General features: G+C 45.4%; 6 protein-coding genes and 1 long non-coding RNA gene across 8 annotated transcripts; 4 read left to right on the forward strand and 3 right to left on the reverse strand.

The window, feature by feature from the left end:
* Positions 1 to 5020: 5020 nt before the first annotated feature.
* On the reverse strand, positions 5021 to 225798 carry VWF (von Willebrand factor). The gene is given in 80 exon segments (XM_064142874.1): positions 5021 to 5351; positions 6763 to 6786; positions 6789 to 6855; positions 7614 to 7619; positions 13010 to 13053; positions 13547 to 13675; positions 23820 to 23873; positions 23875 to 23919; positions 28889 to 28918; positions 28920 to 28998; positions 32070 to 32077; positions 37603 to 37643; positions 39783 to 39966; positions 42104 to 42214; positions 46390 to 46539; positions 49090 to 49295; positions 49797 to 49901; positions 50981 to 51055; positions 52167 to 52269; positions 59938 to 60143; positions 64057 to 64398; positions 65699 to 65888; positions 70441 to 70596; positions 70598 to 70663; positions 70880 to 70930; positions 72528 to 72537; positions 72875 to 72900; positions 72902 to 72958; positions 72960 to 72986; positions 80816 to 80859; positions 85689 to 85853; positions 87679 to 87822; positions 107497 to 107507; positions 110736 to 110849; positions 110851 to 110875; positions 113571 to 113690; positions 115238 to 115260; positions 115262 to 115295; positions 115298 to 115450; positions 115453 to 115588; positions 115590 to 115640; positions 115642 to 115719; positions 115721 to 115875; positions 115878 to 115967; positions 115970 to 116017; positions 116020 to 116161; positions 116163 to 116291; positions 116293 to 116344; positions 116346 to 116582; positions 122090 to 122225; positions 123778 to 123936; positions 124950 to 125106; positions 125892 to 126011; positions 128617 to 128757; positions 129444 to 129590; positions 132882 to 133016; positions 134991 to 135129; positions 145680 to 145732; positions 145735 to 145785; positions 158575 to 158735; positions 159817 to 159914; positions 161491 to 161626; positions 161629 to 161674; positions 161676 to 161731; positions 172599 to 172814; positions 175434 to 175629; positions 180095 to 180195; positions 181251 to 181389; positions 182760 to 182896; positions 184215 to 184219; positions 189104 to 189154; positions 191655 to 191680; positions 191682 to 191764; positions 194767 to 194889; positions 199294 to 199510; positions 207332 to 207456; positions 219020 to 219228; positions 219354 to 219456; positions 223277 to 223435; positions 225744 to 225798. Coding segments are annotated over 80 exon segments (8412 nt in total). The 3' UTR covers positions 5021 to 5162.
* Positions 225799 to 266539: 40741 nt separating this feature from the next.
* Positions 266540 to 292785, forward strand: CD9 (CD9 molecule). Its single transcript, XM_064142361.1, has 8 exons — positions 266540 to 266689; positions 281249 to 281351; positions 285896 to 285993; positions 287171 to 287245; positions 288292 to 288384; positions 288913 to 289002; positions 291168 to 291251; positions 292423 to 292785. The coding sequence occupies exons 1-8, from the start codon at positions 266624 to 266626 to the stop codon at positions 292486 to 292488; spliced, it is 675 nt and encodes a 224-aa protein (XP_063998431.1). The 5' UTR covers positions 266540 to 266623; the 3' UTR covers positions 292489 to 292785.
* Positions 292786 to 333881: 41096 nt separating this feature from the next.
* On the reverse strand, positions 333882 to 352968 carry NOBOX (NOBOX oogenesis homeobox). The gene is made up of 8 exons (XM_064142362.1): positions 352803 to 352968; positions 349523 to 349948; positions 348692 to 348798; positions 347632 to 347756; positions 346691 to 346809; positions 339538 to 339808; positions 338219 to 338565; positions 333882 to 334611 (listed from the first exon to the last, which is right to left on the reverse strand). The coding sequence occupies exons 1-8, from the start codon at positions 352846 to 352848 to the stop codon at positions 334271 to 334273; spliced, it is 1782 nt and encodes a 593-aa protein (XP_063998432.1). The 5' UTR covers positions 352849 to 352968; the 3' UTR covers positions 333882 to 334270.
* A 144-nt stretch (positions 352969 to 353112) lies between these two features.
* Positions 353113 to 353915, forward strand: LOC135174810 (uncharacterized). Its single transcript, XR_010302095.1, has 2 exons — positions 353113 to 353214; positions 353644 to 353915. It is a non-coding gene; the product is annotated as an uncharacterized LOC135174810 (long non-coding RNA).
* A 79423-nt stretch (positions 353916 to 433338) lies between these two features.
* On the reverse strand, positions 433339 to 918719 carry LOC135174811 (liprin-alpha-2-like). The gene is given in 33 exon segments (XM_064142364.1): positions 433339 to 435082; positions 438488 to 438580; positions 441287 to 441446; positions 442402 to 442470; positions 442920 to 443095; positions 445781 to 445878; positions 446721 to 446896; positions 448753 to 448779; positions 451266 to 451328; positions 453902 to 454102; positions 459755 to 459836; positions 509334 to 509427; positions 512744 to 512898; positions 514017 to 514147; positions 521957 to 521986; positions 524238 to 524475; positions 528303 to 528523; positions 529037 to 529172; positions 531111 to 531202; positions 535324 to 535386; positions 537710 to 537841; positions 539272 to 539355; positions 549415 to 549549; positions 556173 to 556319; positions 559238 to 559459; positions 567515 to 567631; positions 594131 to 594189; positions 604149 to 604188; positions 615211 to 615360; positions 628290 to 628367; positions 628369 to 628395; positions 909680 to 909930; positions 917763 to 918719. Coding segments are annotated over 31 exon segments (3711 nt in total). The 5' UTR covers positions 909929 to 909930; positions 917763 to 918719; the 3' UTR covers positions 433339 to 435082; positions 438488 to 438521.
* Positions 918720 to 1034723: 116004 nt separating this feature from the next.
* On the forward strand, positions 1034724 to 1054290 carry LOC135175046 (hyaluronidase PH-20-like). Its single transcript, XM_064142875.1, has 6 exons — positions 1034724 to 1034956; positions 1035154 to 1035293; positions 1040068 to 1040259; positions 1048043 to 1049233; positions 1051586 to 1051804; positions 1053464 to 1054290. The coding sequence occupies exons 4-6, from the start codon at positions 1048265 to 1048267 to the stop codon at positions 1054121 to 1054123; spliced, it is 1848 nt and encodes a 615-aa protein (XP_063998945.1). The 5' UTR covers positions 1034724 to 1034956; positions 1035154 to 1035293; positions 1040068 to 1040259; positions 1048043 to 1048264; the 3' UTR covers positions 1054124 to 1054290.
* Positions 1054291 to 1062461: 8171 nt separating this feature from the next.
* LOC135174812 (ADP-ribosylation factor-like protein 8B) lies at positions 1062462 to 1093950 on the forward strand. 2 transcript variants are annotated; one of them, XM_064142365.1, is made up of 7 exons: positions 1062465 to 1062927; positions 1067596 to 1067676; positions 1085125 to 1085198; positions 1085551 to 1085644; positions 1087699 to 1087766; positions 1090193 to 1090263; positions 1093566 to 1093753. In XM_064142365.1, the coding sequence occupies exons 1-7, from the start codon at positions 1062739 to 1062741 to the stop codon at positions 1093613 to 1093615; spliced, it is 627 nt and encodes a 208-aa protein (XP_063998435.1). In that variant the 5' UTR covers positions 1062465 to 1062738; the 3' UTR covers positions 1093616 to 1093753. The 2 variants fall into 2 exon arrangements, with proteins under 2 accessions (XP_063998436.1, XP_063998435.1); XM_064142366.1 differs by lacking the exon at positions 1090193 to 1090263 and having other exon boundaries at positions 1062462 to 1062927; positions 1093566 to 1093950.
* Positions 1093951 to 1153433: the final 59483 nt, after the last annotated feature.

A 1153433-nucleotide genomic window follows, 5' to 3' on the forward strand; every position in this document is an offset into this window, starting at 1 on the left:
TATTACCATTCTGTGATTCTGTGAATGCTCACCTCTTTGTTGGGCAGACCTGTCCACCCACGTTGCTGTTGCTGCGTGTGGCTGCTCTTCAGCAGTTCCAGGAAAGTGTGGTTCCAACCTCTACTCCCCGGATGCTCCTGCATGTCCTCCCCACGCTGAGATTTGTGCAAGCCAGGCCCCAGCTTATGTGATTAGAAGACCTGTCTGCAGTCACGAAGCCTGAGTCTGCAATCCTGTCAGCTTTAATGAGCTAAGAAAGGTCAGTCTGGGTGAGGATGCTGCTGGAAACAAAAGGCCAGTCCACCAGTTCTAGAATCATAGAACAGCTTAGGTTGGAAGGGACCACAAGGATCATCCAGTTCCAACTCCTGCCATAGGCAGGGACACCTCCCACTAGAACAGGTCACTCAAGGCCTCATCCAACCTGGCTTTGAATGCCTCCAGAGAGGGAGCAGCCACAACCTCCCTGGGCAACCTGTGCCAGTGTCTCACTACGCTCACTGGAAAGAACTTCTTCCTAACATCTAGTTTAAATCTCCCCTCTGCCAGTTTAAACCCATTAGCCCTCATCCTGTCATTACAAGAACTTGTCAATAGTCCCTCCCCAGCCTTTCTGTAGCCCCCTTCAGATACTGGAAGGCCACTTGAAGGTCTCCTCGAAGCCTTGTCTTCTCCAGTCTGCAGAGCCCCAACTCTTGTAGCCTGTCCTCATAGCAGAGCTGCTGCAGCCCTCTGGGCATCTTCATGGCCTCCTCTGGACTTGCTCTAACAGTTCCATATCCTTCTTGTACTGGAGGGCTCCAGAACTGCACATAGTACTCCAGGTGCGGTCTGACAAGAGCAGAATAAAGAGGCAGAATCCCCTCCCTTGACCTTCTGGCAACACTGCTCTTGCTGCAGCCCAGCACACAGTTGTTGTCTGGGCACACTCTCAACTCATGTTGAGCTTTTCATCACCCCAGACCCACAGGTCCTCTTGCTCAGGATTGCTCTCAGCTGTTCCTCACCCAGCCTGTATCCGTGCTTGGAATTGTGCTGACCCAGGTGCAGGACCTTACACTTGGCCTTGTTGAATGTGATGAGGTTGGCCTGGGACCACTTCCAACCTGTCCAGGTCTCTCTGGATGGATCACTTCCCTCTAGCAAGTCAATTGTGCCACACAGATTGGTGTCACCTGCAAACTTGCTGAGGGTGAACTCGATTCCTCTGTCCATATCACTGACAAAGATGTGAAATTATAAGAAGAGGTTTTTACCCTCTATCCATTCTTCTTCTGAAGTCTTCTCCAGTCTGGATACCTGCTGGTCCAGGAATTGCTTACTTTCACCTTCAGATGACCTGCTGTATGGATGATTACTTGGGTAACCCAAAGCCATCCATCAGGGAGTTTGATATCCAGATCCAGCTACAACAAGGAAAACTAGTGACAGCTCTGCTGCAGCAAGTGGGACCTGTGCCAGCTAAAACCTGGTCTCTCTCCCCAAGGTTGGAGCTGGGGTTGTTCAGCCTGGAGAAGAGAATGTTCAGGGCTGACCTCATTGCTGTCTACAACTACCTGAAGGGAGGCTGTAGCCAGGTGGGGGTTGGTCTCTTCTCGCAGGCAACCAGCAACAGAACAAGGGGACACAGTCTCAAGTTGTGCCAGGGCAGGTCTAGGCTGAATGTTAGGAAGAATTTCCTGGCAGAGAGAGTGATTGGCATTGGAATGGGCTGCCCAGGGAGGTGGTGGAGTCGCCATCCCTGGAGGTGTTGAAGAAAAGCCTGGATGAGGCACTTAGTGCCATGGTCTAGTTGATTGGCCAGGGCAGGGTGCTAGGTTGGCCTGGATGATCTTTGAGGTCTCTTCCAACGTGGTTCATTCTGTGATACTATGATGATACCGTTTGGCATTTTAGCTGAAAGCACAAAGGAAGTTTCTGTTTGCCCTTCATGCAGCTGAGGAGGGGATTTGACCCATTTAATCATTTGGCCTTGATATTTACAGGAGGAGCAACAGCTCACCATCTCAAAAGCTTCCTCCTCATGACCCAGGGCCAATGGCGACAATGTCATCTGAAATGCCTTCCATCTCCACAGATGCCAGCCAAAAATATTGCATAAGGATAGCCTGATTTCCTGACCTACCCTGCTAGGCTTCACAGGTTCACTCACTCTTCTGTGCTTCCAGCTATTCATAGATTGCACTGGGTTGGAAGAGACCCTTCAAACAACATCGTACCCAACCCCCCTGCAATCAGCAGGGACAGTTCCAGCTAGATCAGATAGCACAGGGCCACATCAAGTCTCATCTTGGATGTTACCAGGGACAGGGCCACAACCACATCCCTGAGCAACTTGTTCAATTATTTTACCACCTTCACTGTGAAGACTTCCTCCTGATGTCCAACCTAAATCTACTCTGCTCCAGTTTCAAGCCATTGCCCCTTGTCCTATTGGTACAAGCCCTTCTGAACAACCCTTCCTCAGCCTTTCTGTAGGTCCCCTTCAGACTCAAATGCATCATTAAGGTGTCCCTGAAGCCTTCTCTTCTCCAGGTCAAATGATCCCAGATCACTCAGACTGTCCTCATAGCAGAGCTGCTCCAGAAGCCCCCTGATCATTTTTGTCACTCTTTTATTGGACTTGCTCCATGAGGTCCATATCCTTCCTGTGCTGAGGGTTCCAGAGCTGGACATGGCACTGCAGGAGCTCAGCACTGCAGATCTCAGCAGAGTAGAGTGGCAGAACCCTCTCTCTCCATCTCTGGCCGTGCTGCTTTTGATGCAGCCCAGGCTGCCATTGGCCTTCTGGGCTGTAAGTGCCCATTACTGGCTCTTGTCCAGCTTCTCACCCACCAGCACCCCCAAATCCCTTTCAGCAGGGCTGCTTTCAAACTCATCACTCCCCAGCCTGTATTGATATCCAAGATTGCCCTGACCTAAGTGCAGAACCTTGCACTGTGCCTTATGGAACCTCATGAGATGCTTTTCACTATCATAGAATCATGGAATTCTTTGGGCTGGAGGGAACTCTTGAAGGTCATCTTGTTCAACCCTCACCCCACCAGGACAAGATAATGTTTAAGAATATTTCTGCTAGAACTGGAGTAACAGTGATTTTTTTTTTCCCACATAAGCTATTCCTAAGCCTTAATAATTCTGTCACAAACACCTGGAAAGTTTTGGGAGGGTATTGCAGCTCTAACAATGGTAATAGTAACAATGGTAATAGTAAAATACATACCTGCATGAGAGGTTTAAATATTTCTTGTCTTTCAAAAATGCTGCTGGAATGAATGTTTTTTCCTCTCTCATTTTTTTTTTAAGAACTTAGTACTTTGCAATGAAAAGGCTTCACTGGACCCAGATTCCATCAAGATCATCAACTCCCAGGGAGAAATATTCTGTAGCCTGACTAGGCCAAGTAGATGTTAAAACATGCTAAAATTATCCCTGGGTAGCAGTAACTAAATTAAATCTGACACTGGCAATTCTGTGAAGCAACTCTAACTTTTGTAGCAGATGCCATAAGGAGCAAGTTCTTTACCCTGAGGGTGGTGAAACTCGGGAACAGGTTGCCCAGGGAGGTGGTTGAGGCCTCATCCCTGGAGATATTCAGCATCAGGTTACTGGGCTCTGAGCAACCTGCTTTAGTTGAGGATGTCTCTGCTGACTGCAGGGAGGATGGACTGGATGACCTTTGGAAGTCTCTTCCAACCCAAACCATTCTATAATTCTCTAAATGAATTCCTGGTACTTGGAATGTAATGGTGGATTGCTGATGAGCTTTTTCATCAAGCTGCTCTGCGGAGGTAATGAGGTAAAAGCTGTTCCTCAGCCTCATTGGTGTGACCAGCAGGAGCAGGGAGGTGATCATGCCCCTGTACTCAGAATTCATGAGACCACACCTCGAGTACTGTGTCCAGTTTTGGTCACCACAGTACAGGAGGGACATTGAGGTGCTGGAGTGGGTGCAGAAAAGGGCAACGAGGCTGGGGAGAAGTCTGGCAAACATGACCTGTGAGGAGCAGCTGAGGGAACTGGGGCTGTTTAGTCTGGAGGAAAGGAGGCTGAGAGGGGACCTTATTGCCCTCTACAACTACCTGAAAAGAGGTTGTAGTGAGACTGGGGCTGGTCTCTTCTCCCAAATTACTAATGATAGGACAAGAGTAAATGGCCTCAAGTTGCATCAGGGGAGGTTTAGGTTGGATGTTGGGAGGAAGTTCTTTACTGAGCGAGTGGTCAGGCACTGGAACAGGCTGCCCAGGGAGGTGGTGGAGTCGCCATTCCTGGAGGTGTTTAAAAGGAGAGTGGATGTGGTGCTTGAGGCTGTGGTCTACTGATGAAGGATGCTGGGATGAAGGTTGGCCTTGCTGATCCTGGTGTTCCTTTGCAACCACAGTGATTCCTAGTGCTTAGCTGTTGTGCTGAGGGATTTGGGTTAGTCAAGGACTTGTCAGTGTGAAACTGATGATTGCACTCAATGAGCTTGAAGGGCTTTTCCAATCTAAAAAATGCTGTGATTCTGTGATTCACAAGTAGTGAGGACTTGAAGAAGTTAGAAAGACTGTCCTCAGCACAATTTCTTTGCACTCAGCCTCAGGAGGAACGTGTAAATGCACTGCAGAAAGACGTTTAGTTGCCTGAGCCATAACCAGTATCATTCCTATAGCAAGAACATCACTGTCTTCCTATAGTTACTCCCTGACTGGGGAGGAAGTAAAGCATCAAGAACATCACCCACTTACTATGAAGAGTTCTGCCAGAATTGTTCCCTGACTGAAAAGTCAAAAAATGACCCAAATCTTGAAAGTCTACAGTGCACCACTAAGGTCTGAAGGGAAGAATGCGGGTGGAGTATCTCAGAAGCTAAAGCAAAATGGCTTTGGGTTATGACTCTTAAGAAAAACTCTTTCAGTTACTCTGCTGTGGCTTTGCTCTTTTTTTGTTTTTCAGTGCTCTGGATTAGTTTCCACTGGGCTGTTCAGCACTTTTCTTCACTATCTGCAAGCAACCACTCCAAGAATGAAAGACTGCTCCATTGAGCTAGTAAGCTTTATTGCTTGCTATGTTGATACCACTAGTTAGGATTCTACTGCGTAAAACTGTCTACAGAGAGTAATGAGGCTTGCACTGTGAAGTTCCTTCATCATAAAGCTTGAGATTAAAGTCCTTGGAGATCTTCATTCTGTGCACTTCCGAGGGAGGCACTCACACTGAGAGGCAGAAGGGATGTAATGCTGCACCACTGTCCCGTTGGCACACCTCAGGGGGATTGTCACCATGGTGGTCTGAGTGGCTGTGCAGCAGCTGCACACGTCCTCCCATTGCCCTTTCTGAGCAGAGTATCTGGTGTTGCTTCTGCACTTGCCCTGAAAGGGGAAAAAAAGAGATACTGAGTTTGAACAGCGCAACCAGAATCCAGGTTCTTTCCTTCAAAATATCCATGGATGGCTTTGTCTGGAGTTCATAGAATCAAGGAATGTTAAGGGTTGGAAGGGACCTCTACAGATCAAGTTCTGCCAGAGTAGGATCGCATAGAACAGGTCATATAGAAACACATGCAGCCTTGTTTGGAATGTCTCAAGAGGAGGAGACTCCACAACCTCTCTGGGCAGCCTGCCCCAAAGCTCCACCACCCTCACGGGGAAAAAGTTTTCCCTTCTGTTTCCATGGAACCTCCTCTGCTCCAGCTTGCCCACATTGCCCCTTGTCCTGTCATTGGACATTCCTGAGCAGAGCCTGGTTCTGCCCTCACAGCACTGTCCTGCATATCTTGGTCAACATGAAAGAGGGCAGATCTCAGGCTTCTCTGCTCCAAGCTCCAAGTCCCAGCTCCCTCAGCCTATCCTCAGAAGGAACATGTTCCACTGCCTTCAGCAGCTTTGTGCTGCTCTCAGGAAGTCCCCTGAGATCCTTTTTGAACTGAGGGTCATAGAACTGGGCACGATATTCAGATGTGGCCTCACCAGGGCAGAGCAGAGGAGGAGAATATCTCTCAGCCTACTAATCACAGCCTTTCTATCCACCTCTGGATGCCATTGGCCTTCTTGGCCACAAGAGAACATTCTTGGCTCATAGTCACCCTTCTGTCCACTAGTACCACCCAGTCCCTTTCACTGGAGCTACTCTTCAACAGGTCAGTCCCCCAACCTCTACTGGTCCATAAGGTTGTTCTTTCCCAAATGCAAGACTACACTTGTCCTTACTGGATTTCATTCAACTTCTCCCCTTACCAACTCTCCAGCCTGCCCAGGTCTGGCTGAAAGACAGCACAGCCCTGAGAGGTGTCAGCCCACTCCTCCCAGTTTGGTGTCCTCAGCAAACTTGCTGACAATACTCTCTGTGCCCTCATCCAGATCAGTGATGAATATATGAATTAGCACTAGTCCCAGAGCAACCCTTGAGGGACTTCACTAGACACAGGCCTCTAATTGGACTTTGTCCCATGGACAACTCTGGCTCTCTCAGGTGTTTAAATAATTATACTCCTGTAAATCAACTTGGCAAGCCAGAATGGTGAAATGCTTCTGATGGAAGCAAAGGAGAATGGTGTGATCAGAGCCTTTATGCTTTACTGTGTTGTCCTTTTTTTCATGTCAGTGTGAGTAAGGAAAGTTTGGGACAACTAAATGATTTTAGGAAATCAGTGCAATGAGGTTTACACTGTTTGAATCCATGAGGAAGGATGGGAAGTGATGTGCCACTTGCTGGAGCAAAGCCATAGTGGAGGCAGAAGCTTTGTCTTTCTGGGATAGAGATGGGGCAAGGATGGTTGCTTACCTCACAATGAGAAATTGCGCACCTCCTTTTTCAGCTACACACCCATTGACTTTCTCATACTGCAAGTCCTGGGTGCTTACAGGTCGACATTCACTTCCACACCTAACAAGTTAACAAAAGGAAAAGGAAGCCATGTTTTTGGACAGTGCTGACAATTGCTTTTCTAAGACTCTCACCTTCATAGACTGGATCTACTGTTGGTGTGAGGTCATTACTGGTAAGATACCCAGCAAGAGGCTCAGGTGTGTCTCCTTTGGTTTATGCAGACATGTGTGATTACCATAGAATGGGCTGGGCTGGAAGGAGCTTCCAAAGCTCATCCAGTCCAACTCCTCTGCACTCAAGCTGGGACATCCTCCACTAGAGTAGGTTGCTCAGAGGAATTCTCAAACCTGATCTTGAATATCCCCAGGGATGTTGCTCACCTACCTCCATGAGCAACCTGTTGCAGTGTTGCAGCATCCTCATGCTAAACAATTTCTTCCTAACATTCAATCTAAGTCTGCCCTCCTTTCATTTCAAACCACTGCCTCTCATTCTATCCTGGAAGCCTTTGCAAAACAGTCCCTCTGCAGCTTCCTGGATGGCCACTTCAATGACTGGCAGGCTGCTATTAGGTCTGCCTGGAGCCCTCTCTTCTCCAGGCTGAACAACCCCCAGCTCCCTCAGCCTGTCCTCATAGCAGAGCTGCTGCAGCCCCTGATCATCTTCATGGCCCTCCTCTGGACCTGCTCCATCAGGTCCATGTCCTTCCTGTGTTGAGGGCTCCAGAGCTGGACACAGTACTCTTGGTGAGGTCTCACCAGAGTGGAGTAGAAGGGGACAATCATCTCCCTTGACCTGCTGTCCACACTTCTCTTGATGCAGACAAACAATACCAGTCAGCTCTCTGGGCTGCACAGTGCATGGAAGTGCCTGAAACAGAGCAACAAGCAGGAACAGACCTACACTGTAACAGATAACTTTTCAATTTTGAGCTGTATCAAGCAAGCATCAATGGGAATAAGAATTTGAAAGGCCTATACAATATGGACATTTTTAGGCAGGTGATATTTCCCTTAGATAAGTTTGTTTTTACTGCTGCAAAGAGGCAGCACCTTTTTAATCACTGTATCTTTTCAATGAATATATGTATTGAGCTGTGCTTTTGGGGAGCTGGGGGTTTCTTCTCCCCCTCAGCTGCAGTGATAAGAATCATAGAATCATAAAATGATTTGTGCTGGAAGAGCCTTTAAGATCATCTAGTGCAAACCATTGACCCAACACTGTCCCATTCACCATTAAACCACTCTACACTCCTCTTAAATCTCTCCAGGAATGGGGACTCCACCATCCCTGGGCAGCCTCTTCCAGTGCATGACAACCCCTTTAAGAAAGGTTTTTTGCCCAATCAAACCTCCCCATGCCCACTTTCTCGTGTCCTGTCATTTGTTCCTTGAGTGAAGACACCAAGACCCATTGGCTCCAACCTCCCTTTTGGGAAATTGCAGAAAGAGATGAGGTTTCCCCTCAGCCTCCAGATTAAACAATCACAGTTCTCTCAGGCTCTCCTTTGCTAGACTTGTTCTCTAGAACCTTTCACCAGCTTTGCTGCCTTACTCTGGACACTCCTTGTACTCAGCACTGGTCAGGCCACGTGCTGTGTCCTGTTCTGGGTTCCTCAATTCAAGAGAGATGTTGAGATACTGGAACATGTCCAGAGAAGGGCGATGAAGCTGGTGGAGGGGGCTTGGAACACAGCCCTGTGGAGGAGAGGCTGAGAGAACTGGGGGTGTGCAGCCTGGAGAAGAGGAGGCTCAGAGGTGACCTCATTGCTGTCTACAACTACCTCAAGGGAGACCGTAGCCAGGTAGGAGTCGGTCTCTTCTGCCAGGCAACCAGTAATAGAACAAGAGGACACAGTCTCAAGTTGTGCTTGGGGAGGTCTAGGCTGGATGTTAGGAGGAAGTTGTTGCCAGAGAGAGTGATTGGCATTGGGAATGGGGCTGCCCAGGGAGGTGGTAGATCACTGTCCCCGGAGGTGTTCAAAGCAAAGCCCTGGATGAGGCACTTAGTACCATGGTTCTAGTTGAGTGATACAGCTGGGTGCTAGATTGGACTGGGTGCTAGATTGAACTGGCTGATCTTGGAGGTCTCTTCCAAACTGCTTGATTCTATGACCTTAATGTCCTTCTCAAAGTGAGCGTCCCTCAAAGCAAGAGCGAACTAACAGAAAGCAAACAAAAGAGTTCTCAATGAGCAGACTCTGCCCAACACCACCCTGACTTCAAATGTTTAGCTCTGGTTTTGTGAATAAATAATTTTCAGTGTTCCTTACTTGAAGCTCAGTAGGTTAATGCTCTCTCAATTAAATGACCTGTTTGAACCATTTGCTGACAGCCTGTCTCAATAGCTTTCTGACTTCCATTTCTCGGTGCTTATACAGGCAGGCAATGGCTGCAATCTCTCTTGCAGTTAACATCATTCATCAGAGGTATTATTACAGCAGCTACTGTGCCAATGTGATGATGGGCTGCTGTGCCTGGGCTATCTTTTATTTATTAGCACAGGCATGGGAGGAAGAGGAAGGTAATGAGGCCAAAATGTTGTTTTTCTGAGCTTAAAAGACAACATCAATCTTTTGTTCCTTTTTTTCCCTTTTAAATGAGCTGCAGTTATTAATTAATTTCTATTTTATTTTTCTTTACAAAGGAGAAAACTGAGAGGCTGCTCACTGCTCACAAGAGCATCAGTCGATTCATTTTGGAAATGAAAAAACCATCCCTGCAATTCTTCCTCATGTAAGAAAAACCTTCTTATGCACCCAGTTTTTAACATCAGATGAGTCATGAAAGCAAGGTTGTGCAGGGCTGGCTCCCAAACTGACACAATCAGGATGCTGGACCAAGAATGCAACCTCTTACAAGGACTTTACCCTGCATTTTTTTTGCTATTGTATGATTGAAATCACAGAATTAAGCAGGTTGGAAAATACCTTCGAGATCTCGAGTCCAACCTATCACCTAAACACCTTCTAATTAACTAGATGGCGGCACTAAGCGCTTCATGCAGCCTCCTTTCAAACACCTCCAGGGACAGCGACTCCACCACCTCCCCCACGCAGCCCATTCCCAATGCCAATCACTTTGCTGTGAAGAACTTCTTCCTAACATCCAGCCTAAACCTGCCCTGCACAGTTAGGTCTTTGTCCTCTTGCTATGTCACTGAATGCCTGGCAGAAGAGACCAACCCCCACCTGGCTACAAGTACCCTTCGAGTAGCCTGTAGAGAAGCTATTGTCCTGAGCCTCCTCTTCTCCAGGCTGAACACTCCCAGCTCCCTCACTGGCTCCTCACAGGGCTGTGCATCCAGCCCCCTCCCCAGCCTTGCTGCCCTTCTCTGGGCACATTCAAGCACCTCACCATTTGGCTTCTAACTGAGGGGCCCAGAACTGGACACTCATCAAGACAACCTTAGTGCCACCAGGGTTCTCTTTTGTGAGGTCATTGATTTTATGTTGATTGCTTATTTATGAAGTGGTTGGCCTCACATATTCAGTGTCAAGAGATATGACTTGATTCAACTGTGCCTGCAATATTATCCTGTGGTGGCTTGAGATGAACAATAGGGATAAAGCATTCATACATTAACATCTGCATAAAGTGTGGGGAGCATTTGTTTCTTTCTAGGCACTTGTGAGTACTGTCAGAACATGTGTTCTAGAGGACAAAGCACAACAGGAGTGGCTCAGTCAGAGGGTGTGGACTTGTTGGTTGAGTCATTTTAACCACATTGCTGATCTCTGTTTTATTAAACTGCCCTGGTGCAGTTTAATGAGCAGACATTGCTCTTCTACCTCCTACTTAAAGAGTGATAGAACAAGAGGGAATAGCCTCAAGCTGCAACTAGGGAGGTTTAGACTGGACATTAGAAAACATTTTTTCATGGAAAGAGTGGTCAGGCATTGGAATAGGCTGCCCAGGTAGGTGTGGTTGAGTCACCCACCCTGGATGTGTTTAAAGGTCGTATGGAAGTGATGCTTGGGGATATAGTTTAGAGTGAACCTTGCAGAGTAGGGTTCTTGGTTGCACTTGGTGATCCTGAGGGGCTTTTCCAACCTGAATATTTCTGTGATTCTCTTGCAGAAGGAGTCAAAAGAAAACTGCTCACAGCAGGATTAGAGGAATGGGAAAGTTTAAATGGAGAGACAATCCCAAGATCCAATGGTTACAGCTTTACACAGTGCGTAAGCATAGCAAAGCATATAAATGCACAAACTCAAACCCAGCCCTTGGCCCAGTCATAAAATCATAAAATCAAGCAGGTTGGAAGAGACCTCCAAGATCAGCCAGTCCAACCTAGCACCCAGCCCTATCCAGTCAACCAGACCATGGCACTGAAATACTCATCCAGTCTTTTTTGAACACCTTCAGTGGACAGTGACTCCTCCACCTCCCTGGGAAGCCCTTTCAATGCCAATCACTCTCTCTGTGAAGTCCTGTCACCTGGGCTTACAACAATCTCATTAAGCTAAAGCTACATACAAAACCTGAAATCCTCAGGCCCTAATGCCCCCTCCCTAACCCTTGCCTCTCTACCCCATACCAAGAAGCACTGTGACACAGTGCAATATTCAGCTTAGCAGCTCTAGCCCCAGTAAGTCCACTTTTGGGCATAACTGGCAGCATTACCAAGCGTTGATATTCCAGGAGGGTGCTCAAGCAAAGCCTGGATGAGGCACTTAATGCCATGGTCTAGTTGATTGGATAGGGCTGGTGCTAGGTTGGCTGGATGATCTGGAGGTCTCTTCCAACTGCTTGATTCTATGATTCTATGAGACGCAGGCCTGACTCCTCCACAGGAGATAAGAAACTGGGCACCCTCCCAGGAGGAGAGAGAAGGGGGAAAGGGACAATACTGACTTTGCAGTCAGTTTTAAAAGGGATGCAGGATTGTCAGCGTGAAATACAAAGGTTACACTTTCTGGTACACCTCCTAGAACACTCTACATCCTGGAGGTCTGCACAACTGTGGTTCTTAGAGATATCACCCAGCCTCAAACTGGCACATGCACCTTATGCCACACACAGCTCCTCACCCAGCAGCTCACAAACCACAGTTTCTCACACAAGACTTTTTCACAGATTTCCAGAATGGCTCAGGTTGGAAGGGACATGAGAGATCATCTGCTCCAACCTCCCCACCATGGGCAGGGTCACCTCTCATCTAGGCTCAGTTGCTCAAAGTTTCATCCAATCTGGCCTCCAAAATCCCCAGGGAGGAGGCAGCCACAGACTCCCTGAGCAACCTATTCCAGAGTCTCACTGTCCTTGGACTGAAGAACTTCTTCCTAAGCTCCAGTCTAACCGTGCTCTCCCTCAGCTTCAAACCATTCCCCCTTGTCCTGTCTCTAGACACTCTTAGGAAAAGTCCCTCTATAGCCTTCCTGTAGCATCCCTTTAGGTGTTGGAAGGCAGCTTTAAGGTCCCTCCTGTCACTGCAGCCCTTTGCAAACAGTCCCTCTGCAGCCTTCATTCAGCCCACTTCAGCTACTGGCAGGCTGCTCTTAGGTCTGCCTGGAGCCTTCTCTTCTCCAGGTTGAACAACTGTGTCCTAGGCTGCAACAAGAGAAGTGTGGTCAGCAGGGCAAGAGAGGAGATTCTCCCCTTTTACTCTGCTCTCATCAGACCCCACCTGGAGTACTGTGTACAGTTTTGGAGCCCCCAACACAAGAAGGACATGGAACTGTTGGAGTGAGTCCAGAGGAGGGCCATGAAGATGCTCAGAGGGCTGCAGCAGCTCTGCTATGAGGACAGGCTACAAGAGTTGGGGCTCTGCAGTTTGGAGAGAGGATTCAAGGAGACCTTATAGTGGCCTTCCAGTATCTGAAGGGGGCCAACAGAAAAGCTGAGGGAAGAACTATTTACAAGGTCTTGTAGTTACAGGACAAGGAGTAATGGGTTTAAACTGGCAGAGGGGAGATTTAGACTAGATGTCAGGAGGAAGTTCTTTCCAGTGAGGGTGGTGAGACACTGGCACAGGTTGCCCAGGGAGGTTGTGGATGCTCCCTCCCTGGCGGTGTTCAAGGCCAGGTTGGATGAGGCCTTGAGCAACCTGCTCTAGTGGGAGGTGTCCCTGCTTATGGTGGAGGGCTGGAGATGGATGATCCTTGAGGTCCTTTCCAATCTAGACCATTCTATGATTCTTACAACCCCAGTCCCCCTCAGCCTCAGAGTAGAGGCGCTCCAGCCCTTTTTGGCTGGTTTACTTACATGTGTCACAGCAGGTACTGCCAATCTTTGCAATTCTGCCCTGAAAGGACACGAAAGGAAACTTTCATTTCAGCACAAGCCATACACATTTGGGTCTACTAGAAGAGCACAGGGAGAGGTTTAAAACAGCATTAGGAAAAAAAAAAAATTTTATCTTTAACAAAAATTATAAATCTACATTAATAATCATCTCTTTATCAGCTTGGGGATTTTGAACTTGTGATTGTATTTGTCAACAACCTGAAAATTTTGCTTTCAGCTTCTAGCAGGAGAAATATTTATACTGGAGGGTGATGCCATTGCCAATGCTAAATATTCACATTTAAAAGCAAAACTTTGGAGTTCTGGGGATTTTTTTTCCATTAAAAAGCCCCAACCATGCCATCTAGCTAGATGAAACTCACTATTTTTATCACTGAACTAGCTTTGTTGTCAGTTCCCACCCTAGTATGTGTAAGGTACCTCTGCAGAGAGCTACAACCATGACACAGCCCATAAAGAAACCTGGAAACAGGACCCATTTCCCGACTTACTCCTTCAGCCAGACATCTTCTGGAATCAAAGGGAGGACAGCCAGTGATTCTCCTCTCCCAGATAAATTCCCCTTTCTCGTTTACTTTACAAGAGTGACTGTCACAACCATCCTGAAGCGATTCGTTTGGCTGTAGAGAGAAGAGCTACAGTTAGCTTTGCACGGAAACAACATGGGATAGGAGGCTTTCAGGATACTGCAGAATCAGATGATCCCTTTTATTTCAATTAATGTACCACTGAGGTGCTGGAGGGTGGCCAGAGAAAAGCAAGAAAGCTGGGGAGGGGTCTGGAGCTGGTCATGCAAAGCAGGTGAGGCAGCCGAGGCCGTTTAGTGCAGAGAAGAGAAGGCTGAGAGATCTTATTTGTTCTCTACAGTCTGTCTTGAAAGGAGATTGGAGTGAGCTGAAGTTGGTCCTTTTTCCCAGGTAGCCCAGTGACATGGATGAAGAGAAATGGGATTTGAGTTGTGCAGGGCAGATATAAGTTGAACGCCCTCTCTTTAGTGAGAGAGTGGTGAGGGGGATTGGAACAGGCGCCCAGGGAGGGTGGTGGAGTCACTATCCCCTGGATGGTGTTTCTAGAAAGCTGTAAATGTGATGCTTCAGAGATTGGCTTAGCGGTTATACACCATGGCAGCTGGGTCTACGTTGGATTCAATGGTCTGAAAGGTTTTTTCGCAGCCCTTAGTGATGCGGGTTTCTATTAAGTCTCTAAGTTACCTCAAAGACATCAAATCATGTACTTCTGGTCCATGGCCATATTAATTAGGAGCACAGTCAAGGACTGCCAAAACCTGGCGCTATTTCAGTCCAAGGCTCACAGGATGTTAGAGGTTGGGGAGGGGCCCAAGGAGATCCTTGAGTCCAACCTCCATACCACAGCAGAACAATACTATCTAACACAGATCACATCCAGACAGGCCTTCAAAAGTCTCCAGGAGAAGGGAGACTCCCACAACCTCTCTGGGAGCCTGCTCCAGTGCTGTGTGACCCTTACAATAAAGACAGTTCCCCTTGTGTTGAGCAGAACCTCTTGTGCTGCAACTTGCACCCATTGCTCCTTGTCCTATCCCAGGGAGTAAGTCAGCAGAGCTGTGCTAGTTTGAAAGCAAGGCTAGAATGTTTTGGTAACAGAACTAGATAACGGGGGGGGGGGCAGTTGAAATGAAAAACAATTGTGTCTACTTCTCTCACAGTCTACACTGAGAACTCTGGGAAGAAGAAAGACTTTTTCTCCATTTTGTTTCTCACCTTGCTTTTGCCTTGGACCTGGTCACATCTCATTAACCCCTGCTCCTTACTAACCCCTGCTCCCTAACCTCTTGGCCGCACCTCTTTTCTTCCTGAGAACTGGGGTAAGTTGAGGGGGGGGGGGCCGGGGGGAGGTGTTGGGGTGGTTTGAGAGCCCCTCCTGGGGACTCAGGTTTTCGGGAGGGGAGTTGTTGCTTTTGATTGTTTTATCCTTTGTATATTTCTGTATATAATTGTATATAACTGTATATATTGTAAATAGTGCTTGTAAATTCTCGCTAGCTGTAAACTAATTGCTTCTATCTATATTCCCAGGGTCCGTCTGAGTTAGCTGGGGCAAATACAAAGTGTGGGAGGGGCGGGGTAACCCCAAAACCATCACATTTTAATTGGCGCCCAACGTGGGGCTAGATATTTCAGAGTGGAAATTAGCTCTGGGGATTAAGATTGAAGCTAATCAAGCAGGCTATTGTACTTGGTGGAGATTGCTGTGTGGCCTGTTTTCTGTTTTTTTCGTGTACAATTGGATCAAAGATCAGAAGCTTGGTCTATTTCTTTGCTTCATGTAGATTTTCTTAAAGAAGGCTAAAGTGTAAGCTTCTCAAACATGTTTCGTGAGCTGGGGTGATTTATTCTTGGTTATGCTGGTTTTAATATCACTGAGAATATTACTAGTGATATTACAAGAGTTTTTGTCAATAATGTTACAATCAATCGAGAGTCTGCTTTATCTACTGCTCTCATGAGGGTCATCCAGCCCCAAACTGAAATGCCAAATCCATGCAAAGGATTTTCTACTCGAAACACAGAGCATGGCAGGGCTTGCTGGGCATTATACTGGCTCTTGTAGTTTTAAATTTCATATTAATTTTGGCATTATGGGTGAAAAAATTCAAAAACCAGCTTCTGTAAGAGCTAGGAAAAATTCTGTGTCTCAGAAGGCAGTCTCTTCTCACAGCAAAACAAGGGAACACAGTTATCGGCTTCCCCCTTGCCAGCCTCTCCACCCTCCTCTGTAGGTTCTGGGAACACAGCCAGCGTTCCCGCCACTAATGTAAACAATTGATAAGGATAACCAAAACAAGCCACAGAGTTTAGCAGGAGCCTCAGGAGCACAGGCAGGTACCCAAAATCAAATGTTCCCAGCAAAAATGATAACACCTCAGGGGTTGGCAGGCATCCCAGCAGGACAGGGCAAACAATCCCACTAATGCTAATACTACGACTAGTGCTAGTAACGCTAGCCCAGTCAGTCCAAATCCTAATGACACCAGCTCAGCTAATTTGAACCCCCAGCCAGCAGACCAGAAACCAAAATCCTCCTGTTAAAAGCAAGGCAGACTTGAACTCACAAGCTCCAGGTCAGACCCCTAAGGATACAAATGCTCCAGGTCAGACCTCCAATAATTCAAATGCTCCAGGTCAGGCCCCTAAGGATTCAAACCCTTCAGGTCAGACTCCTAAAGATTCAAATCCTCCAGCAGACACATCAAGTCTGTTGCTGCTCAGGCCCTTCTGGCACCTGCTAAGGCAAAAGCTAAGACAAAGGAGTGGTTCACAGGAGGATGTAAGAGAGGGACCTCTGGTGATCAGCAAGAAGAGGAGGAGGAGACAGTTAGTCTGCGAGACCTTGTAGATGTGCTGAGACAACAATACTCAAGTGAGAGGAGCACTGGGAGGTTAGTCTGCCAAGAGAGAGGATGGTTCCAGATGAGTTTAGGAATGCTATGAGGAAGATTGTGGTTAGGCCCGGCCCACCAGAAACAACAGGAGGAAGAGGAGGAAGATGACATCCAGGGTCCAAGGATCCACTCAGAGAGGTCAGGGAAGTTAGGAAGGAATAACACAAGGGAATCAGGTGAGCCAATCCTAAGCTGGCTAGTGAGATGCCGTGGGCATTGGTGCTATATGCTCTGCAGGTAGGAGGACAAGTCTGCCAAGCAGCTGGGGACCACTCACTAAGGAGAGTGGAGGTGGACAAACACCTAGCAAGTCCTCTTGGTAGGGTTAGGCTTGTGGACACGCCTTCTGTTGGCTGTGGCTATGAGATATCCTTCCCGAGATGATTTGCCATGGGCTGCAAGAAGTGGAACACCGTTGAGCAGTGAATTAAGCTTCTGAAGGAGTTTGCTGTGAAGGAAAGTGCTTTATGGAGATCATGGCACTCATGAGCCTGATGATATTCCTTTGGGAACAGGTCTCATGAAGAAGCTTATTAAGCCTTGCTCCTTCATCCTATGCTAACATCTTGGCCAGTAAATTTTCTAGCAAGGAGTGATAATGGAAGATCTTTCACTGTTGGTGAATTCACTGACTCAGCTCAGACAGATTGAGGGACAGCTTGGTCACATTCTGGTATAATCTGTGCCATAAAAACTATGACTACAGAGATTAAAGATACTATGAAAGAACTGAAGGAGGATCTCAAAAATCTGGTAAAGGATACCGTTCCTTGCATCATCTGAATGGGTGCATGTTTCTGCAGTCAGGAACAGACGCCCACCTCCTACAAGGCTATTCCAGCCCAGGAGGAGACAAATTCCACCCAGACAGGCAGCAATCACGTGCGTCCACTGTGGATACTTCTGCGTGACACATACGGTGAGAACATGAACAAATGGGATGGTAAACCTACTTCAGCTCTTTCAAAGAGGGTCAGGGATCTGCAGAGTGGGCAGAAACAGAGGCAATAATGCCAGGAAAAGTAGCTGTCACTTCTTTCAGCTCCCGAGAGCAATTGCAATTGTTCCAACAGTTGCAGTTCCTCTTACAACAACACCCATCATTGTGTACACCCTACATGCCATGTTCAGCATTAGGGGTGCCCTGCCTCCAGCCAGGAGGAGGAAAGGGATAGTGGAGAGAACCGAATCTATTGGAATGTATTCATTAGGTGGCCTGGCAGTTCAAGAGTTCGGAAATACAGGGCTTTAGTTGACACAGGTGCTCAGTGTACTTTATTGCCATCTAATTGCAAAGGGTAAGAGTCCATATCTATCTTTGGGAATCACCTGGTGGATCTCAAGAGTTTAACTAAGATACAGGCTGAGATCAGTTTAACTGGTAAAGAGTGGAAGGACACATACTATTGTAACTGGTCCTGATGCGCCTTGCATTTGGAATTGACTTTTTGAGACAAGGTTGTTTCAAAGATCCTAAGGGTCATAAATGGGCTTTTGGTATAGGCATCTGTAGAGATTGAGGATGATTAAATTGAAATTGTCTGTTAGACCTGAACTTTCTGATGAATCTGCAGTTGTGGGACATCATGACATAGAGGACCTGGAAGGTGCCAATTGCAACTCAAACTGTTCATCATAGGCAGTTACAGAACTAACCGTGACTCTTTGTTGCCCATTCATCAGCTGATTCTACAACTGGAGAGTCAGGCTGTCATCAGAAAGCTCATTCACCTTTCAACAGTCCCATCTGGCCTGTGCGCAAACCTACGGGCGACTGGAGACTGGACAGTTGACTTTCGTGCCCTCAACGAGGTGACGCCACCCATGAGGTGCAGCTGGTGCCAAGACATGCTGGAACTCCAGTACGAGCTGGAATCGAAGGAGGCTAAATGGTATGCAACCATAGACATTGCTAATGCTTTCTTCTCTATTCCCATAGCAAAGGAGTGCAGGCCTCAGTTTTGCATTCACCTGGAGAGGGAATCCAGTAGCCAGTTCAATCGTTTGCCTCAGGGGTGGAAACACAGCTCAACCATCTGTCACTCAGTCATCCACAAGGCACTGAGAAAGGTAAAGCTCCAGAGCAACATCCAGTACATCGACGACATCATTGTGTGGGGCCAAACTGCTGAGGAAGTCTTCGAGAAAGGTAACAAAATCATTGACAGTTCTGTTGCAAGCAGGTTTTGCCATTAAGAGAGACAAGGTCAAAGGACCTGCCAAAGAAATTCAGTTTCTGGGGAGTGCGGTGGCAGGATGGTCGCCGTTACATTCCTCAGGATGTGATCAACAAAGTCCTCTACCATGGCAGTTCCCACCAGTAGAAGGACACACTTTATTTTCTTGGTGTGGTGGGATTTTGGAGACTACACATTCCTGGTTTCAGTCAGATTGTCAAACCTCTGCATGATGTGACTCGAAGATAGAAACAATTTCGAGTGGGGACCTGAACAACAAGCAGCCTTTGATCAAATCAAACGAGAAGTAGTCCATGCAGTGGGCTTGGGACCTGTGAGATCTGGTCCAGACATTAAAAACATTCTGTACACGGCTGCCAGTGACAATGGTCCAACTTGGAGTCTCTGGCAGAGAGCTCCAAATGAGACACGTGGTCGTCCTCTTGGTTTCTGGGGACGTTGTTACAGAGGTTCAGAGACAAATTACAGTGCAACTGAGAAAGAGATTCTAGCAGCCTATGAAGGAGTGAAAGCAGCTTCTGAAGTGATTGGAACTGAGTCACAATTGCTTTTAGCTCCTAGACTGCCAGTTCTTAACTGGATGTTCAAGGGCAAAGGTTCATCACTACATCATGCCACAGATGCAACCTGGTCTAAATGGATGGCTTTGATAACCCAACGAGCACGAATGGGTAATCTTGACCCGACCTTGGTCTGGTGGAGGTGATCACCAACTGGCCGGAAGGCACAGACTGTTCCAAACCTCCGGAGGAGAAAATAACCGTGCTGAGGAAGCTCCTCCCTATGGTGATCTCTCTGATCAGGAAAAGAACTATGCTTTGTTCACAGATGGTTCCTGTCGTCTTGTTGGGAACAAGCGAAGATGGAAGTCACAGTTTGGAGTCCTACCAGGAAAGTTACCGAAACAAAAGATGGGAGAAGTGAATCCAGTCTAGTCGGCTGAGTAAAAGCTGTTCACTTGCTCTTGATTGTGGCTGAACCGTGAGAATTGGCCTCAATCCTTTACCTCTATCACCGACTCGTGGATGGTAGCCAATGCTCTATGGGGTTAGGCTAGAAGGACTGGAAAGAAAGAATGTTTGGCAGAGGAAGTGAAAGCCTATTTGGTGTGCTGATTGCTATGGCAGACATTGATGCACGGCTGGAGAGAGAACTCAGTGATGGTGCAGCAAGTAGACGCACCACATGCCTAAGAGCAGTAGCCACGTGAGGAACATCAACTTAACCAAAAGGCAGACCAAGCTGCTAAGAATGTGCGCAAGTGGACCTACGTAACTTCTGAACTTGACAGTGACCTAGATTGAGAAACACCGAGGTGAGCTGTCTTAGCTCGTTGGGCCCATGACTCATCGTGGACATCAAGCAGAGATGGAACATACCGATGGGCTCGTGATAGGTCAATTGACTTGTCCATGGACGCTATCACCCAAGTCATCTATGACTGTGACAGTTGTGTGCTGCTATTAAGCAGCTAAGCGAATCAAGCCCTTATGGTATGGGTGAAGATGGTCAAAGTACAATTATGGTGATAGCCTGGCAGATTGACAACATCACTTACCCTAGATCTCGTTCTGGTAAGCAGTATGTGCTTAACGATGGTAGAAGCCAGCACTGGATGGTTGGAACCTATCCAGTTCCACATGCTACTGCACGAAACACCATTGTTGGTTTGGAGAGACAGATCTTGTGGAGACATGGAACTCCAGAGAGAAGCTCGAGTCAGACAATGGTACTCATTTCAAGAATAATCTTGAGAAAACTGGGCCAAAGAGCATGGTATTGAATGGATCTATCACATACCCTACAATGCACCAGCTTCAGGGAAGATTGAGCGCTACAACGGTTTGGCTGAAAACCACCCTAAAAGCCATGGGGGGTGGAACTCTGAAAAACTGGGACAAACATTTAGCACAAGCTACCTGGTTGGTAAAGTAGGTAAGTTCAGTAAACAGAGCAGGACCTGCACAATCAGATTTGGTCCAAAACAGTAGACGGTGATAAGGTCCTGTTGTACGTGAAAAGAATCTGTTAGGGAAAACTGTTTGGGTATTTTCTCCTTTGGGCGGAGGGAAACCTGTCGAGGGTGGTTTCTGCTGAACGGTCCTGGTCATACATACTGGGTAATGCAGGAGAATGGCTGAAATCCAGTGTATTCCCACGAGAAATTTACCTTAGCTGAGAGAGTTTAAATTCAAGCTGTTAGAGTTTTCTGTTCTAGGTAACATCGGCGCCCGCGAACACTGAGAGAATCTACGATAGAATCTACAGTACGTGAGCTATGAACCCAACATTCACCTGGAGTCCCTGTTCTGAGCTTTTGTATCACCTACATCTGATTGAAGTGTGAACTGAACTTGTATATATTGTTTTAGTGTAAATATTGGTTAGATTAGAGTGGAAAATTCTCAGCGATACTCTGAGCGAAGTAGACAGGGGTGGATGTTGCTAGTTTGAAGCAAGCTAGAATGTTTTGGTAACAGAACTAGATAACGGGCAGTGAAATGAAAAGACAATTGTGTCTACTTCTCTCACAGTCACGCTGAGAACTCTGGAAGAAGAAAGACTTTTTCTCCATTTTGTTTTCTCCACTCTTGCTTTTTGTCCTTGGACCTGGTCACATCTCATTAACCTGCTCCTACTAACCCGCTCCCTAACCTCTTGGGCCGCACCTCTTTTCTTCCTGAGAACTGGGGGTAAGGTTTGAGAGGGCCGGGGGGAGGTGTTGGGGTGGTTTGAGAGCCCCTCCTGGGGACTCAGGTTTTCGGGAGGGGAGTTGTGCTTTTGTATTGGTTTATCCTTTGTATATGTTCTGTATATAATTGTATATAACTGTATATATTGTAAATAGCTGCTGTTGTAAATTCTGCTAGCTGTAAATAAATTGCTTCATCTATATCCCAGGTCCGTCTGAGTAGCTGGGCAATTACAAAGTGTGGGAGGGGCGGGGTAACCCCAAACCATCACAAGAGCCTGTACCCCCCAATCCCTGGCAGCCCTCAGATATTTATAAACATTTATCAAATCCCCTCTCAGTCTTCTCCAGAATAGAACTCCCAGGTCCCTCAGCTTCTCCTCATAAGCCATGTCCTCCAGTCCCCTCATCATCCTCATAGCCTCTGCTGCACTCTCTCCAGCAGGATCCTTGTCCCTCTGTCAACCAGGGGGTGCCCAAAACTGAACACAGTATTTAAGATGAGGTCTCAGCAGGGCAGAGTAGAGGGGGAGGACAAACCTCCTTGATCTGCAGAGCACACTCCCTCTTAATATACCCCAGGAAGCCATCGGCCTTCTTGACCACAAGGGCACATGTGCTGTGCATGGCTAACTTGGTATCCACCAGGGACTCCAGATCCCTCTCCACAGGGCTGCTTTCCAGCAGATCACCTCCCAGCCTGTACTGGTGCAGTTTATTATTCCTCCCCACATTCAGGAATCTGCACTTGTTCTGAGTAGGGGAGAAATTTCTATTGAGTCAAAGCATAAATAAGTCTAAAGGAGAAAGTTTGACCTATAAATTGCCTTTTCTACAGACAATATACAAACATATTGTAAATATACAAGTATTTAACTCCTCTGTGGAGGTCTCTACTCCCCTGTAAGAAGCTCCACCTAAACATAAGGGAAAATACTTCTCTTTGAGGGTGCCAAAGCCCTGGAGGGAGAACCTGTGAAGTCTCCTTCTCTGCAGACATTCCAAATCTACTTGTACCTGTTCCTGTGCAACTTGATCTCGGTGAATTCACCAAGTGATCCCCAGAGGACCCTTCCAACTCACAGAATCATAGAATGCTAGGGGTTGGAAAGGACCGCTAGAGATCATCTAGTCCAACCCCTCTGCAAAGGCAGGGTCATCCCACTTTGAATCTGAAGCCATTACCAGGAGATGCTGTTTCACTTTCCCTCTGCTTCCTGGCTAGCAGGGGCTCTCTCCAAGGCAGTGCCAGACCACTCTCCCACAACACCCTGCTGCTTGCACAAGACCCAGAGAAATTCCCTCAAGGTTTTGGGTGTCTGGTTCCACTCCTCCTGTCATTTTTAACTTGACAGAAGAAAATGATACTCCTCTTGCAACAAGCTGCTTCCAGCTAATTGTAGAGAGCAATGAGGTCCTCCCCTCAGTCTTCTTTTCTCCAGGCTAACTTCAATTCCCTCAGCCTGGACCTCCCCTGGCACAACTTGAGACTATGTGCCCTCATTCTGTTGCTGGTTGCCTGGCAGAAGAGACTAACCCCCACCTGGCTACAGCCTCCCTTCAGGTAGTTCCATAGCTCTAACTCTCCCCATATAAAACTTTGTTCATGAGCAGAATGAAAGAAAATTTTATGTGGTGTTCTTTGTGACAAGCTGATTGGTTTTAACCAACAAAAAAAAAGTATATGTGTATATTATATATGCATACAAACACATGCTCAAGGAAACATTTCACACTTCACATTTTCCACTTTAATTATCCATTTATTTCTTAAATGATATTTCCTTTCTTAACTGTCCTTTGAGTTGTAGGGAGTCTCTTTCTCCCAAATTATCAATGATAGGACAAGGAGGAAATGGCCTCAAGTTGAGTCAGGGGAGGTTTTAGGTTGATGTTGGGAGGAAGGTTCTTTCCTGAGCACTGCCTGGTCAGGCACGGAACAGGCTGCCCGGGAGGTGGTGGAGTCACCATCTCTGGAAGTGTTTAAAAGGAGAGTGGATGTGGTGCTTGAGGCTATGGTCTAGTGCTGAAGGATGCTGGTAGGAAGGTTGGCCTGGCTGATCCTGGTGGTCCTTTGCAGTCGTAATTGATTCCTAGTTGCTGTAGCTGTTCGGGGGTGCGTGAAGGATTTTGTTTAGTCAAGGACTTGTCAGTGTGAAACTAATGATTGGACTTAATGAGCTTGGAGGTCTTTTCCAATCTAAAGAAATTCTGTGATTCTGTGAATGCATGTGCAGCCAAAGTTTGTGCATGCACATCCCCTCCAGATGTTTGCACCATGGTATTAAAGAAAGTTTTTCATTTACAAACTACTTTTTTGAGGAGCAGGATGCTCAGATCCAAAGGAAAAGGTGCTTAAGGAGGAAAAAGAAAAAAATGAACTTTCTTTGTGCTCACCAGAGATCTGTGTTGCATTTACTCATGAATAAAAGACAGTGTTTAAATCTTACCTGGAGGAATTTCATCCTTCCATCTCTCAGCCTGATGCCACATGAAGTTGGCACTACATCTTCCACAGCAAGAGCCAGAGATCTCCTGTCTCTTGTAATTCTAGAAGGGGAAAGGACATTTTGATGAGTTCATTGTGTTTTAACCATGCTTCCTTGTACTTATTTGTAGGGGGGTGGGAGGGCTGGTGCTCACAGCAAGCACCTTCTAGATATTAGGAGGAAGTTCTTCCCAGAGAGTGATTGGCATTGGAATGGGCTGCCCAGGGAGGTGGTGGAGTCACAGACCCTGGAGTTGCGCAAGCAAAGCCTGGATGAGTCACTTAGTGCCATGGTCTGGTTGATTGGCTAGGGGTGAGTGATAGGTTGGACTGGATGAGCTTGGAGGTCTCCTCCAACCTGCTTGATTCTATGATTTGCCTTCTGGAAGCCCTCCACAGGGCTGCTTGTGTGGAGCCAGGGGTGGGGATGAGCTGAGCTGTGCTGTGCCAGCAGCATGCCCGCAGTGGGGCAGACTGAGCAGGATGCTGCATGCCTGAGCTGGCTCAGAGGGTGGCTGGGTGGGTGGTGGGTGTGTATCTACAGGGCTTCAGCATCAGGAAGGGGCCCAAAAAAGATAAGAAGGTGAAGGAGGAGAGACCAGCGAGATCCAGCACAGTGATATTAAAAACGTGCATGGACATATTCCTGTGTGATCTGGAATAGGAGATCCTGCTCTGACAGAGAGGCTGGAATAGATGATCTTTTGAGATCTCTTCCAGCCCCTGACATTCTACGATTCTATGATTGAAACCCAGTGGACAAAGCAATAACCATCAAAATGCTTTTATAAGCAGCAGGAATAGACTATCTTAGTCAAATTAGTATCCTACTTTGCTTTTTAAAGACTGACATGGATATTGGATGATCTTAGAGGTCTATTCCAACCTGGTTGATTCGATGATATTGTATTATGATATGATATACCTGCACTGGTTTATTATACAACAGGGAGAGAAGCTTCTTTCTAAGTATAAAGCCTCACACATCCACTGAATTCAATTGACTACCGCAGTTATAAGGTTCAGGTCCAGTAAACCACACATGACGGTAGGAAAGGGCAGGAAACATTAAAATGCTTGGAGTGACAGTTTGCACTTGTGGCATGCAGGAGCTTCTCTCTGATGTTAATGACTACTACACACTACCAGTTGGAAAAGTGGTTTGAAAGCATTTAAAGTAGGGGCTGGGGAAAGGGTATGATAACGAACAAGCAATGGGTAGGGAAGGAGCAGAATGGGGCAAGCTATGGAAAATCTGAAGTATGGAAACGAGGCAGAAATCAGATGATAAAAGAAGGAAGTGAAAAGAAATACATCAGAGAAGGTACAATATACTAAAAGGAAAAGAGAGGTAAAGAAATGAAAGCAATAACAGAGCCTCACAAATAGCACAGGGCTGGGGGGAAAGGAGAGTGGCAGGGGAAGATCTATGGGAAAATGAGCAGGAAGAAAGGTATAGAGCGGAAAGGAAAAAGAAATCAAGCAGAAAGACACTGAGCTAATGCATAAAGTGTCTCAGAGTAACGTCTCCAGCTGCTACACACAGCCAACAGCTGCCTCGGATGAGCTGAACACTTTCAGGACAACAAACACTTTCTGGTTAAGTGAAGTCAGCCATGCTGACCATATGTTTGTTACAGAGAAAGAATTTGGTAAGAGCAGGAGGTTACAGTGAAAGCACTGGAGAAAAAGTCAGTTGATTGTTATTTAGGTGAAGTTGCTCTACTAGCAAAAAAAACCAAGGACCTAAAATAGGTCAGAAAGTGACCAAAAATGTGACCCTGGTGAGCAGAACTGCCCTTGTTGGCTGCACTTCAGTTTACCAATGTGTTTATTTCACATGTTCAGCATTCAGCGAAAAGCAGGAGCTCCTGAGAAAGTACCTGCTCTTAACTCAGGGCTGGAAACCATTACACGGGAGTTGGGGTTTGATCATGACATCAGTGACTGTGAGGCAGGAAAGATTCACAAGGCAGGTGGATCTCACTGGCCTTAGGGGAGATGAAGATACTCTGTATCTTATTTGATGTTTTCTCCCTCGCCCTGAGTGCGACACAGGTTCATTACTAACTGAATCCTGGAATCATAGAATCAAGCAGGTTGGAAGAGACCTCCAAGATCAGCCAGTCTAACCTAGCACCCAGCCCTAGTCAATTAGATCATGGCACTAGAGTGCCTCTTCTAGTCTTTTCTTGAACACCTTCAGGGGACGGCAACTCCACCACCTCCTGGGGCACCCATTCCAATGCCAATCACTCTCTCTGGCAAGAACTTTCTCCAACAGCCAGCCTAGATCTCGCCTGGGCACAAACTTGAGGACTGTGTGTCCCTTTGTCCTGTAGACCAACCCCCACCGCTGCTACAGCCTCCCTTAAGGTAGGTGTTCTAAAGCCAAGCTGGATGAGGCCTTGAGTGATCTATATTTGAAGAGGTTGGCAGTTGGAGTGGGAACTAGGACTATCCTCAAGGTCCCTTCCAGTCTAAATCATTCTATGAATCTATGGCTAGGAACTCAGACAAGAATATGATTAAGACTAGTTATTAACAATACGGGGACAGCCATTAAAAAAAAAATCCCTGAAGCAGGTAGATGTGGCCTGAGCTGCTGGTCCTTTCAGGGACAGGTAATACTATACAACTACCTAAAAATGAGGTTGATAGTGAGGCTGGAGCTGTCTCTTCTCCCAAATTACTAATGATAGCATAAGAGGAAATGGCCTCAAGTTGTGTCGTGTTGGGGGGGTTAGTTGGATGTTGGGAGGAAGTTCTTTCGTGAGCGGGGTGGTCAGGCACTGGAACAGGCTGCCCAGGGAGGTGGTGGAGTCACCATCCCTGGAAGTGTTTAAAAGGAGAGTGGGATGTGGTGCTTGAGGCTATGGTCTAGTGCTGAGGGATGCTGGGATGAAGGTTGGCCTGGCTGATCCTGGTGGTCCTTTCCAGCCACAGTGATTCCTAGTGCTTAGCTGTTGTGCTGATTGGTATTTGGTTTAGTCAAGGACTTGTCAGTGTGAAACTGATGATTGAACTCGATGAGCTTGAAGGTCTTCTCCAATCTAAAAAATTCTGCATGATTCTATGATATTATAGGCAAGGAGACACAGCAGTTCCTCCTGCCCATGATTGCCAAACAGCATTTGGCCCTAAAGCTACTTTAAAATACACAATAAAATGTGCCTGCAGCCCCTTAGCATTACAAAATATTAACTTTACTACATTACATTTTCAAGAAAAGACAGAATGAGACCCTTCCAAATGTATTGGAGAGAAATGCAGAATTGGTATTTGAAATGAAAGATAGAGAAAAAAAAATGACAGAGCAGATAAAAGATACGCAGTGTCCTCCCTTAAATTTTCCCCCATCCCAAAACTAATCTACAACCCCCACTGCTCCAGTCCTCCCCTGCTGTGATGGTTGGGGTGCTACCCACCCCACCACGTACTTAAGAAAATCACCCAGACTAAACTCAGTCAATCTGAAAATTGAAGAATGAAGCTTCATATTTTGCAGCTTAGCACAATATACAAGCAGATATTTACAATCTGTACAGAAATACCACAAGTTGAAAAGGTAATATAGAAACACAACAGCTCTCCCCAGAAACCAGAGCCCCCAGGAGGGGCTCCAAACCACCCTTCCACCTTCTCCCCACCCCTCTACCTTACCCCAGACTTCGGTCTTTCATTCAAGGTAAGTTTGGAGGGTTGGCCGGGGGGTTTAGGAAGCTGAAGGGACTAATGAGACACCAAGTTAGAGTTAGAGAGGAGAAGTGCAGCCCAAAAAGCCCAAGAGCACCTTCCTATCTATGTGTATGTTCTTGTTCTTATAAGTCTCAGCATAGCCTATGAGTGCAGTAGACATCACCAGCTGTTTTCCTTTTCACAGCCTAGCATCTATTCTTCTTCTCCCAGAAATATCCCAGCTAGGCTCAAGCTAGCACAACTGCAATGCCTCTGCCACCCATAGGCCCAAACAAAGCCTCTGGAGGGGTGCAAACAGGACTACTTCTTGATGTTTACCTTCATTAAGTAGCTCCCTGCCAGACAGCAGGCAGAGAGAAAGGAAAGGAGGAGGAGTTGGCCTGCTGCCAGTTTATAAAGAAATAGCCACTGAGTAACAATTTCACACTTCCCTGCCTCCACCCCTAGACTCCTCTAGTCCCTAGAGATTTTTAATCCTTAGTTCCCAACCTACACCACTACATGATGGGTTTAGATCACATTTGGTATCTATTTCATCTCATCAGGGGAAGGAAGAACACAGCATCACAAAATCACAAAATCAACCAGGTTGGAAGAGACACCCAAAATCATTCCAATCCAACCTAGCACCCAGCCCTGTCCAAAGCAACTAGACCTTGGCACTAAGTGCCTCGTACAGCTTTTTCTTCAACACCTCCAGGGACAGTGACAGGACCTCCCTGGGCAATCCATTCCAATGCCAAGTCACTCTGCTCTGGCAAGTGTGTCTTCTCCTAACATCCAGCCTAGACCTCCCCTGGCACAAGTTGAGACTCTCTTCCCTTGTTCTATTACTGGTTGCCTGGCAGAAGAGAACAATCCTCACATAGCTACAACCTCCCTTCAGGTAGCTGTAGACAGCATTGAGGTCAGCCCTGAGCCTCCTCTTCCTCCAGGCATAACAACCTCAGCTTCCCTCAGCCTCTCCTCATCGGACGGTTTGTGGTTCCCTATGAGGCCACTCAACAGCTCTCTCAACATTCTCTGGACACGTTCCAGCATCTCAACATCTCTCTTGAATTGAGGGAGCCCAGAACTGGGACACAGCACTCAAGGTGTGACCTGACCAGTGTTGAGTACAGGGGCAGAATAACCTCCTTTGTCCCACATGGCCACAGCTGTTTCTGATGCAGGCCAGGATGCCATTGGCTCTCTTGGCAGCCTAGGGGACCACGACTTCTCAGAAAACAGACATGCACCTACAGAACATAAACTGTTCTGCACAGTGAAGAACAGGGACCTTGTCAGCAGACACATTCCTTATAAAGAACACTCCAGACCACTCTCACTTACCATTGGGCACGGCTCACAGGACAGTTTTGTGCCAGGTCAGGGTGTATCTCCGAGAAGCTGTTGACTGGGCAGAGCAAAGGCAGGTCGTGCACTGATCTACCATTAGGCGTCTCCAGGCTGAAATGAGAGGGTCCTAAGTCAGTGATTGTCCCTTCAGCAAAACTCAAACAAATGACAATTTTACCCAGTGTTAAACCGTCTTTAGTTTAAATCTTGCACTGCAACTCCGCCGTTACAAAAAGATAGTAAAACCCCCATGCTCCTGGCTTCACCAGGGACCCAAAATTTTGCATCTGGAATTCCACAACAAGCCATAGCATGAGGCTATTTTTTCAAGTAAGCCTTCTAGAACTCTCCTAAACTGTGAAATGCCATCAGCAATTCTTGCTTCATTGCTACAAAGCTTAGCAAGCAAAAGTTCTCCTCCCACTCTACTCTGCCCTGGTGAGGCCCCACCTGGAATACCGCATGCAGTTTTTGGGCACCTCAGTTCAAGAGAGACAAAGATCTGCTGGCGAGAGTTCAAGGGAGGGCTACAAGGATGATGAAGGGACTAGAGCACTGCTTGATAAGGAAAGCTAAGAGGCCCTGGGGCTATTAAGTCTGCAGAGAGGACTGAAGGGAGATCTAATAAATGTCTATTAAATATCTGAGAGCTGGGGGTCAGGAAGGGAAGGGGACAGGACAGCCTCTGCTCACTTGTGCCCTGTGGTAAGACAAGGAGCAATGGATGCAAACTAGCACAGGAAGCTCCAACTCAATACAAAGAAGAACTTCTTTACTGTGAGGGTCACAGAACACTGGAACAGGATGCCCTGGGAGGTTGTGGAGTCTTCTTCTCTGGAGATTTTCAAGCCCTGTGTGACCTTCACTAGATTCCATGGTCCTGCTCTGGCAGAAGGGTTTGGACTGGAAGATCCCCAGAGGTCACTTCCAACTCCTAACATCCTCTGATTCAGATTATATACAAGAAAGATAAAGTTGATTTTATCATGAAATCACTCTCATGTGCAGAAGCATAGTGCCTACTAGAGATGTGCCAAAATGAACTTCTCACACAGAAGTACCTTGAGCTTTTGGAGGAAGGTCTTACCTTGAACCTCATTAGCTGTGTGGCATTTTTTAAACGTATTTAGGCACCAGCATACAAATGGCTTTCACAATGGCTTTCTGTGAACAGATATGGCTTAGCATGACATAAATGACTTAGGTGGATAAAGAACTGGCTTGAATGCCACTCCCAAAGAGTGGCTGTCAATGGCTCCATGGCCAAGTGGAGGCCATGACATATGGAGTCCCTCAGGGATCTGTCTTGGGATCAGTCCTTGTTCAACATCTTTGTCCGTGCCATGGGTAGAGGCATTGAGTGCAGCCTCAGCAAGTTTGCTGATGGCATTAAGCTGTGTGGTACAGCAGACACACCGGAGGGAAGGGAACCATGGACCTGGCCAGGATGGAGAGGTGGGCACAAGCTAACCTCATGAGGTTAACAAGACCAAGTGCAAGGGCCTGCATCTGAGTGGAGGCAACGCTAAACACAGATACAGGCTGGGCAGTGAGTGGCTGGAGAGCAGTGCTGAGGAGAGAGACTTGGGGGGCGCTGGTGTATTGGGAATGGTACAGCTATTGGAACTTGAAATACTGGAACATAAGCCATGGACAGGTGAGAGTGCACAAGCTCAGAAGTACTGAGTTAAAATAAAATAGAAGGTTGGAATGACCTTAGAGATTGTGTAACAAATATAAACAAATGTAAGGCTGGAACCTGTGGTTTCACCTATCTCTGCTGACTTAGATTGCTTAGACACAATGTACATATTGGTTTGAGAGAATATGATGAATTTCCATGCCAATTACTATGTAATTTCTAATGCAAGTACATGTAACATGATCCAGTGAAGGGCCATGAGGATGATCAGAGGCTGGAGCAGCTCTGCTATGAGGATAGACTGAAAGAGTTGGGGGCTGTTCAGTCTGAAGAAGAGAGGGCTCCCAGGTTACCTTATTGTGGGCCTTCCAGGATCTGAAGGGGGCCTACAAAAATGCTGAGGAGGGACTTTTTAGGCTCTCAGAAGTGACAGACTAGGGGGGGAATGAGCAAAGCTGGAGTGGGGAGATTCAGAGTGCACATGAGGAGAAAGTTCTTGAGCTTGAGTGGTGAGAGCCTGGCATGGGTTGCCCAGGGAGGTGGTTGAGGCCCATGACTGGAGGTGTTTAAGGCCAGGCTGGCTGAGGCTGTGGGCAGCCTTCTCTAGGTTAAGGTGTCCCTGGGGCATGGCAGGAGGGTTGGACCTAGATGATCCTTGTGATCCTTCCGAACCCTGACTGATTATGCAACAAATTGCATGGAGCAATGTTTGACACATCTTTTTGCTTTTATGCAATACACCTATGGTGTGGCTTTTTGGCTAACCTCAAATGAAAAGTCAACATCTGCTTAACCAGAGTTGCTCAGTGCAACCAAAATAACCTGCATAAAACCCAAATCTACTTTCCAAGAATGCCACTCAGTAAAGCCTGGAAAAGCAGATGAGTGATACAGAGTAATCTTTTGGTAATTACAGCCACCTGCTTCCAAGGCTGCAGTAAAAGCCCACAGCATTGTTAATGATCATGTGAGGTAAATGCAATGCACCAAATTACTGGAATCTAATATTGGTAACCAGATACAAGTCACAAAGTAAAGGGATTAAGGGACACTGTTAGTTAACAGGACCTCAGTACAAAGACTCACAACTTGGAACCATTCAGTGAATGAGTTAGCAGAGGAAAAGTTTTCCCTGGGACAAAATGAAACTTGAAACTTCACCTCAAAAGGACCCCAGAAAGAAAGGGTTTGCAATGCAAGTTTCTAGGAGCACCACATCTTCCTTCCTGACCAGAACTCTGGAACAATCACTAACATAGAGCATAGGCCTAAGACAAAAGGCTGTACTGAGGCCAGCTACCCAAAAAGCTTTCAGACCTAGAGGGTAATTAACTGCTAATAAATCTTAAATGAAGCTGGGTTTAAAGTTTGTTCATTTAATATAAACTTAATTTAAGGTGGGTTTGGGATCTTTTGTTTGGTTGGTTTAGATTTAATAAAATAAATTAGCTTTTGTTTTTCATGGCTTAGAAATAAATAAATGAAAAGGGTTTTAGAAGTCTTCAATATTAAATCTCAATTCAAATTTCACACTCTCCACTCTCTGAAGGAAATATTTTGGTGACTGTACTGTTGAATGTTTAATTTCAGTAATGCCTGACATTTGCGGGCAGCAAGAGCTCAGAAATGAGTGGGACAGCTGGGGGGCCCACATACACCCTCATAAAAATCCTGGAAATTCAGAACAAAGGCTTTACTTGGCTGTTATGGTTTAAGGCTTGCTTCTTTTTGGTTATTTAGAATCACAGAATCAGTCAGGGTTGGAAGGGACCACAAACATCATCTAGTTCCAACCCCCCTGCCATGCCCAGGGACTCCTTAACCTAGAGGAGGCTGCCCACAGCCTCAGCCAGCCTAGCTTAAACTCCTCCATCAATGGAGCCTCAACCACCCTCCCTGGGCAACCCTATTCCAGCCTCTCTCCAACTCTCATGCTCAACAACTTCCTCCTCATGTGCACTCTGAATCTCCCCTCCTCCAGCTTTGCTCCGTTCCCCTAGTCTTGTCACTCCTGAAAGCCTACGAAAGTCCCTCCTTAACTTGTTTGTAGGCCCCCTTCAGATCCTGGAAGGCCACAAGATGGTCTGTGGTGGAAGGCCCATAGGGCCCAAAAAATAGGCTTATTCATGCCCTTGACCTGCCTGGACATGTTTTTCTGCCCATAACCACGAGGGTAAACACATAACAAGCACAAAGGGGCACACAGACCTGGTGCCGTGGAGTCTGGCCTGCCCAGGACCCTGATTGTGTGATGTGCTTGTGTAAGCCCTCCACACGCCCAGCTCGTGCCTGCCTAGCTAAGGCCCGTGTGGTTTCCATATTTGGGAGGTCCCAGCTTGTGGCTTTTGCCTATTATGGTATTGCTTGACTGGCTGCCAAAGCTGATTGGTCATTCTAGTGGCCAAGGGGCCATTAATCTCGGCCAGCAATTTAATAGATGGAGTATGCAGGCAAACGAAAGCAGTCAGGCCTCCCCCGCTTGTTCAGCTCGATCTCATTATCCTGCTTAGAATCACCAGCACTGCTTCTTGCTTATGCCTGCCTGCATGCCCACCCGCAGTGCATCTGCCTTTATGGAGCTCAGTCTCCCAGCCACCCATGCACCCTATTGCACACCCGCTGCCTTATTATTGCCTGGTGCGCGCCGCTGCCACTGAGTTACCAGAAGCAAACCCCACTTGTCTGCACGAGATCAGCCTGTATGGCCAGTGTGATACAGTGAGTGAGACTGCACGGCATTGTACTCCTTCTGCACCTGAGGTCCTGCCTAAGAATCCCTGGACAGAGCATCCAGGAGAAGCCAGGAGACAAGGGCAGAGATTGCATCCTTCACCAGGAGAACAGGGTCAGAGACAGTCATTTGCCCAGAAGCTGGGAAGATTCTCCTTTCCCCTCAAGCCAAGAGGATCCAAACCTCAAAGCCCATGGGCAGACTCCCCTGAAGATTGGACACTCGTAAATAGAGCTGTCTGACCTCGTAGCCCCGAAGGGTGATTGATAATATGATAAGAATTTGTGAGCTAAATATGCTTTAATGCCTCTGTAATTTCTATCATGTCTCCTGCCATAAAGCAGAAAGAGCTTCTGCCCACCTGCTGGGCAAGCAGCATATTGACCCCAAGTGGTATTTGCCATGGGAAAACTCCTCTCTTTGTTTATAGTTTGAATTGTTTGCTAGTTATTAATAAGTTATGGTTTGATATATTCCTATAATGTCTTTCATAACCATGAAAATCCTTATTAATATTAAAATACAATTGTTTGGGGTGGTGAGAGTTAGGAATATTGAAGTTAATAAAATATATATTTTTATAGAATATCCTCTCATACCAATTAATTTCTCCCCTCCACCACAATCGGCGTCACCTGGGAGCCTCCTTTTCTCCAGAATGAACAGCCTCAACTCTTTCAGTTTCTCCTCATAGCAGAGCTGCTCCAGCCCTCTGAGCATCCTCGTGGTCCTTCTCTGGACACGCTCCAGCATCTCCACATCCCTCCTGAATTAGGGGCTCCAGATCTGGATGCAGTACTCCAGGTGGGGTCTCAGCCAAGAGGGAGAGAATCACCTCCCTCGACCTGCTGGCCACACTTCTGATGCAGCCCAGGATCTGGTTGGCCCTCCAGGGTGCAAGTGCACACTGCTGGCTCACGTTGAGCTTTGCATCCACCAGCATCCTCAAGTCCCTCACCTCAGGGCTGCTCTCCAGCCACTCACTGCCCAGCCTGTATCTGTGCTTGGCATTGTCTCACCCCAGATAGATGCAGGACCTTGCACTCGGTCTTGTTGAACCTCCTGAGGTTGGCTTGTGCCCACCTCTCCAGATTGTCCAGGTCTCTCTGGATGGATCCCTTCCCTCCAGCCTGTCTGCTGCACCACACAGCTTGGTGTCATCAGCAAGCTTGCTGAGGCTGCACTCAATGCTTCTGTCCATGGCACACACAAAGATTTTGAACAAGACTGGCCACAGGACTGATCTCTGAATGACTCCACTCCTCACTGGCCTCTACCTGGACAGCCACTCTTTGGGTGCAGCCATTCAGCCAGTTCTTTATCCATCTCGTGGTCCACCCATCAAACCCATGTGTCAGCAGCTTGGAGACCAGGATGTGGTGTAGGTGTCAAAGGCCTTGCTCAGGTCCAGGTAAATGCCATCAGTTGCTCACCCCTCATCTCTTAATGTTGTGACCTATTCATAGAAGGCCAGCAGGTTTGTCAGGCAGGATTTGCCTCTGGTGAAGCCATGGTAACGCGGATTGTAGCCAGTCACCTCTTCACTATTCTCCTATCTCAGTAGTGCCTCCAGGAGGATCTGCTGCATGATCTTACCAGGCACAGAGGTGAGACTGACTGGCCTGGAGTTCCTTGGCTCCTCCTTCCTACCCTTTTTCAAAATGGGAGCTACATTTCCCCTAGTTTGTCTAACTGTTTTCTCCTAGTTCTTTGTCTAACTGTAAGCAAGGAATGGACTTTCCAGAGATCTTAAATAGAAAAAGAGGTAAAAAAAATAAATAATTTGCTATTGGATGCAGAAAGAACAACAAAGATAAATCTATATGATTCCACTTGCTTGGTGACAGGGATAAAATTCAGTTGCATAAACAATTCTCTTTCTTATTCACTTCTCTGCAATTCTGCTCTGCATAGTCCTTATCTCTGTCCTGACCTTCTTGCTGACACAAACTCTCTGGGAGGTAACAGGAGAGGGAAAGAAGGAGGCAGAAGAAGGCTGTTGGAAGCCCCTATGGGTTTGTCCAGAGGGTTGATTTGGGGTCCTTAAGAGGTTCCTTGTATTGGCTCTACTTTGGCGATACATGTAAACACATTTTTGTACACATACACTGTATTTTATGCCTTTAGATTTTAGCTCACTCTAAACATATAGCTCCATTTTGCTTCCAAACCCTTTGAGCTAGTCTGGTGATTTTATTTTGGAGGGGTAGGGGTGCATGGGATTGGTAGATCAGGCTGGAAAAATAAAAGAAGAAAAAAGTCATTCATGATAGAACAGAATGCTGGAAAGATCTTCTTGCAGCATAAGATATTTGTGTGTGTGTGTCTGATACGGTAGAAGGTGGAGAGAGTTAGCGGCAGCTGCACTCATTCCCTGCACTCCATAACATTCCCTACAAGTATGGTCCCTATCAAATGCCACATCTGATTTTTGACAACATCCAAGAGAGGAATCAAACAGAAAGCAGATTGTTGCAGATTTTACCACTTTAAAACCCATTCCCTCAGTGTTCTGACAGAGAAAACCTGAGTTATTCCTTGGATTTCATTCTTCATGGAAGTAATCAGAATGGTTTGGGTTGGAAGAGACATTAAAGGTCATCTAGATCAAAATCTCTGCCATAGACCAGGTTGTTCAAGGCTTCATTTGGTGGTGGATTTCAGAAGGAAGGAGTCCAGAAATGTTGGAATTAATCTTCAGTAGCATCACTGCTAAAGCTCCTGCATGGCAGAGACCTTAAAGGTCATCTAGATCAAAAGCCCTGCCATAGGCAGGGACACGTCCCACTAGACCAGGTTGCTCAAGGCTTCATTTGGTGGTGGATTTCAGAAGGAAAGAGTCCAGAAATGCTGGAATTAATCTTCAGTAGCACCACTGCTAAAGCTCCTGCATGGCAGAGTCTCTTGAGCTCCCAAGAATACTCCACAAATCCCCACACAGAATGATGGATACTTGATGACAGGGCTTTAGATCTATGAAACTGATAAACTTACATTTATCAGCTGTTAAAAAAGAAACAAATACATCAAACTTAGAAGGAATAGCTGGAGAAAGGTTACCTCTGCCATAACTCCAAGTGCAAAGGGCTTTGGGTAACCTTTTCTTGCAAATCACAAGCATACAGAATGTTAGGGGTTGAAAGGGACCCAAGGAGATCATCGAGACTAACTGCCCTGCCAGAGCAGGACAATACTATCGAACACAGATCACAGAGAGTGATAATAAATGAAGAAGCCATAGTATGAGAAGGCAGGAATCCATAGGTTAAAAGTTAGGTTAAATAACTAAAGAAGACCTGTCTCCCAAGGGGATGATGAGAATATCTGGAGCAATTTGACACCAGAGGTGCAGCCAGAATACGGATTTAGGGAAACAATGGACAACTGACAGAGCTCTCCAAAGATAAATTCAATGTAAATGAGATCAGATGCTTAACTCCCATCATTCCCAATGTCGTGGGCTGGGTTAAACATGGCTTAATCTATCCATTAAATATGCAGTTGAGGGTAAAATTTCCTCTGAGGGCATATCAGCAAGGATCTCAAAAGAGGACAGAGGTCAAATAGTGAGGAAGCTTAGCTTTTCTGTTCCTGCTAATAGCCAAGGAGGGATACCCCTGCTTCTACGCAGATGGAGCAAGAGCCTCCATCCATGTTTTCATCTGCCTTATCCTCTAAGTAGAATAGGGGAAGTTTTTACTTCCCTGAAGTAGGCAAGGATCATTTCTGAGATTATCCCTCAGGGACAGTTTCCTGTGTGTTTGATAGCCTGGAAATCATTACAGAATGCAGATTACCACAGTTTCTAAGCACTTTCCTCAAGCATCCTTTCAAGATAAGGCAGCATTTTTGTCCTCATTTTACAAAGGTACACAGAACCACAGAACCTTAGGAGAATGGAAGTGACCTCCAGGGATCCAGTCCAACCTCCCTGCCAAGGCAGGATCTCCTAGGGTAGTCTGCACAGGAATTGTCCACACGGGTTTTGAAAGTCTGCAGAGAAGGAGCTTCCACAACCTCTCTGGGCAGCCTGTTCCAGGGCTCTGTTACCTTCACTGTAAAGAACTTTCTCCTCACGTTGAGGTGAAATCTTATGTGTTGCAGTTTGTAGTCTTTGCTCCATGTCTTGATGCTACTCAGTGTCATACCCAGGAAGACTGCAGCAGGGTCATACACGTGCTGAGCCCCTTGCCACTGCTTTTACCTCAAGGTCTTACTGGAAGAGATGCCCTGTATGCTTGTGTGCATTCTGGCAAGCTTGTGGTCTCCAGAAGCTCATTCATGTATCTGAAAATATCTTACCACCACAATAAAAAAAAAGGAAGGAAGGCTTACCCCAATAACAGTGCCATTCAAAGGACAACCATTCAGGGGTACTGAAAGAGAAGATAATATTCCATTTAATATTGCCAGGACATTACCAAGTCCTAATAAACTAGTGATACAGGGTTTCTAACATTTTAGAGTTCCAGCTGAAGATATTTAGATTCAGTTTCACTGTAGAGAGGCATAAATGAGCCCTCTTAAATGATGCCTTGAAAGGCAGCAGTTTGTCAGAGCTGCCCTTTAGCCCATCCCCAAATATTCTTACTGAACTACTTATTATCAAGTACAATCATTTTCACCTCCAGTTCAAGCCTGGCACTCTCTGAGAATGCACTCAGGTTTCCTGTCTAGGTAGTGGAGAAGAGGAGGCTCCGGGGTGACCTTATTGTGGCCTTCCAGGATCTGAAGGAGGCCTACAAAAAAGCTGGGGGGAGACTTTCTAGGATATCAGGGAGTGACAGAACTGGAGGGAATGGAGCAAAGCTGGAGATGGGTAAGTTCAGACTGAATGTGAGAAGTTGTTGAGCATGAGAATGGTGAGAGCCTGGCATGGGTTGCCCAGGGAGGTGGTTGAGGCCACATGCCTGGAGGTGTTTAAGGCCAGGCTGGATGGGGCTGCAGGCAGCCTGATCTAGGGTAGGGTGTCCCTGGGCATGGCAGGGGGGTTGGAACTAGATGATCTTTGTGATCCCTTCCAACCCTGACTGAGTCTATGATTCTAATGTTTATTTCCCCTCCACCTCCCACTCCTAGCTCTTCATCTTTCTGTTGCATATATACCTGTGAATTCAACATTATTAAGGCAAATTAGCCAAATCTTCTGATCTGGACTTTTGACCTAACTTTATGCTAGGAAATGGCCACAGCCACAAATGCTCAGAAACAGATAGAAGGCAGCATGGCTGCATGCAATCTTCCTGTTTATAGAATTACAGAATTATGAAATCATAGAATGGTTTGGACTGGATGGGACATTCAAAGGTCATCTAGTCCAACCCCATTGCAGTCAGCTGGGACTTTCTCTACTAGATCAGATTGATCAGAGCCTTCTCAAAGCCTGACCTTGGGTATTCTCCAGGGATGGGGCCTCAAGTGCTTCAACTACCTCTCTGAGCAACCTGTTGAAGTGTCCCACCACCCTTATGCTAAAGAACTTGCTCCTCACATCCAATCTAATTCTGATTTGCTCTCATTTTAAACCATTGCCCTCGTCCTGTCTCTGCAGACCTTTACCAACAGCCTCCCCATAGCATTCTTGGATACCAGGCACTAGGGAGAGCATTGAACCCTTGATGCCTCTTCCAACTTGATATTCTATGATTCTACAATTCTTAGGCCAAAAGCATGTCATGACCTCTTTTAAATGCTTAACGATGTAGGCTAGAGCTGTAACAGCACAGCCTGGTAAGCCTCTCTCCCAATCAATTCAATATAGCTTCAAAAATAAGCAGTTCAAGAGGAGACAGTGAACATCAGTTGGAAAGAGAAAATCATAGAATCATAGAATCAAGCAGGTTGGAAGAGACCTCCAAGATCATCCAGTCCAACCTAGCACCCAGCCCTAGACAATCAACTAGACCATGGCACTAAGTGCCTCATCCAGGCTTTGCTTCAACATCTCCAGGGATGGTGACTCCACCACCTCCTTGGACAGCCCATTCCAATGCCAATCACTCTCTCTGGCAACAACTTCCTCCTAACATTCAGCCTAAACCTCCCCCATCACAACATGAGACTGTGTCCCCTTGTTCTGTTGATGGTTGCCTGGCAGAAGAGACCAACCCCCACCTGGCTACAGCCTCCATTCAGGTAGTTGTAGACAGCAATGAGGTCAGCCCTGAGCCTCCTCTTCTCCAGGCTAAACAACCCCAGCTCCCTCAGCCTCTCCTCACAGGGTTGTGTTCCAGGCTCCTCACCAGCTTTGTCTCCCTTCTCTGGACACATTCCAGTACCTCAACATCTCTCTTGAATTGAGGAGCCCTGAACTGGACACAGCACTCAAAATGTGGCCTGATCAGTGCTGAGTACAGGGGCAGAATAACCTCCCTTGATCTACTGGCCACAAGAATTACTGTGCTCAATGTCTAAATTGCAGAGGAGATCTTCAAAGCAGTGCTGTATTTGGAAAATGTGCACTATGGAAAAACAGGAGGTTATTCATTCTGCATTTGGCCTACGCAAAACCTTACCACATCTGCAGGAAGGGCAGCAGTCTATGACTTGGTCACAGCGTAGTTCAGTTCCCTCTGGACAGTCAGGCACATCCATCTGAGAGCAAGAAAGATTCTTCTGCTGCACGAAAACCTCATTGTTGACCCGGACACACTCATTCACAACACAAGGGTTGAGGGGGGATCTCCACTCTGTGCCAACCTGGTGGGGAATTGTAAGATGGTCAGATACAGGCAGCAGTGTATGTGCCTCTGGAGAGAAGGAAAATGCCTACAGCCAACATGCTGGCTTGCAAAAAGCAGACTGACAGTGTCAGGAGCAGTCAATCAACAGTTCTCAATGAATTCTTACTCTGACAATCAGTTTGTACAACACTCTGCTTCTTGGTTTGTGGACTGTAAGACTTACTGGAGTACTCTTAAAGTGAAAAATAAAGGGGCATGTGAAATGACATGTGAAGAAGAAAAGCCATTATTAACTACATTTAAATGTCTGTAGAATTACAGAGTCATGAGAACATAGGATGGTCTGGTTTGCAAGGCACCTCCAAAGGTCATCCAGTCTAACCCCCTCTGCGGTCAGCAGGAACAACCTCGACTAGATCACGTTTACACTGGGCGAGGCACTTAGTGCCATGGTCTAGTTGATTAAATAGGGCTGGGTAATAGGTCATACTGGATGATCTTGGAGGTCTCTTCCAGCCTGGTTTATTCTTTGATTCCCTGTTGCCCAGAGCCCTTCCAGCCTCACCCTGTGTATCTTCAGGTATAGAGACACGGTGTGCTAGTTTGAAGCAGGGTAGAATGTTTTGGTGAGAAGAAGTAGATCATAGGCTGTGAAAGAAAAACAGTGGTGATGTCCACTTCCCTCAGAAGTCTCACTGAGGAGTTTGGGAAGAAGAAATGAAAACATTAGATAACACTCTTGCCATTTTGTCTCACTCTGGCTGGGCTGCTGACTGAGCTGCAGCTCTCTAACACACCTTCCACTCACCTTTGCTTCTTAACCTCTTGGCCAAACCTCCATTCTTCTTTAGGACTGGGGTAAGGTTGAGAGGGGCAGGGGGAAGGTGCAGGGGTGGTTGAGAGCCCCTCCTGGGGACTCAGGTTTCTGGGAGGGCTGTTGTGTTTCTGTATTACCTTTTACCTTGTACATTTCTGTCTATAACTGTATATACTGTAAATCTCTGCTTGTATATTGTGCTAGCTGTAAATATAAGCTTCATTCAATTTCTGGAGCCGGCTGAGCCTAGTCTGGGTGATTTCCAAAGCGGGGGGGGGTGGGGGGGGTGGGGAACACCCAAACCATCACACAGAGCTACCTCTCAGGGCAACCTGTTCCAGTGTACCACCACCCTCATAGTAAGGAACTTGTTCCTAACATCTAATCTGAATCTGTTCTTCTCTAGCCTGAAGCCATTGCACCTCATCCTATCACTGCAAGTCTTTACAAACAGTCTGTCTCCATCCTTCTTGTAAGCTTCCTTCAGGTACTGGAAGGTCATTATTAGGTCTCCCTAGAGCCTTCTTTTTTAGAGTTTGAACAACCCCAGGATGCCTTTGCTCCAACCTAGCACCTAGCCCTAGCCAATCAACTAGACCATGGCACAAAGGGCCTCGCCCAAGCTTTTCTTCAACACCTCCAGGGACAGTGACTCCACCACTTCCCTGGGCAGCCCATTTTTGTGCCAATCACTCTCTCTAGGAAGAACTTCCTCCTAACATCCAGCCTATACTTCCCCTGGCACAACTTGAGACTGTGTCCCCTTGTTCTGTTTCTGCTTGCCTGGCAGAAAAGACCAACCCCCACCTGGCTACAGCCTCCATTCAGGTAGTTGTAGACAGCAATGAGGTCAGCCCTGAGCCTCCTCTTCTCCAGGCTAAACACCCCCAGCTCCCTCAGCCTCTCCTCACAGGGTTGTGTTCCAGGCCACTCGACAGCTCTCTCAACCTTCTCTGGACATGTTCCAGTATCTCAACATCTCTCTTGAATTGAGGAGCTCAGAACTGGACACAGTACTCAAGGTGTGGCCTGATCAGTGTTGAGTACAGGGGAAGAATAACCTCCCTTGTCCTACTGGCCACACTCTTCCTGATTCAGGTCAGGATGCCATTGGCTCTTCAGGCCACCTGGGTACACTGCTGCCTCATGTTAGGGTACCATCTACCAGCACCCCCAGATCCCTTTCTGCCTGGCTGCTCTCCAGCCACTCTGTTCCCAGCCTGTAGTGCTGCTTGGGGTTGTTGTGGTCAAAGCGTAGAACCCTGCACTTGGCCTTGTTAAATTTCATCCCACTTGTGCTAGCAGTGGAAGTATCCACACCACTACTGTGCCTCACCTCATGCAAACGAGAATCTGCATCGCCCCGAGACCAGAACAGCTGCTCCTCACAGGCAGTCTTCTGGCATCTGCCACAACACTCCCCTTCTTGGACAATATACCTGTAGCCCTGCAGGAGAAAAGAAAGCAGCTCACTGATCCAGCAATAGGAAACAAATGAGAAGATTATTCCTGGAAGAAAATGCTGGGATAAGTGTTTCTTATCAGCATCTTTTTAAGAAAAGGGAAGCTGGAAAGCAGCATTGTAAGGGCACACACTACTAAGACAAAACAAAGCAGTCCAAAGTTAAAAGATTAACATCATGTCAAAACCCATACATTAAAACACATGCAACATGAGGAGCAGAAATCCTTATCTCCTTAGTTCCTTTTTAATAGACACTTGGGACATACATTCACTTGAGATACATGGACTAACTCTAGGTACTACCCTTACTTAGATCATGCTTCTTCAGAGAGTAGATAACACTTTCATGGAGCTGATCTTTTAAAAGACAGAAAGAAAGACAGAGAGATTGAAATTTGAACTCATCCAGGACATCTTTCTTTTCAGATGAGACAGAAAAGAACAGTGACATTAAAATAGGCATGAGATGGGAAGAGGTAAAAGAAGAATGCTTTCAGAGGACCCCAACAGCATTAAGTCATTTCCAAAAGTTAGCTTATTTTATGTGGGCAGATACTCTTATGTATTAGTATATAGCAAGTTTTCCCCTGGAATCATAGAATGGATAGGGTTGGAAGTGACATCCAAAGATCATCCAATCTGATCCCTCTGCAGTCATCCTCCTCTAGATCAGGTTGCCCAGAGCCTTGTCCAGCCTCACCTTGAAGATCTCCAGAGATGGGGTCTCAACCACCTTCCCAGGCAACCTGCTGCACTGTCCCAGCACCCTCATGATTAAAAGAACTTGTTCCTCACACCCAATCTAAATCTACTCTCCTCTCATTTCAAACCATTACCCTCATCCTGTCCCTGCAGGCCTTTGCAAACAGTCCCTCTGCAGCCTTCTTGCAGCCTCCTTCATTGACTGGAAGGCTGCTTTGAAGTCTGCCTGGATGGACAGCAGCACAGAAACCTTCAGGGATCCGTTACATCACAAGAACTACCAACTGTCCTTGGGAGTTGACTCTGATTTAATCAGAGAATGGATAGGGTTGGAAGTGACCTCCAAAGCTCATCTAGTCTAACCTTCCTGCAGCCATCAGGGACATTTCTCCACTAGAGCAGGTTGCTCAGAGCCTTGTCCAGCCTCACCTTGAATATCTCCAGGGATCAGGCCTCAACTACCTCCGGGGGCAACCTGTTGTAGTGTTCCAGCACCTTCACACTAAAGAACTTGTTCCTCATATCCAATCTCAATCTGCTCTGCTCTCATTTCAAATCATTGCCCTCATCGTTTCCCTGCAGGCCTTTGCAAACAGTCCCTCTGCAGCCTTCATTCATCCCCCTTCAGCTACTGGCAGGCTCCTCTTAGGTCTGCCTGGAGCCTTCTCTTTTCCTGGCTGAACAACCCCAGCTCCCTCAGCCTGTCCTTATGGGAGCTGCTCCAGCCCTCTGATCATTTTCATGGCCTGCTCTGGCCCTGTGCCATCAGGATCACATCCTTCTCATGTAGAAGGCTCCAGAGCTGGATGCAATACTCCAGGTGAGGTCTCGCCAACACAGAGTATGGAAAAGCAAAAAGAAGTAAATCCAGGGTGAATTGCCAGAACTGCCATGTTAGGTGGTAGAATCTGGATGAAAACTCTATGCAAATGTTAAGAACCAAGTTTAAAAAACAAATAAAAACAATCACAACATTAAATCACCTCTGGTTTTACACACAAGTCATATGCAATTATGAGATTTTTTTCTTTGACATTTAAATCATATATACAGAGGGAAAGAGACACACACATACATAAATTACAGAATCACACAATGTTAGGAGTTGGAAGTGACCTCAAAAGATCATCCAGTCCAAGCCCCTGCCAGAGCAGGATCACCTAAAATAGGTCACACAGGAACACATCCAGGTGGGTTTTTACTGTCTCCAGAGAAGGAGACTCCACAGCCTCCTGTGTTGAGGGCTCCAGAGCTGGACATAGCACTCCAGGTAAGGTCTCACCAGAGCAAAGTGGCAGAATCCCCTCTCTCTATCTCTGCTGTTTTTGAGGCAGCCCAAGCTGCCACTGGCCTTCTGGGCTGCAAGCTCACCCTGTGTGCTCATGTCCAGCTTCTCATCTATCAATACCTTCATGTCCTTTTCCACAGGGCTGCTTTTTATCTCCTCATCCCCCAGTATGTATTGATAGTGAGGATTGTCCTGGCCCAGATGGAGAATCCTGCTCTTGTTGAACCTCCTGAGGCACACCTGGGCCCACCTCTTCTGCTTGTCCAGGTCACCCTGGATGACATCCTGCCCCTCTGGTACATCAGCATCTATCACAAGCATCATTCACTGTGCCTCAGCGTGCAGGACACAAATGTTCTTTATTATCATTTAATTAATCAAGAGGCTTGAAAATCTAACCTCCTAATTTTCCACACTTAGCCAAATGGCTTTGTCCTAAACACTTAGCACAGTCAATTACGTTTCAGAACTAGTTTTTTATATTACTTAGAAAGTTCCTGACTTCAAAACCATGAGCAGAAACTAAGCCAAGCAAGTGCTTCCTTCACATTAGCAGTGGTGATTTTAAGGTGCTTTGAAAGCTGTTATCCACCCTGTCACAGGATTTTTGTGTGTGAAGCAACCTCAAGGAAGGAATTTCTGCAGCTTCAGGAATGAGGCACCTCTCTCTCCTCCTTGTGGCACAGGCAACAATTGCAGCTCGCTGTCTTTAACGTTAGGACACAGAAAAGGACACAAAGAGTGAGAGGCCTATGACAAATAACGAAGCAAACTAACTCTTGGTTGGCAAATGAGATATCTGTATTTGCCATTAAGCCTCTCAGAGGACAGTGGGATGGGTTCATTTGAATGCAACATCTACCCTTTTTCCTTAGGCTTTCTTGACATGAGATACCAGCTGAGGATGACTTGGTCACAGAGTGGGCTGGGTTGGGGAAAGGACCTCCAAGGGTCATCTAGTCCAACTCCCCTGCAGGGACATCCTAATACTTCCTTTGTGGTCTTCCAAAAGTAGACCACTTAATTGTGTAGCATGTACTAGATGTCAGAGTGTGCTAAAGGCCACAGTATGTGGTGCTATTGTTGCTACAGAGGGTAGAGCTGCATCATAAGCAGGACTGAAATGTTCCCTTCAGAAATTAACTTCTGTGAGATCAGTCATTTGAAATTGAACTTCAGACACCAGGAGAAGGGCAACGAGGCTCATGAAGGGCCTAAAGCTCATGATCTATGAGGAAGGGTCTGAGGGAGCTATAGTTGTTCAGTCTGCAGAACAGGAGGCTTTGAGGAGATCTCATTGCACTTTACAATTGCCTGAAGGGAGGTTGGAGCAAGGAGCCTCTTCTCCTTGGTGGCAAGGGACAGGACCAGAGGAAAGGGTTAGAAGCTGAACCATGGTAGGTTCAGGCTGCATACTAGCAAATATTTCTTCACTGAAAGGGTTCTCAAACATTGTAGTGGTCTGCCCAGGGCAGTTCTGGAGTCACTGTAGAATCACAGAATCAACCATGTTGGAAGAGACCTCCAAGATTATCCAGGCCAACCTAGCACCCAGCCCTGTCCAGTCAACTAGAGCATGGCACTAAGTGCCTCATCCAGGCTTTTCTTGAACACCTCAGGGACTGTGATGTCAACCAGGCAACCAGCAACAGAACAAGGGGACACAGTCTCAAGTTGTGCCAAGGGTCTAGGCTGGATGTTAGGAGGAAGTTCTTCCCAGACAGAGTGATTGGCATTGGAATGGGCTGCTATCCCTGGGGGTGTTCAAGCAGCCTGTGGACTTCATGTTTAGGAACACGGCGTAGTGTTGACCCTTCAGTGCGGGGTCAAGAGTTGAAGTGGATGATCTTGGAGGTCTTCAAACCAGATATATTCTGTGACTCTTCGGTAAGTACTTATTGTGCAAGTGGTGTGAATGATAAACACTTCATGATGCAGCTCTCCTTTTATGGCAGCGTAAAAGTGATTTGTCACTGATTTCCTTGGAGCAGGATATGACTCTAAAATAGTCAGTAATACTCAGGCACTCTTAAGCTCAATTCCCATGATCATTCCTTGCTACAACACTTACTTTCTTTTTCTTTCTAGTTTCTCTAAGCAGGTTTAAATCATTTCAAGCACCCATCAGGACTGTGCTGGCTAAGGCACTGGTTTGTGTGCTACTCACCCGGGAGCAGAACGTGTCACACGCTTTGTCATGACACTCCATCACCTGAAGTCCTGTAACATCATCTCTCATATCAGTGCAAGAGCATTCCTTGCAACCATCTTCCCAGGTTGTCCTGATGGGGTAGATTATGTTGTTGTGCACACACACCTATTGAAGACAGCAATTAAGACATGAAATTGCACACTGTTAGCTCCAAAAGACTGCTTTTTAAACCTATGAAACCCACCATAAGCTTTGTGGAACATTCTGAACTTAGTGGAGATGCTACACAGGGTCTTAAAATCAGAGGCACTCTGTTAAAGGAAGGAAAATAAATTAAGTCAAAGATGGTGTTTTATAAAGAATAAATTGCAGACTTTTATCTTCAAGCCATGGAATTGTCCAGGGTCTCGATCAGTTTCTCTGTGAGCCAATATTTACAGATAAGGAACAGTGAATCCTGTAGAAGGAGCCATTAATGGAAAACTCCTTCCAGCTACATCAACTGATCTGAAAATTCCTGCTTGGCGCTACCAGCATTCTCTCCCTTGTATCCTTAGGCCATCACAGCTACCTCTTCTGCTGTGCCTTGAGTGTACTGTGGGATTAAAGAGGTGAGCATCATTTATTCTTTATAGATGTAGCAAAGCAAGCCACAGAAACATAAAAAAAATTGTGCAAGGTCACGAACTACTCAGCGTCAGAACATAAAGGCTAGATCTCCTGAGCTGCAAAAGAGATTAACCCTTTGTTAAGCTGTCAGGCAAGGTTGTTTGAATGAAAAGCAACATTGCCTTGCAACCTCTCCTTTCTTAAAGGTTAACCTGGTATAAACACTCAATAAAAGGTTGACAAGATAAGGAAAAACACATCTTGCTGAAGATTTACCAAACTCAGGGGTATATGGAGTGGTAAAATATTTCACGTAAGCTACAATGTCTCCTCAGGGAGGGGCAAAGGGAATCAATGGGCACATGAGGTTTAGGTCCAAGGTGCCCCAAACACAAAGTTACTATAAGACTGTGTGCTAGTTTGAAGCAAGCTAGAATGTTTTGGTAAAAGAACTAGATAACGGGCAGTGAAATGAAAACAATTGATGTCAACTTCTCTCACAGTCTCACTGAGAACTCTGGGAAGAAGAAGTAAACTTTCTCCATTTTGTCTCTCACTCTTGCTTTTGCCTTAGACCTGGTCACATCTCATTAACCCTGCTCCTACTAACCTTGCTCCCTAACCTCTTGGCTGCACCTCTTTTCTTCCTGAGAACTGGGGTAAGGTTAAGAGGGCCGGGGGGAGGTGTTGGGGTGGTTTGAGAGCCCTTCCCAGGGACTCAGGTTTCTGGGAGGGGAGTTGTGCTTTTGTATTGTTTATCCTTTGTATATTTCTGTATATAATTGTATATAACTGTATATATTGTAAATAGCTGCTTGTAAATTCTGCTAGCTGTAAATAAATTGCTTCATCTATATTCCCAGGGTCCGTCTGAGTTAGCTGGGGCAAATACAAAGTGTGGGAGGGGCGGGGTAACCCCCAAACCATCACAGACTGAAAGAATATATGGCAACTCTGCTGACTCAAAGCATGTACAGTAAAGAAGTTCCAACTTGTGTTGAGGTGGAACCTCTTCTGCCGCAACTTACACCCATTGCTCCTTGTCCTATCCCAGGGAATAAGTGAGCAGAGCCTGTCCCCACTCTCCTGGCCAGCTTTCAGATACTTATAAACATTTATCAGATCCCCTCTCAGTCTTCTCTTCTCCAGACTAAAAAGTCCCAAATGTCTCAGCCTCTCCTCATAAGCCATGCCCTCCAGTCCCCTCATCATCCTTGTAGCCCTCCGCTGGACTCTCTCCAGCAGATCCCTGTCCCTCTTCAACTGAGGAACCCAAAATTGAACACAGTACTCAAAATGGGGTCTCAGCAGGGCAGAGTAGAGGAGGAGGAGAACCTCCCATGATCTGCTGGACACACTCCTCCTAATACACCCCAGGATCCCATTGGCCTTCTTGGCCACAAGGGCACATTGCTCTGCCATGGTTAGCTTGGTATCCACCAGGACCCCCAGATCCCTCTCCACAGGACTGCTTATATGCTTATTATATGTGCTATATTATGTGTCAATATATGATGAATATTATTATAGATATTATATTAAAGTATATTATAGATATGTCTATTAAGCTGGTATGGGACTTTTTAGGGTGTCAGGTAGGGATAGGAGTAGGGGGAATGAATCCAAGCTAGAGAAAGGGAGATTTAGATTAGACATCAGGAAGATCTTTGCCATAAGGGTGATGAGACACTGAAACAGGTTGCTCAAGGAGGTGATGGAAGGTCCATCCCTGGATGTTTTTAAGGCCAGTCTGGATGTGACTCTGGGCAACCTTATCTGGTAGTACATGTCCCTGCCCATAGGAGAGAGTTTGGAAGCAGATGATCCTTGAGGTGCCTTCCTTCCAACCCTGACAATTCTGTGATATGTAAAAAAAATCTGATTATCTCAAAAACTGGTTTATGTCAGCAGAAATGGCTGCAATAAAACAAGGAATGGTGTGATGGAACAATGCATTTCTGCCAGACATTGTAAATTAAAAATACCCCTGGCTTCATCATCCAGTAGTCTCATTATAGGGAGGCTTAATTCCTAGCTACCCACTGACTTTGGTGCTGTCACTCCCTGTGTAAAAGATCTGTGGAAATGACACTTCATTCCTCTTACCCTGCCTGGCACACAGGTGGTAGACACACAGCCACACTCATTGGTGAGAGATCTGGAGAGGTATCCCAGAGGGCAGCTCAGGGTTGAATTTGTGCAGTTGCAGGCACACTCATAGCTGTCACAGCACTCAGTCTTCTTGACAGTCAGCTCTTGATGAGGCGGGCAGGAAGGTCTCTGAATTGTGCTGCATGCTTCTCTATTACAGACTGGCAGGAAAAGGAAAGTAGCACGTCAAGCACAAGGCAGTTCTCTGGCAGGACTGCTGCACCAAGCCTGCTATTGCAGGCTCTGATAAATGTACTTAGAGACTTAGAAGCAACACAGAAATAAGAGACCCCGGTCAAAGATTGTGCTGCAGGGTCAGGAAATGCTCTTAAGTTTTCAAAAAAAAAAAAAAAAAGAAAAAGAAAAAAAGAAATCTTGTCTCATTCACAATCAAAAAGATTTGTGAAATAAGCACAGGGGTCAGAGCACAAATGTCCCACAGTAAAGTGTTTCTCAGCCTTGATTCAGAAGTGTACTCAAAGAAGTGCCAGCAATGCCCTTCTTCCAAGTGTGTGAAATCTTTAAACATCAGTTGGCTCCAAAATTAAACTTTTCAGAGGGATAAAATAATATCTAAAGGGAGGTGGCAGTGTTACTCTGGTGTAATGTTACAGTGCTACTCTCTGAGGGCTGTTAAAAAAAAAAAAAAACAAAAACCTTACCACATGTATAATTAGGTCTACATTCTCCAGGGTTGGTTAGGGCAGGCTGCAGGCCAAACTCACAGACAGGGACAGGAGGCAAATCACAGGAAACCAGATCACAGACTAAGAAGACAAAAAGTAAGTAATTAGTCCTCCTCAATAAAAGACATACACAGACACACACATCTCCATTAAACTTTTCTTCCCTACACTCAACTGCTATCCTAAAATACCAAATAAGAAAGTTCAGCAAATAGCTGTAAAAGTTCAGTTCAAAACAGCTTAAGAGAACAGTTCAGGCTTGGGTTATAAGGATTAAGATCCTGATGTTGTATTTAATATGTGAATATAGACCCAAAATAAACACTTCGGGGGGGGGAGGAAATACAGATATATTCTGATGTCGTTCAGACAAAACCAAATTGCTCAATTTCTCCCCTCATCACTTATGGAAAGAGGGACACATTTAAACTGGACTTAGATAAAATCATAGAATGATTTGGGTTGGAAGGGACCTCCAAAAGTCATCTAGGCCATCTCCCTGTTTTACATCACTGTGAGGTGATTCAGTGCTTTAAAACAAAGAATTGCTGTGTTAAATTTAAAAGGGACCTGTAAAGCATCTGCTAAAAACATGGAGCAAGAAGATTCACAGAATCACAGAATTTGTTAGATTGAGAAAGCCCTTCAAGTTCATCGAGTCCAATCATCAGTTTCACACTGATAAGTCCTTGACTAAACAAAATCCATCAGCACAACAGCTAAGCAGTAGGAATTGCTATGGTTGGAAAGGAACACCAGGATCAGCAAGGCCAACCTTCATCCCAGCATCCCTCAGCACTAGACCATAGCCTCAAGCACCACATCCACTCTCCTTTTAAACACCTCCAGGGATGGCAACTCCACCACCTCCCTGGGCAGCCTGTTCCAGTGCCTGACCACCTGCTCAGGAAAGAACTTCCTCCCAACATCCAACCTAAACCTTCCATGATGCAATTTGAGGCCATTTCCACTTGTCCTATCGTTAGTAATTTGGGAGAAGAGACCAGCTCCAGCCTCACTACAACCTCCTTTTATGTAGTTGTAGAGGGCAATAAGGTCCCCTCTCAGCCTACTCTTCTCCAGACTAAACAACCCCAGCTCCTTCAGACTCTCCTCATAGGCCATGTTTTCCATGATTCCTGTAGCTTATAAGAACTTACCACACTCAAATTCAGGGCAGCACTGGCTACTGTCCCTGCGCAGACGAGGGACCTCACAGGGACCACACTGGATGGCTGGAAGGAGAACATGTCCACAAAACAAGTTTGGGTAATCAGAGGATCACAGAATCATTAGGATGGAAAAGACCTTTAAGATCATTGAGACTAAGTGTAACCTGACTACCATGACCTCTAAACTGTGTCCTGAAGCACCACATCTACAGTTTCTTCCACACTTCCAGGGATGGTGAATCCACCACTTCCCTGGGCAGCCCTGACCACTCTGTCACTAAAGAAGTTTTTCCTCCTATCCAACCTAAACCTCCCCTGGCACAACTCAAACCTGTTTCTTCTTTTTTTTGCTGGTTACTTGAGAGAATCATAGAATCAACGAGGTTGGAAGAGACCTCCAAGATCATCCAGGCCAACCTAGCACCCAGCCCTAGACAATCAACTAGACCATGGCACTAAGTGCCTCATCCAGGCTTTTCTTGAACACCTCCAGGGACGATGACTCCACCACCAACACCGGTCTCACTCCAACCTCCTTTCAGGGAACTGTAGAGAACAGTAAGATCTCCCCTCAGCCTTCTCTTATGCACTCTAAATAACCCCAGCTTTCTCAGTTGCTCCTCTTATGAGGCCCTTCAAACCTCTTCCCAGCCTCACTGCTCTTCTCTGGACACCCTCTAGCTCCTCATTGTCTTTCTCATCCTGTGGCACCCAGAACCGAACCCAGCACTGAAGCTGTGCCCTCATCAGGTCAAAGTAAAGGGGCACTATCACTGTCCTGCTCCTGCTGGACACACTGGGTTTGGTACAGGCCAGGAAGCCCTTGGCCTTCTTGGCCACCTGTGCACACTGCTGACTCATGTTCAGCCACCCACCAGCACACTCCCAAATCCTTTTCCACCAGGCTGCTTTCCAGCCACTCTTCTGCAAGCCTGTGGCATTGCTTGGAATTGTTGTGACTAAAGTGCAGGACCCAGCACCTGGTTTTGCTAAATCTCATTCCACTGACCTCAGCCAATGGATTTAACCTGTCCAGACATCTCTGCAGATCCTTCCTGCCCTGGAACAGATCAACACTGCTGCTCAATTTGGTGTTGTCGGCACCAGAAGCAGAAAACTAGCTTACAAGAACACCAATTTCAGTGTAGTCATACTTAGAGCAAAACAAATTTACATTTAGCAGCAGGGCAAGGTTGGACAGAGCAGTTGATTTCCTTGTTATCCAGACACGTGCAGATCTTGCAAGGCTCATTGTCAGGAATCCATGTTTCCATGTGCTGCATGGGAGAAGAAAAAAAACACAAACCAACCAAACTGTTAGAAAGGAATCAAATTTTCTGGGCAATGCTCTATTAACAATGGGAGCAGGTCACACACAGAATCACGCGGGATGTTAGGAGTTGGAAGGGACTCAAAGAGATCATCCTGCCACAGCAGGACAATACTATCTAATACAGATCCCAGAGGAATACATTCAGACAGGCTTTGAAAGTCTCTGGAGGAGACTCCACAGCCTCTTTGGGGAGGCTGTTCCAGTGCTCTGGGACCCTTACAGTAAAGAAGTTTCCCCCGTGAGTGGAGATGGAACCAGCTTTGCTGCAACTTACACGTATTGCTCCTTATCCTATCATGGGGAGTAAGTGAGCAGAGCCTGTCCCCCCACTCTTGACCAGAACTCAGATGTTTATAAACATTTATTAAATCCCCTCTAAGTCTTTTGTTTTCCAGACTAAAAAGTCCCAAGTCTCCCAGCCTCTCCTCATCAGGCAGTGCTCCAGTCCCCACATCATCCACACAGCCCCCCACTGGACCCTCTCCATCAGATCTCTGTCCCTCTTCAACTGGGGAGCCCAAAACTGAATGCAGGTGAGGATGAGCAACATAAATTGGTAAGCTCAGAAGACTGTGCAGGCTGGTTGCTCTGTTAACAGTAATAACCTAAGAGGACATATAACTCTGAATTTACTGTTGTGCAACTGTTTAGCAGAAGGTGTAAAGAATGCAGAAATGGGATGAGGCATTGCAATTGCTTTAATCATGGAAAATGCTCAGATGGCATAAATGCTGCCACAGGCTGTCAAGAGTGACTGTGGATTCATGCAACTGCACACCCTGGTTGGGTATCCAGAAGTAATAAGTGGAAAAAAAAACAGTTTGCTAGTCTGAAGCTAGCTAGAATGTTTTGGTGAGAAGAACTAGATTACAAGCTGTGAAAGGAAAACAGAATGATGTCTACCTCACTCATAGGCTTGCTGAGAGATTCAAGAACAAGAATCCAAACATAGATAACTCACTTCTGCTGGGGAGATTGGAGCTGCATTTCTTTGTTTCTAGCCTCTCTGCCGTTTCTCTGATTAATCCACTTTGCTTCCTAACCCCCTGGCTGAACCTCTATTCTTCCTTGGGACTGGGGTAAGGTTGAGAGTGGGGCAGGGGAAAGAGGGTGGAAGGGTGGTTGAGAGCCCCTCCTGGGGACTCAGGTTTCTGGGAGGGCTGTTGCGTTTCTGTATTACCTATTACCTTGTATATTTCTGTCTATAGCTGTATATACTGTAAATATCTGCTTGTATATTCTGCTAGCTGTAAATATAAGCTTCATTCAATTTCCAGAGCTGGCTGAGCCTAGTCTGGGTGATTTCCAAAGTGTGTGGGGGGTGGGGAACACCCAAAACCAACACAAAAAAACTTTTTGGAGAAATACATAGAAAGTGGCTGCTTTCCCAGAAGAGTAGCAAACACAAAGATAAGTAGTGCATATTTTTCATTGACAGTATGTGGGATATCCCATGAGGGTAGTGGAACATTGGAACAGGTTGCCCAGAGGGAGAGCTGGGGCCCCATTCCTAGAGATATTCAAGGTAAGGCTCAAGAGGGCTCTGAGTAACCTGATCTAATTGAGAACGCTCCTGCTTACTGCAGAGGGGGTTGAAGGCTCAGGGGAAACCTTATTGCTGTCTACAACTACCTGAAAGGAGGTTGTAGCCAGGTGGGGGTTGGTCTCTCTCTTCTCCCAGGCACCCAGTGACAGAACAAGAGGGCACAGTCTCAAGTTGTGCCAGGGCAGGTTTAGGCTGGACCTTAGGAAGAAGTTCTTTATGGAAAGAGTGGTTGGCATTGGAATGGGCTGCCTGGGGAGGTGGTGGAGTCACTGTCCTTGGGGGTGTTTAAGAGGAGGCTGGATGAGGCACTTGGTGCCATGGTCTGGTTTATTGTCTAGGGCTGAGTGCTAGGTTGGACTGGATGACCTTGGAGGTCTCTTCCAACTGGTTGATTCTGTGGTTTAGTTTATTAGAAGGGTTAGGTGGTAAGTTTAACTCGATCCTAGAGGTCTCTTCCGAACTGGTTAATTCTGTGACCTTTGGAGGTCCCTTCTAACCCAGACCATTCTATGATTCTGTGTCATGGTTTGATTTTCCACTGGATGTAAGACTAGAAGAGCATTACAGCAAACCCCAAATCTGAGACCATCACTGGAGGTAAAAAAAGCACATTCAGAAAGTGTTTCACTGTTTATCCACTATTCCTTCTCTCATGAGAGAGAGGGAGGGCAATGATAGATGTTAAAGATGCAGTTACCTGTAAAGAGCTGCTCAGTGAAAATCTAGATAAATAGGCAGGTAAGAGTGAGAAGATGCACTATGGGACACTGGCATTAATCTACACAGTCTGTCTGGATTCTGGGTGAGAACAGGCAGTGTAAGTCAGGAGGATACAAAGGGCAAAGGTGTCACCTGGAAAACTCTGGAGTGCTATTTAACAGTAACAGTTTGCTGAGATCTTCAGTAATAAGAAGAAAGGAAGGGGATTACCTAAGCATGCTGCTACCTGTACTCAGAGACATCTCTGTATTTGGAGCCACTACAAGAGTCTGAAAGGATGTTTTGCTTTCAGTATGGCAAAGATAAGCCACCAGGCATGCTAGACGAAGCCAACCCAGAGTTTAACAAAGCTTAGGAGCCAAATCTCATTGAGTCAGTTAATCCATGGAAAATCTATTGTAGTCAAAGCAAGCTTGCATCAATGTATTGCTAGCAAAGAACATTATCTCAGGGCTGGGATAAGAAAAAAAGACTCACAGCCCTGTCAGAGCATTCCATGGCCTCAGGGTTTACAATGTCCAGAGAAGGCAGCTGATAAAGAATGCCTGCAATTGCAGGTGGTGGTGTGAAAAGCTTGTGGATAACTCAAGACTGAGAGAATCACAATGTTTTCTCTAACATCTGCAGCAGTCTGCTTTGCACACAGGTTCTCTTCAGCACAATCAGAAACCTCTTTCTACTACCAGAAGAAATTAGAAGAGCTAGCAGAGTGTTTGCAGAACTCCATATGGGGACTGCTACTGGAAATCCTATAACCTTCAGCTCAGTCTGGGGTAGAAACAGAGGAATGAACACCAGAGGGAAAGAAGGGGGTGAAGGAAATCATCTGCACTACTCCGAGCTCTTTGCCTGTTGTCTTACTCACTCAGCTAATCCTGCAATGGTAGAGACACAAAACTGCTGTGAGAGCTGATCCTGCCCTGTCCTCCACCTTGCCATCCACACAGCATCTGCATCTAAGCCTTGACACTAGGGTACAGAGAAGAGGTTTTCAGAGTTAAAACCCTGTTAAGGGCCATGGGACAACTGAGATGTTTTTTAGAACTTCTGCAGAAACAAGTAGAGAGCACTGCAAAAGTCATCCCTGAGATGTGTACTGAGCTTTTCTCCACAAGAGCTTGAAGCAATTATTTAAATGGAAAAAATGTACTGCATTGGCCTGAGGATTCAGGGATTTAAGGAATACAGATCCTAGACTTTAATCTGCACTGAATCCAGCATCAGTAAATTTGCAGATTACACCAAGCTAGGAGCAGGTGTGGAGCTGTTGAAGGATAGGAGGGCCCTGCAGAGGGACTTTGCCAGGCTGGATGGGTGGGCAGAGGCCAATGAGATGAGATTTAACAATGCCAAGTGAAGGGTTCTACACTTTACAGTATCACAGTATCATCAAAGTTGGAAGAGACCTCATAGATCATCAAGTCCAACTCTTTAACACAGAGCTCAAGGCTAGACCATGGCACCAAGTGCCACATCCAATCTTGCCTTGAACAGCTCCAGGGACGGAGACTCCACCACCTCTCCGGGCAGCCCATTCCAGTGTCCAATGACTCTCTCAGTGAAGAACTTTCTCCTCACCTCGAGCCTAAATTTCCCCTGGTGCAGCCTGAGGCTGTGTCCTCTCATTCTGGTGCTGGCCACCTGAGAGAAGAGAGCAACCTCCTCCTGGCCACAACCACCCCTCAGGTTGTTGTAGTCAAAACAACCCCAAGCAGCAATACAGGCTGTGGACAGAGCAGCCAGGCAGAGAGGGACCTGGGGGTGGTGGTAGATAGTAGCTGAACATGAGGCAGCAGTGTGCCCAGGTGGCCAAGAGAGCCAATGGCATCCTGGCCTGGATCAGGAGCAGTGTGGCCAGTAGGATGAGGGAGGTTATTCTTTCCCTGTACTCAACATTGGCCAGGCTACACCTTGAGTCCTGTCCAGTTCTGAGCTCCTCAATTCAAGAGAGATGTTGAGATACTGGAACGCGTCCAGAGAAGGGAAACGAAGTTGGTGAGGGGTCTGGAGCACAGCCCTGTGAGGAGACACTGAGGGAGCTGGGGTTGTTTAGCCTGGAGGAGAGGAGGCTCAGGGGTGACCTCATCGCTGTCTATAAGTACCTGAAGGGAGGCTGTAGCCAGGTGGGTTTGGTCTCTTCTGCCAGGCAACCAGCAACAGAACAAGGGGACACAGTCTCAAGTTGTGCTGGGGCAGGTCTAGGCTGGATGTTAGGAGGAAGTTGTTGGCAGAGAGAGTGATTGGCAATGGAATGGGCTGCCCAGGGAGGTGGTGGAGTTGCTGTTCCTAGAGGTGTTCAAGCAAAGCCTGGATGAGGCACTTAGTGCCATGGTGTAGTTGATTGTCTAGGGCTGGGTGCTAGGTTGGCTTGGATGATCTTGGAGGTTTCTTCCAACCTGCTTGATTCTATGATTCTATTCAATGATTTACAAGAAGCATTTCATATAGAACCATAAGAAAACAACTAGATCTGTGCAGAGTTGATCTGTGCATGGGACAGTGATTCTATACCCTGCAAGTTATTTTCTCCTTTCAAAGAAATATGTTTGGTTTTTTTTTTATTCTTCTGTTCCCTTTATTGCAAAAATTACTGGGTTGGGTTGTTGAGTTTTGTTTTTTTCCCCCTCCATTTTTCCAGCTCAGTAAGTACTATACAAGTCCAGTGATACTGCATTTAATAGAGGATCCAAAACAGATCCCAGAACAGAAATCATGGCCAGATATATGGAGATGATTTAACCTCCAAATAAAAGCTAGTACAAGGTCCAGGTGCTCAATTCCTCAGAAAAATCTGACCTTTGGTTTTAAAAGCATCTTTAAGATAATACATTTGTGGAATAAAATGCCTAAAGGGTGTGTATGCCTGAGGAGGAGGCTTCATGCTGTTAGGCTCCCCTTTCCCAGCAGGAGGAAACCTTCAAAATCACAGTTAGTAAATATTTGCTCAGCACCTTGTGCTTGGTAAGTCCCAGGAGGCAGCAGTAAGGCACAAGCCATGGCAAACAGGGTCCTTAGAGCCCTGTGGATCTTCCCTGTACAAGGACACGCTGTGAGGTTGCTGGTGCAGACTTATTCTCAGCAGTGCAAAGAGCATTTAAGAGAGATGCTTCAGTCAGAAAAGCTCTTTGCTTCCTTTCGGCTTCACTGTAAATGTTTAGAAGATGTTTCTTGCTGATGGGAATGTGAGCCTAAATTTGCTTGTGTGAAACAAAGCTATTCAGAGCACATATATTCATTTACTTTCTAAAACCTTCAGTTCTTTTTACTTACAGAATAACTTCTCCCCACACATGCAGACTTCTGTTATTTACAAAAGATCTATGCTACAAACAACGATGCTGCCTTTGACAGAAGATTTGCTCACAAGCATGAGGCCATTCAAAAATCTCATTAAGCATCTAAAGCCCATAAAGCACTGAGATTCGACTCCCATCTTCTTAAAGTCCTAGAACAAAACTTCAGAATTGAAAAACTCCTAGAGTTAAGCAGCTGGGGGTGAGGAGGAACGACCTCTGTGTTATGTGGAAGAGGGGAGGAGTTTTCACATCCAGTGTGTGATGCCGGAAAGGGAATCAACAGCTGGATTCACTGCACCCAGCACTCCTGGCTCTTCCCGAACCCATTCTGACAAGTATTTAGCTGAAGAAAGTGGATTTTCAGTAAGACTAAAATGGTGTTGGAAGGGAAATTGACAGCTGGATTCACTGCAGACTGGCACCCAGCACTCTTGGCTGATGTGGAGGGCCCATAGGCCCAAAATATGATTACTTTCATCCAAGGAATGATTCTTATCCACAGAAAAGGATGTAGAATCATAGAATCAGTCAGGGTTGGAAGAGACCACATGGATCATCTAGATCAAATCGCCCTGCTATGGGCAGGGACACTCTATCCTAGATCAGGTTAACACAACTTACCATAAGATTAGCTTGGTTACACTGCATCCCACTAGCCACTGAAAGTATTCCATTAAGTTTTGAGGAGCCAATTGAGCACATTTGAAGTACGGGTTCCAGATGTATCATTAATTAGATTGTCTTTACTTCTACAAGCCTGCTGAGTAGAATCATAGAATCAAGTAGGTTGGAAGAGACCTCCAACATCATCCAATCCAATCTATCACCTAGCCCTGTCCAGTCAACTAGATCATGGCACTAAGTGCCTCATCCAGGCTTTGCTTGAACACCTCTAGGAACAGCAACTCCACCACCTCCCTGGGCAGCCCATTCCATTGCCAATCACTCTCTCTGCCAACAACTTCCTCCTAACATCCAGCCTAGACCTGCCCCAGCACAACTTGAGACTGTGTCCCCTTGTTCTGTTGCTGGTTGCCTGGCAGAAGAGACCAATCCCCACCTGGCTACAGCCTCCTTTCAGGTACTTATAGACAGCAATGAGGTCTTAGTAAATATTGACTTATGCCATCCTCCTTTCTTCCCTCCAGACAAATATGTCATGCATTTCCAGGTCTGTACAGTCTCAGCTGGGAGACTAATTCACACCAGGGGAGACACACAAGGCTGACATCCAGTGGGTTATGAGCAACTGAGATAGGAAGTTAAGTACTCAGACACTTAGAATCACAGAATTAACCAGCTTGGGAAAAAACTTTGAGATCATCAAGTCCAACCTATCACCTAACACTTTCTAATCAACTAAACCACAGCACCAAGTGCCTCATCCAGTCTCCTTTTAAACACCTCCAGGGACAGTGACTCCGCCACCTCTCCAGACAGCCCATTCCAGTGCCAATCACTCTTGCTGTGAAGAACTTCCTCCTAACCTCCAGCCTAAACCTGCCCTGGCACAGCTTGAGACTCTGTCCTCTAGTTATGTCACTGAATGCCTGGGAGAAGAGAACAACCCCACCTGGCTACAGCCTCCCTTCAGGTAGTTGTAGACAGCAATGAGGTCAGCCCTGAGCCTCCTCTTCTCCAGGCTAAACAGCCCCAGATCCCTCAGCCTCTTCTCAGAGGGCTGTGCTCCAGGCCCCTCACCAGCCTTGGTGGCCTTCTCTGGACACATTCAAGCACCTCAACATCTTTATTAAACTGAGAGGCCCAGAACTGGACACAGTACTCAAGGTGTGGCCTGACCAGTGCTGAGTACAGGGGCTGAAGGACTTCCCTGCTCCTGATGGCCATGCTGTTCCTGCTCCAGGCCATGATGTCATTGGGCACACTGCTGACTCATGTTCAGTTAGCTGTCAACCAGCACCGCCAGGTCTCTTTCTGCCTGGTTGCACTCCAGCCACTCTGTCCCCAGCCTGTAGCACTGCATAGACTTCTAAAGGAGACTTCCAAACCCCAACTACTTACAAAGGCAAGCAGAGAGGTGCATGGTTACCTGGTGGTGGGTGCCATCTTCAGTGACACACTGTGTGCAGACCTCTTCAGCAACACAGCTGTGGTTAAAAGTCACCTGTCCATCTGGACAGAAGCAACCTTCTGTGGGATAATCCTTGCAGACACTGAGGTTGGTGCCATTCTCACAGTGCTTTATGCAGGCTTTGTGGCAGTGATCATATGACAAATATGCAGGACATTTCATTGCTGAGGAAGACAGGAAAAAAAGAAAGAAAAGAAGGAAGAAAAAAAGGAGGAAAAAGGATAAAAAAGAAAAAAAAAATCGTTAGAAAAAGATCTAAATGGTGCTAAATGTGCCAGGGGATGTCTAGGCTGCATTTTAGAAGGAAGTTCATGCCAGAGAGAGTTTTTGGCATTGGAATGGGCTGCCCAGGGAGGTGGTGGAGTCACTGTCCCTGGAGGTATTCAAGCAAAGCCTGGATGAGGCACTTAGTGCCATGGTCTGGTTGACTGGTTAGGGGTGGGTGCTAGGTTGGACTGGATGTTCTTGGAGGTCTCTTCCAACCTGCTCGATTATATGATTCTGTTCTGTGATTCTAAATGTTTCTCCTCACAGTTTCTTTTAGAATTCTGTTCAGTTTTGGTTTTGTTCTTTTTTAAAGCCACCCACTGATGGACACGTTTTGTCCTCTACAGACACTACAATCCAGGAAAATATATTTTTGTCACTAAGAATTTCCTCTGTGGGATATGGTTAAGGGCATTTTCTTATGTCATAGTCCACACACACAAAAAAAAAAAAAAAAAAAAAAAAAAAAAAAAAGCCACACTTTCAGGCCACTTGAATCAGCACAGTATGGTTTACCCTAATAACAACACAACAGCTTGCATGAGTTGGACATCTTGCCTGACTTTTTTTTACACATACAATTTGCCATTGGAATGGGCTAGCCAAGGAGGTGGTGGAGTCACCATCCCTGGAGGTGTTGAAGAAAAGCCTGGATAAGGCACTTAGTGCCATGGTCTAGTTGATTGGCTAGGTCTGGGTGCTAGGTTGGATTGGATGATCTTGGAGGTCTCTTCCAACCTCATTGATTCTATAGTCTAGTTGATTGGATAAGGCTGGGTGATAGGCTGGACTGGATGATCTTGGAGATCTCTTCCAAACTCATTGATTCTATGACACTTGTCTATGACACACTGGGCAAGAGACATAAGAGGACAACTTTTGACCATTTGGCAGGCAGCAGTGTTTGCAAGCAACTAAAGAAAGCTAACAAAGAGAAAATGCTGGCACTTAAAAACTGAATTTGCTGCATTTCTGCACCTTAATCACTTATTTGCCTTATTAACAGAATAAACTGAATCAAGGAAAGTTTCATTTTCCCTCTAAGATGACATCAGTTTTTTAATGGGGAGCTGACAGCACTGAAGGTATTATCTCTAAAAGCAAACAAAAAGCTAAGGCTGAAGCCATTTAAGAAACCTATGGATATAGCTTCCATACTGTGTACTCCCTTAAGTCTACTTTATTTCACTCTACAGCTTCAGTTAGGAAAAGAGTTTTCTTTTCCCCCCAGTTTGTGACTGCTGTGAGGTTTATAAAACTTTTTTCAGTCCCCTGACAAAAAAAAAAAAAAAGACAAAAAAAAAAAAAAAAAAAAACCCAACACTGAAAGAAAATTACTGATTGAAGACCTAAGCTGCCAAGCAACTGAACTGTCTGCACACACCCTTCTAAGCAGCCAAAGGAAATAGAAGTGTCATTAACATTAACCCTTTCCTATTTCAAGCCATGATAGATCAAATTCTTTCTGGTCTGTTGAAGCATGTGATTGGATGAGTGGATAACCATCCTCAGCTGAGCAGATGCAGAGGAACACGAAAAGTCACAGGAACTTGGTGGGGAGTCCAGTTCTACCATAAAATGCTTTGGCTGGATTCTGAAAGCAAATCCAAGGAGGAGATGAGAAATCACCTTGCTTATAAACCTTATAAACTATACTCTGTGGCGCAGCAAAATCCATTTCCAGGAACAGCTCTGTAAGCAACATACCTAGAGCATGTACCAGTGCTTGCTCTCTGTGCTGCTCTCATGTCAGCTCTAGCCAAAGGGTGGCAATACATCCATCACACCTATTAAGGAAGTATGCCATTTACTTTCTTATTTGAATGTTAGTAAATGCACTCAGCACACTCTTTTTCCTCCTGCTTACCTACCATTAGCCCTGAAGCAAATCTAGCACTACATTAATTTATTTCAGATTTTATTGCAGCATAGAACCTGGAGACCTCCCAAGGAAAAGGAGTGCTAAGGCTAAATTCTTTCATGTACTTCATGGTGGGGACTGGCCCGTTGGAGAGCAGTGAAGGAGAAAAGGATCTGGAGGTCCTATCGGATGGGAGGTTGACTATAAGCCAGCAGTGTGTTCCATTGGCCCAGAAGGTTAATGCCATTCTAGGGTGTATTAGAAAGGCTGTGATTAGGAGGTGTAGAGAGGTTTTCCTCCCTCTCTACTCTGCTCTGGTGAGGCTGAATCTGGAATATTGTGTCCAGTTATGGGCCACTCAGTTCAAGAAGGACCTCAGGGAACTGCTTGAAGGTGTCCAACTAGAGCCACAAAAATGATTACAGGAGTGGAATATCTTCTTTACAAGAAAAGAATAAGGGTGCTGAGGATCTTTAGCTTGGAGCAGAAGAGCCTGAGGAATGACCTTCCTCATGTTGATAAAAATGTGCAGGGTGAGTGCCAAGAGGATGGAGTCAGGCTCCCCTCAGTGATGCCCAATGACAGGACAATGGCAATGGATGGGAGTTGAGGCATAGGAAGTTCCATGGAAGCATGACAATTTTTTTTTTTTTTCCTGTCATAGTGACAGAGACTGGAACAGGCTGCCCAGGGGGGTTGTGGAGTCTCTCTCTTTGGAGAAATTCAAAAGCCACCTGGATGCATTTCCATGTGATTTGGCATAGGTGATCCTGCTCTGGCAGGGGGGTTGGACTGGATGAGATTTGGAGGTCCCTTCCAGCCCCTAACATTCTGCGACTCTACATAACATAGAACCTTCTCCCTCATCCTCTTGAATTGGCATTGAGGAATCTCCTATGTGAAAAATGGAATTAAGAACTAAGCCCCAGGCTACAGATATGCTGTCAAAGAGCCAGGGTGTCTGTGTGAAACAGCAGGGTGTGTCCAAGGAAGGAAGGAATTCATAGAATCATAGAATTAGCCAGGTTGGAAGAGACCTCCAAGATCATCCAGTCCAACCTATCACACAGCCCTGTCCAATCAACCAGACCATAGCATGAAGTATCTCATCCAGGCTTCCTTGAACACCTCCAGGGATGATGACTCTACCACCTCCCTGGGCAGCCCATTCCAATGCCAATCACCCTCTCTGGCAACAACTTCCTCCTAACATCCAGCCTAGACTTCCCCTGGCACAACTTGAGAGTGTGTCCCCTTGTTCTGTTTCTACTTGCCTGGCAGAAGAGACCAACCCCCACCTGCCTACAGCCTCCTGCAGGTAGTTGCAGATGGCAATGAGGTCACCTCTGAGCCTCCTTTTCTCCAGGCTAAACACCCCCAGTTCCCTCAGCCTCTCCTCATAGAGCCTCTCAACAGCTTTGTCACCCTTCTGTTTTGCAAAAGAAACATAACTGAACTTACATTAAAACCCTTGGATTTGAAGCACCTCTGTCCTTGGTGGCATGGGAATGAGATGTGCATAAATCAATGGATGGAAAATCATCCTAACCATACTTTCATTCTACTGACACAATAACAACCAGGTGATTGCAGGAAGCTACCTCAGCCATATTGCTGCCTTTGTGTGCTTTGTGGCTCAAACAGGTTAAGAGAATACCGAGAGTATCACTTAAAGTTCTAACTGAATACTTAGGGGAGTGGTGTTTCTCAAGCCTGTGACACATAGAGAAAGGCACATGTCTTTCAATGTGATAATATCACTCTTTCTTACTAGTACTGTAACTCAGAACAAAATTATCTCCTGAGGTCACACACTGATGGCTTGTAATTGTTTTTTACTACTGCCACGTGTATGTGAGCAATGCACCACATTCAACAGCTGCCAGCCAACCTCCCTGCACTGCTCAGGCAGTTTCTGTCTCACTTTTAAGAGAGAGTCAAGTCCTTACGACAAATTTCAGGTGTCCTCCAGTCTATGCAGACTCCGTTCTCCCTGCAGATGTGAGCGTAGGAAGTGATCATTTCACAGGCTTCATCCTCATAGCAGCTGCTCTCTTCACAGGCCTCATAGAACAAGTTGGGGGGGATGACCATGTGGCACACTGCAAACTTATGGGAGAGCAGAAGTTGGCAGAGACTCAACGCATGCTCAGAGCATTTGTCTTCTCTCCACATTTCACATGTCTTCCCTGGCTTTTCCACTGTCCAGTCTTGGATAAACGTGCTGCTGTCAGAAGTGACAGACCCATCATGTAGGGTGAAGTCATTGACATGGTTCTGGTCACACACCCCTAGGAGGATGAGGAAAAGGAAAAGCTTGAGAATGGTGTGAAATAAAAATAAAGCAGAGGAAACAGTCATGAGACAGACAGGGCTGGTTGGGGATGCTCAGTGAATGCCAAGAGAAGAGGGTGAACAATATTACTTATAGATATTATCAGAGGCATAAACCCCCTCCCATTTCCTTACTAGAGGCTATGCCACAAAGGTGTAAGTCATGCAAGAGAATATATCACTGAGGATACCACACAATTCATTCTCCAGGGCAGCAGTACCCCTCCCAAACCTATCATCTTCACTGCAAGCACAGGTCATGCCTCTCACATGAATGTATGTAAGAAGCTAAAGTTAAACTCTCCTAAAAATACATTAAAAATTAAATAAATAACAAAAAATAAAATCTCCTTGAAAAGATGTGAAAAGAAGTGAAGCATGAGAGATGAGGAGTGGCTGAGGGAGCTGGGGTTTGGAGAAGAAAAGTCAAGAAAAAGATCATAGAATCATAGAATCAAGCAGGTTGGAAGAGATCGACAAGTTCAGCCAGTCCAACCTAGCATCCAGCCCTGTCCAGTCAACTAGATCATGGCACTAAGTGCCTCATCCAGACTCTTCCTGAACACCTCCAGGGATGGCAACTCCACTGCCTCCCTGGGCAGCCCATTCCATTGCCAATCACTCTCTCTGTGAAGAACTTCCTCCTAACATCCAGTCTAGACCTCCCCCAGCACAACTTGAGACTGTGTCCCCTTGTTCTATTGCTGGTTGCCTGGGAGAAGAGACCAACCCCCACCTTATTGCTCTCCACAACTCTCTGAAAGGAGGTTGGAATGAGGCTGATGTTGGTCTCTTCTCCCTGGTAACCAGTGACAGGACAAGAGGAAATGCGTTTGAGTTGTGCCAGAGGAGGTTTAGGTTGGACAGGAGAAAAACTTAAGTGAGAGAGTGATGAGAGTTTGGAAGAGGCTTCACACAGAGGTGGTGGAGTTACCATCCCTGGAGGTGTGGGAGAGGCTGTAGATGTGGGGATTGAGGAGATGGTTTAGTGGTCATGGTAGTTGGGTTATGGTTGGACTTGATAATCTTAAAGGTCTTTTCCAACTTTAATGATTCTATGATGTTCTTTCTAAGATACTCCTGGGAGTCAATGAAAGTCCATAGTAGAAAAACCTGGGTTAGCTGTGTACCGACAAGAAGGAATCAGTTTAGCCAGAAAGTTTTGATAGCTTGGAGGTCACACAAATTACAAAAACATAAATAGCAGATCAAGCTAAAATAGGAGGCAGTTATTACTAGCTTAGCTTTCAAGCTTACCACAAAGCCCCTGTGTTCCTGAAGAAAAGCTCTTGAAATTAAGTTTAAGAATGAATTCATTGTTTCTTGGAGTGAATGTGAGATTATGTCCAAGGGAGAACTTGATTTCATGCATTATTGTTCCATAGATAGTGACTTCAAACAAACTGCTGGAATAAGGGATGGAAACCCTTTCCCCATTAACAGCCACCTGTTTTCAGAAAGACAAGATCATCAGATCAGTTCTAGCAAGCAGTTAAAAATCAACCCAATCTTACAGCTGAAATGCATTTGATTTCACAACCGCTTGAAGAGCCAAGCGAATCCAGACATGAAAATCAGAGTTGCAGGCTGAAGTTTTCTTTGGAGTCTAAAAATGTGCAGAACAAATTGACCTTCAATCTCTCTCAACATTGCCCCGCCTAAGTGCATTCCTTCAGCATATTTGCAAACCAGTAATCTAACTCCATGAAGTTGAAATGCTGTCTTCAGACCCTGATTATCAATAAAGCTCTGTGAACGTCCAAGTTGTCCATCACCAAGCAGAACTGTGCAGTCATTTCCGTCCACCCTGTTTCAACTACATCAGTCCAAAGATATCACCCTTAGAGGATGATCAACTGTTGTATGTCTGAGGAACTCTGAAGTTGAAACTTGTGTGATTTTAATTGGAATATGCTTCTAAAACAGATGCGAAGCATGCTAAGCAACCTTTACTCTAATGCTCAGGTTCATCTGTACACAAGGTAAGAGCCAACTCCAGCTCTAGCCAGGCATGCATAGATTTGTGAAGAACGGGGTCTCCCATGCACTAAATGATGACATTGTGTAAAGGATCTCTGTCCAAAAAGCAGATTTAAAGTGGTGGAAGTCCTATCTCTGGAAACTTAAGACCAGGCTTGCTATGGCTCTGACTAGCCTGATTTAGTGGAAAGCGTCCCTGCCCATGGCAAGAGGGTTGGAACTGGATAACCTCAGGTCCTTCCAACCATCACATTTCTATGATATGTTGTGGTAGGCCTAATAGGCCCAAAATAGGCTTCACACATATACTGGCTTACCCAGGCATGTTTTTCTGCCCCACAGGAGAAGCAACCACAGAAAAGAAGACAAAAGAACCTGGAGCCACTAAGTCTAAGGACTCTGGCCTACCCAGACTTGTCTTGGTCGTATGCTAAACAAGATACACACGCTTGGCTTATGCCTGCCTTGTGCAAGGTCTGTGCTTTTCCCAAATGTGGGTAAAGCAAGCCTATGGCTTTGCCTAATACGGTAAGGTTTGGCTAACTGCCATTCTGATTGGCTATTCTCGTGTCCAAAGGGCAATTAATCTCAGCCCACATTGATAAAAGGAGATACTTAGGTAAGTAACGTGCTCAGCTGTGCTCTTCTGTGCTCTGCCATTGTGCCTGCTATTGCCTGCTGCTATTGCTTACTGCCTTATTGCTTACCTGGAAACTCCGCTGTCGTGAGTTTGCCAGGAACAGACTCTGGAAGCCTGCATGTGATCAGCCTGCATGGCCAGCATGACCTTGTGCTGGGACTGCACGTCGCAAAACATCCTGCCTGCACCTGAAAATCTCCTGCCGAGATGAGAAGTCCTGGAGATACAGAGACCATCTAGAGGAGCCAGGAGACAAGGCCAGAGACTACCTGGCTCCTTTCCTCAGAAGCCTGGGAAGAATCAAGTCTCAGTGGCCAATAAGACAGAGTTCCCTGAAAGCATTTGGGCAGTGGCTAGCTCCACAAGTTGGGTAATAATTTTCTGAGTAAATACTTAATGCCTCTTGTAATCCTCCATTGCCTTCTGCCATAAGCAGAAAGAGCTCCTTGAGTCCATTCAATAGGCAAGCAGTATATTAACCACAAGCAGCATTTGACCGTGGGAATCTTCTCTCCCAGTTCAATTAGTGTTTATGTATTTTGCTGCTTATTACTAGGTCTAGATAATGTTTCCATGACCATGAAAGAACCTGAATATTATTAAAATGTGTGGCTGGGGGTGGTGAGAGTTCTGAGTATCAAAATTGTCATGGAGGGCCTGCAGGCCTGAACAGAGGCCTCCTTCATGCCCCTGCATGCCTTGACATGTTTTTTCTGCCAGGACCTCTGGTTGTAAACAGGGCTGTGTAACAAGCACACACCCAACTTGTGTATCCTTGGGGTCCACCCATGTGATCCCCATATTTGGGAGAGTCCAGGCAAAAAGCTCCTACCTATTAAGGTAAAGTTTGGCTTACTGCCAACTTGATTGGTCACTTTGGATGACCAAAGGGCCATTAATCTCAGCCCACAGTCCCTAAAGAGGGGTGCACAAGAGCCCACGTGTTCAGATTCAGATTCAGCTCTGTTCAGGTTCAGATTCAGCTCTCTGACCCTGCCTGCAGCACAGCTCAGCTCTCTGATCCACATTGCAGTGTCCTGCTGCCCTGACTCACCTGCAAGGCCCAGACACAGAGTCTGGCCCTCACATGCAGCTCACTAAGGCTCACACCTCATGCTTTGATTCAATTTGCAGCTAACCTGACTGCGTACTTTAGATACAGAAGCTCATCCAAGCCTGCACCCATTTATATATATAAGGAGCCGATAGAACCTCCTAAGACCAGCTGTGCATAGTTGCAAGCTATATCATTTATCTACGGAGCTCAGACTCCCAGCTTCTTGCCTGATGAAAGCCATAGCAGCCTGGAGAGAACCAGGACTGCAGACCTTCTGGATTGTCTGCTAATCCACACACAGACGGCCTGAACCCATGTGAAGGACCATGCCAGAAACCGCACGGACAACATTCTCCTCCTGCTCGTGGAATCCTGCCAGCTGATAATCCCTTCCAGAAGGAGACAGCAGCATCGAGGCAGAGACCGTCCCTCGCCAGGAGAACAAAAGGTTAGAGAAACCTCTCTACCCCAGAGACTGGGAAGATTTATCATTTCCCTCTCAAGCAGGGAAGATTCCAGCCCCACAGAGTCCACAGGCAGAGTCCCTGGAAGTCCAGACACTGGGCACAAGCAGTTGATCACTGAGAGGGTGATCAATAATTAATAGCCACACTTATAATTAAAGCTTTGATTCCTCTGTAATATAAGTTGCCTCTGCCTTAGAGCAGATGCAGTTTCAGCCCACCCTGCTGGGCAAGTAGCATAGTTCCCAAGCGGCACTAAGCCAAAGGGAAATTTCTCTCTCTGCAAATAGTTTGAAATAGTTTTGCCAGTTATTGACCAGATCCCTGTATATATTATAATTCTAAATTGTTTTTATAAACTTGCACAAAAGAACTAAACAGTGGTTGGGGGTGGCAAGAGTTTGTAAATATTAATTTTAATAAATTATATTTTTATATAAAATTAATACCACCTCGAATTAATTTCTCACCTCCGCCAAATAGGCGTAGGCACTGAGAACCCCCTCTGTGACAAAAAATAATAAACAATGTTCATTTTGGAAAAAATACCACTTTGCATTAATTAATTTTCTCCTTCATAACAGATACCATATGAAAAGTGAGGATTAAACAATGCATTGCCCCGAACTGAAAGAGTTCACAGAATCACAGAACCTTAGAGGTTAGAAGGGACCTCGGAGATCATCCAGTCCAAACCTCCTGCCAAGGCAGGATCACCAAGGGTAGTTCACACAGGAACGCATCCAGACAGGTTTGGAAAGTCTCTAGAGAAGGAAACTCCACAGTCAATCTGTGCAGTGTGTTTCAGTGCTCTGCCACTCTCACCATAAAGAAGTTTCAACCTGATCTAATGAAAAATGTCTCTGCATGTGGCAGGGGGCTTGGAACTAGATGATCCTTGAGGTCTCTTCCAACCCTGACAACTCTGTGAAAGTGCATCATGTCCTGTCTATAATTCCTTCCTTTCTGGAAGAAGTGTCAGGAAAACATTGCCAAATACCAAGTTCTTGACACCAGCACAATAGGGAGAACAATCGAAACATGTCTGGCTCATTACATGATCTTGGATGGCATCATGACATTGAAATGAGACATTTACTCAGAAGAGCTAGAGAAAGAGAACAAATCTGTCCTCATAATCTGAATTCTACAGTGTGAGCAGTCAATGCAGAGAACAGTGTGTCCAGCAGACCAAGGGAGGTTCTCCTCCCCCTCTACTTTGCCCTGGTGAGGCCCCATCTGGAATACTGCATCCAGTTTTGGGCTCCCCAGTTCAAGAGGGACAGGGATCTACTGGAGAGAATTCAAGGGAGGGCTACAAGGATCATGAAGGGACTGGAGCACTGCTTGATGAGGAAAGGCTGAGGGACCTGGGACAGGGATCTACTGGAGAGAATTCAAAGGAGGGCTACAAGGATCATGAAGGGACTGGAGCACTGCATGATGAGGAAAGGCACAGGGACCTCGGGCTATTTAGTCTGCAGAAGACTGAGGAAGTTTAATAAATGTCTATAAACATCTGAGGGCTGGAGATCAGAAAGGGAGGAGACAGGGACAGCCTCTGCTCACTTGTGCCCTGGGATAGGACAAGGAGCAATGGATGCAAGCTACAGCACAGGAAGTTCCAGCTCAACATGAGGCAGGACTTCTTCATTGTGAGGGTCAGAGAGCCCTGGAACAGGCTGCCCAGAGAGGTTGTGGAGTTTCCTCTGGAGATTTTCAAGACCCATCTGGATGCCTTCCAGTGTGACCTGCACTAGATTCTATGGTCCTGCTATACCAGAGAGGTTGGACTGGAAGATCCCGAGAGGTCCCTTCCAATCCCTAGCACCCTGTGACTTAGTTGCATTTAGCTTACTGCCATGTCACTGAAGAGCTGGACAGATACAGCATGGTGTTTCACTTCAATGGAGTCCATACAGTTCATCCTTGGTGTTGCTCTGCATGGGCCTTCATGAAGCAGAAACTTCAACATATGTTCAATGTCTCGAAATAAGGTGTAGGAGCAATTGCCCAGTCAGCTTGAAATTCAGCCCATCAAAGGTGACAATATGTCGAGATGAACTCCCAATACACACACCCTGCAGACCAAGAAAATACCCTTTTAAACACCATTAAAAGCATCTGATTTTGTTCCAATTGGGTGGTTCTGAGGAATCAATTATTACAGGCATATGGAACCAATTAATGGAGAAAGATAGGGAAGAAAAGAATTGTAAATGCCAGAGCAAATCACTCAGCAAAGGCTCTGGCAAATACTTAATCTACCACTTCACGTGCCTCTGGAGAGACCTCACCTGGAGTACTGCATCCAACTCTGGAGCCCTCAACACAGGAATGACATGGACCTGATGGAACAGGGCCAGAGGAGGGTCACAAAAAATTTCATGAGGCTGGAGTATCTCTGCTGTGAGGACAGGCTGAGGGAGCTGGGGTTGTTCAGCTTGGAGAGAAGAAAGTTCCAGGGAGACCTAATAGTAGCCTGCCAGTACTGTTTACCCAGCACTGCCCTTCACATCTTTATGAACATGAATGAGGTCACCCCTCAGGTTCCTCAAAGCTAAAGAGACCCAGCTCTCATACTTTCCTCAGTAGGGAAGTGTTCCACTTCCTTTACAGCTCTGTGCTGGACCCTTTCAAGTAGCTCCCTGAAGTTCTTCTTCAACTGAGGAGCCCAGAATTGGGCACAATGTTCCAGATGCAGCCTCACCAAAGCAGAGTAGATGGGAAGGAGAACCTCTCTGGACCTGCTGGACTCAGCCCTTCTAATCCACCCCAGGATGCCATTGGCCTTCTTGGCCACAAGGGCACGTTGCTGGCTCATGACGAACCTTCCGTCCACCAGGACTCCCATGTCCTTTTCCACTACACTGCTCTCCAACAGGTCAGTCCCCAACCTCTGCTGTTCCATGTGGGTGTCCTTTCACAAATGGGACTACATTTGTCCTTGTTTTGTTACATTCAATTTATCTCCACACAGCTCTCCAGCCTGTCCAGGTCCTGCTGAATGGCAGCACAGCCTAAGAGGTGTCAGCCACACCTTTCAATTTGGTGTCAGCAGCAAACTTGCTGACAGTGCCCTCTGTGCCCTCATCCAGGTGGCTGATGAATACAGACGGAAAAGTATCAGTTCCAATATCTTCAGAACACTGGAGCATTTCCAGCTATAGAGTCATGTATAAAAAAGAAACAAGTCAGCAACAAACAGAGTCTCTTTTCCTTGTGTCAGCCGTGGAGTGATGCCCTGTGCCACACTGCATGTAGCCAGCCACCACTGCCTCCTTCACCCCAGGCTGCCACCATTTCATTGTTGTCAGAGCATCTGCCTGGGCACTGAGGCAATCTGGAGGCTCCAGTGTGGGTTTCTGCTTGAAATCATCGCTCTTCCTCTTTCAAGTCTTCCCTTCACGTACATCAGAGTTTCCTAAAGAATATCTCTTTTTGGTAGAGGGCTGAATGTCTCCCGCATGTGAATGTAAGTGAATGCAATTCGTTTCTGTTCCTGTCCACCTCAGCCTGAGCACTAAGCACACCGTGCTCACCATTTCTGCTCACTTATTCACCGTGGATTCCTGAAGGCACACAGCATTTGTTGTTGTTTCTTTAATATGTGTGCTTGACTGAGGTCAGGCCAAACTCTGAAGCTTTGAAGACTGAGATTCACCACTTGGCTTGCAGCTTGCTCAGATGAATTCCTGGGTTCTCTCCTACACATCCTCCATCCCCAGGTCACATAAGTTTGGGAATGCACTGTGATAAAACAGTGCCACTTCACTAATGTACAAAACAACTTCACAGGGGACTCTGAACTTGCAAACAAGCATCACACATTCCAGGCATCGCAAAGACTCTCCTGCTTCTGGCTGCATGTCTAACTGGTGTTCATCATCAATTTCTCTCATTTCAGCACCTTGATGTCTGTAATGACTGAGCAGCTCCATTTACCATTATATTTCTGATAAAACATTTCAAGAGACGATTTAGGGTGAAGGGTGCAGAGTCCTGGACGCAGCTGCCCAGAGAGGGTTAAGGAATCTCCTTCTCTGGGGACTTTCAAAACCCACCAGGATGTGTTTCTGTTGGTGGGCTGCCCTGGGTGATCCTGCTCTGGCAGGGGGCTTGAACTAGATGATCCTTGGAGGTCCTGGGTTTCCAGCCCCTGGCATTCTGTAGTGGGGATGATTGGGAGGGAGAGGCATACATGCAAAGATAAAGAACTCACATGGACACATCACATCGGCAGCCACAAGTTTCCTCAATCTTAACAGCAGGAAGAATTGCTGTGACCATACTGCTTTGGCATCCTCTCACAGTTAAGTTTGGTGGCTCTCCAGAACTGTGTAATCTCCTGGAAAGCATGTCACAGTGTGACACTGGTTCTGGCAACGTCCATTTATCACCAGGCTGGAAAGAAGACATGGGCATTTAACAAGGGAAAGGAGCATGGCAGAGGAGTAGAAAAAATGCACAACTCGGCTGCTGCCAGTGTCCTCCAGAGAGCAAGTAAAGTGACACTGGCAGCCAGTGCTGCCTCAAAATTAGCCTTGGAGAGCTGAATAATAGAATGCAGTGTATTAAGGACTTGACGAGAACGAGGAAAGCTGAAATTAGCAGCAGGAAGAAAATAGGCTATGAATTCCAAGCTAAAGATAATAATCTAGAACAGGGGATGTTTTTTCCCCCTGCAGAACCAAGTAGTCTGCTGCTCCATCTATTGTTAGCATGCCATCCTACAGCAGGCACAGATAGCACAGTTCCACACAAAGATCCCCTACCCCCCCTCATCTTTTCTTTAAATGTCAAAGCCTTTTGCTCTCCATCAGCCATAAAAAGATGATTTTACGAAAGAGCTCTGAAGCACAGATATGGCCATGGCACAGCAGGAATTCACAATATTTGTTCCAAGCTAAGGAGACGTGGAATACTCTTAGCCACATACTTCCATCCTCAACTCCAAACTTTTAAAACCCAAACCCCCACCCCCAGCAAGGGAAGTGATTCCTTTACCCAGATCAAACGTTATCAGATATACATGGTAGGTTTTTTATATGTTAAAAACAAATAAACCTCATCTTTTAAAGGACAGCCTTTAAGGCAGCAGGACTATGTATTACTATAATTACAGTGAAATTATGATGAATGCACAGTCTGGAATATCTCAAGATTCCTATCTCTGTAACAAGCTGAGCTCCCTGTACCCCAATCCCACCTGAGCTCTGAAGTTTCATAAACAAGGCTCAATGAATTTCAAAACCAGAGTGTTCACACCCTGAGCCTGCAATCCCGAGAATATCTCCAAACTGTGGGAAACAGGCTCTTTCCAGATTCTCTACAGAAAGTGAGTACACCAGACTTGGGAATGTGTGAGTTGAAAGTTGCAACTAGAGGGAGGGGACCTGGGTTGTTGGCTGCTAGTCAGCTGAAAGTGAGTCAGCTGTGCCCTAGGTCGGCCAAGAAAGCCAATGACCATCCTGGTTTAGGTTAGAAACCCTGTGGCCAGCAGGGACAGGAGGTGACCATGCCCCTTTTGCCCCAGCACTGGTGAGGCCACAGCTCAAGTACTTATTCAGTTCTGGGCCACTCACTACAGGAAGGATGTTGAGGGGCTGGAGTGTGTCCAGAGAAGGGCAACAAGGCTAGAGAAGGGCCTGGAGCACCTGAGGGAGCTGGGGGGTGTTCAGTCTGGAGTAGAGAAGACTGAGTGAGACCTCAATGACTCTCCATGACTCCCCAAAGGGGAGGTGGGAGCAAGGAGGGGGACAGCCTCTTCTCCTTGGTGGCAAGGGACAGGACTAGAGGAAATGGTTAGAATCTGTACCAGGGAAGGTTTGGGACTGAATGTTAGCAAACGTTTTTGCCACTGAAAGGGCTCTCAATCATTGAAATGGTCTGACCCCAGGGCAGTGCAGAGTCAACCATCCCTGGGGGTGTTCAAGCAGCCTGTGGACTTGGTGCTTAGGACATGGGTTAGTGTTAACCCTTCAGTGCTGAGTCAAGGGTTGAACTGGATGAACTTGGAGGTCTCTTCCAGCCAGATACATTCGGTGGCTCTGTGAGCTCAGAAGCACAAGCAAAAAGTGGTTCTACATTTCTGGATATGTTACAAGCAGAAAGACATGGGAAAGCAAAGGTGACTGCTACCCATCATTACCATGAAAGAAGAGCACTGTGGTAAAAGACCTGGGTGACCACAGCATAACTCACAGTCCATTCTTGGTCCTAACATGCAAGCCAAGGATGGTGATGATGTGAAAGTATTGTTCTGTAGCTCTGAGCTGTGCAAGACCCTTCAGTCTAAACATTTGTAGTGGTGCCACATTCATAGCTATAAACATTTACATATTAAATAGGAGCTAATTCATTGGCCCTGCTTTCTCTGTTCCTTTCAGAAGGCAACTTGTCCTCAAAGTGGCTGAATATTTCTCAGGCTTGTGACCCTAGAGGGAGCTGTGGAAATGTAACATGAGGGGGTTTAAGCATGGAAAAAATATTTAGATAGGAAGAAATTGAATGGTTTTTAATTATATTTGTCTCGCCTGCAGCTCATTGGAAGTGGAGCACCTGGAAGGTGTTTATAGACAGCTGTGAATGTCTGGCAGAGGATCCTTTGGCTTCCATACATGGTTAATTGCTTTTATTTCACATCCTTAACAGACATCTATGGAAAATCTCTAAGTGATGATAAGAAAGCACATTAAAAACAGAAATATCAGCTGAAGGATCCAAAAAAGACCAAGGCATGTCTTGCTGGCAGAGTCAAAATGCAGGGGACACTGAAGACAAAGAAAACTGAACTCCCAATGATACAAATATCGTAGGAGTAAACCTAGGAGAGAAAAGAAAGCAAAAGCAGAGGAGTCTCACTAGTGAAGGATAATGTCTGCTGAAACTGAAGAGCCTGCCAGCCACACCGGAGGGAAGTCTCAGACTTCCTCTCTGAGGGAGCTCTCAACCTCCAGACCTGAACTCGATCACTTTCTCTCCCTGTGCATCTGCAGGAAGGACAGCCATGGGACCTCGCCTGGCTTCTCATCAGCTGGCACTTCCAATTGAGTTGGGCGGTTTGGTTGGTAGTTCTTCTCTAAATCAGGTGACTGAACCACTACCAGAAGAGGCATGTGACAGAAACTGATAGTTTAGGATCTGGGGGAGGGAGGGGGGGGGGGCTATGACCATAAGTAGACTAGAAATGCACAAGATCATAGAATCATAGAGTGGTTTGGGCTGGAAGGGACCTCTCAAAGGTCATCCAGTCCACTCCCTTGGCTATAAGCAGGAACATCCTCCACTAGATCAGGTTGTCCAAAGCCCTCTCCAGCCTCGCCTTGAATATTTCCAGAATTAGCGCTCAATACCGTCCTCCCTGGGACAACCTGTTGCAGTGTTTCACCACCCTCATGATAAAGAACTTGTTCCTCACATCCAATTTAAACTGCTTTGCTCTCATTTCAAACCATTGTCCTCATCCTGTCACTGCAGGCCTTCACAAACAGTCCCTCTGCAACCTTCTTGGAGGCCCACTTCAGGTACATCATCATGAAGCCATCTGTAGACTGAAGTGCTACCATTATTTAATAACTTCAGTAAATAACCCTTAAAATAATCTGATCAAGCAACCCTTTTTCAGCACAATCCTGATATTTTATCAGCAGTTCCGGGGTTTGCAGCAGTATTTGGCTAAGTCAAGTGTCAAAAAGATGAGGCCCTGGAACACTGGAACAGGTTGTCCAGGGAGGTAGTTGAGGCTCCATCCCTGGAGACATTCAAAGTGAGGCTCAAGAATGCTATGAGCAACCTGATCTGGTGGAGTGCTGTCCCTGCTGACTTTAAAGTAGATTGGATTAGATAACCTCTGGAGATCCCTTCCACCCTCAAATCATTCTACGATTCTAAGATTTATAGACAAGTGCCTACTCTGCTAGAATCATCTTACTCCTACTTAAAAGCATCAAAACAAAACTACTGATGAAAAAAAAAAAAAAAACCCTACATTAAAATACAAAACCAAACCGTTAATCTACCATAATCATTCACATATTCTGCCAACTGACAAGTTCATATATTACAAACATTAAATACAGCCTAAATAGTGCTAAATATTCTTTACAACAGTGTATGCTCAGCACTTATTGGAACTCTTTGTCACTGGATATAAAGAGCATTAAAGGCTTCTATAGATTCAAACTGTGACTGGACAAATACATGCAGGAGAAAACTATTGAGCACTATCAAACACAGAAATGGTACCAACTCACAACTCAGGGTAGCCCTGAGTCAAACTGTTCAAGCCTGGGACAGTTGAAGGGATTTTACCATGTTATTCTTTCCCCTAACTCCTCTTTTTGGCCATATAATACAGGGAAGTGGATGGATTTGGGGCCTGACCTAGCACATATCTCATCCTTCTGCTACTAACAGTGACCTTCACCAGGAATCTTCCTTCAGAGTAATTTCCAGGGTAGAGGAAATAACAAACAAAACAAAGCAAAAAGTAACAAATAATATCACTCAGGATGCTGACAGGATTTAGGCTGAGATTTTTGATCCTGAGAACTCTGATTTCCTTGCAAACTGCAAGAGAGCAGTTCCCACAGTCTCCAGGTGCATGACAGACATCCCACTTGGGGAGCTGAGCCTGCTGCAGTAACTCTCTGACAAATGCCTAAAATGGGATGGATTTGAGGCAAGAGCCTGTGTTTTCTGATACAAGAAAGAGCCTGGAATCTTCGTCCCTGTGGATTGGTGAACTGTGCTAGAAGAGGGCAACAATGGCACAGTATTGCCAGCGAGGGCAGCAGTGCTGAACACCAGAGGCAAAACATTTCCATGAAGGCACCATGAGATGCTCAACATCCTGCTCCAGAAGGCTGCCACACTGACAGTGTCTTCTAAACTCATATTTTCTTGCTGACAAAATCAGAAAAGATAACACAAAAGACAACCCTTTGAAAGTGTGGTTAGTTTCTGGGAGCCTTTTTCATTCCCAAAACATTTTAGCCAGAGCAGAAATTATGTTTTTAAGTTCCTCACCAAAAAAAAAAACCCCTCTATTAAAGCTGACATGGGCTGAAATGCAAATTTGGCCTTCCCTGCACTTATCTACAAGTACCTGCATTTGCTTCTAGGAGCCAGAGGCCTGGACACATGCAGTTCAGATCAGTTATTAACAAGATTCTGATTATTCAAGGGGGGCGTTAAACAAGAAATTTTGTCCCTGTTAGCTTTTTTTTGTTAGTTTTTTTTTCTTCACTAGGTTGTCGCCATCAAAGCCACCAGGTTGTACTTAGTGGCCTGTTCTTGCTAAAGCCTTTTTGTGTTCTAGCCAGCTGAACAAGGCCAACCATGTAAGGTGGCTTTGATATACTTCCTGGTTCCAGACAATTCATGAGAAGCTCCCCAGGAGCCAGTGTGCCTTCATGCAGCCCAGAAGTCAACCCTGTGCAGGGCTACAGCCAGAGGAGTGTGGACAGCAGGACAAGAGAGGGAATTCTGTCCCTTTGACTGCTCTGCTGAAACCTCACCTCCATCCTGCCTCCAGTTCTGGTGTCCTCAGCATAAGAAGGTCACAGAGCTGGTGGAGAGAGTCCAGAGGAGACCACAAAGATGATCAAAGGGCTGGAGCACTTCTCCTATGAGGAGAGGCTGAGGGAGCTGAGAGTGTTCAGCGTGGAGAACAGAAGACTACCAGGAGGACCTTAGAGCTGCCTTCTGAGAGCTGAAGGGATCACACGGAAGGCTGCAGAGGGACTTTTCATCAGGGGTGTCCAGAGGACAGGTACAAAGGGGATGGTTTGAAGCTAAGGAGAGCAGAGTTAGACTGGAGCTTAGGAAGAAGTTCTGCAGTAGAGGGTGGTGACACTCTGGAATAGGTTACCCAGAGAGGGCTGTGGATGCCTCCTTCCTGGAGGTGCTGAAGAGCAGGTTGGATGAGTCCAGCAGAGAGGTGTCCCTGCCCATGGAAGTGATCTCTATGGTCCCTTCCAACCTAAGCCATTCTAAGACTCTATGAAGGATTCCTCCAACAGCCACATCCTTCCTTACAGCCATGTCTTCACATGGTGGGGGGGGGAAATAATCAAAGGAATATTTTTAATGTGCTGGAAACTCAAGATAAATCCTATGGCAGATACTCATAACTGACTCCTACAGAAAAACACAGAGGCATGCTTGTGCATGAAGTATTTCATAGACATAAATCTGGGAAGAAGGATCAGAATCATTAATATCTACCAGGCAGTGTTTTCTCAGAGTCAATAAAAGCTGTCCTGAAAAATAGGACTAATGACTTTGATTTCATACACTAAGACAGTCATTTTTCTAGGGAATATCACAGAATCAACCAGATTGGAAGAGACCTCCAAGATCATCCAGGCCAACCTAGCACCCAGCCCTAGACAATCAACTACACCATGGCACTAAGTGCCTCATCCAGGCTTTTCTTGAACACCTCCAGGCACGGCGACTCCACCACCTCCTGGGCAGCCCATTCCAATGGCCAATCACTCTCTCTGGCAAGAGCTTCCTCGTAACATCCAGCCTAGACCTCCCCAGGCACAACTTGACATTGTGTCCCCTTGTTCTGTTGATGGTTGCCTGGCAGAAGAGATCAATTCCCGCCTGGATACAGCCTCCCTTCAAGTAGTTGTAGACAGCAATGAGGTCAGCCCTGAGCCTCCTCTCTCCTCCAGGCTGCACACCCCCAGCGTCCCTCAGCCTCTCCTCACAGGGCTGTGCTCCAGGCCCCTCACCAGCTTCATCACCCTTCTCTGACACATCCCAGCACCTCAACATCTCTCTTGAATTGAGGGAGCCAGAACTGGACACAGCACTCAAGGTGTGGCCTGACCAGTGCTGAGTACAAGGGCAGAAGAACCTCCCTTGTCCTACTGGCCACACTGGTCCTGATCCAGGCCAGGATGCCATTGGCTCTCTTGGCCACCTGGGCACAGACTGCTGCCTCATGTTCAGATACTATCTATCGGTACCCGCAGGTCCCTTTCTGCCTGCCTGCTCTCCAACCACTCTGTTCCCAGCCTGTATTGCCTGCTTGGGGTTGCTGTGGCCAAAGTGTAGACTCCTGCATTTGACTTTGTTAAATATCACTTTTCCTATAAAATGTTCATAGAGCAAGATTCTTTCAGTTTTAGCAGCAGAGGGTCTGGAAAATTACATTTTCTTCATCGATATGTGCTCCTTTATTTTGGCCATACTTAGCTTTCCCAGGATTTTTTTCAGCAGGAGATGGAAATACATTTCTCTTTGTCAGGGAAGACACAGAGTGTAAAAAATCTGGGTTCTGTGCTGCCTTCAAAAGTGTTCAACACATTATAAGATCAGGTCATTAGAGGAAGTCTCCATTATATACAGAGTTACCAGTTTAAAAGCCAACACTTTCTTCCTGTGAAATGATTATTCACATTGCCTAACTCTTTTTATTTCACACACAGTATCACACAGAAACATCCAGGCTGGAAGAGACCCTCAGGATCACCAAGTCCAACCTACAACCCTACTCTACAAGATTCATGTTAAACCATATCCCCAAGTACCACATCCAAACGACCCTTAAACACACCCAGGGTGGGTGACTCCACCATATCCCTGGGACAGCTCCTTCCAGTGCCTGAACACTCTCTCCATGAAAAACTTTCTCCTAATGTCCAGTCAAAACCTCTTCAGTCTCAGCTTGAGGACATTCCCTCTTGTTCTGTCTCCAGTTACCCTGTGAGAAGAGACCAGCAGCAGCCTCTCCATTATGTCCCTTTACGTAGCTGCATTCAGCAATGAGGTCTTCCCTCAGCCTCCTCTTTTCACATGAACCATCCCCAGCTCCCTCTGCTGCTCCTCGTCAGATTTGTTCTTCAGCCCATTCCCCAGCTTTGTTGCCCTCTGCTGGACCTGCTCCAGCACCTCTACATCTCTCTTATATTGAGGTGCCCAAAACTGAACACAACACTCTAGGCATGGCCTTATCAAAGGTGAGTCCGAGGGGACAATCACCTCCCTACTCCTGCTAGCCATAGCATTTTTAGTCCAAGCCAGGATGCCATTGGCCTTGTTGGCTGCCTGGGCACACTGCTGGCTCCTATTCAGCTGCCTGTCTATTACAACCCCCAGATCCCTTTCTGCCAGACAGCTCTCCAACATTTCAGACCATCTATGAAGGTATTCATGGCCCTGCATGAACTTTGTCACTTGAAAGCCAGAGGAATGTTCTAGAGCGATACACTTACCTTTTTTTTGTTTCCGTCCTCATCTATGCATTCTCTGACAGGGTCTGAAAGAGAAAAAGACAACTTTTAGCCATCTCATTCCCTTATCCAGGGAGTAGCTCCAACCTAGGTGCAGGACCTTGCACTTGGCCAGTGTGGCCATCCCTGGAGATACTCAAAGTGAGGCTCAAGAGGGCTCGGGGCAACCTGCTCTAGTAGGGGATGTCTGTGCTGACTGCAGAGGAGGTTGGACTGGATGTCCTTTGGATATCCTTCAGATATCCTTTCCAACCCAAACCATTCTATGATTTATTTGTAGATAGCAATGCCCCCCATCAAAGGAAACTTGCTTCAATTCTCTGGACAGTATTTCTCTTTTTTTTCCTCCTTGATCTGTGTGTATAAAGATATTTGTCACTAATAGTGCTACTATTTCTATTATAATAGCATCTACCAATGCTGTCTGCAAATTCACTACATTTTAGTCATTGCACAAGTTCTAGCTAGTTTTATCAGGATTAGTTTCATCTGTATCAGAAGAAGTGGAGTTTTTTGCAGGAGTCAAGTACCACTATGAATGAGGAAGTTGCAGAGTTTGCATAGGTCCAGGCTTAGAGATATCCGAGCAGCCCCCACTGGGATCACTTTCTGGCACTTTAAAAACCTCTCCAGAGCATCAAACAGCTTGCCCTTGTCCAGATTCAGGCAGCTCCATTTTCTTCTTTCCTTTAAAACAAGCTTTTGAAGATGGCATTTCCTGTCCTCACACTGTAAAATGTGTGATTTTCTTGCCCTGCATTATGTTGATCCAGGATACAGAATAGGGAGAAAGAATTTGAAGCCAGTTGCAGCCTGTGGTATAACCAAACAGCACAAGAGGTGAAAGCATCTTTGTGTGAAAATGTTTCTAACAGCACAAAGCTCAAGAATCTTGAATGAGAGATTTCTTAGACACTTAAACCTGGAATAAAAATTAGCTCTCCCTTCTGCTGATGGTAAAGTGCTTGCTATGGGATGGGAAATTGTCTTCTTGGTTTTGTTGGCTTGTGAAAATTTTCCTTTTAAGTTTTCTGCAATCTGTAAAGTATAACTTTCTCCTCCAGATATGGTCGTATTATGTAGAGGGAGTCCTACTTGATGTATGGAAATGCACCAAAACTAAGGTTATTAAAAAGGTTTAAAAGAAGTTCTAAGTGCTTTCAAAATAACAGAGTCACAGAATATCAGGGGCTGGAAGGGACCTCCAAAGCTCATCCAGTCCAACTCCCCTGCCAGAGCAGGATCACTGAGACCAGATCACACAGGAACACATCCAGATGGCTTTTGAATGTCTCCAGAGAGGGAGATTCCACAACCCCCTTGGGCAGCCTGTTCCAGTGTTCTGTCACCCTTACTGTGAAAAAAATTCTTCCTCATGTTTCCTCCTCAACTTCCACCCTGTCATGGAGGGCCTGTACGCCTGAAAAGAGGCTTATCTATGCCTATGCATGCCTGGATATGTTTTTCTGCCAGGACCCCTGGTTGTAAACAGGTTGTGTAAGCCACACACACCCAGCTCGTGTCTCCCTGGGGTAAGCCCATGTGATCTCCATATTTGGGAAAGTCCAGGCAAGAGCTTCTGCCTATTATGGTAAGGTTTGGCTTACTGCCAACCTGATTGGTCATTCTAGTGGCCAAAGGGACCATTAATCTTGGCCCACATTCAATAAATAGGGGTGCACAGGTAAACAACGTGCTCAGCTCAGGCCCTCAGGCACAGACCCTGCATAGCTCAGCGGCTCAGACCCCCATGCTTGGACGCCATTGCATAGCTCTGATACTCAGAGGCCCAGATCTCATGCTCTGACTCATTCGCAGCTCACCTGCCTACTTACCTTTCTTGCAGAGCTCATTTAAGCCTGCACATATATATATATATATATATAAGGAGCCTATAGTCTCCTAAGCCAGCTGTGCACATCTGCACGCCGCTGTGTTATCAGGACTAGATCCTGTATTGCATTTACCTACAGAGCTCAGACTCCCAGCAGCTGCACACACTTTGCATGCCTGCTGCCTATCATTGCCTGGTAAGTGCCATTGCCACTGAGATAACCAGGAAGCAGATTCTGGATTGTCTGCACACACACACACAGCCTGCTAGTCGTGACAACTGTGCCAGAGACAGTACGATATTCTCCTGCTCCTGAAATCCTGCCAGCTGAGAATTCCTGGACACAGCATCCAGAAGAAGCCAGCAGCACCAAAGGCAGAGATTGCCTCTTCGCCAGGAGAAAAGGTCAGAAAACCTATTTCCCCAGAAGCTGGGAAGATTTATCCTTTCCCCTCAAGACGGGAAGATTCCAGCCTCAAAGTCCACAGGCAGAGATCCCCTGAAGTCTGGACATTAGACACAGGCTGTGACGCATCCCTGGAGGGTGATTAATAATTAATAATAGTTGTGAGTAAAAGCTTTAATACCTCTGTAAATATCTATTGTCTCTGCCATAGAGCAGAAGCAGTTTCAGCCTGCTCTACTGGGCAAATAGCATAAGACCCCAAATGGCATTAAGCCACAGAGAAAACTCCTCTCTCTGTTTATAGTTTGAATATTTGCTAGTTAATTAACAAATTCCTGTACATATTTTATCCTAAATTGTTTTCATAACCGTGTACCAACTTTTAATATTAATATACAGTGATTGGGGGTGGTGAGAGTTCAGAATATTGAATTTAATAAATCTATATGTTTATATAAAATTATATCACCCCAATTAATTTCTCTCCTCCTCCAAATAGGTGTAGGTATTGAGAATCCCCCTCTGCAACACACCCATTGCCCCTCCTTCAGTCATTAGGCATCACCAAGCAGAGTTTGACTTCATGCTCTTGTCACTCACCATTTATATCTTTATCAACATGATTGAGGTCACCCCTCAGGCTCCTGCTCTCCGAGCTAAATAGCCCCAGCTCCCTCAGGCTCTCCTCCTGAGCGAGAGGTTCCATTCCCTTAATCATCTTTGTGGCTCTGTGCTGGACTCTCTCAAACAGTTCTATGTCCTTCTTGAACTTGTCCTTTGAAAGACAGAGCATGCAGCGTACAGATGCTAGCACAGGATAGGTTTGTATACAGAGCTTGCTTCTCAGTGTTTTCATTTCAGAAAGACATGCTCTTCACATTCTCATTGCCATGGTACTGATATGCAGACAGTGCCAAGCTGAATGGTGTGGCTGAGGAGTCTAAAGGAAGAGATGAGTCCATCCAGAGGGACCTGGAGGGTTCTGGTGGATGAGAAGCTGGACAGGAGGCAGCAATGTGAGCTTGCTGTCCAGAATAGTGATGGCAGCCTGAGCTGCATCAAAAGCAGCATGGCCAGAGATGGAGAGAGGGGATTCTGCCACTTTGCTCTGCTGAGACCTCACCTGCAGTGCTGCATCCTGCTCTGGGGCCCTCAACACAAGAAGGACATGGACTTGACAGAGCAGATCTAGAGGGCCACAAAAATGATCAGGAAGTTGGGAGCAGCTCTGCTATGATGACAGGCTGAGGGAGCTGGGGTTGTTCAGCCTGGAGAAGAGAAGGCTTCAGGCAGACCTAAGAGCAGTCTGCCAGTAGCTGAAAGGGGCTACAAGAAGGCTGCAGAGGGACTGTTTGCAAAGGCCTGCAGTGACAGGATGAGGGCAATGGTTTGAAATGAGAGCAGAGCAGATTTCGATTGGATGTGAGGAACAAGTTCTTTAGTGTGAGGGTGCTGGAACACTGTAACACGTTGCTCAGGGAGGTAGCTGAGGCCCCATCCCTGGAGATATTGAAAGTCAGGCTGGACAGGGCTCCTGAGCAGCCTGCTCTATCAGAGGATGTTCCTGTTGACTGCAGGGAGATCAGAGTAGGTGACTTGTGGAGATGCCCTCTAACCCAAACCATTCTATGATTCTTACCCCTTTTATTTTTGCCTTACACTTGGGCTGAATTCTCATAGATGTATACATTATGCTTAGGTTTGTGCAGCAGAAGAGGTAATTTCAAATCTCTATGCACAACTAACTCACAGTATTTTGGAAACATTGTCCCATTCATGACAGCTGGAGATTCCTTGGTATCTTTCCATTAGTGACCAGCTCCTATCATTAATCAAATTATAGCCTGGAAGGTCAGGCCTAGGCAGCTTTTGAAAACTTTCTGAAAGGGCTCAGATTTTGTGTTCCTCCTAAGTTAGTGATGATAGTTGTCTAGATGAGATGATGCTGGTGAAACACTGACAAAAGAGCACTAAGCTAACTTCTCAGATCAAGAGAAACCATCCTTTTTTGGCATTTCTGTTTGGGGGTCCAGCTTCAGTTACAAGGCTACAACTCTGGGCACTTAGTGCCATGGTCTAGTTGATTGGACATGGCTGGGTGCTAGGTTGGACTGGATGATCTTGGAGGTCTCTTCCAACCTGGCTGATTCTAAGATTCTTTGTACATATGTACAGTCTTGTGCTTGCTGATCATGACTTCAGCATAAACCATTTACCCTCATTACTGGGGGCGTGCAGCCTGCAGAAGTGGAGGCTCAGAGGTGACCTCATTGCTGACTACAACTACCTACAGGGAGGCTGTAGCCGGGTGGGAGTTGGTCTCTTCTCCCAGGCAAGCAGCAACAGAACAAGGGGACACAGTCTCAAGTTGTGCCTGGGGAGGTCTAGGCTGGATATTAGGAGGAAGCTCTTGCCAGAGAGAGTGATTGGCATTGGAATGGGCTGCCCAGGGAGGTGGTGGAGTTGCTATCCCTGGAGATGTTGAAGAAAAGCCTGGATGAGGCACATAGTGCCATGGTCTGGTTGATTGTCTAGGGCTGGGTGCTAGGTTGGCCTGGATGATATTGGAGGTCTCTTCCAACCTGCTTGATGCTATGATTCTATACCAGACTTACCCATGCAGACTTTGTTGATAAATTCACTATTCAATGTGATCATGGTGGACAAGTCTTCAAAATGCTGAAGCTTCATGATTCTGTTAGCAGCTGCTGGCCCAGTCAAAATCCTTAGCTGCTCTTCATCGTATCCACTTCCAACTCCAATTGGAAATAGAGATACCCCTGGGAAAAGAGAAGAAGTTTTAAATGGGCAATGGACAGGAGAAGGATGCTTTTGCTGACATATTTTTTTTCTTTCTCCCATTTGCTTCTTCAAGCAACAAAATAATTGGGAGAAGTATTTTCCCAGCATTTAATTAGCATGTATTAGTTGCATCACTCCTTCCCCATTGGCTAAAGGCAAGGAAGAGGAGAAATGGTGATGCTCTGATTAGCTAAGATGAGCTTTATTAGTCCCAAGCACAATAAGATCATACATGTATGCTCAGCAAAATGCAGCTGCAGATTTAACAACATTTTCCCTTTTTATTTTCCCCTCCCCTAATTTAAAACATTTCTTTCCAGTTCCACAGCAGTTAGATTGCTTTCAAACTATTTAATTGAAAAATAATCACTGATGGCTGCTATTTATTCCATGCCTTACTCAATAGCTCCCCAAAGCAAGCTACAAAGGAGTCAATGTTCCTTGGGAAGCTGAGGGACAAAGATTACAGCCAGAAAAGTTGCAAGCGCACACTGGCAGCAAAAGCACACTTCTGTAGAGGTCTGTGCAAAATCTGCTCAATTCCTCTATTGATTGCTGTTATTATTATTTTGAACATTTCAAGACTCACTGCATGGCAACAGTATTCTACTTATAACATTAGGCCACACCTGTGATCCCTGTCTGTCCACAAGACCTTAGGAAATGAAATACCAATAGTTATACAGAATCACAGAATTAATCAAATTGGAAGAGATCTTTGAGATCATTAAATCCATCCTATCACTTAACACCTTCTAATCAACTAAACCATGGCACTAAGTGCTTCATCCAGTCTCCTCTTAAACACCTCCAAGGATGGTGACTCCAACACCTCCCCAGGCAGCCCATTCCAATGGCAATCACTCTTGCTGTGAAGAACTTCTGCCTAACATGCAGCCTAAACCTTCCCTGGTGCAGCTTGGGGCTGTGTCCTCTTGTCTGTCACTGGGTGTCTAGGAGAAGAGACTAACGCCTTTCAGGTAGTTGTAGAGAGCAATAAGGTCTGCCCTTAGCCCCTTCTTCTCCAGACTGAACACCCTCAGCTCCCTCAGCCTCTTCTCACAGGGCTGTGCTCCAGCCCCCTCACCAGCCTTGGTGCTGTTCTACGGACATATTCAAGCACCTCAACATCTTTCTTCAAGTGAGAGGTCCAGAACTGGACACAGTACTCAAGGTGTGGGGCAGAAAGACTTTCCTACTCCTGCTGGCCACACTATTCCTGCCATTGGCTCTCTTGGCCATCTGGGCACATTGCTGGCTCATGTTCAGCTGTTGACCAGTACTCCCAGGTCCCTCTCTACCTGGCTGCTCTCCAGCCTCTCCATCCCTAGCTTAAATGGGCCTGAATTTACCCAGATCTACCTAGATTTATCAGAATTCAAAGGCATCTCTCATCAGGCACATTTTATGCAGGCCTGTTTCTAACCAGGGCATTAATGCACAGTCAGTCCTCAATCTGGAGCCTTAATTTTTCATCCTTTGTCCCAGTGCATTAGAGTAATAGAATCGTAGAATCAGTCAGGGTTGGAAGGAACCACAGGGATCATCTAGTTCCAGCCCCCCTGCCATGCTCAGGGACACCCTACACTAGAGCAGGATTCCCACAGCCTCATCCATCCTGGCCTTAAACACCTCCAGCAATGCGGCCTCCACCATCTCCCCGGGCAACCCATTCCAGACTCTCACCACTCTCATGCTGAACAACTTCTTCCTCACGTCCAGTAATTAAATTAATTTATAAAGAGCATTAATTAAAAAGAGCAAAGAGTCTGCTCAAAACAGCAAGAGCCAAAGGAGATTTACTGTTCATCCTTGCAGCAAGCGCAGCAGCCTCCAGAGTGTCTTCTGATCTCCCCGACACGATGACTATGGTGACTTTGGATGCGCTGGGTCTCCCTCCGTGAGATTCCGCCATGGCATTCTGAACTACAAAATCAATGGCTGCTCCTGAGAAATGGAGAGAGAGATGTGAGAGAGAAGAATATAGAACAAAGACTCTCAGTTAGTAAGTCTGCCAGTATCACAGAACCACAGAATGCCAGATTGGAAGGGACCCAAAGGATCATCCCGTACAAACTTTCCAAGTGATCACAGAACATAATTGCAGAGCTTTAGAGGTTGGAAGGGACCATTCAATCTATCCTCCTTGCCAAGGCAGGATCCCCTAGGGTAGCTCACACAAGAATGCGTTCAGGCAGGTTTTGAGAGTCTCCAGAGAAGGAGACTCCACAACCTCTCTGGGCAGTCTGTTCCAGGGCTCTGTCACCCTCACTGTAAAGAAGTTTCTCCTCATGTTGAAGTGAAACTTTCTATGTTACAATTTATATTCATTGCTCCTTCTTTTATTACTGCGCACCACTGAAAAAGAGATTGCCCCATCCACTTGACACCCACCCCTCTGGTATTTGTACACACCAATCAGTTCCCCTCTCAGCCTTCTCTTCTCCAGACTAAAACAGCCCCAGGCTCTCAGCCTCTCCTCCACTGGGAGAATTGCTCAAGTCTCCCAGTCATCCTTGTGGGTCTCTGTGGAGACAGAGGTCCAGCAGGTCCTTGTCTCTCTTGAACTGGGGAACCAAAACTGGACAGAGTATTCCAGGTGTGGTCTCTCAGGGCAGAGTAGAGGGGGAGAAGGAAACTTTCTAGCCCTGCTGGGACACACTTTCCCGATGCACCCCCAGGATGCCAATGGCTCTCCAGGCCACATGGGTACATTGCTGGTCCATGCAGTACTTGCTGATATTGTAGTTCACCGAATCCATGGTCATGGTGTCTGTTGGGCTTTACTATACCAGAAGGGAAGAAGTCATGGTGGCTATGTGCAAGCCAGCCCTGGAGCCTCAAGAATGGCTATGTGTTGTACAGCACCATGGAGCATCATCTAACGTGTCATACCAAACCAACTGGTGTCCCCAGACTAAAGGCCGCTGCTGGAGGAGGTCCGGAGGTGGCCACAAAGATGATCAGAGGGATGCAGAACATCCACTATGGGGTCAGGCTGAGAGAGTTGGGGCTGTTCAGCCTGGAGAAGAGTCCAGGGAGATCTTAGAGCAGCCTTCCAGTACCTGAAGGGGGTGTACAAGAAACCTGGGAAGGGATCTTTTACAAGGGCTTGTAGTGACAGGGCAACAGCTTTGAGATGAAAGAGGGGAGATGGAGGTTGGAGATTAGGAAACAATTCTTTATAGTGAAGGTGTGGAGACACTGGAACAGGTTGCTCAGGGAGATTGTGGATGCTCCTTCCCTGGAGATGTTCAAGACCAGGTTGGATGAGGCCGTGAGCAACCTGCTCTAGTTGGAGGTGTCCCTGTCTGTGGCAAGGAGGTTGGAACTAGATGATCTTTAGGGTCCCTTCCAATGTAAACCGTTCTCTGAAATTATGAATCATAGAATTATTTCAGTTAGAAAAGAGCTCTAAGATCATCAAGTTCAACCACTCACATAACACCACCATGACCATCAAACCTCATCCCAAAGTTGAAATGAGATGACCTAGCACTCTGTTGAGTTGAATTTTAAAACTAATCAATGGAAGGGAATCCACTTCAGGGTCCTAGTGGACAGAAAGTTCTGCATGGGACACCAACGTGCTCTTGCAGCCAAGAGAGCTAATGGCATCCTGGGGTGCAGCAGGAAAAATGTGGCCAGCAGGACTAGGGAGCTTCTCCTGCTCTGCCTTGGTGAGACCACACTTGGAATACTCTGCCCAGTTTTGAGTCCCTAATTCAAGGAAGACAGGAATCTGCCAGAGAGAATCCAACAGAGGCTGCAGGGATGACTGAGGGACTTGAACATCCCTGCTGTGAGGAAAGACTAAGAGCCTTGGGGCTGTTTAGTCTGGAGAAGAGAAGGCTGAGAAGGGATCTGATCAATGTCTATCAATATCTGAGGGGTGGGTGTCAAGATGAAGGTGCCAGGTTGTTTGTGGTGGTGCCTAGTGATAGGATAAGGAACAACAGGTACAAGCTAGAACCACAACACAAGGAGACACTTCTGTATGCTGAGAGTGACAGAGTACTGGAACAGGTTGCCCAGAGAGGTTGTGGAGTCTCCTGCACTGGAAACTTTCAAAATCCCTCTAAGATGTGTTCCTGGTGTCCCTGCTTTGGCAAGCGGCTTGGGCTGGGCAATCTTTCAAGGGCCCTTTCAACCCCTAACATTCTTTGATTCTATGATTATTCCAATACCTAAATATTCTCATAGTGATTTTTTTTCTTCTAGCTTCCAGTCAGAATCTTCCCAGCACTAGCTTGTGCCCATGACCCCTTGTCTTACCCATATGAAAAGGATGTCCTAGGAGATACTTTTCTTAAAGGGCTTTTAATGCTAGCTTTAGTGTGCTACATGAGAGATCTCAGCTATTAAGAACCTACCAGTACAACTAGACAGAACCACAGAATATACTTTGTTGGAAGAGACCCCAAAAATTATCCAGTCCAACCCCTGACCCAGTACTGAAGAGTCAACACTAAACTGTGTCCCTAAGCAGCAGGTCCACATGATGCTTGAGCACCCCCAGGGGTGATGACTCCAGCACTGTCCTGGGCAGATCGTTCCAATGGTTTAAGAACCCTTTCAAAAAAGAAACATTTCCTAGCATCCAGCCTGAACCTCACCTGGCACAGCTTGGAACCGTTTCCTCTGGTCCTGTAACTTGTCACCAAGGAGAAAAGGCTGCCCCCTTCTCACTCCAAGTCCCTTCAGGTAGCTGTGGAGATTATTAAAGTCCCAACACCTGAGGATCATCCTCATCTCCCCAGTATCTGAAGCAATGAGAATTTTACCACCTTTCTAGACATGAAAATCAAGTTATGCGGTCCACTTCATGAAATTATGTTGCTCACTTCAGCAGCTATCTTCTCCAGCAGTATTTCTACTGCATTAAAAGGGAGAGAAAGGAACTGTAGAAGACGACGACGAGACCATGCACCCACTTCCCCAACTGCAGAACAACAGTGACCATCCAGTGGCTTTCTTATCCAACGACTTCATGCTCTCCTGAACTGCACGCAAAGCTGCTCAACTCCCACAGAAGATCTTAATCCTACCCTAATTTGGTCACCATTTGTATGTGTATGATCAGTGGATCTCACAGAATCACAGAAACATTAGATTAGAAAAACCTCTCAGGATCACCAACTCCAACTGAGAACCCTACTCTGCAAATTCACCTTAAAACCATATCCCCAAGTACCACATCTAAACGACCCTTAAACACATCCAGGGTGGGTGACTCCACCAAATCCCCTGGGCAGCTCATTCCAATGCTTGAACACTCTCTCTGTGAAAAACGTTTTCCCTAATGTCCAATCTATCCCTCCCCAGTCTCTGCTTGAGGCCATTCCCCTCTTGTTCTGTCTCCAACTACCTGTGAGAAGAGACCAGCACCAACCTCTCCACAATGTCCCTTCAAGCATCTGTAGACAGCAATGAGGTCTCCCCTCAGCCTTCTCTTTTTCACACTAACCATTCCCAGCTTCCTCAGTTGCTCCTCATCAGATTTATTCTCCCAGCTTTGTTGCCCTCCTCTGGACTGGCTCCAGCACATCTGCTTCTCTCTTGTATTACAGAATCATAGAATCAGTCAGGGTTGGAAGGGACCACAAGGATCATCTAGGTCCACCCCCCCCCTGCCATGCCCAGGGACACCCTACCCTAGAGCAGGCTGCCCACAGCCTCATCAGCCTGGCCTTAAACACCTCCAGCCATGGGGCCTCAACCACCTCCCTGGGCAACCCATGCCAGGCTCTCACCACTCTCATGATGAACAACTTCCTCCTCATGTGCACTCTGAATCTCCCCACCTCCAGCTTTGCTCCATTCCCCCTAGTCATGTTGTTCCCTAACATCCTAGAAAGTCCTTCCCCAGCTTTTTTGTAGGCCCCCTTCAGATCCTGGAAGGCCACAAGAAGGTCACCTGGGAGCCTCCTCTTCTCCAGACTGAACAGCTCCAACTCTTTCATTGCAGTGCCCAAAAGGGTACAAAACTCTCACCTCCCTACTATCAACAACCTCTCTGAAATCCTGACATATCTGGGCAATACAGATTAAAAGCAAATCAAGTGAAATCCACAAAATCCCACAAAACACGAGGAAATTCTGCCTTAGCTATGGAAATAGCATCCTGGGGTGTATTACATGCCGTGTGCCCAGCAGGTTGAGAGAGGTTCTCCACCCACACACCCCCTGCCCTGTTGTGGCCACGTCTGGAGTACTGCATTCAGTTTTGGGCCCCTCAGTTCAAGAAGGACCTCAAGGAACTTCTTGAAAGAGTCCAGCACAGACTTAAAAAGGTGCTGGAGGCAGTGGAACATCTCTCTGTGAGGACAGGCTGAGGGAGCTGGGGCTTGGAGCAGAGGAGTCTGAGGACTGCCTTCATTTGTGTGGATAAAGATGTGCAGGGCAGTGTCTGGAGGACAGAGACAGGCTCTGATCAGGGATGTCCAATGACAGGACAAAGGCAGTGGGGGCAAGCTGGAGCAGAGGAGGTGCCGTGGGGACAGAAGGAAACCTTTTTCCCTGTGAGGGTAGCGGAGCCCTGGAGCAGGCTGCCCAGAGAGGTTGTGGAGTCTCCTTTCTCTGGAGACATTCCAAAACCTCCTGGGCATGCTCTTGTATGACCTACCCTGGGTGACCTTGCTCTGGCAGGGGGCAGCTGGACAGGGTGATGTTTCCCAGGTCCCTTCCAACGCCTAACATCTGTGTTTCTTTGTGGTGAAAATGTGAGTTGGCTTAAATGGTAGCTGCTGCCCTTTCATTGAGCATTTATGAATGCTCAGAGCGCAAATATTTGCTCAACCATCACATGTGCAAGAGAGCATTTTGCTACTACTTCTATTTAGATCTGTATTTGCACAAATATTTATACTGGGAATCCTGATATGCAGCTTTCTTAAAAGCTCCTTTGGCCTTGGAAGGGATTAGGTCAGGAAGTGTAAGTGATATCATGTGTCTGAAGTGACACTCAGGGCAAACGGTGAATAATAAATGCTTGAACGCTACTGGCCCTGAGTAGCCTGCAATAACTGCACAGCAGAAATGTTTGCCTGAGAAATTCACTCAACAATTTGAACACTTGGGAGAGAAAATAAAACACACTGGGAGTGAGGTCAGAGATAATTTAGCAGCACACCCCCAGAATCACACAGATCACAGAATGTTAGAGGTTGGAAGGGACTTTGAAGAAGGATGAGCTAGTCCAAGCCCCCTGCCAGGAGAGGATCACCAAGGGCAGGTGATGCAGGAATGAATCCAGAAGGGTTTGGAATTTATCCAGAGAAGAAGGCTTGACAACCTCTCTTGGCAGCCTGCTCCAGGGCTGTGTTTCCCTCACAGGGGAAAAAGTTTTCGCTTCTGTCCCTGTGGAAGTTCCCCTCTGCTCCAGCTTGCCCCCATTGCCCCTTGTCCTGTCATTGGACAATCCCTGAGCAGAGTCTGTCTCTGTCCTCCAGATACTGCCCTGCACATCTTCATCCACATGAATGAGGGCAGCCCTCAGACTCCTCTGCTCCAAGCTCCAAGACCCAGCTCCTTCAGCCTGGCTTCAGCAGAGAGACATTCCACTGCCTTCAGCAGCTTTGTGGCTCTGTGCTGGATCTCCTCTCAGCCTTCTCTTCTCCACACTAAACAACCCCATCTCCCTCAACTGCTCCTTGTATGATGCCCTCCAGACTCTTCCCCAGCCTCGTTGCTCTTCTCTAGACATGATCCAGCCCCTCAATATCTTCCTTGTCCCTGTGTCACCCAAGTGAAGCCAGCACTCAAGCTGTGGCTGAAACCTGCTGAAATGCCTTGTGTAGATTTCTTTACCTCCTCTAATTTTTATTTTCATCCCCATTATCATTCTAAATTCTATTTTACATACAATATCAAAAATGTTTTAGAGTTTCTGTTCACCTAAAACCTCAAAGCTGTAAATCTTTTTTTTCAATTCAGAAAGAAACCTGGTTTAAAACAGCATTATTGGAGTTGGGTGATGGTAATCCCATTTCACAAACTGCTATTCCTGACCAGAAAAATTAACTCCAGTAGGAGTAGGGAAGTGATGGTGTCCTTCTACTCAGCCCTGCTGAGGCCACAGCTTGAGTGATGGCTTCAGTTCTGGGTGACACAGGACAAGAAAGACATTGAGGGGCCAGAGGGTGTCCATAGAAGAGCAAGGAGGCTGGGGAGGGGTCTGGAGGGCAATCATACAAGGAGCAGCTGAGGGAACTGAGGTTGTTTAATGCAGAGAGGAAAAGGCTGAGAGGAGATCTTATTGCTCTCTACAGCTGCCTGAAAGGAGGTTAGAGTGAGGCTGGTGTTGGTCTCTTCTCCCAGGTAACCAGTGACAGGATGAGAGGAAATGGGTTTGAGTTGTGCCAGGGGAGGTTTAGGTTGGACCTGAGCTAAAACAGAGGGAACAGGGATAAGAGAGACAGAGACCTGCTGGAGAAAGTCCAGCAGAGGGCTACGAGGATATTAGAGGACTGGAGGACATGGCTTATGGGGAGAGTGAGAGACTTGGGACTTTTTATTCTGGAAAAGGGAAGACTGAGAGGGGACTTGATAAATATTTATAAATATCTGAGGGCTGGCCAGGAGAGGGGGGACAGCTCTGCTCACTTACTCCCTGGGATGGGCATGGAACAATGGGTGCAAGTTGCAGCAAAAGAGGTTCTGCCTCAACACAAGGGGGAACTTCTTTACTGTGAGGGGTCCCCAGAGCACTGGAAAAGGCTGCCCAGAGAGGTTGTGGAGTCCTCCTTCTCTGGAGACTTCTTGGCCTGTCTGGATGTGTTCCTCTGTATCTGTGTTAGATAGTATTGTCCTGCTCTGGCAGGAGGGTTTGACTCGATGACCTCCTTGGGTCCCTTCCAACCCCTAACATCCTGTGAGCCTGTGGAAAACATTTTGAGTGAGGGAGTGATGAGGGGTTGGAACAGGGCTGCCCAGGAGAGGTGGTGGAGGTGTGGAAGAAGCTGTAGATATGATGCTTCAGGGAGATGGTCTGAGTGGTCGTGGTAGTTGGGTTATGATTGGATTTCTTCTTAAAGGTCTTTTCCAAGCTTAGTGATTCTCTGATTCTCTGTGGCTTTTCGGTATCTGAAGGGGGGCCTACAAAAAAAGCTGGGGAGGGACTCTTTAGGATATCAGGTAGTGACAGGACTAGGAGGAATGGAATGAAGCCAGAGGTGGGTAAGTTCAACTGGATGTGAGGGAGGAAGTTGTTGAGGCATGAGAGTGGTGAGAGCCTGGAATGGTTGCCCAGGAAGGTGGTTGAGGCCCCATGGATGGAGGTGTTTAAGGCCAGGCTGGATGAGCTGTGCCTGGTGGCAGGGGCTTTGGAACTAGATGAATCCTTGTAGTCCCTTCCAACCCCTGACTGAATCTCTGATTCTATTTTCTGTCCAGCTGACCAACAACCACTGCTAGGAACATTACTCTGCATGCCTGCAGAGATGGATGTCAGGTGCAGAATGGCATTTGAGCTATAACTAAGGGATCAAAACAAATAGAGACAATTATCGTGACTATATTCCAGTCCCCTAAGATTGCTCCAGGGTGGTCACTGTGCCAGAAAATTGACTCATTTCCCGTTCGTCCTATAAATAATTGCTGAAGGAACGGTTCAGGTTTTGACTTTCAAATGTTTAGGGGTTAAATCCTCTGCTCAGTCAGATTCACAAATGATTTTTCATTCTTTTCTGAAAAGTACTTGGGATTTCTCTGCCTAGGTTGTTTTGGGTTTGTTTTGTTTTTTTTTTTTTGAGGGGGGGTCATTAATGACCCTTTGACGTCCATGTGGTTGGTCTGGTGACCAGCTGCTCCAGCTCTTATTTTCTTTCTCCCATAATCTTTGGAAACCGCTCAGAAACATCCATACATATCTGTAAACTGGAATAAACCATTACTCCTATAATTTCTAATGAAGAAATCCAGTTCCATTACAATCGAACCAGGGAGTGTTTCAAAGCCTCCCCAAAACATTGTTACTCACTTAAAGCATAGAATTCTTGTAAACTACACTAAAATAACATCTTTGGATTTCTCCCCTTAATTTGAAGCCAGCTTAGAGGAAAAGAGCCAGTGTCTGAAGACACAATCAAAGGAACACTTATATCTTGCTAGAGGGACTCAGAAAGTCTCCATCCAAAGATCACAGGGAATTAGGGGTTGGAAAGGACCCAAGAGATCATCGAGTCCAACCCTAATGCCAGTGGCAGGGACACTCTACTCATAGATCAAGCTGGCCACATCCTCATCCAGCCTGGCCTTAAACACCTCCATCCATGGGACCCCAAACACCTCCCTGAGCAACCCATGCCAGGCTCTCATCACTCTCATGCTCAAGAACTTCCTCCTTATGTCCAGTCTGAATCTCCCCTGAATCTCCTCCAGCTCTGCTCCATTCCCCCTTGTCCTATCACTACTTGATAGCCTCAAAAGTCCCTCCCCAGCTTTTTTGTAGGCCCCCTTCAGATACTGGCAGGCCTCCCCAGGGAGGAAAATAAACTCAAAGTCCACAACAAAAAGATATTGTCTGATAAGAAACCAAGCAGATTGAATATTTTATATACTACTACACTGCAGCATAACCAGAATCTGCCATTTCCATAACAATAAAGGAAATGTAAACTGTTTACACTGAAATCAAGATCAGCAAACACAAGGCCGTATGTACGTACATAGAATCATAGAATCAACCAGGTTGGAAGAGACCTCCAAGACCATCCAGTCCAACCTAGCACCCAGCCCTAGACAATCAACTAGACCATGGCACTAAGTGCCTCATTCAGGCTTTTCTTGAACACCTCCAGGCACGGCGACTCCACCACCTCCCTAGGCAGCCCATTCCAATGCCAATCACTTTCTCTGCCAACAACTTCCTAACAACATCCAGCCTAGACCTCCCCTAGCACAACTTCAGACTGTGTCTCCTTGTTCTGTTGCTGGTTGCCTGGCAGAAGACACCAACCCCACCTGGATACAACCTCCCTTCAAGTAGTTGTAGACAGCAATGAGGTCAGCCCTGAGCCTCCTCTCCTCTAGGCTGCACACCCCCAGCTCCCTCAGCCTGTCCTCACAGGGCTGTGCTCCAGGCCCCTCACCAGCTTCATCACCCTTCTCTGGACATGTTCCAGTATCTCAACATCTCTCTTGAATTGAGGAGCCCAGAACTGGACTCAGCACTCAGGGTGTGGCCTGACCAGTGTTGAGTACAGGGGAAGAATAACCTCCCTTGTCCTACTGGCCACACTGCTCCTGATCCAGGCCAGGATGCCATTGGCTCTTCAGGCCACCTGGGCACACTGCTACTATCTACCAGTACCCCTAGGTCCCTCTCTGCCTGGCTGCTCTCCAGTCACTCTGTCCCCAGCCTGTATTGCTGCTTGGGGTTGTTGTGGCCAATGTGTAGAACCCTGCACTTGGCCTTGTTCAATCTCATCCCACTGGGCTCTGCTCACCCATCCAGCCTGTCAAGATCCCTCTGCATGGCTTTCCTAAGAGTCTTTTCCACATGAATGAAATCTGTGTGATTCTGCGATCAGCCATCTTTAAATCTGTTTATCTGCAGGGGACCACACCATCAGCCAGGAAGTTCAGTGACGGAGCCTAGAAAGAACAGAAATGCTAACGAAAAACCCTCTATTCCTGCTCTACAAAGCAACAAAACAACTTTTATTTTATTTTTGTTTTCAGAGAAGATGTAACATCGCCAAGGACACCTTGTGCTAGCATGTGGAACTGGCGCAGTGCTATGGGCTTTTGTACGGTTTACAGCTTTTAAAGCTTTCTCTGTGTGTGTGTGCAAGTGACCCTAAAAGCAGATTGGCAGCCAACACGTTCCCACAACCTGAGGCAGCTGGGAATGTTCAGCTCGGTGAAGAGAAGGCTCTGGGGAGACCTAACAGCAGCCTTCCGGTGCCTGAATGGGGCTACAAGAAACCTAGGAAGGGACTTATGACAAGGACTTGTAGAGATAGGATGAAAGCTTGAAGAGGGCAGATTGAAACTGGAGATTAGGAAGAAGTTCTTTCCAATGAGGGTGGGGAGACACTAGAACAGGCTGCCCAGGGAGGCTGTGGATGCTCCCTCCCTGGAGGTGTTCAAGGCCAGGTTGGATGAGACCCTGAGCCTCTAGTGGGAGGTGTTCCTGCCTGTGACAGGGGTGTTTTTAATGGAATGATTCTGAAGGTCCCTTCCAACCTAAAGCACTTTATGAATCTATGAATCTGACAGTAAGAGAAGGCTTTGTAAGGACTTTTTTTTGGCTGTCTTGAACAAGACAAATTAGATGAATATTTCTTTTAATTTAGGCTTGTTTTTTTTCTCAAATCACCTGGTGCAAATCCAAGCCAGACTCATATTCTGAAGTAATAATTCAGACTGGCTCATACAGAAAGTTCCTGCAAGGACTGAAAGCTGGTTAAGTAGACTAAACAAGCTTTAAGAACCAACAGGCAATGCATCGTGGAGTAGCTGGAGGTGTTTACTGGGAACCCACAGGGATTCTCTCCTCTTGAATAATTTCACTGCTGATAAAGAAGGAATAAGTAAATTTAATAAAGAAGATGAAAAATAATGGTAAAAAAACGAAGCTAAATCACTGATACTAGGATGGGTAGGTTCAGGCTGGATGTGAGGAGAAAGTTGTTGAGCAGGAGAGTGGTGAGAGCCTGGATGAGTTGCCCAGGGGAGGTTGAGGCCCTATGCCTGGAGGTGTTTAAGCCAGGATGATGAGGGCTGTGGCCCAGCCTGATCTAGTATAGGGTTTCTCTGCCTATGTCAGGGGGGTTGGAACTAGATGATCCCTGTGGTTCCTTCCAACCCTGACTGATTCTACGATTCTATTACTCTAATGCACTGGGACAAAGGATGAAAAATTAAGGCTCCAGATTGAGGACTGACTGTGCATTAATGCTCTGGTTAGAAACAGGCCTGAATAAAATGTGCCTGCTGAGAGATGCCTTTGACTTCTGGTAAATCCAGGTAGATCTGGATAAATTTAGGCCCCTTTAAGCTGGGGACAGAGTGGCTGGAGAGTAGTCAGACCTCTCATTTGAAGAAAGATGTTGAGGGTGCTCTCAATTGAAGAAGAGATGTTGAGGTGCTTGAACATGTCCAGAGAAGAGCTGGTGAGGGGGGCTGGAGCAGAGCCCTGTGAGGAGAGGCTGAGGGAGCGGGGGGTGTTCAGTTTGGAGAAGAGGAGGCCTGTTTAAGGCCAAGCTGGATGGGGCGCTGGCCAGCCTGCTCTAAGTTTAGGGTGTCCCATGCCTGTGGCAAGGGGGGTTGGAACTAGATGATCCTTGTGGTCCCTTCCAACCCTGGACTGATTCTGTGATTAGGACCAAATATGAACATGGCACTGACTGCAGGGGGTTTGGAAACATAGAATCAACCAGGTTGGAAAGATCTCCCAGATCACCGAGGCCAACCTAGCACCCAGCCCTATCCAGTCATCTAGACAATGGCGCTAAGTGCCTCACCCAGGCTTTTCTTTAATACCTCCAGGGATGGACTAGATGACCTTTGGAGGTCTCTTTCAACTCAGACCACTCTATGATTCTGTGATGGAGTGAACCATAAGAGCACAAAGTGCCCTAGAAACACTTAAAATGCGTTTAAGCAATCAAAATCAAGAGAGGAAAGGAAAGCACTGGGCAAGTATTTAATGCTTTGGTACCCCAGGGAAAGCAGGAACTGCTTAGAAGAAGCCTTTGCAGTTATTTCCTTTAATTTTGTCTGAAATGAGGAATAAAACCTAAAGCCCCTGTGAGGGTCTGTGGAGTTGTGGCAGGCAGAGGATTCCAGTCAGGCAGAGGTTTCTGCTGGCTGCTTGTGCATCGGTGCCTTAAGTGGTCTCATTGGTTTCACTAAAGTTTATGCAACATCTTGACCAAAAGTAAAAAAAATACTACAAGAGGTCTTAATTACCCAAAGCTGCCTGGGAAAGAAGCCCACAAATGGTCTCTTGGAACTCAAAAGAGATCTAGAAAAGGGCAGGGTTGTGGGGGACAGTTGTCAATTCAGATTGCAGCTATTTGCACAGCAATGTCAGGGGTTGGAAAGGGCCTTGCAAGATCAGCTGGTCCATTTAGCAAAGGGCTTGTCTAATCAGGCACCGATAACTTAATTCCCTAAATCAGGGAGTCTTGATAACCTTGAAGCTAGGTCATAGAATCAACCAGGTTAGAAGAGACCTTCAAGATCATCCAGTCCAACCTATCCCCCAGCCCTATCCAGTCAACTAGACCATGGCACTAAGTTGCCTCATCCAGTCTTTTCTTGAATACCTCCAGGGATGTCTACCTTGGCAATGCTGCCCAGTTATGGCCCAAAGTGGCCTTATATCTTGATTTGGGGTCTTGGCATTGAGTACAGGTGTGGGTTTTTTTTTTATAACTGCAAAATAGGCAAATGAGTATGAACCAAATCTACTATCGCAAACTGATCTCACAGATCAGTGCTTTAAATACTCAACTCTTAGCATGTTCTGATGTTGCTATGTGACAATTGGTACCATGGCTAGTACAGATCTGTCAGACCAAAAGTCCACCACCTCTGAAAGGAGCAGGTGATGAGCATTCAAACCATCTCCCTCTTCTTTCCTGTCTCTACAGTTCACAAATTCTGCATTTCTCTTAGCACCAAGGGGTTGTGGTGATCCCAGGCTCCCCCAGCAGCACTTTTAATTCATAAGCCTTACAAGAAAGGAACTTTGAACTCTCCAGTATGAGGGTGGTGAAACTCTGGAATAGGTTGCTCAGGGAGGCTGTGGCTGCCTCCTCCCTGGGGGTGTTGAAGGCCAGGTTGGATGAGGCCTCAAGCAGCCGAGCCTAGTTGAGAGGTGTCCCTGCCCGTGGCAAGGAGGTTGGAGTAGATGATCTCTAAGGTCCCTTCCAACCTGAGTCATTCTAGAATTCTGTGATTTTAAAACAAAGAAGAAAGCAAGCAAAAGAGTACCCCAAGACAGTGAACACAAAGCTGGCTGCACTATGGTAAGGGTTAGCATTACCCCCAAAATAAAATCACCAGACTAGCTCAGAAGGTTTGGAAGCAAAATGAAGCTAATAGTCACAGCAAACTAAAATCTAAAAGCATGAATTAGAGCATATATTGGATGGAGCAAAGCTGGAGGTGGATAAGTTCAGACTGGATGTGAGGAGGAAGTTCTTCAGCACGAGAGTGGTGAGAGCCTGGAATGGGTTGCCCAGGGAGGTGTTTGAGGCCCCATGGCTGGAGGTGTTTAAGGTCAGGCTGGATGAGGCTGTGGCCAGCCTGATCAGGGTAAGATGTCCCTGCCCATGGCAGGGGGGGTGGAACTAGATGATCCTTGTAGCCCCTTTCAACCCTGACTGATTCTATGATTTTATATATGTACAAAGGTACATGTATATATATTGACAAAGTAGAGACAACACAAGGACTCACTTAAGGACCCCAAATCACCCCCCTCTGGACAAAACCAGAGGGGCTGCCATCAGCCTGCCTTTCCCCCCCTCCCTCTGCTTTACTTCCCTCTCCTGTTACCTCCCAGACAGTTTTGCTCCAGCAAGATGGTCAGGACAAAGATAAGGACTACACAGTGCAGAATTTGCAGAGATGAATGAAGATGAAAAGAGAGAGAATTGTTTATGCAACTGAATTTTATCCCCTTCAGCAAGCAAATGGAATCATATAGATTTATCTTCGTTGCTCTTTCTGCATTCCAATGGCCATTATTTACTTTTTAACCCTTATTTTTAATTCTATTTCAGGGGTATCTCTGGAAAGTCCGCATTCATTGTTTACAGTTAGAACATAAAAAACTAAGCTAAGCCTTAGACCACAACATTGCAGAAGCAGCTGACACCACCAGTTCAGAAGTAGTGTGGAGCAAGGGAGAAAGATCTCTGTCTTTCACTGGATGGGATCCTTTTGATAATTGAAATCATAGAATGTCAGGGACTGGAAGGGACCTGTAAAGCTCATCTAGTCCAAGCCCCCTGCCAGAGCAGGATCACACAGGAACACATCCAGGTGGGTCTTGAATATCTCCAGAGGGGAGACTCCACAACTCCTCTGGGCAGCCTGTACCTGTGTTCTGTCACCTTCAAAGCGAAAAAAATCCTCCTCATGTGTAAATGAAACTTCCTGTGCCTCAGCTTCCACCCATTGCCCCTTGGCCTGTCATCAGGCATCACCCAGCAGAGCCTGGCTCCAGCCTCCTGGCACTCACTCTTTACGTAAATATAAACATTAATAAGGTAACATCCTAGCAAAACCATAGCCTTGGGTGGGTGATGGGGAGTGGGGGAGAGCAAGACTTTGGAAATTCTTCATAGACTACACCACTGAGGGCAGAGATTTGAATAAAGAAAAGTGCTGCTGTGACCCTTTGCTTCCTAAACTCCCATGAGTGGGTGTTAGAAAGGAAATCACAGAATTACAGAATGGCCTGGGCTGGAAGGGACCTCCAAAGGTCATCTAGTTCAACCCCCTCTGCAGTCAGCAGGACATCCTCCTCTACAGTAGGGTTGCTCACAGACTTCTCAGCCTCATTTGAGTACCTCCAGGGATGGGGCCGCGACTGCTTCCTGAGCAACCTGTTGCAGTATTCCAGCACCCTCATGCTAAAGAACTTGTTTCTAGCATCCAGTCTAAATCTGCTCTGCTCTCATTTTCAAACCACTGCCCTCATCCGTTCTCTGCAGGCCTTTGCAAACAGTCCCTCTACAGCCTTCTTGTAGCCCCTTTCAGCTACTGGCAGGCTGCTCTTAGGTCTGCCTGGAGCCTTCTCTTCTCCAGGCCAAACAACCCCCAGCTCCCTCAGCCTGTCCTCATAGCAGAGCTACTCCAACCCCTGATCATTTTCCTGGCCTGCTCTGCACCTGCTCCTTCAGGTCCATGTCCTTCCTATATTGATAGCTCCAGAGTTGGACAGAGCACTGCAGGTGAGAACTCAGCAGAGTGAAGAGGGCAGAATCTCCTCTCTCCATCTCTGGCCATACATATTAAATGTTTAAACAATATTTACACCTTCTTGATCACAACAAAGCTGAAGTCTTCTATTCAAATATGTTAATAGAGAGATGCAGTTCAAATATTTAATATTCCTTTTGCTAAAGGTGGAGGGGCAGGCAGGAAAACAGCATTTCTTTCCGTAACAATGCCTTTAATACCTGTGAACCACACAGATCATATTTCCTCCAAATTTGGAGTTTGAGGTGGGTGGTGAGCAGGGAAAGCAGAAGCCTAAATGAGCTGCTTTTAGTTAATGTCTAAGCAAACAAAATCCTGCCTTTAGAAAAAAATGTTGGGATTGTTCAGCGTGCTCCCTATGACTCTCCTAAGCAGGCATGAGTGCCAAGAAGAGGCACAGAATCAGAGAATCATGGAATTGTTTGGTTGAAAAAGACCTCTAAGATCAAAGAGTCCAACAACCAAGCCAATACAGTCCTGGACACAGGACTCAAGATGTGGCCTGACCAGCGTTGAGTACAGCGGAAAAAATACCTCCCTTGTCCTGCTGCCCACACTATTCCTGCGCCAGGCCAGGATTTCCATTGGCTTTCTTGGCCACCTGGCACACTGCTGGCTCATGCTCAGCTACTATCTACCAGCAGCCCCTAGGTCTCTCTCTGCCTCTCTGTGCAGCTTGATGTATAGAAGAAAGAGCTCACATCATCTTCACTTCCTTCACACAACCACAGAAACATTCAGGTTTGAAAAGCCCCTCAAGATCACCAAATCCAACTGATGTCTGTACTCCGCAAGGTCCACCCTAAGCCATAATCCCAAGCACCACATCCAAACGACTTTTAAAGGCACTCAAGGTTGGGGACTCCACTGCAACCTGGGTAGCTCATTCCAATGCCTGACTACTCTTGCTGGGAATTTTTTTTCCCCAACTAGATTTGAAGAGGGAAGGGGTTAATAGTCTCCTGCTGGCTGGTGACAAACAGTGGGGCAGCTCACCAGAGGCAGATGGGATGAGAGCTAAAGAGGGCCCTGAGGCAAGCCAGGGATGATGCACCAGGACAATCTGAGGAAACTCAAGGGAAAGTCGGCACAAGAGGACAGACAGGGCCAGCCCAGTTGAAGTGCCTCTATGCAAATGCACAGAGCTTGGGCCACAAACAGGATGAATTAAGGGCCACTGTGCAGCTGGGATGCTGTGACATAGTGGCTATTACTGACACTTGGTGGGATGATTCCCATGACTGGAATGTAGGGATAGATGGGTACAAGCTCTTTAGGAAGGGCAGGCAGGGAAGGAAAGGAGAAGGCACTGCCCTCTATATCAGTGACCAGCTGGAATCAGTGGGTCCTGGTGGTTCCACCACCTGGGGAAGCATGCTGAGCTGGTTGAGAGTGTATGGGCTAAAATTAAAGGGAAGACAGGGGAGGGTGATGTTACTGTACGAGGTCTGCTACACGCCCACTGACCTACGCAGAACCAAACAGATAAAGCCCTTCAACAGGCAAATAGAAGAGGCTTCCAAGTCACAAGCCCTGGTCCTCACAGGGGATTTGCAACCGCCCTGACATCTGCTGGGAGGGACAACACAGCAAGACATTAGCAAATCCAGGATGTACCTGGATTGCATAAATCGACAACTTCCTCTTCGAAATGGTAGAGGAACCAACAAGAAAAGGTGCTATGCTGGACCTCGCTCTCACCAACAGGGAAGGATTGGTGACCAATGTGAAGCTCAGGGCTGCAGTGACATGAAGCAGTTGAATTTAAGATCCTCAGGGCAACCAGGAGGAGGTGTTCCAAGCTTACGAGCCTAGATTTTGGTGTGCAGACTTTGATTGCCTTCAGGGAATCTGCTGGCCAAAGTATCATAGGTTGAAGCCCTAGAGGGAAGAGGGGCCCAGGACTGCTGTTCAGTAGTCAAGGGATCACCTCCTGTGTGTCCCTGGAGCAATGCATACCAACAAAGAGGAAAGCAGGGAAGAATGCTAGGAGGCCTTGCCTGGCTGAACGAGGAGCTCTGGAACATGCTGTCACAACAGAACAAACTCTACAAAGGGAGTGGAAGAAAGATACAGCTAGAATAGAGGAGGTATATGAGCGAAGCCTGCCCAGCAAGCTAGAGATCTGGTTAGGAAAGCCAAGGCAGAGTTTAAATTGAATCTAGCCAGGGAGGTCAAAGGGAACACCAAGAATTTCTACAGATTATTAATGGTGAAAAGAAGCCTAGGGAAGGTGTGGCACCCACCTCAGAAAGGAAACAGTGTGAAATAGCCACAAAGTGACATGGAAAAAGGCTGAGATTCTTCAATGACTTCTCTTTAACCTCAGTCTTCACTGCAAAGGCCTCCAGCCACACTCCTGAAGTCATGGAAGATAAGGGCCCATCATAAGATAAGGTTCATGATCACCTGAAGAACCTTAAATTGTTCAAGTCCATGGGACCTGATGGAATACACCTATGGGTACTGAGAGAAACTGGCTCGTGAGGTTTGCTAAACTTCTCTCTATTCTATTTGAAAAGACTTGGCAGTCTGGTGAAGTCCTCACTGACTGGAAATGGAAGAAACATAGCTCCCATTTTGAAAAAGGGTAGGAAGGAGGAGCCAAGGAACTCCAGGCCAGTCAGTCTCACCTCTGTGCCTGGTATGATCATGCAGCAGATCCTCCTGGGGGCACTACTGAGATAGGAGAATAGTGAAGAGGTGACTGGCTACAATCCGCGTTACCATGGCTTCACCAGGGGCAAAATCCTGCCTGACAAACCTGGTGGCCTTCTATGAACAGGTCACAACATTAAGAGATGAGGGGTGAGCAACTGATGGCATTTACCTGGACCTGAGCAGGCCTTTGACACCTGCACCACATCCTGGTCTCCAAGCTGCTGACACATGGGCTCTGATGGGTGGACCATGAGATGGATAAAGAACTGGTTTGATGGCCACACCCAAAGAGTGGCTGTCAATGGCTCCATGTCCAAGCGGAGGCCAGTGACAAGTGGAGTCCCGCAGGGATCAGTCCTGGGGCCACTCTGAGTGCAGCTTCAGCAAGTTTGCTGATGACACCAAGCTGTGTGGTGCATCAGACAGGCTGGAGGGCAGGGATCCATCCAGAGAGACATTGACAGGCTGGAGGAGGGCACAAATCAACCTCATGAGGTTCAAAAGGACCAGGTGCAAGGTCCCTACTCTGGGTCAGGGCAAAGCAAGCACAAATCCAGGCTGGGCAGTGGGTGGCTGGAGAGCAGCCCTGAGGAGAGGGACTTGGGGGTGCTGCTGGACCAGAAGCTCAACATGAGCCACTAATGTGCACTTGCAGCCCACAGAGCCAGCCAGATCCTGGCCTGCATCAGGAGAAGTGTGGCCAGCAGGGCAAAGGAGGTGATTCTCCCCCTCTACTCCGCTCTGCTGAGGCCCCACCTGGAGTGGCTGCATCCAGTTCTGGAGCCACTATGACAGAGAGATGTGGAGATGCTGGAGTGTGTCCAGAGAAGGGCCACAAGGATGCTCAGAGGGCTGCAGCAGCTCTGCTATGAGGACTGAGGACAGACTGAAAGAGTTGGGGCTGTTCAGTCTGGAGAAGAGGAGGCTTCCAGGTGACCTTCTTGTGGCCACCCAGTATCTGAGGGGGGCCTACCAAAAAGCTGGGGAGGGGACACTTTAGGCTCTCAGGAAGTGACAGGGACTAGGGGGAATGGAGCAAAGCTGGATGTGGGGAGATTCAGACTGGAGGTGAGGAGGAAGTTGTTCAGCATGAGAGTGGTGAGAGCCTGGAATGGGTTGCCCATGGAGGGTGGTTGAGACCCCATTGCTGGAGGTGTTTAAGGTCAAGCTGGATGAGGCTCTGGATAGCCTCCTCTAGGTTAGGGTTGTCCCTGTCCATGGCAGGGAGGTTGGACCTAGATGATCCTTGTGGTCCCTTCCAACCCTGATGATTCTATGATTCTATGCCATTGGCTCTCTTGGCCACCTGGGCACACTGCTGGCTCATCTTCAGCTACTATCTACCAGCACCCCCAGGTCCCTCTCTGCCTGGCTGCTCTCCAGTCACCTCTGTCCCCAGCCTGTAGCACTGCTTGGGGTTGTTGTGGCCAATGTGTAAAACTCTGCACTTGGCCTTGTTCAATCTCATCCCATTGGCCTCTGCCCACCCATCAGCCTGTCGAGGTCCCCTCTGCAGGGCTCTCCTACCCTCAAGAGATGCCACACCTGCTTCTAGCTTTGTTGTTACCTGCAAACTTACTGATGCTGGACTCAATCCCCTGATCCAGACCATCAATGAAGATATTGAACAGGTCTGGGCCCAGCACCACTAGTAATAGCTGCCAAATAGTGTGGCACCCATTCAACATCGCTCTCTGGGCCTTGGCTCTCCAGACAGTTCTGACCCCATTTCAGAGTGAATCCAAGCCACAAGCTGCTAGCTTTGCCAGGAGCTTGCTGTGGCAGACTGTGTCCAAGGCTCTTTGCTAAAGTCCAGTAGACTACACCCACAGCCTTCGCAATATTTGATTATCTCCAGAGCTTCTTCTCAACAGGTTACTTGAGCTAAAAGGTGCCTGATGTTATCTTATGGGATAGGTAAGGGAAAGCTTTGTGGTATATGCTGCTTGGCTTTGTTCTATCCATGCCTTCAATTGGTCTTTAGCTTTTCATTAGTTCCTTACTAATAAAACGTACTCTTGGAGTTCCTGTGGGTGAAATGAAACAGAAAAGGGAATGAATTCAGGGTTTTTTTTGAACAGGAGAGCACAATTTGGATCAGCAAACAGTGAATAAGATGACAAAGGATTATAGAACCATTAAGTCAGGAAAATGCCCTTAAGATTATCAAGTCCAACCATAACCTATCTACCATGACCACTAAGCCATCTCCTGAAGCACCACATCTACAGCTTCCTAGAACACTTCCAGGGATGGTGACTCCGACCACTTCCCTGGGCAGCCTGCTCCAAGCCCTCACCACTCTCTCACTAAAGAAGGTTTTCCTCATGTCCAAGCTAAACTTCCCTTGGCACAACTCAAACCCATTTCCTCTCATCCTGTCACTGGTTACTGGGTAGAAGAGACCAACAATCAACCTCACTCACTACATCCTTTCAGGCAGCTGTAGAGAGCACTAAGATCTCCTCTCAGCCTGCTTTTCTTCCACACTAAACCAACCCCCAGCTCCTCAACCTGCTCCTTGTATGATGCCCTCCAGACCCCCTCCCCAGCCTTGTTGCTCTTCCTCTGGATGCCCTCCATCCTCTCAATGTCTGTCTTGTACTATGGCACTGAGAACTGATCCCAGCACTCAAGCTGTGGCCATCAGCAGGGCTGAGGTAGAGGGGCTCCTGCTGGGCACACTGTCTGTTCATGTTTGTTACCACCTGGAAGCCAGTGCAAAGGGAAGAAACAGCATCACTTCTGATGGTTAACAGCGTTTTTGACAGGCAAATTCTGATCAAGGTCTCCATTGGCTACAATAAACTTTCCAAAGCTAACTAGAGAGCAGTAGCATCCAGACTGAGCCATCTACCCTTCCTAAGCAGCCCTGAGTTTCCAGAAGTCCAAGCACAGCCAGGAAGTGCACAAATGTCTTCCCATGCACACTGAGCCTCCTACCCAGCTGAATTCACACACATCGCAAGGTGCAGGGCAGACCCACAGTAACTTAATTTCATTACTTCATTTGGAGGAACTACTTCTAGTTCTGTCCCATTTCTCTTTGTTATACCACATGCCTCATCAGGATCTCTGAGCCTTTCCAATGAGGCATAAACAAATCACTAACAAGGATGTCATGTGGCTGCCTCTCCCCTTGCATTTCCCCAGGGCCGTGTTTGCTCCTGTTTCTCCCGTGGCTCAGCTGCTTACTGCATACATTAACGTGGAAGGCTTCGTGGAACTTATCTATTTGTACTTAACAATTCATCCCACAATGAGCCCATAGAAGTCTCATCAGCCATCTGGTGTTTTTATTTCCTTCAGACTGAGAAAGCAATCAGTGGGCTTAATCCTCCTGCGAGCCATGGAAGTCAGCTTTTATTTCTCACTTTTTCTCTACAATAACTCTTACAGATCATCTGAATAGGGCAAAGGACCCTTACAAAAAAAAGAAAAGAACCCAAAACTGTGGACTCCTCAACTCTTATAGGAACCCTAATGCTAGGGTGGTTGCCAGAGCAAATGTGTGGTTGCGAGGGCCAGAAGGAAGAAAAATTCTCAAGGTATCTGGTGAAAGATCAGACATTCTGTAGGAGAATCATTTGTTTGCTCTACCCTCCAACTGATGCAATGTGTGTGTTACTGAATTTTCACAGACCCAAGGGGAAAACTGTGCTTATGTTTTATCACAAGAAAATTGAAGTGGACATGCTTTTCAGGGGAGGCAGTTGTCTGAAGAGATGATGATTGTTTACAAGTAACTCTTCAGCTAAGGTGCTGCCTGAGGCCATCCTTGCTCCTTGGCACCATCCCCAGCCTTGTGCCAGCCCAACCTGCTTGTGGGAGCAGCACAGCAACTTGGAGAGGAAACTGGAATTTACAGAATAATGCTTTGCTAAGTTGCTGTCATAGAATTGTCACAGTTGCAAGGGACCTCGAGGACCATCTAGTTCCAATCCCCCTGCCTTGGGCAGGAACACCTCACACTACATCAAGCTGTCCAGAGTCACATCCAGTCTGGCTTTAAAACATCCAGGGATGAGGTTTTCATCACCTCCCTGGGTAACATCTTCCAGTGTCCCATTACCCTTATGGTGAAGAACTAACTAACGTCTTATCTAAGCTTACCCTCCCCTAGCTTGGATCCATTCCCCCCACCTCAGCCCTATCCCTACCCAACAGCCAATAAAGTCCCTCGGCAGCTTTTCTGTAGCCCACTTTAAATACCAGAAGGCCACAATAAGGTCTTCTTGGAGCCTTCTCCTGTCCAGACTGAACAACCCCAACTCTCTCAGTCTGTCCTCACAGCGGAGGAGCTCCAGCCCTCTGATCATCCTGATAGTCTCCAGTATGTCCAGATCTTTTCCTGTAATAGAGGCTCCAGTGCTCCAGGTGGAGTCTCAGGAGAACAGTGCAAAGGGGGACAATCACCTCCCTCGACCTGCTGCCCACACTTCTCTTGATGCAGCCCAGGATAGTTAGTGATCCAAGTCTTGGCTTCTTTAATGTGTTTTGCTTGCTGGAAGATAACATATGAGACCCTGAGAATTACTTCAATGCTCCAAAGAAATCTGTCATTGTTTTTCAGAAATACATCAGGACAAACCTTAATTCAAATAACCTAGGGATACATTTTCATAGGGAAAACGGAGGGCCACAGAGGTGATTCAAGGGCTGGAGCACCTCTGCTATGAGGATAGGCTGAGGCAGCTGGGAGTGTTCAGCCTGGAGAAGAGAAGGCTCCGGAGGACCCTGAAGGGATCCTACAGGAAGGCTGCAGAGGGACTTTTCGTCAGGGTGTCTAGAGACAGGACAAGAGGGAATGGTTTGAAGCTCAGGGAGAGCAGGGTTAGACTGGAGCTTAGCAAGAAGTTCTTCAATAGAAAGGTGATGAGACTCTGGAATAGGCTGCTTGGGGAGTTGTGGCTGCTTCCTCCCTGGGAGTGTTCAAGGCCCGATTGATGAAGGCCTTGAGAAGCTGAGGCCTAGTGTAGAGGTGTCCCTTGCCCAAGTGTGAGAGGTTGGGAGTAGATGAACCCAAAGTGCCCTTTCCATCTGAGCCTTTCTGTGATTTTTATAAGAAATCTACTTAATATTAAGTATATGAAAGAAGAACTAACAAAACTTGAGAGACCTGCTGCGAAAACACTTTCACAACAGCACTGACAGAAATTGGTGGTTGGGGCCAGAATATATTTAGCGTTTTATGTCGGGTTTGAGGCTTTTTTTCTCCTTCTTCTTTTAACATCAGCATCCAGATGACCACTCACCCAGCCTGTAGGACCTTGCCCCTTTGTTGGATCGAGTGCACCATCTCTGCGAGCCTTACAGGCTCTTGAGGCACATTCCATGGAATCTCTAGATGATTTTCCCTGCATACTGGAGACTGCCACATGAATTGAAGTATTGCCTGAAGCAGAGAACAGAAAATAAACATTTTTAAGCAGTGCAAAGAATGTCGTTCTAAAAAAAAAAAGGGGGGGATACATTGAGTTGGTGTTGTACTTCAAGCAACAATGAGACATTGATTTACCTCAGAGCGTGAAAGCTGAATTTTCACTCTACAAAAATCAAACATAAACATGCATAGTGAAAAAAAAAAAAAAACCACACCAAAACCAAACATGCTTCTCTGTCAGGCATCTACATGCACTACTTTGCCTCAGATTAACCTCACTCTGACTGCAGATATTCACTTTGGTGCTCTTCAATTTGTTCCCTTTTTCTTATTAAAACCATCTAAACTTCTGTTTTGGTTTTCTTTTTCACAGGCACAATGCCTTGCAAAAGCAGCAGTTCGATACCCCATTGTGCAGGATGCAGGACTTACATCTGCTTGGTGCTTGCTACAGAACAAACACCCCCCAAAAAAAGATAAGTCTGCTGAAGGGACTGGAGCACTGATGATGAGGAAAGTCTGAGAGAACTGAGGCTGTTTAGTCTGCAGAGGAGAAAACTGAGAAGGGATCTCAAAAACTGAGGGAGGGGACAGAGACAGCTTCTGCTCACTTGTGCCCTGGGATATGACAAGGGGCAATGGATGTAAACTGCAGCACAGGAAGCTCCACCTCAACATGAGGAAGAGCACTGGAACAGGCTCCCTAGGGTGGTTGTGGAGTCTTCTTCCCTGTGACTTTCAAGCCCTGTCTGGATGCCTCCCTGTGTGACATGTGCTATCTATGGTCCTGCTGTGGCAGGGAGGTTGGACTGAAAGGTCTCCAGAGGTCCTTTCCAATCCCTAACCTACTGTGATTGTGTGAACAGATGTTACCATCACAAATGTGAAATTGTTCCTGACACTGGTTTAGTAAGACACCTCCCAAAGCATTTCAGTGGCAAAGTGCAGCCTGCTCCCTTTTCTTTAACCAATTAAAATGTGTGCCTGTTTGTTTAGGAATATCCAGCTCTGCAGGCTTTTATGCCTATGTCAGCCACTAGGTTCCCTGTCGGTATTAGGTTCCCCTGACCCTTCAGACAAATGAGGCTTCAAACTGCTGCTTTTGCAAAGCAATGTGCACTTTAAAAAGAAAATCAACATTTCAGATGATCTCCTTCTGGCATAGGTCATAGAGTGACAGCATCAGCCTACAGCATGGACATAGTTCAACCAGGGAGCATGACCTGCAGAGGAGAATGAAGGACATATTCCAAGTTCTCCTGTTCTCTGGCACCCTGGTTCTGCTTATACATTCTGCAAGATGAATGAATCATAGAATCAACTAGGTTGGAGAGACCTCCAAGATCATCCAGGCCAACCTAGCACCCAGCCCTGGCCAATCCACTAGACACGTCGCCAAGTGCCTCATCCAGGCTTTTCTTGAACACCTCCAGGGATGGTGACTCCACCACCTCCCTGGGCAGCCCATTCCAATGCCAATCACTCTGACAACAACTTCCTCCTAACATCCAGCCTAGACCTCCCAAGCACAACTGAGACTGTGTCTCCGCTTGTTTCTGTTGCTGGTGTTGCCTGCAGAAGAGACCAACCCCCACCTTGCTACATCCTCCCTTTTAGTAGTTTGTAGACAGCATGGAGGTCACAGAAGGCTGATAGAGGATAGCAAATCATTATCAGACTTGCAATATATAAATTGTATCTCAGGAGGGATGGAGCCAGGCTCTTCTAAGTGGATGTCCAATGATAGGGACAATGGATAATGGGTGTATGCTGGGAGCAGAGAGGTTCCATGTGAAGAAATGACAATGCAACAGCAACAGTGCTTACTGCAAGGAAATGGTTTGATGCGGAAATTGATAAAGTAGCAAATCTATCCAAAGAATCCAGCTTTATTTAACCAAGTACTACTGTCATGTGGATGGACTTGAACAAGGGCACATGGTGTCCTAACTACAATTAGGGGGCCTTGTGGTCCTCCTAACGTAATGAATAGGATATATAGCATTTTGCCCAGGTGGCTTCACTGATGATTCCTGTGCTGCATGACCTAACTAGAGGATTATCTCGTTAGTACATAGGCTCTGCAAGATGAGTGTCCAAAAACTGTCTCTCATCCAACCTGCTTCCAGGTAGCCAAAGAGAGGTGCCTAGAACCAGAAATGCCTCGTGCCAAAGACCAGAACTTTGCAGCGGACCGAAGCTAACCCAAAACTCCTCTGATTATCCATTGTTCTTTCAAGCAGAACTGAACTGGAACTATTATTTTCAATCTCATCCAGAAAGTGAACCCAAATCAAATCCATGCTTTTGCTTTTCTAACAGGAATAACACTAAACCTCCATCATCTTGCTATTTGGCACACAAATGTCTTCTATCTCATATGATGTAAAAGGAAGCACTCATGAGACATGCTGTCCAAAGGTATTCCTCACTACGTGATTCCCTAACTGGATTCAACTTAAACCAGAATAGCTTGGTTTGGGAGCAAAGTGAACTGCAAACTATAATCTAAAAGCTTTACTAGCCTGATTCTCCCAAAGTAAACTTATCTTTTCCTTTTCTTTCAGGGATTGAAATGAGTCACTGAAAGATTAAAAACAAAATAATTTAAAAAACTATAGTGAGATGCTGCCTTGTCCTGTATGAACAAAAAATAATAGAACCACACACCAAAATACATTTTTATATGTATAAGCCAGATACATACTGATGTCAACACTGTCAATAAATGCCCGTACAAAGCTTTTCATTTCCTCAAATTCTGATGCTCCAATATTGGAACTTCCATCCAGAAGAAACATGACATCCATTGGTTTGTTGCACATCTCTGAGGAAGGCAAAAAGAAAGAAAGAAAGGAAGGTGATTTACACATAATAATTAGAAGTAATCTCTGCTAATCTATTCATAGAATCAACCAGGTTGGAAGAGAACTCCAAGATCATCCAGTCCAACCTAGCACATAGTCCTAAACAATCAACTACACCATGGCACTAAGTGCCTCATCCTGGCTTGGCTTCAGCACCTTCAGGGATGGTGACTCCACCACCACCCTGGGCAGCCCATTCCAATGCCAATCACTCTCTCTGACAACAACTTCCTCCTAACATTCAGCCTAGTCCTCCCCAAGCACAACTTGAGACTGTGTCCCCTTGTTCTGTTGCTGCTTGCCTGGCAGAAGAGACCAATCCCCACCTGGCTACAGCCTCCCTTCGGGGAGTTGTAGACAGCAATGAGGTCAGCCCTGAGCCTCCTCTTCTTCAGGCTGCACACCCCCAGCTCCCTCAGCCTCTCCTCACAGAGGCTGTGTTCCAGGCCTCTCACCAGCATTGTCGCCCTTCTCCAGACACGTTCCAGTATCTCAACATCTCTCTTGAATTGAGGAGCTCAGCAGAAAGAGCAGAAAGCTCTGCATTTTGGGAAAATCTAACACTTTGCTCCAGTGAGATCTCATCTGCAGTGCTGTGTCCAACATAGGAAGTTCATGAACCTGATTTAGCTGGTCCAGAGGAGGGACATGAAATGGATCACAGAACCATGGCAGGTTGGACAAAGCCCCTAAAGATCATCTCGTCCAACACTCTGTGGTCAGTAAGGACATCCTCAGACCAGATTAGGTCATCCAGAGCCCTCTCGAGTCTCGCCTTGATATCTCCAGGATGGAGGACTCAACCACCTCTCTCAAAAAACAGTTCCAGGCTCAACCACCTTCCTAGTAAAGAACTTGTTCCTCATCCAATCTAAACCTGTTCTGCTCTCATTTCAAACCATTGCCTTCATCCTGTCACTGCAGCCCTTTGCAAACAGTCCCTCGGTGGCCTTCTTGCAGCCCCCTTCAGCTCCTGAATCTTAGGTCTGCCTGGAGCCTTGGTCTTCTCCAGACTGAACAACCTCTGCTCTCTCAGGCCTGTTCTCACAACAGAACTACTCCAATCACTGGTCATTTTCCTGGACCTGTTCTGGGCCTGCTCCATCAGGCCCGTGGTCCTTCCTATATTGATAGCTCCAGAGCTGGACGCAGCACTGCAGGTGAATCTCAGCAGAGCAGAGTGGCAGGAACCCTGTCTCCTCTCTGGCCATGGCTGCTTTGAATGCAGACCAGTCTGCCTTTGGCCTACTGGACTGTAAGCTCACACTGTCGGTCCTGTCCAGCTTCTTATCCATCATCACCCCCAAGTCCTTTTCCACAGGGCTGCTTTCTATCGCCTCCTCCCTCAGCCTGTACTGACAATGAGGGGTTTGTTTCGACCCAGATGCAGGGCCCTGAACACATGATATCAAATGAGAAATGAAAACCCTTCAGTTCTCAGTAACATTAGGGGGAAATGCATGAGACAGGACAGAAGAAATGACACAGAAATGATGTCCAACTTTACCTGGAATTCCTGCCCAGATTTTTATGGGAGCAGCACGACTGCAGCACTAACCCAGGTGCTCTTGAAGAAGTGCACTATAACTGTGCAGACAATTGGGTCATGAGGTTGACTTATTTTTCCTGAGCTCTTCGATATTAGCATTGGGAGTTATGCCTATGGGAATCACGTTTATGCTGCCGGGGAGGTCAGTGGTGATGACGTCAGTGGAAGGGACTGGCTGACCCCTTATACTAAGTGAGGGACATCTTGCCTGCCCCATTCACTGCTGTAAATGGTGTGCTTGGATATATAATCAAGAGCATTCCCTGTGTTGGTAGCCTTCCTCCCTTGGTAGGGGATGCTCTTCACCTTCTTCAATAATACTTTCCTTTGACTGTATTTCCCTAAAGGATTACTCCAGAGTGAACACCTTCTGAGTACTGCATTACTGTGATGTGAATATCTTCCTGACCCAACATCCATTCCCCAATCACCCTCTCAAGGGAAGTTCTTGACAATACTGAAATTCTCCTCCCTACGGCTATCAGATCCTTCCACAACAAAAGCAATGTCCAGCTTTTTGACAGTGGGCTTTTTCAGAAAAGAAGGGTGGTGCTGTGTGAGTCCCCAGAAGGGGACTGAGGTGCTGGATACGGTCGAGCAGACGTAGATTGCAACAGCATACTTTCTTCAGGTCCAAGATCACACAGTGTGATCGATGAGAGATCCCTATTCTCCGTCAGCTCAACATGTTGTTCACAAGGACGGTTTTGTTATCCGGTGACTGCCTCTCGATGAACTGATCTGCTCCACACTAACGTGGGGGCCAATCCCCACATGCATCACTGCAATTTTTTTGTTCTTCAGAACAGTGACAATGTTGCGGAGTTTCCCTGGGAGACTTGCTGGCTGTAAGAGCACTGCAATCCTGGCAGCGTTGGTCCTGTTCATGCCTCCCAAAGACAATGAAACACAATGTACTTAGGACTTCCGGGGCAGATGCTACTTGGTCCCCTGTGTATTTTATGCCTTGGACAATTTTTCTCATCTGGGATTGTGGTTTGATATCTTTCAGGGCCGAGGTAGATTGTGGGGCCAGCTCTATAGACTAGGATTGAGACTCGGATTTCTTCTGGAGATGTGGAGTTTCTTCATCATGCCAGTTATGAAAGTCTTCAGCTGTTCAAAGTCCTCCTCTGACAGCTTGTTGGAACCATCCATTAGGAAGGCCAAGTCCATCATCTTGCTGCAGGAGTATGCACTGGCTGGTAGCTCAATGTCCTCCTCTGGAATAGGTGTGGTCAGCATTAGGGCCTCTTCCATCGGTTCACAGGCTACACAGGTTAAATTCTTCCCTTCACACAGGCTGAAAAAAAAAATTTAATTATTAAAATAAAGAAAAAAATCAACAGTTACACTAGCATGTCAGCCACCGAGCCACAAAAAGACCTTTGAGACTATCAAGTCCAACATATCACCCAACATTATCTAATCAACCAAATGCCACATAAGTCTCCACCTTCTTTCAGGGATGGAGACTCCACTATCTCTCTAGGCAGCCCATAACAATATGATGTGATGGTTTGGGTGTTACCCAGACTAGACTCAGCTGAGTTGGAAATGAGAATGAAGCTTTATATTTACAGCTTAGCACAATAAGCAGATGTAACCCAGACTAGACTCAGCTGAGCTCAAAATGAGAACGAAGCTTTATATTTACAGCTTAGCACAATATACAAGCAGATATTACCCAGACTAGACTCGGCTGAGCTGGAAATGGGAACAAAGCTTTATATTTACAGCTTAGCACAAAACACAAGCAGATGTTACCTAGACTAGACTCAGCCAAGCTGGAAATGAGAATGAAGCTTTATATTTACAGCTTAGCACAACATACAAGCAGATATTTACAATAGATACAACTGTCTACAGCTATATACAGGTTAAAAAGGTAATACAGAAACACGACAGACCTCCCAGAAGCAATCAGAGTCCCCAGGAAGGGCTTCCAACCACCCTTCCACCCATCTATCTTATCCCAGACTTTGCCTTACATTCAAGGTGAGTTTGGAGAATCAGCCAGAAGGATTAGGAAGCAGAGGCACTAGTTACACAGATAGCAGGTTAGAGAGAGAAGGGAGGTAGCCAGAGCCAGAGAGCAACTCTGTTATCTCTTTGTGTTCTCGTTCTTATACATCTCAGCAAGGCTATGAGTGCAGTAGCCATCATCACTGTTTCCTTTTCACAGCCTATCATCTAATTCTTCTCATCGAAATATCCCAGCTAGGCTCAAACTAGCCCATACAAGAATGTCCATACAGAAACAGTTAAATATTTCAAAAGAAAGACTCCCCTAACAAAAAACAAAAATAAAAAAAACCCCAACACTCAAACAAACAAAAAAACCCACCCAAGCAACCAACAAAACACCCTCAAAACAACCAAACCAAACTATGATGGGAATGACCACCCCCCAACTTAATGTACAGGTAAAATCCTTTGTGTTCATGCAGTTTGTTTAGACTCAGGAAACCTATGGCAAATGATGTGTTTGTCAGTAGAAGCTCTCCTCATAACAATCTTGGACAGAATCCATAAAATCTATGCCTGGAAGATGTCTAGAAACCTAATGAATTTCAGCAATATAGCTACCTACAAGCCACTGGTGGACCGACCTGGAAGATCTGCTCAGCTTCACAATGAGGCAAACTACAGGCAACTAACAGAGTAAAATCCTAGAGTAGGGAAGACGCTGTCATAGAATCATAGAATGGGCTGGGCTGGAAGGGATATCCAAAGCTCATCTAGTCCAATTCCCTCTGCAGTCAGCAGGAACATTCTCCACTAGATCAGGTTGCCCAGAGCCCTGTCAAACTTGATCTTTAATATCTCCAGAGATAGGATCTCTGATATGATTTAGCAGACTCTAGGAGGAGGTTAGACTTTAACCTTTTCCCTGCTTCTAAAATCCTTTGCTTTTTCCCAGCTTCATTTTGGCTTCAATGGAACTTTGACACACGTTGATCCTCTGGGTTATTCAGTCCTGTGTCTCTACTCCACTTCCATTACCACATTTTTCTCTTCCCCTTTCAAATCCTATTTTCTTATTCTCTCAACTCTGCCTTTTCCACTATTCATCATTCTGTACCACCATGAGATTTTTCACCTCTGTCATCCTCCACCTTTTAGAATCAACCAGGTTGGAAGAGACCTCCAAGATCATCCAGGCCAACCTAGCACCCAGCCCTAGGCAATCAATTAGACCATGACACTAAGTGCCTCATCCTGGCTTGGCTTCAACACCTCTAGTGTTGGCTACTCCACCACTTCCCTGGGCAGCCCATTCCAATGCCAATCACTCTCTCTGACAACAACTTCCTCCTAACATCCAGCCTAGACCTCCCCAAGCACAACTTGAGACTGTGTCCCCTTGTTCTGTTGCTGCTTGCCTGGCAGAAGAGACCAACCTCTACTTGGCTACAGCCTCCCTTCAGGTAGTTGTAGACAGCAATGGGGTCTGCCCTGAGCCTCCTCTTCTCCAGGCTGCACACCCCCAGCTCCCTCAGCCTCTCCTCACAGGGCTGTCTTCCAGGCCCCTCACCAGCTTTGTCTCCCTTCTCTGGACACATTCCAATGTTCCTGATCCAGGCCAGGATGCCATTGGCTCTCCTGCCCACCTGGGCACACTTCTAGCTCATGTTCAGCTGCTGTCTACCAGTACCCCCAGATCCCTTTCTGCCTGGCTGCTCTCCAGCCACTCTGTTCCCAGCCTGTAGCACTGCTTGGGGTTGTTGTGGCCAAAGGGTATAACCCTGCACTTTGCCTTGTTAAATCTCATCCCATTGGCCTCTGCCCACCCATCCAGCCTGGCAATGTCCCTCTGCAGGGCCCTCCTACCCTCCAACAGCTCCACACCTGCTCCTATCTTGATGTCCTCTGCAAACTTACTGATGCTGGACTCAATCCCCTGATCCAGACTATCAATGAAGATACTGAACAGGACTGGGCTCAACATCTCTTCCTATTTTTAGCAAGGCTTTAGCACTTTTGACCTTCTAACTCCCAGTTGCATCATTCTTCTTTCTTCACTTATCATTTTGTCCTTCTGATTTCTGTCTGCATGATTCTTCTTACTTCACTTATTTTGCTCTTCTAATTCCTAGTTGCATCACTATCTTTACTTATCATTTTGCCCTTCTAACTCCCAGTTGCATCATTCTTTTTTACTTCACTTACTATTTTGTCCTTCTAATTCCATCTCACATCATTCTTTTTCACTACACTTATTATTTTGCCCTTCTAATTCTTTCTTGCATCATTCTTTTTACTTCACTTATCAGAGGAAAGAACTTGGTTGTACTCATGCACACGTCAATATATTATCCTTGTCTTACTGGACAAAAAACAGGATAGAAAAAGCTGATGAACAAGCAAAGCCCCCCAAAAAGCTTGATTTGACTGCTAGAGAAGACCAAGGATATAGAAACTGAAGAAGCCAACACTCCAAGAAGTGGAGGAAAAGACCTGATGTGGCACCTTAGCTGAAGTTCTCTTATTTTCAGTCCTGTCCTCTTGCCAAGATGCTTTTGTGTCTTCCTAATTGAAGAATGCACAGCTACTTTTGGAATTCATGCATGGCAAGAGAAGATTTATTGTTTTAATCCTAATATGAACAAGCCTCTTCTAGTTTCCAATTTCCTTTGGATATTTGCTATAAAAGTCTCTCTCTCTTTCTCTGTGCAATATTTTCTATTGTTTGTACAGATGGTGTAGGCATCTAAATTAGGTGACAGCTATGCAAAGGATATTTCCCTAGTGAGGTAAGTTTTCCTGGTGTTCTGAAACCTTTTGTGAGCAGCAGCCAGAGAATCAACATGTAAGATAAATTATTATTAAGGATTACAAAAGCTGGGGGACAGAGACTCATTTATGAAGGCCTCTTTTTTTAACCTTTTGATGGAATTCAAGCCTCTCAGCATCTACTGTTGGAAAGAAAATTCATTTAATTGATTAGTCTCACGGGCTCATGCCCTGGGCTTACAGCACAGATGTATGCTAGCCCTGGAAAGAGGCCAGGAATTCAAAGCTCATACCTACTCAGAGCTTCTGTGAGGTTCAGAGCATTTAGCACCAAGGTGTTAGTCTGGGCTAATAGCTGCTCCAGGTTTACAATGGCCAAATTACAAGATGGATAAGCTCACAGCAGAATAAATGAGCAGTGAAAGCATTCACCAAGGGTCCAGAATGCCAACTTTTAGGTGGTACTTGGTGCAATACATTGGGCAGCACAGAGAACAAAAAATTCATCGCACTACTGCTCGGTGCACAGCGTTGTGCACCTTGCTATTAATAAAATCACAGAATCAGTCAGGGTTGGAAGGGACCACAAGGATCATCTAGTTCCAAACCCCCTGTCATGCCCAGGGACACCCTATCCTAGATCAGGCTGCCCACAGCCTCAGACAGCCTGGCCTTAAACACCTCCAGCCATGGGGCCTCAACCACCTCCCTGGGCAACCCATTCCAGGCTTTCACCATTCTCATGCTCAACAACTTCCTCCTCACATCAACCCTGAACCGACCCACCTCCAGCTTTGCTCCATTCCCCCTAGTCCTGTCACTCCCCGAGAGCCTAAAAAGTCTCTCCCCATCTTTTTTTAGGCCCCCTTCAGATACTGAAAGGCACTGAAGACACTCACTTCTCACTTAGCTCTCAGTTCCGTTCCTTCCTTCTCTCTGGCAGGTCTGTGTGGTTACCTCTGCCTTAACTCTTTAATCTGACCTAACCTTTTAAACTCTAACCTCCTTGTCATCTTTTTGACATTTCGCTTCAGATCTCTCCAGATTTATCACATGAGAGATAGAGGGATTGGTCTGGTTATTTCTGAAGGGAGGAAAAGAGGAGGGAGGTGGGAGAGAGGAGGTTTGAGTTGAGAGCCTCCTGGCAATCTGATTGTTTTGGGAGGGATTTTGTGTTTCTCTATTACTTTTAACTAGTATATAACCATAAATATTTGCATATATATATATATCTGCTTGTAAATTGTGCTAAGCTGTAAATATAGCTTCATTCCTTAACTTCCAGCTGGCTGAGTCTAGCCTGAGTGATTTCATAACTGTAGGGGGGTGGGTAAGTCCTAAATCATCACAAATATACATAGAATTGATTCCTTTATTTTTCAGTGGTAGAAGGAATGAGTTTGGTGACTTGCTGTTGAATCACATCTTAAACAAAAATGAGTGGAACATCTAAAGCCACTAGGGCTGCCTACACATGGGAAAAGGCTTTTTTTCCTGAAAGCTATTTGTGAATTGCACTCTCTTAAATCCAGCTGCAATCCTCTAATCTCCACTGTCACTTGAAAACTTGGCTTTCAGTTTGTATGTGAAGTGATACTGACAAAAAAAAAAAAGGTGGTTTCCAAGCTTCACATGCAATGGTATGCTTTAAGTTACACCCAAAGCTTATTCATAAATTCATAGAATGGTTTAGATTCAGAAGTGATCTTAAAGATCATCTCATTCTAACCCCCTGCCATGGGCAGGGACACCTCCCATTAGAACATGTTGCTCAGGGCCTCATCCAACCTGGCCTTGAAGACTTCCTGAGAGGGGACATCCACAACCTCCCTGGGCAACCTGTGTCAGTGTCTCCCCATCCTCACTGCCGAGAATTTCTTCCTAATCTCCAGTCTCAATCTGCACTCCTCAAGCTTCAATCCATTCTCTCTCATCCTATCACTACAAGTCGTTGTAAATAGTCCCTCCCTAGCTTTCCTGTAGGCTCCCTTTAGGTACTGGAATGTGAATGTTCTTCATCTGTCTCACTTCATCCTACTCGACAGAATACTCCACAGCATAAAGTCATCATACCAGGACTGGCAGTGCTGTGGATCATCTCTGTTCAAAACTGTTCTCCTTCCATGTGGGATCTTGATATCTCCAGCTTCACAGATGGGACATTCTTCTGGACTGACACAATCCAGAGACAGTTCATCAAGTATTTTCCCTGTTTCAAAACAGCACAGTAATAGAAAGATGCCAGTTTCCATCAGCTGAAAAACTAATCACTGTCTTTACCCTGCTGCAAAAGAATCTCATAAGCCATGCCCTCCAGTCCCCTCACCATCCTTGTAGCCTTCTGCTGGGCTCTCTCCATTCTTTATTCCTCCTCTACCTCACTGGGCCCAGAACACCACTAGAACTGTTAGAACTACTTATTCATTGGAGTTTTCACTCTCCTGTTGAAGAGCTTTGTCCCTATCTTCCTTTCTTGTCACTATATTTCTATCCTCTTTCATTCTTGCCACCAATTCTCTTCTAGGCACAGCTTCATGCCCTTCACACACTGTGCTCTTCTGACAAGCTCAAACCTTCTTCTTTATGCAGGAAGAAAGAGGTGAAAACTTGTTAAGTAATTAACTGCTACATCTGTGTTTTGAAATTTTCAGCCTTACATATCTGCCAGAATAATGCAAGAAGAAAGAGGGGGAAGATCTGAAGTTCTTCAGCACAAGGATGGTGAGACTCTGGAATAGGCTGCCCAGGGAGGTTGTGGATGCTTCCTCCATGGGGTCGTTGAAGGCCAGGTTGGGCGAGTCCTTGAGCAGCTAAGTCTAGTTGAGAGGTGTCCCTGACCATGGTGGGGAGGTTGGAGTAGATAAGCGTAGATGAGCTCTGAGGTTCCTTCCAAACTGATCCATTCTAGGATTCTATGATTTATGGAGTATAAGACTTCTTTTCATGCCATAGAATCATAGAATGGATTGGGTTTAAAAGAATCTCCAAAGTTCATCCAGTCCAACCCCCTGCAGACAGCAGGGACATCCTTAACTAGGAACAGGTTGCTCAAAGCCTTCTCAAACCACAGCTTGAATATCTCCAGGCATGGGGCCTCAACCACCTCTCTGGGCAACCTGTTGCAGTGTTCCAGCACCCTCATGCTAAAGAATTTGTTCCTCACATCCAATCTAAATCTGCTCTGCTCTCATTTCAAATCATTGCACTCATCCCGTCACTGCAGGTCTTTTCAAATAGTCCCTCTGCAGACCTCTTGCAGCCCCTTTCAGCTACTGGCAGGCTGCTCTTAGGTCTGCCTGGAACCTTCCCTTCTCCAGGCTGGACAATCCCAGCTCCCTCAGCCTGTCCTCACAGCAGAGCTGCTCCAACCCCTGGTCATCTTCGTGGCCCTTCTCTGGACCTGCTCCATCAAGTCCATGTACTTTCTGTGTCCTTCCAGAGCTGGACACAGCACTGCAGATGAGATCTTATCAGAGCAGATGGGCAGAATACCTTCTCTGTATCTACTGACCACGTTGCTTTTGTTGCAGCCTATGATGTGACTGCATCAAAAGAAACGTGGCCAGCAAATGAAGAGAGGGGATTCTGCCACTTCGCTCTGATGAGATCTCACCTGGAGTAGTGCATCCAGAAGTACATGTAAGAGAGTTGGGGGCGGGGAACCATTTCACAGCCATACCTACAAGTACCAGGAAGATAGCAAAATTAAATAACTTAATAAATAAATATATATAACTGCTAAAAGTTGAGGATGGCCTTACCTGCAGGACAGTGTATATGGCATCCTTCCACACACCGCAGAGGGCACTCCAATGGCTGTGGGTGCTGACACGTTGTAGGGCAGGCAGGTCCACAGCTGTTATACCTCCATTCACACTGATAATCTAATTCTTGTTTATTCATGTCCTCACAGCTTTGTGCTATACAGTGAAGAAAATCAGAGGTGAAGACCAGCATGTAAGCAGAGCATGTTCCTCATGCCTTTCAGAGCTATATGCTGAGCTTGTTATACAGTGGACCACAGACACACAGCTAAAGAAAAGGTTCCATATTTAAATAAAAACAGGGGTTGGTTTCTTTGTTGCTGGGTTTGTTGTTGTTGTTATTGGGGTCTTTTTACTACTTTTGTTTGTTTGGATTTTTTTTTTTAGTACATCCAGCCTAGGCTACTTCTTGACATTTACATTTTTCACAGAACAAAAGACTTGTTTTGCTAGAACATCACTGAGAGAATCGCAGATTAAACAGCTTGGAGAAGACCTTCAAGATCATCAAGTCCAACCCAGCACCTAACACCTTCTAATTTACCAAGTGACTCATCCAGTCTCCTTTTAAACACCTGCAGTGTTTAAAGTGACTCCACCACGTCCCTAGGCAGCCCATTCCAATGCCAATCACTCTTGCTGTGAAGAAATTCTTCCTAACATCCAGCCTAAACCTGCCCTGGTGCAATCTGAGACTGTGTCCCTTTGTTCTGTTGCTGTTTGCTTGGGAGAAGAAATCAACCACAACTGCCTATAACCTTCCTTCAGGTAGCTGTAGAGAGCAATAAAGTCTGACCTGAGCCTCCTCTTCTCCAGGCTAAACACTCCCAGCTCCCTCAGCCTCTTCTCAGAGGGCTGTGCTCCAGCCCTCTCACCAGCCTTGGTGCCCCTCTCTGGACACCTTCAAGTACCTCAACATCTTTCATCAATTGAGGGGCCCAGAACTTGGACACAGTATTCAAGGTGTGGCCTGACCAGTGCTGAGTGCAGGGGCAGAAGGACTTCCCTGGTCCTGCTGGCCACACTATTCCTGCTCCAGGCCAGGATGCCATTGGCCTTCTTGGCCACCTGGGGACACTGCTGGCTCATGTTCAGTCTGAGCCAAAAGCAACCTAATTTAGAAGCCTGAAGCATTTCACTCAATTCTTCCTCCTCCCTCCTGTACTTACGGCACAGAGATGATGATCTCCAGTGAACAGCAACCCCTTTTTGTGCACACACATGTGCATAGGCTGCTATGGCATCACAGAAGCAAGCACAGTCCCCAATAGATTCACAAGCACAAGTGTCATACATGCAAATATCTATGTAGGGCTCAGGATTCACCTACAAAAAGAAATATGGAGTAGAGTGCAGTCAGTCATGAAATCATACCATTGTGCTGGTTGGAAAAGATCTTTGAGATCAAGCCCAACTGTTATCTAGCTCTCCTAAGTCTGGTGCTAAACCGTGTCCCTTACAATAACCCTTCTGCATCTCTTAAAGACCTCCATGGATAGGGATTCAATTAATGATTCCCTTCATCTTCTTGCAGGCATATTTAAGATTCCAATGATTTGACTCTTCCATTTGCCAGGACTGGAAGTGTCACACAAATCAGTGTAGATTATCTTGCTGATGGCAGCAAGAAATCAAACTGAGTCACGTTCTTAATGTTGCTATAGACAGTGAAGTTTATTGCCAGTTAGTATTTCCCATGTGGAACAGGTTTTCTAGGGCTCTGTCTTCATACCTTCTTGTGCAGTGGCTTGAGTGGAATACACTCTGAATGTCATTAGCTTAGCTCAGCTCCTCTCTCTTCATCTCAGCCATGGTTCTTGACTTCATGAGTCAGTCTCCAGACTTCAGAGTAAAATTTCTTTCACACAAAAGTCATTCTACAACTTACTACCAGACTGAAGTTACTCTATAACTTAACCACCAGGTGCTATCCTGCATTTTCCCCATGAAGTACCAGCTACAGGACAAGGTAAGAGACAAACCAACAATCACTCAGCCTTCCCCCAAGCCCCGTGTGTTATCAGCACAGCCATGCTTTTCCCCTCAGCTGTAACCAGTGGCAGCACAGATCAGGCAGAGCTGAAGAATAGGAAACTCAGGACAATACTCACAAGTTTTCTGCACTCTTCAAAGAGCTCCCCAGCCAAAATGCTGCATGATGTTTCTACCATCACCTGCTTCACTATGTTTCCATCACACAGTGGAGACATCAAGGTCTGTTGCTGGCTGGGCTTAATATTTTTAAGGGAGAAGCAGACATCGCATTAGCAGACATCACATTCACGACCTCAGGACTCTCCAAAAAGCAAGAGACTCACTAGCCCTAGACATTTTTCCTTACAAAGGAAACTGTTCCTTTGAGTGAAGTTTCAACAGGTAGAGATCCCACCATGTGTGCTAGTTTGAGCCTAGCTGGGATATTTTGGTGAGAAGAATTAGATTACAGGCTGTGAAAAGGAAACAGTGGTGATGTCTACTGCACTCATGGACTTGCTGAGATGTATAAAAACAAGAACACAAACACAGATAACAGAGTTGCTCTCTCTCTCTGGCTCTGGCTGCATGCACTTCTCTAACTTGCTGCCTGACTAATCCTTCTGCTTCCTAACCACCCTGGCCAAACTTCCAAACTCACTTTGAATGTGAGGCAAAGTCTGGGGTAAGATAGAAGGGTGGAAAGGAGGTAGAAAGGTGCTTAAGAGCCCCTCCTGTTTCTGGGAAGGCTGTTGTGTTTCTGTATTATCTTTTGCACTTGTATATTTCTGTCTATAGCTGTATCTGCTTGTATATTGTGCTAAGCTGTAAATATAAAGCTTCATTCTTCAATTTCCAGCTCTGCTGAGTCTAATCTGGGTGATTTTCTTAAGTGTGGAGGAGTAGGCAACACCCAAACCATGGCAGAACAGAATAGAGCAGGTCACCTCCTACATTTTCTCCAGCTCTTACTTCTACACTGCAAGTTTTAACATAAACATTTTGATGTCAGGGCATCCTATTGTAGCAATTATCCATGCTAAAAAAAAAAAGTGATTCACAGCTCTACAGGAGGCCCCTAACACTCAGAATATGATCCCAGCTTCTGCAGGCAGTACCCAAAGCCACTGATCAGTGAGTCTCCCTCTGTCCCATTTATTGAAGATCAAAGAGTAGTGGTATTAATGCAGCATCATGGGGATAGCCTATGGATTCTCTCCTGGGCCTATTACACTGGCATAAGAAGCTGCTCCTTTCTCAGCCTTACCATGAACTCTCATAAAAGCATAGAATGGCCTGGGTTGGAGGGGACCTCTAAAGCCCATCCAGTCTAACGCCCTCCACAGCCAGCAGGGACATCCTCCATTAGAGCAGGTAGCCCAGAGCCTCACCTTGAATATCTCCAGGGATGGGGCCTGAATTACCTCCCTGGGAAACCTGTTGTACAGTTCCACCACCTTCACCTCATGGTGAAGAACTTGTTCCTAACATCTCACTCCTCTTTAGTGCAACTTCTGTGCTCCAAACACACCATATGAAAAGCAAGATGACTCCATGGCTGTTTCACACTTAACTATCAAGATAAACCTGAAGTTTCCATGCAATTAAAAAAACACCTATTTTTGTTTCCTGATATTTTAAATCTTCTAAGGAAAGATCTTTTAAAAGGCCTTTCCCTGCACCCTGCCTCTGGAAAGTGAGACAAATTTTCCAGGGAAAGCATTCAGCTTTAAGAGGATTGAAATGCTTCATTTTATAAACACCAAACCAAGTTATCATAGTATCAACCAGGTTGGAAGAGACATCCAAGATCATCCAGTCCAAATGTAGCACCCAGCCCTGTCCAATCAACTAGACAATGGCACTAACAGCCTCATTCACTCTTTTCTTCTTCACTCTTTCCCCTCCAGGGACAGCAATTCCATCACCTCCCTGGGCAGCCCATTCCAGTGCCCATCACTCTCTAGCAAGAGCTTCCTCCTAACATCCAGACCAGACCTCCCCTGGCACAACTTGAGACTGTGTCCCCTTGTTCTGTTGCTGCTTGCCTGGCAGAAGACACCAATCCCCACCCAGCTACAGCCTCCCTTCAGTTAGTTGTAGACAGCAATGAGGTCAGCCCTGAGCCTCCTCTTCTCCAGGCTAAACACCCCCAGCTCCCTCAGCCTCTCCTCATAGGCTGTGTTTCAGGCCCCTCACCAGCTTCATCGCCCTTCTCTGGACATGTTCCAGTATCTCAACATCTCTCTCGAATTGAAGAGCTCAGAACTGGACATAACATTCAAGGTGTGGCCTGACCAGTGCTGAGTACAGGGGCAGAATAACCTCCCTTGTCCTACTGGCCACACTACTCCTGATCCAGACCAGGATGCCATTGGCTCTCCTGCCCACCTGGGCACACTGCTGGCTCATGTTCAGCTACTATCTACCAGCACCCCCAGGTCCCTTTCTTCCTGGCTGCTCTCCTGAACTCCTCCTGTCTGGAAATGACAGCATTGAGGTGGTTGTTGCTGTTTTTTATTGTTGTCTGGTTTTTGTTTAGTTAAGCTCTAAATCAAATGAGATTTCCAGTTAGACCTGGATTTCAAGCATCTGGGCTGGCAAACTATGCACAGCCTCTACAGTGCGGACTGACTGCATTAAAATTTGTCCAAAGCCAGGTGAGCTCAGAGGCCTTAAATAAGTTAATTGTTCTTTTAACAGAGGCTCAAGAATTAATATTAACTGTTAAAAATATGGGAGAAGGACTTCATTGCTACTGAGTTTTATCCTTTCGAATCACTTGGCCACTCTTGAGCATTGTTGTAACCACCACCCTCCCTGCCCTCCACTAATTAGTTTTCACAGTTCATTCACAATCACCTTTTCAACATCAGCACAGTATGGATTAACTTTCCAAGAATTCCCAAAGTCGACTGGATCTACTTCAATGTGTTCACTGCTGCTGGTCAAATCATTGTTTTGGATTCCATCAAAATTTCCACACAGACCACACACTTGATCCTTGCAGGGAAAGAAACACAAAAACCTTCAATCTTACATCTGTAGACTGGTTCAGAGTTTTGTTAAGAAGTCTTTTTATCCTTAGTGGCATGAGGTTTGAAAACTGATTTACCCCTGGCCTTGCCAAATCCACTAAAATAAATAACTGTCATAAAAGTAGTTAAGCTCCTGTTCCCTGTCTCCTTAGCTGAAAGGAGGACCATGCCTGCTTCTGAGGACTAGGACTCTGTTCGGAGTCGTAGAATCATAGAACCATAGAATCTATCATGTTGGAAGAGACCTCCAAGATCATCCAGTCCAATTTAGCACCCAGCCATATCCAATCAACTATCCCTACAATCTGCTCCACCTGGTTCCTTATACTGCTCTTCTTGAATACAGAGGGAATCATAGAATCATCCAGGTTGGAAAAGACCTGTAGGATCATCTCTCAAGGCTTAGTTATTCTGAAGCACCACAGCAATTTTCCTTTCTGTCATAGCTCATCTCCAATGAGTCAGAATTTACCCCTTGTAGCTGAGCTATCAGCCCTTGTGGTATTACCAAAGAAATAAACCCCTTCGTTTTCAAGCAAGCACCCAATGCTCCATGGAAATTGATCAGCACGTCTGCATTAAACAATTGCCCAGAGACAGGCTAACATCATTCTTTGGAGAGAATAAGAAGTAAAGCAAAAAACCACCTACTTTGAAATTGCCTTTTAAGATAACTGAGACTCCCATGGCCAGATCCCAGGTCACACTGATGCTTTTGCCCAGTGAAATGATGTAGTAACGGCCAGATCTCATCACTTCTATATCACTGTCATCCTTAGGAGGAACTTTGATGTTCACCTGGGCGAGAAAAGCACATGGAGCAATTGACTGTGCCTGTAAACACAACTTGACATGGGTCACTTTCCCAGTGAGACACACAATGAGCTTCCAAAGGCTGATGAAGGGCACAGAGTATACCAAATTAATGATAGGCTTAGTGTTTGGTCATCAGTGGTTTGCTGTGTTTTGTTTTTCACACAGAATATCAGGGGCTGGAAGGGACCTCGAAAGTTCATCCAGGACCAAGCTCCCTGCCAGAGCAGGATCTCTTAGAGCAGGTCACATAGGAACACATCCAAGTGGGTTTTGATTATCTTCAGAGAGAAAGACTTCACAGCCCCTCTGGGCAGCCTCTTCCAGTGTTCTGTCACCATCAGAGGGAAATAATTCCTTCTCATGTTTCCACAGAACTTCCTAGGCCTCAGCTTAGAATCATAGAATCAAACAGGTTGGAAGAGACCTCCAAGACCATCCAGTCCAACCTATCCCCCAGCCTTATCCAGTCAACTAGACCATGGCACTAAGTGCCTCATCCAGTCTTTCCTTGAAGACCTCCAGGGATGGTGCCTCCACCACCTCCCTGGGCAGTCCATTCCAATGGCTCTCTGTGAAGAACTTCCTCCTAACATCCAGCCTATAATTCCACCCATTGCCTCTTGTCCTGTCACTGGGCATCACTCAGCAGAGCCTGGCTCTGTCCTCCTGACACTCGCTCTTCGCATCTTTATCAACACGAACGAGGACAACCTCAGTCTCCTCTGTTCCAAGCCCCAACTCCCTCAGGCTGTCCTCAGCAGGGAGGTGTTCCATTGCCTTCAGCAGCTTTATGGCTCTGTGCTGGACTCTTTCAAGCAGTTCCCTGAGGTCCTTCTTGAACTGAGGGGCTCAGAACTGGACACAATTTTCCAGATGCAACTTCACCAGGGCAGAGTAGAAGGGTGAGGAGAACCTTTCTTGACCTTCTAACTTCAGCCCTAATGTACCCCAAGATGGCATTAACCTTTTTGGTTACATGCTTCTGGCTCATGGTCAACCTTCTATCTAGTAGGACCCCCCAGACCATTGTCCCTTTCACTGATCTCCAGCAGATCAGTCCCTAACCCATACTGATCTATGGGGTTGTTCTTTCCCAGGTGCAAGACTCTACCTTTGCCCTTGCTGTGTATCCTTAAATTTCTCCCTGCCCATCTTCCACCCTAAGTCTTGCTCAATGGCAGCACAACCTTCCAAGCACAACTTGTTAGTAAGCTAGCAATTCTGTGTTCTTGAGGTGGGTAGCAACAAAAAGGGCTAGCTGGGTTTAAATGCAACATGGACTGAGAGAACCATCAGCGGCCTTTGAAGGACCATAGTCTGATTCTGAAGTCAGGAAGAACCAATGGTTAAAAAATCCTAAGATGTCCCTTTCGGTCTCGCTTCCTTTTTCCATCACTTCCACTTCTCCTGTGTGCCTCTTTCCATCTGGCTGCAAATTCACTGCCTGCAGCTACTGAAAACCTAGGGGATTAATTTAAAATGCTTTCATTCACACCATAATCTCCTTTCAGTGAGAACTCTGACAGGGTTATTAGCCCCATTTGGAGAGAAAAAAAAAGTCTGGCTGTTAATTCAAACACCATTAATGCATTAACTTGAAGCTGCTTAATTGTGAAAGAGGCAGATGAAATTTTTCAATCAATACAAGCAGTGAAGGGAAAAAGAGTAGAACAAAAATCATTCACTCCCTAGTTTAAGGGCAAAATATTTCCTTATCCCTCCTGTTCAGTTAAAGTTTAGCACCATGATTTAATTCTCTTCATCTCTGGGTTACTAGCAGAAACCTCTGTCCCCAGAGAAGACAGCTCACATTCTCCAAGGGTCTCCTAAAGATGACCTTCAAGGTCATTAGGGAAGACTATGCTAAGATCTCCAGAGGACCCTTACCCACCTCTAATATTCTGTAATGGCCGAAGTCACTCCAGTCTTCAGAAATGGATAAGGAAGAGAACAACCTCACCTCTACATGATGGAACAGTTTGTTCTTGGTGCTGTATCAAAGCAAATTAGCAGGACTAGTCAGCATGGATTTGTCAGAGGGACATCATGCTTGGCCAGTCTGATAGTCTTTTACAATGGCATAACTAGATGGGCAGGTGAGGGCAGTGGGTGTTGTTCACCTTGACTTTAGGAAGGCTTTTGGCAGTCTCACACAGCATTTTCAGCCAGCAAGGTTAAGAGAGAAGAAGCGAGAGCTGTGGCTGCTTAACCTGGAGGAGCCTGAGAGAGAGGAATCTCATTAATTCTTATAGATATCTAAAGGGCAAGTGTAGGAGAATGGAGTCTGACTCTTCTCAGGAGCAGGGCACAGGGAAGTGGACACAAACTAGAATGCAAGAGGTTTGTTGTAAACCTAAGGGAAAATTCTTCACTTTGAAGGTGGCAAAGCACTGCAACAAGCTGCCCAGAGAGGTTGTGGGGTCTCCCTCTCTAGAACCATTCAAACATCTGCATGTAGAGTCATAGAATGGGCTGGGCTGGAAGGGACCTTCACAGGTCATCCAGTCCAACCCTCCCTGAAGTCAGCAGGAACATCCTCCACTACAGCAGATTGTCCAGACCCTTGTCATGTCTCACCTTAACTCCAGAGATATCAACCACCTCGCTGGGCAACCTGTTGCAGTGTTCCAGCACCTTCATGCTAAAGAACTTGTTCCTCACATCCAACCTAAATCCTCTCTGCTCTCATTTCAAACCATTGCCCTTATCCTGTCTCTGCAGGCCTTTGCAAACAGTCCCTCAGCAGCCTTCTTGCAGCTCCCCTCAGCTACTGGCAGGCTGCTCTTAGTTCTGCCTGGAGCATCTCCCTTCTCCAGGATGAACAACCCCAGCTCCCTCAACTTGTCCTCGCAGAAGTGCTCTAGCCCCCTGATCATTTTCATGGCCCTCCTTTGGACCTGCTCCATCAGATCCATGAGCTTCCTGTGTTGAGGCCTCCAGAGCTGGATGCAGCACTGCAGGTGAGATCTCAGCAGCACAGAGCAAAGTGGCAGAATCCCCTCTCTCCATCTGCCATTTAGAAAGAGCATTCCCCACGTGAGCTGGAATTGAACAGCATTCCTAACAGTGATACAATCACTGGCACCAAGCAGAAATATCAAAATTATATTGTACCTCTGGGAGCAAAATGGGTAATCATAATCCTGCTGATCTCTTCATTTTATCATCTAATTGTCAAGACCTATGGAGCACGAGGTCATTCATGTTCCATCTCATTGAACAACTTGAAATGCTTTTCAGCAAACAAAAGAAAGAGACCAGAAGTATACATACGTTTCCATTGAACAATTCTGTTTCTCCTCCTCCATACAGAATGAGAACCCTTTTGGTGCACTTTTCTCCAGTGAAGCCACAGCCTTCGTTTGAGATTAGGACCCGGAAGGTTCCAGAGTTATCGTTGCAGAAATCCTATCAGATGAAAATCAGTAACTCATTAACATGGAATACTTGAAAAACACATACAGAGCAGAGGAGCAGGAAGGTTGGACTCAATGGTCTCTGGATGTCCCTCCCAACCTCTAACATTCTGTGAGAAAAAGGAAGCCTCAAAAAATACTCTGAAGAATCCTCTCCAGATTAAACAGTGCCAAGGCTCTCATCTGTTCTTCATCAGGCAGTGCTCCAGGCCCTTCATCATACTTGTGGTGCTCTGTGTTGCACCCTCTCCAATAAATCCCTGTCCCTCTTCAAATCATAGAATCAAACAGGTTGGAAGAGACCTCCAAGATCATCCAGGCCAACCTAGCACCCAGCCCTAGACAATCAACTAGACCATGACACTAAGTGCCTCATTCACTCTTTTCTTGAACACCTCCAGGAATAGCAACTCCACCACCACCCTGGGCAGCCCATTCCAATGCCAACCACTCTCTCTACCAAGAACTTCCTCCTAACATCCAGCCTAGACCTCCCCTGGCACAACTTGAAACTGTGTCCCCTTGTTCTGTTGCTGGTTGCCTGGCAGAAGAGACCAACCCCACCTGGCTACAGGCTCCATTCAGGGAGTTGTAGACAGCAATGAGATCAGCCCTGAGCCTCCTCTTCTCCAGGCTAAACACCCCCAGCTCTCTCAGCCTCTCCTCACAGGGCTGTCTTCCAGGCCCCTCACCAGCTTTGTTGCCATCTTCCTTGAACTGAGGAGCTGAAAACTAGACACAGCACTCAAGGTGTGGCCTGACCAGTGCTGAGTACAGGGGCAGATAACCTCCCTTGTTCTACTGGCCACACTACTCCTGATCCAGGCCAGGATGCCATTGGCTCTCCTGCCCACCTGGGCACACTGCTGGCTCATGTTCAGCTACTATCTACCAGCGCCCCCAGATCCCTTTCTGCCTGGCTGCTATCCAGCCACTGTCCCCAGCCTGTAGCACTGGTTGGGGTTATTGTGGCCAAAGTGTAGAACCCTGCACTTTGCCTTGTTAAATCGCATCCCATTGGCCTCTGCCCACCCATCCAGCCTGGCAATGTCCCTCTGCAGGGCTCTCCTACCCTCCAACAGCTCCACACCTGCTCCTAGCTTGGTGTCATTTGCGAATTTACTGATGCTGGACTCAATCCCCTAGTCCAAATTATCAATAAATACATTGAACATGACTGAAGTTGGAAGCCCAGGACTGGATGCAATATTCCAGGTAAGGCAGAGCAGAGGGGTTCCTCTGTACTGTGCTGCTCTCATATGATGCATGTCTGCCTTCTAGACTCACTCATTTTCTCAGAACTTGTCACAGTCTTTGACGTTCTCACAACATCTTCAGAGACATGAATAGCCTCTGCTGTCCTCTAACATCCACAGAATCACAGAAACTTTATGGTTGGCAAAGACTCTTAGGATCACCAAGTCCAAGCTATAACTCTGGTCTAAACTTACCCAGGTCTAAACCTACCCAGTCTCAGCTTGCGGCCATTCCCTCTTGTTCTATCCCTAATGACCTGTGAGAAGAGACAAGCAGCAGCCTCTCCACTACATACTTTCAGGTAGCTGTAGACAGCCATGAGGTCTTCCTTCAGTCTTCTCTTTTTCAAACTAAACAGCCTCAAATTCTTCTTGCTGCAGCCATTCAGAATACCCAAATCCTGACATTCTTTCCTAGTATAAACCACCCTAAAGCAGTGAAAGGGAGCAAGTCCTGGTGAATAGAAGGATGGCCATGAGCCAGCAGTGTGCTCTTGGGGCCAGGAGAGCCAATGCCAGTCTGGGGTGTATTAGAAGGACTGTCATTAGTGGGTCAAAAGAGGTTCTCCCGACCCTCTATTCTGCCCTGATGAGTGCCCACCTCTGGCAAGGGAGCTGGACCAGATGACCTTTCAAGGTGCCCTCCAGCCCCTGACATGCTATGGTTCTATGATATTAGCAGACAACTTCTGCATTTGAGGAGTTCTTACCTGAACTAGCACATATTGACAGTTTCCTGGAAACTTGTATTTCAGCCCATCAAAGGTCATATAATGAGCAGTGCCAATAACTGTACAGGTGCCATCACAGGCATTCTGGGTGCATTCCCACTTTCGACCATGACACACACTGGAACAGGAAAAAAAAAGTTAGTGACAGTTACCATTTCTTCTAGACAATGCAATATGCAATAAAGGGGATAAGTGTCCATCTCCAGTTCATGGTCTAGACTCTCCAAAAGACACACAAGTGGTGTTGAGCTACTGTTTTACCTTTCTGTTGGGCCTGGGTCAGAGAATAACCAATTGCAGACGAAAGATGAGCAACTGGGGTTGCTGAGTCTGGAGAAGAGGAGGCTGAGAGGGGACCTTGTTGCTGTCTACAACTACCTACAAGGAGGTTGTAGTGAGGCTGGAGCTGATCTATTCTCCCAAATTACTACTGATAGGACAAGAGGAAATGGCCTCAAGTTGTGTCAGGGGAGGTTTAGGTAGGATGTTGGGAGGAAGTTCTTTCCTGAGCAGGTGGTCAGGCACTGGAAGAGGCTGCCCAGGGAGGTGGTGGAGTTGCCATCCCTGGAGGTGTTCAAAAGGAGAGTGGATGTGGTGCTTGAGGCTATGGTCTAGTGATGAAGGATGCTGGGATGAAGGATGCTGGGATGCAGGTTGGACTGCCTAATTCTGGTGTTCCTTTCCAACCACAGCGATTCCTAGTGCTTAGATGTTGTGCTGATGGATTTGGTTTAGTCAAGGACTTGTCAGTGTGAAACTAATGATTGGACTCTATGAGCTTGAAGGGCTTTTCCAACCTAAGAAATTCTGTGATTCTGTGATGTTTGGTCTGGGGAAGAGAAGACTGAGAGAGGATCTAATAAATGTCTATAAATGGCTGAAGGGCAGGTCAGGTCAGGAAGGGAGAGGGACAGTCTCTGCTCACTTGTGCCCTGGGATAGAACAAGGGCAAGGGACAGAAACTACAGTATAGGAAGTTCCACCTCAACATGAGGAAGAACGGCTGCCCAGAGAGGTTGTGGAGTCTCCTTCTCTGGACACTTTGAAGACCTGTCTGGATGTGTTCCTGTACGACCTCCACTAGATTCTATGGTCCTCCTCTGGCAGTAGGATTAGACACTATGATCTTCAGAGGCTCCTTCCAACCTCTAAAATCCTGTGATTGTTCATCCTCTGTCTTGATCCAGACATCAGCTACCACTCCCTGAAGGTTTCTGTGCTGCTGTCCATCCAGGCAGACTTCAGAGCAGCCTTCCAGTCAATGAAGGAGGCTGCAAGAAGGCTGCTGAAGGACTGTTTGCAAAGGCCTGCAGAGACAGGATTAGGGCAATGGTTTGAAATGAGAACAGAGCAGATTTAGATTGGATGTTAGGAACAAGTTCTTTAGCATAGGGATGCTGGAACACTGCAACAGGTTGCTCAGGGAGGCAGTTGAGGCCTCATCCCAGGAGATATTTAAGGTGAGGCTGGACAAAGCTCTGGGCAACCTGTTCTCATGGAGGATGTCCCTGCTGACTGCAGGGGGTTGGACTGGATGACCTTTGGAGGTGCATTCCAACCCAGACCATGCTATGATCCTCAGATATGTCAGAACTTTTGCCCTACAGGAGAACTGTTGTTTGGCAACACAGAGATAGGAAATGTTCTCAGCTGAGGTGAAAGCTGAGATGCTCAATGCCCACTTTTCTTTGGTCTTTAGCACTGGATCCAGCAATGCCCTGGGCACCCACCCTTGGAAAGTATGAGTCTGGGAAGGGAATCAGATCACATGAAATAAAGAAGTGGTCACTTAGATGTACACAAGTCTGTGGGGCTGGATGAACTGAACCCAAGGGTGCTGAGGGAGTTGGCAGATGTGCTTGCCAAGCCTTCAGGTGGTGGAGGCACCATTCCTGGAGGTCTTACGGCACTTAGTGCCATGGCCTAGTTGACTGGCTAGGGCTGGGTGCTAGGTTGGACTGGATGATCTTGGAGGTCTCTTCCAACCTGGTTGATTCTATGATTCTACCTGAAGGGACGTTGTGGAGAGGCTGCTGCAGGTCTCTTCTCACAGGTAACTGGAGACAGCACAAAGGGGAAAGGCCTCAAAATGAGACTTGAGAAGGTTTAGCTTGACATTAGGAAAATGCTTTTTCATGGAGAGAGTGTTCAGACACTGGAATGAGCTGCCCAGGGAGGTGGTGGAGTCACCCACCCTGAATGTGTTTAAAGGTCATTTGGATGTGCTGCTTAGGGTTATGGTTTAAGGTGAATCTTGTAGAGTAGGGTTGTAGGTTGGACTTGGTGATCCTGAGGGTCCCTTTCACCTGGATGTTTCTGTGATAAATCTATGTTTATGTGACAGTAGATGTGACAGGATTCCTGATCATGATGGGAGATACACCAGTGGCTCCCTGCCTGTATGTCTTGAAAGTGATAGTTCCAAGGATGACTCCTAGACTTCACCACAAGCTCATAATATGCAAGAAATAACAACCACACACACACACAAACAGGGGACATCCTGACATGCAGAGTAAAACAAGCTGCTGCCTTGTTTTCCAGAGGGAAGGGAATGCTGAAGAGCAGTCAGACACAGGGTTGAGGGCTGGGTACCATTACATCCATGTTGCTGTAGTAGCTGTACCGTAAACCTAGCAACATTTTGGATCTCAGTTTCATCTCTTCTGCATCCCTTTTGCCTTCTCTTTCTTTGTTATGTTGGGCTATTGTTTATTTTACAAACCAGAACACACCCAAAAAAAAAACCCAACTCCACATCATGACCGTCTTCTGAGTAGATCTAGAAACTGCAGAGGTAGCTAAGTTCCTTATCTCCTGTAACTCAGTTGGTTTCAGTGTGATTATATTGCTGTAACACAAAAATAGAAGGGCTCTTGGCCTTCATAACCCCACCAGTCACATTCAGTGTCAAACATTATTAAACTTCTGATAGCTTTCCATTTCATTGCTGCAATACATCATAAACTTCTAGTCTCATATGGGACCTTAGTAAGACTAAAGGATGGAAGAGACATGGAGGTGTGGGATGAGGAGAACATCAGGAGGTTCAATAAGGCAAAGTGTAAGGTCACGCATCTAGTTTGGGGCAATCCTTGGTATCAATATAGGCTGGGGAATGAGGAGATGGAGAGCAGCTCTGCAGAAAAGGACTTGGGGGTGCCGGGGGCTGAGAAGATGGATGTGAACCAACAGTGTGCACTTGCAGCCCAGAAGTTCAATGACAGCCCGGGCTGCATCAAAAGCAGCATGACCACAGATGGAGAGAGGGGATTCTGCCGCTCTACTCTACCCTGATGAGACCTCACCCAAAGCATTGCATCCAACCAGAGGACCCCCACCACAAGAGAGACATAGATCTGATGGAGGAAGTTCAGAGGAGGGCCACAAAGATGATCAGAGGGCTGGAACACCTTGCCTATGAATGCAGGCTGAAAGAATTGGGGCTGTTCAGCCTGGAGAAAAGAAGTCTTCGGGGAGATCTAATAGCAGCCTTTGAGTACCAGCAGGGAGGCTGCAGGGGGACTCTTCAGAAGGGCTTGCAGCGATTGGATGAGGGACAATGGTTTGACACTGGAGCAGGATAGAGTTAAGCTGGATATCAGGAGGAAGTTCTGCACAATGAGAGTCAGAAAATACTGGAACAAGTTGCCAAGGGATGTGGTTGAGGTCCTGTCCCTGGAGGCATTCAAGATCAGACTCAAGGTGACCAGGGACAGCCTGCTTTAGTTGGAAGTATCCCTGCTGACTTCAGGATGGTTAGAACAGTGTGCTAGTTTGAAGCAGACTAGAATGTTTTGGTGAAAAGAACTAGATAATTGGCTGAAAAAGGAAAACAATGGTTGTGTCTTCTTCTCTCACAGTCTCTCTGAGAGCTCTGGGAACAAGAAGTAAACATTAGATAACATTCTCCATTTTGCTCTCACTTTGCTTTTGCCTTCAGACCAAGCCACATCTCCTTAACCTCACTGCTACTAACCTTGCTCCTTAACCTCTTGGCTGCACCTCTATTCTTTCTCAGGATTGGGGGTAAGGTTGAGAGGGGCAGGGGGAGGTGTTGGGGTGGTTTGAGAACCCCTCCTGGGGACTCAGGTTTCTGGGAGGGGAGTTGTGCTTCTGTATTACTTTTCCTTTGCATATTTCTGTATATAATTGTATATATTGTAAATAGCTGCTTGTATATTGTGCTGCTGTAAATAAATAGCTTTCATTTATATTCCTGGAGCCCGTCTGAGTTAGCTGGGGCATTTCCAAAAGTGTGGGGGGGCAGATAACATCTAAACCACCACAAACAGGTGACCTCTGAGGGTCTCTTCCAATCCAATTGTGCTAGTTTGAAGCTAGCAGGAATGTTTTGGCAAGAAGAACTACATTACAGGCTGTGAAAGGAAAACAGTGGTGATGTCTACTTCACTCACATTCTCGCTGAGGAGTATGGGAAGGAAAAATGAAAACATTAGATAACACTCTGGCCATTTTCTCTCACTCTCCCTTGGGCTGCTGGCTGAGCAACATCTTACTCCCTAACCGCACCTTCCATTTGGACTAACCCACCTTTGCTTCCTAACCTCTTTGCTGAACCTCCATTCTTCCTTGGGACTGGGGTAAGGTTGAGAGGGGCAAGGAGAAGGTGCAGGGGTGGTGGAGAGCCCCTCCTGGGGACTCAGGTTTCTGGGAGGGCTGTTGTGTTTCTGTATTACCTTTTACCTTGTATATTTCTGTCTATAACTGTATATACTGTAAATACCTGCTTGTATATTGTGCTAGCTGTAAATAAATAGCTTCATTCATATTTCCAGAGCCGACTGAGTCTAGTCTGGGTGATTTCTAAAGTGTGGGGGGGTGGGGAACACCCAAACCATCACACCAATGCAATCTAAGAATTCATAAATAAGGCTCAAGGTTGTAAATACACTCACGTTAAGAAGGAAATAAAGATTAATAAAAGACTCCATCCTCTGGTCCTTTTCCAGAGGTATCCTGAAGTCTCAAAAGCCTTGCTGCAGGTACAAAAGGAGATCCTTCCCTTGGCATCCATAAGAATCGATCAGGATTTACTAACCAGCAAGAGAATGAGCATAAGTAACAAAGTCAATGAAGGATAAAAATCTTCTGTTTCTTATTAATCTGGGGGAATTAGAATATTATGCAGCACCATATCTAAAAGTCTAATCTAATAATAACAATGTAATAAGAAGCATCTTGTTTAAGGTTGGGGGAACATTTATCCTCTCAATGCTATGTGAATGCAGATGGACACCATCACTGCCCCAGGGATTTTTCTAATCGAGCTCCTTAAGGGCAGCGAAAGGGGAATTCTGTCCCTGCTTTACAGATGTAAAAACTCGGAGATTAAAAACAAAACTACACACAACCCTGAAGTGTTTTCTCCAAGATCAAATTGCTCAGCACAGAAAACCTGAATGCTGAACTGAGTTGTCTATAGCAACGTGCTAACTTGAGCCCAGATGGGATATTTTGGTGAGAAGAATTAGCTGATAGGCTGTGAAAAGGAAACAATGGTGATGGCTACTGCTGAGATGTATAAAAACAAGACCACAAACACAGATAAGGCAGTTGTCTGCTCTCTGTCTTTGGGGGTGTACTTCTCTCTAACCTAACTTATTGTCTGTGTGACGAATCCATTTGCTTCCTAACTCCCCTGGCCAAGCTTCCAAACTCACCTTGAACATAAGACAAACTCTGGGGTAAGGTAGAGGAGTGGGAGAAGGTGGAAGGGTGATTGGGAGTCCCTTCTGGGGACTCTGGTTTCTGGGAGGGCTGTTGTGTTTCTGTATTACCTTATCAACTCGTATATTTCTGACTATAGCTGTAGATATTGTAAATATCTGCTTATATATTGTGCTAAGCTGTAAGTATAAAGCTTCATTCAACTTCCAACTGGACCTTGACCGCCTGGACAGATGGGCAGAATCCAATGGGATGGCATTCAACAGCTCCAAGTGCAGGGTGCTGCACTTTGGCCACGACAACCCCATGCAGAGATACAGGCTGGGATCGGAGTGGCTGGAGAGCAGCCAAACAGAAAGGGATCTGGGGGTGCTGGTTGATACCCGCCTGAACATGAGCCAGCAGTGTGCCCAGGTGGCCAAGAGAGCCAGTGGCATCCTGGCCTGCATCAGGAATGGTGTGGTCAGCAGGAGCAGGGAGGTCATTCTGCCCCTGTACTCTGCACTGGTTAGACCACACCTTGAGTACTGTGTTCAGTTCTGGGCCCCCCAGTTTAGGAAGGACATCGAGATGCTTGAGTGTGTCCAGAGAAGGGCAACAAGGCTGGTGAGAGGCCTCAAGCACAAGCCCTACGAGGAGAGGCTGAGGGAGCTGGGATTGTTTAGCCTGGAGAAGAGGAGGCTCAGAGGTGACCTTATTGCTGTCTACAACTACCTGAAGGGTGGTTGTGGCCAGGGGGAGGTTGCTCTCTTCTCTCAGGTGGCCAGCGCCAGAACGAGAGGACACAGCCTCAAGCTACGCCAGGGGAAATTTAGGCTCGAGGTGAGGAGAAAGTTCTTCACTGAGAGAGTCATTGGACACTGGAATGGGCTGCCTGGGGAGGTGGTGGAGTCGCCGTCCCTGGGGCACTTCAAGGCAGGATTGGACGTGGCACTTGGTGCCATGGTCTAGCCTTGAGCTCTGTGGTAAAGGGTTGGACTTGATGATCTGTGAGGTCTCTTCCAACCCTGATGATACTGTGATACTGTGAGTCTAGTCTGGGTGATTTTCCCAAGTGAGGGAGGGAGGGGACAAGTGACACCCAAACCATCACAAGCAATGCTTTAACCCAAGCAGAAGGGTGGTTTAATCTTGCTCACAAATATATTGTACAACATGTTTTGTTCACAGAATGACATCCTGGGAAGGTGTGACCTATGGCACTCTCTTGCTATGAAATCTCTGCTAACATGCAAGACAAGTCTAAGATTTGCATGGGCAGATGATTGAAGTCCACTCCGCAACAAAACCCACATTAGCAAATTTCTGCCTTCAACTGCGTCAGAAATATTAGTGTGAATTTTTCACTGAGCTCTACAATGAACTCCCACAGGAGAGCAGACCAAAAGCTTTGCCACTGGCTTCGACTTGGAGACATTCCATTGTTCCTGAGCCTCCCACATGTTCAGTTGCATGCAAAGGCCAAATCTGACACCTCTGGCTCATATATTGCGTTTGCAGGTGTTCACATCTGGCTACGAACAAGTGAGAATGAGAACTCCTGCAGCAGCAGCACAAAAACTGACAACAAAACCACGAAAGAAAGGGAAGATGTGACCCCCAAAATGCAAACTTTGAGTTCTTAATTCTCAAAGAAGAGGAAATTTTCTATGCTGCTTTCTCAATGGCATTTAACTTTTTTATTGGGAACTCTCATGAAACTTTTCAGTTTGATATTCAAAAGAACAACCCTAGCAACATGTTTTGGAGGAATCTCATTTCCAATTCTATGTCACAGTGAAGAAAAATACCTAATATCAGAGCAATTTCTTATCAATGAAAAAAAAAAAAACACCCCACCACAAAACCCCCCAAAAGGCATGATTTCTAACATTCTGGGGGTTTACTTGGTGCCTTCCAACCCAGATTATCCAATGAATCTGTGATGCTCTTGACTCTGATAGCGAAGAAAATTTTATATGTTAGAGGACATCTAGGCGGAGGGGTAATGGGTATAAACTACAGCACAAGAAGTTCCAGTTCAATGTGAGGAAGAACTTCTTTACTGTAAGGGTCCCAGAGCAATGGAATAGGCTGCCCAGAGAGATCTGTCTCTGTCTTATTGCTGTCTACAAGCCCTGCCTTATTGACTTCTACAACTACCTAAAAGGAGGCTGTGGTGAGGCTGGAGCTGGTCTCTTCTCCTGTAATGATAGGACAAGAGGAAATGGCCTCAAGTTGTGTCAGGGGAGGTTTAGGTCGGATGTTGGGAGGAAGTTCTTTCCTGAGCAGGTGGTCACTGGCACTGGAAGAGGCTGCCCAGGGAGGTGGTGGAGTTGCCATCCCTGGAGGTGTTCAAAAGGAGAGTGGATGTGGTGCTTGAGGCTATGGTCTAGTGATGAAGGATGCTGGGATGCAGGTTGGACTGCCTAATTCTGGTGTTCCTTTCCAAGCATAGCGATTCCTAGTGCTTAGATGTTGTGCTGATGGATTTGGTTTAGTCAAGGACTTGTCAGTGTGAAACTAATGATGAGCTTGAAGATCTTTTCCAATATAAGAAATTCTGTGATTCTGTGATGTGTTCCTGTGTGACCCGAGCTAGATTCTATGGTCCTGCCCTGGCAGGGGGTTGGACTAGATGATCTGTGGAGGCTCTATCCAACCCCTAACATTCTATAATCTCACTTACAATGGCATTGCCAGAAACAAAAGGTTGATTATGAGAATGAAGAAACAGAGTTATGATTGGTAAAACCTTGCTTGGAGTATTTCATCCAGCTCTGGAGCCCTCAACAGAGGAAGAACATGGACCTGATGAGGTGGATCCAGAAGAGGACAATGAAAATGAGCTTGAGGGCTGGAACACCTCTTCTATGAGGGCAAGCTGAGGTTATTCAGCCTGGAGAAAGGAATGCTTCAGGGACACCTAATAGCAGTCTGCCAGTATCTGGAGGGGGCTGCAAGAAGGCTACAGAGAAACTGTTTGCAAAGGCCTGCAGAGACAGGATGAGGGGAATGGATTGAAATGGGTGAAGAGCATGGATGTGAGGAACAAGTTCTTTAGCATGAGGGTGGCGGAACACTGCCACAGGTTGCACAAGGAGGTAGTTGAAGCCCCATCTCTGAAGATCTTCAGAGTTAGGCTGGACAAGGCTGTGAGTAGCCTGCTCTAGTGGAGGCTGTCCCTGCTGACTACAAGGGGGTTGGACAGGATGACCTTTGGAGGTCCCTTCCTATCCAGACCTTTCTATGATCTTGGAGATGCTACAGAGCTGGGCAGGGACATTTCAACAGAAGAGATATTGAAGTCCAAGATCAAAGTGAACACAGTTTCCACACTGCCAGTGGTTGGATGTGCTATACCTTGCACTCTTGGATCTCTGCAAGAAATAGGCACCATTGGCTTCACAAGCAAACAAGGAGAGCAGAGCACTTCCAGTGCAGCAAGTGCCCTAATGTCTAACCTAAGATTGTCCTGAGGACTTCAATTAATGCAAATGCCAAATTCTTTGGCCTTCCAATATCTGAAGGGGGGATACAAAAAAGCTGGAGGGGGACATTTTAGGCTCTCAGGGAGTGACAGGACTAGAGGGAATGGAGCAAAGCTGGAGGTGGGGAGATTCAGACTGGATGTGAGGAGGAAGCTGTTCAGCATGAGAGTGATGAGAGCCTGGAATGGGTTGCCCAGGGAGGTGGTTGAGGCCCTGTCCCTGGAGATGTTTAAGGCCAGGCTGGATGAGGCTGTGGGCAGCCTGCTCTAGGGTAGGGTGTCCCTGCCCATGGCAGAGGGGTTGGAACTAGATGATCCTTGTGGTCCCTTCCAACCCTGACTAATTCTATGAGCCTATGATTCTAAATTTTACAGCCCATCACTTTCTCTTGAGCCAAACAAGACAGACAGGAATGTGCACAAAAGACACAGAGGACTTTTTCCTTCTGAGAATACATCACCAACTCCTTATTCTTTCTCTCTTTTTACTTCTTATTTGAAGTTATTGATGGACAGAGCATACATTTAAGGTATAAGAAGTCAATTCCATTTATGCCTGATTCTTTAATAGTCTCCTGAAGAGCTCCCATCATTATAGCTGCAAAAATCACAGCCCTTCTGCTGGTGCATGCTTCTGGCTGAGAGGGATTGATTTGAAGGGCAAAAAAAAAAAAAGGAAACCATGGTCACAAAACTTAGCTAGAGAGTGCAGGCTCCAGTTCTCCTACCCTAGAGGAGCTCCTGTGATATCTTGTGTCACAAAATCAAGAAATAAATCCACTACACAGTGTCTACAGAGAATCTGTAAGGACACAGAGCTGTTGGAGTGAGTCCAGAAGAGGGCCAAAAAGAAGATCCAAGCGTTGGAGCACCTCACCTAGGAGGACAGGCTAAGGGAGCTAGGGTTTTTTAGCATGGAGAAGACAAGACTCCAGGGGGACCTTAGAGTTGCCTTCCTGCACCTTAAGGGATCCTACAGGAAGGCTGCAGAGGGACTTTTCGACAGGGTGTCTAGAGACAGGACAAGGGGGAATGGTTTGAAGCTGAGGCAGAGCAGGGTTAGACTGGAGCTTAGAAAGAAGTTCTTCAGTACAAGGGTGATGAGACTCTGGAATAAGCTGCCTGGGGAGGTTGTGGCTGCCCCCTGCCTGAAGGCATTGAAGCCCAGGTTGGATGAGTCCTTGAGCAGATGAGTCTAGTTAAAAGGTGTCCCTGCCCATGGTGAGGAGATTGGAGAAGAAGAGCTCTAAGATCCCTTCCAACCTATCTGCAAGGTGTAGCTCACAACATAGTGCACTTCAGACGACATGCAAAGGGATCAGACTGCTCTGTGCAACCTGTGCGTTACTGCACTGCAAAACTTAACTTTGTATAGAATAGAGCTGTTAAGCAAACCACATTTGGCTTTGTTAGAAATGTGCTAGTGTGCCCTGGAGAAAAAAAAAAAAAAAACCTCAAAAAACCAACAACAAAAAATCAAAGAGGAAAATGCAGTTCCATTGGCTCACCAGGTGTTGCAGTCATTAGTCACCATGTCTCCCTTGGCATACTCTCTTCCATCTGTGAAAACATGGGGCACCTCTCGGGAGCAACGCACTTGTTCTCATGTCGCACCTAGGCAAAACACACTTTGTCAGCATGCAGCTCCTTGTGCCTGTGCCAGCACACAGGGGAGCGAGCACCACAAACACAGGGAGAAACAATGAAGGAAAGGAGAGAGGAAAATTATTTGAGACTACCTAAAGAAAGGTACAGCATTGCCTAATGTTGAGACTAGGTATAGAAACAGGTGTCTTGCTTCAGGGACTGAACAGCAGCTTAAACTGCTGAGACAATAGAATCAAAGAATCAGAATGATCTGGGTTGAAGGGACCTCCAAAGGTCATCCAGTCCAACCCCCTCTGCACTCAGTAGGGACATCCTCCACTAGAGCAGGTTGCCCAAAGACTTGTCCAGCCTTACCTTGAATACGTCCAGTGATGGGGCCTCGACTGCTTCCCTGAGCAACCTGTTGCAGTGTTCCAGCACCCTCATGCTAAAGAAACTTGTTTCTAGCATCCAGTCTAAATCTGCTCTTCTCCAGGTCTGAATGTACACTCAATCTAGAACTCACTGAATCATAGGATCAACCAGGTTGGAAGAGACCTCCAAGATCATCCAGTCCAACCTAGCACCCAGTCCTATCCAATCATCTAGACTATGGCACTAAGTGCCTCATCAAGGCTTTTATTCAACACATTCAGGGATGGCGACTCCACCACCTCCCCGGGCAGCCCATTCCAATGCCAATCACTCTCTCTGCCAACAACTTCCTCAAGCACAACTTGACTCTGTGTCCCCTTGTTCTGTTGCTGGTTGCCTGGGAAAAGAGACCAACTCCCACCTGGCTACAACCTCCCTTCAGGTAGTTGTAGACAGCAATGAGGTCAGCCCTGAGCCTCCTCTTCTCCAGGCTAAACACCCCCAGCTCCCTCAGCCTCTCTTCATAGGGTTTTTAGTAATTGAAATTGTGTATTATTCTTGGCAAAGCAGCTTCCCCTAGGTTTTAAGATGATAACCCATGGCTCAATCCTGCATGCATGCACTTCCACACACACTGCATCTGGGTTGAGGCAATCCCAAACAAATCCAGGCTGGGCAGCGAGTAGCTGGAGAGCAGCCCTGAGGAGAGGGACTTGTGGGTGCTGGTGGATGAGAAGCTCAATATGAGCCAGCAGTGAGCACTTGCAGCCCAGAAAGACAACCAGATCTCATTCAATTAACCTGGGGCTGTTCAGTGTGGAGAAGACTGAGAGGAGATCTGTTCAATGTGTATGAATATCTGAGTGGTGAGTGTCAAGTGGGTAGGGCAAATCTCTTTTTGGTAGTCAGCAGCAGTACGTCAAGGAGCAATGGATACAAATTCAACATGAGGAGAAACTTCTTTACAATGAGCCAGAGCCCTGGAACAGGCTGCCCAGAGAGGTTGTGGAGTCTCCTTCTCCAGAGAGTTTCAAAACCCACCTGGGTGCATGCCTGTGTGAACTACCCTAGGGGATCCTGCCTTGGCAGGGAGGTTGACCTCGCTGATCTCTGGAGGTCTCTTTCAAACTCTGAGGTTCTGTGTGTGTGATTATAAAAGAATGTCACAATGAGAAAGTACAATTTGACAGCACTTGAGATGTAGTGAAGACAAAACAAGGCTACCTAGATATGGAGAGGAAGTGAGCAGCACCTGCTTCTCACAGCCAGACTGAAACCAGGAAGCCAGCCAGACGCAGGGCTAAAAACCGAAACATAAACCCCGAGGAAGAGACGAGGAGCCACACAGTCAGAAGAACCTAAGTGCAAATCTAGAATCTGTTGTCAGAGAACAATTCCCCAGAAGCCTTCATTCCGTAACCTTGCTTCTGAAAATTACAGCAGTAACTGTTTTCTTTCAAATCCCTGTTTATTCTTCTCCCCTATTTATTCAGAAGGTAGGATAAATATCAGTCCACTTGAGACATTATTCCGCTCTCCCGAGCTCTGTTGCTTGGAAATAGATCATTATATTCCATATACATTTCTTGTCTTTTTCATTTTTTCCCTGCTGATCACAGAATCTTGGAATGGCTCAGGTTGGAAGGGACCTTAGAGCTCATCTACACCAACCTCCTCACCATAGGCAGGGACACTTCCCAATTAGACTCAGCTGCTCGAGGACTCACCCAACAGGCTGGAGGAGGCAGCCAAAACTTCACCAGGCAGCCTATTCCAGAGTCTCATCACCCTTGTACTGAAGAACTTCTTGCTAAGCTCCAGTCTAACTCTGCTCTGCCTCAGCTTCAAACCATTCCCCCTTGTCCTGTCTCTAGACACCCTGTCGAAAAGTCCCTCTGCAGTCTTCCTGTAGGATCCCTTAAGGTGCAGGAAGGCAACTCTAAGGTCCCCCTGGAGTCTTGTCTTCTCCGTGCTGAACACCCCTAGCTCCCTTAGCCTGTCCTCCTAGGCGAGGTGCTCCAGCTCTTGGATGCCCCTTGTGGCCTCCTCTGGACTCTCTCCACCAGCTCTCTGTCCTCCTTATGCTGGGAACACCAAAGCTGGAGACAATATTCTAGGTGGAGTCTCAGAAAAGCAAAGGAGCAGAATCCCTTTTCTTACCCTGCTTCCCACACTCCTCTGGATGCAGCCCAGGCTACATTAAACCATTTGCACCACCTTTACAAAGAATCAACCAACCAACCAAACAACAAACCCCACAACCAATTAATGCCTTTAAACTATTTAATTTCATATTTCCCTTTCCTTTTATTGTTGTTTTGGTTTTGTTTGTTTATTTGTTGGGTATTTTTTGTTTGGGGGGAGAGGGGGTTGTCTTTTTTTTTTTTCCTTATCATAGAATCAAGCAGGTTGGAAGAGACCTTCAAGATCATCCAGGCCAACCTAGCACCCAGCTCTGTCCAATCAACTAGACCATGGCACTAAGTGCCCCATCCAGTCTTTACTTGAATACCTCCAGGGACAGTGCCTCCACCACCTCCCTGGGCAGCCCATTCCAATGCCAATCACTCTCTCTGACAACAACTTCCTCCTAACATCCAAACTAGACCTCCCCTGGCACAACTTCAGATTGTGTCCCCTTGTTCTGTTGCTAAGTGCCTGGCAGAAGAGACCAACCCACCTGGCTACAACCTCCCTTCAGGGAGTTGTAGACAATAATGAGGTCAGCCCTGAGCCTCCTCTTCTCCAGGCTGCACACCCCCAGCTCCCTCAGCCTCTCCTCACAGGGCTGTGCTCCAGGCCCCTCACCAGCTTTGTCACCCTTTTCTGGACACATTCCAGCACCTCAACATCTCTCCTGAATGGAGGAGGCCAGAACTGGACACAGCACTCAAGGTGTGGCCTGACCAGTGTTGAGTACAGGGGAAGAATAACCTCCCTTGTCCTACTGGTTTGTCTCTTTGCTCCATGGAATACCAAACTGGATAGCATTTCCCGTTCATTCAGAAGTCACAAAATATCACCTTCCTGTTTTCAACTTTCTGTAAAATCATTAAAATAGTTGGGTTTGGGTTTTTTTTGTTTGTTTGTTTGGGTTTTTTCTTTAACCATTAAATATGAGCCAATGAGATCAACATAATCTGCAGGCCAGATTAATAAAGAAGAACAGCTCTGTTTTTTTCCTGTGGGGACCTAGAACTGCCACAGGGAACTGCTAGTCAAAAAACAACAAAACAAACAAGGATCTGACAGCCCAGAGAGCCTTCACTCACTCACAGCTCCGCAGCTCTGTGGCTTATGGACAGTTAAGTTATGCCAAATGAACTCACAATGATAGAAGGGAGACATAAAGAAAGAAATGCTTTTCTAGCTGATAGAGCTGGGGCTCTGCCTCTAACTTAATCTCCACAAAGGATGGGGAGAAAACAGGCCAGAGAAGACCATATGGTTCCAGGGGTGTTTAATTCCTTCCTTCCTGATGACATGCAACAGAAAAGGAAAAAGAAAAAAAAAAAGGAGGAAAAAGCAGCATGACCTCAGGCTGCTTTGCTGAGTTCTGCAAGCGTTCAGGAAGGAGTTCACACTAGACTTGAGGGCTAGGCTCTGAATATAAAATTTGGGATTAGTAAAAGGAGGACTAGAATCTCTCTACTTTCTATCTGGCAGATTGACATGAAACTACTCACAGCCTATCACCAACTCAGAGCCTTAAGAGAGTGCTACTACTGGCTTCATCGCAACCATGTGGCCACCACGAAGCGACAGTGCAGCAACTGCTGATCCACGGACAAAGAGGGAGGTCTACCTGTCCTGAACACTGCAGAGTAGGGGAATGGTATTTAGAAAGCTGAACGCAAATACCCAAAGTGGAATTTGACCAGAAGGCTAATAATTGTTGCTGAAAAACTCAGTGGATTATCATGGAATCATAGAATGGCTCCTGTTGGAAGGGATCTCAGAGCTCATCTACTCCAACTCCCCAGCATGGGCAAAGACATCTCTCAACTTCTTGACTCAGCTTCTCAAGAACTCATCCAACCTGGCCTTCAACGCTCCCTGGCAGGAGACAGCCACAACCTCCCTGGGTAGCCTATTCCAGAATCTCACCACCCTCCTACTGAAGAACTTCTTCCTAAGCTCCAGTCTAAGCCTGCTCTCACTCAGCTTCAAACAATTTCCCTTATCACATCTCTAGCCTTGGAGGTTCCTTCAAACACAACCCATTCTACAAAATGAATCTGCTTAGAACCAAAGAGTTGACACATTTTAACTGAAACCAGCTGTCATTTCTGTGGGGAAAAAAAACAGCCAAAAGCAGGACAGAGCACTCAACATATGCTGGATTACCACTGGCTCTTCTTTCTTACACTACCTGTATGCTTCTTACATCTGTTTTATGAAGCATTACACTTGGGCAGATGCACAAGAAGGCCCTTGTGGCCAAGAAGGCCAACGGTACCCTGGGGTGTATTAGAAGGAGCTTGGTTATTAGACCAAGAGAGGTTCTCCTTCTCTTCTCTGCCATGCTGAGACTGCATCTGAAATACTGGGTCCGCTTCTGGACCCTTTAATTCAAGAAGGACCACAGGGAACTGCTTGAAAGTCTCCAGCAGAGAACCAAAAAGATGTTGCAGGCAGTGGAAAAACTCCCTGTGAGGACAGGCTGAGGGAGCTGGGGCTTGGCGCAGAGGAGCCTGAGGGCTGCCCTCATTCACGTGGATAAAGATGTGCAGGGCAGTGTCAGGACGACAGAGGCAGGCTCTGCTCAGGGATGTCCAATGAAAGGACAAGGGGCAGTAAGGGCAAGCTGGAGCAGAGGAGATTCCACAGGAACAGAAAGGAAACTTTTTCCCTGTGAGGGTGATAGAGCCCTGGAGCAGGCTGCACAGAGAAGTTGTGGAGTCATCTCTGCGACATTCCAAACCCATCTGGATGTGTTCCTATGTGACCTGCTTTGAGTGCTCCTGCTCCGGCAGGGGGCGTTGGCATTGTGTTTCTGCGTGCTAGAGCAGGCAGCTGGCACTCACCTTCTCAGGAAGATTGTCACGTGTGAAGAAAATGGCACTTGATTAAGCTCCTATTGAAAACAGCTTGGAAGAAAAAGCCCTTTCAAACTTTTCTGCTTGAAATACTCAGGCTGAAAGAATTTTTCCTTTTAATACTATCATATCCTCGTATTTGAAGTACTTTTATCTCACCATCCACATTACCCTGTTTAATCTCAATTTCAAACCTTGATTTAGCTTTGCTTGTTGGTAATTGAGAGCAATTGATTTTTAAGTTTTGAAGTGTCTGCATGTGGTGAATAGATCTAAAGGACATAAAATGGGCGTAAGCATGTCTTCTCTTATTTACCTGCCTGTCTGCATTGCAGCCAGAGGCAGGAAAACAGGACAAAGAAACCCAGGCAACTGAGTCTGGTTTAGTCTGATTGCCTGAGAGGGGTTTCATGGGGACCGCGCCCCTGTCGCACGCAAGGCGAATGCGCCCCCCATTTTTGGAAGACAGCAGCCTGTGGGTTCTTCCATTTTTGGGTCTACTTGGGTGATTGCCAGAGGTGATTGGGTGATTGTGTGGCCAATGAGACCATTAGCCTCGGCCATTACCCTATAAATGGGGGTGAACAGGTGAATAAGGGGCTTGCATGCTCGTTCGTTCCTCGTTGACCTGCCACTCACCTGCCTGTCACCTCAGTCACCTCAAGCCACCTCAGCCAGCAGCTGATTCCACTTTGCAGCCCGCATGGAATTTGCCACCAGACTTCTGTTGAATGTTTTCCTGCCTATGTTTTGGGCCATAGACATTAGGACTAGTGAGTATTCTCCATTCTTTGTTCAAGTTGCCAAAGGATTTTAACCAACCTCACAAGCGGTGAATGAAGCTGCCAGTCTCTATTAAAGACATTTTCTGAAACTTTTCAAAATTCCACTGTATAGAGACATTCTGTGAAATAGTTCTGCTAACCGCATCCAAGAACTTGTGTGGAGAGTTGTAAATAAGTTTGGGGGAATTATTTTGTGTATATTAATAAATTATTTAATAACTCTTAAATCGGCCTCATTGCATTTTACTCCAAACTCAGATTTCAACTAGTCCCCTTTATAACACTGCATTTTGTACTTTCTGATTGTTCTGCTCCTTTTTTTCCCCCCTCCAAGAAAGGAGGCTTTTACTCTCAGTTGATTATTCATTAATATTTTCCAATGGGAAAAATCATGCAGTGGGGCAAAGTAATCCGAGAAAACATTTTCCCTCACACTTTTGCACATATGTTATGATTTATCATTTCTCCTCTGTGGAGAAAGAAAAAAAAAAAGGTGACAAATATGGAGAATTTCCCACCCTCAAGATGATCAAAAGGCAGAAAAAGAGGAATTTCTTTGCATGGCACAGCCCTGCAGAGGGACCTTGACAGGCTGGATGGGTGGGCAGAGGCCAATGGGATGAGATTTAACATGGCCAAGTGCAGGATACTACACTTTGGCCACAGTAACCCCAAGCAGCACTACAGGCTGGGAACAGAGTGGCTGAGAGCAGCCTGGAAGAAAGGGACCTGTGGGTACTGACAGATAGTAGCTGACGATGAGCCAGCAGTATGCCCAGGTAGCCAAGAGAGCCAATGGCATCCTGGCCTGCATCAGGACCAGTGTGGCCAGCAGGACAAGGGAGGTAATTCTGTCCCTGTACTCAGCACTGGTCAGGCCACACCTTGAGAACTGTCCAACCAGTTTGGAAGAGAACTCCAAGATCATCCAGACCAACCTAGCACCCAGCCCTAGACAATCAACTACACCATGGCACTAAGTGCCTCATCCAGGCTTTGCTTGAACACTTCCAGGGATGGTGACTCCACCACCTCCCTGGGCAGCCCATTCCAATGCCAATCACTCTCTCTGCCAACAACTTCCTCCTAACATCCAAACTAGACCTCCCCAGATTGCACAACTTGAGACTGTGTCCCCTTGTTCTGTTGCTGGTTGCCTGGCAGAAGACACCAACCTCCACCTGGCTACAGCCTCCCTTCAGGTACTTGTAGACAGCAATGAGGTCACCCCTGAGCCTCCTCTTCTCCAGGCTGCACACCCCCAGCTCCCTCAGCCTCTCCTCACAGGGCTGTGTTCCATTCCCCTCACCAGCTTTGTCACCCTTCTCTGACCATGTTCCAGTACCTCAACATCTCTTGAGATGAGTAGCCCAGAACTGGACACAGCACTCAAGGTGTGGCCTGACCAATACCGAGTACAAGGGACGAATAATCTATGTTATCCTACTGGACTTCCTTCACTACAGCAGGTTGCTTACAGCCCTGTCCAGCCTCACCTTGAGCATCTCCAAGGATGGGGCCTCAACTGCCTCCCTGGGCAACCTGCTGCATTGTTCCACCACTCTTACACTAAAGAACTTGTTCCTCACCTTTTTTTGTGTGTCACTTTATTCTTATAAGTCTGAAGAACACACACTTACTAACTTCAGAATTATAGAACTGTCAGGGCTGGAAGCTACCTCAAGAATCATCTAGCTCAAACTCCCCTGCAGGGACACCTCATACTAGATCACATTCACCCTGGCTTTAAAGACCTCCAAGGAGGCAGTTTCTACCACCTCCCTGCTTTGCAGCACTTTCCTTCAGTGTGCCCAGAGTCTTCAAGGTAGAGAAGCAGGATACATAGGAGAACCTAGTCATCAGCTGACACTGGAGACACATAGAAGAATGGAGGAATAAGGGAAAGGCCTTCAACAAACAATCCTAATTAGGTATCTGTTGGTGACAAGGAAGAAACTTCTCTTTGCTAAGAGAATCACAGAATTTCTTAGATTGGAAAGTCCTTCAAGCTCATCAAGTCAAATTATTTGTTTCATGCTGACAAGTCCTTGACTAAACCAGATCCCTCAGCACAACATCTAAGCACTAGGAATCACTATGCTTGGAATGGACCACCAGGAGCAGCCAGGCCAACCTTCATCCCAGCATCCTTCAGCACTAGACCATAGCCTCAAGCACAACATCCACTCTCCTCTTAAACACCTCCAGGGATGGCAATTCTACCACCTCCCTGGGCAGCCTGTTCCAGTGCCAGTGACCACCTGCTCAGGAAAGAACTTCCTCCCAACATCCTACCTAAACCTCCCCTGATGCAACTTGAGGCCATTTCCTCTTGTCCTATCATTAGTAATTCAGGAGAAGAGACCAGCTCCAGCCTCACTACAGTCTCCTTTTAGGTAGTTGTAGAGGGCAATAAGGTCCCCTCTCAGCCTACTTTCCTCCAGACTAAACAGTCCCAGTTCCCTCAGCTGCTCCTCACAGGTCATGTTTGCCAGACTTCTCCCCAGCCTCGTCACCCTTCTCTGCACCCACTCCAGCACCTCAGTGTCCCTCCTGTACTGTGGTGACCAAAACTGGACACAGTACTTGAGGTGTGGTCTCACGAGTGCTGAGTACAGGGACATGAGCACTTCCCTGCTCCTGCTGCTCACACCATTTCTGATATAGGCTGGGATGCTGTTGGCCTTCTTGGCCACCTGGGCACACTGCTGGCTCATGTCCAGCCAGCTGTCCACCAACACCCCCAGATCCTTTTCCGCCAGGCAGCTCTCCAGGCACTCTTCCCCCAGCCTGTAGGGCTGCTGGAGGTTGTTGTGGCCAAAGTGCATGACCTGGCACTTGGCCTTGTTAAAGCTCATGTCATTGGCCTCTGTCCATTGGTCCAGCCTGTCCAAATCCCTCTGCAGAGCTTTCCTACTCTCCAGCATATTGACACTTCTGTTTAATTTGGTGTCATCTGCAAATTTGCTGAGGATGCATTTGATCCCCTCATCCAGGTCATTTATTAAGAGATTAAACAAGACTGGACCCACAACTGAGCCCTGAGGGACTCCACCTGTGACCAGTCTCCAATTGGATTTAACCCCATTGACCACAACAAGCTGGCAGCTCCCCTGGAGCCACATGCCAAGAGCCAGCCACACAGAAAAGGTCACCCATGGCCAGCCTTTTGCTCAGCTGTATTGTGGCTTCTCCCATCATGACCCGTAGAACCACAGCTCTTGTCACTTTGATTTCCTGCCAGAAAGAAGCTGACTGAAGCGAGCAGTTAAGAGAGTGAATGTGCTAGAAGCTTGGACCAGACTGTCACCTAGTGGACAGAACCTACTTCACTGGCTCTTTAAAAAAAGACTGAATTCTAAACCAACACCTGACAAAACATCTTGGGGAATTCAGAGGGACATTTCACATCACTGCAGAGTCAGTTGGAGATTCCAATCTGAACTGCCAAAAGGCTGCTCCGTTCTGGCAGGAGCAGTGTGAAGCAATTGTTTGAATGATAGCTTCAACCTAATAAAATGGCTCAGGAAATTTACTACTACACTTGACGGTTAATGAAGAGGAAGGGATCTTGGGGCGAGTGTCCCCATTATTATCTTCCACTGTTGAATACTTCACAAATTTGCTTGCTTATATTATCCTTAGAGTGTTGACTTGAATCAGAGAATGGTTTGAGCTGAAAACGGGTCTCCAAAGATCATCCAGTCAGCAAGACATTTCTCCACTAGGGAAGCAGGTTGCTCACAGCCCTTCCTCAAGGTCTCACTCCTTGAATATCTCCAGGGATGAGCCTCAGTTACCTCTCTGGGCAACCTGTTGCAGTGTCTCAGCACCCCCATGCTAAAGAACTTGATTTCTCCACATCCAACTAAATCTGCTCTGCTCTTCATTTCAAATCATAGCCCTCATCATGTCCCTGCAGGGCCTTTGCAAACAGCCCTCTGCAGACCTCTTGCAGCCCCCTTCAGCTACTGGCAGGCTGCCCTTAAGTCTGCCTGGAACCTTCCCTTCTCCAGGCTGAACAATCCCAGCTCCCTCTAGCCTGTCCTCACAGCCAGAGCTGCTCCAGCTCCCTGATAATTTTCATGGCCCTTCTCTGGACCTGCTCAACAGGTCCATATCCTTCTTGTGAGGAGCTGAACACAGTCCATGTCCAGTGCCTGTTATCCAAGTCGCATCTCTAGAAGTGATAAAAGAGTTAAAGAAAAAGCAAAGTAATCTTTAGCATTTCCATGCCTCCCAGATTGCAGCATTTAAAATCTTCTTTCTTTTCCATATGCGTTTCTGAGTCAAAAAATGTTCACCAGCACAAGAGGACCACTAGGTCCCTTGAAAAAAATAAAGGCACAACTTCCACTCTCTTTTCCAGCATCTGCCAGGTGTGCCTGGGCTGCAGCAAAGAGCAGTGTGGCCAGCAGGGCAAGAAAGGGGATTCTGTCCCTTTACACTGCTTTCATAAGACCCCCACCCTGGAGTACAGTGCGCAGTTCTGGAGTCCTGAACACAAGAAGGACACTGTTGGAGCAAGTCCAGAGGAGGCCACGAAAATGATCAGTGGGCTGGAGCACCTCTGCTAGGAGGACAGGCTATGAAAGTTTGAGCCTTTCAGCCTGGACAAAAGAAGGCTTTGAGGAAACCTTGGAGTGGCCTGTCCAGTATGAGAAAGGGGCTACAGGAGGATGAGGAGGGACTATTACAAGGGTCTTGTAATGACAGAATGAGGAGTAATGGTTTAAAATGGCAGAGGGGAGATTTAAACTAGATATTAGGAAGTTCTTTCCAGTGAGGTGGGTGAGACACTGGCACAGGTTGCCCAGGAGGTTGTGGATGCTCCCTCCCTGGAGGTATTCAAGGCCAGGTTGGATGAGGCCTTGAGTAACCTGTTCTAGTGGGAGATGTCCCTGCCTATGGAAAGAGGGTGGAACTGGATGATCTTTGAAGTCGACTTCCAACCTAAACCATTCTATGATTCTATGAATCACAGAATGTTAGCACTTGGAAGGGGCCTCTCAGAGGTCATCCAGCCCCAATCCCCCTGCACAGTAAGACCACTTTAAGCACATTACACAGGAATGCATCCAGGTGAGTTTGAATATCTCTAGAGAAGAAGACTCCACCACACCATTCTGGGCAGCCCTGTTCCACTGCCGTATCACCTTCACAGTAAAGAAGTCTTTTCTCCTTGAGATGGAATTCACTGAACCTCACACACTTACTCAACTCGTTTGTTTCCTTGGACAGAGAACTCAAGAGTGCCATTTGTTTATAAGGAGTAAGCTATGTGGTCCACTTTAATCCTGTTCTCATTATGCTTGGGATGATAACCATAGCCTCTGTGAGACCCTGTGCACAACTCCTCACCTGCACAGAAGTGAAACACTGATGTCTGTTTCTGTTGCTCAGAGAACAGCAGCAGCACTCTGCTGCCTGTTCTGCTGCATCTGTTTTTGCATCAGAGCTCTAAAGCTGACACCTGAGTTCACAGTCACTAACTTAGCAGATGACTATTTGCTGCTTTCTCTATTTAGAAGTAACTAAACTAAGAATTGAATTTGAGGCTGGCAGGGCAACATAATTCTGAACTCCAGAAGGCACCTTACTAGTGGAATAAAAAAAAAAGAAAAGGATGTTCAGCACCACTGTCTGCAACTCCAGGATATCCTCCAAGGTTATCCTTGCAGGGTCTTTGTCATACATTCCCTCTCACCAGGAGGAGTTTTGTACAAGGCACAGGAAAGCAGCAGCAGAGATGGAGACTTGACAAAGAGGAAACAAAGATCAGCAGGAGGTTTGTGTGGATGTGAGGTGGGCAGTTGGGGTATGAGTGCCTGTGTACTTTTGTCTCTCTGACTAATGAAGGCTCAAGAGGAGTTTGGGAGGAGAGTTGAAGATATAAATGTTTTAAAAAATAGATGTTGGCCTTTTTGATTATCAATTATTATTACAAGTTAAAATATCAATGAAGCTGTATTAATGCACATTTTAAACCAAGCACAATTTGGCAGAGTTAGGGCTTCACAACCAAGCTACCAGGGCACAAAACCGGGAGCCAGAACAAGGAGCGGGGGGGCAGAAAATTCAATTCAAGAGATGTTGAGAAACTGGAATGTGTCCAGAGAAGGGTGATGAAGCTGGTGAGGGGAATGGAACACAGCCCTGTGAGGAGAGGCTGAGGGAGCTGGAGGTGTGCAGCCTGGAGAAGAGGAGGCTCAGGGCTGACCTTATTGCTGTCTACAAGTACCTGAAGGGAGGCTGTAGCCAGGTGGAGGTTGGTGTCTTCTGCCAGGCAACCAGCAACAGAACAAGGGGACACAATCTCAAGTTGTGCAATCTGGGGAGGTCTAGTTTGGATGTTAGGAGGAAGTTGCTGGCAGAGAGAGTGATTGGCATTGAAATGGGCTGCCCAGGGAGGTGGTGGAGTCACCATCCCTGGAGGTGTTCAAGCAAAGCCTGGATGGGGCACTTAGTGCCATGTGTAGTTGATTGTCTAGGGCTGGGTGCTAGGTTGGTCTGGATGATCTTGGAGGTCTCTTCCAACTGTTGATTCTATGATTCTATGAAAAGGAGGCAAGGGAGGCAGAACAGGGAGGGCAGAAATAAAAAAGGAGCCTTCTTACCATCCCTTTTGGACAGAGGCATCCAGATATGCAACCATGGCTGATGCACTCCAAGTCATAATTCTGGCAAGTTTTGGCACACTCCACCCTTCAGCTCTGGGGTTGTTTGCAAGGACAGACCAATCTTTCCATGGGTATCTGCATGTTCAAGCTATCTTTGACTTTAAAAGAGAAATATATCGAGATTGCAATTAGAACTGGAGTATTGTTAGCACAGTGCTTTGCTGAAGTATGGATCAGATCTTCTACTAAAAAGGCAGGATGTAGAATGGAGCAATACCCACTGGTGTGACATGATAATGGTAACAGTTCCCACTTGCCATGAGGCGACCTCTGCTAGGCTGCCGCAAAACCATGTCTGCTCAGAATCACAGAATGCCAGATTGGAAGGGACCCCAAGGATCATCTAGCCCAACTTTCCATGTGATAGTGGAGCTGAAAATCAGCTGCCCCAGCACTCTGCCAAGCTGAGTCTTCCACCTGACTATTGGAGGGGAATCCATTGCTTAACTTGAGAGATTATTTCAATGCCCAACTCTTCTCACTGGGAAAAGTTTTTCTTCTGGAGTCAAACCAGACTCCCCCCATGAGTAGCTTACATCCATCACCCCTTGTCTTTGACATGTTGATTCCTTGTAAAAAGGCAGTCCCACCCCTTATATATTTGTACATGGTAATAATGTCTCCTCTAAGCCTTCTCTTCTCAGGCAGAGATGTCTCTCAAGTAGACTCAATTCCTCAAGGCCTCATCCAACCTGGTCTTTGACAGTCTCAAGGAGGATGCAGCCACAGCCTCCCTGGGCAGGCCTGTTCCAGACTCTCACCACCCTCCTACTGAAGAATTTTGTCTTAAGATCTAACTTAACCCTGCTCTCCCTCAGCTGACTACAGACACCCTCAGGAAAAGTCTCTGTGCAGCATTCCTGTAGGATCCCTTCAGGTACTGGAAGGCAGGCTCTCAGGTCTCCCCAGAGCCTTCTTTTCTCCAGGCTAAACAGCCCCAGCTTGCCCAGTCTATCCTCACAGCCGAGGTGTCATGCTAACATTTTGTTTCTATCCTTTAAGAAAAGAAAACAACAAAACACAGCCAAACAAAACAGTTTGAAAGCCTCACAACCATCCTCAGCTGCTGCAACCTCTGGTACTCCTTCCATCTTTTAAATTCCAAGAGAATGAAGAAAGAGAACAATAAAAAACAATAATCAGAAAGCTGTTTTGTTGTGGGTTTTTTTTAAGGCATACTAACTTCTGCAGATGGCCTCTCATCAATGAAAGTGTCTGGCAGGAAGGCACCAGGAGCTCTGCTGGTACTGCAGTGCATGAAACCATTCTCACAATAGCTAAGAAAAAAAGCAGAGAGAGAGGATATTTTATATAGCATCACAGAATCAGTCAGGTTGGAAGGCACCACAAGAATCATCTAGTTCCATCTCCCCTGCCATGGGCAGGGACACCCTATCCTAGATCAGCCTGGCCACAGCCTCATCCAGCCTGATCTCTCCTCTCCAGAAAGGGAGATTCCACAGTGGTTCTGAAACACTGACCATGACAACAGCTTACAGCAACTGTTTCTCAACTTCATTTTCCTCCCAGAATTACAGTCAAGGGTACTGCTATCCCTCTAAAGAGTCAAAGCCAGCATGTTTACTCAACTGGCACCTGCTGTAGCAGTCACAGCAAACGCTAGCAAATGAGTCTTAAACACTGAGAATATTTCTTCATCAGGTCATACTCAAGGAAACCAGACAATGCAGAAGGAAGAGGATGCTGGGTTATTTCTACTTTGGCACAGAGTAAGAAGTTAGAATATTTAACAAAGTGGCATTCAGCCTTTGCTCACACTGTACCAAAATTACACCTCTGCTCAGGGCTCATCTGTTTACTCTCCATCCACTCTGCTTATCAGCCTTGAAGTTCAACCTTGTTGTAGTGGATACACCAGCAACGGGAACTCCTTTATAGGTAACCTGGTCCTGTTGAATCCAATGTAGCCACAACAGTGGGCAAGATAATAGGGCAGGTCTGCTGTGCAGAGGGTTAAGGGACCACTTAGTGCCTGCATCTTATGACTTCTGTGGTAGAAGAGAAAAGGAGAAGACACTGTTCTCAAAACTGGGCTTCACCAGGAACCACACAGCTAATTCCATGCCTGCTCTGTATTCCCCACTCCTCAATTTAACTCCTTAATTCTCCTTAATGTAGAAATACATTTTGAATATTATGTCTTTGAGAGAACCAATTAGGTTTTACCATTCAAGAAATTGATCTGGTTGCATTTTAAAAACCTAAAAAAATATTAGTTTTTGTCAGTAATTAAAACTCTGGTTCAAACTGTCAGGAGCTGTTCACAGAACAGGGCTTAGTCCTGTTTTCTGAGTTGCCAATAGAAATCATTTAGAGAGAGAGGTGCAACAGCCAAACTCACCCCTTGGTTTGTCGGAGGTGGAACCTTGTCCACTTTTAATTTGGTTTCAGATTAAAAGCTCTAAGTAGCTCAACCAGTTACCATTTGAAATTACTATAGAGAAGTGCAACAGAAAAATTCACTGCTTGGTTTATCAGAAGTGGAACTTGGTCCCTCTTTCAAGGTGGATTCGGTGCAGGCAAAGGAGCTCAGCCAGTTACCATTTGAAATTACTATAGAGAGGTGGCAAGAGCCAAACTCACCCCTTGATTTGTCAGAGGCAGATCTTGTCCTCTTTTAAGCTAGTTTCAGTGGAGGCAAAGGAGCTACAGCCTGTTACTATTTGAAAATATTATGGAAAGGTGCAACAGCAAAACTCACTCCATGGTCTGTTGGAGGTGGAACCCCATCTTCTTTTAATCTGGTTTCAGTGGAGGTAAAGGAACTCAGGACAGTTAACCTTTCAGGCAATCCAAAAGGCATGTAGGAAGAATGATAAACATTACACTTACCACATAGTGTAATGATCTGAAAAGATGTCCTCTGGCTGGAAGATCTCACCATCATAATAACAGGAGCACTGAGACCTGGGCACACACTGCTGCTGCTCATCCATGTAGTGCCCAGGGGGACAGTCGCATCCTTCACACAGATGTCATCACAGGATTCATCCGGATAGGACAGAGATCTGCAGGTCCTGGTTGCAGGGTGTCCCACACTGTTGGTACACTTGGCCTTCAGGGCAGGTCATTGCTGTTGGGTGATGAGCACACCATGGATAGACATGAGAGAATGGCATGTGGTCCAAAGCCAACTAAAGGAAAAGCTGCCTACAACAGACTGGCAAGCAGGAGATCATAGAAGCAAGCAGTCTGGAAGAGACCTCCATCTAGTCCAACCTAGCACCCAGACCTAGACAATCAACTAAACCATGGCACTAAGTGCCTCATGCAGGCTTTTGCTCAACACCTCCAGGATGGTGACTCCACCACCTTCCTGGGCAGCCCATTCAATGCCCACTCACTCTCTATGGCAACAACTTCCTCCTAACATCCAGCCTAGACCTCCCCCCCGGCACAACTTGAGACTGTGTCTCCTTGTTCTGTTGCTGGGTGCCTGGAATAAGAGACCAACCCCCCACCTGACTACAGCCTCCCTTCAGGGAGTTGTAGACAGCAATGAGGTCAGCCCTGAGCCTCCTCTTCTCCAGGTTAACACCCCCATCTCCCTCAGCCTCTCCTCACAGGGCTGTGTTCCATTCCCCTCACAGCTTTGTCACCCCTTCTCTGGACATGTTCCAGTACCTCAACATCTCTCTTGAATTGAGGAGCCCAGAAAATGTATTTACCTCAATACTACTTATCTCTGAAGGCCTGTCTGTCCTTAGTCTCTGCAGCATCAGGGAAGCCAAGGCACTGGTCACCTAGGAATAATCAAAACCTTGTCACCTCCAGTCCCCAGTTAGTATCAGGATTGGATTACAGCCTTGCAACCTCTACAAGGGAAAATCCACCTACAAAATCTCATCCAGATGAGAAAACACAGAGCTCTGTCCAATCTCTGTTATTACTTTCAATATGGAAATGATAAGTTCAGTTTAGTATGAAACAATAGTCTGCCATCTAGGTGCAGATGGTACATAAATGGAAGTGTGAACAGAAAGAATGCAGGTGTAGGTCTGATGTAATTAACCAATATAATTAGTATGCATGGGTAGTGAAGGGTGTGATCTGAAGACTATCTGTAGATTGCCATGTGAATGGAACTAGAAGTGTATATGAGAAAAATAAGTTGTGCAAATAAATGTCTTCACTTGGAAAACCTGTGGAGTCTGTGCCACCAAATGCTGCACTTCAATCTATAAGTTAGGATCCTCAATGCTTCTCTTCCTTTGCAACATAATTAGGGACAATTTGGTCATGATAAGTAGAAATGTAGATTTTTTTTTTGTCTCGATACAGTAGTTCAAAGCCTCACATTGCAGGAGCTCCCAGTGACTGCTGTGGAAACAGATCTAAACAATCATGGAATCACAGAAAGGCTTGGCTTGGAAGAGACCTCAGAGATCATCTGCTTCAATCTCTGCAACCATGGGCAGGGACCAGCTCTCAGGTACGCTTGGCTGCTCAAGACCTCAGGCAGCCACAAACCTCCCTGGACAGCCTATTCCAGAGCCTCACCACTCTCAAACTGAAGAGCTTCTTCTGAAGAGCCACTCAAAACCTGCTCTCTGTTAGTTTCAAACCATTTCTCCTTGTCCTGTCTCAGACACCCGTAGAAAAGTCCCTCAGCAGCCAAACCTTGGGTGCTAATGATTTTTGATGATGAATTTACTTTTATGGAGATCTGATTATTGCCTGTGGAGCCATTTCGCCTTCTTTGTAAAACTTCCACTTCAACTGCACTGATTTTAAGGTAACCTCCTCCAGAGAAGGGCAACAAAGATGGTGAAGGGTCTGGAGAACAAGTGTTACAAGAAGTGGCTGAGGGAACTGGGGTTGTTTAATCTGGAGAAATAGAGGCTAGGCTGAGACTTTCTTGTTCTCTACAACTCCCTCAAAGGAGATTGTAGTGAGGTGGGGGTTCTTTTTTTCTCCCATGTAACAAGTGATAGAACAAGAGGAAATGGCCTCAAGTTGTTCAAAGGAAGGTTTAGATTGGATATTAAGAAATAGCTGATAGAAAACTGAGGGGGTGGCTGACATCCATCAGACTGTGCTGCTATCCAATGAGATCTGGAGAGGCTGAGAGCTGGACAAAAGCTAACCACATGAAGTTCAATAAGGACAAGTGCAAAGTGCTGCACGTGGGGAGCAACACTACAGGTTGGGGGCTGCTCTGCCGGAAAGCTCAGTGGAGAAAGACCTTGGAGTGCTGGTGGACAGCAAGCTCTGCAATGTGCCCTTGTGGCCAAGAGTGCCAATGGCAGCCTGGGCTGCATCAGGAAAAGTGTGGCCAGCAGGGCTAGGGAGGTTCTGCTCCCCCTCTGCTCTACCCTGATGAGGCCACACCTGCAATACTGTGGCCAGTTTTGGACTCCCCAATGCAAGAGACAGACAGGGACCTGCTGGAGAGAGTCCAGTGGAAAGCCACCAGGATGATTGGGGAACTTGAGCATATCCCCTATGAAGAGAGACTAGGAGTCCTGGGGCTGTGGAGAGGAGATCAACATCTATAAATATCTGAGGGATGGGTGTCAAGTGGATGGCACCAATCCTTTTTTGGTGGTCAGCAGCAATAAGACAAGGAGCAATCAATACAAATTGGAACAGAGAAAGTTTCAACTCAACATGAGGAGAAATTTCTTTACAGTAAGGGTGACAGAGCCCTGGAACAGGCTGCCCAGAGAGGTTGTGGAGTCTCCTTCTCTGGAGACTTTCAAAACCTGCCTAGGTGCACTCCTGTGTGAACTACCCTAGGGGATCCTGCCTTGACAGGGGGGTTGGACTCAATGGTCTCTGGAGGTCCCTTCCAACCTCTAATGTTCTGTGATTCTTCACTGTCAGAGTGGCCAGGCATCAGAACAGGCTGCCCAGGGAGCTACTGGAGGCACCATCCCTGGAGGTGTTCAGTAAACGTGCAGACATAGCCCTCCAGGACATGACAGCATTAGGTGGACAGCCAGACTCCATGATCCTAGAGGATTTTTCCAACCAAACCACTTCTGTTAGGATTCCTCTGCACACGGCAGCATCGGCACTAGGTGGCAGCTATGACAACAAGTTTCTGAGGACATGACAATAATGTCCCTGCTATCCAGGACTTTTGACAGCCCTCCTGATAACCAAACCTTGTGGGTTTAGCAACCTTCCAAAGCAAACTGCTGCAGTTGTCAGGTAATGAAGGAGGATGTGCAGCGAAGTGAGGCAAGCAGCTGCAAATAAAATTTGGCACATTCATACCGTTTTAAAAGCAGTATCAAGGGGTTACACAGGAGGCTTTCACTCTTGTAGAATCATAGAAGGACCCGGGTTGGAAGGGACATCCTCTACTAGATCAGCTCACCCAGAGCCCTGTCAAGCCTCACCTTGAATATACCTATGCATGGGCCCATGACCATCTCTCTGGGTAACGTGTACCAGTGCTCAACTACCCTCACATCCAATCCAAATCTCTTCTCTCATTTCAGACTCTCAATGCCCCTCATCCTGCCACTGCAGCCCTTTGCAAACAGTCCCTCTGCAGGCTTCTTGCAGGCCCTTTCAGTCTGCAACCTTCTCTTCTCCAGGCTGCACATCCCCAGTGCCCTCCACCTGTCACTATAGCAGAACTGCTCCAGACCCCTCATCATTTTCATGGTCCTCCTCTGACCCTGCTCCAACAGGTCCTTGTCCTTCCTGTGCTGAGGGCTCCAGAGCTAGCCACAGACTTGCAGCTGAGGTCACACTAGAGCAGACCAAAGTGGCAGACTCCTCCTGCAGAATGCTCTGATAATCCTTCCCCTCTCCTGTCAGCACATGACCCTGGGAACTATAGCAGCAAGAGAGAGTGTGGAATGGCTACAGCCCTGCAGTCTTACTCAGCTGGCAGCAGGACTGAGCCAACACTGAGGCTATCCAAGCAGGGCCTCCCATGCTAACCTATGTCTCACCTTCAAAAAAATGCTGAAATGCAGAATTCTAACTGAAGAGGCATGCTTACAGCAACATCTTCCCAGACTCTGCTGAGCCACCTGAAGCCCCACACATGGGAGTATAACCCCCTAACTTGAGGATACAACCTAGAGGCATCTAAGGTGACTGGAGCCCTCTGCAGAGCAAAGATCTCCCAGGTTTGAGAGTTTTGCCCCAGGTGATTAACAAAGCATTCACAACATAAAAGCAATGTGCCTTCAAGGCCAAGGAGGCCTGTGCATCCTGGGGTGCATTGAGAAGAGTGTGGCCAGCAGATTCAGGGATGTTCTTCTCTCTCTCTCTTCTCTGCCCTGCTGAGGCTCCACCTGGAATACTGCATCCAATTCTGGGCTCCCCAGTTCAAGAGGGATAAGGATCTACTGGAGAGAGTCCAAGGGAGGGCTACAAGGATGATGAAGGGAATGGAGAAATGCCTGGTGAGGAAAGGCTGAGAGCCTGGGGCTATTTTTCTGGAGATGATATTGAGAGGGGATCTAATCAATGGATATTAGGGGTCAGGAAGGAAGGGACAGGGACAGCCTCTGCTCACCTGTGTTGTGGGATAAGACAAGGAGCAAGGGATGGAAATTACAGCACAGCAAGTTCCACCTCACATGAGGAAGGACTGTTTTTGCTGTGTAGGTTTAGAGAGCACTGGAACAGGCTGCCTAGAGAGGTTATGGAGTCTCCTCTGGAGACTTTCAAGCTCTGTCTGGATACCTTCCTGTGTGACCTGTTCTGGATTTTCTGGTCCTGCTGTGGCAGAGGAGTTGGAGTGGAAGATCTCCAGAGGTCCCTTCCAGTCCCTAACACCTTGTGATCAAGGACTATTTTAATATGCTTGAGATGTGAATGAGCAGGTTGCATTATCTGTACTGATGCTCAGTGCACTGCCCATGTGCTTCTCTGCTGCCTTGGGCAACAGAGATTCAGCTTCTTGGGTAACGGCTTGGCAGAACCAGTTTGCTTGATTTGAAGTGGATAAGTGGCAGTGAGGCAAGTCATTAGCACTGCACAGTATTTCTGCTGCATGTCAAGCTAACAGGAGTATTCATCTCCCATGTCTTAACATCATTTCAGTTGCAGTGTAATTGTTTAAGAGCTGACTCATCTTCTTTCAGCCCACCATGAATAAGCAGCAGCATCATCCCTTCATGCTGCCTAACAGGAGCAGATAGACCATACTCTGAAGGGTTGTCTCTCTCATGCACAGGCAGGTAATAAAGTGGCTGGATGGACAGGCCCAAATTGTTGTGGCAAATGGAGTTAATGCCAGCTGGTGGCTGGACACATGTCGCTTTCCTCAGGGCTCAATATTTTCTTTAGTGTCACTGAATCACAGAACTTTCAAGGCTGGAGATCCAGAGGACATCAAGTCCACCCTCTCATTGCCAAGGCAGGATGCCTTACAGTAGTCTGCACAGGAAGTGAACACCTCCAGGGATGGTGCCTCCAGCAGCTCCCTGGGCAGCCTGTTCTGATGCCTGGCCACTCTGACAGTGAAGAATCACAGAACATTAGAGGTTGGAAGGGACCTCCAGAGACCATTGAGTCCAACCCCCCTGTCAAGGCAGGATCCTCTAGGGTAGTTCACACAGGAGTGCACCTAGGCAGGTTTTGAAAGTCTCCAGAGAAGGAGACTCCACAACCTCTCTGAGCAGCCTGTTCCAGGGCTCTGTCACCCTTACTGTAAAGAAATTTCTCCTCATGTTGAGTTGAAACTTTCTCTGTTCCAATTTGTATTGATTGCTCCTTGTCTTATTGCTGCTGACCACCAAAAAAGGATTGGTGCCATCCACTTGACACCCATCCCTCAGATATTTATAGATGTTGATCAGGTCTTCTCTTCTCCAGACTGAACTCTCAGTCTCTCTTCATAGGCGATATGCTCAAGTTCCCCAGTCATCCTGGTGGCTTTCCACTGGACTCTCTCCAGCAGGTCCCTGTCTGTCTTTTGAACTGGGGAGTCCAAAACTGGCTGCAATAGCTGGTGTGGCCTCATGAGGGTAGAGCAGAGGGGGAGCAGAACCTCCCTAGCCCTGCTGGCCACACTTTTCCTGATGCAGCCCAGGCTGCCATTGGCACTCTTGGCCACAAGGGCACATTGCCGGCCCATGCAGAGCTTGCTGTCTACCAAATGTCTTTATTAGTGATTTGGCCGGGAGGACTGAGTGCATCCTCTGAAAATTTGCAGGCAATACCAAGTTGGGCAGGAGCATTGATCTGTTTGAGGGTAGAAAGGTTCTACAAAGACTGTGCCTAATTGTGTGAGGTTCAACAAGGACAAGTGGCAGGTCCTACGTTTGGATCACAACAACCCCATGCAACACTACAGACTTGGAGAAGAGCAGGATTTTGACCATAGCTTCATTTACAAGAGGGGCAGGCCTGTTGGTAGCAGATGGAAATAGCTTATCCCATAGGGGCAAAAAGGTTTTTAGGAAGGGAGTTGGCAGGGCTCATTGTCAGCGCTTTAAACTCTGGAGACATTCAAGCCCTGTCTGGATGTGTTCCTGTGTGACCTTGAGCTAGATTCTATAGTCCTTCTCTGGCAAGAGATTTGGACTTGATGATTTGTGGATGTCCCTTCCAACCCCTATCATCCTGTGACCCTGTGAAGTGTGGCTTGGAAAGCTGCTTGGCTGAAAAGGACCTGGGGCTGCTGCTGGACAGCTGGGTGAACATGAGCCAGCAGTGGTGCTCAGGTGACTAAGAGCGCTGAGAGCATCCTGGTTTATATCATAGAATCATAGAATCAACCAGGTTGGAAGAGACCTCCAAGATCATCCAGTCCAACCTAGCACCCAGCCCTATCCAATCAACTAGACCATGGCACTAAGTGCCTCATCCAGGCTTTTCCTGAAGACCCCCAGGGACGGTGCCTCCACCACCTCCCTGGACAGCCTATTCCAATGGGGAATCACTGTCTCTGTGAAGAACTTCTTCCTAATATCCAGCCTATACCTACCCTGGCACAACTTGAGACTGTGTCCCCTTGTTCTATTGCTGGTTACCTGGGAGAAGAGGCCACCCCTCACCTGGCTACAATGCCCCTTCAGGTAGTTGTAGACAGTAATAAGATCACCCCTGAGCCTCCTCTTCTCCAGGCTAAACAGGCCCAGCTCCCTCAACCTCTCCTCATAGGATTTGTGCTCCAGAAATCACTCAGCCAGCAGGACTAGGCAAGGGATTGTGCCCCTGTGCTCAGCACTGGTGAGGTTGCAACCTAAAATCCTGTATTCAGTTCTGGGCCACACATGATACTGAAGTGCTGGAGCACATCTAAAGAGTGAGGAAGCTGTTGAAAGAACTGTAGTTGTTTAGCCTTCAGAAAAGGAGCCTGAGGAGAGACCTTACTGCAACCACCTGAAAGGAGGCTGTAGCAAGGTGGCTGCTGGTCTCTTCTCCCCAATAACCTGCAAGAGGAAATCAAACTCAGCCAGCACGGATTTAGGAGGGGCAGGTCCTGCTTGACCAACCTGATCTCTTTGTTACCAGATGACCTGCCTGGTGGATGTGGGGCAGGCTACACTTTAAGTACTGTGTCCAGCTCTGAGCTCCTCTGTTTAAAAAAGATGTTGAAGTGCTTGAAGGTGTCCAAAGAAGGGCACCAAGGCTGGTGAGAGGCCGGGAGCACAACCCTGTGAGGAGAGGCTGAGGGAGCTGGGGGTGTGCAGCCTGGAGAAGAGAAGGCTCAGGGCAGACCTCATTGCTGCCTACAACTACCTGAAGGGAGGTTGTTGCCAGATAGAGTTGGTCTCTTCTCCAAAACACCTAGTGACAGAACAAGAGGACACAGCCTCAAGCTGTTCTAGGGCAGGTTTAGAAGGGATATTAGGAATCTCTTCACAAAAAGAGTGGTGAGCTGCCCATGGAGGTGGTGGAGTTGCCATCCCTGGAGGTGTTTAAGAGGAGACCAGAGGAGGCACTTAGTGCCATGGTTTAGCTGATTATAAGTTGTTAGGTGATAGGTTGGATTCAATGATCTTAGAGGTCTTTTCCAACCAGATTAATTCTGTGATTCTGTGAAATTACCTCAAATTGTGCCAAAGTAGCTTTAAGTTGGATATTGAAGAAAAAATTCTTCACTAGAAGGATTGATGAGCACCGGAACTGACTGCCCAAGGAAGTGGCTAAATCATCCTCCCTGGAAGTATTTTAAGGTGATGTAGATATGGCCCTTTGTCTTAACAGTTGGACCCGGTAGCGTTGGCTTAACAGTTGGACTTGCTGATAGTCCAAGTCTTTTCTTGACCCTCTAACAAATTAGCGTACCTGAAATTTGCCAGACCAGTTCCTTCTTTCCAAGTGCTCCTATTTAACAAATCACAGTTTTTGGCTGAGTCTCCACGGTTGCCCTGCTTGCACATGCCTTCAGTAATGAAAGTTACTTGAAAACTTGTTCTCAGCCTTGGGCTGTGCCTGCTCATTATTTAGTTTACTGGAAAGAAGATGTTTATGTAAATGAGAAACACTGTCCTGAGAATAGCTGCCAAAGACTCCTACAGCTGAGAATTAATATCTTGCATATTTATTTTGGAGTCAGGAGGTTTCTGGTCTGCCTGCTGTGTTGATGAGCACATGAGCTGTGGTCGCAGGATCACAAGATATAAGGGGTTGGAAGCGACCTCTGGAGATCTTCCAGTCCAGCCCACTTGTCAGAGTAGGACTATAGAATCTAGCACAGGACTACAGAATCCATCACAGGTCACACAAGAACACATCTAGGGCTTGAAATTCTCCAGAGAACAATCATAGAATCAAGCAGGTTGGAAGAGAATTCCAAGATCATCCAGACCAACCTAGCACCCAGCCCTAGACAATCAACTACACCATGGCACTAAGTGCCTCATCCAGGCTTTGCTTGAACACCTGCAGGGATGGCAACTCCACCACCTCCCTGGGCAGCCCATTCCAATGCCAATCACTCTCTCTGCCAGCAACTTCCTCCTAACATCCAGCCTAGACCTCCCCAAGCACAACTTGAGACTGTGTCCCCTTGTTCTGTTGCCGCTTGCCTGGCAGAAGAGGCCAACCCCACCTGGCTACAACCTCCCTTCAGGTAGTTGTAGATATCAATGAAGTCAGCCCTGAGCCTTCTCTTCTCCAAGCTGCACACCCCCAGCTCCCTCAGCCTCTCCTCACAGGGCTACATTCCAGGCCTTTCACAGCTTTGTCACCCTTCTCTGGAGGTGTTTCAGTATCTCAACATCTCTCTTGAACTGAGTGGCCCAGAAAATGTGTTTCCTCAATATGCTTATGTCTGGAGACTTATCTCCTTTTCTCTAGGCTAAAGAAGACTCCATAACCTCTCTAGGTAGCCTGTTCCAGTGCTCTCTAAACCTACACAGCAAAAACAGTCTTCCTCATGTGAGGTGGAACTTGCTGTGCTGTAATTTCCATCCCTTGCTCCTTGTCTTATCCCACAACACAGGTGAGCAGAGGCTGTCCCTGTCCCTTCCTTCCTGACCCCTAATATCCATTGATTAGATCCCCTCTCAATATCATCTCCAGAAAAATAGCCCCAGGCTCTCAGCCTTTCCTCACCAGGCATTTCTCCATTCCCTTCATCATCCTTGTAGCCCTCCCTTGGACTCTCTCCAGTAGATCCTTATCTCTCTTGAACTGGGGAGCCCAGAACTGGATGCAGTATTCCAGGTGGAGCCTCAGCAGGGCAGAGAAGAGAGAGAGAGAAGAACATCCCTGAATCTGCTGGCCACACTCTTCTCAATGCACCCCAGGATGCCACAGGCCTCCTTGGCCTTGAAGGCACATTGCTTTTATGTTGTGAACACTGTGTTATGCCTTCATGAGGCAGAATGATGTCTAGGACATCAGGATTATTTAATGGGGGCTGATGGATCTGCAGTCAGGGAAATCATCAGTTTATGAGAACATAAAGCCTTCTGTAATGCAGAAAAAGAAGGAAGCAGCTCCACGCTATTAAAGATTAATTGTGAAAATTGACTTGCCCAATTAGAGAAAGAATGATGGCAGGGTTACCACTGCTCCTTCAGCCTCCAGAGCTGCACATTTTGAAAAGGGTTTTTATTACATTACTGTTCTGCTCTTTCAACATTTTCATAAATTAGGTAAAATATTACAAAACCACACAGCAGTTTATGTTAAACTGAGTTTGCTCTCATTTGCAGTAAATACTCTCTGCTACAGCCTGCAGAAGCTGACCTCACAGGGACAAACCCTACTAGGTGGGAGATCAGCAACTTCTCCACCTCTCCCATTTTCAACATACTCAAATCAGAAATGTTTTTTTCCCACCTCTTGTTCGGGAAGAAGCAGCAGAACAAGTCTGGAGGACTGCCAAGCAAGGAATACTTTCCCCCAGAATTTTCAATTGTCTTCTTGCCTTAACAGCAAAATTGCACAGGAAAATAAAATAAAAATAAACATCCATTTCACAAATATTTGTCAGGAGAAGTAAGCCAACGTTTTGTGAAAATCATAGAATCAATCAGTATTGGAAGGGACCACAAGGATCATCTAGTTCCAATCCCTCTGTCATGAGGTTATCCCTGAGGAGGCTCAGAGATGACTTCATTGCTGACTACAACTACCTGAAGGGAGGCTGTAGCCAGGTGGGGTTGGTCTCTTCTGCCAGGCAGGAAGCAACAGAACAAGGGAACACAGTCTCGAGTTGTGCCAGGAAAGGTCTAGGCTGGATGTTAGAAGCAAGTTCTTCACAGTGTGATTTGGCATTGGAATGGGCTGCCCAGGAAGGTTGTGGAGTAACCATCCCTGGAGATGTTCAGAAAAGCATGCATGAGGAACTTAGTGCCATGGTGTAGTTGGTTGGACAGGGCTGGGTGCTAGTTTGGACTGTATGATCTTAGAGGTCTCTTCCAATCTGGTTGATTCTAGGATTCTGTCAGAAGGGGTCGGACTGGATGACCTTTGGAAGTCCCTTCCACCCCAAACCATTCTATGAACTGCAAAGAAACACCTCTGAGACAAGGAAAATAAACAGGGCTTAGGAGCACTTCACTTACGACAGAAGTCAGGTGCTCTCCACTGGACCTGGACACTCTTCCTAGCACAGGCTGCTGAATAATAAGCAATAGCAGAGCACAGGCAATCCTTGCCACTGGAGCATGAGCAAACATCAAACTGGCAGTTCTTCACGTAGGGTGTGGGACTGACTTCATGGTGACAGGGTTCAAATGCAGAGGACATCAGAACTGAGCAGGAGTCCTCGGCATATTTAGCTAAAAAAGAGAGAAAAGTGATATGTTTACACTGATTTAATTAGTGCTTGTCAAGGAAAACTGAAGAGAGCCACAGGAGGCAACCCCAAGCACCAGTACAGGAAGTGCTTGAGAGCAGCCCTGAGGAGAGGGACTGGAGGGTGCTGGTGGAGCACAGACTCAACATGAGCCACTAGTGTGCTCTTGCAGCCCAGAAAGCCAACCACATCCTAGGCTGCATCAAGAGAAGCATGGCCAGTAGGGTGAGGGAGGGGATTCTCCCCTTCTAGTCTGCACTGGCAAGACCCCACCTGGAGTACTGTGTCCAGTTCTGGAACCACTACTACAAAAGGGATATGGGTGTGCTGGAAGGTGTCTAGAGAAGGGTCACAAGGATGATCAGAGGGCTGGAGCACCTCTGCTATGAGGAGAGACTGAGGGAGTTGGGGCTGTTCAGCCTGGAGAAAAGGCTCCAAGGTGACCTTCTTGTGGCCTTTCAGTATCTGAAGGGGGGCTGCAAGAAAGCTTGGAGGGACTTTTTAGAATGTCAGGTAGTGACAGGACGAGGTAGAATGGAACAGAGCTGGAGATGGGGAGATTCAGACTGGATGTTATGAAGTTCTTCACCATGAGGGTGGTGAGACACCCAGGGAGGTGTTGGAAGCCCCATTTCTGGAGGTGTTCAAGGCCAGCGTGATCTAGGGTAGAGTGGTAGAGTGTTCCTGCCCATGGCAGGGGGGCTGGAACTGGATGATCCTTGCGGTCCTTTCCAACCCTAACTGATTCTATGAATTATTTTATCTTTCTGACAAAACAAAAGCAAACAAAAAAAATGACAGAAGACAACAGCAACAAAAATACACAGATGAACAAAATGGGATGAAGTAAGCATAGATAGCATCATAGCTAAGAGAATAATGGTTCACTAGTAAAGGTAATGTGGTTATATTTCCCTGCTGAGGATAGGCTGAGGGTCCTGGGGTTTGGAGCAGAGGACCCTGAGAGCTGCCTTCTTTCATGTTGATAAAGATGTGCAAGGTAGTGGCAGGACGACAGAGGCAGGCTCTGCTCAGGGATGTCCAATGAAAGGACAAGGGGCAGTAAGGGCAAGCTGGAGCAGAGGAGATTCCACGGGAACAGAAGGGAAAACTTTTTCCCTATGAGGGTGTGAGAGCCCTGAAGCAGGCTGCCCAGAGAGGCTGTGGAGTCTCCTTCTCTGGAAACATTCCAGACCCACCTGGATGTGTGACCTACTCCAGATGATCCTGATGTAGCACACGGGTTGGGCTGGGCAAACTTTCCAAGTCCCTTCCAATCCCCAAGGTTCTGTGATTCTGTTACCGCTATTTCTAGTGTTGTGTTTCCTTTATAGTGTCTCTGCTGCTAGGCTGCACCACACAAACCAATTATCAGTGCCTGCTCTGATCTACAGCCACAACATTTGCCGTGGGCTTGCTCTTCACAGAAATCAGAGGCTGCTGTTAACCCTTGGGAAAGAAAATTGCTCAGAGATTTTTCTCCCCATGCCCAAGCAAAACAATCGAGCAGCAGAAGGAAAGAGGAATACTGCAACAAAAGAAGAAAAACAAGGGAACAGTTGGAGTGCATAAGGTGTAAGGACAGGGAAAAGGGGAAGAACACAGCTGTTTCATCCACCCAGAGGGTAAACACAGCATTGCTATCACATGTAAGAGCAGCTCAAGTGGGACAAGTTTGTGCAGTGGCTGTGAAGGTTTAACTCCAGTTGTGGCTGAAATTAGAATCATAGAATCAGGCAGGGTTGGAAGGGACCACAAGGATCACCCAGTTCCAATTCCCCTGCCATGAGCAATTGAACAGCAGCACCACCTGACACCACCCACATAATTTTTGGTTTCAATTCTCACAAAACATGGCACTCCCCTTAATGAAGCCTGTGTCAATTAGTGTCTCTCTGAAGGTTTTTGTTTGTGTTTTATTGTTTTATTTTTTTTAAATAGAGATAAGTTGAATTCAGCTGTGCTGAGGCCACACCTCAAATACTGTGTTCAGTTTTGGGCACCTTAATACAAGAGGGATGTGGAGGTGCTGGAGAGTAGAGGAGGGCAACAAAGCTGGAGAAGGGCCTGGAGAATAAAGCTGATGAGGAGTGACTGAGGGAGCTGAGAACGGTTAGTGTGAAAAGAAGGAGGCTGAGGGGAGACCTCATTGCTGTCTACAGCTACCTGAAGGGACATTGTGGAGAGGTTGGTGCTGGTCTCTCCTCACAGGTAATTGGAGACAGCACAAGGGGGAACGGCCTCAAGCTGAGCCTGGGGAGGTTTAGACTGCATAATAAGAGAAAGTTTGTTTCCATGGAAAGGGTGTTCAGACACTGGAATGAGCTGCCCAGGGAAGTGGTTGAGTCACCAACCTTGGATGTGTTTAAAGATCACATGGATGTGGTGCTTGGGAATATCGTTTAGGGCACATCTTGTAGAGCAGGGAGAGCAGTTGGCCTTGCTGATCCTGATGGTCTTTTCCAACCTGAATGTTCCTGTGACCACTCTACTGCTCCTGTAAGACACACTAGCCTCCCCCTTTTTTTCCCCCTTCTCTTTATTTTTAGTGTTTGCTTGCAACACAGAGGATCACACCTTAATTTCAGAGGGTGGTCAGTACCTAAACGAGGATTGAGACTGCAGGGATCACTGTCTTGTTTCAACAGGTTCTGGCAGTCCGCACTGAGCTTCCAGGAGTTCCCAAAATCTTCCAGAAGAGTTTCCACCATGCCAGAAGGTGTAAGGAAATCATCCCCTTGGTTACCATTGTAATTTCCACACAGCCCACACGTCCTTTCAGAATAGACTGGAGAGAGCTAAAAGGAACACAACATAAGCCCGGCTCATCCTCTAGGATAGGGCATCACTGCCTAGCAAGGTTATCTAAAAAACAAACAATGCACAATTTAACAGCCAAGGAAGTCCTCCAGTACACATTCAAATAACACAGAGACAATTTCACTCCATTTTAGCATTTCTAACAATGAAGCAAACCAAAAGTACTACTAGCAGCCTGCCCAAGTTTTGCACAGAACAGTGATCATTTCAGATGGCAAGCAAAGGTGGCTAGGAGAAGAATGGTTTCTTTTTTATGCCTTGGTCACCACTCAGCTTAGTCTTTCCCTGTTTCCCCCCTTCATTCATATAAATGAGCAGGGCAACTGTGGGGGCTGCATATTTTTAATAGCATGAGGTGATTGTATCTCACATTTTAAAAGAGAGAATTCGAAGGGGAAGAAAAACATTAATGTTGTTTTGTCACAAAAAAAAAAAAAAAAAGTAATGTTGGAGCAATTTGCTTCCCTCAACATGAAGGATGGTTAAATGAAATAAAGAGACTACTACTTTTAAAGCTATCTCATGTCAGAGCTTCATCCTGCCTTAGGAAACTCATATTGTACTAAGAGTGATAATCCACTCAACAGATCTACTTTTTACTCTGCCTTATTCCTTCTAAAATTCAAGGGATAGATGAAACAAGACCCTAATCTTTGAGATAAACAGAAGGAAATCTCCTATGCAACATCAAGAAGGCTGAGGAGGGGTTATTTACAAGGTCTTGTAGTAACAGGACAAGGGATATTTGGTTTAAACTGGCAGAGGGGAGATTTAAACTAGATGTTAAGAAAGGGTTCTTAACAGTGAGGGTGGTGAGACACTGGCACAGGTTGTCCAGGGAGGTTGTGGATGCTCCCTCAAGGCCAGGTTGGATGAGGCCTTGAGCAACCTGTTCTAGTGGGGGGTGTCCCTGCCTATGGCAGGGGGTTGGAACTGGATGAGCTTTGAGGTCCCTTCCAACCTAAACCATTCTATGATCTACACCAACAATGTCACTATCTTTTAGCAACTGACAGCTCTGTTTAGAATAATAGAAGTAAGCATCTGGTACATCACAAGAACTACCAACTGTCCTTGGGAGTTGACTGTGTTTTAATCAGAGAATGCTTTGGGTTGGAAGGGACCACCAAAGCTCATCTAGTCTAACTTTCCTGCAATCATCAGGGACATTTCTCCACTAGAACAGGTTGCTCAGAGACTTGTCCAGCCTCACTTTGAGTATCTCCAGGGATCAGGCCTCAACTACCTCCCTGGACAATGTGTTGCAGTGCTCCAGCACCTTCATATTAAAGAACTTGTTCCTATCTAATCTGCTCTGCTCTCATTTCAAACCACTGCCCCCATCCTTTCCTTGCAGGCCTCTGCAAACAGTCCCTCTGCAGCCTTCATTCAGCCCCCTTCAGCTACTGGCAGGCTGCTCTTAGGTCTGCCTGGAGCCTTCTCTTCTTCAGGCTGAACAACCCCAGCTCCCTCAGCCTGTCCTTATGGGAGCTGCTCCAAACCCGGATCATTTTCCTGGCATGCTCTGGCCCTGTTTCATCAGGTCCATGTCCTGCTTGTGTTGAGGGCTCCAGAGCTGGACACAGCACTGCAGCTGAGGTCTCAGAGCAGAGTAATGCTACAGTCATTCTCTGTATACATTTAGCAGGTTGTTACTTCCAGCTGATTGTTCAGGAGTAACCAGTGAAACAGAACCAAAACAAGCTAAAAGAGCACATTTTTTTTAAGAAAATTGGCTTTCTGTACAATTGAAAACAAAACAAACAATGGTGGATGAGAAGCTCAACATGAGTCACCAATGTGTACTTACAGCCCAGAAAGCCAACCAGATCCTGGGCTGCATCAGGAGAAGTGTGGCCAGCAGGGCAAGGGAGGTGATTCTCCCCCTCTACTCCACTCTGCTGAGACCCCACTTGGAGTACTGCATCCAGTTCTGGAGCCACTATGACAAAAGGGATGTGGAGATGCTGGAATGTGTCCAGAGAAGGGCCACGAGGATGCTCAGAGGGCTGCAGCAGCTCTGCTATGAGCACAAACTGAAAGAGTTGGGGCTGTTCATTCTGGAGAAGAGAAGGCTCCAAGGTGACCTTCTTGTGGCCTTCCAGGATCTGAAGGGGGCCTACAAAATGGTTAGGGAGGGACTTTTAAGGCTCTCAGGGAGTGACAGGATTAGGAGGAATGGAGCAAAGCTGGAGGTGGGGAGATTCAGAGTGCACATGAGGAGGAAGTTGTTCATCATGAGAGTGGTGAGAGCCTGGCATGGGTTGCCCATGGAGATGGTTGAGACCCCATTGCTGGAGGTGTTTAAGGCCAGGCTGGATGAGGCTGTGGGCAGCCTGCTCTAGGGTAGGGTGTCCTTGGGCATGGCAGGAGGATTTGAACTAGATGATCCTTGTGGTCCCTTCCAACCCTGACTGATTCTATGAGTCTATGATTCTGTGAAATTCTCCAGAAGAACACCCTCCCTTCTGAGTGGCCTGAGAGTAAGTAGGGGGCATCAGAAAGAACAGCCATGAAGTTTTGGAGGATACCTATCCCTGTTGCTCCAGTGGTCAAGGAAGCTACTTTTCATGTATTCTTCAGACAGAGAATGAACCAAAAAACACGTTGGCATTTGGATTTGTGTGAGTGGAAGCACGCATCACAAACATCAAGTGGGCACAGAAAGGGGAGCCTTCTTGAGGAGCATAGAAGGCATTTTTTTACCAGAAGTCTGGCCAAGGTAATGGAAATGTATCACTTCCCCCATTTGTCAGTAATCCTTGGCAACAGGGTAGTCTCTGAATCAAGCAGAAATTAATTCTCTGAAAGCAATTAAAGAGATGCTTCAGATACCTAGCAACAGAAGGAGATCAGAGCAGACAACTGGAGAAACCTCCACTGATTTTCGTGGGTAGAGGATCTGGGGCAGAAAATTAGATTTGTTTTAACTGCAAGAAAGAATTTGCTAGGCTATCTGGGGCCTGACCAGGCAGAAAAATGCTTTGAACATTGAGGGAAGTCAAAACTTCTGAGAGGTGCCAAGGTACTGAACTGAATTATTCTCAGCCCAAAACCAACTTCTAGAATCCTTGGAGCATTGAGATACAGACTAAAGCAAAACAACAACTAAACCACAGATGTTTTCTAAAATTATTTTCACCCTTTCTTATCTGTTGCCTTCTCAGCTCTTGCATTCGCTTCTGAACTGGCTCTCGTGAGCCTTTTTGCCAGATGTGACATGGGGCAGGGCAGAGTGCCAAAGCAATCACAGAATTGTTAGGGCTGGAAGGGACCTCAAGGGTCACCTAGCTCCAAACCCCTGCTGTGGGCAAGGACACTTCACACTAGAACATGTTGCTCAGAGCCCCATCCAGCCTGGCCTTAAAAACCTCCAGGGATGAGGCTTCCACCACCTCCCCAGACAGCCTGTCCCAGTGTCTCACCCCCCTCATGCTGAAGAGCATCTTAGTAACATCCAATCTGAATCTACACACTTCTACTTTTGCTCTATTCTCTCCAGTCCTATCAATACCTGACACCCTAAAAAGTCCTTCACCAGCTTTCCTATAGGTGCACTTCAGACATTAGAAGGCCACAATAAGGTCTCCTTGGAGCCTTGTCCTCTCCACACTGAACCACCCCAACTCTCTCAACCTGTCTTTGCCCTCATGGAGGGCAGCACTCCCTGCTTTGCAGAAAATTGGCAAGAAAGCTGGGGAGGGACTTTATAGGCTATCAGGCAGTGACAGGACCAGGGGGAATGGAGCAAAGCTGGAGGTGGAGAGATTCAGTCTGGACATGAGGAGGAAGTTGTCGAGTATGAGAGTGGTGAGAGCCTGGCATGGGTTGCCCAGGGAGGTGATTGAGGCCCCATTGCTGGAGGTGTTTAAGGCCAGGCTGCATGAGGCTGCGGGCAGTCTGCTCTAGGGTAGGGTGTCCCTGGGCATTGCAGGGGAGTTGGACCTAGACAATGCTTGTGGTTCCTTCCAACCCTGGCTGATTCTATGATTATCTTCTATGAGTTAATTATTTTCCTTGGAAACTAGAAGCAGCTGTGTCCCTGGAGCCTTGCTCTTCCCTTATTTTAAGTCACAGAAATTCATTGCTTTAAGGCAGAACAGTCAAAGTGAAGGAAACAAAAATCCAGCTTGGAGGGACAGAACACAAACTCATTCATGACCTTTCTCAAAAAGAAAGGGATGGGGGAAAAAAAAAGAAAAACCAACAAACAAACAAAACTCAAACAACTATCAAGCTTCTGTAGGATGAAAATGTTTATTCCTGGAATACAACAGGATCTGTATGCCGTTCCAGGGGTAGCAAAAGAGAATGGAATTCCCAGCATGCAACAGAAAGCAATTTCTCACTCCAGGCAAGAAAAAGATCTTTGTACACATTTGGGTGGGATGAGAGAGGAGGCAAAAAAACAGTAGAAATTGAACAGGCAGGATGAATGAGTACCTTCACTAGGAGTTCACCACGACCATCCCAGTCAATCTGCATATCTTCCCCATAGGTGAGGCGAACTGAAGCCCTCGCTGTGCGCTGGAGACGGAGAGCACCTTAAGACAGCCACACAGTGTCAGTCAGTCAAGCCAGGACCACAGAAATCACAGAATGGCTCAGGTTAGAAGGGACCTCAGAAATCATCTACTCCCACCTCCCCACCACAGATTAGGACATCTCTCAGCTACACTCAGACGCTCATCCAACATGGCCTTCAATGCCCCCAGACAGGAGGCAGCCACAATCTCCCTAGACAGCCAACTCCAGAGTCTCACCACTCTCACAATGGAGAACTTCTTCCTAACCCTGCTCTCCCTCAGCTTCAAATCATTCCCCCTTGTCCTGCCTCTAGACACCCTGATGAAAAGACCCTCCACAGCCTTCCTGTAGGATTCCTTCAGATACTAGAAGGCAGCTGTAGCATCTCCCGGAGTTTTGTCTTCTCCAGGCTGAACAACCCCAGCTCCCTCAGCCTATGCTCATAACAGTGAATATGGTGCTTCATTGCCTGGAATTTGGAGGTCTCTTCCAACCTGTTTGATTCTATGATTCTCTGACTGTTGTGGCACAAAGAAGAGGCCAAGACAGCGAGGGGCATTCAGGTCTGCCAGCAATGCCCACTTCAGACTTCCTAAGCTTTGTGCCTGCTCATCATTTTGCATCTGCCTGACCTTGTCCATTGGATCTGATTGAAAGCACTCAGGAGCTCTAGAAGAAAACACATGGACATTCTGCATAAGCTCAGGTGACATTCTGCAAGGCAACTGCAGGAATTTCAAGCTTCTGGGTTAAAAAAGAATTATAGTTTTTAAAAGCATTGCGCTTGTCAAGATCCCACCTCACAAATCCAGACCTGTTTAGTTCTGCTGGCTTCAGAGGAGCTGAAGCAAGATGTGCTGGCTGCATGGAGAGGAACTGAAGTGACAGAGCTTCTAGAAGACCACCATAGAGTCATAAAATGGTCTGGGTTGGGAGGGACCTTCAAAGGTCATTTAGTCAAACCTGTGATTCAAGATGTGAATTTGGCATTTAAAGCACTTTTTGACCAAACTAGGCTAAGGTAAGTAAGATTCCTTCAATGGCTGGCCAGAGTTAGCCCTTGAAAACACACCTTGCACCAGAGGGATCTGTATGTCTTGTCCGTTCAGTGAAACTCCTCCTCCATGTTTCATTTTAATGAGGCTGTTGTCCATATCACGGATTTGGACAGAGGCTGAGCGAGTGCACACAGCATCAGGATCATCTGCACACTGCAGAGTAAGAAAAAACATGCCTTGAACCTCAAGCTTTCACTTTGTCACTTTGCCCCAGGTCCCCAGAAGGCATTTCGCCCTCTGATTTGGGAGGTGTGAAATGTCAGCATGGTTTTATGGGCATAGTTTCTGCATCCCACAACCACCAGCCTGGCAGTCTCAGTTCCATTATCCTGCTAATTATGCACCAAGGAGCAATCCACGGCTCAAAGTCTGGGAAGCAATCCACAGATCTCACACTTGACCCCTAGGAGCAGCCTACAGTGGTGACAGACATCCAGCCCCCATCTCCCAGGTTGCAGCAGGGGCAGGAAGTAGACACAGTCCTGCACAGCCCAGGAAAGAGATGAGTGGTTTGCTGTCCTCCAACTATTGTGCTATTTATGTTCCCAGCTGTGGGTTGGGCAGATGAAGAACAGAGATGGGAGGCCCCTGGGTCTCCTCCCCAGTTTCAAAAGGGAAGTTTCAGTGGAAACTTGTGCTGCAAGTTCCAAACCCAGATGACCTCAGAGCTGCATTATCAGAGCTTTCCAAGGTAGGGCACAGACATAGGTGGTGTGTGCTGTCACACCCAGCTCTCCAGAAAGCCTCTCTGGTGTTGATGGCCCATAAGGACGCCTCTCGATCTCCTGACTGTCACACCTCTCACCACCTTCAGTTCTCTGTCCCTGCCACTTTTCCTCCTATCTCATCTATTCAGTGCCCTTCTTGTTACCCAGGTTACTTCACCTATTGCCACGTGCAACCGCTCAATTAATTTCACAACTGGGTTAACCTCCCTCTGACACCCCCTCCAGGGTCTCCTTCCTTTGCCTTTGCTGGCCTGGTTCCCTTTCCTGCTTCTCTCCAGCTGTCTCCATTCAGTGACCTGCAGCTGCCTCTGTCATCCATCAAGGGAGTCAGCAAAGGTCAGGAGCTGCTGATTGGTTAGTCAGAGAAAGAAAATCAGGAGCCAATGTGACTTCATGGAAAGCAACCCAAAGCACCACTCTGCCAGTGTGCTCTCCACTCTATCTGAGGAAAGGTCTTTTCCCCAGGCAGCTGTGAAGCAGCAGCCTTTCAGGGTGTTTTGCAAGGGGCTCATGATTGGCCTTTATTTGTTTGCTCAGATGGCAAAGAGGCAGTGAGGGCTTGTTCAACAGATCTCCTGGCAGACCTCTGACTCCAGGTAGGCTCCTGGGACTGGCAGTAAGGAGAAGCAAAACACTTTAAGGGAGAAAGACTGCATCTGTTATTTAAACTAGTTGTTTCCATAGGAAAATTACTTCGGCTGGCCTGCATATCTGCAATTTAGATCAAACTCCCCACAGCCCTTCCCACTCCCTCCCAAGAGCATGCTCAGAGACACCAGCCAAGGCTGCTGTTACCTGCACAGTCTCGATGATCACAGAGAAGGAGTTGTCCAGGCAGTCCTTGGCAAATAAGTACTGACAAATGCCACTGAAGGTGAAATACTTGTTGTCAAAGCTTTTGAAATGGGATTGGCCAGTGACAGAGCATTCTCCTGGAAAATGCAGAAAGCCATTATTCACCCTGGTGCCAACCACAAGCAAAATCCTACCCAGACTCTCCCTCCCAAGCTATTAAGGTGGAAGAGCAAACCAGTGGAGCAGGTTGCACAAGGATAAATTTCCCTGTAGACCAGAAAGGAACAGTGAGATACTTATCTCACTGTTGATTCCAGCAAGTCATTACAAGTAGTAACAGAGGCACAGACCAAAGCTGGTGCATCTCTTTATAAATCATGCTCAAGAGCTGGAATTGATGTCTACAGAAAAAAACAACTAAGGAGTGTTTGGGAAGGGAGAGTGATGGACATCAATCAGTGCAGTCCACTGCATTGAAGTGGATTGGATTCTTCTGTAGTATACACCTCAGTGGTCCCTGAAATTCAGCACAGTCACAGAATCAGAGTCTTGGTGATTGGAAGAGACCTCAAAAGATCATCTGATCCAACCCTCTTGCCTAGAGTAGGTTAGAGGACAGATCCAGACAGGTTGCCAGAGAAAGACTGCTCCTCCACCTCCCTTGGCAGCCTGTTCCAAGCCCACACCACTCACTCATTCAGAAATTTCTTCCTCACATCCAGCCTAAACATCCCCTGGCATAACTCAAGCCCATTTTCTCTCATCCTGTCACTGGTTACCTGGGACAAGAGACCAACACCAGCCCTCACTCCAACTTCCTTTCATGTAGCTGAGAGAGCAATGAGATCTCCCCATCAGCATTCTCTTCTCCACACTGAACAACCCAGCTCCCTCAGCCTCTCCTCATATGATATTCCTCCACACTCCTCCTCATTCTCACTGCTCTGCTCTAGACACCCTCCAGCCTCTCAATATCTTTCTTATCCTGTGGTACCCACGAACTGAACCCAGCATTCAAGCATGTGCCCTCACCAGGTCAAAGTAAGGGGGCACTATCACTGTCCTGCTCCTGCTGGACCACACTGGGTTTGGTAAGGCCAGGAAGCCCTTGGCCTTCTTGGCCACTTGTGCACACTGCTGGCTGATGTTCACGCGATCCATCAGCACTCCAGAGCCTTTTGCACTAGGCTGCTTTCCAGCCACTCTTCTGCAAGCCTGTGGCATTGCTTGGAGTTGTTGTGACTAAAGTGCATGACATAAAACTTACCTTGTTGAACTTCATTCCACTGATCTCAGTCCATTGATTTAACCTGCAAGAGCTTTCTTACCCTCAAGCAGATAAAACACACTCCTGCTCGATTTAGTGTCATCTGCAAACTCAGTCCCCACACTCACAGACTACCACACACAGAGAAGGTCTCATGGCAAGCAAGGTGGGCAGGAGACCTCCCTGACCAGGACTTCAGATGTTAAGCCTACATTGGCAATCCACTGACAAAGGGTGGAGAAAGGTTAAGTATTTTGAGCTGGCAGGTGAACCCTGTGAGTTATTGTCTCTCTACTGCCTTTGTGTAAGACATAAGATCTAATGAACATCAAGTGGAATATTCCCTCTTCAACATAATGATCAGCATTAACACCTTAAACCAGCCTTTGCTAAAGCACAACCTTAGAGAGTCTGAGGATTCTCACCTCACACAGCTCTGATTTGCCTTAAGAGAATTCCAGCACCCGCTGGATCTTTGTCATCCACTCTAGAGTAAGAAGGTTTCTTCACCATGACAGTGGTGAGAACCTGGAATGGTTTAGGCCCCATCTCTGAGGTTGTTTAAGGCCAGGCTGGATGAGGCTGTGGTCAGCCTGCTGCTAGGGTAGGGTGTCCCTGGGCATGGCAGGGGGGTTGGAACTGGATGCTCATTGTGATCCCTTCCAACCTGACTGATTCTGTGATTGCAAGGTTTGGTATTTACTGCCTCACCCTGGAAATCTACTCTCTGTTCAATTAAACTTGGACAAGGGTAAAACAAGGATTATTTTGGTCAACTCCAGAGTCAATTACCTGGCTGGCAGGTATAGAGAAGAGATTAAAGAAAGTTTGATTTCTAGAATGTCTCTGCAGCCAGGAGACAAGAGGACAGGATGGCAGCAAGCAAAGATAGGCACTACTACCCAAGACAAGTCCCAGCCCTTTGGCATTGCTCCTAGAAAGGAAATTTCCTTCCTGGGGAAAAATCTCCTTCTTATGGGTCCCTCTGTCTACTCCATTTGGTGTAATGCATCCCATGAGAGTTCCTGAAACCTCCTTCCTTCATAATTAATAAAACTATGGCATCAGCTTGAGAGCTTCTTGCTAGTGACAGCCAGCTATTGTTTCTGGGGTGTACAGCATTACCTTCTAAGCATGAAATCCAGCTGGACACCCAGCCCAGCTTTGTCACCAAGATCACAGCTAGGCAAGTTAGAGAAAAACTTTCACAGAATCAGAGAATGGTTTGAGTTGGAAGAGACCTCCAAAGCTTTTCTACTCCAACCCGCTGCAGTCAGCAGGAACATCCTTCACGAGAACAGGTTGCCCAGGGCCTTGTCCAGCCTCACCCTGAACATCTCCAGGGATGGAGCCTTAACTACCTCCTGCAGGCACGTGTTGCAGTGGTCCAGCACCTTCATGCTAAAGAACTATTCCTCACATCCAATCTAAATCTGTTCTGCTCTCATTTCAAACCATTGCACACATCCTGTCTCTGCAGGCCTTTGCAAACAGTCCCTCTGCAGCTTTCTTAAAGCCCCCTTCAGCTACTGGCAGGCTGCTCTTAGGTCTGCCTGAAGCCTTCTCTTCTCCAGGCTGAACAACCCCAGCTCCCTCAGCCTGTCCTCATAGCAGAGCTGTTCCAAACCCCCTGATCATTTTTGTGGCCCCTCCTCTGGACCTGCTCTATAAGGTCCATTTTCTTCTTGTGCTGAGGGCTTCAGAGTTGGACACAGCACTGCAGGTGAGGTCTTGGCAGAGCAGAATCCCCTCTCTCTATCTCTGGCTATGCTTCTTTGAATGCAGCCCAGGATGCCATTGGTCTTCTGGGCTGCAAGCTCACACTGCTGGCTCCTGTCCAGCTTCTCATCCCCCCTGCACCCCCAAGTTCTGCAGGGCTGTTCTCAATCTCATCATTCCGCACCCTGTATTAATATCTAGGATTGCCTCACCCTAGGTGCAGGACTTTTTACTTTGCCTTATCCAGCCTCATACAATTCTCCTCAGGCTACCTCTCCAATCCATTCAAGTCTCTCCAGATGATATCCCATCCCTTTAGCATATCAACAGCACCACTCAGTTTAGCGTCATCAACCTGACAAACAGGTTGGTTAAAAAAAAAAACAAACAAACAAACAAAACAGACAATGAAGCTCCCTTCAGCTTTTGTTAGTCTATGTACATAAAGTTGTCATCTCTATGGACACTGGCACAGAGTACACCCTCAGCAAGTTTGCTGATGACACCAAGCTGTGTGGTGCAGCAGACACACTGGAGGGAAGGGATGTCATGCAGAGGGACTTGGACAAGCTGGAGAGGTGGGCACAAGCCAACCTCATGAGCTAAAATAAGACCAGGTGCAAGGTCCTGCATTTGAGTCAAGGCAATCTCAAGCACAAATCCAGGCTGGGCAGTGAGTGGCTGGGGAGCAGCCTTTATGACAGGGACTTGAGGTGCTGGTGGATGAGAAGCTCAACATGAGCCAGCAGTGTGCACCTGCAGCCCAGAAAGCCAACCAGATCCTGGGCTGCATCAGGAGAAGTGTGGCCAGCAGGGCAAGGGAGGTGATTCTCCCCCTCTACTCCACTCTGCTGAGACCCCACTTGGAGTGCTGCATCCAGTTCTGGAGCCACTATGACAAAGAGATGTGGAGATGCTGGAGTGTGTCCAGAGAAGGGCCACGAGGATGCTCAGAGGGCTGCAGCAGCTCTGCCATGAGGACAGACTGAAAGAGTTGGGGCTGTTCATTCTGGAGAAGAGGAGGCTCCCAGGTGACCAGAAGGTGGTGGCCTGTGGCCTTCCAGGATCTGAAGGGGGCCTACAAAAAAAGCTGGGGAAGGACTTTTTAGGCTCTCAGGAGTGACAGAACTTAGGGGGAATGGAGCAAAGATGGAGATGGGAATATTCAGACTGAACACAGTGAGGAAGTTGTTCATCATGAGAGTGGTGAGAGCCTGGCATGGGTTGCGCAGGGAGACAATTGAGGCCCCATCCCTGGAGATGTTTAAGGCCAGGCTGGATGGGGCTGTGGCCAGACTGCTCTAGGGCAGGGTGTCCCTGCCCATGGCAGGGAGGTTGGAACTAGATGATCCTTGTGGTCCCTTCCAACCCTGACTGATTCTACAATTCTATTCTGAACAATTGCATTCTCCCTTTTTTAATCACTGCTGACACTCTGAGACAAGGTCTCTTTCAGTCTAAAGCAGGAGGTAATGGAGCACTGATGGGTCACATAAGCTTAAGGTTAATAGAAAGGCTTTTAACAGGCTGGTATGGTTCTCCTAAGCTAGAAGAGTAGCACAGCATCATCTCAAAATGCCCAAACCAAAAACAACTAAGACCCAAATCCTGCTCTTTTCCTATCCTGCCATAATCTGTCTCCTTCACATCCCTTCTGCTCTTCCATTCAATTTCCTAAAGCAAGGAAGAATAAGAGCCAAGCTGTCTCCCTACAGACTTCAATGTACACTACCACAGGGGTCAAATGCTGGTTTCAAGTCAAGAGGATACTTCCACAGCTAAACATAGTGCAGGAACTGAGGCAGGGGATGAATTCAAGATCTAGGCAGGAGAAAACGATAAAGTTAGCACTCTGCTGGCCCATGCACAGCATTAAAAGCCACATCTCTCAAAACTGGGATGGGCAGCCACAATGCTGGTACATCTGTGAGGCAGACTAGGAGGAAGGAGAACAAGAACACTTGAAGAGATGCCACTCCAGTCTGCCACCATCCATGGAAGAGGGGGCTGTCACCTTCTCCCTGAGGGTGGAGTTCCCTCCTTTAGGGCCCAGACTCACGAGGTATTTAGGATTGATCAAATCTACTCCCAGCACTTCAAATTATCCCATGAACAAAGGTATGCTGGTCCAGGCAGAGAGGAAACAGTGCCTCATCCAAGAAACCCAGCAGCATTCATCCCTCTGAAAGCCAATCCTCATAACATACAGACCTTTATATCCTGGTAAACTATGTGAGCAAAGAGGAACAACTCTTCTCACTAAACATAAACTTGTCTTGTCTCACAAGAAGAATTCAGAAATATGACCTGCTGGAAAGCAGCCCTGTGGAGAAGGAGCTGGAAGAGATGGTGGACAAGAAGCTATCCATGGCACAGCAATGTGCCCTGGATGCCAAGAAGGCCAATGGGATCCTGGGGGGCATTAAGAGAGGTGTGGCCAGCAGATGGAGGGAGGTTCTCCTCCCCTCTAACTCTGCCCTAATAAGACCTTACCTAGAATAATTGTGTTCAGTTTGGATTTCCCAGTTCCAGGTTCTACTGGAGAGAGTCCAAGGGAGGGCTACAAAGAAAGCATTGCCATATCAGGGACCATGGGGCTGTTTGGTCTGGTGAAGAGAAGACTGAGAGGGGACCTGGTGGTCCTTCCCAACCATGGTGATTCCTAATGCTTAGATGTGTGCTGAGGGATTTGGTTTAGTCAAGGACTTGTCAGTGTGAAACTAATGATTGGATGCAATGATCTTCAAGGTCTTTTCCAATCTAAGAAATTCTGTGATCTAATCAATGTTTTTAAATATCTGAAGGGCTGAGGGCCAAGAGGGAGATGAGAAATTCTTGTCAGGTTGTGCCCTGGGCTAGGACAAGGTGCAATGGATGTGAACTACAGTACAAGAAGTTCTGCCTCAACACAAGGAAAGACTTCTTTACTGTAGGGGCATAGAGCACTGGAACAGGCTGCCCAGAGAGGTTGTGGAGTTGCATTCTCTGGAGACTTTCAAGGCCTGTCTGGATGTGCTCCTCTGTGATCTGTGTTAGATAGTATTGTCCTGCTCTGGCAGGGAGGTTGGACTCAAAAATCTCTTGGGTGCCTTCCAACCCCTAACATCCCTGTGAGCCTGTGTACCACTCAGCTTGATTACATGGCCCTAAATCTGGCAGGGGGTTGGACTTGATGATCTTTGGAGGCCCCTTCCAACCCCTAGACATCCTGTGATCCCTTATAGATTGCCACTGGAGCAAGCAAGAAAAAAGATTCATTTTTGCATGGAAAACCAACCAAACAAAAATACATGTAAGCAGGATGTGAATAGGAGGAATAAAGGTAGACCTTGTCAAAACCTGTAAAGAAGAGAGCCACCATACCTGGGATTCCCCGTTGCTACAGATCCAGGTGCCACGTCTACAGATGCTATGAAACAATGCAGGGTAAAGTTAGGCAAGGGCACAAAAAGTTCAAAATCCTCTGTTGCAACGTTTTTGTTGCTAAATAATTGAAAGGCAGGCTGCTGTTTCAGGGAAACTAAACTCAATGTCTTTTTCATCTCCCACAACCTTGATTCTGAAGTTATCCATTCCCCTATTAACATCATTCAACTTCAACTGCTGGTAACAAGAGCTGGAATGGTTTCAAAGCCCAATAGGGTCTGGTTTCTTCCACCAAGGTTTAACCACTGATGTGGAATGCATTTTAATGCAATTCTGAAGGTTTATCTCTTGATACAATGTTTTCATTTTCAAAATAAAACAAAACAAAGAATCATAGAATCTGTAGGAAAAGACATTTTAGGGCATTGAGTTCAACATAGAAAGTTTTGAAGGGACCTTCAGAAAAATCACATATTAAAACCCTCAATTCCAAGAAGGGAAACTTCAAAGCTAGGTCAGTTGACTGAGGGACATCACCCAGCTGAGTTTAAAATCTCCAGGATGAGGTCCACAGCCTCTCTGCACAGTTTCCCAGTGCTGCACAGTCTCAAGGGAAGACTTTTTTAATTGTGTCTAGACAGGATTTCCCCTTCTGCCTCTTGTGTTTGTTGCCTTCATGCATCCTTCAGTATTTGCCTCTGAGAAGAACTTGGCCCTCTGTTTTTCAAAACCCTCCCTTCAGGCAGTCAAGTTCCTCCAGTAACTTCCTAGCCTTTAAAACAAATCTATTTTCTCTTTGCTGCTTTTTGCATCACAAACTCCCTTGCTGTGATCATCTCCAGTGTCCTCCACAAGTCTCTCTCCAGTCCTTAAACTTCTCTTTCAGTTGGAATAGTGTGGCCAGTGCTGGGCTCCAAGTCACAGCCTCAAAGTTCAACACAGAACAGGGTTCCTTTAACCACTCAGCCCCCTGATAAACTATTGTGAGGGGTCAGTTTATTGAGGATGGTAAATGAAGAGCTGGTGGAATGACACTCTCCAAAGCAGTATCAAATTTGATTAACAGAAGCATTTTTCTCACCACAGAGTCTTATCAGGCAGCCCTGATCTCCCAAGAGCACAAAGATTGAGCAGTGTGGTCAAGCTCAAGCTACAAAGACAGCTCCAGAGAAAAAAAAACCCAACTCAACAAAATACCCATGTCATAGTTATGGGTCTTATCTCCTGAACATACAGTGCAGTGTCATAAAAAAATGTCTGATTAACAGTCATGATGCATGGAACTTCCTTCTGGATACAGTGGCCTTCTCTAAGTCCTTCTGTACTCTAATTGGAACATCTGAGCACTTCCACAAAGCCAGATCAGGAATACATCACTCATGCCACTTCCCTTCTTTAGGCAGTTAGCCTTCCCTGCCAGCCTGGGGCTCATGAGGGCCAGAAAGGTAACCCCCAAGCCATGCAGCTGGAAAGATTTGTTAGCTTTGCATTGAAACTCCAAGCTACCTTCTATTGGAAAGAATGGGGGTGTAGAGGTTAAATAATCATAGGAAATCAAAGCAAACACACCACTGCTGACACTAACCAGACATGGGAATCTTGCTGGTCAGTCTTATCCACAGGAAACAGGTCCAGCACTCTTTGAAAGGACTATGAGGCTACATTGTTCTAGCTAATATGCCTTTAAAAGCAGAGCTGACTTTGTCTCTGTGAGCAGCTCACTTCTGGAAGGGACTTGCATTTCCAGTAAGAGAGCAGCTCCTTTGCCAATGAAAGACACTTTAAAAGTAGAGGGAGATTTAGAGCAACGAAGCTGGGGAAGGGCCTGGAGAATTAATCTTATGAAGAATGACTGAGGGAGCTGGAAATGGGCAGTTTGAAGAAGGAGGCTGAGGGGAGAGCTCATGACTGTCCAACAGCTACCTGAAAGGACTTTTGTGGTGATGCTGCTGCTGGTCTCTTCTCACAGGTAATTAATGATAGAACAAGAGGGTACAGCCTCAAGCTGAGACTGGGGAGATTTAGATGGACACTAGGAAACATTTTTTCCCCAGAAAGAGTGGGTCAGCATTTGAATGTCTGCCCAGGGAAGTGGTGGAACCACCAATCTAGGTGTGTTTAAAAAATCATTTGTATGTGGTGCTTGGGAATATGGTTTAAGGGTGACCTTTGTAGAGTAGGGTTATCGGTTGAACTTCATGATCCTGGGGATCTTTTCCAACCTGAATGATTCTGTGATATCTGGGAAGAAAAAAATCATCTACACCTGTCACTAACCTGTGGACAGTGTTTATCTAGAGCAACATAAGCTTGACATTAGGAGGAATTCTTCCCCAAAGAGAATGATTGGCATTGGAATGGGCTGCCCGAGGGCGGTGGTGGAGTCACTGTCCCTGGAGGTGTTCTGTAAAAGCCTGGATGAGGCACTTAGTCGCCATTGTGTAGTTGGTTGTCTAGCTGTGAGGGTGCTAGGTTGGACTGGATGATCTTGGAGGTCTCTTCCAACCGCTTGATTCTATGATCCAGAGCAATGCAGAGTTTACCATGAGTTGCAGTCCTGGGAGATGGATGAAGCCAGGAGGAATGTTGCAAGAGTGGATGCAGGAGCAGTCAGAGGTTTCAATGCAGTGTTCACCATCAAGGAGCTTCCCCTCTGGATAAAACCAGGTAGTAGCAGATGTACATTTCACACACACACACAAGGGACAAAAAGACAAAAACAAACAGATTTACTAGTTCTTCAGGACACTTGGCAGGACTTCACATGCATTGTTATCCACAGTTAGTCACAGACAGCAATATAAAAGAGGGCTTTGTCAAAAAGTCTCATGAGGGCTGGTGTCTCCTCTCGCTTCTAATGCTACGTACTCCCGCCAATCTACTGAACAGAGCGGTCGCTGCGTGCTCTCAGAAGAGCCATTTCTTGAGCAAGCACCCCCAGTCCTAAACAACATATTGGAGCACATGTCAGCCAAGGCTGAATTAAACAGTCAGTCTAGAAAGCTGAACTGTTGGAAAAATGCTGCAGTAAAAGATGTCCAGACAGGTTTTTTATGTGTTGTAAGAGGACAGGAGACAAAGTAATGGAAAGTCTATCAGACAGGGCCTGAAAGAAACATTATCATATGGAGCTGTGTCTTCTCTTCTCAGCTTCTGCAGGAGGACAAAAGGGAAAGGGCTAACCTTCAAGGCCTGTCTGGATGTGTTCCTCTGTGATCTGTGCTAGATTGTGTGGTCCTGCTCCAGCAGAGAGGTTGGACTCTATCTCCTTGGGTCTCTTCCAACCTCTAATATCCTGTGAACTTCCAACTTGGATCTTGCTACTGAGGTTTCCAGAGTACACAGCTACAACTACCCACTCCATATGGAATTCCTCTTAGAAGGATAAGTGGAGGTATAGAAGAGTTACCAGACTCATTGAAGATTGCATCACAGGCAGGCAACAGAAGAACAAGTGTCCTTCTCTGAGATCCCCATGTTAAGAGGTAGTTGATATGCCTTTGTTTTCAAAAGAGCTGCTCTTGCAAAGCATTTTGTTTTTTGTCCTGTTTGAGGGACTCCTTCTAGTTGCCTACAGAGATTTTGGCCTTTTGTCCTGGCAACAGCTGTCAATGCTGACAAGGTAAGGCCTCTTTCTCCCATTCTTCCCATAGAGCTGCCTGCAAAGATCTCTGCTAGGAGGAAATCCTCTCAGTGGGAGATACTCAAAACAAGATCTGAGAATGTAAGAGTGGTGTAAGCTCTCCAGAGAGCAGAAGACAACAGAACATCCACCCTTTTTCCCCCTTAGCAATTATAACTCCATTTACTGCAACGAAAGTAGCTGCATGCTGCACGTAAGCAAAAACACCTGAGACATTTACTGAAACAGAACCTTTCCCTCTCAGAGCACTGGAGGGAACCAAAGTTTCTGTTCGCATGCAGTCCCTTCGTACCAATCTACTCAGTCCTCATGCAATACCTTTTCTGCTGACCTTCTATTTCTCTATTTATCTACTCCTGCCCCCTTAGACCCTTTCTGTACTGAATTGACCAGTACAACCATCAGTGGAAAGAATATGGCAAGAGTCTCTGCTCAGCCAGAGAGTATATCTCCTTAGCTCTTTCCCAGCACTCTAGGAGCTCTCAAATACAACAATTTAGATCCTTCACAACAAAGCAAGCTCCTGTGTCCAGCTATGTCACCTGTGATGCTCTATGTGCATCCTTCCAGGTCCACAGTGACAGCTTTGAGCCTCCAGTAAGAGGCTGACAGCTCTGCAACTAAGTTCTGAATGCAACATAAACAAGGTTATGTTGTCACTGCTGCCTTCTTCAGGAAATCAGACTGTGGTCTCCAGTGAGCTTCCATTACACTTCTATTTTGTACAAGGAAACAGTGAAGACCTCTGTGTATTTGCACAAAGTCCAGATTAGAAGGGCCAAGTGTAGATAGTGTTATTGAGAAAAAAGAAACACCCAAACCCCAGATCACCTCCATGCCACAGATCCCTACCGGCGTGCCCTGCCAAAGATCCCCAACTGCCAACCAAGGATCCAAACCAACCAATGCTGCCATGCCAAGCCAGAAATCAAACGCACCATGCCACATTGCCAAGCCAAAATCCAAGCCACCATGCCAAGCCAAGATCCAAACCACCACCACCCCTGGGCCATGCCAAGCCAGAGAATCCAAGCCGACCATGCCAAGCCAGAGATCCAAACCACCACCGCTGCCATGCCTAGCCAGAGATCCAAACCACCACCCCTGTCCATTGCCAAGCCAGAGATCCAAACCACCCACTGCTGCCGTGTCAAGCCAGAGATCCAAACCACCACCGCTGGCACGTTGCAAGCCCAGAGATCCAACCACCACCATCATCCCCACCAAACAAACCAACCACCCAAACCACCCAGAAAGACCAAACAAAAAAAAGCACCAAAACCCAACAAAACAAACCAAAATAACAGAAACAAAACAAAAAATCAAGATAAAGCCAAACAACCAAACCGCCAAACAAGAACAACAAACCTGACATACATATTCCCCCCTCAAAAAAAAAAATCCAAAGAAAGAAAACCCAAAAAAGTTAGAAATGGGAGCCTAGGGAGCTTTGCAATCAGGAATCAAAAACTGTCTTCCTACAGTTACCTCAAACACAACAGACAGAGAAAGAAGACTAGTGGTTAGCCAATCCAAGCTCCTGTACAAATGAATTCAAACAAGTGAAGCCCTTTGTCTGATTCATGAAGTGCTTTGGAATTACACTGTGAGCTCTACACATACTGAGCTTCTGTAAGAAATTCCTTCAGCCTGTTCTCTGTTCTTTTATTTCTCTAACTGGATGCTCTTAAGCCAAAGCAATTCAGCAGGGATCTCGATGTGTCAGTGGTAAGCAGCCCCTCAGCAAGAAAAGCAATCCTGAACTATGAGATGGTGCTGATTTTTCCACTGAAACATTTGGGGTTTTTTTCAGTTGGCTCTCAAAAATGGCCCTTTCATCAAGTGAGCATCCAGGCATTGTAGGAGCTGCTTTATTTTAGGGCACAGTGCCAGAAAAGAGTATCTGACTTCAGGACAGTCTAAGGGGAAGACACAGCTCTCCTTCTTCTAATAAAATATGTAGCAGCACTGCCAAGTGTTTTGCTGTAAAATAACCCAAATAAATAAATTACCAGGGCAGCTGCAGCCATCAACACATTGTCCATGGCACACTTCGTTGATATTCAGGCTCTGACAGGTTCTGGCACAGGGGGATATGCACTCCTTATATTCCATGCCAACTGGACAACTTGGCCCTGAAACAATTAAAATAAGTTAGAAAAGTAAAATTCTCAATAATGCTTCAATAAAACCCTTAATTATCAAAAGCTGAACCATGGAGACACCAAAAAAGTTCTCATCCTTTTCCAATCACTGATTTTCTTTCTCAGAAGCACTGTGTACACTTGATTTCCAGTTTGCTGCAACATCATCTGTCAGCTTCTTCTGTAAAGCAAATCAAAGCCACATTCTTTGCTAACAAAGTGAGTCTTAATCACTGAAGCCAGGCAGGTGAAGATCAAACAAGCACAGACAGTATCAAAGCAGTTTGCACAGACAAGCACGCTCTGTACTGCTAAACTGTGCTGCTACTCCACTCATTCCTGAAATTCTGCTGGTTTCTGTCTCCAGAGGCAAGTGGGATACAGTTAAGACTCTCAAATTTCCATTTGCTTCCAGAAGACTGCCAGCAGAGGAAAATACCCATGCTGTGGTATCTGCACCACTGTCATTATCTGAGATGGGGCATTAGGCAAGCACACATTTTTAGCTCTTCCTTCATTCTCATGCATGGACATACCCCACAAGACTTCGTGGGCATGCAGTGGGAAGAAAAGATTAGAGCCTGCCCTTTTTCAGCAAATCTTCTATTGAAGGAGGTGGCAGGAAAATTAAGGAGCAGTCTTGTTTGCTATGACTCCAGGGCTTCAGCATTGGCTCACACTCTGGTAAAGTGTGCCCAGCGCCAGGTCCTTCCAATACAGCAGAGCATTTCATGTCCCTCATGCAACTGTCATCACCTCCTGAGGAAGCATCATTAACTAGACGAATCATAGAATGGTTTGAGTTGGAAGGGACTTTTGAAGGTCATCCAATCCAACCCTCTTGCAGTCAGCAGGGACGTCCTCCACTAGAGCAGCTTGCTCAGTCTTCTCAAGCCTCATCTCTTGGGACCTCAACCACCTCCCTGGGCAACCTGTTGCAGTGTTCCAGCACCTTCATGTTAAGGAACTTGGTCCTCACATCCAATCTAAATCTGCTCTCATTTCAAACCATCGCCCTCATCCTGTCCCTGTAGACCTTTGCAAACAGTCCCTCTGCAACCTTTGTGCAGCCCCCTTCAGCTATTGGCAGGCTGGTCTTAGGTCTGCCTGGAGCCTTCTCTTTTCCAGGCTGAAGAATCCCAGCTTCCCTAGCCCATCTTTGTAGCAGAGCTACTCCAGCCCCCAGTTGTCATCAGGGCCCTCCTCTGGACCTGCTCCATCAGGTCCACGTGTTGAGGACTCCAAAGCTGGAGCTCCTGACATTGTAGCAAGCCTCTTCTCTTTCCTCTGAGTCAGGAAGAAAAACTGTGAAGTTAAGGGTTAGAAATGTCCTCTGAAACTCTCAGGAACACTTTAGCTTATTCATAGCTTTACTTAAAGGCAGACTTGGCATAAAACTGGTTCCCTAGCTTGCACCATAGGAAAGCAGACAAATTCTCATTGTCTCCCTTTTAAAACACAAAAGGGAAGAAAAATAATTGTTGGGATAATGACATTAGGTGATTGATTTACTAATTTCTGTGGGCAGGTATTTCAGTGGGTTCTCCAGCGGAGCTGCAAGTGCATAGCAATGCTGGGTGCAAACGTGACCTTTCCTCTATAAATACCATCATCTGAATCTATCTGCGCAATTCCTGCTTGCAAAACTTCAGCAGAGATGCAATCAGGGCCTCTGACCTCAGCAAAACTGGGCTAATAAAAGGTTGGCTTTCAAAGATACAACCGGGATCTCCAAGCCTATGCAACAGCTGGCTCAAGGGAAGCAACATGAATTCAGAGATTCATAGAATGCTTTAGGTTGCAAGAGACCTTCAAGACCACCCAATTCCAGTCCCCCTGTCACAGGCAAGGACACTTCACAGTAGACCAGGGTGCTCAAGCCCTACTCCAATCTAGCCTTCAACACCTCCAGGGAGAGAGCATCCACAATCTCCCTCCGTAACTTGTTCCAGTGTCTCCCCACCCTCTCTGCCAAGAATTTCTTCCCAGTCTCAATCTGCCCTCAAGCTTCAATCCAGTCCCTCTCATGCTATCATTCCAAGCCCTTGTCAAAAGCCCCTTCCTGGCTTTCTTGTAGCCCGCTTTAGGTACTGGAAGGCTGCTCTAAGGTCTCCCCAGAATCTTCTTTTCTCCAGACTTAATAACCTCAACTCTCTCAGCATGTCCCGAAAGGAGAGGTTCTCCAGCTCTCTGATCATCTTTGTAGCTTACTCTGGACTCACTCCAACAGCTCCAGGTCTCTTATGCTGGAGGCAGTGCTGCAGGTGGGGTCTCGCAGACCCCTCCCTGTCCTGCTGCTCTCCCTGGGTTGGATGCAGCCCAGCACACAGCTGCTGCCTGGGCTGCTAGCAACCATTCCTGGCTCCTGGGGAGTTTTCCCCTCAACTGATACCCCCAAGCCGTTCTCCTCCAGATGGCTCTGGAGCATTAATTTCAGTGCAATTGGTTCAAGTGAATAAAAATTAATCAATTGTCTTTGAAAAAATGTCAAGGAGAGCCTGTCACAAGGATACTGAGAGAGAAGCAAAGGCTGAATAGCCCAACACATCTCATCCATACGTAAAGTAGAATCACAGAATCAGACAGGGTTGGAAGGATCACAAGGATCATCTAGTTCCATTCCCCCTGCCATAGGCAGGACACCTCATGTTAGATCAGACTCCCATCCAGCCTGGCCTTAAAACACCTCCAGGAATAGGGTTTCCACTACTTCCATGGGCAGCCCATTCCAGAGTCTCGCCACCCTCATGCTGAAGAACTTCTTGCTAACATCCGACTCAAATCTACCCATTTCTAGCTTTGTTCCATTCCTCCCAGTCATATCACTACTTGACAACATAAAAAGTCCCTCCCCAGCTTTGTTGTAGGCCTCCTTCAGATACTGAAAGGTCATAATAAAGTCACCTCAGAGCCATCCTGAACATCCTCTCTATGCTTTTATGTAGCAATTAAGTCTTCACTGACTTCATATATTAAAGTGGGACCTGTAACAGCTCAGGATCTTCATATATGTTTCAAACAATCCTTCTTTAGGGATAACTTGGAGGAAAAGGTAGGTGATGAACAGCTAAAGGGGGAGCAAATAAATGCACTTCAGATAAATCCAAGTGATAGACACTTCAGATTGTAACTTGTCACACCTCAGCCAACCTAAATCAAAATCTTCAAAACACCATAGTTGTTCTCAGCTGCAGAATAGAGATCTACCAGACAAGTGTGGAATCATAGAATCAGTCAGGGTTGGAAGGGACCACAAGGATCATCCAGTTCCAGGTCCAATCCTCCTGCCATGCTCAGGGACACTTCATGCCACATCAGGCCATCTAGAGCCTCATCCAGCCTGGCCTTAAACACCTCCAGGCTCGGGGCCTCAACCACCTCCATGGGCAATCCATGCCAGGCTCTCACCACTCTCATGATGAACAACTTCCTCCTCATGTGCACTCTGAATCTCCCCCCTAGTTCTTTTAAGTCCCTGAGAGCCTTAAAAGTCCTTCCCCAGCTTTTCTGTAGGCCCCCTTCAGATCCTGGAAGGCCACAAGAAGGTCACCTGGGAGCCTCCTCTTCTTCAGAATGAACAGCCCCAACTCCTTCAGTCTGTTCTCATGGCAGAGCTGCTGCAGCCCTCTGAGCATCCTCGTGGCCCTTCTCTGGACACACTCCAGCATCTCCACATCTCTTTTGTCATAGTGGCTCCAGAACTGGATGCAGTACTCCAAGTGGGGTCTCAGCAGAGTGGAGTAGAGGGGGAGAATCACCTCCCTTGCCCTGCTGGCCACACTTCTCCTGATGCAGCCCAGGATCTGGTTGGCTTTCTGGGCTGCAGGTGTACACTGCTAGCTCATGTTGAGCTTCTCATCCACCAGCACCTCCAAGTCCCTCTCCAGCCACTCACTGCCCAGCCTGGATTTGTGCTTGGGATTGCCTTGACCCAGATGCAGAATCTTGCACTTGGTCTTGTTGAACCTTGTGAGGTTGGCTTGTGCCCACCTCTCCAGACTGCCCAGTCCCTCTGGATGGATCCCTGCCTTCCCGCCTGTCTGCTGCACCACACAGCTTGGTGTCATCAGCAATCTTACTGAGGGTGTACACAATGCCTCTGCCCATGGCATGCACAAAGATGTTGAACAAGACTGGTCCCAGGAGTGATCCCTGAGGGTCTGCAATTGTCAGTGGCCTCCACTTGGCCATGGAGCCATTGACAGCCACTCTCTGGGTGCAGCCGTCAAGCCAGTTCTTTATCCATCTCGTGGTCCACCCATTAAACCCATGTGTCAGCAGCTTGGAGACCAGGATGTGGTCAGGACAGTGTCAAAGGCCTTGCTCAGCTCCAGGTAAATGACATCAACGATCTCATGTAGTACAAGGAACCTAGGAATAAACCTCTCAACTTACTGCATGAGCTCTCTTCAGGCCACCCATCCAAAATCACTCCTTCTTGAGCACAGCTCCTTGCATAATCCAGGAAGGCTGAGCAGTGGCAGTCCACGTGCTGGGTACAAGAACAAATGTCTCTCTCACACAGACTGATGTAGGGCTCCGGATCGACCCGATGGTGGCACCGGGAGAAGGTCAAAGACGTCCTTAGCAGCTGACAGGTTTCCATGACACCCTGCACAAGAAGTGAAGAACAAAGGAAGGGGGGAGGGGGGAAGGCACAAAATGAGTTGTTATTATAAGGCTCAGGAAGGAAGGAGAAAACCCAGATTTTTTCCAAACACAGTCATCACTGTTATTGAATAACATCACAGCCTGGGCAACCTGATCTAGTCAAGGATGTTTCTGCAGAGGGGGTTGGTCTTGATGACCTTTAGAGGTCCCTTCCAACCCAAACCATTCTGTGGTTCTATGATTTAATATCACCACGTGGTTACATAACATCATAGTTAGGACTTAGTAATGAGCTACATCTATTACATTAACATGCTGGTTTTTATAAAATGGAGCTTCATAGGAGGGAGTTTTCATCCAGAATCACATCAGTTAGCAAACAGAGGGAAACAAAGACCTGTGTTCTACCCAGGGAGGAACCAGATAGCATCTGGAATAACAGGAAAACAGAGACATTAGGAAGAGAAACTTACAAAGAAGTTGCAACAGAAGAGAAAAAAACACCAGACCCCCGTTTAGATAACGAGGGAAAGATCAAGTCTGACTCAAATTCAAGCAATCAAATTTGTTTCCTACTTCTGACCACATGTTCCTGCCTCTCCTGCTGGCTTGCCCAATGCACAACAGGTCAATTTAACTCGAATAAAAGGCAAGGAAAAAAAAACACCAGCCAGGCAAGAAAAGCAATTTGTTCTGCTCTTGTTACATCAGCACAATAGCAGCCAGTGTAAGGAAAGGACTGCACAGCGAGATGGAGATGAGGCGACAAGACCTCTCCTTTCAGACAGCAGCAAGCCAAGATGAAACTCAGCTCTACATCAAACAAAACCTAAGGAAAGCTTAGTTTCTGGCTGAGTTCTTCAAGCAAGGTTCCCAAATACATTCTTTTAAGCATGCATTATGTCATAGTTCAGTAAGGCTGAGGTCCTTAGTGCAGGTTTCTGAAAGGATGACCTGAGTTCAGGTAAGGGAAAAATTCTTTCCTCGTATAAACCTAGCACAATCAAAGCATATTTTCCTCCTCCTAATCAGTAATTGTTAGATAAAATCTGAAGGGACTGCAAGAAGGCTGCAGAGGGACTGTTTGAAAAGGCCTACAGTGACAGGATAATAGTTTGAAATGAGAGCACAGCAAATTTAGATTGGATGTGAGGAACAAGTTCTTTAGCATGAGGGTGCTGGAACACTGCAACAGGTTGCCCAGGGAGGTGGTTGAGGCTCCATCCCTGGAGATACTTGAGGTCAGGCTCAATAAGACTCTGAGAAACCTGCTCTAGTGGAGAAATGTCCCTGATGGCTGCAGGAAGGTTAGACTAGATGAGCTTTGGAGAGCCTTTCCAACCCAAACCATTCTGATTACAGCAGAGTTTCTGAGCAACCTGGTCTAGTGGAGGATGTCCCTGCTGACTGCAGGATGACCTTCAGAGGTCCTCATCCTGTCACTGCAGGCCTTTGGAAAGAGTCTCTCTGTAGCCTTCAGAGGCTCCCTTCAGGTACTAGAAAGCCACTCTTAGGTCATACTCTCAGGGTAGAAGTCGCAACAACAGCAGCAGCCAAAAAAAAGCTCTTAAAGCAGAACTTCAAAATGAAAGTGATATAATGAAAAGTGAATTCAGGGGCATAGAGAGGATGAGCAATGTAGCAGTTCCTGGATGAAAGGCTTGGTGCAGATACCATCAAATGCAATAGAAGAGCAGTATATGCAATAAGCCCATTAATAAGTTTTCTTCATAAGGTAATGGCCTTGTCAAAATGGTAACAAAACTAAACTGCTTCATTGCAACAGAGCTCAGCCTCTATGTATTCTACTAAACATTACAAGTGGTAGAAATAACCTTTTATGACCATATGTACAACAAACAAGTAAATGTTAGATGTGAAAGTGCCTTTGCAAATAAAGGATATTCTGAACAGAAAAAAACCCATAACACTTTTGTCCCCTCACCACCATCCCATATTGTTCTCTAGTCTTGGGCTTGGGTTGAAACCAGCTCTTAAGAAAGACTTGAGGGTATTGGTTACTGAGAAGCTTCCCAGGAACCAGCAGTGCCCTCATGCAGCCCAGAAAGTAGCCCTGTGCTGGGCTACAGCCAGAGGAGTGTGGGCAGCAGGACAAGAGAGAGGATTCTGCCCCTTGACTTCTCTCTGATAAGACCTCACCTGCAGTATTGCCTCCAGGTTTGGTGTCCTCAGCATAAGGAGGATGCAGAGCTAGTGGAGAGAGTCCAGAGGAGGACACAGTGATGATCCAAGGATTGAAGCACCTCTGCTGTGAGGACAGGCTGAGGGAGCTGGGGGTGTTCAGCATGGAGAAGACTGCAGGGGGACCTTCAAGCTGCCTTCTAATAGCTGAAAGGATCCTACAGGAAGGCTGCAGAGGAACTTTTCATGAGGATGTCTAGAGCCAGGACAAGGGGGGATGGTTTGAAGCTGAGGGAAAGCAGGGTTAGACTGGAGCATAGGAAGAAATTCTTTAATACACGTGGTGAGACTGGAGTATTTTATACAAGGAATTACAGCTGGAGATTTCTCACCTTTTAGCCTATCTGAACACTTGTTCAGGTCTTTGACCACCCTCACGGTGAAAGTTTTAGTTTTGCTTTATGCCTGCTTGGATTTATCCATGTTTCACATTATGTCTCTGGAGATATGTCCATGGAGCCACAACTCTCAATACTTTAGGAGGAAAGGCTGAGGGCCCTGGAGCTGTTTAATCTGCACAGGAAGACTGAGGGGACCTAAATAAATGTCAATAAATATCTGAGGGCTATGGGTCAGCAAGGGAGGGACAGGGACAGCCTTTGTTCACTTGTGCCCTGTGATAGGACAAGGGTCAATAGATGTAAACTACAGCACAGGAAGTTCCAGCTCAACAGGAGGAAGAATTTCTTTACTGTGAGAGTCACAGAGCACTGGAACAAGCTCCCCACAGAGATTGTGGAGTCTCCTCCTCTGGAGACTTTCAAGCCCTGTCTGAAAGTGTTCTTGTCTGACCTGCACTAGAGTCTATGGTCTTGCTCTGGCTGGGGGGTTGGACTGGAAGATTTCCAGAGACCCCTTTCAACCTCTAACATTCTGTGACATTCAACACATGAATGGATAAGGATCAAAGCAACCTGAGCTAGCACAGCCTTGTTGCAAGCAGAGAGTTGGACTAGATGGCCTCCGTGAGCATATTCCAACTTAAGTCATTCTGTGGATTCTTTATTTTTCCTCATTTCATCAAAGCTCAGCAGTCAGGCTGAAGTAAAATCGCTCCCTGTTCTTTAGTTTGTGGGATGAGGCACATACAGGGTGAGCACCAGGCTCACCCACTGTTCTAACACTCCTGCTTATGGAACAACAACACTAGGAGCAGCAACACACAGATATCAAAATATCAAACCCCACCAGACCAAGCAGTAAAGCCCCAGGCTGAAACAGTACTTCAAGTACAAGTGGCTGTAAGATTAAAAGCAGCAGAAGTGGCTGTAGCATCCAAAATAAAGGTGACAGCCTTGAAATTTCTCCCTTGACTCCTGCATGAGTTCTGTGTTGTTTCTTTAAGTGGATTGCCCATGTCCTGGCACTGATAACCCATAGAAACCACAAACTTGTTGACCTCTCTGCCTCAGTCCCAACACAGAGCTGTAGGTGGAATTTTGTACATTCTTTTAATTTCTGTGGCATTGCCTTCTGCTGCTGCATGAACTGCATTTGTCTGTTGCTTCACATTTGCATTTAAGGAGATACAACCTAAAAAACAATGCAGAGATTCACACATTGCATCAGTTGAAAGGGACCCTTCAAGGTGCCTTCTCCTTATCTTGTCCTTTCCTCCCCTACAGTCAAGCAGGGGCATCTGAATCAGGCTGCCCAGAGTCTGATCTTGAATGTTTCCAGGGACAGGGTCTCAGGCACATCCCTGGGCAGCCTGTTCCTGTATGTTCACCATTCTCATTGTAAAGATCTTGCTCCTGATGTCCAACCTAAATCCACCTTGCTCCAGTTTCAAACCATTGCCCCTCATCCTATTCCTAAAAGCCCTCCTAAACAGCCCCTCTCCAGCCTTGCTGCAGGTCCCCTTCAGATATTGAAATATAGCTCTAAAGTCTCCCCAGAGCCTTCTCTTCAGGCTGCACAGCCCCAACTCTCTCAGCCTGTCCCCATAGAGGAGGTTCTGCAGCCCTCTGTTCATCCTCATGCCTCTCCTCCGGATTTGCTCCAGCAGTTCCATGTCTCAGCTAGGAGCACCAGAATTGGACCCAGTGCTGCAGATGGGGTCTCAACAGAGCAGAGAGGCAGAATGACCTCCCTCATCATTCTGGTCACCGTTATTTTGATGCAGCCCAGCACATGGCTGTCATTTGGGCTGCCCGCAACTGTTGACATAGTGTGACCTGCAGGATCAGGGAAGTGCTTCCCCTGTACTCAGCACTGGTTAGGCCACACCCTGAGTATTTTGTCCAGGTCTGGGCCTCTCAATTTGAGAAAGATGTTGAGGTGCTTGAATGTGTCCTGGCTGGTGAGAGGGCTGGAGCACAGCCCTGTGAGAAGAGGCTGAGGGAGCTGAGGGTGTTCAGCCTGCAAAAGAGGAGGCTCAGGGCAGACATTTTTGCTCTCTACAACTACCTGAAGGGAGGCTGTAGCCAGATGGGGTTGGTCTCTTGCACTAGGCACCCAGTCACAGAACAAGACAGCCTCAAGCTGTGTCAGGGAAAGTTTAGGCTGGATGTCAGGAAGAAGTTCTTCACAGCAAGAGTGACTGCCATTGGAATGGGCTGTCTAGGGAGGTGGTAGAGTCACCATCCCTGGAGGTGTTTAAGAGGAGGCTGGATGAGGCACTTAGTGCCATAGTTTAGCTGACTAGAAGGGTTACGTTGGACTCAATGATCTTAGAGGTCTATTCCAACCTGGTTAACTCTAATTGCTGACTCACTGTGAATTTGTTATCCACTGACACCCCTAAGTCCTTCTTCCCCAGACTGCCCCTCAAGCATTCCTTTACCCAACCTGGGTTTGTGCTTGGGGTTGCCTGACCTAGGCACAGGACCTTACACTTGGCCTTGCTGAACTTCATAAGGTTGCATCTTGCAAAGAAATCAGAAATCATCTGGTGAAGGAAGCTTTTGTAGTGTGCTGAGAGGGCAAAGAAAACCACAGATCTTCCCTGAGTTGGGGACAGAAGGCATGGAGCAAACCAAAGCTGTTTTCCTCATCTAGCAGCTGACCGCCTGGCAAGGGAAGCAGGCTGAGATGGAGGAGATTTACATTCCTGAAGCTGAAGCAAACAAACAAAGCAGACTATTAAGAAGCCCTGCATTCTTCTGAGGGACTGGTTTGGTTGGATTTCTAATAATAGCACTGTGATTAGCCTTGCAGGGTGAATAAATTAAGCCAATGTTAAATGCTGTGAGACCATGAGCTCACTTTGAGACAGAAAATAATTTCATCTACTTTGTGAGGGGGGGCAAAATTTATCCCACAAAACCATCAATGTCTACCACAACCTGCATCAAACCCACAACTGTTGCAGCCTGCCCACCAGGCAGGACTTCACCCTGCATGCCAATCCCTGGTCTCGATTGCAGTGCTGGCATTTCTTTTTACAGGTTAAACTTGCCTGAACAAGAAAAAAAATGCCAGCAGGCACAAGCAGCTCCAATAATTAGCCCTGTTCTAGAATTGCAGCTGGGTTTAAAACACAATCCTGGCTCTCAGAAAACATCTCAGCCAGGTTGAAACTCCTCAGACTTGAGTCACACCCTTGGCATCATGCATCGTTACTCAAGTCAGGGGTTCACTCTATCCTGACCTGGAGAGAAGTGTCCTGCACACAGTGGCTTAGCTCTAAGGAAGCAAGATGGAGATTTCTGACCTGAAGTCAGCACCCAACCTGTGATGGTTTGGGTGTTCCCCACCCCACCACACTTAGGAAAAATCACCCAGACTAAGTTCAGTCAATCTGGAACTTGAAGAATGAAGCTTTATATTTACAGCTTACCACAATATACAAGCAGATATTTACAATATCTACAGCTATAGACAGAAATATACAAGTTAAAAAAGTAATACAGAAACACAACAGCCCTCCCAGAAACCTGAGTCCCCAGGAGGGGCTCTCAACCACCCTTCTACCTTCTCTCCACCCCTCTACCTTACCCCAGACTTTGCCTTACACTTAAGGTGAGTTTGGAGGGTTGGCCAGAGGGTTAGGAAGCAGATGAATTAGTCAGGCATCAAGTTAGGTTAGAGAGAGAAGTTCATGCAGCCCCAGAGAGCAACTCTGTTATCTATGTTTATGTTCTTGTTCTTATATATCTCAGCAAGCCTATGAGTACAGTAGACATCACCATTGTTTCCTTTTCACAGCCTATAGTCTAATCATTCTCACCAAAATATCCCAGCTAGGCTCAAACTAGCTCACTGCTGTATTTCCTGACAAGTCTGCTGGCTGACAGGCTGAAGCTGTGTTACTAAAGGGCACAACCACACCTTGCAGCACTTCTGCACATGACTAACACAAATTTCCCCACTCAAAAACAGTGCAAGTATAAATATGCAGAACTCTGTGCAAGCTTGTCCAAGTCTTAGTTAGCTTTCTCCAAGGAACTAGGGAAACCAACACTCAGTATCTGTGGAGTAGACACATTGCAGGAAATTCTTTAAGCTTAATTTAACAGGTATTGGTCTACAGGACTTGCATAGCAAGAAAATGATAGCTACAGTCTGGAATAAGTTAGCTAGGAACAAGCAGATCATTCTGATTTACCACAGAGTACATGAGATCAGGGGCACACCCTCAGTGAAGGCTCAATGAGAGTCAGTATACCAAATGCAGTAAACCTCTGTTCAAGCTACTTTCCTCCCTGAGCTGTGTATGTCTACCTATGACTAAGAGAAACAAAGAACAAGTGAGTATTTGTGAAAGGTTGGGCTAGATGACCTTTGGAGGTCACTTACAACCCAGACCATTCTGTGATTCCATAAAAAGAGGAGAAGGAAAAGGTCAATGCAGCAAAGGAGGGTCTTGAGGTTGGCTGGGAGAAGTTGTTTCTGTGTTTCTTCGATGAATCAGAGAGTCTATCAATACACAAAGCTAAAGGAATCTCCTCCTCCTGGGAGGGAAACAGCCTAGTGGCACAAAGTCTCTGCAACACCTACAGAGAGCATCTCCTTTGTTCAGGAGAGTCCTAACATGTGGCCTCCAAAGTTGCCTTTCTACAGCACCAGGCAGCCCAGGGTAGAAACTCCCCTGCCATTGCCAGCCAGATTCTGCAGAGAGGGCACAGTTACCAGACCAGGAACTGCAAGCATCCAACTGTATTCAGTATCCAGTCCCATTCTGGCTCACAAAGAGGCTAGAGTTGCCCACAAACAGCCCAGCAATTTGCTGTGCAAGTGTCATTTCAACCTTCTGCCTGCAGCTGACCCTGCTGTGCCACAGCAAGTACCTCCACCAGCCCTGTGGTTAACTCCTGCCAGGCTGACTGAAGAGCTGCACACCTTGTTCCAGTGCTGCAGCAGCAAGATCAGTGATCCATGTAGCTACCTTCAGAGGACGCTGCACCTTAGAAACTCAAAACGGGTACCTCCTAGGCCTTGTAGCCCAACCACTTGCGGAGTCATGACCACATTAGCTGTATACATAGATTCAAGGAAGCATTCAGAAAACCACAGACCATTAGGGGCTGGAAGGGACCATAAAGATCATCCAGTCCAATCCCTCTGCCAGAGCAGATCATACTGGATTGCATCCAGGTATGTTTCTCTGACAAAGGACAGGCAAACTGCCTTCAGACAGGAGAAAACCAAAAGCAGAATGGCATCTGGTTGCACCAACCTTCTCTGCAATATCAGAAGAAATGTTGCAGGTGTTGCTCGGAGTCAGCACTCTCTTGCACCTCTTGTTCTCACTGTGCAAAGCCCAGGAGTTTGCAAAATCATAGCTGTTTGCCACAAGGGTCCCTGAGAAGGAAGAAGAGAAGCACAGAGTGGGGTTTAGGGGGGTTGAGCAACAAGTGAGTTTTCCTGGCTGCTATCAGTGCCATAGTTTACTGAAAGATAGCTCTAAAAATGAAGACTGTTTTATCAAATTAATTTCAATTCCAAACAGAGTCATTGTAGATGAAACACTTCCAATCATCTGGACTGACTGTAGCAGAGGACCTCTGAGCTCAAGGACAGACTAAAGCCTATAGAAGGCAGATCCCAGCACTTTCCACACATGCATGTTCGTAAGAGGAGTGGAGGCCAGTGACAAGTGGAATGCCTCAAGGATCAGTCCTGGGACAAAGTCTTGCTCAAGATCTTTATCAGTGACATGGACAGAAGGCATCGAGTGCAGCCTCAGCAAGTTTGCTGATGACACTGAGCTGTGTGATGCAGTAGACACGCTGGAGGGAAGGGATGTCATCCAGAGGGATCTGGACAGGCTGGAGAGGTGGGCACAAGCCAACCTCACAAGGTTCAACAAGACCAAGTGCAAGATTCTGCATCCGGGTCAAGGCAATCCCAAGCACAAATCCAGGCTGGGCAGTGAGTGACTGGAGATGGACTTGGAGGTGCTGGTGGATGAGAAGCTCAACATGAGCCAGCAGTGTGCACCTGCAGCCCAGAAAGCCAACCAGATCCTGGGCTGCATCAGGAGAAGTGTGGCCAGCAGGGCAAGGGAGGTGATTCTCCCCCTCTACTCCACTCTGCTGAGACCCCACCTGGAGTACTGCATCCAGTTCTGGAGCCCCCATTACAAGAGGGATGTGGAGATGCTGGAGTGTGTCTAGAGAAGGGCCACGAGGATGCTCAGAGGGCTGCAGCAGCTCTGCCATGAGGACAGACTGAAAGAGTTGGGGCTGTTCATTCTGGAGAAGAGGAGGCTCCCAGGTGACCAGAAGGTGGTGGCCTGTGGCCTTCCAGGATCTGAAGGGGGCCTACAGAAAAGCTGGGTAGGAACTTTTAAGGCTCTCAGGGAGTGACAGGACTAGGAGGAATGGAGCAAAGCTGGAGGTGGGGAGATTCAGACTGCACATGGTGAGGAAGTTGTTCATCATGAGAGTGGTGAGAGCCTGGAATGGGTTGCTTAGGGAGATGGTTGAGATCCCATTGCTGGAGGTGTTTAAGACCAGGCTGTGGGCAGCCTGATCCTAGAGTAGGGTGTCCCTGCCCATGGCAGTGGGGTTGGAACTAGATGACCCTTGTGGTCCCTTCCAACCCTGGCTGATTCTATGATTTGCTGGGCAGCTCTAATCTGCAGAAGCCTGAGCATACCTACGCATTTTCCTACTATTTAAAACACAGAATGAAGAAATCAAAGCATGGTTTAGGTTGCAAGGGACCTTCAAGATTGCACAATTCTGACCGCCCTGCCATCGGCGGGGACACCTTCCACTAGATCAGGTCGCTCAAGGCTTCATTCAGCCTGGCTTTGAGCATCTCCAGGGAGGGGGCATCCACATCCACAGCAACTTGTGCCAGAGTCTCACCAAGACATATTAGAGAGCAAAAATAGAATAAAAATAACAGTGAAAAAATTAAGCTGTTCTCCCTCAACAAAGAAAGAGTTATCATTCCCAACATGCCTTGATTCTTCTGTTATCTGTAATTAAATTGTGTACACAAAGAGATTTAGATACCAAATTTGCTTGAGCCTATGGTAGTTCTGTGTCAGATCATAGAATGGATTGGGTTGGAAGTAATATCCAGAGGTCACCTAGCTCAACCACTCTGCAGTCATCAGGGATATCCTCCCAGCAGGCGGCTCACAGCTTTGTCCAGCCTCACCTTGAACGTGTCCAGCAATGGAGCCTCAACCACCTTCCTGGGCAACCTGTTGCACTGTTCCAGCACCCTCATGCTAAAGAACTTGTTCCTCACATCCAATCTCAATCTACTCTGCTCTCATTTCAAACCACTGCCCTTGTCCTGTCCCTGCAGGCCTTTGCCAACAGTCTTTCTGCAGCCTTCTTGCAGCCCGTTTCAGCTACATCCAGGCTGCTCTTAGGTCTGCCTGGAGCCTTCTCTTCTCCATGCTGAACAACCCCAGCTCCCTCAGCCTGTCCTCATAGGGTGCCTTGAAGCATGTTCCTCTATCCCAACACATGCAACACCTGAACCAGGCATGGGTTGATTCACACCTGCTTCACAGGAGAACAAAACTGAAGGCATTGATGTGCACAGCTGCCTCTTCCTGGGAGATGTAAACCAGGCCTCTCCTCCTCTTGCTCCATCCTTCTGAGAAGGAGGATCCTCTCAGAAAAGGAATGTTCCCTTCTTCCTCTTTTGCCACTTATGGCCTGGCTGATTCAAGGATTGCCTCTGCTAAAATACAACTACTTTCATGACTGTATTAATTCTGTCACTTTGCTTTTTAAAGACCCTGCTACGTGTGAGAGCCTCGTTTCATAGAATCAACCAGGCTGGAAGAGTCTTCCAAGATCATCCAGTCCAACCTAGCACCCAGCCCTGTCCAAATAATGAGACCCTGGCACTGAGTGCCCCATCCAGTCTCTTCCTGAACAACTCCAGGGACAGCAACTCCATCACCTCCCTGGGCAGCCCATTCCAATGCCATTCACTCTCTGCCAACAACTTCCTCCTAACATCCAGCCTATACTTTCCCCAGCACAACTTCAGACTGTGTCCCCTTGTTGTGTTGCTGCTTGCCTGGCAGAAGAGACCAACCCCACTTGGCTACAGCCTCCCTTCAGGTAGTTGTAGACAGCAATGAGGTCAGCCCTGAACCTCCTCTTTTCTTCAGGCTAAACACCCCCAGCTCCCTCATCCTCACCTCACAGGGCTGTGCTCCAGGCCTCTGGAGCTTTGTTGCCCTTCCCTGGACACGTTCCAGTATAGGTTGGACTGGATAATCTTGGAGGTCTCTTCCAACCTAGTTGATTCAATGATTCTCTCATTTCCCACTGCTACCTTCCCAAGGCTTTATGCAGGCAGAGACTATTGAAAAACAACCCAAATGCTCTCCAAACACACCAACATGTCATAAAAACATTAAAATCATTACTTATATGTAGATATAGACACTACAATTTAATTTGGCTACCTGCTGTACACAAACTATAGCTGAACAATACAATAGTTCCTACATGAACTATGTGTACGTCATGAGAACTACACTGAGAATGCCAAGGTGGATGTGCTACAGTCAATGGCTTTCAGTAGACTTTGTTTTTGTAAGCTACAAATTAGTGAACCTATAGATTTAGCATCTGCTAGACCCAAAGCAGAAAGACTCTGGAAAAAGAACAACAGGGAAAGGCAGTAAAGGGCAGGACATTTTCATTTCTGCAGACAGAACTCAGCACAATGGAAGAAAAAAGAAAGCAACAAGAAGAATCAGAGAATGGTGGCGCTTGGAAGGGACCAACCTTTCTGCCAATGTAGGATCACCTAGGGCAGGTCACACAGCAACACATCCAGGTGGGTTTGGAATGTCTCCAGAGGAGGAGACTCTGCAACCTCTGAGCAGCCTGCCACATAGCTCTGGCATACTCACACCAAAGCAGTTTTTGCTCACATTGAGGTGGATCTTTCTGAGTTCCAGTTTGTGTCTATATTCCACTGTCCTGTATCAGGGCACTGCTTGGAACAGACTCACCTCATTTTCTTCACACCCACCCTTTTGAGGTGTTTGTAAACATTACTCAGATCACCTCTCGGCCTTCTCTTCTCCAAGCTAAAGAGCTGCAGGCACCTCAGCTTTTCATCGTGACAGATGTTCTATTCCCTTCATCATCCTCATAGCCCTCCACTGGGCTCTCTCCACTAGTTCTCTTTTACTCTTGAACTGGGAAGCCCAGAACTGGACACAATACTCCAGATGCAGTCTCACCAGGGAGGAGAATCTCCTTCGACCTGCTGGTTCCACTCTTAATATACTCCAGACCACTCATGTTCTTGGCCACAAAGGCACATTGCTGTCCCATGGAGAACCACCAGGACTCCAAAGTCTATCTCCAAGCTGCTTCCCAGCAGGCCAACATCTAATCTCTGAGGTGCAGAGGCTAGATTTGCTCTTTGGAGGTCCCTTCCAACCACTAAAGCTCTATGATTCTGTGATTCTTCCTCCCCACATGCAAGATGAAAATCTTTTATCTTATCACAGTCTGTAAAGGTTAGAAAGACTTAAACCTAGTCTAGTAAGAACCAAGGTGCCAAATTAAATACATCCCCTTTTACTTGCACTAACAGAAGACAGGCTTCACTCTGAAGTAGTGTTCTTCTGGCTCTAAACACATCACAGAATCACAGAACTGTCAGGGCTAGAAGGGACATCAGGGATCATTAAGTTCCAACTCCCCTGCCACGGGCAGGTACACCTCACACTAGATCAGGTTGCCTAGAACCACATCCAGCCTGGTCTTAAATACTTCCAGGGGTGAGGCTTCCACCACCTGCCTTGGCAACCTGTTTCAGGGTCTCACCTTGCCACTGGTAGTAACCAGCAGATCCTCAGTTACCCAAAGGTTACGTTTTGAAGGTTAGGACAAGTTCTGGCCCTGTAATACTGATTACCTACTTTTTAAATTTCTCCCCCTCTACCCAATTTTTTTCTTCATACCTCCCACATTTTTCTTTTTTTATACATTTGTACTTAACTATTTTAACCCTTCTGCTGTGTTCTACAATTAACACTTTCAAGTTTTCCTCAAAATAAGTCATTTTAGTACTTTTCTGGGGCTCTTCAAACCTTCCTGTTTCCAGAACCTGTCTGTATAGTTGCCCATCACCCCAAGAGGCTATGGAGTCTCCTCCTCCAAATATATTTCAAACACACCTGGATGCATTCCCAAGTGACCTGCTCTTGATTATGCTCTAGCAGAGGGGTTGGACTGGATTATCTTTTCCAAGTCCCTTCCAACCCCTAACACTCTGTGTGTGATTCTGCAAGCACAAGCGATTTGCCATCCAACTTGCCAGAGCAGTTCTTCCTCCTTGTGAAATCCTGGGGGCCTATAAGCTGCTCAACAGGCTGTTTAAAACAGGCAATACCTGACTGATTTGTGTTGGATAAATAGCTCAAGGTCCTGCCCCAGGTAACCCTCCTCAGCATATGAGAAGACAGAGAGGCTGCAGCAGATGCTCGTGGAGTTTATTGTGTGCTCCTAGCTTCACTCTTTGCATAGTACTCAGGACAGAGCTTCCTCAGGGGGATATGGCTATGATAGGGGAGCTTGGATGTCTAGGCCACCATTGCAGTTTGTTTGTGCAAAGGAGCTCATTCAAGCCCAACATAGGGCTACAGATCAGTTAACTGTTATTGGTGACTCCCTTCTGCAGGGAACAGAGGGCTCCATATGCCAGCCAGACCCCTTCCACAGGGAGCTCTGCTGCCTCCCTGGGGCCCAGGTCAGGGATGTTACCAGGAGGCTGCCTACTGTAGCGCAGCCCTCTGATTATTATCCCTTATTAGTTACACATGCAGGGAATTATAAGGTTGATAACAGAGGACTAAAAGATATCAAAAGGGACTTTAAGGCACTGGGGAAAGCAGTTGAGGGAGCAGGGGCACAGGTAGTCTTTTCATCTTTACCTGTAGTCACAGGTTAGAATGCAGAGAGGAATAGAAAAGCGTATTTGATGAACAAATGGCTCAGAGGTTGGTGCCTCCAACATAACTTCAGATTCTTTGATCTTGGGGAACTTCATCTTGCCACAGGTCTGTGAGCAACAGATGGGGTACAACTGACACAAGGGGAGAAGGACCCTGGCACATAAGCTGGCTGGGCTTGTTGAGAGGGCTTTAAACTAGAGTGGAAGGGGGAGGGAGTTAAACATGACAGCACCAGAGATAAATCAAAGGGAATTGAGGATGGTAGGCCAGAGCTAGGGGTAAAAGCAGCAGCCCAGCTGAAGTGCATGTACACTAATGCACGCAGTATGGGTAACAAACAAGAGGAGCCTTGAAGGAAAACTATGATATTGTCGCCATCACTGAAACGTGGTGGGATGACTTGCATGATTGGAGTGCTGTAATCAATGGCTACAGACTCTTCAGGAGAGACAGGCAAGGGAGAAGAGGTGGGGGAGTGGCTCTGTATGTTAGGAATGTTTTGGATGTCATGGGGGTAGAAACCAAGGATGATCAAGTTGAGTCATTATAGGTGAGAATTAAGGGGAAGGCCAACAAGGCTGATATCCTGGTTGGAGTCTGTTATAGACCACCCAATCAGGACGAAGTGGTTGATTTATTACTCTTTAAAAAACTGGAGGCTGCCTCAAGATCACCTGCCCTTGTTCTGGTGGGCAACTTTAACCTACCAGACATCTGCTTGGACTTAAGCACTGCAGAGAAGAAGCAGTCTAGAAGGTTTCTAGAATGTGTGGAAGACAACTTCTTATCCCAACTGTTACATGAGCCTACCAGGGGGGCAGCCCTGCTTGACCTGCTGCTCACAAATAGAGAGGGCCTGGTAGGGGATGTGGTGGTTGGAGGCTGCCTGGGGTCCAGTGACCATGAAATTATAGAGTTTTCAATACATGGAGAAACCAGGAGGGGCATCAACAGAACCTCCACACTGGACTTCCGAAGGGCAGACTTCAGCCTATTTAAGGAACTAACTCAGAAAGTTCCTTGGGAAAGAGCCCTTGATAACAAAGGGGTCCAGGAAGGTTGGACCTACTTCAAGAAAGAACTCCTAAAGGCACAGGAGCAGCTGTGCCATTGAGCTGGAAGATGAGCCGATGAAGGAGGCAGCCAGAGTGGATGGGCAAGGAGCTGCTGAAGGAATTAAAGATTAAAAAGAGAGTGTATCACCTTTGGAAAAGAGGGGAAGTGTCCCAGGAGAAGTTCAAGGAGGTTGCTAGGTCTTGTAGAGGAAAAATGAGAGAGGCAAAAGCCCATTTGGAGCTCAGGCTGGCCACGGCTGCCAAGGAAAATAAAAAATGTTTCTTTAAATATATGAATGGCAAGAGAAGGGCCAAGGACAACCTCCAGTCCTTGTTAGATAGAGAGGGGAATAGCGTGACAAAGGATGAGGAAAAGGCAGAGGTGCTTAACACCTTCTTTGCCTCAATCTTCAGTAGTGGGACAGGTTGTCTCCAGGACAGCTGGACTCCTGAAGTGGCAGATGGAGTCAGGGACCAGTACAGTCCCGCTCTAATCCATGAGGAAGAAGTAAGGCACCTGCTGAGACATTTGGATCCTCACAAGTCCATGGGACCGGATGGGATTCACCCTAGGGTGCTGAGAGAGCTGGCAGCTGAGCTGGCCAAGCCACTCTCCATCATTTATCAGCAGTCCTGGCTCACTGGAGAGGTCCCTGAAGACTGGAAGCTGGCCAATGTGATACCCATTCACAAGAAGGGTCGTAAGGAGGAGCCAGAAAACTACAGACCTGTGAGCCTGACCTCAGTGCCAGGCAAGGTCATGGAACAGGTCATCCTGAGTGCCATCACAAAGCACCTACAGAATGGCCAAGGGACCAGGCCCAGGCAGCATGGGTTTAGGAAGGGCAGGTCCTGTCTCACCAACCTGATCTCCTTTTATGATCAGGTTACCCGCCTGGTGAATGTGGGGAAGGCTGTGGATGTAGTCTACTTGGACTTCAGCAAAGCCTTTGACACTGTCTGCCACAAAAAGCTCCTAGCCAAGCTGGCAGCTCATGGCTTGGACTGATTCACTCTGTGCTGGATCAAGAACTGGCTGGATAGCAGAGCTCAGAGAGTGGTGGTGAATGGTGCCACATCCAGTTGGCAGCTGTCACAAGTGGTGTTCCCCAAGGATCAGTTCTGGGCCCAGTCCTGTTCAATATCTTTATTGATGATCTGGATGAGGGGATTGAGTCCAGCATCAGTAAGTTTGCAGATGACACCAAGCTAGGAGCAGGTGTCGATCTGCTGGAAGGTAGGAGAGCCCTGCAGAGGGACCTAGACAGGCTGGATGGGTGGGCAGAGGCCAATGGGATGAGATTGAACAAGGCCAAGTGCAGGGTTATACCCTTTGGCCACAACAACCCCAAGCAGCACTACAGGCTAGGGACAGAGTGGCTGGAAAGCAGCCAGGAGGAAAGGGACCTGGGGGTACTGGTAGATAGTAGCTGAAGATGAGCCAGCAGTGTTCCCAGGTGGCCAAGAGAGCCAATGGCATCCTGGCCTGGATCAGGAGCAGTGTGGCCAGTAGGACAAGGGAGGTTCTTCTTCCCCTATACTCAACACTGGTCAGGCCACACTATGTCCAGTTCTGGGCCCCTCATTTCAGGAGAGATGTGGAGGTATTGGAACTTGCCCAGAGAAGGGCAAGAAAGCTGGTGAAAGGCCTGGAACACAAATCCTATGAGGAGAGGCTGAGGGAGCTGGGGTTGTTTAGCCTGAAGAAGAGGAGGCTCGGGGGTGACCTCATTGCTGTCTACAACTCCCTGAAGGGACATTGTAGCCAGGTGGGGGTTGGTCTCTTCTGCCAGGCAACCAGCAATAGAACAAGGGGACACAGTCTCAAGTTGTGCTGGGGAAAGTATAGGCTGGATGTTAGGAGGAAGTTCTTGGTAGAGAGAGTGGTTGGCATTGGAATGGGCTGCCCAGGGAGGTGGTGGAGGCACTGTCCCTGGAGGTCTTCAAGAAAAGCCTGGCTGAGGCACTTAGTGCCATGGTCTAGTTGACTGGATAGAGCTGGGGAACAGGTTGGACTGGATGATCTTGGAGGTTGTGATGGTTTGGGGGTTACCCCGCCCCTCCCACACTTTGTATTTGCCCCAGCTAACTCAGACGGACCCTGACCCTTCAAACTAGCACAGAGGTCTCTTCCAACCTGGTTGATTCTATGATTCTACCCCCAGGGCCCTTTCTGCCTGTCTGCTCTCCAGACACTCTGTTCCCAGCCTGTAGTGCTGCTTGGGGTTGTTGTGGCCTAAGTGCAGAGTTCTGCACTTGGCTTTGTTAAATCTCATCCCATTGGCCTCTGCCCATGGTACTAAGTGCCTCATCCAGTCTTTTCTTGAACGCCTTCCGAAACAAGCAAGTCATCAAAGCATAGGTTGATAGTTGTTAGCCGTGTTAGAGGAGAGAGATCAGAGCAGATCAAATGAGAAATGAATAGGGCAGTGTCCCAGGACATAAATGATGGAAGATCATTTATATTCTAGGTCTTCATCCCTCTCAGCAAAACAATGAATGATATAGACTTCATCATTATTTTCTTTTCACAAACAGTTATTCCATTTCTCTCATTACAATGTTTGAATTAGCCTCCAACCAGCACAGTAACATTCCTTAAATGAAAGTTCTTGGTAGCCTGTGAAGAAGCAATCAACCCATTTGTTTATCTGTTTGCAGCTGCAGCTTATTTGCTCTCATTTTAGCCTGATTAGATCTTGTAAAGGTAAGGCCAACCCAGAATGTGAGCCTGCTGTAATGACTTGGCAAGCTGAGGGTTCCAGACAGTTGCCTTCAGTTTGCTGGAGACTGGGGTCTGGGCATGGAACATCTCTCTTATGAGTAGAGCCTGGGGGAGCTACAGCTCTTTAGCTTGGAGGAGACTGAGAGGTGACCTCATTCTTGTTTATAAAGATGTGCAGGGTGAGTGCTGGGACGATGGAGCCAGGCTCTGCTGGGTGACGCCCAGTGACAGGACAAGGGGCAATGGGTAGGAGCTGAGACATAGGAATCATGTAAACATGAGGGTGATTTTTTTTTTTTTTGCTGTAAGGGTGACAGAACACTGGAACAGGCTGCCAGGGCGGTTGTGGACTATCCTTCTCTGGATATATTCAAAACCCTCCTGGATGTGTTCCTGTGTGATCTGTTCTAGGTGCTCTTGCTCTGGCAGGGGGGTTGGACTGGACAAGCTTTTGAGGTCCCTTCCAGCACCTGACATTTTGTGATTCTGTGATTCTTTACACCAAATCAATTCTCCCCAGCAGGTTTCAGAGTTGTAGACATCCTGTCCTTCAGACAGAGGATGTTTTGCTGAGTCACTCTCATTGACATAGTTGGTTTCTAAACTACTTTATCCTGCAGAGAAGTGTTTGTGTCCCATCCAGACTTATAAACAGGATTGACTGTATCATACACGGCTGTTGTTCATTGGATCTGACACAGAAAACAAGCCAGCTGCCCCCTGAGAGTTCGTTCTCACACTTTTAAAGCATAATTAAACATAAAAATAAAATTATAGGAAGCTTTCCAGGGTTTTTTGTTTGCTGGTTTGTGTTGGGTTTTTTTTTGCCTGTTTTTCCCCTAGATCCTAATGAAGGAGTTATATTTCTTCTCTGCTTTTCTTGCCACATAGAGGCTGGTCCATAGTTAACCTGTGACTGCTGCTTCTTTAACAAGGCCATCTGCAGAGTTCTACACTTTGGCCCCAATAACCCCAAGAAGCACTACGGGCTGGGGACAGTGTCTGGAGAGCAGCCAGGCAGAAAGGGACCTAGGATTGCTGGTAGAGAGTAGCTGGAGATGAGCCAGCAGTGTGCTCAGGTGGCCTGAAGAGCCAATGGCATCCTGTCCTGGATCAGGAAGAGTGTGGTCATCAGGACAAGGGAGGTTCTTCTTCCCCTGTACTCAACACTGGTCAGGCCACACCTTGAGTGCTGTGTCCAGTTCTGAGCTACTCAATTCAAGAGAGATGTTGAGGTAATGGAACATGTCCAGAGAAGGGTGATGAAACTGGTGAGGGGCCTGGAACACAGAGTACAGGGAAAGAACAACCTCCCTTGTCCTACTGGCCACACTGTTCCTGATACAGACCAGGATACCATTGGCTCTCTTGGCCACCTGGGCCAAGAGATCAGTCCCTCAAAGCCATATTCAGAGTCAGGGACTTTTGACAAGGGCTTTCAATGATAGAATGAGAGGGAATGGATTGAAGCTTGAAGAGGGCAGATCAAGACTGGAGAGAAATTTGTTGCAGTGAAGGTAAGTGAGACACTGGAAGACATTGCCCAGAGAGTTCATAAATACCTCCTCCCTGGAGCTGTTGAAGGCCAGGTTGGATGAGGCCTTGAGCAGCCTGGTTGTAGTGGAAGGTGTCCTTGTCCATGGCAGGGAGATTGGACCTGGATGACCTGGAATGTCCCTTCCAACATAAACCATTCTATGAATTAAAAAGGTGATCTATGTATAGAGCAGCATTTCATGCAAAATCCAAGTACAGGCCTTAGGATTCAATATTCTGTTATTGCAATACTATCTGACTCCTACACTTCTCCAGATCATGAAAAATTAGAAGCTGAACCAATGACTTTTCCTCACATCTTTGTTGCTGGGTCTATCTTCCTACACACTTTACGATCCATTGTTTATCCTGGAGCTTTATCTTTGCATTTCGAGATTCAAGGTCTCTTAAAGTGTTCAATTTTAGCTGCTGCTGTTTGCTCAGGAATGAGATGTGACAGTGATTTCCTTCCAGGAGAATGGGAGATGAAAGAATTTCAGTCAAAACAGGGGTTTTGGTGCCTCAAAATAAAGGATCTGACACCTTTTGTAGAAACCTTTTGCTGAAGCAGCAAAACCTGTCAAATGACCCAGCAGGAAAAGCATTGTGAGTGTACCTTAAAATCCCATCAGGGAGTTGTAGCCTTACCTTCCTGAGTTCTGAAGTCATCTTCAGCGAACCTATTCAAGTTACCACACAGCCCACAGGTCTTATTATAGTGCTTTTCTTTCAAGAGTATCTGAATGTTGCCACTGGTATCCATCTTCACCTCAAAGCCATGCTCGTTGCTGTATATTTTATAGTAACCTGCTTCCTTCTCCACAAATAGGCCATTGGAGGCAAAAGGTATGGAAATCCTGGGAAGAAAAAAAAAAAAAAGAGGAATTCTTACAGTATGGCACAGACACAACAAAACCAAAATAATATTGTGGTTTGGGTTTTTTGGTTTTCCCTCTGCTGGTATGCTTGTTCCCACAGATACCTTTTGTCTTCCTTTGTCACTCTTCCATCTAGAGAAAAGTGAAGACTAAAATATTCTCCAAGGTACACAGAGAAACCAATTTTCTCCCCATCCTGGTAGTCACCTGAAAAAAAAATAAGACAAGAGCAAATAGTGTTATTTCTTTCTGGGACTCAGGGGGACAACAGGGAAATGCACATTGCATGGTTGGGAGGATGCCATCTGGTTCATCACAGTTATTCAATGGGAAAGGGACAGACAGTCCCAGAACCACAGAATGTTAAGGATTGGAAGGGACCTCCAGAAATCAGCTCTCCTGCCATAGCATAGGGTAGTCTGCACAGGAAAGCATCCAGGCAGGTTTTGAAAGTCTCCAGAGAAGGAGACTCCACAACCTCTCTGGGCAGCCTGTTCCAGGGCTCTGTCACTCTCACTGTACTATGTTCCAATTTGTATCCATTGCTCCTTCTCTTATTGCTACAGACCACCAAAAAGAGATTGGGTCCATCCACTTGACACCCACCCCTCAGATATTGGTACACATAGATCAGGTCTCCTCTCAGTCTTCTCTTCTCCAGACGAAACAGCCCCAGAGCTCTCAGTCTCTCTCCATAGGGAAGATGCTCAAGTCCTTCAGTCATCCTGGTGTCTCTCTCCTGGACTCTCTCCAGCAGGTCTTTGTCTTTTGAACTGAGGAGCCCAAAACTGGCCACAGTATTGCAGGCGTGGTCTCAGCAGGGCAGCATAGAGGGGGAGAAGAAAGTCCTTAGCCCTGCTGGACATACTTATCCTGATGCCATTGGCTCTCCTAGTCTACAAGGGCACATTGCTGTCTCATGCAGAACTTGCTGTCCACCAGCACTCCAAGTTTTTTTTTCCACAGAGCTGCTTTCCAGCAGGGCAGCCCTAACCTGTACTGGTGCCTGCTGTTATTCCTCCCAGGATGCAGGACCCTGCACTTGTCCTTATTGAACTTCATGTGGCTTGCCTTCACCCAGCTCTCAGCCTGTCCAAATCTTGTTGGACAGCAGTCCCAGGATAAGTGTTGACATCAATCCCTGGCAGGTGCACGTTCCCCTCATTAGCATCTGCACAGGTAATTCATTCACCATCTTACTAATCACACTGGAGGAGTTTCTACAGACATGTCCAGCCATCTGCCCTGCTCTTTCCTTCCTAATTTCCTCCCAAGAAGAGCTCATAGCTCAGTGGCAAGAGGAGGGGGTTGCATGCATTGAGGTGATGGCGGATCTGAGCCTGAACATCTTCAATCTTAATAAGCTTCTTAATCATCTCAAGTAGCCTTTAATGGGTAGATGCCAATATTGGTTATTTCACTCTGAGTTTTTCAAAAAGAAACAACACACAGAGATTGAGGCAACTTCAATTATGAGAGAGAAGAGGGTGGAGAATTCACAGTCCTCTCTCTGCTATTGCCTGTTGTCTACCTGTACAGCAGCTCCTTGTGAAGTGTATCACTCATTCCAGACCTCCTACTCTGCCCAGACCTAAATCCTTTCCTCATCAATCCAGCTTGCACTTCACAGCTAGGCATGCAAAACCAAAACAAAGCCACAGGTGTACAGTAAGACAGAGATCAAAAATAGATTATGCCATGCTTGGGGGCCAAATGAATCATAGAAATAACAAGGCTGGAAGAGACTTCCAAGATCATCCAGTCCATCCCAGCACCCAGCCCTAAACAATCAACTAGGCCATGGTACTAAGTGCCTCATGCAGGCTTTTCTTCAACACTCTAGGGACAGTGACTCCACCACCTCCCTGGGCAGCCCATTCCAATGCCAATCACTCTCTCTGCCAACAACTTCCTCCTAACATCCAGCCTAGACCTCCCCTGGCACAACTTGAGACTGTGTCCCCTTGTTCTGTTGCTGCTTGCCTGGCAGAAGAGACCAATCCCTACCTGGCTACAGCCTCCCTTCAGATAGTTGTAGACAGCAGTGAGGTCTGCCCTGAGCCTCCTCTTCTCCAGGCTAAACAATCCCAGAAATAGTATCGACAGGAGCAATGTGCTCTCATGGCCAAGAAGGCTAAGGGCATCCTGAGGTGTGGTTAGTAGATCAAGGGAGGATCTCCTGCCTTCTACTATGCCCTAGTGAGACTGCATCTGGAATATTGTGTCCAGTTCTGAGCCCTTCAGGTCAAGAAGGACCTGAGGGAACCTCTTGAAAGAGTCCAGTGCCCAGATGGCCAAGAGAGCCAGTGGCATCCTGGCCTGCATCAGGAATGGTGTGGTCAGCAGGAGCAGGGAGGTCATTCTGCCCCTGTACTCTGCACTGGTTAGACCACACCTTGAGGACTGTGTTCAGTCCTGGGCCCCCCAGTTTAGGAAGGACATTGAGATGCTTGAGCATGCCCAGAGTAGGGCGACGAGGCTGGTGAGAGGCCTTGAGCACAGCCCTACGAGGAGAGGCTGAGGGAGCTGGGATTGTTTAGCCTGGAGAAGAGGAGGCTCAGCGGTGACCTTATTGCTGTCTACAACTACCTGAAGGGTGGTTGTGGCCAGGGGGAGGTTGCTCTCTTCTCTCAGGTGGCCAGCACCAGAACGAGAGGACACAGCCTCAAGCTATGCCAGGGGAAATTTAGGCTCGAGGTGAGGAGAAAGTTCTTCACTGAGAGAGTCATTGGACACTGGAACGGGCTGCCCGGGGAGGTGGTGGAGTCGCCGTCCCTGGGGCTTGCCATGGTCTAGCCTTGAGAATTGTGGAAAAGGGTTGGACTTGATGATCTGCAAGGTCTCTTCCAACCTTGTTGATACTGTGATAAAATACTGCAATCAATTCAGGCTGAGGAGTTCTTCCACAGAGAAAAATGTTTGTACCAATTTATTAAAGCTGAAGAAGAAAGCTACTTAACTTGCTATATGGTTCCCTTTGCAGTTCACTTCAATTTACTTGCAGTCAGTAAAAACTCATCTCGGACTACAGCTAATAAGGAACAGCTATTAGTGAATGCAAGAACATCCAACAGAAGAGGTTTGTATGAAAGTGGCATCCAGTTTGGGTTCTTTCATCATCTCTTGCCTATCCCCAAAAATAACTACACAATGTTACAGGTTGGAAGGGACCTCAAAAGATCATCCAGTCCAACCCCCCTGCCAGAGCAGGATCACCTAAAGCAAGTCACACAAGAATGCATCTAAGCAGGTTTGGAACGTCTCCAGAGAAGGAGACTCTACAACCTCTCTGGGCAGTCTGCTCCAGGGATCTGGCACCTTCACAGGAAAGAAGTTTTTCCTGCTACAGTGGCTCATGTTCATGCAAAGACATTTAACACACAGAATGGTCTGGGTTGGAAGGGATCACCAACAGCTCATCCTGTCCAACACCATCACCACCACCACCCTCCCCTCCCCACAGTCTGCAGGGTTATCCTCAACTAGACCAGGTCGACCAGAGCTCTGTTGAGCCTCACCTTGACTATCTCCAAGGATGGGGCCTCAACTACCTCCCTGGGTAACCTGTTGCAGTGTTCCACCATTTCCATGCTAAAGAACTTGTTCCTAACATTTTGTCCTGTAGGATAGGATTTCTTTCTTACTGGAAGGATTTAGCATCCAGGTAAAATCGGTTCTTTAGGGTTGTGCATGTCCTGTTTCTGTGCTCAGCTTTAATAGTAACATTCCCCTAGGAAACTAACAATTAAGTAAAGTCTCACTTTCCCTCTTCAGAGAAGCCAGCAAAAAAACCTCCATGTTTAGGTAATTTAAGTGTGAGCTGTGTCACCAAAGGATAACAGAAGCAAGAACGACAGAACACCCTCAGAAATAATTCCACTTCCAAAAGAGAAAAGAAGAATCCTTTATGCAGAGGTCCACTCTACCTGACAAAAAGTATCCATCTTTTCTTGTCAGTGATGAAACCCAATCCCATCCCTACAAGATTGAGGATTTATGTTATATTTGGTATCCTGATCAGACTCACCTAAGAGTGTGAAGGAGTGCTTGTGGCAGTCGCCTGCAAGGACATAACTGCAGTCCCCAACAAAGCTGTAGAAAGAGCCATCGAAAGTTTTGATGTGATCAGTCCCAAAAAGGCTGCAACGGGAGGTCAATGGCTCATGAAGCAAAGAACTCGATGACCCTGGATAACAAAATACAACATAAATGACAACAGAACAATCATTTTGTAGTTCAGGAATAACAGTGCAGAGGAGAAGGACATGGGGATCCAGGGAGATAGGAGGATGCCCATGAGCTGGCAATGTGCTCGTGTGCCCAAGAAAGCCAAGGGCATCCCGGGGTGTGGCTAGTAGTTGAGAAAGGTTCCACTCCCCTCTCCTCTGCCCTAGTGAGGTTGCATATGGAATATCGTGTCCAGTTCTGGATCCATCAGGTCAAGAAGAACCACGAGGAACTGCTTGAGAGAAACCAGCCTAAAGCCACACAGTTACTGAAGGCAGTGGAACATCTCCCTGCTGAGGACAGGCTGAGGGAGCTGGGGCTGAGAGCAGAGGAGCCTGAGGGCTGCCCTCATTCATGTTGATCACAGAACATTGAATCAACCAGGTTGGAAGAGACCTCCAAGATCATCCAGTCCAACCTATTCCCCAGCTCTATCCAGTCAACTAGACCATGGCACTAAGTGCCTCAGCCAGGCTTTTCTTGAAGACCTCCAGGGACAGTGCCTCCACCACCTCCCTGGGCAGCCCATTCCAATGCCAACCACTCTCTCTACCAAGAACTTCCTCCTAACATCCAGCCTATACTTTCCCCAGCACAACTTGAGACTGTGTCCCCTTGTTCTATTGCTGGTTGCCTGGCAGAAGAGACCAACCCCCACCTGGCTACAATGTCCCTTCAGGGAGTTGTAGACAGCAATGAGGTCACCCCCGAGCCTCCTCTTCTTCAGGCTAAACAACCCCAGCTCCCTCAGCCTCTCCTCATAGGATTTGTGTTCCAGGCCTTTCACCAGCTTTCTTGCCCTTCTCTGGGCAAGTTCCAATACCTCCACATCTCTCCTGAAATGAGGGGCCCAGAACTGGACACAGTGTGGCCTGACCAGTGTTGAGTATAGGGGAAGAAGAACCTCCCTTGTCCTACTGGCCACACTGCTCCTGATCCAGGCCAGGATGCCATTGGCTCTCTTGGCCACCTGGGAACACTGCTGGCTCATCTTCAGCTACTATCTACCAGTACCCCCAGGTCCCTTTCCTCCTGGCTGCTTTCCAGCCACTCTGTCCCTAGCCTGTAGTGCTGCTTGGGGTTGTTGTGGCCAAAGGGTATAACCCTGCACTTGGCCTTGTTCAATCTCATCCCATTGGCCTCTGCCCACCCATCCAGCCTGTCTAGGTCCCTCTGCAGGGCTCTCCTACCTTCCAGCAGATCGACACCTGCTCCTAGCTTGGTGTCATCTGCAAACTTACTGATGCTGGACTCAATCCCCTCATCCAGATCATCAATAAAGATATTGAACAGGACTGGGCCCAGAACTGATCCTTGGGGAACACCACTTGTGACAGCTGCCAACTGGATGTGGCACCATTCACCATGATTCTCTGGGCTCTGCCATCCAGCCAGTTCATGATCCAGCACAGAATGAATCTGTCCAAGCCAGGAGCTGCCAGCTTGGCTAGGAGCTTCTTGTGGCAGATGGTGTCAAAGGCTTTGCTGAAGTCCAGGTAGACTACATCCACAGCCTTCCCCATATTCATCAGGTGGGTAACCTGATCATAAAAGGAGATCAGGTTGGTGAGACAGGACCTGCCCTTCCTAAACCCATGCTGCCTGGGCCTGGTCCCTTGGCCATTCTGTAGGTGCTTTGTGATGGCACTCAGGATGACCTGTTCCATCACCTTGCCTGGCACTGAGGGCAGGCTCACAGGGTATCACATTGGCCAGCTTCCAGTCTTCAGATGTGCAGGGCAGTGTCAGGAGGACAGAGCCAGGCTCTGCTCAGGGATGTCCAATGACAGGACAAGGGGCAGTGAGGGCAAGCTGGAGCAGAGAAGATGCCATGAGAACAGAAAGGAAACTTTTTCCTCTGTGAGCATGCTAGAGTCCTGGAGCAAGCTGTCCAGAGAGGTTGTGGAGTCTCTTCTCCAGAAACACTCCAAACCCACTTGAATGTGTTCTCGTGTGCCAAATTTAGGTGATCCTGCTCTGGCAGGGGGGTTGGACTAGATGCACTTTCTAGGTCACTTCCAACCCTGTGGTAATGAACCAGAGTTGTCGATGGGCTAAGGATTCCCAGCTCACTACAAAGCTGAAGGCACTAGAACATCTCTCTGTTGAGGACAGGCTGAGGGAGCTGTGACTTGGAGCAGAGGAGCTTGAGGGCTACCCTCATTTATATTTACAAAGATGTAAAGAGTGGGAGAGAAAATCTCAAAAGAAACAGTAAAAGTGCATTATAATCTCTAGATAATCAACCAGTAAATAGTCATTCTTACCTGATATTCCAGTTGCCAGCAGTACATTTATTAGCAGCACCCCCAAGAGCAGCATCTGTCACATACCAAAGAGATCAGAACATTCTTAGTTTGGAAGATTCAGTCTGCTTCACAAAAGCTCTTTTCTGTTCTTTCTTCATAAAAAGTTTTTTCCTATGTTCCAGAACATTTCGGGAAGCCTTCATCCATCACAGCTGTTCAGTGACAAACCCATGCCTCTTCAGACAGGTGATCTAGGAGAAGAACCCCTCTTGGTTCCCATTTTCACTTTGCATGGCAGAGACCTGGGTTATCTCCACAGGAAATAAAACCCATATTCCATTTTATCCCAGTTACTATACTGCACACACAAAGCTCCTCAACACTCAGCATTATTTAGCAGATGGCCTGACATGAAGCAGCACACAAAGCTGGATCAGCCAGCTTGGCTCCAATAGAAATCACCTCTTCTGCACAAGGTTTGTATCCTGTTCAAACACTCACAGAGGGTAGGAGTGGGCAGGTTTTACAGCAGCCAACAGGTAAGGCTGTCAGCCCATTATAACCACATCCTTATAATCCATTGAGTTCAGGAAGGCTGGATCATTTTAACTACATTCTTACCCTGAAAAGCTGGAATAGATGATCCTGGAGATCCCTTCCAACCTGCTATTCTATGAATCTATGATGACATGCTTGGTGTAGCAGCAAGGAAGATAAAACACAGTGCAGCTTAAAGTGAAGATTCCAAATCACAAAAATCAGTTTGGGCAATGCCTCCTGCTTTCTGCCTCCAAAACATCAGCCTTAGTTCTCCAGACATCTATAAACCACCTCCTGTACTGCCAATAGAATATGAGTGTCATGAAGAAGGTGAACAGAGGAGTTCTGTGGAAAAAAACCTGGCAGTCAATGGATGAAAGCTCCATCTAAGTGAGTTAACGTCACATAGGCAACTAGAAAGGCTTAAATATACCATGTTTCACATATTAATGCCAGGAGATCTGGCAATATGCCCTAAAAGAAGCCACCCATCAAAGACTAGAATACATTCTGCAAGGAAATTCAGCCACACACTCCTGACTGAAACGTTCATTACACAGCTCCATTTCACAACCACATAAATAATCACTGACTCTGTCTGCTGTAAAACTGTATAGGCTGAGAAAGTCCACCTGACACAAGTGTGTTCCCATTGCAAGAAGTAGCAAGGCATGAGGAAGCAACTACAAAGTCACAGCAAATCAAAAAGTAAGCATTATCCTCACCTTATACCCTTGCCAGGATATCTCCAGTGCATGCACTACTGTTACTGGGATCTAAGCAGGTATCACATTTCTCTGTCAACTCTTACAAAGCAGGCAAAGCCAACACAAGATATAAAACTCTTGTTTTTCAGACCACTTCCACCACCCAGTCTGTTGTCCCAAGCTGCAGACTCAAAGCTGTCTGCAGTTCCAACTTGAGCAGGTGCCACCAACAAGTCAGATTTACAATCAAAGGAGAGCTGCCAGCATATAACCCTCTATAATTTGGTCACTGGCTTAATTAGAAATTAATGTACCTTCTGCTATGTAGGATTCCTTCTGCATATGACTCAGAGGCTCCTCCAGCTGCCACCTATAGCCTACACAACACCATTCCTGGAAGACAGCACTGGAGTGGTTTATAGGTCTGGAAGCTCCTGTTTTTGTATGAGCCAGGGAACTCTTGTTGGTTTAAAAAGGGGAAGATAAAGAGCAAACGTCACATCCCCCTGGTTCTCAAGACAATAGGTCAAATTGCTCTTGTGGAAATCAGTGCCTTCCATCCCCAGAAAGCTACAATGGGAGGAAATACTTTGAGGCTTACATGAGAGATAAGCCTTTGAAATAGATTTCACATGTGTAGGTGTGACAGCTCTCACAGATTGAGCCAATGTGAGGCATATTGGATTTGAAATACTATTGCTAAAGAGGAGTAGTAGGATGCTTCATATCTCAAAGATCACAGACTCATGTAAGGGCTTTTTTCCTGCAGAAGAAAAAAAGACAAACTTAGTTTTGATGGCAGTCGACTGTGACCAGAGTCAGTGTGGGTAAAAATGTGAAGGATGTTATTGTGCTGCTGAGGCAGTAGCTGACACTCTAAATAACCTCCAACTACTCTTGTGGAAAGCAACTCACAAAAAAGCAGAGAGGCAGCCTGGGCTGCATCAAAAATAATAGATTGGACTGAATGATTTTGGAGATCTATTCTAACCTGGTTGATTCTATATGATTCTATGAAAAGCAGCATGGCCAGAGATGGAGAGAGAGGATTCTGCCACTCTGCTCTGGTCAGACCTCACCTGCAGTGCTGCATCCAGCTCTGAAGACATTAGCACAGGAATGACATGGACATGATGGAGCAGGTCCAGAGGAGAGCCATGAAGATAGTCGGGGGCTGAAGCAGCACTGCTATGAAAGCATGCTGGGGGAGCTGGAGAAGAGAAGACTCCAGGCAGATCTAAGAGCAGCCTGCCAGTAGCTGAAGGGGGCTGCAAAAAGGCTGCAGAGGGACTGTTTGCAAAAGCCTGCAGCGACAGGACAAGGACATTGGCTTAAAATGAGAGCAGAGCAGATTTAGATTGGATGTGAGGAACAAGTTCTTTAGCATGAGGGTGCTGGAACACTGCAACAGGTTTCCCAGGTTGCTGAGGGCCCATCCATGAAGACATTCAAGGTTCAGCTGAACAAGGTTCTGAACAACCTGCTCTAGTGGACGATGTCCCTGCTATTAGGCTGGATGGGTCCTTCGCAACCCATTCTATGATCTTCCCCAACAAACTCTGAGAGGTGTCTTCATTCCTCAGGCTTCCCTTCAACCACAGCATTGGCACAGGAGTTATGTCCTGCTTTACACCACTTCAGGTGGTGTGAAAATTGAACCCTGTGCTGTGCATCCAGCAGTATCACTAATAACCATAGTAAAATCTCCTCTCCCCCATAAACATACAATGCATCTTACTCTTTAATAAAGTATCAAATCACCTCCAACAAGTTACATCGAAACTAAGTCTCGAGAAAGTCAGATCTTTTATGTGCAATATTGTCCAAAGTCAGATATATCTTGGTCATTTGCAACCTAGAACACAATCAGCAGATCTTCAAAGTCAGGCGTCACAAGGCACTGAGCAACCTGCTTTATTTGAAGATGTCCCTGTTAACTGCAGGGAAGGTTGGACTGGATGAGCTTTGGAAGTCATTCCAACCCAAACCATCCTGATGACCTGGGTGTTATTTTTTCCCATCTATGGGTACAGATACATTTAAGTTTTGTACCATTCAGTTAGGTCAACACATTTAATTCAGGAGTTTGTGAAAGTTTTATAATTGTACCCCCTGGAACAATACACAGGAACATGGCAATCATGCATATACTTGTTCACAAAGATGGGAATGAGCTTTATGGGCACAGGTAACAGCACTGCTTAAAAAAAAAAAAAAAAAAAAAAAAAAGCAGGGCAGGTGATACTTTGCCATACTTTCAATGTACCATGCTTCAACTGAATCATAGAATCAGTCAGGGTTGGAAAGGACCACAAGAATCATCTAGTTCCAACATCCCCCTGCCATGTGCAGGGACACCTCATGCTACATCAGGCCATCTAGTGCCTCATCCAGCCTGGCCTTGAATAGCTCCAGGCATGGGGCTTCCACCACCTCCCTGAGCAACCTGTTCCAGGGTCTCACCACCCTCATGCTGAAGAACTTCTTCCTAACATCCAACCTGAATCTACCCATTTCTAGCTTTGTTCCATTCCCCCTAGTCCTATCACTTACCTGACATCCTAAAAAGTTCCTCCCCAGCTTTCTTATAGGCCCTCTTCAGATACTGGAAGGCCACACCAAGGTCATCTCAGAGCCCTGTCTCCAGACTGAACAGCCCCTACTGCCTCAGTCACGCCTCCTAGCAAAGCATCTCCTGTCCTCTGATCATCCCCGTGGCCCTTCTCTGGGCATGTTCCAGCACATTCATATCTCTATTGCTACTAATAACTAGAGGAACATGTTGCCCTGTAGCTCAGATTTTGCCACTGGTTCCCAGAATCAGGCCCTTACTTCAAACCAAGAACAACAATGGAACACAATGAGAACGTGCCTCCTGAGAGGCTCCAGCAGGCATCTCTGCCGTGTGCACAAGTACTTCTGGAGCATGAAATGAGCTTAATCTCTGCACACACTTTCCCTTATGACTTCTGCATATGACCAGATAGAGGAAAGACTGAGGGACCTGGGGCCTTTTAGTCTGGAGGAGAGAAGACTGAGAGGGAATTTAATCTATGTTTGTAAATATCTGAAGGCGGAGGGTTGGGGGGACAGGCTCTGCTCATTTGCTCCCTGGAATAGGACAAGGAGCAATGGACATAAGCTGCAGCACAGGAAGTTCCACCTCAACACAAGGGGGAACTTCTTGACTGTAACAGTCACAGAGCACTGGAACAGGCTGCCCAGAAAGGTTGTGTAGTCTCCTTCTCTGAAGACTTTCAAGGCCTGTCTGGATGTGTTCCTCAGTGACCTGAGCTAGATTGTCTGGTCCTGCTCTGGCAGGTGGTTGAACTTGATGATCTCTTTAGGTCCCTTACAATTTCTAACATCCTGTGAGAGTGGTGGAGTACTTTGGAAACAATTCAGGCTAAGTCTGCTTAAGGTGAGGAGATGGAGTTCGTTAGGCATACTGATTTCATTTTGTAAGACCTCTCCATAACATCTGCATGTTCAAATGCTGTAGAGCTGCTACACACCTACCAAGGGAGAAGAAAGAGAGTGAGCCAGTGAGGGGCACAGTCTGAGGGACACACACACACATATGACAAACCCCAAATTGTTTCCTTCCACATAAAAACTGAGAGGCCAAGACTTTCCCCATGAATGCTTTCTGCCAGCATCTTCTTAGCCAGACAGTGTCTGCTCCCCAGCATCAGTAAAGGTTGCCCCAATGCACAGTTGACAGCACCTTGGAAGGTCCTGTAAAGGGTTAACTGTCCTGGGGGTGGTCTGAACCTGAGTCCAGGGGGAGTGGTTAGCCCACTCCCACACCCTATCTAGACCTCTTTTAAAGACAGAGAAACTTCTCATTTCTCTTTGACCTGCCTTCCTGCTAGCACCCACCTTGTTCCTGCTGCTCCTGCTTTTGCCACATGGCCACCCCACCACATGGTGGATAACCCCTTCCTGAATCTACCTCCATCCATGCCTTCAATCTGGTTGTATTTACGTTTTGTACCTTGTTTCCCTCCCCTAAACCTTTTGTAACTCCCTTTACCTTAAAATACCTTTTATTTATTGTTAAAAAGTGTTTTAACTTCTAAACTGAAGCAAGGGTCTTTTACCCTCTTCCCCCTGCCCCCTCTCTACATCTAACTCCTTTCTTTCCAGAAGTGGGAAGAGAGGAAAGCAACCTATTAATGTATTGTTCTGTTAGGTTTTGAGTCTCTGGGAAGCTTATATCAGACTAATACAGGAACATACATGAAAGTGTCCCATGGGTGAAGAAACTCAGTATCCCCTACACTTGCAGCCTTTGATGTGCTTCACAGATATCCCCCCCCAGCAGGTCTAAGATCTTGATTTATTAGCTTTTAGGCCACTGCCTTCACACCCTGACAGCCTCTACCTGCAGCACCAGTGGGGGAGAGCAAACTATACCCAAGTCTCAGCCTCTCCAAAGGTGTTTCATAGACAGGCAGGCTGCAGGTGAGCAGGTTGCTCAACTTGGGCTGAGCCCTCTGAAGTCCTCTGCCTGATTAGAGGCTTGGTCTACACCAGGAATGTTTTGTGACTCATACTACTAACATTTAATAGATAGCTCAGATAAGAGGTGCCATGTCTGACTGCAGTGCTTTAGAGACCTTTGGAGGCATTACAAAGAAAATTGAGATAGTGGTCATGGAAAAGCACTTTTATTGTCTGACATTTCATATTGTGCCCATACAGAGCTTAGAAATGCTTAGGTAGACCATAGAATGGTTGGAAGTGACCTCCAAAGGTCATGTAGTCCAAGTCTCTTTGCAGGCAGCAGAGGTATCCTCCCTTAGATTCAGTTGGCAGAGCCCTGTTGAGCCTCACTTCAAATATCTCCAGGTCTGGGGCCTCGACCACCTCCCTGAGCAACCTGTTGCAGTGTTCCACCATACTCGTGCTCAAGAACTTGTTCCTGACCCTCCAACATGTAATTTTACAACTAATACACCTGAGACCCGGGAGGAAATGTCTGAAGGACAATGCACTGTTCCTGGAAAGCCCCCTCAGGACAGTTCCTGGAACACTATAGGAAGGATTTCTGACAACAACAATTCTCTCTACCCCTGCTATTCTTTGCTTTGTTCAAATACTAGATTCCATGCAACAAGTCCAATGTTTCTGAGAGGTTGATGCTTGCTCAACGCCAGGTGCCCACCAAAGCAGCACTTAACAGCTGCTTAGGGGACAGAAAATAGAACAAAAGGCCTGTGGAATAAGATCAGGGAGAGATCACTCAGGCAAAATAGACTTGATTTCAAGTAGAATCATAGAATTGTCAGGGCTGGAAGGGATCTCAAGAATCATCTACTTCCAACCCCCCCTACCATGGGCAGGGACCCCTTACACTAGATCAGGTTGCCAGAACCACATCCAGCCTGGTCTTAAAGGCCTCCAGGGATGGAGTTTCCACCACCTCCCTGGGCAACCTGTTCCAATGTTTCACCACCCTCATTCTGAACAACTTCTTCCTAACATCTGGTCTGAATTGACCCACTTCTAGTCTTGCTCCACTCCCCCTAGTTCTATCATTACCAGTAGGCTAATCAAATGAGAGCAGGCTAATAAGAAAATGAAAGCGAAGTCTTAAAACATCTTACCCTTAGCCCTCCCTTCTTCCTGGGATCAACTTCACTCCTGATTTTCTCTACTTCCTTTCCTAGCAGTGGTTCAGGGGGATGGAGCATGAAGGTTGGGGTAGCTCATGACAGATTGTCTCTGCTGCTCCTTCCTCCCCACACTCTTCCCTAGTTCCACTGTGGGGTCCCTCCCACAGGAGACAGGTCTCCACAAACTTCACCAGTGTGAATCTTCCCAAAGGCTGCTTTTTATTTTCAAACTACTCCAGTGTGGGTCTTTTCCACAGAGACCCACACGAGAATTCTTCAGAAACAGATTATTCCAGCATGGCTACTCATGGAAGCACAAGTCCTGCCAGCAAACCCATTCCACTATAAGATATTCTACCCATAGGTCTACAGGTTCTGCCAGGAGCCTGCTCCAGCACGGGCTTCCCACAGGATCACAGTTCCATTCAGCCTGCTTCAGCATGGAGTCCTCAATGGGCTTAATATAAGCAAGATGGAAAAGTGAAGCCTACCGACACTCAATTTCAGTTCCATCTTCAGAAGTGATGAATTAGATTAGGCTGTGGGATCAAAGGCTGTCACTATGGGACCATTTCAAAGATGCAAACACTGCTGGTGATACAAAACTGGGAGGAGTGGTTGTTGCACCAGAAGGCTGTGCTGCCATTCAGTGAGATCAGGGCAAAGAAGAAAAGTGAAAAAGGACATGTGCAAAGTCCAGCACCTGGGCAAGAATAACTCCATGCACCAGAATAAGGCAGGAGCTGACCTGCTGGAAGGACCTGGGAGTCCTGGTGGACAATAAGTTCTCCATGGGACAGCAATGTGCCCTTGTGGCCAAGAAGGTCTCCTGAGGTGCATAAAGAGTGGAATCAGCAAGTCAAAGGTGATTCTCCTGCCTGGTGAGACTGCATCTGGAGTATTGTGTCCAGTTCTGGGCTCCCCAGTTCAAGAGCAACAGGGAACTAGGAGAAAGACCAGTGGAGGATTGATGATGATGATGATTAAGGGAATAGAACACATCATGATGAGAAGCTGAGGTGCCTGCAACTTCTTACCTTGGAGAAGAGAAGACTGGAGATCATCTGAGCGAAGACCTCAAAAGGGTGGGTGTCAAGAAAATGAGGTCCATCTCTTCCCAGCAGTGCCCTGCTATGGGACAATGGACACAAGCTGCAACTCGGGAAGATCCACCTGAACATGAGGAAAAACTTCTTTTGTGTGAGTGTGCCAGAGCCTTGGAGCAGGCCGCCCAGAGAGATTGCAGTCTCCTCCTCTGGAGACATTGCAAACACCTGGATGTGTTGCTGTGTGACCCGCCCTAGGTGATCCTACATTGGCAGGGGGGACTGGATGGTCTCCAGAAGTCTCTTCCAACCCCTACCATTCTGCAATTCTGATAATCTCTAAGAGAAGTTATTCTTAAAGAAAGTATATCAATGAAGTTCAGTAACAAAATGATCTTTAAAAGTAGGAGGAAAAAACTCAACCTGGGATCTTAAAATATCTCTCAACAGAGCAAATTCATCTGAAATCATCTATCCTGCCCAAAGTTTGTTTCTCCAAGTATCACTTAATTCCTGCAGGCAAATTTCCCTGAGGGCTGAAAAGTGTTCTTGACATCCTGAGTAAACTGAAAGCCCAAATGTCACATGCTCAGGTGCCAGAGACATAAAGCAACACTCAAATGAGGACAATTTATTTTGCCATGGAGGAAATGTTGGAACAAAGACCTGCTCCATGAATCAGCAGAAAGCTCTTCAGCACAGCCTGGGAGGGAAGGAAGCCAGAGGGCTTTGTTGTTCAAAAGCAGTCAAAGAAGTGAAATAATTGCAGGAAATGGGCAATAAATTCACAAAAAAAAAAAAAAAAAAGCGCTCAACCATTATTACCCAATTAGAAGTACAAAGTACATATCAGGATAGTATTCATCCAGTCCAAAACAGTGACATTTTTAAGGATGCAAGGAAAAACAAGTTATGGTTAGAGGGAGGAAGCAACTTCTCTACAAGAGGAGGACGCTTCCAATCTTGGAAACCTTGAAAAAGAAAGTATGAGGAACATCTAATATCAGAAATGGCATGCAGAGTAAATCCATCATTTCCTTCAATGTAAAAGTTGGGAACAGCCAATGAAGGTCTTGGAGTTGCCTTCTAAGCACAGAACTAGAAGGCCTCAGCACAAGTAACTGTCAATAGGCAGGCAAATTAATGAATAATAGAATCAACCAGGTTGGAAGAGACCTCCAAGATCATCCAGGCCAACCTAGCACCCAGCCCTATCCAGTCAACTAGACCATGGCACTAAGTGCCTCATCCACTTTTTTCTTGAACACCTCCAGGGACGGTGACTCCACCACCTCCCTGGGCAGCCCATTCCAATGCAAATCACTCTTCCCTGGCAAGAACTTCCTCCTAACATCCAGCCTATACCTCCCCCAGCACAAATTGAGACTGTGTCCCCTTGTTCTGTTGCTTGGGAGAAGAGACCAACCCCACCTGGCTACAGCCTCCCTTCAGAGAGTTATAGACAGCAATGAGGTCAGCCCTGAGCCTCCTCTTCTCCAGACTAAACACCCTCAGCTCCCTCAGCCTCTCCTCACAGGGCTATATTACAGGCCTCTCACCAGCTTCATCACCCTTACATACACAAGTTAAAAGCAATACAGAAACACAGAGTCCCCAGGAGGGGCTCCCAACCACCCTTCCACCTTCTTTCCACCGCTGTACTTTATCCCAGAATTTGCTTTATGTGCAAAGTGAGCTTGGAGGGTAGGCAAGGTGTTCTTGTTTTTATGCATCCCAGCAAGCCTTTGAGTAAAGTAGCCATCACCATTGTCCTTTTCACAGTCTAGAATCTAATATCTTTCATTAAAATGTTCCAGTTAGCCTAAATCTAGCACAATAGAAGCACCAGCTCTCATTGTAAAGCGAATGTCTGAAGGTCTCCACTAGAAAGAGCAATCCCCAAGATTAGAGAAATTCAGTTTCTGAAGGCCCCAGCTAGTCAAAGCAGCCTCCAGCATTAAAGAAATGGACTCTCTGAAGGTCTCCACTAGAGGAAGAGCAGTCCCCAACATTCAAGTCTCAACCCATGGAGGTCCATTACACTGCACCATGGGGAGCCAAGATTTTCTTCCCAAGGTCGTGCAGGGGTATGGGTTCTCTTTAAAGCCATTTCTCTAACACTGAGCAAACCCCAACACAATACAGATAAGCAGATATTTAGAGACAAAACCCTGTGTTTGTGCCTGAACAACTGCCTTACCCCAGTACAAAACAGGGCATGTTACTCATTGCAGAGAACAATGAAGTTGCAGAAACACCCACAACTCCTTGGGAACAATCAGCACCATTATGTGATCAAGGAATCTCTCTTATATGCATTCCCCACCACCTTTTTTTTCCTGCATACAATCACATAATTTAAGTAGGAGGAATGAAAAAGCATGTCAGATTGGGAAATTGTCCTCTAGCTTCTGTTTTCTTTCCCCCCTCTATGCTAGTTTGAAGATAGCTAGAATGTTTTGGTAAGAAAGACTAGATTACAGGCTGTGAAAGGAAAAACAAGAGTGATGTCTACTTCACTTATTGGTTTGCTGAGATGTATAAGAACAAAAATCCAAACACAGATAAGGGAGTCTTTCTTCTGCTGGGGAACTGGCTGAGCTGCATCTCTAACCTCACTTCTTTCTGCTGTTTCTTTGACTAATCCACTTTGATTCCTAACCCCCTGTCCGAACCTCCATTCTTCCTTGGAACTGGGGTAAGGTTAAGAGGGGTAGGGGGAAGGTGAAGGGGTGGTTGGGAGCCCCTGCTGGCGACTCAGGTTTCTGGGAGGGGAGTTGTGTTTCTGTATTACCTTTTATCTTGTATATTTCTGTATATAATGGTATCTACTTGTGCTAGTTTGAAGCTAGCTAGCTAGAATGTTTTGGTGAGAAGAACAAGATTACAGGTTGTAAAAGGAAAACAATGGTGATGCCTACTTCACTCACCATCTTGCTAAGGAATATGGGAAGGAGAAATTAAAACATTAGATAACACACTCACCCTTTTCACTGACTCTTGCTTGGGCTGCTGGCTGAGCAACATCTTACTCCCTAACCTCACCTTCCATTTGGCCTAACCCACTTTCCTTCTTAACCTCAGGGCTGAACCTCTATTCTTCCTTAGGACTGGGGTAAGGTTGAGAGGGGCAGGGGGAAGGTGGAGGGGTGGTTGAGAGCCCCTCCTGGGGACTCAGGGTTCAGGAGGGGAGTTGTTTTGTTTTCTGTATTACCTTTTACCTTGTATATTTCTGTCTATAACTGTATATACTGTAAATATCTGCTTGTATATTGTGCTAGCTGTAAATAAATATCTTCATTTATATTCCCAGAGCCGACTGAGGCTGGTCTGGGTGATTTATAAAGTGTGGGGGGACAGGGAACATCCAAACCACCACATATCTTTATTTGGAGCCCAACAAGGGGCAAATTTATCTTGAGTGATTGTTAATTAACTCTGGGAATCAGAATGAAGCTAATGAAGCAGCTATTTTACTTAGTGGGGGTTACTGTGTGGCCTGTTTTCTTGTGTACAACTGGATCAAAGCCCAGATTGGTTATTTCTTGCTTAATATAGTTTTTAAGAAAGTCAACGCTAATCTCACATATGTCTTCTGATCCTGGGGTGATCTCATTCTTGGGTATGCTGGTTTTAATGTCACTGAAAATTTTACTAGTAATATTACATGGGTATTTACCAATAATATTACAGGCAATGAAAGTACTTCTTTTGCTTTATCTACTATCTATCACTTGGTGCCATGGTCTAGCCTTGAGCTCTGTGGTAAAGGGTTGGACTTGATGATCTGTGAGGTCTCTTCCAACCCTGATGATACTGTGATACCACACTGATGAGAGTTAGTCAGCCCAAAACTCAGATGCCAGACCCTTATTAAGGATTTTGTTCATGTCAGAATGTAGCATTTCTGTTGAGTGTGACTTTAGGTCTTGTAATTTTGATTTTCATATTAATTCTGGAATTATGTAAGAAAAACATGAGTGCAATGCTTGTAAGAACCAGGAAAGTCTCTGTGTCCAAAACAAGAGATAAACAATCCTGCCATCCAAACCAAAACAAAGATAACTCAGGGGCACAGCAAGGAACACCACCTCCGTCCCAAGATTCAGGGACAGCCACTACACCTCCCTCTCCAGATTCTGAGAAAGCTGCCAATGTTCCTAGTGGGAATGATAACATGGCAGGATTGGCAGGATTCCCAGGAACACAGGCGACTAATCAAAGCCCAGATGTTCCCTCAACTAATAACACTAACTTAGCCAGTTCAAATCCCCAGCCAGCAGATAAGAACCCTCCTAGCTCTAACGCAGATCTGAACTCACAGGCCTCAGGTGTGGTGGTTTAGGTGTTATCCGCCCCCCCAGACTTTAAGAAACACCCAGCTAACTCAGTCGGGCTCTGGGAATATAAATGAAGATATTTATTTACAGCTAGCACAATATACAAGCAGATATTTACAGTATATACAGCTATAGACATAAATATACAAGGCAAAAAGTAATACAGAAGCACAACTCCCCTCCCAGAAACCTGAGTCCCCAGGAGGGGCTCTCAACCACCCTTCCACCTTCCCCCTGCCCCTCTCAACCTTACCCCAGTCCTAAGGAAGAATAGAGGTTCAGCCAAGAGGTTAAGAAGCAAAGATGAGTGGCAGATGAGGTTAGGAAGATGTTGCTCAATCTGAAGCCAGAAGCAGAGTGAGGACAAAACAGCAAGAGTGTTATCTAGTGTTTACATTCTTCTTCAGCAAGACTCTGAGGGAAGGAGACATCACCACTGTTTTCCTTTCACAGCCAATTATCTACTTTCTCTCACCAAAACATTCTAGCTTGCTTCAAACTAGCACGTCAGGTCAGACCCCCAGTGATCCAAACCCTCCAGTAGACATGTCAAAGTCTGTCACTGCGCAGCATGCCCTTTTGGTGCCTGCTAAGGCAAAAGCTAAGATGCCACATTTGACAAAGTGTGATTCAAAGGAGGACGCAAGAGAGGGGACCTCTGGTGAGCAAGAGGAGGCATTTAGTCTTCAGGACCTGGCGAACTTGCCCAGATCCCAGTACTCTGATCAGAGGAGTGCTGTGAGGTTGGCTGCCGAGAAAGAGGATGATTCCAATGAGTTTAAGAGTGCTCTTAGGAAGATTCTGTTTCTAGGCCAGGGACAACCAGATCAACAAGAGGAAGAGGAGGAGGATGACATCCAGGACTCCAACGATCCACTCAGAGAGGTCAGGGAAGTTAGGAAGGAATACTCGAGGGAATCAGGTGAGCCAATCCTAAGGTGGCTAATGAGATGCCGTAGCATTGGTGCCAATGTCCTGCAGGTAGGAGACAAGCCTGCCAAGCAGCTAGGACCACTCACTAAGGAGAGTGGAGTGGACAAATACCTAGCAAGTCCTCTTGGTAAGGTTAGCTTGTGGACATGCCTTTTGGTGTCTGTGGCTATGAGATGTCCTTCCCGAGAGGATCTGCCATGGGCTGCCAAGAAGTGGAACACCATTGAGCAGGGAATTAAGCTTCTGAAGGAGCTTGCTGTGAAGGAAGTGCTTTATGGAGATCATGGCACACATGAGCCTGATGACATTCCTCTTAGAACAGGTCTCATGAAGAAGCTTATTAAGGTTGCTCCTTCATCCTATGCTAACATCTTGGCCAGCAAGTTTCTATCAAGGAGTGATAATGGAAGGTCTTTCACTATTGGTGAATTCACTGACCAGCTCAGGCAGACAGAAGACAGCTTGTCACATTCTGGTATAATCTGTGCCATAAAAACTCTTGGTACAGAGATGAAAGATAGCATTAAGGATGGCATCAAAGACAGCATGAAAGAACTGAAGGAAGACCTTAAAACCTCAATTTCCAATCTGGTGAAGGATACCATCCCTATATCATCTGAATATGTGCATGTTTCTGCCACCCCCTGCAAGGCAATTCCAGCCCAGGAGGAGACAAATTCCACCCAGACATCAGCAATCACATGCGTCACCGTGGATAATTCTGCGTGACACATACGGTGAGAAGATGAACAAGAGAAACTGTGATACTGTGAAGTGGGATGGTAAACCTACTTCATCTCTTTCAAAGAGAATCAGGGAAATGCAGAGTGGCAGAAACAGAGGCAACAATGCCAGAAAAGTAGCTATCACTTCTTCAGCTCTCGAGAGCAACTGCAATTATTCCAACAATCGCAATTTCTCTCACAACAACAGCAATCATTGTGTACACCCCACATGCCATGTTCAGCATTAGGGGTGCCCTGCCTCCAGCCAGGAATAGGAAAGGGATAGTGGAGAGAACCGAATCTATTGGAATGTATTCATTAGGTGGCCTGGCAGTTCAAAAGTTTGGAAATACAGGGCTTTAGTTGACACAGGTGCTCAGTGTACTTTGCTGCCAACAAATTGCAAAGGGACAGAGTCCATATCTATTTTAGGAATCACTGATGGATCTCAAGAGTTAACTAAGTTGCAGGCTGAGAACAGTTTAACTGGTAAAGAGTGGAAGACACATACTGTTGTAACTGGTCCTGATGCTCCTTGCATTCTGGGAATTGACTTTTTGAGACAAGGTTGTTTCAAAGATCCTAAGGGTCACAAATGGGATTTTGGAATAGCATCTGTAGAGATTGAGGATGGTAAACTGAAATTGTCCATAAGACCTGAACTTTCAGATGAATCTGCAGTTGTGGGACATCATGACATAGAGGATCTGGAGCTGCCAATTGCTACTGAAACTGTTCACCACGGGCAGTACAGAACTAACTGTGACTCTTTGCTGCCCATTCATCAGCTGATTCATCAACTGGAGAGTCAGGCTGTAATCGAGAAAGCTCATTCACCTTTCAACAGTCCCATCTGGCCTGTGTGTAAGCTTAACAGAGACTGGAGACTGACAGTTGACTTTCATGCCCTCAACGAGGTGACTCCACCCATGAGCGCAGCTGTGCCAGACATGCTGGAACTCCAGTACGAGCTGGAAGCAAAGGAGGCTAAATGGTATGGAACCACAGACATTGCTAATGCTTTCTTCTCTATTCCCATAGCAAAGGAGTGCAGGCCTCAGTTTGCATTCACCTGGAGAGGAATCCAGTACCAGTTCAATCGTTTGCCTCAGGGGTGGAAACACAGCTCAACCATCTGTCACTCAGTCATCCACAATGCACTGGAGAAAGGTAAAGCTCCAGAGCACATCCAGTACATCGACGACATCATTGTGTGGGGCCAAACTGCTAAGGAAGTCTTCGAGAAAGGTAACAAAATCATTGACATTCTGTTGCAAGCAGGTTTTGCCATTAAGAGAGACAAGGTCAAAGGACCTGCCAGAGAAATTCAGTTTCTGGGAGTGTGGTGGCAGGATTCACCATCACATTCCTCAGGATGTGATCAACAAAGTCTCCACCATGGCAGTTCCCACCAATAAGAAGGACACTCTATCTTTCTTGGGTGCAGTGGGATTTTGGGGACTACACATTCCTGGTTTCAGTCAAATTGTCAAACCTCTGCACGATGTGACTCATAAGAGAAACAATTTTGAGTGGGGACCTGAACAACAAGCAGCCTTTGATCAGATCAAACGAGAAGTAGTCCATGCATAGGACCTGTGCGATCTGGTCCGGACATGAAGAACATTCTGTACACGGCTGCCAGTGACAATGGTCCAACTTGGAGCCTTTGGCAGAGAGCTCCAAATGAGACACGTGGTTGTCCACTTGGTTTCTGAGGTCGTAGCTACAGCGGTTCAGAGGAAAATTACACCCCAAAAGAGAAAGAAATACTAGCAGCCTACAAAGGAGTGAAAGCAGCTTCTGAAGTGACTGGAACTAAGTCACAATTGCTGTTAGCTCCTAGATTGCCAGTTCTAAACTGAATGTTCAAAGGCAAAGGTTCAGTACCGCGTCATGCCACAGATGCAACCTGGTCTAAATGGATGGCTTTGACAACCCAAGGAGCACAAATGGGTAATCTTGATCAACCTGGTCTGGTGGAGGTGATCACCAACTGGCCGGAAGGCACACACTGTTCCAAACCTCCAGAGGAGAAAATAACTCATGCTGAGGAAGCTCCTCCCTATGGTGATCTCTCTGATCAGGAAAAGAACTATGCTTTGTTCACAGATGGTTCCTGATGTCTTGTTGGGAACAAGATGGAAGTCAGCAGTCTGGAGTCCAACCAGGAGAGTTACCGAAGCGAGAGATGGAGAAGGAGAATCCAGTCAGTTCGCTGACGTAAAAGCTGTCCAATTTGCTCTTGATGTGGCTGAACGTGAGAATTGGCCTATCCTTTACCTCTACACCGACACATGGATGGTAGACAATGCTCTATGGGGTTGCCTAAAGGGCTGGAAGAAGAATGGTTGGCAGAGGAAAGGAAAGCCTATTTGGTGTGCTAATCTATGGCAGGACATTGATGCACGGCTGGAGAGAACTCCAGTGAAGGTGCGGCACGTAGACGCAAACATGCCTAAGAGCAGAGCTACTCAGGAACACCAACACAACCATCAAGCAGACCAAGCTGCTAAGATTTCTCAAGTTGATACCAACTCTGATCTTGACCTTGATTGGAAACACCAAGGTGAACTGTTCTTGGCTTGGTGGGCCCATGACTCATCTGGACATCAAGGCAGAGATGGAACATACCGATGGGCTTGTGATAGGTCAATTGACTTGTCCATGGATGCTATCACCCAAGTCATCCATGACTGTGACATTTGTGCTGCTATTAAGCAGGCTAAGCAAATCAAGCCCTTATGGTATGGTGAGAGATGGTCAAAGTACAAGTATGGTGAAGCCTGGCAGATTGACTACATCACATTACCTCGATCCCGTTCTGGCAAGCAGTATGTGCTAACGACGGTAGAGGCCAGCACCGGATGGCTGGAAACCTATCCAGTTCCACATGCTACTGCACGTAACACCATTGTTGGCTTGGAGAGACAAATCATGTGGAGACATGGAACTCCAGAGAGAATCGAGTCAGACAATGGCACTCATTTGAAGAACAATCTTGTGAAAAACTGGGCCAAAGAGCACGGCATTGAGTAGATCTATCACATACCCTACTGTGCACCAGCTTCAGGGAAGATCGAGTGCTACAACGGTTTGCTGAAAACCACCCTAAAAGTGGGGTGGAACTCTAAAAAACTAGGACAAACATTTAGCACAAGCTACCTGGTTGGTAAATAGTAGAGGTTCAGTAAACAGAGCAGGACCTGCAAAATCAGACTTGGTCCAAACAGTAGATGGTGATTAAGTTCCTGTTGTCCATGAAAAGAATCTGTTTGCGTATTTTCTCCTTTGAGTGAAGGGAAACCTGTCTGAGGGGTGGTATCTGTTGAAGGTCCTGGTCACACCTACTGGGTAATGCAGGGAAGGTGCAGGGGTGGTTAAGAGCCCCTCCTGGGGACTCAGGGTTCGGGAGGGGAGTTGTGTTTTCTGTATTACCTTTTACCTTGTATATTTCTGTCTATAACTGTATATACTGTAAATATCTGCTTGTACATTGTGCTAGGTGTAAATAAATAGCTTCATTTATATTCCCAGAGCCGACTGAGGCTGGTCTGGGTGATTTATAAAGCATGGGGGGAGGGGGCAGGGAACACCCAAACTATCACAATACTGTAAATATCTTCTTGTATATTCTGCTAGCTGTAAATAAGCTTCATTCATGTTTCCAGAGCTGGCTGAGTCTAGTCTGGCTGATTTCCGAAGTGTGAGGGGGCAGGTAACATCAAAACCATCAGATTCCTCTTCTGCAGACTGAAAACCTCCAAATCCTTCAAATGCTCTTCACAGCCCCGGTGCTCAAGGACCTTAATAAGCTGATAAACCCCTTCTGAAAGTGTCTTACAAAGCTGGGAAGAGACTTTATACAAGAACTTGTAGTGATAGAACAAGAGGGAATGGATTGAAGCTTGAGGAGGACAGATTGTGACTGGAGATGAGGAAGAAATTCTTCACAGTGAGGGTGGTGAGACACTGGCACAGGTAGTCCAGGGAGGTTGTGGATGCTCCCTCCCTGAAAGTGTTCAAGGCTAGGTTGGATGAGGCATTGAGCAACCTGGGCTAGTCAGAGGTGTTCCAGTCCCCTGCCTGGAGGGACTAGAGGCTTTCCAAGGTCCCCTCCAACCCAAACAATTCTATGAATCTATGAATCAGGTGAGTTGACAACACAAACAGATTGTAGGAGGAAGGAGGTTGTCTCACTCACTAAGAGCATCCCAAAAAAAAAAAAACTATGAAATTTTATACAAATGGCATTAAAAATTTAAAATATCTTCAGTTTAGCTTGAACTTTGTATTAACAAATGAAAAAAAAAGGACACAGGTCAAGCTGGTGTGGCTTTTTTTTCATTTGGTGTAAGACTAACAAAAGTATTCAGCTTTTGAAGTAGAGGGTTACCTTGTGCGCACTACTATCACCTCAGAAACCTGCTCTACTGGAGGATGTCCCTGCTCACTACAAAGGAGCAGGGACAACCTTTACAGGTGCCTTCCAACCCACATCATTCAACTGTTCAGAACAATCTCTGCTATCAATACAGACTGAGAGGTGAGGAGATTGAAAGCAGCCCTGTGGAGGAGGACTTGGGGTGCTGGATGTGAGCAGGCGGTGTGAGCTTGCAGCCCAGAAAGCAAATCACATCCTGGGCTGCATCAAAAGATGTGTTGTCAGCAGATCCAGAGAGGAGATTCTGCCACTTGGCTCTGCTGTGGTGAGACCTCACCTACAGTGTTGTGTCCAGCTCTGGAGCCCTCAGCACAGAAAGGACATGGACTTGATGGAGCACGTCCAGAGGAGACCAAGGTCTGGAGCAGACCTGCTATGAGGACAGGCTAAGGGAGCTGGGGTTGTTCAGCCTGAAGCAGCAAAGGCTTCAGGCACACCTAAGAGCAGCCTGTCAGTAGCAGAAGGGGGCTGCAAGAAGGCTGCAGAGGGACTGTGCAAAGGCCTGCAGAGACAGGATGAGGGCCATGGTTTGAAAGGAGAGAAGCAGATTTAGAGTCACAGTATCACAGTATCATCAGGGTTGGAAGAGACCTCACAGATCATCAAGTCCAACCCTTTTCCACAGAGCTCAAGGCTAGACCATGGTACCAAGTGCCACATCCAACCTTGCCTTGAACAGCTCCAGGAACGGAGACTCCACCACCTCCCCGGGCAGCCCATTCCAGTATCCAATGACTCTCTCAGTGAAGAACTTTCTCCTCACCTCGAGCCTAAATTTCCCCTGGTGCAGCCTGAGGCTGTGTCCTCTCGTTCTGGCGCTGGCCACCTGAGAGAAGAGAACAACCTCCTCCTGGCCACAACCACCCTTCAGGTAGTTGTAGACAGCAACAAGGTCACCCCTGAGCCTCCTCTTCTCCAGGCTAAACAATCCCAGCTCCCTCAGCCTCTCTTCGTAGGGCTTGTTCTCGAGGCCTCTCACCAGCCTCGTCGCCCTTCTCTGGACACGCTCAAGCATCTCGATGTCCCTCCTAAACTGGGGGGCCCAGAACTGAACGCAGTCCTTAAGGTGTGGTCTAACCAGTGCAGAGTACAGGGGCAGAATGACCTCCCTGCTCCTGCTGACCACACCATTCCTGATGCAGGCCAGGATGCCACTGGCTCTCTTGGCCACCTGGGCACACTGTTGGCTCATGTTCAGGCGGGCATCAATCAGCATCCCCAGATCCCTCTCTGTCTGGCTGCTCTCCAGTCACTCCGACTCCAGCCTGTATCTCTGCATGGGGTTGTTGTGGCCAAAGTGCAGCACCCTGCACTTGGAGCTATTGAACCCCATCCCATTGGACTCTGCCCATCTGTCCAGGCTGTCAAAGTCTCGCTGCAGCGCCCTTCTGCCCTCTAACCCAGCCACATCTGCCCCCAGCTTGTTGTCATCTGCAAACTTGCTGATGCCCGACTCCATGCCCTCAACCCGATCATCTATGAAGATGTTAAAAAGGATGGGGCCCAGCACAGACCCCTGAGGGACACCACTAGTGACTGGCCGCCAGCTGGATGTGGCACCATTCACCACCACTCTCTGGGTCCGGCCCTCCAGCCAGTTCCTAACCCAGCACAGAGTGTTGCCATCCAAGCCATGGGCTGACAGCTTAGCCAGCAGTTTGCTGTGGAGGACAGTGTCAAAGGCCTTGCTGAAGTCCAGATAGACCACATCCACAGGCCTCCCCACATCCACCAAGCGGGTCACCTGATCATAGAGGAGATCAGGTTAGAAAGGCAGGATCTGCCCTTCCTAAACCCATGCCCTGGCTGAACCTGAGCCCTTTGCCATCCCTTAGGTGCACTCTCATAAACCCCCAGATAACCTGCTCCATCAGTTTCCCTGGCACTGAGGTCAGGCTGACAGGTCTGTAGTTCCCAGGTTCCTCCATCCGACCCTTCTTGTGGATGGGGACCACGTTGGCCATTTTCCAGTCTCCTGGGACCTCTCCAGTGAGCCAGGACTGCTGGAAAATGATGGAGAGCGGCTTGGCCAGCTCAGCTGCCAGCTCTCTCAGCACCCTGGGATGGATCCCACCTGGTCCCATGGACTTGTGGGTGTCCAGATGGCTCAGCAGGTCCTGAACTAATTTTTCATGAATTTCCAGGGGAACACACTGCTCCCTGACCCCATCCCCCAGTTCAAGAGGCCACTTGCCCTGAACTCCTCCCTCTTTACTGTTGAAAACTGAGGCGAAGAAGGCATTCGGGGCCTCAGCCTTTTCTTCATCATCAGTTATAGTGTTCCCCTCCTGGTCCAGTAAGGAGTGGAGGCTCTTCTTGCCCTTCCTTTTAGCGTTGATAAATTTATAAAAGTGCTTTTTATTATCCTTCACAGAAGTGGCCAGCCTAAGTTCTAGCTGGGCCTTAGCCTCTCTAATTTTTCTCCTGCATAGTCTGGCTACCTCCTTAAACACGTCAGGAGAAGCCTTCCCCTCCTTCCAAAGGCAATACACCCTCTTTTTTTCCCCCAATTCCTTCAGGAGCTGTTTACTCATCCAGGCTGGTTGCCTTCCCTGGCGGCTCATCTTTCAGCACATGGGAACTGCCAGCTCCTGTGCCTTCAAGAGCTCCTGTTTAAAGCAGGTCCAACCATCCTGGACCCCTTTGTTCTCAAGGACTGCTGCCCAGGGGACTTTGGAAATAAGTTTCTTAAGCAAATTGAAGTTTGCCCTCCGAAAGTCCAAGGTGTAGGTTTTGTTGTAGTGCCTCCCTACCTCCCTGCATATTGAAAACTCCACTAACTCATGATCACTACACCTCAGGCAGCCTCCCACTGTCACATCACCTACCAACCCTTCTCTGTTGGAGAGCAGCAGGTCAAGCTGAGCTTGGCCCCTAGTAGGCTCACTTAACAGCTGGGTCATGAAGATTGGATGTGAGGAATGAGTTCTTGAGTATGAGGAGTTGCTGGAACACTGCAACAGGTTGCCCAGGGGAGGTAGATGAGACCTTTCTAGAGATATTCAGAGTGAAGCCAGACAGGGCACTAGAACAGGTTGCCCAGAGAAGGACTCAGATTAGATGGAAGCCCCTTCCAGCCCAGCCCATTCTATGATTGTATTAAGATGAGTTCTATTCCAGACTCTGTATGAACAAGCTGGATGAGGCATTCAGTGTCATTGTCTAGTTGACTGGATAGGGCTGGGTGCTAGGTTGGACTGGATGATCTTGAAGGTCTCTTCCACCCTGGTTGATTCTATGATCAACAAGACCACTCACAGGCTGGAGTCTCAGTATACTAAGTGCTGTACAAATAAAACAGAATCAGGCAAGGGGACAGACCAATACCTAAACCCAAGCCACCATAGACAAAACATCTTCTGAAGGATCAGCATTTTCCAAGGACAGTGCTAGAAAGCCTCTGATCAGCTGTGCTTTGAAAACTCAGGACTCCCCCACAGCTCCTGTCAGTACCACAGCATCCTTCCTCATTAATTAATGTGCTTAGAGGGTAACAGACTAAGAGAACAAAGAGACTGTTGGAAGGACACCAAGCTGGGGGCAGATGTGGCTGGGTTAGAGGGCAGAAGGGCGCTGCAGCAGGACCCTGACCACCTGGAGAGATGGACAGAGTCCAGAGCGATGGCGCTCAATAGCTCCAAGTGCAGAGTGCTGCACTTTGGACACAACAACCCCATGTGGAGATACAGGCTGGGGTCAGAGTGGCTGGAGAGCAGCCAAACAGAAAGGGATCTGGGGGTGCTGATTGATTCCCGCTTGAACATGAGCCAACAGTGTGCCCAGGTGGCCAAGAGAGCCAGTGGCATTCTGGCCTGCATCAAGAATGGTGTGGTCAGCAGAAGCAAGGAGGTCATTCTGCCCCTGTACTCTGCACTGGTTAGACCACACCTTGAGGACTGTGTTCAGTTCTGGGCCCCCCAGTTTAGGAGGGACATCGAGATGCTTGAGCGTGTCCAGAGAAGGGCGACGAGGCTGGTGAGAGGCCTTGAGCACAGCCCTACGAGGGGAGGCTGAGGGAGCTGGGATTGGTTAGCCTGGAGAAGAGGAGGCTCAGGGGGTGACCTTGTTGCTGTCTACACTACCTGTAAGGGTGGTTGTGGCCAGGAGGAGGTTGCCTCTTCTCTCAGGTGGCCAGCAACCAGGAAACGAGAGGGACACAACCTCAACTATGCCAGGGGGAAATTTAGGCTCGAGGTGAGGAGAAAGTTCTTCACTGAGAGAGTCATTGGATACTGGAATGGGCTGCCCAGGGAAGTGGTGGAGTCTCCATCCCTGGAGCTGTTCAAGGCAAGGTTGGATGTGGCACTTGGTACCATGGTCTAGCCTTGAGAATTGTGGAAAAGGGTTGGACTTGATGATATCTGAGGTCTCTTCCAAACTTGGTGATACTGTGATGCTGTGACTCCTGCTGAGGACAAAGAGGCGGCTTGTGAATTTAGCCAGAAACATCACTCTGACAAGAATGTTCTGGGCAGAACAATGCCAAAATCACTTTGCAGTCTGGCTTTATCTGCTGAACAGTACTGGAGCTCAGCAATTCAGTGGCAGAAAGATCTACCAACGATTCACATCATTTCTCCTGAGTATGACAGCAGGCTCAACTGCTACAGATCACCTTCTCAGAGGGCCTGGAAAGCACAGAACTGGATCTTGGTGGCAGCTTGGATGCAGACACTGCCAAAAGCATAGCCAAAGATGCCAACCTGTAGTGATTCATTATTTTTCATACAACCATATGAAATAAACATAGCATGTTAAGGGTTGGGAGGCACCCCAGAGATCATTGCCCCCAACTCCCCTACCAGGGCAGGACCACCTAGGGAAGGTCACAAAGGAACACATCCAGGCAGCTTTGGAATGTCTCCTAAAGAAGAAGGTTCCATAACCCCTCTGGGCAGCCTGTTCCAGTGGTCCATAACCCTCACAGTTCCTTCTCATGTTGAGGTGCAGCTTGCATCCATTGTTCCCTGCTCGTAGAAGGGTAGAACTGCCTTGGCTAAAACATCCCCATGATGATAGATTCAACTAATGGTTGGACTCAAACAGGTCTGGCACTACCTCATGTGTTTTAGCATCATATCCCTGTGTCTAAATCATCTGATGTGCCTCATAGGGTGGATTTGATAAAGACAAAAATGAACCATTTCCAGCTGATGAAGCTCATACTAAGAGCAGGAAGTGTGCTCAAGGTAACTTTTGTCTCAGCTTTTATACACACTGTAAGCTGTTCGAGGATAGCAACAAGGTGCCAGCTCCAGTTTGCACAACACTTAGCAAAGTGGAAACCAGGTTCACTACTTTGTGCTACAAAGAGCATCAACTGCACATCAGGGGAAAATATATATATATATAGGAAAAAGAAGTTAAAAGAACTCAGCCACATGCACTGAACTCCAAGTTTAATCCCATGGAATGAAGAGAAGGGTAAAACCTTTGCAAGTTCATGTTTAGGCTGGGGTTTACAGCCATCAAGGAGCTAATCACACAAGTAACATAAATCCTTGTCTAGACAGCTTTACAGACTGAAAATACCTTGCAGTGGCATGGGAGACAGCTTCACACTCTTCTGTGATGAAGGTTGCTCAAAGCCTCATCCAGCCTGGTCTTGAATACTTCCAGGGATGAGGCATCCACAGCTTCCTTGGGTAAACCATTCCAGTCGCTCACCACCTCAAATGTGTAACAATAATCTACCCTGCTCTCATTTCAAATCACTGTCCCTCATCCTATCACCATTTACCCTTGTAAATAGCCCCACCCCAGATTTCCTATAGACACCTCACAACTGGACTTAGCTGCTAAAGGTCTGATCCAATCTGGCTCTGAGCACCCCCAGGGAGCAGGCAGTCACAGGATCCCTCCACTCTCCTACTGTAGAACTTCTTGCTAAGCTCCAGTCTAACCCTGCTCTGCCTCAGCTTCAAACCATTCCCCCTTATCCTGTCTCTAGACACCTGTGGTGGAGGGGCAGCAGCCCCAAAAACTGAGGCTTCTCTATGCCTCTACACGCCTGGGCATGTTTTTCTGCCAGGACCTATGGAAGTAAACAGGTTGTATAACAAACACACATCCAGTCCGTGTACCCCTGGGGTCCGCCCAGGTAATCCCCTATTGGGAGGGTCCAGGCAAGCATCTACTGCCTATTAAGGTAAGGTTTGGCTTACTGCCAACCTGATTGGTCACTTTAGATGTCCAAATGAGCCACGAATCTTGGCTCAGAGTCTATAAAGAGGGGTGCATAGGAGCACCACGTGTTCAGAAGTTCAGAGCATTCAGACTCAGCTCTCTGATCCACATAGCAGCACAGACCTGCTTGCACAGCCTAGACACAGAGTCAGGCCCTTACTCACTTGCAAACATTACTGAGGCTCAGACCTCTTGCATTGATCTCAAGGCGCAGTTAAGCTGTCTGTGAATCCTTTGAGAAGCAGAGCACATGCACGCCTGCACTTCATACATATATGGGGAGCTGAGATCCCCCTGCTTAAGCCTAGAGCAGCCATACATACTGGCTTGCTATCCTTGCATTTATCTATGGAGCTCAAGTCTCCCTGCAGCCCGGCAGACCCTGCTTGCCCAGCATATACTGCTTATCAGCTGTCTTGTAAGCCTGGAAAATTCTAGGCCCAACAGACCCTTTTCCAGATAGTCTGCTAACCTACAAACACAGTCTGCTAGCTGTAAGACTACTGTCAGAAGCTACATGGACAAATCTTTCTCCTGCATCTGGAAATCCTGCCAGCTGATCATCCCTGGACACGCACAGCATCCAGAAGCAGCAGCACCAAGGCAGAGACCACTTCACTCCAGAAGAGAAGGTCAGAGAAATCCTGTTTACCCCAGAGACTGGGAACCTTATAATTCTCCTGCAAGCTGGGACAGATTCCAGCTTCACCAAGACCCGAATACTGGGCACATGCTGTGGCACAATCCCGGGAGGGTGATTAATAATTAATACTTAAGAGCAACACATTTAAGCGAGCTTTAATTCCTTTGTAATATAAGTTGCCTCTGTCTTAAGAGCAGACACAGTTTCAGCCCCTACTGGGCAAACAGTATAGTTGTGAAGAGGCATTAAGCCTAAGGGAATCTTTCTCTCTGTCTATAGTTGTTGATAATTTGATATTTCCATTTAATAATCAATCCCTGTAAATATATCCCAAGCTGTTTTCATAAACTTGCAAACAAACCTGATTTCATAGTGATTGGGGGTGGTACAAATTTGTAAATATTAATGTTAATAAATAATTTTATAAAAAATTAATACCACCTCAAATTAACTTCTCACCTCCCCCTAACAGAGGAGGAATAAGAGAAACCCCTCCACGACAAACACCCTCATGAAAAGTCCCCTTGCAGCCTTCCTGGAAGGCAGCTCTAAGGTCCCCCTAGAGCCTTCTCCTCTCCCGGCTTAACACCCCCAGCTCCCTCAGCCTGTCCTCACAGCAGAGGTGCTCCAGCCCTTGGATCATTTTTGTGAACTCTTACTGGACTCTCTCCACCAGCTGTGTCCTTCCTATGCTGAGGACACCAGAACTGGAGGCAGGACTGGAGATGAGGTCTCTGCAGAGTGGAGTCAAGGGGCAGAGACCCCTTTCTTGCCTTGCTGCCCACACTCCTCTGGCTGCAGTCCTGCACAGGGATGCATAAGAGAACTGCTGGCCCTGGGAAGCTGCTCAGCAACCAATACCCTCAAGTGTCTTTTCTTCAGAGCTGCTTTCAACCCTCTTCACCCAGCCTGGATTTGTGCCTGTGATTGGCCCAATCCTGATGGAGCACCTTGCACTTTGTCTTGTTGAACTCCTGTAGTTGTCACTGACCCAGTTCTCAAGCCTATCAAGATCCTTCTGGATGGATCCCTGCCCTCAAAGCAAGTCCAGCACACCACAGAGCTGGGTGCCATCAGCAAAGCCTCCAAGTGTGCACTTAATGCCACTGCCCTTGTTGCTGACTTGGGCTAAGACAAGGGACATGGTTCTGACTGTGCAAATCCCATTGCAACTGACTGTCCCTATACACCTTGAAGTACGGAGCCTCAAAATTAGAACAACATCTGGATTCACATCCAGCAGGTAAGTACCTGGCAGACTGCTGTCATCTCTGCTGAGGAGCCCTTGAAATTAAAACAAGCCAACCACACAACAGACCGATGGGAAGGCTGTCACTTCTGGATTCAGCCACAGAAATTAAAGGTAAGAGGGGGAAAATATGAAATACTGGCTTCACCCCCAGACAACAAACAAATGATCTGTGAGAGAAGGACATTCATCTCCTCCTCTTCATCCTGAGCCTAGATACCAGATCCTTGGAAGGCAGTTGGAAGTTGCCATTGGAATGGGCTGCCCAGAGAGGTGGTGGAGTTGCCATATCTGGGGGTTTTCAAGACAAGACTGGATGAGGCACTTACTGCCATGGTCTAGTACAAAGGGTTAACCTTCCTGGGGGAGTGGTCTTGACCCTGATCCCCAGGTCCTCCTGACCCATCTCTGGGGGTGGGTCCAAACACTGCCAGGGTGGTGATTACCCCACTCCCACTTCCTGCCTAAGATCCCTGTGAAAACAGAGTAGCTTCCCATGTTCCCTCTCTTCTCTCTCGCCCCTGCTTGCCAGCTCTCCGCATTCTGTTTCCTGGTACTATTTTGTTTTACCACGTGGCCATAATCCATGAGGCAAACAAAACCATTGCCATCAAATCTAGTTGTGTCTATATACTTTATATCTTGTTTTCCCTTCCCTATACCTTTTGTAACTTCCCTACCTCAAATACCTTTTATTTATTGCTCAAGTTATTTCTTCCTTTAAATAATCTCATTTCAGTTTGGAAGGTTTTTGGGTGTACTTTACCTTTCCTCTCCCTACATCTAATTCCTTTTCTTTGGGAAAGGAGAAGGGGGAGAAGGAAAGGCATCCTATAAATCATTATTGGTTCTACTAACTACCTTTGAGTCTCTGGGAAATTTAAACTAGGACTGAGAAACCTGGTTGAATGGACAGGGCTGGATGATAGGCTGAACATGGAGGTCTCTTCCAACCTGGTTGATTCTATTAATATAAATATATATTTATTATCATAAATAATACTATACTTAAATATTTATTATATATTAAAAGAGATGTTTACCATACATATAAATAATTTTTAAAAAGTCCTGAGGAGTGAAGTATTCTGTTTCCTGACCTATTATCTCAAGCTGAACACCTAAAAAGAATTAATACTAACACTTAGAAGTGCTGAAGTCTCCCATCCTGTACTGAGGAGCTTCTCAGGGAGGACTGTCCTGGAGCAAAAGATCTCTAAGGTCCCTTCCAACCCAAGCCATTCTGTGCCGCTTCCCCTTCTCTGACCCAGCTCAGAGTTATCCCCTCTCAGGGATAACTCAACCCACACTGAGGTAGGTTAGGAGCTGATTTCAAGATAGAGTTTGGAGGGTGGTGATCAATGGTGCCAGGTCCAGCTGGAGAGCTGTGACCAGTGGTGTCCCCCAGGGATCAGTGCTGGAGCCAGTCCTGTGGGGTTGGACTTGATCTCCTTGGGTCTCTCCCAACCCCTAACATCCTGTGATCCTGTCATTTCTAATCCCAGCACTGAGATAGGACATGTAAGCTTCCCTAAAAGCTCTGCTTTCAAGTCACAGCTGTGCAGTGAGAAACCCAAACTTGCAGATATTTTACAGGATCACAAGATGCTAGGGGATGGAAGGGATGCAAGGAGATCATCAAGTCCAACCCCCCTGCCACAGCAGGGCAATACTATCTAACACAGATCACAGAGGAACACATCCAGACAGACCTTCAAAGTCTCCAGAGAAGGAGACTCCACAACATCTCTGGGGAGCCTGTGCCAGTGCTCTGTGACCCCTACAGTAAAGAAGTTCCCCCTTGTGTTGAGGCAGAACCTCTTGTGCTGCAACTTACACCCATTGCTCCTTGTCCTATCCCAGGGAGCAAATGAGTAGAGCCTGTCCGCCTTCTTCTGCCCAGCCCTCAGATGTTTACAAACATTTATCAAATCCCCTCTCAGTCTTCTCTTCTCCAGACTAAAAAGTCCCAAGTCTCTCAGTCTCTCCTCATAAGCCATGCCCTCCAGTCCCCTCATCATCCTCGCAGCCCTCTGCTGGACCCTCTCCAGTGGAACCCTGTCCCTTTTCAACTGGGGAGCCCAAAACTGAACACAGTATTCAAGATGAGGTCTCACCAGGGCAGAGTAGAGGGGGAGAACAACCTCCCTTGATCTGCTGGACACACTCTTCCTAGTACACCCCAGGATCTCATTGGCCTCCTTGGCCACAAGGGCACATTGCTGTGCCATGATTAACTTCACAGTATTCACCAGGATCCCCAGGTCCCTGTCCACAGGGCTGCTTTCCAGCAGATCACCTCCCAATCTGTACTGGTGCAGTTTGTTATTCCTTCCCATCAGTACAGGCCTCAGTTACCTCTGTGGTCAGAACAGAGTGGTTGTGTACGCAGCTCTAACAGCCTTCTGAAGAACCTATTCCAGTCTTCCAGAGCTCTGTGCTAGCTGGCAAACTTTCAATGCTGCAAACTTGCTGACTATCCTAGTGTGCTCCAGGATAATGCTGAACTATGAAGCCAGCCCTCTGCACAAAGTGTTCCTCTCTCTTTTTCAAAAAGCCTTTCCTCCACCACCCACAGTGTGGGAATAGCAAGTTTGTTTTAGCTAAGAAGGGTGCAAATCAGGGAGGAGGAGGGAGGTTTACAGAGAAAGGAGGGACAAGCCAGCAGTCCCAATGAGAAGTTAGAGCAGGGAGGGTGCTGAGGCCTCATGGAACCAAGCTGGTTTTTCTCATTCTTTCTGTAGAAAGAACTGAGAGCTAAGTGATCAAGAAATGTGCTCTGGTAGTCAAGGCAGCCAAGGGCATCCTGGGGTGCATCAGGAGGACTGTGGTTAGTAGGTCAAGAGAGGTTCTCCTCCACCTCATTGCTGTTTACAATTACCTGAAGGGAGGCTGTAGCCAGGTGGGTTTGGGCTCTTCTCCCAGGCAGCCAGCAACAGAACAAGGGGACACAGTCTCAAGTTGTGCCAGGTGAGGTCTAGGCTGGATGGTAGGAGGAAGTTCTTCAGAGAGTGATTTGCATTGGAATGGGCTGCCTAGGAAGGTGGTGGAGTCACCATCCCTGGAGGTGTTCAAGAAAAGCCTGGATGAGGTCTAGTTGATCAGACAGGGCTGGGTGCTAGGTTGGACCGGATGATCTTGGAGGTCTCTTCCAGCCTAGTCGATTCTATGATTCTGTGCCCTTGTAAGGACACATCTGGAATACTCTGGGATCCCTCAGTTCAAGAAGGGCCTCAAGGAGCTACTTGAAGGAGTCCAGCAGAGCTACACAGCTGCTGAGGGCAGTAGAACATCTCCCTGCTGAGGATAGGCTTAGAGGCTTGGAGCAGAGGAGCCTGAGGGCAGCCCTCATTCATGTGGATATCGATGTGCAGGGCAGTGTCAGGCAGACAGAGCCAGGCTCTGCTTAGGGATGTCCAATGACAGGACAAGGGGCAATAGGGGCAAGCTGGAAAAGAGGAGATTCCACAGGAACAGAAGGGAAAAGTTTTTCCCTGTGAGAGTGGAAGAGCCCTGGAGCAGGCTGTCCAGAGAGATTGTGAAGTCCCCCTCTCTGGAGGCATTCCAAACCCACCTGGATATGTTCTTGTGACCTACCCTGGGGTGATCCTGCTATAGCAGGGGAATTGGACTGGATGATCTTTTGAGGTCACTTCCAACCCCTAACACTGGTTCTGTGAAATTACAGTGCTCAAGTCACAGTGGAGCAAGAGAAGCATGAGTCTGGGGAAAGCACTTGAGGCAAGCAAGTATGCAACAAATAGGATTTAAAGGGGAAAAAAAAAACAATTGCATCAATAATCAATTGGCTATTTACTGCAGTGTTGCTGCTTACAATCTATAGGTGCTACACCCTCACTGCACAGCTTGGATGAACACAGGGGATAGCTGTTTTTAACCCTAAAAGACAGCTGGTAGCACCTGGCACAATCTTCCCTGGCATCTCTGCAGAGTAGATCATTTGATGAGTTTAAGAGTGGGCAAGGAAAGGTTTTCCTAGGGAAATTATTCAGTTGGAAGGGAGAGAGGAGCAGCATCTCTTGCAAGCCCCCACCCGGCTCTAGCAGGTCAGACAGTGCAAGGGAACAAGACAGCACAGCACCAGGCTCAGATGGCTACTGCCAGCCTGTGATGGAGCAATGTCATGCACAGCATCAGGCTATTCATGCAGGATATAAGGGGATCATTCTGCAGAGGAAATGGAGAGGGGGATCTTTCCAAAGCTGAGCCACAGTTATTCCAGAATTGCTACTCACTTGTCATAGACCAGAGACTCATTTCCACTCCCATCTAGCACCTTTCATGATTATTGAAGGTATAAAAGGTCATCCTAAAGAAAAGAAAACAGCCCTTTCTGATTACTTTCTGTGGCTTGCTTCATAATAAAGATACTTGGCAAAACCTTTAAGGTTAGCAGTTGAAATTAATCACTTCGGTCAAGGCACTTAAATGGAGATTTCTATACACCAGACTCACTGATGAATGTTTCTAAAGCTATGGAGTTAAATCCAGCTGGTCGCAAGCAGGGGACATCCTCCACTAGAGCAAGCTGCTCAGAGCCTTGTCCAGCCTGACCTTGAATATGTCTGGGAATGGGGCCTCAACTACCTCCTTGAGCAACCTTCCCATGTTCCACCACCCTCGTGCTAAAGAGCTTGTTCCTGGCATCCTTGCTACTTCCTTCTCCTTAAGATACATGTTGGTTTGCCTCATCCAGGTCTCAGTGATCTGTGCTGCTGTTTCTACCACTGAAATAAACATCCAAGTAAATACAAGCACCAAAATCATTCAAGCAAATTTCAACTCTCAATAACCCATCTATCACCTACATGAAAGTATTCTGCCTCAACTTCAAAACTGATTCATTGCTTGGACATTGACCTGAGTCTGATCAAATGTTCTGAACCACGGAGGGCATCTGCTGTGTCATGCTTTAAAATAACACAGCAACACTGTCCTCAGTTTTCAAAGTAGGGTCCAAGCACCTCCTAGAAGTTGAGAGATGTTCAAGGTGAGTCCATTGGAAACACATTTTGGAGCCTTGTCAGGCGATTCTCCAGATGCAAGATGATGTCAAGTAGCGGACACAATCCTTCCTTGAATCAAAGGTCAAACTGCAGGTCAGCACTACCTTGGGCAACTGAAATCTTAAGGTGTTTATCTTATGGATGATAACAGCCTTCCTAGGACACTGCCCAGGATGTGGCATAAAGCAGCAGATCCCACATGAGCGACATTCAAGCAGGAAAGATTTTGTGAAGTAAAGGGAGATACTGACGGAAAGTGGAAGTGTTTTCTTTCCACAGGGCTTTTCCAAGCTGTGGAGCAATCCACAGTGTGATCAGTAGGAAATGACCACATGATGACACCAAGAGTCTGTAAAACAGAAGTATTTGAGAAGCCCCACTCTTGTTTATTGGTTTACCTCACAGAAGCTATTCCAAGATAGGGACTTCAGCACAACAGGAAAAAAATAATAAACACTTCATTTTTAAATACAGCTCCATAATACTCAGAGACCTCAAATGACCTCTTGAGAGCTGAAAGGATCACTACATCAACACAGAATGGCTCAGGTTTGAAGGGCCCTTAGAGATCATCTACTCCAACCTCCCCACTAGGGGCAGGGACACCTCTCAACTAGACTCAGCTGCTCAAGGCCTCACCCAACCTGGCCTTCAATACTCCCAGGGAGGAGGCAACCACAACCTCCCCAGAAAGCCTATTCCATAGTCTTACCACCCTTGTACTGAAGAACTTGCTAAGCTCCAGCCTAACCCTGCTCTCCCTCAGCTTCAAGCCATTCCCCCTTGTCCTGTCTCTAGGCACCCTTAGGAAAAGTTCCTCTGCAGCCTTCGTGTAGACCTCCCCTGGAAGGCAGCAACAGGGTCCACCTGGAGTCTTCTCTACCCCTATCCTCATAGTAGAAGTATCCAGCCCTGGGCTTTCTAGTCAAGGTCTTTTTCCTCCATCAGTTCTCAATGGAGAATATAGAAGAACATGAAGAGAGAGAAGGAAAGGAATCAAGAAAATAAAAGTAAAGAATATGAGAAGAGATATGAAAAAGAAGATAAAGAACAAAGGAAAGGGAGACAGAAAAATACACCATTAGAAAGCTGTTTCTAAGATGCAGATTTTTTGATCAACCCTCCAAGCTATGCACAGTTGCTTTAATTATCAAAAAGCAGCCTGCCAGCTTAAAAAACATCAGTAACTCCATGTCTTTTGCAAAATAAAGAAGTTAATATCAATACTGGAAAGCAGTCAGCCCTATATGGCTCATCATTAATTAAGCCTGTGCTGCTTTAGATCAGCTCCCTTAGAAAAGGGCTGGCTCAGAATTAAGTGAAGGTTTAACTTCACCTGCAAATGCTGTGCACAAAGGCCTCTCCCTGGCAGAGTGCTTAGGTACGAAGTCACACTGCAGTGGCTATGCCACAATAGCCACTATGAAAGGAAGTTACGCTCATTTTTAATGCAAGAAATGCACTTACAGAACCTTTCTGTGCACCCCAAGTTACTAATATTCAATCATCACCAGTAAAGATGTCCCCACAGAATGTATTTGGTCAGAAGAGACCTCCAACATTACCCAGGGAAGTAGCAGAGGCCCCATCCTTGGAAATACTCAAGGTGAGGCTCAACAAGGCTCTGGGCAACCTGATCTACTTGAAGATGTTCCTGCTAACTACAGAGAGGGTCGGACTGGATGATCTTTAGAGGTTCCTTCCCACCCAGACCCTTCGCAGATCACAGATGTCAGAGGTTGGAAGGGACCCAAAGAGGTCATTGAGTCCAAACTCCCTGCCAGAGCAGGACCATACAATCTAGCTCAGGTCCTTCCTTTCCATTCTATGATTACCCAACCTTCAACCCAGCACTGCAGGTTCAACACTCAACCATATCTGTATCTGCTGATACTTATTTCTACACAAGTTTTTTTGTTGTTTTTGCTTCAGATTCAACTTGTTTGTTGTCAGCACTTAAACTTTTAGCTTCTCACTGAGAAAACAATGGAAAGAAGCTCCTGGAACAGTTTTGCCTAACTGAAAACATCAGTGGGAAAAGATTCCTTCTTCCTCTACTGTAAAACATTATTTTTTCCTGCTTTCTTCCACTGAAAGAAAGTTACAACCTCAGACTTTCAAAAGCTCAGCCACATAACTAAAATGAAAGGTACTTATAGATACAAAAGGGCTTACAAGTATGGTTAGTTGAGAGTCTGCCAGAAGCTTCAGCTTGCTCTGCACCACAAATTTCCATTGTAAACTTCTTTCATGCAGTCATGAATCTCAGATTAGAAATAAACATCTGGAGAATTTCCCAGTCAGCCACCCAGCAGCACTGAGAAAAGCCCAAAGAATGCCAGAGGAATTCATGGACTACACCTTGAAATCCACCTCTGTCTGCCGCAACAGAACATCCTGGCAACTATCCCAGAGAATGGGTGTAGGGGAAACACAGCCCAAAGGGTGCAGGATGTCTACACCCTGTGTAGGGTCTGGAAAACAGGTTTGATGAAGAACAGCTGAGGGAACAGAGGTTGTTCAAGCCTGCAGAAGAGGAAGACAAGGGGAGGGAGACATTCTGAAAGGAAGCTGGAGCCAGATGGGAGTTGGTCACTTCTCAAAAGGAGGAAGTGATAATGGCCTCAGATTGCTCTTGGGGAGATGCAGGTCAAACATTAGAAGAAGCTTCTTCACTAAAAGGGTTCTCAAAGACTGACACAGGTTAGCCAGGGAGGTGGTTAAATCCTCATCCCCAGAGGTGTTTAAAAAGAGGCAGAGATGTGATGCTAAGGAACATAGTTTAGTCCCAGACTTGGTAGAGTTAGAGAATAGTTGGACTTGATCACAAAAGTCTTATCCAACCAAAACAGTTCCGTGACACACCTAAGAAAGGGAATAGAGAAAGAACAGGGAACCAATAGATCTGATAACAACATTGGGAGACCTACACAACAAAAAGCAAACCCAACACCTTCTCTACAGTGCTATCACTGCCTCTCAATCCACGTTCCCAGAGCTTTCTCCTCTCTGCTTGACCAAACAAAACAGGTGTAGCCCACATACATGACTCAAGCCTCTCTACATTTAGCCTGTACCTGGGGCTAAACTCCAGCAGTCACTGTACCACCTAATGACCCCTGTCTAGCAGCAAAGGCACCCAGGGAAAAGTAAAGAAGAGCTACATTCTAAAACCAATTTAACCAAATAGCCAAATGAAAACAATGCCAGCACAAACCATGCAAAGTTATACTCACCCCCACGAAGGTGCAGCAATTACAGCAAACAGGACAATCCTCCAGAACAAAAAAAAAGAAGACAATTGAGGCAGAAGCTACAGCAAAAAAAAAAAAAAAAAAAAAAAAAAAAAAAAAAAAAAAAAAAAAAAAAAAAAAACCAGGCTCCTCTGCAAGCTTCCTGCTTTATACTGTGTGATGACCATAGTGTGGGATACACCTGTGCACAACTTAAAGTCAGCTGTGCTGACTGACTCATTACTGCTAATGGCTTGCAGCCCATGGCTGGCCTAGGGTCCTGCCACAGCAAAACCAGGGCAAAGCCCAACAGATGCAGTGAACGAGTTGACTGCCACAAAAGATGAAGGAACTTGTCCTGGGAACAGAATAAAGACCAGAAATATTTTCAGAACAGGGACTGCAGCTAGTAATCTTGTTTAAGAGGCATCACAGAAGCATAGAATGGTCTGGGGTGGAAAGGACTTTCAGAGGTCATCCAGTCCCACTACCCCGTAGTCAGCAGAGATATCCTCCACTGGCAGGTTGCTCACAGCCTTCTCAAGTCTCACCTGGAATATTTCCAGTGATGGAACCTCAACTACCTCCCTGGGCAACCTGTTGCAGTGTTCCACCACTCTCACACTAAAGAATTTGTTCCTCACGTCCAATCTAAATCTGCGCTGCTCTCATTTCAAATGTTGTCCTCAATCGTGTCCCTGCAGGCCTTTGCAAGCAGTCCCTCTGCAGCCTTCTTGGAGGCACCTTTTATATACAATATCTTCCTTTAACTTATGGGGAGCTGATTTGGGTTGGCCCCTCTCCTCTCTCCCTTCCTCTCTTCCCTTCCTTACTCTCTTTCCTTCCTTCCACTCTCCCTCGCTCTCCTCTCCTCCCCTCCACTCCCTCTCTCCCTCTCCTCTCTCTCTCATCTCCTACCCTCCACTCTCCCTCTTCTCTCCTCAAATAGCCTCCAGGAAGACCATTAAATCCAGACAATCATTAGCTTTTGGTAAAGACTACCCAAAACAAACAAACAAAAAAAAATAGTAGCCATGCCACTGGGGCACTGCCCAGCACTGAGTAAAACACTTTCTGGTCTCTGCTGCTGTTAGTCTGAGATGTACACTACTTAGTATCTGATACATACAGCAGTACTTGAATTTTAACTTCAGTACTGTAAACACATTCAGATAGTTCCTCATCAGTCCAGCAGCATCAAAGTGCTAGAGAGTAGCCCTGGGCCAGTATCATTTGGGAGCAATCCTAGATGTCTTAAAAGCTGCATGTATGGAACTTGTTGGTTTTTTTTTTCCCACCACTGGACATACAAATGAAAAAGCAGGGGCAGGTTACATTGAAGTACAGGATAAAAATGCAAGAGAGAGGATGTTATCAGTTTATGCTAGCCAGCCCCACCAGGGCTGATGCTCCTGTTTAGAGCAAGAACTTCATTTATTCTCAGTGGCACCTTGATAGACTTCTAGCCAAGGTTTGCAGTTTGGAGACAGCTGCCCTGGGTGGACATTGACAGGGGCCCACCATAACAGTGAAACAAACCACATATTGGTCTTTGTTTTCTTGGCTGTGAGACACAGACCTCGAACCATTTCATCCTTTCCTGATGCTACCTCTGTTTCTGTCTCACACACTTGAAAAGCCAGGATATTTTTCCATCCTGTTCCACAAAATTCTGAGGTGACTCCTGTTGGCCTGTTTTTTAATGTGGCATTTACAAGGGTTAGCCCAAGGTCACCATCCACATCACAGAGCTGTATTACAGCAAGGGCAACCTGTTCCAGGGTCTCACCACCCTCATGCTGAAGAACTTCTTCCTAACATCCAACCTGAATCTACCCATTTCTAGCTTTGTTCCATTCCCCCTAATCCTATCACTACCTGACATCCTAAAAAGTCCCTCCTCAGTTTTCTTGTAGCCCACTTCAGATACTGAAAACCACAATAAGGTTTTCTCAGAGCCTTCTCCTCTCCAGACTGAACAGGCCCAACTCCCTCAGTCTGTCATCACCAGAGAGCAGCTCCAGCCCTCTGATCATCCTCGTGGCCTTTCTCTGCACATGTCCCAGTACATACATATCTCTCTTGTAATAGGGGCTCCAGAACTGGGCAATGTCCTCCAGTGTTTCCACACCCTCATATTAAAGAGCTTATTCCAACCTAAATCTACTCTAGTTTGAAGCCACTGCCTGTTGGAGAAATTATTGTTAGCAGAAGCACACAGAAGTGATAAACATGAGCAACCCGTGCTGGGAAGACTTTGAATCTATCCTGGGAGCTTAGATAGCAGGCACAGGGTGGCTTCCCCCTACATGCAGCTGCAAGGGGTGGAGTGCAGCTGCAGGTGGGCAGAGTTTAGCCAGCCCCAGAGGCTGACCCTCAGATTGTTATTGTATGCTGACCTATTGATGCCTTACAAGTAACTCTGGACCCTCTGACTGTAACCAATCTTGCATATAAGTCACTGTATCACGGAAATAAAGTGGATTTGACCATCTAACCATATTGTGAACAAAGAGTCATTTTCCCATAGCGCTCCACCGACTTAAACTCCAACAATTGGTGCCTGAACGGTGAATCAGGCATTCGGCTCAGACCAAGGCAGGCCGGCAGCGGGTTAAGACTGCGATCAGGAGCTGGAGGGTTGGCCCAAAGAGAGGGGGCTAATTATCCTGCAGACGTTCTTCGCATCGAAGAAACTATCGTCGTTTGATGCCGCTGGCCAGGTGGCGCTGCCTCAGCACGGGGCAGTTGCTGGACATTCATATTCGTGAGTGAACAGCCTGAGTGTAAGGCAGGTAAGGCCCACAGGGAATTTGCTGGGGCACTGCGTCAGCACTGCAGCTGAGGTCTCACCAGAGCAGAGTGGCAGAACCCTCTCTCTCCATCTCTGGCCATGCTGCTTTTGATGCAGCCCAGGCTGCCATTGCCCTTCTGGGCTGTAAGTGCCCACTGCTGGCTCCTGTTCAGCTTCTCACCCACCAGCACCCCAAGTCCTTTTCCAGAGAGCTGCTTTTTATCTCCTCATCCCCCAGCTTGTATTGATAACCATACATACCTCAATAGCAACTACAGCCCCTGGCCCCACTTCTGTCCTCTGGTCTTAAAATAGCCTCACCTATGCCAAAAAGTTTGAGCCATGCAGACATCAAAATAGTAGATAGATGAATCACACTTGGAGCTGCGTGTTAGAGTCAGGATTTCCAAAAAGGTCTTTTGCAACCCTTCATAGTCACAGCCTTTGTTGCTACCAACAGTTTACTATTTATGACAGCTTTGGGGTCCCATCCTGCAGCTATCAGACTGCTCACACATTGAAAGCCAGACAGAAGTTCTCCCATCTGAAGCACGAGGATTTTACGTGGTCATTTCACTTGAGGAGGAGTTAAAACTGTAGGCTACAGATTAAACAGTGTCAACTGCTATGGAAAAACTAAGGGCCATCAGGACTACTATTTTCTGTGACACTTAAAAATCAGATGTGTGCCTGAATTCATTTGGAACCTACACTTAAAGTTTAAATGTAAACACAGAATCACAGAATGTTAGGGGTGGGAAGAGGCCTGGAAAGAACATCCAGTCCAGCCTCACTGCTGGAGCAGGGTTACTTAGAGCAAGTCACACAGCAACACATCCACGTGGATTTGGAATGTCTTCACAGAAGGAGACTCCACGACCTCTCTGGGCAGCCTACTCTAGGCCTCTGCCACCCTCACAGGGAAAAAAGTTTCCCTTCTGTTCCTGTGGAACCTCCTCTGCTCCAGTTTGCCCCCATTGCCCCTTGTCCTGTCATTGGACATCCCTGAGCAGAGCCTGGCTCTGTCCTCCTGACACTGCCCTGCACATCTTTACCAACATGAATGAGGCCAGCCCTCAGGCTCTTCAGCTCCAAGCCCCAGCTCCCTCAGCCTGTCTTCAGCAGGGAGATGTTCCACTGCCTGCAACATCTTTGTGGCTCTGTGCTGGACTCTTTCAAAGCAGTTCCTTGAGGTCCTTCTTGACCTGAGTGACACGGAACTGAACACAATATTCCATCCAGATGTGTCCTTACAAGGACAGAGTAGAGAGGTAGGAGTACCTCTCACGATCTACTAACCACAGTCCTTCTAATGCACTTCCAGGATGCCCCTTGGCCTTCTTGGTCACAAAAGCACATTGCTGGCTCATGGCCCTCCAGAATCTGTTGTCCACCATCACCTCGCCCCAGTTCCTTTTTCCCAGAGCTGCCCTCCAACAGATCACAGCCATTCCAACCTCTACTGGTCCATGGGGGTTGTTCTTTCCCAGGTGTCAAGACTCTACACTTAGTCCTTGCAAGGATTTCATTAAACAGCTGAAGAACAAAATAATCTGTTGTTGTTTGTTCTGTTTGGTTTGGTTTGTTTTTATCCCATGCATGTTTTATCTCCGAGTTTGAAAATTATAACTGATTGTGAAACAGTTTATCTAAGGAGTTCCTGAGCTCACAGGCTGAATTTTCCTGTTGATCTCCTCACAAGTACTGATGGATCATACACAAAGGATCTTATGCCAAATATTTGCAAGAATGGGATTCTAAATCTCGTTTTAATTAATCTTCGTCAAATCTCAGTTAAAGAAAGGGAATTGAAAACATAGAAAAGGAAAAGGTCTTCTTGCCTCTACTTCCAGCTGCACCCACAGTTCACAGGATCACAGGATTTTAGGGGTTGGAAGGGACCTCTGGAGATCTTTCGGTCCAACTCCCCTGCCAGAGTAGAACTACAGCATCTAGCGCAAGTCACACAGGAAGGCATCTAGATGAGTCTTGAAAGTCTCCAGAGAAGACTCCACAACCTCTCTGGGCAGCCTGTGCCAGTGCTCTGTGACCCTTACCATAAAGAACTTCTTCCTTGTGTTGAGGTGGAGTTTCCTATGCTGTAGTTTACATCCATTGGCCCTTGTCCTGTCACAGGGCACAAGTGAGAACTTTGTCCCCTCCTTCTAGACACTCAACACGCAGACATATATAAACATTGATTAGATCCTCTTTCAGTCTTCTCTTCACCAGACCAGGCAGCCCCAGGTCACTCAGCCTCTGTTCTGGGCAGTGCTCCAGCCCCTTCATCGTCTTCATAGCCCTCACCAACGCCCTTCCCAAATTCTCCTTTCCCATTCCTATCTGTAGCACAGCAGCAGATCTCTCTGGCTGTGCTTGAATTTTTTTCCCCCAGGACTTTATTTTGCTGCCTTACTTTCTAGTGGGAAGGTATTCACATTTTGCAACCTGCCCAGAGAAACAGCCATCCAATTCAGTGTCTCCTCCACTGTATTACCTCTGGAATGTGCCCTATCTTATAATTTGTTTTGGCAACAATAACCCCAACATGGTTTTGTTTTCTTTTCACTAAGTCTTGTTTCTGTTCTTCTTGCTCTGCTTCATGATTGGGTTTTTTATTGTTTTTTTTTTTCTTTTGACGCTCTGTAACTGCTGAATTTTTAGTAGCACTGCATGAGAGACAAAATAAGGCACTACCTCCCAGTTTTCACGCCTGAGCTAACAGAAGTTTAGCGCTGAACTCCCCATTAAAAATAAATTAAAGAAAATCTCTTCATCGAAATTTAACAGTTTTTTTTTTCTCTCACAACTGGGGTGACCTAAGGGTATCTGCAGGATGAAACTTATCCCACACGATGATCTAATTACTTTTTTTTTATCAAGTTGCATGCCTGTAACTTTGCACAGGCACGTTCGAAAGATTGAAGCACTTAGGGAGCGGGGAAATACCCATTTAAATCAGACTGACGCCTTTAAGTTTAGCTGGATCTTTTCTAGAGCAAGCAAAGCAATGGCTGGAACGCGGCCACGACCACCGAATTCTTTCCTCGGGACGACGGCAGTTGGGCGCCGGGAGGCAGCATCCCCGCCCCGGGAGCGCCACCCCTGCCCGAGGCGCCCGTGGCCGTGGGTGGATGAACAACGCCCCCGCTCCACTCGGGGATCCCCAACCCTCGCAGGCCACGGTGGGGCGGGAAGGAGGGATCGAGAGGCCTCTCTCGGGGCGGGGCGGCCGCAGGTGCGGATCGATGGCGGGAGCGAGTCATTGGGCGGTAGGGCAGGGGGCGGGCAGAGGGCCGGGCACAACGGGGAGGAAGAGCCTGGGAGAGACTTGAGGAGAGGCGGATTTAAGGAGTGGTATTGGGTGGAGGTGTCCTGCTGGTGACTGTCGCTGTTGCCTTGCCGCCGCCATGCCCGTCAAAGGAGGCACCAAGTGCATCAAGTACCTGCTCTTCGGCTTCAACTTCATTTTCTGGGTGAGGGACAAGTCGCCGCGGAGCTCGGGGCGCGGCAGGGCTGTGCCGCCGGAGCTGCTCGGAAGGGAGCTCATTAGAACAGGGTGGGAAAGGGCAAGCTGCCGGGAGCGGCGGGTTTGATTGTCCTTGTTGTGTTTTATTACTTCTCTTTTCGCTCCCACGCCATCTGGGAAGGGCTGGTTGGGCTGGGGGGCGCCTGACACTCTTCGCTGCTACCTATTACGCTGCCGCCGTTTCCCCCCACTGCTGCCGGGACGGCTGTGGTAACTGCGCCCTGGCGGGGCGGTGACCTGCGGCACCTTCTCTGTGAGGCTCTCCGCGCAGCCAGGTGGGGCTCCCGGCGCTCTTCCCGCTTCGGGGCGGTCTTGGGTGGGTGCTTCTTCCCTCGTACTGTTTCCGTCCAAGGGCTCCGAGCAGCTTCACCTCACTGGAGCGGGTGTGTCCCTATCCGGGCGGCCGCCGCTGGCGAGCGGCACCGGTTACCTGTTGCGACACCGAATGTGTGGCGAGCCGTGCACTTGGCAGGAGGTGGCTGGACTTGAAACGCGCGGCGAGGTGGTTTACGTTCTTACCTTTTATTTTGCTGTTGTTGGATGAGGCCGTGGGTAGCATAGCATTGACTGTATGCCCCACTGGTTAACCCCTACCGTTGTGGGGGGATGCTGGGTGCGAGGTGGTTCCCTCGCCCCAGCAGCGCATAAAGACCTCGCGCAAAAACTCTTTGCGGGAAGTCATGTTTCGGGAGGGTTTCTTTTTCCCCGTGCAAAGTGCGGTGGTGAGCTGCTGCTTCACAAGCTGGTGCTTGTGGTGATCGTGTGTACGATCGCATCTTGTTGGGAGGCTCAGATGAAGATTGTGGCTTCTGCCTTGGGTGTTCTGAGCAGCGTCCTGTAAGGAACATCTGAACAAGTTTTAATCTGTAGGAGCGCAGCATCAGTGGAAATTGCATTTCCAGTACGGTTCCTGGCACAACTGCCTTGCGTTTGCCAGGCAGTGTGGGTAAGTATGGCTTCTCTGAGAGGAGGTGGCCGCTTCTCAAGTGCTCGGGCCATGGACACCATCTGCCTTGCAACAAACGGCACAGCGTGCATAGCACAACTGCTTGTGTGCCTCATGCATAGGTGTGAAGCATGAGGCTCAGAAAATGAATTTTCTCTGGGCTGTCTGCTACTGCGGCAGTGGAGAAATGGCTGTGATTCCTTTCCACCACCTGATGTGAGGAGATTAAGTTGGAGCTGTGAAAAGAAACCAGCTCTGGAGTCAGTTACAGGATTGCACATGGGATGACTGGAAAACACAAGTACTAATGGATTAAGTACTTGTAATCCCTCAGGCAGAAAGGGAGTTTCAGCAGTATAAGAAAGTTCAACTGGGGGGAGCTCTGTGGAGAACTTCATGAGGGCACAGGAAAACACTTCTTGCCCTTTGAGACTCATCAGGAGAGTGAGCGGAGAGGTCACAGAATGTCAGGCTGGGAGGGACCCCAAGGATTATCTGGTTCTGCTCTGGACACTTTCCATCCTGTCCCTATCTTCTGTACAGCTGGGACCAAAACTGCACTCAGTGCTAGAGGTGTGGCCTGACAAACACTGAGTGGAGTGAGACAATGACTTCTTTATCTGTGCTGGTAATGCCCTGGTTGATGCAACCCAGTATCCTGTTGGCTTTCTTTGCCACTGCAGCACACAGCTCACTCATGCTGAGCTTTTTGACTCCCATCCAGCTCCCTTTCCATAAGGTTGTGCTCTGGCTAGGTGAATTCCAGTCTGAGCTGTATTGCTGGGTTGTGTGTTCCCAGGTGCAAGACCTTACATTTGTCCCCACTGAACTTCATTCAACTTGGCCAGATCTTTCTGGAGGCTGGCTCACACTTTGGGAATGTCAACCTTCCTACTCATTTTGTTGTTGTCTGCAAACTTCATCAAGGTGCTCTTGATTCTAACAGCTAGATCACTAAAAAAATATGGAACAGCCTTTGGCCCAATATTAATCCAGAGTGGGAACCCCACTTGTAAGTGACTGCCAGGTTGAGAAGGAACTATTGATTACCACCTTATGGGTCCTGCCCATCAGCTAAATTCCCACCCATCACACAGACCACCTAGGCCATTGTTCCATAACTTTCCCAGGGATTGGAGTGAGGTTAATAGGTCTGCAGTTACCAGGGTCCTCTTTTACATGAGGGTGACATTAGCCACCTTCTGGTCATCGGGGATGTTTTCATGACTGCTCAGATTAGACAGCAGCCTTGCAAGGACATCAGCCAGCTCTGAACATCCTCAGGTGGAAGGCATCTGGGCCCATTGACTTGTTCAGCTCAAGCTCCTGCTGTAGCTGACACAGCAACTTGTCCTTCACTGAAGGTAGACCTGTCTCTGCATCAAGCTGTATGGTTGCTCCCATGGCCTAGGTCCCAAAAACAAAGATGGAGGTGAAGTAGGTGTTGAGGACCTCTACCTTTTCAGTGTTATTGGTGACTAGTTCACGTCTCCTGTTTGATAGTGGACCTAGAGCCTCTTTCTGTTTCCTCTTCTTCATGTATGTGAAGAACCCTTTCTTGAAACTTTTGACATCTTTCACCAATTCCAGTTCAAGCTGAGCTTTTGCTTTCCTAACTGCATCTCTGCACACCCTAGCAATGCCCTTGTAATCTTCAGTAAGTTCCACTTTTCCACCTCTGGTACATTTCTCTTTTGGTTCTGAGCAGACCCAGAAGCTCAGAGTTAAGCCAAGGGAATCTCCTGTTCCTCCACCTTCCCTTGCCTTCATGTGTCTATGAGATAGTTATTGAGGAAAAACTCCCAGCACTTGCTAGCTCCTTTGTCCTCTATGGAAGCTTCCCACAGATCCCTTCCATTTAAGCCCTGAGCACAGTGAAATTTACTCTTCTAAAACCTTTGCTTTGGAACTAACCTTCAGTGTGCTCAACAGTAATCCAAGTTCTAAGATACTGTGATCACTGCAGCTGAGGCTGTCATTAACCAGGATATTCCAGAGCAGGTTTTCTTGGTTGGTGAGTAGCAAGTCCACCAGTGCCTCATTCCTGGCTGGCACATCTAACTTCTGTGTGAGGAAGGCGTTCTCTATTCAGCCCTGAAACTTGATGGATGTCAGGTGAAACTAAGTCTAAAAAGAAAGATATCTTGGGGCAGGCAGCACTAGAGGGAGGGAACAACCCTAATAAAGGTTTTATTTTTTTCCTTATGACATTGGAGATGTGAAAAGTGAGTGAATGGAATTAAACTGAGCAAAAGTGTTAAGCCCTTGTGCAACCCTGATGCTAAAGCTGAAGGTACAATCAGTGACTGGCCCTTAGCCTGGGGAACCCCCTCAGAAGGAGGAACAAGCCTTTGCTAGTTTATGATAGTCCATGGCTGTGCGGTCCTGTTGCTCAGGTGCTGCTTTGGAATGGTGGTGATGTAGTCAGGTTTAGTTCACCTCCTGAAGCAAGACAATTTGCAAGATCCAATGAAGCTGTGATCAAGTTTTTCACAGTACTAATTTTCTTGAAATAGGTTGCCTCAAAAGGGCAGGTGAGGAACTCAAAATGACCTGCAGATGTTTGTAGTTTGAGATTAGGTGGGTGTGTTTGACCTCATCAGAGATTTGTGTGAGGGCAAGAGGTAGCAAGAAATAAAACAATTTGGTATAGGAGGGAATGAGAACAAAATCTAGGAAACTCAAAGCTGGAGCTGTGCTGAGGGAAAGAGATGAAGGCTCCTAAATGCTGGCAAGCTAAATGCAGCAATAAATCTAGCCAAAAGAAAGCTTCAGGAGTAGCTCACAGGAGCAAACCCTAAGATATCACTCTTCAGACACATTAGGACTGAGGAGTTTCCCAGGGAGTCCTTATGGACTGTAATCCTGTAGGAGGCTGTTTGGACTGCTGTGCTGTGGTACTTTCTTTTGCTGGGGGTGCTTAGGGAAAACCTTGGACAAGTTCTGTGCTCTATCCTCTCTGAAACCTTCACAGGCTTGACTTGTCCTTGTGATGAAAAGGTGATGGAATGAGAGCAGTAAATGCTGGTTAACAACTTCCCAGGTTCATACATTTAGCTCATTATGACTGGGTAAAGCCTCTTGCTCACCTCCCACCTCAGTGCTGGAGGGCTGGAATGTAGTGAATTTGAGGCTGGGTTTTTTAGTTTGTCTTTTTAGGATATGCAGACATGGAAAGGCAGAGCAGAAGATTCTTTAAAAGAAAAAGTTGTTGTACGTGTGGAGATGGGCTCCTGGAGAAGAGAGAATGCTAACAGCAAAGGGAAGCTTGACTTTGTGCAACTCTTCATCTGAAGTCTAGATCTTGGAAAGAGAGAGGGTCACTTGGCATTGGTTCACTTGTTCAGTGTCTCCTGGAAATCTCAAGGCTTTTAAGGAAACTAAGCAGTTTTGGAGTGAGATCCTGGTAGGATGAAAATGACTGAGCAGGAGTAGGGCTGAGCTGAGGTGGAGCTCTCCTGCAGAGGAGGGCATGGTAGGCAGTACAGTCCCACCTAAACTGAGAGGTAACAATTTGTGGTTTGAGTAGCATCTGTTAATCTCAGCAATGAAGATGTGTGCATGCTAACCCAGTAGGCTGTGTGGCACTTGTCAAAGGCAGAGCTCAAGTAACATCTGGGGAGCAGGAAGGAGCCTGGAGTTCTGAACTCTTTTGTTCGGTGGCAGTGATGAAGCTTTGGGAGAAAATATCTATGATGGCTTCACAAAAGAACTATGTGGGTGCTCAGAGGAAAATCAGCTTCAAAATTCAATGACCTAAAGGAGTGCCACTGTATAAGTTCATGTTGTTCTCCAGAGCTGTGGGCTGCTCTGGTCTTCTGACCATCTTGAAAGGAATGTGGTAGTGATGTTTGGGAGAGGAAGAAGGTTTCTGCTACCAGGAACTGAGTGAATTTGGGTTGTTTAGCTTGGAAATGGAAATGTGCTAGAGGGATATAAAGATCATGACTAGCCAGGTAGTAGTTAAGACCTGATTATACAGTGAGCAAGAACTGAGGTCTAAGTGAGAAGACGAGGTTTGGAAGAAGAGGGCATGGCTCTGGTGGTGTTTCTGCAGCAGGCAGTATGGAGCATGTAACTCAAGGGTCCCTAGCTAATGGTGTTCAGCAGACTGCAGTGGACATGGCTCTGGTGGTGTTTCTGCAGCAGGCAGTATGGAGCGTGTAGCTGAAGTGGTACCTAGCTAATGGTGTTCAGCAGTCTGCAGTGAATGCTCTAAAGGTACTGTGTGTGTGTCTGCACAATCTAGAAGTCCTCAACATATAAACTGGGTGATGCTACTGCCTGCTGTGCTCTGATAACCCTTCTTGAGGAGATCCCTTGTAGGATGCAGTGCTAGGCTACAATAACTGGCTTGATGGCAAGACCACGTGGGCTGTGACTCTCTAGCATAACATCCTGTGAAACTTTTGAGACTCCAAAGGTGTTATGCAAACGTGCTTGTGGCCTCAATATGGAAGGTGGAGAGAGGAACCCAAGGATAGTTGCTTACAAATACTTTGTAAATCTGCTGAAGCACTGCATTTGCAGAGACTGGATTACCTAACTTCCTAATCTATTCAAGCACAACGGAAAAAAATAGTCTCCTCTCAACCGTGGGAATGAAAGGTCGCTACATTTTTCCCTTCAAGTATTACTCTGTATAGCAGACTCCTTGCATCTGTTGTTTTGCTGATATATTCCTGGTTGAGTTTGCAGGCAGTCTTTTAGAGTCTCTCAGCATCACCAGTGCTGGCCCTAAAGTCTTTGGGTCTGATCTGTAATGGAATCTTTACCAGTTAATAGCCTTTGGAAGTTTGGGCTTTGATCTGGGACAGGGAAGGAAGGTGTCAAAGCTGACACAGAACTAATACTAAACTTTTTCTTTATTTCTGCCAGATTCACTTGAGCTTGGCAAGAAGTCAAGGTGGAAGCTTCATGTGATGTGCCTTAAACCCCAAGCAGCAGAGTGGTCTGGCCGAAGTTGGTTAGCATGAGTGCATGTTTGATGACCTTGAGATGTGTAATGAGTGACTGCCACTAGCTGAACTCCCTTTGCTGGCAGGGTTTGCACAGGCTTGTTGGCCCTGGTGATGAAGTGTTTTCCTGGTGAAAATATTGGCTCTGAGCAACTTAGTGCACACAGTGTGGGCACTTGGCATGGCATGACAGCCTGCCTGTTATCTCGCTGGCTGCTGCTGAACACCTACATATTCCACGGTTTAATGTGACAGTGTTGAAGTACTGTAGCATACAGTCAGAGTTTGTTTTAAGTTTTCAAGAAGTTTGTTTTCCTGTTCCTTTGCACTATAGAACTGCTGGCTTGTCCTGGCTCTCTCTGCTCTTCAGAGAGGTTTGTATTCTAAACAAATGCAGTTGTCTGTGGGAGTGCTTGTTGGAGCAAGATTAGGCCTGGAGAGCTCTTTTCTTTCCTCCTGTAGCTTGAAGATACCCATGACTTTTGCTCTGAGTCATAATCTCTTCTGCTCATGCTGCATCAGAAGCAGCTGGCAGCAGTTCAGTGCTCTGACTTCTGTAGAGGGTTTTCCAGGCTCAGATGAAGGCTTGCAGGGTGGACAGAGAAATATATATGTGTGTGTGTATATGCACACAGGGAAGAGAAAAGATCTGAGTTTTTCTTCCTGTAATCAACTGATGTAGTTGCTGACTGCAGTGTATGAATCAAAACATTGCCTGGGCTCAGCTCGATGTATTTCAGTTCTAGTAAGTGCTCTAAAGTCAAGAATGGAATTGGAGGGTGTTGCCTTGAGAAACCCGATGGGAAACTACTTGTACATCGAGTTCCAGCAGTCCTAGCTCCTATTTGCAATTTAAATGGCAAATACAGTAAACTGGCTTCTGAATAGCAACTTGTATGAAATGGGCACTAGCCTTGGCAGTGGTTCAGGAATTCTGTAGTGCGGCCTCTGCTGTACTGGAGCACCATTTTATTGCAATAACTCCTGTGCTATTAACTTAGCCCACAATGTTCTTGAAGCTAGCCTAAGCAGCAAGAAAACCCTTCTTTGCAGTCTGTCCTTTTTTTCTTAAGGAGTTTGGAAATAGTTGCAGTTTCTTTATACAACTGCTGGCACTCACTGCACATCTGTGAGGTAAGTGTTTGGTTGGGTATTTTTCAGGAGTTTGAAAACTTTTGCTGTTAAATGTCACTAATCATGTAATTAAGGGGTTTAGACTGATGGTGAACCTCGCCTTTACTTACTGTTTATGGGGTTTTATTTATAGAGGGCCAGCAAGTAACAGAACAGAAGCAGACAGTTTGTTACTGCTTGATGTTCTCCATCCCTTATGTGCTAAGTCTGACACAGTCAGTCAGTTGTCTCTCTTATGCAGAGGAAGATTTGAGTCAGATCTTTCATGCTGTAGAAGTGGAGGAAGGGCTGGCGAATGTTGGAGTAAGGGGAAGAGTCCCCCTCTGAAAACTTTATCTGCTAGCTCAAAGCTATCACTTGATAACTGCTTGAACCTTCAGCTCCTTTGAGAAGTGATTCTGGTCATAGTAAGGCAAAGTTGCTGTCAAGTGTCTGCAGCAGATGAGTGCTCATTTGGGGGTTGTCCTTTCTTGAGGTGGTTCAAAGTAATAAGGTCAGAAGGGACTCAACAAAATAGTCCTTGCTAAATAGTGGTTAAACCTAAAAGAAACTTTTCCAGCTTCCCAAAGCATACAGCAATGCATATGCTAAGAACTGGAATTTCCAGTTTGAAAAGCTCAACCTTTTAATACCAATATCCTTAAGTCTAATGATACCCTGTGCAAATCTTCTGCCAGGAGACCTGTGTGAGAAACATCAGGTGATAAAGGGAAAATGCAGTGGGAACTGGTTGACAGCATGCCTGAATGCTCTGAGTTGATGAAGGTAGCCAAGTATAGTGAGGTGAGGAAGGCAGAGCTGGAATACTGTTCTTAAGCAGGTCCTGACTTGTTCTCTGCAGCACTTCAGATCCCTTTGTCTATTCTTTCTTGTCACATGGAAGGCTAAAAAAGCAGGGTGTCAAAGATCCATGCTGGGATGCACCTTCAGAGGCAAAACTGTACAATGGGCAGGGCTGAGTTTGGAGAGAGCAGTTGTTGACATATGGGGCTGGATGGGTGGGAAAAGGGAAGTCCTGAGAAAGTGCAGGTCCGTGTAAGAAAGGGAAATGGACCAAAAAAAGCTGGTTTTAGTGTTGTAATAAGCAGAAAGATGCTTGTAGGAGCAGAGCTGTTGAGGCAATGGGGATACATTTGCAAGTGGAGGGGAAGGAGGGGAAGGAAAAAAAAGCCCAAGAAATCTCCATAGGATTAGAGGAATAATAACCAAGTAATCCTATCCTTGCTTTGCCTGTAGAACTGTAGAATGCCTTGAATTGGAAAGGACCTTACGGATCCCCTATTTCCAACCTCCTTGCCATGGGCAGGGACACCTTCCACTAGACAAGGTAGCTCAAAGCCTCATCCAGCCTGATCTTAAACATCTCCAGGGAGGGAGCATCCATGACCTCCATCAGCAACCTGTTGCGGTGTCCAATATAAACCTACTCTGCTCTAGTTTAAAACCATTGTCCTTTGTGTTATCACCACAGACCTTTATAAAATGTTCTTTCCCAGTATTCATGTAGCTTTCTTCAGGTATTGGAAGGCCTCCTTGGAATCTTCTTTCAGGCTGAACAGACCCAACTCCTTTTGCCCCCATCCCTCTGTTTCTGTGGCCCTACTCTGGCCCTTCTCTATCCGGTCTACATGTTCCTTGTGTTGGAGACTCCAGAGGTGGATGTAGTATTCTAGGTGAGCTCTAATGTGCAGGAAAGGGGCAGAATCTCTTCTCCTGACTTGCTATCCATTGCAGCTGCAGAACAGGCCTAAGTCAAACAGAAGTGAACTGGGAGATGCAAGATGGTCGGGGAAAACCAAGGAAACCCCTTAGCTTGAGAAGGGCTGTGGGCAGCATGCTTGTACCAGGGCATGAGAATCACTGCCACAAGCTCTTCCAAAGGATTGAGTGAGCAGGACCTCTTTAACTTGACTTTTTGATCAGGTTGGTAAAAAAACCCCTGTGTCCTGAGTTCCCTTTCCTATACTTACTACAGGCACATACTACCATCATGCTTCCGAAGTAGCTAAGCCTGCTTTTTTCTGTGGTTTTATAGTTTTTTTTGCCCAGGAAGTGGCTAAGTTGAGGATAACTGACAGTTTCAATTCTTTTTTCATCACAGGGTAGATTTATTTAGAAATACTATTACTCAACTGCTATGACAAAAGAGGATCTGTTAGATGGTGAAAACGCTTGGGTGAAAAACTCAAGCACCAGCTCTTTAAGGGCTCTGCTGCTGTGCAGCCTGTGCACACAGGGCCTGCACCTCTTTCTGGGGGAGGAAAAACACAGCTACCTAACCCACCCAAATACAGCTGCCAAGAAAACCTTCTGGCATAGCATCTGTGAGCAGAGAGGTGGCCAGGTAGCAGCCTCTGGTGTGCCAGACTGGTCTGAGAGGTTGCCAGGTGCAGCAGGTGCCCATGGGGCTGGGCTTGCTTCTTCCTCTGAGGATAGTGGTGATGCCCTTGTCTCATAGTGTGTTGATGGAAACCTTAGACTTCAAGTTCCTTTCTTGCCTTCTGCTTTAAAATTGCCTCTTTTTTTAGTCTAGTGGCCTTTGTGGGTAGGAACAGCACAAACTTGAGGATACATAAGGCTGCTTTGCTGAAACTGGGACTGAAAAGTCACTTTCTTGCAAGAAGGACCTGCCTTTTTTTTTCCTAGTCCATCATGGAGAGAATTATAACTTCATTTTATCCCATCATTTCTCTAATGATGTGGAGCAGTTCAGCAGTTTACTAGCCTTATGTATTATCACTCTTTTGTGATCCCATAACTTTGATACCTGTGTCACAACTTTTGCACAGGATGACTGCTTTCTCAGGGAGGGGAAAGAAATTGCCATTTAATCATTTCCCACCAGCTGAGGTTTCCTTTTTGGATAGGACCCATACTGGGTATGTCTGTCCTCCACAGTGTTAACCAACTGCTCAATTTATGAAGCATAGAATGGCTCAGATGGGAAGGCACCTCAGAGATCATCTACTTCAACCTCCCCACCATGGGTGGGGACACCTCTCAGCTAGACTTAGCTGATGAATCATAAAATCAACCAGGTTGGAAGAGACCTCCACACCCAGCCCTATCCAGTCAACCAGACCATGGCACTTCTTGAAGACCTCCAGGTACGATGACTCCACCACCTCCTTGGGCAGACCATTCCAATGGCAAATCACTCTGAAGAACTTCCTTCTAGCATCCAGCCTAAACCTCCCCTGGCACAACTTGATACTGTGTCCTCTTGTTCTGTTGCTGGTTGCCTGGCAGAAGAGACCAACCCCCACCTGGCTACAGCCTCCCTTCAGGGAGTTGTGGACAGCAATGAGGCCAGCCCTGAGCCTCCTCTTCTCTGGGTTAAACACCTTCAGCTCCCTCAGCCTCTCCTCACAGGGCTGTGCTCCAGGCCCCTCACCAGCTTCTCTGGACACATTCCAGTATCTCAACATCTCTTTTGAACTGAGCCCAGAACTGGACACAGCATTAAAGGTGTGTCCTGACTAGTGCTGAGTGCAGGGGAAGAGTAACCTCCCTTGTCCTGCTAGCCACACTGTACCTGATCCAGGCTAGGGTGCCATTGGCTCTTGGCACCTGGGCACACTGCTGGTTCATGCAGTCTGGCCTTCAACACTCCCAAGGAGGAGGCATCCACAACCTATTCCAGAGTCTCACCACTGTAGAATTTCTTTTTAAGCTTGAGTCCAACCCTGCTCTCTCTCAGCTTCAAACCATTCCCTCTTGCCCTGTCTTCAGACACCCTTATGAGAAGCCCCTCTCCAGCCTTCCTCTAGAATCCCTTCAGGTACTGGAAGGCAGCTGAGCCTTCTGCTTTGCTTGGTCTCCCAAGATTATCTACATGGTTCTGTTTCTTCATGTTGTGAACAGCCTGGCCTTAAAGGTCTGCAAGAGAGTCAGCTCTTGTTTCAGAGTTCACAGTCTTTTGCTCTGCCCTGCTCCATTTGCAGCAGCACTCCTGAGCTCTTGGGCACTGAGCTGTCAAACCACAAACACAGGTAGCTGCAGGCAGCTGGGTGTGCTCAGGCTTGTGGTTTTGCAATTTATGGTTTCCTAGCGAAACAAGCAGGGGCTGTAGGATTCTCCCGATGCTGCAGATCTGGATGCCTGCACAAGCTGAGAACTGCTTGACCTAGGAAGCAGTCTTTGAGGATTACCAAGTTCTGGGTGACTTAGCTGTAAGTTAGAAGCAGTTCATGAGTATTTTCCCATCATTAAGCCCTCCTGGCTTTCATAGTGAAGTGAGATGAGATTGCAAAGGTTGTTCTGAAGTGAGTGGAGCAACTTTTGTCTGGATCAGTCGCCCTCTTGTACCTCTCCTTTTCCCTGGAGTGCTGCTGAGGCATAATAAATAGAAATAATGCTGTTTTGACATTGTGTACTGCTGAGGTTCTTCTTATACTTATTTGGTCACCATAGTCCTAACAAGGAAAGAATCAGGTAAGTGCAGGCTTTGTTCTTGCTGAGTGCTTTGTGAGTAAGGCTGCTCCTACACACCCCTGACACCACCAAAGTGCCTTTCACGTAACCCACTGTTTGGGTTTGGCTCTTTGTGTTGTCTATCACTTCATCTCTTTTCCCAGCTGAGCCCCTGCAGCTCCTCTCTGAGGCAGACTTGGGAGTCAGATGCCTGCCCTACAAGAAATGCTGGATCTTCTATCATCTCTTTTTCACTCTTGGTTGATACCTGAACCCTGCAGCTGGGATGCTTTCCTGCTGTGCAGTTGCAAACCCTTGCTTAGCTGTATCCTCTTCACCCTGAGTTTTCAGAGCTCTCTCTTTTTCTTAGAAGAGCAAGCCAAAGAGGTATGGGCAGCAAACCTGCTTCTGCCTCCAAATGCAAGCACTCCTTTGGGGCTGATATAGCTGAAGGCCATGAAGCCATTCAGCAAGACCTGGACAGACTGAGAGCTGGGCACAGAAGAACCAAATGAGGGTCAAAAAGGACAAGTGCAGAGTCCTGCACTTGGGGAGGAATAACAAATTGCACCAGTACAGATTGGGAGGTGATCTGCTGGAGAGCAGCCCTGTGGAGAGGGACCTGGGAGTGCTGGTGAGTAACATCCATGGCACAGCAATGTGCCCTTGTGGCCAAGAAGACCAGCAGGATCCTGGGGTGTAGTAAGAAGCGTGTATCCAGCAGATCAAGGGAGGTTCTCTTTCTGCCTCTACTCTGGCCTGGTGAGACCTCACCATGAATACTGTGTTCAGTTTTGCCCTCCCCAGTTTGAGAGGGACAGGGATCTGCTGGGGAGGGTCCAGTGGAGGAGTACAAGGATGATTAGGGGACTGGAGGACTACCTGATGAGGAGAGGCTGAGGGACCTGGGGCTGTTTAGTCTGGAGAAGAGAAGACTGAGAAGGGATTTAATAAATGTTTAAAAATATCTGAGGGGGGACAGGCTCTGCTCACTTGCTCCCTGGGATAGGACAAGGAGCAAAGGATATAAGCTGCTGCACAGGAGCTTCCACCTCCAAACAAAGAGAAACTTCTTGACTGTAAGGGTCACAGAGCACTGGGACAGACTCCCCAGAGAGGTTGTGGGGTCTCCTTCTCTGGAGACTTTCAAGGCCTGTCTGGATGCATTCCTTTGTGACCTGCACTAGATTGTATGGTCCTGCTCTGGCAGGGGGGTTGGACTTGACCTCTTTGAGTGCCTTCCAACCCCTGATATCCTGTGATCCTGTAAGAGAGGGCCCTCAGGCTCCCTGTGGGGACAGCACAGGGAGTTTGGCTTGCTGTGGAAGGATGTGAGGAACAAGTTCTTGAGCATGAGGGTGCTGGAACACTCATATGGCAGTTGAGGCCATATCTGGTTTGACAGGTCTCTGGACAGCTTGGTCAAGTTGAGGATGCTCCTGCTTTACTGCAGTGGGGGTTGGACTGGATGATCCTTCTATGATTCTGCAGCTATACTTACAGGGCTTTCTGTGGAAATAACCTTCCACATTCTCACCTAAAACTGACATCAGGAAACACTTCCCAGTTCCTTGACCAGAAGTCAAGAATGTTCTAGAGATAAGGCTTTGAGGTTTTTCTCTTCATGCATACTTTCCCTAATCAGAGCTCCAGACTTTATAAGCTTGGTGCTCACTCCTTAAGGATTTTTCATGTCTGCTGCAGTGTGTGAGATTTCTGTCCTGTAGAGCTTTTACCTTTGCTAGTTAAATGGCCTTTAAAGGAGGGAAGAGCTGAGAAGCACAGTCTGCAGCTTTCTACATTGCCCTAATTTCTTCTCCTCTTTTTGATGCAAGACTGCCCCAGCTTTGTGTGTTTTTAAAGCAAGGAGGATGCAGTTTGTTCAAAGAAAGCCTAGCATCTGGAGTACCTCTCCTATGGAGACAGGCAGAAAGAGTTAGGGTGGTTCAGTAGAACAGAAGGCTTTGAGGAGACCTTATTATGGCCTTTCAGTATCTGAAGGGGGATACAGGAAAGCTAGGGAGGGATGTTTTAGGGTGTCAGGTAAGGATAGGAGTGGGGGTACATGGATTCAAGCTAGAAGAGGGGAGATTTAGATTGGACATTAGGAGTTCTTCACTACAAAGGTGCTGAGACATTGAAACAGGTTGCCCGGGGAGGTGGTGGAAGCCTCATCCCTGGGTGTTTTTAAGGCCAGGCTGGATGGGGCTCTAGGCAACTTGATCTAGTGTGAGGTGTCCCTGCCCATAATATGGAGGTTGCAACTAAATGATCCTGGAGGTCCCTTCTAGCCCTGACAATTCTAAGATAGTGTGATCTGCACTTCCTTCTTCTGCAGCAATTCTCTCTGCCTTCTGCCAGGTGTTTCATCCAGAAGCTAATTTATGCACACAACAACTTGTCACAGGCATAGGCTCCAATGTTAGGAGGAACCTGGAGGTGCAGAGGTAGAGATAATGATAATATAGAACTAAATATTATCTTAAACTCGATTGCTTCATTCCTAATCAGTATGCAGTAATGATGCTAGCTCAGCAGCCTGCATTTTTCCTCCCCTCTTCCTTTCAGCGCTGTAGCTTATTGGATTGTTATTGTCTTCTAATTTTCAGGGAGGAACACACTCAAAATTCTATACTGGGGCACATTGAATTTTTACCCCTCTCATATGCTGAAACTCTCAGCTGGTCCCACAAGGCTCTTTTTCTTGTGATGCACTTGTCCTTGGGTGTGACGATTGAAGGTCACTTAGCCTTGGAGTGGCATTGCAGCCACCAGAACCAAACCATGGGTGGGGAGGGGTCAGTGGAAACATCGAAACTTGCCACCCTCAGGTATTTGGAGTGAGGAACAAGAATAGTTTCATGTGTAAACACATTTGTCAACAAAATGCCTTGTGTTAGGAAATCTGCTTGTTCTCATCTGTGTCCCCATCCTTTTATGCTGGTGCTTTGTCACCACCTCCTTAAATAACAGAGCTACATCCTGCATTTGCTTCTGATGGTAGTACTCATATGTTGAATTGGTGTTTCTTAACCAGGCTTTCTTGTTCCTACAGCTTGCAGGGACAGCAGTTCTTGCCATTGGGCTATGGCTTCGATTTGATTCACAGACCAAAAGCATCTTTGAGCTGGAATCCAACAACACAACGTTTTACACAGGTAAGCTAGGAGGGGGCTCGGGTGTGGTAGCACACAGCTTTACCCGTGGTTTTCAGGTGCCTTTAGAAACCTTTGTCTTCCTTGAAGGCTGGGACATGCAAAAAGCCTGGAAGAGACTCTCAGGGGACCTTAGAGCTGCCTTCCAATACCTGAAGGGATCCTGCAGGAAAGCTGCAGAGGGACTTTTTACAGGAGTGATCACCAATAGGAAAAGAGGAAAGGGATTTAAATTGAAGGAGAACAGGGTTAGAGTGGGAAGAAGTTCCTCACTACGAGGTTGGCAAGACTCTGGAACGGATTGTCCAGAAAGGTTGTGGCTATCCCTTCCCTGGAGATGTTCAGCACCAGGTTGGATGGGGCTGTGAGTAACCTGGTTTAGTTGAGAGGTGTCCCTGCCCATGGCAGGGAGGTTGGAGTAGATAATCTAAGGTCTCTTCCAGCCTAGGCCATTCTATGAAAACATCCTTAAACTGCCTTGGGTGGAGAGCAGCTTCCCCTGGCTGGTACAGGGGACAAGTCTCAAGCTCCTGAACAGACAGCAGCAGTGTCATGCTTGTGGTTTCTTGGCTCTTTATGCATTGTTTATCACTTTGTCTTTTTTTCCAGCTTTAAACACTATGGTTAAGCATTTTGTAATCCCAGAGATTACAAATCTGGTCTGTGTGAGCAACTCTTAGAGGTGACCTAGAGCAATGTAGCTTTAGGCCAGGTGGAAGTTACTCACAGAATTGTAGAATGGTTTGGGTTAGAAGAGACATCTGAAGTTCATCCAGTTCAGTCACCTCTGCATTAAGCAGGGACACTGTCCACTAGAGCTGGTTGCTCACAGACTTGTTCAGCCTCACCTGGAATACCTCCAGGGATGGGGCCTCAACTCCCTCCCTGGGCCACCTTTCTAGCCCCTTCATGCTAAAGAACTTGTTCCTCACATCCAATCTCAATCTGCTCTGCTCTCATTTCAAACCACTGCACTTATCCTGTCCCTGCAGGCCTTTGCAAACAGTCCCTCTGCAGCCTTCTTGCAGTCCCCTTCAACTACTGACAGGCTGCTCTTAGGTCTGCTTGGAGCCTTCTCTTCTGGCTGATGAACCCCATCTCCCTCAGCCTGTTCTCACAGCAAAGCTACTTCAGCCACATGTTCATTTTTTTATGGCCTTCCTCTGCACCCATTCCATGTCCTTCCATATTCCTTGGCATATCAAGTTTTGATCCTAATGTTGTAGCTCCTGACTAGACTAAATTCTTCTAATCTGTAAGCTTTTGATCTCTCTAGTCACTTGAGGCTGGGGCAGAGGAACACATACTGCTTTGGCTGTTGCTACCTGTAGATGTTCAAACCCTTTGGGAAACCATTTGAATGCTTTTGAAGACCTGAAGAAGGTAAATTCAGAGATGCACTTTTCTCCTGGACATGTCTGACCTCTAACTTGGACAATCCTGTTTCACACCCTTGCAGCACCTGGATTTTGCTATGTCCTGAATGGCATTGCTTCCTAGCCACCCCCAGCACGGTTAGGTTAGTCCTTCTCTTGCCCTCATGGTGCCTGAATCTGTCACAAAACCTGAACTGGTGCCTGAAGGGTCAGTATAGACTGTATAATAAGGTATGGTGGGACCTATAACTTGTGTTGCAGCCTTGTGGTAGCAGTGTAGACTGTCCCTAGAGGGAGCAGTGTTAGGAATGTTGGAGTAGGCTTGTTGGAGCCCACAGCTAGGGAGTACTGAGATGCTTGTGCAGCTTCATGAAGAGGCCATAGGTGTGCAGGCAGCTGATCTGTGAGGCAGCTTGGATTTCACTCTTTATATCTGGCATGATGACAGACTGCATTCTTCTTAAAGATGCCAGAAAGGTTTCCAGATACTGGGAAGGGAACAGAAATGCAAAACTCAGCCTTTGAGATGAATATTTAACAAGTCTTAATCTGCCCAACTTTTCTACCTTCTCAAACATAGAAGGTTTTTTTTTAATTATATGATACTTCAGCTGCTTGAAATCTCTGTAGATTAAACTGAGTTCTGAAAAAGGAAGATTAATAGGAATTAACTGTTTGAATGCTTTCCTGGGAGTAGTTACTGACTGCAGCTTCCAATAGTAACTGTAGAAAGTAAGTCAGATTGCAATTAGTAACAAAGCAAATGACTTCAAAAGCTTCCTGTACGAAAGGTGAGCTCTTCCTTCAAAATGTAACAAGATAAAGCTGGGGTAAGAAAAGGTTGGTACTGGAATTTCTTGCTGATAAATGTCAGGCATGCTTGTTTACACGAGCTTCATAAAGTAGGTATTTATTTTGGCAGCTAACTCTAGTTTGCATTTGGAAAATATCTGTGGTTTCATAGGCTCATAGAGTGGCTCAGGTTGGAAGGGACCTCAGAGCTCATCTACTTCAACCTCCCTGCCATGGACAGGGACACCTCAATCTCAGCTGCTCAAGGTCTGATCCAACCTGGCTCTGAACACCCCCAGGGAGCAGGCAGCCATAGCCTTCCTGGGCAGCTTGTTCAAGTCTCACCACCCTCCCACTGAAGAACATCTTCTTAAGCTCCAGTCTAACCCTGCTCTCCCTTAGCTTCAAACCACTCCCCCTTGGCCTCTCTCTAGACAGCCTCATGAAAAGTGTCTCTACAGCCTTCCTGCGGGATCCCTTCAAGCACCGGAAGGCAGCTCTAAGGTCCCTCTGGAGTCTTCTCTTCTTCAGGCTGCATAACTCCAGCTCCCTCAGCCTGTCCTCACAGCAGAAGCAGCACTTAGGTCATCTTTGGCCTCCTCTGGACTCTCTCCACCAGCTCTGTCCTTCCTATGCTGGGGATGCCAGGACACAGAGCAGGATAGAATCCCCTCTCTTGCCCTGCTGCCCACATTCCTCTGGCTTCAGCCCAGCTCACTGCTGCTTTCTGGTCTGCATGAGGTCACTGCTGGCTCCTGGGGAGCTTCTCAGCAACCAACACCCCCAAGCCTTAAGAGCTGCTCTCAACCCTCTGCACCCAGCCTGCATTTGTCCCTGGCATTGGCCTGACCCAATTTGCTGTATAGGTTTCTTCAAAGAATATTTATTTGCTCTCTGAAGACCAGAACTGTTTTTCATCTGTATTGGTGGAATTCTCATCCTAATTCTACATGGTGTGCTGATGCCCTGTCTCCTGTTTCACTACCTGAATGATGCCTTCTTGCTATCCATGGGGAATTGTTTTGCTTGCTTGCACCAGATAGCAGCTGTAATGCTTAAGCTGACTCTTCCCAAGTGTAAGAAAAGAGGATTGAGTGTAAATGGAGGCTTGCAGCTTGCTCTCTGTGCTCCACCATGCATGCCACCTGAATTCTGGGTGTTATGGTCTCCAGGCTGTTGGATATGACTTGGAAAAAATGCTGTGTTCCTTGCATTTAAGGAGGCTGTCAGGTAGGTAGCTAAAGTGTAAAATTCTACTGCTGTAGAGTAATTCAGTGTTTCCTGATGGAAACAAGATAGGAAGGCATCGAAAGCCTGATGGCAGACCCTCAGCACAGGAAGAAGATGGACTTGATGGAGCAGGTCCAGAGGACCACAGAGATTATTTGCGGATGGAACAGCTCTGCTGCGAGGACAGGCTCAGGGAGCTGGAGCTGAGTCCGCCTAAAGCCTTATCTTCTTCAGGCTGAACAAAAGCAGCCTGCCAGTAGCTGAAGGGAACTGCAAGAAGGCTGCAGAGGGACTGTTTGCAAAGGCCTGCAGGGACAGGATGAGGGCAATGGTTTGAAATGAGAGCAGAGCAGACTGAGATTGGATGTGAGGAACAAGTTCTTTAGCATGAAGGGGCTGGAATATTGCAACAGGTGGCCCAGTTGAGGCCCCATCCCTGGAAGTATTCCAGGGGAGGCTGAACAAGTCTGTGAGCAACCTGTTCTAGTGGACGGTGCCCTTGCTTAATTCAGAGGGGATTGAACTGGATGACCTTTGGATGTCCTTTCTGACCCAAACCATTATACATTTTGAAATGAATTCTCCTAGAGGAAGCATACTTCAAGAATTCTCAGATGGTAAATTGCTGGTTCCAATTATTTAACTTCAGTGCTTTCTTCATCCAAAGAGAAGTTTGTAGCTCTAGCCCTGGTCCTGTTTTAAATTGCCTCTTACGTTGTCTTAGACAACTGACCAAGATAAGAGTCATCTAAAACTTTAAACTGCAGTGGTGGTACACATGAAAGAAACTTCAATTCATTGACAGCAATAATTAGATAACAAGAATTATCAGTCCACTGTCTCACAAATTGAGATGATAGCTTGCAAATAGAAGCACAGCCCTTCTGTCTTGTAGTTTTCCTTGCTAGGAGGCTGGATGAGGCACTTAGTGCCATGGGTTAGTTAATTAGAAGGTGTTAGGTGATAGGTTGGACTTGGTTATCTCAAAGGTCTTTTCCAACCTAGTTCATTCTGTGATTCTGTGAACGTCTCAGTCAAGAAGCTGAACCTTTGTCAACAGCTACAAATGTTACTTGTGGAGCAACTAAATGTATACCTTGTTGCTGAGATCTCGCTCACCCCCTTTACATGTCCTTTTCTCCTCCCTAGGAGTTTACATCCTGATTGGAGCTGGTGCTCTTATGATGCTGGTTGGTTTCTTGGGATGCTGTGGTGCATTGCAGGAATCCCAGTGCATGCTTGGCTTGGTAAGTGTTCAGAGCAGTGGTTAAGCTTATAGTAGGACACTGAGTGAACGGAAGATGATATTACTGTGCTGATTCTTTCAGCTCCACAATGCTTAAACACAATGCTTACAGAATGCTTTGGCTCCACAATGCTTACAGAATGCTCAAATATTGAGTAGTTTCCATTTCTGGTCCCAGTGCAGATATCAAAGTTGTGTTTGGGTACAGGTTGACTTCAGGAGCTGGTGATGTGGTCAGGTGTTGGAAGTATCAAGACTTGAGGAGTATGTGTGAGCACAGAACTAAGGCACTGCTAAGATGAATGCTGTTTATTAAATGCTATGCACTCAATGTTGAAGGCTCTGCACTCTTAAATCTTTGAGCCTAAAGCTGTGCTACTTGATCCTTGAAACAAGCCTCTACTGTTCCTAATGACAAGATGAGCTTTCCCAGTTGACAGCTGCTCTGCAAGCCAATTATTGGAGAGCATCCTCATTGTTTGCAGACTGGAGGGACCACTAGATCTTGCTGGGTTGATGCACATCTGTATACTTATGGAACTACTCATCCAAATAAGCAGGATATTTAGTTAATAAAAGGCTATGATTAGAGCCACGGCAAGGAGAACAATTCTCCCTTGTGTGTAATGGAAGAAGTTCATTTCGTGTATTCCTTGTAAAATAATACCTCTAGCCTTTTAATTCTGCACATCTTGAAAGTGCCTTCAAATGACAGTGGTGGTTTGGACCTGGTAGTCAATTAAGTGCACAGATGACACTTTTTGATTTCTGTTTCATTGGGTACACAACAAAGAAGCTGCCTGGGAGATGGTGGCCAGCTAGGTATTAAGTGATGACTCCTAAAGCAATAGAAGTGACAACCCAGAGAGGAGAATTGGTGTCAGCTGTTGTGATGTCCAAGTGACCTAGGCAGCTTCAAAGCCTGGACTAACAGGTGATTGATTTTAATTAGCACTGATCAAATAGGAGGGCTGGGCCTTGGAAAACATTGCCAGTCTTTGAGTCTCTTGGGAAGAAGTGCTGAGCCAGTGCAGTGCCCTCTTTCCTCATGTTACCAGTGTCCCAGCCCTCCACTGAGTGACTCTTACCTCATAAAGTTGAATGCTGGGGAGTGGACAAACTTGCAGTAAACTTCTGTGATGTTGTGATCTTTTTCACTTCTGCTCTTTCTTTTCCAGTTCTTCCTCTTCCTTTTTGTGATTTTTGCCCTTGAAATTGCTGCTGCCATCTGGGGATTTGCAAATAAAGAAAAGGTAGGTTGCTTTGAAAAGTTAGAATGCTGAAAGAGGCTGTCCAGAGAAGCTGTGGATGCTCTGTCCTTAGAAGTATTCCAAGTTGTGTTGGATGTGGCTTGAAGCAACCTGATCTAATGAAAGATGTTGCTGCCCATGGCAGCAGGGATGGACTGGATCTTTAAAGGTCCATTGTGATCCAAAACAGTTTCTGATTCTGTGACTACCCACAGAAAGTTAGAAGTCTGCTGAAGTCCATAGCAGAACTAGTCAAATCCTGGTTACTCAGAAAATTTGGGGGAGAGGAACCATCACACAATCATAGAATGGTTTGGGTCAGAAGGTACCTCAAGCAAAACAAAGCAGGAACTTAGCTACATTTTTAAACAGTTCTAGAGCTGATAGCAGAGAAGCCAGAATCCAACATGCTGTGGCATGATAGAAATGCCCTCCAGGCATTACCAGGCTGAGCTGTAAAGCTAAAGAGATCATCAGTGAGGCTGTTACCACTTCTGGCTATGAGCTGGGTCAGCTAAAAGCTGAATGGTTCTGCATCTAGAACATTACTTGCCTGGATTATCATAGAATCAGTCAGGTTGGAAGAGACCTCCATTATCATCCAGCCCTGTCTAATCAACTAGGCCATGGCACTAAGTGTGGTCTCTTCCTCTCACAAGCAGTCAAGATTCTGTCTTGATTCAAAATAAGGTGCTTGGGGGTCAGGGTTGGTTTTCTGCTTGTCTTGTAGAGCAGGGGAAGGCAGCAACTTCTAGGGTACAGAAATGAGTAGCAAGTTACTTGTGTAGCCAGTGGGTAAAGGCTTTGTGCTGTGTACTCCTGTGTACTTGAAAGGAAAAGTGAGTCTTATCTGTTCAGGTGTGCCTTTTAAAGTGAGTGTACCAGTTAGGCTTACCTGTGCCTGTTAAGAAACAAATGCTGTCCATCCCCTTTCTACATGCCAAAAGAATGGATGGTGTAGGTGGCAGAACTTCTTAGGACTGACTCAATTTTTTATTTTTTTGCTTAATGAAGCCAGTAACATAGCATAACTCACTGCTATCCTCTAGGTTGTTGAAGAGCTAAAGGACTTCTACAAGGAAACCTACAACAAGAGATCTCAACCAGCTGCCAGAGAGACCCTGAAAGCATTTCAGTTTGCTGTAAGTATGTGGCTACACTTTAGACAGCAGTGCAGCTTGTGGTACTGTTCTGTGTCAGTCAGTGCCCTGCATACCTTATAAACCAGCAGGAACTCAAAGGATGACACAGAAGATCTTTTTGTGTAGTATTGGTGAAATCAGGAAGATTCTTTGTCCCTCTGAACTTCCAAAATACTTGCAACGAGTTCTTGTTTTCCTAAAGCTCAGAAGCCAGTTGGGGAAAATCTGTGGGGTTGCTCTGGAGGAGGCATTGTAGTATTTGGGCTTTGGCATCTGGAAGGAGTACAAGCTGTCACCAACACTCATGTGTTTCATGGGCTCCAACTCTTCCTTTCAGAATCTTGTCCTTCCATGCAATTACAGATTTCTAAAATCAGCTTCAGAGCAGTGACACTGGCAAGATGCCCTAAGCCAATTTGTTTAAACTCTGTACTAGAACTTCATGTAATCCATTTCCCCTTTTTTAATTACATAGGAAGTAAAAACAAAAGATGACTTAACCTGGCTTTTTTTCCTCCTCTTCTGTAGCTGGACTGCTGTGGTCTTACAGGTGCACTTGAGCAACAATTCCAGGAGACCTGTCCCAAGAAGAACTTCTTAGAGTCAATTTCAACAATGGTAAAGCATGACAGAACTCACCAATTAGTGGAATGAGAAGCATGCTTCTGAACAAACCCTTCTAGTCCATGGGGGCATTCCCACATCACCCTTACTTAGCAATCTCCCTGTCTCTAAATCAGTCCAGTTGTGGAAAATCAACATATTGCTGCTGTGGAAAGAACAAGCAGGGTCAGCAGGAAGTCTGAGCTTGCACAGGAAATGTGCAGTTCATGTGTCACCAGACTCATGTGGATGGAAGCATAAGGCAAAGGCTTCACCCAGAAAAAAGTGATGTTTTCTCCTGGCTGCTCCTATTCCCAGAGCACCTTCTTGGTGCAGCATGGAAGCTGCCATCTCCTTTCTGGGTGAGGGAAAAGTAGACCATGAGGCATGAACAGGGATGAAATCTTTGCCAAGAGGAGGTGACATGTTTAGGTGACTATGTCACTGTGAGGTCAGTTCCTTGGATTCCCCTGTTGAAATACTGCTGCAGGGGTGGAGCACCTCTTCCATGAGAGTAGGCTGAGGGAGCTAGGGGGCTTCAGCCTGGAGAAGAGAAGGCTCCAGGGGGACCTTAGAGCTGCCTTCCAGTACCTGAATGGATCCTACAGCAAGGCTCTAGAGGGATATTTCCTGAGGGTGTCTAAAGACAGGACAAGGGGGAATGGTTTGAAGCTGAAGGAGAGCAGAGTTAGACTGGAGCTTAGCAAGAAGTTCTTCAGTAGGAAGGTGGTGAGACTTTGGAATAGGCTGCCCAGGGATCCTGTGACTGACTCTCCCTTGGGGGTGTTCAGAGCTAGGTTGGATCAGACCTTAAGCAGCTGAGTGTAGTTGAGAGGTGTCCCTGCTCATAGTGGGGAGATTGGAGTAAGATGAGCTCTGAGGTCCTGTCCAACCTGAGCTGTTAGGGTTATGCCACAGGTAGAGGAGCAGCATCTTGTGCAGTTTTTAACTCGCCTTTTTCCCATTCTGCTTACAACTGCCTTGTGTTCTGGCTTCATGCGCTGAGGCAGTCTGTGTTGAGTCTTGCCATCAAAAATAAGGTTTTAACTAGTCAAGAATTGAGTGTTTGTATTTTACCATATTACCTGTAGTGGAAGAGCACAGACCATCTTGTGTCTTCACAGATACAACCCCAAGACATTGTAGTCTTCCTTTAGATTGCAGATTTGGTCTTGTCCATGCAATCTGCTATGAGTTAGGCTACATAGGAGTAGCTGAGACAGCATACAGGGTTTATTGCTTGCTCTTTTTCCTGAATGTGTTTTAGCTTTATTTGTTGGCTTCATCTTGTGATCTGTTTCTGCACAGCTGGGGCTAGGTCATTAAAAACAGCAGACAGACTGGAAGATGAAATGGATGTAATGGTGTGGCTGCTTTCTGTGCCTCTAAGCAAACAGTATTGATGCTCTGATTTCACTGATTAATCCTTGCCAGCATATCCCTTTAGTCCTCAATGAAGTCTTTCCTTCTGGACTGGATAAGGAAAAAACTTTTCAGCAGCTTGTTGTGCTGGGAGAAGTGGGACAGGAGTTGGGATGAGACCCCCAGCTACCATGGTCTTAAAGATTTATACCTCTGCAAAAGCTCCTTGTTGTTTTTTCTTGGCTGCTCTGTATCTTTGGGGAAAGGATTGTTCTTAATTCTCTTTGTCCTGGGAGCTTCCAACTGGCCCATCTATGAATCTAAGTACAGCCTAGAATCTCTATATGCAGCTGAAGAAATCCTGGCATTCCCATGCACCAGATGTTGATAAGGTGTCTCTCAATGTCAAGAGTGGCTCAAGAATCCACATTGAGAGGGGCTCAGCAATCCTCACCCCGATACTGGCAGCCATTAGTAACAAGCTAAGTGTAGTACAGATGCTGTTGGTCCTGATCTACCTCATCAACTCTGCAGGCATTGGGAATCCTCCTGCAGTGAAGGCACAGTTAAGTGGTTTAGATACTTGGAGTATAAATCTACTCCTCAGCAACTTTTTATGGCAGAATATTCCTGATGTTCTTGAAAGATGTTAAAATAAAGCCAGTTCAAGGCAGCATTCAAAAGACTGAATCTCCATCTCTGGCTCCAGCAGACTTGGCCAAAGGTGTGGCAGGGATTGGCAGACCTTAGCACAAGCAAATAGAAACAAGCCCCTTTTTTTAATGGAGGAAATGCTAACAAAGAGTCTCTCTTTTCAGTCGTGCCCTGCTGCCATCGATGATGTCTTCAATTCAAAACTGAATGTGATTGGAGCAGTTGGCCTTGGCATTGCTGTCATAATGGTGAGTTCCCAGATGATCTAGAGGGCAGCTACAGGGTTAAAGGATGTTTACAGCAGAAGCCTGTTGAACAGTGCCTGGTCTGGCAGTCTGCAAGCCTCACTTTGCTAGTGGCATGTAGCAGCAGGATCAGGGTGTGTGCTGCAGGGCCCTGAGGCAGCGCAGAGGGTGGAGTGGCTTGGACCTGCCTGCTTTTGCCTTGGATTAGGATCTGCCTCCTTGTAGTTGAGCAGTGGGAAGGTTTTATCAGTTGCCTGTGTGTATATGTACAGAGGGTGGAGATGTATTGGTCTAGTTGCCAGCTTATTTCTCAACCTCTTTCTTGAGAATCCACTCTACAACAAAGAGTTGTTATAGAACTGGTTAACAGTTGCCAGGAAGGAAATTGGCACTTCTGGAGGAACGTGTGACACATGCTGGGGTGATCAGTGATTCTCAAGAAGGGAGGCACGGCAGTGGTTTGTAGCAGATCTGTTTGGATATACTGAGGGTGAAGGGGATCCACGAAAAGGGACTGAAATATGGGGGTGGGGAAGAAGGGAGGGGTGAGAAGAGAACTACAGAATGAAGTGTTAATATAGTCCTTGGGTTTGGAAGAACAACTGCACTCCTTCCTGTCTTGATGGAGTAATGTGTGCAGTTTAAGCCTCTCTGTTCAATGACAGGGAGCTACTTAGAGTATAGGGCAGAGCTACAAAGCTGCTGCAGGCAGTGAAACATCTCCTTACTGAGGACAGGCTGAGGGAGCTGAAGCTTGGAGCAGAGGAGCCTGAGGGCTGCCATCATTCATGTGGATAAAGATGTGCAGGGCAGTGTCAGGAGGACAGAGCCAGGCTCTGCTCAGGGATGTCCATTGACAGGACAAAGAGCTATGGGGGCAAATTGGAGCAGAGGAGGTGCCCTGAGAACAGAAGGGAAATATTTTTTTTGCTGTGAGAGTGGTAGAGCCCTGGAGCAGGCTGCCCAGAGGCTGTGGAGTCATCTTCTCTGAAGACATTCCAAACCCACTTGGATGTGTACCTATGTGACCTGCCCTAAGTAACCCTGCTCCAGCAGTCAGCTTGGACTGGATGTTCTCTGAAATTCCCTTCCAATACCTAACATTCTATGGTTTACAATATTCTTTGTTTTTTGCTTTGTCCCCTGATTTCTCCTGCACTTGCTTTCTCCACAGATCTTCGGCATGATCTTCAGTATGGTTCTGTGCTGCGCTATCCGCAAGAACAGAGAAATGGTCTAAGCTTAAAGAAACAAAACCCAACCACCAAGACTGCTGCACTATAAAAAACCTTTCTCATTAACTTTAGAGTTCTGAAAGCATTTCTAAACAAAGTTATATTTGTTACCTTTTTAATGCTTTATTTGGTACTGATGTAGGTCTGCTGTTTGTGTTCTAGGTTACAAATGACCAAGGTATATCTTGACTTCAGGCAAATATTGTATATAAAATATCTGACTTTCTTGAAACTTACTTAATTTGGATGTAATTTATGTTGGAGACAATTTGATACTTTAATAAAGAGTAAGATGTATTCTATGTTTATGGGGGAGAGGAGATTTCACTATGGTTATTAATAATGATATTGGTTGCCTGGCATGTAGTTAAAATTGCGATGGTATGGAAGTTAAAATACACCATGGCTTTAGTATAAAGCAGGAACTAACTCCTCTGCCTTGCCATGTTTGAAGGGAATCCCAAAAAATTGGAAAGAAACCTCTCAGGGCTTGTTGGGAAAGATCATAGAATGGCTTGGGTTGGAAGGGACCTCCCACTGTTATCTGCTCCAAAACTCTTGCAGTCAGCAGAGATGTCTTTCACTGGAGTAAGCTCCTTACAACATTCTACAGCTCCAGGGATGAGGCCTCAACTGCCTCCCTGAGCACCATGTTGGAGTGTTCCAGCACCTTCATGCTAAAGAACTTCTTCCTTGCATCCAGTCTAAATCTCCTGTGCTCTCATTTCAAACCATTCCCCTTGTCCTGTCCCTGCAGGGCTTTGCAAACAGTCCCTCTGCAGCTGCGTTCTAGTCCCCTTCAGCTACTGGCAGGCTTCTCTTAGATCTGCCTGGACCCTTCTCTTCTCCAGGGTCAAGAACCCCAGCTCTCTCAGCCTGTCTTCATAGCAGAGTTGCTCCAACCCTCTGGTCAGCTTTGGCTTCCATGGCTCTGTGAGGTCCATGTCCTTCCTGTGTTGAGAGCTTCAGCCCCTGTTGCCATTTCTCCATTCCTTGGTGTGTGCAAGCAAAAGCAGTTCCAAATTACATTCCTGACATGTTTCTGCTGTAATGTGTTTTTTCACTCCTTTTCATGCAGCCTGGTGAATATGATAAACCTCTCAGATTCCCAGATCTGTGTTTAAAAAGCTTTCCAAAAGGTGTGGTTGCACTCAGCTGTGGCCTGAAAGTATTATGTGAGCAGCACATGGCTTTTTGTTCAAATACTCTCCCTTACCACCCTCTGTTGCAGCAGCTCCTTGAGGAAACACTAGAGCTGATCTTCAGCTGCTAGTGAAGGAGTCACTGTTTGATGGGCGGGGGGGGGAAGTGATGCAGTCTGAGACTTGTACCACTGTGTCTCATTAAGGAAGAAACTCTTGGCTATGAGAAGCTACCAGTATGCACTTGCAGCCCAGGATATTTTTGGCTCTGGGCTACATCAAGAGAGGTGATTCTCCCCCTCTAGTCTGCTGTACTGTGTCCACTCCTGGTGCCTCTACAGCAAGAAGAGTCTGGATATGTTAGAGTATGTCCAGAGAAGGGTCACAAAGATTATCACAGGGCTGGAGCACCTCTATGAGGACAGGCTGAGAGAGTTGGGGTTGCTCAGCTTGGAGAGCAGAAGGCTCTAAGGAGATCTTACTGTGGCCTTCCAGTATCTGAAGTGGGTTACAAGAAAGCTGGGGAGGGATTTTTTAGGGTGTCAGGTAGTGATAGGACCAGGGGCAATTGAACCGAGCTAGAGGAGGGGTGATTCTGGTTGGGCATTAAGTTCTTCAGCATGAGGGGGGTAAGACACAAAGAGGTTGCCCATGGAGGTGGTGGAAGGCCCCTCCCTGGAAGTTTTAAAGGCCAAGCTTGATGTGGCTTCAGGTAAACTTGTTCATGGAAAGTGTCCCTGCCTGTGGCAGGGAGGTTGGAACTCAAGGATCCTTGAGGTCCCTCCTGCCCCTCACAATTCTGTGAGGGTGGTGGAATGCTGGAACAGGTTCCCCAGGAATGTAGTGGAAGCCTCATACCTGGAACCATTCAAAGTCAAGCTTGATGTGGCTCTGAGCAACCAGGTCTAGTTGGGGATGCCTCTGCAGGGGAGGTTGGACTAGGTGATCTTTAAAGATCCCTTCTAAGACAGTGCATTCTGTGATTGTGTGCCTGCCATGTTGATGGTTGTGCAGGCAGTGGTACTCGCAGACAGGCTGGGTTCTCCCCTGCAGCCAGCTGAGCTTTCATGTATCTTCCTGCCTGCCTAACCCTGTTCTCTGTCATCTAACATGGCTTTGGTCACTCGACAAGGCAGACTCCTGTAGTGCATGCTCAGGACTTTTCTCAGTGGCTGCCTTTGTGCTTTGTTTCACCAGAGCAGCAGAGTTACAAGGGCTTACAGCTTGGGTGCCACAGCTCTGGTTTCTATGTGGAAAAAAACAAAGTTACTGTGTAGCTCTGCACTTCCTGCTTGCAGCAGCAGCAGACTGTATGTCTTCTGGTTTGCTTTAAAGATGGATGTGGGAGAGCCAAGATGTTGGTGTGGAACCTCCAGTCTTAGGAATGACCATCCCCTTCTTTCCATCTCTAAGTGCTTGCTTGGTTTGTTGTTGTTCTCTGAAATGCCTTCTGGTGGGGACTGCCTATGAACTTGGATCCTTAGCAGCAAGTTGATGTTGTTAAGGCTTTATCTGGTGTTGTTCTACTCTGGTACCTCATCTGTGCTCTGGTCTTTGTCCTCTAGGTACAAAGAATGTCTCTTAGTTGTCCTTCTTTGGTCCCACTTTCTCTCCTGAAAAGAAGCTGGTGTTTATTGTGAGGAATACCACAGCTGGGGAGGGTCCACCTCTGGCTGTAGCTCTGGATTAATGTACTGCCCACCTCTATGCTGCACGTCATCACCTAAAGGGCTCTGCAAACCACACAACTCTGTCATGTGGTGCTGCACTCCCCTGTGTTAGTGGGGACATTGCAAAGTCAAGATTCCAAAAAGCAATCAAACAGTGAAGCATGCTGTTGTGTTTTACCAGAGGCCGCAATGACTCCAGAAGAATCTGATTTCCCTCCTTGGATAGATGAGAGAGTTTGGAGGAAAAACATACAATCTCATCAAGAAGTTTGAGACCTATCATGGCCCTGAGAACCTGCAGAGAAGTAGTAGTGGTGGTGGTGGTGTTAACTGCAGTTCTGGGTGTGAGACTGAACCTAGCACCTGAAGGGGCTGAGGTCTAGGGAGGTTCTCCTCCCCCTCTGCCCTGCTGAGACCACATCTGAAATACTGTGTCAAATTTCAAGCTCCCCAGTTCAGGAAAGACAGGGACTTGCTGTAGTGAGTCCAGTGGAAAGCCACAAGGAGTACTGGGGGACTTGAGCATCTCCACTATGAGAGAGGCTGAGAGCCCTGGGGCTGTTTAGACTGGAGAAGAGAAGGCAGCATGGACAGAGATGGAGAGAGGGGATCCTGCTCCTCTGTTCTGGTGAGACTTCACCTGCAGTGCTGTATCCAGTTCTGGAGTCCTCAACACAGGGAGGACACAGACATCATAGAGCAGGTCCAGAGGAAGCTATGAAGATGATCTGGGGTTGGAGCAGCTCTGCTACGAGGACAGGCTCAGGGGAGCTGGAGTTGTTCAGTCTGGAGAAGAGAAGGCTCCAGGCACACCTAAGTAGTTGAAGGGGGCTGCAAGAAGGCTGCAGAGGGACTTTGCAAAGGCCTGCAGGGACAGGACGAGGGCAGTGGTTTGAAATGAGAGCAGAGCAGACTAAGATTGGATGTGAGGAACGAGTTCTTTAGCATGAGGGTGCTGGAACACTGCAAGAGTTCACCTAAGGAGGGAGTTGAACCACATGCCTTGGAGATGTTCAAGGTGAGGCTGGACAGGTTTGTAAGCAGTCTGCTCTAGCGGAAGATGTCCCCAGATCTGAGGGGCTTGACCTTTGGACGTCACTTTCAAGCCATTCTGTGACTATACAGAGTTTGTAGGAGCTGAAGAAGTACGAGACAAGGTTTGGTGGGCTCTGCACCCTCTTTGAGGCTGCAGTCAGCTGTGCCTCTTTGCTGCTGTGAAAAAAACAAGGGAGGATGAGTCATCCCAACCCCCCAAACAACTTCCTTACAGCATAATTATCTCACAGCCGGCCCAACGTAGCATTCTTCAGGACTTCAAGGTCCTTTCCTCCTAGTCAAACATTTATTTTTTTTAAGATTTCATCAGCAGATGTGCTGTTTCCTGGTGAAAATTCCCATATTCTGCATGCACCCTTGTTTTTCCCTCCTGTCCTTGATCAGCTTACAAGATATAAACAGCTCTATCCCTATCCATCAGCTGTTTGGGGGGTTGGGAGGGGTTTTGAGAGCTCTTTTTTTAACCATTTAGAAAATCTGAGGTAGCCTGCCTCAAAAACAGAATCTCAAGCTAGCTGCATAATATCTAGAGTCAGAAGGAGGTGCACCCAAGGGGAGCAGAGCCTGATTTTCCATGGGGACAGGATTTGTTGCTGGAAAGCAACTTCCTTCTGGGGCAGTTTTCAGTGTTGTCATGTTTTTTTACAGCAATCCCAGCACATCAGGGCTGCAAAGGAGTGCAAGGGAAAATGACAGCAGGCCCATGGAATATGGGAAGAGTGGTGGAGAAGACCAGGAAGAAAGGTGCAGGTCTTAAACCATTTGGCGGTTCTGCTTCTGTTTTTCAGGCACTTCACATGTGATCAATCACAGCACATTCAAGAACAGTCTGGATGTGTTCCAGTGTGATCTGCTCTAGGTGATCCTGCTCTGGCAAGGGCGCTGGACCAGATGATCTTTTGAGGTCCCTTCCAACCCCTAACATTTTACGATTCTATAATTTCAGCAAACTTTCCAGAAGTGAGGCTCAAAGCAATTACTCTGAGGGAGAAGGGGAGAAAACAACCCTAGCAAGCACCAATATACAAATGATCAATGTGAACTGGATGCTGTTTCCATGGAGAATGTGCTGTGACACAGTTCAAGCTGAGCTTTACCCTCCAAGCCTCTGCAGAGAGAGATGCCCAGCAAGCCTCCAGCTGTAGGCAGTGGTACAAGTAGTGCCGAGGCTCACCCAGAGTGGCACAGGACCTTTTTTATTTCATCCAGCTTTTATTGTTCAGCAGGCAGGAGGCTGATAACACAAAGGTGGGTGAGGGTGTGGGAGGACATGGAATATGCCCAGAGAAGGGCCATAAGCATGCTCAGAGGAGTGCTTCTCCTATGAGGACAGGCTGAGAGAGTTGGGATTCTTCAGTCCAAAGAAAATAAGGTTCCAAGAAAACCTTATTGTGGTCTTCCAGTATCTGAAATGAGCTTCAAGAAAGCTAGAAAGGGACTTTTTAGGGTGTCAGGACTTGGGGAACAGATCCATACTAGAGGAGGGGAGATCTAGATTGGACATTAGGAAGACATTCTTCAGCATAAGAGTGTTGAGATACTGGAACAGGTTGCCGAGACAGGTGGTGGAAGCCTCATCCCTGGAGGTCTATAAGGCCAGGCTGAAGGGGGCTCTGGGCAACATGATCTAGTGTGAGGTATCCCTGCCACAGGAGGGGTTTGGAGCTGGATGACCCCTGAGGTCTCTTCCAACCCTGACAGTTCTATGAGTCTCTGGCTGTGCTGCAGGCACTTTGCAGACGAGTGAAGTCCTTGCTTGCTGTTGCTGCCCAGGAGGGCCAGATGGGGTCAGGGGCTACTGTCCCTGGGTGAAAGCTGCTGCTGCAGCTACAGAGCACAAGCACAGGCTTAGCATACAGCCTAAGCTGGGTTTTGTTGGGTTTCTAAGTTTAGAGGGTGGTTTATGCAGATGGCCACTGTGTAATTATGATGATTATGAAAACAGCCACCCCTTCAGTTTCTGCCTGCTGGCAGTTCTGAGGAAATGACCTAATCTGAACTGCCAGCAATAGTGAGGATCTTCAATCCTATCAGAACTCACTTTTAAGTGAACCTAGATCATCCAGACAGTTGCCAAGCTTTGCTGGCAATTACAAAACAGGTTTTAGTGAGGTTTGTTTTCCATTTTTTTTTCCACTGCTGGATACAGGCATCCACATGCATGACTCCCACAAAATGAATCCACAAGGAAGCCATTCATGGCCTATTGAATGCTTCTCTTCTCTAGCTGCCTGTTTTGTGTTCAATAGATAGATATTCAGGGCTGTGGCTGAGAAGTGACCTTTTATGTCTTGTTCTTAATGCTGGCTCTTTCTCCCTGACTTGTCCCATACTGGACTGCTGCTGTCCCACAAGAGAAACTGCTGCCTGTGGAACACTGTGGCATGGCCTGCTGGATAAAGGGAGGTTGTCTCCTGCAGTGCTGCTCCATGGTCATGTACAATGAAGGAATAGGCTGGAGGAGAGCCAGGGGAGTTACACCACAGCACAGGTTCTTCAGCTTTGTGCTATGACAGCCTTGATGCAAGCAGCACCTTCTGCTTAGAGCAGCATCACCTCCACTCCTGGGGAGGTAGGAGGGTACTCAGCAGCCCTTTCCAAAACCACTCATCTCACCTCAGCCTCAGGCCGGTAGCTTTAAATAGCCTTGATGCTCCTTTGTTGCTGGAACTTCGTGGTCTCTCTCATTCCTGCAGTACTCAAATGTGTGGTTATCCTACAGGAAGGCTGCAGAGAGGGAGCGTTCGTTAAGGTGTCTAAAGGTAGGACAAGAGGGAATCAAATCGCAGAATATTAGCAGTTGGAAGGGACCTCCAGAGATCCAGTCCAACCTCTCTGCTGAAGCAGGATCCCCCTAGGGTAGTCCACACAGGAATATATCCAGGCAGGTTTCAAAAGTCTCCAGAGAGCGAAACTCCACAACCTCTCTGGGCAGCCTGTTCCAGGGCTCTGTCACCCTCACTGTGAAGAAGTTTCTCATCATGCTGAGGTGAAACCTTCTGTGTTCTGGTTTGTAGCTGTTGCTCCTTCTCTTATTGCTGCTGATGACTGAAAAGAGATTTGCCCCAGCCACTTGACACTCACCCCTCAGATATTTGTAGACATTGATCATATCTCCTCTCAGCCTTCTCTTCTCCAGCCCTAGGTCTCTCAGCCTTTCTTCACAGCAGAGATGTTCCAGTCCCTCAGTTTTCCTCGCAGCTCTCTGCTGGACTCTCTCCAGCAGGTCTCTGTCTCACTTAAATTGGGAAGCCCAAAACTGGAAACAGTAGTCTGGGTGTGGTGTCACCAGGGCAGAGTAGAGGGGCAGGAGAACCTCCCTAGCCCTGCTGGTCACACTTCTCCTGATGCATCCCAGGCTGCCATTGGCCACAAGGGCACATTGCTGTCCCATGCAGTACTTGCTGCCTACCAGTACTCCAAGGTCTTCCTCCATAGAGCTGCTTTCCAGTGGGCAGCCCCCAACCTGTACTGGTGCCTGTTGTTGTTCCTCCCCACAAGCAGGATCCTGCACTTGTCCTTATTGCACTTCAGCTCTCAGCCTGTCCAGATCTCTTTGGATGGCAGTGCAGCCTGACAGGTTGTTGTGGAGGCAGGGAATTAATGTGGCCGAGTCAGGAATTTTATACAAAAATAGAGTTGTTTTATTTTCCCAAAAGCCTGCCCCCAAAACTAGATACAGAAATTAATTTAGTTTTAATTACCAGATTCAGCTCATTTGAGAATATCTACAGGATGCCATCGATAATCTGACTATTTTGGAAGTCAGAAGTTGGAAAAGGCTTTAGTTATTAATAGCGTTTCCCACTTAATAAAGCTGAGCCAAAATAACTCACGATCAGGCTGAGTTCGTCCTGCGCAGCCTGTCCCTCTCGTTCTCTTTCAGAAGCTGCAGAAGGGTCGTTAAGAGTCGTTAAGCTTCGTGCAAAGGACCTTAATGGCTGTAGCAGTCCTTTGGAGCATTGGGTTTTTCTGTATCCAGGCCAGGTGAGGGGGGGGGGGGGAACTCTCAGGCAGGAACGAAGTCCAAGGCGGGAACCCCAAAGGCAGGAAGTCCCCCCAATATTTATACCCTCTCTAGACAAAGAGCAGAGTTACAACTTCCTTAGGCACGAAGGCCACAGCCAATCCCAGCCTGATTCCAGCATGGGCACTCCTCGTGCAGGAAAAGCCTTTGCTCTCCCCCTTCAGGCCTGCAGGGCAAGCCGGGGGGTGGGGGGGCAGAAACCAGGCAGCTTTTCCTCTCCCATTCAAGCCACAGAGGGAGAGGAATTTAGGGGTATATAGGACTCCAGGAACACAGGTGTCAGCCACCCCTCCCCAGTTTTGTGGAACGGTTTGAAGCTGAGGGAGAGCAGGGTTAGACTGGACCTTAGGAAGAAGCTCTTCAGTAGGAGGGTGGTGAAACTCTGGAATAGGCTGCCCAGGGAGGTTCTAGCGAGAGGTGTCCCTGCCTATGGAAGGGGGTTGGAACTGGATGATCCTTGAGGTCCCTCTCAACCTAAACCATTCTATGATTCTATGGCTCTATTTTTTTTTACTTCCTTGCTGCTTTCTGGGAAGAGTCTGTGCCCTCTGGCTCCCCCTTGGACCACTCCAACCTGTTGGTAGCCAAAATTAGAAGACCTATACTGCTGAAATGGGAGAAAAAAGGCAAGAAGCAGTTTCCTTGGTACTTTGTGTGCCTGTGAAAGAGAGCATGTCTGTGCTGAGGGACTTCAGTGTGTGACAAGAAACCAAACTGGAGGTGGAAACAGGGCAGAAAGTTGAGTAACCACTAAATGTGCCCTTTGGCAAGTCCTCTTTACGGACTACTGGTCCCACATGCCAAGGTTGCTAGACAGTCCGTTTCTCCCCTTTGTGCAGACTGGCTTGGCTCCATCCTCGACTTGCTGCTGTAATTAGGAAAAGCTGATTCTTGCTGCCATCAAGTCTCCTTCGTGAGCTTGTCAGCTGCTTCCTCTGCTTTTCCAGCAAGTAACCACATTGCTTCCCAGAACTGTGAGCCCCTTGCTTGCTGCTTGTGGCATCTCATTACACCAAGAGAAGAGCTCTCCTCCCTCTTCCTTGCTGGCAAAGGTCCCACTTGGCTCCTGGGGAAGATTCCTCTTCAAAAACTGTGGGTTTTTTCCCCCCCTTCTGTAAACATTTTGTGTCTCGCATTTATCTGTAAAATTCAGCTCTGCAGCTGGTCCTGGCTATGATTCTGTGCTTTTAGAGACCAGACCCTGCTATCAGCACCTTATCAGAGCCCAGAGATTGGAACTCTGGCAAAAAAAAAGAAACCACAACAACAACCAAACTTTTCTTTGCTGCCTGCTTGCAGTTGAATTTTTTTTTTTTTTTGTATGCCCTGAAGGACCAGCAAATGGGGTTCAGTTACTGCCAATAAGGAGCTTAGAGGAAACAGAGGCTGTTTTGCTGATGTTTAAAACATATCTATCTAGCAGCCCTTTAACTGCAGTCCAGCCTCTGCTTGGGAGGCAGTGCCTGAGAGCTGTGGATGGCCTCTGCTGGCTTTCACAGGTGTGCCTATGAGCACCAAAGTGCAGGCTTTGTGACTTGCGGATGATGCTAATCTGAGTGGTGTGGTTGGTAAGGATGGGATTGGAGCCATCCAGAGGCACCTGGACAGGATTGGAGAGGTGAGCTGAGGAGAAGCTCATGAGGTTCAATAAGGCCAAGTGCAAGGTCCTGCACCTAGGTTGGGGCAATCCTAGATATCAACGCAGGCTGGGGAATGAGGAAATGGAGAGCAGCCCTGCAGAGAAAGGCCTTGGGGATGCTGGTGGGTGAGATACTGGAAAGGAGCCAGCAATGGGCACTGGCAGCCCAGAAGGCCAATTGCAGCCTGGGATGCTCCAAAAGCAGCATGGCCAGAGATAGAGAGAGGGGATCTTGCCCCTCTGCTCTGGTCAGAGCTCAGCTGTAGTGCTGTGTCCAACTCTGGAGCCCTCAACATAGCAAGAATATGGATCTGATGGAGCAGGCCCAGAGCAGGCCATGAAAATGATCAGGGGGCTGGAGCAGCTCTGCTGTGAGGACAGGCTGAGGGGGCTGGGGTTGTACAGCCTTGAGAGAGAAGACTCCAGGCAGACCTAAGAGCAGCCTGCCAGTAGCTGAAGGGGCTGCAAGAGGGCTGCAGAGGGACTGTTTGCAACAGCCTGCAGGGAAAGGATGTCTCAGTTTGAGGCCAGGAGCTACCTGAGACTGGAGGACAGAAATGACTCTTACCCCTTTCCAAGAGTAAAAAATGAGGATACTGCACACTAATTGGAAGTTTAAAGAGAGATTCTATTTGTTTGTAGCATGGAAAGCTCCTTCTTTGTGTCCTGTGCTGTGACCTGGAGCAGGATGATGGCAGCTCAGAGATCAAGCTCTCCTTGCAGCAGGAGAAATGAAGCCAAAGAGAGTAGCTATGAAAAGTAAAGGAAGGTACTAAAACTAGGGATGGAGGAAAGGGTCAGTGGGGAAGGCAAATGCAGATTAAAAGTACAAGGATTGAGATGAGGAGGGCAAGACATTGCAGGAAATAACAGCAACAGGGAATACTTCAGTAGGCCAATGGCATCCTGGCCTGTATCAGGGGCAGTGCGGCCAGCAAAACCAGGGAAGTCCTTCTGTCCCTATGCTCAGCACTGGTTAGGCCACACCTTGAGTACTGTGTCTAGTTCTGGGCCCTTCAGTTTAAGAAAGATGTTGAGGTGCTAAAACGTGTCCAGAGAAGGGCACCAAGGCTGGTGAGGGGGCTGGAAGACAGCCCTGTAAGGAGAGGCTGAGGGAGGCTCAGGGCAGACCTTATTGCTGTCTACAACTACTTGAAGGGAGGTTGTAGCCAGATGGGGTTGGTCTCCTCTCCCAGGCACCCAGTGACAGAACAAGACAGCCTCCAGCTGTGTCAGGGCAGGTTTAGCCTGGGTGTTAGGAAGAAGTTCTTCACAGCAAGAATGGCTGGATTGGATGGGCTGCCCAGGGAAGTGGTAGAGTCATCATCCCTGGAGATGTTTAAGAGGAGACTGAATGAGGCACTTAGTGCCATGGGTTAGTTAATTAGAAGGTGTTAGGTGATAGGTTGGACTTGATAATCTCAAAAGTCTTTTCCAACCTGGTTAATTATGTGATTCTGTACCCAAAGGGATCTTGCAGGAAGACTGCAGAGAAACTTCTCCTAAGGATGTCTAGAGACAGGACAAGGGGGAATGGCTTGAAGCTGAGGAAAAGCAGAGTTAGACTTCATCTTAAGAAGTTCTTCAGTAGGAGGGTGGTGAGACTCTGGAACAGGTTTCCCAGGGAGGTTGTGGCTGCCTCCTTTTTGTGGAGGCAGGAAATTAATGTGTGGCCGAGTCAGGAATTTTTATACAAAAATAGAGTTATTTTATTTTCCCAAAACCTGCCCCCAAAACCTGCCCCCAAAACTATATATACAAAGATTGATTTAGTTTAATTAGCAGATTCAGTTGCTTGAGAATATCTACAGGAATGCCATTGATAATCTGACTATTCTGGAAGTCAGAAGTTGGAAAAGGCTTTAGCTATTAATTAAGAGCGTTTTCTTACTAATAAAGTTGAGCCAAAATAACTCACGATCAGGCTGACTTCCTCGTGAGGTCTGTCTCTCTCGTTCCCTTTCAGCAGCTGCAGGTGGACCATTAAGAGTCGTTAAGTTTACAAAGGGTGTCAATAGGTGAAGCAGTCTTTGAAGATCTCTCTGTATCCAGGCGAGTCGAGAGAGGTGGGGGAACTCTCAAGCAAGCACGAAGGTTCAGGCAGTAATGAAGTCCAAGCAGGACAAACTCCAAGGCGGGAAGCCCCAAAGGCGGGAAGCCCCCAATATTTATACCCTCTCTAGACAAAGGGCAGAGTTACCACTTCCTTAGGCAGGAAAGGCACAGCCAATCCCAACCCGATTCCAGCGCGGGCACTGCACAGGGCACTCCTCGTGCAGGCAGGACCCCTTTGCTCACCCCCTTCACTGCCTACAGGGCAAGCGAAGGGGTGGGGGGAACCAGGAGGCTTTCTCCCTCCCATTCAAGCCACACAGAGAGAGCAATTTAGGGGTATACAGGACTCCAGGACACTCCTCCCTGGGGATGTTCCAGGACAGGCTGGATGAAGCTTGGAGCTGCTGAGTCTAGTTGAGAGGTGTCCCTGCCCATGGTGGGGAGGTTGGAGTAGGTGAGCTCTGAGATCCCTTCCAACCTGAGCCATTCTATGAGACAAATATCTAGGAGAAAAGGCAAAGGCCCATGCATACAGAAAATTGGATTAAAAGATCTCCTAGTTTGAAATGCTGGTGCTGCAAAAGGGTCTGTCAGCTGACTTTTTAGCTCAGATGATCAAATCAAAGCCTCCAGCCTTGTGACAGTCATTATGTGGCAGTGACCCTGCAGCAGGAATTGCATCTTTTTGGCATTTATTTAACAAGCAAATAGAAAGCAACAGGCAAGAGCAGAAAAGTAATGACATTAAAGCTTCAATCTTGCGTCATGCTCATCTGAAGGGCGTGGAGGAAACCTCTAATTCATGTGTGCATGCAAAATGTGTTTTGGCAGGAGCTGCAAGGCTCTGAAGAACAACTCAAGTTGCTCAGAGAAGAGAAAGAATATTCATGGGATGAAAACACAATGATGTTGTCATGACTGAGGCCCAAAGTGATTTGGGGTAAGTCATACAGTTGTGTTGGAGTTTAAGTCAGTGGAGCACTATGGGAAAATGACTCTTTGTTCACCAATGTGGTTAGATGGTCAAATTCACTTTATTTCCGTGATACAGTGACTTATATGCATTCTAGCAAGAGGCGTGCTCCACCAAGATTGGTTACAGTCCGAGGGTCCAGAGTTACTTGTAAGGCATCAATAGGTCAGCATACCATAACAATCTGAGGGTCAGCCTCTGGGGCTGGCTAAACTCTGCCCCCTGCAGCTGCATGTGGGGGGAAGCTACCCTGTGCTTGCTATCTAAACTCCCAGGATGGATTCGAGGACCTTCCCAGCATGGGTTGCTCATGTTTATGATTTCTGTGTCCTCTGCTAGCAAGAATTTCTCCAATACAGTTGGGCTCTTTCTGTATGGCCTATTTTCTGAGCATACAAGGTAAAGTATTTCTAGGGTGGTTGTTTTTCCTGGGGTGCTGAGCCCACATAGCTATTGGTGAAGCCCAAAAGAGCCATGGGCTACAAAACACACCACCTCCTGAACCATTTTGCCTCTGCTATTTCAGTCCATTGCCAGTAGCTATTTCTGATCTGCAACAGGTTGGTGCCTTAAGCTGCCAAGGTGTAAAGCAAGGATGTAGAAGAGAATTGTGTTAATGCCTCCATTATGTGAATTCTGTCATGTTTATGTGACACTGGCAAACAGGAGAGGAGAAAATGGCCTAAAATTGCATTAGGGGAGAATTTGGTTAGATATTAGGAAGAATTTCTTGGAATTCCCATACCACGCCCAGGTATGTGGTGGAGTCACCATCCCTGGAAGTATTAGAAAATCATGTGGACATGTCACTTCAGGACAAGGTATGATGGTTTGGGGGTTACCCCGCCCCCCCACACTTTTGAATTTGCCCCAGCTAACTCAGACGGACCCTGGGAATATAGATGAAGCAATTTATTTACAGCTAGCAGAATTTACAAGCAGCTATTTACACTATATACAGTTATATACAATTATATACAGAAATATACAAAGGATAAACAATACAAAAGCACAACTCCCCTCCCAGAAACCTGAGTCCCCAGGAGGGGCTCTCAAACCACCCCAACACCTCCCCCCGGCCCTCTCAACCTTACCCCAGTTCTCAGGAAGAAGAGAGGTGCAGCCAAGAGGTTAGGGAGCAAGGTTAGTAGGAGCAGGGTTAATGAGATGTGACCAGGTCTAAGGCAAAAGCAAGAGTGAGAAACAAAATGGAGAATGTTTACTTCTTCTTCCCAGAGCTCTCAGCGAGACTGTGAGAGAAGTTGACATCAATTGTTTTCATTTCACTGCCCGTTATCTAGTTCTGTTACCAAAACATTCTAGCTTGCTTCAAACTAGCACAATCCACCCCTTGTCTACTTCGCTCAGAGTACCGCTGAGAATTATCCAATTGTATAGGGTTAACACTCCTGGGGGAGTGACCCTGAACCTGACCCTAGGGGTCTTGGCCCCTCCTCAGGGGTGGGCCACACTCCAGGTGATGGTTAGCCCACTCCCCCCACTTCCTGTGGTATAAAAGAGACAGGAGTTTCCTGTCTCTTCCCTTTTTCTCCTTTACCTGCGTTCACTCATGACCACACACTGATACTGCATACCAGCACAACACGTGGCAGCCACGAGGCAGAGACACCATCACACTACTCGGGTTGTATCCATCCCTGTTTGTATTTTGCTGTTTTCCCTTCCTTATCCTTTGTAAACTCCCCTACCTCCAATCCCTTTTTCTAAGTTATTGTTAAACTTTTCCTTTTAACTTCCAAATCGAGTGAGATTGATTTATTTGGGTGTCCCTACCTTTATCTCTCTCCCTGTCTTTTGGGGAAAGGAGGGGGAAGAGGGGAGGGCACTCTATAAATTCTATAAATTGTCATTGGGTCTACCAAATTTATAAGAGTCTCTGGGAACCTGCCTTTGAACCCAAGACAATTTATTTGGCGTCTCAACGTGGGGCTAGGTAGAAAGAATTCTTTCAGAGAAGATTTGGAAGTTAAAAAAAAATGGATATTCTGAAAGTCTTAATCATTAACGCTTTTGCATGGCTGTTGTGGGGCTGGCTGTTAAAGTTTATAAGTTACCATGTCTTCTGGATTGTCATTGATATGCTCTGGGAATATTCTAAGCATTTGCCTGCCCGAGTCTATGCCTATTTCCTGAATTCTGTTAGTAATATCACTGTGTTTAGAAATGTTTCTGGAACATGGAATCAATCTGAGTATATGCATTGGAACACAGAAGCTCCAGATATTTTGGGGGAGAAATGGTACTGGATAGCTGTTATTTCACTGTGTGTAAATGTGGGTTTGGGAATTAACAAGGTAGCTGTGAACTTAGACACGTGGAAATATCGAGTGGGTGCCGCCATTAGGATGCTTAGGGGGAGGGGTGGCCCTCACTGCCCGAGCTGCAGCTGCGGGGGATGGGCGACAGGGCAGAGCGGTCCGACGGGTCAGGCAGCCCCGAGCGCAGGCACCGCCCCTAGCGCAGCTCCGCCCCGAACTCCGCCTCCGGTCCCGCCCAGGGCAGCCCCCCGGACCCTGCCCCCTCAGCCCAGCCCCCTCCACCTGGCACCAGTTACCACGCGGCCAGCAAGATCAAACCCAAATCCTCCCGCAGATACCGATCCAGGGCAAGGGACCTCTTCGGGAACCAGCACCCCCCAGCAACAGCAACCAGCTGGAAATGGACCTGATAATGGAGTGATCCTTATCAGCTCCACTCCCAGAAAGGAAATCAGGCACATAAGGCAGGAGTATGCAAGGGCAAACGGACAGTCCCTTTTAGCCTGGCTTTTGAAATGCTGGGATGCAGGAGCAGAAACCGTGGACCTAGATCAGAGGGAGGCAAAGCAGCTGGGATCCTTGTCGAGGGATGGAGGTGTGGATAAGGAGCTGGGAAGGCTCGATGGTACCCACTCACTTTGGGCCAGGCTTCTGATAGCTGTGAGGTACAGGTACCCGACTAAGGATGACATGATTTTCCATCCCCTTAGATGGACAGATATGGAACAGGGGATCTCATACCTGAGGCAAATGGCGGTTCAAGAGATAATTTATGGAGCTGACCAGATGCCCTCGGACCCTGATGATGTCCGCATGAAGCCAGCCCTCTTAAAGAAACTGACTCAGTGTGCCCCTTCCACATTGTGTTAGTTTGAAGCAAGCTAGAATGTTTTGGTAACAGAACTAGATAACAGGCAGTGGAATGAAAAACATGGTGTCAACTTCTCTCACAGTCTCGCTGAGAACTCTGGGAAGAAGAAAGACTTTTTCTCCATTTTGTTTCTCACTCTTGCTTTTGCCTTAGACCTGGTCACATCTCATTAACCCTGCTCCTACTAACCTTGCTCCCTAACCTCTTGGCTGCACCTCTCTTCTTCCTGAGAACTGGGGTAAGGTTGAGAGGGGCTGGGGGAGGTGTTGGGGTGGTTTGAGAGCCCCTCCTGGGGACTCAGGTTTCTGGGAGGGGAGTTGTGCTTTTGTATTGTTTATCCTTTGTATATTTCTGTATATAATTGTATATAACTGTATATATTGTAAATAGCTGCTTGTAAATTCTGCTAGCTGTAAATAAATTGCTTCATCTATATTCCCAGAGGTCCGTCTGAGTTAGCTGGGGCAAATACAAAGTGTGGGGGGGCGGGGTAACCCCCAAACCATCACATTTTTAATTGGCGCCCAACGTGGGGCTAGATATTTCAGTGAGTGGAAATTAGCTCTGGGAATTAAGATGAAGCTAATCAAGCAGCTATTGTATTTGGTTGGTGCATTGCTCTGGTCTGGTTTTGTTTACTTGGCATTTAATTGGATAAAAGCTCAAATTGTTGCTTATTTTATTGATCTGGCTTATAATAAGGCTAAAGCTAAGGTTTCAGATATGTTCTGGAGCTGGGGTGATTTTATTCTTGGTTATGCTGGTTTTAATATCTCTGAGAATATTACCAAGGATATTACAGGAGCTCTGGTCAATAATGTGACAATCAATGGAAATTCTGCTTTAAATATGGCTCTAATGAGAGTTATTCAGCCTAAGACAGGAATTCCAACTGTTTGCCTAGGTACATGCTCATGTAAAACTGTTTTTCTTCTCACAATTTTTAATATTTGCCTCATGATTTTAATATTCATATTAATTTTGGCATTATTGGTGAAAAATTCAAAACCAGCTTCTGTAAGAGCTAGGAAAAATTCTGTGTCTCAGAAGCAGTCTCTTTCACAGCAAAACAAGGGAACACAGTCATCGGCTTCCCCCTTGCCAGCCTCTGCCCCTCCTTCTCCAAGTGCTGGGAACACAGCCAGTGTTCCTGCCACTAACGTAAACAATGATAAGGATAACCAAAACAAGCCGCAGAGTTCAGCAGGAGCCTCAGGAGCACAGGCAGGGACCCAAAATCAGAATGTTCCTAGCAAAAATGAAAACAAGTCAGGGTTGGCAGGCATCCCAGGAGGACAGGCAAATAATCCCACTAATGTTAATAATACTACTAGTGCTGGTAACGCTAGCCCAGTCAGTCCAAATCCTAATGACACCAGCTCAGCCAATTCAAACCCCCAGCCAGCAGACCAGAACCAAAATCCTCCTGTTAAAAGCAAGGCAGATTTGAACTCACAAGCTCCAGGTCAGACCCCTAAGGATTCAAACCCTCCAAGTCAGACTCCTAAAGATTCAAATCCTCCAGCAGACACATCCAAGTCTGTTGCTGCTCAGGCCCTTCTGGCACCTGCTAAGGCAAAAGCTAAGACAAAGAGTGGTTCACAGGAGGATGTAAGACAGGGGACATCTGGTGATCAGCAGCAAGAGGAGGAAGAGGAGGCAGTTAGTCTGCGAGACCTTGTAGATGTGCTGAGACAACAATACTCAAGTGAGAGGAGTGCTGTGAGGTTAGCTGCCAGGAGAGAGGATGGTTCCAATGAGTTTAGGAATGCTATGAGGAAGATTGTGTTAGGCCCGGCACCACCAGAACAACAGGAGGAAGAGGAGGAAGATGACATCCAAGGCTCCAAGGATCCACTCAGAGAGGTCAGGGAAGTTAGGAAGGAATACACAAGGGAATCAGGTGAGCCAATCTTAAGCTGGCTAGTGAGATGCCGTGGCATTGGTGCTAATGCTCTGCAGGTAGGAGACAAGTCTGCCAAGCAGCTGGGACCACTCACTAAGGAGAGTGGAGTGGACAAACACCTAGCAAGTCCTCTTGGTAGGGTTAGCTTGTGGACACGCCTTCTGTTGGCTGTGGCTATGAGATATCCTTCCCGAGATGATTTGCCATGGGCTGCCAAGAAGTGGAACACCGTTGAGCAGGGAATTAAGCTTCTGAAGGAGTTTGCTGTGAAGGAAGTGCTTTATGGAGATCATGGCACTCATGAGCCTGACGATATTCCTTTGGGAACAGGTCTCATGAAGAAGCTGATTAAGCTTGCTCCTTCATCCTATGCTAACATCTTGGCCAGTAAGTTTCTAGCAAGGAGTGACAATGGAAGATCTTTCACTGTTGGTGAATTCACTGACCAGCTCAGGCAGATAGAGGACAGCTTGTCACATTCTGGCCTAGTCTCTGCCATAAAAACTCTAGGTACAGAGATAAGAGATGGCATCAAGGAGAGCATGAAAGAACTGAAGAAGGATCTTACAACCTCAATTTCCAATCTGGTAAAGGATACCATTCCTGCATCATCTGAATGGGTGCATGTTTCTGCAGTCAGGAACAGACGCCCACCTCCTGCAAGGCAATTCCAGCCCAGGAGGAGACAAATTCCACCCAGACAGCAGCAATCACGTGCGTCACTGTGGATACTTCTGCGTGACACATACGGGGAGAACATGAACAAATGGGATGGTAAACCTACTTCAGCTCTTTCAAAGAGAGTCAGGGATCTGCAGAGTGGCAGAAACGGAGGCAGCAATGCCAGAAAAGTAGCTGTCACTTCTTCAGCTCCTGAGAGCAACTGCAATTGTTCCAACAGTTGCAATTCCTCTCGCAACAACACCAATCACTGTGTACACCCCACATGCCATGTTCAGCATTAGGGGTGCCCTGCCTCCAGCCAGGAGGAGGAAAGGGATAGTGGAGAGAACCGAATCTATTGGAATGTATTCATTAGGTGGCCTGGCAGTTCAAGAGTTCGGAAATACAGGGCTTTAGTTGACACAGGTGCTCAGTGTACTCTATTGCCATCAAATTGCAAAGGGACAGAGTCCATTTCTATCTTTGGAATCACAGGTGGATCTCAAGAGTTAACTAAGATACAGGCTGAGATCAGTTTAACTGGTAAAGAGTGGAAGACACATACTATTGTAACTGGTCCTGATGCGCCTTGCATTTTGGGAATTGACTTTTTGAGACAAGGTTGTTTCAAAGATCCTAAGGGTCATAAATGGGCTTTTGGAATAGCATCTGTAGAGATTGAGGATGATAAGTTGAAATTGTCTGTTAGACCTGAACTTTCTGATGAATCTGCAGTTGTGGGACATCATGACATAGAGGACCTGGAAGTGCCAATTGCAACTCAAACTGTTCATCATAGGCAGTACAGAACTAACCGTGACTCTTTGTTGCCCATTCATCAGCTGATTCGTCAATTGGAGAGTCAGGCTGTCATCGAGAAAGCTCATTCACCTTTCAACAGTCCCATCTGGCCTGTGCGTAAACCTACGGGCGACTGGAGACTGACAGTTGACTTTCGTGCCCTCAACGAGGTGACACCACCCATGAGTGCAGCTGTGCCGGACATGCTGGAACTCCAGTACGAGCTGGAATCGAAGGAGGCTAAGTGGTATGCAACCATAGACATTGCTAATGCTTTCTTCTCTATTCCCATAGCAAAGGAGTGCAGGCCTCAGTTTGCATTCACCTGGAGAGGAATCCAGTACCAGTTCAATCGTTTGCCTCAGGGGTGGAAACACAGCTCAACCATCTGTCACTCAGTCATCCACAATGCACTGGAGAAAGGTAAAGCTCCAGAGCACATCCAGTACATCGACGACATCATTGTGTGGGGCCAAACTGCTGAGGAAGTCTTCGAGAAAGGTAACAAAATCATTGACATTCTGTTGCAAGCAGGTTTTGCCATTAAGAGAGACAAGGTCAAAGGACCTGCCAAAGAAATTCAGTTTCTGGGAGTGCGGTGGCAGGATGGTCGCCGTTACATTCCTCAGGATGTGATCAACAAAGTCTCTACCATGGCAGTTCCCACCAGTAAGAAGGACACACTTTCTTTCCTTGGTGTGGTGGGATTTTGGAGACTACACATTCCTGGTTTCAGTCAGATTGTCAAACCTCTGCATGATGTGACTCGTAAGAGAAACAATTTCGAGTGGGGACCTGAACAACAAGCAGCCTTTGATCAAATTAAGCGAGAAGTAGTCCATGCAGTGGGTTTGGGACCTGTGAGATCTGGTCCAGACATTAAGAACATTCTGTACACGGCTGCCAGTGACAATGGTCCAACTTGGAGTCTTTGGCAGAGAGCTCCAAATGAGACACGTGGTCGTCCACTTGGTTTCTGGGGACGTTGTTACAGAGGTTCAGAGACAAATTATACTGCAACTGAGAAAGAGATTCTAGCAGCCTATGAGGGAGTGAAAGCAGCTTCTGAAGTGATTGGAACTGAGTCACAATTGCTTTTAGCTCCTAGACTGCCAGTTCTTAACTGGATGTTCAAGGGCAAAGGTTCATCACCACATCATGCCACAGATGCAACCTGGTCTAAATGGATGGCTTTGATAACCCAACGAGCGCGAATGGGTAATCTTGACCGACCTGGTCTGGTGGAGGTGATCACCAACTGGCCGGAAGGCACAGACTGTTCCAAACCTCCAGAGGAGAAAATAACTCGTGCTGAGGAAGCTCCTCCCTATGGTGATCTCTCTGATCAGGAAAAGAACTATGCTTTGTTCACAGATGGTTCCTGTCGTCTTGTTGGGAACAAGCGAATATGGAAGTCAGCGGTTTGGAGTCCAACCAGGAGAGTTACCGAAACGAAGGATGGCGAAGGAGAATCCAGTCAGTTCGCTGAGGTAAAAGCTGTTCAACTTGCTCTTGATGTGGCTGAACGTGAGAATTGGCCTATCCTTTACCTCTACACCGACTCGTGGATGGTAGCCAATGCTCTATGGGGTTGGCTAAAGGACTGGAAGAAGAATGGTTGGCAGAGGAAAGGAAAGCCTATTTGGTGTGCTGATCTATGGCAGGACATTGATGCACGGCTGGAGAGAACTCCAGTGAAGGTGCGGCACGTAGATGCACACATGCCTAAGAGCAGAGCCACTGAAGAACATCAACATAATCAGAAGGCAGATCAAGCTGCTAAGATTGCTCAAGTTGACACTAACTCTGAACTTGACATTGACCTTGATTGGAAACACCGAGGTGAGCTGTTCTTAGCTCGGTGGGCCCATGACTCATCTGGACATCAAGGCAGAGATGGAACATACCGATGGGCTCGCGATAGGTCAATTGACTTGTCCATGGACGCTATCACCCAAGTCATCTATGACTGTGACATTTGTGCTGCTATTAAGCAGGCTAAGCGAATCAAGCCCTTATGGTATGGTGAGAGATGGTCAAAGTACAAGTATGGTGAAGCCTGGCAGATTGACTACATCACTTTACCTCGATCACGTTCTGGCAAGCAGTATGTGCTAACGATGGTAGAGGCCAGCACTGGATGGTTGGAAACCTATCCAGTTCCACATGCTACTGCACGTAACACCATTGTTGGTTTGGAGAGACAGATCTTGTGGAGACATGGAACTCCAGAGAGAATCGAGTCAGACAATGGTACTCACTTCAAGAACAATCTTGTGAAAAATTGGGCCAAAGAGCATGGTATTGAATGGATCTATCACATACCCTACTATGCACCAGCTTCAGGGAAGATTGAACGCTACAACGGTTTGCTGAAAACCACCCTAAAAGCCATGGGGGGTGGAACTCTGAAAAACTGGGACAAACATTTAGCACAAGCTACTTGGTTGGTAAATAGTAGAGGTTCAGTAAACAGAGCAGGACCTGCACAATCAGATTTGGTCCAAACAGTAGACGGTGATAAAGTTCCTGTTGTACATGAGAAGAATCTGTTAGGGAAAACTGTTTGGGTATTTTCTCCTTCGGGCGAAGGGAAACCTGTCCGAGGGGTGGTTTCTGCTGAAGGTCCTGGTCATACATACTGGGTAATGCAGGAGAATGGTGAAATCCAGTGTATTCCACAGAGAAATCTAACTTTAGCTGAGAGAGTTTAAATTCAAGCTGTTAGGAGTTTTCTATTCTAGGTAACATCGGCGCCCAACACTGAGAAAAATCTACAGTATGTGAGCACGAACCCAATGTCACCTGGGAGACCCTGTTCTGAGCTTTTGAATCACCTACATCTGATTGAAGTGTGAACTGAACTTGTATATATTGTTTTAGTGTAAATATTGGTTTAGATTAGATTGGAAAATTCTCAGCGATACTCTGAGCGAAGTAGACAGGGGTGGATTGTGTTAGTTTGAAGCAAGCTAGAATGTTTTGGTAACAGAACTAGATAACAGGCAGTGGAATGAAAAACATGGTGTCAACTTCTCTCACAGTCTCGCTGAGAACTCTGGGAAGAAGAAAGACTTTTTCTCCATTTTGTTTCTCACTCTTGCTTTTGCCTTAGACCTGGTCACATCTCATTAACCCTGCTCCTACTAACCTTGCTCCCTAACCTCTTGGCTGCACCTCTCTTCTTCCTGAGAACTGGGGTAAGGTTGAGAGGGGCTGGGGGAGGTGTTGGGGTGGTTTGAGAGCCCCTCCTGGGGACTCAGGTTTCTGGGAGGGGAGTTGTGCTTTTGTATTGTTTATCCTTTGTATATTTCTGTATATAATTGTATATAACTGTATATATTGTAAATAGCTGCTTGTAAATTCTGCTAGCTGTAAATAAATTGCTTCATCTATATTCCCAGGGTCCGTCTGAGTTAGCTGGGGCAAATTCAAAAGTGTGGGAGGGGAGGGGTAACCCCCAAACCATCACACACATATGCCCCCACATTGGGAGCACTGCTGCTGGGCAGAGACCCCAACAACCTTCCCACAATCAGGGAGTTTGTGAATGACCTAAGACAGTTTGAAGACAGTTTGTCGAGGAAAACCTTAATTGCCACTGTAGAGACCCTCACCCAAGAAATGAACGAGCTAAAAGCCTCTTTCTCTGAAATGCAGAAGGCAGAGGATGACTGCTCTTCACCTTCAGAATGGGTGCAAGTCTCAGCTGTAAGGAACACACGCCGTGCTCCTCCTCCTCCCCGCAGGAGACCAGCCCAGAGCAGACAGGGTACACACAGGGGGTCACTCTGGAGAACACTGTGTGACCATGGGGAAAACATGGACAGATGGCATGGCCAGCCCACCTCAGCTCTATGGGCCAGGGTAAGGGAACTGCAGGGGACAAACACAGGGAATAACTCCTCCAGAAGAGGGGTTGCCCCAGTGTCCCACAGGCAGCGCTCTCGCTCAAGGGGTGGTGAAGCCAGTAACTCAGGTCCATGTGCCTCATGCAGTCACACTGCTCAGAATTAGAGGTGCCCTGTCTCCAGCCAGGCGGAGGCCAGGGATAACAGAGTATATTGGGACGTGTTTGTGAAATGGCCTGGCACTTCTGAAGCCGAGAAGTACAGAGCGTTGGTAGACACCGGTGCCCAATGCACTCTGATCCCCTCCAGCCACAGGGGGACAGAAACTGTTACAATTGCAGGAGTCACAGGGGGGTCTCAGGAGTTGACTGTGCTGCAGGCTGAGATAAGCCTCACCGGGAATGTGTGGGAGAAGCACTCCATAGTAACTGGCCCTGATGCACCTTGCATCCTGGGGATCGACTTTCTCCGGGAAGGGTACTTTAAAGATCCGAAGGGGAACAAGTGGGCATTTGGCATAGCAGCGGTAGAGACTGCAGACAAAGAGCAGCTGTCTATCATGCCTGGCTTGTCAGATGACCCTTCCGTGGTTGGTACCCACAAGGTGGAAGATGTCAAGTTACCTATTGCTTCTCGTGTAGTTCATCGCAGGCAATACCGCACCAACAGAGACTCCCTGCTACCCATACAGCAGCTGATTCGCCGCCTGGAGCAGCAGCTTGTCATCAGCAAGAGCCACTCGCCCTTCAACAGCCCGATATGGCCAGTGCGAAAGGAGACGGGGGAGTGGAGACTCACGGTGGATTTCCGAGGCCTGAATGAAGTGACTCCTCCAATCAGCGCAGCCGTGCCTGATATGTTGGAGCTGCAGTATGAACTGGAAACGAAGGAGGCCAAATGGTATGCCACAATTGACATTGCTAATGCTTTCTTCTCCATCCCCATTGCAGAAGAATGTAGGCCACAGTTTGCCTTCACCTGGAGAGGAGTCCAGTACCACTGGAACAGACTGCCTCAAGGGTGGAAGCACAGCCCTACAATCTGCCATAGCATCATCCAGACTGCACTGGAGAAGGGTGGAGCTCCGGAACATCTGCAGTACATCGATGACATCATTGTATGGGGTGAGACAGCAGAGGAGGTCTTCCAGAAGGGTGAGAAGATCATTCATATCCTGTTGGATGCTGGTTTTGCCATTAAGAGAAGCAAAGTGAAAGGGCCTGCCAGAGAGATCCAGTTCCTGGGAGTTCGATGGCAGGATGGCCGACGCCACATCCCTAAGGATGTGGTGAATAAAGTGGCCACTATGGTGGAACCCACTAACCGGAAGGAGACACAATCCTTCCTGGGGTTTGTGGGCTTTTGGAAGATGCACATTCCCGGGTACAGTCAAATTGTGAAACCCCTCTTTGACGTTACAAGAAAGAGGAATAACTTTAGGTGGGGACCTGAGCAGCAGGTGGCATTTGACCAGATCAAACGAGAGGTGGTCCATGCCATGGCCTTGGGACCAGTTCGAACCGGCCCAGAGATTAAGAACATTCTCTATACAGCAGCCAGTGAGAATGGTCCTAGCTGGAGCCTATGGCAGAAAGCTCCTGATGAGACAAGAGGCCGCCCACTCGGGTTCTGGAGCAAGGCATACAAAGGCTCAGAGACCAAGTATACCCCCACAGAGAAAGAAATCCTAGCTGCCTATGAGGGAGTCAGAGCTGCCTCTGAGGTGATTGGGACGGAGTCACCACTCCTTTTAGCTCCAAGGCTTCCAGTCCTGACTTGGCTGTTTAAAGGGAAGGGTTCGACTCCGCACCATGCCACAGATGCCACTTGGAGTAAGTGGATGGCTCTGATAACTCAGAGGGCTAGGATGGGGACTCTCGAGCGTCCAGGCATTGTAGAGGTCATCACCAACTGGCCAGAGGGCACTGACTTTGGAAAGCCAGCAGAAGAGAAGGCAGTGACCCGTGCCGAGGAAGCCCCCCCATACAGTGACCTTCCTGAGGAGGGAAAGGCATATGCTCTCTTCACAGATGGATCCTGCCGCCTGGTAGGCAGCAAGCGAAGATGGAAGGCTGCCGTCTGGAACCCCACACGCAGGGTTGCAGAGGCAAGAGATGGAGAGGGTGAATCCAGCCAGTATGCTGAGGTGAAAGCCATCCAGCTGGCCCTGGACATTGCCGAACGAGAGCAGTGGCCAATGCTATACATCTACACCGACTCATGGATGGTAGCAAATGCCTTATGGGGGTGGCTGAAGGAGTGGAAGAGAAATGATTGGCAGAGAAAAGGGAAGCCTATTTGGGCTGCTGATCTCTGGCAAGACATTTCTGCACGCCTGGACAAACTACCAGTTAAAATCCGACACATCAGTGCTCACATCCCAAAGAGCAGAGCCACTGAAGAGCAGCAGCATAACCACCAAGCTGACCTGGCTGCCCACATCTGCCAGATTGACCTGGACTGGAAGCACAAAGGTGAACTGTTCTTAGCTCGGTGGGCACATGACTCTTCTGGTCACCAAGGAAGAGATGCCACATACCAATGGGCCCGAGACAGGTCCGTGGACATATCCATGGAGGCCATAACTCAGGTTATCCATGAATGTGACATCTGTGCCACCACAAAGCAAGCTAAGCGCATGAAGCCTTTGTGGTACGGGGGATGGTGGTCAAAGTACAGGTATGGGGAGGCCTGGCAGATTGATTACATCACTCTGCCTCGGTCTCGTAGTGGCAAGCAGTATGTGTTAACCATGGTGGAGGGAAGCACGGGGTGGCTGGAAACCTACCCAGTACCTCATGCTACTGCCCGTAACACCATTCTGGGTCTGCAGAGCCACATCCTGTGGAGACACGGAACCCCAGAGAGAGTTGAGTCAGACAATGGGACCCATTTCAAGAACCACCTTGTAAGCAACTGGGCAAAAGAGCATGGGATAGAATGGGTTTATCACATCCCATACTACCCACAAGCTGCAGGAAAGATTGAGCGACACAATGGCCTGCTGAAAACCACCCTGAAGGCTATGGGAGGTGGAACTCTCAGAAACTGGGAGAAGCACCTTGCAGAAGCCACTTGGCTGGTGAACAGCAGGGGATCAGTTAACAGAGCTGGTCCTGCTCAGTCTGCCCTACTGCCCATAGTTGAGGGAGATGGAGTTCCTGTAGTCTGTGAAAGGAATCTACTGGGAAAGACTGTGTGGGTTGCTCCTGCCTCTGGTGGGGGAAAACCTATCAAAGGGGTGGTATCTGCAGAGGGTCCTGGTCACACATACTGGGTGATGATGGAAACTGGTGTTATCGAGTGTGTCCCTCAGAGAAATCTCTCTTTAGCTGAAAAGGTTTTGAAATCTCAGAGTTGATTCCATGTGTTCCAGATACTTTCAGGTTATCTTGTATTATAGTTGTATAATAGTTGTATCATAGTTGTGCAATACTTGTATCATAGTTCATAAGGGGTTACAAGTTGTTTTTGTAGTTATACCCTCACCACTACACGGCGTCCAACAGAACCTACACCACACCAGCAGCTATCCAGAGTCCCACAGCATCACGTCACACCACGGCGTCCAACCAGAACCCTGCATCTGATTCGTCACTGATGCCCTGCAGTGAGAGACTGTTCCTGATTTCCCTCCAGAGGATGTCTACAGCCATCTCATCCACACCTGTTCCCCTGATGCCAGACACCAAGAGAGACTGTTCCTGATGTTTTTCTTCACAGAGGAAAAAGACTTTCCTGAGTTCCAACAAAAACTGTTCCTGATTCACTGACTTTTCCTCCGTTCCTGCCCTGCTCACACCTCACCAACCTGCACCGGACCAGAGGAGCACATCGCCTTGAGATACAGCTGGGGACCAAGAAGGACTTTAAGAACTCTTAACCCATGGACAACTTTTTCCCATCTTTGGAGAAGAAGACTGTTCTTAGGAAGGTGGAAGTGGTCTAACCAAGGGGTGGAATGTATAGGGTTAACACTCCTGGGGGAGTGACCCTGAACCTGACCCTAGGGGCCTTGGCCCCTCCTCAGGGGTGGGCCACACTCCAGGTGATGGTTAGCCCACTCCCCCCACTTCCTGTGGTATAAAAGAGACAGGAGTTTCCTGTCTCTTCCCTTTTTCTCCTTTACCTGCGTTCACTCATGACCACACACTGATACTGCATACCAGCACAACACGTGGCAGCCACGAGGCAGAGACACCATCACACTACTCGGGTTGTATCCATCCCTGTTTGTATTTTGCTGTTTTCCCTTCCTTATCCTTTGTAAACTCCCCTACCTCCAATCCCTTTTTCTAAGTTATTGTTAAACTTTTCCTTTTAACTTCCAAATCGAGTGAGATTGATTTATTTGGGTGTCCCTACCTTTATCTCTCTCCCTGTCTTTTGGGGAAAGGAGGGGGAAGAGGGGAGGGCACTCTATAAATTCTATAAATTGTCATTGGGTCTACCAAATTTATAAGAGTCTCTGGGAACCTGCCTTTGAACCCAAGACACCAATCTAATCTAAACCAATATTTACACTAAAACAATATATACAAGTTCAGTTCACACTTCAATCAGATGTAGGTGATTCAAAAGCTCACAACAGGGACTCCCAGGTGATGTTGGGTTCGTGCTCACGTACTGTAGATTCTATCATAGATTCTCTCAGTGTTGGGCGCCGATGTTACCTAGAACAGAAAACTCCTAACAGCTTGAATTTAAACTCTCTCAGCTAAGGTTAAATTTCTCTGTGGAATACACTGGATTTCACCATTCTCCTGCATTACCCAGTAAGGTAATGACCAGGACCTTCCGCAGAAAACCACCCCTCGGACAGGTATCCCTTCGCTCCGAAGTAGAAAATACCCCAAACAGAATTCCTAACAGATTCTTCTCACGTACAACAGGAACCTTTATCACCGTCTACTGTTTGACCAAATCTGATTGTGCAGTCATGCTCTGTTTACTGAACCCTCTACTATTTACAACCAGGTAGCTTCTGCTAAATGTTTGTCCCAGTTTTTCAGAGTTCCACCCCCCATGGCTTTTCGGGTGGTTTTCAGCAAACCGTTTTTAGCGCTCAATCTTCCTGAAGCTGGTGCATAGTAGGGTATGTGATAGATCCATCTCAGTACCATGCTCTTTGGCCAGTTTTTCACAAAGATTGTTCTTGAACTGAGTACCATTGTCTGACTCAATTCTCTCTGGAGTTCCATGTCTCCACAAGATCTGTCTCTCCAAACCAACAATGGTGTTACGTGCAGTAGCATGTGGAACTGGATAGGTTTCCAACCATCCAGTGCTGGCTTCTACCATCGTTAGCACATACTGCTTGCCAGAACGAGATCGAGGTAAAGTGATGTAATCAATCTGCCAGGCTTCACCATACTTGTACTTTGACCATCTCTCACCATAACATAAGGGCTTAATTCGCTTAGCCTGCTTAATAGCAGCACAAATGTCACAGTCATAGATGACTTGGGTGATAGCGTCCATGGACAAGTCAATTGACCTATCACGAGCCCATCGGTATGTTCCATCTCTGCCTTGATGTCCAGATGAATCATGGGCCCACCGAGCTAAGAACAGCTCACCTCGGTGTTTCCAATCAAGGTCAATGTCAAGATCAGAGTTGGTATCAACTTGAGCAATCTTAGCAGCTTGGTCTGCCTTCTGGTTATGTTGATGTTCCTCAGTGGCTCTGCTCTTAGGCATGTGTGCATCTACGTGCCGCACCTTCACTGGAATTTTCTCCAGCCGTGCATCAATGTCCTGCCATAGATCAGCACACCAAACAGGCTTTCCTTTCCTCTGCCAACCATTCTTCTTCCAGTCCTTTAGCCCAACCCCATAGAGCATTGGCTACCATCCAGAGTCGGTGTGTAGAGGTAAAGGATAGGCCAATTCTCACGTTCAGCACATCAAGAGCAAGTTGAACAGCTTTTACCTCAGGAACTGACTGGATTCTCCTTCTCCATCTTTCGTTTCGGTAACTCTCCTGGTTGGACTCCAAACCGCTGACTTCCATCTTCGCTTGTTCCCAACAAGCGACAGGAACCATCTGTGAACAAAGCATAGTTCTTTTCCTGATCAGAGAGAACACCATAGGGAGGAGCTTCCTCAGCATGAGTTATTTTCTCCTCTGGAGGTTTGGAACAGTCTGTGCCTTCCGGCCAGTTGGTAATCACCTCCACTAGACCAGGTCGGTCAAGATTACCCATTCGTGCTCGTTGGGTTATCAAAGCCATCCATTTAGACCAGGTTGCATCTGTGGCATGATGTGGTGATGAACCTTTGCCCTTGAACATCCAGTTAAGAACTGGCAGTCTAGGAGCTAAAAGCAATTGTGACTCAGTTCCAATCACTTCAGAAGCTGCTTTCACTCCCTCATAGGCTGCTAGAATCTCTTTCTCAGTTGCAGTGTAATTTGTCTCTGAACCTCTGTAACAACGTCCCCAAAAACCAAGTGGACGACCACGTGTCTCATTTGGAGCTTTCTGCCAAAGACTCCAAGTTGGACCATTGTCACTGGCAGCCGTGTACAGAATGTTCTTAATGTCCGGACCAGATCTCACAGGTCCCAAGCCCACTGCATGGACTACTTCTCGTTTGATTTGATCAAAGGCTGCTTGTTGTTCAGGTCCCCACTCAAAATTGTTTCTCTTACGAGTCACATCATGCAGAGGTTTGACAATCTGACTGAAACCAGGAATGTGTAGTCTCCAAAATCCCACCACACCAAGGAAAGAAAGTGTGTCCTTCTTACTGGTGGGAACAGCCATGGTAGAGACTTTGTTGATCACATCCTGAGGAATGTAACGGCGACCATCCTGCCACTGCACTCCCAGAAACTGAATTTCTCTGGCAGGTCCTTTGACCTTGTCTCTCTTAATGGCAAAACCTGCTTGCAACAGAATGTCAATGATTTTGTTACCTTTCTCGAAGACTTCCTCAGCAGTTTGGCCCCACACAATGATGTCGTCGATGTACTGGATGTGCTCTGGAGCTTTACCTTTCTCCAGTGCATTGTGGATGACTGAGTGACAGATGGTTGAGCTGTGTTTCCACCCCTGAGGCAAACGATTGAACTGGTACTGGATTCCTCTCCAGGTGAATGCAAACTGAGGCCTGCACTCCTTTGCTATGGGAATAGAGAAGAAAACATTAGCAATGTCTATGGTTGCATACCATTTAGCCTCCTTCGATTCCAGCTCGTACTGGAGATCCAGCTTGTCCTGGCACCGCTGCACTCATGGGTGGCGTCACCTCGAGGGGGCACGAAAGTCAACTGTCAGTCTCCAGTAGTCCGTAGGTTTACGCACAGGCCAGATGGGACTGTTGAAAGGTGAATGAGCTTTCTCGATGACAGCCTGACTCTCCAATTGACGAATCAGCTGATGAATGGCAACAAAGAGTCACAGGTTAGTTTCTGTACTGCCTATGATGAACAGTTTGAGTTGCAATTGGCACTTCCTGGTCCTCTATGTCATGATGTCCCACAACTGCAGATTCATCAGAAAGTTCAGGTCTAATAGGACAATTTCAATTTATCATCCTCAATCTCTACAGATGCTATACCAAAAGCCCATTTATGCCCCTTAGGATCTTTGAAACAACCTTGTCTCAAAAAGTCAATTCCCAAATGCAAGGCGCATCAGGACCAGTTACAATAGTATGTGTCTTCCACTCTTTACAGTTAAATGATCTCAGCCTGTATCCTTAGTTAACTCTTGAGATCCACCAGTGATTCCAAAAATAGAATGGACTCTGTCCCTTTACAATTTGATGGCAATAAAGTACACTGAGCACCCTGTGTCAACTAAAGCCCTGTATTTCCCGAACTCTTGAACTGCCAGGCCACCTAATGAATACATTCCATAGATTCGGTTCTCCTCCACTATCCCTTTCCTCCTCCCTGGCTGGAGGCAGGGCACCCCTAATGTGAACATGGCATGTGGGTGTACACAATGATTGGTGGTGTTGTGAGAGGAACTGCAACTGTTGGAACAATTGCAGTTGCTCTCAGGAAGCTGAAGAAGTGCCAGCTACTTTTCTGGCATTATTGCCTCTGTTTCTGCCACTTAGCAGAACCTGACCCTCTTTGAAAGAGCTGAAGTAGGTTTACCATCCCATTTGTTCATGTTCTCACCGTATGTGTCACGCAGAAGTATCCACAGTGACGCACGTGATTGCTGCTGTCTGGGTGGAATTTGTCTCCTCCTAGGCTGGAATTGCCTTGCAGGAGGTGGGTGTCTGTTCCTGACTGCAGAAACATGCACCCATTCAGATGATGCAGGAATGGTATCCTTTACCAGATTGGAAATTGAGGTTGTAAGATCCTCCTTCAGTTCTTTCATACTCTCCTTGATGCCATCCCTTATCTCTGTACCTAGAGTTTTTATGGCAGAGACTAAACCAGAATGTGACAAACTGTCCTCAATCTGCCTAAGCTGATCAGTGAATTCACCAACAGTGAAAGATCTTCCATTATCACTCCTTGCTAGAAACTTACTGGCCAAGATGTTAGCATACGATGAAGGAGCAAGTTTAATCAGCTTCTTCATGAGACCTGTTCCCAAAGGAATATCGTCAGGCTCATGAGTGCCATGATCTCCATAAAGCACTTCCTTCACAGCAAACTCCTTCAGAAGCTTAATTCCCTGCTCAACGGTGTTCCACTTCTTGGCAGCCCATGGCAAATCATCTCGGGAAGGATATCTCATAGCCACAGCCAACAAAAGGCGTGTCCACAAGCTAACCCTACCAAGAGGACTTGCTAGGTGTTTGTCCACTCCACTCTCCTTAGTGAGTGGTCCCAGCTGCTTGGCAGACTTGTCTCCTACCTGCAGAGCATTAGCACCAATGCCACGGCATCTCACTAGCCAGCTTAAGATTGGCTCACCTGATTCCCTTGTGTATTCCTTCCTAACTTCCCTGACCTCTCTGAGTGGATCCTTGGAGCCTTGGATGTCATCTTCCTCCTCCTCTTCCTGTTGTTATGGTGGTGCCGGGCCTAACACAATCTTACTCATAGCATTCCTAAACTCATGGAACCATTCCTCTCTCTTGGCAGCTAACTCACAGCACTCCTCTCACTTGAGTATTGTTGTCTCAGCACATCTACAAGGTCTCGCAGACTAAACTTCTCTCCACCTCCTACTTGCTGCTGATCACCTGAGGTCCCCTGTCTTACATCCTCTGCGAACCACTCTTTGTCTTAGCTTTTGCCTTAGCAGGTGCCAGAAGGGCCTGAGCAGCAACAGACTTGGATGTGTCTGCTGGAGGAATTTGAATCTTTAGGAGTCTGACCTGGAGCATTTGAATTATTGGAGGTCTGACTTGGAGCATTGGTATCCTTAGGGTCTGACCTGGAGCTTGTGAGTTCAAATCTGCCTTGCTTTTAATCAGGAGGATTTTGGTTCTGGTCTGTGGCTGGGGGTTTCGAATTGGCTGAGCTGGTGTCATTAAGGATTTGGACTGACTGGGCTAGCGTTACTAGCACTGTAGTATTATAACTTAGTGGGATTATTTGCCTGTCCTCCTGGGATGCCTGCCAACCCTGAGGTGTTATCATTTTTGCTAGGAACATTCTGATTTTTGGGTACCTGCCTGTGCTCCTGAGGCTCCTGCTAACTTGTGGCTTGTTTTGGTTATCCTTATCATTGTTTACGTTAGTGGCGGGAACATTGGCTGTGTTCCCAGCGCTTGGAGAAGGAGGGGCAGAGGCTGGCAAGGGGGAAGCCGATCACTGTGTTCCCTTGTTTTGCTGTGAAAGAGACTGCTTCTGAGACACAGAATTTTTCCTAGCTCTTACAGAAGCTGGTTTTGAATTTTTCACAAATAATGCCAAAATTAATATGAAATTTAAAACTACAAGAGCCAGTATAATGCCCAGCATCCCTGCCATGCTCTGTTTCGAGTAGAAATCCTTGCAGGGATTTGGCATTTCAGTTTGGGGCTGGATGACCTTCATGAGAGCAGTAGATAAAGCAGACTCTCGATTGATTGTAACATTATTGACAAAAACTCTTGTAATATCACTAGTAATATTCTCAGTGACACTAAAACCAGCATAACCAAGAATAAAATCACCCCAGCTCCAGAACATGTTTGAAAGCTTAACTTTAGCCTTCTTAAAAACTACATGAAGCAAGAAATAACCAATTGATCTTTGATCCAAGTTGTACACAAAAAACCAGAAAACAGGCCACACAGCAATCCCCACCAAGTTACAATAGCTGCTTGATTAGCTTCATCTTAATTCCCAGAGCTAATTTCCAGCTCACTAAATAACTAGCCCACGTTGGGCAAGCCAATTAAAAATGTGATGGTTTGGGGGTTACCCCCGCCCCCCCACACTTTTGAATTTGCCCCAGCTAACTCAGACGGACCCTGGAATATAGATGAAGCAATTTATTTACAGCTAGCAGAATTTACAAGCAGCTATTTACAATATATACAGTTATATACAATTATTATACAGAAATATACAAAGGATAACAATAAAAAGCACAACTCCCCTCCCAGAAACCTGAGTCCCCAGGAGGGGCTCTCAAACCACCCCAACACCTCCCCCCGGCCCTCTCAACCTTACCCCAGTTCTCAGGAAGAAAAGAGTGCAGCCAAGAGGTTAGGGAGCAAGGTTAGTAGGAGCAGGGTTAATGAGATGTGACCAGGTCTAAGGCAAAAGCAAGAGTGAGAAACAAAATGGAGAATGTTTACTTCTTCTTCCCAGAGCTCTCAGCGAGACTGTGAGAGAAGTTGACATCAATTGTTTTCATTTCACTGCCCGTTATCTAGTTCTGTTACCAAAACATTCTAGCTTGCTTCAAACTAGCACACAAGGTTTAGTGTCCACAGGGTTGGTCGTGATGATCTTTGGGATCTTTTCCAACCTTAATAGTTCTGTGATTCTTTGGTTCTATGAATACTGATGAGGATCATCAGAATGCTACTCAGAGGCACGTCCTCAATGAGGACAGGCTGAGGGAGTTGGGGTTGTTCAGCCTGGAGAAGTGAAGGTTCTAGGAAGGCCTATTAGCAGCCTTCCAATACCTGAAGAAGCCTACAGGAAAGCTGGGGAGGGACTTTTTACCAGGGTCTTGTAGTGATGAGAAGGAATGGATTGAAGCTTGAGGAAGGCAGATTAGAGATTAGGAAGAAATTGTTTCCAGTGAGGGTGGTGAAACACTGGAAACAGGTTGCCCAGGCAGGTCCTGGATGTCCTTTCCCCAGAGGTGTTCAAGGCCAGGTTGAATGAGGACTTGAGCAGCCTGGTCTGGGGGGAGGTGTCCCACCCATGGCAAGGGGTTTGGAATTGCATGGTTATGAAGATGCCATCCAACCAAAACCATTTCTTGAATCTATGAATTACAGTATTAGAAACTAAACCTAAATCGTAGCTGCAACATCTCTGAGGTGTAGTTACAACTCTGAACTTTGAAATGAGGTGGAGGAATCTGATGAAGCTTTAAAGTCCCTTCCAACCTAAACCATTCTGTGAATCTATGAAATAATCTTCTTCCTTTTGGTATGTTTTTGGTTTTTTGAGATGAAACATTTGACATTCTTTAACATGACTGTGCAAGGCCCAGGTACTGGTGCCTGTCACTGGCTGCTACCCTGCATGTAAAAGCCTCCAAGCTGGGTTTTGCTCTCTGCCTGACAGCTCTGTTTCAAGCAGGATAATTTCCATTTTGGACACAACTACCCGAGTGAAAACCAAAAAGGCCTGGAGAATTCCACTCATGCCTTTACAGCCTTTCCAGATAACAGCTCCTTTTTATGCTTGCTGAAACTATGCTGGGGTTGAGGCTGTGCAAATAGTTCCCAGGTTATTTCTTTAAGGGCAAAAAGGTGCTACTGAAGCAGGAACTGGATTTAGGTGGGAGTGCATCCCTCATTCCTCTGTGGCTAGGTTGGGCTTTACAGAGCTAATCAAGTTAAATAGAAACCATTCTTGTTTTAGTATTTCATCCATTAGCATTGTGTTGATAGTCAGTGCTCAGAGCAGAACATGGAGTGTCCTCTCCTCCTCTCATCTTCTTTCTTCTCATTCCCTTCCTCCTCCTCTGCTCTTCTCTTCCTTCTCTTCCTCTGCTCTTCTTTTCCTTCTCCTCCTCCTCCTCCTCATCCTCCTTCTCTTCCTCTTTTTGAACTACTTTAATTTTTGCCTGTACTTATAGTCCCTCAGCCTGGGACTGAGAGAGGGCACTGGTTTGGAGTGTGTCCAGCACATTTATTTACCACGAGCTTTGCCTGTGGGAAGTCTTGCCCACCAGGCTGGAACATTCTCAGGCTGAAGAGGAAGTGCTCCTAAAACCAGCACTGAGTGAAGCCAAGCTTGCTGAACAGGCTGTCACCAAAATCAGCTGACAGAATGCTTTAAATTTCTGTCAGATTGGGCAATATTCCTCTGGGCTAGAGTGGGGCAACTCTCCTGGCTTTCACACATGTGATCACCTCCTTCTCAAGAGTTCACTGATACTGATGGAGACCATCTGCTATAAGAGAGCCACACATTCATCTTCTAGCACAGGAATGATGACGTTCAACCTGGGGAAGAGAATGCTCCAGGCAGACCTAAGAGCAGCCTACCAGTAGCTGAAGTGGGCTGCAAGAAGGCTGCAGAGAGACTGTTTGCAAAGCCCTGTAGGGACAGGATGAGGGCAATGGTTTGAAGTGAGAGAAGAGCAGATTGAGATTAGATGTGAGGAGCAAGTTCTTTAGCATGAGCATTCTGGAACACTGCAACAAGTTGCCCAGGGAGGTAGCTGAGGCTCCATCCCTGGAGCTGTTCAAGATGAGGCTGAACAAGGCTATAAGCAGCGTGGTGTAGTGGAGGATGCCCCTGCTGATCGCAAGCGGATTGGACTGGATGACCTTTGGAGGTCCCTTCCAACCCAAACCACTCTGATTCCTGCAAGCATTACTAACTCTTTCATAGAATCATAGAATCAGTCAGGCTTGGAAGGGACTACAAGGAACATCTAGTTCCAACCCCCCTTCCACGGGCAGGGACACCCTATCCTAGATCAAGGCTGCCCACAGCCTCATCCAGCCTGGCCTTAAATACCTCCAGGGATGGGGCCTCAACCACCTCCCTGGGCAACCCATTCCAGGCTCTCACCACTCTCATGGTAAAGAACTTCCTCCTCACATCTAGCCTGAACCTACTCATCTCCAGCTTCACTCCATTGCCTCTAGTCCTGTCACTCTGATGTCCTGAAAAGTCCTTCCTCAGCTTTTTGGTAGGCACCCTTCAGATACTGAAAGGCCACAATAATATCACCTTGGAGCCACCTCCTCTCCAGACTGAACAGCCCCAACTCCCTCAGTCTGTCCTCATAGGAGAGGTGCTCCAGCCCTCTGATCAACCCAGTGGCCCCTTGGGGGTTGATCTTTCCCCTACTGCAGAGGCTCTGCTCTGGGAGCAGCTCAGCACCTAGGGGCAAACCTCCCCGATAGTGAGGCAGGGAGCTGGGGATTCCCTTTCCATTTCCTCCCTTTGTGCAGACAATGTCTGAAGCAGTGTTTTCGAGCTGAGGAATGACTCAGTAAAGCAGCACTGGCAGGGCTGGGGAGGAGATGGGGAAAAAAATAGAGAGAGAAGAAGAAAAAAAAATAAGGGCAATGACTTTTGCTTTCTGATCCCTTGGCTGCTATTCAATCAGCGGCACACAAAGGGCTTTTCTTCCTGAGCCATTAACTAAATGAATCAGCAAAGCCCAAGCCTCCAGATGTGTTTCTCTGGAGTGCCATCTCCCCTGGCCTGGACGAGCTGGGAGGGCTGGTATCCAGCAAGGGGAACACGACACAAACAGGGAGGTGCTTTTCCAAACGGAAAAGCTGCTGTAAAAACAAACCATGAGCCCTCTCCAGGGGACAGCAAACAGAAGTTATGGGAAATATTTTCAGCCTTTGTTGGTGCAAACTGGAGTGGAAACAAGCCAGCTGGGCAAACAGGCTGCCACCTTGCGTGGGATGGCAGGGAGCAGCAGCCTGCAGCTTTCCTCCACACCAGCTCATATTCGGCCAGCCTCAGAGCTGCCCTCTCAGTAAGAGTCTCCAAGTAATCAAAGAGCCACAGCATCATGGAATTCTAGGGGCTGGAAGGGACCTTGAAAGCTCATCCAGTCCAATCCTCTGCCAGAGCAGGATCATCTATACCAGATCACAAAGGAGCACATGCAGGCAGGTTTTGGATATCTCCAGAGAGGGAGACTCCACAACCTCTCTGGGCAGCCTGTTCCAGTGCTCTGTCACCCTCACAGGGAAAAAAAATCCTCCTCACATTTACATGGAACTTCTTTGTTGGGAACTGGCTGAAAAAGGTGGGCATAAGCCCCTAGAAGCTTGTACAATCAAGCCTTGGATGTGAGGTCTGAGCGTTGGAACTGCAGTAAACCACAGTGCTGTGTGTGTGAAGAAGCTCAGAGGATTTTGTCCTTGAGTCTTCTGATAAGCAGCTTCTGTGGGACTGTGTGCAGAGTAGGAGGGAAATAGGAGAAAAATGCAAATTCCAATACTCAGGTGCACTAAAAATGCTTTTGCAGTAACTGCAAGTAGGAAGGATTATGTAGATTCACATATTTAGATGTGTCAAATGCTAGGGAACAGTACCACATTGCATGCTGCGTGCGCTCACTTTTCTCACCCTAACTGAAAGTATGTGCCTTGTAACTTGAAGCCTGATGCTCTCAATAAACAAGTGGATCACTCGGAAGCTTAACTCACATTGAGTCGTCTCCGACTTTCCCAAATCCCATCCGCACTTCTTATGCCCCTTGTCCTGGCATCAGCCATCACGGAGCCTGGCTCCATGCTCTTGGCACTCATCCTTTATCTCTTTACAAACATGAATGAGGTCATCCCTCAGGCTCCTCCTCTCCAAGCTGCAGCGCCCATCAGGCTCTCCTCCTAACAGAGATGTTCCAATCATTTAATCATCTTTGTGGCTCTATGCTGCACTTTCTCAAGCAATTCTATGTCTTTTTTGAACTGAGGGACAGTTTGGTTTCTTCTCCCCACCCTGACCCCTTCCCCAACAGAAGCTTAAATTAAGCAGGTTCCCAAAAGCTGTTGGCTTGCAAGGGCTGCCATGGCCTCAGGCTGGTTGTGGGCAGATGGAAGCACTCCTGGATGAAACAGGGAGATGAGCTCAGGGTAGGCAGGGTGTGTCAGCATGGCAGCGCCAGTGAAAATCCAAAGAAGAAATAGAAAACAGTAGCTGGCAGCCTCCTGGCTGCCACTCACCCTTCTGCCAGCACAGGCTGCTAGAGGATTCTCAGGTAGCCCAAAGCCCACAGGTCACTTGTGGAATGAAAGCTGCAGTGGTACAGCTGGAGGAGATGGCATGCAACATTGGCACCAGCAGCAGGGTGGTGGACACAAACACTGTGCTGCCATTCAGCCAGGCCTGGTCAGGCTGCAAAGTAGGGAAGGAGAGAAACTGAATGAAATCCAACAAGGTCAGGGGTAGCGTCTGGCATCTGGGAAAGAACAACCCCATGGACCAGTAGATGCTGGGGGGGCTGACCTACTGGAGAGCAACTCTAAGGAAAAGTACCTAAAGATCCTGGTAGACAGCAGGCTGTCCATGAGCCAGCAATGTGCCCTTGTGGCCAAGAAGGCCAATGGTATCCTGGGGTTCATTATAAGAGCTGTGGTTAGTAGGTTGAGAGGTTCTCCTGCCCTCTATTTTGCCCGCTGAGGATGTATCTGGAATATTGTGTCCAGTTCTGGCCCACTCAGGTCAAGAAGCACTCAGGGAGCTGCTTGAGAGAGTCCAACACAGAGCCACAAAGCTGCTGAAGGCAGTGGTACATCTCCCTGTGAGGACAGGCTGAGGGAGCTGGGGCTTGGAGCAGAGGAGCCTGAGGGCTGCCCTCATTCATGATGATAAAGACGTGCAGGACAGTGTCAGGAGGACAGAGCCAGGCTCTGCTCAGCAATGTCCAATATTAGGACAAGGGATAGTGAGGGCAAGCGGGAGCAGAGGAGTGTCATGGGAACAGAAGGGAAACCTTTTTCCCTATGAGCATGCTAGAGCCCTGGAGCAAGCTGCCCAGAGAGGTTGTGGAGTCTCCTTCTCTGGAGACACTCCAAACCCACCTGGGTGTGTTCTTGTGTGGCCAACTGCTCTGGCAGGGGGGTTGGACTGGATGCACTTTCCAGGTCCCTTCGCACCCCTAACACTGTGATTCTGTGGTAATGAAACAGATTTGTCCATGGGCTAAGGATTCCCAGCTCACCTGAACACAACCATACAAAACACCTTCTCCCATTTGATTCTCCTCCTCATTCTCTCTGTACTTCTGCCACCAACATCTCTGCACTCCTCACCTCAAACTACGAGGTTCTTGCCACCCTTGATCACCACTGATGACAGTGTTTGTAACTGGAACCTTTAAACCCTTAGCTTGCCCTAAAACTGAAGAGCTTCGCACAGCTCTTTTCTCCAGGACAAGCCTTAGCAGGACGCTATCACAACTCTTATCTCAGTGAAGCTATTAGCTCTTGTCTGATGGAATCACACAGATGTGAGGACATGGGACAGCTAAGCAATGAATCCTGGAGTGTCTCAGCATTGAGTAGTCTCACCTGGCAGAGAACTGATCAGTTGATCAGTTCTAAAGGGATGGTTGTCATTAAGCTAAATGAAGCATCCCAGGGTGTTCTCATGCTAGCCAGCATCTAGCTCTGCAGATCCATGCTGCTAGCAGATAATGGATTTGGGGTCTGTGGTTGGTTTCATATTAATGGATTGCTCTTAGCACAACTGTAGGAAGACAAATCAATATTTACCATTCAAGCAACAAGATTGCTTTCTCCTAATATCTGTAGCAACCTTTACAATAAAGCAATGTGAAAAATGCCTTGTGGATTCCAGCTGCTAAGCAGAGCAAAAGTTGATGCTTCCCTATGTATCCTATCCTGCTTCACAGAAACTATCCTCTAAGAAAAGAGGAGGGACACAAAGGTGAGCCAGTGGCTGTAGCACCTCTCCTAAGAGGATTGCTTAAGGGAGCTGGGGTTGTTCAGCCTGGAGATGATTCCTAAAGGGGACTCTATAAAGTTTCCTTCCAATAACTGAAGGGATCCTATGGAAAAGCTACAGAGGAACTTTTCCTAAGGGTGTCTAGAGACAGGACAAGGGGAAACGGTTTGAAGCTGAGAGAGAGTAGGTTTGGACTGATCTTAGGAAAAAGTTCTTCAGTACAAGGGTGGTGAAACTCTAGAATAGGCTGCTCAGGGTGTCTGTGGCTGCCTCCTCCCTGGGGCTGTTTCAGGCCAGTTTGGAGCAGTCAAGTCTTTATGGATTACCTTTGTGGCCTCCCCTGGTCTCTCTCCATCAGCTCTCTCTCCTTCCTATGCTGGGAACACCAGACCTGGAGGTGAGGTCTCAGTAGAGCAGAGTCAAGGGGCAGAATCTCTTCTCTTTTTCTGTGCCCACACTCCTCTGGCTGCAGCCCAGTACAGGGCTGCCTTTTAGGCTGCATGAGGGCACTGGTGGCTCCTGGGGAGCTTCTCAACAACCAGTGATGACCAGACAACTCAAGAAGTGGTGCCCAGGAGCTACTTAAGGTACCAGCTCATTCATACATGCATTTTAAGCAATCCTCAGCCCTTCAAAGCTATCCACAGTTCACAGGGGCTGCTCAAGCAGCTCAGAACTGATAAGGACTTGGTTAACGCTGCCAGCATTCACCCTTCTGGCATTGCTGACATTTTTTGTTATAGCTTTATACTGAAAAGGATGATTTTTTAAAAACAAGTAATTGAGGGCTAGGAAACACTAACCCAATGGTGGACTTCAGGCAACAGTTCCTGCACTGCCTAGAGTCTCTAAACTTAGGGGCAGCTGCTGGAATTACTCCCTCTGTTCTGCATCTGGGCTCTTTTCATACCTAATTCAAGGATTTCAGCCCTACTTTCTAACCCTTGCCCCTAGCCACAGGCCACCAGTGCCAGGCTCAGCTTTTTCCTGTCTGTGCGCTCCTCCAAAGTAGAATTCATTAAGAATAAAGTCAGGAGACTCTCACCCCCCCAAAACAAACAAAAAACACCAAAACCAAACTGCAGTCCAGAAGCCTTTACTGAACAAAATTTCCCTGTCTCTTTCCTCAGCAGGAAAACAACCCCAGGAAGATGGAGGGGAAAAAAAGAGTAGCACAGGAAGAATGGAAACAAATAAGAAAGAGTGCTTCAGTCACAAATATTATTTTCACCTCTTTTTTCTTCTTTGTCTCTTACATCACAGAGTTTGAAATTGTAAAATTTTCCCCATTCTCTTGTTATTGTCTTTGTTTCCCCTCAAAAAAGCAGCATCAGTCATGGAGTTTTTCTTTAAGATCTAGAGGGAAAAAACTCCAGGTACATAAGAAAAAAATGTGATCTCACCTTGAAAAGATTGAAAGGATTTTGTGTTCAGTGGTTTACACTTCAAAAAATCAGACATGCCTGCAAGATTGTTCGGGGGTGAGGATCTCACCAATCTAGCACCAGGCAGTTTTGTTTCCAAAAGAAAAGGCTGAAACTGGAAATCCAAATAGGAAGTTCTCTTTCCCTTTCCTCTCTTCTCACTCAAGAAGTTCTGCCTCTGGAAAGCTCAGAAATAATCAGCAGTGAGAACCCACCCAGCTCACAGCAGAAGAGGTCTGGCAGAGGACAGAACTTTGCCATCTCTTGTACTGCCCTTGAAGTTCCCATTCATAAAAGCAGGTAAAGGTAAAAATGGAGCTCTAGGATAATCAGACTCAGGCAGCCACTCAGAAAAGAAAACAAATTCCATTCCCATTCATGCCACAGTTTTGCTCTTGGAAGTCTTTCCTTATCCCCCCCATCTTCAAAATTAATCAGCTGGCCTTTCAGTTACCAACAACAGCCTCTCCCTCTTCGCTACTGCTCTCTGCTTCCTCTCTTTCAGCAAGCAATGTCTCTGGTTGGTGGTTCTGGTATGAATTTTGCTCTGCTGATGTCACCTCCTCTCGTTTTCCAGCATGTGGCATGCATTCCTGTGTCATTCCTTTGGGAACTTGAAAATAAAGAGATGACGGCAGGCAAGGTGCCTGAGTATAGGAAATGTGCTCTGAGAAGTGGTGTCCTGCTGTGCTAGCAAATGGCACCTGTGAGCATGGCTGGTTGGAGAAGGGAGCCTCCTGCATGTAGAAATCATTCCAGGGGACAGCTTGATGGGCAGGGATGTCTGCTGAGGGAAAAGCAAAGACAAAACAGAATAAGGGAGAAAAAAAAGTCAGGAAAGTAAGGGCTGAAAGCATGGAGATACAAAAATGTGTCTGTTATGCATGTTCAGCACCAATACATCTGGGCCAAAGAAAATGGCAGAGGTTGGAAGGGACCTCTAGAGATCATCTTGTCCAGCCTCCCTGCTAATGCAGGTTCAGCTAGACCAGGTTGCACAATATACCTAGCTAGTGAGGTATGGGATGTCATTTGGTGTCCCCCTTGTTTTCTTGTTGGCCAGCAGGTGAACAAAAGGGCCTTCAAGGTAAGCCTGATGCAGAAATCCGAGTGGCTGGAGTGCAGATCCTGTGTCTCATCTTAGGGCCCCAGAAAGAAACTGTGAAATTCGAATGGGCTAGAAGAAACAGACATGGGAAACAAAAGCATCCAGGACAGCTGGAGAAGATAGTTACTCTTGGTCTTTGAACAGCCCTTGTCTTTTGACTGCAAGAGTGGGAGAAATTTCCTCCTGTTTCTCTTCATAGCCTCAGCCTACCTGTTCTGACTGACAGACAGCCACAGCTGCGGGGTTTGGCTCTCTGCATTGCTTTTGTGATCCCCTGGCAGATCTTCCAGCATGCTGCTATTGGTCAGTGCACTCCAGGCAGCAATAGTCCTTTCCCTCTGCTCACTGACCCTCCAGGTCAAGTGCGTGCTTAGCAATTCATTGCCTTAATGGAGACTCAAAGATAGCAAACATCATACACCTGCAGAGGTTTATTTTGGTGATCATACTGCAGTGTATTGAACCAAAACGCACTTGCTGGGAGGAAGGACTTGGGAAGTTCATAGCAATATTACAGTCTAAAAAAGCATGTTGGCACTTCAGCACAGATCCTGAGGGTAGGGAATATTAGACACATCCCCCTCCTCTGCTCCTGTATGCTGAGTTGGCTCTGCAAAGTATATAATGCATGCTTCAGAGAATCAAAGAATCCTAGAATGGTTTGGGCTGGAAGGGACCGCCAAAGCTCATCAAGTCCAACTTACCTGCAGTCAGCAGGGACATCCTCCACCAGAGCTGCTTATTCACAGTTTGGGCCAGCCTCACCTTGAACAGCTCCAGGAATGAGGCCTCGATTCCCTCTCTGGGCAACCTGTTGCAGTGTTCCAGCACCCTCATGCTCAAGAACCCGTTTCTCACATCCAATTTCAATTTGCTCTGCTCTCATTTCAAACCACTGCCCTCATCCTGTCACTGCAGGTCTTTGCAAACAGTCCCTTGCTTTCTTGCAGCCCCCTTCAGCTACTGGCAGGCTGCTCTTAGGTCTGCCTGGAGCCTTCTCTTTTCCAGGCTGAACAACTACAGCTCCTTCAAGCCTGTTCTTGTAGCAGAGCTGCTTCAGTCCCCTGAGCATCTTTGTGGCCCTCCTCTGGACCTACTCCAATCAGGTCCCTGTCCTTCCTGTGTTGAGGGCTCCAGAGCTGGACACGTCTTCACTTGCATTTACAGAAGGAACAGTCTAGGATGCAGAAACGGTTTTTAATCAATATCTGCAAGTCAGATGAACTGTTCACTTACTTTCATACTGGGGCAAGTATTATGGAGGTGTCTACACTGACAGACTAGTCTGCACTTCTGGAACTCCAGGCCCTGGTCATCCACACTGCAGAAGGCATAGGATCTACCCATTCCTAGAGAAGAAGGGCCATGAACTGCTGATGTGCTCTGGACAGAAGGATGAACATTGACTCTGCCTCTGTTCCTTCAACAATCCTTCATCAGCCCAAACAAGGCTTGGACCTTCACACATCCCTTTATGCTCTCACGCCCCAAGGCATTCACCACACCATCAAAAAAATGTCGCCTGAGAGACAGCCCTCTCATTGAAGTGCCAAAAGCAAACTGCAGAAAGCACAGAAAATAACAACCACAACTCACAAACAGAAAGGAGAACCAGGCCAAGAGCTACTGCTGAGCTTCTCATGGACAACGTTAGCCATCAACAACGTGAATGTGAGCCAGCTTGCAACCGTCAACCTGGGAGTCAGAATGCTCTCCTTGGAACAAAAATGCTACAAAACCAGGAGCAGCATCTGCAGTCTGAAATCTCTTTAAGGTCTAAAAGGAAAGATCTATTTTGGGAGGTTTTTTTTTTGGCTGCGAGTTTAAGAAACCTGACAGTCGAAACATATCAGCTGCAACAGTTTATATTTTGGTTGCACTTGGGCTTGAACAATTTCAAGACATAAATCCCTCATGCAAAACAAGGAGGCCAAGGTTGCCATTGTCACCCAGTACTTGTCAGAATACTATGATGAAGTGCTTTTATCTGTGCTGTTGCAAAGCCAGGTCAGAGGAAGGAAAGAAAAGCAGCAGTATCCTCATTCTGTTGGCCACTCTCTCCCTTTGCACTGCTATAAGATAGTATCATAGAATGGGTTGGGTTGGAAGCGACTTCCTAAAATCATCTAAGTCCAAACTCCCTGCAGTCAGCAGGGACATCCTTCAACAGAGCAGGTTGCTCACAGCCTTGGCCAGCCTCACCTTGAAGATCTTCAGGGATGGGGCCTCAGCTACCTCCCTGGGCAATCTGTTGCAGTGTTCCAGCACCCTCATGCTAAAGAACTTGCTCCTCACATACAATCCAAATCTGCTCTTCTCTCATTTCAAACCATTGCACTCATCCTGTCATTGCAGTTACTATTTAGTTCTTTGAGTAGGCTTTCTGGGTGTTTCAAATGATGTCTGCAGAAGCCCATCAGAGTTAGAAGCCTGGTTTTCTTGCTGTCTCCAAATAGTGCCTTTGTTGTGGCACCTTTTCCACTTCACACCCTTGACCCTCAGCCCACACATACCAGAGGCATTTTAGCTTACACAAGAGCATGCTCCTGAGTCTATTCCAGAGGCCAAACCATTGCAGTACTTGACACATACAAAGCTTGTCCAGAGAGGTGACTGAGACTCCATCCTTGGAGATAATCAAGCTCAGGCTCAACAGGGCTCCGAGCAACCTGATCTAATGGTGGCTGTTGCTGCTGACCACTAGGGTTGGGCTAGATGGCCTTTGGCGGTCCTTTACAACCCAAGCATTCTTTGAGATGCTTTCTCTGACAACCATTATATACAGGTTTTCATTCCAATTAACAAGTCACTCACCACTTTAAAAAAGGCACGCAAGACAAATAAGGAAGACTTGGGCAGCACATACACACTTGGGCATGTATGTGCACAGTCCTCCTTCGTGTTGCAGGCTTCAGTAAAGCCACTGACTACAAGGGCTTGTAGTGAAAGGATGAGAGGGAATGGATTGAAGCTTGAGGAGGGCAGATTGAGACTGGAGATTAGGAAGAAATTCTTGACAGTGAAGGTGGGGAGACACTGGAACAGGCTGCACAGGGAGGTTGTAGATGCCACCTCCCTGGAGGTGTTCCAGGGCAGGCTGGATGAGGCCTTGAGCTATCTGGGCTAGTGAATGCCATCCATGCTCACAGCAGTGGGATTTGAACTAGATGATCCTAAAGGTCCCTTCCAACCTAAATCACCCTCTGAATCAACAGATGCTGACTTTTCCAGGGCGTTGTTCAGTTACTCTAAGTCAGTGGGATGTAAAATCAATTCAGGATTGTACCTGAGTTCCCACATGGCTGCTGTAGCAGGAGCTCTCCTGCAGTGTAAGCTTGTGCATAGTCTTGTGTGGCTGCCGCTGCCCCGTAGCTTACAGCTCCACTGCTCTCAGGGAAGTTGAGAAAAGCTGTATGAGACTCACTGGATACTGCAGGAGAGAGCTGGATACTGGAGAGCGCATTGCTGGGCACGTGGCTTGGCAGAGGGTGGACCCGAGAGAGCTGGTGCTGCTGAGAATACTGGGGCAGCTGGAAATTTCCACTCTGGCTGCTGTACTGACAGTAGGAGCTTTCTAAGTTGTCTACTGACTCCAGCTGCTCAGGGTAAGTGCAGCTGGTTGGGGAACTCAAGCTGCAGAAAGCAAAGAGAGAGGCAACTCAAGAGACGAAAGTTGGGTCAACAGCTACAGCAACCTGTACAACAGATAACTGTTCCATCTTCCCCTTGACAGCTGCTCCAACCCTGACCTGACTCCATCTCACTCTCCCAAATGTCAGCACGAAACCCATTTGAGCCAAGTGCCTTCACAAGAGGATGCTTTGAGCAGAGATTACCTTTCCTTCAGTTCTTCTCACACATCACTGCTTAAAAAAATGGAAAGATTCCTTTTCAGTGTGCTTCTGGACTGCACTTTAACATGAGAGGCCACAAATCTGAAAGGACTGACTGAAGAATCTCTTTTCTGACAGCAACTGCCCTGTCCTGCTGTGCACTTGACACACTTTGAGCCATGCTGCATTTTGAAGACATTCTCACTCCACATACCAGCCTCTCACTTATGCTTCCACCTATTTCACTAAATCACAAAAAGGCTCAGGTTGGAAGAGACCTCAGAATTAATCTACTCCAGTCTCACCACCATGGGCAGGGACACCTCTCAACTAGGCTCAGCTGTTCAAGGATGCATCCAACCTGGCCTTCAACACCCCCAGGGAGGGGGCAGCCACAACCTCCCTAGGAAGCTTATTTCAGAGTGTCACCACCCTCCTACTGAAGAACTTCTTCCGAAGATCCAGTCCAACCCTGCTCTCCCTCAGCATCAAACCATTCACCCTTGACCTGTCTCTAGACACCTTCAGGAAAGCCTTCCTGGAGGATCCCTTCAGGTACTGGAAGGCACCTCTAAGGTCTTCTCTTCTCTAGGCAGATCAACCCCAGCTCCCTCAGCCTACCCTCGTAGCAGAGGTGCTCCAGCCCTTGGATCATCTTTGTGGCCCTCCTCTGAACTCACTTTCTTTGTTCCATGTGCCACCTCCACCCTCCCAAGGCTTCTCCCACCAGGGTTCAGTTTTTCCACCTCTCTCAAATCTCAACTCTTCATACCCTTGATTTTGGATGCTATAACTGAAGGCCTCCCTGGCGTCGTTTTCCTGCCTAGACAGGCTGCACTCACTGCTGGGAGTGTCCAGCATCAAGGGAACAATGTGACTGTGTGGGTTGAAGGCCAAGCTGAGGGGCAGGCTGGCTCTGCGGATGGGTGGAGGACTGGGAAGGTTGGGGCAGCATTCCATTCTGCTAGAGCTGAAGCTGCACTCAGCTAAAGCCTTGGTCTGAACTGCTTCACAGGATGCCACCATGTCTGCCACCAAGGAGTCTGTGGATGAAAAAGAGAGAAGCTGTCATGTTATGCTGTCATAGTGAAAATGTCTTTCCCTCTGCTGGCTCCCTGTCAAAGAGCGGCAAGAAAGAAGAAGCGAGATGCCAGGGAGACTGTGGAGGTTAACTGGTGGAAAGAAAAGCAAACAAGCAGAAGCACTGCTGCTGGGAAACAAAAAGGAGTAGTAGGAAGCTCTCCAGAATGAACAGGGGATATTTACTGGTTAGGTAAAAGTACCTTCACCAGCTCAGTCTCTGCATACTGGATTGATTTAGCTCTCAAGGAGGCAGACAAATGAAGCAAAGTACATCCTGGAAAAAAGCCAGGAGTGATTCTCCCCTCCCCAGCCATCTTCCATCTTCACTGTTCTGTGTGTGCTGCAGAGAATTATCCTGCTGAAAAATTTAATTGTAGTTTGAAAGAAAACAAAAACTGTGCCTGTGGAGACCTGCTGGCTAGGTCACTTTTTTTTCCTCCTGGTTTGGCCTCTTGATGAGTCATGGCAAGAGAGAAATAAAAAGAAAAGCAGAGGAGTCAGCTAAAAGGCCTTGGGAAAAAGAAGCTGGGAGATGGAAAAGGAAACCAACATCATCTGGTTACTAGAATCTTGTTTGTTGATCGGTTCCCTCAGTGCTGGACAAGGAGAGAGGAAATGCTTCCTACAGCACAGCCTCTATGGAAAGAGGAAAAGATAGCAATTGGAAAGGTCAGAACCACGTATGCTGGTGCACAGATATTCAAGAAGCTTGCATATTATCCCAGAGAACAAGGTGCTCTTTTGGTACAGCAAATTATATCTCTCTTGAGAAGTGTGCATGGCACAACTAGCAACATATCTGTCAAGTTTAGCTAGGTTGAGCCAGCACAAAGGATGGAGCAGATGGGATAAAACATCACTGCTCAAGGAAAGTTGGTCTAGTCCCACATACTTGAGAGCATCCAGGGAAAGTTTACATCTGGGCGCCACCCATGCAGGTACACAGAGGAACATGAAATGTCCTCCACCAGGTGTGAATCAAAGGATTAAACATCAAACCTAAACATAAAGCTGTCACAGCAAATGCAGAGCAATCCTTAGAGGATTTGGGAACGCACGCCCACAGAGCTGACAAAGAGATTCCAGTTCAGCACCTTGCAGTACCATTTCTCACATTCCCCAGTCTGCTGTGTAATTTGTGTCTATTTTATTGCATCTTCCCACAACCATTTATTGTCAACTCACTGCAGCCCTGAAGAGGGAATGGTGACGTTTCAAAGGAAACTTGGAGAGCCCTGGTTTAGGGCTCAGGTAGAAAACTAGAACAAGATCTAGAATGGCATCTCTAAAACATTCACATGCCCAAGCAGTTCCAGGTGGTTTACTATTCCTGTTTGAATGGACTATTTCTCCTCACTTTTTCCTTCTGGAGAAGAAAAGGCTCCAGGCAGACCTAAGAGCAGCCTGCTAGTAGCTGAATGGGACTGCAAAAAGGCTGCAGAGGGACTGTTTGCAAAGGCCTGCAGTGACAGGATGAAGGCAGTGGTTTGAAATGAGTGAAAAGCAGGTTTAGATTGGATGTGAGGAACAAGTTCTTTAGCACGAGGGTGCTGGAACACTCCAACAGGTTGCCCATGAAGGGAGTTGAGGCCTGTCCCTGGAGCTGTTCAAGATGAGGCTGGCCAAGGCTGTGAGCAAGCAGCTCTAGTGGAAGATGTCCCTGCAGACTAGATGACCTTTGGAAGTCCCTTCCAACACAAACCATTCTATGAGATTGAGTAAACAACCTCATAAATGAATGTTTTAAGTCACTGAATCACACATATATATACACCTGTAAGAAAGCTTGGACAAGGAAAACTTCAAATAACTGCCAGTGTCACTCCATGAACTCAAAGCAAGCTGTTTAGCAGAACCATAGAATGTTAGGGGTTAGAAGGGACCTGGAAAGATGATTCAGTCCAACCCCCCTGCCAGAGCAGGATCACCTACATTAGGTCACACAGGAATGCATCCAGGTGGATTTGGAAGGTCTCCAGAGAAGATAAAAGTAGTTAAAAAAAAACAAAACACGCAAACAAAAAACCCCAAATCTAGTATTAAAGTAAGCTCAAGCTTGAGTTTTTTGAGACACTTATGGCAGAAGTGTAGTTAGTATCAAAATCAAAAGCCATTAAGTTCCAGCAAGATAGAGAGCATCTCAGATGAAACTTACTAGTGTTTTAAAACCATCCCATTTGCAGATCTGCACAAAACAGTGGGGAGAAAGCAAATGCTACCACAAGCAAACACAACCCCCATACCAGTCACAACCAGTGGCTAGAACAAGGAAGGGCAGCACTGAACACCCTTGGAAGGTGGCTGGTAATAGTTTGTATCTTTCTCAAGCAGCTGAGTCATTTGTCTATCCTGAGAGTGCCTCAACACAGAGCTTCCAAGAAAAGCCTGTAAACAGCTTAGTCCACAGTGGCTGGGGCCAATGGCACCAACTGACATAAGTCACAGATTATTGTGCTGAAAACTACCAGGAGATGATTGCACAAGGGGCCACTTCTATTAAGCAGCTGGGTTTGCCTTGTAAGTTGATTAATTTTGTATTCACATAATGGTTTGTGTTTGAAGGGACCTCCAAAGGTCAGTCAGTCCACCCACATCAAGCCTCACCTTGAGGATCTTCAGGAATGGAGCCTCAACTACTTCCCTGGGCAACCTGTTGCAGTATTCCAGCACCCTCACGCTAAAGACTTGTTCCTCACACCCAATCTAAATCTGCTCTTCTCTCATTTCAAACCATTGCCCTCATCCTGTCCCTGAAGCCCTTTGCAGCCTTCTTGCAACCCCCTTCAACTACTAGCAGGCTGCTCTTAGGTCTGCCTGGAGCCTTCTCTTCTCCAGGCTAAGCAACCCCAGCTCCCTCAGCCTGTCCTCACAGCAGAGCTACTCTAGCCCCCTGATCATTTTTTTTTCCCCTCTTTCATTTTGCTCTGTTATTCTGGGTTTTATCTCATTTTCTGGTAGATTCTCATCAAGAAACTAGATAGGCCCTGGATGGCTGTATTTATTGACAAGGGTTTTTCCTGAACCAAGAGGCTGAACGAACTCAAATGTCACATTTTTTTCCATTTTATCCCTTCACTCTTAAAAGGAAGTCTGCCTACATGATGCTAGATAACAGAAAGGGCAAGTTTTGTTCTCCATTTTTAAGACTTCCACCTTCATCAAACCTGATTAAATTTGAGGGGCAGCGTGAGTTGCATAAACAAAGACTGTGTGGCTCATCAGATTGCCTGGGGAGGTGGCTGGGGCCCAAAACGCTAGAGACATTCAAGGCGAGGCTTGACAGAGCTCTGGGCAACTGCAGGATGTTCGTTCTGCCTGCAAAGGGAGTTGGACTGGATGACTTCTGGAGGTCCCTTCCAACACAGCCCATTCTATGATTCTGTCACACACACCATGTTCCTCCCTTCCTCAGGAAGACAGCTTAAAAACCAGTCACCAGCCCCCACACTTCACATACACTAGCAGAGCATGTCCCTTTTTCTGCCAAGTGACTTAGAAAAGGGCACTTTTTTGTCCTTTCCTCTTTCCCCAAAGAGATCTGTATCAGGAAAGCATTTACCAGCCTGAGATGACACAAACAAATTCCATTAGTCCTTACCCAGAATGGTTTAAAAAGCATAAGAGGACGCTTGTTCCCTTCACACATCCTTAACACTGAAGATCTTAGGCAAGCACAGGGTACTTGTGTTGCAGATAAAAGCTAGATGTAAACACAGTAAATGCAGTAGTACATTGCAATGCCAGCTACAGCACTTCACAGCTTGCATTGGGCTGGAAGAGACTCTGCAAGGTCACCTTTGTCCAACCCTCCTGCACTCAGCAAGGACGCCTCCAACTGGATCAGGCTGCCCGGAGTCACAGCAAGTCTCGTCTTGAATGTCTCCAGGGTTGGGACCTCAATCACATCCCTGGGCAGCCTGTTCCAGTATTTCACCACTCTCACCATACAGAACTTCCTCTTGATGTCCAACCAGTAAATGCAGTAGGTGGCATCAGCAGGAAGTATTAAGGACTCCAGAAGTAAAAATCCAGGTATCTGTATCACTTATCTTGACACACACTCAAGTCCGCCCTCAAGGACCTTCACTTGCCACTTTTTCTTTCCTTACACATTGCACACAAAACTCAGACAGGACATTGCTTTCCCATTGGGAAGACTGATTTGTTTTCCACATGGAGTATTGCATCCCTGTGTGTAGATTCCCCATAAAGAAATGGCTCAGCACAGACAGATGACAGGATCCTCATCCCGAATGAATCTATTTGTCTATTAGACCTATTCTCTCCACTACAGATCATGTCTGCAAGTGTAGTTCAGGAAGCAGGAGAGCTCTGAAGACAAGTGTAGGAGATGAGATGTGCTTGGTTTTCCTAAATTGAATTATTTTATAAAATCTATGGGAACAGGCTGAGATAGTTGAGGCAGTTCAGCTCCTTTAGGCTCTAGGGAGATCTTAGAGCAGCTTTCCAGTACATGAAGTGAGTTACATGAAAGCTGGGAAGGGACTTATTACAAGGGCCTGTAGTGATAGGATGAGAGGGAATGGACTGAAGCTTGAGGAGAGCAGACCGAGTCTGGAGATTAGTAAAGAATTCTTTCCAGTGAGGGTGGGGAGACCCTGGAACAGGTTGCCCAGGAAAGTTGTGGATGCCCTCTCCCTGGAAGTGTTCAAAGCCAGGTTGGATGATGCCCTGAGCAACCTGGGCTAGTGGGATGTGTCCCAGCCTGTGGCAGAGGTGTTGGAACTTTAAGGTCCCTTCCAACCTAAACCATCCAGAGAATCTTAACTCTTTATCTAGTTAACCACAAGGCTCAGTCTGCACCATTTCATCATTTTAGAAAGCAGTGAATTATCCAAACTCTTGGACCATATTTACTCTGCTGCAAAAAAATGGAAAACTGGAACCAAAATTACATCAATCTTGGTTAAATGACTCAAAGGATTAACTAAAACAGTCCTTGACAGGCAAAGTTAAAGGACAGAAGTGCTAAATCACCAAGAAAGTACTTCAATTAAGTACTTTTAGTGTAGAAATCTATTTCTTAGTGCTCCAAGATTATTGATACAATCCTATAGCTGCTTTCTGCAGTGCCAAAACACTTAAAGGTATCAGCACTAGTGAAAAAAAGAACAAGACTAATGACTCCCAGACTTTAAAAAAAATGACTTGCACAGAACTGCCCTTCATAAAAATAACCTTTTCTATTTGGAATACAATGAGGGTGGGAAAAATAATAGCACGGAATTCAAAATTAATTATTACCCTGGGAAGCAGGAAAAGACACAGAACAGCGCCACCTGTTAACACATCTTCAGCTTAGGGTATCTGTCCCTAAGGAAGTGGTGAAGCCCCTCATCATTTAGGATATACGTTCAAGTTGGGCCAACTTGGGAAAGTAAAATTCTATCTAGGAAATCGCTTTAGGGAACATTCCTGACTCTAGAGAACCCTCTGATCCTTCAACACGCGAATACACAATCCAATAAATCCTCCCGCTGGGTTGCAATGGACCTTTTAAAGGCTGAACGCAGCTTAGGTAGAAAGCAAGGACAACAGCACACCCCAGTGAGCTTCAGCAACACTGCAACAGAACTCGGCTGTCCACACCCTCCACGTCTTGCACACAGTGGCAAACTACACATGCTGGAGAAGTCAAGGAACTTCCTTTGGAGATTTAAAGGTTTGGAGTAACTGAGGGAGGCTCTACAACCCAAACAGTTGATCCAGTGCACCTGGTCTCCTACAGTTTACTTGACTACAGGTTGCAGCCAGAATGTTGCAGTCTATGGGATGTGCATGTCTGCCACAAGGAGCATAACCACAGGATATCTCTGGTTGGAAGAGACCAAGACCATCCAGTCCAACTTCCCATCCATCACTGAGGGGTCAATACTAAACCATGTCCCTAAGCAGCAGGTTCACAAGAACACACAACCTGAAACAGCCTCAGGGATGGTGACTCCATCACTGCCCTGGGCAGACCATTCCAATATTTGAGAACCCTTTCAGTGAAGAAATATTTCCTAATACCCAGGATGAACCTCTCCTGGCACAGATTGGAATCATTACCTTTAGTCCTGTTGGTTGTCACCAAAAAGAAGCTGCCCCCTCCTTGCTCCAACCTCCCTTCAAGCAGCTGTAGAGAGCAATGAGGTTTCCCCACAGCCTCCTCTTCTCCAGATTGAACACTTCCAGCTCCTTTAGATGCTCCTCACAGCATCACACAACACTTGAAGTGCAGCCTCACCAGTCTCGGGCACAAGGCGATGATCACCTCCTGTCCCTGCTAGCCACAGGGTTTCTAATCCAAGCCAGGATACCACTGGCTTTCTTGGCCACCTGGGCACACTACTGGCTAATGCTCAGTCAACTGTAAACAAATACACCCAGCCATACATCCCCAGGTCTGTAGCCTACCTTAGGGTTGATGTGGCCCAAATGCAAGACCTGGCACTTAGCCTTGTTGAACTTCATGCAATTAGCCTTGGCCCATGGGTCTAACCTGTTCAGATCCTGCTATAAATACTTCCTACTCTCTAGCAGATGGACAAAGCAACCCAGCTTGGTATGATCTGCAAAATCCCAAGGGTGCACTCAATCACTTCATCTAGATCATTGATAAAGGTAGTAAAGAGGACAGACCCCAGCACTGCATTAGCACAGAGGTACCACCATGCTAGTAGATACTCCAGTAGCTGAGAGTTGTCAATCTTGGTGTCACTTCTTTACTGATGTCATAGAGCAGTCACACAACCTTCCCTAATGTGTTTGGGAACCTACCAGCACCACTGGACAATGCTGCAGATATGCAAAATACTTGTGCTGATAGAGGCTCTCACCTGAGGAAGAGGCAAGTGGTGCAGGATGTCCACTGAGCTGGCTGGAGTAGCTCCCAGGGCAAGTGTCTGCACTCAGCATGGCAGACCCATCATGAGCAATGCCAGGCAGTGGAGGTTCCCTGGGGATATATAAAGGATATGAGCAGGGACCAGAGAACAACACAAGGCATTATAACAAAGCACACACTCTGTCTAGGCAAACCCTAGATCGTTAGCAGGTGGAAAATGAAAGTGCTGGGTGGCTTAAGAGTGCAGGGAGAAACAGTGCAAGAGCTGCTGCTTCACCAGCCCTGGGATGCTAGGAAAGGACATGCAGCAGGGACAGGGTGGTGAAATCAGGGAGGTGGTCTCCAGTTTTTCACTCACTTTTTCTCTTTTCATTCAGTTTTCTTCACAGGAAGGCTCTCACTCCAGATTATCACAAGTGCCTTCCCTCAGCAGACTAATTTTTATCCACCCTGTGCGTTGAAAGACCTTCTAACCTGTTCCATACTCTCTGCCCCCGAGTAAACGTCCCCTGCTCACCTAGCAAAGGTTCTAGATTGTATTTCTGTAAAAAAAGCCTTTGTGAGGTGGATCTAAGCAAACATTATCTCCATTACCAAGTGAAAAAAAACCTACATCTAAATGGAAAGAAGTGGTGGGAGAAGGACAGGGATAAAAGAACCCAAGTGCATACAAAGCACCCAGTCAACACAGTCACAGAAACTGAAAATGAAGAGGTGATTCCACAGACCTTTTCTGACTCATGCCCTACTCTCTACATGACCCCAGTAGAGAGTGCAACAGTTTGATTTCAGAAGTGCTGCAGGTCAAGCAAAAGTACTCTTAGGAGGGTCCATCAGGAATAAATAGGTGATGAAGGTCCAACCTCATAGCTTAAATATAAAGGGGAAGTGGCATGCATTAGGTATCTGTTATGGAGAACTGAGAGCCCTCACCCATAACCATCTGTCCCAAAAGGCATGGACATAACTGATGATGTTGGACATTTGCTACTGTTGTTGTTCCTCATCTTCCACTTCTCTACTTTTCGCCACTTTGCTCTGCGATTCTGGAACCAGATCTGGTAAAGGAAAAGAGGGGGTAATGACTGTTTCCACACATCACTAAGCCAAGAACCTGCAGGGTAGGTTGGAAGGGACCTCCACAGGTCATCTAGTCCAACCTAAACCATTCTAGGAAACATTTCTTCCAAAATAAAGCAATGTCAAGAAACATTTCTTCCAGAGAACCTGCAAGATTCATTGCATCTGGAAAGAGAAGAGCAGAAATACACCTCCAAACACCAGCTTCCTTCGTTGTCCATGATCTCTTCAGCCTCAACCCTGAACACAGGAAGGATATGAACCTGATGGAGCAGGGCCACAAAAATGATCAGGGGTCTACTACAAGGACAGGCTGAGGGAGTTAGGGTTGTCTGCTTCAGGCAGACCTAAAAGCATCCTGGCAGTAGGTGAAGGGAGTTGCAAGAAGGCTGCAGAGAGACTGTTTGCAAAGGCCTGCAGGGACAACATGAGAGCAATGGTTTGAAATGAGAGCAGAGGAGATTTAGATTGGATGGGAGGAACAATTTCTTTAGCATGAGGGTGCTGGAACGCTCCAACAGGTTGCCCAGGAAGGGAGTTGAGGCCCCATCCCAGGAGATATTCAAGGTGAGGCTGGTTAAGGCTCTGGGCAACCTGATCTAGCGGAGGATGTCCTGCTGAGTGCAAGGGGGTTGGAATGGATGAGCTTTGGAGGTTCCTTCCAACCCAAACCATTCTATGAAACAGGAATAGATGGAGTCAACAACCAGAGACTCCACTGTCATTTGAGTGTGGTAGGTGGTTGTGCACTGTCTATGCCTTTTAGGTCTCTTCCTTCTCTTGATACTTGAGGCAGGTGCAGTCTCTGTGCCATCACTCGTGACCTCCTTTTCCTTTCCTACCCAAGCTCCCACACCAGTCCCAGGCCCCATGCAGAGGCAGCAGGCAGCACCTTCACCCACCCCAACCTTACCATGATCCGCTGTGGAGTTACACCAACCACAGCAGCTATCTCTCTCCTCTTCTCATTGTCAGGGTAGTGGTCCTCTTGGAACATCTTCTCCAGCTCTTTCAACTGCTCTGGAAAGGACCCATTGTTCAGAGAGAGGTGGGAAGTATGTGACTATGAAAACAGACCCCCCCCCCCAAAAGAACCACCAACAAAAAAAAAAAAAAGAAGAGAGAGGAAAACCAAAATAAAATGCTTGGGGGTTTTTTGTACTTTGAAATACACCAACAGCATAAAATACAAATTTTAAGAAACTAATGAATAAAAATAACAAAAATCTTCTTCCACAATAAGCCAAAGAAAATCAGTAATGATAATTTCAATGATATGCAACTTAGCAACCTTTGCCTGAAGAAACTTTTACCTGTCTCTCTGTGCAGAATGCATTGCAATACCAGCTGCAGCACTTCACAGATCATATTGGGTTGGAAGCGACTCTCCAAGGTCACCTTTGTCCAACCCTCCCACAGTCAGTAAGGACACCTCCAACTAGATCAGTCTGTCCACAGCCACAGCAAGACTCATCTTGAATGTCCCCAGGGATGGGGCCTCAATCACATCCCTGGGCAACCTTTTCAAGTATTTCACCACTCTCACAGTGCAGAACTTCCTCCTGATCTCCAACCTTAATCTCCCCTGCCCCAGTTTCAAACCACTGCCCCTCACCCTATCACCACAGTCCATTCTAGGCAGTCCCACCCCAGCCTTCCTGCAGCACCACCAGGCTGTGCTTTCTCCATGGTGAAGGCAACACCAGCACCACTCTCTGCTAGCAAGTCCCCCAGGGCTATCTACCTGCAGTGTACAAGGTCCGTGTCTTCTTCCTGACCCGTGGCAAAATTTCTGGATTCTCAAGTAACAATTTTTTCCCCTTGGTCCGATAGTGGCTACTTCCAGCTTTCAGGACTGAAGACACCTTGTAGGGTTGCTGAGTTGCAGTGTTGGCTGAAGCACATCTGAACAACTGGCAAGCAGCTGGGCCACACACATCCTTCTTGTAGAGGTCTCCAGGAACCCCACCAGATGCCTTCTCAGTGCACATTCCACTTCTGCTGTGGCTGATCCCGTCTTCTCTTACCAAGGTATCTTCACCTTCTTCCTTTGCGGTTGTGCTTTGACTTGCAGACAGCGCACTGCTGCCTGTACCACAACTACTGGCAGCATCAGCATCTCCCACACAGGCCCTGGTGTTCAGTGATGTATCCTTATGGCACTCACACCCTACAAGGGAAAAGAGAAAACAAACATCCCCCACCCCCAGCACACTACATGCACATTGTCCAAACCAGACATGCCTGGAAAGTTATAGGATAAGGAAAATACATGATGGTGAAGCCCAGCAGTGAAAAGGACTAGACAGCTCAAAGTAAGAGAGTGACAGCAGGGCAGAGAGCTGCTAGAAAAACAGAGAGATGGAGATACTCAAATATCAGAGATGAAAAAAGCCTCATTTTGAGAGTGAAGATACCTGCTAAAATAATTCCAGACATAAAGGATAAAGGGAAGATTGAGTATTACAACTAGAGAGGTGGAAAAGGGCACCGTGGATCAAAAAGGTCTCTAAAATAAGAGGCGGAACCAAAATCAATGACTTAAAGACACCAAGTTTCACCTTATTAAAATGGGCAAAAGAAAACACAAGCAAAACTCTGGTCTTCTGTGTCAGCAGGGATTGCTTGACAAATGATTATTTGGTAAAAAGCCACCAAAATGGCATTATGACTTATAAAGGCTTCTGTTCCTATCCTACTCAAGCTGACCAAGTGAAGAAAAACCCCAACAATTAATTGTACAAACTTCTAGTAACTGTCTTCTAATAACTGGACCTGCACTTGGGAACAACAGATTCACAAGCTAGGTAATGAAACAGGTGGTTAAGAAGCAAAAACAGGTGAAGAGGTCTCACTAAGTTTAACAAACAGCACAAAGTGCATCCCACTAAGAGATTGAATGGAAGATAACAGGTTGGAAGAAGAGAAATAATCGAAGTAGGCAACATTCTACTTCCTCAGCTCAGATGTACATTTGCAAAACAAGAACCTCCCCAGATTGTCTCAGAATGCCCTGATCTGTGCAATTTCTGCTACTTAGAAAAAAGGAAAAAAGTTATTAATACTCAAGAACAGAAAGTACAGTAATAAAGCCAAACCCATTTATCTGTCTTTGTCTTGAAAGAGGGAGGTTTGAGTAGTCTGTTGGCAGCAGAACTGTGGGAGTGAGTTCAGAGGAAGGCCACAAAGATGATCAGAGGGCAAGACAACCTCACCTATGGGGACAGGATGGTAGACCTGGGGCTGTTCATCCTGGAAAAAAGACGACTCCAGGGGGACCTTAGAACAGCCTTCCAGCGCCTGAAGGCGACTGCAAGCAAGCTACGAAGGGACTCTTGGCAAGGGCTTGTAGTGATAGGATGAGAAGGAATGGATTGAAGCTTAGGGATGACAGATTGAGACTGGAAATTAAGATGAAATTCTTTACAGTGAGGGTGAATAGACACTGGAACAGAATGCCCAGTGGATGCCCTCTTCCTGGAAGTGTTTGAGGTCAGGTTGGATGAGGCCTTGAGCACCCTGGTCTAGTGGGAGGTGTCCCTGCCCACGGCACAGGGGGTGGAACTGGATGAGCTTGGAAGTCCCTTCCACCCTAAACCATTCCACGATTCTAGGAGCTGAGTGAAGCAGAGGTTCTGTATGTTCTATAGATCTCCTTTCTCCACCAACCTCACTGCCTCTGAGCTTGTCCTGCTTGCTGTATGAAAAAGTATTTCCAAGTGGTACCCATTAGGTCACTCCTCTTCTGCCTTAAACCAGGAGTAGCATTTCCAGCACACTGCTTTGATCCGAGGAGGCCTTTTACTGATTTTTACCTCTGTGCAAAATCCTGCAGCTGCTTCCACCACAAAGCAGATTTTAAATTCTTCTGCATGTGCTCTGTAACTGCAGCAGAGAGACAGGCTGACCCCTGGGAGCTTTACAGCATAGAATGCTCTGGGTTGGAAGACATCTCCAGAGGTCATCCAATCCACCCTCCCTGCACTCAGCAGGGACATCCTCCACTAGATCAGGTTGCCAAGAGCCTTGTTCCAGGTGAGGCTGGACCTCTCCTTGGATAGGTCCTCAGCTACCCCCCTTGGCAACCTGTCGCATTGTTCCAGCACTGTCATGCTAAAGAACTTGTTCCTCACATCTACACCAACCAATCCTACAAGGAAAGCAAACTGCTGTCTCTATGCCTAAATCACACAGCCAAGGCTTAAAAGCTACTTGAGATTACCAAAGCCAAGGGTTGAGATGAAAATAAAGGCAGAAGAAAGGCAGACCATTGTAATAACAACTCAGGAGTTCCTTACCCAGCCTTTCCTCCCATCATTCCCACAACAGGAGATCAGACCTTGCTTTGCTTTACCCTGCTCTCAGATAAACTTAACCTTAAAGACAAAGGATTTTAACTGACTGTGAGCTGCTGGAAGGGCACAAATTAGGAGCAAAGTCCCTCTCATAACCTCCTTGTTCACCACTCTTGGAACAAGGCGACCCTCACACAACACCAGCATGGGTTTAAAGGCTGATTTTAGGACTCTGTCCACAGCAATCTGAACACACACACACACGAAGAAATAGCAGCTTCACAGCTCTGTTCCTGCGAGCTCAGACGAGGAGGCAGCATACTGGACCACGGGCACAGGTGGCAAGGGCCAGCAGCCTGGAAACTCAAGAGACAGCAGTAACCCCTTAGTGTGACTGCCGTAAAGGGAAGAGCATCTGCCCCCAAGCCTCACACCGGCTTGCCAGGGGACCCTTGGGCCTCACAGACACAGGCCCGAGCAGCACCCATTGCCCCCAGCACCCTTGAGGCCTCGCACGCTAAAGGGCAGCTTCCCCCCGGGGCGAGGGCGCTGCGGAGCTGCCTGCCCGACCAGCTGCCGACCCTCGCCACGGCAGCCCCGCAGCAGGGACAGTAGCGCGGAGAAGGCGCCGGAGCCCTTAGCCTCCCCGGGGCTGCTCATTAGGCTCCTTACCGGGTGCCTCCCTGACGCCCGCACCTGAGCGCCCCGGCCCCGCAGCCCGCTCCTTACCTAGCCCTTCGGGAGCCTGCTCCTCCTCCGCGCCCACCCCGTCCATGCTGGCTCGGCCGCGGCACCCCGGCCCGGCCCGGTTAAAGCCCCTCCCGGCGGCGAGCCCCGCGCCGGACGCGTCCTGCTCATCAGGGCCACCTGTGCCGCCAGCGGCCTCGGGCCAGAGGCTCCCTCACCAGCTTACCTCAGCCGCCCGGGCAAGGGGCAGGCGCAGGCTCAGGCTCCCCCGGCCGCGGGGAGTGCCGCTGCCCAGACGCGCCCGCAGGTAACGGAGCAGCAGCCCCGCTTTGCCTCGGCTGCCTGCTGGGACGGCTGCGGCTTCTCGTCGGACGTCCTCCTTCTGCTCCGTCGGGCGGCAGAGCCTGGGACAGCCATCAGCTGCTGCGGGCTGCCGTGCGGGAAGGCTACGAAGGTGATCGCGGGGCTGGAGAGCCTCCCCTGTGCGGACAGAGCTGGGGCGCTTCAGCCTCGGGAAGCCTCCGGGGAGACCTTAGAGCAGCCTTCCGCTGCTTGAAGGGGGTCACAGGAGAGCTGGGGAGGGACACTGGAGAAAGGCTTGTAGTGACAGAACGAGAGGCAATGGATGGACGTTTGAGGAGGACAGATTGAGACTGGAGATTAGGAAGAAATTCTTGCCTGTGAGGGTGGGGAGATGCTGGAGCGGTACCCAGGGAGGTTATGGATTGTCCCCTCCCTGGAGGTGTTCAAGGCCAGGCTGGATGAGACCTTGAGCAACCTGCTCTAGTGGGTGATCTTCCTGCCTACAGCAGGGGAGCAGGAGGAGCTTTAAGGTCCCTTGCACCCTAAACCATTCTATGAAGGTGTCTCCTTTCCTTTGCAGAGGAGGCTGGAGAGCTGCTCTCTGAGGGGAAGAAACCTGGACCCCATGTGGATCCAGGGTACAGAAGCCTTTCTCCTGCCTCTCTAGACACCTGAAGGGCCATGCTCCTGTGAGGAGCAGGCTTAAATGCCTCCAAGAGACTGCCTCTTGATGTAACGTGAACCTCATCATCCTTCTCTGTGGGCTGGCACCCACAAAGGCAGGTCCAGGTTTTGGTACCTTCCTGATTTTCCACAAAGGTGCAAGAAATAAACGTCACTTGCTGACTTTCATGCTCTGTCACTTTGCATCCTTTCAACGCAGAACCCCTCTTAGGAAAAGAAAGACTCCCAGCAGAGTGGCACCAGGCAGGTTGTGAACTCATGCTATCAAGAGTGGAACCTGCCCTGATAACATTTTGACATGAAATTCACATGTAAGGTGTCCACAGGAGGTGAAGGGCAGAAGGAAACCCAACACAGCTCTTCTGTCTTCCTTCTTCTCACAGGCAGTTGATGGAGGTACCTGGGATGCAATGATTCCAGAAAGCAAACCCTCTGCTCCTGCATCCTCTGTCCACAGCTTTCCTTAAGCACCAGGTGAAGTGCAGCCAGCTATGGGTAGAACTTGTGTGTCTGCAAACAGCACAGGCAGTGCTTGCTGGAAAGATGTGATTTGCTTCACTGTCCTCTGCTGGACCGGGGCATAACATCCTTCCCCTCAGCTTAATTACTGGCTCAGGAACAGCTCCTTGCTGGTAGGGCACCATTCTGTGCATTTCTGCTTTCTCTGTTCCAAGGTTTGCTGTAGCAGTGAAGGTCCTGCTCCTGCAGGTGCTTTCACCTGATAGTAATTTCATTGTGTTAAACAAGTGTAAGCTGGAACAGCTGTGCCAGTCATTTGGAGACTGTTGTTAGTGTAACAATGCACCTGGAGCAGCCACCAAATGCAGGTGGAATGGTCTTGATGCTGACCAACAGCACTCAGCTCTTAGAGGGGCTGTGACCTCCTCAATAGCAGATAAAAGCACAAGGATAAAAATCATAGATTCATAGAATGGTTTGTGTTGGACAGGACCCTGAAGATAACCAGTTTCAACCCCCTGCCATGGGCAGGGACACTTTCCACCAGACCAGGTTGCTCAAGGCTTCTTTTCTCTATCCTGGTGGAGACTTTGGTGATTGTGATTACTTCTGTGTTGCATAAATTCATGCCAGCCTGTCACAAGCTTGTAATTTGGAGCTCTGAACGTTTCTGGATCTTCTTGTGGTGTAGAACCCTTTTTAAGGTACTTATTGGGGTGATCACATCCTGGTCACCAAATTGGACTGGAGGGGTGGAGCAGGGATAAGGAATTGGCTGGATGGCTGTGCTCAGAGAGTTGCTATCAATGGCTCAATGTCCAAATGAAGTCCGGGGATGGTTGCTGTTCCTCAGGGGTTGGTACTGGGACCAGTGCTGTTTAACATTGATGCCACTAGGGTAAGAGGGACATGGAGCTGCTGGAGCAGGTCCAGAGGAAGCAGTGGACTAGAGCACCTCCCCTATAGGGACAGGATGGGAGAGTTGGGGCTGTTCAGCCTAGAGAAGAGAAGGCTCTGGAGAGACCTTAGAGCATCCTTCCAGTACCTGAAGAGAGTCTGCAGGAAAGCTGGGAAAGGACTTTTGATAGGCTCCATCAGGTCCATGTTCTTCCTGTGTTGAGGGCTCCAGAGCTGGACACAGCACTGCAGCTGAGGTCTCACCAGAGCAGACTGGCAGAATCCCCTCTCTCTATCTCTGGCCACACTGCTTTTGATTCAGCCCAGGCTGCCACTGGCCTTCTGGGCTGCAAGCTCACACTGCTGGCTCCTGTCCAGCTTCTCACCCACCAGCACGCCCAAAGTCCTTTTCTGCAGGGCTGCTGTCAGTCTCCTCATCCCCCAGCCTATGTTGATATCTAGGATTGCCCTGACCCAGCTTTCTGCTGTGTTGTGCCTGGTGAAGTTTTGGTGGTGCAAATAATCAGCCTGGTGTGACAGTCCAGTTTGGTTGGTGCTTGAGGCATGACTTTGGCTGCACAGGACAGACTTCACCTCTTGACAGAGAACAGCAGCATTTTGCCATTGGATTTATGACTGCCTATATTGTGCCGCACATATTTTCAGTCTTCTCCTGCTACTAAGATGTTCCAGCTTTCTCCTATCTTCTGTCCTGCAGGGCTCTGACAGCTGTTGCTAACAGCAGTAAGAAAGCTCTGGCTGTGAGAGAGGTGGGAGCGCATGTTTGCCAAAAAAAATTGCAGGCCCTGTCTACAAGGAAGGACAACTTGTCGAGTTGCTGTGTATTTGTCCTCCTGCCCTGAATACCCCAAAATTCCTCTCACTCCGTGGTTTGAATGGGAGAGGAAAGGCACCGAAAACCTGTTTTCCCCCCTGCTCTGCAGGCTTGAAAGGGGGGGAGCAAAGGGCCCTTCTGGCACAGGGGGTGACCTGTGCAGATGTGCGCACTGAAATCAGGCTGGTGATTGGCTGTGGTCTTCGTTCCTAGAAATGGTAACTTGACACTTTGTCTAGCAAGGTATAAAATAGGAGGTGCTTCTCGCCTTGGGGTTCTCCCTCACCTTGATAGTTCCTGCAGAGAGAGTCCCCTGAAGCTGCGAAGGACAAGCTCCTGAGGGACTGCACTGTCCCTGCTTAGGACGGCTCCCCCACCTGCACTCTTTTGTGCAAGCTTAAGAGGCTTAATGAACCTCGGATATCTTTTGAAGGAGAGAGAGCAGACAAGCACCCAGACTGCCCTTTCTCTTAGCCTAGCTCACTTGTGAGTAACTTTTCTGCTCAGCATGATTGATAGTGGGGAAAGCTGTGTTTATAGTTTAGCCTTTTCCATTTCTTGACTTCTAAAATAGCCAAATGTATCTATAGTATCCTTTGCAAGATATTCCCAATCAAACTGAGCCTGCTAATTGAACTAAATTATTTTCTGAATATAGTTTTGGGGGTGGGGTTTCAGGAAAATAAAATAATTCTATTTTTATATATATATATATTCCTGACTCGGCCACATTTAATTCCCTGCCTCGACAACAGTATTGCTCATCCTTATCTGTCTGCAGCTTAACTGTGCTCAGGACTGGTACAAGTGAAGTGACAACAGCTGTGCTTAATAATGGTTCCACTCTGCAGTCTGAGCAAGGACAAGCTTCCAGGTGTGTTTCCAGGCACTTTGATGTTTGAATAACATTTGTATCTCATCCAAATGGTTTGGTGCAGGGTCGTGGTACACAAAATAGGCTTACACATGTACTGGCTTGCCCAGACATGTTCTTCTGCTCTCCCTCTCTCTGTTTTGGGTAGAAGCAACCATGGTAAACAGGACAAAGAACCTGGAGCCATTGAGTCTAAGGACTCTGCCTTGCCCACACTTGTTTTGCTTCTGTCTATGTCCTGTGGCAAAAAAGGTACACACACATGGCTTGTGCCTGTCTCATTCAAGGCCTATGTCTTCCAAAATTTGGGTCAAGTCTAGAAGGTTTCTGCAATGTGTGGAAGACAACTTCCTATCCCAGCTGTTACGTGAGCCTACCAGGAGGGCAGCCCTGCTTGACCTGCTGCTCACAAATAGAGAGGGGCTGGTAGGGGATGTGGTGGTTGGAGGCTGCCTGGGGTCCAGTGACCATGAAATTAAAGAGCTTTCAATACATGGAGAAACCAGGAGGGGCATCAACAGAACCTCCACACTGGACTTCCGAAGGGCAGACTTCAGCCTATTTAAGGAACTAATTCAGAAAGTTCCTTGGGAAATAGCCCTTAGAAACAAAGGGGTCCAGGAAGGTTGGACCTACTTCAAGAAAGAACTCCTGAAGGCACAGGAGCAGGCAGTGCCACTGAGCCGGAAGATGAGCCGACGAGGGAGGCAGCCAGGCTGGATGGGCAAGGAGCTGCTGAAGGAATTAAAGATAAAAAAGAGAGTGTATCACCTTTGGAAAAGAGGGGAGGTGTCCCAGGAAAAGTTCAAGGAAGTTGCTAGGTCTTGTAGAGGAAAAATTAGAGAGGAAAAAGCCCACTTGGAGCTTAGGCTGGCCACGGCTGCCAAGAAAAATAAAAAGTGTTTCTTTAAATATATGAATGGCAAGAGAAGGGCCAAGGACAACCTCCAGTCCTTGTTAGATAGAGAGGGGAATAGAGTGACAAAGGATGAGGAAAAGGCAGAGGTGCTTAACACCTTCTTTGCCTCAATCTTCACTAGTGGGACAGGTTGTCTCCAGGACAGCTGGACTCCTGAAGTGGTGGATGGAGTCAGGGACCAGTACAGTCCCCCTCTAATCCATGAGGAAGCAGTAAGGGACCTGCTGAGACATTTGGATCCTCACAAGTCCATGGGACCGGATGGGATCCACCCTAGGGTGCTGAGAGAGCTGGCAGCTGAGCTGGCCAAGCCACTCTCCATCATTTATCAGCAGTCCTGGCTCACTGGAGAGGTCCCTGAAGACCGGAAGCTGGCCAATGTGATACCCATTCACAAGAAGGGTCGTAAGGAGGAGTCAGAAAACTACAGACCTGTCAGCCTGACCTCAGTGCCAGGCAAGGTCATGGAACAGGTCATCTTGAGTGCCATCACAAAGCACCTACAGGATGGCCAAGGGATCAGGCCCAGCCAGCATGGGTTTAGGAAGGGCAGGTCCTGCCTCACCAACCTGATCTCCTTTTATGATCAGGTTACCTGCCTGGTGAATGTAGGGCAGGCTGTGGATGTAGTCTACCTGGACTTCAGCAAAGCCTTTGACACTGTCTGCCACAAGAAGCTCCTAGCCAAGCTGGCAGCTCATGGTTTGGACAGATTCACTCTGTGCTGGATCAAGAACTGGCTGGATGGCAGAGCTCAGAGAGTGGTGGTGAATGGTGCCACATCCAGTTGGCAGCCAGTCACTAGTGGTGTTCCCCAAGGATCAGTGCTGGGCCCAGTCCTGTTCAATATCTTTATTGATGATCTGGACGAGGGCATTGAGTCCAGCATCAGTAAGTTTGCAGATGACACCAAGCTAGGAGCAGGTGTCGATCTGTTGGAAGGTAGGAGAGCCCTGCAGAGGGACCTGGACAGGCTGGATGGGTGGGCAGAGGCCAATGGGATGAGATTTAACAAGGCCAAGTGCAGGGTTCTGCACTTTGGCCACAATAATCCCAAGCAGCACTACAGGCTGGGGACTGAGTGGCTGGAGAGCAGCCAGGAGGAAAGGGACCTGGGGGTACTGATAGATAGTAAGCTGAAGATGAGCCAGCAGTGTGCCCAGGTGGCCAAGAGAGCCAATGGCATCCTGGCCTGCATCAGGAACAGTGTGGCCAGTAGGACAAGGGAGGTTATTCTTCCCCTGTACTAAGCACTGGTCAGGCCACACCTTGAGTACTGTGTCCAGTTCTGGGTCCCTCAATTCAAGAGAGATGTTGAGGTGCTGGAACGTGTCCAGAGAAGGGCAACAAGGCTGGTGAGGGGCCTGGAACACAAATCCTATGAGGAGAGGTTGAGGGAGCTGGGCCTGTTTAGCCTGGAGAAGAGGAGGCTCAGGGGTGATCTTATTACTGTCTACAACTACCTGAAGGGGCATTGTTGCCAGGTGGGGGTTGGCCTCTTCTCCCAGGCAACCAGCAATAGAACAAGGGGACACAGTCTCAAGTTGTGCCGGGGTAGGTATAGGCTGGATGTTAGGAAGAAGTTCTTCACAGAGAGAGTGATTTCCCATTGGAATGGGCTGCTCAGGGAGGTGGTGGAGGCACCGTCCCTGGAGGTGTTCAAGAAAAGACTGGATGAGGCACTCAGTGCCATGGTCTAGTTGACTGGATAGGGCTGGGTGATAGGTTGGACTCGATGATCTTGGAGGTCTCTTCCAACCTGGTTGATTCTATGATTCTAAGTAAGCCTATGGTTTCACCTAATATGGTCAAGCTTGGATAACTGCCATGCTGATTGCCTATTCAGTGTCCAAAGGCCCATTAGTCTCAGGCTGTATTGATAAAATCTTTTTGAGCAGGTAATGCAATGTGCTCTGCCCTTGTATCCGTGCTTGCCTGCTGCCATTGCTCGCTTCCTCTGGCAGTGATTCTGCCTTGCCTTCTGTGGCATTGCTAAGGTATAAGTTAGCTCTGTTTAACTGCCTGGAAACTCCACTGCCTCGAGTTGACCAGGAGCAGGCTCTAAATGCCTCCACACGATCAGCCTGTGTAGCCAGTGTCATGTTGTGCTGAGACCACGCATCACAAGACATCCTGCCTATACCTGAAAGTCTCCCGCAGGGACAGGAAGTCCTGGAGGCCCACAGATCGTCCAGACAAATCGAGATAAGGTCAGAGATTGTCTGCCTTTTTTTCCCAGCACCCTATGAAGCCTGGGAAGAATCAGAAGCCTCAGCAGCTGACAAGACACCAACAGAATTCCGTGAAAGCATTTGGGTACTGTCTGAAGTTGTAGCCAGCCCCGCAAGTCAGGAGATAGTTTTTGTGAGTAAATACTTAAAGCCTCTTGTAATTCACCATTGCCTTCTGTAATAAGCAGAAAAGGGCTTCCCGAGCCCACCTAGTGGGGAAGCGGTATAACTGACCGCAAGAACCTTCTCTTCCAGTTCAGTTGAGTTTAATGTTTATATATTTTTGCTAGTTATTTCTTAAATCCTCTAGATCCTACATTATTCTTCTGTATAATGTTTCCTGACCGTTGCAAGAGAAGCTGATTACTCCTCTAGTCTCTAGCAAATTTGCTACCTGGGGATGCCCACGGCATGCAGCTAGCAGCCAACACTGTACAGAACTCATAGGGTATGTCTCAGAAGTCCTTGGCACCTTTTGTGCCTCAGATCTTACTGTTGGTCATCTCTCCATGCCCTGCACAGAGCAGCCTGGGGTGACTCTGTACATTGTTGTACTGCAGAAATTCTTCTGCCCACTCCACAGTGTCTGCAGTCTTTCTGCTGAGCTGCAGCAGTGAGAAGCAGGCACCACCCTTGCTTATTTCCATAGTAGAAGACTCCAGAATTTCAAGGCTTGTCCATTGCTTTTATGAATAGAAAACATCAACTCTGCTTAACGTGACCCTGGAGTCTGTAATGGGACCAGTGCTGGTCAATCTCTTCATCAATGACATCAACAGCAAGGCTGAGGCAGGTGACACTAAGCTGAGTGGTGTGGTTGGTAAGGATGGGATGGGAGCCATCCAGAGGGACCTGGACAGGCTGGAGAGGTGAGCTGAGGAGAGTCTCATGAGGTTCATAAGGTCAAGTGCAAGGTCCTGCACCTAGGTTGGGGCAATCCTAGATATCAACACAGGTTGGGGAATGAGGAGATGGAGAGCAGCCCTGCAGAGAAGGACTTGGGGGTGCTGAGATGGATGAAAAGCTGGACAAGAGCCAGAGGGTTCCTCTGTGCCTTTTGCATGTCACAGGCGCACCAGAAGTAGTACTGTGCCCTGCTGCCACTGCCAGTCTGGGCCCTGAGGTGACACCAGGCCCTCTAGCAGCACCTGGCTCTCAGCCTGGCAGGACCCTGGCCCAGGCATGCAGCTGCCCTGAGGAGGCCAAAATGGCTGTGGACACTTCCTGACCACAGAGGATGCAGGAGGCAGGCAGGAGCTGGTTTGCTGCTGGTGGTGACTTTGACTTGCAGAGTGGCTTTGCCACCAGAGTGGGTCTGTCACCTGAGATGGTCACACAGTTTCTTCCCTCAGGATGAAGAACTTCCAAGAGCAAGAGGTGAGAAGGATGTGAAATGATAGCAGTAAAAGATGACAAATTTTCTGCAGACCTCTGTTCTGCAGGAGCCTGTAGCCATCTTTAGAGGATTGAGAGGTCTGTAGGTCTCTGTAGGTGTCTGTAGGGGTCCATAGACATTTGCAGGGGTCTGTTAAATGTCTGTAGGGCTTTGCAGGCTTCTACAGAAGTCTGTAGAAGTTTTCAGTGGTCAGCAGAGATCTGTAGAGGTCTCTATGTGTCTGAAGCAGTCTCTTAAAGGTCTGTAGAGGTGTGTCAGGGTCTGGAGGCTGGTGAGAAGCAAGATCGACAGATTCGACATGGCACTGACGGCTGCAAGCAGCCGCTTTGCACGGCAGTCCCAAAAAACTTTTACAAGCTGAGAAGTTTTTGTAGCTTGCCGCTGCCAGGTGGCTATCAGCAATCGCCATTACGGGGTGGTGGGAGTGGCTACCAGTAGCTGCCATTACGGGTGTTGGTTGGGGGTGGTTCCCAGTGATGCGCGGTCTCCATTCTGCCGAAAGTGGGGGGGGGGGAACTCCACTGAGCAGCAAGACTCCAAAAGCGAGGGGAGGTGTGGGGGGTTGCTGCTTTGCGGCAGCAGCTGCTTCCAGAAGGATCCATTTATGCGTGATTACCACCTCCGGGAAACGCCCATCTGTATGGTTGAGTCCGCCGTCGCAGCAGCTGGCGCTACTGAATAATCCCTATATCTATAGGTGATTCCAAATTTCAGTAAATACCCATATCTATGGTCACGGCCATCTTCGCAGGAACTATCCCCCGTGGTTAGTACCGGGTTGCCTGAGAGAGAAGAAGAAAAAAAGGAAAGAAAAGCCGGTTTCCCCACCAGGGGGGATGGTAGCGCCCGATCCCTTTAGTTTCTGCCAGCTCCTTACCATGTGGAGGTGAAGCAAGGTTTCAGCCCCTCATCGGGGCCCCAGCGGTCCAAGGGCCGAGCTTAGAGCTTTGTCGATCGCAGCCTAGAGGCCTCTCGGTGGTCCGGAATGCAGGCCTCAGTGCCTGGCCGCGCAGCGATACGGTGGTTCAATTAGCCTGTTCGAGCACCATCTGTCGGGGTCCGGAGGCTGGTGAGAGGCGAGATCGGGGTACTGACGACTCGACTCAGCAGCTTGCTATGCATCAGTACAATTTTATTAGGGTAGTGCAGTGTCTTATATAGTGCTCAGAGGAGGTGTATCCAGCCAGCCTGGGGCTGGCACAAGTGGACAGTACAGATTGGCCCAAAGCCACGTGCAGGGTGCAGGTAGGTTACCCTGTGGTAAACAACCTGTGGTTCCCACCCCAGGGGGCTGGCAGGCTCAGCCTCCTGGAGCTGTGTTCGCCCCAGGGGCCGGCAGGTCCAGCCCTCTGCAGGTGTGCGTGGGTTGCTCACAGTCCACAGCCTAGCTTCCTTGAGCCTGCAAGCTCAAGGACATCTCCAATCACAAGGTCTCATGTTTACAGCTCATGTCCCTCTGCGGGAGAAATTCTCCCACAGAGGTGTGCAGGTGTCTGAAAGGGTCTGTAGCAGTCTGCAGAGGTTTCTTAAAGCTCTGTAGAGGTCTGTAGAGGCCTATAGAGTTCTGCAAGGGTCTCTAGAGGTCTGTGTGTATCTTCGCTGTTTCTTCTCCTCTAGCAATGCTGTCAAAGTACCTTCTCCCTCTGCCCTCTCTCCTTCTATAGCGATCTCACAGTGGAGTTTCTCTGCACGTGCTCTGCTTTTTCACCCACAACTTCCAGAAATGAGAGTTTATACAATTTCCAAACCAGAGATCTCTCAGTGCACAACAGTGCAGACAGAGCTGCTCTGCAGCACATGGTAGGTTTGATGCTTGGCAAAGTTGCAGATGACAGAGGTTTTAGTTCCACATGGCATAAAAGCCACTCTGTGTAACGTAACAGCAAGGTTCCCAATCCACTTGGGACCCTTCAGACCATGTGTTGACCCCAGCCTCTAAGGAATAGCGTCCTGCTGCCCTACAAAAGCATATGGGGAGGTCTCCCAGCCAGCAAGCATCCATAAAAACTTCAAGGTAGGTTGTGTTTTAAAGGCAACCTCACTGAAAGATTCCTTAATGCCAGCCAGGTGCTCCAGCTGCTGCAAACTCAGCTCAGCAGGCAGGTTCTGCTTTTTCTACGCCGTGATTGGGGAGCAGGACTTGAGTCCTGCAGCAGCAGACCCAGCCAACGGTAACCAGGAGAAGACTAAACGGGCTGGGTTTGATCTCCTGGAGCTCGGAAAATGCCTCCTTGGGGTTTTGAGGCCGGTGCCCCTCCTCCGGCTCTTGTCCCTGAGCCCAAACTGCCGCCTCTCCCCCCGGCCGCGCCCGGCTGCAGCCTCCTTCCTGCGCTCCCCTCAGCGGCGCTGGTTGGAGCAAGCTGCTGGCCCCCGGGGAGGAGCGATAGGCACCAGAGGGACAGCCCCCTCAAATGCTGCTGTGCCGAGGTATGTGCTGCTGCCACAGCCTTAGCTGCCGGCGGGCCCCAGCCGCTCTCGGTGGGGGCTGGCTGAGGCCTGCGCTCTCTGCAGAGCAATCAGGGACTGCCCTGTGCATTCGCTATGGCTTCGGCCGCTCTGCTCGGGGCACGGAGCGGGGACCCACACGCAAGGCTGGCAGGGGCGCAGAGAGAACACAGCCCCCAGCAGCACGACACCACCACAGCAGCCCTGTCCTCAGCAGTCGCCGCTTCATCTCCTGCATGTGCCTGGGAGGGGGCTCTGCCCTCCGCCGAGGGGGGGTGAAATCGGCTCGGGAAAGGCAAGTTTGAAGGGCAGGAGGCCCTCAGCGCCGGGCTGTGGCTGCCGCCCTGCCGCTGCCCCAGGCACTCCTGCCTCGCGTGCTGCCGCTGCCGGATGAGTGCCCGTGGGGGCTCTGCGGGACGGGGCGGCAGAAGAGCAGGGCTGTGGCGAACATCGAGCCCAGCCCGAGCCGTGGGCCGAGGAGCGCCCAGGCAGAGGGCAAAGCCCTTGGGCATCGTAGACCCCTGGGTACTACATGCAAGGAGCTTCGATGCGGCAGGATCGGCCTCGGGCCTCAACCCCAGCTGCCTGCCTCCTCGCCCGCAGCCTGCGGTGCCCGGGGGGCGAAGCTGCCCGACAAAGCAGCCTTTCTTGGCTGGAGGCGTTGTGGGTGCCAAGCAGAGCTGGCACTGGTGGTGCCAATGGGGAACAGAGGAGAGAGGAAAATTGAGCTGCACAGGGCATCTGGGTTGTGCAGGAGCTGGAAAAGCCTTGAGAACAGCAGGGGCTATGCTCTCGAGTCTGCCAAGGTGAAGTTCTGTGCCTTCATCTCTCTGTTTCGGACGCATTTCTCCATGTGTCCAGTTAGTGTTGAGAAGCAGAGAATTGCCTTCAGCTCACTAAGGAGTGTGACCTCTGCTGCACTCAGCAATCCCTCAGTCTGGGCTTTATGGTTTTCCAGGGGCACATTTTGCTTTTTTGTCCCAACTGAGTTGTCATGGTCTTGATTTATATCAAGAGGGGAAGAAAGAAGGCTGTAGCTATGCATGCAGTTATTGATGTATTGATATGGTTCTATATTCATAGAGCTGCTCTGGATACAGCAGTTCATGGTAGCTGTTGCTATTCAAAGAATCCTAGAGTTGTCAGGGCTGCAAGGGACCTCAAGGATCATCTAGCTCCAACCCCCCTGCCATGGGCAGGGACATTTCATACTAGATCAGGTTGCCCAGTGCCCTGTCCAGCCTGGCCTTAAAGACTTCCAGGAATGAGGCTTCCATCACCTCCCTGGGCAACCTGTTCCAGGGTCTTACCACACTCATGCTGAAGAACTTCCTAACCTCCAATCCAAATCTACTCACTTCTAGCTTTGCTCCATTCCCCATAATCCTGTCGCTACCTGACGCCCTAAGAAGTCCCTCCCCAGCTTTCTTCTAGCCCCTTCAGACACTGCAAGGCCACAGTAAGATCTTCTCGGAGCCTTCTCCTCTTCAGACTGAACAACCCCAACTCTCTCAGTCTGTCTTTATAGGAGAGCAACTCCAGCTCTCTGATCATCCTGGTGGCCCTTCTCTGGACATGTTCCAGCACCTCCAAAGCTTTCTTATATTTGGGACTCCAGAACTGGACATAGTTCCATGTGTACAGAAAGCTGCAGTTGAAGTGTGTGGGTTGTAGATGATGTTGGTCTCTTTTTCTTGAGGAGTAAGTAGGAATGATGCTGGGAGGCTGCTGGTGGAGCGCTTGGGTAAAATGACTCTTTGTTCACCAATATGGTTAGATGGTCATAATCCGCTTTATTTCTGTGATGCAGAGACTTATATGCATTCTTACAAGAGGCGTGCTCAACTTAAGATTAGTTACAAGTGATAATTGCAAGGTTACATGTAATGTGTGCATAGGTTAATATAAAATAACATTCTAAAGGGTCAGCCCTCCAGACCACCTACTCCAGCCCCCTTGGCTATCTAACTCTGCCCACTGCAGCTGTGTGTGGGGTGCTCACTTGTTTACAGTTTGGTTTCCTGGGCTAGGCACTCATTCTCCATGGAGAAATGCCCTCGAGCGCCGTGGTGATTTTGTGCCTGGCAGGAGCCATCTCTGCCAGATCCTTTTTGTCCCTGAAGCCAAGCAAAGCGGCCTTGAGAGCCTCTGGTTCTGACCCAGGCTGTGGAGCTGTGTGCTCCCTGAGTCAGCAGCAGCAGAGCAGCCCAGGTGTTCTCCACTTCAGAAGCATGCCTCAGCCTGGAGACACATCTGGAACCTGTGGGTTTGCTATGGATGGCATTCTGGCTTTTCCAAGTTGTGTTGCTTCTACTTACAGGTGAGCTGAGCCGTGGCCACTGAGCAGAACCATCGCTCCATGGGGTGCTCCCAAAAGCATGAGGGACTCCAGAGCACAGTGGCAGCACCTGGGCACCTGAAGCCAATCAGAGGCCAAAGAGCCTGTGACTGTAAGTAGCTCAAGGAGGTGGTCAAGGAGGAGACCTAGAGCAGGCTGCTCAGAGAGGTTGTAGAGTCTCCTTCTGTGGAGAGATTGCAAAGCCACCTGGATGTTGCCTAGTCAAGCTGCTGTGGGTGACCCTATTTTTGCAGGGGGGTTGGACTGGATGATCCTGAGGTCCCTGGCAACCGTCACCATGCTCTGCTGTGCTGTGTGGAGCACAGCTCCAGCCTTGCAAACAGCAGTGGTGTCAGGGTAATTCTTCCTTCCTGCCCACAAATGTCCCCTTTGGCTGGAGCTCCCTTGACTAGAGATGCCCTGGTGCCAGTGGTCTGTCAAGGAGCTATCTCTGTCTGCTTCTGTGGAGGGGTCTGGGAGAGAGAGGTCGGACTCGGAACCTTGCTCAGCTCTAGCACAAAACTGCTTTTCTGCTCTTCTCTGTCCCTCCCAGCCCTAGCAGTGCCGTCTGCATAGTGTCCTGCTGGCAGCCCTGGGTAAGGGCGGAGTTGGGCGATCTGAGCACTCTCACCCTGCTCTCTCCAGAGCTCCCTGGCTCTGTCCAGCAACACAAAAGAGGGAACAAATGGCCCAACAGCAGCAATGCCCAGGCGTGCCCCATCAAATCAGGCAGAAGCTGATGGGACGGAGCCCCTTGGTTAGAACTTGTGCCTTCTGCTGTGGCTCATGAGTACTTTGATGTGAAATACTGCAGCAGGTAACTCGGGCTTCCAGGGCTGGCATAGGAGCTGTGAGCACAAATCCTTCCTGAGTGGCACTTGAACAAGAGGAACCTTCCTGAGCAGAGGAGTTTCTGTGGCTCATGCTGGTATTGTGTGTTTCAGCTGCCTGCCTCCTCCTTCCAGCAGGAGATGTCTGAGGTCATAGAGCTGAGCCTGCCTCGCATCATCCATCAGTGGGACAAGAGTGAGGAGAGGAGGCTGCCCTGGATCATCCAGAGGCTGGGCAGCAGTCAGGAGCTATGGCTACCCCCAGGGCTCACCAAGACGAGCAGCACCCAGGAGGGGAAGCTGCCCGCTGTGACCATGAAGAGGGGCACGACCCAGGAGGAGAAGCTGCCCCCTGTGGCCATCAAGGGGGACACGACCCAGGAGGGGAGGCTGCCTCTGCTTACCAGGAGGGGCAATCTTGAGGAGAGGAGGCTGCCCCCCATTGCCGAGTATCCAGGCTCCAGTGGTGCCTCCCGCCCAAAGGTAGCCCGTTCCTGACCTTTTCCTTGCTGTTTGATGACGCGTTTGGGGAGGGCCTGCTTGTGCCAGGCCTGCCTCGGGCTCATCTCCATGGCTGGGTGCCCAGGTCATGCTGTCCTGTGCAGCTGCTGGCAATGCTGAGTTCCTTCTACCAGAAGAAAGTTTCTTCCTGGTGAGATGTTCAGGTCCTGGTCTGTGCTGAACAAGTTCTGCTGGAGTTGAGCTCCTGTCCCTAAAGCCCCAGGCTGGGGGAAGGCTGAGGCAGGACACAAGGGCAGGAGCTTGCCATTTGCCATCCTCCTGTTGTCACAAGCAGCTGTTGCTCAGTGTGGTCCTTGCCAAATGCCTGAGGTCACGACTCCCTCCGTGGTGGCAGCCTTGGCCTTTGGGGCTGAAAGCCTGCAGGAATTGCTCAGGACTGAGCACACCCAGCTGCATCTGTGCTTTGGATTGCAACAGCAGGTTGGGGCCCTCACAGGGTGTTGGGTTTGCAGGCTTCAGGCTGCTGCCAGCTGCACAGGGGCCTTAGCCCGTGGCTGTGCTTTGTATGGATCAGTGTTTGCTGCACATCTGTCTAAGGCTGCTTTTCTACCAGAGCTGTTGGCTGGAGCACACAGCCCAAAGGGAGGCTGCTGAGCAGAAACTGCCATCAGCAGACCTGTGCCAGATTGGTTTAGAGTTGCCCTGGCTAGCCCAGGAGGTTGAGAAGCCCTCAGCTGAGCACACAGAGGACTGGCAACATGCTGCAGCTGCTGGCTTCAGCCTGGCCTTGGCTTGTGTGGAGAAGCAGGAGAGCTGCCTGGGTCTGCGGAGTGGGAGCAGCACATCTGGAAGAGGGGAGGCAAAGCAGAGAGGAATTTTCTCCTAACAATGCCTCTGCTCTGCCAGCATTTGCTGCTTGTGTGCACTGCCAGGCTGCTTCTGCATTGAAATTGAACAGAGGAGCGGCACCAGAGTAGGATCAAAGAGCCACTGAAAGCTCCTGGGAAGAGCAGCCACCCAGTGCTGCTGAGAAAGGAGCTGAAACTTCTCCCCAGCCAGCACTCACCTCTCTTTGTCCTGCCTTAGCTTCTCTGCTGCTGTTCTCTCCCTGGCAGTGTCTAGGCTTTAGATCCCAAAAGCATTGTAGGGATGGGTATGCCTGGGACTCTGCCTCAGAGCAAAGCTCATCCCTAGATTGTTTCCCTTTGAGCCTCTCCTCAGTTCTTGGGTTTCAGCTGCTCCACAAGTGCTGCCAGCACTGTCAAGGAGTGCTCTGGGGCTGTGTGAGCACAAGAGCACAGGGCTTTGCCTGGCATTTTGGAGAGGGAAGCTGGAGAAACAGCAAAAGAGCTGCTCAGAATGAGCCTTCTCAGCACAGCCTAGGTGCTTTTGATGCAGGCAGGAGGGGAAGCTTCTGCTTGCCCAGGCTGAGCTGGGCAGATGGATTCCCCAAGTGATTGCACTTGGCTGGAGAGCAGCGTAGGGCTTTGGCTGATGAGTGCAGCTGCCAGCGGCTGAAGCTTTCCCTGCTCTCTCTGCAGCTGCAGCTCATCCCAGCTGCCCTGGACCAGGGCTCATTTGAGCCTTACCCAGCAGAGGTGGTCTTTTGGAACTACGTCCCCCACGAGGTCTATGAAGCACTGCTGGTGCTGCGGAACAAGGGCAGGGTGAGTGCTGCAAGGCGCAGCTTTAAGCCTTGCTTTCTGCAGGGGGCTGGAAATGTGCCACTTCTGGGCACCGTCTCTGTCTCTGACTATGTTTTGGTGGCATCTCAGCCAGAGGAGCTTTTCTGGACAGCATCCTTGCCATTGACAGCCCTGGGCTGCTGGGAATGCTGAGGGCTTTGCAACTGCTCTTCCTTCTCGTGCTCTGCCTTGAGTGTGCAGCACATCTTGATGTCTCCTTGGTTAGTTTTGGTTTCTGGGAGGGCATCTCTGCCTGTCACAGCCTGCTTAGCTGCTCTGCAACTCCCTGACAAAGCTCAGGGCTTGTCTTCTGCGCTTGATGCTGGAATAAGTCCTAAAAAGTGGCACTAAAGCTCCAGGAGAGCTGTTTTGAAAGAGCAGTGGAATAGCCTGATGCAGCAGAATCAGGGGGAGGCCTTTAGGTGCTACTTGTGGCTCCTGTTAAGCTTGATTCAGTCCTGCTGGCATTGTTCTGACTCTCTGCATTCCCTTTGGGGGAGCACAGCAGATACAGAGTGATGTCCTCTTGAAGGTCTCCAGTGTCCTTTGAAAAAAAAAAATAGTGCTAATGTTGAGATTTCCTAAGAAAGCTAAAGAGGGAGCTGCTGCCAAAGCTTAGCAATTTTGTTATTGTGTAAAGAGGAAAAGTGGAGACCTTTTGAGCTTCAGCTGGGGAAGTATTTGCTGGAGTGAGGCAGGTGCCCAGAGCAAGCTGGTGGGAAGAGACGGGGGGGAGAGGAGCTGAGTTGGGAAGTTCTCTAGGAGAGAGCACTGTGCCCCAAGGGGGTTCTCTTGCCACACAGCAGGCAGTGTGCTGGAGGCAGAGAAGGGGCAGCAAAAGGAAGGTGCCCTGAAAGCTGCTGCTGTGCAGTGGAGAGCAGGCTGTGTAGGGAAGAGTAAAACAGGTGGGAAGGCAGAAGCAGGCAGCACGAGAGCAGGGGCAGGAAGCCCCTGGCCAAACCTGCCTCTTGGGGGAAAGAAGAAGAGCCAAATCTGTGGGGGAAGAGCAAGAGAAGTCCAAGTGTGTCCTGAGAGAAGTGGCTTTGGCAGGGCTGTGGTTGGAGAGAAAAGGCCTTGGGTGTGGTCCCTCTCAATGACTCCTGGAGAGAAGGGAGCCATTCCTGCTCTAGTGCTTAGCTTGGGAACGTTGGAAGGATGCCCATGGGACAGCACTTGTGTGTTGAACACTGGCTGCAGACACTCTGGGCTGCAGCATCCCCTTTCCTCATGAAAGTGTATCTCAGTTTCTCCTTTCACAGGGCTCTGCTTTGCTTTCCTCAGGCTCTCCTTCTGTGCTAGTTTGAAGCAAGCTGGAGTGTTTTGGTAACAGAACTAGATAACAGGCAGTGAAATGAAAAACAATTGATGTCAACTTCTCTCACAGTCTCGCTGAGAACTCTGGGAAGAAGAAAGTCTTATTCTCCATTTTGTCTCTCACTCTTGCTTTTGCCTTGGACCTGGTCACATCTCATTAACCCTGCTCCTACTAACCCTTGCTCCCTAACCTCTTGGCTGCACCTCTATTCTTCCTGAGAACTGGGGTAAGGTTGAGAGGGCCGGGGGGAGGTGTTGGGGTGGTTTGAGAGCCCCTCCTGGGGACCTCAGGTTTCTGGGAGGGGAGTTGTGCTTTTGTATTGTTTATCCTTTGTATATTTCTGTATATAATTGTATATAACTGTATATATTGTAAATAGCTGCTTGTAAATTCTGCTAGCTGTAAATAAATTGCTTCATCTATATTCCCAGGGTCCGTCTGAGTTAGCTGGGGCAAATTCAAAAGTGTGGGGGGGCGGGGTAACCCCCAAACCATCACATTTTTAATTGGCTTTCCCAACGTGGGGCTAGATATTTCAGTGAGTGGAAATTAGCTCTGGGAATTAAGATGAAGCTAATCAAGCAGCTATTGTATTTGGTTGGTGCATTGCTCTGGTCTGGTTTTGTTTACTTGGCATTTAATTGGATAAAAGCTCAAATTGTTGCTTATTTCATTGATCTGGCTTATAATAAGGCTAAAGCTAAGGTTTCAGATATGTTCTGGAGCTGGGGTGATTTTATTCTTGGTTATGCTGGTTTTAATATCTCTGAGAATATTACCAAGGACATTACAGGAGCTCTGGTCAATAATGTGACAATCAATGGAAATTCTGCTTTAAATATGGCTCTAATGAGAGTTATTCAGCCTAAGACAGGAATTCCAACTGTTTGTATAGGTACATGCTCTTGTAAAACTGTTTTTCTTCTCACAGTTTTTAATATTTGCCTCATGATTTTAATATTCATATTAATTTTGGCATTATTGTGAAAAAATTCAAAACCAGCTTCTGTAAGAGCTAGGAAAAATTCTGTGTCTCAGAAGCAGTCTCTTTCACAGCAAAACAAGGGAACACAGTTATCGGCTTCCCCCCTTGCCAGCCTCTGCCCCCTCCTCTCCAAGTGCTGGGAACACAGCCAGCGTTCCCGCCACTAACGTAAACAATGATAAGGATAACCAAAACAAGCCACAGAGTTTAGCAGGAGCCTCAGGAGCACAGGCAGGTACCCAAAATCAGAATGTTCCCAGCAAAAATGATAACACCTCAGGGTTGGCAGGCATCCCAGGAGGACAGGCAAATAATCCCACTAATGTTAATAATACTACTAATGCTAGTAACGCTAGCCCAGTCAGTCCAAATCCTAATGACACCAGCTCAGCCAATTCGAACCCCCAGCCAGCAGACCAGAACCAAAATCCTCCTGTTAAAAGTAAGGCAGATTTGAACTCACAAGCTCCAGGTCAGACCCCTAAGGATTCAAACCCTCCAAGTCAGACTCCTAAAGATTCAAATCCTCCAGCAGACACATCCAAGTCTGTTGCTGCTCAGGCCCTTCTGGCACCTGCTAAGGCAAAAGCTAAGACAAAGAGTGGTTCACAGGAGGATGTAAGACAGGGGACATCTGGTGATCAGCAGCAAGAGGAGGAAGAGGAGGCAGTTAGTCTGCGAGACCTTGTAGATGTGCTGAGACAACAATACTCAAGTGAGAGGAGTGCTGTGAGGTTAGCTGCCAAGAGAGAGGATGGTTCCCATGAGTTTAGGAATGCTATGAGGAAGATTGTGTTAGGCCCGGCACCACCAGAACAACAGGAGGAAGAGGAGGAAGATGACATCCAAGGCTCCAAGGATCCACTCAGAGAGGTCAGGGAAGTTAGGAAGGAATACACAAGGGAATCAGGTGAGCCAATCCTAAGCTGGCTAGTGAGATGCCGTGGCATTGGTGCTAATGCCCTGCAGGTAGGAGACAAGTCTGCCAAGCAGCTGGGACCACTCACTAAGGAGAGTGGAGTGGACAAACACCTAGCAAGTCCTCTTGGTAGGGTTAGCTTGTGGACACGCCTTCTGTTGGCTGTGGCTATGAGATATCCTTCCCGAGATGATTTGCCATGGGCTGCCAAGAAGTGGAACACCATTGAGCAGGGAATTAAGCTTCTGAAGGAGTTTGCTGTGAAGGAAGTGCTTTATGGAGATCATGGCACTCATGAGCCTGACGATATTCCTTTGGGGACAGGTCTCATGAAGAAGCTGATTAAGCTTGCTCCTTCATCCTATGCTAACATCTTGGCCAGTAAATTTCTAGCAAGGAGTGATAATGGAAGATCTTTCACTGTTGGTGAATTCACTGATCAGCTCAGGCAGATAGAGGATAGCTTGTCACATTCTGGTATAATCTGTGCCATAAAGACTATGACTACAGAGCTTAAAGATGGTATTAGAGATGGCATTAAAGAGAGCATGAAAGAACTGAAGGAGGATCTTAAAAACATTACCAATCTGGTAAAGGATACCGTTCCTGCATCATCTGAATGGGTGCATGTTTCTGCAGTCAGGAACAGACGCCCACCTCCTGCAAGGCAATTCCAGCCCAGGAGGAGACAAATTCCACCCAGACAGCAGCAATCACGTGCGTCACTGTGGATACTTCTGCGTGACACATACGGTGAGAACATGAACAAATGGGATGGTAAACCTACTTCAGCTCTTTCAAAGAGGGTCAAGGAACTGCAGAGTGGCAGAAACAGAGGCAGCAATGCCAGGAAAGTAGCTGTCACTTCTTCAGCTCCCGAGAGCAACTGCAATTGTTCCAACAGTTGCAGTTCCTCTCGCAACAACACCAATCACTGTGTACACCCTACATGCCATGTTCAGCATTAGGGGTGCCCTGCCTCCAGCCAGGAGGAGGAAAGGGATAGTGGAGAAAACCGAATCTATTGGAATGTATTCATTAGGTGGCCTGGCAGTTCAAGAGTTCGGAAATACAGGGCTTTAGTTGACACAGGTGCTCAGTGTACTTTATTGCCATCTAATTGCAAAGGGACAGAGTCCATTTCTATCTTTGGAATCACTGGTGGATCTCAAGAGTTAACTAAGATACAGGCTGAGATCAGTTTAACTGGTAAAGAGTGGAAGACACATACTATTGTAACTGGTCCTGATGCGCCTTGCATTTGGGAATTGACTTTTTGAGACAAGGTTGTTTCAAAGATCCTAAGGGTCATAAATGGGCTTTTGGAATAGCATCTGTAGAGATTGAGGATGATAAATTGAAATTGTCCATAGGCCTGAACTTTCTGATGAATCTGCAGTTGTGGGACATCATGACATAGAGGACCTGGAAGTGCCAATTGCAACTCAAACTGTTCATCATAGGCAGTACAGAACTAACCGTGACTCTTTGTTGCCCATTCATCAGCTGATTCGTCAATTGGAGAGTCAGGCTGTCATCGAGAAAGCTCATTCACCTTTCAACAGTCCCATCTGGCCTGTGCGCAAACCTACGGGCGACTGGAGACTGACAGTTGACTTTCGTGCCCTCAACGAGGTGACGCCACCCATGAGTGCAGCTGTGCCGGACATGCTGGAGCTCCAGTACGAGCTGGAATCGAAGGAGGCTAAGTGGTATGCAACCATTGACATTGCTAATGCTTTCTTCTCTATTCCCATAGCAAAAGAGTGCAGGCCTCAGTTTGCATTCACCTGGAGAGGAATCCAGTACCAGTTCAATCGTTTGCCTCAGGGGTGGAAACACAGCTCAACCATCTGTCACTCAGTCATCCACAATGCACTGGAGAAAGGTAAAGCTCCAGAGCACATCCAATACATCGACGACATCATTGTGTGGGGCCAAACTGCTGAGGAAGTCTTCGAGAAAGGTAACAAAATCATTGACATTCTGTTGCAAGCAGGTTTTGCCATTAAGAGAGACAAGGTCAAAGGACCTGCCAGAGAAATTCAGTTTCTGGGAGTGCGGTGGCAGGATGGTCGCCGTTACATCCCTCAGGATGTGATCAACAAAGTCTCTACCATGGCAGTTCCCACCAGTAAGAAGGACACACTTTCTTTTCTTGGTTTGGTGGGATTTTGGAGACTACACATTCCTGGTTTCAGTCAGATTGTCAAACCTCTGCATGATGTGACTCGTAAGAGAAACAATTTTGAGTGGGGACCTGAACAACAAGCAGCCTTTGATCAAATCAAACGAGAAATAGTCCATGCAGTGGGCTTAGGACCTGTGAGATCTGGTCCGGACATTAAAAACATTCTGTACAACGGGCTAGCCAGTGGACAATGGTCCAACTTGGAGTCTTTGGCAGAGAGCTCCAAATGAGACACGTGGTCGTCCACTTGGTTTCTGGGGACGTTGTTACAGAGATTCAGAGACAAATTACACTGCAACTGAGAAAGAGATCCTAGCAGCCTATGAGGGAGTGAAAGCAGCTTCTGAAGTGATTGGAACTGAGTCACAATTACTTTTAGCTCCTAGACTGCCAGTTCTTAACTGGATGTTCAAAGGCAAAGGTTCATCACCTCATCATGCCACAGATGCAACCTGGTCTAAATGGATGGCTTTGATAACCCAACGAGCACGAATGGGTAATCTTGACCGACCTGGTCTGGTAGAGGTGATCACCAACTGGCCGGAAGGCACAGACTGTTCCAAACCTCCAGAGGAGAAAATATCTCGTGCTGAGGAAGCTCCTCCCTATGGTGATCTCTCTGATCAGGAAAAGAACTATGCTTTGTTCACAGACGGTTCCTGTCGTCTTGTTGGGAACAAGCGAATATGGAAGTCAGCGGTTTGGAGTCCAACCAGGAGAGTTACTGAAACGAAAGATGGCGAAGGAGAATCCAGTCAGTTCGCTGAGGTAAAAGCTGTTCAACTTGCTCTTGATGTGGCTGAACGTGAGAATTGCCTATCCTTTACCTCTACAACCGACTCGTGGATGGTAGCCAATGCTCTATGGGGTTGGCTAAAGGACTGGAAGAAGAATGGTTGGCAGAGGAAAGGAAAGCCTATTTGGTGTGCTGATCTATGGCAGGACATTGATGCACGGCTGGAGAAAACTCCAGTGAAGGTGCGGCACGTAGATGCACACATGCCTAAGAGCAGAGCCACTGAGGAACATCAACATAACCAGAAGGCAGATCAAGCTGCTAAGATTGCTCAAGTTGATACCAACTCTGATCTTGACATTGACCTTGATTGGAAACACCGAGGTGAGTTGTTCTTAGCTCGGTGGGCCCATGACTCATCTGGACATCAAGGCAGAGATGGAACATACCGATGGGCTCGCGATAGGTCAATTGACTTGTCCATGGACGCTATCACCCAAGTCATCTATGACTGTGACATTTGTGCTGCTATTAAGCAAGCTAAGCGAATCAAGCCCTTATGGTATGGTGAGAGATGGTCAAAGTACAAGTATGGAGAAGCCTGGCAGATTGACTACATCACTTTACCTCGATCTCGTTCTGGCAAGCAGTATGTGCTGACGATGGTAGAAGCCAGCACTGGATGGTTGGAAACCTATCCAGTTCCACATGCTACTGCACGTAACACTATTGTTGGTTTGGAGAGACAAATCTTGTGGAGACATGGAACTCCAGAGAGAATTGAGTCAGACAATGGTACTCATTTCAAGAATAATCTTGTGAAAAACTGGGCCAAAGAGCATGGTATTGAATGGATCTATCACATACCCTACTATGCACCAGCTTCAGGGAAGATTGAGCGCTACAATGGTTTGCTGAAAACCACCCTAAAAGCCATGGGGGGTGGAACTCTGAAAAACTGGGACAAACATTTAGCAGAAGCTACCTGGTTGGTAAATAGTAGAGGTTCAGTAAACAGAGCAGGACCTGCACAATCAGATTTGGTCCAAACAGTAGACGGTGATAAAGTTCCTGTTGTACGTGAGAAGAATCTGTTAGGGAAAACTGTTTGGGTATTTTCTCCTTCGGGTGAAGGGAAACCTGTCCGAGGGGTGGTTTCTGCTGAAGGTCCTGGTCATACATACTGGGTAATGCAGGAGAATGGTGAAATCCAGTGTATTCCACAGAGAAATTTAACCTTAGCTGAGAGAGTTTAAATTCAAGCTGTTAGGAGTTTTTCTGTTCTAGGTAACATCGGCGCCCAACACTGAGAGAATCTATGATAGCATCTACAGTATGTGAGCACGAACCCAACATCACCTGGGAGTCCCTGTTCTGAGCTTTTGAATCACCTACATCTGATTGAAGTGTGAACTGAATTGTATATATTGTTTTAGTGTAAATATTGGTTTAGATTAGATTGGATAATTCTCAGCGATACTCTGAGCGAAGTAGACAGGGGTGGATTGTGCTAGTTTGAAGCAAGCTGGAGTGTTTTGGTAACAGAACTAGATAACAGGCAGTGAAATGAAAAACAATTGATGTCAACTTCTCTCACAGTCTCGCTGAGAACTCTGGGAAGAAGAAAGTCTTATTCTCCATTTTGTCTCTCACTCTTGCTTTTGCCTTGGACCTGGTCACATCTCATTAACCCTGCTCCTACTAACCCTGCTCCCTAACCTCTTGGCTGCACCTCTATTCTTCCTGAGAACTGGGGTAAGGTTGAGAGGGGCTGGGGGAGGTGTTGGGGTGGTTTGAGAGCCCCTCCTGGGACTCAGGTTTCTGGGAGGGGAGTTGTGCTTTTGTATTGTTTATCCTTTGTATATTTCTGTATATAATTGTATTAACTGTATATATTGTAAATAGCTGCTTGTAAATTCTGCTAGCTGTAAATAAATTGCTTCATCTATATTCCCAGGGTCCGTCTGAGTTAGCTGGGGCAAATACAAAGTGTGGGGGGGCGGGGTAACCCCCAAACCATCACACCTTCCCAGCGGGGCTTTGGCCTGCAGCCTCTGCCCTAGACCTCTTTTGCCCAGGTGGCAGGAACTTGACTACACCCTTGTCCTGTGTGCATGTCTCTGCAGAGATGAGAGTGCTTTGGAAGGGCAGAATGGCAGGCGGGCAGGGTCAGATTTCCTCTCCTCACAGTTCCACAGGTGGCACGTTGGAGAATTCTTGTTAACAGAGGACACAGAAATGATAAATATGAGCAACTGTGCTGAGAAACAGCCTTGGGACACTGCTAGCCCAGGAAATCAAACTGTAAACAAGTGAGCACCCCACACACAGCTGCAGTGGGCAGAGTTAGATAGCCAAGGGGGCTGGAGTAGGTGGTCTGGAGGACTGACCCTTAGATTGTTATGGTATGCTGACCTATCTATGCCTTACAAGTAACCCTGTACCCTCTGGTTGTAACCAATCTTGGTGGAGCACGCCTCTTGCTAGAATGCATATAAGTCACTGTATCACGGAAATAAAGTGGATTATGACCATCTAACCATATTGGTGAACAAAGAGTCATTGTACCCATAGCACTCCACCGACAGTGGCACAATCCTGGTTTCTGTCTTTGCTGCAGGTTCCTCAGCAGCTGAAGGTCACCCTGGAGAGCTCTCCTTACTTCCAGCTGGTTGGCCCCAAGGATGTGTACTAGAAAGTAGTGCCTGGCAAGGCTGCTGCTTACCGCATCCATTTCAGCCCTGAGGAGAACAAGGTGAGGCTGGAGGTCTCCAGAGGTTGCTGCCTTCAGTGGAAGGTACAACTGCAGCGCTGGGTGCAGAAGAGGGCAGCTGGGGTGGGTTTTTAGGAGCTGTCCTGGTTTCAGTGGGGTTGCTCTGGGCCTCAGTCTGGGAGAAAGCCTTTCCCACATTGAAGGTGCTGTGCTCCTGGACAGGAGGCACTTGGGTGTTGCAGGCTGTTTTTCCTTGCTAGGACAGCTCCTGTGCCATGTGTTGGCTTCAGGGCTGAGGGCCTGTGCTGGGGCAGCCTCTCAAAGTCTTGGTTTCTAGGATCTGTCCATGGCTGCCTCATCGTGGGTTTGCTGCAGGAATTCGGAACACAGAAGTCTGTTCAGAAGTGAGCTGTTGTTTGGAGGAGCCCAAATGGACCTGATCAGAGTGTGGAGCACAACCTCTGCCAACTGGCTCCAGCTTCTGCATGGCCACAGCAGTGAGAGGGGAGAAGCTGACCTCTGAAGCCATCACTTTTCATGCTTGCTGGTTATCAGTCATGGCATGGTGGGATTGGAGGGCAGCTCTGGAGGTCATCCAGCCTAGCCCCCCTGCTGAGGCAAGTGCACTCGCAACAGCTTGCCTAGGTGGCTTAGGAGGTTCCTTATAGGAGAGGCACAGCTACATTATGAGGGAGTTTGGACTGGATGATCTCCAGAGCTGCCTTCCAAGCCTTACTGCCCAGTGGCTCTGTGAAGCTCCCTGGGCAGCCTGGCCCCAGTGCTCCAGCACTACACAGATGTCGTTGTAGCTGGTCCCAGCCAGGCCTGTGTTCCTCTGCAGAATGGGGGGGCTGTCTCACAAGGGTCAGCACAAAGCGTGGGGTATTTCCAGAGTCATGGAATTGGTTTGGTTGCAAGAGACCTTTAGGATCAAGTCCAGCTGTTAAGCCAGCACTGCTAGGTCTCCACTAAACCTTGCTCTACATCTGCATAGCTTTGAAACCCCTCCAGGCACTGGGAATCCTCCACTGCCCTGGGCAGCCTGGGCCAGGCCTTCATGTTCCTCATGTCCAACCTAAACCTCCTTGGAGCAACTTGAAGTTGTTTCCTCCTGTTCTCTGGGAGGAGAGACCAACCCTCCTGGCTGCAACCTCCTTTCAGTGACTTGTAGAGAGCCAGAAGGGCTCCTCCCCGACCCCAGCCTCCTTTTCTACAGGCTGACTTCCTCAGTCATTCCTCAACAGAGCTCTTCTCCAAGCCCTTCAGCAGCTGCATTGCTCTGCTCCCATTCCAGCCCCTCAGTGTCTGTCTTGAAGTGAGGAGCCCAGAGGCATGTCACAGCCCTGTCCCTGCCATGCTGTGGGAAGGGGTGGGCAGCACACAGGGAGCCTGCACTCCCCTTGTTTTTCAGCCCAGGCCTCTGTCCCGTTCCAGCAGCTCCCCGGAGAGCCAGTGCTGCTGGAACTGTGCCTGAACATCCCCTGCCAAGCTTGCAGGAGGTGCATGCGTTGCTGGGGCTGGAGCTGGTGCTGTGGCACAGCTGGGCTCTCAGTGGTGCCTTTGCCAGGCTGCAGTGGCTCTGAGGGGCTGTCAGCCCTGGGCTGGAGTCACTCGATTGTGCTGCCTCAGCGTCCAAGTCAGAGAATCTGGTCTGGTGCTGCTGGCCTGCTGTGGGAGCAGGTGGGGCAGAGGGGTGGGCTCTGCTCTGTGCCTTCCCTGCCCCATGCCAGTCGTGCTGCTGGAGAGAAGGGTCCTCCGGGCAGCCGCACCCATGCCCGCCAGCAGCTCTCCTTCTGCCCTGGGGCTGACACCGACTGCAGCCTGATGAAGCTGTTGCCGTCTCCGCAGGATTATTGCCAGCAGCTGCTCTGCGTCAGTGAGAGGGATCAGTTCATTGTGCCTATCAGAGCTGTGGGTGCCCAGGCTGTGCTGGACTTCCCCAGCAGCTGGACTTTTGCGTCTGCCCAGTCAAGCACAGCACCCAGAGGACTCTGCTGCTGCGCAACGTGAGCAAGCAGGAGGCTCAGTACAGCATCAGCACCCAGAAGTGAGAGCTCAGCAGCTTGGCCTGGCCCTGCCTGCTCTCTGAACTGGCATCTCACCAGGCTGGGAGCTGCCTTGACATTGGCAGCTCTTGAGGGGAGGTATCAGGGAGCTGCGGGGGGAAGTTGTGAGTGCAAAGAGCTCCTGCCAATCCTGTACCCTTCAGCAGCCCTGCTCTGATGGCATTGCCAGCAGCTGGACTCTGGGGGCCATGATGTCCTTTTCCATTCTGGGGCCTTCTGAGGGCTGAGTCTCTCAGCACTGAGTCAGGAGCTCTCTTTCTGAGCCCATGGGCTTGTTTATTTCTCTGCTTTCTGCAGTGAATGAAGCTAAGTCCACTTGGGGTCTGGTCACCAATGGTGCTGTCAAGGTTCAGTGCTGGGGCCAATTGTCTTGAACATCTTTCTTAGGACACTGAGGCTCCCTCAGTCAGTCTGCAGCAAAGCCCAGGCTGGGCAAGAGTATTGATCTGCTTGTTAACCTACAGAGGGAGCTGGCCACACTGGATCAAAGGCCAAGCCAGTGGGATGAGGTTCAACAAGGCCAAGTGGCAGGTCCAGTAGCTGGGTCACAACCCCCTGCATCACTCCAGGCTGGGAGAAGAGTGGCTGGAAAGATGCCAAGCAAAGACCTGAGGTGCTGGTCAGCGGAGGCTGAGGATGAGCCAGGGTGTGCCCAGGTGGCTCAGAAAGCCACCAGCATCTTGGCCTTGGTCAGCAATGGTGTGGTCAATGGGAGCAGGACAGGGATTGGCCCCCTATAGTGGGCACTAGTGAGGCCACATCCTGAGTACTGGGTTCATTTTTGACCCACTCACTACAAGGAGGAGCTTGAGATTCTAGAGTGGGTCCAGGAAGGAGAGCAAAGCTGGTAAAGAGTTTTGTGTGTCTTCAGCTCCCTGAAAGGAGCCTGGGACCAGGGAGAGGTTGGTCTCTTCTGCCAAGGAAGAAGTGCTAGGCCAAGAGGAAGCCACCTCAGGTTGTGTAGGGAAGGTTTGGGTTGGGCTATGAGAAAGACTTTCTTCCCCCTGGGGGTTGTCAAGGCCTAGTCCAGGGTACCTGGGGCAATGCTGAAGTTGCCATTCCTGGAGGGGTCAGTGTGGTGCAGAGGGCCATGGTCTAGTGATGAGCTGACAGTGGGACCATGGTTGGCCTTGACCTGAAAGGTCTCCTGCAGCCCCAACGGCTCTCTTATTCTGCTGCCTGTGGGTTGTCTGCTCCCTGCTTGCAGAGGGCAGCTGAAGGGTGGTGGCCTGCAGGCAGGGCCTGTGATGGCAGAGCCCTGCAGCAGCTCCACTGTGTCTCTCTCTCTGTTGCAGCTCCTTCTGTGGTGCTCCCTCTGCGGGAGCCCTTGGGGCAGGTGAGGTCGTGCAGGTGACTGTGGATTTCCTGCCGCTGCAGCGCAGGGTTCACTGTGGTTCCCTGAGCCTGCGCTGGGACACAGGTCAGTGGTGAGCACTGTGTGACTGCAGCTATGTCCCTGCCAACAGTCCTCTTCAGCTGCCTCTGCTGCTGCTCCTCAAGCCTTTCCTTTCCAAGCCTCTCCACGTTGTGGTGCTTGGAAGGGAGCAGCTTGGGGGCTGAGACTGAGCTTCCCTCTGCTCTGTATGTGCTGGGTGGCTGCGTGCTGGTCTGTCCCTGGGAGCCCTTGGTGTCAACAGGCTGTTCTCTAGCCAGTGTGCTCCTACTGTCATCTCCCATCATTGCCACTTGTTCCAAGCACCTGAAGGCCCGCTCCGGGTGCACCTCCTCTGCCCCAGCTTTCCCTGCAAGAAGGGTGAGCAGCAGCTGGTGTTCAAGGGCTCTTCAAGTGCATCCCCTGCAATTGGAAGGAGATTTTTGGGCTCTTGTTTAACTGGGAGTTGATGAGTGGAGACAAGAGGAACCCGGAGGAACCTTGGTTGCCTGCTCCAGTGGGTGAGGTTTGGTTCCCAGCCAGTGACCTACCTGACAGACTCTGTGGTGCTCATGGCCTCTTGCACACCTTTGTCCTGTGCTCTACTCCTCCTTTGCCTTGCCACAGAGCCTTTTTCTTCCTCCAAGCACTGTCCTCTCCCCATCTCCATCCCACACCTCACAGTTTTAGGACCAAAAAGCTCTTGGGCTCAGGCAGGAGGTGCTTGGATAGGTGTCACATTCATCCTGGGGTAGGAGCCAAGCTGAGGCCTCAGGAGAAGTGTCAGCCTCATCAGTCCCTTGAGGAGCGTGTAGGGAGTGAAGGCGTGACCTGCAAATGCTTCTGCCAGCCTTGGTTCAGCAGAAGACTCTGGCGATGCTGAAGCAGCCCCTGTCTCATGGGTGTCCTCAGGGGGTGCGTTCTGAAGGAGAGCTTTGAGTTGTCCCTGTCCCTGCCCTTGCCTCCTGTGCAGCCTGATGTCCTCATCTAGGTGCTGCTGTGGTGCTTCAGCCCTGCAGGGAGCACTGGAGCTGTCTGGAGTGTGTAAAAGTGATCCAAATGCTCCTCTGGCTTGGAAGTGAGATGAGCAAAGACTGCCCTGTGCTTTGTTCCAGGAAAAGCTATTCACAGCATCCTGCGTGGTACAGCTGTGGATGTGGACATCAGGCTGGACAGGAGCTCCTTGACCATGGAGAAGACCTACCTGTCACTGTGCACCTGCAGGACCTGGCTCATCCACAATGACAGTGACATGATAGCTCACTTCCAGTGGAAGGCTTCTGCTTGTCAGGAGGAGGAGCAGCAGAAGCAGAGGTTGGTTGAAAAGCTGCACTTGAGGAAGATCCCTGCCCAAGGGTGATGCTCAAGTGTGGCCTTGAGGGCCCTTGGTGCTTCGTGATGGTTGACGCCAGTAAAGCCTCCCCAGCATCAAGGCCTAGATCCCTGGGTTCCAAAGTCCCTGGAGCTCAGCCCTTCTCTTTCCAGCTGCATCCACACCCAGCTGAGGATGGTGTTTTGGAGAGGAACTGCAGGGCCTGAATCTCCTTAGAGAGCAAACTGCCTTTATGGGAGCCACCAAGCACTAAGGTGCAGAGGTCTCTGGGCTCCAGAGAGTTCAAGAGGCTGAGGCAAAACTCAGTGCTGGACACCACTGAGTAGCAGCCCTGAGCACAGCTGCAGGCAGCACAACTCTGCTGCTCTTCACTGCAGCTTCTGCTGTTGCTGCAGCTGCCATAAGCTGGCAGGCTCTTGTGGCAGTCCTGTGCAGGGCAGAGTGGTTCAGAAGCCCAGAGGGTTGAAGCTATCCTTTTGCAGGCTGTTAAGTGCCTGGTGCTGCCCCAGTTTTCAGGAGCAGGAGCTCTTTGTAGCCTTCCTTAGAGGCTGAGCTGAGCTGGAAGATGGAGGGTTGTGCAGGGAAAGTGGAGCAGCACAGGCCTTGGAAGTGTGCTGGGGTTTGTGGTGGTGAGAGATGGGGCAGGTTCTGCAAAGGCTGTCTTGAGTGAAGCTTTGCAGTTGCCACCTCAGGCAGCAGAGGAACAGCTGGAGCCCAGGAAGCCACACTTGAAAGCCTGGGTGGTGTGGGGAAGCCTTAGGTGACTTTTCAGCCTTGGGTGCAGGGAGGGATCTGGAGTTAGCCTGGTGCCACAGCTGGTCAGGAAAGTGCCTTCAGCTGGAGTGCTCTTGAGGGGCTTCTGAGCAAGTGAAGCTCAGCGGGGTTGGATCAGGCAGGCCCTGAAGGGCAGCCCCAGGTTCTCCCTGCTCTGGTTCTCCTTGCCCAGTGGGTGGGCTGCTGTGCAAGCTCAGGCTGTTCGAGAGAGCAGCCCTCAGCAGCTGTAGGGGAGGAAAAGCCCTCTGAAGTTGTTGCTGGAGTCTCCCTCAGCTGTGGCCACTGGCTTGGAGCCAGAAGGCTCTCTGGAGCCTGCTGGCTTTCACCAGCTCCTGGGGAGCTTGAAAGCATGGAGCGGAAGTGGGCAGTGAAGAAGCAGGGTTGGTGGGATGGGTGTGGGAGCCGCTGGCTGGAGTCAGCCCCTTGCTGTGCTGCTGCTGTTCTGTGAGAGCCTCTGGGCAGGTGCTGCAGCTGCCATGTTGCTGGGGCTTGCCTCTGGGCTGCAGGCTGCAGGACCAGGAGCAGCTCAGGCCACATCCCCCCGAGGAGCAGAGGCCGCAGACTCCTCTTCAAGGACGCCATTCCTGGCTCTCCCGCGTCTTCCAGCAGCAGAGGGCAAAGGTGCAAGGAGACTCCCTGATGTGCCCCGAGGAGATCTTCACCATCGAGCCGCTGGTAAGCCACAGCTGAGCTCCCCCATTCTTCTCTTCCCGGGGGAGGTCCCTTGGCAGATCCTGCCCTCAGCTGGTTCTGCTGAGGGAGAAGACATCAGGGCTAGAGGGGGAGCTGCAGCTCTTGATGCAGAAAGCCTTTGTGAGCTGCAGGGTCCTGTCAGCCAGCGAGAGCCTGCTGGCAGCTGAGCTCTGCTGCAGGGACTCCAGGAGAAGGGCACTGCCTCAGTGTCCTGGCAGCCTTCATAGGGCTCTGCAGTGGTAGCTGCAAGGACACAGCCTGCATGTGGTGTCTGGGGCTTTCCAGAGGCTGTGGGCATGGCCAGTTCCAAGCGACCTGAAGAAGGGAAGGCTCCTCTGGAGAAGAGGCAAAGTTCAGCTGAGTCATGGCAACAGCAATCCCCTGGTAGAACCTGGGCTTCCACCGGCTCTGAATGTCCCTGCCAGTGTCACCTGTAAGCCTGGGCCCAAAGCTGGCAGGCTGAAAGTGGCTTTTGGAGCTGTGCCGCACCTCGGTACAGGGAAGAGTTTGTTATTCTGTTGCTGTGAGCCAAAGCCCACATCTTGCCAGCAGGCAGAGCTCTGGCTCAGAGGCTTTGCGTGATCTGAGGTGGAGAATGCTGCTGTCTGAGCAGGGCAAGAGCCCTTCTCATCTGGGTGTAAACTTTGAAGGAATGCCAATCTCTCCTTTCTTTCCAAAGAGGTGGAATGAACTTTTTGTGAAGGCAGGAGATCATCTTCTCCTGCTGGTTCTTCCTGTAGCCTACGTAAGGCTGAGAGCCAGCAGCATCAACACAACTGCACTGTCACAGCAGCTAACAGCTGCAGGATACGACCAAGAGGCCGTGTCAGAGCAGTAGGGATGTTGGAGAGAGGGGGAGCAGAGCAGCACTGGGAACATCCTGTGGTGTGTCAGAGCTTCTTTGGCAGTGTGTCCCACATCTCCTGCTTGGGAACAGGTGGACCATGTCTCCACACCCCGCTTAACCTGCTCTTAAGCTGGTGAGGTGCAGGAGGGTGAGGTGCAGCAGTCTGGCAGCCCACAGTGCTGAGTCCTGCTTCTCCTGGTAGTGCTTTCAGCCCTGTGAGCTGAAAACTTTCCTGAGTGGCTCTGTTGAGGTTCCAGCCTATTCTCTAGGGCTGACTAGCAGTGAGCTGCTCCATGGCTCTCTCTTCTGCCTCGTGCAGCCTTCTCAGTCTTTTGATTTGCAAGAATTGCATCCCTTCTGGAGCTGGTTCCCCTTCAGACCTCGGCCTGTGTCTGTTTCTTCTGCCCCAGCCCAGCACATGTGCTGTTTGCTGCTGGCTCTGCCTAGGTGCTCTGAAGAAAGGCTGCAAGCCTGTGGCAGGTTTGGAGATGAATGGTTTGCTGCCATCTTCTCTTGTAGGAGGGAGATGTGTGGCCAAAGTCATCAGCTGCAGTCCAGGTGACCTTCAGCCCCCAGGCAGCCAGAGCCTATGAGGCCAGGCTCTGCTGCAACATCTCAGGTAGGGCTGCCTTCTGCTGCGGCTCTGCCCCACACTGAAGGCCAGGCACAAGCAAGCTTCCAGCCCTTGGTGCTGCTCTAGTTGCTAGGAAGGGTCAGTGGCCAGCAGGGCAGGTGCCTGCTGTGCCTGTGGCTTGCAGCTAGTCTCGTGTGCAAGGTCAGGGCTCTGGATGCTGGCTCTGGCTCACCACTGCCAGGAGATTGGAGGCAGTGCAGGGCTCAGTTTTCCTGCCATGGCTTTGCCAGCATTTGCTGTGCTGTGAGGTGTCTGTGAAGGCCAAGGAGCCAGAGAAGAAAGGAGCTTTAGTGGCCTCTAAGCCATTTCTCTCCAGAGGAGTTCTCATTGCCTGGAGGCACCACAGGCCTCCTAAGGTGGTAGGAGCTGAGTTCCAGAGATGCTTCCAGCCCCTGCATCTCCTTCTGCTGCCCAGGCACTGCCAACCTTTGGCTGGGAAGGCCTTCTGTGAGCAGGGTTCCCAGCCAAGGTACAGCTGTGTCCAGCAGGTGCTTCTCCCTGCCTGGTAAGTGTCCTCTGGCAGCTCTGAGGCTGTGGTTCCCCTGGCTAGTGTTGCTCAGGGCTCACTGTGCTCAGCAGCAGAAGTCTCTCCCTGGAAAGCTGAGCCCCAGCAGGCTGCTGGAGGAGCTTTGTGCTGCTGAGGCCTGCCTGCAGTGTGCTCAGGCTGTTGGTAGCAGCAGCTGTCCCTGCCACCTGAGTAAGCCCATCTCTGCCCTTCCAGAGGTGGTGGCTTTGCTGTGGCAGCACTGGGGAGGGAGTGCTTGCAGCCAGGCTCAGGCTGCCTTGTCCTTCCTTTGCGTCTCTGCCGAGTGCTGCTCAGGCTGTGTCTCAAGGGTGGCAGCTCACTGCCAGGCTTCGTCTGGGGAACCTGATGGGTTTCCTGCCTTCAAGGACCCATGGAGGTCCAGCAGCCCAGCTCCTGTTCTGGAGGGTGCTGAAAGCAGCAAGCCTGCTGCTTTGTTGCTTTCCTTCCTGCTCCAAGCCAACTGACACAGATGCCAGGGAACAGCTTTTGACTTGTGCAGGAACAGGGCCGGGTCCTCTCGGCCAGTGCCACCTGCTAGCCCAGAGCCTGTGTCACCAAAGCGTGTTCCTGCCCCCAGCTGCACTTATCAGAGCTGGGCAAAGGGAGGCTTGCTTGCAGAAGTTGGCAGTGCTGAGGTGCTGGCTCTGGGCCTTCTGCTCTGGTGAGGGAGATGTGCTTCCCTTTGCAACAGGGCTAGATCTGCAGGACTTGTGCCAGGAGAGGTTTTGCATTGCAGAGCAATAGAAGAGCTGCTTGCACCCAGTCCTTGAGCTGCTCTGGGACTCTAGGAAGCAGATCTGGGCAAATGCTATGTGTTTAGAGAAAGGAACCTGCTCCTGAAAGAGAGCCTGCTGGGCCTGCAGGAGAGCCTCAGTCTTGCAGCCTCTGCTTGGCAGAGGAGCATGTCGTAGCAGCTGCTCCACAGGCCTGGCAAAGTGGCAACTGTCCCAGAATTGAGGTCCCTGGCTCAATAAATTTTGCTCCTTGATTCCTGCAAGCAACTTGGCTGACCTCCTCCTACCTGTAGAGTGCTTGACCCTGAGGGTGGTGAGAGCCTGGCCCAGAGTGCCTAGGGAAGTATTAGATGCCCCATGCCTGGAAGCATTTGAGGTCAGGATGTTTGGGGCTCCGAGCCACCTGCTCTGCTTGCAGCTGGCTGACCTTCACAGAATGAGAGGTCCCTTCCTCCCTGAAGCACTCAATAAGTCACTGCAATGGAATTCTGTCCCCAGGCCATGAGGCCAGGTTGCCTCTGCACATCCGAGGAGAAGGCCGAGGGCCCTGGCTCTGCTTCAGGCTTGAGCAGCTGGACATTGGGCAGGTGTTTGCTGCATCAACCAACCACTATCAGGTGAGTGGCAGGGGCTGGCAGGGCTTAGGGTGAAGTCCCACTGTGGGGACAGGCTGTGAGAGCTGGAGCTGTTCTGCCTGAAGAAGAGAAGGCTCCAGGGAGAGCTTAGAGCAGCTTTCTGGTAGCTGAAGGGGCTCCGGGAGAACTGGGGAGGGATTTTGACAAGGGCTACAGTGCCAGGATGAGAGGGAATGGCTTGAAGCTTGAGGAGGGCAGACTGAGAGTGGAGATGAGGAAGAAGTTCTTGAGAGTGAGGGTGGGGAGATGCTGGCACAGGTTGCCCAGGAAGGCAATGGATGCCCCCTCCATGGAGGTGCTGAAGGCCAGGTTGGCTGAGGCCTTGAGCAGCTGGTGGAGTGGGAGGTGTCCCTGCACATGGCAGGGGCGTGGAACTGGATGATCTGGAAGGTCTCTTCCAAGCCAGCCCATTCTAGGATTCATTCCATGAAGTTGTTGCTGCTCTGCATGAAAGCCCAAAGGTAGAAGTTCCCTTTGGCTTCTGCCCAGTAGCAGCAGCAGGCAGCATCTGCTGCCTTTGGCAGCTGTGAGATGTTTGCCTAGGACCCCAGTCAGGCTCCTGGAAGGAAAGGAAGGAAGGAAGGAAGGAAGGAAGGAAGGAAGGAAGGAAGGAAGGAAGGAAGGAAGGAAGGAAGGAAGGAAGGAAGGAAGGAAGGAAGGAAGGAAGGAAGGAAGGAAGGAAGGAAGGAAGGAAGGAAGGAAGGAAGGAAGGAAGGAAGGAAGCTGACGTCTTTCCATGTCTTTCCATTTCCTGTCTTGCAGGTGGTCCTACACAACAAGGGGGCCATCGATGCTTTCTTCAGCTTGGTCCCTCCAACTACAGCTGTGGGCTCCTGCTTCAGCTTTTCCCCCTGTTGGGGCTTCATCTTGCCAGATGAGTGCCAAGTCATCCATATCCAATTCTGTGCCACCAGCCTGGGGCCCTTCACAGAAGAATTCGGGTTTCAAGTGGAAGGGTGCCCTGAGCCTGTGACCTTGACTATCAGATGAGAGGTTGAACGAAGACCTCTGTGCTTGGTGAGCAGCTTTGCTCCCTGGCATCAGCAGTGCAGGCTACAGGCTCTGCAGTGCTTTGCAGCCATGGCAATACCTCCTCTTCTGTGTCCTCACAGAGGCTGTGTCACTGGACCCACTCTTCACTTTGATGTCCCTTGCCTGCCTGGGGATGTCTCCTTTGGTGAGTGTGCCTTGGGCTTGGAGCACAGCCTGAGGGCTCTGTGCAGCAGCAGAATGGAACCTCAGAGCCTGCAGCACTCGTGGTTGTGGCACAGCAATGGCAGGTGCTGCTGCGCAGAGCTGCCCCTGTCTTGGCTTCTCCAGCAACTGTAGCTGAGAGTGCAGAGAGCCAAAGCCTAGGAGCAGTTGGATGATGCCAAGCTGTTGGCAGCAGGAGTTGGGGGGAGTTGGTGTAGAGCTGCAGACCTGTGTCCTTTCTCCTAGGCTTTCCTCAGAGCCTGTCACCTCACCAACACCTCCTTGGTGCCCATGGCCTTCACCCTGTGTGTGCCTGGGGACGGCACAGGAGAGCCCAATGTGCCCAGCGCTGTGCAGGTCTTGGACAGCTCTCGCCCCTCCTGGAGGAAGAGAGCCAAGGGGTGCCTCAGGCCCTGCAAGTTCAGCATCAGCCCTTGCAGGGGCACCATCTGCTCCCTGAGCTTTGTGGATGTCCAGGTAGGGAGCTGTGGGCCTGAGGGGCTTCAGCAGCTGGAGCTGAAGCTTGCCTGCTCTGGCAGAGTCCTTCAGTGCTGCTGGCTTGGAGTGTGAGGCAGGAAAGATGCCTGCAGCAGCACTGGGCTGTTGGCTGGGCTGCTCTGGGACTTGCCTGGAGGAACAGCCTTTGGACTCTGCAGTCAGAAGCTGCAGCTACTGTCCCCCAGGCTCAAGCCCAGAAGACTCCACTTCACTGTTTTGCAGTGCTGAGTAGAAGATAGCTCTGCTGGTGCTAGTATTTGTCTGACACACGGCCTGGGTGCTGCCAAGGGCATTGCTCCAAGCAGCTCCTGCCGGCAGGCTTTTGGTGCTCCCAGAGCCTGTGCTCTGCACATGCAGCAGCAGCAGAACTAGGGCCAAGTCCTGCCTGTGCTTAGCATGTCATGGGAATGGAAGTAGCCCAGAGGTGGGAGTGCTGAAGTGTTTGGTGCTCTGCTCTCCCTGCAGGTCACTCTGTGTTCCAACAGCGTGGGCAGGTATGAGATGGCACTGGTGGTGGATGTGGATGGCATGGGCCAGGAGCTGTTGTCAGTGCCCCTCACAGCCAGGTAGCAGCACTTCCCTGGCAGCTCCTCCTCTTTCCTCCTGCATCCAGCCCCTTGCCCGAGGTTTGCTGGCTCCAGCTGCACAGGAGAAGCCTTGCTCCATGAGCTGGCTCTGTGCAGCTAGAGATGGGAACAGCAGGGTTTGAAAGCAGCATCTCGAGGAGCTTCTGCCCAGAACGGACAGACCTGGCCCTGAGCCTTTTTTTTTAATGGGCACAGTAGTTCTGTTCCTGATGAGCACTGACCCTCCCCTGGTACAGCCTAGGGCCTTTTCTCCTGTCCTATCACTTATTCCTTGGGAGAACAGCCCAAGGCCCACCTAGCTCCAGCCTCCTTTCAGGGACTTGTAGAGACCCAGGAGGGCTCTGCTCTGCCTCCTTTTCTCCAGGCTAAAGCATCCCAGGTCCCTCAGCTGCTCCACCCCAGCCCTGTTCTGCAGACCTTTCAGGAGCTTGGTTGCCCTTCTCTGGACTCACTCCAGCCCCCCCATTGGCCTTCTTGGAGTGAGAGCCCCAAAACTGATGCCAAGATTTGAGGTATAGCCTCAGTGGTGCTGAGTCCAGAGGGACAGTCCCTGCCCTGCTCGTGCTGGGCACATCATTGCTGATGCAGGCCAGGCTGCTGGTGGCATCTCACAGCCCCACTGCCCCAAGCAGATATGTTCTGCTGCCTTCCGCACCATGAGAGGGCTCAAGAAGGCCTCTCCTCTGCCAGTGTCTCAGTCCCTTTGTCCATCTCTGTGCCCAGGTGTGTGGTTCCTCCTCTGCAAGTGCCCAACCCCATGGTGACCTTTGGACACTGATACCTGAAATTCCCTGCCCAGCAGATGCTGACCTTGGTAAATGACAGTGACCTGCCAGGCTGCTATGGGCTGCTGCCTCAGGTTGGCATGACACCCACCTGCTGCCCTCAGGTGTCAGCCAGGGCTTTGGCTGGGAGAGAAGGGCTTTGGGTGAGCCCTTGATGGTTTGCTGAGAACAGGAACCCACCCAAATGCAGGATTAGGAAGCAGGTGAATGGGAACTTAACTAACCTGATACCAGTTTATGCTGCCGTAACTGAATTGGTAGACTCAGGGAAACCAGTGGCTGTAGTCTACCTTGACCTTAGCAAGGCCTTTGACACCGTTTCCCATGACATTTTAGTGAGCAAGCTGAGGAAGTGTGGGATGGAAGAGCCAACAGTGAGGTGGGTTAGGAACTGGTTGCAAGATAGAGTTCAGAGGGTGGTGATCAATGGTGCCAGGCCCAGCTGGAGAGCTGTGACTAGTGGTGTCCCCCAGGGATCAGTGCTGGGGCCGGTCCCGTTCAACATCTTCATCAATGACATTGATGAGGGCACAGACAGACAGAGTCTGCTCAATAAGTTTGCTGATGACACCAAGCTGGGAGGCTTGGCCGATACAGCTGCAGGCTGTGTGGCCATCCAGAGAGACCTGGACAGACTGAGAGCTGGGCACAGAGGAACAGATGAAGTTCAACAAGGACAAGTGCAGAGCCCTGCATCCGGGGAGGAATAATAAACTGCACCAGTACAGGCTGGGAGGTGATCTGCTGGAAAGCAGCCCTGTGGAGAGGGACCTGGGGGTCCTGGTGGATACCAAGTGTCATGGAAGGTAGTTTGCAGGAGAATTATGGGGAAAACACGTGAGGCTGACTTGTAAAGATCAAGTGATTTATTGCTCAAATATGGAGATTCCCCTCCCGAAACTAGATTACCCACGTAAATTCTTTATGAGGTTGCAGAGTAACATTTCAGAAAATGGTAAATAAGAGAGTCTGTGGTTTTAAGAGTTCTTTGAGTCTTCAGAAGCTATCTAGTCTTTAGGTAAAAGAGTCCTTTGGTTTACTCACTGTTAAGCAGTTCAGTTCAACAGGGTTTGGAGCTTGGGCGTTGTCCCTTCCTTTGTCAGGATCGGGCCCAAGCGGGCCTCTGGCCTTTCAGAGTCGGGCGTTGCTGATTTCGTGTCGAGGAATAAGAGAGCTAGAGCTGGAGCGGGAGCTGACAGGCAGGCTGGAGCAAGCTGGAGCAGAGCAGGCTAGCGAGCAAGCGGAGCTCCCGATCAAGGCAGACACACCATTTTATAATGTTCAAAAGAGGTGTGCTCACCAGTTCAGGCAATTTTTACGTTATTTTTACAGATTGGTACAAAGTTATAATCAACCTGCACAATTGGACAATTCTTACCAAAAACAACCTATAAGACCACCCCAAGTTTGGCCCACCGACAGGTGGTCAGCGTAGATAGAACCAAGGTCCCCTCTAACCAAAACAGAGCCATTGTTTACCTTTTATCCTCACTAGGGAGGAATTTCTCATGGGTACTGGAAGATTGCTTTGAGTTTTGCAATGCTTTGGCCTTGCAATGTGAGACACTGCAATATGCACAGCAAAGGCCTGCTAGAAGGGGCTTTGCTACCCTCCATGACACCAAGACAGAGAGGAACAGCAGAACCTACGATATCAATAATGGCTCAAGGGATGGTGCCAGCGGCGGCATTTTGGGTTTTTTGACCACGGGGGAACTTTTACTGCGCCGGACCTACTTGATCGTGATGGGGTGCAATTGTCTAGGAGGGGCAGGAGAGTCCTGGCAATGGAGTTGGCAGGGCTCATTAGGCAGGCTTTAAACTAGATATGAAGGGGGGTGGGTGAGGCAATTACTCTCTCTGAGAAGGAGAGAGTGGGAAGGAAACTAGGGACAATTGAGGAATCGAGAGCCCAGCTGAAGTGCAACTACACCAATGCATGCAGCTTGGGTAACAAGCAGGAGGAACTGGAAGTCCTGGTCCACCAGGGTGACTATGATATAGTTGCCATTTCAGAAACTTGGTGGGATGACAGGCATGGTTGGAGTGCTATACTGGGGGGATATAACCTCTTCAGGAGAGATAGGCAAGGGAGAAGAGGAGGAGGGGTGGCTCTGTATATTAGGGAGTCACTCCTTGCCACTGAGCTTGAGGTGAGGGATGAAGGAGTTGAGAGCTTGTGGGTTAAAATCAGAGGGAGGACTAATAAATCTGACATCCTGGTTGGAGTCTGTTAAGACCACCTAACCAGGATGAAGAAACAGATGAGATATTTTACAAACAGCTGGAGGCTGTCTCAAGATCAGATCTTGTCCTTGTGGGTGACTTTAACCTGCCAGATATCTGCTGGGAACTTAATTCAGCAGAGAGGAGGCAGTCCAGGAGATTTCTAGAGTGCATGGAGGACAGCTTCATGACCCAGCTGTTAAATGAGCCTACTAGGGGTCAAGCTCAGCTTGACCTGCTGCTCTCCAACAGTGAAGGGCTGGTAGGAGATGTGACAGTGGGAGGCTGCCTGGGGTGTAGTGATCATGAGATAGTGGAGTTTTCAATATGCAGGGAGGTAGGGAGGCACTACAACAAAACCCACACCTTGGACTTTCGGAGGGCAAACTTCAATTTGCTTAGGAAACTTATTTCCAAAGTCCCCTGGGCAGCAGTCCTTGAGAACAAAGGGGTCCAGGATGGTTGGACCTACTTTAAACAGGAGCTCTTGAAGGCACAGGAGCTGGCAGTTCCCATGTGCCGAAAGATGAGCCGGCGGGGAAGACGACCAGCCTGGATGAGTAAACAGCTCCTGAAGGAATTGGGGGAAAAAAAGAGGGTGTATCACCTCTGGAAGGAGGGGAAGGCTTCTCCTGACGTGTTTAAGGAGGTAGCCAGATTATGCAGGAGAAAAATTAGAGAGGCTAAGGCCCAGCTAGAACTTAGGCTGGCCACTTCTGTGAAAGATAACAAAAAGCACTTTTATAAATTTGTCAACGCTAAAAGGAAGGGCAAGAAGAGCCTCCACTGCTTACTGGACCAGGAGGGGAATACTATAACTGATGATGTAGAAAAGGCTGAGGTCCTGAATGCCTTCTTCGCCTCAGTTTTCAACAGTAAAGAGGGAGGAGTTCAGGGCAAGTGGCCTCTTGAACTGGGGGATGGGGTCGGGGAGCAGTGTGTTCCCCTGGAAATTCATGAGGAATTAGTTCAGGACCTGCTGAGCCACCTGGACACCCACAAGTCCATGGGACCAGATGGGATCCATCCCAGGGTGCTGAGAGAGCTGGCAGCTGAGCTGGCCAATCTGCTCTCCATCATTTTCCAGCAGTCCTGGCTCACCGGAGAGGTCCCAGGAGACTGGAAAATGGCCAACATGGTCCCCATCCACAAGAAGGGTCGGATGGAGGAACCTGGGAACTACAGACCTGTCAGCCTGACCTCAGTGCCAGGGAAACTGATGGAACAGGTTATCTTGGGGGTGATAAGAGCGCACCTAAGGGGTGGCAAAGGGCTCAGGTCCAGCCAGCATGGGTTTAGGAAGGGCAGATCCTGCCTTTCTAACCTGATCTCCTTCTATGATCAGGTGACCCGCTTGGTGGATGTGGGGATGTGCTAGTTTGAAGCAAGCTGGAATGTTTTGGTAAAAGAACTAGATAACGGGCAGTGAAATGAAAACAATTGATGTCAACTTCTCTCACAGTCTCGCTGAGAGCTCTGGGAAGAAGAAGTAAACTTTCTCCATTTTGTCTCTCACTTCTGCCTTTGCCTTCAGACCTGGTCACATCTCATTAACCCTGCTCCTACTAACTTTGCTCCCTAACCTCTTGGCCGCACCTCTCTTCTTCCTGAGAACTGGGGTAAGGTTGAGAGGGCCGGGGGAGGTGTTGGGGTGGTTTGAGAGCCCCTCCCGGGGACTCAGGTTTCTGGGAGGGGAGTTGTGCTTTTGTATTGTTTATCTTTTGTATATTTCTGTATGTAATTGTATATAACTGTATATATTGTAAATAGCTGCTTGTAAATTCTGCTAGCTGTAAATAAATTGCTTCATCTATATTCCCAGGGTCCGTCTGAGTTAGCTGGGGCAAATTCAAAAGTGGGGGGGGCGGGTAAGAGCCCAAACCATCACATTTTTTTTAATTGGCTTTCCCAACGTGGGGCTAGATATTTTTGAGTGATTGGAAATTAGCTCTGGGAATTAAGATGAAGCTAATCAAGCAGTTATTGTATTTGGTTGGTGCATTGCTCTGGTCTGGTTTTGTTTTCTTGGCATTTAGTTGGATAAAAGCTCAAATTGTTACTTATTTTATTGATCTGGCTTATAATAAGGCTAAAGCTAAGGTTTCAGATATGTTCTGGAGCTGGGGTGATTTGATTCTTGGTTATGCTGGTTTTAATATCTCTGAGAATATTACCAAGGATATTACAGGAGCTCTGGTCAATAATATGACAATCAATGGAAATTCTGCTTTAAATACGGCTCTAATGAGAGTTATTCAGCCTAAGACAGGAATTCCAACTGTTTGTTTAGGTACATGCTCGTGTAAAACTGTTTTGCTACTCACAGTTTTTAATATTTGCCTCATGATTTTAATATTCATATTAATTTTGGCATTATTGGTGAAAAATTCAAAACCAGCTTCTGTAAGAACTAGGAAAAATTCTGTGTCTCAGAAGCAGTCTCTTTCACAGCAAAACAAGGGAACACAGTTATCGGCTTTCCCCTTGCCAGCCTCTGCCCCTCCTTCTCCAAGTGCTGGGAACACGGCCAGTGTTCCCACCACTAACATAAACAATGATAAGGATAGCAAAAACAACGGACAGAGTTTGACAGGAGCCCTAGGAGGACAGGCAGGTACCCAAAATCAGAATGTTCCTAGCAACAATCAAAACACGTCAGGATTGGCAGGCATCCCAGGAGGACAGGCAAATAATAATACTACTAATGCTGGTAACGCTAGCCCAGTCAGTCCAAATCCTAATGACACCAGCTCAGCCAATTCGAACCCCCAGCCAGCAGACCAGAACCAAAATCCTCCTGTTAAAAGCAAGGCAGATTTGAACTCACAAGCTCCAAGTCAGACCCCTAATAATTCAAATGCTCCAGGTCAGACTCCCAATGATTCAAACCCTCCAGGTCAGACCCCTAATGATTCAAACCCTCCAGCAGACACGTCCAAGTCTGTTGCTGTTCAGGCCTTTCTGGCACCTGCTAAGGCAAAAGCTAAGACAAAGAGTGGTTCGCAGGAGGATGTAAGAGAGGGGACCTCTGGTGATCAGCAGCAAGGAGAAGAGGAGGAGGAGGTAGTTAGTCTGCGAGACCTTGTAGATGTGCTGAGACAACAATACTCAAGTGAGAGAAGCACTGTGAGGTTAGCTGCCAAGAGAGAGGATGGTTCCAATGAGTTTAGGAATGCTATGAGGAAGGTTCTGTTAGGCCCAGTACCACCAGATCAACAGGTGGAAGAGGAGGTGGAAGATGACATCCAAGGCTCCAAGGATCCACTCAGAGAGGTCAGGGAAGTTAGGAAGGAATACACAAGGGAATCAGGTGAGCCAATCTTAAGCTGGCTAGTGAGATGCCGTAGCATTGGTGCTAATGCTCTGCAGGTAGGAGACAAGTCTGCCAAGTTGCTGGGACCACTCACTAAGGAGAGTGGAGTGGACAAATACTTAGCAAGTCCTCTTGGTAGGGTTAGCTTGTGGACACGCCTTCTGTTGGCTGTGGCTATGAGATATCCTTCCTGAGATGATTTGCCATGGGCTGCCAAGAAGTGGAACACTGTTGAGCAGGAAATTAAGCTTCTGAAGGAGCTTGCTGTGAAGGAAGTGCTTTATGGAGATCATGGCACACATGAGCCTGATGACATTCCTCTTGGAACAGGTCTCATGAAGAAGCTTATTAAGCTTGCTCCTTCATCCTATGCTAACATCTTGGCCAGTAAGTTTCTAGCAAGGAGTGATAATGGAAAATCTTTCACTGTTGGTGAGTTCACTGATCAGCTCAGGCAGATAGAGGATAGCTTGTCACATTCTGGCCTAATCTGTGCCATACAAACTATGACTTCTGAAATAAAGGTCATGAAAGATGGTATTAGAGATGGCATCAAAGAGAGCATGAAAGAACTGAAGGAGGATCTCAAAAACATTACCAATCTGGTAAAGGATACCATTCCTGCATCATCTGAATGGGTGCATGTTTCTGCAGTCAGGAACAGACGCCCACCTCCTGCAAGGCAATTTCAGCCCAGGAGACAAATTCCACCTAGACAGCAGCAATCACGTGCGTCACTGTGGATACTTCTGCGTGACACATACGGTGAGAACATGAACAAATGGGATGGTAAACCTACTTCAGCTCTTTCAAAGAGTGTCAGGGATCTGCAGAGTGGCAGAAACAGAGGCAGTAATGCCAGGAAAGTAGCTGTCACTTCTTCAGCTCCTGAGAGCAACTGCAATTGTTCCAACAGTTGCAGTTCCTCTCACAACAACACCAATCACTGTGTACACCCTACATGCCATGTTCAGCATTAGGGGTGCCCTGCCTCCAGCCAGGAGGAGGAAAGGGATAGTGGAGAGAACCGAATCTATTGGAATGTATTCATTAGGTGGCCTGGCAGTTCGAGAGTTCGGAAATACAGGGCTTTAGTTGACACAGGTGCTCAGTGTACTTTATTGCCATCAAATTGCAAAGGGACAGAGTCCATTTCTATTTTTGGAATCACCGGTGAATCTCAAGAGTTAACTAAGATACAGGCTGAGATCAGTTTAACTGGTAAAGAGTGGAAGACACATACTATTGTAACTGGTCCTGATGCGCCTTGCATTTTGGGAATTGACTTTTTGAGACAAGGTTGTTTCAAAGATCCTAAGGGTCATAAATGGGCTTTTGGAATAGCATCTGTAGAGATTGAGGATGATAAATTGAAATTGTCCATTAGACCTGAACTTTCTGATGAATCTGCAGTTGTGGGACATCATGACATAGAGGACCTGGAAGTGCCAATTGCAACTCAAACTGTTCATCATAGGCAGTACAGAACTAACCATGACTCTTTGTTGCCCATTCATCAGCTGATTGGTCAATTGGAGAGTCAGGCTGTCATCGAGAAAGCTCATTCACCTTTCAACAGTCCCATCTGGCCTGTGCGTAAACCTACGGGCGACTGGAGACTGACAGTTGACTTTCGTGCCCTCAACGAGGTGACGCCACCCATGAGTGCAGCTGTGCCAGACATGCTGGAACTCCAGTACGAGCTGTAATCGAAGGAGGCTAAATGGTATGGAATCATAGACATTGCTAATGCTTTCTTCTCTATTCCCATAGCAAAGGAGTGCAGGCCTCAGTTTGCATTCACCTGGAGAGGAATCCAGTATCAGTTCAATCGTTTGCCTCAGGGGTGGAAACACAGCTCAACTATCTGTCATTCAGTCATCCACAATGCACTGGAGAAAGGTAAAGCTCCAGAGCACATCCAGTACATCGACGACATCATTGTGTGGGGCCAAACTGCTGAGGAAGTCTTCGAGAAAGGTAACAAAATCATTGGCATTCTGTTGCAAGCAGGTTTTGCCATTAAGAGAGACAAGGTCAAAGGACCTGCCAAAGAAATTCAGTTTCTGGGAGTGCGGTGGCAGGATGGTCGCCGTTACATTCCTCAGGATGTGATCAACAAAGTCTCCACCATGGCAGTTCCCACCAGTAAGAAGGACACACTTTATTTTCTTGGTGTGGTGGGATTTTGGAGACTACACATTCCTGGTTTCAGTCAGATTGTCAAACCTCTGCATGATGTGACTCGTAACAGAAATAATTTTGAGTGGGGACCTGAACAACAAGCAGCCTTTGATCAAATCAAACAAGAAATAGTCCATGCAGTGGGCTTGGGACCAGTGAGATCTGGTCCGAACATTAAAAACATTCTGTACATGGCTGCCAGTGACAATGGTCCAACTTGGAGTCTTTGGCAGAGAGCTCCAAATGAGACACGTGGTCGTCCACTTGATTTCTGGGGACGTTGTTACAGAGGTTCAGAGACAAATTACACTGCAACTGAGAAAGAGATTCTAGCAGCCTATGAGGGAGTGAAAGCAGCTTCTGAAGTGATTGGAACTGAGTCACAATTGCTTTTAGCTCCTAGACTGCCAGTTCTTAACTGGATGTTCAAAGGCAAAGGTTCATCACCGCATCATGCCACAGATGCCACCTGGTCTAAATGGATGGCTTTGATAACCCAACGAGCACGAATGGGTAATCTTGACCGACCTGGTCTGGTGGACGTGATCACCAACTGGCCGGAAGGCACAGACTGTTCCAAACCTCCAGAGGAGAAAATAACTCGTGCTGAGGAAGCTTCTCCCTGTGGTGATCTCTCTGATCAGGAAAAGAACTATGCTTTGTTCACAGATGGTTCCTGTCGTCTTGTTGGGAACAAGCGAATATGGAAGTCAGCAGTTTGGAGTCCTACCAGGAGAGTTACCGAAACGAAAGATGGAGAAGGAGAATCCAGTCAGTTCGCTGAGGTAAAAGCTGTTCAACTTGCTCTTGATGTGGCTGAACGTGAGAATTGGCCTATCCTTTACCTCTACACCGACTCGTGGATGGTAGCCAATGCTCTATGGGGTTGGCTAAAGGACTGGAAGAAGAATGGTTGGCAGAGGAAAGGAAAGCCTATTTGGTGTGCTGATCTATGGCAGGACATTGATGCACGGCTGGAGAAAATTCCAGTGAAGGTGCAGCACGTAGACGCACACATGCCTAAGAGCAGAGCCACTGAGGAACATCAACATAACCAGAAGGCAGACCAAGCTGCTAAGATTGCTCAAGCTGATACCAACTCTGAACTTGACATCGACCTTGATTGGAAACACCGAGGTGAGCTGTTCTTAGCTCGGTGGGCCCATGACTCATCTGTACATCAAGGCAGAGATGGAACATACCAATGGGCTCGTGATAGGTCAATTGACTTGTCCATGGACGCTATCACCCAAGTATCTATGACTGTGACATTTGTGCTGCTATTAAGCAGGCTAAGCGAATCAAGCCCTTATGGTATGGTGAGAGATGGTCAAAGTACAAGTATGGTGAAGCCTGGCAGATTGACTACATCAATTTGAGATTTAGGCTTGAGGTGAGGATAAAGTTCTTCACTGAGAGAGTCATTGGACACTGGAATGGGCTGCCCGGGGAGGTGGTGGAGTCGCCGTCCCTGGGGATGTTCAAGGCAAGGTTGGACGTGGTACTTGGTGCCGTGGTCTAGCCTTGAGCTCTGTGGTAAAGGGTTGGACTTGATGATCTATGAGGTCTCTTCCAACCCTGATGATACTGTGATACTGTGAAGTTAATCATGGCACAGCAATGTGCCCTTGTGGCCAAGAAGGCCAATGGGCTCCTGGGGTGTATTAGGAAGAGTGTGTCCAGCAGATCAAGGGAGGTTGTTCTCCCCCTCTACTCTGCCCTGATGAGACCTTATCTTGAATACTGTGTTCAGTTCTGGGCTCCCCAGTTGAAGAGGGACAGGGATGTGCTGGAAAGGGTCCAGTGGAGGGCTAGGAGGATGATGAGGGGACTGGAGGGCATGGCTTATGAGGAGAGGCTGAGAGACTTGGGACTTTTTAGTCTGGAAAAGAGAAGACTGAGAGGGGATTTGATAAATGTTTATAAATATCTGAGGACTGGCCTATGGACAAGGAGCAATGGGTGTAAGTTGCAGTAAAAGAGGTTCCACCTCAACACAAGGGGGAACTTCTTTACTGTGAGGGTCCCAGAGCACTGGAACAGGCTCCCCGGAGAGGTCATGGAGTCTCCTTCTCTGGAGGCTTTCAAGGCCTGTCTGGATGTGTTCCTCTGTGATCTGTGTTAGATAGTACACAGATCTAAAACTATCTGTGTTAGATAGTGTTGTCCTGCTGTGGCAGGGGGGTTGGACTCAATGATCTCCTTGAGTCCTTTCCAACCCCTAATATCCTGTGATCCTGTGAACCTTCCTGAATAGCAACCTCAGGCAGCAATTTCATCTCTTTGGGAAGCAGTTTGTGCTTTGGGCTTTGAGTGCTGGCATGCAGCAGAACTCAGAGGGTTGTGAGAAGCTGAGACCCTTCCTGTAGTGCTGGGGCCAGCTTGGAGTTCTCAGACAGCACAGACAGGGACCTGTTGGAGCAGGGCCAGAGGAGGCCATAGCAACAGTGGCAGGGCTGGAAGCCCTCTGATGTGAGGCCAAGCTGGGAGAGTTGTACTTGTTCAGCCTGCAGATGAGAGCTTCTGGTGGTCTTGCAGTGCTTAAAGCTGGGGATTTTGAGCAGGGCCTGCTGTGATGGGCCAAGACGTGATGTTTTGAACTGAAAGAGAGAGATTGAAACTGGGTAAGAGGAAGACGTTTTTGTACACTGAGGGTGGCAAGACCCTGCCTAGAGAGGATGTCCCATCCTTGTAAGCGTTCCAGGCCAGGCTGCTTGGGGCTCTTGAGCACAGCCTGCTCCAGTTGCAGATGTCCCTGCTGACAGCAGGGATCAGACTGGGTGAGCTTGAAAGGTCCCTTTCAGCCCATCGCGTGCTGTGATCTTGCATCTTGCAGAAACACCAGAAGGATGCTACTGTGCTGTACTCCAGCCCCATGCCCTGCGGCATCATTCATCCTCACAGCTCCGTGCAGCTGCTGCTGACACTGGAGGCCCAGGTGCCAGGAAGGCAGGAGACTCATGCCCGTGTGGCCATCTTTGGGCATTCAAGGCGCTGGCTGGTGAGTGCTGCAGGAAATGTCTGCTCTGTGCCACAGGGCTGGCTAGGACCTGAAGTGGAGAGGCCTTCTTGCAGGGCAAGGGGCAGTTGTGCCCTAGGGATCCATGGCACTGGGTAAGGGCTAGAGGAAAGGCAGGGAGGTGTCCTCTTGAGTGTTGGTCAGAGTGTGTAACACAGCATTGCCCTGGGGACATGGCAGATGGGAGAAGGAGCCAGCCCAGTCCCTGGCTCTTGTCTTCTGCTGTTAGGGAGCAACAGCAGCTGCTGCTTCCTTGAGGCTCTTGGTGAGGAGCACACAAGAACAGTCCAGAGTGCTGCTGGAGCAAAGGCTGGGTTTGGAATGAGGGAAGAAGGTGCTGGAGCAAAGGGATCCATGTTCCAGCTGCAGTGCTTTGTGCCCCTTCTGCGGGAACACCACTGTGGGGTCTCAGATAGGCAAGAAAAAGTGCTGCAGGAATGCTGTCAGCAATTGTATTCTTCAGGCCATGCCAGGAAGTCGCTGCCCAAGCATCAGCTGTGCAGTGGCAGAAGTCAGGGAGGGTGGTTTGGGGCAAGGCTGAGAGTAGCAGGGCTGGGAGCAGGCACAGGGCAAAGGCAGGAGTGCTGCTGGTGGGCCAGCAGGCTAGGCAGACTGATTTCTTTCCCCCTGACAGCAGCAGCTTGTGGCTTTCAGCTGAGGTCCCTCCAGGGCCCACACTTGCTCCAGGCCTTCTGGTTCAGGCTTCCAACAGTGACAGCTTGTAGCAGCTGAAGCTCTCCCCAATCTAGGAGCAGCCTCAGAGCTGTCTGACCTTTGTCAGCTTTCCCTGGTGTTTTTTTTCACCTCTCTCCTGCCTGCTTCCTGGAGCAGGATGTCTATTTGGTGAGTACTGGAGAGGGCCCAGTGGTCTCTGTGCAGCCCAGAGAGGTGGATTTTGGTACCATCCAAGTTCTGCAGGATGCCTCCCGGAGTCTGCAGCTCTGCAATCAGAGCCCAATCCCTGCATCCTTCCAGGCAGAGGTGGTGAGTATCTGGAAGGGGGTCCAATGGCAGTGACTGCTCTGTGGGCACCTGGGACTTGGGTTTCATCTGGGTCTTTCCCACCTGGTTCAGCAGAAGGCCTTGGGGCCCCTGGGTGGGAGCCAGAGTGCTGCAGTCCTTCAGGAGCTGTGGAGCAGCACTGCTTAACCCCTGGGCAAGAAGACTTCGGGGCTGGGCTTTGAGGCAGGGATTTTGCAGTCGCCCTGCAGGCTGCCAGCAACATCCCCCAGGCAAGCGGCTGCTGCAGTGGAGTTAGAGCAGTCCTGGCTTCCTCTGGCCTTCAGCCTCTGTCCAAAGGCACCACTCTTTGGTAGCCAGGAGAGATAAAGTAGCTTCCCTTGGCTCTCAGTGCAGAGGCTGGAGGAGGAAAGAGCATTCTCTTGAGGATGAGTGTGCCTTGGCTGGGGTGACACAGGGGTGATGAGGATAGCCTGCAAGAGGAGGGTGCCCCAGGGGGTGTGTGAGCTTGTGCAGAGGAGCTGTCTGCAACCCCCCAGCTCAGCTGTGGGCAAATGAAGCCTCTGTGGTTCGATGGCCTCACCTGTTTGCTCCATCAGGCCACAAGAGCCCCACGGCCCTGGCTGCCAGCTGGATCGAGCCCAGGCAAGGAGTGATCCCCGCCAAGGGCGAGGTGTGTGTGTGCATGACAGCAAACCTGGCTGACACGCAGCAGTTCCGGGCAGAGGTGCAGCTGCTGGTAGAGCACAGCCGAGGCTACATCATCCCCGTGCGGGCCGTGGGCGTCGGCACCACCATTGTCACTGACAGACCCTTGGCTCCGGAGCTCAGCCTGGGCACTCACTTCAGGTAGGGGTCCTCAGCTCCTGCTGCTGCCAGTTTGTGCATAGCTCTGCCAGGGCAGCCACCTGTGTTGTCCATGCTGAAGCCCAGCAGGAGCAGGTCAGGGATTGTACCCCTGTGCTGGGCACCAGTGAGAGTGCACCTTGGGTCCTAGGGTCAGATTTGGGCCTGTCCTGCCAAGAAGGCCATAGAGCGGCTGGAGTAGGTGCAGGGAAGGGCAACAAAGCCTGTCTGGAGGCCCCAGGAACTGCCAACAGGGCACTGCCAGTCACCTCCCAGCAGATGCTACTCCATGGTGGATGGCAAAGCAAGGGATGCTGTGGTGAAGGCAAATGTCTCTGCTTGCCGTGGGCCATTGTCCAGGGAGAAGAGACTGATCCCACCTGGCCCCAACCTCCTCTCTTGGGCTTTCCCAGAGCCACCAATTCTGCATCTTCCCAGAGCTGCTGCAAGCTTTCACCTGTTGCTGTGCACAAGCAAAGCCTTCTCCTACTGAGCTTGCCCACCCCATTGGCCAGAGGCTGTCCCACAGCCCAGTGTGCTCTGTGCTGTCACTGCTGTGCTGGTGTTGGCCGCATGTGGCAGACAGGGTTTGGGAGCCACAGCTGCTGCACCTCAACCAAGCCAGAACTGCTCCACAGACAATCCCTTTCCTGATGTTCTCCATCTCTGCCCCTCTTGCAGCCTGGTTCCCTGCTGCTACGGCTTCCAGGTCAGGAACCGTGGCCTCCGCATCCAGTGGCTCTACTGGAGCATGGGAGGTGGCTCTGGGCCTGGCCAGCGGCGGCATCTCCCTGCCCCCAGCAGCACCCAGGGCAAAGTTTCCTGCCAGAGCCCCGCAGCTGCCTGCCCTGTGTTTCAGCCTCGGCCCATGAGAATTGAGTTGAGTCCGGGCCAAACAATGGAGGTGACACTGGAAGGCTTCTCCAGCACTCCTCAGGTGAGGCCCTGCCTGGCCCTGCAGTCACAGCCAAGAGTTCCAAGGAGGAGTTGGGTTGTGGTGTTGTAGCAGAGGGAAGAGTGAGTGACAAAGGGAATCCTGTGGGCAAGTGAAGCCAGGAGCTGTCAAGAACAAGTCTTGGAAGTGAGCCCATCCAGCTGGAGCAGAGGGCTTTCCTGGGAAATAGAAGGCAGCTTTGTTCTGGGGAGGTCTCTGTTCAGAGCAGCACTGGGCAGGAGACATTCTAGGAGCACTGAACCGTCCTGAACCAGACAGGGGGAGTTTTCCCATGGGTCACAGAATCCCAGCATGGTGGAGGTTGGAAGGGAGCTCTGAGCATCATCCAGCCCAAACCCCTGCTAAAGCAGGGTCACCCACGCCCTCTTGCTCAGGAGCCCAATGTCCAGGGGGTTTGGAGTCTCTGCAGAGAAGCAGACTCCACAGCCTCTCTGGGCAGCCTGATGCAGGCCTCCAGCACACTCACAGAGAAGAATTTTCTCTTCCTGGTCAGATGGAGCTTCCTGGCTTCCAGGTTGTGGCACTTGTCCTGCCACTGGGTCCATCGTCTTGCCCCCCCCACCCTTTAGGTCTTGCTGAGCATTGAGAAGATGCCTTCTGGGGCTGCTCTTCTTTGAGGGGGTTGGACTGGATGACCTTTGGAGGTCTCTTCCAACTCAGACCATTCTGTGTGATTCTGCTCTTCTCCAGGCTCAGCAGCCCCTGAGCTCTCAGCCTTTCCTCCTCAGAGATGCTGCAGGCCCCTCAGCATCTTTCTAGACTCCCCTGGAGTCTTTCTAGCCTTTTGAATTGGGCAGCCCAGAACTGGAGCCAGCTGTGGCCTCACTAGGGCAGGGTAGAGGGGGAGGAGAGCCTGCTGGCCACACTGTCCTTCGTGAATGCCTTTGGTCTTCTTGGACATGAGGGCATGTTGCTGGCTCATGGGCACTTTGTTCTGCAGTGGCACTGCCAGCTCCTTGTCTGCAGAGCTGTCTCCCAGCAGGCCAGGCCCTCAGCTGTACTGCTGCAGTGGTTGTTCCTCCTCAGGAATCCTTTCCACTGAGCTTCCAAGGCAGAGTTTGCTGACCTTGACCCTTCTCTCTGCTGTTTCCCTCAGCCTACTTCTGCCTGCATTCCATCAGCTCCTCCAGCTTTCTGTAGCACTGTGCTTGGCACTGGGGCACATCAATAGAAGACTCCTTTGGGACTGGGATTGTCTCAAGCAGCGTCCCTGGAGTGCAGAAGAAATGGCATGCAGCACAAGCTGTGGTGGGCGGGGGGAAAAGAACAGTGAGGGGTGCACTGACTGGAAGTGGAGGGCAGTGTCAGGGGTCATGGCTGGTAGCTGTCAAGTGCAGGCTGTTTTGCGGGCACCCTACTGGCAGCCCCCAGGTGCCATGTGGCTTCTGCACACAGGTGGTGTGGGAGCAGCTGCTGTGCCACGCCATAGTGGGCAGTGAAGGCAGGAAGATCAAGGTGATGCAAGTGGCCCTCAGCTGCCAGTTCGTTGCTCCTGCTCTGCAGTTATCCTTCAGAGCCATCACTTTCTGTGTGGAGAAGGTGAGTCCCTGGGGTGTATCCTGGAACTGCAGCCTTGGCTGCTGACTGGAAGCTGTGGGCTGGGCATGCTTGGTTTCAGAGGAGGAGAGGCAAGAGCTGCTCCAGGCCCCGGGACTTTGCCTGTGGCTTGCAGCAGGACCAAGCTTTTGCCATTGGCTCTGAGAGGATTGTTGGCTGGCAGTGGCCTCAGCAGCTCTGTTCTGCCCCTGTTGGTGTGGCACCACTGAGAAGAGTCCGTGCCCATCCTCTTGTCCCCTAGCCTTTAGCTCTTGCTGAGCATTGCACAGCTCCCCTCTGGGGCTGCTCTTCTCCAGACTCAAGGACCCCAGGGCTCTCAGCCTCTCCTTCTGGCAGAGGTGCTGCAGGCCCCTCACCATCATGTCACTGCAGCAGGGGCAGCAGCAGCCTGCAGGTTTGTGGCTGGCTGAAAGTGCAGGTTCAGGGCCAGCCTTAGGCCACTGCAGGCTCTCCCCTGCATCCTGCTTGCTGTCCTTCTCTGCCCAGCGTCCCAGCTTTTAGGAGGCTCCTAGAGGAATGGGAGGAGCTGACTGGAAACCATCCTGTGCTGCTATCTCCAGCAGAGTACACACAGCTGGAGTCTGCCACTCTGGGCTCCTGTTCTGGGCTTGATCTTTTTGCAGCAGCTGCCTCCTTTCGGGGTCCTCTTCCCTGCTGAGTCTATGAGGCTGTTCCCCTGTTCCCCAGGCAGTGCTGTGCTTTGTAGCCATGAGCAGCATCTGCTGTGCTTCGAGCAAGCCCTCGCAGAGGGCAGAACCGAATGCAGAGGAGCTGTTGTGAGTTCTGGGGGCTGCAGGGTATGAAAGGTGTGGCGAGGGGAAGGAGGTCCATCTCGAGGTTCGTTGATCCTTCTCTGCTGTTGTTGCAGCAAGCAGGGGATGTCCTAACTCCTGAGCACCAGACTCTTTCTCTGAAGAGCATCTGCCCACTGCCCCTCAGCATGGTGCTGGCCCTAGGGCAGCCCTTTTCCATCTGCGATGTAGAGCGGCAGCCCCTCCCTGTTGACGTTCAGGTGAGCAGTCCTGGGCTCCCCTGCTGCTGGGCTGTGAAGAGGGAGGAGAGTGGTGGTGTGCTGCTGTTGGGAGGGCCTCCAGGAGAGAGGTTTGTTCTGTAGAGGCATCAGTGGGCTGGCCTGAGCTAAACCAGGTTTGGAAATAGCTGCTGGAGGAAACTGGGAACAGAGCCATGGGATGGTATGGGCTGGAAGAGACCTTTCAGATCCTCAGGGTCAACTGGTAACTCAGCACTGCCAGGTCACCACTAAGCCGTGTCCCTCAGCACCACATTTCCATGACTTTGCATTCCCTCCAGGGATGGGGACTCCACCACTGCCCAGGGCTAGGCCTTGACAAGGCTTTTGAGAAAGTCGTTCCTGATGTCCAAGCTAAACCTGCCCTGGGGCAACTTGAGACCCTTTCCTCTTGCTCTGTGGCTTGTTCTTTGGGAGAACAGGCTGATTCTCCCCTTGTTACAACCTCCTTTCAGAGTCCTGTCTCTGAGGTATGAGAAGGGCTGAGGCTGCTTTTGGGCAAGCCATCTAGGAAAGCTGTCTGCTAGAATGCCTCCCAGCTTGGCAGCAGCCCCCCTTAGCTATGCGTCTGCTCCTCAGCAGCAGCTTGCTCTCTTCAAGGGCAGCCCTGCCTTTGAGAAGGCTGAGGATGCTCCTGCAGTCACTGCCTGCCCTCCGCCACCTTGTCAGTGGCAGATGTTGGGCACAGGCTGTGCCAGAGAGGTGTTGATGCTGTGGGAAGGTGTTTGGGGCCTCTTCTGGAGCCTGGGGTGGGCTGGGACAGCAGTGGTGTGGGGTCTGCCCAGGAAGGCCCTGCTGCAGTCTCGCCTGGAGCACTGCCATGGTTGATGTGTGAGACCTTGGGATGGCATCCCACGGGGGCTGGATGCTCTTCATCTCCCTTGCAGCCCATGAAGCTGGAGGCAGGGGAGGAGCTTCAGCTCTCCATCAGCTTTAACCCTGCCTATGAAGAAGGTTAGGTTTGAGTGCCTGGCAAGTGGAGCAGACTCTGAGGATCCAGTTCCTGGAGCACTCTCATGAGGAGCAGGTGCTGGTGCGGGGAGAAGTTTTCTTCCCCAGCCTGCATTTCCAGAGCTGTGAACTTCGGCTGCATGTTGAATGACACCGAAGCTGTGCAGGGCCTGGAGATGAGCAACTGCAGCCCTCTCCCTGTGTACTACTGCTGGCTGCTGCTGCCAGCCAGCCAGCCAGGGTGGCCAGCTGGGATACGGCCACCTCTCCCCTCTCCCTGAAACTCTTCTCCTTCGTGCTGTCCTGATCCTGCTTTGCAAAGACCAAGGTTGTTTCCCTGGGCTCTGACCAATGGCTTTCACCTTGCCCTGGTGGGAGCAAGCCCTTCAGCCATGATTAGGTTGGCTGCTCAGGGCATAGGTGTCCTGCAGCACTTTGGTGCTGGGCAGCAGACACCCTTCTGCAACCCAGCTGAGGCTCTGAGTGGCTGCCAACGCTTTTGCTGTAGCCATAACCTCAAGTGCTGCTTTGTCTTTGGAGTTCCCAAGCCGCACTTGGGCCCTGGCACACACAGATGGTAATTTTGTGACCTCTGTGCCTTCCCTGCCAGCCCCAGCTGATGTCATTTCAATGCTAAGAACCTAGACAGGCAGTGGCTCCCAGAACGCTGTGTCCAGTGCTGTCCGTCCAGCTCAGGAGATACAGGGACCTCCCAGGGAGGCACCAAAGCTGCTGAGGGGCCTGGAGCGAGGAGGAGAGGCTGAGAGCCCTGGGGCTGTTGAGTCTGGAGAAGAGCAGCCCCAGAGGGGATGTGCTCAGTGCTCTGCAGGAGCTAAAGGGCCTGTGGGGGGCAAGAGGCTGGGGCCAGGCTCTTGTCAGTGGTGCCCAGGGAGGGGACAAGGGGCAACAGGCACAAACTGGAACCCAGGAGGTGCCATCTGAGTAGGAGAAGAAACTCCTTTGGTGTGAGGGTGCTGGTTGGCAACTGATAGGTGAAGCCCACCTGGCACCCACCCCTGCTGCAAGAGCCTCCTCCTTCAAGAAAGCAGAGGCCACTTCTGTGCCAGCCCAAGCACAGCTCTGCTGTGCTGCTGCTAAAGCACAGGCATCCTCTTGCCCCTCAGCCTTTAGCCCTTGCTGAGCTGTGAAAAGAACCCCTCTGCTGCTCCTCTCCAGGCTCAGCAGCCCCAGGGCTTTCAGCTCCTTGTCTCCCTCTGTCTCTTTAGAGACACAGCCCCAGAGCCTAGGGTTGGTGCAGTGATGGGACAGAGGGTAAGGGATCCATCATTTCCTGATTGCCACATGCCTGTTAGCTTCTGTTCCTTCCACCTTCACCTGAGCTGGAGTGGTTCCAGGAGTGAGCATCTCCCACCTTCTCAAGCAACCTGGGCCAGTGTCTCACTTTCCTCAGCATCCAGAATGTCTCCTGGTATCTGCTCTGGATGCCTCTCTGTGAGTCCAAGCCCACTCCCCATGTCCTGTCATAACCAGCCCTGCTCAGAAGTCTGTCCCCAGCTCCTTGTAGACCACTGTAAGTACTGAAGGGCCACCAGAAGGTCTGTGCTGGGCTCTGCCCCTTTGCTTCTCAGTCTCTCCCTTTTTGCACAGTGTGTGTCTAGTTTCCTTTCCTGGTGCCCTTTCTGCCTCTCCACAGGGCACCCAAGGCCTGGCCTCTTTCCTGTCTGCCTGCACCCAGGTGCCCACACCACTGCTGTGCCAACCTCTGCCTTGGGCAGCCCTAAGCCTTAGCCTGCTCCATCCTGGTCTGGAGCTGCTGGGTCAGAGCCACTGCTGAGCTGAGTCTGCCCTCTCTGCCTCTTCAGTCCTTGCTCATCGAGCTCTTCTGTTGCAGGTGCAGCCTCCCAGACCTGGCAGCACAGGAGGCAGCCTGCTGGCAGCGCTTGGCCTCTGCAGGAAGCAGCTCCAATGATGGGGGTGTGGAGGAGCCAGCCCAAGCCCTGGGAGCAGCGGGGGATGGCTGCCCAAGAGCCAGCAGATGCCGATGACACCCTGGAAGCAGAGGTAGATTTTCTGGGGCACCTGCTGCTTGTGTTGCCTCCCAGTTTGCCAGCAGAGCTGTGCTGGTGCCACCCTTCCTTCTTACGGCTGTGCAGCCACCTGCCTGCAGAGCAGGATAGGCAGCAGGGCCAGCAGCTGGACACAGGACTCCTGGGGAGGGACAAACAGGAGAGTCTGGCTTGGAGAAGCCTTCCTCAGCTCCTGCTGACCTCTGTAGAGTTTGGCATCATTTGGACATAGCCTTCTTGATTTGCCGCCAGCTGCCATCTCAGCTGTCCCTGGCTTGAGGAAGTGGTGGAGCCTGCAGCAGAGTGCTCTGGGCCAGATCAGCCACTTGCTCCCTTCAGCCCCTGGTGCTTCTTTTGCAGCCGCTGCTGCTGGTGAGGTGCATGGAGCTGGGAGATGTTGTGGAAGACGCTGTGGGAGCTCTCAGCCCAGTTGGCATCACACCATTGCTGGAGCTGAAGGAGACAAAGGCCCACAGGTTGGGATTGGAGGAGCTAATTGGGAATCTGCGTGGCTTCCAGCTTTGCAGTATGACAGTAGTTCCACAGCTGTGACTGCCACTGGTGTCCCTCAGCACTGCTCACAGAGTGGCCTCATGTCCCTCCAAGCAGCTGGGCATGGAGAGGCCATGCAGGACATAGTGCAGGGCTGAGCCAAAGTCCTCCTTGTGCAGCAGCTCTGGAGGGCATTCACAGCACTGCAGCGTGGTGGGGTTGGAAGGGACTTCTGGAGGTCATGCAGTCCAAGTCCACTGCTAGAGCAGGGTATCCGCAGCAGGTAGCCCAGGATCCCAATGGCCAGCAGGGCTGGGAATCTCTCTAGAGAATGAGCCTCCACAGCCTCTCTGGGCAGCCTGCTCCAGGGCTCCAGAACCTTCACACCAAAGGATTTTTTCTTTCTGCTCAAATGGCACCTCCTGAGTTCCAGTTTATGCCTCTTGTCCCTTGTCCTGTGCTTGGGCACCACTGACAAGAGTCTGGCCCCAGCCTCTTGGCCCACAGAGGCCCTTTAGCTTTTCCTGAGCATGGATCAGATTCCTTCTGGGGCTGCTCTTCTCCAGGCTCAACAGCCCCAGAGCTCCTCACAGAGCTGCTCCAGGCCTCTCAGCATCTTTGCAGCCTCCCCTGAACTCTGTCCAGTAGTTCCCTGTCCCTCTTGAACTGGGGAGCCCAGAACTGGACCAGGACTCCAAATGTGGCCTCATCAGGACAGAGTAGAAGGGCAGGAGAATGTCCCCTGAGCTTCTGGCCAGGATCCTCACCTGTTACTCTTTTGTTACTCATGATGTGGTGCAGAGGGCATTTGCCAGCAGCTTCTGGCCCCCTGGCTGCAAGGGCTCTCAGCTCAGCACCTGATGTGACTCTGCAGGCAGGAAGAAAGTTTTCAAGCCGAATTGTGCAGCAGAGAGAATTTCCTGCTGCCAGGAGAGCTGCCAAATTACTTCAGTGTGGTGCATTAATGAATGCATGAATTGGTGATGCTGGGAAAAGCTTTTTCCTGTGGTGTCTCCTCTGGTGACTGCAGTGCCTGCAGGATGAGGCCCCTGCAGGCAGGTCTGCACTCTGCCCCCCTCTCCATGCTCACCATCCCCCCTTCTGCTGCTACCGCAGGTGTTTGACGTCCTGCCGCTGCAGGGGGTGCTGCAGCCGGGCCAGAGCCAGCGGGTCACCTTCAGCTTCTTTGGCCACGCCAACGTCGTGGCCTGTGCCACGGCCCTCTGCAGGGTGCAGGGAGGCCCCAGCTACGAGGTGAAGCTGAGTGAGGAGGCTTCGCTCATCAGCTACCTCCTGGAGAGCAGAGAGCTGGACGTGGGGCTGCAGGTACTGCAGGCTGCTCCTGCCTGGAGCCATAGCTGCTGGGGGCTGCCCACCTGGCTGTGGGGCCAGCTAAAGGTGCTGGCTCCGTGGGCTGGAAGCACAGTCTTTGAGGGATGCATTCTGCTCCCAGCTGCTTTGGAATGGCCATCTACACCCCACCAAAGCTGCAGAGTGGTGCTGCTGGCATGCTCTTGGTTCAGCAGGCACAGGAAGCCAAGAAGAAGTTCCCTTGGGCTTGCCAGTCACTGTAGCTGGGGGAATGTCCCTGAGTCACCCCCGTTTCACTTTTCAGTTCACTCCCCCAGCTGTTTCCAGCTGTTGGCCCTCTACTGTGTCCGCTGTTGCTTTCACTGCAAGCTCTGCAGGTGCCTTTGTGATGTCCTGATGCCACCTGCTTTGCTCTAGTCAAGTGTTTGATGCCACCTCAAGGTGCAGAAATCTCTACTCCTCTCTGCTTTCCTGCCTGGTCTTTGGGTGGTTGGTGCTGCCCCTCTGCATGGTGCCACAAAGCTCAGGTCCCGTGCAGGGCCGAGAGGTCCCTTGTGGGTCCCAGATGCAGCTGGGAAAGTCAAGTGCCTGCCTCTCCTCTGCTCCTCTGCTGTGCTGCTTGCCTTTGCTCTTAGCCCAGTGTCAGCTGCTGGAAATGCCCAGTGCCAGGCCTGTGTCTAACTGCTCACTCCTCTGTCCTCTCTGCAGATGTGGGAGGCGGTCACAGAGGTGGAGGTGACCCTGCAGAACAGTGGGAAGCTGCCCTTCACCTTCCTGGTGCTGAGCCCCAGCACTGCCACTGCCCACAGGCCTCTGCCCGGTGTGCCCCTTGTGGTGCCCAGAACGGTGAGGACAGCAGGGAGCACAAGGCACCTACCCTGTTCCTGTGTCAGGCTGCCTTCAGTAGGGTTGGAGGGAAAAAATGGGGAGAAAGAAAAGAGGGGGAGAGGAAAGTGCCAGAGCAGCAGCCAGGGCTGTGAGCTACCTCTGCTGAGGGTGACAGAGTCACAGAATCCTTATGACTGGTAGGGACCTTTCAGATCCTCAAGGCCAGCTGTGAGCTCAGCACTACCAGGTCACCCCCCTGATGCTCCAGGCCCCTCTGCAGCTTTGGAATCTCTCCAGCAGTTCCCTGTCCCTTCTGAGCTGGACCCTAGTGGACAGCAGTGAGGGGCTGTGCCAGGAGCTGCTGGCCCTGCAGAGAGTGGGGGCACTTCCCTCGCTTTGCACAGGACTGGTGCCAGAGCTTTGGTTGGTTCAATCGTGGCTGCTGCTGGCTAAGGGCAGAGCCTGTGAGCATCAGAGGTGTGCTGGTGCTGAGCAAAGGCTAGGCTGTATTGAGGGAATGCATCCTCCTGCTCTGGAGGGATTCCAGCCTCAGCTGGCCATGGTGACCCTGGGCAAGCTGCTGTGGGTGCCTTGCTTTAGCAGGCAAGTTGGAGTGGATGATGTCCAGAGGTCTTTTCCAACCTCCACGTGCTGGCATTCTGGGATCCCTGCAAACCCTCTGGAGGGTATCTGTCCTCCTGGTGCAGGAGAATAGCTTTTGGAAAGAGCACAGGTGGAAGATGCTGTTGTCTGAGGTCTTCTAAATGAGAAACTGTCTGAGCCAGGCCTCTACCAACCCCTTCGGTGCATCCCCTCCCTCTTCTGCCCGCAGGGTTCCCTTGGCGCTGGCCAGCAGCAGGTGCTGAAAGTCCGCTACCTGCCCGAGGTGCCTGGGGTCTTCTGCAAGACGGTGCAGATCCAAGTGGGACACCTAGAAGTGGAAGAAATCTCCCTGAAAGGAGAGGGAAGCTTTCCCAGGATCTGCCTGGAGCTGCCCAGGAGCATCCCAGGTGGGCACTGCCAGTCTGCCCCTCGGGGTGCTACCCTGTTTTCCCCCCCCTTACACTCCCCCAAGGCTGGAGGTGTCAGGGCTGTCAGAGCAGCACTGGTTGCTTCCCGAGTCTCCAAAGTGCCTGTTGGCTGTGTCCCAGGAGCTGCCCTTCAGACCTTGCAGCAGATGCTGCTGGGCAGACGCGGACGGGGATTTTGGCAGGGTTGGGTTTGCATCGGCTGACAGGGGCTGAGCTGCCCCTCTGCGAGAGGAAGATGAGTAGGGGGGAAGATCAGAGTGCAGGCAGGAGGAGCAGCACTCCCTGCCCGGATGTCATGGAGGTGCGCTTCTGGGAGAGGCAGTGTCGGGAGTGGAGCTGCCCAGCTGAGATGCCCACGCTGACATCTGGGGGGGTTTCTGCCCTCAGGAAATGAGAAGTATGGGAAGATTCTGAGGGAGGTGAAGGAAAGGATGGCAAAGGAGAGGAGTGAGAGAGATGGAGCAGCTGTCCTGAGGAAGGCTGCAGCCACAGAAGCATCCCCAGATGACTTGGACACCACGGTGAGAACAGCTGCCGTTTGGCACCTGCCACCCTCTTCTCCTTGTGTCACTACGTCCCCTTGTACTACGCAGCAGGCTTCTCGGTGCCCTGCTAACATGTGGGACCTCCTTGCCCACACTTAGCTGTGCCCATCATCAGCTCAGCATTGTCCCAGGGGCTGTGCACCTCTGGTAGCTGCCCCTGCTGCAGCTGGATGAGCTTCCTGGCAGCCCCGGGGAGCTCCTGCAGAGCATGCTTGTGTGGGTGAGCTGATGGTGCCCCGCGATGGCGGTGCAGGGCATCACTGGGTTCTTTGTTCTTCCTAAGGCAAGCCCTACCAAGTCTGCAGAACTTGCTAGCAGCAGCCCAAGCTGGCCCTGGGCCTGTGCTCTCAGTGTTCATCGCCAGGAGGCTCTCTCCTGGCCTTTTGTTGAAGAGGGCTTTTGTCCAGGCTGCTTTGGCACGACCTGGAGGCAGGCAAACAGCTGCAGCTCTGGGAAGTTCCTGGCTGCTCTGCCTGTGTCTGGCCAGATCAGCTTTGACAGCAGTGCCTGGACAGGTGAAGGTGCTGGAGTTGCTAGCTCTGGAGATAAGGCCTTGCCAAGGAGAGCTGGAGGTGTCCCAGGCAGTGAGACAGAAGGATTCCATCCTCCCTGTCCATAAGGGCAGGCTGGGAGCCTCTGTCAGAGCCAAGCCCTGCCCTGGGAAGGACCTTTGCTGAGCAGCCCCTGTCTTTCCTTGCCTCAGCTGGACACTGGGCTGCAGATGCAGCTGGAGGACCTCCTGATCAAGGAGCACATCTTGAAGCAGCAGGAGGCTCTGGCCTGCAGCACCCCAGAGGAAGCTGCCTCTGAGCAGTCTGCTCACTGTAGGCTTCTCAAGTGAGTAGGGACAGCCAGAGACATCTGCAGGTGCTCAGCAGGGACAGCCAGCAGTGTCCCCCTGCTGCTGGGAGCTGCTGGTGTCTGCAGAGCTGGGGACAGCTGTGGGCATCAGAAAGGTCTCCTGAGAGCTCTGCCAAGCTCTTTGTCAGCAGCTGAGTGAACTCACTCCCCTCAGCTTTGGGGGGTGCTCACCTCCCAATGGGTGCTGGGCTCTGTTCTTAGAGCTGAGGGGACCCAGTGCAGAGCAGGAGGCTGAAGAGCTCCGAAAGAGGCAACTCAGAGCAGACCTCTTGCTTCCACCAGCCCACAGCTGGCCACATGAGCAGGTTGGCCAAGTCTTGCTCAGAGGGCTTGGGTGCTGATGGCCTGCAGGGTTTGCCTGGGTCACTTGGTGCTTCCCTCTGCTCCTCCGTGCTGAATAGCAGGCTGAAGAGCAGCTCCAGCTCAGCAGAAGATGCTCTGCAGAGCAGATCCATGCTGTGTTTTCCCAGAGGGATGGCTTTGGACAGGAACTTCCTGTGTTGGTGGCTGTGGCCCACTGGAACCCAGCTGTGTCTGAAAGTGCCTCTTGGAGCTGACAGAAGCTGACACCTATGTTCCTGGGGCCTGCCAGAGCCTTGTCTGCAGCTGGTCAGCTGTTGGGTCTCAGGGGCCTGAGCTGAGTTTTCTCACTGGGTTGGCATCTGCCATCTGCACAGCACCATGGCCAGGCTGTGGTTTCAGGAGTGCCCTCCCTCCTCCCTGCAGAGCCAAGCTGCCCGAGCACATCCTGGACTTTGGCTGGGTCACTCTTGGTGGCATCCACAAGCGCACCGTGAAGGTCACCAACCCGGGGCAATTCCCTGTGTCCTTCTGCGCCCATGGGCAGGTTCTGCGTGGTGCAGGTAAGCAGTGCTGGGCACGCGGCCTGGGGGCTGGCAGGAGCTGTCCCTGACAGCTCAGCCTGAGCCGCTGGCCAGGGAGAGTTCTTCTGCCTGGGTCCTCCTTACTCAGCAAGACCTGGGACCAAACTCCCATGAGAGCAATGTTGACAGTTGATGGGAGGAGACCTGAATCAGTCCTTTTGGGTGTTGCTGCCTGCTCTGCTTTCCTCTTCCTGCCACCCTATTTCCTTCTGGGCACCTTCAGCAGCACTTAGAGCAGAGCCTGATCTGCACAAGCTGAAAGGAAGGGGATGGTGCGCCCAGGGGTGTGACGTTGATTTCAGCAGAGTGTGCTCTGCCAGGATCTGAGGGGCTGGTGGAGATGACGAGGATGAGAGGGAGGCAGGAGGCTGACTCTTCTACCTGTTTCTGCACAGCAGAGCATCAGCAAAACGCCAGCAGCAGCAAGGAGGCCACAGAAGAGCTGGAGGCCAGCCCATTCCATAGGGCACTCGCCCACCACCTGGGCTTCTCTGTGCCTGGTGTAGGAGCTGCAGCCCCACAGTGCAGGGGGATTGTGATCATCATCCATGGGGCACCCCTGATGGGTAGCTGATCTGCAGCCCTTGGGCTGCGAGGAGGGGGGAGGCAGGAGAGGTGTAGCCTGGTGGACCATGGTGCTTGGGTAGCCAGTTGTAGTGCCATGAGGTGAGGCTCTGCTGGTATGGCCCCAGACCTTCAGCAGCTGGGCTGAGTCTGTGGCTTCTCTGGTGTCCATGCAGCTGGCCTCTGGTACCCTCAAAGAGGGGGACCATGTCCCCACTTCTGCATGGGGCCACAGAGCCTGGTGTCCACCTTGTCTTGTGGAGCAGTGCCAAGCCCAGAGCGAGCCCTAAACTGTGCCCAGATTTTGCCTGAAGCAACGCCAAGCAGCACAGGCCAGGAAATGGTCTGAGTAGTGGTGGGACAGGGCTGGAAGCAGCACCCTGGATCCAGGCTTAATGCAGATCTCCAGGGGCTGAAGCCCTCAGAAGTTTGGAGGCCGGGCAGAGCCTGTCCCTGGAAAGGCCTCCAGGTGCAGGTGTCCCCCAGCAGCCTCCTCTCTCTGCAGGCAAGATGTCAGCAGCAGCCGCCCTGGCCCAGCACTATGGAGCTGCCTGCCTGTTCCTGGAGAGTGTGGTGAGGGAGGCTGTGACAGCCGGGAGCAGCCTGGCAGGGCAGCGTGCCCGGGAGCTGTGCACCACGTCTGCCAACCAGCAGAGCCAGCAGCAGGCAGAGGATGGCTGTAAGGAGACTGGCTGGGCACAGAGCCCACCGTGGCTTCCTGCTTCTGCCGGCTGCAGAGCAGGGGCACAGCCCCGGGGGCTCTTAGGGAGCAGGGGTGCAGCTCCAGTGGTGATGGGCAGTGGAGATGGAGTAGGGTACTCAAACCATTCTGGCCTGCAGATGCAGTGCCAGGTTGGACTGTTCTGCCATGTTAAGGGGAGGGCAGGGAAGGAGCTGCTTCTGGAGAGCATGGAGTGCAGTGTCCCTGCCAGGGGGTCCACTGAGGTGGAAAGTGCCTGCGTGTCCCCCATAGCAGTCCCTTAGTTCTCTGTGCCCTTCACAGGTCCAAAGGCAGCTGCTGCCCTCTGGCGGCGGCGCAGCACCAAGGCCACCCTCAGCTCCCCCCTGAGCCTGGCTCTGGGGACAAAGGCAGGCAGCAGCCCCTCAGCTGCCGAGGCCAGACCAGAGCCACGGTGGGCAAGGGGAAGGCATCTGCAGAGAGACTGCTTCCAACAGAGTCCTCAGGCTCCCAGGTGAGCGTAGTCTGCACTGGCTGATGCCAGGGACCTGTTGTTCCCTTTGGGAGCAGTTTTAGTTGGGACAGGACTTCAAGACAATCCAATCCACCTGCTGCCCCAGCACTGACAGCTCACCACTCAGCCGTGTCCCTCAGCACCACATCTCTGTGGCTTTTCAGTCACTCGGGAATGGGGACACCACTGCTGTCCTGAGCAGCTGAAGATTAGGATGAGGCCAGCAAGACCCTTCATGCCTTCATCCTGCCTGGGCCTAAGCACCTGCTTGTCCTTCGTGTGCTGTGTGGTGTGTGCTGCTGCCAGTGTTGGGGGCCGCTGCTCAGGGGCTGTGTTCTGCAGGGTTGTCCCCTGGAGCCACTGGCCTACAGTTTACTTTTAGTCTCTTGCTCGTGAGAGAGCCCAGGTCCATGGCCAGCAGCTGGCATTGCTCAGGGGGTTCCGAGGTGCCTTTGCGTTCTGCTGATGTTGTGTGGTGCTGTGCAACCCTGCAGGGCTCCTCTGGCTCTCCTCTTGTCTCTGCCCCTCCTGCGCAGTGCTGGCTGAGCCATGGTGGCAGCATGGTGGCAGAGCTGGGCCTGGTGAGCTGCCTGCTGCCCGAGGAGCTGCTGGTGGCCATCCTCTCTGAAAGGCTGCAGGTGCGTGGCCAGGGGCAAAAGAGACATTCCAGCTGGAGCAGGACAGGCAGCGAGGGAGGAGGAGTCCTGGGCATCTTGGGGGAAGCTGCAGATGCCATCAGATGGCAGGGCTGTGGGGAAAGCTCAGAGCTTGTGCCAGCTGCTTGGTCTCTCTTCACAGCTGAGCAGCTGCTCCCGGGGAGTGGTGTTTGATGGCCTACAGAGCCCCTTTGCAGGCAGCAGAGCCTCTGCTCTGCTCTGCCTGCTGCGAGCTGTGGGAAACCGACCCACATCTATCTTGTGAACCTGAGGCAGGACTTTGCCACTTGGCAAGCCAGGCAGAGAGCTGCAGAGGAGTGGACAGGTGAGACTCCTCATTCCCCTGCTTCCCAAAGCTTCTGTCCAGAGCTTTCAGCACTGCCTGCTCATCTCTGGCTCAGCAGCAGAGCTGGTGAGAGGTGTTTTTAGGAAGCCTTCAGCGTCGTGCCTCACTGCAGCTCATTGTTGCTTCAAAGGCAGCAGAGCTGAGGCCGTGAGACTTCTCTCAGGCTGCAGTGCTGAATCTTGGGCCCAGGCGCAAGCTGCTGTGGCTCAGTGTCTGAGCAGCAGGCAGATGTGCCCCAAGCTGGTGCACAGGAGCCCAGCAAGGCAGAAGAGCTTCCAGCCTGGTGATCATGTTGGGGTTGCTGGAGCTGGGAGCAGGGCTGGGAGCACCCTGCCCTCTCCTGGCAGGGTGAAAAGCTGGGCCAGGCCAGAGTTGTGGCTGCTCACAGCTGTCCCAGCACAGCTCTGCTGATGCTTTCTCCTCTGGTCCCTGCTGCAGACCTGGAGCAAGAAGAAGCCCAAGATGAACAGAGATGATGGTCAGGAAATAAATAAACAGTCTTGTTGAACTGGAGAAGAATACAGCAAAGTGTATTTAAAGATGTACAAGAAAATAGGGACTACAGGAACCCTGAACACCTCATACAGAGAGAGGATAGATGAGAACTCCCCCAGATCCTTCCCCCCAGCCAAACCAAAGCACAAAACTCAGTGCTCATTTACTCCCCGCTGCATTGTCTCCTGTTAGGCCCAAACAGGCCTGAGTGCACAGCAAGAAATTCCCTGTGGTCTTGAAGGCCACAGGCAGGTTCCTCCCCCATGGCTTTACCAGATAAGGACTCCTGGAGAGCCAAAGGAAGGGACAGCGAAGAGAAAGCTTTGGCTTTGCTGCCCACCTCGAAAGGGATAGCAGGGTTATGGCAGTGAGTACCAAAGCTACCATTCCTGGGGTCCACCTCCTGGATGTCTCTGGTTCTTCTGGAGAACTCGATGGTTTTCTGAAGGGGACCTGGGCCAAAGCACGACAGTCACCAGGCAGGAGATGAGCCAGAAGCTCAGAGCTGAGACTCTGCCCCTTGTACCCCTGTGTCCTTCTGCCCAAGCCAGCCTGCATCTCTTGCTGTGCTGGGAGCTGGGGAGCAGTGCTGGTGCCTCAGGCAGCACACAAGTGAGGGCTCTGGGAGCAGGTTTTCTGCTCAGGGCATCTCACAGCTCCTCATTCCCTGCTTTCTGTGCCCAGGGAGGTCTTTCCTCACTGCAGGAAGAGCAAGGCAGCTGCTGACAGCATCTTCAAGGAGTGTGTCCTGATCACAGAGGTGTTCTACTTGGGGCTGCTGCTGTGGGGGTAGTCCAGTGGGCACTGGTGCGCAGTGGGCTGTTAGGATGGTATCTGCAGGATCTTGTGCTGCCAGGGGCATAATTCAGGGCAGGCCCAGGCACAGAAGAGAGCTGGGACCAAAGCTGTGGGAACTTGAGCGTGTAACAGGCCCAGAAGTGTTGAAGGACCTGGGGAGGGCTGGAGCTGATCTTCCTGGCTGGTGGTGCTTTGGTGGCCAGAGCCAGCTGCTTCTTCCAGCCTGAAGGCAGCTTGGGATGATTTGTCAGGTCCCTTCTCAGCTTCAGCAGCTCAGACATGAGCTCTGTGGTGTTTGTCTCAAGTGCTGGCAGCTCTGTGGGCAGACTGAAGGAGCAAAGGAGCAGTTTTTCTGCTGGTGATTTGTAAAGCTCCTATGAATCTGCAGTGTCAGCAAGACTCGATGGTTGGGTCCAGTGTGGGACACAGGCAACTGCAGAGCAGGGAAAATGGGATTTTCATTTTCCTGATCCTCTCTGCTGTCCCTGTAGCTGCTGGCGTCTCTCTGCTTTTCACTTTCCTCTTTCTCTCCTTTCAGCATTAGAAATGAAGTTTTTATCTCCAGGGGAGCTCTGGAGAGCTGGTGGCATTTTGACAGCCCAGGGAAGTAAAATCCAAAGAGTTCAGAAGCCAAAAGAGGATTTGGCCAAACTGAGGACTTGCCTGTTTTGAGCCTTTCCCTTCAAACTCTGTCCCACAGCTGAGCCAAGAGGCATTTGTTAACTTTGGGATTCCGCTGGGCAGCAGAGAAGGGTAGGGACCTAGGTGCCAGCTGTGCTTCTGCTTTTGCAGGGACCTTTGAATTCCTGGTTTATAGAAAGCCTCTTGAAGTGGCCTGTGCACACCACTGGGGTGGAGACACCAAGTGTGGGGTGGGCATCCAAGGAAGCAGGGAATGGACACAGGCAGCATGCAAGGTGTCCCTAGCCATGATCCTTTCTCTTAGGCTGCTTGTTAGAACTCCTCTGCAGCCTTTGCCCTTTCTATGGACAGGTCCAAGGCTCTGCTCCAGCCTGGCAACTGCCAGAAGACGACCACCTGCAAGGTCACTCCCTAGGAGGCAGTGCTGCACCGCTCCTTTGAGAGGGATGGCAGCAGGGACACCTTCCTCTTGGAACGTGCCAGCATGAAGCTGGAGCCTAAGGAGAAGCAGGTAGGAGACAGGCAGGAGGGACAAGCAGCAGCATCAGCAGCAGAGCCCAGGAGGCCTTCCTGCTGCTCACTGAGTGTCTTCAGTGCTTGTATTTGTGAGTCTGGGTCCAGGTGCTGAGCATTTGGGTGTACCCCACTGCAGCTGGCCTGGTGGGAGACAGCCTCATCTGCTGCATCAGAGACAACCCAGAGCCAGTGGTCTGCCAGCTGTGATGCCAGGGGGTGCAGGTGAAGCTGAGGCTCAGCCCCAGGCAGCTGCATTTCAGCAAGATGCTCCTGAAAAAGTCAGTCAGTCCATGGGCACTCTGCTGTGAGCAGCTCTACGGAAGCTCCCTTTCATCTTCCCTTGCTGTGTGGCCACTCGGACTGGAGGCTGGGTCAGCAGCCATCTTGCTGCCAGCACTTGCCAGACTCTTGTTCACCCTTCCTTGATGGCTTGGGTGTCCCATGCCAGCCCTCAGCTCTTCAGCCCCCCAGCAGTGGGTGTCCTGATGCATTTACACCTGCTCTGCTCGTGCAGAGAGAGTCAAGTGGTGGTTCTGGACCTGCCTTCTCTTGGATCCCCTCCTGCCTCCAGGCTCTCCCTCAGGGCCTCACCTCTTAGCTTTGTGTCCCAGAGCACAAGGTGACCAAGGGGAGGCTGTTGGCCCTCAGGCTCGGCTGGGACTCACTCTGCAGGCTGGCTTCCTTCTGGGCACAGTCACAGTGTCCCCTGCTGTTCTCGTTTAAAGCTTGCCAGAGACCAAAAGCCTAAGGGAACAAAAAATACAGGCTGCCTCCCCTCTGCCCCCCATGAAAGAAACTAGGTAGAGAGAGTGCCAGGGTAAAGCAGCCAAGAACAGCCCTGCACCCACTCAGGTGTTACAAAGAAACTTTTAGGAATAAATCAAAGGTTCGTAGGGGAAAGGGGAGGCACAGAGCTAAAAGGGAAGGAAGCAGATACAAACAAATACACAGTTTTTGGTTGAAACATCTTTTGCAGCCGGATGCTGACAGGGGAAAGGTTGACTGTGGTTAGTCTCTGCAGGTGTGTACATCTCTGAGTCGTTCCTCTGCATTCCAACCCAGTCTGGCAGAAATGGCCCAGGTAAGTTTTCATTAACACACAGGAACCAATCCTGAGGCACTCCTGCAGCTGGTACCTTGCTTTAGCTTAGAAATCACTTGATGGCTATGTCGCAGCGGGGTATTCTGCCACCTACGCCGATTGTGGCGGAGGGGAGAAATTAATTGGTGCGAGATAATATTTTATAAAAAATATTTATTTATTAACTTCAATATTCTGAACTCTCGCCACCCCAACCACTGAATTTAATATTAAAAGGATCTTACATGGTCATGAAGACATTCTAGGAATAATATCCAACTATAACTTATTAATAACTAGGATACATTCAAACTATTAAACAGAGAGAGGAGTTTTCCCCGCAGCTTAATGCCGCTTGGGGTCTATATACTATTTGCCCAGCAGGTGGGCTGAAAGCTCTTTCTGCTCTATGGCAGGAGGCAATAGAAATTACAAAGACATTAAAGCATTTACTTACAAATTCTTAGTAATTATCAATCACCCTCCGGGGCTATGTCACAGCCTGTTACTAGTGTCCAAACTTCAGGGGAGTCTGTCTGTGGACTTTGAGGCTGAAATCCTCCTGGCTTGAGGGGAAAGGACAATCTTCCCAGCTTCTGGGCAAATGACTGTCTCTGACCTTGTTCTCCTGGCAAAGGATGCAATCTCTGCCCTTGTCTCCTGGCTTCTCCTGGATGCTCTGTCCAGGGATTCTTGGCAGGGCCTTAGGTGCAGGAGGAGTACATGCCATGCCATCTCAGCACAGTCTCACGCTGGCTAGCAGGCCGATAGTGTGCAGACAAGTGGAGTCTGCTCCTGATTAAATCGGTGGCAGTGACACGCTTACCAGGCAATGATAAGGCAGCAGGCATGCAGTAAGGTGCATGGCTGCACTGGAGTGTCTGAGCTCTGTAGGTAAAGTCAGGCAATACAGGATCTGGTCCTGATAACTCACCACAGTGGCGTGCAAGTGTGCACAGCTGGCTGGGAGACTATGGGAGATTCTGTCTCTGTAATAACAGCAAAGCAAATAGGCATAAGCAGTGCTGGTGAGTATAAGTCTAATAATGAGCGAGCGTGCCTGAGCGTGAGTGATCAGTGAAGTCCTGAGCACTTTGTTTACCCGTGTACCCCTATTTATTAAATGTGGGCTGAGATTAATGGCCCCTTGGCTACTAGAATGACCAATCGGGTTGGCAGTCAGACAAACAATACCATAACAGGCAAAAGCCACGGGCCTGGACTTTCCAAACATGGTGAACACAGAGGCCTAGCACCCAGCAAGCATGAGCTGGGCATGTGGGGGCTTACACAACATGTTTACACAATTAGGGGTCCTGGGCAGGCCAGACTTCGTGACACCAGGTCTGTTGTGCCCCTTTGTGCTTGTTTATCCATTTAATGTGTTTACCTCTGGTGCAGGCAGAAAAACATGTCCAGGCAAGGCAAGGCATAAATAAGCCTATTTTCGGGCCTTCAAGTCCTCCACAACAGGCTGTGCTGGATTCTGGTCTTGAGAGCTCCCCAGACTGCTCCCCCTCCACCTTATACTTTCCTCTTCATTTCTCCCTGCCACTGCAACCTCCTTCCTTCTCTTTGCACTTGCTGTGTGCTCACAGACTGCATGTATAGTTACAGCCCACCAGCACTTCTGGGGTCTGTAGACCTCTGTCTGTGTCTGTAGGGGTCTGCAGGCGGCTCTTACAGGTAAGGAGGGGTCCAGAGGTGTCTGCAGGGGTCTGTAAAGGTGTGGAGGGCTCTGTAGAGATATGTAGGGGTCCATTTGAATATGCAGGTACCTTTAAAACATCTGAAGGAGTCTGTAGAGCTCTGTTGGGGTCTGTAGGGGGTCTGCAGTGTCTGTAAGAGTCTGCAGGCAGCTTCCACAGGCCCATAAGGGTCTGCAGAGACCTGAATGGGTCTGTAGGTGCCTTTTAAAAGCCTGGAGGTGTCTGCAGGGGACTGTATTAGTCTGCAGAGGTCTGCAGGGGTCTTCAGGGGACTGTAGAGATGTGTAGGGGTCCACAGAGGTCTGTATGGGTCTGAAGGGGTCTGACAAAGGTTTGGAGGGGCCTGGAGGTGCTTGCAAGGTTCCACAGAAGTCCCTAGGGGTCTGTAGAGGTCTCTATGGGTTTGTAGGGGTTCACTAGAGGTGTTTAGGACACTACAGGGGTCTCCAGGGGTCTGCATGTGTCTAAGAAGGTCTGTAAGAGTCTGTAGAATTCTGCAGGGGTATTCAGGGGTCTGTAGAACTCTATACAGGTCTGGAGGATTCTGTAGACATCTGCAAGGGTCTCTTAAGGGTCTCAAAGGGTTTCTATGAGTCTGAAGAGGTCTGTAGACCTCTACAGGGGTCTATAGGGGTCTGTAGGGCTATATAGAGTTCTGTTGGGGTCTGTTGAGATCTTTAGAGCTCTGCAGGCATATATGAAAGGTCTGTGTGGGTCTCCAGGCATCTGTTAAGGGGCTGGAGGTGTCTGTAAGGTTCTGTAGAGCTCTGTCAGGGTCTGTAGAGCTGTGCAGGGGTCTGGAGGCACCTTTTAAAGGTCTGTAGGGGTCTGTAAGGGTCTGCAGAGTTAGTAGGTGTCTGCAAGCATTGTTTAAAGGTCTGCAGGGGTCTGCAGAGATGTGGGGCCATCTGTCATTGTATGCAGATATTTTCAGGTTTCTGCAGAGCTCTCTGTAGGGCTCTGCAGGGGTCTATAGATGTCTGTAGCCAGTTATTGAGCCCTGTAGGCTCACCCTGTAGATGTGTGAAGGGGTCGGTAAGGGTCTGTAGAGGTCTGCAGGCATCTTTAAAAAGTGTCTTGGGGTCTGTAGATCTCTGTCAGGGTCTGTAGAGCTCTGCAGGTATTATTTAAAGGCTTTTGTGGGTCCTCAGAGGTCTGTAGAGATGTACAGCAATCTAATAAAGGTTTGGGGGGGTCTGTAGAGGTCTGCAGGAGTCTGGATGTGTCTTCAGGGGTCTGGTCTGTAGCAGTGTCTGGAGGTCTTTATGATTCTGTAAGTGTTCTATAGAGGTCTGCAGGTGTGGTTTAAGATTTGGAGAGTCTGTAGGTGCCTTTCAAAGCTCCAGAGGGGTCTCTGTGGCTCTGAACATGTCTGCAGGGGCCTGAAAGTGCTTTTAAAATGTCTTCAGTAGTTGGCTGGGTTCTGGAGGGGTCTGTCCCAGTCTGCAGGGGTTTATAGATGTCTTTAGGTGTCTGCAGGGCTCTGTAGACATTTGCAGGGCTCTATGAAATGTTTGTTAGGGGTCCCTTAAATGTGTGTAGTGGTCTGTAGAATATCTGTAGGGGTCTGTAGTAGCTGTAGATGTCTGCAGGGGTCTCTTAAAAGTCCAGAGGGTTTTTATAAAGCGTTTGGATGGGTCTGCAGGGTACTGGACAAGTCTGTAGGATTCTGCATGTGTCCCCAGAGGTTTGTAGGTCTCTGTAAGGGTCTGTTCAGATCTGTATGTTTGCAGGGGTCTGTTAAGGCCTTTAGGGGTGTGCAGGGGTCTGTAGAAGTCTGTACAAGTCTGCAGACATCTGCAGGTGTCCACAGACTGCTGCAGGGGTTCATAGATGTCTGGAGGCATCTGTGTGAGTCTGTGGCTGTCCGTAGAGGTCTGTAGGTGATTGAAGAAGTCTGGGGTTTGGAGGATGTCAAGGTCCAGAGAAGCAGAGATGAACAGTATCTCTATCCAGAGGAGCAGGACCTGTTCTTACGGATTTCCATGTTGTGAAATTAAGATGCAAACAAGACCATATATGACCACAGAACTATTTATTAAAGGATAGGGTTGGGCAAACCAGAGGGAGAGAGGGGAGAAGGGGGAGAGAGAGAGATAAAGAGAATGATGGAGAAGAGAAGAAGGAGCAGGGAAGGAAAAGAGCTGTGATCATATTACCCTCAATCACAGATGGAGGGGAGAGAGAGAGACGGGTGCGTGGCTCAGGGATGATCTTCTGTGGAGTTCGTCAGGAGATATCTATTCACAGATGGATCCTGCCGTCTTGTAGGCAGCAAGTGGAGATGGAAGGCTGCCGTCCGGAACCCTACATGCAAGGTTGCAGAGGCAAAAGACAGAGAAGGCAAATCCAGCCAGTATGCTGAGGTAAAAGCCATCCAGCTGGCCCTGGACATTGCAGAGCAAGAACAGTGGCCAATGCTATACATCTACACCAACTCATGGATGGTAGCAAATGCCTTATAGGGGTGGCTGAAGGAGTGGAAGAGAAATGACTGGCAGAGAAAATGGAAGCCTATTTGGGCTGCTGACCTCTGGCAAGACATTTCTGCATGCCTGGGCAAACTACCAGTTAAAATCAGACACATCAGTGCTCACATCCCCAAGAGCAGAGCCACTGAAGAGCAACAACATAACCACCAAGTTCACTTGGCTGCCCACATCTCCCAGATAGACCTGGACTGGAATCACAAAGGTGAACCATTCTTAGCTTGGTGGGCACATGACTCTTTTGGCCACCAAGGAAGAGATGCCACATACCAATGGGCCCGAGACCGGTTCATGGACATACCCATGGATGCCATAGCTCAGGTTATCCATGAATGTGACATCTGTGCCGCCATAAAGCAAGCATGTGCATGAAGCCTTTGTGGTATGGGGGACGGTGGTCAAAGTACAAGTGTGGGGAGGCCTGGCAGATCGATTACATCACTCTGCCTTGGTCTCGCAGTGGCAAGCAGTATGTGTTAACCATTGTAGAGGGAAGCACGGGGTGGCTGGAAACCTACCCAGTACCTCATGCTACTGCCCGTAACACCATTCTGGGCCTGCAGAGCCACATCCTGTGGAGAGAGAATACAGTCAGACAACGAGACCCATTTCAAGAACAACCTTGTAAGCAACTGGGCAAAAGAGCATGGGATAGAATGGGTTTACCACATCCCATACTACCCACAAGCTGCTGGAAAGATTGAGCGTCACAATGGCCTGCTGAAAACCACCCTGGAGGCTATGGGAGGTGTGTCCTGGAGTCCTGTATACCCCTAAATTCCTCTCCTGCCGTGGCTTGAATGGGAGGGGGAAAGCCGCCTGGTTCCCCCCGCCTCGCCTGCCCTGCAGGCGTGAAGGGGGGGTGAGCAAAGGGGCCCTGCCCACATGAGGAGTGCCCCGTGCAGTGCCTGCACTGGAATCGAGCTGGGATTGGCTGTGCGCTTTCGCGCCTAAGGTGTGGTAACTCTGCCCTTTGTCTACAGAGGGTATAAATTGGGGGGCTTCCTGCCTTTGGGGGTTCCCGCCTTGGAGTTCGTCCCTGCCTGGACATTCGTGCCTGCCTGAGAGTTCCCCCACTCTCCCCTCGCCTGGATGCAGAGAGATCTTCAAAGACTGCTTCACCTATTGATACCTTTTGTAAGAGCTGAATACTTATTAATGACTCCAACAGCTTCTGAAAAGGGAAGGACAGAGACAGACTGCACCAGGAAGTCAGCCTGATCGTGAGTTATTTTGGCTCAGCTCTGCTTTGTTAGTAAGAAAAACGCTATAATTTAATAGCTAAAGCCTTTTCCAACTTCTGACTTCCAAAATAGTCAGATTATTGATGGTATCCCTATAGATAATTCTCATGCGACTGAATCTGCTAATTAAACTAAATTAACCTTTGTATATATAGTTTTGGGGGCGGGTTTTTGGGAAAATAAAATAACTATTTTTGTATAAAAATTCCCGACTCGGCCACACATTAATTCCTGCCTCCACAACAAGGTGGAACTCTCAAAAACTGGGAGAAGCACTTTGCAGAAGCCACTGGGCTGGTGAACAGCAGGGGATCAGTCAACATAGCTGGTCCTGCTCAGTCTGCCCTATTGCCCATAGTTGAGGGAGATGGAGTTCCTGTATTCTGTGAAAGGAATCTACTGGGAAAAACTGTGTGGGTTGCTCCTGCCTCTGGTGGGGGCAAACCTATCAAAGGGGTGGTATCTGCAAAGGGTCCTGGTCACACATACTGGGTAATGCTTGAAACTGGTACTATTGAGTGTGTCCCCCAGAGAAATCTCTCTTTAGTTGAAAAGGTTTAAAATCTCAGAATTGATTCCTTGTATTCCAGGTATTCCATGCTATCTTGTATTATAGTTGCATTATAGTTGTATAATATTTGTATCATAGTTGTGTAATACTTGTATTATAGTTCATAAGGGGTTATAAGTTGTTTTTTCTAGTTACACCCTCACCACAACACATGCAACAGAATCCATACCACCCAAGCAGCTATCCAGAGAAGTCCTACAGCATCAAGTCACAACACGGCATCCAACAGAACCTACACCACACCAGCAGCTATCCAGAGGAGTCCTACAGCACCGCATCACAACGAGGCATCCGACAGAACCCTGCATCTGATTCTTCACTGATGCCCTGCAGTGAGAGACTGTTCCCAATTTCCCTCCAGCGGATGTCTACAGCCATTTCACCTACACCTGTTTTCCCTGATGCCCTACACCGAGAGACTGTTCCTGATGTTTTCTTCACAGAGGGAAAAGACTCCTGAGTTCCCACAAGAACTGTTCCTGATTCACTGACACTTCTTCCATGTTCCTGTCCCACTCACACCTCACCTCACCAACTGGACATCACCTTGGGATACAGCTGGGGACCAAGATGGACTTTAAGAACTCTTTATCCATGGACAATTTTTTTCCTGTCTTTCATAGAATCCACATAGAATCAACCAGGTTGGAAGAGACCTCCAAGATCATCTAGTCCAACCTATCACCCAGCCCTAACCAATCAACTAGACCATGGCACTAAGTGCCTCATCCAGTCTTTTCTTGAAGACCCCCAGGGACGGTGCCTCCACCACCTCCCTGGGCAGCCCATTCCAATGGAAAATCACTCTCTCTGGGAAGAACTTCGTCCTAACATCCAGCCTATACCTACCCTGGCACAACTTGAGACTGTGTCCCCTTGTTCTATTGCTGGTTGCCTGGGAGAAGAGGCCACCCCCCACCTGGCTACAATGCCCCTTCAGGTAGTTGTAGACAGTAATAAGATCACCCCTGAGCCTCCTCCAGGCTAAACAGGCCCAGCTCCCTCAACCTCTCCTCATAGGATATGTGCTCCAGGCCCCTCACCAGCTTTGTCACCCTTCTCTGGACACGTTCCAGCACCTCAACATCTTTCTTGAATTGAGGGGCCCAGAACTGGACACAGTACTCAAGGTGTGGCCTGAGCAGTGCTGAGTACAGGGGAAGAATAACCTCCCTTGTCCTACTGGCCACACTGTTCCTGATGCAGGCCAGGATGCCATTGGCTCTCTTGGCCACCTGGGCACACTGCTGGCTCATCTTCAGCTTACTATCTATCAGTACCCCCAGGTCCCTTTCCTCCTGGCTGCTCTCCAGCCACTCAGTCCCCAGCCTGTAGTGCTGCTTGGGATTATTGTGGCCAAAGTGTAGAACCCTGCACTTGGCCTTGTTAAATCTCATCCCATTGGCCTCTGCCCACCCATCCAGCCTGTCCAGGTCCCTCTGCAGGGTTCTCCTACCATCCAACAGGTCAACACCTGCTCCTAGCTTGGTGTCATCTGCAAACTTACTGATGCTGGACTCAATCCCCTCATCCAGGTCAATATCAATAAAGATATTGAACAGGACTGGGCCCAGCACTGATCCTTGGAGATCACCACTAGTGCCAGCTGCCAACTGGATGTGGCACCATTCACCACCACTCTCTGAGCTCTGCCATCCAGCCAGTTCTTGATCCAGCACAGAGTGAATCTGTCCAAACCATGAGCTGCCAGCTTGGCTAGGAGCTTCTTGTGGCAGACAGTGTCAAAGGCTTTGCTGAAGTCCAAGTAGACTACATCCACAGCCTGCCCTACATTCACCAGGCAGGTAACCTGATCATAAAAGGAGATCAGGTTGGTGAGGCAGGACCTGCCCTTCCTAAACCCATGCTGGCTGGGCCTGATCCCTTGGCCATCCTGTAGGTGCTTTGTGATGGCACTCAAGATTACCTGTTCCATGACCTTGCCTGGCACTGAGGTCAGGCTGACAGGTCTGTAGTTTTCTGACTCCTCCTTACGACCCTTCTTGTGTATGGGAATCACATTGGCCAGCTTCCGGTCTTCAGGGACCTCTCCAGTGAGCCAGGACTGCTGATAAATGATGGAGAGTGGCTTGGCCAGCTCAGCTGCCAGCTCTCTCAGCACCCTAGGGTGGATCCCATCCGGTCCCATGGACTTGTGAGGATCCAAATGTCTCAGCAGGTCCCTTACTGCTTCCTCATGGATTAGAGGGGGACTGTACTGGTCCCTGACTCCATCCACCACTTCAGGAGTCCAGCTGTCCTGGAGACAACCTGTCCCACTAGTGAAGATTGAGGCAAAGAAGGTGTTAAGCACCTCTGCCTTTTCCTCATCCTTTGTCACTCTATTCCCCTCTCTATCTAACAAGGACTGGAGGTTGTCCTTGGCCCTTCTCTTGCCATTCATATATTTAAAGAAACACTTTTTATTTTTCTTGGCAGCCGTGGCCAGCCTAAGCTCCAAGTGGGCTTTTTCCTCTCTAATTTTTCCTCTACAAGACCTAGCAACTTCCTTGAACTTTTCCTGGGACACCTCCCCTCTTTTCCAAAGGTGATACACTCTCTTTTTTATCTTTAATTCCTTCAGCAGCTCCTTGCCCATCCAGCCTGGCTGCCTCCCTCGTCGGCTCATCTTCCGGCTCAGTGGCACTGCCTGCTCCTGTGCCTTCAGGAGTTCTTTCTTGAAGTAGGTCCAACCTTCCTGGACCCCTTTGTTTCTAAGGGCTATTTCCCAAGGAACTTTCTGAATTAGTTCCTTAAATAGGCTGAAGTCTGCCCTTCGGAAGTCCAGTGTGGAGGTTCGCCTTAAGTCTCACCCATAGTGACTCAACTTGATCATCTCTGATTTCTACCTCCATGACATCCAGAGCATCCCTAATATACAGAGCCACTCCCCCGCCCTTTCTCCCTTGCCTGTCTCTCCTGAGAGAGGAGACTGTTCGAAGGAAGGTGGAAGTGGTCTAACCAAGGGATGGAATGTATAGGGTTAATACCCCGGAGGAGTAACCCTGAACCCTGAACCTGCCCCTAGGGGTCCTGACCCCTCCCCAGGGGTGGGTCACACCACCAGGTGATGGTTAGCCCACTTCCCCCCACTTCCTGTCCTATAAAGGAGGGGGGCTTCCGGTTCCTTTCTCTCTCTCTCGCCACACGCCTCCCTTTACACAGCTCTGCCTGCATACCAGCATGCCACGAGGCAGACAAAGCCACCATCACACCACTCGGGTTGTATTTATACCTTTTGTATTTTACTCTTTACCCTTCCCTATCCTTTGTAAACCTCCCTGCCTCCAATACCTTTGTAAGTTATTGTTAAACTTTTCCTTTTAACTTCCAAATCGAGCGAGATTGATTTATTTGGGTGTGTTTACTTCTCTCTCTCCCCGTATCTAATCCCTTCCTTTGGGAAAGAAGGAGGAAGAGGGGAGGGCACTCTACAAATTGTTATTGGGTCTATCACATTTATTGGAGTCTCTGGGAATTTGGATTAGAACCCAAGACAGCTGCTCATTAGGCTCTTTACCTTACCGGGTGCCTCCCTGACTCCCGCAGTCCGCTCCTTACCTAGCCCTTCGGGAGCCTGCTCCTCCTCCGCGCCCACCCCGTCCATGCTGGCTCGGCCGCGGCACCCCGGCCCGGCCCGGTTAAAGCCCCTCCCGGCGGCGAGCCCCGCGCCGGACGCGTCCTGCTCATCAGGGCCACCTGTGCCGCCAGCGGCCTCGGGCCAGAGGCTCCCTCACCAGCTTACCTCAGCCGCCCGGGCAAGGGGCAGGCGCAGGCTCAGGCTCCCCCGGCCGCGGGGACTGCCGCTGCCCAGACGCGCCCGCAGGTAACGGAGCAGCAGCCCCGCTTTGCCTCGGCTGCCTGCTGGGACGGCTGCGGCTTCTCGTCGGACGTCCTCCTTCTGCTCCGTCGGGCGGCAGAGCCTGGGACAGCCATCAGCTGCTGCGGGCTGCCGTGCGGGAAGGCTACGAAGGTGATCGCGGGGCTGGAGAGCCTCCCCTGTGCGGACAGAGCTGGGGCGCTTCAGCCTCGGGAAGCCTCCGGGGAGACCTTAGAGCAGCCTTCCGCTGCTTGAAGGGGGTCACAGGAGAGCTGGGGAGGGACACTGGAGAAAGGCTTGTAGTGACAGAACGAGAGGCAATGGATGGACGTTTGAGGAGGACAGATTGAGACTGGAGATTAGGAAGAAATTCTTGCCTGTGAGGGTGGGGAGATGCTGGAGCGGTACCCAGGGAGGTTATGGATTGTCCCCTCCCTGGAGGTGTTCAAGGCCAGGCTGGATGAGACCTTGAGCAACCTGCTCTAGTGGGTGATCTTCCTGCCTATAGCAGGGGAGCAGGAGGAGCTTTAAGGTCCCTTGCACCCTAAACCATTCTATGAAGGTGTCTCCTTTCCTTTGCAGAGGAGGCTGGAGAGCTGCTCTCTGAGGGGAAGAAACCTGGACCCCATGTGGATCCAGGGTACAGAAGCCTTTCTCCTGCCTCTCTAGACACCTGAAGGGCCATGCTCCTGTGAGGAGCAGGCTTAAATGCCTCCAAGAGACTACCTCTTGATGTAACGTGAACCTCATCATCCTTCTCTGTGGGCTGGCACCCACAAAGGCAGGTCCAGGTTTTGGTACCTTCCTGATTTTCCACAAAGGTGCAAGAAATAAACGTCACTTGCTGACTTTCATGCTCTGTCACTTTGCATCCTTTCAACGCAGAACCCCTCTTAGGAAAAGAAAGACTCCCAGCAGAGTGGCACCAGGCAGGTTGTGAACTCATGCTATCAAGAGTGGAACCTGCCCTGATAACATTTTGACATGAAATTCACATGTAAGGTGTCCACAGGAGGTGAAGGGCAGAAGTGTGCCGGGGAGGTCTAGGCTGGATGTTAGGAGGAAGTCCTTGCCAGAGAGAGTGATTGACATTGTAATGGGCTGCCCAGGTAGGTGGTGCAGTCGCCGTCCCTGGAGGTGTTCAAAAAGAGACTGATTGAGGCACTTAGTACCATGGTCTAGTTGATTGGGCAGGGCTGGGTGCTGGTTTGGACTGGCTGATCTTGGAGGTCTCTTCCAGCCTGATTCTATGATTCTAAGTGAACTCAGCACAGCTCTTTTGACTTCCTTCTTCTCACAGGCAGATGTCGGCTAAGCCCGAGCAGCGTCGGTAAAAGAGCCAGCACGTCTCTATGGGGCTGTGCTCTGACTCAAGCCGTCACACCTCGCCCATCAGCAAGTTCTGTGCTCCCTCTCGTGGTAGGTTGTAACTCCCAGCTGTCAGTGGCAAAATCGTGCTTCTGCTCAGCTGAAAGCAACTGCCAGCCAAATGGTTTTAATGTTACCGTGTACCAAGCTTAATAGACTTATAAACACAAATAGCACTGAATTCTTCTTTTTATTGACATTGGGGGAGAAAAAATCTTTCACCATCGGATTGACTGAAGTTTGCCAGATGAAAATAGACAAAACAAATGTTTATGTACGTGCAAACATTGCAGATAAAACTGCTAAAAGAAATAACTAAAAGACAGGTCTTGAGCTTAAGATCAAGCAGCAGAAAAATAGCAAGAAGGTACATGACTATTAAGTAGGTCTTACTTTGAAACTTCCCATTTAAACAAAGAATAAACAACAATAACACCACCAAATAAAGCCACAGCAGATAATAGTTGCTCTTCTAAACTTTATACGCCATATATTAACCAATCGCTCTGTCTTTCACTTATTTCCTCTGATCCAACTGACTTCTGTAAAGTCTCAGCAAGGCCATCTTGGCTTAAAAGCATAACGATAGAGAGGAGCCTGTCTAATGCCCTGTCACAATGAAGAAATGGTGAGGGGGTTGGCTTCTCTCTTCTTTCTTTTTGTTTGTTTTTTTTTTTTTTTTTTCCCTTTCTGAAATAGATCTCTGGAAAGAAGAATCTGATTCTGTGCAAGTATTGAATTTTTTTTCCCAATGCTGGCTGGTGTCTGGAGGTCCTGGAACGAAAAAGGTGGCTCTTGGTAAAGCAAAGTTTCATCTTGGTCCACAGATAATGCAGCAGAAAGTTTTTTTGTCTACTTTTTTTTTATAAATCATGTTTTAATAAACTGCTTTTTAAATTACTTTTTTTTTAAATATATATAAACAGTTCTTCTGGATTTATTTGTTTTTAAGAGTTGAGCCCTCGTGGTGCTTCTTTAGAGGTCCATTTATTTTTTGGCTCCTGGTTACAGGTTCTATCATTCCATTATACATCATCAGAGGCGGATGTTCATCATAGACAGATTTTTCTCAGAAGGAACACTGTTGAAGCTTCTAACTCTGGCTAAACATATTAATGGAGCGAAGCTGGAGATGGGTAGGTTCAGGCTGGACATGTGGAGGAAGTTCTTCACCATGAGAGTGGTGAGAGCCTGGCATGGGTTGCCCAGGGAGGTGGTTGAGGCCCTATCCCTGGAGGTGCTTAAGGCCAGGCTGGATAGGGCTTTGGCCAGCCTGATCTAGGGTATGGTGTCCCTGCCCATGGCAGGAGGGTTGGAACTAGATGATCCTTGTGGTCCTTTCCAACCCTGACCGATTCTATGATTCTATATCCATTTGACTGTTTACAATCCAAAAAACTGTAAAAATGGTGGAATGGAAAGGTACAAACAGTATTATTGACACCGTGTGGTCAGTGTTTGCACTGAGACCCCATGTACCATAGATTTTTGTTCTTTAAAAAAATCATATTTATAACCATTTACATAAGACTTACACATTGGAAAAGGAAATACGTACACAGTAAATACGGAGATGTCTGATATTGTACAGTAAAACAAGATGGAATCCTGTAAAAATGAGCGGCTCTGTTTGATAAAAGCTTTGGATGTGCACTACTGCCAGATTTCTGATGACAGAGATGCTGAGAGGAAAGGGGGAGGTTTTGCTTTGCCTTTTTGTTTGTTTTCTTCAGTTAGCAATTATCTTTTGTTAGTTAATGTTGGAGTTCTTGTTTTTTTCAACTCATCGGTACATGAAAGGAACATCATAGCTGTTTGCCTGATAAAACCTTACGTGTTCTCTTCCCTATTACCCTGTTCTTGCAGAGAGTTTTGAGTAGTGCACTTCAGGTAAAGTAGAAGAAAGAGACGACATCTGAAGGGAAAAAATAAACAAACATGTAATTAGTGAGGTTCTTTGGTTCTCATTTGGTCTAGAATGTAGTGACACCAGAAAATACTGGAGCACTAAGTAAGCTATAGCATCTTTTACTGAAACACAGGTTGGAGTACCTGAAGGAGGCATGCACCTGGTGTTTGCTTTCAGCTTTGCAACAGAAACCTTTTAATAATGCATTTTAATCTTTATTGTTGTACAAATCAGACTCCTGCTTATGTTCATATTGCAGGTGTTTGCTTGCTGTTGTGATGCAGCACTAGGGGTTAGTTTCCTGCATCTGGACACAGCCTGTTTGGCACAAGGCTTGAACACACACTTATGTGTGTAGCCCTTGTTCATGTGCTCTGTGGCTGCTCTTTGTTTACTCCAATTGGGGAGCATTTACCTTTTCCACCCCTTTGATTTCTTTGCTAAGGAGCAGCTTTTCCCAAATCATCTTTCACTTATTCTTCATCTGCCTTTCATTTCATTCAACCTTCATTGATAAGGTACCTTGCTGGTTTTGCCAAATTCCCTTTGAGATTTCATTAGAACAGAAGTGAAACTAGTATGGTTGTGTTTCCCCAGCCTGTGACAACAAAACAGTCCCACCTGAGCCTTCTGGTTTGGTGGTGACAAGTATTCCATGAGAGAAAAGTGTGGAGAAAGGTTAGTGCTTGTCCTGGAAGGCCAATAGGCCTATTAGATGTCCTGGCTTGCCTCACCCTTCTGCTGATGGGAGAAGCAAGGGCGGGAGTAAAACAAAGGCTTGGGACATTATGTCCCCTCTCAAAGTGATAAACAGGCACCCACAGGTGTTTAGGTACTTGTTGGTGTCTTGCCCAAATAAGGGTGAGCAAGCCCTGGGTTCACCTAATGTGGTCAGTTTGGCAGATGCCATTTTGATTAGTGAATCTCTGTGGCCAAAGGAGCCATTACACTCAGGCAAATAATATAAATTGAACTAAGTTGCAAGCAGTTGTGCTGCCTCTGCCTCACTGCCTTGGACAACATGTTCTGCTCTGCCTCATGCTTCAGACCAGCTTAGCCCTCAGGTTTCCCAGGAGAAGGCATTTAAGTGCCTCAAGACATGGCGGCACCAACATCATGCTCCCTGCACATCTGCAAGAGGTCCTTCCTGCACCTCTGCAAACTTTTGTGCCAAGAGGAGCCAGGATCAGGTCAGAGATTGTCTGCCTCTTTCCAAGCACCCTGGAAGATCTGGAAGCCTCTCAATGGCTGAGCAGTTCCAACACAGCCACAAAGGAGCCAGGGATTGTCTTGAATTTTCTACTCCACTGCAATGAGTAGAACAGACTTTCCCTAGGGCTCCAGACTGCCTTTTACTTGTGAGGCAGAGCCATTTTCCAATGGCTTTTCCAATACTTCTGATTTTCCTAAATGAATGAATTGCCCATATGCATCCTTGTAAAGAGACTAAATTTAACTAATTAGTATTTAGTTGTGGTCAAGGCTTTCTGGAAATAAAAATAAGTACATATTTTATCATTCCTGCCTCATTAATTGCCACAACTAAATCAGTGCTACAGTATTAAGAATAGTGTCTTACTTGTAGATTGTCAATAAAAATTTTCCAGGTAATTCAATAGACAGTTTAGGAGGATGGAGTCCTAAGGGGCCAAATGAAATATAAGAGATATGTTTATCCCATTCCATTGGTCTAAAAATGCTATACAGTTTGAGGCACGATTTGTCCTGGTCTCTCTTGTTTGCTTGTTTTCCCCTCTGTCTCTCCTTCTGGCCTTGTTTGCTTCTCTCTGCTGGCTCTTGTTTGGATTATTGGTAAAAATGCTGTCTGGGAATGGGGGAGAGATAATATTGTGTTACCTGGCAACAGTCTCTGAGCTTTGTCCAGGGGGTAGCAGGGCTATTGTCTAGTTGTGTATGTTTATATGTCTAGTTGTATATGTATATATGAATTTGTATATGTTTATTACCTTTTATATTTAGCCTACTTCTATAAAGAATAATTTCATTTTCCTTCCAAATTCTGAATAAGTGTGGGAATAGGCTGGAGCCCCTATTACAAGAGGGATGTGCAGATGCTGGAGTGTGTCCAGAGAAGGGCCACAAGGACGACCAGAGGGCTGGAGCAGCTCTGCTATGAGGACAGACTGAAAAAGTTCAGTCTGGAGATGAGGAGACTCTCAGGTGACCTTCTTGTGCCCTTCCAGTATCTGAAGGGGGCCTACAGAAGAGCTGAGGAGGGACTTTTTAGGCTACCAGGGAGTAACAGGACTAGGAGGAATGGAGCGAAGCTGGAGGTGGGCAGATTCAGACTGACTGTGAAGAGGAAGTTGTTCAGCATGAGAGTGGTGAGAGGCTGGAATGGGTTGCCCAATGGGTCGAGGCCCCATCCAGGGTGATGTTTAAGGCCAGGCTGGATGAGGCTCTGGCCAGCCTGATCTAGGGTAGGATGTCCCTGGGCATGGCAGAGGGGTTGTAACTAGATGATCCTTGTGGTCCCTTCCAACCCTGACTGATTTTATGATTCTAGATGCTGAAGTGTATATAACACTCCACGAGGCTTTGGTGCTATCCAGCTCTCTTGCAATTGCCTGAGTAACTAAATGGAAAACTGTTTTACTGAGAAAATATTGGCATTAAATGGTGCTGAACTGATGAAAGCAAAACCTGTGATGTAGCAGAAAACATTTGTATTTCTGCAGACTCTGTTAAAAGTGAATCTGTAAAACTCATAGCCATGTTCAAAAGGTAAGTGGTGAGAAATGCACCATGAATTCCAATACTAAACTGGATTCAAAGTGACATCTAGCTCAGAATATAATTTCTTTGACACTGGTCAGTTCTGAATGGTTTAGGAAGTGCAAGAATCTCTGTAAGAGGAAACTTGATATTTTCTATATAGGGGGAGGTTTTGTACTAGCTTTGTGCAGCTACCTGATGTTCCAAATTGAGCCACAGGTCTCATTTAAAAATAGAAAGTAAAACCATTTTGCTTCACTAGTTGATTTTCTCCCCCCTGTCTCCCTAGGTCCTGATAGATCTCATTCAAGTGCTCAGTGCTCATATTGTAAAGTTAACTTTTTGTGCCTACTGCTCTGTCCCCAGTTCTAGCTTTGAAGTTTGAGTCTGTACAAAATGCATTATGGTTGGCGAGCTATCATCTGAAATAGTTGTCTGCAGACTTTTATCTGCTAAAGTGGTTTCAGCAGAAAGAACCAGATTTTTGAGATGGGGAAAAGAATCACACTCGCCTGGTCCGAGCTTGAGACTGTTGTCCTGATCAAGTGACCACCCCAGTGAGTCTGAGCTAGGTCCTCTGCTAGGTGCTGGCTCTTGTTTAAATAATGTCAAGGAATATTGGGTGTAGTATACAGTTATAAAGAGCTTTCATGATGGCTCCATATGGATACTCACAACAATTTAGTGCTGGCTTCTTTTCTAGGCCTTGTCAGCATGAGTATGTGCGAACTGTTGAGCTGTCTAAACTCTGCAGTCGTGATGAAGCAACTGCAAATTGCAAAGAAGAAACAAACCAGAATCTATTTAGAAACATGAATAAAATATTAGTCTGTTTTGCTAGGAAAGTGCTTTGTGGCTTTCGATGACATGACGTGGACGTGGTCTAGGTCAGAACTGTTTCATCATGTCTGTTGTACTATTGAAATACAATTTAGAATTCAGTTTTTGTCTTGATTTTGTTGTTAAGTCCTAGTACTGTTTAACTACCATGGTGTTCGTAGCACAGGGAGATGCAAAGCCAATCCCAGATGAAGCTGTAAGTCTTCAAAGCTACTTACCTTTAAGTCTACTAATTTCAATACTCAGCTCAATAATAAATTGTCTGGAAGACTCTGAGTAAATCAATAAAGTCTCCCTTGTGTTAGTTCCCTGTCTGTAAAATGAGGATAGTACCTTCTACATAGTTACATGGCTGAAAGATGAAATCTGTGTTTGTGAGGTTCTCAGCTACTGCTACACTGATGTAAGCCATGGAAATGCACAGGGAACCGATGCCTTTATTTGTACATGGAATTTGCCTTGAGTGGAACACAGTCCCTATGAGGAGAGGCTGAGGGAGCTGGGGTTGTTTAGCCTGGAGAAGAGGAGGCTCAAGGGTGACCTCATTGCTCTCTACAACCTCATTGCTCTCTACAACAACAGAAGAAAGACTGTAGCCAGGTGGGGGTTGGTCTCTTCTGCCAAGCAACCAGCAACAGAACAAGGAGACACAGACTCAAGTTGTGCTGGGGGAGATCTAGGCTGGATTGTAGGAGGAAGTTCTTGACAGAAACAGTGATTGGCATTGGAATGGGCTGCCCAGGGAGGTGGTGGAGTTGCCGTCCCTGGAGGTGTTCAAGAAAAGCCTGCATGAGGCACTTGATGACATGGTCTAGTTGACTGGCTAGGGCTGGATGATAGGTTGGACTGGATGATCTTGGAGGTCTCTTCCAACCTGATTGAGTCTATGATTCTATATCTTAAAGCCTCATTGTAAAAATAGTGCAGGATTAAAAGTGAAGCGTACACATGAATAGTGGAGTAAATGAAGCTCAGTGATGCAATCAGTAAATGATTGCATCTATGACTGCTGCTCTCAAGTATTGTTTCTAAAGGTGAGAGATTTAGGTGGCAACATTGGTGCCAAGTTCATAGAAGAGTTACAAATGAATCACTCAAAGCAGTTTAATAAAGTACTTTGAGACAAGTCTGTTCACAGAGCTAAATTCTCCCATGAGACAATTTTTGAAATGGGCCAGGGTGTGTCCTGATGCTTCTTAAAGCTTCAGGCTTTATCATCCCTCTAACTGAGGGAATATGCAATGAGATTTGTCCCTTCTGCCTGCCCTTTCACAGTGATTTTAAAATTTTACTTTTTTTGTTTGTTTGTTATTATTTGTTTGCTACTTTTCCAATCATTGCTTAGTTGTTGTTGCATCTTTTGGAAATGAAAAAGGTTTCCAAAGAAAACAAAGACTGTTAAACCTGAAATTCAGTATCTGCTAATTGCACTAGATGTCTGGTTGTTAGTAATTGTTAGCAACTTGAGTTATTTCATAAGCTAGTGAGTTTGAAAGTCAAACAGGAAATTAAAGATCATAGTCCTTTCTAGGTTCATTCTCTAAAATTTTCTCCCCCTCTATTCCACTCTGCTGAGACCCCACCTTGAGTAGTGTCCCATCCTGGAGCCCCTGTTAAGAGAAGGATCTGGATGTGCTGGAGTGTATCCAGGGGAGGGCCACGTGGATGATCAGAGGGATGAAGCACCTCTGCTATGAGGACAGACTGAGAGAGTTGGGGCTGTTCAGTCTGGAGAAGAGGAGGCGCCAAGGTGACCTTCTTGTGTCCTTTCAGTATCTGAAGGGGACCTACAAAAAGGCTGAGGAGGGACATTTTAGGATGTCAGGTAGTGATAGGACTGTGGGAAACAGAGCAAAACTAGAAGTGTGTAGATTCAGATTGGATGTTAAGAAGAAGTCCTTCAGCATGAGGGCAGTGAGACACTGGAACAGGTTGCCCAAGGAGGTGGTGGAAGCCTCATCCCTGGAGGTGTTTAAAGCCAGGACAGATGTGGCTGTGAGCAACCTGATCTAGTGTGAGGTGCCCCTGCCCATGGCAGGGGGCTTGGAACTGGATGATCCTTTTGGTGCCCTCCAGCCCTGGCAGTTGTATGGTGCTGTGAAGATGACTTGGCTGGGAGCCTGCTTCTGCAGCTCCAGCAGTGCCTCCCCATTGTGGTTTCTCTTCCCCACGCACAGCTCCTGCAGGTGCTGGAAGGCTCCGACTGCCACAGGACCTTGCTGCAGCCTACATGCACCCCGCAGCACAAGGATGCCAGATGATCTTCAATGTCCCTCCTAGCCCTGACAGTTCTATGATTGTATGGTTCTATAAAATACATCCCACATACTAGTGAGGCTAATGCGCTGATAAATTGCTTAAATATTACATGCAATCTTAGATGAAAGTCACTAAACTAACTCCACTCTTTCTGAATGCCTCCTTTGCAGATGTTTAAACACTGTCAGCCTGAAGTCAACCTGAAAAAAAACAATACTGTGCCAAGTCAGTGCTTTTCCATTCCCTGACTCAGCTGTCCTAGACTTCATTCATCCTAGTTGTGTGAACGCAGTCATTCTAGTGCAAGACAGCCAATGTAGTATGCTAGAATAAAGCTCTTGCTTTTCTACAGGAAGTGAAGAAATGACCACGTACCATCAGTTGCCATCTTCCGTGACTGCCCTGATGTTGTGGTTAATCTGAACCCAGCTGGCAATGTTTCTGACGAGCCTGGCATCATGCTGATCCCGTGAACCTCACGTGGAGGAAACTGTCGCCGCCAGGAGGGACCACGTCTGAAGTTCTTGTCGTCACTCTGTCAATATAGAATTGTACTTGAGAATGCAAAATGTTTTTTTCCTTATGAATTATCTTGCTGTTCACTCCCTTTCTCACTGCCAGATGTATCCCACAGCAGCTACCCTGTTCTGTTGCACTGCATCCAGCAGCTTCAGTGTGGTCAAAACACACTTGTAAAAGTAAATGATTCAGAAATAGTAAATGCTAGGGTGGAAAAATGTTTTTTAAATCTTTATCTTGCTATAGTAGAGGGTTTTAGTCTTTGATCTGATTTAGTCTGATCTCTTCCACACACAGTTGACAGAAATTGCAGTGGTTTGTACTGCATTAGAAGGCTTATGTAAAGTGCTAATGATTAAATACTGCTGCTTGCACAGAATTCATAGGCACCTCACATTTTCAGCAGGAAGTCTTCACAAGTTTTATTCCTCTTTCCTTGCAGATGTCCAAGACTTGAATATTTTTGCACTTAGACTCTTACCTTAAAATGAATATTTTTCATACGTGGATTAGAGATTGCCCATCTCAGATAACTGCCCCAAATCCCACTCTATTACATAGCGACTGCAAAGAATGAAAACAAACAAGACAAAACCAAACCCGACCATCCAAACCCCAAACAACCAAAAAATCCACTTTGTTTTCTCTTTATTTTTTAAAGAAAGAAGTAAAGAACAGGTTGTGCAGGCACTTGCTGTAGCTGCTTGAACTTGGACTCCTTTCTGCATGTTTCCTCTATGGAAGATGTTCATTTTAAGGTAAGAGTGAGTCATCAAATTTAGCAGCCAAAATGCTGTGCCATACTGTGGTTACTTTAAAAACCTGGGGCTGGCATTTCCAATTTTCATTCTTTTTCTTAAAGCTCTTAATTCTTATTTAAACATGTGCAAATTAACATCTTTTCATGCATTCAATGTAATGTTTATATTTTACTGTGGCATTTTATAAATACAGAAAAGAAAATCCATTACTTCCTCAAGCCGTCTTTCAGTTCCTAGTGCTAAAAGGTTGTTGTATTCCCTCTCGAGGATTTGCCGTGCCTAGGGACACCAAAGAAAGAAATGAAAAGGATTGAAAGTGACCTTATTGTGGCCTTTCAGTATCTGAACGGGGCCTACAAAAAAGCTGGGGAGGGACTTTTTAGGGTATCAGGGACTGACAGGACTAGGGGGAATGGAGCAAAGCTGGAGGTTGGGAGATTCAGACTGGACGTGAGGAGGAAGTTATTGAGCATGAGAGTGGTGAGAGCCTGGAATGGGTTGCCCAGGGAGGTGGTTGAGGCCCCATCCCTGCTGGTGTTTAAGGCCAGCCTGGATGGGACTCTGGCCGGCCTGATCTAGGGCAAGGTATCCCTGCCTATGGCAGGGGTGTTGCAACTAGATGATCCTTGTGGTCCCTTCCAACCCTGATGGATTCTATGATTCTATGAAGGAGGAACAAAAAGCAGCAATGGGGACAGATGAACCAGAAGCAGCATGAGCAGACTTGCCTGGGTGTTCTGTGTTGGAATCTGCAATAACAAAGCTAAACTGCTGTAGTCAAAGTTTTCATCCAGTGCTATCAGTGAACCATGCACACCGCTTTCTAGGATATTATTAGCATACTCTCGGAGGCCAATAGCTTGTATCCAGCGTATGACTCGGTCGTTGCTCCACACCAGCACATCTGTAAGGATATAACACCAGGTCAGTAGCCCAAGACCTCACAACTTCCAAACTGTACAGGTGCATGCATGTAGCTGAGCATGGACTGTGGATGTCACTGCTTTAGTTCTTATGTGTTCATACAGATTTAATATCTCCTCTTCAAAACTCTGTGATTTTAGATAACTTCGAGTGAAATGCTCACTCTAAATATTGTTCTCATAGAGCTGGAGCAACTCTGCTATGAAGAAAGACTGAAAGAGTTGGGGCTGTTCAGTCTGGAGAAGAGGAGGCTCCCAGGTGATCTTATTGTGGCCTTTCAGTATCTGAATGGGGCCTACAAAAAAGCTGGGGAGGGACTTTTTAGGCTATCACAGACAGGACTAGAGGGAATGAAGCGAAGGTGGAGGTGTGTTGGGAACTGGCTGAAAAATGGGGGGGCATGAGCCCCTAGAAGCTTGTACAATCAAGCCTTGGATGTGAGGTCTGAGTATTGAAGTGCAGTAAACCACAGTGCTGTGAGTGAAGAAGCTCAGAAGAATTTGTCCTTGAGTCTTCTGATAAGCAGCTTCTGTGGGACTGTGTGCAGAGTAGGAGGGAAATAGGAGAAAAATGTAAATTCCAATACTTAGGTGCACTAAAAATGCTTTTGCAGTAACCGCAAGTAGGGAGGATTATGCATATTCACATATTTAGATATGCCAAATGATAAAGTGTCACTTGCATGCTGCGTGTGCTCACATTTCTCACCCTAACTGAAAAGTATGTGCTTTGTAACTTGGAGTCTGATGCTCTCAATAAAGAACTGGATTGCTTGGACAGCTAACTCACATTGAGTCGTCTCCTTGCTTTCCCGTTCCCTTCTGCGGAGGTGGGCAGATTCAGACTGGATGTGAGGAGGAAGTTGTTGAGCATGAGAGTGGTGAGAGCCTGAAATGGGTTGCCCAGGGAGGTGGTTGAAGCCCCATCCCTGGAAATGTTTGAGGCCAGGCTGGATGGGGCTGTGGCCAGCCTGATCTAGGGTAGGGTGTTCCTGCCCATGGCAGAGGGGTTGGAACTAGATGATCCTTGTGGTCCCTTCCAACCCTGACTGATTCTATGATTCTCAAAGGAGAAAGGTGTTTTCAGAGGGCAGCTTCAGAATACAATTCCATCTCCTACAGATAAGCTTTTCCAATTCTTTTGGCAAGATTTTGCAGTTCAGCAGTGCAAGGGCATGGGAGACATATTCGTTCCTCAACGCTTCACTTGAGAATTTTGTGTTCAAGGTTTTGAGATTCAGGTCAGCAGCTACCATTTTATAACATGCCACAAAGCAAACAATGAGTTCACAATTTGAGAGACTAAAAAAAAAACTTTGAGAAAGCTGGTTGAGCTCTTAAGAGTCATGCCAGTTATAAAGCTAAGGCAACAAAACAAGCTAGGAAACCATTTTGGAGGATTGGCTATTACATTAAAAAAAAACATTCTACCCGACCTGTAAAGTTAAAAGAAAGTTGCTTATACAGAGCTTTATATTTGTGAAATGGAAATGTCATACTGAGGTTGTTTTTACAAAATAAGAAGAACTTTATCCTGAATCCTTAGAAGTCCATCTAATGTGGCTGTTCTGGGAGCAGGCATTCTGTCTCCTGACCAAAAGTATCCCAGATTTGTGTGTCAGGATTAGCTGAAATGGTGAGGCAGACAGGGATCACTGAGAACACATTCCATCTGGGATTGTGTCTAACTGACCAATGCGTTGAAGGTTGAGTGAAGGAGGCTGTTGGCTATTGACCTTGTGCTAGCACTGTCGAGCATTGGAGCAACACTAGACCCATATCCTTGTGTGTCTCCTGCTTTACTGAGCCTGACTGATAATGAGGCTGCCACATCCAAGGCATTAGTGCATGCCACCGTTTGCCTTGAGGAAAAGGCACTGAAGCCTTACTCCTTTCACTGACGCCTTACCCTTCTAATTCCTCTTTGTTTTTATTTTGGTTTGTTTTTTAGCTCTTCCAATCAGCACTGTGCTTGAGAATTGTTAACTGCTGTATTCCCTAGAGCTGGAAATGCTTAAAAGAACTGAAGGATTTGGTTCCAATAATGGAGGGGGGGGAGTAACCAACAACCCATATTGTTGTACATGAAGGAACCATGCAGGGAACCCACAACTGTTCTAGAGAGCTTTATGCAGAAAAAAAATACTTGAAAATCAATTATTAAATCTCCTAATAAGGGCAGTTCTGTTAGGACTTAGTCTTATAAACCAAACAACTGCCTCAGTGGTCACTCATCCAAGTGACATTTCCTGTGATATGTATTTTGAAGAAATGAAAGGCAAAAGGTTTTCAAATGGAGGAGCACAGTGCTGGGGTCCTGAATCCTCCTATTTCCCACTGCTGCCCCCAGCTCAACCCACTGAGCTGCAGGTTATTTGACCCTCTGTTTCTGAGACTGAAGGAACCTAGGATAAGACCTGCCCCCAAAATCCATTTGAGCAAAATTCTCATATCGAGTCACCATTAAGAACTGCAGCCTCAGTTTAGCAAAGTACTTAGCTGTGTAATTTAAGGAAGTGTTTAGTGTTCTGAAGACAGATGGACTTAGGTTACTCTTACTTAAGGCACATGCTTAATTGCTTTGCTAAAATGGCATGACAAAGTGTTAATATTGTCAAGCTTCAAAAGAAGACACATTCCCAGTATTCAATCCCAGCAACTATCACCTTTTATTTCATGCTGACTCATTTCTCTTCGCTTTTCCAGTTCTTTTCTATCATAATTCAACCTCTTTAAACACATGATTCCATATTGCAAGCTTGTTCTGTTATTTAAAGAGAAACATTTACAGTTAATAAAGGTAATTTTCCAAGATGGGAACACATGTAGGATGTATTTCCTGTATTTCACATGAGGTGTTATTTCATGGCACCCATGTAGCAAACCTTGAGGACAGAGGGGAGAATAAAACCATCCAAAAAAAATCCCCAAACCTCCACAGACTTAAAAAATGAAATGGACAAAAGAAAAAATGAGTATGGTTCAGTAAATCTTCTAGCATTAGAAGCACATAACATTAAAAACCACACCGAGAAAAGGTCAGTCCTTGCCAGCTGTGAAGTTTGTCACATTTGGCCTCAAAAAAGTGACATATCAGACATTATATTTAAAAAAACCCTCCACTTCTTGTCACATAAACATCATTCTCCCTAAAGTCTAAATGCCTTTATTTCCATATTTCCAGTTTAGCTTCCTGGCTATAGCCCTAGATAACCTGAAAAAGCTGTCAAATTGCTTGCACTGTTAACATCTTCTATGTGCTGCACACAATAGTTTTTCATTATTAGGAGATCTCATGGCTTCAAATCTTAGTCTGCTGTTTTCTCATACTTTGCACCACTCATTTTTGCATTGTCAAGCCTTTATTTATGCACTAATGGTTCCTAACTCATTATGAAATCAATCTTAAGTTTTGAGAGACACAATTACAATGCATCTGTTACTACTGTGAGAATCTCAGTCCTGATTTCTAACACTCAGCACTCGCTTTTCTGTGCAGTTTCCCACACAGAGCAACAGAAAGAAAGCGTTTCTGTTCATTGCAGCACTGAGTACCGTGCCAGATACATAAATGCCCTTACAGCTGCAGTCTTTATGCCAACATACCGATGAAAGCTATCCACCATTTTCAGGTGCACACGTAGATCTTTCTTTGTCAGGTGATCTAACATCCTTGCATCCACCAGGCATTCCATAAAGTAACTTCGGTACTGAGGTAACCCCAGACTGGGGAGCCATTCGTTACCTATCCACTCGTGGTTCATATCACCATAAGCCAGGGTCTACAGGGTAGAAAAAAAACCAAAACAAGAAAATGGAAATAAATGTGAGAGTTTCACAGAATCAGAGAATGTTAGATGTTCTGCATGGGGTCAGTCTCTTCTCCCAGGCAACCAGCAACAGAACAAGGGGACACAGTGTCAAGTTGTGCTAGGGGAGGTCTAGCCTGGACATTAGGAGGAAATTCTTGACAGAGAGAGTGATTTGCATTGGAATGGGCTGCCCAGGGAGATGGTGGAGTGGCTGTTTCTGGAGGTGTTCAAGAAGAGACTGAATGAGGCACTTAGTGCCATGGTCTAGTTGGTTGGACATGGCTGGGCACTAGGTTGGACTGGGTGATCTTGGAAGTCTCTTCCAACCTGCTTGATTCTATGATTCAGAATAAGTTACTACATTTATTTAGAATATATGTTTATGAAATGGCTTTGTGAGAACAGATCTGATAATGTGTAGTCAACCTGGTATCCCAAAGATCAATAATGGAGTACAATACACACAAGACTGCAAGGCTCTGTAGTATGCAAGTCTCTTTATTTCACAGATGGTATTTTGTTTTTTTAATAGTAGCTCTCAGCAGCTCTCTTTTTCAGGGTCTATATTAAGCATTCACAGAATCACAGAATCACAGAATATTAGAGGTTGGGAATGACATCCAGAGATCATCGAGTCCAACCCCAGTGCCTAAAGCAGAGTCACCCAGGGTAGCCTGCACAGGAATGCATCCAGCTGAGTTTTAAAAGTCTCCAGAGAAGGAGACTCCACAACCTCTCTGGGCAGCCTGTTCCAGGGCTCTGTCTCTCTCACTGTAAAGAAGTTTCTCCTTATGTTGAGGTGAAACATTCCATGTTACAGTTTGTATTCACTGTTCCTTGTCTTATTACTGTGCACCATCAAAAAGAGATTGACCTCTTCCACTTGACACCAATCCCTCAGATACTTATAGACACCGATCACTGAGTTTGTCCAAAGTTGCATAGTAGACTGAAGACAGATCTGCTATGCTTATTTGTAGTGAGACTTCCTCGATTAGAAATCTGTCTGAGAAAAAAAAATAAATAAGTTTTTACATTGTTTTGACACTGGAGGTGGATGCCACTGTGAGGTACCTCTGACTGATAGCAGTTTTGTCTCTTGAGTCTTGCTTTCTAAAGTTCTAAATGTAAGCAATTTTTTTTTTTGTAATAGGCAATCATAGTTTCATTTTTGGAGTCTTGCGTGCAAGCAAACTTTTTCCATAAACAAAATGTATTTGTTTCATAATCCTACTTGCTTTCAGTTGAGCTTGAATATTTGGGCTAGGCAAATCCTCCACTGAACTTCTTAATGAAACATGAACGTCCCCAGATCCCTCAGAGGCTCCTGACAGCCCAGATGCTGCAAGCCCCTCACCAGCCCCCTTGCCCTTCTCTGGACATGCACCAGCATCACAATGCCCTTCCTGTAGAGAGGGGCCCAGAACTGAACACAACACTTGAGGTGTGGCCATACCACTGCTGAACACAGGGGGATGATCACCTCTTCATTCCTGCTGGCCACAGGTTTTCTAATACAAGTCAGGATGCCATTGGCTTTCTCAGCCACCTGAGCATATTGACGATCAAATATAAACCAATATCCCCAGGTCCCTCTCAAAGTTGCAGCTTTCCAACTACATATCTTCAAGTCCGTAGCTTACGATGGGATTGTTGTGACCCAAGTGCAGGACCTGGCACTTGGCCTTCTTGAACTTCATACAGTTAGCCTTGGCCCATTGTTCTCACCTGTCCGGATCACAACACCATGCTCCTTTATGCATATTACTGCACTGTTAATTACATTACTGTTAGTTATCCATTCCAGAAAAACAAAAAAGTCATACCTGAGCCCAGCTGCCTTCTTCAGACTCCTGAGTGGTCAGCAGGAAGCAATTAGTAGAATAGGTAAAAGGACAATAAAAATGAGTTATAAAAAATATGCTTTTCATGCATGGGTTAATATTAGCACAAAAAAAGCACACTGTAAAATATACCAGGCAGTAGAAATGCCCTGGGCTAAATTCCCTTAAAAATTACAAGACCAAAATGATAAACCAAGTAGGGCCTATCTAGCTGATTTCTAAAGATGTGAAATCACTGCCATTGTTTCACAATCAAAGCACGGCCATTTCTTTACAAAACTAGTCATTAGTGATGCTTTTTTTTTTGTTTCTAGTTAAATTTTGTCACATTCACAACAAAATTCTGTCTCCTTGTGAATGTATTTCAAGGGAACTTTTTAATCATAGAATCAGTCAGGGTTGGAAAGGACCACAAGGATCATCTAGTTCCAACTCCTCTCCCATGGGCAGGGACACCATACCCTAGGATCAGGCTGCCCACAGCCTCAGCCACCGTGGCCTTAAACATCTCCAGCCATGGGGCCTCAATCACCTCCCTCGGCAGCCCATGCCAGGCTCTCACCACTCTCATGCTGAACAACTTCCTCCTCATGTGCACTCTGAATCTCCCCACCTCCAGCTTTGCTCCATTTCCCCTAGTCCTGTCACTGTCTGATACCCTAAAAAGTCCTTCCCCAGCTCTTTTGTAGGCCCCTTTCAGATACTGGAAAGCCACGAGAAAGTCACCTTGGAGCCTCCTCTTCTCCAGACTGAACAGCCCCAACTCTTTCAGTCTGTCCTCATAGCAGAGTTGCTCCAGCCCTCTGATCAACCCAGTGGCCCTTTTCTGGACATGCTCCATCTAATATTTTTTTATGGCAAAACTATTTTTCTGGCTGGCTGCTTAAACACAATCCACTCAGCTTCTGGTCAGCTGGGTGTTGTTACATTAACAATCTCTAATAAGTCAGGAAATTCGTAAGGGAAAAATATTGATGAGACTCTGCTTCATGAATGTTCACAAGAGCACTTAAAATAAGACTTCTAAGAAAGAAGCCTTACATCCATATTTAGCTTCAGTACCTCCTCCATCATCTATGGACTGCAGTAGTTTTCCAGACTGAGAGGAGCTTTTTCAGTGTTGCATTGTGTTTTATCAGCCTTGTTGTGGAGCTGTCACGTTATGACAAAATGCTAAAACCAAAATCTAAAATATGTTCCCAGTGAATTTAAAAAAAAGAGAAGTCAGAATTACTGAATAAATTCTGCTCCCAGTTATTTACATGCCCAAAAGCAGGGAAGGGTCTCGAGGAAAAAACAGAAATACAATTATATATATAAAGTTTTTCATATATATATATACACACACACATACATATATATATGTAAAAAGAAGCATATATATAATTTTATTTAAATTTATTTATATAAATCTATTAGATAAATTATTTACATATATTTATTTATATAAAATATTGGTTATGTTATATATTAAATGAAATTATATAGATTTTTATAATTTATTTATATTTATTTGTATTTATTTAAATTTATATATATATGCATGCAGGTGGAAGGAGGTGATTCTCCCCCTCTACTCTGTTCTGCTGAGACTCCCAGGTGACCTTCTTGTGGCCTTCCAGTATCTGAAGGGGGCCTACAAAAGAGCTGGGGAAGGACTTTTTAGGGTATCAGGCAGTAACAGGACTAGGGGGAATGGAGCAAAGTTGAAGGTGGGGAGATTCAGGCTGGACATGAGGAGGAAGTTGTTCAGCATGAGAGTGGTGAGAGCCTGGAATGGGTTGCCCAGGGTTTTGCTGGTGTTTAAGGCCACGGTGGCTGAGGCTGTGGCCAGCCTGATCTAGGGTAGGGTGTCCCTGCCCATGGCTGGGGGGTTGCAGCTAGATGATCCTTGTGGTCCCTTCCAACCCTGACTGATTCTATGATTCTATTATATTTATTTTATATTTTTTTCTATTATATACATATATTCTATTCTATATTCTATTTTACGTATATATATTTAATGACTGATGTCCTTCATGCACACTAAATCAAGGAGTGTGGATGCACAAACAAAAGACTCAGCACTAATGAAAACACTGAGTTGTGGCATTCTAAACTCTTTTTTTGTTGTTGTTCCATTTCAGCAGATATAAAACCATCTTTAGAAGAGATACAAGGGAGCAGAATTGCAGGGAAAATGTTGCACCTGGTAACCAGGACAATTTCATTTAACTAAATGAGATTTCATGCTGGCAGTGAAATTATTACATCCTGCAAAACTCCCAACACTGGGTTTAGGTTTACACAGTTTTTGTGATGGCTGTAGAGCTTGTAAATGTCTATCGCTGACAAAGGATGCAGCTCTTCTCTAAATTCAGTTTCACTGCCCCTCTGTGAATTTCTAATGACATGCTTGAGACACATCCTACAGAAGATCTGGAATCTGCATTTCAGTAGGTGCATCCTACTCTCTCTTTCAAGCCATCTTAAATGGAAGTAGAAAGACTAACCGTTTTAGCTGGAGCAGCAAGGTTCTCCATTTCTTCATGGGTCACCCAAACATTGCCTGAGGGCTATGGACAAGGCCCACAGGAAGGTAGGTGGGATCCACATTAGGTAAGCAGTGGTAAAGAAGAAAGGCAGCACCACTGTAAGTTAATAGCGTATAGCATCACCATCAGCACAACCATGTTCTTGCCTCCACCAGGCTGCAACTAGAGACAACTTGAGACAATTGTGTGTGGAAGCACTGTGGTTTCTTGAGAGATGAAGTCAAAGAACTCCTTACTTGACAAAGAGGGGAGACATAAAGTCTTGAGACTCAAAAATGCACATTCCAGGGCAAGGCAGCTTTGTACTGCCAATAACTCAAGGAGAATTAAAAAAAAAAAAAAACCCCAAAAAACAAGGTAAAATTATTCTTCAGTGTTTCTGGCTCAAATGCACCATCTGGTTCCATAGATGTCAATGCTTTTATGCTTTGAAATATGCTTTTAAAATCAAAATTGGTTTTGTTTACTAATTTGGCTTCAAGTTGAGTCTGTGCTGACTGACAAGAAATTCATTATGATTGCCATGGTTCTGACATACATACCTATTCTGAGGGGAGAAAATGTCAGATGGGGAACTATAATATTTAAAGAGCCTTAACAACATGAAGCTGAAAGGTCAACCAACAGTAATATTAGAGCCCTGATGCCCAGGGTCTTATATAGCTCAGTGTATCTGGCACTCTTCAAAGGGGTCTAAAATCTAATTTCCACCGAAACAGTCTCCATGAATTCCATGAAGATAGGAGATTTCTACTAATGAGATCACAATCACTTTATAGTCTGGCCTGCACTACCTAAGCAGTAGACATTTTCCTTCATTTCTACACCATGCTTCCCATCTGATCAAGCCTCAGCTTTTGCCCCCTTTTTAAGTTTTGGTTTTGTTTCAGTCTCTGTTGCCTCTTTCATAGTTGTGCTAGTTTGACCCTAACTGGGATATTTTGGTGAGAAGAATTAGATTACAGGCTGTGAAAAGGAAACAACAATGGTTGTTTCTTTCTGGCTTCTGGGCTGTACTGCTTTCTCTATCCTAACTTGCTGCCTGACTAATCCTTCTGCTTCCTAACTCCCCTGACCGACCCTCCAAACTCACCTTTGAACATAAGGCAAAGTCTAGGGTAAGGTAGAGGGGTGGGAAGAAGGTGGAAGGGTGGTTGAGAGCCCCTCATGGGAACTCTGTTTTTTGGGAGGGTGTGCTAGTTTGAAGCAGGCTAGAATGTTTTGATGAAAGAAAGTAGATAATTGGCTATGAAAGGAAAACATGGTTGTGTCTCTTCTCTCACAGTCCCACTGAGAAGTATGGGAACAAGAAGTAAACATTAGATAACATTCTCCATTTTGTCTTCTCTCTGCTTTTGCCTTCAGACTGAGCCGCATCTCCTTAACCTCACTGCCACTAACCTTGCTCCTTAACCTCTTGGCTGCACCTCTATTCTTTCTCAGGATTTGGGGTAAGGTTGAGAGGGGCAGGGGGAGGTGTTGGGGTGGTTTGAGAACCCCTCCTGGGGACTCAGGTTTCTGGGAGGGGAGTTGTGCTTCTGTATTACTTTTCCTTTGTATATTTCTGTATATAACTGTATATATTGTAAATAGCTGCTTGTATATTGTGCTGCTGTAAATAAATAGCTTCATTTATATTCCCAGAGTCCGTCTGAGTTAGCTGGGGCATTTCCAAAAGTGTGGGGGGGCAGGTAACAGCCTAAACCACCACAGAGGGTTGTTGTGTTTCTGTATTACCTTTTCAAGTTGTATATTTCTGTATCTAGCTGTATATAGTGTATACCTGCTTGTATATTGTGCTAAGCTGTAAATATAAAGCTTCACTCTTCAATTTCCAGCTTGACTGAGTCTAGTCTGGGTGATTTTCTTAACTGTGGGGGGGCGGGTAACACCCAAACCATCACAATAGTCATCACCATCAGCCTCTCAGTATGAACTGTTCTCTTGTTATCTTCTTTTTTTCTCATCAGTTCTGTTTTTCTTCATTTTCCACTACATGGTGCCTTTTAGCACACATTCTTACACTCCTCTAATCTGCTTTCTTGTTCTTGTAGATATATTCCCCTTTCCTTTCCAACTTGCAACTATGTTTCTTCTTTACTTGCTTCCTTCTCTGTTGCCACTCTCTTCCTTCCTCACCAGACACACAGGCTTCATCTTCCCCTTCCAGACTCTCTCCTCACACCTCCAGTCACTGCTTCATTTTAAAAGCACAACGAACCTGAAGCCAGTCAATTCAGATCAGATAACATTCAAAAGGATACAAAAAGGTTGGGAAAGGTAACTTGAAGGAAAAGACAGGCAAAAATCCAGGCAAAATTACAAACTGTGAGCTCCATATTCATCATCCAGTTAACAGCAAGGTTAAAGGCATGACTTTACAACCAACAAAATTTAATAATATCTGCTAAAGGAGAAATATCACTGATTAGCAAGCCAGTGAGGAACAAGTCCTTTTAAGTCTCCATAGGACAGTTTCCACTCTGTGGGAAGTGTGTGTTAGCCTTAGAGCCACTCTCTTACTACAAAAGTCTTGTTGCAGACTCCTGCTGTGTGAAGGTGGGGAGGAAAAGAAGTTAGCTAGTAGAACTCACCGTTCTGGATGTTGGAGGTGCTGATGGACTTGTCAAGGATACCATCTCCTGGATTGCTAATCGGAGCTTTAAGCGGTGAAGAGGGTTGCTGATTCCAATTTCCCTTTGAATCTCAGTATCAGACAAAGCAGACATGATAGCTCCACTTTTCACATTGGCACGACAGGCAGCAACATACCAGGCTGGCATGCCTAGCCAGAGCTGTTGAGAGAAAAGACCAGTTCATCCAAAGCATTGCTTCATTTTTCAAGTGAAATGAATTATCAGCCTGCCAGTCGGGACAGACATGGTAACACATACAAACCGATATCAATGCTTTGATGCAATCAAATCGGCTCAGGGCCTTTGAAATTGCCATGGCTTCATCTGAACTCTTTTACTTTTAGTGTAAAGAGAAGTTAGAGCAATGTATATTTTGAATTATTTTTAGAGCTGTATACCTCCATCACCTGGGCTTCTTTCCCAGGCCTTTAATGAGTAAGCAGTGCTGCTGCCCACTTAATAGTCTTATACACAGGAAACAACCTGAGGGGGATTGATTAAGCATTTTGTTTACTTTTGTACTAAATTGACTTTCTCCCTTTTCTCTACAGTAGCCCTCATAGGCACAATCTTCTACGTTTCAGCTTTTGTTTTGTTGGTAGAAATAAACCAAGAGCAGTTCATATAACCAACTCTCCTGCTGAACAACTTACTCCTCACGTCCAGCCTGAATCTCCCCACCTCCAGCTTTGCTCTTTCCCCATAGTCCTGTCACTCCCTAAAAAATCTCTCCCCAGCTTTTTTGGAGGCTCCCTTCAGATAGTGGAAGGCCACAAGAAGGTCACCTGAGAGCCTCCTCTTCTCCAGACTGAAAAGCCCCAAATCTTTCAGTATGTTGTCATAGCAGAGCTGCTCCAGCCCTCTGATCAACCTAGTGACCCTTCTCTGGACATGCTCCAGCACATCCACATCCTTCTTGTAATGGAGGCACCAGAACTGGATGCAGTGCTCCAGGTGGGGTCTCAGCAGAGTGGAGTAGAGAGGGAGAATGACCTCCCTCGATCTGCGGGCCACACTTCTCTTGAAGCAGCCCAGGCTCTGGTTGGCCCTCTAGGCTGCAAGTGCACACTGCTGGCTCATGTTGAGCTTCTCATCCACCAGCACCCCTAAGTCTCTCTCCTCATGGCTGCTCTCGGTCAAAAGCTGAAACCAAAAATTATGTAGATTACACCCAGCTGTGCTTGAATAAAAGGCCATGAGGAAACCATGCATAATTTCTAAATGTATTTAATAATCTCATTTAATTACATTTTGTTTTTTCTTTCTTCACATTTGCACTTGAAAAGCAGGAAATACTAAATATTAGTTGTTCCCCCTTCAGAAAGAGATTCAAATGTTTGCTGCTTATGAGGTAAATTAGTTCCTTAGCAAACAACTGTCTCTATCAGAGATGCAATTAGTCTCCCAAAAGAGGGCAGAGTAATTATTCTAGGCAGAGAAGCCAGTTATCAGGTTTGATGTGCTTTGCCCAGACTGCTTAAGAAAATCCACAGTTCGGAAAATATCATTGAGTCATAGAATGGTTTGGGTTGAAAGGGACCTTAGAGATCATCTAGTTCAAATGCACCTGCCATAAAGTACCATGGAATCACAGAACAGTCTGAGTTGAAACAGACCTTAACGATCATCCAGTTCAAACCCACCTGCCACAGGCAGGGACACCTCCTACTAGATGAAGTTGCTCCGCTTGAATGTTTCCAGGCAGGGGGCATCCACAACTTGCCTAGACAACTTGTTCCAGTGTCTCACTACCCTCACTGTAAAGAATCTCTTTTTAACACCCAGTGTAAATCTGCCCTCCTCAAGCTTCAATCCATTCCCCCTTGTCCTATCACTTCAAGCCCTTGCAAAGAAGTCCCTTCCTGGCTGTCTTGTAGCCCCCTTCAGTTAGTACAAGAGTGCTATAAGGTGTCCCCAGAGCCTTCTCTTCTCCTCAGCTATGTCTGTGCTGTATAAAAATGATGAGATTAAATGCTAAAGCTATAAAGTTCAGTCCTAAAAAGTTTGGAAATGTCACAACTGTGATTGCATCTACCTCTTTAATTTGGGCCTTTGTCTGCCTTTACATTCATTTCATTTTGCCAGTTGGAATACACACATTCAGGTAGTGACAGGACTAGGGGGAACGGAGCAAAGCTGGAGGTGGGGAGATTCAGACTGGATGTGAGAAGAAAGTTGTTCAACATGAGAATGGTGAGAGCCTGGCATGGGTTGCCAAGGGAGGTGATTGAGGCCCCATGGCTGGAGGTGTTTAAGGCCAGGGTGGCTGAGGCTGTGGCCAGCCTGATCTAGGGTATGGTGTCCCTGCCCATGGGAGAGGGGTTGGAACTAGGTGATCCTTGTGGTCCCTTCCAACCCTGACTGATTTTATGATTCTGTGATTGTCTATCTGCTGACTGCACGCACCAATGCTCTCTCAGTAAATGAAGCACACCTGCTCTCACATCTTTTTATCATCAGTACTCAATTTGCCTTGAATACTGCAACATCATTTTCCCCACTGGCTTTCCTGTGCTATGCTTATCATACTTCCCAAGAAGTTCATAGACATCCATTCTTTTTACAACCCCTATCAGACTGTATGTCCTAATTCACAGCTAAGAAGTGAATAAAACAAAAAGATTAGGGCTCCATTTGCCAGCTTTTTTTCTCAGTATTAGGAAATACATAGATCTTTGTATGTGCCATGAGCTCAGCTGAATCTGCTGATGAGGATTCCACTGTATGATGAGTCATAGAATCATAGAATCAGTCAGAGTTGGAAGGGCCCACAAGGATCATCTAGTTCCAATGCCCCTAGATGCCAGCTTTAAAATGAAAGTGCAGCCCAGAGCAAATTATATTTGGGCTTGTAGTTTGGATTGCAACATGAGAGGCTTCCTAGAATCATAGAATCAAGCAGGTTGGAAGAGACCTCTGAGATCATCCAGTCCAACCTATCATACAGCCCTGTCCAATCAATTAGACCACAGCACTAAGTGCCTCATCCAGGCTTTGCTTGAATATCTCCACGACCAGCGACTCCACCACCTCCCTGGGCAGACCATTCCAAAGGCAAATCACTCTCCTGGTTCTGGTTGCTGCATCCTCTTCCCAGTTTTTCAGGTGTCTTTTCTGCTGGGCTGGCTTCAGGTTTGAAGGAGTAGGGGAGTAATTTTTTGGCTGACTTCTGCTGCTACTTCTGCTTTTGCGGTGCTTTTCTGTGGAATGGCTAAGCTAATTGTACCTCAGATCATCTCATTCAACTCTATCTCAGCCACAGGGCTTCTTGTGTTACTTTGCCTCCAAGACTTTTATTTTTGGGGGGAGGCTGGCTTGTGAGGCTGGGCTGTCTTAAACCAGGACAGTCTATTTTGGCACAAAAGCAATGAGATAATGAGAGGATTCAATTAAGGCTTGCTAAAATAATTTTGTATCACTTTTTTCTTCCCATAGTATGTGAATGTTCTATATTAATAGAGATATCATAGAATCACAGAATTTCAAGGGCTAGAAGGGACCTCAAAAAATCACAGAATCACAGGCTGCTAGGGGTTGGAAGGGAACCAAGGAGATCATTGAGTCCAACCCCCCTGCCAGAGCAGGACAATACTATCTAACACAGATCACAGAGGAACACATCCAGACAGGCCTTGAAAGTCTCCAGAGAAGGAGACTTCACAACCTCGCTGGGGAGCCTGTTCCAGTGCTCTGGGACCCTTACAGTAAAGAAGTTCCTCCTCGTGTTGAGGCAGAACCTTTTGTGCTGCAATTTACACCCATTACTCCTTGTCCTATCACAGGAAGCAAGTGAGAAGAGCCTGTCCTTCTGGTCCAGCCCTCCTGCCAGAGCAGGATCACCTAGAGCAGATCACACTGGAACGCATCCAGACAGTTCTTGACTATCTCCAGAGAGGGAGACTCCACAACGACCCTGGGCAGCCTGTTCCAGTGTTCTGTCACCCTCACAGGGAAAAAAATTCTTCCTCAGGTTCACATGGAACCTCCTATGCCTCAGCTTCCACCCACTGCCCCTTCTCCTGTTACTGGGCATCACCCAGCAGAGCCTGGCTCCTGGCACTCACTCCTTACATATTTATGAACATGAATGAGGTCACCCTTTAGTCTTCTCCTCTCCAAGCTCAAGAGCCCCAGCAACCTCAGGCTCTCCTCTAAGGAAGATGTTCAACTTCCTCAATCATTTTTGTGGCTCTAACTTACTGAATCATTTTTGTGGCTCTAACTTACTGAATCATTTTTGTGGGGGAAGAAAGAGATTCCATTTTCCCAAGGTCATGGCAAATTTTTGAACTGCCTTTCTGCCCTTTTCATTTCTCTTTTTTTTTTTTTTTTTTTTTTTTTTATTAGGCACCTTTAGGAATTCCAATACAAAGCAGAAATTTTACAGACACTACCTGCTTTCATTCCTGAATTCCCTGAATATATTCCTGTTAAAAGTCTGGAGAAGAACTTTTTTTAAATTATTTTTTATTTAAATTGAAAGGAAAAACTCTACAAATTGTCTCTGATGATCACTGGATGATACCTACAGCAGACATGAGAATAGGTGGGAATAGATAGACTTGCTTGGCATAGAAGTGGCTTGAGCCACAAAAGAACAATGTTTGGGTAGACATTTTTTGAATAATCCTTTCACCTAAAACATTCAATAATTTTGTGTCAAAATTCACAGACAGCTCTGCTGAATGGTTTTTTTTCCTGGATGAGTCCCAAAATCTGTTCATTTAAGCTCTCCTTGCAGAGAGTGATTTGCCATTGGAATAGGCTGCCCAGGGAGGTGGTGGAGTTGCTGTCCCTGGAGGTGTTCAAGAAAAGCCTGGATGAGGCACTTAGTGCCATGGTCTAGTTGATTGGATAGGGCTGGGTGCTAGGTTGGACTGGATGATGTTGGATGTCTCTTCCAACCTGGCTGACTCTATGATTCAATGAGTCTATGATTTGGTTTCAGAAGAAGGATGCATTATCTTCAAATCAGATATTTCATCCTTGATCTCCCACATCTCAGGTGAAAGTGTTGAAAGGAAGATCCCTTTTATTTCTGCTCTGAGCAATATCTAGGTAAATCAGTCCTTTCCTATGATATTTTATTAACACTTGTGAAGACTTAGCTTGTGTGTTAACCTCAAACATAATTGGACAGCTAAATTTTGTTTTCTCCTTAGTATGTTACCCTACACGAGCTCTGTCTGTGATCTTCTGACATACTTAGAGGTTGAGAAATCAGAAGATCTCATAAACTTAGCATTCAGGTGCAATTGATAATCCTTGTGCCCTGTCCTTTTCCTGCTAATTCTGTTGAAACAATGGTGATGCCTACTGCACTCATAGGCTTGCTGAGATGTATAAGAACAAGAACATAAATATAGATAACGGAGTTGCTCTTGGGCTCTGGCTGCAGGCACTTCTCTCTCTAACCTGCTGTCTGTCTAACTAATCTGTCTGCTTCCTAACTCCCCTGGCTGATCTTCCAAACTCACCTTGAACATAAGGCGAAGTCTGGGATAAGGTAGAGGGGTGGAAGGGTTGTTGGGAGCCCCTCCTGGGCACTCTGGTTTCTGGGAGGGCTGTTGTGTTTCTCTATTACCTTTTAAACTTGTCTATTCTGTCTGTATCTGTATAGATTGTAAATATCTGCTTCTATATTGTGCTAAGCTGTAAATACAGCTTCATTCTTTAATTTCCAGCTTGACTGAGTCTAGTCTGGTGATTTTCTTAAGTGTGGGGAGAGGGTAACACCCAAACCATCACAACAAACACATAGAAGCAGCCTAAAAACATGACTGTCATTTAAAACTTATGCCCAACACTTACTTCCAGCCAGGCAACCACTGTTGGCCCATCCCACTGTGCAAAAGGCAAACCTTTCCTCCGGGCTTCTTCCAGAAGTTCATGTCTAAAAATGGATCAAAATATGTTACATATACAGAGGTCTAGAGAGGGGCAGTATAAATGCAACCATGCCTTTCTGTTAAGGACAGTGACAGTGAAACATGATGACAGGCATAGAAAAAGTATGGAAAAGACCACTGAATGATGCAGCTCCTTCCCCTTTTAAAATGTATTCCTTAATTGGTTCCTAACCTCCTTTTTTTTTTCTTTTTTTTTTTTCTTCTTCCTCTGGGTATACTTTGACATCCCTTTAAACATTCTACACACAAAATATAAGGTTTCTCTTTGTCCTTAACTGAAGAAACATTGAACTGGGATATCCTATATAATTGGATCACTCAGAGGTGAAGACATAGGTGAAAAGAACAAAATGAGGGATTGCTCCTATGATGAGTTTAACTCTGGTCTGTTAATGACTCAGAAAGAATCAAACCTGCCAACTTCTAGACCTGAGCTAAGCATAAATGTAATACAGCTGGGTCTGAGAGGTCTCTGTGACCTAAACCCTGAAACATTAAATATGGTGGACTAAGTATGCACAATTTTAGGGTCTCTGGACTACAGCTATTCTGCATCTTAAATAAGCCATACACGACTTAGTAAGAGTTGGTTGATTCTTTAATAATTTGATGGGGGTTTGTTGTGTGTGTCTTTGCTTATTTGTTTGGTTTTGTTATTATCATTTTATTACTGCTAATATATATAAAAAATAAATGTATATTGTTTGCTGATGTAATCACTTTAATAATTACAGAACTGTTGCAGCTACACTGGCTGCAGCAGCAGAAATGTGGTCAAAGCTCACACAGATCAGTGTGATCAAAAGCAATGCCACATGGAGTCCAGGGCATTCAATGTTAATTATACCAGAGACTCTTTATTGATCGTTTTGGCTCTCATTATATAGTCTTGAGCACAGATCACACACCTATACATTAGCATAATTAGGCAAGAACAACCCAGTCCTTTTCATAAACCACGCCTTGTTTTTCTCATTAATGAGATAAAGTAGCCAGCAGCTGTGGGAAACCAAGGCCAGCACTCGATTGTTATTATTCATCTCAGATTACCCTCCCACACAGAACTGATGTGGTTGCTCAGTTTTATACATGTAGATAGATAGGTAGATATATTTTCTATTGAATTTATCAGTCCAGCTCCTACATTTGTAGCTTCTGTGGACTGTAATATTTCCAGTGGACTGGATAACAATTTAACCATGGCACAGCAATGTGCCCTTGTGGCCAAGAAGGCCAATGGCATCCTGGGGTGTATTAGAAAGAGTATGTCCAGCAGATGAAGGGAGGTTGTCCTCCCCCTCTACTCAGCCCTGGTGAGACCTCATCTTGAATACTGTGCTCAGTTTTGGTCTCCCCAGTTGAAGAGGGACAGGGATCTGCTGAAGAGAGTCCAGCGGAGGGGTAGAAGGATGATTAGGGGACTGGAGGGCATGGCTGATGAGGAGAGGCTGAGAGACTTGGGACTTGTTAGTCTGGAAAAGAGAAGACTGAGAGGGAATTTGATAAATGTTTACAAATATCTGAGGTCTGGCCGGGTGTCAGGGGAACAGGCTCTGCTCACTTGCTCCCTGTGATAGAACAGGGAGAAATGGGTGTAAGTTGCAGCAGAAGAGGTTCCGCCTCAACACAAGGAGGAACTTCTTTACTGTAAGGGTCACAGAGCACTGGCACAGGCTCCTCAGAGAGGTTGTGGGGTCTCCTTCTCTTTCAAGGCCTGTCTGGATGTGTTCCTCTGTGATCTGTGTTAGACAGTATTGTCCTGCTCTGGCACAGGGGTTGAACTTGATCTCTTTGGGTTCCCTCCAACCCCTAACATCCTGTGATCCTGTAATGAGGTTCATTTTCAAACCTAAAATATACTTCCAGTACAGTGGCATTACATATTTGGTAAAGTTATGTATAGGTCAGTCAATTAGACTATTGGTGAAATGCTCTGTATTAAACACATTCACCCATTTGACCTGACAAATGGAGATGGAATAAAGGATCCACTGGTGGCACATAAAAAGCAACCCTTTGAAATTCCTTTTTGTTGTTGTTGTTGTTTGTATTTAACAACATGCTTTCAACTGCCTCCTACTGAGTGAAACAAAAAAGGATGGTCTCTGCAATAAGCTGTACTGGAAAACAAATTAGAGAAACAAATACTATACTGGTGTAGCATTAAAACACAAACAAGGAAATCTTGGAATTATAGCTTCAGTTTTGCTCTGTTCTCCTTTATTACTACAGCCTTTGTGGTTATCCCCGCAGCTTTATATATATATATATATATATACACACACAATACAAACTCACAGCAGATAAAAGTGATTAAATGATCTTATTTGTAAGGAGCACTCCTTTATTTTTTTTTTGCACTGCCAAAGGCCCAGACTGAGAAAATCTGGTTTTAGTAGAAAATGGAACTCACAACACTGCATCTGTGTTTGAGTCCCTGGCTCTGAATATTAACAGAAAGATAGCTGTTAAGTTTATGCTGCAGTAATATGTAATATTATACATGCTTGGTAGAGTTACTGAAGCTTCTTCTCCACAAGTTCTTTGCAGCACACATTATCCTTTGTCACACAGATGTCCAAAGGCATCTTAGGGCCATCCTTGCAATATTCTCAGTAAAATGAGAAATTACTCTCTGGGCACACAAATATCATGTTACTCTCAGCAGATGCTAGAGGTACAGTACTACAATATTCCCAGGGAGACAAGCAGTGAAGGGCAGTAGTGAAATACGCTTTGCTGATTAGAAAAGCAGAATTAAGGCACGGCCAGAAACAGCCACCTCCCATCTACCTGTGGATGAGGTATTTGGGTTGCAGCCTTTCCTCAGAGTCAATTCTGCAGGGTGCCTGCAAACCTGTGTCAGTGCTGTACCTTCCTGAGGTGCTACAACAGGACTGCGTGGTGTCTGCTGCCACCAGGGCTGCAAGCTGGCATAACTATCTTAAGGGAGATTCAAGCTTTTGGGAATGATGCCTCTCATGGGGCCACATTCAGTGTATGATGGCAGAGCACTGCACAACTTGCTCTTTGCCCAAAGCCAGCCCAAGCTTAAGGAGCAGCCCCAGCTACAGCTTCAAGTCCCATGGAGGCATCAGTCTCAGTGGGACCTGATCCCACATATTTCCTTACCTGGAATACTCTTTTCACTGATACAAACTGAAAGAGCAGGTTGGCTATCATAGGAAGTAAAAAAGGAGATAATGGCTTTGAGATTATGGCTTTTCACTGGCCTTCCTTGCTTGTGTTAGTCTCCTGCTCCAAGCAAGAGACAAGGAGCATGTGGTCTACAAGGAAGTGAGACTCTGGAAGAACTTCTGGGCTATTTAATTACTTTGGTGTTAAATCCCTGTGTGGCCTGAGGAATCAAAGTGTCTGCCAAATAGGTATTGGTACTTTAAATCCTCAGGTCCATTAAAAACCTCTTTCCTTTTTGCTAGAATTAAAAAATGCCTATTACTAGGGAGTCCTCACTGAACATTTGAACTGGCCTGGGGCTTGGTATGGAGACTTAGACTTATTTCAATGCTTCTCAAACAAATACACTTTTCCAGAGTAGGAAAGCACCTCTGTTACTTCAGAGCAAATCTGGCTCAGAGAGCTGAAGGAAAATATAAATGTAGTTATTGATTTGGGCTGCAGAAAATGAGCCCAGGTCAGAACTGGGGTGCTCTAATCAAGGACTACAGCATGACAAATATAATCCAAAGGGACTGGGCACGTAGAAGGGAAATATTTCAGTTTTGAAAATATTTTTAGTCTAAAGATAAAATCTCTTACTTGGAGATGCCCAGGGACTGCAGATATCATAAGGCCTGTGCCTCCCTTAGTTATGTGAAGTTAAAAGGATTTTTTAATAAGACTTCTTTCCCTTAGAAACTGTGTCCATAGAATCATAGAGTCAACCAGATTGGAAGAGATCTCCAAGATCATCCAGTCCAATCTAACACCCAGTCCTAGATGGTCAGCTAGACCATGGAACTAAGTGCCTCATCCACTCTTTTCTTGAACACCGTCAAGGGATAGCGACTCCACCACCTCCCTGGGCAGCCCATTCCAATGGCAATCACTCTCTCTGACAACAACTTCCTCCTAAAATCCAGCCTAGACCTCCCCAAGCACAACTCAAGACTGTGTCCCCTTGTTCTGTTGCTGGTTGCCTGCCAGAAGAGACCAACCCCACCAGGCTACAGCCTCCCTTCAGGTAGTTGTAGACAGCAATGAGATCACCCCTGAGCCTCCTCTTCTCCAGGCTAAACACCAACAGCTCCCTCAGCCTCTCCCCACAGGGCTGTGTTCCAGGCCCCTCACCAGCTTTGTCACCCTTCTCTGGACACGTTCCAGCACCTCAACATATTTCTTGAATTGAGGGGCCCAGAACTGGACACAGTACTCAAGGTGTGGCCTGACCAGTGCTGAGTACAGGGGAAGAATAACCTCCCTTGTCCTACTGGCCACACTGTTCCTGATGCAGGCCAGGATGTCATTGGCTCTCTTGGCCATCTGGGCACACTGCTGGCTCATCTTCAGCTACTATCTATCAGTACCCACAGGTCCCTTTCCTCCTGGCTGCTTTCCAGCCACTCTGTCCACAGCCTGTAGTGCTGCTTGGGGTTGTTGTGGCCAAAGTGCAGAACCCTGCACTTGGCCTTGTTAAATCTCATCCCATTGGCCTCTGCCCACCCATCCAACCTGTCCAGGTCCCTCTGCAGGGCTCTCCTACCATCCAACAGATCGACACCTGCTCCTAGATTGGTGTCATCTGCAAACTTACTGATGCTGGACTCAATGCCCTCGTCCAGATCATCAATAAAGATATTGAACAGGACTGGGCCCAGCACTGATCCTTGGAGATCACCACTAGTGACAGCTGCCAACTGGATGTGGCACCATTCACCACCACTCTCTGAGCTCTGCCATCCAGCCAGTTCTTGATCCAGCACAGAGTGAATCTGTCCAAACCATGAGCTGCCAGCTTGGCTAGGAGCTTCTTGTGGCAGACAGTGTCAAAGGCTTTGCTGAAGTCCAAGTAGACTACATCCACAGCCTGCCCTACATTCACCAGGCAGGTAACCTGATCATAAAAGGAGATCAGGTTGGTGAGGCAGGACCTGCCCTTCCTAAACCCATGCTGGCTGGGCCTGATCCCTTGGCCATCCTGTAGGTGCTTTGTGATGGCACTCAAGATTACCTGTTCCATGACCTTCCCTGGCACTGAGGTCAGGCTGACAGGTCTGTAGTTTTCTGACTCCTCCTTACGACCCTTCTTGTGAATGGGTATCACATTGGCCAGCTTCCAGTCTTCAGGGACCTCTCCAGTGAGCCAGGACTGCTGATAAATGATGGAGAGTGGCTTGGCCAGCTCAGCTGCCAGCTCTCTCAGCACCCTAGGGTGGATCCCATCCGGTCCCATGGACTTGTGAGGATCCAAATGTCTCAGCAGGTCCCTTACTGCTTCCTCATGGATTAGAGGGGGACTGTACTGGTCCCTGACTCCATCCACCACTTCAGGAGTCCAGCTGTCCTGGAGACAACCTGTCCCACTAGTGAAGATTGAGGCAAAGAAGGTGTTAAGCACCTCTGCCTTTTCCTCATCCTTTGTCACTATGTTCCCCTCTCTATCTAGTAAGGACTGGAGGTTGTCCTTGGCCCTTCTCTTGCCATTCATATATTTAAAGAAACACTTTTTATTTTCCTTGGCAGCCGTGGCCAGCCTGAGCTCCAAATGGGCTTTTGCCTCTAATTTTTCCTCTACAAGACCTAGCAACTTCCTTGAACTTCTCCTGGGACACCTCCCCTCTTTTCCAAAGGTGATACACTCTCTTTTTTATCTTTAATTCCTTCAGCAGCTGCCTGCCCATCCAGCCTGGCTGCCTCCTTCATCGGCTCATCTTCCGGCTCAGTGGCACTGCCTGCTGCTGTGCCTTTAGGAGTTCTTTCTTGAAGTAGGTCCAACCTTCCTGGGCCCCTTTGTTTCTAAGGACTCTTTCCCAAGGAACTTTCTGAATTAGTTCCTTAAATAGGCTGAAGTCTGCCCTTCGGAAGTCCAGTGTGGAGGTTCTGTTGATGCCCCTCCTGGTTTCTCCATGTATTGAAAACTCTATAATTTCATGGTCACTGGACCCCAGGCTGCCTCCAACCACCACATCCCCTACCAGGCCCTCTCTATTTGTGAGCAGCAGGTCAAGCAGGGCTGCCCTCCTGGTAGGCTCACGTAACAGCTGGGATAGGAAGTTGTCTTCCACACATTGCAGAAACCTTCTAGCCTGCTTCTTCTCTGCAGTGCTTAAGTCCCAGCAGATGTCTGGTAGGTTAAAGTCGCCCACCAGAACAAGGGCAGGTGATCTTGAGGCAGCCTCCAGTTGTTTAAAGAGTAATAAATCAACCTCTTCTTCCTGGTTGGGTGGTCTGTAACAGACTCCAACCAGGATATCAGCCTTGTTGGGCTTCCCCTTAATTCTCACCCATAATGACTCAACTTGATCATCTTTGATTTCTACCTCCATGACATCCAGAGCATCCCTAATATACAGAGCCACTCCCCCGCCCTTTCTCCCTTGCCTGTCTCTCCTGAAGAGTCTGTAGCCATTGATTACAGCACACCAATCATGTGAGCTATCCCACCACGTTTCAGTGATGGCGACAATATCATAGTTTTCCTCCAGCACCAGAGCTTCCAGCTCCTCTTGTTTGTTACCCATACTGCATGCATTAGTGTACATGCACTTCAGCTGGGCTGCTGCTTTTACCCCTAGCTCTAGCCTACCATCCTCAATTCCCTTTGATTTATCTCTGGTGCTGTCATGTTTAACCCCCTCCCCCTTCCATTCTAGTTTAAAGCCCTCTCAACAAGCCCAGCCAGCTCATGTGCCAGGGTCCTTCTCCCCTTCTGTGATAGTTGTATCCCATCTGCTGATTGCAGACCTGTGGCAAGATGAAGTTCCCCAAGATCAAAGAATCCAAAGTTATGTTGGATGCACCAACCTCTGAGCCACTTGTTCATCAAATATGCTTTCCTATTCTTCTCTGTATTCCAGCCTGTAACTAAGGGTATAGATGAGAAGATTACCTGTGCCCCTGCTCCCTCAACTGCTTTCCCCAGTGTCTTAAAGTCCCTTTTGATAGCTTTTAGCCCTCTGTTATTAATCTCATCATTCCCTGTCTGTATAACTAATAAGGGATAGTAATCAGAGGGCTGCACTACAGTAGGCAGCCTCCTGGTAACATCCCTGACCCAGGCCCCAGGGAGGCAGCAGAGCTCCCTGTGGAAGGGGTCTGGCCGGCATATGGAGCCCTCTGTTCCCTGCAGAAGGGAGTCACCAATAACAGTTGCCCTCCTCTTTTTCTTCTGGGTACTTGTTCTGATGCGAGCGGTTAAATGATTTGTCTCGGTTGCCCTCCCAGCCGGTGATGCTTCTGCCTGCTCCAAGATCACCTCATCCTCAACCTCTAGTGCCCTATATCTGTTATGTAAGGGCAGCTGGGGATGTGAAGATGGCTGGAAGGGCTTGGTGTCATCTGCAAATTTCCTGATGCTGGACTCAATCCCCTGGTCCAGATCATAATAAAGATATTGAGTAGGATTGGGCCCAGCACTGATCCCATGGGTACACCACTAGTGACAGCTGCCAACTGGATGTGGCACCATTCATTACCACTCTCTGGGCCCAGCCTTCCAGTAAGTTCTTGAGCAATATCGGAGTGAATCTATCCAAGCCATGAGCTGCCAGCTGTGCCAGGAGCTTTTTGTGGAAGACAGTGTCAAAGGCTTTGCTGAAGTCTAGGTAGATTACATCCACAGCCTTGCCCACATTCCCCAGGCAGGTAACCTGATGATAAAAGGAGATCAGGTTGGTCAGGCAGGACCTGCTCATCCTAAACCCATGCTGGCTGGGCCTGATCCCTTGGCCATCCTGTAGGTACTTTGTGATGGCACTCAAGATGACTTTGCCTGGTATTGAGGTCAGGCTGACAGGTCTGTAGTTTTATGGTTTCTCCTTCTGGCCCTTCTTGTGGATGGGTATCACATTGGTAGTCTTCAGGGACCTCTCCAGTGAGCCAGGACTGCTGATAAATGATGGAGAGTGGCTTGGCCAGCTCAGCTGCCAGCTCTCTCAGCACCCTAGGATGGACCCCATCCGGTCCCATGGACTTGTGAGGATCCAAGTGGCTCAGCATGTCTCTTACTTCTTCCTCGTGGATTACACAGGGATTATACTGGTCCCTGACTCCATCCACCACTTCAGGAGTCCAGTTGTCCTGGAGACAACCTGTCCCACTAGTGAAGGTTGAGGCAAAGAAGATTTTAAGCACCTCTGCCTTTTCCTCATCCTTTGTCACTATATTCCTCTCTCCATCTAATAAGGACTGGACGTTGTCCTTGGCCCTTCTCTTGCCATTTATACATTTAAAGAAACATTTTTTATTCTCCTTACCAGCAGTGGCAGCCCAAGTTCTATGTGGGCTTTTTCCTCTCTAATTTTTTTCCTACAAGACTTAGCAGCATCATTGAACTTCTCCTGGGACACCTCCCCTCTTTTCCAAAGGTGATACACTCTCTTTTTTATCTTTAATTCCTTCAGCAGCTCCTTGCCCATCCACTCTGGCTGCCTCCTTCATCGGCTCGTCTTCCGGCTCAATGGTACAGCTGCTCCTGTGCCTTCAGGAGTCCTCTCTTTAAGTAGGTGCAACCTTCCTGGGCCCCTTTGTTTCCAAGGGCTCTTTCCCAAGGAAATTTCCGAGTTAGTTCCTTAAATAGGCTGAAGTCTGCCCTTCAGAAGTCCAGTGTGTAGGTTCTATTGATGCCCCTCCTGGTTTCTCCATGTACTGAAAACTCTATAATTTCATGGTCACTGGACCCCAGGCAGCCACCCAGCACCACATCCCCTATCAGCCCCTCTCTATTTGTGAGCTCCAGGTCAAGCAGGGTTGCACCCCTGGGAGGCTCATGTAACAGCTGAGATAAGATGTTGTCCTCTGCACATTCTAGGAACCTTCTAGTCTGCCTCTTCTCTGCAGTACCTTCTGCCCAGTTTTGGGCTTCTCAATTCTATCTGTCTCATCCAGAGGGGAAGAGAGACTCAGGTTGTTTCTAAACATGGCATCCTGGCCTGCATCAGGAACAGTGTGGCCAGTAGGAAAAGGGAAGTTATTCTTCCCCTGTACTCAACACAGGTCAGGCCTCACCTTGAGTCCTTTGTCCAGTTCTGGGCTCCTCAATTCAAGAGAGATGTTGAGATACTGGAACATGTCCAGAGAAGGGCAACGAAGCTGGTGAGGGGCCTGGAGCACAGCCCTGTGGGGAGAAGCTGAGGGAGCTGAGGGTGTGCAGCCTGGAGAAGAGGAGGTGGTGGAGTCACTGTCCCTGGAAGTGTTCAAGAAAAGAGTGGATGAGGCACTTAGTGCCACGGTCTGGTTGACTGGATAGGGCTGGGTGCTAGGTTGGGCAGGATGATCTTGGAGGTCTCTTCCATCCTGGTTGATTCTATGATTCTATGATTCTATATATTGCCCTCCCTCACAAGTTTCATTTAAACACCTCTCCAATATTAGAGTCTATTTTTTTTGAGGAATATTCTTTGACTACTTTTTAATACACACTAAGATCTGCAGAACCTGGATCTTCCATTTTGAAACCAGACCTAACCCAATAATTTCTATTTCTTGACTAAGAGAGATAGTCTTTAGTTGGTCATAAAAAAAAATAACTCTGGGGCCTTTTAGATGAACCAGCACTACAGGGGAAAGAAATTCCACTCTTTCAAAAGACATTAAAAGTGTTGCATAGGAAAAGTCAATTATCATTTTGATCACTGGTGCAAATTAGCAGAAACAATAATCCAGTGATCCACCTATTTTGGAATAGAATCTGAATATTTCAGAACAGCCTGAACATACTACTGTCCTTGGGAGACAGTCATAGAACCATAGAGTCAAAGAACGTAAGGAGCTGGAAGGGACCTCAAAAGATCATTGGGTTCAGCCCTCCTGCCAGAGCAGGATCAACTAGAGCAGATCACACTGGAACACATCCAGACCGTTCTTGACTATCTCCAGAAAGGGAGACTCCACAACCTCCCTGGGCAGCCTGTTCCAGTGCTCTGTCACCCTCACAGGGAAAAAAATTCTTCCTCAGGTTCAGATGGAACTTCCTATGCCTCAGCTTCCACCCACTGCCCCTTCTCATGTCACTGGGCATCACCCAGCAGAGCCTGGCACTCACCCCTTACATATTTATAAACGTGAATGAGGTCACTCCTTGATCTCCTCTCCAAGCCCAAGAGCCCCAGCTCCCTCAGGCTCTCCTCATAAGGAAGATGTTCCATTCCCTTAAATTTTTTTGTGGCTCTGTGCTGGACTCTCTCAAGCAGCTCCCTGTCCTTCTTGAGCTGGGGAGCCCAGAACTGGACACAATACTCCATCCAGATGAGGCCTCACCAGGGCAGAGTAGAGGGGCAGGACAACTTGTCTCCATCTACTAACCACAGTCCTTCTAATACAGCCCAGAATGGCATTGGCCTTCCTGGCCACAAGAGCACACTTCTGGCTCATGGCCATAATTCCATCCACCAGGACTCCCAAGTCCTTCTCCCCTTCACTGCTCTCCAGTAGGTCAGTCCCCAACCTATGCTCATCATAGAATTATAGAATGATTTAGGTTGGAAGGGACCTCAAGGATCATCCAGTTCCAACCCCCTGCCATAGGCAGGGACACCTCCCACTACAACAGGCCACTCAAGGCCTCATCCAACCTGGCCTTGAGCACCTCCAGGGAAGGAGCATCCACATCCTCCCTGGGCAACCTGTGCCAGTGTCTCACCACCCTCACTGGAAAGAACCCTTTCCTAACATCTGGTTTGAATCTCCCCTCTGCCAGTTTAAACCTGTTACCCTTCATCCTGTCATTACAAGACCTTGTCAGTAGTCCCTCCCTTGCCTTCTTGTAGGCCCCCTTCAGGTACTGGATGGCCACTATAAGGTCTGGAAGGCCACTATAAGGTCTCCTCGAAGCCTTTTCCTCTCCAGGATGAACAGCCCCAACTCTTGTAGCCTGTCCTCATAGCAGAGCTGCTGCAGCCCTCTGAGCATCTTCATGGCCCTCCTCTAGACTCACTCCAACAGTTCCATGTACTTCCTGAGCTGGGGGCTCCAGAACTGCACACAGTACTCCAGGTGGGGTCTGATGAGAGCAGAGTAAAGGGGCAGAATCCCCTCCCTTGCCCTTCTGGCCACACTTCTCTTGCTGCAGCCCAGCACACAGTTGCTCTCTGGGCTGCATGTGCACACTGCAGGCTCATGTTGAGCTTTTCATCAATCCAGACCCCCAGGTCCTTTTCCTCCTCAGGGCTGCTCTCAGCCATTCCTCACCCAGCCTGTATCTGTGCCTGGGATTGTGCCGAGCCAGGTGCAGGACCTTACACGTGGTCTTGTTGAATGTCGTGAGGTTGGCCTGGGCACACCTCTCCAGCCTGTCCGGGTCACTCTGGATGGATCCCTGCCCCTAGCAAGTCAACTGTGCCACCCAGCTTGGTGTCATCTGCAAACTTGCTGAGGGTGCACTTGATTCCTCTGTCCACAACACTGACAAAGACGTTAAACATCACCGGTCCCAGCACTGATCCATGGAGCTGTTCTTTCCCAGGTGCACAACTCTACACTTGCCCCTGTGCTAGTTTGAAGCAGGCTAGAATGCTTTGGTGGGAAGAAGTAGATTACAGGCTGTAAAAGGAAAACAATGGTGATGTCTACTTCGCTCATAGGCTTGCTGAGATGTATAAAAACATAAGTCAAACCATAGATAACACACTCAGCACCACTCTAACTTGGGCTGCTGGCTGAGTTGCATCTCTCTAACCTCACCCTCCATTTTTGGGACTAATCCACTTTGCTTCCTAACCTCCTGGCCAAACCTCTATTCTTCCTTGGGACTGGGGTAAGGTTGAGAAGGGTAGGGGGAAGGAGAAGGGCAGTTGAGAGCCCCTCCTAGAGACTCAGGTTTCTGGGAGGGGAGTTGTGTTTCTGTATTACCTTTTACCTTGTATATTTCTGTCTATAACTGTATATACTGTAAATATCTGCTTGTATATTGTGCTGGCTGTAAATATAAGCTTCATTCATATTTCCAGAGCTGGTGGAGTCTAGACTGGGTGATTTCTAAAGTGTGGGGGCACGGGGAACACCCAAACCATCACAGCCCCTGTTGAACTTCATTCAATTTCTCCCCACCCAACTCTCCAGCCTAAGTCTCTCTGGATGGTAGCAGAACCCTCTACTGTGTCAGTCACTCTACCCAGCTTGGTGTCATTAGCAAACTTTCTGACAAGGCTCTCTGCACCCTGTCGTGGAGGGCATGTAGGCCCGAAAATAGGCTTATTTATGCCTTGCCCTGCCAGGACCTCTGGTTGTAAACAGGTTATGTAAGCCCCCACACACCCAGCTCGTGTCTCCCTGATGTAAGCCCATGTGATTCCCATATTTGGGGAAAGTCCAGGCAAGTGCTTTTGCCTATTATGGTAAGGTTTGGCTGACTGCCAGCCTGATTGGTCATTCCAATGGCCAAAGGGCCCATTAATCTCGGCCCACATTCAATAAATAGGAGTGCACAGGTAAACAACGTGCTCAGACCCCCACGCTCAGACCCCTGCATAGCTCAGATGCTCAGGTGCTTGGATGCCATTGCTCACACTCAGAGCCTCACTCGCAGCTGTCTTGGGTTCAAATGCAGGTTCCCAGAGACTCTAATAAATTTAGTAGACCCAATGACAATTTATAGAATTTATAGAGTGCCCTCCCCTCTTCCCCCTCCTTTTTTTCCCAAAAGACAGGGAGAGAGAGAAAGGTAGGGATACCCAAATAAATCAATCTCACTCGATTTGGAAGCTAAAAAGGAAAAGTTTAACAATAACTTAGAAAAGGTATTGGAGGTAGGGGAGTTTACAAAGGATAAGGAAGGGAAAACAGCAAAATACAAAAAAGGGATGGATACAACCCAAGTAATGTGATGGTGCCTCTGCCTCGTGGCTGCCACGTGGTGTGCTGGTATACAGTATCAGTGTGTGTGTGAAGAGTGAACGCAGGAAAAAGAGGAAGAGACAGGAAACTCCTCTGTCTTTTATACCACAGGAAGTGGGGGGGAGTGGGCTAACCATCACCTGGAGTGTGGCCCACCCCTGGGGAGGGGCCAAGACCCCTAGGGTCAGGTTCAGGGTTACTCCCCCAGGAGTGTTAACCCTATACAGCAGCTCAGACCCCTGCCTGCGTGCCTTAGTTGCAGAGCTCATTTAAGCCTGCCTATAGATATACCTGTGGAGCCTATAGTCTCCCAGCCAGTAGTGCACACTTGCACGCCACTGTGTTATCAGGACCAGATCCTGTATTGCCTGTCTTTACCTGTGGAGCTCAGACTCCCAGCAGCCGTGCACCCTGCATGCCCGCTGTCTATCATTGCCTGGTAAGCATGTCACTGCTGCTAAGATAACCAGGAAGCAGACTCTAGATTGTCTGCACACACGGCCTGCTAGCCGTGTGAGAACTGTGCTAGAGACTGCACGATATTCTCCTCCTGCACCTGAGATCCTGCCTGCTACGTATCCCTGAACAGAGCATCCAGAAGAAGCCAGCAGCACAAAGGCAGAGATTGCATCCTTTGCCAGAAGAACGAGGTCAGAGATCACCATTTCCCCAGAAACTGGGAAGATTCATCCTTTCCCCTCAAGCTGGGAGGATTCCAGCCTCAAAGTCCACAGGCAAAGACCCTGGAGAATTGGACACTGGCATAGGCTGTGACATAACCCCAGAGGGTGATTAATAATTAATAAGAGTTGTGAGTAAAAGCTTTAATACCTCTGTAATATAAGTTGCCTCTACCATAAAGCAGAATCAGTTTCCAGCCCGCTCTGCTGGACTAATAGTGTATAGACCCCAAATGGTATTTGCTGTGGGGAAAAATCCTCTCCCTGTTTACAGTTTGAATGTTTACTAGTTAATTAATAAGTCACTGAAAACATTTTATCCTAGAATGTTTTCATAACCATGTAGAGCATATTAATATACAGTGGTTGGGGGTGGCGAGAGTTCAGAATATTGAGTTTAATAAAGATAATATTTTTATATAATATTATCTCACCCCAATTAATTTCTCCCCTCCACCAAAACTGGCGTAGGTAGCAGAATACCCCTCCACGACATACCCTCATCCAGGTCATCAATGAATAAATTGAATAATACTGGTCCTGGTACAGTCATGGACTTCTTGAAAACATTAGGTCTTAAAACCCAAATATTTGAGACTGCAGTTTAATTTTCCTTACAAAAACATGCAACTGATTACAGGAGGATTAAGAGCTGAATGCCATGAAGTTCATTATGCCCTCTTCATTTCATTGCATACCCAAATTCTGAAGATTGTGAACAGCATCACACAGTTTCTCTCATGTGGAAGATGCTTTGCAGGGAAATGTGGAGATTTTCTCCTTCTACGACTTTGTCAGAAGAGTACTACCTGTTAGAATGCATCCACTTTGCACTGGTAAGGAGGTAGGGAATTAACATGTAATTGTTTTTATGCTCGTTTGGTTTTTTGGCAGCACATGAAAACACACTGAGAAGGAAGAACTAACTTGAATTAGGCATTGCTATAAATGCTGTTATTTCACAGATAAGGCTTTAAACTGCCTACTGACACTGGAAGGAACTCCAAATTAAAGCTGTAATTTTAAAGATAACATTACTGTTGCTCAACAGTAAAATCCTCTTCCCAGAGACATTACAGGAGCACACTGAAATACGCTATTTCATAGAATCATAGAATCAGTCAGGGTTGGAAGGGACCACAAGGGTCATCTAGTTTCAATCCCGCTGCCCTGGGCAGGGACACCCTACCCTAGATCAGGCTGGACAGAACCCCATCCAGCCTGCCTTTAAACATGTCCAGGGACGGGGCCTCAACCACCTCCCTGGGCAACCCATGCCAGGCTCTCACCACTCTCATGCTCAACAGCTTCCTTCTCACCTCCAGTCTGAATCTCCCCACCTCCAGCTTTGCTCCATTCCCCCTAGTCCTGTCAGTCCCTGATACCCTAAAAAGTCCCTCCCCAGCTTTTTTGTAGACCCCGTTCAGATACTGAAAGGCCGCGAAAAGGTCACCTGAGAGCCTCCTCTTCTCCAGGCTGAACAGCCCCAACTCTTTCAGTCTGTCCTCATAGAGCTGCTCCAGCCCTCTGCTCAACCCAATGGCCCTTCTCTGGACACGCTTCAGCACGTCCACATCATTCTTGTAATGGGGGCTTCAGAACTGGATGCAGTACTCCAGGTGGGGTCTCACCAGAGCAGAGTAGAGGGTTTGAATCACCTCCCTCAACCTGCTGGCCGCACATCTCCTGATGCAGCCCAGGATCTGGTTTGCCCTCTGGGCTGCAAGTGCATACTGCTGGCTCATGTTGAGCTTCTCATCCACCCCCAAGCCCCTCTCTTCTAGGCTGCTCCCCAGCCACTCACTGACCAGCCTGGATTTGTGCTTGAGTTTACCTCAACCTAGATGCAGGACACTGCACCTGGTCTTGTTGAACCTCATGAGGTTGGACTGTTCCCACCTGTGCATCCTGTCCAGGTCCCTCTGGATGGATCCCTGCCATCCAGCCTGTCTGCTGCACCACACAGCTTGGTGTTGTCAGCAAACTTGCTGAGGCTGCACTCAATGCCTCTGTCCATGGCATCGACAAAGATGTTGAGCAAGACTGGTCCCAGGACTGATCCCTGAGGGACTCCACTTGTCAGTGGCCTCCACTTGGATATGGAGCCATTGACAGCCACTCTTAGGGTGCAGCCATTATATTTAAAATATATCGTTACTCTGAGCCTGGGTTTGCAAAGTCAGGAGGCCTTGTTAATACTGTTTAGCACTCATCCAAAATTTGATAGGTGTTTGCATTAAGAAAAAAGTGCCTCAAAATTGGTTGTCTTCACTCCTTTTTTTTTTCCAGATAGAGAAGAAAAAAGATATCAAAGTGTATTAAATTGTGGAGCTGTGTGTCAGAGGAGCAGGGCTGGCTTCCCAGAATGTTTGATCCTCCTAAAATGACTTCCTAAAGATAATGTTACACTGGGTCATGTCCTTTAGCAACTAAGACACAAGTACAACCTCCCAAAGCATCACCAACCTACCAAAATGAGAGCACAGCTATCTTGTGCCATGGGAACTACGAATGCTTCATAGAATCATAGAATCAACCAGGTTGGAAGAGACCTCCAAGATCATCCAGTCCAACCTATCATCCAGCCCTATCCAGTCAACTAGACCATGGCACAAAGTGGCTCATCCACTCTTTTCTTGAACACATCCAGGGACAGTGACTCCACCACCTCCCTGGGCAGACCATTCCAATGGCAAATGACTCTCTCTGGGGAGAACTTCCTCCTAACATCCAGCCTGTGTACAAAAGGAAGGGGGAAAAGAGCAAAAGCCTGTTACCCTACAAATTTTCTATTTTTTTATATAACCTTCCCTTGCACTGGGAAGATTCTAGCTCTGCATCAGCATCAGCATCTATAAATATCCGAGGGCTGAGTGTCAAGAAAGAGGTGACAGACTTCTCTCAGTTGTGCACTGTGATAGGACAAGGGGCAATGGATGTACACTACAGCACAGGAAGCTCCAGCTCAACATGAGAAAGAACTGTACTGTGAGGGCCACAGAGCACTGGAAAAGGCTTCACAGAGAGGTTGTGGAGTCTTCTTCTTTTGAGACTTCCAAGGCCTGGTAGGATGCATTCCTGTGTGACCTGAGCTAGAGCCTATGATCCTACTCTGGCAGTGGGGTTGGACTCAATGGTGTATGGAGATCCCTTCCAACCCCTAGAATCCTGTGATTCCTCACCAACTTGTCACACAAAACTCAAATAACTTGATTAAAAATAAGAATTATCTTTAAATAGCCTTTGTGTGGGAAGCTCACGAGCACTCGACTTATCATTCACTGACATTCAATTTGCTTTATGAAGACAAATCTTCTCTCTATGAAGCAAGCAAGAAATAACAGCTTAGGGTCTCAGATAGATGTTAATATGCTGTGCAACACAAAAAAGTGCAGAACATCTTAATGAAAGGAACAATGTTTCAACACGGATTTTCATGTTACTGCAAAGAGCAGCATTTACTCTGAAGCTTCCAGCAGGGCTCACATTAAAAGCCCTAAGGGATACTGTATTGCACATATCATAATGTCTCTTAAAGTGGAATCATAAATGGAAGAGAAATTGAAAACGAGGGTTGGTGAAGCCAAGGGCCACAGCACATTAGCAAATGACAAGCAGAATCTAGCTTAAAATGCTAGCTAACAGGCATTTTAGATCCTATGAAATGGTCTTAGAATCATAGAATCACAGAATCAGGTTGGAAGAGATCTCCAAGATCAGCCAGTCCAACCTATCCCCCAGCCCTAGCCATCAACTAGACCATGGCACTAAGTGCCTCATCCAGGCTTTGCTTGAACACCTCCAGGGATCGCAACTCCACCACCTCCCTGGGCAGCCCATGCCAATGCCAATCACTCTCTCTGCCAAGAACTTCCTCCTAATGTCCAGCCTAGACCTCCCCCAGCACAACTCAAGACTGTGTCCCCTTGTTCTGTTGCTGGTTGCCTGCCAGAAGAGACCAACCCCCACCTGGCTACAGCCTCTCTTCAGGTAGTTGTAGACAGCAATGAGGTCACCCCTGAGCCTCCTCTTCTCCAGGATGCACACCTCCAGCTCCCTCAGCCTCTCCTCTTGTGCTCTAGGCCTCTCACCTGCTTTGTAGGCATTTTTTTGAAAAGATAATAGATGACCTAGCAGAGGATCACATCATCATAATCGTCATTATCATCATTATTATTGTTGTTATTGTTGTTGTAATTATTATTTTATTTTTTATTATTGTTATCATCATCATAATCACATACAAATTTAGCATTATAACAAAGCATCACACAGGATTGGTTTCTACAGAGAAGGAGACAAAACCAGCAGAGCAAATATAGAAATCATAGAATCATAGAATCATAGAATCAACCAGGTTGGAAGAGACCTCCAAGATCATCGAGTCCAACCTATCACCCAGCCCTAGCCAGTCAACTAGACCATGTCACTGAGTGCCTCATCCAGTCTTTTCTTGAAGACCCCCAGGGACGGTGCCTCCACCACCTCCCTGGGCAGCCCATTCCAATGGGAAATCACTCTCTCTGTGAAAAACTTCTTCCTAACATCCAGCCTATACCTACCCTGGCACAACTTGAGACTGTGTCCCCTTGTTTTATTGCTGGTTACCTGGGAGAAGAGGCCACCCCCCACCTGGCTACAATGCCCCTTCAGGTAGTTGTAGACAGTAATAAGATCACCCCTGAGCCTCCTCTTCTCCAGGCTAAACAGGCCCAGTTCCCTCAACCTCTCCTCATAGGATTTGTGTTCCAGGCCCCTCACCAGCTTCGTTGCCCTTCTCTGGACATGCTCCAGCACCTCAACATCTTTCTTGAATTGAGGGACCCAGAACTGGACACAGTACTCAAGGTGTGGCCTGACCAGTGCTGAGTACAGGGGAAGAATAACCTCCCTTGTCCTACTGGCCACACTGTTCCTGATGCAGGCCAGGATGCCATTGGCTCTCTTGGCCACCTGGGCACACTGCTGGCTCATCTTCAGCTTACTATCTATCAGTACCCCCAGGTCCCTTTCCTCCTGGCTGCTCTCCAGCCACTCTGTCCCCAGCCTGTAGCACTGCTTGGGGTTATTGTGGCCGAAGTGCAGAACCCTGCACTTGGCCTTGTTAAATCTCATCCCATTGGCCTCTGCCCACCCATCCAGCCTGTCCAGGTCCCTCTGCAGGGCTCTCCTACCTTCCAACAGATCGACACCTGCTCCTAGCTTGGTGTCATCTGCAAACTTACTGATGCTGGACTCAATGCCCTCGTCCAGATCATCAATAAAGATATTGAACAGGACTGGGCCCAGCACTGATCCTTGGGGAACACCACTAGTGACTGGCTGCCAACTGGATGTGGCACCATTCACCACCACTCTCTGAGCTCTGCCATCCAGCCAGTTCTTGATCCAGCACAGAGTGAATCTGTCCAAACCATGAGCTGCCAGCTTGGCTAGGAGCTTCTTGTGGCAGACAGTGTCAAAGGCTTTGCTGAAGTCCAAGTAGACTACATCCACAGCCTTCCCCACATTCACCAGGTGGGTAACCTGATCATAAAAGGAGATCAGGTTGGTGAGGCAGGACCTGCCTTTCCTAAACCCATGCTGGCTGGGCCTGATCCCTTGGCTATCCTGTAGGTGCTTTGTAATGGCACCCAAGATGACCTGTTCCATGACCTTGCCTGGCACTGAGGTCAGGCTGACAGGTCTGTAGTTTTCTGGCTCCTCCTTACGACCCTTCTTGTGTATGGGAATCACATTGGCCAGCTTCCAGTCTTCAGGGACCTCTCCAGTGAGCCAGGACTGCTGATAAATGATGGAGAGTGGCTTGGCCAGCTCAGCTGCCAGCTCTCTCAGCACCCTAGGGTGGATCCCATCCGGTCCCATGGACTTGTGAGGATCCAAGTGACTTAGCAGATCCCTTACTGCTTCCTCATGGATTAGAGGGGGACTGTACTGGTCCCTGACTCCATCCACCACTTCAGGAGTCCAGCTGTCCTGGAGACAACCTGTCCCACTAGTGAAGATTGAGGCAAAGAAGGTGTTAAGCACCTCTGCCTTTTCCTCATCCTTTGTCACTATGTTCCCCTCTCTATCTAGTAAGGACTGGAGGTTGTCCTTGGCCCTTCTCTTGCCATTCATATATTTAAAGAAACACTTTTTATTTTCCTTGGCAGCCGTGGCCAGCCTGAGCTCCAAGTGGGCTTTTGCCTCTCTAATTTTTCCTCTACAAGACCTAGCAACCTCCTTGAACTTCTCCTGGGACACTTCCCCTCTTTTCCAAAGGTGATACACTCTCTTTTTAATCTTTAATTCCTTCAGCAGCTCCCTGCCCATCCAGCCTGGCTGCATCCCTCGTCGGCTCATCTTCCGGCTCAGTGGCACTGCCTGCTCCTGTGCCTTCAGGAGTTCTTTCTTGAAGCAGGTCCAACCTTCCTGGACCCCTTTGTTTCTAAGGGCTATTTCCCAAGGAACTTTCTGAATTAGTTCCTTAAATAGGCTGAAGTCTGCCCTTCGGAAGTCCAGTGTGGAGGTTCTGTTGATGCCCCTCCTGGTTTCTCCATGGATTGAAAACTCTATAATTTCATGGTCACTGGACCCCAGGCAGCCTCCAACCACCACATCCCCTACCAGGCCCTCTCTATTTGTGAGCAGCAGGTCAAGCAGGGCTGCCCCCCTGGTAGGCTCACGTAACAGCTGGGATAGGAAGTTGTCTTCCACACATTGCAGAAACCTTCTAGACTGCTTCTTCTCTTCAGTGTTTAAGTCCCAGCAGATGTCTGGTAGGTTAAAGTCGCCCACCAGAACAAGGGCAGGTGATCTTGAGGCAGCCTCCAGTTGCTTAAAGAGTAATAAATCAACCTCTTCTTCCTGGTTGGGTGGTCTGTAACAGACTCCAACCAGGATATCAGCCTTTTTGGCCTTCGCCTTAAGTCTCACCCATAATGACTCAACTTGATCATCCCTGATTTCTACCTCCACGACATCCAGAGCATCCCTAATATACAGAGCCACTCCCCCGCCCTTTCTCCCTTGCCTGTCTCTCCTGAAGAGTCTGTAGCCATTGATTACAGTACTCCAATCATGTGAGCTATCCCACCACGTTTCAGTGATGGCGACAATATCATAGTTTTCCTCCAGCACCAGAGCTTCCAGCTCCTCTTGTTTGTTACCCATACTGCGTGCATTAGTGTACATGCACTTCAGCTGGGCTGCTGCTTTTACTCCTAGCTCTAGCCTACCATCCTCAATTCCCTTTGATTTATCTCTGGTGCTGTCATGTTTAACCCCCTCCTCCTTCCATTCTAGTTTAAAGCCCTCTCAACAAGCCCAGCCAGCTCATGTGCCAGGGTCCTTCTCCCCTTCTGTGATAGTTGTGTCCCATCTGCTGATTGCAGACCTGTGGCAAGATGAAGTTCCCCAAGATCAAAGAATCCAAAGTTATGTTGGATGCACCAACCTCTGAGCCACTTGTTCATCAAATATGCTTTCCTATTCTTCTCTGTATTCCAGCCTGTGACTGAGGGTATAGATGAAAAGATTACCTGTGCCCCTGCTCCCTCAACTGCTTTCCCCAGTGTCTTAAAGTCCCTTTTGATAGCTTTTAGCCCTCTGTTATTAATCTCATCATTCCCTGCCTGTATAACTAATAAGGGATAGTAATCAGAGGGCTGCACTACAGTAGGCAGCCTCCTGGTAACATCCCTGACCCAGGCCCCAGGGAGGCAGCAGAGCTCCCTGTGGAAGGGGTCTGGCCGGCATATGGGGCCCTCTGTTCCCTGCAGAAGGGAGTCACCAATAACAATTACCCTCCTCTTTTTCTTCTGGGTACTTGTTCTGATGCGAGGGGGCAACTGATTTGTCTCAGTTGCCCTCCCAGCCAGTGATGCTTCTGCCTGCTCCAGGATCACCTCATCCTCAACCTCTAGTGCCCTATATCTGTTATGTAAGGGCAGCTGGGGATGTGAAGATGGCTGGAAGGGTTTTCCCTTGCCCCTTCTGGCAGGCACCTGCATCCATTCTTCTTGGTTGCTCTGTTCATCTCCCTCTGGCAAGGGGGACTGCAGAGCATGTTGCTCTTTTGTACCTTCCCTTTCAGCCTTCAGTCGTTCCACCTCTCCCTTTAGTTCAGCCACCAGGTTAAGCAGACAATCAATCTGCTCACACCTAATGCAGCCATTGCCTGTGTCGAGTGCCAGGCTCCAGCACTCCTCACATCCAGACGTCTGGACGCCTGCACTCCTACAGGTGGGCTCTGTTTGGGTGCCCACAGTTTTACAATTATTATACAGCTTGGACCTAGTTCGAACCATGTCTGCTATCCTGAAGGTCCGCTGCGAGTTGTTAGGTGTGGTGGTGGTTTTTTTTTTTTTTTTTTTTTTTTTTTTTTTTTTTTTTTTTTTTTTTTTACCAGCGGCGCGCGCTGGGCTCAGCAGAGACAACAGCAGTGAGCTCCTCGTTTAAATGTGCCGCTCGCCAGGCACCGCCCTCTGACTCACCTCCTTGCGAGTACTTAGCACCTGCTTGCCGCTCCCTCCCTCCCTCTGGGCTCCTCAGAGCGAGAGAGCCTCAAGAAAAGAGGAGAAAAAAGGCTGCGAGAAAGCGCGTTTCAGCTGAGCTAGCCTGGGTCCTGCACTCTTGCCGAACCAGGCTGTGGCTTCGCCTCTGCCGCTCCTCGTTTAAATGTGCCGCTCGCCAGGCACCGCCCTCTGACTCACCTCCCTGCGAGTACTTAGCACCTGCTTGCCGCTCCCTCCCTCTGGGCTCCTCAGAGCGAGAGAGCCTCAAGAAAAGAGGAGAAAAAAGGCTGCGAGAAAGCGCGTTTCAGCTGAGCTAGCCTGGGTCCTGCTCTCTTGCCGAACCAGGCTGTGGCTTCGCCTCTGCCGCTCCTCGTTTAAATGTGCCGCTCGCCAGGCACCGCCCTCTGACTCACCTTCCTGCGAGTACTTAGCGCCTGCTTGCCGCTCCCTCCCTCCCTCTGGGCTCCTCAGAGCGAGAGAGCCTCAAGAAAAGAGGAGAAAAAAGGCTGCGGGAAAGCGCGTTTCAGCTGAGCTAGCCTGGGTCCTGCTCTCTTGCCGAACAAGGCAATCAGAATCACCCAGGTTGGAAGAGACCTCCAAGATCATCCAGTCCAACCTAGCACTCCACCCTAGCCAGTCAACTAAAACATGGCACTAAGTGCCTCATTCAGTTTTTTCTTGAACATCACCAGGGACAGAGGCTCCACCACCCCCCTGGGCAGCCCATTCCAATGCCAATCACTCACTCTGCCAAGAACTTCCTCCTAACATCCAGCCTAGACCTCCCCTGGCACAACTTGAGACTGTGTCCCCATATATATGGCACATTTATCCAAGCAATCCTATGATTTCAAGCAAAGATTAACCACAACTGCATCTCGAATGCGAACATAATCACATTGAAAGACTCCAAAATCCAGGAGAGAGGATTTACAATGAATTAAGCTGGATTTGTCATCTGCTCTATGTGTAAGAGACACTAGAATCCTGTCGTGGAGGTCATTGTGTAACAAAATAAAATATCTGAATTTGTATAAACGAGTGGCTATGTCAAATATTTGATATAAAATTGGTTTCACTTTATCTCTGCATTTTCTGTAAGACTAACAATGACTTTAAAGTACAAAGTAGAAGTGAAGACTGAGTTGACATTGCCATCTAATTTTGATTTAATTTCAACAGAAAGGATCCATCTCATTTAAAATCTGCAGTAATTAAAAATTGGGTCAGATCCTGTTTCAGCTCTGGCATTTAGATGACTCAGCTTCTACATCACATGAAATCTTCATTCTTTCTCCTTTTTGATACTTAGTCAAGACAGAACAAAGGGCAAAATTAATTTTCCTTTTTTAATGAAATGTTTTCTATCCAAATTTAAGGACTTTCAGGGAAAAAAAAGCTGAAATTCAGAAGTCAATATGCAACTTATAAAGTTGTAAAATCCATAGAACAAGGAAGGATGATTTAAATTTAACAGCACCCCAGATTAGCAAAGGATATTTAACAGTGCTGTAATTATACTATAGAGGTCTGCACAGTCACAGAACCATAGAATCATGGTAGGACTTAGAAGGGATATCTGGAGATCAAGTTCAACCCCTCTGCCAAAGCAAGATCACCTAGGGCAGGCCACACAGAAATGAGTCCAGGTGGGTTTTGAAAATCTCCAGAGAAGGAGACTCCACAACCTGTCTGGGCAACCTGCTCCAGTGCTCTGTGACCCTCACAGTGCAGATGTTTTTGCTTATGCTGAGCTGGGACTTCCTGTCTTCAGGTCTGTACACATTGCTCCTCATCCCATTACTGGGCAATGCTGGAAAGAGACTGGCCTATTCTTTTGAACACCCACCCTTCATAATAAGATCTGTTCTCAGCCTTCTCCAGGTTAGACAGCCCCAGGTGTCTCAGACAGATGTTCTACTCTCTTAATTATTCTCCTAGTCTTCCATTGGACTCTCTCTACTATTTTCCTGTATCTCTTGAAACGGGGAGCCTGGAACTGGACACGATACTCCAGATGTAGTCTCCCCAGGGCAGATTAGAGGTGAGAGGAGAACCTCCCTTTACCTGTTGGTCACACTCTTCTTAATGCACCCCAGGATCCACCTTTGGCTTTCCTGGCCACAAGGGCACATTGCTGTCCAGTGGATAACTTACTGCCTACCAGGACTTCAAGGTCCTACTTCATAGAGCTGCTTTCCTGCAGGTTGACCTCCTAATCTGTGCTTGTACATGGTGATGTTATTTTTCAGGTGCAGGATTCAACACTTAACTCCTGTTGCACCTCATTAGGTTCCCCTTTTCCCAGCTCTCCAGTCTGTCTAGACCTTACTAACTATCTGCACAGTCTTCTGATACATCAGCCAGTCCTACTGGTTCAATAGGGAGCAAGTAAACTTGCTAAAAGTATGCTCTCAGATTTGTGTTCAGGTTGTTGATGAAGATGTTGAACAAGACTGGACCCAGTACTCACCCCTGTGGAATGCCACTAGCTACAGGACTCCAACTGGACAACTCTGAGCTCTACAGTTTAGCCACTTCTCAGTCCCTATTGAGTGCATGTGACCTGGAAAGCAGCATTCTCTATTTTTCTTAAGACATATAATAAGCTAAGTGAAGCATGTGCTGAAGAATGAGGCCCTGGTGGACAGCAAGTTCTGCATGGGCCAGCAATGGGCCCTTGTGAGCAAGAGAGACAATGGCATCCTGGGGTGCATCAAGAAAAGTCTGTCCAGTAAGGCTAAGGAGGTTCTTCTCTCCCTCTACTCTGCCCTGGTGAGACCACACCTGGAATATCATGCTCTCTTTTGGGCTGCCCAGTTGAAGAGAGACAGGGGCCTGATGGACAGACTCCAGTGGAGAGCCACAAGGATGACTGGGGGACTTGAGCATCAACCCTGTGAAGAGAGCCTGAGAGCCCTGGGGCTGTTTAGTCTGGAGAAGAGAAGACTGAGACAAGATATGAATAGTGTCTATAAATATCTGAGAGAAGAGTGTCAAGTGGGTGAGGCCAGTCTCTTTTCAGTAGTCCATGGTAATAAGACATGGAGCAATGGGTACAAACTTGCACATAGAAGGATTCACCTCAACATGAGGAGAAACTTCTTTACAGTGAGTGTGACAGCATCCTGGATCAGGCTGCACTGGAGACTATCAAACCCTGCCTTGATGCATTCCTGTACAGGCTACCCTGGGTGATTCTGCTTTTGGCAAGGTGGTTGGACTCAATGATCTCTGGAGATCCCTTTCAACCTCTAATATTCTGTGATTCTGTGATTCTGTGAATGCTTAATACAGACTCTGAGAAAGCTACTATTAAAAAATAAATATGACACCTGTGAAATAAAGAGACTTACATAATAGAGAGCCTTGCAGCCTTGCATGTATTGTGCTCTGTTACTGATCCTCGGGATGCCAGGTTGACTACACATTATCAGATCTGTTCTTACAAAGTTTCAAGAATACATATTCTAAATAAATGTAGCAACATATTCTGAATCATAGAATCAAGCAGGTTAGAAGAGACCTCCCAGATCAGCCAGTCCAACCTAGCACCCAGCCCTGTGCAATCAACTAGACCATGGCACCAAGTGCCTCATCCAGACGTTTCTTGAACACCTCCAGGGACAGTGACTCCACCACCACCCTGGGCAGCCCATTCCAATGCCAATCACTCTCTGAACAACTTCCTCCTAACGTCCAGCCTAGAGCTTCCCTGGCACAACTTGAGACTGTGTCTCCTTGTTCTGTTGCTGGTTGCTTGGGAGAAGAGACCGACCCCATGTAGAAGAGACCGAATCCATGTAGTAATTCCATTTCTCTGAGTTTTTCATCCTTTACACACTTAGGAAGTTAAAACTTACACATACTTTGAGCAGATGAACTTTTCTCTCTGAGTTCTAATACTTATTTAAAAAAACAATTAAAACATTTGCAGGATAGATCATAGATAAGATTAAGACTTTAAACTTGACATTAGGTGAAGATTTAAGAAAAACCCCAAAATTGCAACAACCCCAAGCAGCGCTGCAGGCTGGGGACAGAGTGGCTGGAGAGCAGCCAGTAAAAAAAGGGATGTGAGGGTACAGATAGATAGCAGCTGAACATGAGCCAGCAGTGTGCCCAGGTGGCCAGGAGAGACAATGGCATCCTGGCCTGTATCGGGAACAGTGTGGCCAGTAGGACAAGGGAGGTTATTCTTCCCTTGTACTCAACACTGGTCAGGCCTCACCTTGAGTCCTTCGTCCAGTTCTGGGCTCCTCAATTCAAGAGAGATGCTGAGATATTGGAATGTGTCCAGAGAAGGGCGATGAAGCTGGTGAGGAGCCTGGAGCACAGCCCTGTGAGGAGAGGCTGAGGGAGCTGAGGGTGTGCATCCTGGAGAAGAGGAGGCTCAGGGGTGACCTCATTGCTGTCTACATCTATCTGAAGGGAGGCTGTAGCCAGGTGGGGGTTGGTCTCTTCTCCCAGGCAACCAGCAACAGAACAAGGGCACACAGTCTCAAGTTGTGCCAGGGTAGGTCTAGGCTTGATGTTAGGAGGAAGGTCTTGGCTGAGAGAGTGATTTCCCATTGGAATGGGCTGCCCAGGGAGGTGGTGGAGTCACTGTCCCTGGAAGTGTTCAAGCAAAGCCTGGATGAGGCACTCAGTGCCATGGTCTGGTTGACTGCACAGGGCTGGGTACTAGGTTGGACTGAATGATCTTGGAGGTCTCTTCCAACCAGCTTGATACTATGATTCTAAAACTAAAAAAAAATTACTGGAAAAGAGAAAAATTATATGCAGAAATATTGTGCTAATACAAAGTATGGTGACTCAAACAGGAAAAAATAGACTGTATATTCTGTTTTACTAAAGTATTCATGAGTTTCAGTTCTCTGAGATTTAATGGTTAACAGCATTTGTTAGTCTAGTCCTTCTCTCTCACTTTTTTTTTTCTCTTAAACTTCCAAATGTCTTTGTGATTCTGGGCTTTAGGCCTTCCAAAATATGTTTAGTTTTTAAAAATCAACAGCAGTTATCTCCATGCAGCTAACCCACCACAGAATCATAGAATCAACCAGGTTGGAAGAGATCTCTATGTTGAGCCCTACAGAAACAATTCCTGACCTTAATTTGTAGTATGCTTTTGAGGTTAACCATTCTCTCGAATGCTTTGAAAGTTATGACTTGAGGCAGTTCTCTGCATGGATTTGTTGAGGGCCGTTCATGAAACACCAAATGAAATAACAATAAAACACAGAAAATAAACATGGTGCTGAAAATGAGTCTGTTCAGCAGCCATGGTGTTATAACTTACCCAGATATGCTTTTCATGAGATGGAGAGAGATGGATGAAGGAAAAAAAAAAAAAGAAGCACATAAATGTTAATGAATGTACAACAGTCCATTAAAAATAAAAAGATAAAAAGAGAAATCAAATGATAGATAAAATAATACCAACATTAGAACTACAGAAATCTTTCCAACTGGCATTCAAATACTTTAAAGATGTTAAATGTTCTTGAGAAGAACAGATGCATCTTTAAAACTGAGTTTTTTTCATTCAATTGATATTATCTGTTTGTAACCTAGTCCTCAGTGCAGTGTATTTTGGATTTGAATAATTCCATAATGCAACACCAAAAATCCTGAATACCTCAAACCTGTGAATTTAAACAAATTACTATAGAGGCTCAGTAAAACTGAGTGGACTACAAACCCAGGTTTCCTTTTCTATGTGTTTACAAAACATCTTATAGTAATCATGAACAACCTAGACCTGGGGTTTTGTGATGGCTTGGGTTTTGGTTTTCCCTTTTTCTTTTAGCTATGCAGATTTCACTCACACAGGTGAGCAACATTTGCAATGCTTATTCATAAAGTGCAGCATTTTAATCTCAGCAGTGAAACTAATACTGGTAGGAGTGATTTGCCCTCTAGGCAACCTATTCTTGCCAATAGAATGGGTCATTTCATAGAATCATGGAATCAGTCAGGGTTGGAAGGGAACACAAGGATCATCCAATTCCAGCCACTCTGCATGGGCAGGGACACCCCACTCTAGATCAGGATTTATAGGAGGAGGAAGCAGAATGCCATTGCTGTTAATCAACTTTCTTCAGCATCCTTTAATTGCCATTCCAAAGACAAAATTATATACCTGAATGAAACTTAAGATATATCAGAATATTTTGTTTCCACTAACAAGTGATTTACAGAGACATAAAAATGCTTGGTAGGTATAGCTGTAAAAAAACTTGAAGGTGAAAAGCCTGATTAATTAAGAAGAAGCAGCAGGCATTTCATGGAATTCAGAAGGGTGCTAGTTTCAAGATCCACAGTCGTATTTTCACTTGTATGTGAAACCAGCAGAACACCTCAGAGTGAGGAGGGAAAGTGTGATACAGAAAAGTAGATGGAAGCAAATGAGAAATTTATACACAGAGAGTTTAAGAAAGGGAAATTAAGGAAGGGAAGGACAAAGAATGTATACAATATAAACAAAGGACTAAAGAACTATTCAGTTACTAGATCTGGTGCAAGCAGCACTAGAATTGAACATGGCATTCCTGACTCATGCTGATTGACTTGAACACATTTGGAAAAGCTTTTCATTTTGGACCTTCCAGAGTCTACTGAACCCTTACATCTTCCTCTGAATACTTCTTCGGGTATAGGTAGAAAGAAACAAGCAAAGGGATTCATTATCATAGAATCAGTAAGGGTTGGAAGGGACCACAAGAACCATTGGAATGAGAGTAATTTTCTGGCAGCATTAATTGAGATGATGGTTTGCAGTCACTTGAGCATAACTTATGGGACATGAACATCATTCCAGTCTTCTCCATTATAGAAGCAGAGGATCAAGGGACACACCTAAGCATCTTGTCTGCAGAATACGAAAATGCATCACAAAAAAATTGTATCTTCAAATCCTACCTGTGATATTTTCATAAGACAACCATTTTATCAACATTTGTTGAGGGAACAAAATTATTTCGCTTGGACATATTAAAACTAAAAGTTGCATATTTTGTTTTTAGCTGTACAGTGTTTTATCCCTTACATTCTAATTCTACAGTTATTCCAACAGGAGAGAATCATGGAAATCACAGAATCAGTCAGGGTTGGAAGGGATCACAAGGATCATCTAGTCCCAACACCCCTGCCATGCCCAGGGACACCCTACCCTAGATCAGCCTGGACAGAGCCCCATCCAGCCTGTCCTTAAATACCTTCAGGAATGGGGCCTCAACCACCTCCCTGGGCAACCCATTACAGCCTCTCACCACTCTCATGATGAAGAACTTCCTCCTCACATCCAGTCTCAATCTCCCCACCTCCAGATTTGCTCCATTCTCTCTAGTCCTGTCACTCCCTGATAGCCTAAAAAGTCCCTCCCCAGCTTTTTTGGAGACCCCCTCAAAACCTTGGAGCCTCCTCTTCTCCAGACTGAACAGCCCCAACTCCCTCAGTCTCTCCTCATAGAAGAAGTGCTCCAGCCCTCTGATCAACCCAGATGCCCTTCTCTGGACACACTCCAGCACATCCACACCCTTCTTGTAATGGGGGCTCCAGAACTGGATGCAGTACTCCAGGCAGGGTCTCACCAGAGCAGAGTAGAGGGGGAGATTCACCTCCCTTAACCTGCTGGCCACACTTCTCCTGATGCAGCCCCTGGGCTGGCTTTCTGGGCTACAAGTGCACACTGTTGGCTCATGTTGAGCTTCTCGTCCACCGGGACTCCCAAGTCCCTCTCCTCAGGGCTGCTCTCCAGCCACTCACTGCCCAGCCCGGATTTATGCTTGGGATTGCCTCAACCCAGATGCAAGACCTTGCACTTGGTCTTGTTGATATTTGCATTGTTTAGATATCTGTCTGTGTGCATGAGAATAGATTTTTGTGTTTATCCAAAAATCCCAAGCTGCAATAGATGGGCTAACATAGATAAGACAGATGGGGCAGGGGCAGCTGTTGTTAAAACTTGCAACTTCCTGACACAAATACAATTTTTCACAGACATGTCCTGGAGTCCTGTACCCCTAAATTCCTCTCCTGCCCTGCAGCTGTGAAGGGGGGGAGGACTGCCCCGTGAGTTCCTGCGCTGGAGCCAGGCTGGGATTGGCCGTGCGCTTTCACGCCTAAGGTGTGGTAACTCTGCCCTTTGTCTAGCGAAGGTTATAAATGTTGGGGGTCTTCCCGCCTTTGGGGGTTCCCGCTTTGGAGTTTGCCTGTGCCTGGACGTATGTGTCTGCCTGAGCTCACACACTCCCCTCGGCTGGACTGCAGAGAGACCAAGGATTCGCATTCCTACTGACACCTTTGTGTGCCTAACGACCCTTAACGACCTCTTAACCATTCACTTGCAGCCGCTGGAAAAGAAGAGGAAGACAGACTGCACGAGTCAGCCTGAGTGAGTTATTTGGCTTAGCTTAATTTAGTAAGAAACCGCTATTAATTAATAGCTGAGTCCTTTTCCAACTTCTGACTTCCAATATAGTCCAATATAGTCAGATTATTGATGGTATCCTTGTAGGTTAATTCTCATGCAACTGAATCTGCTTATTAAACTAAATTAATCTTTGTATATATAGTTGTGGGGGCAGGTTTTTGGGAAAATAAAAAATAACTATTTTTGATAAATTCCCGACTTGGCCACATATTAATTCCTGCTCTCCACAACAAGATATTAAAAATATTATTTGTATGGTTTGTAAAAGAAGACAAGAGGTCTCTTCCAACCTAATTGATTCAATGATTCTATGATTCTATGATTCTATATGAGTTAGAGCTAAGATAAAATAAAATGTTTTCTCCATTTTTTTCAGTCTCAGAATGATCTGAGTAAGGCTTGATAATACTCTGCAAGAATACAAATTACCACTGTGTCCCTACATTTGCATACCAGGCTTCAAGTATCTAATGGAATAGCAAGAGATATTTTTCACGTTGCAGGAGCCTTCACCTTATGATTTGAAAGAGACTTCCCAGCAACTATGTAAAATGCTGATGAAATGAAAAGTGTCTAAATGATCAGAATACCAATCCAGCCAAGAGAAAACTGTGGCAGACACACCACATAATCCTAAACTGGTTATCAGAACACTGAATAATTCTCCTTCCTCCACTGGGATGAGAAAATAGAAAATAATCCCTAGTGAACACAATATTATTTGAAGTGGAGGAAGAACTGAAGATCAGACCAAAAGTTACTGTTACAGGTTTAAGACTAATGACTTCATTGTAAATAAAGGTTTTCCAGAGATTGAGAGAGTCTGGGCAGATGGACATCCCAAGGAGCTGAACAGAACATAGGAGATATCCCTATCCCATAGGAGATATCATTATCCCATTCCACGGGTCTGCAAAATTCCTATATACAACCTGAAGCTGAACCTTGTTAGCTGGCAGCAGCCCTCTGGGACTTGTGTCCAGTGGGATGTGCAGGAGAGGTCTGGGCTACTGTTGGTTTATATATGTATATATCATACAATCACAGAAACAACCAGGTTGGAAGAGACCTCCAAGATCATCCAGTCCAACCTAGTACCCAGCCCTGTCCAATCAACTAGACCATGGTACTAAGTGCCTCATCCAGGCTTTGCTTGAACACTTGCAGGGACGGTGACTCCACCATCTCCCTGGGCAGCCCATTCCAATGCCAATCACTCTCTCTGCCAAGACCTTCCTCCTAACATCAAGCCTAGACCTCCCCCAGCACAACTTGAGACTGTGTGCCCTCATTTTGTTGCTGGTTGCCTGGGAGAAGAGACCAACCCCCACCTGGCTACAGCCTCCCTTCAGGTAGATGTAGACAGCAATGAGGTCACCCCTGAGCCTCCTCTTCTCCAGGATGCACACCCTCAGCTCCCTCAGCCTCTCCTCACAGGGCTGTGCTCCAGGCTTCTCACCAGCTTTGTCACCCTTCTCTGGACATATTCCAGTATCTCAACATCTCTCTTGAATTGAGGAGCCCAGAACTGGATGAAGGACTCAAGGTGAGGCCTGACCAGTGCTGAGTACAGGGGAAGAATAACCTCCCTTGTCCTACTGGCTACACTGTTCCTGATGCAGGCCAGGATGCCATTGGCTCTCTTGGCCATCTGGGCACACTGCAAGCTCATATTTGTGTGTATGTACTTATTATCTTTTGTATTAAACCTACTTTTGTAAATAATCATTTCATGTTGCAAATAATAATTTCATTTAACTTCCAAAATCTAAGTGTTGTTATTAAATCCTTTGGGGGTAAATCTCAAATTGTGTGTGGTGCTAAACTACCACAACAGTACTAACAAGAAGAAGTTCCTCACAGGTAAGGAAGGCAGAGGAAAAATTAAATGCAAAACTTTCATGTTCCTAAGGACTCAGTAAATACAAGATTGGGAGAAGGGGGAGAAATATTGCAATCTGAAGAGCTGCTGTAAAAAATTAACTGATGTACATTTAGCATATAATACAACTTAATAAGCATTAAATATACAGGAATATTAGATGGATGGCACAGAAGAAGACTTTAATTAATCCACTTGGACTAGTTTACTCAAATGCATGCAATTAAGAAAACCATTAGAAACAGCTCTTTGTACACCACATAGGACAGAGATTATTTGCGGTCATAAAGATACTGTGTTGCAAGATCACCTGCCCTTGTTCTGGTGGGTGACTTTAACCTACCAGACATCTGCTGGGACTTAAGCACTGCAGAGAAGAAGCAGGCTAGAAGGTTTCTGGAATGTGTGGAAGACAACTTCTTATCTGTGCTAGTTTGAAGCAAGCTAGAATTGAAGCAAGCTAGAATGTTTTGGTAACAAAACTAGATAACGGGCAGTGAAATGAAAACAATTGATATCAACTTCTCTCACAGTCTCGCTGAGAACTCTGGGAAGAAGAAAGACTTTTTCTCCATTTTGTTTTTCTCTCTTGCTTTTGCCTTAGACCTGGTCACATCTCATTAACCCTGCTCCTACTAACCTTGCTCCCTAACCTCTTGGCTGCACCTCTCTTCTTCCTGAGAACTGGGGTAAGGTTGAGAGGGGCCGGGGGAGGTGTTGGGGTGGTTTGAGAGCCCCTCCTGGGGACCTAGGTTTCTGGGAGGGGAGTTGTGCTTTTGTATTGTTTATCCTTTGTATATTTCTGTATATAACTGTATATAACTGTATATATTGTAAATAGCTGCTTGTAAATTCTGCTAGCTGTAAATAAATTGCTTCATCTATATTCCCAGAGTCCGTCTGAGTTAGCTGGGGCAAATACAAAGTGTGGGGGGGCGGGGTAACCCCCAAACCATCACATTTTTTAATTGGCGCCCAACGTGGGGCTAGATATTTCAGTGAGTGGAAATTAGCTCTGGGAATTAAGATGAAGCTAATCAAGCAGCTATTGTATTTGGTTGGTGCATTGCTCTGGTCTGGTTTTGTTTTCTTGGCATTTAGTTGGTTAAAAGGTCAAATTGTTGCTTATTTTATTGATCTGGCTTATAATAAGGCTAAAGCTAAGGTTTCATATATGTTCTGGAGCTGGGGTGATTTTATTCTTGGTTATGCTGGTTTTAATATCTCTGAGAATATTACCAAGGACATTACAGGAGCTCTGGTCAATAATGTGACAATCAATGGAAATTCTGCTTTAAATATGGCTCTAATGAGAGTTATTCAGCCTAAGACAGGAATTCCAACTGTTTGCCTAGGTACATGCTCGTGTAAAACTGTTTTTCTTCTCACAATTTTTAATATTTGCCTCATGATTTTAATATTCATATTAATTTTGGCATTATTGGTGAAAAATTCAAAACCAGCTTCTGTAAGAACTAGGAAAAATTCTGTGTCTCAGAAGCAGTCTCTTTCACAGCAAAACAAGGGAACACAGTTATCAGCTTCCCCCTTGCCAGCCTCTGCCCCTCCTTCTCCAAGTGCTGGGAACACAGCCAATGTTCCCGCCAATAACGTAAACAATGATAAGGATAACCAAAACAAGCCACAGAGTTTAGCAGGAGCCTCAGGAGCACAGGCAAGTACCCAAAATCAGAATGTTCCTAGCAACAATCAAAACACGTCAGGGTTGGCAGGCATCCCAGGAGGACAGGCAAATAATAACACTGCTAGTGCTAGTAACGCTAGCCCAGTCAGTCCAAATCCTAATGACACCAGCTCAGCCAATTCGAACCCCCAGCCAGCAGACCAGAACCAAAATCCTCCTGTTAAAAGCAAGGCAGATTTGAACTCACAAGCTCCAGGTCAGACCCCTAAGGATACAAGTGCTCCAAGTCAGACCTCCAATAATTCAAATGCTCCAGGTCAGACTCCTAAGGATTCAAACCCTCCAAGTCAGACTCCTAAAGATTCAAATCCTCCAGCAGACACATCCAAGTCTGTTGCTGCTCAGGCCCTTCTGGCACCTGCTAATGCAAAAGCTAAGACAAAGAGTGGTTCGCAGGAGGATGTAAGAGAGGGGACCTCTGGTGATCAGCAGCAAGAGGAGGAAGAGGAGGCAGTTAGTCTGCGAGACCTTGTAGATGTGCTGAGACAACAATACTCAAGTGAGAGGAGCTCTGTGAGGTTAGCTGCCAAGAGAGAGGATGGTTCCCATGAGTTTAGGAATGCTATGAGGAAAGTTCTGTTAGGCCCAGTACCACCAGATCAACAACAGGAAGAAGAGGAGGAAGATGACATCCAAGGCTCCAAGGATCCACTCAGAGAGGTCAGGGAAGTTAGGAAGGAATACACAAGGGAATCAGGTGAGCCAATCTTAAGCTGGTTAGTGAGATGCCGTGGCATTGGTGCTAATGCTCTGCAGGTAGGAGACAAGTCTGCCAAGCAGCTGGGACCACTCACTAAGGAGAGTGGAGTGGACAAACACCTGGCAAGTCCTCTTGGTAGGGTTAGCTTGTGGACACGCCTTCTGTTGGCTGTGGCTATGAGATATCCTTCCCGAGATGATTTGCCATGGGCTGCCAAGAAGTGGAACACTGTTGAGCAGGGAATTAAGCTTCTGAAGGAGTTTGCTGTGAAGGAAGTGCTTTATGGAGATCATGGCACTCATGAGCCTGACGATATTCCTTTGGGAACAGGCCTCATGAAGAAGCTGATTAAGCTTGCTCCTTCATCCTATGCTAACATCTTGGCCAGTAAATTCCTAGCAAGGAGTGATAATGGAAGATCTTTCACTGTTGGTGAATTCACTGATCAGCTCAGGCAGATTGAGGATAGCTTGTCACAATCTGGCCTAGTCTCTGCCATAAAAACTCTAGGTACAGAGATAAGGGATGGCATCAAAGAAAGCATGAAAGAACTGAAGGAGGATCTTACAACCTCAATTTCCAATCTGGTAAAGGATACCATTCCTGCATCATCTGAATGGGTGCATGTTTCTGCAGTCAGGAACAGACGCCCACCTCCTGCAAGGCAATTCCAGCCTAGGAGGAGACAAATTCCACCTAGACAGCAGCAATCACGTGCGTCACTGTGGATACTTCTGCGTGACACATACGGTGAGAACATGAACAAATGGGATGGTAAACCTACTTCAGCTCTTTCAAAGAGGGTCAGGGAACTGCAGAGTGGCAGAAACAGAGGCAGTAATGCCCGAAAAGTAGCTGTCACTTCTTCAGCTCCCAAGAGCAACTGCAATTGTTCCAACAGTTGCAATTCCTCTCACAACAACACCAATCACTGTGTACACCCTACATGCCATGTTCAGCATTAGGGGTGCCCTGCCTCCAGCCAGGAGGAGGAAAGGGATTGTGGAGAGAACCGAATCTATTGGAATGTATTCATTAGGTGGCCTGGCAGTTCAAGAGTTCGGAAATACAGGGCTTTAGTTGACACAGGTGCTCAGTGTACTTTATTGCCATCAAATTGTAAAGGGACAGAGTCCATTTCTATTTTTGGAATCACTGGTGGCTCTCAAGAGTTAACTAAGGTACAGGCTGAGATCAGTTTAACTGGTAAAGAGTGGAAGACACATACTATTGTAACTGGTCCTGATGCACCTTGCATTTTGGGAATTGACTTTTTGAGACAAGGTTGTTTCAAAGATCCTAAGGGTCATAAATGGGCTTTTGGAATAGCATCTGTAGAGATTGAGGATGATAAATTGAAATTGTCTGTTAGACCTGAACTTTCTGATGAATCTGCAGTTGTGGGACATCATGACATAGAGGACCTGGAAGTGCCAATTGCAACTCAAACTGTTCATCATAGGCAGTACAGAACTAACCGTGACTCTTTGTTGCCCATTCATCAGCTGATTCATCAACTGGAGAGTCAGGCTGTCATCGAGAAAGCTCATTCACCTTTCAACAGTCCCATCTGGCCTGTGCGCAAACCTACGGGCGACTGGAGACTGACAGTTGACTTTCGTGCCCTCAATGAGGTGACGCCACCCATGAGTGCAGCTGTGCCAGACATGCTGGAACTCCAGTACGAGCTGGAATCGAAGGAGGCTAAGTGGTATGCAACCATAGACATTGCTAATGCTTTCTTCTCTATTCCCATAGCAAAAGAGTGCAGGCCTCAGTTTGCATTCACCTGGAGAGGAATCCAGTACCAGTTCAATCGTTTGCCTCAGGGGTGGAAACACAGCTCAACCATCTGTCACTCAGTCATCCATAATGCACTGGAGAAAGGTAAAGTTCCAGAGCACATCCAGTACATCGACGACATCATTGTGTGGGGCCAAACTGCTAAGGAAGTCTTCGAGAAAGGTAACAAAATCATTGACATTCTGTTGCAAGCAGGTTTTGCCATTAAGAGAGACAAGGTCAAAGGACCTGCCAGAGAAATTCAGTTTCTGGGAGTGCGGTGGCAGGATGGTCGCCGTTACATTCCTCAGGATGTGATCAACAAAGTCTCTACCATGGCAGTTCCCACCAGTAAGAAGGACACACTTTCTTTCCTTGGCGTGGTGGGATTTTGGAGACTACACATTCCTGGTTTCAGTCAGATTGTCAAACCTCTGCATGATGTGACTCGTAAGAGAAACAATTTCGAGTGGGGACCTGAACAACAAGCAGCCTTTGATCAGATTAAGCGAGAAATAGTCCATGCAGTGGGCTTGGGACCTGTGAGATCTGGTCCAGACATTAAAAACATTTTGTACACGGCTGCCAGTGACAATGGTCCAACTTGGAGTCTCTGGCAGAGAGCTCCAAATGAGACACGTGGTCGTCCACTTGGTTTCTGGGGACGTTGTTACAGAGGTTCAGAGACAAATTACACTGCAACTGAGAAAGAGATTCTAGCAGCCTATGAGGGAGTGAAAGCAGCTTCTGAAGTGATTGGAACTGAGTCACAATTGCTTTTAGCTCCTAGACTGCCAGTTCTTAACTGGATGTTCAAAGGCAAAGGTTCATCACCACATCATGCCACAAATGCAACCTGGTCTAAATGGATGGCTTTGATAACCCAACGAGCACGAATGGGTAATCTTGACCGACCTGGTCTGGTGGACGTGATCACCAACTGGCCAGAAGGCACAGACTGTTCCAAACCTCCAGAGGAGAAAATAACTCGTGCTGAGGAAGCTCCTCCCTATGGTGATCTCTCTGATCAGGAAAAGAACTATGCTTTGTTCACAGATGGTTCCTGTCGTCTTGTTGGGAACAAGCGAAGATGGAAGTCTGCAGTTTGGAGTCTAACCAGGAGAGTGACCGAAACGAAAGATGGAGAAGGAGAATCCAGTCAGTTCGCTGAGGTAAAAGCTGTCCAACTTGCTCTTGATGTGGCTGAACGTGAAAATTGGCCTATCCTTTACCTCTACACCGACTCGTGGATGGTAGCCAATGCTCTATGGGGTTGGCTGAAGGACTGGAAGAAGAATGGTTGGCAGAGGAAAGGAAAGCCTATTTGGTGTGCTGATCTATGGCAGGACATTGATGCACGGCTGGAGAAAATTCCAGTGAAGGTGCGGCACGTAGACGCACACATGCCCAAGAGCAGAGCCACTGAGGAACATCAACACAACCAGAAGGCAGACCAAGCTGCTAAGATTGCTCAAGTTGACACTAACTCTGAACTTGACATTGACCTTGACTGGAAACACCGAGGTGAACTGTTCTTAGCTCGGTGGGCCCATGACTCATCTGGACATCAAGGCAGAGATGGAACATACCGATGGGCTCGTGATAGGTCGATTGACTTGTCCATGGACGCTATCACCCAAGTCATCTATGACTGTGACATTTGTGCTGCTATTAAGCAGGCTAAGCGAATCAAGCCCTTATGGTATGGTGAGAGATGGTCAAAGTACAAGTATGGTGAAGCCTGGCAGATTGACTACATTACTTTACCTCGATCTCGTTCTGGCAAGCAGTATGTGCTAACGATGGTAGAAGCCAGCACTGGATGGTTGGAAACCTATCCAGTTCCACATGCTACTGCACGTAACACCATTGTTGGTTTGGAGAGACAGATCTTGTGGAGACATGGAACTCCAGAGAGAATTGAGTCAGACAATGGCACTCATTTCAAGAACAATCTTGTAAAAAACTGGGCCAAAGAGCATGGTATTGAATGGATCTATCACATACCCTACTATGCACCAGCTTCAGGGAAGATTGAACGCTACAATGGTTTGCTGAAAACCACCCTAAAAGCCATGGGGGGTGGAACTCTGAAAAACTGGGACAAACATTTAGCAGAAGCTACCTGGTTGGTAAATAGTAGAGGTTCAGTAAACAGAGCAGGACCTGCACAATCAGATTTGGTCCAAACAGTAGACGGTGATAAAGTTCCTGTTGTACATGAGAAGAATCTGTTAGGGAAAACTGTTTGGGTATTTTCTCCTTCGGGCGAAGGGAAACCTGTCCGAGGGGTGGTTTCTGCTGAAGGTCCTGGTCATACATACTGGGTAATGCAGGAGAATGGTGAAATCCAGTGTATTCCACAGAGAAATTTAACCTTAGCTGAGAGAGTTTAAATTCAGAGTGTATAATGTAAGTTGTTAGGAGTTTTCTGTTCTAGATAACATCGGCGCCCAACACTGAGAGAATCTACGATAGAATCTACAGTACGTGAGCACGAACCCAATGTCACCTGGGAGTCCCTGTTCTGAGCTTTTGAATCACCTACATCTGATTGAAGTGTGAAATGAACTTGTATATATTGTTTTAGTGTAAATATTGGTTTAGATTAGATTGGGTAATTCTCAGCGATACTCTGAGCGAAGTAGACAAGGGGTGGATTGTGCTAGTTTGAAGCAAGCTAGAATGTTTTGGTAACAAAACTAGATAACGGGCAGTGAAATGAAAACAATTGATATCAACTTCTCTCACAGTCTCGCTGAGAACTCTGGGAAGAAGAAAGACTTTTTCTCCATTTTGTTTTTCTCTCTTGCTTTTGCCTTAGACCTGGTCACATCTCATTAACCCTGCTCCTACTAACCTTGCTCCCTAACCTCTTGGCTGCACCTCTCTTCTTCCTGAGAACTGGGGTAAGGTTGAGAGGGGCCGGGGGAGGTGTTGGGGTGGTTTGAGAGCCCCTCCTGGGGACCTAGGTTTCTGGGAGGGGAGTTGTGCTTTTGTATTGTTTATCCTTTGTATATTTCTGTATATAACTGTATATAACTGTATATATTGTAAATAGCTGCTTGTAAATTCTGCTAGCTGTAAATAAATTGCTTCATCTATATTCCCAGAGTCCGTCTGAGTTAGCTGGGGCGAATACAAAGTGTGGGGGGGCGGGGTAACCCCCAAACCATCACATTATCCCAGCTGTTATGTGAGCCGACCAGGGGAGCAGTCCTGCTTGACCTGCTGCTCACAAATAGAGAGGGCCTGGTAGGGGATGTGGTGGTTGGAGGCAGCCTGGGGTCCAGTGACCATGAAATTATAGAGTTTTCAATACATGGAGAAACCAGGAGGGGCATCAACAGAACCTCCACACTGGACTTCCGAAGGGCAGAATTCAGCCTATTTAAGGAACAAACTCAGAAAGTTCCTTGGGAAAGAGCCCTTAGAAACAAAGGGGCCCAGGAAGGTTGGACAAACTTAAAGCGAGGACTCCTGAAGGCACAGGAACAGCTGTGCCATTGAGCTGGAAGATGAGCCGATGAAGGAGGCAGCCAGAGTGGATGGGCAAGGAGCTGCTGAAGGAATTAAAGATTAAAAAGAGAGTGTATCACCTTTGGAAAAGAGGGGAGGTGTCCCAGGAAAAGTTCAAGGAAGTTGCTAGGTCTTGTAGAGGAAAAATTAGAGAGGAAAAAGCCCACTTGGAGCTTAGGCTGGCCACGGCTGCCAAGAAAAATAAAAAGTGTTTCTTTAAATATATGAATGGCAAGAGAAGGGCCAAGGACAACCTCCAGTCCTTGTTAGATAGAGAGGGGAATAGAGTGACAAAGGATGAGGAAAAAGTAGAGGTGCTTAACACCTTCTTTGCCTCAATCTTCACTAGTGGGACAGGTTGTCTCCAGGACAGCTGGACTCCTGAAATGGCGGATAGAGGCAGGGACCAGTACAGTCCCCCTCTAATCCATGAGGAAGCAGTAAGGGACCTGCTGAGACATTTGGATCCTCACAAGTCCATGGGACCGGATGGGATCCACCCTAGGGTGCTGAGAGAGCTGGCAGCTGAGCTGGCCAAGCCACTCTCCGTCATTTATCAACAGTCCTGGCTCACTGGAGAGGTTCCTGAAGACTGGAAGCTGGCCAATGTGATACCCATTCACAAGAAGGGTCATAAGAAGGAACCAGAAAACTACAGACCTGTCAGCCTGACCTCAGTGCCAGGCAAGGTGATAGAACAGGTCATCTTGAGTGCCATCACAAAGCACCTACAGAATGGCCAAGGGATCAGGCCCAGGCAGCATGGGTTTAGGAAGGGCAGGTCCTGCCTCACCAACCTGATCTCCTTTTATTATCAGGTTACCCACCTGGTGAATGTGGGGAAGGCTGTGGATGTAGTCTACCTGGACTTCAGCAAAGCCTTTGACACTGTCTGCCACAAGAAGCTCCTAGCCAAGCTGGCAGCTCATGGCTTGGACAGATTCACTCTGTGCTGGATCATGAACTGGCTGGATGGCAGAGCTCAGAGAGTGGTGGTGAATGGTGCCACATCCAGTTGGCAGCTGTCACTAGTGGTGATCTCCAAGGATCAGTGCTGGGCCCAGTCCTGTTCAATATCTTTATTGATGATCTGGATGAGGGGATTGTGTCCAGCATCAGTAAGTTTGCAGATGACACCAAGCTAGGAGCAGGTGTTGATCTGTTGGACGGTAGGAGAACCCTGCAGAGGGACCTGGACAGGCTGGATGGGTGGGCAGAAGCCAATGGGATGAGATTTAACAAGGCCAAGTGCAGGGTTCTGCACTTCGGCCACAACAACCCCAAGCAGTGCTACAGGCTGGGGACAGAGTGGCTGGAAAGCAGCCAGGAGGAAAGGGACCTGTGGGTACTGATAAATAGTAAGCTGAAGATGAGCCAGCAGTGTGCCCAGGTGGCCAAGAGAGCCAATGGCATCCTGGCCTGCATCAGAAACAGTGTGGCCAGTAGGACAAGGGAGGTTATTCTTCCCCTGTACTCAGCACTGGTCAGGCCACACCTTGAGTACTGTGTCCAGTTCTGGGCCCCTCAATTCAAGAAATATGTTGAGGTGCTGGAACGTGTCCAGAGAAGGGTGACAAAGCTGGTGAGGAGCCTGGAACACAAATCCTATGAGCAGAGGTTGAGGGAGCTGGGCCTGTTTAGCCAGGAGAAGAGGAGGCTCAGGGGGGACCTCATTGCTATCTACAACTACCTGAAGGGACATTGTAGCCAGGTGGGGGTTGGCCTCTTCTCCCAGGTAACCAGCAACAGAACAAGGGGACACAGTCTCAAGTTGTGCCGGGGTAGGTATAGGCTGGATGTTAGGACGAAGTTCTTCCCAGAGAGAGTGATTTCCCATTGGAATGGGCTGCCCAGGGAGGTGGTGGAGGCACCGTCCCTGGGGGTCTTCAAGAAAAGCCTGAATGAGGCACTTAGTGCCATGGTCTAGTTGATTGCACAGGGCTGGGTGATAGGTTGGACTAGATGATTTTGGAGGTCTCTTCCAACCTGGTTGATTCTATGATTCTATGAATTCTAATTGCAGTTGCACCCAGGGAATCTAACTAAAGGCAATTTGTGCAGATTCAGAAACAGATAAATGACAGCTACAACGTTTCAAACTTAGTCCACAAGAAGATGGTACAATCATAGACTTGTCAGGGTTGGGAGGAACCTCAAGGATCATCTGTCTCCAACCCCTCTGCCATGGGCAGGGATACCTCACACCAGATCAGCTTGTTCAGAGCCACATCCAGCCCGGCCTTAAAAACCTCCAGGGATGAGGCTTACACCACCTCCCTGAGTAACCGGTTCCAGGGTCTCACCACCCTCATGCTGACGAACTTCTTCCTAACTTCCAATCTGAATCTACATGCTTCCAGTTTTTCTCTGTTCCCCCCTAGTCCTATCACTATCTGATGCCCTAAAAAGTCCCTCCCCGGCTCTCTTGTAGCCCCCTTCAGATACTAGGAAGGCCACAATAAGGTCTCCTCAGAGCCTTCTACTCTCCAAAAGGAACAGCCCCGACCCTCTTAGTTTGTCTCCACAGCTCCAGCCCTCTGATCATCCTAGAATCATAGAATCAACCATGTTGGAAGAGACCTCCAAGATCATCCAGTCCAAAGTAGCACCCAGCCCTGTGCAATCAACTAGACCATGGCACTAAGTGCCTTATCCAGGCTTTTCTGGAACACTTCCAGGGACGGTGACTCCACCACCTCCCTGGGCAGCCCATTCCAATTAATCCTCATGGCCCTTCTCTGAGCACACTCCAGCACATCCATATCCTTCTTGTAACAGGGGCTCAAGAACTGGATCATTCTGGAGTGCTCCAGGTGGGGTCTAATCAAAGTGGAGATCTAGTTAGACTTTTTTTTTTTTTAAGTAGCATTTTGACACAGACCGAAAAATTAGATTATTCTTTATTGATTTTATTTCTGTGTGGATTACCAACAGAAGGACTGCAGCATTGTAAGAATCTGTCAAATTTATCAAAGAAACTTACCAACATTTATGGTTTTTTTTTTCTCTAGGTAGAAAGGAAGAAGGGTCAACTAATATATCTTCTGTTCATACAGAAGTTACTGTTGTTTAATATATACATCACTGTAATTAGATAAGACTTAACAATGCTGAAATTCTCCCTGCAAGGTTATTTATAAGGCTGTGGACACATGCATCATAATTTTACATAAGAAAATTACTTAGATTGTGATTTTATAAGTGTTTATTTGTCTCTGTAAGCCTATTAAGGCATGTCAAGGCCTTTCTGTAATCTACCTGAACGCAGGAAGATACCGCTGGCAAACCTGAGCTCCCCAAAACAGATTCATAGGAAAGAATGGTTTACATGGATTTTCTTTGGGAAGTATGAACCCCAAATCTTAAGCTTATTTTGTACACATGGAATTTAATAGACTCTTGTCCAGAATCAAATCAAGCAAGACTAGGTAAAAATGAAGTGACTGACTGGAGAGCAGCCCTGAAGAGAGGGACTTGGGGGTGCTGGTGGACCAGAAGCTCAACAAGAGCCAGCAGTGTGCATTTGTAGCCCAGAGGGCAAACCAGATCCTGGGCTGCATCAGGAGAAGTGTGGCCAGCAGGTTGAGGGAGGTGATTCTCCCCCTCTACTCTGCTCTGCTGAGACCCCATCTGGAGTACTGCATCCAATTCTGGAGCCCCCATTACAAGAGTGATCTGGAGCTGCTGGAGCACGTCCAGAGAAGGGCCACTGGTAATGATCAGAGGGCTGGAGCAGCTCTGCTATGAGGACAGACTGAAATAGTTGGGGCTGTTCAGTCTGGAGAAGAGGAGGCTCCAAGGTGACTTTTTGTGGCGTTCCAGTCTCTGAGGGGGGCCTACAAAAAGCTGGGGAGGGACTTTTCAGGATATCAGGGAGTGACAGGACTAGGGGGAATGGAGCAAAGCTGGAGATGGGGAGATTCAGACTGGATGTGAGGAGGAAGTTGTTCATCATGAGAGTGGTGAGAGGCTGTAATGGCTTGCCCAGGGAGGTGGTTGAGGCCCCATTGCTGGAGGTATTTAAGGCCCGGCTGGATGAGGCTGTTACCAGCCTGATCTAGGGTAGGGTGTCCCTGCCCAGGGCAGCGGGGTTGGAACTAGATGATCTTTGTGGTCCCTTCCAACCCTGACTGATTCTGTGATTCTATGAAGTGCATTATTCTTTGTCACACCTCAACATCACCTCTTTTCACCAAGTATCACAATAGCATCCTAAACATTCTAAATACCTTCGAGATTATTTTTTGCTTTCTAGGACTGCACACTAGATATACAAAAAGTAGCACTTAAGAAGTTTTAATATTAACTGGAGCTGTCATATATTTGATGTCTGAAAGTAAACATCTACAGACCATTTACACTGATCTTTTCAGATGACTTTAGGAATGTGTTGGTTCAAATAAAAAAATCCTCTTCAGTGTTTAAGGAGAAAGACTTGTTCCTAATAAGTCTACTGTAATAACCAACTGCTGGATAAATAGAAAAGAGACTTGTTTCAGGTTTAGCAATGCCTGCCATATCTCTGAGAAAACCTGCTAACTGCATTTTAATGATGCCTAAGTAGTCAGTTGAAACTGAAACAAATTTTACAACTAAATAGCACCTTCTAAGCAAGAAGCAGGAAACTTTTGAAATTTAGGTTAATGACAGAGAGAGATAGGTCTGCATAATTATCATAGTCTCTCATGAACCTTTTCAGAATGAAATGTATTATTCAGTAATCTGTTCTATGCACGTAAGGTGCACTAAAACAGTGTAACACACAGCAGTATGTCTGAAACTGCATGAAACCAGAGCAGAGCCAACTTAAGTGCTGGCTACTCAGGCAGAAGGCATCCAGGACACCTGCTGGACCATTAGAATCTACTGGCTGCAGAAGCTGACAATGTTAAACATCGTGCTTCTTCATCTCTGGGGTAGAGGCATCCTTGCTGAATTACATTAAAAGATGTGAAATTAGAACTGCAGCGTTTTAAGGTATTTTTTCATTTGAGAGATAAGTTCAGCTGAAATAAATAAATGCAGTGGGTAACATTTTGAAAGGAAATGCTAGCTGCAATCACTTGTGAGGTTAGTGAGTACTGTAAGAAATGTTTCTTATCACAGTGATGAATCAGACCACAGGTTTCATGTCAAGGGCAGAATCACAGAATTATCCAGGTTGGAAAAGACCTCTGAAATCATCAAGTACAACCTATCACCTAACCATTCTAATTAACTAAACCGTGGCACCAACCTAGCCCTGTCCAATCAACTAGACCATGGCACTAAGTGCCTCATCCAGCCTCCTTTTAAACACCTCCAAAGATGTTGGTGACTCCACCACTTTCCCAGGCAGCCCATTCCAAAGCCATTATTCTCTGGGAAGAACTTCTTCCTAACATCCAGCCTAAACTTGCCTTGGTGAAGTTTGAGACTGTGTCCTCTTGTTCAGTCACTGGGTGCCCAGGAGAAGACACCAACCCCACCTGCCTACAATCTCCTTTCAGGTAGTTGTAGAGAGCAATAAGGTCTCCTCCTGCAGAATCCTTGCTTTCCTGCACCAGAACTACCATTGAATTGAAAGATATGTTTGATGAGCCATTAACAGGGCTGAAAATCATTTCACTTGACTGTGTGTAAGAGAGAAACACAACTTCGGTATGTGGTGTTACTCCTGCTTTATAGAAAAAGGAATTGGCTCTGGGATCACTGCTTCAAAGTTTTGGGTTTTGTTGTTTGTTTTTATTTTTTTCCCTATAGAAGTGACAAAGCCAGCACAAGGAACCTTCTCCCAGACCTGAAACATAATACAGAGTTGTTCCCATCTTCAATCTATCCCTTGATCAGTATGATCATAGAATCATAGAATTAGCAAGGTTGGAAGAGACTTCCAAGATCATCCAGTCCAACCTAGCACCCAGCCCTGTCCAATCAATTAGACCATGGCACTAAGTGTCTCATCCACTCTTTTCTTGAACACCTCCAGAGAGGGCGACTCCACCACCTCCCTGTGCAGCCCATTCCAATGCAAATCACTCTCTCTTGCAACAACTTCCTCCTAATATCCAGCCTAGACCTCCCCCAGCACAACTTGAGACTGTGTCCCCTTGTTCTATTGATGGCTGCCTGGGAGAAGAGACCAACCCCCACCTGGCTACAGCCTCCCTTCAAGTAGTTGTGGACAGCAATGAGGTCATCCCTGAGCCTCCTCTTCTCCAGGCTGCACACCTCCAGCTCCCACAGCCTCGCCTCACAGGACTTGTGATTCTCCTGAGATTTTATGTTCCAATCTAAACAATTCTTAAAAGGTAAAGTGCTCTGCTACCTCTGTTCCAGAAACTTGGGTTGCTGCCTATGCAGAGTTTGTAGGGCCTTTTTAGGACTTAAAAGGAATGAAACATTTGGACTAAAATCTTCCCTTAATAGCTCTTATATAGCTCTTCATACACATTACTATCATAGTTAATGTCACGCAGCATAACATTCTCACTTGCTCCACCTAGATTAGCAATTTTACAGCTACTGTATGTATTTGAAGGCTCTACTTCCAGAGGAAACTATGCATTATGTGTTGGCACAAAGGAATTTGATCTCCTAAGACAAACTTTTCATTAAAATGTCTTTTTTGACAATTTAAACATAATACTTTCTAAAGTAAGACATGCAAATACCTGCCTGCATTTTATACAAGGCAATGTTAATTCTGCTACATTCTACTGTCAGCTTGGCACTCTAATGACTATGATATAGAGGAGATTCTGCTGAATTCTCTCTAACACAAAATATTACATTTTCCCCATGCAGTTCCTCTACAACTAAGCAATATGAACCAGCATTGACAGTAACTTCAGAGTAACTTCTTAAAAGTAGGTGTAAGGACTCCAAAATGAGAAGCAATAAAGATAGACAGACCTAAAAAAATGGGGGAAAAAATTCAAAGTTTTCATGATAAAGGCATAAATATATATAGGATATATAATATATAATTCAGAATAGGTGAATAGTCACAGCCACAAGGGAAAGATTCCTTTCACAGAATCACAGAAACATTCTGGTTGGAAAAGACCCTCAGTATCACCAAGTCCAACTGTTATCCCTGCTGTACAAAGTCTACCTTTACACCATATCTTTGAGCACCACATCCAAACAACTTTTAAACTCATCTAGGGTTGGTGATTCAGCAACCCCCCTGGGCAGCCCATTCCAATGCCTGATCACTCTTGCTATCAAAAAATCACAGAATCACAGAATTAACCAGGTTGGAAAAGACCTCTAGGATCATCAAGCACAACCTATCACCTAGCCCTTCTATATTTACCACACCATGGCACTAAGTGCCTCAGTCTTTCCTAATGTCCTCTCCAAATCTACCCTGTCACAGCTTGAGGCCATTCCCTCTTGTTCTATCACTATTTACATGTGAGAAGAGACCAGCAGCAGCCTCTCCACAATGTCTCTTCAAGTAGCTGTAAACAGGCATGAGGTCTCCCCTTAGCCTCCTCCTCTTCAAACCATCCTCACCTCCCTCAGTCGCTCCTCAGAAGATTTATTTTCCAGACCCTTCCCAGCTTTGTTGCCCTCCTCTGCATTCGCTTCAGCACCTCCACATCCCTCTTGTAATGAGGTGCCCAAGAGAGTATTTTGATTCTATCTAATCCATAAAGAACCAAGGACAGACAGAAACAGGAGAGAAAAAAGACTCGAAAAGCAGAAAGCATGGAAAAGTCTAAATTGTGTAAGATTAGACAGAAATCTAGTAACAGACTTCCTGTAAACCTACTGTTTCCAGATCCAAAATTTGGTAGCCACTGTCATATGTGAAGTAGTTGTGTCATGTGTGCAGTGGATGTGTGAAATCTTATTTTATCCATTTGAAGGAACTAATATATGAGAAAGTGAATAAAATAAACACATTCAATCCTTCAAAGTGATTCAATATTCTGGTACCTTCAGTCCCCAACAATAGAAGAGAAATATGGACTGAATAAAATCCAGGCTGCTGAAAATTTAATTATATTCTTTATGAGTATTAGTGATAGTCTCAAAGATGCTTTCTAGATCTAGTGAAAAAGCAGAGGAATATATTCTTTACATCCTTATATTTCTAAACGACTAATGAGTGATACAAAAGTATAGATAAGAAATACAGGGACAAGAAGCATCAGCTGCAGTATCTCTGTGAAGTTTATTATGAGTTTCTTCATTGAATTTGAAACATTTCTTCTCTTTCAGCTGGCACAATAACTACTTCTCTATATTTAATTGCTAAATTGAGTCTGACCAAAGTGGAACATTTACATTTGTACATTGCAGGGATATGTACATTCGAAGTTATATTTCATCAGGATCTTGATATGGAAGTGCTTAAAATTATTCTACATATAAGCACAGAAGCAGAAACATTACCCCTAGATTCTTTGCACTAGAATTGCACATTATCTTGAAACTCTGCAAAGTAACATCAGAAGACTGAAAGATATCTGAAAACCTTACTTATTTTAAAATTGAGCTTTTTCAGAATCCAAATAGTAGCACTAAAATTAATGGTCATGGATGAAAAACAAACCTCTCTGTTTACAGAATGAGCCTGCAAAGTCATTTTTTAAAGCATCATTTTATTTCCTCTGACACCCTCTAACTACACTGGAGTTGTAATGCTGTCAAGAGCTTTTCTTTTATATTTGTAGGTTTATTTTAATAGTTCTCCTTAGCTGCTGGCAGTTGTACCAATTTTACAAGGAGGTGCACCGAAGACAGCAATAAATCATGATATAATTCATGTGAACAAAAAGCTAGATTGCCATTTGCTGGCAGGAACAAAAATGAAGTGAAGCTTCTAGGCTTTATGGGGAGCCTTTGACTTCTTTAGACAGAAATAATCATGTGCTCAGTAGATAATGTAAAGAAATCTTTTTTTTTTTCATGTTTCCCTCTGAAAAATCTATGTAGTGAGTCACTAAATACCCACCTGTTTTAAAAGTATCACAGAGAAGGCAAATGTCATGGAATTAATGGCAACGTGAAATAGAAAACCTCTCTTGCTGATAAACCTAAGTTCTCCCACAATTGAAACAGCAGTGTACAACTGACAGACTAAATATTTTCCCCCATAGTTTATATGCAGCTTTATGCAGCTTTTTTTTTTCCACTGGAGAAAACCATGCTAAGTGGTCAACTGCCAGAAGTAGCTTGGTCCTCGTTCCCTATAACGTGTGCGTAAAACCAATACAAACCCCAACATGTGAATCAAGCTTGAGCTAATGAAAGGCACCTGGAAAAAGTACTCACTTTTTCTTTAATCTTCGGTCCTTTTCTGCTTGGGTTCCAAGTTTCCCTAATCCCAGAGATTCCTGAGCTGCTGCCTCCGTTTCCATGTAACCTCCTGAAAAAAACAAGCAAAACCCCACTGTATTTTCACAGAATCACACGGAATTTCTTTGATTGGAAAAGACCTTCAAGATCATCTAGTCCAATCATTGGACTGACAAGTCCTTGACTAAACCAAATCCCTCAGCACAACATGTAATCACTAGGAACTGCTATGGAAAGAACCACCAGGATCATCCAGTCCAACCCTCATCCCAGCATCCTTCATCACTAGACCACAGCCTCAAGCACCACATTCACTCTCCTTTTAAACACATCTAGGGATGGTGACTCCAACATCTCCCTGGGCAGCCTGTTCCAGTGCCTGACCACCGCTTAGGAAAGAACTTCCTCCCAACATCCAACCTAAACCTCCCCTCACGCAACCTGAGGCCATTTCCTCTTGTCCTATCATTAGTAATTTGGGAGAATTCTCATCACTTTTTCCCAGTTGTCCCACTTCCACTAGCCACAGCCACCTATGTTTGTTTTCTTAAGGCATGATATCTGGTGTTTGCGCAGAGCATCTATCAACTACAGAACTAAGTGCTGAAATTTACTACATGAATCAAAGAATCATAAAATGTCAGGGGCTGGAAGGTGGAAAGGGCCAGGAAAAAAACAGACGAAAAAATTGAGACCTGAGTGCCACCTGCTCTAAAGAGAAGAACTCCACTGGGGACAACACACATCGGGAACATCACTGGACAACACAACCGGAAAAGGACTTGGACTTTGGAGACTCTCTCTCTCCCTCCCCTCCTCTGGCCGAACATGGTAATATTTGTGGATGCTCCCTTCCTGGAGGTATTCAAGGTAAGGTTGGATGAGGCTTTGAGCAACCTGTTCTAGTGGGAGGTGTCCCTGCCTGTGGCAAGGGGCTGGAACATGATGATCCTTGAGGTCCCTTCCAACCTAAACCTTCCTATGATTCTATGATTCTATTTCCTTTCCCACTCTCCTCCTTTCTGTCTCCACTTATTTCTTTCTCTCTCTCTCTTCCTCTGTTTTTTTCACTTTTATCCTTTAACAAATAGTCTTAATTTTGATATTTGGCCTTGTTTGTGCCTTAATTTCACTATGCAGAAATCACAGAATCATAGAAACAACCAGATTGGAAGAGACCTCCAAGATCATACAGTCCAACCTAGCACTCAGCCCTGTCCAATCAACTAGACCATGGCACTAAGTGTCGCATCCAGTCTCTTCTTGAACACCTCCAAGGATGGTGACTCCACCATTCCAATGCCAATCACTCTCTCTGCCAAGAACTTCCTCCTAACATCCAGCCTAGACCTCCCCCACCACAACTTGAGACTGTGTGCCCTCATTTTGTTGCTGGTTGCCTGCCAGAAGAGACCAACCCCATCTGGCTACAATGTCCCTTCATGTAGATCTAGACAGCAAAGAGGTCTCTCCTGAGCTTCTGCTTTTCCAGGTTAAACACCCTCAGCCTCTTCTCACAGGGTTGTGCTCCAGGCCCCTCACCAGCTTTCTCACCTTTCTCCGGACATGTTCCACTATCTCAACATCTCTCTTGAATTGAAGAGCCCAGAAATGGACAAAGGACTCAAGGTGTGGAGTGACCAGTGCTGAGTACAGGGGAAGAATAACCTCCCTTGCCCTACTGGCCACACTGCTCCTGATGCAGGCCAGGATGCCATTTGCTCTCTTGGCCACCTGGGCACACTGCTGCCTCCTGTTCAGCTACTATCTACCAGTACTCCCAGGTCCCTTTTTTCCTGCCACTCTATCCCCAGCCTGTAGCACTGCTTGTGGTTGTTGTGGCCAAAGTGTAGAACTCTGCACTTGGCCTTGTTAAATCTCATCCCACTGGCCTCTGCGCACCCATCCAACCTGTCAGTTTCTCTGCTGGGCTCTCCTACCCCCCAACAGATTGACATCTGCTCCTGACTTGTTGTCATCTGCAAAATTAATGATGCTGGACTCAATCCCCTCATCCAGATCATCAATAAAAACATTGAACATGATTGGGCCCAGCACCGATCCCTGGGGACACCACTAGTGACTGGCTGCAAACTGGATGTGGCACCATTCACCACCAGCTCTCTCTGGGTCTGCCCCCCAGTCAGTTCATAACTCATTTCAGAGTGAATCTGTCCAAGCCATGAGCTGCCAGTTTTGCCAGCAGCTTGTTGTGGCAGATGGTGTCAAAGGCTTTTCCGAAGTCTAGGTAGACTACATCCACAGCCTTCCTTGCATTTCCCAGGTGGGTAAGCTGATCATAAAAGGAGATCAGGTTGATCAGGCAGGACCTGCCCCTCCTAAATCCATGCTGGATGAGCTAAACCCTTAGCCATCCTGTAGGTGCTGTGTGATTGCTCTCAAGATGACCTGTTCCATAACCTTGCCTTGCACTGAGGTCAGGCTGACAGGTCTGCTATTTCCCAGTTCCTCCTTCCAGCCCTTCTTGTGGATGAGCATCACATTGGCAGCTTCCAGTCACTAGTGACGTCTCCAGTGAGCCAGGACTGTTGGTAAATGATGGAGAGTGAGTAAGGATGTATCTGCCTGTTTTGACATGCAGACTATGAATGTACACTGAAGACTTTCAGTTGCATTGCTGATGCTATGTGAGGTAGTTAAGTGAAGCTATGCAATGACTGATTTCACTTTATTCTTTGCATGTAGTATAGACATAATCTATGAAACATCACAGAGGACACGTTTTACCAGGAATTAAGTACACTAAGGTCTTGGCAAGGGAAGAGCAAAAGCAGAAATTAAAATAATTGCTGTGAGCAGCATAATTAATCAAAAGACTACAGTGAGGACAATCAGCAACAGGCACTAGCAGACATCTATTGACTCATTGAAACCTGCAAGGCAACTACACTAAACTCACAAGGACCTTCCACGTGACATGTGACCATGGTCTAGTTGACTGAATAGGGCTGGGTGATAGATTGGACTGGTCTCTTCCAGCTTGGAGGTCTCTTCCAGCTTGGAGGTCTCTTCCAATCTGGTCAATTCAATGATTCTATGACATAGTTACACTCCTTACAGTGGTTTATTAGTTGCTACTTTCCCACCTCCTCTTTATTTTGGTTAATTCAAGAGACTACTTGAAGCGATAGGTTCAGTGAAGATGACGACTATAATAATTTGTTCCAGAAGTCTCCTTACATTTGTATTAAACTCATAGCAAACTCCTGAGAAAATGTAATTGTTGATAGCAATGAAGTTGAATGACAAAGTTCTGTCAGACAAAAGAGAAAATTAAGCAAATTGGAAACTGAAAAGCAACAAAATTAAAAATGGAAAAATGACTGTGAAATGATGCCATTGGTTTGTTACCACTAATTCCTTACTGAGCTGTCCAAGTCGAGCCTTCTCCTTTTTACCAAATAAACGTCCTATCGAAGACTTGATTCCTTTCTTTTTGGGAGCTTTGTGCAGGGAGTCCTGGCTGCTGCTCACACTGCCAAGACCAATACTTTCTGGCTCCAATGAAGCAGGCAAACTACTACAAAATCATGATAAAGAAATGGAATAGATTAGATGTTAACGCATGCAGGTAATTTTTTTTTTTTTTCTTTCTTTTGAGCATTCTGCAGATCAGTTAATAGGTTATGCTTTAATAATGAGCTTCCAGCAAGTGAAACAACCTCATAATCTTCTTTACAGGATCACAGGATGTCAGAGGTTGGAAGGGACCCAAGGAGATCATTTAGTCCAAGCCCCCTGCTAGACCAGCACCACACAATCACAGAGAAACACATTCAGAGAGGCCTTGAAAGTCTTCAGAGAAGAAGACTCCACAACTTCTCTGGGCAGCCTGTTTCAGTGTATTCTTTAAATATTGTATGAACAAGTAAGGCAGTAGAAGAGAAATTTTTCTTCAATGGGCTGACTGAATGCTATTTTTCAAAAAGGGCCGGAAATATATATTTTAAACATATTTTAATATATATACGATTTTATATATTTTTATTATTATTATTTAATATTTTAAAATATATTTTATTTAATGGATGAGGCACTTAGTGCCATGGTCTAGTTGACTGCACAGGGCTGGGTGCTAGCTTGGACCAGATGATCTTGGAGGTCTCTTCCAACATGGTTGATTCTATGATTCTAGGATGATCAGAGGGCTGGAGCTGTGGAGACAAACTGAGAGGGTTGGGGCTGTTCATTTTGGAGAGCAGAAGGCTCTGAGGAGACCTTATTGTGACTTTCCAGTATCTGAAGAGGGCTACAAGAGAGTTGGGGAGGCACTTTTTAGGATTTCAGGTAGTGATAGGACTGGTTGATTCTATGATTCTAAATTTGCTAAGAACAATTGATGAAAAGTACAGGGATCAGCTTGCTGTTTGATCTCCTAGCATTTGCAGTATCACTGCTTTTTCTAGTAGTGATGAAAACTCTACCTCAAACCAGGAACATTCAGCATGCATTTTAACATGGACAAATGTTCTTGTTTCGTGCAAGAGACAAAAGTTAAAGCTTTCTCTCTCATGGCTGGGGAGGCAAGTGGCACGACAGAATGTGAGGAAAATGAGTCATTTTTGAATAAACAACATGGTTTCAAAAGAATAATCTGTAGCAAAACTGTGAAGTGCCAATTTGCATGACAAATCTTACCTTCTGGCATCGTTGTGGTATGAAGAAGGAAGGGTATGAGTCATTCTGATAGCTCTGGGTGTTGGAGGAGGAGAAGTTTCACATTTAATTGTGGCTTTATCTTCATGGCCATCTTCTTCAACTACTGCAATCTGGGGGAGAATAGAATCATAGAATCAACCAGGTTGGAAGAGACCTCCAAGATCATCCAGTCCAACCTATCACCCAGCCCTAACCAATCAATTAGACTACGGCACTAAGTGCCTCATCCACTCTTTTCTTCAACACCTCCAGGGATGGTGACTCCACCACCTCCCTGGGTGGCCCATTCCAATGGCAATCACTCTCGCTGGCAAGAACTTCCTCCTAACATCCAGCCTAGACCTCCCCCAACACAACTTGAGACAGTGCCCCCTTGTTCTATTGCTGGTTGCCTGGCAGAAGAGACCAACTCCCACCTGGCTACAGCCTCCCTTCAGGTAGTTGTAGACAGCAATGAGGTCACCCCTGAACCTCCTTTTCTCCAGGCTAAACACCCTCAGCTCCCTCAGCCTCTCCTCATAGGGTTTGTGTTCCAGGCCTCTCACTAGCTTTGTTGACCTTCTCTGGACACGTTCCAGTATCTCAACTAAGAGAGACTCCTTTGTGAGCAAAATAGCTCTTCAAGAAATTTTCAACATACACTGTGCTAATTTTTTAAGTGAAATGAAGCACATGTGGCTTTAGAAGAGCAATGAAGCTGATGAAGGACCTCAAGATCACCTGCCCTTGTTCTGGTGGGTGACTTTAACCTACCAGACATCTGCTGGGACTTAAACACTGAAGAGAAGAAGCAGTCTAGAAGGTTTCTAGAATGTGTGGAAGACAACTTCCCATCCCAGCTGTTACGTGAGCCTACCAGGGGGGCAGCCCTGCTTGACCTGCTGCTCACAAATAGAGAGGGCCTGGTAGGGGATGTGGTGGTTGGAGGCTGCCTGGGGTCCAGTGACCATGAAATTATAGAGTTTTCAATACATGGAGAAACCAGGAGGGGCATCAACAGAACCTCCACACTGGACTTCCGAAGGGCAGACTTCAGCCTATTTAAGGAACAAACTCAGAAAGTTCCTTGGGAAATAGCCCTTAGAAACAAAGGGGTCCAGGAAGGTTGGACCTGCTTCAAGAAAGAACTCCTGAAGGCACAGGAGCAGGCAGTGCCACTGAGCCGGAAGATGAGCCGACGAGGGAGGCAGCCAGGCTGGATGGGCAGGGAGCTGCTGAAGGAATTAAAGATTAAAAAGAGAGTGTATCACCTTTGGAAAAGAGGGGAGGTGTCCCAGGAGAAGTTCAAGGAGGTTGCTAGGTCTTGTAGAGGAAAAATTAGAGAGGCAAAAGCCCACTTGGAGCTCAGGCTGGCCACGGCTGCCAAGGAAAATAAAAAGTGTTTCTTTAAATATATGAATGGCAAGAGAAGGGCCAAGGACAACCGCCAGTCCTTGTTAGATAGAGAGGGGAATAGAGTGACAAAGGATGAGGAAAAGGCAGAGGTGCTTAACACCTTCTTTGCCTCAATCTTCACTAGTGGGACAGGTTGTCTCCAGGACAGCTGGACTCCTGAAGCGGTGGATGGAGTCAGGGACCAGTACAGTCCCCCTCTAATCCATGAGGAAGCAGTAAGGGATCTGCTAAGTCACTTGGATCCTCACAAGTCCATGGGACCGGATGGGATCCACCCTAGTGTGCTGAGAGAGCTGGCAGCTGAGCTGGCCAAGCCACTCTCCATTATTTATCAGCAGTCCTGGCTCACTGGAGAGGTCCCTGAAGACTGGAAGCTGGCCAATGTGATTCCCATACACAAGAAGGGTCGTAAGGAGGAGCCAGAAAACTACAGACCTGTGAGCCTGACCTCAGTGCCAGGCAAGGTCATGGAACAGGTCATCTTGGGTGCCATCACAAAGCACCTACAGGATAGCCAAGGGACCAGGCCCAGCCAGCATGGGTTTAGGAAAGGCAGGTCCTGCCTCACCAACCTGATCTCCTTTTATGATCAGGTTACCCACCTGGTGAATGTGGGGAAGGCTGTGGATGTAGTCTACTTGGACTTCAGCAAAGCCTTTGACACTGTCTGCCACAAGAAGCTCCTAGCCAAGCTGGCAGCTCATGGCTTGGACAGATTCACTCTGTGCTGGATCAAGAACTGGCTGGATGGCAGAGCTCAGAGAGTGGTGGTGAATGGTGCCACATCCAGTTGGCAGCCAGTCACTAGTGGTGTTCCCCAAGGATCAGTGCTGGGCCCAGTCCTGTTCAATATCTTTATTGATGATCTGGACGAGGGCATTGAGTCCAGCATCAGTAAGTTTGCAGATGACACCAAGCTAGGAGCAGCTGTGGATCTGTTGGAAGGTAGGAGAGCCCTGCAGAGGGACCTGGACAGGCTGGATGGGTGGGCAGAGGCCAATGGGATGAGATTTAACAAGGCCAAGTGCAGGGTTCTGCACTTCAGCCACAATAACCCCAAGCAGCGCTATAGGCTGGGGACTGAGTGTCTGGAGAGCAGCCAGGAGGAAAGGGACCTGGGGGTACTGATAGATAGTAAGCTGAAGATGAGCCAGCAGTGTGCCCAGGTGGCCAAGAGAGCCAATGGCATCCTGGCCTGCATCAGGAACAGTGTGGCCAGTAGGACAAGGGAGGTTATTCTTCCCCTGTACTTAGCACTGGTCAGGCCACACCTTGAGTACTGTGTCCAGTTCTGGGCCCCTCAATTCAAGAAAGATGTTGAGGTACTGGAACATGTCCAGAGAAGGGCAACGAAGCTGGTGAGGGGCCTGGAACACAAATCCTATGAGGAGAGGTTGAGGGAACTGGGCCTGTTTAGCCTGGAGAAGAGGAGGCTCAGGGGTGATCTTATTACTGTCTACAACTACCTGAAGGGACATTGTAGCCAGGTGGGGGGTGGCCTCTTCTCCCAGGTAACCAGCAATAGAACAAGGGGACACAGTCTCAAGTTGTGCCAGGGTAGGTATAGGCTGGATGTTAGGAAGAAGTTTTTCACAGAGTGAGTGATTTCCCATTGGAATGGGCTGCCCAGGGAGGTGGTGGAGGCACCGTCCCTGGGGGTCTTCAAGAAAAGACTGGATGAGGCACTCAGTGACATGGTCTAGTTGACTGGCTAGGGCTGGGTGATAGGTTGGACTCGATGATCTTGGAGGTCTCTTCCAACCTGGTTGATTCTATGATTCTATGAATCTATGATTCTGCCCTACAACCCAGTCACATCTGCCCTCATCTTGGTGTCATCTGCAAACTTGCTGATGACTGACTCCATGCCCTCATCCAGATCATCTATGAAGATGTTAAAGAGGATGGGGCCCAGCACTGATCCCTGAGGGACACCACTAGTGACTGGCCGCCAGCTGGATGTGGCACCATTCACCACCACTCTCTGGGTCTGGCCCTCCAGCCAGTTCCTAACCCAGCACAGAGTGTTGCCATCCAAGCCGTGGGCTGACAGCTTAGCCAGCAGTTTGCTGTGGGGGGACAGTGTCAAAGGCCTTGCTGAAGTCCAGATAGACCACATCCACAGGCCTCCCCACATCCACCAAGCGGGTCACCTGATCATAGAAGGAGATCAGGTTGGAGAGGCAGGATCTGCCCTTCCTAAACCCATGCTGGCTGGACCTGAGCCCTTTGCCATCCCTCAGGTGCACTCTTATCACCCCCAAGATAACCTGCTCCATCAGTTTCCCTGGCACTGAGGTCTGGCTGACAGGTCTATAGTTCCCAGGTTCCTCCATCCAACCCTTCTTGTGGATGGGGACCACGTTGGCCATTTTCCAGTCTCCTGGGACCTCTCCGGTGAGCCAGGACTGCTGGAAAATGATGGAGAGCGGCTTGGCCAGCTCAGCTGCCAGCTCTCTCAGCACCCTGGGATGGATCCCATCTGGTCCCATGGACTTGTGGGTGTCCAGATGGCTCAGCAGGTCCTGAACTAATTCTTCAGGAATTTCCAGGGGAACACAATGCTCCCTGACCCCATCCCCCAGTTCAAGAGGCCACTTGCCCTGAACTCCTCCCTCTTTACTGTTGAAAACTGAGGTGAAGAAGGCATTCAGGACCTCAGCCTTTTCTAAATCATCAGTTATAGTATTCCCCTCCTGGTCCAGTAAGCAGTGGAGGCTCTTCTTGCCCTTCCTTTTAGCGTTGACAAATTTATAAAAGTGCTTTTTATTATCCTTCACAGAAGTGGCCAGCCTAAGTTCTAGCTGGGCCTTAGCCTCTCTAATTTTTCTCCTGCATAATCTGGCTACCTCCTTAAACACGTCAGGAGAAGCCTTCCCCTCCTTCCAAAGGCAATACACCCTCTTTTTTTTCCCCAATTCCTTCAGGAGCTGTTTACTCATCCAGGCTGGTCGCCTTCCCTGCCGGCTCATCTTTCGGTACATGGGAACTGACAGCTCCTGTGCCTTCAAGAGCTCCTGTTTAAAGTAGGTCCAACCATCCTGGACCCCTTTGTTCTCAAGGACTGCTGCCCAGGGGACTTTGGAAATAAGTTTCCTAAGCAAATTGAAGTTTGCCCTCCGAAAGTCCAAGGTGTGGGTTTTGTTGTAGTGCCTCCCTACCTCCCTGCATATTGAAAACTCCACTATCTCATGATCACTACACCCCAGGCAGCCTCCCACTGTCACATCTCCTACCAGCCCTTCACTGTTGGAGAGCAGCAGGTCAAGCTGAGCTTGACCCCTAGTAGGCTCACTTAACAGCTGGGTCATGAAGCTGTCCTCCATGCACTCTAGAAATCTCCTGGACTGCCTCCTCTCTGCTGAATTAAGTTCCCAGCAGATATCTGGCAGGTTAAAGTCACACACAAGGACAAGATCTGATGATCTTGAGACAGCCTCCAAGTGTTTGTAAAATATCTCATCTGTTTCCTCATCCTGGTTGGGTGGTCTATAACAGACTCCAACCAGGATGTCAGCTTTATTAGTCCTCCCTCTGATTTTAACCCACAAGCTCTCAACCCCTTTGGCCCTCACCTCAAGCTCAGTGGCATGGAGTGACTCCCTAATATACAGGGCCACCCCTCCTCCTCTTCTCCCTTGCCTATCTCTCCTGAAGAGGCTGTATCCCCCCAGTATAGCACTCCAACCATGCCTGTCATCCCACCAAGTTTCTGAAATGGCAACTATATCATAGTCACCCTGGTGGACCAGGACTTCCAGTTCCTCCTGCTTGTTACCCAAGCTGCATGCATTGGTGTAGCTGCACTTCAGCTGGGCTCTCGATTCCTCAATTGTCCCTAGTTTCCTTCCCACCCTCTCCTTCTCAGAGAGAGTAATTGCCTCACCCACCCCCTTCATATCTAGTTTAAAGCCCGCCTAATGAGCCCTGCCAACTCCATTGCCAGGACTCTCCTGCCCCTCTTAGATAACTGAACCCCATCACGATCAAGCAGGTCCGGCTCAGTAAAAGTCCCCCCAAGGTCGAAGAGCCAAAGCGTCGCCACTCGCACCATCCCTTGAGCCAGTTGTTGATGTCATAGGTTCTGCTGTTCCTCTCTGTGAACTCCCTTGCCACAGGGGGAACTGAGCTTAGATGTGGTGCTTAGTGATTTGGTTCAGTGGTGCACTTGGTAGAGTACAATTAATGGCTGCATCTGATGATCTCAAGGGTCTCTTCCAACCTGAATAATTGTATGATTCTAAGTGCAATTTTTTTGAGCAAATGGTAAAGATTCCTATTTTTGAAAGAGGCTACTGGGAAAGAGTATTGGCCTAAATGTGGCTGCCTAAAGTATGGATTTGAAAGGAAAGGGATTACACTGGCAGAATAAATTAATTCCTTTTGTGCAAAAAAGGTTGACCCAGTAAAGGTCTAGACATGTAGACCTGCAGTAGACAAGACTATTCAAGTTAGCAAGGTTCTCAGGGATTTAAGGGAGAATGTAAATACAGACATAAATAGGACCACTCTCCCCATAGCTTGTTAACAGAATGGTCAGACTCATAGAATGATAGGGACTGCAAGGGACCTCTTAGAGATCATCTAGTTCAAGCTCACTGCCAAAGCAGGATCACCTAGTTCAGGCCACCACAGGAATGCATCCCAGGCAAGATTTGAAAGTGTCTAGAAAAGGACACTCCACAGCCTCTCTGTGTAGCCTGTTACAGTACTTCGCCATTTTTGCAGTGAAGAAGTTTCTCCTTAAGTTCAAGTGAAACCTCCTGTGTTATAGTTTGTACCCCCTGTCCCTGGTCCTGTCAATGGCCACTACTCAGAAAAGCTCAACCTCTGTTCTTTAGATTTATAAGATCCCCTCTCAGTCTGCTCTTTTCCAGGCTAAAGAGTCCCCGGTCTCTCAGTTTCTCCTTGTAGGAGGAATGCTCCAGTCCCCTAATTGTCATTATGGGCTTCCAATATAGTCTCACTGAATCATAGAATCAGCCAGGGTCAGAAGGGACCACAAGGATCATCTAGTTCTAACTCCCCTGCCATGGGCAGGGACACTCTCAAACTGGAGAGGCCAGAGCTGGGCACAATACTCCAGGTGCATTCTCACCAGGGCAGAGTAGAATGTTTGAGAATAATCACGAATGAAAAATAATTCTGTCACAGCATAAAATGATTTATCTTAAATGTCACTTCATCTTATGCAAGATAAATCTTATCTTCGGAGCAAATCTGCACACAATTTTATGTTTCAGAAGATTTCAAATAGTCTGACTCTGGTTCCTGCATTTTATTTTTTTTTAACTGCATTCACAGAATCACAGAAACATTCAGGTTGGAAAAGAACTTCAGGTGACAGCATCACCTCCCTGGGCAGCCCATTCCAATGCCTGACCACTCTCGATGTGGAAGAAATGTTTCCTAATGCCCAGTCTAAATCTCCCCAGGTGCAGCTTGAGGCCATTTCTTTAAGTTCATAGAATCACAGAATCAGCCAGGTTGGAAGAGACCTCCAAGATCATCCAGGCCAACCTAGCATCCAGCCCTAGGCAATCAACTAGACCATGGCACTAAGCGCCTCATCCAGTGTTATTTTTTAACACCTCCAGGGATGGCAATTCCACCACCTCCCTGGGCAGCCTATTCCAATGGCAAATCACTGTCTTTGAGAAGACCTTCCTCCTAATATCCAGCATAGACCTCCCCGGCATAATTTGAGACTGTGTCCCTGAGCTAGTTTGAGCCCAGCTAGGATATTTTGGTGAGAAGAATTAGATTATAGGCTGTGAAAAGGAAACAATGGTGATGTCTACTGCACTCACAGGCTTGCTGAGATGTATAAAAACAAGAACACAAACAAAGATAACACAGATTTTGCTCTCTGGCTCTGGGCTGCACTACTCCCTCTAACCTGCCATCTGTATAACTTATCCTTCTGCTTCCTAACCCCCCTGGCCGGCTCTCCAAACTCACCTTGAATATGAGATAAAGTCTGGGGTAAGGTAGAGGGCTAGGAAGGTGAAAAGGTGGTTGAGAGCTCCTCCTGGGTACTCTGGTTTCTGGGGGGGCTGTTGTGCTTCTGTATTATTTTTTAACTTGTATATTTCTGTATCTAGGTGTATAGATTGTAGATATCTGCTTTTATATTGTGCTAAGCTGTAAGTATAAAGCTTCATTTTCCAATTTCTAGCTTGACTGAGTCTAGTCTGGGTGATTTTCTTAAGTGTGGGGGGGCAGGTATCACCCAAACCATCACAGTCTCCTGGTTCTATTGATGGTTGCCTGGGAGAAGTTTGTGTTGCAGAAGCTACTGCTGCAAGTTATCAATAATGGCCTTTGATTCTGCAGCTTAGCTGTGACCCTTGCAATCCTTTCTATGTGGGATCAAATTTTTATCCTCAGGAATTGCACAAAAAGCAAAGGGAATGAAGTGCTTGGCAAGGAACCAATTTGTCCAAATAGCAGAACCATATGGTAAACACATTTTCCTAACATGAAGAAAACTCAAACTAAAACCAAAAGAGAAAGCAGCATACCTTTCTCCGATGTTTCCTTAGGTCACTCGGCTGAGATTGGTAACAAAAGCAGCAACAACATAAAAGAAAATCATGATTAATAAATCTTACTGGAGCACAAACTAGATGCCACACATTTGTTCCTCTCACATTCAGAAGCAGGAAGTGGAGATTTCATTCAATACCATCCACGTTATATGCTAGCTATACACTACATGTCATAAGATCACCCCTATAGCCATTCTGGGAAGGCAGCTGTTTGGCACAAAGTCACAGTCTCCTCCTTTTTCATGAACTTAGTAAAGAATAGGACATTGCAAGTAGGTTAGTTTTTTTTTTTTTTTTTTTGAGTTTGTATATAAATCCCTTCACTAACCCCAGCACAGAGACTTCTAAAACATTTCTTTGTAGTTTTATCTCTTGTTACAAGTGTATTGGGGTCTCAACAAGTACAAACACAAAATACCTTCAACAAATATGATGCTTGAAACAGGGATGTGCTAGTGTGAGCCTAGCAGGGATGTTTTGGTGAGAAGAATAAGATTTTGGGCTGTGAAAAGGAAACAATGGTGATGTCTACTGCACTCAAAGGCTTGCTGAGGTGTATAAAAACAAGAACGCAAACATAGATAACAGAGTTTGCTCTGTGGCTTTGGGCTGCACTACTCTCTCTAACCTGCCGTCTGTCTAACTAATCCTTCCGCTTCCTAACCCCCCTGGCTGACTCTCCAAACTCACCTTGAGTGTAAGGCAAAACCTGGGGTAAGGTAGAGGGGTGGGAAGAAGGTGGAAGGGTGGCTGGGAGCTCCTCCTGGGGACTCTGGTTTCTGGGAGGGCTGTTGTGTTTCTGTATTACTTTTTAACTTGCATATTTCTGTATCTAGCTGTATAGATTGTAAAATATCTGCTTGCATATTGTGCTAAGCTGTAAGTATAAAGCTTCATTCAATTCCCAGCTTGACTGAGTCTAGTCTGGGTGATTTTCTTAAGTGTGAGGGGGCAGGTAACACCCAAACCATCACAAGGGACTTCCTCTCTACTTCGCCCATGTCAAAGTGAATGGTGTTTTCAGTCACAGGGTATGAATTCATTCCTTTTTTTGGCGCATCATTGTTTAGCAGTAGAGGGTTGCTGGAATGTCTCTTGTTCAACTCTTTTTGCAATTGGTTTTGGTAGATGTCTCATTCATTCGAGGAAAACTGAAGATACTCTGCACAATTTATTTACTGCACAGAGCTGGGCTATGGGAACTCCTGCAGTACTGCTTCTCTAGCCAGCCCCTAAAGGATCATTTAGTAATTTGAGTTCTTGAGACCAGACCTTTACAGAACTCTTTGCAATATAAAGTTTCCACTTAGAAGATGGCTGACAGCCCATTGTGTCTGTCCCTAGACAGTAATGTGAACTCCTGAGGAAAGCTCTGCAGGGCAGAAGCATCCTCACATTGTTGATGAAGGTGAGTAAAGCTGTAGGCTGTGCTTCTGAGCACACAGTGAGGTGTCACTTCTGCAGCTTACGGTGTATCTGCAAATCATACAGACATATCCTTCTGAGTTTTAGCACAGCTGTAGATGGTAACCTGCAGTGAAGAGTCTACACTGTCATTTTGCATTTGAATCTGATGAACCTCCTGACCTCAAGCTACCATATGCAAAGGAAGGCAAACAGTTTGGTGGAAGGTCATTTTAACTGTCGCCATTTATGTCTAGCCAGGCAAACTGCATATTAAGGAAAGTATTGCTTTTGAGAAGCGGGTGGCACTGCAGCAGCCTGCACACCCACCTCATCCACAATGGTCGGCCCACCATTTTCATTTCTGCTGTTCAGCAGTGGGAACTGAGTCCGGCAAAGAATCAGTGCCACAGTCTGACACAGCTGCTAGCCCTGATTTCCTCTGTGCTGGCAGCCCTAACCTCCTCTGTGCTGATCGTGGTTCCCAAGAAGGCAACAAACACCATCCTAAACTGGGAGAGGCAGAGGTAGATAAGCAGAAAAGAGTACACCTAGTGGGCAAGCAGTATATTGACTGTGAGTGGTATTTGGCTACAAGAGCCTTCTTTTCCACTTCAATTAATATTTTATATTTTGCTGGTTATTACTAGATCTAGTTATTATGTGAAAAATGTTTTCATGACCATGCCAGAACCCATTATTATTAAGATTAGTGGTTGGGGGGTAGCAAGAGTTCTGAACATCAAAATTAATAAACAATATTAATTTTGGAAAAAACGTAATCTCACATTAATTAATTTTCCCCTCATAATGGTATCACACCTAAAACTGTCATCACAAAACTTCTTACCAGTGTCATAACCCCCATTCTGTCCATCTCCCTGGCTGGACTGCGAGGGGTAAGTTTAGGAGTTGAATGTCCGCTGGGAGGAGATGAGCTTGCAAGTGATGATGCCGTCACCGAGCCAGTAATGGAGGTACCTTGGTGGACTCTGGCTAGATTTAAGCCTTCCAGGCTCACACTGGCCACTCTGTTCTCTATCTCTTCAGCACGCAATTCTGTTGACTCTTTCTCTTCTTGGATTAACCTTAATAAATAAAAGAAGTAGTGTGACTCTATTGTCTCTGAATACCTCAAAAACAAAATTTAAAAAAAAGTCTCTTTTCAAATGAGATCTGGGCTGCGTCAAGAGAAGTGTGGCCAGCAGGGAGAGGGAGGTGATCCTCCCCCCTCTACTCCACCGTGCTGAGACCCCATCTGCAGTACTGCATCCAGTTTCTGGAGGCCCCTAGTACAAGAAGGATGTGGAGGAGTGCTGGAGTGTGTCCAGAGAAGAGCCTGAGGATGCTCAGAGGGCTGAGCATCTCTCTTATGAGGATAGACTGAAAGAGTTGGGGGCTGTTCAGTCTGGAGAAGAGGAGGCTCCAAGGTGACCTTCTTGTGGCCTTTCAGTATCTAAAGGGGGCCTACAGAAAAGCTGGGGAGGGACATTTTAGGCTATCAGGGAGTAACAGGAATAGGGGAAATGGAGCAAAGTTGGAGGTGGGGAGATTCAGACTGGGCGTGAGGAGGAAGTTCTTCAGCACAACAGTGGTGAGAGCCTGGAATGGGTTGCCCAGGGAGGTGTTGAGGGATCCATCCCTGGACGTGTTTAACACAGGCTGGATGGGGCTTGTGGCCATCCTGATCTAGAGTGAGGTGTCCCTGTCCATGGCAGGGGGGTGGTTGGGTGACTAAGATGATATTTGTAGTTCCTTTCAACCCTGACTGATTCTATGAAATCTTAAAGTAAAACAAAATGAAGATGAATATCATGGGTAACTCCAAAATAATATCAAAAATAATATACTTTTAATCACTAGAATTATAAAATTATTGTCCTTAATTCATTCATCCTCAAAAAACTATTTGAAGAATCTGCCCAACAACAGGACTTGACATATGACTTTCCAAGAAGTTTGGAGTGGGTTAAAAAATCTGATTTACCCTAACCAAACTTATTCTAATCTTGACTTGGCTTCATCTGATTTTCTGTTCCCAAAGCACAAGACAAGCACATATTTAAGACAATGAAACTGGGCCTTTAAGAAGGGAATCACTAAGATAATCCATATTAATACAACGAGAGAACGTGCAAACTAATTTGCCTGTTTCATCCCTACAAATCAATGAAAAAAAAAGTATTTCTTTCTAAAGCATTATGGTTTTAAGTGTATTTCATTAAAATAGCTCACTAGATGTCAGAAAATAAGCTTCTTAAACATATATAGACACAGTAGGATGCTTTTGTTGGGTTCTTTAGTTTTGTTTTTAATTGTGATTGTACTTAGAGTTGTAAAGTGTGTGTAAGAGAAACACACACTTCCCACTTGGAAGGGGGAAAAAGGAGTCTTTTTAGTTTTTTGTTTGTTTTTTTTTAAGAAAAAAAGGAAAAAATGATACAGTATCAAGCTTAAAAGTATAAACTATCAAGGTTAAAGGAGAGAATATGAAGTTTGGGCAGGCTGAAACTGTGAATCATTCTATGTTGAAGATAGATAACTATAAATTCCTGTGCTCATAGAATCATAGAACATTAGAATCAACCAGGATGGAAGCAACCTACAAGATCATCCAGTCCAACCTAGCACCCAGCCCTAGCCAGTCAACTAGACCATGGTCACAACTGGTTCATGCTATATACTTGTTGTGGTTTGGATTTGCACCCCAACAAATTGGAAATATACCCCCTGCAGTAAATTTACCACACTACTCAGAATTTTTGGCAGGTTAAATGAGAATTATATTTTACAAACACAGGCTAAATATAAAAGTGTAAAAGGCAATAAACATGCTGGATGAGGCACTTAGTGCCATGGTCTAGTTGACTGGATAGGGCTGAGTGATGGGTTGGACTGAATCATCTTGGAAGTCTCTTCCAAACTGGTTGATTCTATGATTCCATGATAGGATTCTATGATATGGGAAAAGGGCTAGAGAACATAGAGTGTAGACACCTAGTAAAATCATTAACTGTGTGAGCACTGACATAAAGCATCACCAAGGAGGATAAACACAAAGGACGTGGGTTAAGCTTGAGAGAGTCTTGAAACACTCTCATGGAGAAGGAAGAATACTGTATTCAAAGATGAGAACACTGGGAGACTCCCAGACCAAGAATGTGACCTACAACTGATGCTAGGTGGTTGAAAGGTAAGGATGTCAGCCTTCTTCCCAAAGACCTCCAAAAGATGAGCCACCAGGTGGCAGTGTAAAGAGGAGGGACATAAAGGAAATAAGTTCCAGGAACTGATTGTAATAACTTCCACCAATTCCAAGAAGAATTGTAAACTAACCGACCCCTGTATTAAACATGTATGATTTTGTAGAATAACTATTTTACCTGAACAAGATGAAGTTGCACAAGGGCTTTGGAGGAGGACCTCCCCTTGTCACCCAGTGCTGATAAAATATGCCTTACCTAATAACACTTTGAGTGAGGTCTCATTTCCCGCAAGTCAGTATATTCACATATTATTTGCAGTTCTGAAACAACACAATGCCCTCTCATAAAATATTTCAACTCTCTCCCCACACTGGACACAAAGCCCAGACAGGCTGTACACAGCCAGCCCACTCTCTCTCCCCGCCCTGTACCTTCACCAGTCAAAACAAAGAAGACTACCAGGCAGCAAATAAGGTCAAAGTGTGCTGGTTTGAGGCTAATTGGAATATTTTAATGAGAGAAATTAGATCATTGGCTGTGACAAGAGAATAATAGTGATGTCTACATTACCTATTTGTCCTGCTGAGACACATAAAAACAAAGAATATAAAAAAAGACAGTCACCCACTCAACTATCTCTGCCTGAACCTGTGTGTGCTAGTTTGAAGCAAGCCAGAATGTTTTGGTGAGAAAAACTAGATGATAGGCTGTGAAAGGAAAACAATGGTGATGTCTCCTTCCCTCAGAGTCTTGCTGAAGAAGAATGTAAACATTAGATAACATTTTCGCCATTTTGTCTTCACTTTCTGGCTGGCTTCAGACTGAGCTGCATCTCCCTAACCTCTCCTGCCACTAACCTTGCTTCTTAACCTCTTGGCTGAACCTCTATTCTTCCTTAGGACTGGGGTAAGGTTGAGAGGGGCAGGGGGAAGGTGCAGGGGTGGTTGAGAGCCCCTTCTGGGGACTCAGGTTTCTGGGAGAGGAGTTGTGCTTCTGTATTACTTTTTACCTTGTATATTTCTGTATATAACTGTATATACTGTAAATATCTGCTCGTATATTGTGCTAGCTGTAAATAAACAGCTTCATTTATATTCCCGAACTGGCTGAGTCTAGTCTGGGTACCTTCTAAAATGTGGGGGGGAGGGGAACATCCAAACCACCACACTGTGTAACTCAAAGTAATTATTCTTCTTCTAATCTCTTGCCGACCTTTCACAGCTCAACCTGCAAGTAAAGGGGATCCTGGGAGGGGGTTGGAAAGAAGGAAGAAGGAGGGGAGTTGCTTTGAAAGACTTCCTGGGTGTCTCTGCTGTTTGGGGAGGGGAGTGTGGTGTATCTCTGTATTACTTTTAACTTGTGTATTATTGTATACAGCTGTATATATATGCTTGTGAATTGTGTCATGTTGCAAATACATTGCTTCATTCCTTAACTTCCATCTGGCTGAGTTAGTCTAGTGAATTCATGTGTGTGTTGGGGGCAGAGGAGGAAACTCCCTAACTGGCACACAAAGAAAGGCAAGCAGCAAGCAAGAAGCAGCAGAGAGAGAGAAAGAGCAAGTTTGTACAGCAAAATATAAGGTATTTAGAAGACCAATGGAATTAGACAAACTTATCATTATTATTCTGTGTCAAATCCTAAAAATGATTATCCTTTAATCAAATTCTCTGGAAAAATCAGGCAGAGCCTTAACATGGTAACAATACCTGATTTCTTTATTGATTGCATCTAGCTGTTCCTGAAGCATCATGGCCAGAGTCTGAGCATCAGAATGACCACTTGGTGATAGGAGGTCCATGGAGCTGAAAAGTGTTTCTCTATCATCATCATCGATGTCAGACATTTCAGTGTCACTTTCAAAGGGATGGCTGCTCAAAACGCCAATCTGCTGGGTCCTGTTCCATTCACGATCACCAAGTGATTTTACCTGAGCAGGAATTAGGTGGCATATGGCTTATTCCATGAAGAATAACTGCAAACTTGAACTTTTAGGAAACGAGATAGGAAAGCAACTAACATTTAAGAACACATCAGTGGTTCACTTTTCATTAACACTTGTGATATTGTAAAGTATAGCTGTAAAGTATTTTCACATAATTTCTAACGGTACATAAAATTACTACCAGGGACCTTTACACAAAAAGAGATCCAGAAAAGACAGACAAACAAGTATGATTGAACTTTGAATGTCAGAACTTCAACCTTTTCTGCTTTCATTTTAGTACACCAGTACTCTTGTATGAGCATATGAGGTTACGCTTTGGTGAATATGGGTGGAGTTTTCTTGTTTTGGTGGGTGGTGGTTGCTGTTTGGTGGGGGTCATTTGCTGCTGTTGGGGTTTTTTGTTGCTTTCTTTGTGAAAAAACACAGCCTGTAAGCTTAATACCATGAAACATGCTATCTTATCAGCAATATATGAGAAGAAATTGGTGGATTCACCTTTGGTTCATCTCTGCGTACTCCCATCCGGCCTCTTCTAGGTCGCCTTATCACTTTAGTTGACCGATAGTCACCCTGGCTCTCAACCAGGGAGCCCACAGAATACCTCAGCTCCGCTGAGGTGTCAAGGTGAGGCCTATAAAAAGAACCACATAATTAGACTGAGAGTGTAACAATGATAGCAACAACAGTCCAGTGACCTTCAATCTGTGAACACAGACTTAAAGTATTTTGTTCCATGTAGTAAATGAAAAAAACACATCACAAAATGTTATTGAAAAGTGAGAACTTAAAATCAAATCATGAGAAAATTAAAGAAAACAAAAATCTTTGAGTTTTCAAAATTAAGTACATCCAAAACTTTACCAAGAAAAATGAAGCAGATTTGAGAACAGGTAAGAGAACTGGTTGCTGAAGAGGCTACCCTGTATGTTTTCCTTCCAGTACTCTCCTGAATGCCTGACGTTATTGTAAGCCTGGTACACATTCTCATCTGGTGGATGAGAAGCTCAACGTGAGCCAGCAATGTGCACTTGCAGCCCAGAGGGCCAACCAGATCTTGGGCTGCATCTCTCCCTCTACTCCGCTCTGCTGAGACCCCACCTGGAGTACTGCATCCAGTTCTGGAGCCCCCATTATAAGAAGGAAGTGGATGTGCTGGAGCATGTCCAGAGAAGGGCCACTGGCATGATCAGAGGGCTGGAGCATCTCTCCTATGAGGACAGACATCTCTCCTATGAGGATAGACTGAAGAGTTGGGGCTGTTCAGTCTGCAGAAGAGGAGGCTCCCAGCTGACCTTATCTGAAGGGGACCTACAAAAAAGCTGGGGAGGGACATTTTAGGCTATCAGGGAGTGACAGGACTAGGGGGAATGGAGCAAAGTTGGAGGTGAGGACATTCAGACTGGATGTGAGGAGGAAGTTGTTGAGCATGAGAGTGGTGACAGCCTGGCATGGGTTGCCCAGGGAGGTAGTTGAGGCCTCATCCCTGGACGTGTTTAAGGCCAGGCTGGATGGGGCTGTGGCCAGCCTGCTCTAGGGTATGGTGTCCCTGCCCATGGCAGGAGGGTTGGAACTAGATGATCCTTGTGGTCCCTTCCTACCCTGACTGATTCTATTATTCTATGATTCTATGATATCTTTAACATTTTTCTTTTGTAGGTCTGTGCTCTACATTATAAAAATATTTGTTATGGTATTTATTATTGGCTAGATATGACTTCTTCATTTTAACCCCTAAGTTCCCCTCCAGTCCTGTCAAGTCTTGGGACATTGTGGTGAGGCAGATATTTGTTGACTTCAGTCTATCTTTCCTTGGTAGCAGACACTGCTCCTCAGCCTTTATATTTTTGCTCAAACAGCAGCACAAAATGTTCCCTGAATGGTACAGTAGAAGCATTCTGCCCACAGCCTGTATAGCCCACTCATAAGACAGAAAGGTTCCATGCACGATTTTAGTATTCAGCCACAGCAGTGGAGACCTGAACCATTTCTACTTCTTAACATATAATATTACATGAATAGCATAAAACTACACATAAAATTGCATGAATAGCATAAAATACATAAATAGTTCTTTCCAGTGATGGTGGTGAGACAGTGAAACAGGTTGCCCAGGCAGGTTGTGGATGCTCCCTTCCTGGAGGTGTTCAAGGCCAGATTGGATGAGGCCTTGAGTGACCTGTTCTAGGGGGAGATGTCCCTGCCTATGGTGGGTGGTTGGAATTAGATTATCTCTGAGGTCCCCTCCAAAATAAACCATTCTATGATTGTATGATTTCTTGCTAACAAAAAACCCCAATTTTCAGATATAATTGCTAAAATAAATAAATATGATCATGAGTATGCTGATCAGCTTCAACTTCAAGGTCTCCTGGGGGAAAACCCAAAAGGTTGTTTTGCACATAGTACTGAAAATACTCCATAATTTAAAAGGCTTCCCTTCGTCTCAGTAATATTTAAGCGTATATAAGGCCCCATTTTACCTATGAAAAAAAGTGAAAAGCAACAGTAGTAATGATTGCACAGACTCTACATGCCTCGAAGTGAGGCAGTTCTTGCCATTAACACTTACCTTGACAAGGTTGGTTCGATTAAAGAGCCAGCCCTCAATTTCATTTGATCCAGTTCAGATCTTAGTTTCTCAATTTCTTTGGCAAGTCTTTCCTGGGAATGAGAATAGTAAGAGATACTTAATTGTGACAGGAAATACATTTACTTTATGAGGTCTTGTTCTTGTGAAGTTAAACAAGTAAGATCTGCACTGAATGTAGCAGGGACTCTAATAAGAACACACAGTGAATTCGCTCGAGTCTCATTATTGCTAATAAGAACTGTGTCAAGAGGAAGTTGTATACAGTTAATACAGCTAAGGTGAAGGAAAGAAGCAGCAGAATGCATTTGTACACTAACTGCACCCTCTGTGCCAGGCAAAGTTCAGCACATGACATGTCATTTGCCCTTTAAAGACAGATTATGTTCTGGCCTGTTTATTTACTGACAGAGCCACAGACTTAAAGACAAATAATCACATATTAGGAGACTTGTTGAGCTGCAGCTTTACAGCTCTGTCTTGGAAGCTGATGAAATTCCAGTCTGAGGTGTTGCTGGTGAAAAATCACCACGTGGCACAAAACTTGGATTTTTGGAACCATCTAACAAAAACACTAAGACAACACTAGGAGGAGACCTTGTAGTAGCCTTCCAGTATCTGAAGGTGGTAGACGGGAAGGCTGGGGAGGGACTATTGAACATTAGGCACTCATAGGCTTGCTGAGATGGATAAGAACAAGAACATAAATATAGATAACAAAGTCACTCTCTGACTCTTGTGGCTATATCAACTTCTCTCTCTAACCTGCTTGACTAATCCATCTGCTTCCTAACCCCCCTGGCTGACCCTCCAAACTACTACCTTGAGCACAAGGCAAAGTCTGGGATAAGGTAGAGGGGTGGACAGGAGGTGGAAGTGTGGTTGGGAGCCCCTCCTGGGGACTCTGGTTTCTGGGAGAGGTGATGTGTTTCTGTATTAATTTATTAACTTGTATATATCTGTCTATAGCTGTATAGATTGCAAATACCTGCTCGTATACTGTGCTAAGCTGTAAATATAAAGCTTCATTCTGATTTCCAGCTCGGCTGAGTCTAGTCTGGGTGATTTCATAAGAGTGGGGGTCAGGTAACACCCAAGCCATCACCACAAGGTCTTGTAATGACAGGATGAGGAGTAATGGGTTTAAACTGGTAGAGGGCAGATTTAAACTAGATATTAGCAAGAAGTTCTTTCTAGTGAGGGTGGTGAAGCAGTGGCACAGGTTGCCCAGGGAGCTTGTGGCTGCTCTCTCCCTGGAGGTGTTCAAGACCAGGTGGGATGAGGTCTTGAGTGACCCGTTCTAGTGAGAGGTGTCCCTGGTGGAGGGGTTGGAACTAAATGGTATTTGAGGTTCTTTCCAACCTAAACCATTGAATGATTCTGTGAAAACAAGCTTTCTCTGAGTTCTGTAAATAGTTATAAGATACTAACGAAATGAAATGAAAGAATTTTGAAAGAAATTAAGAAAGGACCTGGGATAAACATTTAACACTGCTGTTAATGTCCTACAGTTTAGAATGTTCAAAGTGCTAGAAAGGAAAAGGATCTGTACTTATGTAATAATTTTTACTACAGCACTTTTACACTGTTTCTAAGTGCAATAGGATTACTAAGATAACTTGGGTGTCACTCTGCTTGCATTATCTGCCAGTTATCTAGAGATTATTAACATCTGCTGTTATGGCCATCTATCTGAAACTGCATCAACAGTTTCTTCATCAAAATGATAAAAATAAGCCTTCCAAAGTGGGAACTTAGAAGGTCTGAAGTCAGATTTGTGTATGTCTGTGAAGAGAAATTATCTCCAGTTGCACAGAGTTGTAGTAAATATGTTTTATTCAATTCATTTTCCACCCTTAAGCAAGGAGTACTGTGTCCAGTTCTAGGCCTCCCAGTTCAAGAGGGACATCGAACTGCTTGAGAGTGTCCAGCACAGAGCCACAAAGATGATGAAGAGAATGGAACACCTCTCTTATGAGGAGAGACTGAGGGAGCTGGGGCTCTTTAGCTTGGAGAAAAGGAGACTGAGAGGTGACCTCATAAATGTTTATGAAGATGTAAAGGGTGAGTGCCAGGAGGATGGAGCCAGTCTCTGCTGGGTGATGCCCGATGACAGGAGAAGGGACAATGGGTGGAAACTGAGACATAGGAAGTCTAATTTAAACATGTGGAAGATTTTTTTTCACTGTGAGGGTGACAGAACACTGGAACAGGCTGCTATGGGGGGTTGTGGAGTCTCCCTCCTGTGTGGTCTGGTATAAGCAATACTGCTCTGGCAGAGGGGTTGGACTGGATGAGCTTTGGAGGTCCTTTCCAGCCCCTGACATTCTATGATTCGCTAAATTGCAAAAGCACCTTTGTGAACTTGAATAGCAGATACATTTATGTTAAGTATAAGTAGAAAAAAATTAAAAAAGGAAAAAGAAGTACATTTGGGATTGGAAAAAGGTTTATCATTAATTAGTCTGACTGCCTCACTAAACAGTGTTAAGGGTTAATTTGCAAGGAACTAAGAAATGCCACTTCCAGCTGTGTTTAGCATAGTGCCACTGCTCCTCTTAAGAAGTATTGAATCAAATCAAGCAATTGCATTCCTCACTGGCAAAGTGCAACCAGGTAGGCACACAGCTCAGTTCAAAAGGAATGCCACTTCCAGCTGTGTTTAGCGTAGTGCCACTGCACCTTTTAAGAAGAATTGCATTGAATTAAGCAATTGCATTCTTCACTGGCAAAGTGTAACCAGGTAGGCATGAATCTCTGCTAAACACAACTTTTTTCTGAATTAAAACTAATGGAATAAAAATTCCAGAGCTAGTAAAATTAGTATCAGTTTTAGTCTTGACTTCCTGAGGCTAGGATCTCAACCATGAACATAGCTCAGAACAAATGTTAAAGACCCTTAAAGCCCATATAAGGCATCCAGGTGATTCAGTGAATTATTGTTGATGCCAGGAAGATTTTGCATTTACTTAGACCTGAGCAAGGCCTTTGACAATATCCTGCACCACATCCTAGTCTCCAAGCTGCTGACACATAGGTTTGAAGGGTGGACCACGAGATGGATAAAGAACTGTCTTGATGGCTGCACCCAAAGAGTGGCTGTCAATGGCTCCATGTCCAAGTGGAGGCCACTGACAATTGCAGACCCTCAGGGATTACTCCTGGGACCAGTCTTGTTCAACATCTTTGTTGGTGTCCTGGACAGTGGCATTGCGTTTGCTGATGACACCAAGCTGTGTGGTGCAGCAGACATTCTGGAGGGAAGGGATCCATCCAGAGGGACCTGGACAAGCTGCACAGGTGGGTACAAGCCAACCTCATGAGGTTCAACAAGACCAAGTACAGTGTCCTGCATCTGGGTTGAGGCAAACTCAAGCACAAATCCAGGCTGGGCAGTGAGTGGCTGGGGAGCAGCCCAGAAGAGAGGGGCTTGGGGGTGCTGGTGAATGAGAAACTCAACATGAGCCAGCAGTGTGCACTTGCAGCCCAGAGGGCTACCCAGATCCTGGGCTGCATCAGGAGAAGTGTGGCCAACAGGGCGAGGAAGATGATTCTCCCCCTCTACTCCGCTCTGCTGAGACCCCCACCTGGAGTAATGCATATAGCTCTGGAGGCCCTATTATAAGAGGGATGTGGAGATGCTGGAGTGTGTCCAGAGAAGGGCCACGAGAATGCTCAGAGGGATGGAGCAGCTCTGCTATGAGGACAGACTGAAATAGTTGGGGCTGTTCAGTCTGCAGAAGAGGAGGCTCCAAGGTGACCTTCTTGTGGCCTTCCAGTATCTGAAGGGAGCCTACAAAAAACCTGGGGAGAGACTTTTTAGGCTCTCAGGGAGTGACAGCACTAGGGGGAATGGAGCAAAGCTGGAGATGGGTAGGTTCAGAGTGGATGTGAGGAGGAAGTTGTTCATCATGAGAATGGTGAGAGCCTGGAATGGGTTGCCCAGGGAGGTGGTTGAGGTCCCATCCCTGGAGGTGTTTGAGGCCAGGCTGGATGGGGTTCTGGCCAGCCTGATCTAGGGTAGGGTGTCCTTGGGCATGGCAGGGGGCTGGAAGTAGATGATCCTTGTGGTCCCTTCCAACCCTGACTGATTCTATGATTCTAATTAATTTACTATATACAGACTTCCAAATAATAAATAAATAACTTTTGATTAAAAAAAAAAAACAGTTACAATCGCAGTGTTTCACAGTACCTTGTCATGTAAAGACTCTTCAAGATTTTTTCTGAAACTTTCAGATTCTTGAATCAAAACATTCTACAAACAAAAAGAAGGGGTAAAAAAGAGAGAAAAATCAGACATATGTTAAATTTGAGATAGCGCCATATGCATGTAGCTTCCATGTACATGTAGCTTTCATGTAGCTAGTGAAGTTCATGTTCACCAGACCTTTAAAAATTTCTAATGCTTTTGTTTGAGTATATACTACATTTGTAACACTAGAAATAATCTAAACATGCAGGACCTCACTCTGCATCTTCCTTGAGCTGAGTTACTGTCGCACTCTTACACAATTCTTTCTCCCAGGTTCTTTCAGCAGGCCTATTTTTTGCTTGATGTAGCATTTTATTTCAATGATATAAACCAAACATATATCTGATATATGATATAATGATATAAACCAGACATGAGATGCTATTCTGACATACCCTTTTCAACGTGTCCCAGGTTCAGGCTATAAGGTTAAAAAAAATAAATTTCTGGGGACTAGAAGATTGTTATTCAATCCCATAATTTTGCCATCTCTTTATAGACTCACAACAAGGTCAGCTCGCTCTCCTTTCCTCCTCCTCCTGCCCTGTGGGTGTGGTGGGAGCTACTTTATTGGGAAGGACATGTAAGCAGTAGGCTTGTTTAGGCCTCTTTGGATGGTAGAAGCATTGGCGGTGGGGGAGAACTGGAGCACTGGGGAGGGTAGATTTAGTTTTTGGGATGGGGAAAAATTCAGCAGGGTTTGTCATGGATGGAGTAATTGCTTTGTAATGTCTATCGATGTATTTTCTCTCTCTCTAAATATATTTCTGTATTTTCTCTCCAATTTGAGTTGAGAGTTTAATTTCTGTCATCTCTCTTTAAAAACCCACAACAGAATAATTGGTGGCCCATATGGGGAATGAGATGGTTGCTGGTTTTGCATAGACTGAATTGGAGAAAAAATACAGAATTAAAGCTTAGGAAAAAATGGTGTCTCTAAGTGAAGCTGGTATGTAGAGTTGGAAGGTTTGAAGAAATGAGCCGCTCCCCTCTTGGGTGGTGGAGGGGGGAGAAGGAAGCAGCAAGAAGCGAGTTGAAAGGTCTGAGGTGGCAGGTCTGGGACCCCTGCTCCTGAAGCGGCCATAGCTCGCGCTGACCCACAGCAGGGTGCCCAGCGACCCTGCACGGGGCGAGCTGAAGGCCTGGGGTAGAGTGAAGCAGGCAAACCCCTGCGTGTTTTCCCCTCCTGATCGGGATCCGTGGGCAGTGGAAATGCAGGCAGCTTGAGCACTGCCAGTAGCCTCCCCTGGACCCGTAGATCCAGGCAGTGTTTCAAAGATGGCACTCCTTGGTGGGCTGATTGCCATTTGCGCCATCCTCTTGCTGGGCGCAGCCACTCCCTATTCAGGGGATGAGCTGGTGACTCTAGAAGAAACGGCTGTGCCTTCATACCCCCTCTTGTCCCAGCACAGGCAGCAGGCAGGCTGTGGCTGTAAATGATGAGTCTGCATTTGGAGTGTGTCCTGCTGGGGAATGTGAGGAGAGCAGCGATGGGGATCTCCTTCCCCAGCTGTGACTCATCCAAAACAGCAGCCGGGGAAGATATGGCAGGCGCAGCTCAAAGCAGCCAGAAGCCAGCAAAAGGGGCAGAACGAGCTGTGCTTCTAGATATTAAGCTCTTGATGATCCAATGAAATTATATTAACTTATCTATTGTTGCCATTATATGGCCTATCCCTGGAACGTTCACCTCTCCCCTATGTCTGAGCTAGAAAAATCAGCTCAAACGGCCACACAAAGGCACTGAAAAATTTCCCTCAGATCAAACTGGAATTGCATAAGAGGAAGTGCATAAGGAGGGTGGATGTAAAGGTCACTGGATTTGGATTTTGCACCGGTAGATAACATTCCCTCCCCAAGGGGAGCTGCTCCTTCTCCTGTGGTGACAACATTTTACTCTTAAATGATCTTTAAGGTCCTTTTCAACATAAATAATTCTATGAATGAGGTGAGGTAAAATCAGCAGGTTAAAATACAGAAAGTAACAGCACATCTGAAAAGTATCCATTCCTCAGTTCTCATCCACTTTCTCTCTCACTGTCTCATATTTTATCATGTTCTGGTCCTTTACAAGCTCTTCACTGGACCCCTTACTGATAAAGACTCATAACAGTCAGCATATCCAGTTCACAGCAGTTCTGGGAAGCTGCCCAACTATATCCTTGAACTGAGTTGAATGTGCAAGTTAGACCGTATATTTATGTGGCAATATATATATATTAATATACAAAGCCTGCAGGATGCCTCCATCATGCTAAAAGTAGAATGTGTTTCATAAGGGACAACCTTTATTAAGCTGAACTTTACACTGCTCTTTGCACTGTACCTTTTCTTCAAGTGCTGCCATTCTCTCCTTTAAGTGTAGCTGCAGACGCTCATTAGATTCTGTCAAAAGTCTGTCTACAGTATCCGATAATCTTTTGTTGTGTTCCTCATTCATCTTTTCTCTTTGTCTTGCCTTTAATGTAGAATAGAAGAGAGAAATTGGCAGAGTCCAAAATTAACAAGTACATACTGGTATCATTAAGGAATAGCGTTAAAAAAAACCAAACTGTAGATATTTAAAGAAATTCTACGGGAAATTAATGAGCTCCTGAGTAATATATGTTCTTTCTTGTGTCAGCAGAATACTTGGGACATTGTAACTAGTTGTATTGGGTTTGGCTGAGCTGGAGTTAATTCTCCTGGAAGCATCCTTCTAGTGCTGTGTTTTGCAGCAGTAGTTGATAATATACCAATGTTTTGGCTACTGATGAACAAGTACCTGGGCTGTGTTTCTCCAACATTTCACCTCCCTGAGAGTACACTGAGGGGCAAGGTCTTGGGAGGGGACACAGCTGAGCCAGCTGACTCAAATCGCCCAAAGGGATACTCCATGCCATGACATTAGCTCAGATACAAGAACAAAGTGCAAGAAGGAATGACAGGATATTCACCCACGGTGTTTGTCTTCCAGAGGAATGTAAAGAGCCCTGTTTCCTTGAGACCGACCACCATCTGATGCTGGGAAGTAGAGATCAACACCTCTGCTTTTTCTTCTGTGTAGTCTGTTGTTTTGCTAATCATTATTATTAAATTGCTCCTATCTTATAAGTGACTTTTGTTATTGTGCTAATTTCAAGCTAACTAGAATGTTTTGATGAGAAGAACTAGATTACAGGCTGTGAAAAGGAAACAATGGTGATGTCTAAGTCACTGATAGGCTTGCTGAGATGTATAAGAACAAGAACAAAAACTCAGGTAACACAGACACTCTCTGTGAGTCTCTCCCTGGACTTTGTGGGCTGAACTTCTCTCTAACCTAACCTGCCGTCTGTATGACCAACCCATCTGCTTCCTAACCCCCCTGGCCAACCCTCCAAACTACCCTGAAGCATAAGGCAAGGTCTTGGGTAAGGTAGAGGAGTGGGAAGAAGGTGGAAAGGTGGTTGAGAGCCCCTCCTGGGGACTCTGATTTCTGGCAGGGCTGCTGTGTTTCTGTACTACTTTTCAACTTGTATATTTCTGTATATAGCTGTATATATTGTAAATATCTGCTTGTATATTGTGCTAAGCTGTAAATATAAGCTTCATTCAATTTCCAGAGCTGCTGAGTCTAGTCTGGGTGATTTTCCGAAGTGTGGGGAGGCAGGTAACACCCCAACCATCACAGTTATATTTTCCTCTCTCCCCTGTCCAGCAAGAAGGGGAGTGATAGAGCGGCTTTGGTGGGCATTTGGCCCCCCAGCCAGAGATAAACCACCACATTAAAACATTGTAAAGTGGAAAGATGCTGCCATCAGTGCTACAATAAAACATTTAGCAGTAGATGGATTTGTGTGCTGGAGCACATAAAGTCGTGCTTCATGGAAAGATTAAAAGAAGAAAAGTGGTCTGCAATGTACATACTCTTTGAAGTTCCTGATTCTTCTCTTCAAGTTGAGCTTCTAAGTGTCTCATACGTTCCTCAATGTTTCCATGTCTTTCTTCTGCCTGTAAAAACACAGAAAGACTGTTTCTGTAATTTAAGTGGCTTTGTAAGTCTTTATCTCAGGAAAGTTTAAATAAAACAGAAAGCAAGCTACTACTAACTGCAAACTTAGTTTTCCAAAAAAGAAACTTTAATATTTCAACAGGCAGCTGAACAGCATCGCTTGAAATGTGTCAGCTACAAAGGCCTGTTACATCCAAGCATCAGCAAAACATTGGAGTTATTTATGAGCAATGAAATCAGCCAAATGTAACATGCAGACTGTGCATGGTTTGAACACAAACCTGCCATTGTAAAAATTGTAAGCTCCTGAAGCACTGAACTGCACGATGGTTGATTTTCAATTAAAAAAAAAAAAAAAAAAAAAAAAAAAAACAAACAAAAGAAGTTAAAGAAAATGGAAAAAAAAAAAACAAACAAACAAACTCAATTAGAGGATTCTATTTAGCAATAGAAAGTAAAGTCCAGTAGGACTACCTTCCTACGTATGGAGATCATTTCTTGTAGTTTAGCTTCCATAACATATTGATAATCATCAGATGAGGTAGAAGAGGTTGGATCAGACTAACGAGTCAAGGAAAAGGAGAGGGACAAAATTGAAAAATCAGAACTAAAGACACTGACACTGAACAGAACACAGCACAGAATGCTCAAAAGAAAAGTGTGACTGAGAATTTACCACTTATAACTGACAAAATTTTTTACATGGAACAAACTACACTGATAGTTGGTGAATATGATGCAGTTGATGCAGAGAAACTGAAAACAATGGAATGCTAAAAAAAAAAGCTATCAACCTACACATGGAGGTTAAAGGTTAGTGATGGCTGGCTGATGACATATTACTACAGAGTGGATTCAAAGCAATACTGTCTCATCTAATGTTGTTGGCTTCTTTTTATTTATGGCAAATCAAACACCAGAACAGGATTCTATGGAGGCAATGTCAGAAAGTCATCTTAAAATCCTTCTGTTATTTTATAAGAATGAAAACAATGCATAAGGACGGTTACAGAACTGTGCAATGTTATGGTGCGTTCCCTAATTACAGAATACACTAACTACATAAGCCCTTTCATCCAAATAAACAATATAGCTTTCATCCCTTTGAAAGGATCCATTCTGGTGGATCTCATTGGAAGATCAAGGTCATCAGATAAAAGAACATATAAATAAAAATTCATTAATAGAAAAGTCATTGCTGTGTATATAAATGGTAATCGTTCTGAAGATGCATTACTATTTCTGACAGAAGTTTACCTTAATTAGGCCATTTGCTGCAAAACATGAACACTCATGTTATTGTCATATCAAACAAGCCTGAGTTATCACTCATAATGAAAAAAATGAAAAAAAAGCCCTTAAAGAAAGGGAAATGCTATATTGGAATTGTTGCTATGGGAACAGAAATGTGCATAAAGCTTAAAGAGGGAGCTACTGATGACTCTGACTTGTGAGCTTATGCTTGTCAAATGTCATTGCACTCTGTCTGATTCACCTCTCAAAAAAAGAAGCTGACGTCTGTCTTTAGGTGACCAAACTTTAATGTGTAGAAGAAATACTAATTTTGCAACTCAATTGTGTTTTTTAATGAGATTTTTTTTGCACAGTTGTCTGCTAACAGGTTCATCACAGTGCTTACACATAGGTATCAATGCAATTGCATGTGTACATATTACTTTGAAATTACCCATAACTTCAACTTAGTAGTATTATGAGGACCCAAAGATCAGCAAAACCCAAGCCTGTGATCTAGATTTACAAATATATAAACTGTAGCTTTTGATACAAAGACATTAATAGGAGTAAATCATGCTTTGTGTAAACACAACAATGACGCTTAATTCTGAAGATCACTGCTTTTCTTTCCAGAGTGAGTATATTCACAAAACTCAGATTCTTCCAAAAGTTACATCAATATACTCTGGGCCTAAGCTCATTTGATCAATGCAGTTATTGTTTCTGATCATGAAGTCATGTGATGTATCAAGCTCATTCTTTATCTGGAAGCATTTGGTCTGTTTATTAGAACCTGGGCCAGTGACAAGCCCTTAATGGTTTTATCTTATCTTTTGCATATTCGTTTGTTTCAGCACTCAGGTGCTGATGCACTGCTTCATCTTCCAACTGGATGAACAGAAAGATAGGGCTGAAAAAGTCAAGTTCCTATGACCACAGAAAACCAGATCATGCTGTCCCACTTCCATGAAGTGACCAAGGTTTACTGTCCTCTGTAAAAGAGAGATTCTTCCCCTTTCTGAGTTCTGGCCACACTACTGATTCAAGGCCTTCCCTTAAAGTGTTTCCAAGGGTCAGGAGATTTGAAATCATCAAAGTTCTGAGCTGATGATGGAAAAAAGGCTTAAGTAATTCTACTCCTTTTGAACCCATTTTAATTGCAGGAGATATAGAAGTCCTTGGCAATAACACCCTACAAAATTAAACTACTTAGAAGTTTAATTGGCTCCCCATAAACTTTAAAAGCAGGCTACTCAATCTTCCTTGCTTCTAGACACTTAAATTGCAGGCTAACGCTAGTACGAAGATAAGCAAGCACAATACATCTATGTTCAAAGGGAATCTTATTTAAGTCTTCTGATAGGTGATGCTGTCTGACATAACCCATCCTTGAGAAGCTAGGCTAGCTTAGCTATATCATGTATGTCTATTTTCCAAACTAAACACAATGTTTCAGTCAAACAATGTCATATCTTATTCCTCAGCAGAAAATAGGATTTGCAATGCATAAAAAAATTGTGGTGCTAGGCCTAACTATTTTTTATTTGGAAGAGAAGGTGGAATAAAATAATTCTGAAAATTATGCATGTTATCTGAGTTTTTAATACAGGAAAAAAATCTTGTAAGAACATAATGATCTCTTAAGATCCTTATATCTATGTAATTCTGTTCTTTCATAGAATCCTAGAATCAGTCAGGGTTGGAAGGGACCACAAGGATCATCTAGTTCCAACCCACCTGCCATGGGCAGAGACACCAATACCCTATATCAGGCTGGCCAGAGCCCCATCCAGCCTGGTCTTAAACACCTCTAGGGATGGGCCTCAACCACCTCCTTGGGCAACCCATTCCAAGTTCTCACCACTCTCATGATGAACAACTTCCTCCTCATGTCCAGTCTGAACCTACCCATCCCTAGCTTTGTGCCATTCGCCCTAGTCCTGTCACACCCTGATAGCCTAAAATGTCCCTCCCCAGCTTTTTAATAGGCCCCCTTCAGATACCGGAAAGCCACAATAATGTAATAATAACTTCCTACTGCTTTACTAATTCATTCAGGTGTATCTTTAGGATATACACTAATCTCTTTCTATGGAGTTATCAGTTATTTCACTTAGAATGTGAAAATGTTGATAGATACACCCTTGATAAAAATAATCTTCATGAATATCCCCCACCACAGCAAGGACATGAATCTGTATCCTCTGTAAGGACTACATACATACATACCTCCCTTGTCTCTCACTCATGGAAACCTACCTGTAGACAAAAGCTGCAGTAGCAAAGAACAGTTCCTCTTTCTCCTAGTGGACCTAGCTTGAATATACTCCCTCTCATTCCCCTTTATGCTGGAGAGACCCTTCCAGATAAGAATGACCTACCAATTTAGCTATTCCCTAAGGGATTTCCAAAGGTGTCCTCCTAAGACCTCCCCAGGCAGGGGGAAGTCTTAGGCATCTAGGATTGACACTCCTGTGGCAGCTGGAATTTTCTGTTGCAGAGATGTGTTAGCCAGCCCCACATAGAGCGCTGAAAGACTTGGGAGCCTACCACAAAAATTGAGGTCTGAGGCACAAGGCAAAGGCTGGGACAACAGTATTAGCCATGTTCCTGTAAGAGAACTTCAGATACACAAGGCAGAAGCGACAGCTGTGGGCTCAGAGGCTCAAAAACAGGAGGATTTCTTCCAGCTTGCTTTACTAAGAGTGAAGTAAGTTTAAATATTTCTGAAGTGGAATCTGCATGACTACTTGCTTGACCTTACCCTGCATTGCTTTTAAGATATGACTTACATGCCTGTTCACTAGTACCCCCTACAGGACGATTAGTAAGACACGCGGTGTGCTACTCAGCAGCTAGCATTTAAGGCATTTAGTCAGCACATTGGGTTATAAATAGATGTGTGAAATTGTGCATCTTAGACTGCATGAAAAAAATATGGACAAAACCCAACAACTCCATCTCTGACTCCTATGAGATACCAGCATGAGTCTTTCTGCTCACATTGCATACTATATGCTATGAAATAGCAAATAAATAGTCAGTATAAGCAAGAGGACAATTTTGTTTTGAGGGAATACTGAAGCAGCTGATATTGCTCTCTAACCCTGTTAAAACTCTGCTGCTGCTCCTGCCGCTAATGTGGCCACACATACACACAAAAAAAAAATAATCTTACTTTCATATTATCTATAACTGTTGGCACTGAACATTTCCTATGTCTTTGCATCTTAGTTAAAAAGTCCAATTGCAGATGTAGGAAGCACCTGTACTATACAGGTGCTAGCATTTTTCTTTCTCCTCCTAAGCCGAAGGAACAAATCATAAAATCATACAATCATAGAATCAACCTGGTTAGAAGAGACCTCCAAGCTCATCCAGTCCAACCTAGCACCCAGCCCTTTTCTAAAGGCACAAGCCAATTTCCGTGTTTTGAGACCCTGACCTCTGAACATCTACTGTCTGCAAATTTTCTTCTGGCTTCTTATTTCTGTGTCTGTCCTTTGAATAACTAAGTCACCTGTGCTGGTTTGAGGCTAACTGGAATAATTTACTGAGAGAAATTAAATCTTTAGCTGTGTGAGGAACAACAGTAGCCTGTATCACCCATTCTTCTGCTGAGAAATGAAACTAGTCAAAGTATAGATAAGACACTCACTTCTCACACACTGTTCAGTTAGTTCTCACTCTGGTTGTGCCTTCCTTCTGGCTGTCTGGTCTCTGTGGCTCTCTCTGCCTTAACTCTTTAATCTGACCTAACCATTTTTCCTCTAAGCACCTTGTTCTCTTTTTGACATCTCACCTCAGATCTCTCCAGATTTATCATGTGAGATATACGTTTGTTGATCTGATTATTTCTGAAGGGGGGGAAAGAGGGAGGGGACGAGAGATTTTGTGTCAGGGACCCTCTGGGGACCCTGACTGTTTCTGTGAGGGGTATTGTGTTCTGCATTACTTTCAATTGTATATAAATGTATTTTCATGCATGTATACCTGCATGTATGTTGTGCTAAGCTGTAAATACAAAGCTTCATTCCTTAACTTCCAGCTGGCTGAGTCTAGTCTGGGTGATTTCATGAGTGTAGGGGGGCAGCTAACTCCCAAACCACCACAGTCATTGAAGAAGAAAGAATGCATTCTTGCATTGAGGTATGCAAGGGAAAATAAAAATAGATAATCATGGTGACTGACAACAGCTCACAAACTTATCAGCTACTTGTTCGTATGCTCACTTCTAACTCTGGGCCCCTCAATTCAAGAGAGATATTGAGGTGCTGGAACATGTCCATAGAAGGGGGACAAAGCTGGTGAAGGGCCTGGAGCATAAATCCTATGAGGAGAGGCTGAGAGAGCTGGGAGTGTTTAGCCTGGAGAAGAGGAGGCTCAGGGGTGATCTTATTACTGTCTACAACTACCTGAAGGGACATTGTAGCCAGGTGGGGGGTAGCCTCTTCTGCCAGGCAACCAGCAACAGAACAAGGGGACACAGTCTCAAGTTCTGCCGGGGTAGGTATAGGCTGGATGTTAGGAGGAAGTTCTTCACAGAGAGAGTGATTTCCCATTGGAATGGGCTGCCCAGGGAGGTGGTGGAGTTGCCGTCCCTGGAGGTCTTCAAGAAAAGACTGGATGAGGCACGTAGTGCCATGGTCTAGTTGACTGGATAGGTCTGGGTGATAGGTTGGACTGGATGATCTTGGAGGTCTCTTCCAATCTGATTGATTCTATGATTCTATGATTCTATGATTCATTAGAGAAGTGACAAAATATGTTGGCTTGTCACGTCTTTTTCTGACAGATATCTACCTTTTTTCTCTAGATATCTACAGGTCATTGCTTGTCCTCCAATTTTCCACTATTTTCTACACCTCGATGGTTTTGTAAGCAACTCCTTCTATTTAGTTCTGCCAAACTTGCTTCTTTCCTCCTACCAGGACAGTCTATCATGGCAAGGAAAGCACAAAAAGAGGGGTGGCTTGAGAAAATAGTAATGTGTTGTAAATGTGGAGTTTTCTTAGACTTTCCTCCCTGCAAAAGTTTTTTGTATTTTTTTTTTCCTATAAGATGTATTATCTTCCTTCTCCAGCCAACACATCATCTTCTCTTTCTTTTTTTCAGAGAGAAACTTCTTGCAGAGAACTTCTTTCATCCCTTTGCATTCTTTCCACTGCCAATGCCTTTCTTGCAACTTCTTCCCTACTTACTGCAAACCAGATCCCCACACTGTCACAAAACAAGCCTCGTGTCCCAATTGCCTCCAGATTTGCCTTTTCTTTCCACCTTTAAAACAAACTCAAGGTGTTACTATGCTAAATGTGGTTTATTATGATTTTGGTTTCCTCTTCTTCATCTCAGTGCTTCTCTAATGCAGCTAAAAGGCACTGTCTGTATTTCTGATGACATACATACAGGAAAGATGGAGTAAAATGTTGCTTGCTGTCTTGTGATCAGAGAAGTGATGCTGTACCTCTGCTGCACAAGCATGTGAGGAGGAGAGTCACTACTAATGAAAGTGAGTGAATGGAAGTATGTGGATGCTGGTTGTCACCACTGGACCCCTCCTTGAATACATGCAAGGAGAAACTGTGTTTGATAGACTAACCATATGAAGATTCTGGATGCCCCAATGTCTATACCTTCTGAGGAAAATAAACATCTTACATGGTAAAAAAAGGTTTAGTTAATATTGCAGGGAGTTTCCTTCTACTACCCACTGCCTCTTCTCCAGAGCAGGCAAACAGACCAATACTGTGAGAGCGAGTACAAGGTGGCTCAATGAGTCGTGACAGTTTAAATCTTGGGATACATGCTGAGAGCTCTGCTACTTGTCATGACCAGACAGATATCAGTGTGAAGGCCAGGCAAGAACAGCACAGTATATGGGATCATGCTATTCCAGGTTAGTCTGCAGCAGGCTGACTAACCCTCCAGTTGCTCCCCCAGTGGGCAGAACACAGTGGAAACAAAGCCAAAGAAAAGTTTAAATGATTCAGGTGAAATTATGAGTACTTATCTGAGTTGACTGTATAGTTCAAACTTTTGAAAGTTCACTCCTTATGAACTAGTTTGGGCATAGAAAAGTAGCAAAAGAGATTCACTAGCCCATACATATATATATATATATATATATATGCGCCCATATATATATATATATGTATATATATGTGGAAAAAACAACTGTTTTTGAAAAATTACACCATAGAAGGATCTCATTCTTCATCTTTTTCTTGCAAGATCCCAACCCAGATTTATTGTGAGAAAGGATATGATAAATTGAATGCAGAATCGTCACATGCGTATTTTAAACTCGAGATAGGGGGGAGGGGGAAGAAAACTGCATACAAATCCAGAACATGTTTGTTCTATCTCCACATGTAAAATAATTGGTCTTATATTTTACCCATAGGGAAGTAGCCATGTTTTCCTGTTATCCACTACTGTTTTCCTTTAAAATAAACACATTAAACATATTAGACTTAACTCACCTCTTTCATATAATTTTAACACCATTAATCAGATAGAAGTCACTTCCATTGAGGTAGTACAAAAGAAAGAAGAGTCAAGTTTGACTTTTTTTGCAGTACAGAAAGACTAGCTGATCCAGGAGGCTTATCATTAACCTAGTGTGCACAGGCATAGAGTGACCACAGCTCAGGTAAGAAGACAATGTAGTCTGAAGCCAGCTAATTTAAGTGCTGCTGACAATGTGTACGCAAGGCACAACAGCAGTATTAATTAAGCATCATTCGGCCCCTTAGGTTGGTCTTGCAGCTTTCTTTGAGTAGTTAGTGTGGTAACAGTATACCAGCTACCTAATTTATAACTACTTAAGTAAGCTGCAATGACTCCAAGCCACATTTTGTATGATCAAGGAAATGTCCTGGACTGTCAGAGCTGTCAAACTAACACTTAAGCTCTACAGTTTGTAAAGATGTTGTGTACAAGAAATATAAAAGGCAGGTTCCTCGAGCCTATTGGCCAAATTCTGAGCTTCTTCATGTGATGTATTGCAAGAAGACAATTTCAAAGCCAAGAAATGTCTTCATTTACTCATGTGATCACATTGAAATGGACAGAACCTGCATTGCATTCTGATACACTTCTTAACTTCCCACTTGGCAAAAAGTTTAGTAGAGTACATCAAAGTGAAATGTGGGTGGAACATCAGCTCTGCTCACAGCTCTCTAACCATATCCCATGAAATAATGTAAGAAGACAAACGGAGATGCATACTACAGCTTTATGGTCACAACAGTATCTCATGGAAGGCCCTGTATGCTTTGCATGGTTTGAAATGGGATTTCTTCTTACAGTATTTGTGATCAATATATGTTCAAGGAACAATGCAGTTGCAAGAAAAGACATGCTTCAGACTGCAAGATACTTACTGGTGCCTAATTGCTGGAGAAATTATTCAGGGAAAATCCTCTTAAAATAGAAAGCATTTTTTTTTTTTTTTTAGCTACTGAGGGCATTAGAAGATGTGATTATTTGATGAATCAACTGGAAAAAAACAAAGTTAAAATGCCAAGGGTTTGCTCTTATGTGTATCTGAGCTTTCATCAAAATACATTTGTAATTGTTTGGTATTTCATGTCACTCTTTTTTTGCTGAGTGTTCTTATTTTCCCCCACCAGATTTAGTCTTTCTTTCAGATTCCCACCCATTCATGTACACCTAAAGTGGCCAGCTCAAAATCTTGATTACTGAATAATGATCTTGCCTTAATAAAGTAATTTTAAAAACCCCCAAACACCCATATCAAATTCCCTCCCAAAGCCTCTCTTCTTTTTTTTCCTACTTCTTCGCCAAACTATTTAAAAAAAAAACTTTACTAATGAGCTGCTCAGCACTTCAGGCTTCACTAGAAATTGAAAATACATGAGAATTAGGAAAAAAAGAAACCCATCAAATGAAAAATAGCTAGCCACATAAATAGCTAGAAACATTCCCTTGCAATAGAGAAAGTAAAGCTTAGACACATCAGAAAAAAATAGGTAAAACAATCTCTTAAATGCTTCTTTTTATCTTTCAAAAGATAAAGAATCAACATATTCTCATCGTGTCTTTCCGAGGTGATAATGCCTGAGCTGATAATACTTGCAGAATAAGATACATGCACACCTGAATGTACTAGTGGCCAAATACGAAAACCACACAACTGAATTTTTGCTTTGGTTCTTTTGTGTTTTTTTTTTTTTTTTCCTGCAAGAAAGCTGACATATAAAAATTTTATCAGGAAAGAAAGACAACAGTCAAACAGTTTGAAGCCTCCTCATGGTTTCACATTTGTCTTTGCAGATATGTGACATAAAGAATCACTCAAAACAAACCTTGTAAGTATGTACTGCAAGTTGTCTTCTTTTGTGTTGTACAAATGATCCCAGCTGCCATTAAGATTTGATTTTATAGCACTCGTTGGAACAAAAAACATTGTTGTTTCATGTGCACAGTGCATGGAAATGTCCAGAAGAGATAAGTAAGTGTAGTGAATAGGACTTCTCTCCCTTTGAATTAGAAACTCCTATGCAATAAAATGAATTCTTCTAGGATAAGTAATGTTCTCATGTATTGCAAATACCTGAATCCTTATTAAATACATCCCAGGCTAACTTACAGATAGCTATTTTTCCTATCACCAAAATGCTAACTACAAACGCAACATTGATACCGTCCTTGCTTAAAACTGTGGCACAAACTTAGCAGGAAACCTTTTCAGCCTGATACGACACTACTTTTGTTTTGTCCTTGAGGTGAGAAATCAGAATGCAAATTGACATTAAACAGTGAGCCTTCTGAAGTGAGGCTATTTGTTAGGGCAGTACCTTAGTCAGAGCTGCAATTCTCTGAGCCAGTTCAGCCTCCACTTCAGGTAAGGTTTCAGCCTTCCTCATGGTCTGCTGCAGCTTCTGCTCAGCCAGCTCAAGACGCTCTTGCAGTTGCCTGTTTTTGTCTTCCAACTGAAGGTATAAACAGATAGTAAAAAAATCAAAATTATCAAAATTAAGATTTTTTTTCCTTCAATTTCTTAGGTACTGGGGAAGTGGTCACAACTCACTACACAGACACAGACACTCCGCAACCTGGGAGAGCTTACTGCAGAGGTATTAACTCAAAGACAGAACAGAGCAGGCTGCCAGTCTTACTAATGAGTGCTTTGAGGCCTGAGGATCACAGGAATGTGAAGGAGTCGTAAAACAGCACTAACGAGATTAATATAAAGCTCCTCTGATCAGTGTGTTGCTTATCTGAGCAAAATAAAAGTACTTGTGTCAATAAAATGAGATCTTTCCAAATGGAGATACTGAGTCCATGTCACAGGAAAGAAGTACAACTCCACAAGGACTCCCAGTGAAGTTCCTGAACAAATTGCCAAATTCAGTTTTCTGAACAGGTGCCAATCATGTATTAGGATATGCTAAAGCTGACATTTCTTTTGTGATCATAACCTGGTTGCAATTTGCTCAAGGTTGCAGTGTTATTGTTCATTTTGAATTACAATTAGTTTTCATTTTGCTGAGGTGAAAATTATTAAAGGGAAACAGAAAGGCTGTTGATAACTGCATCAAGAAAAGTGTGGCCATCAGGGCAAGGGAGGTGATTCTGCCCATTTACTCTGCTCTCATGAGACCTCACCTGGATTACTGTGTACAGTTTTGGAGCCCCCAACATAAGAAGGACATTGAACTGTTGGAGCAAGTCCAGAGGAGGCCATGAAGATGGTCAGAGGGCTGGAACAGCTCTGCTATGAGGACAGACTACAGGAGTTGGGGCTCTTCAGCCTGGAGAAGAGAAGGCTTTGAGGAGACCTTCCAGTATCTGAAGGGGACCTACAGGAAGGCTGGGGAGGGACTATAGACAAGTGGGTGTCATGGAAGGTAGCAGAGCCCTTTAGCAGGCTTCATTTCTGCGCAGAGTAGTTTGAGCCTCACTAGAATATTTTAGTGAGAGGAATTAGATTATAGGCTATGAAAAGGAAACAATGGTGATGTCTACTGCACTCATAGGCTTGCTGAGATTTATAAAACCAAGAACATAAACATAGATAACAGAGTTGCTGTGTGTCTCTAGCTGCCTGCATTTTTCTCTCTAACTTGTTGACTGTATGACTAATCCTTCTGCTTTCTAACCTCCCCTGATGAACCTCTCAACTCACCTTGAACGTAAGGCAAAGTCTGGGATAAGGTAGAGGGGTGGAAAGAAAGTGGAAGGGCGGTTGAGACCCCTCCTGGGGCCTCCAGTTTCTGGGAGGGCTGTTGTGTTTCCGTATTACTTTTTAACTTGTACATTTCTGTCTATAGCTGTATAGATTGTAAATATCTGCTTGTATGTTGTGCTAAGCTGTGTTGTGGAGAGCCCATAGGCCTGAAAATGGGCTTACATATGCCTTGCCCTGCCTGGACATGTTTTTCTGCCTGCACCAGGGGTAAACACATTAAGTAAGCACAAAGGGGCACAACAGACCTGGTGCGGTGGAGTCTGGCCTGCCCAGGACCCCTGATTGTGTGATGTGGTTGTGTAAGCCCCCACACGCCCAGCTCATGCCTGCCTACTGTAAGGCCTGCGTGAGTCCCATATTTGGGAGGTCCAGGCCTATGGCTTTTGCCTATTTTGGTAAGGTTTGGCTGACTGCCAACCTGATTGGTCATTCTAGTGGCCAAGGGGCTATTAATCTCGGCCCACATTTAATAAATGGGGGTACACAGGTAAACAAAGTGCTCAGGCTCCCCTGCAGTGCTTGCTCGCCTGCTCTCATTATTATGCTTAAGCCTGTCTGTATATACGGAGCTCAGTCTCCCGTGCAGCCGTGTACCCTATTGCCCACTTCCTTATCATTGCCTGGTAAGCTCCACTGCCGCCGAGTTACCAGGAAGCAGACCCTGGATTGTCTGCCCGCGATTGGCCTGCATGGCCAGTGTTACATTGTGCATCCATCCTCTGCACCTAAGGTCCTGCCTAAGAATCCCTGGACAGAGTGTCCAGAAGAAGCCAGGAGACAAGGGCAAAGATTGCTTCTTTCGCCAGAAAAACAAGGTCAGAGACTGTCCTTTCCCAAAAGCTGGGAAGATTCCAGCCTCAAAGCCCACAGGCAAAGCTCCCCTGAAGCTTGGACACTTGCATAGGCTGTGACATAGCCCCGGAGGGTGATTATTGATTAATCAGAATTTGTGAGTAAATGCTTAATGCCTCTGTAATTTCTGTTGCCTCCTGCCATAGAACAAAAAGAGCTTTCAACCCACCCTTGCTGGGCGAGCAACATATTGACTCCAAGTGGCATTAGGCCACGGGGAAAGTCCTCTCTCTGTTTAATAGTTTGAATGCATGCTAGTTATTAATAAGTTACTGATTGATATATTCCTATAATGTCATCCATGACTGGGTAAGAATATTAATATTAAAATACAGTGGTTGGGGGTGGCAAGAGTTCAGAATACTGAATTTAATAAATATATATTTTTATAAAATATTATCTCACACCAATTAATTTCTCCCCTCCGCCACAATTGGCGTAGCCAGCAGAATACCCCTCTGTGACAAGCTGTAAATATAAAGTTTCATTCTTAATTTCCACCTCAGCTGAGTCTAGTCTGGGCAATTTCATAATGGGGGGAGAGGGTCGGGTAACACCCAAACTGCCACAACAAGGTCTTGTAATGACAGGCTGAGGAGTAATGGGTTTAAACTGGCAGAGGGGAGATTTAAACTAGATATTAGGAAGACATTCTTTCCAGTGAGGGTGGTGAAACACTGGCACAGGTTGCCCAGGGAGGTTGTGGCTGCTCCTTCTCTGGAGATGTTCAAGGCAAGGTTGGATGAGGCCTTGAGTAACATGTTCTATGGCAAGGGGCTGGAACTGTGATCTGGGTTGGACTTGACGATCTCTTTGGGTCCCTTCCAACCCCTAATATCCTATGATCCTAGGAACCCAGCATGGGTTTAGGAAGGGCAGATCCTGCCTCTCCAACCTGATCTCCTTCTATGATCAGGTGACCCGCTTGGTGGATGTGGGGAGGCCTGTGGATGTGGTCTATCTGGACTTCAGCAAGGCCTTTGACACTGTCCCCCACAGCAAACTGCTGGCTAAGCTGTCAGCCCACGGCTTGGATGGCAACACTCTGTGCTGGGTTAGGAACTGGCTGGAGGGCCGGACCCAGAGAGTGGTGGTGAATGGTGCCACATCCAGCTGGCGGCCAGTCACTAGTGGTGTCCCTCAGGGATCAGTGCTGGGCCCCATCCTCTTTAACATCTTCATAGATGATCTGGATGAGGGCATGAGTCAGTCATCAGAAAGTTTGCAGATGATACTGATTGATACCCGCCTGAACATGAGCCAGCAGTGTGCCCAGGTGGCCAAGAGAGCCAGTGGCATCCTGGCCTGCATCAGGAATGGTGTGGCCAGCAGGAGCAGGGAGGTCATTCTGCCCCTGTACTCTGCACTGGTTAGACCACACCTTGAGGACTGTGTTCAGTTCTGGGCCCCCCAGTTTAGAAGGGACATCGAGATGCTTGAGCGTGTCCAGAGAAGGGTGACGAGGCTGGTGAGAGGCCTTGAGCACAAGCCCTACGAGGAGAGGCTGGGGGAGCTGGGATTGTTTAGCCTGGAGAAGAGGAGGCTCAGGGGTGACCTTATTGCTGTCTACAACTACCTGAAGGGTGATTGTGGCCAGGAGGAGGTTGCTCTCTTCTCTCAGGTGGCCAGTGCCAGAACAAGAGGACACAGCCTCAGGCTGTGCCAGGGGAAATTTGGGCTCGAGGTGAGGAGAAAGTTCTTCACTGAGAGAGTCATTGGGCACTGGAATGGGCTGCCCGGGGAGGTGGTGGAGTCACCGTCGCTGGAGCTGTTCAAGGCAAGATTGGACGTGGCACTTGGCGCCATGGTCTAGCCTTGAGCTCTGTGGTAAAGGGTTGGACTTGACGATCTGTGAGGTCTCTTCTAACCATGATGATACTGTGATACTGTGATACTGTGATCCTTGAGGTGACCTTGTATCAATTGTTCTTTTCATCACGGCACTTAACAGGTAGACCTTTGCAGTAAAGCATGGCTTAAATTGGCAGCACAAAATCCTCAGATATAGGTGCCTTACTTTTCCGTTGTTCACAGGATCACAGGATTGGAACGGACCAAAGGAGATCATCAAATCCAACAGCCCTGACAGAGCAGGACAATACTATCTAACACGGACGACAGAGGAACACATCCAGACAGGCCTTCAAAGTCTCCAGAGAAGGAGACTCCACAGCCTCTCTGGGCAGCCTGTTCCAGTGCTCTGAGATCCTTACAGTAAAGAAGTTTCTCCTTGTGTTGAGGCAGAGCCTCTTTTGCTGCAACTTACACCCATTGCTCCTTGTCCTATTCCAGGGAACAAGTGAGCAGAGCCTGTCCCCCACTCCTGAACAGCCCTCAGATATTTATAAACATTTATCAAATGCCCTCTCAGTCTTCTCTTTTCCAGATTAAAAAGCCCCAAGTCTCTCAGCCTCTCCTCATAAGCCTTGCCCTCCAGTCCCCTCATCATCCTCATAGCCCTCTGCTGGACCCTCTCCAGCAGATCCCTGTCCCTCTTAAACTGGGGAGCCCAAAACCGAACACAGTATTCAAGATGGAGTCTCACCAGGGCAGACTGTGTGCTGGGCACACTCTTCCTAATACACCTCAGGATCCAATTGGCCTTCTTGGCCACAAGGGCACATTGCTGTGCCATGGTTAACTTGTTATCCAAGTTGGGTGGTGTTTTCTTTTGTTTTCTTTCTTTTCTTTTCTTCACCACTAACAATTAAAGATACCTCTTAAAATAGTCAAAGAAAGCTGGTAGAAGCTGGAGAATTTGAGTTGTGATGTTCTCATTTCACCAAGGAGGTAGTCACACACATATGTACATACACATCCTGTGGTTTGTGCGTGTGTGTGTGTGTGTGTGTGTGTGCAAATATGTCTACACACAAACAGAGAAGCAAAGATGATCAGATCATACAGGAACATATCCTATGTAGCACTTTATATTGTTTGAAGACCTGCTAAGTAAAAAACAAAACAACAACAAAAATCCCCCAAGAGCCAAATTAAAACAAAAAACCCTCCCAAGCAATCAAGAAGTGTGACACTGAGGGTCAATTTAACCTTTTACAATTTGAATTATAGAATTGTATTAATTTCATGTTAACTTCCAGTTTGCATTGTATACATCAGATTATAAAGCAGTGGTTTCTATTCACTTTTCACTACAGGTTTTTCAATCACTGTGGAAATAAAGCACCATGGAAGGAAGATGCAAAATCTTATTGCACACGTAAAAAGCATGTTCATGGAGAGCTTAGCTTTGTACAATTTGATTTACATGCTACTAACATGTGAAATTATTAGAATATGTTGTATGAAAATGGTGATCTTTCTGCTGAGGGGAATTTCTTTTCCTTATGTTACATTTCTGATTTTTTTTAGAATTACTTTTAAAATATAATTCAGAAAATTTTACATAAGAAACAAAGGTAATCCTTCATTTAGGGGCTACCACTGTGTGTATTTATGCAAGACACTATCAGAGAATCATAGAATCAACCAGGTTGGAAGAGATCATCCAGCCCAACCTAACACCCAGTCCCAGACAATCAACGAGACCATGGCACTAAGTGCCTCATTCAGGCTTTGCTTGAACACCTCCAGGGATAGCAACTCCACCACCTCCCTGGGCAGCCCATTCCAATGCCAATCACTCTCTGAACAACTTCCTCCTAACATCCAGCCTAGACCTCCCCTACCACGACTTGAGACTGTGTCCTCTTGTTCTGTTGCTGGTTGCCTGGCAGAAGAGACCAACCCCCACTTGGCTACAGCCTCCCTTTAGGTAATTTTAGACAGCAGTGAAGTCACCCCTGAGCCTCCTCTTCCCCAGGCTGCACACCCCCATCTCCCTCAGCCTCTCCTCACAGGGCTGTGTTCCAGGCATCTCACCAGCTTCATCACCTTTCTCTGGAAATGTTCCAGACAGAAGACACAGTTATTTACTAGTGTTGAATATACACATTGATGTGGTATTCATGGATGTAGCTGCTGGTATGAAGCTTAGAGATTATAGAATGGTTTGGGTTGGAAGTGACTTCCAAAGTTCGTCTAGTCCAACATCCTCTGCAGTCAACAGGGATATCTCTGATTGGACCACGTCATTCAGACCCCTCTTGAACCTCACCTTGAATGCCTCCAGGGATGGGGCCCCAACCACCTCCCTGGGCAACCTGTTGTGGTGTTCCACCACCCTCATGGTAAAGAACTTATTCGTAATATCCAATCTAAATCTGCTCTTCTCTAGTTTCAAACCATTGCCTCTTGTCCTATCAATATCATAAATTGTATTTTTCCATCTTTCTTGTAGGGCCCTCTCAGGTACTGAAGGATGTTATTAGGTCTCCCCAAAGCTTTCTCTTCTGCTGAACAAGTTAGGATTTTTTCTTTTAATTAACTGATCTGGTCACTAAACAGATGAACAGATTACCACAATGGAAATCTCCTATGTAGATCTGCCCTCTTCTTGCATTAATTTTCATTCAGTATGAAGAAAGTAACTGACAAATGCAGATATTATACCTGACGAAGGATGGCTTCCTTGTTTGCAAGCTCATTTTCCAGCTTATCATTCATGTCATGTATGGAAGTGGATTCTCTTTGTGCACTGAGGTAGCGCTTCTCCAGCGTAGTTATTCTTTCTTCCATATCTTCCTTTTGTGCCATTGCCTAGTGTGACCAAAAGAACCCCACCAAATCCCCCCCAACACAAACAAACAAAAAAACAAACAAACAAATAATTAAAATGCTACATAATTTTATATCAGTTTAAATTTCCAAGCTATACTACTTTATATCAGCTTAATTTTCATGCTATTACTAGATAGGGACATAAGGCATGCTCAAAAGTGATTTTTCTGTGTTAAAGATAATTTATTTCCTCTGGGATTTCTTCTAAGTATGATATTTATAGTGGTACCTATTGAGTAAAGAAAGATTCAGTCCTCATCTTTTGTATATTTTTCTAGTTTCTGTAGTTTTTTCTAGTTTCTGTATTTCTTCTAAGTATGATTTTTAAAGTGGTACCTATTGAGTAAAGCAAAGATTCAGTCCTCATCTTTTGTATATTTTTCTAGTTTCTGTAATTCTTCTAGTTTCTGTATTTCTTCTAAGAATGACATTTGAAGTGGTACCTATTGGGTAAAGCAAAGATTCAGTCCTCACCTTTTGTATATTTTTTCTAGTTTCTGTACTTTCAGTGCAAAAAAAGCCACATAGCAAACACAGCTCACATTTACTTGGTCTGAAACAACAGCAGACTTGATCTGACAACACTAAAATGGATATAATAACAGAAAGCAGAAACAGAGTAATGATGTTGGGGAAAAATGTGTAAGCACATGGATACCTAACAGGTAAAGAACAGAGAGGTGTTCTCCATATATTTTATGGATATGGATAATGACCTTTTTAAAAGCTTAATCAGCATTTATTCATTTATTGTGAGCTAGCCTCACAGAAGCCAATAGCTGTAATTTAGATGGATTATTTGTTATCCTATCTGTTACACTGTTCATTTATCTTCAATTCATTTTAGTGAAAGAAGAAAGTGTCTTGCTTCAAACTTGTGTCTTGCTCCTGAGAAGGTTTACATGTTTCCTCTTTCACAACGGAAGTATTTACTGATGAATGTCTGTATAGGGTTAACACTCCAGGAGGAGTAACCCTGAACCTGACCCCAGGTGGTCTTGACCGAGGTGGGTCTGAACACTACCAGGTTATGGTTAGCCCACTCCCCCTTCCTGTCCCACAAAAGCAGGGGTACTTCCTGTTTATTTCTCTGCATCTCTCTCTGCATCACTCCGCTCCCTGCATGCCACCATCACCATCTGTTCCTGGGTTCTTTTTGTTTCACCACGTGGCCATCACCCACGAGGTGGACAAAGCCATCACTGTCACAATCGGGTTGTATTTATACATTTTGTATTTGCTGTTTTTCCCTTACCTAACCTTTTGTAACTTCCCTACCTCAGATACCTTTTTAATTTATGGTTAAACTTTTATTTTTAACTTCCAAATCGAGTGAGATTTCATTTATTTGGGTGTGCTTACCTCTCTCTCTCTCTCTCTCTTTCCATCTAATCCCTTTGTTTTGGGAAAGAAGGGGAAGAGGGAAGGGCACTTTATAAAATTGCTATTGGTTCTATCAAATTTATCTGAGTCTCTGGAAATTTAAATTAAAACCGAGACAACGTCTCTTACTGTTTGTGCTTTAATGCATCATGAAAGCAGTGTGGACATTATTTTTAGAGTAAGATGCAGTGAACACATAAATGGACCCAAATAGCTAGTCCAAAAATGGACCACATCCAGGTGATCCATTTGCTTATTGTTGAGGAGAAAAACAAAAAAACAACAAAAAAAAAAAACCATAAAAAAGATCAATTATCTATGTAATTAATTTTAAAAAGAAGGAAAAAATCCATTGTTTTATCCCAGTTCCACAATACTAAACTAGCTCTCTTGCTCAAAGTATTTAATTGTCTTTTGTAGCAGTATGAAATAACAGAGAGGCACTTCTATTGTTACAAAAACCTTTCATGGCAGATTTTGCACTGACAACTGGTAATTATTCTACATGTAAATGTCTTAGTAGCCACTTTGCCTAGGAAGCAAAGGGCTGAAAGTGAGTAAGCTTCTAGCTGGTACAATTTAAGAGAAGCAGCAAATGGCAATCAAGGGTCTATAAGACAGCGATATTTATCAAAAGAAACATAGCAGTGAAATTTATTCTCTGTAACAGGATAAAGATGAAGGAATACTGAAGAAGCAGAGCAGGAAGATGTGAGGACACATGGAAGCTGTGTCAGGCATCAGAAGCTCTGAAGGGACTTTTCTTCCAGAATACTAGAAATAAAAGGGTAAGTATATACATACAAAAGCATGCATACACACACAGAGACACAGACACACACAAACCCATACAAATACACTTGTTTTGCAATAGAGACAGCAGAAAAATAACTAATTTTGAAGCACTAGAATAGATTCTAGAAGCCAACTATCTACACCGATTAAGAATATCCACATATAAGAAGACACTCTACAGAGTGGTAAGGGGTGCCGCAAGTTTAAGGGAAGGAAGGGGAAAGTGAATTGCATTTCCATTTATTTATAGAAGGGAACAGCATACTATAATGGAGGTAAGTAATTTACTACATGAGAAAATATTAGAATGGATGGCATAAATAACACTGTTTTAGAGCCCAGGAGTTTTTTTAAATGTACTTTGAACTCTGCACCTGACCAGCATCTGAAACAAAGTTCATTCATCTTAAAAGCTTGAAATAGCTGAAAATTTGCCAGAATGCACTCTACTTACACTAAAGTTGTACTAGACCATGCTAAACCACACTACACCACAAAGGAGTTGACCTTTAACAGAGATGCACATACATTTACAAATATGATTTTATAAAGAGATTTCTAGTACTATATCTTAAATATCAATTTGTGTTTCCTATGTACAAGGGCTTTTATCATCACTCAGCTTTTGCTGCCCCTATTCATTTGCCTCTATCAGTTCGTAGTGGGCATCACAGGAACAACAGTCAAGGAATAGAAGGCCAGTGTGGTGAACTCCTTACCTCTCTAATGTCTCTCTGATATTTACTGTTCATTTCCTCTGTTTTAATGAGCTCTTTTCTGGCATTCTCTGCTTCCTGCTCCACCTCTCCCACTCGTGAAGACAGCGCAGCCAAACGCTCTTTCATTTGTGCCATTTCATAGTTTTGCTTTTCCAGTAGTTCCTGGAGTTCAACAACTTGACTGGCTTCATCGTTTGAGTCTATGGAGCCATTCGATAGGCGCTGTGAACAGAGAAGCGACATTATCTCTCAATTATCTTTTTAATGTGGACTCAATCTGAGATTATTTTCAACAGTTACAAAAGCATCTAAAAAAAGTAAAAACATAGTAATTTTCACAGTAGATATAACAGGTGTAGTTAGGGAAAGTTTGCAAAATGTTAGTACTTATTCATATGATTCTCCTCCCTCATTCTGAAAGGGGCCTACAAGAAAGCTGGGGAGGGACTTTTTAGGATATCAGGCAGTGACAGGAGTAGGGGGAAAGAAGCAAAGCTGGAGGTGGGAAGATTCAGACTGGATGTGAGGAGGAAGTTGTTCATCACGAGAGTGGTGAGAGCCTGGAATGGGTTGCCCGGGGATGTGGTTGAGGCCCCATGCATGGAGATGTTAAAGGCCAGGCTGGACGAGGCTCTGTCCAGGCTGATCTAGGTTGGGGTGTTCCTGTCTGTGGCAGGGGGGTTGGAACTAGATGATCCTTGTGGTCCCTTCTAACCCTGACTGATTCTATGATATCAAAGCATAAATCACATAGAAGTAACCATTCATAAGAAAAGCAGGATACTACACAAAAATAACTGTAGTGTGACATTATGAGTATTTAAATGCATATGTAATGCTACTCCTAAAACCCACCTGTGGCAAGGGGGGTTGGACACGATCATCTTTTTGGGTCCATTCCAACCCCTAACATCCTGTGATAATAGGCAGCAAACAAAACAGTACTCAGTACTTCATTCCATAGTCTAAACTTGTAATCATCTTTTTTATCTATGACAATTACAGTCTGGTTTACATTTTTAATCTCATACTGAACCTTCTAGCAGTTATCACCAATCAATGCATTTTGCCTTTGCCTATGACTCTCTAAATAGTGGCTTGGGGATTGCTCAAAGTTTACAAGTCAAATGCCAAATCTGAAAAGCAATAAATTGCATGTGTTCATGTATCTCATGTGATACATACCATGGCAACTTTGGCATAGAATCATCAAATCATAGAATGGTCTAGGTTGGAAGGGACTTCAAGGATCATCCAGCTCCAACTCCCCACTGTAGGCAGGGACACCCCCCACTACAGCAGGTTGCTCAAGGCCTCATCCAACCTGGCCTTAAACAACTCCAGGGAGGAAGCAGACACAACCTCCCTGGGCAACTCGTTCCAGTGTCTCATCACTCTCACTGTAAAAAACTTTCTCCTAACATCTAGTCTAAATCTCCCCTCTTCCAGTTTAAACCCATTAGCGCTCATCCTGTCATTACAAGACCTTGTCAATAGTCCCTCCCCAGCCTTCCTATAGGCCTCCTTCAGATACTGGAAGGCCACTATAAGGTCTCCTCGAATCCTTCTCTTCTCCAGACTGAAGAGCCCCAATTCTCTTGGCCTGTCCTCATGGCAGAGCTGCTGCAGCCCTCTGGGCATCTTTGTGGCCCTCCTCTGGCCTCGCTCCAATAGTTCCATGTCCCTCTTGTGTTGGGGGCTCCAGAACTGCACACAGTACTCCAGGTGCGGCCTGATGAGAGCAGAGTAAAGAGGAAGAATCCCCTCCCTTGCCCTTCTGGCCACATTGCTCTTGCTGCAGTCCAGGACACAGTTGCTGTCTGGGCTGCACATGCACACTGCAGGCTCATGTTGAGCTTTTCATCACCCCAGACCCCCAGGTCCTTTTCCTCAGGGTTGCTCTCCAGCCATTTGCCACCCAGCCTGTATCTGTGCCTGGGATTGTGCTGACCCAGGTGCAGGACCTTACACTTGGCCTTGCTGAATGTGATGATGTTGGCCTGGGCCCACCCTTCCAGCCTGTCCATGTCCATCTGGATGGCATCCCTGCCCTCTAGCAAGTCAACTGTGCCACACAGCTTGGTGTCATCTGCAAACTTGCTGAGGGTGCACTTGATTCCTCTGTCCATATCACTGACAAAGATGATAAGCAGCACTGGTCCCAGCACTGACCCCTGAGGGACACCACTTGTCACTGGTCTCCAGGAGGACAATGTGCCATTGATCACCACTCTTTGGGCATGGCAACATGTGATATCTAGGAGTTATATTAACTGGCAGAGCAAATTTTTCCATTTCAATAATAAAGCCTGTTCCTTAAGTTACTAATAATGAAAACAGATAAATTCAATGTGAATGTTATTTTTGCTGTGGAAGATCAATGGACAAAGCCATGCAGACCAATATGATCAGAATGATGCCACATGGACTGCACACAATTCAACATGAATCTCAACAGAGACCTTTATTATTCCTTCTGACTCCATTTATACAGTCTTGAGCAGAAAGCACACACATACACATTAGCATAATCTAGGCAAGAACAACCCAGTCTTTTATATACATCATGCCTTCTTTTTTCTCATTAACCAGATGCCCACTTATCTCTTCTTCCCCAGATAAGGAATCCTGCAGCTGTGGGAACAAAGGTCAGAATGCTCAGTCTGCTTGTATTATGCAGGCGAACTCTTCATGACCCCTTTGCAGAATTCACAGCAACTCTTGGTAATCAGCTAAGAAGGCAGGATTGCTCACATGTCCACTCTCTTTAAGAAATTCCTCTATGAGTGATAATTTTTTTTACAAGTTTACTCAATAACTGAGGTTTGTGGAAAGACAAAGAAAGTGTATTTATTGTTGATATCTCACCACTACGCAAATGTAGTGATTACCAATTATGACTGTATATAATTTGATTTATGCCCATAGTGATTACCAATTGTGCTTGTATATATTTTGAATTATGCCCATAAACTTCCCTCCTAATTATTCAATGAGTTCTTTGTACAAGCTGCTTGAATTCTACTCCTTGTTCACTTTTGTCTTCCATTATTGCTGTATTCAGACATAGAACTGGATGGTATTTTAAATTTCCAACTTACTGAAAATGTCAATATTTAAATTTTTCTTATTGTGATTGATAGGTTGGACTGGATGATCTTGGAGGTCTCTTCCAACCTGGTTGATTCTATGACTCTATTCTACGTCTGTTATGGTTGGAAGAGGTCTTAGAGATAAAGCCCTACAGTTCAGATAGGAGTGCCAAGTCATATAATCAGTAAATCATGTCCTTAAAATATCATACCTACGCATTATTCAAATACCACAAGAGATGGTGGCTCCACAATTTCCCTGAGCAACCTATTCCAGTGCCTTACAATGCTTTCTCTGAAGAAGCTTTTCCTAATAACCAGCCTAAATCTCCCATGAGGCCGTTTCATCTTGTCCTATCATTTGTTCAGAGCAAACAAATGTAAAAGAATGATTACATCACCAGCACTAGAGCACTTGCTTTCTGCATCATTGGGAAGAAGAGAAAGAACCACAGCAAGAGGAAGGCCTGTTGTAGGTTTCAAGGGGTTTTTTTTTGGGTAGTATGTCACCACATATTGGATATATACCTGAGAAATCACAATGTAGCCTAAGGGATTCTTACTTAATAAAGAAAGCTTTTACACACACCCAAAGACACTGAAATGAGCTAGAAAGATGTGCTAGTTGGAGCCTATCTAGAATGTTTTGATGAGAAGAATTAGATTACAGTCTGTGAAAAGGAAACAATGGTGATGTCTACTGCACTCATAGGCTTTCTGAGATGTATAAGAATAAGAACATAAATATAGATAACAGAGTCACTCTCTGGGCTTTGTGGGCTGCACCTCTCTCTCTAACCTAACCTGCCATCTGTGTGACTAATCCACCTGCTTCTTAACTGCCCTGGCCCACCCTTCAAACTACCTTGAATATAAGGCAAGGTCTCGGGTAAGGCAGAGGAGTGGGAGGAAGGTGGAAGGGTGGTTGAGAGCCCCTCTGTGGTTTCTGGGAGCCTTGTTGTGTTTCTGTATTACTTTTTAACTTGTATATTTCTGTATATAGCTGTATATTTATGTATATATCTGCTTGTATATTGTGCTAAGCTGTAAATGTAAAGCTTCATTCAATTTCCAGAGCTGCTGAGTCTAATCTGGGTGATTTTACAAAGTGTGGGGAGACAGGTAACACCCAAACCATCACAGAGGAGAAACAGAAAGGAGGTGAAATAATACTTGTGTAAATCTGATGACAGTGATGGCATTAACTAATTATGTTAGATAGTATTTGTTAGATAGACAAACCCTATGAGGAGAGGCTGAGGGAGCTGGGGTTGTTTAGCCTGGAGAAGAGGAGGCTTAGGGGTGATCTTATTACTGCCTACAACTACCTGAAGGGACATTGTAGCCAGGTGGGGGGTAGCCTCTTCTGCAAGGCAACCAGCAACAGAACAAGGGGACACAGTCTCAAGTTCTGCCGGGGTAGGTATAGGCTGGATGTTAGAAGGAAGTTCTTCACAGAGAGAGTGATTTCCCATTGGAATGGGCTGCCCAGGGAGGTGGTGGAGTTGCCGTCCCTGGAGGTCTTCAAGAAAAGACTGGATGAGGCATTTAGTGCCATGGTCTAGTAGACTGGATAGGGCTGGGTGCTAGGTTGGACTGGATGATTTGGAGGTCTCTTCCAACCTGGTTGATTCTATGATTCTATGATTCCATTGTCCTGCTCTGGCAGGGAGGTTGGACTCAATGATCTCCTTGGGTCCCTTCCAACCCCTAACATTGTGATCCTGTGATTAACTACAACAGAGGTGACATATTGCAAAGAAAAAGTATCATGCAGCCCTCAGTGCCATGTAGACTGAAAAAAAAAAGGAGATACGATGGATGCTGGGGAAAGGGGAAATAATCTCTGAATTGCTTATGGTCTGTGGAAATGGAGGAGGAAAATAAATGTTCATGTTCCTTACCATTGAACAGTAAGAAAAGAAATCTAGCCTCCCTGGTATCAGATTTTGTTTTTCAAGATCCATAAAGCACAGCAATAAGGCAATCTGCAGCTCATATGGGAGTATTAGCAGGGAGAAGGACAGAAAATTGGAGCACTACACATAAGCATAAATCTCCCCTAGATTATTGCTTCTCTCCTTTATTCTGTCTGCTTCGAATAACATTAAAGAAAAAAACAGCTGCAGACTTGTTTACTCATAAAACCACAGAAACAATGGTAAAAGAAGCACAAGAAGGAAGTGTAAAATGAGACTAACACGGAATATCACAGCCTTTGCTAATACATTTCATATTGTCCTCTCAGCTAAACCTTGGCAGTAATACTGAAGTCATTCCCCAGACCAATTTACAGAATCATAGAATGTTTTGGTTTAGAAGGGACCTTTAAAAATCATCCAGTCCAGCCCTTTGCAGTAAGCAAGAACGTCTTCAACTAGATCGGGTTGCACAGAGCCTTGTCCAAGGTGACATGGAATGTTTCCAGGGATGGGCTATCTTTCCTCTAGGAAACCAGTTCCAGTGTTTCACCACTCACACTGTAAAAGATTTCTTCATTGCATCTAGTCTAAATCACAGAATGTACCGGGTTGGCAGAGACCTCAAAGATCATCCAGTCCAACCATCGACTCAGCACTGAAGGGTCAACACTAAACCATGTCCTTAAACACCAGATCCACACAGCACTAGGAACATCTCCAGGGATGGTGACTTCACTACTGCCCCTGGAAGACCATTAAATGTTTGATAATCCTTTCTATGAAGAAATACTTCCTAATATCCAGCCTAAACCTCCCCTGGTGCAGCTTGTAACCATTTTCTCTAGTCCTGTTGCTTGACACCAAGGAGAAGAGGCTGCCCCATCCTACCTCCAACCTCCTTTCAGGCAGTTGTCCCCTCAGCTTCCTCCAGACTGAGTGACCCCAGCTACCTCAGATAATTCTCACAGCGCAGGTGCTCCAGGCCCTTCATGAGCCTTCTTCTCTGGACAACCTCTGGCACAGAATCACAGAATTAACCAGGTTGGAAAAGACCTCTAGGATCATTGAGTCCAACCTACCACTTAGCCCTTCTAATTAACTAAACCATGGCACTAAGTGTCTCATCCAGCCTCCTCTTAAACATGTCTAGGGATGGTGACTCCACCACCTCCCCGGGAAGCCCATTCCAATGTCAATCACTCTTTCTGTGAAGAACTTCTTCCTAACGTCCAGCCTAAACTTGCTCTGGTACAGCTTGAGACTGTGACCCCTTGTTCTGTTGCTGGGTGCCTGGGAGAAGAGGCCAACCCCTCCTGGCTACAATTTCCTTTCAGGCACCTCTATGTCCTTACAATGAGGGGCCCAGAACTGAACACAGTACTCGAGGTGTGACCTCATCACTGCTGAGCACAGGGAGATGATCACCTCCCTGTCTCTGCTGCCCACCCTGTTTCTAACCCAAGCCAGGATGCCATTGGCTTTCTTGACCATCTGGGCATACTGTTGACTCATGTTCAGTCAACTATCAACCAGTGCCCCCCAGGTCATTCTGCAAGCTGCAGCTTTCCAGCCACACATCCCAAAATCTGTACCTCACCCTGGGGTTGGTGTGACCCAGGTGCAAAACCTGGCACTTGGCCTTGTTGAACTTCATGCAATTAGCCTTGGCCCATAGGTCTAACCTGCCCAGATCTTGTTTCAAAACTTCCTTAGCCTCTAGTAGATCAACACAGCAAGCCAGATTGCAAACATATTGCAAGTGCACTCAATCACCTCACTCAGATATTGCTAAAGAAATTAGAGGACAGGCTCCAGTGCTAAACACCGCTAGCGACACTGCTACTGCCTGGCCACCAACCAGATTTAATTCCGTTACAGAATCACAGAAACATCCAGGTTGGCAAAGCCCCTCAGGATCACGAAATCCAACCTACAACCCTACTCTGCAAGATTCAACTTAAATCATATCCCTAAACACCACATCCAAATGACCCTTAAACACATCCAGGGTGGGTGACTCCACCACCTCTCTGGGCAGCTTATTCTAGTGCCTGAACACTCTCTCCATGAAAAACTTTTTCCTAATGTCCAATCAAAACCTCTTCAGTCTCAGCTTGAGGCCATTCCCCCTTGTTCATTCTCCAGTTACCTATGAGAAGAGACCAACAGCAGCCTCTCCACAACATCCCTTCAGGTAGTTGTAGACAGCAATGAGGTCTCCCCTCAGCCTCCTTTTCCTCAAACTAACCATCCCCAGCTCTATCTGTTGCTTCTCATCAGATTTATTTTCCAGGCCTTTCCCCAGCTTCATTGCCCTCCTCTGTACCTGCTCCAGCATTTCCACATCTCTCTTGTATTGGCAGTGCCCAAAACTGGACATAACAATCTAGGTGTGGCCTCACCCGAGCCAAGTCGAAGTGGACAATTACCTTCCTGCTCCTGCTGGCCACAGCATTTCTAATCCAAGCCAGGATGCCATTGGCCTTCTTGGCCATCTGGGCACACTGCTGGCTCCTATTCAGCTGCCTGTCTATTACAACTCCCAGATCCCGTTCTGCCAGACAGCTTTCCAGCCACATTGCCTTAAGCCTGTAGCATTGCTTGGGATTGTTGTGACCCAAGTGCAGGACTTGGCATTTGACCACCATTTCACCACCCCGCACTTGGCCTGGTCATCCAGCCAGTTCTTCATCCAGTGCAGAATGCACTTATCCAAACCTTGTGCCGTGAATTTCTGAAGGAGAATGCTGTGTGAGGCAGTGTCACAGGCTTTACTAACATGCAAGTAGACAATGTCCAAGCCCCTTTTAGTTTAAAGCCATTACCCCTACTCCTGTCGCAAAAGATTGAAAGATTGCCCCCTTTGAATACTGAAAGTTTGCAATAAATAAAGGATGCTGGGATGAAGGTTGGACTAAATGATCCTGGTGGTCCTTTCCAACCATAGCGATTCATAATAATTCGATGTGCAGAGGGATTTGGTTTAGTCAACGACTTGTCAGTGTGAAACTAATGATTGGACTTGATGATCTTGAAGGTCTTCTCCAATCTGAGAAACTCTGTGTGATTCTGCTTGATTCTGCGTGACTTGCCTATTTGCATTTCCTTTCTATTTAAACTAGCTCAATTTTTTTTTTTTGCGTACTGATTTCAGGAAGTAGACAGTATTATAAAGGATCATCTCATAAAATAGTCACCTTATAATACCCCAGATTAGTTATCATATTGATTGTGTGGTCTGATGAAAAGTAACACTTTATTACCTTTTCATGCACCTTTTGCCCTTGCTCCACTCCTTCGATGTGCTCTGATTCAACAGGTCCTTCACCAGTTACCATTTTCCTTTGAATGAGTGCATTTTGTTCACGCAAAGCCACGATCTGTAAAAGAAAAAATAGAAAGTTAGTGGTTGTAAAGGGTTAACCCTCCTGGGGTCTTGACCCTGACTCCTGGTCCTCCTGACCCCTCCCCAGAGGTGGGTCTGACCTTTTCTCCAGGTGCATTGGTTAGCCCAGTCCCGCTTCCTGTTCAGACCCCTATAAAGACAGAGGAACTTCTTGTTTCTTGCTCTCTCTTGCCCTGCCTCCCTGCCTGACAGCATCACCATCCTGATTCCTGCTACTCTTTGTTTTGCCACGTGGCTATAATCCATGAGGTGGACAAAACCATTGCCATAAAACTAGTTGTATTTACATATTTTGTGTCTCGTTTTCCCTTCTCTATACCTTTTTTGTAACTCCCCTACCTCAAATACCTTTTATTTATTGTTAAAGTTTTCTCTTTTAACTTCCAAATCAAAGTTATACTGTTTATTTGGGTGTACTTTACCTTTTCCTCTCTACTTCTAATTCCTTTTCTTTGGGAAAGAGGGGGAAGAGGGGAAGGCATCCTATAAATTGTTATTGGTTCTATTAACTATATTTGAGTCTCTGGGAAATTTAAACTAGAACCAAGACAGTGGTCAGTACACATAAGAAACTAAAAAACTACTGAGCAGACAATTTATTAAATCTATTAGCATTTCAATGCTGTGTGACACATCTGTTACATTTGCAAAAACTATGTCTATGTGGACAGAAAGTGAAAAAACACTCATGTATTAATAATGACTAAAGGCCATTAAGAATTCAAAGGAACAAATAAATGATAGGAGAGTCAGCGCTGTCTTGTATTTTTTGTCGTTACTTTCTACTGGGGTATTTTTGCTTTTTTATCTTGAAAGTTGAAGGGAATTACAGAATGGTTTAGGTTGGAAGGGACCTCAAAGATTATCCAGTTCCAACCTCCCACCACAAGCAGGGACCCTTCCCACTAGAACAGGTTGTTCGAGGTCTCATTCAACCTGGCCTTGAACACCTCCAGGGAGGAAGCATCCACAACCTCCCTGAGCAACCTGTGCCAGTGTCTCATCACCCTCAGCTCGGCTGAGTCTAGTCTGGGTGAATTTCTTAAGCATGGGGAAGTGGGTAACACCCAAACCATCACAAGAGCACTGGAAAAGGCTGCCCAGAGAAGTGGTGGAGTCTCCATCTCTGGAGTCATTCAAAACCTGCCTCAATGCAGTCCTGTGCAATCCTGCTCTAAGTGAGCCTACTCTGGCAGAGAGATTGGCCTGGATGATCTCCAGAGGTCCCTTCCAACCCATATCATTCTGTGATATTTTTTTCCTAATCAGCTTCTGATTTGAGCCCTAACATAGAATCACAGAATCAGTCAGGGTTGGAAGGGACCACAAGGATCATCTATTTCCAACTCCCCTGCCATGGGCAGGGACACCCCAGCCTAGATCAGCCTGGACAGAGCCTCATCCAGCCTGTCGTTAAACACCTCCAGGGACAGGGCCTCAACCACCTCCCTGGGCAACCTATTCCAGGCTCTCACCACTCTCATGCAAAACAACTTCCTTCTCACATCCAACCTGAACCTACCCATCTCCAACTTCGCCCCATTCCCCCTAGTCCTGTCACTTCCTGATATCCTGAACAGTCCTTCCTCATATTTTTTGTAGCACTCCTTCAGATACTAAAAGGCCACAAGAAGGTCACGTGGGAGCCTCCTCTTCTCCAGAATGAACAGCCCCAACTCTTTCAGTCTGTCCTCATAGCAGAGCTGCTCCAGCCCTCTGAACGTCTCAGTGGCCCCTCTCTGGAGACACTCCAGCACGTCCACATCCTTCTTGTGATGGGGGCTCCAGAGCTGGATGCAGTACTCCAGGTGGGCTCTCACCAGAATGGAGTAGAGGGGGAGAATCACCTCCCTTGACCTGCTGGCCACACTTCTCCTGATGCAGCCCAGTATCTGGTTGGCTCTCTGAGCTGCAAGTGCATACTGCTGGCTCATGTTGAGCTTCTCATTGTCATGGAGGGTTGCAAAGCCTCTTGCAAAGCTTTCATTTATACAGAAAAATCGTGACTCAAAGGCCTTCCATCGGAAAGTCAAAACAGTGCTTGCATGACGGCAGCTGCTGTCCCAGCAGCCGTTACAGTCCCTGAGAAGATTTCTCCCCCAGAAGGGCAGAAACTGTAAACATAAGCCATTGTTTTGGGAAGAAGACCTTGGGGTTTTTAGACACTGTGTCCACCCGATGAACACCTGCTGGGGGCTGACCCCTGGGTGGTGCCACAGGTTGTTTTTGGTAAAATTAGCCAATGTATGAATTAACTTTAATTTTAAACCAATCAGTATTATACACTGTATTAGCATCAGTCTGGTCAGATACACCTCTTCTGAACAGTATAAAAATGCAGCATTTGCCTAAATGTAGTAGCACCTCGCTTGCTCTCCTTTGACTGATACCCTTGCACACATTTTGCATGCCTGCTGCCTATCATTGCCTGGTAAGCGCCACTGCTGCTGAGATAACCAGGAAGCAGATTCTGGATTGTCTGCACACACACACACAGCCTGCTAGCCGTGACAACTGTGCCAGAGACAACTGAGAATTCCTGGACACAGCATCCGAAGGAGCCAGCAGCACCAAAGGCAGAGATCGCCTCTTCACCAGGAGAACAAGGTTAGAGAAACCTATTTCCCCAGAAGCTGGGAAGATTTATCCTTTCCCCTCAAGCCAGGAAGATTCCAGCCTCAAAAGTCCACAGGTAGAGATCCCCTGAAGTCTGGACATTAGACACAGGCTGTGACGCAGCCCCAGAGAGTGATTAATAATTAATAAGAGTTGTGAATAAAAGCTTTAATACCTCTGTAAATATCTGTTGCCTCTGCCGTAGAGCAGAAAGAGTTTCAGTCTGCTCTGCTGGGCAAATAGCATATGACCCCAAACAGCATTAAGCCACAGGAAAAACTCCTCTCTCTGTTTATAGTTTGAATGTTTGCTAGTTAATTAACAAATTCCTGTACATATTTCATCCTAGATTGTTTTCATAACCATGTACCGAATTTTAATATTAGTATACAGTGGTTGGGTGTGGCAAGAGTTCAGAATATTGAGTTTAATAAATATATTTTTTAATATAAAATTATCTCACCCCAATTAATTTCTCCCCTCCACCAAACTGGTGTAGGTGCTGGGAATCCCTCTCTGCAACAGCATCCTGTATCACCCCATGACTACGATTAGCGTAGTAACTGAGCTGAAACTCTTGAACTTCTTTGACTGTCTCAGAGCAGCATAACTAAAATGCCAAAGTACCAAATGCCTAGAGTGGTTATCTGATTTCTTCTGTCAGTGCTGGAGAGAGAAACGTTGCCAGTGGGTCTTCTGTCTGAAACAGGTGGGATGGACAACATTTCATTTTGACTGAAGAGAAAACAAACAACTGTCTTAAACTAGAGGCACCCATTATAATTGCTAAATTTAAACAAACTAAATACTGAACTAATTTAGAAATAAGTCATGAAGTAAAAAAGCATGTCTGTAACATGGTATTATACACAAAGCCAGTCCTGCCTACTGTAGGGAAAGATGCAGTGATGAAAACCGCTAGAGTTACCCTCTGGATTCACACTTCCCTTCTCACAGTGTGCATACAGTACAAAGTACTGTACAGAGAATGATACAGATAAAAAAAATTGTTTGTGTTAGTTATACAAAATCCTATTCTAGGTTGGGCTGGATGATCTTGGAGGTCTCTTCCAACCTGGTTGATTCTATGAAATTTTACAATAGTTACACTTGAGAAGATTAGATTTAGGTTGGATGTTAGGAACAAGTTCTTTACCATGAAGAGTAGTGGAGCACAGGAACAGGCTTCACAGGGAGGTAGTTGAGGCCCCATCCCTGGAGATATTCAAGGTCAGGCTCAAGTAGCCTGCAAAAAGCCTGAACTAGTGGACAATGTCCCTGCTGACTGCAGGGCAGTTGGACTAGATGACCATTGAAGGTCCCTTCCAACCCAAATCATTCTATGATTCTAAATGATGACAATACATAGAAACATAAAGATGTTTAATTTAATTAATAAAAACACAAGGCCAAATTTTTTTTCTAATATTAGCAGCAGTAGGAAATTAGAAATATTTTTTACCTAAATATTTCAAAGTTTCTTTGATTTTTAAAAATTTACCATTAATTAAATAGCTTTTGAACAAATCAAATGCACTGTTTTGTTGTTAACAGAGGCCCTAAACACACATACGTAATGTTTGACAGTCACCTAAACCAAGTAACAACCTGGATCACTTTAAAAGATGACCTTTGGAGGCCCTTTCTAACCCAAACCATTCTATGATTCTATGATTGTGAGCTTTTGAAAACCTGTTTTTTATAAACTTGCCCTACCTTAAATCACTGAACTAGTTAGGCTAGGCATGACATCTTCATTTTAACCCCCAAGTTTTCCTCCAGTCCAGCCAAGTCTTGGGACATTGTGGTGAGGCAGATATTTGTTGACTTCAGTTTATCTTTCCTTGGTAGCAGATACTGCTCCTCAGCCTTTCTGTCTTCATCCAAACAGCAGCACGAAAAGTTCCCTACATGGTGCAGTAGAAGCATTCTGCCTGTGGTGGAGGGGCAGCAGCCCCAAAACTGAGGCCTCTCTGTGCCTCTGCATGCCTGGACATGTTTTTTCTGCCAGGACCTATGGCAGTAAACAGGTTGTGTAACACACACACACACGCCTAGTCCGTGTACCCCTGGGGTCCGCCCAGGTAATCCCCTGTTGGGAGGGTCCAGAAAAACATCTACTGCCTATTAAGGTAAGGTTTGGCTTACTGCCAACCTGATTGGTCACTTTAGATGGCCAAATGAGCCACGAATCTCGGCTCAGAGTCTATAAAGAGAGGTGCAAAGGAGCACCACGTGTTCAGAAAGTTCAGAGCGTTCAGAGGTTCAAGTTCAGCTCTCTGATCCACATAGCAGCACCCTGCTGCCCTGACCTGCTTGCATGACCTAGACACAGAGTCAGGCCTTACTCACTTGCAAACATTACTGAGGCTCAGCCCTCTCGAATTGATCTCAAGGTGCAGTTATCCTGTCTGCGAACCCTCTGAGAAGCAGAGCACATGCACGCCTGCATTTCATACATATATGGGGAGCTGAGATCCCCCTGCTTAAGCCTAGAGCAGCCATACATACTGGCTTGCTATCCTGCATTTATCTACAGAGCTCAAGTCTCCCTGCAGCCTGGCAGACTCTGCTTGCCCAGCATATACTGCTTATCAGCTGTCTTGTAAGCCTGGAAAATTTTAGGCCCAGCAGACCCATTTAGACTGTCTGCTAACCTACAAACACAGCCTGCTAGCTGTGAGACGACATGAACAAATCCTCCTCCTGCACCTGGAAATCCTGCCAGCTGATGATGCCTGGACACGGCATCCAGAAGAAGCAGCAGCACCAAGGCAGAGACCACTCCAGGAGAGAAGGTTAGAGAAATCCTGTTTACCCCAGAGACTGGGAACCTTATAATTCTCCTGCAAGCCAGGACAGACTCCAGCTTCACCAAGACCTGAATACTGGCACATGCTGTGAGCACAATCCCAGGAGGGTGATTAATAATTAATATTTAAGAGCAACACATTTAAGCAAGCTTAATTCCTTTGTAATATAAGTTACCTCTGTCTTAAGAGCAGACACAATTTCAGCCCTTGCTGGGCAAACAGTATAGTTGTTAAGAGCATTAAGCCTACATGAATCTTTGTCTATAGTTGTTGATAATTTGATAATTCCATTTAATAAATCAATCCCTTTAAATATATCCCAGCTATTTTCATAATCTTGCACAATGAACCTGATTTCACAGTGGTTGGGGGTGGTAAAAATTTGTAAATATTAATGTTAATAAAATAAATTTATAAAAAATTAATACCACCTCAATTAATTTCTCACCTCCCTCTAACTGAGGAGGATCAAGAGAACCCCCTCCACCACACTGCCCACAGGCTGTATAGCCCACTTGTAAGACAAAAAGGTTCCATGCCACCCTTTTAGTATTCAGCCACAGCACTGGAGCATAAACAATTTCTACTTCTTACCTATAACATACATGAATAGCACAAAATACAAGAATAGTTCTTTCCAGTGAGGTGGTGAGACACAGGCACAGGTTGCCCAGGGAGGTTGTGGATGCTCCCTTCCTGTAGATGTTCAAGGCCAGGTGGATGAGGCCTTCAGTGACTGCTTCTAGTGGAGGTGTTCCTGCAATTATGGAGAGGTTGGAACCTGGATGATCTTTGAAGTCCCTTCCAACCTAAACCATTCTGTGATTCTGGTGATCTTCCAGCACTGAAACAAACCTGCCCATGGCAATTGAACTGACCTGACTGCCATTGTTTGATGGAGCTGACAGTTCTAGAAGGGCTTTTTTTTAATCCCCACCCCGTGTTTAACCTTTTCTTCCACATGAACAGTATGGTAAACCAAATCTCTTGCTACTGCATCTCCATCAGCTCTTATTTATGTAAGCTGGAGAGCAGTGAAGGGGGAAAAGGACTTGAGTGTCCTAGTGGATGGAAGGTTGATCATGAGCCAGCAATGTGCTTTTGTGACCAAGAAGGCCAATGCCATTCTGAGGTGGATTAGTAAGGCTGTGGTTAGTAGGTCAAGAGAGGTTCTTCTATGCCTCTTCTCTGCCCTGGCAAGGCCGCATCTTGAATATTGTTTCAAGAAGGACCCTCAGTTCAAGAAGGACCTCAGAGAACCACTTGAAGGAGTCCAAGACAGAGCCACAAAAATGATGAAGGGAATGGAACATCTTCCTTACAAGGAGAGCCTGAAGGAGCTGGGGCTCTTTTGTTTGGAGAGAAGGAGACTGAGAGATGACCTCATTAATGTTTATAAATATGTAAAGGGTGAGTGCCAAGAGGATGGAGCCAGATTCTGCTGGATGATGCAAAATGACAGGACAAGGGGGAATGGGTGGAAGTGGAGGCATAGGAAGTCCATAGAAACATTAGGAATTTTTTTTTTTTTTTTTACTGTGAGGGGTGACAGAACACTGGAACAGGCTGCCCCAGGAGGGTTGTGGAATCCCCCTCTTTGGATATATTCAAGACCCATCTGGATGTGCTCCAGTGTGATCTGGAATAGGTGATCTGCTCTTGCAGGGGGCTTGGACTGGATGAAGTTTTGAGTCCCTCTTCCAGCCACCTAATATTCTGCAATTCTGTGGTGTCTTTCAGAGAACAGTGAAATTGCTTGCTTGAATTCTTCCTCCATATTCTATCATATCAACCTGCTATACTGTTAAATATCAGATTTCAGTCCACCATGAACATAATTCAGACTCCTGGTCCACTTTCTGACTTTCCTTTTATTTTGACACGAGCAGTATGTGCTAAGCTTTAATCAATGTCCCATCACTCATATACAGTAAATACTAGAGGCAGCATGGGGAATAAAAGATTCTTAGAGACAGAGGTGATTTCCTTCTGCTTCAATTGGCCATTTAATCCTGATTAAAAAAAATCATAGAATCATAGAATCATAAGCGGGATCTCATATAGAAATACAGTCTTCTCCAGCTATATTTCTAATTAATGTTACTCTCAATACAGCCTTTCAAAAGCCTCACAGACCACTGGGTAAAGCTCCCCTGAAGTTTGGATACTAGCATAGGCTGTGACATAGCCTCATAGGGTGATTATTGATTAATCAGAATTGTAATTGTTTTGGTGCCTCTGTAAATATCTGTTGCCTCTGCCATAGAGCAGAATCAGTTTCCCAGCTTACTCTGCTGGATGAATAGTGTATAGACCCAAACGGTATTTGCCGTGGGGAAAATTCCTCTCTCTGTTTATAGTTTGAATGTTTGCTAGTTATTAATACTGTAGATATTTTAACCTAGAATGTTTTCATAACCGTGTAGAATCAAATTTTAATATTTAATATACAGTGGTTAGGGTGGCAAGAGTCCAGAATATGAGTTTAATAACTATATATTTTTTATATAACATTATCTCACCCCAATTAATTTCTCCCCTCCACCAAAATTGGCATAGGCAGCAGAACACCCCTCCGCGACAACCTGACTGTAGGTTTAGGAAGGATGCATCTCATTCAGTGGGGGTCACCTGGGTGCCTGATGTCAATTGCAAGTACAGACCTTACATAAACAGTTAAATCATATGACAGTTAAATCATAGAGTCAAGTAGGTAGGAAGAGACCTCCAAGATCATCCAGTCAAATCTGTCACCCAGCCCTAGCCAGACAACTAGACCATGGCACTAAGTGGCTCATCCAGGCTTTGCTTGAACACCTCCAGAGACGGCGACTCCACCACCTCCCTAGGTAGCCCATCCCAATGCCAATCACCCTCTCTGGCAAGAACTTCCTCCTAATATCAAGCCCATACCTCCCCTGTCACAACTTGAGACTGTGGACTGTGTCCCCTTTATATGCCAAAATATTAATTTTAATTCTATTTCTCCATGAATAAGAAGGAATCTTGTCTTTTAATAATCTTGTTCAACAGATACTTCCAATGTTGAGTTAGAATTCTACTGATCGCTTCAGCTTTTACTAAATTTCAATGCCCTTGTGAGTTGTGGTGTGGCAAATTTAGGCTGTGTTACTTTAAGACATTTCTACCTCCAACCCTCTCAGTTGAGTTTATCAGTAGATATGAGAAGCAGCATGAGTAAGCACCCAGGATCACAAGTTTCCACTTTCAAACAGTGTGTGCAAAACTAGGAAACTACGGCACCTAAGGACACAGAAGAATGTTCTCTGTTACAGGGGCAGAGAATGTCTACAACTAAGAGAAAATTTCCTTGGCAATTCCTCAAGTCTGCATCGTTATATGCCATTTACAGATCAAAGACAAATAAATTGCCTCAGTGGTATCTGAAAGTCTTTTTCCTCTTCCAGCCTTCAACTTCTACTCCTTTCTCCCATTGCTTTGCTACAAGCACTTGCAGCCTCATGATTTAACAAGGACAAGTGCAGGGTTCTACACTTTGACCACAATAACCCCAAGCAGAGCTAAGGCAGGGGACACAGTGGATGGAGGAGCAGCCAGAAAGAGAGGGACGTGGGGTACTGGTAGATAGTAGCTGAACATTAACCAACAGTGTGCCCAGGTGGCCAGGAGAGACAATGGCATCCTGACCTGGATCAGGAGCAGTGTGGCCAGCAGATAAGGGAGGTTTATTCTTCCCCTATACTCAGCACTGGTCAGGCCACACCTTGAGTGCTGTGTCCAGTTCTGCCGCCCCTCAATTCAAGAGAGATGTGAGATACTGGAACGTGCCCAGAGAAGGGCAATGTAGCTGGTGAGGGGCCTGGAACACAGCCCTGTGAGGAGAGGCTGAGGGAGATGGGGATGTGCAGCCTGGAGAAGAGGAGGCTCAGGGGTGACCTCAGTTGCTGGTCTACCACTGCCTAAAGGGAGGCTGTAGCCAAGTGGGGGTTGGCCTCTTCTGCCAGGCAAACAGCAACAGAACAAGGGGACACAGTCTCAAGTTGTGCTGGGGGAGGTCTAGGCTTGATATTAGGAGGAAGTTCTTGCCAGAGAGAGTGATTGGCATTGGAATGGGCGGCCCAGGGAGGTGGTGGAGTCGCTATCCCTGGAGGTGTTCAAGCAAAGCCTGGATGACGCACTTAGTGCCATGGTCTAGTTGACTGGATAGGGCTGGGTGCTAGGTTGGACTGGATGATCTTGGAGGTCTCTTCCAACCTGGCTGATTCAATGATTCTATGATTGTCAAGTTACAGTATTTCCAGCATGGCACAATATAAGCTAATCTGCATGTCTTCTCACACACATTTGTATCAGTGAAAAAAATCATTGATGACTCCAGAAATCAGAAACAATGACTCTGTAGAGCTGTTATAATATGATGGTTTAGAATTAGGCAAACTACTATAAAAATATTTGAATGGAAATATGTTTTTATGCCACAGTGGAAAGTTTTCTTAAATAAGTAATTAAATTTTACATTATTAAGATTTTTTAATTCAGCCTGGCAAAACTAGCCAGTTCTAAACTTTAAATATATTCTAGCTGAAGAATCCTGTTTTCAATGTTGTCCTGGTAGGGCATAAATACTGCCAGGTCGGTTTAGGCCTTGCTCTCCTCCTCTTGTTGTGGGTCTGGGAAGATGAGTCAGATGGGCAAAGCCTGGAGGACTGTCCCAGGTTTGGGCTGATCCCTCCCCCGGGAAGAAAATTTACAACACAAACCTCCCTCCTTTTTTGAAAGTCAGGGAAAGATGAAATCGTATTTTCTTATAGTATAAGTATAACAATGTAAAGAGAGATAATAACTAGAGAAGGAGGGAAGGGAAAAAAAAACAATACAATGACCTTAAGGGAGATGGGGGAGGGGTCAAGTGGCGGCGAAGCAGCAGAAGCAGCAGTAGCCAAAACAGCAGCCGGGGAAGATAGGCGAAGCTGAAGCAGCAGAAGCCAGCGGGAGAAGGGGGAGAACAAACTGTGCTTCTAGACATTAAGTTCATGATGCTCCAATGAAATTATATTAATTTATCTGTTGTTGCCATTTATGTGGCCTATCCCTGGAATGTTCATCTCTCCCCTATGTCTGAGCTAGAGGATCAGCTCAAACGGCCACAGGGACTTAGCACCTCGTGTCAGGTGTCTTGTGCTGCCTTCAGTGTGCCTTTGTGGTCAAATGAGGCACAAAGCTTTGAATTCATTGGCCAGAACAATGGTGATAGTGCCTATTGGCCAGTTCGATTTTCAAACTGAAGTATTTAAAGGAGGGTGATTTAGAAACTGTACCTTTCTGCATTCAGCCTCTCTACACAGTCTCTCTGCCTTTTCTGACATTCGCAGCCCGTTCACTGGGAATTATGGCGGCTAGTTGTACGCAGCTAACACTAGCAGCTCAGCAGCATCTCTTCTCTCCTTCCTCTGCCTGGAATATTTAGTATTTTTCCCCAGGATCATTATCAGTTTATCCTCAGTTTAAGAAGGACAGGGATCTACTGGAGAGAGTCCAACAGAGGGCTATGAGGATCGTGAGGGGACTGGAGAGATGGCTTATGAGGAGAGGCTGAGAGACTTGGGGGTTTTTAGTCTGGCGAAGAGAAGGCTGGAGAGGGAATTTGATAAATGTTTATAAGTATCTGAAGGCTGGCCAGAAGTGGGGGGACAGGCTCTGCTCACTTGTTCCCTGGGATAGGACAAGGAGAAATGGGTGTAAGTTGCAACAAAAGAGGTTCCACCTCAACACAAGGGGGAATTCTTTACTGTAAGGGTCCCAGAGCACTGGCACAGGCTGCCCAAAGAGGTTGTGGGAGTTTCCTTCTCTGGAGCCTTCAAGGCCCCTGTCTGGATGTGTTCCTCTGTGATACTGTGTTAGATAGAATTGTCCTGCTCTGGCAGGGGGGTTGGACTCGATCTCCTTGGGTCCGTTACAACCCCTAACATCCTATGTGCCCTGGTTGATCCTGTGATTGCAAGTTGAAAGTGTCTTTGGTACAGGAGACTTACTCATAGACCAAAAAAACATCGTGAGTACCTATGCTGGGAGTGAATGCCAAGAATCCACAAGCATAAATAGAATTCTTCCTGATTTTGTCTTCCGATTTTCCAAGTTGTTTAAACTGTTTTATTCTGTGCAACTACTTCTTGTTGTCTGAAAATCCAAAGAATCTCAGGGAATTTCCCCTAAATTTTGAATATTATTAATAAAAATAATATCAATACCAAAACTAATATTCATAATTCATAACATTTTTAATTTCCCAATGCAAATGTGCCTCAAATACACATCCTGAAGAACTAGAGGAATCCCTACAGTGACACATACAAAATGCTGCACATGTTCCTTTGTATTTGATCACATTGTATTACACATCCTGGAATGAGACAAGGAACCATGCAGGAAAGGCAAAATCAAAGCATGGCACCTTTTGGCACAATAAAACAGGTTTTGCATGAAAGAAATAATTTCTAAGTTACAACACCTCTGTCACTGGTTGCAGGATTCCAGAGGAAACCCTGACTCATGCCAAGCTACAGGGGTCTTCCAGTAAACAGCATAGAATTGGATGTCAGGAGGAAGTTCTTCCCAGAGAGAGTGAATTTGCCCATTGGAATGGGCTGTCCCAAGGAGGTGTCAGAGTCACTGCCCCTGGAAGTGTTCAAGAAAAGCCCTGTATGAGGCACTTAGTGCCATGGTCTAGTGACTGGCTAGGGCTGGGTGATAGATTGGATGGATGATCTTGGAGGTCTTTTCCAACCTGGTTGATTCTGTGATTCTAAACATAGGCACAGCAGGACAGCAGTTGGATTATGATTACAAGCTCTGCAGTGACAAAGTAGGAGGTACTGTGCTGGTTTGAGGCTAATTGGAATATTTTAATGAGAGAAATTAAATCATTGGTTATAAAATAAAATAATGGTAAAGTCCACATCATTCATTGCTTTGCTGAATAGGAATAAAACACCAAAAACGGTAAACAATTTGTCCCGCTTTGTTCTGGGACACTGTTTACCCTTTGCTTCTTCTCTGCTCTGCTATAATTTCTTCCACTAACCTTGGCTCATCCAGGAAGCAAGTAAGCTTTGCAAGTTGCTTCGTCGGTTTCTGTATGGGAAGGAAGAGAGACAGGAGACTTTGAGCTCCTTCTGGCAGTTTCTTTGTCTGGGATGGAATTAGATTTCTGTATTATTTCTAAACTGTATATAGTTGCAAACTATATAGAGAATCATAGAATCAGTCAGGTTGGAAGGGACCACAAGGATCATCTCTCATGCTGAACAATCTTCCTCCTCATGTCCAGTCTGAACCTACCCATCTCCAGCTTTACTCCCAAGTCCCTGGTCATTCCCTGAATCTGGGGAGCCCCCTTCAGATATTAAAAGGCCACAAAAAGGTCACCTGGGAGCCTCCTCTTCTCAGAATGAACAGCCCCAACTCTTTCAGTCTGTCCTCATAGCAGAGCTGCTCCAGCCCCTCTGTTCATCCAGTGGCCCTTCTCTGGACATGCTCCAGCACATCCACATCCTTCCTTGTAATGAGGGCTCCAGAGCTGGATGCAGTTACTCCAGGTGGCGGTCTCACCAGAGTGGAGTAGATGGGGAGAATCACCTCCCTGACCTGCTGGCCAACTTCTCCTGATGCAGCCCAGGATCCCTGTTGTCAGACCTGAGTAGGGATTTGGCAGAACACATTAGGATCTACGTTGTTTTCAACAATGTAAGAAAATAAAATTACGTGCCCCTAGGGTTTTAAAGCAGCTTCTCCTAGTACATGAGATTTAATTGAAAACTACCCACGCTCTAGGTATATAATTTGATTTGAAAAGTCCTGTTTCAGTTCAACTGAAGTATTTTGCTATTTGCACTGCAAACATATTTTCCTCTTCTGATACATTAATATACTTCCTTTTGAGTAAAAAGTTTTCCTCAAGTGAAATTTTGTCTTCTTTGTAGAGACTGAGACTGTTTCCATTTGACCAGACACCCCTGTTATATAACACTGCCATTCTGCATGTATTTTATTAGATTTTCTTATGTATGTTAGTTTTATTAGATTTTCTTATATATTCTATCTGTATTAAAATCACCATCTGTGTTACCGATGGCACAAAACATGAAAATACAACAGATAGGATATGAGTAAAAATCCAGAGAGGAAATGAACCATACCCCGGAACTGCAATGAGAATATCAAAGCCCTGATCTTCCTGGGCAAACTGAAGAAATCCCAACACATGGAAAAACTTCCTCCTAATAACCAACCTAAATTTCCTCTTCTCTAATTTCAAGCCATTGCCCCTCATCCTATCTCTACAGGCCTTTGTAAACAGTCCCTCTTCACCCTTCCTCAGGTATTGGAAGGTTGCTCTTAGGTCTCCCTGGACACTATGACATTGGGATTCATACTTGCCGCAAAACTTTCTATAACATATCCCACAAAAAAAAAAAAAAAAAAAAAAAAAAAAAAAAAAAAAAGATTGTGCTGGTTTGAGGCTAATTGGAAGATTTTACTGAGAGGAATGAAATCCTTAGCTGTGAGAAGAAAGAAAAAAACTCAAACAACAGTAGCCTGTATCACCCATTCTTTGGCTGAAAAATGCAGCTAGTCAAAATACAGATAAGACACACTTCTCACACACTGTTCAGTTAGCTCTCACTTCTGGCTTTGCCTTCTTTCCAGTGGTCTGGTCTCTGTGGCTGTCTCTTTAATCCAACCTAACCATTTTTCCTCTAACTTCTTTGATGTCTTTTTTGAGATCTCACCTCAGATCTCCAGATTTGTCACATGAGATATACATAGGTCGATCTGGTTATTTCTGAAGGGAGGGAAAGAGGGAGAGGGAAGGGGGTTTGGATCAGGAGCCCTCCTGGGGAGTCTGATCTCTAGGATGAGTATTGTGTTTCTGTATTACTTTTAACTTGTATATCACTGTATATATTTATGTATATATATGCTTGCAAATTGTGATAAACTGTAAATATAGCTTCATTCCTTAACTTCCAGCTAGCTGAGTCTAGTCTGGGTGATATTGGTTTTCCTAGTGTGTGTGGGGGTGTAAGTAACAACTCAAACAGTCCACACAGTCAAACAGAATGAAGGAGAAGTACTAACTTTGACATAAAAGTTCTTAGAAAATAATACCAGAATGTGCAGCAGAGAATGACTTAGTAGGCCCTAACATCATTTCAGTGGACAGGTACCTGATTCCTCCTTAATAGAAGCAAACTCCCTGAAGCACTCTAATCCTTTAAAGTTTGTGAATCTGAGAATCATTTGGAAAATAAAAATAGAATGTAACGATGTCTTTATGCCATATACAGTCGAAGGAAAGTTCCAATAGTGTTTCCAAGCACTCAAGTATCAAAGATGGTCAGGCTGTTTGGATGAGGCTCTAGACAGCCTGATCTAGTGTGAGGTGTCTGCCCAGGGCAGGTTGGATCTGAAATTAGAAGATACTGTGGTCCCTTCTAACCCTGACTGATTCATGTTATTAGAAGTTTTTAATCACATAGAATTAAAAAAAAAAAAAAAAAAAAAAAAAAAAAAAAAAGAATAAAATCCATCTCCCTTCACATTTTTCCTCAGGAAGTTCTCCATGAACACATGAAGACAGACCACACATCCATTTGGTCTACAACAGCCAATCTTACAGATTGTTTTATTCTGAAGAATACATGCATGTATTCAAATTAGATAAAAAACTCAATGCAGAAATTGAACGTCACCAGTATTTTAGGAATTGTTACAGGTGTCCACTGCTAAAGAGAGGGGTAAGAGAACACAGCCTTTCAGGATGTCCTTTGAAAATACCCTGACACTTGGGAAGCCACACAACTCTGATTTGCGGACCCAGATCATAGAATTATAGAATCAGTCAGGGTTGGAAGGCACCACAAGGATCACCTACTTCCAACCCTCCTGCCATGCTCAGGGACACCCTACCCTAGATCAGGCTGGCCAGAGCCTCATCCAGCCTGGCCTTAAACACTTCCAGCCATGGGGCCTCAACCACCTCCCTGGGCAACCCATGCAAGGCTCTCACCACTCCTCATGTCCAGTCTGAACCTACCCATCTCCAGCTTTACTCCATTCCCCCTAGTCCTGTCGCTCCCTGATATCCTGAAAAGTCCCTCTGCAGCTTTTTTGTAGGCCCCCTTCAGATATTAAAAGGCCACAAAAAGGTCACCTGGGAGCCTCCTCTTCTCCAGAATGAACAGCCCCAACTCTTTCAGTCTGTCCTCATAGCAGAGCTGCTCCAGCCCTCTGATCATCCCAATGGCCCTTCTCTGGACATGCTCCAGTACATCCACATCCTTCTTGTAATGGGGGCTCCAGAGCTGGATGCAGTACTCCAGGTGGGGTCTCACCAGAGTGGAGTAGATGGGGAGAATCACCTCCCTTGACCTGCTGGCCACACTTCTCCTGATGCAGCCCAGTATCTGGTTGGCTTTCTGGGCTGCAAGTGCACACTTTATGACTTTCATGAGATTCAAGACCAAGTGCACGGTCCTGTACCTGGGCTGGAACAATCTTTATTACCAATATAGGCTGGCAAATGAGGTGATTGAAAGCTGCCCTGTGGAAAAGGACTTGGGAGTTTTAGTGGATGAGAAGTCTGACATGAGTCTGCAATGTGAGCCTCCAGCCCAGAAGGCCAATAGCATTCTAGGCTGCATCAAAGCATGGCCAGAAGATCCAGAGAGGTGATTCTGCCACTTTGCTCTGCTCTGGTGAGACCTCATCTGGAGTGCTGTGTCCAGCTCTGGGGCCTTCAACACAGGAAGGACATGGACCTGATGGAGCAGGTCCAGAGGAGGGATACAAAAATGATTAGGTTTGGAGCAGCTCTGCTATGAGGACAGGCTGAGGGAGCTGTGGGTGTTCAGCCTGGAGCAGACTCTGGGGCGACCTAAGAACAGCCTTCCAGTACCTGAAGGGGGTCTACAGGAAGGCTGCAGAGGACTTGTTTTTTATTTGTTGTTTTTTTTTTTTTTTCCCCAAAAGCTTGAAGCGATAGGACATGGGGCAATGGTTTTATAAATTAGAGGAAATTTAAGTTGGACATTAGGAGGAAGTTTTTCATTGTGAGGCTGGTGGAACAGGTTGTCCAGGGGGTTGGTTGGACCCCCATCCCTGGAGGTATTCAAGTTGAGGCTTGACAGGGCTCTCGGCAACCTGATCTAGTGGAGGGTGTCCCTGCTCATCTTAAGGGGGCTTGGACTAGATGACCTTTGGAGATCCCTTCCAACCCAAACCATTCTTTAAGTCTAAGAATAAGGTTACTGGATTTGCTTAAAATATATTACTGGATGGCCATCAGTGCACTGTGGCCAACACATGAATAAGATTAGGTAAAGTTACAAGATCGAGGAAAGATATGCAAGGGGAAATGACATGTTAATATAAAAAATTCTCTGTGGTAGAAAAATAGAAGTTATATTGCAAAACCATTTTTGTAAGTAAAACCATTTTGTAAGTAAAATAGTGACGCTCATCTCAACTATATCAATGTTGTAGAGATCAATGTTCTTAAATGACTGTCTGAAAAAATACATTGAATTTTAGACCTATTCTGCCCTGAATTCTGTGGAAAGTGCTCCTGATGGCAATGCAGACATCCGCTGTTCTGCCCTCAATATCCACAAAGAATTGTAGTGTGTTTTTTTCCCCTCTGAGAACACAGATTAAAAATACTTGAGGATATAAAACTGAAAATGTTACAGCAAATTAACTGACCATTTCTTGTGCTTATTTCTTTTCAACTTTCTCAAAAAGGCAACGGAGTATGTAGTGTTGGTATAGTAATTTTCAATCTGTCCAGCTGTTGTGCCACACATTCTAATTCAATTCTTACCCTGGAGAAAAGAGGCTCAGGGGTGACTTCATTGCTGTCTACAGCTGCATGAAGGGAGGTTGCAGCCAGGTGGGGGTTGGGCTCTTTTGCCAGGCAACCAGCAACAGAAGAAGGGGACACAGTGCTAGGGGAGGTCTAGGCTGGATGTTAGGAGGAAGTTGTTGGCAGAGAGAGTGATTGGCATTGGAATGGGCTGCCCAGGGAGGTGGTGGAGTCACTGTCCCTGGAGGTGTCCAAGAAAAGCCTGGATGAGGCACTTAGTGCCACGGTCTAGGTGACTGGCTAGGGCTGGGTGTTGGTTGGCCTGGATGATCTTGGAGGTCTTTTCCAACCTGGCTGATTCTATGGTTCTATGAAATGTGTAGAGACAGAAATTAACACTGGGTAATACAGAGTAAGAGAAGCACACACAATGCGGGGGGGGGGGGGGGGTGTGGGTGTGGGGGGTGTGGAATAGTTGTGTCTCATTACCACATTTAAAAGTTAAAGGCAACAATAACTTTTTGAAGAGTTATTAACTAGTTGGCTAAGGTTAAAGGCAGAATGAAAATCAATTGAGCCGGCAATGTGCGCATGCAGCCCAGACAGCAACCGTAGAACATTGTGGCCAGCAAGGCGAGGGAGGGGTTTCTCCTTTTTTACTCTGCTCTCAGAGTGAATTTCATTGGCTGATTTAACACACAAATGTGCAACAATTTTCTGATATCATCTGTTCTAGAACTGGAGAATGGTCACTATCACCCTGGAAAAAGCTTCAGATGAGGAAATGAGCAATATCTGACTTGTGTAAAATACCTGCAAAATCTGTACAGTCCCACATACAACTGGATGCTTAGTCTGAAGAATCTGAATTTCCACAAAACAATGCAAGAAGTTTCTGAAAACTAAAATCTGTAAACACTGCTTTATTTCTGTATGTAATGAAGAAAGGAGCACTCTGTTTAATTACTGTTTGTTCCTAGCATCTGCTTTGTGCACCTGAAAAAGGTTTTGTCCTTTGAAATGTAGCAATAGGTGTAAACTGTAGCATTTCCATGCTGAAACTTTAGGAAGGCAGTTACCGGAACAGACAGTATCTGTGCCTGATTAGCTTATCCTGGAAGTAAGAATTTACTGGATATTTTTATTTAAGTTTTAATTTGTATAGGAGTTTTTAAGCTCTTTCTGGGCAGACTTAGTGGAAGATTCAAAATACAGAATTACAGAATCACAGAATTTCTTAGGTTGAAAAGACCTTCAAGTTCATTGAGTCCAATCACTTAGTTTCACACTGACAAATCCTTGACTAAACCAAATCCACTCAGCACCAGGAATTGCTATGGTTGGAAATGACCACCAGGATCATCCAGTCCAACCTTCATCCCAGCATCCCTTCATCACTAGAACATAGCCCTCAAACACCACATCCACTCTCCTTCTTAAACACCTCCAGGGATGGGGACTCCACCACCTCCTGGGCAGCCTGTTCCAGTGCCTGACCACCCGCTCAGGAAAGAACTTCCTCCCAACATCCAACCTAACCTCCCCTGATGCAACCTGAGGCCATTCTCCTCTTGACCTCTTCATTAGTAACTCTGGAGACAGAGACCAGCCTTCAGCCTCACTACAATCTCCCTTTTAGATAGTTTGTACGAGGGCAATAAGGTCCCCTCTCAGCCTCCTCTTATCCAGACTAAACCAACCCAGCTCCCTCAGCCATCCTCATAGGTCATGTTTTCCACACATCTCCCCAGCCTCATCGCCCCTCCTGTGCACCCCACTCCATGTTTCAGTCAGATGTTATTATTCCTTATCACTGAAAAAAGCCTGGTTAACTTCATAAAAATATAGAGCATATCAAGTGTCATATAGCTTTTGGATTAGATTAGTTTATAAATGAGTAATTCTGTATAACTGCTATTGCATAATTGTTATACCTTTTGATATCAAATTGAAAAAGCTAGATTAATGGCTAAGCAGATGAAATAATGAAATTGTTTTGGTTCGTTATTAGAGATTCTATTACACGTGTTTTTTTATGGTAGATATGGCAGCAGAAATCATTGTGGGATTGTCTGTTACAATTCTTTTGCATATCACTTATTGTCTACTACTGCTTGCCATGCCCTTTTGATGTATTAATTCTAGAGATGTAACTCATGGATTATGAACTGTAGTTGTAATTGATGGACAGAAGCTTTATTGTATTGTAACACCTTTTTTAAGTGATAAAGAAAAGGGGGGGACTATAGTACGGCTCTCAACAGGTAAAAAGAGAGCTATGTTTCTGTTATAGCAAAAAAAAAAAAAGAAAAGAAACAACAGCAGGGTTTCTTGGTTTTTTTAACATTATATTATTAAGGGCATAGCTTTGCCTATCACCTGGTCATCTATGGGTACTGTGCAACAGGATGGTATGTAAGTAACCAGAGCTGCTGACACAAACATGGTCATCAATCATAAGTGGAGATGTCCCACTAAAAATTGATGCCTAGCTGGGCTGCTAGGTCTGGACTGGTGATTTGGAGGTCTCTTCCAAACCTGGTTGATTGTATGATTTTATGATGATAATGCAATATCTTAGTATGTTGACTGCATGTGCTGGTGGTTTAGCTTCCTTTCACAAAAACACTTGTAACGCTATTTCTCTAAAGCTGTGGAACAAAAGTAATTATTTCATGGGTAATTTCAACATTAAAGATAATTTGCACAAAGATCATATAAATGAAACACCAGGCAAGAAAATTTGTGTCCCCACTTCCCTTGCACATGAGATTCAAACTTCTCAAATGAGTGCTGGCTTGCAGAATCTTGTTACAATTGAAAATTTCATGGCCCTCAGAATGTTCATGGACAGATACAGTATTTGGTGGTACCACTTGCAGCTTGTCTAATTGTTAGCTGCAAATTACTAACCCTCAGTGACAAAACTTCTTGGTGAGAATATAGCTGTGTGAGGAACCAGAGGAAAACCAGCACATTTTAAAAACACCTGAAGAGTAAGCAAATGCTGATAGGTTTTACAGTAATTTCAACTCATAGCAGGAGGTTAATTTTGTCAGGAAACTGTTAACATCTCCTATACACCTTAGTTACCACAGACACAACGAAAAGGGCATCTACCAGTTATGAAACAACATAACTCTATAGAATCATAAATCAACCAGGCTGGAAGAGACCTCCAAAATCATCCAGTCCAACCTAGCACCCAGCCCTAGCCACTTAACTAGACCATGGCACTAAGTGCAATCAGTCAATCTTTTCTTGAACACCCTCCAGGTACGGTGAACTCCACCACCTCCCCTGGGCAGCCCATTCCATCGCCAATCACTCTCTCTGCCAAACAACTTCCTCCTAACCATCCCAGCCTAGAATTCCCCCAGCACAACTTGAAGCTGTGTCCCCTTGTTCTGTTGCTGGTTGCCTGGCTATCGTGGAGGGCCTGTCGGCCCAAAAAGAGGCTTTTTTATGCCTCTACATGCCTGGACATGTTTTTCTGCCAGGATCCCTGACTGTAAACAAGTTGTGTAAGCCACACGCACCCAGCTCATGTCTCCCAGGGGCAAATCCATGTGATCCCCATATTTGGGAGAGTTCAGGCAAGAGCCTCCTGCCTATTATGGTAAGGTTTGGCTAACTGCCAACCTGATAGGTCACTCTTGTGGCCAAAGAGGCCATTAATCTCGGCCCACAGTCAATAAAGAGGGGTGCACAGGTGCACCACATGCTCAGCTCTCTGACCCTGCCTGCAGCACAGCTCAGCCCTCACTGCAGCACCCTGCTGCCCTGACCCACACACTCGGATGCCATTGCATAGCTCCAATGCTCTCTGAGGCTCAGACCTCATGCATTGATCTCAATCGCAGCTAACCTGTCTGTGTACCTTAGATGCAGAGCTCATTTAAGCCTGCATATTTATATATATATATATATATAAGGAGCTGATAGCCTCCTAAACCCAGCTGTGCTCATCTGCAAGCTGTCTTGCTTTATCTATGGAGCTCAGTCTCCCAGCAGCCTAGCACACTTTGCATGCCCTCTGCTTATTGCCTGGTAAAGCCATTGCAGCTGAGAGAACCAGGAAGCAGACTTTTGGATTGTCTGCACCCACACACCCATGGCCTGAACCCGTGAAGGAATCATGCCAGAGACTGCATAGACATTCTCCTGTTCCTGTAATCCTGCCAAGCTGATAATCCCTGGACATGGTATCCAGAAGAAGACAGCAGCATCGAGGCAGAGATAATCCCACTCCAGGAGAAAAGGTTAGAAAACCTAAGACCCCAGAGACTGGGCAGATTTACCTATCTCCCCTCAAGCTGGGAAGATTCCAGCCTCACAGAGTCCACAGAGAGACCCCTGGAAGTCTGGACATTTGGCACAGGCTGTGACACAGCCCCGGGAGGGTGATTAATAATTAATAACAACACTTTAAAGTAAAGCTTTGATACCTCTGTAATATAAGTTGCCTCTGCCTTAGAGCAGAAAGAGTTTCAGCCCCGCTGCTGGGCAAATAGTATAAACTCCCAAGAGGCACTAATCCAAAAGGGAAACTCCTCTCTCTGTTTATAGTTTGAATGTTTGCTAGTTAAATAATCAAATCCCTGTATATTTTCTGTCCTAAATTGTCTTCATAACTTTGCACAGAACTAAACTTTAATACACAGTGGTTGGGGGTGGCGAGAGTTCATAAATATTCATTTTAATAAATTGTATTTTTATATAAAATTTATATCACCTCAAATTAATTTCTCATCTCCGCCAAATAGGCGTAGGTACAGAAATCCCCCTCCCCAACACTGGCAGAAGAGACCAACCCCACCTGGCTACAGCCTCCCTTTAGGTAGTTGTAGACAGCAATGACGGTAAACCATTGAGCCTCCTCTTCTCCAGGCCTAAACAACTCCAGCTCCTTCAGCATCTCTAATGGATTCCCCAGTGTGAGTATAATAGAAAAATCATGTGATAATTTTGGGTTTATCATGGAATAACTTCCAATCAAACCTAAAAATAATAAGGTTAACTGGTGAATTTGATTGGTGTAGAGAGTTATCTCCCCCCCAGTTTGGAGTGAATATTCATTAGCAGCAATTAGGAGTGTGCTGCTGTGTTTAAAGGTCCCTTCTGCTGCCACTAGTCAGGTACAGCAAAATAAAACTATTCAGTCCAATTTAAAATATTGTATATTTATATACATATATATAACACACATATAAATACTACCCTCGCAGGGTCCACATGTCCATCTCCAACTGCCCTTGCAGTTTAAAGTCAGCACTATTCCCTGTCACCTGTGAAGTGCTTTATAAAATGGTGTTGACACCCTAGAGCTGAAATCAGCTTCATCCATTATAGATGTCTTTCACTCACCTTTGGTATGCACGTAATAGGCTACAGAGACTGTTAAATGAGAGTTACTTACCATCTAATTATGGAAAGCTATAGTATAGCCTCTGTATCTCAAAATTCTCTGTTTTATAAGGACATTTCCCATAAGTTCTCCTGAGTATTTGCACTTGTGCCTTGTCTGCTCTGTGTTAAAGCCACAGCCATCGGCTCTCACAGAAAGATTGTTGTCTTAACATACACATTTCTATTACTTTTCTAATTTCTGAATCTGCTACTTCTTATATATGCTTATTCACACACTATTTTAAATCTGGAAACCAATTTATTGTCTTTGTTTTCAGGTATATATACTTATTCAGGTATACTTCCTGAATATGTATCATAGAATCATAGAATCAAGCAGGTTGGAAAGAGACCACCAAGATCACCCAGCCCAAACCTATCACCTAGCCCTATCAATCAACTAGACCATGTAGTACACCCTTAGACTCAATAGGAGAAACGTGTCCAGAGAAGGGCAATGAAGCTGGTGAAAGGCTTGGAATACAACCCTATGAGGAGAGGCTGAGGGAGGTGGGGGTGTGCAGCTGGAGAAGAGGAGGCTTAGGGCAGACCTCATTGCTGTCTACAACTACCTGAAGGGAGCTTGTAGCCAGGTGGAGGCTTGTCTCTTCTGCCAGGCAAAGAGCAATAAAGAAGGGGACACAGTCTCGAGTTGTGCTGGGGGAGATCTAGGCTGGATGTTAGGAGGTAGTTGTTGGCAGAGAGAGTGATTGGCATTGGAATGGACTGCCCAGGGAGGTGGTGGAGTCGCTATCCCTGGAGGTGTTCAAGCAAAGCCCCTGGATGAGGCAACCTAGTGACATGGTCTAGTTGATTGTCTGGGGCCTGGGTGCTAGGTTGGGCTGAATGATCTTGAAGGTCTCTTCCCAGCCTGCTTGACTACATGATTCTATGAAAACGGATATGAAAGAAATAGCAGTTTTCTTTGGGTGAACAGACCACTGAGTGACAGGAATACAGAAATTACCGAAAACCATATATTCCATTTCCATGGATAACATTGTCCCTTTTATGTTCATACACAGTACAATAATTTTTTAAAGCTTTTTACTGCCTATGTACTCATTGTGGAATCCTAGCAATAAAAATGCAGTTTATATATTGCAGTTCTCTAATTAATTTGGTATAGTTTTAAAATAACTAGTTGTGGTGAACACTGAACTCCTGATCAAATCCATTAAGTGTTTGAAAATAATCACTCATTCTCTTCCATATTTCTTCCCCATCAGCTCTTTTTTCATTATTATTTAATGGAATTTCCTTTTTTTTTTTTTCTTTTTAGCTCTTAAACAATTCCTCAAAGAAACTATTCATATCTTCATTAATTGCAATATTCTGCTTGGCTGATTAAATATGTGTCTAAATGTTCTTAGTAATAATGGAGACAAATTTGTACACATTTCTAAGCATTTGGGGCAAGAAGATAGTCTATGTAAATCCTATTCCAGCTTAATTTCATTGTGTATGTTTACTCCTTAGTGTAAATACAGTTTCACTATTTGGAGTGAAGCTGGAGGTGGGTAGTTTCAGACTGGACATGAGGAGAAGTTGTTGAGCATGAAAGTGGGTGAGAGCCTAGAATGGGCTGCCCAAGAAGGTGGTTTAGGCCCCATCCCTGTAGGTGTTTAAGGCCAGGCTGCAAGAGGTTGTGGGCAGCCTGATCTAGTGTAGGGTGACTCTGTCCGTGGCAGGTGGGTTGGAACTAGATGATCCTTGTGGTTCCTTCCAACCCTGACTGATTCTAGGATTCTGTTCCTTTTTAAAACTCCAAATAGAAAGATAATGCTCTACAGAGCTAGTCCCATGCCCACTAAAGTGAACTTGGATTTAAATGAATCATGAAAAGGAGTGAGTAGAGAAGTGCAATGCATTTCAGTTGGCTTTAACTGATCACGACAACCTGCTTTCTACTTAATGCTACAAGGACTCTTAAATAGGAGGTATTTACCAGATGCAACATAGTGAAACTAAATTATTTTAACCAAATTCTTCTGGATGTTATAAAGACATATTTAAAAGAGATGGATATTTTATTTTTAGAAATCATAGAATGGTTCAGGTTGGATCAAAGATCAACCAGCTCCAACCGCCCACCATAGGCAGGGACACCTCCCACTAGAACAGGTCACTCAAGGTCTCATCCAACCTAGCCCTGAAGGCCTCCAGGGAGGGAGCATCCCAATCATCCCAGGGCAACCTGTGCCAGTGTTTCACTATGTACATGTACCATATACAATGCGTTTATTCTGGGGAAAGAACGGATAATTCAAAATATCTAGTTCATAGTTTAAAAAAGGTACTTATATCTTAATTGCAAATCCTGTTTTGAAGTACTTAACTTTAGGGAGAGAACTTTTCTAGCTTAATGTTAGGGAAAAAATCCCTTTAATACATTATCATGTATTATTCTGAATTACAGCTACCCCAGTTTTCCAGCAATTACTTAGTAGTACTATCAAAGTTTAAGTTTGTGTGTGGTTGTTTTCACTTTCTTGATCCTGAGTATAACAACGCCTGTAAATGTACATAACCCCAAACCAGTTTTAATCCAGTTTTACTGCTTGTCTGATTTATTTCTACCAATTCAGTGCCATGGTCTAGTTGATTGGATAGGGCTGCATGATAGGTTGGACTGGATGATCTTGGAGGTCTTTTCCAACCTTGTTGATTTTATGATTCTACAATGTGAGAAGCACACATCAGGTGGAGATTCAGAACATCATGGGAATGGCAAATGACCAGCAATTAATGACCACCAGACACCATTATTTCTGTTTTCTAAGCATCAAGAATTGTCTCCTGAGGATGTAAGATTCCATTCCACATGCATTTACAGTTGTGTGTGCAATACAATTACATGATACTGTTCATCCTTTCAAAGAATAGAGAACGGTCTGAAAACTATTGTACAGGGAAAAAAAATCTCTTGTCCAAGTTCACAGCACTTACAAAGCACCAGAGCTCACCATGGTTTACCACAGTAATGATAAGGGAAGAGACAAACCTAAATTTCAAAGTCATCCTTAATCCTTCTCCACCAATGTTAACATTTATATAATGTGTCTATATTATCTGTGTGATTTACTTCATTTTATAGTAAAGTGGAAATTGAGGTTATTAAATTTGTATAGTATCTGACATATTCATTCATTCACTACCTTTTCATGTCCAATAAGAAATTGAGAATTATCACTAGCTCTTGCATTTTGGCTTGCTCAGGAGGAAAAGGAAGAGGGAATGAATCAGTAGATAGAAGGTTGTATCCACGCTATGACACCTTAAGCAAGCCTCACTAAGAAGCTTACACAGAATATATTTTTTTGTTTAGCCTTTCCTTTCCTTTCCTTTCCTTTCCTTTCCTTTCCTTTCCTTTCCTTTCCTTTCCTTTCCTTTCCTTTCCTTTTCCTTTTCCTTTCCTTTCCTTTCCTTTCCCTTTCCTTTCCTTTCCTTTCCTTTCCTTTCCTTTCCTTTCCTTTCCTTTCCTTTCCTTTCCTTTCCTTTCCTTTCCTTTCCTTTCCTTTCCCTTTCCTTTCCTTTCCTTTCCTTTTCCTTTCCTTTCCTTTCCTTTCCTTTCCTTTCCCTTTCCTTTCCTTTCCCTTTCCTTTCCTTCTCCTTTCCATTCCTTTCCTTTCCTTTCCTTTCCTTTCCTTTACCATTTCCTTTCCTTTCCTTTCCTTTCCTTTCCTTATTTTTTTTTTTCTGACAGTTTTAAGAAAAGTGACAGGGAACACATGGGACAGAGTACTAGAGAAACCTGAATGTCAAAAGGGGAGAAAGTGTTTCATGTTACCTCCTGGTTAGCAGCAGCTAGTTCTTCTTCCAGTGCAGAGACTCTTTCTAAAGAAACCCCTCAGTCGTTCCCCTCACCTAGAAGAAAACCAAATATGTGCAGTAACGTAATCTCTATCAGTTTTCAAGGTCATACCATCTGCCATAGGCACTACTGTATGCACTAACAGGCCCTTTGCAGGCATCCTTTCATGAGACACGCTGTGAAGTAAACATTTAACTTTTAACTTAACTACAGGAGACTTAACCCATGAAATGTATTGAATGTTAACTGCTATATTGCTGTTCCATGGTTTGCCTCTAAGTTTGTGAATACACAGCAAATACAAATATTATAAGACCACAGTAGGAAAAAAAAACAGAATGTTGTTTACAAGCATCTTTTGCAATAGATAAGAAAAAGAAACTATTTCATAGAATCACAGAATGTTAGGGGTTTGAAGGGCCCTTCAGAGATTCATGGAGTCAAACTCCCCTGCCAAAGCAAAATTGCCAGGCAGGTTTTGAGTCTCCAGAGAAGGAGACTCCACAGCTCTCTGGGCAGCCTGGTTCAGTGCTCCATCACCCTCACCATAAGAAGTGTCTTTTGTGTTGAGGTGAAACCTCCTATGTTCTAGCTTGTATATGTATTTTTGCCCAATTATTGGGCACCACCGAAAGGAACATGGCACTTTCATCTTGACACCCACCCCCCCCAGATATTTATAGACATTGATCAGATCCCCTCTCAGCCTTCTCTTTCAAGACTAAATAGCCCCAGGTCTCCCACTCTCTCTTCACAGGGGAGATGTCAAGTCACCCAGTCATCCTTGTGGGCTCTCCATTGGACTCTCTCTAACAGGTCCCTGTCTCCCTGAAACTGGGGAGGCCAAAACTGGATACAGTAATCCCAGATGTGGTATCACCAGGGCAGAGCAAACAGGGAGGAGAACCTCTCTAGACTTGCTGGCCACACTTTTCTTAAATGCAATCCAGGATGCCATTGGTTTTGCCTGGCCACAAGGTCACATTGCTGTCCCATGGATAATTTGCTATCAGTAGGGACTCCACAGTCTTTCTCCATGGAGCTGCTTTCCAGCGGGGTTGACCTCTGGTCTGTACTGGTGCCTGCTATTATTCCTCCTTATTTGCAGATATTCTAAGTCTGTTTCATGCAAGATACTCAGACCTTTGATATTAATTGAATGTGACAAATTCATTGAAAACATAGAGCATGGCCTTTAGGCACAAATACTAAGTTGTTAGGATGTTTGTATATCATCTTATGGTGCATTAGGGTTTTGCAAAAAAAAAAAAAAAAAAAAAAATCATACACAAGATACTTTCTAATAAGCAGGAAAGACTACACTGTTTGTACCAGCTTTATAGATGATCTATTCCGTTCCGTTACTGATAGATAGTAAGCTGAAGATGAGCAGTAGTGTGCCCAGGTGGCCAAGAGAGCCAATGGCATCCTGGCCTGCATCAGGAACAGTGTGGCCAGCTGGACAAGGGAGGTTATTCTTCCCCTGTACTCAGCACTGGTCAGGCACACCTTGAGTACTGTGTCCAGTTCTGAGCTCCTCAATTCAAGAGAGATGTTGAGGTGCTTGGAACATGTCAGAGAAGGGCAAACAAAGCTGGTGAGGGACCTGGAGCACAAACCCTATGAGAGAGGTTGAGGGAACTGGGCCTGTTTAGCTGGAGAAGAGGAGGCTCAGGGGTGATCTTATTACTGTCTACAACTACCTGAAGGGGCATTGTAGCCAGGTGGGGGGTGGCCTCTTCTCCCCAGGCAACCAGCAATAGAACATGGGGACACAGTCTCAAGTTGTGCCAGGGTAGGTATAGGCTGGATATTAGGAAGAAGTTCTTCACAGAGAGGGTGATTTTCCATTGGAATGGGCTGCCCAGGGAGGTGGTGGAGGCACCGTCCCTGGGGGTCTTCAAGAAAAGACTGGATGAGGCACTTAGTTGCCAATGGTCCTAGTTGACTGGATAGGGCTGGGTGATAGTTTGGACTGGATGATCTTGGAGGTCTCTTCAACCTGGTGATTCTATGATTCTACTCAATCACAGCACACTTGGACAATGTAAAAATTAATTGGAAATACATTTTTTAATCCCAATTCATTCATCATTTCCCATCTAATTCTGTTTTTCATAAAAAAGCTTTACAGCAAATACATAATGCATCCAATTATTCTGTCAGGAACTGAAAAACTTTAATTGTTGCAGCAGCTGAAAATATTTCCTACTTTCATATGCATTTCACTTTTTCTATTTTTCAAATAATATCCTGGTCGAAACCCAGTATTACTCCGCTAGTTTTAATACCAGCTTCCAAGAGCTGTTGGATGACCTCTTTTCCCTAACTGGATGGTCAAAAAGTCAAGGGCAGTAGGTCCACTAGCTGGCACATCTTTCCTCTCTCTCTCCTCCTACCATACTCTGCCTTCCCAGGAGTTTGCCCAATTGCTTTGCAGTTTCCAAAACTCTCTTTCTGTATCATGCTTCTCTTCCAATCACCATTTCCCCAATTTAAGAGGGACAGGGATCTACTGGAGAAGGTCCAGCAGATGGCTACAAGGATGATTAGAGGACTGGAGGGCATGGCTTATGAGGAGAGGCTGAGGACCTGGGTCTGTTTAGTCTGGAGAAGAGAAAACTGAGGGGGATTTGATAAATGTTTATAATACGTTTGAGGCTGGCCAGGAGAGGGAGGACAGGCTCTGCTCACTTGTTCCCTGGGACAGGCAAGGAGTAACAGGTAAAGTTGCAGCACAGAGGTTCCACCTCAACAGAAGGTGGAAATTCTTTACTGTAAGGGTCACAGAGCACTGGAACAGGCTGCCCAGTGAGGCTGTGGAGTCTCCTTCTCTGGAGACTTTCAAGTCCGTCTGGATGTGTTCCTCTGTGACTTGAGCTAGATTGTGTTGGACTCAATGATCTCCTTGGTCCCTTCCAACCTTAATATCCTGTGATGCTGTGATTTCCATCCTTTACTATATCTCTCAATCACTGATGTCCATGTTCTGACCATGAGGGGTGTAATCCACTCTAAGAAGCCTGATTTCAGTCTCTAACAGCAATCGGAGCTGGTAAGCAGCAATTCCTCAATGGAAATTTCAGATTAGATGTAAAAACTACATGGCCCAAATGACAATTGTCTTTCTGGCTTCAGTCCTCTTGACTGCAAGCACTGCTGAGAGACAAGAGATTGAGAGAAAATTCCCAGGATGGCAGTCCTTAATAGCTGAAATGAAACACACTGAGTTGATAGTTTTAATTTTCAGATTGTGTTAGAAATTGCAAACCATCTAGGCTACTTCTCCCAGGCAACCAGCAACAGAAAAAGGGAACACAGGCTCAAGTGGTGCAGCGGAGGTCTAGGCTGGATGATAGGAGGAAGTTGTTGGCAGAAAGAGTGATTGGCATTGGAATGGGCTGCCCAGGGAGGGGGTGGAGTTGCCATCCCTGAAGTTGTGCTAGTTTGAGCTTAACTGGGTTATTTTGGTGAGGAGAATTAGATTATAGGCTGTGAAAAGGAAACAATGGTGATGGCTACCGTACTCATCGGCTTACTGAGATCTATAAGAACAAGAACACAAACATAGATAAGAGAGTCACTCTCTGTCTCTTGGGGCTGCATGAACTTTTCTCTCTAGCCTAACTTGCTGCATGACTAATCCATCTCCTTCCTAACCTCTCTGGCCAAACTCTCCAAACTACCTTGAGCATAAGACAAAGTCAGGGGTAAGGTAGAGGGGTGGGAGAAGGTGGAAGGGTGGTTGGGAGCCCCTCCTGGGGGACTCAGGTTTCTGGGAGGGCTGCTGTGTTTCTGTATTATTTTTTGACTTGTGTATTTCTGTATCTATTGTAAATGTCTGTTGTGCATTATGCTAAGCTGTAAATATAAAGCTTCATTCACTTGCCAGATCAACTGAGTCTAGTCTGGGAGATTTTCTTAAGTGTGAGGGGGCAGGTAACAGCCAAAACTATCACCAGAAGTGTTCAAAAAAGACTGGATGAGGCACTTAGTGTCATGGTCTAGTTGACTGGACAGGGCTGGGGCTAGGTTGGACTGGATGATCTTGGAGGTCTCTTCCAATCTGCTTGATTCTATTATTCTATGATTCTTTGACAAGCTTTGATTTTTGGGTAAAGGGATGCTGAAGGGGCTCTCAGACACTGAAATAACTGTAAATGACCATCACGTTTTCCTTTGAATAATGCACTGATGGCTGTCATCTCTCCACAGTGGGCTATTGCTTGGCCAAAAGGTAAAGGCAAAAGCAGACTTCATGCATTATACAGCCAATAGGCTTTTTGAAATTAATTAAGATATCATTCCTGGCTGTCTTTCTCCTTAAGAACGCTTCCTTGGAAATATGGACCCAAATTTGGTATCTTTTATTTTCCATCTTCCAGTCAGTTCTGTATTTTTCATTGCATTTTGTTATAGTAATGAGGCTGGTTTTGTTGTTCTAGCACTGTATACATAGCATTCCTTGCATTACCCTGGTGTCTGGTGGCTGAGCTGGTTATAACACCTTGAGATGTTTTAGTGCAGGAATTGAAAATATTACATGAAAAAATAACTTAGGAAGAATTCGAAAGCTTTTCCTGGGACTTTTGTAAGTTTAAAAGGAAAATGTATTTCTCTTGTAATGTGTTTTCAAGGTTATGCTGGCTATATTACTGCTTTTGATGTCAAACATCTTGTGTGAATGAAAAAAGTTTTTGTTCCTCATTTGCAAAGCATCATGATAGATTTTCAATGCACCTTTGAGATTGTTCATGACTTATTATCCCTTAAGCTACTTCATTTTGGGGCCCATTTTCTCATGGGGCAGTGTTTAATTCCACTGACATCAGTATATCATTTACCATGTGTATTTACTACAAAGTTCTGCCCCAAATCCTCCTTGACCATAGTGGTAGAGTCTGTGGAAGTGCAGGATAATCCACAAAACAGGAGAAGACAACATACATAAGTCAAAGGGAGTAGATCTGCCTCTTGCATGGGTACTTGCTTATCTCATCATAATGAGATAATGGTAGTCAGAGGAAACCCTAAAGAGCAGAAAATCCTCAAATATTGTGAAAGACAGGAATTGTTCTGGGAAGATACAGAGAAGTACCAGCTGGCCAGTGTTGAGAGGTTATGGAGCAAATCTTCCAGGAAGCTATTTCACTCATATAAAGGACAAGATGGTGACTGGGAAGAGCCAGTATGACTTAGTCAAAGGCAACTGACATCTGGCTAACTTTATTGCCTTTTGTGATGAGACGACTTGCTCCAGGGATGAGGAGAGTGCAGGGAATAATTTTAACCTTGTATTCACCAAAGCTTCGTGCAAAGTCTTTCAAATACTCCTATGTGACTGCCACCTCCCTGGACAGCCTGTTCCAATGTCTGACCACCTTTGCAGTTGAGAAAGAGGTCATTTGCAACCTCCCTGGGCAACCTGTTACAGTGTATCACCGTATCACCATCCTCATGGACAAGACTTTCTTCTTCATGTCTCATCTCAATACATCTTCTTCCAGTTTGAAGCCATTGCCCCTCACCTATCATTCCATGTTTTGATTGAAAGTCCCTCTCCATTTACCTGGAGAAATAGATTCAAGCAATTTTGACAGATTGCTCCCAATTGCAAATTGTTAGTCACTGGAACAGGTTGCCCAGGTAGTGAGTGGAGTCACCATCCCTGGAGGTGTTCGGGAGGTGTTTGATGTGGAACTTCGGGTCATGGCTTAATGGCCATGATAGACACTTGGACTTGATGATCTTAGAGGTCTTCTCCACAGAAAGAATTCTGTGATTCAATGAAATGTCAGAGAAAAGGTTAACCTATCAACTCAATAACCGAATCATACAACATGTACAAAATTCACTAGACTGCAAAGCTCAGAAGCTTGTGATCAGTAACACAAATTCCAAGTGTTTTCCCAATACTATCAATGGAATAAACCCAGGCAGCAGGGCAGGCCTGGGGAAAGGAATGTAGTTTGACAGAAAAAGACCTAGGAGCGCATAAAGCCAGAGACACAGCTCAGTCAGCAGGTTGAGCAAAATTATTATTTCCCTCTAGACTTTGAGACCAAATCTAGTTTGGGATTCCCTGGTGTCCCAGGTTGAGGCTATAAGGTTAAAAAAAAAAAAATTCCTGGGACTAGAAGATTGTTATTCAATCCCATAATTCTGCTATCTCTTTATAGACTCACAACAAGGTCAGTTCGTTCTCCCTTTCCTCCTCCTCCTGCCCTGAGTGTATGGCGGGAGCCAATTTATCAGGAGCATGTAAGCAGTAGGCCTCTTGGATGGCAGAGGCGTTGTGGGGGGAGGGGGAGGATTGGAGCACTGGGGAGTGTAGATTTAGTTTTTTGGGGATGGGGGAAACTTCAAGGGGGTTTGCCATGGTAATTGCTTTGTAATGTCTATTGCTGTTTTCTCTCTCTAAATATAATTCTGTATTTTCTCTCCAATTTGATTTGAGAGTTTAATCTCTGTCATCTCTCTTTAAAAAAAAAACATGACACCTGGTACAAGAAAAATGATTATAATCTTCAGTGAAGGCTCATCGTGGGCTGGATCACATGGAATATGAGAGAGTTGTGTCTGCTCAAACTCAAGAAGGGAAGGTTTGTGGAAGACATGGCTGTCTAAAACTAGCTGACCATAGCTGCAGAGAAAACAAAGCCAGGTTCTTCTTGGGGATGCAGAGTGACAAGACAAGTGCAAGACTCAACAATGGCCAGGCCACACCTTGAGTATTGTCCAGTTTTGGGCCCTTCAGTTCAAGAGGGATGTTGAGATACTGGAACGTGTCCAGAGAAGGGCAACAAAGGTGGTGAGGGGCCTGGAACACAGCCCTGTGAGGAGAGGCTGAGGGAGCTGGGGTGTGCAGCCTGGAGAAGAGGAGGCTCAAAGGTGACCTCATTGCTCTCTACAACTACTTGAAGGGAGGTTGTAGCCAGGTGGGGGTTGGTCTCTTCTCCCAGGCAACCAGCAACAGAACAAGGGGACACAGTCTCAAGTTGTGGTGGGGGAGGTCTAGGCTGGATGTTAGGAGGAAGTTGTTGGCAGAGAAAGTGGTTGGCATTGGAATGGGCTGCCCAGGGAGGGGGTGGAGTTGCTGTCCCTGGAGGTGTTCAAGCAAAGCCTGGATGAGGCATTTAGTGCCATGGTCTAATTGACTGGATAGGGCTAATAGGTTGGACTGGATGATCTTGGAGGTCACTTCCAACCTGTCTGATTCTGTGATTCTATGATTCTAAGACTCAACAGAGGAAACTCTAGCTATGTATTAAGGGGAAAAAAAATTACCATGAGGGCAGTGAAACAGCAGAATAGTTTTCTCTCAGGAGACATTCAGAAGATGATTAGGCAGGACTCCAAGCAACCTCAAACAGCTGACAATGTTTGGAGCTGGAGGTCGGGCCAGATGTCCTCTAGGAGATACAACCTACATCGTTCTCTGAATAATTTCAACAAATATTTCAGGTGGACTAATATATACCTTATTTCTGAAGAGTCTGAAATAAATCTAACTTCCATTTCTGCCATAGGAAGTGCAGAATAGATGACTCGCATGCCAGAAGGGCTTTTTCAGCCCATTGGGTGCATGCAGTCCTTTTAACTTTCATTACTTTTTAAATAAGAATCCAAATATTGCTGACAATGTGTGGTATAATGTGATAGGATTTTGTTATCAGGTAATCCAACTGGGTCACCAACTTGATCGCCTTTATGATCAGGTTGCCTGCCTGGGGAATGTGGGCAAGGCTGTGGATGTAGTCTACCTGGACTTCAGCAAAGCCTTTGACACCATCTGCCACAACAAGCTCATGGCAAAGCTGGCAGCTTGTGGCTTGACAGATTCACTCTGATACAGGTCAAGAACTGGCTGGAAGGCCAGTGGTGGTGAATGGTGCCACATCCAATTGCCAGCTGTCACTAGAGGTGTGTCTCAAGAATCAGTGCTGGGTCCAGTCCTGTTCAATATCTTTACTGATGATCTGGATGAGGGGATTGAGTCATCATCAGTAAGTTTGTAGCTGACACCAAGCTAGGAGCAGGTGTTGATCTGTTGGTGGGTACGAGGGCCCTGCAGAGGGACCTGGACAGGCTGGATGGGTGGGCAGAGGGCAACAGGATGAGATTTAACAAGGCCAAGTGCAGGGTTCTACACTTTGGCCAAAACAACCCCACCAAGAAGCACTACAGGCTGGGGACACAGTGGCTGGAGGGGAGCCAGGCAGAGAGAGACCTGGGGGGTGCTGGTAGATAGTAGCTGAAGATGAGCCAGCAAGTGTGCCCAGGTGGGCAGCAGAGCCACTGGCATCCTGGCCTGGATCAGGAGAGTAGTGTGGCCAGTAGGACAAGGGAGGTTATTCTTTCCTTGTACTCAGCACTACTCAGGCCACACCTTGAGTATTATGTCCAGTTCTGGGCTCCTCAATTCAAGAGAGATGTTGAGGTACTGGAATGTGTCCAGAGAAGGGTGATGAAGCTGGTGAGGGGCCTGGAGCACAGCACTGTGAGGAGAGGCTGAGGGAGCTGGGGGTGTGCAGCCTGGAGGAGAGGAGGCTCAGGGTGAACTCATTGCTGTCTACAAACTACTTGGTTGTAGCCAGGTGGGGGCTTGGTCTCTTCTGCCACGGCAACCAGCAACAGAAGAAGGTGTACACAGTTTCCAAGTTTGTGGTGGGGGGGAGGTCTAGGCTGGATGTTAGGAAGGAAGTTGTTGCCAGAGAGAGTGAGTTGGCATTGGAATGGGCTGCCCAGGGAGGTGGTGGATTTGCCAACCCTTGGAGGTGTTCCAGAAAAGACTGGATGAGGAACTTAGTGCCATGGTTGTATAGGGTTTAACACTCCTGGGGGAGTGACCCTGAACCTGACCCTAGGGGTCTTGGCCCCTCCTCAGGGGTGGGCCACACTCCAGGTGATGGTTAGCCCACTCCCCCCACTTCCTGCGGTATAAAAGAGGAGCACCTTCCTGCTCCTCACTCTCTTGCTCTTTCTCTCTTCCTGCGTTCATGATCACACACACACTGATACTGCATGCCAGCACAACACGTGGCAGCCACGAGGCAGAGACACCATCACACTACTCGGGTTGTATCCATCCCTGTTTGTATTTTGCTGTTTTCCCTTCCTTATCCTTTGTAAACTCCCCTACCTCCAATCCCTTTTTCTAAGTTATTGTTAAACTTTTCCTTTTTAACTTCCAAATCGAGTGAGATTGATTTATTTGGGTGTCCCTACCTTTATCTCTCTCCCTGTCTTTTGGGGAAAGGAGGGGAGAGGGGAGGGCACTCTATAAATTCTATAAATTGTCATTGGGTCTACCAAATTTATAAGAGTCTCTGGGAACCTGCATTTGAACCCAAGACAATTTATTTGGCGTCTCAACGTGGGGCTAGGTAGAAAGAATTCTTTCAGAGAAGATTTGGAAGTTAAAAAAAATGGATATTCTGAAAGTCTTAATCATTAACGCTTCTGCATGGCTGTTGTGGGGCTGGCTGTTAAAGTTTATAAGTTACCATGTCTTCTGGATTGTCATTGATATGCTCTGGGAATATTCTAAGCATTTGCCTGCCCGAGTCTATGCCTATTTCCTGAATTCTGTTAGTAATATCACTGTGTTTAGAAATGTTTCTGGAACATGGAATCAATCTGAGTATATGCATTGGAACACAGAAGCTCCAGATATTTTGGGCGAGAAATGGTACTGGATAGCTGTTATTTCACTGTGCGTAAATGTGGGTTTGGGAATTAATAAGGTAGCTGTGAGCTGGGACACGTGGAAATATCGGGTGGGCGCTGCCATTAGGGTGCTTAGGGGGAGGGGGTGGCCCTCACTGCCCGAGCTGCAGCTGCGGGGGGGCGGGCGACAGGTCAGACCGCCCCTAGCGCGGCTCCGCCCCGAACTCCGCCTCCGGTCCCCGCCCAGGGCAGCCCCCGGACCCTGCCCCCTCAGCCCAGCCCACTTCACCTGGCGCCAATTACTACGCGGCCAGCAAGATCAAACGCAAACCCTCCCGCAGATACCGATCCAGGGCAAGGGACCTCTTCGGGAACCAGCACCCCCCAGCAACAGCAACCAGCTGGAAATGGACCTGATAATGGAGTGATCCTTATCAGCTCCACGCCCAGAAAGGAAATCAGGCACACAAGGCAGGAGTATGCATGGGCAAACGGACAGTCCCTTTTAGCCTGGCTTTTGAAATGCTGGGATGCAGGAGCAGAAACCGTGGACCTAGATCAGAGGGAGGCAAAGCAGCTGGGATCCTTGTCGAGGGATGGAGGTGTGGATAAGGAGCTGGGAAGGCTCGATGGTACCCACTCACTTTGGGCCAGGCTTCTGATAGCTGTGAGGTACAGGTACCCGACTAAGGATGACATGATTTTCCATCCCCTTAGATGGACAGATATGGAAACAGGGGATCTCATACCTGAGGCAAATGGCGGTTCAAGAGATAATTTATGGAGCCGACCAGATGCCCTCGGACCCTGATGATGTCCGCATGAAGCCAGCCCTCTTAAAGAAACTGACCCAGTGTGCTGCTTCTACATATGCCCCACATTGGGAGCACTGCTGCTGGGCAGAGACCCCAACAACCTTCCCACAATCAGGAGTTTGTGAATGACCTAAGACAGTTTGAAGACAGTTTGTCGAGGAAAACCTTAATTGCCACTGTAGAGACCCTCACCCAAGAAATGAACGAGCTAAAAGCCTCTTTCTCTGAAATGCAGAAGGCAGAGGATGACTGCTCTTCACCTTCAGAATGGGTGCAAGTCTCAGCTGTAAGGAACACACGCCGCCGTGCTCCTCCTCCTCCCCGCAGGAGACCAGCCCAGAGCAGACAGGGTACACACAGGGGGTCACTCTGGAGAACACTGTGTGACCATGGGGAAAACATGGACAGATGGCATGGCCAGCCCACCTCAGCCCTATCGGCCAGGGTAAGGGAACTGCAGGGGACAAACTCAGGGAATAACTCCTCCAGAAGAGGGGTTGCCCCAGTGTCCCGCAGGCAGCCCTCTCGCTCAAGGGGTGGTGAAGCCAGTAACTCAGGTCCATGTGCCTCATGCGGTCACACTGCTCAGAATTAGAGGTGCCCTGTCTCCAGCCAGGCGGAGGCCAGGGATAACAGAGTATATTGGGACGTGTTTGTGAAATGGCCTGGCACTTCTGAAGCCGAGAAGTACAGAGCGTTGGTAGACACCGGTGCCCAATGCACTCTGATCCCCTCCAGCCACAGGGGACAGAAACTGTTACAATTGCAGGAGTCACAGGGGGGTCTCAGGAGTTGACTGTGCTGCAGGCTGAGATAAGCCTCACCGGGAATGTGTGGGAGAAGCACTCCATAGTAACTGGCCCTGATGCACCTTGCATCCTGGGGATCGACTTTCTCCGGGAAGGGTACTTTAAAGATCCGAAGGGAACAAGTGGGCTTTTGGCATAGTAGCTGTAGAGGACTGCAGACAAAGAGCAGCTGTCTATATGCCTGGCTTGTCAGATGACCCTTCCGTGGTTGGTACCCACAAGGTGGAAGATGTCAAGTTACCTATTGCTTCTCGTGTAGTTCATCGCAGGCAATACCGCACCAACAGAGACTCCCTGCTACCCATACAGCAGCTGATTCGCCGCCTGGAGCAGCAGCTTGTCATCAGCAAGAGCCACTCGCCCTTCAACAGCCCGATATGGCCAGTGCGAAAGGAGACGGGGGAGTGGAGACTCACGGTGGATTTCCGAGGCCTGAATGAAGTGACTCCTCCAATCAGCGCAGCCGTGCCTGATATGTTGGAGCTGCAGTATGAACTGGAAACGAAGGAGGCCAAATGGTATGCCACAATCGACATTGCTAATGCTTTCTTCTCCATCCCCATTGCAGAAGAATGTAGGCCGCAGTTTGCCTTCACCTGGAGAGGAGTCCAGTACCACTGGAACAGACTGCCTCAAGGGTGGAAGCACAGCCCTACAATCTGCCACAGCATCATCCAGACTGCACTGGAGAAGGGTGGAGCTCGGAACATCTGCAGTACATCGATGACATCATTGTATGGGGTGAGACAGCAGAGGAGGTCTTCCAGAAGGGTGAGAAGATCATTAATATCCTGTTGGATGCTGGTTTTGCCATTAAGAGAAGCAAAGTGAAAGGGCCTGCCAGAGAGATCCAGTTCCTGGGAGTTCGATGGCAGGATGGCCGACGCCACATCCCTATGGATGTGGTGAATAAAGTGGCCACTATGGTGGAACCCACTAACCGGAAGGAGACACAATCCTTCCTGGGGTTTGTGGGCTTTTGGAAGATGCACATTCCCGGGTACAGTCAAATTGTGAAACCCCTCTTTGACGTTACAAGAAAGAGAAATAACTTTGGGTGGGGACCTGAGCAGCAGGTGGCATTTGACCAGATCAAACGAGAGGTGGTCCATGCCATGGCCTTGGGACCAGTCCGAACCGGCCCAGAGATTAAGAACATTCTCTACACAGCAGCCGGTGAGAATGGTCCTAGCTGGAGCCTATGGCAGAAAGCTCCTGATGAGACAAGAGGCTGCCCACTCGGGTTCTGGAGCAAGGCATACAAAGGCTCAGAGGACCAAGTATACCCCCACAGAGAAAGAAATCCTAGCTGCCTATGAGGGAGTCAGAGCTGCCTCTGAAGTGATTGGGACGGAGTCACCACTCCTTTTAGCTCCAAGGCTTCCAGTCCTGACTTGGATGTTTAAAGGGAAGGGTTCGACTCCGCACCATGCCACAGATGCCACTTGGAGTAAGTGGATGGCTCTGATAACTCAGAGGGCTAGGATGGGGACTCTCGAGCGTCCAGGCATTGTAGAGGTCATCACCAACTGGCCAGAGGGCACTGACTTTGGAAAGCCAGCAGAAGAGAAGGCAGTGACCCGTGCCGAGGAAGCCCCCCCATACAGTGACCTTCCTGAGGAGGAAAAGGCATATGCTCTCTTCACAGATGGATCCTGCCGTCTGGTAGGCAGCAAGCGAAGATGGAAGGCTGCCGTCTGGAACCCCACACGCAGGGTTGCAGAGGCAAGAGATGGAGAGGGTGAATCCAGCCAGTATGCTGAGGTGAAAGCCATCCAGCTGGCCCTGGACATTGCCGAACGAGAGCAGTGGCCAATGCTATACATCTACACCGACTCATGGATGGTAGCAAATGCCTTATGGGGGTGGCTGAAGGAGTGGAAGAGAAATGATTGGCAGAGAAAAGGGAAGCCTATTTGGGCTGCTGATCTCTGGCAAGACATTTCTGCACGCCTGGACAAACTACCAGTTAAAATCCGACACATCAGTGCTCACATCCCAAAGAGCAGAGCCACTGAAGAGCAGCAGCATAACCACCAAGCTGACCAGGCTGCCCACATCTGCCAGATTGACCTGGACTGGAAGCACAAAGGTGAACTGTTCCTAGCTCGGTGGGCACATGACTCTTCTGGCCACCAAGGAAGAGATGCCACATACCAATGGACCCGAGACAGGTCCATGGACATATCCATGGAGGCCATAACTCAGGTTATCCATGCCTGTGACATCTGTGCTGCCATAAAGCAAGCCAAGTGCATGAAGCCTTTGTGGTACGGGGGACGGTGGTCAAAGTACAGGTATGGGGAGGCCTGGCAGATGGATTACATCACTCTGCCTTGGTCTCGCAGTGGCAAGCAGTGTGTGTTAGCCATGGTGGAGGGAAGCACGGGGTGGCTGGAAACCTACCCAGTACCTCATGCTACTGCCCGTAACACCATTCTGGGTCTGCAGAGCCACATCCTGTGGAGACACGGTACCCCAGAGAGAATTGAGTCAGACAATGGGACCCATTTCAAGAACCACCTTGTAAGCAACTGGGCAAAAGAGCATGGGATAGAATGGGTTTAGCACATCCCATACTACCCACAAGCTGCAGGAAAGATTGAGCAACACAATGGCCTGCTGAAAACCACCCTGAAGGCCATGGGAGGTGGAACTCTCAGAAACTGGGAGAAGCACCTTGCAGAAGCCACTTGGCTGGTGAACAGCAGGGGATCAGTTAACAGAGCTGGTCCTGCTCAGTTTGCCCTACTGCCCACAGTTGAGGGAGATGGAGTTCCTGTGGTCTGTGAAAGGAATCTACTGGGAAAGACTGTGTGGGTTGCTCCTGCCTCTGGTGGGGGAAAACCTATCAAAGGGGTGGTATCTGCAGAGGGTCCTGGTCATACCTACTGGGTGATGATGGAAACTGGTGTTATCGAGTGTGTCCCTCAGAGAAACCTCTCTTTAGCTGAAAAAGGTTTTGAAATCTCAGAGTTGATTCCATGTGTTCCAGATACTTTCAGGTTATCTTGTATTATAGTTGTATAATAGTTGTATCATAGTTGTGCAATACTTGTATCATAGTTGTGCAATACTTGTATTATAGTTCATAAGAGGTTACAAGTTTTTTTTTGTAGTTATACCCTCACCCACTACACGGCGTCCAACAGAACCTACATGACAGCAGCAGCTATCCAGAGTCCTACAACATCGCATCACACCCACGGCGTCCAACCAGAACCCTGCATCTGATTCGTCACTGATGCCCTGCAGTGAGAGACTGTTCCTGATTTTCCCTCCAGAGGATGTCTACAGCCATCTCATCCACACCTGTTCCCCTGATGCCAGACACCAAGAGAGACTGTTCCTGATGTTTTTTCTTCACAGAGGGAAAAGACTTTCCTGAGTTCCAACAAGAACTGTTCCTGATTCACTGACTTTTCTTCCGTTCCTGCCCTGCTCACATCTCAGCAACCTACACCGGACCAGAGGAGCACATCGCCTTGAGATACAGCCGGGGACCAAGAAGGACTTTAAGAACTCTTAACCCATGGACACCTTTTTTCCCATCTTTGGAGAAGAAGACTGTTCTTAGGAAGGTGGAAGTGGTCTAACCAAGGGGTGGAATTTATAGGGTTAACACTCCTGGGGGAGTGACCCTGAACCTGACCCTAGGGGTCTTGGCCCCTCCTCAGGGTGGGCCACACTCCAGGTGATGGTTAGCCCACTCCCCCCACTTCCTGCGGTATAAAAGAGGAGCACTTCCTGCTCCTCACTCTCTTGCTCTTTCTCTCTTCCTGCGTTCATGATCACACACACACTGATACTGCATACCAGCACAACACGTGGCAGCCACGAGGCAGAGACACCATCACACTACTCGGGTTGTATCCATCCCTGTTTGTATTTTGCTGTTTTCCCTTCCTTATCCTTTGTAAACCTCCCCTACCTCCAATCCCTTTTTCTAAGTTATTGTTAAACTTTTCCTTTTTAACTTCCAAATCGAGTGAGATTGATTTATTTGGGTGTCCCTACCTTTATCTCTCTCCCTGTCTTTTGGGGAAAGGAGGGGGAAGAGGGAGGGCACTCTATAAATTCTATAAATTGTCATTGGGTCTACCAAATTTATAAGAGTCTCTGGGAACCTGCATTTGAACCCAAGACAATGGTCTAGTTGACTGGCTAGGGCTGGTGCTAGGTTGGCCTGGATGATCTTGGAGGTCTCTTCCACCCTGGTTAGATTCTATGATTCTATGAATCCGGATGGTGTTTAAAACACCTCTGATACAGTCCTACAGCCATAGTTTTGGTACCTGAAATAATTTCTGCTAGGTTTGTAGCAAATTATTTTAAAACAAAATAAATGCGACACTGTTTCCTTGATTCATCTGGGAATGTTTTTTAATAAAAATATTGTATCAAAATAAAAAAATGGTTCATCACATAGATGAATAACACTTGGGGAAAAAAAACCTAAACAGTTATTTTGGGCAATCAACTTTAAACCTGGCTTTCAAATGCAAGACATCTCCTGCTAACATGATTGCAGATGGTTGATTTTTCTACACTGATAATTGTCATGAACATTGGGAGAGGGAAACATTGCATGTATAAGGTGGGTACCTGTGTTAAACAATTTTTTTTATGAACTGAAGACTGACTTTATCCTGGTATACTAAAAAATATTTTTAAAAAGATTTGCCAAGAATATAGGTAAAAATATTATATTTATCTTCAGTCTAACTCAAGACAAAAATGGTCAACATTAGAGGCAAAATAAACTGCATATTACCTAAACCACTAAAATCTTGATAATAGAATCATAGAATTAGTCAGGGTTGGAAAGGACCATAAGGATCATCTAGGTCCACCCCCCCTGACACGGGCAGGGACACCCTACCCTAGATCAGGCTGCCCACAGCCTCAGCCACCCTGGCCCTTAAACATCTCCAGCCATGGGGCCTCAACCACCCCTGGGCAACCCATTCCAGGCTCTCACCATTCTCATGCTCAACAACTTCCTCCTCATGTCCATTCTGAACCTACCCATCTCCAGCTTTGCTCCATTCCCTCCAGTCCTGTCACTCCTTCATAGCCTAAAAAGTCCCTCCCTAGCTTTTTTGTAGGCCCCTTCAGATACTGGAAGGCCACAAGGTCACCTGGGAGCCTCCTCTTCTGCAGACTGAATAGCCCCACTATTTCATTCTGTCCTCATAGCAGAGCTGCTCCAGCCCTCTTATCAACCCAGTGGCCCTTCTCTGGACACGCTCCAGCATGTTACATACTTCTTGTAATAGTGGCTCCAGAACTGAATGCAGTACTCCAGGCGGGGGTTTCATGAGAGCTGCTGGCCACACTCCTCCAGATGCCGCCAGCATCTGGTTGGACCTCAGGGCTACAAGGGCACACTTCTGGCTTGTGTTGAGCATCTTGTCCACCAGCACCCTCAAGTCCCTCTCCTCTAGGCTCCTCTCCAGCCACTCATTGCCCAGCCTGGATTTGTGCTTGAGATTGCCCTGACCCACGGTGCAGGACCTTATAGAATATGTGTAAGAATACATAACTGCTGAATAATCAGAATCTATTTAAAGTTCACTTTTTGTGATGCCTCATATTTATCTAGTACAGTGTCAAAAAAGTATAAAAGCAGGGAAGCTTCCTACTCTATAGATTTTATCAATGTTTATAAGCACTGGATAAAAGCACAAAGCTAGACAAGAAACTCTTTCAATCCTCAAAAGACATTTTTAATAACCCAGCGTTTTGTAAGCCTTAATGACATAAAAAAGCTTAAAATAATTAATTCCTTACAGCAGCTAGAAGTCATTGCATTCTCTTTACTAGTTTTTTCACAGAATCACAGAATTTCCTAGATTGGAAAAGCCCCTTCAAGCTCATCGAGTCCAATCATTAGTTTCACACTGACAAGTCCTTGACTAACCAATTCCCTTAGCACAACAGCTAATTATTAGGAATCGCTATACTTGGAAAGGACCACCAGGATCATCCAGTCCAACCTTCATCCCAGCATCCTTCATCCTAGACCATAGACCTCAAGCACCACACATCCACCTTCCTCTTAAACACCTCCAGGGATGGCAACTCCACCACCTCCATTGGCAGCCTGTTCAGTGCCTGACTACCTGCTCAGGAAAGAACTTCCTCCCAACATCCAACCTAAACTTCTCCTGATGCAACTTGAGGCCATTTCTTCTTGTCCTATCAGTAGTAATTCTGGAGAAGAGACCAGATCCAGCCTCACTACAGCCCTCTTCTAGGTAGTTGCAGAGGACAATAAGGTCCCCTCTCAGCCTCCTCTTCTCCAGACTAATAACTCCAGTTCCCTCAGCTGCTCCTCACAGGTCATGTTTTCCAGACCTCTCCCCAGCCTCGTCGCCCTTCTCTGCATCCGCTCCAACACCTCAATGTCCGTCCTACACTGTGGTGACCAAAAACTGTACACAGTACTTGAGGTGTGGTCTTACAAGTGCTGAGTACAGGGGCATGATCACCTTCCTGCTCCTCCTGCTGCTCACACCATTTCTGATATAGGGCTGGATGCTGTTGGCCTTCTTGGCCACCTGGGCACACTGCTGGCTCATGTTCAGCTGTCTGTCCACCAACACCCCCAGGTCCTTTTCTGCAGCTCTCCAGTCACTCCTCCCCCTTTTTCAGTGAATATGCTTTCATGATAAGTAATGAGTAGAACAGAACTAAAGAGATACAACTAAACACAAAGCAAGGTTTGATTTGGCTTAAGTTCCTTAAACTCCTCTAACTTTGAACCTGATAGTTTGACCAGTGTGACTCATAAACCACCGCATTTCATCACCAATGAAAAAGTAAGTATACTATAAACTACAGATACCCATTACATACAGCTATTTCTTTTAACAATAGATCCTTAGATGTTGCTTAGCTTTCTGACTATGCCTCTGTTGTGGAAGCCTAAACAGGCCAACATAGGCCTGGACATGTCCTGGCTTGCCCAGACATTTTTTCCTGCTCTTCCTCCTTCTGCTGATGGGAAAGCAACTGCGGAAAGGAAGACAAAAGGGCTTGGGTTGCCACTGTGTCTGCTTCCAAACTTGTTTACAGGGTACCTGCACATGTTTATACACTTTGTTTTTGCGCCCAAAAGGTAAAAGCAAACCCTGACTTCACCTAATATGGGTTAAGCTTGGCTAACTGCCATTCTGATTGGCTATTCTGTGTCCAAAGGCCCATTAAACTTGGACTACATTGATAAAAGTGATAAGCAGGTAGAGACAACGTGCTTGCTGCTTGCATGCTGCCACCATTGTTTCTGCTTTATCATGCTCTCTGCTTCTGTCAGTGCTACTGCCTCATTGCTTCTGATATGCTCTACAGTATTATGCTTGCTAAACTATAGCTAGCCCTGCTACAGAGTAACAAACCCTAAGGCTTTTGGATTTGTCTGAATGAAAACTGCTCCGTAATTTGCCAGGAATGGGCACCAAAGGCCTCCACACAATAGGCTTGCTAGCCAGCATGATGTTCTGACAAGATTGCACATCTGCAAGACATCCTGCCTGCCCCTCTGCAAGTTTTCTGCCAAATTAGAGTCAAAAGGAATCAGAACCAGGACAGAGATTGTCTACTTTTCTCCCAGCACCTCCACTAAGAGCCTGGGAAGATCAGAGCCCCTCAATTGTTGACAAGTGTGACAGTTTGGGTGTTCCCTGCCCCCCCACACTTTAGAAATCACCCAGGCTAGACTCAGTCGGTTCTGGAAATATGAATGAAGCTTATATTTACAGCTAGCACAATACACAAGCAGATATTTACAGTATACACAGTTATATACAGAATATACAAGGTAAAAGGTAATACAGAAACACAACTCCCCTCCCAGAAACCTGAGTCCCTAGGAGGGGCTCTCAACCACCACCTTCACCTTCTCCCTGCCCCTCTCAATCTTACTCCCAGTCCTAGGAAGAATAAAGTTCGGCCAAGAGGTTAAGAAGCAAAGTGGGTTAGGCCAAATGGAAGAGTGTGTTAGAGAGATACAGCTCAGTCAGCAGCCCAAGCCAGAGTAACAAAAAATGGTGAGAGTGTTATCTGATGTTTTCCTTTCTTGTTCCCTTACTTCTTAGCAAGACTGTGAGGGAAGTAGGCATCACTGTTGCTTTCCTTTTACAGCCTATAATATAGTTCTCCTCACCAAACATTCTATCTAGCTTCAAAGTAGCACAAGAAGACACGACAGAACCCCCTGCAAACATTTGGTTACTGTCTTGAGCCCGTAGCTAGTCTTTCAAAATGGAAGCTAATTTTTGTGAGTGAATACTCAAAGCTCTTTAGCAATCTTAGCAAACTCTCTAATTGAATTTAATTGAATCCTAGCCTTCTGTCTTAAACAGAAAGGAGCTTCCTGGTCCATCCAGTGGCAAGTGATATATTGACTGCAGAACACCTCTTTTCCAGATCAATTGAGTTTAATGTTGTATTATGCTAGTTATTTGTTCTAGATCCAATTAGTCCTTTGTATAATGTTTCCATGACCATTGCAAAGAACTTATTATTAATAAAAATGACTGGGCAGGGGTGAGAGTGTTCTGAATATCAACATTAATAAGCAATATTAATTTCAAGGAAAAACCCATCTTGTATTAATTAATACCCTCCATTACAGCCTCTGAATTTGGAAAGCTTAGGTTTATTACTGTGAGATCACTAAACTAGTTCTACATCATGCAGCCCAACTGTGAAGTCAAGTTTCAAATGCAGTGCTGCACAATGTTTCCCCTGCTTACCTGACCGTCTCAAACAGAGAAGCAATTCACCCCACAGCAATGAGCGCAGTAAATCAGCCAAGACAGTTCCTACAAAGTTCTTTGCCAGTAAGCCATTCTTCTCAACAGCAGTAGGCAGGACAGAATCTCCCATACTTCATTGCTGTGCTTTTGCTATGGGAAAAGCATAAGCCTGACAACAAATTGTGAAACAATCTGGCAAGTGAATTTGTTCTTGTACTGAGCAAATTTCAGGATGCTCAAGGTGCCCATGCTGACAATTGCATCTGAGCTCAATAGGAGGAAGGTTTCTGGAGGTTTGGACTCCTCATGAGTATAAAAGAATGCTCTAAAATAAGAAAGACTGAAAAACACTTTTGTGCATGTTTTCTTAGTGAATGAAGCACCTTCAAAGTGTTACTTAAAGCTAAGTCAACAAGAATGGAGATAATTATTTGAATATCCCCCAGCTTCTTGTATTTCTCAGATGGCTTCCAAAAGTACTTATGGAAGTGGCTGATTTCTGTGAAATGGAAATACATGCTTAAATTTAATTATATAAACTGTACAGTGTAGGTTATCACCTACCTATATTGTTGTATACCATCACGTACTCCCTGTGTGTAATTTTGTGGCACATACTATATTCACACATCTTCTAAGCATGGAAATTTCTAGACATGACAGGATTTCTGAATTCATATAACACTGATCAAGGTGATATCTTACAGTTACACAAAGTTTCATTCACACAATCTTTTCTCAGCAGTAACTTAAAAGCATATCATCCAGACAACAAAGGTCATGGTGTCCTGTTAATGCTAAATATAAAAAGTACTGTGTGGTAGAGGTGAGATTTGCTTACATTTCTCTGAACACATGCAAACAGTGTAAGTATATGACATATTCCAGGAAGTAAATAAGAAGTACAGTTTCTCTCCTGCATCACAAGGCAATAGACAAATAAGTTAAATAGTATATTTAGTAAGATTTTTTTTTTCCCATACTATACCTTTCATCCAAGCCTTGTGGTGCTCAAACAGAGATTTCAGAGCTTTGAGGACCTCAACTTCACTGGAAACTCCTGAGGGAGACTGTGCTTGCCGTTTCACCACTGTCATCCTCAGCGACCTTTCATGTCTTGAGACAAGGCACTCCAAATGCTCCAGTAACAGCTGTGGATTGGATACAAAAGGTTATTAATTCTTGTGCATCTAAAGGCCATGAAAATTCTAAATGTTCAAACTGCATGGCACCAAATGTCAATTTTATTTACAACTTCATTGTAGGACAGACTGTTGGAATTGTTGACAACAGGTAATGGTTCCAAATAAGATGGAATTAATAGAAAAATAGGAAATCTACTAATCATTTTACTTTGAACTCTACTATAAAAAGTAAGATCAGTATTATTTGTGATGGCAATTGATGAGGATTAACAATCAAGTAGCAACTAGAGACCGTCTAAAACATCCTGAAAAAATACTAAGGAAGTTTATAATTAATTCACCCTAATGTTAATATATTGAGGTGGGTGTTGGTCTCATCTCCTAGTGACTAGTGATAGACCGTGAGGCTGTAGCCAGGTGGGGGTTTGGTCTCTTTCTGCCAGGCAACCAGCAACAGAACAAGGGGACCACAGTCTCCATGTTGTGCTGAGGGGAGGTCTAGGCTGGATGTTAGGAGGAAGTTCTTGCCAGAGAGAGTGATTGGCATTGGAATGGGCGGCCCCAGGGGAGGTGATGGAGTCACCATCCTGGAAGTGTGGTTCACAGAAAAGCCTGGATGAGGCACTTAGTGCCATGGTCTAGTTTACTGGATAGGGCTGGGTGCTAGGTTGGCCTGATGATCTTGGAAGTCTCTTCCAACCTGGTTTGATTCTATGAATGGCCTCAAGCCTGCACCAGGTGGGAGGGCTTATACTGGACCTTAGGGAGTAGTTTTTTTCATTGAAATTGTTGTCAGGCATTGGAACAGGCTGCCCAGGGAGGTGGTTGAGTCACCAACCCTGGATGTGCTTAAGGGTTGTTTGGATGTGGTGTTTAAGGATATGGTTTAAGGTGAATCTTGTAGAGTAGAGTTATAAGTTGGACTTGGTGATCCTGAGGTTCTTTTACAACCTGGATGTTTCTGTGAATCTGTGGTTGAGTTACCATCCATGGATGTGTTTAAAAGCCATGTAGATGTGGTGCTTATGGATCACATGACTTAATGGTGAGCTTTATAGAGTAGGTTAATGGTGGGCTTGACAATCTTGAGGGTCTTTTTCAACCCAAATGATTCTGTATTTTTTAATTTACACTGCAAGTTACAGAATCAAATTCCATGGTTCTGTGATATCTAAAAGTAAATACTATATTTTACCAATTTTTAAGACTCTTCAATCTACATGCCATGGCTAATGATATTTCTCATTAGCTTGTGCTCCAAAATGTACATTGTCTCTGTTGTATTACTGATAGGACAAAAAAAAAAAAAAAAAAAAAAAAAAAAAAAAAAAAAAGTCTAATAAAGAGAAATTTCAGGATATTGTAAATATCTGGAAAATAACCTGTAAATAACCTATTTTTAAATATAATATGGCAATTATTTTTCATTATTACTCTGAAGTTAAATGAAAAAGAAATTATGTTTGGACATACAGAAAATTCCCTGTTTGTCAGTCCTTTCTGTTGCTGTAGGCCTCATAGGCCCAAATAGACTTAATACATATCCTGGCTTGTCCAGGTATGCTTTTTCTGCTCCACTGGAGAAGCAAGCACAGAAAAGAAGATAAAAGAACCTGGAGCCACTAAGTCTAAGGACTCTGACCTGTCCATGGTCCTGTGGTAAACAAAGCACACACACTTAGCTTGTGCCCACCTTGTGCAAGGCCTGTGCTTTTTTCCAAATTTGGGAAAAGCAAGCCTATGGCTTTGCCTAATAAGGTAAGGTTTGGCTAACTGCCATTCTGATTGCCTATTCTGTGTCCAAAGGGCAATTAGTCTTGGCCCCACATTGATAAAAAGAGATACGCAGGTAAACAATGTGCTCTGCTGTGCTCTAGTGTGCCCTGCCATGCCTGCTATTGCCTGCTGCCTTATTGTTTGCCTGGAAACTCCACTGTCTTGCGTTTTACCAGGAGCAGACTCTGGATACCTGCACATGATTGGCCTGCATACTCAGTGTGACATTGTGCTGAGACTACACATCGCAAGACATCCTGCCGGCACCTGAAAGTCTCCTGCCAAGATGAAGAAGTCCTGGAGATACACAGATTGTCCAGAGGAGCCAGGAGACAAGGTCAGAGATTGTCTGCCTCCTTTTCCCAGAAGCCTGGGAAGAATCAAGTCTCAGGAGTCAACAAGACAGAATTCCCTGAAAGCGTTTGGGTTCTGTCTGAAACCATAGCTAGCCCCCACAAGTCGGGTAATAATTATTTTGTGAGTAAATACTTAAAAGCCTCTTCCAGTATGATAGTTGCCTCTTTGTAATGCTCTATTGCCTTCTGCTAGGAGCAGAAAAGAGCTCCTCGTGTCCATCCAGTGGGCAAGTGGTATATTGATTGTGAGGCGGTATTGGCCGCAAGAACATTCTCTTCCAGTTCAATTAATGTTTATATATTTTGCTGGTTATTAACAGATCTAGATATTTTCTGTAAAATGTTTCCATGACGGTGCAAGAACTGATTATTATTAAAATTAGTGGTCAGGGATGGCAAGAGTTCTGAATATCAAAATTAATAACAATATTCAATTTGGACAAAAATATCATTGGCATTAATTTCCCCTTTGTAACACTTTGCAGAACTACAATTGCTATTCTTACTTGGAAAGAGATTTGGTTAGCTCTAAGACTACAGAAGGATATCTCAATTCATAAATCACTAAGCATGTTAAATGTCATTGCAACACACAATTAGATCTACGCCATTGAACTAGAATTTTGAAAGTTTACATGACTAAATGTTTACTCTTTCTCCTTCAATGTAGTTCTCAATATAGCTGCTATTAGTAAAGATCTATATTTATCTGTAATCAGCAGTTATTTCCATCACATAATGGCCTTTATTGAGACACGAATTAATTGATACAGAGCAGCAAAACCAGAATGTAACGACACAGACAGAATCACACAGAATGTCAGGGGCTGGAAGGGACCTCAAAAGCTCCAGTCCAACCCTTCTGCCAGAGCAGGATCACCTATACCAGATCACACAGGAATGCATCCAGATGAGTCTTGAATATCTCCAGAGAGGGAGATTCCACAATCCCCTGGGCAGTTCTGTCACCCTCACAGGGAAAAAAGTTCTCCTCATGTTTAAACGAACATCCTATGCCTCAACTTCCACTCATTGCACCTTGTCCTGTCACTGGGCATCACTGAGCAGAGCCTGGCTCCATCCTCCAGACACTCACCTTTACATCATTATAAATACTGATGAGGTCATGTCTCAGTCTCCTCTTCTCCAAGTTAAAGAGACCCAGCTTCTTCAGTCTCTCCTCATAAGACAGATGTTCCACTACTTTCATAATCTTTGTGACTTTGCACTGGACTTTCTCAAGGAGTTCTATGTCCCACTTGAACTGGGGGCCCCAGAACTAAACACAGTACTCAAGATGTGGACTCAACAGGTCAAAGTAGAGGGGCAGAAGAACCTCTCTCGACCTACTAACCACAGCCCTTCTAATACACCCCAGAATGGCATTGGCCCTCCTGGCCACAAGAGCACATTGCTGGCTCATGGCCAACCTCCCATCAGCTAGGACCTCCAGATCCTATTTCCTTTCACTGCCTTCCAACCTATACTGATCCCTGGGCTTGTTCTTTCCCAGGTGCAAGACTCTACACTTGCCCTTGTTGAATTTCATTCAATCTCTTCCTGCCCAAACCTCCAGCCTGTCCAAGTCTGGCAGAATGGCAGCACAGCCTTCTGCTGTGGCAGCCATTCCACCCAGTTTGGTGTTATCAGCAAACTAGCTGACAGTGCACTCTGTGCCCTCTGAATCTGTTGAACAGAACTGGTCCCAGTACTGACCCCTGTGGAACCCCACTAGTTACATTATAGTTGTAATATATTGGTACTATGTCAGGAATGATTAGGATTTGATATTATCTTTGCTTCAAACATGGTTCTCACGTCTGGATTCACAGCTGGTTATTACGTTACAGCAACTATTACCCCACGGAGAACGCTGATGCAAACAATGTTAATACCTCAAGAATGGTAATGACTCCATACAGTTTGAAGACTATGTCTACTCTTTCTGAACCCCATATTTGTCAAAAGCAAAAGAACTTTTGCCATCTGACCCCTGCAGGGCTGACAGCAGAGGTGGGTGAATTTTTAATTCTTTGAGGCAGTCCAAAGTAAGAGGCAAACTGGAAAAGATCTCTTTGGCACAGAGGCATCAAGAACTCAGCACAGGACCAAGTAAGGTTGTAACTTGTAGAGTATATCTGTTCATAGCAGAACACATACACAGTTGATTGCTATGCTGAATAGAACTGAATTTTGGTCTAATTAATTTATCTTTGATTTTTCTAGGCTGCTCATCTTATCTAGGGAATGCTTGGAGGAAAGTAAGGCTCATGTCTAATCCTACAACCCCTATGAGGTGCAGGTGAGGAGAGCTGAGGTTGTTCAGTCTGGAGAAAAGAAGGCTGAGGGGAGATCTTATTGCTCTCTACAACTATTTGAAGATACTGAAGCGAGGAGAGGCAGGCCTCTTCTCCTTGGTGACAAGATACAGGACCAGAGGAAATGTTTCCAAGCTTCACCAGGGGAGGTTCAGACTGGGTATTAGGAAAAATTTCTTCACCGAAAGGGCTCTCAGATATTGGAATGATCTGCCCAGGACTCTGTTTAGGGACATGGTTTCATGTTGACCCTTCAGTATTGGGTCAAAGGTTGGTCTGGATGAATTTTGAAGTCTCTTCAAACCAGATATATTCTGTGATTATGTGTTAGAGCATGGCTTGTCCTGCTTTGATGTCTGTATTCACTATCTTTATTTAGAAAATTTTCAGTGCATCACGGATATCTTCTGGAATAGTCCTAATCAGGTCAAAATTATCTGAATTTCTGGGGAAATCTTGTTAAAAAAAAATGTTGACCTGCAGTTGAGCTTTAGCATGGATGTTATGGTGGTAGGCCTGATAGGGCAAACATGGGCTTATCCCCTGCTGCCCCTACTTCTGTGCTGGAGGGAGGCAACCACGGGAAGGGAGAGCGAAAGCCCAGGCTTTGCTTAATATGGTGAAGCCTGGCTAAGTGCCATTCTGATTGGCTAATCTATGTCCAATGGCCCCATTAGTCTCAGGCCAGATATTGATAAAAGGGATGAGCAGGTAGCATAGGGCTGCTGCCACCTCATTTTGCGTGCTGAATTTGCCTGGAACAGGCTCTAAATTCCTGCACACGATTGTCTTGCATAGCGTGCTGAGACTGCACATCACAAGACAATCCTGCCAAAACCTGGCATACTGGACATAAGGAGGAAGTTCTTCAGCATTTAGAGTGGTAAAAGCCTGGGAATGGGTTGCCCAGGGAAGTGGCTGAGGCCCCATCTGGAGATGTTTAAGGCCGGGCTGGATGAGGTTCTGGCCAGCCTGATCTAGAGAAGGGTGTCCCTGCCCACGGCAGGGGGAGCTGGAACCAGATGATCCTTGTGGTCCATTCCAACCCAGATTGATTCTATGAAAATTAAATCTGAAAGTTTCCTGACAAGGACAAGAAGTCCTGGAGATACACAGATTGTCCAGAGGAACCAGGAGGACAAGGTCAGAGATTGCCTGCCTCCATTTCCCAGAAGAATCTGGCTGACAAGACAGAGTTCCCTGAAAGCATCTGGGTAATGTCTGGAACTATGCTTAGCCCTCATGGAGTAGGGTAATAATAATTTTGTGAGTATATACTTAAAAGCCTCTTCCAGTATAATAGTTGCATTTGCCACTTTTAAGAATAAGTGCTCCATTTTGCCTGTGCCCTGCATGTATACATTTCCAACCTGTGCATTTTTGAACCTGTGAATAAGTTTTCTGATGAGTTTTAATGTTAATAAACAGTTTTCATAGTTACTAGCAATCATTGCCTGGATATCAAAATTAATACATATTATTAATTTTGCATATCCATTCACAGATATAGAGGCTAGACATAAAAGTCTGTAGTTGTCTGAAGCTCAATAATGACATCCACTAAAACAGGCCAGAATAAAAAAGCCTTGGTAACTCTTTTGCAGACTTACACTGTGTAAAATGCATTGTACTTGTTTCACTGAATCATAGAATCACAGAATCAATGAGGTTGGAAGAGACCACCAAGATCATCCAGTCCAACCTAGACACCCAGCCCTATCCAGTCAACTAGACCCATGGCACTAAGTGCCTTGTCCAGTCTTTTCTTGAACACCTCCAGAGATAAATAAGTAACATAGGAAAAACCTAATATAAGCCCAGAACTTAATTTTGAACTGGCATACAGAGACAATTTGAAGCCATCCTGAGCAGAAGATAGACAAGATCCTTACTAAGAGAGGGAAGAAGGGAAATAAAAGTGAGTGATGAATAGAAAAAAAAAAAAAAGAAAATGTGATGGTTTGGGTGTTCCCCACCCCACACACACTTTGGAAAATCACCCAGACTAGTTTCAGATGCTGGAATTGAATGAATGAAGCTATATTTACAGCTTAGCACAATATACAAGCAGATATTTACAATCTATACAGATACATACAGAAATATACAAGTTAAAAAGTAATACTGAAACACAACAGCCCTTCTAAAATCCAGAGGTCCCCAGGAGGGGCTCCCAACGACCTTCCACCTTCTCCCACCCTCTACCTTACCCCAGACTTTGCCTTATGCTCAAGGTGAGTTTGGAGGGTCGTCTAAGGGGATTAGGAAGCAGAAGGATTAGTCAGGCAGCAAGTTAGGGAGAGAGAAGTTTATGTAGCCCCAGAGCTCAGAGAGAGACTCTCTTATCTATATTTATGTTCTTGTTCTTATACATCTCAGCAAGCTATGATGGCAGCAGCCATCAACATTGTTTCCTTATCACAACCTATCATCTAATTCTTCTCATCAAAATATCCCAGCTGGGCTCAAACTAGCACAAATGTTAAGCAAGGTTTTCAATAGAAGAAGAGAGTGGAGAGGGGGGGGATGTGAATTCAGAATTTCTAGTGGGGGTGATTATGAAGGTTTACTGTGTGGGATAACCAGTGCACAGCACCCTAGCCTTTGAAGAGCACAGATAACATTTAACTTCAGGTTAAGTAACTACTCTGTTAGAAATATGCATAATATTTAAAATTCAACCAGTTTAATATAAACTAAACCATTAATACAAAACTAAGCCATTTTAACACACACACACGCTAATTTTGTCTTTATGTAGAATTGCCATCTCAAATATAAAGTTATTTCAAAGGCTGCTTACGTTCATAGTCATATTGAATGCAAAATATTGCGCTGCCTAGCTTGCTGCAAAAAAGGTCAAAAGACACATGGAGAATTATTGCACTGCTTGTGAACATTTCATGCTTTCCTTTCTTTCCTTATTCACTTCAGCTACTCAGTTTGGAGTAGTTAATTTTTCTGGAAACAACTGGAATTTTCCTTATTGTTAGCCCTAGGAAGAATCATAGAATCATAGAAACAACCAGGTTGGAAGAGACCTCCAAGATCATCCAGTCCAACCTAGCACCCAGACTTAGCCAATCAACTAGACAACGCTGACAATTGCATCTGAGCTCAATAGGAGGAAGGTTTCTAGAGGTTTGACTCTTCATGAGTAAAAAAGATTGTCTCTAAAATTAAGAAAGACTGAAAAACACTTTTGTGCATGTTTTCTTAGTGAATGAAGCACCTTCAAAGTGTTACTTAAAGCTAAGTCAACAAGAAGGGAGAAAATTATTTGAATATCCCCAGCTTCTTGTATTTCTCAGATGGCTTCCAAAGTACTGATGAAGTGGCTGATTTCTGTGAAATGGAAATACATGCTTAAATTTAATTTATTAAACTGTACAGGTGGTAGGTTATCACCTACCTATATTGTTGTACAGCATCATAGAATCATCATAGAATCAGACAGGTTGGAAGAGACCTCCAAAGATCATCCAGGCCAACCTAGCACTCAGCCCCAGACAATCAACAAGACCATGGCACTAAGTGCCTCAGCCAGTTCTTTTTCCTGAACACCTCCAGGTATCGCGACTCCCACCACGTCCCTGGGCAGCCCCTTCCAATGCCAATCACTCTCTCTGCCACAACTTCCTCCTAACATCCAGCCTAGACCTCCCCCACACAACTTGAGACTGTGTCCCCTTGTTCTGTTGCTGGTTGCCTGGGAGAAGAAGACCAACCCCCACCTGACCACAGCCTTCCTTCAGGTAGTTGTAGACAGCAATGAGGTCAGCCCTAAGCCTCCTCTCCTTCAGGCTGCACACCCCCAGCTCCCCTCAGCCTCTCCTCACAGGGCTGTGCTCCAGGCCCCTCACCAGCTTTGTCACCCTTCTCTGGACATGTTCCAGTACCTGAACAGCTTTCTCTGAGTTGAGTGGCCCAGAACTGGACCCAGGACTCAAGATGTGGACTAGCAGTGCTGAGTACAGGGGAAGAATAACCTCCCTTGTCTGACTGGCCACACTGTTCCTGATACAGGCCAGGATGCCATTGGCTCTTTTGGCCACCTGGGCACACTGCTGCCTCATGTTCAGCTACTACCTACCAGTATCCCGAGGGCCCTCTCTGCCTGGCTGCTCTCCAGCCACTCTGTCCCCAGCCTGCAGCGCTGCTTGGAATTGTTGTGGGACTCTGCACTTGGCCTTGTTAAATCTCATCCCACTAGTCTCTGCCCACCCATCCAGCCTGTCAAGGTCCCTCTGCAGAAGCCTCCTACCCTCCAGCAGATACCTGGTGTCATCTGCAAACTTACTATGTGGGCATTGATTTACATACAGAAAGAAGTAAAAGTCTCTCTTACAAATGATGACTGAGTAAAACAAAATTAGTGTGACTCATTAGAGTCACTCCAGCACTTCAATTTTAAGAAATATAAAAGATGATCTTAACTTTTTTCTTTTCAACAAATCTGTTTGCAAAAAAAAAAAAATGTTCAGAGCAGGATATAAATGTACAAATTAAGAATCAGAAGGAGAGTAATTGAAATTAAAACAGGAAACCATGAATAACAAAAACATGGGGAAAATATAAAAGAGAAAGGAAGACACAAAAATGAGAGAGGTTTGGCTTAAGGGATTCCTTGGAGGAATAAGGCAATCTACTAAAATGACAATTTTGTTTTGAGGTCCAGCTTAAAATTTCTCACGAAGAGGCAAAACTGAACTTGCTTTCAGTCTACAATTTAGAATGCACATTGTTCAATGAATCCCCACCTCTGGTGCAAGCAAAGATGACAAGCAAAAATAGAGGACATGGGAAGAGATACCTCTAATAGTAGTCAAAACCCAGTAATTTTCTTCTACACTGTTAGAAGGGTGGCAACAAAGCTGCACCTGTGTGTTCACCTCAATTGGACTTTCAACAGCTGCGCTGTTGAAAATCTTGCTTTGCAAAAAAAAAGTTACAGCCTCAGTTTACAGTATTACGTCCCAATGCTTGTTTCTGAATATCAAACAGAGGAAGCAAATACTGGCAACCTAAAACCCTAGTGCACAAAATAGTACAAAATTAAATACAAATGAAGAAAGTGAGTTTATGAGAATGATGACTAAAAAAATGTGCTTGTTTGAGCCTGGCTGGATATTTTGGTGAGAAGATCAGATTAGAGCCTGTGAAAAGGAAACAGTGGTGATGTCTGTGGCACTCATAGGCTTGCTGAGAGGTATAACAACAGGAACATATACATAGATAAGGCAGTTGTCTCTCTCTGGCTGTTGGCTGCACTGCTCTCTCTAACCTAACTTGCTGCCTGACTAATTCTTCTGCTTCCTAACCCTCCTGGCTGACCCTCCAAACTCACCTTGAACGTAAGGCAAAGTCTGAGGTAAGGTAGAGGGGTGGGAAGAAGGTGGAAGGATAGTTGGAAGCCCCTCTTGGGGACTCAGTTTTCTGGGAGGGCTGTTGTGTTTCTGTATTACTTTTTTAACTTGTATACTTCTGTATATAGCTGTATATATTGTAAATATCTGCTTGTATTTTTCTGCTAAGCTGTAAGTATAAAGCTTCATTCAATTTCCAGCTTGGCTGAATCTAGTCTGGGTTGATTTTCTTAAGTGTGTGTAGGGGGGGGGGTGGGTAACACCCAAACTGCCACTGCCTAACTGAAGGTGTTTCATAAAATTAAGAAATTTCACTAAGAAAATGTGACAGTACAAATATTAATAAAATTAAATCTAAGTCATCCCTTTTCACGTCAAAACATCCTTCAGCACTCTGAGATATTAAGTAATAGCAAGATGACCCTGTTGGTGTTACTACTGTTTAATTCACAAATGTAAGTTTTAATTTTGCTTGTTTCTAAAACTACTTGAAGCAGAATATTTCATGCCATATAAAAAAAGCTTGTTTTTTGGTGCAGTGAGAAAAAAAAAAGGAGCTAGAATAATTCAGACCTGTACTGCAATGTGTTTTGGGTTTGGATTCTTTTTTTTTTTTTTTGATTGAGCTTCAAACCAACCCCCATATTTCCTCATAGTCATATTCTGATTGGATAAGTTAATCTTATAGGTTTTCTACTTTTAAATAATTTAGATTGAGGCAAAACTAACATTTGGTTTTAATCCAAACTTAGCAGAGCTAAATAAGTGTTATTTGAGAATTTGCACTAAATAATATGCTTAAAATACTACAAGAAAATATTTAAATAGGATTAAATAATATGTACCAGTATCAGAAAAGATACTGTCCTACATAGGCTAGTGGTAGTCATTTTACCTACAGAATACCCAAAGACCCAGCTTCAACAGAATCACAGAATATCAGGGGCTGCAAGGGACCTCAAAAGCTCATCCAGTCTGGAGAAGAAAAGGCTGAGAGAGGAATTTAATCAGTGTTTATAAATATCTGAGGGTTGGGGGTCAGGAGCAGGGGGACAGGCTCTGCTCACTTGCTCCCTGGGATAGGACAAGAAACAGTGGATGTAAGCTGCAGCACAGGAGATTCCACATCAACAAAAAGGGGAACTTCTTCATTCTAAGGGTCACAGAGCAGTGGAACAGGCTCCTCAGAGAAGCTGTGTAGTCTTCTCTGGAGACTTTCAAGACCTGTCTGAACTGAGCTAGATTGTTTGGTTCTGCTCTGGCAGAGGGATTTGACTTGCTCTTTTTCAGTCCTCTCCAACCCCTGACATCCTATGATATTGTGATTTTCCTATTTTTAACCTTGCATAGTAAAATAACTCATACATGTAGCAGCTACTAAGTTGGAAAGTCTTCAGACTGCTAGCTGAGATGGCCTGCTAAAGAAAGAATGCAGTGCAATTCCTACATGCTCCTTCACAAAATAATTCCATTTGGGGGAAGAATTGCTTAGGACGTATGAAAGCAGTGGAAGAAAAAGTGAAGCCTCAGTTATGTTTTCCATCACACTTACATGGTTCATCTCCTCTAAGACTTTTATGCTAAATGTGATCATGTGCACTTCCAGGCTAGCACAGAAGTAGATGGAAGCCTTTCCTCTTTGTAGGCATCTATTTAATCTGCCCTTCCTGGGATTTCTGGAGTCTGTGGCACCCTGGGCTATAGCTGGACAGAAGAAAGTGGGGAGAAAGACCTTCTCTCAGTTAATGTCATGTACATTGTTAGATTTCCTTAGAAACTTAGTTCCTTAGCAAACCAGTTGAACACGGATACATGTTATTTGAGCAGCCCAAGTGTTCAGCAAAAGGAGGAAAATAGGAAGAATTTCCTAGATCACAGAAGAATGAAATAAAAATAAAACACCCTTGAAGCTAAACCTCTCTGAGATCTATTCCACTTGTTCCTTACCAGCCTGTCCAATTTGAAACTAGTCCATCTCCTTCTTATGCTTTCCCACGTCCCATAAAACCTCCTCTTTTCCTTTCTTTCAGTTCATAATTCTGCCTTTGCCCAGACACTTGCATGTGGAAATTATTTTATTCTGAAAACAAGGTTGTACACCATTTGACGTTTTTCAGGAGGTGGTTATCACCTTCTTCTTCCCAGAGAGAATAGCAGCTTCTCATTGAAGCAGAATCCAGGAGATTTAAGAGTGAAATCTTGTCATCACTCAGCTGCAAGGCAAATGACATTTGGTTGCATCAAGATTAAACAACAGACTGTGAGATGTGCAGCAACCTTCATCTCATACTTGTTCAGATTGAATCTGAGGCGTAAGAGAAAGCCTGGTTTGTAACCTTGCCATATGCCTAAGTAAAAGGCAGATATGTGCAGGCTGCTTAGACAAGCCCTGGGTCCTGGAAGGCTCTGAGTCTCCTGCTTCAGAAAGTATTTAAATTGAATGTACATACTATGCTATCTACAAACCCTACTTTTAAATCTATCTTCTAACACATCCATTCATTTCCTTCAGGACATGGTAGGTCATGTCCTCTTACTCAGAGCCTCACAAGTTTCATGTTCTTATTCAAAGGCTGGAATTTTGTCTTCTATTGATACAGATTGGAAAAGGACCTTCAAGGATCATTGAGCCTAATGATTAGTTTCACACTGACAAGTCCTTGACTAAGACCAAATCCTCAGCACAACATCTAATCACTAGGAATCACTATACTTGGAAAGGACCACCTAGATCATCCAGTCCAACCTTCATCCCAGCATCTTTCATCACTAGACCATAGCTGCAAGCACCATATCCCACTCCTTTCTTAAACACTTCCAGGGATGGTGCTTCCACCACCTCCCTGGGCAGCCTGTTCCAGTGCTCAGTAAACAACTGCCTCCCCACATCCAACCTAAAACCTTCCGCTGTACAACTTGAGGCCATTTTCCCTTGTGCTATCATTAGGGAGAATGAGACCCTATTTGGGAGGAGTCTCATTTGGGAAGAAGAGACCAGCTCCAGCCTCACTACATATACAAATATAGTACACATAAAAATGAAGATAAATTGATATACAAGTGTATTCCTCTGCTCCAGACATATACTAATATCCAGAAAGTGTCTGCTATATACTTACTCTTGTGTTGTTTCTTTCAGCTTTCAGTTCTGAAATCTCCTCCTCTTTTTCAAGCAGCTGTTCCCTGCACGCATGTAAGAGTTTCTTTTGTCAGTGCAGCAAATTCCTGTGAATAAAATTACACATGAAGTTACTCAAGGGGGTAAGTGCTAGAATAGTAAAAATCTATACACATTCCAGAGTCTGAAGCTTTAAAGAATTAGTTATAAATTATCATATAAACTAAAATAGAACCATAGAATCAACCAGGTCGGAAGGGAACTCCAGAGATCATCCAGTCCAGCCTATAACCCAGCCCTGTCTAATCAACTAGACCATGGCACTAAGTGACTCATCCAGGCTTTTCTTGAACACCTCCAGGGACGGCGACTCCACCACCTCCCTGGGCAGCCATTCCAATGCCAACACTCTCTCTGTGAAGAACTTCCTCCTAATATCAAGCCTATACCTCCCCTGGCAGAACTTGAGACATTGCTCAAAACTGCACCCAGTGAGCTCTATGTGTAACAGTTTAAGAAGGAGAGAGATCTACTCAAGAGAATCCAGTGGAGGACTACAAGGATGATTAGGGGACTAGAACACTGCCTGGTGAGGAGAGGCTATGAGGCCTGGAACATTTTAGTCTGGAGAGAGAAGACTGAGAGGGTATTTAATAAATGTTTATAATATCTGAGGTCTGGGGGTCAGGAGTAGGGGGAAAGGCTCTGCTTACTTGCTCCTGGGATAGGACAAGAAACAGTGGATGTAAGTTGCAGCACAGGAGGTTCCATCTCAACATAAGGGGGAACTTCTTTACTGTAAGGGTCACAGAGCACTGGAACAGGCTGCCCAGATTGGTTGTGGAGTCTCCATCTCTGGAAACTTCCAAGGCGTGTCTGGATGCATTCCTCTGTGACCTGAGCTTAGATTGTATGGTCCCACTCGGGCAGTAGGGTGTGGACTCATTGATCTCTTTGGGTCCCCTTCCAACCCCTAAAATCCTATGTGAACAGTGGCCTTTCAGCCTCAAGGTATCTTCAGTTTATACTACTAATAACTATTACCATCCACTTTAGATGGGCTGTGTCCAGTCTTTAGACCTCAGTCGCTGACACAGCCCCTTCAAGCCTATTAATTACTCATTTATTGGTACTCTGAAATTCTGTGCTCTTGACTCATCTGCAGTATTAGCATTTACAACAGGCACTTGTTTCTACCTCCAGAGTAAAAGTGGCCAACTTTCTCTCTACACCTAAAGTACTAGAGATTGCTCAGTTGTCAAGACCTTTGGCTCCTCTGAATTGAATGATGACAGAAAGAGGTACTTATTTTCTTGGTGTATTTATCAAGAGCCTTTCACAGTGCAAGTGTCAAAGTAATATGGAGTTTGCCCAAGAGCTTTACAAATTATTAGTTCTGTCATATATGCTTTGATGAATTAATCATAGAATCAACCAAGTTGGAAGAGATCTCCAAGATCATCCAGTCCAACCTAGCACCAAGCCCTAGTCAATCAACTAGACCACAGCACTAAGTGCCTCATCCAGTCTTTTCCTGAACACCTCCAGGTATCGCGACTCCACACCTCCCTGGGCAGCCCACTCCAATGCCAATCACTCTCTCTGCCACCAACTTCCTCCTAACATTCCAGCCTAGACCTCCCAGTGCACAACTTTGAGACTGTGTCCCCTTGTTCTGTGCTGGTGTGCCTGCCAGAAGAGATGAACCCTCACCTGGCTACAACCTCCCTTCAGGTAGTTGTAGACAGCATGAGGTCAGCCCCTGAGCCTCCTCTTCTCCAGATTAAACACCCCCAGCTCCCTCAGCCTCTCCCCACAGGGGCTGTGCTCCAGGCCCCTCACCAGCTTTGTCGCCCTTCTCTGGACACGTTCCAGTACCTCAACTTCTCTCTTGAATTGAGGGGCCCAGAACTGGACACAGGAATAGGTGTGTCACTGACCAGTGTTGAGAGTACAGGGGGAAGTAATAACCTCCCTTGTCTGACTGGGCCACAGTGTTCCTGATCCAAGCCAGGATGCCACTGCTCTCTTGTCTGTGGGGAATGCAGAATGCAGAAGAGTTGTAGGGTGCAGGTGCAGGAGAGCTGGTGGGAATGAGCGAAGAGAAGTGACAACAGGCATATCCTTGTAATAAGAAACTTTGGTTCTCACATGCAGCTGGCCACCTTATCTCAGAAGGGGTAGATAGTGTTCCCTTCACTAACAAGAATAACAAGGCATGTATGTATACAGATGTGGTGGGTTGTCCCTGACTAATTATGCTAATGTGTAGGCATGTGCTTTACTGGCTGAGTGTTATATTCAGGCTGATACACCAATAATAAATGGGCTTCTGCATAATTCACATTGAATCGTCTGAAGGACCCTCAGGCTGGCTTGTTTACCACAGCTCCCTCACCAAGCAGTGATAGCAGGCAGCACGGCCTGCAACACTTGTCCACCTGGACACACTGCTGGCCTCATGTTCAGCTACTATCTACCAGCACCCTCAGGGCCCCTTTCTTCCTGGCTGCTCTCCAGCCACTCTGTCCCCAGCCTGTAGCACTGCTTGGGGGTTGTTGTGGCCAAAGTGTAGAGCCCTGCACTTGTTAAATCTCATCCCGTTGGCCTCTGCCCACCCATTCAGCCTTTCAAGGTCCCTCTGCAAGGTTCTCCTACCCATCAATAGATCAACACTTGCTCCTAGGTTGGTGTCATCTGCAAACTTACTGATGCTGGGACTCAGTCCCCTGGTTCATATCATCAATAAAGATATTGTACAGGGACTGGGCCCAGCACTGATCCTTATTACTGATTTCTAATTAGAATATAACAAACCAAATTATAACAAACTAGAGCCATTTTACCATATGTATGAACTATATTTTTTTCTGTTTAAAAAAACTAAATAAACCCAAACCAACAACAAAATAAAGTGGAAACTTTTAAGAGTCTCTTGTGTTTGGTTGTTGATGATAACTAGATTTGTAAAAGATACTAGAGTGAAGAACAAGATATTGCCTTCAAAGTACTCCAGTACTTGGGAAGTAACAACTGTCTTCAACTTTTTGCCTCCTAACCAACAGGAACATGGAGGACACAGAAGATCTACAACAACAATTTAGATAGCTCTGAAACGCGGTAGGGGAAAAAAAGCATCATTTGCCTATAAACAGCTGTAAATGTAAGCGAGCTGACTTTGTATTTTCAGGTGGATGACTTTCAAACTATCAAACAGATAGGGTAGGATGAACCTACAGACTGGCTTACAATGAGTTTAGCCATATTTGAGAATCTTCTGCATTGTAAACTGTTCTGTCTTTGAGTCTCACTCTTGAAGGACCACCATGGCAGCACACTTTTCAGAAGTGGGATTGAAAAGTACTGTTAGTTGAGGGCTGCAGTGATTTTTTTTTCCTTAAAATCTCACTGCTGAGTATGGAAGCGAATCAGCTACAGAAAGGATATTGGATCTCCATCTTAATTTTCTATTTAATCAATGCCTTTGTTTTACAGGTATATTGTATTTCTTCTCAAGGCACACAAATGGCCACAACAACCCCCAAGCAGCATTACAGGGCTGGGGGAAAGGGTGGCAGGAGAGTCAGCCAGGCAGAGTGGGGCCCCTCGGGGACACTGGTAGATAGTAGCTGAAAACATCAGGCAGCAGAGTGTGCCCTAGGTGGACAAGAGAGTCAATGGCATAGTGGGCTGGATCTGGAAACACTTGTGGACAGTAGGAAAAGGGAGGTTATTCTTCCCCTGTACTCAACACTGGTCAGGCCACACCTCGAGTCCTGTGTCCAGTTCTGGGCTCCTCAGTTCAAGAGAGATGTTGAGGTACTAGGATTGTGCCCAGAGACGGACAACAAAGCTGGTGAGGGCCCTGGAAACACAGCCCTGCGAGGAGAGGCCTGAGGGTGTTTAGCCTGGAGAAGAGGAGGCTCCAGGGGGGTGTACCTCATTGCTGTCTACAACTACCTGATGGGAGGCTAGTGGTCAGGTGGGGTTAGGTCTCTTCCTGCCAGACAAGCAGCAACAGAACATACGGGGACAAGAGTCTTGAGCTGTGCCAGGGGAGGTCTAGGCTGGATGTTAGGAGGAAGTGGTGGCAGAGAGAGTGATTGGCATTGGAATGGGCTGCCAGGGACATGGTGGAGTTGCGTTACCTGGATGTGTTCAAGAAAACCCTGGGTGAAGGCACTTAATGCCATGGTCTAGTTGATAGTCTGGGGCTGGGTGCTAGGTTGGACTGGATGTTCTTGGAGGTCTCTTCCAACTCTGGTTGAATTCTTATGATTGTATGACCAGATTCTTTTACATATTACATATCCGAAGAAGGTTTAATAATTTAATGCCCAGGATTGACTTGTTTGAAGGTCCTCTCATGTTTCCTAAGATTTTGAAGGTAGAAAACGTGATACCTGTACTATTCACAAAAATCAACAACAGAAGTAGAACTAAAGCTATACCACACTACTGCAGTGAAATTGTGCAATGAACACTAATTTATATCACAATTCTGTGTATTTTGCCTCTCTTCAGGCACTGGGCTTTCCTAGCTGCTGGTATTGAATAATGTAATGGAAGCCAGCTCAGACCTGTTACAGTCTTTGAAGTTACTTTTACTGTTACTTTCATGTTTACCCCACTGTTTGCATTCTGTTGTGGTGATCCTACATACACAGCTACCCTGTGATTCTCTGTCTGGCTCAGGAAGGTGACCACTTCTTATTGAATATTTAAGAGAAGGCCATTTGCATAACCATTTGACCCACTCAACTATTACTGACATTTTATCTGCTAATGAAGGCCAGAATTCTGATCTTCTCTAGTTACACTTCAGCTTCCTTTATGATAACTGTAGTCACTTCCAACATTCTTTTATGAGTACATGAGCCCATCACAAAATTAACCAGGTTGGAAAAGACATCTAGGGTCATCGGAATTCAACCTATCACTTAGCTCTTCTAATTAACTAAACCATGGCACTAAGTGCCCTCCATCCCAGACTCCTCTCAAACACCTTCAGGGATGATGACTCCACCACCTCCCCAGGCAGCCCATTCCAATGCCAACACTCTTGCTGTGAAGATTTTTTTCCTAACATTCAGCCTAAACCTGCCCCTGGTACAGTTTGAGACCTGTGTCCTCTTGTTCTGTCACTGGATGCCTGGGAGAAGAGACCAACCCCCACCTAGCTACAGCTCCTTTCAGGTAGTGTAGACAGCAATGGGGTCTACCACTGAGCTTCCTCTTCTCCAGACAGAACACCCCCAATCTCACTCAGCCCTCTGCAAATAGGGCTGTGCTCCAGCTTGCATCACCAGCCCTGGTGTCCTTCTCTGGGCACGTTCAAGCACCTCGAAAATCTTCCTTCAATTGAGAGGCCCTGCATCATACTTATCTGTTCTCTCTGAACATTATGTTATTGTAAGAAATCATGTATATTAAATCTCTACACATGTGTTATGTGAGTATGTTTCATAAAAACACTAGCTCAGACAAAGATTAATTGTTCCTTCCCTCTTGAGTTTAATATGACTTTTCAGATTCCTGCAGTGACACATGTGATCTCTAAACTGAGTTTTCCTGAATAGAAGAATTGAAAGATGTCATGTATACTCTGTCCTGAAAATTATCAACTTTGTTTATTTGGTTATCTGGAGACACAATGTAGTAAGAGTGGGACAGATATAACATTGAATTAGTAGTAATGCAGCAGGATAATGAACTTCAAACAGCAACAGTAGCTCTGCAGCACCTCAAAGGCCACAGGGCTTGTTTGAAGTGTAACTTTCATTTAGAGTGGCAAGATCTGGATCAGAAAATCTGATTTATTTTTCAAAGTGACAGTCACACTTCAAACAAGCGCAGATGCTTCTGAAGGCTGTGAGTGAAGATGATATCGTAAACCTTTCAGCGACATGTGCTTGTAATAAATATTTAGTAACATTAAAAGCAAACAAACAAAAACACCCAAACCAAAATCCTAGCCCTTTCCTGAATTTTCCTTTCTGATAGAGAAATGTGGATCTTGTTACGTGACATCATCTAAGCTATATAAAACAAAATCAGCACATTTTTTTTCCTTCTAGTTCCCATATTGTAATGTTTATGTCAGGTGGTAATATGCATGTGAGTAGTTCTGCCACAATGTGCCACAAAACTCAGGTATGTGCCTGTATTTGTTGTCAGAATGGGTAGCAGACAAATTCATAAGAGTTGCCATGGGCTAGGATATAATTTTTGGGGAACTGTCCTGCTGGTGGTCATAGAATGTCATAGAATCAGCCAGGTTGGAAGAGACCTCTAAGATCATCCAGTCCAACCTAGCACCCAGCCCCAGACAATCAACTAGACCATGGCACTAAGTGCCTCATCCACTCTATTTTTGAACACTTCCAGGGATGGTGACTCCACCACCTCCCTGGACAATCCATTCCAACTCCAATCACTCTCTGCTAAGAACTTCCTCCTGACATCTAGCCTAGACCTCCCCCAGCACAACTTGAGACTGTCCCCCTTGTTCTGTTGCTGCATGCCTGGCAGAAGAGATCGACTCCCACCTGGCTACAGCCTCCATTCAGGTAGTTGTAGACAGCAAGAGAGCACAGGGCTTTGATATGCTGAAAGCTGAGTAGGAGAAATTCAATAGATCTTTAATATTTCTTTACTTCTTCAGAAATTGATGATATCACATAGGCAGGTTGTGCCAGTCTAAGCCTAGGTGGGATATTGTGGTGAGAAAAATTAGATGATAGGCTGTGAAAGGGAAACAATGGTGATGGCTACTGCACTCATAGGCTTGCTGAGATGTATAAAAACAAGAACATAAACATAGATAAGGCAGTTTTGCTCTCTGGCTTTGGGGCTGCACTTCTCTTTCTAACCTAACTTGCTGCCTGGCTAATCCTTCTGCTTCCTAACCCCCTGGCCAATGCTCCAAACTCACCTTGAGTGTAAGGCAAAGCTTGGGGTATGTTATAGGGGTTGGGAAGAAGGTGGAAGAGTGGTTGAGTGCCCCTGCTGGGGACTCTGGTTTCTGGGAGGGCTGTTGCATTTCTGTATTACTTTTGAAACTTGACTATAGCTGTATATATTGTAAATATCTGCTTGTATATTGTGCTAAGCTGTAAATATAAAGATTCATTTGAGTCTAGTCTGGATGATTTTCTTAAGTGGGGCGGGGGGGGCGGGTAACACCCAAACCATCGCACACATGCAGAGAAATTTTATCTTGGAGCTCTACTAAAATGACAAACCCAGAGGACCACATTGTGGATACAGCGTTTCAAAGCATCTGAATAAACTGTTGCTCTGAAGGACTGTATCATGTTTACAGAAATCTCGACTGTGCCAATCACTCTCTCTGGAAAAAACTTCCTCCTAACATCCAGCTTATACTTCCCCCGGAACAACTTGAGACTGTGTCCCCCTGTTCTGTTGCTGCTTGTCTGAGAGAAGAGACCAACCTTCACCTGGCTACAGCCTCCCTTCAGGTAGTTGAAGACAGCAATGAGGTCATCCCCAAGCCTCCTCTTCTCCAGGCTAAACACCCCCAGCTCCCTCAGCCTCTCCTCACAGAGCTGTGTTCCAGGCCCCTCACCAGCTTTGTCACCCTTCTCTGGACACGTTCCAGCACCTCAAAATCTCTCTTGAATTGAGGAGCTCAGAACTGGACACAGCACTCAAGGTGTGGCCTGACCAGTGCTGAGTATAGGGCAAGAAAAACTTCCCTTGTCTTACTGGCCACACTGGTCCTGATACAGGCCAGGATGACATTGGCTCTCCTAGCCACCCAGGCACACTGCTGCCTCATGTTCAGCTACTATCTACCACCACACTCAAGTCCCTTTCTTCTTGGCTGCTCTCCAGCCACTCTGTCCCCAGCCTGTAGTGCTGCTTGGGGTTGTTGTGGCCAAAGTGCAGAACCCTTCACTTGGCCTTGTTAAATCTCATCCCATTGGCCTCTGCCCACCCATCCAGCCTGTCCAGGTCCCTCTGCAGGGCTCTCCTACCATCCAACAGATCGACACCTGCTCCTAGCTTGGTGTCATCTGCAAACTTACTGATGCTGGACTCAGTCCCCTCATCCAGATCAATGAAGATATTGAACAGGACTGGGCCCAGCACTGATCCTTGGAGATTACCACTAGTGACAGCTGTCAACTGGATGTGGCATCATTCACCACCATTCTCTGGGCTCTGCCATCCAGCCAGTTCATGACCCAGCACAGAGTGAATCTGTCAAAGCCATGAGCTGCCAGCTTGGCTAGGAGCTTCTTGTGGCAGATGGTGTCAAAGGCTTTGCTGAAATCCAGGTAGACTACATCTACAGCCTCCCCACATTCACCAGGCAGGTAACCTGATCATAAAAGGAGATCAGGTTGGTGAGACAGGACCTGCCCTTCCTAAATCCATGCTGGCTGGGCCTGATCCCTTGGCCATCCTGTAGGTGCTTTGTGATGGCACTCAAGATGACCTGTTCCATGACCTTGCCTGGCACTGAGGTCAGGCTGACAGGTATGTAGTTTTCTGGCTCCTCCTTTCAACACTTCTTGTGGATGGGCATCACATTGGCCAGCTTCCAGTCTTCAGGGACCTCTCCAGTGAACCAGGACTATTGATAAATGATGGAGAGTGGACTCAAGGTGTGGTCTGACCAGTGCTGAGTACAGAGGAAAAATAATCTCCCTTTTCCTACTGGCCACACTGTTCCTGATCCAGGCCAGGATGCCCTTGGCTCTCCTGGCCACCTGGACACACTGCCTGGCTGCTCTCCAGCCACTCTGTCACACACAGTATCACACAGTATCACCAAGGTTGGAAGAGACCTCACAGATCATCAAGTCCAACCCTTTACCACAGAGCTCAAGGCTAGACCATGGCACCAAGTGCCACGTCCAACCTTGCCTTGAACTGCCCCAGGGACGGCGACTCCACCGTCTCCCCAGGCAGCCCATTCCAGTAGCCAATGACTCTCTCAGTGAAGAACTTTCTCCTCACCTCGAGCCTAAATTTCCCCTGGTGCAGCCTGAGGCTGTGTCCTCTCATTCTGGCGCTGGCCACCTGAGAGAAGACAGCAACCTCCCCCTGGCCACAACCACCCTTCAGGTAGTTGTAGACAGCAATAAGGTCACCCCTGAGCCTCCTCTTCTCCAGGCTAAACAATCCCAGCTCCCTCAGCCTCTCCTCGTAGGGCTTGTGCTCGAGGCTTCTCACCAGCCTCGTTGCCCTGTCCCTCTCTTACGCTTTCAGAACAGCCTCCACCGCAATCCCTTTGGCAAAAGACGGAAATTAAATGTTGTGCAATTCACAGAGATTACCAGAATACATTTCAGAGTAATGGAGCCCAATTACCAAAAAGCATTGAAACTATTTCAGCTGTAGATTCAACAGCCTTAATGCCAGTTGTTAAAATTACAGTTCATGTAGGTAATTGTGGGTTTGGAATTCCATGGAATAAAGTCATTAATTTCTTTCCCATATATTACAAGGTGCATTTTCTTCTTTTTCTAATTAGTATGAGATCAATCAGTTACAGTCAGCGAGGTTTGGTTCAGTAGTGAATCTCTGCAGAAACACTTTCCAATTGTCAGGAAAACAATTAATTTAGGAATTAATAAGTCACTTCATTATTTATCAAGTTCTAGGTTACTCTTTTCTGTTACACTGGTTCTCTAAACTGAAGCTGGATCTGTTTTTGCAATTGTCACAGTGTCACAGGAAGACCAGGTGACAAGAGAACTATTTGTAAAGTAAAACTGCCTTCATTTCCTATCCTCCCAGAAAACTGCTCTGTGAAAGGCTGAGTGCAGACTTCACAGAAACACTCTGTCTAGAAAAGGCCCCCAGGATCACCAAGTCCAACCTATAACCCTACTCTACAAGGTTCACTCTAAACCATATCCCCAAGCACTACATCCCAATGACCTTTAAACACATCCAGGATTGGTGCCTCAACCACCTCCTCAGAAAGTTCTTCACAGAGAGAGTGATTGGCATTGGAATGGGCTGCTCAGGGAGGTTCTGGAGTTGCTGTTCCTGGAGGTGTTCACAAAAAGCCTGGATGGGGCACTTAGTGCCATGTTCTAGTTGATTGTCTAGGGCTAGGTGAGAGGTTGGACTGGATGATCTTGGAGGTCTCTTCCAACCTGGTTGGTTCTGTGATTCTGTGAACCACCTCATTTTCCCCTGGGGAGGAAATTATCAGCAGTTTCAAATATGACATGTTTGAAATCTAAAATTGGAACTGATTCTTTTATTAGACCTTTTAAGAATTTTTCTAGTTTGTTGAGGAAATTTTAGGGGGAAATATTAAAGCCTCATCTTTCAACTCAATTGTATAATGTTTCACTGTTATCAACATAGGAATTACATTTCCTCTCCTCCCCAAGTTTTAGCTTTGAGGATGGTTTTTAATGTCTGGACTAAGATGTTTGTATAAGATACTGCTTAAGTTAAGAAAAATGATCCCTGAGGGACAATCCATCCAGCATGATTCTTCAAATACTTTGTCTTCTGCAGCAAAAAGGGCTCTGTCACTGTCCTGGAAGGGCAAAATAGGTCAAATTAGGCCTAAACATGTCCTGGATTTCCCAGACATGTTTTCTGCTATCCCTTCTTCTGCTGATGGGAGAAGCAACTGCAGAAAAGGAAGAGAAAAGGGCCTGATGCCTCCATGTCTGTCCAAACCTGTAAACACGTGAGGGTACTGTGTTTATGCACTTGTTCGTGTTCCCTAAAAGATAAAACTAAACTTGGCAAAGTGCCATTCTGATTAGCTGACCTGTGGCCAAAGACCCATTTGACTTGGGCTGTACTGATAAAAAGAGACGAGCAGGTGGAGACAATGTTCTGTTGCCATTGCTCCTGCCTCAGTGCCGCTGTATTGGAACACAAGCCCTATGAAGAGAGGCTGAGGGAGCTGGGGGTGCTTAGCCCAGAGAAGAGGAGGCTCAGGGGTGACCTCATTGCTGTCTACAACTACCTGAAGGAAGGCTGTAGCCAGCTGGGGGTTGGTCTCTTCTGCCAGGCAAGCAGCAACAGAACAAGGGGACACAGTCTCAAATTGTGTGTGGGGAGATATAGGCTTGATATTCGGAGGAAGTTCTTGCCAGAGAGAGTGATTGGCATTGGAATGGGCTGCCCAGGGAGGTGGTGGAGTCGCTGTCCCTGGAGGTGTTCAAGAAAAGCCTGGATGAGGCACTTAGTGTCATGGTCTTGTTGATTGGCTAGGGCTGAGTGCTAGGTTGGACTAAATGATTTTGGAGGACTCTTCCAACCTGGCTGATTCTATAATTCTATGATTCTATTCTGCCATGCTCTGCTAAACTAAAAGCTAGCTCTACTGCATAATAACAAGCCTTGATACTTTGGACTTGTCTACCTGGAAAGTGGCTCAAGTTTAGCAGCAATAGGCCTTTGGTGCCTTCACGCAATAGTCTCTTTAGCGAGACTCCATAAATTCTCTAATTGAATCCAAGCCTCGTGCCTTAGCAGTAAGGAGCTTTCCAAGTCCATCTTGTGGGCAAGAGATACAACTGATCACAAGAACCTCTTTCCAGTTCTGACAGTTTCATGTTTGTTTTTTTGCTACTTATTTCTTAAGTGCTCCAAATTCTGTTCTACCCTTTGTGTAATGTTTTCATGACTGTGCAAAGGACCAATTGTTATTAAAAAATGTACTGGGTGAGTGGCAAGAGACCTGAATATCAAAATTAATAAAGAATATTAATTGAATAATAAAGAATGTTAATTGAATTGAATAATAAAGAATATTAACTGAAAAAAAAAATACCACGTCACATCACTAATTAGCTGCTATTACACTCATAGCTCCAACTTTTAGGAGGCTGCAGTTTGCTGAGGTAATTCTTGTCACAAACATCATCTTCAATGTCCAAAATCTGCACAGAAAAGATGCGGACAGGCTGGAAAGTATCCAGAGAAGGGCGATGACAATGATCAGAGGACTGAAAGACCTGCCATGTGAGGATAGGCTGGGAGAACTGGGTTTGGTTGGACTCAAGATGCCTTAAGGGGGACTTTATTACCACATACTATCACATAAATGGTGCTGACCTGGGCGATGGAAACTCAATTTTCACAAGGAGTCACATGGAAAAGATATGGTAATGGGTACAAAGTAGTCTCAGGAGATTTCTACTGTAATCCAGAAGAAAAAAAATCACCATAAGAACAGTTAGACACTGGAATTCTTTCCCAAGGGAGGTAGTCAATTCCCCTACACTGGTCAGTTTTAAGACTCAGCTTGGAGGGTTTGAGGCCATCTCACTTAATCTCAACCATCACCTAGAAAGGTTAAACCAGATGATCCTTGGGATTGCTTCCAACCTGGCATTCTAAAATTTGTATTACTTAATTTTAACCAGAAAGGTATCTAATTCAAGATGGAGAAGAGATGACTCCAGAGACACCTAGGAGCAGACTTCAAGTATCTGAAAGGGCCCTACAAGAAGCCTGCAGAGGGGCTATTTCCAAAGACCTGGAGTGATAGGATGAAAGACAATGGTTTGAAATTAGAGAAGGGTAGATTTAGGATGAGAATTTAGGGTAGTGGAACACTGGAACAGGTTGCCCAGAGAGGTGGTTGAGGCTGCATCCCTGGAGACACTCAAAGAGAGGCATGACAGGGCTCTGGGCAACCTGATCTAGTTGAGGATGTCCCTGCTGACTGCAGGGAGGTTAGACTAGATGACCTTTAGAGATCACTTCCAATCCAGACCATTCTTTGATTCTATGAAGATGGCCTTTTAGGTACTTGGGAAGGACTGATACCCTCAGAAAGCCACCAGTTGTGACTAACTGTAAACTCTGCTGTCTCTAGAGCAGAGGCAACTACATTAAATTCAGCATTAAAATTTAAGCAGGAAAATCAGGAGATGGAGCTAGAAGAGCATTTAATGAATTCTACATTTTATTCCCTTTATTGTGGAGGTTGATATCTCTCTTTCTTTGGTGAAACAAAAAATATTCACACAGAGAAACAAAAAATACTCCCAACAGAAGGAACAAAATTAAAAATGAGAAATAATAAAGAAATACGATTTACAATGACAGCTCTGGAGAGGCAAGATGGAGAGGTTGCTGTTCAATGACAATCAATAAATTCCTTAATGATTTTCATGCTAATATGTAATAAAAAAAAAATTAAAATGGTAACCTCCGTGTTGGTTTTATTTAAATTTTTTAAGAAGGCAACTGTGTAGAGCCTGTCTTATTGTGAATCGTAGAATCATAAAATCAACCAGGTTGGAAGAGACCTCCAAGATCAGCCAGTCCAACCTAGCACCCAGCCCTATCCAGTCAACTAGACCATGGCACTAAGTGCTTCATTAAGTCTTTTCTTGAACACCTCCAAAGGATGGAGACTCTATCACCTCCCTAGGCAATCCATTTCAATGCAAATCACTCTGTGAAGAACTTCCTCCTAGAGCACCCTCCCCCCAGAAACAACTTGAGACATTGTGCCCTTGTTTTGTCCTGGTTGCCTGGAAGAAGAAACCAACCCCCACCTTGGCTACAGCCTCCCCTTCAGGTAGTTGAAGACAGCAATGAGGTCACCCCAAGCCTCCTCTTCTCCAAGCTAAACACCCCCAGCTCCCCTCAGCCTCTGCTCATAGAGGTTTGTGTTCCAGGCCCACTCACCAGGCTTTGTCGCCCTTCTCTGGACATGTTCCAGCACCTCAAACATCTCTCTTGAATTGAGGAGCTCAGAACTGGACACAGGACTCAAGGTGTGGCCTGACCAGTGCTGAGAGTACAGGGCAAGAAAAACCCTCCCCTTGTCCCTACCTGGCCCACACTGGTCCTGATACAGGCCAGGATGTCATTGGCTCTCTTGGCCACCTGGGCACACTGCTGGCTCATGTTCAGCTACTATCTACCACCACACCCAAGTCCCTTTCTTCTTACAGCTCTCCACCCACTCTGTCCCCAGCCTGTAGTGTTGCCTGGGGTTGTTGTGGCCAAAGTGTAGAACCCTGCACTTGGCCTTGTTAAATCTCATCCCATTGGGCTCTGCCCACCCATCCAGCCTGTCCAGGTCCCTCTGCAGGGCTCTCCTACCCTCCAAGAGATCAACACCTGCTCCTAGGTTGGTGTCATCTGCAAACTTACTGATGCTGATGACAAAATCTTTTCAAAACCAAGCTTTTCAAAACCAAGCAAACAAACTGTAAGACCTGAAACAATATTGAAGTATGGACTGCATTTTAACATGCTTGTAATTTTTTTCACATTATTGTCATTTATATCACTCTATTCCATTATAGCACTACCAAAAACTAAAATTGCCTTGGAGTAATTAAAGTCATATTGAAAATCCAGAAAAGACTGGGGATTAATAATGCACTATATATTTAGGAAGCTTTGTTCCTCTGCATAGAAGCAAGTCTGAATTGAACAGCACAAATCATAGCCAAAAATGTATAATGTTGGTTAATTCAGGGAATATATCCTGAATTCCATGACTCAGATAGGAAGATGCAGTAACTTCTAAGAATGAAGTGTAAAGAATTTCTCTGTTCCCTTAAGAGTACAAACTTTCTATAAAAACTTGTTTGAAGTTGTTGCTGTTTTTTAGTTTCATATTTTTTTTCCCAGATCAAGGAGGTTAATCTATTTTCTTGCTAATATTAAATCATAGTATTTTTGCTCTTCGCTATTTTGCTATTTTAACTATATTGTGCTTGCACCTTGATTATTTGTTGTATATCAAGAGCTTAAGGTGTTGAAAATGTCTATGGAGAATTTCTTCTGCCAGTTCCTTTATAAATATGATAAACTTTAGCTGAAAAGAAAATTATTAAATACATAGAATCAGAGTCATAGAATCAGTCAGGGTTGGAAGGGACCACAACGTTCATCTAGTTCCAACACCCTGACATGGCTAGGGACACCCTACCCTAGAGGCAGGCTGGCCAACAGGCCCCACATCCAGCCTGGCCTTAAACACCTCCAGGGATAGAGCCCTCAAACCACTTCCCTGGGCAACCCAGTTCAAGGCTTCTCACCACTCTCATGCTCAACAACTTCCTCCTCACATCCAGCCTGAACCTACCCACCCTCCAGCTTTGCTTCATCCCCCCTAGAGTCCTGTCACTCTCTCATAGCCTGAATAAAGTCCTTCCCAGCTTTTTTGATTGATAAAAAACAACAACTTCTCCATGTTACATCCCAAGTTCTCATTAAGGTTTTCCAGTTAATGTGGTAAGAATCATAGAATCATAGAATCAGTCAGGGTTGGAAGGGACCACAAGGATCTCTAGTTACAACCCCTCTGCACAAGAGGTCAGTTTAGACGTTCCATTACCTGAATAGTTTTAGTAAAAGAAAGATAAATGACTTACAAAAAGAAAGATAAATACTACAAATGGATAATTTGCTGCCTCTGCTAACAGAACAGATTTATTTATCTACCTTTCATGGAGCAATAGTAAACTCTCCCTTCTTCTATTTTGTCACAATAGATTTGTTTTCCCACAAGAAAAATGAAATTAGCTTCCTTCCAAAATCAGTTTTACATAGCTTTAGTTTTTTTTTACTTAGAGAGGAGTTGGTAAATGTTTATAAGTATCTGAAAGGCTATCCAGGAGTGTGGGGAGAGGGCTCTGCTCACTCGCCCCCCTGGGATAGGACGAGGAGCAATGGGGTTAAGCTGCAGCAAAAGAGGGTTCTGCCTCAACACAAGGGGGAACTTCTTTACTGTAAGGGTCCCCAGAGCACTGGCACAGGCTCCCCAGAGAGGTTGTGGGGTCCCCCCTTATCTGGAGACTTTCAAGGCCTGTCTGGATGTATTCCTCTGTGATCTGTGTTAGATTAGTACTCTCGCTGCTATGGCAGGGGGGTTGAGACTCTATGATCTCCATGGTTCCCTTCCAACCCCTAACATCCTGTGATCCTATGAGAATCCAATTTAGGTTAAGTAGAACAAATATTCACTCTCATTCTGTCCTCATTTTGTCTATTTCTGTTCTACTGATTTCAACTGAAATGAGCATTGAGCTGGGTGAGGAGCAAGGTGGACACAGGAGGAGTGATGAAATATGTTCCCATTGTCTTTATTTAGCAGCACCATCAAACAGCCATAGAAAAAAAAAAATACAGTAATCTGATTTTTTTTTTTAAGTGGAGACCTCACTTGTAGCACAATTGACCCCGAAATATATAAAGTGAAGTGACCTCAAGATACACAAGTTTCTGTGGGCAACAAAATAATCAAATTCACATCATGAGGGCTCATATTTAAATTATGCAAAAAATCCAAGATATTTTGAACATACATTAGGGCAGGATATGGTCCTTTTGAATGTTATTCTCAATGGCTCGTACCAGCAGCAACCCGTCATCTGAAAAAGGGGGCAACTAGAGATTCTGCTGAATGGAACAGAATGTTGTACAGTGCTACAGTATATTAAAATTACACCATGATTATAAGATGAACCCTATTATCATTCAGGCAAGCTAATCTAAGAGAATAAAAATGTGGCTCAACCGAAATTCACACAGAAAAATTGAAAGTATTGTTACATCTCCTGGCTCATGAAGTGCAGTGAAGAAGCAAATCGTGTGGCACTTTGGTATTCTTCTGTGTCGTGTTCACAGAGTGAACCTTGAGGCACAGATTAAAACATCTTAGGAAGAACATCAGAAGAGGCAGGTTTGTTAAATTATTGAGTAGAATTTGTCTATTCAATTGATAAATTCTTACACTTCTCGGTCGCTCCAAACACACAAAAGAGTGGAAAAACAGTAGAAAGCCTCTGACTAGCAGGCAATCTGCACCAGATGACCCTTTCTCCAGATCTCACTATTTCTGAGGAATTTAACAGCAAAAACTTTCCAAAAGGTATCAACCAGGAATGTCAAATCTCTGGTCTCAATCTAGCCTGGCTGCCATTTAAAAAGAAAGCCCTCAATCAGTTCTAGGCTAAACCTCTAAACAATTTACTTCCATTTTTGAGAGCATATGTAACAATACATACAATGTTCAGGCTAATTATAGTTGAGGCTTTGTTGTGTCTCAAAATATTGACCTGAGCCTTATTTCTGTGACTATTCACCAACTCAATTCTGTAAACCTGTTATCAGAACTGACAAAAAGAGAGCCATTTTGGATCAGAGCCTTTTTAGGTAGCATTTGGAAAGAATATAACATATTGCAAGGTGTGTTTTATAATGACTTTACCATTATAATTATGAGGGAATTTGAACTTAACTGTCCATTGTGGCTTGCTTTGCTAGTACACAAAAAATGTGTTACAGTCAATATATCATAAGACTAGCCACAGGCAGGTATCCATGTTTGGATATCCAGGCAGGGTACCACATTGTCAATGAACTCCCACACTGTGATTCACAAGAGCTCTTCATATGAAATGGTTTTCTGTTAGTTTGCATCTTTTCAAAAGGAGAAACGAGCTAGAAATGGTGAAAAAAAATCTTGAATTTGAGCAAACTCTCCACATAGGCTGGCAAGTTATTAACTTGCTTGGGTCAGATTTGCCTTCTCTAGATTTATACCCTTAAATATTTGAAAACATTTTAAAATGCACTTTTAATTAACTTTTATTGTTGTGTTGTTACTTGTTTCTTGTTAAAAGGAGATTTGACCTTCCACAAAGCAGCTCCTACTACTTTGAAAAGAGCTTCTCATGCTAAGTGATTTCATAGTCAATTGTATGTATCCTTTGTAGATGGATTTGAATGCTCACTGTTGCTCCAGAATTTCATAAGGAAAAAACAGCCCACATTATGTCAGCTTAACAATACTAGAAATAAACAGTATCTCAGCACAGAAAACACACACATGTCAGTTTCATCATTCATCATTTCAGTTGCGCACATCTTTTATTTTATAGGGTTCAATGCTTTATATATTAAATTTTATTATACACATACACATGCAACTGCTATTGTATGTGTATTGTAAACCCCTAATAAAATGGGTTGAAACAAATGCAACCTGGTGAGTGTATAAATCTTTAGGTATTTTTGCACCTTTTTAATTCTAAATCTTGCGCTGGTTTCTGAGTAATTTCATACATTTGTGTGAAGAGGTAGATCTACTGAATACTTTTGACTGCTGCATCTGAGCTCTGTTACTAATTCATCTTGCTCTCTGTCACTGTTAACAGGCAATAATCTACAAGTAACTTGTAACTGTAACAGTAACTTACAGTAACACTGTAAGGCCTGCCACAGAAAACTTTACATAACCAGAAATTAGCAAGTCCTGACATTTCAGTGCCGCAAGGCTGTTTTCTTATTGCCATGGTAATTTCCTATCCAGCTAGACTCATATTATGTACAATGTAAAGCATAAGAGAAAATAAATGAATTAACAATATTCAATAAAATTATAATAAGGTGCACATTAATTCTAAAATGATTTGTATTCAAACTATAGATGTTAATGTAAATGCATTGTGGAAGTGTGGCCAGCAGGGTAAGGAAGGTGATTCTTCCCCTCTACTCCACTCTCGTGATTGCCCCACTTGGAGTACTGCATCCATTTCTGGATTCCCTATTACAGGGAAAGATAAGGATGTGCTGGAATGTGTCCACGAAAAGACCACAAGGATGATCAGAGGGGCTGAGCTGCCTCTCTGTGGAGGACAGGACTGAATCTGCAGAAGAAAAGGGCTCTGATGAGACCTTATTGTGGCCTTCCCAGTATCTGAAGGGGGCTACAAGAAAGATGGGAAGAGCTGCTCTCAGTTACACCATGAGCAGTACAGCACTAATTTCAAGACTGTGTCCACAACAGAAATGTGGAATGAAAAAAGAAAGTCAGGTTTCAGTGGTATCCAAAGCTCCTGACAAATTGTCCCTGATGAAACGTCACAACAGTAGGAGGAGTGGGTTTAAACTGGCACCACAATTAAAAATAAGCTCTAATTCACACTGTAAAATATGAATTGAAATGTAATTAACTTAAGAAAAATTCATTATCGTTAAATAAAGATTTGGAAGGATGATCATGGAAGCAGAGTTTGAATTCTTATATCGGCATTAAACTATCTCCAAGATTACACCTCTATGTTGTACTGAGGCAAAGAAGTACTCAGGCATATATCCCATCATGAAAAAATTAATTAACAAAAAGAGGAACTGAGTAGTTCTTAGCCACAACCGAAGCATATTTCCTTGCCTAACTGTCAGGGTTTTCCTTACATAAATTCATTTGAAACTACAGAATTTCATTTTTTTATTGCCAGAGAGGTTGTGGAGTCTCTGAAGACATTCAAACGGCCTGGATGCATTCCTGTGTGACCTAGTCTAGGTGATCCTGCTCTGGCAGTAATGTTGGACTGGATGAGCTTTTAAGGTCTCCTTAGGGAAGGTGGAGGGAAGGAGGGAAGGAAGGAGGGAAGGAGGTAATTCTGAAGGAAAAAGGAATTTGGAAGGAAGGAATTTGGAAAGGAATTCCACAATTCAGAATTCAGAAGGGAATCAGAAGGAATTCGGAGGGAAGGCGGGAATTCAGAAGGCAGGAAGGAATTTGGAAGGAAGGATGGAAGGAATTTAGAAGGAATTCCGCAATTCAGAAATTGGAAGGAATTCAGATGGAAGGCAGGAATTTGGAGGGAAGGCAGGAAGGTAGGAAGGGAAATTTGGAAGGAAGGAACTCAGAAGGAAGGAATGAAGGAAGGAATGATGAAAGAGAAAGAAAAAAAAATTCCATGTAAATACAAAGTTATTTTGCTACATTCCCTGAAATCCTCCTCTAATCACCCTATTTCTAAACCTGTGCCCAGCCTGCAGTAATCCTCTGTCAGGCTTTATGAGGGAAGATTCAGAAGTTCAGACATCTTCACACTGCAATAAGACAAGTACAGTTTAGGGAGAATCTGCTAAGAACAATGCTGAGTTGTGCAGATGGAACCAGGAAACTACGAATTCTGACAAATCCAGGCTAGGAAGAGTTCAGGAGCACCTAAGAAGCCCAAATATATTTCAGAATCCTCATGGACCTTGTGAGAGTGAGAAAGCTGCAAAACAGGACAAAAGATCACAAGAAACCTATTAGAGCATTGTCAAAGGCCCAAAATGAAGCCCAAATTCTCCAAACACATCCAAAATATAGTGATTCATACTTGCTCTAATTTGAAAATGTTGGTTCCTGTAGTCTCCATTTTACTGTGTGACTACAGCAGACAGCAAAACCATGCTGAAATTATTTTCAACAACAGCACAATACATGAAAAGAAAAAAAAAAATCCATTGGAGTATAAAACCCAACTTGTATTATACATTTGTCTGAGAACTTCCTACTGTAGCCACTCTGCAAGTGATTGTCTGCTTTGTCACATAAGAGCTTGTACCTCTGCTTTCTGTGCTATGTTGGTTTATGAACCCTCAACATGCCAGACTTCATTGGTAGACCGATCATAGATTCATAAAGTCATAGAATATCAGGGGCTGGAAGGGACTTTGAAAGCTCATCCAGGTCCAACCCCCACTGCCAGGGCAGGATGACCTAAAGCAGATCTCACAGGAATGCATCCAGACCGTTCTTGAATACCTCCAGAGAGGAGACTCCACAATCTCCCTGGCAGCTGGGTTCTAGCGCTCTGTCACCCTCATAGGGAAAAAAAATCTTCCTCAGGTTCAAATGGAACTCCTGTACCTCAACTTCCACCCATTCCCCCTTGTCCTGTCACTGGGCATCACCCAGCAGAGCCTGGCTCCAGCCTCCTGGCACTCACCCCTTACATATTTATAAACAGAATGAGGTCCACCCCTTAGTCTCCTCCTCTCCAAGTTAAAGAGCCTCAGCTGCCTCAGCTCTCCTCTTAAGGAAGATGTTCAATTTCCTTCATCAGTTTTGTGGCTCTGTACTGGACTCCCTCAAGGGCAGCTCCCTGTCTCCTTGGGCTGGGAGCCCAGAACTGGACACAATACTCCAGATGAGGGCCTCACTAGGGCAGAGTAGAGAGGAAGGAGAAACCTCTCTCAACCTTCTAGCCACAGCCCTTCTAATAGACACCCCAGAATGGCAATGGCCTTTCTGGCCACAAGAGAACACTGCTGGCTCATGGCTATCCTTCCATCCACTAGGACTTCTCCCCTTCACTGCTCTCCAGCAGGTCAGTCCCCCACCTATATTGATCCATAGGGTTGTTCTTTCCCAGGTGCAAGACTGTACACTTGCTCTGTTGAACCTCATTACATTTCTCCCTGCCCAGGTCTCCAGCCTGTCTAAATCTCTCTGAATGGCAACACAATTCTTCAGTGTGGCAGCCACTCCACCCATCTTGGGTGTCATCAGCAAGCTTGCTGGCAGTGCTCTCTCTGCACCCTCCTGCAGGTCAGTAATGAATACAGTGAACAATAATGGTCCCAGTACTGACGCAGAGGAACTCCACAGGCCTCCAGCTAGATCTAGGTCCCACTGACCACAACTCTCTGACTTCTTTCCTTTAACCAGTTCCCAATCAACCTCACTGCTTCATCACCCAGACCATACAATGACTCCGCCTAGTCAAAATAAGAGAAGGCAAATGAGGTCTGTCCTCTTCAGACAGTGGAAAACTACTGGTTTACTTCTCTTACAAAGGAAAAAGGGTACAATATCTTTTCTTGAATTCAGTCCCCATGGGGCAGGATGAAATATAAACTACTTGACACACTCTATCCCTTGTGGCCAAGGAGACCAGTCATGAAGGACTAACCATACTCCCACCACAGTGCCGTGTTTGGTGCAGTTGTGCCAAGAGACCTTCACAAATCTAGAGCAAGTTCCATAGAGAAAACTTCTTCAGCACTACAGACAAACTGAGAGTGAGTCTGACATTGGCTCTGCAGTGCTCCATCCCAGACTGTGAAACACAGCTCAGAGATGAGGGATACTTCCTTCAATTTTAAATACTAAGTGTATAACACAAAATTGTCTCACTAGAGCTTCTAAGGTCTAGTTACCAGTCTCTTCAATATTAGGTATCATTATACCAATAATAACTTCTATGTAAAATATACATTTTGTTTATTATATATCTGAGAAAAATATTACATGAAAGGTATATTGAAGGATGGATATATTCTTCCCACTTTCCAATCTTTGATTAAAACACATTTTGGAAAGGCATTCCCATGAAAAGGGAAGTGCTTCTTTTAATTTATTGATGATTTCCCCCTTGGGAATTTGACTACCATAGTGATTAAGAACAGTAATTGCTGCTTGGAGAATATTAAAAAACACAATGCTTTTTAAAAGCATAGAGTTGGAGAACATAAAAGACAAAAGCAAAAAAGGGACATAAAAACACTCTCTCTTGCCTGGTGATTCAAGAAGAAGGAGGCATTTTGGTCACTATATTACCAATTCTAAGTCCCAACAACAACAGGTCTGCTAGGATTGTGAGCAGAAATCCTCAATTCACAAAACCAGTATCTTATTCTATTTGCTATTTGTTTGCACAACTTAAGGTTTCACTTTTATAACTATGACCACATTCTATAAGCTTAATAAATAGGGCTACCACTAAGGGTATGCTGTTTTTTCTGCCTGTCCCCCTCAGCAAAAAATCCACAAAGCTATGTAGAGACTTCTTGCTGCTTTTGCTTTATTTAATTTTCTTGGTGAATATAGAAAGTCTAAGCCACAGGCTCCAGCAGCAGATATTTTTCTTTTAGTAGAACCATAGAATCATAGAATCAACCAGGTTGGAAGAGACCTTCAAGATCATCCAGTCCAACCTATCATCCAGCCCTAGACAATCAACTAGACCATGGCATTAATTGCCTCATCCAGGAAAAGTGACTCCACCACCTCCCTGGGCAGACCATTCCAATGCCAATCACTCTCTCTGCCAAGAATTTCCTCCTAACATCCAGCCTATACTTCCCTTGGCACAACTTGAGACTGTGTCCCCTTCTTCTGTTGCTGGTTGCCTGGCAGAAGAGACCAATCCCACCTGGCTACAGCCTCCCTTCAGGTAGTTGCAGACAGCTATGAGGTCTGCCCTAAGCCTCCTCTTCTTCAGGCTAAACATCCCCAGCTCCCTCAGCCTCTTCTCACAGGGCTGTGCTCCAGGCTCCTCACCAGCTTTGTTGCTCTTCTCTAGACATGTTCCAGCACCTCAACATCTCTATTGAATTGAGAAGCCCAGAACTGGACACCCCCAAACCTTTGAGATATCAAAAGACATGCCAATACCAAACAAATACATAGGATTCCAGTGATGCATTCACGATTTACACAGCTTCAGGGACAGAGGGCTGCTTTAAGATGCTGTGAAGTATCTACCCAGTAGATTATTGTATTGTGTTTTTCTGCATGTTAAGTGTACCTTCAAATATTACTTTTATAACCTAAAAAGTGTTTATTAAAGGTTAGATAAAAAGGGGAAAAAGAAACATCTGTTAAGGAAAGGTTGCAGGAAAACCTGGGGGTGTTTAGGCCTGGAGAAGAGGAGGCCTCAGGAACTGACCTCACTGCTGTCCTACAAATATCTGAAGAGAAGCTGTAGCCAGGCAGGGGTTGGGTCTCTTTCTCCAGGCAACCAGCAACAGAACAAGGGGACTTAGTTTCAAGTTGTGCCAGGGTTGGTCTAGGGCTGGATGTTAGGAGGAGGTTCTTGCCAGAAAGAGTGATTGGCATTGGAATGGGCTGCCCGGGGAGGTGGTGGAGTTGCTGTCCCTTGGAAGTGGTTGAGAAAAGCCTGGATGAGGCACTTAGTGACTGGATAGGGCTGGGTGATAGGTTGGACTGGATGATCTTGGAGGTGTCTTCCAACTTGGTTGATTCTATGATTCTATGAATAGTCGCGCAAGAAGAAGAAACCCCATAAGGGCACATAGCCAGCAAGTCATAGCATGGTGGTGATCTTTGTTTTTGAAGTTGAGGAGCAAGTTCGATGACAGTTGGCAAGGAGCAGACCAACAGCATCCTAATCAAGTTAACAGAGCAGTCCCAGAGAGATTGAAATGGAGACAGCACAGATCACCAAAGAGCAAACTATGACCCGGAATCTGTGCCAAGAAAGCTGAATCTACTTATTTGCACATCTGATCTAAATTAAATATAATTCAGGGTACTTAAAATCAAAACCTCAAGATTCCTGACCTATGAGTGGCAAAAAGCAGCTACCTTCCAAAGGTGATTCTTATACATCTGAGGGGATTGCTAAATTTGGATTTTTTGAATATAACATAGTCTTCTCCTTAGTCAAATAAAGCTGCTAGTTCTGCTTCCTAAGGAATGCTGAGAACAGATATGGCAATTTGTTTCTTTAATTCCATTTTTTCTTAACAAAACCACTATACTTTGCTTTGAAAAGCTGATACCTTACCTACAGTGGGCATACATCACTGCTCACAAGCAAGCACAGGAAAGGCAAAGTTGAGCAGGTGCCCAAAGACACTGGATTTTCTGGTCTGCCTCTGAAGGTTACCATGTGTTTGTCAGAGGGACACTGAGCTGCATTGCTATCTCAAGTAAATCATTGAGTTGCTGTTTCTAAAAGATGCATTCAGAGACCAAGAGAATGTGCCAGACAATCAGACCAATGAGGGATTGTGGCAAGCATTTAGTTTCTTTAAAAACACAAACCACACGTATTCCTTACAGTGTTAGGAGATCACCAAGGATCACCCAAGTCCAACCGAATCCCTACTCTACAAGGTTCATCCTAAACCATACCCCCCAGCACCACATCCAAGTGACCTTTAAAACACATCCAGTAGTTTTGTGACTCAATCACCTCCCCCCTGGGCAGCATTATTCCAATGTTTGAACACCTTTGGGGGAAAAAAGCTGTTTCCTAATGTCCCAATTTAACCCCCCAGTTGCAGCTGAGGGCCATTCCTCTTGTTCTATCACTAATTACCTGTGAGAAGAGACCAGCGCCAACCTCTCCTGTCCTTTCAGAGGTAAGCGTAGGCAGTGGATGCAGTCTCCCCTCAGCCACATCTTTTTCAAACTAAACATCTCCAGCCCCTTCAGGCATTTTTCATAATATTTACTCTTCAGGCCATTGCCCAGCTTCCTTGCCCTCCTCTGCACTTGCTTCAGTATTTCTAATTTCAGTATTAAACTCTTCCTCCAAGTGTTCTGTATTTCAGTTGCAAATGAAGTTTAAAAAGTGAATCCTAATGTAATCTGCAGTATCACAATTTCCACATAGGAAGATGTAACGCGTATGAAGAAATTGCAGACAGCATTACAATTGTAAATCTGCAGACAGACTGATGGCTCTTGGCCTCTGGGAAATGCAAAGTAATTCCGCTTGAAATGATCCAAATAACTGTACCATCAGTTAATGTGGGCATAAATAGTTATCCTGGCTAGACTAATTCATAGGAATTATGAACGATTCATATGAAGATTATCCTAAAACCAGTGAAAACAGGCTTATGCACTTGGTAGGGGGAAGGAGGATGGGATAACAGATAATTCTCTTATGGTTTCTGTTGGTCCTTGAGGCCACACCCACAACATAATGTTCCCAGAAGTGGAAAGTCCAGAAGAAGTTCCAGTGAAGTGTGCGACAAGTCACATTCTAAAATTTGCACATGAAAGTACTTCTCAAGCAAGTTGCCTCTAAGAACAGACCTCAAAGGTGACAGTTCTTGTATAGGCCTGGATGCTGCAAAGAACTCACTGCTTGTAGTGGTAGGGCCTGATAGGGCCCAAAATAGGGCTTAATACGTTACCCATGCCTTGCCTAGCATGTTTTTCTCTCCTCCACCAGAGAAGCAAGCATGGGGAAACAGAACACAAAGGAACCTGGAGCCAATGAGTCCTAAAGCACTCTGGCCTGCCCAGAGTCCTGTGGTAAACACGGAACACACACTTAGCTTGTGCCTGCCCTGATGCAAGGCCTGTGAGCTTTTCCCCGAATTTAGGTAAAAGTGAACCTATGTCTTTGTCCTAATATGGTAAAGTTTGGCTAACTGCCATTCTGATTAGGCTATTCTGTGTTGAAAAGGGCAATTAATCTTGGCCTGCATTGATAAAAGGAGATACACAGGTAAGCAGTGTGCTCTCTGCTGTGCTCACAGCCGTGCTCTGCTCTATTGCCTGCTGTGCAATTGTCTACTGCCTCATTGTTTCCTGGTAAACTCCACTGTCATGAATTGCCAGGAGCAGACCCTGGATGCCTGTGCCACGATCAGCCTGTGTGGCCAGCCATGAACATCCATGCTGAGACTGCACATTGCACGAACATCCTGGCTCTTACACCCCAAAGTCCTGCTTAGAAGTCCTGGAGATACACAGATTGTCCAGAGGAGCCAGAAGACAAGGTCAGAGGATTGTCTGCCTCCCTCCCTCAGAAGCCTGTGAGGAATTAAATTTATCACCTTTGGAAAAGAGGGGAGGTGTCCCAGGGAGAAGTCAAGGAGGTTGCTAGGTCTTGTAGAGGAAAAATTAGAGAGGCAAAAGCCCACTTGGAGCTCAGGCTGGCCACGGCTGCCAAGGAAATAAAAAGTGTTTCTTTAAATATATGAATGGCAAGAGAAGGGGCAAGGACAACCTCCAGTCCTTACTAGATAGAGATGGGAAACATAGTGACAAAGGATGAGGAAAAGGCAGAGGTGCTTAACACCTTCTTTGCCTCAATCTTCACTAGTGGGACAGTTGTCTCCAGGACAGCTGGACTCCCTGAAGTGGTGGATGGAAGTCAGGGACCAGTACAGTCCCCCTCTAATCCATGAGGAAGCAGTAAGAGATCTGCTAAGTCACTTGGGGATGCTCACAAGTCCATGGGACCGGATGGGATCCACCCTAGGGTGCTGAGAGAGCTGGCAGCTGAGCTGCCAAGCCACTCTCCATCATTTATCAGCAGTCCTGGCTCACTGGAGAGGTCCCTGAAGACTGGAAGCGGCCAATGTGATTCCCATACACCAAGAAGGGTCGTAAGGAGGAGCCTAGAAAACTACAAGACCTGTGAGCCTGACCTCAGTGCCAGGCAAGGTCATGGAACAGAGTCATCTTGGGTGCCATCACATAGCACCTACAGGATAGCCAAGGGATCAGGCCCCAGCCCAGCATGGTTTTAGGAAGGGCAGGTCTGCCTCACCCAACCTGATCTCCTTTTATGATCAGGTTACCCGCCTGGGGAATGTGGGGAAGGCTGTGGATTGTAGTCTACTTGGACTTCAGCAAAGCCTTTGACACTGTCCTGCCACAAGAAGATCCTAGCCAAGCTGGCAGCTCATGGCTTGGACAGATTCACTCTGTGCTGGATCAAGAACTGGCCTGGATGGGCAGAGCTCAGAGAGTGGTGGTGAATGGTGCCACATCCAGTTGGCAGCCAGGTCACAAGTGGTGTTCCCCCAAGGATCAGTGCTGGGCCCAGTCCTGTTTCAATATCTTTATTGATGATCTGGACGAGGGGCATTGAGTCCCAGCATCAGTAAGTTTGCAGATGACACCAAGCTAGGAGCAGGTGTTGATCTGTTGGAAGGTAGGAGAGCCCTGCAGAGGGACCTGGACAGGTTGGATGGGTGGGCAGAGGCCAATGGGATGAGATTTAACAAGGCAAGTGCAGGGTTCTGCACTTCGGCCACAATAACCCCAAGCAGTGCTACAGGCTGGGGACCTGAGTGGCTGGAGAGCAGCCAGGAGGAAAGGGGACCTGGGGGTACTGATAGATAGTAAGCTGAAGATGAGCCAGCAGTGTGCCCAGGTGGCCAAGAGAGCCAATGGCATCCTGGCCTGCATCAGGAACAGTGTGGCCAGTAGGACAAGGGAGGTTATTCTTCCCCTGTACTCAGCACTGGTCAGGCCACACCCTTGAGTACTGTGTCCAGTTCTGGGCCCCCTCAATTCAAGAAAGATGTTGAGGTGCTGGAGCATGTCCAGAGAAGGGCGACAAAGCTGGTGAGGGGCCTGGAACACAAACCCTATGAGGAGAGGTTGAGGGAACTGGGCCTGTTTAGCCTGGAGAAGAGGAGGCTCAGGGGTGATCTTATTACTGTCTACAACTACCTGAAGGGGCATTGTAGCCAGGTGGGGGGGTTGGCCTCTTCTCCCAGGTAACCCAGCAATAAAACAAGGGGACACAGTCTCAAGTTGTGCCAGGGTAGGTATAGGCTGGATGTTAGGAAGAAGTTCTTCACAGAGAGAGTGATTTCCCATTGGAATGGGCTGCCCAGGGAGGTGGTGGACGGCACCGTCCCTGGGGGTCTTCAAGAAAAGACTGGATGAGGCACTCCAGTGCCATGGTCTAGTTGACTGGCTAGGGCTGGGTGATAGGTTGGACTCGATGACTCTTGGAGGTCTCTTTCCAACCTGGTTGATTTCTATGATTCTATGATAAATCTCAACATCCGACAAGACAAAGTCTCCTGAAAGTGTTTGGGCACAGACTGGGTATGTGGCTAGCCACCATGAGTCAGGTAATAATAATAATGTGTGAGTAAATATTTAAAAGCCTCTTTGTAATTCTCTATTGCCTTCTGACATAGAGCAGAAAGAGCTCCTTGAGTACGTCCAGTGGGCAAGTGGTATAATGACCACAGGCGGCATTTGACCCCAGGAATTTTCTCTTCCAGTTCAATTAATGTTTATATATTTTGCTGGTTATTACTAGATCTAGATATTATCCACAGAATGTTTCTATGATCATGTAAGAACTTAAATATTATTAAAATTAGTGGTCAGGGGAGGCAAGAGTTCTGAATATCAGAACTGATAAACAATATTAATTTAGGAAAACATATCATCCCATGTTAATTAATTTCCCCTTTGCCACACCACTGACGCTAGTCTCATGGGCATTAACATGAAGACCTTAGTGTAGTATCTTATATAATTAAGAAATAGCTTCAGCTAGTAATAACTGATTTGAAGGTGTATTTCTCTAATCATTATACCTTTTCTGGCTGTGGAAATGGTGTCTCATTAGCATGCGCTGTGAATTTTCCCCATCCATTTGCCTACCCACAATACTTCAAAGTATGATTAATTCCTGACCTTTACTTGCTTATTTTTTTGCTTGAACTTTGGTGCATGATCTTAACTTAAATAGGAAACAATCATTTTTGGAGTTGGGAGTATTGCTTAAAATTGTAGCAGTAGTTACAAGAAGTGAGATCAGGAAAAAAATCATCAGAAAAAGACAACACTTAGTCTATGATTCTATGATTCTGATTCTATGATTCTAGTCAAACATTTTTGTATTTCCAATTTAATACTGCAATTGTCTAAAACATCTTATAATACAATATCTAACCATTCAACAACATAAAAAAGAAAATCTATGGAGTATTTCACCATATGTACATTAATTATTACCCTGCAGACAATGGATTGGCTTATGTACTTATGTAGATCACAGAATCACAGAATGTCAGAGGCTGGAAGGGACCTCCAAAGCTCATCCATTACAACCCCCTTTGCCAGAGTAGGATACACCTATGCCAGATCACCCATGTACGCATCCACGGTGGGTCTTGAATATCTCCAGAGTGGGAGACTCCACAGCCTCACTGCGGCAAGTCTGTTCCAAAGTTCAGTCATCCCCTCATAGGGAAAAAAAAATCCTCCTCATGTTTTCATGGATCCTTTCTATGCCTCAACTTCACACCATTGCCCCTTGTCCTGTCATTAGGCATCACTGAGCAGAGCCTGGCTCCATCCTCTTGGCAACTCACCTTGCATATCTTTATAGACATGAATGTGGCCACCCCTCAGGCTCCTCTTTTCCAAAGATAAAGAGCCTCAGCTCTCTCAGTCTCTCCTCATAGGAAAGAGGTTCCACTGCTGTGGCTCTGTGCTGGACTCTCTCACGCAGTTCTCTGATGTCCACTTTTTGAACCTGAGGGGCCCATAATTTGACTCAGTATTCCAGATGTGGCCTCAGCAGGACAGCAGTAGAGGGGGAGGAGAACCTCTCTCAACCTACTAACCACAGTCCATCTAATCCTCCCCAGAATGGCACTGGCCTGCTTGACCACCAGAGCACATTTCTGGCTCATAGTCAACCTTCTATCCCACTAGATCCGCCCCCATATTCTTCTCCCCCTTCACTGCATTCCAACAGGTCAGCCCAAATCTATACTGATACCTGAGGTTGTTCTTTCCCATATCAGTGTAATCCATGATTATCACTAGCAGAAGATACAATTAGCAAGTCAAAAGTGTGATGGTTTTAATCACAAACACAACACTTCTTGTGGAAAAAAAGACATGCAGATGATATCAGTAAGTGCATTAATGTGATAGTCTTAGCAATGAGCATCATGAAAGCACATTTAATGGAAATAATGTGGATATGAACAAGATTATTTCAGCTCAGGTCAATGTCCAATCTTGTGGGAACCAAAAAATGGAGTCAGCTAAACGTGATGAATGATGTATCTTTGGACCGCATCCCTGTGTATCCTTGATGGAGTAAGATTGAGGATAGAAATGTAGTAAATTGGTATTCTTGCCTTGTATAACATTTGCATGGAAGTGACATAGCTTAGAATGAAGAACTGAAAGAAGTCTGTGTTAAAATAGCTAATAATCTTGCTATTACCTCACTGTTACCAATAAAATAGTTTGGAAACAGGATTTTATCCAATCACTGTATTCTATAACTTGTAGACACTACTACAACTTGTAGAACGGCTTATAAAAGACTGTGAGTATAGCAATAAATGCCTTTTGGGCTTCTGGCCTCTAGCCCTTGGCTTTCAGCTTCAGCTGTGTCTCTTGCGTCTCTGCTCATTTTGTCTGTCAACAATAAATATATACAGTGACGCAATCTCTCCTATGGGAGTCATTCCCCTTTACAGAGGGAAATTCTCTCCTCTCCAGAAGAGACAATGACTTTCAGATTGGTTGGGGCACCCCTTGCAGCAATGATACAGTGGGATTTTTGTCCCTGCCTTACTTGGTTGTTAAGGCTTTGTGATGGTTTGGGTGTTACCCCCACCCCCCAACACTTAAGAAAATCACCCAGACTAGACTCAGACACTGGAAATTAAAGAATGAAGTTTTATATTTACAGCTTAGCAGAATATGCAAGCAGATACTTACAATATATACAGCTATAGACAGAAATATACAAGTTAAAAAGTAATACAGAAACCACAACAGCCCCTCCCAGAAACCAGAGTCCCCAGCAAGTTAGAGAAGTGGTGCAGCCCCCAAAGCCAGAGAGCAGACCCATGTGTTATCTATGTTTATGTTCTTGCTTCTTATGCATCTCAGCAAGCCTATGAGTGCAGTAGCCATCACCATTGTTTCATTTTCACAGCCTATAATCTAATTCTTCTCACCACAATATCTCAGCTAGGCTCAAACTAGCATAGGGCTTTATATATAATGGCTAGGTGCCCTAGCAGGAGATCAGTACAGGTCAAAGGATGGATAGCTTGGATGTTTGCACTCTCTTTCAAAAGACAGCAGAAGCCACAGCAAATGTTCCCGAACACAGTAAGAATCTAAAGGCTTCCTGGATTTAATGTCTGATCCCTAGACCAGTGTCACAGCTATGAAACAAACAGGTGAAACACAAGGACCGCACTACACATTCTTAGCTTACTTAAATTGCCTCTGTAAACTATCAGTTTTGTAACCAAATATCTCACCTTTTCTTTTTTATTTCTTTTAAAACAAAATTCTTATTACTAGAAAAATTAAAAACTCATAGCTTTGATCTGAGCAGCCATGAAAGTGACCTGGTTAGAAAGGAAAACTACTCAACAGAAGAAAATGTCTGCTGAAATGCTGACAAAGAACATGCCACCAGCCTGGGAGCTAGGCCTGTGACCTACAAAGCATCCCTGAGAAGTGCAGATGGCATCCTTGAAACACAGCTCGGTACATAGAAACTAGAGGCATAGCATCATAGAACAGAATCAACCAGGTTGGAGGAGACCTCCAAGATAATCCCTGTCCAACCTAGCACCCCAACCCTAGAAAATCAAATAGACAATGGCACTAAGTTGCCTCATCCAGGATTGCTTGAGCACCTCCAGGGACGGTGACTCTACCAATCTCCATGGGCAGCCCATTCCAATGCCCAATCACTCTCCTCTGTCAAGAACTTCCTGTGAACATCCAGTCTAGACCTCCCCTTGGCACAACTTGAGACTGTGTCCCCCTTGTCCTGTTGCTGGTTGCCTGGGAGAAGAGGACCAAACCCCACCTGGCTACAGTCTCTCTTCAGGTAGTTGTAGACTAGCAATGAGGTCAGCCATGAGGCTCCTCTTCTCCAGGCTAAACATCCCCAGCTCCGTCTAGCGTCTCCTCACAGGGCTGTGTTCCAGGCTCCTCACCAGCTTTGCTGCCCTTTTATGAACACGTTCCAGTATCTCAACATCTCTCTTGAATTGAGGAGCTCAGAACTGGACAACAGGACTCAAGGTGTGGCCTGACCCAGTGTTGAGTACAGGGGAAGAATAACCTCCCTTGTCCTACTGGCCACACTGTTCCTGATGCATGCTGAGATACCAACCATAAGCACAAACCCTACAAATGATAATGGTAACTTACCATCTTAAAGGACTGAAAAAATATTCTGGAAAAGGGGGGAAATGTCCTGAAATAATACAAAATCAAGACTGATGTTGGCTGCTGTAGCTACAAGAACAGGAAGACCAGTTTGGAAAAAAAAATATTTGAGGTTGGTTTGTCCCTCCTACTTCTAGAATGGTCTGGGATGGCTTGGCCCTTTCCAGAGGTTGTTGTAATGCCCCCTTGGGTATCAGTAGAAATAGTCCTGTACGTAAGTGTATTTGCTGTTATATTATAGTAAATTTGCTACCCTAATTCTAAGTTTGTAGAAATCCATAATATTTGACTGCTTGTCTGGTGCTATTATTAGCGCTCTGCTTTTATTGATTGTTGCTAGTACTGATTGCTAGTACATTATTCATAGGAATCATAGAACCACTAGGCTGGAAAAGACCTTTAAGATCATCAAGACCAACAGTAATCCAACTACCATGACCACTTTACTATATCCTGAAGCACCACCTCTACATGCTTCTTGAAATGCCTCCAGGGATGGTAGCTCCACCACCTCCCTAAGCAGCCTGTTCTAGCACCTCACCACTATCTCAGTAATGTCCAATCCAAACCTCCCCTGGCACAACTTAAACCTCTCATCCTATCACAAGTTTCTTGGGAGAAGAGACCAACACCAGCCTCACTCTAACCTCCTTTCAGGTAGCTGTAGAGAGCAATAAGATCTCCCCTCAGCCTTCTCTTCTCCAGACTGAACAACCCCAGCTCCCTCAGCTGCTCCTTGTATGATGCCCTCCAAACCTCTCACCAGCTTTCCTGCTTTTCTCTGGACATGCTCCAGGACCTCAATATCTTTCCTATACTGTGATGAACTGAACCCAGCACTCACCAGGGCTGAGTACAGGGGCACAATCACTTCCCTACCTATGTTGTGTGTCACTCTTGCTAGTGGTGACTTTTGTGGCTTTTGTGTTAAACTGTAATAAAGTAGAGATTTAAAGGATAAAACCTCCATATCTTGTGAATAATCCACAGTTGTGATCTCTACACACCCACAGGCCAGGTAACCTTTTAGGTTGTGACAAGCAAACGGGTTGGCTACCCCCTTCCATTTTTGTACCACACCAAACGAAAACAGTTATTCACTGTCACTATCACAATGATTCTGAGGTGACTACTTAGTGCAGTGCTGGGCTCTGCCTCAATAACAGCCAAAATAAACAAATCATTCTGCCTTTCACCATCCTGAAGGAATTAAAATTAACCCTTTTTGATTCTCCAGTTTGTGCAAGCTTCATTTATTTATCTTGAACTCCCCAACAGAATTTTCCCAAGAGGATGAGTTACAGAAACAGTGCAACTAGAGCAATTAATGAAAATCTGGCTTCTACATATATGCCTGGTTGGGTCTGTTAGTCCAGTGACTTATTTTATGGTTGTAAAGTTTTCAAAGACAGAGTGTAAATGAATAGATGTGGGGCTTTCTCTGTAGCTATTTTAAACTCCATTAGAATGTCTTAGTGTTAAATACGTGATCAAAGAAATGTTAGTCAGAAGAGAAGCAGATGGGACACTCTAATTTTTCTTTCACAGTGTTTTACACATGGCTGGAAATTCTTTTAACTCTCACAGCAGGAAAAAAGAAGAATACTCTGTTCAACATAGTTATCAGCAGGCTTTAGAGACAAAATTGGCACATTTTCATGTGTTTTTATTACTATGGAATCTTGTAATAGCATGCACCAGGAAAGGCTTGCATCTTGTAAGCCAGTGCCAGCAGCCCCCTAAGCTTCGGTGCTAGTCAGCTTGGAATGCATTCCAAGCTGACTGCACTTCTTCATAGTGCACTCATTTGGAGGCTCTCGGTCTCTGAGTGTATATGGAAGTGGCACACAGAACGAAAAGTACATTTTATGATTGCTTACTTATTAGAAACATAGGCAAAAAGTAAGAGGCAGAAAGAACTGTACCAACCAGACAAAGCAGTTTATTGAAAATCAACAAAAAGGAAGGTTTCTAAGCAAGCTGGAACCATTTCAAAACCCACAGTGCAAAGCACTGAGCTTGGGAGCTATGCTCTGCAATAAGCGACCCGTGAATTTGTCCTGAGTGACCTAACTCCAGAATCACAAAATCACAGAATTTCCTAGATTGGAAAAGACCTTCAAGTTCATCGAGTCCAATTATTTGTTTCACATTGATGAATCCTTGACTAAACCAAATCGCTCAGCACAACATCTAAGCACTAGGAATCGCTATGGTTGGAAACAACCACCAGGATCAGCCAGTCCAACCTGCATCCCAGCAGTCTTCATCACTAGACCATAGCCTTAAGCAACACATCCACTCTTCTCTTAAACACCTCCAGGGATGGCAACTCCACCACCTCCCTGGGCAGCCTGTTCCAGTGTCTGGCCACCCGCTCAGCAAACAACCTCCTTCCAACATCCAACCTAACCTCCCCTGGTGCAAATTGAGGCCATTTCCTCTTATTCTATCATTAGGAATTAGGGAGAAGAGACCAGCTCCAGCCTCATTACAACCTCCTTTAGGTAGCTGTAGAGTGTACTAAGCCTTCTTCTTCTCAGACTAAAGAACCCCAGCTCCCTCAGCCACACTCCTCATAGGCCATGGTTTTCCAGACCTCTCTCCCCATGCCTCATCACCCTTCATATTGCACCCACTCCAGCTGGGGAATAGGAAGCAGCACAGCAGTACTCGGTGAAGCACAATATCTATGAAGAAGGAGTGCTCCAACTTGGGGACATAAAAAAAAAACGCAACAACAACAACCAACGGCATGTGTTTCTTGATGCTCTGTTCTATTTTGTGCTGAGGTGTTAACTTCCTTTGGGTCTGAAAGTGAGCTCTATAAATTCACGACGGCTCCAAAAGAGAAGGTGAAATGGTTCATACCTCCTTATTAGTTGTTTCTAAGCTCTCTGATCATATCTAATCATAGAATGGTTTTGGTTGGAAGGGACATCAAAGTTCATCCAGTTCCAAGCCCCCACCACAGGCAGGGACACCTACCACTAGAACAGGCTGCTCAAGGCCTCATCCAACCTGGCCTTGAAGACTTCCAGGGAGGGGGCAGCCACAACCTCCCTGGGCAACCTGTGCCAATGTCTCACCACCCTCCCTGTAAAGAACTGCTTCCTAACATTTAGTTTAAATCTCTCCTCTTCCAGTTTAAACCCATTACTCCTTATCCTGTCATTACAAGACCCTGTAAATAGTCCCTCCCTAGCCCTCCTTTAGGTCCCCTTCAGATATTGGAAGGCCACTACAAGTGTTTTAAAAATACCTTCCAAATGGTTGGTTTCATAGTCTTTTGGTGCCCAAGATTTAGTTAATAGACAAACATCCTGTCAAAACCATCAGCACTACTGCCAGCTTATCTCTTTGATGACAGAGATGAGAATGTCATCTGAAGGACTATAACCAATATATAGCCTTCTGTGGAGTTAATCCACCATCACTTCCAGGCTTCCAAAACTTTCAAAGCTGTCAGCATGAGGTGATGTAGAAGTAATCCCACACTCATTCAGATCTGGTGCTCAGTACTCCATGTTCTGAAACCACACTTTGAAGAATGTACTGGTTAGAAACAACAAAATGCTCCCTTCCAAGTAAACTTGGACTGAAAAAAAAAAAAAAAAAAAAAAAGAGAGAGAGCAATCCCTTTGAGAGACCCACAAATTTCCATGCATACTGTTTCTTGTGTCACTTCATGACACTAGATGAAAGAACCTGCATGGAAAAATTTTACTCTTCACTTTGAAAGCAGATGGAGTGATACTAGATTTTAAACATTTGCTGGATGAGAATGAATGTCACATCTTTACCTGCTGTTTTGTTATGACTTTAAATACTTCCCTTAAGATTTCCATCTCCTGAAACTGCATGCTTCTGTCACTGTTTCGACATTTTATCACTCTTGCACTACTACTGAACTTTTAAATTACAGTTCTAGAAACAGAGATATCCACTGCTGATAAATATCAAGGTATGAAACAAGAGAAATGCCTTAAAAGCCTGGAAGTTTGTAAATTTCACTAGTGAATGGAAAGTTGACCATGAGCCAGAAATGTGCTCTGTGGTCAAGAAGGCCAGTGCCATTCTGGCATGGATTAGAAGGACTGTGGTTAGTAAGGTCAAGAAAGGTTCTCCCCCTCCCTCTCCTCTGCCCTGTTGAGGCTGCATCTGGAATACTGTGTCCAGTTCTGGACCCCTCAGTTCAAGAAGGACCTCAGAGAACTGCTTGAGAGAGTCCAGCATAGAGCCACAAGGATGGTGAAGGCAGTGAATACCCTCCTTACGAGGAGAGCATGAGGAGATGGGGCTCTTTATCTTGGAGAGAGGAGACTGAGGGGTGATCTCATTCATGTTCATCTTCAGAAGACTAAACAACCCCAGTTCCCTCAACCATTCCTGGACTGGTGTTCAAGGCCCCTCACCATGTTAGCTGTATCAGTATTGAAGACTGCATACTCTACATAAGGCACATAACACACAGAAAGCATGTAGTAGCCTTTATGTTAAAAGCAGATACAATACTTTTGAAGACTACAAATGTTCTACATCACGGTGATGAATGTATAACAATGTTCTTCACAAATAGTATAGTTAGTCTCAAAGTCTTTACACAAGGTATAACCTAATAATAGAACCTTGAAATGAAAGCCAGAAGACAGGGATTAAGAAGGATCCTGTGGATTAGTGGGTCTGCAAAACCATTAGGCAGAAGCAGAGCAGCAGGCTGCATTTCTGAACATGGTTGACTGTTGTGGAGGGGGATTCTCTATGCCTCCCTTATTAGGGGGAGGTGAGAAATTAATTTGAGGTAGTATTAATTTTTTATTAAAATATATTTATTAAAATTAATATTACAAACTCTTGCCACCCCCCAACCACAGATTAGTTCTAGTGCATGGTTATGAAAACAATTTGGGATATGATATGTACAGGAATCTGATTAATAATTGTTAAATATCATGAACTATAGGACAGAGAGAGATTTCCCTCAGGCTTAATGCCTCTTAACAACTATGCTGTCTGACCCAGCAGGGGCTGAAACTGTGTCTGCTCTAAGGCAGAGGTAACTAACATTACAAAGGAATTAAAGCTTACTTAGATGTGTTGCCCTCTTAATTATTAATCACCCTCGCGGGTTTGTATCACAGCTTGTGCCCAGTGTTCAGAATTCTGTGAGGCTGGAATCATCCCGGCTTGCGAGGACAATAATAACGCTGTTCCCCAGTCTCTGGGGGTAAACAGGTTTTCTGTAACCTTTTCTCCTGGTGTGAGGTGGTCTCTGCCTCGATGCTGCTGGTTTTCTGGATGCTGCATGTCCAGGGATGGGCCAGCTGTCAGGATTCCAGGAAGAGGGGAGGAATGGGATTTTCTGTGCAGCTTCTGCATGGTCCTTTCACAGCTAGCAGGCTGTGTTTGTGGAGCTTGCAGACAATTCAGAGGTCTGCTGTCCTGGTTCTCGAGGCTATAGCAGTGGGCATAAAACAGTGTGTGCCAGGCTGCTGGGAGGACTGAGCTCCATAGATAAATTGAGATATAGTTGACCGGTATGCACGGCTAGCTCTAGGCTTAGGGGGCTATCGGCTCCCCCATCTATGTATCAAGTGCAGGCATGAATGTGCTCTACTTCTAAAGGTACGCAGACAGGTTAAATGTGCCCTGAGATCAAAAGTAAGAGGTCTAAGCCTCTGTGCGCATCGGAGCAGTGCTTTGGCTTCCAAGAATGTGGGCGTCGTGAGCGACTGAGCACTTCGGGTGCAGGTCAGAGCTGCAATGTGGATCAGAGAGCTGAGCTGCATTGCAGGCAGGATCAGAAGAGCTGAGTCTGAACAGATGACCACTCTGAGCATGTGGGTGCACTTTTGCACCCTCTTTATAGACTCTGGGCTGAGATACGTGGCCCTTTTTGGCCATCTAAAGTGACCAATCAGATTGGCAGTAAGCCAAACCTTACCTTAATAAGCAGGAGCTGTTTGCCTGACCCTCCCAAATATGGAGATCACACGGGCGGACCCCCAGGGATACACGGACTGGGAGTGTGTGTGTTACACAACCTGTTTACTACCGTGGGTTCTGGCAGAAAAACATGTCCAGGCATGTAGAGGCATAGGGAGGCCTCTGTTTTGGGCTGCAGCCCCTCCACCACACTAACTACTACTGGCCAACTTCCATTTTAGAAAGCCTCACTCCCTGTGTTTCTGCAGGAGTTAAAGAGCTGCAAATTTGAGGAATAAGTTTGGGACAGAAGCCAAAAAGAGAAAGGATCCTCTGTATAGGTGTTCACAGTCAAGAGTCTCTGCCACTTTAAAACAAAAGGCTTTGAGTTCTGGGCTCCTCAATTCAAGAGAGATGTTGACACACTGGAACGTGTCCAGAGAAGGATGACAAAACTGGTGAGGGCCTGGAACACAGACCTGTGAGGAGAGGCTGAGGAGCTGGGGATGTTTAGCCTGGAGAAGAGGAGGTTCAGGGTGATCTCATTTCAGATGATACCAAGACTAGGAGCAGTGTTGATCTGTTGAAGGGTAGAGACCCCTGCAAAGGGACCTTGCCAGGCTGGATGGGTGGGCAGAGGCCAGTGGGACGAGATTTTAACAAGGCCAAGTGAAGGGTTCTTGCACTTTGGCCCATAACAACCCCAAGCAGCGCTACAGGCTGGGCCACAGAATGGCTGAAGAGCAGGGCAGGAAGAAAGGGACCGGGGGGGGCACTGGTAGATAGTAGCTGAACATGAGGCAGCAGTGTGCCCAGTTGGCCCAAGAGAGCCAATGCATCCCTGGCCTGCATCAGGAAACAGTGTGCCAGTAGGACAAGGTGAGGGTTATTCTTCCCCTGTATTCAGCGCTGGTCAGGCCACACCTTGAGTGCTGTGTCCATTTCTGAGCTCCTCAATTCAAGAGAGATGTTGAGATACTGGAACATGTCCAGAGGAGGGTGACAAAGCTGGTGAGGGGCCTGGAACACAGCTCTGTGAGGAGAGGCTGAGGGAGCTGGGGATGTGCAGCCTGGAGAAGAGGAGGCTCATTGCTTTCTACAACTACTTGAAGGGAGGTTGTAGCCAAGTGGAGGTTGCTCTGTTCTCCCAGGCAACCAGCAACAGGACAAGGGGACACAGTCTCAAGTTGTGCCAGGGGAGGTATAGGCTGGATGTTAGGAGGAGGTTCTTGACAGAGAGAGTGATTGGCATTGGAATGGGCTGCCCATGGAGATGGTAGAGACACTGTCCCTGGAGGTGCTCAAGCAAAGCCTGGATGAGGCACTTAGCACCATGGTCTAGTTGATTGTGTAGGGCTGGGTGCTAAGTTGGCCTGGATGATCTTGGAGGTCTTTTCCAACCTGGTTGATTCTATGATTCTATGAACTGCATCCTTTGCACAGCAAGTTTAAATCTGAAAACATACACTGAACAGTGTCATTTTACTTCGCATTGCAAATTTTTATGAAAAAAAAAACAACAAACATTGTGAGAGTCATAGATTCCAAGTACCATGAATTAAAAATATCTTCTCTGTTATATATATATATGTATATATCTTATGCCTATACTCTATCCATCATATCCAGTAGCTTCTTTGGGCTGGACATACAAAGCCTCAGAGCATTTCATAACCAATCTAAGCAAAAAAACTCATAAACAGTTGTAAACTAAAGCTGCATTCTACTTTATTTTATAAATGAAACCCAAAATATTGTATCCTGAACTTCACTGCAAGTCAGTTTATCTACACAAACAGAAGTTATCATCAAAACAGTAATTTTATTTGGCTTAGACAGAGGAGGTCACGTAGGTCTTTGTCTTTGTTTCATTGTGCATATCTTTGTAAACACGCTCCTAAACCTTTCTTCTCATTTCTGAATCTGCCAGCAGTGCTCTTTGTCATGTAATCCAGTCCACCCTTTTCCTCAAACACTATAAATCGTTCTGCCCAAGAACAACTTAAGCATCTTAGAGCCTCATACTTAGATTACAGCTCTTACACATTGGGACTCCCTGCACTTCAGATTTTCTTGTAACCTCCCAAAGGTAAATAGCGTGGCTGGACGTTAGTGCATTGTTCTCATTACACTGTTATTATTGCCTGTGGCCTTTTTCTAGGGGCTTCATGTGATTAACCCCCAAAATAACTTGTCTAACCTACCTTTTATATGCTTTTGTGTGGTACACCACTTCACGTCCAATACCTAGCACAGCACAGCCAAATCACAGGATCACAGGCTATCAGAGGTTGGAAGGGACCCACAAAGAGATTATCTCGAGTCCCAACCACTATGCCAGAGCAGCACCATGACAATCTAGCTAAGGTCACAAAGGAAACACCATCCAGATAGTCCTTTGTCATGGAGGGCCTGCAGGCCCCGAAATTAGGCTCATTTATGGCCTGTTTTGCCTGCGGACATGTCTTTCTGCCCTTGCACCAGGGGTAAACAAGAGCAACAAAGGGGCACAAACAGAACGGGGCCATAAAGTCCAGTTGCTCAGGACACCCTGATTGTGTAAGTCCCCACACACCCAGCTCATGTCTACCCTGGTGTATGCCGATGTGATCCCCATATTTGGGATAGTCCAGGCAAGTGCCCTTTTGCCTAGCATGGTAAGGTTGGCTGCCTGCCAACCTGATTGGTCATATCTAGTGGCCAATGAGATCACTAATTCTCGGCCCACATTTAATAAATAGGGGTGAACAGGTTCACGTGCAGCCTTCCCCACATTACTTGCAACTCCACCCACATTGCTTGCTTGCCTGCCTGCGTACCCCTGGAGAGAGCAGCCAGGCAGAAATCAGCAGCACAAGGTCAAGAGACTGGCCATTTCCCCCTGACGTTGGAGGATCCCAGCCTTAAAGTCCAACAGCAGAGACCCCTGAAGAATTGGACACTTGCAATAGGCTGTGAGCATAGCGCCTGGAGAATGATTATTGATTAATCCAAATTGTGAGCAAATACTTGACATGCCTCTGTAATTTCTATTACCCTCTGGTCATAAAGCAGAAAGAAGCTTTCAGCTCACTTTTCCTGGACAAATAGTATAAGACCCCCAAGCAGCATTAAGCCACAGGGAAAACTCTCTTTCTGTTAATAGTTTCAATGCATGCTAGTTGTTATAATAGTCAATGTTATATATATATATTCCCATAATGTCTTCATAACCATGTAAGAATCCATATACAATATACAGTGCTTGGGGGTGTCGAGAGTTGAAATATTTGAAGTTAATTAAATATACTATTATATATATATTTTTATAATTATCCCTCTCGCATTAATTAATTTCTCCCCTCCACCACAATTGCGTAGTTGTCAGAGTTCCCCTCCGCGACAGCCTTGAAAGTCTCTATAGAAGAAGACTTCACAGAGGTCCATAGCAGAATTCAGGTTCAGGTCAAGGGGAGTCAACATATAAATATTACATGTCCTGTGTCCACTTCTCTATGTCCCCTTCTCACAAGCTTCAAGAAAGTTATTTTGTGTAACAGCTTTATATTATAAACATAAATGCTTAGGCTAGAAGAAACCTTAGAGATTATCTATTCCAACCTCCCCAACACTGAAAAATTTCTTCATAAGACCCAGTCTAAAACTTCAGCTTTATTTCAGTCTCTTTTCAGTGAGCTTAAAAACATTCCCCCTTGTCCTGTCATTAGATACCCATCATGAAAAAGTCCCTTTCCAGCCTTCCTGGTAGGATCCCCTTCAGGGTTACTGAATGGCAGCTCCACCAAAGGTCCTTCCCCAAAGGTCTTCTCTCTCCAGGCTTAACAACCCCAGCTTCCTCAGCCTATCCTCACAGCAGAGGGTTTCCCAGGCCTTGGATTATCTTTGTGGCGTTTCCTCTAAGACTCGCTCCAAACAGTTCTGTGTCCTTATAAGATGTTCAGGCGTCTCAAGTAGGGTTTTAAAAAAACACATCATCTGCTATTTAAATAGTTTTTAGGACAGTTCTAGGGAAGCATACTTCAGACTAAAGGCTTTTCACAGTATGCTGAATTAGTCCAAAAGCAATTCACAGAATCACATGGAATATTAAGAGCTGGAAGGGACCCTTGAAAAAAACATTTAGTTCAAACCGCCCCATTGTATAGTATTTGTTCAAAAACTGTTGCTTGATTTAGGCATAGATAAATGTGTCCAGTTCCGAGCTCCTCAATTCAAGGAGAGATGTTGAGGATACTAGAATGTGTCCAGAGAAGGGCGACTAAGCTGGTGAGGGGCCTGGAACACAGCTCTGTGAGGAGAGGGCTGACGGAGCTGGGGATGTTTAGCCTGGAGAAGAAGAGCCTCAGGGCTGACCTCATTGCTGTCTTCAACTACCTGAAGAGAGACTGTAGCAAGGTGGAGTTGGTCTCTTCATCCCAGGCAACCAGCAACAGAAGAAGGGGACACAGTCTCAAGCTGTGCCAGGGGAGGTCTAGGCTGGATGTATGAGGAAGTTCTTGACAGAGAGAGTGATTGCATTGGAATGGGCTGCCCAGGGAGGTGGTGGAGTCACCATTCCCTGGAGATGTTCAAGAGAAGCCTGAATGAGACACTTCATGCCATGGTCTAGTTGATTGGACAGGGCTGGGTGCTAGGTTGGACTGGATGATCTTGGAGGTCTCTTCCAACCTGGTTGATTCTATGATTCTACACACATATATAAACCAAAAGAAAAGGGTATTCCTGACATATTCTTCATTGTGCTGATCTGAGTGTTTCTTATTTGAATGTACCCATTACAAAGAAAACACAAAAGCATGTGTATGATGCTGGTGGTCACCTTAAAACCTCACTGAATAAACCGTCCTGCATATCCAAGCTGTCAATATAGGTTAAGTCTTTATATTGTTAAAAGAGTGTCTCTTTAAGTGCATATTAGTATTCTGTGTGCATCTGCTTGACTAATATAAACTCCTGTCCATATGCTGCTACAAGAATTTTTAACAGAGCAATTTTATTGTGGAATTATGTCAGCCAGACAGACTAATAGCAGAACTATGGGATATAAGCCCTTTTTAATTGAACAGTGCTACTGCCACCCCTACTTAGCCCTCTTATGTTTAGAACAAAATGACATAGATTTGGATTTTATATTTAATAACAACCTATTTCCCAGATATCCTCCTTTGGTAACCATTTAAGTCTTTCAATTCCATCAGATTTTGAAGGGATATAAGCTACTAACGAATGCAGGTTTATATCTCTATTTCATTTGAACACAGAAATAAGTAAATAGGAATATAGTTATAGGAATTACCAAGGAATTTGTGATTTAAACATCTAATCCATTTCTATTTTGGTATTAAATGTGGATATCATCAAAGCAGCAAAATAAGAAACAAGCTGCATATTCATCCATCTCCAAGTATTCTAGTGTACCAGCATGCACTTAGAAAAAACAGACACAAAGCATTTTCAGGTTGGTGACTTGCATTTTAAACTTTTTTGTGTTGCAGTCTGGAGCTTCTCCAGTAGAGACTTCACTAAAGATTTCTTTAGGATCTCTGAAGCCTAAAAAACATGGAACTTGATTAGCACTACAAAAAATAATTTCAAAACAATATATCAGTGTCCCTAAACACTGAAAATTATTTAATAACTTTAAAGCAGAGTGTATAGAAGAGGAGGATCCAGGGAGACCTAATAGCAACCTTCTAGTACCTGATGGAGGTCTACAAGAAGGATGGAGAGAAGGACTGTTTACAAAGGCCTGCAGTGACAGGACAAGGAACAATGTCTTCAAAGGGTACACAAGAGTAGATTTAGACTGGATGTTGGCGAACCACAGGTTCTTTACTTGTAGTGCAACAACAGAACAGGTTGCCCAGGGATGTAGTTGAGGCCACATCCCAAGAGATATTCAAGGTGAGCGCTCGACAGGGCTCTGGGCAACTTGATTTGGTTGAAGATGTCCCTGCTGACTGCAGGAGCGGTTGGACCTAGATGACATTTGGAGGTCCCTTTCCAACCAGACTCATCCTATGATTCTATGATCACAGTATCACAGTATCACAGTATCACAGTATCACAGTATCATTAGGGTTGGAAGAGACCTCACAGATCATCCAAGTCCACCCTTTACACAGAGCTGCAAGGCTAGACCATGGCCACCAAGTGCCCCACGTCCAACCTTGCCTTGAAGTGCCCCAGAGACGGCACTCCACCACCTCCTCGGGCAGCCCATTCCTGTGTCCAATGACTCTCTCAGTGAAGAACTTTCTCCTCACCTCCAGCCTAAATCTCCCCTGGCGCAGCCTGAGGCTGTGTCCTCTTGTCTGGCGCTGGCCACCTGAGAGAAGAGAGCAACCTCCCCCTGGCCACAACCACCCTCAGGTAGTTTTAGACAACAATAAGGTCACCCCGAGGCCTCCTCTTCTCCAGGCTAAACAATCCCAGCTCCCTCAGCCTCTCTCTCATAGGGCTTGTGCTCAAGGCCCCTCACCAGCCTCGTCGCCCTTCTCTGGACACGCTCAAGCATCTCAGCGTCCTTTTTAAACTGGGGAGCCCAGAACTGAACACAATACTCAAGGTGTGGTCTAACCAGTGCAGAGTACAGGGGCAGAATGACCTCCCTGCTCCTGCTGACCACACCATTCCTGATGCCAGGCCAGGATGCCACTGCGCTCTCTTGGCCACCTGGGCACACTGCTGGCTCATGTTCAGGCAGGTATCAATCAGTACCCCCAGATCCCTCTCTGTTCTGGCTGCTCTCCAGCCACTCCGACCCTAGCCTATATCTCTCCATGGGGTTGTTGTAGCCAAAGTGCAGCACACCCTGCACTTGGAGCTATTGAACTGCCATCCATTGGACTCTGCCCATCTGTACAGGTGGTCAAAGGTCCCTGCTGCAGAAGCCCTTCTGCCCTTCCAACTCAGTCACATCTGCCCCCAGCTTGGTGTCATCTGCAAACTCCGCAGATGAACTGAACTCCATGCCCTCATCCAGATCATCTATGAAGATGTTAAAGAGGATGGGGCCCAGCACAGATCCCTGAGGGACACCACTAGTGAATGGCCGCCAGCTGGATGAGGTGCCCATTACACCACCCTCTCATGGGTCAGGGGCCCCTCAGCCAGTTCCTAACCAGCACCAGAGTGTTGCCATCCAAGCCATGGGCTGACAGCTTAGCCAGCAGTTTGCTGTGGGGGACAGTGTCAAAGGCCTTGCTGAAGTCCAGATAGACCACATCCACAGGCCTCCCCACATCCACCAAGCGGGTCACCTGATCATAGAAGGAGATCAGGTTAGAAAGGCAGGATCTGCCCTTCCTAAACCCATGCTGGCTGGACCTGAGCCCTTTGCCATCCCTTAGGTGCACTCTTATCACCCCCAAGATAACCTGCTCCATCAGTTTCCCTGGCACTGAGGTCAGGCTGACAGGTCTGTAGTTCCCAGGTTCCTCCATCCGACCCTTCTTGTGGATGGGGACCACGTTGGCCATTTTCCAGTCTCCTGGGACCTCTCCGGTGAGCCAGGACTGCTGGAAAATGATGGAGAGCGGCTTGGCCAGCTCAGCTGCCAGCTCTCTCAGCACCCTGGGATGGATCCCATCTGGTCCCATGGACTTGTGGGTGTCCAGATGGCTCAGCAGGTCCTGAACTAATTCTTTCAGGAATTTCCAGGGGAACACACCGCCTCCCTGACCCCATCCCCCAGTTCAAGAGGCATTCTTCTCCTCCTCCTTCCTTACTGTTGAAAACTGAGGTTGAAGAAGGCATTCAGGACCTCAGCGTTTTCTACTCATCAGTTATAGTATTCCCCCTCCTGGTCCAGTAAGGCAGTGGAGGCTCTTGCTTGCCCTTCCCCTTTTAGCGTTGACAAATTTATAAAAGTGTTTTTTGCTTATCTTTCACGGAAGTGGCCAGCTAAGTTCTAGCTGGGCCTTAGCCTCTCTAATTTTTCTCTCCTGCATAATCTGGCTACCTCCTAAACACGTCAGGAGAAGCCTTCCCCTCCTTCCGCAGGTGATACACCCTCTTTTTTTTCCCCAATTCTTCAGGAGCTGTTTAGTCATCCAGGCTGGTCGCCTGCCCAGCCGGCTCATCTCTCAGAACATGAAGGAACTGCCAGCTCCTGTGCCTTCAAGAGCCTCCTCTTTAAAGTCAGGTCCAACTACTCCTTGGACCCTTTGTTCTTGAGGACTGCTGCACAGGGGACTTTGGAAATAAGTTTCCTAAGCAAATTGAAGTTTGCCCTCCGAAAGGTCCAAGGTGTAGATTTTGTTGCAGTGCCTCCCTACCTCCTGTCATTTTGAAAATTCCACTAACTCATGATCTAGTGTACCGTAAGTATTTAAAGAGAAAAAGGAAATCCAGAATGTTCTTTTATCTGTTCCAGTAATAAATGCATAAAAATCAGAATGACTTGCCAATAAAAGTGGAAAGATGATAAAAGCTACTTAAAATGCCATTATTTGCAAAATAAATGCCTAGATTTGGGCTTTTTTGAAAGACACAAAAGTAACAAATTTTCCCACTGATGGTATAACAAAGGATATTATGATTACCTATTAAAAAATACTGGGAAACAAATTCTAACATGAAAAACAGCTAAAAGGCCATTGAGAAATCTGCTGCATGCAGCTTCACCCAGAAACTAAAAAGTCAGGAAGGATTCTTTTTATCTTGGTCACTGGGAACAATTAACATTTCGGAATCAGAATGGAGTCAGTGCTAATGATGCTGGGTGGAATATATCACACCTCCCTTCCCTGGAGTGCTGTTGATATTAGCATTCCACAGAACAGAGGAAAACAGGAAAAATAATTGTCCCTGAAGCGCACGTGTGTGACTCAGAATGTGTGCGAGAAAGAGATCAGTGGAGTGTAACGATGTTGTTTCTCCAAAGCTCCTTTATAGAGCAGACAGGCTACAAGGTAATCTTAAATTACAACAACAAAAAAAAAAATCACTGTAATATTATGAGCATGAGAGGCCAAATTTAGTCCATTGTCCCTTTCACTTCATGGAATCATAGAATCAGTCAGGGTTGGAAGGGACCACAAATATCATCCTGTTCCAACCCCCTGACATGGCCAGGGACACCAAGCCCTAGAGCAGGCTGGCCACAGCCTCATCCAGCCTCATCTTAAACATCTCCAGGGATAGGGCCTCAACCACCTCCCTGGGCAACCCATTCCAGGCTCTCCACTCTCATGCTGAACAACTTCCTCCTTACGTCCATTCTGAATCTCCCCACCTCCAGCTTTGCTCCATTTCCCCTAGTCCTGTCACTCCCTCATAGCCAAAAAAGTCCATTCTCAGCTTTTTTTTGTAGACCTCCTTCAGATACCGGAAGACCACAAGAAGATCAACTAACACCCTCCTCTTCTCCAGACTGAACAGCCCCAACTCTTTCAGTTTGTCCTCACAGCAGAGGTGCTCCAGCCCTCTGATCATCCTTGTGGCCCTTCTCTGGACACGCTCCAGCACATCCACATCCTTCTTATAATAGGGTTTCCAGAACTGCAAGAATATCCCTTTATCTTTCTTCTTTACTAGGTGTATATGTATGTGAGTTCCCTCCCTCAGGAGCCAAAACGTAATTCTAAATGTGCAAGCACTCAGTGAAATTTCTATACTTTCAACATACAAAGTCTTTTTTCTAGTCACCTGATCTCTCAATATCAGGTAACTGACAGTATAATTGGAAACCTATCATGGTAAGGGGATGTAACAAAAAAAATGGATTCTCAAGAATCCATTATTCCATTTGCACTTATTTCCCTATAATAATCCCCCTTGAGGGAGCATTATTGCATTTCTTCTGCTCCAATCTCTGTGTGGAAGATTTTTTGATAGCAAGGATCTAGAGAATTGGAGGAAACAATGGTGTAAATGTAGCTAATCCCACTTTTGTACTGTTGGCAGATTTTCTTCTAAGACTGAATGTTTTCTCTTAGTTAAGAGCACAAATTACTTTTTTAAATCATTATTTTTTTTTACAATGCAATTAATTCTATTAATTAGAAGAATTAGGTAATTAGACATAGGAAGAGGGAAAAAAAGGACTGCAAAATAGTGTTCAAAAGGGAGTTGAGTAAACATTTTTTATTTATTATATATTTGAATAATTTGTTTTCTTTCATTGGTAGAAATTGCTTTTAATTCAGGGGTAATCATCAGCTTATCACTGGGTTGATGTCCACAGAAAAACACTTATATCTAAACAGTGAAGCCAACAAGGGCTTTAATATGCCAGATGTATGGTTTTGTCTGCATTCCTAGCTAACTCGATTTTCTTTGGCAAGCCAGAAAATCAATGTTATTTAACAGCTATTCCCAAAAGTTGATCTTGCTAGAGCAAATCTAGCACCCACTACTGCCTTGCACATATCTAAACAATGCGTTTTCAGGGGATGGATTGAAAAAGCCTTCCAAAGCATCACAAAGTTTCATTTCTTTCAATTCTGTTCTTGACTTTCTCTGCACCACAAAAACAAGCTTAAGTCCCATTTCAAATGAAGATGATTCCAAGCTCCAGTTCCTTTATCAATAAATACTCTGATTGAAACTACAATGATCCATTTACTATGATGAAGACTGCGTAATCATTGCCAGACGGCCTTCCAGTGAAATTTAGGATATACCTGGATTAACGGACTATTTATTGCCCTCTTAATTATGTGTTGTTTTTTTCTTTCTGTAAATACTCTTCTACTTTAAAATGATCTTTTTGATTAACAAAACTTAACTAACTTTTTTTCCTTACATGAGAGGTTGGTGTCTGTATTCATCGGGGAACTCTGAGAACACTAGCCCTAAACACATTTCCTGCACCATGTTTAGCGGAGGCCACTTTCAGACGGACAGATTCACAACAGCCAAGCTGACAGTTACACTGAGCAGCAGGAAAGGGGTGGGGAGGGGTGCTTGTGTGTAGTAGTTTGCAGGAGAACACAGGCAAGGCCTACACAGACCAGCATGATCAGAGTGACACCACATGGACTCGACACGATTCAATGTGACTTCTACCGGAGATTTTTATTGATCATTCTGGATCTCATTACATAGTCTAGAGTATAGAGCACACACCTACATATTAGCATAATTAGGCAAGAACAACCCAGTCTTTTACATACACCACGCCTTGTTTTTCTCATTAATGAGATGTCTACTTATCTATCCTTCCCCCAGATAAGGTAAGCTGCTGCTGAGGGAACCAAGGTCGGCGTGATCCATTTGCTTGTTATATTCCTTCTTACATTGCATTCCCACATTTATGCAATAAATTTTGAAGTGCTTCATTGAAAGCATGTGTTAAGAAATTTTGTGTTTAAGGCCAGGCTGGATGAGGCTCTCTCCAGGCTGGTCTAGGGTAGGGTGTCCCTGTCCATGGCAGGGGGATTGGAACTAGATGATCCTTGTGGTCCCTTCCAACCCTGACTGATTCTATGAATTAGCACTTTGTGTGTATTATTAATTATATTAACTAATTAACATAATGCCATCATGAATAGTATGTTTTGCTCTATGACCATCCTGTGTCCTGCTGCAGCTGTGAACACATGCATTGCCGAATTCTGTATTGCATCTTCAACTTTGTAATGCATTATTTTCAATAAGCAGTTCCACCTACTACTGTGAATGCATTTGAACAATGCTCTTCCTCAACAAATAAAAGTGACTTGCAGAAAAACAACTATGTGCCCCAGGTAGCAACTGTAAATATGAAGTTAAGAAAGGCAGCTTCTAAGAGGAGCCAAGTTGTGACTGCTTAATGCCTGTCTCACTACAAGCTGGTACAAAGTGCCCACTCTTCCATCTGTCTCAAAACAGATATATCCATTTGGGAGATGTAATCTATAAATATAGAAAACAACCCTTTAACAGGAAAAGAATTGTCATAACAGATCTATTAATGTTCTTCTGGTACACTGTTCTAGTCCAATCTTAATATCCAAGATTCCTATTCCCTTTTTATATGTAGCCTGAGTCATTCCTGCAATATAAATATATTTTAATTCTGACAAAGTTGTAGTGGTTTAGAGATAGTACTCCAGGTGAATCCTAAATTATAACCATTAAATAGGAACTTTCTGGATATTTTTTAATGGAAAGTAAATAAAATAGAGGATTGGTTAGGGAAGAGAAATAATAGATAAGTCTATATCATTTCATTTGTTTGCAAACTAGTACATAATGTGTTGATCAGACTGTTCTTTCTGCTGCTTCTGTCTCCTCTTCTTCTTGTCCCCATGGTGGCTAGAGGAGGGTCAGGGGTGACCTCATGGCTGTCTACAACTACCTAAAGGGAAGTTGTAGCCAGATGGGGGTCAGTCTCTTCTCCCAGGCAACCAGCAAAAGAACAAGGGGACACAGTCTCAATTTGTGCCAGGGGGAAGTCTAGGTTGGATGTTAGGAGGAAGTTCTTCAAAGAGAGAGTGATTGGCATTGGAATGGGCCCTGGAGGTGCTGAAGAAAAGCCTGGATGAGGCACTTAGTGTCATGGTCTAGTTGACTGGCTAGGGGGTGGGTGCTAGGTTGGACCGGGTGGTCTTGGAGGTCTCTTCCAACCTGTTTGATTCTATGACCTTGCATGTCTATTCTAGCTTTGGCTGAGTAGGAAACAGTGAGGCCCAGTTTTCTCTCTAGGGGGAGAAGAAAGTGGCTGTTAGGCCCTTCTGGGTTCATCCAGAGTGGGAGGATCTCTCTGTTATTTCTAAATTTTTGTAAGTAATTGTAAATCTATGCACATATTCATGTCATTGTATGCTTTTAGATTTTAGCTTGCTGCAAATTTATAGATTTATTTTACTTCCAAACCTTCTGAGCTAGTCTGATGATTTTATTTCGGGGGGGGGAGGAGGGGGGGGAACCTTAACGCTTCCACAAAACCTTAACAAGGTAGTTACAAGGAACAAAAGAACATGATGGACAAACTATTTCACCTGAAGTTACTAATGTTCTACCTCAGACCTTCAAGAAAAGACTGGATGAGGCACTTAGTGCCATGGTCTAGTTGACTGGACAGGGCTGGGTGAGAGGTTGTACTGGATGATATTAGATGTCTCTTCAAACCTGGTTGATTCTATGAAGAAGTAACACATACTTTAATTTGTTCATGCTTTATCCACAAATGAAATGACAGAATGGTGAGGCAATCACTAATAAAAGAAAATATTTATTGTCTCCTATTTGCCATTTTAAAACAAACATTTCACACACACTCATCCCAACCCACTGTGTTCTTCTCAGAACTTATGGAAGTAATAGGATCGAGTTGACAGAGATTGAGTCGAACCTGCTGCTGTTATTCACACCACCCTGGAGCTGTGCTAGCTTCAAACATGAAAGTGCTGAGTGGAGCAAAGTATGATGGGTCTTGAAGTTCAGATTGTAACATTGGAGGCCTTCTGTTCCAGGTGCTGTTTCTGGGTTCTTGGGTGTTGGCTGTGCTGCTGTTTTCAAGAAACAGTCAGATGTTTTCCTCAGTGAATGGGATGGAGCAGGACACTTGGCACTCACAGGCTTCACGCTCATGTATGGCAGGTCCTCCATGGGTTTTACAGGCACCACAATCATCTGCAAAAGCACTCATAACAACATATCTTTAAGGTTCCTCCCCCCATTGCATTTAAAGTTGTTTTTAGCAAGCCATTGTAGCATTCAATTTTGCCTGAGGCATGTGCTCAATAGGGGATGTGGTAAATCCAGTCAATGACGCACTCTTTGGCCCAAGTTTTTATGAGATTATTTTTAAAATGGGTGTCATTATCTGATTCAATTCTCTCTGGAGCACCATGTCACCATAGGATTTGTCTTTCCAATCCCAAAATGATGTAACATGCAGTATCATGGGAAACTGGATAGGTTTCCAGCCATCCGGTGCTTGCTTCTACCATGGTCAGCACATACAGCTTCCCAGTCTGAGAATGAGGAAGAGTGATGTAATCAATCTGCCACATTCACCATATTTGTACTTTGTCCATCGTTCACCATACCACAAGGGCTTCAGATGCTTGGCTTGTTTAATAACAGCACAGATATCACAGTCCTGTGTAACTTGTGTTATCGAGTCCATGGGTACCTTGATTGCTCTATCCCATGCCCATTGGTAGGTAGCATCTCTACCTTGATGTCCTGAGGAATCATGGGCCCACCAGGCTAAGAACAGTTCATCTCAGTGTTCCCAGTCTAATCACAAGTTACAATTTACATCGGTTTGAAACACCTTGGCAGCCAAATCTGCCTGATGGTTGTGTTGATGTTCCTCGGTAGCTTTGTTCTTGAGCATGTGAGCGTCTATGTGTCGTACTCTTACAGGGATTTTCTCTAGACAGGTAGCAATGTCCTGCTATAAGTCAGCAGCTCAAATTGGCTCTCCTTTCTGTTGCAAATTATTTCTTTTCCAGTTCTTTAGCTAACCCCATAAGGCATTAACCACCATCCACGAATCAGTATAGAGGTAAAGCATGGGCCCATTCTCATGCTTAGCCACATCAAGAGCAAGTTGGATAGCATTTACCTCTGCAAACTGGCTCGACTCACCTTCTCCAGCCTTTGCTTCAGCCACTGCTCAAACAAAGCTCCAAAGTGCAGCTCTCCATTTTTGTTTATTTCCAAAAAGGAGACAGGAAACATCAGTAAACAGAGCATAGTTCCTTTCTGCTGTAGGCAAATCACCCTAAGGAGGAGCTTCCTCAGCCTGAGTTATTTGCCCCTCTGGAGGATTTATACAGTTTGTGCCTTCCAGACAGTTGGTGATCATCTCCACTATACCAAGTCATTCAAAACTCCCCATGCGTGCTCACTGCGTTACGAGAGCCATCCACTTAGACCAGGTAACATGGGTTGCATGATGTGGTGATGACCCCTTTCCTTTAAACATTCATTTCAAAACTGGTAATCTGGGAGCCAAAAGAAGCTGAGAGTCTGTTCCAATTACTTCAGAAGCAGCTTTTACTTCTTCATAAGCATCAAGGATCTCTCTCTTTGTTGGCATATAGTTTGCTTCTGACCCTCTATATCCTCTACTCCAAAAACCAAGTGGTTGGCCATGTGTTTCTCCCAGGGCCTTTTGCCATAGGCACCAGGTTGGACCATTATCACTTACAGACATATACAGAACGTTCCTAATGTCTGGACCAGTTCAAACAGGTCCCAAACACATTGTATGAACTACTTCCTGCTTTATCTGATCAAAGGCTGCTTGTTGTTCAAGTCCCCACCTAAAGTTGTTCCTCTTTTGAGTCACATCTGTCCTGGAGTCCTGTACCCCTAAATTCCTCTCCTGCCCGGACTTCGGGGGTAAAGGGGAAAAGCCGCCTGTTTTTCCCCCCCCCCTCGCCTGCCCTGCAGCCGTGAAGGGGTGGAGGACTGCCCCGTGAGTTCCCGCTCTGGAGCCAGGCTGGGATTGGCCGTGCGCTTTCGCGCCTAAGGTGTGGCAACTCTGCCCTTTGTCTAGCGAAGGTTATAAATATTGGGGGTCTTCCCGCCTTTGGGGTTCCCGCTTTGGATTTTGCCCGTGCCTGGACGTATGTGTCTGCCTGAGCTCACACACTCCCCTTGCCTGGACTGCAGAGAGACCAAGGATTCGCTTTCTTGTTGACATCTTTGTGTGCCTAACGACCCTTAACGACTCCTGCAGCCGCTGGAAAGGAAGAGAAGGACAGACCGCACGAGTCAGCCTGAGTGAGTTTTTTGGCTTAGCTTAATTAAGAAACCGCTATTAATTAATAGCTGAGTCCTTTTCCAACTTCTGACTTTAAATATATAGTCAGATTATTGATGGTATCCTTGTAGATTAATTCTCATGTAACTGAACCTGTTTATTAAACTAAATTAATCTTTGTATATATAGTTGTGGGGGCGAGTTTTTGGGAAAAATAAAAAATATCTATTTTTGATAAATTCTCGACTCGGCCATGTATTCCTGCCCTCCGCAACAACATCATACAAAGGTTTTACGATTTGGCTGTATCCAGAGATGTGCAGCCTCCAAAATCCAATTGTTCCTAAGAATGATAACATATTCTCCTTATTTGTGGGATTTGCCATGGAGGAAACTTTATTTATCACATCTATTGGAATGTGTCAGCAACCATCTTGACAATGAATTCCCAGGAACTGAATCTCTTTAGCAGGTCCTTTCACCTTGTCTCTCTTTATAGCTAAACCTGCCTTCAGCAGAATGTCAATTATTTTGTCACCTTTCTCAAAAACTTCTTGTGCTGTATTCCCCCAGACAATGATGTCATCAATGAACTGCAGATGCTCTGGAGCTCCACCTTTCTTCAACACATCATGGATCACTGCATGACAGATCATTGAGCTGTGCTTCCACCCCTGGGGCAAACAGTTAAATATATACTGAATTGCCCTCCAAGTGAAAACAAACTGAGGCTTGCATTCCTCTGCTATTTGAATAGAGAAGAAAACATTAGCAACATCTGTGGTTGCACACCATTTGGCCTCCTTATATTCCAGCTCATACTGGAGTTTTAACGTATCTGGCACAGCAGAACTCATGGGTGTAGTCACTTCATTTAGGCCACAGAAGTCAACTGTCAGTCGCCATTCTCCATCTGCCTTTTGTACAGGCTGTATTAGACTGTTGAAAGGTGAAATTTTTTTTCAAATGATGTCCTGGTGCTCCAGATGATGAATCAGAGCATGCATAGGCACTAAAGAGTCACAGTTCTATACTGCCTGTGGTGTACAGTTTGAGTGGCAGTTTCACATCCTCTATATTATGTTGCCCAAAAACTGTAGACTTGCCTGAGAGCTCAGGCCTAGCAGACAATTTCAGTCTGTCTCGAACAGCTTCTACAGTTGCTATTCCAAAGGTCCATTTAAAATCCTTGGGATCCTTGAAGTGCCCTTCTCTCAGAAAGTCAATTCTCAAAATACAAGGTGCATTTGGGCCCATTACAATGGCATGCTTTCACTCTCAGCCAAACTTATCTCTGCCTCCAACCTTGTCAATTCTTGAGATCCTCCTGTGATTCCATAAAAAGTAATAGACTCCATTTTGATGGAAATGTACATTGAAGGCATCAATGTACATTGTGCACCTGTGTCCACTAGAGCCCTGTATTTCTGAATTTTCAAGGTACCGGGCCATCTAAAATATACATGCCAGTATATCCTATTATCTTCTTGGTCCCTGGCCTCTGCCTGGTAAGAGACAGCGCCCCCCTAACATTGACCATTACAAGTACAATTGGCATAGTGTTTAATGGTATTAGCTGAATCTGCCAGAACTGTCTGAGTCATGTGGGGAAACTGAGGCAACTACTCTTTTAGTCTTCTCATTCTGGAACTCTCTCACTCTTTTTAGAAGTGAGGTAGGTTTCCCATCCCACTTATCCATGTTTTCACCAAATTGGTCACATAAGATTACCCAAAGAGACCCACATGACTGTTGTTGTCTATTTCTGAGTGAGTTAGTTTGAACTGGTCTTCTGGGAGAACACCTATCTCTGATTGCTGGGACATGTACCTACTCCAATGAAGGTCATTGTCCTTCAACTGGAATATGGAGGTTTTAAATTTCTTCTTGAGTTGTTTCATGCCATCTTTTATCTCTTCAGCCATAGTATTTATGGCTGACACCATGGCATTAAATGTAAGGCTATGCTCCATCTGCCTCATCTGATCAGCAAACTCATCCACAGTCAGAGGAGTTGTCTCATCATCTTTCCCCACCATTTTACTTGCCAATGTATGGGCATAATTAGAGGGGGTGAGCTGAATAAGTTTCTTTAGGAGAGAAGAGCATGGCTGACAGGATCCTCTGTTGCATAATCTCCACAGATTAGCTCTTTTATGGCCATCTCTTGCAAGCACCGAACCCCCTGTTCAACTGTATTCAAGCGTGAAGGTCTCCAGGGTAAATCATCCCTGTTGGGGTACCACAGCTGTCAATATGCATGACCAGAGGTTAGAACTGCCACCGAAATGTCCTAAGTGCTTATCTATGCCATTGTGTCTCGAGAAAACTCCCAACCGCCTCACTGTCTGAGGGTTTATTTCTGTGGTATTCTCCATGCCTCTATCCCAGCATCTGTTTAGCCAACTCCCCAACAGTTCTTGCTCTTTCCAGGCATAATCTTGCCTAATATGCCTGACCTCCTTCCTTGGCAATGGGGCTTTCTCCTCATCATCACTATCATCCGTCTCCTTGAGTATATTTTCCCTCAGCTCTAGCCTTTCCATTCCTTTTACCCACAAGGGTACTAGCCTTCACACCAACCAATGTACCCTCCCCGGATCCTGTTCCCTCTGCTCCCTGAGTTGAGGAGACTTCTGAAGCTCCTCAACAGTAGCAGAAGGGTTCCTGACAGTTCCCTCCTTGGGATTGCCCTGCTCTGGTTTATCCCCATTGTCATCTGAGCTATCTTGACTCCCAATTCTAGCTGCCATTTTCCTCCTTGTTTTAATCGGAGTAAGGGAGATCTTAACACTTGCATTTGAATCTTCCTGCTCACTACCATCTGTCTGAACTTCTTTGTCTAAAGTAAATCGTGTCTTACTCCAGAAGATGACTTTCATTGAATCATTTAAATTTGGTTTGTCTGCCCAGCTCTGTTACATAGTGGTGGAACTGGGACTGAGGCAGAAGGACCCATTCTCACAGCAGTAGCAGCTGGCTTGGCAGAGGCAAGCAGGGCTAAGGCAGGAGCAGCGGAATTAGCAGGCTCTATGGCATTAATGGGCTCGCCCTCCGAGGACCCCACCACATCCCCTGGTACTGCTTCTGGTCCTCTGGTTGCAAGCGAAAGAACCTTTGCCTCAGCAGCCTCTCTAATTGTGGAGGCTGCAGTGTCAGTGACTCTCTTACAAATCAAAGCGTTCAAGACGCTTTTTCCACAAACAGGTTCCTCAATTTTATCCATCCGAGGGACTTTGCCATAGCCCACACCGTCTGCAGCCAGATCCGGCGCCGCTGCCACAGCCCTTTGTGACTGCACCCCCGCAGGGGTTCCCTCGCTTCTACCATTACTTTCCTCCATTTTATTCGGTACTGTGAAAAATGGTACCCATGTCAATAAAAGAATGGCAAAGGAGAATATAAGAATATGAGAAAATTAAAATATGTCACTATGAGAATGGCAGAGCAGGGTGTGTCGGAGCTAACTAAGCTGGAGACGTTGAAACCTATGAGTGATAACAGAAAGCTCTGTTAAAAGATAGTCCCCTGTGAATAGGGGATGTGAACAAAACAGGGGTGTGTCAGAGCTAACTGAGCAAGGCTAGGGATGAACGATAACAGAAAACACCATGAGCATGGCAGATAAGAGACAGTAAAGCACACGACCGTGCAGATGCAGATAGCTGAGTCACAATGACACCTGAGGAAGACTCATTACTTCAGCCTCACAACCACCAGAGAGACCCCCAGGAAGATTAGCACACATGTGCAACAGTTCCAGGAAAAAACAGAAACTCCTCGGGAAGTGATTGACTATGTATTAAACTGCTTTATGAATATGTATGTGAGCAAGAAATAAAAACCCTGCAGCTGCATGTGTACAGTGCGCAGCTGCGGAGATAAACTCCCCTGCACCCAGTGCTGCTCCTTGCTTGCCAAAATAAAACTCCTTAAACTTATCTCTAAGTTTTTGGTGGCTCAATTTTAACAGTACGAACGGGAATCAAATAGTTTCCTGGCCCCACTCTTCAGGGTCAGTGGAGTATGGGCCATGTCCAACTACATTTTCTTCTTTCAAAGTCCCGAGACAGGACGTTTTGCTGCTCTGCGAGGCCTTCCCTCCCCCACTTTGGTTGCAGACTCTGGCTTTTAATCCCTATCTCCCTGCTGCTACCTCCAGAAAAGGTAAAAACCTCACTTGTAACCTGTTTATTCCTGCATCTCTCTCATCTCCAAACTACAGACAGACCTACAGTAGCAGCCAGAAACATCAAATTCAAACATAGTAGGCAAGCCACTGGATAACTTAGCTCTCCCAAATAACTACTAGTCTCTGACACCAGCGTAACATAAGGCACACCCAGAGCAACATTCCTAAACCCTGAAACATCTGTAACAAAATCTCCAACCTTCATTAACACAGATTTTATCGTGTTCCAGACCATCTTAGCAAAGAAAGAACACACATGATAATGCACCATAGTGGTAAAACACCGTTGAACTGATAAAGTCAAAATTGAAGCAACAGTGGGCCAAAATACACCAAACAAATTCATTTTTCCCTGTCTTCCTTATCCTGATTATCAATCAAAAGAAAAACAAAACCAAGATCATGCCCCAGGTTTGGAAAAGTGCCAAAATTAATGTCCCAGTTTAGGGTGGATCCCTCCCCTGGTAGAATAAACTCACCACAACATGGATTTTTTTTGAAAGTCAGAGAAAGATGAAATTGTATTTCTTATAGTTTAAGTTTAACAGTACAAAGAGAAATAAACCACTAGAGAAAAAAAATTAGAATAACCTTAAGGAAGATGGGGAAGGGGTCAAGTGGTGGCAAAGCAGAAAAAGCAGCAGCAGCCAAAACAGCAGCAGGGGAAGATAGCAGGCAGGTGCAGCTCAAGCAGCAGAAGCCAGCAAGGGGGAAGAACAAGCTGTGCTTCTAGACATAAAGTTCTTGATGCTCCAATGAAATTATATTAACTTATCCACTGTTGCCATTCTATGGCCTATTCCTGGAACATTCACCTCTCCCATATGTCTGAGCTAGAAAAACAGCTCAAACGGCCAAAGGGTGATACAAATTATCCACCAAATGTCCTGGCAATGCAAAGGGGTAGGTAGAATCTTGAGGTTACAACCTAGTAAGCAGAGGAAAGAACATGGGTCCATGACTGCCCCATGGGCAGTAGATGGCTGCTATCTCAGTTTAGGGGTCTACATAATCAGTGTGAGAGTAGGTGAGTCCTAAGTTTGGTCTTGTGGAGGAGCTACTTTGTCTCCTTTGTCAGAAAGGCTGCCTTAAATGCACAATATATGCAATGTAACTTCCCCTCTATCTTGGTGAAACACTGTTGTGGCGGGCCCATAGGCCCGAAAATAGGCTTATTTATGCCTTGCCTGGACATGTTTTTCTGCTCACACCAGGGGTATACATATTAAATGAGCACAAAGGGGCACAACAGACCTGATGCCATAAAGTCTGGCCTGCCCAGGACCCCTGATTGTGTAAGCCCCACACGTCCAGCACGTGTCTGCCCAGTGTAAGGCCCATGATTCTTATATTTGGAAGGTCCAGGCTTGTGGCTTTTGCCTATTATGATAAGGTTTGACTGACTGCCAACCTGATTGGTCATTCTAGTGGCCAATGGGCCATTAATCTTGTCTCACATTTAATAAATGTGGGTACACAGGTAAAGAATGTGCTTGCTCCCCCACATTGCTTGCCTGCCTGCATACTCGCTTGAAGAGCTCACTTAAGCCTGCCTGTGTATTTGTGAAGCTCAGACTCCCGTGCATCTGTGCATCCCATTGCACACCCACTGCCTCATTACCTGATGTGTGCCATTGCCACAAGTTGCCAAGAGCAGACCCACTTGCCTGCACACAATCAGCCTGAGTAGCCAGCTTTAGACTGTGCTCAGACTGCATGGCATTGTATTTCCTCTGCACCCGAGATCCTGCCTACTTATTCCTGAGAGAACATCCAGAAGAAACCAGCAGCACAAGGTCAGAGACTATTTTCCCTGAAGCCAGAGGATTCCAGCCTCAAAGTCCACAGGCAGAGACCCTGAAGAATTGGACACTCGTATAGGCTGTGACGTAGCCCCAGAGGGTAATTATTGATTAAGCAGAAATTGTGAGTAAATGTTTTAATGCCTCTGTAATTTCTATTGCCTCTGCCATAGAGCACAAAGAGCTTTCAGCCCACCTGCTTGGGCAAGTAATATATGACTCCAAGTGGCATTAAACCACAGAAAAAACTCGGTTTATAGTTTAAATGTATGCTAGTTATTATAATAGCTAATGTTTGATATATTGCCATGTCTTCATAAGCATGTAGAACAAATATTAAAGTTCAGTGGTTGGGGGCAGCAAGAGTGCAAAATATTGAAGTTAATAAATATATATATTTTTATAAAATATTATCTCACACCAATTAATTTCTCCCCTCCACCACAATTGGCGTAGGAGGCAGAATACCCCTCTGTGTCAACACTATCAATGTGAAGAATTGAGTGAATCCAACTCTGCCACCATCAAAGCTGGAGAAGCTCATAGCTCATCACAGAATGTCACGGGCTGGAAGGGACCTCCAAAGCTCATCCAGTACAAGCCCTCTGCCAGAGCAGATCACACAGGTGAGTCTTGAATATCTCCAGAGAGGGAGACACCACAACACCCCTGGGCAGCCTGTTCCAGTGTTCTGTCGCCCTCACAGGGAAAAAAAATCCTCATGTTTACATGGAACTTCCTGTGCTTCAGCTTCCACCCATTGCCCCTTGTTCTGTCATCAGGCATCACCCAATCACCTCTCAGTCTCCTCCTCTCCAAGCTAAAGAGTCTCAGCTCCCTCATGCTCTCCTTGTAACAAAGATGTTCCATTCCCTTAATCGTCTTTGTGGCTCTGTGCTGGACTCTTTCAGGCAGTTCTATGTGGCTCTTGAACTGGGGGGTCTGGAACGGGACACAGTACTCCAGATGGGGCCTCACCAGGATGGAGTAGAGGGGCAGGAGAATCTCAAGGTTATCTGGTATCCATAAAAAGTGAAGTTAGAGTTACTTAGTACCTAATTTTCAGACACAAAGCATTCCTAAGGAGCTCTGAAATGTCCCTTCTAGTGCTTTTGACAGATCAATGGCTAGACTATGCCTCCATAAAGTCATGGTGGTAAACACAGCTTCTACTTTGAAAGACATATTAATTTGAAAGAAAAGTCTACAGTGAACCCTCCTTTGAAATAATTGTATCTTTAAAAATGGAGAGAACAGAAAAACAGAGAGATCCTAGAGTCTAGAGATCATCTCACTACACATCAACACTTTTTTGTTTTCTAATCCACATACTTTTGTTTGGAGAAATTACTCACAGCTCACAATTTTGAGTTCAGGGAGGGGCAGATTTTGCTCTCCTAGTAATTATAGGGTTTATCATCTCCCAGATGCTCCATAGAAAAGGCGTGAAAACCCCACAAACCCCACTTACAGAAAAGGTACTGCTAAGCTTACAAAATTAGAGAGTAACTCATGAGAGGGTCTGCATTTCCGAGCTCTAATCTGTGTCATCTCTGCTTCTATGGGAGACATAAGGGTAAACATGGCTCTTAGCATTCTTGTTACTGTTGTGCCCTTTGTCCCTTGGTGAGAATGACAAAGTGAATTATCTAAACTCTACTGCAGCTTTTCATTAGAAACACTGCCAATTCTCTAAAGGAGCATGAGACATTTCACATCTGCTCCTCAGTTTTGGCTCAGTCTGACATGCCTCCTTTTGACCAACAGACAGGTTTGATGAGAATAACATACTTGAAATGTTTGGGGTTTTTTTTTGCAATACTGAAAGGTTTAAAGATTAAAAATGCCAATGTTATTGGCCAGCATCAGTGTGACTTTTTAGAGTAATATTTGAAGACATGGATTTACTCTGCAAGGGCATCGTTACTTAAAGCACAAGAATATGTGTGTGTGTGAGAGAAAGAAAATCTTGTCTCTCTTGTACATATAAATCAACAAAGATAAAAATTGCCTTTTGCTCCCCTCAAGACAACAGCTGCTCAGGTGGTTTGCCTGAATGCACAGGGATGTGCTGAAGTGAGAGGTGGAGGGGCAGAAGCCCACTGCCTGCTCAAGACCCCTGTAAGTACAAGGACTCCTGGAATGTGCAACATTTGTTGTAAAAGACTTGCCTGCTGGGTCAGCTCTGCCCACTGCTAGCACACCTGGCAGTCACTTAGGCATTAATATGTCTAGGGTGGCCAGGGGAAGCTAAAAAAAAAAAAAAAAAAGACACTGGGCCTATACCAACTATAGAGTGTGTGAGAAGAAGAATCACCATGGGCATCCAGGCTGAAAACAGCACAAGAACCCTCTTCTCTCTGCCACCATCAAACACATCATGTCCTAAATTTTGCCAACTGTAAGAAGAAAAGAAGAACTCCTAGAGAAGAGAGTATTCCACTGAAGATATCTCTCTGGAAACACCCGTGGGCCACACAAACCGAAAAGGACTTGGACTTCGGAAATCCTTTCTCTCTCCTTCTCTGGCTGATGGTGATATAATCCCTTTCCTTCTCTTCTCCTCCCTTTCTCGGTTTTAGTCTCTCTCTCCCCTTGTCTGTTCCACTCATTTTATCCTTTAAGAAACAGCCTTGCTTTTGATATATGGTTTTGCTTGTACCTTAATTCCACAGCACAGAAATATATAAACAAATCTCCTCTGGACTGAGACATTTTTTAGTCTTTCTCCTCTGGACTAAGATGGAGGGGATGTGTGTATGTATACTCTGCAAAGACACAGTTACTTAAAGCACAAGAATATGGGAGGTTTGTGTATATTCCAATAGCTGGAATTACCTCTCAGAGTCACCCAATAGCACCTCAAAAGAAATGTGCATAAAATAATGCATTACTGAAGTACTCCAAATCAACAGAAATGCTCTGCATAATGCCACTTCTTCATCCCTCCTCCTCCCCCCTTTTTTTAAGTAATAGCTTTACTCATTTTGAAGCAGAGCCCTATGTTGTATCATATTGTAGGGACATTTCCCATCAAAAGGTAATTTCTTCTTCAAGCTCAAAAAAAAAAACAAACCCATAGCCCCAAATATCCCCACCACAATTACAGGCAATTATGTTGTCTTTTGCATTTTAGAGCCTTTGCAAAGTTAGCACCCAGCACACAGTTGCACCTGTTAGCAAGAGCATGTCCGGATCCCTGCCAGAATGTGTTCTCTCCTGTGCTAATTTGAAGCTAGCTAGAATGTTTTGGGGAGAAGAATTAGATTACAGGCTGCGAGAAGGAAACAGTGGTGAGGTCTACTGCACTCACAGGCTTGCTGAGATGTGCAAGAACAAGAATGTGAACATAGATAAAGGAGTTGCTCTCTGGGCTTTATGGGCTGCATTTCTCTCTCTAACCTAACCTGCCATCTGTGTGACTAATTCAACTGCTTCCTAACCCCCTGGCTGACCCTCAAAACTACCTGAAACAGGCAAGATCTAGCGTAAGGTAGAAGGAGTGGGAAGAAGGTGGAAGGGTGGTTGAGAGCCTCTCCTGGGGACTCAGGTTTCTGGGAGGGCTGTTGTGTTTCTGTATTACCTTTTAACTTGTATATTTCTGTCTATATCTGTATAGATTGTAAATACCAGCTGGTGTATTGTGCTAAGCTGTAAATATAAAGCTTAACTCAATTCCCAGAGCCACTGAGTCTAGTCTGGGTGGTTTTACTTGGGGAGGGGGCAGATAACACCCAAACCATCACATCTCCCTAATGTGAGGATGATATTAAGCTGAAGGAAGGTAACAGCTCTACTGCGCATCAAGATATATATATATATATTTAAAAAGCAGAGTCATAATAGTTGCCTTAATATTCTGTAATTGCTGTGCACTAAACTAAAGAACAGAGCTTACTGCTTCATAAGGTACCTTTGTCTTTTCTTTTCTACAAAATCTATTTGTGAAGAGTGAAAACCATTCCCTCCTCTGTGAACTCCACTCTATTAAACTTGCCACAGCTATTTTCAACATCATTTGATGAAATATTACATATTTTACAAGTGCTCTCCAGAAAAGTAAAGATGAGCTACAGTTATAGGAATTACAGGAATTATCCAGGCACTTCTGGTTAGCTGAGCTACACTGAGACCACTGGAGAAGAGTGGCTTATTTAGAGGGGGCAAGCCTTGGGTTTCCCCTCTCCTGTCCAAAGCCCACACCTCATTGTGGGCACGTCACAGAAGTTCCAGAGACTTTAAAAGAGGATTTCTAATTTTATGCAGCAAATCTGCATTTCAAGTTCTTAAAATACATTAAAAGCTTTTGGAGTAGAGGTTTTTGCATGCTGTTGGGAAAGATAAAATAGTGCGATTTCTGATGAGGTGTTAAGAATTGTTCCAATACACACTTTCATCTTTCAGATCTGTTTGGAATTTTGGAGAAGAAAAACAAAGAAGTTAGCACAGAATTAGATAATGGTTATGGGTTGGAAGCAAGCCTCTGGACATCATTAAGTCCCTCCCCCCCACCCCACCCCCTCCCGCTAAAGCAGGCATCGCCTAGAGCAGGTTGCACAGGAATGCATTTTGAAAGTCTCCAGAGGGGAATTTCACCATTAAGAAGTGTCTCCTCATGTTGAGGTGGAACCTCTTGTCTTCTTAGAATCATAGCATCAACCAGGTTGGAAGAGACCTCCAAGATCATCCAGTCCAAACTATCACCCAGACCTATCCGATCAACTAGACCATGGCACTAAGTGCCTCATCCAGTCTTTTCTTGAAGACCCCCAGGGACAGTGCCTCCACCACCTCCCTGGGCAGGCCTTTCCTAACATCCAGCCTATACCTACCCCGGCACAACTTGAGACTGTGTCCCCTTGTTCTATTGCTGGTTGCCTGGGAGAAGAGGCCACCCCCCACCTGGCTACAATGCCCCTTCAGGTAGTTGTAGACAGTAATAAGATCACTCCTGAGCCTCCTCTTCTCCAGGCTAAACAGGCCCAGCTCCCTCAACCTCTCCTCATAGGATTTGTGCTCCAGGCCCTTCACCAGCTTTGTTGCCCTTCTCTGGACATGTTCCAGCATTTCAACATCCTTCTTGAATTGAGGGGCCCAGAACTGGACACAGTACTCAAGGTGTGGCCTGACCAGTGCTGAGTACAGGGGAAGAATAACCTCCCTTGTCCTACTGGCCACACTGTTCCTGATGCAGGCCAGGATGCCATTGGCTCTCTTGGCCACCTGGACACACTGCTGGCTCATCTTCAGCTTACTATCTATCAGTACCCCCAGGTCCCTTTCCTCCTGACTGCTCTCCAGCCACTCTGTCCCCAGACTATAGCGCTGCTTGGGGTTGTTGTGGCCAAAGTGCAGAACCCTGCACTTGGCCTTGTTCAATCTCATCCCATTGGCCTCTGCCCACCCATCCAGCCTGTCCAGGTCTCTCTGCAGGGCTCTCCTACCTTCCAACAGCTCCACACCTGCTCCTAGCTTGGTGTCATCTGCAAACTTACTGATGCTGGACTCAATGCCCTCATCCAGGTCATCAATAAAGATATTGAACAGGACTGGGACCAGCACTGATCCCTGGGGAACACCACTAGTGACTGGCTGCCAACTGGATGCGACACCATTCACCACCACTCTCTGAGCTCTGCCATCCAGCCAGTTCTTGATCCAGCACAGAGTGAATCTGTCCAAACCATGAGCTGCCAGCTTGACTAGGAGCTTCTTGTGGCAGACAGTGTCAAAGGCTTTGCTGAAGTCCAAGTAGACTACATCCACAGCCTTCCCCACATTCACCAGGCGGGTAACCTGATCATAAAAGGAGATCAGGTTGGTGAGGCAGGACCTGCCCTTCCTAAACCCATGCTGGCTGGGCCTGATCCCTTGGCCATCCTGTAGGTGCTTGCTTGTAGCTGTCATTCCTTGTCCTATCACTAGGCACCACTGAAAAGAAACTGTTGCCTTCATTTGTATCTACCCTTCAGATATTTATAGACGTTGATCAGATCCTCTCTCAGTCTTCTCCAGACTAAACAGCCCCAGGGCTCTCAGTCTCTTTGTAGGAGAGATGTTCCAGTCCCTCAGTCTTCCCTGTGGCTCTCTGTTGGACTCTCTCCAGTATATCTCTGTCACTCTTGAATTGGGGAGCCCAAAATTGACTACAGCATTACAAGTGTGGTCTCACCAGAGCAGAATAGAAAGGGAGGAGAACCTCCTTAGATCAGCTGGACTCACACTTTTATTAGCATATTCCAGGATACCATTGACTCTCTTGGCCACAAGGGCACATTGCTGTCCCATGGATAATTTGCTGTGTACTAGGACTCCAAAGCCTTTCTCCATGGAGCTCTTTTCCAGCAGGCTATCCCCTGAACTCAAACCAATTTTAGTGTCTAGAATCCCAGTGTAATGAAGATGTGCAGCAAGGTTTGAGCAACTGTAATATATGTGCAGGAGTAGATCCAAAGCCTTTTAAAAGGTTTTAATAAGGCACAAGTAATCTTTTCCATTATGTCTTAATTTTGACTGCATTCAGATTGATAATTTTCTTCGTTGTAGCTGACACAGTGCTGTGCTTTGAATCTAGGATGAGGAAAATGCGGATGACAGATTGATGTCTTAGCTGTCATTAAATAGTGTTTATCTTAATTCAAGGACTCTTCAGCTTTTCATGCTTTGCCAGAGAGAACACTGGACAGGCATGAAATGGGGACACAGGCTGATCTAAACTGACTGAAGGAATGTTCCCTACCACATGAAGTCATGCATCGGATGCAAATAGGAGTGGAAGCTGGATGGGGGCTATTGCTTGGGAACTCTCTGGGCATTGTTGGCAATGGTAAGTAGTGAGCAGCTGCGTCATGCATCACCTGAGGATTATATGAGTTTGGGGTTTTTTTGATGGTATTTTTTTAACTTACTCCTCTCCAAATAAGTTCTCTCTACTTTAACCCACGATCCTGCTTTGTTGTTGTTTGGTTTTTTTTTTGGTTGGTTGGTTTATTGGGGGGGTTGTTTTTGTTGGGTTTTGTTTGGTTAATTGTTTTTGTTTTTTTCCCACTGGACAGAGGGAATAATTAGGTATGTTGTCTAATTGCTGGCTGGGACTAAACCGTGTGTGAGAGTCTGAATCCTCTCTCTCGGTCATCAACGAAGATAAAGATTGTATCATCTCTCCTTAATCTTGTTACTTCTGGGACTCAGACTCAGGGGCTTGCCCAAAGCTCAGGGATGCAAATCGGCAGACAATACCTTTGACCTCACCCTGGCTGGACTGCCCAGGAAGCCTACATCTTATCTCAGCTACACCCAAGGGATGTGTATGCAGGGTGTGAACAGGTGTAGCCGAGAGAGGGTGGAGGCCCTCCCCCCGTCGACGCCAGACCCCTGTGAATGCCTGAGAATGCACAGGAAGATGCCCTGGGGGGCTGCAGCTGGACACTGAGCAGAAAATTGTATAAAAAGGCAGGAGAAATGCCTGCAAAAGTGTGGTATTCCCACCGCACCACCAGTGACATCTCTATCAGACCACTAGTAACCTCTCCACCAGACCAAGAGTGGCATCACCAGCAGACAAAGTGTGGCTCTACCACCAGACCACCAGTGGCACCTCCACCGGACCACCGAGGGCAGACCATCAACAGACCACCACAGCTGCACACCACCTGAAGAACCTCTGACAAACTCTGCAGAAGATCATCCCTGGGCCACGCACCTGTCTCTCTCTCTCCCCTTCATCTGTGACTGAGGGTAATACGATCACAGCCTTTTCCCCTTCCCTGTTCCTTCTTTACTTCTCCATCGATCTCTTTATCTTTCTCTCTCCCCCTTCTCCCCTCTCTCACTCTGTTCTGATCTTTCTCTCTCCCCCTTCTCCCCTCTCTCCCTCCGTTTTGCCCAACCTTATCCTTTAATAAACAGTTTCATGGTGATATATGGTCTCGTTTGCACCTTAATTTCACAACACGGAATCCATAAGAACTGGTCTTGCTCCCCTGGACAGAGATACTGCTAATCTCTGCTCCTCCGGACCTTGACACCGTGACACATTTTTAAACATTTCCTTCGGTCAATCTGCAGTAGAGTTTGAATAAAATCATAGAATCAAGCAGTTGGAAGAGACCTCCAAGATCATCAGTCCAACCTAGCCACCCAGCCCTGTCCAATCAACTAGCCATTGCATTAAGTGCCTGTTGTGGAGGGGCAGCAGCCCCCAAAACTGAGGCTTTTCTATGCCTCTCTGCATGCCCCAAGACATGCTCTTTCTGCCAGGACCCACGAAACAGCAAACAAGTTGCATAACACACACACGGTTAGCCCGTGTACCCCTGGGGTCCGCCCAGGTAATCCCCTATTGGGAGGGTCCAGGCATATCTCTATTGCCTATTGGGCAAGGTTTGGCTTACAGACAGCCTGATTGGTCATGTTATATGTCCAACGAGCCACGAATCTTGGCCCAGAGTCTATAAAGAGGGGTGCATAGGAGCACCACGTGGTCAGATGGTCAGTTCAGTCAGTCAGTCGGGTCAGACGATCCAGACTGTTTACCAGGTCAGAAGCTTGGAGCACATAGACTCAGCTCTGATCCACCCACTTGTGTAATTGGCCTAGACAGGATCAGGCCTCACTCACTCACAAGCATTACAGAGGCTTAGACCTCATGCATAGATCTCAAGGTGCAGCCGCCCTCTGAGAAGCAGAGCACATTCATGCCTGCACCATACATATATGGGGAGCTGAGAACCCCCTGCCTAAGCCTAGAGCTATCTTGATTCTTCTAAGGAGTTAAATCTCCCTGCAGCATGGCATAGATATTGCTTGCCGGCTATCCTGTAACTCTGGAAAGACCCAGAGCCAGCAGACTCCTTTCAGATGGTCTGCAAACCTGCAAACGCAGCCTGCTAGCTGCCCAAAACATGTCAGAGGCAACACGGGCAAATCCTTCTCCTGCACCTGGAATCCTGCCAGCTGATCATCCCTGGACTCGCACAACATCCAGAAGCTGCAGCACCGAGGCAGAGACTACCTTACCCCAGGACAGAAGGTTAGAGAAACTCTATTTACCCCAGAGACTGGGAAGATTGAAAAACCTTTATCAATTCCCCTTGCAAGCCAGGACAAATCTCCAGCTCCATCAAGTCCCTAGAGACTGAGGCACACGGAGGCAGAATCCCAGGGAAGGGTGATTTAATGATTATTACTTAAGAACAGCACACATAAGTAAGCTTTAATACCTTTGTAATATAAGTTGTCTCTATCTGAAGAGCACATACAGTTTCGGCCCTTGCTGGGCAAACATTAGAGTTGTTAAGAGGCATTAAGCCTAAGAATCTTTCTCTCTGTCAATAATTGTTAATAATTTGATATTTCCACCTTGCATACGAACCTGGATTTCATAGTGGTTGGGGGTGGTATAAATTTGTAAATATTAATTTTAATAAATAATTTTATAAAAAATCAAAACCACCTCAAATTAATTTCTCACCTCCCCCTAACAGGGGAGGAATAGAGAAATCCCCTCCACGACAGTGCCCCATCTAGTCTTTTGTTTAACACCTGCAGGGATGGAGACTCCACCACCTCCCTGGGCAGCCCATTCCAATTCCAATGCCAATCACTCACTCTGGCAAGAACTTCCTGTGAACATCCAGGCTAGACCTCCTTTGGCACAACCTGAGACTGTGTGCCCTTGTTCTATTGCTGGTTGCCTGGGAGAAAAGACCAACTCCCACCTGACTACAACCTCCCTTCAGGTAGTTGCAGACAGCAATGAGGTCAGCCTTGAGCCTCCTCTTCTCCAGGCTAAATGTCCCCAGCTCCCTCAGCCTCTTCTCACAGGGCTATGTTCCAGGCCCCTCACCAGCTTTGTCACCCTTCTTTGGACACATTCCAGTATCTCAACATCTTTCTTGAGTGGCCCAGAACTGGACACAGCACTCAAGGTGTGGCCTGACCAGCAGGCAAATACATCCTGAACTCTGCAAATTCTACATGGTCACATTCCAAAATGGAGATTTTGAGATTTAGTTTACTGTCTGAACACACAGCATTACCTTGATATTTAGCTAGTTATATAATTTAGCAGCTGCCTCTTTTTTCTTACTACAGCTTAATCCAATTATGCAATGGGATACTGTCTTAGTATGACTTACAACTTAAACCTGTGGACATTCCAAAGACATTAGGAAAAATGTTGCTTCTCATGTATAACAGCTGCATTATACTCAGGCATATTAAAATTTAGGGGGAACTCTGTGCAAAATCCTTGTGCAACTTCTTGCCTAATGATTTTCTATATGATATTTTGTATACTCTTTGACATTGCATTGCTTTCCAATTACTCAAGTACATTTGTATGGGAAACAGATGTACTATAACCTTTTCAGTTATTTGAGGGTTGTTCATTATAGTAATCTCCATCAGTGTTAACCATACTAAAAATCTCCACTGACTCCCCTTTCACATAAAAAGGTTTAAAAGACTTGGTGCTTAAAATCCCTCTCACTGTTTGCACCAGAAGCTCATTTAAAGCATCCTTTTACTCCGTAGAAGCAGTAATCTCTTGTTAGCAAGTAAACAAGGAGATTTGCATTTTCATAGAGACAAAAACAACATGCACAGAATAATGACAATACAGCAAAACAAAATTAGAAATAGCAAGCCCAGAGGGCTTTGCTCAGATTTCAACTGCATACAAACAGACTCTGAAAATGCTGAGCTGGCCCAGATATGAAAATCAGCATTTCATGACATTTAAATGACAGGGCACAGCTGTCTGGAATAGACACAAGAAATAATAACAAGCATCCACAAGGTGTGCATATTGATGTCTTGCTAATAAAAGAATCATAGAATCAGTCAGGGTTGGAAGGGACCACAAGCATCATCTAGTTCAAATCCCCCTGACAGGGGCAGGGACACCCTACCCCAGATCAGGCTGGCCACAGCCTCATCCAGCCTGGCCTTAAACACCTCCAGGGATGGGGCCTCAACCACCTCCCTGGACAACCCATGCCAGGCTCTCACCACTCTCATGCTGAACAACTTCCTCCTCATGTCCAGTCTGAACCTCCCCATGCCAGCTTTGCTCCATTCCCCCTAGTCCTGGCACTCCCTCACAGCCTAAAATGTCCCTTCCCAGCTTTTTTTGTAGGTCCTCTTCAGGTACTGGAAGGCCACAAGAAGGTTACCTCGGAGACTCCTCTTCTCTGGACTGAGCAGCCTGTCTTTCAGTCTGTCCTCATAGCAGAGGTACTGCAGCCCTCTGATTAACCCAGTGGCCCTTCTCTGGACATGCTCCAGCACATCCACATCCTTCTTGTAATAGAGGTTCCAGAACTGGATGCAGTACTCCAGGTAGGGTCCCAGCAGAGGCCAGTAGAGGGGGAGAATCACCTCTCACCCTGCTGGCCACACTTCTGCTGATGCAGCCCAGCATCTGGTTGACCCTGTAGGCTGCAAGTGCACACTGACGACTCATGCTGAGCTTCTCGTCCACCAGCACCCCTAAGTCCCCCTCCTCAGAGCTGCTCTCCAGCCAGACACTGCCCAGCCTGGATTTGTGCTTGAGATTGCTTTGACTCAGATGCAGGACCTTGCACTTAGTCTTATTGTAGCTCATGAGATTGGCTTGTGCCTATCTCTCCAGCCTGTCAAGGTCCCTCTGGATAGCATCCAAAACTATTTGTTTTGCATAAATGTGAGCAAAAAACCCCACCCTTTTAGTTTCCTCAGGGACCATACTGAACATAAGATATCTCACTTGCTCAACATAAAATTCACACACAATCATCAGGGTTGGAAGAGACCTCACAGATCATCAAGTCCAACCCTTTACCACAGAGCTCAAGGATAGACCATGGCACCAAGTGCCACGTCCAATCTTGCCTTGAACAGCCCCAGGGACAGCGACTCCACCACCTCCCCAGGCAGCCCATTCCAGTGTCCAATGACTCTCTCAGTGAAGAACTTTCTCCTCACCTCAAGCCTAAATTTCCCCTGGTGCAGCCTGAGGCTGTGTCCTCTTGTTCTGGCGCTGGCCACCTGAGAGAAGAGAGCAACCTCCCCCTGGCCACAACCACCCTTCAGGTAGTTGTAGACAGCAATAAGGTCCTTAACCTTGTTTCCTAAACTCACTGCCCGCCTTTGTTGGAGCTTATTCGTGTGATTGCACAACAGCCTGTCAGCATGTGGGACTTCAAACAACCAACCAAGTCAAATTAGAAACATTCCTAGATGTCTAGATAGTTTTTAAAGTATTTTTTAAAAAAAGTTCCTGCTATTAAAGGATTTCTGCTCCATACACCTGCTGTGACTACAGCCTCCTGACCAACAGACCTGTCCAGAAGTTAAAACCTCACTCTTCTCTCCAATGCAATGAAGAGTCAGAGAAGCATTTACTTAGAGCAGTCAAATCTCACACTTGACCAATAGGTGAGTGCACTTGCATTTTCTGAACAGTGATTTCTAATTGTTGAGAGGCACCTGAATAAAACCTTTGTTCTTCTTGGAATTTGTCAGACACATCTGAATTAAAAAAAAAAAAAAGTCAGAATTTACAGATTTGTACTTAAGCACTAGAAAGCAAGAAAACAATCAAACCACTAGGCAGAGGGAAAAGCCATGCCATCTCCATCAGTCAAGAAAGGGGAAGTGTTTGCCCACCAACCAAAAGACAATATGGCATAGTTCTTTCAGAAGTCAGCATGAAAGACTTGATTACATCTTGAGTACTGTGTCCAGTTCTGGGCTCCTCAATTCAAGAGAGATTTGAGATACTGGAATGTGTCCAGAGAAGAGGGACAAAGGTGGTGAGAGGCCTGGGACACAGCCCTGTGAGAAGAGGCTGAGGGAGCTGGGGGTGTGCAGCCTGGAGAAGAGGAGGCTCAGGGGTGACCTCATTGCTGTCTACAACTACCTTAGAGAGACTGTAGCAAGGTGGGGTTGGTCTCTTCTAGGCAACCAGCAACAGAACAAGAGGATACAGCCTTAAGTTGTGCCAAAGGAGGTCTAGACTGGATGTTCACAGGAAGCTCTTGCCAGAGTGAGAGATTGGCATTGGGATGGGCTGCCCAGGGAGGTGGTGGAGTCACTGTCCCTGGAGGTGTTCAAGCAAAGCCTGGATGAGGCACTTAGTGGACAGGGTTGTGTGCTAGGTTGGACTGGATGATCTTGGAGGTTTCTTCCAGCCTGCTTGATTCTATGATTCTATGTTTTCTTCAAAGTAGCCAAATGACCTTCCTGGGCAAAACAAATACAGTTAAATAGACCCAAAACCTCTTTCCAAGCCACCTCTAAAATGATTGCACATGAGGAAAGAAAAGATATTCATGCTTCCTCTTTAAAACGTATTTTCTGAGTCAAACCAATTGTTTTCAATGCTGGACATTCATGAATGTGATGGCACTGCTGTGTTAACTACATAGGTGTTACTCAGTGAGGAACAACATATGGAAGACACCAAATAATTTGTTTCCTTGAGTAATTTGAGAGAAAAATGCTAGCAAGTACAAGCTGTGTAAGAATTATGTCAATGTGCAATGAGAACTCTAATAATGCTATATGAAACACAAAATCACAGATTTCTTAGATTGGAAAAAACCTCTAAAATCATTGAGTCCATTCATTAGTTTCACACTGACAAGCCCTTGACTAAACCAAATCCCTCAGTACAACATCTAATCACTAGGAATTGCTACGGTTGGAAACAACCACCAGGATCATCCAGTCCAACCTGCATCCCAGCAGTCTTCATCACTAGACCATAGCCTCAAGCACCACATCCACTCTCCTCTTAAACACCTTCAGGGATGGCAATTCCACCACCTCCCTAGGCAGCCTATTCCAGTGCCTGACCACCTGCTCAGGAAAGAACTTCCTCCCAGCATCTAACCTAAAGTTCCCCTAGCGCAACTTGAGGCCACTTCCTCTTGTCCTATCATTATGAATTTGGGAGAAGAGACCAGCTCCAGCCTCATTACAACCTCCTTTCAGGTAGCTGTAAAGGGCAATAAGGTCCCCTATCAGCTTCCTCTTCTTCAGACTAAAGAACCCCAGCTTCCTCACCTGTGTCTCACAGGCCGTGTTTTCCAGACCTCTCCCCAGCCTCCTCACCCTGCTCTGCACCTGCTCCAGAGTTTTACAAAGGATCTTACTTTTAGCATTTGAATTGGTGGTTGGGTTTTTTTTTTGTTTTGTTTTGTTTTGTTTTTTTTGTTAGAATATACTTTAATTGCTTTAGCTTTGATATTTTACTGAAGAAAAAAAAACCACAAACCAACAAAACAAAACAAACTCTCTGTGATACTTGGATTAAAATATCCCTGATTTGATATTGTTTATCTAATGTTTATTCCTTTGTGAAGGTGAATTTCCTTCTTTATTAGGTGCTTCCTTCTAATACTTTATCAATATGTCTGATCATAGAACCAACCAGGCTGGAAGAGACCTGCAAGATCATCCAGTCCAACCTAGAACCCAGCCCTAGCCAATCAACTAGTCTAGGGCACCAAGTGCTTCATCCAGTCTTTTCTTGAACACCTCCAGGGAAGGCAACTCCACCATCTCCCTGATGATTAGCTCTACATTATTTTTTATAACTAGAATGTCTATTTTTCTAATGTATTGCTTTGTACGCTGATAATGAGTTTAAGTTAGATAGCTTTGGTTCATTTAGGACATTCTGTACTTAGCCAAAGTATTTCTTTTTTATGAGCACCAACCTTCAGGGTCTCTCACCTTGCAAATTACTAGACCATGTGCTTCATTTTAAGCACTAGCAATCTCAGTCGTCTCAGAAGGTCATCACAATCAAGGATGTCTAATACACTTGAATGAACCTAAAGCTTCAGTCTTTTTAATTCACTCACAAAACAGTCGCTTCATTTGTCCATTCAAAACCATGTGTTAGTCAATAGTAAATGTGACTTTGCTATGTTATTAATTCTCCTGAAAAATACTTCAGTGGTACTGACACAGATGGTTTAGGATTAAAAAACACTGATACAAACCTGATGGACATATCACAGGATCACAGGACGTTAGGGGTTGGAAGGTACCCAAGGAGATCATTGAGTCCAACCCCCCCCCTCCCTGCCAGAACAGGACAGTACTATCTAACACAGATCACAGAGGAACACATCCAGACAGGCCTTCAAACTCTCCAGGGAAGGAGACTCCACAAAATCTCTGGGGAGCCTGTGCCAGTGGTCTGTGACCCTTACAGTAAAGAAATTCCCCCTTGTGTTGAGGCAGAACCTCTTGTGCTGCAACTTACACCCATTGTTCCTTGTCCTATCCCAGGGAGCAGTGAGCAGAGCCTGTTCCCCTGACACCTGCCCAGCCCTCATATTTATAAACATTTATCAAATCCCCTCTCAGTCTTCTCTTTTCCAGACTAAAAAGTCCCAAGTCTCTCAACCTCTCCTCATAAGCCATGCCCTCCAGTCCCCTAATCATCCTTGTAGCACTCCACTGGACTCTCTCCAACAGATCCCTGTCCCTCTTCAACTGGGGAGCCCAAAACTGAACACAGTATTCAAGATGGGATCTCACCAGGGCAGAGTAAAGGGGGAGGAGAACTTCCCTTGATCTGCTGGACACACTCTTCCTAATACACCCTAGGATCGCATTGGCCTTCTTGGACACAAGGGCACATTGCTGTGCCATGGTTAACTTCTTATCCTCCAGAACCTCCAGGTCCCTCTCCACAGTACTGCTTTCCAGCAGATATAGCCAACATATAATTATCTTCTCCCTGTGAACTGTATATTTTTTTCACTTGTGTTGCAACTTTTTTACTTATCTTTATACATACTTCAATCTTCTTCATTAGCCTCTTCAGATTAAGTAAAACATCACATGATAAAACTGGACTACTAAAGCTTTAAGGAACATTCAAATTAAATTAAGCAGCAGCAAGGTAGTAAATTGCTTTACAGTTTTATTTCTCCTCTTAATCACAGCTGCAGCTGCTTGTAGAGGTGGTTGGATAGTAACAGGCACTCATATCAGGTAACAGATGTCAGAATAAGTGATGCTTACAGACTCTGTGGATGACCAAGAAGCTGGGTCTAAGCTAAGTGCTGTATTTTTTCATCTCTGCAAACAAAAAGTCTCTTCTGATATCTTTTGTAACATGCAGGTTTAGCTCCAGCTACCAGGAGAGCTTCATTTTCCCACAAATACAAATACTGTTTGCATATTCTTTGTACAGCCTGCTTCAAAAAAAAAAAAAAAAAAAAAATCAATCTATCCAGGCCTCATCAACAGAGTACTGTGTATTAAGGAAACTTCAGAACTTTCACAGATGTAAGCCTTCTGGTAAAAGTAATCGTAATGACTTCCATCCAAATGGGACAAGTCACTGTTACATTTTGAGGGGGCAGAGGGGAATTACAAATGGCAGAATGAGGTAACTAAAGCAGCATTCAGTGAAACAACCCCACTTATTGGATGTCTGGGATTATGTTCCTTTGACCCCTGTAAGTCTGGAAACTTTCAGACATAGGTATCTTACCAATAAAATAAAACAAAACATCATTGTGATTCTGGTACAGGTACAACAAAGACATGAACAAGGCATAGAAAGCCCCATGGCTTAGAATCATAGAATCAGTCAGGGTTGGAAGGGACCACAAGGATCATCTAGTTCCAATCCCCCTGATGGCGGGGGGACACCCTATTCTAGAGCCACAGCCTCCTCCAGCCTGGCCTTAAACACATCTAGGGGATGGGACCTCAACCACTCCTTGGGCAACCCATTCCAGGCTCTCACCACTCATGCTGAACAACTTCCTCCTCATGTCTAGCCTGAACCTACCCATCTCCAGCTTTGATCCATTCCCCCTAGTCCTGGCACTCCCTGAAATGTCCTTCCCCAGCTTTTTTTGGAGTCCCCCTTCAGACACTGAAAGGCCACAAGAAGGTCACGTGAGAGCCTTCTCTTCTCCAGAATGAACAGTCCCAACTCTTTCAGTCTGTCCTCATAGCAGAACTGCTCCAGCCCTCTGATCAACCCACTGGCCCTTCTCTGGACATGCTCCAGTACGGCCACATCCTTCTTGTAATGAGGGCTCCAGAACTGGATGCAGTATTCCAGATGGGGTCTCAGCAGAGTGGAATAGAGAGGGAGAATCACCTCCCTTGACCTGCTGGCCACTTTTCTCCTGGTGCAGCCCAGTATCTGGTTGGCCTTCTGGGCTGCAAGTGCACACTGCTGGCTTATGTTGAGCTTCTCACCCACCAGCACCCCCAAGTCCCTCTCCCCAGGGACAGCCACTCACTGCCTAGTCTGTAGTTTTGCTTGGTACTGTCCCAACTCAGATGCAGGACACTGCTCTTGGTCTTGCAAACTGAATGTTTCTGAATTTTTGTTTTCTTAAAAAGGCAGTGGTACAGCCCCAAATTTGACCTGTACTATCTGTGAGCAGCAGAACACAGGGAAAGGAGACTTGACTTAGTGACAAAATAAAAACTCATCTCACACCAGCTATGACAAGCATTTGTGTACATGCTACAGCAGTCTTCCCAAAGTAGTCGAGCAAGAGATAGAATACAGAGATGAGAAAACCAGAGACAGACAAAACTGAAAATACTTAGCTGAGGAATAAAGAACTTTGCCTTGTGTGGTTAAAAAAAAAAAACAAACAACCCACAAACATATTTCTCCAGTACAAATGTGAAGCTATACATTTTAACAATATGTCATAGAGCATCATTTAAATATCTGTACTAGTTTAAAGCTAGCTAGAGTGTTTCAGCAAGAATAATTAGATTACAAGCTGTGAAAAGGAAACAATGGTGATGTCTACTGCACTCGTAGACTTGCTGAGATTTATAAAAAATAAGAACACAAACATAGATAACAGTTGCTGCCTTTTGGCTGAACTTCTCTCTTTCTAATCTAACCTACCCTGAGCCTCCTCTTCTCCATGATAAGCAACCTCAGCTCCCTCAGGCTCTCCTCATAGGGTTTGTGTTCCAGACCTTTTCTCATAAGGAAGAAGTTTTTTATGCTGCACCAGTGTTTGGCTCATTCCATTTCAATGAAACATCTTGCTTTTAAAAGTTAAACTTGAAGACAGTTTACTACAGGCTCATGGACATAAAAGTAGGATTTATTCTTTACCCAGTGCCCTCTTCTGCACTTCTTGTAGATGGGTATCACATTGGCCAGCTTCCAGTCTTTGGGGACCTCTCCAGTAAGCCAGGACTGTTGATAAATGATGGAGAGTGGCCTGGCCAGCTCAGCTGCCAGCTCTCTCAGAACTCCAGGACGGATCCCATCTGGTCCTATGGACCTGTGAGGATCCAAATGTTGCAGCAGGTCCCCTACCTCTTCCTCATGGATTAGAGGGGGACTGTACTGGTCCCTGACTCCATCCACCACTTCAGGAGTCCAGCTGTCCTGGAGACAACCTGTCCCACTATTGAAGATTGAGGCAAAGAAGGTGTTAAGCACCTCTGCCTTTTCCTCATCCTTTGTCACTATATTCCCCTCTCTATCTAACAAGGACTGGAGGTTGTCCTTGGCCCTTCTCTTGCCATTCATATATTTAAAGAAACATTTTTTATTTTCTTTGACAGCCGTGGCCAGCCTAAGCTCCAAGTGCGCTTTTCCCTCTCTAATTTTTCCTCTACAAGACCTAGCAACTTCCTTGAACTTTTCCTGGGACACCTCCCCTCTTTTCCAAAGGTGATACACTCTCTTTTTAATCTTTGATTCCTTCAGCAGCTCCTTGCCCATCCACTCTGGCTGCCTCCTTCATCGGCTCGTCTTCCGGCTCATGGGCACAGCTAGCTCCTGTGCCTTCAGGAGGTCCTCTCTTTAAGTAGGTCCAACCTTCCTGGGGCCCCCTTTGTTTCCAAGGGGCTTTTGCAAAGGAACTTTCTTGAAATAGTTCCTTAAATAGGGCTGGAAGTCTGCCTTCGGAAGTCCAGCCGTGGAGGTTGCTGCTGTGCCCCTCCGTGGTTTCTCCATGGATTGAAAACTCTATAATTTCATGGTCACTGGACCCCAGGCAGCCTCCAACCACCACATCCCCTACCAGGCCCTCTCTATTTGTGAGCAGCAGATCAAGCAGGGCTGCCCCCTGGCTAGGCTCACGTAACAGTTGGCATAAGAAGTTGTCTTTCACACATTCTAGAAACCTTCTAGACTGCTTCTTCTCTGCAGTGCTTAAGTCCCAGCAGATGTCTGGTAGGTTAAAGTTGCCCACCAGAACAAGGGCGGGTGATCTTGAGGCAGCCTCCAGTTGTTTAAAGAGTAATAAATCAACCTCTTCGTCCTGATTGGGTGGTCTATAACAGACTCCAACCAGGATATCAGCCTTGTTGGGCTTCCCCTTAATTCTCACCCATAATGACTCAACTTGATCATCCTTGATTTCTACCCCCATGACATCCAGAGCATTCCTAATATACAGAGCCACTCCTCCACTTCTTCTCCCTTGCCTGTCTCTCCTGAAGAGTCTGTAGCCATTGATTACAGCACTCCAATCATGCGAGTCATCCCACCACGTTTCAGTGATGGCGACAATATCATAGTTTTCCTTCAAGGCTCCTCTTGTTTGTTACCCATACTGCGTGCATTAGTGTACATGCACTTCAGCTGGGCTGCTGCTTTTACCCCTAGCTCTGGCCTACCATCCTCAATTCCCTTTGATTTATCTCTGGTGCTGTCATGTTTAACTCCCTCCCCCTTCCACTCTAGTTTAAAGCCCTCTCAACAAGCCCAGCCAGCTTATGTGCCAGGGTCCTTCTCTCCTTGTGTCAGTTGCACTCCATTTGTTGCTCACAGACCTGTGGCAAGATGAAGTTCCCCAATATCAAAGAATCCGAAGTTATGTTGGAGGCACCAACCTCTGAGCCACTTGTTCATCAAATACGCTTTTCTATTCCTCTCCGTATTCCAACCTGTGACTACAGGTAAAGATGAAAAGACAACCTGTGCCCCTGCTCCCTCAACTGCTTTCCCCAGTGCCTTAAAGTCCCTTTTGATATCTTTTAGTCCTCTGTTATCAACCTCATCAGTCCCTGCAAATATAAGTAATAAGGGATAGTAATCAGAGGGCTGCAGCCTCCTGGTAACGTCCCTGACCCAGGCCCCAGGGAGGCAGCAGAGCTCCCTGTGGAAGGGGTCTGGCCGGCATATGGAGCCCTCTGTTCCCTGCAGAAGGGAGTCACCAATAACAGTTGCCCTCCTCTTTTTCTTCTGGGTACTTGTTCTGATGCGAGGGGGCAACTGATTTGTTTCAGTTTCCCTCCCAGACGGTGATGCTTCTGCCTGCTCCAAAACCACCTCATCCTCAACCTCTAGTGCCCTATATCTGTTGTGTAAGGGCAGCTGAGGATGTGAGGATGGCTGGAAGGGTTTACCCTTGCCCCTTCTGGCAGGTACCTGCATCCATTCTCCTTGGTTACTTAGTTCATCTCCCTCTGGCAAGGGGGACTGCAGAGCATGGCGCTCTCTTTTACATTCCCTTTCAGCCTTGAGGTGTTCCACCTCTCCCTTGAGTTCAGCCACTAGGTTAAGCAGACTATTAATCTGCTCACACCTAATATAGACACTGCCTGTGTCTCCCTCGACTTTGAGTGCCAGGCTCCAACACTCCTCACATCCAGTTGCCAGTCGCCTGCTCCAGCACTCTTAATTTCTCTCAGTATTAAACCCTTCTCCAAGTTGTTCTGTATTTCAGAACAGAGAAGAGCTCAGCCAAAGGAAGGAGACCCAGCCAGCACCTATAGGTGATGTCACAGCAACCATCAAGCCTATTCCTGTCTAACCAGGGGGCCATGAGGCCCCCCAGCCTTTAGATGCTCTCCACCATTCACCCAGGGTACACCACAGGGACTCACCAATAATGACATGAGGAGGATTCCTCTATCCCATTGGGCAAGCTTAAAGCTTTTGCTGATCCTAGGGCTGCTTATAAAGGGTAATGGGCAGGGAGGAAAAAGTAGTCACACCTAGGGTGGGAGGAGACTCCAATAGAACCCAGGTGCTCTGGGTTTGGAGGATAAAAGGGGAAAATGTGGGGTGGGTTGGGAAAGGGGCAGGTGTGGTGGAAAAGGGGAGGTAGTGCTGAAAGGAGGGAGATGAAAAGCAGAAAACAAGGGAAAAAGAAAGAGATGTGGAGGAAAGGAGGAAGATAGAGAGGAAAGGAATGAGGTGGGCAAGAAGGGAGATTTAAAAGAAAAGAAAACTAGACTGTTAAAAAAAAAGGCAACAAAAAAGATAGACCTACTCTGGCAGGGGGGGTTGGACTGGATGACCTTTTGAATCACAGAATTTCATGGGTTGGAAAAGCCTTTCAAGATCATCGAGTCCAATCATTAGTTTCATACTGACAAGTCCTTGACTAAACCAAATCCCTCAGCACAACATCTAACTGCTATGAATCGCTATGGTTGAGAAAGGACCACCAGGATAAGCCAGTCCAACCTTCATTCCAGCATTCTTAATGAGGTCCCTTCCAACCCCTAACATTCTGTGATTCTGAAATATCAAGAATTATAAAAATGTGTAAAAACTGAACAGGATTTGCCACATTATCAAATGTTTCTTGCATTAAAGCAGTAAGTGTAAGGTTTCTTCAGGATGTGCTGTTCAACAAGAGACAAACTGATCAGGGTCATTATCTTGGAACTTTTCTCCAGCTAGCAGGTAAATCACTTTTTATGGTAGTTTTGAAAATGTTTAGAGAAGTGGTTTTGTAAGAACAAAAAAGTAATACTGGAGAGCAGGGGCTCCAAAAGAAAGCAATCCTCTGTTCTTGCAAGCAGGCATTGAAGTAGAACGATTCTGTTTGTAGACCCACAGATCTAAGGAACAGTAATTATCACAGCCCCTAGGTTTAGATTGGAAGGGACCAGAAGAGATCTCCAGAAGAGATGGAACTCAGTGCTTCTTAACTTGTTAATCAAACACAAATTAAATCTTCTACCAGCTATTGTTTGTCTTTCTCTTTCTCTGTTTAGAGCAGTGAGAAGCAGACATACAATTCTCTCTACTTTCTCTGTCCTCTTTTCATGCTTCTTCCTACCCTCTGTGCCATTTTGCTTAAGCAAAGTTAAAGTATTGCCTTTACTTTTTCTTCATAAGAGATAGAAGAGTGAAATACTTTAAGAAATTTAGCCTTTCTTCACAGACTACAAACTTTTGACATTCTCGTGCTTTGTGGGGTAGAAAGAATAGTTCCATTTGAAGTCCTGCTGTGGTAATAATAGAGTTTTACCACCCACAATGTCAGGGTAGCTCTGTTGCAGGTATTCAGAACGAACAAGTTGTAAGACAACCTTTGCTATCTGTCAAAGGAAGAATTAACAAAAGAAAAAAAAAAGGATGGCATGTCTTGTTCAGATGGCAAGTGTTTTCAAAATGTTTCAAGCTTTGCCACTTTTGTGGAGTTTGCTCACTGTGTAAGTGACATTACACAAAAAGATACTGCTCTGTAGGAAAGCTGGTGGAAATAGAGAAGATAAAACTTCCTTACGACTTCTTCTGAATATTTTCAACATTAAAAGTGTTATGAAGTTATATCAATATGTTCCACGAGTTAGTATCCTATGAATGATTCATTACTGGATTTTCATCAAGTATACATGTAAGTGTATGCACTTTTTATGAATGTAAACATTATGCTCTAGTGTCATTATCTTTCTATTTTAGAGCTTTTAGAGTTGACTTTTTCAGCCCTAGAAACTATGAAATTTGTTCTGGGACCTTTATAATGAAAATTAGGCTGACAGATACAGACATCTGAGCCCTGTTTAATGTTGCCCAGCTTTGCTCATCCAGCCTGTAGTATGTAATTGGAATACAACCATTCCCCTGTTGAGGTCACATCTGGAGTACTATGTCCAGTTCTGTGCCCCCCAGTTCGAGAGAAACATAGAACTGCTTGAGAGTGTCCAGCACAGAATGACAAGGATGACAAAGGGAATGAAACATTTCTCTTATGAGGAGAACCTGAGTGAGCTGGCGCTCTTGAACTTGGACATTGTTAGATCTGAAGAATGTCCTTCAAGACCAAGATAGTTCTGTTACCTTGGAGACATCCAGCTGCCCATGGATAATCTGCCCAGCCCTTCCACCAAATTTCAGAGCTTTTAGCAACATTTACTGAAACAACACCTTTGACTCTAACTCAAATCTGGTTATGTTTATGGAAAGACCACAATTACCCACTCTAGAGTTATGATTATGCTTCACCAGCCTGACTGGAAAAAATGAGTTGATTAGGCACCGCGGGGATTGCTGCTGGGTTCGGTTTTGCTGCTCCGTTCTGCTGCTCTCCGTGGTTCTGAGGCACGATAAGGTAAGCAGAGGGGACGGCTGGGCTGTGGTCTCGCGATACAGCGTGAGACTGTGACGGGGCTGGTGACGTCAGCCGCGGGAGATTTAAAATCCCGCCGCGTGCTGCGCCGGCCGCCATTTTGGCTGCCGAGACGAGAGAGTGAAAAGCTCTGCAGGCCTACCTGCGGCTGGGAGATTTTTTTTTAATTTTTTTTTTTTCCCCTTCCTCTGTCTGACTGTCAGTATCACTGTGCACTATGCCTGTCACTCGTTCTACGATGGGCAGGAGAAGCGTGTGCACACAGACTGACGTGACCTGGGAAAGCATAGGAGTCCAGGCTGCTGGATGCCAGGAGTGCTGCAGCCTCTCACTTGCTGCAGAAGGGGAAGGGGAGAATAATTGCACCAGGTGTGAGCAGGTGAACTTCCTTCTCACCTTGGTGGGGGAATTGAAGGATGAAGTGGCCGAGCTGAAGGACGAAGTGTCCAGGCTCAGGTCAATAAGGGAGAATGAAAGGGAGCTGGATCTGTGGGTGCAGGCTCTGCAGATCCCCCCTGCTGAGGAAGCTGCCCCTGGAAACAGTGAGGGATGGGTACAGGTCCCTGTCAGGGGTAGTAAGGGAAATCCACCACAGTCCTCTCCTTCTCCTCCTCTGCCCTTGCACAACAAGTATGAGGCCCTGCATGCAGAGGGTACAGAGGGTGAGAGCAATGAGGAGCATCCAACTGAGACATTGCCTAGGGTGGAGCAGTCACCACCAACTGTGGTGACTAGCTCCACAAAAAACAAGAAAAAGAGAAGAGTTGTAGTTGTCAGGGACTCCATCTTGAGGGGGACAGAGGGACCCATTTGTCATCCCGACCCGTCTCACAGGGAGGTCTGCTCCCTTCCTGGTGCCCGGGTTAGGGACATCACCAGGAGAATCCCTAACCTAATCCAGTCCTCTGATTATTACCCCTTGTTGGTAATACAGGCTGGCAGCGACGAAATTGAAAAGAGGGGGACCAGGGCAATTAAAAAGGATTTTAAGGCCCTGGGGAAATTGATAGATGGGGCGGGAGCGCAGGTGGTATTCTGCTCAGTTCCCTCTGTGGCAGGGGAGTTCACAGAGAGGAACAGCAGAACCTACAATATCAATAAATGGTTGAAGGGATGGTGCGAGTGGCGGCATTTTGGGTTCTTTGACCATGGGGGAACTTTTACTGCACCGGACCTACTTGATCGTGGTGGGGTGCAATTGTCTAGGAGGGGCAGGAGAGTCCTGGCAATGGAGTTGGCAGGGCTCATTAGGCGGGCTTTAAACTAGGTCTGAAGGGGGTGGGTGAGGCAATTACTCTCTCTGAGAAGGAGAGAGTGGCAAGGAAACTAGGGACAATTGGGGAATCGAGAGCCCAGTTGAAGTGCTCTACACCAATGCATGCAGCTTGGGTAACAAGCAGGAGGAACTAGAAGTCCTGGTCCACCAGGGTGACTATGATATAGTTGCCATTTCAGAAACTTGGTGGGATGACAGGCATGATTGGGCTGCTATACTGGGGGATATAATCTCTTCAGGAGAGACAGGCAAGGGAGAAGAGGAGGAGGGTGGTCTCTGTATATTAGGGAGTCACTCCATGCCACTGAGCTTGAGGTGAGGGATGAAGGGATTGAGAGCCTGTGGGTTAAAATCAGAGGGAGGACAAACAAATCTGACATCCTGGTTGGAGTCTGTTATAGACCACCCAACCAGGATGAGGAAACAGACGAGATATTTTACAAACAGCTGGAGACTGTCTCAAGATCAGATCTTGTCCTGGGGGGCGACTTTATCCTGCCAGATATCTGCTGGGAACTAAGTTCAGCAGAGAGGAGGCAGTCCAGGAGATTTCTAGAGTGCATGGAGGACAGCTTCATGTCCCAGCTGTTAAGTGAGCCTACTAGGGGTCAAGCTCAGCTTGACCTGCTGCTCTCCAACAGAGAAGGGCTGGTAGGAAATGTGACAGTGGGAGGCTGCCTGGGGTGTAGTGATCACGAGTTAGTGGAATTTTCAATATACAGGGAGGTAGGGAGGCACTGCAACAAAACCTACACCTTGGACTTTCGGAGGGCAAACTTCAATTTGCTTAGGAAACTTATTTCCAAAGTCCCCTGGGCAGCAGTCCTCGAGAACAAAGGAGTCCAGGATAGTTGGACCTACTTTAAACAGGAGCTCTTGAAGGAACAGGAGCTGGCAGTTCCCATGTGCCGAAAGATGAGCCGGCGGGGAAGGCGACCAGCCTGGATGAGTAAACAGCTCCTGAAGGAATTGGGGGAAAAAAAGAGGGTGTATCACCTCTGGAAGGAGGGGAAGGCTTCTCCTGACGTGTTTAAGGAGGTAGCCAGATTATGCAGGAGAAAAATTAGAGAGGCTAAGGCCCAGCTAGAACTTAGGCTGGCCACTTCCGTGAAAGATAACAAAAAACACTTTTATAAATTTATCAACGCAAAAAGGAAGGGCAAGAAGAGCCTCCACTGCTTACTGGACCAGGAGGGGAATACTATAAATGATGATGTAGAAAAGGCTGAGGTCCTGAATGCCTTCTTCGCCTCAGTTTTCAACAGTAAGGAAGGAGGAGGAGGAGAAGAATGGCCTCTTGAACTGGGGGATGGGGTCAGGGAGCGGAGTGTTCCCCTGGAAATTCATGAAGAATTAGTTCAGGACCTGCTGAGCCATCTGGACACCCACAAGTCCATGGGACCAGATGGGATCCATCCCCAGGGTGCTGAGAGAGCTGGGCAGCTGAGCTGGCCAAGCTGCTCCTCCATCATTTTCCAGCAGTCCTGGCTCGCCGGAGGGGTGCCAGGAGACTGGAAAATGGCCAACGTGATCCCTATCCACAAGAAGGGTCGGATGGAGGAACCTGGGAACTACAGACCCATCAGCCTGACCTCAGTGCCAGGGAAACTGGTGGAACAGGTTATCTTGGGGGTGATAAGAGCGCATCTAGAGGGATGGGAAAGGGCTCAGGTCCAGCCAGCATGGGTTTAGGAAGGGCAGATCCTGCCTTTCTAACCTGATCTCCTTCTATGATCAGGTGACCCGCTTGGTGGATGTGGGGAGGCCTGTGGATGTGGTCTATCTGGACTTCAGCAAGGCCTTTGACACTGTCCCCCACAGCAAACTGCTGGCTAAGCTATCAGCCCATGGATTGGATGGCAACACTCTGTGCTGGGTTAGGAACTGGCTGGGAGGGCCGGACCCAGAGAGTGGTGGTGAATGGCACCTCATCCAGCTGGCGGCCAGTCACTAGTGGTGTCCCTCAGGGATCTGTGCTGGGCCCCATCCTCTTTAAATCTTCATAGATGATCTGGATGAGGGCATCGAGTCAGTCATCAGCAAGTTTGCAGATGACACCAAGCTGGGGGCAGATGTGACTGAGTTGGAAGGCAGAAGGGCTCTGCAGCGGGACCTTGACCGCCTGTACAGATGGGCAGAGTCCAATGGGATGGGTTCAATAGCTCCAAGTGCAGGGTGCTGCACTTTGGCTACAACAACCCCATGGAGAGATTTAGGCTAGGGTCGGAGTGGCTGGAGAGCAGCCAGACAGAGAGGGATCTGGGGGTACTGATTGATACCCGCCTGAACATGAGCCAGCAGTGTGCCCAGGTGGCCAAGAGAGCCAGTGGCATCCTGGCCTGCATCAGGAATGGTGTGGTTAGCAGGAGTAGGGAGGTCATTCTGCCCCTGTACTCTGCACTGGTTAGACCACACCTTGAGTATTGTGTTCTGGTCTGGGCTCCCCAGTTTAAAAGGGAGTCTGAGATGCTTGAGCGTGTCCAGAGAAGGGCGACGAGGCTGGTGAGAGGCCTTGAGCACAAGCCCTATGAGGGGAGACTGAGGGAGCTGGGATTGTTTAGCCTGGAGAAGAGGAGGCTCAGGGGTGACCTTATTGCTGTCTACAACTACCTGAGGGGTGGTTGTGGCCAGGAGGAGGTTGCTCTCTTCTCTCAGGTGACCAGCACCAGAACAAGATGGACACAGCCTCAGGCTGCGCCAGGGGAGATTTAGGCTTGAGGTGAGGAGGAAGTTCTTCACTGAGAGAGTCATTGGACACTGGAATGGGCCTGCCCGAGGAGGTGGTGGAGTCGCCGTCTCCTGGGGCACTTCAAGGCAAGGTTGGACGTTGGCACTTGGTGCCATGGTCTAGCCTTGAGCTCTGTGGTAAAGGGTTGGACTCGATGATCTGTGAGGTCTCTTCCAACCCTTATGATACTATGATGATGATACTACTATGATGATGATAGGCAAGACTAGAACGTTCTGTCTATCCTAGAATGAATATCATCTCATTTTCTCCTTCTGCAGTCACCTGTTCACTCCAGAAACTATCATGATTGCAATAGTTTTAAAAAAAAAATATCCTTTTCTATTTCTTGAGGATGGCCTCAAAGAGAGGGATCACTTTGCTCCAACAAGTATCAGGTACTACTAGAATCATGGAATCAAGCAGGTCGAAAGAGACCTTCAAGCTCATCCAGTCCAACCTGCATACATGCACATGTGCATAAATATATAGAATCATAGAATCAACCAGGTTGGAAGAGACCTCCAAGACCATCCAGTCCAACCTAGCACCCAGCCTTGGCCAATCAACTAGACCATGGCACTAAGTGCCTCATCCAGGTTTTGCTTGAACACCTCCAGGGACGGCGACTCCACCATCTCCCTGGGCAGCCCTTTCCAATGCCAGTCACTCTCTCTGGGAAGAACTTCCTCCTAACATCCAGCCTAGACTTCCCCCACCACAACTTGAGACTGTTCTACCCTTGTTCTGTTGCTGGTAGCCCGATAGAAGAGACCAATACCCACCTGGCTACAGCCTCCCTTCAGGTAGTTGTAGACAGCAATGAGGTCATGCCTGAGCCTACTCTTCCACAGGCTAGACACCTCCAGCTCCTTCAGCCTCTCCTCACAGGGCTGTGCTCCAGGCCCCTCACCAGCTTCATCACTTTTCTCTGGACATGCTTCAGTACCTCAACATCTCTCTTGAACTGTTGAGCCCAGAACTAGACACAGTACTGGAGGTGAGGCCTGACCAGTGCTGAGTACAGGGGAAGAATAACCTCCCTTGTCCTACTGGCCACACTATTCCTGATGCAGGCCAGCATGCCATTGGCTCTCTTGGCCACCTGGGCACACTGCTGGCTCATGTTCAGCTACTATCTACCAGTACCCCCAGGTTCCTTTCTACCTGGCTGCCATCCAGCCACTCTGTCCCCAAAGTATTGTTACTTCAGATGATTACTTACTCTCAGCTTACTGCTGAGTTCTGGAGTCATGTGTCTGACCTCTGATGTGAATAAAAGCATGAAGCTTCTAGCTTCTTCTGCTGGCAGGCTCACTTGTAATACTGACAAAATCTAAACTGAGGGGCACCAAACTTAGTATGATGTTCTACATGTTTGAGAAAGCATCAACTGTACCTTAAGTAAAGGCTCAATATTTATTTTTGCTTAAAGAGACTGACTTCATGAGTCAGTTAACTTGAACCACTGAGCTACAACTCTGAAAATCTGTTATGAACTTCTCATACAGACTCTGGTAATTTACGTGACATTCCTTTTCCTTCATTCTGCAGATGTAAAGCAAGATTAAAATGCCCTTTCAAATAAGATTAAAATACTGCCAGGGAACCTTTATTTATGACTTCTTGTTTAGTCATAAACAAGGCATTTTCCTCGTAGAAAAGCACGGAGAAAATGGTCTGAAATGAAATGTTCCTCCGTACAGGGACATGAGGCAGAATGGCAAAATCTAGCACAGAAAGGAGGACTGCAGTGGTTCTGTTTTCAAAGTCACAACAAAACTTTCTGGAAAGAAGATGCATTTTTGTTGATGATTTTGAAGGTAAGGCACACAAAGGTTATTATCAAAGGGAATGTTCTCATTCTTAGAATGGATTTGGAGATATGCTTTATATTGCTTCCAGTGTCAATAGACGCTGGGTAAAATACACTTGTGCTTAAAGCCTGAGCTTAAAAAATGTAATAAAAGAGACAAATATCCAGAAGTCTCTCATTTATAAGGTACATTAGAAAGACAGTAGAGTCACTTAAATTTAGAAGAACAATGGTGCACAACAATGTGGGATAATCTGGCACTATGGACCAATACCCAGAATCATAGAATCAGTCAGGGTTGGAAGGGACCACAAGGATCATCTAGTTCCAACCCCCCTGACATGGCCAGGGACACCCTACCCTAGAGCAGGCTGTCTAGAAGCCTCATCCACCTTGGCCTTAAACACACCCAGGGATGGGGCCTCAACCACCTCTCTGGGCAATTCATTCCAGGGTCTCACCACTCTCATGCTGAACAACTTCCTCCTCACCGGTCTAAATCTCCCCACCTCCAGCTTTGCTCCATTCCTCCTAGTCCTGTCACTACCTGATAGCCTAAAAAGTCCCTCCCCAGCTTTTTTTAGTCCCACTTCAGATACTGAAAGGCCACAATAAGATCACCTTGGAGTCTCCTCTTTTCCAGACTGAACAGCCCCAACTCTTTCAGTCTGTCCTCAAAGCAGAGGTGCTCCAGTTCTCTGATCATCCTTATGGCCCTTCTCTGGACATGCTCCAGCATCTCTACATCCTTCTTGTAATAGGGGCTCCAGAACTGGATGTACTATTCCAGGTGGGGTCTCAGCAGAGCAGAGTAGAGGTGGAGAATCACCTCTACTCCACTCTGGTCAGGCCCTACCTGGATGCAATGCCTAGTAGCAATATAAAAGTATGGTAAGAAACCAAGAGAAAATTTTATTTCATCTAGGTAAGGCCAGACTGAAGCTTGTATGCATAAACAGAGAATCTTGCTGTTTCCAGAGCTACCTGATAGAACAAATTGCCTATAAAATGACTGTGTGGCTCCAAATTTTCAATTGCCATGTTTCAACCCATAATTAGATCTAAAATAAAGAAAAACAAACCAAACCAACCAACCAAACAAACAAAACTCAAAGAACCCCAAACATCTGAAAAAAGAGTTGGAATAGAAGTTTGGGGTTTTTTTCCCCATTATATAATTACATTCAGATAAAATCATAGAATCAACCAGATTGGAAGAGACCTCCAAGCTCATCCAGTCCAACCTATCACCCAGCGCTGTCCAATCAACTAGACCATGGTACTAAGTGCCTCATCCACCTCCAAAGATCATTGAATCCAACCACTCTGCTGGAGCAGGACCATAGAATCCAGTGCAGGTCACACAGGAACTCATCCAGACAGGGCTTGAAAGCCTCCAGAGAAGGAAACACCACAACCTCTCTGGGCAGCCTGCTCTAGTTCTTTGTCACCTTCACTGTAAAGAAGTTCTTCCTCATGTTGAGGTGGAACTTACTGTGCTGTAGGTTACATCCATTGTCCTTTGTCCTATCACAAGGCACAACTGAGAAGAGCCTGACCTCTCCCTCTTGATACCCTGCACCTAGATATTTATAAACATTGATTAGATCATGTGGCCGTTTGAGCTGATCCCGGCCACAGATCATCTCTCAGTCTTCTCTTCACCAGACTAAACAGCCCCAGGTCCTTCAGCCTCTCCTTATATGGCCGTGCTCCAGGCCCTTCATCATCTTCACAGCTAAACTGTCAAGCTAAAATCAGAATCAAGTCTACTATGTTCATCTATATTTTTCCCCAGTCATTGTATATATGAACTAAATACACAAGGTGAATTTACATACATGCACATGTGCATAAATACATAGAATCAACCAGGTTGGAAGAGATCTCCAAGATCATCCAGTCCAACCTAGCACCCAGTCTTAGCCAATCAACTAGACCATGGCACTAAGTGCCTCATCCAGTCTCTTCTTGAACACCTCCAGGGATGGCGACTCCACCACCTCCCTGGGCAGCCCATTCCAATGACAATCACTCTCTCTGGCAAGAACTTCCTCTTAATATGGAGGCTAGACCTCCCCTGGCACACAACTTAAGACCGTGTCCCCTTGTTGTGTTGATTGAACACAGCTGGGTGATAGGTTGGACTGGATGATCTTGGAAGTCTCTTCCAACCTGGTCGATTCTATGAATAAATCCAATTTTACTGCTAGCACAGGAATTAAATTCAAAGTTCACTCTAGGCCTAAGAGAATTGTTTTTGGAGAATTTCTTGCTAACAGGACATGAAATGATAAACATGAGCAACCCGTGCTGGGAAGTGTCCTTGGGCCCATCTTGGGAGTTAATATACCAGGTGTTGGGTAGCACCCCCCACATGCAGCTGCAGGGGGTGGAGTGCCAGCTGCATGTGGGCAGAGTTAGCCAGCCCCAGAGGCTGACCCTCAGATTGTTATGGTATATTACCCTATCCATGCCTCACATGTAACCCTGTACCCTCCATATGTAACCAATCTATGTTGAGCACGTCTCTTGCAAGAAAGCATATAACTCACTGTATTAGGGAAATAAAGCAGGCTATGACCACCTAACCATATTGGTGAACCAAGAGGCATTTTACCCAGGTGCTCCACTGGCAAATTGTCAGTGCTCAATTAAGTGAATAGCATATCTAATGCTAAGTGGCTAACAGAAACATAGTGGCCACAGATAACTAAAAACAATGTCATTAGAAATTAAAAATTCCACATTGTAATTCTGGTCATGAATTTATTGTGCAGGAATTTAGTAGTGAACCCATGCATGGAAATATTAGGATGGGAACTTAAATAATAGTGAGTTAACTTTTATTATTGTTTTTTTTAGAGGAAGTAAGAATCACAGAAACATTCAGGTTGGGAAAGACCCTCAGGATCACCAAATCCAACTGAGCACCCTACTCTACAAGGTGCACCCTAAACTATATCCCCAAGGACTACATCCAAACAACTTTTAAACACACATAGGGTTAGTGACTCAACTACCTCCCTGGGAAGCTCATTCCAATGCCAGACCATTCTTGCTAGGAAAAAAATGTTTCCTAATGTCCAGCCTAAACCAGTCTCAGCTTGAGGCCATTCCCTCTTGTTCTATCACTAATTCCCTGTGAGACCTTTCCATCCTTTTCCTCTCCATCTCCCTGCTTTCAGAACCACCTCCTCATTTCCACCACACCTGCCCTTTTCCCAACCCACCCCATATTTTTCCCTTTTTCCCCCAAACCCAGAGCACCTGGGTTCTCTTGGAGTCTCCTCTCACCCCAGCTGTGACCACTTTGCCCTCCCTGCTGTCCTGGAGTCCTGTATACCCCAAATCCCTCTACCTCTGTGGTTTGAATGGAAGAGGCAAAGGCATGAAGGGGGGGAGCAAGGGGCCCTTCCGGCACGAGGGGTGCCCCATGAAGTGCCTGCGCTGGAATTGGGCTGGGGATTGGCTGTAGTCTTTGTGCCTGGGAAGTGGTAACTCTGCTCTTTGTCTAAGAAGAGTATAAATATTGGGGGAATTCCCGCTTTGGGGTTCCCGCTTTAGAGTTCTCCCCCTGCCTGGATAGATTCTGCAAGAAAGAGTCCCCTGGTGCTCCGAAGGACAAGCTCCTGAGGGACAGGGCTGTCTCTGCTTTGGACAGTTTCCACCATTAGCACCCTTTATGCAGGGTCAATAGTCCTTAAAGATCCTTGGACGACTTCTGAAAGAGAGCGAGCAGACAAGCATCTGGACTGCCCTTTCTCTCAGCCAGCCTGACTCACCTGTGAGTAAACATTAATGGCTCAGGGTGATTAATAGTGGGGAATGCTATGATTAATAGCTCAGCCTTTTCCAACTTCTGACTTCCAAAATAGTCAAATTACCTATGGTATCCTTGTACACCTTCTCAACCTAATGAATCTGCTAATTAAAACTAAATTAATTTCTGTATATAGTTTTGGGGATGGGTTTTCAGGAAAATAAAATAACTATATTTTTCTACAAAATTCTTGACTCAGCCACATTAATTCCCTGCCTCCACAGCACCTGCCCATTCCCCTTTATAAGCAGCCCCAGGAAGGCAGAAGCCTTAAGGTTGCCCAACTGGGCAGAGGGCTCCTCCTTCTGTCACCACTGGTGAGTCCCCATGGTGTACACTGGGTGAACAGTGGAGGGGCTCTAAAGGCAAGGGAGCCTGGTGGCTAATGTCCAATCTAAACCTCCCCAGTCTCAGCTTGAGGACATTTCCCCTTGTTTTGTCTTCTTGTTCTGTCTCTCTTACCTGTAAGAAGAGACTAGTAGCATCCTCCTCACAGTGTCCCTTCAGGTAGCTGTATACAGCCATAAGGTCCTCCCTCAGCCTTCTCTTACCTCAAACTAATCATCTGTCATGGAGGGCCTGTAGGCCCGAACAGAGGCTTCTTTATGCCTCTACATGCCTGGACATGTTTTTCTGCCAGGACCCCTGGTTATAAACAAGTTGTGTAAGCCACACACACCCAGCTCGTGTCTCCCTGGTGCAAATCCATGTGATCCCCATATTTCGGAGAGTCCAGGCAACAGCCTCCTGCCTATTATGGCAAGGTTTGGCTTACTGCCAACCTGATTGATCACTCTAGTGGCCAAAGAGGCCATTAATGTCAGCCCACAGTCCATAAAGAAGGATGCACAGGTGAACCATGTGCTCAGCTCTCTGACCCTGCCTACAGTGCAGCTCAGCTCTCTGACCCACCTGCAAGGATCAGACACAGTTCTGACCTTCACCTGAAGCGCTCAGCCACTCATACCCACACACTCGGATGCCATTGCATAGCTCCGATGCTCTCTGAGGCACAGACCTCATGCACTGATCTCAATCGCAGCTAACCTGTCTGTGTACCTTAGATGCCAAGCTCATTCAAGAGTGCACATTTATATAGAAGGCGCCTATAGCCTCCTAAACCAACTGTGCATATCTGCAAGCTGTCTTGCTTTATCTATAGAGCTCAGTCTCCCAGCAACCTCGCACACTTTGCATGCCTGCTGCTTGTTGCCTGGAGAGAACCAGGAAGCAGACTTTTGGATTGTCTGCACCCACACACACACGGCCTGAACCCATGAAGGAATTGTGTCAGAACCAGCACAGACATTCTTCTCCTGTTCCTGTAATCCTGCCAAGCTGATAATCCCTGGACACGGTATCCAGAAGAGGACAGCAAAATCGAGGCAGAGATCATCCCTCGCCAGGAGAACAAAGGTTAGAGAAAACCTATTACCCCAGAGACTGGGAAGATTTATCATTTCCCCTCAAGCTGGGAAGATTCCAGCCTCACAGAGTCCACAGACAAACCCCTGGAAGTCTGGACACTGGGTACAGGCTGTGACACAACCCCAGAAGGTGATTATTGATTAATAATTGACAATAATAAGACTTATAAGCAAAGCTTTATTTCCTCTGTAATATGTTACCTCTGCCATAGAGCAGAAAGAGTTTCAGCCCCCCTGTTGGGCTAACAGCATAAGCTCCCAAAAGGCATTAAGCCAAAGGGGAAACTCCTCTCTCTGTTTATAGTTTGAATGTTTTTCTAGTTAACTAACCAAATCCCTGTATATATTCTATCCTAAATTATTTTCATAACTTTGCTCAGAACTAAATATTAATACACAGTGGTTGGGGTGGCAAGAGTTCATAAATATTAATTTTAATAATTTATATTTTATATAAAATTTATATCGCCTCAAATTTATTTCTCACCTCCGCCAAATAGGCGTAGGTACAGAGAATCCCCCTCTGCAACATCATCCCCAGCTCCCTCATTTGCTCCTCATAAGATTTATTCTCCAGGCCCTTTCCCAGTTTTGATGCCTTCCTCTAGACCTGCTCCAGCACCTCCACATCTCTCTTGTATTGTGGTGCCCAAAACTGGACACAGTACTCAAGGTGTGGCCTTACCAGAGCCAAGTCCAAGGGGACAATCACCTCCCTGCTATGTTGACCACAGCATTTTTAGTCCAAGCCAGGATGCCATTGGCCTTCTTGGCTGTTTGGGCACACTTTGGGCTCACATTCAGCTGCCTATCTGCTACAGCCCTCAGATTCCTTTCTTCCAGGCAGCTCTCCAGCCACACTGCCCCAAGCCTATAATGTTGCTTGGGTTGTTGTGACCCAAGTGCAGGAGCTGGCATTTGGCCTTGTTGAAACTCATCCCATGAATGTTGGCCCATTGCTCTAGCCTATCCAAGTCTCTCTGAAGAGCCTCTCTATTCTCATTCAAATCAACACTGCCACCTAACTTGGTGTCATCTGCAAACTCACTGTTGACACTCTCTATGCCTGAATCAATGTCATCAATAGAGATGTTAATCAGGAGAGGGGCCAACACAGATCCCTGAGGAACACTACTAGTGCCCAGCCACCAACTGGATTAAATTCCATTGACCACCACTCTCTGGGCCCTTTTGTCCAGCCACTGCTTTATCCAGGAGACAGTGTGCTCAGCCAAGCCATTAGTAGCCAATTTGTCTACAGGAATATTGTGGGGAATAGTATCAAAGGCTTTTTGAAATCTAGGAATACAACATGAAGACCCTTTCCCTCATCCATATGCTCTTACCTGAAGTACTACTAGGCCCATATAATATCAGACCTTGAAAATCTGGGGTTTGTGTAGTTGTTTTACTCTGTGACAGTAACTAACTAATTATTCTCTCTCTAGACAGTAACTTGCTAATTTTACTAATTTGTTGCTCTTATATTTAGCAGAATTCCTTAAATCCTGCAGTTATACAGACTTGTTTTCCTTAAAGAACCACAGAAACACACAGTGTTAGGGATTGGAAAGGATCTTGAAAAATCATCAAGTCCGACTCCCTGCCAGTTCAGGATCACCCTAGAACAGGTCACACAGGAGTGAGTCCAGGTGGGTTTTGAATGTCTTCAGAGAAGGAGATTCCACAACCCCTCTGGGCAGCTTGTTCCAGTGCTCTGTCACCCTCAGAGTGAAAAAGTTTTTGCTTATGTTTACATGGAACCTCCTATGCTCCTGCTTGCACCTGCTGCTGATTTGCTGTCACCAAGCAGAGCCTGGCTCTGTCCTGCCACTGCCCTTCACATCTTGGTAAACGTGAATGAGGTCACCCCTCAGTCTCGTCCTCTCCACGCTAAAGAGCCCCAGCTCCCTCAGCCTTTCCTCAGCAGGTAGATGTTTCATTCCCTTCAGTATCTTAGTAGCTCTGCACTGGACTCTTTCAAGTAGCTCTCTGAAGTTGTTCTGAACTGAGGGGCCCAGAACTGGACACAGTATTCCAGACACAAACTTACCGTGGCAGAGTAGAGTTGTTTCTTATATTTCTACTTAAGGCAAATTTTCCACTTCAGAATCAGAGGACAAAATGATTTTTTTTTCTCAATCTGTTATGCCTGATGTATGTTTCCATTTATTAGATGTTTGCTTTCATTGGATAGGAGAAATTGTAAAATTTACTATTTCTTTCCAATGACAGGTTTCAGTGTAGAATCAAATAGGATGCCGGGTAAGAGTGGCATGGGACAGACTTCAAATTTCAATGATACTGTATGGTGAAATCTACCATACAGAGCTGGGTCTCTTTAGTTTGGAAAGAAGGAGCCTGAGTGGTAGCCTCATTTGTGTTTATAAAGAGGTAAAGGATGAGTGTCAAGAGGATGGAGTAAGGCTCAGCTTGGTGATGCCAAACAACAGGACAAGGGGCAATGGGTGGAAGTTGAGGCATAGGAAGTTCCATGGAAACATGAGAAGGATTTTTTTTTTTTCCCTGTAAGGGTGACAGAGCACTGGAACAGACTGTCCAGCAGGGTTGTGGAGTCTCCCTCTCTGGAGGTATTCAAGATCCACCTGGATGCGATCAGTGTGATCTTCTATAGGTGGTCTTGGTCTGGCAGGGAGGTTGGACTGGATGATCTAATGTATAGGGTTAACACTCCAGGGGGAGTAACCCTGAACCTGACCCTAGGGGTCTTGGCCCCTCCCCAGGGGTGGGCCACACTCCAGGAGATGGTTAGCCCACTCCCCCCACTTCCTGTCCTATAAAGGAGAGGGGCTTCCTGCTCCTCGCTCTCTCTGCTCTTGGCTTCTTCACTCCCTCTCGCCACACACACTACACACATCTCTGCCTGCATACCAGCACACCACATGGCAGCCACGAGGCAGACAAAGCCACCATCACACCACTCGGGTTGTATTTATCCCTTTTTGTATTTTGCTGTTTTCCCTTCCCTACCCTTTGTAAACTTCCCTACCTCCAATACCTTTCTAAGTTATTGTTAAACTTTTCCTTTTAACTTCCAAATCGAGTGAGATTGATTTATTTGGGTGTGCTTACCTCTCTCTCTCCCTATATCTAATCCCTATCTTTGGGAAAGGAGGGGGAAGAGGGGAGGGCACTCTATAAATTGTTATTTGGTCTATCAAAATTATTAGAGTCTCTGGGAACTTGCATTAGAACCCAAGACATCTTACAAAGTCCCTTCCAGTCCCTGATGTTCTGTGATTGTGCATTTTTTTTTAATTTGACTTTACTAAGATGGATAATGTTGATTTTCCATAATCAAACAATCCCTTAGATTTTGTTTGCTCAATAGATCAGTACTTGAACTCTTCAGAAATACCTCTGTAAGCTTAGAAATGTGAAAAATTCCACTGAATTTCAGCAATATGTCTAATCTTTGCTCTCACAAATATTAGCATATTCCTTTAACCATGCAGGAAGGTTTCAATTTACCTAGCTGATGTCTGATGTAAAGATTAGAGAAAAAAAAGTACAAAATTTGAACAAGTTTTCCCTCTATCTTCTTAAAATTAACCTCGATAGTTTATCTGTTATTATCCAAAAGGGATCACACAGCACTTAAAATGTCTGACAACTTTCATATAGGGTTCTTATAAAGCATACAACACCACTATTTATTAAGTCAAGATCTAACCCTTGATACACAAACTCTGATATCATTCATTTCATTTTGGTCTGTCTTCTAGTTCTTTGACAGACAGGATTATATCAAAACTCTTTTGGTTATTAAACAGAAAGATATTTCCTTCAGTGATGTAAGGAAAGTAAACATCATAGGGAGGGTATTCAAATTTTAAAAGGACGGCAAATTCTTCTACAACTGTAAGTAAAAAATTACTTTTAGATATGTTCTTTAAAGGAAGGTGGGTCATAATAACTCAAGCTACATCTGTCCTTCACTGAAACATCAGTTTTATCATGGTGATGTACCTGTAATTTGATATAAAATTCAGTAAATGGTGTTTACTTCAGTAGCACACAGAATCACAGAGCACCGGGTGTTGCAAAGGACCTCCAGAGAGCGTTGACAGAGAAGTTTCACCTAGAACAGGTTGCATGAGATTTTATCCAAGCAGGTTATGAATGACTTCTTTCTCTCTTTTTTTCACAGTTGGAAGACACCACAGTTGGAAGACACCACAAGCACAGTTGGAAGACACCACAGCCCCAACTCTTTCAGTCTGTCCTCATAGCAGAACTGCTCCAGCCCTCTGATCAACCCACTGGCCCTTCTCTGGACACGCTCCAGTACGTCCACATCCTTCTTGTAATGGGAGCTTGTCCTGGAGTCCTGTACCCCTAAATTCCTCTCCTGCCCGGACTTCGGGGGGAAAGGGGAAAAGCCACCTGGTTTCCCCCCCCCTCGCCTGCCCTGCAGTCGTGAAGGGGGGGAGGACTGCCCCGTGAAGGGGGCAGCAACTGCCCCGTGAGTTCCCACGCTGGAGCCAGGCTGGGATTGGCCGTGTGCTTTCGCGCATAAGGTGTGGTAACTCTGCCCTTTGTCTAGCAAAGGTTATAAATATTGGGGATCTTCCTGCCTTTGGGGTTCCTGCTTTGGATTTTGCCCATGCCTGGACGTATGTGTCTGCCTGAGCTCACACACTCCCCTCGGCTGGACTGCAGAGACCTTCAGGAATTCGCTTTCCTGTTGACACCTTTGTGTGCCTAACGACCCTTAACGATTCCTGCAGCCACTGGAAAGGAAGAGAAGGACAGACCTGAGTGAGTTATTTGGCTTAGCTTAATTGAGTAAGAAACCACTATTAATTAATAGCTGAGTCCTTTTCCAACTTCTGACTTCCAATATAGTCAGATTATTGATGGTATCCGTGTAGATTAATTCTCATGCAACTGAATCTGCTTATCAAACTAAATTAATCTTTGTATATATAGTTGTGGGGGCAGGTTTTTGGGAAAATAAAAAATAACTATTTTTGATAAATTCCCGACTCAGCCACGAATTAATTCCTGCCCTCCGCAACATTATGGTGCAGTGTATGCACAGTAGTTCAATCGTAGAATTTCTACATGAAAAGGGATGCCTAATCACAGGACTTGATTTAATTTGGGCTCAGCAAAATTGTAAAAATCTGGAGAAAATCCTGGAGAAATTAGCTGAGTGCTCAGACCCTGTGATTACTGAGTCTCCAACAGAGCATTTCTCTGTTGTTCTGGGGTCAGTCATGACCCAGACTCTGGCTGAATTTGAAAATTATGAAAAAAGAATTCAAGCCTTGGAAAAGGATTTATTAGCAGAAAAAGCTAAGAGCCAAAATATCTGGGAGAACATGCTGGCGCAGATAAAGAGCCTGACCACGGCACTGACTGCCCAGATGAAAGAAAGGCTTGTAATGCCTTCAGACACGACCTCTTCAGTCTCTGTATCTGAATGTGAATTGAGTGATTCGCGGGAATCGGGGAGAAAAGCAGAGAATGCCCCAAGGGGCTTTTCGGGGGAGAGGAATTGCCCGAAACCAGGCAGAAAAGACTCTGCTAGAGACTCAGAGAATTCCTCTGCACGTGCCTCTATGCGGCAGAAAGCCTCAAAGCCACGCAGAAAGCGCAGGGCCCGACCGGACTCCCCCGTGGCTAGCGGCGAAGAGAGTTCTGGTGAGGGGGGCGCCATGGTGCAGAAGCACGTGCTGCCTGTAATAAGAAGTCAGTCCATGAAGGGCAGAAAAGGCGGTGCAGGGACCACCGTTATCAAAAAGCAGTTTACAGACGCACAGCTCAGTGACTTACAAGTCAAATATGCGAGAGATCCTGGGGACTCAATTGCTGACTATGTGTATCGAGTGTCCCGAGCCGGTGGGGACCGAGTCCTTCTAGACTCACAGGAAGTGGCTGGAGACTGGGGGGACGATGTGTTCCTGACACGTGAACCCAAGGGGACACACAGCCTCACCGCCCGGATAGCTTACTGGGCAAGCAGCGTCCGCCCAGCCTACCAGGGGGAGCTGACGGAACTAAAGGTCACCAGCTCCTCTGAGCTCATCACTGCTCTCTGCAGACTTGCCTGTGTCCAGGCTATCTATGATAAGGGACATTATGATTGCCCGTTTTATGCCCCTGTGGACCTGGAGAGACTGCACCCTATTATGAAGTGTTTGCCAGCAACTCTGCAAATCCAAGCAATGAAGAATGTTGAAAAAATTCAACGTGTGATTGCAAAGAATGCACAGGATGATGCCAAAGAGCATGTAATGACTTGGTCTGAACTGTTAACTGACTTAAATGCCCACGGGTTGCAGTTTGGGTTTGGGTCTCCTGAAGGAAAAGGGGCTGGGGAGAGACAGTCTCATGCTTCTCCCCCAGAAAATTCCAGGACTCCACGCAGGCAGGTCCGGCCAGTGCAGGACTGCCCCCCCAGGGGGACCGGTCCTTCAGGCTTCTCCCCGTGGGGAAGGGGCAGAGACCAACAGAGTGACTGGAGACCCAGAGGAAAGAACAGTTGGTATCTACAAGCCCTGACTTTAGGGGTACCAAAAACTGTCTTAAAGCAGCTGGCAGATTGGCAGATGAAGGATTTAGTGCAGTGTCTCCAGAGATCAGCTACGAAATCCAGAGGCAGCCGCGAGAAGCCCAGGGCCAGCGGCAGCGGCACGCCCAGCGGTGGCTCCGGGAGCAGCACACCCAGAAGCGGCAGCCCCCTGCGATTGTTTCAGCTGCTTCTCGGGGCAGGAAGGTTAACTCTTCCTTGCCTTCCCGGCAGGAGTCAAAAAACTAAATGAGGTGGTGACTGCGTCAGGCCTCTGTCGTCTCTGTCACCACTTTGTAAACATCTGTCAATGGTCTGACAATGACGAACCCTTTATCCTAATCCCGACTGGACCCAGTAGAACGGCCGTAAAATTCCTAATTGACACAGGTGCTCAAATTAGTGTTTTAAACTTAGAATTGGCAAAGAGCCTGGGGATACAGCCATCCCGTAAAAGGATAAGAATACAAGGTGTTATAGGGGCACCTGATAGCTGCTACCTAGCTAAAACAAGGGTGTGGCTCCCAGAGGACACATGCAGCACTTTGGTGGAAGTTGCCTTAAGCCCCTACCCGGGGAATATATTGGGTTTTGATGTGCTGGCTGGCAAGAGGTGGCATCTTCCAAACGGCTCTCTTTGGAGCTTCGGTGCCTACGGGGTGGAGTCAAGGAAGGTGAGAACAGCCCATGTAAACACCTTGCAGTTGGCTCCAGCGTTACCTCAAGCTGGCATCACCTATGCATCTCAATATCCCTTACCTGCAACAGCCAGGCAAGGCATCTCTGAGGTGATTGCCGACTTGGAGAGGAGGCAGATAATCTGTAGGACTCACTCTCCATACAATTCCCCGGTCTGGCCCGTTAAAAAACCGGATGGACACTGGAGACTAACAATAGATTATAGGAAGCTGAATGCTAATACTCCTCCCCTTGCAGCAGCAGTGCCTAGCCTAACCTCAGTGGTCACAGCCATTCAGGCTGCATCCCACTCGTGGATGGCCGCCCTGGACATCCGGGATATGTTTTTCATGATTCCCCTGAGAGAGGAGGATAAGCCTCAGTTTGCTTTTACCTGGCAGGGGATTCAGTATACCTTTAATCGTTTACCCCAGGGGTACAAGCACTCTCCTACCATTGCCCACAATGCACTGGCAGTGCTTCTGGACACTATCAAGGTCCCAGAAGGCGTTGTCATTTATCAATATATAGATGACATATTAGTGGGTGGGTACAACAAAGACCAGGTGGGCTCCGTAGCAAAAGCCATCTGGGAACTGCTGACCCAGAATGGGTTAGACATCCCCTCTGCCAAGTGCCAAGGCCCAGGACAGGAAATCAAATTCCTTGGGGCTTGGTGGATAGCAGGAGCAGTGGCAGTGCCTGCTGACACCCTGGAGGAAATTGAAAAGGGCCAAATCCCCGGGAATAAAAAGGAACTGCAGAAGTTATTTGGAACCCTTGGATATTGGAGGAAGCATATTCCCGGCTTCTCGGTGATTGCCAGGCCACTGTATGATCTGCTGAAAAAGCACAGGGCCTGGGATTGGACAGCAAAACACAGTGAGAGCCTTATAACCCTTAAGGACGAGTTAAAGGCCTACCAGAAACTGGGCCCATTACACCCACAGGACCCCTTAAGGGCAGAATGGGGCTTCTCTGAACATGCTTCCTATTGTGGAATCTATCAGAAGGGACCTAAAGGCCCCACTAGAGCCCTGTTGTTTTCCTCTACAGCGTTCAAGGACACTGAGCAGAGGTATTCTGAATGGGAAAAGGGGCTCCTTTCCCTTACAAGGGCTGTTAAGGAGGCAGAGAAGCTTTGCACCACACAGGATATTGTGGTGCAAGGACCTTTCCTCCTGCTTAAACCAATTCTCAAGGGATCCCCTCCACCAGAGGGGATAGCCCAAAAATCTACTGTAAGAAAGTGGTATGCCTACTTAGAGGGAATTGCCCAGCTCATGCCTCTAAGAGAGGGCCCGGCCAAGGTGTCCAAACTTCAGCAGCCAGTAAATCCAGATACAACTTTACTGGGGCAGCCCTATAAGCCATCTCCAATAGATGTAGCTCCAGAGATAAGCACAGACTCTGACACTGAGGGAGTGTGGTTCACAGATGCCTCTTCCCAGAGAGTGGGCTCACAGTGGCACTATAAAGCAGCAGCTTTAGAAATCAGTACAGGCAGGACTGTTACTGAGGAGGGTGAAGGCAGTGCTCAAGTGGGTGAACTGCGGGCCCTCATGTTAGCTGTAGAAAATGGTGCCAAAGCCATCTACACAGACTCCTATGCCACCTTTAAGGGAGCTACGGAGTGGATTTGCCAATGGGAGGCAAATCAATGGGAGATTGGCAGCACCAAGGTCTGGAGAGCTGGAGATTGGCAGAGACTGCTGGAGATAGGCCGGTCGAGACCCATCAAGGTGGGGTGGGTCAAAGGGCACTCTAAGAAGGAAACCCCTGCTGCAAAATGGAATCAGCAGGCTGACTACCTGGCACGTATCCATGTAATGGGCAGTGGGGAAAAGGACTGGGAGAGATTAGCTGAATGGTTGCACTTTAAAAGGGGACATTCAGGCAAAGCTGATCTCTACTATGAGTGCAGGTCTCGGGGATGGCCAGTCTCACTCTCAACATGTGAGACCATTGTTTCAGCCTGTCCACAATGCCAGATAAGGCTGAAGGCCAACCACCCAAACCTTGCACCAGCCCAGCATATCCGCCAGGACAAAAGTCTCTGGAACACCTGGCAGGTGGATTATGTGGGACCCCTCAAGCCATCACATGGAAAAAAATACATACTGGTTGGCGTAGAAGTGGTCTCTGGTCTAACCATGGCCACTGCCACCAGTGCAGCCTCGGGAGCTCAAACCGTTGAGACTCTCAAACACTGGTTCGGCATCTTGCCAATGTCTGAGTGCATCCAGAGCGACAATGGATCGCACTTCACTGCAACCTCAGTGCAAGACTGGGCACGTAGTGAAGGGGTGAAATGGGTGTTTCATACCCCGTATTACCCCCAGGCAAATGGCATTGTCGAGAGGGCAAATGGCCTGATAAAAAGACATGCAAATGTGTCTAAGGGTGGCTGGGACTCGCGTTTGGCCAAGCAGTCTTTACAGTCAATAATCGTGGTGGAAGCTATGGAAGCCCCAAGATTAAGGCCTTCTGCCCAGCTGAGCCAGTAGTGGACAGTGACCTTGTGCCAGGGGGAATAAGGATAAATCCTTGTCCCAGATGCAAGTGGGCCAACCCTGTGCTTGTCAGCTACCCTCTATAGGGGTGGTGCCAAAGACACTGGGTAAACCAGGGCTTATATGCCTGGGAAGCCCTAGATGCAAATGGAAAAGGCCACGACTCGAGCACGGTGGATCGTCCCAATTATTAATTGTTCAAGCTGGCCTTTATAGGCCGAAGGCAGGTTTTGTCCTCCTTACAGGTTATGGTCGAGGCTGAAGGACCAGTTCCTACCACTGACTAGCACCTGGGAAAGGGAGAGCCCAGCCTCACAAGAGATGGAGTCATATCACCGGGGTGGCCAGTGGATGATGGGCATCAGGACCCACGGACTGTGACCTCCAGCCATGGACTCAGAGCTCCAAGAGCTCTGCCATGAACTTGGTTGTCCTACCAGGAACAGAGCAATCTTCAATTGACTGTGTAGCTTTATTTAATACTGTTTGGGCTATTGTTAAGCCTTGTTAAGTATTGTTAAATATTGTTGGGGCGATTAATGTATTATATATTGTTAATGTTGGAAAAGGCTAAGCTATATATATATATTAATAGGTTACTAAATTGAAGGGGGATCACCTATCACTCAAGTTCTAGACAAAGATGCTCATTACCACCGGGGTGGGATGTCCTGGAGTCCTGTACCCCTAAATTCCTCTCCTGCCTGGACTTCAGGGGGAAAGGGGAAAAGCCGCCTGGTTTCCCCCCCCCCCCTTGCCTGCCCTGCAGCCGTGAAGGGGGGGAGGACTGCCCCGTGAATGGGGGGACGACTGCCCTGTGAGTTCCCACGCTGGAGCCAGGCTGGGATTGGCCGTGCGCTTTCACGCCTAAGGTGTGGTAACTCTGCCCTTTGTCTAGCGAAGGTTATAAATATTGGGGGTCTTCCCGCCTTTGGGGTTCCCGCTTTGGATTTTGCCCATGCCTGGACGTATGTGTCTGCCTGAGCTCACACACTCCCCTCGGCTGGACTGCAGAGACCTTCAGGAATTCGCTTTCCTGTTGACACCTCTGTGTGCCTAATGACCCTTAACGACCCTTAATGATTCCTGCAGCCACTGGAAAGGAAGAGGACAGACCGCAGGAGTCAGCCTGAGTGAGTTATTTGGCTTAGCTTAATTTAGTAAGAAACCGCTATTAATTAATAGCTGAGTCCTTTTCCAACTTCTGACTTCCAATATAGTCAGATTATTGATGGTATCCATGTAGATTAATTCTCATGCAACTGAATCTGCTTATCAAACTAAATTAATCTTTGTATATATAGTTGTGGGGGCGGGTTTTTGGGAAAATAAAAAATAACTATTTTTGATAAATTCCCGACTCGGCCACGAATTAATTCCTGCCCTCCACAACAGAGCTCCAGAATTGGATGCAGTATTCCAGATGGGGTCTCAGCAGAGTGGAATAGAGAGGGAGAATCACCTCCCTTGACCTGCTGGCCACATTTCTCTTGATGCAGCCCAGCATCTGGTTGGCCCTCTGGGCTGCAAGTGCACACTGCTGGCTTATGTTGAGCTTCTCACCCATCAGCACCCCCAAGCCTCTCTCTTCAGGGCTGCTCTCCAGCCACTCACTGCTCAGCCTGGACTTGTACTTGGCATTGCCTCAACCCAGATGCAGGACACTGCACTTGGTCTTGTTGAACCTCATGAGGCTGGCTTGTGCCCACCTCTCCAGCCTGTCCATGTCCCTCTGGATGGATCCCTGCCCTCCAGCCTGTCTGATGCACCATACAGCTTAGTGTTGTCAGCAAACGTGATGAGGGTGCACTCAATGCCTCTATCTAAGTCACTGACAAAGATGTTGAACAAGACTGGTCCAAGGACTGATCCCTGAGGCACTCCGCTGTGTCACTTGGACACAGACCCATTGATAGCCACTCTTTGGGTGCAGCCATCAAGCCACAGAGACTCCAGAGGTGAAGACTCTACCACCTCTCTGGACAGCTTGTTCCAGTGAACTACCACCCTCAAAGTAAAGAAATTCTTTCTCATGTCTAGATGGAACTTCCTATGTTCAAGTTTTTGCTTTTACATCTTATCCTGTCACTGGGCACCACTGGCCCCATCCTACTTACACCTACCTTTTAAATATCACTGGGCACCACTGATAAGAGACTGTTGCCTTCATCTTGACACCCACCCCTCAGATATTTACACACATCAAATCTTTCTTATCTTTATCTCTTTTTGCAGGTGATAGAATCATTCAACATAATTGGATAGTAGAATCATACGATCCAAGATAATTGGAGTATGCATTTGTCATATTCATATGAAGGATACAATGCCTGAAGAGATCCTACAAGAAGGCTTCAGAGGGACTTTTCACAAGGGTCTATAGTGGTAGGACAGGACAGAATTATTTTAAGTTGAGAGATGGTAAGTTTAGATTGGGTCTTAGGAAGAAGTTCCTCAGTAAGAGCAAAGAGGAACTTAATGAGGTTCAACAAGGATAAGTGCAGAGTCCTGCATCTGGGAAGGAATAAAACTGCAGCAGTATAGGCTGGAAGGTGATCTGCTGGAAAGCAACCATGTGGAGAAGGATCTGGGAGTCCTGGTGGGCAAGAAGCTATCTATGTGACAGCAATGTACCCTGGTGTCCAAGAAGGCCAATGGGATCCTGGGAGCCATTAAGAGGAGTATGGCCAGCAGATCAAGGGAAGTTCTCCTCCCCCTCTACTCTGTCCTGGTGAGATCTCACCTGGAACACTGCATCCAATTTTGGGCACCCCAGTTCAGGAGAGACAGAGATCTACTCAGAAGAGTCCAGTGGAGGGCTATGAAGATGATGAAGGGGCTGGAGCACTGCCCTATGTGGATGGGCTGAGAGTCTTAGGAGTTTTTGACCTGGTGAAGAGAAGACTTAGAGTGGATCTAATAAATGCTTATAAGTATCTGAAGGCTGGGGGTTAAGAGGGAGGGGTCAGGCTCTTCTCAGTTGTGCCCTGTGATAGGACCAGGAGCAATAGATATAAACTACAGCATAAGAAGTTCCAGCTCAACATGAGGAGGAACTTCTTTACTGCTCCTCAGAGAAGCTGTGGAGCCTCCTTCTCTGGAGACTTTCAAGCCCTGCCTGGATGTGTTCCTGTGTGACCTGCACTAGATTTCAGTCCTGATCTGGCAGGGAGGTTGGACTTGATATCTGGAGGTCCCTTCCAACCTCTAACATCCTGTGATCCTGTGAAGAGGGTGGAGAGACTCTGGAATACACTGGCCAGGCAGCTTGTAGATTGCTTCTCCCTGAGGGTGTTCAACAGTCCAAGTCTATTTGAGAGGTGTCCCTGCCCATGGTGGGGAGATTGGAGTAGATGATCTCTAAGATCCCTTCCAACCTAAGCCATTCTACAATTCTATGATAGTTGCTTTCCTCCAACTGTACAGTGAACACATAAACACACTAACATTTCAAGCATTATCTTCTCTTCCTTAGCTTGTGTTTTCACATGTTTAAAAGTTAAGTTTAAAAAAGCAAAACCAAACATTCACTCTTAAGCCTTCAGATAGTACAGAGCTGGACTAAAAATCAGCACCTAAAAATCAAAGACAACCATCCTTAGATACCTGGAAAATCAAAGGTAACCATCCTTAGCTGCCCTCAAAATCTTAGAAACAGATACTTTTAGAGTAGTTTATATCTTTACACAGTACACAAAAAAAGCAGTTGGTGAAGTTGCAAGTAGTTTTTGAAGTTTGGGTTGAGCTTCACAGTTACAGATAAATACCAACTGAGACGAACCTTGCCTGGAGGTGAAATTTCAGTATGAGGAAGATGAGTCCTCAGAGGACCCTTCAACATAGACAAATGGAGGGTATCTTTATTTCCTTTAATTTTTAACCTAAATTTGTTTCTGAAATGAGAAAAAAACAGAACTGTACCTTCATTTAGCAAAAATGTGCTTAACTTGTGCTTACTCATTTGTAAAACCTCTACACATCATTGATTTTAACTGTCCAACATCATTCACAAAGACACACCACAAATGAAATTCTTATCACAAGACTGTTACACTTCCTTCTCCTAGTCAGAGAAATTCAGAGTGAGTCTTCTGAAGAATCTTAAATCTTAGTTTAGGAAAAACCTCCAAAGCTGTTAATTAAATGCTGCTAGAAAGTAATGTAACACTGTTATTTGGAAGATAAGTCACTAGTGGTGTCCCTCAGGGATCAGTGCTGGGCCCCATCCTCTTTAACATCTTCATAGATGATCTGGATGAGGGCATCGAGTCAGTCATCAGCAAGTTTGCAGATGACACAAAGCTGGGGGCAGATGTGACTGGGTTGGAGGGCAGAAGGGCTCTGCAGCGGGACCTTGACCGCCTGTACAGATGGGCAGAGTCCAATGGGATGGCATTCAATAGCTCCAAGTGCAGGGTGCTGCACTTTGGCCACAACAACCCCATGGAGAGATACAGGCTGGGGTCGGAGTGGCTGGAGAGCAGCCAAACAGAGAGGGATCTGGGGGTGCTGATTGATACCCGCCTGAACAAGAGCCAGCAGTGTGCCCAGGTGGCCAAGAGAGCCAGTGGCATCCTGGCCTGCATCAGGAATGGTGTGGTCAGCAGGAGCAGGGAGGTCATTCTGCCCCTGTACTCTGCACTGGTTAGACCACACCTTGAGGACTGTATTCAGTTCTGGGCCCCCCAGTTTAGGAGGGACATTGAGATGCTTGAGCGTGTCCAGAGATGGGCGTCGAGGCTGGTGAGAGGCCTTGAGCACAAGCCCTACTAGGGGAGGCTGAGGGAGGTGGGATTGTTTAGCCTGGAGAAGCAGAGGCTCAGGGGTGACCTTATTGCTGTCTACAACTACCTGAAGGGTGGTTGTGGCCAGGAGGAGGTTGCTCTCTTCTCTCAGGTGGCCAGCACCAGAATGAGAGGACACAGCCTCAAGCTACATCAGGGGAAATTTAGGCTTGAGGTGAGGAGAAAGTTCTTCACTGAGAGAGTCATTGGACACTGGAATGGGCTGCCTGGGGAGGTGGTGGAGTCGCCGTCCCTGGGGCTGTTCAAGGCAAGATTGGACGTGGCACTTGGTGCCATGGTCTAGCCTTGAGCTCTGTGGTAAAGGGTTGGACTTGATGGTCTGTGAGGTCTCTTCCAACCCTGATGATACTGTGATAATAAGTGGAGGAAAACAATGGGTTTGACTTTCCGTTCTTAGATTGGTTTTACACACGTGAGGCAAAAACCAGGAGTTAACATGTCTGGTTTTGCCAAACACACAGAACATGTGGAACAAAAACATTCTTATTCTTTTAGTAGATTATATCACTGAGTCATCCCATAATGTATACTCAGATGCTATCTGAATGTGTATTTTTGTCACATTCAATAAGATTCCAAAGAACTGTAACTATTTCAAACCTGCAAGTGGAATAAAAGAAGACTAAATGGCAATAAAGCATCTGCTACATGAAATGAGTGGGACTTAAATCTGAAAATATATATATCATTTATTCATGTTAGAGTAATGCAAACCAATTTGTGATTTGGAACTCAGACACTGCAGTTGACACAGGAAAGCTTCCATTGTATTCTTCAACAACACTATGAGTCCCTTTCTCTTAAGCTTCTCAAGATCAAAATGAATGCTCCTATCCTTGGCAAAATCCTCTCTTCGATGAAACTAACTCATGTCTCAGTTCTTCTCTTACATGAACTAGTGATCTTCAAAATTCTAAATCTAGCCCTTTCCTCAGCTGAAGAAATCTAGGGGAGTTGCTCTGTTCTTGTTTGTTGAACAGAGCATTACTAGGAATGATTACATAAATGCAGACTTCTCAAAACCAAATGTAACACTGGTCAGGCCACACCTTGAGTACTGTGTCCAACTCTGGTCTCCTCAATTCAAGAGAGATGTTGAGATACTGGAACGGGTCCAGAGAAGGGCAATGAAGCTGGTGAGGGGCCTGGAGCACAGCCCTGTGAGGAGAGGCTGAGGGAGCTGGGGTGTTTATTCTGGAGAAGAAGAGGCACAGGGATGATCTCACTGTTGTCTACAACTACCTGAAGGGAGGCTGTAGCCAGGTGGGGGTTGGTATCTTCTGAGAGGCAAGCAGCAACAGAACAAGGGGACACAGTCTCAAGTTGTGCTGGGGGAGGTCTAGGCTGGATGTTAGGAGGAAGTTCTCCATAGAGAGAGTGATTGGCATTGGAATGGGCTGTCCAGAGAGGTGGTGGAGTCGCTGTCCCTGTAGGTGTTCAAGCAAAGACTGGTGCCACTTAGTGCCATGGTCTAGTTGATTGGATAGGGCTGTGTGCTAGGTTGGACTGGATGACCTTGGAGGTCTCTTCCAACCTGTTTGATTCTATGATTCTATATATTTATGCACATGTGCATGTATGGAAATACACCTTGTGTATTTAGTTCATTGTGGGAAGCTTTCTCCTGCAACGAGGTATGGAGTGTAAACATCAGGCCCTGTGATGGGAAGTGTCCTTGGAGTCTTACTGATTCCCAGGGGCCTAAGCTAACAGACCCATGAGCAACCCACGCACAGCTGTCAGGGGGTGGAAGCTGCCGGCCCCCGGGGCGGACACAGCCCCAAGGGGGCTGACCCTGGCCAGCCCCTCTGGGTGGTACTCACAGGTTGTTTACCACAGGTAACCTATCTCCGCCTTACACATAACTTGGGGCCAATCTGTACTGTCCACTTGTGCCAGCCCCAGGCTGGCTGGAAACACCTCCTCAGAGACACTACATAAGCCATTGCACTACCCTAATAAAATTGTACTGATGTACTGATGCACAGATGCCTAGAAGCTGCTGTCTCGAGTCGTCAGTACCCCGATCTCGCCTCTCACCAGCCTCCGTACCCCAACAGTTCATATATACAATTTCTGGGGAAAAATATTCCAGTGAAAAAGTGAATGCATAAGCACTGCTGTAAGCAATATTTCTCAAGCATATTTCTCAAAACTTGCAGGGCAAAAATTTATAGTGACATTTAAAAATGAATGCCAGGAAAAAAAATCTTCTTTAATAGCTGCTCACAATCATGCTGGCAAAACTGATCTGTTTCATGTGGTTTACCTTAAAACACAAAATATGTATTATTTTAAAAGTCAATTCTCTTGAAGTATAAATATAATTTACCATTGGTCTACAAACTGCTTCAAAAGACTTGCACTAAAGTTTCACATCATGATGGTACCTTGGGGAAAAGAAAACCACAAGGAATAATAAAAACAGCAGACAAGTACCACTATGGAAGCATAAAATCATAGAATTGTCAAGGCTGGAAGACACCTCAAGGATCATCTAGCTCAAATCCCCCTGCCATGGGCAGGGACACCTCACACTATATCAGGTTACTCAGAGCCACATCCAGCCTGGAATTAAAAACCTCAGGGATGGGGCTTCCACCACCTCTCTGGGCTACCTGTTCCAGTGTCTCATCCCTCTCATGGTGAAGAATGTCTTCCTAACATCCAATATGGATCTATCCACTTCTAGTTTTGCTCCATTCCCTCCACTTCTATCACTACCTGATACCCTAGAAAGTCTCTCCCCAGCTTTCCTGTAGGTCCCCTTCAGATACTAAAAGGCCAATGAGGTTTCTTCGGAGCCTTCTCCTCTGCAGACTGAACAGCCTCAACTCTCTCAGTGGGTCTCCATAGGAGAAATACTTGAGATCAAATACTTGAGAGTGGCAGTGTTTCACTATGTATAGTTTCACAAAGCACAGTGACTATGCAAACTGAGCTACAGGCGCACCTGCAAGTACCACTTCTCTACAAGAGTATCTGACAGTCCATGAAATAGAAGCCTTCCTCATTTCACATAGGTGGACACAGATTTTTTATCATAAGCTTGATAGCAAATTTACAAGGCAGACAGGCTTTGGTCCTCTGAAGACCCAGATACCTCCATGGGTAGCCCATCCAAATGCCAGTCACACTTTCTGCAAAGAAATTCTTCCTAACATCCAGCCTAAACCTCCCCTGGAACAGCTTAAGACTGTGTCCCCTTGTTCTTGCCTGCGAGAAAAGATCAACCCCACCTGGCTACAATCTCCTTTCAGGCAGTTGTAGAGAGCAATGAGGTCTGCCCTGAGCCTCCACTTCTCCAGGCTGAACACCCCCAGCTTCCTCAGCCTCTCCTCACAGGGCTGTGCTTCAGCTCCTTCACCAGCCTTGGTGCCCTTCTCTGGGCATTTCAACATCTTAAATCGAGGAGCCCAGAACCAGACACAGTACTCAATGTATGGCCTAACGAGCACTGAGTACAGAGAGAGAAGGACTTCCCTGGTCCTGCTGGCCATGTTATTCCTGATCCAGGCCAGGATCCCACCTCGGCACACTGCTGGCTCATGTTCAGCTGCTGTTGACCAGTACCCCAGGTTTCTCTGTGCCTGGCTGCTTTCCAGCCACTGTCCCCCCAGCCTGTAGTCATGTATGGGGTTGTGGCCAAAGTGTAGAATCCAGCACTTAGCCTTGTTAAATCTCATGCCCTTGGACTTTGCCCATCTATCCAGCCTAGCAAGATCCCTCTGCAGAGCTCTCCTACCCTCCAACAGATGAACACTTCCTATCAACTTGGTGTCACCTGCAAACTTACTAGTGGTGGACTCAATCTCCTTGTCCAGATCATCAATGAAGATATTAAACAGGACTGGGACCAACACTGATCCTTGGGGAACACCACTAGTAACAGACCATCAACTGGATGTGGCACCATTCACCAGCACTCTCTGGGCACAGCCATCCAGCCAGTTCTGAATCCAGCACAGCACACACTTGTCCCCTGCTGGCTGTCCAGGAGTTTGATATGTGAGATAGTGTCAAGAACTTTGCTGACGTCAAAGTAGACTACATCCACAGCCTTCCTGGTCGTAAAAGAAGATCAGGATCCCTCACACTCTGTCACTGCCATGCATGGAGTATTACAATACTTAACAAAAAATAACAATATAAATCAAGTCATTCTGTTAGATTTATCACTAGATAGATCTAACAGCAAACCCATTTGTTTACATATTTGAGTGAATCACAACATCAGCTGAATTCTGTCAGCTGTCACTTAAAAAAAATCCTACCCTCATGCTCCTCCATAAGCATTATCACAGGATCACAGGATGTTAGGGGATCATCGAATCCAACCTCCTTGCCAGAGCAGGACAATGCTATCTAACATGGATCACAGAGGAACACATCCAGACAGGCCTTGAAAGTCTCCAGAGAAGGAGACTCCACAACCTCTCTGGGCAGCCTGTGCCAGTGCTCTGGGACCCTCACAGTAAGGAGATCCCTCTTGTGTTGAGGTGGATCCTCTTTGGCTGCAAATTACACCCTATGCTCCTTGTCCTATTCCAGGGAACAAGTGAGCAAAGCCTGTCCACACCCTTCTGGCCAGACCTCAGATATTTATAAACATTTATCAAATGCCCTCTGAGTCTTCTCTTTCCCAGACTAAAACGTCTCAAGTCTCTCAACCTCTCCTCATAAGCCATGCCCTCCAGTACCCTCATCATCCTCACAGCCCTACACTGGACTCTCTTCAGCAGATCCCTGTCCCTCTTCAACTGGGGAGCCCAAAACTGAACACAGTGTTCAAGATGGGGTCTCACCAGGGCAGAGTAAAGAGGGAGGAGAACCTCCATTGATTACTGGACACACTTCCTAATACACCCCAGGATACCATTGGCCTTGGCCACAAGGGCACATTGCTGTGCCATAGTTAACTTGTTATCCACCAGGACCCCCAGGCCCCTATCCACAGGGCTGCTTTCCAGCAGATCACCTCCCAGCCTGTACTGGTGCAGTTTATTATTCTTCCCCAGATGAAGGCCTCTGCATATGTCCTTGTTGCTAAGTATAAGTTATATGCCAAGTATAACTGCCAGTTGAATATTGAACTATATGGGAATAGATGAGGCAAAATAAAATTCAGTTACTAAAATCACCACTGTAAATTTGGTATTAAAAAAAAAATCTCATGATGTATATTACCATCATTCCACACAAAATAAAAATACAACCTATGAATAAAGATAAAATTGGAATATTTACTTTATGGCTCCTATCACAGTAATTTTCCCCAAACAGACCTTTTTATAGGGTAATAAACTCCTCAGCAAATGTGCTAGTTTGAGCCTAGCTGGGATATTTTGGTGAAAAGAATTAGATTATACACTGCAAAAAGGAAACAATGGTGATGGCTACTGCACTCATAGGCTGGATGAGATGTTTAAGAACAAGAACATAAACATGGATAAGGGAGTTTGCTCTCTGTCTTTGAGGCTGCACTTCTCCCTCTCTAACCTGCCGTCTGTGTTGCTTCCTAACCTTTCTGGCTGACCCTCCAAACTCACCTTGAACATAAGGCAAAGTCTGGGGTAAGGTAGAGGGGTGGGAAGAAGGTGGAAGGGTGGTTGAGAGCCCCTCCTAGGGACTCTGGTTTCTGGGAAGGCTGTTGTGTTTCTGTATTACTTTTTAACTTGTATATTTCTGTATCTATTGTAAATATCTGCTTGTATATTGTGCTAAGCTGTAAATATAAAGCTTCCAGCTCGGCTGAGTCTAGTCTGGGTGATTTTCCAAAGAAAGGGGGGGTGGGGGTGGTGGCAGGTAACACCCAAACCATGTGGTGGAGGGCCACATAGGTCCAAATAGTCTTGTTTACAGGCCCATGCTTGCCTGGACATGTTTTCCCACCAAAATGTGTTTTTCTGTCTAAACCAGGGGAAAACAAATTAAGTGGACAAAGGAGCACAACAAGCCTGGCGCCTTAGAGTCTGGCCTGCCCTGGTTATATAAAGTTGATGTAAACAGATTGCATAAGCCCACGCACTTAACGTGTGGCCCACCTGTGCTCTTCCCATTTTTGGGGGTAGCAGACCTGTGGACTCTTCCTTATTTGGCATGTTTTGGCCTGCTGCCAGATGCTTATTGGACAATATTGTGGCCAAAGGACCATCAATCTCGGTCCACGTCTTATAGATAGGGCAATTCAGTGCTCCTGCCACCCTCCTCCACCCACCTCTCCTAGTCTCTTCATTGCCTGGGGCCACTACCGCTGTATATGACTCCACCCCAAGGTACTTTGCACAATCGACCAAGGCGCTCCCGGCCAGCCACCACTCCCAGCCTGATCGTGCCCGCGGAGTCTTCTCAGACAGCGCACCCCAATATCCGAACTGAATTATTCAGATCCACGAGGATCAACCACATGGCTTTCACTGCACATATTTGGGACCACAGATACTGCGACTCCAATTAGTGAGTAACTGAACAATCTTGATTTGGGTAGCTAAGAAAACTCAGTGACTTTACCAGTGGCACCGTATGCCACTAGACTCTCTACCCAAGACCTTTCCAAACCTCTACCAAATTCCTTAATCCTGCTGTAAATAGACATTCTGTAAAATAATTTCACTAACCGCATACAAAGAACTTGTGTGGGTTAACTATATATAAGTTTTGGGGGAAATTTTCTTTGTATATAAAATTAAATTATTGAAAACCTTTCAAAATTCGGCCTCATATCTTACCCCAAAACACAGACAAAACCCCTTCACAACAAACCACCACAGCAAAAAGGTTTCTTTATGTGTCAACTTCTCTAAAATCACTAAAATCATGCATTTTGTTGTGTGCCTTCTATCACACGATAGCTGAACATGCCTAGTATTTTGTATTGGTTATCTTCACCTGTTCTTGTCTTTGCTACAGATGCAGAAAATATGGGGGAAAAAGTCAACATCTGCAGTCAGGTGCAAGAAAAAAAAATTTGGAAGTGAATCACCATCTTCTGATGCTGTTGGTAATAAAGGTTGTATGTATAACAGCAACAGATTGTCCTACCTTAAAAAATAAGGGATTATGTACACAAAAGACTATGAGGACAAAAGGCTTTATATAAAATACATTGAGTACCCTACTAGTTAGTAATGATACTAATCCCATTTAATAATTTTTATCCAAGACTAATAAGCTGCTTCTCTGTAACTGTATGGAGGTGTTCCGGAGAAGACTGGATCAGTCACCCAGTGCCATGGTTTAGTTGATTGGAAAGGGCTGCTAGATTGGACTGGATGAGCTTGGAGGTCTCTTCCAACATGGTTGATTCTATGATTCTTTATCTTCCTCTAGACTGTATGTTTTTCCAAATAAAAAGCCCCACATTTTTTATAAGTGGTGATACACAGTATTTCCAGCTCTTGAAGAGTACCTAATAAGCATAGGCTTATCAGCTGATGTAGAGGATTACTTTTATGTTCTTATAGCTGATGCTATAAGATGCTATATGCTTCCAGTCAGTAAAATCTATACTGAGAAGAATTTTGATGTGAAAGTTATACACTGTGCTAAAAGACAGTCTAGACAACACTGAAAACTTCCAGACCAAACACACTTTTACGGTAATTATGAAGAAGTGGTGTTGTCCTCTACTTGGTTGTGATGGTTTGGGTGTTACCCACACCCCACACTTAAGAAAATCACCCAGACTCAGCCGAGCTGGAAATTGAATGAATGAAGCCTTATATTTACAGCATAGCACAATATACAAGCAGATATTTACAATATATACAGAAATATACAAGTTAAAAAGTAATACTGAAACACAGCACCCCTCCTAGAAACCAGAGTCCCCAGGCTCTCAACCACCTTCTTCCCCCACCCCTCTACCTTACCCCAGACTTTGCCTTATGTTCAAGGTGAGTTTGGAGGGTCAGCCAGGGGGGTTAGGAAGCAGATGGATTAGTCAGGCAGGTTAGATAGACAAGTTCATGCAGCCCCAGAGCCTAGACGTAGACTCTGTTATCTATGTTTGTGTTCTTGTTCTTACCCATCTCAGCAAGCATATCAGTGCAGTAGCCATCACCACTGTTTCCCTTTCACAGCCTATCATCTAATTCTTCTCACCAAAATATTCCAGCTAGGCTCAAACTAGCACATTGGACTAGTGTGTTACAGATCAAGAAGGAGACTGCATTAGCTAGAACTGAGACAACCACTAGGAATACATGTGAAATGTAAAATGAAAATAAACAAATTACTTATGCTTTCCTTCCAGGCAGGGATGGGAAAAGCTTTAGCAGTGCTACATGGCAAGATTGGTAAGAATCATAAAAGGGAAAATCCATGCCGTTTCCAAAAGTTTATCATCACAATTCATGCAGGATGTTCAGTACATCAATCTACAGAGGCACAATCTGTGCTCTCAGAACAGGCTACATCTATGTTGTCTATTTTTTTTGTATAAGGAGAGCTTATTATCCAAACATTCTATCTTAGAACCATAGAATCAACCAGGTTGGAAGAGACCTCAAAGATCATCCAGTCCAACTTAGTACCCAGCCCTATCCAATCAACTGGACCATGGCACTAAGTGCCTCATCCAGGCTTTTCTTGAACACCTTCAGGGACAGCAACTCCACCATCTCCTTGGGCAGCCCATTCCAATGCCAAATCACTCTCTCTGTGAATCACTCTCTCTTGCTCTATATAACTTGTGTAATGAGAATGGACCAGCAAGGATTAAACTACCACATCTTATACTGTAATAATTCTTAGCATTCTTACCATTCTGGAATATACCAGGACATTTCTTCCTCTAATTTTTTTTTCTATGCAAATTTGGTAAAAGAAGCTCAGGTTCAGAATTGAACACTGAAGGCAGTTCTGAAATTGAGCCAGAAACACAGTTCCTAGCTATGATTCACAACCCATACCATGATCCTATTTCTGGAATAGAAGGAAAGCACTCTTATTGCTATTCCTCCTACTGGTCCTCTGCTTTTATTGGTCACACCCACTGAGCTGCAGAATAAATAGCAGCTCAGTTTTAGCCCCAGTGTTTCTGGCAGAAAAAGGAAAGGCACTTTCTGACTCTTTATTCCATTACCTAGCAAAGTCAAATTTGCAACACTCTGAATGACAGGAATTCTGCATGGGAAAGGTGCATTGACTGCTCTGCTTGCTCACTCTTCATTTTCAACTTGTGAAAAAAACCCATTATGTGGATGAAATAATTTTATATGCCAGGCAAAAGAAAAAAAAATACAAATATATTGGCTTAAGACACCTGTTTTGTGCATGTATTTTAAAGTTCTGTATCCTTTGCTTACTCTAACATGATTTTGGAATAAACAATGTAATTTACTATGTCTCTACAACTCAAAAATACTACAGACAGAAGCCTTCTATGGTTGATTGTTTTCATAACTGTTTGGTGGTTTGATTTTTTTTTTTTTTTTTTTTTTTTTTGAAAGCATGTATCTGTGTGTGCACGTATGTTTCATTTTGTCTTGTGGCTTCTGGGGAGAACGGTTTGTTTTCCTAATTTCTACTACCAAATTCATGGTAATTAGGCTTATCTTAGAACCATAGAATCAAACAGGTTGGAAGAGACCTGCAAGATCATCCAGGCCAACCTAGCACCCAGCCCTGGCCAATCAATTAGACCATGGCACTAAGTGCCTCATCCAGGCTTTTCTTGAACACCTCCAGGGACAGCAACTCCACCACCTCCCTGGGCAGCCCATTCCAATGCCAATCACTCTCTCTGCCAACAACTTCCACCTATCTTCCAGCCTAGACCTCCCCCAGCACAACATGAGACTGTGTCTCCTTGTTCTGTTGCTGGCTGCCTGGGAGAAGAGACCAACCCCACCTGGCTACAACCTCCCTTCAGGTAGTTGTAGAAAGCAATGAGGTCTGCCCTGAGCCTCCTCTTCTCCAGGCTGCACACCCCCAGCTCCCTCAGCCCCTCCTCATAGGGCTGTGCTCCAGGTCCCTCACCACCTTTGTTGCCCTTCTCTGGACATGTTCCAGTACCTCAACATCTCTCTTGAACTGAGGAGCCCAGAACTGGACACAGTACTCAAAGTATGTCCTGACCACTGCTGAGTACAAGGGAAGAATAACCTCCCTTGTCCTACTGGCCACATTGCTCCTGATCCAGGCCAGCATGCCATTGGCTCTCCTGGCCACCTGGCACACTGCTTTTCACACATTTTTATGTCAGCATACCTATGTTGAATGAAGAATTATTAAGCTGTCCCACAGCTTTGCAAGCCATTCTGTCTTAAGCAGATTAGAATGTAACATACAGAGACAACAGAACATGTAAGAAAGCAAAAGGTGAAAGCAGTCTAAAACAGATCAAAACAAATACCAAGACATATTACGTCCTTCTCAGATATCATTATATTTGTAAGCAAAGACTGAAGCACATCAAGGGAGAAAGAAAAGACAGCATAAATGTGATCAAACACTAGGATGCAAGGAAAGACACGGGAAGGACTGGACAGTTGTTTCAGACATCTTTCTTCACACTGCATGTATTTAAGTAAATAAATACAAACAGTAGTTTTTAACAGGGCACCACAGGAAAATACTGGCTTCCTTTGGTCTTTTTTCTTCATTGTTCTTTTCTTTTTCAGGGATTACTTCAGGGATATCACAAAGCATTGCAGAACACAAACACAGACTGTCTTGAATTGGCAGCTTTACATTCCAAGGTCATTTAACTCTAGATTAATCCCTAAAGCATCCAAATTGCAACAGGCAATTCAGTTTTATTTCCCTTTCCTTTATTGCCCCTTCAGCTTAAAAATCAGAGGAAAACATTTTTTTCAAGAGAATTGTTCATATGTGGGAGAAAGTCTACAGTAATCACAAAAAATCCTAGTAGCAAAAACTCATACAGTGCAAAAAAATCCTACATACCTCATTGTTAGTGCTTACTTTCCCAAAGTACTAAATGATCATTGAATCACAGAATCAACCAGGCTGGAAGAGACCTCCAAGATCAGCCAGTCCAACCTAGCACCCAGCCCTGGCCAATCAATTAGACTATGGCACTAAGTGCCTCATCCAGGCTTTTCTTGAACACCTCCAGGGATGGTGACTCCACCACCTCCCTGAGTAGCCCATTCCAATGCAAATCACTCTCTCTGGCAACAACTTCCTCCTAACATCCAGCCTAGACCCCCCCTGGCACAACCTGAGACTGTTTCCCCTTGTTCTATTGCTGGTTGCCTCTCAGAAGAGCCCAACCCCACCTGGCTACAGCCTCCCGTCAGGTAGTTGTAGACAGTCATGAAGTCACTCCTGAGCCTGCCCTTCTCCAAGCTGCACACCCCCAGCTCCCTCACCCTCTCCTTACAGGGTTTGTGTTCCAGGCCTCTCATCAGCTTTGTCACCCTTCTCTGGACACTTTCCAGTATCTCAACCTCCCTCTTGAACTGAGGAGCCCAGAACTGGACACAGTACTCAAGGTGTGTCCTGACCAGTGTTGAGTATAAGGGAAGAATAACCTTCTTTGTCCTACTGGCCACACTGTTCCTGATCCAGGCCAGGATAAAGCAGTCAATTTGGTAGGATAGCCAAGCATCCTAATTTTAGTGACTTTGTAAACTACATACACTGAGGAAGAATACCTGACGTCAGGAACTGTGTTTAAGAGAAATGCTACAATACAGAATATTTAGATGTCAGTGTGTGAAAAAAAAGTAGTCAGGCTGTAGGGCATTCATGCCTCTGAATGACTGCGAGGATCAGCAGATCATCACTGTTAGCAGGATGCCACTCTTTCTGCACAGCCCTCAACTATCATTGTAAGTGCAAGACAGCACGATTAAACACAATGGATTAAGAGAAGATAAGAATGAAATGCAGTTATTTGACCCAAAGAATAGGGCACCTGGGTTTTGTGAAAGAAATTTTGGATGCATTTTAATTGCAACTTTTGGCAACTTTTAATTGCCTCAGATTGTTTACTCTGGTAGCATACATAGATGTGTTCCCTGCCCCCCACACTTAAGTTAAATCACCCAGACTAGACTTAGTTGATCTGGGAACTGAATGAAGCTTTATATTTACAGTTTAGCACAATATACAAGCAGATATTTACAACAGATACAGCTATATACAGAAATATACAAGTTAAAAAGGTAGTACAGAAACACAACAGCCCTCCCAGAAACCAGAGTCCCCAGGAGGGGCTCCCAACCACCCTTCCACCTTCTTCCCACACCTCTACCTTATCCCAGACTTTGCCTTACATGCAATGTGAATTTGGAGGGTCAGCCAGGGAGGTTAGGAAGTAGAAGAATTAGTCAGGCAGCAAGTCAGGCAAAGAGAAGTTCATGCAGCCCCAGAGACAGAGAGCAAACTGTTAACTATGTTTGTGTTCTTGTTTCTATACATCTCAGCAAGCCTATGAGTGCAGTAGCCATTACCACTGTTTTCTTTTCACAGCCTATCAACTAGTTCTTCTCAGCAAAATATCCCATCTAGGCTCAAACTAGCACAATAGGACAGATTATATATTAAAGACAACACTCTCCAATGGCATAAAGTAACAAAAAAAGACAACATTGCTACATGGTAAGGAAGAGGAAGCTTAAGTCCTGACTGTTAGTAGAGGCTGCACTGAAAATGCTGTTGCCACTTTAAGTAGTCAAGTGTTTGAATTTCCCTGCAGGGCCGGAGTGCTTTAAGGAGCAGCTGGGGCAGGAGGTGGGGTGTGTGGTTTTTTTTAATTATTGTTAAATCTTAACGTAGGATTAGAGACTTTTCCAGAGCCAAGGCACTGAAGATTGCTTTTAATTAAATCTTACTGAAAAATGGTTGCAATTAGACTGCTTTGCACTTTAGATTTAGAGCATTTGAAAAGTTCTTGCCTTTAGCCAAGCACACAAGCTTATTTACCTGAATGAGGCAAAACTTTGGCTTAAAACTGAGAGCTTTAAGAATCCTAACAACAGACTCTGTTGTTCATGAGTGATTACTGTCTATGTGTATCAAATTAAGCATCACCTAGCAGGCTCCATACAAAAAAAAATCCAGAGAGATACAACATAACAAAGTTGTAATTTATTTCTTCTATATGAATTTGGAATTTCTGATAATGCCAACACAGTGCTTACTTAACGTAACCAGGAAGACAGTTTGGGTCCATCTAAAGAACCGAAGGTCTCTGTGATTCTGTGATGATTTTGTGAACTATAAATTGAGTTGTAGGATGGCAGCATTATTGGGAAAGACAATTAATAGCAAAAAAAAAAAAAAATCATTCTAAATGCAGTTTTCTGTTAGTTTAGGAACAATTTACATGCTGAGTGTTTTAAGACAGCAAACTCACTGTGATGATATTGATTTCTCAGATATTTTCTCCTAGCAGTAATTTACACATAAGCTAATTAATACATCATCTTCTCTTACTCCAAGTTGACCCATCGTTAAAGTACCAATAAAAGCCCTTTTGGTTTTATTAAAGTTCACTTACCTGAAAAGTATAAAACCGGGTCCCATTAGGAGGATGCACTTTAGGAGAGGCAGAGACAGTGTTCATATCCGAGAATATCATTTCTGGTCACACACAGAATACAATCCACAGACAGCTAGAGATGCAAAGTAGAGTGCTAAGCTCAGAGATAAATCCTTTCATACATTTAGGGAGGAAATTGCACAAAATGCAGTCTGCCCCATCCATTCAGATGTATGGTGACAGCACTTTGAATGCCCCACTCCTACATCTCTGAGCTAAACTGTCAGGGCATCTCTCCCTGACCTCTAGTTCAGCCAGCTCTTCAAAATATGCACAGTGAATAAAACCTAGAAACGCTGAAGAAAAGAGAGATAGAACCTACAGTACGTGGAGCTTGCGCAGAATCTGGCAATGCTTTGGACCTGCCCATCTGTTCTCACTGATAATCACCTCCCTCCACAACAGCCTTGCAAAGTGGTTATGCTAAGCATCCCAGTTAACCAATAACACACAGTTTCATTTCAAGCAGGCATGCACAGTGAAAAACAGAGGACCTCTTCTGACTAACCTGAAGCATGCCTTGTGTTTAGTTTGTAGCTGTATTTGATAAGGATGATAATTTCAGCTGCTGACAGCTATGTTAACACATATCAACTGGCTTAAAATAACACAAAAGCGAAGTGTTTAAGGTTGCTTTTTTCTGCCTTGCCCAGATAAAAGAAACAGTGTATTGCTCTCCAAATCAGTATGTTTTATATTTCTTGTGTTCTACAGACTGTAAGTGATGGTAAATAAATATTTCATAGAATCATAGAATCAGTCAGGACCGGAAGGGACCACAAGGATCACCTATTTCCAACCCCCCCTGCCATGGGCAGTATTTGTGAGACTGTTTACAGGGCTATCGTCAATTTAAATATAGTATAGATTACAACCCTCTCTTTGATTTTTTTTTTTCCTCTCTCTTCTTTTTCTGCTCATCTTTAGCATGAATCCCTCGTTAGGACAGGTTTACTTGACAATATTATGGTTGAAATTTTAACTGAGCCTTACTGCGATCGAGAAAGCTATAGACCTTCAGCTTAGCTCATCAGATATACAGCATCTTATAAAAAAGGTTATTTTTTAAAGTCGGTGTGCTGGTTTGAAGCAGGCTATAACGTTTTGGTGAGAAAAAGTAGATCATAGGCTGTGAAAGGAAGGAAATGGTGATGTCTGCTCCCCTCAGAGTCTTGCTGAAGAGGAAACAAAAACATTAAATAACACTCTCACCGTTTTGTCACACTCTCTCGCCCTGGCTGCTGGCTGAGCAACATCTAGCTCCCTAACCTCACCTTCCACTCACCTTTGCTTCTTAACCTCTTGGCTGAACCTCTATTCTTCCTTGGGACTGGGGTAAGGTTGAGAGGGGCAGGGGGAAGGTGCAGGGGTGGTTGAGAGTCCCACCTGAGGACTCAGGTTTCTGGGAGGGGAGTTGTGCTTCTGTATTATTTTTACCTTGTCTATTTCTGTATATAATTGTATATATTGTAAATATCTGCTTGTATATTGTGCTAGCTGTAAATAAATAGCTTCATTTATATTCCCAGAGCCAGCTGAGACTAGTCTGGGTGATTTCTAAAGTTGGGGGGGGGGGGGGGGGGGGGAGGGGCGGGTAACTCCCAAAGCATCACATAGTTTTATTTGGCGCCCAACGTGGGGCAAATTCATTTGAGTGATTGTTAATTAACTCTGGGAATCAGAATGAAGCTAATGAAGCAGCTATTTTACTTGGTGGGGGCTATTGTGTGGCCTGTTTTCTGTTTTCTTGTGCATAATTCGATCAAAGCCCAAATTGGTTATTTCTTGCTTAATGTAGTTTTTAAGAAGGTCAAAGCTAAACTTACAACCATTTTCTGGTCCTGAAGCAATCTCATTCTTGGGTATGCTGGTTTTAATGTCACTGAAAATCTTACCAGTAACATTACAAGGGTATTTACCAATAATATTACATCCAATCAAAATACTGCTTTAACTACCGTATTAATGAGCGTTATCTTACCCCAAACTGAGATGCCTGACCCTTCTTCAGGATTTTGTTCATGTAAGATTGTGACGTTTCTCTCAGGTGTCAATTTATGTCTTGTAATTTTGATTTTCATATTAATTCTGGCATTATGGAAGAAAAATTCTAATGTAATGCCTGTAAGAACTAGGAAGGTCTCTGTGTTTAAATCAAAAGGGACAGTGTCACAAAAACAATGTACCAGTGGAAACCAAAACAATGATTACTCAGGAACACCACCTCTCTTCCAGCCAGGGACAGTCACTACACCTCCCTCTCCAGATTCTGGGAACGCTGCCAATACTCCTAGCAGGAATGATAACAAAGCAGGATTGGCAGGCATCCCAAGAGTACAGGCAGATACTCAAAGCCAGAATGCTCCCACTACTACTAATAACAATAATAACACTAACTCAGCCAGTTCGAATCCCCAGCCAGCAGACCAGAACCCTGTTAGCTCTAAGGCAGATCTGAACTCACAGACCTCAGGTCAGACCCCCAATGATTCAAACCCTCCAGTAGACATGTCAAAGCCTGTCACTGTGCAAGCCTTTTTGGCACCTGCTAAAGCAAAAGTCAAGACACAGAATTTGACAAAGCATGATTCAAAAGAGGATGTAAGAGATGGGACCTCTGGTGAGCAACGGGAGGAAGAGGAGGCATTTAGTCTTCGGGACCTGGCGAACATGCTGAGATCCCAGTACTCTGATGAGAAGAGCGCTGTGAGGTTGGCTGCCAAGAAAGAAGATGGTTCCAATGAGTTTAAGAGTGCTCTTAGGAAGGTTCTGTTTCTAGGCCAGGGACAACCAGATCAACAAGAGGAAGAGGAGGAGGATGACATCCAGGACTCCAAAAATCCCCTCAGAGAGGTCAGGGAAGTTAGAAAGGAATACTCAAGGGAATTAAGAGAGCCAATCCTAAATTGGCTAATCAGATGCCGTAGCATTGGTGCCAATGGCCTGCAGGTAGGAGACAAGTCTGCCAAGCAGCTGGGACCACTCACCAAGGAGAGTGGAGTGGACAAATACCTAGCAAGTCCTCTTGGTAAGGTTGTCTTGTGGACATGCCTTGTGTTGGCTGTGGCTATGAGATAATCTTCCCGAGATGATCTGCCATGGTCCGCCAAGAAGTGGAATACTATTGAGCAGGGAATTAAGCTTCTGAAGGAGCTTGCTGTGAAGGAAGTGCTTTATGGAGATCATGGCACACATGAGCCTGATGACATTCCTCTTGGAACAGGTCTCATGAAGAAGCTTATTAAGCTTGCTCCTTCATCCTATGCTAACATCCTGGCTAGCAAATTCCTATCAAGGAGTGATAATGGAAGGTCTATCACTGTTGGTGAATTCACTGACCAGCTCAGGCAGATACAGGACATCTTGTCACATTCTGCCCTACTCTCTGCCATAAACACTATGACTACAGAGATAAAGGGGATGAAAGGTGACATTAAAGATAGCATCAAGGAAGGCATCAAAGATAGCATTGAGAATGGCATTAGGAATGGCATGAAAGAACTGAAGGAGGATCATAGAAACATTTCCAATCTGGTACAGGATACCATTCCTGCGTCATCTGAATGGGTGCATGTTTCTGCTATCATGAACAGACACCCACCTCCTGCAAGGCAATTCCAGCCCAGGAGGAGACAAATTGCACCTAGACATCAGCAATCACGTGCATCACTGTGGATAATTCTGCATGAGAAATATGGCGAGAACATGAACAAATGGGATGGTAAACCTACTTCAGTTCTTTCAAAGAGAGTCATGGAACTTCAGAGTGGCAGAAACAGAGGCAGCAATGCCAGAAAAGTAGCTGTCACTTCTTCAGCTCCCCAGAACAATTGCAATTATTTCAACAATTGCAATTTCTCTCACAACACCACCAATCATTGCGTACACCCTACATGCCATGTTCAGCATTAGGGGTGCCCTGCCTCCAGCCAGGAGGAGGAAAGAATCTACAAGAGAATCTTAGGTCGATCAAGATTACGCATTTGTGCTCGTTGGGTTGTCAAAGCCATCCATTTAGACCAGGTTGCATCTGTGGCATGATGCGGTGAGGAACCTTTGCCTTTGAACATCCAGTTTAGAACTGGCAGACTAGGAGCTAAAAGCAATTGTGACTCAGTTTCAATCACTTCAGAAGCTGCTTTCACTCCTTCATAGGCTGCTAATATCTCTTTCTCTGTTGAGTTGTAAGTTGCCTCTGAACCTCTGTAGCTACGACCCCAGAAACCAAGTGGATGATCACGTGTCTCATTTGGAGCTCTCTGCCAAAGACTCCAAGTTGGACCATTGCCACTGGCAGCCGTGTACAGAATGTTCTTAATGTCTGGACCAGATCGCACAGGTCCCAAGCCCACTGCATGGACTACTTCTTGCTTGCTCTGATCTAAGGCTGCTTGCTGTTCAGGTCCCCACTCGAAATTGTTTCCCTTATGAGTCACATCGTGCAGAGGTTTGACAATTTGACTGAAACCAGGAACGTGTAGTCTCCAAAATCCCACTGCACCCAAGAAAGATAGAGTGTCCTTCATATTGGTGGGAACTGCCATGGTGGAGACTTTGTTGATCACATCCTGAGGAATGTGATGGTGACCATCCTGCCACCGCACTCCCAGAAACTGAATTTCTCTGGCAGGTCCTTTGACCTTGTCTCTCTTAATGGCAAAACCTGCTTGCAGCAGAATGTCAATGATTTTGTTACCTTTCTCGAAGACTTCCTCAGCAGTTTGGCCACATACACCTGGTCTGAAAACAACTGGCATCTGAATAAAACTATGTGATGGTTTGGGTGTTACCCGCCCCCCCCCCCCCCCCCCCCAACTTTAGAAATCACCCAGACTAGTCTCAGCCGGCTCTGGGAATATAAATGAAGCTATTTATTTACAGCTAGCACAATATACAAGCAGATATTTACAATATATACAATTATATACAGAAATAGACAAGGTAAAAATAATACAGAAGCACAACTCCCCTCCCAGAAACCTGAGTCCCCAGGTGGGACTCTCAACCACCCCTGCACCTTCCCCCTGCCCCTCTCAACCTTACCCCAGTCCCAAGGAAGAATAGAGGTTCAGCCAAGAGGTTAAGAAGCAAAGGTGAGTGGAAGGTGAGGTTAGGGAGCTAGATGTTGCTCAGCCAGCAGCCAGGGCGAGAGAGTGTGACAAAACGGTGAGAGTGTTATTTAATGTTTTTGTTTCCTCTTCAGCAAGACTCCGAGGGGAGCAGACATCACCATTTCCTTCCTTTCACAGCCTATGATCTACTTTTTTCTCACCAAAACATTCTAGCCTGTTTCAAACTAGCACAGTCAGTAATACTTGCGACATTCAAAATGCATTCACTGCATTTTTATTTCTTCAAACACATATCATTCAAGCTACATGAAGGCATCAAAGAAAGTAATATTCAAATATCCCAACACCTTTTTAACAACAGCAACAACAATAAAAAAAATCTTCCATTTACAAAACTGGAAAATTAGGGTTTCAGTAAAAGGTAAAAAAGGTAAAGTGGTTGGAAAACTAACTTTACATGTTCTGTCAGGCACTTCAGTGTTTTATTCATAAGGAATAAAAGGGAGAGAGAGAAATCATTTAAGAAACGGTGCTTTCAAAATGAAATGTCAAAAATCTAGGAGTCTGCTGAGTTTCCAAGATGCTTCTGGTTTTTTCATTCTGTTTTATCTTAATGCTTTTAGCAACTGAAGATAATGTAGCTTCTAAAGTAAAATGGCTATGAAAGGAGTTGGGATAGATGAAGAGATGTCTGTCTGTTTAAATGTGTATGCCAGCATTGCACATACCACAATAATCTTATTTCATAAGCCAAAGAGAAAAAATCCTCTTAAATACTAGTCAGTCTAGTGATTTATTATAATTACTTATAATTAATAATATAATACAACACAATATAATTAATTTCTTATAATTAATTAATTCTTACTATTACTTAACATTCACTGAATCAAAGCTAAACTACTGGCTGAAACATTTTCTTGACATCTAGATTTGAGGTTACAGATTATTCTCCCCTGTTTGAGTTCTCTTCCAGATCTAGATGTTGCTATTAGCAAAGAGGCCTGTCAAATGGCCTAAGGAAAGATGTCAGACTGCTGGTGATCTGAGTATAGGATCCTTAGTTTTAAGTTGATAAATGTGGACACAGTCTCAAGTTGTGCCAGAGGAGATCTAGGCTGGATGTTAGGAGGAAGCTGTTGCCAGAGAGAGTGATTGGCATTGGAATGGGCTGCCCAGGGAGGTGGTGGAGGCACTGTTCCTGGAGGCGTTCAAGAAAAGACCGAATGGGGCACTTAGTGCCATGGTCTAGTTGATTGGATAGAGCTGAGTAATAGGTTGGACTGGATGATCTTGGAGGTCTCTTCCAACTGGTTGATTCTATGATTCTCCTTTATAATCTACCTATTAAGTGTGGACTGGATGATCTTGGAGGTCTCTTCCAACTGGTTGATTCTATGATTCTCCTTTATAATCTACCTATTAAATGTTCCCTGTGTGCAACAAATAAAGTTACTTTTATGGGCATTTGTTTACTCTGAGAAATGACAGAAATTTACCTCTTAGTTTCCTCATCAAATGTGTAATTTGTAAAATCAGTGTGCAAAATCCCATAAATATTTCTCTAATTAACAGTAACTGTCACTATTAAATTACTGTACCTATTAGCTCAACATTTTCTTCCTTTGAGTTTCCCAGTGTTTTACCTCTCACGTCTATGAGGGACATAGGAAAATTTTTCATCTTCTCATACTGGCATTTGTTGGCTCATTCCTAAAAAAAATTGTCAGCTTCTTCAAGAAATGGTCTTAAAATTAATTCCTTTAGTGACATTCTCAATAATGCCTTCCATGGTCATAACACCACTACAGACTTGCTAGTTCCCTATTTGCTCCTTGGGCACTCCACATCTAGCTGCAATCTTCCCTCTGGAAGCTCTTACTGTCTTACATGTCTTAACATGACTCAGCTGCCCATTAGTTTGAAAAAAAATTACTGCTTTTCAAAATGTCACTCTTGATCTTTTATCTGTTGCTTTGGTATTCTTCTTTAGGTGAAAGAATTTGCACTTCAGAAACTGTCACCACCACCACAAGAGAAAAAATAACCAGCAACCCTCCCTCTTCTTGTGTTTAAGTTTCAATAAATACATCTCCCTAGCTAAGGATTGTCACAGTTGTAGGAGGTCAACAGGCAAAAACCACACAGACCCCACACAATTCAATGTGAATCTCACCAGAGACCTTTATCATTCATTTTGACTCCATCTGTATAGTCTTGAGCACAGAGCACAAATCTACACAACAGCATAATCTAGGCAAGAACAACCCAGTCTTTTACATACATCATGTTTGTTTTTCTCATTAACTAGATGCCCACTTATGTCTCCTTCCCCCAGAAAAAAGTATCCTGCAGCTGTGGGAACCAAGGTCAGAATGCTCAGTCTACTTGTTATTATTCCTTCTCACATTGCATTCCCACAAAGGATAGATGCAGAGGCAAGGCATAGCATTATAACTGTTGGCCAATTAATCATTCTGGCAGGACCCTCATAGAATCAGAGCAAAAAATTGATGCAATTCTGAAAGAGTTTGAAACCTTTGTGTAAAACAGTGTTTTCCTGAAAAACATGAAACCAGCCTCCTCTCACAGATGTGCCACAGTACAGACAGATTCAGTAAAATATGAACTGATGCATGGCAGAATGTGTGTTCGCAATTACAGACAGAGAGACGGTCACATTTCAGAAAACCAGCAGCCCCAAAGCTGGAATTCAGCAACCTCCTTGGAACAAGGAGATGAAACCAGGTCTCCCATGTCTAATTGAATGCTGCAACTACTACACTGCCTGAAAGTGAGCAGAATGTGGAACAGAATAAAGGAAACTGAACAGATGCAACAGGACAATGGAGAAACAGACCTACAGACTCTAAATATGGCTCAGTGGTAGAAGTGTCCACAAAAGGTACAGTCCCAGTTCAAATACTCACTCCGATGAGTCTTCCAATTAATTATTTAATTAGTCTGTGAAGTGAAAGAACTGCGGTGGAGGGTAAAAATATCTCCCATATGAAAAAAAATCATATATGGTTAAAAGTATGAGATAATGCAATGCTCCTGAAATGCCTTAAATTCCAGTTACTTTTGAATGCATGAGTTGCCAAGCTCTGAATCTGTACTGCATGGTTTATGTTGACTTTGCATTTTAATTAGATACCACTCTCCAAACTTCCAGCATGGTAGAATTTTTCTGAATCACAGAATGGCTTAGGTTGGGAGTGACATCAAAGATCATCTAGTTCCAACCCTCTGCCATAGGCAGGGACACCTCTCATCAGAACACGTTGCTCAAGGCCTCATCCCATTCAGCCTTGAACACCCCCAGGGAGACAGCATCCACAACCTCCCTGGGCAACCTGTTCCAGTGTTTCATCACTCTCACTGTAAAGAACTTCTTCCTAACATCTAGTTTAAATCTTCCCTCTTCAATTTTAAACCCATTACTCCTTGTCCTGTCATTACAAGACCTTGTAAATAGTCCCTCCCCAGCCTTCCTGTTGGCCCCCTTCAGACAGTGGAAGGCCACTAAAAGGTCTCTTTGAAGCCTTCTCTTCTCCCTGGCTGAAGAGCCCCAACTCTTGTAGCCTGTCCTCATAGCAGAGCTGTTCCAGCCCTTTCAGCATCTTTGTGGCCCTCCTCTGGACTGGCTCCAACAGTTTAATGTCCTTCTTTTGTTGAGGGCTCTAGAACTGCACACAGTACTCCAGGTGAGGTCTGATGAGAGCAGAGTAAAGGGGCAGAATTCCTTCCCTTGCCCTGCTGTCCACACTTCTCTTGCTGCAGCCCAAGACATGGTTGAGGTCTGGGCTGCATGCACACATTATGGGCTTATGTTCAGCTTTCATCAACAAAAAAAACCTAGAAAACTACTGTTCTTTTTTTATGTGTAGGCTACTATTTTTTTCACTATATACCTAAGTATAGATATATGTTTATTGGAGATGTCCCTCCTGAGTGCAATGGTGTTGGACAAAATTACCTTGGAGGTCCCCTTCCATCCCAGTGCATTCTGTGATTCTGTGATGCATTAAAACCCCAGTAAGTTATATATAAAAAAAAAGACAGAATCTTTCTCTCTTTCTTCCCCTCCCCTTTACGTGAAGTACTTTGAAAGTTCAGGGTCCCTAATACAAGAAATTACATCTCTGATAGAAGAGACAAGATGCATTTTATTAAACTGATAAACACACTTCAATTTTTAATATGCTAGTGCTCACAGTGTCTCTTCAGAATAGTAGTGCAATAGAAAAGCAGATGGTTTAAGATTTAAATCAGCAGTTCTTAGTAAATTAACTGAGAAATTATGCTGAAACATGGACTTTATATGACATACGGTTCTCATTTCTGTCTCGGTGAGGGAAAACCATGTCAATTGAAACATTCCCTCCTCCAGGATCAGTGAGAGTGTGTGACTTTCAGAACATTAGAGAGCTTTCACATTTAACTTAGGCCACACCTCATATACTCACAGAAACCCTACTAAGCTTAAAATCTGCAGCACTGCACCTGGTGTTTAATATAGTGCCACGGTCTAGTTAACTAGATAGGGCTGGGTGATAGGTTGGACTGGATGATCTTAGAGGTTTCTTCCAATATGGTTGATTCTATGAACATAGTATCATATGACACATTACTTATCTGGTTAAAATTGTCTGCTTTAAACTGAAAACAGTTAATGTTTCATACATTCTGATCTCAAACTGTTAGTTTAATGGCTGAAAACTGGTTAAAGCTTTATCACAATTCAGACAAAGTACATTCAAGCTGTATATCAAATTGCAATGAACATCTTCTAATGTCACACATCAATTTTTCTCCATATCCACTTTATTTACCATTTCTTTTAGCTCATTTAATGAAGTTGCACATCCAAAGTATTTCAGTGTTTTCCACCAAAAAGGGACACAAAAACATATTATGTGACACATGAATATAAATAAAGAATGTATAAAACTCATAGATATCAGGTTTCAGGAGCTAACCTTTCCCGGCTGATACAGCTCCCAGAAAGTGAAGAGGGAGGGACAATTAAGGCAAGTAAAACAAAATACAAGGAAGTGTTGCTTCCTTTCAGCTTTCTGCTACAAATAGAAAGTTATTTTAGAATGGAGGACTTGTAAAAATAGATGAGCTTATTTTATTAGAATCATAGAATCATAGAATCAACCAGGTTGGAAGAGATCTGCAAGATCATCCAGTCCAATCTATCACCCAGACCTATCCAGTCAACTAGACCATGGCACTAAGTGCCTTATCCAGTCTTTTCTCGAACACCTCCAGGGACAGTGCCTCCACCACCTCCCTGGGCAGCCCATTCCAAAGGGAAATCACTCTCTCTGTGAAGAACTTCCTCCTAACATCCAGCCTATACCTACCCGGCACAACTTGAGACTGTGTCCCCTTGTTCTATTGCTGGTTGCCTGGGAGAAGAGACCAACCCCTACCTGGCTACAATGTCCCTTCAGGTAGTTGTAGACAGTAATAAGATCACCCCTGAGCCTCCTCTTCTCCAGGCTAAACAGGCCCAGCTCCCTCAGCCTCTCATCATAGGGTTTATGCTCGAGGCCCTTCACCAGCTTTGTCACCCTTCTCTGGACACGTTCCAGCACCTCAACATCTCTCTTGAATTGAGGGGCCCAGAACTGGACACAGTACTCAAGGTGTGGCCTGACCAGTGCTGAGTACAGGGGAAGAATAACCTCCCTTGTCCAGCTGGCCACACTGTTCCTGATACAGGCCAGGATGCCATTGGCTCTCTTGGCCACCTGGGCACCCTGCTGGCTCATCTTTAGCCTACTATCTATCAGTACCCCCAGGTCCCTTTCCTCCTGGCTGCTCTCCAGCCACTCTGTCCCCAGCCTGTAGTGCTGCTTGGGGTTGTTGTGGCCAAAGTGCAGAATCCTGCACTTGGTCTTGTTAAATCTCATCCCATTGGCCTCTGCCCACCCATCCAGCCTGTCCAGGTCCCTCTGCAGGGCTCTCCTACCTTCCAACACATCAACACGTGCTCCCAGCTTGGTGTCATCTGCAAACTTACTGATGCTGGACACAATCCCCTCGTCCAGGTCATCAATAAAGATATTGAACAGGACTGGGCCCAGCACTGATCCTTGGAGAACACCACTAGTGACTGGCTGCCAACTGGATGTGGCACCATTCACCACCACTCTCTGAGCTCTGCCATCCAGCCAGTTCTTGGACCAGCACAGAGAGAATCTGTCCAAACCATGAGCTGACAGCTTGGCTAGGAGCTTCTTGTGGCAGACAGTGTCAAGGGCTTTGCTGAAGTCCAGGTAGACTACATCCACAGCCTTCCCCACATTCACCAGGCAGGTAACCTGATCATAAAAGGAGATCAGGTTGGTGAGACAGGACCTGCCCTTCCTAAACCCATGCTGCCTGGGCCTGATCCCTTGGCCATCCTGTAGGTGCTTTGTGATGGCACTCAAGATGACCTGTTCCATGACCTTGCCTGGTACTGAGGTTAGGCTCACAGGTCTGTAGTTTTCTGGTTGCTCCTTACGACCCTTCTTGTGAATGGGTATCACATTGGCCAGCTTCCAGTCTTCAGGAACCTCTCCAGTGAGCCAGGACTGTTGATAAATGATGGAGAGTGGCTTGGCCAGCTCAGCTGCCAGCTCTCTCAGAACCCCAGGATGGATCCCGTCCGGTCCCATGGACCTGTGAGGATCCAAATGCTGCAGCAGGTCCCCTACCTCTTCGTCATGGATTAGAAGGGGACCATACTGGTCCCTGACTCCATCCACCACTTCAGGAGTCCAGCTGTCCTGGAGACAACCTGTCCCACTATTGAAGATTGAGGCAAAGAAGGTGTTAAGCACCTCTGCCTTTTCCTCATCCTTTGTCACTATATTCCCCTCTCTATCTAACAAGGACTGGAGGTTGTCCTTGGCCCTTCTCTTGCCATTCATATATTTAAAGAAACATTTTTTATTTTCCTTGACAGCTGTGGCCAGCCTAAGCTCCAAGTGGGCTTTTCCCTCTCTAATTTTTCCTCTACAAGACCTAGCAACTTCCTTGAACTTTTCCTGGGACACCTCCCCTCTTTTCCAAAGGTGATACACTCTCTTTTTAATCTTTGATTCCTTCAGCAGCTCCTTGCCCATCCACTCTGGCTGCCTCCTTCATCGGCTCGTCTTCCGGCTCAATGGCACAGCTGCTCCTGTGCCTTCAGGAGTCCTCTCTTTAAGTAGGTCCAACCTTCCTGGGCCCCTTTGTTTCCAAGGGCTTTTTCAAAGGAACTTTCTGAAATAGTTCCTTAAATAGGCTGAAGTCTGCCCTTCGGAAGTCCAGCGTGGAGGTTCTGCTGATGCCCCTCCTGGTTTCTCCATGGATTGAAAACTCTATAATTTCATGGTCACTGGACCCCAGGCAGTCTCCAACCACCACATCCCCTACCAGGCCCTCTCTATTTGTGAGTAGCAGGTCAAGCAGGGCTGCCCTCCTGGTAGGCTCACGTAACAGCTGGGATAGGAAGTTGTCTTCCACACATTGCAGAAACCTTCTAGCCTGCTTCTTCTCTGCAGTGTTTAAGTCCCAGCAGATGTCTGGTAGGTTAAAGTCGCCCACCAGAACAAGGGCAGGTGATCTTGAGGCAGCCTCCAGTTGTTTAAAGAGTAATAAATCAACCTCTTCTTCCTGGTTGGGTGGTCTGTAACAGACTCCAACCAGGATATCAGCCTTGTTGGGCTTCCCCTTAATTCTCACCCATAATGACTCAACTTGATCATCCTTGATAAATATTGATAAATAAAACCTTGTATTCATCCTGTTTCTGTAATTAAGAGCTGATTATTGACATTTTCCATCATGAACCTTTGTTGCTTAGTATGCTGAATATATCATCACCAATGCTGGTATAGGGAAACATACAAACTGGTACCACATCAGTCTATGTTTATGAGCCCTGTTGTAACCTCATACATAGGGATTTGTCTAATGTATCACTGCAAGTATGCTGTAGAACAAAATATCTTCTGTTTGCTGTATAAACTGTATGACAGTAATACTAAAGGACAAAACATGTACCACGTGATCACGTGCCTTGGCAACTCCTTCAAGTACAAGAACAATCACAGAATGGTTTGGCTTGTGAGGGCCTCCAAAGGTCATCTAGTCCAACCCTGCCGCAGTGAGCAGGGAAATCCTGCGTTAGATCAAGTTCCTTAGAGCCTTGCTGAGTCTCACCTTGAATATTTCCAGGGATGGGATCTCAACTATCTCCTTGGGCAACCGTTCCAGTGTTCCACCAACTTCATGGTAAAGAACTTGTTCCTAACATCCAATCTAAATCTACTCTTCTCTAATTTAAAGCCATTGTCCCTTGGCCTATAGGCCTTCATAAGCAGTCTCTCTCCAGCCTTCTTATACTCCCCTTCAGGTACTGGAAGGCCACTATTAGACCTCCCTGAAGCTTTCTCTTCTTCAAGTTGAACAACCCTAGCTCCCTCAACCTGTTGTGACTATCCTGACTATGACTGAGGCTTTCAGAGTAAATGCAAACATGAACCTAATACCTTCTGGAGGTAGCCTTACTTTGTTGTAAGTACTGGGACACATTACCAAGTGCTGCAATTAGTTTGAAAATCCATTCTTGTAACATTTCAACTCCTCAGCACTAGACATCTGGTTCCTCTCTGTAACTTAAATCATCAGTAAACCAAGATTGTACACAAAGGCTAATTAGGTAACTGAAAGGAAACTGAAACAAACATTGTTTTTACCTGTATTTAGGTTATGTGTTGATGACAGTGACTTACTGAGGCAACTGAAAAATAAATTGAATGAAACATAAAGCTGGAATGTAAAATGTGTTCTGGACATTGAGCATAATGTGAGAATTAAAGGAGGAAAGGATAACAAAAATGTGAGAATATTAAATGAAAGAAAACAACCAAAGGAAAAAAAAAGGGAAAGAAAAAAAAATGAATATTTATTCTTGTTCCACTGCATTATATCTTACCTGTTTGAAAACTTTTCTCCAGGATACTTCAACCACTGAAAGCACAAACAGTGGAGCTACATGTAGTACACAACCTGTGTCCTCTGCCATTCACTTCTGGTGCCAGGAATGGCTGTATTTTTGTCATAAAAGTATTTGAAGGCTCTTTGGAATTGAGGACACTTTTAAATGTAGAATCATAGCAGAATCTGCATTTCTGAGTATTGCTAATAAAGGTTCTGGCCAGCCTGATGTAGGGTAGGGTGTCTCTGCCCATGGCAGGGGGACTGGAACTAGATCGACTCCAACCCCCCTGCCAGAACAGGACGATACTATCTAACATGGATCACAGAGGAACACATCCAGACAGGCCTTGAAAGGCTCCAGAGAAGGAGACTCCACAACCTCTCTGGGCAGCCTTTTACAGTAAAGAAGTTCCCCCTTGTGTTGAGGCAGAACCTCTTTGGCTGCAACTTACACCCATTGCTCCTCGTCCCATCACAGCGAACAAGTGAGCAGAGCCTGTCCCCCCACTCCTGGTCAGCCCTCAGATATTTATAAACATTTATCAAATGCCCTCTCAGTTTTCTCTTTCCCAGACTAAAAAGTCCCAAGTCTCTCAGCCTCTCCTCATAAGTCATGCCCTCCAGTCCCCTAATCATCCTCATAGCCCTACACTGGACCCTCTCCAGCAGATCCCTGTCCCTCTTCAACTGGGGAGCCCAAAACTGAACACAGTATTCAAGATGGGGTCTCATCAGGGCAGAGTAGAGAGGGAGGAGAACCTCCCTTGATCTGCTGGACACACTCTTCCTAATACACCCTAGGATTGCATTGGCCTTCTTGGCCACAAGGGCACATTGCTGTGCCATGGTTAACTTGGTATCCACCAGGACCCCCAGGTCCCTCTCTGCAGGTCTACTTGCCAGCAGATCATCTCCCAGCCTGTACATAGTTTGAGTATCACTTTATTTATATCCTTGAAGTTGTTTTTAATGTAACACTACGCACAGTGGTATCACTGCACTTGGCAAAATCATCATTGCTTCTTACTTGCAAATGTGGAATCTAAATCACATAAATCACTGCAAAGGATGACAGTACATTACGGATGAGAGAAATTGTGGAAAAGCACAAGAGATGATAATCATTGCCTATGTATCATCCTTAGCAGAGAGGCTTTTTCTTTTTAAGTGAACATCCTACATTATGTGACTCATCATGGGGTTAAAAACAGCTTGATGGCCAATGATGGAACAACAAAAGATAAAAATTCTCAAACACCGCAGCTTAGCACAGCCCTATATGAACAGATGTACTCTACAATCTGCCTCTCCGTTTTCTTCCTAATGATATTACTTCATTAATTGTCATTCTTTCATTGGCTTTATCCTGACTTGGCAACCTTTATGTATACTGAAATGTATCCTGTTCCACAAGCATAAACACTATTCAGAGTAAACTACTAATAAAAACAGGAAGCAGAGCTGTATCTAGAAGATAAAGGCTGAAAGGAAAGTTTGTGCCAAGACAATTGCCTTTCTCATTTATTTCTATTTGTGCTCCATCTGGAAAGTATCTTTTGTCTTAATGAGCAATGCAAGCTGCTAAGCTGGTCCTTTGAGTAAGAACTTAAAGAATGGACCCAAATGTGAGGAGGAAGTTCTTCACCATGAGAGTGGTGAGAGCCTGGCATGGGTTGCCCAGGGAGGTGGTTGAGGCACCATTCCTGGAGATGTTTAAGGCCAGGCTGGAGGAGGCTGTGGGCAGCCTGATCTAGGGTAGGGTGTTCCTGCCCATGGCAGAGGGGTTGGAATTAGATGATCCTTGTGGTCCTTTCGGACCCTGACTGATTCTATAATTCTATGATTCAAATGCTAAAATTCACAACTAGTTAATCTCGTATTGTACAAGGCAACTAGGAATATTCACTTAAGTGAGGGTACCATAGAATCATAGAATCAGCCAGGTTGGAAGAGACCTCCAAGATTAGCCAGTCCAACCTATCACCCAGACCTATCCAGTCAACTAGACCATGGCACTAAGTGCCTTATCCAGTCTTTTCTTGAAGACCTCCAGGGACGGTGTCAGTAGACCTTTGCAAAATAAAGTCTTGTTTTTCTCTTTCTCAATCAAAATGCCCTAATCTTTCCATAGCATCAGTCTATTCTGTTTCTGAATGCAATAAACATAAAGTACAGAAATATAAATCACCATAATGAAACTGCATAATCACACCCTCTTTCACAGTTGTGCTGGGAGAGGTCCTGGATGGATGTTAGGAGAAAGTTCTTTATAGAGAGAGTAATTTGCCATTGGAATGGGCTGCCCAGAGAGGTGGTGGAGTTGCCATCCCTGGAGCTGTTCAAGTAAAGACTGGATGAGGCACTTAGTGCCATGGTCTAGTTGACTGGATAGGGCTGGGTGCTAGGTTGGACTGGATGATCTTGCAGGTCTCTTCCAGCGTGGTTGATTCTATGATTCTATTGTGCAAGACTTAAAGTATTGATGGTGTTCTAATAAAACTGTCAAGAGCATATTTTCTGTCCTGAAGCTAACCAAAGCAACGATTCTGAATAGGATTACAACCCTCACAACTGGAATCTGCTAAAGTACTCTTACAGGGCACAATATTTACATTTGAAGTTCCAAACACAGCAATTCACTTGGGTGTTTAATTGAAGACACCTTTAATTTCATTTTCAATGATGTTTGGTCTTTTGAGTATCCTTTCTAAGTTGCTTCAGCCCTGCTGATGCTGTTGCTTGCCATCTTGAACACCAGGTCTCACTACTGTACATACAACAGGACAGGTACTTCACAGGATCACAGGATGTTAGGAGTTGGAAGGGACCCAAGGAGATCATCGAATCCAACCCCCCTGCCAGAACAGGACAATACCATCTAACACAGATCACAGAGGAACATATCCAGACAGGCCTTGAAAGGCTCCAGAGAAGGAAACTCCACAACCTCTCTGGGCAGCCTGTGCCAGTACTCTGGGACCCTTACAGTAAAGAAGTTCCCCCTTGTGTTGAGGCGGAACCTCTTTGGCTGCAACTTACACCCATTGCTCCTTCTATCCCAGGGAACAAGTGAGCAAAGCCTGTCCACACCCTCCTGGCCAGACCTCAGATATTTATAAACATTTATCAAATGCCCTCTGAGTCTTTTCTTTTCCAGACTAAAAAGTCCCAAGTCTCTCAGCCTCTCCTCATAAGTCATGCCCTCCAGTCCCCTAATCATCCTTGTAGCCCTCTCTCCAACAGATCCCTGTCTCTCTTCAACTGGGGAGTCCAAAACAGAACACAGTATACAAGATGAGGTCTCATCAGTGCAGAGTAGAGGGGAAGGAGAACCTCCCTTGATCTGCTGGACACACTCTTCCTAATACACCCCAGGATCCCATTGGAGTTCTTGGCCACAAGGGTACATTGCTGTGCCATGGTTTACCTGGAGCGACTGAGCAAGTTTGAAAATGTCAGACCTCTTGCTCCAATTCTATGCGCAAAACGTAGTCCTCTGCAGACACAAAATTCCCATTTATAGCTAAAGACAAGCAATCAAAACTTTCAATGCTTTTTTTTCCCCTTTTAAGTACATACCACAAATCAATAACAACCTCCTAGATTGAAAAGGCTTTAGGACTTTGCTGCGATGACCATCATTCATTGTCATGCATATTGCTTTATAAAGATAAGTGGTTATGGTCACAAGCAGAAACAGTGTATCTTCTAAAAATAAATTTTGTAGAATCATAAAATCAAGCAGGTTGGAAGAGACCTCCAAGATCAGCCAGTCCAACCTAGCACCCAGCCCTGTCCAATCAGCTAGACCAAGGCACTAAGTGCCTCATCCAGGCTTTGCTTGAACACCTCCAGGGATGGTGACTCCACCACCTCCCTGGGCAGCCCATTCCAATGCCAATCCAATGCTCTCTCTGAAGAACTTCATCCTAACATCCAGCCTAGACCTCCCTCAGTACAATTTGAGACTGCGTCCTCTTGTTCTGTTGCTGGTTGCCTGGCAGAAGAGACCAACCCCACCTGGCTACAGCCTCCCTTCAGGTAGTTGCAGACAGCAAAGAAGTCACCCCTGAGCCTCCTCTTCTCCAGGCTGCACACCCCCAGCTCCCTCAGCCTTTCCTCACAGGGCTGTGCTCCAGGCCTCTCACCAGCTTCATTGCCCTTCTCCGGACACATTCCAATATCTCAATATCTCTCTTATCTCATCTCATTTCTTCTGCTCTTGTCCTTAAAATCCTGATGCCATTTTTCCTTTCAAAAGTGGGTGTACTTTTGTAGTGAGACTTACTAAAAAAATCTCTCCAACACAGGGAAAACAAGGGTTTATAAAACAAAACAGGCAACATTGTCCTGAGGGCAAATGGCTGTTCCAGCTTTTGACTCAGCAGACTTTAATTTCCCCTTACAAGCTATGACAGAAATGAAGAATAATCCAACAACTGCATATCTATTAAGCAGAAGTAAAATCTGCATTTTGAGGGAAAGAAAATTGTTATAGGCAAATCCAGTTTCAAGGTACTTTTCTAGTGCCAGGAAATGTAAATTGAAATAAAATCAAATATTTTAGATTTTTTTTTTTATTTCCTTTGTAATTCAGACCTGAGCAACCTGTGTCAATTTGAGGCTTGGTGGTGCCTTTGAGACACCTTCCATTCAGCTTTCACCTCTTTCTTTTTCCATTCAGTCTGGATGATACAAAACATGGGGAAAATTTCCCTGAATATTCCTCAGAAAAGTGACTTCATAGCATTATTCACAATTCATCTTGCCACACATCTAAATGAAGTGCCCGGAACTTCTAAGCAATGTAATGTATATGTTCTTGACTTTCCTATGGTTTAATATCTATCACTATGTAGAAAATGGTTATGAAGATGGACTGATAGTTAACAATATTAACTGAACAAAGACCTGTCACTATTTAAGATCACGCTCTAAAACCATACACATGGACTGGACAGTCAGGAAAAAATAGCTCCTTGACAAAAGCATAAAAATGTAGCCAAACCTAATTTAAACACTGTGATACTGACGAAGTTCTGCTCTCATCTTTAAACAAAATCTTAACCTTCTGCATGGTGGCAGATGACTACTGCCTGGTGTTCTGCACTGATAGCTCATTTTGCTGAAAGCTTACTAAAGATGCTACATCAAAGGAAGAGCATTATTCATGAAGAGCATAACAGAGGTCAACTGATATCATGCAGGATGGTGAGGATTATGTGGCTGCTATTCATAGAATCATAGAATTGTCAGGGCTGGTAAGGATCACAAGGATAATCCAGTTACAAACCCCCTGTCATGGCAGGGGGTTCACACTAGATCAGGTTGCTTGGAGCCACATCCAGACTGGCCTTAAAAACTTCCACCACCTCCTTGGGCAACCTGTTCCAGTGTCCCACTACCCTCATGCTGAAGAACTTCTTCCTAACATCCAGTGTGAATCAACTCACTTCTAGTTTTGCTCCATTCCCTCTAGTATTATTACTACCCAACATCTTAAAAAGTCCCTCCCCAGCCTTCCTCTAGGCCCCTTCAGATACTAGAAGGCTACAATACAGTCTCTTCAGAGCCTCCTTATCTCTAGGCTGAACAGCCCCAATGCTCTCAGTCTGTCTCCATAGGAGAGGTGCTCCAGCCCTCTGAGCATGGATGACAGCCCCCTATCGAAAGCTCCTTGACAATGTACATAAGACAGCTTTTGTCATTTCTTTCTTTCAAGGAGGCAATGGCAGGGATGAATATTAGGATCTTCTGGTGGGCAATGTAAGTGTCAATGTCTCTGTGCTGTTACTGCAAGTTACCTTTAAAGACAACAAAGACAAGCACTTTCAAGGGGCACTGCTTCTGACCTATTCTAGATGTTTATTTCAGTTTGGGATGAATCACACCACTGAGGCAGGAGGTAGTCAAGACACAAATACCTACACCGTAGATTGTTAGGTGCAGTGAATTCTACCGTGGGAGTCTGAATTGAATATTAAAGTGATTAAAATACGACAAGAAAATATTTATAACCAAGGACCAAAAACACCACAACTGAGGGAAATTTATTACTAGAAGTAACTATTCCTACAACTATATGAAACAAAGCCAAAACTGTACAAACCGGAAAATATTTTTTTATACTTCCCTGAAACAAATTACGTGAAAAGCAACATCTACAGCAACAAATTCAAAGTCATAGAACAACAGAATGGTTTGGGGTTGGAAGGGACCTTAAAGGTCATCTAATTCCAACCCTCCTGACATAGGCAGGGACACCTTCCACTAGGACAGCCTGCTCAAGCCCTTATCCAAACTGGTCTTTGAACACCTCCAGATTCAGCCTGTGGTTATAATCACATGCAAGATTAACACCCCAGACTAAGATACAGAGTGTGACAAAATTACGGAGTGTGACAAAATTAACTGCAACATTTTTCATGTTTTATAAAAGGAAGTACTATGACACAAAGCACATCTACAAGAATCATAGAGTCAGCCAAGTTGGAAAAGACCTCCAAGATCATCCAGTCCAACCCAGCACCCAGCCCTGGCCAATCAATTAGTTCATGGCACTAAGTGCCTCATTCAGGCTTTTCTTGAATACCTCCAGGTATGGCGACTCCACCACCTCCCTGGGTAGTCCATTCCAATGGCAAATCGCTCTCTCTGTGAAGATCTTCCTCTTAATATCAAGACTCTACATTCCCCAGCACAACTTGAGACTGAGGGAGTTTGGTATGGGATTTGACAATTTGAGTAGGAGGAAGATGATGAAGGTAGAAATAGAGTTTATGTTAGGGCTATGGGTTGAGGTCTGAGAAACTTCTGAATTTATTGCTGCAAATTTTGGACTCTCTATGTTCGAAAATGAGGTTTGGTGGAGTGCTTCTGACACATGCTGGTTGCTTTTTTTAAGAAGTGGCTATCTTGGCCTGCTGTGAGTTCAGGCTAACTTATGGGGCTGCTCCTCTAAGTATCCTTTAGAAGGGTTGCCCTTTTCTCCAGTGGAGTAGGTTGGTATAAAGGGCAACCACACCAAGCTATGGCTATGCACTTGCATAGCCTGAGGGCACTCTCTATGAGTTTTCAGCTACAAAAGGTTTATTGTGACTTCATCAGCTTTCATTTTTCTCATCTGCCAACTTCACTCACTGGCTTCTGTTAACAGGTATATTTGACATAGCAGATTTTGCATAAACGTATTGCAGTTTACTTCTTCTTTAACCCATCAGTGTGAATCCTGCACTCTCTTAAATTCAAAATTCATTCTTGCCCCTGATGATTTTCACTCTCTGTCTCTACATCTCCAGACAGCAGTTTACTGTGACAGAATATGTCTTGCTTCTCTGCGCATCTAGATGGAAATCAAAATGAAACTCCTACTCCCATCCACTTACCAAGATTCAGTCATCTAGTTAGTGCATGGAAAACTGCATTGAAACTGCAATTAATTGTGGTTTGCTAAGACTGAGCAGTGCTGCACCACCAAATAAAGAGGTGGCATAGGAATCACTTCAGACAACCACAATCACAAATTGTGACTCAAAGCTTTCAGACACTGACCAAGAAAGAAATGCCACTAAGTGGCAGAACGGTTTGCCAAATTTGCACTCTCTATATTTAACTGAGAAAACTGAGATGACCATGGACGTGGTTTGATAGACAAGCAAGACAGAACAGTTGGGAAAATAAACCACAGATGAGTCAACAATTCGAACAAAACTTGTGATTTTTATCTTTAAAATATTTCAAATGACTCATTGACAATCATCTTCTCATAACTTTCCATTAGTTACACTGCCTCATAACATCTGGACAAATGAACTTAGTTTCTCTACAGGCTAAATAAGATATTTTACTACTTCAGATATCTTCAAAATGTTCACATATTAAATTACCTGGTGAATGATTCCTTTGCTTCACAAGAAACTTGAAAATTCTTCCTCATTTCTGCACTTGCATTTTTGCAATTAATGCATGTAAGAGAGTGACTTAGGAATGCTGGTGAATGAGAAGCTCAACATGAGCCAACAGTGTGCACTGGCAACCCGGAAGGCCAACCAGAGCCTGGGCTGCATCAAGAGAAGTGTGTCCAGCAGGGAGGTGATTCTCCCCCTCAACTCCACTCTGCTGAGACCCTACCTGGAGTACTGCATCCAGCTCTGGAGCCCCCATTACAAGAAGGATGTGGATGTGCTGGAGCATGTCCAGAGAAGGGCCACTGGGATGATCAGAGGGCTGGAGCACCTCTCTTATGAGGACAGACTGAAAGAGTTGGGGCTGTTCATTCTGGAGAAGAGGAGGCTCTCAGGTGACCTTATGTGGCCTTCCAGTATCTGAAGGGGGCATACAAAAATGCTGGGGAGGGACTTTTTAGGCTCTCAGGGAGTGGCAGGACTAGGGGGAATGGAGCAAAGCTGGAGGTGGGGAGATTCAGAGTGGAGGTGAGGAGGAAGTTGTTGAGCATGAGAGTGGTGAGAGCCTGGCATGGGTTGCCCAGGGAGGTGGTTGAGGCCCCATCCCTGCTGGTGTTTAAGGCCAGCCTGGATGGGACTCTGGCCAGCCTGACCTAGGGTAGGGTGTCCCTGGAACTAGATGATCCTTGTGGTCCCTTCTAACCCTGACTGATTCTATGATTCTGTCTGAATGGTAAAATGGGAACAGTTACAGAACAAAATGTCCATTATCAAATGTTGAATGTTATAGATTAAAAAGTCATATTAGATCAAGCTCTATAGCTAAAAATCATCTATTTTCATGAGGGCTAAAAATAAGCTTTTGCTATTATCAATAATTTCCAGTGAGAACATATCTATTTCATGGATACCCTTTCACTGTTCCTTTTTCAGCTCAGCTGTTTCTTACTTCAGTTTAGACAAAGATCATCCTCTTAGGTAATTAAACCTTACTGTGTTTCACTGTTACTGGCCATCTGAATTGGTGGAGACATTAATGCAGCAAGAAAGAGGCTGATATAACCTCTTACAGCTAAAACACAAGAGGTAGCATGGAGGCTTTAACACCATTACAGAAAAAAAGGAAAACTGTATTAATAGGAGTAATCTAAATGTGCTTGGGAAAGTTTCCAACCTTTATGGCCAGCTGGCATAGAAGAGTACATCAATATGCTAGTCAACACAGAACTGTCCAAAGAGGCTGCATGCAACCTCCTTACTCGGAATGGTCCCTGTAACTGTTATATTCCCACACCATACATAGGAATTGCCTGGAAAAAAGTATAAATTAGTGTGAACGAAAATTGTGCCGTGGTCTGGGCCAAGAGATTATGATGACAGATGATTTGATTTCAGGACCATTCCCCACAACTGTTTGATTTACTAGCATATAAACATGCCAAGCCTTTACAGAAGTTTTAAAGTTATGGCACATAATAAAAGATTCTATGCATATCCAGTGATACGGTTGAAAACTACTTGGTGTTTAGGGTAGTATTTAAAGACAGGATATGAATAAGCAATATTCATGAACTATTTATACAACTTCAACCAAGACACATCATCCTGGGTGCAATGTAGTAGCTGCATTTAAGATTGCAACATCGTAATTGGAGAAAGAATGGAGATTGGTATCACACAGATGATTGATATCTTTAATTTGCTTCCCTCAGTTATCCATAGCTGTTGATGTAAACCAGCATGTGCTCTGCCCTGTATTGTCAGATAGATAGTGCAGTCATGTATCCTGAATACTGAGTGCATGTAGTCTGAGATACAGCCTGAGAGAACAGGGAGATGTAAGTTGTCAAAACTTTACTGTTTTTCATATGCTTATCCATGTAGAATCCTTGGAAGGCTCTCTACAGAAAATAATGAAACAGCATGTGAAAAGTGACTCCAGATACAGGCATCATATTGTCACAAGTGGCAAACAAGGAGTGACAGACACAGATGTCTCCAACTACATCATAAAGCATGCAAAATAGGAAAAAAATAGAACAATGACACAAGAAACAACAGAAATACAGGAAATGCAAAGGGACAAAACCCAATATACAGGTACGAGAAAACAAACAAACCAAAAAAACCATAACACAAACCTGAACAATGCAATGCAAGTTACATGGGAGCTGGTGTTTCAAGAGGATTCCTAGAAACTAATGAACCTTATTAATCTTCAAAAATAAGAAGATAAAAAGGATACAAATATACGTGGGTTTTTTCCTGTTAAAGGGAAAATCTGCAAAGAACCCACAAGAAAAGCTGTCTGCAAGCAGACACAAACAAAACACTTCACAAGTTGTACATGCGTCTTGTATCTCAGAATGTCAGCACTCAGGTGAATAAATTGCTCAAGGGAAGTATTTATCTTGAAAATTTCTTGATGCTAGATGTAAGTTTCAGTTCTAGAATAGCAAAACAGCTTACTGTGGAAAACAACTGATCTGGGAGATGTTCAGCTTTCAGCTGTAGGGGTGTTGTACATATCATAAGCAGGTACATCTAGAAAAGCATAAGTATAAAGAATAGCAAAAGAAGATGACATAAAGCTCTTTAAATATAAGGATGTGTTAAAAATTAAAGGGGGGGGGGAGGGTATTTAAAACTACTCCACAATACTTGCATAAAAGTATCAGTAGAAGATAATATTTGGATCATGTCATAGCTGAGAAAAAAACAACTTAGCAGATTTGTTGGACTGCTGCTGCTGGTGGTGTTGGTTTATTTTTAAGGTGTTTGGCTCATCTTTAAAGTATTTGAATTTTATTCTTAAGGAATGGAAGCTTTCTTGAAATAGAGGAACTGAATTACTAGATGTCATCATGTTTTCACATCTTTTCTCAGGTTAAGAAGGTGAAAGACGTTCCTATTCAAAGTATCCTTTAACAACTACTACTTCTTTCAGAATGTTAAGAAATACAGTATTTTGTAACGCACTAGAGAGTAGAAATAGGCCTGCAGAAGCCAAAGTCTATTTCAGTCCTTGAGAAATGATTGCAGAAGGAAAGCAAAGTATCTATTGACCATAATCACAGGATCACAGGACCTTTGGCCGCAAGACAGCCTTTTTCTTCTCCTTGCCACACTCCCGCATCTTAATAGCTGGTAATCAGTGGCACGGCAGAGTCTGGAAAACATTCTCCTTCACTAAGTGTTCCTGATTAAATCACCAGGGTACAGATCATATTGAATCTTCTAGGCAAAAGCACTGCATAAAACCATTGGCAGCTCTGCTTGCAGAAGTCGAGGTGGTTATAACCCTTTTTTTTTCCTTTTGCCCTCCAGTCTGCAAATTATGTCAGCCTTCAGTAATATGCAGCTAAAAGCAGCTGACTCTGGAGAAGCAATTTTTGATTACAAACTGTTTCTCGCCACCCCTTTCAGCTCAGTTAATGATTGCCAGGGAGTTTCGCTAACAACAGGCACTTTCCAACACTGAGCATCCTCATATCTTACCACCTTCTACAGAAATGATGGGTGCTTAGCAACTACCACAAGTGAGAGGACGTAGATATTTCTCTGGCAGATGAGCAGTTCTACATGAAAAGTATTCACTGGTCTTACATTGTAATCAGCTCTTCATTACAAGGAATTACTTCTAGTAGTTGTGTTCAAAAAAATCTAGAAGCACAGAACAAAAAGTTACTAATGGTAAGTAACTTCATCATTGAATCATCGAAGCAACCAGGTTGAAAGAGATCTCCAAGCTCATCCAGTCCAACCTAGCACCCAGCCCTAGCCAATCAACTAGACCATGGCACCAAGTGCCCCATCCAATTTTTTCTGAACATCTCCAGGGACAGCAACTCCACCACCTCCCTGGGCAGCCTGTTACAATGCCAATCACTCTCTCTGTGTTTGGTCATGATTCAACAGTTTTCAGTGTTTCTTCAATCAGCTCTGTAATAGATAAGTGTTCCTAGTTGTGCTAGTTTGAAGCTAGCTACAATGTTTTGGTCAGAAGAATTAGATTACAGGCTATGAAAAGAAAACAATGGTGATGTCTACTTCACTCAAAGGCTTGCTGAGATGTATAAGAACAAGAATATAAATACAAATAACATAGTTGCTTCCTGTCTGGGCTTTGGGTTGCATCTCTCTCTAACCTAACCTGCCGTCTCTGTGATTAATCCACCTGCTTCCTAAACCCCCTGATTTTGGACATTCATTCATTTAAGGAAAGAGCAAGGAATTAAACATTGTTTAGAAATGCATGTCATCAAGACTACAATGGACCTTTTCCATTAGAAGAGTTATTTTAATCACTAATAGTAGTATTGTCTATGGATTTGCTAGGGAAATCTTTTAGGATCTAGGCACTAATTAAACCTTGGGTTTCTTCCCTCCAGTTTATTTGCTTCTTACAGGGAACATGGCAAGCTACAGATTTTACAGAAATTATAGCAAGCTGTCGCTTTCATTAAAATCTATCTGGCTGCCGATGTCACTGGAGGATTTGTTACAGAAGATGGCGAGCATGTTAGGAGTTGAATTCCTATGCACAAACAGAAAGGTTTATAGCCAGTTAGGGTTGGGTGCCTCTTCTCCCAGCAAGCAGCAACAAACCAAGGGGACACAGACTTCAAGTTGAGGCCGGGGAAGTCTAAGCTGGATGTTATGAGGAAAGTTCTTGGCAGAGAGAGTCGATTGCCATTGGAATGGGTTGCCCAGAGAGGTGGTGGAGTCGCCATCTCTGGAGGTGTTCAAGCAAAGACTGGATGAGGCACTTAGTTCCATGGTCTAGTTGATTAGACAGGGCTGGGTGCTAGGTTGGACTGGATGATCTTGGAGATCTCTTCCAACCTGGTTGATTCTATGATTCTATTTTCAGATATGCTACTACACACAGAAAAGTCCGAAATTGTACAACTCTGTGCAGCCCTTTCTGCCCTATACACTGTGATGTATCAGTGTTGGAAGCATATACAGAGAAAAGTGAGTTCATTAGTCTTTCCTTCAGCTGATAAAAGAAACACAACTGACCTAAACCTTCCAACAAGCATACGCTGTGAACACTGCAGTGATTAATTTCATCCCCTAATAACTTATAATAACCTACTGCCAATTAAAACAAGTCTTATGCTATATGAGACTTAGAGGGCATCTAGTCAATGTTTATAAATATCTGAGAGCTGGGGGTGAAGAGAGAGGGGTCAGGCTCTGCTCAGGTGCACCCTGTGATAGGACCAGGTTTAGATTGGATCTTAGGAAAAAGCTCTTCAGTAAGAGCAAAGAGGAACCTAATGAGGTTCAACAAGGATAAGTGCAGAGTCCTGCATCTGGAAAGGAATAAAACTGCAGCAGTGTAGGCTGGGAGGTGATCTGCTGGAGAGCAGCCCTGTAGAGAAGGACCTGGGAGTCCTGGTAGACAAGAAGATATCCATGGAACAGACAATGTGCCCTTGGGGCAAAGAAGGCCAATGGGATCCTGAGAGCATTAAGAGGAGTGTGTCCAGCAGATCAAGGGAAATTCTTCTCACCCTCTCTTCTGCCCTGGTGAGACCTCATCTGGAATATTTCATCCAGTTTTGGGCTCCCCAGTTCATGAGGGACAGAGATCTACTCAAAAGAGTCTTGTGGAGTGCCACGAAGATGATGAAGGGGCTGGAGCACTGCTATTAGGAGAGCTGAGGGAACTTGAGGGTTTTTGACCTGGTGAAGAGAAGACTTAGAGGAGATCTAATCAATGTCTATAAATATCTGAGGGCTTGGGGTGAAGAGGGAGGGGTCAGGCTCTTCTCAGATGTGCCCTGTGATAGGAGAAGGGGCAATGGATACAAACTACAGCACAGGAAGTTCCAGCTCAACATGAGAAGGAAGTTCTTTACTGCAAGAGTCATGGAGCACTGGAACAGGCTGCCCATAGAGGTTGTGGAATCTCCTTCTTTAGATTCTTCTTCTCTGGGTCTTCTTCTAAAGGAGATTATGATCATGCTCTGGCAGATGTCCAGAGGTCCCTTCCAACACCTAACATCCTCTGATCCTGTGATGAGTAGGTTGCAAAACTGTTTCAAAGCAAAGACTGCCTCACAGAACAGTGTTTCTACCGATACAGAATATTGCTGCATAGATACTGAAAAGATTACACAGGGGAAAATATGGCTTAGGGTGGAAGATAAAACTAAGCTACACAAACGCAAAGATGAGGGAATAAGAGTTAGCAGAGGCAATATTTTTCAATACTATCAAATCAGCCAAGGGAGGATGTGACAGTTTGTGTGTTACCCACCCTCCCAACTCTTATGAAATCAACCAGACTAGAATCATATGTCTGGAAATTAAGGAATGAAGCTTTGTATTTACAGCTTAGCACAATATACAAGCAGATATTTACAATGGATACAGCTATAGACAGAAATATACAAGTTAAAAAGTAATACAGAAACACAATAGCCCTCCCAGAAACCTGAATCCCCAGGAGGGACTCTCAACCACTCTTCCACTTTCTTTCCACTCCTCTACCTTATCCCAGATTTCGCCTTACTTGCAAGGTGAGTTTGGAGGGTCAGCCAGGGGGTTAGACAGCAGGCCAGGGAGAAAAGTACAGGCACCAGCTGTGACAGATATGCACACTCTTATCTACATTTTGTTCTTGTTTTGATACATTTCAGCAATCCTATGAGTGCAGCAAACATCACCATTGTTTCCTTTTCACAGCCTATAATCTCTCTCACTAAAATATTCCAGCTAGACTCAAAACTAGCACAGAGGTGTCTTTGTGTTAGCACATGAACACAGCAGCAGTGTGTGGGGGTGAAGAGCAACTGCTCCTGATGTTCCATCCAAAAACCAGAATATTTTTGATTTGTTTCTGAAAGAAGACATCATTGGAAGAGAAAGTTTTAGGTTTTGGTTTCTATGCTGATATACTTTTTGCATCATAGTCTTACAACTATTTAAGTATTACTTTGCCCCAATGTCTAGTTTTGTATTGTTCAAGAAAAAAAAAAAAGGCAGCTTCTCTGATGTCCTGGAGTCCTGTACCCCAAAATTCCTCTCCCCCTGTGGTTTGAATGGGAGAGGAAAGGTACAAAAAACCTGTCCCCCCTGCTATGCCCTGCAGGCATGAAGTGGGGGAGCAAAGGGCCCTTCCGGCATGAGGGGTGCCCCATGTCAATGCCCGCACTGGAATCAGGCTGGTGATTGGTTGCAGTCTTCGCACCTAGGCAGTGGTAATTCAGCTCTTTGTCTAGGAAGAATATAAATATTGGGATACTTCCTGCCTTGGGGTTCCTGCCTTAGAGTTCTCCCCTGCCTGCATAGTTCCTGCAGAAGGAGTCCCCTGGCGCTCCGAAGGACAAGCTCCTGAGGTACAGGATCATCCCTGCTTTGGACAGCTTCCCACCATAAGCATCCCCTTTATGCAGGCTTGATAGGCCTTAACGAGCCTCGGAGGCCTTTTGAAAGAGAGTGAAAGGACAAACATCTGGACCACCCTTTCTCTCAGCCAGCCTGGCTCACCTGTGAGTAAACTTTTGGCTCAGCCTGATTAATAGTGGGGAATGCTATATTTAGTAGCTTAGCCTTTTCCAACTTCTGGCTTCCAAAATAGTCAAATTTACCTATGGTATCCTTGTAGATCTTCTCAACTGAATCTGCTAATTAAAACTAAATTAATTTCTCTATATAGTTTTGGGGGCGGATTTTTTGGAAAATAAAATAACTATTTTTCTATATAGTCTTGACTCAGCCACATTAATTCCCTGCGTCCACAACATCTGACCATTATGCAGGGTTAAGAATGTATTCAGAAAGGTTGAGGTTGTTTCTTCAGGAAAGAAAGGATGAGAGAAAGGAAGAGAAGAAGAGAGGAAGAGAGGAAGAGAGGAAGGGAGGAAGGGAGGAAGGGAGGAAGGAAGGAAGGAAGGAAGGAAGGAAGGAAGGAAGGAAGGAAGGAAGGAAGGAAGGAAGGAAGGAAGGAAGGAAGGAAGGAAGGAAGGAAGGAAGGAAGGAAGGAAGGAAGGAAGGAAGGAAGGAAAGAAAGAAAGAAAGAAAGAAAGAAAGAAAGAAAGAAAGAAAGAAAGAAAGAAAGAAAGAAAGAAAGAAAGAAAGAGAGAAAGAGAGAAAGAGAGAAAGAGAGAAAGAGAGAAAGAGAGAAAGAGAGAAAGAGAGAAAGAGAGAAAGAGAGAAAGAAAGAAAGAAAGAAAGAAAGAAAGAAAGAAAGAAAGAAAGAAAGAGAGAGAGAAAGAAAGAGAGAAAGAGAGAAAGAGAGAAAGAGAGAAAGAGAGGAAAGAGAGAGAGATAGAGAGAAGAGATAGAGAGAGAGGAAAGGAGAGAAAGAGAGAAAGAGAGATAGAGAGAAAGAGAGAAAGAGAGAAGAGAGAAAGTGAGAAAGAGAGAAAGAAAGGAAAGAAAGAAAGAAAGAAAAAATAAAGAAAGAAAGAAAGAAAGAAAGAAAGAAAGAAAGAAAGAAAGAAAGAAAGTAAGAAAGAAAGAAAGAAAGAAAGAAAGAAGAAAAGGAAAGAATGGAGGAAGAAAGAAGAAGGAAGAAGAAAGAAGAAAGAAAGAAGAAAGAAAGAAAGAAAGAGAAAGAAAGAAAGATAAGAAAGAAAGAAAGAAAGAAAGAAAGAAAGAAAGAGAGAGAAAGAAAGAAAGAGAGGAAGGAAAGAAAGAAAGAGAGGAAGGGATAAGAAAGATAAGAGGATGGAAGGAAGGATAGGATCCAAAAGGTAAGCAAAAAGGAAGATACTTTATAAGAATTTACCTATGTGAAAGGTGCACCATTTCCACTCCATTGCAGCTGCTTCTAAACCAAAACTATTTATCTCCACATGACTTGAAATTGCAGATACAAAGAGAACAAATGTGGGCATCAAAGCATATAAAAATAATCCATGGGTCATCCTACCAAAGGTCCTATAGAAGTTGCACACAGGCTAAGTTTAAATAGAGATTTTTAGAAAAAAATACTTACGTTAGTTAATATACTTTAAAAAAAAAAAAACAAATCCCCATTATGGTTCAATAAATTATGTTGAAATATTTATCATCATACAGGTAGTTTATGGCAGATTGCATAGATTTAATGTCACATTAATCTCTGCTCTGTATGACAGGACAAGTGGTAATGGGTTTAAACTGGAAGAGGTGAAATTTAGACCAGATGTTAGGAGGAAGTTCTTTTCAGTGAGTGTGGTGAGACACTGGAGGGAGGTTGTGGCTGCTTCCTCCCTGGAGGTGTTTAAGGCCAGGTTGGATGAGGCCTTGAGCAACCTGCTCTAATGGGAGGTGTCTCTGCCTACAGCAGGGGGTTGGAGCTGGATGATCTTCAAGGTCCCTTCCAACCTAGATTATTCTATGATTCTATATAGAAAATAGACAGCTATGTATCGGAGAGTAGAAAGTTCCTCTTAAGTAGGCTTTTCTTTAAGTATATGCATATCCTGTTTAAAACATAAAGGCCCACTCTCTAATCTCCATCATGCAGGATGCAGTCAACAGCCATCTACAATTCATGTGGATCAGGTGATTGCTCAGTGACATATGTCACAAATTTCACATGGGCTTCAGCATTAGATCTTTAGGGTATGAATAGTCAAGCTGACAGGGTGTGAGGGTAAATGGAGTTAAAGCTAGTGGTGTTCCCTCAGGGCTCAGTTTCTGAGGCCAGTTTTGTTTAGTATCTTTATTGGTGATAATAGAATCATAGAATCAACCAGGTTGGAAAAGACCTCCAGGATCATTCAGTCTGATCTATCACCCAGCCTTACTATTCCATGTCAACTAGACCATGGCACTAAGTGCCTCATCCAGGCTTTTCTTGAGTGCCTCCAGGGACAGTGACTCCTCCACCTCCCTGGGCAGCCCATCCCAATGGCATATCACTCTCTTTGTGAAGAACTTCCTCTAATATCAATTTGCAAGAGGGAATCAAATGCACCCCCGGTAAGTCTGCAAATGATACCAAATTTAGTGGGAGTGTTGTTCTACTCAAAGGCAGGAAGGCTCTACAGAGGGATCTTGAAAGGCTGGATCACCATCAACTGTATGAGGTTTAACAACGCCAAGTGCTGGATCCTGCACTTGGGTCACAACGGCCCATGCAACACAGTCTTGAAGGGGAATGGCTGGAAAATTATCCATCAGAAAAGGACCTGTGGATGCTGGTCAACAGCCAGCAGCATGCTCAGGTGGTCAACAGCATCCTGTATTGTTATTTAAGAATTGTATGGCCAGCATGACCAAGGAAGTGATTGTGCCCCTGTACTCAGCACTGGTGAGGCTGCACTTCAAGTATTGTGTTCAGTTTTGGGGCCCTCACTGCAAGAAAGGCATTGGGATGCTGGAACACGTCCAAGGAAGGATAACAAAGCTGAGCAAGGGCCTGTGAGGAGCAGCTAGGGGAGCTAGGGTTGTTTAGTCTGGAGAAAAGAGACTGAGTGGAAACCTCATTGCTCTCTACAACTAGCTGAAAGGAGGTTGTAGGAAGGTGGGGGTCATTTTCTTTTCCCTCATATTGGGTGGTAAAATTAGAGGAAATGTTCTGATTTTTTTCCAGGGAAAGTTTTGGTTGGAAATTAAAACAAAACAAAACAAAAAAATCTGTTCACTGAAAGCATGTCTAGGCATTGGAATAGGTTTGCCCAGGGAAGTGGTGGGGTCACTGTCCCTGCAAGTGTTAAAATCAAATGTATGCGTGGCACTTTGGGACATGGTTTAATGACCATAGTGGTGTCCGGTCAATGGTTTCCAACTGAAACAACTCTGATACTACGACAGTGAAGCTCTAGAAACCTATTTTCTTTGTAATGGGCATGGAAGTGAGGATTTATATGCATGATATTTGTGATGGTTTGGGTGTTACCTGCCCCCCTTCCCCCCTTTCTTTGGAAAATCACCCAGACTAGACTCAGACACTGGAAATTTGAAGAATGAAGCTATATTTACAGCTTAGCACAATATACAAGCAGATATTTACAATATATACAAGTTAAAAAATAATACAGAAACACAACAGCCCTCCCAGAAACCAGAGTCCCCAGGAGGGGCTCCCAACCACCCTTCCACCTTCTTCCCACCCCTCTACCTTACCCCAGACTTTGCCTTATGCTCAAGATAGCTTGGAGGGTTGGCGAGGGAGGTTAGGAAGCAGAAGGATTAGTTAGCAAGTTAGGGACTCTGTTATCTATGTTTGTGTTCTTATACATCTCAGCAAGCCTCTAAGTGCAGTAGACATCACCCACTGTTTCCTTTTTCACAGTCTATCATCTAAGTCTTCTCACCAAAATATCCCAGCTAGGCTCAAACTAGCACAATATTTCTAGTCAGTTATTTGTTAAATGGCATGAAGAAAACAGGCATCTTAGTTTAGCTAGTTTAGCTAGGAGCTAAACTAACATACTAATGCAAAGTTTAAACATGAAGCAACCATTGATAAGCTGTAAGAGGTTAAGACATTATTTCCAGTTAAAGACACTATAATGAAGCACAAAAATAATCTATTCATTTTCGAGTCCGAGAAACTAAAAGGCTGTTTTTCTGTAAAGAACCGAAGTCCTCTCCTGCATGCCCGTTTTCTCGGTTGGTCTTAGCACCACCAGACACTACCAAAACGAACGGCGGCAGCTGAAGCCTGGTCCGATCCCCTTCCCCAAGCGCCCTCTGCTGGCAGGCCAGACGCCGCCGCTGCCTCGGCAGCATGCAAAGGACGCGCCCGCTGGCGGCCGCCGCCTCTGACACAGCCTGCCGCTGCCAGCGGCGCCCGCTGGGCAGGAGGCTGCCGGCGGTGCTTCTACACGCTGCAGAATGGCTTTTCCCCAGAGATTCTTCACAGCAGGTGAGGATCCTTTAAGGATGTTTTTTTTTTCAGTTCCCTGCAGAGTGTTTGCTTTTGGCAAAAGAAATAGGAATGGCTGAGCTAAAAATGGGCACTTGCTATGAAACGCTGACTATGCAATCTGTAATTGTTGATGGGGAACACAGAATCACAGAATTAATCATGTTGGAAAAGACCTTCAAGATCATAGAGTCCAACTCATCACCTAACACCTAATTAAGTAAAAGCATGGCACTAAGTGCCTCATCCAGACTCCTTTTAAACACTTCCAGGGACAGTCACTCCACCACTTCCCTGGGTAGCCCATTCCAATGCAAATCACTCTTTCTGTGAATAACTTCTTCCTACCATCCAGCCTAAACCTGTCCTGGACAGTCGAGGCTGTGTCTTCTTGTTCTGTCACTGGTTGCTTGCGATAAGAGACCAATCCCACCTGACTGCAACCTCCTTTCAGATGTAGAGAGCAACAAGTTCTGCCCTGAGCCTCCTCTTCTCCAGGCTGAACACCCCCAGCTCCCTCACCCTCTCCTCACAGGACTGTGCTCCAACACACTCAGCAGCTTTGGTGCCCTTCTCTAGACATGTTCAAGCACTTCAACATCTTTCTTAAATGGAGAGGCCCAGAACTGGACACTGTACTGAAGATGTGGCCTAACCAGTGCTGAGTACAGGAGCAGAAAGGCTGCCCTCGTCCTACTGGCCACACTATTCCTGATACAGACCAGGATGCCCTTGGCCTTCTTCATCACCTGATCAAAAACAAAGCAGGAGCAAGCCAAGAGTAGGTGCCCCTAGACTCACTGGCATTAGTCTCAAGTTGTGCCGGGGGACATCTAGGCTGGATGTTAGGAGGAAGTTCATCCCAAAGAGAGTGATTGGTGTTGGAATGGGCTGCCCAGGGAGGTGGTGGAGTCACTGTCCCTGGAGGTGTTCAAGAAAAGTCTGGATGAGGCAGTTAGTGCCATGGTCTAGTTGATTGGACAGGGCTGGGTGCTAGGTTGGACTGGATGATCTTGGCGGTCTCTTCCAACCTGGCTGATTCTATGATTCATGATAATTCTTTAGTTTTGTTATTTAATCAACTGCTCAGCAGTAGTCAGTAGCATATATTTCAGGTAAGGGTTTAAGACAAACCTTCAAAATCACTGCCAGTTAGAAATATCAACTATCTGTAATTAAACTTGCCTCAGTTCGTTGTTAGACTACTGAATTAATTAGAACAGCAAACTTAAGTTGTAGTCTTAATGGAATGAGTTTTAAAACTCTCAAATGGGACACGTATTTATATCCCTTGTGAAAAGTTTACACAGAACCATATGGGATTCTGTTTCATGCGAGATAAACAGTGCAAAAGACACAATTCATTTCCGTTCTCTGGAGGCAGCACTGTGTTACCTGTGCATGAGATTTGCAACAACAGTGCTAGAAAGTGCAATCAGGCAGAAATGTTCTCAGAATTGTCCCTGTGTTTGGGGTATGTTTCAAAATTTTCTCTCTGTAGGGAAAAAAAACTCAGCAATAAAATTTCTTGTTGAATTTATTTCTGCGGAGTCACAGAGTATCAAAATATGTAAGCGCTGCCATTTATGCCAGCAGTCTTGACTCATGGTACATGCCTAGAGTTAAGCAAAACAACTGACTGGTGATTTTGGAGAGCAAATGTTCTCCTTCTCTGCAAGTGGGTGGTAAAATACAAAGAGGGTGCATGACAAGGAAAGCAAATGCTGGTGGAGGTCATCTCTCCTCTGAATCATAGGATCACATGGAGTCATCTGCCACAGCACTGACCAGGCCACACAGAACTGAGATTCATGCAATCATAGAATGGTCCAGGCTGGAAGGGACCTCCAAAGGTCATCTAGTCCATCCTCTGTGTGGTGGTAGGCTTAATGGGGCAAACATGGGATTATCCTTGTTGGCTTGCCCAGACATGTTCTCCTGTTCCCTTGCTCCGCCTGCGTTGGGGGAGGCAACTGTGGGAGGGGAGGGCTTCACTTAATATGATGAGGCCTGGCAAAGTGCCATTCCGATTGGCTAATCTATGTCCAATGCCCCACTAGTTGTGGGCTGGATACTGATAAAAGGGATAAGCAGGTAGCACAAGGCTGCTGCTGCCTCATTTTGAATCCTGAATTTGCCTGGAGAGCTTATCAGGAACAGGCTCCAAATGCCTGCATGCGGTTGGCTTGCATAGCCCCAATGTGACAGTGTGCTGAGACTGCAAAGACATCCTGCCTGCACCTGAAAGTCTCCTGCTAAGACTAGAAGTCCTGGAGATACACAGATGACCCAGAGGAGCCAGGAGACAAGCTTAGAGACTGTCTGCCTCTTTTTCCCAGAAGTCTGGGAAGAACCAAGTCTCAGTGGCCAATCAGACAGAGTTCCACGTGCTTTGGGTACTGCCTGATTTATAATTTTGTGAGTAAATACTTAAAAGCCTCTTCCAGTATAATATTTGCATTCGCCACTTTAATAAATAAGTGCTCTAGTTTTGTGTGTGCCCTGCCTGTATAAATTTCCAACCTGTGCATTTTTTGAACCTGTGAATAAGTTTCTGGTGAGTTTTAATGTTAATAAATAGTTTTCATAGTTATTAACAATCATTGCCTGGATATCAAAATTAATAGAGATTATTAATTTTGCCTAATCCTTCACACACTGCTGCAGTCAGCAGGGTGTTCCTCAAATAGACAAAGTTGCCCAGATCCTTACAGCAACCAAAAGAACTCCCAAAATCCCCACTCAACAATTGCAGCAATTGAATCTCTGAAACTGGGTAATCTGTGTAATGCACAAGAGTTTCTCTAGACTTTTATGGGTGATGGACTCTGTGCTAATTTGAAGCTAGCTAGAATGTTTTGGTCAGAAGAAATAGATTACAGGCTGTGAAAATAAAACAGTGGTGATGTCTACTTTACTCATAGGCCTGCTGAGACGTATAAGAACAAGAATGTAAACATAGATAACACAGATGCTCTCTGTCTGGGCTTTGGGCTGCATCTCTCTCTAACCTAACCTGCCATCTGTGTGACTAAATTCACCTGCTTCCTAATCCGCCCTGGCCAACTATCCAATCTTCCTTGGGCATAAGGCAAGATCTGAGGTAAGGGAGAGGGGTGGGAGAAGGTGGAAGGGTGGTTGAGAGCCCTCCTGGGGACTTAGGTTTCTGGGAGGGGTGTTGTGTTTCTGCATTACCTTTTAATGTGTATATTTCTGTATATAACTGTACATATATTGTAAATATCTGCTTGTATATTGTGCTAAGGTGTAAATATAAAGCTTCATTCAATTTCCAGAACCACTGAGTCTAGTCTGGGTGATTTTACAAAGTGTGGGTGGGTGGGTAACATCCAAACCATCACAGACTCAAAAGTAATAAACTTATAAGTAAAATGTGTTGTATTCTCCACATATTTTTAAAGCTCTCAAATGCCAAGCTGTAAACACAAATTTCCCAGAGAAGTAGAATAAAGAAAAACAACTTACAGGCACCACTGGAGTAATCCAATGGTTCAGAACAAACTGATTCCTTACAAAAGGGACCTCAAGCAAACTCAAGCTTATAGAGTCCTACAAGGAGGAGAAGGCATCAGCATTCAGGGACTGTGTTTGCTAGCTGGGACGGATCTACTGCTATAAACAGTATAGCAGGGCAATGGTAGGGTTTTGACCACACAAAGGCTATGATTGAAATTTGAGGAGTTGCTGGTTGCATTTATTTGTTTGTTTGTTTTGTTCACCAAATAACAGACACTACCTTAATGTTCACTTCATCAAACCTAAGAGAAAAGCTTTTGCCAAGGCAACGTTTCCATATGAGCATATATCAAAGCAAGTGCTTCATGTAAAATAGACTCATAGAATCACAGAATCAGTCAGGGTTGGAAGGGACCACAAGGATCATCTAGTTCCAACCTCCCTGCCATGGGCAGGCACTTCCCTGTCAGCTTGCATGTAATTGTTTCAACAGTCTCTTTGGATGAGTATGAATCCTGACAAATTACATAATATAGAGACGAGTTCTTGAAATTACTTTGATACACACAACAAAATGGAAGTTAACATCTACTCCTGATACGAATACACATCCTGCAGTCTTCCACAAAGCCAGGATCATTACAGAAACTAGAATTACACAGAATCACAGAATTGTCAGGATTAGAAGGGTCCTCTAAGGTCAGTTCCAAACTTTCTGCCATGGGCAGGGACACTTCACACTACATCAGGTTGCTCAGAGCCACATCCAGTCTGGCCTTAAAAACTTCCAGGGATGGGGTTTCTACCACCAACCTGGGCAACCTGTACCAGTGTCTCACCACCCTCACGCTGAAGAACTTCTTCCTAACATCCAATCTGAATCTACCCTCTCCTAGTTCTCCTCCATTTCTCCTGCCAATACCCAACATCCTACACAGTCTCTCCCCAGCTTTCTTGTAGGCCCCCTTCAGATACTGGAATGCCACAATACATTCTCCTCGGAGCCTTCTCCAGGCTGAACACCCCCAAGTCTCTCAGCCTGTCCTCATAGGAGAGCAGCTCCAGCCCTCTCATCACCCTCATGGCCCCTCTCTGAACACACCCCAGCATGTCCATATCTTCCATATAATAGCAGCTCCAGAACTGGACACAGTACTCCAGATGAGGTCTCACCAGAGTGGAGTAGAGGAAGCAGGAGAACAAGAAAGCCTTTTTCTCCCTCATTTTTCTTTTAATATATTTGTTGTACACACTGAAATCTGAATATTATGCCACAATTGCAGATAAAATAATGAAAAAACCTTCAAACAGCCTTCTCAGTAAGAAATAATGAGTCATGGGACCAAAAGCTTGCAGACAAAATGAAGTTCCACCACTTGCACTGCATTTCCAGGAGAGCTGTGGCAGATGTGTTTGGCTGTGTGATTTCAGAATGAAGTACCCATCACGTATAAAACCAAAAGAGGAAAAGCTGTCCCTAACACTAGAAACTTTTAACACATCTTAAACATGAACAGGCACAAGTAAAGGCAATGATTTTCTCAAACTAGAGAGAGTGGCATCTATGCCTATTTATAGTATTCTGCCTTTTTCACAGAGATTCACTCACACAAATTCCACTTTGTAGGCAGCATAAGGAAAACTAATTCGCCCTACTGCACTGGATAATGATTTGCAGCGTCTGAGATAAAAGTACACCTTAATTTCTGTCAAAACATGAGATGACCCAGAGCAAGAGTAGGTATCTCTTGTAGAATCATAGAAATCAAGCAAGTTGGAAGAGACCTGCAAGATCAGCCAGTCCAACCTAGCACCCAGCCCTAGCCAATCAGCTAGACCATGGCACTAAGTGCCTCATCCAGGCTTTTCTGCAACATCTTCAGGGACAGTGACTCCACCACCTCCCTGGGCAGCCCATTCCAATGCCAATCACTCTCTCTGACAACAACTTCCTCCTAACATCCAGCCTAGACCTCCCCCACCACAACTTGAGACTGCATCCCCTTGTTCTGTTGCTGGTTGCCTGGCAGAAGAGACCAACCCCCACCTGGCTACAGCCTCCCTTCAGGTGGAAATGCAGAATGCAGAAGAGGTGCAGATGCAGGAGAGCTGTGGGAACGGAGTGAAGAGAAGTGACAACAGGCACATCATTGTAATAACAGACCTTGGGTCTCACATGCAGCTGGCCACCTTGTTTCAGAAGGGGTAGATAATGGACCCTTGCTAATGAGAATAATAAGGCATGTATGTATGCAGATGTGGTGGGTTGTTCCTGACTAATTATGCTTATGTGTAGGCATGTGCTCTACTGGCTGAGTGTATAAATTTGGGCTGTTATGATCAATAAACAGGGCTTCTGCATAATTCATAGTGAATCATTCTGAAGACTCCCTCACAGTGGGCCCAACACAATATTGGTCTATGGGCTTGCTTACCATGGCCCGCACTAAGCAGAAATAGCAGGCAGCGTGGCCTGCAACAGTTGCAGACAGCAATGAGGTCACCCCTGAGCCTCCTCTTCTCCAGGCTAAACAACCCCATCTCCCTTGGCCTCTCCTTACAGGGCTGTGCTTTCAGGCCCCTCACCAGCTTCATCGCCCTTCTCTGGACATGTTCCAGTTTCTCAACATCTCTCTTGAACTGAGTGGCCCAGAACTGGACACAGGACTCGAGGTGTGGCCTAACCATTGCTGAGTACAGGGGAAGAAGGACTCCCTAGTTCTGCTGGCCACACTATTCCTGACAGAAACCAGGATGCCATTGGCTCTCCTGGCCACCTGGGCACACTGCTGACTCATGTCCAGCTGCTGTTGAGCAGCACCCCAGGTCCCTCTGTGCCTGGCTACTCTCCAGCCTCTCTGATCCCAGCCTGTGGCATTGTATAGGGTTGTTGTGGCCAAAGTGTAGAACCCTGCACTTAACCTTGCTAAATCTCATGCCTTTGGACTCTGCCTATCTATTCAGTTTAGCAAGGTCTCTCTACAGAGCCCTCCAACAGATCAACACTTCCTCTGAACTTGGTGTCTTCTGCAAGCTTAGTAATGGAGAACTCAATTCCCTCATCCAGATCATCAATGAAGATATTAACCAGGATTGAGTCTAACACTGATCCTTGGAGGAACATCACTACCAACAATACAGATGTTGCAAGGTTGTTACAGGTTGGAGTGAGACATAAACAAGTAGTTTTGTTCACTTATTCAGTGAATCAACTTTGGTGGATTATTCTTCTGTGTCTGTTATATCTGAAAATATATACCTGTATTATATGTATACAAATAAATATATGTATGCAAAATGCTAAAATAACATCAGTGCAACAAGAATAGTTGTCATAGAAAAATCTTTTCTGCTGTTAAGTGAAGGCAAAAAGGAAGTCTGTATTTAGTTTAAGAGCAAGATACCTTTACACTTCTATACAAAGGCTTTATTCCTGAAATGATCAATGTCAGTGTGATGCAGTTGCCTGGTGTGATGGTTTGTGTGTTAGCCTGCCCCATCACACTAAGAAAATCTCACCAGACTAGACTCAGCTGAGCTGGAAAATTGAATGAAGCTTTATACTTACAGCTTAGTACAATATATAAGCAGATATTTACACTATATACAGCTATATACAAAAAAAATATACAAGTTAAAAAAAGTAATACAGGAACACAACAACCCTCCCAGAAACCAGAGTCCCCAGGAGGGGCTCTCCACCACCCTTCCACCTTCTTCCTACCCCTCTATCTTATCCTCAAGTTTACCTTACGTTCAAGGTGAGTTTGGAGGGTTGGCCAGTGGGGTTAGGAAGCAGAACGATTAGACAGACAGCAGGTCAGAGAGAGAGTGCAGCCCAAAGACAGAAAGCAAACTGTGTTATCTATGTTTGTGTTCTTGTTCTTATACATCTCAGCAAGCCTATCAGTGCAGCAGCCATCACCATTGTTTCCTTTTCACAACCTATAATCTAATTCTTCTCACCAAAATATCCCAGCTAGGCTCAAACTAGCACACCTGGTGGAAGATGTTCTTGCTGGACAGTTGGGCAGACTTGATCAGGGGGCATGCAGTATCAGCCCCTGATTTCAACAGCTACTCTATTTCCATGTGCTAGTTTGCAAGTCCAGAGCAATTATATCTGATTTGAGAGATTGCCTATACACAAAAATAAAGTGCAGTAAAAAATGTAAATCTTGAGCACTGAGTTTCTTTTGATTTTATATAAATAAGTGGTATCTTGAGTAAACTGATTAGCTTATATAAATAGAGTCAATTTATCATCTAATTTCCATAAAATGAAGCAGCTCTATTTGATATATTTATTCTTTATGACTCTGGAAACAAAGCATGAAAACCAAGCAGGCAGCAGAGAAAAATACAGAGAAATATTAACCCTAAACAGAAGGCTTATGAAGACTGACACTTCACCTACAGTAGAATAAAATCTAGTTCCTGAAATTGACAAGTTTACAGTGAATGCACTACAGGCTTAAATCCAGACTCCAATTGCAAAAGACACTACTGTGGCGTCCCTTTTATGGGCACTGCCTTGGTCCAGCAAGTAATGATATTAAAGTGTGTAGCCTAAACTTACAGTCTACAATAATTTCTATACAGGAGTCAGAAGCCTCAAGTCCATGCTCTTGAAAGCTAGCCTCAAATATAGCTTTGTCACTTTGTCATTTCAGTTTAATCTTTAAGTTTAGGTACTTCAATAAGCTCTGGCATTTTTATGCTTCCATATTAGCCTTTGTGAATCTTTATGATAACAAATCAAGAAATATCCTATCTTTCTGTTTGTTTGGCTTTGTTTGGTTTTGGTTTGGTTGTTGTGGTGGGCTGGTGGATTGCAGGGTTTTTGTTTGCTTTGGTTGGGTTTCATTTCCGTAAGTCTCAGTGGTAAACCTGTAGCTTTAGGATACTGATGCTGAAACTTGCACTGTTGAGTGTTCAACAGGACTTTGGCTGTTGGGCACACTCCGAATGTGAGATTCCACAAGATGGGGCTCATTCGTTAAAAATAATCCTACTTTCATGTGCCTATTAAGTTAAAATGGCAAGAAATTAGAAGAGGTTCAACTCCATTTTACCTGTGCAGGTATGTTCAAGGATAAGACACTGAAATCTGCACAATAACGTGTTTTTTGTTTGTTGTTTTTTTTTTTTTCTAGTAAACAATCAAGAAACACAATTCAAGGAGACTAATTTACTTGTGAAAATGGGATTTAAAGCACTGAGTGACCTCTGGCTATCCAGCTGAGGTCACATAAAAGGCATTCTGTTTCTCCTTTGCTAAGATGATGTTCATGATGGCAAAGGTATGCAAATCAGAGAGAGCACAAAGCCAGTTTTGCAGTGCTCACAGCAGATGTCAGGGTGAGGGGCCGGGGTCTGGAGCATGTAGAGCTGTGACTACTTGCCAGGATGAGGCAGGGAGCAGTCCTGAAAGCCAGGAGAGGCAGCTCTACAGCACTCAAGTGTCCTGGGGAATTTCATCCCACACTTTTTAGAGGCAACACTAGTTGCCTGCAGAACAGAAGTTGTTTGCTTTCAAAGTGCTGGGAGCCTGGAGTTTATCTCCTGCTGCTGGTTCTGAACCCATCACTATGGAGCTGGTTTGGATGGGCTTCAGAAATATGTAGGCATGCCCTTCAAGCCTGTAATAGTTGTGATTTACTCTATGAATAAGCTTCAGTGGCAGCAACGGAGTCATTCCCAGAGATAGTGTGATGTTTTGAGGCTAATTGGGATATTTTAATGAGATAGATTATAGGTTGTGAAAAGGAAGCAGTGGTGATGTCTATTCCACTCATAGGTTTGCTGAAACGTATTAAAGCAAGGACACAAACACAGATAAGGCAGTCTGAGTCTCTCCCTGGCTTCTGCCTATTACCTGTTTCGGCATAACATGCTTCCACATAACACACTAATAATTTTACTTCTAATCTCCCCCTTGCCAATTCTTCAAGCTCATTTTGCATGTAAGGCAGACTCTGTGATAAAAGAAGGAGGGTGAAAAAAAGGTTGAAGGGTGGTTGGGAGCCCTTTCTGGGCATTCTGATTGCTGGGAGGGCTGTTCTGTTTCTGTATTACTTCTAACTTGTATATTTCTGTATATAGAATCATAGAATAGTCTAGGTTGGAAGGGACCTCAAGGATCATTCAGCTCCAACCCCCCACCATAGGCAGGGACAACTCCCATTAAAGCAGGTTGCTCAAGGCCTCATCCAACCTGGCCTTAAACTCCTTCAGGGAGGAAGCAGCCACAACCTCCCTGGGCAACTCGTTCCATTGTCTCACCACTCTCACTGTAAAGAACTTCCTCCTAACACCTAGTCTAAATCTCACCTCTTCAGTTTAAACCCATTACCCCTCATCCTGTCATTACAAAACCTTGTAAATAGTCTCTCTCCAGCCTTCCTTTAGGCCCCCTTCAGATACTGGAGGGCCACTATAAAGTCTCCTCAAATCCTTCTCTTTTCCAGACTGAAGAGCCCCAACTCTCACAGCCTGTCCTCACAGCAGAGCTGCTGCAGCCCTCTGAGCATCCTCGTGGCCCTCCTCTGGACTCACTCCAACAGTTCCATGTCCCTATTGTGCTGGGGGCTCCAGAACTGCACACAGTGTTCCAGGTGGGGTCTCAGGAGTGCAGAGTAAAGCAGCAGAATCCCCTCCCTTGCCCTGCTGGCAACACTGCTCTTGCTGCAGTCCAGGACACGGTTGGCTGTCTGGGCTGCACATGCACACTGTCAGCTCATGTTGAGCTTTTCATCAACCCAGAGCCCCATGTTCTTTTCCTCAGGGCTGCTCTCCAGCCATTCCCCACCCAGCCTGTGCACTGACCCAGGTATATAGCTGTATATATTGTAAATATCTGCTTGTATATTGTGCCAAGCTGCGAATTATAAAAGCTTCATTCTTTAAATTCCAGCTGACTGAGTCTAGTCTGGGTGAATTGACTCTGTGTGTGTGTGGTTAACTCCCAGAACCACTCTACAGGGTAAACAGAATTGTCAAAAATGAGGGTTTGATCTTGCTTATTTGTTTCCCTCCCTTGGGAGAGGCAATATGATTCCATGCCTGAATCTTGTGGGAATGAGCCCAGCACAAATCCAATAAAGTGAGTTACTCATAGGGCCAGATCAAGAACAAAAGCATACATAGTAAAGTAAAATCTTAACAGACAGGTAAAGTTCTGCTTTTGATGAAAAAGATAAGCCTTAGTGGGAATTGTAAAACCATCTCTGAAGCTTAAATTTCTGGTCCAGTGAGGGATGTCATATTACATTTATCGATTTTAGCCCATTTTCATTAACTGAACATTTGCAGATGTTGACATTTGTTTTCCTGAAAGAAAAAAAAATATCTTCCTCTCATGACCAGAACTGCTCCTAGCTATATGAAAAATTCTTTTACCAACAAATAACCCTGAATTGTGATTTGTAACAGACAGAGGTAATATAGCAACCTATCTTCACTGCAGAAAGACTACCCTTTCCTTAAAAGAACTACAAAATAGTCAATTAAACAGCAAATAATATTCCATGACATTGGAAGTAGGTACTCTGTGTGTGCCCAGGTGGCCAAGAGAGCCAATGGCATCCTGGCCTGGATCAGGAACAGTGTGGCCAGTAGGACAAGGGAGGTTATTCTTCCCTTGTACTCAACACTGGTCAGGCCATACCTTGAGTACTGTGTCCAGTTCTGGGCTCCTCAATTCAAGAGAGATGTTGAGATATTGGAATGTGTCCAGAGAAGGGTGATGAAGCTGGTGAGGGGCCTGAAGCACAGCCCTGTGAGGAGAGGCTGAGGGAGCTGGGGGTATGCAGCCTGGAGGAGAGGAGGCTCAGGGGTGACCTCACTGCCGCCTACAACTACCAGAAGTGAGGCTGTAGCCAGGTGGGGGTTGGTCTCTTCTGCCAGGAAACCAGCAATAGAACAAGGGGACACAGTCTCAAAGTTGTGGTGGGGGAGGTATAGGCTGGAGGAAGTTCTTCACAGAAAGAGTGATTTGCATTGGAATGAGCTGCCCAGAGAGGTGATGGAGTCACTGTCCCTGAAGGTGCTCAAGTAAAGCCTGGATGAGGCACTGAGTGCCATGGTGTAGTTATCGGCTAGGGCTGGGTGCTAGGTTGGAGTGGATGATCTTGGAGGTCTCTTCCAACCTGCTTGATTCTATGATTCTGTGATACTGGGCATAATTAAAAGACGCTTTAAGACTTCATATCTACATGGGTAAAATATTGAAAGAGGAGTGGGAAGCAGAAGCATGCTAGACAGAGAGTGGGGAAGCTAGGGAGACTGAGTGACAGGGATGCTTTTGGAAGCTCTCTTTCCATTCAAAAAACACTTTCCTCTAACCTTCTCCTTTTTCTTTTTCTTTCCTTACTATCCCAGGGTGCTCTATTTTTCCCCTTAGGCTACCAGGAAGTCTTCAGCACAGGAACATCTCCTAGGTCTTATGAACAGCTGCAAGGACAGAGACTGGGAGTCAGAATAAAGTCCAAAGATCAACATCCATTTCTGCTGCTGCTGCTGAAAATCAGACATGCTTCACAGTATATCCATTACCAAGAGCAGTAGGAATATGTTCAGCCTGCTGGAACAAGCAGCATTGCACCCTCTCTCTCCAGGTACAGGCTAGGCAAACAGCATTCCCTCTACGCAGACTTCTATGATTCTCTTTGGTCACCTCGTACTCATAAAAAACAAAGTGATAGGGATTCGCTTGCATCAATGAGCTAAGTAATCAAGAGCAAAAATAAAGCAGAGGAAAAATCTCTTTCTACTTTATTTTTATTGTGATGGCTGCAATGTGCAGCAGCTCATGGAAAACATTCAATCTGATCCTTTTATCAGTGGACCTAGTCAAGGAGAAATACAGATTAAGTTCATTTAGCAGGATACTGTTCCAGGATGCTCCATCCATCCTGCATACTTGTTTTTCTCTACCTCCCCCCTCTCCCTCCAAATAAAGTACCTAAAAGATGTCATTATGTGAAAGGATTGTCACCTGTCTCCAGCCTTACAAATGCCCCCTTGAACACGAAATGCAATTAGTATCTCCATGCCCTTGGGAAAGCAGTTTTGCCTCAAGCATCTGACAGTTCTTGAGAGTTGTCAACTGCATCTGATGCTTCATAGTGTTATTGACAGTTTTTCTCTCCCTTCTGCTAGCGAGGAAATTGTGCTTGGGTGGCTCAGGCCATCTTTTCAAAAGTAATCAGCTGTCAGGGCAGATTACTACAGCATTTTCTTCTGATCTGTGATGTTCAGGGTAACTAATGAGTTGTAGTGCTTTAAATTTCAGCTAACCTAAAGCTTTCATTAAATTCTAAGCTGGCTGATTTAGTGATCAGAATGACCTAATCATTAGTGGAAATTACAGCATTGATGTGGGTCAGAAAGCTGAGGAAGTTTTCTGAGCAGCAAATATATGTCTCAATAATTAACGCTGAAAGTGTCTGATTTGCTGTAGTTCTCTCAATTCCAGAGCTCAACTGGTAGGAGACTTTCCAACACTGTAGTTACAGCATGCAGAAATACTGGAGGAGAGAAACAAGATTTTATATCCCTGTCCCTCCCATCAAGCCAAGATGTTGAGCAGATACAGGTCTCTCTATCTCCTTCCACCAGGGTCCCTGATTCACCAAGATTTGGAGAGCCCATACAACCCTTTTGTAAACATGACTGCATGCTATAAGAATTGGAAGAGGAATTCAAAGCAAAAGCATCATACTAAAGGGCCACAAGGTCTATGCTCATATTCCCCATTCACATCAGAGATGTGTCCAGCACCATCTATGAAAAATCAACATTAAAATGCTTGCTGAGATTGCAATTTCAATTAAGTTGAAGTAGGCTCCCAGGTGACTTTATTGTAGCCTTCCAGTATCTGAAGGGGGCTTACAAAAAAGCTGGGGAGGGACTTTTCAGGCTCTCAGGGAATGACAGCACTAGGGGGAATGGAGCAAAGCTGACGATGGGTAGGTTCAGGCTGGATGTGAGGAGGAAGTTGTTCAGCATGAGAGTGGTGAGAGCCTGGAATGGGTTGCCCAGGGAGATGGTTGAGGCCCCATCCCTGCTGGTGTTTAAGGCCAGGCTGAATGGGACTGTGGGCAGCCTAATTTAGCGTAGGGTGTCCCTGGGCATGGCAGGGAGGTTGCAACTAGATGATCCTTGTGGTCCCTTCCAACTCTGACTGATTCTATGATTCTAAGTTTGATTCATAGCACGTGTAAGTAATAAAATGGGAATTAGTCAATGGGTATGTGCTAGTTTGAAGCAGGCTAGAATGTTTTGATGAAAGAAAGTAGATAATTGACTATGAAAGGAAAACATGGTTGTGTCTCTTCTCTCACAGTCCCACTGAGAAGTATGGGAACAAGAAGTAAACATTAGATAACATTCTCCATTTTGTTCTCTCTCTGCTTTTGACTTCAGACTGAGCAACATCTCATTAACCTCGCTGTCTCTAACCTTCCTTCTTAACCTCTTGGCTGCACCTCTATTCTTTTTCTCAGGATTGGGGTAAGGTTGAGAGGGGCAGGGGGAGGTGCTGGGGTGGTTAAGAGCCCCTCGTGGGGACTCAGCTTTCTGGGAGGGGAGTTGTGCTTCTGTATTCCCTTTTCCTTTGTATATTTCTGTATATAACTGTATATATTGTAAATAGCTGCTTGTATATTGTGCTGCTGTAAATAAATAGCTTTCATTTATATTCCCAGAGTCCGTCTGAGTTAGCTGGGGCATTTCTAAATGTGTGTGTGGGGGGGTGGGATAATAGCCAAACCACCACAGGGTAAATAATAAAAGCTTCCTGAAATCAAGAAGTTAAAGTTCCAGTTTGAGGTGGAGAAATTCAGACTTAAGGTTTGGTCCCATGTTCTCTTGTTTCATATGTATGTAGCAGCACAGTGGAGTGCCTGGATCTGTAACAGTTTATATAGTTAAATTTTCCTGCTGTGCTGGTAACCAGTTTTTCCCCTATGGAAATTACTGTCTGCAATGAGCATCACTGATGTCTAAGAAATATATTTATTGATAAGGAAACCTTGAAGCAGAAGTGTTATGTTATGTTATGTTATGTTATGTTATGTTATGTTATGTTATGTTATGTTATGTTATAGACAGGTTTTTGAGCACTTTTTCATTTTAAGTTAAATACACTGGAAATAAGAAATTTTTACGCAAACACGTGGGACCTTAATGCTTCTCAATAGATTTAAGCAAAGATATTCTGTGTAATTAAGTTTTCGTTTAACTTGAAATATGCTATCAATAAAAATTTCAGTACTGGAAATGCCTTTGTCTAACATAAAAGCTACATTCTAAATGTAATTTATTTTAGCGTGGATCACCCTCAGATATTTATAAACATTTATCAAATCCCCTCTAAGTCTTCTCTTTTCTAGACTAAAAAGCCCCAGGTCCCTCAGCCTCTCCTCATAAGCTATGCCCTCTAAGTCTTCTCTTTTCCAGACTAAAAGCCCCAGGTCCCTCAGCCTCTCCTCATAAGCCATGCCCTCAAGTCCCCTAATCATCCTTGTAGCCCTCTGCTGGACTCTCTCCAGCTCATTCCTGTCCCTCTTCAACTGGGGAGCCCAAAACTGAACACAGTACTCAAGATGAGGTCTCACCACGGCAGAGTAGAGGGGGAGGAGAGACTCCTTTGATCCCAGATAAGCAGCAGAAGTTGATTTTATAAAGCAAAGAGGGATTTATGGCAAACAGGAAATCACTGACAAGGTTTTGAGAGAAACTTGTCTCATTTATTTAGTTTCAATACATTGCTGCTGCCTGTATCCTGCTTGTGCTGCGCTTTAGGCACATAAAAACACAGTATGTGTCATCATTTAGACAGGACACGGGGGAAAACAGAAGAAATATCAACATGATATGCTCCCTCGCCCTTGTTTTCTTGCGTAGGCATAACAAAAGGGGAAAAGCAAAAGTCTCAGCTCCTAACCTTCTGTGAGATTTGACAATAGTTTGCTACAGCTCACACACAAAGCACTGTAGCAAAGGAGACAACTGCAGAGAGCAAGTCAGGAGTGCGAAGCCACAGGGACAGAACAATATTTAAGCAGCTGGGAAGGTGAAGAGAAAAGCAATTAAACAGGGAGCAAAGGGAGGGAACAGAAAATTACAGTAAAAACTAAAGACATTACTATATTCACTGCAGAAATATAGAATCATCTGAAGAACTACCCCCAAAATACAACTATTTAATTTATTTAATTTATTTTAATCAGCAAAATATACTTTTGAAATCAAACACAGACCCAAGTTTAAAATTAGGGTTCTAATTTATACATTGTTCCCTGGAGGATTGGAAAAGGAAAAAAAAAAAAAAAAAAAAAGAGGGATGAGGGGAGAAGAGGAGGAAGAAATATTATTTTGCTACTGCTGAAAAGTAAAAGTTAAGAGAATCATAGAATCAGCCAGGTTGGAAGAGACCTCCAAGATCAGCCAGTCCAACCTAGCACCCAGTCCTAGCTGATCAACTAGACCATGGCACTAAGTGCCTCATCCAGGCTTTGCTTGAACACCTCCAGGGATGGTGACTCCACCACCTCCCTGGGCAGCCCATTCCAATGCCAATCACTCTCTCTGCCAACAACTTCCTCTTAACATCCAGCCAAGACCTTCCTCACCACAACTTGAGACTGTGTCCCCTTGTTCTGTTGCTGGTTGCCTCTCAGAAGAGACTAATTCCCACTTGGCTACAGCCTCCCTTCATGTAGTTGTAGACAGCAATGAGATCACCCTCGAGCCTCTTCTCCAGGCTAAACACCCCCAGCTCCCTCAACCTCTCCTCAGAGGGCTGTGTTCGAGGACACTCACCAGCTTTGCCTCCCTTCTCTGGACATGTTCCACTATCTCAACATCTCTCTTGAATTGAGGAGCCCAGAACTGGACACAGTACTCAACATGTGGCCTGACCAGTGCTGAATACAGGGGAAGAATAACCTCCCTTGTCCTGCTGGCCACACTGTTCCTGAGCCAGGCCAGGATGCCATTGGCTCTCTTGGCCACCTGGGTACACTGCTGCCTCATGTTCAGCTACTATCTGCCAGTTCCTCCAGGGCTCTTTCTTCCTGCCTGCTCTCCAGCCACTCAGTCCCCAGCCTGCAGTGCTGCTTGGGGTTGTTGCGGCCAAAGTGTAGAACCCTGCACTTGGCCTTGTTCAATCTCATCCCATTGGCCTCTGCCCACCCATCCAGCCTGTCAAGGCCCATTTGCAGGGCTCTCCTACCATTCTCCTTTACTCACACCTCTTCACACTTTCCTTCCTCTTCAAACTGGGAGTGCCTTTTATATCAATAAAGCAATTGGATAGATCTATTCCTCCAGGGCTCGTGAAGGGTGTGCAGATTGCTGCATGCTGTGGTGCACAGACATGTTCAATCCTTAAACATCACCTGGAATGTTGGTTTGCAGGTGGTGCAATGAGAAGTTACTTTACTCCTAACAATGATGCTTGCTTAGAAGATATCCCACAACAACTTGATGAATAATTGGACCCTTTAAAGTCTCATACTGATAATACCAATGTCTGGGACAACACCCAGAGAGGATAAAAAAACAGGGGGCGGGAGGCTGTAGCCTGGTGGGAGTTAGTGTCTCTTCTGCCAGATGACCAGCAACAGAATAAGGGGACACAGTCTCAAGTTGTGCTGGAGGAGGTCTAGGATGGATGTTAGGAGGAAGTTCTTCACTGAGAGAGTGATTGGCATTGGAGTGGGCTGCCCAGGGAGGTGGTGGAGTTGCTATCCCTGGAGGTGTTCAAGCAAAGCCTGGATGAGGCACTTAGTGCCATGGTCTAGTTGATTGTCTAGGGCTGGGTGCTAGGTTGGATTGGATGATCTTGGAGGTCTCTTCCAACCTGGTTGATTCTATGATTCTATGGTAAGAGAAATCCTATAATTATCATACAGGAAAACTGACAGTACATCTCCCGTGACTCTGGGATGGCCTCTGCTCTGGAAGAATTAGAAAAATTATGTGGTTCATGTCTCCATAAAGTTTTAGCAGTGTTCAGTCAGTGGTTCCTAATTATTCTTTCCAAGTTTTTGTCTAATTGCAATTTTAATTGCTGCAGCAGGGTGACTAATGCACAACACAGGATTATTCACTTGCTGTATCTCTGATGCTGTTTTTGAAGTCTTTGATGTTTTCCTAGTATTTGTTTAATATTGGGCACCTCCTGGTTTAGATTGACAGACTTACATCTTTGCACAACATAACTCAATTTCTAATGCCTCCACTAACAATTATAATTACAACACTCACTTTGCATGACTAAAAAAAAAAAACTAACATTCCTCACATTGCTGAATATTTCTCTTAATAAATGTATGAAAAGTCTGTGATGGCCTAGGAGATTTCTATGTATTCTGCAGCAAAAACTCAGGGAGAAGGAATTTCAGAACTACTTCCAGATGTTAGAAGCAGCATATTTGAAGTAGAAATAATATGCAGATTTCACTGCACTTGTTATAAGCTGCTGGCAGCAAGTGTCATAGAATCATAGAATGTCAGGGGCTGGAAGGGACCTCAAAAGATCAATCTGGTCCAGGCCCCCACTAGAGCAGGATCACACTGGAACACATCCAGACAGTGTGGATGGATTTCTTGCTAACAGGACATAAGCTGATAAGCAATGAGCAACCCCGTGCTGCAGAGTGTCCTTGAATCCATCTCAGAGGCAGGAAACCAGGCAGTGGATAACACCCTCCACATGCAGCTGCATGTGGGCAGAGTCAGACAGCTGCAGGGGGCTGACCCTACAGATTGCTGATGTAAGTTAACTTGTCTGTATCTCACGCATAACCTTAAGCCAATCTGTACTTTACACATGTACCAATCTTAAACTAAGCTAGCTATGCACGCCTCTTCCAAGTTAGTATATAATCTGCTGTATTGCCTCAATAAAGTGCACTACTTGCAGCTAACTTATACTGAGTCGTCTCTTGAGTTCCGTAGTCCTGCCTCCGCAAGACGATTCTTGAATATCTCCAGAGAGGGAGACTCTACAACCTCCCTGGGCAGCCTGTTCCAGTGCTCTGTCACCCTTACGAGGAAAAATTTCTTTCTCAGGATCACATGGAACCTCCTATGGCTCAATTTCCACCCATTCCCCCTTGTCCTGTCACTGGGCATCACCCAGCAGAGCCAGGCTCCAGCCTCCTGGCACTCACCCCTTACATATTTATAAACATGAATGAGGTCACCCCTTAGTCTCCTCCTCTCCAAGCTAAAGAGCCTCAGCTGCCTCAGGCTCTCCTCATAAGGAAGATGTTCAACTTAAAATCATAGAATCATAGAATCAACCAAGTTGGAAGAGACCTCCAAGATCAGCCAGTCCAACCTAGCACCCAGCCCTATCCAGTCAACTAGACCACGGCACCAAGTGCCTCATCCAGTCTTTTCTTGAAGACCCCCAGGGACGGTGCCTCCACCACCTTCCTGGGCAACCCATTCCAATGCCAATCACTCTTTCTGGCAACAACTTCCTCCTAACATCCAGCCTATACTTTCCCCGGCACAACTTGAGACTGTGTCCCCTTGTTCTATTGCTGGTTGCCTGGGAGAAGAGGCCACCCCCTACCTGGCTACAATGTCCCTTCAGGTAGTTGTAGACAGTAATAAGATCACCCCTGAGCCTCCTCTTCTCCAGGCTAAACAGGCCCAGCTCCCTCAGCCACTCTTCATAGGGTTTGTGTTCCAGGTCTTTCACCAGCTTTGTTGCCCTTCTCTGGACATGTTCCAGCACCTCAACATCTCTCTTGAATTGAGGGGCCCAGAACTGGACACAGTACTCAAGGTGTGGCCTGACCAGTGCTGAGTACAGGGGAAGAATAACCTCCCATGTCCAGCTGGCCACACTGTTCCTGACCCAGGCCAGGATGCCCTTGGCTGTCTTGGCCACCTGGGCACACTGATGGCTCATCTTTAGCCTACTATCTATCAGTACCTCCAGGTTCCTCTCCTTCTAGCTGCTCTCCAGCCACTCAGTCCCCAGCCTGTAGCGCTGCTTCAGGTTGTTGTGGCCAAGTACAGAACCCTGCACTTAGCCTTGTTAAATCTCATCCCACTGGTCTCTGCCCACCTATCCAGCCTGTCCAGGTCTCTCTGCAGGGCTCTCCTACCTTCCAACAGATCAACACGTGCTCCCAGCTTGGTGTCATCTGCAAACTTACTGATGCTGGACTCAATCCCTTTGTCCAGATCATTAATAAAGATACTGAACAGGGCTGGGCCCAGCACTGATCCTTGGGGAACACTGCTAGTGACTGGCTGCCAACTGGATGTGGCACCATTCACCACCACTCTCTGGGCTCAGCCTTCCAGCCAGTTCTTGATCCAGCACATCTGTCCAAACCATGAGCGGCCAGCTTGGCTAGGAGCTTCTTGTGGCAGATGGTGTCAAAGGCCTTGCTGAAGTCCAGGTAGACTACGTCCAAAGCCTTCCCCACATTCACCAGGCGGGTAACCTGATCATAAAAGGAGATCAGGTTGGTGAGACAGGACCTGCCCTTCCTAAACCCCTGCTGGCTGGGCCTGATCCCTTGGCCATCCTGTAGGTGCTTTGTGATGGCACTCAAGATGACCTGTTCCATGACCTTGCCTGACACTGAGGTCAGGTTGACAGGTATGTAGTTTTCTGGCTCCTCCTTATGACCCTTCATGTGAACTTCCTTCATCATTTTTTGTGGCTCTGTACTCAACTCTCTCAAGCAACTCCCTGTCCTTCTTGAGCTGGGGGACCCAGAACTGGACACAATACTCCAGATGAGGCCTCACCAGGGCAGAGCAGAGGGGCAGGAGAACCTCCGTCGACCTACTAACCACAGCCCATCTAATCCACCCCAGAATGGCATTGGCCTTTCTGGCCACAAGAGCACACTGCTGGCTCATGGCCACCCTTCCATCCACCAGGACTCCCAAGTCCTTCTCCCCTTAGCTGCTCTCCAGCAGGTCAGTCCCCAACCTATACTGATCAATGGGATTCTTCTTTCCTAGGTGCAAGACTACACTTGTCTCTGTTGAACTTCATTACATTCCTCCTTGCCCAGCTGTGCTAGTTTGAAGCAAGCTGGAATGTTTTGGTAACAGAACTAGATAACGGGCAGTGAAATGAAAAACAATTGTGTCTACTTCTCTCACAGTCACGCTGAGAACTCTGGGAAGAAGAAGAAAACATTCTCCATTTTGTCTCTCACTCTTGCTTTTGCCTTAGACCTGGTCACATCTCATTAACCCTGCTCCTACTAACCTTGCTCCCTAACCTCTTGGCTGCACCTCTTTTCTTCCTGAGGACTGGGGTAAGGTTGAGAGGGACGGGGGGGAGGTGTTGGGGTGGTTTAAAAGCCCCTCCTGGGGACTCAGGTTTCTGGGAGGGGAGTTGTGCTTTTTATATTGTTTATCCTTTGTATATTTCTGTATATAATTGTATATAACTGTATATATTGTAAATAGCTGCTTGTAAATTCTGCTAGCTGTAAATAAATTGCTTCATCTATATTCCCAGGGTCCGTCTGAGTTAGCTGGGGCAAATACAAAAGTGTGGGGGGGCGGGGTAACCCCCAAACCATCACATTTTTAATTGGCTTTCCCAACGTGGGGCTAGATATTTCAGTGAGTGGAAATTAGCTCTGGGAATTAAGATGAAGCTAATCAAGCAGCTATTGTATTTGGTTGGTGCATTGCTCTGGTCTGGTTTTGTTTTCTTGGTATTTAGTTGGTTAAAAGGTCAAATTGTTGCTTATTTCATTGATCTGGCTTATAATAAGGCTAAAGCTAAGGTTTCAGATATGTTCTGGAGCTGGGGTGATTTGATTCTTGGTTATGCTGGTTTTAATATCTCTGAGAATATTACCAAGGACATTACAGGAGCTCTGGTCAATAATGTGACAATCAATGGAAATTCTGCTTTAAATATGGCTCTAATGAGAGTTATTCAGCCTAAGACAGGAATTCCAACTGTTTGCCTAGGTACATGCTCGTGTAAAACTGTTTTTCTTCTCACAATTTTTAATATTTGCCTCATGATTTTAATATTCATATTAATTTTGGCATTATTGGTGAAAAATTCAAAACCAGCTTCTGTAAGGACTAGGAAAAATTCTGTGTCTCAGAAGCAGTCTCTTTCACAGCAAAACAAGGGAACACAGTTATCGGCTTCCCCCTTGCCAGCCTCTCCACCCTCCTCTGTAGGTTCTGGGAACACAGCCAGCGTTCCCGCCACTAACGTAAACAATGATAAGGATAACCAAAACAAGCCACAGAGTTTAGCAGGAACCTCAGGAGCACAGGCAAATACCCAAAATCAGAATGTCCCTAGCAACAATCAAAACACCTCAGGGTTGGCAGGCATCCCAGGAGGACAGGCAAACAATTCCACTAGTGCTGGTAACGCTAGCCCAGTCAGTCCAAATCCTAATGACACCAGCTCAGCTAATTCAAACCCCCAGCCAGCAGACCAGAACCAAAATCCTCCTGTTAAAAGCAAGGCAGACTTGAACTCACAAGCTCCAGGTCAGACCCCTAAGGATTCAAACCCTCCAAGTCAGACTCCTAAAGATTCAAAGCCTCCAGCAGACACATCCAAGTCTGTTGCTGCTCAGGCCCTTCTGGCACCTGCTAAGGCAAAAGCTAAGACAAAGAGTGGTTCACAGGAGGATGTAAGAGAGGGGACCTCTGGTGATCAGCAGCAAGAGGAGGAAGAGGAGGCAGTTAGTCTGCGAGACCTTGTAGATGTGCTGAGACAACAATACTCAAGTGAGAGGAGCACTGTGAGGTTAGCTGCCAGGAGAGAGGATGGTTCCAATGAGTTTAGGAATGCTATGAGGAAGATTGTGTTAGGCCCGGCACCACCAGAACAACAGGAAGAGGAGGAGGAAGATGACATCCAGGGTTCCAAGGATCCACTCAGAGAGGTCAGGGAAGTTAGGAAGGAATACACAAGGGAATCAGGTGAGCCAATCCTAAGCTGGCTAGTGAGATGCCGAGGCATTGGTGCTAATGCTCTGCAGGTAGGAGACAAGTCTGCCAAGCAGCTGGGACCACTCACTAAGGAGAGTGGAGTGGACAAACACCTGGCAAGTCCTCTTGGTAGGGTTAGCTTGTGGACACGCCTTTTGTTGGCTGTGGCTATGAGATATCCTTCCCAAGATGATTTGCCATGGGCTGCCAAGAAGTGGAACACCGTTGAGCAGGGAATTAAGCTTCTGAAGGAGTTTGCTGTGAAGGAAGTGCTTTATGGAGATCATGGTACTCATGAGCCTGATGATATTCCTTTGGGAACAGGTCTCATGAAGAAGCTGATTAAGCTTGCTCCTTCATCCTATGCTAACATCTTGGCCAGCAAATTCCTAGCAAGGAGTGATAATGGAAGATCTTTCACTGTTGGTGAATTCACTGACCAGCTCAGGCAGATTGAGGACAGCTTGTCACATTCTGGTATAATCTGTGCCATAAAGACTATGACTACAGAGATGAAAGATAGTATTGAGAATGGCATTAGAAATGGCATGAAAGAACTGAAGGAGGATCTCAAAAATCTGGTAAAGGATACCATTCCTGCATCATCTGAATGGGTGCATGTTTCTGCAGTCAGGAACAGACGCCCACCTCCTGCAAGGCAATTCCAGCCCAGGAGGAGACAAATTCCACCCAGACAGCAGCAATCACGTGCGTCACTGTGGATACTTCTGCGTGACACATACGGGGAGAACATGAACAAATGGGATGGTAAACCTACTTCAGCTCTTTCAAAGAGAGTCAGGGAACTGCAGAGTGGCAGAAACAGAGGCAATAATGCCAGGAAAGTAGCTGTCACTTCTTCAGCTCCTGAGAGCAACTGCAATTGTTCCAACAGTTGCAGTTCCTCTCGCAACAACACCAATCACTGTGTACACCCCACATGCCATGTTCAGCATTAGGGGTGCCCTGCCTCCAGCCAGGAGGAGGAAAGGGATAGTGGAGAGAACCGAATCTATTGGAATGTATTCATTAGGTGGCCTGGCAGTTCAAGAGTTCGGAAATACAGGGCTTTAGTTGACACAGGTGCTCAGTGTACTTTATTGCCATCAAATTGTAAAGGGACAGAGTCCATTTCTATTTTTGGAATCACTGGTGGATCTCAAGAGTTAACTAAGATACAAGCTGAGATCAGTTTAACTGGTAAAGAGTGGAAGACACATACTATTGTAACTGGTCCTGATGCGCCTTGCATTTTGGGAATTGACTTTTTGAGACAAGGTTGTTTCAAAGATCCTAAGGGTCATAAATGGGCTTTTGGAATAGCATCTGTAGAGATTGAGGATGATAAATTGAAATTGTCTATTAGACCTGAACTTTCTGATGAATCTGCAGTTGTGGGACATCATGACATAGAGGACTTGGAAGTGCCAATTGCAACTCAAACTGTTCATCATAGGCAGTACAGAACTAACCGTGACTCTTTGTTGCCCATTCATCAGCTGATTCGTCAACTGGAGAGTCAGGCTGTCATCGAGAAAGCTCATTCACCTTTCAACAGTCCCATCTGGCCTGTGCGCAAACCCACGGGCGACTGGAGACTGACAGTTGACTTTCGTGCCCTCAACGAGGTGACGCCACCCATGAGTGCAGCTGTGCCAGACATGCTGGAGCTCCAGTACGAGCTGGAATCGAAGGAGGCTAAGTGGTATGCAACCATTGACATTGCTAATGCTTTCTTCTCTATTCCCATAGCAAAGGAGTGCAGGCCTCAGTTTGCATTCACCTGGAGAGGAATCCAGTATCAGTTCAATCGTTTGCCTCAGGGGTGGAAACACAGCTCAACCATCTGTCACTCAGTCATCCACAATGCACTGGAGAAAGGTAAAGCTCCAGAGCACATCCAGTACATCGACGACATCATTGTGTGGGGCCAAACTGCTGAGGAAGTCTTCGAGAAAGGTAACAAAATCATTGACATTCTGTTGCAAGCAGGTTTTGCCATTAAGAGAGACAAGGTCAAAGGACCTGCCAAAGAAATTCAGTTTCTGGGAGTGCGGTGGCAGGATGGTCGCCGTTACATTCCTCAGGATGTGATCAACAAAGTCTCTACCATGGCAGTTCCCACCAGTAAGAAGGACACACTTTTTTTTCTTGGTGTGGTGGGATTTTGGAGACTACACATTCCTGGTTTCAGTCAGATTGTCAAACCTCTGCATGATGTGACTCGTAAGAGAAACAATTTCGAGTGGGGACCTGAACAACAAGCAGCCTTTGATCAAATCAAACGAGAAGTAGTCCATGCAGTGGGCTTGGGTCCTGTGAGATCTGGTCCGGACATTAAAAACATTCTGTACACGGCTGCCAGTGACAATGGTCCAACTTGGAGTCTTTGGCAGAGAGCTCCAAATGAGACACGTGGTCGTCCACTTGGTTTCTGGGGACGTTGTTACAGAGGTTCAGAGACAAATTACACTGCAACTGAGAAAGAGATACTAGCAGCCTATGAAGGAGTGAAAGCAACTTCTGAAGTGATTGGAACTGAGTCACAATTGCTTTTAGCTCCTAGACTGCCAGTTCTTAACTGGATGTTCAAGGGCAAAGGTTCATCACCACATCATGCCACAGATGCAACCTGGTCTAAATGGATGGCTTTGATAACCCAACGAGCACAAATGGGTAATCTTGACCGACCTGGTCTGGTGGAGGTGATCACCAACTGGCCGGAAGGCACAGACTGTTCCAAACCTCCAGAGGAGAAAATAACTCGTGCTGAGGAAGCTCCTCCCTATGGTGATCTCTCTGATCAGGAAAAGAACTATGCTTTGTTCACAGATGGTTCCTGTCGTCTTGTGGGGAACAAGCGAAGATGGAAGTCAGCGGTTTGGAGTCCAACCAGGAGAGTTACCGAAACGAAAGATGGCGAAGGAGAATCCAGTCAGTTTGCTGAGGTAAAAGCTGTTCAACTTGCTCTTGATGTGGCTGAACGTGAGAATTGGCCTATCCTTTACCTCTACACCGACTCGTGGATGGTAGCCAATGCTCTATGGGGTTGGCTAAAGGACTGGAAGAAGCATGGTTGGCAGAGGAAAGGAAAGCCTATTTGGTGTGCTGATCTATGGCAGGACATTGATGCACGGCTGGAGAAAACTCCAGTGAAGGTGCGGCACGTAGATGCACACATGCCTAAGAGCAGAGCAACTGAGGAACATCAACATAATCAGAAGGCAGATCAAGCTGCTAAGATTGCTCAAGTTGATACCAACTCTGAACTTGACATTGACCTTGATTGGAAACACCGAGGTGAACTGTTCTTAGCTCGGTGGGCCCATGACTCATCTGGACATCAAGGCAGAGATGGAACATACCGATGGGCTCGCGATAGGTCAATTGACTTGTCTATGGACGCTATCACCCAAGTCATCTATGACTGTGACATTTGTGCTGCTATTAAGCAGGCTAAGCGAATCAAGCCCTTATGGTATGGTGATAGATGGTCAAAGTACAAGTATGGAGAAGCCTGGCAGATTGACTACATCACTTTACCTAGATCTCGTTCTGGCAAGCAGTATGTGCTAACGATGGTAGAAGCCAGCACTGGATGGTTGGAAACCTATCCAGTTCCACATGCTACTGCACGTAACACCATTGTTGGTTTGGAGAGACAGATCTTGTGGAGACATGGAACTCCAGAGAGAATTGAGTCAGACAATGGTACTCATTTCAAGAACAATCTTGTGAAAAACTGGGCCAAAGAGCATGGTATTGAATGGATCTATCATATACCCTACTATGCACCAGCTTCAGGGAAGATTGAGCGCTACAACGGTTTGCTGAAAACCACCCTAAAAGCCATGGGGGGTGGAACTCTGAAAAACTGGGACAAACATTTAGCACAAGCTACCTGGTTGGTAAATAGTAGAGGTTCAGTAAACAGAGCAGGACCTGCACAATCAGATTTGGTCCAAACAGTAGACGGTGATAAAGTTCCTGTTGTACGTGAGAAGAATCTGTTAGGGAAAACTGTTTGGGTATTTTCTCCTTCGGGCGAAGGGAAACCTGTCCGAGGGGTGGTTTCTGCTGAAGGTCCTGGTCATACATACTGGGTAATGCAGGAGAATGGTGAAATCCAGTGTATTCCACAGAGAAATTTAACCTTAGCTGAGAGAGTTTAAATTCAAGCTGTTAGGAGTTTTCTGTTCTAGGTAACATCGGCGCCCAACACTGAGAGAATCTATGATAGAATCTACAGTACGTGAGCACGAACCCAACATCACCTGGGAGTCCCTGTTCTGAGCTTTTGAATCACCTACATCTGATTGAAGTGTGAACTGAACTTGTATATATTGTTTTATTGTAAATATTGGTTTAGATTAGATTGGATTATTCTCAGCGATACTCTGAGCGAAGTAGACAGGGGTGGATTGTGCTAGTTTGAAGCAAGCTGGAATGTTTTGGTAACAGAACTAGATAACGGGCAGTGAAATGAAAAACAATTGTGTCTACTTCTCTCACAGTCACGCTGAGAACTCTGGGAAGAAGAAGAAAACATTCTCCATTTTGTCTCTCACTCTTGCTTTTGCCTTAGACCTGGTCACATCTCATTAACCCTGCTCCTACTAACCTTGCTCCCTAACCTCTTGGCTGCACCTCTTTTCTTCCTGAGGACTGGGGTAAGGTTGAGAGGGACGGGGGGAGGTGTTGGGGTGGTTTAAAAGCCCCTCCTGGGGACTCAGGTTTCTGGGAGGGGAGTTGTGCTTTTTATATTGTTTATCCTTTGTATATTTCTGTATATAATTGTATATAACTGTATATATTGTAAATAGCTGCTTGTAAATTCTGCTAGCTGTAAATAAATTGCTTCATCTATATTCCCAGGGTCCGTCTGAGTTAGCTGGGGCAAATACAAAAGTGTGGGGGGGCGGGGTAACCCCCAAACCATCACACCAGCTCTCCAGCCTGTCCAAGTCTCTGAATGGCAGAACAACTCTCTGGTATGGCAGCCACTCTATCCAGCTTGGTGTTGTCAGCAAACTTGCTGACAATGCTCTCTGTGCCCTCATCCAGGTCATTAATGAATAAATTGGATAATACTGTACCCAGTACTGCCCCCTGAGGGACTCCTCTAGGTACAGGCCTCCAGCTAGACTCTGTCAGTTTTCTTTACAGGATTTTTGGGCATGGCCAGTGGTAGCAATAGCCAATGCCTTTAAAAAGTTCTGCTTTCGTTTTTTTTCCTATTGTACCATAGAGTTGGACCAACATTAGAAAAAAAGTTCTGACTTTGATGGTTAGATCCTTCACTTAATAAAGGAAACATTACAAGAATTCTACCTAAAATGAGACACTGGGAAGACTATATTTTACTTGCTTCTCATAAATGGGGGTGTTCTCACAAGATGCTTTATTGTACAATAGATTAGAGGACTCCCAAAAGCTCTTCCATTAGAACCAAGTATGGCTTCAAAAGTGTCTTTAAAACTAGCCAGAGAAGCGGGCAAATATATCTGAGATTCCCTTTTGTATCATAGGTGCGATACTCACAGCTGATGTGCCTCAGAGCTCTGGCCTGCTTCTGTCTTTAATTTCTTGCTATTTATCATATCTTCTCTATCCCTCTGTTATGTTTGCTTTTATTTTTGTCTGCAGAAGCAGCTTTCTGCCAAAAGCTTGTGTAACAGTATCACAAAATCACAAAACCTTAGAGGTTGGTAGGGACCTCCAGAGATCATAGTGTCCAACCTCCTGCCAAAGCAGGATCCCCTAGGGTAGTCTGCACAGGAATGCATCCAGGTGGGTTTTGAATGTCTCCAGAGGAGACTTGCCCCAGTGCTCTGTCACCCTCACTGTAAAGAATTTCTCATCCTGTTGAGGTGAAACCTTCTATATTCAAGTTTGCATCTGTTATTTCTTGTCTTATTACTGTGCAACACAGAAAAGATTGGTCCCCTCCACTTGACACCCATCCCTCAGATATTTATAGACATTGATTTGATTCCTTCTCAGCTTTCTCTTCTCCAGACTAAACAGGGATCTCAGTCTCTCTTCATAAGGGAGATGCTCAAGTCACCCAGTCATCCTCGCAGCTCTCCATTGGACTCTCTCCAGCAGGTCTCTGTCTCTCTTGCATTAGGGAGCCCCAAACTGGACACAGCATTTCAGGTGTGATCTCACCAGGTGTCCTGGAGTCCTATATACCCCTAAATTCCTCTTCCTCTGTGGCTTGAATGGGAGAGGAAAAGCCGCCTGTTCCCCCTCTACCCCCGCCTTGCCCTGCAGGCGTGAAGGGGGGGAGCAAGGGGTCCTTCTGGCATGAGGGGTGCCCATGCAGTGCCCGCGCTGGAATCGGGCTGGGATTGGCTGTGGCCTTCGTGCCTAGGAGTGGTAACTCTGCTCTTTGTCTAGAGAGGGTATAAATATTGGGGGACCTCCTGCCTTTGGGGTTCCCACCTTGGATTCGTTCCCGCCTTGGACTTCGTTCCTGCCTGAGCATTTGTGTCTGCCTGAGACTTCTTCCCCACCCCCCTCACCTGGCCTGGATACAGAAAGAGCTGCTGCAAAGGACTCCTTTGTGCAGACCTGAGTACCTCTAACGACCCTCCTGCAGTTTCTGAAAGAGAGCGAGAGGGACAGGCTGCCGGATGAAGTCAGCCTGACCGTGAGTTATTTTGGCTGAGCTTCATTATTAAGTGGGAAACACTATTCAATTAATAGCTAAAGCCTTTTCCAACTTCTGACTTCCGAAATAGTCAAATTATCTATGGTATCCTGTAGATATTCTCAAACGAGCTGAATCTGGTAATTAAAACTAAATTAATTTCTGTATCTAGTTTTGGGTTTGGGGGTGGGCTTTTGGGAAAATAAAACAACTCTATTTTTGTATAAAATTCCTGACTCAGCCACATTAATTCTCTGCCTCCACAACACCGGGGCAGAGTAGAGAGAGAAGAACCTCCTTAGACCTGCTGGACACACTTTTCTTGATGCACCCCAGGATACCATTGTCCCTCTAGGTCACAAGGCTTTAGTGAACTCAAGTTTCAACAGTTTTGAAATGGTATATTAAATTTAGCTAAGCACTTTGTTAATCTCAGCTGTTGGGGGGGGGGGGGGGGGGGGAGTCAAAACCCTGAAGATTTTAGGTAGAAGATAAACATTTGCTTCATTCTTGTCACTGACCAGAATGTACTATATGCATATGAGACTAGAATCAAGGTGCAAGAACACTTTTTTGTTTAAGAAATTAAAAAACAGAATTAGTTTATGACAAAATCTGTGTCTCTAAAATTAGGAGAATTCATCAAATCATCAAATCATAGAATCATAGAATCAAGCAGGTTGGAAGAAACCTCCAAGATCAGCCAGTCCAACCTAGCACCCAGTCCTATCCAGTCAACTAGACCATGGCACTAAGTGCCTCATCCAGGCTTTGCTTGAACACTTCCAGGGATGGTGACTCCACCGCCTCCCTGGGCAGCCCATTCCAATGCCAATCACTCTCTCTGCCAACAACTTCCTCCTAACATCCAGCCTAGACCTCCCCTGGCACAACTTGAGACTGTATCCCCTTGTTCTGTTGCTGGTTGCCTGGGAGAAAAGCGTAATCCCCACTTGGCTACAGCCTCCCTTCAGGAAGCTGTAGAGAGCAAGGAGGTCACCCATGAGCTTCCCATTCTTCAGGCTAAACATCCCCAGCTCCTTCAGCCTCTCCTCATATACTTTATGTTCCAGGTCTCTCATCAACTTTGGCTAATTCAACTACTTCACTTCAGACACAATGTATGGCAATACCTAGGAGGAACTATATGGGCAGATCTGTGTAGCTGATTTTAGTGGTCCCTAGGAAGGAACCTTTCTAACAAAGCTGAGAATTTGTTCTTTGGGTTTTGGTTTTTCTTTCAAGTGTGAAGCATCTCCCTTTCCTCCACATGATTCATCTGCTAAATTTGGAAATTAATTGGAACATGGATTCTTGGTTTAGTTCTGCCTTCTCACATGATAGGAGGAAGTAAGATTTAATATATGTAAAGAGGCCCTTGGAAAACCAGAGAGCAGAACTCTTACTTTAGAGCCCCCAACTGGTGCAAAATCACTTCGTGTATCTATTCAGGCAGCCAGCTCATTCAGCAGAATATCAGCCTGCAGAGAGCTTTCCAAATTTAGCTGAGAGATAAACAGCAAGGAAAAAAAAAATCCTCAAAGTGGGATGAATATAATAAAATAGCGGTAAATAATGCAGCACACTGGGATTCACCTTGGAATTTTCAACACTTCTAGCACAGAAGGGGAAATGCAACAGGAGTAGCAGAGTAGCAAGGATGGCAGCAGGAAGACCTCCCTCTGAGTTTTGACTTAATGTCCATTTTTTAAGATGCTTTTCTTTGTGCAGCTGCTTCTTGATAATCATACCACGAATTGTATTTGTTCTTTCCTGTTTTATACAGATACTGAATAACAACAAGAATTGTTTTAATTGGAAGGACCGTTTTCAGAACAACTGATACTTGACCTTTATGGAAAGGCTGTTTGCCACAGATGGCTATGAATGGAGTACTTGTGATTTTCAGTACCAGAAACCTGTCCTGAATTAATTTCACGAGACTAAATCACATTTTATCAGACTTATTAGAGATCCAATGAATCCAGGAGTGATTAAGCCTGAAAGTCACAAACATTCCAGGAACCTAACTGATTTCCATAGAATCATAGAAGCAAGCAGGTTGGAAGAGACTCCAAGATCATCCAGTTCAACCTAGCACCCAGCCCTATCCAGTCAACTAGACCACGGCACCAAGTGCCTCATCCAGTCTTTTCTTGAAGACCTCCAGGGACGGTGCCTCCACCACCTCCCTGGGCAGCCCATTCCAATGTCAAACACTCTCTCTGGCAACAACTTCCTCTTAACATCCATCCTAGACCTCCCCTGGCACAACTTGAGACTATGTCCCCTTGTTCTGTTGCTGGCTGCCATCCGGAGACTGACACCCCCCCTGGCTACAACCTCCCTTCACGTAGTTGAAGACAGCAATGAGGTCACCCCCAAGCCTCCTCTTCTCCAGGCTAAATACCCCCAGCTCCCTCAGCCTCTCCTCACAGGGCTGTATTCTAGGCCCCTCACCAGCTTTGCTGCCCTTCTCTGGACACCTTCCAGTACCTCAACATGCCTCTTAAATTGAGTAGCCCAGAACTGGACACAGCACTCAATCTATGGCCTGACCAGTGCTGAGAACACGGGAAGAATAACCTCCCTTGTCTTACTGGCCACACTGTTCGTGATCCAGCCAGGATGCCATTGGCTCTCCTGGCCACCTGGGCACACTGCTACCTCATGTTCATCTACTATCTACCAGAATCCCCAGGTCTCTTTCTGCCTGACTGCTCTCCAGCCACTCTGTCCCCAGCCTGTAGCACTGCTTGGCGTTGTTGTGGCCAAATCATAGAATCATAGAATTAAGCAGGTTGGAAGAGATCTCCAAGATCATCCACTCCAATCTATCCCCCAGCCCTATCTAGTCAACTAGAACATGGCACTAAGTGCCTCATCCAGGGTTTTCTTGAGCACCTCCAGGGACGGTGACTCCACCACCTCCCTGGGCAGGCCATTCCAATGAGAAATCACTCCCTCTGTGAAGAACTTCAACCTAACATCTAGTCTAGACTTCCTCCAGCACAACTTGAGACTGTGTCCCCTTATTCTGTTGCTGGTTGCCTGGCAGAAGAGACCAACCACCACCTGTCTACAACCTCCCTACGAGGGCACCCCTGAGCCTCTTCTTCTCCAGGCTAAACAACCCCAGCTCCTTCAGCCTTGTTACATTTCATCCCATTTTCCTGTGATATTTCCCTCAGAATAGAACCATTATCATTAATTGTGATCAGTTTCATGTATTTAATGCTGTGTTAAACAAAATCTGCACTGCATATCTTCAGGCCTGATTTCTATGCAAAGTGCCAGCACTTTGTGAAGTACCTGTAATGCAAAAAGAGTGCGTGCTAGTTTGAAGCTAGCTAGAATGTTTGGTGAGAAGAACTAGATCATAGGCTGTGAAAGGAAAACAATTGTGATGTCTACTTCACTCAGAGTCTTGCTGAACAAGAAAAGAAAACATTAGATAACATTCTCGCCATTTTATTTTCACTCACTCTCGCTTGGAAGAGTGCAATGCACTGCAGAAAAGTAAAATTCCAGATCACGTACAGTACATTGATGACATAATTGTGTGGGGCCAAATTGCTGAGGAAGTCTTCGAGAAAGGTAACAAAATCATTGGCATTCTGTTGCAAGCAAGTTTTGAGAGAGACAAGGTCAAAGGACCTGCCAGAGAAATTCAGTTTCTGGGAGTGCGGTGGCAGGATGGTCGCTGTCACATTCCTCAGGATGTGATCAACAAAGTCTCCACCATGGCAGTTCCCACCAGTAAGAAGGACATTATCTTTCTTGGGTGCAGTGGGATTTTGGAGACTACACGTTCCTGGTTTCAGTCAAATTGTCAAACCTCTGCACAATGTAACTCGTAAGAGAAACAATTTCAAGTGGGGACCTGAACAACAAGCAGCCTTAGATCAGAGCAAGCAAGAAGTAGTCCATGCAGTGGGCTTGGGACCTGTGCGATCTGGTCCAGACATTAAGAACATTCTGTACACGGCTGCCAGTGACAATGGTCCAACTTGGAGCCTTTGGCAGAGAGCACCAAACGCGACATGTGGTCATCCACTTGGTTTCTGGGGACGCAGCTACAGAGGTTCAGAGGCAACTTACAACTCAACAGAGAAAGAGATACTAGCAACTCATGAAGGAGTGAAAGCAGCTTCTGAAGTGATTGGAACTGAGTCACAATTGCTTTTAGCTCCTAGACTGCCAGTTCTAAATTGGATGTTCAAGGGCAAAGGTTCCTCACTGCATCATGCCACAGATGCAACCTGGTCTAAATGGATGGCTTTGATACCCCAACGAGCACAAACGGGTAATCTTGATCGACCTGGTCTGGTGGAGGTGATCACCAACTGGCTGGAAGGCACAGACTGTACCAAACCTCCAGAGGAGAAAATAACCTGTGCTGAAGAAGCTCCACCCTATGGTGATCTCTCTCTGATCAGGAAAAGAACTATGCTTTGTTCACAGATGTTCCTGTCGTCTTGTTGGGAACAAGTGAAGGTGGAAGTCAGCAGTCTGGAGTCCTACCAGGAGAGTTATGGAAGCGAGAGATGGAGAAGGAGAATCCAGTCAGTTCGCTGACGTAAAAGCTGTCCAATTTGCTCTTGATGTGGCTGAACAGGAAAATTGGCCTATCCTTTACCTCTACACTGACTCATGGATGGTAGACAATGCTCTATGGGGTTGGCTACAGGGCTGGAAAAAGAATGGTTGGCAGAGGAAAGGAAAGCCTATTTGGTGTGCTGATCTATGGCAGGACATTGATGCACAGCTGGAGAGAATTCCAGTGAAGGTGCGGCACGCAGACGCACACATGCCCAAGAGCCACAGAGGAACACCAACATAACCCGCAGGCAGACCAAGCTGCTAAGATTGCTCAAGTTGATACCAACTCTGATCTTGACCTTGATTGGAAATACTGAGGTGAACTGTTCTTGCCTCGGTGTGCCCATGATTCGTCTGGACATCAAGGCAGAGATGGAACATACCGATGGGCTCGCGATAGGTGAATTGACTTGTCCATGGATGCTATCACCCAAGTCATCTATGACTGTGACATTTGTGCTGCTATTAAGCAGGCTAAGTGAATCAAGCCCTTGTGGTGTGGTGAGAGATGGTCAAAGTACAAGTATGGTGAAGCCTGGCAGATTGACTACATCACTTGATCTTGTTCTGGCAAGCAGTATGTGCTAATGATGGTAGAAGCCAGCACCGGATGGCTGGAAACTTATCCAGTTCCACATGCTACTGCACGTAACACCATTCTTGGCTTGGAGAGACAAATCATGTGAAGACATGGAACTCCAGAGAGAATCGAGTCAGACAATGGTACTCATTTGAAGAACAATCTTGTGAAAAACTTGGCCAAAGAGCACGGTATTGAATGGATCTAACATATACCCTACTATGCACCAGCTTCAGGGAAGATTGAGCGCTACAACGGTTTGCTGAAAACCACCCTCAAAGCCATGGGAGGGTGGAACTCTGAAAAACTGGGACAAACATTTAGCACAAGCTACCTGGTTGGTAAATAGTAGAGGTTCAGTAAACAGAGCAGGACCTGCACAATCAGATTTGGTCCAAACAGTAGACGGTGATAAAGTTCCTGTTGTACGTGAAAAGAATCTGCTAGGGAAAACTGGGTAATTTCTCCTTCAGGCGAAGGGAAACCTGTCCGAGGGGTGGTGTCTGCTGAAGGTCCTGGTCATACCTACTGGGTAATGCAGGAGAATGGTGAAATCCAGTGTATTCCACAAAGAAATTTAACCTTAGCTGAGAGAGTCTAAATTCAGAGTGTATAATACAAGCTGTTAGGAGTTTTCTGTTCTAGGTACCATCGGCATCAAGCAATGAAGGAATCTACTAGAGAATCTACAGTAGGTGAGCACGAATCCAACGTCACCTGGGAGTCCCTGTTCTCGTCTCATCTGTGAGGAGACAAACTGTTTTTAGCTTTTGAATCACCTACATCTGAGATAGCCGGAATGAAGTGTGAACTGAACGTGTAATATTCATTAGTGTAAATATTGGTTTAGATTAGATCATTTCTCAGCAACACTCTGAGTAAAGTAGGCAGGGGTGGATTGTGCTAGTTTGAAGCTAGATAGAATGTTTTGGTGAGAAGAACTAGATCATAGGCTGTGAAAAGAAAACAATGGTGATGTCCACTTCCCTCAGAAGTCTAGCTGAGGAGTTTGGGGAGAAGAAATGAAAATATTAGATAACACTCTCGCCATTTTTTTTTCTCTTGCTTGGGCTGCTGACTGAGCTGCATCTCTCTAACACACCCTCCACTCACCTTTGCTTCTTAGCCTCCTGGTCGAACCTCTATTCTTCCTTGCATCTCTCGAACATACCCTCCACTCACCTTTGCTTCTTAACCTCCTGGTCGAACCTCTATTCTTCCTTGAGACTGGGGTAAGGTTGAGAGGGGCAGGGGGAAGGTGCAGGGGTGGTTGAGAGCCCTTCCTGGGGACTCAGGTTTCTGGGAGGGGAGTTGTGTTTCTGTATTACTTTTTACCTTGTATATTTCTGTATATAACTGTATATACTGTAAATATCTGCTTGTATATTGTGCTGCTATAAATAAATAGCTTAATTTATATTCCCAGAGCTGGCTGAGGTCTAGTCTGGGTATATCTAAAGTGTAGGGGGGGGTAGGGAACACCCAAACCATCACACTGAGGTAGGGAAGTTACAAAATATAGGGAAGGGAAAGAAAATACATAATGTATAAATACAACCCAATTGTGATGGTGATGTCTTTGTCCACCTTGTGGGCTATGGCCACGTGGTAAAACAAAGAGAAACAGGAACAGGATAGTGATTGTGGTAGGCACGGAGGCAGGGAGTAGAGAGAGAGAGAAACAGGAAGTTCCCCTGCTTTTATGGATCTTTAGACAGGAAGGAGGAGTGAGCTAACCATCACCTGGTGGTGTCCAGACCCACCCCTGGGGAGGTGTGAAGGTTTGGGCTCTTACCCGCCCCCCCACACTTTGTATTTGCCCCAGCTAACTCAGAAGGGACTCCAGGAATATAAATGAAGCTATTTATTTTACAGCAGCAAATATACAAGTAGCTATTTACAATATATACAGTTATATACAGGAATATGCAAAGGATAAACAATACAGAAGCACAACTCCCCTCCCAGAAACCTGAGTCCCCAGGAGGGGCACCCAAACCACCCCAACACCTCCCCTTGCCCTCTCAACCTTACCCCAGTTCTCAGAAAGAAGAGAGGTGCAGCCAAGAGGTTAGGGAGCTAGATTAGTGGCAGCAAGGTTAATGAGATGCAGCTTCATCAAAGCCCAGAAGCAAAGTGAGAGACAAAATGGAGAATGCTATCATGTATTTACTTCTTCTTCCCAGAATTCTCAGCGTGACTGTGAGAGAAGAGACAACCATGTTTACCTTTTCACTGCCCATTATCTAGTTCTTTTACCAAAACATTCCAGCTTGCTTCAAACAAGCACAATCCACCCCTTCTCTACTTCGCTCAGAGTATCGCTGAGAATTATCCGATCTAATCTAAACCAATATTTACAATAAAACAATATATACAAGTTCAGTTCACACTCCAATCAGACGTAGGTGATTCAAAAGCTCAGAACAGGGACTCCCAAGTGCCGTTGAGTTTGTGCTCATGTACTGTAGATTCCTCGTAGATTCTTCCAGTGTTGGGCGCCGATGGTACCTAGAACAGAAAACTCCTAACAACTTGCATCAGACACTCTGAATTTAAACTCTCTCAGCTAAAGTTAGATTTCTCTGTGGAATACATTGAATTTCACCATTCTCTTGCATTACCCAATATGTATGACCAGGACCTTCAGCAGAAACCACCCCTCAGACAGGTTTCCCTTCGCCTGAAGGAGAAATTACCCAAACAGTTTTCCCTAGCAGATTCTTTTCACGTACAACAGGAACTTTATCACTGTCTACTGTTTGGACCAAATCTGATTGTGCAGGTCCTGCTCTGTTTACTGAACCTCTACTATTTACCAACCAGGTAGCTTGTGCTAAATGTTTGTCCCAGTTTTTCAGAGTTCCACCCTCCCATGGCTTTGAGGGTGGTTTTCAGCAAACCGTTGTAGCGCTCAATCTTCCCTGAAGCTGGTCCATAGTAGGGTATGTGGTAGACCCACTCAATATCATGCTCTTTGGCCAAGTTTTTCACAAGATTGTTCTTCAAATGAGTACCATTGTCTGACTCGATTCTCTCTGGAGTTCCATGTCTCCACATGATTTGTCTCTCCAAGCCAAGAATGGTGTTATGTGCAGTAGCATGTGGAACTGGATAAGTTTCCAGCCATCCGGTGCTGGCTTCTACCATCATTAGCACATACTGCTTGCCAGAACAAGATCAAGGTAAAGTGATATAATCAATCTGCCAGGCTTCACCATACTTGTACTTTGACCATCTCTCACCATACCATAAGGGCTTGATTCGCTTAGCCTGCTTAATAGCAGCACAAATGTCACAGTCATAGATGACTTGGGTGATAGCGTCCATGGACAAGTCAATTCACCTATCACGAGCCCATCGATATGTTGCATCTCTGTCTTGATGTCCAGATGAGTCATGGGCCCACCGAGCCAAGAACAGTTCACCTCAGTATTTCCAATCAAGGTCAAGATCAGAGTTGGTATCAACTTGAGCAATCTTAGCAGCTTGGTCTGCCTGCGGGTTATGTTGGTGTTCCTCAGTGGCTCTGCGCTTAGGCATGTGTGCGTCTGCGTGCCGCACCTTCACTGGAGTTCTCTCCAGCTGTGCATCAATGTCCTGCCATAGATCAGCACACCAAATAGGCTTTCCTTTCCTCTGCCAACCATTCTTCTTCCAGTCCTTCAGCCAACCCCATAGAACATTGGCTACCATCCATGAGTCGGTGTAGAGGTAAAGGATAGGCCAATTTTCACGTTCAGCCACATGAAAAGCAAGTTGAACAGCTTTTACCTCAGCAAACTGACTGGATCCTCCTTTTCACTGCCCATTATCTAGTTCTTTTACCAAAACATTCCAGCTTGCTTCAAACTAGCACAGGAGGGGTCAAGACCACCTAGGGTCAGGTTCAAGGTTACTCCCCCTGGAGGGTTAACCCTATACTGAGATCATAGAGTCCAACCCCCCTGCCAGAGCAGGACAATACTGTCTAACACAGATCACAGAGGAACACATCCAGATAGGCCTTGAAGGTCTCCAGAGAAGGAGATCCCACAACCTCTCTGGGAAGCCTGTTCCAGTGATCTGGGATCCTTACCGTAAAGAAGTTCCCCCTTGTATTGAGGTGGAACCTCTTTTGCTGCAGCTTACATCTATTGCTCCTTGTCCTATCGCAAGAAGCAAGTGAGAAGAGCCTATCCCCCCCTCCTGGCCAGCCTTCAGATGCTTATAAAAATTTATCAAATCCCCTCTGTTCCTCTGTGATCTGAGATAGATTGTATTATCCTGCTCTGGCAGGGGGTTTGGACTTGATGATCAGCTTGGGTCCCTAACATCCTGTGATCCTGCGAGATGTTGAGATACTGGAATGTGTCCGGAGAAGGGCAACGAAGCTGGTGAGAGGCCTGGAACACAGCCCTGTGAGGAGAGGCTGAGGGAGCTGGGAGAAGAGGAAGGTCAGCGGTGACCTCACTGCTGTCTACAACTACCTGAAGGGAGGCTGTAGCCAGGTGGGAGTTGGTCTGCTCTCCCAGGCAAAAAGCAACAGAACAAGGGGACACAGTCTCAAGTTGTGTCGGAGGAGGTCTAGCCTGGATGTTAGGAGGAAGTTCTCCATAGAGAGAGTGATTGGCATTGGAGTGGGCTGCCCAGGGAGGTGGTGGAGTCACCGTCCCTGGAGGTGTTCAAGACAAGACTGCATGGGGCACTTAGTGCCATGGTCTATTTGACTGGCTAGGGCTGGGTGCTAGGTTGAACTGGATGACCTCGGAGGTCTCTTCCAACCTGGCTGATTCTCTTCCCTCTTCTCTTCTCTCATCTCCTCCCCTCAAGGTCTCTTCCAACCTGGCCTGGCCTCTCCTCTCCGGGCAGCCTGTTCCAGGGCTCTGGCACCTTCCCAGTGAAAAAGATTTTCTTTATGCTTACATGGAATCTTCTATGCTCCAATTTGCACCCCTTGCCTCTTGTTTTATCACAGGCCACCAGTGAGAAGAGCCTGGCTCCATCCTAGTGTGCTATAACCTGTAGGGTGTTTTCAGCAACAGATGAACTTCAGAAGCTTTGGATTTCTTGGTTGTTGTGATTTTTCCTCAGTAAGTACATTAATGTGAATATCAGTTTCAATCAGTACCTATCTGAGATAACTCTGAAGATCCTAAATCACATGGGGAAAAAATAGGACAGGTGCCCACTACACAAATTCTTTCAGTGACTCTCAGGATCCTGAAGCCATTGAAATGGAACCGTAATTTTAAGTACTTTTTGTGCTGGTGTTGTTACTCTAGTTTATACTGGCTGGAAAGAAAACAAACATAGTAGCATCTCAAATACTTTGTATTGTAAAAACAAAATCACTATTTAGTATAATCTGGAAGTGTTTAGTTTATATTTTGCAGAGTACAGCAGTCAGTGGGCTCAGACTATTAGCTCTTGTCTACTCTATTGAAAGAAGATCAACATTGGCAGAGAAACAACACTTTACTATCTCCTGTGATGAAATATGTATGTTGCTATCTATAGGGAAGTATTACAGAATCACATAAACATCCACTTTGGAAAAGACTCTCAGGATCACCAAGTCCAACCTAAAACCCTACTCTACAAGATTCACCTTAAACCATATCCCTAAGCATCACATCCAAACGATTTTTAAACATATCCAGGGCTGATGACTCCACCACCTCCCTGGGCAACCCATGCCAGGCTCTCACCACTCTCATGCTCAACAACTTCCTCCTCACCTCCACTCTGAATCTCCCCACCTCCAGCTTTGCTCCATTCCCCCTAGTCCTGTCACTCCCTGAGAGCCTAAAAAGTCCCTCCACATCTATTTTGGAGGCCCCCCTTCAGATGCTGAAAGGCCACAAGAAGGTCACCTTGCAGCCTCCTCTTGACAGAGAGAGTGATTTGCCATTGGAATGGACTGCTCATGGAGGTGGTGGAGTCACCGTCCCTGGAGGTGTTCAAAAAAAGCCTGGATGAGGCACTTAGTGCCATGGTCTAGTTGAATGGATAAGGCTGGGTGATACGTTGGGCTGCATGGTCTTGGAGGTCTCTTCCAACCTGCTTGATTCTATGATTTTAAAACAAATGTGTTGTCTAGACAAAGAACCTATCTGTGAATCCAAAACGTTTGCCAGCTGTGATAGTATTGTAACATTTTCAGCATTTAGCCAATCTTAACTAATTTCAGGGAAAGTAGTCATCCTTGAAATATATGACATGTATTTATTATCCAATTCACATAGGTTCCATTGAAACAAAGCAGCAATGAGCCTTTATGATGATTAAAATGTCAAAAGCAAATCTCATTCATCAGACCACGTTTTTTCCCTAAATTATAACCACCACTGTTGTAGTCTTACAATTGATGACAGAGGATGTTCAACATGGGGGGCATGCTGTGATCTTTTCTGTGTATTTTGTACAGTCAGGAGTCATTCCTTGGATGTTGTTAAAGGTAAGGTACAGAGAGAGACGCATAACTGCAATTGTTACAGCTCTCAGAAGATTACTCTGTTGTAGAGCAAAATAGGAATGAAGTCTGGCAAACAATGCCAGCCATTAGAGGAAGAAAACTATTTCTCTCCCCCATCACCTTTAGCAGTGGATGACATCTTTCTTAGGGCATTGCTCTAAGCACAAATCTTGCTGAATGAGTTGTACCTTTTGTCTCTCCCTCCCTGAGGCACACAATGGCCTCCTGCATTTCCTTTGAGGTAAGGCAGCTGTGCTTATTGCCCTTCGGGTCTATGTCTTACAAGCATAGCCTTGCTTTCTCTTCATCTCTCTATGTAATTAAGCAGTAGAACTGCAGCTATAACTGCATTTTACCATCTCCACTCTCCTGAGATGATCAGTTATGAAAATAAGTTTTTTTGGTCTAGGAAGGAAAGTAGTAATAATGCAAGTCCTTTACCAGAAGAAAAGCAAGAATCAAGAACATGTAAAGGAAGTAATAAAAAATTACCTTGATCTGGAATTATTTTTTCATTAATTATTGCTCTTAACATTCCTTTATTCTGTACTTATATATTGTAAGTAGAATCATAGAATCAGCCAGGTTGGAAGAGACCTCTAAGATCATGCAGTTCAACCTAGCACCCAGCCCTAGCCAGTCACCTAGATCATGGCACTAAATGCCTCATCCAGTCTTTGCTTGAACACCTCTAGGGACAGCAGCTCCACCACCTCTCTGGACAGCCCATTCCAATGACAAATCACTCCCTCTGTGAAGAACTTCCTCCCAACATCCAGCCTAGACCTCCCTCGGCACAATTTGAGACTGTGTCCCCTTGTTCTGTTGCTAGTTGCCTGGCAGAAGAGACCAACCCCCACCTGGCTACAGCCTCCCTTCAGGTAGTTGTAGACAGCAATGAGGTCACCCCTGCTCTTTCCATTAGTACATTACCCAAGTACATTAGCAGGGACAGGAGGCTTCAAGCTGTCCTTAAATGCTCATTTGTGGTTGTTTGGGGGTTGGTTTGTTTGTTTGAATAGATTTCATAAATAACATTAAATTGTCTTTCATACACAATGTGCCTCTCTGATTACTGTATACATTCCCTTTATAAGTTTGTGTTTATAAACATATTCAGATTCAGGAAGATCACACATATGATACGGGGAAAGGGATAGAGAACACAGAGTGTAGGAGCCTAGTTAAATCATTAGCTATGTGAGCACTGATAGAAAGCATCATCAATCAGATAAACACAAAGGAGGTGGGTTAAGATTGAGAGGTCTTGAACCCCTCTCATGAAGAAGAACACTGTATTCAAAGATGAGAACATTGGAGACTTCAGCCAAGAATGTGACCCACAAGTGATGCCAGGTGGGCGAAAGGTAGAGAGGTCAGTTGAAGGAAGACGTCAGCCTTCCTTCCAGAGACCCCAAAAAGTGAGCACAAGGTAGCAAGGAGCATGCATGAAGAGGCGGGACAGTATGAAAATGACTTCCAGGAACTGATTGTAATAACTCCACCTATTCCCAGAATTAATTGTAATTATCCTACCACTCTACTGAGTATGTATGATTTTGCAGCATAAATATTTCACCTGAACAAGGTGAAGGCGTGCAAGTGCTTTGGAGGAGGACGTTTCCTTGTCACCCAGCACTGATTAAATATGCCTTACCTAATAACACCTTGCGTGTTGTGAGGTCTCATTTTCCGTAAGTCACATAAGTAGGAATATTTTTGCTTTCTGCTCCACCAGAAATGCACACCCAGCTCATGCTGCGAAGTCAGATAACTGGAAAAGCTAAGATTTCTTAAAGTGTTTGCCATATATAACATATAAAGTATTTGCTTCCCTTTATTAATGTACATTAAAATGAAGTTATTTTATTTTTAAGGGAAATGTCACTAGCTTGAAGCAAGGACATCACTTTTATCATGTATTATTAGCAGCTTCCTAGGGAGCATGGCTTTGTCTCATCATGAGAACAGATCTATCTCTAAAGAAAGAAAATCATAATTTTTTTTTTTAAAGGCTATAATGATTTTTTTAACAATTAATAAATTTTAATAGTTAAGACTTATATCTTCAGCACACGGATCCAACCTTCAACCTGTAGTCAAAACTGCAACATGTTAGCTGAAAAACATCTGAGGTACCAGTACACTTATCCTGGCTTATGGCAGCTTGCCCTTCACAGAGACCAGGTGCAACACAAAGGCACAAAGAGTCCTGTGGGTTGAGGTAAGGGGAGTTAAACGGAGTGATGTGATGTACAACACAGGCCAAAGAAGCCAAGCCAGCAAAAGACAATCAGCAAACAAGCCAGTAAATGGAAAAGGGCAGCATCCAAGCCAGTAGTTAGCAAAGCAGAAGAGACCCACATCCATAGCTGAAAGAAGTCCCCGGAAAAAAGAAGCATCTCAGGTTCCAATTTGAACTCCAAGCCCCATCATCTTTTGCTCCAGCCAGTACTTTCATTATAAAGCTGGCACAATGGCAGAATTGTATTGAACACTCATCAGCAGATCAACACTCTTCAAAACGTGGAAAGGATCTGCAAAAGGTCCTCCTTCTTACCATCTTCTCTGGGACTAATAGGATGGAGTGCATTAGAGATCTTCTAAAACTGCCAATAGGTGGCTGCTGCTGATAGAAGCTATCAGCCCAGACTCACTGTAGGAATTATTACACTGTGCTAGTTTGAAGCAGGCTAGAATGTTTTGGTGAAAAGATAATTGGCTGAAAAAGGAAAAACAATGGTTGTGTCTCCTTCTCTCATCAGTCTCGCTGAGAACTATGGGAACAAGAAGGGTAAACATTAGATGACATTCGCTATTTTCTCACTTTGCTTTTGCCTTCTTCAGACTGAGCCACATCTCCTTAACCTCACTGCCACTAACCTTCTTTCTTAATCTCTTGGCTGCACCTGTATTCTTTCTCAGGATTGGGGTAAGGTTGAGAGGGGCGGGGGGAGGTGTTGGTGTGGTCCGAGAACCCCTCCTGGGGACTCAGGTTTCTGGGAGGGGAGTTGTGCTTCTGTAATACTTTTCCTTTTTATATTTCTGTATATAACTGCATATATTGTAAATAGCTGCTTGTATATTGTGCTGCTGTAAATAAATAGCTTCATTTATATTCCCGGAGCCCGTCTGAGTTACCTGGGGCAAAATTCAAAAGTGTGGAGGGGCAAGTTACAGCCTAAACCACCACAGTACACTCTATATCTTTAGAGGATATCCCACACTGAGTTCTTGCGTGCACTTCAGAGCTGTGCTGTTGTCCTGGGTTCACACAGCCCTCTCTCACAAACCTCCCCTCACACATATGGGAGGGAAAGTAGCAACTCCTCCAGGTTAAGATAAAGAGAGTTGTGCTAGTTTGAAGCAAGCTAGAATGTTTTGGTAAAAGAACTAGATAACAGGCAGTGAAATGAAAACAACTGATGTCAACTTCTCTCACAGTCTCGCTGAGAACTCTGGGAAGAAGAAGTAAACTTTCTCCATTTTTTGTCTTTCACTCTTGCTTTTGCCTTAGACCGAGACACATCTTTCTAACATCACTGCTTTCTAACCCTGCTCCCTAACCTCTTGGCTGCACCTCTATTCTTCCTGAGAACTGGGGTAAGGTTGAGAGGGGCCGGGGGAGGTGTTGGGATGGTTTGAGAGCCCCTTCTGGGGACTCAGGTTTCTGGGAGGGGAGTTGTGCTTTTGTATTGTTTATCCTTTGTATATTTCTGTATATAATTGTATATAACTGTATATATTGTAAATAGCTGTTTGTAAATTCTGCTAGCTGTAAATAAATTGCTTCATCTATATTCCCAGGGTCCGTCTGAGTTAGCTGGGGCAAATTCAAAAGTGTGGGGGGGTGGGGTAACCCCCAAACCATCACAAGAGTTTAATGAAGTGATAATAAAGAGAGTTTAATGAAGTGATAAGATGCACAGTGACCTCAGCTTATTTGCAGAAGTGCAGCAAAATGCAGAAGCAGCAGCAAAAGCCAGTCAACCTACCTCTGCTCCTCACCCCCTGGCTTGCAGTCTGCCCCAGCACCCCAATACTGGAAACAGTAACTGAAACAGGAAGCCTCTCTTAGAATCATAGAATCAACCACGTTGGATGAGACCTCCAAGATCCACCAGTCCACCCTATCACTCAGCCTTATCCAGTCAAATAGATCACAGCACTAAGTGCCTCATTCAGGCTTTTCTTGAACACTCAAGGTGTGGCCTGACCAGTGCTAAGTACAGGGGAAGAATAACCTCCCTTGTCCTGCTGGCTACACTGGTCCTGATACAGGCCAGGATGCCATTGGCTCTCTTGGCCATCTGGGCACACTGCTGGCTTATGTTCAGCCACTATCTACCACCACACTCAGGTCCTTTTCTTCCTGGCTATCCCTTGCCACTCTCTCCCAGCCTGTAGCACTGCTTGGGGTCATTGTGGCCAAAGTGTAGAACCCTGCACTTGGCCTTGTTCAGTCTCATCCCATTGGCCTCTGCCCACCCATCCAGCCTGTCCAGGTCCCTCTGCAGGACTCTCCTACCCTCCAACAAGCTCCTAGCTTGGTGTCACCTGCAAACTTAGTGATGATGGAACTCAATCCCCTCATCCAGATCATCAATAAAGATATTGAACAGGACTGGGACCAGCACTGATCCTTGAGGAACACCACTAGTGACAGCTGCCATCTGGATGAGGGTACCATTCCACCACCACTCTCTGGGCTCAGCGTTCCAGCCAGTTCTTGACTCATATCATAGTGAATCTGCCCAAGCCACCAGCTGCCAGCTTTGCCAGGAGCTTGTTGTGGCAGATGGTGTCAAAGGCTTTGCTGAAGCCTAGGTAGACTACATCCACAGCCTTGCCCACATTCACCAGGCAGGTAACCTGATCATAAAAGGAGATCAGGTTGGTCAGGCAGGACCTGCCCTTCCTAAACCCATGCTGCCTGGGCCTGATCCCTTGGCCATCCTGTAGGTGCTTTGTGATGGCACTCAAGATGACCTGTTCCATGACCTTCCCCTGGCACTGAGGTCAGGCTGACAGGTCTGTAAATTCCCAGTTCCTCCTTCGGCCCTTCTTGTGGATGGGCATCACGCTGGCAGCTTCCAGTGTTTGGGGACCTCTCCAGTGAGTCAGGACTGTTGATGAATGATGGACCAGTCTCTTGGCCAGCCTCCTCTTGCCAGCTCTATATCAGATACCCTAGGGATGGATTCCATCTGGTCCTATGGACTTGTGAGGATCCAAGTGGCTCAGTACGTCACTTACTGCTTCCTCCTGGATTACAGGGGGACTATACTGGTCCGTGACTCTATCTGCCAGCTTAATATCTTCAAAGCATTATCTCATTTTTAAATTGATTAATGCTATGCTCAAAGTCCTGAAATATGCTTGCCCCACATATCCTGAAATATTGAATGCTAATATTACCATATTTAGCTGTAATGACACATTTGAATTATTCTGGGATGTCTAGAATTCATAAAAATCATAGAATCAAAGAACTATTTGAGTTGTAAAGGAATGTTAAAAATCATCCAGTTTCAATCCTCTTACCATCTGCATGGACATCCTTCACTAGATCAAGTTGTTCAAAGTCCCTTAAGCACTTAAAGACTTTAAAAGTTTTTGGGCAACCAGCCTCTTTCAGTGTCTCATCAGCCTCATAACAAAAAAAAAAATCCTCCATATATCCAACCTAAATCTTCCCTCTTTCAGTTTAAAACTGTTGCCCCTACTCTATGCACACCTGCTTGAGCAGGAGGGTCTAGACTAGATGATATCTAGAGGTCCCTTCCAAACCCTACTATTCTGTGATTCTATGATTGTCCTGTTACTACAGGCCTTGGTAATGTCTCTTACATTTCTTATAATCCCTCTTCCTCTATTCACAGGTTGCAACAAGGTCTCCCTTGAGCCTTCTCTTCTCCAGGCTGAAGAATCCCAAGTCTTTCAATGATCTATGCAGTTAATCTATTCAGTTATTCAGGCCCTTTCCAATTCTTACACGCATGACAGAATCACAGAAACATTCAGGTTGGAAAAGACTCTCAGGATCACCAAGTCCAACCTAAAACCCTGCTCTACAAGGTGCACCCTAAACCATATCCTCGAGCACCACACCAAACAGCATTTAATCACATCCAGCATTGGTGACTAAACTTCCCTGAGCAGCTCATTCCAATGCCTGACCATTCTTTCCATAAATGCTTTTTTTCCTAATATACAGTCTAAACCTACCCAGCTTCAGGCCATTCCCTCTTGATCTATCACTAATTACCTGTGAGAAGAGACCAGCAGCAGCTTCTCCACAAGGTCCTTTCACGTAGCTGTAGACAGCAATGAGGTCTCCCCTCAGCCTTTTCTTTTTCAAACTAACCATCCCCAGTTCCTTCAGTCACTCCTCATAAGATTCATTCTCCAGGCCCTTCCCCAGCTTCATTGTTCTCCTCTGCACTTGCTCCAGCACCTTAACATCCCTCTTTTATTGAGATGCCTAAAACTGAATACAATACTTGAGGCATGGCCAAAACAGAGCAGAGTAATAGGGGACCAATTACCTCCCTACTCCTGCTGGACACAGCATTTCTTATACAAGCCAGGATGCCACCAACAAAGAATGGCATACCTCTCCCTTTTTCTTTGAGCAAAAGGAATAACTACTAGAGAGAGGAATGCACAAAAAAGAAATGTAAAGTTCTTCTTTGTGACTTAGGCACCTAAGTGATTAACATTAGTGAACTGCAATGGATTTTTGAGATCATTTCATATATTTAATTGATATCACTCACCTTTGACTAATGAGAGGAAATAAGAAATTGTACATACATTCAGTGTCTGAGTGCTTCTTTCACAGTGACACAACACACACAAGGATCCAGTTGTGTCATTTGCAGGTGACAATCCTTTCATGGAGTTTCATGGAAGTGACACAAGCAGAGCAATTTTCTATACCCCCATTCACCTTATCCTCTTGAACATGATTTTCCTTATCACAACTTCTCTTCCCAATCACCTCCTTTCATTTGTTTCCTCCTCCTTCCTTTTTCCTTCTGCTGACATAAAAACATTTGACTATAAAGTAACCTACTAAAATTATAATCTAGTAGTTATTTGGTAGGCATTTTGTAAGGAGTCCATACTTTGTCTCCATTAAAAAAAAACAAGACAAAAAAACCCAAACCAACAAAACTAAACAAAGCTCAGAAAAGAAAAAGCCATGAAGGGGAAATTAATCTGCAACAGAATGTCAGATGATTTAATCAGTGGTGTAAAGATAATCAGGAAGGGGAGAAACTGACAAGACAGAAATTCCCATTGTCCCTTCGGATATGGGTTCACACAAGGGAATAGACTTATGAGCACACAGCACAGAATCATAGAATAAGTCAGGGTTGGAAAGGACCACAAGGATCTTCTAGTTCCAAACCCCCTGCCATGGGCAGGGATACCCTACCCTAGAGCAGGCTGGCCACAGCCTCATCCAGCGTGGCCTTAAACACCTCCAGCCATGGGGCCTCAACCACCTCCCTGGGCAACCCATGCCAGGCTCTCACCACTCTCATGCTCAACAACTTCCTCCTCACCTCCACTCTGAATCTCCCCACCTCCAGCTTTGCTCCATTCCCCCTAGTCCTGTCACTCCCTGAAAGCCTAAAAAGTCCCTCCACATCTATTTTGGAGGCCCCCCTTCAGATACTGAAAGGCCACAAGAAGGTCACCTTGCAGCCTCCTCTTCTCCAGACTGAGCAGCCCCAACTCTTTCAGTCTGTTGTCATAGCAGAGGTGCTCCAGCCCTAATGATCATCCCAGTGGCCCTTCTCTGGACACGCTCCAGCATCTCCACATCCCTCTTGGAATAGGGGCTTCAGAACTGGATGCAGTACTCCAGGTGGGGTCTCAACAGACAAGAGTAGAGGGGGAGAATCACCTCCCTCACCCTGCTGGCCACACTTCTCCTGATGCAGCTCAGGCTCTGGTTGGCCCTCTGGGCTGCGAATGCACACTGATGGCTCATGTTGAGCTCCTCATCCACCAGCACCCCCAAGTCCTCTCTTTAGGGCTGCTCTCCAGCCACTCACTGCCCAGCCTGGATTTGTGCTTGGCATTGCCTCGACCCAGCTGACCCAGCTTCTTGTTTTAGCATAAGGGTGAAATCCATTTTTTCCTCCTTGGCTGTAGGCTGTTTTCTTTACATAGCTTTTCCTAGTTGGCCAGTTAGAGATACCTCCTAATCCCTTTTCAGATTCCTTTCAGACTAACTTCATCCAGTACTTACACTTCTAATTGAAATTCCAGGTAATAAATGCAGCAAGGTCAGTATAACCTAAAGTAATCTCAGTAATTCTGTTAACTTGCAAAAGACTTAGCTGACAACCCATAAACTTTATGCAATTTCAGTGTGATTGTGATTACTGTGGGAGAGATTCTCCCATATTGGGAACTTAAAAGTAGCAACTGTTGTGGAGGCAGGGAATTAATGTGCACGAGTCAGGAATTTTATACAAAAATAGAGTTATTTTATTTTCCCGAAAAGCCTGCCCCCAAAACTATATACAGAAATTAATTTAGTTTTGATTACCAGATTCAGTTCCTTGAGAAGATCTACAGGATGCCATAGATAATCTGACTACTTCGGAAGTCAGAAGTTGGGAAAGGCTTTAGCTATTAATTGAATAGCGTTTCCCACTTAATAATAAAGCTGAGCCAAAATAACTCACGGTCAGGCTGACTTGGGGCCTGTCCCTCTCGCTCTCTTTCAGAAGCTGCAGGAGGGTCCTTAGAGGTACTCAGGTCTGCACAAAGGACCTTAATTGCTGTAGCAGTCCTTTGGAGTGCACTGGGCTCTTCCTGTATCCAGGCCAGGCGAGGGGTGGGAGAACTCTCAGACAGGCACGAATGCTCAGGCAGGAGCAAACTCCAAGGTGGGGACAAATCCAAGCCAGGAACCCCAAAGGTGGTAAGTCCCCCAATATTTATACCCTCTCTAGACAAAGAGCAGAGTTACCACTCCTAGGCACGAAGGCCACAGCCAATCCCAGCCCGATTCCAGTGCGGGCACTGCACAGGCACCCCTCGTGCCGGCCGGAAGGACCCCTTGCTCCCCCCCTTCACGCCTGCAGGGCAAGGCGGGGCAGGGGGGGAACAGGCAGCTTTTCCTCTCCCATTCAAGCCACAGAGGGAGAGGAATTTAGGGGTATACAGGACTCCAGGACAGTGACTAAGAACACTTGTATCTCTCCTTGGGCAAATGTCCAAGGTGGTTTTCATTTGTTTCCAAATGCAGCCATGACTCCCAGGACGTTTCTTTTACAAGAGCCTCTACCACTTACAATGAAGAGAATCAGTGCCAATTTAGACAGTTGCAAGAACATTTGTTTAAATGAGGAGGACTTTTCCATGCCATCACACTGCATATTTGTATGGCAGGATAATTAAAGCCAAAGCACACCTCACACTTTGCACATGCCAAAAGCATGCACTACATGTGTACGGAATAGAGTTCGCAGAATCACAGAGGGTAAGGGACTGGAAAGGACCTCAAATGCTTGTCCAGTTTAACCCTCCTGCCCAAACAGGGTCACCTATACGAGATCACACAGGAACGTATCCAAGCAGGTCTTGAATATCTCCAGAGAGGGAGACTCCACAACTCCCCTGGGCAGCCTGCTCCAGTGCTCTGTCAACCTCACAGGGAAAAAATTCCTCCTCATCTTTCCATGGAACTTTCCACCCATTGCCTCTTGTCCTGTCATTGGGCATCATCAAGCAGAGCCTGACTCCAACCTTCTGGCACCCTCTCTTTACATATTTATACATCTTCATGAGGTCACCTCTCAGTCTCCTCTTCTGCAAGCTGAATAGCCTGAGCTCATCATAAGAGAGATGTTCCATTCCCTTTGTGGCTCTGTGCTGGACCCTCTCGAGCAATTCCCTGAGGTCCTCTTTAAAGCATCAACAGCTGGGTTCTAAAGTGCAAATAAACAATTTTAGTGGAGAAAAATGCTAAGAGCTTGTTCAGTGGAGTGAATATACTGCACATGCCATTGCGTAGGAACAAAAACAGGCAGTATTGCTCCAGAAGATTAAAAATGTGTGTTTTTCCATCTTCTGTTTCAGTAATCTTTTAAGTAAGGTTTTAAATAAGATGAGGGATATCCATCTGTCAAAAACTGTTGATTTGTGAAAGCAAAAGCAGTTTATATAAACATGAACTGTTGGTTTGCGAAAATCAACACTTGATATTTCAACATTTACTTCACTTGAACTTTGAGCAGCAATGCCACATAACACTTACTGTTGAAATATGTCCATTAATGTTTTTTCCAAACTAATCAGTTTGGATTTCTGGAATCAGAATTCTAAATATATTTCAGATAATTTTTAAAGTGTGATAAGTTCCAGTATTTTAGCTTTAAAATGCAGCATTTTAGTTGACCAACCCTGAAGTAGTTCTATAAATGTAGATTTGAATGAAAGGTAAGATTTTAGACCCTAAAATGTGCATCTCACAAGAGCATTTAGATCACAAACTTTACTGTCTGCCAGTGATGCTTTACTTCCTGCACAAGCATACTCTTCAGGATTTTCCATATCAAAGCACAAGGCTAGTACAAGGTGTATATATAATATAGGTGTATATATAGTTCTGCAAAGGTGTACTTAGCAGAATTACATATTTCTGTTACGAACTCAGTGTTGTGGAGGGGTATTATGCCACTATGCCGGATTTGGCGGAAGGGAGAAATTAATTGGGGTGAGATAATTTTATATAAAAATATAGATTTATTAAACTCAATAATCTGGACTCTCACCACCCGCAACCACTGTATATTAATATTAATATTTGTTACGCGGTTATGAAAACATTGTAGGATAAATTATGTACAGAAACTCATTAATTAATAGCAAACATTCAAACTATAAACAGAGAGAGGACTTTTCCCCTGCGGCTAATACCATTTGGGGTCTATACGCTATTTGCCCAGCAGAGCAGGCTGAAACACATTCTGCTCTATGGCAGAGGCAACTAATATTACAGAGGTATTAAAGCTTTTACTTACAACTCTTATTAATCAATAATCACCCTCTGGGCCTATGTCCTATGCCAGTGTCCAAACTTCAGGGGATCTCTGCCTGTGGACTTTGAGGCTGGAATCCTCCTGGCTTGAGGGGAAAGGATAAATCTTCCCAGCTTCTGGGGAAATGACTGGTCTCTGGTCTTGTTTCCTGGTGAAGATGCAATCTCTGCCTTTGTGCTGCTGGCTCCTTCTGGATGCTTCCGTCCAGGAACTCTCAGCTGGCAGGATCTCAGGTATAGGAAGAGAATACCGTGCTGTCTCTGGCATGGTTCTTCATGGCTAGCAGGTGATGTGTGTGCGTGCAGTCAATCCAGAGTCTGTTTCCTGGTTATCTAAGTGGCAGTGGCACGCTTACCAGGCAATGAGAGGCAGCGGGCATGCAGGACGTACGTGGTTGCTGGGAGTCTGAGCTCTGTAGGTAAAGGCAATACAGGATCTGGTCCTGATAACACAGTGGTGTGCAGATGTGCACAGCTGGCTGGAGACTATAGGCTCCTTATATATGTATATATGCAGGCTTCAGTGTGCTCTGCAAGAAAGGTACACAGACAGGTGAGCTGGAGTGAGGTCAAAGCATGAGGGTCTGAGCCTCTGAGCATCAGAGCTATGCAGTGGAGTCTGAGTGTGGGGGTGTGAGTGGCTGAGCTACCAAAGTAGTATCTGAGCAGCTGAGCATCTGAGCTGCAAGTGAGGGTCAGAGCTGCTGAGCACTTTGTTTACCTGTGCACCCCTATTTATTGAATGTGGGCTGAGTTAATGGGCCCTTTGGCCAGTAGAATGACCAATCAGGTTGGCAATCAGTCAAACCTTACCATAATAGGCAAAAGCTATTTGCCTGGACTTTCCCAAATATGGGGATCACATGGGCTTACACCAGGGAGACATGAGCTGGGTGTGTGGGGGCTTACACAACCTGTTTACAACCAGGGGTCCTGGCAGAAAAACATGTCCAGGCAAGGCAAGGCATAAATAAGCCTCTTTTCAGGCCTACAGGCCCTCCACCACACTCAGGAAATGGAAAGAAAGAGTATTCCTTTCTATATATATATTAACTTCCTTAAACCAGTCTCAGAGATATCTTTACAGACAGTAGGATGTTAAAAGAAAAAGTGTAAGGACTTTAATCTTCTTGAAATCACGTCAGTACTCCTACTTATGGCAAAACTACCTATATGAATGAGTAACAAAAGTCCATCCATGTTATAGAATCATAGAATTAACCAGGTTGGAAGAGATTTCCAAGATCATCCAGTCCAACCTATCACCCAGCCCTATCCAATCAACTAGACCATGGCACTAAGTGCCTCATCCAGTCCTTTCTTGAGCACTTCCAGGGACGGCAACTTCACTGAATTATATATTTTTCCTAGATAACCCTAAATTTCATCTTTATATTTTTATTCTTCACAAGAGGAAGAAATCTAATCATAGAATCATAGAATCAATCAGGTTGTAAGAGACCTCCAAGATCATCCAGTACAACATATCAGGAAGAGACCTCTAAGATCATCCAGTCCAACCTATCACCCAGCCCTATCCAGTCAATTAGACCATGGCACTAAGTGCCTCATCCAGTCTTTGCTTGAACACTTTCAGGGACAGCGACTCCACCACCTCCCTGGGCAGCCCACTCCAATGGCAATTACTCTCTCTGTGAAAAACTTCCTCCTGGCATCCAGCCTAGACCTCGCTCAGCATAACTGTGTCCCCAGATGTGTTTCTTTATTATATTTTTCACCATGGAAAGAATCACAGAATTGTCAGGGTTGGAAGGGACCCCAAAGATCATCCATTTCCAATCCCCCTGCCATGGGCAGAGACACCTCACACTACATCAGGTTGCTCAGAGCCCCATCCAGCCTGGCATTAAAAACCTCCAGGGATAAGGCTTCCACCACCATCCTGGGGCAACCTGTTCAGTGTCTCATGGTGAAGAACTTTTTCCTAACATGCAATCTGAGTCTACCCACTTCCAGTTTTGCTCAGTTTTATCTTAATGCATCATGCAAATATAGAGACGGCACTCTTGCTTTCATATCTAAAAGACAAATTCAAGTAAGTTCTTACACTGTGAAGACATGTATTTTGCTCATTGTTAGAATGTATTACTAAGCAGCTGATATCTACATTCACTCTAAGTACTGTATTTAATAATAGATACAACAGACAAAATGAACAAGTAGTTAACTGCTAGTGCATTTTAAGACGTGCTGTAGTTGCATGAGATCACAGGATATTAGGGGATGGAAGGGACCCAAGGAGATCATCAAGTCCAACCCTTCTCCCATAGCGGGACCACACAATCTAGCACAGATCATAGAGGAATGCATCCAAACAGGCCCTGAAAGTCTCCAGAAAAGGAAACTCCACAACCTTTCTGGGGAGCCTGTTCCAGTGCTCTGGGACCCTTGCAGTAAAGAAGTTCCCTCTTGTCCCCTTGTGTTGAGGTGGAACCTCTTTTGCTGCAGCTTCCATCCATTGTTTCTTGTCCTATCCCAGGGAGCAAGTGGGCAGAGTCTGTCCCTCCCCTCCTGGCCAGCCCTCAGATATTTATAAATATTTATTAAATCCCCTCTCAGTCTTCTCTTTTCCAGACTAAAAAGCCCCAAGTCCCTCAGCCTCTCCTCATAAGCCATGCCCTCCAGTCTCTTAACCATCCTCCTAGCCCTCCGCTGGACTCTCTCCAGCTTCTCCAGCAGATGCAAGATGAAGTCTCACCAGGGTAGAGTAGAGGCAAAGGAGAATCTCCCTTGGTCTGCTGGATACACTCTTTTTAATACACTCCAAGCGATAGAGAACACAGAGTGTAGGAGCATAGTTAAATCATTAACTATGTGAGCACTGATAGAAAGCATCATCAATCAGATAAACACAAAGGAGGTGGGTTAAGATTGAGAGGGTCTTGAACTCCTTTCATGGAGAAGAAGAATACTGTATTCAAAGATGAGAACATTGGAGACTTCAGCCAAGAATGTGACCCACAAGTGATGCCAGGTGGGAGAAAGGTAGAGAGGTCAGTTGAAGGAAGACGTCAGCCTTCCTTCCAGAGACCCCAAAAAGTGAGCACAAGGTAGCAAGGAGCATGCATGAAGAGGTGGGACAGTATGAAAATGAGTTCCAGGAACTGATTGTAATAACTCCACCTATTCCTACCACCCTACTGAGTATGTATGATTTTGCAGCATAAATATTTCACCTGAACAAGGTGAAGGTGTGCAAGCGCTTTGGAGGAGGACGTCTCCTTGTCACCCAGCGCTGATTAAACATGCCTTACCTAATAACATTTTGGGTGTTGGTGAGGTCTCATTTTCTGTAAGTCAGTCCTTGTAGCCCCCTTCAGGTACAGAAAGGCTGCTCTTAGGTGTCCCCAAAGCCTCCTCTTCTCTGGGCTGAACAACCCCAGCTGCCTCTTGTGGAAGGCAAACAGGTTTAATATGTGTCCTGGCTTGTCCAGGCATCATCCTCCGGTCCCTCTCCTCCTTATGGAGTGGGGAGCAATGTGAAAAAGGACAAAAGGTCTGGAGACACTGAGTCTGCTCCTGTTTATATCCTGTGGTAATCAAAGTATATATACTTGTCTCATGCACGGCTTATGTTTTCCTAAATTTGGATAATCAAGCCCCTGGCTTCACCTCAGTTTACCTTGCTGCTTCATGCCCATTCTTATTCTTTCTTATTCTTATTCTCTCTTAGTTTCTCTTTTCCAATATACCATTATGTTAATCCAACACATTTACATTATGATATATTATGATATATGATGATATATTAAAACTTCTCTTTCACAGCTCTCATTTAAGTTGAAGGATTAACATGTTTTTTCCCACATTACTTAGAGAGACAGTGTTGAGACTTTAGATAGAAATTGCCCCATTTAAACCCTTTAAGCACTCCCAAATCTTGCTAAAAGCAAACAATACTGAATTGAAAAGGTGACAACGTTGCTAATTTATCACCACAGCAACAGTTCTTGAGAGAAAATAGTCCATAGGAAATGAAGAGGAAAACTAGGTAAAGCATCAATTTCAACATCCTTTCCTTCTTCAAATGACAAAATTGTCTTCTGAGACTCGGTTGTTGTATCTGTGACCCATCTCTAAAATCAAATTAAAAGAAAAACATTAAGTTGTTCCAAATTAAAAAATAGAAGTTTCTTGTTACTACTGTTGCTTGTTCGTTTGCTTTGTTGTCTTTCTTTCTCCAAAAGCTACTGAAATAAATGTGTATCTTAAAAAAAATAATAATCATTCTGATAGATATGATGCTCAAAGTTTTAAATCCTCAGCTTTCCATATCTGCCAGATGTTCCTCAATCCATGCCGGGACCGGTACAACGAGTCTTGACACCAATACGATGTGTAAAGTCAAACATTTATTGCAGTTAAGAGCAATGCTTATATAGTGGCTAGTACAATGTGTATAATTCCAATAGGTTACATAGCAGAATATGGGCTGTCCACACACCCAGAGGCAAATCTGACTGACCAGCCCCCCCTAATCTCCCTCACACAGCTAACTACAGCTAACTCTGCAGCTTTTCTGCCAGCCTTCTCAAGGTTATTTTCCCTGCAGCTGAGCTTCCTTATCAATATGTCCTAAAGTTACTCTTCCTGCTCTCCTTATTTCAGGCTGCTCAATTCTTCCCAAACCCCAACACATATCCATACATTCACTTACTGATATTCCTGACAGGCAGTCCCCTGATCTGAGATAACATACACCATGAATTTCTGAAAGTATCTTGTCAACACTTGAAGACATTGAAGAAAACCAACAAAACTCCCCTGCTATTTAGGGTTAAATTGCAAGTTGAGCAACAGATCATTAATATCAGCATGATATAGTAAAAAAAGATCACACTTTACGTGACTGTCATTCAATTAAAAAACTTGTCCACACAACTGAAAACCACAGAATCACAGAATGTTAGGGTTTGGAAGGGACCTCCAGAGACCATTCAGCTCAACCTCCCTGCCAGAAAAGGATTCCCTATGGCAGGGCACACAGGAATATGACCAAGCGGGTTTTGAAAGTGTCCAGAGAAGGAGGCTCCAAATTTCTCTGGGCAAGCCTGCTCCATCATCCTCACTGCAAAGACGTTTCTCCTTATGTTGAGGTGGAATTCCCTGTGTTCCAGCTTGTCCTACTGTTGGGTGCCACGGAAAAGAGCCTCTACCCTTCCTCTTGACACCCACCCCTCAGGTATTTATAGACTTTAATAAGATCCCTGAATATTCTCTATGTTGTAATTTTACCAATATTCAACACCACAACCATGTTTAAAAATCATTGTGAGTGTGCTAGTTTGAGCCTAGCTAGAATGTTTTGGTGAGAAGAACTAGATTATAGGCTGTGGAAGGAAAACAAGGCTGATGTCTACCTCATTCATTGGCTTGCTGAGATGTATAAGAATCAAAACATTGATAAAAGCACTTCCCCTGCTGGGGAGCTTGGAGCTGCATCTCTCTCTCTAAATTCACCCTCCATTTCTGTGCCATTTTTCCTAATTCACTTTGCTTCCTAAGCCCCTGGCCGAACCTCCATTCTCCTTGGGACTGGGGTAAGGTTGAGAGGGGTAGATGGAAGGTAAAGGGGCGGTTGGGAGCACCTCCTGGGGGACTCAGGTTTCTGGGAGGGGTGTTGTGTTTCTGTATTACCTTTTACCTTGTATATTTCTGTACATAACTGTATATACTGTAAATATTTGTTTGTATATTCTGCTAAGCTGTAAATAATGAGCTTCATTCAATTTCCAGAGCTGACTGAGTCTAGTCTGGGTGATTTCTAAAGTGGGGGGGGGGGGGGGGCGGGTAACACCCAAACCATCACAGTGAGTATAAGGCAGCAGGCGCTTTGCCTACAAGAAAGCCATATGAGATCTGTTGAGGTACTGGAGCATGTCCAGAATAGTGCGATGAAGCTGGTGAGAAGCCTGGACACAGCCCTATGAGGAGAGGCTGAAGGAGATGGAGGTGCTTAGCCTGGAGAAGAGGAGGCTCAGGGGTGACCTCCTTGCTGTCTACAACTACCTGAAGGGAGGCTGTAGCCAGGTGGGGGTTGGTCTCTTCCGCCAGGCAACCAGCAACAGAACAAGGTGGCACAGTCTCAAGTTGAGCCGAGGGAGGTCTAGGCTGGATGTTGGGAGGAAGTTCTTCACAGAGGGAGTGATTTGTCATTGGAATGGGCTGTCCAGAGAGGTGGTGGAGCTGCTGTCCCTAGAGGTGTTCAAGCAAAGACTGGATGAGGCATTTAGTGCCATGATCTAGGTGACTGGCTAGGGCTGGGTGCTAGGTTGAACTGCATGATCTTAGAGGTCTCTTCCAACCTGGCTGATTCTATGATTCCACGATTCCCGTGTGGCCTAGTCTAGGTGATCCTGCTTTGGCAGGGGGGGTTGGTTCGATGATATTTTGAGGTCCTTCCTAACCCCTAACATTTTGTGACCCTCTGAAACAGGTATAAAACTGTTTCTGGACATAATTCCAGTTAATTCAGCTAAACCTAAAAATTGTATCTTTGATGGTATTTTCTGCTTTTAGGAATCAATACAATTGAGCTATTCCCCTATATCTGGGTTAAGAGGATGATAACAGAGTTAATGAAAACAACAAAAAGGTCCTTCAAATGCACAAGACTCTTCAGGTCTCATGTCTCTAATACAATGTTTCTTTTCAAGATTTTTTTCTGCATATACCCTCATTTTTCTTTGCCTACTGTAATGATGATCATTAGGGCTGGAGTACCTCTCTTATGAGGACAGACTGAAAGAGATGGGTCTGTTCAGTCTAGAGAAGAGGAGGCTCTGAGGTGACCTTATTGTGGCCTTCCAGTATCTGAAGGGGGCCTCCAAAAAAGCTGGGGAGGGACTTTTTAGGCTCTCAGGGAGTGACAGGACTAGGGGGAATGGAGCAAAGCCGGAGGTGGGAAGATTCAAACTGGATGCGAGGAGGAAGTTGTTCAGCATGAGAGTGGTAAGAGCCTGGAATGGGAGGTGGTTGAGGCACCATCCCTGGAGGTGTTTAAGGCCAGTCTGGATGAGGCTCTGTCTGGCATGATTCCCTCCTGACTGATTCTATGATTCTACCTCCACAAAATCACACAAATAGGTGGTGCAAAACTTTGTCCACCACTAGTGGAGAAATAAAGTGTGCCAGTTTGAAGCAGGCTAGAATGTTTTGGTGAGAAGAACTAGATTACAGGCTGTGGAAAGAAAACAATGGTGATGTCTACTTTGCTCACAAGCTTGCTGAAATGTATAAAAATATAAGTCAAAACATAGATAAGACACTCGGCATCACTCTCACTTAGGCTGCTTGCCGAGCCGCACCTCTCTAACCTCACCCTACATTTTGGACTAACTCACTTTGCTTCCTAACCCCCCTGGCCGAACCTCTATTCTTCCTTTGGGACTGGGGTAAGGTTGAGAGGGGTAGGGGGAAGGTGTAGGGGTGGTTGAGAGCCCCTCCTGGGGACTCAGGTTTCTGGGAGAGGAGTTGTTATTTCTGTATTACCTTTTATCTTGTATATTTCTGTATATAACTGTATGTACTGTAAATATCTGCTTGTATATTGTACTAGCTGTAAATACAAGCTTCATTCATGTTTCCAGAGCTGTCTGAGTCTAGTCTGGGTGATTTCTAAAGTGTGGGGGAGCAGGGAACACCCAAACCATCACATAAAGTAACAATCCAAACAATTCAGACTTTGTGAAACTGTGGGAGTCTTTCTTGAAAAGCTTTTGGGATGGATTTTGCCATACCTTTTGTAAACTAACAATTTTTTTTTTCCTGAAAAGCAGCAGCATGCACCAAGACCAGTTCTGCCCCTCAAACATCTGTACTGTGCTGAAGTGACCTTTGTAACAGAAACACAATAAAAAAGCACTGTGTAGCAGCAGTCACTTATTGTGGAGGGCCTGTAGACCTGAAAATAGGCTTATGTATGCCTTGCCTAGACATGTTTTCCTGCCCAAACCAGAGGTAAACATATTAAACGAGCACAAAGGGGCACAACAGACCTGGTGCCATAAAGTCTGGTCTGCCTAGGACCCCTGTTTGTAAACATGTTGTGTATGCCCCTACACGGCCAGCTCATGCCTGCCTAGTGTAAGGCCCACGTGATAACCATATTTGGAAAATGCAGGCCTGGTATTGTTTGGCTGACTGCCAAAACCTGATTGGTCATTCTAGTGGCCAAGGGGCCAGTAATCTCAGGCCACATTTAATAAATAGGGGTACACAGGTAAATAACGTGCTCGGACTCCCTGCATTGCTTGCCTGCCTGCGTACTCACTTGCAGAGCTCACTTAAGCCTGTCTATATATATGTGGAGCCCATAGTCTCCCAGCCAGCTGTGCACACTTGCACACCACTGTGGTGAGTTATCAGGACCAGATCCTGTATTGGTTGCTTTTACCTACGGAGCTCAGACTCCCAAGCAGCTGTGCACCCTATTATATGCCCACTGCCTTACCATTGCCTGGTAAGCGCCACTGCCGCTGAGTTAACCAGGAGCAGACTCCACTTATCTGCATGCAATCGGTCTGCTAGCCAGCATGAGACCATGCTCAGACTACACGGCACCCTACTACTCCTGCACCTGAGGTCCTGCTAAGAATCCCTGGACAGAGCATCCAGAAGAAGCCAGCAGCACAAGGTCAGAGACAGCCATTTCCCCAGAAGCTGGGAAGATTCTCCTTTCCCCACAAGCTGGGAGGATTCCAGCCTCAAAGTCCATGGGCAAAGACTCCCCTGAAGTTTGGACACTAGTAATAGGCTGTGACGTAGCCCTGGAGGGTGACTGATAATTAATAAGAATTGTAAGTGAATGCTTTAATGCCTCTGTAATTTCTATTGCCTCCCGCCATAGAGCAGAAAGAGCTTTCAGCCCACCTGCTGAGCAAATAGCAAATTGACCCCAAGCGGTATTTGCCGTGAGGAAACTTCTCTCTCTGCTTATAGTTTGAACTGTTTGCTAGCTATTAACAAGTTACTGTTGATATTAATCCTAGAATGTCTTTCATAACCATATAGAATCCTTTTAATATTAATATACAATGGTTGGGGGTGGTGAGAGGTCAGAATATTGGGTTTAATATATAGTTCTATAGAATATTATCTCACACCAATTGATTTCTCCCTTTCGCCACAATCAGCATAGGCGGCAGAGTACCCCTCTGAGACACCACTACTACACTGTTTTTTTTTTCCTTCAGCGTAGAGGAACTCTGTATATCCAAAGATGTCTCAGATATCTAGATACAACACACATTCAAAGCATTTCATAGACTTCACAGAATCATAGAGTCAGTCAGGAAAAATCACCCAGACTAGACTCAGACGACCTGGAAATTAAAGAATAAAACTTTATACTTACAGCTTAGCACAACATACAAGCAGATATTTACAATCTATACAGCTATAGACAGAAATTTACAAGTTAAAAAGTAATACGGAAACATAACAGCCCTCTCAGAAACCTGAGTCCCCAAGAGGGGTTCCTAACCACCCTTCCACCTCCTTTCAATGCTTCTACCTTATCCCAGACTTTGCCTTAACGTTCAAGGTGAGTTTGGAGGATGGGCCAGTGGAGTCAGGAAGCAGGTGGATTAGTTAGCAAGTTGGGGGGAAGTGCATGCAGCCAGAGCCCAAGAGCAACTCTGTTGTCTATGTTTGTATTCTTGTTTTTATACATCTCAGCAAGCCTATGAGTGCAGCAGACATCACCACTGTTTCCTTTTAACAGCCTATAATCTAATTCCTCTCACTAAAATAGCCCAGCTAGGCTCAAACTAGCACAAACTCTTGAAAACATTTCTATTTTTTTTTAATTACACTCATATAGGACAGAACTTCATTTTAAAATAATCTGCCTGTCCATTCTTATTCAGCATTAGCCCAGAATCACCTTAAATTGGAAAGATAAAAAAACTGAATGAGCTTTTATTTTAGATCCAATCCTAACATACGGCCTAGACCTTCCCCAGCACACCTTGAGACTGTGTCCCCTTCTTCTGTCGTTGGTTGCCTGGCAGAAGAGACCAACCCTCACCTGGCTACAACCTCCCTCCAGGCAGTTGTAGACAGCAATGAGCTCCCTCAGCCTCTCGTCACAGGGTTGTGTTCTAGGTCCCTCACCAGCTTCATTGCCCTTCCGTCTGGGTTTGTTTTCGGGTTTTTGCCAGATGCAGAATTTAGCCGAACTCAAGCATCCAGACTTACAAGTTTTTAATGCAAATTTAATTATATTTAAGGAAAACACAAGATTGGTATATGATAAATACATTCCTTAATTGTTATTTTTCACAAAAAGAAAAAAAAAATGAGGGAGGCTTTGTAACAAGTATTTATCTCAAAAAATCTTACACAGTTATGTGCCATTATATCACCCACAATAAAAGCAGGCACTGGACAAAAATGAGCTTACTATAGATTTTTATGTTATTATAGAATCACAGAATTGTCAGAGTTGAAAGGGACCTCAAGGATCATCTAACTCCAACTCCCCTGTCATGGGCAGGGACACCTCACACTAGATGTATAAACTCTGCTTTTCAGAGATCAGAGAATCAGTCAGAGTTGGAAGGGAGCACAAGGATCACCTAGTTTCAACCTCCCTGCCATGCCCAGGGACACCCTACCCTAAAGCAGGCTGGACAGAGCCTCATCCAGCCTAGACTTAAACACCTCCAGTGATGGGGCCTCAACCACCTTTTTGGGCAACCCATTCCAGTCTCTCACCACTTCATGGTGAAGAACTTCCTCCTCACGTCCAATCTGAACCTACCCATCTTTGGCTTTGCTTCATTCCCCCTAGCCCTGTCACTCCCTGGTATCCTAAAAAGTCCCTTCCCAGCTTTTTTTTAGGCCCCCTTCAGATAGTGAAAGGCCACAATAAGGTCACTTGGGAGCCTTCTCTTCTCCAGAGATGTTAATTTGAAATCAAAATGAATGTAGGCAGACTCCCAAAATTTTCATTACACTATAATATAGTGGATCAATCCACTATATTCTATCATCTAGTAAAGATAAAATTACTTGTCTTTTCAAAGTGATTTTTTTTTCATTTGCATTTGAAGAAATACAAGCAGTGAATGCTTCACACTGAAACTCAACACAGGATATACCAAAGTAATACAAATTCAGTTTGCAGTAGAAAAGCACAGAGCAATCACATCCTGAAGCAATGTTTAATGAGGCACTACTTTCAGAGAAAAGCACAGCACTACACAATCCCTAATCTTGTGCAGTTCTTTGTAATATCTGCCAATAAATTACATATGTAGTTATTAGTCATGACCAGCTTGCAAATAATGGAGTTTTGGAAGAAAACACAGCACGTTTTTCAGAGTATCTTATGGATTAAGGTGTTTAAAGCCAGGCTGGATGAGGCTCTCGGCAGCCTGATCTGGTATAGTAGTGAGAAAAGGAGGACAAGGGAGAATGTGGGACCCTTCCAGAAGGGAAATGGAGAGATGATGACAAAGGATGTGGATATACTCATCTTAAACTGTAACAGCACCTAAATGTAAGAAGTAGATTCATGATGCATTTACCTCCCCCAAGGAACGTTTCTTGACTTCTTTCTCTCTCAAACTATAGTACTAATAAGATATCTACCTGAATTCCTAAGTGGTATTCTATGGGGGATTCAGTGGTAGCTGGCCACTAAGCATACCATAATACTAAACATCACTTATTTTACATGTTCTATATCTTCAATTTTCATTTGAAAACATTTCTCAGTTTTTAAAGTTATTCCCCAAAAGTTTCTCTGTTTTTATTGTTTCCCTTCAAATCTACTAATAAAATTTCATTTTGCTGCAGTGAGAATAAGAACTTTAGCAAAGGACAATGTGGGCACACCTGGACTACCTTTGTGATTAATATTGTCTTTTGACAGCTAATACTATCAAGTTGCCTCAACCCACTCTCCTACTTTAATAGCACATCTTTGGTATAGAAAACACCTCCTTGTTCACTGCAAAGCATTTAGCAGACATAAGCAGTAGCCCTAAATTCCATACCTGGTATTAATCATAGAATCACATGACTGTCAAGGCTGGAAGGGAGTTCAAACATCATCTAGCTCCAAGCCCCCCTGCTATGGGCAGGGACACTTCACACCACATCAGGTTGCTCAGAGCCATATGCAGCCTGGACATAAAAACCTCCAGGGATGAGGCTTCCACCATCTCCCTGGGCAACCTGTTCCAGCATCTCACCACCCTCATGCTGAAGAACTTCTTCCTAACATGCAATCTGAATATACCCACTTCTGGTCTGCTCCATTTCCCCCAGTCCTATCACTACCTGACATCCTAAACACTCCCTCACCAGCATTTTGTAGGCCCTTTCATCTACTGGAAGACCACAATAAGGTCTCCTCAGAGCCTTCTCTTCTCTAGACTGAATTCTCTCAATCCATCTACACAGGAAAGGATCTCCAGCCCTCTGATTATCCTTGTGGCACTTCTCTAGACATGTTCCATCAAGTCCATATCCTTCTTGTAATAGTGGTGCCAGAACTGGATGCAGTACTCCAGGTAGGGTCTCACCAGAGCACAGCAGAGGGGCAGAATCACCTCGCTCGACCTGCTGGCCACAATTCTCCTGATGCAGCCCAGGACAGTTTGCTCTCTGGGCTGCCAAGTGCATACTGCCAGGTCATGTTGAGCTTCTCATTCACCAGCACCCCCAAGTCCCTTTCCTCGGAGCTGCTCTCAGGCCTGCCACTATCCATCCTATATGCGTGCTTGGGATTGCCCCAATCCAGATGCAGGCCTTTGTGCTTTTTTTAAACTTAATGGGTGTTGAGGAATGGCTAAGAGAGAATGGGCATGGAGAATATATGAAATTAGTGGGTCAGCAGAATGAAGAGATTGCAACATGCTGATGTGACAAAGTGACCAAGGACACTGTCCTTGGGCAAAGTGGTAAACAAGGGGAAAAAGGATGTGTTTCCTGTTATGAAGAAGGAACACAATACTTGTTTTGAAGGAAAGGACCACACAAGTGCATCCCGTAGAGCTATAGATAAGCAATTGCTGACAGTGGAATACCTTAGCTGCTTGCTATAAAAGAACGCTGCTGCTCCAATAAAGTTGTCACCTGCTTATAATCCATATTGGATTGGCTGCGGTGTCCATTTCTTTCCTTCTCCCAACAGTGGCGCCCCGAACAGGGACCCCCTCATTTGAAGGGTTAACCGAGAACAGGGAGAAGCACAGGACCGGTGACCGGGCACCGGAGCGGCGACGCCCGTGGCGAGAGGGCAGTCGGGGACCCAGCGGGGGCCCCGGGGGTGAGAAACAATCACTCCGTCGCAGAGCGGGAGGCGCGATTAAGGCTGGCCAGCATGGATAAAGAGGTAGCGCTTTCTTTGCTCAGAAGCTTTTTAGAAAAGCGAAAAAGTGGACTATAACCTACGGTTATTGCCAGGCTTGTGTGCCTATGGTTGCACGAAGGGCTATTTTAAAACGGGGACGCTTACCTTTGACGAAACCGAGTGGCGAGCATTCGGGAGTGATCTATGGGATGACGTTATCAGTGATAAGAGGGAGCTAAGAAGCTCCAAGTGCCCTGGCGAGAGACGATAAATGCAATTAAGAGATACAAGCAGAGAAGGACCTTGCCGCTGCCGTAACGCTGAAACTTGATAGCTCAGTGCCCCGGAGGGCCGGCCAGGGGGAGTTTTTTCAGTGCTTGCTCCTGGCCCCCCCTCGTGGGGCTACCGGTAACGGTTTGCCCAAAACCGCGGCTGAAGCCGGAGCTCTGTCTTCAGCCGCCACCTCACCACCGCGTATTCATCAGAATCGCCGGCACAGAGTGAGGAGCCTCCACCTTCCCTCTGCCCCGCCCCGCAATAATCCCTTCCTCATTTGAAAGCGACCACTCAGACCTCGCTGCAGGGGTCGGTCAGCGGCTCCCACTGCCCCGGTCCCGCTGCGGCGATATCGGACAGCACGCGACTGATGGGAGCAGTAGTGATACCAGTGAGAACGAGGGGGCAATGAAGAAGTGTTTAAAAACTGTTTAAAAACGCGGCGGCGTAAAGACAGGGCGTGGGCGTGCGTGCAGGAAAGAGGAAGCTCGGGAAGAGGAAAGGACAGGAGAGGAGAAAGACTCAGGGACTTCCGTGCACAATCAGCTGGCCCCCACGAAATGCCAGCCGTGGCATCTGATAGCGAGACAAGCTGCAGCCGCGGGCCAGATATGGAGGCTGCTAATGAGCTGCTCAAGGCGTGGCCAGTAGTGTATCAGCCACAGGCGAAGGGGCCAGTTACGGGGGGAGCATGAAGCCTTTGACTGGAAGCTGCTAACGCAGACTCCGGGAGACGGTTAGGCAGTCGGGGCTGCACGGTGAGCCCGCTCGACAAATGTTGCAGTATGTGTTCTCAGCAAGTGGGACATTAGTGCAGGAGGACATAAGAGCAAGTAGTGCGAATGATTCTAACCCCGTCCCAGCAGGATGCAGTTCACCACTCAGTGGGAGAGGTACTGTCAGATGGCAGCCACGCTCCCTCGGGCACAAGGGGACCCCCTGGCAGGAATGACGGCAGAACAATTACTGGGCAAGGGCGCTATGTAGGGTACAGGCTCAGCTAGTCCAACCCCCAGCTGTGCTGCAGGAAGCTATGAGACTGGCACAAGTAGCATTGGGGGATGTGAAGGTAGGGACCCCATTCTCCCCTCTTACCTATCCGTCAAACAGAAGCCAGGTGAGCCCTATAGCAGTTTCCTGGACAGGCTGCATGAAGCCCTTGCACTATCGGGTCACTCTGAACATGTAACAGACACCCTTGGTAGGAAGTTAGCATTTGAGAACGCCCCGCCACGGGTTCGGGAGGTCCTGGTTACTCTGCCCGCAAGACGCCTCGGTACAGGACATGTTAGAGCGCGTCCAGCGGCTGGAGAGCGTGGGGGGGTCAGTCCCGGTCCGGGAGCATACCAAGTGCAGGCTCAGGACCCAGCTACAGTGGGGCAGGGAACGCCCTGGAGCGGGTGGTAGAGACGCAGGTTGAGAAAAGTCCTGGCCGCGCTCGCGCCCCCTGGTGCAAGCGCCCGAGGAGGTCTGCCACGGCGACAATGAGCGCTGCTTTCGGTGCGGACAGCCGGGACATTACAAGGACCGCTGCCCGAGCTCAGAGGTCTTCTGTGACCACTGCCGAACTTCAAAACCACGCTACGCTGGCATGCCGATCGCCGGGAGGAAACGGGAGCAGAGCGCGAACGGCCCCCGCGCTCCGACACAAGTAGCGGCTCCAGTGACCTACAGCCAGCAACCCAGGGGAAGCATCGGCTTGGACCTGGCAACGGCAGTAGGACTGTAACCCTAGTCGAACACGCACCCCAACCAGATTGCCACCACGACAAACGGGCCCCCTGTGTCATTAACGGATGTCAAGTCGGCGCCTTGTTATTGGGACGATCAGTTCTGCAACTTAAAGGGACTGAGCATTGTTCCTGGCGTCATCGATGCAGAACTACACTGGCCACTATTCAAATCATGCTGTACACCTTGTTCCCACCTATCCACATACCAGCTGGAAGCCGCATCGCTCAGTTATTACCGTAACCCTCATCTTACCGGTCACCCTCCAGCCCCTGAACAGACAGAAAGGGCGGCTCAAGGATTTGGCTCTACAGGAACAGCTGCTATGCTGACAATGAACATGAGGCACCGACCAGAAGTCACAGTAACCCTTTCTAATGGAAGGGATGGACTGCAGCTTACCATGCTGATGGACACTGGTGCAGACATCACCATAGTGGCAAGCAGAAACTGGCCCAAGCACTGGCCTTCACACTGCAGGTGTAAAGGGGTTGAAGGTGTTGGGGGCACAGCAGTGTGCAACAATCAGTTGAACAGCTCACCCTTGACGCTAGATAGCCGAAGTGCCCCCCGCTTGCATATCACCATCATGCACCTGCCACATGGTGTCAACGGCCTCTTGGGCCGAGATGCTCTTTCTCAACTTGGGGTTCGACTCACTAATGAGACCCCTTTTTAGCAGTGGCACTGTCGAGCGGTCTTTCCCCATACCTTTGAACCTGGCTAACCAACGACCCGGTGTGGGTGGAACAGTGGCCTCTTAAGAAGGAGAGACTGCACAAGCCCATCTATTGGTACAAGAACAACTTGCTGCTGGCCACTTGCGGCCATCAACAAGCCCCTGGAACATCCTGCCCGCTGAGCACACGTTGCTTGGTGCTGTCACCCAAGCAAAAAACAAAAAGGGGGAGACTACTAGACCCATGCAGCTGTATCAACTCCAAAACCATGCTGAGTGTGCAACCACCCTCTTGCAGGGGCTGAATGTTTTAATGACTTGGGATCCTCAAGAGCTGCAGCTATTGGGCTCCCAAAGGATAGGACATCAAAAAGAGGGGAGGAGTAGACTTGCTTTGTATTTGGGGACAAAGTTTAGGGGTATGAACGTATCTGTACATGTAGCCCAAATGCTGGGTGTACTGTCTAAAAGCCCTGAGAAAAATTTCCAATGGACAGACGTGTCACCTGGGCCACCTTATGATGACTTCTTATCTCTTGGGTGGTACTGTTGGCACTAGTACTTTGTAATGCATACAGTGGATTTCATGCCTATAATTGTAGTAAAGGAGCTTATGGGGCCACCCAGTGTTCTCTTCAGTAATACTGAGGACATTAGGAAAAGTAACATACCCCAGCTATGGAACAACAAGACAGCCAAGGCCTTACCGCCCAACGTGTTTCTAATATGTGGTGACAGAGAATGGCAGGGGATACAGAGGAATGCTATGGAGGGCCCCTGCTATTTAGGGAGGCTTAGTCTCTTTGCCCCTCACCATCGGGATTGGCTGAACATAACCAAAACTGTCAGGCCTGGTGAGGCGGGAGAAAGCGTTCAATATCCGCGCTAGGTCCGGACCTGTAATGGATGATGTAGAGCTTTGGTCTTTCACCGCTAGGGTGTTTGCCCTCCCTTTTCGCACCCTGGGTTTGCTGCTGCCCGGGCATTGCGACAAATAGATAAATTGGCATGTTGGTCAGTTAAACCAAGCCCAATGTAACGACCGACATTTTACAGCAGCTGTAGTAGATCAGAATAGCCTTAGACACGCTTTGCTTCAGAACCGCGCGCTATAGACTTCCTATTGCTTGCCCAGGGCCATGGGTGTGAGATTTTGAAGGTATGTGTTGCTTTAATCTGTCAGATCATAGTGAGTCAATTCAAAAAAACTGACATGTTGAAGGAACATACGCAGAAGATAAAGCAGGAGATGCGCCCCTTTGACGAATGGCTCAGTCTCTTGCTGGGGACTTTACACCAATGGCTCCTGAGCCTTATTAAGGAAGTGCTTCGCTTGCTAGGAATAGTTCTCCTTGTACTCTTGATTATTAGGATAGCCTACTCATGCATCTTGCGTGGTGTGGAGAAAGCAACCCGGGCACCCATTCTGCTGGCCCAAACAACAAAACGGGGGAATTGTTGAGAATGGCTAAGAGAGAATGGGCATGGAGAATATATGAAATTAGTGGGTCAGCAGAATGAAGAGATAGCAACATGCTGATGTGACAAAGTGACAAGGACACTGTCCTTGGGCAAAGTGGTAAACAAGGGGGAAAGGATGTGTTTCCTGTTATGAAGAAGGAAACACAATACTTGTTTTGAAGGAAGGACCCCCACACAAGTGCATCCCGTAGAGCTATAGATAAGCAATTGCTGACAGTGGAATACCTTAGCTGCTTGCTATAAAGAACGCTGCTGCTCCAATAAAGTTGTCACCTGCTTATAATCATATTGGATTGGCTGCGGTGTCCCATTTCTTTCCTTCTCCCCAACAAATGGGGAAAAAAAAACACTCATTTTTCATAAATTATTCATGATGGGTTTTCAAATAGTTTTTAAACAGATTTTCTTTTCAGCTGTTCAAATTGAAAAGCTGCAGATCTGAAAAGATTAATCTATTATGAGATAGAGTCCCTATTGCAAGTCTCTTTGTGAGCAATTCCTAACAAGCTGTACAAATATCAAAACCACCATGTACAGGCAAGACACCCAACAGAAAATCAGAAAATAAATGAAAATATCATGGCTTCACTCAAAATGGTACTTTCCAGCACATTTTAAGGCAAACACCTGAATAGTACAGCTCCGTTCTTTAGAGTTCAAAGTGATTGCTTACTCTTGAGAAGAGAAGACTTGGGGGGATCTTAATAATGTGTATAAAATACTGATCAAGAATGCAGTAAGAGATGGAATCTAAGTGATGCTGAGTGAATATACAAGAAGGAATATGCACAAAGTGGGATACAAAACAATCTGTTAAAACTTAGAAAGTAGGCTCAGGCGTGACCTCATTGCTCTCTACAGCTACCTGAAGGGAGGCTGTAGCCAGGTGGCGGGGTCGGTCTCTTCTGCCAGGCAACCAGCACAGAATAAGCGGGGACACAGTCTCAGTTGTTTCGGGGGAAGTATAGGCTGGATGTTAGGAGGAAATTGTGGCCAGAGAGAGTGATTGGCATTGGACATGGGCTGCCCAGGGAGGTGGTGGAGTCGCTGTCCCAGGAAGTGTTCAAGAAAAGCCTGGATGAGGCACTTAGTGACATGGTCTAGTTGACTGGCTAGGGCTGGGTGACAATTTGGACTGGATGATCTTGGAGGTCCTCTTCCCAACCTAGTTGATTTCTATAATTCTAATAACCCCTCATCTTCAAAACTCAACTGGATATAGCACTGAGCAACCTGCTTCAGCTGATCTGCTTTGAGCAGGGTGACTGAGCTAGATAGTCATCTGGGGACCCTTCTGTCCTCCAGCCACTCCATAATTTCTGATACCCAAGTTAAAAATTAATCATTTTTGTCATCATCAGTCCTTAATTTTACAAAAAGAAAATAATAATTGCTAGTAACCAAACAACAAGCATGGCAGAATGTAGAAAAAGCAAAAAACTATCAATTTTACACATGCTCTGATTTTCTATAGAATCAACCAAAGTTAGAAGAGACCCTACAGATCAGCAAGTCCAACCCTATCACCTAGCCCCCTATCCAGTCAACTAGACCATGGCACTAGTGCCCTTATCCAGGCTTTTCTTGAACACCCCTCCAGGACAGCAACCTCACCACCTCTCCTGGGCAGCCCATTCAAGAGGCAAATCACCTTTCTCTGTCAAGAAACTTCCTCCTGACACAACTTGAGACTGTGTCCCCTTGTTCTGTTGCTGGTTGCCTGGCAGAAGAGACCAACCTCCACCTGGCTACTGCCTCCCTTCAGGTAGTTGTAGACAGCAAGGAGGTCACCCCTGAGCCTCCTCTTCTCCAGGCTAAACAACCTCAGCTCCCTCAGCCTCTCCCCATAGGGTTTGTGTTCCAAGCCTTTCACCTATAGGAACTATTAAGAGGGAAGCAAAAGCAGGATAAGGAAATAGAGACATAATTTTATACTAAAGTAAATAAAACTCAGTTTCAAATGTTATAATTTGTTTAAAATATGAATAAAAAGCTGCTGCAGCAGATCGATTCCATTTATTAGTGGGGGAATACACCGATACGCAAAGACTTCAAATCATAGTGGAGCCAACAACTGACAAAGTTGCCATTTTACTTTCCCATAAAATGGAACAATTTACAATGTTGAAAGGTTCCTCACAGTAAGGGAAAACACATAAAATACTTCTAGGTCTGTCAGTGGGCAACAAAATAGGCACAGACACAGAATAATGCTAAGAGGACACAATGCAGTGTTGCAGCTGTGATGGGATCGGACATAACACAGCGACGCCTCTTAAATATTGAAACATTCTGAAATACTCTCAGCAATGAGCTACTGCTTTTTTCCTTTACCTTTATTTTCTCTCTTATTCCTTTTCTTTTTCATTTAGAGGGACACACAGAAAATTCAAAAGGCAGCCCATTTACAGCCACTTCCCACTATGAATTGGTTACATGAACGGAGGCTACCTGATCTCTGAGTTTAAGATGGCTTTATAAATAAGCCTCAGATTTTTCCTTTTCTTACTCCTAGAATACCTTATTTGACATTACAATGTTTATATTTAGCAGATTAATAAGACAGGAATTACATTAGTACTGTTCAAATCAAGCATATAGGCAAAATTTACAAATTCCATCATGAGTGACCTCATTGCTCTGTCAAACAACTACTCCCCCCCTGAAGGGAGGCTGGGGCCAGGTGGGGGTTTGTCATGGAGGGTAGCAAAAGCTCCCTAGCAGGTCCCCATGTTGTGCATGTTGCAGTGTCTCACATTGAAAGCCGAAGCATCGCAAAACTCAAAACAGTCTTCCAGTACCCATGAGAAATTCCTCCCTAGTGCAGATAAAAGGTAAACAATGACTCTGTTTTGGTTAGAGGGGACCTTGGTTCTATCTACGCTGACCACCTGCCAGGGGGCCAAACTCTGGGTGGTCTTACAGGTTGTTATGGTAAGAATTGTCCAATTGCGCAAGTTGATTATAACTTTGTACCAATCTGTAAGAGTAACTTAAAAAATCGCCTGAACTGGTGAGCACACCTCTTTTGAACATTATAAAAATGGTGTGTCTGCCTGGATCAGGAGCTTGCGCCTGCTTGCGCCTGCCTTAGCTTCAGCTTCAGCCTGCTAGCCTGCTCGCCTGCTCGCTCTCGTCTATGCTGCTTCTACGATCTCTCGTGCTACAACCTGCTTGCCACGAGACCAGCGGATGCCCGATCCTCTGAAGCCAGGGTTTGCCTGGGCCCAATCTGACAAAGGAAAGGGACAATGCCTTGAACTACATAAACACTTCGCAACTCTGGCAGAACTGCTTGAACAGTGAGTAACCAACCGAACTCTTATCTAAAGACTGAGTAACTTCTCAGAACTCAAAGAACTCTTTTAAAACACAAGACTCTCTTTTATTTGCCATTTTCTGCAATGTTATCTGCAACCTCGTATCAAAAGAATTTACGTGGGTAATTTAGTTTTGGGAAGGGGATCTCCGTATTTTAGCAATAAATCACTTGATCTTTACAAGTCAGCCTTGCGTGTTTTCCCCATAAATTTCCGGTTGAAATTGCGTTCGAACGACAGGGTTGGTCCTTCGATCTGGCAACCAGCAACAGAAACAAGGGGACACAGGACTCAAGTTGTGCCAGAGGAGGTCTAGGCTGGAATTAGGAGGAAGTTCTTGACAGAGAGAGTGATTGCATTGGAATGGGCTGCCCAGGGACGGTGGTGGAGTCACCATCCTTAGAGGTGTTCAAGATAAAGCCTGTATGAGGCACTTCAGTGCCCATGTCTACTTGATTGGCTAGGGAAGGGTGCTAGGTTGGACTGGATGATCTTGGAGGTCTCTTCCAACCTAGTTGATTCTATGATTCTATGTTCCTACAATTGTGACAAGTATTCTGCAGTCAATGCATTGTCCTGCTGATCAAGTATAAAAGGCTGACTTATCTCAAAAACTGATGTATCAGGGAAATGTCAATTAAGGACCAAGAAATGCAATAAACATTCAACTCACATTGAGACATTCTTAAAAGTGACATTATGAAACTTTGAGAAAGGAAGCAGCACAGCTCTGCAACATAATATTAATGAACATATACAGCCTGAGCCTGCTTCCTCCTCCTCTCTGCCTAAACTCAAACCTTTTCTGTATCTCAGCATTCAACTAGTGATGAGCACTGTCACATAAATGTCTTATACCTCAAATCTGAACTGACAGGACTAGCCATTATCTTCTGATAGACTTCCATTTTGTGTGACATTTGACATGGTTGGTTTTTGCTTTAGTGCCCTGCCTGCTCCCTAGTGGGATGAGAAGGGTCTAAGGCCTTTATTTTTCTGTTTTGAAAACAATAATAAGTTGAAGCAGGTAAGAAAGATTTAAGTAGCTTCTGCAGCAGAAGAGTGCTCCTAAAATTCTCTATGTTTTAAATGAAGCAATTCCCAAACTCCAGATCAAACATATGACAGAATATATCTAACATAATTATATAGCAATTAAGTAAACTCTGTACAGTGAGAAAAATGATTTAATGTTATTTTCAGAAAACTACAACCTAAGAAGTATTATACAAATTAAAGCAATGTCAAATTAAGAGATAAACTTTCCTATTAAAAGAGTTAATTTGAATGACAGAGTAGATTCTTGTCTTAAGATATTCTTCTCTCAAGATCATAAGTAGATTCTTCCCGAAGATACTAATCTAAATAAGAAATAATTCTCATTAATTCATAAATCTTAGAATCACTAGAATAGTCTAGGTTGGAAGGGATCCTCAAGGATCATCCGGCCTCCAACCCCCTGCCGTAGGCAGGGGCACTTCCCATCTAGAGCAAGTTGCTCAAGACCTCATCCAACCTGGCCATAAACACACTCCACGGAGGAAAAGCAGCCACAACCTTCCCTGGGCAACCATTCCAATGTCTCACCACCCTCACTATAAAGAACTTCCTCCTAACATCTAGTCTAAAATCTCGCCCTCTTCAGTTTAAACCCATTACCCCTCATCCTGTCATTATAAGACTTTTGTAAATAGTCCCTCCCCAGCCATTCCTGTAGGCCTCTTCATGTTTAAATGGGGAACAGAAGGCGTAGAAGGACAAACACCTTCCCCAATTCCCGGATTTTACTCCCATCTTCCAGAACCACCATAGGAGAGAATAAATATTATAACAGAACATGTGGAAAGAAACTATGTCTAGAGAATAAAAACAAGCTCCTTAATACACAGTACATGCCCATTCACTCAGTGGTAAACATGAGAAAGATGGGCAAGAGTTGTGACTGTGAAGCAGTTAAGGCCGATGTTAATTGATCTAGTAAATTTTAATTGACAAATATTATTCAGAACTGATGGGAAGTGAGGTGTGATGCAAAAGTATGTAGCCACTTTCTATGAGAAAAGCAAATAAAAAATAAACCTCAAAGCCCTTAAATGTACAAGCTAGGAAAAACTCTTAAGTGTCTCCTCATTATTTAGCAAATCTTCACTGCACCCACAAAAAAATTCAGGCTTATTTACCACTGCTGTATGAAACCTCAGCTTATACCTCATAAGCAGCATCTCTTTCTATCATAAGATGTAGAACAATTTCTACTGGGAGGTGGGCGGGAGGAGAAGGGGAAGAATCACATCTGATAAAATATAGATCTGCCAAGCACTGATAGGGATAAAAAGAGATCGCTGCAGATTCCAATCTTGATTAAACACACTCCTCGAAGAACACAGATGTAGATAAAGAATTTCTGCACAACCTGGAGTTTGTGACTGCAGAGGGGGGACAGCTTTTTCTTACAAAAGCCACACTGGCAGCATCAAAATCAGTGCAAGCAATGGAGCTGCATATGTTGTTCTCCTATGCATATGATCATTCACCACATTCCCATTGGAAGGCAGAACACTGGGATCAAACTATATTTCTACCTATGAGGCAGAAGCATAAAGGTGACTTGGCTCTCCACTTTAGGGTTTGTCAGTGCAATTTATTGCAAAGCCAATAATTATATAGTCACATTAATGGAATGGGCTGCCCAGGGAGGTGGTGGAGTTGCCACCCCTCGAAGGTGTTCAAGAAAAGACTGGATGAGGCACTTTGTGCCCATGGTCTAGTTGATTGGCTACGGGCTGGGCGATAATTTGGGACCTGGATGTTCTTAGAGGTCTCTTCCAACCTGGCTGATTCTATGATTCTTATTACTTCACTCCTGCTGCACAGTTTGCACTGTTTTTATGATACATCAGCCTTGAAGCTTTGCTGATCCTTCCTCACCTTTACTATTCATCTACACCCTTAGACTGAAAGGACCCACACATACATTTAGTGCTAGTATGACTAGACTAGAAGGTACTACTGGGTCAGAGCTTCTCTCAGTAGCGTTACATTGGTCCAGCCTGTCAACTTCCAAATCTTTTACTCATTCACCAGGAGCTAAGTACTATCATGAAGCATAAAAAGTTATTGATAATGGAAACAAATCTAAACACTGAAGAGTGAGAGGCACTGTACTAGATGATTGTTCTGACCACCACCTTGCCTCGAAAAGATTGAATTTCTACAGCCTATTTTGCAATCTTATTAGCACTATACTAGTGCTGTTCCTCTGATCAAAGTACGTATTATTTCTGTTTGAAGAGACATAGTCACAACAACTTTTCTTTATTCTGTGTTTGCTAGCTCTGAACCTAGGTCTATAATGTGTTTCTCAGTTTCAGTTAACCTTGATTTGACTTCCATATGCAGAATCCTGTCATAATCTTCTCTATTAAATATCCAAACTGGACACAGCAGACGTGTAAATACTGTTGGGGGAGAGTAATCATAGAATCAACCAGGTTGGAAGAGACCTCCAAGATCATCCAGTCCAACCTGGATGATCAATCACCCTCCAGGGCTACGTCACAGCCTATTACTAGTGTCCAAACTTCAGGGAAGCTTTGCCCATGGACTTTGAGGCTGGAATTATCCTGGCTTGAGGGGAAAGGATGAATCTTCCTGGCTTCCAGGGAAATACTGGTCTCTCCAGGCAAAGGATGCAATCCCTGCCCTTGCCTCCTGGCTTCTCCTGGATGCTCTGTCCAAGGATTCTTAGGCAGGATCTCAGGTGCAGGAGTAGGATGCCAAGCAGTCCAAGCATGGTTCTCACATGGCTAGCAGGCCGATCATGTGCAGACAATCCAGAGTCTGCTTCCTGGTAACTCAGCGACAATGTGCTTACCAGGTAATGATAGGCAGCGGGCATGTAAGGTGTGCACAGCTGCTTGGGAGACTACGCTCTGTAGGTAAAGGCAGGCAATACAGGATCTGGCCCTGATAACACAGTGGCATGCAAGTGTGCACAGCTATCTGAGAGATTATAGGCTCCACATATATATAGGCAAGCTTAAGTGAGCTCTGCAAGTAAGTATGCAAGCAGGTGAGTTATGTACGGGGTCTGAGCTATGCAGGGGAGTCTGAGAACGTTGTTTACCTGTGTACCCCTATTTATTGAATGTGGGCTGAGATTAATGGCCCCTTGGCCACTAGAATGACCAATCAGGTTGGCAGTTAGCCAAACCTTGCCATAATAGGCAAATGCCACTTGCCTAGACTTTCTCCAAATATGGTGATCACATGGGCCTAGCACTAGGCAGACACGAGCTGAACACGTGGGGCTTACACAACATGTTTACAAACAGGGGTCCTGGCAGACCAGACTTTGTGGCATCAGGCCTATTGTACCCCTTAGTGCTTGTTTAATATGTTTACCCCTGGTTTGGGCAGAAAAACATGTCCAGTCAGGGCAAGGCATAAATAAGCCTATTTTCAGGCCTACAGGCCCTCCACAACAAAGGGTAGGTTCAGACAACAATCTATATTGATCTTAAGTATAAATAGAAGCTCAAAATGTAAAATTTCTCCTTATTCCATTTGCCTTTTACATTCACAGAATCACATAATTTCTTAGATTGGAAAAGACCTTCAAGATCATCAAGTCCAATAATTAGATTCACACTGACAAGTCCCTGACTAAACCAAATCCCTCAGCACAACATCTAAGCACTAGGAATCACTATGGGTGGAAAGGACCATTAGGATCATCCAGTCCAACCTTCATCCCAGCATTCTTAATCACTAAACCATAGCCTCAAGTGCCACATCCTCTCTTTTTTTAAACACCTCCAGGGATGGCGACTCCACCACATCCCTAGGCAGCCTGTTCCAGTGCCTGACCACCCACTCAGTAAACAACTTCCTCCCAACATCCAACCTAAACCTCCCCTGATGCAACTTCAGGCTACTTCCTCTTGTCCTATCATTAGTAATTTGGGAGAAGAGACCAGCTGCAACCTCACTACAACCTCCTTTTAGGTAGTTGTAGAGGGCAATTAGGTCCCCTCTCAGTCTCCTCCAGACTAAACAACCCCAGCTCCCTCAGCCACTCCTCATACATCATGTTTTCCAGATCTCTCTCCAGCCTCGTTCCTCTTCTCTGCATCTACTCCAGCGCCTCAATATCACTCCTATACTGTGGTGACCAAAATTGGACACAGTACTCAAGGTGTGGTCTCATGAGTGCTGAGTGCAGAGGCATGATCACCTCCCTACTCCTGCTGGTCACACCATTTCTGATCCAGGGCAGGATGCTGTTGGCCCTCTTGGCCACCTGGGCACACTGCTGGCTCACGTTCAGATGGCTGTCCACCAACATTCCCAGGTCCCTTTCTCACAGGCAGCTTTCCAGCCACTCCTGTAGGGCTGTATCATTATCCAAAGCAGTTCACTGCATGCAAAGGTCTTACTGTAATGAAGCTAATTAATGAGGTTGTATAACTTAAAAGATAATACAGCAGAAAACTTAGAGCCTGCACCAGCTTCACAAGGGCAATTTGAGTGCTCAATGAACTACTTCCAGACAAACTAGATAGTGAATACTGAGCAAAGGCTTTTCCAGACAAGCACTTGAACTAAGCATCAGTAAGCAAAACTCCACATTCTTTTTCAAAAATCCAGTGGTGGCATAAACATATGACTTCAAGTCTTAGGTTCTTCATATAATATTAAAGACTAATACTACTTTTAAATATCAGTAGAAGTGGTATGTGAAAAAAATAATCTATGTCTACAGATCACTGGGTAGCCAACAAAGTATTGCTATATAAGGCACCAAATAAATTTATTATGTCCAGAGTATGAGAAGGATAATTTGGAAGATAACTGAAAATTAACAGAAATGACTACCAAGTTTTGAGAGCACAGAAATTTGAGCACAGGTATCCATACTATTGCGGTAATTAAAGACAAGGCTAAAAAGAGTTCTCACTGGACAGTTAAAGAAAGAGAAAGGCTCATCTTGATACTGCTTCTTCTAGTGAAAAGAAAAGCCTGGTGATGGAATTAGGCATGTCTGAGATCAAACATAATGAGTGATATAGGACCTACAGTAGTTATTTCATCTCAATTCAAGAGAGATGTTGAGGTACTGGAACATATCCAGAGTAGGGCAATGAAGCTGGTGAGAGGCCTGGAGCACAGCCCTTTGAAGTGAGTCTGAGGAAGCTGGGGGTTGTTTAGTCTGGAGAAGAGGAGGCTCAGAGTAGAAGTCATTTGCTGTCAATAACTACCCTGAAGGGAGGTTGCTAGCCAGGAGGTGGTTGGTCTTTTCTGTCAGGTAATCAGCAAAGAACAAGGGGTCACAGTCTCAAGTTGGGTGTGGGGAGGTTCTAGGGCTAGAAGTTAGGAAGAAGTTCTTCCCAGAGAGAGTGATTTGTATTGAATGAGCTGCTCAGAGAGGTGATGGAGTCGCCGTCCCTGAATGTGTTCAAGAAAAGACTGGGATGAGACACTTAGTGCCATGGTCTAATTGACTGGATAGGGCTGGGTGCTAGGTTGGACTGGATGATCTTGGAGGTCTCTTCCAACCTGCTTGATCTATGATTCTATGACGGTTCTGAATAGAAATAACACTTCATCAAGGTTCTAAATCATAGAGCTTAACATAAATGAAGGGCACATTATTGGTATGAACCATAAAAGAAGCAAAAAGGGAGGTGAAATTTAGTTATGGGTAATCTGCCTTCCCAAGAAGGAGATCAGAAGTTCTCTACACAAGTCAGATGGTCATTCATAAGGTTGACAAAACACAGACCTAGAGTCCCTTTTGTCTTTGCAGCAAGAAAGATCAGTTTAAAAAGAAAAGCTTTGTAAAACATGTTATTGTGAATTTATACCTGAAGATTCATGCCTAGAAATTGTCTTTACAAATTAGAGTAATTCTAAAGAAATCTGCATGAGCACTGATAAATTAATCTAAGCTAAAGAAAATATCAGCACTACCATAAGAAAACAAGAGAGACTTAACAAGAGAGCATTAAGACAGGGAAGTAATGGAGAAAAAGACCATCTGAGGTATTAACTGTTTAAGCAGAAGTGTGACAATGGTGTGACAGGACACCATCTCAACATCTAGTAGTTTTAGAAGGAATTCAAGAGATCTCCAGCATTATCATCCTGCTTTCATGGCAACACCACTTGTGATGTACCACTTTAGTAATCAGTCCTGTAGGAGCCAGCAGTGAAGCACAAGTTTGGTGTATTAAAAAAATGGAGGGCCAGGCTATAACCATTTTCCTATTGATATCAAAAGAGCAAAGCTAAAAAGTTTATCGACAGGATTTGGTCAGGACAAAACTGAGGCATTGTGGAAAGTACCTAACTTTGAATAAGATGTTGTGAAAAATAGTACCCGTAGTCAATATGAGACAAGGCAGAACAGAATATAAAAATATGAGAAAATAAAATATGACAATATGAGAATGGCAAAGCAGGGTTGCGTCGGAGCTAACTTAAGGTGGAGATGTTGAAAGCTACAGCGATAACACAAAACACTGTGGAAAGATAGCCCCCTTTCAATATGGGACGTGAGTAAAGCAGGGGAAACAGGGGTGTGTCAGTAGTAAGGAAGCTGGAGACCTTGGAACCTATCGGGGTTGATAACACAAAGCGCTGTTGAGGAGATATGCGACCTTGTCAATGGGGGACGTAAACAAATACAGGGGTGTGCCAGGGCTACTGCCGCAAAGCCAGAGGGACAAATGATAACAGAAAAGCACTATGAGCATGGTTAGGATAAGAAACTAAAAAAGCGCGCGAACCATGAAGGACACCAAAGAGCTGAGTCATAAGGACACCTGAGGGAAGACTCAATACTTCAGGCCCCCACGACCACCAGAGAGACTCCCCAGGAGGATTAACAAGCATGCGTAAAAGTTCCAGGAAAAAACTGCCAACCGTTTCGGGAATTGATAAAATATGTATTAACTGCTTTATGAATATGTATGCTGAGCGGGAAATAAAAACCCTGCAACCGCGTGTGTACAGTTGTGCAGCTGTGGAGATAAACTCCCCTGTGCCCAGCGCTGCTCCCTGCTTGCCAAAATAAAAACTCCTTAAACTTATCTCTAAGTTTTTGGTGGCTCAATTTTAACAATGTGAAACAAAAACAATGTGTCTTGTGTTCTTTTTCAGTTACTGACTTAGATAATAACAAACCATGTAGCTTCTGGATCAGCGGAGACAAGAGTGTATCCTAGGGTAATGGTAATGCTAAAATACACACCCTTAAGGCCAACATTGAGCATGATAATTAGGGAACCTCCCTAAATGTTCTAATCATTAGATAGCACATACATCTAATGAGGAGGTGACATTACTGCTCTCTACAACTACTTGAAAGGAGGGTTTTAGAGCAAATGGCATCAAGCTACTTCAGGAGGAAGGTTTAGGTTAGACCATTAGGAAAAACCAGAAAGTGTTATTAAAGTCTGGAACAGACTGCCCAAGGAAGTGATTGAATCCCTGGTTGCATTTAAAAGCTTTCTAGATACAGTGTAGTAGAGGCTCTGGCAAAGTTAGGTTGGACGTGATGATCTTAGAGGTCTATCCCAACTGCTGGTGGAGCACCTGGGTAAAATGACTCTTTGTTCATCAATATGGTTAGACGGTCATAGTCCCACTTTATTTCCCGTGTACAGAGTGAGTTATATGCTTTCTTGCAAGAGGCGTGCTCAACTAGATAGGTTACAGCACGGGTTGCTCATGTTTATCATTTCATGATCTGTTAGCAAGAAATTCTCAACACCAACCACTGTGATTCGGTTGTTCTATGTGATATGCATGTTGTAGAATGGATATGAAAAATATGCCTAGCTAGCAAGGTGTCTCTTATGTACCTTCAATTCTGGGAGTGCAGGCTGGCTGTAGTTAGATGCTGATTCCTTGTTCCACAGAACAGAATACTTTGACTCGATGTGTGGGCTGGCAGTTGCTCAATGAGTGAAGAACCCTTATTAGGGATAAGACCACCACACTGTAATTCTCCCAACACTTTTATGTAACTCTTCAAGAAAAAATAACCTCGGGTGCTGCACAATCCCACTCCAAAATTCCTGCAAAGAGGCTGAGGGCAAAGACATTCTGCTGCTAGTGAAAACTATCTGCTAACAGGCTCTCTCCAAAGTAGCAATTCAGCTTCCTCCCTGACATGATGCAGCACACTGAAACTGCCAGCCCATCAAACTGCTTCTCTCACAACAGCCGCATGGCTTCTTTTCTGCTTGCCAGTTGATTACTGTCTCTTTTCCTGATATCAACCCCACATAAGTATAGCTAGCCAGCCTGGTGCTTCTTTCGCTTTAAAGAACATGTAAGCCAAGTGTTTGTTGGATGCAAGAAATGTTTTATATAAATAAGCAAAATATGAAAGAAAAAAGCTCTCATGATTTAATGCCAAACCAATTTCTGGCATCAGTTCTTTACTTGATCACCAGCCACTTTTTAATTAATATTAATTAAGTAATGCTTCTTGACATTTGTAGGTATTACTTTTCTTACACAAGCAAATTTCACTCAAAACAAAACATACCCAAATATCTGCTTGGAGCACATCTCTATATTATGTGCCAGAAGCACTCATGGTTTTTCTTAAAAAGAAATTTCAGACATGCATAATTTAAACAGACCTGAAGGCAACTGTGTCACACAGCTGTTGAATATGGCTTGAAAGCAATAAATCAAAAATCTAGAGGAAGAATATCATATAAAGAGGGTGATATACAAATCAGCAATATCAAACATCCCTCAGTTCAAATTTAATAAAATGCATCAAAATATAAACCTTCTTTACTTCCCCCCTCAATAAGGCATGATAATAATTACAAAACGCATAAAGCCCCCCAACTATCAAAAAATTACTTAATTGCCAAAATCCATCCTCTAAAATAGGCACTTTTTGTGTCTCTGAATAGGTCACATTCTCATTTCACAAACAAACATGAGGCCTGAACACCTCATAAGTGCACCTTTTGCAGACAATACCAAGTTTGCAGATGACACCAAGCTAGGAGCAGGTGTTGATCTGTTGGAGGGTAGAAGAGACCTTGCCAGGCTGGATGGGTGGGCAGAGGCCAATGGGATGAGGTTTAACAAGGCCAAGTGCAGGGCTCTGCACTTTGGACATAACAACCCCCAAGCAGAACTACAGGCTGGGGAAAGAGTGGCTGAAGAAAGGGACTTGGGGGGTACTGGTAGATAGTAGCTGAACATGAGCCAGCAGTGTGCCAGGTTGGCCGGAAGGAAAGTCAATGGCATCCTGGCCCTGGATGAGGAACAATGTGGCCAGTAGGCAAGGGTGGTTATTCTTCCCATGTACTTAGCACTGGTCAGGCCACACCTTGAGTCTGTGTCCAGTTCTGGGCTTCTCAATTCAAGAGAGATGTTGATGATACCGGAATGTGTCCAGAGAAGAGTGACAAAGTCGATGAGAGGGCCTGGAGCACAGCCCTGTGAAGAGAGGCTGAAGGAGCTGGTGTGTTTAGCCTGGAGAAGAGGCTCCAGGGTGACCTCATCGCTGTCTACAACTAGCCTGAAGGGAGGTTGTAACTAGGTGGGGGTCAGTCTCTTCTGCCAGGAACCAGCAACAGAACAAAGGGGACACAGTTTCAGTTGTGCCAGGAGAAGGTCTAGGCTGGATATTAGGAGGAAGTTCTTCCCAGAGAGAGTGATTGACATTGGAATGGGCTGCCCAGGGAGGTGGGTGGAGTCACTTGCAGTGAGGCAGATCTCGCGGAGAAGGGCTGAACTCAAATATACAAGGACACCGCACAATCCAATGTGGATCAAAAGCGAGTGACAACTTTATTTAGTAGACGCGCGCTTATATGTGTTACAGATAATATATGCATACATGTAAGAGCTAAATGGCTGAAATCTCTAAATACCCCATTTGCATGGTGCACCTACTTGCTACGTGCACCTGCAAGCAGCAAACTACTTCTTATCTTATTCAGAGTTAGCTGTATCCTGCTCTGCTTGAGTTGGTCTGCTGACTCCTCAAGGACAGTGCCTCCCTAGCTAGTTATATTAAATGCTGCCTTTGTTTATTCAATATGTCTTTGTTTCTTCAATGTGGCCTTTGTTTCAGTGTGGCCTAACACAGCCTTAATTTAGTTCCGTATACTCATCCTGCTTGCCCACCTCTAAGTCATGTCCATTTTCCTTAGCCCATTCTGCAACAGTCACTGGTCCCTGGAGGTGTTCAAGAAAAGACTCAATGAGACACTCAGTGCCATGGTCTAGTTGATTGGACAGGGTTGGGCGACACGTTGAAACTGGATGATCTTGGAGGTGTCTTCCAATCTGCTGATTCTATGATTCTAAGTCTGCTCTTTCTATTTACACATGGGCCCATGGAATTTGCTTTAAGTATACCTGAAGTACAATAAGGGTAGCAGGAGCAGAGTCTGTGCATAAGGCAGACTCTATCAGCTTCCAATCCCCACACAGTGTTTAAAAACATAATGAGAAAAGCTTTCTTTCATTAATACTGATACCTAACTCAAAACAGGAGAAACCAAAGCAGAGCAGAATGGGGAGACATTAGCCTACTGAGTACCCTTAAAATACACATTCCATAAATTCGTGGTCCTGAAACCAGACTGCTTACAAAGCAACATCAGGAAAAAGGGCAAACAAAAAAAAAAAGCCACTGAGCTACAAAGAAACCACTTTGCTTAAAAGGTTTTGGTGTTATTTGTGTTTTGCAATGCTTTAAGTTGTGCCTTTAAATGTGACTTCTCTCCAGTTTGCTTGCTTCTTTCACTGTCCTCCCCATGGGCCTTTCTCATCACCATTCCTCTTCACAGAGTGCCAACTGAATGTCTGATGTCGTGCCAAAAATTATTACTGATGGATCTTATTTCTGTAGAGCCTCTCTTTTTACAGAAGCCTTGCCGGCTTTTACAACAATCCACACTGTGTTCTATGCAGAATTTCAGGGTTCCTGGAATTGTCCAACTTTAAGCGGATTGAAAGAAAAAAAAATTGACACAGCCTTTCTGGCAAGAAATTCAGATTCATTTTCCTACCCCACAATGTATCATCATAAACAATCAATGAAACAGTTTGCATGCCTGCGCCAATATTCACTCAGGCAGTTGCTAGGATACTAGCTGCTTTTATTGCTATGCAGGACTTTATAACCAAATTCTTTTCAGCAGAATACTCGCATTACAGCAGGTTTTTCTATTACGTTCAAGGCTGACTAACCTTCATTTATTCACACACTAATTACACAACAAAGCCCAAATCATTCAATTTGTTGGTTGCTTTCATAAATTTATGATTATCTGACTTCTCTAACCATTTATCATTTGCTCTGTTATCAAGTATTACCATACTACATTGAGTGTCTGCATATTAACAATCTACTTAATCCTGAATAAAATGAAAATAAAGGCCCCCTAGAACACACTAGGTTGTAAGGGACTTCCAGAGGTCGAATCCTTCTGAAGTAAGCAAGGGACATCCTCAACTAGATCTGGTTGCTTAGAGCTCATCAAACCTGACTCAATATCTCTGTGGATGCAGACGCACCCCAGGGCAACCTGTTCAGTGTTCCACCACCCTCACAGCAAAGAATTTCTTTGTAATGACCAACCTAAATCTACCCTCTCTCTAGTTTAAAACCACTGCCCATCATCTTATTGGTACAAACCCTTTGTAAAAGGTCCTTTCCCAGCTTCTTGTAGGCCCCCTTTCAGGGTACTGTAAGGTCTCCAGAAGCTCTGTTCTGCAGGACAGCTCTCTCATCCCTGCTTTCATATGAGAGGTGCTACAGCCTTCTGATGATTTTTGTGACTCCTCTAGACCTTTTCCATCAGGACACAGAATCATAGAATCGGTCAGGGTTGGAGGGACCACAAGGACCACCTAGTTCAAACCTCCTGCCACGCGCAGGGACAACCCAACCTTACAGATAGGTCTATGTCCTTCTCATGTGAGGGCCGCAAAGCTGACGCCAGCAGGTCTGGGTGATGGCAGAATCACTTCTCATTAACCTGCTGGTCAAGCTTCTCTTTCACCCTTTGACTTCTGGGCTCTAAGTGCACATTGTAGGCTGATGACCAGCTTCTTATCCACCAAACTCTCAAGTTCTCTTTCTGCAGAACAGCTCTCTAGCACATCCTCTCCCAGCCTGTAATGATAAATGGGGATTGCCGTGAACCAGGTGCAGGACCTTAAAAATATTCTCTCAGTGATTTAACTCATACCTGTTTTCCAGTTTATATTTGGAAGCTGATGATGGATGAGGTACGAACATTCTATGTGTTAAAAAGCTTCTTTAACAGTACCACAGAATTTGTCAATAATTTCCTTGAAATATTCAGAATTACACAAACTATTAAAAGGCACAAGATCACCATTAATAGCATCCTGTACCTTTGCAACTTAAACCAGTTAGACAATCTTCACAAAAATAGTCACTGGGCTCTTAATGGGGTTGTTAAATTTTTTTTCTTTTTATTTCTTGAGGTGGCATTTTTATAATTAGAGTTGTCACATTAAGACTGCATACCAACTCAAAATGCTTTCAAAGGAAAGGACTTCATTAGAAAGTGTTAAAGTAGACATTAATCATCATTTATAGGGAAAATAATAGTGCCTTTTTTCCTTACAATGATTTTATTCTTCTTTATTAAATGAAGTGTCTTTTTTCTACATGTTAGGACAACTGTAAAAACTATGAAGTAACAAAGACAGTAAAAAAATTTACAGTTTATAAACACAAATAAATACATGAAATATTTCTGTTAAAATAAAAGGAACATCTCCAGCTGTGCTGGTTTGAGGCTAACTGGAATATTTTACTGAGAAAAAATAAATCCTTAGCTGTGAGAAGAAATGAAAAAAAAAACAACAGTAGCCTGTATCACCCATTCTTCTGCTGAGAAACGCAACTAGTCAAAATATAGCTAAGACACTCGCTTCTCACACACTGCTCAGTTACCTCTCACTTCTGGCTGTGCTTTCTATCTGGTGGTCTGGTCACTGTGGCTGTCTCTGCCTTAACTTTCTATCCAACCTAAACCCTTTTTCCTCTAACCTCCTTGTGTCTTTCTGACATCCTCACCTCAAATCTTCAGGATTATCACATCAGATATACATAGGCTGATCTGGTTATTTCTGAAGGGAGGGAACAGAGGGAGGGGGAATGGGGTTTGAGTCAGGAGCCCTCCTGGGGATTCTGATCATTTCTGGAGAGGTAATGTGTCTTCTGTATTACTTTTAACTTGTATTTAACTGCGGTGAGGCAGATCTCGCGGAGAAGGGCTGAACTCAATATGCAAGGACACCGCACAATCCAATGTGGATCAAAAGCGAGTGACAACTTTATTTAGTAGACGGCGCTTATATGTGTTACAGATAATATATGCATACATGTAAGAAGCTAAATGGCTGAATCTCTAAATACCCCATTTGCATGGTGCACCTACTTGCTACGTGCACCTGCAAGCAGCAAACTACTTCTTATCTTATTCAGAGTTAGCTGTATCCTGCCTCTGCTTGAGTTGTCTGCTGACTCCCTCAAGGACAGTGCCTCCCTAGCTAGTTATATTAAATGCTGCCTTTGTTTATTCGATAAGTCTTTGTCTTCTTCAATGTGGCCTTTGTTTCAGTGTGGCCTAGACCAGCCTTAAATTTAGTTCCGTATACTCATTCTGCCTTGGCCCACCTCTAAGTCACTGTCCATTTTCCTTTAGCCATTCTGCAACATTTAACTGTATGTATTTGCTTATAATGTGTGCGGAATATTGTGCCTAAGCTGAAATATAGCTTCATCCTTAATCTTCCAGCCCGGCTGAGTCCTGGTCTGAGTGTTTTCAAAAGTTGGGGGGGGTGGGCAGTGTCATGGAGGGCCTGTAAGCCCGAAAATGAGGCTTATTTAATGCCTATGCATGCCTGGACATGTTTTTCTGCCGGACCCCTGGTTGTTAACCAGGTTGTGGTAAGCCCTCACACTCCCAGACTCGTGTCTCCCTGGGGTAAGTCTATGTGATCCCTATATTTGGGATAGTCAACGAAAGAGCCTTCTGCCTATTATGGTAAGGTTTGGCTGATTGCCAACCTGATTGGTCATTCTAGTGGCCAAAGAGGCCATTAATCTCGGCCCACATTCAATAAATAGGGGTGCACAGGTAAACAACATGCTCAGCTCAGCTCTGACTCACCTGCATGGCTCAGACACTTGCTCTGACCCTCACTTGCAGCGCTCAGCTCAGACCCTCATGCACAGACCCTGCATAGCTCAGCCACTCAATGCTCAGACCCTCATGCTCTGACCCTCACTCGCAGCTTACCTGCCTGCGTATCTTTCTTGCAGAGCTCATTTAAGCCTGCACATATATATATATATGGAGCCTATAGTCTCCTAAGACAGCTGTGTACATCTGCATGCTACGGTGCTATCAGGACCAGATCCTGCATTGCATTTATCTACAGAGCTCAGACTCCCAGCAGCCGCGCACACTTTGCATGCCTGCTGCCTATCATTGCCTGGTAAAAGCCACTGCCACCGAGACAACCAGGAAGCACACTTTGAATTGTCTGCACACACACACAGCCTGCTAGCCGTGAACAACCATGCCAGAGACAGCATGATATTCTCCTCCTGCTACACCTGAAATCCTGCCAGCTGAGAATTCCTGGACACAACATCCAGAAGAAGCCAGTAGCACCAAAGGCAGAGATCGCCTCTTCGCCAGGAGAAAAGGTCAGAAAACCTGTTTCTCCAGAAACTGGGAAGATTCATCTTTCCCCTCAAGCCAGGAAGATTCCAGCCTCCAAGTCCACGGGTAGAGATCCCCTGAAGCCTGGACATTAGACACAGGCTGTGACACAGCCCCAGAGGGTGATTAATAATTAGTAAGAGTTGTGAGTAAAAGCTTTAATACGTCTGTAATATAAGTTACCTCTGCCATAGAGCAGAAGGAGTTTCAGCCCGCTCTGCTGGGAAAATAGCATAAGACCCCAAGCGGCATTAAGCCACGGGGAAAACTCCTCTCTCTGTATATAGTTTGAATATTTGCTAGTTAAATAACAAATTCCTGTACATATTTTATCCTAAATTGTTTTCATAACCATGTACTGACCTTTAATATTAATATACAGTGGTTGGGGGTGGTGAGAGTCCAGAATATTGAGATTAATAAATATATTTTTATATAAAATTATATCGCCCAATTAATTTCTCCCCTCTGCCAAATAGGCGTAGGCACTGAGAATCCCTCTCTGTAACAGGCAGGTAACTACCTGTGATGGTTTGGGTGTTAATTGGCCCCCTAAACTTCGGAAAATCACCCAGACTAGACTCAACCGAATATGGAAACTGAAGGAAGCTTTATATTTACAGCTTAGCACAATATACAAGCAGATATTTACAATATATGCAGAAATATACAAGTTAAAAAGCAATACAGAAACACAACTCCCCTCCCAGAAACCTGAGTCCCCAGGAGGGGCTCTCAACCACCCTTCCACCTTCTCTCACCCGTTTACCCTTACCCCAGACTTTGCCTTACACTCATGATGAGTTTGGAGGATCAGCCAGGGGGGTTAGGAAGCAGATGGATTAGTCAGACAGGTTAGAGAGAGAAATGAACCCAAAAATCCCAGAGAGAGACTCTGTTATCTCTCTGTTATTTATACTTCGTAGTTCTTGTTCTTATACCTCCTCAGCAAGCTATGAGTGTAGCAGACATCACCATTGTTTCCTTTTCACAGCCTACAATTCTTAATATTTCTTCACCAAAACATTCTAGCTGGCTTCAACTAGCACACTCCCCAAAACATCACACCAGGTCATTAAGCTCTCAAACCACCTAAATTAAGATCATGTGACCATGTTTGTGGACTAATTTGTACCCCACATAAAAGAATTTCAAGACTCATTTTAGTTCGAAAATAACCTTTTGTTTCAAAATCTCAGTGAGAACTAGTACACCTCTAACAAACCTCAGTTATAAACCTAATTGTGTAATTAATAACAAATCACCACTGATTTATACTGTTTCTTCACTCACGTGTATGTAATTATGTTCCTCACCTTCCAGCTAACGAAGTTAGAAAAAACAGCTAAATGATTTTTGGAAGTTTCTGGGTGATATCATTAAAGTTTTCTTAATCTTTTGAGAATATCACCCAAGGCTTCCTGCTTCTTCAAATTTCCGTGTGAACATAATGAAAATGTTTTCTCTGTGAGGGTGACAGAACACTGGAACAGGCTGCCCAGGGAGGTTGTGGGGTCTCCCTTTCTGGAGGGATGTATTCCTGTGTGATCTGGTATAGGTGATTCTACTCTGACAGGGGGCTTGGACTGGATGAGCTTTCAAGGTCCCTTCCAGCCCTTAACCTTGTGTGATTGTGAACATCTCTTGATGCAGCCCAGGATCTGGTTGGCTTTCTGGGCTCATATTGAGGTTCTCGTCCACTAGTACCTCTAATATGGAGAATATCACTTAAAGATCAGAGTGGCCAGGTCACCGCTGGCCTTGACTGTTCCTGAGCGCTCCCTGGGGGTCCCCCCATACACTCACAGGCCAAGATCTCACGTTATCCCCTGCAGGGCCTTTGACTCCTACTTCAGTGATAGCAGAGCAGGGCCAACCTCCAGCTCCCCACAGCCCTCGCCAGCCATAAGCCCCACTGAGCTGGAGCTACCCATGGGCCAACATTCTAGTCCAGCCTCAGCCAGTCCCTGATGTCAGGGAGGTGTCCAATGCCTGGAGCTGGAGCTGCCCCAAGGCTTTTCAGCTGCCCTGCTCCCAGCTGGTGCTAGGATGACACCCTGGCCTGGTAGACCCCTAGATCCCAAGAAGACTCCATTTCTTGTAGCACTTTGACACTACATGTCCATGACCAAAATATCTACAGAATTATTTATGTACACTCTACAACCACACAAAATATGAAGATGGCTAATTTTAAATACAAAATACATTATATAAATGCCACAAATATATAACTTCGAAAGCTCATTTTGTTTTTTTTCCATTGCCTTCAAACACTGAGTTAAAACCACAGAAATGTGGCAAGACTGTGTATCAGCAAAATGAATTTATACGTCACATACACCCATTCAACAGCAATGCTAATCATCTTCCCACACAGTTTTGCATTAAGCACTGCTGCTAAAACTTTGCTTTATATGATGGTTATTCAAGAACTTCAGCATGACTCTTTATTGCTTTAGGGCAGCTGGAAATTTTACACACCTAATCGTAAAAGTAAGCATTTTTTTTAAGACTACATTACTGGGCCCAGTCCTGTTCAACATCTTTATTGATGATATGGGCCAGGATATGGAGTCCAGCATCAGCATGTTCGCAAATGACACCAAGCTAGGAGCAGATGTTGATCTGTTGGAGGGTAGAAGAGCCCTGCAGAGAGACCTTGCCAGGCTGGATGGGTGGGCAGAGGCCAATGGGATGAGGTTTAACAAGGCCAAGTGCAGAGTCCCACACTTTGGCCACAACAACCCCAAGCAGAACGACGGGCTGAGGAAAGAGTGGCTACAGAGCAGCCAGGGGAAGAAGCAGACCTGGGTGTGGTGGTAGACAGCACCTGAACATGAGACAGCAGTATGCCAAGGTGGCCAGGAAAGCCAATGGCATCCTGGCCTGGCTCAGGAACAGTGTGGCCAGCAGGACAAGGGAGGTAATTCTTCCCCTGTACTCAGCACTGGTCAGGCCACATCTTGAGTGCTATGTCCAGTTCTGGGCTCCTCAGTTCAAGCGAGATGTTGAGCCACTGGAACATGTCCAGAGAAGGGCAACAAAGCTGGTGAGAGGCCTGGAGGAGAGGTAGAGGGAGCTGGGGTGTTTAGCCCTGGAGAAGAAAAGGCTCAGGTGGTGACCCTCATTGTAGCTACAAACTACCTGAAGGAGGGTTGTAACCAGGTGGAGGCTGCGTCTCTTCTTCCAGGCAACCAGCAACAGAACAAGGGGACACAGTTTCAAGTTGTGCCAGGGGAGGTCAGGCTGGATGTTAGGAGGAAGTTGTTGCCAGAGAGAGTGATTGGCATTGGAATGGGCTGCCCAGGAAGGTTGGTGGGAGTCGCTGTCCCTGGAGGTATTCAAGAAAAGCCCTGAATGAGGCACTTAGTGCAATGGTCTAGTTGATTGGACAGGCTGAGTGATAGGTTGGTTTCAACCCTGTTGATTCTATGAATGATCAGAAATTGTCAGACACTGAATGGAATAGACAAAGATGCAAAAAAAAAAAAAAATTGTGCAAATATTTTCAAGACCACATTTTGTTTTGTTGGGTTTTTTTTTTGGCAGGGAGAAAGCTTGATGAAAGGTTGAAAAGCTGAAAAGTAGCCACTCATACTATACTATAAATGCTAGGACTCATTTGGCCTATCATGAACCGGAAATAGCATCATCAATAACTGAATTGGTATTAATATGAAGTAGGAAATTATGTACTGTATAAAAATTCCCTTTGGTTTAAGATGTATTTAAGAATGAATACTAATTTATCAGCTAAATTTCATTACCATATATTAAAAAAATTACACCACTCCGTTCCCTGAAAGTCATACCAGTACTAGCATTAATATTTACTGCAAAACTGAATCTTCCAAAATGTATTTCACATCTGTCAAAATACTCAGCTGTGCAGTAAGACAACCAAGAAAGCAATGAAATATGAATCTTGCTTTCTTTGCTATCTTACAAGTAGTTTCCACAACCAAAACCCTACAGTGTTTATTTGCCTGTAGCAAAAGTCAGAAGTTTCAGTTTCACTTAGTGTCACACAGAACAGTCATTTAAATCTTCCTGGTCTATTTTGTTAACACTACTTTGCTACCATATTCCCTTTTGAAAGTAACTTAGAAGCTTTCTTATAGAACGTTCCTTGATAAACAATTTGCTTCTGCGTTTGGACAACTATCTGAAGAGAGGTGGAGCAAGTAGGAGGCAGCTCCTTTGTAAGTGACAGAAATAGAGTGTCTTGGGTTCTAATGCAAGTTCCAGAGACCCCAATAAATTTGATAGACCAAATAACAATTTACTAGAGTGCCCTCCCCTCTTCCCCCTCCTTTCCCCAAAGATAGGGATTAGATATAGGGAAAGAGAGAGATAAGCACACCCAAATAAATCATCTCAACTCGATTGGAAGTTAAAAGTTTCACAATAACTTATATAAGGGTATTGGAGGTAGGGAAGCTTACAAGGATAGGGAAGGGGAAAATAGCAAAATACAAAATGTAATAAACACAACCCGAGTTGTGTGAGGTGGCTTTGTCTGCCTCATGTCTGCCCTGTCCTGGAGTCCTGTACCCCTAAATTCCTCTCCTGCCCGGGACTTCGGGGAGGAAAGGGGAAAAGCCGCCTGGTTTCCCCACCCCCTCGCCTGCCCTGCAGCCGTGAAGGGGGCGGGGACTGCCCCGTGAGTTCCCGCGCTGGAGCCAGGCTGGATGGCCGTGCGCTTTCGCGACTAAGGTGTGGTAACTCTGCCCTTTGTCTAGCCCAAGGTTATAAATATTGGGGGTCTTCCCGCCCCTTTGGGGTTCCCGTTTTGGATTGTTGCTGTGCCTCGACGAGTTCGCTCACTCTCTGTGCCTGGACTGCAGAGAGATAAAGGATTTGCTTTACTGTATTAGGCACACCTTAGTCTGCCTAACGACCCTTAACGACCCTTAACGACTCCTGCAAGCCGCTGGAGGAGGAAGACAGACCGCACGAGCCAGCCTGAGTGAGTTATTTGGCCTTAGCTTAATTTAGTAAGAACTCGCTATTAATTAATAGTGAGTCTCCTTTCCAAAAACTGACTTCCAAATATATATAGTCAGATTATTAATGGTATACCTTGTGGAATTCTCATGCAAACTCAACAAGTTTATCAAACGAAATTAATCTTTGTATATATAGTTGTGGGGGCGGGTTTTGTAAAAAAAATAAAATATCTATTTTTGATAATTTTCGACTCGGCCACGTATTTCTGCCCTCTGCAACACTGCAGTGGTATGCAGGTAGTGGAGAGAGCTGCTGAGAGATGTGTAAAGTGTTGTGTGTGTGCAAGGAGAGAGAGAGAGGGCAGGAAGCCCACCTTCTTTTTAGGACAGGAAGTGGGGGGAGTGGGCTAACCACACACTGTGTGCTAGTTTGAAGCAAGCTAGAATGTTTTGGTAAAAGAACTAGATAAACGGGCAGTGTGAAATGAAAACAACTGATGTCAACTTCTCTCACAGTCTCGCTGAGACTCTGGGAAGAAGAAGTAAACTTTCTCCATTTTGTCTTTCACTCTTGCTTTTGCCTTAGACCGAGACACATCTTTCTAACATCACTTGCTTTCTAACTCTGCTCCCTAACCTCTTGGCCGCACCTCTTTTCTTCCTGAGAACTGGGGTAAGGTTGAGAGGGCCGGGGGAGGTGTTGGGGTGGTTTGGAAAGCCCCTCCTGGGGACTCAGGTTTCTGGGAGGGGAGTTGTGCTTTTGTATTGTTTATCCTTTGTATATTTCTGTATATAATTGTATATAACTGTATATATTGTAAATAGCTGCTTGTAAATTCTGCTAGCTGTAAATAAATTGCTTCATCTATATTCCCAGGGTCCGTCTGAATTAGCTGGGGCAAATACAAAGTGTGGGAGGGGCGGGGTAACTCCCAAACCATCACATTTTTAATTGGCTTTCCCAACGTGGGGCTAGAGATTTTTGAGTGATTGGAAATTAGCTCTGGGAATTAAGATGAAGCTAATCAAACAGCTATTGTACTTGGTGGGGATTGCTGTGTGGCCTGTTTTCTGGTTTTGTGTGTACAATTGGATCAAAGATCAAATTGGTTATTTCTTGCTTCATGTAGTTTTTAAGAAGGCTAAAGTTAAGCTTTCAAACATGTTCTGGAGCTGGGGTGATTTTATTCTTGGTTATGCTGGTTTTAGTGTCACTGAGAATATTACTAGTGATATTACAAGAGTTTTTGTCAATAATGTTACAATCAATCAAGAGTCTGCTTTATCTACTGCTCTCATGTGGGTCATCCAGCCCCAAACTGAAATGCCAAATCCCTGCAAGGATTTCTACTCGAAACAGAGCATGGCAGGGTTGCTGGGCATTATACTGGCTCTTGTAGTTTTAAATTTCATATTAATTTTGTCATTATTGGTGAAAAATTCAAAACCAGCTTCTGTAAGAACTAGGAAAAATTCTGTGTCTCAGAAGCAGTCTCTTTCACAGCAAAACAAGGGAACACAGTTATCGGCTTCCCCCTTGCCAGCCTCTGCCCCTCCTTCTCCAAGTGCTGGGAACACGGCCAATGTTCCCGCCGGTAACATAAACAATGATAAGGATAACAATTACAATAACGGGCAGAGTTTGGTAGGAGCCCTAGGAGGATAGGCAAGTACCCAAAATCAGAATGTTCCCAGCAAAAATGATAACACCTCAGGGTTGGCAGGCATCCCAGGAGGACAGGCAAATAATAACACTACTAATGCTGGTAACACCAGCCCAGTCAGTCCAAATCCTAATGACACCAGCTCAGCCAATTCAAACCCCCAGCCAGCAGACCAGAACCAAAATCCTCCTGTTAAAAGTAAGGCAGATCTGAACTCACAAGCTCCAAGTCAGACCTCCAATAATTCAAATGCTCCAGGTCAGACTCCCAATGATTCAAACCCTCCAGCAGACACATCCAAGTCTGTTGCTGTTCAGGCCTTTCTGGCACCTGCTAAGGCAAAAGCTAAGACAAAGAGTGATTCACAGGAGGATGTAAGAGAGGGGACCTCTGGTGATCAGCAGCAAGAGGAGGAAGAGGAGGCAGTTAGTCTGCGAGACCTTGTAGATGTGCTGAGACAACAATACTCAAGTGAGAAGAGTGCTGTGAGGTTAGCTGCCAAGAGAGAGGATGGTTCCAATGAGTTTAGGAATGCTATGAGGAAGATTGTGTTAGGCCAGGCACCACCAGATCAACAGGAGGAAGAGGAGGAAGATGACATCCAAGGCTCCAAGGATCCACTCAGAGAGGTCAGGGAAGTTAGGAAGGAATACACAAGGGAAATCAGGTGAGGCCAATCCTAAGCTGGCTAGTGAGATGCCGTGGCATTGGTGCTAATGCCCTGCAGGTAGGAGACAAGTCTGCCAAGCAGCTGGGACCACTCACTAAGGAGAGTGGAGTGGACAAACACCTAGCAAGTCCTCTTGGTAGGGTTAGCTTGTGGACACGCCTTTTGTTGGCTGTGGCTATGAGATATCCTTCCCAAGATGATTTGTCATGGGCTGCCAAGAAGTGGAACACCGTTGAGCAAGGAATTAAGCTTCTGAAGGAGCTTGCTGTGAAGGAAGTGCTTTATGGAGATCATGGTACTCATGAGCCTGACGATATTCCTTTAGGAACAGGTCTCATGAAGAAGCTGATTAAGCTTGCTCCTTCATCCTATGCTAACATCTTGGCCAGTAAATTTCTAGCAAGGAGTGATATGGAAGATCTTTCACTGTTGGTGAATTCACTGACCAGCTCAGGCAAATAGAGGATAGCTTGTCACATTCTGGTATAATCTGTGCCATTAAGACTATGACTACAGAGGTTAAAGATGGTTTTAAAGATACCATGAAAGAACTGAAGGAGGATCTTAAAAACATTACCAATCTGGTAAAAGATACCATTCCTGCATCATCTGAATGGGTGCATGTTTCTGCCATCAGGAACAGACGCCCACCTCCTGCAAGGCAATTCCAGCCCAGGAGGAGACAAATTCCACCTAGACAGCAGCAATCACGTGCGTCACTGTGGATACTTCTGCATGACACATACGGGGAGAACATGAACCAAGTGGGATGGTAAACCTACTTCAGCTCTTTCAAAGAGAGTCAGGGATCTGCAGAGTGCAGAAACAGAGGGCAGTAATGCCAGAAAAGTAGATGTCACTTCTTCAGCTCCCGAGAGCAACTGCAATTGTTCCAACAGTTGCAGTTCCTCTCATAACAACACCAATCACTGTGTACACCCCACATGCCATGTTCAGCATTAGGGGTGCCCTGCCTCCAGCCAGGAGGAGGAAAGGGATAGTGGAGAGAACCGAATCTATTGGAATGTATTCATTAGGTGGCCTGGCAGTTCAAGAGTTCGGAAATACAGGGCTTTAGTTGACACAGGTGCTCAAGGTACTTTATTGCCATCCAATTGCAAAGGGACAGAGTCCATTTCTATCTTTGGAATCACTGGTGGATCTCAAGAGTTAACTAAGATACAGGCTGAGATCAGTTTAACTGGTAAAGAGTGGAAGACACATACTATTGTAACTAGTCCTGATGCGCCTTGCATTTTGGGAATTGACTTTTTGAGACAAGGTTGTTTCAAAGATCCTAAGGGTCATAAATGGGCTTTTGGAATAGCATCTGTAGAGATTGAGGATGATAAATTGAAATTGTCTATTAGACCTGAACTTTCTGATGAATCTGCAGTTGTGGGACATCATGACATAGAGGACCTGGAAGTGCCAATGCAACTCAAACTGTTCATCATAGGCAGTACAGAACTAACCATGACTCTTTGTTGCCCATTCATCAGCTGATTCGTCAATTGGAGGATCAGGCTGTCATCGAGAAAGCTCATTCACCTTTCAACAGTCCCATCTGGCCTGTGCATAAACCTACGGGCGACTGGAGACTCACAGTTGACTTTCGTGCCCTCAACGAGGGTGACGCCACCCATGAGTGCAGCTGTGCCGGACATGCTGGAACTCCAGTACGAGCTGGAATCGAAGAAGGCTAAATGGTATGCAACCATAGACATTGCTAATGCTTTCTTCTCTATTCCCATAGCAAAGGAGTGCAGGCCTCAGTTTGCATTCACCTGGAGAGGAATCCAGTACCAGTTCAATCGTTTGCCATGGGGGGTGGAACTCTGAAAAACTGGGACAAACATTTAGCACAAGCTACTTGGTTGGTAAATAGTAGAGGTTCAGTAAACAGAGCAGGACCTGCACAACCTGGTGGTGTGACCCACCCCTGGGGAGGGGTCAAGACCCCTAGGGTCAGGTTCAGGGTTACTCCCCCTGGAGTGTTAACCCTATACATAGAGGAAATGGTTACAAGCTGTGGAAAGAGAGGTTTAGGCTAGATATTAGGAAATATTTCTTCACTGAAAGGGTTATCAAGCATTGAAAAGGTCTGACCAGGGCAGTGGTGGAGTCATCATCCCTAGAGGAGTTCAAGCAGCATACAGACCTGGCCTTTGGGAGCATGGTCTAGTGTTGACCCTTCAGTACCAGATCAAAGGTTGGACTGCACGATCTTTGAGGTCTCTTCCAACCAGATATATATCCTGTAATTTGGTAAACTTGCTATGAGAATGTCCAGAGAGTCTATTCTAAAAACCAGCTCAAATTTTATTTAAAACATTTTTTCTGCCCACTTTGCAACAGTGTATTAGACAGCACTTTGCTGTTCTCCTTGGAAGACTACTCCATACCTTAATAAGGCTCAACATTAATTAGAAAAATGTGGATCTTGATGTATGGAGAGATTGCATTTTCTCAAGAGAGAGAGGAAATCAGTGAGTAGTTAAATCCTAGACTACACCTGAGAAACATTAAAAAACATTACAGAATTTGACGAACAGCAAATTTAATGACTGACCTATGGTTTCATAGTGCAACAGAGGAAGAACTAAGCTGTCCTGAGATCTTCTAAATAACAGCCCTATGTCTTGTTTCACAAGGCTTATTTCCTTGATGTGCACTCACACCCCAAGTAAAGACTCCCAAGCATATGGTCCCACTTTATGTTTTACGTTCAAACTATTTCACAGAATGACAGAATTAACCAGGTTGGAGAAGAACTTGTAGATCAACAAGCCCAAGCTATTACCTAACACCATCTAACCAACTCAACCATGGCACCCAGTGCCATATCCTGTCCATTCTTAAACTCCTCCAAGGACAGGGATTCCACCACTTCCCTGGGTAGCCCATTCCAATGCAAATCACTTTCTGTGAAGATTTTTTTCCTAACATCCAGCCTAAACCTCCCCTGGGGCAGCTTAGGATTGTATCCTTTTGTTCTGTCACTGGTTGCCTGGGACAGGAGACCAACCCTTACCTGGCAACAACCTCCCTTCAGGTCCACTTCTCCAGGCTGAACACCCCCAGCTCCCTCAGCCTCTCTCTACAGGGCTGTGCTCCAGCCCCCTCATCAGCCTTGGTGCTCTTCTCTGGACACATTCAGCATCTCAACATCTTCCTTGAACTGAGGGACCCAGAACTGGACACAGTACTCACAAGGTCTGATCTTTCTGCAGACTGAATTATTATATGTAAATGTGAATATTGTCATTCCTCCCTGCTCTACTTAAATTCGCAAATGAGTACCTAGAAGCATGAAGCTACATTATCTGTAACTTGTCAGAAATAAACAACTATGCATGCTTTTGTCCTGTAAGCAAAAGTTACACCTTTCAAAGAAGGCTGCTCTTTCAAAATAATTTCTGATGTTAAAAGTCCTATGTTTTCTGATTAGGTACCTATCTTGTTACAATTGCTTGAAAAATCTGTGTAATTTGGAACCTAAATAGAAATAATGCAACAATGGTCAGTATTTTGATGGCTTGTATAATACTCAAGAGATGCAGGCTTTGGGACAGTTAAGACTTTTTTTCTTTAAAAAAAAAACAAAATTGTAGTGCCTCACTGTCTTCAGCTTCACATTGTGGGAGGCAGTTTAGAACAACAAAACCATACCTGTAATCACAGAGCCATTGAACTGGTTTGGTTGGAAAACACCTCTAAGATCATCAAGTCCAACTATCAATCTAAATAACATCAAACCATGTCCTAGAGTGCCAGGTCTACAATTTTTTTTAACACCTCCAGGGATGGTGACTCCACCACAGAATCATAGAATCAGTCAGGGTTGGAAGGGACCAAAGAATCATCTAGTTCCAATTCCCCTGCCATGGGCAGTGACACCCTATCCTAGATCAGCCTGGCCTTAAACACCTCCAGGGATAGAGCCTCAACCACCTCCCTGGGCAATCCATTTCAGGCTCTCACCACTCTCATACTGAAGAACTTCCTCCTCCACCACCTCCCTGGACAGTTCCAATGCCCGACCACACTTTCAGTACAGATTTTTTGCCTAATATGCAATCTAAACTTCTCCTGGTACAACCTGAGGCCATTTTCTCTCATTCTATCACATGATACGAGAAGATATCCCTACCCACCTCTCTACAACCTCCTTTCAGGTAGTTATAGAGAGCAACAAAGTCTCCTCTCAGCCTTCTCTTCTCCAGACTAAACAATTCCAGTTCCCTCAGCCACTTCTTATAAGATTTGCTGTCCAAGCCCTTCAGCAGCTTTGTTGTCCTTCTCTGGATGAACCCCAGCTACTCAAGGTCCTTTTAGCAGTGAGAGCTCCGAAACTCAACATGGCAATCTGCAGACAAAATTTGACCGAACACAGTAGAAAGACAACCCTCAAATTTCCTGCAATGTTTCTACCGGTTCAGTGACCCTGAAAAAAGAATCACAGAATAGTAGAATAGTTTGAACTTAGTGCCATGGTCTAGTTGATTGGATGGGGCTGGGTGATACATTGGACTGGATGATCTTGTAGGCCTCTTCCAACCTGGTTGACTCTATGATTCTATGAAAGGGACCTTAAAACACTATGTAATTCCAACCCTTCTGCCATGGGCAGGACACTTTCTACCAGACTGGGTTGTTCAAGGCCCTACCCAACCTAGCTTTGAACAGTTCCAGGCTTGGAGCCTCCAAAACTTCCCTGGGCAACCAGTTCCAGCACCACATCACCCTTGTGGGAAGAATTTCTTCCTAATGTAAGAAACTATCTACAGAGGGTTGTCTCCTCATTCCTTGATGCAATTGCTCCTCAGACCTACTGTAGAAATGCAGATTAACTTTTTCTAAATGTTGGGTTTTTTTAAATGTTACAAGGCCAATTGCAGGGCTCTACATTTTGGCCACAACAACCCCAAGCAGCACTACAGGCTGGGGATAGAGTGGCTGGAGAGCAGCCAGGAAGAAAGTGACCTGGGGGTACTGGTAGATAGCAGCTGAACATAAGCCATCAGTATACCCAGCAGGCAAAGAGAGCCAACGGCATCCTGGCCTGTATCAGGAATAGTGTGGCATCTCATCCTAAAGCAATCATTATGAAAAGTGAATGTGACTGGATGTGCTAGTTTGAAACTAGCTAGAATGTTTTGGTGAGAAGAATTAGATTACAAGCTGTGAAAGGGAAACAATGGTGAGGTCTACTTCACCCATAGGCTTGCTGAGATATATAAGAACAAGAACACACACATAGATAACACAATCGCTGTCTAGGCTTTGTGGGCTGCACCTCTCTCTCTAACCTAACCTGCCGTCTGACTAATTCACCTGCTTCCTAACTCCCCTAGCCGACCCTCAAAACTACCCTAAACATAAGGCAAGACCTGGGGTAAGGTAAAGGAGTGGGAGGAAGGTGGAAGGGTGGCTGAGAGCCCCTCTTGGGGACTCAGGTTTCCGGGAGGGGTGTTGTGTTTCTGTATTACCTTTTTTAACTTGTACATTTCTGTATATAACTGTATGTATTGAAAATATCAGCTTGTATATTGTGCTAAGCTGTAAATGCATAGCTTCATTCAATTTCCAGAGCCACTGAGTCTAGTCTGGGTGATTTCCAAAGTGTGACGAGGCGGATAACACCCAAACCATCACACTGGCTAGGCAGAGCTATCTCCGGTTCTTTCTGAAATCAGCACATTTCCCTAAGAAGAATTCAGCAAAATAGGCAATGGTAAGCAACAGGACACATCCATGCTGGTTTCATTGCTTTAAGATTGAAGTCATCAATTAACTACTTTAATTCTTTTTTGCTAATAGACTGGTTTTCTTTTCTACATAATAAAGGCATTTATTTCTGATTTTCTTGATAACAAAAACAGACAAATTACCCAAAACCTTTTCATTGCAGCCACAATGTTTTATTCCAGATGAAGGTAGCCTTTTCCTTTTTATAAATAGGGAAATTCTAACTGGAAGACTCCTTCTAAATTAAAACTAAAAGCATTTCAGTAATTTGTTCAAAAATATTTCAATATCTGTAGAATAAAGTGTTTTCACTTTTTCTAACATTAGTTCTCCACTTAACAAAACTAATATCCCAGTCATAACATGCTCTGAAAGATAGGCTGTCAAACCAAGAATTTTTAGTGACTAGAATCATAGAATCAAGTAGGTTGGAAGAGATCTCCAAGATCATCCAGTTCAACCTATCACCCAGCCCTATCCAGTCAGCTAGACCATGGCAAATATTTCCTTTCTTCATAAAATGCAACCTCTGCTGCTAACAGAGAATTGTATTTTTTTTCCAAATAAACTCTTTTTTTAAAGATGCGTTTATACTAAATGGTTCCAAAATAGTCTTCAACAGTTGTGGAAATAAAGACTGAAAATATTCAAATAAGTTTCTCTTTTATGGAAAATACAAACTCTAATGATTGAAAAATAGAATCGTAGAATCACAGAATTGTCAGGGCTGAAAGAGACCTCAAGGATGATCTAGTTCCAACCCTCCTGCAATAGGCAGGGACACCTCACACAAGATGGGAGTTGCTCAGAGCCACATCCAGCCTAGCCTTAAAAACTTCCAGGGATGGAAAATACTTTTTTTTAAAGGTAATAAATCACATTTTAATATGATGATTATATAATACAGTTATTTTTTGGAAATTAATTTAATAAAATTCAGTAGAATCTTTTATGCAGTAGCAATTGAAATGTAATGGAAATTCTTGGTTAATTGAACATGTGTATCATTACAAGAACAGCTCCAGCAAGGGCACTCAGCATGCACAGCCATCAGTGGTGATTCATATTCCCTGCAAACCTGTTCTCGTGAGTGATTAAAACTCTTTTCAGTAAGTTTGTACTTTATAAATGCAAAACTTCTTCTCAGAAGAAACAAGCTTCAGATTTTTTTTGGGGGGGAAAAAAAGGTCACACAGAGAGGAAAGACGTGTACCTCCACTAACAGTCTGAATAGATAACAATATTGATTTCACTAGTAGAAATTAAAAGAAGGATCCTGAAGGACAGGAAGGTGTACAGGGTTAATGCTCCAGGGGGAGTAAGCCTGAACCTGACCCTAGGTGGTCTTGACCACTCCCCAGGGGTGGGTCTGAACACCACCAGGTGATGGTTAGCCCATTTTCCCTTCCTGTCCCATAAAAGCAGGGGGACTTCCTGCTTCAGCCTCGCTCCGCAGCTCTCTGCACTCCCTGCCTCGGTCTTAGCACCATCACCATCGGTTCCTAGTTTCTCTTTTGTTTCACCACATGGCCATCACCCACGAGGTGGACAAAGCCATCACCGTCACAACCGGGTTGTATTTATACATTTTGTATCTGCTATTTTTCCCTTCCCTAACCTTTGTAACTTCCCTACCTCAGATACCTTTTTATATTGTTAAACTTCTCTTTTTAACTTCCAAATCGAGTGAGATTTCATTTGTTTGGGTGTGCCTACCTCTCTCTCTCTCTTTCCGTCTAATCCCTTTCTTTTGGGAAAGAAGGGGAAGAGGGAAGGACACTTTATAAAATTGTTATTGGTTCTATCAAATTTACCTGAGTCTCTGGAAATTAAAATTAGAACCGAGACAATTTATTTGGCATCCCAACATGGGGCTAGGTAGAAAAGCATTATTTTAGACAAGAGAAGGGCAAACCATCATCAAATTATATAACTTCCACTACTATATTATGATGATCACCATGTCAGAAAAACAAATACACCATTTATATCAGCATGTAGAGCATCATCCTTTTCAAACCAGAGGATGTCTGTCACAAGCCATTTAAAATTCCACTAATGTACAACCTTCCATGTGAATATTCTAATATCTACTGTGACTTTGACTTATGTCACCATTCTTCATACTTAGCTGTTGCAGAATGGATGGCCTTCAATGTGAGCCACGACCTTATGCACAACTGAGGCCTGCTAAAGGGCTTTGCTCTCTTCCATGACATTAGCACACTTTATTCTCATAAAATAACTTGTCACAGGATCACAGGATGTTAGGGGTTGGAAGGAACTCAAGAAGATCATCGAGTCCAAGCTCCCTGACAGAGCATGACCACACAATCTAGCTCAGATCACAAAGCAATGCATCCAGATGGGTCTTGAAACTCTCCAGAGGAGGAGAATCCACAACCTCTCTGGGGAGCCTGTTCCAGTGCTCTGGGACCCTTACAGTAAAGAAGTTCCCACTTGTCCCCTTGTGTTGAGGTGGAACCTCCTGTGCTGCAGCTTCATTCATTGTTCCTTGTCCTATCACAGGGCGCAAATGGGCAGAGCCTGTCATCCCCCTCCTGGCCAACCCTCAGATATTTATAAACATCTATCAAATCCCCTCTCAGTCTTCTCTTTTTGAGACTAAAAAGCCCCAGGACTCTCAGCCTCTCCTTATAAGCCATGCCCTCCAGTCCCCTAATCATCGTCGTAGCCCTCCGCTGAATCCTTTCCAGCAGGTCCCCATCCCCCTTAAACTGGGGAGCCAAATTTTGGAGGACAATGTACAACAATCATGATTCACAACTGACTCATGGAAAAAGAAGAGGTAGGCAGGTTATGCTCTTACTCAATGTGCTAGTTTGAAGCAAGCTGGAATGTTTTGGTAGAAGAACTAGATAACAGGCAGTGAAATGAAAAACAATTGTGTCTACTTCTCTCACAGTCACGCTGAGAACTCTGGGAAGAAGAAAGACTTTTTCTCCATTTTGTTTCTCTCTCTTGCTTTTGCCTTAGACCTGGTCACATCTCATTAACCCTGCTCCTACTAACCCTGCTCCTTAACCTCTTGGCTGCACCTCTATTCTTCCTGAGAACTGGGGTAAGGTTGAGAGGGCCGGGGGGAGGTGTTGGGGTGGTTTGAGAGCCCCTCCTGGGGACTCAGGTTTCTGGGAGGGGAGTTGTGCTTTTGTATTGTTTCTCCTTTGTATATTTCTGTATATAATTGTATATAACTGTATATATTGTAAATAGCTGCTTGTAAATTCTGCTAGCTGTAAATAAATTGCTTCATCTATATTCCCAGGGTCCGTCTGAGTTAGCTGGGGCAAATACAAAAGTGTGGGGGGGCGGGGTAACCCCCAAACCATCACATTTTTAATTGGCTTTCCCAACGTGGGGCTAGAGATTTCAGTGAGTGGAAATTAGCTCTGGGAATTAAGATGAAGCTAATCAAGCAGCTATTGTACTTGGTGGGGATTGCTGTGTGGCCTGTTTTCTGGTTTTTTGTGTACAATTGGATCAAAGATCAAATTGGTTATTTCTTGCTTCATGTAGTTTTTAAGAAGGCTAAAGTTAAGCTTTCAAACATGTTCTGGAGCTGGGGTGATTTCATTCTTGGTTATGCTGGTTTTAGTGTCACTGAGAATATTACTAGTGATATTACAAGAGTTTTTGTCAATAATGTTACGATCAGTCAAAATGCTGCTTTATCTACTGCTCTCATGAGGGTCATCCAGCCCCAAACTGAAATGCCAAGTCCATGCAAGGATTTTTACAGAAAAGAGATTGTCACGGGTTTGGTCTGCAGTAATCTGGCTCTTATGATTTTAATATTCATATTAATTTTGGCATTATTGGTGAAAAATTCTAAACCAGCTTCTGTAAGAGCTAGGAAAATTTCTGTGTCTCAGAAGCAGTCTCTTTCACAGCAAAACAAGGGAACACAGTTATCGGCTTCCCCCTCGCCAGCCTCTCCACCCTCCTCTATAGGTTCTGGGAACACAGCCAGCGTTCCCGCCACTAACGTAAACAATGATAAGGATAACCAAAACAAGCCACAGAGTTTAGCAGGAGCCTCAGGAGCACAGGCAGGTACCCAAAATCAGAATGTTCCTAGCAAAAAATGAAAACAAGTCAGGGTTGGCAGGCATCCCAGGAGGACAGGCAAATAATCCCACTAATGCTAATGCTAATGCTGGTAACGCTAGCCCAGTCAGTCCAAATCCTAATGACACCAGCTCAGCCAATTCGAACCCCCAGCCAGCAGACCAGAACCAAAATCCTCCTGTTAAAAGCAAGGCAGATTTGAACTCACAAGCTCCAGGTCAGACCCCTAAGGATACAAATGCTCCAAGTCAGACCTCCAATAATTCAAATGCTCCAGGTCAGACCCCTAAGGATTCAAATGCTCCAGCAGACACATCCAAGTCTGTTGCTGCTCAGGCCCTTCTGGCACCTGCTAAGGCAAAAGCTAAGACAAAGAGTGGTTCGCAGGAGGATGTAAGACAGGGGACCTCTGGTGATCAGCAGCAAGAAGAGGAGGAGGAGATAGTTAGTCTGCGAGACCTTGTAGATGTGCTGAGACAACAATACTCAAGTGAGAGGAGCGCTGTGAGGTTAGCTGCCAGGAGAGAGGATGGTTCCAATGAGTTTAGGAATGCTATGAGGAAGATTGTGTTAGGCCCGGCACCACCAGAACAACAGGAGGAAGAGGAGGAAGATGACATCCAAGGCTCCAAGGATCCACTCAGAGAGGTCAGGGAAGTTAGAAAGGAATACACAAGGGAATCAGGTGAGCCAATCCTAAGCTGGCTAGTGAGATGCCGTGGCATTGGTGCTAATGCTCTGCAGGTAGGAGACAAGTCTGCCAAGCAGCTGGGACCACTCACTAAGGAGAGTGGAGTGGACAAACACCTGGCAAGTCCTCTTGGTAGGGTTAGCTTGTGGACACGCCTTCTGTTGGCTGTGGCTATGAGATATCCTTCCCGAGATGATTTGCCATGGGCTGCCAAGAAGTGGAACACTGTTGAGCAGGGAATTAAGCTTCTGAAGGAGTTTGCTGTGAAGGAAGTGCTTTATGGAGATCATGGTACTCATGAGCCTGACGATATTCCTTTGGGAACAGGTCTCATGAAGAAGCTTATTAAGCTTGCTCCTTCATCCTATGCTAACATCTTGGCCAGCAAGTTCCTAGCAAGGAGTGATAATGGAAGATCTTTCACTGTTGGTGAATTCACTGACCAGCTCAGGCAGATTGAGGACAGTTTGTCACATTCTGGTTTAGTCTCTGCCATAAAAACTCTAGGTACAGAGATAAGGGATGGCATCAAAGAGAGCATGAAAGAACTGAAGGAGGATCTTAAAAACATTACCAATTTGGTAAAGGATACCATTCCTGCATCATCTGAATGGGTGCATGTTTCTGCAGTCAGGAACAGACGCCCACCTCCTGCAAGGCAATTCCAGCCCAGGAGGAGACAAATTCCACCTAGACAGCAGCAATCACGTGCGTCACTGTGGATACTTCTGCGTGACACATATGGTGAGAACATGAACAAATGGGATGGTAAACCTACTTCAGCTCTTTCAAAGAGGGTCAGGGATCTGCAGAGTGGCAGAAACAGAGGCAGCAATGCCCGAAAAGTAGCTGTCACTTCTTCAGCTCCTGAGAGCAACTGCAATTGTTCCAACAGTTGCAGTTCCTCTCGCAACAATACCAATCATTGTGTACACCCTACATGCCATGTTCAGCATTAGGGGTGCCCTGCCTCCAGCCAGGAGGAGGAAAGGGATAGTGGAGAGAACCGAATCTATTGGAATGTATTCATTAGGTGGCCTGGCAGTTCAAGAGTTCGGAAATACAGGGCTTTAGTTGACACAGGTGCTCAGTGTACTTTATTGCCATCAAATTGCAAAGGGACAGAGTCCATTTCTATCTTTGGAATCACTGGTGGATCTCAAGAGTTAACTAAGGTACAGGCTGAGATCAGTTTAACTGGTAAAGAGTGGAAGAAACATACTATTGTAACTGGTCCTGATGCGCCTTGCATTTTGGGAATTGACTTTTTGAGACAAGGTTGTTTCAAAGATCCTAAGGGTCACAAATGGGCTTTTGGAATAGCATCTGTAGAGATTGAGGATGATAAATTGAAATTGTCCATTAGACCTGAACTTTCTGATGAATCTGCAGTTGTGGGACATCATGACATAGAGGACCTGGAAGTGCCAATTGCAACTCAAACTGTTCATCATAGGCAGTACAGAACTAACCGTGACTCTTTGTTGCCCATTCATCAGCTGATTCGTCAATTGGAGAGTCAGGCTGTCATCGAGAAAGCTCATTCACCTTTCAACAGTCCCATCTGGCCTGTGCGTAAACCTACGGGCGACTGGAGACTCACAGTTGACTTTCGTGCCCTCAACGAGGTGACGCCACCCATGAGTGCAGCTGTGCCGGACATGCTGGAACTCCAGTACGAGCTGGAATCGAAGGAGGCTAAATGGTATGCAACCATAGACATTGCTAATGCTTTCTTCTCTATTCCCATAGCAAAGGAGTGCAGGCCTCAGTTTGCATTCACCTGGAGAGGAATCCAGTACCAGTTCAACCGTTTGCCTCAGGGGTGGAAACACAGCTCAACCATCTGTCACTCAGTCATCCACAATGCACTGGAGAAAGGTAAAGCTCCAGAGCACATCCAGTACATCGACGACATCATTGTGTGGGGCCAAACTGCTGAGGAAGTCTTCGAGAAAGGTAACAAAATCATTGACATTCTGCTGCAAGCAGGTTTTGCCATTAAGAGAGACAAGGTCAAAGGACCTGCCAAAGAAATTCAGTTTCTAGGAGTGCGGTGGCAGGATGGTCGCCGTTACATTCCTCAGGATGTGATCAACAAAGTCTCTACCATGGCTGTTCCCACCAGTAAGAAGGACACACTTTCTTTCCTTGGTGTGGTGGGATTTTGGAGACTACACATTCCTGGTTTCAGTCAGATTGTCAAACCTCTGCATGATGTGACTCGTAAGAGAAACAATTTCGAGTGGGGACCTGAACAACAAGCAGCCTTTGATCAAATTAAACGAGAAGTAGTCCATGCAGTGGGCTTGGGTCCTGTGAGATCTGGTCCAGACATTAAAAACATTCTGTACACGGCTGCCAGTGACAATGGTCCAACTTGGAGTCTCTGGCAGAGAGCTCCAAATGAGACACGTGGTCTTCCACTTGGTTTCTGGGGACGTTGTTACAGAGGTTCAGAGACAAATTACACTGCAACTGAGAAAGAGATTCTAGCAGCCTATGAAGGAGTGAAAGCAGCTTCTGAAGTGATTGGAACTGAGTCACAGTTACTTTTAGCTCCTAGACTGCCAGTTCTTAACTGGATGTTCAAGGGCAAAGGTTCATCACCACATCATGCCACAGATGCAACCTGGTCTAAATGGATGGCTTTGATAACCCAACGAGCACGAATGGGTAATCTTGACCGACCTGGTCTGGTGGAGGTGATCACCAACTGGCCAGAAGGCACAGACTGTTCCAAACCTCCGGAGGAGAAAATAACTCGTGCTGAGGAAGCTCCTCCCTATGGTGATCTCTCTGATCAGGAAAAGAACTATGCTTTGTTCACAGATGGTTCCTGTCGTCTTGTTGGGAACAAGCGAATATGGAAGTCAGCGGTTTGGAGTCCTACCAGGAGAGTTACCGAAACGAAAGATGGCGAAGGAGAATCCAGTCAGTTCGCTGAGGTAAAAGCTGTTCAACTTGCTCTTGATGTGGCTGAACGTGAGAATTGGCCTATCCTTTACCTCTACACCGACTCGTGGATGGTAGCCAATGCTCTATGGGGTTGGCTAAAGGACTGGAAGAAGAATGGTTGGCAGAGGAAAGGAAAGCCTATTTGGTGTGCTGATCTATGGCAGGACATTGATGCACGGCTGGAGAGAACTCCAGTGAAGGTGCGGCACGTAGATGCACACATGCCTAAGAGCAGAGCAACTGAGGAACATCAACATAATCAGAAGGCAGATCAAGCTGCTAAGATTGCTCAAGTTGATACCAACTCTGAACTTGACATTGACCTTGATTGGAAACACCGAGGTGAGCTGTTCTTAGCTCGGTGGGCCCATGACTCATCTGGACATCACGGCAGAGATGGAACATACCGATGGGCTCGTGATAGGTCAATTGACTTGTCCATGGATGCTATCACCCAAGTCATCTATGACTGTGACATTTGTGCTGCTATTAAGCAGGCTAAGCGAATCAAGCCCTTATGGTATGGTGAGAGATGGTCAAAGTACAAGTATGGAGAAGCCTGGCAGATTGACTACATCACTTTACCTCGATCTCGTTCTGGCAAGCAGTATGTGTTGACGATGGTAGAAGCCAGCACTGGATGGTTGGAAACCTATCCAGTTCCACATGCTACTGCACGTAACACCATTGTTGGTTTGGAGAGACAGATCTTGTGGAGACATGGAACTCCAGAGAGAATTGAGTCAGACAATGGTACTCATTTCAAGAATAATCTTGTAAAAAACTGGGCCAAAGAGCATGGTATTGAATGGATCTATCACATACCCTACTATGCACCAGCTTCAGGGAAGATTGAACGCTACAACGGTTTGCTGAAAACCACCCTAAAAGCCATGGGGGGTGGAACTCTGAAAAACTGGGACAAACATTTAGCAGAAGCTACCTGGTTGGTAAATAGTAGAGGTTCAGTAAACAGAGCAGGACCTGCACAATCAGATTTGGTCCAAACAGTAGACGGTGATAAAGTTCCTGTTGTACGTGAAAAGAATCTGTTAGGGAAAACTGTTTGGGTATTTTCTCCTTCGGGTGAAGGGAAACCTGTCCGAGGGGTGGTTTCTGCTGAAGGTCCTGGTCATACATATTGGGTAATGCAGGAGAATGGTGAAATCCAGTGTATTCCACAGAGAAATCTAACTTTAGCTGAGAGAGTTTAAATTCAAACTGTTAGGAGTTTTCTGTTCTAGGTAACATCGGCGCCCAACACTGAGAGAATCTACGATAGAATCTACAGTATGTGAGCACGAACCCAATATCACCTGGGAGTCCCTGTTCTGAGCTTTTGAATCACCTACATCTGATTGAAGTGTGAACTGAACAAGTATATATAGTTTTAGTGTAAATATTGGTTTAGATTAGATTGGATAATTCTCAGCGATACTCTGAGCGAAGTAGACAAGGGGTGGATTGTGCTAGTTTGAAGCAAGCTGGAATGTTTTGGTAGAAGAACTAGATAACAGGCAGTGAAATGAAAAACAATTGTGTCTACTTCTCTCACAGTCACGCTGAGAACTCTGGGAAGAAGAAAGACTTTTTCTCCATTTTGTTTCTCTCTCTTGCTTTTGCCTTAGACCTGGTCACATCTCATTAACCCTGCTCCTACTAACCCTGCTCCTTAACCTCTTGGCTGCACCTCTATTCTTCCTGAGAACTGGGGTAAGGTTGAGAGGGCCGGGGGGAGGTGTTGGGGTGGTTTGAGAGCCCCTCCTGGGGACTCAGGTTTCTGGGAGGGGAGTTGTGCTTTTGTATTGTTTCTCCTTTGTATATTTCTGTATATAATTGTATATAACTGTATATATTGTAAATAGCTGCTTGTAAATTCTGCTAGCTGTAAATAAATTGCTTCATCTATATTCCCAGGGTCCGTCTGAGTTAGCTGGGGCAAATACAAAAGTGTGGGGGGGCGGGGTAACCCCCAAACCATCACACTCAATGATATGTTCTGTGCGAAAAAAAAGAAAACAAAACAATTTTGCAAAGACAATGTATAATATGCTCTTGCTCTTCTTAGAAGCAGAGTCATTAAGACAGCACAAAAATTATGTTGCATTCAGTAGTATCAGTACTTTCTATTTTTTCCTTCTTATTTGGAGAAAACACTTGAATTGATGAGTCCACTAAATTTAACTTGCTACTGATCACATCTGATTTTCTGATTTTGAACTGCATCTTCCAACTTAAACCTCCCCTGATGCAACTTGAGGCCATTTCCTCTTGTCCTATCATTAGTAATTTGGGAGAAGAGACCAGCTGCAGCCTCACTACAACCTCCTTTTAGGTAGTTGTAAAGGACAATTAGGTCCCCTCTCAGCTTCCTCTTCTTCAGACTAAATGACCTCAGTTCCCTCAGCCACTCCTTATAGGTCATGTTTGTCAGACCTCTCTCCAGCCTCATCACCCTTCTCTGCACCCACTCCAGCAACTCAATATCACTCCTATACTGTGGTGACCAAAACTGGACACAGAACTCGAGGTGTGGTCTCATGAGTGCTGAGTGCAGGGGCATGATCACCTCCCTACTCCTGGTCACACCATTTCTGATCCAGGGCAGGATGCTGTTGGCTTTCTTGGCCACCTGGGCACACTGCTGGCTTGTGTTCTGCCATCTGTCCTCTGTTGGGAGGAAGTTCTTTGCTGAGCGGGTGGCCAGGCACTGGAGGATGCCTAGAGAGGTGGTGGTGTTTAAGAGGAGAGTAGATGTGGCGCTTGAGGTTATGGTCTAGAGATGAAGGATGCTGACGTGAAGGTTGGACTGGCTGATCCCGGTGGTCCTTTCCAACCACAGCAATTCCTGGTGATTAGATGTTGTGATGAGGGATTTGGTTTAGTCAAGGACTTGTCAGTGTGAAACTAATGATTGGACTCGATGTGCTTGAAAGTCTTTTCCAATCTAAGAAATTCCATGATTTTGTGATTCTGTGCCTTCATCCTCCCCCATTCAAACCTCAGCTGATGGAGCAAGAGAAGGGAGTTTGGTGTGCCCCATGACACACTGATAGGCACAACTATAGCTCTTATGCTTATAGCTTTTATGAAAACTAGAAAAAGCTTACAAGCATAGCTGCTACAAAAACTACAGTGTCTAAACTCTTCATGCAACACCTTCATTTATAAGGACTCAGATAACCATCTGAGTCTACAATTTTCATGGCAACACCTTCATTTATAATGACTCAGATAACCATTCTGTTTGCTAGTGCTATTGTTTTTTATCACATATTCAGTCATGTCTTTCATAAGCATTTGGGTAATGAGTCATCAATAGTTAACGTAGCAGTTGATGTGCCTGGTTTTAGCTAACATAATCAAGCACAATGTTGATGAAGCAGCTATAGAGTGTAATCGGAGTACACAGTGCTGTTGCTAGCTTCAGGCATTCACCACTTCACCACACACTTTCCTTCCTCTAAATATTTAGGTTTCCACCCTTTTTCTCCTATGCCACTTTTTTCTTCTGCTGGACTGGCAGTCACATCAATCTTCTTCAGTCATCAAGTATTTATTACAAAGTCTACAGCTCTTAAATCCGCTATAAATATTTGCAATATGCTACTCAATACACAGAACTTCACAAGAGCAAGAATTCAAGTAATCTCTTGTACACACAGTTATAGCTGTGGTTGTCCTCTCTTGTGAATATGCTGGCAGTTTTTAAAGTAAGGCAGTCACAGAATCACAGAATTTACTAGGTTGGAAAGGACATCTGAGATCCAGTCCAACCTATCACCTAACCCTTCTAATTAACTAAACCATGACACTAAGTGCCTCGTCCAGCTTCCTATCAAACACCTCCAGGGATGGTGACTCTACCACCTCCCCAGGTAGCCCATTCCAATGGCAAATCACTCTTTCTGTGACAAACTTCTTCCTAATGTCCAGACTAAACCTCCCTTGTTGTGTGAGTAACTAAAAGAGCTAACACTTGAATCTTACCTAAATGTTCAGTGCAACTAACATTTCAGCATTTTATTCTCCTTAAGTTGTGGTAACTTACTAATGACAAGTGACCTCATGGTGACAAACTTCCTCCTCACATCAAGTCTGAACCTACCCATCTCCAGCTTTGCTCCATTCCCCCTAGTCCTGTTACTACTTGATATCCTAAAAAGTGCTTCAGTATTTACTATATTAGAATTTAATAGTAATATTTAATACCTAACCTTTTGCATACATATGAATATTAAATAAGGTATATTGATATCTTGAGATCAACACCTAAGTTTATAAAAATCTTTATATTCATTTTTAGTAATGTAACCTAACTTTGGTAATCAGAAAGCCTCACAGCTTGCACTGGCCCTACTGGGAAGTGCATGGATTGAAAATACCTGAAAATTAAGACAATTTTATTTAGTAGCCTGATCCTAAGATAGTGGAAATGTCTCAGAGATAGCAACAAGCATTGGATTAAGCTTCACAGGGATTAAGCAACACATGAATTCTGAGTGCCCCACTGGAGTTGAGAATAAATCTTACGAAGAACAACTGAAGGAGCTGGGGGCGGTTAGTTTGAAAGACAGGAGGCTGAGGGGGAGACCTCCTTGCTGTCTACAGGTACTTGATTGGATGTGGAGGGGTTAGTGCTGGTCTCTGCTCACAGATAATTCATGATAGAACAAGAGGGAACAGCCTCAAGCTGCAACTGGGTAAGTTTAGACTGGATATTAGGAAACATTTTTTTCCCAGCAAGAGTGGTCAGACACTGGAATGAGCTGCCCATGAAGGTGGTTGAGTCACTAATGCTGGATGTGTTTAAAAGTCATTTGGTTGTGGTGCTTGGGGCTATGATTTAGGATGCACCTTGTAGAAAAGGGTTGTTGGTTGGACTTCGTGATCCTGAGGGTCTTTTCCAACCTGAATGTTTTTGTGATTCTGTGATTTCTGAGACAAAATACTCAAATCTTCCACTTCAGACACGAGATAGAACTGTAATTTCTGTGGGCAGCTAGGGTCTGGCATCCGGAAGATAATGGGATGTACGGAAAGACAGGGGCCCCTCTCCTTACTGCCATAACCAATAATATTTAGTAGTGATGTAAGCAGACGGAAATGATGTTTATCTTCACACTATATAACCCAGCATTGTACATGAATAAACGCCATTTGTTCTCCACTGCATCGATGTGTGTGAGCCATGGTCATGAGTGGCCAAGAACTGGTCACCGTCACGTTCCTGAACCAGGTCGCTGCTTGCGCCCACAAGGGCAACAAGTGGTGCCGAAACCCGGGAGAACACCTGCGCTCCAGGAATGGCTGTCGGAGCTGGAGGATCAGCTCCACAGGCGCAGTTTGAGAAGGGAGGATGCTCCCGGGACCTGCAAGGACCGTGGAAGCTCTTGTGAAGGTCGTATCTCAATTACATAAACAATGGCATATAAATTGTAAGGTTAGGGATTTTACTCTTGCTATTGCAAGACTTTTACAAATTGGGGTCATTGACCAGCCGGTGGAGATTCTCCACCCAGAAGTGTGGGATAGATGCACCGCAGCATTGGCAGAAGAAACAAAATCTGCTGGGTGTGCAAAACATCTAAAGGCTTGGGGCAGAGTCGAGAAGGCTCTGAAAACAGCCATGCAGGAGAAGGAAACTTGGAAGGTGGCTAAGGAATATCTGTTACTCACTCCAAAAGTGGGAGTCGGGGCAGTCAAGCAGACTCCAGACCCCCCGGGGGGAGCAGTCCCGCTGAGATAAAAGATCAGGAGGGAAATGTCCCTCCGCAACCTCCCCCCCCAAACCTCCGGACCCACCAACGGAGGAACAGGTGCCAGCGAAATCCCCCTAGGGCGAGCTGATTCGGGAGACGAGGAATGTGGCGGCAGGGGGGCGTTCGGAAGAGACCTGGACAAAGCTACCACCTCCGTATGTGCCTAAAGATGGCACCGAGCGGCAAGGTGAAGGGCATGGTGAAGGTGCACGCAGCCGGGAGAAAGAGGAGACAGATGAGTCAGAATCAGACAATCAGAGTGGAGAGGCAGGGGGAAAAAACAGAGACAGAAGCCAAAAAACCAATCAGAGCATGTACAAAGGGGCCACTGCCCGCAGGTGGAGCGAGCCAGGCAGGGGGGCGGCACCCACCAGTAAGAAGAAAGGGCAGAAACAGAGGCCAAGCAAGGGGTGGGGCGGACGGAGAAGGAGGGAGCCGGCAGACAAAGAAAGAGGGCGGGGTCGGAGCCCAGCGAAAAGCTGCTGACACTCCAGAACTAGCAGCCAGTCGGCTTCCAGCTCGGAGTCAGACAACACAGAGGGGGAGCGGTCTGGTGATTCGAGCTCAGAGGAGGAGATAGAAGTAAATAAACAGCAAGAGACTTTTATTAAAAATAAAAAAGGGTTGCTAGGGAAACAACTCTCTCTCACAAACTGGAGAGAAGTCAATGCGGCATGCGCTGAGTGGGTCCCACCGTCCAAATTAGCATACCCGGTACAAACGACGGGGGAGGGAGATGTGACATACTTGCCGATTAACCCCAAGAGAGTGCAAGAGATAGTGAAAGCAATTGCTGAGAAGGGGCTTAATTTGCCTATGGTGTCCACTCTCTTAGATAGTCTCTTTGGAAATGATAACTTGATACCATTTGACATCAGACAAATTTGTAAAATGATGCTTGATGGATCAGAGATGATTGTTTTTAAACAAGATTGGGAGGAAAACTGTGCAAATAAAATAGCTGAAATAACAGGGGCAGACCACCCACTACATGGCTCCAGTGTACTAAGGCTGATGGGCAAGGATCCAGCAATGCCCTCTCCTCTGCTACAAGCTGAAGGCATGGAGCTTCATGAAATCCTAACAACTACCCGTGCAGCCAGAGAGGCTCTCTGCACAACTTTTGCAGCTGTCACAAAGCCACCACCATGGACCACCATAAAGCAAAGTGAAAATGAAAGCTTCAAAAAATTTGTGGATCGCCTGCAAACTGCAATCGATTCCTCAGCCCTATCTGAAGAAGCAAGAAATCAAACAATGACAGAATGTGCATGCCAGCAATGTAATTCAGCAACCAGATACTGCAAACACTGCAAAGAGGAGCAAGCATTGCAGACATGATCAGGCACGTTGTGAAAGAAGAACAAGACCTTCCAATCCAAGAGGCTGTCCGCACTGCAGTGGCTAAGATGCAAGAAACAGTGAATGCTATACACACCGCAGTAACCAATTCCCAGAAAAGGCACCATATCAGTCATCCATGTCAATAGCCACAACCCGATAAAAGGATTTTTTCAAATCAGCAATGACAGAGCAGATGCCGCAGCAAAAGGATTGTGGACATTGAAAGATGCACGCAAACTGCATGAGTCTCTTCACATCGGTGCCAAAGCACTAGCAAAGAGATGTGCGATCTCGATCACAGATGCTAAACATGTAGTAGCTACATCCCCTCACTGTCAGAAAACACCACTGTGGTCCAGCGGAGTCAACCCCAGAGGTCTTAAAGCCTCAGAAATATGGCAAACAGACTCTACACTTTGCCAACTATTGAAGCCACGAGCGTGGCTGGCAGTAACTGCAGATACCTACAGTGGAATGATAGTGGCCACACAACATCTCAAAGCTGACTCCAAAGCAACCGTTCAACACTGGTTAACAGCCATGGCGTGGCTCGGTATCCCCAATCAGATTAAAACAGACAATGGTCCAAATTTTGTCTCTAAGACATTTCAAGCATTTGTTTCAAAATGGAGTATCAGTTTAGTTCATGGGATTCCATACAATAGCATGGGGCAGGCCATAGTCGAGCGAGCAAATCAGACTCTAAAAACAAAATTAGAGGTATTAGCAAAATCAGAAGGGTTCAATGGTACCATTCCTTCAGGGGATCAAGCACATCTGCTGACGATTGCTCTATTGGCATTAAATCAGTTACGGAGAGGGGAGGAGACGAACAGCCCTTCCCAAAAACATTGGGCCACTCAGGCATTAGAAGAGGGCCCATCAGTCATAGTTAGAAATGAGTTAGGAGAATGGGAATCAGGATGGAAATTAGCTTTAACAGGGCATGGATACACCACAGTCAGAAAAGATGGCAAGGTCAAGTGGTGTCCACTTAAGTCTATTAAACCAGACCTCCAGAATAAAAACTAATGAAAACTGTGAGTTTCTGTCCGCAGGACCTCTTGATTGGACGCCCTCGTAACGCATACTTCCCGGTGGCAGAGGATGATGACAACCCAAAAAGCGCCTCACCACCACCCACGCCAGAAAGTGTCACACCAGCAAGATCCAAACAACAGCAAGGAGGCTCTCAAAAGGGAGGGTTACGACGTCTCTGTGTGATCCTGATTTTGGGTATGGTAAGACCGTCCAATGCCTCGTATAGACACCAACTGGGGCAATGGATGCTGACTTCCTTGGTATCCCAACAAAAGAGCCTAACCCACCTATGAGCTGTCATCGATGAGGACCTGCAAAGACTAGAAAATTCCATGGTATCCCTAGAAGAATCTCTCTCATCACTTTCAGAAGTTGTTTTACAGAACAGACGAGGGTTAGACCTTCTGTTCATGCAGTCAGGAGGCCTTTGTGCTGCTTTGAAGGAGTGTTGCTTTTACGCAGATCACACCGGAATAGTTAGAGATTCAATGGCTAAATTAAGAGAAAGATTGGCCCAAAGAAAAAAAGGATAGGGAAGCCCAACAAGGATGTTTTCAATTATGGTATAATCAATCACCATGGCTAACCACCCTGATATCCTCCCTGATGGGACCGATCACGATGATCGTGGTTAGACGTAGGTTGCAGACAACAGACATCATGCCTGTAGAGCAGTAAGATTTACTCTAAGGTACCTTCAGTATTATTACTATTATCTTGCACAAAGTAGCTTAGGTTTGCACCAAAGAATGTTATACTGTAAAGAAAATAGTTATAGAAGATAGGGGAAGTACAATATATGGCAGCTGACTTGGAAATATATTTAGGGATTTTCACGTGTGATGGGTACGAGCACTTTGGGTGTTTACTAACGATAACGTGAAGAATGTTCTCATCTCATACTTTTACACTAACTACACTTGGTTGCACTACACTGTTCTCAACAGTACCTCATTTAAAGTGCCTGACTACTGAAGTTTGCTGTTAAGATCTTTTAATACTGTGACTATTTTTCTATGCTCTTTCTATATAGAATTTTATACTTTTCTACAATTTTATACCTTTAAGAAAATGTTATATTTTAGCTAGTCTTATTGAGCATAGGGAGGGGGGAGATGTGGGCAGCTAGGGTCTGGCGTCCGGAAGATAACGGGATGTACGGAAAGACAGGGGCCCCTCTCCTTACTGCCATAACCAATAATATTTAGTAGTGATGTAAGCAGACGGAAATGGTGTTTATCTTCACACTATATAACCCAGCATTGTACATGAATAAACGCCATTTGTTCTCCACCGCATCGGTGTGTGTGAGCCATGGTCACGAGTGGCCAAGAACTGGTCACCGTCACGTTCCTGAACCAGGTCGCTGCTTGCCCCCACAAGGGCAACAATTTCTTGGAATTCTTAATTTATTCTGTAGAAACATGAGAAAAAACACCTTGCAATATGAAGAAAATTGATGAGAGACCTTACAAAAGCCCTTTGTGCAAGAAAAGGTTTTTAGTACTCAAAAAGAATACTGATTACTCATTCAAATGTACAGGATGTCTTTGGTACTCTGTGTTCTTCAGTATAGTGAGAAAGAAATAACCTAGAGTGTAAAGCCATCGTTCCACCTTCACCACAAGAACAAAAGTTATTTTAAGAACAATACTATGGATCAAAATATTATTTCTACCCAAACAGCTAATACCTGAAATTGCTTAGCACATGGTCAATTTTAAAGGAAGAAAATTTATTTTCAATGATTTCAAAAGGTGTTTATATTTTTTCCTGGTGAGCTATTTTATTTTCTTATTGATGTCACAGTATGCATCTCTATGTACGTCACTATTTTGTGCCTATAAACTACATGTACACACATTTAAACAGGAAATGCAACCTCAGAATAAGGCCCTAATGACTTATTGTTGTCTTCCCATACCTTTCCTGTCTCTGGCAGGCAAAACACTCATTGTTCATCAGTACTGCAACAAAGTACAAGGCTACCAACAAAACTCTCTAATCACAATCCTATTAAAGCTTAATATTGATCAAATTACATAAACTGGTTCAATAAAACAAGGTCATTACATTTCCTTCTTTAGATTTTCTCTTCTATTGTGTCTCCAGTAAGCATTTCTGTAAGTGGCATCTCATTAGATAAAATAAAACCTTAATGATCAGGGAGCATATTTCTATTACTGGTTTTATTATTGAATTATTGTATCTACCAATTAATAGCTTAGGTGAAATCCATGGGGGTTGGACTTGATGATCAACTTGGGTCCCTTCCAACCCCTAAGATCCTTCAAGTCCAAAACTCCACCCAGCACTGAAGGCTCAGCACTAAACTATGTCCCTAAGCACACACTGCTTGAACACTTCCAGGGACAATGACTCCATCACTGCCCTGGGCAGCCCATTCTAATGATGGAGAAACCTCTCTGCCATGAAGTATTTCCTAGCATCCAGCCTGAACCTCCTATGGTGCAGCTTGCAATCATTTCCTCTGGTCCTTTTCCTTGACACCACAGAGAAGAGGCTATCCCCTCCTTGCTCCAACCTCCCTTCAGGTAGCTGGAGAAAGCAATGAAGTCTTCCCTCAGCCTCCTCTTTTCCAGACTGAACAGCCCCTGCTCCCCCAGCCCCTCTTTGTAGCCCAGGTGCTCCAAGCCCTTCATGAGCATCGTTGCCCTTCTCTGAACACATTCCAGATCCTCAATGACCCTCTTGCAGTGAGTGGCCCAGAACTGAACACAACACTTGAGGTGCTCACCCGTGCTGAGCACAGGGGGATGATCACCTCCTGTCCCTGATGGCCACAGGGTTTCTAATACAAGCCAGGATGACATTGGCCTTCTTGGCCACTTGAGCACATTGCTGAGTTGACTGGCAACCAGAAGAAACCATATACAAAGAGTTTATCTCATGTAACTTCAGCTACCTAAAAGTTAACCAGCCAACCTAAACATTAAGGTTCTTTTATAATAATGAGAAGCAAAACGCAAGCATCTCTAGGTTCACCCTACACATCTTACAGAATGAACTGTCCGAATTTATGAGACTGATATTCCCATTTTCTTCTATGTGATAAAGACTGCATACTTAACTTTCAGATATTCTCCAGAGCAAACTGTACTGCAGAAGATACAGAATGGGGGGGGTGTGTGGGGGTGTGTGTGTAGATTCCCATCACCAGAACATGAAGATAAATATTAAAATCTACTAACATAAATGCTCAGTCAAACCAGAACTTATACATTCTTTACTTAAAACTCAGCAACTGCCCAGTAAAAGAGATGAAAACACACAAAGGGAAGATTTGGTAAATAAAGGACCATATATTTCATGCCTTGCTTAAAGCAAGAAAAACTCTGCACCACCATCTTTTACCCACTTGAAAATATTAGGATAACTAAAGCAGTGTCAGTGAGGGTATGTCATTTCCATAATTGATTAATTTTCTCTAAAATCAGTTTTTCTACTCAAAAACTGATCAAAATAAATGTTTTACTATAAATATCAAAGCACTAGTCAATAAATACAGGTCATGACCTAAAGTTTTCAACTGGGACAATATTTCATCTATGACATTTACTTTCAAATTCTGATTATCACAGGCTTTTCAGCCTTGCAAAAGAATCTCTAAGATCTGTTGAACTTTAAACTGTATAGACTCATAGAATCAACCAAGTTGGAAAAGAGACCTCCAAGATCATCCAGTCCAACCAAGCACCCAGCTCTAGACAATAAACTAGACCATGGCACTAAGTGCCTTATCCAGGCTTTGTTTGAACACCTCCAGGGATGGTGACTCCACCACCTCCCTGGGCAGCCCATTCCAATGCAAATCACTCTCTCTGCCAACAACTTCCTCCTAACACCCAGCCTAGACTTCCTCCAGTACAACTTGAGACTATGTCCCCTTGTTCTGTTGCTAGTTGCCTGGAAGAGGAAACCAACCCCTACCTGGCTACAACCTCCTTTCAAGTAGTTGTAGACAGCAATGGGGTCACTCCCGAGTCTCCTCCAGGCTTAACACCCCCAGCTCCCTCAGCCTCTCCTCACAGGGTTTGTGTTCCAGGCCCCTCACCAGCTCTGTCACCCTTCTCTGGACACGTTCCAATGTCTCAACATCTCTCTTGAATTGAGAAGCCCAGAACTGGACATAGTACTCAAGGTGTAGCCTGACCAGTGCTGAGTACAAGGCAAGAATAACCTCCCTTGTTCTACTGGCCACACTGTTCCTGATGCAGGCCAGGATGCCATTGGCTCTCCTGGCCACCTGGGCACACTGCTGCCTCATGTTCAGCTACTACCTACCAGTACTCCCAGGTCTCTTTCTGCCTGGCTGCTCTCCAGCCACTCTGTCCCCAGCCTGAAAAAACTCTTTAGCAACAGTTTAAAAGTTGATTTGACAAAATAAGCGCAAAGCAAAAAAAAAAAAAGTTGCAATACCACTATTACTTGTAAAGTAAAAATAGATTATGTGTCAATATTTTCTTTTGATTCAAAGGAATTAAAAATATTCATGTTTTTACTAAAATTCTATAAACACTGGAATTAAAAATAAAACCAATGAAAACTGAAAACTTAGCTTGTAATTTTCCTCAGAATCATCCACAATGTATTTCTGTTACTAGTCCAGATTCAAAGTAACTCACTCAGAGTGAAAAGATCTTAACACATTTTCATCAATCCTTTAATGATGTGATGCCTACCTAAATCCCCAGCGCAGGACAAGAGAAAGAAAGGTGACAACTATTATAGAGATTGTCATGACTTGGGCCACCACCAGGATCCATTTTAGCATTTTAAAGTGCTCTTAAAGTTGTTCTAACTTAGCATCTTGCACAGCTACTAGCTAGGATTACATTGTTATCCCTGTTTCTGGTAACACAATGTTCAAGAGGCAATAAGCACAAACTTTCTAAGGTTCCTCTTCAACACCAGAAAACACTTTTTATTCTAAGGGAGACTGAGCACAGGCACAGGTTGCCCAGAGATGATGTGGAGTCTACTTACAGACATTCAGAAGCCACTTGTACATAATCTTGAGCAGTCTGCTCTTAGCAACACTACTGGAGCAGAAACACTGAGCAAAGGGACTCTAGAGGGTCTATTTCATCCTCAGCCATACTACAATTTTGTACTCTAACTACTCTGCCCTGGTGAGGCCTCATGTGGAGTACTGTGTCCAGTTCTGGGCCTTCCAGTTCAAGAAGGACAGGGAGCTGCTTGAGAGACTTCAGCACAGAGCCACAAAAAAATGATGAAAGAAGTTGAACATCTTCCTTATGAGGAGAGTCTGAGGCACCTGGGGCTCTTTAGCTTGGAGAGGCGGAGACAACGGGGTGACTTCATGCATGTTTACAAATATGTAAGGGACGAGACCCAGGAGAATAGAACCAGGTTCTGCTTTGTGATGCCTGATGACAAGGCAAGGGGCGGAAGCTGAGGCATAGGAGGCTCCACGTGAACCTGAGGAAGAATTTTTCCCTGTGAGGGTGACAGGGCACTGGAACCTGGTACCCAGGCAAGTTGTGGAGTCTCCCTCTGTGGAGATAGTCAAGAACCATCTAGATATGTTCCAGTGTGATCTGCTCTAGGTGATCCTGCTCTGGCAGTGGGGCTGGTCCAGATGATGTTTTGAGGTCCCTTCCAGCCCCTAACATCCTATGATTCTATGAATATTAGATTAATTTTTAACTCAATCACTAAGTACATTCTTAATGAACAAAATACACATACTTGATTTCAGAGTGATGACCTATGAACATCTTCCTATAATATTATCTCAACAACTTCCATACCTGGATATTATTTAGTCTTTCAAAAACGAACCAACACAATAACCACAAAACAAACCTGGTTCAGCACTATCAGAGCACATTTCTAATTATTATAATTCTTATGATTCATGAAAAGTCTTGCAATTACATAAATTGTATTTTTTCAGTATTATTTCATTTTTTGGAATGTCACTACAAAAAAATCAGGATTTTACTATTATTTTACGAGAAAATCAGTACAGATGACATCATCTAGACAATTTTGAGAAGATTACGGGCAAATATGCTTGAGGAAGTTGTAACTGAAGAACTGAACTTTCTACTACTCAAAACAGAAAGGAAGCTAAATAGTATGGAAGTTCTTTTCTTGGGAGGCTGTTCAGAAACTTAGGCCAGTGTTTTGTACTTACACGAACAGATTTCTACAGGATTACTCACTCTAGAGTGATGGGGGAAAAGTCTGGTTCTGCTCAAAAGTGTAAGCAGTATGCCACACAGTTTCTCATATGGGAAACCCACACCTCTACACAGATATATGGATGAATGCTACAGATGTATGGATGAATGCTACCTGATATATGCATTCTTAATAGTACATGGTAAAGAGTTTACCCAAAAAATTAATTACTTATAGGAAGCACACAGCTACCACTCAAAACCACATCCCCACCACTACTTACTAGAAGAAACAAAGAGTAAAATCCTATCACGACCCAGCTCCTTAGACTGTCTACTTCTTTTAGACTCTGAATATTGTTTTCTTAGCTAGTCTCCTGGAGAGACAGAAACAGTAAGTCTTAGACACTTGGAAGGGCTCAGTAGAAAATACCTCACCATGGTCTGAGTTAGAGTGCTCTGTCATAAGTGGCAAGCCAAACAGGGGTTCACAGAGGCAGAACCTCCTGTCCTGTTTTTCATATTTCTATAATAAACTTTTGAATAAAGGATATATGCTGTCCTTTCACTTAGCCTTACACACTTCTCTATGAAGAGACACAATTGGAAAAGAAGCAAAAACTGCCCACAAATTAGACAGAAGAAAAATCCCTTGATTTTACTGTATAGAAATATCTTTGCTACTCCTTTTTGTTTAAGGCAAATCAAATGTGGTCATTCTTACTGCCTGGAGCTAATGCTGAAGTCACTAATGTTATTCTTCAACTGATTACAGTCTCTCTTTTTCATCCCTATCCCAAGACATTCCAATAACCTGCTGGGGTTAGCCCTTAAGCAACTGCTTGTGTTCCCTATTCCAGTAGGTGCCTTTTTTGTTTTCTGTCTTTAAGAAATTTCTCAGTCATTTGATTCATCTTTTAACCTCTTAAATCACACTTCCTTATTCCAATCACACATCTGAATCTGTCTTCCTTCTTTCTCACAGGTACACAACTTTGCACAGGCCAGTATGTCCAGGTCCTTGTGGTTACAATCAAATTCTCTAGTAGGTGACAGTTGTAAGATAAGAAAGTATGGAGAGAAAATGATTCTTGAATCACAATGTATTTCAAACCTCTGGCTAGATATACTGATTCAAGTGTTCCTCTGTTTTCAATTCTAGTATATTGAAAAATAATATTATATTGATATGATGCCAAATCACTATTTTAATAGAAGTAACTAACTTTGTAGTTCCTGTGGCTTTCTGCAGTATCTTATTTAACCTACATAAGCTAGTTTTTTGTAACACTAGTTAGAAACCTTACTTGGAATAGAGTCTTTTGGAAACAACTTCAATTCTTTTTTCTTCATTCCCACCATTAGATCTTTAATTTAAATGATCCCTGATTTGTTCTAAATGCTAGAGCAACAGTCAAAAGAACCAGTAGCTATATGCCTTCATTTTGCTCTCCTTGAAGTCAACAGAATTACTCCTACTCTTAACTTTGAAGAGAAGCCAGATCCCAAAGAGATACTATTAAATTGATAGAAGTTCCACAGCTGACCTCAATGAGAGCAGAATTTGGGCCTCAAGGAATCAGCACTGATTAGGGTTACAGCAAGTGACATTCAATAAGTGAAATGAACAAAGAAATCCTCATAATCTACATACCTGGGGCAGTGCTGAGTTAAGCTGTCGCTGAAGGGAGTCTCTGTCATAGATAACATCCTGCAAGCGTTGCTGGGCAAGTGACAAGCTTTCCTGTGTCTCCCGAAGAGTATCAAGGAGACGGTCTCTTTCATCCAGCATGTTCACCATCAGCTGCTCAAAGTGAGAATCTGAGTCCGACCCGCTGCTTTGGGACCCCCGCTGACTCATTGGGGTGTCCTCGTTTATCGTCGGCATCACTTCACACATCATTTCTTTGAAAAACAAAAAAACAAACCATAAATCAAAGGAAAACCTCTTCACTAGAAAAAAAACATTTGAGATGATTTCATGAGAGGAGTTAACTCTGTCACACTGTCGCAGTTAGTAGATTGCACTGTTCCATCTTTCAACTTTGTGCTAGCAATGTTAATCAGATGGTCAACAGGCAGGGATTAAATACAGTGACTAATTCCACAAAGCAAAGGCTTCCAATCCTCTTCCAAAACCAAAAGAGGAATGGGTGGAAGAAGATGGAAGGTAATAGAATGTTTATAATTAGTATATTTTTTAAATAATGCTCTCCTAAAATGGCAATTCCTCTGCAATTGTAGACTCCTTTATCACCGATATCCTCCCCTCTCTAACTTAAGGCCATTGTTGAATTGTTGGTATTGATGCCAATAGTTGCTATTAATTGCCAGATTTAGTCCTGCTCTAGGCATTTCTACAGTACAGCTCAGGCTAACCACTGTACCAGTGTCATGCTGCCTTAATGATGCAAAGTTAATCTATTTTTTCCATCTAGTTATTCCCACCCTCAGGTGTATTTATTCTCCAGTGAGCTCTCCAGTAAGAGGTCAATAACTAATTATCATCCCTGCAATTATCTTGTGTAAACTGAATTATCAAAGGCAGAATCACTGATGCTTTGTAAACCCAGTCCTGAGGAGACCAAACAATATGACCTAGTATCATTCTTCAGCTTGTTATATAAAACCTCAAAACCTCAGTTCCTACCTGGGGAGAAGCTTATGCTATGAGATACAGTGTTCAGCAGATGGAAAGAAACCCAGAAACCTAAAGTTGTAACAGCTCTCAAAGCTCAGATTGAAATAAAGACTGTTAATAATAGATTATATCTACCCAATGACAACATTCAGAGAATCAAAATTGTTCTTCTAGTATGACTGAAGAAGCACAGCTAATGTAGCCTAAAACACAACTAAAGGTTTCTTTCTGGAAACTGTTATTGTAGTAACTATAGGAAGATTTTTATCTCAGCAAAGTGAGATAGAATCATAGAATCAACCAGGTTGGAAGAGACCTCCAAGTCCAACCTAGCACCCAGCCCTAGCCAGTCAACTAGACCATGGCACTAAGTGGCTCATCCAGGCTTTGCTTGAACACTTCCAGGGATGGTGACTCAACCACCTCCTCCCTGGGCAGCCCATTCCAATGCCAATCACTCTCTCTGCCAAGAACTTCCTTCTAACATCCAGCCTAGATCTCCCCTGGCACAACTTGAGACTGTGTCCCCTTCTTCTGTTGCTAGTTGCCTGGCAAAAGGGACCGACCCCCACCTGGTTACAGCCTCCCTTCAGCAATGAGGTCATCCCTGAGCCTCTTCTTCTGCAGGCTAAACAACCCCAGCTCCCTCAGTCTCTCCTCGCAGGGTTTGTGTTCCAGGCCTTTCACCAGCTTTGCTGCCCTTGACAGCAGAAAGGGATAAAAATACTGAGAATATCTGAAGAATTTTTAGAGAAAGAAAACAGAAAGAAAAAATAAAATGGATGATCATCAAGAGAGGCTGCAAAAAAAAAGCAGAGAGAGGCAGGTAAAGCAAAGAAAGGACTTCAGCCAAAGTAGTGGAAGAATCTCAGCAAACAGACTGATCACAATTTAGGAGCAGATGATTTCCAGCTGAGGACAAACAGGAGGGTACATATGCATTTAGATCTTTATGTAGGGAGTGAATCACATCAGGAAGCTAACAATATTTCTTGAAATTTCCAGAGCCTTCTTATTGTGTATGAGACAAATCTTGGCTAACTACATTATGATGTTGTTCACACAAGGGATCAGGGCATGAGATTTATAAGTAAGCTTCCAGTTTAATTATAGATGAAAGAAACTTCATTTGCACACACCAAAAGCTCATAGGGAACCAAGACAAGACAATGCAGGTGGAAAAAAAACCTGAGGGATTCACACTAAAACATAAAATAGTATTGCTGTGAACAGTTAGGTCTGGTTGCTAACATGGTCATACCCTGTATAATTTTATTTTTTCATTTGCAGTGAGGGAAGAGGGCAACGTCTGGTTTTACTTCTATGTAACTTTGAATTGTAAATCTCCTTTCAGTGATTAAAAAAATCCCAAAGCCCCAGTGGGTTTTGCTCTGTTTCCATAATAGAATCAATTAAAATATTTCCTATACTATAATCACAAGGAATCACTATAACTACCTACTCTTGCCCAACTAATCACAGACTATAAAATTCTATTCAGACAAAGTAGAGTTTATAGAAGACAGAATCCAACCACTAAATAGTGAAAGTGATCTCTTTAGCAAAATAACAAGAAACAGACATTCTTTCTGTGAAAAATACACACATTTTCCCATTGTATTTAGTGGAGACACAACCACGTTCCATGCTGCAGGTCTTAAAGGCTCAGAATAAGGCTATCAGCATTCCCGCTTCTATTACATTTGAGACCTATTATGCCACGTGGTTTTGTGGCTGATCTCTAAGTTACAGAGATCTCAGAAACATTTCACTATATATTCATTAATCCAGTTTTCATATGCACAGACAGCATGCATCCTGGACTCACTGGGTATACATAAACACACAGAGTTCAGGAATAACAGATCCACGCATATATAATCATAGAATCAAGCAGGTTGGAAGAAACCTCCAAGATCATCCAGGCCAACCTAGCACCCAGCCCTAGCCGGTCAACTAGACCATGGCACTAAGTGCCTCATCCAGGCTTTGCTTGAACACCTCCAGGGACGGCAACTCCACCACCTCCCTGGGCAGTCCACTCCAATGCCAATCACTCTCTCTGGCAAGAACTTCCGCCTAACGTCCAGCCTAGACCTCCCTCAGCACAACTTGAGACTGTGTCACCTTCTTCTATTGCTGGTTGCCTACCAGAGGAGACCAACCCTCACCCAGCTGCAATCTCCTTTCAGGTAGCTGTAGACAGCAATAAGGTCTGCTTTAAGCTTCACAATCAAATCTGCAGCAATCACTGAATCTTCTTTTATTTTTTCTCTTTTCCCCAACCTGCACTGAGCAACATGATCTTATTTTGCAGTTAGTCCAGCGTTTGGGCAAGGAGTTGGCACAGATGGTCTCCAAAGGTCTCTTCCACACTGAACAATTCCATGTCTTTGGAGAGAACTAAATTCTGAGAATTCACTCACTAACCACAGAGATTCTGAAAGTTAATATACATTTAAATAAGGCTGGAGATTAACTCTAAACTAAAACAAAACAAAAATGGAAACAAACAAGCAAATAGAAAGCCTAAACAAAGTAACAAACAAAAACCAAGCAAACAACCCACCCACCCACACTGATGCTCCTCCCATTGCATCCATGCCAAAAAGTAATTTAAAAAAATGGGAAAAAAAGAAAAAAGGGGGAAAAGAAGAAAAAAAAAGGCAAAAACAAATTTGAATTTACTTCAAAAAGAAAATAAAAAGAAGAAAAAAGAAGTTTGATTTTACTTCAAAAAGAAAAGGAAAAAAAAGGAAAAAAGAAGTTTGGTATTACTTCGATGATGTCTGCCTTGTGGAGAATTTGGGGCTCTATATACTTGGAAGACATCTACAAAAATTAAAGCAAACTGTCATTAAATAATACACCCCAGTTACACTTGATTACAAGTATGGCCACATTTTCAGATACTGCTATTTGCACTACACATCCTATCTCTGAGTGATACTAAAAACAAAACCAAAATCCAGTCGTTCCCCCTCTAAAAAAAAAATAAAATCACAAATGAGAGAAATCTGAAAATGTAACCTTGAGGACAGGAAATGAACATGTACTTTTCAGTGATCCAAATTTAAACAATCTGTGCTTCTACTTGGAAACGTAGACAATTACTCTTTCCCAGAAACTATAAATTTAAAAAAAAAAATCAACAAAAAAAAATAGATTGAATATTTTAATGCCACACCTCAGAACATTTTTTTAATTTTAAACATTTAAAAAGTCTTCTAACTCAACTTCCGTGGCTTCACTTATACTTTGGGAAGGATGTGAAGATTGTAATACTTCCATTTTTTTCACCCACCCAGTGAATCACAGCAAAGCCAATAATGAAAACATGGTTTTAGAATGAAAACTGAAAAGCTACTGAAGCCAGCTTGGAAGGGGAACACATGTGCATGGTATGGCAATACTTAAGAAGTATATGCTCCTTCTAGAATTTAAAGCAAAGAAACACTCTATGTAAATAAGTATTTTCCCCCAAAATTCAAACATTGAATTTGGTCCTATTCAAGATCATAATGTATTACCAAGTCAGCATTTACAAGATAAGGCATCCCAGGCAACCAGCAACAGAACAAGGAGACACAGTCTCAAGTTGTGCCAGGGGAGGTATGGGCTCAATATTAGGAGGAAATTATTCACAGAGAGAATGATCTGCCATTGGAATGGGCTGGCCAGGGAGGTGGAGGAGTTGCTGTCCCTGAAGGTGCTCAAGAAAAGCCTGGATGAAGCACTTAATGCCATGGTCTAGCTGACTGCATATGGCTGGGTGATAGGTTGGACTGGATGATCTTGGAGGTCTCTTTCAACCTGATTCTATGAGGTGCTTGGCACATTCATGAAGTTTTCTGACTGTGCCATTCATGAGAAATAATAATACAAACACATCATATTCTCATCAGGAAGAGAAAATAAATAAGTAGCCTTTGTAACACCATCTTCTCAAAAAGCAATCAAACACACAAAACTCCAAACAAACCAGAGAATGAAGAAACACAGACTTGCCACCTTCTCAAATCTATAACCAGCTGTCAGGATTTAGCTGCAGAGACTGAATGAATTCTCTCTGAAGTAATTTACAGAAGTGTATTTTTTTAACCAAGACTTTGGCTATGTGGAGGAAAAGATGATGGATGCATACGACTTTGTTTCCTAATCTGATACCTCAAATTAATTACACCAGTGATGCCCAACCATGCAAGAACATGCATCTCCTTGTGCCACTAGAGAACTATTGCGCCAAGAAAACTGAGTCAGAAAAGGAGTTGGGGGAGAAATTGAAGAGGAAACAGTTAATGATGAAGACCTTCATTAACGACCCTGAAGAGCAAGTAAAGAACAGGCCACACAACTACAGTTGCAGAAACACAATACTAAGTGGAAGCCATCTTTCTCCATCAAGATATGACTGAAGGTACAGTGTTATTCATATGGAAACAGAGGTAGCAATGAAACAACATTGATGGCGATGGAATTTCTTTCAGTAGGTGTTAAGAACAGCAAGAGGTAGACTAAAGACCTGTGTCTTCTAACTTCAAGACCACAAAAATTCATAATAAAATCTCAGATACATAACTGTGTGCAATACTTGCCATACAGTCAAGGAAGGGGAAGGGCCCCATGAGGTGCCATATGATTCATTAAGATGTAAGTATGCATTATATGTCTTTATTTAAAAAATAAACATTTTTTGTTCCTTTGCCAGAAAAAGGCTGACTTGCCTTGTAGTAATACAACCCAACTAAAGCTACGCTTGACTGATCTAAGTCAACAAAAATAAGACTTTCAAAATGTGTTCCTTTTTCTTCAAACACAAAAGCTCCATTGATACTGACCTTAGTATATCTGCAGTAAGAGTTTATTTACCACTTGAGCCAGTATTCCGTATGCAAAGTAGAATGATCTCTCAACAAAATACACATTAAGTCACCAGCACTTTATTATTGTTAAACAAACATTGTTTCTTAGATTCATCAGGAGCCACAGAGTAGACATTACAATTCTCTTGTTCAAGGAGGCACATGAAGCACTCAGAACTCTCAAGGACTGCAACAGATACTGAACTTGTGCAGCACCTTATGACTAACCCAAACTCCCTGAGAGGTTCCGAAGGGGGAGCAGGATACTGACAAATTAGTGCTTGCCTTAAAATCCATATTGCATATACAGGTTCCCTAGAAAAATACTTTAAGGTAATTCAATACATTTAGAATTCTTCTAACATGAAACAGAGTCCAAGTTCTTATTTTAGTAGTAGTTTTAGATGCGAAAGGCCACACACAAAAGCAGCCTGCAAAGCAGCACATTAAAGTTCTCTAAATACATTCTCTCATCCATTGTATATCTACTACATTATCTATTGTATAATCTATTTTGGGTTGATTTGTCCCTACTTCAGTGTTTTCTTCCACCATTAACATGGAGTCTAATCCAACTGTTAAAATTAATGGAAATTTTATCATGGACTTCAGTGGTTTTGTATCCGTGTAGATTGTTGGAGAAGTCACTAACATAGGTGAGCCACAAGTTTCCCACCATTTTGCAGGAGCAAAAAAAGTAACAGCTGTTTAATGTGATCTGTTCTATGTGAGGGGGAAAGAACATGGTTCACTGTCGTTGCATTAAAGATTTTCCAGGTTGTATGAAAAAAAACGTGACAGCATAACACTGGCTGCATTATGTCTACATCAAGAGTGAACTCAGTATTAGCTCAATGAGGAATTCAGCAACTAGGTTTAGACATCCAGATGACTAACAAACAGCAGAGGATATGTCCATCCCTTGTGAAGAGTTACATAAAGCTCCTTTTCAGGAGCTAGTCCATTATCAACTAGATAGCTGGCAGTTCTCTTATACCATCTTCTATCTATAAATGCTGACAATTATGCACAGACCAGATGTGAAAGTGAATGCTTAACACTGGCTTTTTCTAAATCTACTTTAAATTTCTGTGGTGCATATCCTATGAGACTAGGAAATTAAAAAGTTGCAGTCTTTCTTCTCATTGGACCCCACCCCATCTGACATCTTCTGTTATCTCAATGGTCCAAGAGTCTTCGAATTTCTTGGGCTTTTTCAAGTCAATGATGTAACAAACACCTTGCAATTTGATGTAGCCTGCAAATAATTCAGAAGTCCAGATGAACTTCTTATAATGGAGTAAGCTCTGGAAGTGAGATGACATACCAGTTGGCATCTGCCTGACAAAGACTCTACTGTAACTCTTATTCATTTTGCTCACTTTGAAGGCTACCACCTCAGATGTGAATGTAGTTTTCCTCTCTCACCTTTCTGTCCATAACTGGTTTTAAATGCTTGTGTTCTGTCTAATCACTTTTGATTTGCATGCCAAGGTTGAGGAGTGACTTCAAGTTTCTTGTAATTTTGCTGCAGGAAAAAAAAGTAGCAATCTAACTGCCGTACATTCTAGCCCATCCACAGTGACATCAGATTGAAAACTCATGTCATTGGACTATTCCAGATATTTCGTATTTACAAGGCTTTTTTTTTCTCTCCAAATCATTACGTAGATACAGTGGCTAATAAAACCAATTCTTACTGAAATTATGTCTTTTCAGATGCTCTCAGTAAAATCGCTCTTAGGCAGTGGTGTGGTGTAATACCGTAAGGAAAATCCTTCCTATTGTCTGAGTTGCATTACATGCATATTCCTCCTCCTAGTTAACTCCTTACCTGCCAGTCTCCACTAAACTATGATATCACCTTTAACAGAAGCATCATGCACTCCTTCTACACAGGAGAGTGTGAGCAACACAGCACCTTCGAAAAAATAAAAAAGGGCTCATTCCAACTATTTATTCTTTCTTATTTTCACTCTCATATCTCCCTCAACCACATACACACACTCGGGGAAAAAAAAAAAAAAAAAAAAAAAAAAAAAAAAAAAAACCACCTTGGCTTCACCTATTTTTAGGCTGAATTTTCCCCAACTCTGATTACAGAAATGGATTTAAATACGGCACAAGTACTACAGCAAGATGCAGACAGCAAGATTTCGCATGTGCACCTAACCTCACAGAGGGTATCAGGGCCAAGAAGGAAATATCTTACTCAGAAAGAGAAGCTTCAGTACCTAGTGGCTTTTGTATTTCGTCGTCTGCTATTTCACTTGATCAATAACAACCGCAGCCTCCACCAGCTTCGAGCGGGGTCTCACACAGCCAAGCACTCCTGGGCCATCTTCCTAGCAATGGTGACACAGGCGTTGCTCCGAGGAACCCCAAGCCCCCGCATCCATCCGCCGGCAAGACTGGCAGCTTGGCATCTTAGCATTTTCTTCAGTCACTTCGTCGGCAGCCAAGAGGAGAAGCATCCATGGGAAAAATGGCATATTACAAATTTTGCTTTCGGAAGCAGAGCTCGGCTCAGACCATTGTCGGGAGCAGGAGCGGGGGGAGCGGCTCTTAAAGCACCAGCAGCCCCTTTCTATCAACAGCATCTTCGCAGCTGGAGACAGCCGACTACAGGGAGGAGGGGCCAGGGCGAAAGCATCTTTCTTTTATTTCCCATCGTTTGTTAAATTTTACTAAGAGATGTCTGGCTTCTCTGCCTCCCAGGCTAATTATGCCTCTGCGTGCCCGAAGTCCGTACGGCACGCAAGGCTGCCTGCACGATCCAAAGTAAACGCCGCTATCAGCCTCACAGAAAGAAATCCTCTGACTAAGGTGCCTTGCAGGCGCCGTACGCAGCCTGATCTCAGCGGAACTGAGCAGTAACCGCGGCGCCGGAGTCGGGGCAGTGGGAGCTGGGCAAGTCCCCCGCCAGGTCACAAATGGCGAGTGCGTGACAGCACACACTGCGAACCGTCCTGCGGCTCCTGGCGCCTCCGCGCCGAGGGGCAGAACCTGCTACGCCTGAGGCACCACCACCGGCCAAGGGCCAGCTGCCTCTGCGCCGCAGTACTGGCTGATTACGCGGTGACGCCTGTGTAGAAAGCCGTATGAGAGCTCTAAATTGTAATTTAGAGTTCAGGCGAACGCCGGTACATCTCATCTAACCGGATATATAGTGTCACAAAATGTATCATCTGATGTAATCCAGCAATGACAAAGCAGCGGTAAAATCTACCATCTGAGTAGTCCAGGCGTGTAATTAATATCATGCCTTTGGAAACGCTAGGTAAAAGCAAGCGCCCGAGGCCTGGGCGTGCAGCACCGCCTGGGTGGGTAGCAGCGGGCAAGGCGGGGCTGAAGCTGGAGAGAGCTGGTTACGGGTGCTGCTGGACTCAGCGTGCTTCTTCGCGGCGTGGCCTTCCCCTGAAAGCCGCTGCAGTGGTTTCCACCAGTCTTTAAATAAATTCTGAAGTAATCACGTCTGCTCCCCCTGCCTCACGCACACGGCTCCCCAAATGCAGCCGCCGCTGCTTCGCAGCTCACGGGGCGCTAACTCGCCCGCGCCACTCCTCGGGGGAGGGGGGCGGGAAGGAGATGAGTGGGGAGAGAGGAAGGAGAAAAAAGAAAAAATTATACTAGGGCTCAATCCTAACTGGAGGGCGTTGCTTCCTCCCCGTCTCTTCAGGGCGACCACTCCTCTCCTGTCAATGGAAAGGGCGGGAAAGAAAGAAGGGAGGCGTGCCCGTGGCCATGCCTGTAGGTTGGGACCCTTTCGCCCCTGCTGCTCCCCACCCGTCCGGCTCCGTGCGGGGGCTTTGCACCCCTGTCCTGAGGCTGCACGGAAGGGCATAGTGGGGACGAGGAGTGTGCGGCGATTCAGCTTTTGCTTGCCGCGGGGCTTTGAGATTGTGCTGCCGGAGGTGCCTCATCACACCGGCGTCGTACACCGCTCCACGCCCTTCAATGCTGGCTCGCTTGGGCTCGTAGAAGAAGGATGGGGAGAGGACGCTGGTGTGGATTCTTGGAGGAACCTCTACATGAGTATATGAGTATCAGAAAACCATTTAAAGTCGCAGTTTTCACACGGTGTGTTTGAAATTAAATTAACTCCTCTTTGACAATGATGTGCAGGTTGTCAAACACACCTAAAGTGTGTTTGACTGGAAGTATTTCAGTATTTATTTACACTATTTCTGCACATCAAAAATAGGTAATCTATGAAAAATTGAAGCCTGAATTCATCTGCATTAGACTGATCACGAAAGGTGCTGGGGAAACTTGAGGACCCACAGCCAGCAGTGAGTCCCAGGCTTTTAGTGATACTACTGTGGTGGCTTCGCAGTAAGTTTGGCCCATTATTTTGCTTGTCCCTGTTTCTCACAGGATCACAGGATGTCAGGGCTTGGAAGGCACCCAAAGAGATCATCGAGTCCAACCCCCCTGACAGAGCAGGACCATACAATCTAGCTCAGGTCACGGAGGAACACATCCAGATGGGTCTTGAAAGTCTCCAGAGGAGGAGAATCCACAGCCTTTCTGGGGAGTCTCTGCCAATGCTCTGTGACCCTTACAGTGAAGAAATTGCCCCTTGTGTTGTGGTGAAACCTCCTGTGCTGCAACTTATATTCAATGCTCCTTGTCCTATCCCAGGGAGCAAGTAAGCAGAGCCCCCTCTCCTGACACCCAGCCCTCAGATATTTGTAAACATTGATTAAATCCCCTCTCAGTCTTCTCTTCTCCAGACTAAACAGCCCCAGGTCCCTCAGTCTCTCCTCTTAAGGCCTACCCTCAAGTCCCCTCATCATCCTCATAGCCCTCTGGTGGACCCTCTCTAGCAGATCCCTATACCTCTTAAACTGGGGAGCCCAAAACTGAATGCGGTACTCAAGATGAGATCTCACCAGGGTGGAGTAGAGGTGAAGGAGAACCTCCCTTGATCTGCTGGACACACTCTTGCTAATACACACGTTTTGTGTAAAATGTGACTGCAGTTGAAGATGCATATATACAGTAGAAGGCAAAGAGCTGAAAGGACTTGCTAACACTGGCATATAAAAACAACAGCAGAGAAAGTACTGATACCAAGCCAGAGTTTGTTTCCAGTGAAATGCACGAGTTCCTTCCAACTATGCCATTATTCTAAGTGGCATTTTGTTACTTTTCTTGGCCTAACTGAATTTGTCTTCAGCATACAAACCATTAGAACAGTTGCCTGACCATCACACTGTAGCTGAGGGCAAGATCTGTCATCCATCAAAGGCTTACTCACATGGCTGTCACAATGAATCTGAGCTTTGAGTTAGGTAAAGAAAAATTAAGCAGCTGAGAGTTTGAAGCCTTCAGAGCTAGCATGTTCAGCAGGCAGCCACATGGGCTGGCTACTAGGAACTTCTTGAAAGTGGGGCATATCTGATGGAGCCAGCAGGCATTGACTCTCATACATGAGGGGAGCCACAAAGATGATCAAGAGAATGGAACATATCTCTTACAAGGAGAGACTGAGGAAGCTGAGGCTCTTTAGCTTGGAGAAAAGGAGACTGAGAGGTGAACTTATCAACATTTATAAATATGTAAAGGGTGAGTGCCACGAGGATGGAGCCAGATTCTGGTCAGTGAAGACTGATGACAGGACAAGGGGCAGTGGGTGCAAGTTGAAGCACAGTAAGTTTCATTTAAACTTGAAGATGAACTTTTTCCCTGTGAGGGTGACAGAACACGGGAACAGGCTGCCCAGGGGAGTTGTGGAGTCTTCCTCTCTGGAAATATTCAAACCCTACCTGGATGGATTCCTGTGTGATCTGGTATAGATGATCCTGCTCTGTCAACAGGATTGGACTGGACAAGCTTTCGAGGTCCCTTCCAGCCCCTGACAATCTGTGATTCTGTGAATTTTTGTTTCCATTATTTGAAATTTTGAGGAGATTTTCTTTTATTCATTTGGTTTGAGTTTGAGGTCTGTTTGTTCTCTTTTCTTTGGAGTCAAAGCACAGTGTCCCATGTACATAGGTCAGATCAGGATTTGGAAGTTTAACCTCTCTGGAAATCATCACTATTGCTTTCCATAAGTGTAGCTGTATTCACAGAAGCATCACTGTTTTTCAATTATTGATAAAGATGAGTGTCATTGATTACATTCTTCCTTAATCCTGTCTATCAAATATCAATTTAATAATTAAAGTACTTGTCATGCATGTGGGAGATGTGACTTCATTGTCTGTGCTCACCCAATGTCATTGTTTTCAGCACTTCCTTTGGAAAAGATCCCAGTCCCCCTTCCATGGACTGGAGGAATGTTGTAGGTTAAAGGACTAGGACAAGGAATCAATTCTTTTCAAAGCTATATAGCAGGCAGGCCTCCTTTACAGTCATTCAACTTTTATAAACAATTGTAGAATACCTTGGGAAGTCTGTTGTCCTCTCAACTCTTCATGCCCATCCTCTCAAGGCCTTTCAACCCTTAAAACAAAACCCCAGCACAGAAAGACTATTATTGTTTCATATGGTATTGTCCTAGTTGACCTTTACCCCTTAGCTTCCCTGTTGCCAGATTTAGAGATAAGTGGCTGAAGCGTTGTATTTCATAGTGCTGAGGTTTCTGCATAGGGCGGAAGCTACCAATGAGTACCTGTGCTTTGGTGTACCGATTTAAACAAACAGAAGCCTTCCTCTATTCACGCATGTAGTCTTGAGGTGGATGAAATGGAAGATGGAGAATGAAGAAGTATGGAAGAACCACAAAAACTAAGAGGGAACAAGTCCTTTGGGCTTAATCGTAGTAAGAGAATGCTCCCTTCAGCAGAGAGCGTCTTTTGGTAAAATTTGACTGTCTGGATTATTTTGAACAAGGGGCATAAAAGCCTAATGATGTATTTTATGAAAAAATCAGTAATGAAAAGTATTAATGAGTATACTATTTGACCACTTGGATCCTCACAAGTCCATGGGACCAGATGGGATCCATCCTAAGGTGCTGAGACTGCTGGAAGATGAGCTGGCCAAGCCACTCTCCATTATTTATCAACAGTCCTGGCTCACTGGAGACATCCCCAAACACTGGAAGCTGCCAATGTGATGCCCATCCACAAGAAGGACCAGAAGGAGGAACCAGGAAACTACAGACCTGTCAGCCTGACCTCTGTGCTGGGCAAGGTCATGGAACAGGTCATCTTGAGTGGAATCACAAAGCACCTGCAGGATGGCCAAGGGATCAGGCCCAGCCAGTAAGAGTTTAGAAAGGGCAGGTCCTGCTTCACCAACCTCGTCTCCTTTTATGATCAGGTTACCTGCCTGGGAAATGTGGGCAAGGCTGTAGATGTAGTCTACATGGACTTCAGCAAAGCCTTTAACACCATCTGCCACAACAAGCTCCTGGTGAACTGACAGCTTGTGGCTTGGACAGATTCACTCTGAAATGGGTCAAGAACTGGCTGAAGGGCCAGGCCCAGAGAGTGGTGGTGAATGATGCCACATCCAGTTGGCAGCCAGTCACTAGCAGTGTTCCCCAAGGATCAGTGCTGGGCCTGGTCCTGTTCAGTATCTTTATTGATGATCTGAATGAGGACATTGAGTCTATCATCACTAAGTTTGCAGATGACACCAAGCTAGGAGCAAGTGTTGATCTGTTGGAGAGTAGGAGAGCCCTGTAGAGGGACCTCGACAGATTGGATGAGTGGGCAGAGGCAAATGGGATGAGACTGAACAAGGCCAAGTGCAGGGTTCTACACTTTGGCCACAACAATCCCAAGCAGTGCTATAGGCTGGGGACAGAATGGCAAGGAGCAGCCAGGAAGAAAAGGACCTGGGTGTGGTGATAGATAGTAACTGAACATGAGCCAGCAGTGTGCCAAGGTGGCCAGGAGAGCCAATGGCATCCTGGCCTGTACCAGGACCAGTGTAGCCAGTAGGACAAGGGAGGGTATTCTTCCCCTGTACTCAGCACTGGTCAGGCCACAGCTTGAGTCCTGTGTCCAGTTTTGGGCTCCTCAATTCAAGAGAGATGTTGAGGTACTGGAACATGTCCAGAGAAGGGCAACAAAGCAGGTGAGGGTCCTGTGAGGGAGCTGGGGTTGTTTAGCCTGGAGAAGAGGAGGCTCACGGGTGACCTCATTGCTGTCTACAACTACGTGAAGGGAGGTTGTAGCCAAGTGGGGGTTGGTCTCTTCTCTCAGGCAACCAGCAACAGAACAAGGGGATACAGTTTCAGGTTGTACTAGGGGAGGTCTAGGCTGAATGTTAAGAGGAAGTTCTTGCCAGAGAGAGTGATTTGCCATAGGAATGGGCTGCTCAGGGAGGTGGTGGAGTCACTGTTCCTGGAAGTGTTAAAGAAAAGCCTGAATGAGGCACTTAGTGCCATGGTCTAGTTGATTGTCTAGGGCTGGATGATAGGTCAGACTGGATGATCCTGGAGGTCTCTTAGATTCATTCTCACTGGTTAAAAAAGCCATTACAGACCAAAAGAGGACTGCAAAAATAAGTTCAGGGGATCTTGGCTGAGACTGGAGGAAAGAAATGCAATATTGTGTGAATAAATTTAATTTTAATGTAATTTGAATTGTAATTCTAATTGTATTTTACAATTACATTCATTCTTATTTCCCAAAGGTTCTCTGCATATTAGAACTGCTTTTAGGGTAGCTCTGCAGTTCCACACTTTAAATTTCTTACGTATTTCAGCTTTGGGTTTTGTCTTTCATAACTTGGTTGCTGTGTTTCACATGTAGTCTGTCGTAAACCTGGTTTTCTCACACAGCAAAACATTGCACATGCAGCTTCAAAAATTGTTGTGGTAACCTTAAAATCTCTTATGACAGACATCTAGTTATCCATGATGGAAAGAGAGAAAGCTTAGGACGCAAAGTTACATTTTGCTTAGCTTTGAATTGTTCAAACCCAACTAAAGACCACCTGTGCTGGTTTGAGGCTAGTAGGAATATTTTACTGAGAGAAATTAAATCCTTATCTGCAAGAAGAGAGAATAAAAACAACAGTAATCCATATCCCTCAGTTTTCTGCTGAGAAATGCAATTAGTCAAAATACAGATGAGACACTCACTTCTCACACACCTCTTAGCTCTCACTTCTGGCTGTGCCTTCCTGCTTGTGGTTTGGTCTGTAGTTGCCTCTGCCTTAACTCAAATTTGACCTACACCCTTTTTCCACTAACCTCCTTGTCATATTTTTGACATCTCACCTCAGATCTCTTCAGATTTATCACATGAGATATATGTGAGTTGATCTGGTTATTTCTGAAAGGAGGGAAAGAGGGAGGAGGAGGTTTGGGTCAGGGACCCTCCTGGCAATCTGATTGTTCTGGAAGGAGTGTTATGTTTCTAAATTGTGCTAAGCTGTAAATATAGCTTCATTCCTTATCTTCCACCTGGCTGAGTCTAGTGTGGGTGATTTCTCAAGTGGGGGATGGATAACTCCAAAACCATCACACCAACAAAAGACAAACCTGGGAGTTCAACAGCATACTTAGCACCTTCCAGTTCAGTTCAAGGTCTGCAGCCAGACAGGTTCTATTTCTATTTCAGCTCAATCTGCAGGTAAGATTTGAATTACTGGCTGTCGAATGGTTGTTTGAACCAGAACATTCAGGTCTTTCTACAGTCGTCCAGGGTGCATTTTCTGGATATATGGTTGAAGATCTGATAAAGTCCTGCTTGAAAATCCCAGTTACTCACATGCAGTTGTATGAGACCTGAAAATTGAAAGGGAACTTTTGTGTGTGTGTGAGATATGAGATTTGGAACATTATATGAGTGCAGTCTTTCTGCTCTTTTTCTACTCTGTCTCATATTGCTCAACTAAAATGTTGCTTGTGACTAAAGTGGCATAAGATATGAATAAATATTTTGTGTCAGTTTGTTATTGAAATATTTCAGGCATAATAGAAAATTTTATGCTAACATGATCACCATAAAAAAGGAAAAATGGCATTCAGCTTTATTAAGAGTAGTACCTTTGCTGTCAAATTCCCAAACAGTTTAATTATGATTTTATTTATCTGTAATATATAGATGCTCTCAGTCTAGTTCATTGGACAGTACTGGGTGATAGGCTGGACTGGATGATCTTGGAGGTCTCTTCTAGCCCATTTGATTCTATGATTCTCCCTTGAAAGCTCAGTAAACCAGGGCCCAAGTACATTATCAGCCCTGACTATCCCTGACCTCCCTTTGTTGGACTTCATGATCTTGAAGGTCTTTTCCAACCTGTGATTCTCTCTGAGCTCCCGCACCATGCCCACAGCCCAGGAACCCATATCAGCCCCCAGGGGCTATCAACCCCTGCTGCAGGTCAGTCTCCAGCTTCCCATAGCCTTGCCCATCTTGGCCCACCTATAGGCCCACATCCCAGCCTATCCTCAGAGGTGCAAGAAGCTTGAGACTGGAGCTGCGCCTGGGTCCATCGGTTGCTCTTCTCTTGGCTGGGGCTGGGACTGGCCCTGCCCTGCCACCTCAAGGGAGTCGCCGCCACCCTAGAACCACTTCCTGCTGAGCTGGATAGATGTTCAAGGAATTATCAAATAATCTTTACTGGTTAACTTTACCCTTTTTTTCCCCTTGAAATGCTATGTTGCATAAAATGTTAAACATATTATAGTGCAAGAAATAAAATTTCATGGCAGCTCTTCTAAAACACTCAACAGATTGCCTGTATTTTAAACTCAACTTCTCTGCCAATTTGCCACACATTATTTTTACAAATAACTTCATTCTGATTGTACACAAAGAGTGAACACTTTAGCCACAGAAATGGGGGACAAACTAAAGGGTGAGAGATTGGAGTGCACTCAGCTTTCTTGCTTTTCTGCTGTTGTTTTAGAACGAGGGGGCATTTGAGGTGACTGAGCTTTGCGTGGGAGAAGTGTGCTGTGCATTGCTATGCTGCAGCGAGTGGGGTGTCACTGAGCGTGTATGTCAGCCTGATATCCCGGCGCCGAGCCTTTCAGCCACAGCCCAGCGCTTCCTTATGGCTACCCCCTGTGGCCTTGACATGCAACACAAGTCATTGGCTCTTAGAAGACCTCCTCCAGGGCAACCCAGGCATTTGCCTAGGGGTGTTTCCCTGCCTTTCACCTCCAAAGAATCATCATGTCACTAGGTCCCTGTGCAGCTGGCACTTGCAATATATTGAGCTGAAGGGATGCGTGATATCAGCTCTCCAGAGCACTGTCACAAGTGTGACATGGCAGAGGGCTGTGAGGTCCACATTCTCCTCTCCAGCTGTATCTGATTGTTAGAGACTTCAGATCTTGGATTTAAGCACATATTGCTGTATTTGTTACACTTTAGTGTGTTTTCAAGACTTCTTTTGTAACATAATGGAACCTGAGGATTTCCTATTTTGTTTAAAACTAAATTCCTCATGCAATCTTACAGCTCTGGGATTTGAAGTGATAGGCATGTCAAACCTGTAGTTTAACTAGGATTTCTGCATAGAGAGGAGGAAAGAGACAGAATAAGGGCAACTTGAGTGATGCTTGTGAAAAAAAGTCATCCAAGGTTCCAAGGAGATTTAAATTGCCATGTTAACCTGGGAGAATTAGGGAAGAAAGTAAAAGTAGCATGAGAAAAAAAGTTAACCCTTTGCCCTGACTTCCCTGAAGGAACAGTGAACTCCACAGCAGGTAGACTGACCTGAAGAGACATCATCTATATGTTCTTAAATACCACCTCCAAAATTCAAGAGGTAAAATCAAGAGTGACTCTAATGTCTATCAGTGATTTTTAGGCTCACATAAGCTTTTTATCCCAAATCCCTGCTCAGATGAAAACCTGAATCTCTTACGGCAGAGTTTCTAAACACAGATAGTGCTTTTATTGAGTCTATCAAGACTTTCATTGGGATGTACATAAAAGATAGTTTTCTTGCTAAGTTACTACCTTGACTTTATTTTGATTTCAGAGGCTCTTTTGACCCATCACTGTGATGGTTTGAGTGTTAACCCACCGCCCTTACTCGTATGAAATCATAGAATCATAGAATCAACCAGGTTGGAAGAGACCTCCAAGATCATCCAGTCCAACCTATCCCCCAGCCCTAGCCAGTCAACTAGACCATGGCACTAAGTGCCTTATCCAGTCTTTTCTTGAAGACCTCCAGGGACGGTGCCTCCACCACCTCCCTGGGCAGCCCATTCCAATGGGAAATCACTCTCTCTGTGAAGAACTTCCTCCTAACATCCAGCCTATACTTTCCCCGGCACAATTTGAGACTGTGTCCCCTTGTTCTATTGCTGGTTGCTTGGGAGAAGAGGCCACCCCCCACCTGGCTACAATTTCTGGCTGGAAGATAAGGAATGAAGCTATTTTTACAGCTTAGCACAATTTAGAAGTTAAAGGTATTACAGAAACACAATACCTCTCCCAGAAATCAAATTGCCAGGAGGGTCTGTGACCCAAACCTCCTCCCCTGTCCCTCTTTCCCTCCCTTCAGAAATAACCAGATCCACTCACGTATATCTCATGTGATAAATCTGAAGAGATTTGAGGTGAGATGTCAAAAAGATGGCAAGGAGGTTAGAGGAAAAAGGTTAGTTCAGATTGGAGTTAAAGGAGAGGCAACCACAGAGACCAGACCGAAACAAATTACAGCCAGAAGTGAGAGCTAACTGAGCAGTGTGTGAGAAGTGAGTGTTTTATTTATATTTTGACTAGTTGCATTTCTGAGCAGAAGAATGGATAGTATAGGCTACTGTGGTTGGTTTTGTCCTTCTCACAGCTAAGGATTTCTCTCCATAAAATATTCCGATTAGCTTCAAACCAGCACATTTATTTGAATTTATAAAGAGGAGCTTCAAAATGCAAAATGGTAAAATACTCCCTATAGTTATTTTGTTTTTATGTTTGGAATTTCTTGCCATCAGAGTGCTTGATTTTTCAACCTTCTTACTATATTAATTATCTCCTATTAAGTATGTCTGGGAAATAGAGAATCTTTCATGTGTGTTTATTTTTATTCTGCCCCCACTGTTTTTTAGTTCATTCTATATTGCATTCATCCTTGCCATTATAGCTAAAGTAGATTCCAGTTGTGGGGATTAAAGATGCAGAGTTCCAAGTTTCAGATAATGTGCTAATTTGAAGCTAGCTAGAATGTTTTGGTGAAAAGAACTATATTACAAGCTGTGAAAGGGAAACAGTGGTGGTGTCTACTTCACTCCTAGGCTTGCTGAGATGTATAAGAACAAGAACACAAACATAGATGACACAGAGTCGCTGCCTGGGCTTTGGGCTGAACTTCTCTCTCTAACCTAACCTGCTGTCTTTGTGACTAATCCACCTGCTTCCTAACCGCCCTGGCCGACCCTCAAACCTACCTTAAACATAAGGGAAGTTCTTGGGTAAGGGGGAGGTGTGGGAAAAAGGTGGAAAGGCAATTGTGAGTCCCTGCTGTAGACCCAGGTTTCTGTGAGGGCTGTTGTGTTTCTGTATTACTTTTTATCTTTTATATTTCTGTATATAACTGTATATGTTGTAAATATCTGTCTGTATACTGTGCTAAGCTGTAAATATAAAGCTTCAGTCAATTTTCAGAGCCACTGAGTCTAGTCTGGGTGATTTGCCAAAGTGGGGGGAGGGGGGGAGGCGGCTAACACAAACCATCACAGATAACATTTCAAGAGGAACAGAAATAGCTTCCAAATGTATTAGTATAACTCACCATAAAATATCTACTGGGGAATGTCTCCAGATTAAATTCATTAAATTAATCCAAAACTGATTGTTAGATCAAATAATTGAAAGAGAACCTTTGATGAGCATACACAACACTAATAATCGTACTAGAATGTATCTGTGTGTATTGTTCCATTTTAGCTTTTCACTGTATGATGTCGCTTTTGTTATTTCAGAGCATTCCACAGAGTTCTAGGAAATCAGTTGAGGAATATTTTCAAGCATGTCATATATTAATTCAGGAATGTGCTGGAATAATGAGAACTATAATATACTCCCCTTAGTCTTGTGTCTTATGTAAGATACTCTGTCATGTTGGATTCAAATTTATCTTGTTATCAGAAAGACCTGCTGTTTTCCTCTTTCCCTTTAAAATGATGTACTAACAATAGAGGTACACAGCGATGAAACCATGGCTACAGTGGAAATAAATTGTATCTGCATCATGGTGAATTCCTGTCCCTGTTTGTCGCATCCTTCGCTGTAGGCATGTATCAGGCAGCTCAAGTAGTATCAGTTGCTGTGATATGACAAAGGGAGGGAGATGGGGGAGAGAGATTTGATAGCTAAATGTGGTCTTCTTTAGAGAAAATAGATCAAGAAAGAGTTATCAAACTTCAAAAGTTTAAACATGCCCTTGTGACTCTTCAGCTAGTAGGAGAAAAGCAGAAAGAATCAGAATAGAATTGTAGAATCAATCAGGGTTGGAAGGGACCACAAGGATCATCTAGTTCCAGCCCCACTGCCATGGGCAGGGACACCCTAACCTAGAGCAGGCTGCACACAGCCTCATCCAGCCCAGCCTTAAACACCTCCAGCCATGGGGCCTCAACTGCCTCCCTGGGCAACCCATGCCAGGGTTTCAACACTCTCATGCTGAACAACTTCTTCTTCACCTCCAGTCTGAACCTACCCATCTCTAGCTTTGCTCCATTCCCCCTAGTCCTGTCACTACCTGGTAGCCTAAAAAGTCCCTCCCCAGCATTTTTGTAGTCCCCCTTCAGATATTGGAAGGCCACAAGAAGGTCACCTCGGAGCCTCCTCTTCTCCAGACTGAACAGTCCTAACTCTTTCAGTCTGTCCTCATAGCAGAGGTGCTCCAGCCCTCAGCAAAGAAATGTGTTGACTTGACATCCCTTCTGTTTGAATGACATGTAAGTTGCCCTTTCTTCTGCACCAGTAATGTAAAGCAAAACTAAGTCAGCACATACTAAGGAAGTTCCTTATGAGGAGAGACTAAGTGAGCTGAGGCTTTTTAGCTAGGGGAGGAGGCAACTAAGGGGTGACTTCATTCATGTTTCTAATTACACAGGGGGTTAGTGCCAGGAGGATGGAGTCCACCTCTTCTCAGTGATACACAGTGATAAGACAAGGGGCAATGGGTGGAAGCTGAGACATAGGAGGTGTTGCAGAGGGGAATTCTGCCTGTAAGCCAACTGGAGCTGTTGCAGAGGGGGTTCTCCGTGCCTATGCCTATTTGGTGGAGGTGAGAAATTGATGTGGTATTAATTTTATATAAAATATAATTTATTAAAAATAATATTTGCAAACTCTTGCCACCCCCAACCACTGTGTATTTATATTTAGTTCTTTGTGCAAAGTTATGAAAACAATTTAGAAATATTATATATATAGGGATTTGGTCAAAAACTGGCAAAACTATTTCAAACTATTTGCAAAGAGAGAAATTTCCCTTTGGCTTAGTGCCGCTTGGGAACTATGCTACTTGCCCAGCAGGGTGGGCTGAATTTCTGTCTGCACTAAGGCAGAGGCAACTTATGTTACAGAGGAATTGAATCTTTACTTGTAAGTGTTGCTCTTAATTATTAATCACCATCCCAGGGCTGTGTCATAGCCTGTGCCTAGTGTCCAGACTTCCAGGGGCTCTGCCTGTGGACTCTGTGGGGCTAGAATCTTCCCGGCTTGAGAGGGAAATGATAAATCTTCCCAGTCTCTGGGGTAGATAGGTTTCTCTAACCTTTTATTCCCCTGGCAAGGGATGGTCTCTGCCTCGATGCTGCTACTTCCTTCTTCGGGATTATCAGCTGGCAGGATTCCAGGAGCAGGAGGAGAATGTTGTCCGTGCAGTTTCTGGCATGGTCCTTTCACAGCTAGCAGGCCATGTATGTGGGTACAGACAGTCCAAAGGTCTGCAGTCCTGGTTCTCTTAGCCGCTGTGGCTCTCACCAGGCTAAAGATGGGAGTCTGAGCTCCGTAGATAAATCAAGATAGCTTGCAGATATGCACAGCTGGTCTTTAGGCTTAGGAGGCTGTCGGCTCCTTATATATATAAATGGGTGCAGGCTTGAATGAGCTCCTGCATCTAAAGTACGCAGACAGGTTAACTGTGAATTGAATCGAAGTAAGAGGTCCAAGCCTCAGAAAGCATCGGAGCAATGCTTTGGCTTCTGAGCATGTGGGTATGAGCGGCTGAGCACTTTGGGTGCAGGTCAGAACTATAGCTGATCCTTGCAGATGGGTCAGAGAGCTGAGCAGGTGCTGCACTGAGCTGAGTCTGAACACGTGGTGCTCCTTTGCACCCCTCTTTATAGACTGTGGGCCGAGATTAATGGCCCTTTGGCCATCCAAAGTGACCAGTCAGGTTGGCAGTGAGACAAACCTTACCTTAATAGGTAGAAGCTGTTTGCCCGGACTCTCCCAAATATGGGGATCACATGGGCAGACCCCAGGGGGACACAAGTTGGGTACGTGCATGTTACACAACCCTGTTTACAACCAGGGGTCCTGGCAGAAAAACATGTCCAGGCATGCAGAGGCATAAATAAGCCTCATGCTCGGGCCTGCAGGCCTTCCACAACAGGAGCAGAGGGGAGAAATTAATTAATGTGAGAGGATAATTATAAATAAATAAATATTTATTTATTTATTTATTAACTTCCACTATTCTGAATTCTCACCACCCCCAACCACTGAACTTTAATATTCATTCCTACACAGTTATGAAGACATTCTAGGATATATATCTACAGAAACTGTGATGGTTTAGGTGTTCCCTGCCCCCCCACACTTTAGAAAATACCCAGACTAGACTCAGCCGGCTCTGGGAATATAAATGAAGCTATTTATTTACAGCTAGCACAATATACAAGCAGATGTTTACAATATATACAGTTATATACAGAAATATACAAGGTAAAAAGTAATACAGAAAACACAACTCCCCTCCCAGAAACCTGAGTCCCCAGGAGGAGCTCTCAACCACCCCCCACCTTCCCCCTGCCCCTCTCTACCTTCCCTAGTCCCAAGAAAGAATAGAGGTTCAGCCAAGAAGTTAAGAAGCAAAGGTGAGTGGAGGGTGTGTTAGAGAGATGCAGCTCAGTCAGAGCCCAAGGCAGAGTGAGTGAAAAATGGCAAGAGTGTTATCTAATGTTTTCGTTTCTTCCTCAGCAAGACTCTGAGGGGAGAAGACATCACCATTGTTTTCTTTTCACAGCCTATGATCTAGTTCTTCTCACCAAAACATTCTAGCTAGCTTCAAACTAGCACAAGAAACTTATTAGTAACTAGCAAACATTGAAACTATTAACAGAGAGAGATTTCCTCGCAGCTTAATGCCGCTTGGGGTCATATACTATTTGCCCAGCAAGAGTGAGCTGAAAGCTCTTTTCTGCTTTATGGCAGAGGTAATAGAAATTACAGAGGCATTCAAGTATTTACTCACAATTCAGATTAATCAGATATCACCCTCTGGGGCTATGTCACAGACTATTGCAAGTGTCCAATTCTTCAGGGTCTCTGCCTGTGGACTTTGAGGCTGGAATCCTCCGGTTTCAGGGAAAATAAGAGTCTCTGACCTTGCTGCTTGCTCCTTCTGGATGCTCTGTCCAGGGAATTCATTGGCAGGATATCCAGGTACAGAGGCAGGATTCCGTGCAGTCTGAGCATGGGTCTAGCACTGACTACTCAGGTCGATTGAACGCAGACAAGTGGGTCTGCTCCTGGCAACTTGTGGCAATGGTGCACACCAGGTAATCATATAAAGGCAGGCATAAAGCTGCAAGGAAGTACACAGGCAAGCAAGCAATGTGGGGAAGGCTGCACGTGAGCCTGTGTACCCTTATTTATTAAATGTGGGCCAAGAATTAATGATCTCATTGGCCACTAGAATGACCAATCAGGTTGGCAGTCAGCCAAACCTTACCATACTAGGCAAAAGGCACTTGCCTGGACTATCCCAAGTATGGGGATCACATGGGTTTACACCAGGGAGACACGAGCTGGGTGTGTGGGGACTTACACAATCAGGTGTCCTTGGCAACTGACTTTATGGCCCCGGTCTGTTGTGGCCCTTTGTGCTCGTTTACCCCTGGTGCAGGCAGAGAGACATGTCCAGGCAGAACAGGCATAAATGAGCCTATTTTCAGGCCTACGGGTCCTCCACGACAGGAGGTTCCATGTGAACCTGAGGAAGAATCTTTTCCCTGTGAGGGTGCCAGAGCATTGGACCCAGCTGCCCAGGGAGGTTGTGGAGTCTCCCTCTGTGCAGATATCCAAGAACCATCTGGATGTGTTCCAGTATGATCTGTTCTATGTGATCTTGCTTTGGCAGGGGGGCTGGACAAGATGATCTTTTGAAGTCCCTTCCAGCCCCTGATGTTCTATGAATCTATGATTCTGTGATACTAGGCACTTTGCTCCCTGAACTCATGGCCAGACCAAAAATTAATGGAACTGTTTTCCAGGAGTTTAAATGTGTCAGAATATGATTCCAAAAGGTCAGCAAATAAAGCATTAGATATATCACTTTTCAACACAAATTAATCATCTCCTCACAGTATATTTATATCTTCTGCATCAAGACAGCAGAGTAGAGAACAAAATCTTTCACGTTCAACTTTTGCTGAACACAGGACGACATTTGCAGCTAAAGGGCTTGAATTTCATTTGCATGCACATTTATATCACACTTAGAATAATAGAATCAGTCACGGTTGGAAGGGAGCACAAGGATCATCTAGTTCCACACACCCTGCCATGGCCAGGGACACTCTACCCTAGATCAGGCTGCCCACAGCCTTATCCAGCCTGGCCTCACATATCTAGGCCTCAACCTCCTCCCTGGGCAACCCATTCCAGGGTCTCAACACTCTCTTGAATCATACTTGGACATCCTTTTTCAATGACTGCTGTGGCACCCCTCTTGGAGGTGATGAGTCTAGTTGCAGGTTTATTACATGTTCAGAATATGTAGTTTTATCAGAATGCATTCTTTAGAAACGACTTTTTTAAGCTGTGTGAAGTTTGGGAGTTTAGGGTTTTTTACTCAGAGGAGAACAGAATATTTGTGATCACTTCTAAGTTTTACATGATATATTATTCTGTGTGATGTAGTTTATGCAGTACACTAAGACAAAAACAGCAACCAAAAACTGCCTACAGTAAACAAACAAATATCAACAAAAATCCCAAACCAGTCCAAACCAACCAATTCCCAGTACAGTTGTACAAGAAGCAAATTTTCTTTTCTTTTTTCTTTTCTTTTTAATCAGCCAAGTTGGAAGAGACCTCCAAGATCATCCAGTCTGACCTATCACCCAGCCCTAGACAATCAACTAGACCATGGTACTAAGTACCCCATCCAGGATTTTCTTGAACACCTCCAGGGACGGCGTCTCAACCGCCTGCCTGGGCAGCCCATTCCAATGTCAGTCACTCTCTCTGGCAAGAACTTCCTCTTTACATTCAACCTAGACCTCCCCTAGTACAACTTGAAACTGTGTCCCCTTGTTCTGTTGCCGGTTGCCTGGCAGAAGAGACCAACCCCCACCTGGCTACAACCTCCCTTCATGTAGTTGTAGACAGCAATGAGGTCTGCCCTGAGCCTCCTCTTCTCCAGGCTGCACATCCCCAGCTCCCTCAGCCTCTCCTCACAGGGCTGTGCTCCAGGCCCCTCACCAGCTTTGTTGCCCTTCTCTGGACACGTTCCAGTACCTCAACATCTCTCTTGAATTGAGGAGCCCAAAACTGGACACAGGACTCAAGCTGTGGCCTGACCAGTGCTGAGTACAGGGGAAGAATACCCTCCCTTGTCCTACTGGCTACACTGATCCTGGTACAGGCCAGGATGCCATTGTCTCTCCTGGCCACCTTGGCACACTGCTGCCTCATGTTCAGCTACCATCTACCAGTACCCCCAGGTCCCTCTCTGCATGGCTGCTTTCCAGCCACTCTGGCCCCAGCATGTAGTGCTGCTTGGGGTTGCTGTGGACAAAGTGCAGAACCCTGCACTTGTCCTTGTTAAATCTCATCCCACTGACCTCTATCCATCCATCCAGCCTGGTAAGGTCCCTCTGCAGGGCTCTCCTACTCTCCAACAGATCAACACCTGCTCCTAGCTTGGTGTCATCTGCAAACTTACACCTCCCTGGAGGTATTCAAGAAAAGCCTGGATGAGGCACTTAGTGCCATGATCTAGTTGACTGGCTAGGGCTGAGCGATAGGTTGGACTAGATGATCTTGGAGGTCTCTTCCAATCTGGTTTATTCTATGATTCTCAAGACTAAACAGCTCTCAGTCTTTCTTCATTTAATCACAAGCTAAATTGCTAAAAGGAGAGATTCCATCTGTGGAATATCTGTGCAAATATTACCTGGCTATAACTGCCTTGCAGAGTGATTGAATTTACACAGGGACAGCTGAAACCAAAATGTATTAAGAATAGCAAACACAAACTGCAGTAACACTAAAATCACCTCATGAAAAGAAATATTTATGAATAATAATATCATTCCAGCAAGAGCAATAAAAGGAAATGTAAAAGCAAATGACATTGTTAGAAATAAATACATGATCTAGTAAGTCACAATTCAGCCAAATTTTGTGGCCTGTTAAGAAGTAATCAGAGGTCTTGGAAGTACCTCTGTGAAAATAATAATATGAATATTATATTTCTTGTCACTACTCAATCTCCTATATCAAAGGAGCAATACTTAAGAAGCAGAAAACATTAGATGTGGCTGGAAGGAGAACATGAAAGCATGTTTTGACTTGCAATTATAAGCAAGCAATGGTATCTCTCTGAAAGGATACCATTACCAATAATAAATATTTAACAGCTCAAAAGTAAGCCTTGTCTAGATATAAAAATGGTGCTGATCTAACTAAAATTATATCTTCAGCTGAACCACATCAAAAATGAGATCATATGAAGGGCTCATAATACTAGTGGCTGTAATAAGACTGAATCCCAGAATAAATTTAGAAAGCAGTCTGGAACAAAGAAGGAACCTGAATTAAAGGGAGAACTTGTTTCATTTTTGAAACTCTGTAATACAAAGGGTTTTTTTTCATGGCGTTAGGGAAAAAAAACCAGCCCTATATATTAAAATAATATCTTATGAGATAAACTTTTAGGTTTAGATAAGTTTAAATAAGTTCAAGTTTAGATAAATTACAAGCGAGATGTGGAGATGCTGGAGCATGAACAGAGAAGGGCTGGAGCATCTCAGCTATGAGGACAGACTGAAAGTGTTGGGGCTGTTCAGTCTGGAGAAGTGAAGGCTGTGAGGTGACCTTCTTGTGGCCTTTCAGATTCTGAAGGGGGCTTACAAAAAAGCTGGTGAGGGACTTTTTAGGCTATCAGGGAATGACAGGAATAGGGGGAATGGAGCAAAGCTGGAGGTGCAACGATTCAGACTGGAGGTGAGAAGGAAGTTGTTCAGCTCTACCCTAACACACACCCTTTGTTTTTAATCTTCTCTTTTTATATCCTATTCTAATACATATTCATTACTAATTCTAAGAAAATATTGGATTTTTCTTATCAGTTCCAAGAATGGGAGGTATCTCTTCCACACATGTCTCTTGTTATCCGATGGTCCCTCTGGTGGTCTTCAGTGGTGAAGTAAGGCGTCTTCCTCAAGTGACCTTTTCATGAACCTGAAACTAGTAGTGTCCTTTGTATGGCTCTTCCTCTGTTTGCTCATGCGTAAAGGCTGTCTCCCTCGCCTGTTTTCTTCCTCCATCAGCCCTTCTAGTTTCTAATTATTTATTACTCTGTTGTGCATATTTTTGTGGTGGTGCAAGGAGGAGTACAGCTCCGTTCAAAATCCCCCCTCCCCCCTGTCTGTAGCCTCTTGCCACGAATTGATTGGATCAAAAATATATTTATCACAGCTGTAAATACAAAGCTTCATTCATTCAATTTCCAGGTCGACTGAGCCTAGTCTGGGTGATTTTCCTAAGTGGGGAGAGGTGGGGGGGTGGAGGGGGGAAACACCCAAATCATCACAGCAGGTGACCATAAATTGAACATCAATGAGAAGGTGAAGACATTCAGTCCTTTAGGTTGAATTTCTTCCAGATTCTGTATTTGATAAAGTATTCTTTCTGGCCAGAACTATAGCATAAAAGCTGGAGTCCTCACTTGTGTGTGTAATGAAACTCAAATACCTTTGTTTTGTATACAAGGATTTAAAAATACTAAAGGAGTACAAGCAGAAAGACTTCTGCAAGAGGGTACAGCGGAGGGCTACAAGGATGATTAGGGGACTGAAGGGCATGCCTTATGAGGAGAGGCTGAGGTACGTGAGGCTGTTTAGTCTGGAGAAGAGAAGACTGAGAGGGAATTTAATCAATGTTTATAAATATCTGAGGGCTGGGGGTCAGGAGGGGAGGGAAGGCTCTGCTCACTTGCTCCCTGGGATAGGACAAGGAGCAATGGGTGTAAGCTGCAGCAGAAGAGGTTCTGCCTCAACACAAGGGGGAACTTCTTTACTGTAAGGGTCACAGAGCATTGGAACAGGCTCCCCAGACAGGTTGTGGAGTTTCCTTCTCTGGAGACTTTCAAGGCCTGTTTGGATGCATTCCTCTGTGATCTGTGCTAGATTGTGTGGTCCTGCTCTGGAATGGGGGTTGGACTTGATGATCTCCTTGGGTCCCTTCCAACCCCTAACATCCTGTGATCCTGTGAAAGAGGGTTGTGCTGTTCAGACCTCTGAAGATTTTGGCAATAATTTTGATCCCTGCTTCAGAGTGGACAAAATAGAATTTTGGCATTGACTTGTACATTACTTAGCTGAGAAATTTTGGCTGCTAAGATATTGTCTATTCAACTACATATAATGTTGTTTTCCTCTTAACAGAAAAGTAATCTCTGGACAATTAATAGGAGAAGATTCCTACCAAAGTATCTCAATCAGAACGAATCATCTCTCTAGCTAGGTTTAGATACTGATCTTTAATAAATAGTAGATGCTTCAGTTCCTCATCACTTTCAGCATTCTGGTTAATGACTGGCTGTCGTGGGGGTACTCTGCCACCTACACTGATTGTGGTGTAGGGGAGAAATTAATTGATGCGAGAGGATATTTTATAAAAATATATATTGATTAACTTCAATATTTTCAACTCTCACCCACCCCCAACCACTGAACTTTAATATTAATATTTGTTCTACATGGTTATGAAGACATTATGGGAATATATCAAACATTAACTATTATAACAACTAGCGTACATTCAAACTATTAACAGAGAGAGTTATCCCTGAGGCTTAATGCCTCTTGGGGTCATATACTACTTCCCAGCAAGGGTGGGGGGCTGAAAGCTGTTTTTCTGCTCTATGGCAGAGGTGTTAGAAATTACAGAACCATTAAAGTATTCACTCACAATTCTGATAATCAATAATCACCCTCCAGGGCTACGTCACAGCCTATGCCTAGTGTCCAATTCTTCAGGGTCTCTGCCTGTAGACTTTGAGGCTGGAGTCCTCTGGTTTCAGGGGAAATGACAGTCTCTGACCTTATGCTGCTGATTTCTTCTGGATGCTCACTCCAGGGATACGTAGGCAAGATCTCAGGTGCAGAGGCCGGATGCCGTGCTGTCTCAGCATGATGTAATGCTGGCTACTCAGGCTGATCGTGTGCAGACAAGTGGGTCTGCTCCTGGCAACTTGTGGCAAAGGCGCACACCAGGTAATCATATAAAGACAAGCATAAGTGAGCTCTGCAAGTATGTACACAGGCAGGCAAGCAAGCCATGTGGGAGAGCAAGCATGTGAGCCTGTGTACCCCTATTTATTAAATGTGGGCCGAGAATTAATAGCCCATTGGCCACTAGAATGACCAATCAGATTGGCAGTCAGCCAAACCTTACCATAATAGGTGAAAGCCACTTGCTTGGACTTTCCAAATATGGTACTCACATGGGCCTAGCACTAGGCAGGCATGAGCTGGGCGTGTGGGGGCTTACACAATCATGTGTCCTGGACAGGCCAGACTTTATGGCACCAGGTCTGTTGTGCCCCTTTGTGGTCGTTTAATATGTTTACCGCTGGTGCAGGCAGAGAGACATGTCCAGGCAGGGCAAGGCATAAATAAGCCTGCTTTTGGGCCTGCAGGCCCTCCACTACACTGGCATAGGCAAATCTATCATTATTTCTAGATTTTACCTTTGGGCATGTTGTTGCAGTTTGTCAAGCCTGCACACTTAAACCAGAGATGGCAGTTATGTGAGACGGCAGAATGTCATGGTGCTCAGGATTGCAATAACTGCATTTGTTTGAGCATTAAACTAAGTTGTAAGTTCCCAGTCAAATCTACCTAAACCTTTATGACAAAACCTGATTCTTGGCTCTGCTCTTCCTGATATATAGGAAAACAGATTTTAAATGGTATCCATAGCTAGTTACAGACTTAGAGACAGCCTGGATGGTAAGCAGGGGATGAAAGAGGTACAAGGACCTGTATCAGATGGAAGTTCAACATAAGTTTACAAGGTATCTAATCACGATGCTATACTATATAATTCATTATTTATTGTTGAAATAGTGATTAATCTAGAAGACTCATTAAGACATTATGGAAAAGAAGGCCAATGGCATCCTCCCTGGGTTAAAAATGCTATGGCCAGCAGGAGTAAAGAGGTGATTGTCTGCTTGGACTCAGTGCTGGTGAGGCCAGACCTTGAGTATTGTGTTCAGTTTTGGGCACCTCAATCCAAGAGACATGTGGAGGTGCTGGAGCCAGTGCAGAGGAGGACAATGAAGCTGGGGGAGGGCCTGGAGAATAAATCTTATGAGGAGCAACAGAGGGAGCTGGGGATGGTTAGTGTCAAAAAGAGGAGGCTGAGGGGAGACCTGAAGTGATGTTGTGGAGAGACTGCTGCTGGTCTTTTCTCGCAGGTACTTTGAGACAGAACAAGAGGGAATGGTCTCAAGCTGAGACTGGCGAAGTTTAGACTGGACATTAGGAAGAAGTTCTTCACAGAGAGAGTGGTCAGACACTGGAATGAGCTGCCTAGGGAGGTGGTGGAGTCACCAGCCCTGGATGTGTTTAAGGGTCGTTTGTATGTGGTGAATCTTGTAGAGTAGGGTTCTAGGTTGGATTTCCAACCTGAATGTTTCTGTGATTCTGTGAAAACAATGACCTGCTGTTATAAAAAGTGAACTGACAATAGCAAATACTCTCAAAGCAACATTGTAGATTTCTGTAACACATTTTAAGAGTTTTTTGTGTAATTAACACATATAGTTAGCATAGATGCATAAACACATACAGCCAAAGATAGCACTTCTGAAATTCATGAGAGTGACTATAGACAGAAATAAATCTGGTAAAAGAAATGTCTCAGCAGTGTGTTTGGGAGGAAGAATAATCATATCTGTGTTAACTACCATCTCAACATTCTTTCTCAGGATGCCCCATCATGGCAATCTAGTGTACACTGGGATTTTGTTACATGCTAAATCCTGCCTCAATTAGCAACTTGATCTATATTCTAGTTCTCTTAACTCTTAAGTAACAATACAGTCTATCAACTTTCCCGGACTTTCCCTAATTTCTTAATAATTCCTAGCTCCATTGAAGAACCTGTGATGGTTTGGGGGTTACCCCGCCCCCCCACACTTTGGAATTTGCCCCAGCTAACTCAGACGGCCTCTGGGAATATAGATGAAGCAATTTATTTACAGCTAGCAGAATTTACAAGCAGCTATTTACAATATATACAGTTATATACAATTATATACAGAAATATACAAAGGATAAACAATACAAAAGCACAACTCCCCTCCCAGAAACCTGAGTCCCCAGGAGGGGCTCTCAAACCACCCCAACACCTCCCCCCGGCCCTCTCAACCTTACCCCAGTTCTCAGGAAGAAAAGAGGTGCAGCCAAGAGGTTAGGGAGCAAGGTTAGTAGGAGCAGGGTTAATGAGATGTGACCAGGTCTAAGGCAAAAGCAAGAGTGAAACAAAATGGAGAAAAAGTCTTTCTTCTTCCCAGAGTTCTCAGCGTGACTGTGAGAGAAGTTGACATCAATTGTTTTTCATTTCACTGCCTGTTATCTAGTTCTTGTACCAAAACATTCCAGCTTGCTTCAAACTAGCACAATCCACCCCTGTCTACTTCGCTCAGAGTATCGCTGAGAATTATCCAATCTAATCTAAACCAATATTTACACTAAAACAATAAATATACAAGTTCAGTTCACACTTCAATCAGATGTAGGTGATTCAAAAGCTCAGAACAGGGACTCCCAGGTGATATTGGGTTCGTGCTCATGTACTGTAGATTCTATTGTAGATTCTCTCAGTGTTGGGCGCCGATGTTACCTAGAGTAGAAAACTCCTAACAGCTTGGATTTAAACTCTCTCAGCTAAGGTTAAATTTCTTTGTGGAATACACTGGATTTCACAATTCTCCTGCATTACCCAGTATGTATGACCAGGACCTTCAGCAGAAACCACCCCTCGGACAGGTTTCCCTTCGCCCGAAGGAGAAAATACCCAAACAGTTTTCCCTAACAGATTCTTCTCACGTACAACAGGAACTTTATCACCGTCTACTGTTTGGACCAATTCTGATTGTGCAGGTCCTGCTCTGTTTACTGAACCTCTACTATTTACCAACCAGGTAGCTTCTGCTAAATGTTTGTCCCAGTTTTTTAGAGTTCCACCCCCCATGGCTTTTAGGGTGGTTTTCAGCAAACCATTGTAGCGTTCAATCTTCCCTGAAGCTGGTGCATAGTAGGGTATGTGATAGATTCATTCAATACCATGCTCTTTGGCCCAGTTTTTCACAAGATTGTTCTTGAAATGAGTACCATTGTCTGACTCCATTCTCTCTGGAGTTCCATGTCTCCACAAGATCTGTCTCTCCAAACCAACAATGGTGTTATGTGCAGTAGCATGTGGAACTGGATAAGTTTCCAACCATCCAGTGCTGGCTTCTACCATCGTCAGCACATACTGCTTGCCAGAACGAGATCTAGGTAAAGTGATGTAGTCAATCTGCCAGGCTTCACCATACTTGTACTTTGACCATCTCTCACCATACCATAAGGGCTTGATTCGCTTAGCCTGCTTAATAGCAGCACAAATGTCACAGTCATAGATGACTTGGGTGATAGCGTCCATGGACAAGTCAATTGACCTATCGCGAGCCCATCGGTACGTTCCATCTCTGCCGTGATGTCCAGATGAGTCATGGGCCCACCGAGCTAAGAACAGCTCACCTCGGTGTTTCCAATCAAGGTCAATGTCAAGTTCAGAGTTGGTATCAACTTGAGCAATCTTAGCAGCTTGATCTGCCTTCTGGTTGTGTTGATGCTCCTCAGTGGCTATGCTCTTAGGCATGTGTGCATCTACGTGCCGCACCTTCACTGGAGTTCTCTCCAGCCGTGCATCAATGTCCTGCCATAGATCAGCACACCAAATAGGCTTTCCTTTCCTCTGCCAACCATTCTTCTTCCAGTCCTTCAGCCAACCCCATAGAGCATTGGCTACCATCCACGAGTCGGTGTAGAGGTAAAGGATAGGCCAATTCTCACGTTCAGCCACATCAAGAGCAAGTTGAACAGCTTTTACCTCAGCGAACTGACTGGATTCTCCTTCGCCATCTTTCGTTTCGGTAACTCTTCTGGTTGGACTCCAAACTGCTGACTTCCATATTCGCTTGTTCCCAACAAGACGACAGGAACCATCTGTGAACAAAGCATAGTTCTTTTCCTGATCAGAGAGATCACCATAGGGAGGAGCTTCCTCAGCACGAGTTATTTTCTCCTCTGGAGGTTTGGAACAGTCTGTGCCTTCCGGCCAGTTGGTGATCACCTCCACCAGACCAGGTCGGTCAAGATTACCCATTCGTGCTCGTTGGGTTATCAAAGCCATCCATTTAGACCAGGTTGCATCTGTGGCATGATGTGGTGATGAACCTTTGCCCTTGAACATCCAGTTAAGAACTGGCAGTCTAGGAGCTAAAAGCAATTGTGACTCAGTTCCAATCACTTCAGAAGCTGCTTTCACTCCCTCATAGGCTGCTAGAATCTCTTTCTCAGTTGCAGTGTAATTTGTCTCTGAACCTCTGTAACAACGTCCCCAGAAACCAAGAGGACGACCACGTGTCTCATTTGGAGCTCTCTGCCAAAGACTCCAAGTTGGACCATTGTCACTGGCAGCCGTGTACAGAATGTTCTTAATGTCTGGACCAGATCTCACAGGTCCCAAGCCCACTGCATGGACTACTTCTCGTTTGATTTGATCAAAGGCTGCTTGTTGTTCAGGTCCCCACTCGAAATTGTTTCTCTTACGAGTCACATCATGCAGAGGTTTGACAATCTGACTGAAACCAGGAATGTGTAGTCTCCAAAATCCCACCACACCAAGAAAAAAAAGTGTGTCCTTCTTACTGGTGGGAACTGCCATGGTAGAGACTTTGTTGATCACATCCTGAGGAATGTAACGGCGACCATCCTGCCACCGCACTCCCAGAAACTGAATTTCTTTGGCAGGTCCTTTGACCTTGTCTCTCTTAATGGCAAAACCTGCTTGCAACAGAATGTCAATGATTTTGTTACCTTTCTCGAAGACTTCCTCAGCAGTTTGGCCCCACACAATGATGTCGTCGATGTACTGGATGTGCTCTGGAGCTTTACCTTTCTCCAGTGCATTGTGGATGACTGAGTGACAGATGGTTGAGCTGTGTTTCCACCCCTGAGGCAAACGATTGAACTGATACTGGATTCCTCTCCAGGTGAATGCAAACTGAGGCCTGCACTCCTTTGCTATGGGAATAGAGAAGAAAGCATTAGCAATGTCAATGGTTGCATACCACTTAGCCTCCTTCGATTCCAGCTCGTACTGGAGCTCCAGCATGTCTGGCACAGCTGCACTCATGGGTGGCGTCACCTCGTTGAGGGCACGAAAGTCAACTGTCAGTCTCCAGTCGCCCGTGGGTTTGCGCACAGGCCAGATGGGACTGTTGAAAGGTGAATGAGCTTTCTCGATGACAGCCTGACTCTCCAGTTGACGAATCAGCTGATGAATGGGCAACAAAGAGTCACGGTTAGTTCTGTACTGCCTATGATGAACAGTTTGAGTTGCAATTGGCACTTCCAAGTCCTCTATGTCATGATGTCCCACAACTGCAGATTCATCAGAAAGTTCAGGTCTAATAGACAATTTCAATTTATCATCCTCAATCTCTACAGATGCTATTCCAAAAGCCCATTTATGACCCTTAGGATCTTTGAAACAACCTTGTCTCAAAAAGTCAATTCCCAGAATGCAAGGCGCATCAGGACCAGTTACAATAGTATGTTTCTTCCACTCTTTACCAGTTAAACTGATCTCAGCCTGTACCTTAGTTAACTCTTGAGATCCACCAGTGATTCCAAAGATAGAAATGGACTCTGTCCCTTTACAATTAGATGGCAATAAAGTACACTGAGCACCTGTGTCAACTAAAGCCCTGTATTTCCGAACTCTTGAACTGCCAGGCCACCTAATGAATACATTCTAATAGATTCGGTTCTCTCCACTATCCCTTTCCTCCTCCTGGCTGGAGGCAGGGCACCCCTAATGCTGAACATGGCATGTGGGGTGTACACAATGATGGGTGTTGTTGTGAGAGGAACTGCAACTGTTGGAACAATTGCAGTTGCTCTCGGGAGCTGAAGAAGTGACAGCTACTTTTCGGGCATTACTGCCTCTGTTTCTGCCACTCTGCAGATCCCTGACTCTCTTTGAAAGAGCTGAAGTAGGTTTACCATCCCATTTGTTCATGTTCTCCCCGTATGTGTCACGCAGAAGTATCCACAGTGACGCACGTGATTGCTGCTGTCTAGGTGGAATTTGTCTCCTCCTGGGCTGGAATTGCCTTGCAGGAGGTGGGCGTCTGTTCCTGACTGCAGAAACATGCACCCATTCAGATGATGCAGGAATAGTATCCTTTACCAGATTGGAAATTGAGGTTGTAAGATCCTCCTTCAGTTCTTTCATGCTCTCCTTGATGCCATCTCTTATCTCTGTACCTAGAGTTTTTATGGCAGAGACTAGGCCAGAATGTGACAAGCTGTCCTCTATCTGCCTGAGCTGGTCAGTGAATTCACCAACAGTGAAAGATCTTCCATTATCACTCCTTGCTAGGAACTTACTGGCCAAGATGTTAGCATAGGATGAAGGAGCAAGCTTAATAAGCTTCTTCATGAGACCTGTTCCCAAAGGAATATCATCAGGGTCATGAGTACCATGATCTCCATAAAGCACTTCCTTCACAGCAAACTCCTTCAGAAGCTTAATTCCCTGCTCAACAGTGTTCCACTTCTTGGCAGCCCATGGCAAATCATCTCGGGAAGGATATCTCATAGCCACAGCCAACAGAAGGCGTGTCCACAAGCTAACTCTACCAAGAGGACTTGCCAGGTGTTTGTCCACTCCACTCTCCTTAGTGAGTGGTCCCAGCTGCTTGGCAGACTTGTCTCCTACCTGCAGAGCATTAGCACCAATGCCACGGCATCTCACTAGCCAGCTTAGGATTGGCTCACCTGATTCCCTTGTGTATTCCTTCCTAACTTCCCTGACCTCTCTGAGTGGATCCTTGGAGCCTTGGATGTCATCTTCCTCCTCTTCTTCCTGTTGTTATGGTGGTGCTGGGCCTAACACAATCTTCCTCATAGCATTCCTAAACTCATTGGAACCATCCTCTCTCTTGGCAGCTAACCTCACAGCACTCCTCTCACTTGAGTATTGTTGTCTCAGCACATCTACAAGGTCTCGCAGACTAACTGCCTCCTCTTCCTCCTCTTGCTGCTGATCACCAGAGGTCCCCTGTCTTACATCCTCCTGCGAACCACTCTTGGTCTTAGCTTTTGCCTTAGCAGGTGCCAGAAAAGCCTGAGCAGCAACAGACTTGGATGTGTCTGCTGGAGGATTTGAATCTTTAGGAGTCTGACTTGGAGGGTTTGAATCCTTAGGGGTCTGACTTGGAGCATTTGTATTACTGGGGGTCTGACCTGGAGCATTTGTATCCTTAGGGGTCTGACCTGGAGCTTGTGAGTTCAAATCTGCCTTGCTTTTAACAGGAGGATTTTGGTTCTGGTCTGCTGGCTGGGGGTTTGAATTGGCTGAGCTGGTGTCATTAGGATTTGGACTGACTGGGCTAGCGTTACTAGCACTAGCAGTGTTATTATTTGCCTGTCCTCCTGGGATGCCTGCCAACCCTGACTTGTTTTCATTTTTGCTAGGGACATTCTGATTTTGGGTACCTGTCTGTGCTCCTGAGGCTCCTGCTAAACTCTGCGGCTTGTTTTGGTTATCCCTATCATTGTTTACGTTAGTGGCAGGAACACTGGCTGTCTTCCCAGCACTTGGAGAAGGAGGGGCAGAGGCTGGCAAGGGGGAAGCCGACAACTGTGTTCCCTTGTTTTGCTGTGAAAGAGACTGCTTCTGAGACACAGAATTTTTCCTAGCTCTTACAGAAGCTGGTTTTGAATTTTTCACCAATAATGCCAAAATTAATATGAAATTTAAAACTACAAGAGCCAGTATAATGCCCAGCATCCCTGCCATGCTCTGTTTCGAGTAGAAATCCTTGCAGGGATTTGGCATTTCAGTTTGGGGCTGGATGACCCTCATGAGAGCAGTAGATAAAGCAGACTCTCGATTGATTGTAACATTATTGACAAAAACTCTTGTAATATCACTAGTAATATTCTCAGTGACACTAAAACCAGCATAACCAAGAATAAAATCACCCCAGCTCCAGAACATGTTTGAAAGCTTAACTTTGACCTTCTTAAAAACTACATGAAGCAAGAAATAACCAATTTGATCTTTGATCCAGTTGTACACAAAAAACCAGAAAACAGGCCACACAGCAATCCCCACCAAGTACAATAGCTGCTTGATTAGCTTCATCTTAATTCCCAGAGCTAATTTTCCAGTCACTCAAATAACTAGCCCCACGTTGGGAAAGCCAATAAAAATGTGATGGTTTGGGGGTTACCCCGCCCCCCCACACTTTGGAATTTGCCCCAGCTAACTCAGACGGCCTCTGGGAATATAGATGAAGCAATTTATTTACAGCTAGCAGAATTTACAAGCAGCTATTTACAATATATACAGTTATATACAATTATATACAGAAATATACAAAGGATAAACAATACAAAAGCACAACTCCCCTCCCAGAAACCTGAGTCCCCAGGAGGGGCTCTCAAACCACCCCAACACCTCCCCCCGGCCCTCTCAACCTTACCCCAGTTCTCAGGAAGAAAAGAGGTGCAGCCAAGAGGTTAGGGAGCAAGGTTAGTAGGAGCAGGGTTAATGAGATGTGACCAGGTCTAAGGCAAAAGCAAGAGTGAAACAAAATGGAGAAAAAGTCTTTCTTCCTCCCAGAGTTCTCAGCGTGACTGTGAGAGAAGTTGACATCAATTGTTTTTCATTTCACTGCCTGTTATCTAGTTCTTGTACCAAAACATTCCAGCTTGCTTCAAACTAGCACAGAACCTTAGAAATACCGGTTAAAAAAAGCACTCCTTCTGCTTATAGACCCAGTCAGGAATGGCCTAGACTGGAATCCCCTGCACCATTCTGCAGCTTTCCAGCTGCGTCACACACTGGCAAAAGAAACTTTCTCCTAGCTGCTTTCCTTTGAAGAAGAAACACAATTACATCCTAGCCCATTGAAGAACCATAGAAATGCCGGTTAGAAAAATCACTCCTTCTGCTTATAGACCCAGTCAGGAATGGCATAGCCTAGAATCCCCTGCACCATTCTGCAGCTTTCCAGCTGTGTCACACACCGGCAAAAGAGACTTTCTCCTAGCTGCTTTCCTTTGAAGCAGAAACACGTTTACATCCTAGCCCCATTGAAGAACCATAGAAATGCCGGTTAGAAAAAGCATTCCTTCTGCTTATAGACCCAGTCAGGAATGGCCTAGCCTGGAATCCCCTGCACCATTCTGCAGCTTTCCAGCTGCGTCACACACTGGCAAAAGAAACTTTCTCCTAGCTGCTTTCCTTTGAAGAAGAAACACGTTTACATCCTAGCCCCATTGAAGAACCATAGAAATGCCGGTTAGAAAAATCACTCCTTCTGCTTATAGACCCAGTCAGGAATGGCCTAGCCTGGAATCCCCTGCACCATTCTGCAGCTTTCCAGCTGCGTCACACACTGGCAAAAGAAACTTTCTCCTAGCTGCTTTCCTTTGAAGCAGAAACACGTTTACATCCTAGCCCCATTGAAGAACCATAGAAATTCGGTTTACAAAAAGCACTCCTTCTGCTTATAGACCCAGCCAGGAATGGCCTAGCCTGGAATCCCCTGCACCATTCTGCAGCTTTTCAGCTGCGTCACACACTGGCAAAAGAAACTTTCTCCTAGCTGCTTTCCTTTGAAGCAGAAACACGTTTACATCCTAGCCCCATTGAAGAACCATAGAAATTCGGCCTACAAAAAGCACTCCATCCGCTTATAGACCCAGCCAGGAATGGCCTAGCCTGGAATCCTCTGCACCATTCTGCAGCTTTCCAGCTGCGTCACACAAGGGCAAAAGAAACTTCCTCCTAGCTGCTTTCCTTTAAAGCAGAAACACGTTTACATCCTAGCCCCATTGAAGAAACATAGAAATGCCGGTTAGAAAAAGCATTCCTTCTGCTTATAGACCCAGTCAGGAATGGCCTAGACTGGAATCCCCTGCACCATTCTGCAGCTTTCCAGCTCCCTCACACACTGGCAAAAGAAACTTTCTCCTAGCTGCTTTCCTTTGAAGCAGAAACATGTTTACATCCTAGCCCCATTGAAGAACCATAGAAATGCCGGTTAGAAAAAGCACTCCTTCTGCTTATAGACCCAGTCAGGAATGGCCTAGCCTGGAATCCCCTGCACCATTCTGCAGCTTTCCAGGTGCGTCACACACTGGCAAAAGAAACTTTCTCCTAGCTGCTTTCCTTTGAAGCAGAAACACGTTTACATCCTAGCCCCATTGAAGAACCATAGAAATGCCGGTTAGAAAAAGCATTCCTTCTGCTTATAGACCCAGTCAGGAATGGCCTAGCCTGGAATCCCCTGCACCATTCTGCAGCTTTCCAGCTGCGTCACACACTGGCAAAAGAAACTTTCTCCTAGCTGCTTTCCTTTGAAGCAGAAACACGTTTACATCCTAGCCCCATTGAAGAAACATAGAAATGCCGGTTAGAAAAAGCATTCCATCTGCTTATAGACCCAGTCAGGAATGGCCTAGCCTGGAATCCCCTGCACCATTCTGCAGCTTTCCAGCTGCGTCACACACTGGCAAAAGAAACTTTCTCCTAGCCGCTTTCCTTTGAAGCAGAAACACGTTTACATCCTAGCCCCATTGAAGAACCATAGAAATTCGGATTACAAAAAGGATTCCTTCTGATTATAGACCCAGCCAGGAATGGCCTACCTTGGAATCCCCTGCACCATTCTACCGCATTCCACCTCCCTCACACACTGGCAAAAGAAACTTTCTCCTAGCTGCTTTCCTTTGAAGCAGAAACACGTTTACATCCTAGCCCCATTGAAGAACCATAGAAATGCCGGTTAGAAAAAGCACTCCTTCTGCTTATAGACCCAGTCAAGAATGGCATAGCCTGGAATCCCCTGCACCATTCTGCAACTATCCAGAAGCGTCACACACTGGCAAAAGAAACTTTCTCCTAGCTGCTTTCCTTTGAAGCAGAAACACGTTTACATCCTAGCCCCATTGAAGAACCATAGAAATTCGGCCTACAAAAAGCACTCCTTCTGCTTATAGACCCAGCCAGGAATGGCCTAGCCTGGAATCCTCTGCACCATTCTGCAGCTTTCCAGCTGCGTCACACAAGGGCAAAAGAAACTTCCTCCTAGCTGCTTTCCTTTGAAGCAGAAACACGTTTACATCCTAGCCCCATTGAAGAAACATAGAAATGCCGGTTAGAAAAAGCACTCCTTCTGCTTATAGACCCAGTCAGGAATGGCCTAGACTGGAATCCCCTGCACCATTCTGCAGCTTTCCAGCTCCCTCACACACTGGCAAAAGAAACTTTCTCCTAGCTGCTTTCCTTTGAAGCAGAAACACGTTTACATCCTAGCCCCATTGAAGAAACATAGAAATGCCGGTTAGAAAAAGCAATCCTTCTGCTTATAGACCCAGCCAGGAATGGCCTAGCCAGGAAATCCCTACACCATTTTACAGCTTTCCAGCTCCCTCACTCACTGGCAAAAGAAACTTTCTCCTAGCTGCTTTCCTTTGAAGCAGAAACACGTTTACATCCTAGCCCCATTGAAGAAACATAGAAATGCCGGTTAGAAAAAGCACTCCTTCTGCTTATAGACCCAGCCAGGAAAGGCCTAGCCTGGAATCCCCTGCACCATTCTACAGCTTTCCAGCTCCCTCACACACTGTCAAAAGAAACTTTCTCCTAGCTGCTTTCCTTTGAAGCAGAAACACGTTTACATCCTAGCCCCATTGAAGAAACATAGAAATGCCGGTTAGTAAAAGCATTCCTTCTGCTTATAGACCCAGCCAGGAATGGCCTAGCCTGGAATCCCCTACACCATTCTGCAGCTTTCCAGGTGCGTCACACACTGGCAAAAGAAACTTTCTCCTAGCTGCTTTCCTTTGAAGCAGAAACACGTTTACATCCTAGCCCCATTGAAGAACCGTAGAAATTCGGCCTACAAAAAGCACTCCTTCTGCTTATAGACCCAGCCAGGAATGGCCTAGCCTGGAATCCTCTGCACCATTCTGCAGCTTTCCAGCTGCGTCACACAAGGGCAAAAGAAACTTTCTCCTAGCTGCTTTCCTTTGAAGCAGAAACACGTTTACATCCTAGCCCCATTGAAGAACCATAGAAATGCCGGTTAGAAAAAGCACTCCTTCTGCTTATAGACCCAGTCAGGAATGGCCTAGCCTGGAATCCCCTGCACCATTCTGCAGCTTTCCAGGTGCGTCACACACTGGCAAAAGAAACTTTCTCCTAGCTGCTTTCCTTTGAAGCAGAAACACGTTTACATCCTAGCCCCATTGAAGAACCATAGAAATGCCGGTTAGAAAAAGCAATCCTTCTGCTTATAGACCCAGCCAGGAATGGCCTAGCCTGGAAATCCCTACACCATTTTACAGCTTTCCAGCTCCGTCACACACTGGCAAAAGAAACTTTCTCTTAGCTGCTTTCCTTTGAAGCAGAAACACGTTTACATCCTAGCCCCATTGAAGAAACATAGAAATGCCGGTTAGAAAAAGCACTCCTTCTGCTTATAGACCCAGCCAGGAAAGGCCTAGCCTGGAATCCCCTGCACCATTCTACAGCTTTCCAGCTCCCTCACACACTGCCAAAAGAAACTTTCTCCTAGCTTCTTTCCTTTGAAGCAGAAACATGTTTACATCCTAGCCCCATTGAAGAACCATAGAAATTTGGTTTACAAAAAGCAATCCTTCTGCTTATAGACTCAGCCAGGAATGGCCTAGCCTGGAATCCCCTGTACATTTCTGCATATTTCCAGCTCCCTCACACACTGGCAGAAGAAACTTTCTCCTAGCTGCTTTCCTTTGAAGCAGAAACACGTTTACATCCTAGCCCCATTGAAGAACCATAGAAATGCCGGTTAGAAAAAGCACTCCTTCTGCTTATAGACCCAGTCAGGAATGGCCTAGCCTGGAATCCCATACACCATTCTGCAGATTTCCAGCTCCCTCACACACTGGCAAAAGGGACTTTCTCCTAGCTGCTTTCCTTTGAAGCAGAAACACGTTTACATCCTAGCCCCATTGAAGAACCATAGAAATTCGGTGTACAAAAAGCACTCCTTCTGCTTATAGACCCAGTCAGGAATGGCCTAGCCTGGAATCCCCTGCACCATTCTGCAGCTTTCCAGCTGCGTCACACACTGGCAAAAGGGGCTTTCTCCTAGCTGGTTTCCTTTGAAGCAGAAACACGTTTACATACTAGCCCCATTGAAGAAACATAGAAATGCCGGTTAGAAAAAGCATTCCTTCTGCTTATAGACCCAGCCAGGAATGGCCTAGCGTGGAATCCCCTGCACCATTTTACAGCTTTCCAGCTCCCTCACACACTGGCAAAAGAAACATTCTCCTAGCTGCTTTCCTTTGAAGCAGAAACACGTTTACATCCTAGCCCCATTGAAGAACCATAGAAATGCCGGTTAGAAAAAGCACTCCTTCTGCTTATAGACCCAGTCAGGAATGGCCTAGCCTGGAATCCCCTACACCATTCTGCAGCTTTCCAGCTGCGTCACACACTGGCAAAACAAACTTTCTCCTAGCTGCTTTCCTTTGAAGCAGAAACACGTTTACATCCTAGCCCCATTGAAGAACCATAGAAATGCCGGTTAGAAAAAGCAATCCTTCTGCTTATAGACCCAGCCAGGAATGGCCTAGCCAGGAAATCCCTACACCATTTTACAGCTTTCCAGCTCCCTCACACACTGTCAAAAGAAACTTTCTCCTAGCTGCTTTCCTTTGAAGCAGAAACACGTTTACATCCTAGCCCCATTGAAGAAACATAGAAATGCCGGTTAGAAAAAGCACTCCTTCTGCTTATAGACCCAGGCAGGAAAGGCCTAGCCTCGAATCCCCTGCACCATTCTACAGCTTTCCAGCTCCCTCACACACTGGCAAAAGAAACTTTCTCCTAGCTGCTTTCCTTTGAAGCAGAAACACGTTTACATCCTAGCCCCATTGAAGAACCATAGAAATTTGGTTTACAAAAAGCAATCCTTCTGCTTATAGACCCAGCCAGGAATGGCCTAGCCTGGAATCCCCTGTACCATTCTGCAGCTTTCCAGCTGCGTCACACACTGGCAAAAGAAACTTTCTCCTAGCTGCTTTCCTTTGAAGCAGAAACACGTTTACATCCTAGCCCCATTGAAGAAACATAGAAATGCCGGTTAGTAAAAGCATTCCTTCTGCTTATAGACCCACCCAGGAATGGCCTAGCCTGGAGTCCCCTGCACCATTCTGCAGCTTTCCAGCTCCCTCACACACTGGCAAAAGAAACTTTCTCCTAGCTGCTTTCCTTTGAAGCAGAAACACGTTTACATCCTAGCCCCATTGAATAAACATAGAAATGCCGGTTAGAAAAAGCATTCCTTCTGCTTATAGACCCAGCCAGGAATGGCCTAGCCTGGAATCCCCTGCACCATTCTGCAGCTTTCCAGCTGCGTCACACACTGGCAAAAGAAACTTTCTCCTAGCTGCTTTCCTTTGAAGCAGAAACACGTTTACATCCTAGCCCCATTGAAGAAACATAGAAATGCCGGTTAGAAAAAGCATTCCTTCTGCTTATAGACCCAGTCAGGAATGGCCTAGCCTGGAATGCCCTTCACCATTCTGCAGCTTTCCAGCTGCGTCACACACTGGCAAAAGAAACTTTCTCCTAGCTGCTTTCCTTTGAAGAAGAAACACGTTTACATCCTAGCCCCATTGAAGAACCATAGAAATTCGGTGTATAAAAAGCACTCCTTCTGCTTATAGACCCAGCCAGGAATGGCCTAGCCTGGAATCCCCTGCACCATTCTGCAGCTTTCCAGCTGTGTCACACACTGGCAAAAGAAACTTTCTCCTAGCTGCTTTCCTTTGAAGCAGAAACACGTTTACATCCTAGCCCATTGAAGAACCATAGAAATGCCGGTTAGAAAAAGCAATCATTCTGCTTATAGACCCAGTCAGGAATGGCCTAGCCTGGAATCCCCTGCACCATTCTGCAACTATCCAGAAGCGCCACACACTGGCAAAAGAAACTTTCTCCTAGCTGCTTTCCTTTGAAGCAGAAACACGTTTACATCCTAGCCCCATTGAAGAAACATAGAAATGCCGGTTAGAAAAAGCACTCCTTCTGCTTATAGACCCAGCCAGGAAAGGCCTAGCCTGGAATCCCCTGCCCCATTCTACAGCTTTCCAGCTCCCTCACACACTGTCAAAAGAAACTTTCTCCTAGCTGCTTTCCTTTGAAGCAGAAACACGTTTACATCCTAGCCCCATTGAAGAATCGTAGAAATTCGGCCTACAAAAAGCACTCCTTCTGCTTATAGACCCAGCCAGGTATGGCCTAGCCTGGAATCCTCTGCACCATTCTGCAGCTTTCCAGCTGCGTCACACAAGGGCAAAAGAAACTTTCTCCTAGCTGCTTTCCTTTGAAGCAGAAACACGTTTACATCCTAGCCCCATTGAAGAAACATAGAAATGCCGGTTAGAAAAAGCACTCCTTCTGCTTATAGACCCAGCCAGGAAAGGCCTAGCCTGGAATCCCCTGCACCATTCTACAGCTTTCCAGCTCCCTCACACACTGTCAAAAGAAACTTTCTCCTAGCTGCTTTCCTTTGAAGCAGAAACACGTTTACATCCTAGCCCCATTGAAGAAACATAGAAATGCCGGTTAGTAAAAGCATTCCTTCTGCTTATAGACCCAGCCAGGAATGGCCTAGCCTGGAATCCCCTACACCATTCTGCAGCTTTCCAGGTGCGTCACACACTGGCAAAAGAAACTTTCTCCTAGCTGCTTTCCTTTGAAGCAGAAACACGTTTACATCCTAGCCCCATTGAAGAACCGTAGAAATTCGGCCTACAAAAAGCACTCCTTCTGCTTATAGACCCAGCCAGGAATGGCCTAGCCTGGAATCCTCTGCACCATTCTGCAGCTTTCCAGCTGCGTCACACAAGGGCAAAAGAAACTTCCTCCTAGCTGCTTTCCTTTAAAGCAGAAACACGTTTACATCCTAGCCCCATTGAAGAAACATAGAAATGCCGGTTAGAAAAAGCATTCCTTCTGCTTATAGACCCAGTCAGGAATGGCCTAGACTGGAATCCCCTGCACCATTCTGCAGCTTTCCAGCTCCCTCACACACTGGCAAAAGAAACTTTCTCCTAGCTGCTTTCCTTTGAAGCAGAAACACGTTTACATCCTAGCCCCATTGAAGAACCATAGAAATGCCGGTTAGAAAAAGCACTCCTTCTGCTTATAGACCCAGTCAGGAATGGCCTAGCCTGGAATCCCCTGCACCATTCTGCAGCTTTCCAGGTGCGTCACACACTGGCAAAAGAAACTTTCTCCTAGCTGCTTTCCTTTGAAGCAGAAACACGTTTACATCCTAGCCCCATTGAAGAACCATAGAAATGCCGGTTAGAAAAAGCAATCCTTCTGCTTATAGACCCAGCCAGGAATGGCCTAGCCTGGAAATCCCTACACCATTTTACAGCTTTCCAGCTCCCTCACACACTGGCAAAAGAAACTTTCTCTTAGCTGCTTTCCTTTGAAGCAGAAACACGTTTACATCCTAGCCCCATTGAAGAAACATAGAAATGCCGGTTGGAAAAAGCACTCCTTCTGCTTATAGACCCAGCCAGGAAAGGCCTAGCCTGGAATCCCCTGCACCATTCTACAGCGTTCCAGCTCCCTCACACACTGTCAAAAGAAACTTTCTCCTAGCTTCTTTCCTTTGAAGCAGAAACATGTTTACATCCTAGCCCCATTGAAGAACCATAGAAATTTGGTTTACAAAAAGCAATCCTTCTGCTTATAGACTCAGCCAGGAATGGCCTAGCCTGGAATCCCCTGTACATTTCTGCAGATTTCCAGCTCCCTCACACACTGGCAAAAGAAACTTTCTCCTAGCTGCTTTCCTTTGAAGCAGAAACACGTTTACATCCTAGCCCCATTGAAGAACCATAGAAATGCCGGTTAGAAAAAGCACTCCTTCTGCTTATAGACCCAGTTCAGGAATGGCCTAGCCTGGAATCCCCTACACCATTCTGCAGATTTCCAGCTGCGTCACACACTGGCAAAAGAAACTTTCTCCTAGCTGCTTTCCTTTGAAGCAGAAACACGTTTACATCCTAGCCCCATTGAAGAAACATAGAAATGCCGGTTAGTAAAAGCATTCCTTCTGCTTATAGACCCACCCAGGCATGGCCTAGCCTGGAATCCCCTGCACCATTCTGCAGCTTTCCAGCTCCCTCACACACTGGCAAAAGAAACTTTCTCCTAGCTGCTTTCCTTTGAAGCAGAAACACGTTTACATCCTAGCCCCATTGAAGAACCATAGAAATTTGGTTTACAAAAAGCAATCCTTCTGCTTATAGACCCAGCCAGGAATGGCCTAGCCTGGAATCCCCTGTACCATTCTGCAGCTTTCCAGCTGCGTCACACACTGGCAAAAGAAACTTTCTCCTAGCTGCTTTCCTTTGAAGCAGAAACACGTTTACATCCTAGCCCCATTGAAGAAACATAGAAATGCCGGTTAGTAAAAGCATTCCTTCTGCTTATAGACCCACCCAGGAATGGCCTAGCCTGGAATCCCCTGCACCATTCTGCAGCTTTCCAGCTCCCTCACACACTGGCAAAAGAAACTTTCTCCTAGCTGCTTTCCTTTGAAGCAGAAACACGTTTACATCCTAGCCCCATTGAAGAAACATAGAAATGCCGGTTAGAAAAAGCATTCCTTCTGCTTATAGACCCAGCCAGGAATGGCCTAGCCTGGAATCCCCTGCACCATTCTGAGCTTTCCACCTGCGTCACACACTGGCAAAAGAAACTTTCTCCTAGCTGCTTTCCTTTGAAGCAGAAACACGTTTACATCCTAGCCCCATTGAAGAAACATAGAAATGCCGGTTAGAAAAAGCATTCCTTCTGCTTATACACCCAGTCAGGAATGGCCTAGCCTGGAATGCCCTTCACCATTCTGCAGCTTTCCAGCTGCGTCACACACTGGCAAAAGAAACTTTCTCCTAGCTGCTTTCCTTTGAAGAAGAAACACGTTTACATCCTAGCCCCATTGAAGAACCATAGAAATTCGGTGTACAAAAAGCACTCCTTCTGCTTATAGACCCAGCCAGGAATGGCCTAGCCTGGAATCCCCTGCACCATTCTGCAGCTTTCCAGCTCCCTCACACACTGGCAAAAGAAACTTTCTCCTAGCTGCTTTCCTTTGAAGCAGAAACACGTTTACATCCTAGCCCCATTGAAGAACCATAGAAATGCCGGTTAGTAAAAGCATTCCTTCTGCTTATAGACCCAGCCAGGAATGGCCTAGCCTGGAATCCCCTGTACATTTCTGCAGATTTCCAGCTCCCTCACACACTGGCAAAAGAAACTTTCTCCTAGCTGCTTTCCTTTGAAGCAGAAACACGTTTACATCCTAGCCCCATTGAAGAACCATAGAAATGCCGGTTAGAAAAAGCATTCCTTCTGCTTATAGACCCAGTCAGGAATGGCCTAGCCTGGAATCCCCTGCACCATTCTGCAGCTTTCCAGCTGTGTCACACACTGGCAAAAGAAACTTTCTCTTAGCTGCTTTCCTTTGAAGCAGAAACACGTTTACATCCTAGCCCCATTGAAGAACCATAGAAATTCGGTGTACAAAAAGCACTCCTTCTGCTTATAGACCCAGTCAGGAATGGCCTAGCCTGGAATCCCCTGCACCATTCTGCAGCTCTCCAGCTGCGTCACACACTGGCAAAAGAGACTTTCTCCTAGCTGGTTTCCTTTGAAGCAGAAACACGTTTACATCCTAGCCCCATTGAAGAAACATAGAAATGCCGGTTAGAAAAAGCATTCCTTCTGCTTATAGACCCAGCCAGGAATGGCCTAGCCTGGGAATCCCCTGCACCATTCTGCAGCTTTCCAGCTCCCTCACACACTGGCAAAAGAAACTTTCTCCTAGCTGCTTTCCTTTGAAGCAGAAACACGTTTACATCCTAGCCCCATTGAAGAACCATAGAAATGCCGATTAGAAAAAGCACTCCTTCTGCTTATAGACCCAGTCAGGAATGGCCTAGCCTGGAATCCCCTACACCATTCTGCAGATTTCCAGCTCCCTCACACACTGGCAAAACAAACTTTCTCCTAGCTGCTTTCCTTTGAAGCAGAAACACGTTTACATCCTAGCCCCATTGAAGAACCATAGAAATGCCGGTTAGAAAAAGCAATCCTTCTGCTTATAGACCCACCCAGGAATGGCCTAGCCAGGAAATCCCTACACCATTTTACAGCTTTCCAGCTCCCTCACACACTGGCAAAAGAAACTTTCTCCTAGCTGCTTTCCTTTGAAGCAGAAACACGTTTACATCCTAGCCCCATTGAAGAACCATAGAAATTTGGTTTACAAAAAGCAATCCTTCTGCTTATAGACCCAGCCAGGAATGGCCTAGCCTGGAATCTCCTGTACCATTCTGCAGCTTTCCAGCTGCGTCACACACTAGCAAAAGAAACTTTCTCCTAGCTGCTTTCCTTTGAAGCAGAAACACGTTTACATCCTAGCCCCATTGAAGAAACATAGGAATGCCGGTTAGTAAAAGCATTCCTTCTGCTTATAGACCCAGCCAGGAATGGCCTAGCCTGGAATCCCCTGCACCATTCTGCAGCTTTCCAGCTCCCTCACACACTGGCAAAAGAAACTTTCTCCTAGCTGCTTTCCTTTGAAGCAGAAACACGTTTACATCCTAGCCCCATTGAAGAAACATAGAAATGCCGGTTAGAAAAAGCATTCCTTCTGCTTATAGACCCAGCCAGGAATGGCCTAGCCTGGAATAACCTGCACCATTCTGCAGCTTTCCAGCTGCGTCACACACTGGCAAAAGAAACTTTCTCCTAGCTGCTTTCCTTTGAAGCAGAAACACGTTTACATCCTAGCCCCATTAAAGAAACATAGAAATGCCGGTTAGAAAAAGCATTCCTTCTGCTTATAGACCCAGTCAGGAATGGCCTAGCCTGGAATGCCCTTCACCATTCTGCAGCTTTCCAGCTGCGTCACACACTGGCAAAAGAAACTTTCTCCTAGCTGCTTTCCTTTGAAGAAGAAACACGTTTACATCCTAGCCCCATTGAAGAACCATAGAAATTTGGTGTACAAAAAGCACTTCATCTGCTTATAGACACAGCCAGGAATGGCCTAGCCTGGAATCCCCTGCACCATTCTGCAGCTTTCCAGCTGCGTCACACACTGGCAAAAGAAACTTTCTCCTAGCTGCTTTCCTTTGAAGCAGAAACACGTTTACATCCTAGCCCATTGAAGAACCATAGAAATGCCGGTTAGAAAAAGCATTCCTTCTGCTTATAGACCCAGTCAGGAATGGCCTAGCCTGGAATCCCCTGCACCATTCTGCAACTATCCAGAAGTGTCACACACTGGCAGAAGAAACTTTCTCCTAGCTGCTTTCCTTTGAAGCAGAAACACGTTTACATCCTAGCCCCATTGAAGAACCATAGAAATTCGGCCTACAAAAAGCACTCCTTTTGCTTATAGACCCAGCCAGGAATGGCCTAGCCTGGGAATCCCCTGCACCATTCTGCAGCTTTCCAGCTCCCTCACACACTGGCAAAAGAAACTTCCTCCTAGCTGCTTTCCTTTAAAGCAGAAACACGTTTACATCCTAGCCCCATTGAAGAAACATAGAAATGCCGGTTAGAAAAAGCAGTCCTTCTGCTTATAGACCCAGTCAGGAATGGCCTAGACTGGAATCCACTGCACCATTCTGCAGCTTTCCAGCTCCCTCACACACTGGCAAAAGAAACTTTCTCCTAGCTGCTTTCCTTTGAAGCAGAAACACGTTTACATCCCAGCCCCATTGAAGAACCATAGAAATGCCGGTTAGAAAAAGCATTCCTTCTGCTTATAGACCCAGTCAGGAATGGCCTAGCCTGGAATCCCCTGCACCATTCTGCAGCTTTCCAGCTGCGTCACACACTGGCAAAGAAACTTTCTCCTAGCTGCTTTCCTTTGAAGCAGAAACACGTTTACATCCTAGCCCCATTGAAGAACCATAGAAATGCCGGTTAGAAAAAGCAATCCTTCTGCTTATAGACCCAGCCAGGAATGGCCTAGCCAGGAAATCCCTACGCCATTTTACAGCTTTCCAGCTCCCTCACACACTGGCAAAAGAAACTTTCTCCTAGCTGCTTTCCTTTGAAGCAGAAACACGTTTACATCCTAGCCCCATTGAAGAAACATAGAAATGCCGGTTAGAAAAAGCACTCCTTCTGCTTATAGACCCAGCCAGGAAAGGCCTAGCCTGGAATCCCCTGCACCATTCTACAGCTTTCCAGCTCCCTCACACACTGTCAAAAGAAACTTTCTCCTAGCTGCTTTCCTTTGAAGCAGAAACACGTTTACATCCTAGCCCCATTGAAGAACCGTAGAAATTCGGCCTACAAAAAGCACTCCTTCTGCTTATAGACCCAGCCAGGTATGGCCTAGCCTGGAATCCTCTACACCATTCTGCAGCTTTCCAGCTGCGTCACACAAGGGCAAAAGAAACTTCCTCCTAGCTGCTTTCCTTTAAAGCAGAAACACGTTTACATCCTAGCCCCATTGAAGAAACATAGAAATGCCGGTTAGAAAAGCATTCCTTCTGCTTATAGACCCAGTCAGGAATGGCCTAGACTGGAATCCCCTGCACCATTCTGCAGCTTTCCAGCTCCCTCACACACTGGCAAAAGAAACTTTCTCCTAGCTGCTTTCCTTTGAAGCAGAAACACGTTTACATCCTAGCCCCATGAAGAACCATAGAAATGCCGGTTAGAAAAAGCACTCCTTCTGCTTATAGACCCAGCCAGGAATGGCCTAGCCTGGAATCCCCTGCACCATTCTGCAGCTTTCCAGCTCCCTCACACACTGGCAAAAGAAACTTTCTCCTAGCTGCTTTCCTTTGAAGCAGAAACACGTTTACATCCTAGCCCCATTGAAGAAACATAGAAATGCCGGTTAGAAAAAGCAATCCTTCTGCTTATAGACCCAGCCAGGAATGGCCTAGCCTGGAATCCCCTGCACCATTCTGAAGATTTCCAGCTGCGTCACACACTGGCAAAAGAAACTTTCTCCTAGCTGCTTTCCTTTGAAGCAGAAACACGTTTACATCCTAGCCCCATTGAAGAACATAGAAATGCCGGTTAGAAAAAGCATTCCTTCTGCTTATAGACCCAGCCAGGAATGGCCTAGCCTGGAATCCCCTGCACCATTCTGCAGCTTTCCAGCTGCGTCACACACTGGCAAAAGAAACTTTCTCCTAGCTGCTTTCCTTTGAAGCAGAAACACGTTTACATCCTAGCCCCATTGAAGAACCATAGAAATTCGGCCTACAAAAGCACTCCTTCTGCTTATAGACCCAGCCAGGAATGGCCTAGCCTGGAATCCTCTGCACCATTCTGCAGCTTTCCAGCTGCGTCACACAAGGGCAAAAGAAACTTCCTCCTAGCTGCTTTCCTTTAAAGCAGAAACACGTTTACATCCTAGCCCCATTGAAGAAACATAGAAATGCCGGTTAGAAAAAGCATTCCTTCTGCTTATAGACCCAGTCAGGAATGGCCTAGACTGGAATCCCCCTGCACCATTCTGCAGCTTTCCAGCTCCCTCACACACTGGCAAAAGAAACTTTCTCCTAGCTGCTTTCCTTTGAAGCAGAAACACGTTTACATCCTAGCCCCATGAAGAACCATAGAAATTTGGTTTACAAAAAGCAATCCTTCTGCTTATAGACCCAGCCAGGAATGGCCTAGCCTGGAATCCCCTGCACCATTCTGCAGCTTTCCAGCTCCCTCACACACTGGCAAAAGAAACTTTCTCCTAGCTGCTTTCCTTTGAAGCAGAAACACGTTTACATCCTAGCCCCATTGAAGAAACATAGAAATGCCGGTTAGAAAAAGCATTCCTTCTGCTTATAGACCCAGCCAGGAATGGCCTAGCCTGGAATCCCCTGCACCATTCTGCAGCTTTCCAGCTGCGTCACACACTGGCAAAAGAAACTTTCTCCTAGCTGCTTTCCTTTGAAGCAGAAACACGTTTACATCCTAGCCCCATTGAAGAACCGTAGAAATTCGGCCTACAAAAAGCACTCCTTCTGCTTATAGACCCAGGCAGGAATGGCCTAGCCTGGAATCCTCTGCACCATTCTGCAGCTTTCCAGCTGCGTCACACAAGGGCAAAAGAAACTTTCTCCTAGCTGCTTTCCTTTGAAGCAGAAACACGTTTACATCCTAGCCCCATTGAAGAAACATAGAAATGCCGGTTAGAAAAAGCATTCCTTCTGCTTATAGACCCAGTCAGGAATGGCCTAGACTGGAATCCCCTGCACCATTCTGCAGCTTTCCAGCTCCCTCACACACTGGCAAAAGAAACTTTCTCCTAGCTGCTTTCCTTTGAAGCAGAAACACGTTTACATCCTAGCCCCATTGAAGAACCATAGAAATGCGGTTAGAAAAAGCACTCCTTCTGCTTATAGATCCAGTCAGGAATGGCCTAGCCCTGAATCCCCTGCACCATTCTGCAGCTTTCCAGGTGCGTCACACACTGGCAAAAGAAACTTTCTCCTAGCTGCTTTCCTTTGAAGCAGAAACACGTTTACATCCTAGCCCCATTGAAGAACCATAGAAATGCCGGTTAGAAAAAGCAATCCTTCTGCTTATAGACCCAGCCAGGAATGGCCTAGCCTGGAAATCCCTACACCATTTTACAGCTTTCCAGCTCCCTCACACACTGGCAAAAGAAACTTTCTCTTAGCTGCTTTCCTTTGAAGCAGAAACACGTTTACATCCTAGCCCCATTGAAGAAACATAGAAATGCCGGTTAGAAAAAGCACTCCTTCTGCTTATAGACCCAGCCAGGAAAGGCCTAGCCTGGAATCCCCTGCACCATTCTGCAGCTTTCCAGCTGCGTCACACACTGGCAAAAGAAACTTTCTCCTAGCTGCTTTCCTTTGAAGCAGAAACACGTTTACATCCTAGCCCCATTGAAGAACCGTAGTAATTCGGCCTACAAAAAGCACTCCTTCTGCTTATAGACCCAGCCAGGAATGGACTAGCCTGGAATCCTCTGCACCATTCTGCAGCTTTCCAGCTCCCTCACACACTGGCAAAAGAAACTTCCTCCTAGCTGCTTTCCTTTAAAGCAGAAACACGTTTACATCCTAGCCCCATTGAAGAAACATAGAAATGCCGGTTAGAAAAAGCACTCCTTCGCTTATAGACCCAGTCAGGAATGGCCTAGACAGGAATCCCCTGCCCATTCTGCAGCTTTCCAGCTCCCTCACACACTGGCAAAAGAAACTCTTCTCCTAGCTGCTTTCCTTTCAAGCGAAACACGTTTACATCCTAGCCCCATGAAGAACCATAGAAATGCCGGTTAGAAAAAGCACTCCTTCTGCTATAGACCCAGTCCAGGAATGGCCTAGACTGGAATCCCCTGCACCATTCTGCAGCTTTCCAGGTGCGTCACACAGCTGGCAAAAGAAACTTCTCCTAGCTGCTTTCCTTTGAAGCAGAAACACGTTTACATCCTAGCCCCATTGAAGAACCATAGAAATGCCGGTTAGAAAAGCAATCCTTCTGCTTATAGACCCAGCCAGAATGGCCTAGCCTGGAAATCCCTACAACATTTTACAGCTTTCCAGCTCCCTCACACACTGGCAAAAGAAACTTTCTCTTAGCTGCTTTCCTTTGAAGCAGAAACACGTTTACATCCTAGCCCCATTGAAGAGACATAGAAATGCCGGTTAGAAAAAGCACTCCTTCTGCTTATAGACCCAGCCAGGAACAGCCTAGCCTGGAATCCCCTGCACCATTCTACAGCTTTCCAGCTCCCTCACACACTGTCAAAAGAAACTTTCTCCTAGCTGCTTTCCTTTGAAGCAGAAACATGTTTACATCCTAGCCCCATTGAAGAACCATAGAAATTTGGTTTACAAAAAAGCAATCCTTCTGCTTATAGACCCAGCCAGGAATGGCCTAGCCTGGAATCCCCTGCACCATTCTGCAGCTTTCCAGCTCCCTCACACACTGGCAAAAGAAACTTTCTCCTAGCTGCTTTCCTTTGAAGCAGAAACACGTTTACATCCTAGCCCATTGAAGAACCATAGAAATGCCGGTTAGAAAAAGCACTCCTTCTGCTTATAGACCCAGTCAGGAATGGCCTAGCCTGGAATCCCCTGCACCATTCTGCAGCTTTCCAGCTCCGTCACACACTGGCAAAAGAAACTTTCTCCTAGCTGCTTTCCTTTGAAGCAGAAACACGTTTACATCCTAGCCCCATTGAAGAACCATAGAAATGCCGTTAGAAAAAGCACTCCTTCTGCTTATAGACCCAGCCAGGAATGGCCTAGCCTGGAATCCCCTGCACCATTCTGCAGCTTTCCAGCTGCGTCACACACTGGCAAAAGAAACTTTCTCCTAGCTGCTTTCCTTTGAAGCAGAAACACGTTTACATCCTAGCCCCATTGAAGAAACATAGAAATGCCGGTTAGAAAAAGCACTCCTTCTGCTTATAGACCCAGTCAGGAATGGCCTAGCCTGGAATCCCCTGCACCATTCTGCAGCTTTCCAGCTCCCTCACACACTGGCAAAAGAAACTTTCTCCTAGCTGCTTTCCTTTGAAGCAGAAACACGTTTACATCCTAGCCCCATTGAAGAACCATAGAAATGCCGGTTAGAAAAAGCACTCCTTCTGCTTATAGACCCAGTCAGGAATGGCCTAGCCTGGAATCCCCTGCACCATTCTGCAGCTTTCCAGCTGCGTCACACACTGGCAAAAGAAACTTTCTCCTAGCTGCTTTCCTTTGAAGCAGAAACACGTTTACATCCTAGCCCCATTGAAGAACCATAGAAATGCCGGTTAGAAAAAGCAATCCTTCTGCTTATAGACCCAGCCAGGAATGGCCTAGCCTGGAATCCCCTGCACCATTCTGCAGCTTTCCAGCTCCCTCACACACTGGCAAAAGAAACTTTCTCCTAGCTGCTTTCCTTTGAAGCAGAAACACGTTTACATCCTAGCCCCATTGAAGAAACATAGAAATGCCGTTTAGAAAAAGCACTCCTTCTGCTTATAGACCCAGCCAGGAATGGCCTAGCCTGGAATCCCCTGCACCATTCTGCAGCTTTCCAGCTCCCTCACACACTGGCAAAAGAAACTTTCTCCTAGCTGCTTTCCTTTGAAGCAGAAACACGTTTACATCCTAGCCCCATTGAAGAACCATAGAAATGCCGGTTAGAAAAAGCACTCCTTCTGCTTATAGACCCAGCCAGGAATGGCCTAGCCTGGAATCCCCTGCACCATTCTGCAGCTTTCCAGCTGCGTCACACACTGGCAAAAGAAACTTTCTCCTAGCTGCTTTCCTTTGAAGCAGAAACACGTTTACATCCTAGCCCCATTGAAGAAACATAGAAATGCCGGTTAGAAAAAGCACTCCTTCTGCTTATAGACCCAGCCAGGAATGGCCTAGCCTGGAATCCCCTGCACCATTCTGCAGCTTTCCAGCTCCCTCACACACTGGCAAAAGAAACTTTCTCCTAGCTGCTTTCCTTTGAAGCAGAAACACGTTTACATCCTAGCCCCATTGAAGAAACATAGAAATGCCGGTTAGAAAAAGCATTCCTTCTGCTTATAGACCCAGCCAGGAATGGCCTAGCCTGGAATCCCCTGCACCATTCTGCAGCTTTCCAGCTGCGTCACACACTGGCAAAAGAAACTTTCTCCTAGCTGCTTTCCTTTGAAGCAGAAACACGTTTACATCCTAGCCCCATTGAAGAAACATAGAAATGCCGGTTAGAAAAAGCACTCCTTCTGCTTATAGACCCAGCCAGGAATGGCCTAGCCTGGAATCCCCTGCACCATTCTGCAGCTTTCCAGCTGCGTCACACACTGGCAAAAGAAACTTTCTCCTAGCTGCTTTCCTTTGAAGCAGAAACACGTTTACATCCTAGCCCCATTGAAGAACCATAGAAATGCCGGTTAGAAAAAGCACTCCTTCTGCTTATAGACCCAGCCAGGAATGGCCTAGCCTGGAATCCCCTGCACCATTCTGCAGCTTTCCAGCTGCCTCACACACTGGCAAAAGAAACTTTCTCCTAGCTGCTTTCCTTTGAAGCAGAAACACGTTTACATCCTAGCCCCATTGAAGAACCATAGAAATGCCGGTTAGAAAAAGCACTCCTTCTGCTTATAGACCCAGTCAGGAATGGCCTAGCCTGGAATCCCCTGCACCATTCTGCAGCTTTCCAGCTCCCTCACACACTGGCAAAAGAAACTTTCTCCTAGCTGCTTTCCTTTGAAGCAGAAACACGTTTACATCCTAGCCCCATTGAAGAACCATAGAAATGCGTTTAGAAAAAGCAATCCTTCTGCTTATAGACCCAGCCAGGAATGGCCTAGCCTGGAATCCCCTGCACCATTCTGCAGCTTTCCAGCTCCCTCACACACTGGCAAAAGAAACTTTCTCCTAGCTGCTTTCCTTTGAAGCAGAAACACGTTTACATCCTAGCCCCATTGAAGAAACATAGAAATGCCGGTTAGAAAAAGCATTCCTTCTGCTTATAGACCCAGCCAGGAATGGCCTAGCCTGGAATCCCCTGCACCATTCTGCAGCTTTCCAGCTGCGTCACACACTGGCAAAAGAAACTTTCTCCTAGCTGCTTTCCTTTGAAGCAGAAACACGTTTACATCCTAGCCCCATTGAAGAACCATAGAAATGCCGGTTAGAAAAAGCACTCCTTCTGCTTATAGACCCAGCCAGGAATGGCCTAGCCTGGAATCCCCTGCACCATTCTGCAGCTTTCCAGCTGCGTCACACACTGGCAAAAGAAACTTTCTCCTAGCTGCTTTCCTTTGAAGCAGAAACACGTTTACATCCTAGCCCCATTGAAGAAACATAGAAATGCCGGTTAGAAAAAGCATTCCTTCTGCTTATAGACCCAGCCAGGAATGGCCTAGCCTGGAATCCCCTGCACCATTCTGCAGCTTTCCAGCTCCCTCACACACTGGCAAAAGAAACTTTCTCCTAGCTGCTTTCCTTTGAAGCAGAAACACGTTTACATCCTAGCCCCATTGAAGAACCATAGAAATGCCGGTTAGAAAAAGCACTCCTTCTGCTTATAGACCCAGCCAGGAATGGCCTAGCCTGGAATCCCCTGCACCATTCTGCAGCTTTCCAGCTGCGTCACACACTGGCAAAAGAAACTTTCTCCTAGCTGCTTTCCTTTGAAGCAGAAACACGTTTACATCCTAGCCCCATTGAAGAACCATAGAAATGCCGGTTAGAAAAAGCACTCCTTCTGCTTATAGACCCAGCCAGGAATGGCCTAGCCTGGAATCCCCTGCACCATTCTGCAGCTTTCCAGCTCCCTCACACACTGGCAAAAGAAACTTTCTCCTAGCTGCTTTCCTTTGAAGCAGAAACACGTTTACATCCTAGCCCCATTGAAGAAACATAGAAATGCCGGTTAGAAAAAGCACTCCTTCTGCTTATAGACCCAGCCAGGAATGGCCTAGCCTGGAATCCCCTGCACCATTCTGCAGCTTTCCAGCTGCGTCACACACTGGCAAAAGAAACTTTCTCCTAGCTGCTTTCCTTTGAAGCAGAAACACGTTTACATCCTAGCCCCATTGAAGAACCATAGAAATGCCGTTAGAAAAAGCACTCCTTCTGCTTATAGACCCAGCCAGGAATGGCCTAGCCTGGAATCCCCTGCACCATTCTGCAGCTTTCCAGCTCCCTCACACACTGGCAAAAGAAACTTTCTCCTAGCTGCTTTCCTTTGAAGCAGAAACACGTTTACATCCTAGCCCCATTGAAGAAACATAGAAATGCCGGTTAGAAAAAGCACTCCTTCTGCTTATAGACCCAGCAGGAATGGCCTAGCCTGGAATCCCCTGCACCATTCTGCAGCTTTCCAGCTCCCTCACACACTGGCAAAAGAAACTTTCTCCTAGCTGCTTTCCTTTGAAGCAGAAACACGTTTACATCCTAGCCCCATTGAAGAACCATAGAAATGCCGGTTAGAAAAAGCACTCCTTCTGCTTATAGACCCAGTCAGGAATGGCCTAGCCTGGAATCCCCTGCACCATTCTGCAGCTTTCCAGCTGCGTCACACACTGGCAAAAGAAACTTTCTCCTAGCTGCTTTCCTTTGAAGCAGAAACACGTTTACATCCTAGCCCCATTGAAGAACCATAGAAATGCCGGTTAGAAAAAGCAATCCTTCTGCTTATAGACCCAGCCAGGAATGGCCTAGCCTGGAATCCCCTGCACCATTCTGCAGCTTTCCAGCTCCCTCACACACTGGCAAAAGAAACTTTCTCCTAGCTGCTTTCCTTTGAAGCAGAAACACGTTTACATCCTAGCCCCATTGAAGAAACATAGAAATGCCGGTTAGAAAAAGCACTCCTTCTGCTTATAGACCCAGCCAGGAATGGCCTAGCCTGGAATCCCCTGCACCATTCTGCAGCTTTCCAGCTCCCTCACACACTGGCAAAAGAAACTTTCTCCTAGCTGCTTTCCTTTGAAGCAGAAACACGTTTACATCCTAGCCCCATTGAAGAACCATAGAAATTCGGTTTACAAAAAGCAATCCTTCTGCTTATAGACCCAGCCAGGAATGGCCTAGCCTGGAATCCCCTGCACCATTCTGCAGCTTTCCAGCTCCCTCACACACTGGCAAAAGAAACTTTCTCCTAGCTGCTTTCCTTTGAAGCAGAAACACGTTTACATCCTAGCCCCATTGAAGAACCATAGAAATGCCGGTTAGAAAAAGCACTCCTTCTGCTTATAGACCCAGTCAGGAATGGCCTAGCCTGGAATCCCCTGCACCATTCTGCAGCTTTCCAGCTGCCTCACACACTGGCAAAAGAAACTTTCTCCTAGCTGCTTTCCTTTGAAGCAGAAACACGTTTACATCCTAGCCCCATTGAAGAACCATAGAAATTCGGTTAGAAAAAGCACTCCTTCTGCTTATAGACCCAGCCAGGAATGGCCTAGCCTGGAATCCCCTGCACCATTCTGCAGCTTTCCAGCTGCGTCACACACTGGCAAAAGAAACTTTCTCCTAGCTGCTTTCCTTTGAAGCAGAAACACGTTTACATCCTAGCCCCATTGAAGAAACATAGAAATGCCGGTTAGAAAAAGCATTCCTTCTGCTTATAGACCCAGTCAGGAATGGCCTAGCCTGGAATCCCCTGCACCATTCTGCAGCTTTCCAGCTCCCTCACACACTGGCAAAAGAAACTTTCTCCTAGCTGCTTTCCTTTGAAGCAGAAACACGTTTACATCCTAGCCCCATTGAAGAACCATAGAAATGCCGGTTAGAAAAAGCATTCCTTCTGCTTATAGACCCAGCCAGGAATGGCCTAGCCTGGAATCCCCTGCACCATTCTGCAGCTTTCCAGCTGCGTAACACACTGGCAAAAGAAACTTTCTCCTAGCTGCTTTCCTTTGAAGCAGAAACACGTTTACATCCTAGCCCCATTGAAGAACCATAGAAATGCCGGTTAGAAAAAGCAATCCTTCTGCTTATAGACCCAGCCAGGAATGGCCTAGCCTGGAATCCCCTGCACCATTCTGCAGCTTTCCAGCTCCCTCACACACTGGCAAAAGAAACTTTCTCCTAGCTGCTTTCCTTTGAAGCAGAAACACGTTTACATCCTAGCCCCATTGAAGAAACATAGAAATGCCGGTTAGAAAAAGCACTCCTTCTGCTTATAGACCCAGCCAGGAATGGCCTAGCCTGGAATCCCCTGCACCATTCTGCAGCTTTCCAGCTCCCTCACACACTGGCAAAAGAAACTTTCTCCTAGCTGCTTTCCTTTGAAGCAGAAACACGTTTACATCCTAGCCCCATTGAAGAACCATAGAAATGCGGTTAGAAAAAGCACTCCTTCTGCTTATAGACCCAGCCAGGAATGGCCTAGCCTGGAATCCCCTGCACCATTCTGCAGCTTTCCAGCTCCCTCACACACTGGCAAAAGAAACTTTCTCCTAGCTGCTTTCCTTTGAAGCAGAAACACGTTTACATCCTAGCCCCATTGAAGAAACATAGAAATGCCGGTTAGAAAAAGCACTCCTTCTGCTTATAGACCCAGCAGGAATGGCCTAGCCTGGAATCCCCTGCACCATTCTGCAGCTTTCCAGCTCCCTCACACACTGGCAAAAGAAACTTTCTCCTAGCTGCTTTCCTTTGAAGCAGAAACACGTTTACATCCTAGCCCCATTGAAGAACCATAGAAATGCCGTTTAGAAAAAGCACTCCTTCTGCTTATAGACCCAGTCAGGAATGGCCTAGCCTGGAATCCCCTGCACCATTCTGCAGCTTTCCAGCTGCGTCACACACTGGCAAAAGAAACTTTCTCCTAGCGGCTTTCCTGTGAAGCAGAAACTCGTTTTACATCCTAGCCCCATTGAAGAACCATAAAATGCGTTTAGAAAAAGCACTCCTTCTGCTTATAGACCCCAGCCAGGAATGGCCTAGCCTGGAATCCCCTGCACCATTCTGCAGCTTTCCAGCTCCTCACACACTGGCAAAAGAAATCTTTCTCCTAGCCTGCTTTCCTTTGAAGCAGAAACACGTTTACATCCTAGCCACCATTGAAGAACCATAGAAATGCCTTTAGAAAAAGCACTCCTTCTGCTTATAGACCCAGCCAGGAATGGCCTAGCCTGGAATACCATGCACCATTCTGCAGCTTTCCAGCTCACTCACACACTGGCAAAAGAAACTTTCTCCTAGCTGCCTTTCCTTTCGAAGCAGAAACACGTTTACATCCTAGCCCCATTGAAGAACCATAGAAATAGCCTTTTAGAAAAAAGCACTCTTCTGCTTATAGACCCAGCCAGGAATGGCCTAGCCTGGAATACCCTAGCACCATTCTGCAGCTTTCCAGCTCCCTCACACACTGGCAAAAGAAACTTTCTCCTAGCTGCTTTCCTTTGAAGCAGAAACACGTTTACATCCTAGCCCCATTGAAGAACCATAGAAATGCCGTTTAGAAAAAGCACTCCTTCTGCTTATAGACCCAGCCAGGAATGGCCTAGCCTGGAATACCCTTCAACATTCTGCAGCTTTCCAGCTCCCTCACACACTGGCAAAAGAAACTTTCTCCTAGCTGCTTTCCTTTGAAGCAGAAACACGTTTACATCCTAGCCCCATTGAAGAACCATAGAAATGCGTTTAGAAAAAGCACTCCTTCTGCTTATAGACCCAGCCAGGAATGGCCTAGCCTGGAATACCCTGCACCATTCTGCAGCTTTCCAGCTCCCGTCACACACTGGCAAAAGAAACTTTCTCCTAGCTGCTTTCCTTTGAAGCAGAAACACGTTTACATCCTAGCCCCATTGAAGAACCATAGAAATGCCGTTTAGAAAAAGCACTCCTTCTGCTTATAGACCCAGCCAGGAATGGCCTAGCCTGGAATACCCTGCACCATTCTGCAGCTTTCCAGCTCCCTCACACACTGGCAAAAGAAACTTTCTCCTAGCTCCTTTGCTTTGAAGCAGAAACAAGTTTACATCCTAGCCCCATTGAAGAACCATAGAAATGCCGTTTAGAAAAAGCACTCCTTCTGCTTATAGACCCAGCCAGGAATGGCCTAGCCTGGAATACCCTGCACCATTCTGCAGCTTTCCAGCTCCCTCACACACTGGCAAAAGAAACTTTCTCCTAGCTGCTTTCCTTTGAAGCAGAAACACGTTTACATCCTAGCCCCATTGAAGAACCATAGAAATGCCGTTTAGAAAAAGCACTCCTTCTGCTTATAGACCCAGCCAGGAATGGCCTAGCCTGGAATACCATGCACCATTCTGCAGCTTTCCAGCTGCGTCACACACTGGCAAAAGAAACTTTCTCCTAGCTGCTTTCCTTTGAAGCAGAAACACGTTTACATCCTAGCCCCATTGAAGAACCATAGAAATGCCGTTTAGAAAAAGCACTCCTTCTGCTTATAGACCCAGCCAGGAATGGCCTAGCCTGGAATACCCTGCACCATTCTGCAGCTTTCCAGCTGCGTCACACACTGGCAAAAGAAACTTTCTCCTAGCTGCTTGCCTTTGAAGCAGAAACACGTTTACATCCTAGCCCCATTGAAGAACCATAGAAATGCCGTTTAGAAAAAGCACTCCTTCTGCTTATAGACCCAGCCAGGAATGGCCTAGCCTGGAATACCCTGCACCATTCTGCAGCTTTCCAGCTCCCTCACACACTGGCAAAAGAAACTTTCTCCTAGCTGCTTTCCTTTGAATATGGAAAACGTTTACATCCTAGCCCCATTGAAGAACCATAGAAATGCCATTTAGAAAAAGCACTCCTTCTGCTTATAGACCCAGCCAGGAATGGCCTAGCCTGGAATACCCTGCACCATTCTGCAGCTTTCCAGCTCCCTCACACACTGGCAAAAGAAACTTTCTCCTAGCTGCTTTCCTTTGAAGCAGAAACAAGTTTACATCCTAGCCCCATTGAAGAACCATAGAAATGCATGTTAGAAAAAGCACTCCTTCTGCTTATAGACCCAGCCAGGAATGGCCTAGCCTGGAATGCCCTGCACCATTCTGCAGCTTTCCTGCTGCGTCACACACTGGCAAAAGAAACTTTCTCCTAGCTGCTTTCCTTGAAGGAGAAACATGTTTACATCCTAGCCCCATTGTAGAACCATTAGAAATGCTTTTAGAAAAAGCACTCATTCTGCTTATAGACCCAGCCAGGAATGGCCTAGCCTGGAATACCATTCACCATTCTGCAGCTTTCAGCTCCTCACACACTGGCAAAAGAAACTTTCTCCTAGCTGCTTTCCTTTGAAGCAGAAACACGTTTACATCCTAGCCCCATTGAAGAACCATAGAAATGCCGTTTAGAAAAAGCACTCCTTCTGCTTATAGACCCAGCCAGGAATGGCCTAGCCTGGAATACCATGCACCATTCTGCAGCTTTCCAGCTCCCTCACACACTGGCAAAAGAAACTTTCTCCTAGCTGCTTTCCTTTGAAGCAGAAACACGTTTACATCCTAGCCCCATTGAAGAACCATAGAAATGCCGTTTAGAAAAAGCAGTCCTTCTGCTTGTAGACCCAGCCAGCAATGGCCTAGCCTGGAATACCCTGCACCATTCTGCAGCTTTCCAGCTCCCACACACACTGGCAAAAGAAACTTTCTCCTAGCTGCTTTCCTTTGAAGCAGAAACACGTTTACATCCTAGCCCCATTGAAGAACCATAGAAATGCCGTTTAGAAAAAGCACTCCTTCTGCTTATAGACCCAGCCAGGAATGGCCTAGCCTGGAATACCATGCACCATTCTGCAGCTTTCCAGCTGCGTCACACACTGGCAAAAGAAACTTTCTCCTAGCTGCTTTCCTTTGAAGCAGAAACACGTTTACATCCTAGCCCCATTGAAGAACCATAGAAATGCCGTTTAGAAAAGCACTCCTTCTGCTTATAGACCCAGCCAGGAATGGCCTAGCCTGGAATACCATGCACCATTCTGCAGCTTTCCAGCTCCCTCACACACTGGCAAAAGAAACTTTCTCCTAGCTGCTTTCCTTTGAAGCAGAAACACGTTTACATCCTAGCCCCATTGAAGAACCATAGAAATGCCGTTAGAAAAAGCACTCCTTCTGCTTATAGACCCAGCCAGGAATGGCCTAGCCTGGAATACCCTGCACCATTCTGCAGCTTTCCAGCTCCCTCACACACTGGCAAAAGAAACTTTCTCCTAGCTGCTTTCCTTTGAAGCAGAAACACGTTTACATCCTAGCCCCATTGAAGAACCATAGAAAATGCCGTTTAGAAAAAGCACTCCTTCTGCTTATAGACCCAGCCAGGAATGGCCTAGCCTGGAATCCCCTGCACCATTCTGCAGCTTTCCAGCTCCCTCACACACTGGCAAAAGAAACTTTCTCCTAGCTGCTTTCCTTTGAAGCAGAAACACGTTTACATCCTAGCCCCATTGAAGAACCATAGAAATGCCGTTTAGAAAAAGCACTCCTTCTGCTTATAGACCCAGCCAGGAATGGCCTAGCCTGGAATCCCCTGCACCATTCTGCAGCTTTCCAGCTCCCTCACACACTGGCAAAAGAAACTTTCTCCTAGGCTGCTTTCCTTTGGAGCAGAAACACGTTTACATCCTAGCCCCATTGAGGAACCATAGAAATTCGTTTAGAAAAAGCACTCCTTCTGCTTATAGACCCAGCCATGGCCTAGCCTGGAATACCCTGCACCATTCTGCAGCTTTCCAGCTCCCTCACACACTGGCAAAAGAAACTTTCTCCTAGCTGCTTTCCTTTGAAGCAGAAACACGTTTACATCCTAGCCCCATTGAAGAACCATAGAAATTCGGTTTAGAAAAAGCACTCCTTCTGCTTATAGACCCAGCCAGGAATGGCCTAGCCTGGAATACCCTGCACCATTCTGCAGCTTTCCAGCTCCCTCACACACTGGCAAAAGAAACTTTCTCCTAGCTGCTTTCCTTTGAAGCAGAAACACGTTTACATCCTAGCCCCATTGAAGAACCATAGAAATGCCATTTAGAAAAAGCACTCCTTCTGCTTATAGACCCAGCCAGGAATGGCCTAGCCTGGAATACCCTGCACCATTCTGCAGCTTTCCAGCTCCCTCACACACTGGCAAAAGAAACTTTCTCCTAGCTGCTTTCCTTTGAAGCAGAAACACGTTTACATCCTAGCCCCATTGAAGAACCATAGAAATTCGGTTTACAAAAAGCACTCCTTCTGCTAATAGACCCAGCCAGGAATGGCCTAGCCTGGAATCCCCTGCACCATTCTGCAGCTTTCCAGCTCCCTCACACACTGGCAAAAGAAACTTTCTCCTAGCTGCTTTCCTTTGAAGCAGAAACACGTTTACATCCTAGCCCCATTGAAGAACCATAGAAATGCCGTTTAGAAAAAGCACTCCTTCTGCTTATAGACCCAGCCAGGAATGGCCTAGCCTGGAATACCCTGCACCATTCTGCAGCTTTCCAGCTGCGTCACACACTGGCAAAAGAAACTTTCTCCTAGCTGCTTTCCTTTGAAGCAGAAACACGTTTACATCCTAGCCCCATTGAAGAACCATAGAAATGCCGTTTAGAAAAAGCACTCCTTCTGCTTATAGACCCAGCCAGGAATGGCCTAGCCTGGAATACCCTGCACCATTCTGCAGCTTTCCAGCTCCCACACACACTGGCAAAAGAAACTTTCTCCTAGCTCCTTTGCTTTGAAGCAGAAACACGTTTACATCCTAGCCCCATTGAAGAACCATAGAAATGCCATTTAGAAAAAGCAGTCATTCTGCTTATAGACCCAGCCAGGAATGGCCTAGCCTGGAAGCCCCTGCACCATTCTGCAGCTTTCCAGCTCCCCCACACACTAGCAAAAGAAACTTTCTCCTAGCTGCTTTCCTTTGAAGCAGAAACACGTTTACATAATAGCCCCATTGAAGGACCATAGAAAAGCCGTTTAGAAAAAGCACTCCTTCTGCTTATAGACCCAGCCAGGAATGGCCTAGCCTGGAATACCTTGCACCATTCTGCAGCTTTCCAGCTCACACACACACTGGCAAAAGAAACTTTCTCCTAGCTCCTTTGCTTTGAAGCAGAAACACGTTTACATCCTAGCCCCATTGAAGAACCATAGAAATGCCTTATAAAAAAAGCACTCTTTCTGCTTATAGACCCGGCCAGGAATGGCCTAGCCTGGAATACCCTACACCATTCTGCAGCTTTCCAGCTCCCTCACACACTGGCAAAAGAAACTTTCTCCTAGCTGCTTTCCTTTGGAGCAGAAACACGTTTACATCCTAGCCCCATTGAGGAACCATAAAAATTCGGTTTACAAAAAGCACTCCTTCTGCTAATAGACCCAGCCAGGAATGGCCTAGCCTGGAATCCCCTACACTATTCTGCAGCTCTCCAGCTCCCTCACACACTGGCAAAAGAAACTTTCTCCTAGCTGCTTTCCTTTGAAGCAGAAACACGTTTACATCCTAGCCCCATTGAAGAACCATAGAAATTCGGTTTAGAAAAAGCACTCCTTCTGCTTATAGACCCAGCCAGGAATGGCCTAGCCTGGAATACCCTGCACCATTCTGCAGCTTTCCAGCTGCGTCACACACTGGCAACAGAAACTTTCTCCTAGCTGCTTTCCTTTGAAGCAGAAACACGTTTACATCCTAGCCCCATTGATGAACCATAGAAATGCCGTTTAGAAAAAGCACTCCTTCTGCTTATAGACCCAGCCAGGAATGGCCTAGCCTGGAATACCCTGCACCATTCTGCAGCTTTCCAGCTGCGTCACACACTGGCAAAAGAAACTTTCTCCTAGCTGCTTTCCTTTGAAGCAGAAACACGTTTACATCCTAGCCCCATTGAAGAACCATAGAAATGCCGTTTAGAAAAAGCAGTCCTTCTGCTTATAGACCCAGCCAGGAATGGCCTAGCCTGGAATACCCTGCACCATTCTGCAGCTTTCCAGCACCCACACACACTGGCAAAAGAAACTTTCTCCTAGCTCCTTTGCTTTGAAGCAGAAACAAGTTTACATCCTACTCCCATTGAATAACCATACAAATGCATGTTAGAAAAAGCACTCCTTCTGCTTATAGACCCAGCCAGGAATATGGTTTAGCCTGGAATATCTTGCACCATTCTGCAGGTTTCCTGCTGCGTCACACACTGGCAAAAGAAACTTTCTCCTAGCTGCTTTCCTCTGAAGGAGAAACATGTTTACATCCTAGCCCCATTGCAGAGCCATTCAAAAGCTTGTTCGAAAAAGCACTCATTCTGCTTATAGACCCAGCCAGGAATGGCCTAGCCTGGAATACCATGCACCATTCTGCATCTTTCAGCTGCGTCATACACTGGCAAAAGAAACTTTCTCCTAGCTGCTTTCCTTTGAAGCAGAAACACGTTTACATCCTAGCCCCATTGAAGAACCATAGAAATGCCATTTAGAAAAAGCACTCCTTCTGCTTATAGACCCAGTCAGGAATGGCCTAGCCTGGAATACCATGCACCATTCTGCAGCTTTCCAGCTCCCTCACACACTGGCACAAGAAACTTTCTCCTAGCTGCTTTCCTTTGAAGCAGAAACACGTTTACATCCTAGCCCCATTGAAGAACCATAGAAATGCCGTTTAGAAAAAGCAGTCCTTCTGCTTGTAGACCCAGCCAGGAATGGCCTAGCCTGGAATACCATGCACCATTCTGCTGTTTTCCAGCTGCGTCACACACTGGCAAAAGAAACTTTCTCCTAGCTGCTTTCCTTTGAAGTAGAAACACGTTTACATCCTAGCCCCATTGAAGAACCATAGAAATGCCGGTTAGAAAAAGCATTCCTTCTGCTTATAGACCCAGCCAGGAATGGCCTAGCCTGGAATACCATGCACCATTCTGCAGCTTTCCAGCTCCCTCACACAGGCAAAAGAAACTTTCTCCTAGCTGCTTTCCTTTGAAGCAGAAACACGTTTACATCCTAGCCCCATTGAAGAACCATAGAAATTCGGTGTACAAAAAGCACTCCTTCTGCTTATAGACCCAGCCAGGAATGGCCTAGCCTGGAATACCCTGCACCATTCTGCAGCTTTCCAGCTGCGTCACACACTGGCAAAAGAAACTTTCTCCTAGCTGCTTTCCTTTGAAGCAGAAACACGTTTACATCCTAGCCCCATTGAAGAACCATAGAAATGCCTTATAAAAAAAGCACTCCTTCTGCTTATAGACCCGGCCAGGAATTGCCTAGCCTGGAATACCATGCACCATTCTGCAACTTTCCAGCTGAGTCACACACTGGCAAAAGAAACTTTCTCCTAGCTGCTTTCCTTTGAAGCAGAAACACGTTTACATCCTAGTCCCATTGAATAACCATACAAATGCATGTTATAAAAAGCACTCCTTCTGCTTATAGACCCAGCCAGGAATATGGTTTAGCCTGGAATATCTTGCACCATTCTGCAGGTTTCCTGCTGCGTCACACACTGGCAAAAGAAACTTTCTCCTAGCTGCTTTCCTTTGAAGGAGAAACATGTTTACATCCTAGCCCCATTGTAGAGCCATTCAAAAGCTTGTTCGAAAAAGCACTCATTCTGCTTATAGACCAAGCCAGGAACGGCCTAGCCTGGAATACCATGCACCATTCTGCATCTTTCAACTGCGTCATACACTGGCAGAAGAAACTTTCTCCTAGCAGCTTTCCTTTGAAGCAGAAACACGTTTACATCCTAGCCCCATTGAAGAACCATAGAAATGCCATTTAGAAAAAGCACGCCTTCTGCTTATAGACCCAGTCAGGAATGGCCTAGCCTGGAATACCATGCACCATTCTGCAGCTTTCCAGCTCCCTCACACACTGGCACAAGAAACTTTCTCCTAGCTGCTTTCCTTTGAAGCAGAAACAGGTTTACATCCTAGCCCCATTGAAGAACCATAAAATGCCGTTTAGAAAAAGCAGTCCTTCTGCTTGTAGACCCAGGCAGGAATGGGCTAGCATGGAATACCATGCACCATTCTGCTGTTTTCCATCTGCGTCACACACTGGCAAAAGAAACTTTCTCCTAGCTGCTTTCCTTTGAAGTAGAAACACGTTTACATCCTAGCCCCATTGAAGAACCATAGAAATGCCGTTTAGAAAAAGCATTCCTTCTGCTTATAGACCCAGCCAGGAATGGCCTAGCCTGGAAGCCCCTGCACCATTCTGCAGCTTTCCACCTCCCTCACACACTGGCAAAAGGAACTTTCTCCTAGCTGCTTTCCTGTGAAGCAGAAAAACGTTTACATCCTAGCCCCATTGAAGAACCATAGAAATGCCGTTTAGAAAAAGCAATCCTTCTGCTTATAGACCCAGCCAGGAATGGCCTAGCCTGGAATACCATGCACCATTCTGCAGCTTTCCAGCTCCCTCACACACTGGCACAAGAAACTTTCTCCTAGCTGCTTTCCTTTGAAGCAGAAACACGTTTACATCCTAGCCACATTGAAGATCCATAGAAATGCCGTTTAGAAAAAGCACTCCTTCTGCTTATAGACCCAGCCAGGAATGGCCTAGCCTGGAATACCCTGCACCATTCTGCAGCTTTCCAGCTCCCACACACACTGGCAAAAGAAACTTTCTCCTAGCTCCTTTGCTTTGAAGCAGAAACAAGTTTACATCCTTGCCCCATTGAAGAACCATAGAAATTCGGTTTAGAAAAAGCACTCCTTCTGCTTATAGACCCAGCCAGGAATGGCCTAGCCTGGAATACCATGCACCATTCTGCAGCTTTCCAGCTCCGTCACACACTGGCAAAAGAAACTTTCTCCTAGCTGCTTTCCTTTGAAGCAGAAACACGTTTACATCCTAGCCCCATTGAAGAACCATAGAAATGCCGTTTAGAAAAAGCAGTCCTTCTGCTTATAGACCCAGCCAGGAATGGCCTAGCCTGGAATACCCTGCACCATTCTGCAGCTTTCCAGCTCCCTCACACACTGGCAAAAGAAACTTTCTCCAAGCTGCTTTCCTTTGAAGCAGAAACACGTTTACATCCTAGCCCCATTGAAGAACCATAGAAATGCGGTTTAGAAAAAGCACTCCTTCTGCTTATAGACCCAGCCAGGAATGGCCTAGCCTGGAATACCCTGCACAATTCTGCAGCTTTCCAGCTCCGTCACACACTGGCAAAAGAAACTTTCTCCTAGCTGCTTTCCTTTGAAGCAGAAACACGTTTACATCCTAGCCCCATTGAAGAACCATAGAAATGCCGTTTAGAAAAAGCACTCCTTCTGCTTATAGACCCAGCCAGGAATGGCCTAGCCTGGAATACCCTGCACCATTCTGCAGCTTTCCAGCTCCCTCACACACTGGCAAAAGAAACTTTCTCCTAGCTGCTTTCCTTTGAAGCAGAAACACGTTTACATCCTAGCCCCATTGAAGAACCATAGAAATGCCGTTTAGAAAAAGCACTCCTTCTGCTTATAGACCCAGCCAGGAATGGCCTAGCCTGGAATACCCTGCACCATTCTGCAGCTTTCCAGCTCCCACACACACTGGCAAAAGAAACTTTCTCCCAGCTCCTTTGCTTTGAAGCAGAAACACGTTTACATCCTAGCCCCATTGAAGAACCATAGAAATGCCGGTTAGAAAAAGCACTCCTTCTGCTTATAGACCCGGCCAGGAATGGCCTAGCCTGGAATACCATGCACAATTCTGCAGCTTTCCAGCTCCGTCACACACTGGGAAAAGAAACGTTCTCCTAGCTGCTTTCCTTTGAAGCAGAAACACGTTTACATCCTAGCCCCATTGAAGAACCATAGAAATGCCGTTCAGAAAAAGCATTCCTTCTGCTTATAGACCCAGCCAGGAATGGCCTAGCCTGGAATACCCTGCACCATTCTGCATCTTTCCAGCTCCCTCACACACTGCCAAAAGAAACTTTCTCCAAGCTGCTTTCCTTTGAAGCAGAAACACGTTTACATCCTAGCCCCATTGAAGAACCATAGAAAAGCCGTTTAGAAAAAGCAGTCCTTCTGCTTATAGACCCAGCCAGGAATGGCCTAGCCTGGAATCCCCTGCACCATTCTGCAGCTTTCCAGCTGCGTCACACACTGGCACAAGTAACTTTCTCCTAGCTGCTTTCCTTTGAAGCAGAAACACGTCTACATCCTAGCCCCATTGAAGAACCATAGAAATGCCGTAAAGAAATAGCATTCCTTCTGCTTATAGACCCAGCCAGGAATGGCCTAGCCTGGAAGCCCCTGCACCATTCTGCAGCTTTCCAGCTCCCTCACACACTGGCAAAAGAAACTTTCTCCTAGCTGCTTTCCTTTGGAGCAGAAACACGTTTACATCCTAGCCCCATTGAAGGACCATAGAAAAGCCGTTTAGAAAAAGCACTCCTTCTGCTTATAGACCCAGTCAGGAATGGCCTAGCCTGGAATACCCTGCACCATTCTGCAGCTTTCCAGCTCCCACACACACTGGCAAAAGAAACTTTCTCCTAGCTCCTTTGCTTTGAAGCAGAAACACGTTTACATCCTAGCCCCATTGAAGAACCATAGAAATGCCTTATAAAAAAAGCACTCTTTCTGCTTATAGACCCGGCCAGGAATGGCCTAGCCTGGAATACCCTACACCATTCTGCAGCTTTCCAGCTCCCTCACACACTGGCAAAAGAAACTTTCTCCTAGCTGCTTTCCTTTGGAGCAGAAACACGTTTACATCCTAGCCCCAATGAAGAACCATAAAAATTCGGTTTACAAAAAGCACTCCTTCTGCTAAAAGACCCAGCCAGGAATGGCCTAGCCTGGAATACCCTGCACCATTCTGCAGCTTTCCAGCTGCGTCACACACTGGCAAAAGAAACTTTCTCCTAGCTGCTTTCCTTTGAAGCAGAAACACGTTTACATCCTAGCCCCATTGAAGAACCATAGAAATGCCGTTTAGAAAAAGCAGTCCTCCTGCTTATAGACCCAGCCAGGAATGGCCTAGCCTGGAATACCATGCACCATTCTGCAGCTTTCCAGCTCCCTCACACACTGGCAAAAGAAACTTTCTCCTAGCTCCTTTGCTTTGAAGCAGAAACACGTTTACATCCTAGCCACATTGAAGATCCATAGAAATGCCGTTTAGAAAAAGCACTCCTTCTGCTTATAGACCCAGCCAGGAATGGCCTAGCCTGGAATACCCTGCACCATTCTGCAGCTTTCCAGCTCCCACACACACTGGCAAAAGAAACTTTCTCCTCGCTCCTTTGCTTTGAAGCAGAAACAAGTTTACATCCTAGCCCCATTGAAGAACCATAGAAATGCCGTTCAGAAAAAGCACTCCTTCTGCTTATAGACCCAGCCAGGAATGGCCTAGCCTGGAATGCCCTGCACCATTCTGCAGTTTTCCAGCTCCCACACACACTGGCACAAGAAACTTTCTCCTAGCTGCTTTCCTTTGAAGCAGAAACACGTTTACATCCTAGCCCCATTGAAGAACCATACAAATGCATGTTAGAAAAAGCACTGCTTCTGCTTATAGACCCAGCCAGGAATGGCCTAGCCTGGAATACCCTGCACCATTCTGCAGCTTTCCAGCTCCCTCACACACTGGCAAAAGAAACTTTCTCCTAGCTCCTTTGCTTTGAATCAGAAACACGTTTGGATCCTAGCCCCATTGAAGAACCATACATATGCAGTTTCGAAAAAGCAGGCATTCTGCTTATAGGATCAGCCAGGAATGGCCTACCCTGGAGTACCATAGAATCGTAGAATCATAGAATCACCCAGGTTGGAAGAGACCTCCAAGATCATCGAGTCCAACCCATCACCCAGCCCTAGCCAGTCAACTAGACCATGTCACTGAGTGCCTCATCCAGTCTTTTTTTGAAGACCCCCAGGGACGGTGCCTCCACCACCTCCCTGGGCAGCCCATTCCAATGGGAAATCACTCTCTCTGTGAAAAACTTCTTCCTAACATCCAGCCTATACCTACCCTGGCACAACTTGAGACTGTGTCCCCTTGTTCTATTGCTGGTTACCTGGGAGAAGAGGCCACCCCCCACCTGGCTACAATGTCCCTTCAGGTAGTTGTAGACAGTAATAAGATCACCCCTGAGCCTCCTCTTCTCCAGGCTAAACAGGCCCAGTTCCCTCAACCTCTCCTCATAGGATTTGTGTTCCAGGCCCCTCACCAGCTTCGTTGCCCTTCTCTGGACATGTTCCAGTACCTCAACATCTTTCTTGAATTGAGGGGCCTAGAACTGGACACAGTACTCAAGGTGTGGCCTGACCAGTGCTGAGTACAGGGGAAGAATAACCTCCCTTGTCCTACTGGCCACACTGTTCCTGATGCAGGCCAGGATGCCATTGGCTCTCTTGGCCACCTGGGCACACTGCTGGCTCATCTTCAGCTTACTGTCTATCAGTACCCCTAGGTCCCTTTCCTCCTGGCTGCTCTCCAGCCACTCAGTCCCCAGCCTATAGCGCTGCTTGGGGTTATTGTGGCCGAAGTGCAGACCCCTGCACTTGGCCTTGTTAAATCTCATCCCATTGGCCTCTACCCACCCATCCAGCCTGTCCAGGTCCCTCTGCAGGGCTCTCCTACCTTCCAACAGATCAACACCTGCTCCTAGCTTGGTGTCACCATGCACCATTCTGCAGCTTTCCATCTGCGTCACACTCTTGCAAAAGAATCTTTCTCCTATCTCCTTTGATTTGAAGCAGAAACACTTTGGATTCTAGCCCCATTGAAGAACCATGCAAATGCGGTTTAGAAAACACTCGTTCTGCTTATAGACCCAGCCAGGAATGTCCTAGCCTGGAATCCCCTGCAGCATTCTGCAGCCATCCAGCTCCCTCACACACTGGACAAAGCAACTTTCTCCTAGCTCCTTTCATTTGAAGCAGAAACACGTTTGGATCCTAGCCCCATTGAAGAACCATACAAATGCGGTTCAGAAAAAGCACTCATTCTGCTTATAGACCCAGCCAGGAATGGCCTAGCCCTGAATCCCCTGCACCATTCTGCAGCTGTCCAGCTCACTCACACACTCGCAAAAGAAGCTTTCTCCTAGCTCCTTTCATTTGAAGCAGAAACACGTTTGGATCCTAGCCCCATTGAAGAACCATACAAATGCAGTTTAGAAATACCACTCATTCTGCTCATGCACCCAGCCAGGAATGGTCTAGCATGGAATTCCCTGCACCATTCTGCAGCTTTCCAGCTACGTAACACACTGGAAAAAGAAACTCTCTCCTAGCTCCTTTGCTTTGAATCAGAAACACGTTTGCATCCTAGCCCCATTGAAGAACCATAGAAATTCGGTTTAGAGAAAGCACTCATTCTGCTTATAGACCCCGCCAGGAATGGCCTAGTCCTGAATCCCCTGCACCATTCTGCAGCTTTCCAGCTCCCTCACAGACTGGCAAAAGAAACTTTCTCCCAGCAATTTTCCTTTGAAGCAGAAACACGTTTGGATCCTAGACCCATTGAAGAACCATACCAATACTGTTTAGAAAAAGCACTCATTCTGCTTATACACCCAGCCAGGAATGGTTTAGCCTGGAATCCGCTGCACCATTCTGCAACTTTCCAGCTCACTCACACACTGGCAAAAGAAACTCTCTCCTAGCTCCTTTGCTTTGAATAAGAAACACTTTGGATCCTAGCCGAATTGAAGAACCATGAAAATGCAGTTTAGAAAAAGCCCTCATTCTGCTTGTAGACCCAGTCAGGAATGGCCTAGCCTGGAATACCATGCACCATTCTGCAGCTTTCCAGCTGCGTCACACACTGGCAAAAGAAACTTTCTCCTAGCTCATTTGCTTTGAAGCAGAAACACGGTGGGGTCCTAGCCCCATTGAAGGACCATACAAGTGTGGTTTAGAAAAAGCACTCATTCTGATTATAGACCAAGCCAGAAATGGCCTAGCCTGGAGTACCATGCACCATTCTGCAGCTTTCCAGCTGCGTCACACACTGGCAAAAGAATCTTTCTCCTAGATATTTCCCTTTGAAGCAGAAACACGTTGGGATCCTAGCCCCATTGAAGAACCATACAAATGCAGTTTCGAAAAAGCACTCATTCTGCTTAAAGACCCAGTCAGGAATGACACAGCCTCAATCCGCTGCACCATTCTGCAGCTTTTCATCTGTGTCACACACTGGCAAAAGAAACCTTCTCCTAGATCTTTTCCTTTGAAGCAGAAACATGTTTGGATCCTAGCCCCATTGAAGAACCATACAAATGCGGTTCAGAAAAAGCACTCATTCTGCTTATAGACCCAGCCAGGAATGTCCTTGCCTGGAATCCCCTGCACCATTCGGCAGCTATCCAGCTACGTCACACACTGGCAAAAGAAACTTTCTCCTAGCTCCTTTCCTTTGAAGCAGAAAACGTTTGGATTCTAGCCCCATTGATGAACCATGCTAATTCGGTTTAGAAAACACTCGTTCTGCTTATAGACCCAGCCAGGAATGTCCTAGCCTGGAATACCCTGCACCATTCTGCAGTTTTCCAGATCACTCACACACTGGCAAAAGAAACTTTCTCCTTGCTCCTTTGCTTTGAAGTAGAAACACGTTTACATCCTAGACCCATTGAAGAACCATAAAAATGCAGTTTAGAAAAAGCACTCATTCTGCTTATAGACCCAGCCAGGAATGGCCTAGCCTGGAATCCCCTGCAGCATTCTGCAGCTATCCAGCTCCCTCACACACTGGAAAAAGACTATTTCTCATAGCTCCTTTGCTTTGAAGCAGAAGCACGTTTACATCGTAGCCCCATTGAAGAACCATGCAAATGCGTTTTAGAAAAGCACTCCTTCTGCTTATAGACCCAGCCAGGAATGGCCTAGCCTGGAGTGCCATGCACCATTCTGCAGCTTTCCAGCTGCGTCACACACTGGCAAAAGAACCTTTCTCCATGCTGCTTTCCTTTGAAGCAGAAACACGTTTGGATCCTAGCCCTATTGAAGAAACATAAAAATGCAGTTTAGAAAAAGCACTCATTCTGCTTATAGACCCAGCCAGGAATGGTCTAGCCTGGAACTCCCTGCACCATTCTGCAGCTTTCCAGCTGCGTCACACACTGGCAAAAGAAAATTTCCCCTAGCTCCTTTGCTTTGAAGGAGAAGCACGTTGGGGTCCTAGCCCTACTGAAGAACCATGCAAATGCGGATTGGAAAACACTCGTTCTGCTTATAGACCCAGCCAGGAACGTCCTAGCCTGGAACACCATGCTCCATACTGCAGCTTTCCAGCTGCGTCACACACTGGCAAAAGAAACTTTCTCCTAGTTCCTTTGCTTTGAAGCAGAAACACGTTTACATCCTAGCCCCATTGAAGAACCATACAAATGCGATTTAAAAAAAGCACTCATTCTGCTTATAGACCCAGCCAGGAATGGCCTAGCCTGGAATACCCTGCACCATTCTGCAGCTTTCCGGCTCACTCACACACTGGCAAAAGAAAATCTCTCCTAGCTTCTTTGCTTTGAATCAGAAACACGTTTGGATCCTAGCCCCATTGAAGAACCATAGAAATTCGGTTTAGAAACTGCACTCATTCTGCTTATAAACCCAGCCAGGATTGGCCTATCCTGGAACACCATGCACCTTTCTGCAGCTTTCCAGCTCACTCACACACTGGCAAAAGAAACTTTCTCCTTGCTCCTTTGTTTTGAATCAGAAACACGTTTGGATCCTAGCCCCATTGAAGAACCATTGAAATTCGGTTTAGAAAAAGCACTCATTCTACTTATTGACCCAGCCAGGAATGGCCTAGCCTGGAATCCCCTGCAGCATTCTGCAGCTTTCCTCCTCCCTCACACACTGGCAAAAGAATCTTTCTCCTAGCAATTTTCCTTTGAATCAGAAACACATTTGGATCCTAGCCCCGTTGAAGAACCATACAAATGTGCCTTAGAAACAGCACTCATTCTGCTTAAAGACCCAGCCAGGAATGGCCTAGCCTGGAGTACCATGCACCATTCTGCAGCTTTCCAGCTGCGTCACACACTGGCAAAAGAAACTTTCTCCTAGCTCCTTTGCTTTGAAGCAGAAACACGTTTGGATCCTAGCCCCATTGAAGAACCATACAAATGCGGTTCAGAAAAAGCACTCATTCTGCTTATAGACCCAGATAGGAATGGCCTAGCCCTGAATCCCCTGCACCATTCTGCAGCTGTCCAGCTCACTCACACACTCGCAAAAGAAGCTTTCTCCTAGCTCCTTTGCTTTGAAGCAGAAACACGTTTGGATCCTAGCCCCATTGACGAACCATTCAAATGCAGTTTAGAAATACCACTCATTCTGCTCATGCACCCAGCCAGGAATGGTCTAGCATGGAATTCCCTGCACCATTCTGCAGCTTTCCAGCTACGTAACACACTGGAAAAAGAAACTCTCTCCTAGCTCCTTTGCTTTGAATCAGAAACACGTTTGCATCCTAGCCCCATTGAAGAACCATAGAAATTCGGTTTAGAGAAAGCACTCATTCTGCTTATAGACCCCGCCAGGAATGGCCTAGTCCTGAATCCCCTGCACCATTCTGCAGCTTTCCAGCTCCCTCACAGACTGGCAAAAGAAACTTTCTCCCAGCAATTTTCCTTTGAAGCAGAAACACGTTTGGATCCTAGACCCATTGAAGAACCATACAAATACTGTTTAGAAAAAGCACTCATTCTGCTTATACACCCAGCCAGGAATGGTTTAGCCTGGAATCCGCTGCACCATTCTGCAACTTTCCAGCTCACTCACACACTGGCAAAAGAAACTCTCTCCTAGCTCCTTTGCTTTGAATAAGAAACACTTTGGATCCTAGCCGAATTGAAGAACCATGAAAATGCAGTTTAGAAAAAGCCCTCATTCTGCTTGTAGACCCAGTCAGGAATGGCCTAGCCTGGAATACCATGCACCATTCTGCAGCTTTCCAGCTGCGTCACACACTGGCAAAAGAAACTTTCTCCTAGCTCATTTGCTTTGAAGCAGAAACACGGTGGGGTCCTAGCCCCATTGAAGGACCATACAAGTGTGGTTTAGAAAAAGCACTCATTCTGATTATAGACCAAGCCAGAAATGGCCTAGCCTGGAGTACCATGCACCATTCTGCAGCTTTCCAGCTGCGTCACACACTGGCAAAAGAATCTTTCTCCTAGATATTTCCCTTTGAAGCAGAAACACGTTGGGATCCTAGCCCCATTGAAGAACCATACAAATGCAGTTTCGAAAAAGCACTCATTCTGCTTAAAGACCCAGTCAGGAATGACACAGCCTCAATCCGCTGCACCATTCTGCAGCTTTTCATCTGTGTCACACACTGGCAAAAGAAACCTTCTCCTAGATCTTTTCCTTTGAAGCAGAAACATGTTTGGATCCTAGCCCCATTGAAGAACCATACAAATGCGGTTTAGAAAAAGCACTCATTCTGCTTATAGACCCAGCCAGGAATGTCCTTGCCTGGAATCCCCTGCACCATTCGGCAGCTATCCAGCTACGTCACACACTGGCAAAAGAAACTTTCTCCTAGCTCCTTTCCTTTGAAGCAGAAAACGTTTGGATTCTAGCCCCATTGATGAACCATGCTAATTCGGTTTAGAAAACACTCGTTCTGCTTATAGACCCAGCCAGGAATGTCCTAGCCTGGAATACCCTGCACCATTCTGCAGTTTTCCAGATCACTCACACACTGGCAAAAGAAACTTTCTCCTTGCTCCTTTGCTTTGAAGTAGAAACATGTTTACATCCTAGACCCATTGAAGAACCATAAAAATGCAGTTTAGAAAAAGCACTCATTCTGCTTATAGACCCAGCCAGGAATGGCCTAGCCTGGAATCCCCTGCAGCATTCTGCAGCTATCCAGCTCCCTCACACACTGGAAAAAGACTATTTCTCATAGCTCCTTTGCTTTGAAGCAGAAGCACGTTTACATCGTAGCCCCATTGAAGAACCATGCAAATGCGTTTTAGAAAAGCACTCCTTCTGCTTATAGACCCAGCCAGGAATGGCTTAGCCTGGAGTGCCATGCACCATTCTGCAGCTTTCCAGCTGCGTCACACACTGGCAAAAGAACCTTTCTCCATGCTGCTTTCCTTTGAAGCAGAAACACGTTTGGATCCTAGCCCTATTGAAGAAACATAAAAATGCAGTTTAGAAAAAGCACTCATTCTGCTTATAGACCCAGCCAGGAATGGTCTAGCCTGGAACTCCCTGCACCATTCTGCAGCTTTCCAGCTGCGTCACACACTGGCAAAAGAAAATTTCCCCTAGCTCCTTTGCTTTGAAGGAGAAGCACGTTGGGGTCCTAGCCCTACTGAAGAACCATGCAAATGCGGATTGGAAAACACTCGTTCTGCTTATAGACCCAGCCAGGAACGTCCTAGCCTGGAACACCATGCTCCATACTGCAGCTTTCCAGCTGCGTCACACACTGGCAAAAGAAACTTTCTCCTAGTTCCTTTGCTTTGAAGCAGAAACACGTTTACATCCTAGCCCCATTGAAGAACCATACAAATGCGATTTAAAAAAAGCACTCATTCTGCTTATAGACCCAGCCAGGAATGGCCTAGCCTGGAATACCCTGCACCATTCTGCAGCTTTCCGGCTCACTCACACACTGGCAAAAGAAAATCTCTCCTAGCTTCTTTGCTTTGAATCAGAAACACGTTTGGATCCTAGCCCCATTGAAGAACCATAGAAATTCGGTTTAGAAACTGCACTCATTCTGCTTATAGACCCAGCCAGGACTGGCCTATCCTGGAACACCATGCACCTTTCTGCAGCTTTCCAGCTCCCTCACACACTGGCAAAAGAAACTTTCTCCTTGCTCCTTTGCTTTGAAGTAGAAACACGTTTGGATCCTAGCCCCCTTGAAGAACCATACAAATGCAGTTTCGAAAGAGCACTCCTTCTACATAGAGACCCAGCCAGGAACGGTCTAGCCTGCAATCCGCTGCACCACTCTGCAGCTTTCAAGCTGCGTCACACACTGACAAAAGGAACTTTCTCCTAGCTCCTTTCCTTTGTAGCAGAAACACATTGGGGTCCTAGCCTTATTGAAGAACCATGCAAATGCTCTTTAGAAAACACTCGTTCTGCTTATAGACCCAGCCAGGAATGTCCTAGCCTGGAACACCATGCACCATTCTGCAGCTTTCCAGATCACTCACACACTGGAAAAAGAAACTTTCTCCTAGCTCCTTTGCTTTGAATCAGAAACACGTTTGGATCCTAGCCCCATTGAAGAGACATACAAATGCGGTTTAGAAAAAGCACTCATTCTGCTTATAGACCCAGCCAGGAATGGCCTAGCCTGGAACACCATGCACCATTCTGTAGCTTTCCAGCTGCATCACTGACTGGCAAAAGAAACTTTCTCCTACCTCCTTTGCTTTGAATCAGAAACACGTTTGGATCCTGGCCCCTTTGAAGAACCATAGAAATTCGGTTTAGAAAAAGCACTCATTCTGCTTATAGACCCAGCCAGGAATGGCCTAGTCCTGAATTCCCTGCATCATTCTGCAGCTTTCCAGCTCCCTCACACACTGGAATAAGAAACTTTCTCATAGCTCCTTTGCTTTGAATCAGAAACACGTTTGCATCCTAGCCCCATTGAAGAACCATACAAATGCGGTTTAGAAAAAGCACTCATTCTGCTTATAGACTCAGCCCGGAATGGACTAGCCCTAAATCCCCAGCACCATTCTGTAGTTTTCCTGCTCCCTCACACAGTGGCAAACGAAACTGTCTCCTAGCAATTTTCCCATGTCGCAGAAACACGTTTGGATCCTAACCCTGGTGAAGAACCATACAAATGTGCTTTAGAAAGAGCACTCATTCTGCTCATACACCCAACCAGGAATGGCCTAGCCTGGAATCCCCTGCAGCATTCCAGCTCCCTCACACACTGGCAAAAGAAACTTTCTCCGAGCTCCTTTGCTTTGAAGCAGAAACACGTTTGGATCCTAGCCCCCTTGAAGAACCATACAAAAGCGGTTTAGAAAAAGCACTCATTCTGCTTATAGACCCAGCCAGGTATGGTCTAGACTGGAATACCATGCACCTTTCTGCAGCTTTCCAGCTCCCTCACACACTGGCAAAAGAAACTTTCTCCTACCAATTTTCCTTTGAAGCAGAAACACGTTTGGATCCTAGCCCCATTGAAGAACCATAGAAATGCCATTTAGAAAAAGCACTCATTCTGCTTATAGACCCAGCCAGGTATGGTCTAGACTGGAATACCATGCACCTTTCTGCAGCTTTCCAGCTCATTCACACACTGGCAAAAGAAACTCTCCCCTTGCTCCTTTGCTTTGAATCAGAAACACGTTTGGATCCTAGCCCAATTGAAGAACCATACAAAGGCAGTTTATTAAAAGCACTCATTCTGCTTATAGACCCAGTCAGGAGTGGTTCAGCCTGGAATACCATGCACCATACTGCAGCTTTCCAGCTCCCTCACACACTGGCAAAAGAAACTTTCTCCTAGCTGATTTCCTTTGAAGCAGAACCACGTTTGGATCCTAGCCCAATTGAAGAACCATAAAAATGTAGTTTAGAAAAAGCACTCATTCCGCTTGTAGACCCAGTCAGGAATGGCCTAGCCTGGAATACCATGCACCATTCTGCAGCTTTCCAGCTGCGTCACACACTGGCAAAAGAAACTTTCTCCTAGCTCTTTTCCTTTGAAGCAGAAATACGTTGGGATCCTAGCCCCATTGAAGAACCATACAAATTCGATTTAGAAAAAGCACTCATTCCGGTTATAGACCCAGCCAGGAATGGCCTATCCCTGAATCCCCTGCACCATTCTGCTAGTTTGAAGCAAGCTGGAATGTTTTGGTAACAGAACTAGATAACGGGCAGTGAAATGAAAACAATTGATGTCAAGTTCTCTCACAGTTACGCTGAGAACTCTGGGAAGATGAAAGACTTTTTCTCCATTTTGTTTCTCTCTCCTGCTTTTGCCTTAGACCTGGTCACATCTCATTAACCCTGCTCCTACTAACCTTGCTCCCTAACCTCTTGGCCGCACCTCTTTTCTTCCTGAGAACTGGGGTAAGGTTGAGAGGGCCGGGGGGAGGTGTTGGGGTGGTTTGAGAGCCCCTCCTGGGGACTCAGGTTTCTGGGAGGGGAGTTGTGCTTTTGTATTTTTTATCCTTTGTATATTTCTGTATATAATTGTATATAACTGTATATATTGTAAATAGCTGCTTGTAAATTCTGCTAACTGTAAATAAATTGCTTCATCTATATTCCCAGAGGCCGTCTGAGTTAGCTGGAACAAATACAAAGTGTGGGAGGGGCGGGGTAACCCCCAAGCCATCACATTTTTTATTGGCTTTCCCAACGTGGGGCTAGATATTTTTGAGTGACTGGAAATTAGCTCTGGGAATTAAGATGAAGCTAATCAAGCAGCTATTGTATTTGGTTGGTGCATTGCTCTGGTCTGGTTTTGTTTTCTTGACATTTAATTGGATAAAAGCTCAAATTGTTGCTTATTTTATTGATCTGGCTTATAATAAGGCTAAAGCTAAGGTTTCAGATATGTTCTGGAGCTGGGGTGATTTGATTCTTGGTTATGCTGGTTTTAATATCTCTGAGAATATTACAAAGACATTACAGGAGCTCTGGTCAATAATGTGGTAATCAATGGAAATTCTGCTTTAAATATGGCTCTAATGAGAGTTATTCAGCCTAAGACAGGAATTCCAACTGTTTGTATAGGCACATGCTCGTGTAAAACTGTGTTTCTTCTCACAGTTTTTAATATTTGCCTCATGATTTTAATATTCATATTAATATTGGCATTATTGGTGAAAAATTCAAAACCAGCTTCTGTAAGAACTAGGAAAAATTCTGTGTCTCAGAAGCAGTCTCTTTCACAGCAAAACAAGGGAACACAGTTATCAGCTTCCTCCTTGCCAGCCTCTCCACCCTCCTCTGTAGGTTCTGGGAACACAGCCAGCGTTCCCACCACTAACATAAACAATGACAAGGCAACCACCGGGAATCAAACTCATGGACCTCTGCACCACAGGCTGAAATCACACCACAGAGCTACCAAGACATTGCTTATGCTTTCTTCTCTATTCCCATAGCAAAGGAGTGCAGGCCTCAGTTTGCATTCACCTGGAGAGGAATCCAGTATCAGTTCAATCGTTTGCCTCAGGGGTGGAAACACAGCTCAACCATCTGTCACTCAGTCATCCACAATGCACTGCAGAAAGGTAAAGCTCCAGAGCACATCCAGTACATCGACGACATCATTGTGTGGGGCCAAACTGCTGAGGAAGTCTTCGAGAAAGGTAACAAAATCATTGACATTCTGTTGCAAGCAGGTTTTGCCATTAAGAGAGACAAGGTCAAAGGACCTGCCAAAGAAATTCAGTTTCTGGGAGTGCGGTGGCAGGATAGTCGCCGTTACATTCCTCAGGATGTGATCAACAAAGTCTCTTCTATGGCAGTTCCCACCAGTAAGAAGGACACACTTTCTTTCCTTGGTGTGGTGGGATTTTGGAGACTACACATTCCTGGTTTCAGTCAGATTGTCAAACCTCTGCATGATGTGACTCGTAAGAGAAACAATTTCGAGTGGGGACCCGAACAACAAGCAGCCTTTTATCAGATCAAACGAGAAATAGTCCATGCAGTGGGCTTGGGACCTGTGCGATTTGGTCCGGACATTAAGAACATTCTGTACACGGCTGCCAGTGACAATGGTCCAACTTGGAGTCTTTGGCAGAGAGCTCCAAATGAGACACGTGGTCGTCCTCTTGGTTTCTGGGGACGTTGTTACAGAGGTTCAGAGACAAATTACACTGCAACTGAGAAAGAGATTCTAGCAGCCTATGAGGGAGTGAAAGCAGCTTCTGAAGTGATTGGAACTGAGTCACAATTGCTTTTAGCTCCTAGACTGCCAGTTCTTAACTGGATGTTCAAGAGCAAAGGTTCATCACCACATCATGCCACAGATGCAACCTGGTCTAAATGGATGGCTTTGATAACCCAACGAGCACAAATGGGTAATCTTGATCGACCTGGTCCGGTAGAGGTGATCACCAACTGGCCGGAAGGCACAGACTGTTCCAAACCTCCGGAGGAGAAAATAACTCATGCTGAGGAAGCTCCTCCCTATGGTGATCTCTCTGATCAGGAAAAGAACTATGCTTTGTTCACAGATGGTTCCTGTCGTCTTGTTGGGAACAAGCGAATATGGAAGTCAGCGGTTTGGAGTCCAACCAGGAGAGTTACCGAAACGAAAGATGGAGAAGGAGAATCCAGTCAGTTCGCTGAGGTAAAAGCTGTTCAACTTGCTCTTGATGTGGCTGAACATGAGAATTGGCCTGTCCTTTACCTCTACACCAACTCGTGGATGGTAGCCAATGCTCTATGGGGTTGGCTAAAGGATTGGAAGAAGAATGGTTGGCAGAGGAAAGGAAAGCCTATTTGGTGTGCTGATCTATGGCAGGACATTGATGCACGGCTGGAGAAAATTCCAGTGAAGGTGCGGCACGTAGATGCACACATGCCTAAGAGCAGAGCTACTGAGGAGCATCAACACAACCAGAAGGCAGACCAAGCTGCTAAGATTGCTCAAGTTGATACCAACTCTGAACTTGACATCGACCTTGATTGGAAACACCGAGGTGAGCTGTTCTTAGCTCGGTGGGCCCATGACTCATCTGGACATCAAGGCAGAGATGGAACATACCGATGGGCTCGCGATAGGTCAATTGACTTGTCCATGGACGCTATCACCCAAGTCATCTATGACTGTGACATTTGTGCTGCTATTAAGCAGGCTAAGCGAATCAAGCCCTTATGGTATGGTGAGAGATGGTCAAAGTACAAGTATGGTGAAGCCTGGCAGATTGACTACATCACTTTACCTCGATCACGTTCTGGCAAGCAGTATGTGCTAACGATGGTAGAAGCCAGCACTGGATGGTTGGAAACCTATCCAGTTCCACATGCAACTGCACATAACACCATTGTTGGTTTGGAGAGACAGATCTTGTGGAGACATGGAACTCCAGGGAGAATTGAGTCAGACAATGGCACTCATTTCAAGAACAATCTTGTGAAAAACTGAGCCAAAGAGCATGGTATTGAATGGATCTATCACATACCCTACTATGCACCAGCTTCAGGGAAGATTGAACGCTACAACAGTTTGCTGAAAACCACCCTAAAAGCTATGGGGGGTGGAACTCTGAAAAACTGGGACAAACATTTAGCACAAGCTACCTGGTTGGTAAATAGTAGAGGTTCAGTAAATAGAGCAGGACCTGCACAATCAGATTTGGTCCAAACAGTAGACGGTGATAAAGTTCCTGTTGTACGTGAAAAGAATCTGTTAGGGAAAACTGTTTGGGTATTTTCTCCTTCAGGCGAAGGGAAACCTGTCCGAGGGGTGGTTTCTGCTGAAGGTCCTGGTCATACATTCTGGGTAATGCAGGAGAATGGTGAAATCCAGTGTATTCCACAGAGAAATTTAACCTTAGCTGAGAAAGTTTAAATACACGCTGTTAGGAGTTTTCTATTCTAGGTAACATCGGCGCCCAACACTGAGAGAATCTACGATAGAATCTACAGTACGTGAGCACGAACCCAACATCACCTGAGAGTCCTTGTTCTGAGCTTTTGAATCACCTACATCTGATTGAAGTGTGAATTGAAATTGTATATATTGTTTTAGTGTAAATATTGGTTTAGATTAGATTGGATAATTCTCAGCGATACTCTGAGCGAAGTAGACAAGGGGTGGATTGTGCTAGTTTGAAGCAAGCTGGAATGTTTTGGTACAAGAACTAGATAATGGGCAGTGAAATGAAAACAATTGATGTCAACTTCTCTCACAGTCACGCTGAGAACTCTGGGAAGAAGAAAGACTTTTTCTCCATTTTGTTTCTCTCTCCTGCTTTTGCCTTAGACCTGGTAACATCTCATTAACCCTGCTCCTACTAACCTTGCTCCCTAACCTCTTGGCCGCACCTCTTTTCTTCCTGAGAACTGGGGTAAGGTTGAGAGGGCCGGGGGGAGGTGTTGGGGTGGTTTGAGAGCCCCTCCTGGGGACTCAGGTTTCTGGGAGGGGAGTTGTGCTTTTGTATTTTTTATCCTTTGTATATTTCTGTATATAATTGTATATAACTGTATATATTGTAAATAGCTGCTTGTAAATCCTGCGAGCTGTAAATAAATTGCTTCATCTATATTCCCAGAGGCCGTTTGAGTTAGCTGGAGCAAATACAAAGTGTGGGAGGGGTGGGGTAACCCCCAAACCATCACAACCATTCTGCAGCTTTCCATCTCCCTCACACACTGGCAAAAGAAACTTTCTCCTAGCTCCTTTGCTTTGAAGCAGAAACACGTTTGGATCCTAGCCCCATTGAAGAACCATACAAGTGCGGCTTAGAAAAAGCACTCATTCTGCTTATAGACCCAGCCAGGAATGGCCTAGCCTGGAGTACCATGCACCATTCTGCAGCTTTCCAGCTGCGTCACACACTGGCAAAAGAAACTTTCTCATAGATCTTTTCCTTTGAAGCAGAAACACGTTGGGATCCTAGCCCCATTGAAGAACCATACAAATGCGGTTTAGAAAAAGCACTCATTCTGCTTATAGACCCAGCCAGGAATGGCCTAGCCTGGAGTACCATGCACCATTCTGCAGCTTTCCAGCTGTGTCATACACTGGCAAAAGAAACTTTCTCCTAGCTCCTTTGCTTTGAAGCAGAAACACGTTTGAATCCTAGCCCCATTGAAGAACCATACAAATGCGGTTTAGAAAAAGCACTCATTCTGCTTATAGACCCAGCCAGGAATGTCCTAGCCTGGAATCCACTGCACCATTCTGCAGCATTCCAGCTCACTCACACACTGGCAAAAGAAACTTTCTCCTAGCTTCTTTGCTTTGAAGAACAAACACATTTGGATCCTAGCCCCATTGAAGAACCATAAAAATGCAGTTAAGAAAAACCACTCATTCTGCTTATAGACCAGTCAGGAATGACCGAGCCTCAATCCGCTGCACCATTCTGCAGCTTTCCAGCTCCCTCACACACTGTAAAAAGAAACTCTCTCCTAGCTCCTTTGCTTTGAAGCAGAAACACGTTTGGATCCAAGCCCCATTGAAGAACCATGAAAATGCAGTTCAGAAAACAATCGTTCTGCTTATAGACCCAGTCAGGAATGGTCTAGCCTGGAATCCCCTGCCCCATTCTGCAGCTTTCCAGCTGCGTCACACACTGCAAAAGAAACTTTCTCCTAGCTGCTTTGCTTTGAAGCAGAAACATGTTTGGATCCTAGCCCCATTGAGGAACAATAGAAATTCGGTTTAGAAAAAGCACTCATTCTGCTTATAGACCCAGCCAGGAATCGCCTAGCCTGGAATCCCCTGCACCATTCTGCAGCTTTCCAGCTCATTCACACACTGGCAAAAGAAACTTTCTCCTAGCTCCTTTGCTTTGAAGCAGAAACACGTTTGGATCCTAGACCCATTGAAGAACCACACAAATGCAGTTTCGAAAAAGCACTCATTCTGCTTATAGACCTAGTCAGGATTGACCTAGCCTGCAATCCACTGCACCACTCTGCAGCTTTCCAGCTCCCTCACACACTGGCAAAAGAAACTTTCTCCTAGCTCCTTTCCTTTGAAGCAGAAACACCTTTGGATCCTAGTCCCTTTGAAGAACCATACAAATGCGGTTTAGGAAAAGCACTCATTCTCTTATAGACCCAGTCAGGAATGGCCTAGACTGGAATACCATGCACCATTCTGCAGCTTTTGAGCTGCGTCACACACTGGCAAAAGAAACATTCTCCTAGATCTTTTCCTTTGAAGCAGAAACACGTTTGAATCCTAGCCCAATTGAAGAACCATACAAAGGCAGTTTATTAAAAGCACTCATTCTGCTTATAGACCCAGTCAGGAGTGGTTCAGCCTGGAATACCATGCACCATACTGCAGCTTTCCAGCTCCCTCACACACTGGCAAAAGAAACTTTCTCCTAGCTGATTTCCTTTGAAGCAGAAACACGTTTACATCCTAGCCCCATTGAAGAACCATAGAAATGCCATTTAGAAAAAGCACTCCTTCTGCTTATAGACCCAGCAAGGAATGTCCTAGCCTGGAATACCATGCACCATTCTGCAGCTTTCCAGCTGCGTCACAACACTGGCAAAAGAAACTTTCTCCTAGCTCCATTCCTTTGAAGCAGAAACACGTTTGGATCCTAGCCCCATTGAAGAACCATACAAATGCAGTTTAGAAAAAGCACTCCTTCTGCATATATACCCAGCCAGGAATGGACTAGCCCTGGATCCCCTGCACCATTCTGCAGTTTTCCAGCTGCGTCACACACTCGCAAAAAAACTTTCTCCTAGCTCCTTTCCTGTGAAGCAGAAACACGTTGGGATCCCAGCCCCATTGAAGAAAAATAGAAATTCTGTTTACAAAAAGCAATCATTTTGCTAATACACCCAGTCAGGAATGACCTAGCCTGGAATATCATGCACCATTCTGCAGCTTTCCCGCTGCGTCACACACTGGCAAAAGAAACTTTCTCCTAGCTCCTTTGCTTTGAGGCAGAAACACGTTTGGATCCTAGCCCCATTGAAGAACCATAGAAATGCAGTCTATAGAAAGGACTCATTCTGCCTACAGACCCAGTCAGGAATGTCCTAGCCAGGAATCCCCTTAACCATTCTGCAGCTTTCCAGCTGTGTCACACACTGGCAAAAGAAACTTTCTCCTAGTTCCATTCCTTTGAAGCAGAAACACGTTTACATTCTGGCCCCTTTGAAGAATCATAGAAATGTCGTTTTGGAAAAAGCACTCATTCTGCTTCTAGACCCAGTCAGGAATGACCTAGCCTGGAATCCCCTGCACCATTCTGCAGCTCTCCAGCTCCCTCACACACTGGAAAAAGAAACTTTCTCCTAGATCTTTTCCTTTGAAGCAGAAACACGTTTGGATCCTAGCCCCATTGAAGAACCATACAAATGCAGTTTAGAAAAAGCACTCAGTCTGCTTATAGACCGAGCCAGGATTGGCCTAGCCTGGAATACCATGCACCATTCTGCAGCTTTCCAGCTCCCTCACACACTGGAAAAAGAAACTTTCTCCTAGCTCCTTTGCTTTGAAGCAGAAACACGTTTGAATCCTAGCCTGATTGCAGGACCATAGAAATCCCGTTTAGAAAAAGCACTCATTCTGCTTATAGACCCAGCCAGGAATGGCCTAGCCTAGTATTTCCTGCACCATTCTACAGTTTTCCAACTCCCTCACGCACTGGCAAAAGAAACTTTCTCCTAGCTCCATTCCTTTGAAGCAGAAACACGTTTTTATTTTACCCCCATTGAAAAACCATACAGATGCGGTTTAGAAACAGTAGTCATTCTGCTTATAGTCCCAGCCTGGAATCATCTAGCCTGAAGAAGAAGTAAAACATTCTCCATTTCTGTCTTTTTTTCTGTCTTTGCCTTCAGACCTGGTCACATCTCATCAACCTTGCTCCTACTAACCTTGCTCCCTAACCTCTTGGTCGCCCCTCTCTTCTTCCTGAGAACTGGGGTAAGGTGGAGAGGGGCCGGGGGAGGTGTTTTGGTGGTTTGAAAGCCCCTCCTGAGGACTCAGGTTTCTGGGAGGGGAGTTGTGCTTTTGTATTGTTTATCCTTTGTATATTTCTGTATATAATTGTATATAACTGTATGTATTGTAAATAGCTGCTTGTAAATTCTGCTAGCTGTAAATAAATGGCCTCATCTATATTCCCAGGGTCCGTCTGAGTTAGCTGGGGCAAATACAAAGTGTGGGGGGGCGGGTTAAGAGCCCAAACCATCACATTTTTAATTGGCTTTCCCAACGTGGGGCTAGATATAATTGAGTGATTGGAAATTAGCTCTGGGAATTAAGATGAAGCTAATCAAGCAGCTATTGTACTGGGTGGGGATTTTTGTGTGGCCTGTTTTCTGGTTTTTTGTGTACAATTGGATCAGTGATCAAATTGGTTATTTCTTGCTTCATGTAGTTTTTAAGAAGGTCAAAGCTAAGCTTTTGAGCATGTTCTGGAGCTGGGGTGGTTTTATTCTTGGTTATGCTGGTTTTAGTGTCACTGAGAATATTACTTGTGATATTACAAGAGTTTTTGTCAATAATGTTACAATCAATTGAGAGTCTGCTTTATCTACTGCTCTCATGAGGGTCATCCAGCCCTAAACTGAAATGCCAAATCCATGCAAGGATTTTTACAGAAAAGAGACTGTGGCGGGGTTGCTGTGCATTATCATGGCTCTTATGATTTTAATTTTCATATTAATTCTGGTATTATTTGTGAAAAATTCAAAACCAGCTTCTGTAAGAACTAGGAAAAATTCTGTGTCTCTTTCACAGCAAAAGAAGGGAACACAGTTATCGGCTTCCCCCTTGCCAGCCTCTGCCCCTCCTTCTCCAAGTGCTGGGAACACAGCCAATGTTCCCGCCACTAACATAAACAATTATAAGGATAACAAAAACAATGAGCAAGGTTCCCGCCAGGAATCGAACTCATGGACCTTTGCACCACAGTCTGGAATCCTACCACTGAGCTACCAAGACGTAAGTTTCTAACAAGGAGTGATAATGGAAGGTCTTTCACTGTTGGTGAATTCACTGACCAGCTCAGGCAGATAGAGGACAGCTTGTCACATTCTGTTATAATCTGTGCCATACAAACTATGACTTCTGAAATAAAGGGCATGAAAGATGGTATTAGAGATGGCATCAAAGAGGGCATGAAAGAACTGAAGGAGGATCTTACAACCTCAATTTCCAATCTGGTAAAGGATACCATTCCTGCATCATCTGAATGGGTGCATGTTTCTGCAGCCAGGAACAGACGCCCACCTCCTGCAAGGCAATTCCAGCCCAGGAGGAGACAAATTCCACCTAGACATCAGCAATCACGTGCGTCACTGTGGATACTTCTGCGTGACACATATGGTGAGAACACGAACAAATGGGATGGTCAACCTACTTCAGCTCTTTCAAAGAGAGTCGGGGATCTGCAGAGTGGCAGAAACAGAGGCAATAATGCCAGGAAAGTAGCTGCCACTTCTTCAGCTCCCGAGAGCAACTGCAATTGTTCTAACAGTTGCAGTTCCTCTCACAACAACACCAATCACTGTGTACACCCTACATGCCATGTTCAGCATTAGGGGTGGCCTGCCTCCAGCCAGGAGGAGGAAAGGGATAGTGGAGAGAACCGAATCTATTGGAATGTATTCATTAGGTGGCCTGGCAGTTCAAGAGTTCGGAAATACAGGGCTTTAGTTGACACAGGTGCTCAGTGTACTTTGTTGCCATCTAATTGCAAAGGGACAGAGTCCATTTCTATCTTTGGAATCACTGGTGGATCTCAAGAGTTCACTAAGATACAGGCTGAGATCAGTTTAACTGGTAAAGAGTGGAAGACACATACTATTGTAACTGGTCCTGATGCGCCTTGCATTTTGGGAATTGACTTTTTGAGACAATGTTGTTTCAAAGATCCTAAGGGTCATAAATGGGCTTTTGGAATAGCATCTGTAGAGATTGAGAATGATAAATTGAAATTGTCTGTTAGACCTGAACTTTCTGATGAATCTGCAGTTGTGGGACATCATGACATAGAGGACCTGGAAGTGCCAATTGCAACTCAAACTGTTCATCATAGGCAGTACAGAACTAACCGTGACTCTTTGTTGCCCATTCATCAACTGATTCGTCAATTGGAGAGTCAGGCTGTCATCGAGAAAGCTCATTCACCTTTCAACAGTCCCATCTGGCCTGTTCGTAAACCTACGGGCGACTGAAGACTGACAGTTGACTTTCGTGCCCTCAACGAGGTGACGCCACCCATGAGTGCAGCTGTGCCAGACATGCTGGAACTCCAGTACGAGCTGGAATTGAAGGAGGCTAAATGGTATGCTACCATAGACATTGCTTATGCTTTCTTCTCTATTCCCATAGCAAAGGAGTGCAGGCCTCAGTTTGCATTCACCTGGAGAGGAATCCAGTATCAGTTCAATCATTTGCCTCAGGGGTGGAAACACAGCTCAACCATCTGTCACTCAGTCATCCACAATGCACTGCAGAAAGGTAAAGCTCCAGAGCACATCCAGTACATCGACGACATCATTGTGTGGGGCCAAACTGCTGAGGAAGTCTTCGAGAAAGGTAACAAAATCATTGACATTCTGTTGCAAGCAGGTTTTGCCATTAAGAGAGACAAGGTCAAAGGACCTGCCAAAGAAATTCAGTTTCTGGGAGTGCGGTGGCAAGATGGTCGCCATTACATTCCTCAGGATGTGATCAACAAAGTCTCTACCATGGCAGTTCCCACCAGTAAGGAGGATACACTTTCTTTTATTGGTGTGGTGGGATTTTGGAGACTACACATTCCTGGTTTCAGTCAGATTGTCAAACCTCTGCATGATGTGACCTCTATCTGCCTGAGCTGGTCAGTGAATTCACCAACAGTGAAAGATCTTCCATTATCACTCCTTGCTAGAAACTTACTGGCCAAGATGTTAGCATAGGATGAAGGAGCAAGCTTAATAAGCTTCTTCATGAGACCTGTTCCCAAAGGAATATCGTCAGGCTCATGTGTGCCATGATCTCCATAAAGCACTTCCTTCACAGCAAACTCCTTCAGAGGCTTAATTCCCTGTTCAATGGTATTCCACTTCTTGGCAGCCCATGGCAAATCATCTCGGGAAGGATATCTCATAGCCACAGCCAACAAAAGGCGTGTCCACAAGCTAACCTTACCAAGAGGACTTGCTAGGTATTTGTCCACTCCACTGTCCTTGGTGGACTTGTCTCCTACCTGCAGGGCATTAGCACCAATGCTACGGCATCTCACTGGCCAGTTTAGGATTGGCTCACCTGATTCCCTTGTGTATTCCTTCCTAACTTCCCTGACCTCTCTGAGTGGATCCTTGGAGCCCTGGATGTCATCTTCCACCTCCTCTTCCTCCTGTTGTTCTGGTGGTGCCTGGCCTAACACAATCTTCGTCATAGCATTCCTAAACTCATTGGAACCATTCTCTCTCTTGGCAGCTAACCTCACAGCACTCCTCTCACTTGAGTATTGATGTCTCAGCGTATCTGCAAGGTCTCGCAGACTAACTATCTCCTCCTCCTCTTCTCCTTGCTGATCACTAGAGGTCCCCGCTTTTACATCCTCCTGTGAACCATACTTTGTCTTAGCTTTTGCCTTAGCAGGTGCCAGAAAGGCCTGAACAGCAACAGACTTGGACATATCTGCTGGAGGATTTGAATCATTAGGGGTCTGACCTGGAGGGTTTGAATCATTGGGGGTCTGGCCTGGAGCTTGTGAGTTCAAATCTACCTTGCTTTTAACAGGAGGATTTTGGTTCTGCTCTGCTGGCTGGGGGTTCGAATTGGCTGAGCTGGTGTCATTAGGATTTGGACTGACTGGGCTAGCATTACCAGCATTAGTGGGGTTATTTGCCTGTCCTCCTGGGATGCCTGCCAACCCTGACGTGTTATCATTGTTGCTAGGAACATTCTGATTTTGGGTACCTGCCTGTGCTCCTGGGACTCCTGCCAAACTCTGTCCATTGTTTTTGTTATCCTTATTATTGTTTATGTTACCAGCAGGAACATTGGCAGAATTCCCAGAATCTACAGAGGAGGGTGGAGAGGCTGCCTGGGGGGAAGAAGATTGCTGAGAAACTGTTACTGAATTTGGTTTTGAGACAGAATTTTTCCTAGTTCTTACAGAAGCTGGTTTTGAATTTTTCACAAATAATGCCAAAATTAATATGAATATTAATCCCATGAGACACACATTAAAAATTGAGAGAATTAGAACAGTTTTGCACGAGCAATTTGCTACACAAACATCTGGAATCCCAGTCTTAGGCTGAATCATTCTCATCAAAGTTGTGGGTAAAGCAGAACCTCGATTGATTGTAACATTATTGATGAGTGCTCCCGTAATATTACTAGTAATATTCTCAGTGACACTAAAACCAGCATAACCAAGAATCAAATCACCCCAGCTCCAGAACATATCTGAAACCTTAGCTTTAGCCTTATTATAAGCCAGATCAATAAAATAAGCAACAATTTGAGCTTTTATCCAACTAAATGTCAAGAAAACAAAACCAGACCAGAGCAATGCACCAACCAAATACAATAGCTGCTAGATTAGCTTCATCTTAATTCCCAGAGCTAATTTCCAATCACTCAATTATATCTAGCCCCACGTTGGGCAAGCCAATTAAAAATGTGATGGTTTAGGGGTTACCCCACCCCCCCACACTTGTAGGTACCCAGCTAACTCAGACGGACCCTGGGAATATAGATGAGGCCATTTATTTACAGCTAGCAGAATTTACAAGCAGCTATTTACAATATATACAGTTATATACAATTATATACAGAAATATACAAAGGATAAACAATACAAAAGCACAACTCCTCTCCCAGAAACCTGAGTCCCTAGGAGGGGCTTTCAAACCACCCCAACACCTCCCCTTACCCTCTCAACCTTACCCCAATCCTGAGAAAGGAATAAAGGTGCAACCAAGAGGGTAAGAAGCAGGGTAAGGAAGCAGTGATGTTAGAAAGATGTGTCTTGGTCTAAGGCAAAAGCAAAAGTGAGAAACAAAAGTGGAGAAAAAAGTCTTTCTTCTTCCCAGAGTTCTCAGCATAACTGTGAGAGAAGGAGACACCATGTTTTCATTCCACTGCCTGTTATCAAGTTCTTTTACCAAAACATTCCAGCTTGCTTCTAACTAGCACACAGATAAAGACAGATAATGGGCCGGCCTATACTAGTGACAGGTTCCGGCGCTTTCTCCAACTGTGGGGAGTAAAACATACCACGGGGATTCCCAATTCTCCTACGGGCCGAGCTATAATACAAAGAGCACATCATACACTGAAGGACTATTTGGCCAAACATGCAGATATCACCAACCCCCAAGAGAGACTGAGTAAAGTATTGTTCATATTGAATTTTCTGTATTTGACAGGTGATCGCCAGGAGCCTCCCAATGTGTTACATCATGCTACCTTAAAGAATTGTGCCATCACGTCGATACCTGGCCTCTTGGTGAAATATCGTAACCCGAAAACGGAACTGGGAAGGACCACCCCTGGTTTTGTTTAACGGTAGAGGTTATCTTAGTGTTTCCACAGAGCAGGGGCCACTTTGGGTGCCAAGTCATCTCACAAGAGTAGCTGTCGAGGGCCAGCGAGATGAAGCCAGATCCTGATGTATCTGCTCCTGAAGACAACAGAGACAGGGACAGCCATCCCCGAGATTGATCCAAGAAAGAACTTGTGGGTCACATGGGCTAATGAGACAGGCACTAAAGAATTCTGTATAGCTATGGCCTCAGCAACAGATCCTTTTAGAACTTGCTTAATAGGTTTGCCAGATTTTAATGAGAATGCTTTTAGAAATTATAGTACTAATAACTGTGCTGGAATTGCAAATGCTTCTGAGTGCACTGCAAAGTTAATTGAGGGCTTAAATGTATCTTTGCCTTGGGATCCCCAAGAATTAGAATTATTAGGGTTGCAGAGCATAGGGAAAAACCTCCCAGGGGTGGAACCAGACATGTTTTGTATTTGGGAGTGCATATCAGGATCTTGACATTTCTTCACATCTAAGTAAGGCCATGAGGCGGCCTGAAATGAAATCCAGAAGTAAGGATGAATGGACAAATGTGTCACCAGGAAAGCCCTATGATAACTTCCTTAGCAATGAGGGTGGGCACTGCGGTTCAAACGACAGCAACAAGGCCCATATTAGACCTTTAGGTGCTTTTGGAGCAAGCAATTTGCATAATGGTGTTAAACCGTCAAGAAGGGGCCGAGGTCATCTGTTGTGGAACAACAGAACCGCCAAGGCACTTCCCACTGGTGTGTTCCTTATTTGTGGTGATAGAGCCTGGCAGGGCATACCAAAGAACGTTTATGGAGGCCCATGTCATCTGGGTAAATTGACAATGTTTGCCCCTCAGGTTAGTCAACTAAGGAACCTAGCCCAACGCCGGCCTAAGTGATCTTTAAAATTGAGTCCTAATTGCAATGATAACGTTCAGTTATTGTCCACAGCTGCCTATGTTGCCTTAGCCGTATTTTTACCAGGAGGAGCAGCTGGAAAAGTATTAGTGCAGCTAGAGAGACTTGCATGCTGGTCAGCAAAACAAGCCAATGTCACCACAAAAGTTTTAGGACAACTATTGGTTGATCAAAACAGCCTCCGTCATGCCCTATTGCAAAATCGAGCAGCCGTTGATTTTCTCTTGCTAGCCCAAGGGCATGACTGCAAGGATTTTGAAGGAATGTGTTGTTTGAATTTATCAGATCATGGTGAGACCATTCTGTGAGAGTCTGATCCTCTCTCTTGTTAATCAACTAAGATAAAGATTGCATCGCCCCTCCTTAATCAACAAAGATTGCATCATCTCTCCTTAATCTTGTTACTTCTGGGACTCAGACTCAGGGGCTTGCCCAAAGCTCAGGGATGCAAATCGACAGACAGTAATTTTGACCTCACCCTGGCTGGACTGCCCAGGAAGCCTACATCTTATCTCAGCTACCCCCAAGGGAGTATGCAGGGTGTGGACAGGTGTATGCAGGGTGTGGACAGGTGTAGCCGAGAGACGGTGGAGGCCCTCCCCCCCGGCGACACCGGACCCCTGTGAATGCGTGAGAATACACAGGAAGATGCCCTGGGGGGCTGCAGCTGGAGACTGAGCAGAAAACTGTATAAAAAGGCAGGAGAAATGCCTGCCAAGGTGTGGCATCCCCACCAGACAAAGTGTGGCATCCCCACCAGACCAAGAGTGGCACCTCCACCGGACCACCGAGGCTGCACAGCACCCGAAGAAACTCTGACAAACTCCACAGATCATCCCTGGGCCATGCACCCGTCTCTCTCTCTCCCCTCCATCTGCGACTGAGGGTAATATGATCACAGCCTTTTTCCCTTCCCTGCTCCTTCTTCTCTCCTCCATCGATCTCTTTATCTTTCTCTCTCCCCCTTCTCCCCTCTCTCACTCTGTTCTGATCTTTCTCTCTTCCCCTTCTCCCCTCTCTCCCTCCATTTTGCCCAACCTTATCCTTTAATAAACAGTTTCACGGTGATATATGGTCTCGTTTGCACCTTAATTTCACAACACGGAATCCATAAGAACTGGTCTAGCTCCTCTGGACAGAGATACTGTTAATCTCTGCTCCTCCGGACCTTGACACATTCACAAGAGTATAACCTGGTTGAAAGATCATGTTGACAAGATCAAAAAGGAGACATCAATTTTTGATGGCTGGTTGCAGAACCTGTTTGGGACAATCCCTGGGTGGCTCAGTAGCTTAATAAGAGAAGGCTTGCCGTTTTTTGTTATTTTGATTATAATTTTGCTATGCACTTGTATTGTCTTTGCTTGCGTTAAGAAAAGCTTGACTAAGGTAGTCAGCCAGGTGTGGGTTGCTCAGAAAGAAAAAGAGGGAATTGTGGAGGAATTTCTCACCAGTAGAGGACATAAATTGATAAACATGAACAACTCGTGCTGAGAACGTCCTTGGGACCCTGCTAGCTCAGGAAATCAATCTGTAAACAACTGAGCACCCCACACACAGCTGCAGTGGGCAGAGCTAGATAGCCGAGGGGGCTGGAGTAGGTGGTCTGGAGGGCTGACCCTTAGAATGTTATGATATATTAACCTATGCACACATTACATGTAACCTTGCAATCATCACCTGTAACCAATCTTAAGCTGAGCACGCCTCTTGCTGGAGTGCATATAAGTCACTGTATCATGGAAATAAAGTGGATTTGACCATCTAACCATATTGGTGAACAAAGAGTCATTTTCCCACAGCACTCCACCAGTTTAAACTCCAAGAGAATAGTCCCGTAATGTTACTGGTAAAGTTCTCAGTGACATTGAAACCAACACAGCCAAGGATGAAATCCCCTCAACTCCAAAAGGTGGATGTGAGTTTGGTTTTGATCTTCATAAAAATTACATTAAACAAGAAATAACCAATTTGGGCTTCGATCCAATTATATACAAGAAAACAGAAAATAGGCCACACAATAGCTCCCACAAAGTAAAATAACTTCTTCATTAGCTTCATTCTGATTCCCAGAGTTAATTAACAATCACTCAAAATTACTTTGCCCCTTGTTGGAGTGCCAAATAAAAAGATGTGACAGTTTGGGTGTTCCCCACCCCCCCACACTTTACAAATCACCCAAACTAGACTCAGACGGCTCTGGAAATATGAATGAAGCTTATACTTACAGCTAGCACAATATACAAGCAGATATTTACAGTACATACAGTTATATACAGAAATATACAAGGTAAAAAGGTAATACAGAAACACAACTCCCCTCCCAGAAACCTGAGTCCCCAGGAGGGGCTCTCAACTTCCCCTACACCTTCCCCCTACCCCTCTCAACCTTACCCCAGTCCCAAGGAAGAATAGAGGTTCGGCCAAGAGGTTAAGAAGCAAAGTGGGTTAGCCCAAAATGGAGGGTGAAGTTAGAGATGCAGCTCAGCCAGTAGCCCCAGCGAGAGTGATGCCAAGAGTGTTATCTAATGTTTTTGTTTCTTGTTCCTATACATCTCAGCAAGACTGTGATTGAAGTAGATGTCACCACTGTTTTCTTTTCACAGCCTGTAATCTAGTTCTTCTCACCAAAACATTCTAGCTTGCTTCAAACTAGCACAATTACACAAGCAAGTAATGCTACTAATGTATTCTATGATGAACATTATTAAAATATCAAGTGGCATTGCAGGAAATTTGATGTCGTTAAATATATATTAAGGCTTTATAACAGACTATCAGTGTGATTGGTCCTTTGCAATCTTGGCAGGCAATGTTAAATATGTTCACTTTGCAGCTTTGTAATGCCAGGACTGTGTTGTGTGGCAGGATTCTGTGGCAGCAGTAGGTGCAATGGCAAGCATTGCTGTGGAGTCAGCCTTCAGGTGCAGTGCTGCAAGCACGATGTGCCCTCCAGGGTTGCCTGCACTTTAGTCTTGGCTGTGCCTTGGTCTGTCTGCACCCCGACACACAACTCTGCTACTCTGCACATGGGAAAGGAAAGGTTATCGCATACATATAAACTGTGTGCAGAACAGGCCAAAGTGTCTGAACAACGCAAAGCTATGAAAGCAAGAGAAAGGTGAAGTGAAATGTGACCTCATATCCTGTATTGAATGCCTTTTAACTGCTTCCCTTGGGTCCTAGAGTGACTTAAATTGACTTGAGCAAAGGCCTTTCACTTGTGAATGAACATTTCATAGCTGCATGAACATTTTAATATAGTACTTTAAGTGCTAGCCCACAGCACCATTCCCAGCTGTTCCCATCTGCCTGTTTCCAGTTCCAGCTGCTGAAGAGGAAAATCGTAAATTACTAACTCCTGAGCCTGTGGAAGAAGCCTCAAAAGATGGTCCTCAGGTTCAAAATCTAGAAAGCAAGGAGGAACTTAACTGAAAAGCATCTCTCGAACACCTGCAAAATGAGCAGCTCTGTCTCACTGTTACAAGCCATTCACAGACCAGAGCATGTCTTGTAACGCCCATGCTGCAGTGATGGGAAGAAAGCCTCCCTTGGGTACACAACTTTGGGCATATGGCACTACTGGGAGAAGAGCTACGAACCTCCCATGTAGTGACTGGTTAATGCTTATTTAGCTGACAGTACTAACATCTGACTATATACTGGGGAAACTGTTCTGTTTACTTGATGGAAATATCATTGCATATACAAGACTCAACAGGAATTATAAGCTATGAAAAGGTCTTTCTTTATATTGCCACCATACCTATGAAATAGGAATCTGCTTTAGCTGTAACACATTAGCACTGCTTACATGGTTTGCTGACTTCTTGAGTGCAATGTGGTACCTGAATTTTACATGAAAATAGTTACATTTTCATGTTCTGTCCCTTTTCTAGATAGGTTAATGAATGAATACCCATGATTTTATCATGTAAGCTGAGTGACTTGATCGCTTGAAGCAGATCAATCAAAATCTTTAAATCAGGCTTTGAGGCAAGTGTTAATGGGTAAAAATGTAGAATTCACCTTTTAGACTTTTTTTCTCCCTTCAAATAACATTTTCTGTTTTCTCAAGAGGTCCTCCAAAGAAGACTTTCTCATTAAAATATTAATTGGAAACAGAAAAGGGTCATGAACAGTGTCACATATCTATCGAAATCTGCCTAGAGGAATGCAACTACTTCATTCCTCAAATAGGCTTTGTAGCCCTGATCAATTTATCGCATTGAAAGGCATGCCAAGAAAACTTTTCTAATCTTCTCTTTGCTCAGCAGAAGTTTTGATGGTGTAGAAATTATCAAATACTGTGAGACTAGGAGTTTTTAATCTCCTGGGAAAGGACCACATCCAAAATAAGGTACACCTTTCTCATGATTGAAAATAGAGGAGTAAAAGTACTTTTCCTTATTCCAGACTTCACTACTGAGGATGTATTTTTACACAATGCAATCTAAATGTTTTTCAAGGATTCCTCAAAAGGGAAAAAAAATTTGTTTCCCAATTCTGTTTGCCTTTGTAACTTTGTGTCCTACTGATGGTTTCGAGGGCTCTACTTTCTGAATAATTCCGGTTCCTTCCTATGCTGTGGTGTTGTGGGCAGAAGCCTGGGCAACTGGTGAAGAAGCATAGCAACAGGTTCAACAAACCAAACTTCTGCTTTGGTTCACTTGGCCACACAGGAAGAGTGAATCACAGCTCATCTACACTGTCAGAGCCAGGCACCTGTTTGCTTCACTCTGCTATTGAGGAGCAGGATTTGTACAGCTTCTTTGGAACTCTGCCTTGCTTCTGCTGGACAGGTTTTCAGAGAAATGAAATAACATTTCTGGAACTGTAGCAGCACACTGACACATGGGCAGACCTCTCACAAATGTGCTAGAGCTGCCTGAGCATCCTCACAGCATGCTGTTATGAGGCATTGCTGCCAGTGAGTTATGTCTGGCTTGGCCGAGGAGGCCTAGTTCACTAACTCAGAAGACTCCAGTCAAAGGTACAAACCACACACATCAACCCTCCAACTGCATGTCACGCTTCTGACTCATGCTTGCAGCTTTTCCAGCTGTGTGTTCTGATTCTCTTTTACACCTCTGATCAGGGACTTGATTTTTTTGCAAAGCACCAAGTGCTTCTGTCTGCACACCAAAAGCCTTCACTCCTCCTAATTTCAAATGCTGGGAGGAGGTTAGGATCTCTTTGTTTACAGTGCCAAAGAGTACATACTGTAACAAGTGAATGTGAGCATAAGTGTCATGTCACAAGCTTTACTCTGCACCACTTAGGGAAGGACTGGATTTCTGCCAGCCATAAAGGTAATGTATTCATTACCAGTATAAAGGAAATGAAGCCTGGGAACAGGCAGTTCTGGTAGCTGTGTCCAGCAGAGCCCTGTAAGCAGCACATCTCATCAGAGCCAGGTAAAGAAACTCTGTGTGAATTTGTTTATTCTGGTTTAAACCTGAAACTGTTTGAGTTGGGTCATCCCTAAGCTAAGGGTGGGATTCACATATACCCAACCCAGTCTCCATATGCTGCCCTAGTGGGACACTGGACTCCTGTGCTTTCTGTGTCATACCTACCAACCTATGGAGATAACTGGGAAAAAACAGCGCCGATTCTACAACAGACTGCATATAGCCAAACGAATCATCACCAAGTGTTTTCACAACTGTAAACCCCACAGTTGTTGGGCAGCTTTAGCATGTATAAATTTGCATTCAGAAATGTCTGTGTCCCAGTGCATAAGGAGCCTCGCAAACATGTTTTGGTTTGTTTTGCTTACTAATAGATGTACAGGTAGCAAGTGCAATATGCTAAGATGCTTACATCTGGCATGCAGACATATACTGATCTCCTAAGAAATCTCTGCTCAGGTATTTCCTAGTATTCTGGACCTCTACATTTTCCTTCAGCACATCAGACTTTCCTACAATGCTGCATCACCACTTCTTTTGCCACCTGACTAATTGGAGATCTATTTCATACTTGTGACTTGAGGGAATCTCTAAAAGTCTTGTCTACCTAACTGCAAAGGGCCAGCTGTTCCAGAAGGAATGGATGTCTTCACCAAAGTCCCATTAGGCTGGACACAGCAGACAGAACCAGCTGCTCATTACAGGGCCCACTGACAGTCCCAGATAAGGCAAATGATGAGCCAGGTCCAAAAGCTGTTCAGAGAGTCCAGCCAGAAGCAGCAGGACACGAAGCTGGAGATGAGATGACAGTGTAAGTTCAAAGGATCCATTCTTCTGCAGTCAGACAGGACCAGAGACAGGTGTGGAGATGGGCATCACTGTAATATCTCTGTGGCAAGGACCATGAGGCCTAGGCTTTACTGAGACAGGACTCCTGGAACATGAGCTGGCATAGAGGGAGGCCTCAGGGAAGGCTGGGCAGAGACAGAAAGGCCATCAGTGCCTTCATGGCTGTAGCAGAGAATTTTGAGCCACTTCAGTCAAACAATCACCATGATATGGAAGATAAGGACTTAAGGCATGAGATGAGCCATATCCATGAGAAACTTTGAATTCTGTGATACAGGTACTTCTCCTGACATCTTGGTGCAGCTTTGAAGAGGCTTAAGTTACTTAAACTTCCATCATAGTGCTCCAGCTGCACATTTTTTTTTTGAGAGAGGAGGGATAAGAGAGGTTTTTGAAGCTTATAAGTAATGTCTTTATAAACAGAATCTTCCTTGTAAGGTGAGGGCTCTGCTGGCCATGGATGAAGTGTCAGATTAAGACATCTTGAAACTGCTCTGGCTTCAGTCCTTAACATATTTTGTTATATGAAAGTCTATGATTGCTCTTCTCCTTCAAAAAGTTTTTGAATTCATCATCTCCATGAGATCTGCTGCAGAAATACTAGCACAAATTACTCCTAATACAACTCGGTTTTCTGACCAGAATGTACATAATTATTAAAATATCATCTGCTTCATTTAAACTTAAGATTGAATAAAGAGAGCTCAGGAATTAAGAGGAATGGAAATACAAGGAAACTGAAAACAGATTTAAGAGAATCTGCTAAACTATCAGAGTAGCTGTACTACACAGATTATTTGCTGACAAGCTTGGAACCCCTCCAAATCACCCAGCATCTAAACGCTATGAAATTCCATTTGTTTATGCACAATACCTTTGTTTTTTATCACAAAGCTTCTAATATTCTAAGCAGACAGGAAAGAAAATCCAAGCATATTATGCGCAGACATATCATGCAATATAGAATATACATTGCTTCCTTTGGGAAAAGAACAGCTGAACTATGTGAGGAGTTGTACTAAAAGATGTTCTGGAGGACACTGAGCATCATTTCACAAATATGTTGCTCAATCCATCAAATTAATTTACAAATACATAGGCCTACTGTAAACATTACAGCATTGGTTACCGCTTCTTAAGAGTGTTAGTGCTGATAAGACTGCTTGTTTGAGTTTTATTGTGTACATTCATTCACTTGAGTCTGACATTTTACTCATTAAAATACCTATTTAACAGACCACAAGTAGGGGATACAATATAAAAAATAGCTCTTGGAATTGACATATACACAAGATTTATTTTTTTTCCCTATTAAATTAATGACAATAGTAATGGGAGCAAGATTTCAAAAAATCCTGTTCTCTTAAAGAGACACAGTTAGGCCAAGAATGTGAAGCTGGCAAGTAGGCACATTCCATTGGTACAAAATTGTAGAGCCTGCTAATCTTCCCCAGTTCATTCTGTCTGTACATGCTAAGGGCTATAAAGTACATGCTGTCACTTGAAAGCATTTATATCAAGGTACTGCAAAAATCCTTTATGCAGCTGAAAAACGTATGAGGTAGCATCATTTTTTTTTTGCTGTTATAACAACACCTATTTTTGATGAAAGAAAACATTTATAGGCTGAGCAGAACCTGCTGCATATCTTTTTATCAAGACATTGAGAGGGCATAGATTATGATAAAGCAGTTTGCATCATTAGTTCAATTTGTAAGCAGCATAAAGCAGCCTGTAAGAAAAATCATCAACCCAAAATTTTAGAAGTGAGAATGTAAGGGGTTTTCAAAAATTAAATCATAACATCACTTCTCAAAAAAAAAAAAAAAAAAAAAAAAAAAAAAAGGAAAAAAGGAGAAAAGTATAAGAGGTATGGTAGAAATGCATTGGCGAAGAATTTGGTCACTTTTCCCTCAGATTAATGCCTTGAGGGGAAAGGCACCAGCCGTGGCATTTCCCCAGTTCAGAGTACCCACCAGCTCCAGAGGAGCAACCCAGAGAAGGAGTTAATCCTGCTTCTGTTAAGAGTGAAGTGTTAGTGCCCTGGGTCAGGTTTGACCCTCAGAGCCAGGGTAGCACCAGGGATTCCCAAAAGAAACCCTATAGGCAAAAGAAAATGATTGGGGGAAAAATTATAATATTTTGAATCACTGTAAGAGATCTCAGTTTTCAGCTACATTTTCCAGGAGTTATGTCCTCTCATTTCCAAGGGATTCAGATAATACAACCCAGATACTTCTCTGGCTTTCACTTTAAAGACTTCACCCTTTTTTTTTTTTGTTTTGTTTTGTTTTGTTTGGTTTTTTTGTTTTCCATCAGGAAACTTCCAGCAGTTTCATTTCAACATATGATTTTGCCTTCAGCTTTAAAATTTATAAATAACTGCAAAATCAAAGTGAAAATTAAAAGAATTTAAAGTAACAAACATTCCCTCCCAAATATTTTTAAATTGTTGCAACTTTCACACTTTTTGACCATATTTGATGTTGGAGAAAAATTAAACCATGCTCTCAGAAACAGCTCAACTAAAAGTAGTACCTTTTAAAATGCAAAACTGCTTTTCTAGCAACTTTACCTCCTGCACTTTAAATACTGAAATGAAACTACTCTTTAAAACATTAGTCTGATGGTTTCTGCAGAATGCCACATATCATTTGGTCATTTCCACTGTGCAGACAGTCTTTACATCTCAAAGCAAATAAAAGCAAATAAATATGATGAGGATATTTTTTCTAAAGTTTACACTGTGGACTTTGTGATCCATATTTAAGAATGTGTTTACTAACCAGCTCCAACTGATTTAAATAGAGTTCAGACTTTGAAATCCTTTAAATGCCTAAGTTGTTCTGTGAGGTCTAAACTTTACTTATTCTGGTTGAATTTATGTCGATATTGATAAATCAGGGATTAGAACATTGGAAACAGGAACAAAAACTACCACTCAAATTTAAGTGAGAGCTGGGGCTAGAGAAGGGTGTTCAGTAACACTACATGTGCCTTTCAATAATTCTTCCCCAAAGTCTATGGAAAACTAAGTTTGAACTCTTAGGGGGAAAAAAAAAGAGCTTTCTTTAAGCCTGTCATATTCCATGTTCCTTGCAATAATTCAGTTTTGTTGTCGTTGTTTGTTTTTTTGTTTGCTTTGTTTTTAAACTGGAAATAGAAATAGCAAAAAATGCCATAAGATATCCTACTCTGATGATCCTACCAAAATCAAGAAGCAAGAAATGACTGAAAATAGCAATCTAAAACCTAATCTAGTAGAGTGACCTGGTTCTTGAAACTTAGATGAATTTCAGTTACAGCTGCACAGCTATTTGCAAGTTGAACAAGTCTTCTGAATAATTAAGTCTCTTAACTTCCTCTTGTTTATGAAAGCTTTAAAAATATTTATACTTATGCATAATAACATCAGGTTTTATTACACTCTGATCAGAAATTTAGGCAGCATAGAAAGTCCAGTTTCTAAAAAAGTCACAGAACTAGACTAACTTTGGGCAAAATTGAAGGTTCTTCCCTTTGACACTTGAATGCTGTTAGGTTTACATGCTGCAAAGAACAAACATCTTAGAATAATTCTCTAAGGGTGACAAGCCAGCTGTTCATTCTTACTGTATATAATGCTGCAAACCTCAAAACAACACTGTTGTCCTCTGCTGCTGTTGCATTTGCTATCACTTCATTTTCTGCTTTCCTTCTGCATGAATTCCCTATATTCCCTATCAGGAGGTTATATACAGCCAAGTTCAATGTCAGACATTCACCCATCAGCAAACACAATCACTTCCGAAATTCTGCTTGGCTGAAATATGTCCCTGAGACATGAGGGAAATAATAAATTCTCCTTTTCTGTAGCAAAATTTTTGCATGAGTCTGTCCCACATCGATCCACAGAACTAAGCTAGTTAAGAATACCAACAACAGCTGCAAGAGCTAACAGGCTTGTAAGCTGATTTACTCAATGAAAAATCTGCATTGATGTTAACTAATTAACTTGGAAAAGTTAGGTTTGAAAGGAAACATATTAATCTCTTTTTAAAACAGTAAAATATGTTAAAAGTTCCTATGATGACTTTACTGTCAAAAAGGCTAAAGGTGGGTGTATTACAAAATATGATGATCTGAAAGAAAAATGTAGATCAAATGTTAGGGAACTTTGAAAATGCATCCAGTAATACTGTGAATTCTCTGAGCATCAATCTTCAAACTTTAGTTTCCGTACAGACACTTCATGGAGGGAATTCAGTTTACACCGGACAAGGTCTACCAGAACCAGATTTTAAAGATATAGTCCAGAGTAAGCCCTGAGTACCCGGCAACTATATTAATCCCTCACACCAGGACACAGGCCGGCCGGCTGCTCACTACCTGTGCTTGAGGTATTTTACACACCAATACCCCATCACTTCCCTTCATCAATGTAAATCACACACTGCTCCCCGACGGATTAATAGTTGCTATTACTCTTGCAATTGTCCACAAGGACAAATATGTGATAACGACAAGATTAGACAAGAGTGGAACCAGAAAGGAATTCAAACAGGTTCGGAGTGGTTCCATTCAAAATATCTTACACGTTTGACCCTGAAAGGGCAGGGAAAAGCAGAGGTTCTATCTGATAGTCATAGGTCTTGGGTAGCCTCCTTGTTGTGATTTGGACACAAACTTCAAAAAGCACCCTGTCCCTCCACCCAAGGGCAGCTGGACAATGTGGACTGCAAAAGACACTTGAATGTTTGTGGCTTTAGTCATTTTGCTGCCTGACACATCTCACCTTTTACTGACCTAAACTCAGCTTTTGCTGTTGCTTCAGGGTATCCATAGATGGCTGCCAGCACTTTGAAGATGGAAATGTTACAAAAGTCAAACACCTCTGTGATTATTTACATACGGATTTACATTGTATCAGTCATTTACATTATAGCAATCAAAATTACAAGGTCATAATTCAGCAAAAGGTCATTTCTACCTGAAAATAGTGTGCCACTGAAAAATATTCAACCAAACTCAAGCTGAGTTCAGGTAGAACAACTGATAGGTATCACACAGCCTTTCCTCAGGCATGGGGCAGGAAGCTTTCAAAACGGCAATGAAGTTGTTACACACTGCCTTCCTGTGGCTCCAGAAAATATTTCACTGCAAGTTTCATCACAAAAATGCATCATTGCACAGCAGCAGTTCCTGTGATCCATTTACAAAGCAATCCTCTCCCTTATCCCATGGCAATTTAACAGTCCCACTCTGCTAAACTCTTTACATTCTAAATCTTTAGGTAATCCTTAACTTCCTGGTGCCACTCTACGAAACTCCCCCCCAAGGCATAAATTTTAATGACTCAGGATCAGATCCTGCAGAAAGGCATTTTATCAGCTTTTTGTTTTACAGAGCTATTAACGAATGTAGGAAATAAATACATTTCTTTGATGTCCTCTCTCAACACACATTAAAACTCTTTTCTTTGTTCCTTCTTTTTAGTAGCATATAATTTTTATATATTTGTTGCCTTTTTTAGTTCCACATCCTATTTCTGAATTGCTCCTTAATTCTTCCATGAAAGGCTAAGTTCTCTTCCTTTTTCTCCTTTATTAAGAAAATTTGTGGTGTAAGAGGGTGCTGATTCTTTTCAGCCCACATTTCTATTCAGCAGTGTGATGGTTTGGGTGTTCCCCGCCCCCCCCCACAGTTTAGAATTTACCCAGACTAGACTCAGACTAGTCTGGGAATATAAATGAAGCTATTTATTTACAGCTAGCACAATATACAAGCAGCTATTTACAGTACATACAGTTATATACAGAAATATACAAGGTAAAAGGTAATACTGAAACACAACTCCCTTCCCAGAAACCTGAGTCCCCAGGAGAGCCTCTCAACCACCCCTGCACCTTCCCCCTGCCCCTCTCAACCTTACCCCAGTCCCAATGAAGAATAGAGGTTCGGCCAAGAGGTTAAGAAGCAAAGGTGAGTGGAGGATGTGTTAGAGAGATGCAACTCAGTCAGCAGCTCAAGCCAGAGTGAGAGAAAAAAAAATGGCAAGAGTATTATCTAATGTTTTCATTTCTTCTTCAGCAATCCTCTGAGGGAAGTAGACATCACCATTGTTTTCCTTTCACAGCCTATAATCTAGTTCTTCTCACCAAAACATTCTAGTTTGCTTCAAACTAGCACAAGCAGTATTTCAGTTTTGCCTTACATGAACAAACCCAGAGCTATTCACAAATAAATGCAAGAAAAGATCTTCCTCTGCTTCATTTTCCCTTGGAGAGAAGAAGAGCCACTAAATAAGTAAACTCTTTTCTCGGGGAACCAGAGTACATTTTCTGAGGTAGTAGTAGTTCTCATGGAATTACTCACAGTAATTTGCCCAAGTTTTATGGGCCAGTGGGCATAGGGTAAACTTGGTGGCAGCAATCAGAGAAGGAAACATATTTCTCCTTCAAAGAAGCAAAGATGGTTGGAGGAAAGTTGTATAAAGCATTTATTCAGTGGAAGAGTTGTATCTAGGAAAAGAAATGCCAAAAGAGAATAACAAATATCAGTAGCTGACAAACTAGTAGCTTCATCTAACTAAAAAAAAAAAAAAAAAAAAAAAAAAAAAAGTCCACTTAAGCATTGTAAACAATTTAGAGAAAAACAAAACAAAACAAAAAACATGACCAAGAATTATGAGATACATTAGAAAAATTTAAATGGTTGAGTATAAAATGATTCCTAATAAAACAGTTTGACAAAAATCTTAGGCTACAATAAAAATCACTATGAAGACAAGAAAAGAGAGGATCTACCTTGTGTGATGTCAAAGGTTATACATAATCTAAATCTAAATAAATCTAAAAAATAGAATAAACCTAGGAAGGGAGGGAAGGATGATGAATATTAGAGTAAAATGAAAGTTGAAATATTATTTTTTTTTCTTTGGGAAGCATTTGAGAAGAATATGTGAAGTAGGAGTTATACATACATTTTTAAAGAACAGACCAAGTGACCTATTAAACTTTCTCACTTGGAAGATTCTGACAGCTCTAGTCCATGAATTAAATGTCATTAATCTCAATATCATTAATACTTTCAAGAAAGAAAGGTAATCTGGCACCTTGTTCCTGTTAAAAAAAAATATTGTATATAAACTATCATCACCTGAATTACTTTGGATGAGAACTAAAAGACCTGAAGCATTTTAGGACATCACAACTCATTCTGCAGCTTTCTAGTCCCTGCAGTGTGATGTAGACACATTTACTTGCAACTAGAATCTGCAAAAAGGTGTCAGATTGTTTCATGTCATCCATCTGAATTCTTTCATCCTCCCTTTTCAGAACTGATGGGGGAAATAATGCTCATTGTCAAATACACTTCAATGTGCTAGGCCAAAGTTAATTACACAGGATTTTGGCTGGCTTAAACATGCTTAGAACCCAGCATGTGACAATGCTCACTATGCTGGGAAATGAACGATGAACACTACCCTACTAATGCATGAAGTAACCATTAACTCAAGGTCAGTCTCTGAGAAAGCTATAAAGAAGGCAAAATCAGTAGAGCATAAACACTATTTGCTAAGTGCCAGCTGTTAGTTATGGGTATCAAGTTAATTTTTAAAGGAAGAAGTTGCTGTAAGACAGTTATGCATGCTCCTACAGCCCCCAGATAGATTGCAACTTTCTGGGATGTGGAACTCTACATGGGAGCAACAGTGAGGATGGTGCAAGCAATTTTTCTTCCTGACCATGTCTGTTGCCCTTACCCATGTTTCTACATTTTACAGTTGCTGCTTCCAGATGGCAATTTATAATTTAGCTGGATTTTTAAAGAAAGAAAAAAAAACCCGAACTTTTCTCCATGTTTTGCAGATAACATTGATTCATTCACATGCTGCTGAAAGGGCACAGGCAGTACACAAAGGTGGGTTTTGCACAGTTTTACTTATGGTGGTGCAGAGAAGAGACTCTTTCTTTCCCCCTTATTTTATGACTGGCTGATAGATCATATATATTTCACACGCCATGTGGAAGCTCTCAGTCACCACGCATAGAACAGTACGATATCTGTTACTATGTTTCCATGTTGCAGTTCATTTATTTTCGTTTGCTTCAGTATCTGTTTTTTAAAATAAACTAATTTAAGAGGATGGTTCCTTTGCTTGAGAAGTGTTTTAGGCCAAACTTTGGGTAATCAATCTGTAACACAAACTCATTTTGAGCCATTTATTTAGTTTATGTTATTGGGAGGTGAATGACTGCTTGGTGATGACACTCATGAAGCACTCATGACCTGTTAGCATTCATGACCTTATAAATCCAGATTTCTAGCCCACACTAACTCACATAGCCAGTGGGTTTGCATGTAAGTCTACTTGCGTATGTGAACACTTTGAGCTACTGTTGTCTGCATTAGTTTTCTTTTAGTAACCATGACTGAATTCACTCCAGTTGATGCTCAGACCCTATTGATGGCCATGCTGACGTCCTATATTTGTTCTTTGTAAAACTAACTTGTCCAGTTTATTACTGCAGTGATTTGTTAGTAATTTTTTATGTAATGGGAATCTACAGAGCTAACTTGGTACACACAATGCTTTTTTCCCCAAGTAGGTAATTGTCAGAATTTCTAGAATGTGATTGAAAATGAGACTAAATACCATGCATTTGGTTATGCAGTACCTTGGAAAAAATACAGATGAACCTCTACACCTGTTCTAGTGGGTGTCTAGCATGTCTCCAGACTGTGCATTAACTCTTACATTGAGTAATTTTGTGTGATGATATTCATGTTGTCCTTTAGCAAACCCTGAGTAGTGCAATATACAGTGCAGAAAGTATTTCCATCTCCTAGGAATATATATTACTTTAATTTTCTGTGTGAATAATTGACTATTTAGGTCTTGAATTCATCTACATACCTTACCTTTCACACATTAATTAGAGGTCTGCTCTCATTAGGTACCATCTGCTGGCAATGTAGAGTCACTTCTGAAGCTTGATTTCTTCCCCCTCACCCACTGCTCAGGATTTGAGTTAAAATGTAGAGGTTCCTGCTGAGGCAGCCAATGGCAGATGCATTCCTAAATAGGAACCTCAGTTAAATGCCTGAAGTTACTCGGGCAAACTGCCCTGTGACATTCAATTCCTACAACTTTAACCATTTATGTGCTAAGTCTGTGGATCCAGTTATGTGTCAATGATTTACTCAGTCATTAGAGGGAGAAGGTTTCTCCAAGGAAGGGTAAATCTACTAGATAGATGTTGTACATAGATGGCATGAGTCATGTTCTAGAGCTTTCTGTCTTTTTCTGTCGATGATGAAGAATGTCTGAAATAACTACCTTGGAGCGGAGACCTAACTTTTAGATGGCTGAAACTCCATGCTAAATGATAAAGAAAATCATCTGTCTGGCACCTTAATAGTTATCTTTTATCTTACTCAGCAGGATAAAAAGGTAGTAAGATTCAAGCTTCTTTGCAAGTATCATTCATAGCTATTAGGCTCTGATTTTCCTGAAGAGTAGAAAAATAGCTCAGTCTTCATTTCCATGAACTCAATTACTTTTAGCTGAGCTGAACAGTCACTATAGCAATTTTATATGATACAGCAGGTAACTTAGATACTAACTGAACTGGAACTGATCTTGCAACATAGTTGTGATGCCATGACAGAGGACAAAAGTAGACTTAAGTGTAGACGCTTTGAATGCATTAAGAGAAAGGATGGAGAAAGGACCAGTACTGTTTAGATATGGGATAAAGATTATAGATTAAAGGAAGATTTTTATGTTCTCAGGTCTTGACCATATTTTTTTATGCCAATCTGATTATCTTTTGCTTTCTAAAATTAGGATTAAGTTAGGATAGCTACCACTTCCTTGAAAGGTTTCTCAACTATACTAGACAAAGAAATCTGCTGTTTATCTGGTTCCATTCCTACAAAGTTTACTAATATTCAATTTAAGTCTTTGTTAATGTGATTAAGATTCATTAGCCCTTGTCTAACCCCTAGTGGACATGGAGAAAATAAGTGTTCTCTTCATCCTTTTTACTCCTCTTCCCATATCATGACTATAAAAACTATTGCTGTGTTTTCCTAACAACCTCCTTTAAAGAAATGACTTTCAGTCCTACCATGCAGTATTTCTTCTACTGATTTCTCTATTACACACCATCTCTGGTATTCTACCTCACTACAAATTTTCTCCCTGCATCCTAAGCCACACCTCTGGTAGACCTATAGGCTTACCCATGTCATGGTAAGCAAAAATTAAATACTTGAATGAAGATATTAATAAGTCTCTAGTAGGATTTTGAAGAGGCTGTGAATACTGAGCTTGCACATAATTTTAGTGCATGTCAACACACATATAAATATGTGCAATTTTTCTGTAATTTTATCAGTAGTGCTTATGCATACATGGAAAGTCTTATTGCTACACGTCTCTTGAGCAACTGAGTAGTCCCATTTGGAGGACTTTTACATCTTTTTTTTTGGTATCAGTATATTTTCCAGATAACGTTTCTGAAATTTTCCTGGTAGCAATTTACTCCAGTGTAATCATTCTGCTCATAACTAACCATAGTTATGGAAATATTTACAAGCAAGAAAAAGCCGGGTTATGCCACAAGAAAGCTATACATTAATAATCTCACAAATCAAATAAATGGCATGTTCTGGATTCATGTTAACTAATGTGGCCTAAAGAAAGTGACACAGACCAAGTCTACAAAATGTTAATCAGTAGCTCTGGACAAGTTCTTATAAAATGACCATGAGGCAAGACTCAGCTTTCTGTCACTGCTATGGGTAGATGTTGCATGCTTTACCATTAATCAAGCAAACAAACACTTCCTCCTGCGCAAAGCTGAGTCAGATATTTAAGGCAGGATCTGAGCAAGATGTGCATTAATAGACTCTAACTATATTCCTGAGATACCCAGAAGTGGTTTATAGATAATTATGTGTTATAAAACTATTTTAAGTGGCAAATAAAAGGTGAGATACTAAATACAGTTACAAAAAATTTTGCATATCCTGCTAATTGAAAGTGATCTTTGAAAGATGATTTTGAAAATTAGTTATTACTTGCCTAAGCTTTCCTTAAAAAAATTATTATGCTAAACTCCCACATTAAGGAATAGGAGACTCTATTGTCTAATCCACTATTAAGTGCCTCTTTTATCTGGGAGCATGTGAATTCAGAAGTGATATGACGGAAGAGAAAGAGTTGTTTCTTATAATTTTTTTTCACTGATGATATAATAGTTCCTAGAATTCTTAGAGTTTTCCTAGTTGCACGGCCTTTCCTCTTTCCCAGTGAATGGAGCATTTCCTTTATGTTCAGCGAACCATCAGTCCTAGTTACTTAACTCTGTTTACTCAACATAAAAACAAAACAAAAAGAAAAAAAAGAAAAAAAAAATCACCATCTAAAATAATCCCACAAAAGCTTTTGAACTTTTAAATCTCTGTCTTTCTGTCACATTCTGTTTGTTTCATAATGATCCGATTACAAATGGTTTTGTTAGCAAATTCAAAAACCTGTGGTTAAGGCCTGAAAGATGGAAACAGAAAGAAATAATTCACTCTGTTCTGTACAAGCATTCCACAATTTCATTTATCATCTTTATATAGATAGTTTCCAAGTGAAGTTGAACATAGAATAAATGGTTCTCAAATGACTGCCTGAAAAGTATAAAAATGCCCTCCAGAAATTAATTCTATTGCTACAGTGCAAAGAATTAAACTATTGAAAATCAAATATCATCTAGACATGACATCCTCATGGAAATTGCCATTTCCCAAAGCTGTTCCCTTAGGCCCTAAAAATATCAGGCATTTCCCTGTTGATGTGTAGTGTAATTTTTATAATGTACACAAACATTTTAAGACTATGTGCGATAAATGACATATGAACCCAATAACCCATGAACACTGCTACCCAGAATTATCATTTCACTTGCCATGGGTCTTCCTGAATTTATTCTGGCACTGCTCTTTATGACTGTAAGTAGTTCTTCTTAAGTCTTTAATATGTAGATTGCTAGTCTGGGAACGCACTTACCTTCTCTCTACTGCTTTGCAATCCAAATGAACTTGCTAACTCTGCAACTTTCATAAGCCATTTAAAGTCATTTCACAAGTAGGTGAAGCAGTTCAGAGACAGTTTACAATGCAGATTTTCCCCGAGGATGCATTTCAGCTGTGTTTGGTGTTGATACTGACTGGTATGGAGGCTGACTTGTTAATCACCTCCTATCCTAGCCCCTGTGAAAAGCCTTGTCCTTTTTTTTTTTTAAATTAAAATTCAGGCAGCCGTCTTCACATAGCATGTGTATGAACTGCTGTAGTTATCACTTAGTAAATAGGATTATTAATTTTTTGGAAGGTAACAGACAGTGGAATATGTTTCTTCAAGCATTCTAATAAACAGAGAATCCTATTTATTTGATTAATCCATGTTTTTTAAAGTGATTTTGGAAATGCATAAAGAATTTGTTAAACTGGATTTACAATTACCTGTATTATCATTCTTAATAAGGTAATCACAAGCAAAATTCCCTTGGTATGATTCCCCAGAATCTTGCAGAAACGAATAATGAAGCCGCAGAAATTATATGTAAAACAGTAACGGGTCAAAACCCCAAACTAAACGAAAAATCGAGAAGCTTCTCAGGCCCTTAAACTTCTTGTAGAACAGGGCAAAGTCTGATCATAAGCTTTTAGCACCTACATCCTTCCAGTGCACAAATAGTTATGATAAATCTGTAATGAGGTTTTACTCTCCTCGACTTCACAAGCAAGGTGAAGGGGTTAAAAAGCAGACTCAGCAGAGTTTTGAATGCTCATGGAAAAAAAAAAAAAAAAAGAAAAAGAATAAGAAAATAAAAGCTAATTTAACTGCAAGGAGGTCTCAGAAGAAAATTCTTGAGATAAAAGTCCAAATCAAGGTCAATGCATGCAAAGATAAAGAGAACAAATCCCTATCAATCAAGCACACCATGAAGTACTGCTGGATAGGAATTGATAAAACTATTTTTTTTATAGCAAATGTCAATTTGTTGAAAAGAAAAAAGCAGAGGACAAATCAGAAGCTACTAGGGAATTTATACATCTCAAAGATTTTCATGTAACTCCACACTGACTAGTCAAATCCTGTTTCTCATACTTGGAATTGTGCAGTTGCAGCTGAAGAGGCACTGGTCTGCCTTCTCTTGGCTGCCTACTGTGTTCAGGTAAGATAGAGCTGAAGGTGATTTTGCCTGAAGAACACTGCCTACATCTGCACTCCTTGTCTCTGCTGCACATGTAGAGACACAGGAAAGTGTTGTCACAATTTCAGTCACCTCAGGCAGAGCTGCAAAAGCTTATTTCCAGACACTCCCATTCCTGCTTTGTCTGCCTTCCTTCAAACAATGTGTTGCAAAGCAATAGCCAGGAAATAAAGTCCCCTCCCTTATGAGCCTCACATGTATCTGTGCCTGGGGCAGTGGTATATCTCTTTATTTGAAGTTAAATCTAAAATTACCAAAGATAGTTTATTCCTACTCAGTATCAGATGTCATATTTTTAACTCATTCTTAGTAACTGTAGCTAATAAAAACATCAGTATTTTAGAAAAATGTGGGTAGAGAACATTAACATGGATTTTACATGTCAGTCATGTGAATGACATCCAGGTGGATTACATTTCCATAATGTAAGTTATGTGAACCCATTGGAGGGCCACAAGGATGATTGGATGGCTGGAGCACATCTGCTATGAGGATAAGATGAGGGAACTGTGGTGGTTCAGCCTGTAGAAGACTCTGGAGGAAAGACCTCACAGTTGACTTCCAATACCTGAAGACAGCCTACAGGAAAGCCACAGAGGGACTTTTTATAAGAGTGGACTAAGCGGAATGGTACTAAGCTGAGGGAGAGGAGGTTTACGCTAGATCTTAGGAAGCTGTTCTTAATTACAAGGGTGGTGACACTCTAGGTTGCCCAGAGATGTTGTGGATGTCCCTTCCCTGGAGGTGTTCAAGGCTAGGTTGGATGATGCCTTGATCAACCAACTCCAGTTGAGAGGCATCCTTGCTTATGGCAGGAGGGATGGAGTATATGACCCCAAGGTGCCTTCCAACTTAAGCCATTCTATGATTCTATGATCAAAGAAAGGTTCCAACACATAGATATATTCTGGCACAAAACCCCAAATAAATTAAACCCCCAAAACCCTGAAACAAACCACCAAAGCTTGTCCTACTGGCCACACTGTTCCTGATCCAGGCCAGGATGCCATTGGCTCTCTTGGCCACCCGGGCATACTGCTGCCTCATGTTCAGCTACTATTTACCAGCACCCCCAGCTCCTTTTCTGCCTGGCTGCTCTCCAGCCACTCTGTCTCCAGCCTGTAGCACTGCTTGGAGTTGTTGTGGCCAAAGTGTAGAACTCTGCACTTGGCCTTGTTAAATCTCATCCCACTGGCCTCTGCCCAACCATCCAGTCTGCCAAGGTCCCTCTGCAGGGCTCTCCTACCTTCCAACAGATTGACACCTGATCCTAACTTGGTGCCATCTGCAAACTTACTGATGATGGACTCATCCCCTGGTCCAGATCATCAACAAAGATACTGAACAGGCCTGGGCCCAGCACTGATCCCTGGGGGACACCACTAGTGATACAATCCAAATGAACATGGGCTCACCGATATCAATTTTAGGCTACGTAAGCTTTAGAAGCATCCTGTGAAATTGCTCTTGGTTTAAGCTGGAATTTATTTTCCCAAACTTTTTTGCACTTGGGCCAGTTGAGGGAAGGGTGTTTAAAGCTGCTGCTTTCAATATGTACTCATGACACATAGGAATATATATTTCTGGACATAAAACCATTTTGCTCAGATTGCTTCTAGCTTTCATATTTGAAGATGAAAGTTGGAAGTTCCCTGGCATGGATTGACATAAAAGACAATGAGATATGAAAGGCAATCAGGTAAACAAGAAAATTCTTATTTACTAATTTTTACAGTGACTATTGTAATGGCATCTTGGCAAGGGATTAGAAAGATTTAAATATAAATTATATCTGTCATTCTCAAAACTAAAATGATTTATTCAAAATAGTGGAGGGGGGGGGGGAGCGGAAAGGCAATATAGCAATCTATATTACCTTTAAAACCTCAGATCTGAGTCCTGGAAGGCACTGAGTGCAAGCCACATTGTAGGAGGGCTCCCAGGGGAAAGCTGTGCTGCCCATCTGTTATGGAGGGGTAGATAATTAATGCAAGATGATATTTTTCCAAAATTAATATTGCTTATTAATTTTTATATTAAAGAGTCTTGCCCCCCTGAGCAATTACAAATTTTAATAGTAATAATGAGTCCTTCGCATGGTCATGGAAACATACAGAGGAGTAACTACATCTAGAAATAGCTTGCAGAAATACATTAACATTAACTGAACTGGAAAAGAAGGCCCCTGTGGTCAAATACTGCTTGCAGTCAATATACCGCTTGCCCACTAGATGGACTCAAGGAGCTTCTTTCCTCTTTCCAAAGGCTACGGTGAATTACAAAAGGCTTTTAGAATTTACTCACAAAATATTATTTCTGACTTGCGAGGCTACACAGCTTCAGACAGTACCCAAACACTTTCAGGGAATTCTGGTTCTGCCTTGTCAGCCGCTGAGACTTGATTTTTCCCAGGCTTCACAGAGTGCTAAGAAAGGAGGCAGACAGCAGACAATCTCTGACCTGGTCCTGGTTGATCTGTGTATCTCCAGGACTTCCTGTCTTGGCAGGAGACTCTCAGGTGTAGGCAGGATGTCTTGCGATATGTAGTTTCAGCATAATGTCACGCTGGCTGTGCAGGCCTACTGCATGGAGGCATTTAGAGCCTTTTCCTGGTAAACTCGAGGCAGGCAGTTTCCAGGCAATTCAGGATGCGCCGAGGCAGTGAGAAATGGCAGCTAGCATGAATACAATGGCAGAGCACATTGCGTTACCTGCTCAACTCCTTTTATCAATACAGCTTGAGACCAATGGGCCTTTAGACGCAGAATAGCCAATCAGAATGGCAGTTAGCCAAGACTGACCATACTAGGTGAAGCCATAGGCTTGCTTTACCCGTTTGGGAAAAGCATAGGCCTTGCACAAGGCAGGCACAAGCTAAGCATGTGTACCTTGTTTACCACAGGAGCTAAACAAGTCTGGGCAAGCCAGAGTCCTTAGACTCAGTGGCTCCATGGTTGCTTCTCCCCGAAACAGAAGGAGGGAGAGCAGAGAAACATGCCTGGGCAAGACAGGACATGTATAAGCCTGTTTCAGCCTAGCAGGCGTACCACTACACCATTACATGATTTCTTCAGCCTTCACAGAGGAGTACAAGTGACAGGTAGCCTTGCACACACTAATGTGCCAGAACAGGAAAATTCGTAACTGCAGTAGTGTGGTGCTGTGTCCAAACTAAAAGCTCTGCTGAGACAGCAACAGCACAGCTACCCTGCAGAACTGAGTACAGGACCAAAACCTGCCAGTTTGATTCATGTGGGCCTTTAGGCTTAGAGGTGAAGTACAGAAATACCCCTGATGGGCACCAACTCAGGCCCAGAAAGTAGTCTAGACAAACTAGAAGTGATCTGTGCCAAACGGATATACCGCAAATCTTCATGCTTTACCACTTTCAAGATCCAGGCTGGTGTCTGCATTTCATTGTATTGTGCACTGTATGGTGAGCAGTGATAGGACAAGGAACAATGGGTACAAGCTAGAACACAAGATGAGGAGAAGAAGAAGGGTGATAGAGTAATTGAATAGGCTGTCCAGAGAGGTTGTGGAGTCTCCTTCTCTGGAGACTTTCCAAACCTGCCTGGATGTGTTCCTATGTGGCCTGCCCTAGGTGATCCTGTTTTGGCAAGGGGGTTGGACTCAACAACCTCTGGAAGTCCCTTCTAACTCCTAGCATTCTGTGATTCTATGTATTGTAAACTTCTCTATTTGGAGATAAGAGGAAACTCTTCTTTGGTCTCTGTTATGTAATACAGCCACAGGGTAGTCAAATGCCACAGCAAACAGTGGGAATTTTCAGAATGACTTGAACTACTGTAAGGGTCTTGTGTATTCAGGCAATATCTCCACTTGGAAGGTTTATACATACATAGTAAGGAAAACTCTCAGGCTAAATGACATCATGTTTCCAAGCTTCCTGGTTTTGATATATGCTTAACCTATATCCTAGGGCAAGGTGTGGGAGTGTCTTTTCCCTCAGAGACCTGGTTATACATTAAGAAAATATGGTGATGGAGGATGGAATGAGACTATGCATATTTAGGTCAGCTCCTAGACACATGCTCAGAGAGTAAGGTTTGAGGATTTCCATAGTACATGCTAGGTGATCAGATCTCAAATTGACCTCAGGCCTAAAAAAAGTAGACATTTCACTAGCAATTAAAGCATGTCATTCAGCAAAAGAGAATTCAGGGTATAGTTATTTATGATTGCCCATCTCTGTGGGTAGCTGGACCCTATACAAGATGGGGAGCCTGGATGGAGTTACGCCAGAGTTTTCCAAGGCTTTAATGCCCGTCTCTGATGACAGATGAAGGACCAGGAAGGTGGAATTCATCTCAGTGGAATCAGACCTGCTGAGAAGCAGAGGATGTGTGGAGAAAAGGGAAAGGAGTTACCACATCTTTGTCTCAGCTTTGTGCCTCCCACTGGGTGACCTTAATTTTGCAGCCCTTTCTGCCAAAATCACAAAGTTGACTTTCACCACTTTACTCCATGCTTCCTTCATTCTTGGGGCAGCAGAATAATTTTTTTGCCTAGCTTTGGCTCTGCCTTTTTGGCTACCTCTGCCTTTGCACATTATGCACATTATTTTTTTTTCTTTTTGATATTCAATGCCATAAACAAGGTGTTTTTTCTTATCTTTACTGGCTTCTCTTCACATCTGGCTAAGACAGATGGGAGGGCAACTCAGTTGCCCCCTCGCATCAGAACAAGTACCCAGAAGAAAAAGAGGAGGGTAATTGTTATTGGTGATTCCCTTCTGCAGGGAACAGAGGGCCCCATATGCCGGCCAGACCCCTTCCACAGGGAGCTCTGCTGCCTCCCTGGAGCCCGGGTCAGGGATGTTACCAGGAGGCTGCCTACTGTAGTGCAGCCCTCTGATTACTATCCCTTATTAGTTATACAGGCAGGGAATGATGACATTAATAACAGAGGGCTAAAAGCTATCAAAAGGGACTTTAAGACACTGCGGAAAGCAGTTGGGGGAGCAGGGGCACAGGTAATCTTTTCATCTATACCCTTAGTCACAGGCTGGAATACAGAGAAGAATAGGAAAGCATATTTGATGAACAAGTGGCTCAGAGGTTGGTGCATCCAACATAACTTTGGATTCTTTGATATTGGGGAACTTCATCTTGCCACAGGTCTGCAATCAGCAGATAGGACACAACTATCACAGAAGGGGAGAAGGACCCTGGCACATAAGCTGGCTGGGCTTGTTGAGAGGGCTTTAAACTAGAATGGAAGGGGGAGGGGGTTAAACATGACAGCACCAGAGATAAATCAAAGGGAATTGAGTATGGTAGGCTAGAGCTAGGAGTAAAAGCAGCAGCCCAGCTGAAGTGCATGTACACTAATGCACGCAGTATGGGTAACAAACAAGAGGAGCTGGAAGCTCTGGTGCTGGAGGGAAATTATGATATTGTCGCCATCACTGAAACGTGGTGGGATAGCTCACATGATTGGTGTGCTGTAATCAATGGCTACAGACTCTTCAGGAGAGACAGGCAAGGGAGAAAGGCCGGGGGAGTGGCTCTGTATATTAGGGATGCTCTGGATGTCGTGGAGGTAGAAATCAAAGATGATCAAGTTGAGTCATTATGGGTGAGACTTAAGGCGAAGGCCAACAAGGCTGATATCCTGGTTGGAGTCTGTTACAGACCACCCAACCAGGAAGAAGAGGTTGATTTATTACTCTTTAAGCAACTGGAGGCTGCCTCAAGATCCCCTGCCCTTGTTCTGGTGGGCGACTTTAACCTACCAGACATCTGCTGGGACTTAAACACTGCAGAGAAGAAGCAGTCTAGAAGGTTTCTGCAATGTGTGGAAGACAACTTCCTATCCCAGCTGTTACGTGAGCCTACCAGGGGGGCAGCCCTGCTTGACCTGCTGCTCACAAATAGAGAGGGGCTGGTAGGGGATGTGGTGGTTGGAGGCTGCCTGGGGTCCAGTGACCATGAAATTATAGAGTTTTCAATACGTGGAGAAACCAGGAGGGGCATCAACAGAACCTCCACACTGGACTTCCGAAGGGCAGACTTCAGCCTATTTAAGGAACTAATTCAGAAAGTTCCTTGGGAAATAGCCCTTAGAAACAAAGGGGTCCAGGAAGGTTGGACCTACTTCAAGAAAGAACTCCTGAAGGCACAGGAGCAGGCAGTGCCACTGAGCCGGAAGATGAGCCGACGAGGGAGGCAGCCAGGCTGGATGGGCAGGAGCTGCTGAAGGAATTAAAGATTAAAAAGAGAGTGTATCACCTTTGGAAAAGAGGGGAGGTGTCCCAGGAGAAGTTCAAGGAGGTTGCTAGGTCTTGTAGAGGAAAAATTAGAGAGGCAAAAGCCCACTTGGAGCTCAGGCTGGCCACGGCTGCCAAGGAAAATAAAAAGTGTTTCTTTAAATATATGAATGGCAAGAGAAGGGCCAAGGACAACCTCCAGTCCTTGTTAGATAGAGAGGGGAATAGAGTGACAAAGGATGAGGAAAAGGCAGAGGTGCTTAACACCTTCTTTGCCTCAATCTTCACTAGTGGGACAGGTTGTCTCCAGGACAGCTGGACTCCTGAAGCGGTGGATGGAGTCAGGGACCAGTACAGTCCCCCTCTAATCCATGAGGAAGCAGTAAGGGATCTGCTAAGTCACTTGGATCCTCACAAGTCCATGGGACCGGATGGGATCCACCCTAGGGTGCTGAGAGAGCTGGCAGCTGAGCTGGCCAAGCCACTCTCCATTATTTATCAGCAGTCCTGGCTCACTGGAGAGGTCCCTGAAGACTGGAAGCTGGCCAATGTGATTCCCATACACAAGAAGGGTCGTAAGGAGGAGCCAGAAAACTACAGACCTGTGAGCCTGACCTCAGTGCCAGGCAAGGTCATGGAACAGGTCATCTTGGGTGCCATCACAAAGCACCTACAGGATAGCCAAGGGATCAGGCCCAGCCAGCATGGGTTTAGGAAGGGCAGGTCCTGTCTCACCAACCTGATCTCCTTTTATGATCAGGTTACCCGCCTGGTGAATGTGGGGAAGGCTGTGGATGTAGTCTACTTGGACTTCAGCAAAGCCTTTGACACTGTCTGCCACAAGAAGCTCCTAGCCAAGCTGGCAGCTCATGGTTTGGACAGATTCACTCTGTGCTGGATCAAGAACTGGCTGGATGGCAGAGCTCAGAGAGTGGTGGTGAATGGTGCCACATCCAGTTGGCAGCCAGTCACAAGTGGTGTTCCCCAAGGATCAGTGCTGGGCCCAGTCCTGTTCAATATCTTTATTGATGATCTGGACAAGGGCATTGAGTCCAGCATCAGTAAGTTTGCAGATGACACCAAGCTAGGAGCAGGTGTTGATCTGTTGGAAGGTAGGAGAGCCCTGCAGAGGGACCTGGACAGGCTGGATGGGTGGGCAGAGGCCAATGGGATGAGATTTAACAAGGCCAAGTGCAGGGTTCTGCACTTCGGCCACAATAACCCCAAGCAGCGCTATAGGCTGGGGACTGAGTGGCTGGAGAGCAGCCAGGAGGAAAGGGACCTAGGGGTACTGATAGACAGTAAGCTGAAGATGAGCCAGCAGTGTGCCCAGGTGGCCAAGAGAGCCAATGGCATCCTGGCCTGCATCAGGAACAGTGTGGCCAGTAGGACAAGGGAGGTTATTCTTCCCCTGTACTCAGCACTGGTCAGGCCACACCTTGAGTACTGTGTCCAGTTCTGGGCCCCTCAATTCAAGAAAGATGTTGAGGTACTGGAACATGTCCAGAGAAGGGCAACGAAGCTGGTGAGGGGCCTGGAACACAAATCCTATGAGGAGAGGTTGAGGGAACTGGGCCTGTTTAGCCTGGAGAAGAGGAGGCTCAGGGGTGATCTTATTACTGTCTACAACTACCTGAAGGGACATTGTAGCCAGGTGGGGGTTGGCCTCTTCTCCCAGGTAACCAGCAATAGAACAAGGGGACACAGTCTCAAGTTGTGCCAGGGTAGGTATAGGCTGGATGTTAGGAAGAAGTTTTTCACAGAGAGAGTGATTTCCCATTGGAATGGGCTGCCCAGGGAGGTGGTGGAGGCACCGTCCCTGGGGGTCTTCAAGAAAAGACTGGATGAGGCACTCAGTGACATGGTCTAGTTGACTGGCTAGGGCTGGGTGATAGGTTGGACTCGATGACCTTGGAGGTCTCTTCCAACCTGGTTGATTCTATGATTCTATGATTCTATGACATTTCCTCTTGTATTAGCTGCTAGCTGTGGCTTCCTCAGTTTTTTATCTTCTCCTGCTGCCTCACAGACAGCAGGAAGACCTTCCAATTTTTGTTATACTGGACTGAAGTCAGGAGCCACCCAACGGCCATATTCATAACCTGGAGGAACATTGAAATATTTAGCACCAAGTTATTTGGTTGAATCCTGCTCATTCAGTAGCAATTGGAAACGGTTAAGTGTCTGCTGGATGGCTGGCAGCTGTGAGGTGTGACACTGGTGGCTCTTCACCGCAAGCTAATAGACAGATGTCCACCTCATAAAAACACAAACAAAACTAATGCTTTTGCTGGCAGCCTCAGTAGGGTACACATTCAGCAAACAGGGGACTGCATTAACACTGATCAGTGCCCACAGAGAAGACCAATAGTACTGCACTGAATAATTTGCAGACCCCTGCACCCTTTTGGGTGTGCTCTGGGGATAAGAACCTTATTTATAACTAACTTCAAATCTTGCTTTGAAAGAAACAGTCTGATGATAGAAGCCAGAGCCGATGTTGCTAGATATTTGATACAAACTAGTAGGTTAATGACATGTTAATAGTTTGGAGTTAGCTCTCTCCACCTCTCCTTTTTTTCTTCCCCCCCCCCTACCCTCTCAGGGCCATTTTCATATTTTCTCAGGTTTCTTGACTTCGTTCTATTCTACACCACCACTTCTATCAAGTACACTAATGTTTCCTTCAAATGTTGAGAATTGTTTCACTTATTTATTTAATACCACAGCCACAAAACACTGGCTTATTCTGGGGTGAAATTATTTGACTAAGTGCAGTGTGAACATAATCAGAGCAAGTTTACTGACAGGAAGTGGAACGTTGTTTAATTATCTTTATGTGGGTGTTAACACTACATCTGCTACAGATGCTCCGGTTGTCCTGCCCAAATCTCTGTGAGAGTAGTCAGAGGGCAAAACGTGGTGCTCAGTTCAACGATCTCAAAGAACAGCCTTGGCTTCTGCTCACCGGTGAATAATCTACTGTGATTTTGTTTCCTGCTCAGTGTGCGTATGCTGCCTGGGGATACTCTGTGCTCTGGTAATGCAGAATGAAGTTTTGCTTCTCTCTACTCCTATTCTACCTAACTCTGAAAAAAACCTTTACCCCTATTTGTTAAACCATTTCTGCAGCAAAAAGCATAATTAAGCCAAACTACAAAATATTTCCTACTTTAGGAAAAAAAACCCACCAAAACAAACAAAACTCTTTCAAAGCATTTGTTCAGTAGACTATAAAAGGTGGTGTAATACCACTGACAGATAATGTGTTGTTACACTACTTAACTGCAATCAGCTGTGACAGAAGACAGCTTTAACCAACTACCCTGTAATTATGCTAAAGTTTCTACCAAACGACAAGTCCCGATTGGCTAGGCCAGAGCCCTGCCTTTCTAGACAAGGCTAATTATTTTGTCCACTCACCCGTTCTTTCACTTCAAGTTTTGACCTGTGGAGTAATGTAGGTAAGTATTTTCTGCCTGTTTTTTGTACTGTCTCCTTTTTTTAAATCCTATTTTGAACGTTAAGAGGGAAGCGAAATTGTGGCAAGACTTCTTAGATTGTAACAAAGTACGATGTGGTGTAACAATCAGTGTTAAGAAGTGTGAATGATTCTATCACCTGTTCTCTTCCTCAGTGTGATTTAACTTTTTTTTTTCAGAGCAATAGATGCACTGAACTATAATACAGAAGATTCCTTATAAACCACAAATAACATTTGTCATAAGTATTAGCATCTATGTCTCCATACCAGAAAAAAAACTGCTAGCCATTTTTAGTTCAAGTAAAACTTGTTTCAAGGTTGTTTTTTTTTTTTATTAGATTTTAATCCTAGGCAATTCTTTTATTTTTCTTTTTTGGGGGTGGTGGTTGTGGTGTGTGTGGGAATAGGTTTCATTTACAGCTAAGAGTAGGCTGATAGGGAGTTTTGCTTCTTTAGGAGTTTACCAGAATGAACTGATGCTTGGGGAAATTTTAAACGATGTTATTTGTCCTTAGTGAATGCCCCTAGAAGTCATCAGGGTGAAAGAAAATAAATCACCTAAATGTTTTCAGCCTTTCAACTCCAGTAAATGACATGTTGCAGTGTGACAGCTATTTTTATATGAAACCACAGATGGACAGGGCAATCTACAAAATATCTAAGGTTTGAGTCAGAGTTAGCTACAAGCAATTAAGTACATGCTGAGCAGTCTGTGCACAAGTGTGGGCTGGCACAGGTCTGTACTGAAGCCTCCAAAGAGAAGAAATGTCAGCCCCAGCTCCCACAGAAAATGGTTCAAACTTGCTTTCTTAACGTGATAGATATTAAGGTCTCTTTATCCTTAAAAACCGAATTACAGTAGACTTCACCTTGTCTCTCAACTTCGCTGTTTGGTCAAAATTTGTGAGGGTTTTGAGGTCATTTCAGACAGAAAAGGATATGGTGATGATGTTGGGTATCTGAGGACTGCACCAGCTTTGTCTCCCTAGCAGTGGCAGGTCCAAACAAACAAAGTGCTGTTTGCTCAGAGACACCAGCTCTTGCTTTCAGCTCCCTCACTGCAAATCCTTCTCCTTAGGCTTTCTCCAAGGGTTATGCTAATGTGCCTGCTCAAGCAGGTCTAACTACGCTCCTTTCTTCTTTTCAGTTGAAACTGTTGATTTTTTGCATAACCATTTCCCCAAACAATGCTCGATAATGCTAATATCTCCTTTATAAATTACCGGTATTCTGCATAGCTTTGTAGTCGCCTTTATTTCGAGACTCTGACACTTGCCTGCTCGTCTCTCTCACCTCCGGGGATGGGTGAGCCATTAAAGTGGCTCCTCGGTATTAGCAGGCTTATCAAAATAACAAAAGACTACGAAGATTGTGGAGAAACAGCAGGTGAAAAAGGACACACCAGGAAAGTGAAATTATTCTTGAGGGAAGGTTCGTTTCTTAACTGCAGTTTGGTATTTCCCTCAGATTGTTTTTATTTATATGCCATCATGTGGGAGAAGGGAATATGGAATGAATTACAGTCCCAGGAGAGGAAGTTTTAAAAGAACATTCAAATATAGCACAAGAGAACTTGAAACTGCACACTATGAAGGCAGATGTTAGTATATAAAGTGGTGCTGAGGTTAGAAATAACATATTTATTTACAAGGATAATTCCCTTTGAGGACACCCCTACCTCCTGTTTCTCTAGCGATTAAGTGTTGCTGCTGAAAATCCAGGAATTTCATCCATGCAGGTTGGATTTACTCAGAAGTATATCACAGGAGAGGTGCCTCAGGACTGGAGAAAATTCAGTGTTACTTCATTCTTCAAAAGGGGCAAGAAGGAAGATCAAGAAAACTACAGACCAGTTATCCTCGCTTCCATCTCTGGAAAGGTGATGGAGCAGCTCCTTCTAGAGGTTATCTTTAAGCACACGAAAGAAAAAGAGGCTTATCAGAAGCAGCTAGCATGGATTTACTAAGGGGAAATGATGTTTGACTTAGCCTTCTATGATGGTGTGACCTGGATGGACAGACCACAGGGAGAGCAGTGGATGTTGTCTACCTTGACTTTAACAAGGTTTTTGACACTAAATGAGCTAAGGAAGTCTGGGTTAGAAGATTGTATAGTGAGATGAATTGTGAACTGGCTGAACAACAGAACTTGGAGCATTGTGATTAATGGTGCAGCATCCATTTGGAGACCTGTAACCAGTGGTGTTCCCCGGGGGTCAGTACTGGGTCCAACTTAAGCAATATCTTTATTAACCACTTAGATGGGACAGACTGTATTCTCAGCAAGCTTGCTGATGATAGCAAACTGGAAGGTTTGGCTGATACGCTGGAAGGCTCTGTGGCCATTCAGTGAGACCTAGAAAGCTGGACAAAGGGGAATCTAATGAGGTTCAACAAAAACAAGTGTAGAGTCCTACACCTGGGGAATAACAACATATCCATCAGTGCAGAGTAGGAGCGGACTTGCTGGAAAGCAGCTCCATGGAGAAGGACCTTGGAGTCCTGATAGACAAGTTATCCATGAGACAGAAACATGCCCTTGCAGCCAGGAAGGTCAATGGTATCCTGGGATGCATTAAGAATGTGTCCAGCAGGTGAAAGGATGTTCTTCTCCCCCTTCTACTCTGCCCTGGTGAGACCACATCTGGAGTATTGAGTCCAGTTCTGGGCTCCCCACTTCCAAAGGGACAGAGATATAATGGATAGTGTCCAGTGTGGGGGGTAAAGAGGTTGATTAAGGGATTGGAACATCTGCTTTATGAGGAAAGACTGAGAAACCTAGGACTGTTTAGTCTGGAAAAAAGTAAGAGGAGATCTTATTAATATTCATAAATATCTGAAGAGTGTGTGCCAATAAGAAGGAGCCAGTCTGTCTTCAATGGTGTCCTGTGATAGGACAAAAGGCCACAGACACAAACTGGAACACAGGAAATTTCACCCTCCGCATATATGGAAAAACTTCTTTACTGTAAGGGTAAAGGAGCACTGGAACAGGATGCTGAGAAAAGAGACTCCACAACCTTCTTTAGAGACCTTCAAGACCCATCTGGATGTGTTCCTGTGTGTCCTGGCCTAGGTGGTATGGTTTTGGCATAGGGGTTGAATTCAACAATCTTGAGAGGTCCCTTTCAAACCCCCTTATTCTATGATCTGCTCCCTTACTTTAAAAGAAAATAATCTTTATCAGAAGACTTTTATTTTAATGTATTAAAAAGCCTAATTTTGTGACTGAAAGAGTTTTGTGGTCAAAATTAGCTGCAGGGTTAATTTTATTACAAATGTAAATACTGTTTTCTTTCCATGTTATTTCCAATGATCAAGCAAAAGCCTGTTCTGTCTCTTCTGCAGATATTCTCCAGAGCAATCTCACCTCTTCCAAAGGGACAGCTACTTTTGAACACTGTAGTTTATTATTATGTTCATATTAATCTTTAGACAAGGATAGTGGTTTGCATAGGAACAATATCTTTAACACAGATGTGAAACGCCATCTGCTTTGTTCTAAAATGTATTGCTGTTACTTCTGCACTGTGTGAAGGCTGAGAAAGAGTTATATGCTGAGTTCAGACTTCTGGTTTTCAAAATAATATTCCTGTGGAAGACAATGTTTATTTGTAGCATGTGATAATCCTCCCTTTTATAGGCTCCCTTCTAATACTTTCATCTGTGTGCTTGTAGGTATAGCACTGTCTTGTGTGGAAGAGTTCACTGGGAAGATTTAGTAAACTAATTAGGAAGCCTGTTCTTGTAGTGCAACTCCAAGTGCACAGTCACCTGCAATACAACTCTTTGTATAAACTGCTGTCCAAAAGAGTGAAAATGATACTGGAATGCATCACAGTGCTGCATTCTGTGATGCTATGAAAACTTCAGCTACAACTTTGTCAAGTAGTCACAAAGAAATGCAAACAAAACTGAGGTTTTCTTTTTTGTGGATTTGTTTGTTTCTAGGTTCCTAATTGGAATAATTCAAGAGAGTTCAGCATAATACAGTAAAAAGTACTTGACTCAAAACAAAACCACTAGTTGCTTTTAAAAATTAGGCTGCAATTTGCCAATGTTCTCTGTTAGGGTAGCAATAGTGTAATATAGAAATATCATCCAAATATACTACCAGATTGATCTGTGCTTTAATTAGTGGTATACTAATTTATGTTAGTGGTAGATGCACCATTATATAATTTTTTATATTCTACTGACTAATAATGCATGTTTCTTGCTATGGAGACGGTGTTTGGACTTGTCTTGCAAAAAAGCCCTGGAGATTCAGCAGGCTGAACATTTTGCAGAATAGCCTTAGCAAGATGGATTACTCTGCAAAATGACACATGACAGGCTCTTATCTTGTCCCTGATTCTTCTACAGTGGAAACTGTCATTTGAGAATCTGGGTTCTGCCAAACCTAGTTATACACAGTACAGCAAGGAAGGTTTCAAAATACTCTTAGAAGCGTATTCAGACAACATATTTGGCTAACTTTCTGGAAAAATAAAACCCAACAAATTAGAACATCAGCAAATAGGCTGTTAAGATATTGAGAAATAGATCTTTCAAGAGTGGGGGAAAAAAGAGAATTAACAGGTTAGAGTTTTCTCTAGCACCTCAACTCAGTCATGGAAGACTGCAGAAAACATTGTAAGACTACAACAAATAATTGGGACATACTAGTAAGAACATGTAGTGGACTTGAATTTAAATAATTGAACAGTAGTTTGACTAAAGTTTTTGCATACATACTTTTGTGGGAGGCTGGCTACAACCTGGATGCTTAGCTCCCAAGCTTCACCTGATTGGCATATTTTGATTTCTTCCAGAGGCAAGAATCAACAATGCCAATACAGAAATTTGTTTGGTGGCTTTTTCAGGCTTCCTGTCCTCACATACTCATTGCCCTTTACTCGGAAACAGAGCTGTAGAGCAGGAGTGAGCAATGATGAAAGAGGTAGTTTGGCAGTTCTTGATGACAAGGACAGCCACAGAACTAGGGTGGTGTCTGACCAATGTTTCTTAAATCAGACGTGCTGGCTCAACTAGCCAGTTTTTCTAGTTTATGTACTTAGTCATTAAAAGTCCTTTCCTCTCTTTTCTTCAGGCTGAGGTATATTTAACCTGAACAATTCCTTATGTGGCCTACAGACAGTTGTCCAGCTGAGAAGGTGTATTTTCAGAAAACACGGTCAAAACAAATGTTTTACCAAATTCTGACTTTACAGACAAGTGCAGCTTAAAGGATTTACAACAACATGGCTACATCATGCTATGCAAAGACCATCCTTCAACCAAGGTCTGGTCAGGTTTAAGTTGCATTCAGCTGTGCAGCACAGATACTTCCAGAGGTGGACTTTCTGAAGACCTTCCTATTACTCACAAGTGTTTATGTTAATTTCACAACACCTACGTGTGTTTGTGTTATCTGATTATTATTGCCTTCTTTTTAGAAATGCCAAAATGGCCCAAGTTCAGAAAGCAATATAACTACAAGGTTAATCTTCCCTTTCTTTTCCCTTTCTGTGGTTGTTTCATAATTCTGACTCCTATTTGTAATGAACGAACAGCTTCTAACCCAGGACATGCTCCTCTGAAAAAAAAGAGGGTTTAAATCCACTCTAAATTGAAGTTATAGCAGTGATACCGTCCCCTTCATCCAGAACAGAATAGAAGGGAATAGGACCATTTCTCACAGCAGCAGCACCCAGGGACAGCATGGGAGGGATGTCAGGAACAGTAAGTACTTTCCATTGATCCATGAAAAATGCAAAAGCTGGTCTCAGAAGGCTCTTTGCTAGTAGTGGGGCTGCTACTCAGAGAAACTGAGTCTATGGGTTGTATCAGTATTGCTGCTGGTACATTTATCACAAAATAATTTGGATTCTACTTCAGGTTCCAAGCTCAAATATTAACACTTAATTAAACATAGTCTGTTCTGCTGCTCTTTAGGAGTCTATTTCTGCTTAGAACTTAATTAGTGGTGATCTCTTCACACAAGGTAGAGTGCAGCCTTTAGATACCCCCCCCAACTTTGTATCTTCATAGCCTTCAGCTAAAGGAAAATACAAATCAACTTGTCCTAAGAAGTTAAAAGTTCCACTGCCTAGTACATATTTTTGTCTGTAATGTTGGGAGTTATTTTTACACTACTGTAGCTACCTGTTTTATATGAAAGTGAAAGAGGTAGGGGACAAAAATCTTCTAGTCCCCATCTGCATATCTGCCACTTGCCTTACACCACAGCTTTACAGGCATTTAAAGACTTAAATGTAAAGAATTGCAGATCTAGGCTCTTCCACACTTCCATCTGTATTTTCCTCAGCACAAAGACCAACCAATTTTTGCATCCTGTTATTATCTGTCATTATCAGTCAGTAACATACACATTGTTTGCAATACAAGAAACAATAAACACTTAAACTTTGTCATCTATAATCCAAACCAGGCTTAGAAGCGTTCCTACATGCTGCTTGTCAACTAGATCCCACACTTGAATAACACTCATCTTCTTCAGAAGTCATGAAGAGCATCCCTACCTTCTCAGCGCTCAAATTAAAATGAGGAAAATGTGAGATTTGTGGACTACTTCTTGGAATGGTTAAGACTGAAATAAGGATGTCAGATGTGTATGAAAAGCCTTAAGTTTATTTTTTAATGTCAGCAGATGTGGCTTGACTAGTAATGTTCACTTATTTCAAGGCTAAACATGGATTATCATGCCTGATTTTCATAAAAAGCAGAATTCTAGCATTTAGTGACACTTCTTGAATATAAGTCAAACAGCATAATCATGGATTTTTGCTGTGGCACATCATCTGGTTGTGGTGAATAATGTTTGCACGAAATGCAGGAATATGTAAAGTACTTTCCTCACTTTATTTTGTCTTTGCCAATGAGGCAATTTTCCCCCCCCCTCTTGGTCACATGGCATGGTCCAGATCCATGAATATTAGCTACCAAAATACAGGAGCACACATGTTTTTCAAAGCGTGTCTGTTTCTGCAGTGCATTTAATGCCACAAAAAATGATTAAATAACTCAACAAGGAAATTCATAGATTACCTCAAATACATAACCTTTACAGATGCCAAATTCAGGAAAATCTAAAGCATGAGCTATTTCCGTAGATGAAGGGCATTTAGTCCATCAGTATGTAATTTCTAATCAGGTAGCCCCAGAGGGCAATTAGTGTTAATTAGATTGTAACGGATATGGATTTTTTGGACAAAAACAAGGGCAGCCTTTACGACTGTGCTCACTTAAAACCAACATTCAAGGAGACTATAGGAGTGACATTTATCTGAGCTGTCATTGTTAGATGGCCAAAGGCATCCCTTTAACGGGAGCTATTACATAAAATAATCCTATTTAACATCATACCAGCAGAGTATATTCAGCAAGATTTGGAAGAGAATCACATCCAAACAAATTAGTGCAATCAAATCACAAGATTAGCCAATAATAAATGAGTTCTATCTGAACCATAAATACAGTATTCAGAACAAGGCTTTCCAATTTTCTTCTACATCAAATCAGCCTATTGCTGAAATTCACTTATAAAAAAGCTTACTGGAGAAAGAATAAAATATCCTGTAGGCTTTTTTTTTTACTTTGATGGGCAAGACATCTTCATAAGCAGAGCAAGAGGCATAGTAAAATCTGAACTATTCCTATAGCTCCTCTCTGAGCTGATTTCACTTTTTTTATTGACAGAATCAATTACACTCCCAAGACAGTGATCCTTTATGTGTCTCATCTCTTATGTGATCACTTTACTTCATTTTGGTAATCTGTATTTGCACAAAGGACCATATTTTTCCTCAGAACTTCTGTACAGAATTTTTCTAGTTTATCCTGGGGTCTCAAGCCTATATCACCTCAGCAAATACCCTTTAGGATAATGTAGCAAGAGGATATGTTCTGTGAGACATCATAGTTACAAGTAGGGAAGGTGAAGGCTGGAGGCAGTCTGGCTGCCTTGGACAAGGGAAGTGGCAGAATCACAACCACTAACTTGAGGAGAGCACACTTTGGTGTCTTCTGGCATCAGGCCTTGGATAGATTCGCATAGGAGACACCTCTGGAGAGAAAGTAGCCAGGAGCTAGCTGATTTTTCAAGAATCATCTTTTCCCAGGCTCAGGTGAATTTGGAGTAACACAGAGACACTGTCTGAGGTGTAAGGATGGGGTTAAGAAAGCCACAAGCCCGCTTAAAGTTGAGTTGGTAAGAGATGTGAAGAGTAATATGAAGGACTTCTACAGGTCTATCAGCAGCAGAAGGGAAAGGTGAGCCCAGCGCTGAATGAGGTAGGCAGGAGATCCAGTAGCAAAGGACAGATGTGCGCAGTGCTTTTCTACTTCAGTCTTTACAGAAATATAAGCTTCTCAGGATCCCAGACTCCTTGGATCAGTGAGAAAGAATGGAGGAAGAGTTACCTTCAGATCAGGCAGGGAGTATTTAAACCAACTGAATGCACACTAATCTATGGGCACAAATGGTATGTGCCCACAAGGTGCTGTATGTGATGAAGAAGCTGGTGATGTCATTGTAAGTCCACTTCTGATCATCTTCGAAAGGTCATGTGACTGGAAAGGGGTATCTGATGACTGGAAGAAAGCAAATGTCACCCCTATCTTAAAATGGGTGAAAAAAGGGGATCCAAGAAACTACAGGCTGGTTAGCCCAGCTCACCTTAATCCCTGTGAGGCTGTCAGAACAAATTCTGGAAAACCTTTCCAAGCATTAAGAATGAGAATGTGATTGAAGTAGTTGGCATTGATTAACAAAGATCATGCCAACAACATTCTCAATGATTAAGCACAAGCTATATAAATGGATAGTGAAACCGAAAAGCTGGTCGAAGTGCCAGGCTCAAAGGGTTGTAATTAGTTCTAGGAAGCCCTGCTGGAAGCCTATTTCTAGTGAGTATTCTAAAGGTTCATATTGGGCTAATACTATTTAACTCTTAATTAATTATCTGAACAATGAGTATCATGGGTTGAGATGAATCTGCTGTTGATATACATGCTGACATCATGGCAGCTTCAAACTGAAAGTGCTAGTAGGAAGACAAGTATCATGGTGCTTGAAGTTCAGATAGCCAGATGAGAGGCTTCCTGTTCTGGGTTGCTGCTTTCAGTTTCTGGGTTTGGGGTGGATGGTCTTTCCCACTGGAAGAAGGGTTGAGGAGAGATCTTCTGCATTTTGCTCTGCCTCTTCCGCAAACAGGCTACAGTAATTTTTGCATCATCTCATTTTCTCTTTAAAGCTCTTTATCTTAACTCTTTATCTCAACCCAGAGGGTTGTAGTTTTTTCCTTTATTTTTTGTTACTTTCCCTTAGTTCTGTGTTGGAGGGAAGTAGGCTGTGTTGAATTTGCCAAAGGATCGTTCTATCCCATTGTACAAGTTTGCAAACACCGCAAACTTGGGAAGAGTGGCTGATAAGCCAGAGGACTGTGCTCACACTTAGACCTCTGCAGGCTGGAGAAAGAGAATGACAGGGACCTCATGAAGTTCAGCAAAACCAAAATCCCAACCTGGAAAAGGAACTATGCCATGAATGAACAAGGCTTGTGAGATGACTGGTGCTGAAAAGTGGTTGCAGAAAAGGCTCTGAGAGGTTCTGGTGGAAATAGAGTTGCTTACGGAGTGAGGCAGTGTATCTTTGAAGCAATGAAGACCAACAGGTCAAGGACTGTGTTTATGGCACTCTTGTTTGGCACACCTGGAGTGCTGTGTCCAGTCCCTCGGTTCCTATGAGAAAGAAATGGACATAATGGAGCAAATCCAGCAAATCATTACAAAAATGCATAAAGAATTACAGCATTTACCATATGAGAAGAAGCTGGAAAGATTGAGACTGTTTATTTCAGGAACAATGGCTTTTTCCTGTTGTCATCTCTGGGCAGTTGGAGGAAGCGAAGCCTTATTTTCTACAAGTCTCGTCAAGCAGATACCATGCAAATAAGGCATTGCTCTTGTGCAGCAATTTCAATGAACAGAGCCACACCTTCCTGGTGATAGGATCTATGATATGAGCCTAACCTTATGAAAACAGCTTCTTGGCAGGATTTCTTTAGTTAATCACATCAGCAGTTGTGAATGATGAAATATCCATATGGATGTTTAGATTTCAGTCCATCTGCTGCTTCTATAACCAACAGCTTGTTTGCCTCCTGTGGACTGATAAGGCTTTTGTAAGATAAAACTAAAAGAACTGAAGACCTGTGAGAATGCCTGTCTATTGCTGGTTATTCACCATCCAAGAAAAACAAAGAGCTAGATCATGAAATAGAATCCAAGCTTTTTTTTTTTTTTTTTTTTAATTAACATGAATTCAATGAGCAGTTGTCTATGTATCTCCTGAGCCTAGGAGTCTATAGTATCTGTGGTTTCACTATTCCTTTACTGATCTTGGCCTTTCTGATTGGCAGTTTAGCCTTAAAACGATCAGTTTCCATTTCTTTACAAAATGTTGATGAAAAACTTGTCCACTGAAGAAAGAAAACGATGTCCTGAAAGGAGAAAAAAATCCCCAACAAACCCTAAACTCAGGCAGAAGTGCAGAAATGTATTAGAACAGAGTTCAGCTACGTCTGAAAGGACATAGAAAACTCTTTGCAGATAAAGTGCATAGCACATGGGGGGTACAGTGTGGCACAAAAGCCATTTGTGTCACGTTGAAGGAAAAAAGACGACAGGGCTGAAATCCTAGCTGAATGCTAGTCTTTGGAGGAGGCATGCTGTTGACCTGTTAGAGAACTGTGGAACGTGCTCCAAGTTCCCCGATTTATGGTCAAAAATTGGGCTCTAAGGACTTGGGGGGCAGTGCCGCTGAGTAGACAGAGGTACTGTCATGGCTGGTGGGAGGAAACTATTGCAGTTCTAGCTTGCTGTACATTGCACCTCACCACCTATGCTACATTTTACTTCCCCTTCCTTATCTGTCTTTCATGTATCTGCAGGTAAGTTCCCAAGAGATGTCTGATTCTGAGTAGGTGTACTTTCTGCTCATTTTAGTTGTACTTCTTAATCCAAGATTATAAACTTCTGTTTTGAATTGACTCCCCTGTTCTGCTGCCAAACCCTCTTTCAAGAATATTTGCTATTCAAGCTTGTTTGCCATCTTTCCAGCTGTGTGTGCTTGCATCTTGAAGCAGCTGGTTTCATTCTGTGTGCTGGCACCTCTAAGCAACAAAAACTGAGCTGGCTGTTGCTCCCTCCTCAGCTAGGCTGGGGACCCCAGCAAAAATAATGTATGGCGGCATTATGCATCTCCACTGAGACAAGTACCACGAGCTGGCAGCAAGCCCTTGAGGGGGAAAAAAAGAATAAAAGGGAAAATGTTCCTATGGTGTGTTGGCATCAAAAGTGATGTACGAGGGAAGATGCAAAGTGGGTTCTGCGAAATAAGACTTGCTAATCTGGAATTTGTAAGTGTCTGGGTTTGGGCATTTCTTGATGGCTCCCAGAATCATATCTAAGAGGTGTGACATCTGTGAACACAGCAGGAACTATGCTATTTGTTGACACGTGTTTCTTCACTGTTGATTCCCCCAAGCATCTAGATTTCAGTCACACTGCTGGTGCCTCCATCCCCCCTCCATAAGAGTTCCTTTCACATGTGTTTCACCAATCTGGAGTTTCTAGTACACTCAGATGTGATCAAATACAGTGAACACACAGAAAGAATCTCACTGTAACACTACTACACAATCTCTGCTATGAATGTGGCTTGAAGCTGGATCAAGGAAGGCTCCAGTCTCCATCAACATCTCATACTGTCCAACTTTTTTGGTATGCAACAGTTTTATGGATGAAGGCATTTTGCCTTTTTATCATAACAATTTTAAAATATAACCATGCAGCCAGAGAGATGATGAAGCAGCTACAAATGGATAACTGCAGCCTGCTGTGTCTGTACTATTGTTGGAAGAGAGATGATTCAGTGCCTGTATAGCTTATAAATTTTATATCAAGTAACTACAGATAAACAGAGGGGAGAGAGATAATTCTAGGATAGGAACCAAAGATTTGCAATTTCCACTCCTAGCTGAGTTTTGTAAACGCAAACCATATTGTTTGCTTTTTTAAATCTGTTCTTACAGATTTCACATTGCCAGTCACCCTGTGGCCCACTTCATAGTGACTCCTATAATTTCATGCTCACATTTACATACTCCTTATGTACTGCATGGCTTTATTCTGAAGCTTCTATGGAAAGTGACAGACATAGGTTTGAACCATGTCAAAGTCAGGATGAAAGTGGACTGAAGTTATTGCACAGAGGAATGCTTTAACACTGGGCTAACTAAACCATGATGATCATACCATGATTATTACCACCACTGTTGTGTTCTTGAATAAAACTAAATATGACTGCTCACTGGCAGCGTAAGGTCAGTCTCAGCTTTCCTTATGAATTACACCATGGGACATACCTTAACTTGGGGTCACTTAATCTGTAGATCTCAAATTGCCTCAAGCCGTACACAGATGGATATGTACCAAGGTGATGGGTGGCTTTCGAGACACTCTAAAAGAACTCTGGATAGAAGGCCTGTAATATTTCAGATACCTCACTGACTTAAGTTTACATGAATTGTTTTCTTGTACTTGTACAACAGTCCAGGTTCCAATTTTGTGTAACCTTCTATCTTCCCTTAAGTGCTCTGTAAAATTAATGATTTAAGAGCTAGAACTTTTTTTTTGAGATAGGTGAGAAATGTCACGTATAGATTAAGAGAAGACATTATGAGTCTGCTCATGTTCACAGACATCAGTCACTGGCACAATCAGGACTATTACCAAGCATACTCATTCTGATCCATGACTTGCTGGATACAAATCCACTTTCATATCAAATTCATAAATAGGTACACATTTATATTATATATATAATTTAATATTCAAGAAGTTTATTTCCCCTACAGCTGTGCATTGTGCTTTTCCTCTAAAGGGGATTTTTTTTCAAAAGATTACAATATATTAAAAAAATCTACAAATGGTATTTGTTTCATGGTTAGAAATTAAATACTGTTAACTTCTTTATCCATGTTTGTCTCTTTTTGTATTAGGTATCAGAAGTGGTTGAAAGGTTTCCCACAGCTTGAAATGACAGAGAGCCTTATATAAAGGACATGCCTATTCTACAAATAAGGAATATTGCTTAGTAGGAATTAATCTGAAGAAATACATTGTATGGTAAAACATGTGACAGACTATCAAACTTCTGAATGCCCAGAGAGCATTTAATTTTTGACTGATCCAAAACACTTACTGTCACTGCACGTGCTACAATGGAAACTCCAAGAAAAACACAAAGCTTTGGTATCTGTGTTGCCTATACATATCTGCTAGCATCTAGTATGGTGTTCACCATGCTTCTAGTTTCTTGTTGCTCATCTTTGAACGTAAGAGCTCGTCCACTTGTTTCTAATTCACCTTTTCTTTCTATATGGAATGCTCCTACAGAACTTTGTACTGAAAGGACTGGAGTGCAGCTGGACATGAATTTTTTTTCTCTCATTGGAAGCACATTGAAGACATCCATTGGACAAAACATCACTCTTTTCTATCCAGACAGGCTTGGCTACTATCCTTACAAAAATGAACTCACGGGAGAGGCATTCAATGGAGGACTCCCTCAGCTCTCACTGCTGGACAATCATTTAAAGAAAGCCAAAGAAGACATTCAGTTCTATATTCCTTCAGATGAACAGTTTGGGTTGGCTGTCATTGACTGGGAAAACTGGAGACCTGTGTGGATAAGGAACTGGGGATCAAAAGACATTTATAGACAGGAATCCATTGAACTCGTTCAGCAGAGAGACCTCAGTCTATCAGAAGCTGAAGCCAGGGCTATAGCAAAAATGGAATTTGAAGCCGCAGCAAAATCCATTATGCTGGAATCTTTAAAGCTGGGCATTAAAATGAAGCCAAATCGTCTGTGGGGTTATTACCTTTATCCAGACTGTTATAACTATGATTACAAACAAAACCCACATAACTATACAGGAACCTGTTTAGATATTGAAATAGAAAGAAATAATGAGCTTAACTGGTTGTGGGAGAAAAGCACAGCACTTTATCCATCTGTCTATCTAGAGACTGCCTTAAGATCTTCCAGAAATGCCCAGCTTTTTGTTCGCAACAGAGTTCAAGAAGCCATTAGAATTTCATCTGTCTCTAACTCTACTCATCCCCTTCCAGTTTTTGTATATACCCGTCCAGTATTCACAGATGTCTATGAGGAATATCTCTCCCAGGTGAGTGGAGCTAGACCCTAAGTATCTCAAATTTAAGTGGAGGGAAATTATCTGGTAACACTTACTTAGCAAATGCTCTAACTTGTATTAGAAAGAAAAAAAGTGAGCAGTTTTTGTATTAGAAATCAAGTTGTTGTGAAGCGGTTTGTCTGGATTTTGGGGGAATGAAATATGAGGCCAATTTTAAAAGGGTTTAAATAATTCAATATTACATACACAAGGAATCCCCCCTTCCCCAAACTTATTTACAGCTATCCCGCACACGTTCTTTGTATGTGGTTCCAAAATTATATTACAGAATGTCTATATACAGCAAATCGGGAATTTAGCAGAGGTTTGAAAGGATGCAGGAAGAGAGTCTGTGGCATGAAAGCATCACTGGTAAAATTACTGAGAGTGCATGCTGGCTTAAATCGAGTTTGTTCAGTTACTCACTGGCAGGAGTCAGTTCTGATGATCCCAAATATGTGCGGCAAAGCTATGTTGATAACCCTCGTGGCTCAGGGATTATTGGGCCGCGCTGTCTGGAGCTTCCACAGGCACAGTCAAGCTGGGAACGGCGAGCTGGAGCGGCGGCTGGCCAGGAGAGCCTTGGTCAGTTTCCCTGGGCTGGAGCCGTGGGCTGGAATCTTGCAGCAGCAGTGGTCCCCAAAAGTGGCAAAGCGGCTAGGAGCAGTGGGTGGCAGAGGAGAGGAGAGAGGTGGCAGGAGGTAGCAGAAACACTAAATTGTCCCTTTTATGAAGTCTGATTGCGAGGTTGATGGTCCTCAGCCACAATTCTGTCCAATGGGGGTTTGGCAGCAGGCCCAAAACATACCAAATAAGGTGAAGTCCAGGGGTCTGGTACCCCCAAATATGGAGAGGGGTCAGGCGGATCCCCACCCTAGCCGTGTGAGGTTATGTAAGGTTGTTTACTCAACCTTCAAGCAGGCAAGGCCAGACTGGAAGGCACCAGAGCTATTGTCCCCCTTTGCCCCCCTTAACTTGTTTTCCCCAAAGCTTAGGCAGGGCAAACACCTTTCTGGGGGACAACATGGCCCAGGCATGAATAGATTTGTAAACACGGTCATCTGGGGCCTGTGCAACCCTCCACTACACAAATGAATCCATCAAATAATTTTAATCAAACACAACACTAATAGGTTTATTTTCAAACCTTCATCATATTGTTTATTAAATTGTGGTTTTTTTCTCTGAGTAGTCTTCGAATGTAGCAAAATATTACATAGTTAGAAAGCCTATTTAGTACAGTAAGACAGATTAAAGAAAAATGAATAACCTCTTTAAGTAGAATTAGTAAAAATGGGCTGCCTTTAATATCTGCTTTTAGGTCTGAAATAAAGGGAGGAGGGAGCCTTTCCTTTCCTTAAAAAGAGTTTAAAAGGTAATGAGAAATTTCATCCTCAGTGTACCCAAGCAATTTTCTAAATGGTGTTTCAGGCATCTCATGGGTTAGTCCAATGTAGGTTCTCATTAAGGTCCTAATTATCTTATTGCAGGTTTTGACTACACTCTTGCCTTCATGTTTTTATATATGCTCACCCTATCAAGATATCACCAAATCCGGGGATGGAGATGCCCATAATGGAGCATCACAGCAGACATTGTCCCCTGCTCTGTGGGTACCTTCAAGGAGCAAGGATTGCTGACAGGGTCACTGCTGGGCTCCCAGTTAATCATTTAAATTCTGTAATCCTGACATTCTTCCTTTTTATGTGTTGTGCCCAGAAGTTAATTTTATCCTTGTCCTTTTACTCCCTGTAGTCCTTTCCCATCCCAGATGGGGCTTTTAAGATTTTGTTAGGGCTGGGGCAAATAGGGTGACCCTAAAAGAACTCAACAAAACCAAATTTACCAAATCAATCTCTGTAAAAGACAAAATTAATTTTCTGGAGAAAACAAATTCCTGTGGGTAAAAGCTCCTTCTCTTGCTACTTTTCTGCTTTCTTACAGCACATTTTGGTAACTAAGTATGAAAAAAAAAAGTAGTAGATCTATGTTTTCCAGTCTCTGCTTCAGGCAGCACTACTGAAACCAGGTACTACCAACTACGAGCAGCCAGAAGGCAATGAAACTAAACAAAATTTATTCAATGGTTGGAGTGTGTCACAAGCCTAACCACTGGCTCAGTTTTACTGCCTTATTTTTCTAACCATGGACATATATAATTGGATATAGTTGGCAACATTTTCTGGGCATTTGCCTCTGCAACTCAATCCCAGAATAAAATAATGTAATTGAGAACAGAATATTTGCAGTCATGTACTATTGCTTGCTGTTTTCAAAGTTGTTATTTTGGATATGTAATTTGCCCTTATTTTACAGCTTACTTACATTAGTATTTGCCCTTAGGATGACCTGGTAAATACTATTGGAGAATCTGCTGCGCTCGGTGCTTCTGGAATTGTAATCTGGGGTGATATGAATTTAACACAAACAAGGTATGCCAGCTTAATTTTATTACATGACTTTTTTTTTTTCTTTTCTAAAGCAATTATGAAAAGGATAAAAAGCATCATCATTACTTACATTTTATCTTCTAGTTTTAAAATGAGATTCCCTGTTGCCACAGTCTTCTCTGCTCAAAAAAAAAACAGGCACAAGTGGAGGGCTTATGAAGACTGTAACTGACTAGACAGCGTAAGAGTTCAATCTTTGAAAGCATCAGTGTTTGCTCTGAGTAACTGGACAAGGTACTATGATAAATGCATGCAAGTTAGCAATTGTTTAATTAATTTAATGAAAGAATTCCTGTATTCTGTTACACTCCAGACATAAAATACAGAAAAAATTACTTGTGCTTGCTCAGATCAATTTTTTAAAAGACTAAGACTCTTCCTGCTTTTCAAAGCTGTGGCACTTAGCAGTAATATTAATGCACTAGGAAGAGTTAGACTGTGAAATTTCAAGTCTAGCCTGTTATGTGCAAGTATTACCCTGATTAATTTCACTGTAAGAACGATCTAAGTCAGAAAGAGGAAAAAATAAATCAAATTTGTTTTAAGGAAGGTCAAAGTATATAGTTTGAGGAACACTGTTACAAAGGTATTAAATATATCTTTCATACTCAGGCAAACTAGATATAACAAACTACTATCAAGGAAGAATCCTCTGATTCTTCTAAGGACAAAGAACTGAAAATCTTCAATGCTGGGCATTCTGTTATAGAAGTACAGCTAAGGTAAACCTCCATGGCTTTGAAAAGGTCAAATTCTCAAAATCATCTCAATGACTTTTTTGTGTGTATCTACCTTTGAGAAAGACTATCACTTGCATCCAAACAATTTTTGCCCAACAACTTTCACTGCTCGAATTTTGAGATGCACACGAGCAAACAAAACTTCCCACAGCCCAAACTTAATGTTTGAGCACTAATCACACCTTTTTTTTCTGAAAGCTACCACAGACAGTAGCCTTTCAGCAATGAAATATTACTGTGAGCCTCATTTCTGCAAACATTGATCAATTAATATTTATAGGTAGGGGTTTTTATATCTAACTAAAATAAAATCAAAATAACTACATGTATCTCAGATTCACTGAAGTCATCTCAGTGGGTGTGAATATTAGCTGTATCAATATGTGGTACAGGTAAATGTCATAAGGAGATACAGAGTCAAAAACAGAGTTCCCAAAGATACTGGTTATTAAGTGGCTCCAAGCATATATAGACTATATGCCTACTTCATGATCAATTAGGATGAGCAGTTCTCTTGGCATACTTTAAATATGACCATCCTCCCAAAATGCTTTCCACTTAAAAATGCCATGAAAACTCCTGCAGCCTAGCTATTCAGGTCAGAGGAAAATGGTTTGACAGAAAAATTACTTCTTTATGATGAAGAGGAGAGGGATTTTTTTGTTTGGTTATTTTTTTCCAAGATCCCTCCAAATCATTCAATACATAAAAAGGAACTTGGATCCTTTATGTAACTTTTTCAATTGCATCTGAGTCAAAATGCTACATGAAACATAGAGCCAAAATGAAAGCTTAAAGTCATTGCTTTGTCATATAAGTGCTTTCTGTAACATTTCCAGTGACTACCCAAGATAAATCTGCTGTGATCCTTGAACTATATCAACTTCTCAGATAAACTTGCTTCCAGAACCCAGTAACTGTTATCAAAACCTCAGGAGAAAAATTCACAGATATCCATTACTGTACTCTTATTAGAAAGACAGCATCTTAATGGTTCCTAACTAAACTACACAGATATGTTCTTTTCATAGAACACCTGTAGAACCCTGGACAACTACCTTAGGAAGACTCTGACTCCATATCTCATCAATGTCACAATGGCAGCCAGAATCTGTAGCCAAGTGTTATGCCAAGACTCTGGTGCTTGTGCACGGAAAAAGTGGAATTCCAGTGACTACCTTCACTTGAACCCTGAGAATATTGTCATTCAAATGACAAAGGATGGAAAGTATACTCTACGAGGGCAACCAGCATTTGAGGACCTGCAAATATTCATAGAAAAATTTGATTGCCACTGTTATGCAGGGCATAGTTGTAAACCTAAAGCTGATATAAATGACATCCATTACCTCCATGCCTGCATTTCGAAAGATATTTGCATTCAGATATCTTCAAATTCATTTTCTAATGTAGAAGCCTCTGAAGAAAACATCCTGTCTAACAGAACTGTATTGTCATTTACCTTTCAGAGTGAGGTGATATTACCTACTCATTCTGAAACAGAAGATTTCCAATCTACCTTCGGAAATAATATACTCAATCAAACAATTGAAGAATATAACACTTTCATAGCTGCCACTAGATATGATGTAGAAGCAAACGATACTCGTACTTTTAGTAGTTCTTCATCCTGTAAGATAAGGATGTTTAATCTGTTTTGTTTAATTTTAATTTTGAGATCCTTAACATAAATGATTCACTAAAGTGAGAACATTCTTTCCCCTGCCTATGCTTGAGATTCTGAAGGTTTTATTTACCAACAAAACTTAACTCCTGAAAGGCACATGATCTTATCTGTATCAGGTAACATTTTCCATTCTATAGGTGACACTTCAGCTTGAATGTGTTTCTTCAGTTTAGTTTTGTGGCAAAGATATACTCTATATAATGATTATACCATATGAAAGGATAATCCAGACTAGGGAATATTTTTTTACAGTGAACATTTTATCAGTTACATTTGAAAAAAAAAAAAAAAAAGACGTTTTCTATGTTCAAAGTAGGCCAGTTAAATACATCTCAACAGTCAAAAGGCTTCATGCTCTCTGTAAGAATTAATTTTATTCCATATGAAAACTTATCTGACTAATGTAATGTTTCTCCACTTTTAAACAATATCCACAAGGACATTGTGTTTTTTTCTTGTCAATTAAACATATTCCTAACTCTTCAAGAGGTTCCAACTTCAATTTAAATGTTGACTTCAAATATTATAGGTTCTTTATTTAAAATTTCCTGTGTAGCAGTTTACCCTTCTTTCTCTCTTCTCCTCTTCTCCCAAGCCCTTCCTTCAGGTACTTCCCTCCTTAGTATTCAGTTGTTCTGCCTGGCCAGTTATCACAACTCATGTGATCTGCCTCTGCACTCCCTACCAGCACTGGTCACTAGCTCTAGATTCTCTATCCAGCCAGTCGTAGCTACTGGATCTGACTGTCTGTTCCATCTCATAGAATCATAGAATGGTTTGGCTTGGAAGAGATCTTTAAAGGTCCAACCCTTTTGCAGTAAGCAGAGACATCTCCAACACAATGACTTTACTCAGAGTCCCATCAAGCCTGACCTTGCAGGGATGGGGCCTCCATCACCTCCCTGTACAACAATGAACTTTTTTGGACAAAAGTCTGTGAGCATGAGACTTTTTCTGTGTCTATTTCAAGTGGTGTCTTTAGTGGAAACCAGTTTGTCCCTTAGGAAAAAGCAGCAGTAGACGCTGCAAAATGACTGACAGACAAGACATGGAACTCCCCTTCTTACACTTCCAGTGCTTGTGATCAGGGCCACTTTTTAATCCACTTTGCAACACAACTAAGACTTAGTATTATTCCAGTGCCAAAAGGAACGTGAAAATAGCAGAGATAACTCAGGAGAGAATTATCCCCAGTACAATGTCAGGAGTCTAATATAGTCAATTTAAGCATTTAGAAGCAATTAACTGCTATTTATTTGATAAAATAACCTTTAAAAATTATTATGTCAGATGCTTAATACATGGCTAGACTGCTAATGGGTGAAGGGTGGCTGCTGGCATGAACACATTAAAAATTCTCCCTAGAGCTAGGCATGGTCTGCATAAAGAAGTCACCACCTCTTGCAGTAGCCATCTGCCTCACTAATGGAAGTACCTGAATTCGATATACTTCCCCTTTACTTACAAAAAACTGTGCATTAATCTAGCAGTCAACACATATTATATCCATTGCCTTTGAATTTTCAGGTTGTCAGTCATAATGGACATGCAGAAATACAGATGCAGCCTTTAATGGAAAATGATCTTTTATGGCTTTTGGGCAGCAAGCTATCAAGAGGAAGGATTTTCTCATTGCAGTTATTATGTTGAGTCCACAAATCAAAGCTATTTCTGCCATTAATGTTTCAAGCAGAATCAGGAATAAAAATATATACTGGCACAAAAGAAGCCAGCTAGTTTTGATCACCTCTGTGAAAAACATGGTTTTTTTCACTGATGCTTTGATACTGGTTATCTTGCTCCTGGTTATACAAAAGCCATGGTATCATAATTTCTGTACCTGAGGTCCCTCTCTTTCACACTCCACTTGTGGTGAATATCAAAGGATTTCTAAAAACTGGAAACATTGCTGGTAATGCCTGAGTACGTGTTGCATGATTTACATCAAGTTTTATTTTTCCAGCAGAACACCTCAACGTGGACAAAACTTTACATTGGCACACAGGGTTCTAGTTCAAAGGCTTTGTTAAATGTTTGGCAAGGTTTCCTGAAGTTAGGCTTGCTTCTATCTAGTCCTCTGAGTGGTATCAGAGCTCACAGGTCCACAAAATCTAGATGCATTTCTTTCAGGCAAGTAATAGCACATGAAGCATTTCTGATGGAGAAAGCGTGAAACGACCAGAAAAGGAAGAATGAGAAGTTAAAATCACTGAAGAGTTAAGACAGAGCACCCAGGACCTCCCAGAAGAAGTGAATTGCAGAAATGGAAGAGTGAAACAGTGGGGAATGTGGACAGACGAGTCTCTTCCATTCAACAGCTTCTACCTACCTGGCATTTAATACAACCTTTCCCAGAGGCACATTGTAAAGACAAAGGAACAGGGTAGTTGATTTGTTAATTAGACTTAGCCACCTGTTCCAGTCTCTTTTTTTCTTAGGAGCAACCAGTACCGGAAAGTAAGGTGAGAGGAAAACTGAGTATTGCAATAAAACTCTCCACAGAAATGCGTCTTCCTAAGCTGTATGCAAAAATAACTAGCTGTCTTCTGCTTTGATGTGCAGAGCTTTGCCAATCACCTTTTGAACATTCATTTGGGATATCTATGTTACCTACATGTTTCTGCAATTCAAGCTTTACATCCTACAAACTTACCATAATGAGATTCAGGCCAGCTATGTGCCATGTAAAATTAATATATTTTCCAAATATATTAATTTGCTCTGTATTACATTTGTCTTGCCTATATTCTATGTGAAGAAGCCACTATAGGGTCAGAAAGTCTATGAAGTAAGTAAAGAAGAAAAGAGGTGCTATGCCTTGCATTACTGATGACTGTCTTACATTAAAAGACAAACATGTATTCTCCTAAAGTGGACCCTCCCCTCCAAAAACAATGACCTTCCATTTGCTGTATTTCCTGTAATCATTAGTAGTTGTCTCTCTAGCCTTATAGTTTCAGTTTCTTGTGTTCTTGTGTTATTTAAAATATTAAGTACTAAGGGAATGTTCATTTACCTTTGTTTGCCATTCATTATTTTGTACTTCTCCCTTCTGGGCCACACTTAGGAACCGGGAAATGCTAAAATAGGTTTGATGGTCTAAACTAAAGTAATTTCACTACCTCAAGTATGCTACTTCAATGCCTAGAAATTTTGCTATAATTTTAATTGAAATTCTGCTTCTCTATCAAGAATCTGGACCAAGTTTATTGTGTTGCCTATTCAGTGACACTCAAAGATATCAACACTTTTGAGAGATGCCTATTTGAACTCATAGAATCTGGACAGAAGTGAGATCACAGTCTACTTTGTCCCTGCCTTACAATATCTTTCTTCTCTGCATTAAAAATAAAAACATGGAGACAGATTTTGAGAGACAGACCAATAAGAAAATTTTGTAGACAGCCTAGGATGTGACTAGCATCCCAATGAGTACAGCAAAATTTGCTTTAATCCCTGAATCACCTTGGGACACTCTGTTGGATATACATCAGCAAAGAATTGTGTGGAATATTTCAGACCTACGCAATATGCACTAAACTCCTAGACATAAATTAGATTTATGCAGGTACCTATCCACCACTTTTCAATACAAACAAGACAATAAAAACAGTATTACATAATTTGAAAGCATGGCCTGTTATGGAGCATTGATGACCTTTTTAAGAAGACAAACTCTGTCAAATAAGCATGCATGCTTCATACTTACTTGAAAAATTATTTACAGTCCCTTCTGTGTGCACTTGATTCTGCTAGTCCCTTTGCACTGGCAGGTACTCATTCTGCCAAAGCAAAATAGTGTGCAAAATCAGCGTATGAGATTTCAAGACATACAGAAAATTACATTTACTGCATGGCTTAAAGAAAAAAAATTACTGCTTTATTTAACAATGATTTAATCTTTCTTAAATAACTACCTTTTATTGCTGTTCTTTGTTGGCAGGGTTTTCACCGACCCTACTGAAAACCACTGTACTGGTGGCTATAAACAGATTAAAAAAACTGACCAGTCTAACTTCATCTGTTAACATTTCTAATTGCTTCCCAAGCTGTGGATATCCCAGAGCCTTCTGTCTGTCTTTCTGGAAAGACTCCACTAAAATTTAGCCCAGCATCATGGTATTTTTCTTTGTTAGTACAGTCATATAAAACCATGCATTACTCCAGATTGGTCATAAGTTTTTCTGTATGCCTGTCAAGGATCAGGGGTTCTTTCATGTGGATGTTCTGAATCTTTCACAGCTGCTTCATTGTCAGTAGCACCCAAGACTACAAAATCTTCCTGTATTTGCTGTTCTCTTGTTACATATGAGAAAGTAAAGGGCATCTATCAATATTAGCAGCCTTAAGACAATAATACACAATTTCACTATGTTCATGACTGTGTTACCATGATCACAGTATATTGATTATAGTTCTCATTGGCTAGTAGCAATTAGATGACATTTTCCAGTGTAGGCTTGTATAACCTTTAGTTTATAACTAAGGTATTTATTGATTAGTAATCAGACATTATGAAAATTAATGTAAATTCACTACTTTATACAGTCAGCCAGCATCTTGCTCCTGTGCATATAATTACAGAGTGTTGTGTTCAGCTGCATATATATATATGGACATCAGACAATATGCAGTAACCCTGCTCTGCTTTTGTTTTCCTATCAGAAAATATACTTATTCAACAGAACTTCAAGATCCTGCAGAAGAATTATACCATAAATTGGCAATCTCTTTCTGGAACGCAGTGCTCCCTCAGGCTACTAGCAGAGTGAGATAAGACAATAGGTTGCCATTGCCAAGTGATGATTTCTTGAGGCAGGGACCTAAACACCCATTCAAAGGGAGAATAAGGGTACATTGCAGTCCCATAACAATAATACTGTCAATGTCACAAAACAGCACGAAGCACCTTACTTCTGGGACAGCTAGTAACTAAGGGCACTGGACTAATAACAGACTTGGACTATTTGGATAGCCTATACACTGTTTCATTATGTGCTGCACATACCAAAATTAGGAATCCATGATGCAGAGTTCTTGAGTTAAAAACTTTGATCTGTCCCACTCTGCCAGTGTAACAATCCTTACAGAAAACTCATTTTATCTCTTCCCTCATTGGAGCATGACAGAAATTTAAGATACATTCTGAAGAGTCTCTGATGTGCAAGCTAGCAGAAGGCATGGGTGATGAACACAGACACTGGCATATTACAGTGCTTTCACTGGCAAGTTCAGTAGTCTTTCCATTATCTTTTACAAAGCAGCTTCTTGACTCTGGCCTACAAGCAGAAAAGATGGCTAGTCTCTCACTAATGCAGTGTCTCATTGGCAGAAAAAATCTACGTTTCTTAAACGTTTTGTGTATTACAAGAAACTCAAAATATGAGAGACACCATGTCTTCTCATGCCATCCTCTCTAGATAATTCATTCAGCTACAAGCCTCTCCTCATTAAGATCTTCAGCTATCACTAAGGTACTTTCTTAAAACTACAGAAAATGTTATCTGACCTCTTTTGTAGTACCTCGAAGTAGAGATTTAGGGCCCAAACACCTTTTTTCTCTTCAAATGTGGAGATATCTGGATATGCAGTACTGGTTCAGGTCACCACCATCTGAAATTTTTCATAGCACAAATAGGTCTCTGCAATGCAGAAAGCTAATTTCCTAACACTTCAGAGAAGAGCACTTGGAAGAAGCAATATGCTAGATGCTGCATGGCCCTGTTACACTGCTAAATTTGTTCCCAAGTACGTAAAGCTCAATAGACAAGACAGAAAAGTGAAATACTTTATTGATGGCTAAATGTTTCCCAGATTCAGTAGCTCATCTACAGTCACATGGGTAATGATTTGTGGCCTTCTGTGTCCTAGCTATGTCTTTTAGCTACAAGAACAAATGCCTCCCAAACTGCTAATTATAGCAAGTTAGCAGTATTTTACATAGAATATTCTATTTCCAAACTTCAAAATAAAGAATACAGTTTTGTAAAAGATGTACAGATTTTAGACTAATATAACAGATCTTTGAACCTGGACAAACACTTCAAGAATCTTTCATGTATTTTGACTCCACAGAACCTGTAATAAAAGACTCCAGTCAGTGTACAGCTGCATTAATGCTTTAGAATTTACCTGCTTAACCTCTGCTAGCCTCATATGAGGGTATGACTGCAATATATTTTTCAAAATGTGTTATGGTATCTGTGATGTACTGTTCCTTTAAGTGGCAACAATCTGTACAACTGCAGAATTTAAACATTCTTGCAAATGATAGACTGTTCTCTAAATTTTAAGTGAGAATTCCCCCCCTGCAGTTAGCAGAACCACTTAATTCCCAGAAACCACTCTGACAAATGGACTGTCTTTATTCCACACATTGCCAGTTGTTTGATATGTGGAGATAGGAGAAATCCTTTTATTTTTCAGTTTTAAGACAGCCATAAATACTTCATCTATTCACTTAATTTTTGATAATTGTTTTGACTGAAACAACTTTGGAAAAATAAAAATGTAAGATACATAACTGAAAAACAAACAAAAAAAAAATAGTGTTTTGCCTATGAATTATTTCCTGGTCCTTTTGCCTATCCAAACAGAATAATCCATTAATCTCAATGTCAACTTTCTACCCACATCTCCAGTGATTCCCCAGTTATGTTTAGCATAAATGGTTAATGGCTGGTAAATATGTGACTGCTAGCTGAAAGGAAGATAATAGGCACGTTCTCTTTGTCCATCTGGCTGCTACTAAGCAAGTAAGACAGCATAGTCCTGCCGTGCTCTCCTCCAATGTAGGGTCAAGGTCAGCCTCTTCTCTTTCAAAGGTGGCCACAGAAAGATTTCAGGAAACTTTGAGAGCTGTATTGTGCTCTGAAACTGCTGCAGACATCATAATAATACTCCGTTTTAAGAGTGGAATACAAAATGCTCGTTCTATCCCAAAACATCAGTACTGGGGAACAGCAGCAGGAACGAAGGGACTACCTCTATCAAGGGGCAGCTCCTTAAGCTACAGAGGAAACTGGGACTCAACACTGAAATCTGTCAGCTTTCCTCCAGAGTTTGCTGGAGGGAAAGTATAGCATTGAAGAAATAATTCTTCACATCAGCACTGGGTGACCGGGCTAGCTCCAGTGTCAATTTTCCAAATGGAAAGGTAGTCCTTAAATTAAAAAGAGGCAAATAAATGAGTATCTATTAAAAAAAAAGATAGAATCACACTATGAGTCATGTTGACTTGTAGCCCACAATCAGGCAAATGAAAATACACTGAAGTTTTTCAGCTTCAAAGTAGCACCAGAAACAGCTTGTTACTGACAGCTAAGATGCAAGGATCTTCAGTTCTTGTGGGTCTGACCATAACCAATGAAGCTCAGCCAAACTACATTCTCTAAAGAGCTGACTTGTAATCTCTAAAAAGAGAGTGATTTTGATGAAGCTGCTATTTTTCCACCACAGTATTCATATCAAATTTTTTAAAGTGCTTTATTTTATACCTTTATGAAAGCCCCTCATCAATCAATACCATCAGCATTGTAGCCTTTTAGAACCTCACCTGTAATATTAGCATCATATATAATTTTCGTGACAACCTCAGAGACTGGCAGCCGGATACAGATTAAGTGACAGCTCAGTATTTATAGAGAAAATGAGCCCAATTGTGTGTGTCAAGACTGCAGACTAAATGCCACTTTTTCAGTGCAGGCATAAGTCTCCTGGTAAAATTATGTATCCCATAAAAAATCACCACTGCAAGCATCTCCTATTAAAGCAAGGCAGTGTGCTATAGCAGACTTCCCAAAAACTGTCAGAGATGAACACAATTAAAATCACGATAAACTCGGGATCTTAAAGCCTGTTTCTATATAATGACCAATTCAAGAATGTCATGGGAAGAGTGGAGGTTCTAGGACACTGAGAACCACTATCACTAAAGGTGAAGGATCTACAGAATTGATCCTGTCAATCTTCTCAAGCCAGAGATGCACTCGTAGGCCTCAGCGATCCCTTATTGGCTGCGGGGTGCTGGGCTGCCAGCCAGTGGAGGCAGGCCTAAACCGGACTCCAGCCTGTCGCACCCCCGCCAGGACCAGCTGTCTACCTAACACGATCCACGGTGCCCCATCTATACATTGCGGTGCTCGCAGCCACTCTTCTGCTCCATGGGGATTGCGGTGCCTTCATGACACTGATAAAAACCATAAGCACTGAAGAGACGCCGCTCCATCTACTTTCCCCGCCACGTCTCGAGCCCGGGCCCACTCACCAAGTCGGGTGGCAGTAGTTCTGCCCGCCCCCCGCTGCGGCCGCGGTTCCGTCATCTCATGCGACGGCCGCCCCTCCACCCGCCCCAGACTCGCGCAAGCCCGTCCGATCACCCTGCAGAGTACCCTCGCCATTCCCCCGCCCCCGGACGGGCCAAACCAACCCTGACCCCTCCCTCGTCTGCAGCAAGTGGCAGCGGGAGAAGGGCGGTGGCGTTATCACGTGAGGGGCCTGCCTGGCTCTTGGCTCCCCGCGCAGCCTCGCCGGAGCTGACCCCCGTCTCTCTTCGGATCCTTCCGTCGTCTGGCGTGGCCTGGCCCGTCCTGGCGCAGTGTCGCCTAGCCCCGCGCAAGTATGCCTAGCAGCGAAGCGGTGCCGGTGGGGCTGGGTGCCTGCCGCAGGTCGGGGGCACTGGCCGGGATGCTGGCATTGGTGGCGCGGCTGCTGGAGTGGCTGCGCTCGCTGTTCTGGAAGGAGGAGATGGAGCTCACCCTGGTGGGGCTGCAGTACTCGGGCAAGACCACGCTGCTCACCGTGCTAGGGGTACGCTGCTGCCGCCCGGCCACCTCGCTGGCCAGGCACTGGGGCAGAGCAGAGCAGGGCAGGGCAGGGCGGGGGGCTTTCAGGGCGGCGGTCCGCGGGAAGCGGGAGGAGTCGCCTTTGGGCGGTGGCGAGGCCGGGGGACATTGGCCCGGCAATCTGGCATGGCTGGAGGGTTCGCCTTCCCCGAGCTGCCCACTTTTCTGTGCTCGCACTGGCAACAAGTGCGGATTTCGCCTCTAATGCATGCAGCGGGGCCGCCTCCTGTCGTGAGGTGTTACGGCAAAGCACTGCGGACGGAGGGGAAGCAGCTGGTGGGAGGAAAGCCCTTGAACCTATTGCAACCACGAGGATCTCACAGCAGTTTCAGATGTGTGTGAAATTGTTTTATGAAGGCCAAAGAAAATGCCTCCTGCGTCTGGCTGCAAAGCAGGCCCGTCTCAAAGCATATTCCTGGGCACAGACTCCTGCAGGTTTACATGACCGGCATATCCAGTAACTCGGAATACATCGTGAAGCCTCCAAGGCCACAAGTGCCCTGTCACTGAATTCTCCCCTCCCATCAGCTGCATCAATATCAATGCTTGCTACAATTCCTTGATAGCTGTTTCCCATCTTTCAAGTCTGATTTTGGCGTTCCCTTTATCCCAGCCACACCTTCCCACTGTGTGTGGTGCATGCTGACACCTACCATGATGTTTTCCACCTTGTCACCATACTGAAATGTGTGCCTCATCTTTGATGTGCGTTCTGCCTTTTGGTGTTTGGGTCCATCCTGAAGAGTTACTTAACCATTGGAAGATGGAAACAAAGACATATGCTAAATATGATTACCAGTAGTCATGAAGTACATACCCTGTTCTGTGAGGTGATCACTGCTGTTCGAGGTATTGCAGCATCACCTGCACCAAGATAAATGTTCCAGATATTCTTCAGTCCTTGTCCTGAAAAAACACTGCATTTCAAACTGGGGGCTGTATGGCCTAAGTCAAAGAGATTGAGGCAACAGTGGCATAATTACATGGTATTTTTTATTTATGTTCATATATAATTATGGATTATGGGAAAAATAGATTGTGAATTTGAGTGAAGAAGTAGAGAGCAGGAGAAAAAAGAATGAGGTGGGAAGAGTGCACAATGAAATTATGTCTTCTAGTGCATCAGGAATCAATACTCATAAAATATCTGGAACTGGTATATTTGTTAGGTGCTCATATAGTCTTGATAACACAGCTGTTGTCTCTTGGAAGTGTTTGTGTCCCAAGGGTAGTCTCTTCATGAGGAAGAGCTAGATGACATGACAAATTATATTACTCCTTGGATTGATTCATAAACAGAACAAAGAAGAACACAGCAGTTTAAAGGCCTCTGTAACAGTAGCATGTGGCATTAGAATTAGTGTGTGACTCTGCATTCACTACTCCACCAGTAAGTTGGCATCATATGTGTTTGACCTTCTTGTGCTAACCTTGAATACCAGAGCACTGCTGTTACAGAAGGTCTGATTTTGCCAGCAGTTGTATTACTTAAGAATACTTTACCAGACATCCACATTTTCTGATTTGGGCAGTGTCATGGGATGCAGGTTTTGGAGGTTTTTTGGGTCTTTCGTTCAGGAGATGACATCTGTGTTAGTCACCAAAAGAAGGTGGTTGAAGAATTTGGGAGTAAACAATTTAGGATAAATCAGTTGGTAATAGCTTACTCTAAAATGCAGTTGATACAGGGGTTGGCAAGCAGGGAGCTCTGTGTGTTTGTAGCTAAACTGACAAGATAATCGTAATTGTTACAAAATACTTGCTGCTGAAAATGGAAACTGCAGTAGATCATAAAAGCAAATGGTAGGGAATTGCTATTTTTTCCACTTGGCGATAATATCAGAGATCCTATCATGCTAACACTGAATAAACACCCTTTGAGATAGTCTCCTCCATGAAGAATTTGAATCCTATTTTGTCTTCTGTTACTGGTGGAAACTTTGAGTAACATCACTGTTTCTTGCTCTGTGTGTGTGCTGATGATATGGAATAGAATCTGACCCATGGTTGTTGATACCATAGGGGGTAATGACAGTGTTCATTGTCATCCCAAAATTCAGAAACATTTAAAAAGGACATTGCAAACAAATGAGTTATTTTCATCTGTGTCAGGATGTGCTTTTTTTTTACTGCTGTCTAGCAATAAACTTGTGTTAGAGTTTTTAGTTTCCATATCTTGAATATTCACAAAAGTAGGTAATTTATTGTGTATAACTTACTTAGCAAGCTAAATGAAACAGATTTTGTAGCTTATGGTGCTTACAGTACTTGAAACAAAACACACTAATCAGAGCTTTTGGGTTAATGTGGTCAAAATATTCAAAATAGTATTTTTTCTTCATTGTGTGAGAAAATGAAGAACTTTAAATGTAATGCTTTCATTGTAGCTAGTTCTCTTCAACCAAAATGGAGGACTAAAGACACTATGGGACACTAATTCTTTGCATTCAATCCTCAATTCCAGAGAGGTTTACAATTTTCTTTTTTTTTATAGTTATTTTTATCTTCCAGTTTAGCATGTTACATATGATGTATAATCTGCTGACAAAAGTAGAATCATGGTGATAAAAGAAAAATCAAGGAGTGCTGGTAAATGGCTTTACAGACCAGATGCACGTTTTTGAGGATGTCTGTAGCAAGCTACACAGTACCAAACTTTGTAGAAATGTTTGGTTATAGTAGTTGATAATATGCAAACCTAAATAGCAACCACTGCAGAAGTGTCTGCAGCTACTAGTTTGAGATCTGTGATATGTAATCTTGTAAAGGCCCAGATCTACCCTGACCAAGGAAAGCAGAGAGATAAAAGAGAACCAGAGATATCCTGACTTCAGCAAGTAAGAGAGGCCTGCTGATCAAAGATGAAAAAGTCCTGTGAGGAAGACTGCTGGCATTCATCTCAGATGACCACCGGGCGGAAGTGTGGAACTGGGGCAGAGAGTGGGAAAATACCTATGTTAATGCACTCACAAGAAATAATTGTGATAATGGTACCTCTCATTATGAGTATGCATGCTCCTACAACATAAACACATAGGGTGTGCAGGATTGATGGAGCAATCCTGCCTGCACCCAGCGCTGTAATAAGTATACCTACTTCATAGCTCTGCACGAGTTTTGAGGTCCGTTTTGCAGGTCAGTGGCTTTCTGTGAGTTTGTTTAAATAATAGCCTCCTGAGTTGGCTGACTGGATTCCCAAGTGTTCTTCTGCTTGAGTAATGATGCTACATTCTCAGGGTTTATGTCATCATATCTGTTCATATATCTGTCCTCCATGAATAAGTGTACTATATATCTTAACAAATTAGGCCAATACCTACTACAGGAGGTGGTAGCTAATTGTCTTAGTCCATCCAGTTGAAAACTTCTGTCACTGCTGAGTATCTGTATCAGACTGCAGGTGCATTTATCTTCACAGTCTTTTTCTTACTGCTATTGACAAGTCACTGAAACAAGGAAAAAGGAAGGATAGAATAGGCTTTCAGAAACAAAAGATGTGAAAGATTTATAGGACAAAATATAGCAAGAAGGTTTACATAGGGGTTAGCCAGGTAATTGATGGAAGTTCTTTCTTGCCTGAAGGATCTAATTCCAAACCCCGAAATTTCTTGAGAGAATCAAGTGACCATCAAAGGTTACATTGTTTTTAAAGTTCCAGATAAAAAATAATTAATCTTATTTTGTGAACACAAACTGGGGACAGTGTGTTCTCACTCTGCTACAAAGAAAGGCTGCAGAAAATTTACAGAGAAAAGAGTAGCACTGGGAGTAGTGCGTGACAATGTGTGTAGTGAGGCTCCCCCAGTATAGTCTGAAGCTTTTCATGTAGGAGTGATCTCTTGGGACCATGCCTGCTTCCATATCCAAATACCTGTATTTTCTTCAGTTAAAACCTCGGGACACATGGAGTGATGGGGTGGGTGAAGAGAATGTGGGCAGATAGGTGTGAAAGGGTGGTACTAAATCCAGAAAGTCCTGCTTTCCTTTCTAGATGACTGCTCTGGGTGTTGCAGAGAGTTCCTGGGTCTCCATGCAGGCAGAACTGTTAAGTAACCATCTTAATTCCCCGTGCCTAGAAGACATAATAAGTTTTTTATCATTTTGATTTAATAATGAGTTATCTACTGAGATTTGTGTTTCTCCTTTCTCCTCAAAAACTGTCTTCTGTAGTGGGTAGGTGTGTGTGCAGTTCTTGTGAGTTAAACCATTGTTAAGGTAGAGAGGATCTACAAGGCGTAAACCTTGTTTAGTCTTGTGTAATCAGTTTTGTCATATTTTATCTTGGGGGTTGGACTAGGTGACTTTTAAAGGCCCCTTCCAGCCTAAAATATTCTGTGATTCTGTATTTTAACCATGTTGCTTCCTGGTTTGCTGAAGGATCAGATGAATAATTACGTGGTTTCTGGAGTGATCTTTGTTGCTGAGGAGAATAAAAGATGTTTAAAGGGGCTGAAGTGGAGCAGCCTTCCTTGGTGTGACAATGGAATGCTGGACAGTTTTCTTGCAGAAAATAAATGGCTTAGTTTATACTGTTGTGTAAAATTTAAAAAAAAATAGATTGCAAATTAGAAACTTAACTGTTATGTGTCAACTATTTTATAATATTTTTACTTTTTTTTTTTTTTTATTCTAGTCGGGGCAGTTCACAGAAGATATGATTCCTACGGTAGGCTTCAATATGAGAAAAATAACAAAAGGAAATGTTACCATAAAGGTAGGTGTGTATCTTTGAATTAATACAGAGTGAATAACCAATAGACAAAGCTATTTCATCTTTGAATGTGAAAACATAGAAAATTTCTTTTTAAGATGATAGGATCACTTTTCTTTTTCTATCTCAAAAGCTACTTTTTAAAAGTATGTAGTTTTATATTTCTCTGTTACAATAATGTATTCTATTTCATTATATGCCAGACACTCTTTTGGGCTGGAAAGTTGTAAAATTCTGATGTATTAAGAGAGCTGAGTTGAATCCTAGAGGTGCTTCTTGTCCCTCTCTCCTACTCACAACCATGAGTGAAATCTGAGGTGGCTTTACTTCCTACTTGCATATCTCAGTGGAGAGTGCAGTTTAGGTCACAAAGTTTGCTATATGGAAATAGAACTCCTAAGTCAGTTGTCAGAGAACCATCTTTTAGGCCTATAGAAATACAGATGATGCCAGTTTGGTTGTGATTCATGCCATGGGCATCAAAATAGAGGTAAAGCTCCAGTAGCATTATGGATCACTCTGTTTCCATTATGAAGGGATTGAATTCATAGAATCTAGCAGGAGACCTCCAAGATCATCCAGTCCAACCTATCAACCCAACCCTATCTAATCAACTAGACCATGGCACTAAGTGCCTCATCCAGTCTTTTCTTGAACACCTCTAGGGACGGCAACTCCACTGCCTCCCTGGGCAGCCTGTTCCAATGGCAAATCACTCTCTGTCAAGAACTTCCTCCTAACATCCAGCCTATACCTCCCCAGCACAGCTTGAGACTATGTCCACTTGTTCTGCAGCTGGTTGCTTGGGAGAAGAGACTGACTCCCACCTGGCCTCCCTTCAGGTAGTTGTAGACAGCAATGAGGTTACTCCTGGGCCTTCTCTTCTCCAGGCTACCCCAGCTTCCTATGAGCCTTTCCTCATAGGTCTTGTGTTCAGGTCCCTCACCAGCTTTGTTGCCCTTCTCTGGACACATTCCAGTGTCTCATATCTCTCTTGCATTCATAAGTTTTACCTAAAATTAGGAGAAGTGAATATAGGGTTTTGCCTTCATCTTGACTTTTCCTTAGTTTTCCCTCCCTTGGTTCTAAAGATGCTCTTTTTTACCTCTGGTTAGGTGTAACTCCTAAATCTAGGGAGGACTTAAAAATTACCTGGAAATTTCATTTGTAAATTACATCACCTATAATTTGAATGTGCATATCTTAACTGTTTACCATTTCTATTTTATGAGTTGGTAAATGGTGGTTAAAGGGATTATTAACTTATATTGGCTAGGAGATGTTAAAACCCGGCTAAACCCTCTAAATCTAAAAGAAGTATAGTGGTATGAATAGTGTGGCTGACTGTATTTCTTGTCTTATTGCCTTGCTATACTTTTTCAAAATTGCAGGTGACTGTAGAGCCTTCAGCTGTAAATTTCACTTGTGTATGTACTTGTGTGTAGTAAGCTTGCAGAATAATCAGTAGGTTCCTCTACAGCTACTTGTATGTTACAGTGCCTAATAAGCCACTCTTTTGAAGTCAGTTGAAATGGAAAGTCTAATGTCACCCCACTGCTTCATCACTCCATCTCTTCTTTCTGTATCTTGACATTTATGTCAGGTTTAGCTGAAATAAAAGCTCTGAACATTACTCATGAAATTTTGCTAGACTGCCAGAAATAAGTCATGGTGAGTATCTTACAACGAGGTCTACAGTAAAGACTAAAACACTTAAAAGAAAAATGGAGTAAAATGGAATAAAAGTAAAATAGAAGAGAGTCATTATTGCCTTGGTAATTGCTAGTTTATGACTTTGCGCAAGTTTGTTGTACGTACATGATTAGAGCCTGCTTTGGGAGAGAATCTGACCTCACTCTTAATGACTGAGCATGTGAGCAAGAAATAAGGTTAGCATTCTGCAGTATAGGAAAGCAGGATACAGACACAGGGAAAGTCATGCATTTTGGGGGCAGCCTGGATACACTGACTTAGCTGCAAACCACCATGTTTAGAGGCCATAGTCTGGACAGGAAGAAATCAGTCTCTCAATCTTGTGAGAAAACAGAAGTTTTACTTCATCCTTCCACTCTGATAGCTGCAAATGTCACCTGTTGCTAGAGGCTTGCCAGAGTTCTGTATTCAGTAGGCACACAGACTGCTTGTGGATTTAGTGGCTGATGGTCAGTGATATTTTTTTTAAAACAGAGTTTAATACTGTATTGTTAGGCTTTACAGACTTTGGATGGTGTTAATGTTATTTTTTCTAGTCCTTGTGATTAATTAACAATACTAATTATGGAAGTGAATTTATGGAGCAGTCAGTTAATGAGTATCAGAAAAGCTGTCTGATTGATGTGCTCATCATGTGTATAGATTTTCTCCATCAAGATTCTCTTTATTTTACACAAACATGTACAGTAGCTGTGACAGCAAATCAAATAGTGTATTTACAAGAACTTCAGAAGTACTGCCTTAGTAGTACAAATGGATACCAAGGCCATTCCATGCTTTCTTGACCTTTTATACATCAATGACTTATGTGTAAAAGTGTGGAAGAATTTCTCACCAGTCGAGGACATAAAGTCACAAACATGGGTAACTGGTGCTGAGAACGTCCTTGGTTCCCAGCGAGGCCAGGAAACTGAGATGTAAACAACTGAGCACCCCACACACAGCTGCAGTGGGCAGAGACTAGATAACCAAGGGGGCTGGAGTGGGTGGTCTGGAAGGCTGACCCTTAGAATGTTGTGATAAGTTAACCTATGCACACCTTACATGTAACTCTGGACCCTCTGACTGTAACCAATCTTAAGCTGAGCACGCCTCTTGCTAGAACGCATATAAGTCACTGTATCATGGAAATAAAGTGGATTTGACCATCTAACCATATTGGTGAACAAAGAGTCATCTTCCCATAGCGCTCCACCGAACGTGTTTCCCAACATCTGGCGCTCGAACAGAGGAGTCAGGACACAAGCCGGCCGCAGGTGAGACTGCGTTGGGGGCCGGAGGGTTGGCCCGAAGACAGAGGGGTCTGATCAACTTGTGGGACGTTCTCCGTATCGGAGAGAGTAAGCGTCATTCCGTGCCACTGGGCCGGGTAGCGCTGCCCGGAGGTGGCAGTAGTCTGGACGTTCATTTCCGGAGTGAACAGCCCGTGTGTAAGGCAGGTAAGGCCCACAGTGGATTTGCTGGGGCACTGCATCTGCTGGCGTATTTATCTCGTGAGAGAAGTTCGCCGGACATTGAGCTCTGAGAGCTGCTGGCCCGGGCGTATGCGCAGGGTCATGCGCGTAAAGAGCCTCCCGTGATTTTAAGATAGAAAGTGCAGTGGGAGGTCGGAGACGCACTGTGGGACGCGGTTCTTAGCAACAGAACAGACTCTGAGTCGACCCGCCAGCTAAGTCCCGCCCGGCGGGAGGTGCTCCGCGCGTTACTAAGGATGAAAGCCGAAAGAAACACGGCAGCGGCGGTTTTCCTGGTACTTCTTGCCCTGCCGGCCGTTACAAACAGCTCTGACGTGTGTGCGGCGCCAGGTTTCTCCTCCGCCCCCGCCCCGAGCGTCCCGAAGAAAGAAAGCTCCGTGGTTCAGTTTTTCGGTCTCGGCAGAGCTGCTTCCGTTAAAGGCGTGGCTGGGAAGGTTGTCAGCTCTGTGGTGGAGTTGAAAATGAGCGTGCCGTACGATCCCGGCGGGCACCCACGTCGCCCGCCGCCCGCCCCGCCTCCGCGCCCGGTAACCCGATTGTAGCCACGTTGACCGCAACAGCAATACGCGGTTTGCAACAAGGTTGCCGGCGATTTGCCTTTATAGTACCATCTGTGACTGAAGCTGAGCCTGCGAGCCGCTCTGAGTGCACAACTTTGCCGCGAGGCATGCAGACCACATCAACTCTCTGCTGATTGTTCGTTGCAAAGCATTGCCAGCCCCCCGAAAAGAACTGGGCGTGTGCAATTGTTTATCACTATGTGAATGACTTTGTTTTCTGTCCCCGCTGACGAGTCTTAGTCTCCGAGAGACGTCTCATCTTGCTTCAGCTCTGTGGGCTGCGCGTAGGAAGCTAAGGACTTTTTGATCGGTCTAACCGGAGCGCTGGGAGAGATGCGCTTGGGACTGAGTTGTTGCGGCTGCCTATAGCGACTCACTGACACACCCATGATGGCGGCTGCCCGTAGCGACCCGCCGGCAGCCAGTTACAATCGCTTCTCAGCTTGGAAAAGTTTTCGGACCTGCCGCGCGGAGGGCGGCTGCCTGCCACTGTGTGTACTGTGTCGAATCTGCCGCTGTAGCCCGCGCGTCCCCACAGATGGCTGCATGTGATACGGGACACGGACTTTTAGTTTTCAGCCGGTAAAAGACGTTACTGAAGGTACAGAGGAACGGACGGTAAAGAGAATGACCGACGGCAGACGCGACTGCACCGGACGGCTCGGGACCCTCCCTTTCCCCGCGGCTCGGCGGAACAGTCTTCAGATCCGCCCCCGCCCGCCTCATCCCAACGGACTGCATCCCAAGTGCCCGATGGGTCTCCCGCGAGTCTTCAACAGCTGGGGGACTGAGGGGGATGCTGATGGGGTCGGTGGGGTCGGAGAGGTTGTGGGTTTTCCTTGGGTCGTTTCTGAGTTTTAGGTCGATTTACATTTGTATGGCTACAGGGGGATTAGCGATTGGATAGCTCACAGCTTAACCTCTGCTTTTTTTTTTTCTCTCTCTCTGTCTTGAAGAGTCTGAGAGGAAAGACGGCAGTTTGGAAGTTTTCAGAGTAGATTTCATATTGTGTAGTAAGGATTGATGGTAGGGGGAGGGAAGGACGGAAACGGCAAGTGGTGGCTGACCTGAAACAGCTGGGGGTTGGGCGAGATGGAGGGCCAAGGACAAAAGCGGCGCTGCGGCTGCTGGCCTCCTCCCCCTCCTCCTCCCACCCCTCTAGCCACCTGTGGAGGGCCCGCGGGGCCCCGTTCCCCCCCTGCCCGTTGTTTCTTTTACTGATTTTTTTTTTTTCTGCCGGAGTTATCTCCTCTTACAGATTTTTTTTTCCCTGCTGGGAGGCAGCGAAGCCTCGAAGCTGTATTGACAATTCCAGATGTGAGGAGAGAGCTCTTCACTGAGGGACTGATTGGATACTGGAATGGGCTCCCCGGGGAGGTGGTAGAGTCGCCGTCCCTGGTGCCCTGGGACTGTCAAGCAAGGGTTGGAACGTGGCGCTTGGTGCCATGGTCTGACCTTGAGCCCCGTGGTGAAGGGTTGGACTTGATGACCTATGAGGTCTCTTCCAACCCTGATGGTACTGTGCTGCTGTGATACTGTGCTACTGAAGACAGATGTCAGAAAGTTTATGGAAATGGTAGCAAGAATGACGAGGATGACTTAGGACCATTTTTGCCCCTGTTACAGGCATGGACACGCACAGGTGTATTTTTTTAGTCATCTGATGATAACAGTTTGCGTTCGAGATGATAGCTGATAGTTCCTGGCTGGGGTATTCACCATCGCCTTGCTGGTTAATTCCTTTTGCACCCACTGCTCAGTGGCAAAAAGAAAAAGAGGGAGATTGCTAGGCCATAGCAGAGATGCCAGTGCCACTGACCATGGGTGGAAAATTATACAGACACGGAAGGCACCAAGCAGGACAGACTAGAACTCAGATGCATTGCCTCTCACAGCGAAGGGTATAGGCACTGAGATTCACATTGCAAGTCACTAACCAGATTCTGGACTAGGAGCAGGGAATGATAGAGCTTGTAGGCTAATGCCAGTCAGCTCCTTCCCCCAATAACAGATAAAGACAGGACTAGCATAGAAGTTTACTGGAACAGCTGCTAATTGCATGAAATGAGTCTTGTGACAATTCTGACTTTTCCCTTTTTTGAGAATACCGTGGTATTGTTATCTTCTTGAATTTTCTTTGCTTTTCTTGAAGTTCCTATAGCTGATAGATTCTTAGAGTAAGATAAGTCAAGACTAAGGATTTGTAGTTTTGAGAACTTAGGACATAAGGATGTTATGGGATGTTTTTCTTGGGTATATCTAGGCATTATTGAAAAGGGGAATATGGATTAGAGGACAGTAGGATAGCAGAAGAAATCTTTTCCTTCTCGAGATTTTTCTAATCACAGCATACAGACTAGGCCAGTGGATCTGCTAGCCTAGGCAATGGATGTGTCTGCATTTGTTCTTGCATCTGCTTGTGTTTGACCATTTATCTTCACAGGCCTTGATGAAGACCAACCTGATTATGACCAACCTGTTTTTTCCCTAAGGTGAGCAGAAGTCTTGCTCAGATGGCAGAACTGTGAAAGGACTTGAAAGAAGCACTGACATGATGATTGTATTTGTATGGATCTTTAAGGTTTGGACCATGGCTAATGAATTTGGGTATTTTTACGAGTTTTCAGTGATTGTGGTTTAATGGAATAGGTTCAGTTTGACAGCTTTGTAAAGGCCAAGGCCCACTCAAATTGGCATAAGATGGCAATGTGACTTTTTTCTCTTGCAAGGGCCCTGCAAGAGATAAAAAACACTGCCCTAAATTCTGAGAGCAGATGAAGAACTGTGGGAAAAGGCCTAAGTAGAATAGACGGATAGTAACATCTAGGGCATATCTTTGTATTGTATTTAGAGGTTTGTAGTTCTTAAGCACAATAGTCAGACACAGCTCATAGCTAAGGAGTGTAATGAGATCATCGAGTGAATCCAGAACTATGGGAGTCTGAGAAGAATACTTGACAGCTGATTGACCTACAAATCTGCAATGTCGACTGCCACACAGAGCCAGCGAAGACGTGGCACACCTGCACTCTCCTGTGACTGTGATGTTCGTCTGCACTTTTGAGTTTCTGAACGAATGGCTTACCATCACTTGCAGAAATAACTTTTGGGATTGTTAGCTAAGCTTGGGTTGTTAGCTTGTCAGACTAATGCTACTGATGAAAGCTCTAACAGGTTTATTCCTTTTGATTGTAGCACTGTTGATTTGTAGCTGCACCATTCACCCCTGTGTTAAACAGCCTATGATAACTTCCTTAGCAACGAGGGTGGACACTGCGGTTCAAATGACAGTGACAAGGCCCATGTTAGACCCTTAGGTGCTTTTGGAGCAAACAATTGGTGTTATGGTGTCAAAGCATCAAGAAGGGGCCGAGGTCATCTGTTGTGGGACAACAGAACCGCTAAGGCACTTCCCACTGGTGTGTTCCTTATTTGTGGTGATAGAGCCTGGCATGGCATACCAAAGAACATTTATGGAGGTCCATGTTATCTGGGTAAATTGACAATGTTTGCCCCTCATCTTAGTCAACTTAGGAACCTAGCCCGACGCCGGTCTAAGCGATCTCTAAAATTGAGTCCTAATTGCAATGACAACGTTCAATTATTATCCACAGCTGCTCATGTTGCCTTAGCTGTATTTCTACCAGGAGGAGCGGCTGGAAAAGCATTAGTACAGCTAGAGAGACTCGCGTGTTGGTCAGCAAAACAAGCCAATGTCACCACAAAGGTTTTAGGACAACTATTGGTTGATCAAAATAGCCTTCGCCATGCCTTGTTGCAAAATCGAGCAACCGTTGATTTTCTTTTGCTAGCCCAAGGACACGGCTGCAAGGACTTCGAAGGGATGTGTTGTTTGAATTTATCAGATCATGGTGAGTCCATTCACAAGAGTATAACCTGGTTGAAAGGTGATATCGACAAGATCGAAAAGGAAACATCGACTTTTGATGACTGGTTGCAGCACCTGTTTGGGACAATCCCGGGGTGGTTAAGCAGCTTATTAGGAGAAGGCTTACGGCTATTTGTTATTTTCATAATAATTTTGCTATGCGCTTGTATTGTCTTTGCTTGCATTAAGAAGAGCTTAACTAAGGTAGTTAGCCAGGTGTGGGTTGCTCAAAAAGAAAAAGAGGGAATTGTGGAAGAATTTCTCACCAGTCGAGGACATAAAGTCACAAACATGGGTAACTGGTGCTGAGAACGTCCTTGGTTCCCAGCGAGGCCAGGAAACTGAGATGTAAACAACTGAGCACCCCACACACAGCTGCAGTGGGCAGAGACTAGATAACCAAGGGGGCTGGAGTGGGTGGTCTGGAAGGCTGACCCTTAGAATGTTGTGATAAGTTAACCTATGCACACCTTACATGTAACTCTGGACCCTCTGACTGTAACCAATCTTACGCTGAGCATGCCTCTTGCTAGAACGCATATATGTCGCTGTATCACGGAAATAAAGTGGATTTGACCATCTAACCATATTGGTGAACAAAGAGTCATCTTCCCATAGCGCTCCACCGAACGTGTTTCTCAACATAAAAGAATGAGACCAGTGACAAAATTGTGATTTGGATTGTAATACAAAGCAGCAAATGCAGACTCATAAGCAAAAGTTGCTTGTTTCAGTAGTTAAAATTAAATCCAAAATTTTCACTTGCTTAAAGAGGTATTTTTTCCCTACTGTTCTTTCAGGCAGGTAGAGATTCTTTGTCCTCCTGTCTGAGCCTTCCATTCTCTTTCAGAAGAGTACACTTGTACTACAGTACTTTACATTTTAGCTTTACCAATATGCCCAGGAGAGGATTTGATTTTAATTATTCCTAAATGTCTGTTTCATACATTTGTTACATTATGTGTGTTGGTTTGCTGCTGATCAAAGTCCATAGATGCCACAGTCAAAATGTTGCTCAGTTTGACCATATTTCATAAATAATCCACAGGAATAGGAATTTCAGTTCCCTTGTGTCTGCCTTTTGTATCGATACAATAAGGCCAGGATTTAGAATAGAAAAGGCATTAGGGTAGTTGGGGTGCTATGCCAGTGCTGCTACAGACTTCCCAGATATGGAAGAAGATGAGGAAGCTGTTGGCGATTCATTCAACTAGGCAAATAAAAGTGATCAACAAGTAGGCAAGTCTTACAAATAAAGTATGTTTTGAGCCAGGATTGTTTTAAGTAGTCAAATTCTTAATACTGGAGTTGTCTGCATAAATGATAAAGATCAAGTTCATACAGGAAGGAGGTGTGTAATTTTCTGTGGAACTGTGCCTCGTTTTACACATTGATCTCTAAAGTTCTGTTATAGATGGTTGTTATAATCATGGTGTTAAGAATAAGTCAATGATGCAAACAGTATTAATATATGTTTTAGTTTCAAAAGTGATTTGGAAGACAGTCTGCACAGGAGAAATAATTTCTCCTAACCAGTTCTCATGGTCTTGTTGCTACAAGATCATACAGTGAAAATGAGCATGTTGTAACTCTATGTAGAGAAATATGACTTACCTATAAATGCTTGTTTCTTTAAAAAGCCCTTAAGATTAATTGCTTCTGGATTTTGAGGTTGTGGTTGAGCTATTAAATTACAGGATGTTTCCAGCATCAAAATACCTAATGTACTACAACTTAGAGATCTATTAAAATAATTTTGAAATACATAACAAAACTGATGGCTATGATTTTTTTACATTTCTGCCAAAAAAATCTACAACTGTAATTAATTAATTTGGGGTTTTAATTTCTAGTAAATTTTGTTGTTTACTGAGTGATTTGATTTTGGTGGGATTTTGCTGGTTTTTTGATCCGCCCAGCATTACTAGTCTTTTTGCTTTGGTGAGATTTAATGTTTATTAAGCTAGAATGTGGTTATAATTTCTACTTCAGCAAACAGATTTCAAGAGCATCAGAAGACCTGCATCACAAACTATTATTTTAAATGATTGCCAAGCTGCAGCTAATCAGATACCTTTTGATTTTCACAGTGATAGTCTTGTAATAGTGTCGGATATAAAAAGAAATAGAGCAACACAGGACATGCAGATGTACAGGCAATGCAGCAGCTTCCTTTTCCTTTCCGTTGCACTTAATTTTCTCAAAGTAATACCGCCAGGGAGTTTCTGCACCCTACCTGAATATTGCAGCTGAGAGGCTGCTGCGGGCAGCTACTCAGGAGACTGGAGCTGCTGGAGTTTGAACTGTGGTCACTTCGACTGTCACCACTAGAGGCCAGCGTCCTTCCACGGGAGCTGCAGCACTGGCTGTCACAGGCCACTCTGCTGAAGGGCAAAGCCAAGCTGCTTGGTACTTACTTTTGCTCTGATGTGTCAGAGAGAGAAGGCAGATTTGCATTCCTCTTCCAGTTTCCTTCGTTGCAGGACTTCTCTCTTTTCTGGATAGTGGAGTTTCCAAGCCTGCAAACAACCTCAAAGGATTAGAATCCTTCTGTTTTGTAATCATCATCCTGATATTCAGCAGCATTTTGAAAACTTCTTACCTGTCATGTCATCTCACATGGTCATGAAGTGATATATGCCTCTGTGTCTATGGCCTGTATATCTCCAACAGTGTTTCAGCAAGTAGTGGTTGTTTTGAATGGCTTGGATCACTGAAAAGTGCTGGCTGGCAACACTAGGGAAGTGATCATCCCCCTGTCCTAGGCATTGTTGAGGCCACACTTAGAATACTGTGTTCAGTTTTGGGCCCCTCAGTACAAGAAAGACATGGTGATGCTGCAGCATGTCCAGACAATGACACTGAAGCTGGTAAAGAGTCCAGGGAACAAGTTGTATGAGGAGCAGGTGAAGGGACTGGGATTTTTCAGCCTGAATAAAAAGAGGCTAAAAAGAGACCTTTTTGCTCTCTACAGCTACCTGAAAGGAGATTGTAGCAAAGTGGGGGTTGGTCTCTTCTCCTAAGTAACAAATGATAGGATAAGAGGTGGTGGCCTCAAGTTATCCAAGGGTATGTTTAAAGTGAATATTGATTAGGAAGAAATTCTTTAGCAAAAGGGTTGTCAAGTATTAGAACAGGCTGCCCAGGAAAGTGATTGAGTTGCCATCCCTGGAGGTATTTAAAACTGCGTTGATGTAGTGCTTAGGGGACATGGTTTAGTGGTGGACTTAGCAGTGCTAGGTTAACAGTTGGACTTGATTTTTCAGCTCTGTTGTAACCAAATTGGTTCTGTAATACTATGATCACACTGTATCTGGGCTGATTTCAAGGCATGGTGCTAGTTTCTGTAAAGAAGAACATTGGTGGGTTATCCCAGTGACTTGTGATAGCTATGTGTAAGGAAAAGCTGTATTCAAAAGAGTTGTGATCCATAACAGGAAGTCTAGTTACTACTGATATACCTCAGAGGTTGTTTAGTACCTTAATTAGTGACCTGGATAATAAGAGAGGCTGTACTCTCAATAAGTTTCCTTAGATAATACAAAGCTGAGAGGAGTGGCTGAGGGTTGTGCTGCCATCCAGAGGGACCTCAGTAGCCTGGAAATATAGGCTGACAAGACCCTTATGAAATGAAAGAAGGGAAAGCAGAGCGTCCTGTATCTGAGAAGCATCAATTCCTGGCACCACTACAGGCTGCCTGGCTGGAAAGCGGCTTTACACAAAGAGGCATAGGAGCCCTGATAGATACCAAGTTGACCATTGGTGAGCACCGTAGTTTTGCAGCAAGGAGACTGGTAACCTTCTGGGATGCCTTAGGAAGTGCTTTGACAGCTATTCAAAGTAAGCAATCCCTCCCTTTTACTCAGCAGTGATAAGGACTTAACTTGGAGTATTGTGTCCAGTTCTGGTTCCCCAGTACAAGAAGGATGTGTAGCTACTGGAGATACTCCAGCAAAAGGCTGTGAAAATGATTAAGGGACTAGATCATTTGTTTTATGAGGAGATGCTAAGATATGTGAGACTGTTTAGCTTAGAGAAGCAAAGGCTCTCAGAGAAAGATCTCAGGGAGATCTTCAGTGTAGCCATAAGATGTAGCCAGGCTTCTCAGTAGTGCCCAGTGACAGGGCAAGTGGCAATGAGCATGAAATGAAATATGAGGAAATTCCGTTTAAACCATAAGAAAAATCATTTTTACTGTGTGGGTGATTGAACATTGAAATAGCTTGACCAGGTTCTGGAATCTCCATCCTTGGAGTAGTCTGTCCTATGTAACCTTGCTTTGACCAAGGTGAGTTGAACTATACAATCTCAAAAGGTCCCCTCTAGCCTCAGTGGTTCTGTGACTCTCTGAAAATGAGTTAAATGAAGGTTAGAGGGTGTCTCAGAGAGTTAAGTACAGAGCATACTCAGATCAACTAAGTTGATCATCAATCTGCTAGAAAGGAAAAGTATGAAAGCACTCTTCCATTGGATAGTTTGTGAAGAGAAACCTTGGAGATGGTGTTTGTGCTTGGGAGTTGTGTGCTGCAGAATACGGGACAAAATCATGCATTAGATAGGAACCTCTCACCAGCTGTTCACAGAGTCCTAAAAGAGAGGACTATGAGTTGACCTCAAGGAATTATGTAAACCAAACTTGTGAAACACATATTTACCCAAATATCTTAGGTAATTGTTCCTTAATATTTGTTCTTTCGTAAAGAAGGTTCAACAATATCCTTTGTTTTGCACAATCTTCTTCCACTCTGTTGGAAAGCTTTCTTCTCTATAGCTCATGTGAGTTGCTATTGGGCTGCTTTTTACTTCTCTTCTATATCTGGTAGCAATTTCCTGGGAAACATTTGCTCCTCCCTCCCCTCTTTATAGGAGCATTTTTTTCTGTGTTTGTTGCATGGACTGATACTAAAAATTGATATAGGAGCTTTCTTCAGTGCTGAGGACAGAGGAGTCCATCCTTCCAAAATTACACATCGTGTGCTTCTGCTAGTACCTGCTGATTAACATCTGCCGCATACTGAAACATGTAGTTTGTGAGCTGCTAAAAGCGCAGGCTTTTTGTCCTGCACTTCTACCTGGTTATCTTACAGCACTATTACCCTGGTGCATTTGGTTCCCTGTATTCAAATGCAGCATTCTGAACATGCCTATGGTCAATCAGCTGTCTGATTTAGGACCATCCATCTACTTGGTCTGGTACTTCAGCTCCTGGCTTGAACTTAACCTGCAGCATATATAAGTATGTTCTATTCCCATATCCTTTTGGGATACCTGGGGACCATAAACGCTGTTTGTGGTTAGTTCTGTCCTCAGAAGCTTTGCCTCATTGATAAATGCTGGAAATATGTCAGGATTGCTCAAATTTGTGAGCTAGAGAGCAAGAGAGACGCATGAAGACAATGCCAAGGAGCTTTTCTGTGAGGTTAACTCTGTCATGGAAAAATGCCTTTTTCTTGTCTAATCTAACAATATTAGATTACCTTTTACCAGCATACACATTGTTGCACATCCTCCTGGCTTTTCTCTACTATTGAGCAAATACTCATTTTTGCTTTCAGGGCTATATGCTCTTCAAGGACAAGCAAAATTAATAATCACTACAGTAGTTATCGAACAGCTGTTCTGAGCTATCGGTGTTCTTACTTCTGGTCTCCTTGCATTCAGTCTTCCAAATGCAAGTTCTGTGTGCAACTTTTATCTTCTATATGCCTATTTTCACCAGAATCTCTTGGATTTTGATGTCCAGGGACTGATTTGTGATCATGTGAAAATGGGTATAAAGGGTTGCATGTGGTCATGCAGAATTAGAGCTTTATGCTTCATGGAGGACACAATACTGAGGCTAGGACGGATTGATTCTGTCTTTTTAGAGGAGTGGTATGTCTTGATTGGGAGGATTACAGTCTTATCTCTAAAACTGGGTTCCTTGTTACTCTCCTGCCGTAGAACACAATGTGGAGGTAAGCAGTACAAGGTTCAGAAAACAGTTTCTGAGAGCAGATACTGCTTTTATGTCCTGTTTAAAATCTGTCTGTTGATACTCCCAACATTGTAACTTGTGTCTGGTAAAGGACAATACACTCTCGATCATTGAGAATAGCTGTCTAGGCTTCATTGACTATGATGAGATCCTAGGTTCTGAACCAGTGCACTGACATCAACATATAAATACGTTGTTGTATGTATCTCTGTTCACCAGAGATTTGGATTGGAAGGGATCTTAAAGATCACCTGATTCCAATGCCCCAGATGTGGGTGGGAACACCTTCCACTAGACCAAGTTGCTCAAGGCTTCATCCAGCCTGGCCTTGAACACCTCTAGGGAGGGGGCTCCACAGCCTCCCTAGTCAGCCTGTTCCAGTGTCTCACCACCCTTACTGCACAAAATTTCTTTATTATATCGAGTCTAAATCTACTCTTCTCAAGCTTAGATCCATTCCCTCTCATCCTGTCACCAAGCTCTCATGAAAAATCCCTTCCCAGCTTCTTGTAGGCCCCTTTCAGATACTGGTTCCAGTAACGACCCTTGATGTACACTACTCATCACTGTCTCCATTTGGATATTGAGCCACTAACTGCAACTCTCTGAGTGAGACCATCCAACCAGTTCCTTATCCAACAAGTGGTCCATCCCTCAAAGTCTGTGCCAAACATGTTTGAAAAAAGAGCCATGTAAAACTGACATCTAGAAAAACCTGCTTTTCCCTTCCTGCAGGGTTCTTGCTAGCTGTCAAGCCCTCTTACAATATAAACTAATCTAAAGAAAAACAACTGGAGTGTTAATGACCCTTCCTGTAACTAAAAGCTTCTTGATACTTATGTACAAAAGTAAAACATAGCTGATAGCTACAGCCTTAAGAAGGAGCCTTAGAGTCATGAGAGGTATGGAAACTGAGCAGGAGACATATCTGGTGAGTTTGTTTTAGAAGAATTGAACAGATATGGCAAGTAATCTGGTTTACAGATTAAAACATAACATTATTTTATGAGAGTGTAGACTTGCAAGCACAATGAAAATTGCTAGTCTACAGTAGACAAAAGCAAATAGTGGGTATAAGGTGCATGCCTTCAAGATTGAGCCTAAACAACTCCTTGAGACTTTAATGAGTTAATGGTACTGGGCATAAAGGAAACTATTTTTATGTCTGGGTTGTTCATTCTGCATACATTTTCTCATCCTTAAAATCAGCTAGTGGTCTAGGGATAAAATTCTTAAATATTGCCAAAAGGTTCTTCTTGAGGGATCTGACAAAAGTCATGGGAGCAATTTTGAAGTCCAGACTTTTTAAAAACATAAACCAAAATGTTTCTAGCTAGCTGTGTATTCTGCTGAGGTGGCCTCCTGCCTCTCGCAGCTCACACCTAGAGTGTACGTTTTACCTGTATATTAAATACTGTGATACAAAACCAGGTAATGCACAAACCATGCAAGGTGAGAAAACTTTTTAAAGACATCCTCTCTCCTTTCTGGGTGCCTCTTGTGTTCTCACAGTTCTGTCTGAGCTTTTGTTTACAGTCAAAATGGTTTGGGGCAGAGAGCTGTGATTTTGAATAAAGTAGTTCAATCTCTCATTGGCTATTCAATATAATAAAGAGTATTAGAAAGTTGCTAGTAGGACTGTGTTATAGGCAAAGGGGTGAGGTTTTTTAATTTAATGTATTTATTTTCTTTTCCTATTTCAGATAGTTGCAATAGTTATTGATGTAAAGTAGGCTCCCAAGTACTATTAAAACACCTAGTCTATCTTGTGTCCTTCATGTGGTACCTTAATGGATAACTGTATGCCTTATTAGGAAAACTGACTGGAAATTACTTATCTCTCCATTATTTCAAGGTGATTCCCTTAATGACAACAGTACCTGTTCTGCAGTGCAATTTAATGTGGTATAGCTATAGTATGTCATCAAACAAGGGCAAAATCGGTATTTCTGTCTTCTATTTCTTATTTTTTGATTATTCCAGACTACATCATCTTGTAGATTTTTTTTTTTCCTGGCTGCCAGGAATAATTGCTGTTCATCTCCACAAATCTAATCTTACTATTGGTCTTCCCCGTCCTCTTTCCCCTTGTTTCTTTTCTGATCTATCAAGAAGATAATTTGGTTTCTTTTCCCAGACACACATATGTGCAGCAGATGGTTACTGATAGTTTCAAGGTCCAGATGAGTTACTGGAATAATTAGCGTTGGTGTGAGGTTTGTTATCTAACTATAATAGTGAACTGCATACCCATCTCTTTTAAGCTTTTAAAATAAAAGGCTTACTTATTTTACTAAGACTCTTGAAACAGCACTTCAGATGTCTGTGCAGGTGATAACTGATACCAGTTCATGATCAGAAGTTTGCTCAAGTCTCTTCAATGTGAAAAATTCTTATAAAAGACATCAAAGGCAATCTACATGTAGGTGATACACTAAGTTTATGACAGGAGGACTAGTAAGATACCAATCAAGGAAATATTTTAAATGGTGGTGTGAACTGGGAAATATTTATTTCAAAAAATTGAAATAAAGTATTGAAAATTGTGGAGATAATTACTTATATGATTTATTGATTGTGAAATTAAAAATATAGATCACATTAGTTGAAAAAGTACTTAAGGATCCATTAAGTCTTGCTTTTCTGTGCAAGGCTTTGTAGTCACTGAAAATTTAGTATGTTTGGATTTAGAAAATACAAACAGGAAGACATCGCTTAAGAAAATTTTGCTTGTGTGTATGTGACATCCAAATTTAGTTTTTGCTGTAATGGATATGCCTCCTAGATCTAGTAAACAGTACCTATTGTTTTGCTGGCTGAACCTAATTAAAATAATAAATAATTAATACTTTTTGTTCTTGACACAGGAAGAATCCTTTTCACCACTATTTTAATTGGTGTGTGTCTCCTTTAATACAGTTGTCTTTGGATGTGGTTGCAACAGCTGCATCACTACACAGTCCTTCCCTGCATAATTTTGATCTTTTCCCTGGTATATTGATATTGGAAACATTTTTTGAAACAAAAATTATTGTTATCCACTCAAAATACTGTTTTTTTGCAAGCAAAGCAGAATAAGTATCTTCTGTACAGAAAAATTATGTGCTGGTCTTTTAACAATAAGGAGTTCAGTGAGATGGCCAGACAGTAGTAGCATGTGTACATATTTGCAGTATTTGAGCTTAATAAAATCCCAATCAGAATTTGAGTTCTCTTTCCTTAAGATTTACTGATTAATCACTTCAGGGCCTACCCTACACCACTGTTTTCTTTCTGGTTCTGATCAGTTAATCCATGTGTCTTTTAAAGCACATTTGATAAGTTAGAGAGCTATGAAAGTGTGGGAGCTCCTAAGAGTGTATTGTCCTTGAATATATTGAGTCTGTGGACTCAGTCTGCTCTCTGACCAGCTCATTATTTACTTAATATCTGTCTTTATCTTGTTGAAGGTCTGATACATTTTTAACTGATGTTTCCCTAGCTTTGCCAGTAATACAACTTCATGGCTGTTTTCATACAATTATGCTAATATTCCTTGAATTTATAATTTCAGAATTCACTTTGGTATATGAATAAGACATTCCTTGCACTTAACTGTAAAGAATTAAGTTTTCCAGATGCACATTTGGAACTGCTGTAGTTCCTCTGTGAATGTGCCTCCATTGACTGGAAGGACCTGAGAAGTCCAGTCTTTTGAGGAAGGTCACTTAAAAAAAAATACTTACACTTAGGCATTGTCAATAGAACCTGTATGTGCCATGTAAGAGTCCTTCCATTCTGTAAGTACTGTGTAGTTCAAAAATGTTTTGGGGTTGGGGGGGTTCTTACCCTTTCCAGGTATGGGACATTGGAGGGCAGCCAAGGTTTCGAAGCATGTGGGAGCGTTATTGCAGAGGAGTCAATGCAGTTGTGTAAGTTTTCTCGTGTATGCCCATATAAAATGTATTTTTAAATATATAACTAATACAGATACACTTTTGTCTGACTCACCTCCATCACATAAAACCCAATATGATAAAAGCACTGTGTTTTATACATCCAGCAACAAAGCAATGTAAGCAATTACACATTCCAGGCCACTTTTCCCCTCCTACAGCCTGTTTTTAATTCTGATCTTCCCAGATTGATAAATGCAGGATTTACACAATTCGGGACTTGTTCTAATGTTGCCAACGTAAATGTATTTGTCATATTTCATATTTTTTAATGCAACTTTCTTCAAGTAATGGGCAGTACTATAAATAACTTATCTTCCCATTGCAGTTACATGGTAGATGCAGCAGACTTGGAAAAAGTAGAAGCTTCAAAGAATGAGCTACACAGTTTGATAGATAAGCCACAACTGCATGGAATTCCAGTAAGTAATTTTTTTGTTATTCTTACCTGAATGGAGACACTGTAGCCAACTTCCTTGTGAATTGGTTCTGTTTGGACTCTTGAAAATACTAGCTTAAATATGGTTCATCCTTGATATGTGGAGCACTTTTACAGAAATTATTGTGACCTTTTTTCAGAGGACTCAGCATCTTATCAGTGCTTCAGTGTGTTTGCATGCTGTTTAGTCTGAAAGTCAGAATAGATTTGGAAAAAATTCATTTTCACATATGGCATTCTCAGACAGTAATTACTTCCAGTCAGTCTCCTTGTTGGATAGATTTGAACCAGTGACCCAGATATGTTTCTTGCAGTATCTTAAGGCATGCAGGATTTGTCTTTCTGAACACTGGCAGACACCAGCACTGAATAGTGTCTTGGGTGATATATAGTTTGGACGCCTAGCTGTTTAGTTAATGTCAACGTGAAGAAGCAGGGGAGCAAAACTAGAAGAGAATCATGTTTGAGTGTTGAGGATACAGCCTTTACTTCAGGGGCCCTACTTCTGTTTAACATTGTCTGCTCCTGTTGATTGAATGTGTATTAGTTGTTTAAGTGTGCCCGGTTCATGTTCTCCTCCAGGTTTGGTTGCATGCAAAAGGAATCACAGAATCAACAGAATATCAGGGTCTGAAAGTGACCTCAAAAGATCATCTAGTCCAACCTCCCTGCCAGAGCAGGATCACCTATACCAGATCACACATGAATGCGTCCAGGTGGATTTTCAGTATCTCCAGAGAGGGAGACTCCACAACCCCTCTGGGCAGCCTGTTCCAGTGTTCTGTCACCCTCACAGTGAAAAAAAGCTTCCTCATGTTTAAATGAAACTTCCTATGCTTCAGCTTCCACCCATTGCCCCTTGTCCTGTTGTTGGGCATCACCAAGAAGAACCTGGCTCCATCCTCCTGGCACTCACCCTTTACATATTTATGAACATTGATGAGGTTACCCCTCAGTCTCCACTTGATACAACACAAGACTATCCCATAATGCCATCTGGAATGGAGAGATTCAGTTCCAGAGGAGACTTCTGATACTGATACAACCCGAAATAATTGGAGTCAATTTTCAGAGGGTGTGTCTCCCACATTTTACAGTGGCTGGAAAGATGGATTTCCATGATGCTCCCACGGTCATTTCTCTGTTTGAGTATGTTCATTGTTTCACTCTAAATATTTTGCCTCAAAATCCAAAATAATGGGAGCATGTGTTGGAAATTAAGAATCGGTTATGAATTATGAATATTAATCAAAGTATGAAGATTATTTTTTATTAATAATATTTAACATTTGGAAAACATTCCCTGAGATTCTTTGGTTTTTCGGTCAACAGGAGGTAGTTGCACAAAGGGTGTATATAAACACAGAATGAAACAGTTGAAACAATCAGAACTTGGAAAATAGGAATGCAAAAACAGGAAAATTCTAACTGCTTATGGAGTCTCAGCATTAACTTCAGTGTATCTACTCATGATGCTTTGGTCCTTGAATAAGTTTCCTATACAAAGATGCTTCCAAAACTCAGGATAATGATCTTGGGGTAAAATACAAAATACTCCAGGCAGAGGGAAGGAGAGAAGAACTGAGTTGCTGCTGCCAAGTTAGTGCAAGCTGCAAACACATGGCTGCTGTGATTCCCAGTTAATGAGCCGCAAATGAGGTGCTGGTGGAGGGTCGGTGCAGAAAGGCAGTTTCTAAATCACCCCCATTAAAAACATAGTTTTGGAAATTAAGGTGGCCAATAGGGATTGTTCGCTGTTCTGGCCAATTAATTTAAATCTCATGCCTCGTGTGACCACGCAGGCACACTGAGGTGCAGCACAAGACACCTGACACATGGTGCTAAGCCCCTAGCCCTCAAGGCTTTGCTGGGGCCAAACCCTCCATTGTTTGCTCATCTACTCCCGGACCTGCAACAGGAGGTGAGCAAGGGTTAAAGTGGCTTGGCAGGATTTATGCCCTGCCAGGACAAAGCAAGTGGTTAAAGATAAAAATAAATGCTCCTGGATTTAACAAAAACCTGAATTATTTTTTTTAGGTGTTAGTCCTTGGAAATAAAAGAGATCTCCCAGGTGCACTGGATGAAAAGCAGCTAATTGAGAAATTGTAAGTAGCTAGTCTGTGAAAAGCTGAAACTTTGTGAAACTCAAGATGTTAAGAGAAAATAATTTGGTAGTCTGTGACAATAAACATTTGTAAAGAGTTTCCATTTTACATTCTTAGATACTCTAATTTGAACTCTGTTGGCAGTTCAAATTGCAATCTATGCTTCTTTTGATACAGCCCAGGATGCAGTTTGTCTTCTGGGTTGCAAGTGTGCACTGTTGGTTCATGTCCAGCTTCTTGTCCACTAGTGCCGTGGTCCTTTTCTGCAATCTCATCATCCCCCAGCCTGCATTGCTATCAAGGGTTGCCCTGACCTAGATGCAGGACCTTGCACTTTACCTCATCGAACCTTATAAGATTCTCCTTAGCCCACCACTTCTTTTGCTAGATCATGGTCAATTTGGTGTGCACCAGGGCCCCCACATCCGTTTTTGAAGTTTCTTTTCTAAACAGTCTGCCACTGGCACATGTTGGCACCTGGGGTTGTTCCTTGTGGTGAGGTGCATGACTTTCCAGTCAGCTCATTTCTTCAGCCTGTGGAGGCCTCTCTAGATGGCAGCACAGCCCTCTGATCTATCAGCCACTTGTACCAGTTTTATGTGATCTGCTAACTTACTGAGGGTACCACTCTGCCCCATCATCCAGATCATCAATGAAGATGTGGAACAGAATTGGACACTGTATTTATTTAATCCTGGGGTACACTTGTAGTTACTGCCTCCAACTAGGTTCGTGCCACTGACTGCTACTCTCTGGGACTGACTGTTCGACCAGTTTTCAGTTCGTATTAGCATCAGTTCATCCAGACCATATTTACTCAGCTTGCTTGCAAGGATATTACGGGATACAGCATCTGAAGTGTTTATGAACTCAGGGTACACACTGTGCACTCTTTTTTCTTCATCTACCAAGCTGTAGTTTTCATTGTTGAAGATCATCAAGTTAGTCAAGCATGATTTCACTTTTATGACTCCACGCTGACTGCTCCTGATCATCTTCTTGTCTATCATATGCCTAAAAATGTTTTTCAGGATTATTTTGTCCATCACCTTCCTAGGGATCAAGGTGAGGCTGACTGTTCTATAGTTCCCTGGGTCCTCCTATCTGCATTTTTTTTTTTAAGACAAGGGTGGCATTTACTTTCCTTCTTTCTTCAGGCACCTGTCCCAGTTGCCATGACTGTTCAAGGGTTATTGGTCTCACAATGGTGCTAGCCAGCTGCGTCATCAGGTGATTTCTTCATTAGGGCCTATGGATTGCTTTATGTCCCGTTTGCTTATGACTTTTGCCTTGGTCTCTGGGTCTCAGAATTCCTGAAGGCAAATCTTCCTTGCAAAGGTGGCATTTAGTACTTCTCACTTTTCCAAGTCCCACAGGACCAGGTCTCTTCTGTCTCTGACTGATAGGCCTACATTTTCTCTAGTCTTCCATTTGTCACTTGGGTATTTATAGAAGCCCTCCTTCTTGCCTTTGACATCTCTCTTGAGATACAGTTTCTTTTGCCTTTGTCTGTCCTGTGTTTCTGCATGCTTGGATAGTGTTTCTGTATTCTTCCCAGTTTACCTGTTCCAATTATACCTTCTGTATGCTTTCTTTTTTGTATCTGGATTTTGCCAGGAGTTAGTTCTTCGTCCACTTATTCCTCCTGATTTTTTTTTCTGGACTTCTTAGGATGAGGCTGCTCAATCCTTGAATATTAACTAGCTTTCTTGGGTTCTTCTGACTACATGGCCTTATCCCAGGGACTCTTCCAAACTGATCCCTGCAGATGGCCAGTTCTGAAGTCCAGGGAGGTCACTATTTAGTTCTCTTCTTGATTAGAATCTCTTGTGTGATCTCAAGAATCTTTCCTTCTCAGTGACTCCACTCCCCATCTGTTCCAGGAACTAAGTCTGTTTCCTGCATGCCTGTGTCACATATGCAAGGATAAATAGATAAGAAAATCACAAAGTGCTCAGAACTGGGACATTCCTTGAAAGAAACAGAAATTAGTTAAGAATCTGTTTCTTCTTAAATGTTGAGGCATTCTTTTAAGTAGGAGTCAGATTTGATGTATTGAAGCATCATATAATAAATATCCTGAAGATAAATGGTGCAATTATTTGAGTACCATTACTTGGTAACAACAGTTAATAGAGATTAGAACTCTGAATTCTAAGTGAAAAGAGTAAAAGGTAAATGCTAAGACATGGTAGTGTTATTTGACTACCACTTCAAAATACTATTTTCAACTCATGAATTTTTCTGGTTTTATTACTCAGTATTACACTGATGTAATGAGAAGCTTGAACAATGTTTTAATCCTTATAGTTTTAGAAATATGTGTGTCCAGAAGCACATTAAAAAAAATTAATATCTCATGATAGAATTGAACACACTGAGTGAAAAGCAGAACACTACTTATTTTACTGTTTTTGATTCTGTAGAAACCTCTCAGCGATTCAAGACAGAGAAATATGTTGCTATTCTATTTCCTGTAAAGAGAAGGATAACATTGGTAAGCTGTTTCTTCTTACAGCATCATTGGTATATACTTTGTACTTTGGATCAGAGGTTAAAAATGTTAATGATATTTGGATATCTAACTCCAATGCATAACTGATTTTTTTAATTGACTTTGGAAGTTCTTTTTGCAAATATTGCATTTTTTTGTTATAATGTAGCATTTTATTTAATATAAAAGTCACCCATAGAATTGTTTAGTTCCATGAAAAGCTAAGAAATTAATTAATACGGGCCTTGGACAAGCATTTAAAGCCAGGCTGACTGAATGCCTCACAAAAGCTGTGTTATTTTTGAAAAATTAATAGTTAGATATGAAGGCCTTCCATTTGTTGGGTGATATTTAAAAAATTTGGTGGTTTACTTCGTACCTACATGATTTTACTTTGAAATCAGGCCTTACATGCATGTGGCTGTATGGTGATGTTCCTCAAGCTGAGGGACTACTGCTTTTGTCCTGGGATACAAAAAGTGTATCCTGAAGTATGTGAGGACCTATAAAAGCCCTGTGAAGGTGTCTTCCATCTGCCTTTGCCTTTTGCCCTTTCCTCTTTCTTTCCCTCCCTTTCTTTCACTTTCTTTTCCGTTTTTCCTCTTGTGTTCTCCCTTTCCCTCTGAGAAAAGAAAGGAGTGAAGCACAGGCTGAGCCAGTGTGCTAGTTAGAATGTTTTGATGAGAAGAACTAGATCATAGGGTGTGAAAGGAAAACATTGGTGATGTCTACGTCCCTCAGAGGCTTGCTGAACAAGAAATGAAAACATTAGATAATACTCTTGCCATTTTTTTTTCTCGCACTCTGGCTTGGGCTGCTGACTGAGCTGCATCTCTCTAACACACCCTCCACTCACCTTTGCTTCTTAACCTCTTGGCCGAACCTCTATTCTTCCTTGAGACTGGGGTAAGGTTGAGAGGGGCAGGGGGAAGGTGCAGGGGTGGTTGAGAGCCCCTCCTGGGGACTCAGGTTTCTGGGAGGGGAGTTGTGTTTCTGTATTACCTTTTACCTTGTATATTTCTGTATATAACTGTATATACTGTAAATATCTGCTTGTATATTGTGCTAGCTGTACATATAAGCTTCATTCATATTTCCAGAGCCGTCTGAGCCTAGTCTGGGTGATTTCTAAAGTGAGGTGGGGGGCGGGGAACACCCAAACCATCACAGCCAGCAACAGCAGGTAGCTAGGGCTCTGCTGCCTCTGTACCATAGTTTTTTCTGGCATGCTGAGTTGCTAAGACACGTAGCTCTGCATGGGATGGCTACAACCTGGGCAGGTATTTGTAGCTGCTTCTTGAGGAAGACAGACTTGTTAGAAGAACTGGGCAGCTCTGTAGGTTTGGCTGAACAAGAAACAGTGGGAGGAAAGCTAGTTGCTTCCAGCTGTGGGGGAAATTTCAATCTTAGGGAGAGAGGACCGGGTAGTAGAGATCATGGGGAAATTATGCCATGACATCTGATTTTTCAGGAGTCTGGGGAAGATGCCAGCTATGTGCAGGGACATATTCAGCAGTGAGGGCTTCTCTCAGAAACAGCATACTCATTCTGGGTGTATTGCTTCGAAGGAGGCCAGACCCTAGCTTTGCTGCAGCTGGAGGTACCACTGTTACCTCCAAATGAGGGAAATGCACAGGTCATGCTGTTACACTGGGGAAGCTTAGACTTTCAGATATAAGGGGTGGGGTAGGGAAGACGAGACGGGTAAAGGGCAGCGAAGATATTAAGGTTTTCAAAATTCAGTGCTTAATCCTTATCAAATTGGTGTCAGGGCTGCAGTGGAGGATCTCAAAAGTGATATTGTGACTTGTGACTAGAAACTGGTAAAACCAGTTTAATTTCTGAAATGATTCTAGGGAAAATGGAATTTGATCCTGGTTCATTTTAGGGATGGCCTGGTGGAGAAAAGCATGCAAAAAAGCATGCTAAAATTTGCAAATGGGAAAATAAGGAAAAGAATGATCATTAATGCAGAACAGCATAGATTACTTTTGCAAGTCCTGTGAGTACTGATGAAAGACTCAAATTCTAACTGAGAAAAAGTTAAGCATTTCCAGTATAATGTTTTGCCTAGAAAAACTGACATATTTCCTAAATATTTACCCAAATAAATGACAAATGGGAGCAGACTTCATATATCATATGTGTTTGGACCTGTGTGAGTGTTACTGGAGCACTGTGTGCTGTGTTTTGAGGGAGACCTTGAGAAACAGAATAGGTTGGACAAGAACCCACAGAGATAATAGGGCTGGAAAATAAGAGGAAGAACTATAAAGAAAAGACTTGTTAGATTAGCAGTTGGACTCCATGATCTTAAAGATCTTTTTCAACCTAAACGACTCTGTGATATTTAGCTTATTAAAGTGATGAAGGTTCTGTGCTGTTAAGAAGATTGAGAGCTGTGATCTTCCTCTGCATTTTTAATTGATGTCAGTGCAGCTGAGTGAGATGATCGTAATTTTTCAGTGCAAGCCACAGTATAACTGGTCTTTATCAGGAGGCAGAGGTGTAAGGCTGATATTTTCTGTGTCCTGAGAGGAGGTGGAAGATAAGTAAATAGTTACTAGCTTTGGTTTAGATGCTGCAGGATGCTTTTGTCTGCATCTTAGTGCCTGAGCTGGTCGGCTAGGGTATTAATAGAATGGTGTCTTGAAATTGGGACAGATAAAGCAACAAATGTAAATTTGAGGGCTAGAGGTTTTGCAGACCCCTGACATCTCTCCTGCTTCCCTGACAGATGTTATTGCCTTGAAGCAAAACCATCTCATCTACTCATAAATCAGTTTGTGAACTGCACATTTCAGATGAATCTATTAGATTGCATCAGGAGTACTAATTTCAGCTATGAAATTTTAGTCTAGTGTTGCATGTCTTTCAGAAGCCTTGGACTCCTACCACCCAGCTAAATGACTCCTTAATGGTTTGTGAGATATTTGCCCCTTTCTTTTCTTCTGGCTGTGTGTTTCTGCCTTTATTCTCACACCATGTATCATTCCAGTCTGAGTTTTACAGTTTATTTCATGGTCATCTTAAACCTTTGCTTTTTCAACAGTTCTTCATCTCTTAGAGAATTTGATGTCAGTCATCATACTTCAGGAATACAAAATGCACATGATTTAAAAGTAATTTAAATTTAAAAGAAAATATCCCACTTGGAGCCTTAAGCACTGAATGTTTAATTGTGGTTTCTGGATTGGTGTTTTGAAGGGAATCTTTTTTAATTTGTATTAACCTGGTGTTGTATTGTCCTTTTACCACCTGCAAGCAGCCTGTTGAGTTTTTCACTGTTTCGTCTATTCTGGCAGACATAACATTACAGTGGCTTATTCAGCACACCAAATCAAGACACTGTTGAAGGAAACTTTTCCCAATCACTTTGAACTCCTGTCAGCTCTACACAAGTGTGAAAAGATAAAAGACTGCAAGTGCATACTACCAGGACTCGCTTTGATTGTGTTTGTTAATCGAAATAAAACTGAATTACAGCTTGTTTCTTTATCTTGATTCTTTAAAAAAAAAAATTCATATACTTCTCTGCCTAAGTGAACTTCCTCAGCACCTTAATACAAGACTGATGGAAGTCAATACTTTCTGGAGCTGAAATGTTTTGAGTTTATGCATGTGAATTGTTAAATACTTAGTAATCTTTTTCTAATTTGAAACTGAATAAACTGCACAGTTGGAAAATAATGTGACTGGGTTTTTTTGAACAAATTGTATAATTACTCATAGAAAATGTTTTCTCTGCAAGCACCTCTAGTTAACTATCAATAATCAATTAAAACCATAATTAAGAGCATCTTTCATTTTAACAAAATGCTGTTCATCAGAACGCTTTCAAATGCTGTGGTTGGTGAAAATTTACTTCTGAAGACATGTATCTGTAATTACCTGCTTTTCCAGTCACTAGTTTACTTGATTTGTATGACTATTCTTTGGGAATTTAAACCCAGAAACAAATATTAGGCAATTAGGTCCTTCTCTACTTGGAGAGGAAATTAATGGATTTTTCTAAACATTTTTATTATTCATGAAATAATTTTCACTTCTGGATCACTCTACTCATGAAGCTTGCAGAATTTTTGAGTGTGCAGTATAATGTGTCTGGGCTCTGAAGGGGGGTTAGTTGTTCTGAAACAGATTAAAGGAACAATTAACTTTTAAAATGTTGATGTTTTATTAAAATCTTACAGATACTTTCTTCTGCTTATTTTAGAGGAACTCTGATGGGAATTCTGTGAGTTTGGAGAATCTATTAAATATGGAAAGTTTGTGTCAATAAATAGTAGATAGACTTGATGATCTGTGAGGTCTCTTCCAACCCTGATGATACTGTGATACTGTGTGACTTGAAACTTATGCAGGATAGGTGCTCAGTGGCCAAGTGTTTCAAGGACTCTGAAACACTTATAGGAGGGAGGAGTTCTGAGCTACTGGTCTAAAGCTGTGGTAAATTAACAGATTGATGTAAAATACAAGTATTTTATACAGTACATGCAGTTACATATGTGAATTATAAAAATAGCAACGATTTTGGTCAAGTCTGCTTGAGGATGCATTTCACCTAGTGGCTTTGATAAACTGCTTAAAACATGCTGTACAGACTTGATAAAATCTTTCTCAAGTGTCACAGGAATGCTGCTACAAGCATGTAGTTCATAAGCACTTGTTTATAAATGTTTGCATTTATGTATTGCAGAAATCTGTCCCAAGGTGCTGTTTTTCTGTGGTTACATGTAACTAATTTGACTATGTGTTAAGTGCTGAGTGCTCTGTAAGTAATGGATGTTCCTGGAAATGAGATGATGAAAATGGCCTTCCAAAATCTGACATGTAATCTGCCTAGTGACATTTTTATACTGAAACCCGAGCATTAGATGGCTTTTTGTTGGACGTTTGAAGTAGGAGAGACATTGTAAAGGCTGTAATTGCAGTCATTATGCATGCAACACAAGAAAAGAGCCATTACTGTAGCAGTGGTCTCAATATCATTCCTGTAGTTGTGCTTCCTCATGGTAGTGTCTCATCCTTCCAACCTACTATCTTGGCATGCCAGGTCATGCTTCTGTCATATGAATTCCATATCAGAGCTTACTTCATCACTCCTTTATGTGGATCTCTCTTGTTCCTTTGCTGCAGGTGTCTTTTGAGGGTGAACGCAACCAGCCTGTTTCCTAAGAAACTTCTCCCCCAGCACTGGGGAAAGAAATGGTGCCAGCTCCTGTCCTTCCCTGCTTTGCTCAGTGTAATACTTGAGAGATGGACAAAGAAGTTAACTTCCTATATGTGGTATACACATTACCCATTGCCAACATAAGCTAAGACAACCTGTAGAGTGAGGAGACAGGATTCCAGGCTGGACGAATGACTCTCTGTGGATAAGAGATGAGAATGAGCAATTCTGTTATGAAAATTATCCCATTATACAGCATATGCTTTTCTTTTTCCGTCATCTTCTCTCCTCCTGTGTGACCTTGTATCTGAACCTAAGGCAAATCCAAGCAGCCACTGGTCTCAGTGTTCCCATCTGAAACAGCCTGTCTCTTTTTCAAGAACTTGCCTTCAAGTAATTTTTCAAAATGGGCTTAGCTCAAGATGAGTGTTTACTGTCACACTCAATAACTTTGTGGGGAAGATGAATTGTAGTTGAAGGACAGCTCTGACCTCCTGTTTCTGACTTCGCATATGTCCATAAAGCCTTACAAGAGGTCTAGACCACTGGAGACAGTATTTCAACATTATTTCTCTGCAGAGAAATAATGCAGGGAGTGTCAGTGTCCCCTTGCTCAGAGAGATGTATTTAATGCGATGCCTTGCATGAATCCGCATTAGCTGTGTTTCAGAAGCAAGAAGGGTGCTTATCAGAACTCCTGAGAAACTGACTGCAGGTGTTACGGAGGGGGATTCTCAGTACCTACGCCTATTTTGGCGGAGGAGAGAAATTAGTTGGGGCAAGATAATTTTATATAAAAATACATATTTATTAATCTCAATATTCTGAACTCTCACCACCCCCAACCACTGTATATTAATATTCAATACACGGTTATGAAAGCAATCTAGGATAAAATATGTACAGAAACTGGTTAATTAACTAGCAAATATTCAAACGATAAACAGAGAGAGGAGTTTTCCCCGTGGCTTAATGCCGTTTGGGGTCTATGTGCTATTTGCCCAACAGACTGGGCTGAAATTGATTCTGCTCTATGGCAGAGGCAACTTATATTACAGAGATATTAAAGCATTTACTCACAACTCTTATTAATCGTTGATCACCCTCTGGGCTACATCACAGCCTGTCCAGACTTCAAGGGATCTCTACCCGTGGACTTGTAGGCTGGAATCTTCCCGGCTTGAAGAGAAAGGATAAATCTTCCCAGCTTCTGGGGAAACAGTGTTTCTGACCTCTTTCTCCTGGCAAAGAGGCGATCTCTGCCTTTGGTGCTGCTGGCTTCTTCTGGATGCTTCTGTCCAGGAATTCTCAGCTGGCAGGATCTCAGGTACAGGAGAAGAATATCATGCTGTCTCTGGCATGGTTCTTCACGGCTAGCAGGCCGTGTGTGTGTGCAGACAATCCGGAATCTGCTTCCTGGTTATCTCAGTGGCAACGGCTCTTACCAGGCAATGATAGGAAGCAGGCATGCAGGATCTGCGTGGCTGCTGAGAGTCTGAGCTCTGTAGGTAAAGACAATACAGGATCTGGTCCTGATAACACGATGGCGTACAGATGTGCACAGCTGGCTTAGGAGACTATAGGCTCCTCATATATATATATAAGCAGGCATAAATGAGCTCTGCAAGAAAGGTACGCAGGCAGGTGAGCTGCGAATAGGTCAAAGTATGAGGTCTGGGCCTCTGAGTATCAGAGCTATGCAATGGAGTCCGAGCATGGGGGTCTGAGCGACTGAGCGCTGCAAGTGAGGGTCAGAGCTGTGCAAGCGAGTCTGAGCACTTTGTTTACCTGTGCACCCCTATTTATTGAATGTGGGCCGACATTAATGGGCCCTTTGGCCACTAGAATGACCAATCAGGTTGGCAGTTAGCCAAACCTTACCGTAATAGGCAAAAGCTACTTGCCTGGACTTGCTCCAAATATGGGAATCACATGGGCTTACCCCAGGGAGACACGAGTTGGGGGTGTGGGGCTTACACAACCTGTTTACAATCAGGGGTCCTGGCAGAAAAACATGTCCAGGCTGGTCAAGGCATAAACAAGCCTCTTTTTGGGCCCACAGGCCCTCCATGACAGCAAGACAGAGCAGCAAAGGCTGCTGTTGTGCTCTGGCTTTCCTTGTACGTTGCAAGTGCCATGGTGTGCTCAGCATTCCTGATCCCTGACAATGCCTCATGGCACTGTGTCCTGCATGCATCTTTTCTAGGCTGTAGGAGGAAAGCAGCATTGAGGGGATATAGACAATTGAGGAGCTAGACTGACCTTCAGTTTAGGCACAAGTTGTAACCTTGGATCCCACAACATTAAGAGCCTGATATGGCATGAGTGCAGCGGTGATGCAAACATGTTTACGTTCCCTTTTTTCTTTCTCCCAAACATGGGAGCAGCTTAACTCTTACCCAGGGCTATGCAGAACCACCAGGTGCCAACAACCATCTGTTTTACTTGCAGAGCCTTTTACTTTTTTTTTTTCTCACGTGTGTGCAATTTCCATCACATTTCTTTTTTATTTACTTTGTCTGCTGTAGAAAGCAATCACGAACATAAAAATTTGGTTCACTGATACAAGAAAAATTAAATAAAAATGGAGGTTTTTACCAAATGCATTATAAAACTTCCTACTTTTATTGCAGAGGGCAGTGACACATACATAATTTGTTCCTGAATAAGCTGTTTTGTAAAGCCCTGGTACTTCAGTTACCTGATCAGCATACTAAGTAGAATGCCTCTCTTCTCCGGTTTAGGACAGGGTGTCATGAGACTTCCAAGCAGGCCGATGACACTTATACAGGAATTGTGTGTAGTGACCCCAAAATTTTAAAGGTTGTGAAACACAGCAAACTGTACACTTCCAGTAAAGTTCTTCTGCCTCTTGCTGTGACCCAGTCTCCTTTGTAGCATGCGCTCTGTGATGCTGCAAGAGCATGCATAACAAACTGCCTAGCTCAGGCCATAGCATAGTGGCTTGAAAGTGCATTAGGAAAGTGGGATCTGAAGAAAGTGCTGGCTTCTGGCTGTGAGTTTTCTGCACCGTGGTTTCTCAGCCAGTCCAGGAGCACCAATGAGACCACATCTGGAATATTGTGTCCAGAACTGCTTGCTAGAGTCCAACACAGAGCCACAAAAGTGATTAAGGCAATGAAACATTTTCCTTATGAAGAAAGGCTGAGGGAGCTGGGTCTCTTTAGTTTGGAGAAGAGCAGATTGAGGGGTGACCTCATTAATGTTTATAAATATGTGAAGGGTGAATGTAGGGGAAGGAGCCAAGCTCTTCTCAGTGATATCTAGTGACATGACAAGGGACAACAGATGCAAGCTGGAGCATAGAGGGTTCCATGCAAACATAAAGAAACACTTTTTTTGCTGTGAGGATGACAGAATGCTGAAGACAGGCTGCCCAAACAGGTTGTGGAGTCTCATCTGGAGATGTTCAGAACCTGCCTGGATATACTCCTGTGTGACCTACTCTAGGTGATCCTGCTCTGGCAGAGATGCTGGACTAGATATCTTCCTAAGTCCCTTCCAAACCCGAATATTCTGTATAATGTGTGGCAGTCTACACAGCATGTCTGTGCAGCATCTCTTTCTCTGGATTATCTTATTCAATTGCTTTCAGACAGAAGAAGTCCTGTATACTGTTCTCTTCAAAGATCCTGGAGTACAGAGTGTGCTTGGGACCTAAGACCCTGACACCCTTACTTAAGGTGGAATACCTGCAAACTTGATCTACAGACAGAAGTTGTCAGTATGGAGTGATGCAGGACAGCCTATTGAAAGCAAAGAAGCATGAGGAGAGCTGTCCTTACATCCTCCTTATTTATGGAGAAGAATGGTTTTAAGAAATTATGTTGATGCGCAAGATTTAGCAGTGACCTTGGTCTGTATAGGAGTGAGTGTAAACAGGAAACTTTTTGCCCCCCAGACTTTTGTTACTGACTATAAACATTAAATGTTATCCCTTCTAGAAGCAGTGTGTTCTATAGTTGATTTTATGTTGCATTATAGTCCAAGTCAAATGATTCATGTCATCATGCAATCACACTAGAAGCATAGACTGACCATCACTTGTAAACAAAATTAAACTGTCCCAGGTTCTCAGGAGCTACCAGGTATGAAACAGGGTGGAACAACTTTCTTTTTTCACTGCAGAAGACACTGAGATGGTTCTCTGAGGAGTCACACACTACAGTCACACACTCTCAGTACAGACAGAAAGTCTCCATGAGAGATGCCATCTGTCATGGACTCCATGACAGACTGCAGTCTGTCAAGTCTAGACAGAGTGGATGCAGTCCTATTTTTGACTTTTAATAGAAGCCTTTCCAGATTATTTGTGACCTACTGGCAGTGGTATTACCCTCAAAATTGCTGAACTTTGTCTTTTTCAGTTGGCCCTCTGCCAAGACTGCCATCTTCTCTCGCAGCTTAGCAAGTGACCTCATATTTGTCTGTCCTGACTTTAACTGTTGCTCACGAGCTGTTTGCATCTCTAGCTCTTCTGTGTGTTTTTTTTTCCAAAATAAATGGTTTGTTCTCTTCCACATTTTCTCTGCACTTAACCATTTCCTGGCAAAATGGGCATAGTCCACAGAGTCTTCTTAGTGCTAAAGTCACCTTGAAAGAAAACATTATGTCCCACTTCTTGAGGGGACTCTGTCTTCATTGTGGTGTCACATACAGAATCCTAAGAAGAAATGGAATTTGGAACTGGGATAGCCAAGGAGTAGTGAAGAGGGCATGCAGTCCAGGTGGTAGGGGTATATGAGAAATAATGAGCTTGTGGTATACCATCAGAGACATTCCCTTTGCCAGCCCCAGTTCTGGCAAGACTATTGACATGCCTCATGGCATGGCCTGCAGCGTTTTTGCTCTCCCAGAATGTGAGCATTGTGCTAGAAAGGTCATTACATGAGCATTTTGCAGGTATCACCTGCTGTGGAAAGATGTGAAGATTGGGCAGGCAACAGAACCTGGTTTAATAGCATTATTCTGTCACACTGTCTTGGGTTCAAATGCAGGTTCCCAGAGACTCTAATAACTTTAGTAGACCCAATGACAATTTATAGAATTTATAGAGTGCCCTCCCCTCTTCCCCCTCCTTTTCCCAAAAGACAGGGAGAGAGAGAAAGGTAGGGACACCCAAATAAATCAATCTCACTCGATTTGGAAGTTAGAAAGGAAAAGTTTAACAATAACTTAGAAAAAGGGATTGGAGGTAGGGGAGTTTACAAAGGATAAGGAAGGGAAAACAGCAAAATACAAACAGGGATGGATACAACCCGAGTAATGTGATGGTGTCTCTGCCTCGTGGCTGCCACGTGGTGTGCTGGTATGCAGTATGGGTGTGTGGGTCAAGAGTGAACGCAGGAAAAGAGCATGAGACAGGAAACTCCTCTGTCTTTTATACCACAGGAAGTGGGGGGAGTGGGCTAACCATCACCTGGAGTGTGGCCCACCCCTGGGGAGGGGCCAAGACCCCTAGGGTCAGGTTCAGGGTTACTCCCCCAGGAGTGTTAACCCTATATACACACAAATCTCAAAATGAATAAACAGTAGCAACACTGCTTACCTATAGCATGAACTGATGACTGTAGGTGTTCTCAGCCTTTTTTGTCTCCTTTGCCTTGGTCAGCATGGTCAGCAAAGTGAGAAGATACATTCCCAGAGCATTTGCAAGCTGTTTCTTGGTAAACAGACTTCTGTGTAGGAAGATTTAAACTAGCCTGGATATGTGGAGGAGCCAGGAGGAAGGTGGGTCAAGGCAGCAGGCAGAATGTTTGAGGTGAAAGTGTGCTCTATGCTGGCTCCCATTCCTTGAGTTCTAAAAGGGACATAAAGCCATCCCCTGATGACACAGGACTGTTCTGCCCTCTGTTTCTGATATGGTTTGAAATACTTGGCATTTAGACTGGAAAAGGAGCACTTCTTGAGGGGGGCAAGGGGGTATTGACTATGCTCATTACTTCTGTAGCCAGTGTCCAGCATGCCAGCAACTCTGGACAGAAATAGAACAGTGGAAAGCAGGATGGGAGGAACCAACTGAGAACCAAACCCCTGCTTTTGTTACTTTTCTCTACCTGTGTGATTGTGTCTTTTGGGCTAGTTGGCTTATGCTGCTTCTTTTGCCTTTCCAGATGTGGCTGCTGAGCCTCCCTGTGCTTGTTAGAGGGGAAAGGGAAGAAGGACGATGCCACCGCAGCCATATGCAGCAGGAGATTGGGAGTCCAGGGCTGGCCCTTCAAGGCTCAGTGCTTGCTAAGCCTTGCAGGCCTGCTGTCTTGAAAAGGCAAAAGCACAAGAGATGTGCAACTCACAGCAGGCATCTGTGGGTCTCTGCTATTCATTTGAGAGCAAGAGTGGGCACAGAATGAGGAAAGCTATTATCCTGCTCTATAGTCTTCCCTGGAGTGGCGTGATTTGGTACTTCTTTACAGCTGGCCTCCAAAACTGGTAGATGAAGTCAGGAAGCAGAATAGCCTGTAATACAGGAGGGAAGCGATGTGGACCTGTTGACGCCTCTTGATCCTCACAAGTCTATGGGACCAGATGGTATCCACCCTAGGGTGATGAGAGAGCTGGCAGATGAGATTGCCAAGCTACTCTTCATCATTTATCAACAGTTATTGTTGGGGTACGGAGGCTGGCGAGAGGTGAGATCGGGGTACTGACGACTCGAGACAGCAGCTTCTAGGCATCAGTACATCAGTACACTTTATTAAGGCGATATAGCGATTTATATAGCCCCCAGAGGGGGTGGTGCACAACCAGCCTGGGGCCTGGCAGAAGTGGGACAGTACAGATTGGCCCCAAGTTATGTGTAAGGCAGAGATAGGTTAGCTTGCGGTAAACACCCTGAGGCTCCCACCCAGGGGGGCTGGCCGGGGTCAGCCCCCTGGGGCTGTGTGCGCCCCAGGGGCCGGCAGTTTCCACCCCCTGACAGCTGTGCGTGGGTTGCTCACTGTTCTCAGACTAGGCCTCTGGGAATCTGTAAGGCCCAAGGACACTTCTTATCACAGGGTCTGATGTTTACATTCCATACCTCGTTGCAGGAGAAAGCTTCCCACAAGTTATGGCTCACTGGAGAGGTCCCTGAAGATTGGAATCTGGCCAGTGTAGTGCCCATCCACAAGAAGGGTCAAAAGGGGAGACAAGGGATAATTGGAGACCTGTCATCCTGACCTCAGCTGCCATACAAGATTATGGAAGAGGAGAGGCTGAGGGGAGCGTGGGGTTGTTTAGCCTGGACAAGAGAAGGCTCAGGGGTGACATCATTGCTGTCTACAACTACCTGAAGGGAGGCTGTAGCCAGGTGGGAGTTGGTCTCTTCTCCCAGGCAACCAGCGGTAGAACAAGGGGACACAGTCTCAAGTTGTGCCAGGGAAGGTACAGGATGGATGTTAGGAGGAAGCTCTTGACAGAGTGATTTGCCATTGGAATGGGCTGCCCAGGGAGGTGGTGGAGTCGCTGTCCCTGGAGTTGTTCAAGAAAAGACTGGATGAGGCACTTAGTGCCGTGGTCTAGTTGTCTCGACAGGGCTTTTCCAACATGGTTAATTCTGTGATTCTCTGATGTTCATTGCAAGTGCCTTTTGCTGGTATGGAAGCATGCTGAGGCTGGTGAAGTAAGGGACTGGGATCACTGTACCAGAGCTTTTGCAGAAACACAGCTTTTAAGTGAACAGGCAGTCCTGTGGTATCCAGAGGTACAGGCTCTGCCCTGCTACTTTTGGGTATGGACTGTGTCCACCAGAGCAGTGGAAGAATTGTGTCTCTTGATCTGCTGACTGTGCTTCTTTTGATGCATCCCAGGATGCAGTTTGCTTTCTGGGCTTCAAGTGTGCACCCAAGTTGTTTTCTGCATGGCTGCTCTAAGTCTCATCCCCCACTCTCTATTGCTGTCAAGGATTGCCCTGACCTAGGTGCACTTTGCATTATTGAACCTCATGAGATTTTTCTTAGCCCAATTCTCCAGCCTGTCTAGGTCTCTCTAAATGGCATCCTGTCCTTCAGTCTTAACTACCACACCACTCAGCTTGGTATTGTCTGCAGACTCACTGAGGGTGTGTATAGCATTGATGAAGATACTGAACAGCACTGGTCCCAATACAGACACTTCAGTGACAACACTGGTCTCCTGTCTCCCATCTGGACATCCAGCTGTTGTCCAGTAAGTACCTTTTGTATGTGATCCTGCAACCAATTCCTTATTCACTGAACATTCCACCTGTCAAATCCATGTCTCTCCAGCTTAGAGAGAGGGATGTTGTGGGGGACTGTGTCAAAAGCTTTACAGAAATCAAAATAGATAGAGCGCAATTCCTCCACCCCTTCTCCCTCACCTGTCCCTTCTGAACAGCCTGTAGCCATCAACAGCCATGCTCCAGCCACAGGATATATCTCACCAAATTTCAGTGATGGCTATCAGGTCATAGTTTTCTAGCCAGTTAGTAGCTTCCATCTCCTGTTCATTGCCCATGCTGCATGAATTTGAGTAGAGGCACTTCAGCTGGGCTGTTGGCTGCAACACTTTCTTAGCAGAGCTGCTCTTGATTCCCTTGAGGTGTTTCATAGGGCTTTCCTTGCTGGCTTATAGGAACTCAGGAGCTCCCAGTTAGTCGACCTTCTGTCACAGGCCATCCCAATGTCTTCCCCCTCCCTCTTCATGGTTAGTTTAAAGCCCTGTCGATGAGTCCCACTAGTTCCTGGGCAAAGAGCCTCCTTTCCCTTTGAGAAATGTTCTTAACCTTTAACTTCTCCAATACTCTTAATTCACATTTTTTTTCTGTAACTAGAAAGTCCTAAAGCTGTTTTTCATGCATTTGACACAACATTATTACATGTTTCATTGACATCAATTACACAAAAATCAGAGCTGAATGGCCCTATGCCATCCAGTGGAAGCAGAACTGTATCAGGAAACCATTGTTTAACAAAGACTTTTCAGAGAGATCTATAGTGCTAGAGCCAAATATTCTTTCTATAAATACTTTGTTTTGGGAATATATAAATGGACAAAGACCATAGAATGCATTTAGGACTTAGAATTTAAAGGTACTGCTGAAGAGAATAATGCAATTAATCCCATAGACAGTTTTGTTTCTTAAAAACTCTTCTTGAGTCACTTGAAATCAAATTATACTAAGATCACTAAAGTTCCTTTTGCCTATCTGTTCTTATGACCACCATAAAACATTTTACAAATTACTTTATATGTCTGTGAAAAAGGGACATTAAAGAAATTAGGGACAAGGAGGGCTTTTATTGAGTGAAGGAATTATCATTCAAAAGGGCTTGTTTGGGTTTTTTAATTTTTTGCAAATTTTATTATTTGTGTGTATCAGGTTATTTTTTCTTAACTGAGGATGAAATCCAAGCTGTCACTTTGCCTTGCATATACCGAAATAAAACTCGAACTTGTAGTTCAGTCTATGTTGAACTAAGCGTAAAAGAGGGGAAATGATGTTGCAGTGTTTTAACTGTTGGAAAACTGATTCCTGATTAAATCTAGTATAACTGTCAAAATAACCGTGCAGTACACTTGAGAAATGAGACTCAGAAGTCACATCTAAGAAGTTTGAACATCAGGCTTTCTCAATTTATTGAAGCTGCAAACTAATAAATCAATGTCTTCAAAACAAAAGATGAAAGATGAGGGACCAGCAAGAGATAGTTTCACACTGTACAGAATGGAATGCACTGGTGTAGTGGATAGTTTTAATTACATTTAACTGTTGTACTTTAAGCCCTTAGCAGAGGATTTTTAATGGGCACAGTAAAATCTTTGCCGTTAGTTTTTAACGCATTTCAATGCCTGATGCCAAGCTGTTATAAATCAGTGAACCAACACCGAAGTCAGTGGAGTCACAGATGCACTACTCGAGGATCAAATCCCTTATTTTGCTTTGAGGGCCCCCAGTCTGGTCTATTGGGCAGTGTAAACATGTCATGTAAAGGCTAAAGTGTGGGAATGGCACCTTTCAAGGGAGAAGAATTGGAGGTCATTGTTGCTAGCTGAGGTTTGCTGGTCCAGGGACTAAGGAAAATTGACAGATTACTCCTCAGGAGAAAAATATCTCCTCACAAAAATAACAAGCATGCAAATTAATATGATACACAGAGAGGGTGAAGTTTTATGTGTCTGTTTCCCTCGTCTCTTTCATGTGGCTTCGTTTTCTTGTGTTGTCCCCTAATGATGCTCATTTGTCTGCTTCACTTAATGCTGCCCGACATCCTCCAATGCCACTACTGTGTGTTTGGCTTACACAGGGCTGCGCCTTCCTGGCCTCACATTCTTCATCCCCACTCTTTTTTTTTTTTTTTTTTTTTTTGACAATGGTTGAGCTGTTGCAGCTGAGAAAACTCTTTTGCCTATCTCCTCATGTCACCTCTCTTCCAGAGCTGATCTTGCTGCACAGGTGGCAGGACAAGCAGCAGATCAGTGCTACAGCCACTGCCAATTGTGGCCTCAGTATCGCATTCAGCAGAATGGAGTAGCAATATGGGTTAATATATCAGGCCATGAGGAGGCTGCCTCCTCACCAGCTTCTGTCTGCTAAGCTTAAACTTGATAGAAACAGAGATAGAAATAAAGGCAGAGCAGGGCTACCTCACTGCCTGTGGAGTTCAGTGGGAAGTGTCCTACCACTTTTAACAAAACAGGACACTGGCAACCACAAAACTCAATTTTGCTGTGATAATTACAAAGAATAAAGAGATCCACTTGAGAAAAATATAAATCACGCACACATTTCTGCTCTGCCACGTTGTACGCAAATCTTTGCTGAGAAACAATGTAATCATGTTTCTCTACTGCAGTCCTTCTCTGTCATCTCCTCTCTGCTGTGTCTGAAACACTATTTAGGCTCCTTAGAACAGAGTCCCTGGATAGATGAGCCCTAGGTTGGATGAGGCCTTGAGCGACCTCTTCTAGTGGGAGGTGTTCCTGCCTATGGTGGGGGGGTGGAACTTTGAGGTCCCTTCCAATCTAAAACCATTCTATGATTCTATGTTAGCAGTTTTTGGATGTCGTGAGATGATAAGTATGTCACTGAACATGTGTTGTCTGCACTTTGTAGAGAGTAAATTAATTCTAGAACTTTCTCCTTCCTTCTGGGAATGCTACTATGCACTCCTTCCTGAAGATGAGAGGCAATTTGCAACAGGCAGCCTAGTTGATGAAGTGAGATTGGTGGTGGATTTCTCTGAAGATAATGATACTGATCTGGTTCTGGTTGAAAAAAGAACAACAAGAAGAGAAAGGAAGGAAACTGAGGAAAACCAGGCCTTTTGTCCCTCTGACAGGGTTCAGAGACAGCTATCCCAAGTGTTGTTCCTAAGTGGTTAGGTACTGTTCTGTCTGATCTCAGACTAAAGCAGCAGAACATGTATAAAAAATACATATGGAGGCACACACACACACGTCTATGATAGTTGATGGAGTTTTGTTTAAATAAAAAGATTTTTTAATGAGCTTCAGCCTGATGTTTGAGTTGTGAAGAACTGTTGTGATGAAAAGCATTAGCATTAAACACCTTGCTAAATTGCTTATTCGGATGTGAGATAACTTACAAATAAGTGCTCATTTATTTTCATTTCTACACATTTGAGGCTTTGTATTTTGCAAATGCTTTTTGCTACCTTATATTTACCAAATAATTTTTATCTACTTTCACTTTAGCTTGCCATGAGATAAACCTATTTTTAAGGTCACTTTCAAATGTCAAGCCACCTTTTCCCTGCATTTGTTGCCTTCTTTTGAATCAGGAGACTGGGAAACCTACAAACTCCTTGATTCCTAAAGCATTGCTTCATAGAATCAACCAGGTTGGAGGAGACCTCCAAGATCATCCAGTCCAACCTAGCACCCAGCCCTATCCAATCAACTAGACCATGGCACTAAGTGCCTCATCCAGTCTTTTCTTGAACAACTCCAGGGATGGCAACTCCACCACCTCCCTGGGCAGCCCATTCCAATGGCAAATCACTCTCTCTGTCAAGAGCTTCCTCCTAACATCCATCCTGTACCTCCCCCGACACAACTTGAGACTGTGTCCCCTTGTTCTACTGCTGGTTGCCTGGGTGAAGAGACCAACCCCCACCTGGCTACAGCCTCCCTTCAGGTAGTTGTAGACAGCAATGATGTCACTGTCATGGAGGGGGATTCTCAGTACATACGTCTGTTTGGCGGAGGGGAGAAATTAATTCATGCAAGTGTATATTTATAAAAATATATATATTTATTAAACTCCAATATTTTCAACTCTCACCACCCCCAACCACTGAACTTTAATATTAAATTGTTCTTTACACAATTATGAAGACGTTATGGGAATATATATCTACAGAAACTTATTAATAACTAGCAAACATTCAAACTATATACAGAGAGAGAGTTTTCCCTGTGGCTTAATGCTGCCTGGGGTCTTATACTATTTGCCCAGCAAAGCTGAGCTGAAAGCTGCTCTCTGCTTTATGGCAGAGGTAATAGAAATTACAGAGGCATCTACTCGCAATTCTTATTAATCACCCTCTGGGGCTGTGTCAGCCTGTGCCTAGTGTCCAATTCTTCAGGGTCTCTGCCTGTGGACTTTGAGGCTGGAATCCTCCGGTGTCAGGGGAAATGGCAGTCTCTGGCCTTACTGCTGCTGGATCCTGCTGGCTGCTCTCTCCAGGGGTACGCAGGCAGGATCTCCAGGTGCAGAGGCAGGGTTCTGTGCAGTCTGAGCACGGGTCTAACGCTGACTAAAGGCAGGCATACAGCTGCAAGGAAGTATGCAGGCAGGCAAGCAAGCATGTGGCGGAGCCACAAGTAATGTGGGGAAGGCTGCATGTGAGCCCGTGCACCCCTATTTATTAAATGTGGGCTGAGAGTTAATGGTCTCATTGGCCACTCAAATGACCAATCAGGTTGGCAGTCAGCCAAACCTTACCATACTAGGCAAAACCCACAGGCCTGGACTCCAAATATGGAAATCATGTGGGCCCAGCACCAGGCAGGCACGAGCTGGGCATGTGGGGACTTACACAATCAGGTGTCCTGGGCAACTGACTTTATGGCCCTGGTCTGTTGTGCCCCTTTGTGTTGGTTTACCCCTGGTGCAGGCAGAGAGACATGTTCAGGCAAAGCAGGCATAAATAAGCCTGCTTTTGGGCCTACAGGCCCTCCACAACAGTCACCCTGAGCCTCCTCCTGTCCAGGCTAAACAACCCCAGCTTCCTGTGAGCCTTTCCTCACAGGGCTTGTGTTCCAGTCCCCTCACTAGCTTTGTCACCCTTTTCTAGACATGCTCCAGTATCTCAACATTCTCTCTTGACTTGAAGAGCCCAGAACTGGACACAGTACTCAAGGTGTGGCCTGACCAGTGTTGAGTACAGGGGAGGAATAACTCCCCTCATCCTACTGGCCACACTGTTCTTGATATAGGCCAGGATGCCATTGGCTCTCCTGGCCATCTGGGCACACTGCTGGCTCATGTTCAGCTACTATCTACCAGTACCCCCAGGTCCCTTTCTTCCTGGCTGCTCTCCAGCCACTCTGTCTCCAGCCTGTAGCACTGCTTGGGATTGTTGTGGCCAAAGTGCAGAACCCTGCATTTGGCCTTGTTAAATCTTATCCCATTGTCATTCAGGCTGAGAATGTGCAAGAATGATGGATATGTTTTCATATGAAGTGCACATGTTGGTGTCTTGGGTTCTAATTCAAATTCCCAGAGACTCTAATAAATTTGATAGACAGAGTGCCCTCCCCTCTTCCCCCTCCTTTCCCAAAGATAGGGATAGATATAGGGAGAGAGAGAGAGGCAAATACACCTGAATAAATCAATCTCACTCAATTTGGAAGTTAAAAGGAAGAGTTTAACAATAACTTAGAAAAGTAGTGAAGGTAGGGGAGTTTACAAAGGATAGGGAAGGGAAAATACCAAAATACAAAAGGTATAAAATACAAACCGAGTTGTGTGATGGTGCCTTTCTCTGCCTTGTGTCTGCCACATGGTGTGCTGGTATGCAGACAGAGGTGTGTAGAGTGTGGTGTGTGATGAGAAAGAGAAGAACAGGAAGCCCCTCTCCTTTATAGGACAGGAAGTGGGGGGGGGGGGGGGGGGGGGTGGGGAGGGGGAGTGGGCTAACCATCACCTGGTGGTGTGACCCACCCCTGGGGAGGGGCCAAGACCCCTAGGATCAGGTTCAGGGTTACTCCCCCTGGAGTGTTAACCCTATACATTCCACCCCTTGGTTAGACCACTTCCACCTTCCTATGAACAGGCTTCTTTTCCAAAGATAGGAAGAAGTGTCCATGGATTAAGAGTTCTTAAAGTCCTTCTTGGCCCCCGGCTGTATCCCAAGGTGATGTGCTTCTCCGGTCCGGTGCAGGTTGGTGAGGTGAGGTGTAAGCAGGACAGGAACATGGAAGAAGAGTCAGTGAAACAGGAACAGTTCTTGTTGGAACTCAGGAAAGAGTCTTTTCCCTCCGTTAGCAGCCTACCAGGCGGCAGGATCCATCTGTGAACAGAGCATACACCTTTTCCTCCTCAGGAAGGTCACTGTATGGAGGGGCTTCCTCAGCACGGGTCACTGCCTTCTCTTCTGCTGGCTTTCCAAAGTCAGTGCCCTCTGGCCAGTTGATGATGACCTCCACAGTGCCAGGGCGCTCGAGAGTCCCCATCCTAGCTCTCTGAGTTATCAGAGCCATCCACTTACTCCAAGTGGCATCTGTGGCATGGTGCGGAGTTGAACCTTTCCCTTTAAACATCCAAGTCAGGACTGGAAGCCTTGGAGCTAAAAGGAGTGATGACTCCATCCCAGTCACCTCAGAGGCAGCTCTAACTCCCTCATAGGCAGCTAGGATTTCTTTCTCTGTGGGGGTATAATTGGCCTCTGAGCCTTTGTATGCCTTGCTCCAGAACCCGAGTGGGCGGCCTCGTGTTTCACCAGGAGCTTTCTGCCATAAGCTCCAGCTAGGACCATTCTCACTGGCTGCTGTGTAGAGAATGTTCTTAATCTCTGGGCCGGTTCAAACTGGTCCCAAGGCCATGGCATGGACCACCTCTCATTTGATCTGGTCAAATGCCACCTGCTGCTCAGGTCCCCCTCAAAGTTATTTCTCTTTCTTGTAACGTCAAAGAGGGATTTCACAATTTGACTATACCCGGGAATGTGCACCTTCCAAAAGCCCTTAAACCCCAGGAAGGATTGTGTCTCCTTCTGGTTAGTGGGTTCCACCATAGTGGCCACTTTATTCACCACATCCATAGGGATGTGGTGTCGGCCATCTTGCCGTTGAACTCCCAGGAACTGGATTTCTCTGGCAGGCCCTTTCACTTTGCTTCTCTTAATGGCAAAACCAGCATCCGACAGGATATTACTGATCTTCTCACCCTTCTTGAAGACCTCCTCTGCTGTCTCACCCCATACAATGATGTCATTGATGAATTGCAGGTGTTCCGGAGCTCCACCCTTCTCCAGTCCAGTCTGGATGATGCTATGGCAGACTGTAGGGCTGTGCTTCCACCCCTGAGGCAGTCTGTTCCAGTAGTACTGGACTCCTCTCCAGGTGAAAGCAAACTGTGGCCTACGTTCTTCTGCAATGGAGATGGAGCAGAAAGCATTAGCAATGTCAGTTGCGGCATACCATTTGGCCTCCTTCGTTTCCAGTTCATACTGGAGCTCCAACATATCAGGCACGGCTGCACTGATTGGAGGAGTCACTTCGTTCAGGCCTCTGAAGTCCACAGTCAGTCTCGATTCCCCATTCTCCTTCCGCACTGGCCATATCGGGCTGTTGAAGGGTGAGTGACTCTTGCTGATGACAAGCTGCTGCTCCAGGCGGCGGATCAGCTGCTGTATGGACAGCAGGGAGTCTCTGTTGGTGTGGTATTGCCTATGGTGAACCACACGAGAAGCAATGGGTAACTTAATATCTTCCACCTTGTGGGTACCAACCACGGAAGGGTCATCTGACAAGCCAGGCATGACAGACAGCTGCTCTTTATCGGCAGTCTCTACAGCTGCTATGCCAAATGCCCACTTGTTCCCTTTTGGGTCTTTAAAATACCCTTCCAGCAGAAAGTCGATCCCCAGGACGCAAGGTGCATCAGGGATGGTTACTATGGTGTGCTTCTCCCACACATTCCCAGTGAGGCTTATCTCAGCCTGCAGCACAGTCAACTCCTGAGACCCTCCTGTGACTCCTGAAATTGTAATAGTTTCTGTTCCCCTATGGCTGGAGAGTATCAGAGTGCATTGGGCACCGGTGTCTAGTAAAGCTCAATACTTCTCGGCTTCAGAAGTGCCAGGCCATTTCACAAACACATCCCGCTCTGTTATCCCTAGCCTCTGCCTGGCTGGAGACAGGGCACCTCTAATGCTGAGCAGTGTGGCCGCATGAGGCACATGGACCTGAGTTACTGGCCTCACCACCCCTTGGATGAGAGGGCTGCCTGCGGGACACTGGGGCAACCCCTCTTCTGGAGGAGTTATTCCCTGTGTTTGTCCCCTACAGTTCCCTTACTCTGGCCCATAGAGCTGAGGTGGGCTGGCCATGCCATCTGTCCATGTTTTCCCCGTGTTCACACAGTGTTCTCCAAAGTGAACCCCTGGGTGTCCCCTGTCTGCTTTGGGCTGGTCTCCTACGGGGAGGAGGAGGAGTACGGTGGCATGTGTTCCTGACAGCTGAGACCTGTACCATTCTGAAGGTGAAGAGCAGTCATCCTCTGCCTTCTGCAGTTCAGAGACAGAGGCTTTCAGCTCATTCATCTCCTGGGTGAGGGTTTCCACAGCTGCTATTAAGGTTCTTCTAGACAAACTATCTTCGAACTGTCTCAGGTCATTCACAAACTCTCTGATCGTGGGAAGGTTGTTGGGGTCTCTGCCCAGCAGCAGTGCTCCCAGTGTAGGGACATATGTGGAAGGAGCACACTGGGTCAGTTTCTTTAAGAGGGCTGGCTTCATGCAGACATCATCAGGGTCTGAGGGCATCTGGCCATCTCCATAGATTATCTCCTGTATGGCCATTTGCCTCAGGTATGTGATACCCTGTTCCATATTTGTCCACTTAAGGGGATGGAAAATCATGTCATCCTTGGAGGGGTATCTGTATCTCACAGCTATGAGAAGCCCAGCCCAAAGTGAGTGAGTGCCATCCAGCCTCCCCAGCTCTTTATCTACACCCCCATCCCTCGACAAGGATCCCAGCTGTTTAGCCTCCCTCTGATCTAGGTCCACGGTTTCTGCTCCTGCATCCCAACATCTCAAAAGCCAGGCTAAAAGGGACTGTCCATTGTTCCTTGCATATTCCTGCCTTGTGTGCCTGAGGGGTGGTTGTGGCCAGGAGGAGGTTGCTCTCTTCTCTCAGGTGGCCAGCGCCAGAACGAGAGGACACAGCCTCAAGCTGTGCCAGGGGAAATTTAGGCTGGAGGTGAGGAGAAAGTTCTTCACTGAGAGAGTCATTGGACACTGGAATGGGCTGCCCGGAGATGTGGTGGAGTCGCCGTCCCTGGGGCACTTCAAGGCAAGGTTGGATGTGGCACTTGGTGCCATGGTCTAGCCTTGAGCTCTGTGGTAAAGGGTTGGACTTAATGATCTGTGAGGTCTCTTCCAACCCTGATGATACTGTGATACTGTGATACTGTGATTTCCTTTCTGGGCATGGAGCTGATAAAAATAACTCCATTATCAAATCCATTTCCAACTGGTTGCTGTTGCTGGGGGGTACTGCTTCCCAACAAGGTTCCTTGCCCCGGGTCTGTGGAAGGGTTCAGGTGTGGTCTAACTTGCCGCGTGGTGATGGGAGCAATATGGACAGGACAGGGCTGTGAGGGCAGGGTCTGAGGGGCTGCTCTGGGCGGGACCTGGGGCAGAGCCTGGGGTGGAGCTGTGCTCGGGACAGGGGCTGCCTGACCTGTCGGACCAGTCTGACCGGTCGGCTCCCGCCCGCAGCTGCAACCACAGCAGTGCGAGCCCCCCCTCCCCCTAAGCGTTCTAAAAACCGCGGCTACCTGCGTTTTCCACGTGCAGCTGGTATGCAGGCAGAGGTGTGACCCACCCCTGGGGAGGGGCCAAGACCCCTAGGTCAGGTTCAGGGTTACTCCTCCTAGAGTGTTAACCCTATACAGTTGGTTTGAAAATTGCTGGTGTGTCTTGCTGTGACCAGCAGAATGCAGGGAAGCTGGCTGACCTGTAGCAAGATGTGAGGCATGCATATAAAGTGCAAGAGTTTTCAAGGTGTTATGGGAGTCACAGAGATGTTTGAGAAGCTTGTGAAATGCACTACTGAATAAACTTCAAGAGTTTGTCCATGTTCACTAAAGATTTGGGAATGTGGAAAATATTTTAAGGAAATATCATCATGCAGTAAAGACCTCCAAATTCTTCCATGAGCTTATGTCCTATCTCTTGCAGGTACTTCTGTTATAGTGAGTGAGTTCAAAGGAACCTAAACCTACCAGGCCATCGAAAAGAAATGCCTTTCTCATTAATGTCACTAGATCTACCTTTTGTTTGTTTGTTTATTTGTTTCTCCTAGAAAGAGAGAAAGAGGCCTTTGACAGGTCTGCCTCAAGAAAAAAGACTTCATAATCTGCAGATTAAAAACCCAAACCAGATACATAAAATACATGGATTTAACAACTCATTGTTTAGTTTCGGAAGCTTCAGTAACCCAGCATAAACTGTTATTTATATCTTTGGAGTTCTTATCTCACAGTCCTATAAGCTTCATCTTGAACAAATGATGATCCTTTTAACATACATATAGCATGGAGTCTATATAGCAGGAAGACCTCTTTTCTGTTTGTTGGAGAAAATTCTGTTCATTGGCATTCATTCTCTCACCTGGAGACTTTTGTGTCCTGCTGTGTTTATCAAACTGCTGGCCTAGATATTCTGGAACATACAGCTTTGGATTAATGAAGGGTTATGTGCCAAAGGTATTTTTATCACTCATTTGCTATAGTTATAGGTAGAGACAGTTGATTAAAGAAAACTCAGTAGATACTCTTTCAATCATAGAGAAATGAAATTTACTTTGTAAGTCAATGGACTACTAGTTTTATTGCTGGTTTTTCATTTCTACTTTCTAGTAGAAGCTAAATAGTTGAAAAATGTAACACAAAATTTAATCTGAAGAAATTGTCTTGGTAAATGCAGTACGCCAAACCCAGTAAGCACTGCAATGCATGCCCTCTTCTCTTTTCATCAGGAGAAAAATAAACTAAGGTGTTTTGAGATATATATCATATGCATGTAGCTGCTGAAACAGACTTCATCCTACTCTTCATAATGCTGTCAGCATTGAGGATGGATACTACAGCTATGTATTTGCATGCTTGAGGGTTGAGTGGCAGGAAGATAAACTAGTTATCCACAGTCATTCACTTGTTCTGTTTGCCAGCCACTAACGTACCTTCATCCCTCTCCCCTGAGACTAACAGTGAGATATGCCATTGACTTTGTGTTTGTGAAAGACCTGAAGCAGAATTTCAGATATTGCAACAAAATAAATCCATTTAAAACAACCAAAATCTCTGGTAAATCTTTGAGCTACTTTTTTTTTTTCCCCTGCTGTAGACTTTCCTGGACTCTGATTGACAGTTTGTTAGAGTGTATGCTATGTCCATTATTGGAGAGATGAAAAACTTTACTGAACTGCTGCCTTTTTAGTGGAAAGAACAGGAACCAGCACTCTGTAGTCCTGTGTTTAAAATTTAGGCAAAATAGAGAAAAAGTTGAACTCCTTATACTCTGTGGATAGTCTATTCCTCTCTTAAGTGAATTGGATAAACGCAGTGAAAGCAAGGCCCTTGTTAGTTCTTCCAAATCCATGAAAATGTTAGATTATTTCTTAATGCATAATCTTAGAATGGTGGCTTTTAGTCAACACCTTTATGAAATGCAGTTTAGCCCATTTTGTAACACTAAGATTACATAGTACTCAGAGAATAATTCAATCAAGCTGACTTTGCAGTGTTTGACAGTGACACTCAAGGTTGATGTAGCATACAATTCGTTGTGAAACTTTATAGACTAGGACCCAGCAAGTCCCACTGGTGCTTCAGGCAGAATGGGATGAAAAAGCCCACAGATTTGGGATATATCAATACTACCTCTGCTTGTGCTATTTCAGACAAAGCAGTTAATCATTTGTTTAGAGCAGCTCTAGCACATTTTGAGTAAACACAAATAAAATTGTTGGCATATTCTTTATTGCCATTTTGTAGACTATAATCATCACTGTATCCAAGCTAACGACATTTCCCTTCGGCTGTTGTATCATGACAAAATTGACATCCTTGTCAGTAAGAAGTTGGATGGTGTTTCATTTTTCTGTTAAATTCTCTTGCTTTTTTAAAATTTCAACTTCGTACCCCAATATCTCATCTGCTTTGTTTTATTGACTACCCAGAGAGAACTGTAAATTCTTTGAATAGCTATCAGGACTACATTCAAGATTTTGGAAGCCATGGGCACAATATTTCTGGAGAGGGTCTGCATCATCCCCAACAGGTACCTTATGCATTCACAGAATGGTTATATAACATGCATGGTTGTTGTGGAAGGCCAAAATAGGTCAAATTAGGCCTAAACATGTCCTGGCTTGCCTAGACATGTTTTTCTGCTCTCCCTCCTTCTGCTGATGGGGGAAACACCGTGGGAAAGGAGGACAAAAGACCCTGGTGCCTTCCAGTCTCCTCTGTGCTACTTCCAAACTTGTAAACATGTGAGGATACCATGTTTATACACTTGCTTGTGTTCTGCCCTAAAAAGGTAAAATGAAGCCCTGAATCTACCTAATATGGTTAAACTTGGCAAACTGCCATTCTGATTGGCCAAAGACTTATTAGTACTGATAAAAAGACATGAGCAGGTAGAGGCAATGTGCTGCTGCCATTGCCTTTGCCATATTGAACTCTCTGCTTCAGGCAGTGATTCTGCCATTTCCTTCTGCCATTGTACCTGCCATGCTTTGCTAGCATAATAATAAACACCGATACTTTGGGTTTATGCACCTGGAAACTGCTTTGCTCACGTTTACCAGGAATAGGCCTTAGGTGCTTTCATGTGATAGGCTTGCTTAGCCAATGTGACGTTGAGCCCATCTGCAAGACATCCTGACTACACCTGCAAGTCTTCTGCCATGACAAGAAGCCCTGAAAAGGACACAGACTGTTCAACAGGGACCAGGATCAGGTCACAGATCGTCTGCCTTTCTCCCAGCACCCCTGTCAAGAGCCTGGAAAGATCAGAAGCCTCAACAGCTAACAAGACACCAACAGAACTCCCTGCAAGTGTTTGGGTACTGTCTGGAAACTAGTTAGTCCTGAGAATCCAGAGATTAATATTTGTGAGTAAATACCTCAAAAGCTTCTTTAGCAAATCTTTAGCAAACTCTGTAAATTCTCTAAATGAGTCCAAGCCTTCTGCTTAAGCATTAAGGGGCTTCCTGAGTCCTCTAGTGGGCAAGTGGTACAATTAACCACAAGAACCTCTTTCCAATTCAATTGAGTTTAAAGTTTGTTGTATTATTGCTAGTTATTTCCTAAGTGCTAAAGTCTGTTTTCCTGTGTATAATGCTTTCATGACTGTTGCACAGAACCAATTATTATTAAAATTTACAGTACAGGTGGTGTGAGTTCTGAATATCAAAATTAATAAACAATATTAATTTGAAAAAAAAACTGTCTCACATCATTAATGCCCTCCATTACAATGGTAAAAAACAGTCAGAGTCTTTGAACATATGGCATAGTAACAACTGTCTGCCTGCACAGATGGAGTGAATAGGGTGATTTATCTGTTCATGTGCAGTAGCTGCTTCTGAGTTGCACCACAGTCAGTATGGTCATGAAGTTACATCTAAGATGCTAGCTGAGGTGAACAGCCATTATGGTACTGATTAATGTGTCCTGGTGACCATTCCAAGCGGGCAGTCAGCCTTATACTGAAAGGTAAAATTAGCACTGTTATCTGCACATATGATGGCAGGCATAATTTGGACCCTGAGCCAGTTTCACTAGTGTTGGTATGATAGCGGGAAATACTAACCTGTATTCAGACAGTCTTGAAAATTGCCTGGTTATGGGGGCTAAATCTCAGCATCTCTGTCTATGAGTCTTCTTCTTGGGAACATTGTTTTATTAAGGTGAAGAATGGAGGGAACTCAACTGTCTTAGGTATATTTCTTTTGTTGTTTTAGTCAACCATTTCCTAAGTTCCTCTACTTGATGATTTCCTCTACAGGCCGAGAGCTTTTGCATCTCCTTATGTTTTTTATTGGAATAGAAGTAAAAAATAAAGCATTAAGAATAATAATGCAAGCATGTCATTATCGTGTTTCAAAACATGATCAGTACCTATTTCAGATCTATGTGTTTCTGACCTGTTTCAAGAAATGGGTAAAGGTATTAAACCTCAGAGTGTGAGCAGGGGCAATAGGGTTACAGGTGAATGTTAACCTTTAATGCCATTTCCAATTACTTACAGTTCTCCCAGTTGTAAAACCCAATGTTTATTCTGTAATCATAGAAAGGCTTAGGTTGGAAAGGCCCATAGAGATGGTCTATTCCAACCTGCCTGCCTTGGGCAGGGATGGCTCTCAACTACACTTGATTGTTCAAGGCCTCAAGAATCATACACAAGAATCTTTGAAGAATCTTTACAATCTACCGAAGCCGTTCCCTCCTGGTCTCTATAGCTTTTTTGCCTGAAATAAGCAGTAGTAAGTCATGCTCATGCAACTACAAGACAACACAGCCTTACAGAGAGGAAAACAAGGATTCTTACTGGATCTGTCATGATCCAATAGTCCTTGCCAATATTTGTTGTAATACACAGTCTGGAAGCTTAGGGTTTTTTCCAAACTTATTTAACTATAATTATTATGGATATTCCTATCAACTTTATTCAGTAATTTTCTTAAGTTCAGCAAAGCCTGATGGCATGTTATGGGAGGGCTCTAAAAAACATGTACATCTCCCCCCATGTCTTGGGGAGATTTATCTCAAAAGCTCCATAGTTCAAAGACCTGAACTGTTGCGTAGGGGATCTGATTTGTCTCTGATGAGAAAAATTAACAACAACTTTAGTTTTACTATAAAACTCCAGACATTATAGACAGACAGGTAATATCTTGACTCTACTTAAATATGGCAAAATGCCTGCTGAGTTCAATAAAGCTAAGATTTCATCCATAAAATCTTTAATTAATTGTGTCAAGATGAGTTCTTCACAGTGGGTGGGAAGATGTGAAATTGTTCTAAAATGGAAAAGTTGCCAATAACTAAGAGACATCAGAAAACTTTAGAAGCTTCCATCTGGGAAACATCTTCAGTTACTCTTTCATATCTATATTAAAATGTGTTTCCTGTTTTCTCCAGCTAATTAACTGGGGGAAAAAAAAAAGTTTTGGTTGATATGTCCAGTGATTGGCCTTTGAGATAAAATCAGCTAGTCTATCAGTGACAGAAATATTGATGAAATTTTGACTTCTGGAGAAGTATTGTCATATCTCCTTTTTCATTAATCTATGCATCAGCTGTGTACATCAAAGCAAAACTTGAACTGCTATTTAAAATTAATTAATAGAATCCAATATCAAGGCAAGTTATTTTATAGAAGAATTAAAATTAAGGTCAGTGGATAGAATCATAGAATTATAAGAATTGAGCTGGTAAAGACCTTTAAGATCAAGTCCAATCATTAACCTAGTACTACCAAGTTCACTGCTAAACTGTGTTCTAAGCACCACATCTACATGTCTTTTAAATAACCTCCACAGATGATGATTCCACCACTTCCCTAGGCACACTGTCTCAGTTCTTTGCAAGAAATTTCTCCTAATGTCTAGTCTAAACCTTCCCTGGCTCGAACTTGTTTTCTCTTGTTGTGTCACTTGCTGCTTGAGGGAACAGACACATGCACACCTCTGCTGCAATATCCCCTCAGGTAGTTGCAGGGAGAGATAAAGTTTCCCACTCAGCCTCTTTTTCTCCAGACTAAGCAACCCTAGCTCCCTCAGCTGCTCCTCACAGGACATGCTCTCTAGATGCTTTACCAGCTTTGTTGTCCTTCTTGGATCAGCGCCAGCACCTCTATAACCTTCTTGTAGTGAGGGCCCTAAAACTGAACACTGTATTTGAGGTGTGGTCTCATCAGTTCCAAGTACAAGAGCACAATAACTTTTCTATTCCTGCTGACCGTGCTATTTCTGATACAGGCCAGAATGCTCTTGGCCTTCGTGACCACCTGGATGCACTGAAGAGCCGTGTTCAGCTGGCTGTCAACTCCCAGGTCCTTCTCTGCCAGGCAGCTTTCCAGCCACCATCCCAAGCCTGTAGTACAGCATGGGATCATTGTGACCCAAGTACATGATCTGGCTTTTGGCCTTATTGAACATCACACAACTAGCCTTGGCCCATCCAAGCTGTTCAGATCCCTCTGTAGAGCCTAGGACCCGAGTCTTCCTAGATTTCCAAAAATTGAGCTCCACTCCAGAAGGTACAGCATATACCACTGTTATTTTTTGCTCAGATGAAATTACAGTGGAGTACCAACAGACAAAACATGATATTCTAAAACCCTATGAGTGAGAAATTAACTTTTCTTCCTTCTCTAAGAAGTCAGTGACAACAAATTAATGCTGCAAATGGGGACAAATCTTGCTTTGAAAAATGTATTCACCAAAGCTCACAGTTTTACCATTAATTATGTTAACTTATGTCACCAAAAAACTTCAAGAATAAAGTTATTTGGTTTTATGACATAAATCAAGTGGCAATCAATAAAGAAGCCAGGCAGGTGCTCTGGTACGTTTTTTTGCATTGTATAGACTTTTAAATATATTAACCCAAAAGTATTGACTTTGCTGTGAAAAGCAACTAGATTGCTTTTCAGTTCATGGTCAAGATTTGCAAAGGAAGTGTTACTTTGCATCTTTTTCAGTAATGGCTCGTAATCTGTACTGCTCTGCAGTAAACAGATCTTTTTTTAATCTAATGGCAGTGATCATAAATGGTAACAGTTTACCTTATCAAAATGGCTTTCTTTTTAATTCCGTTTTCAGTGGAACTTCTAAAAAGTCAAGACAAACATTCTGTTACATGAAGAGCATATGTCTGGAGAGGCATTGTTGTTACAGTTCAAGTACAGAGCATCCTCTGTTGAAACTGGAGTCCTGTGACAATACAATGTGTGAAAAGGAGAACAAAACCAGTACAGCCTCTGAAACAGGTTAATTGCTTTCTGCTGTGTGGTGAAGTGAAAAACCCAATGCTACAGTAGTCTTGGAAAAATGAACAAAGTGTTAGTTTCATTTATGTGCCCATTTATTGGGGTAATCTCTTCAGCACAATGTTTGGAAGAGGAGGAACAGTGTCTCCAGCCACTGGTTTTATAATAGGTGCTTGTCGCAGAGGGGTATTCTGCCCATACGCCAATTATGGCCAAGGGGAGAAATTAATTAATGCGAGAGGATATTTATAAAAACATATATATTTATTAACTTTCAATATTCTGAACTCTTGCTGCCCCCAACCACTGAACTTTAATACTAATATTCGTCCTTATACAGTTAGGAAAACATTCTGGGATATATATCTACAGAAACTTATTAATAACTAGCAAACATTGAAACTATTAACAGAGAGAGTTTTCCTGGCAGCTTAATGCAGCTTGGGGTCATATGCTATTTGCCCAGCAAGAGTGAGCTGAAAGCTGTTTCCTGCTTTATGGCAGAGGTAATAGAAATTACAGAGGCATGCAAGTATTTACTCACAATTCAGATTAATCAAGAACCACCCTCAGAGCCTATACAAATGTCCAATTCTCCAGCGTCTCTGCCTGTGGACTATGAGGCTGGAGTACTCCAGCTTCAGGGGAAATGACAGTCTCTGACCTTATGCTGCTGGATCCTTCTGTCCAGGGAATTTGTAGGCAGGATCTCAGGTGCAGAGGCAGGATTCCGTGCGTCTGAGCATGGGTTTAATGCTGACTACTCAGGCTGATTGAATGCAGACAAGTGTGTCTGCTCCTGGCAACTTGTGGCAATGGCGCACACCAGGTGACCATATAAAGGCAGACATAAAGCTGCAAGGAAGTATGCAGACAGGCAAGCAAGCAATGTGGCAGAGCCGCAAGTAATGTGGGGAAGGCTGCACATGAGCCTGTGTACCCCTATTTATTAAATGTGGACTGAGAGTTAATGGTCTCATTGGCCACTCGAATGACCAATCAGGTTGGCAGTCAGCCAAACCTTACCATACTAGGCAAAACCCACAGGCCTGGACTCCAAATATGGAAATCATGTGGGCCCAGCACCAGGCAGGCACGAGCTGGGCATGTGGGGACTTACACAATCAGGTGTCCTGGGCAACTGACTTTATGGCCCTGGTCTGTTGTGCCCCTTTGTGTTGGTTTACCCCTGGTGCAGGCAGAGAGACATGTTCAGGCAAAGCAGGCATAAATAAGCCTGCTTTTGGGCCTGCAGACCCTCCACAACAGTGCTGAGCTAGTAAAATTTAATGTCATTCAAGAGAAGGCCTTTGCCTCATCTACTGTTGCCTGCAAAAGCCAGGTTTCTGCAGTGCCATGGGATCCTTATGCCCTTACTTGTTTTGCTGTACAACAGCAGAGACAAAGGTCTTGTTTAGACAGTCAGATACTGCAAATATACAACCAATTAAGTAACATATGTTGTGGAAAATCATATCCAATGATCAGGTCAAAGCACTTGGAAGGAAAATGTTACTTCATACAAACTTGCTGGTCAGTTATTCCTACCCATAACAGTGGCTATGCATCTGACACTTGTAGGACAAAGGCAAAAATAACCTGAAGAGTGTAAGACATCACACAACTTTGCCATCTTCCAATAAAAGTGTAATCCTCTAGGTAAAAATCAGACTATTTCAAGCCGCCATTCTCCTACCCTGAGTTTTATGTTCCACATAAGTGGTCTGGACTGAGCAGGGAAACAGACAAGTGTTCTCACTACGAAAGCCTCATCGTCTGATATTTGGGTACCCTCTCCAGACTAGGCGACTCGGCAGAAACTCCACCAGGCTACAGGCAGCCCAAATTCAGGGCTCATCTTTGCTCATCAAGGATCCCTGGACAGATCAGCAGCTGCTGTGCGGAAAGGCAGGCAGTGGCACTGCTGCTTTTGAAATGGTGAGAGAAGGGCTGAGTGGCTGTCCTCAGTGTTGGCTATTGATTGACTCTAGCTGACTGCCTGCTCAGCCATGCAGGGACAAGTGGCACTTTGATTCTTTAGGTATACTGAAAAGTTGAGAGCTGCAAACTCCTAATTTAGGTTCTCTAAATTGCTTTCTGGAAGTTTTCAGAGATGTCTTCTCTGTCTGTTGTGCACTTAAAGCAGTTGGGCATGTTTGTGCAGCTTGCATTACATTTAAGAGGACACTTGTCTGATTTTCAGATGAACTTAGTTTGGTCATAAATTTGAGGCAGAGTAAAATCCAGTTAATGTTCACTGTGGAATGTTCACCTGTGGAAATGGAAATGACAGCTCTTTGCATGTGTAGCCTTGTATACAGTAAGAAATGGAATGTGCTTCTGATTATGCTGATGTCTACGTCTGAAAGGACTGAACCTTTTCACACCTCCAGCTCATTTTGGCTGTATCTTTCTGTGAATTCCTAATGCACAAACCAGTTTTAATCAACTACACTGTTTCTCAGGAAAACATAACAGGAATATGAATTTCAAATCTGTGGCTACTAGTGAGATGTGAAATGTATTCACTGAAGTCTTTTCTTAAGAAACATCACATATGCCACTTAGCAATTGTTAATAGGGAACCAGAAGTCTAATTGGCAGGCTCAACAGATGAATGAAGAATATAGAAATATAATCGGTTCCCCCAGGGATATGCCTAGATATATAGGAATAACAGTGCACATTCTGTGACTCTGTTTTCATAAATACTGAATTGTAGCTGAATTCAGCAGTTCTGTGCAGGTCAGTAGCACTGCAATGCAGGACCCAAGCAGCAATGTATACCAAAGTTACAGCACATACTCTTGCATTTAGCTCTAGCACAAAGTTTGCACTGTGCCACACTGCAGGGGATGACCACAAGGTAACCATGCAGAACCACATTCGTGTAATAGTGCTTAAGGTAGCCTGGTTTTCCTTTTTCTACTTCTTGTTGTTTAAGAATGCACTCTGAAGCAGAAACAAATCAGTCTTTAAGAGCAAAAGTATAGGTAAATAGTGCTCCGAGATGGAAAATAAAAGATTAATTAATAAGAGAGCTGAGGACGAAATGTGAGAGCCTGTTAAGGAATGCTCTTCATTAAAAATACATCTCAGCCTCTGGTGGATTGTGTTTATTTCTCTTCTGACGCTGATGACAGAATTGTATCTCCTATCCCTTTACGTCTTTTTGGCTTTGCCTTTTATATTACTCTGTGTATGTTTTCAAAACATATGACAATCTTTCAAGGGCTGGATGTGTAGTTTTGTTTACATTAGGAAAGACATTCAAGAAGCCAGGCAGTTGGGTAAAGTCTAGAGGGGCTTAGGAGGGAGTGACTATTTTTAAGAAGAGGTGATAAGTAAACTTACTGTTTAGGGAAGGATAATCACTGGAAGGGAGTCAGATTTCAGGAAGTGCCCTGCTTTCTACTAATGAATGGAATCCTGACTCTAGAGAACTTCCTCTCAGATATACTACCACATGAAACAGTTTGCTGTGCCTGTAAAGAGCTCACTCCTGAAAATTAATACCTACTGCCTGTGTCACTTCATGCAAATTAAATACACCTACCAAACGTTGCAGTAATTTTATTACCAAGTAATCTTCAAAACTCTTATGTCACTTCATTGCCTGTATTTAAACAATAGCCTGAAAGTGTCGCTGCTGGGCCCAGGGTTTATGCCTTCCACACACAAGCCTTTTTCTATACTGGTGCAGACACATTGAGTTCTACTATAGGACAGCAGAGCTCAGAGGACTTAGTCTGCAAGCCTTGCTGATAGTGGTGCACTGTGGACCACTAACCAGGTATCAGGTGAACAACTTAGCAGAATGCTAACATGTAAGATAAGTAAGTCTCAGAGATGTTAACTGAGGGAGAAATATATCAGTGGAATATTTGTGCTTAAGAGGTGAAATGACTGTCGTGGAAGGCCAAATAGGCCTAAACATGTCTTGGCTTGCCCAGACATGTTTACTGCTCTCCTCCTTCTGCTGTTGGGGGAAGCAACTGAGGGAAAGGAGAAAACAAAAGGGCCTGAAGCCTCTGAGTCTCCTTTCTCATCCTTCTAACTTGCAAGCAGGTACCTCATGTGTTTATAACACTTGTGTTGTGCCCTAAAAGGGTAAAAACAAGCCTTGACTTACCTAATATGGTTAAGTTGGCTAACTGCCATTCCAATTGGCTGATCTGTGGGCCAAAGACCCATTAATCTCAGGCTGTAATGATAAAAAGGAGATGAGCAGGTAAACACAACATGCTTATCTTAATCTGTGCTCTGCCTTAAGTGCTTGTGCCATTGCTTCTGCTTTATTCTGTTGCATCCTGCTATGCTCTGCTAAGCTATGAGCTGGTTCTGCTACATAATAACAAGCCCTAATGCTTTGGGTTTGTCTACCTGGAAACTGGCTTTGCTTCAAGTTTGGCAGGAAAAGGCTTTAAGTGCCTCATGTGATAGGCTCGCTTTTAGCCAGCGTGACATCATGCCAAGACTGCACACCTTCAAGTCTCCTGCCTATACTGGCAGCCCTGGAAGGGACACAGATTGTCCAAGAGGAACCAGGATCAGGTCAGAGATTGTCCGCCTCTCTCCCGGCACTTCATTAGAACCTGGGAAGATCTAGAAGACACCAACAGACTGCAAACACTGCAAGTGTTTGGGTACTGTCTGGAAATTGTAGTTAGCCCCATGTGTCTGGAGATATAATTTTTATAAATAAATAGTCAAAGTCCTCTGTAAAACTCGGTAATTGAATTCAAATGCCTTCTGTCTTAAGCAGAAAGCAGTTTCTCGAGTCCCTCTAATGGGTAAGCAACATAATCGACTACAAGAACCTCTTTCCAGTTCTAATGGTTTAATGTTTGTTATATTATTGCTAGTTATTTCTTAAGTGTTCTAGACTCTGTTCTCATCTGTTTAATGTTTTCATGACTTGCAAAGAACCTATTATAAAAATTGTGGCTGGTAGCAAGACTCCCAAATATCAAAATTAATAAACTATTCATTTTGGAAAATCCTATCTCACACTGTAGTACCTCCCATTACAATGACCTGCAGTAGTTGGTATTACATTTTGGAGATTAAAGTAATCAGTCAAATAAGTATTAGTGAATGTAAAAATATTTTAAAATCCCCCAACAAACTCAAAACAGTTCTGCTTTTAGCATGGTTTAAAACTCCCTCATCATACATGGTAGGTGGCTGTGTGCACAGTATGGCAGTCAGTGATGGTCTTGCCATACACCCCATCCTTCTTGTGTGCCATCCTTCAATTTGTTCAATTTAATATTCACAGTGATGCTATTCTTTAACAGGTGCCCAGGATGCTAAAATGCAAGTTGGCCCACAACAAATGCCCATATTATTTTTTTTTGTTGTTGTTGGCATATGTCTGCACCTTCTTTTATTCCCCTTGAAAATATTTTTAGCAAATAATGAATGGAAGGTAAGCTTCCTACCACAGCTGATGGATGCTGACAGATGGACCGTCTCTTGGGGAGTTTTCAGATAACAGTATCAGAAATTTATTACTGAAAATCCAGTCAGCCTAGTTCTAAGATCAGAGATTCTGTCCTTCAGCATAGCTTGGAGAAGTAAAGGACCATGTGGATTGTCTTCAGTCAGCAGAGGTGGCACTCCTGTCATCTTCACAGGGGAATGAGCTCAGACTTCCTTTATCTGCTTTAGCTGACAGAGCACCATCTTTTCCAGATGCTGTTTGCTGACAGATTGTATTTGCAACAAGATGTGGCATCTCAGTATTCTATTTATGAGTACATTTAATTAAAATCCACTCATGCAGATGTAAAAGCATTTACCATTGAAAGAGGCTATGACAAGGACACGGAGAGGACATCTATTCCTGCAACTTCTTTGCCCCTTTACTTTGGGCTGTTCAGTCCTTACCTGAATTTGCCAGGATATTCTTGGATTACCTGTTTGACTAAAATGGCTTTCAAATATAGATGCTGCAAATGTAAATACTCAGACAAACCATTCAATAATGAAAGTCTTTCATTTCCCACTTCTCATCTATCTGCTGATTTTGAAATGCAGCTTCATGAGTCTGACAAGGGCTCCATGCTTCATTGGCAAGATTGCACCTGCTGCAAAAACTTAACCATCACTTCACTAAAGATTTGAAGATATTTATATATAACCACAGCATCTCAGAAAATAGCCCTTGATGTTCTCATCCAAAGCAGATCTAATCATACAAGAGAAAGCAATACTCTTACAGCATTAGTGTTGCAGAGGGGAGTTCTTGGTACCTACGCCTATTTTTGCATAGGGGAGAAATTAATTGGGGTGATATAATTTTATATTAAAAATATATTTATTAAGTTCAATATTCTGAACACTCCTCACCCCCAACCACTGTATATCAATATTAAAGTTTGGTACATGGTTATGAAAACAATTTAGGATAAAATATGTACAGGAATTTGTTATTTAACTAGAAAACAGTCAAACTATAAACAGAGAGAGGGGTTTTCCCTGTGGCTTAATGCCATTTGGGATCTTTATGCTATTTGTCCAGCAGAGCAGGCTGAAAGTCTTTCTGCTCTACGGCAGAGGCAACTTATATTACAGAGGTATCAAAGCTTTTATTCACTATTCTTATCAATTATTAATCACCCTCCAGGGCTGTGTCACGGCCTGTGCCTAATGTCCAATTCTCCAGGGTCTCTGCCTGTGGACTGTGAGACTGGATTCCTCCCGGCTTGAGGGGAAAGGATAAATCTTCCCAACTTGTGGGGAAATAGGTTTTCTCTAACCTTTGTTCTCCTGGCGAGGGACAATCTCTGCCTTTGGTGCTGCTGGTTTCTTTTGGATGCTGTGTCCAGGAATTATCAGCTGGCAGGATTCCAGGAGCAGGAGAATATCATGCTGTCTCGGACACGGTTCTTCACGGCTAATGGGCTGGGGGTGTGTGCAGACAATCCAGAATCTGCTTCCTGGTTATCTCAGCGGCAACGGCTTTTACCAGGGAATGATGGGCAGTGGGCATGCAAAGTGTGCTCAGCTGTTGGGAGTCTGAGCTCCGTAGGTAAATGCAATGCAGGATGTTGTGGTCCTGATAGCAATAGCGTGTAGATATGCACAGCTGGCTTAGGAAGCTATAGGCTTCTTATATATATATATATATATATATATATGTGCAGGCTTAAATGAGCTCTGCATCTAAGGTACACAGGCAGGTAAACTGCAAGTGAGGGTCAGAGCTCGTGTCTGAGCCGTGCAGGTGAGTCAGAGCTGGGCTGAGCACTGCAATGGGGTCTGAGCTGAGCATGCTGTTTACCTGTGCACCCCTATTTATTGAATGTAGGCCGAGATTAATGGTCTCTTTGGCCACTAGAATGACCAATCAGGTTGGCAGTTAGCCAAACCTTACCATTATAGGCAAAAGGCACTTGCCTGGACTTTCCCAAATATGGGGATCACATGGATTTACCACAGGGAGACATGAGCTGGGTGTGTGGGGCTTACACAACCTGTTTACAACCAGGAGTCTTGGCAGAAAGACATGTCCAGGCATGCATAGGCATAAACAAGCCTGCTTTTGGGCCTACAGGTCCTCCATGACAATTAGACTATGAAACTCAGTATTCAAAAAATGTCTTGTGTCAAGGACACCTGCATTCACCCAGTTGTTCAAGGTTTACAGGATCACAAGATCACAGAATGTTAGGGGTTGAAAGGGACCCAAAGAGATCATCGAGTCCAACCCCCCCCTGCCAGAGAAAGACCTGACCTAGGTCAGGTCACAGAGGAACGCATCCAGATGGGTCTTGAAAGTCTCCAAAGAAGGAGACTCCACAGCCCCTCTGAGGAGACCGTTCCAGTGCTCTGTGACCCTTGTAGGAAAGAAGTTCATGGTTCAGTCTCTGCTTACAGGAACACATACTACTTTTAGAGAATTGTTTTGCACACTGAACTGGGAACTGCCTATGGAGCCTGGACTTGTTAGGTATTCTCATGATGATAGTGTTACAAGTGCAGAAGTCCATGAGAATGGAGAAGAGTTGTCTGCACAGTATCTGCAGACAGCTGCAGATTATCCTCCAATGCTACCAAAGCTGTCTTGCCCTGCCTTCAGCTAGATAGGATCAAACAGAAATGCAAGTTACTAAATATGAATAGAGTAGCCCTGGTAGCTTTTGCAAGTGCTTGGTCAGGAATGGAGGGCATGACACAGAAGAGCTGATGCCTAGCACCAGGGTGGCTAGGGTATTTTTTGAGTTTCAGTGATGATATTGCTCATCTGAAAGTGGTAGTAAGCTTCCCCATTTAATAAGCTCAAATAGTGGGATACCAGTGACCAGAGCAGTTCAGAACATTTTTGCTATAAAAACTTCCAGGCAAAAGATAAGTGCATTAGAAAGCTTCCTCAGAAACTCTGTGCTTGGTAATTTGGGATTAGGGGAAAAGATAGGGGAATTCTAGCCTCCCTGTCTGCCTATTAGGGCACTAAAAAAATAAATCAATCTCTGAAACAATGTTATGTCTATATGACTATGCCTGGTGTACTCCATCTTCTGAAGGATGGCTGAAGACAATTTCCTTTTTAGCAAAATATTTACAAGATTGTCTTTTATTCTGGTAGTAGATATTGTCACCTTTCACATTTTGGAATCTTAAAAACTGGATTATCATTCCCCAGTGACCTAACATAAGATGTAAGATTAATCAGCCTCTGGCTTTGGCCAGTACATGTTGAAGTGTATGCACTGTGAGTTTGTATGCTCCAGACATGCAGATGGGCTACTTGAAGCCCTGTAATGAACAGCAGATTAGTGATATATTGGGAAGGCTTCCCAAAACTGCACCAGCTTTCCAGCAAATTAGGAAGAAGCCTACAACTTCAAAACATTTTAAGGGATTCCGAATTAATGGACTAGTTTACTGCACCAACTAGCTTCACTGCTTGGTGTAGGATGGCTTCAGTAAGTGGCTATGAAGAGAACTTTTTTTTTTTCATGTATAATACAGCTTGAGTTCTGATGTGGTAGTAAACAAAGATGATTTTGTTTTTTCATTAGCAACTTATATCAGTCTGGCTCACTGGAAAATGCCAAAACATGCAAAGTAAGTCATTCTTTTGTTAAAATTAAGCATACATGTCTGCCTACACAGTGAGGAGACACAGGGGAAAAAAACTATAGTTTCTTTAAACTGAAGGGAAGAGATGGCATATGGCTTTTCTGCTGCCACAGCTGCAAAGATACAGGAAAAAAAAACCAGCCTCAAAAACCAAACAGTAAAAGAAGGCCAAAGAAGTCCTTGGAATCAAGATGAAAAATATTTGGGATTTTGATAGCAAAGCAGATAATAGGCATTTAACAAATGTAAAACTGTCTGGAGTAATAGCAATTTACTACTACTGCTGTTGAGTAAACGCCAGATTCTTCTGTCTCTGTCACAGTTCTGCTGCATTAGCACAAGAGAATCATTCATACCAGAGCATTGAAGAAAACAAGCAGAGATCTGTGCTTAATTTGCAGCAAACTCCGAGACAGCAGCCTCAAGAAGATGAGGGCAAAGCGCTTTGACAGTACCCCGCCACAGGCTGTACCGATAATACAAGAGAAAAGAATGTGTGTGTGATCAGAAAATCAGTGAAACAGCATGTGCATCTGCAATAAATGAACGAAGAAATTGTCAACCAGAAGCAGAGGAGCTAGAGCATGTGTGTGCTGGGTGGGGTTCACATCATGCCCAGAGTTGTCTTGTCCTACTTGATACAAGTGAATCTTTGTAAGCTCCTGAGTGCGCTATCCCCTGCTTGGCAGGATTGCAACACACACAGGAGTCACAATGATGAGTCTGAGGAACTATACAAAAGTCCAATGCCTCATCCCACTCAGTGGCAATGAGGACTATCCCTGCTCAACAATGACCACAACAGTTTGTAGAGTTGTGATAATAACCCTGAGAACAATATAAAAACAATTTATTGTGTTTGTGGGTTTGTTTTGTAACAGACTATCAACAGATGTAACTAAAGCATTTAGGGGCAGAATAATTTTTATCACTACTGTAGACAACCTAGCAATGTCTATCAAAAAGAAAAACGAATGAAGAAAATTGAGAAAAACAGACAGAGGGGGGGAGAGAGACAGAGAGGAGATTTCACCACCCTTGAATCCAGCATTTTCCTGAGTTGGCGTCTTGATTTGGTCAACAAAGGTCAAAGCATGCTCTCAACTCTATTATATCTTAGTTTGTCTGGGACATCTTCAGGGTTGGCAACTGTCTCATGGAGTTTGCCATGAGTTATGGAGTGGTTTTCAAGATGAGTTCGGGAGGACAACAGTGTAATAGCTGGGAATTGAAAAATATTTCCCTCTGTGTCTGGGAATCAAAACTGGACAAGAAGTGTTCCGGAGTGCAACAGTAGACCAAAGTTTGACCTGTCAGATGGTGCATGTTCAAAACTATGTTTTCCAGATATATGGAGTCAGAGGAAAAGCAGCTCACTGCTTTGTCTTCCAGAACACGTAAAGATGGTCCTCACTGTAGAGAGTGGCAAGGATGTTGAAATCCACTTGAAATCCCAAGTTCTTCACTGAACTAAGTATATCAGTCTGCATTGCTGTAGAGGCAAGTTGGTATTTTAAAAGGTCAGACAACTGCTGCAGTCCTTCTCTGTATTAAGACTTTTCACTTTGTGAATTATCAATTCAAGTCCAGCCTTGAGGTCAATCAAAATAACTATTCATTAGACAGATGTCTACTCCTGATGAAGACAAGCTCATGTGTGGTAGCCCTATTGGTAACTGTCTCAAGCCAATTCCTTCTGTCAGGAGACCATGTAAGCAGTCAGAGAACAAACCATTCATCCTGGGTGAGCTCTCCACCAATCCTCAAACCAGACTGAAAAATCTGAGCAGGTTAAATAAGATTCTACTTACCAAAACTGGCAAGCTGACATTTTTGATGACCATTTGAATTAATTGGTGAAAATACAAGACATCAATGACACAACTGGTGTCAGTACTGCTGGGCTGTGTTTTCTCATGGACTAGCTAGTCACTAATAAGCAGTGTGTATTTGCTATCTTGTCTGGGATTAATTGCTGTAGCTACAGTCATCCTGGCATATAAGGGCCATCTAATGGAAATGGCTTCAAAGTGCCCAGGGAAGCTTGACTTAGAGATAGAAAATGATGAAAACAGTGTTAGTGACTCTTCACCTTCAAAAAATGTCCCTTTAGAATAATGTTAATGATTTTTACCCTGAGCAGCTTTGGGTGGAGATTAATTTTATTTTTAAATTTCTGTTCTCGTTTACTGCCCAACTAGGAATGCATAATCTAGGACAATAAACTAACCATTTAACTCTAAACAAAACCTAAAAGTTACAATGAAAATTCAGTTGCAAGAAAAAGTCCTTTTTTCAATGAATAAAACTTTATAGCACATGTAAACAACAGTTCAAGTGATTCAGTTTAGCCGTGACAAAAGCTGTTTTCAATGCATAGTAATTTTTCAAATTGCCTCCTTTCAAATGAAAATGCAAAACAAAACCAATCATCAAAAAAAACAAAAAAGCAGTTAAAATAAGCCAGTTTCTGCAGCATTGACAAGAATTGTTTTCAACTGTAGGCATTCTGTTAAAGCTGTTTAAAATTAAATAGAAAGCTGCCAAATGGATGTAATTACTTTGCCATCATAAAAAGAGTTTTAAAACTATAAATGGATCTCCTAACAGTATTAAATTAAGGCAATTGGTCAGCAGGAGTTTTAACCTTAATCTAGCCACCAGTAATCTATTTGGACATGGGAAGTACTTTCACACATGTCTTACAGTACTTTATATTGGTAGTTAAGGAGGGGAATTACCTGCAGATACCTACACAGAGTGTGCCTGGGTCTGCAGCCAGCATTAAACCATGTGGTTGCAGATCCTGTGTTCACATTAATTGGTGCTGCATAACTGTACTAATATTATTCACCATTATGTTTCATGTTTATTTGTTATTTAGCCAATAAGGTCCTATACTGGAAAGCATCTGGAAGCAAACCAACTCCATTAAATGCAGAGCAATTACATGAAACAAAGCCTGTGACGTTCCTCTGGTTGTCTCCATCTCTGGAGGAAAAGTTGGTGCTGCACAGACTGGAATCCTATCTGGGCTGTAGACAGCCCTCTGGACTTACACTGCTGACTTGAGAGGCACTGTGTATTGACAGCTCTTACAGTGTTCCCAGAAACTAAGGCCAGTCAGGATGGTGGGCTGTTGCTGGCCTTGCAACACTTCAATCCTTCCTACCTTTGTTCTCTGTGCAATCAGGCTAGGCACATATACCAAGGAACATGAAGTTACATCATAGGCCACTGACGCTAGTACAAAGTACTTAAAAACATTTAGGTTAACCCTCAAAGTGCAGATTTCACTTAATGAATTTTCCAAGTCCTGCTTTAGCAGGTGGTCATTGCAAACTGTGGAGCCATGTTGTTCCTGCTCTTTCCTGCAGGAGGAGGAGTTAATATCAGACTGGGAGTTTTCACACTGAAGAGAGTTGCATGGACTTCTCACCTGCATCCATTTAGTATTTCCTTAAAGTCTTGATATTGGAACTGGAGAGCTTACTATTAAATATGCAGATAACTTTAGGCTGTGAAGGGCAACAGGATGAGAGTTCAAGCATTCAAAATTTATCTCAACAATTTTTTTAAAAGGGTCTTAAAAAGTAGGGAAGGCTGTGCAACGGGTGGGGGGGGAGTGGAAAAGATTAGATGTGTAGGAATAAAGAATGGTCCAATGTCAGATAAGAAAAGATTAAGACTCCTCCTAAAAAAAAAAAAAAAAAGAAAGATAAAAAAAGGAATTTTATCAATCTATATAAATAGGAAGCAGTGTTGTGGTAGGCCTGATAGGCCCAAAATAGGCTTATAAGTGTCCTGCCTTGCTAGGCATGTTCTCCTGCTCCACCAGAGAGGCAAGCATGGGACCCTGCCCAGGTCCTGTGGTGTGAGGTACACACACTTAGCTTGTGCTGCCTATTCAAGGCCTGTGCTTTTTTCCAAATTGGGGAAAAGCGACCCTGTGGCTTTGCCTAGTATGGTATGGTTTGGCTAACTGCCATCCTAGTTGTCCTATTCTTGTGTCCAAAGGGCAATTAATCTCGGGCCCACATGATAAAAGGAGATACGCAGGGTGAACAATGTCTTCTGCATTCTCTGCTTTGCTTCCCTACTCTTTGCCTGCTCTCTCTGCTGTGCCCAGCTGTGCTGCTATTGCACACTGCCTATTGCTTGCCTGGTAGAACTCCACTGCCACGAGTTACCAGGAACAGACCCTGGATACCTGCACGTGATCATCCTGTGTGGCCAGTATGACATCATGCTGAGACTGCACGACATCTGCCTTCTGCACCTGAAGCTCCTGCTTAGAAGTCTTGACATATATACAGATCGTCCAGAAGAAGCAGGAGACAAGGTCAAGATTGTTCCTTTCCCCAGAAGCTGCAAGATTCAAGTCTCAATGTACAACAAGACAGAGTCCCCTGAAAGCATTTGGCACTGTCTGGACTGTGGCTAGCCCCTGCAAGGGTATAATAATTGTGAGTAAATGCTTAAGATGCATCTTTGTAATTCTCTAGTGTCTTCTGCCATAGAGCAGAAAGTAGCTTGAGCCCATCTACTGGCAGCAGCATATTGACTGCAAGCAGCATTTGACCGTGGGGGAACCTTCTCTTCCAGTTCAATTAATGTTTATATATTTTGCTGGTTATTACTAGATCTAGATACTATCCATAGAATGTTTCCATAACTGTGTAAGAACTAAATAGTATTAAAATAGTGCTCAGGGGTGGTGAGAGTCTGAAAGCAAAAATAATAAACAATATTAATTTCAGAAAATACCATCTCGCACCAATTAATTTCCTCTCTGCAACAAGCAGTTATAGATTTAATTTATTATTTGTTTATGTCAGTAGCAAACAACAGCTTCAATACCATGTCCATGTGGATCCACGATGAACATGGAAAAAGTAGTCAAATTTCAGAGGAAATCATAAGGAAAAAAAACAAACAAAGAAAGAAAAAACAAAACCACAAACCAACAGAAAAAAGAAAACCCTGTGGGCATAGAATGAAAGACTTAGATTTGTTTTAACAAGGGGGGTAGGACTAACTGAAGTCTGGTATTGGCATTAACCGGTGAGGCACCTGGGTAAAATGACTCTTTGTTCAACAATATGGTTAGATGGTCATAGTTTGCTTTATTTCTGTGATACAGAGACTTATATGCATTCTAGCAAGAGGCGTGCTCAACTTAAGATTGGTTACAAACAGAAGATACAGGGCTACATGTAAGGCATGGAGAGGTCAGTATACCATAACAATCTGAGGGTCAGCCTCTAGAGCTGGCTAAACTCTGCCCACCTGCAGCTGCCACTCCACCCCCTGCAGCTGCATGTGGGGGGTGCTACCCTGTGCCTGGTATCTTACTCCTAAGATGGATTCAAGGATGCTCCCAGCACGGGTTGCTCATGTTTATCATTCCTGTGTCCTCTGCTAGCAAGAATTTCTCCAACAGTCTGGAAGTATTTAAAGGTATTGGAAAGGGAAAGCAAACACTGAAAATAGGGCAAGGACTGACAACCTTCAACTGGAGCAAAAAAACCTCAGGATAGATACCGAACAAAATCCTAGGCAGAATAGTTAAGAATTGAATAGACTGTAAAAGGAGGCTGTGAAATCACTGTTTGTTGAGGATTTTAAAGAACAGATTAAAGTAATCTCTCAGAAGAGTGAGATACTGTGGACTCTGCTATTGGGCATGTGTCAAGGTCCAGAGAAGAGAGATGAACAGTATCTCTGTCCAGAGGAGCAAGACCAGTTCTTATGGATTTCTGTGTTGTAAAATTAAGGTGCAAATGAGACCAGATATCACCACGAAACAATTTATTAAAGGATAAGGCTGGGCAAAACAGAGGGAGAGAGGGGAGAAGGGGGAGAGAGAGAGAGATAAAGAGAACGATGGAGAAGAGAAGAAGGAGCAGGGAAGGAAAAAAAAGATGTGATCATGTTACCTTCAGATGGAGGGGGGAGAAAATGATGGGTGTGTGGCCCAGGGATGATCTTCTGTGGAGTTTGTCAGAGTTTCTTTGGGTGGTGTGCAACTCTGGTGGTCTGGTGGTGGTCCGCCCTTGGTGGTCTGGTAGAGGTGCCATTGGTGGCCTGGTGGGAGTGCCACACTTTGGTAGACATTTCTCTTGCCTTTTATACAGTTTTCTGCTCAGAGTCCAGCTGCAGCTCCCCAGGAAAACTTCCTGTGTATTCTCATGCATTCGCAGGGGTCCGGCGCCACCAGGGAGAGGGCCTCCACCCCCTCCCTGGCTGCACCTGTCCATACCCTGAATACACATAAACCTTTTCCCTTGGGGGTAGCTGAGATAAGATGTAGGCCTCCTGAGCATTCCAGCCAGGCTGAGGTCCAGGAGTTTCGAAGGTGTTGTCTGTTGATTTGCATCCCTGAGCTTTAGGCCAAGCCCGGAGTCTGAGTCCCAGAAGTAACAAAGGCAATCTTTATCTTTGTTGATTAAGGAGAGATGATGCAATCTTTATCTTTGTTGATGAATTAGAGAGAGGATTTAGACTCTCACAGCACGACAGTGGGAATATTAAGTGACCAAGATAATTTCCACACAAGAGCATTCTCAGCAAAAAGTTCAGGCAAGACATATTACAGCTTTCAGATGGTACTGACCATGTTAGGCTGTTTAGACCCTGCTCCTATTGACCACTTCCTTCCATTTTCAAAAGAAACTTAACTTCACTAGCAATCTAATTAATTTATTTGCTGAATTTATGCTATTGAGTTATTGCTGTTGATTCAGCATAAGATAAACACAATTTTACAGGAAAAATAGATTTGGAGTTCATAGACTTTCACTTTGCTAGAATATGTTCTCATCAACGTACAACATGCAAGGCAACCTGTTTCCTCTTAGCCTTTGCTTTTTAATCTATCTTCCACTTTCACCTCTTTTAGTGTCACAGTTAAATAGAATCATAGATCTTCAAATAGAATCATAGAATCAACCAAGTTGGAAGAGACTTCCAAGGTCATCAAGTCCACCTATCACCCAGCCCTAGCCAATTAACTAGACCATGGCACTAAGTGCCTCATCCAGTCTTTTCTTGAACACCTCCATGGATGGTGACTCCACCATGTCCCTGGGCAGCCCATTCCAATGGCAAATCACTCTCTCTGTCAAGAACTTCCTCCTAACATTCAGCCTAGACCTCCCCTGGCACAACTTGAAACTGTGTCCCCTTGTTCTGTTGCTGGTTGAGATGTTCTTTTAGAATCATAGAATCATAGAATCAACCAGGTTGGAAGAGACCTCCAAGATCATCGAGTCCAACCTATCACCCAGCCCTAGCCAGTCAACTAGACCATGGCACTGAGTGCCTGGGAGAAGGGACCAACCCCCACCTTAAATACATTTTTTTGGTGAAAGTTTATTCTGGATTTTTGTCTCCAGAGCCTGTTACTGCATTCCTTGGGCAAGTAAGTAGAGCCACTAGGATTTTGTAACATAGTGTTTTGCCTATTTCTTATCTTTTTGAAAGAAACAGCTTCCTGCCTTAATTGTTTCATGTTCTGTGCATTCATTTTGCTACTGTATTTTCTCAATAGGAGCAGATTGTTTGATTATGTGAGACAGTGTTATGTTAGCTGATGTGCAATTCACAAATTAGTTTATTGTGTCTTGGCAGTGCAAATTTGTTCAGTGTCAATGTAAGCAATCAGCTTTCACCAAAGTTTTTTTCCCAAGCTATTTTTCACTCTGACTGCTTGTCATTGGAGTTGTTCTAAGTGGTGGCTTTCCTGTGCCTAGGAATAGTGCAACCCACACTGGGCAGAGTGCCTTAGCTGAGACGTTAGTTGTTGTACCTTTCATTTGAAATAAACTATCACGTTATTACTGTACCTACAGTTTACTTTTTTTTTTTTTTTAAATTTCTCAAAAAGCCTGTAGGCACTCAAGATTTTGGCGGGGGGGGGGGGGTGGGGGGGGGTGGGAGGCGTGGAGAGGGGAGGCGGGGAGGAGGGAAGGAGGAGTACTGACATTTTTTCCTAAAGTAGGAATTCTGAATCAAAACTGCTACTTGTTCAACAGATCACAGAAGGGACCAAAAAGTTAATGTCTCCATGACTTCATGCTGCCTGGGCTCTTAAGAGTCTTTGTTGCTTCATTTTGCTAAGCCTGATTGTATCATATTTTGGTGAGTTTTGTTTTTGGTTTGGTTTGTTTTTTTTACAGTTGCATTCCTCTTTATATTGTAAGCTTTTACAGTGAAATGATTGTCTTCTGTATCTGTGTTATGCCTAGCACAGACACAGAATCAAGTTATATTTCAAGCCTTGAGAACTTACTGTATTACAGATAATGAATAAAATGTAAAGAATAATTATAGAAATAAACCCAGCTTTTTTTTTTCAAGGTCTCAGCTTTCTTCTACTGTGCAAGAAAACTTCCTATTAATTAGAGTTTTGAACGAAGAAGAATGGTATTCTACCACTGATATCTTTATTCATCGTATTCTTGGATGCAAAAAGTTCCAGAAGGTAGGTGAAATCACCAAACAGAGTAACAGTCCCTAAAAAATATCAAGAAACATGACTTCTCTACCAAGCAGCTGAAACTGCAGTTTTCTCATAATACATTGTGCTTCCCTAAGTTTGTAGCTTCTTGTGGTCCATCCATCATGCATATATGTCACTGTGCCTATTGTATGCAAGTGTCTGAGAATATCTGAAAATATTTCTGTCTTTTTTTTTTTTTTTTTTTTGCTAGTGATTAAAATCTTGGACTTGGGCCTTTCATTCATTATTCACCATGAAAAAAAGTTTGATCACAGGCAGAAAACAAAAACAAAACCAATAGGCTTGGATAGCATAATGTATAGTTAAAATTAATATTTTCAGTAAAGATATTCAAAATATGGTCCCATAGTAATGCTTCCAAATAAGCCATAGGTGCTAAGAAGAGATGGAATTACAAACCTGTAGCAAACAGAAAAAGAAAGCTGAGGTAAAACTCAACAATCTTTAATGAATAAGTTGTTCTGTTTAACCATTTGTTCTCCACTGTCACGGAAGGTAGTTTGGGAGGTTGCGGGGAAAATACGTGGAGACTCACTTGTGGATTATCAAGTGATTTATTGCTCAAACACGGAGATCCCCCTCCCGAACTAAATTCCCCACGTGAGTTCTTTTGGATTGAAGTTGTAAAATAACAGTTCAGAAAATAGCAGATAAAGGAGAGTCTGTGATTTCTTTAGAGTTCTTTTGAGTCTTTAAAATTACTCAGTCTTTAGGTAAAGAGTTCTTTCTCCAATTTACTCACTGTTTGTAGTTCAGTTCAGCAAAGTTCGAAGGTTTTGGGCGGTGTCCCCTTTGTTCGTCAGGATCGGACCCAAGCAGGTTTCAGGCCTCTGCGGGCCCCTTCATCGGGCAGGGGCCGATCAGGAACATGAGGGACCGCGGCAGGAGCGCGGCAGGCAGGCAGGGCTAGCGATGCGAGCGGTAGGAGCAGGTACCAGCAAGCTCAAGCCAGCAAGCGCCCCGATCCAGGAAGGCACACCATTTTTATAATGTTCAAAAGAGGTGTAACCCTCCAGTCCAGGCTATTTTACGTTATTCTTACAGATTGGCACAAATTACAATTAACCTATACAATTGGACAATTCTTACCAAAACAATTCCTAAGACCACCCCAAGCTCGCCCACACCAGGTGTCGAGCGGGCATGAGAACTGCCGTTCCCCTAACCAAAACAGTGGCCATTGTTTACCTTTTATCTCGACTAGGGAGAGACTTTCTCATGGGGCTGAAGGACTGTTTTGGTTTTACGATGCTCTTGGCATTAATGTGAGACACTGCAACTTTTACAGCAGGGAGGCCTGCTAAGGGCTTCTGCTACCCTCCATGACATCCACCAACCCCAGCTTTGAAGAATTTGTATTATTGAAGCCATGGCAGGCATTAGGAACAGACTCAACAGCTAGGAACACAAGAACAAAGGGGTCCAGGATGGTTGGACCTACTTTAAACAGGAGCTCTTGAAGGCTCAGGAACTGGCAGTTCCCATGTGCCGAAAGATGAGCTGGCGGGGAAGGCGACCAGCCTGGATGAGCAAACAGCTCCTGAAGGAATTGGGGGAAAAAAAGAGGGTGTATCACCTTTGGAAGGAGGGGAAGGCTTCTCCTGACGTGTTTAAGGAGGTAGCCAGATTATGCAGAGAGAAAATAGAGAGGCTAAGGCCCAGCTAGAACTTAGGCTGGCACCTCTGTGAAGGATAATAAAAGTACTTTTATAAATTATCAATGCTAAAAATAAGGGCAAGAAGAGCCTCCACTCCTTACTGGACCAGGAGGGGAACATTATAACTGATGATGAAGAAAAGGCTGAGGTCCTGAATGCCTTCTTCACCTCAGCTTTCAACAGTAAGGAGGGAGAAGTTCAGGGCAAGTTGCCTCTTGAACTGGGGGATGGGGTCAGGGAGCGGTGTGTTGCCCTGGAAATTCATGAGAAATTAATTCAGGGCCTGCTGAGCCATCTGGACACCCATAAGTCCATGGGTCCAGATGGGATCCATCCCAGGGTGCTGAGAGAGCTGGCAGCTGAGTTGGCCAAGCTGCTCTCCATCATTTTCCAGCAGTCCTGGCTCACCGGAGAGGTCCCAGGAGACTGGAAAATGGCCAACGTGATCCCCATCCACAGAAGGGTCAGATGGAGGAACACTGGGAACTACAGACCCATCAGCCTGACCTCAGTGCCAGGGAAACTGATGGAGCAGGTTATCTTGGGGGCAATAACTGCGCACCTTGGGGGATTGGCAAAGGGCTCAGGTCCAGCCAGCATGGGTTTAGGAAGGGCAGATCCTGCCTCTCGCAACCTGATCTCCTTCTATGATCAGGTGACCCCGCTTGGGAGATGTGGGGAGGCCTGTGGATGTGGTCTATCTGGACTTCAGGCAAGGCCTTTGACACTGTCCCCCACAGCAAACTGCTGGCTAAGCTGTCAGCCCATGGCTTGGATGGCAACATTCTGTGCTGGGGTTAGGAACTGACTGGAGGGATGAGCCCAGAGAGTGGTTGTGAATGGTGCCACATCCAGCTGCAGCCAGTCACTAGTGGTGTCCTCAGGGATCAGTGCTGGGCCCCATCCTCTTTAACATCTTCATAGATGATCTGGATGAGGGCATTGAGTCAGTCATCAGCAAGTTTACAGATGACACTAAGCTGGGGGCAGATGTGGCTGGGCTGGAGGGCAGAAGGGCTCTGCAGTGGGACCTTGACCGCCTGCACAGATGGGCAGAGGCCAATGGGATGGCATTCAATAGCTCCAAGTGCAGGGTGCTGCACTTTGGCCATAACAACCCCATGCAGAGATACAGGCTGGGGTCGGAGTGGCTGGAGAGCAGCCAGACAGAGAGGGATCTGGGGGTGCTGATTGATACCCGCCTGAACATGAGCCAGCAGTGTGCTCATGTGGCCAAGAGAGCCAGTGGCATCCTGGCCTGCATCAGGAATAGTGTGGTCAGCAGGAGCAGGGAGGTCATTCTGCCCCTGTACTCTGCACTGGTTAGACCACACCTTGAGTACTGTGTTCAGTTCTGGGGCCCCTCAGTTTAGGAAGGACACTGAGAAGCTTGAGCGTATCCAGACAAGGGCGACGAGGCTGGTGAGAGGCCTTGAGCACAGGCCCTACGAGGAGAGACTGAGGGAGCTGGGATTGTTTAGCCTGGAGAAGAGGAGGCTCAGGGGTGACCTTATTGCTGTCTACAACTACCTGAAGGGAGGTTGTGGCCAGGAGGAAGTTGCTCTCTTCTCTGTGCTAGTTTGAAGCAAGCTAGAATGTTTTGGTAAAAGAACTTGATAACGGGCAGTGAAATGAAAACAATTGTGTCTCCTTCTCTCACAGTCACACTGAGAACTCTGGGAAGAAGAAGTAAAACATTCTCCATTTTGTTTTTTCATTCTGCCTTTGCCTTCAGACCTAGTCACATCTCATTAACCCTACTGCCACTAACATTGCTCCCTAACCTCTTGGCTGCACCTCTCTTGTTTCTGAGAACTGGGGTAAGGTTGAGAGGGCAAGGGGAGGTGTTGGGGTGGTTTGAGAGCCCCTCCTGGGGACTCAGGTTTCTGGGAGGGGAGTTGTGCTTCTGTATTGTTTATCCTTTGTATATTTCTGTATATAACTGTATATATTGTAAATATCTGCTTGGATATTTGCTGCTGTAAAATAAATAGCTTCATTTATATTCCCAGAGGCCGTCTGAGTTAGCTGGGGTAAATTCAAAAGTGGGGGGGGTGGATTAATGCCCAAACCATCACATTCTCTCAGGTGGCCAGCACCAGAACGAGAGGACACAGCCTCAAGCTATGCCAGGGGAAATTTAGGCTGGAGGTGAGGAGAAAGTTCTTCACTGAGAGAGTCATTGGACACTGGAATGGGCTGCTCGGGGAGGTGGTGGAGTCACCATCACCGGGGCTGTTCAATGCAAGATTGGACGTGGCACTTGGTGCCATGGTCTAGCCTTGAAGAATTGTGGTAAAGGGTTTGACTGATGATCTGTGAGGTCCTCTTCCAACCCTGATGATACTGTGATACTGTGATTTCTTTTCCCAACACCTACATAATGAATATTAACTTACTCATTGATTGCCCAGATGTTATACTTCTGTCAGTTTTTGCAGAGATTGCTAATCTTGTAATTTTCAACTCTTTGATGTTGTAGCACCATTCGGTACAACATAAAAGTGCAAGAAATTTCCCTTAAAGGACAGAAGGAATAAGACTATTCCATGATTCCACTAACTTTGAACTTTTAGGAAAGATATCACCTAGAACCGAAATTTCCCTCAACAGAATTAAATGAAGAGAACTCCTTACTTTCCAGTATTGAAGGATCATATATTCATTTCACATCTTTACATGATGTGAATTCCATATCAGAATTCAAACCACAAGTAGCCTGGGATGCTCTATTGCTTGAAGTCATAAAACTGTCACCGAGAGGATGTCTTTGTATGCTGACCTACTTTTATACCCTGTTACCCAGAAACATCCCTTACTTTTAGCATACTAATGTCTTCAGAAAAATGCAACTGTAGACATGATCTGAACAGGTCTGATGAAAACAGACTGACATCTAGCTTCTCTGAACCTCTCTTGAATTCAATTAAAAGAAAAACAATCAGCTTTACTGAGATACATGAAACATTTGGGTGTTTTGATTATCCCAATTAAGTGCAGCATTTCACAAATTCAATATGCTTTGCATAAAGCTCAGGCAATAGCAGTGAAAACAAAAGTTGATGGTTAACTGGAAAAGAAGATCTGCAATGACTGAATAGTAAACGGTATTAACAGGACAATGCTCTCTGCACGTTGATTTGGACAAAAAGAAAAGAAAATCTATACTGTAAGTGTTCCAAATCAAGTCACAAGCACACTATTGTGGAAAAAAAAACTTTGCTATATTTTCTCCTATTCAAACTGGAATTTTAAATTGCTAAAACAATAGTAATTCATTCCCCCAGTTTGTCCCCTTCCCCTCATACCTACCTCCCCTCATACATACCAGAATTTATCTGTAGCCATAAAACAACAAATAAACAAACACAACAATAAAGAATGCATTGACTTTATTAATTATCTATTAATTGAGGCTTATGAGGTCTGTTGTGGTATAACTCCCAAGCTGGACTGACCACTTACAAAAACTCATTGGTGCCTCCCAAGGAAGAATACTCTCAAAAAGAGAGTATTCTTTCTGGGAACTCTCTCATCTGGCTAGAAGAGCTATTGTCATTGCTTTAAATGAATCACCCAGCTGATGTATGCTTGAGTTTCTCAGCCATGGGGTCCTTTTACATTCAGTAATGTCATGGGTTTAAGTTGAATTTTCTGATATTCATACCATGCTGCTATGATGCTAGCTTCGAAATGAAAGTCTGGCAGATCAGAGTATCATGGGGCTTGAAGTTCAGACTGCAAGATGAGAGGCTTCCTGTTCTGATTGCTGCTTGGGGTTCCAGGGGTTTGAGTATTGATTTTTTTTTTCCCCCACTGGGATGTGGCTTGAGGGGAAGTAATGTAGGGATTTAGCTTGCTGGCTTTCTGCTTGCTGCTGCTTTCTGCTGTGCTTTTTCTGCAAACAGGCTAAGGTAATTGTGCATTAGTTTATCTGAATTACATAAAATTCTTCTCTCAATTCTATATCTCAAGACAGAGATTTTGTGTGTTACTTTTCCCTCACTTCTGTGTTGGGGAGAAACAGGCACAGTGCTTTAATCTGTTACAATTTGAGATAAATTATTAAGCTCCATCAGTCAATTTGTCCTAGCTCTTGTAAGGAGGACTGGACGTGTGAAAAACTCTGTTGAAAGCTCTTTCATTTTATTGACTACAAGAATGATTAGCGAATCTTGGATGTGTAGAGCTAGAGGAGTTCTCTTAGGACAGATGAATCCTACTTTTTTTGTTTTCTTTTAAATGCTAAATTTCTTAAAATTAGAGATTTCAAATCTGTAGGGAGAATTAACAATGGGAGTTTTTTTGTCAGACAATTAATTGGTATGCATAGCATGTCACTAGGTTTTGCTTTTAGTTGTTGTGTTGAGTGTTTTATGCTAAGTGATGCCTTTCTGAAGACAATTACTCAAGAGCGAAAGGGCTGCACAATTTGCATAAGGAGAGAGAACTATGAAATGACAGCAGCCAATTTTTAGGCAGCATTCATGAAAGTGGCTGAGAAGGAAACTTCTCCATTTTCCACCAGTTGATACCACTATATCCCTTAGTCAGAGAGTTTCTTTCCAATTTCACATTAAATATGTATATAAAAGTAAAAATAAATATGCTATGAGTCTTTCTATCTCTGCCTTCATCCTCTACACAGCTTTCTGTAACTGCAGATGTAAAGGGAATTTTGTCTTTTATATGTCACATGAAAACTAAAGATTTATCATTTTGGAGGTACCAATTAATGAGGACGTCTAGAGGATCACATAAGAAGGAGAAAGTGAGAAACAGGAGTTCTGTGGTTACAGCTCTGGATTACTTTTTGACTTTGTGATCGAAAGAAAAGCCCTGACAGGAAGACAAGAAGGTTTCATTTTTTTCAGTTTATTCTTAATGAATTCAAATCTTGATGCATGTTGATGCCAACACATTTAACTCAGGAATTCTTGATAAGAAATATTTTTACTCCCTTCCCTCATTTTTTATGGCCAAAACTACGTGCTAATTCAATCCTAGTAGCTTCAGTTTCTCTGAGATTTTTTCCAACAAATTAGCTGTCCAAGGAATGTTGTCCAGTCTTTCTTCAGAAGATCCAGATCTAGTTGTTTTTTGTTTCAGCTTTTCACATGGCAAATAATCTAAACTTAGGACCTGATCTTGTATGTTTTATTCCCAGATTTGAACTGTGAACCAAATAAATGTTGCGTGTATGGACCATTCTGGGATAGCAAAGCCCACTCTAGCAAGCAAGCCTCCTGCACCACACACAGATGGGAGGGAAAGTAACAAAAAAAGATCTGTGCAGAGATAAATAGTTTAATGAGATACGCACTGTACAGTTACCTTAGCAAAAGCAGAAGCCAGAGATAAAATGGTCCTCCTCCCAACAAGCATGCAGCGCACAGCCCAGTGAAAAACACCAACACCCCAAAACTGGAAACCAGAAGCAGCAACTGGATCAGGAAGCCTCTCATGTTACAATATGAACTCCAGGTCCCAGGATACTTTGCTCCAGCCAACACTTTCATTTTGAAGCTGGCATGATGAAAGCATGGTAATAAACACAGCATGGTAACGAATACACATCAGCAGATTCAACTGAACCCCTGTAATGGTATAAGAATTCCCAAAGTTGTAAAGCTGCAACAAGTGCATCCATGGAAGAAGAATTGTGGGGATAGAGGCTTATTAATTAAATGAAGCCCAGAAGACTTTTCTGTGATTAAGCAGCTGTTGTGTCCAGGTTCCTGACTATATTGTAACACAGCCCTGTGAATAATGAAGCAATTTTTCTTGTGATTTTTGGTCATCTTTGGCTGTTTACAGCTATATGAGGTAGGTGGAGCAAGGATTAACTAATCAGAATAGTAGTATTTTTGTATTTATTGGTTTGTCTACAGAGATGCAAGCTGATAGGGAATCCAAATAGGAATGAAAAGATTAGCAATAAAAAAGCTGGAGAATACTGGAAACTTCAGGAGCCTTCTAATATTGTTTAAATTGTATCATGGTCACTTTTTTAAAGGCTTGACTAAAAGTTTTATATTTTCACACAAAAATATGGAACAAGCTGCATAAGGATAGGGTTTACAGTAGATGAGGTAACACCCTTATAATTTTAATTAATTGAAATACGTTTCACAAGTAGAGATGGCTTCACAAAATGACCAGTCAAACTATACACTTGCTGATTCAGCACAGAGGTGTTCTCTTTTCTTATTTTGACAGCGTTTTGGTGTTCTTGTTGAATTAATTTTGCTCTTTCAGCAGAATGTTCTGCTGTTTTCAGCTGGATCCTTTTTAAGCTCTCTTTAGGATATTAAAATTTCTGTAAATTTCATTCTTTTGTTAGCAAGATTTTTTACTTCATGTTTGTAGGTTAGCAGGACTATCTGATGTCTAACTAGATAGTCATACTAACTGTGTCTAAGTATACAGTGTTTCAGATTTTAAACCAGCACATGTCTTAACAACTCAGTGACCTCTTTGATCAGGACTAGAATCAAGACAAAATATGTCCTCTAACTTTGGCTCGCCAATGTTGTTATGCTGAAGGGACATTACTTGTTAATACGTCCTTTCTTGATCTCCAGACACATAGATATTCAACTTTAGGAGTACTCCAAATATCAGCAGTGATGTATTAGGTGAGGATTGAAATTAAGGTCCAATATAAAGTGCACAAACAGCTGACAGAATTTAAGCAAAAAACCACAATTCTGAATCAAAATTTTCCTTCACTTTGTGTTTCTTCTCTTGACTTGCAATATCTGTGCAAAATGATAGAATCCGAGTTTTTTTCTGTGGTACTTAAGGCACAATTTATTTTTGTGTTGTGTCACTGTAGAAGTGTAATTCCCAGTGCAACAGTGCAAGGCAAGCTAATTGCTCCAGGCAGCAGGTTAAGCTGCTCGCATTTAACACTAGAGGGAAGTAAATGTAAAGACACCAAGGAGTGTGCAGCCTGTGCTCTGCTGATGTGTTAGATGAACAGCATTTTACTTTACACCAATATGATGGTTTGGGTGTTCTCTGCCCCCCTCCCCCCCCCCCCCCCCCCCCCCCCACCACTTTGGAAATCACCCAGACTAGATTCAGCCGGCTCTGGAAATTGAATGAAGCTTATTATTTTCAGCCGGCTCTGGAAATTGAATGAAGCTTATTATTTACAGCTTAGCACAATATACAAGCAGATATTTACAGTATATACAGTTATATACAGAAATATACAAGGTAAAAGGTAAAATAGAAACACAACTCCCCTCCCAGAAACCTGAGTCCCCAGAAGGGGCTCCCAACCACCCTTCCACCTTCTCCTCCGCCTCTCAACCTTACCCTAAGGTATGCCTCTTCCCTAAGCCTGTAGCATTGCATGGGGTCGTGACCCAGGTGCAGGAGCTGGCACATAACCTTGCTGAATCTCATACAATTGGCCTTGGCCTGTTGATCCAGCCTGTCTAGATCTCTCTGCAAAGTCTTCCTACCCTCAAGCAGATCAACACTTCTACCCAACTTCTTGTACTTGTCATCTGCAAACTAAAGAAGAGTACACTCGGTTGTCTTGTTCAGATGATTGATACAGATGTTAAACAAAATTATGTGGTTTAAAAAGTCTGTGCCTATTAAGACAGTTGATGATTGAAATGTAACAGAAAGAGGCATAACATTAGGGAACGATTCTCTATGAGTCAGCAACATAAACACTGGATTTGGGATGTAGTAATAAACTTATAATCTAAGCAACAGAAAATAAACTTTCAGGAAGATCCTTCAGAATCATATTAAAGAAGCAAGAAAAGGTGATGGCACTCTGCCAGATTTGGTTTGCCTGAGAATGACTGGGATTTAAACTGTATGAACATGGAAGGAAAAGTAGACCTCAAAGCCTTCTCATTTCAGCTAAAAGACACATTATTTTAACATGCTAAATGCTCATGTGGGAATGTCTGGATGAGCATTCTGGCTTTGAAGCTCTTGAGATATCCTTGTCACCTGAATTTCTTTGTCATTTAACCTGCAGCTGGTGTTCATTCATGTGTACCTTTGCTGTCTTCAGGCTGACTTACTAACATATTTATGCAATTTTAATCTGGTATATATATGTATTGTATTTGTAATTATGAAGTTGTGTTTCCCACCCTTCCCTGTCCTCACCATGTAAATATCCTCTGAGGAGAAAGCAAAGGGGTAGCAGCATGTACCTGCAATATTGGACTATTTTAGGCCTATAGATAGATAATGTGTCAATAATCATTCAGGCACAAGTGGCTCGATCTACTTTTTTTAACCCTACTGCATAAGACTACCTGCTATTGCCTCATCTTCTTGCATGACAGCATGCAAAGTAAAAGCAGCTCAAAGGCTTTTAGTATAATAAACACTTTTTAGTTGTCTTGAAGACAATTTGGCCTTTCTTCTTTTTTCCTTACAACGACAGTTTTTCCTCGAAGTTTTCATCTGCCTTCGTCTCCCTTAACGCTGTAATGCTAAATAGATGAGATAGATAGCAGGATTATTATTTATGTGAACAGGAAAACTGAGTGGGTGGTAATTTCAGCTACTTAAATGAGAGTGCAAACTGCATACCGTTGTAATGGAAACAGTTTTCACTGCATGTCATTGTAATGGAAAGAGTTTTCTCTTCTGTCTGGTGGGTGCTAAATGCTTGCAAATGTACAAAGGATTATTACTTTAACTATTCATGAATTGTACGTTAGTCAGAAAATGTGAAGTGCGTTTTCCAGCCAGAATAATCTGACTAGTGCTTAGCACTCAGATTTCGATGCACAGCTTTTGATACAGCCATTTTTAAGCAATGGGATAACTCATGGGAATCACATGTACTTTTGGCGTCAGAGTGAACACCTGTAGATAATCCCTTCCAGACAAAAAACCTGCTTTTTAGCTACCCTAGCAAGCAAATAAACTATATGAATTTTATAACAGTCTGTCAGATATATGGATGTTTGATGATTGGTGCTACAACTAATTTAGACTTTGGGTTTGTCAAGGAGAAAATCCCTCAGAGACAAAGCAAAACCGAATTGTATGAAGCACATAGAAGTGAGAGAAGTTTGGTTTTATCATTATTTCTGTCCATTATGCATGTTCTGTTTTTTTTCCTAGTCCCCTATAAATACTGCAGTGATTGGTAGTAATACTGAATACTGATGAATGTTTCTGTCTACCTATAGGTTGAATTAGATTAATTCCTAGCCTGGTAATTATGGATGCAAATAAACAAAATTATTTTATCACCACACTTTAAGCTGTGCTGTAGCACATTTGATCAGAATTACATTAGGACAAAATAGCTGATGAATTTAAAAAGGGAGGACATAGCAGCAAATCAGTGAGTTTCACACTTTAAATGTTGAAATAACTTGAAATAATGAAAAGCAATAAATTAAAAAGTAAATCCTTAAGATGGCATGTTACCATTCTCCTACTTGGAATGCAATGAACTTCTATATCCTTGAGGTCCAAGGTCTGATATATCATTGCAATGTTGCAATCAACCAAAATTTGTGTTAGGAAAAATTCCTTCAGTCAAGCTATTACACCGTTGTGTACTTTTCTGAGGGCAGACCTGAACTCTGCATTTGTTTTTCAGAAACCTAATTTATGTTGTATCTGTAGGCCAGATCTGCATATCACTTATACTTGACCAAAATATTTTTCTCTACCATCTTCCTCAATTACCAAAGCAGAATTAGAGTAATTAGATAAAAAAACATGGAGTTTATATTCAAGCCCCTAAAATCTCTCTTCAGCTTTGCATTTAGCCTTGAGTGTATTTTGGCTGATAACAAAAAGGGTGAAACTTTAAGGGTTCTCTTTCTGCAAAAAAAGAGAAGGGTGGTATAGGTTTTGTTCATAAACAGCAGACTGAGCTGAGTTCTTTGGTATGCAAGTGGTTAACCTAAGTGATCTTTCTCTCTCAGGTGAATGGTGCTAGAGAACAAACTAGCCTAAGTGGCTTGTGGGTGGAGAGTGTAAAAACGGATTAAATCAATACAAAACTTCAGATAGTTGGAGCAAAATGATAAAAGACTTGGAGATAACTTAGAACCAAGAGTAAGTTGTTGGGCTTGCTGGTTCCAAGACTTCAGGCAAAAGGGGTCTTGATGAGTAAAAGATGAGAGGGGAGGCCAAAAATATTAATCATAGTGACAGTTTGAATCAGTTTATGTTCCTGAACTTTCTCACAGGCTGACTTTTTTTTTTTCGTTGAGCTGTCTTTTCTCTTTATCCTTCTCTTGCTCAGTTGGAAGTGAAGAGTCAGTGAAATGAAACTAGAAGAATGGTGAAGTTACAACTAGTAAAAGTACAAATGAAAAACTATATGCCAGCAAAGTATATATAATATCCTCAAAAGAATTGTCCATTAATACAGACAGAGCAGCACCTACAGAATAGTATTCTGCACATTTATCTCAATTCCTTACAATATTTTTCTGTTCTGCTGCTCACAAGAAATGAACCTTGGTAACTGCTACTTCTGCTGTGAAAGGGTTTTTAAGTAGTCATTCATTGAAAAGAGAAAATAGCATTTACAAGGAATGAATCTTAGTGATTGTGGTTCATGCCAGGGCTGACTTCTGTAACACTTCTAAGCTCCACAAAACTTTTAATAGGTCTTTACAGTGTCCTTCTAGTCAAAGTATGTTCTATAGTGAGATGAAGCTAGGGTGATTATATGTAACTGAGATTCCTACGCCAAAGTGACCTTTGATCTATTTTTGTCTTTGATGGATTTTATTTGTTTATTTTGTAAAGACCTGACTTACGTACATGACATGAAATTGCCAATAGAGATTTCTCAGTATAGAATAATCAAACAGCCTTGAGCTCATTCTATCATTTATTCATTCATTACTGCAGAGGTAATCTACTGAGTAAGAAGTTATGGCATTTGCCATTGTTTCAATTGTTATTCTGCATAAAATAAAGTGTTTTGTGCAGCATGTTGTTAATTTAAATACAGCCACGCCAGGTACTAGTGAAATATTTTCATGAACACATCGAATTAAAAACCTGGCCAGATCATGAGCCCCCATCCCCCTCAAAAAAAATTGAGTTCCAAACCCTAATACTGATTAGAGATAGGCTTAATTCATTTAAATGTCACATTGAATTCAGCTCAAATAATATTAGTTATTTAAAGCAAATCACCTAAATCCTCTTTATAATCATAGCCAAGAGAAAGTGTCCAAATGAAAAGTGTTTCTTTTGAAGTACTACTCTCCCTCCCTCATTAACTACAGCAGAAACAGTGAAGCTCACTCAGGTTAAATTAATTGGTTGGTAGGTCCAAATGCTGTATGATTTTATTAAAATGAACATGTCAAATATCCATCAGAAATCCACTTAGACAAAATATTTGGATTTGTTATTTCATGACAGAGAGATAATACTACAAAGGGATCCTGGTTTAGCCAAGGATTACTAAAGTTTGGAATTCAAGCAAGAGTGGTCGTGCTGAATTCAATTATGTATTTGTGAAAGTGGTTGCAGAATAGCAGTGAGACAGAATGGATGGCATCAAGGATATGATGCAGAAATGAGTTTGGTTGGTTTGAATAGTAGAACTGAAAGAAAAATATCTTTTTTTTTTTTTTTCACTTTTCAAGATACAATTGCTTTAGAATTGGGCAGTGCATAGCACTTTGCCAGAGAGTACTTCCAGCATTCTCATCCTTTTCTTGTTGACATCCTCAGCTGTAAATGACTATATGGCAAGGGGGATAAACTCTCCAGAATCTGAACTTCTTTTTTATATTAGACTAATTTAAAAAATCAACTATGCAACAATCCACAAGGAAAAACTTAAACTGTCCAGTTTTCCTTTATCCAAGCAAGAAAATGAAGGAAATGGGCACTAAGTAGAACTTGCACAGTAAAAGCTGCAGAGAACAGAGGATGATTGGCATCTCAATAATTAAAATCACATAAAAAGCTTTCAGTCATCCTAAATGCAATTATTCAGACTTCAACAAATGGACATAAAAGGCTTGATAAAGGTTTTAGGTGACAATTGAATACATTGCAAACAACTGTTTCCCCTTAAAATGTGTGATGGTTTGGGGGTTACCCCGCCCCTCCCACACTTTGTATTTGCCCCAGCTACCTCAGACCGGACCCATGGGAATATAGATGAAGCAATTTATTTACAGCTAGCAGAATTTACAATTGCAGCTATTTACAATATATACAGTACCTATACAGTATATACAGAAATATACAAAGGATAAACAATAATAAAAAGCACAACTCCCCTCCAGAAACCTGAGTCCCCAGGAGGGGCTCTCAAACCACCCCAACACCTACCCCGCCCACTCAACCTTACCCCAGTTCTCAGGAAGAAAAGAGGTGCAGCCAAGAGGTTAGGGAGCAGGATAGTTGGAGCAGGGTTAATGAGTATGTGTACTCGGTCTAAGGCAAAGCAAGAGTGAGAGAAAATGGGAGAAAGTTTACTTTCTTCTTCCCAGAGCTCTCAGCAGAGACTGTGAGAGAAGTTGACATCAATTGTTTTCATTTCACTGCCAGTTATCTAGTTCTTTTACCAAAACATTCCAGCTTGCTTCAAACTAGCACAATATGGATGCAAATAAAGATCTCTGAGTAGTTAATTTTTCTTCACCAGCTGAAAAACAAAACAAATTAAAATTAATTTAGTTCAAAGAAATGTTATATTTTGGTTTGTTTTGTCTTTGCCAAACCAGAAAACAAATAAACAAACAAACAAGCACCACAGTGAAAAATAGTCCTGTGTTGACTGTAGTATTACATTGAACCTGAACAGATATTTGATTTTTGGACACTTTAGGACAAGCAATGAAATTAAAACCTAGAATTAGTTATAGCTTAGTCATTGATCTTCTTTTATCTTATTCCTAGGGGTTAGCAAAATCCTAAGGAAGGCCAAAGGCTTGTATTTATTTCTGTATTTTACTTGAGCAGACCTGAACCAATACATCTCAGAAAGCTTTCCTAAATCCATACCATGCTGGTATAAATACTAACATCCTACAGCGAGGTGTCCTTCCTCTGTCACGTTGGTCATATGCTGTTTCATGCTAGTATTAGAATATTCACTGGAGCAGAGTCTGGAATGAAATTGTCCTACATCCTATGAGACTGCTCAGCAGATCAAGCTAGGTAGTGAAATAATTCACTTCTTCACATGATGGTTCAATGAATTTTAAATAGCCTACATTGCACACAGCAGCTCTAACAGGCTGATAGTACTTTACTGGCATGTGGCAGATGTGAGTTCAGATCCCTTCAGGCAGAAAGGCTTGATCCCTGGTCTCTCATGTGGTGGATAACTGCCTAACCTACTGGATAAAAATGAATGGTAATGACACCGTTCCTTCAAATACATTTCTTTGGCTACAAATATATGGAGAAAATGGACCAAGTTATTGAAGAATTTCTAAATGAAAGATGCTGTTTTGAAAAAAAATAGTAATAAAAATTAAAAGCAATCATGAACCAGTAAGTTGCACATGGGA

This window comes from Pogoniulus pusillus, chromosome 4, assembly GCF_015220805.1.
Source record: "Pogoniulus pusillus isolate bPogPus1 chromosome 4, bPogPus1.pri, whole genome shotgun sequence".
In the NCBI taxonomy this organism is placed as follows: domain Eukaryota; kingdom Metazoa; phylum Chordata; class Aves; order Piciformes; family Lybiidae; genus Pogoniulus; species Pogoniulus pusillus.

Coding starts and splice junctions, on each gene's coding strand:
- LOC135174812 (XM_064142366.1), top strand. CDS start 1,062,739: ATGCCTAGCAGCGAAGCGGTGCCGGTGGGGCTGGGTGCCTGCCGCAGG. Junction 1,062,928..1,067,595: donor CGCTGCTCACCGTGCTAGGG/GTACGCTGCTGC, acceptor TTTTTATTCTAG/TCGGGGCAGTTCACAGAAGA. Junction 1,087,767..1,093,565: donor AAGCAGCTAATTGAGAAATT/GTAAGTAGCTAG, acceptor CTATTCTGGCAG/ACATAACATTACAGTGGCTT.
- CD9 (XM_064142361.1), top strand. CDS start 266,624: ATGCCCGTCAAAGGAGGCACCAAGTGCATCAAGTACCTGCTCTTCGGC. Junction 285,994..287,170: donor CCCAGTGCATGCTTGGCTTG/GTAAGTGTTCAG, acceptor TTTCTTTTCCAG/TTCTTCCTCTTCCTTTTTGT. Junction 291,252..292,422: donor TTGGCATTGCTGTCATAATG/GTGAGTTCCCAG, acceptor CTTTCTCCACAG/ATCTTCGGCATGATCTTCAG.
- LOC135175046 (XM_064142875.1), top strand. CDS start 1,048,265: ATGGAAACTCCAAGAAAAACACAAAGCTTTGGTATCTGTGTTGCCTAT. Junction 1,049,234..1,051,585: donor ATGAGGAATATCTCTCCCAG/GTGAGTGGAGCT, acceptor ATTTGCCCTTAG/GATGACCTGGTAAATACTAT. Junction 1,051,805..1,053,463: donor TGAGATTCCCTGTTGCCACA/GTCTTCTCTGCT, acceptor TTCTTTTCATAG/AACACCTGTAGAACCCTGGA.
- NOBOX (XM_064142362.1), bottom strand. CDS start 352,848: ATGGACGGGGTGGGCGCGGAGGAGGAGCAGGCTCCCGAAGGGCTAG. Junction 339,809..346,690: donor ACCACTTGCCTCTTCCTCAG/GTGAGAGCCTCT, acceptor TTTCATCCACAG/ACTCCTTGGTGGCAGACATG. Junction 338,566..339,537: donor TATAGCATCCAAAATCAAGG/GTATGAAGAGTT, acceptor TGCTTTCTGCAG/CTTGAGTTCCCCAACCAGCT.